The sequence below is a fragment of the Anabrus simplex genome, chromosome 1 (genome assembly GCF_040414725.1).
Source record: "Anabrus simplex isolate iqAnaSimp1 chromosome 1, ASM4041472v1, whole genome shotgun sequence".
In the NCBI taxonomy this organism is placed as follows: Eukaryota; Metazoa; Arthropoda; class Insecta; order Orthoptera; family Tettigoniidae; genus Anabrus; species Anabrus simplex.
Window position 1 is genome coordinate 1,766,874,506 of NC_090265.1, and position 1,153,433 is coordinate 1,768,027,938.

Here is a 1,153,433-nt window from a genome sequence, read left to right on the forward strand (position 1 = left end):
TAGGACACGATTACAGTAACCTACGTCATGAATCATGTAAAAAAGTTATAATAAAAGAACTGTTAATTAAGGAATTGCTCTCGCATGTCACCTTACAACCACTATCCAGGAACAAAAAGTGTTGTGGAGAAGAGCAACTGCACCGCTGAACATAAGTTATGAAGTTTAGTATGTTTTGTTCTTTAAATAGTGATCGTAGGTACTTACTTTATTCTTTAAAATCAGCACCTAAATGCATTTGATTTTAAGATCTCGCACTCATACAGAAGAGAATCAAGAGAAAAGGATATAAACTATACAAAGGAAAGACTGAGGGTGGAATTTCCATTTATTTTTATTAACACTTTATATTTTCATTCATCAAATAACTTAAATCACTGGACGATCTTTTTATCAAATGAAATTCAGTAACTTTATGCAGAGAGATCACAGCCTAAGATAGTCTCTGAAAATATTTACAAGTTTGGTTTCCTGCCTTCGGAAATGAGTTGGCTGCAAAATGTAAACACTCGAGCATGTGTCCGTCCACTTCACCGACTTTTTGTTTTTCTTGTGTTCATTTTTTTCAGTTTTCTTTTACTTTTGTACACATCAAAAAATATATGGTAATGATTTTACTCACTTTTACACAATAAAAAGTGAAAATAGAATCTGGGATGACGTTTTGAGCAAACTGACATTGAAAAACACTTGGGTTACCATTTATGACAACTCTAATTTCAAAATAATCTTAATAAATCAACAACATAAAAACTATTGCCAAAATTTGAAGATGCCCTATACAATAAATTTTAAGCTAGTGACAGCAGAGAGGTTCCAATGTTACAACGTATTTCGCAACGTTAAAACAAACAACTACGGCTCAATATGGAGAAATGCCTAGACAACTTCGCAGGATAGAAATGGTGCACATGGAATAGTTCTATCTACACACCAGTACACTTATTATAATTGTAATAATCTGACCATTCTTATTATTTTTTTATACATATTATATACATATATTCATATATACTGTATCGTATGTAGGTACCTCGACTAAGAGTAAACAACAATGCACAATTATAATAATATTTATGTACAAAATATACAGGTAATGAACTGATTTTAAAATTAATGATTATGGATGATGAATAGATCAGTCCAGCTTTGATTTTTTTCTCATTTTCTTTTTTCTATCTTAATGATGATGCAACAAGAATTATACATTATAATTACAGAAATGTACATCAATTATATAGTATCCGTCTTAACGCTCGTAACTACATAAAATTAAAATCACATTCAATGTACATTAACCGATTTCTCGCATATTTCGGGGCAAGGAATATGTCTGTCATACCAGCATCAGCACTCCTATAGCGCAATGGAATACCAGCTGGGTTATAATGAAACATAAAATTAAAATTCGCGGAGTTGTACTTAGTGTTAACCTTCACATATCTTACACTGTTTACAATATGTAAGCACATGTAACATAATTGGTCTTCGTCCAGAGTTTCCTAACACAGCTACTCACTGAAAAGTTCATTTCCGCACAGTTTCAATGAGCAACACTGCATTTGCATAGCCAAAGCTGTGTAGCATAAAATAAAGTCATTTTAAGAATATCTCGCCTACATAGCACTGACAATAAAATATTTGCCAAGTGCAAATCCTTAGTTTTTCTCTTCATTAATGATAGCAGAATTGAAGCCGTCGTTCCTTCTAATTCAATGGCATTGGATCAATCTTCGAGCCATATAAATGTTAAATCTGAAACACAGTTTTGCACTAATACCCTCAAATACATTCTTCCACACACAACACTCTCTTCCGGTGTATTCCATGAATGTGATGACTAGATCGAAACACTACAGAAGAGTCTTCTCCACCCACTGATAAAAAAGTATTTACCTGAAAATCATGTCTCATATAGTTACAGGCCCACTCATACAGACATACAGTATATCAATTTAAACATTCGTGTTCAATATTCGAAGAGTTAGCAGGACACGTTTGTCACAAGGAAGGGCCTTTTCAGTTAAACTTTTTTTCGTAGTCTTACACATGTTTCCAGGTTGGTAAAATGTATCACTCCAGGCGTAATCTAGAGAAACACCCACAGTGGTACTACAGGCGTCTTCTTCGCAAGAGACTTCCTCTTGTCTTTAGCTACTCACACAGTAGCAATGATGATCAGTAAGTGAGCAATATCTGCTACTCGATGCAAGAGATCAGGTGCAATCCGAGCTAGGTTCTCGTTGGCAAAGTCACATGATGGAAAAATGTGGACAACATATGCAGCCTGCAATGAATAAAAGAACATTAGTTACAATACTGAAAACTAATCATTGTTTAAGTTAACATCTGATGGAGAAGAAACTACAAACTTTGTTAATATTAATTATAACAATAAGAACAAAAGAGGGCATATGTCAAAATATATTAAAGAAAATGACTCATCTAGGAATGGGTACACTACAGAATTATGTTATTGTTCCTATGGCACCGAGCTCGATAGCTGCAGTCGCTTAAGTGCGGCCAGTATCCAGTATTCGGGAGATAGTAGGTTCGAACCCCACTGTCGGCAGCTCTGAAAATGGTTTTCCGTGGTTTCCCATTTTCACACCAGGCTGTACCTTAATTAAGGCCACGGCCGCTTCCTTCCCATTCCTAGCCCTTCCCTGTTCCATCGTCGCCATAAGACCTATCTGTGTCGGTGCTACGTAAAGCAACTAGAAAAAAAAAGAAAGAAAAAAAAAGTTCCTCTCGCAGATGAGAAGTCATCTGGTCACGAAAGAACTGGTATCCCAGTAGAGCTTGCTGATTGCTGTCAAGTTCTGGGCAGTGAAGTAGATGTTCCTCATAAAATACTGGATTGGGAACTTGGCTGGGCACTTGCTGGACTGACAAATTCCAATTCTTCTTAAAAGCCCAGCAAGACAGTTGTATCCTATTCTAAGCCGAACATTAGCTACCGCTTCCTTCCAGCGATTTTTTGTATTTTCTGACCACTTTCCATGGATATTCTTCCAGACTTCTATGCCAGACTGTTCAGCAATTGCTTTCTTGTAAATCATTGTTGTCACTTGAAGCAAAAGCTTTTTCAGCAAAGGCATTTTGAGGTTAGTCTCCTTTGTATGTATGTACAACCTGTGACAATAAAGTTCGGTGAATAGTCCTGTACCATCCATCAACACAGATGAACTATGCACGACAGTGACCTTACTGTCCTACGAAATAGTCCCCTCCCATAACAATGCAGTGCTGAGATCGGCGATACATGTCCTGGAAACTTTGCAAGAAGGCTTCCTTTTGGATGGTGTTCAAAAGCCTCGTCACGTTCCATTCCATGTCAGGAATATTGTCAAATCTCCTTCCTTTCAAAGCAAGTTTGATGTGTGACTTTATGGCTCTGACCTTTTCCCGACGAGGGGATCCCGGAGAATGCCATTCCATGCTTTGCTGTTTCGTTTCAGAGTTGTACCTAAGACACCAGGTTTCATCCTCAGTGACAATAAAGTTCAAGAAATTTGGTGTCGCATCTGCTGTTTCGACAAAATCCTGTTAAGCCTCTAAACGTGCCTGCTTCTGATCGCCAGTCAAGTGATGTGGCACAAGATGAGAACACGTTTTCCTCTTCCCTAACTTCTGGGTAACGATTTGTCGCAAGTATTCAGACTTAATCTGCAGTTCATCCGCTATCATGCGCACAGTTGATTGCCAATCGTTCGTGATTAATGTCCTCACCACCCCAATGTTTTTGTCACTGATGGTGGTCACCGGTCTTCTGCTACGGGGGTTGTCAGAAACACTTTTCCGGCCTCCTCGAAAACGGGCGAACCACTCGTACACACACTTCAAGGACAGTGCTTGATCTTCATAAACACGTACCAGCATCGCACACGTTTCTTTCAGTGTCTTGCCAAGCTTAAAACAAAACTGTACATTGATCTTTTGGTCGTTCATGTTCCTGTTCGCAGTTCAGAACCAACGCACTAAACACACACTGTGTCAAACAGGTCTTACACAGCACACACACGATGCTCAATTGAACAACGTTGGGAGCAGGTGGTCAAAACCTCCTGCTACACAGATGCAGCGTTGTGTCTCGCCAGTGTTGCCGGATCGACCGTTCTGACTTCATTCACCGAACTTCATTGTCACAGTTTGTGCGTGCGTACGTATGTATGTATGTATGTATGTATGTATGTATGTATGTATGTATGTATGTATGTATGTATGTATGTATGTATGTATGTATGTTGGTGCTTTTCTTTGCCAACGAATCTGCTATTTCATTTCCCTTCAGTCCAACATGAGAGGGAATCCACTAGAATGAAACAGTTTTTCCAAGTGCCCTAAAGTGTTCAAGAACCTTTCTTATGGACCTTATCTTTACTGTTTGAGACAGAGTATTTGAGGACACTGCACATACCTAGTCACTTTAGATTAAACCAAAATTACTTTCTAAAAAGCCTAATATCTCTAGAGGAGCTTATGCAGAACAAGGGAAATAGCTTCCATTTCATCACCAAAGTTTGTTTTGTTTGTATCCATAGGAGCATAATAACTAAAAAGCCTGCGGTAAACTGCTCCATTTGCGTCCACCATTTCAGAAACATCTGTATGAATTCTTAAATATTCCTTCTCAGGGAAATGCAGATTAACTGTTTCGATCACCAAACTTACACCTAACTAGAATGAATGAAAATCCACATCCTGTTTCGAGTCATTCGACCGGGTCAGGAATGGAATGAATGAAGCCCCCATCTAGCGGCAAGGATAGGAATTGTGCTGGCTGCCGAAGCCTGTTGCACTCCTCTGGGGCAATGATTAATGACTGACGAAATGAAATGCGGAAATTTTCTCACGGAACTGGAGTGTGTATCGTAGAGATAGGATAGGAATGGTAGGAGAGGGAGTAATCATTCTGGTGAAAGGAGAATTTGTAAGCTACGAAAAAGTTAAAGATGACAAACATGAAATTCTAGGTGTAAGGCTTATCTCTAAAGATAATAGGTACTTGATGTCTTTGGAGTGTACAGACCGGGAAAGGATAGCGCTGATGCTGATTCAGAATTATTTGACAAGATAATCAGCTATGTGGGAAACGATAAGAAAAGGAACATGATTGTAGTGGGTGATCTCAATTTACCAAATGTCAATTGGGATGGTAATGCAAGCGACAGGAAGCATGACCAACAAATGGCAAATAAGTTAATATGGGAAGGGCATCTGATTCAGAACGTGATGGAACCAACTAGAGGGAAGATATTCTGGATGTGATACTGGTAAAACCAGACGAGCTCCATAGAGAAACCAAAGCAATTGATGGCATTAGTGATCACAAAGCTGTTTTGGTGGTAGTTAAAAATAAATGTGAAAGAAAGGAAGGTATTAAAATTAGGACTATTAGGCAGTACCATATGCCTGATAAAACAGGCATGAGGGAGTTTAAAAAAAAGTAAATCTGATCGGTGGAATACGGTAAATAAAAATGTAAACAGAATCTGGGATGGATTTAAAGCAATTGCTGAGGAATGTGAAAATAGGCTTGTACCTTTACATGTGGTAAGGAATGGTAAAGATCCACTATATTATAACAGTGAAGTAAAGAGACTAAGAAGGAGGTGCAGGTTGGAATAAAATAGAGTTAGACTTGACTGTGGAAGTAAGGAGAATTTGAAGGAACTTACTAGGAAATTGAATCTAATAAAAAAGTCAGCTAAGGTTAACATAACCGAGATCGATAGCTGCAGTTGCTTAAGTGCGGCCAGTATCCAGTAATCGGGAGATTGTGGGTTTGAGCCCCACTGTCGGCAGCCCTGAAGATGGTTTTCTGTGGTTTCCCATTTTCACACTAGGCAAATGCCTTACTTAAGGCCACGGCCGCTTCCTTCCAATTCCTAGGCCTTTCCTATCCCAGCGTCGCCGTAAGACATATCTGTGTCGGTGCAACGTAAAGCAAATAGCAAGAAAGAAAAAAAAAAAAAAAAAAAAGGATAACATGATGCCAAGCATAATTGGCAGTCATACAAATTTTAGTGAAAAATGGAATAGTATGTATAGGTACAAGGCAGAAACAGGTTCCAAGGACATTCAAGGAATCATTAATGAACAAGGGGAGTGTGAATCCGAGGATCTTCAAAAGGCAGAAATATTCAGTCAGCAGTATACAAAGATTGTTGATTATAAGGATAACATACAGATAGAGGAGGTGACTAATACTAAAGAAGTATTAAAATTTACCTATGACAACAATGACATTTAGATACAAAAGTTGAAAACTAGAAAAGCAGCTGGAATTGATAAGGTTTCGGGGGATATACTAAACACAATGGGTTGGTATATAGTACCATACCTGAAGTACTTATTAGATTATTGTTTGCATGACGAAGCTATACCAAATTAATGGAGAGTTGCTATAGTAGCCCCTGTGTATAAAGGAAAGGGTGATAGACATTAAGCTGAAAATTACAGACCAGTCAGTTTGACATGCATTGTATGTAAGCCTTGGGAAAGCATTCTTTCTGATTATATTAGACATGTTTACAAAATTAATAACTGGTTTGATAGAAAGCAGTTTGGGTTTAGGAAATGTTATTCCACTAAACCTCAACTTATAGGATTCCAGCAAGATATAGCAGATATCCTGGATTCTGGAGGTCAAATGGACTGTATTGCGATTGACCTATCTAAGGCATCTGATAAGAGTAGATCATGGGAGACTACTGGTAAAAATGAGTGCAACTGGACTTGACAAAAGAGTGACTGAATGGGTGGCTATGTTTCTAGAAAATAGATCTCAGAGAATTAGAATAGAGATTTATCTCCCATATGCAGTTATCAGACTGTGCCTCTTATAAGGGCTTCTGATAAGTTCACCTGCATACACTCCAGCGTCAGTGGGTAGGGTCTGACACATCCCACTCTGATGAGTCTAGTGTCAAACCTAAGACGAAACGCTGGTTAATAGAGCAAACGCCTGAAAAGCCTTACATCTAATATGTTTTTGACAGGCTCTATTGGTGAAAAATATCTAATTCCCTCCATGAGAATTTAGAATTTTCCATTTGAAGCTTTCTCTGTCACTCTAATAATTAAGAGGGGATTTTTGTTTGTTTGTTTGTTTGTTTCTTTGTTGTGTTTCAGGAGATTAAGGAGAGCAATAAAAAGTGTGAAAAAGTCGAGAGACCAAATATCAATAATTCTCTACTGGAGCCTGTTAAAGTAACAAGAAACAATTAAAAGATGTGAAAAACTCAGAAAAACAGATACACATTATTTTCCCCTTCGGCTCATAGAAGTACATACCTATATATTATAGCAAATCACTTTCTTCCTAAAACAATTCTATAATGAATTGTTAGTTGAAGCCTTAGGTTTCTGACCAGTGGGTAATTAAACACTTTTCTAGTCACTTTGTTCTAGCACGAATTTCTCGCGAAATTTTACTCGCCATTTGCGATTAAGCGCCTTCGGCCGCTATCTTAAACACAAAACTGCGGCAGTACTCGGCACTGATTCGGACAGACTCGCTGGTGAATAAATGTGCCAACGGTCAACTAGCAGTTTGTATTTTTGTATGAATGGTACACGGCTTTACCTTCAATTTACTGTGTTGAGTGGTAAAAAGAACTGAAGTGATTTGTTGCGTGACAGCCTACTTACGGACTAATAGGATAATCGTGAGAAGTTCAGTAGCGCGGTACATATGGTATCTGTCTTGTGATAGCCCAGCTATGGTTAAGTGCGTAGAGTTTGCACAAATGTTAAAACTAGCACCTTCTACTTTGAACACTATTGTGGGCAACCAGGACAAAATTGAAAATGCGTATAAGCAAACTAGAAATGGAACAACAAAACTAGTGCACAGAGGAAAGTTTCTGAAGTTAGAAAGAATGATTTTGGTTTATAACTTCTGATTGGAATGCGAAATAGGTTACAAGCACAAACAAGCGCACTGGGTTATTCAACAATCTCACTGACAACAAAGACCTTTCCATAGAACAAAAAACAAAACCACTTTTCAGAAAATCAAATGATTGTAGATATTTCTCTTGGTCATGACCATCCACCAATGGCTGCACGGTTGCTAGAGTTACACTTCCGTTATACATTTTGTGGCGGTATCTTCCGTGACACACAATTTCAGGCGACTACCAGCCAGGACAGCTTTGGAAAAAACACCCAGTCAAACTGAATTCAGCGCTCCTACCCGCAGTGGAATCTATTACTGTGCTTTAACTTAGCACTGTCCTGTCTTGTTCTAGTGTAAAGTCTTTGCTGCCAATCAATAATGCAAAACTCAACTTTACCTAAGCCAAGCCTAAGCTAACAGCTTGCCCCTCGAAGGCACAATATACTCGGTGTTCGAGAATTCAAGGTCATTTCCTCTTATCGTGCAATTTTCTCCGAACGACTCGTGGCGAGGGGTCTTATCGTGGAAATCACATTCCATACACAAGGAATGACAAAGAACATTTTCAGGTCTGGGGAATATATGATCGTACTAAGTGGTAAAGGGCAAAAATCGTGACGTGTTAAGTGAGAGATTTTTATACAGATTTAGTACGGTGATTTCCGACAAAAGAGTAGGGTTTCAAAAATGTTGCAAAGTTTGGGCTGGGAAGACTTGGGAGAAAGGAGACGAGTTGCTTGACTAAGTGGTATGTAATACCAATATAAATGGACCGTTACTGGACATTATAAATTCTCCAGCTAACTCATTCCTGGTTGCCAGCGTTTTGACCCAGGTCATAAACATTGTGGTAAAAGAGAACTGAAGACGGAAGAGAAAAACAGAAACGTGACTGAACAAACTCCACATCTTCACATGGACTATTTTGTAACCAATCATAGATTTTCTATTTCATGTTTTCTTAGCCACTGTAAATTCATGTTTGCTTTTGTGGTAGATAGGTATACTGGGAGAATCACCTAAAACTACCACTAGGAATATATCCAAAACAAAATGGGCAATGGTTCTGTTTAAAAAAATACATACAGTATATATACAGTAAAACTTCATTACGATGCTATGTTGGGCTCATCAGTTTGTAAATTCTGAACTGTAATTGGAGAGAGAGAGATGCCCCAGGGGCTCTGAACTTTGGACCATGAGTTGGCGACCATGGGGCCCTTAGCTGAGTCCTGGCATTGCTTCCCCTTACTTGTACCAGGCTCCTCACTTTCATCTATCCTATCCGACCTCCCTTGGTCAACTCTTGTTCTTTTCCGACCCCAACGCTATTAGGTTTGCGAGGGCTAGGGAGTCTTTCATTTCCACGCCCTTCGTGGCCCTTGTCTTCCTTTGGCCAATATCTTCATTTTTCGAAGTGTCGGACCCCTTCCATGTTTTCTCTCTGATTAGTGTTATACAGAGGATGGTTGCCTAGTTGTACCTCCTCTTAAAACAATAATCACCACCACCACTGTCATTAGAGAGATGGCGTGGAATGACATCAGTAGACGAGAGAGTTTGAGCGGTGTCTTTAAAAGTAGGAAAGATCACTATGAAGATGAAATGAAATGGCGTATGGCTTTTAATGCCGGGAGTGTCCGAAGACAAGTTCGGCTCGCCAGGTGCAGGTCTTTCTATTCGACACCCGTAGGTGACCTGCGCGTCGTGATGAGGATGAAATGATGATGAAGACAGCACATACACCCAGCCCCCGTGCCACTGGAATTAACCAATTAAGGTTAAAATCCCCGACCCGGCCGGGAATCGAACCCGGGACCCTCTGAACCGAAGGCCAGTACGCTGACCGTTCAGCCAACGAGTCGAAGATAAAGTTGGAATTCAAGAGTACAAATTGGGGCAAATATTCGTTTATAGGAAGAGGAGTTAGGGAATGGAATAACTTACCAAGGGAGATGCCCAATAAATTTACAATTTCTTTGCAATCATTTAACAAAAGGCTGGGAAAACAACAGGTAGGGAATCTGCCACCTGGGAGACTGCCCTAAATGCAGATCAGTAGTGATTGATTGATTGATTGATATTGGAGAGTGAAGCGGGAATGAAATACGACAGGGAAAACCAGAGTACCTGGAGAAAAACCTGTTCCGCCTCCACTTTGTCCAGCACAAATCTCACATGGAGTGACCAGGATTTGAACCGCGGAAGTCAACGGTGAGAGGCTGTCGCCTGCGGAGGCTCTGACCTAACTAGAATAAAAGATGGTATAGTTTGGAGAAGAATGATCCAAGTAAACTGTATACATGGAAAAGCCATGAATGACAAAACAGAAAGCAGTTGCTTTTTCACAATAAACATAATGTGTTGATATTTTAAAAATAATCTCTAAGTATATAAAGCCCATTAAGGGCTTTGACCTTCCAAAATTACTACTGCTCAGTCAGATGGCCTGCAAATATTGGAGTGCCATAAACTATGACAATATCTTCAGCTTTCATGAAGCCATCTGCTGCCTCCTGTACCACACAGCACACTCATTGGTCTCACAAACTCTGCTTCAGCCCTCAGTCCAAGATAAAATAATTTTGTCAGGCCAGAAATTGAACCTGGGACATTTCTGCAACATCGTCCAGTGTACCATAACCTCCAATTTATTGTCTAAGAGTGTGACCAGAAAATAATGTTTAATAACCCACTGGTCCAAAATAAAAGGCTCCTACTAACATTTGTTTTAGAAAGAGTGGCCCCTGAGCACATGTTTTAATATTTGTTGTCTGGTGTTTTTCACACCTCTCACACCTTTTAATACTTTCCTCTCATCTTTAGAAATGGTAGGCCTAGATATGGTTTTCACACTACCTGCTGATACACAACGTAAAATGCCCTCATATCGGAAAAATCGTATCTAGTGTTTCTGTATCCCTGTTGGATAGATTTTGCTTGTATATTCAGTAGTATGTTTTCTCGCTTAACATGTTTGTTTTCCTTGTCCCCAGCAGAAATATCTTAAGTTTTACTGTATATATACTGTATGTATTTTTTTAAAACAGAACCATTGCATATCTCGTTTTGGATATATTCCTAATGGTAGTTTTAGGTGATTCTCCCAGTATGCCTATCTACCACAAAAGCAAACATGAATTTATGGTCGCTAAGAATACATGAAATAGAAAAACTATGATTGGTTACAAAATAGTCCATGCGAAGATGTGGAGTTTGTTCAGTCACGTTTCTGTTTTTCTCTTCCGTCTTCAGTTCTCTTTTCCCACAATGTTTATACTTGTATATGTCCCAATCTACACGCCTACCGTTCTATCTTGACATATTCAAACAGACTTGTTTGTTCCCACTCCACAACCTATACCAATTCATTCTTTATACCTTTTGTGCTAGGCCTAAACAAACCTGTGCAAATTTTTAAAATATTATTTTCTCTCTTTCCTCTTGCACAGTTGCACTGGTTTCCTTCTCATTTTACATTTTTCTCATCAAGACCAAAGACCTCTCAAGAGGCTGTTCGGATGCCTTTCTCCTTGTTGAAGTCTAGAAGAAATGGATGTAGAAACATTACGAAAAATATAAGGATGGCCATCTATGATAATGATGAGTTGTTTATCTTTTAGTTCCTACAATGGCCTACAATGTGGTTTTTTTTTTTTTTGCTTGAGTCGCCCAAGTGGCCTTGTTCCCTCGACTTGCAGATGGTGGTAGGTGCAGCTTTCTGGACATGCCCATACCAGTGAAGTCTGCTTTCACAGAGCTTCTCAGCGACTGGTGCCACACCAATATGCTGCCTGAAGGTGTCATTCCTAATATGGTCGAAGTAGGGAAATGCTCATATCCACGAAAACATCCTTATCTTCCTGGTGTGGAGGAAGTATTCTAGACATTTAGGGGTAGTCCAGCACTCAGAACTATATTATGTCTTTTCACGGGAGTTTAATCCTGATATAAACATGGTATGTCCACGCCTCCGCCAAAGAAAAAGTTGTGATTCGCTGAGCGTGTAGTACCAACCTCCACCCCGTCAACGTCTTGTGTTCAGACATACGGGGCTGTGCATCACATATGACAACAGTGCAAAGATCTGAACTTCTGAATAAACAACTAAACCTGGATTCTATTCACTTAGTTTATTGAACACATTCACGATGCACTGACTATGGTCACTTCTAAGCGGTTTTCCTCTTTTGTGCTTCCATACATGCCTCTTGCTCCATTTCTCTCACTATGAATACTGACACTGACTGCTGCTGCAAGATGCAACACCTTATCTCCACGCTGTACAGCTTGGGACTTTCCCCCACTACGAGAAGACTTTCTGTATTACACCACGCCTTGTGCATTCAGTTCTCGTTATTTAATCACTATTTTATCAAAACAGAACCATATATATACTGGTATATATGACAACCATATTTTAATTTGATTATGTACTCTTCCAAACTCTCTAAATGTAATAATAAACTAAAATAAAATAACATTAATGCAACGTTCTACTTCTCTTCGAGCTCACATACAGTCAAGCGAGTGCGATGGTTGCTTCTCCAATCAACTACGTCCATGTCCACATGCATAGACAAGGTGCTCCGCCTATTTGTTTACATCAGGATTAAACTCTCGTGAAAAGCAGTATAGCACAACTGGTCTTACAAAGTTCAGATATATCTTTGATTTTACACTCTAAACAAAACTTCGACAAGGGAAAAGTATCGGTAAGTAGTTTAAACTTACCTGCTGCGAGCCGGGTGCAGCAATGTTAACGATGCCCGCTGCTTGTTTCTGTTGTAGATACGTAATGAAACCAGTCTGTAGATTGTTTGACTGCTGCAGAACATCCATATGGTCACGTCCACAAGGAAGCGCTAACAGCATGCAGTGTTCATTGTCCATCTGAAATGTAACAAATAGTTACTTGCTGAACATCTTACAAAGCAAGGTAAATTCTAATGCAGTTGGGTTTTTCAGTTTTGAACAGACTATTTAAGAGGACTTTTTGATTTCTAATACATCCACGTAATAGCATAATAATAATAAAATATAGAACTAAAACTATTAAAAGTTTCCAAGCACCGGTATATTCATAAATAATCTCTCCATCCTTATATTAAGAATATGGACTTACTACAGTGATCCTATAGTCATAAAATTAAAAGAAGAAGAACTATGAAGAGAGCAGCATTTCATTAGTATCTATTTCTGGTTTTAAAACCGCAAGTATTGATGTCTATGTTTCCAAAATACATAAACAAGTGAATTACTTCTCTGGCAATTTCACAATTCATCAAGCAGATGCAATGAGAATTAAATTAGTAATACCTGTCACTTCTCATTCTAAAAATAGTTCCCCTTAATTTTTTTTAAATATCCAAAATATAATTGGTAAAACAAATAAGTTATCTTGACTGATATGCGATTTATTGATTATTGACTTATTGATTTTCACTCAGGTATACTCTTATTTTTCTTGGTGATTAGGCTGCCCTTGACAGTGGTATGGGGGAATGGTGATATATAAGGAGCCTTGAGACCATGAAGCTGTAAATCTAACCTCAGACAACCTAGCTCCTGCCCGCAATTATTGGAAGGAAGGAAGGAAGGAAGGAAGGAAGGAAGGAAGGAAGGAAGGAAGGAAAGTCAATACGTCGGTAGTTGTCATAAGAGAAAATCCCTCAAACTTGTGACTGTAGGGGTTCTGGTCCTAGGTGTCAGGCCTATTGTATTATGTTAACAGATCTGTCAGTTTCAATTACCTGAGTACAATACACTGTAGTTAAATACGTACAATATTTGCGGATGTGGATATCATTTTGTATATCCGCGCAGGGCTATATTTAAAGGCTAGCTAGATCATTGAACATAGTTTAAATTACACAGAAACTGTGATCATAAAAACATGGTATCATTCAAGTCAGGTGTAAGAATATGATAAAGAAATATCAAATCCAGGGTTCACTGAATACTATTTTCACTATAACATCTCTTTGAAGAGTGAAAGAAAATTGGCCACTTCGAAAATATACTTTACAGTATATGCTATCGCTGTATCTTAGTACTCAGACTTAAATTATGATGCAAACATAAGAAAGTAAAAACCTATCTTGCACAGTACTATTTAAGTATTTAAGTAACAATGTAAATAATATCTCGTCTTAAGATAGGTGAAGGGAACATTTTATATGTACATAGGAGCTCACTCTTTTTCTCTAGACCTTCCATATTTATGAACAGAATTATTGTGGTAAATAATACGAATACTATTCCCTTCAGAAATATGGTACACCATAACTTTATTCAGTTCACAAGCTTACTGGCAAAAACTATAATGACTTCATCATCAACAGTGTGATGTGGTGCAGTGTGAAAAATGGGAAACCATGGAAAACCATCTTCAGGGCTGTCAATAGTGGAGTTCAAACCCACTATCTCCTGAATACTGGATACTGGCCACACTTAAGCGACAGCAGCTATCGAGCTCAATCATCATCATCATCATCATCATCATCATCATCATCATCATCATCATCATCATCATCATCATCACAGCAAAATATCTCCAAAGTCCATCAATACCAAACAACGCTGAGATGGAAATATTGTTCAACAATCAAATTATAAGCATGGAAGTTGATAAGTTTCAGGAGCTTAGGGCATTGTAGTTCTGGTCCTGCTATATTAGGGCATTCAAAGGCCAGGCTTTCAGGTCCCCCTTTATGATTCCTCTTTTCCCCCCTCATTCTTTGAGGAGTCGTTCCTTAACAATTTTTCCTCACTTTGATAGATATCTTCACTATTTTTCTGGTCAGTATAGGTTGATTACATGGTTTTGTACCTATTTATTTATAGGATTTATAGTATTTATAGAGAAAATAATAAATAGAAGACAATAGGGAAGGCCCAGAAAGAGGTGGACTGATACTGGAGAAAGGAAGGATGTGCTGGAGAGATATGACAACTGTGGAAGTTCTTTATTCGCACCCCCCCGGCCCAGAAGACTGGAAATGAGAACTGAAAAAGTAGTCGAGTTAAAAAGTTGAACAGAAATGATGGTCATCAGGATTGCTTTTATAAGGTATAAAACCATGTAATCAACCCATACTGACCAGAAAGATAGTGAAGATATCTATCAAAGTGAGGGAAAAATGTTAAGGAAAGACTCCTCAAAGGACGAGGGGGAAAAGAGGAATCATAAAGAGGGGCCTTGAAAGCCCAAGCTTCGAATGCCCTAATATTACAGGGCCAGAACTACAATGCCCTAAGCACCTGAAACTTATCAACAATAACATTACTCTCTCTCACCGCTTTCCACAGATATATAAGTTCAGTATCACAGATTCCTCAACCTTCCTTCATACAATGACCAACATATTTTACAAGGAATACAAGAGAAACCTACTCTGATTACATTCAGTTTGGATGATTCAGACTAATTGGCACGACCTTCTATTCCACCCCTTGCATATTAAGACACACACAAGTAGCTTTCCAAGCTTCAATACTGTGAAGGGACATCCGGTTCTCGCTCCTTCCACTTTTCAATCCTGCAGATATACTGATCACCATAATGAGAACCTTTTTTCACCTTGAATACCTCTACACCTGAATATGAATGCTTTAAATGGGATCCCCTTCAACTTTGTCAGCTCCTCTCTCGGTGTATGAATTGATATCTCCCCTCGAAAACCGCCAGGTATTTAGTTCTCAGTAATAAAGATAGGTTTTTGGTGATGCAAGGATAGTAATGGTCTAGGACTGGGAAGGCAGGAACAGTGTGAAAATCTTCTGACTGCTAACAATGGAATTGATTTTTTTATAGTCATTCTTTCCTTTTTCACAAGATGAATTGAAAGTTCTTATAATTTTCAACTTCATTATAAACCTTTCTGGGAAGAGAAAAATTACCTGCATCTTCCTAGCAACACCATCTACTTGCGTCTGTTCTAATCTCATTCGCTGTGCTATTCGGAGCGGTGGTGTACTTCCATCGGAGTTACAAGGTAGCGAATCGCGAGCTACATGTGGATTCCCAAATACAAAATGCATCTGAACAGCAGCCTGATCATTCTTCAAAGCCAGCAGCCCCTGCCACATGACTGGATAACGCTGCAAGTAAGAATAACATAACCTTAATTTAGAATCAATCATTATAACAAACAAAATAAGAGCATTCTCCAGATAAGATTTAGCTATAAAAGTATTTATGCAAAGAGAATAATTTATTACATGTGATCTATGTCTATATTAGGGCAGTAATTACAGCATATAAATTACCACAACTAGGTTTCAACCCACTTTGTTAATATTTTAAGGGAAAACACCTTTTTTTTATCAGTACAAAAAAAATGACCATATCAATAGGCATTATCACAAAATAACAATTAGAAGGACTAGTAATAGTCAGGGAATGGTATTTTACTTGAAATACATTATGAACAGTACAAGATCACATATCACATCACAAGACAATCCAACAAATCACATAATGTAAATTTGAACTATCTATAAACTTTTTATTTTGTAAAGAATGAAGCCATTCTCTTTCAGTGTAAGGCTCGGTTAATATAACCACAGTTAGAGTATGGCACCCTCACCAGATATCATACAGGACAAGCTCAACGTCAAGGATCTAAGGACATTGGAAGCAGTCAAATCAGGCTATCTGAACGATGCCCTAGGTATCTCAAAACATACAAGATTGGGACCAACCTATGAACTAGCCAAAGAGCCTTCCTTTATTGAAGACCTGCGAATGAAGTTTACCATTTTCTACATGGACAACTGGTACAGATTAATGCAAGAAAGGGGAGAGGAAGAAAAGTGAGATCTGGCCCAGCTATTACACGACAGAGACCATAATGAATAGATCATGGTTCAACACTAATTAGGACCTTTGACATATTGAAACTCCGACAGAAAATGCGTATGTGAACTGTGTGAAGAACTCTGTGATCGTTACCATGTTAATACACGTAAAAATCGAGTAAAATCCCTAGTGGATTTTGTCTTGTAAAATGAAGTGATCGGGATGTGAAAGGGTACACGGTGCAGTAACACCAGACATTATGCACAACTTGTGTGCATTTGAACAAATTAATAAGTTATACTATCTATAAATGGTACCGTTAATTATCTAGCTTTCTGAAATAGTCTGACATATAAAGTTGTACAGTCTATGAATTTTCTGAACAGAACTTTTATTCACTCTCAGATCCATTCCTTTGACAACTGTTCATTCTTAAAATCCTGAACAATAGTTCTTTTTGAGGTGCTCTTCCTGACACTTGATACTAAGTTGCACCTGCACCCAGGGCTGTCTAGGGCTGTCTTAACAGCATTAAAGGCACCTAAGCAAAGCAATGCATTGGACCCTCTCTACACAACCACTCAAGAGGTAAAATATCACTAACACGCAATAAATCATTTCTTCTTCCTCACTTCTTCTAAGCCTTCATCACATAAATATAATACTATGTTGTTGTTCCCAGATGTTAAGTGCATTACACTATTCGGCTTCCATAACATTGTAAGAAATAAAAAACCCAGGGAAATTTGAATTTTGAAGTGGATGATCAAAAAATTAGTGTTAAATTCTGGTTTCTGCATAGATTTTCATGGGGGCCCCCGGGCAACAGCTCATTGTGCCCATACATTAAAATGCACCATTCTCCCTAGAGATGGTACCTTTTCTGTGCAAGGTACATCAGCTTCATCAGGACTTTGAACCAATAGTCTCTTAGCTTTCCTTTCATTGTTGGAAACAGTAAAGAGTTACAGGGACTCTATCTGGTCTGTATGGTGGATGATTCACCAGCTGCACGACTAAGTACTGCACAAATTCCATTGTTTCATAGTAGTGTGCACTGGAGCAATGTCATGATGAAGCAGAAATACTCACAATTTGGGATATGTTATTTCTGTTAAAACTCTGAAAACTTTAGGACTGCCTTTTGTTCCTGAATTACACCAGTTGTATGAGTGAGAAGACAAGTGGAGAGAAGAAACTGGCAACCAATCTCCTGATCCATGCTCAAACATTTTGATCTTGACAGGAGGTTTCATTTAGGAAGACTAACTACCACCTTGAATCTGTACAAAATGGTATGTCCAACTTTCATAGTCCGTAATGATGTCAAAGACACCTAGCACCATTTCTACTCATTACCTCTTGGGGCCGATGATCTAGATGAAATGAAATGGCGTATGGCTTTTAGTGCCGGGAGTGTCCAAGGACATGTTCGCCTCGCCAGGTGCAGGTCTTTCAATTTGACTCCCGTAGGCGACCGGCGCGTCGTGATGAGGATGAAATGATGAAGACGACACATACACCCAGTCCACCTGCCGGCAAAATTAACCAATGATGGTTAAAATTCCCGACCCTGCCGGGAATCAAACCCAGGACTCCTAGGACCAAAGGCCAGTATGCTAACCATTTAGCCATGGAGCCAGATGATGCCCTAGATGTTAGGCCCCTTTGAACAACAAGCATCATCATCATCATCATCATCATCATCATCTTTATTTTATTTTTTATTTTTGTTTCTATCAGGTTATGGGACATCCATCTAGAATGAAACTTTCTCACACAAAGGTATTTATGCAATTTTTCAAAGACTTGCAGCAAATGAATATTCAGAGACTTTCCAATATCCCTATAAATTACATTTGGAACTTTTTTTTTTTTTCCCACTACATCACCTAAAAATCTCCCTATCATTTCTAAACATTCCTGTTGATCGAGTCCACTCCTAAAATTGTATAAATTATATTTGTTTTTTGTATCTATCCTAAATGCTAGTTCTTAACAGATGCTGGGGTATTGGAATTTTGTCCCACAGTAGTTATTTAACGTGCCGGAAGGAACAACATGGAGTTGTTACCTTTAAAACACCCTTTACAGGCCACCAACCTGAGACAGATATGAACCTGTGGACTTGAGCTCAGAAAGGTGACCAACCAACTGGGCCACTCAGGCCAGCAAAACTGTACAGAGTGATGGCATGAAAATGCTCTCTTGTCATCCCTAAGGTAAGAACCACAAGAAATACGGGCACAACAGCAATTGATACCTGGTTATGCTAGTAACAACGAGAGCCCCATGTTCTCTAGTCCCATTACTACCAATCAAAATATGTTTCTTACTATGCTGCTACTTTTACTCCTCACAATTTCTTCAAATCCAAAAAAATGAAGTCACCCTTATACATAAAAATCAAGTTTGCTTTGAAAACATTTCATCTGATCACTGAAGTTCTGTCTTCAGGGATCACCTTAATCACCAGCCAAAAAGAAACATGCTTTTCAAGAGAGTTTGATCACTTCAGTCTCCTCACTTCACCTGACAATTTCCAACATATTCACTCAACTGTCTTCTTGGGATACCTGCATAATTTGGTAAGTCATAGGCAATTCAGAGCAACATACCAATTTTTTTACAGAAAAGGGTGTTACCTGGAGCAGCATAAGGAGGGAGTCAGCCTGCGGAGGCACTTGGCTGGCATGAGGTGGTGTGGCAACTTGAAGCCGCTGTTGATTGGCTGGCGCCTCGGTACCAGGCATCGGGTGGTGATGCCTTGCAGTTCGAAGGTGAGCTGGAGGTGGTTCCGCACCTGGCTCGAAGTACCTTGGCTGTTGCTGAGGTGTATAGTGAGGAAGACGTGTTCCGTGAACATAGACCGTTGCTACCTGAGGCGAGTCTGTCGCACGGTCATGAGGAGACTGGAGGCTGTGAGGAGACTGCAGGCTGTGAGCAGCCATGCCACCTCCACCTCGTGCTCCTAGACTAGTGCCCCCACTGGCAGGTCGTCGTAACTCCAGAGGAGGACTGCTGGCACGAACATCATCAGCTTCTGCTTCAGATTTTGCATCCAATCCAGGTACCATAGGTGAACGGACAGCACCTATGAAATCATAATTAGTTAATCAAAAGGATTATCCTCCAACCTTTTTCAACGACTTAATAATAATAATAATAATAATAATAATAATAATAATAATAATAATACTGGTAAAAGGAATTCTTTATGTTCTTCTCACAGAGGTTCATCTATCAACAAAAACTGTCATGAAATCATTGCATGACAAAATTGAAAAGTTAACTTACTTAAGGACATGGAAAGATATAAGAAATGCACATTAAAGATCTATTCGGCATTGTGTGTACACCAGTTGTCAACTATATGCTTCTACATTTTGTTCTCTAGTCAAAGGCTGACTTTATTCATCAGTAATTACCTTCTTTTCTGCATTTATAATTCTACTTGTCCCTTGCACTTATCAATCTAAAGCATCCTAGAAGAGAATCTGTCTTTTTCACTGTCTAATTAAGTAATATCAGAATATTTCCTTTATGTTGGTTGAAGTGTATGTCTGTTGCATCCTTGCCAAAGTAAATCACTCTTTCTCTCAACTTCTCCTTACCTAGCTTGAATGATTTTCTATATTCTGCCTTTAACAGTCACGATCATCCATAACCAAAATAACTGCATAGACTTCCACACAACTAACATAGTCCCTAATTATCCAGTGTGTAACAGGCAAAGTGAAACTACATCCCAAAATCTTTAAAATTAGAAATATTATTTGGAAATCAACTTTTAATGCAAAACCGAAAAGCAGATGTTAAATTACCTGGCAGATGGTAGGCAGGAATATGAGCACCCAGTGCCTCCTGTTGAGCACGGAAATACTCCTGGTACATCAGTTGTGGATGGACATAATGGCTAGCAAGATCATGCATATTGTGTGAATACCCAACACGCTGAACCACCTCACCCTGAAAATGCAAAAGAAGCATTGTTAAAAACAATATTTTCTGCAAGGAATTATGAAAGTTTACCAATCTATGAAATCCAATATTCATTTAATTAATTTAATAATAGGAACAGAGGACAACACCCAGATGAAAGCAGCATCACACAAAGCTTGGTTGTTTATACAGAGACAGCATGAAGAAACCAGAGCTGAAAATATTATCATACATCTAAAAGAAGGTGGTAATACAAAATAATAATAATAATAATAATAATAATAATAATAATAATAATAATAATAATAATAATAATAATAATAATAATAAATGTGTGCAGATAGAATCAAAAGAGCCATACAAGGCTTTCAAGGTTAGTCTCAATTTTGAAGACTTAGAGAAAACAAAAGACCTACTTTTCTGGCCAAGAAACGTTCTAGTGTGACGTTACCGCTTTAGAAGACCTGAACCAGGATTTCTAACAGCTACAACAACAAGCAAGAAATCCCAGTGAGTACCAATTACCAGCCCACAACAACAAGTCACCACATCGTTTGACTGAACAGTGATCTGGAAGGTCATGGAAATATGTTAGACCATATCCCAGAATGTACAATAAATTGTTTTCCTTTCTTTCTTAATCTGTTTACCTTCCAGGGTCGGTATTTCCCTCTGACTCAGCGAGGGATCCCACCTCTACTGCCTCAAGGGCAGTGTCCTGGAGCGCAAGACTTTAAGGTCGAGGGATACAACTGGGAAGGATGATCAGTACCTCGCCCAGGCGGCCTCATCTGCTATGCTGAACAGGGGCCTTGAGGGAATATTGGAAGGGGCAGGTAAAGAAGCGGCCGTGGTCTTAAGTTAGGTACCATTCTGGCATTTGCCTTAACACATTCATGCCTGTATCAAGAGTTATTGCCTATAGCACGTGACCATGCTGTGGACCGTATCTGAGTTAGCCCAGATAAGCGCAACCTTGAACTGGAGCCGTTCCTACGCAGCTGGGATCTATTTTGGTCACAAATATGTGCGAGAGAGATGAAAGTAATACCCTTATGAATGCTTCTACTCATCAGAAACCACATGGCCACGGCAATTTTCCCTCCCAATGCACTTTCTTTGTTTTGTTTCTAAGGTAGCCCAGCGCTGGCACAACTAGCTGCGTAGTTGGTTTGTGATTGCACAAGTGTGTGTATAATCACGTTCTGAAGTGTAACCATGGCATATAGGGACAATAGAAATGATGCAAGTGATGCAAATTTACAAAGCACAGTTTTTTAGCTGCGTGAATATTATCTTGGGCAGGGGTATACAGTCTATATGGACAATTATTACAAATAGCGTTGGACTCGCGAAACAATTACGGGAATAGAACACTGCCATATATGGAACAATACAGTAAAATAGGGGTGTACCAAAAGATCTAAAGGAACACCAGGCAATTCTCAAACAGGAGGAAAAAGTGAACCCGACATACAAGTACAGTCACCTCTCTCCGAAATCTCAGATCCATCTACTTTATCAGCTCCAAGTCAACGTCCCGCGATTTTGCTGCCAAAAAGGGCACCAGCCAAGGATCCATCATTTAGGCTGGATGGGAAGAGAAAAGAGCATATTCTCTTGGAGTTTCCACCATCAAATATAGTCAAGTTCCCCTTAAGAAGGTGCAAAGTATGCTTCAAAAATAAAATTATTAGTGAAACATGCTATTTTTGTGGAAAGTGTGGTGTTCCCATTCACCCAGGAAAGTGTGACATTACCTACCACACCCTACACAGATACTAGTGGACTTCATTAAGGTATGTGGAAAATTTTGTTTCCATCTTGTTTAGTTTAGAACTTATTGTGAAAAGAATTCGTTGTTGTTTGCTCTGCTACTAACAGCTGGATTAGCTGGACCAGCCCTTTAAATAGTCGCTCAGATGATGGGCGTGAATGTGTTAAGGAGAAGTGGGGAACCATGGAAAACCAATTCGAGGATGACTGAGGTGGAAATCGAATCCACCTCTATTCAGTTGACCTCCCGAGGCTGAGCGGTCCCTGTTCCAGCCCTCGCACTACTTTTCAAATTTCATGGCAGAGCCGGGAATCGAAGCCGGGCCTCCAGGGGTGGCAGCTAATCACGCCAACCTCACCACAGAGGTGGACTACAATAAATTGCTACGACGAATTAATGACAAACTACGATGACTACTCCAACAGAGATCCAGGGAAAATACTCGGTTCATTCAGTAGCGGAACAAGGAGCTCAAGGGAGACCATATGAAGGAATATGCTGCTACATCAGTCCAAAATGGGACAAGTAATCTCTAGAACGATTGACGAAGAATTCGTATTGATGAAAACTGAAACTGTAATGCTCCTAGGGTTGTATTTCAAGCCAAATACTGAAGTAGAAACAATTCTGGAGACCTATAATGAGCACAATCTCATCAACAACACCGCCTGAACCAATAATCATGGCAGGCGACTTCAACTGTCGTATAGATAAAGAAATGCAAGGGAGTAGGATTCTAATAGAAGCTCTGGAAGAAATTGGATTTATACTCGCAAATGAAGCTGAAATCCAGTAATAGACTCCAAAGAGTTATAATCGCAATTGACAAGTTTTGAAGGTTTTATTTCAACATTTTCAACTAAACTTATTCCCTAAGCAAAAGATCTTTTTCTTTTCCCAAAATCACTAACCCAAAGGTTTGTTATATTAAAAGAGGTGGTATTCTTAAGTCAGCCGGCACCGTGGTGTAGGCGTAGCATGCCTGCCTCTTACCCAGAGGCCCCGGGTTTGATTCCGGCCAGGCTAGGGATTTTTAACTGGATCTGAGGGCTAGTTCGAAGTCCACTCAGCCTACGTGATTACAATTGAGGAGCTATTTTACAGTGAGATAGCGGCCCCGGTCTCAAGAACCAAGAATAACAGCCGAGAGGATTCGTCGTACTGACCACACGTCACCTCGTAATCTGCAGGCCTTCGGGCTGTGCGGCGGTCGCTTGGTAGACCAAGGCCCTTCAAGGGCTGTCGTGCCATGGGGTTTGGTTAGGTATTCTTAAGTCAGATTTTAAATGTGACTCAATTTTTGAAGATCAATTAACAAAAGTAAACTTAAATTATATTTTTTAAATGGATATATTTCAGTCAATGAATAACAGAAATGCCAAAGAAATGGTCATGGAGAAAATTCGCATCTCTTTTATTATATGCACTCCTTTTTTTCTAGTGGCTGAACATTGGATCAATTCAGACAGGTTTTTAGTGATGATAGGATTCTTTTTTTTTTTTTTTTTTTTTTAAGGGCTTAGACTGGGAAGGAATCAGCCACAGCTTAATTGGATGGTGTTATCACTTGACCAAGAGCCAAAATTTATATTTTTAGATTATTGTTCCATCTGGTAGCTAAAGGTGTAAACTTTATATAGTTATTATTCTACTTTTGTTCTCAACACGGTTTTGCGGGAAATTAATTCTGACCAAATGCCAACTGCTCAATTATTAAATTATAGCTTTGCATCAAGTGACTGCCATTTGTGAATACTGTATGTAGTAGTTATGTAGAATTTTGTTTTGGAATCTTTTATAGTTGCTGCCATGTAAGTGCATACACTAAGTGTACAACCTTACTCCTTTTCCCCTGTTAATACTGAAGGTAGTGATTTCTAGTTACAGGGGAGCCTCGATATCTCAAATCACCTCGGGAGTTAAATTTTATTTCAAGTTATCAAAATTTCGAGATATAGAGAATACCATTTTGAGCATATATAGCACATAATTGAATCATATGTATCTACGGGCTTAGTCCGGCCCAGCGGTGTAGGGGGCAACGCGTCCGCCTATCACCCGGCAGCCCCTTGTTCGATTCCCAGTCAGGTCAGGGGTTTTTAATTGTAAATTATTAATATCCCTGGCCTGGGGACTGGGTGTTTGTGTTGTCCTTAACGTTCCTTTCGTCTCATTCAACACTCTACACTTCCACAATTCCAATTACACGCAGGTTTATATCATATGGTGGAAGTAGGGGCAAAAGATCTCTAGGTCGACGCCTCGAACAAATAGCATTTTTTTTTTTTAATCTACAGGCTTTTACTGAATACATTTTACGGCATCGCTTTAATTATGACCCTTATTAAAGTAACCTTTCTAGAAGATAGAATACAGTAGGAAATAAGAAACATACCTTCGTTAACACCTTTGAAACATAATTGTTAGTCTCTTCTGTTTTTTTTTTCTGTTAACCTTCTTTTCTCCCACATACTTCTCAACAATATTTATTTCTGTGAGAAACACTGTCATTTATATTCAAATGACTCTGTATGTAGGTTCGAAACCACGCAGCCAAGATTGGTAAATGGAGCTTGTCATCCAAGACTTCCGGGGTTGCTTTCGTACGTGACCGGTAATGAATTCACACCCGAAGAACAACAAGGCTTCGTCGATTTTCCAATCACTAGAAGTATGTTTTACGGCTCCTGTCATATTAGCTCCCAGCATCATTGTAACCCTTTCTTTACTTGTTAACTATTCCTCACAAATTATAAATGCTGTATTGCAGTCAGTGTTGTACAAAATTTGAGTTACAGAGTATCTTTTGCCTCAAGGGAGGAAAAGTTTGCTTTGAGAAATCGAGAAATTCATGTAACCAAATTTCGAGTAATAGAGATATAATACATGTGAAGAATAGGACAAACGGCCGGGAAACTGAAGTTATTTCGAGATACTGAAAATTCAAGTAATGGAGATTCGAGATATCAAGGTTCGACTGTACTTTTTAACTGCTGGATTTGGTTCAATGTTGTTAACCATACAGTTTAGGGACCCTTACAGTTACTGTTAATCTTACATAGGCTATCACTCGCTGACAAGTATGATTGTCTCCCTCAGATGTTACTAGTAAGTCTACGAGTTCTTAGGCGACTGTGGAGGCCAATCCTCAAGCCACAAATTCTTTCACAGTGGTGGCAAACATTGCCAGCATTGAGATCCAGTAGTTGAGGGTTATTCATCCGAAGGAACGCCAGCTCTTTCCGAGCAATTCTCTTCTCAGTTTCAAATCTCCGGCACTGTTGTTCGAAGTTCTTAGGACATTCGTAGGTAAGATGATACCATATCAGGTGGTTAGCTGCTTTTGTTTTCCAGCTAGTGGTGTTGATGTGGCAATTCTTCATGTCTTGCATACTGGTACTATCTAATCAGGATTTTTTCGCAAATTGTGAGATTATGCGTACTGCCACTGCCGGACGAACGCATTTTATTTTATTAATACAGTTTAATTTTGTCCAATTTGTATGTATAGATGTACAAGAAGCAAGAAAAATCTGGAAGAACTCCTCCAAAAAGGAAAGCAAAGTTACCACCTCTATAAAGATCAATTCAGGTGAAATAGACAGAAATTTCGTTATCAACCCAAACCTTGTCTTGTCAAGACTTTGGTATAGTTTGCAGACTTGGTCTTTGTATGTGTGCTTTGAATGCTTGTGTGTATTATTACAGTCTGGTTTCACTTCAGTCTGACAAGCATAAGCAAATTTCAAGAACGGAGTTGAATTATTTACACCAGGCACAGTCATAGTAATGCATATATCAAAATATATCAAAATAAAGGCAGAAATATATAACATTAAATTACGTGAGGGAGAAAGTGTTTATTTTCTTAATTCTTCATTGAGCTTGAAAACGGACTTAATTTGAATATCCTGTCTGATCATTCACTTGTGTAGGTGAATTTCCATTACTGATACTTATATTGAAGTTAGTTTGTTGATGGTTATGTCTCATGATTTCAATATGTATTTAGACAATATGTATCTAGTCAAGTTGGCAGCAGTGATGAATCATTAAAAACAGAGAATAGGGCAGCGATATTTGCCTTACCTTTCCACCTAGTCGATACAATGATTGCTTAAGGCAATTTTTAATGGTCAAAAGTGGTACATGTTTCGTATATTATCAACATCTTCAGCCACATAACACTGTTTAGATGAAAAATATATAAAATTGACAAAGTAATGCTTTAGAGGAAGTGACCTTAAAATTAACATAAGATTGTTTTCATCTTGTCAATCTTATGTTAATTTTAAGGTCACTTCCTCTAAAGCATTACTTTGTCAATTTTATATATTTTTCATCTAAACAGTGTTATGTGGCTGAAGATGTTGATAATATACGAAACATGTACCACTTTTGACCATTAAAAATTGCCTTAAGCAATCATTGTATCGACTAGGTGGAAAATAAATAAATACTTAATTGTGAATCTATTGAAGTGCGATACGGACCATGAAGCTGATTTTATGTAATTTGCCTTACCTGTCGAGTCCTATACATGACCAACTTATGATGTAATTCTGTTATACTTAGCCATTAATTGCAGGAATTTGCAAAGGAAGCATAGAGATGAATATGATCAGTTTAACACACAATGAGGTATTTAACAATATAATCACATACTTAAATGAGCTATACAATTTGTTAAAAACCATATTCTACACTGCACTGAATTTAAAAAAAAGTCAAACTGAATAACTAAATGACAACTTTTATGGTTAGTCAAGTGATGCAAGACAAAAAAAGCTAAAGAAACTGCAATAAACCATCAAATGACTAAGTGCTGTTATTTCAGATTACAACAATATATTTAAAAATCACTAATTTTGATACATTAACAAGAAAAGGAATGCTTTTATCTTCATTTTGGTATGCCCTATAATACTTTATATTTCACAAGAAAGATTAATTAATACAAAGGATTTTGCACTTGTGTAAATATCTCCAAATCTATTTTTTGCACTTGGTCAAGTGATGTATAACACCATCCAATTATTGTACAGTCCAAGCATTTGCTTGGTGTGAAAATGGGAAACGATCTTCAGGGTTGCTGATAGTGGGGATTGAACCACCATCGACTGAATGCAAGCTTACAGCAACATGCCACGAAATATGAAGCCTGTTCATTCATATGTATGTATATATATAAATTACAAGTGTGCGACATCCATTTCATTAATGTCATGCATTGATAAAGGTAAGAAATTACAGCATATTTTAGATAAAACCCAATTCCTGTTATCATCATAGTTTGCCAGAAATCATTTCAGAAAGATATCTCCACGTGATCTGAGCAATGTCACTGACGTTCTAAATTTGTGTAAGCCTAGAATGAATAATAAAAAATAATTTTATTGACTTTATGTCCCATTAACTACTTTTACGGTTTTCGGAGACGCCGAGGTGCTGGAATTTTGTTCTGCAGAAGTTCTTTTATGTGCCAGTAAATCTACCAACACAAGGCTGACGTATTTGAGCACCTTGAAATACCACCGGACTGAGCCAGGATCGAACCTGACAAGCTGGGGCCAGAAGGCCAGCGTCTCAACCATCTGAGCCACTCGGCCCGGCAGTACAGTAAAGAGTTCCGGAAACTTTACTCTCGGTAACTCGATATCTGTAGGAGTTTCCTTTTCTCTTTCCGTAGCAGATAAATCTATCATGAAATCAGTCTTACCATTTTATTTCTCTACTTACCCTGGCACGAATGGTATGACTAGAGGCAGTAACTTTTGGAACATATCAAAATACATAACAAATTTCTTGGTTACAAGCGCTTAGTACAGGGAAATCCCTACCTACCCTCAGCTGGTAGCTTTTGAAGGTGTGACAACTCATGTCAATCACTGATCAATCACCGCATTCCCTACTACTTTTGCTGGTCTTTATATGGGGTGGATTTTCCATTAAAAAATGAATTGTAAGGATTGAATGGCACACAATAGCTGCATGAATTTCCTTCATTAAAACTTTCCACAGATTACAAAATCATTTCTAAAAGAATCATTGTGTAGGGAAGCTGAGTGGCACAATGCAACTGTGGAAATGAAACTAGATGCATTGAAGACTAAAAATTGAATATAAATGTAATTGTTTTATATTTTCTTTAGGCCCCTACATATTAAAAAGCTTTCAATATTTTAATATAACTTGAGATTAATTTTATATAACCCTTTCACAACTCCATAAAACTGGACATTTTCATGACTTGACACATTCTCAGTCCATGCTACATCGAGTTTGCAAGGATCTACTGCAGTGGGAATAAAAGAAAAACCTAAAAGTGATATACTTGAAAGCCAGTGATAGTGTTCATAAGGTGAAGATCTCAAAATGTCTGGAGAGAGTAGTTTGAAATTTGGAATGTAGTCCTGTAAGGCAGTGTTATATCAAAACTTCTATTTGCAATTCTAATGTATCAGATAACAAAATCTATCAAGGAGACTGACTCAGAACTTAATGCCTTAATATATAGAGATGATGTTTAAATATGGGAAGAAACCAAACAGAAAGTGGAGAGGTTGAATGCATAGAACATAGAAGCTGAAAGCACGGATCATCATCTTCAAAGAATTTGATCTAAAACCTGATGAAACGAAGACAGCGGAAAAGACAAAAAGGAACTAGAATTTTTCTGGTCTTAATTAGATTGGAATTATTTCAAATCTAAAAATGCCTTCAAGTACAAACTGCAAGAACAACACTATAAAGCAGAAAATGCTCTGCAGCACCCAGAAAACAACTGAAGTGAGATTTCATGATATTTTGTTATTTATGATGTGTATTTAACCTAACAGGTTTTAATCAATTAAAACTGCCTTAATAATTAGGCAAATACTCTGTTTTTGAACCTATCATTTAGGGATTTTTCATGGGGATACATTAGTCATGAGTGAAGGGTACAATCTTGTAGAAATATGAGAACCGCCACTTTATAAGATCAGTCCATATCTCATTATATAAAAGTCATGTTCATTAAATGTTATCAAATCACATGAGTTCTTGTAAATTAAGTTTGCCTTCTGACCAAATAAATTAATATACAACGATGGTAAATTATTTAATCCAGCTTGTCCAATATTCAGAATGGTTGGAAAATGTTAAATATTATTAAAGAATATAGTGCATGGTTAAAGGACTCCAAGACGCATTTCTGCATTTATTACATAAATAACTTTATTTAAATTAACAATATTACTAGACTATATACTACTATGCAAAACTAGAGGTATGCCAAATTATTTTAATTAAAACTGCCAAACTAGAGGTGACAACTCATGTCAATGTATAGCATGCATAAAATAAAGTTAATAAGAACAACAATGCTATGTCCTTATCATTTACATTCCAAACATATGGATACCAAGCTCACTATAACTACGGGTTGTATCATTTTAGAATATTTTAGTGTTGCCCTCTAATTTACTTCCAGTGATAATGAGAATTAATAGGAAGTAATTTTGTAACAACAGCTGTGCAAATAAATAATTTTAAATACTGTCTCACTTAGTTTATTAAATAATACCTATTACAACAAAAAATAAAAGCCAAACAGTACATGTATATTTGCAGTATGTTGAACATAAGCAGCAACAAAACTTAAAGCAATCCCAACACTTTAACACAATGATTATGGCTCAAATATGAAAAGGACATTCATCACTGCAACTGAGAGATTAAACAGTATGTTTCATGAAAATAGAAAAATACTTCAAGTTTCTTTCTTCTACTTTTGGACTTCCTTCATACTGTATGAAACTTTCAATCCACCAAGTACTCATAGAACTACAAAAATTACCATTCTTAGTAAAATGATTACATAATCTCTCATAGCTTTGTGTGAATTCACTAATGAACTAATCTTGCGACTGCAAATAAAACTGAAAATAAATGAGCAAAACAGAAGTACAAGAAGACACTGTACTTCATTAAAACAAAAATCATGTGCAAAGAAATTACTACAAGAGGTGTCAAACAGGCAGGGCACAGGATACATAGATTGGGAGGTTACCTGTCCGCCATGCTGATGGGCAGGCGGTGGGCTCTGGCGCTGAGCCAGCACAAACTGAGGGTTGGGAAGCAACTCTGCCACCACCCCTGCTGAGCCCGCGTGCTAGTACCACACACACACATACACATGTAACTGTTAGTATTGGAAAATACACCACCAGTACAATGTTTCCTACCATTCTCTTAGTGTCTCAAGTTTTATTAGTAATATGAAGACATTTTAACCAATCAGCTGAACTTAAGCAATTGGAGGGGGGGAAAGGAATCACTCTCATTCTCTGATGATTGTTGACCAGAACCAATGAATTAGTCCTGATGATGACAACCATCTTCCTAGCTAGTCCAACAAGCATCCCCTACACACTTTATATCATCTTTCAACATATTGCCACTTAGTTCAAGTATCCCTACTTTACATAGGGTCACCCATCTTATTTCCTTTTATATCAGAGAGCATTATTCAGCATGACTCTTACCTGGTTTATGGGATCAAAAAATAGAACTTGCATGGAAGGAAAAACATCCTTACTAAGTAGAAAAGTTTTTTATGCATCTTTGTAGTAAAGATAGTATTTGGAGAGACATGTACAGGGTGTCCGGCTTGGACATATAATAAAACAAAAATCAATATCTTGAAAAGTAACTGAGATATATTTCTACAAGTACAGAAACTCAAAATGTTTGCTTACGTACCTAATACAACACAATAAGTACACCATTAGTGGCGCAGCAGACATCCAATCTGTATTCCACCTCTCTCCATGTGTTCTGTAGCATTCTACATATAATATTTGTCATGTTGTTGTTGTTGTTGTTGTTGTTGTTGTTTGTTGTTTGAGTCATCAGTCTATAGACTGGTTTGATGCAGCCCTCCATGCCACCCTGTCATGTGCTAACCTTTTCATTTCTACATAACTATTGCATCCTACATCTGCCCTAATCTGCTTTTGTCATATTCATACCTTGGTCTACCCCTACTGTTCTTACCACCTACACTTCCTTCAAAAAACCAACCAACTGAACAAGTCCTTAAGATGTGTCTTATCATTCTACCTTTTCTTCTCCTTCTCGTCAAATTTAGCGAAATTGATCCCCTCTCACCAATTCGATTCAATATCTCTTCATTCGTGATTTGATCTATCCATCTCACCTTCAGCATTCCTCTGTAACACCACATTTCAAAAGCTTCTATTCACTTTCTATCTGAGCTACTTATCGTCCATGTGTCACTTCCATACAATGCCACGCTCCACATGAAAATCTTCAAAAACATCTTTCTAATTCCTATATCAATGTTTGAAGTGAGCAAATTTATTTTCTTAACAAAGCTCTTCCTTGCTCGTGCTAATCTTCACTTTATGTCCTCCTTATTTCTGCCATCGTTAGTTATTTTACTACCCAAGTAACAATATTCATCTACTTCCTTTAAGACTTCATTTCCTAATCTAACTTTTCCTGCATCACTTGCCTTCGTTCGACTGCACTCCATTACTTTTGTTTTGGACTTATTTATTTTCATCTTGTACTCCTCACCCAAGACTTCGTCTATACCATTCAGCAGCTTCTTGAGATCTGCTGCAGTCTCCAATAAAATAACAATATCATCAGCAAATCTCAAGGTTTGATTTCCTCTCCTTGGATAGTGATTCCCTTTCCAAATTCCTCTTTGATTTCCTTTACTGCCTGTTCTATGTAAACATTGAAAAGGAGGGGGGACAAACTGCAGCCTTGCCTCACTCCTTTCTGGACTGCAGTTTCTTTTTCAAAGCCCTCGATTCTTATGACTGCAGTCTAATATTAATACAGATTGTAGATAATTCTTCGTTCTAGGTATCTGATCCCAATCTCAGAATCTCAAATAGCTTGGTCCAATCAACGTTATCGAATGCCTTTTCTAGATCTACAAATGCCATGTACGTGGGCTTGTCCTTCTTGATTTGATCCTCTAAGATCAGACAAAGTGAGGATTGCTTCACGTGTTCCTGCATTTCTGTGAAGCCAAATTGATCTTCTCCCAACTCAGTTTGAACTCTTTTTTTCCATTCTTCTGTAAATAATACATATTAAAATTTTTCCTGGCATGAGATACTAAACTAATGGTGCGGTAGTTTTCACACCTGTCAGCACCGGCTTTCTTGGGAATAGGTATAACAACATTCTGTCGAAAATCGGATGGGACTTCTCCTGTCTCATATCTTACACACTAAACGGAATAACTTGCCATGCTGGTTTCTCCTAAGGCAGTCAGTAATTCAGAGGGAATGTCATCAATTCCAGGTGCCTTGTTCCTATTTACGTCACTCACAGCTCTGTCAAACTCTGACCTCAAAACTGGGTCTCTCATTTCATTAGCATCAACAGCCTCCTCTTGTTTGAGAACCAAATTATCTACATCTTTACCTTGATACAACTGTTGGATATGTTCTTGCCATCTTTCTGCTTTGTCTTCTTTCCCTAGAAGTGGCTTTTCATCTGATCTCTTAATATTCATACACCTACATTTCCTTTCTCCAAAGGTTTCCTTGATTGTCCTGTATGCAGCATCTACCTTTCCCAGGACCATACAACCTTCGACATCCTTGCACTTCTCCTTCAGCGATTCTTCCTTAGCTACCTTGCACTTTCCATCCACTTCATTCTTTAATCACCTGTATTCTTTTCTGCCCTCTTCATTACTAGCATTCTTGTATTTTCGTCATTCATCAATCAGGTCTAGTATCTCCTGAGCTATCCACTGATTCTTAGTTGATCTTTTCTTCCTTCTTAACATTTCTTCAGCAGTCCTACCGACTTCATTTTTCATGACTATCCATTCTTCCTTTATTGGGTTTCCTTCAGCTCAATAGCTGCAGTCCCTTAAGTGCAGCCCGTATCCAGTAATCGGGAGATAGTGGGTTCAAACCCCATTGTCGGCAGCCCTGAAGATGGTTTTCCGAGGTTTCCCATTTTCACACCAGGCAAATGCTGGGGCTGTACCTTAATTAAGGCCACGGCCGCTTCCTTCCCATTCCTAGGCCTTTCCTATCCCATAGTCGCCATAAGACGTATCTGTGTCGGTGCGACGTAAAGCAAAATAGGAAAAAAAAGCTTTTAATTTAGCCCTTGTGCAACATGTTCCTTGAAACAATCCTTCACACTCTGTTCTTTCAACTTGTCTAGATCCCATCTTTTTGCATTCTTTCCTTTCTTCAATTTCTTCAACTTCAAATGGCACTTCATGACCAACAAGTTGTAGTCAGAGTCCACGTCTGCTGCTGGGAAAGTTTTGCAATCCAACACCTGGTTTCTGAATCTCTGCCTAATCATAATTAAGTCTATTTGATACCTTCCAGTGTCTCCAGGTCTCGTCCATGTATACAACCGTCATTTGTGGTGTTTGAACCAAGTATTGGCAAGGACTAAATTATGATCAGTGCAGAATTCAACCACCCGACTTCCTCTTTCGTTCCTTTGTCCCAATCCGAATTCTCCTACTGTATTACCTTCTCTTCCTTGGCCTACCACTGCATTCCAGTCTCCCATCACAATTAGATTCTCGTCACCTTTTACATATTGTATTAAATCTTCTATCTCTTCATATATTCCTTCGATTTCCTCATCATCCGCTTAACTAGTAGGCATATAGACCTGCACTATTGTGGTGGACATTGGTTTGGTGTCTACCTTGACGACAATAATTCTTTCACTATGCTGGTTGTAGTAGCTTACCCGCTTGCCCTATTTTCTTATTCATTATTAAACCAACTCCTGCATTTCCCCTGTTTGATTTTGTGTTGATAATTCGGCCGTCGCCTGACCAAAAGTCCCGTTCTTCCTGCCAACGTACTTCACTTATACCAACTACATCTAACTTTAGTCTATCCATCTCCCTTTTCAGATTCTCTAACCTACCACAACGATTCAAACTTCTAACAATCCATGCTCTGACTTGCAGAATGTCAGTATCCATCTTCCTGCTGATCACCCCCTCCGAGTGGGGGACTAGTTTACCTCGGAATATTTTACCCAGGAGAAAGCCATCATTAGTACATCATTCATACAGAGAGAGCTGCATATCCTTGGGAGTTAGTTACAGCTGTAGTTTTCCGTTGCTTTCAGCCATGTAGCAGTATCAACACAGCTAAGCCATGTCGAGTATTATTACAAGGCCGTATCAACACAGCTAAGCCATGTTGAGTATTATTACAAGGCCATATCAGTCAATCATCTAGACCGCCGCCCTTGCAACTTCCTAAAGGCTGCTATCCCCCTAGCCGCTCAAATACGATGTGGTAGATCTAGTAGATCATGAACTGGTGTTTGGTGCACTTGATTCTTCACAGAACCCCACAGGAAAAAAATCAAGTGGCGTAAGGTCTGGGCTTCTAGGGAACCAAGCTATTGCGCACCTCTCCCAATCCAGCACACCGGAAAGTTGCAGTCCAAGAAATTTCTCACAATATTTGCATAACTGGAAGATCTCACCACGAGGAAGTTGTGGCAAAGCGCAGAACTCCAACATGTCCAGGTACCTTTGTGAATTAACAGTATTCTCCGCAAAACAAGAATGGTCCAATGACCCTGTTCTTCAATAACGCACACCACACATTCATTTCGGAGAGTCACGTTCATGCTCTACTACAATGTGGGGATTTTCCGTTCCTCATAAGCGACAGTTGTGTCTGTTCACCTTCCCGTAAATGTGGAATGTATACTCGTCAGTTGGTCGCAGTTGATACACCAGCCAAAAACGACGTTGCACAAGCGTAATGGACTTGAGTTCCATGAAAGAAGCACACACAACACTTTGTTGTGGAGTCCACATGGCTACTGCCGCTTTCACACCAAGCTAGCTGAACGCTGAGCTGCGCGCTGCCTGACCAGAGACAGAAGGGTCCCCTAACTTCTCACGGGGAGGCCAACACACGAACAAAAACAATTTGAGTTTCCTTACCTGTAGAAACAAACCACAGGTAAATATCTCAGTTACTTTTCAAGATATTAACTTTTGTTTTATTATACATCCAAGGCAGACACTCTGTATAACAGTTTTGACAAAGAATACTGAGAGTGGAACTACTCTGAATTTTTGTGACAAACGCTATGCTCCCACTCCACTCATAGTAGTATCACTTAAATTACCACAATATGCAATTCTAATAAGTGGCCTCTCCAACTTGAAAAGCACTAGCAGGGCAAACCATGCTCAGGATGGCCAATGTCATGATTGAAATTCAAATGCAGTACACCACCAGTCTGCTCCAATTCACCACCTAAGCAATGGCAAATAGTCAGAAATTTGTATTTTAACCCAAAACTAAAAACAAACTTTCTCCTTTTTAATACATCAAGATGCAACACCTTGAATTTCAGTGATTTCTCAGCCAATATGACATTAGAACTAAATGATAATATTTTATAAGAGCCTCATACACAACAGAACATAAAAGTTAAAATGCAAATTACAGAACAGTTTTATCAATAAACAACATGTTTTTGGCTATTCTGTATGATAATTCTCTTAACACAAAATTAAATCAGGAACTAAAACAGAACTTGTACTGATTCAGGAAATTAGCTGCCTCTCACAGCAACCAGTGTATATTACGGACTTGCATAATTTCCTATTCTCCGCACCAACCAATAAAGAACACAAATCCACTAATCCTTATGAAATTATTTAAGATGAATGATTCTACTTGTTCTTTCCTTATTGATCCTCAGAACTCTAAGGTCCAGATGGCCTATGTGCTATGTCTAACCACCGTGAATAAACCACTTTTCTTTTTATCTCTACACTTCCTGTTATTTCTCCAGCTTTCTCCCTACAGTACACTTCAAGACTGATCCCTTCAATGAGTGTAGAAGTCATGGAAAGCAGTAATGAGCTACTCCAGAGGCTGAGAAGAAACATCTGGAAGAACTGGGATTAATAAGGAGAGCTTATCTATGATGATGGCTAACATAGAATTTGCCTTTTTGTGTTTACACCTTGAGCTTGGTCTCTCCTTATACAGCTTGTCATTGTGTCAATCCTTTGTTTGTGTTCTCTCTCCAAATTTCTGTTCCATTAGGTGGCCTGGTTTTCTTTATTAGGCATAAAAGTAAACAAGAGAGTATTAATAGCCCAGTGAACAAGTACATTTTAACTGACAAAAGGTCCCGCAGTTTTTGTTTTTGAACATGATTTGCATACCTAGGCCCTTAGTAAAAATCCAAGTTTTCTAATTTGGTGCACCTGTGCTCATGTCAATATGACCACTTTTGTGTCACTTTTTCTTTTTTTTTGCTCGGTAACTCTTTATTAGTGCTGTCGTGTCCTCCCAGGGACTTGAACCCAGGACTGCTATTCCCTCCGAGGATCGAACCCAGGGAACGTAGGAGGAATAGCTGTACCTGATATATTAGGAATTAGCCTGTCATAAGAGGCTAGGAGTCAGGTATAAGCATACCTAATGGGCGTACCTGATAATAATTAAAAGATGTAAAATAATTATATTCATGGAACTGAATAGTCAGTTAAGAGTGGAAATCATGTTTCGTACATGTTAGGAAATCTTGAGTAGCAGAGAAGTTTGTCATACAGGAAGTGACTCATGTTGACAGGGCATGGTTCAGCCGCATAGACGCAGTAGAATATACTAGAAAGGTCTTTTGGACACGGGCTCTGATTGGCCAGAATCTCGAAAGATGAAGCAGTCACGTACGCAGGTTACGACAAGCTTCGAGAACATTGGGCGTTGGCCCCGGAGGCTATATAAAGGCAAGTAAGCCCTTATTCAGGGCTTCTACTATTCACTTCGCGGACCAGTTGTCAGCAGAATCCCTGCCGGTCGGTAGGACGATTACGCAATCAGTAATAATAATAATAAGTATTATATACTTCAACGGACGACTAGTAGACAGACTTCTCGCTCAAGACTTGCCAACATAAGTCTTTATTTTATATTGTACATAGTGTACATATTGTAGTCAACCTTCAGTATCAGAATATATTAACTTCGTGGGAATCCACTTCGTCTTCCTCCTGATCTGCACCTTAGTTGAAACTTCCCAACCTATACGTTCCAACCGCTCGGGAACGATCCAAACAACCTTCCAACCAATCTGATTTTTCCTAAGAGCTCACCTATAAGCTCTAATCCTGTCTGTCACGACAGAAGACAAAAAAATTTTTGGTGTGCAGCTGTGAGGTGGGAAGCAGACAACCTCAGCAGAGAAGGAGACGATCTATTTGAAAGCCCCGCAGAAGAGGCTTAGCTCAAGAAAGAAGTAACGGCCCAGCAGAGTTCCCGTTCCAGTGAGAGGTGCCAGCAGCAGCAGCTCGACAGCAGCCTACTGAACCAGCCCAGCGCGCGGTAGCAGACAGCGTCCAGAGACCGAGGATCCAGCCCATCTTTAGCACCGATCAACCTTAAGGGTGAGTGCTTATAATTTTCTCTTCACTAATGGCAGAGTCAAATGTAACGGGTAACCTGGTAGATAATATCAGTGACGCAGGTTCGGATACGGGTAGTGTGCATGCAGAGGAACGATTGTTTATATCGGCATCAGAAGGCCATAAGTTAATCGGTCATGAATTTGACGGCAGTAAGCCGGAACGCCTCCGCGAATTTATTGCAAATGTAGAAGCCGCACATTGCATGGTAAGACCTAATGAGAAAGGATTATTCTTTAAATACATCCTAACGAAGATAACGGGTCCAGCTCGCGAGAAGTTACTATCACGGGGGGATATTATAAATTGGAGAAACGCAAAGAACGCGTTATGGGAATACTATGGCAAACAAGGTACGTTTGAACTATATTTATGCAAACTATTTCAGTCCAAGCAAGGGACTAAGAATTCCGTCGCGGAATGGGCTCACGAGGTCGAGGAAATAGTAGTCATGTTCAGAAACGCGATCTTAGAGGAAGAACCGATAGAAGGCCGCGAATATCAGCGCCGAATTATAGTTAAAATAGCAATAGCCGGTTTCACTCAAGGGCTCCGAAATAGGAGGATCCAGCACAAGGTGCAAGACAGAGATCCTAGAACTTTCGAAGAGGCTGTAAGTACAGCCCGGCAGGAAGAGGCATTACTGCTCTCTCAGGAAGAGCGTGAAGCCCTGTACAAGCCACAACCGGTTAGAACCCCTCGTAAGGAAGGTTGGCAGGTAGTGCCTACAAAGGGCAGCTTTAAGGGCAATTTAGGGCGACGTCAGGCAACGGGAAATAAGCAAGGCAAATCCCGAAACGTATTAGTAACTTGCTTCAACTGTAAGCAAGAGGGCCATATCGCAAAAGAGTGCGAACGGCCAAGAACCAAGTCCGACACACCGGCTCCTAAGTGCACGTACTGCAAAAAGCTAGGCCACAAGGAGCGAGAATGTAGAAGGAAACTAAGAGACCAAGAGAAACCTACTACCGGGGAAGTAAGGATAGTCAGGTCTACGAAAGTACCAATCAGGGTACAATCCCAGCATGCGCAGGGAGCAGGAAATCGTAAGGGGCCATCTGAGCCCGTCATACGATGCTATGAGTGCAATGAAGTGGGCCATAAGAGGCCCGAGTGCCCACGACGAAATAAGGACCGTGGATGCACTCGTAAGCGGTGTTATGCCTGTGGGAGGCAAGGCCATTTGCGGTGGCAATGCACCGCCAAGCCAAGCCGAACGGCTCAAGTTAGCCCTCAAGGAAAGGGCAAGCCAAGCCAAGAGGCACAAGTTAGCCCTCAAGGAAAGAGTCGGAAGGTAGTAACTCAGGCTGGTGTAACACAAAACAGCCAAGACAAGCCGAATAGTCCTAATAAGACACGGTGTAAAATATGTAAGCGATGGTCTCATGATAGCAAGGACTGTTGGTTCAATACCCGGGACACGTTAAACTAACAAGGGGTCACGAGCAAGGGACTGCTGTGACAACCCCGAAGGTATCAAGTCCCGCCACAACAGAATTACCTAAGACAGAAGGCTCAATCTTAATAGATTTAGCCGGTCAGAAGATCCCTACTAGATTTTTAATAGATACAGGTAGTGATGTATCTCTCATTAAGGAAAAGTGTGCACCTAAGGACGTTTTCGTGAATCGAAAGGAGATCCTCCAGCTGAAAGGCATCAGTGGAGACGTAGTATTCACGAAGGGGGAAGTTCGAATCCCGATAGGAGGAAAAATCCTAGATTTCCACCTGGTAGACAATGATTTCAATCTGAAGCAAGATGGGATCATTGGGAAGGATATCCTGCATAATAGCATATTAAATTACCAGGACGGTTATGCGCTAATAGCAGGAAAGAAATATCCCTTTGGTGCACGAGAAGCCGTATGGGTCACTTTGGAACCCCGAACCGAAAAGATAGTGGCTATCGAAGTAGATAAGAATAATGCCGAAGGCCTTGTTGAAAAGCAAGAAGTAAGACCGGGCGTTTACTTAGCAGAGTGCTTGACCAAGTCGGAAGATTACACGGCTATTGTCAGTATGTTGAACACTACTGATAAGGCTTGGAGATTATTGAGTCCAGTGGTAGAACTTCATGCTGTAGGGAAAGAGACAGCTGAATTAACCACTGTAGTAAATACGGTTGAGCGAGCCGCCTTATCTAGAACAAGCAGCGGAACGCAAGAGCACTCGAGGAATGGCAGTAGTAATAATAATAATAATGTCAGTGGTGAACAAGTGGAGATCAGGTCTCCCGTCACCAAATCCAGGGCTCAAAGATTGCGAGAACAGTTGCGTTTAGACCACTTAGCGCCTAAAGATCGCGAAGAGATATGTGCGATCTGTACCGCCTACCAAGATGTGTTTTACTTAGAAGGTGATAAGTTGACGCACACGGATGTGCTGCAACATGCCATTCCGACACCCGCGGATCAACCTCCCATACATTTACGGCAATATAGATTGCCCGAAGCCCAGAAAGAGGAGATAGGTAGACAAATCGATAAAATGCTGAATGATCAAATTATAGCTCCTTCTACTTCTCCGTGGTCCTCGCCCATACTTTTGATCCCCAAGAAAATGGACGCCTCTGGGAAGCAAAAGTACCGTCTGGTAGTTGATTTTCGTGAGCTCAACCGCATTACAATCGGTACAGCGTACCCGCTTCCGTTAATTACGGAGATATTAGATGCTTTAGGAAAGGCCCGATACTTTTCCACCATGGATTTGGCTCATGGCTATCATCAGGTCATGTTGAAGCCAGAAGACAGAGAAAAGACCGCATTCTCTGCACTAGGGAGGCATTACGAGTACTTAAGAATGCCCATGGGGCTCAAGGACAGTCCCGCGACGTTCACGCGGTTAATGAAAACCGTATTAACAGGCCTAGAAGGCATAAAGTGCCTCTGTTATTTAGATGACGTCATCGTGTATGGTAGCTCGATAGATGACCATAACCAGAAGCTACGAGACGTATTGGAACGGCTAAGAGAAGCCAACTTAAAATTAGGACCGGACAAGTGCGAGTTCTTACGAACTGAAGTCACATTCCTAGGTCACGTCATTACGAAGGACGGAGTCCAACCCGATGAAAGGAAAACCCAAGCAGTGAGGGATTTTCCACAACCCACCACCACGAAACAGTTGAAGGGATTTTTAGGGTTGTCAGGTTATTACCGCAGGTTCATACCTAATTATAGTAAGATAGCGAAGCCACTGTACGAACTCCTAAAGAAGGACGTACCGTATGTGTGGACAGAACAGCAGGAACATGCGTTCCAGGTACTGAAGCAGAAACTCATTGAAAAACCAGTTTTACAGTACCCTGACTTTGAGAAGCCATTCATTTTAACCACAGACGCAAGTGGGGAAGCGCTAGGTGCTATACTGTCTCAGGGTCCGCTAGGCAAGGATTTACCGGTGGCGTATGCTAGTAGGACACTAAATAAAGCAGAAAGAAACTACAGTACCACTGAAAGAGAAGCATTGGCCATTGTATTCGGTGTGAAATATTTTCGTCCTTATTTGTTTGGACGTCATTTCACAGTTGTGACCGACCATAAACCATTAAAGTGGGTTTTCAGTGTACGAGACCCATCCTCTAGGCTACTGAAATTTAGGCTTAAGTTAGCCGAATACGATTTTGATATCGTGTATAAGGAGGGCAAGCGTAATTGCAACGCAGATGCTCTGAGTAGAATTCCTGCTACCTCTGAACAGGAAGTGAGAATAGTTAGCTCTGGAGGCCAAGAGCCAAACATGGCAGGCAATGGGGAACGAAATAACGAAAGGACGTCGACTCCTAACACTAGGTCGAACGGGGAAAGTAAGCAGACAGACAGACTCAGCTCTGAATCCGAGGACGCTTCGGTAGAGGTGACAGAGCCTGAGAATGAGGTAGGAACGCCTGCTATAAGCAAATCGAAGGCTGAGCTAACAGAGCAGGAAAAACGGGACATAATCGAAGAAGCGCATGCTTCGCTGGTCGGAGGTCACCAAGGCATTACCAGAACGTATGCTAGGGTGAAAGACCACATCCAGTGGGATGGGATGCACAAGGACATAGAAAACTATATTCGTTCATGTCCTTCTTGCCAAAAGAATAAGATTACCGGGCCAGAAGTGAAAGCCCCAATGGTAATAACAGACACTCCAGCGACAGTGTTTGATAAGGTCTCATTAGATATCGTAGGCCCTCTAGACTTAACAGAGGCCGGAAATCGATATATACTCACCTGTCAGGACCAGTTATCGAAGTACCTGGTCGTGAGTGCAATGCCAGATCAGACTACAGAAACAGTAGCCAGAACACTGATAAATAGTGTGATCAGTATTTTTGGAATACCAGGAACGATCTTAACAGATCAAGGTGCGAATTTCATGGCGGACATGTTTAAGAAACTGTGTCGAACCCTACGGATTAAGAAGGTACACACAGCCGCTTTCCGTCCACAATCAAACGGAAGCCTAGAAAGGTCACATAGAGTGCTAGGTGAATTTCTGAGACATTATGTGTGTAGCTCTCAGAATGACTGGGATAAGTATCTCCCAATGGCTATGTTTGTGTATAATACTACCAAACATACTAGCACTGGTTACACACCATTTGAATTGATATTCGGAAGAAAGGCCAATATTCCAGGCGTACTACAGAGAAAACCTGAGCCAACTTACAATGAATATCAGAATGTGGTAGAAGAATTAACACAACGACTCCAGGAGAGTCACGAATTAGCCAGGAAAACTCTAATTAAGAGTAAAGAGCAAGAGAAGTGTAGGTACGATGAATCACAGAACGAAGTTTCCTTTAAGGAAGGAGACCTAGTATTGCTCCGTAATGATGCTCTAAGACGAGGGCGTAGCAAATCAAAGTTATCGCCACCATATCAAGGCCCCTATAAGGTCATAAGGGTAAATGGTGTGAACTGCACACTGGAGCTGAATAAGCGAGGAAAACGGACCACTGTTCATAAAAATAGATTGAAGCTCTATATTGATTAGAAACGGGCATAAATAGTTGTATTTGGTTCTGATTTCGGCCGCGGTAAACACACTCCCTTTACCTCAACGGCATTGTGAACTTTCGATGACTGCTGATAAGGTTAGTATGAAATACCCTGTCAAGTCACGTGCCAAATTAGGGATACCGATGTTAGAAATTTAACCTAGAAATTCCAGAACCAAGGATTATTGGTACGGGACGTCAAACAGTGCACGATCCTCAGTACCCGTCAGAAAGACCACAGTGGCGAGGCTGTGAGTCTAGATGTCAACCCTCGCCAAACTTGACCCACGAGGTCTTGAGCTGAGCACAAGGCTCACTCATGTAGTGAAAGCAGAAGGCTTACAATTTAGTTCAGAGTTAATAGGAACATTGCTAATACGCAGCATAATATTTTATTGAACGGGCAGGATAGAGAAAAGGCTACACAAAATTCACTAATATGAAAGGTAGGAAATTGCGAATAGGTACAGTCACAGAGTCACAAATCGGTGTTAAGAAATTAAACAATACGGTCAAATACACGGTAATGCTCTCACGAAGGAAGGAATAGAATGAGTCCTGTAGTAAGGCACACGGAAAAACCCCGTGTGGTGCCGGGGATCAACATAAGTAGTCCTGTATACCAGAATAGCACCACAGCCGATCCAGCTTGTCGTAGGAGGCGACAAATGGATCCTCATAGGGAGCGGCCTTACATTTTGTCTTAGCACAAGTGTGGGCGCCCTATGGGAGGTGTGAATCCCTTGGGACGGATTCCACCTGGGGTATGTCACCATTGAGCCGGTGGCTACTCAAGGAGGTGTGATATCTGCAAGCGCAGAAACCCACCTAGAGAAAGGTTGTGAACTACAACCAGGTTTTGCTGTTGTTAAAAAAGTCATACTGTGGACATGAATTATAATGAATCCATACCAAGGCATCATATGCCACTCTGCATAAAATATTGGAAGTATCCAATCATTCCTGGGTGCAAAATCTTACACCCTTAGATCAAGCTCCATGCACGGTTACTCTGTGCCACTCTGCGCACAGCGAATAACTGGAGAATGTATGTCCCATAAGACGTTATCCTCAAGGTAAAATTCTGACCTTCAAATTACATACCCGTTACCCTGGGCCGGCAACGCTATGTCTCCTATCAGAGGATGTTGAAGGCAGAAGGTGAGCCACCCTCGGCCGGGAGTCACCCCTTGAGAAGACCCCGTAAGGCGGGTAGTTACCTGAGTGCTTATGGATAAGCCAGGTAAGAAGAACCATAATCTGCATCCAATAGCATATTGGAAAAGGTTCTTGCGAACTTAGGACTCATGATACCGAAGATTGCCGTGAGATGAAAATGAGTTGAAAACCACACTCATAGGATAAAACCGAACCCGAGACCCTGGCTCCGCGAGCCAGCGTGCGGTCAGTATAGACAATAATCTCCGTAGAGTTATTCGGATATCATTTGGAAAGGAATAGTGATGACCTATTGTATTAACACCTTAGTGTTGAGATTATCTAACTTAAACGTAAGACAAGCGTAAGACAATGTTATGTCAGCATTGCCAGAAGATAAGATGTATTGACTTGCGGGCCAGCACGGCCAAGCATGCATGGTGTCCAATAAGCGGTCAGAGACAGCGACTTTGATGTTGATAAGACAGCACCGTTAGACTTAGAGATAACCCATACAGCAAGCCAGCAGGCGTGTACTGCGGAAAGAAGAGAGAAACAGAACTGTGCGCGACAGTGATTAGTAAAATTAAATCGGTTATCTGAATTGTATATCGTAGCCATGAGAACCTAAATCGGACACAATTTTGTGCACTATATCAAAGAAGGAATTGACATGTAATAGATGGGTTCGTGTAGATGTGTTGAGTATTCAGCCCGAAGGCTGATTGGATCCTCGAAGGATCCACCGTAATTACTGTAGACGGCCTAAATGCCATTGAAGAGGCGCGCTAGAGCAAGAAGCATGAGAGAGCTTCCGTTGCTTTCCTCATTTTGGGATAAGGGATACAATAGGACATTTTCAAAGGGATAGACAGACATGAAAGGCAGGCGAGATAAACGTGAATTAATCCACGTAGTAGATACCATAACCAGGACACTATTGGACATGTTAATGTTATTAACACACGGAATGATATTGCCGTGAATGAGATAAATTCAGTGGTAATTGTGAGCAACTAAACAAATTTCAGAGGCTTTCCGACATTCGGAATTGCAGATACTGTTAATTCAGCACCTGATTGAATTACAAGGTGTGTTACTTTAGCTGCATGAGCACTATCAGATAATTTTAGATAGTATTATAAATGCTCGGTTAGGGCTAGTACAAGTACGAATACTTAGTCCAGATGATATTTTAAAGGCTTACAAGAAGGTACAAGGGGAATTTCCCAAAGGTTATGACCTGCCAATAGAGATAAGAGAAAGTTATGGGTATCTCACATATCAAATTTCAACAGTGAGCGTGTACCTAACAAAAGACTCTTTGGTATATATTTTAAAGCTTCCATTGACAAACGGAATTAAATATTCCCTATATAAATGTGTTCCCTTCCCTACGAAAATAAAGAACAATCCCAACCATTTTGTATACCTACAGGAAGAAAAAGAGTATGTAATCTTAGACAAAGAGAAGCAAACTTACGCACAACTAGGTAAGGAACAAGTGCAAGAGTGCAAATTAATAGAGGACAATCAAAGGTTGTGTAAATATAATTTTCCTCTAAGAAATGTAATTACCAAGAGACCTTGTATAATTAGTTTGTTAACAGGTGTAAATCACCTTCCCGAAGACTGTGAAAAGAGGGTATTGCCAATTTTCGAGCTCACTTGGATCCCTGTGAATGATAATAAATACATTTACATATCCCCTAATGAAACCCAAGTGACATGCATTTGTAAGGAATCAACTAGTGATGTAAAATTGTATGGCCTAGGTATAATAAGTTTCATGGAATTGTGTACTGTATATTCTGTACATAGTAAGATACAAAGTTCTGGGAGTATAAACTCCACCATGAAAAAGGACATTATACCAGAAATTGCGTTGGAATATGATTGTTGTGAATCAAGTTATAGTAATATAAAACTCAGTGAGATTCCTGAGTTAAACAAAGTGACTGTAGGTAACTTATTAAATCATGTAAACGATCTGAAATGGACAAGTCAGAAAGTAAGCGAAGTCGAACGCTTAGTGCAACAGCAAGAGACTGAACTCAAGCATAATATAGCGTTAAAATATGTAAGTGTGTACCAAATTGTAACTTGGAGTGTTTTAACCATAATGATAGTAATATTGTGTTGTTGTTGTGGCTGTTGTAAAAGTTGTAAGTATAAACCCAAGTGTATTGAGGACTACAAGGAACGCTGCCCCAATCTCTGTATCTATCAAAATGTAATTACTGCCAACAGTAAGGCAAGGGTATCGGACGAAGACATTACCGTCCAATTTAAGCAACACAGGGCTACTGGAAGGGCCCCCAGTAAGCCTGATTTGCAATCAGAGTTAGAATTAATAGAAACACCGGAATCAAGGGTGTTACCGGAAGAGATATTGGCACAGCGTAGTCCCACTAGTAGGAGAGCAAGCTCCAAAAGGTTGTAATTCATAAGCTGTAAAGAATACAGTTTGAGAGTAGCGAAATGAATGCAAGAGATGTTTGCATTCATTTCTCCCTAGGGGAGGGAGGTGTCGTGTCCTCCCAGGGACTTGAACCCAGGACTGCTATTCCCTCCGAGGATCGAACCCAGGGAACGTAGGAGGAATAGCTGTACCTGATATATTAGGAATTAGCCTGTCATAAGAGGCTAGGAGTCAGGTATAAGCATACCTAATGGGCGTACCTGATAATAATTAAAAGATGTAAAATAATTATATTCATGGAACTGAATAGTCAGTTAAGAGTGGAAATCATGTTTCGTACATGTTAGGAAATCTTGAGTAGCAGAGAAGTTTGTCATACAGGAAGTGACTCATGTTGACAGGGCATGGTTCAGCCGCATAGACGCAGTAGAATATACTAGAAAGGTCTTTTGGACACGGGCTCTGATTGGCCAGAATCTCGAAAGATGAAGCAGTCACGTACGCAGGTTACGACAAGCTTCGAGAACATTGGGCGTTGGCCCCGGAGGCTATATAAAGGCAAGTAAGCCCTTATTCAGGGCTTCTACTATTCACTTCGCGGACCAGTTGTCAGCAGAATCCCTGCCGGTCGGTAGGACGATTACGCAATCAGTAATAATAATAATAAGTATTATATACTTCAACGGACGACTAGTAGACAGACTTCTCGCTCAAGACTTGCCAACATAAGTCTTTATTTTATATTGTACATAGTGTACATATTGTAGTCAACCTTCAGTATCAGAATATATTAACTTCGTGGGAATCCACTTCGTCTTCCTCCTGATCTGCACCTTAGTTGAAACTTCCCAACCTATACGTTCCAACCGCTCGGGAACGATCCAAACAACCTTCCAACCAATCTGATTTTTCCTAAGAGCTCACCTATAAGCTCTAATCCTGTCTGTCACGACAGTGCAACCTACAAAAAAAGTACTATCGTTTTTTGTAAAGCACAAAATTTGCTACAATTTACTCCCATTACATATTTTTTCTAAACCTCACAGTCACCAAAATACAGAGCTTCAAATTAATGAAAACTGCCACTAAAACACAGTGTCCATCATCCTAGTGGTTTACTGGTTCGAAGTAAGGATGAAATGAGTGACACTTTGTAGCCATATGTTAGATATGAGCATTAAAATTTTACAAATAAGACCACAACATATGGAATATATATATGAATTGGCTCAAAGAATACATTTACAAATAAGGCATACAATTAAACAAAAATAAATTTGTTCAATTTAAAAACAAAACTAAATAACAGTGTATCCCAATTATAAATATACCATGTGGGTCCACCAGCCCCTTGTGATCCAGTTTTATGCATCCCTTCACAATTTTCTAAAAGACATCGGTCCCTCTCCCTAAAACGGGGTAATACAGTATAATGAGTTCCGTGTTTACGGGCTAAAAGACAGCAGGAATCGTTAGCGCCACTATTAATTCATTATGAGTACCTCAAATAAATCCATAAAACAAGTAGATATGCAGAACACGTACTTTAAAACAGGAGGTGGACGCACAGACTAGGAGCGAGGTACTGTATAGGCTGGGAAGTGGGCCCCCATAGGTCAAGTGTCGCAGTAGCTCACATGGCAAGTGCACGAGGAGATATGGGGTAATGGAGAGTGCTCGAGCTAGGAGGTTGGAATCCCACAGAAGAATTTTTGTTTCACGGCCAGTTGCCTGGGATGTGGTAAGGCTGCATACTTGATAGCTTCCAAGGACTGATTTGTAAAAGACCATATGTATCGTTGCATTGGGTATTGTGCTGGGTTGGACGAGGATGTATTCCAGCGACAAGTATGTGGATATGTTACTTATCGATTGAGAAGCCGGACATAATGCATAACAGGAACAACGCCTGAACCAAGAACACTATTCGGATAGACGACAACCGACGGGCATGACATTTCGGAGTGTGGAAAGATGCTCCCTGGGAAGGACACCGCCTGTTCAAGATCATCCCGTGATGTCTGATGACAATGAAGAGGTCATGTTTGACGCTATCCAGCGTAACCCTCATACTAACACACAGGCCATTGCACAGGAGACGAACATCAACCGAGATTGCATACCCACCGGTTTCACCCGTGTGATCTGTACTTACACCAGGAGCTGCGTGGTCATGATTTCGATGCCTGAGTGGCGTTTTGTCAATGCTAGCTAGTGGCTTTACGTCGCCGACACAGATAGGTCTTATGGCAACGATGGGATACGAAAGGCCTAGGAGTTGGAAGGAAGCAACCGTGGCCTTAATTAAGGTACAGACCCAGCATTTGCCTGGTGTGAAAATGGGAAACCACGGAAAACCATCTTCTGGGCGTTCTGTCAATGGACCCTACAGGATGTGGACACTGATCCTGGTTTTCTAGCGACACTCTTATTTATGGATGAAACATGATTCCACAACAATAGAACTGTTAATCGCCATAATATGCATTACTGGAGTGTGAATAATCGCCATTGGGTGCAACAGACAGCTTTTCAGGTACAGTGGGGCATGAATGTATGGTGTGGAATCATGGGTGATCACCTCATCGGTCCCCCTTTCTTTGAGGGTCATCTGACCAGCCAAAGCTACCTTCGGTTTCTCGAAGATGAACTACCACAGTTTTTGGAACATGTGCCACTCCATAACTGCTGCAGGATGTGGTTTCAACATGACTGAGCTCCACCGCACGCAGCGTTGGTCGTCCGGAACCATCTCCATGCGACGCATCCTGATAAATGGATACGAAGGGGAGGACCTGTTTCCTTGCCCGATCTTACGCCCCTCGATTTTTTTCTGTGGGGCCCTATAAAACAACTGGTGTATGCACAGGAGCCAGCCAGTCCTTATCACCTTACGCAGCTCATCACAGAGGCATGCTGATTCATTTCGCCAGAGATGTTGCAACGGGCCAGACAGTCTTTACAACATCACACACAGCTCTGTATCGACCACGGAGGTCGTCAGTTTGAGCAGGTGCTGCGTTAAACGACATGGATAACTGAAATCCTGTCACATGTTTCCTAGCCTATATCGACCCAGATCTATACCAATGGCCCTTTTCAGGGCCTAATAAACAAATCGGTCTGTGAAAAATACTGGTATTAAGTATACAACCTTGCCATATCCCAGGCAACTGGCTTTTAAAAAAATGCCTGCATGGGACTTGAACCTTCTAACCCTCGAGCACTGTCAACTATCGCACATCCTACAGTGGGCTAGCCACGCGAGCTAGTGCGATACTTGACCTACGGTGCCCACTTCCCTGTCTATTCTGGCCACAGACCATCATCTCCACATCCTCGCCCAACCCAGCACCATACCCAATGCAACGATACATACGGTCTTTTACAGGGTCAAATAAACAAATCAGTCCTTGGAAGCTATCAAGTATGCACCCTTACCACATCCCAAGCAACTGGCTGTTATTATGTTGGATTCGAACCTCCTACCTTGAGCACTGTCCAATATCACCAATCTCCCCGCCCGCTTGCCATGTCAGCTACTGCGACACTTGACCTACGGTGCCCACTTCCCAGCCTATACAGTACCGCGCTCCTGGTCAGTGCGTCCACCTCCTGTTTGAAAGTACGTGTTCTGCGTATCTATACTTGTTTTATGGGTTCATTCAGGGTACGCATAATGAATTAATAGTGGCGCTCACGATTCCTACTGTCTTCTAGCCTGTAATCATGCATCTCGTTATATTACCCCGGTTTAGGGAGAGGGACCTATGTTTTTCAGAATTGTAGTAAATGTGAATGAATGCACAAAACTGGATCACAAGGGCCTGGTGGACCACCCACCCAGTATGTACAAAAATACAAATAATAAATAATGACGCATACCTGCAAACAGAATGTTTTGTAGAAAAATGTATAGGAACTGTAGACTTGATCTTTTGATTCTATCTGTAGTCACTTTCATCACCTTCTATATAAATTTAAAAGGTTCAACGTCTTCATTTTCTTCTACGATCATCTGATCGATTATCGAAACCGCTTCTTCCTATATGTCATCATTGTAATAATCTCGGGAGCATTTAGGCATGATTGTCCACAGCAATTACAAGTAATAGAGCAATGCAAATCAGCCTTTCTGCAGCTGCAGATCTTAGCACCACCTTTCTTACATTGCCAAAAATTTGTCTGTAGCAACAAAACTAGTGCAGCAGTTTTTATTAATAGAAAATAGTGCTTACCTGCCTGTCATCCAGCACAATGCAAAGAGTTATTTTCCCTCCCTAATCCGTGTTTGGACTTGATGATATGTGTGTAATGTGTGATACCAGGCTGCATCTCGCGTTGGTGGCAGTCTAGCAAGGTGAAACTCACTTTTAATCACAGACTTTTCAGAAAACTGACAGTGTAGATAATCAAGAGTTTAAGTAATCGTGTCCCCACCAAACAAGGCAATGAAAAATTTCTCACCTGTTTTTCCAATTTGGTCAGGAATAGCTTCCGACTTTCTGAATGCCCTAAAAGCATGTTAAATGCACAGTCACGCAATTACACCAATTATTAATGGACCAGCATGGCACATTTGCGACGGCTTTTCTCCCACGGATATTAACCTGTAGTCTTGTACCTTTAATCAATTTAATATGTCACCTCGACAAACATATTGCCAAAATTTCCATATTCTACATTCCTCAGTGTATATTCCATGTATTGTGGTCTTATTTGTAACTCTTTATGCAGATATCCAACATATGGCACAAAATACCAAAAATATCCTTAAATTGAACCAATAAGCCGTTAGGATGATCGGCACTGTATTTTAGTGGTAGATTTCTTTAACATTGGAAACATATTGTGATTTAAAGCTCTGTAATTTGTTAACTATGAGGTTTGTTATGGGAAGAAATTGTAGCAAATTTTGTGCTCTACAAAAAATGATAAGAGTACTTTTTTGTAGGATGCACTAATAAAGAGTTTTTGAGCAAAAAAAAAAAAAAAAAGGTGACACAAAGGGGGGGGGGGGGGGGGGAGGGGGTTTGTACGGAAGGGATCTCAGGCGTGCCAAATTAGAAAACTTGGATTTTTAATAAGGGCCTAGATACAAACAACATATCCAAAATCCAAAACTACATGACCTTTTTTCAAGTAACCACCCCCTCTCATTATATGACCTGGCCACTGGGCTATAATAAAAATGTAGGGAATACTTGAAGAGCAGTAGCTTATCTCATGAGAACATGGTTGAAGACACACTCGTAAAAGAACACCACATTAATATTTAAAGAAATTAATTATTCATTTCACTGATGGAAGGAAAAGTTACTTTCTTAGAATACTGTAAATAGAGCAGTGTAAAAGAAAAAATGTACACTGCCTGACAAAAAATTTGAAGCACCCAGAAGAAATGGTCAGATGTCAATGTAACTTTGTACATTTACAAACCATTGGCAGGTATGTAAATGATTAGAGTTGCAATTCTCTGTGGAAGATAGAATGGCCACCAGAGTGCATTAGTGTTGTTCATGTTGTTAGCAGGCCTGGTAAGGTACGCAAGGGGCATGGACGGCGTCATATATTGAGTGAACATAATTTATTAATTTCATCTCCATGTTGATGATTTATACAATGACAAAGAAGAATTGAAAATAATGTTCCTCCTGATCAGCACAACTTCACTCAGTACTAGTTTCAGCCCTTTTTCAGCCATAAACAATCCTAGTTTTTAATTATTTTCACATGCATTGATGTATTAATATATATCAGCAAGAAAGAGAAATGATAGATTCATACAAACTTTAATTAAATTTTAACGAACTATGTGTTAAAATGGGTATCATGTTAACTCCCTCCTCCTCCTCCCATCTTTTACTATATGTTTGTTCAATAAATTTGAATGTATGCTAAATTGTGTTTTAAGTTTTTATTTATGTATGTATTAAGCTGAAGATGGCAAAAAAAAAAAAAAAAAAAAAAAAAGAGAGCCGAAACTAGTACTGAATGTTGTTTATGCATATAAATAGAGCTGTGTTGATCAGGAGGAACATTCTTTCCAATTCTCCTTTGTCACATATTGAGTGATCGCTGTGAAGGACACAAAGATGTCATGTACTCATGTGAGACAGCCTTATCAGCACCTTTGAAAGGGGCCTCATTGTGGGTCTCCATTTGGCCGGCTGGTCGAATTGTGCAATATCCAGATTTGTGAGGCATTTAATGTGATAGTGGTCCGATGTTGGAATGTGAGGGAAAGCATACTCGTCATCAAGGTTCCAGTCGACCGCATCCGACCACAAGGGAGGATCGCTGTTTTGTGCGCTAAGCACATCATAACCTCTTCACATCTGTGCTTGGCATCCAAGAACAAGTAATGGACTCCCTGCAACATTCTATGTCATCCCGTACCACTGATCAGAGACAAGCAGTAGCCGGAAAGCATGGACTGCTGATGAATGGCATTGCATTGTGTTCAACAATGAATCGTGGTTCTCCACTACCCCAGACGACCTTCGTCTGCGAGTATGGCAGCGACCTGGGGAGAGGTCGCATTCTTCCAATGTTTTCGAGAGGCACAACAGTGTTACACCTGGCATCATGGTGTGGGGAGCCATCGGGTATGACTTCAGGTCACGGCTGACAGTGATAATAATAATTAATTAAAGAAGCCTTGTATGCAGGAACTGGGAGACCTGCCTGCATCACTTGACCACGTTGTTGAGGACTAGCAGTTGGCACCACAATGCATCCACCCATTGGTACTGCTACTTTAGGTGGATTAATTGTGGTACATCATGGACATCCTGCATCCTAATGTGTTGCCTCTCTTGCGAAAGTATTGTGGAGCCATTTTTCAACAGGACGATGCTCATCCATAAATGGCATGTGTCTCTATGAACTGTCTGCGTGATGTTGAGGTACTTCTGTAGCCAGCAAATTTCCCAAATCTGTCTCCGATAGAACATGTGTGGGACCAGCTCTGACGTCAACTCCATCCCAGTGCCAGTATCAAGGATATCAAGCACCAGTTTGCCACACGAGAGGATACAACAGCTTTATGACACCCTTCCCAACAAAATCAGCGCATGCATTCATGCCAGGAGTGGGGGTGCAACGTCATACTGATAAGTGGGCTCACACCGCCAAGTTCTTTGTAAATTTGACTATTTTGTAGTCACTGAAATAACATCATTTCATTTCCTTTTCCCATTCTGGGTGCTTCCAAGTCTTTTGTCAGGCAATGTATGATTGCTCTTGAAGATAGCTTAATTCAGGCCTTGATGATTCCTTGTATATAGAATATACATTTGCTTTATTTGAATAAGGGAAGTAAGGGTATTAAGGAAAGCTGTTGATGATAATTCCTGAATTGTGGATCTTTACTTGTATAACTATGATTGTTTTACACGATTCAAAACTCACCAAAGAAGCCTCATATGCAGGAACTGGGAGACCTGCCTGCATCACTTGACCACGTTGTTGAGGACTAGCAGTTGGCACCACAATGCAGCCACCCATTGATACTTCTACTTTAGGTGGATCCATCAACCCCTTCACATGTGGCCCAAGAAGAGCACCTGGTACACCAGGGACCTACAAAAAAATATATATTTATATATAAAATCAACATATACTGTACTGCACATGGTATAATTTCAACAAATGTTCTTTACTTTAAAACAGAGAAATCATACCCTTGCTCCTTATAGGAATTTGAAGAAATGGCAAATATCCAAGAAATTGTTTGAAAAAACTGACCTATTACTACATAAATATTTACTCCCTAGGTTCAGGGTCTGGCTGAAAAACGAGCAGAACATAGGGGAAAAAAACAAGCAAGAGAGAACGGTACATATGAAATGTTTAAGAATTCTTCTCTCTCCACTGGCAGCACGTTTGTTTCATATGAACAGTCGAACTATCCTCTTCCTTCCCATTAACATGGTTCCTGCTTTGTCCCAGTCATGACATTGAATATTCTCTGCAAACTCATTTTCAAGGATGACTGAATGTAACCCCTTCCGGTGAGAACAGAAATCAAACAAACTCCATCGAGTGAGGCGAAGTATTAAAATTTTAAGTCTGTAAAGCTTTTAGCAAACTTGAGCTATCACACATTTCCCAGTATCATACTGGATAATAATACACATCTATGCAACAGAATTTAATCTTTGTGATGATGATGATGATGATGATGATGATGATGATGACCTCCTTTCAGCAAAAGAAAATCAAAGGGGCTTGGTTCATTAGGTTGATAGAGACCTTGAAGAAGTGGGAATCACAGATGACGACATCTAGGAGCGTCTCCCACTTAAGAAGAAACTTCAAACATTCCCGGGTTTCTGAGACAAGCCAAAATTAAAAACAGGAAAGGCATGGACACAGGAGAGGAAAGAATGACACCGAGAACGCATGCAGTACTGGACAGACATCAAAGCCAGAAGCAGCCAGTTGAAATGACGTGGTCTGAAGTTGGCCGATACGACAGGAATGAATTAATTATTGGTGTTACTTTCTTTTCCAAATATATTAATACAAACAAGAAGGCTTCTTCAGGATAACATATTTCCTTAACTTCTCAAGAGCTAGTATCACCAAGATCATGGGAGCATGAAGTGAAGCCTCAACTCAACTGATCAAGAACACTGCATCCGTACAAATAAAACAAAGAAAATAAAATATATATCTTACCTGTGTTTTGGGTACATTGACCCGTGAACTGCTGGCACCTGTAACAATTGGCTGCTGACTACTATGGTGTGGCACCTTCAATGGTGGACTGGCTACAGCACCAGTTAGTATTGGTTGTTGCGCCAAACCATGATGGGCCTTAGGTGGCTGTGGCAAGGGTGGACTTGGAGCAGACACTTTGCCAACTGCAACTGCCAAGAGAGCGGCATGAGGCTTAGGTGCAGGTGGACTGGATGGCCGACCAGGACCCTGTACCTGAGACTGATGCATGGGAGGAGTCTTGGTAAACACTCCAGATGACATATTCACTTTAGCTGCTGCCTGCAGGAGATGTACTTTGGGATTTATTGGTGTGGCTGCACTTACAGTCTTGGTGTTCACTATTGCAGCCTGCTGCTGCGAAGATGTCAGATTATGAACTTTGGTAACGGAAGGAGCTATCTGTGTTGAGGTACCAGTTACCACAGTAGTCTGACAGGTGACAACTGGCTTATTAGCTGCCACAGCCTGTAAGAGATGAGCTTTGGGATTTATTGGCACTGCAGACTTGGCCACACTCAGAACTACAGGTGCTTGAATCTGAGAGGTTTTGATGCAGGTTGTTGTACTTGTGGTAACCGCGGACGGAATGGTCGTACCAGACACAGACTTTATGATAGGCTGAACACCTGCATGAAGATGTGGCTTCATGGCTGCTGACTGCGTTGTCATCGTTGTTGTAGTAGTGGTGGTAGTCGTGGTAATAGCCGTAGCACTAACAGCAGCAGTAGCGGCAGGTTGAACAGGCAAGGGTATGGTCTTGCTTGCAAGCTGTAATACGTGAGCCTTTAACGTTGTTGGAGGCTTAGTAACGACTGTTGTTTTAGGTGGATGTATTGCAGGTATTGTTGTTACAGGCCTAACAGTTGTGGTGATGGATGGTGCTGAGGTAGATACCACAGTAACTTGACTCTTCGGGGGAATTCCACCAGTCCACAAGGATGCAGGTGTGGTACTGTCAGAACCCAGAGATGTCGGTTGAGAAGCCTAAAAAACAAGACCAGTTTTCTCAATAACCTTCATATCAGACTATATCAGCTGAACATAATGAGTAAGGGCTGTTTACAATAATGTTCTCCTATCCTGTCTATAAAGTTTCAACTGTAATAGTCTTCAACTTTGATACAATTGCATGTTTTGAAGGATGTTAAGAAAATAAGAACGGGAAAGAAATGGGAAGAAATCACTTAAAAGTGATCTGCATTTGCAATCAATCTGAAGACAGTGATAGTTAACCTTTTGCTGCAATATTAAATATCATACATCTTAATTCTTTAACACATTCGCTGCTGATCCTTTAGACCCTTGGGTTGCCAAGGAGCTGAAATCATATATTATGTAAAATCTTGAAGCTGAAGCTCTGGCAATTCCTAGAGACAGTTTTTACTTAGATAATTTCTTAATACAAGAGGGTCCTCAATGCAAGAACGATTATAAGCGCCAGCTGCCCGAGCTCACAGCATCCTATGACGCTTATAAGCGTCAACAGCAGTGAATGTGTTAAGAACTAGGTTTCAAACGTACAGAATTGGTCCCTGTTCCGAGTTATTTTTCATGCTCTGTGAAACTCATTTCTCATTAGGGGAGCTCAAATTCTAGTTAAAATCTGTACTGGACTGATGTATAATCTGCCTGCAGTTTGACTGAATGTCATTAGAACTATCACTTTCATATTCATTTCCTTCACTGTTGGAAATTCCACTACAGTTTGCTGAAAAAATGTCTGTGGTCTGTTTGCCTCAATACCCGATTCAGCACTTCTAATAACTCTCAATATTTCTTCTTCATTCAACAAACAACTTGATCCTGACCTGCTTACAAAACATGATAGTTGAGGGCAGTCACAGACAAAGCCATCCTACCTATTTCTACTTTGTTACTGATAAAGGTAGTGATTTATAGGTATATTCTGTTGGATTGCATTCCACATCGCCAATAATATAATGTAGGGACCCTGTATGCCAATATAACGCCTGGCAGTTACTTTCTGACTTGCATGTTAAATGGTCATTTCTTTTCATGACTTGCAAGATTATTACATACTGCAACGGTTACACTGCCATATTATAAAAGTCACTACTCGTACATTTGGGAGTGTAATTAAATAACACTTTACCTTTTTTTTTTTTTTTTGTAGAATTTGTGGCAAAGTTAGGGCTCATGGCCCTCACTTACAGTTAACCATTGCAAATCTATTTGAAAGAAGAGTGGCATGTTTGAATAATGTATTTAATAACATAGTTGGAGTAAGATGACGAAAGGAGTAGTTTCAAAACAATCTTATCTCATTCAATTCCTATCTAGATGATAATTATGATATCTAAGCAGCAAGAAAATACTGCAAGAACTCCTCTGAAAAGGAAAGAAACTTCATCTGTTCCACAAAGCAAAGGAATGGAGAAAGGAAGATCAGGCAGAAGACGTGAACTGCAGTGATAGACCAATCATATAAAAATTTGTTGAATAAGTTGGAGTAAGAATTGTTACAATCTCGTTTCTATGATAAGTTTCTGATGCAATGAGAATCAGGCAAAACTGAAGGTAGCACACTGTTAATGTCTTATTCTTGACTTCATGGTGGTGATTTACAGTGTATGTAATATAATTGTTTGTGAATATTATCATCATGGATCCCTACAGTCAAGAGAATGATAATAAATTCCAAACTCAGTTCCTCAGTCAGCTTGAAAACTGACCAAATTTCTGTTGATGTAGTTTGACTCATTAGTACCCCTCTACATTTCCTGGATTTCCCTGGTGTGGTCATCTTGAGGATATAAACAGCCTGCAAGCTGCAAAATGTGTTTAAAAATCTCCCTCCATTACTGCTTATTGAAGAAAGAAGGAAAGAAAGGACAAATACTGTACATGCTAAGTAAGTTATCAAACTTTTGAAAATCACAATAAGACATGTTTCTCATGTTTAGAATACTGTACATTATAGTAATGTATGTATCAAAATAAAAGCAGGAAAGAAAGAGAGACAGAGAGAGAGAGAGAGAGAGAGAGAGAGAGTGTGTTTGTGTTTTCTTAATTCCTCACTGAGCTTGAAAAATGACTTCATCATGAATATCGTGTTTATTTCATACGGTAGTATGAAGGACACTGCTACATCTGTGAAGTTTCATGAACAATATACTCAGATATATTACTGCTGCTTACATTGAGGTTGTCGGCCCCGTGGTGTAGGGGTAGCGCGCCTGCCTCTTACCCGGAGGCCCCGGGTTCGATTCCCAACCAGGTCAGATATTTTTACCTGGACCTGAGGGCTAGTTCGAGGTCCACTCAGCCTATGTGATTACAATTAAGGAGCTATCTGATGGTGAGGTAGTGGCCCCGGTCTAGAAAGCCAAGAATAATGGGCGAGAGGATTCGTCGTGCTGAACACGACACCTCACAATCTGCAGGCCTTCGGGTTGAGCAGCGGTCACTTGGTAGGCCAAGGCCCTTCAAGGGCTGTAGTGCCATGGGGTTTGGTTTTGTTTGGTTTACACTGATGCTAGTTTGTTTAGATCAAGTTTGTGATTTTAATATGTAATTGGTCAAGTTGACAGCATGACAAGTCACACCAAATTTGCTTTTTAGGGACCAAACTTACATGATTCTAGGTATGGTAACTGAAGCAAAAATCTCTGAAATGTACCAGTACAATCTAGGCCATTGTGCAGTAGCAAACATACCAGTACAAAACGAAGAGATCAAATGTAAAAAAAATATGAAACTGGGTAGGGCCAGAGAGAGAGAAAGGAAACGAGTACAACACAAGCCGCTAACAGCCCACCCGCATGCTTTAGAATCTCAGCAACAACATGAGGAGTCGACAGAAACACAGTGGAATCTTGTTACTACTTTGTCAGTTACCACGCTTTCCCTTTTTCCCAAGTCTAGGTCCATTCCTACAGTTTTTCTTCGTATGCCTCCTTTAATCGATTCTTCCTTAACTTAACCTAGTTGATTTTCTTCATATTCCTTTTTTCTCTCTTCTCATTGCTGTCCTCTCTTTTGTACATAATATTTATTTATTTTTATTTTTATTTTTTTTTACTGTACTATACCGTTACTTAAGTGTTATATCTGTATTTATCTTACTGTGCCTAGCTATAAATTCTTCTCTTCGTTTTACGTTCAATCTTCAATTTTTCTCGTTGTTTCTTTAGCCTTTATGCATTGTTATTTGTTGTGTCTCTACAGTTATTTTGTTAGTTTTTAATTTTTTCCTCTATTTTTATCGTTAGATGTTTTTTCGTCATTGTTCTTTCACTTATTTTTTATGTTTGCCTTGTGCTACTCTATTGTAAATATGTTTTTCATTGCGGAACTCTGCAATTCGGCTTCTCGCTGTTTTGGTTTCATAAATAAATAAATAAATAAATAAATAAATAAATAAATAAATAAATAAATAAATAAATAAATAAATAAATAAATAAATAAATAAATAAATAAATAAATAAATAAATAAATAAATAAATAAATAAATAAATAAATAAATAAATAAATAAATAAATAAATAAATAAATAAATAAATAAATAAATAAATAAATAAATAAATAAATAAATAAATAAATAAATAAATAAATAAATAAATAAATAAATAAATAAATAAATAAATAAATAAATAAATAAATAAATAAATAAATAAATAAATAAATAAATAAATAAATAAATAAATAAATAAATAAATAAATAAATAAATAAATAAATAAATAAATAAATAAATAAATAAATAAATAAATAAATAAATAAATAAATAAATAAATAAATAAATAAATAAATAAATAAATAAATAAATAAATAAATAAATAAATAAATAAATAAATAAATAAATAAATAAATAAATAAATAAATAAATAAATAAATAAATAAATAAATAAATAAATAAATAAATAAATAAATAAATAAATAAATAAATAAATAAATAAATAAATAAATAAATAAATAAATAAATAAATAAATAAATAAATAAATAAATAAATAAATAAATAAATAAATAAATAAATAAATAAATAAATAAATAAATAAATAAATAAATAAATAAATAAATAAATAAATAAATAAATAAATAAATAAATAAATAAATAAATAAATAAATAAATAAATAAATAAATAAATAAATAAATAAATAAATAAATAAATAAATAAATAAATAAATAAATAAATAAATAAATAAATAAATAAATAAATAAATAAATAAATAAATAAATAAATAAATAAATAAATAAATAAATAAATAAATAAATAAATAAATAAATAAATAAATAAATAAATAAATAAATAAATAAATAAATAAATAAATAAATAAATAAATAAATAAATAAATAAATAAATAAATAAATAAATAAATAAATAAATAAATAAATAAATAAATAAATAAATAAATAAATAAATGAATGAATGAATGAATGAATGAATGAATGAATGAATGAATGAATGAATGAATGTTAATATATCCCTTTAATATGGTTTCTATTCCTACTCACGACTGTCAAATTTTTGTTGTATAATTTTTAGGGAACCAGGTTTTCTTCATATTTCATAATATAAATACAAAATTCGGCATCTGGAAAACATGATGTGATGTTGTTTCCTATTCTCTTATAGTTTCTGACAGTGTAGAACCAATTTGAGCTATGATGCAACACGGAAGTTACAGCTGACGCATGTCTCTCAAAGTACAGTCCTCGATGTTTGCAATGCTGATGAAACAGGCTTGTTTTTTCACCTCTTAACTGACAAAACCCTGGAATTTAACGGCAAAAAATGTCTTGAAAGAAAGTTGAGTAAAGAGACGAACAGTCCTATTGAGCTGCAACAAAAGTGGAATGGAAAAGTTGGTTCCGCTATAGGAAAAAGTGAGGAGTCCACGCTGCTTTAAAAGTGTGCGGATATTTCCTTGCAAGTACACATCCAATGCAAAGCCCGGGTAACCAATGTAATATTTTAGCAATATTTATGTGCACTGGATGCAAAAATAAGTGCTCAAAACATGAAAATCTTTAAGTTTGTTGATCTCTGTGCAGCATTTTATTCCCCCCCACCTCTGTCCACATGTTTCAGTCCCTTCAGAAACGAGATTCCACTGAATAATAATGCACATACTAAGAAATCTCCTGCCAACAACGGGTACAGTCGCTAGTATCATATAAAACAAAGTTCTGGTATGCTACTATGGAAAATGACCTCTCCATCAAGGTAGACGTGATTCTTAACATACAAAATAAAATGGTTATCACAGAACGTAATCAAATAATCTCAATAATGTTTTCCACAATAAATATGATAGAACATACCTTAGGAGCTGCCAGGGCCGGGCCAGACTGCTCCACAGCTGACCGACTAGCAGCATCTCCAGGCTTCTCCACACAGACTTCACTGGGAGTAGAACCGCCTATAGCTGAAACAGATGTTGCAGGCGGAACGGCACCAACTTCCACACCTACTGTTGTCACAGGGATGTACTGACCTTCTTCAGATTCTCGCATGGGGATCAGTAGACCAGTAACTGGATCTATGAGAGTCATAGGTTCTTGATCAGCATTCTCAGAAGCATCTTTGTCAGCTGATGGTTCTGAAGATGCTGAACCTGTTGTACTTGATGGTGTTCTCACAGTAGCAGAGCCTGACGGCAGTGAAGCTATAGACTTCTCTGGTGACATTTCTTTTCCTGCAGTATCTGCAGCAGGTGGTGATGCTGAAGACTCTGTTCCAGCCTTACCAGGCAATGAATCTTCCTCCAATTTTTTCTTATCATCAGTCAATTCATCATGCAATCTACTAGGAGTTTGGGCTTTCCTACCACCACGAGGGGACTTGCGAGGTTCAACAAACGTAGTTAAACTCTGCCGTTGCCCAGTATTATTTTGTCTTGTTGAACGTCGAGGGGATACAGCCTGTCCTGTAGCAGCTGCTGCAGCAGCTGCTGATCTAGTCACAATTGTTCCACGTACAACATCCTCAATTACATCATCTACAGTGGTCCTTGAACCATCTCTTTCTTGCAAACGCCGGGATTTACGAGTGGTGGTTGCAGTACTACTGGCGTTACTAGTGTTTGAAACAGGGTTTGTAACAGTATTAGGCGCAATCAGTGTAGAAGGAAATTCTTCTCGAGTCTCCACAATGGGGGATACGACTGGTGATGGAGGGGGTTTCATTGAATTATGTAAGTCTTTACCCAGTGTAGTGTTGACTGATGACGCACTAACAGGACTCTTAATAGTAAGTATTAGACGAGGTCGCCCCTTATCCCCAGTGTTAGCTGTTTCATCCTCTGAATCATCGTGAAATTCGTATACATCAGTAGTAAGCTTTTTGTTCATCTGTGAAAGATTCTCATGTGAAACCTTAGCACCTCTTGCAGCACGGCCTCCTCTTCGCGGAGATACTGGAGTACTAACACTAACATCAGAATTACTCTTCAGGCCACCAGATGCCAGTCGCGTGCGCCTAGTTGTCACACCAGGAACAGAACGAGTAGCAACTTTACGTCTACCTCCTGCACCACGTCGACCTCTTCGAGATGTTCGCGGGGTCACCGTACTATGGCACTGATTCTCTCTCTCCAGTTCTGTACCTTCAGGTGATGATGTAGATACTGCAGCATGGTCTTTGTCATCAGGTGAAGATGCTGAAGTAATACGATGATCATCTTGCTCTTCAGGACTTAACGAGGTACCTAAACAATGCTCATGCTCAGTGCTAGAACTAACTTCCTCCTTGTCTTCTTCAGATTTTACATGTTCCTTTTGTACACTATCTTCCAATGATTCAGATTTCTCACTCTCAAGATCTTGCTTAGCTTCCAGGAGATCCTTCGTTGGCCTTGGCCACAATTTGCCTTCAGTGTCAAGTACAGGTCCAGCTTCTTTCTCAAGTGGGTCAACATCTTTACCAACTACATTTTTTGTCCATAATTTATTTTCGCTACTAACTGCTGCTACTTCATCATCTTTTACAGGCCTTACTGATGTTTTGTCCTCATTATCAACAGTTGGAACAATTTCTTTCTCCTGCAAAGGGACTGACCATGGCTTATTACCACTATCTACAGCTTGCACAACTTCTTTCTCCTTTAAAGGTCTGGACCATACTTTTGTCCCAGAATCCACTACAGCAGTAACATCATTCTCTTTCAAAGGACTCGACCACAGCTTTTCATTATCTAAGGATGACACTTCTTTATCTTTCAAAGGACTTAGCCACAACTTGTTTTCGTTAGGTATAGTTGGGCTAATATCCTTCTCCTTTAGTGGACTTAACCATGATTTATTTTCAATAGCAATGGCTGGGGCGATTTCCTTTTCCCTTAGTGGGCTCAACCACATTTTATTGTCTTTATCTATACCAGGGATTACTTCATTTTCTTTCAAAGGATTTAGCCAGAGTTTCTTATCAGTAGTCAAAATAGGTGAAATTTCTTTCTCCTTCATTGAGCTTAACCAATGTTTTTCATTATCAACAATCTTTGTTTGTTCAGCCATCTCTTCATCAGAACACAAAGCATCCACCTTCTTGATGACAGACTCTAAATTTACCTCTTTAGTAGACCAGAAGATTGAGTCAACTTTGAGAGTATCATTACTTTCACTCTTGGGTGATGACATGAACTCATCTTCTACTTCTTCTACTTTAATATCAGGCACTGGAGGTTTAACTTCACATTCAGGAATACTGGATGCAGGTGCTGTTGTAAAAGATTCCTGCTTTTCCTCAAAGCTGTTATGACATGCTTCTGTTTCTCTGATCACAGATGCAACTTCCTTATTATGTTCCTTAAACAAATCAAAACTCTCTGTACCAGCTGCAAAAAGTGGTCTAGTATCTTCAGGAAGTTCACGATTCATTGACTCTGATGCTAAAAGACTGTTGACAATATCAGTTTTCATGTCTGGTTCTGGCTCAGAGAACTCCGACTCTCGTAAATCACTAAGAGGATCTATTTTGTTCAGACATGGGAAAGTCATTTCAGGTTTATCTTCGGTCTTCACATCCTCTGATGATGTTATCTGATTCTCATCTTTTGCTTCAGATTCTTCTTCGATACTCGATTTTGTATCTCCTACAGGAACATCTTCTGAGATATTTACATCAGTTACCAAAGTAGATGCTGCTTCTTCTGTCTTAATTTCAGCTATTTCATCTGCCTGAGGAAGTACAGGTTCTTTAATATCAAGTATACTTTCTTTCAACTCTGATTCAACACCTTCCTTATCTACTGAAGGCTCCTCTAATTTGGTATCATCTTCCACTTTGGTAATAAGCTGTTCTTCCTCTACATGATTAGGAGGTGGTGGTTCATCAACTTTCGAGCATGGTGCATCCAAAGTTGGCAGAGAAGTTTCTTCAGATATACTTTGAACTTCCTCCTCTGGCTCCTCTTTAATTTGTTCTTTCACCTCCTCCTTAATAGACTTAGGCTCTTCTGTAGGTTCAGATGTTACAGGAATCTCTTTATTTAATGAGGAATCATTTTGTGTAACATCATCCTTTGTAATAGACTTATTTTCCTCCTCAGGATCACATGGCTCTGTCTTGATGTCAACAGGCAATGGATGTAAGATGGGTGGTTCAGAAACAGAAACTAATTTCGATGGAGCAGGTACTAATTTCTCTGAAGATTCCAGTGACGTTTCATCCTTCTCTGCTGAAGAATCAAGAGGTTCAGCCTTGACTTCAGTTTCAACAGAAGTCTCCTTAATGTCAGTTTCTTCTAAAGGAGGCATGACAACTTCTGGTGGTTGAATAGTTGGTTTAGTAAGAGGAGGTGAAGATTCATAAGTCTTAACAGAAGGCAAATTATGATGGGCATAAAATGCTGGAGGATGATCTACTGTTTTCGGGTGTGAAAAATTAATACTGTCTGTTGTCCTCGACATTTGGTCTTCGCTGGTTTCACTGGGACCATTATACTGAAGATTAGAATAACTTTCATCAACATTATCTTCAGTATCCGTATCTATCTGCAGTTCATGCTCAGATTGTGGTGTGTCAGGTTTCATATCAATCAACCCCTCAACAGCCTTTCTTGTTTCATCTTCTTCATCAGTAGGGAGCTGAGATTCTGAAGGATTGGTTCCCGAGCCATTTCCTTCACCTGGATAGCACTCAAAACCTCGACCAAATGATTCTCCAAGCAAAGCTTTTACAGCATCTTCTGTCTCCTCCTGTGAAATGACAGCCCTAGGCTTTTCCTCTTCTCCTGTGAGATCCTCCCCATCAGCTTTAGGTAACAGCATTTCTTCTGCCTTACCAGGTTCTTCAGCTTTCACACCAATCAAAGTTTCTGGCTTTGGTGCTTCAAATTCAGATATGCTTTTCACAGCTGTTTCGTGAATGGTATCGTCAATTTCAGAACCAAAGCCAGGAATAAATTTATCTGGTTTCTTCTTCTCAGTGCTCTTACTTGTTACAGGTGATATTTTTGAAACGGCAATGATAGAATCCCGACACTGCAATGAAGTATGAGGACTCTCAGTTGGTGATGGCATTGAAGATTTTATATCCGATGGGCTAGGAGGTAATTCAAGACTGGGAAGAGAAGGCGATGGCAATGTTGGAGGTTTCACCTCCTCCATCACAGTGGAGATACTTGATCTCCTCTCAGGAGAAGATCTTGAACTCTTATCATGATGGTGGTGGTGATGATGATCCCTTCTGCTTTGCTTCTCTTCTTTTGATTTCTTACGTTTCTTCTTCTTCTCCTTTGCTTTCTCAATAACAACAGCTGTGTTTGTTTCCAAACTCTCATCTCCATCTGTAAAACGAAACACATCTGTGTCAGGAGTAGTAGTTTCTTGCTTCATATTTACACCTTCCTCCTTCATTACGTCAGTTTTATGGCCATCATCCTCCATATAACCGTCATCCATCAATTTGGCTTCTAACACTCGCCCAGCTTCAGCTAAGTCTACTGTAAGACTCTCTTCTTCACGAGCTTTACGTTCACGACGCTTCTTCTCTTTGCGTTTTTTCTCCTTCTCTGCAGAACGTCCATGAACAGCGTCATTAGGAGAGAAGCAATCTTGATTTGAATTAAGTAAACTGTGATCAATATTAGAATCAGAATCTGAGCCATAAACTAGAGAAACTTGCCATTTATCCGAGATTTTATCAAACATTCGCACACTATTATTATGGGGTGCAGGTGGTGATGAATCATCAGAAAGTGGGCCAAATATGTCCTCCATTTTCTCTTCCCGCTTGAGACTGCTCTCAGCTTTCAAGATTCCAAGCTCAGCTTTGGCAGATTTCTTCTTTCGAGCTTTGGACTGTTTGCCATCTCCATCTGATTTGCAGTAACTTGACTTCCGTTTATCACGTTTATGCTTCTTACGTTCTCCATCACCTTTTAACTTTACATCATCACTACCTTCCTCTGCTAATGACTTTTCAAATGTTTCTGGGTCTAGTTCTTCCATAGATTTCCCATCTTCATTAGCTAAATTCTTTTGACGTTTCTGTTTCTTCTTATGAGACTTCTTCCTATTTGGATCACTTCCTTTTGCAATAGAAACAGAATTACCAAAGAATACAGATTTTTCTACAGATGGTGGTGCTTCTGGGGTTTCTGCATCCGAAATATTCTCTATTCCTGATGACTCAATTTTATTCAGTGAAATATTATCAGAGACATTTTCACTGAAAAGTTCATTCTTCTGATCATGAGCTGAAAAGGTTTTTGAAGTGTCCTCAACAGAAGAATCTGGAAACAATTTCAAAACTTTAGTTTTACCAAAAGTCTTTTTGAAATCAGAATGTAAAACTTCATCATACATATCACTTTTAAGGGGATCAGTCATATTCTTCCTATTGCTGTCTTCATCAGATGAATCAACTGAAGATTTTATTTTATTTTTTGTTGAGAATTTCTTGAAGGCAACAGATTTATCATCGCTAAATGAGCTGGTTTTAATAGATTCTGCCATTAACTTTCTAGCATTGTCATCATCGGAGGAGTCTAGAACAATTTTACAAGCCTTGCTTTTTGCAATCGATTTTCTAAATATTGCTTGCTTATCATCACCAAATATGTCACTCTTTACAGGATCACATGGCAATTTCTTTACTGTTTCATCATCTGATGATGCCAGAACTTTATTCTTTGCAGTAATTTTCTTAAGCACGGCTTGCTTTTCAAGTCCTACTTTAGCTGTATCAGGTATCTTCTTAGGATTTATATCATCATCCAATAAATCAATCTTATTCACTTTGCTATTCTTATTATGTTTTTTCACATGAGAATGTTTATCATCTGAATCAACATAATCTACATCTACTTCACTGTCAGCAGAATACACATCTAGAGATTTTTGTACATTACATTTAAATCTAGAGACAGTAGCAGTGTCATCTTCTGATGTGTCAGAGACAAGCTTTGATCTGCTACCTTTCCTAGCCGCAGATGACAAATGCTTCGAACGAACAGTCCCATCGTCGTCATCATCCATGCCTTCAAGGTGTTTTGCTTCCTTGACAATTGCAGGTTTACCCATCAGCTGAACATCAGAGTCAGAGTCACCAATACAAATATCCTCTTTCTTAATCCTAACTAGAGGCCGACTTTTCCCTATTTTTATGTCCTCACAGTCATATGCAGAGCGAACTCGGCCATCATCCTCAGATGAGCTACTGATCATGAGTTTTGTAAGTCGCTTATTGGCCTTGCGTTCACGGTCTGGATTATCTGAATCTGAATCTTCATCCCACGACGTAGAACGTTTCTTTTCTTCTCGTTTAGCTCTAGACTGTTTCAAGAGGTTAAACTTTTCTCTCATCTTCTCTTGACGCTTTTCTTCTTCCTGTTTTTGCATGTTTTTAGTAGAGCGAGCTTTCACTTTATCATACATAGAAATATAAGCAGGTCCATCATCCACAATATCAAATATGGAATGCTTCTTTGGTCCATCACAGCTCCCATCTTCACTATCGGTATCAGAATGGCTGTAATCTTTTTTCAAACTCTTGGCCTTCTGCACACCTGTCTTCTGCTCCTCTTTGATTCCAGTTGGTTCATCTTTCCTCCTTTCACTACTGTTTCTCTTTTCTCTATCTTTCTCTTTCTTTGAATTTTTCCCCTTTTCTTCAGCAGATTCTGTTGTAACAAATTCTTCTTTAGTTGGCTTAACGTTGCCAAATTCTTCTTTCACAGGTGGCTTTACAGTGGTGAATTCTTCTTTAGGTTGCTTTTTCTTTTCCTTTACTTCCTTTTTGGTATGTCTGTGCTTTTCTTCTCTATCCTCTGGCTCACTATCATCCTTCTTCTTGGTGCCTGGAGGAGAGAAATTCTTTTCACTTGCGATATCTTTCAAAGGTTTCAAGGGAAGTTCTCTCTGATCTTTTGGACTATCCCGGTCTGCTTTACTTTTCTTTTTCTGTTTATCTTTCATCTTATGTCTTTCAAAGCCATCCTGAGATTTTGCTTCTTTCTCCCGCCGTTCCTCCTTTCCCTGTTTTCGTTCCTCACGAATCTTGTCATCCATCAACTTGGAGAAACCTTTATCACAATGTCGTGGTCGTTCACCACTACTGCGCTTGCTGCTGCTACTGCTGCGCCCACTATCTTTAGAATCCCGTCTTTCTGGTACTTTGCGATGTTCTATACTTGCTGCAGGTGACAATTTAAGACGCTTGGCATCATCTGGTACACTTTCCAAACTGTCCTGAGAACTCATGCGCCGTTTACATCCAATGCTAGCAGGTGAACTGTTACTGTTCGTTCGATCTTTTTTCTTCTCCTTTCGTCGATCTTTATCAGCATCAGTTTCCCTCGGACCTTCTAAGAGAGCATCTTTTCGTCTCTCCTTTTCTTGGATCTCTTCTTTCTCTTTCCACCCATCTTTGTCATGTTCGTTAAGTAAGGTTTCTTTCCACTTCTCTCTTTCTTCAAAATCTGGAACCTCTTTTCTCCTGTCTGTTATCTCTGAGCTATCCTTATCTTTTCGTCGTTCTTCACATAGCTCCTTGTCTTTCCGCTTTTCCTTTTCAATATTGTCTGTAGTGTCCTTCTTTTTCTCTTTTTCACCATCCAGAGAGTGACTGCTTTTTCTTCTTTCTCTCTCCAAACATTCTGACTGATCTTTTTCTTTTCGTCTCTCAACACTGTCAGCAGATTCTCTCCTTTTGTCTTCACAACTCTCTGATCGATCTCGTCTCCTATCTAAACTATCTACATCCCTCTCACTGCTGCGCCTAGCACACAGCATTGCAGCAACCTCCTTTTTCTCTCTCCATTCTTCAGTACTTTTAGATTTGCTAACCCGAAGAGGGTCCAACTCTTTCATATTTGCATCCTTCTTTGTGGGAGACCCACCGGTTGGTGATTGAAGGGAGTCCTTCTTTGAAGAAACATGTTTATTAGGGAGAGAAACATCATTCAGTTTGTCTTTGTAGGTTGACACTGAATGTGAAGTATCTTTCTTAGAGACATTACAGGACTTTGGTTTTCCACTGTGTTTTGTTCCTTCCGATCCAGAATTTGACACAGCTGAAGTGGACACGGTAGTAAAGGTAGATGACGTAACAGACGTTGTAGCTGTTGAAGCCATTGTCACTGTTACTACGGTAGTTGTTACCGTGCTTGCTGCTGCAACAGTTGTCACAGTAGACATTACACTCGAAGATGTACACGTAGGAATGGTAACAACTCGTGAGTTAGACGTGGATACTGGTAAAGACTCACTAGGAGAAGAGTAAGTAGGTGACTTCATAGAAGGAATGTTGTTGCTTGACCTTGATGTCACAGTAATTGTACCTTGTCCCTTAGGTGGATGTTCCACTGGCCTGGCAAGCTTACTAGACTGAGCAGAGCAGCCCGACACGCTGGTTGATGAAACAGAACTACTAGTCGAGATCTTCACAGTAGGAGTAACTGACACACGTGATGTCACCTGAGGAGACGAAATTACTGAAGTAGTCAGTCTAGATGTTACTTGTGGAGAGGATGAAACAGTTGAAACACGATTTAACACTTGAGAAGTGACTGGAACTTTGATAAGTTCAGGTGAAGACAACCCAGTGCTTGAACCCTTAGCTCCAAGTGGTGGTGACCTTAACACCTCAGATGATGAAATACTACTTACAGCAGACTCTGTCACACTTGTAACAGTTGGTTTAGGGAAAGACAGTCTCAAGACACCTGGAGAGGAAACCCTGCCTGCAGTGGTGGAAAGGACAGAAGAAGCAGAAGAAACTAGTTTTAAAGACAGCCTACCAGTCACTTCTGGAGACGGTTTTGTACAAGTTGTTGTTGTCAATACAGTCACTGACGACACTGATCTCACAACAGACGGCCGTGACACTTCTAAGGAATGAACTACACTCGACGGGGCACTTGAAATACCAACAGGTTTTACACTAGTTCGTGATACTTCAGGTGACAGCACAGTAATAGTGGAGGTGGTCGGCACAGTCACAGATAAACTCGGTTTCACTCCCGCACTTGACACTGACACTAGAGCAATAGTGTTTGTGGCAGTAGTCGTTGCTACCGTTGTTGTTGGTAACACTGGAGGGTGACTGGGAAAGGGGTACTGCAGCCCTTTCGCTGCTGGCAAACCGGAGCCAGCAGGTCTTGGAGAAACAGTACTTGAAGTCTTTGGCATAGTTTGCAATTTACTGCATTGTGGGATGAGAGAAGATACTCCAATGACAGGTGATAAAGGTACAGGAGGTTTCAATGACGGTGAAGAGACATTTGAGGTACCACTTGAAAAAGGCGATTTAGGGAGTGGCTGTGAAGGTGAATGAAGAGGTGACGGTGTTCCCATTAATCTGGGGGGAAGCTGAGAAGAAACAGCAGAACTAGGAAATGTCCCAATTTTCCCCACTACCCCAGGTGTGGCAGGTGTACTCAGAGGAGACGGTGACAATGCAGGCTTGGTTGGTGTTCCACACTGAGATAAATCTCTGCCTGTAGTACATTCAGTTTTCACACGCAAACTCTGAAAACAACTTGAAGTTCTAGTATAAGGAATAAATTCACGAGGCTCATATTTTTCGTTGAAGTTCTCGAGCCGTTTAGAGTCCTCGTCAAATACACTCCTTTTAGCAAGCACTGATTTTACAATGTCCGACGGTTTCAATTCTGTTATCTTAATATCCAATAACTTGTGACGAAATCGAAAACGTTCACTAGCTGATGCATCTAACTTTGCAAGAGCATCCCCTCCCGCAGCACTCTTTGCGCGAGAACCAGACCATTTCTCATATTTTTCATCCAACGACCGGATACGTTCTTCCAGTGTTGGCGAAGGAGGAGAGATCTCAGAATCCGAAGATGTTGATGACAGTGAAGGGGGTCGAGGTGGAGGAGAGGCAGGAGGAGGAGCAGGACTTGGACTGGGTGGTTGGTGCAAAGTAGTCTGAGAGTGAGAAATTGGTCGTGGAGAAGTAACAACGGAGGGAGGTGATGCAACTATACTAGACGACTGAACTGATTTGTTAGATGCACCTGAGATCGACACAGACAGTCTAGGAGTTGAAGAAAGAACTTGGGCAGCAAACCTAGGCAAAGGGAGTGACAGGGGACCTTCAGTTGTGGTACGTTCCCGAGGAATACGCCTAGGTTCAGAAGGAGGTAAGAGATTTTCAGGCCGCTCATCACACAGTGGAGTACCCGGACGGCTACCATCAACACTTTCACTACCGCTTATCGTCGTCATGCTACTCCCTACATCGTTATGATGATGATGGTGGTGATGCGAATGTTTCCCACTCCGACAACTAACTCGGTCCTCACTTTCACTAGTACTACTCCCAGTCTTTCTTCGCTTGCACACTGGGTGAGGAGAGTACGATACCTGCACCAATCGATCAGCTGAGGTCTCTCTCACATCACGAGTTCCCGCACCATGTTTTGATAGACTATCTGTCGATAACCTACGACTACAGTGTTTACCACTACCAGTGTCCGACATCCTTCGCACCTCAGATAAACTCTTGCGGTGATTATGTGTCGTCACTAAAAGAGAAGTGCCACTCCCGCTATCACCATGGTTCATTCCTTCGAAACAATTTTCAACAGCCCCTCCACACAACCCTACGGACCCACCAGTTGAAGTTACACTACACTCATCCCCAGTCAGCTTTATTCGCTTTTTGGGCACCAAACTAGGAACAGATGTATCTTCATCTGCAGAACTCGTACAATCGTCCAACTGTTCGAGAAGATGCTGGATATGAACTCGTTCCTTCTGGAGATGGCGAATGTCTGGCGGATGCTGTGGTATGTTAGGTGGTGGTGGCAAAGGAGGGGGGACTTGCTGGAGTGGAGCAGGGCCACTCACATCACTTACAACAACACTTTGCAGTGCATGTCGCTTGAAGGCTTCCTCTTCCACCTTTTCACACGGGCTTGAGCTTTTATCTGAACGCACTGGACGACTCACTACTGCAACACTTCTTCTCATTCCCTCGGATTCGCAAGTGATCGGCGACGGGCTACTATCTCCTCGTTCACGCTGACAGTAACCATAGTCCCTCAACTCCTGCTCGTACGAGTCGTCGTGACTGGCACCACTTCCCTGGCTAAATTCATCATAGTTCCTGAAATATTAAATATTAAATGCTTAACTTCTAAAATAGGTGAAATATTAACATTAAAATAAAGGCATGGTCATGTATAATAAATTAATAATTACTCTGGTTCTCCACAGAAAGAGGATAGAAACTCACAAAATTTATCATTATTTTTATGCACATTTTGTTCAACATTTCAGCTTAATTCCTACATTTTATGAAAATGAGTAATTCTCTCAAATAATAATGAAAAGTAATTATGAAGGCTGGCATACTGTAGTAGAATTATTCAATAACTTCAGTCACAATTTAGGAATTCATAATTTCACAAGAATGATGTTAAATATCAAGATGCACTAAGACAAAATCATTATAGGATGGCACGAAGCTAATATAACTTAGGTCTGGATAGAGGTAAAATTTTAATAATATTAGAATATGTGCAGAAATGACAAATACACTCTGGTACAAGTTATCATACACTTCTTACAGCAAATTTAGGGACACTAGTGAAAAATGAAATAACATGGAGATAAATGCAAAGAATATTTGTATAACAATGAAATTACAGACCTTTACAACTAATTTATCAATAGTCAACACGTAAACCTTTGACTTTTCTGGATTTATTCACACAATATGTTGTGTAGATTCAGATGCTCTTCCTTACAACCCTCCTTCCACAGCTGGGTGACATGAACTTCGACCTGCTTATTTGGTTTCAACTTCGTCAGTCATATAGCCATGGTATTCCATTCGTTTTGTGGACTGTGTGGAGACCATATTTGTTCAAAGCAGCTTTAAGAGATTTATTTGTGTGCTGGCACATTATCTTACCGAAAAATAAAATATTCACCCATGAGGTTAGTGACGCATGCCTTCACATCTTTTTCTAGTGTTGCACAATACTGCGTGCAGTTGATGCACCCATTAACAATAGGGAACATGCATGATCCGGGGTTTTAATTAAAAATATGCTAATCCGATTCAAAATTTCATGAAGAATTCAAAAATGTGATCAGAATGTACAAATAATAACTCCAAACATGATAAAAATCTACGAAAATGTCACGTCACGCAAGTACGCGATCTCATTGGTCTGACGTCATCGTACAGGTTGACTGAATTAGCAGACGAAATAACACATAGTGTGCTGTGAGAAGCAGGATACACTTCGCGTATTTCTACTTTATGTTAGTGTCTGGTATGGTTAAATTCGAGGTCTATACATTGGATAATAATCTGAGTGGTATATTTTAGACTTAAAATGAATCCTGCACAGACAGTGAGGCTGAAAACTTATAAATGGTGTATAGTTCCGATGTGCAATAGCACATCGCATACCATCCCAAACAAATTGTTTATAAATGTTCCAAAGAAGCTAAAACTAGGGAGAAATGGATTTTGGCGAGCCGGAGAAATCCTGGTGATATATCGGAAAAGTCTATACTTTATTTTTTTGAAGATTTTAACGTAAGATGAATTTGTTTGAATTTTCAAATCACTTTTCCATGTCAGCTGTTCTAGTGGTAAAACTTTAAATTTTAATGTATGATGCTTTATTTAAATGCTTCAATTACATCTTGGAATATGAAAGTAATAAACAGTGCATTAAATAATGCTGATTATTAAAGTATTCTCCAAACCTAACCTATGTTTTGGGTGATCCATGTCAAGATAATAAATCAAAGGGGTTATGAACCATTTTGACAGCTCTAATTCTACCAATATATCTTGGCATGGGACAGTTATGTATGTCTTTATTGAAGAGCTTAATTGGTAAAGAAATTTAGGCTATATCTAAATACTCTATAATGTAACAAAGAATAGGCGTGTACATTATGAAAGGAAACAACGTGCATTTAACAAATGTATAACTCTACACAAAACCAATGCTTGTCTGTTGGGGTCTTATAAGTTAACAATGCTCAATTATAATAATTATCATAATATTAATGAAATAAATAACATAATTGCACACAGGTGGAAATAGTGATGTAGGTGTTTAAAATATTATCCAACTTAGCCTAAGTTTTAGGTTATACAAGCCAAGTCAATAAACCGAAAGGTAAAAATACCGCGCGAGTTGGCCGTGCGGTTAGGAGCGTGCAGCTGTGAGCTCGTATCCGGGAGATAGTGGGTTTTGAACCCCACTGCCGGCAGCCCTGAAGATGGTTTTCCGTGGTTTCCCATTTTCACACCAGGCAAATGCTGAGGCTGTACCTAAGGCCACGGCCGCTTTGTTCCTATTCCTAAGCCTTTCCTGTCCCATTGTCGCCATAAGACCTATATGTGACGGTGTGACGTAAAGCAAACAGCAAAAAAAAAAAAAAAGTAAAAGTCACAGCACCCAAAGACATTCCTGTATTGAGCGACTAAAATGTCACCAGGACACTTTTCTTTCTTGATATGCTCAGCTTGTTAAAAGCCAAATGTAATTAATGTTATTGGCTTCACGCCCCGCTAACTACTTCTACGATTTTTGGGAGACGCCGATGTGCAGGAATTTAGTCCTGCAGGAGTTCTTTTTACGTGCCAGTAAATCTACCGACACGAGACTGACGTATCTGAGCACCTTCAACTACCACCGGACTGAACCAGGATCGAACCTGCCAAGTTGGGGTCAGAAGGCCAGCACCTCAACCGTCTGAACCACTCAGCCCGACTTGTGAAAACTAGATGAAGTCATATTTATCTTTATCATGTTTAATTTTTTCCCTCCACAAAGATATTTAATTCTCTTTCATGGGCCCCGGAAGTGGGTAGGCCAGTTGTCCCAACCATAAATATATATATTTTTTTTTTGGGAATGATAGATTATAGCCCTATAGTACCATGATCTTTCTTTCTTTCCTTCTTTCTTTCTTTCTTAATCAGTTTATCCTTCAGGGTTGGTTTTCTCTCGGACTCAGCGAGGGATTTCACCTCTACCACTTCAAGGGCAGTGTCCTGGAACGTGAGACTTTGAGTATGGTGATGAAACTGATGAGGAGGGACATTACCTCGCCCAGGCGGCCTCACCTATTATGCTCAACAGGGGCCTTGTTGGAGGATGGGAGGATCGGAAGGGATAGACAAGGAAGAGGGAAGGAAACGGCCGTGGCCTTAGGTGCCTGGAGGAGAAGTAGGAAAATACGAAAAACCACTTCGAGGATGGCTGAGGTGGGTTTCGAAACCGTTCTACTCAGTTGACCTCCCGAGGCTGAGTAGAGCCCGTTCCAGCCCTCGTACTATTTGTTTTCAACTTTCATGGCAGAGCCGGGAATCGAAACCGGGCCTCCGGGAGTGGCACACATTAACCACTACACCACAGAAGCGGACTAGTACTATAATGCTACCTATATGTTTATGTTAGTGCTGAAATCCGATTTCTTACTTTACTAATGCTGAAAGCCCGAAAATGTAATGTTATTCTTTAATAGGGGAATCAGTCTAGAAGGAAATGTTGAAAGTGATGTGATATCTATCCAGGTTCGTTGTTATCCTAATACTATGGGTTACAGTATATTGCACGTATATAAAAGACGCCACTTACAAACTTGCTTGTTATCCGCGAATTTCTGCGGCCACAAAAGTCACATTTTTCAAGAATGATGACATCTACACATGGTAGATTGTCTGACTGTGCTGTTTTGAACGTTTCTTCTGTCATTTCGAAGTTATTCGCGATCATGAATAATAAACAATCGGCTTTTAGCAACGGCTGATGCACAACGACTGGTAGAGCTCCATGCGGTACTGGATCGTGACGTCACAGCGCGCCGCTTACGTCAGAGGCCGTTTCACTCGCCTTGCGGAAAGGCACTATTAAATATTTTTTTAATGGTAGAAAACAAGGCAAAATACCACAATGTAATACGTTTACGTCCTATTTCATTGGTGTACTTTTCAAAAAAAATATTTTTGAAAATGATGCATGTTCCCAATTCTCAATTCACCATAAGTTTCCATATAATGCAACCCCATATCATAACTGCCTCTCCACCCTGTTGGATTACAGGAGCCACACATACAGGCAAAACTTCTGTCACTGTGCATCAACCTTTTTCTTCTCTTTAGAAATAACCCAAAAAAGAGATTTGTCTGAGAAAACAACCCATCCCCATGTTTCTTTCAATCATTGATGATACTGTCTCAAACCCCTATGCATGCTTTCCTGTGTACCTTCAACAAAAGAGGTTTTTGAAGGGCTTAAAAAATGCCATGCCTTTTTCACAAAGCCTTGACGAAACTGTGTTGAAACTAATATCAGCTTTATGAATGTTCATTAAATCAGTGGCACAGCAGAACTAACATACTGTAGTTTAGTACTCATCAGAACACACACATGCCACTGGAGACGCAATTTAAAGAAATTAAAAGTCGTTTTCTTTCCCATCAAGCCACTCTCACAATGACACACTTTTTTTTTTAATGCTGTGGCCCAAGTAACTACATCCTTTGAAGGTCTGTACACAAGATTTTATTTATCCAACATAAACAGATCAAAAGTTATGAACATTTTCCCTTAAATAACCAAGGGTTTTTGGTTATGTGACCAAAAGCTACAAATGCCCACAAAAAATTAACAAGTAAACACAGCAACTTCTGGATTCCACTAAAAGATTCCACTTTCAGAGCACTGTTGCATGAATATGATGGATACTTATTGTTAAAACTACTGATGGAAGTACGGGGACAACAGTTGCTGTACTACTTTGTAGTAGTGTCCCTGAACTTAGTATTCTGGTAGGAATCCTCATTTCAAGAAACTGATGTAAACATTTTGTATTTTGAATCTGAATGCCAGCTTATGAAAGGAAACGGCGATTAGCTTCTAGCGTTGGGAGTATCTGAGGCATGTTCGGCTCGCCAGATGCACGTCTTTTGATCTGACGCGTGTAGGTGACCTGTGCATCGTGATGAGGATGAAATGATGAGGAAGAAGACACATACATCCAGCCCCCATGACAACGGAATTAACCAATTATGGTTAAAATTCCCAAACACGCCGGGAATCGAACCCATGACCCCTGTGAACAAAGGCTAGCATGCTATCCATTTAGCCATGGAGCCGGACATGCCCGCTTATAAAACTACACTTTAACCATTACAATCACAAATTCAACAAATGAAAAAAGAAAAATTTTGCTATAAAACATACTTAATGGAAACATTTACCGTATTTACGCGAATAATCCCCACATATTTTTTTTTTTTTTAATTGAGGCACGAAATTGGGGTGCAGGTTTTATTTGCGTTAAGGTTGGCAAGTTTTCGATGTTGGATGTATAGTCATGCTTTGTGTAACTGGAGATGGAAGAAAACTGCCCCCGTATGTCATTTTTAAACGGAAAACAATTCAGACTTTTAATTTAAAAATTCATTTACATTTTTTTAAATAGTATTTTACAGAGTAAATCATTTAAATTCAAAATTTCTCTGTGTCACAATAAAATGTGTCTTCCGGAACGTGCAGGAGTAGCTTTCCGCACTTTCTTTCACTTCAGTATGTCGACAGTGTGTTTCATAGTTGCTAAATTTGAGTGAAATCATAATTCTTTTGTATTCAGTGTTTTAAGGAACGCCACAATATCAGGTAACAGGTAGTGTGCGGAGAAGCAGAATCCGCGAACACTGGTGATGCCGACATTTGAAGAAAAAGCGTGACCATAATTATAATCGATTCGTACACACCGAACAATACCATCAATGCCAATGGAACTGCATTGTTTTTTATGCCAAGCCAAAATGGACATTTTTATAGGAGATGCAGTCATTCATTGTATTATACTGCAATGCAGACGGAAGCAGAAGACTTCCTATGCTCGTCATAGGAAAGCTTGATAAGCCACGATGTTTCAAGGGTGTCGGGTACTTTCCGAACAAGTTCAAGGCACCTACAAGTGCAAACAGTACAGTAAACCAAAAAATAAAGCACTTGCATAGGGGAGCAAACATAATTTGTCCTTGTCTTTGAATCGTGTTTCTTTTTTCTTTCGCTGTGTGAGGTTATGTTTTCCACTGAGTTATCCAAGTGCATTGTTTGAATACTGTAACTGAACCTTGCATACATTTTGGAATTTTTTCCATGGCATTTGAAAGGTTTAAACTGTGAATCAGTGTTAGTTGCATGCAGTAACGTGTCTTGAATATTCTGTGACGCAGCAAGGGTTGCCATTTCTGAAGCACGAGTTGGCAGTTAATTCGAAATCACGTAAATCAAAGTCAGATTTTTGCATCCCAAAGAGTTGGATTTCTTTTTTTTTAGTTGCTTTACATCGCACCGACACAGATAGGTCTTATGGCAACGATAGGACAGGAAAGGCCCAGGAATGGGAAGGAAGCACCCGTGGCCTTAATTAAAGTACAGCACCAGCATTTGCCTGATGTGAAAATGGGAAACCATCTCCAGGGCTGCCGACAGTGGGGTTCGAACCCACTATCTTCCAGATGCGAGCTCACAGCCGTGTGTTCTTAACCGCACAGCCAACTCGCCCGGTAAGAGTTCAAATTAACAAGATTTTACTATATCGCAAAACTAACATCACTGTTCGATGTGTCTTTTTCAAGTGTTTACATTTCATGAAAAGAATTATCCACCATCAGTCATGTTAATATCAGAGTAAAAAGAGACTGTGTGTGAAAAGTGTTTTAGACATGCAGTGTGACGAATTTTTAAGTAGTTTAAGAGAGGATTCTAGTGATGCAAGAGAGAACGAATCTTCCGATCTACAGGGAATCAAGCCTATTGCAAGCTCAGATTAATGAAATGCCTAGGCCTACTTGCTAATTTTCATGGCAAATATATTTTATAGCAGTGATAATGTATTTATATCATCTCAAATATGTTCAGGCAAAGCAGCTACATCCATAAATTTACACATTCATATTTGCGTAAAGACCACGTGGACATTGCGGAGTGATATGAAATGTCTGTTTATGCCTACGTTACTCTTTTGATGGAAGGAATTTTAGTTCATTTCATTTTTTCCAAAATGACCCTTCCTAAAATTAGGCTGCGTGGATTATTCGGCGGCGGGGATTTTTCGCGTAAATACGGTATTTAAGCTTGAGAACTTGAAAAAACAGCAATATCAACAAACTCTGATAATTGGATAGGTCCAAAGCTAACACCAAAGTTTGAAGTACAGTACATTTTACCTTGCAGATTCCATAAAATGTTTTACAAAAGTACCTTATGAACTATATTACGATGATATTTTATTTTAATAACTGGAACAAAAAGTCCTTCAATTTCTCCTTGGAGTATACTCTCCTTACTTCCGAGTTATAGAGCAATGATTACTATATCCATTTCTGAGAAAGTGCCCAAATCAAAACCGAGAACAAGGCAGTTTCAACAGCATAGAGTAAAAATAATATTTAGGGGTATATGAAATGTTTATCAAATGAATGGATGAAAACCATAATGGTATAAGTAGCATTTTGGTCATTCAGAGAAAAAGGCATTTAAACATCATCACTCGTATAAAGCATGCTATTTGTAGTTATACCACCCATAACTAGAGTGCAGAATATTATCGCTATCACTGGTGATAAGAGGCTGGTGAAAGGATACATCCTCCGGGAGTTACATCCTGCACTTAACTAATTTTTTTTTAAATGTCACTTATACCGTTATGGTTTTCATCCATTCAAATAGAGTCATACTGTCTACTTTTTTCATGTATCTGTACGGTATATTATTTTACTAACAAGCCTCTTACGTTAACAGTTCAACAATGTTTATAGATGATGGAAGAGTATGCATATCTGCTTTACCTAAATTGAAACATGAAGAAGCAGTGTGGATGGCGTTTGTATCATAGGGTACTGAGGGAATTAGTAGATTTGACAATCACCATTCTATTTTCTGGTACTGAAATATGTATTAACAAAGTAAAGCTATAGAATATTAACCTGAACTGTTGTCAATTCCTTTTATCTCTTCTCCTTGCTGTTTGGAAAATACAGCAATCTATTCTCAAAATTGTGATATAATCTGCTTGTTTATGTATATCTGGGGAAGTCAAATCATTGTGAATCAACTTAATGGGTTCATGTCAGTTTCCTGAATGCACTACATTTCACAAATACTTTGATTATATTTTATTTTACTAAGTGCGAATTACAGTATTTCACTGCAGGAATAAATTGTGTATGTGTGGGTTGTGATGTCAGATCACTGGTAAAAATTCCAATAGCTGCAAAACATACCTAATCCATAATTTCTAAATAAAATAAGGTTATACTATATTAAGACCCTAGATTAAAACAGAACAAATGCCTTCCGAAGACATATTTGTTAATATCTATGGTTGCATAATGGAATATACAGGGAATTTTTTTTTAAATCAATCAAACTCAAAGTACGTATAACAACACACTTCAGAGATTTTGATGTAAGCTCGAGTTCCTGAAGATGTGTAGAAGTAGGCCTACTATAGCACCATTCAGCAGACCTTAAACAACAGTCCATTCTCTTCTTTTATAAGGTGTGATCATAAAGTTTCCATTTGAGGGTGTTGCTGCAGCGGACATGCAACATTAGCACGACTCCGATGTGGATATATAAACATGGACATGTAGGCAAAGGGATTAGAGTGGCAGTCGTGTCGTGCCGAGGTGCATGCATTAAATACAGCTACGTGAACTATGGAGATGTTATTACCAAATACTTCCAAACAGGACCAATATGCTGTTATTCTGTTCAAGGCTGCAGAAGGACAAACAACGGTGGACATCCATTGTAGAATCAAGACTGTGTATGGGGTAATATGTCTGTCGAAAACCACCATTGTGGAATGGTGCACCAAGTTCCGTGCAGGTCGCGTTTCGACACAAGACGCCAGTCGATCTGCGAAGCCAGCCTCATCCATTATAGACAACAAGCTGGCAGTATATGAGGCCTATAGTCCTGATCCCTCCCCATGCAATTATCATGCCTTCGGTCCCCTCAAAAAAGCCTTAAAGGATCAACGCTCCCTGTCGGACGAGGATGTGCAGCAGGCGGTTACATGGACTTCTTCACGCAGCACGACAAGGTGTTTTACCACACAGGGAACTTCAACCTGGTCCGTCGATAGGATTAGTGCTTCAATGCTAACAGTGATTTTGCCCGATTGGCATCCCGAGCCAGGACTGCACAGCCATCAAATGGAAACTTTTTGATCACCCCTTACACTTCTATATATCTAAATAATATTTTATACAGAATGGAACTCCTTTCTATATTTTCATATCCATGAAAATTAGAAATAAATAAATTGCTCATTCTACTAAAGCATATAACGTAGCAAGTTATAAACCAAGAAAGTTCCTTTATCAGATGATTTCTGAATAAAATTTAAGGTTCCCAATAAGAGCCTCCTCCTCTTTCAACATAATTGTGGAGTTGCTCATCAACAAAGAAGAATACATACATCCGCAAAAATGAAAAGTAAAGTTCCTTTACCATCACAGTACTCCATAATATAAAATTATTATGAAGAGATAATGATGTTTAAAGATACAAAATATTAAGGAGGAAATGATCTAATATGAATATGAAAATGAATAATTAACTAATCACTTCCATCATGAAAATCTTTTGCAAATGCCCTTAACTGAAATTTTACTGACCTGTAGCGTCGATCAGGGTATTCAGAGTCATAATATTCATAGCGTTGTCCTGTGCGCTGGGAACGCGATGATGATCGACTCTGAGTTGGTACAGGAGGTACCTGTGCAACTGGGGTGCTTCCGCTGCTATTCGAACTGCGGCTGTACGATGCGGTCCTCGATCGCTGAGGTGTTTCGTACCGTGTAAATCGTGAATTGCCAGGAACCACAACTGTTGTCTCAAACCTCCCTGCTTGAACTTCTCTCGTGCTGCAACTGAGTGATCATATAATTCATCAAAGGATAGAATCAAGAGCATAGTCATACAACAAGACAAAACAACATGCCAAATAATAACATTAAAATTGAGGCAAAAAATATTCAACATACTTAGTGTCATACCGCTCCCATGGTCTCTCACCCCCTACGACTGCATGACCCTGCTTCTCCAAATGTTCATAAAAAGCTTCTTGGCATTCCCGTGAAGCAAAATCTACCTGCAGCTTCCGTCCACGCAGCATGAAACCACGCATCTCTCGCACAGCTTCCTGGGCACAAGCCACCTTAAAAACATGCAAACATTTCAAGTCTTTCATCAACACAATGGAAAGTATAGAAAATTATACACGTTCCAATCTTTACTGATACATTCTTATTACAATTAGATTCGATCATAATTTATTGGCAACGAAATGCAGAACCTAAGAACTCAAAAACAGAGTCTAGTCATATATAGGAAGATAGGAACATAGAAAAGAACACATAATATGAACACAATGACAGATCAATGTCACAAGAGGGAGAAAAACAAAAGAGGAAGGACAATCTCCACATCTTCATACAATCATCATCATCATCATCATCATCATCATCATCATCATCATCATTTCCCCTTATCCAGCTCCTGCCAAGTCGGGATATTTATGGCACTTCTCCATCTTCCTCTTTCCTTCCACCATTTCTCTTCAACGATCTTGTCCCAGTCTAAATTTTGTCTTCTTATGCCGCTCTTCACTGATTCATTCCACCTTGTTCTAGGTCTTCCTCTTGCTCTGTTGCCCTCGCACTTTGCCTACAGCATCTGTCTTGGAATTCGATTCTCCTCCATCCTCTTTACATGTCCAAACCACCTTAGTTTATTCTTTTGAACTCTCTCATTTAGCTTTCCTATCCCAACAACTAACATCTTCATTCCTTGTCTTTCCTGTCATACTTTTTAGGAATTTCATCATACTGGCTTGAATTCTACTCCCTTGCCTGCTAGTCAAAGTCCAAGTCTCAGCTGCATAAGACAGTATAGGTACATAGTACATTTTGTACATTATCTCTTTACTTTTCCTTGGTATTACTTTGCTCCAAACAAGTTTTCTTACACTTTGGTAGAATGCATTACTCTGCTCTACCCTCCTGCTAATTTCCATTTTTGCATTTTGCATTAATTCATTTCCTAGGTATTTAAAGCTGTCCACAATTTCCAGACTCTTGGCTTCCAATTTTCAGAGTGCCCTTTCCTTGCCTTTCCCCTCTTGACATCACCATAGTCTTGCTTTTCTCTGTACTGATTTTCATGCCATAATTCTCAATTTTTGTGTTCCGTACATCTACAGTAGTTTTCATTGCAGTTCTTTGCTGTCCTTTCCCCAGATTACAGTACATCATCATCTGCAAACAGCAGTATCTTCATCCCTTTATCTCCATAGGCTTCCTTTGTTTCCTTTACAAGTTCGTCCAGAACCATAATAAACAAAAGCGGTGACAGCACACTCCCCTGTCTTAGCCCAGTCTTATTCCTAAACCATTCTGTCTTTCCAAATGGGGTCAGTACTCTGCTAACACAGTTGTTGTACATTGCTTGCACCATTTCTAACATTTCTCTTCCAAGTCTCTTTTAACCATGGTTTCCCAAACCTTCTCTCTGGGTACACTATCATATGCCTTTTCCATATCCATGAAAGTCATGACCAGATCCTTTTCATATTCCCAGTTCTTTTCCAGCAGCTGTCTCATGCTAAAGATTGGGTACACTGTACATCTTCCACTCCTGAACCCATATTGTTCCTCTTGTAGCTCTCCTGCAATCTTTCTTCTAATTCTTCTTTTTAATATCCTTTCCAGTATTTTAACAACCTGTGATATAAGTGTGATTCCTCTATAGTTACCACAAACTTTCTTGTCCCTTTCTTAAACACTGGTATTATTATCCCTTTTTCCCCAGTCTTCTTTCACACATTTGTATTTCCACATACACTTTAGTAGTCTATACAAACACTGCATACCAACACTGCCATCTTCAAATAGATAGGCTCTCTCCCCATTGTTTGCAGTTCTTCTCAGACCCCGACAAGCTTATTTCTGCTTCCCAACTCCAACAGGACGGAAAGCTTCAACATCTCAACAAATATTCAGTCTTGATGTGGGAAGTGTAGGACAAGAAGGTAAAGTGAAGGGGCAAAAAGATGAATACAGATGACAACATTCATACCGAACAAAGAAGAAACATAAATATAAAACACTTTGGTCCAATATTTAAGTGTTTTCAAGACTCAACTTGTCACTTCAAACATATTTTCCTCTAAAACTAGGGTATGAAAATATGAGATGATGATGATGATGATGATGATTATGATTATTATTATTATTATTATTATTATTATTATTATAAGATAATGATCTCTTAAAACTAAGGCTAGAACTGAATAGAAATATAATTATTTTGTTTCTTCACTTTAAGTAGCTAAATTGAATATCGTACACTGCCATGTAAATTACAGCAAGTGTTCTTAAAAACTGACCTACCTGTTCGAAATATATGAGCGCATGCCCACGTTCCCGATCAATTGTGATGTGCGAGATGGTTCCGAACGTATGGAAATGTGCATTCAAATATTTTTCAGGTACATTTTCTGCAAAAGAAAGACAATGATTACACAAGTTTTTCTCGTTCTTTGGAGTCAGATATAACAAATGCAATTGCACAGATATGCAAAATACAAAACTGTATATTATGCATGGAGGAAACTTTTCAAGTATGAACAAACAAGCTTATAATAAACATAATTAAAATACATACCAGCTACTCCATCAACCCAGACACAGTTCGTGGGCATCGACTTCCCAAACCCTAATTTGATGCGGTTGTTCCCTAAATGTTCTCCATCCATAGTTCGCATAGCTTTCACAACACTGCTAATATCAGCAAACTGACAGAAGGCATACGATGACAATGCTCCTTGTTTTTTAATGTCAATTTCCTGTAAAGGAGATTTTAAAACAACCTTATAATGAGCACAACATGAATGCTATGTACTATTCAACAATTGAGGGATATGTCTAGTATGAAATTCACTGTATATTTAGAAAGAAAGAAAGAAAGAAAGAAAGAAATAATGTTCTCAACCTTAATCAAATCTTCATCCAAATGTAGTTTAAAAGTACAACTTGGAACATAATTTTTAAAATGATTGCTTAGTGTTTAATTTATTTTGTAATGACACACAAATATTAAGCGATATGCTCTACATCAATGCATAGCTTGACTTCAAGCCAGACGACGGGAACTAAAGCTACAAACAGAAAATCACTCACAATGATTTCTCCAAATTGTTCAAAGTGCTTGCGGAGCTCCGATGCTGTTATATCTTTCTCCAAGTTGCCAATGAACAGCGTACGCGTAGCCTTCGGATGATATTCGTCCTGTTCTGCTTCATATGGCCTGAAAATAATAAAAAAACCTATAATTTCTCCTTTCAAGTATAAAATTATTAATTATCTAATAAGCTCCCTTTGGTAACGTGAGTCTTAAGTCCATAAGTTTCAATTTCTAGTATATTGGGTCTTTAATATAATATACCATAACAGACTTCCTAATGTGACTCCACCCTTCAATGCACACAATCAACCATGACTCTGGCAACAAATTTTCCCCCAAAGTTTGCATTCTTCTGCTGCTCATACCATCCGTTGTTCACTAAACACCACTTGTCTTTCCAGAAGTTGCACTAAGATGAACTCTATGGAGTATTAATATTAAACAAAATTCAGTCCATTCATTGAAGTCTGTTATGATGTATGTATATGATATAGCCTACATCAACAAACTGAGGCTAGAAAACTGCAGCATAGAACTAAATCATAGCAACACCCCAACAGACCAAGTTCTCAAACCTGAACTCATTGTCATCAACATCATAGCCTTGGTATGGAGCAACTTCGATCTTGCACCCAAAAAACAGCTTATCCTGCGATTCTTCCAGAGCCTTTTCTGCATCTTCAGGCTTCTTGAAACATACAATGGCATAACGTTCTCCTGCTTGCCCTACCACTTTAACAGACACTACCTTGCCATGCTTCTTATACTCGTGGAAAAGACCATCTTTGAGACTCGTATCTGCAAAAAAAAAAAAAATAATAATAATAATAATAATAATAATAATAGTAATAATAATAATAATAATAATAAACAATTTAGTCTTCCAAGTAAATTAAATGAAAAAAATCACAATTATCACACAGTTCACTGCAACAAATAATATAAAACTGTAACATAAGAGATAATATACTTAAATCCTGTCCAACAATTCACAATACCCTTCACATGTTGTTCTAAAATGAACGGGTTATAGAAGAATATTATGAATCATAATCTTCTGCCTGGTGGGGTCGCACGTACAAACTGTGCCACACATGCGGACTTGGCCCTGTTCTGTGGCCAGATGCCATTCATGACGCTAGCTCTATGAGAGATGTTATCTACTATCGCATGTTTCTGTGGTAGTTGGTAGTGTGGTGAGTTGTGTAAGTTTGTTAGGGTAAACACAAATACTCAATCCCCAAGTCAGGAGAATTCCCCAGACAACATTCAAATCACCAACATGGTCAGGAAATGGGAAGTTCTAATATACTATAATTCATGATAATTTCTAGAGGGATAATACAGAGGTACTGTCTGGCATTTACAACTACAAGCTAACACTTCTCTATCAAGGTTGTAGTCCAATTATTAACCACATCAAAACATATATAGCGTAATACTTAGATGAGAGATTTATTTTAAAATAAATTACCAGTCTTTCTAAACTAGGTTGATCATGTGTGGAACCAAAAAAACATAAAGCAATGTTTACGAATTATGTTTGTTTGCTATTTGCTTTACGTCGCACCGACACAGATAGGTCTTATGGCGACGATGGGACAGGGAAGGGCTAGGAGTGGGAAGGAAGCGGCCGTGGCCTTAATTAAGGTACAGCCCCAGCATTTGCCTAGTGTGAAAATGGGAAACCACGGAAAACCATTTTCAAGGCTGCCGACAGTGGGGTTCGAACCTACTATCACCCGAATACTGGATACTGACTGCAGCTATCGAGCTCTGTTTACGAATTATGATCTCCGACTGAAACTATTAGAAATGCATTGAAGTATACACAATTTAACATAATAGATATGTAAACCAAGGTAATAAATTTTCAGAATTAACATTCAATGAAGTCTTCAGAATAGTACAATGAAACAGAACAATTAAGCCTATTCAAAATATTTTATGTGTAGAAAGAGCTACCTTAACATAAGAAGTGCAATTTTCTTAAAGGATATATTGAAAAAATTTGAAATTTGGTTGTAGATCCTCTTTCTCCCTTGAAAAAATTCAAAATAGAAAATAAATTTACTTTGAGAAAACCTCAATATAGAAATTTTTTATCAACGAGAAAAATTATTAAAAGACACCCACCACTCGAACGAATGGGAAGATTTCTCACACAGATGGCCAATGGACGTCGATCCTCACTATGGACAGCTGGACTCACATTGTTGGTATGGGGTGCACTTACAGTTGACTGTAATGATACACCACCCATGCGTCCACTCCTTACTGTCCCATGATGACTACTGCAAGAGAAAAATGAATTTAAGCACATATACAACCACACATCCAAAACCAAAAATAGTTTTCTAAGTAATGAATTTCCTATTAGTTACCATCTAAACAAATGCTTCACGTTCTACAATAATCCAACAAAAGCATAATTCAATGGCATTAACCATTGGTGAAGGAAAAGTTGGGATTTATCATGTATCATACCTGTGAGGAGAGCAGGACTTGTCAGTGCCTGGTGATGATGTGGCCGAACTGCAGCTACTCGAACCTGACTGGCTAGAACTTGAACTCGAATGCGAACGACTCCGCGATCTTGAGCGAGATCGACTTGATCCAGAATTGGACCCAGACTCACTGCCCGATCGACTGAGAAAAGAACAAGAATTATGAATATGAGCTTTGAAAAAAAAAAAAAAAAAAAAATTAAAAATCTAAGTTGGCCAAACTGTTCATTCATGAAAAAGACACAAGGTCTTCTCTGGACTTACAAAGTGTTGCCAACAGTTCAACTTATCCGACCTTATATTTCCCTTCCGTATTTAATGTAAAATACTTTGGTTATTTCCATAACTTACCCAGTGATACAGCATAAAATCATTTTGGAAACAATAAAAAGTAAATTGGTTTACTAAACAGGTTCAGGGAAACAAGATCGATCACTTTACAGAGAGAACCTGGGATACAGCAAGCTGGACAAATCCCAGGCAGCCGGTCGCCATGACAATGGGAAACAAAGGGCCGATTGCAGAAACGATGACTAGTTTTAAGCCTCAGACAACGTCTACCTAAACAACGTCTAAACTGAGCATTATCTTCCATTGCATAAACAATGTTCAGCTGGTGTTTAACTAGAGATCGTTTAATGCAACTCTTTGCTTGTCGCAACTAATGAAATTTGTCGGTGCGCGCGTCGAACGCCAGTTAGCTGTTGGTCTTCTTACACATTTCTCAAATATGGCTAAGCATGAACACGACTTGCCCACAGATAAGAATTACGCTTTTGGTGGAAATTAAATATATATACATAATATAATAGAATATTATCGGCACTAAAGCGACACGTCAACATATGGGAAAGTGTAGCTTTGATTACAGCGTTGTTATGGTGAGTGTAATCTAGTTGTAAGTAGCTTCGACGAAGGGAAGATGAAACAATAGTAATGTGTGACCGAATGTACAGGCCATATAGATGGAGATTGTAGGTTTGAAACGCATCATCAGCAGCCCTGAAGATTGTTTTCCATAGTTTCCCTATTTTTACACCAGGCAAATAGGCCTACTAGGGCTCTTATTATGGGCACGGCTGTTCTTCCCCAGTCCTCCTCCTTAAAAAATAATCACCACCATCGCCACCACTTGCCTTTTCCTATCTCATAGTTGCTGAAAACGTATCTGAATTAGCGGGACGATTATACATATATAAACCACATACAATCTACTTTTTAGTTTTCACTATTATGTGGGCTTACTTGACACTAAATACAGTATAAGTGAATCACTCCCGGTTGATGTATGTGACAGCCCTCTGACGATTGGGACAAGTAATTCTGACATGTATGTATTCAAAGTGTCCTATAATTCCATTAAAATTACCCCATGTACAACAAAATATATCTGTTGCCAAGAATTGTATTCCAGTTGGCAGTTACTGAACTGTCCCTTTGTCAGTCTCAAGAAACAAGTCTCTTGAAATGCGAAATCTTATTTTACGCCCTACCTTCCCGAACATTTCTAATGAATTGTTGTGATTTTGCAGCGGGCGACCCACAGAGAGGCCGTCGGGCTAATCTTACTTCTCGGAATCGTCTCAACATAATACGAATTACATGTTTCATGGTACATAACCTCCGATTGTGATTCACTCCTCTCATTTGAGGTTAAACCGTGCTCTCGATAGTGTATAAACATGGCCGGTTGAACATTGGTTTCAGGCAGTGTCTAAGTGATAAATAACATTTCTGCAATGTGGCAGCCATACTTAGGCATTGTTTAACCGTACACATTGTCTAAACACAGTATCTGCAATTGGCCCAAAATATGTGTATGACTAAAATGTATGTTCAACCCTTATCTGTAATACATAATGAATGTGGTATATGAAACAATGTGGTATGTAGGGTAGCAAATTACATTCATAAAACAGTAAAATTACCTGGATTTTGGCCTCTTTTTATGGACAAGCGGCTGTACCTCACGACGTTCTTCTGGATAAGGATCTGGCACAGGGGCAGCAGGGGGATAACGAACACTAGGTGTACCCTCATAGCTCCATGCATTTGCCAGTACCCTGTGGTGAGTTGACTGGGCCCTAGACAAAACAATATCAACTACTTCTCAACTAATTCAATGCTGATATTACAGATATAGCAATGTTAGCACTTCTTAAGTACTATACAGAACAGTGTATTCAAAAAGTGATTTATCAGTAGCTTCCATGAACATTGTCTTGATTAAATTTTTTTTTTTTTTTTTCTGCAAGCACTGGCATTCAGATCAAGACTTCTAGATCTCCACATTAAGCTTTCTCATTATCTACTCAACATATATGCACACAAGTGCACACAGGTTAATTTGCCCCTTCCTTACAAATGAATGATGCTAACGGTAAGATTCCTTTACTGAACAGAATTTAGACTATTTTTTCCTGGTTTCAGTTTTGTTTTATTATGGCTTGTCCAATGTAAAATAACTACCAAATGACTTCCCTCCTACAAACCTCCATATGCTCAGGAATCTCAAAATTCAACACAGAATGTAAAAATCAAAAAAACAAGATCAAATTTTATGCTACAAGTTCATAAGTAGCATGCCATTCCTTACTGTAATCATAACATTGGCTGCAAGCCTGAAGATTTACTAGAAAATGCAAAATATAACAGTAAGTCAGCTTCAGTCTGTGTACAGTTTACAATACACGACAGGAAAGAGACACTAGTAACACGGAAACAAAGTAGAGAGATACAGGGCGGCAGAGTCAAAGAAACTCCACAGTGCAGCCTCTCACACACACTTTACTCAAGAGGAAATCACAAGATATTTTAAGGTTCCAAAAAATTTGTTCATATATTTATTTTTTATTCTATTCAGTGAAGGGAATATTAAGCAATCTGCATCATTCATTTGTAAGGAAGTGGCTAGTTGGTACAATGTAGAGACTTCTAGTCCTAGGTAGGACGTTGAGTGCATAATTGGTAAGGTATGTAGTTCATGAAGCCTTAATACAGCGGCTCTTAAACAAGCCTGTTGGTACAACGGGTAAAAGAAAAGGCTTATATTTATTAAAGTTCTTTTCTCCTTCCTCTGTTAGTTACAATACATCAGAAGAAAAATTTTCAAGATAAAGAAAATATATTATTTTAACAATTATATAACCTAACTGGGTCCCAGGAATCAACTTGGGAAGAGTCCTTGCGACTCTGGGCAAATGATAGTCGTTGCCAAACTCCTGCAACAATAATATATTGGGTTCAGCAAGAGAACCCAACTAGCCTCTTTCACTACAACTCCAGCACATAACCTACACGAGGTGCCCCCTGTTAAGCTGAGCAACCCAGTGGAAGGTTGGGTAACCAATCCCAGCGGGAAGCTGGGTCAGTGAACCCATCAGTGCTGGGGGCTTCAAGGCTTACCACCTTGATAGTTAAACACCCCGTTACCTTTGAGTAACCCCACTAAACTTTTTCATAACTCTGGAAACATGGAGCAAACGACTAATTGGAAATCTACCCCAGGTGGTAACAAATCCACCCCCACTCACAGTGGGGCAAGCAGGCCATTGGATTCTGGGGAGCCTGCATCTTCATGTAAGAGGAAGAAACACATCAACTATCTGGCAACAATAAACATTAATTCCCTCCTACAAACGGGAAAACTGAAACATACACTGGACGTCCTAACAAAACACAACATCCTTATAACGGCTTTACAGGAGACAAGATTTACGGACGAAGAACCTTTTGAGTAACAAGGCTTCAGGATCTACAAGGGACAGCCAGGTCAGAGAGTGATGAAGAATATGCCTCACCTGGGTACAGACTTCATAGTCAACAACAAAATGATCAACTCTATTATCTCCTTCTCATCACCAAATGGGAGAACATCCACTACAGCCTTCAGAAGTCTCAATAAAGCCTACACGGTTGTTAACTTCCATGCACCTACCAATGATACTAATAAGAGTGATATTGAAAGTGTTGAATACTTTTGGGAAGAACTGAAAGAGACAATCGATAAGATTCCAGAACATCACGTGATAATCTTGATGCGGGACTTTAACACCCAGATTGGTAAGGAGCGTAGGTTTAAGAACATAGTCGGAGAATACCTGGCCCACAAGAGAACGAATTGTAACGGTGAGAGGCTGATCAATCTGTATAAAAATCACAACCTTGTTCTTAAATCTACAGCATTCAGACCCCTCCCCCGAAAAGCCAAGACCTGGAGATGTCCCTCTTGCTAGGAGAGTACCAGCTAGATCATGGTGCCATCAGTTGAAGGAATAGCAAGGAAATAATGAACGTCAAGGTACTGAGAGGTGCCAATATTGATTCAGACCACTACCTATATTTGGTCAAAGCAAATTTCATTCCACTCACGAAGTGCAGAGGTAACAATTACACCAGGTCCAGAATCCCAAAATTTAATCCAGCCCAATTGAAAGAGAACAACAACTTTACTAAGGTCCTAAGCAATAATCAGAATAAAATGGATTGGTCTAACCTACAGAAGGCACTGATAGATGCAGCAACAGAAACCATCCTTGCAACCAGAAGGAGTAAACACCCATGGTGGACACCAACATGTGATAGGGCACTAGAGGAGAGAAGACAGGCATGGGTGAAATGGAACTGCAACAAAAACACGGAAAATCATACAGCCTTCCTAACAGTCAGAAAGAACATGGCCAAGACCATTAGAAATGATAAGAGGCAATATAACAATGACATCATAGGTCAGGCAGAGAAAGACTTTGAAAGGAAAACACAACTTGTACAAAACTCTAAAATCTCAGACAAACGCTTACTCAGCCCCTAAACTCCACCTTCGTGGACCAGACGGAGAACTGAAAATGAACAATGAAGATTGTACTACAGCCCTTGAAAAATATTTTGATGGCCTCCTCAATGCAGAAGAACCAGAGGAAAAGCTACAATTTCAACCTAAGAATGTTATTAACCCTGACTCCCTTCCTCCTACCAAAGAAGAAATCAAACAGATCATCTCTGAACTGAAATCTAACAGAGCAGCAGGCGAAGATGGCATCATTGCAGAATTATGGAAACATGCAGATGAAGAGTCAATTGACAGTATCCACAGAATCATAACTGACATCTGGACAACACAAAACACTACCAAGGGATTGGACTTCAGCTATCATCCACCCGCTGCACAAGAAAAGAGACAAGTTAGACCCTAACAACTATAGAGGGGTCTCTCTCCTATCAGTGACTTACAAAATCTTCTCCAGAGCATTGCTTAAAAAAGTAGAGGCACAATTAGATTCCTGCATAGGAGAGTACCAAGCTGGATTCAGGAAGTCAAGATCATGCACAGAGCAGATTCTGAACCTCAAAACTACCTTTACCTACAAAAACCTCAGCACCTCACCCTATGTAGCAATTTTCGTTGACTTCCAGAAGGCTTACAACTCTGTAGACAGACAGTCCCTCTTTGAGACGTTGACTGAAATGGGACTGGATAAGAAGACTTTGAATTTTGTGAAGGCTACTCTAACGAACACTGTGTCCAAAGTCAAATTCAGAGGGATATTTTCAAAAAGCTTCGAGATCAAAACAGGTTCACATCTAAGTAATTATTTATTTTCCACCTAAACGATACAATGATTGCCTAAGGCAATTTAACGGTTAAAAGTGGTACATGTTTCGTATATTATCAACATCTTCAGCCACATAACACTGTTTAGATGAAAAATACATAAATTGACAAAGTAATGCTTTAGAGGAAGTGTCTTTAAAATTAACATAAGATAAACTGGGTGTCAAATTATTTTTAAGGCATTCCTTCAAAATCACTATATCTTTTGTCAAATTAGCTATTTTCATCTTTAAGTTGAGGTAGGTGTTAGCTTCTTTGCTTGCCTGGTTGCCTGGGGATCATTGTAAGTATCTAGGTGTTAATATAAGGAAAGATCTTCATTGGGGTAATCACATAAATAGGATTGTAAATAAAGAGTACAGATCTCTGCACATGGTTATGAGGGTGTTTGGGGGTTGTAGTAAGGATGTAAAGGAGAGTGCATATAAGTCTCTGGTAAGACCCCAACTAGAGTATGGTTCCAGTGTATGGGACCCTCACCAGGATTACCTGATTCAAGAACTGGAAAAAATCCAAAGAAAAGCAGCTCGATTTGTTCTGGGTGATTTCCGACAAAAGAGTAGCGTTATAAAAATGTTGCAATGTTTGGGTTGGGAAGAATTGAGAGAAAGAAGACGAGCTGCTCGACTAAGTGGTATGTAGGATGCTACAAGGTTTGTTTTGTCACCTATTCAATACATATAAATTTTACAATTTAGGAATTTATTATTGATTCCACTTGAGACATGCTTCGCCCTTCATTGAGGGCATCATCAGTCAAATTATCTCCTCAAGGCAAAAATCAGGTACCTGGTTAGTAGTTGACATGCACAAATTAATACATATTATTAATACACATTGCAAAAATTAAGTATGAGAAACAGTTGCCAAATGAGGTTTTATAGGACTCAAGCTGGCTATGGAATATTTCCCTACCCCCGGTGATTTTAACTAAGATAAACCACTCTGCATATTCTGAAATGTCAATGCTACATTCTTCTTCCAACCTTTAAAACAACAGGACGCACTTGGTACTAGATTTTTTTAATATCCTTGCTCACCAAGCTGCTTTCGTGTAAATATGTATATAAATTATAAAATTCTCAACTGTTCAATTGGACAATGTAAATACTGTATAGTTACCAACCATTGACATTAATTTTTGGTTACAAACATTGACGCCGAGCACTACACTCTTTCTGCCTTGATTGTTATAATGTAAATATTTTTAAAACTTTATATTTCCTATGAGTGCGTCAACTGTTCTCCAGAGCACCACTGCCGAACTCTACTATATTAATTTTGCGCATTGGTGCTGACTTCTTATTCTATTAACCTATATGTTCAACCATCACTATTGTACAACTGTTTCTCATACTTAATTTTTGCAATGTGTATTAATAATTTGTATTAATTTGTGCATGTCAACTACTAACCAGGTACCTGATTTTTGCCTTGAGGAGATAATTTGACTGATGATGCCCTCAATGAAGGGCAAAACATGTCTCAAGTGGAATCAATAATAAATTCCTAAATTGTAAAATTTATATGTACTGAATAGGTGACAAAACAAACCTTTTAGCACCCTACATTCAGTATCTTCAATACGGATAACAATGATTTTCATCACTTGTAAGTGGTATGTTCCGAGCTGTCAGCGGAGAGATGGCGTGGAATGACATTAGTAGACGAATAAGTTTGAATGGTGTTTATAAAAGTAGGAAAGATCACAATATGAAGATAAAGTTGGAATTCAAGAGGACAAACTGGGGCAAATATTCATTTATAGGAAGGGGAGTTAGGGATTGGAATAACTTACCAAGGGAGATATTCAATAAATTTCCAATTTCTTTGTAATCATTTAGGAAAAGGCTAGGAAAGCAACAGATAGGGAATCTGCCACCTGGGCGACTGCCCTAAATGCAGATCAGTATTGATTGATTGGCATTAGGATTAGATAAAATTAGTTGCATGGTCCGTATCGCACTTCAATAGATTCACAACTAAGTATTTACTTATTTTCCACCTAGTCGATACAATGATTGCCCAAGGCAGTTTAATGGTTAAAAGTGGTACATGTTTCGTATATTATCAACATCTTCAGCCACATAACACTGTTTAGATAAAAAAATACATAAATTGACAAAGTAATGCTTTAGAGGAAGTGTCCTTAAAATTAACATAAGATAAACTGGGTGTCAAATTATTTTTAAGGCATTCCTTCAAAATCACTATATCTTTTGTCAATTTAGCTATTTTCATCTTTAAGTTGATTTAGGTGTTAGCTTCTTTGCTTGCCAGGTTGGCATTAGGATTACATAAAATTAGTTTTCAACTTAAAGATGAAAATAGCTAAATTGACAAAAGATATAGTGTTTTTGAAGGAATGCCTTAAAAATAATTTGACACCCAGTTTATCTTATGTTAATTTTAAGGACACTTCCTCTAAAGCATTACTTTGTCAATTTATGTATTTTTCATCTAAACGGTGTTATGTGGCTGAAGATGTTGATAATATACGAAACATGTACCACTTTTAACCATATAATTGCCTTAGGCAATCATTGTATCGACTAAGTGGAAAATAAATAAATACTTAGTCGTAAATCTACTGAAGTGTGATACGGACCATGAAACTAATTTTATGTAATCAAAATAGGTGTCAGACAAGGAGATGGTCTGTCCCCTATCCTGTTTAACTGTCTGCTGGAGAAGGTCATTCGGGAATGGACGAACACACTAGCTGACAACTCTGGATTTAAAATCGGCTACAAAAAAGACAAGTTAACAGTTACTTGCTTAGCCTTCACAGATAACCTCACATTCTTAGCTTCAAGTATGGAAGAAGCTACATACCAGCTATCCTCCCTAGATTGCATAGCAACTAAAGTAGGGCTAAAGATCGCTGTCAATACAACAGAATTTCTGACCAACATCAGAGAAGCACCCAACTTCATTTCTTTGGGGGACAAAATAATACAAAAGACCAACTCATTCAAATATCCTGGAGAATGGATAACCCCAAATTTTAATGAGGACCTTGCAATGAAGAGTAGATGCACTAAATTAGAAAGAGCTTATATCTTTGTAAGAACATCTACAAGTCTAAATCCCTCTCCTTGAATCTTAGACACTACAACACCGTAGTAAGACCATCTGTACTGTATGCCTCAGAATGCCTAAACATGACCCGGAAAGGACAACTCAGAAAACTGGAACTAAAACAGCGAAATATCCTCAGAAGGATTATGGGTCCCATTAAAGAAGGAGATGGCTACAGAACCAGGCACAACAAGGAACTGTACAGTAAAATTTAGAGCATTACAACAGCTATGAGGAAGAAACCTTTAAAAAGTTAGATATGATATAGGCTTTTGGGCTTATGCTGTGTCAAGAAAATAAGGTGAAATTCTTTACGTTTTGCAGAGAACTTTGCTCGGCGTCATCAGAAGAAACTCGATCTTTCTCGTGGTCAGTCAAGATATTTGAATTTGGTCTTGTATATTATTTTGTCCCCCAAAGAAATGAAGTTGGGTGCTTCTCTGATGATGGTCAGAAATTCTGTTTTATTGACAGCGATCTTTAGCCCTACTTTAGCTGCTATGCGTTCTAGGGAGGATAACTGGTACGTAGCTTCTTCCATACTTGAAGCTAAGAGTGTGAGGTCATCTGCGAAGGCTAAGCAAGTAACTGTTAACTTGTCTTTTTTGTAGCCGATTTTAAATCCAACAACAAATGCCAAATGGACGAATTTAGTGCGGAAAGACCTACAATACCTAAACATTGATCACATTGACATTTACAACCGAGATAAATTCAGAAAGTTAGTCAAGACATCTGACTCTCTCCAATCACAAACAACTAAATCACTGCGTCTAGGAGTAGGAGTGAAGTGGACTCAAGAAAGAAAAGACATCCATAGCGCTAGAATGAAGGAATACTGGGCTAAGAGGAAGAAAAGAGCTCACCAGAGTTAAGAACCACGTGGTCCATCGTAGGCCTAAACGAAGAATAATAATATATAACCCAACTCCTTTCTGACAGAGCTGTCCAGATTTTCAAAGAGCAGCTATCGTTATTAAAAAGAAAAAAAGATAAGAAAAAGAACTGAGTGATCTCCAAAGTGGGAAGTGTATATCCGGTGGCTTAATTCTTTGTCAAAAATCAATACTGAATATAGGCCTACTAACAGTATATGGAACATCTTTCCCTTTGAAAGAAAAGGAAGAGATATTTAACAGGGAGAAAAAACACAATTTTAGTAACCACAATCTCTCGCAGTATCTCCATGAAGAAACCCACGAACAGATTAATATAGATATGAATTCAATAATTGTAACAAACACATTTACTATTCATCCATCAGGATGTCCCATCAGGACATAAATCCAAAGTAGGTGTGTCAAACCAACTTCCATGCATTAATAGCAGAGGCATGTAACTTGCATGAAATTTCTATTACATAATCTGATAAGGTACTAATAAAGAGATGAAATACATTTTTTTTTTTTTTTTTTTTCTGTTTTAAGAAGTTTAGAACTTACACATACAGATGAAAATTACATTTGTATGACAATAACAGTAGGCCATTAATGAGCAATTCTCTCCACATAGGCCCTAACAGTGCCATAAGTCTCCCACTTGTTGCTTGGTGATTTTCTATCTTCCTTTTCTATTAACCCATTAGTGCATACCAGCAACTTGTTTGAAAATCTCAACTGACCACGAGAAAGATAAAGTTTCTTCTGATGACACAGAGCAAAGTTCTCTGCAAAACGTAAAGAATTTCACCTTATTTTCTTGACACAGCATAAGCCCAAAAGCCTATATCATATCTAACTTTTTAAAGGTTTCTATTCTTTCCTTTCAAAGAATATTTACTATAAAGCTTCCTTCACTGCCATGAAGTTTACAAGGTAAACAAAAGAAACTTTAATATTTGTTTATAGGAAGGGGAGTTAGGGATTGGAATAACTTACCAAGGAAGATATTCAATAAATTTTCAGTTTCTCTGAAATCCTTTAAAAAAAGGCTAGGAAAACAGATAGGAAATCTGCCACCTGGGCAATTTCTCTAAATGCAGATCAGTACTGACCGATTGATTGCGTGTGCGCATGTTTTAAATGAGTTGACCTTGACATAACCTTGAAAAACCTTCACTATATAAAATGTAACTAATATCATTGTTCTCCCCCATTTATATTTGCCAGAAATTGTTTTTCTTGAAAACATGTTGCTTTTGAGATAAGGAGCTGGAAAGTTTTTTTTTTTTTTTTTTTTAATGCACTGTGTTTATACACACTGGCATGCCAAAAGTCATGGGATAGTAGTCTGGTACCTTGTCAGCCCTCGTCTGTCCGACTCGTTGGCTGAATGGTCAGTGTCCTGGCCTTCTGTTCAGACGGTCCCGGGTTCAATTCCCGGCCGGGTCGGGGATTTTAACCTTAATTGGTTAATTCCAATGGCACGGGGGCTGGGTGTATGTGTTGTCTTCATCATCATTTCATCCTCATCACGAAGCACAGGTCGCCTAAGGGTGTCAAATAGAAAGACCTGCACCTGGCGAGCCGAACCCGTCCTGGGATATCCCGGCACTAAAAGCCATACGACATTTCATTCATTTTCATTTCAGCCCTCGTCTACCTCGGCCAAGTGCAGCAAGTCGTCAGAAAGAAATACCTCTGGAGAGACTTGTTTTGAGCTGATGGTAGGTTTTCGATATGGTGCAGACCCAATGAAGCCATGAGCCCCAGTTGCCTCTGGAGAGGTTGTTTGGATAGCTACCCACAGCTGTTATATGTAGATGTAGTGTCTTTGGTGGAAATGGAACTCACCACCACGTCCCATTAACGCTGGACAGGGTTCATATCACACGAGATATGTAGCTACAGCAGTTGTTGAAACTCTATTCATAATAATGTAACCCATTTGCTCCTAGGACGAATTCTAGAGAATATTGTTGTAGAGATACGTAAGCTCCATGAAGAGCTGCAAGTGGTCAACAAGCAGTTCATTGTAGCAGTCAATGGTCAACGACCAGTTCAGGTGGATCAGTGGATCAAGCCCATACCACATAAACACATCCCCCATACCATTCCGGAGCTACAACCAGCCTGTACGATGCCTTGTTGACAACTGGGGCTCATGGGTTCATCGAGTCTGCACCATATCGAAACCCTACCATCAGCTCAAAACAAATGGAATAGTAACTCATCTGACCAACCTACATGTCGCCAGTCCTCCAGAGTCCAATTAGCAAGGTCATGCGCCTGGTGCCGTCGTGTTACAAGGGCTGCTCCCACATCCCACCGACATTAAAGAACGTTGCATTGAACAGCTGGATATATGCGTCTAGTACCTCCTACATTGAATGCTGAAGTGATTTGAACCAGTGTGTGCCCGTTACCACAGACAATTCTAGCCAGACACCACTCACTAATCGCAATCATTAAGCACCCGTGGTCGGCCACTGCGCTGCTCACTGTGAGTGGTAACGTCTTCCATGAGTTATTCCTGTGCGACACCATCAATTGAGGAATATCAAATGTCCGCACAACTTGGACGATGGAATGTTCCATCCATCTGCCTCTCACTATCATGCCCCATTTGAAAGACTATAATTCACGTCACCTTGCCACGACCAAAACAGATAGTGTTTTCATTCACTCTCGAGAAGTCAGATCACACCTAATACAGGTCTGGGCATTTCCAAGATGTTATGGTACGGTGATGTGACCAACTAAATACTAGTATCCCATGGCTTTTGGCATGCCAGTGTATATCCTAGGTCTTAAAAACTTGCAATTTATTAAAATAGTTACATGTATGTCAAATTGGGAGAAGCAATCTTTGAATTAAGAATGATACTGCAAAGAAGATTAGAAATCAACAGGAATGTGTTTGTAGCATTCATTGACTTGTAAAAAGCTTTTGACATGATAAACTAGGAACTATTGTTTAAATGTATGAAGAAGAAGGATACGAGGCTCATCCGGAAAATTTACAAGAACGAGTATACAAATGAAGTGGTGAATGGATGTACAAGAATAGCAAGAATTAAGAAAATGTGAGCAGGGTTGTCCACTCTCACCATACCTTTTCAACTCTTTTATTGATGAAGCGATATGTGTATTAAAGGAAAGGACTAAGGGAATGAAGGTAAATGCAAAAAGAATCCACAATATTAGATTTGTGGCTGACATTTCCATAATAGCAAACTCCGAGAAGGAATTAAATAGAATGTTCTGTGTGATACATTGGAACATTACAAGCTTAAAAACAATAGTAAGAATTTTTTCTTCTTTTTTTTGCAAGCAAAGATCAGGGGAGGTATGCAAACATAAGAATAGGAAATTCCAAAGCAGAACAAGTTCTACGATTCTGTTACTTAGGAAGCATTATAACAGAAAACAACAGGTGCACCAAGGAAATTAAAAGAAGAATAGCTCTTGCTAAACAGGCCTTTCAAAATACAAGAAATCTTTTAACAAATACCCATGTAAGTTTAGAAACGAGAAAGGCTTTTGTAAAATATTTTGTCTGGAATGTATTGCTATATAGTTGTGAGAGCTGGAGTATTGAAGGAAAAAAAAAGATTCACTGGAAGAAAATGAAATGTGAATTTGGAGAAAAATGACGAGGACATGCTGGACTCGAAAAGAAGATGAATCGAGATGTTCTAAAGGAAGGCAATGAGCAACAGAGACTGCTAAAAGATATGGAAAGAAGGAAGTTAAAACATGTAGATCATATCCTGAGATACTGACTTCCTAGTAAACATCTCTGAAGGAAAAATAGTAGGAAAGAAAGGAAGAGGAAGGACAAGTAAGACCTGTGAGAAACTTGATGGGGTGTAAAGACTACAAGAAAGTGAAGAGAACAGCTGGACTGAGAGGAGAATGGTTGAAACGACAAGGATTAGTCTTTACTGCATGATATGATGATGTCAAATTAGTTCTATTATCAACAGAGTTCCCAGAAGAACTAGAAAATGCGAGGAAAAGGTCTCAACCTAATTTCCTACTCAAAAACACACTTACAGTCTAGAATCAAGACAAATACAGTGATTCAAGCACACACTATAGCCCAGTAATTGATAAAAAGGAAAGAATGAGCTCAGAGGAAGAGATAGGCCTACTCCTATATAAGGAAATATTTTTCTAATTAGGGAAAAGATTTTTAGGCAAGAATAAGTTAGAATGCAAATGTATTTAACCAAGGCACAAGTGTCTTCTACCCGCACAGCGGTTCTGTAATGAAATTTTCATAAATATCAGCGATCTGAACTATCAGAACCCCTAAAATTTATGCAACTCCCCGACATAACTGCAGAACGGCTAGATTATTAACAGTAAAAAACCTTTCCTTAGTTCTAATGACCTGTTGTTGACTGCATACCAATCACACACCAAGGAAGATACCAGCATACATCACTATAAGGATCATTACAATAGCTGGTGCCAGCTAATCAGTAGCACAGTGAGATAAAGAGGACGTCACACTTGATTTTTGAGCACGTATCAGCCAGTAGGCCTAATTCAGTCCTGCTTAATGAGAATCCTTCAATATCCTGTGACATAACTATGAGAGATGATTTTTAGATTTCAGAAAACCACTCATTTCAAGAGTTTTGAAAAGAAATTTGAGTAAGTCAACAGGATCGAGATGATGTGGAGAGCACATTTAGTAATGCTCCGGCAGATCTGCGAGACAACTATGGCAACCACTGCTTAAGATAAGTTTCCATACACATGAAGCCGATTATGATTGTACAGTGATTTTTTCTTTACTAGTCTTTACATCCCACCGACACAGATAGGTCTTATGGCGACGATGGGATAGGAAAGGGCTAGAAATGAGAAGAAAACGGCCGTGACCTTAATTACGGTACAGCCCCAGAATCTGCCTGATGTGAAAATGGTAAACCACAGAAAACCATCTTCAGGGCTGCCGACAGTGGGGTTCGAACTCACTATCTCCCAAATACTGGATACTGGCCACACTTAAGCGACTGCAGCTACCCAGCTCAGTGTACGGTGATAGTTCGATGCAGGATGTCTTATTTTGCAGGTTACCTCGTAAAACACGATAATGGTATGGCATGTCTACGAATGATGGGTATGGACACCATTAAACCATTTGTCAGACAATGACACGATCCTGTATCATTTGTCTGATTGTGTTGTGTGCGATTTCATTTTATGTTTTGTTGGGGGTTTTTTTAAGGGAAAACTATGAGATCACCAGACCTGCATTCTCCTGACTGTTCTAGTTTCTCAACACAAGTCACAAGTATTTTTCATATATTCTGGACTCCTCAAAGGTAAAATGTGATTATTTCTCACACTGTGTGTTTCTTATAGCAAAGGGATCTCCATACAGGCCATGAGCGCCCTTGGAGGAGTGAAAGATAAAGGCCATAACTTTGGCACTGAGTGGGATAGAGTGGTTAGCTCTATGCTCAATGGCCTATGCTCTCAGAAATTAACCTGACACTCACTTTTGATGCAGGCTGGGCGAACCTCAAGAGACATTTCAACTTCTTGACTGGGAATCGAACCCACATCCCACCAAGTGAACCGAGCACGTCATTATCGTTTCAACCAGCAAGCCTGTTTCTTATAGCGTGCTCTACAAAAGAACAAATGTATAAGCGCGTAGCCGTATGTTCTTGCCAAATCACGTGGCATGTTCAAAAGTCCCTCTTGCTGTTCTATAATAAGTGACAGGAGAGGGGGAAGGAGACAATTAATGGAACAAGTAACAACATGTTAAGCAATGATGGAGAACACGATCGGCTAACTAGACCATGAGCCACATTCAAGAGATAATGAACAGCTAATACTGGACAAATGTATTGATATTTTCTTAGTCAAGCTCTCGAAAATCCAGGTTGTAAACACAAACATGAGATGCTAATGGAGAATATCAAATATAAATTACGGAACTGTGATCAGACAATCAGGTCATTTTACTCTGAATGTTGAAAAGCAACCATAAATCTTTCACATTACGTATGAAGAGACAAAGACAACAAAGAAGAATCTGTATGGTAATGGATGCTTACATCTTGCAACTTAAAAAATATATTTAATACAACACCATACTAGGAAAAACAGGCCATGCAAAGATTTAGAAAATTTGTTTATACTGATAGCTGATTAGTTAAATATGACCTGGATAAACTGTCACAGTAAATGAGAAACTGTATTAAAAATCATTTTGTGTGTACTGCATTGTTTCATTATTTTTTAATGCATACATAATTCATTATACACTGTTATGCCTTTCAGCATTCTGTCTGCAAACCTCTGTGAATTAACTAAACACTTCCACAATCTGCAACTAACTCTGCGACCTTGTTTATTTCCATACCTCTTGTCTTTAAAGCATTAGAAACTGAATCTAACCATCATATTCCTGATCTCCATATATTTCCCTTACCCTCAATGACCCTCCCCTTCTAAAATCCTTAATACTATTCAGAAAAGTTTTCCTGCCTCACAATCAAGCCTTTCCGCATTATTATTGAAATCTTCAAGATTTCTTCTTCAAGCCAACAATTATTTGTTTCTTTCATCTATGTATAATTCCTTGTCTGCATCAGTCCTTGTTTGGAGCCATTTCTGACATGCCTTCTGTTTACATTTACAAGCTCCCCTCACTTCATCGTTCCACCAAGTTGATTGTTTTTGCCCATCTTTACAGAGTTTCCCCTAGGAATTCTCCTCTTGCCGTTTCTACTACAGCATCCCTGTATGCCACCCATTCTCTTTCTATATCCTGGAACCTGCTTACTGTCAACCCGCCCACTGCATTAGCTCCGCTGCATCTTGATTGAATCTCACTTATTATACTACCATCCTAGGAGAATATTCACTCGAAATACTAGAAATGGTCTACCTTTTCCAGCTTTGTATTCCCAACCTGTCACTCACTTCTGTAACATATCTTCCCTACTGATATCACTTAGTCTCAACTGATTTTCACTGATCATATCCATGGACTTCTGTCTAATTTCCTCGTGCTGGAGATTCTCTACCCTTCTTCATCTGCAGACAGATTTCACTTTCTCTATACTAGGACTAGAGATATATTTTAGTTCACTAAAGATCAGACAGTGGTCTGTATCATCAAAATTCCCTGGAACACCTGCAAATTCCTAACAGATTTTCTGAATTCTAAGTCAGTTATGGTACAGCCTAGTATGGATCTGGTGCTGCTACCCGCCATGTGTCGTGGTGAATAGCCTTATGCCTGAAGAACATATTCCCATACTAGCACAGAAGTCCAGTAAAACTTCTCATTACTATTAGCTTCCATATATTCCCCACATTTAACCACCGCCTTCTTATTTCTTTCAGTTTTATTTCCAATTCTTGCATCGAAGAGCCTCCGTGGCTCAGACGGCAGCACGTCGGCCTCTCACCGCTGGATACCGTGGTTCAAATCCCGGTGACTCCATGTGAGATTTGTGCTAGACAAAGCGGAGGCGGGACAGGTTTTTCTCCAGGTACTCCAGTTTTCCCTGTCATCTTTCATTCTAGCGACACTCTTCATTATCATTTCATACCATTTATCACTCATTAATAAATCACCTTGGGAGTGGCGACCCCATTGTAATAACAGCCTGTATATGTTCCATTCATTACATCCCTGACCCGATCAATGACTGGAAAACAGGTTGTAGGTTTTCATTTCTTGCATCGAAACAACTCATTAGCTCTATCCTATCCTTGTTGTTCATCCTGACCATGGTGTCACTCAGTCCTCCATGAAACTTGTCAACTTCATTCTCATCTGCAGCCTCACATGTTGAATAGACAGAGACAATTCTTGTCCTTATTCCTCCAACTGCTAAATCTATCCACAACATTCACTAATTACGAGCCTAACAGAAAGTATGTTGTGTGCAGTAGTATGCCTGATAAACAGTTCTACCCCACACTCAGCCCTTCCCATTTTAACTCCTGTACAGAACACTTTATAATCTTATATCTCTTCCTTGTTATCTCCTCTGACCCGAATATCATTAACGCCTAACACGTCAAGATACATCTGCTTTGCTAAAAAAGAGAGAGGGGGAAAAAAAAAAAAAGTAAATTTGTGTCCTCATCCCGAGGTTGTGCAGCTTCCCATCAAACTCCATTTCATTCACCAAGATGTTTCCAAGGAGTCTCACCTGTCAGATGGACGTGGGACTGTTACTCCCACTGGTCCGAGGCTTGCTTAAAACGTTCTGAGAGTATTCAATGAAAATTCTGTGAAGTAGGATGCTACCCTTACTTACAAATAGTGCATCTCTCCTCTAACAGGTTAGGGACCACGGTGGATTGTGTGTAGTCCTAGACGCCTGAGCACAAGGTGGGCCATGACCAAGAGTATGTCTGAGCTGCCCACTCCTGTTCCGTAGCAACTGGTATCCCGATTCTCAGGACCACTTACTAGGCAACTCAGCCATTGCCCGTGGTTCACGATCTAGGATACGACTACAGTAACCCACACCACAAACATTTTTTTTTTTTTTTTTTTTTAATGAAGTACAAATAAGGTAATCGACTGCCTGAAAACAAGTACCGTATATTTCATTTAACAGACAAATCTGGAGACAAGGAGCTGGTACTATATATTCAGTGGTAGAATTAATTATTGACACCACAATAATAAGAACAGAAACTTACTGGATATTGAGAAAAAGCATACAGCATCATTTTAATCACTGTCCCTCCCTCAAAAACAAATATACTGAAAAAAATTGGAATGTGTGCTGATACATCTGGATGATATTTTAGATGTAAAAACTGAAAGGGAAATCATCCTTTATGAGCTAATTTAAGAAAACTAGATAGCAATGTAATACTTTCTCATTTGCTATGGTTAGGATTTAATATTAAATGAATATTCATTTTTGTCTCCAGTGCAACTGCTGCCCTTCAGACATTGGTCAATGTGCTTAAGGTCAGAAAAATAAAAATAAAAATATGATTGCAAAAGCTCTTTTTTCATTCACTTTTCCTACATCTTAATCTTCGACTTCGAGGTAGCTGTGAAGGCCCTTCAGGAACTCTGAAAAGTGGTGGAAAAAGGGGCTCTGGTTAAGACGCAGCAGGTTGTTATGCTACTTAGGTTCCAGAACGGGTAAAAAAAAAAAAAAAAAAAAGTAAATAAATGCAAAGTAAATATTAATCTTATACCAGTTGTATAGTATCATTTGAAGTAATTCCACATACTGTATATCAGTTGACTATATTTGTAAGTAGTACAGGAGATATAAGTAGAATTTTGTAAATAATATACATTTATTAAGGATGAGCTGTGTGTTTAATAGAAAACATTGTTAGCGTAAATTGTATAATATTGTATTATAGAAAAATTTTCTTCTCTTGTTAATTTAATATTTAGTGCTTGACAATAATGTATTTTAGTGTACCATTAGCCACTGAGGTAGACACCTCATTTGCAAATAAAGAGATTTTGATTTGATTTGAATCTTCAATAGGTCTTTCAAGTGTGATGATATAGCAACAATACTGTGTAAATTATATTTCAGTGCCCTAAATGTAATCAAAAGGAGTAGCAGCCGTTTGATGAAGGACGTGAGGACCTATCAAATTCGAATGTGTTGATTTATCCTTTTTACTTACAGGCCTTATTTGAATTTGATTTGTACTTAAGTATTTTTTTTCACAAGTTGCTTTACGTCGTCGCACCGACACAGATAGGTCTTATTGGCGACGATGGAATAGGAAAGAGCTAAGGAGTGGAAGGGATGCGGCCGTGGCGTTAATTAAGGTACAGTCCCAACATTTGCCTGGTATGAAAATGGGAAACCAAGGAAAACCATCTTCATACCTGCCGACAGAGGAATTCGAACCCACTACCTCCCGAATTCAAGATCAAAGTTGCGCGCCCCTAACCGCACAGCTAACTCGCTCGGTCTCTTAAGGACTATTAACCAGTTAAACTGTTATCAGACACTGATATTCTTCGTTAGAATAAAACAAAATGATGGGCCTTCAGCAATTTCTTTGAAAATATATTACAGCAAATATCTTATTTCGGCCTATAGTTTACTGAACGTTGTCTTCCCTGTACTTTGGTTACGTCACACAGACATTTTAAAACTATGTACGAAGTTTAAACATTTAAATGTAACATTTTTAAGTAAAATATAAAATAAAAATTAACTGTACTGTCATACGTGACGTTATAAATCTACAATATAACAGCAGGAGCTCCGATTTCATACGTACAGTGAATCGTGTTATTAATGGTGACATGTGTCCAATATTTCTGTTTGCAAAACACATTTTCTTTTTCAGTCACATTTATCTATCTTGTTCTTTTCTCATCCTGAAGGTATTATTAGACTTCTAAGGTCTAGTAAATCCATTTTTAGTTATGTATAGCGATATGTTAATGCTACATCCGTGAACTTTACGCACATTCCTTGATTTTCCATATTCAGAATGTAGCTATCGACAAAAGTGCATTTTAGCCCTCGCCTAATCCAATGTGTGGAACTCAACAACAGATACCAAATACTTTTCCACAGGACGAGGAAACAAACGAAAACCTTCAATTTCGAAATATAATGAAGGAATAAGAGAGAGAGACCCCTTCCCCTTAAGTACAGAAGTAATTACATCCATCCAAACAAGTGAATAGCTTTCACTAAGGATAGGATGGAAGGATGATTTGGCTGGCCGCGAGGAGGGCCACGCAGGGAAGAGCAGGGTGGAGTGGGAAAGAGGCAAGGGGCACAGAGAAATCAATAGCAGTGACATGAGCACTGTTGCCACGTTGCTCTCATAGTCGGGATCTGGGGCTCCAGAAACGCTACACAGGGAATTGTGAAGAACGCCGTCTTCGTTACAACATGACGACCCCATGCATGGAGACCAATTCCGAATTGCCACAGTAATGTTTAGCTATCATTGCAGGTGAATAAATCAGACCTACCTGATACCGAATCAGCAATTTACAGAGAAACTCATCTAGGTCTTAAATCACCAACATTAAAAAAAACTTCCAACTCGTAGGAAAAAAGATGACACTTCTGCGGAGATACAACGCTCCGATTGCGCGTAACTTTTCTCGTGAAACCACACTGCATTGTACTATCTCGCCCGATGTTAATGATACCTCACCTCACAACACAGCAAATTTAATATACACTGCCACTCACGCGGGATAGTACATCGCTATGCTAGTACATTAAAAAAAAAAAAATTAACAGTTATTCAGGTATGAGCAATGCAATTACAACATGAACACGAAGAAAGAAACTAAAAGGTTGTTTCCTCTGCATCCAAATACGCTAACCACAGTACCCTGGAGACAAGGCTGATGAAACTAATAGAAAGACTCAATTTTCGCGAATCCCAACCGTTAGTCCAGTAAGTACATCTAGTTACTCGTAACCAGTTACGTTGTACAATAAATTAATATTAAAAATTCTAGCTAGCTGCTATCATACTTCGACACTACACAAATCCATGAACTTCGAATGATTCATGATTATTAATTACATCAGTAGACCATGCCACTGGTGTAGTACGAAGAATAGGGTCGAAAGAGAATTCTGAGTCGATGGTTCGTAGTAGTAGTAGTAGTAGTAGTAGTAGTAGTAGTAGGCGGAGGAGGAGGAGGAGGAGGAAGAAGATGAGGAGGTTCCACGTGATGAGATGGGGAGGAAGTGGAAAGATGGAAAGTGACTGGCATATGAAATATAATGATAATGCAGTGTGTTGCTGAAACGAAAGATGACACGGTGAACCGGAGTAAAAAAAACACAACAAAAACACCGTATCCTGCCTCCCCTTTGTCCAGCACAAATCTCACATGGAGTGACCAAGGTTTGAACCACGAGGAGAGGCCGGCGCACTACCGCCTGAGCCATAAAGGACATTGCCCGTAATACTGACATTGGAGACTGGAATTCCGAGTTGGATGAAGGAAGAGTTGGCGAGATAGTCGGTAGCTTTGGATTGGGGTCAAAAACTGGTCAATTTGGTAAAGAAAATTCACTGTGATAGACAACACCATGTTTGAATAGCACAAACGACGACGTTATATGTGGGCATTTGACCTGATTGGAGAGAGATACCAAATCGACATCCTGACAGAAGAGACAATCTGTTTGAAAAATGCAACGGTGAGAGACGAACGTGTGAATTTGAAAAGAATATGAATGTAAACAAGGAAGAAATATGATCTAGAAGTTCTAAAGGAGAAAGGAAAGGCTGAGTGAGTACTTTGAAGACAATTTTACGGCCAAATGGAACAGAGAAGGTAATGAAGAACACGTACACAAAGAATGGAAAGTATGAGACAGCCTTAAGAAAGCTGCTGTGTAAGTAATACGGGCCTGAAAAGCCCAAGTCTACAAGGAAAGAGTAGGTAACGGAGAACACGATCAGTAAGATGAAGGAAAGAAGGAAATGGAATACAGTGAGGACCGAGAAAGGGAACAGAATGTACTGAGGACAGAATAATAAACTGAAGAATGGGCTAAAATCATGGAGGGAAGAGAAATGAGAAGAAACGGAGAGGCTGGAAAAGGAGGGAAAGTATGAAATGATAACAGAGTGGTGATAGAGTTGGTGTTTGATGATAAGAGGAGAAGAATTGGAACTAAAGCACAAAGAAAAGATGGCACAATACTAAGTGAATTTCAAGATCTGTCTGTCTGTTAGGTCATCAGCCCAGAGGCTGGTTGGATCCTCAAATAGCACCACCAAAGGTTATGCGGTTATAAGGAAACCGCAAAAACCAATGGCAGCACCAAAATGAGGCATACTAGGCAAGACGAGGAGTGAGGTAGTTTGCCATTGCTTTCCTCACTGAGTCAGAAATTGCTATTGCAGCACGACTGACCCTATGAGCAACACCTTTCATAATACTCAGATGCACTAGTCGTGCTCTGAATGTCATTACTCAGCACCACCCACACCCCAGCAGCTTCCATATTGTCACAGCTATGGATGAGACTGGGACTTCGGTGGAAGCTACACTTTACTCTGGCCTGTGCTAAGAGATGGATACAAAAGTACTGTATCCATCAAGAAATGGCATATGCTGAAAAAAATCTGCACGAGTTTTACAAAGACCAAATGACCTTAAAATTTTATTATTTTACTATTTGCTTTACGTTGCACCGACACAGAGAGGCCTTATGGCAATGATGGGATAGGAAAGGTCTAGGAAAGAAGCGACCGTGGCCTTAATTAAGGTGCAGTCCCAACATTTGACTGGTGTGAAAATGGGAAACCACGGAAAACCATCTTCATGGCTACCGACAGTGGAGTTCGAACCTACTATCTCCCGGAAGCAAGCTCACAGCTGCGCGCCCCTAACCGCACGGCCAACTCGTCCGGTGACCTTGAGACTGAAGAGGTGGTAAGAGTACTGCAAGACGAGGGAGGATATTGCATTTTGGAAAGCGAGGTGGAAAGGACATTGAAGGACATTAAGAATTCAGACAGGCGGAACTGACATATTATCAGCAAAGGTGTCATTGCAATGTCTTGAGATAGTACTCTGCAGTGGAATATATAACAAAAGCGAATGGCCAGATCACTTACCTCAACAAACATGATACAAATTGCAAATAATCCAAGAAATGTGAGGTCTTCGGAGCCATTGGCTTGATATCCAATGCAGCCGAAATACTATTTAGAATACTAGCTAGATTGTTTTCGAAGATGTCAAGGCACAAGGGAAGCAGTTTGAGCGTTTGAGAACTATATGTGAGAGGTACATTGAGAAAGGCAGGGAAGTTTATGATGTTTTTGTTGATTCGGAAAAGACCTTTGACAGAGTGCGATAGAAGAAGTTGATGGACATACTAAGGAAGTTTTTAAAAAATTTAATTTCGCGTGCAACCCTTGTGAGGCAGACCCTCCGATGAGGGTGGGCGGCATCTGCCATGTGTAAGTAACTGCGTGTGAATGTGGTGGAGGATAGTGTTATGTGTGGTGTGTGAGTTACAGAGATGTTGGGGACAGCACAAACACCCAGCCCCCGGGCCACTGGAATTAACCAGTGAATGTTAAAATCCCCACCCGGCCGGGAATCGAACCCGGGACCATCTGAACCGAAGGACAGTACGCCGACCCATTCAGCCAACGAGTCGGACACTAAAGAAGGAGTGGAGATTGATCAGGGGACTGCACTTACAGCAGAAGATCGGAATACAGATAGCGAATGAGATGGCAGAAGAAAGGAGGATTGGAAGGTGAGGTAGACAAGGGTGATGTAACCGGAAGAGATTGTTGGTAGCAGGAGGCTAAAATGCATTCCATTTGCAGATGACATGGTGGTATTAGCTGAGAGTGAATGGCTATAAATAGAATGTTAGCAAATCTGAATGTATGCAGCTCTTGTGAGAAATATGAAGGCGAATGAATGAGTGAGTGAGAAAGAAAGTACGGCGGTTAAGTGTAAGAAGGAATAAAGCAAACACATGCCAAGAAAACAAAGTACAAATTTTCTTGGAACACAGTTCTCGTAGACCTCAAGTTGCCGATCATCTTAAACAATCCATCTTCCCATCGCTTTCGCATCGAGTGGACAGGTCTTCCAAGCAGGAAAGTTTTGGTCCGTATGCGGGTCACATTGGAGTCTTCTAGCTTTGATTCCTTGTAATTCAATTCTTGGTTCTTTCTATCTCCAGCCATTTCAATCCCGCACAGTCCAAAGAGGTATCAAAACTCTCAACACGAAGACCATCAGTTTCTATTTCCCGCTTCTTGTACTGAGGGTCTCTAATCCATATAGCAATACAGGAATTATCACGGGATAGCACGCTTTGGGTTTGGTCTTAGTCGATACTGTGCGCGATGTCATTGCTCTGAACAGTAGTACGGTTTGGGCGCATTTATAATCAGCTGACCGATCTCCATTTTCAGGTTGTTCTGATTGTTGGATCTTTTACCAGGCAAAGAAAGTCCCATTTCCCAATTTGTGGAGGCATGTACCGAGCCGCTCCCCTAGATAGTTCCATCACTTCTGTTTAATCGGCATTCCTGGCATTGCAGGTCAGGCTTGTCACTGTCTCTACCATCTCTTGCGATTCTGGCTGCGATGTCACCAGCGTATTCCAGAAGATATGTTCTGCCATTCAAAGTTTATCCCTTTTTCATCCTTATACATTTTGAGAACAACTTCCTCGAGCAGGACGTTCAAGAGTATCGGTGATATGACATCCACCTGCCGCAAACTTATGTATATCAAATTTCCTAGACAACTATATCTGGTATTTCTCCTTGGTTATGGTCTCAGCTGTGCATATTCTCATCATACCGATCAGCTTATTTGGCACACCAAGTTCCTTCAGGATCTTTCAGAGACTTAGCCTATGTGTACTCTCGTAAACTTGGGAGAAATCGACAAATATTGTCATAAAGTGCGTTAGCTCTTTGAGATGACCAAGTTGTTATTTTTTCTATATAACGAATTCCTTTTGGATGTTGATGTAAATGAAGTTTTTTTTACTGAGTATTTAATTAAAAGAAATTAATATTGCATGCGGACTGAGCTTTGTCTTACATGCCAATAAAAATCTAGTTCTAAATGAACTGATGCCCTATCTCTGAGAGGCCACGATTCGAGTACTTATTTCTCAGCAAGCTTTGCTTCCATTTGTACCAGGCTTTCACTCATCTTTGCTATCAGACTCCCCTTGATCTGTTCAGACTCCGACGCTATTGCATTACGAAACATAGCGAGTCTTTCACTTTCGCGTCTTTCGATGGCCTTTTAGTTATTCGATACTCTCATGCTTCGAAGTCTGGGCGTCTTCTCTTTCTTTTATCTCGTAAAACAACACAATCATCATCATTCCAGCATAATATTGCAATTTGTGGATGTATGCATACAGGCCTGTACGAACAATGGCGATTTAGAGTAAAATTTAATCGGCCTCAATAACTTGAAATCCTCTCAAATGCACCGATGACACATATAATCCACGACAGATGATAGAGATAGATTTACAACTGACGGATTCATCCCGACATTAATTCAGAAAAACAAATGAATTAACATAAATCAATGCCAATAAACAACATTGAAATAGGTGGATCACTTAATGTGTGCTCTCCCAGGACGGTCGTACTTCAAGTGCTATATCCGGTCCCCCAAACATTGGCGATCACCTTGGAGAAAGCGCCCCTTTCCTTAGCTAACTTAATGGTAGTGCTGAAAATGAAATTAAACAAAACTGCAGCACAGCTAATGCATATAGTTTGCAGTCGCGACAACAGTAAGAAAAAAGGTAAGTTATCAGATGAGTTACATCGGTCTGTTCTTAGACAGACTTTGCTATGTATATGAGAGTGAAAGCTGAGTGGACTCAGGATACCTTATTCGTAGGTTGGCAGTAAAAAGACATAAAAGTGGCGAGGATAATTGCTAGTACAAACAGGTGGGAACAATGGAGAGCGGGTATTGTGAATGGGGAGATAAAGGCTGCCAGGAATGAATACGATGAATGAAGCTGTGCTTATAAACCGGCGATGGTGGTGGAGTCATGTGGGGCAAATGGAGAAGGATAGGTTATCTACAAGAATAACGGACCCTGTCGTGGAAGGTAAGAGAAGAAGAACAAGGCGACGATAGTTAAGACTCGATGTTGAATGATTTAAAAGTAACAGGTGCAGAACTAAATAACAACACAGAGCTAGTTGCAACCAGGGGATTGCGGAGGGACTTAGAAGCTGGTAGATAATACCCCATAACTCTCCGATCCAATTGTCTTTTACCCTCTTCATTACAACCTTCCCTTCTTCTTGTCTTCTCTCGTGATTTCTCATTCCTTAATATAATGCATGATAAATCTAGTCTGTATTACTGTCGTTAAATGCGAGATGTTTTTTCAAGCCGTGTACGACATCTAGTGCTACTGCAATGTTCCCTGAGAGGTCTTAAGGACCTCTGAATATAAAATAATGTCTTTATTTTTTAAAAAACTGAATTACCAATGCGTACAGTTTAATCTAGGCTTTCCGTGACTGATGATATTTGTTCAACGTTAAATTAACAGTCTATTACGGATGCCGAGACTCATGTGTTTTGAAAGCAACTACAAATGTTGAACGCAATGGTCTTTGCTAATAATATCACGATTTGGGGTGAAACAGAAGAGGAAGTACAGACCAGACTCAACGTATGGAAATCCCAATTCCAGAAATATAACCTCAACATCAGCGAGACCAAGACAGTAGTGATGACAGTCAATAGAGATGGGCATCCACCAACTAGAGTGTGTGGATAGTTCCTTTTACATTGGAAGTGTAACCTCCAGTGATAATTTGGTCAGAAAGGAAGTCACAAACAGAGTGCAAAAGGGATCAGAATTCTACCAACAAGTAAGAATACTTTTATGGGATGGCATAATTCCAAAACCGACCAAACTGATGATGTTTAACACCTATTTCATACCAATATTCACACTGCAAGTATCAGAGATGACATTTCTTAGATCCACCATCCAGAAGACCAAGAAGGGAAAGTTAAGAATTGAGGAGGTGAGGAAAGAAGCCGGAATAAAGACATCCCTATTATACAGAATCGTCTAATCGACACATCCAGACCACGGTGGTACGGACATGCGATGAGGATGGAGCCTACAAGAACAGCCAAAATAAATTTCGAAAGACAGGTGGAGGGCACCTGCCGGAAGACCTAAAATCTGATGGATGGACATGTTCAAGGTTGATCTAGTTACTAGAGGATGGACAGTGGATGATATTCTCCACGACAAGTTGTTTATGGACAGGAGGAAGTGGAAGAGCCTCATTAAAACTACCTGGGAAACTGGTACTGTACAATGATGATGATGATGATGATGATGATGATGATAATATGGATGCTGAACTTTAAGAAGAGAATAACGTGGTGGGTGAATCCAAGCATTATAGACTAGAGATATTTTTACGATATCTCGGAACTGAGTGAATCCTTTCTGCCATCTGCATAAACTCCATTAAACATGCCTGGCGAGCTGCAATATTAAATTGTAACGTGAAACTCATGACAATAGTCAGCCTCCAACGGAAAGGCAAATTTTCCCAAATCACTGAAATTGTGAGTTGTTCTCCCAATCCATATAAACTCAATTGCTATTTTTTTTTTTCAAGTTGCTTTACGTCGCACCGACTCAGATAAGTCTTATGGCGACGATGGGACAGGAAATGGCTAGGAGTGAGAAGGATGCGGCCATGGCCTTAATTAAGGTACAGCCCCAGCATTTACCTGGTGTGGAAATGGGAAACCACGGAAAACCATCTTCAGGGCTGCCGACAGTGGGGTTCGAACCCGAATACTAGATACTGGCCGCACTTAAGCGACTGCAGCTATCGAGCTCGGTCAATCGCTATTATAAGGATAAAACGTCATACTAAAGCAAATTTTATGAGGATAAGCAACATGCTAGTTACGGTTGGAAAGCCTTCAAAATGAAATCTCATGCACTCAATTATAAACCAACAGAGAAACAGCTTGAATAATGAAAAAAAAAAAAAGCCTTATATGTTTGAAATTAGTGCTTAAAATGGCGTGTTTTGATCTTACGGCGTGTAGCAATCAAGCCTCGAGGAGATGATCTACGAAGCACTATAATTTCAACAAAAATAACTAGGTTATCTACAAGGCGGTTGACAAATGAGGAGTCGATAAAGACGCTGAAGCGACCTGATCACAAGATAATTAAAATGTGCACGTTTCTCTAAAATCAAATAGCGTAAGGTTATAATATAACGGTAGCATATTATGGAACTCTCTAACACCTTACAACAAAGGAAGCGTGCTAACACAACACTAAAGCCACAACTGTGATACAAAATCGCTGCTAGTGCACACATTAAACAGAACATACGTGCATGCAAAATCAAGCACAGAAAATACATTAAAATATCACACAAACAAACACGCCTGCTGCATGCCAATTACATTTGGAAGAAACTGCAATCGGGGAAAAATGACGCACTGAAACTTTTCGGTAACCCATGTTTTTAGTTAAACTTACTTCCCACGAAAAGAGCTGCACATTCTGCAATGCTATATGAACAAAGTGCACTTACTTCTCGCTACAAAGAACCAAAGCGGAGTTGGACGGCAGTAAGCGCCTGATGATTTGGCAGAGCTAAAAGCTTATAGGAGCTATAAACCAAACTATCTAAACAGCTGCACAAAAGGTGTTCATTGTTTAAAATGTAGGTCTTAAAGAATACTAATATTCTATTCGAATGCCGAACGAGTGATTTTCCGGCATAATACTTCTGTCGTCACCAAATAATTTTGTCAACTGTTTGAGAGAGAAAGAATACGGCACGGTATAAAGATGAATGTACCATGGCAATCGTAACAATACGACTATGCCAATGGATTAAAATGAGCTCTCAAGGTTACCTGTGATTCAAATAATTCTGCAACAAAATATGTGCACAGTGCAGAGTGATTTACAAAGAGATGAACATAGCAAAAACTACTTTTTCTAAACCCTTCTTCCTCTACAGCCACAAGGAAATCTCCATTTTTTTTTTTCTTCTTCTGGCAAAGCGAAGATGTTCACACGGTTAGTACAATACATTGAACACCCCTTCTAAGGGAATTCATAATAAATTTCATAAATATCGAAATGCAGCACTGTAATCACAGACATACAATATTTCTTGTCATACATATACTGTACTGTATTTGAAAATGATCATATCAAAAGAAAATTGTAGCCGTAAAGGTCCCGAATTCGAGTATGAAATCAAAAATCGAAAATGAAATTAATGTAATATAGACCAATACTAAAATTCCCAGGCCTCTCCAACATGACTTATCTGCCAAGATGTATAGAAAGATAGGGACATCGAGATTCCTGATCATACTATCGTTTACCCCTACATTATTTTCACCCTAGAATAATCTTTCTAAATAGAATTCCTTTTCCAGAGGATCAAGTCGGTTCTCCCATTTCCCAACCCTGAAGATCATTTGGAGTGTCACAATATTCCTAAGAAATGGATGAAGGCGTCCGAACAGAACTAAGTTTAGGGTAACGTTTCAAACCTTTCCTTCTGAGTTTCGCTGATGGAAAATATTGCTTTATCTCCTATCCCCATGTTAAGTATCGCTAGATATTTACTCTACGAACATTTTAAGCTATTACTAAGTTTTTAAATGGCAGTATCAATCAGCAGTGCAGTGTACCCGCTTTTCAAGACTAAAATACCGTTATGCTGATACATTTATTCGTCACAATTACATTCCGAAAATTAACCCGTTCCAACAACGTTCACGGAGAATCTATGAAGACAGCCACGTTGAGTAGAACAGTCTCAGCGCTGAATGAAGGACGACAAAACCTACATCTTTAAATTCCTGGCTCTGTGCGTCATTCATATCCAGTAGCGTCACTATATGTAAATTGCTTACCCCCACTGCACTTGGCATTAACAAACATGTATTCTTTTTAGATCCACAATCTGGGGCGAAGGTTTTTAATAAAGCCCAATAATTCGACACTTTATCCGCAACACAGTTTGAAAGTGACAATCACCCACGTTATTAAGAGACTTCATCTAACGAACTCGGAACTGCCAAGTACGGTTAAGCCAGTGCGTACACTGACGATCATACACATGGATTACTGCTTGCATTTCGATATTTATAAATTAGTGTTAGTGTTAGCGGTCCGCTGATTAGCCTCGCACCTCTCGAGCAGGGGCGTGTAGGGCCCGTTCCGGTACAGGCGATCCCTGGCGCGCCCCCTCAGCGGGTCCGTCACGTGGTAGCCTGCCGTCGGCCGCCGCAGGTACGCGTCCCCCTCGCGACGCTCGTAGAAATGACTAGACCGCTCGAACGTTGCATGATCTTCTGGAGGCCTAAAACAAGGAACGAACACACTAGCAACACGGGGGCTTGGCCCGCTTTCAAAATAGTCATATCTAAAGAAATACAGGAAACAGCCTGGAACACAGCGAATATCAGAACAAGAAGTGTTCTCAATCTTAATAAGCATAAGTTCATTCTAATCTTAACACAAAGCACATATACAGTACATGGAAGATATGTACACACATACACATATTGGACATATATTTAGACACTTCCCTAATATATTTACAAATGTCATTCGTAAGCACAGAAAAGCAACACTGCGGAACAACAGCTTCAATATGGATAGATAAAAGAACAAACAGTCATGGTTGGTTGTTACCAGTTGTTGCAGCACGGCACATTGCCCTCTTCCAGAAAGAAAACACGGAGAAGCACACAAAAGCAACACTCAGCTATCACACTTGGACGTTATATTCATCAGAACACTGATAATTACACTTATTCATGTCACAACATTTTCAAGGTCCATTACAATGATCACAAAGCACATGTTGCATACCGTTATATTCTGGCATGTATTTTAGCTTGAAATATCAGCATTTGCTAAAACTGAGGAGTAGAATGTCCATTTAAACAATCCAGCAACTATTACAAAATGGGCTCAAAAATGCAATCAGCAAATGAGTAACATTCGATTAAAACTGTGTTTGCTATGTGCATTATATGTCCCATAATGCAATGCATGACGTTTATTTCATGGACTACGATAAGAATTAAGTCACAAAGAGAAACAGAGAAGCAAACTAATACAGGATTAAGAACCAAAGCCGATGTCAGAAGGGAGTGGAATAAAATGAATGCAAGCAAGCTTCGAATTCAGTTGCTCCTAAACATAAGGGGGGGGGGGGGGGGAGCCATGTACATTTACTCACATAAAGGTTCATCTTGAGGGCAAAACGAACATTCATTCAGGAATTCGAGTTCCACGAAATGCTGGGACGTTGTAAAATACTCTCAGAAAGGAAGACCAGTTATATTATTCGAATTTCCACTACCTGCTACATTACATTCACAATTTGCATGCAGTACCAAACTGCTATGAAAATGTACACCAGGAAATTTTCGTCCTCCTATTCCCCTGATTCTCAACAAATCTCGCGTAGAATTTCTTCTAATGTCTATTTTCCAAAACAATTTTCAGGAAAAAGACTTTCAACCTGTCGCACGGTAAAGTTCGGGGCTGTAAGGAAATTGGAATCGTCGTCTTACTCGTACACTGGTATATGTAATCATAATAAATATAAGAAAAAATAAATTAAATCTCTCTTCATCAGGTTGCAATTCATTTTTGGAAATCACTACACTATGTAAAGCGATATATGTACTCTATGTCCAAACCCTATATCTAATCACCAACAAGGTTTTTTTCAATGAAATTGTCATCTGCTGTGCAACTAACAACTGACTTATAAATTTCAATTTCAATGAATAGTTTATGAAGAAGCGGAATGAACTATACAACATATACCGGCATGTATACAAAGTGTGAAAGAAAATACCTCACCGTTCCCGTACACAGATTCAGTACGGTTCTTCTTCATGAATCACGGGGTAAAACAATATTATGTAATAAAATAATATTTTTATACTAGTAAGTGTTTAAACATGCAATGGCATACATCAGTGAAACTGAATATAATAACAATAACATCAAGCAAAAGCGAATAAAATGGTTAATACGGGAAAACCCTAACGCAGAGGCCTGTGGGCCAAACGCATACTGCCAAGGTATATAATCCAATTTACAGGTGGTTATCAGTTTGGTGGCTTGTCAACTCATAATCAGTTAAGGAAATGTGAATGCCTTTTGCCGACTAGTTAAATTAATCAAGGCAGAGGACTTGGTCTGAAAGCTTCAATTGTTTAATTAATTAGTTTGTTTTATCTCTAACTCTTCCTATAATCCTGGTCCTAAAGCCGCCATAAACATAAATAATGGTCCACGAGTTTCAAGCGAGATTTGTGAGGATTGATGTCTACGCAAATAATATTTTTTGGGCGAAAGAGTTATTCGAAAGTCACCATGAGACTAACATATTATACGGGGAAAAGAATAATGAAAACACAATAGTTGAGAACACCATTTTCAACAACAAATGTATTTGAATGCAAATACAGTACAGTTAGGTATTTGTAGTTTTGTATTAAGATAAAATAAACAAGCCCAGTCATCTCTGTCTTTGACAATAGGCGAATTTTAAAGAGATTTACGTTTTGGCAGCGGTATACACTGACTTAGCAAATGTCATGGGATAGTCACCTAATAGCGTGTGGGGCTTCCTCTGGCCCTATGAACTGCAATGACGCCGTGGAAGTGAGTCGACAAGTCCCTGGTAGTCCTCTGGACGCAGCTGACACCAAATCGTTTGCAGAGCGGCCGCCAATGCTGGTCTGTTCGTGGGTGCAGGATCCATGCCACGGAGCCTGTGTTCCAGGACATCCCAGATATGCCCGATAGGGTTCATATCGGGGCTCCAGGGTGGCCATGGCAGTCGTTGGACCTCCGCTGCATGTTCCTGGAACCATTCCCGGGAGACGAGGGAGCGATGTGGCGGCGCGTTATCATCTTGAAACACCGCAGAACCGTCTGGGCGCTGGAAGGCCAAAAATGGGATGGAGCTCAACATACCGCGTACCATTCAAAGTCTCATACCAGGAAAATGCACCCCAGACCATAACAGACACACCAGCGCCCTGGACCACACCTTCGAGGCTGGCGGGATCCATCGCTTCATGTGGTCTGCGCCATACACGGTGCCCCCCATCGACATGGTGCAGTTGAAATCGTGATTCGCCAGACCATATCGTGTTACGCCATTGTTCCAGTGTCCATCCCTGGTGACTGGCGACAAATGCGCGTCGTTGTGCCCGATGACGTTGGGTTAACAGCTCCCATACCCCATAGAACCCATGTTCCTACGGATTGTCCACTGAGAGACGTGTCTAGCACGCCTGTGTTGATTTGAGCCGTGATTTGTTGCACGGTTGTCCGTCTGTCACTACTGACAATCCGTCTCAGATGTCGCCGGTCATGGTCATCGAGGGTGGCTGGACGGCCGGTCGTTCGTCTGTTGTGGACGGTAACACCCGCATTCAATCATTCACGATACACCCTGGACACGGTTGATCGTGTGAAGCCGAATTCCCGCACCACTTCCGAAATCGCACTTCCCATCCATCGAGCACCGACGAACGGTGTCAGCTCACGACAACGTTCCATGTTACACCTTTCACATGCACAGCCACTGCTCACAAGGTCTCCTATATAACTGCCGCTGGCACAGGGGGCGTGTGGTGCGCAGACCTGCGCATCAGTGCTCCGCTATCCCATGACATTTGCTCAGTCAGTGTATATACAATGCACCAATGATCGGTATTAATAATTTACCCCTTAAAACAACCACCACTACCACCAATCAGGAACCATGCCAGAAAGAAGTAAGCACTATCTAACACGCTATCCAGAGTAAAGGTAAGAAAGTTTCAAACAGGCATATATGCATCCCATAAATACTGAATACATCGAAGACAAGACTAGGAACTTGCACGATAAATTAAAAAACTGAAACATTTTGGTCATTAGATGAGAAGTCAGATATTATAACACTGAAAGTTGACTTATTTATTTCTAATTACAGTATAAGGAGAAGTCAAACTTCTAAAACCCGAATTTCAATATCTCTTAAGGAGTGTTTGTTTCCCGACGGAATCTCATTTTACGTAGTACGAGTATTTTATATAGCTAAAAGTTATATTTTCGATATGTCGAAGGATATTTCAAGCCCAGATGTAAACTGTTATTTTGTAACTAGAAGTTATGCAGATCATTACCTTTATATACTCGACAAGCTGTTTCCCGCGTCTTCGCTCGCGTGGATTTCGTAATTTGATAAAACTAATCATTCCTCTGAACTGCACTATGTCTGAAAATCTCGTAAGTATAAAAACTCACCGAAAAACTGAGTTTCATTTACCCCAGAACCTCTCAGTAACCCACGTTTATGGTACTGCCTTTTGGGGCTAAGATGACTAGGCTACTGGCAGAGCTAACATACATGCGACATACATGTGAAAAACAGCCCTCTTTCATGTCGAAAACAAAAACAAAACAAAACTACGTGTTTATTTTTAAAGGAGATTCTAAATGCCCATTTCCACATCTGTAACATCTTAAGGTTTGAGATATAAGTATCCTCATAACAATAATTGAACTCCTTTTTCACTCCCTTTTACCCGGTACGTGGCTTTCCAGGAAGGAACAAAATGCATGTTCCTGTACTTTCAAATGACATTCCAAATACCAATTTTCACATCTGTAACATGTTAAAATATTGAAATATGCTGTAGATATATTCATTTTAAAAATTCGCCCGTTTTCAATCTTTTTCACCCCCTCAAGTACAAATTCCGAGAAAAAAAAAAAGTGTTTATTTTTAATACCAATTTCCCGTCTGTAACATCTCCAGTTTTTGAGGTATATTCATAAAAATAATTAAATTCCATCTTCACTTCTTTTCAACCCGCACCCCTTAATTGGATTTTCGGAAAACAATAAGTGTTTCTTTACTTTTAAAGAAGATTCAATGTACCAATTTTTATGTCTGTAACATCTTCAGGTTTTGAGATATATATACCCTCATAATATAATCGAACTCTTTCACTTCTTTTCAGCCCCCTCCCCCATTAAGTGGACTCTCCGCCAAAAAAAAAAAAAAAAAAGTGTTTATTTCTTTTCAAAGGAAATTTCAAGTACCAATTTTCACTTCTCTAATATGGTCAGATTTTTTTTGATATAATGATGTTATTTAGGGGTTGCCCGGCCGAGGCGGTAAAGGCGTGCTCGGTTCGCCCGGAAGGACGTGGGTTCGAATCCCCGTCAGGAAGTCGTAAAATTTAAGAAACGAGATTTCCGCTTCCGGAGGTGCATATGGCCCTGAGGTTCACTCAGCCTACACCAAAGATGAGTACCAGGTTAATTCCTGGGGGCAAAGGCGGCCGGGCGTAGAGCTAACCACTCTACCCCATCACGTGCCGCGGTTAACAATGGTGGAAGCCTTTACCTTCCACTCTTCCAAGGGCCTTCATGGCCTGTACGGAGGTGACTTTGTCTAATGATGTTATTTGATTTACGTCCCACTAACTACTTTTACGGTATTTGAAGACGCCGAGGTGCCGGAATTTAGTCCGGACTGAGCCAGGATCGAACGTGCCAAGTTTGGGTCAGAAGGCCAGCGCCTCAACTGTCTCCTGAGCCACTCAGCCCAGCTTTTGAGATATAAATATTCTCATAAAAAGAATTCAACTCCTCCTTTCTTTCTTTCTTTCTTTCTTTCTTTCTTTCTTTCTTTCAACCCTCCCCCCTCTCGGCCCTTAAATGGATTTTACGAAAACAAAAATACATGTTTCTTTATTTTTAAAGGAGATGACAAATACAAATTTTTACGTCTGGTACATATTAAATGTAGATATACTCATTTTAAAAATCTTCCCAGTTTTTCAATTCTTTCCCGCCCCCTTAAAAGGATATTAAAATAACACGTGCTTATTTATTTTTAAGGGGATATCAAATACCAATGTTTACGTCTGTAACACAAATTCACCCCGTTTTAACTTTATTTAACCCCCCGAAGAGCATTTTGAGAAAATTTAAAACGCTTATACCTTTCATTTTAAAGGATATTCCAAATACCAATTTTCACGTCTGTAATATCTTTCAGTTTTTAGATATAAGTATCCTCATAGACGAAGAATTCAACCAATTTTTCAGTCCTTTTCACCCCCTTTAAATGGATTTTTCGAAAACAAAAAATCGTGTTTCTTTATTTTTAAAGGGGATTCCATATACTAAGTTTCACGTCTGTAACATCTTCAGTTTTTGAGATGTGAGCTCTCTCATAAAAAAGGATGCAACCATTTTTTTCACTTATTTTTACCCCTTACGTGGATTTTTCGAAAACAAAAAATACGTGTTTCTTTATTAAAGGAGATTCCAAATACCAATTTTCACACCTTTAACCTGTTCCCTTAGCGACGGAATATCAAAAAATCCTCCCTTAGTGAGCACCTACACTGTAATATAAATGTATTCCCAAAATTTCATTTCTTTATGTCCAGTAGTTTTGGCTCGGTGATGATGAATCAGTCAGTCAGTCAGTCAGTCAGTCAGTACATGTTATTTTATATATGTATAGATTATCCTTACATACAACTGTTTACTTCCTGTATGAGGAACCTAAACGTAAGTCGTCTCCTCATATAAGCATTCTCTACATTTTAGTCTTGAGTGTATTGACTAGTCGCATGCCACAGTAGCTTAAACTCTCATTGTAGGATACTTCGCAACCCTCGCATAGGGTTATGTAGAAAATGGCAAAGGAAAATGACGGACTTATTTTCAAAGACATGAATCTCAAAGTCCCCAATAATGAGAATGTTCCTTAACAAGGCACAATAAAACTGGTTTTTGAAACACTGACTTTTATTACAATATCTAACAATATAACATTTGTAGAAATAGAAAAGAAATATTGGAAATGGAGACAAAAATTAGGAAGTAAATAATGGTACAGCTGATATTTACTGTTTGGAGCCGAAGTAGTATGCACTTTTAACATAAGCTTACATTCCTCGACAACAGGTACATGGAAAGAAAAAAATTAAGACGCTTCTAGTGTTTGGGTAGAACGCATTTATTGCCGAAAGTCTTTAACGTACGATTACACTGAATGTCTCAATTGACAGATAAAAGAGGAGGCTACCTGTTGCCACAAAAAACACCTGCAATGTAGTTTTCATGAAATAGTGCTTCAAAGCAAGGCAAAATTTGTGCTAAATAGGTGACGTCACACGCATACTCTTACCACGTTTCCACGAGGATTGAAATACATTTGAATACGCTTTCCGTACTCAATACGTTACCTGTTTCCATGTAAGATTCAATCCGTAATCAAGTCGATTTGAATACGGTAGTCTTGACAATCGTGGAGTACGAGATCGCGCGATGTCATACGTGAATAATCCGATACGTAGCGCTCGACAGCAACGGCCAACCCTAATCAAAGTAGAGTAAATAAAGAAGTCCTCGTGCATTAATACCAAAGGAACTTAAAAGTCCGTAATATCAACTTATTTTATGTGCAGCTTATAGCCATAAAATCACCGAAAGCAATGGACGTTTCAAAAGCTATGGTATTGTGCCTAATAGTGCATCAGGTTTTTGAAAGTTTAATCCATTCATTTCAGAGATGGGAGACTTAACGATTGGAGCGACCGAGAGAAACGGTGTTCTTCCTACAGCAGTTCCTTCAGTCTATAAGCTAAGCAAAAAGAAGCGTATGGAGAGAATGTGTACTCTATACAAGAAAGCAGTAAGGACTGGTGGGAGTGTATAGCACACCGTTATTCCACAGAAGAGGACTGGTTAGACAACTTCATAATGAGTTCTTCGACAGTTAAGTTTATATGTCTGAGTCTTGAACCATACTTCAAATCAAACCATTTTTTTCGTGAGCAAATTAACGTCTGCTCAGAAAAAAGTTGCAATCGCTTTGTACAAAAAAGCTTAATGTGCCGAATATAGAATTGTTGCAAATCAGTTTCCGTCGAAGAGCTTCTGCATTTCATTTTCTCGTATTATTTCCAATAACGTTATACTCTCTCCGGCATCCACAGATTTCTATTATTACTACACATGATAAAATATGTAAGGAGCAGTAAGCTGAAATCAAATTAACACGAATGAAATTACAGGAAGCACATTATAAACTACAATCGAGCATCCGTAGCATTTTTAAATCGATTTCAATACGTTCCGCGTTTCCATGATTCTATCAAGACCGACTCCAATCCTCAGGCCTTAATGCTACTCTCGATCGCTCATAGATGGCGAATCGAGTAGCCGGAAATGTTGGAAGTGTGGGTTTGTTTTGGATCGTTGTTATCGTATGTAGTTGGTGTAATTTCATGAAATTTGACAATACATATTAGTTTCTTTGTAGAATATAAGTGTGCGAATGTATTTGTATGAGTCAGTGGACATTTAGGATCTGTAATTACACGCAGTAATGTGACAATGTGCTTGTTTCGATCGTGTTGTGGGCCAGTTTTTAGTCATGCCTCTCATACAACTATTAAGTTTGCTACGGAATAAAACATAAAAAGAGAAATGGTTGAGAAACATCGTGATTATTTTGAAGTCGATGACAAAACTGTAGTGTACATACATCATTTTGAAAAGTCTGAGGTTAGGGAACACTTTTCTCCAATTCCAAACTATTCGTATTCCTCGAAAAATATTAATTTAGAAAGAATAGAATTGATATTGTAATATTCCGTCCGTGTCTATGTGCTTTAGAGTGTCGAGTGATTCAGATGAAAGTGTATTTTACAATAATCTGTGCTTGCCTGCGGAAATGTTTGGCTGGATCTTGGGAGTGTGAGAGATGGAGCAATCTATATACTGTTTCACAGAAGATATGGTGACTTGGAGGGATTAGATGGGTTTGTAACGCAGGGTTTTACACTACCAATACTTCCGATTCATGCATGTGGTTATCTGTTTAAGCAGACTACACCGAACTGAAGCTCGTCCATGTGGTTAAATATCAATGTTTAGAGTCAATAGAGTTCTTGCATTCATGTTCTTTAATGGGTAAAAACCTATTATATCTTTAGTGCCTGAACGTTTCATTACTTTGATTACCATCATTGTTTGAAGTGCTGCTATGCCATATGTCAACATTATGTTAACATTACCAGGGGCCATTGTCCGCCTCCGTAGCGTAGCGGTTAGTGTTATTAGCTGCCGTCCTCGGGGGCCCGGGTTCTATTCCCGGTACTGCCAGAAATTTAAGAATGGCAGGAGGGCTGGTAAGTGGTTAAAATGGTACATGCAGCTCACCTCCAACAGGGGTGTGCCTGAAAAGAGCTGCACCACCTCGGAACGAGGACACGAGTTTGCATTTACCATGGCCATTCATTGGGTGTACTTGGGCTGAGTGGCTCAGGTGCTTAAGGCACACCCCCAAGTTAGCAGGTTCCGATTCTGGCTCAGTCCGGTGATATTTGAAGATGTCGGTAGATTTACTGAAGGCATTTCGACGTCTCCGAAAACCTTAAAAAAGTAGTTAGTGGGACGTGAAGCCAATAACATTATTATTTCGGGCTTATTCCCCTTTCATTTGGGTGCTGTATATAGGGAATTGTCCATCGGAAAACTAAGGCAACAAATTATGTTTCATAGTTCTCATGAGAGCGAATAAATTGAGGGATTTCGCACCTTAATTTATACCGAAACATTAAAAATGACTGATAAATATTTTAACAGTTTTATAATGTAAAATCTAAGATAAACCGGGATCTATACGGTAATTATACGCAGTAATGTGAGAATGTGTTGGTTTTGATCGTGTCGTGAACCAGGTTTGTCTAAGTACGGCAATGCCTCTCTTACAACTATTCTTAAGTTTTCTACGGAATAAAATATTTAGAGAGAAATGAATTTGGAATATATTGTACATCGTGATTATTTTGAAGTCGATGACAAAACTGTAGTGTGCATACAATATTTTGAGAATAATTCTGAGGTTAGGGAAGACTTTTCCCTAATTTTAAACGGGGAACCTATTCGTATTCCTCCAAAATATTAATGTAGATAGAATTTAATCGATATTGTGATATTCCGTCATTGTGAATGTGCTTTAAAGAGTCCAGTGATTTAAATGTAGGTGTATTGTACAATAATCTGTGCTTGCCTGCAGAAATGTTTGGCTGGATCTTGTGGAGAATAACAAACATTGTATGTGTGACAGATGGAGCAATCTGTACAGAAGAAATAGTGACTTGGAGGGATTAGCTGGGTTTGTAACGCAGGGTTTTACACTACCAGAACCTTTCGATTCATGCTATGGTTATCTGTTATCAAGCAGACTACACTGAACTGAAGCTCCTCCATGTGGTTAAATATCAATGTTTAGAGTCAATAGAGATTTTGCATTCATGTCCTTTAATGGGTAAAAAACCTATTTCATCTTTAGTGTCTGAACGTTTCATTACTAAGGATACCATGATTGTGTGAAGTGTTGCTATGCCATTTGTCAATTTATGTTACCATTACCAGGGCGGTTCGTTGGGTTGACATAATCATTTCGGGAGTATTTGGACTGAGTGGCTCAGACGGTTAAGGCGCTGGCAACAAGCTGGCATGTTCGATCCTGGCTCAGTCCGGTGGTATTTGAAGGTGCTTATATACACTGACTGACAGAGCAAATGCAACACCAAGAAGGAGTGGTTCGAAAGGGATGAAAGTTGGGGAAAAAACAGAGACGGCACGGACGAATAATTGATGTTTATTTCAAACCGATATGCAGGTTACACAATGCGCACGGCATCGACTCAGTAGGATGTAGGACCACCGCGAGCGGCGATGCACGCAGAAACACGTCGAGGTACAGAGTCAATAAGAGTGCGGATGGTGTCCTGAGGGATGGTTCTCCATTCTCTGTCAACCATTTGCCACAGCTGGTCGTCCGTACGAGGCTGGGGCAGAGTTTGCAAACGGCGTCCAATGAGATCCCACACGTGTTCGATTGGTGAGAGATCCGGAGAGTACGCTGGCCACGGAAGCATCTGTACACCTCGTAGAGCCTGTTGGGAGACGCGAGCAGTGTGTGGGCGGGCATTATCCTGCTGAAACAGAGCATTGGGCAGCCCCTGAAAGTACGAGAGTGCCACCGGCCGCAGCACATGCTGCACGTAGCGGTGGGCATTTAACGTGCCTTGAATACGCACTAGAGGTGACGTGGAATCATACGCAATAGCGCCCCAAACCATGATGCCGCGTTGTCTAGCGGTAGGGCGCTCCACAGTTACTGCCGGATTTGACCTTTCTCCACGCCGACGCCACACTCGTCTGCGGTGACTATCACTGACAGAACAGAAACGTGACTCATCGGAGAACACGACGTTCCACCATTCCCTCATCCAAGTCGCTCTAGCCCGGCACCATGCCAGGCGTGCACGTCTATGCTGTGGAGTCAATGGTAGTCTTCTGAGCGGACACCGGGAGTGCAGGCCTCCTTCAACCAATCGACGGGAAATTGTTCTGGTCGATATTGGAACAGCCAGGGTGTCTTGCACATGCTGAAGAATGGCGGTTGACGTGGCGTGCGGGGCTGCCACCGCTTGGCGGCGGATGCGCCGATCCTCGCGTGCTGACGTCACTCGGGCTGCGCCTGGACCCCTCGCACGTGCCACATGTCCCTGCGCCAACCATCTTCGCCACAGGCGCTGCACCGTGGACACATCCCTATGGGTATCGGCTGCGATTTGACGAAGCGACCAACCTGCCCTTCTCAGCCCGATCACCATAGCCCTCGTAAAGTCGTCTGTCTGCTGGAAATGCCTCCGTTGACGGCGGCCTGGCATTCTTAGCTATACACGTGTCCTGTGGCACACGACAACACGTTCTACAATGACTGTCGGCTGAGAAATCACGGTACGAAGTGGGCCATTCGCCAACGCCGTGTCCCATTTATCGTTCGCTACGTGCGCAGCACAGCGGCGCATTTCACATCATGAGCATACCTCAGTGACGTCAGTCTACCCTGCAATTGGCATAAAGTTCTGACCACTCCTTCTTGGTGTTGCATTTGCTCTGTCAGTCAGTGTACATCGGCCTCGTGTCGGTAAATTCACTGGCACGTAAAATAACTACTGCAAGACTAAATTCCGGCACTTCGGCGTCTCCGAAAATAGTAAAAAGTAGTGGGACGTAAAGCCAATGACATTTCGGATGTACTTCCCTTTAATTGGGCGCTGAATATAAGAAACTGTCCGCTTCAAAACTAAGGCAACAAATTAGGTTTCATAGTTCTCATTAGAGCGAATAAATTGAGAAATATTGCACCTTGATTTATTTTGAAGCATTCAAAATTATGTTATAAATATAATTTTAACAGGTTTATCGTGTAATTTAATCTACGAATTGAAATGAAATCTAAGAGATAACGTTACATGACTAAATGAAATTTCTAAATAATCAGCTTGTTATTCTCTTTCCTAGTAGAATATATGTTATTCTAGTTGATTGTATGTGGTGCGTACTTGTTGGCGAAGCGTTTTCATACGTGAAAGTATTTTTTTCTGTGATATTGCATTTATCATGTTAAATTAGCACCACTGTACGTGGCATTTTCGCGTTAGCCCTTCCCATCAGTCCGGCTACTTCGGCCGCCATCTTACGGTCTGAGGATTGGAGTCGGTCTTGGTCCGCGTTTCCATGAGGTATTCGATACGGAAAGCGTATTCAAATCGATTTGAATTCTCCATGGAAACGTGATAAATATTATAAGATGGCGCTGTATTGACTCGCGGGCTCAGTTGGAGATTAGTTGAAACAGCGAAAACAATTTAATAAGCGAGTCTACGAAACCCTCAGAACCCTGCGGCCGTTACAATGGTGGCAGCCTACAGCCAATTTTTTTGTATACGTCGAAAGTAGCCAGAGTTGCTGCAGAAATCGGAGCAAAGGACACCGAAATAAAGTCTTTCCTTTGCAATATATCTGAACGCTTTCCTTGATTAGGCCTAATTAAAATCGCAGTAAGAAATCTGCTCAACTACATTAAGTTGGCAGCTTTGTCGAAATGCTACTTTAAAAAAGATAATATAACAAGTCAAATTGGCAGCCTTGCGTTATTCAAAGAGAAAATAGATATTTTAAATGATCTTTTCAAAAAATGTACAAGACGAAAATGTGAAAACTGATTCATTCACTTCGTAAAAGAATGAATCTTTAAGAAGCATAAGGTGACGTAACAGCATCCCAAGAATTTCCACGAAAATAACATTTTGAAAGAAGGTTATAAGTCAAGTGTTCCTCTAACCACACTGCTGCTCGGCACGTGGAACTATGAGCATTAAAAAAATGAAAACACGTTTCCCTTTGCGAATATCAAATGATCACAAATACGTCTCTCGGTCATAGCCTTCGCCGATACATTCAGTTTTTCCTTCCTTTTCTTTATCTCTCTGATTAGTGTTAAGAGAGGATGGTTGGCTAGTTGTACGTCCTGTTAAAACAATAATCACCACCAACTGCATCCATCAACAGCTGCTAATTTCAGACGACCACCAGTCGTAAGACATAGTCTGCAAGGTCACTGGATAACACCACCCATCCGTCCGTCCAATCCATCTATCCATTAAATCTCAGCATGTACGGTTGCTAGGGTTACAATTCCGTCACACTAACTTCCGTAACACAAAATTTCAGATTACCCTCAGCCACATCTTTATTTCCAAAACATTATGAGCGAAAATTAAGGGTCATGTGTGGACATTTGTACCTTTCAATCAATGAGATTCAGTGAAGCCAAAGATTATCTTATATACACCTAAACTTAAAACCTCGATCTGTAGCTTTGCCTGAGTAGTTTTGAAAGTAATCAACTACAGAGGAATAGGAATGTTCTATTTCTTCTCAGGATGATGAGAGGTGGATGGCAATCAACCACCTCCCATTCCAGTTAATGATAGGTTTCTTAAGCTATCTTTCCTGCATATTTTTCTTACGCAATTCCAGTTACAGACATCAGTAACTGAAGAGGTAATCGGGCTCGATTGATGATCTGCTACTGAATCTCTCAGCTCAGTGACTATGACAGTGTACATGTTTAGTCTTCTCATTGTCTCAACAACACTGATATAACACTGTAATATCGAAGGTACTCCCGAAGTATCCCGAACACAATAATGAAAATGTAAGTAAATTCTAACAATAATGTTTATCTCCGATGTCATTGTAAAAAGATGTCCGGAAAAAAGTGAAAAGCAGTTATTGCCCGTTACCAAGAAAGGGGGTGAGAAAGTTGAGGGTACCTAAAATCATCAGCATAATTTAACTCATTAAATCATGATCCAAGGACAAAATTCACTAACGACAACGTTCCACTCTCTTCCAAAATAATTTACGAGTCACTATACCCCTCAATGTACTGCCCCCCTTAAACGATAGACTGATAAGCTTAAAAATCGCAAAACTTCGACAACCTTCCGACTCACTGTGATATACACTTCATGTACACTTAGTTTGTTTCATGTGCTCATGACATCAGACCTTAAGGGAAGGGATTTCTCTCTGCATGTCGGTATGGATAGAAACCTTTACGATGAAGAAATCGGAAAGAAATAAGAAAAGATCGGTAAATATTCCCTAGGAATACTCTGTAAGGAAGCTTTCATCATTATGTACAAATATAAACAAATACATACAAAAACAGAAATAGGCTACCTATCTAAATAAATAATGGAAGAACTTGAGAGATATTCGAAACATAAGCGCCAGATATAATTAAACCTTTCGACCGAGAGGAATAGGAGTAATGAGTATAAATTAGAAACGCAGGAAAGGGATAGTATGAAAACTGCCTATGTAATAGTACCGTCACGTGCTCAAGTGACCGTCAGCCCTGTCGTGGCCCCCTTCGATGTTTGCCGAAGGGATGAGTAAAGGCCCGCTCCCACGTAGTGGAATGGAATCGAATCGAACCGAACAGAATTTGTTTTTAACCTGAGTTTAAATGGGAGATAGATATGGCGATCGCCACGAGTCGAATCGAATCGAACCGAACGGAACAAGATTCTCTGCCAAGAATATTTTTCGACTAGCGGAGCGGAATCGAACAGAATTATCAAGATTCGTGCAACTTCGTAGACGGTCGGGTCGAGTCGAGATCTTTAGGACGACCATTTGGCGGCAAATGTGTATCAACTTCAGCTGAAGAGTCAGCTGTTTTTGGATACGGTCGGGAAAATGTTGTTTTGTGATCGTATATTTAACTTATTGATACTAGACACGGAAAAACTTATTAATTTAGTTCAAAAATATAATTTCCTCTACTACAAGACCCACGAGCTTTTCTGCAACAACGTAAAAAATAATGCCTGGGAGGATATAAGCAAGGCTATGGAAAACCAAACTTATTATAATATTCAATTTTGTAGTAGGTTTCTGTAGTCTATATACAATTTAATTCATAATTTTTGTGCACTTCATCACCAAATCATGTTATATTGAAGTCCACATACAGTATATCAGTACGATAATTGACACATCTCACATAGGATGCATCTTTCAGTGTTTATTATATTTTCAGTGAACGATTTCGTAAGTGACATTCCCTAGGTTTCAAACTGTCGTATTTGTGCTGTGCTGTTAGGGTTGCGTAGATGTGAGTTTTCATTCGGGAGATAGTGAGTTCGAAAGCCACTGTCGGCAGCCCTAAAGATGGTTTTCCGTGGTTTCCCCATTTTCACACCAGACAAATGCTGGGTCTGTACCTTAATTAAGGCCACGGTCCTAGCCCTTTCCTATCCCATCGTCGCCATAAGACCTATCTGTGTCGGTGCGACGTAAAGTAAATTGTAAAAAAATAATAAAAAGGAATGTTGAGCCTACCTCATCCTCCCACGGGACGCAATCTAATGCATTAAAGTAGTTTTAAAAATGATCACGGCCTCCCATTGCATCTAGCATTTCCTCCTGTAAAATTGAACTTTTCTGTTAAATTCTACTATCTGAAATAGTTGTTGAAATTGCAGTACAGTAACTCTGAAGTAGGCCTACCGTCGAAACTTAGCTTCATCGCGCATTCAACATTCAAATACTCTCCTTTTGGCTGTCTTGTTAATTTCATGTACTCAGAAACTTCTCCGATCTCTCGTAATTTTCTACCTCCTCACACCTTCTATCAGACCGTCCATTGCAAGCCTGTAAAGTTTCCCGTAGAATCCCGTTCGATTGTGTTCCGCTAGATGTGAGCGGTCGAGTGGAAATTTCGGCTGTTCGGTTCGATTCGATTCCACTAGGTGGGAGCGAGCCTTAAGTCAGGCCGGCGATCTCCCAGCGAATCTCGGGGCAAGGGCAGCCTCTCCTTGTATTGTGATTTTGACCGATTTCCCCGCGTTACCTATGGAAAGCCATAACTACGTAATCAAGGATAAACAGCGTGTTTGCTCAGAGTGAAAGTATAATTTAATCAAGTGATAGAATCAGTTAATACACTATGTGATCAAAAGTATCCGGACACCCCCCAAAACATACGTTTTTCATCTTAGGTGCATTGCGCTGTCACCTACTGCCAGGTATTCCATAGCAACGACCTCAATAGTCATTCGACATGGTGAGAGAGCAGAATGGGGCGCTCCGCGGAACTCACGCACTTCGAATGTGGTCAGGTGATTGAGTGTCACTTGTGTCAGAAGTCCGTACGACAGTTGAAAAGGGTCGTCAAGTGTAATAGACAGGCATCTATCCAGACCATCACACAGGAATTCCAAACTGCATCAGGATCCACTCCAAGTATTATGACAGTTCGGCGGGAGGTGAGAAAACTTGGATTTCATGGTCGAGCGGCTGCCCATAAGCCACACATCTCGCAAGTCAATGCCAAACGATGCCTCGCTTGGTGTAAGGAGCGTAAACATTGGATGATTGAACAGTGGAAAAACGTTATGTGGAGTGACGAATCACGGTACACAATGTGGCGATTCGATGGCAGGGTGTGGGTATGGCGAATGCCCGGTGAACGTCATCTGCCAGCATGTGTAGTGCCAACAGTAAAATTCGGAGGCGGTGGTGTTATGGTGTGGTTGTGCTTTTCATGGAGGGGGCTTGCACCCCTTATTGTTTTGCGTGGCACTATCACAGCACAGGCCTACACTGATGTTTCAAGCACCTTCTTGCTTCCCACCGTTGAAGAGCACTTCGGGGATGGCGATTGCATCTTTCAACACGATCGAGCACCTGTTCATAATGCAACGAGAACTGAACTACCATTAGTAGCAAGCGGAGTGCTTACACGACAATAACATCCCTATAATGGACTGGCCTGCACAGAATTCCAACATTAATCCTTTGGGATGTGTTGGAACACAGACTTCGTGCCAGGCCTCACCGACCGACATCGCTACCTCTCCTCATTGCAGCGCTCCGTGAAGAATGGGCTGCCATTCCCCAAGCAACCTTCCAGCACCTGATTGAACGTATGCCTGCGAGAGTGGAAGCTGTCATCAAGGCTAACACCATATTGAATTCCAGCATTACCGATGGAGGTGGCACGAACTTGTACGTCATGTTCAGCCAGGTGTCCGGATACTTTTGATCACATAGTGTATACGTAAAAAAGACATGGTATTCTTCTCAGAATGCAATGTGTGAAGAATACGATGTGTCGATGGTGATATTCTGAAACGTATATGTAAACAAAACCAGCGAAGGGCATCTTATGATTATGCTATAATAATTTCATGTCAACAGGCTTGCTACTAATGGTAGTTCAGTTCTCGCTGCATTTTCCAACTTTTCTTGTGTAACACAATCATTTAATTGTGTATTGGGAGAATCTTCCGGCATTTGTTAACGTTTATTGAGTGGGTATAATGTATATTTATTGTGGGTCTACGAAGTGCTCATGCACTGACGATGGTCATGTCAGAATATAGTTAATTATTTGAAATTAGTGCAGGAGTTATTGGAAAACCTAGGTGCAGTTCCCACCCGTTTAATAGTTTTCAGATTGGTGAGCAAGGCCCGAAGCAGATGTACGCAGCTTCATGTACACGCCCTGGGAGAGAAGATAAATTATCTATTTAAATTCGAGGGATTCATTTTGGTGAGCTCTGGCGCTCAAATCACGGACATTTCAGTAAATTATTTTATTTACATTTATTTACATTTTAATAATATTCAAATTACGCCTAAGAACGGGGCAAGTATTTCAGTAATAATACAAATGGCTTCCAAGCGTGGGACTAATGAATTTAATAGTAGAATAGAGGTGTTCCATATGTAAATAGAAACACTCTTGGTAACATCTGAAATGTTGAATTCGTTGGGAGACTACTTACAGCAGAAACTAAATCCCACACAAAGAAGTCAAGGACGGTAAACAAACACCAGTGTCAAAGGCAGCTGAGATAAGATGGCACGACCGGAAATGACGAACCAACATAGAATTTGAAACAATGTGGGCACACATTCTTTACTAACTATTCACAGACTTGTCGATGGCAGACAGTGAGCAATGGCGGACAAGCGGATGGATGAAACCGAGAACAGTTTCTGGGCCTCAAAGGAACTTCAAGGATAACATTTTCTTTTCTTTTATCTTTTTTTTTTTCCTTTTTACTATTTGCATTAAGCCTCCGTGGCTCAGACGGCAGCGCGTCGGCCTCTCACCGCTGGATACCGTGGTTCAAATCCCGGTCACTCCATGTGAGATTTGTGCTGGACAAAGCAGAGGCGAGTACTCCGGTTTTCCCTATCATCTTTCATTCCAGCAACACACTCCATTCTTATTTCACAGCATCTATCAGTCATTAGTAAGTCACTCTGGGAGTGGCGACCCCATCGTATTAATAGCCTATACTGCATTCATTCATCACATCCCTGACCCGTGAATGACTGGAAAATAGGTTCAAGGTTTTCACTATTTGCTTTACGTCACACAAACACAGACACAGACAGATTTTATGACGATGATGGGATAGGAAAGTTCTAGGAGTGGGAAGGAAGCGGCCCTGGGGCAGTTCCAGCATTTGCCTGGCGTGAACATGGGAAACCGCGAAAAAAATTATCCAGGGCTGTCGACAGTGTGGTTCGAACGCACTATCACCCGAATGCAACAGCTGCGCGCCACTAACCGCACGGCCAACTCGCTCAGTCGCATTTCCTTATGTAGCTAGCCAAACCAAGGAACTAACAAACCAATAGTGTTCATATTTTGCCGGGCTGAACAGCTCCGGCGGTAGAGTGCTGGCCTTCCGAACCCAACTGACAGGTTCAGTCCGATGGTATCTGAAGGTGCCCATATGAGTCAGCCTCGTGTCCGTAGATACACCGACACGTTAAAGAGCTCCTGAGGGACAACTTTCTGGCACCTACGCATCTCCGAAAACAGTAAAAGAAGTTAGTGGAGCATAACATAAAAAACATTATGATGAACCCACTGCTACACTGGGGCGAAACGCATGTAATTTCACGAATGGAAAGGCAGAAAGAGCTTAAATGTTTTTAACATTTGCAGTCGATGAGATTAAATTATGGTTTCCTCCTGGGAACTCAATTTGTTATAAATAACATTATTGTTTATATTTTATTAAACGATCGAGAATTAAATGAAAAAATGTGTGTTGTCCACGTTGACCAATTACAGAGCCTAGGGAAGTTAGCTCTATCAAGAGAAGGCATACATGAATTTGCTTTGAAAAAACAGACAGCGGGGAGTACGGATTCTCGCCGAGGTTACAGAGTTATAAACAACGTGTACATTTATTTCCGTAACAAACTTTTTTTGTTACATCTTGCTTTACGTCTTATGGCGACGATGGGATAGGAAAGGGCTAGGAATGGGAAGGAAGCGGCCGTGGCCTCTATTAAGGTACAGCCCTAGCATTTGTTGGTGTGAAAATGGGAAACCACGGAAAACCATATTCAGGGCTGCAGGCAGGGGAGTTCGAACCCACTACTGCCCGGATGCAAGCTTACAGCTGAGCGCCCGGTATTAACAACATCAAGACTACTAGAAGTCTAAGCATCTAGTGCATGCAGGATTTTATATTTGATCATTTATTTTGTCTAATTTGACACAAGTTGATGGGTTACTACTTAAATATTTAACTTACTAACATTAAAGAGTGCTGATTTAATCCACGAATTACAGGAAAACAACTTCACAACATTCTGTGCAAGTTTTTGGTTTAAAATAATTATAGGATTAAGACAAGGTGTTGATTAGTGAACACTGTGACATATTCCCAAGTTAATGTCATGAAATGAGTAATCAAATTATAGCAGTTTCTGGCAATTACCGGAGACCACAAAGAATTGGTAGTCGGGCCCGGCAGGGGAAGATGCAAGGCTTCTCAGGTCGTCAACATGCGAAAACCTTGTAAAGGCATTCCTACGTGGAATGTGCGCACAATGCTAAGTCTTTTACAGTTCGAAAATATCAAGTTAGAAGCAAAGAGATACAACTTGAACATTCTTGGTCTATGTGGGGCAAGATGGCCAGAATAGGGCGAATTTTAAGAGTGGTGAATAGAGAACAGTGTATTCGGGAAGCTTAAAGAGATCAAGGAGGAATAGCCACATTGCTAGATAGGAATGACACCGCTAGATAGGAATAATGCATCTACTCGTCAAGACTAGAATGCTGTAGTAGGAGAAAGTCCCTCAAGTACCAGTACTGGAAAATATGGTCTCAGAGTAAGAAATGAAAGGCCAGAGACTGGTGGATCTCTGTGAGCAGCAAGGTTATATTTTAACCAAAACCTTACTTCAAGCTCCTAACAACAAGTCTATACATGGATCAGCCCTGAAGATCGTTATCGATAGCGATGATTATGTTTGTTGTATAAAAGGGCCTAGCATCTAGGTCATCGGCCCCTAATGGTACGAAATGTGATGACAATTTAAAAGTCCAAAACTCATCCACAGGCCAGAATTCAAAACGCGATGATGAAGAATGAATGGATGAGTATGAATTTAAAATAATCAGCGGATCCACCTCATAATATTGAAAATTAAAAATAATTTCAAAATCAATCCACTGGCTAGAATTCAAACACAGAGATGATGAACAAGGATTATGAACTTTAAAACAATCAGTGGCTCCGACCCGCAATGCCCCACCTTCCCAGAAACTATCTTGAAACAATAGTATACCGACCAAGAGGCTGCTTCCAAAGCACAATCCCGAATCGATTATGCTTGTTGTCCAAAGGGATCTAAAAGCCAGGTCAATGGCCCCTCATAATGGTACTTACAACTAGGAAAGTAAGAACCATGGTATTTCTCGTGTAACTGTACTAATCATGAGTAACGTAGACTTACGGTGTTCCACACATTGTGGTACTACTCACAGGTAAGGCAGACCTATTGTGTTTCTCACATTACGGCACCACTCATAGGCAACGCAAACCCATGGTGTTCCTCACATACGAATCACAGGGACTCGTACTAGCCCGCGGTATTCCTCACATAGCGGGTACTAATCACAGGCAACGCACAGACCTGTGGTGTTTCTCACAATGCCACTAATCACAGGCAACGTAACCCCGTGGTGTTCCGCATATAGTGGTACTAATCACGGATACTGTAAAACCCATACTAATTCACTCTCTGTTGCTAATAATCACAAACTTATTGTGTACCTAACATAGTGGTACTATTCGCAAGTAAGGCGACCCATGGTGTTCCTCACGTGATGGTACTAATTACAAGTAGTCTCATGGTTCTAATTCAATCATCCCTTGTTCGTCCCTTTTAGTAGCCTCTTACGAAAGGCAGGGGATGCCGTGGGAGTATTCTTCGTCTGCGTCCCCCACCCACAGGGGGTGTCATCGATAGCAAAGAGACTTCATTTCGGTGAAACAAAGGTACAGAAAAAAAAAAACTAAAATATGTAAGGCACTATCTGGTACAGATGTCAATACGGATCACAATCCTTTGAAAATGAGAGCATGGCTGAGATAGCAAATGTCAAAGAAATCCACCAGAGGACCAACGTGGAATTTGTCTACATTAAAAAATGAGGCAAAACAAGAGGAGTTTTAAAAAGTCCACAGGAAGATAGCTGAACGGGAAGTGACGGTAAAACCACACAATGTAGACATAGGCTGGTAAACAATCAAATCTACTCTAACTCAGGCTGCCAGGGAGGTGCTAGGTGATCAGTTAACTACTCCTAAACCACCTTGGATTACCCAGAACATGCTATTTAAATTTGAGGAAAATAGGAATTGGAAAAATGCCGGTACAGACGATGAAGGGCGTCAGAAGTACAGACAACTCCATAATGAAATTAATCACGAATGCAGGAAAGCTACAGAACTATGGTTAACTGATAAATGTGAAGAGACAGAGTCCTCTTTAGCCGTCAACTGTGATAGGAAACTGTGCTGCGTCAAAAAAAAAAAAAAAAAAAAAAAAAAACCTCACTGTGATGATGATCACATTTTATTGTCGAAGATCAAAAGGCGCTGGGAAATGTATATTACACCATTGTAAAATGAAGATTTATAGTATTGTCAAATTAACAATAAGAACGATCTATTACCTGTGACTAAAGAGAAATTCAATGAGGCAATTACATCATCACCAAATGGTAGAACTATGAGTATTGACAACCTTCCAATTGAATTTCTTAAAGCAGCTGGTGATGGCTTAAAAATCTACTCCACAATCCTCATCCCAGCAATTTACCAGAGTGGTGTCTGGCCCTGTGAATTTCGTAAATATGTCATAATACTAATTCCGAAGAAAGTAAATGCAACTAAATGCTAAATGGTCCCGCATGCATCCAACAAGATCCTATTGAATACCATACAGAAAAGACTGACTAATTTAATGAAACTCAGTCTGGTTTCCGTCGGGGTGTGGGCACGAGAGATGCTACCGGCTGCTTGAGAAGAACGCATGGCTGACATAAAAAGGAACCTTGTAAAACTCAGTTAGTGATTATGAAAATGGATAGATTATCTTGGAATAAATTCTTCCTCCTACTCCACAGGATAGGTGTGGAAGATCAGTTTATCTCTCTCTCATTTGGGATTCGTACCATGGTCAAAAATGTTCTAGTAAGGCCTACTCCTAAAGAATGGCCATGCTGAGCGAGTTGGCCGTACGGTTAGGGGCGTGCAGCTGTGAGCTTGAATTCGGTAGAGAGTGAGTTCGAGCCCCACTGTCGGCAGCCCTGAAGATTGTTTTCTGTTGTCTCCCATTTTCACACCAGGCAAACTGTGGGGCTGAACCTTAATGTTAAGGCCACGGCCGCTTCCTTGCCCTTTCCTATCCAAATCGTTGTCGTAAGACCTATCTGTGTCGGTGCAACGTCAAGTACTTGTAAAAATAAAAATAAAATGGCCGTTCAAACCCCATACCCATCAAGAAGGGTGTAAGGCAGGGATGTCCCCTCTCATCAGTATTGTTCGAGGCTTTTGGAAAACGAAGACAAAATGCAAAGCCATATCGCAACACCATAACTCCACTTAATGATCCACAATGACAAGATCAAACAAGTCCAAACGTTTACCTATCTCAGCCAGAATGGAAGGAGTACGACAGGGATAAAGAACCGTAATGCTCAAGCTAAGGTAGCTTTTATGCACAATAAGAAGAAGAAAGGCCTTTGCTGGCAAGATGTATTGTTTACAGTGCACTGTGTCTTCTGGTATGGGCTAGAATAAAATTGTTACTTTCATTGACCTGTCTCAGTCTTATACTTGGCTTTGACAATATGAAAGTGGCTGAGGTATGAGTGACGCTAGTAATGCCATTCCTTATGCAGCCAGTCCCTGCTATGAATGGTGTGAAAATGTCGCTCATAGGGTCGGTTGGTGCACGCATTTCAGGGGGCTTGGCAGACTGATGTGCAATAGCAACTTCTGGCTCAGTGAGGAAAGCAACAGGAAACTACCTCACTCCTCATTTCCCTAATACGCCTCTTCAGTGACACCTAGGCCATCTAAGAAGCTAATGGTGAACCTGTTGAGGATCCAACCAGCCTTCGGGCTGAATACCCAACATAAGAAGAAGAAGCTACTGTGTAGCAATGAACTAAATCTACCCCTTCATATAAGGATCCTTACATGCATTTGTTTGGACTGTTCTATTGTACGCCTGAGATACATGGACAATAAACAAGTTGTGTTAGGTATACTGAGGCCTTCGAAATGTGGTGTTTCCGTTAAATCATTAAAGTTGACAAATACCGAGAGTAAATCAGAGATCTCTGATAGAACTAATTCTGGAAATAAGTATTTCTTGATGGGGCCATACCTTATGCCATTCTCAGCTGATGACAATTATTGCGGAACAGTCCATTGACGGAAAACGACCTCGAGGAAGACCAAGATATACATATCTCAAGCAAATCCAGGAAGATACCAGAATGGGAAACTATAAAGCAATAAAAAGGGCTGCAAACAACCGTACAGGTTGGCATCATTTTGTGACAACAGGCCAGTCTGCGGACAATGATGATGATGTGATATATCCATTATTATCCACGATTATCGGGGATATTTTATGATGTATTTGACCACATTGATCATTGATGTTATATTTCCCCTCCGCCCCTGTAGTGTAGGAGTAGCGTGGCTGCCTCTTACCCGGCGGGACGTGGATCGATTCTCCGCCATTCCGGGGATTACAATTTCGGACCGAGAACTAAAACGGGGTTCAACTCAGCCTCGAGAGACCAACTCAAGTGCTGTACATGAGATGCAGCAGACCCGGCCGAGGATGTCATGCTGACCACGTGGAACTCCAGTATCTACAGATAATCTTGGCAGGCTGTCATGGTACCGGTTTGTTTATTTTGTATTCCCCACTTAAGGGTTTCCATTATTCGGAATTGCGTCCACAGCAGATAATTGAGTAAGTTACGGGTAAAAAGTTCCAAAATCGTACGTAGATCAAGACTAGGTATGCACTATAATGGCCTGTGGCGTATGATGAGAACTACAATGCAATCGTAAAAAGCATGTATTTCCTTGCTTGATGGGTACTTATGGGTCATTCATGATGGAAAACCAAACCCTATAAATTTTCTAAGTTAAGCAGTACTGACCGTGTTTGGTACCAAAAGTAGTTTGCTAAAAGAAGAGGGGAGGGAGGTATTTCTCCCATTCAAGTAAACGCGGAACATTAAGCTTTTTTTTTTTTGCTAGGGGCTTTACGTCGCACCGACACAGATAGGTCTTATGGCGAGGATGGGATAGGAAAGGCCTAGGAGTTGGAAGGAAGCGGCCGTGGCCTTAATTAAGGTACAGCCCCAGCATTTGCCTGGTGTGAAAATGGGAAACCACGGAAAACCATTTTCAGGGCTGCCGATAGTGGGATTCGAACCTACTATCTCCCGGATGCAAGCTCACAGTCGCGCGCCTCTACGCGCACGGCCAACTCGCCCGGTGCATTAAGCTATATCTGATGCAGGTTCCGTATGTAAGAGACAAAATGACAAAGTCATTTATCTCCACAGGTAAAAATCTAGGGTTCAAACCCAGCCCTCAGCACTAATTTAAGAATGGCAAATCCACAATCCGGAAGAATATTGACAGGAATGTAACGTACCACCTTACAGATCACATCTGCGGCCGCACCAGTGCGTGGGAAAGACGACTGAGGAAGATAAACCATTCCTGTACAAAGCTTTTCAGTTTTCTCTGTAAAGACTAGTTTAAAAAGAAAACGCTGGATTCAGAAACGTGGTTCATATTACCTTTCTTGGTGTAATCCTTGGATATCGCACTTGCTTTTATTGTCTCGGATCGAATTTCTCGATATGCAGTAGAATCGTTTATACATTTTCACATACATGTTTTAAGTAGTAGTTGTAATATGCGTGGACTTGGCCCGTTTTTATGCCTGACGCCAACTCCGGAGGGATGAATCAAACACTTATACGCTTTTGGTAGTTAGTAGTGCGTAATGTCAATAAATGAAGACGTAAGTACTCAAACGAACACAAACGTCCAGTCCCCAAGGCAGAGGAATTAGCCAGACGCGATTGAAATAGCTGGCCAGGCCGGAAATAGAACCCAGGATCCTGTGGACGTAACGCCACTAAGCTAACTATTCAGATACAGTCTCATGCTAGTGAATAATTGCCTAACCAATAGAGTGAGTAGTTAACTCTCGTTAACTATGTCACAAGAACGTGAAATAAAGCAGAACAGGAAATACCTTCACTCCTGTTCAGTTGCGGTGACTAGTAAGATAAGTGCTTGTCCGATCATGCAATAAAACTGACCGAGATTTTTAGAAGGAAAGCCTGGTTTAAAGGATCTCTCATCTGAAGTGCGTACAAGTTAAAAGATTTAAGTAATAAGGACAAAATTATCACAATCATGTTCCAGAACACGATGGAAGAAAAGCGTTATGGTACTGGTACTGCTAATAAAAATAGAAAATTTATGGTACAGTATATTTTTTAAGTAATATACTGGCTAAGTGGTACGGGCCGCGTAGCTGTAGCCTGCATTCGGGAGACAGTAGATTGGAACTCCACCATCAGCAGCCCTAAAGATGTTCTTCCGTGGTTTCCCATTTCTTCTACACCAGGCTTTACCTTAAAGGCCATGGCTACTTCCTTCCACATCCTAGATTTTTCCAATCCCATCGTCCTCGAAAATCTAATGTGAGTTAGAGCAACGTTAAATCCTTAGCAAATTAAAACAAAAACACGTTTTAATCTGCAGTAGAAATATTGGAATAATAATATATTTTAACTCTTACAGTTCATGATTTTTCTTCGCAGTTTCAAAGCACTGAATATTTCTAAAGATACCGTAAGCATCATCGTAATTTACCTCAGAGGTGAGGATTTTTTTTTTCTGAATTGAGGAGCCAACCCAAAAGTTTAGGAGCCAGCAAGAATCCCACCAACCTAATTCCTATAAATAATCAAGTTGCACTACTTGGCGTTGACATAGGTTACTCTTTTCTAATCTTAGCATTAAAACCGTCCAGAAATATTAAATTAACGAGCTATAGTAGAACTATTAACTGTAAACATTAATGTCAGCATTGCTTTACAAAATTCAGAAGATACTGATCATAAGACTTACAATCTTTCGGAATTATCGAATTCTTGCATGGTCATTTGTGATCATGGATGTGCCTTGTGGGCTTGCTACTAGAAAACCATTAGTCCACAGTTCTTGCAGGATCAAATTCCTTTACTGCAGGTACATTCATATAACACATCATCAAATCACACAAAATGTTTGTTTCTAATGACAGTAGACTTGCATTTCATGTGACTATACGCTCGCTCAAACGATGCTGTAGCGACTGGAAGAACACACACAATAGGTAGTAGCTGTCCTAGAATAGGAAATCTGTCACTGCTTGCCAATTCCAAAAGTTCGAACAATCTGTTTCCTCTAACAAAATGTTTGAATTCATACCACCACAGATTCATTGAACTTTTGACTCGCCGCCATTTCGGAAGGCGGTGTTTCGACTAAACGCGACTATAATGAACTACTCAGTTTTCAATTCTTCCACCAAAGGCTCTTCTATTGTAACAGACGAGAGCCAATTGCATTATGCACATCGACTATCCAAAATCATTAGTGGTCTCTCGTTCATCGATATAGGCTGCATCGATGGTCCTGTGCAGAGAAAAACGCATAAATTCTCTTTGGTCTCGTAGTTATTTATTTCCGAGAAGATCGTGGCGTGGTTTTAATATTGTTCAATGACGTCAGGCCGTATGTTAAGGTTGCATATTGCTGGGTAGGAGATAAAAGAAAGTATGAAAAAGCGGAAAACACTTTTTTTTCCCGGGGATCGAAACGTAGGCGCCAGTAGCAAACACACAGTCGCCGCGGCGATCTAGTGGAAGATTAAGGCTTCCACTAACTGAAACCGCAGCACTAAATGGACAGAGTGGGGTTAGTTCTATGCCCGGCCACCTTTGCCCCCAGGAATTAATCTAGTGTTCATTTTTGGCGTAGGCTGAGAACTTCAGGGCCATGTGTTGCTCTAGAAGTGGAAATCTCGTTTCTTAAATGTTTCAACTTTCTAACGGGGAATCGAACCCACATCCTTCCGGCTGAACTGAGCACTCCTTTACAGTCTCGGCCAGGCAGACCCTTAGGTGAACAGTATCAAAAACATTTACTAACATTCCAGGACCTACTCGATATGAGTAAAATTGCACTTTCATCCTCGTGATTTATATTGCAATTAAGTTATAGTCCGGCTACAAAGCTGAGTATTGAGCGTTTTGGCCTACGGTCCTCGGGGCCCAGGTTCTTAAACGGTTAATTTCCTTGGCTCGGAGACTGGGTGTTTGTAGTATCCCCAACATTCCTGTAACTCGCACATTTCATAAATACAACACAATTACATGCAATTTAATAATGACAATGAGTTTTGCTTAAAGGGACATAACATCTAGGTCGTCGGCTCTATACACGCCAGATGTCGCCCAACCCTCGTCGGAACGTCTGTTTAAAGGGCTGAACCAAGCTGGAAATTGCTACACGAAATAATGTATGTTATATTTAGTCTTCATTTTCTGTTCCCTGTTTTAGTACATGCTACTTGTATGCATATTTTCCTTCGTGTCACTTATCGGAAGTCTTCTAAAACGTTGCAGTGAACTACAGTACATGAATAAGTTATGATCCTTGTCTTCTCTATAAATTTAGCTCTAGAACCACATCCTGTAATTTTCATAACACTAGCCACACATTGGGGTCGCGGATGACCCACTAAAAATCGATGTAAACAAACATGTTAAAATGTTATTATATTTCTCTTTTTATTGATCCAAAATACAGCATTAAAATATTTCCCTGTTAAATACGAGTTCGTTCATTTTTTTTTTTTTTGTAATTACATTACTATTAAAATGAATTAGGCCTACACAATTATTCTGTTCGGCATTGTAGTTATTTGCTGAATACTGTAAATAATTTCAAAATTACTTCCTTTTACACGTGAATATCATTCTAAAACAGTACAGCGTTGTTTATTGGCTCCTGGATAGCGGTGTGCCAAAATTTGCTTTAATATTTATGTATCTTCAGTGGAAAGGATAAGTAGGTACTCCACTTTTTCATCACGTAAATTCGACCTCTTCCAATGTTACATCTTCACTAACACAATCAACTCCATCACTGTATTCCTCAAAACCAACACTGTACATAGTGATCTCATATTTGACTTCATTCTTTATTTTGGAAATTTCGTTCGCCGAAAGACAACACCTTGAAGACGCCATGTCTATATTTTAACAGCCCAAATTACGTTCAAATCATGTATCGTTCTACTTTACACAATTATTCAGTTAAATGTGACATTGTGAAACTGTCTTCGAGAAAACATTGTAACATAAACTGCACCGTGGGGTCGTATGTGGCCCCAACGCACGAATAACTCAACACTCCGAACTATCACCCAAATACTGAAGGTAGAGCGCATAACAGCGAGATAGTAGGCTACCGTTCGGAATAGAACTGGAAGGGTTTTCTTCTCCGGGTACTCCGGATTTCATTCCAGCAACACTCTCCAAATATAATTTCATTTCATCTGGCATTCATTAATCATTGCCCCAGAGGAGTGCGACAGGTTTCGGCAGCCGGCAATATTCCTACCAATGCCGCTAGATGGAGCTTCATTCACTCCATTCCTGCCCCCGGTCGAATGTTTGGAAACAGGCTGTGGATTTTCATTTTCAAAGACGACCCTGGAGTTTTATTGTAAAAAAAAACCGCAAATTCATCTCCATACAGGCCACGAAGGCCCTTGGAGGGGTGGAAGGTAACGGCTTCTACTATCCGTAACCTCGGCGCTTGATGGGGTAGAGTGGTCAGTTCTATGCCCGGCCACCTCTGACCCCAGGAATTAACCTGGTACTCATTTTTGTACTAATTTTTGGTATAGGCTGAGTGAACCTCAGGGTCATGTGCACCTCCGGAAGTGGAAATCTCGTTTATTAAATTTTACGACTTCCTGACGGGGATTCGAACCCACGTCCTTCCGGGCGAACCGAGCACGCCTTTACCACCTCGGCCAGGCAGCCTCTACGGTTTTATTGTAGGGTTAGTAAGTTGAGGTGCACGCGTTCAATGCTGAAGGTTACAAGACGGAATCCGGGCGCAGTTAGTCGGCATTAAAGATCCTCAAAAGAGAGGCCCGCGTCAGGAGATTCACTGGCATGCTGAAGAACAGTTTTCTCTTAGGATAAAAATCCGGCACTGTAGTGTGTCTTAAAATCTGTAGCAGTTGAAAGCACATTATATTATAACAGTATGTCATCTTCAAACCAAAAGTTTACAAAGGAAAGGACTAATACATTTTAATATCTGAAAATCAACGTACTTTGAATTTCCCAAAAAGTGCATTTAGGACGTATTCAAAGCTTGTTTTTATAACCTCACTGAATTTCAAAATTCTTTTAACCGGATTGGTACTGTGTAGTTCCTGGTAGATGCAACATCCTGTACGTAAAAGACGATGATGATGCATGCTCAACAAGATTACCGTTATGGTTAGCCTTTTCTAGGCCTATCTTGACCCTTTGTTTGTTGTAAACTGTCCATCGTGGTTTGCGTTATTTTATAATGTAAATCTCTAAACGGCTGATTTGCGAGTCTGTTCTTCCAATAGATATAGGATCGGACACAGCATCTCGTGATGAAGAACAATATATTTTGAAATATCTCAGAAGAACAATATATTTTCAACTATCTTTAAACATTATTATTATTATTATTATTATTATTATTATTATTATTATTATTATTATTATTATGAGCACCAGGCCAGACAAAATGCGTTATTCGATCAACGACGCCGTAATGGTACATTGGGGGAGGGAGGGCGGAGTGATTAGCGCAATGGCTAGCTGTTGACTTCCCACGCTAGAGGCTGGAGGTTCGAAATACCCTGGATTATGGCAAGTGAAAAGGCTTAAGACTATTTCTCACGTCTTAGCAAAGGTTGCAAGTGAAATATCAAAATCTTGAGGACTTATGAACAGCAAAGCTTCAGCGAGGGCTCCTAGAAATAAATAGGACAAGGATAATTTTAAAAAGCCCATGCGCAACAGCCCCGAAGGGCCATGGCTTACCACGCGACCGCTGCTCAGCCTGATGGTCTGCAGATTATGAGGTGTGTGGTCAGCAAGACGAATCCTATTCTTGGCTTCCTAGACCAGGACCACCATCTCACCGACAGATAGCCCCTCAATCGTAATCACGTAGGCTGAGTGAACCTCGAAGGCAGCCCTCAGATCCGGGTAAAAATCCCTGACGTGACCGGGAATCGAACCCAGAGCCTCCGGGTAAGAGGCAAGTACGCTACCCCTACAGCGTGGGGCCGGCTAGGACAAGGATAATACTTCGCCATAAAAATGTTCTGTAAGACTCGAGAGAAAGTTTCTGAATTTTCAAAAGAATCAAGACTGCAGCCTTTCCTTTGTTTTATGATAAACATTACCAATAAATTTCAAACATTATTTACTTATAATTCAGTCTCTCGTCATTAGCACCAAACTATTTCATATTTGGATTTACATTCGGTGAAAAAATTATTAAAATTAATAAAAAACGTTTCAAATTCAAGTATCTGGGATCATGCTTATAAAGAGATGGGGAGCTGGAGGAAGAAATACAACACAGGATAAAATGTGGCTGGTTCAACTAGAGGAAGATGAGCGAGTATTGTTGGGAGATCAGAAGAACGCACGCGTCCGGTGAGGAACGGGGCGAAGGGGTTTTCACCAGCAGCGCTAGTGACGCAATGGTTACTATAGCAACTCCGCTACTACCCAGACGACTTTATATTGTCTTCTACTGGCAGCTCTTCGCTCTTGTCAGTTGTAATCCAGCAAACTGCGAAGTGTGAGTCAATGTTTTTGTGTAGCAGATATTTTTTTTTTTTTTGCTAGGGGCTTTACGTCGCACCGACACAGATAGGTCTTATGGCGACGATGGGATAGGAAAGGCCTAGGAGTTGGAAGGAAGCGGCCGTGGCCTTAATTAAGGTACAGCCCCAGCATTTGCCTGGTGTGAAAATGGGAAACCACGGAAAACCATTTTCAGGGCTGCCGATAGTGGGATTCGAACCTACTATCTCCCGGATGCAAGCTCACAGCCGCGCGCCTCTACACGCACGGCCAACTCGCCCGGTGTGTAGCAGATAAGAGCAGATAAGAGCCGATCTGTCTGGGCAGAACAGGAAGTTCGTGCTTGCAGTCCACATTCCTCACTCTTGCATTCTTCTCATCTCTACACAGTACTCTGAACTGCAGACTGCAAGGGAAGGTGTACAAGCCAGTAGAGTGTCCGGCTATGATGCACGGCGCGGAAACGTGGCCCATTACTAAGACCCAAGAAAAGAAATGAGAGTATGTGGGGAAAAAACTCCAAAACTTGGTGGTAAATAGTAGAAAAAAGCAAGGAAGACCAAAGTTGAAATAGAGGAACAAGATAACGGAAGATCTGAGAGAGAAAGGCTGGAAACGAGAAGCAGCTCGGGACAGGAACATCTGGAGGAAGAAAATTAGAGAAAGTAACGCCGACCCTGTATGACACGGGATAAGGCTGAGATTTAAAAATAGTTCCGAATGACTCTGCTCTGACCCCGTCCTCCAGGGCCAAGACCAAATTCCTGGGGGCATTTCGGATATACTTCAAAACAATCACAACTCAAGCGAATGCTAACTATTTTCGAGAAACACTGAGTAGAAACTGGAAGAGGAAAAATATCACAAACTTGACCGTAAGTCCGCTCCTACTCCCATGCATTAGCCCAACCAACAAGTTTATTTTCAATACTCTATAAAAGCAAAATAATACTGCACCTAAATAATAAAAGCCTTTACTGCAGTATGTACTTATTCTTGTTACTATCCTTGCACACATATATGTAGACCATTTTTTAACAAAAGAAGGTAAAGGTGAAGGTGCTCTCGTCATTCATACATTCACCCAACACCCTCGAAAACGACCGTGTGTTCGTACTCTGTTCATCAGTGCCCGGCATTTAAACCCATAACTTCTATTTCGATTCAAGGTATTCAATAGGTATTAAAGCTTTACACAGATTACCATATTTATCAGTAGACTGAGATAGGTTTAGGAAGGTGTAAACGATAAAATATCGTTTTCATATATTTTCCCAAACTACTATTGCTGAGCTTATTCATCCAACATGGTTGATTGAAGAGCTATTAATTTTAGACCACCTAATGACCCAATCAGAACTGCGGTGATAATGATTATTCTAATAAAAAGGTTTATTGTGTAAACTAGTTATATTAGTGGGGCGACTTTTTGTCAAGTTGTTAGAATGAAACAAAGTTTTCATAATTAAACGTCTTGACCACAGAAGAAACAGATTTGATACCTTGAGAGGTAGGTAGGTAGGTAGTTTCCGTCTTGAGCGTATTTGTTTTCCAAGTCTTTCTCAATAACACACTACGTAAAGGTATACCTAAATAAACTTTCTTGAGCTTAACCCACGTATTTCTGGGGTCGCTGGAGCCACCCAGGCTCATTTTGGTTCGGGGTTTAAGACAGACTGCCCTTCCTGATGCCAGGTGATCTCAGCCCAGTATCGACCGGGATTCGAGCCTCGGTCTTCCGGGTGGGAAGCCAGCTGCTAAGCTAATCATGTTCCCTCCTAAAGATATACATTATCGGAGCAAAACTCGTTGGCTGAACGGTCAGCGTACTGGCCTTCGGTTCAGAGTGTCCCGGGTTCGATTCCCGGCCGGGTCGGGGATTTTAACCTTAATTGGTTAATTCCAATGGCACGGGGATTGGGTGTGTGTGTTGTCTTCATCATCATTTCATCCTCATCACGATGCCTACGGGAGTCAAACAGAAAGACCTGCACCTGGCGAGCCGAACCCGTCCTGGGATATCCCGGCACTAAAAGCCATCCGACATTTCATTTCATTTCATTTCATCGGAGTAAAATTTTTTCCTTGTTTCGCTATATGTACGTTACAGAATGCACTCCGAGTAGCGTGAAAGAAGGAAAGGAGAAACTACAAACGAGTGGAACATAAAAGAACCTAAAGGCAACATGTGCAACGCCATAACCGCCTCAGTGAAAAGCAGATGTTCTGTGTCATCACAAGATTAACTTTTCAACGGTTTCGCTAATTAATTCTTCAATTGTTAAAACAGTAGGTCTAAACTTTATCTTATATATATATATACTGTATTAAATATCTAAAAATGAATATTTGTTTGTTCGTCACGAGTGGACTCAAAAACCTACAGAACCGATTTCGCTAAAAATTTCACCATTTGTTCTTATCACTCCTGATACGGTTTAGGAAGTGGTTTGAACGAAATCCGATTGGTAGTTTTTTTTATGATGAGTAATTTTATATAATTAAACTGCAAAGCTGCACCAAGATTGGATCGACATGATTGACAGCAACTTACATTGTATCGTTATGGTCCGGTAAGAAATGCTGTATAAAGGAAGATGGGAACACGCCGCCATGTTTTATGAAGAACCTTACGCCATCTCCTTCTAAACCACTGGAGCAATTTCAACCAAACTTGGTAGGCTACAGTTATAACTTACTATCTGGAGACAAACACTGTGGGGGTAAACCACCCGTAGCACCCTGGGGTTGGGAGTGGAAAGGTGGTGGCATATAGAAATAATCTAAAATAGTGTCAAATCCATAGGGTGGCTGAGATTAACAGCGACTTTCTGGATGCCGTGTAAGTCAAATTACAGGCCCCATCGGCATAGGGGGTGAAAAGAAAATGTCCAAAAAAATAACCAAGATTATGAATGTATGTGTGTATGTTCAAGCATTGCTCTCAACCAAACTTGGTACAAATATGGCTTACTATCTCAAAAAAAAAAAAAAACTACTGCGGGGGCAAGTAATCGAAAATGGCCAATATTAGCGTCGAATCCATAGTTTTCGGGGTCGTTAAGATGAAATGTGACACATTGGATGCCGTGTAAGTCAAAGTTCAGCCCCAATGGGGGTTAGAAGGGGTGAAAAAGAAAATGCACAAAATGATCGAAATCACGGATGAATGTATGTACCAGCACAGCTTTCAACCTAACTTGGTACACACACGACTTACTATCTGAAAAAAAATACTGTGAAGGAAGACACCACTAGCACCCTAGGGAAGGGGCTGATATATAAAAATCAGCGAAAACGACCGATATTAAGTGTCGAATCCATGGGTTTCGGGTTCGATCTGTGACACTCTGGATGCCGTTCAAGTCCAAGTCCGTTCAAGTCCAAGTTCAGCATCCATCGGCATGGGGGTCGAGAAGGGGTGTAAAAGAATATATCCTAGCCTGATTTACTCACGGTCGCAGTGACAGCTGGAATCGTGTACATCATATCTATTGCGCGACGCGTAAATACATACAATTATAACTTATTGTTTTTAAGGATCAGCTACCTCCCTGAAAATCTGTGCTGCCACAAGGGAATAGTTCAACGCGAAATCATAATCTCAAACTAAAACTTAAAATTAAACACACAACAATAACTCTAAATGTACAAAAGAGTTCGTAAACAATAAAGAGATCTACAAAAAAGAGTCACTTCAAACAGTTAATACAAAACATAAAATTACCCGAGCAGAGCCGGCTACTACAGCTAATCTGTTATAAACTCTCTATGACACGGTAGCGCGAATTCAATGCGTAGCACGAAGTGTGTAGTCAATGAAACTGATTAGCCTCCAACATGTAGGCCCTTTTCCCTCCAGTGTTAAGACCATGTTTCCTTTTACTGTATTCTCTACTGAACTAGCTTGCCCAACAAGAAGAATGCTTGAAGGTGCTATTACCAATTGTGAAACTTACATATAGAAGAATGCACTTTCGGAAGTGAAAATGTAATAGCAAACACCCGAGGGTACAGATAACTGTACAGAGGAACTTCCCAGGAAAATAAACCTCACGACTGCTTCATTACTTAACCAACCAACACAACCGTTGTTAAACTGTGCTCTTTGCAACTATTAATTTACAATACGGTAGCTAAAGAATGTGAGTACTGAGGAGTTCGACTCAACGAATTCGTTACTGATTTATTTTATGGAGGAAGAAGGTGATATAATCAGTTTCGAAATACATAAGTGTAAACTTTTAATTCTTGTCCTATACGTCGACTTCATTTCGGACTAGGCGATTGCAAGTCGAAACTGGATGTGGCTGTGATTACTGTTTTAACAGCAAGTACAGCTGGTCAACATCTCTTTAATACAAATCGGAGAGAAAAAATAGAATAAATAGAATAAGACCGACCCTTCGAAGAATGAAGATGCCAGAAAAAGAAAGGAAAGGTTCACGAAGGGCGCAATAAAACAAAAAACTCGCAAACCTAACAGCGTCGGGTAAGACGAAAATGGCGTAACATGTTTTTAAAACTCTCTATTTGATAGAAAGAGGGATTGGCTCATAGAATAGAAATAATTTGGTTAGTGCAGAATGAAGAGGGTCTAGAGATGAATTTTCATACATCTCTGTTAACATTAGGCCTACCGAAAAGTAATACTAATGGGCCTACTGGAGAAAGTAATATCTGATATTTTGTGCATTGGGCTATTCTTCGTATGACGAATGATATAGAAGAAATACCATATGTATAATAATAAATGTTTACCGAATGGTTCTATTAAATTATAAGATATTTGGCCATTTTGAGAGATTATTTTTGATTCCTCAAGGTAATACGTATTTTAGAATAACGTTGGGAACACACGGATAGTAGTATAGTACCCCGTAGTCATGCTGATGGAAGGATAGAGACGGTGACATACAGGCAGAGATTGCTGGAAGTGCGGAAGGACGGCGTTCCACTCCATCTTCGGCGAGAGGTATCACAAGGCTTCTCTCAATCAATCATCAATCAATGATCTGCATTTAGGCTGCCGCCCAGGTGGCAGATACCCTATCAATAGCCTTTTCTTAAATGTTTTCTCTCTGCTAAGATAGCTCATGTTCTGCGTATTCTGAGCACTGCTTGAAGATTTAACCGTTATTCTACCGTTATTTAGCTGACTAAGACCGCACTATGATTTAAGATTAGATTGTTACATGAAGGACAGTCAATTGTGAATCAATCTACACATCACACACTGCGGTTTTTAAAGCAACTGGGCAACAACAAGCTCACTTTCGTGTTCGGAGGTGAAACTTTTCACAGCAAGATTTTGAAAATATAACAAGAGACATGAATGTTCCTTTCAAATCTCGTGACTCCATTAAAAGCCAGGGGTGTGAAAGCTGTCTTCAGCTATCCGCATGAAAATGTCCGAGATTTCACAACAACGCTCTGTGGTAGTGCCACGGATCACTCAAGAGGAGAGAGAAAAAAATGGAACATCATCTGACGGACACATAATCCCATGAACAAGAGTTCAAGGAGTAAAAAACCTCAAGAGAGGAAGATTAAAGAAGATAAAACAAGCTCATCGAGTGAATGAAGTACTAACAAATAGTGACAAACATTAAAAAAATGTAGTGTTTATTATCATTATCATGTTTCTAAAATTGCCTTAACTTGGGGAATATAGCAAGTGACCAGAGTGTTTTCGTTCTCAACATTACATCTAAAAAAGCTCTGTCCATGAAGGGTCCATATCGCTTGTAAATAACTTGCATTTAAAAATCATTCTGAGAGCTTCCCCGTCCACTATATTGAATTAAAGTAACCAATGGCGTCTTGCATAACGATTTTGTTTAAAAAGATTTTTTTTAAAATTCCATACATACATACATACATACATACATACATACATACATACATACATACATACATACATACATACATTATCATTATAGACTGTTATGCCTTTCAGCGTTCAGTCTGCAAGCCTCTGAGAATTTACTAAACGTCGCCACAATCCTCGATTTGCAACTAGTGTTGTGGCCTCATTTAGTTCTATACCTCTTATCTTTAAATCGTTAGAAACCGAGTCTAACCATCGTCGCCTTGGTCTCCCTCTACTTCTCTTACCCTCCATAACAGAGTCCATTATTCTCCTAGGTAACCTATCCTCCTACATTCGCCTAACATGACCCCACCACCGAAGCCGGTTTATGCGTACAGCTTCATCCATCGAGTTCATTCCTAAATTAGCCTTTATCTCCTCATTCCGAGTACCCTCCTGCCATTGTTCCCACCTGTTTGTACCAGCAATCATTCTTGCTACTTTCATGTCTGTTACTTCTAACTTATGAATAAGATATCCTGAGTCCACCCAGCTTTCGCTCCCATAAAGCAAAGTTGGTCTGAAAACAGACCGATGTAAAGATAGTTTTGTCTGGGAGCTGACTTCCTTCTTACAGAATACTGCTGATCGCAACTGCGAGCTCACTGCATTAGCTTTACTACACCTTGATTCAATCTCACTTACTATATTACCATCCTGGGAAAACACACAATCTAAATACTTGAAATTATCGACCTGTTCTAGCTTTGTATCGCCAATCTGACATTCAATTCTGTTGGATTTCTTACCTACTGACATCAATTTAGTCTTCGAGAGGCTAATTTTCATACCATACTCATTGCACCTATTTTCAAGTTCCAAGATGTTAGACTGCAGGCTTTCGGCACAGTCTGCCATTAAGACCAAGTCGTCAGCATAGGCCAGGCTGCTTACTACATTTCCACCTAACTGAATCCCTCCCTGCCATTTTATACCTTTCAGCATATGATCCATGTAAACTACAAACAGCAAAGGTGAAAGATTATAGCCTTGTCTAACTCCTGTAAGTACCCTGAACCAAGAACTCATTCTACCATCAATTCTCACTGAAGCCCAATTGGCAACATAAATGCCTTTGATTGATTTTAATAATCTACCTTTAATTCCATAGTCCCCCAGTATAGCGAACATCTTTTCCCTCGGTACCCTGTCATATGCTTTCTCTAGATCTACGAAACATAAACACAACTGCCTATTCTTCTCGTAGCATTTTTCAATTACCTGGCGCATACTGAAAATCTGATCCTGACAGCCTCTCTGTGGTCTGAAACCACACTGGTTTTCATTCAACTTCCTCTCAACGACTGAATCGCACCCTCCCTTCCAAGATGCCTGTGAATACTTTGCCTGGTATACTAATCAATGAGATACCTCGATAGTTGTTGCAATCCTTCCTGTTCCCTTGCTTACAGGTAGGTGCAATTACTGCTTTTGTCCAATCTGAAGGTACCTTACCAACACTCCACGCTAATTTTACTACTCTATGAAGCCATTTCATCCCTGCCTTCCCACTATACTTCACCATTTCAGGTCTAATTTCATCTATTCCTGCTGCCTTATGAGTTATGACAATGGAGTTTATTTACCATCCTTTCCACTTCCTCAAGCATAATTTCACCAACATCATTTTCCTCCTCCCCGTGAACTTGACTGTTTGCAACACCACCATGATGATTTCCTTTTACATTGAGAAGATGTTCAAAATATTCCCTCCACCTCTCCAGTGATTCCCTGGGATCTGTTATGAGTTCACCTGAATTACTCAAAACACTGTTCATTTCCTTTTTCCCTCCCTTCCTAAGATTCTTTATTACTGTCCAGAAAGGTTTCCCTGCTGCTTGACCTAGCCTTTCCAGGTTATTACCAAAATCTTCTCATGACTTCTTTTTGGATTCAACAACTATTTGTTTCGCTCTGTTTCTTTCATCTACGTACAAATCCCTGTCTGCCTCGGCCCTTGTTTGGAGCCATTTCTGATAAGCCTTCTTTTTACGTTTACAGGCTGCTCTCACTTCATCATTCCACCAAGATGTTCGCCTTTTCCCATCTTTACACAAAGTTGTTCCTACGCATTCCCTTGCTGTTTCTACTACAGCATCCCTGTATGCCACCCATTCACTTTCTATATCCTGAACCTGCTTACTGTCTACTGTTCGAAACTTCTCACTAATCATATCCATGTACTTCTGTCTAATTTCCTCATCCTGGAGATTTTCTACCCTTATTCGTTTGCAGACAGATTTCACTTTCTCTACCCTAGGCCTAGAGATACTTAGTTCACTAAAGATCAGATAATGGTCTGTATCATCGAAAAATCCCCGAAAAACTCGTACATTCCTAAAAGATTTCCTGAATTCAAAGTCTGTTAAGATATAGTCTATTATGGATCTGGTACCCCTAGCCTCCCATGTGTAGCGATGAATAGGCTTATGCTTGAAGAATGTATTTGTAACAGCTAAACCCATACTAGCACAGAAGTCCAGCAAACGCTTCCCATTCCCATTAGCTTCCATATCTTCCCCACATTTACCAATCACCCTTTCGTATCCTTCAGTTCTATTCCCAACTCTCGCATTGAAATCGCCCATTAGCACTATTCTATCCTTGCTGTTGACCCTGACCACGATGTCACTCAATGCTTCATAAAACTTGTCAACTTCATCCTCATCTGCACCCTCACATGGTGAATACACGGACACAATTCTTGTCCTAATTCCTCCCACTGACAAATCTACCCACATCATTCGCTCATTTACGTGCCTAACAGAAACTATGTTGCGTGCAATGGTATTCCTGATAAAGAGCCCTACCCCAGACTCTGCCCTTCCCTTTCTAACACCCGTCAAGTACACTTTATAATCTCCTATCTCTTCCTCCCTATCTCCCCTTACCCGAATATCACTTACTCCTAGCACGTCCAGATGTATCCTCTTTGCTGACTCAGCAAGTTCTACCTTCTTTCTTCCATAAGCCCCATTAATATTGATAGCTCCCCATCGAATTCCATTTCGTTCGCCAAGTTGTTTCCAAGGAGTCCCTCGCCTGTCAAATGGGAGTGGGACTCCATTACTCCCATAGGTCCGAGGCTTGCTTAAAGTGTTCTGAGCTCGGTAAATTCATGAAGCAGGATGCTGCCCTACTTGCACATAGTCCAAGTGAGGATCTCTCCTCTAACGGGTTATGGACCACCGTTGAATTGTGCAGTCCTGGCCGCCTGAGCACAAGGAGGGCCACGACTCAGAATATGTCCGAGATGCCCACTCCCATTCCATAGCAACTGGTATCCCGACTCTCAGGACAACTTACTAGGCCACTCAGCCGTTGCCCATGGTTCACGAACTAGGACGTGACTACAGTAACCCACAAACATGAACCATCAAACGAAAATTAAATTTTTCTTATTGTCCTTACGGATTAATCAGTAGGCTGAACCTTTGTGGTTTCCCTAGTATTAGGCCAGCTATCCCCAGTGGATTTTCTCTCCAGAAACAACAATAACATCCATAAGTAGAATAGCTTTCATCTCAGTTTTCTCAAAATCAATTTTAACGCACAAGCCCTTCTTCCACAGAAGTGCTCAACATAGATTGTTTACAGCTAGGACTAAGATAAGTAGCCGAATGTGTGAACATCGCGAGGTGAAAACAACGTTCAGAATAGCCGTAGAATATTGCGGTGTTCCAAGACTCCCCCATTCATACACACAATATGCGTGTCTATCTCAGAATGGCCGTAGTATGAACACTAAGTACCTTCAGCCGGATATATATATATATATATATATATATATTTGCCAGTGTTTCAACGACGCATGAACTCCCTCAGGTAAGTTTACAGCGACGATGGGATAGGAAAGGGAAGGCAGCAACCGTGGCCTTAATTAAGGTAGAGCTCCAGCATTTGCCCCGAATGTAAGCTAACAGCTATGCGGCTCATACCGCGCAGCCAGCTCGTTCGGTGATAAGTGCTTTTGGTAGGGTGGCTAGAACCTTACTGCTCCACCTCCAATCAACCGAGCGTACGGTCTACCCATTAACGTGCTATCCGCATTGAACTGCACAAATTGCACGGGATCCGGCGCTCTTACAGTACCGAATTGCAATGCTTTAAAATAATATGCTGATAAAAATTACATTCTTTTTCAACGCTTGAAATAATTTATAATGTTAAAAATATTTCCTCAAACAATGGCATCAGCTACCGTGTGCAAGCATTATGAGTTCACGCAATCTGGTTGCTTGCTCGTCAATATCGACGTTCCGTTTTACTCTAGGTCTACTAGACGGCAGAGTAAACCGAATCTCTATTGGGCGTCGAAGGCTGGATTTGAATTAATTTTGTCAGGTAAACACCAAATGTGTTACCAGATATATCTTACATGCTAACATCGTAAGACATGGAGTGTCGTGTGAACTGGTTTCAGCCCTTCAAAAATCCGTCTACCTCTGCCGGGTTTGAACCCTCTATCTTGGGATCCGGCGGCCAACACTTTACCACAGATCCACTTTTAGTAAAGACAGGCTGTAAACCCCAATAAACAAACACAAAATTCAGAATACACAGTTCGTTTGAGGGCCGTTAACGTACTCAAAGTTAGCTGCTTTCGAAGTCACAGATGTCACTAACTTCCTTTATAACATATTAACTAAAACAAAGATATTTTGATGTTGGACGAATAAAATTAGACATTGAATGAATTACTAATTTACAAACTGACCAATCAGAAGGGCAAGCAGGATACCAAGCCGTGACTTCGAAACCGATGTTGGTCTAAAGTACATTGTTACAGAAATGTTATTAACATACTAGCAAGCATTCTGGCATATTTAATTTGGCATCAATAGTCTAAAATCCAAAATATTGAAGAATAAAAAATACCACCTAAACGTTTTTCCTTGTCATGCCATAAAAAGGTGTAGAATGCTTTACATACTCCGAAAGACGCCAGTCGTATTCAGAGGCAAAACATTGAGACTACCAGCCCCAGAAAGGTCACATCAATTAACATCGCATACTCGTTAGTCAGTACGAAGATTTACTCGGCTCGTTTTGATGTATATTTCACTCGTGAGCTAGAAAAGCTAAAGGTGTCCTCAACGATTTCGATTTGGTTACAATGAACAATACTAAACAAAATGGGAACAAGTAACGCACTGAATTTTGTCTTCAGTATGTTTACAAGTATTCTATTCGTCTTTTTTACAATGCCTTTACGTCGCACCGACACAGATACGTCTTGTGGCGACGATGGGATAGGAAAGGCCTAGAAGTGGGAAGGAAACAGCCGTGGCCTTAATTACGGTACAGCCCCAACATTTGCCTGGTGTGAAAATGGGAAACCACGGAAAACCACCTTCAGGGATGCGGACAGTGGAATTCGAACCCACTATCTCCCGGATGCAAGCTCGCAGCTGCGCGCCCCTAACCGCACAGCCAACTCGTCCGGTGTTCTCTTTATCAGATCTTAATTCAGTTATACACGAAATACGTATATTTTCCGGCGAAGAGCAGCAACTCTTCTTACGCTTATGTGAGTCTTCAGTGCGTTTTGCTATAATGACGGCAGGATCAACACACACTGTACGCAAGAGCCGACTTGGAAGGGTGACTCTTCCACGACTGATTTTCCTAGCAGCATTGGTAGACGCTAGACTCCTCTACTTTTCTGCTACTACTCACGGCCTGAATCCTTCGTTTCGCACGCAACGCACGCCAGATGCAGGGATGTTTTTGTGAATTAACAGCATCTGAACTCTCAACAGCACACTTACACTGGAATCTTTCTCAGCTGACCTAGACGCACTTCATAAGGACCACAGAATCCAAAATTACTCGCTCCAGCCCATTTTTGGAAAACGGAATTATTCACCTTGGAGGACGTCTGCAATTTTCGAATTTTCGGAACTTTCAAAAGAGCGAAACCCACTTTTACATCGTGTACAATATTACTTCGTGCATTTACGTATCTGGCAGATTCATATTTGCCTTCATCACCTGGAAGTATTATCCTGTTCGACTTACAAGAAGAAATCTGGATCCTTCGTGCACGTCACTCAATCAAGGAAGTGCTGAGCAAGTGTCTTCCCTGCAAAATGAAAAAAAAAAAATCCCCACGGCCAACAAGCTGAGGCGCTACTTTCTGCCGAGCGAGTAAAACTACTAAAGCCTTTTGACGTTACAGTAAACGATTTTGCAAGCCTCTTTACGTCAAGGTGGGGAGCATTGTTAACAAATGTCATATTGCTCTTTTCACTTTTGCTTTCACCCGTGCTATCAACTTAGAGTCTGCACCAGTAAGACGACTGATAAGTATCTCCCGGCCCCCCAATTTGCAGAACGCGTGGCTATACAGACAATGTCCAGACTTTTCATGCATCAACAGAGAACCTGAAGCGCTGTGGACTGTTCTCATAGCCGCCCCAACACATCACTATCACCCCAACATAGAATCACATGGAATTTAATTCCTCCAAGGAAAGCTTAGCTTGGTGGGAAGGATGGTGGGAAAAGTTGGTTGGTACCACCAAGCAGTGTCTATGAAAACTCCTGGGACAGATGAAGATCAGTGAAGAAGCAATGAACACGACCCTAATCACTATAGAAGCTGTCATTAACAGCCGGTCTATTTCCCTACTATAAGGAGACTATACTGACGCTTTACCACCAGCTTATTTTCTCAGCAAGAAAGCATGTAACAGGCATACCACGGGACCGTAATCAAAGATAAGGAATAACTTGGCCAAAGAATTCGGAGCACGTCAAGATACCAAACGACTTCTGGACGTTTTAGACGAAAGATTACTTGATGCAGCTTAGCTCCACGAAGTTCGCTACCCACACAAGAACAAATTTCGCGTCGGTAATATCGTTCTACTTCAGGAAGATATTTGACCAAGAAACGTACGGAATAAGGCTCGCAATGAGCAGCTTCGGAAAGTAAAGGATGGGCTGATACGAATACATTCTGTTAATTGATAGCACATTGTTTGGTTTGAACATGAATGAAGCGCGCAGTCTTGTTTTCGAATTGGCAGAGAAAGAAAAGAAAAGAAAAGAAGGGATATCCAATGGAAGAAGAGGAAAGAGAGCTATTCTGACAAGTAGAAGCAGCAAGCAATCATACTGATCTGCATTTAGGGCAGTCGCCCAGGTGGCATATTCCCTATCTGCTGGTCTCCTAGCTTTTTCTTAAATGATTGCTAAGAAATTGGAAATTTATTGAACATCTCCCTTGGTAAGTTATTTCAATCCCTAACTCCCCTTCCTATAAACGAATATTTGCCCCAATTTGTCATCTTGAATTCCAACTTTATCTTCCTGTTGTGATCTTTGCTACTTTTAAAGACACCACTAAAGCTTATTCGTCTACTAATGTAATTCCACGCCATCTCTCCACTGACGGCTCGGAAAATACCACTTAATCGAGCAGCTCGTCTCCTTACACCCAAGTCTTCCCAGCTCAAACTTCGCAAAATTTGTGTAACAGTACTCTGTTATCGAAAATCACCCAGAACAAATCGAGCTTCTTTTCTTTGGATTTGTTCCAGTTCTTGAATCAAGTAATCCTGGTGAGGGTCTCATACACTTGAACCATACTCTAGTTGGAGTTTTACCAGAGACTTATATGTCCTCTCCTTTACATCCTTACAACAACCCCTACATACCCTCATAACCATGTGGAGATCAGTACCCTTTATTTAGAATCTCATTTATGTGATTACCCCAATGAAGATCTTTCCTTACATTAACACCTAGATACTTACAGTGATTCCCAAAAGGAACTTTCACCCCATCAACGCAGTATTTTTTTTTTTTTAACAAGTTGTTTTACGTCGCATCGACACAGATAGTCTTGTGGTGACGATGGGATAGGGAAAGGCTAGGAGTGGTGAGGAAGCGGCTGTGGCCTTAATTAAGGTACAGCCCCAGCATTTGCCTGGTGTGAACAAGGGAAACCACGGAAAACATCTTTAGGGCTGATGACAGTGGGGTTCGAACCCATTATCTCCCGAATACTGGATACTGGCCGCACTCAAGCGACTGCAGCTATCGAGCTATAGGTCGCAGTAATTAAAACTGAGGCTTCTTTAGGGAACAGATGTGTAGAGAAACTGCTAACCACTAAGTTATGTCGACGAGCTCTTGAGAAATTAAAATAAAATCTAACACACTTAAATCCCCTAATAATAGTCTGCTATGACTTTTGGTCTTCAATCTACAGGCTTCAATAAATGAATTAAATGTCTCAACAAATATGTTATTTCCAAGTCTGGTTCACAACGTTCACAAGCCTATGGGAGAGACGCTGCCATTTCATAGCTCACAGACTCTACGAACGAAACTGAATTCGATATGGTGCAACCAGATCAATGGGGCTTGTACAAGAAAGGGCTTATCTGTCTGAGTTAATAAAGAGGATGCGTATGAACACGTTAGGAGTTAACGATAATCGACACCTGGCACGGAAGAATTAACTTCTATGAAAAAGACGAACACTCCCAAAAGGAAACTTTAAATGGAGCCACATTTTACCACATCTAGATATACAGTTAGAAATATCGGAAAGAAGAAAGCAAAGAAAGCTGGAGAAGTACAGAAGTATAACGCATCGTCAGAAGAGGAAAGAGATAAGAGCACAGCTTGTATTTATTGTAATGAACTTTTTTCTAATATTCTACGTCTGAAGAAGGCTGGGTGAAGTGTTGTAAGTGTAGTGAATGGGCTCTTGCGTCTGCATTGATAATGAAGATGACGAACCGTATAAATGTTATTTTTGTACATGAGTGAACAGATGAAATTAGACCTGAAATGGTGAAGTATAGTGGGAAGGAAGGGATGAAATGGCTTCATAGAGTAGTCAAATTAGCGTGGAGTGTTGGTAAGGTACCTTCAGATTGGACAAAAGCAGTAATTGCACCTATCTATAAGCAAGGGAACAGGAAGGATTGCAGCAACTATCGAGGTATCTCATTGATTAGTATACCAGGCAAAGTATTCACTGGCATCCTGGAAGGGAGGGTGCGATCAGTCGTTGAGAGGAAGTTGGATGAAAACCAGTGTGGTTTCAGACCACGGAGAGGCTGTCAGGATCAGATTTTCAGTATGCGCCAGGTAATTGAAAAATGCTACGAGAAGAATAGGCAGTTGTGTTTATGTTTCGTAGATCTAGAGAAAGCATATGACAGGGTACCGAGGGAAAAGATGTTCGCTATACTGGGGGACTATGGAATTAAAGGTAGATTATTAAAATCAATCAAAGGCATTTATGTTGACAATTGGGCTTCAGTGAGAATTGATGGTAGAATGAGTTCTTGGTTCAGGGTACTTACAGGAGTTAGACAAGGCTGTAATCTTTCACCTTTGCTGTTTGTAGTTTACATGGATCATCCTGGAACTTGAAAATAGGTGCAATGAGTATGGTCGGGAATTTTATCCATAATTGGTTAATTCCGCTGGCACAGGGGCTGGGTGTATGTGTCGTCATCATTTCATCCTCAGTACGACGCGCAGGTCGCCTACAGGTCACAATTCAAAAGACCTGCATCTGGCGAGCCGAACTTTTCCTCGGACACTCCCTGCACTAAAAGCCATACGCCATTTCATTTCATTTCATTTCATTTCACAATGGTAGGCAGCGTTACGCCGAGCTTCACGAATGCTCATCAGTCATCACGTACCTTGCGAGGGTTTCTGCTGTGAACGTACATAACTGTTATAGACGTGGTCCGCGGGACCTTTTTGTAGAACTCTTTATGCTCTACAATTCGTGCCCATATAATTTGTAGACAGGCTATATACGGTTTAGGTAACATATACGAAGAAAGTGTTCGCGCAGCGTTACTTTATTCCAGTTAATTCGCAGACGTTTCTGCACGGTTTCCTTTCATCACAATTCAGTATTTAATATTCGAAAATCCTCCAGCTGAGATCCTCTTAGCAACAGAGAAAAACGCATAAAACCAGTTCAGCGGTTCTCCAGTTATGGGATGCTAGTCCCACACCTAGGACAGGATTGTTAAAAAATATAAAAACTGTTATTATGGCCGAGCTTCTAAACATTCGTATCCGTATGTGGTCTCCTGGATTTTTTTTTTTTTTGTTTTGTTTTGCAGTACCATTTATGCTCTGCAATTCATAAGCATTTAGTTTGTGCATATCGTTAATGGTTTAGGCAGCGTAAGCTGATGAAGTTGTCGCCTGGTGTCATTTTCTTCGAGATGCTTTGCATAAATCATTTGCTCGGTTTCCTTTCGTCACGGTTTAATATTCTGCGGAAACCTTCCCGAAGACCAAGATTGCATACCTACTGCTAACATATACTTTAGAAGAAGCGCGAGTTCTTCAGCTTCTATCGGTAAGCCAACCAGCGCCGTCTCGATCTTCTTATACTGCCCGCTGTATTGTTTATTAAACTAGTGGAATAATGTTATTTGCTTTACGTCCCACTAGCTACTTTTACGGTTTTCGGGGACGCCGAGGTGCCGGAATTAGGTCCCGCAGAAGTTCTTTTACATGTCAGTAAATATACCGACACGAGGCTGACGTATTTGAGCACCTTCAAATACCACCCGATTGAGCCAGGATCGAACCTGCCAAGCTGGGGTCAGAAGGCCAGCGCCTTAACCATCTGAGCCACTCAGTCCGACCCACTAGTTTAAAACAGGAAGGCGCAAATACTTTCAAGTCGCCGTAAGAGTGCATACCATATACGCACAATCTTTGAGGTCAGTATGGTGTAACATTGTGTTATTGATACACGCATGTGCGTGTGTGAAAACACCTGAGTTATTTCATAGAATGAATAAACGTGCCTGCTCGCTTCCGTTTATAAAATATATTTTGCATAGAACAGTGAAATGAATTAATCACGTTATGCTTACAGTTAATTTAAAGCGTACTTGTTTTCTTCCGTTTGTGCAAGTTATATTTTTTGTAGAACTGAAACTTCAGATTTTTTCCCCGAAATATTCAACTGTTGTGTACCATTTCGCAAATCCCGGCAAGGTAGTTCGCTGCTAGAAGAGAAGTGAAATACCGTCTAGAACAGAATTAAGAGAAAAGTGGCTGTCTAGAAAACCCTCTTCTTATTCTTCCGCTTTTCATACACCTGTGGGGTCGCGGGTGCGAACTGTGTCGCACATGTGGATTTGGCCCTATTTTACGGCCTGATACCCTTCCTGACGCCAAACCTATATCTAGACAATGTCCTAATAAAGGAAACAGGAACACGTGTAAAAGCTACATATGCGAGAGTAATCTGAGGACATGCCTGCCGGCTAGCAGAGAATTTTTGTCGCAGCCTGTTCGCAAAAAGCCTCGCATAGACCAGGCAATATAGGAGGATCGATACGGCGGTGAAACCAACTGAAGACAGTCGTGGCCCCACCACACAGGCAGTCTCCCATCTCGTTCCTAATATACCCAAATATTTTCTCTTGGATCCTCTACTTGTAAAAATAAAGTCTCCCAAATACCCTGCTTAAATAATGAGTTGCTGCCTTTCCCTTCTGAGGCTAACTTACGGAGAGAAAAAAAAAAAATGGAGAAGGACCTTAAATGCCCTTATGGCATAAATTATCATGCTACCACTATCACAGCACAGTCCTATTTTAGAGCAAAAAAATAAAGGAGAATGAATGAGCCTGGATGCTAAATTACGATTAAATTAAACTTCGAGAAGAAATTCAGTTCAACTCGAAATTCACTGACATTGATTTGGGACATTTTACTCCCGAGGTGAGCAAGGATCAGTTGGCAAGTCATGCTCCAGTTTCACGTTCGTTATTTTATTTTAAAACTTCATTAAGGACATAGCAAAGTGCCTCCGTGACTCAAGCGACAGCACGCCGGTCTCTCACCGCTAGATACCGTGGTTCAAATCCCGGTCACTCCATGTGAGATTTGTGCTGGACAAAGCGGAGGCGGGACAGGTTTTTTCCGGGTACTCCGGTTTTCCCTGTCATCTTTCATTCCAGCAACACTCTCGATTAACATTTCATTTCATCTGTCAGTCATTTATCATTGCCCCAGAGGAGTGCGACAGGCTTCGGCAGCCGGCACATTTCCTATCCTCGCCGCTAAGTGGGGACTTCATTCACTCCATTCCTGACCCGGTCAAATGACTGGAAACAGGCTGTGGATTTTCATTTCATTAAGGCCATAGCAGAAACCTTACCCCTGGTGACATAGTCGCCAAAAAGGCTCATCCAGGTTATCATACCGGGTGGTCCACTAGCCCTTTGCGATCCAGTTTTATGCATCCCTTTACATAACTACAATCCTGAAAGACATCGGTCCCTCTCCCTAAACCGGGGTAGTATGAGATGTGTGTTTACGGGTTAGAACACAGCAGGAATCGTGAGCGCCACTATCAATTAATTGTGGTTACCTCGAATGAACCCGTAAAACAAGTACAGATAACGCAGACAGAACACGTACTTTAAAACAGGAGGTGGATGCACAGACCGGGAACACGGTACTGTGTAGGCTGGGAACTTGGCGCTTAACAGCCAGTTGCCTGGAATGTGCTAATGTTGCATACCTGATAGCTTCCAAGGACTGATTTGTTTAATATTGACCCTGTAAAAGACCGTATGTATCGTTGCATTGGGTATGATTACCTCATCGCTCCCCATTTCTCTGCGGGCCATCTGACCAGCCAACGCTATCAGCGGTTTCTCCAAGATGAACTATACCACTGTTTTTGGAACATGAGCCACTCCTTGACCGGTGCAGGATGTGGTTTCAACAAGACGGAGCTCCACCGCACGCGGCGGTGGTCGTCGTCCGGAACCATCTCCATGCGCTGTATCCTGATAAATGGATAGGAAGGGGAGGACCTGTCCCCTGGCCCGCCAGATCGCCCGATCTTACGCCCCTGGATTTTTTTCTGTGGGGCCATTTAAAACAACTGGTGTATGCACAGGAGCCGGCCAGTCCTTGTCACCTCTGACAGCTCCACCGAGGCATGCCGATCCGTTTCGCCAGAGAAGTTGCAACGGGCCAGAACATCGCGCGCAGCTCTGTATCGTCCACGGAGGTCGTCAGTTCGAGCAGGTGCTGCGTTTAAACGACGTGGATAACTGAAATCTTGTCGCATGTTTCCCAGCCTATATCAACCCAGCTCCATACCAATAGTCCATTTCAGGGCCAAATAAACAAATCAGCCTGTGAAAACTACCGGTATTAAGTATACAACCTTGCCCAAACAAAGGCAAATGGCTTTAAAAAATACTTGCATTGGACTTGAACCTTCTAACCCTCGAGCACTGTCAACTATCACACATTCTACCGCGCGCTAGCCATGTAGGCTACTGCGACACTTCACCTACGGCGCCCACTTCCCAGCCTATACAGTACCGTGCTCCCGGTCTGTTCGTCTACCTCCTGTTTTAAAGTACGTGTTCTGCGTATCTGTACCCATAATGAATTAACAGTGGCGTCACGATTCCTGCTGTCTTCTAGCCCGTAAACACACATCTCGTTATATTACCCCGGTTTAGGGAGCGCGACCGATGTCTTTCAGAATTGTAGTAAATGTGAAGGGATTCATAAAACTGGATCGCAAGGGGCTGGTGGACCACCCGGTATAATTAAAACAATTAGGCGTTAGAATTAATTATTTAACGTCAGACAGTAGCCAATTTAATATGGAGTTATAGAAATATTTAGAAATATCCAGCAACATAAGAAATGCTCTATACCAAATCTAGCTGACCAAAGAAGAAAGTTGTGGGTATTATCAGATGTAAGGAATGATTTCCATAATAAAATGGAGGCATATTCCAATAATAATGACTGTGATTACACATGTTACGGCAAAGTTTACGAATATTATATATATATATATATATATACACTGACTGACAGAGCAAATGCAACACCAAGAAGGAGTGGTTCGAAAGGGATGAAAGTTGGGGAAAAAAGAGAGACGGCACGGACGAATAATTGATGTTTATTTCAAACCGATATGCAGGTTACACAATGCACACGGCATCGACTCAGTAGGATGTAGGACCACCGCGAGCGGCGATGCACGCAGAAACACGTCGAGGTACAGAGTCAATAAGAGTGCGGATGGTGTCCTGAGGGATGGTTCTCCATTCTCTGCCAGCCATTTGCCACAGTTGGTCGTCCGTACGAGGCTGGGGCAGTTTGCAAACGGCGTCCAATGAGATCCCACACGTGTTCGATTGGTGAGAGATCCGGAGAGTACGCTGGCCACGGAAGCATCTGTACACCTCGTAGAGCCTGTTGGGAGATGCGAGCAGTGTGTGGGCGGGCATTATCCTGCTGAAACAGAGCATTGGGCAGCCCCTGAAGGTACGGGAGTGCCACCGGCCGCAGCACATGCTGCACGTAGCGGTGAGCATTTAACGTGCCTTGAATACGCACTAGAGGTGACGTGGAATCATACGCAATAGCGCCCCAAACCATGATGCCGCGTTGTCTAGCGGTAGGGCGCTCCACAGTTACGGCCGGATTTGACCTTTCTCCACGCCGACGCCACACTCGTCTGCGGTGACTATCACTGACAGAACAGAAGCGTGACTCATCGGAGAACACGACGTTCCGCCATTCCCTCATCCAAGTCGCTCTAGCCCGGCACCATGCCAGGCGTGCACGTCTATGCTGTGGAGTCAATGGTAGTCTTCTGAGAGGACGCCGGGAGTGCAGGCCTCCTTCAACCAATCGACGGGAAATTGTTCTGGTCCATATTGGAACAGCCAGGGTGTCTTGCACATGCTGAAGAATGGCGGTTGACGTGGCGTGCGGGGCTGCCACCGCTTGGCGGCGGATGCGCCGATCCTCGCGTGCTGACGTCACTCGGGCTGCGCCTGGACCCCTCGCACGTGCCACATGTCCCTGCGCCAACCATCTTCGCCACAGGCGCTGCACCGTGGACACATTCCTATGGGTATCGGCTGCGATTTGACGAAGCGACCAACCTGCCCTTCTCAGCCCGATCACCATACCCCTCGTAAAGTCGTCTGTCTGCTGGAAATGCCTCCGTTGACGGCGGCCTGGCATTCTTAGCTATACACGTGTCCTGTGGCACACAACACGTTCTACAATGAATGTCGGCTGAGAAATCACGGTACGAAGTGGGCCATTCGCCAACGCCGTGTCCCATTTATCGTTCGCTACGTGCGCAGCACAGCGGCGCATTTCACATCATGAGCATACCTCAGTGACGTCAGTCTACCCTGCAATTGGCATGAAGTTCTGACCACTCCTTCTTGGTGTTGCATTTGCTCTGTCTGTCAGTCAGTGTATTTCCCGACCTTTCTGGAATGAAAGCTTGCTATAAACTCACATGTACTCATCCGGACCTTAATTTATTCCAATGAATGAACGTTTAGACATTTAAACTATTCAGTTGACCTGTCGCTGATAGGGGTACAAAAAATCAGAGTGTTAATTCAGAGGGTTTAGAACGTAGCGCAATAACTAAAAATTTCACGAGGGATCTCCACTCTCTGAGTCGGACTGAGTGGCTCAGACGGTTGACGTGTTGGCCTTCTGATCCCAACTTGGTAGGTTCGATCCTGGGGTATTTGAAGGCGCTCAAATACGTCAGCCTCGTGTCCGTAGATTTACTGGCATGTAAAAGAACTCTTGCGGGACTAAATTCCGGCACTTCGGCGTCCCCGAAAACCGTAAAAGTCGTTAGTGGGACGTAGATTTACTGGCCTCATGCCGGTAGATTTACTAAAACGTGAAATAACTCCTCAGGGACAAAATTCCGACACCTCGGCGTCTCCGAAAACCATCAAATTAGTTAGTAGAACGTAAAAACAATAACATTATTATTTTCTCCTGTTTGTTTTAAGTCCCAGTAACTAGTTTTATGGTTATACATTATTTGTAACTTGTTATTTCACTATTTATCTCCAAGCAATTTAGCCTTTCTGATACCCTGATCTCTGTGAATGATAGCGCTTTATCAGCCCCTAGTTCTCCTCAGAGCATTCAACTTTTCTTCAAGCAAGAATGATGATGATGATGCTTGTTGTTTAAAGGGGCCTAACATCGATGTCATCGACCCCTAATGGTACGAAATGAGAAGAAATGGAATGACAAATTAAAAGCCCAAAATTCTCCACTGACCAGAATTCAAAACATGAGGACGAAGAACGAATGGATGGATATGAATTTAAAACAATCAGTGGATGCCACCCGCAATACCTTACATTCATAGAAACTGACGGAAAAACAATAGTATTACTGACCAAGGGACTGCTGCTAGAGCATAATACTGAATCGAGGATGCTTGCAGTCTAAATGGGGTCCAAAATCCAAGTTATCGGCCCCTCATAACGGTACTTATCGCTAGGAAAGTAGAACCATGGTATTTGTCATGTTGCGGTACTAATCAAAAGTAGCAGAGACTCGCGGTATTCCACACATAATTTTTTTTTTGCTAGTTGTTTTACGTCGCACCGACACAGATAGGTCTTATGGCGACGATGGGACAGGAAAGGGCTAGGAGTGGGAAGGAAGCGGGCGTGGCCTTAATTAAGGTACAGCCCCAGCATTTGCCTGGTGTGAAAATGAGAAACCACGGAAAACCATTTTCAGGGCTGCCGACAGTGGGGTTCGAACCTACTATCTCCCGAATACTGGATACTGGCCGCACTTAAGCGACTGCAGCTATCGAGCTCGGTCCACACATTATGGTACTACTCACAGGTTATGAAATCCGACATATAATACAGACCTACAGTTTTTCTCACATTGCGGCGCCATTTATAAGCAACGCAACCCTATGGTGTTCATCACATAAGAGTACTAACCACAGGGACCTTCCCCTATCCCGTGGTGTTCCTCATATAGTAGGTACTGCTCATAGGCAAGGCAGAACCATGGTAGCTATCATCCCATGGTCCCGCTCATACGGTGGTACTAATCACAGGTACTGTAAAAGCCGACCGCACGGTGTTCCTGTGTGCTACTAATCACAAACCTATGTCGTATCCAAATATAGTGGTACTACGCGTAAGTAAAAGCGACCCTTGGTGTGCTCCGCGTGGTGGTACTAATCACAAGTAGTTTCATAGTTCTAATACAATCATCCCTTGGTCGCCCCTTTTAGTCGCCTCTCACGACAGGCAGGGGAAACCGTGGGTGTATTATTCGTCTGCCTTCCCCACCCGCAGGGGATAGTGTGTTTGGTCCGCGAGAGGTATTTTATTTCCCTCAAGTCCCCCGGCAAGCCGGTTAGGACCCCCCTATCCGCCACCTGGGACGCGCCACGTGGGAGTTTTTTTTTTTCTTTACGTCGCACCGACTCAGATAGGTCTTATGGCGACGATGGGACAGGAAATGGCTAGGAGTGGGAAGGAATCGGCCGTGGCCTTAATTAACGTACAGCCCCAGCATTTGCCTGGTGTGAAAATGGGAAACCACGGAAAACCATCTTTAGGGCTGCCGATAGTGGGGTTCGAACCTACTATCTCCCGAATACTGGACACTGGCCGCAATTAAGCGACTGCAGCTATCGAGCTCGGTACCACGTGGGAGTATCACCTCTTCAAGCAAGCAAGCAAGGAAGCAAGCACAAGCTAGCTGGCTTGAAGTTAATGAGACTGCTGATAGTGTACACAGCAGCGGGACATTCAGTTTGACGTGGACGTGATTTTTATTTTTTAAATACCTCATATATTAGCCAGGATTTTTGAACAGCTGTCTTGGTGAGAAGCTACTAACGATGTCACTGGACTACAACGCTCCTTAACAGCGCGGAATATTGCTACAAACCTCACGCCCGGGCATCTAAACAAAATCATTCAAGTTAGACCAATATTGATAGTAATGTCTTCTGTTGTAACACGTTCTATTTGACAATACCCTTATTAGACGACGAATATTTATATAACCATATTCTAACAGTACAAGGAAATCGAAAGTTCAACATATTAAAACAGGGGCGTGCATGCAGTGTATTCTTATTCTTATTCTTCTAATCATTCGACATATGTATGACTGCACTGTAGAAAAAAGAAAGCAATCTTTACCTGAATTATTATTAGTCCACCAAAGGACTACTGTAATATGTAGGACTCAATTCTAGTTCAGAAAGCGTTCTTGTTCGCTACGTCCAGCAGATGACGTAGAATCGACTCCACGAGGCACTAGAAATAGCTTTTGTCCTCTCTGCCAACCTAACCCAACGCATGGATTGTATCATTCTATAAAAAGTATAATATTCGAGGTAAATATTGTTTCACCTCGTTCCTCACTCGTACAATGGCGATTAGGTCCGATTTCTTCGCTGATCAATCGAGGGCCTCGCTGACGGCCAGTCAGAAAACCAGGAGGCTAGTTTCTCACCAAGGTTGTTAACAACTACCGCTATTACTAAATGTTTTCATTCCTCCCCTGAAGGGGGAGGCGGGCCTCCTAGACGGTAACGCCGTCTCGGCCAGGAGATTTGTATCGGAGATGTGCGGAGAAGGTGAGAGGGTTGGCGGCCGTGGCCTTTACTAGGAACTGTCCCGGCATTCGCCTTAGTGCAGGAGAATGGAAAACCATTCTCAGGACAGCCGACGTTAGGGACCAGCCCCTTAGCGTCTCCCGAATGCAAAGGCGTAGAGCCCCTCCTCTGCTCGGTTGGCCGGTCGGAGTGCAGAGCTGTCGGACACGAACTAGCCGTGACCACTTATAGGCCGAGACCCACTCTGCATCTGCCGACGGGGTTAACAAAGGGAGAATCACGCCATATGGATTAGTTTCTTTCCCAGTGGGGATCATAACAGTATCTCTGATGTTCATACTACCGAGAGGCGTGGAGTTACCATCTATTCAGTCCTGCGAACCCGATCCAGTAAATGACATCAATCTCGAACACTACACGGAAATGTGATCAGTTCGTGGGCAAGTGGATGTAAGCACTTTGGATCGAACAGGGTCTTCACGCATCTGTATACAAGCATTGGACCTGCTTTCGTAGAGCAGAATGTTCTCTTGTTCTTGAAGATGGTATGAATCCGGGCATGATTCACCATGGACATCGGAAAACCGTATGATTATAATTATTAGTCCTCAGTGCCATATAACAGTAATACCAGCAAATCCAAACCACGGAGAAGAAAACGTGATTATTTCAGTGTTTGAGGAAGAATGTATGGTAGTCCTTTGAGATCCCGCATGTTCCTATCGGAGAAATGCTGTTCATGTTACATGGGACGGTCAATGGTGCCGGGCGTTTGTAACAGCGGTCAATTAAATATCCCAATACTTGAAGACCAGTTCCCCGATGGATACGTACTTAGGCATCTATCGAAATTGACGCACTTAAGGACACCAGGGACAAATCGGCTTCCGGACCCCAAGATCGTGGGTTGAAGGGGGAGACAAACCATGCAGTAGTCCATGCCGCACAATGTCGACATGAAAAAAGATCTCTGGAGAAACATTTGGGGTTTATGCGACAAAACCGCGTAAAACTTAGCCACAGATCGCCCAATAGACGCGCAGCGAGCCAACATAGCGTCAAATCAAAATACCTGCACTCTATGGCCAGTGTTGTCAACTTAGCGACTTTGTCACTAAATCTAGCGACTTGTGATCGTAGAAAACGACTAAATTTAAGCTTCAGCAACAAGCGACAAAACTGGTGAATTCTGCCCATTCATACTATTTAAACTGGAAATTTGAACTTTCGAGTTTCAGGAAAACCACTTTAACAAACATTTTGTCCACCTGAATCACGACGTGACCTAGAATTTTAATGGACTTGCGTCTAAATTCGTCAAACCTGTCCGAAAGTTTATCTGGCCCAGTTTAATCAAACTCAGTGTTTGTTAACACCATGTTAAAAATTAAACATGTTAAGATTCTTGCGTTTATCCAAACGTTTTTCGGGAAATGTTCTCAAACACGCTGTTAACTCATACGAAAGTCACGATCAGTACGAATCGACAAGGCAGTGGCAGAACCACCCCCAGTAGGAATGGGCGATAGCATATAACATCTACGGTATCCCCTGCCTGTCCTAAAAGGCAACTTCAAGGGGCTCGAAGGGCACTTAACTTGCGAGCGTGGGTTGGCGACGACGGGGCCCTTAGCTGAGTCCTGGCAATGCTTCCACTAACTTGTGCCAAGCTCCTCACTTCCATCTATCCTACCCAACCTCTCAGTCATCTGTTGTTCTTTTCCGACCCTGACAGTAGTGGGTATCGAGGCCTACGGAGTCTCATTTTCATGGCCTTTGTGGCCCTTGTCTTTCTTTGGCCGATACCTTCATATTTCGAAATGTCGGGTACCTTCAATTCTTTTCTCTCTTATTAGTGTTAATAGAGGAAAGTGGGAGAACCATGTGGTTTTCGAGCGCATTCCGATGCGGGCTTTTTTATACACCGTACAGCTGTAAAACAAGGCGCGTGAAGTCACCATAAAGAGGTTGTGAATAAGCTCTTGCTAAATAAACCGATAAAATACGGATAAAGCCAACAGCAAGAGGAACCGTGGTTCAAATGTATCTTTTGTTGAGATGTCTTCTTTCGGATATTATTTTCAAACACAGATATTAGAGAAAATAAGCAAACCAATGAATCCGTGCTGAAAGCCATAAGTGAGGCTTGGAAGAAAATTTGTAATGAAATTAATGTGCATGCCGACGTTAACCATCATACAATTAAGCAAATAAAACAACTATACGACAAACATTAAAAGGAACGCAAATAAAGGAAATAGCAATGGCAGGGGAAGAAAAATGCCAGCCCAAATTAACAGAAAAGTCCATTAAATATGCCAACTGTTTGCGATTCAAAAATGCATATTACAAACGTTATTGCACGTAGGCTCGGTTCTGTGCACGGCAACACTATTTTCAACAACTGCCAGATTAGAACACAGTTGCATTCGCGTGGAGCATCATCTCTGTCTGCGTCCATCATGCAACCCCACTTCCTCTCCCTTCCTCGAAGTACAGCGGCTGGCAGCGGTTTGTGCTCTAGCACTGCAAATACGGCTATTTCATCACAATTTGAATCGCACGCCCGGAAGTAGCAAAATAACCTCATGTTCTACGCCAATCCGATTGCGCTATAGTCTTCACGTAACACGAGGAGCATCCTTGATTTTTGTCGACAAATTTACATACACCATATAGTTCCCATGATACATTACGACAATTACAGCCACATGACAACGCAACTTGAGTGAAAATTTGCAGAACATTTCTAATGGTATTATCGAGACACAATTTTCTGAGACGAAACATGTTTTCAATAATAATAATAATAATAATAATAATAATAATAATAATAATAATAATTGCAGCACACAATATCCTCGTTTAATACACGAAGTCCCATAGTATAATATGAAAAATCGATTCACAATGTGCAGCAACCGCAGGAAGAATAGAGCTCATAAGGTATCATTCCATGATAATCGTAAATCAAGTACTATAAGCAAATATATGCACATTCTTCCATAATGAAAGACAATATGCACATTTCGACAAAAGTCCAAGAAGGGTGACTTTAAACACAGGGTCACTAATAGGCCTACTGGATTATGGCAGGCAGATACGCATTATGCGACTTTCACCTGTTGGAAATTCTAGACGACTTTTATCCGTTGACTATAGGAATAACCGCGTACTGTAAAGGGGCATAATAGAATATATGAGGGCAAAAAAAAAGAATCTGAGCTGTTGGAAGTAAACGCAAATTTCACTTTAAAATGACAGGATTGTGTGACTGCAGATGGACACTCCAGTAACACAGGTTAGAAACCATTACGAAGTTAATATTGTGCGTAGCTTTTATTGATCAGAGAAGTGGGGGGGGGGCGAAATCCTAGCTAAACTTGATCTATCGATGAAACTACGACTGGCGTGGCCTGTACCCAACCCGGACTGCACTCAGGAAGACAACGAATTGCATTGAAGGCAGCCTCGGAATTCCGGCTCTTAGACACGGATACGTCCGCAGCCGGTCCTCGTGATGAAGAATGTGAATGAATAGCGTCGATTGGGGTATACATTTCAGTGGGCTTAGCATACTGACGTCCAATAGCAACTTCCGGCTCTGTGAGGAAAGCAACGGGAAGCTGTATTGCTTCTCATTTCCCTAGTACTCCTGATCAGTCATACCTAGGCATTCTATGACGTCTAATAGTGGAGTTGTTGAGGATACAATTAACCTTCTAGCTAAGGATTCGACATTTACACCAAAACTGATGAATAGGTCCTTCACCTCGATGTTTGGTACCTCAAACCAAGTCATCACCATCGTCATCATGGACATGAAAACTGCTACGTCCATACGAAGTGATCCATTTGCAATAAAACCAAGGTCATATGGAGTACCAATGGTGAAAATGGGAATGATTAAAGAGAAGCTGAAAAAAAAAAAAATACTAGAATACGTGATATATGGGGCAGTAATTGTCATTGTCCGGTGCATAAAAGAAACGAAAAACAGACTGGAAAGTCAGAACTGTGCACGTTACAATCAATATAGGTCTACATATTCATTTGAACTGGGCCGCACCCATACACGAAGCCGGATGATCAGCTCCACGTAAAGCCCGTCATACCGGCCGTGAAATCGAAACGGTGACACGTTTGTGCAGATAAACTTATCGATGCGTACAAGTAGTACATTAAATACGCCAAATACTGGTCCCAAAAGACGTACGATCGTTATATCCGCCGAAGTGCAGTAATAGACAGTAGTGCCTCATCCAGAGAGATGATGCAGTCTGTGCGACTTGCACAGCGTTTGCCGAACTCAACAAGAAACATCCGTTGGACTATAGCACAGTGTGGTCTGCAATGTTTGCCCGAGACTCTTGTGCATCGTACGGTACGGCAGCAAGGGTGCAATGAACATCGCACATGAACGCAAGAATAGCGAAGTATCAGAGGCGTGACGTAACGAATATTTATAAGGGTCCGCCTGCAGGAAACAAAATCGGGTCCCCTCAAAGAAATTACATACAACATATCAATAACACACACAAATATAAATACAGCAGATAGTTTAATGCAATCTCTATCTATTTCACACGCACATATATATACAGGATGAAGCGTAATTCGCGCACTCGGGCGTCGCAGCGCGACTCCTCACATGCCAGCAATAAAAAAATGTCTCTTACAAAATTTCGTCTTGCAAGTATAACCGGCAGAAAAACGACGTTGAAGAGTAGCAATCTGGCAACACTGTAACCACATGTATGGTAACTACCTCTGTCAACAGGCGCTAGTCTTACTGTACAGTTGGTGCAGTGGATAGAGTTTTGGGTTACCATGCAGGAGGTCGAGTGGTCGAACCTGGGTTCAGGCGTATGTTTTTTTTCTTTCGTAAATGTAGTCCAGGTGGTATGGTATCTGGCATCTTAATCGTCAACAGCGATTGCAGTGGGTCCTCTAGAAACCACTTGCACTTACATACTACGATCCTAGAAATGGACGAACAATCGTTTTCATTGGTCAGCTTTGAAAGGCGCCCTTTCCACGTCGTGAGCGTGAATTTATTCGCAGCACTTCATCTACTAGATGTGAAACCTGTTTGTTTCAGCTGTCTATTTCTTATTAGTCTAACCAGGTATTTGTTGTTTCAGCGTTACAAAATGTTATAAATGCAGGATACATGTCACCTCACAAACGGTGTCTTACTGTATTACAGTAGGTAATGTCAGATGGAAATTAGCAAATAAAAAATGCGCCTCAACCCAGGATCGAACCATCGACCTCCTGCATGCCAGCCAAAAACTCTACCCACTGCACCAACTGTACAGCACGACGAGAACGTGCTGACAGCGGTATTTACCCTACATATGGTTACAGTGTTGCCAGATTGCTACTCTTCAACGTCCGTTTTCTACCGGATATACTCGCAAGACGAAATTGTGTAAGAGACATTTTTTTATTGCTGGCATGTGAGGAGTCGCGCTGTGACGCCCGAGTGCGCGAATTACGCTTCACCCTATATATATAAGGACTTACTACAAGATTAAAAACGATTTAATTTATTAATAGATTTTTATTTTGAACGTTAAGTATTTTGCAGGAATTTAAATACAACGTAAATAAACATACGTTTCTATCTTCTGTCGTTACATTTCTGAAAATTTTACTATACTTACATTTGATACTCAAGAAACTGAACTATGTAGCGTAGTACTTTTCGGGATCCGAAGGCATTGGACAATTTCAACGCGATCCATCGATGACACACCTGATGCTGAGTTCACAGTCTGTCTTCTGTCATAACATTTTGTAGATAGCTCTTTATAAGTGTCAGTTTCGAAAAATTGTTTTGCGGAAGAAGAAACAGCAACAGGAATAGTTATAATTGTTAGAAGGAGCGACGCTCGTATTACGAGAGACTCGACAGAATAACACTTTACAGACAGATGCAACCATCCGATAATTTACTCTACAAACGCACGGAAAAAACGAACCTTTTCGACCCATTCTAGAAACAGGTCACGGTGTCACTTTTCCCGCGCAGGGTGGCATTCGGATAAAGTTATGTATTCACTAGCTAATGTACCCGTGCTTCGCTACGGGATTCTCAGAGACACTGTCGTTGTGGTTTTACTAACTGCACTTAATTTATGCCATTACAAAAACTTCAGTAGGAATGTAGGGACTAAAAGCAATGTTATAATACAAAATACTCGCTCAAATGAAATACCGCACATTTTCTCACTTTTAACGAACAGTACTACGGTGCCGATTTAATAGTCCAAAGTTCCAGTGCTGGAATGACCAGGCCGCAGACAGCCGTGAACACTCCTCTGCCATTATTCCGTTAAATATACACACTATTCATTCCAATGGCTCGAATGCTATGATGAACCAGTGCGTTATGTACCAGGAGTAGAAAATTTATGAACCAGAGGAATGGCATGCTAAAGACGAAAGTTATCGAACTCCCAGCTACTTCCCGCCAATATTCAGGCAGGCTGTTCTACTCAGTAGGACCGGACCAGTTGGCGAGCTTGCATCCGGGAGGTAGTGGGTTCGAAACCCACTGTCGACAGCCCTGAATATGGTTTACCGTGGTCTCCCATTTTCACATCAGACAAATGCTGGGGCTGTACCGTAATTAACGCCACGGTGGCTTCCTTTCCACTCCTAGCCCTTTCCTATCCTACCGTCGCCATAATACCTATCTGTGTCGTGCAACGTAAATAAACTTTAAAAAATACTCGGTATAGAGCAGTAATCCCATCTATCAGACATGACTGGCAACAGAAGACATCACAACAAACAATGGTCAATGTAATGTTATTGTTGTTGAATGTTATGAGCTTTCTGTATTGTAGGCCTTCACATTTAGTTTTCTTTCGACTCTGTCTTATTACTGCGTCTTACGAAATTATTTATAGCGTACACCGTAGTTCCTTATTCCCCGACTTTGCATACTGATTTTCATTAAATTCTTTTTACCCATTTTCTCGTGACTTGGCGCTGATATGGACTTAGCAACAAAAATCGAAATTCATGAATATCTCTGTTATCATAGCCGGTACGGTAAAAATGTATAAGATATAAATGATCGGAAATTTAATACCATATAACTCTAGTAATGTAGTATTTGTCGATAGGACTACTAATAACACAAATATTTGAGAACTAAATTTTAGGCCTTCCCCTAAACTACCATTCCTCTGCGCGAATAAAATTATTTATGGCCTAGATTGTAGCGATATTTCCCGCCTTTGCATACCGTTTTTCATTAAGATAGGACCACTAATAACATAAATATTTGAGAATTAAACTTTAAGCCTTCCCCTAAACTACAGTTTCTCTCAGCGTGAAGAGTATTTATGGTCTAGATTGTAGCGACTTATTCCCGGACTTTACATACCGATTTTCAATCAATTCTCTTCAGTGGTTTTCTCGTGATGCGTGTACATACATACATACATACATACATACATACATACATACATACATACATACAGACCATACATACAGACCATACATACAGACAGACAGACAGATACCGAGCTCGACAGCTGCAGTCGCTTAAGTGCGGCCAGTATCCAGTAATCGGGAGATAGTGGGTTCGAGCCCCACTGTCGGCAGCCCTGAAGATGGTTTTCCGTGGCTTCCCATTTTCACACCAGGCAAATGCCGGGGCTGTACCTTAATTAAGGCCACGGCCGCTTCCTTCCAATTCTTAGGCCTTTTCTATCCCATCGTCGCCATAAGACCTATCTGTGTCGGTGCGACGTAAAGCAAAAAAAGACAGACAGAAATTACGGAAAATTAAAATGTGCATTTCCTTGCTACTATGGACACGGCCAATACAGAAATGCCATCCTTTTTAAATTCTGAGCAATGTACAGACAAAACTCTTATTTTATATCTATATATATATAGATAAATCTATTTACTTTTTATGTATGGGCAAGTCTCCGCGCCCCTTAATCTCCGGGGATTGCAGGCCTGCAAATAATTATGTTTAATCTTAATGCAGATGATAGCTGCATCAAGGTTTGGTGCCGCGGATGATAACGCAACAATCCAAAACTGATTCATCAACGTCATACGCCCCGGATTCCAGGCCTTATGCTCAGGGGTGCCATCAATTACGACTAATGAATCAATCAAATTTGCTGAAGGTACGGAGACACCGCAGTGCTATGTCGAAGAGGTTCTACAGCCCCATGTCTCGCCATCACTATACAGCAAGACAACGCCTGTCCCCATTCACCTCATATAACCCAATAGCCGCTACGAAGTGTGGACATCATCCTTTGGCCTGCAAAGTCATCACATTGATCATCAATGAATAAATTTGGGATGTGATGGACCGATAACTGCACCACCGTCAGCTACACTCACAAACACAGGACGATCTATACGTTCGGTTATAGGAATAATGGTTGAAATGTGGCTCAGGACACTTATCTGGTAGCTGCATGGCGGAATAGCTCGTTGTATTACTACCTATATCCTCTTCAGACCCAAGGCCAGACGAAATGAAGCAACATTCCTTTTTTTTTTTTTTTTTCCTGTGACAGACGATTCACATATGTGTATCCCAAAACCTTCACTGAACGTTTTGTAATATTTAGTACCGGTACTGAAACATAACGTAATGAAATTAACCATATATCAGGAAGTTGTAAGGAAAACTGTCAGAACAACCAAAATGCTTTAAAATATAAACTCACAAAAACACATTTTGTTTACGTCCGCCATCCCCCAGAGTGGCCTTATTCTAGCGTAAGCTGCCACTGCCTTAGATGGGGCCGATGACCTAGATGTTAGGCCCTTTAAACAACAAGCATCATCATCATCATCATCATCATCATTACTCCTTAGAATTCATGAACTCCATATTTGCAATTCACACAACAGAGAGAAAGCTAATGACCATAATGTTCAGAAGTACAAGGGTAGTGTACATTTGTGAACCTGAGGTCTGAAGAGGATGAGCAAAGAGATTTCTGACACTGAAAGCGTTCGTTAGTAATTTAATGTTCGAAAGATTGCCCCTGCTGATCGATATACTGACGCAAACTTCTTCGTATACTTTATCTGATTATTGTTGTTTAAAGGGGCCTAACATCTAGGCCATCGGCCCCTCATGTATCTTTATGAACTCGCCTGAGCATATCTGGTGCCACAGATCACATACCTCATTAATTCTTTGACGCATGTTCACTAAATACAGGGGTTCTGTTCGGAACACCTTGGTCTAAATGTATCCACAGGGGAAAGAGAGATCGAGTGGGGATAAATCGGGAGAGATCTTGCTGGCCAAGGTAAGGGACCGCCTCGACCATCCCGTGTTCACGATACGCTTGATTATGGTGTTTTCTTACTGGTCGGAAATAATAAGGTAGTGCACCATCCTGCTGGAAATAGTACTCTCTCGAAGTGGAACTGCTTCCAGCAAATTCTCCAACTCATTTTGAAGGAATTCCGGACATCATCCTTCTACAAGTCTAGAAAAGAAGAAGACAGGTCCATTGAGCTGGTCTCAAAGAAACCCACACCAGACCTTTACACTCCAACGTTTTTGTTGATACCTCTCTCGAACCAAGTGAGGATTTTAAGGATCCCAATAGTTAAGAGTGTGACTTTTGACTACGGCGTTATTTGAGAAAGAATACTCATATCGCTCCACAGAGTCCTTCAAATGAGGTCAATGTCATCATGAAGTATTTGCATAACTCTTGTGCAAAAATAAATTCAGAGCTGAAAATCACTTTCGTACAGTTGTTGGTTTAGGTGAACTTCATACGGTCGCCATACCCTCTCTTTCAAAATTATTTGCAATGGCGTTCTGAAAACGTCCAGCACACCATATCTTGACATGTAGAAGGTTAAAATAGCGTAAGACTTCCGACACGGACCTTCGATCACTACCAAAGTCATTCCCAATAATAATAACAATAATAATAATAATAATAATAATAATAATAATAATAATAATAATATTAATAAATACCGGACGAGTTGGCCGTGCAGTTAGAGTCGCGCAGCTGTGAGCTTGCATCCGGGAGATAGTGGGTTCGAACCCCACTGTCGGCAGCCCCGAAGATGATTTTCCGTGGTTTCCCATTTTCACACCACGCAAATGCTGCGGCTGTACCTTAATTAAGGCCACGGCCGCTTCCTTCCCACTCCTAGGCATTCCCTCTATACCACTGTCGCCATAAGACTTATCTATGTCGGTGCGACGTAAAGCAAATAGCAAAATAATAATAATAATAATAATAATAATAATAATAATAATAATAATAATAATAATAATAATAATAATAATAATAATAATAATGTGTACCGACATTAGAAACAGTTCATACGTTGAAATTTTACTCAAAATAACGAATAACAGTATGTACCATTTCCTTGGGTGTCTCTCCTGATAGTCGGACATGAAATGGCGTATGGCTTTTAGTGCCGGGAGTGTCCCAGGACATGTTCGGCTCACCAGGTGCTGGTCTTTTCATTTGACTCCCGTAGGCGACCTGCGCGTCATGATGAGGATGAAATGATGATGTAGACGTAAAATGGTCCAACAGTTTATAATCTCATCATCGTACGGTTAAAAACGTATTCTGAAGGTAACCAACGCACAGGATATCACTCTTGGTAAGTCAACGAATTACAATAGCTTTTACCAGCGTTTCATCATACGTCAGAATGATGTCAGCGCATTCTTCGTTAGTAAACGCAACAGCAACATCAGCCATGTCAACACAGACTAAAGGCCTGTTTTCACATGTGGGACTGTGCTGCGACTGTGCTTCGACCGTGCTGTGTCGTCCGCAATCGCCAAACAGTATAAACCATTCCATTTGCACTGAACAGCAGTTGAGTATTTTCACATGTAGGACTGTGTCCCTACCGTGCTGGTACTGTGCTGTCATGGATCGCCAAGCAGAGCAATTAAGGCCTGTTTTCACATGTAGGACTGTGCTGCGACTGTGCTTCGACCGTGCTGTGTCGTCCGCAATCGCCAAACAGTATAAACCATTCCATTTGCATTGAACAGCAGTTGAGTATTTTCACATGTAGGACTGTGTCCCTACCGTGTTGGTACCGTGCTGTCATGGATCGCCAAGCAGAGCGATTACGGCCCACACAGTCGTCGCCTGGTCTCAGCACAGTACCACATGTGAAAATTAGAAACGGTCGCCCTAGTGTCGTCAAGCCGGACTTCCGTCTTATTTCGGTGGTAATCGGAAGCACTCGGTCATACGTGATCCAGTGACCAACGAGCACAGAATAACATAGAGTGCGCAATGCGCTGTTTTGAGTACTGTGTTCGTTGGTTTAGATACATTGTGTGATAGTTTGCAGTAGTAGGTGTGGCGCAGTTGTCTTCCTTAAAGATGGACGAACAAGTGATAAGTTTAGTTCAATAACATGAATGCCTTTATACTTATTCTTCTTTTGTTGTAAAACAATGTACGCTGCGCAGGCAATAACTACGTCTTCTTCGTTCGGATCCATGTCTCCAACCTGTGAGCACAAATGCAATGAACAAGGACCACATGACCACAGCACAGTCGCAGCACAGTCCTACATGTGAAAAGACGGAGTAGGCGACACCGCCGTAGCACGGTCGAAGCACAGCCGAAGCACAGTCCTACATGTGAAAACAGGCCTTAAAGCTCTACTGCCTACTGCACGCAGTAACTGTACAGAACAAAAGAGAAACAGAAAAACTAAGCCATTTCAGAATTATTGTGCTTTCGACCACTAGAAAGACATTTCCGATGAATCACAATCTCAATTCGTTACGTACGCCTTTTAATGCATCAATTGCTTAACGGCTAAACTCATTACACCTGTTATTGATTTTCTGCGAACTAGCAGTAATCTTGTTGATAATGCCCCTTTAATATAGGAAACTTTTCGTGCTCTGTCTCGTTTGAATAACTGCCTATATTTGCTTTCCAGCCGGCGCTAACGGGCCACGTGGTAGAAAAGACGGGATTCATTGATTCGATTGCACCCTGCCTACTTTAGATAACGAAATTTCAGTTGATGAAGTAAAATAATTATAAAAGAAAGAGCGGAAGGGAAAATCAGAAGCAAGTTCAGGTTTCAACAATGAATTTTGGAAGGAAGTAGGTACGAATAGCTTTATCCTTGAAAGTATGGTGAAAATATTCAACTAAATATTCGATGGAGAAGTAGGTACGAATAGCTTTATCCTTGAAAGCATGGTGAAAATATTCAACTAAATATTCGATGGAGATTCCCAAAAACAAAGCAAGAAGAAATCATCTGCCCTACATATTAGAAATGTGGTGAAAGAAGAAATCCAAGTAACTAGAGAGGAATAACGTTGTTAGATTCACTAAGCAAGATATACACAGGGATATTTAAAAAAAAGACTAATGAACTGGGGAGAGGGGTACTCGATCCTGTCGAGACTCCCATCCGGATTCAGAAAGGGAATGACAACAAATGCATAATTGTGGGAAAAACAACCATGGATAAATACGCCAAGAAAAGAGGCAAATTGTACACAGTGGCAATAGCTTTAGAGAAAGCTTTGGATTCTATGAATAGACGGGCTATCATCTGTAAGTTGAGGCAGATCGGAATATTAAGGAAAATAAGAGCAATTTTGAAACTACATATTCAGAATGGTCTGCGAAACTGCTCTTTTCACTGTATCGAATTGAAAGATTGAGTACTAGTGGAGAAGGTATTTTCAAAATTTGTTCTTAAACAGTGTTATATTATTTTATTTGTTATTCATATCTTCCAATCGAAATGCTTCGAGAAAGGTGCTTTTCCATGTCTCGAGAACCGGCATACTCCAGGCCTGATATTCGCCAACGAGATCCTTCTACTCGCATGTGATAAGCTGTCAAGATGTAAAATAGTATTAATGAGATATACAATTACTGTCAGGGGCGTAGCCAGGGGGGGGGTTACTGGGGGTTAGAACCCCCCCCCCCCATTGAACTTTCACAAAAAGAAAATAAATAGAAACTGACAGTAAACAATAAACTTCTTTTATGTGATCAAGATAAACTCCCTGCAATCTACTGCTTGTTGAGAGTGTTTGCCACCCTACCTGTCACCACTGCAGCCAGTGAGAGATCATTTTCAACATTAAGACGCCTTAAAACCTACCTCAGAAATACCACAAGTGAAAGTCGACTCAACGGGTTGGCTCCCTTGAACATTCACAGAGACATAGTTGTAAAACCAACAGATGTGTTAAATTTATTTTCTAGGAAGCCTCGAAAATTAGATTTTAGATTGTAAACTGAACATACCGTTTGAGATAAAACTGCTGACCTCGATCATATTGTTCTTGTTCTGTATTTTAAAGTAAGAATTTTGTAGTGTATTGCAATCTGAATATCACATACAGTAATTCACTCTTGTATCAGTATCCTTATGACAGTCATGCATGCGCGTACCAGACACGCACAAGCACAAGCACTTTCATTATGTTATATCTTAATTTTGTAACTGTAACCCCCCCCCCCCCATTGGCCGATCCTGGCTACGCTACTGATTACTGTAGTGTGTAATCTAAAAGTCAATCCACAGAAAAACAGAGTCATGGTTTATAAAAGAGATCATATTCAAAGAGTAAAAACTGGTGGATGGGTAAAATAAAGCTAGAAGTTGTTTAAAAAAATGAAAACCTAGAGACAGTAATAAGCAGCAATGGCAAACGGTTAGAACACGTAAAGAGAGCAAAAATGAAGAGAGTACGTGCTTTAGTTGGTATATATAAAAATTGTGAACAGAAAGATGACAAACATCGAATAGTAGTAAAACCAAAAGTGACTGCATGGAGCAGAAAATTCGGGAGTAGATGATGGAACTGTAGCATTGGATGCAGTCATAAGTAAATTTGCCAAAATAACAAGAATGCCAAGCTATACTGAAAATAGTGGAGTGAGAATGATGTGCGAAGGGATGAGTATACGAACAAATATTGTTAAACGAATAGTTGTCTTGGTTGAGATTACGTAAAAACGGGGAATGGAGTAAGTTAGCCGGGCTGTGTGGCTCAGACGGTTGAGACGCTGGCATTCTGACCCCAACTTGGCAGGTTCAATGATGATGATGATCATTTTGTTTAAAAGGGCCTAACATCGAGGTCATCGGCCCTTGATGGTACTAAATGAGACGAAATGCAATGACAAAATAAAAATCCAAAATCCTCCACTGACCAGAATTCCAAGCGTGAGGACGAAAAATGAACGGATGGATATGAAGTTAAAACAATCAGTGGAGCCGACCCGCAATGCCTCAAGTCTCAGAAACTGACGGAAAACAATAGTAATACTGACCAAGGGACTGCTTCTATAGCTCAATATTGAATCGAGGATGCTTGCAGGCTAAAGGGGTCCAAAATATAGGTCATCGGCCTCTCATAATGGTACTTATCGCTTGGACAGTAGAACCATGGTATTTGACATGGTGCAGTACTAATCAAAAGTATCGTAGACTCGCGGTATTCCACACATTACGGCACTACTCACAGGTGAAATTCGCACATGTAATACAGACCTATGGTGTTTCACACATAGCAGCGCCATTTACAGGCAACGCAAACCTATGGTTTTCATCACCTAAGTGTACTAACCACAAGGACTCGTACTATCCCGTGGTGTTCCCTATATAGTGGGTACTAATCATAGGCAAACCAGAACCCTGGTGTCGCCCATATAGTGCTACCAATCACAGGTACCGTAAAAGCCTCACCGCGCGGTGCTCCTGATCGCTACTAATCACAAACCTATTTGGTACCGAACATAGTGGTACTACGCGCAAGTAACAGCGACCCATGGTATTCCCCGCGTGGTGGTACTAATCACAAGTAGTTTCATGATTCTAATCCAATCATCCCTTGGTCGCCCCTTTTAGTCACCTCTTACGACAGGCAGGGGATACCGTGGGTGTATTCTTCGTCTGCGTCCCCCACCCACAGGGGGTTGTGTGTTTGGTCCGCGAGAGGTATTTTATTTCCCTCAAGTCCGCCGGCAAGCCGGTTAGGACCGCCCTATCCGCCACCTGGGACGCGCCACGTGGGAGTATCACCTCAAATGAGACGAAATGTTATGATAATTTAAAACTCCATAATCCTCCACTGACCAGAATTCGAAAACGTGAGGACGAAGAATGAATGGATGGATATGGAGTTAAAACAATCAGTGGATCCGACCTGCAATGCCCTACATTCCCAGAAACTAGCGTTAAACAATAGTATTACTGACCAAGGGACTGCTTCTAAAGCACAATACTGAATCGATGATGCTTGTAGTAGAAACGGGTCCAAAATCCAGGTCATCGGCTCCTCATAATGGTACTTATCACTAGTAAAATGGAACCATGCTATTTGTCATGTTGCGCTACTAATCAAAAGTGGCGTAGACTCGCGGTATTCCACACATTATGGTACTACTCGCAGGTAATGAAATTCGCACATGTAACACAGACCTATGGTGTTTCGCATACTGCGGCGCTATTTACAGGCAACGCAAACCTATACAGGCAACGCAAACCTATGGCGTTCTTCACATAAGTGGACCAAGCAAAGGGGTTGCCGGACAGTTGCGGTCACGGACATTTGCGGTCACCGAGATAAACTTGTGCCGACTCACAGAAATTTCCCAGTTGTCACAGGACATTTGCGGTCACTGCTGCAGGGGTTGGGCCTCATTAGCTTAATCTCGGGTATCCCCGCTAACCTGCCTGAGTTCCTGCTCGCTCCTTGCAGATCAAAATTTTTCTTTCGCGGGCATTATAGAGATTGATGCCTTCAGCCACAAACACCATTCTATACCGAAACTTCCTGGTGTGAGTACTGTATATACTATTGTGTGCTGTAGCTCAATCTTGAAGGTAAGAGGAGGAAGACGAAATATATGAAAAAAGATGACAGAAGTGAAAAAACCCTTAAGAAATATGAAGAAACCAATGAAATCAGGTCCTGTTTAAAGGCAATTTCTTACATAGAAAAACTAGCGTAATCTTCTTGCTGCTTCAAGTAATCCTAATGTAAATAGGTATGTACAAAAGAACAACATTATAACTACACTTACCATCATATTTTCTCCGAAAAATATGTTAGCGTGACGTTCGACTACCAGAAATAAATAAATGAATTAATTAAATTAATTAACGATGTATTAATTTTTTGTTTTTCTAAAAATGAAGTACTGGTGCGGAATAAAACAGTGTCTTCTACCTTGACCTACCTTTAATTATTCCTCGATAAATAAATAGGATTTTTTAATTAGCTTCCGATGTTTGTATATAAAAATTCACTTTGTGGTGTACTAGAGTTTAAATATCAAATATACGAGCTTGTGCATCTGCGTCACTGTTTATATCGTGGTAACCACGAGACCTTTCCGTGATGGTGGTGATTACTGTTTTTGTGATAAAGTAGATCGGTGCCACCATCCTCCCTTAAAACTAACCAGAAAACAGTTCGAATAAGTCCGACTCTCTTTTAGGGAAAAAAGAAGGGAAAGGCTACGAAGGACGTGAAAATGTAAGACTGCCTGGGCTTGGCAAACATCGTACCGTGGGGGTCGGAAGAGAACAAGAGTTGTCCAAGAGAGGCCGGATAGGATATAGAATGGAATATATTTATTTATCATCTACAGAATTGTATGTTACCAACAACATTACATGACTTGTTCTTCTCCTTCAGACACACCCAGGTGACGATTTCTTGTTGACTTTCCCTATACTTTCTGTGCATATAACCATTTGCGTTATCAGTAACCATCAAATCCATTACAGGACACAACAGTAAATACTTACACCGGGAAGTTTCGATATAGAATTGTGCTTGTGTCTGAAGATATCAGTCTCTAAATAATTCCTGTGAGAGAAAAATGTTGATCTGCAAGGAGCGAGCAGGAACTCAGGCAGGTTAGCGGGGTACCCCGAGATTAAGCTAATGAGGCACACTCCCTGCTGCAGTGACCGCAAATGTCCTCTGACAACTGGGAAATTTCTGTGAGTGGGCAAAAGTTTGTCTCAGTGACCGCAAATGTCCGGACACCACCACAGGGACCTGCACTATCCCGTGGTGTTCCTCACATAGAGGGTACTAAGCATAGGCAAGGCAGAACCATGGTGTTGCTCATATAGGGTACGAATCACAGGTACTGTAAAATGCATCCTGCGTCACACAGTGTCGCTACTAATCACAAACCAATTTTGTACCTAACATAGTGGTACTTCGCGCAAGTAAAAGCGACCCATGGTGCTCTCCGGGTGGTGGTACTAATCACAAGTAGTCTGACGACCCCACAGGGGGTAGTGTGTTTGGTCCACGAGAGGTATTTTATTTCCCTCAAGTCCGCCGGCAAGCCGGTTAGGACCCCCCTATCCGCCACCTGGGACGCACCACGTGGTAGTATCACCTCTCCCCCTGCTACGCCAGCGTAATAGGTTCGTGGGGCAGGTTCAATCCTGGCTCAGTCCGGCGGTATTTGAAGGTGCTCAAATACGTCAGCCTCGTGTCGGTAGATTTGCTGCCACGTAAAAGAACTCCTGCGGGACTAAATTCCAGCACTTCAGCGTCTCCGAAAACCGTAGAAGTAGTTAGTGAGACGTAAAGTCAATAACATTATTAGGAGTAAGTTATACAGCAGGTAGGCATAGTGTATCAGCGCCCAAATGGAACATCAAAATCAAGGCTACTGGATACAAAAGCCAGAGAAGAGAGAGAGAGAGAAAGGAAAATGCATTTTATGCAATGAACGCAATGGAAGCGACACACCTCCTAAAATACTTTTTATACATAAACTTTTGTTTAGGAAACTGACCCTCAACAGTACTGTACGATGTTTTATGTTTTCGAATATAAATGGTTCCTTAAAGGAAGCATGGAACCACGCGCAGCCACCTCGGCAATCGTAGATAAGTACCTTTCCTTGAGGGCAAACCATCATCCCCGATATGGTACCTCTTGCACCCACAAACAATCCGTAAACGGTGCCGGAGTTTACATTATATTTTTCCATGATGTAATTGTATACTGGAACGTCGATTGCCTGGTTCTCAGAGTGTACATCGTGCGGCTATTGTTTACCTGATTCTAGACGTACTGTTGGGTCCAATATTACAGAACGATCTCTCTGTTTATCGATGGCTGGAATAACTACTCTTCTCATGCTACCGGTTTCATCGGAGCAGTTCACTACTTCCCACCCGATATCCCGAAAGGCTTTTGCAATACGGCCACGAATTGTGCGATGGCGAGTATTCGTTATCAGTGAGCCGAATGGACACTAGCCGAGAACATGTCCCAAAGTTTCAATCTCACCGCAGGTTGTTCTCCTGGCTTCTGGCATAACTTACTCGCTTCTTACTGGAGTCACGTCTGCCATCATTTTTATTATTTCAGTCCACTCTGATGTTGAAAGGCTTACCTTTTCTGCGAACCACTTATTTCCTTGAGGGTACTGTGTGAAAAGACAATTTCTTTATTTAGGAAGGAAGCACCATTTTTTGAACAAGCAAGAAAAATCAGATGGATAAGATTGAAAATGAGCCTAAACGTTACACTCTTGCTATATAGATAATAAAAAAAAAAAAAAACAGGAAGAACAAAATTTTGTAATATTATCCGAGGAATATGGAAGAAATCTAAAGAGGGCGAAAACAGAGAAAATACATGGAGTTAGTTTTTGTTTAGTAACACAAAATATCAATAATATTGTAATTTTAAAATGTTACAATAAATAATTAAAATATAATGTAGAGAGAAATATGAGGTATCCCTGACGCTACAACTTAGTTCAAAGTCCAGGAAATACCCCAAATTATTGAAGATACGTCCAAGTAATATTTATGGGAATAGTGAGATCTCACATCTACAACCTGTGAACGTCATTTACAATGCCTATTGGTAACACATGTTAATTCACAGCCCGTACATTCGGTAAGCTGATGGTTTAATAACTCATATTTCTCTCTACATTATATTTTAATCATTTATTGTAACATTTTTAAATTACAATATTATTGATATTTTGTATTACTAAACAAAAACTAACTCCATGTAGGGCCTTATAACTAAAATAAACTAACACTCTCCTCTTAGTTGTTGGCCATGCGTGATGGGAGAGAGAGAGAGAGAGAGAGAGAGAGAGAGAGAGGAGTGTTGTATTTATTCATTCACTAGCTGGTGTACCCGTGCTTCTCTACGGAATTTTACGCCGTACACAGAATTCTAGATGAAGTCGTGTAAATGCTGTGAATAGGGTTTGATTAAATTGCATAATAACATGTATTTAAAAATTAAATTTTAGGCGCCTTCCCCTAAACTACCATTTCATCCAGCGCGAATAAAAAGTTATTTACAGCCTAGAGTGTGAATATGTATCATAGCCGATACGGTAAAATGTATAAGACAAAAATGATCGGAAATGTAATTCTATATAACTTTAGTTATGTAATATTTATCGATAGAACCACTAATAACAGATTTTTGAGAACTGAATTTTAGGTCTTCCCCTTACCTACCATTTCACGCAGCGTGACTAAAATTATCTATAGTCTAAATTATAGTATCTCATTCCCCGACTTTACATACTGATTTTCACGAAATCCTCTTCAGCCATTTCTTCGTGGTACGCATACGTACATACATACATACGTACATACATACATAGATGACGGAAAATTAAAAAGTACATTTCCTTGTTACTGTGGACACGCCGGATACTGAAATACCATTCCTTTTTAATTCTGAGCAACCAGAAAAAAGCATTATTTTGAAACTGACACGTAGGCTGACTAAAGAAAGTCAAATCCAAATACCTGCACACAGTAAGTGAAACCATAATATACGTATTATATTATTATTATAATATTCAATCCGGATTAATTTCAAATACTGAGGACATCAAAACAAACCTTTAATTCCTAATGATTACATAACACACTCTAAAGCTTTTAATAGGTCCCAAACATGCATTTATTCAGCTGATAATCCAAGAGACAGGGTATTACGCTACTTGAATGAATGACAAACACCAACCCAAGCTTTCACATCACTGACAGGTGAGGGTGAACTTGTTCTTCTTCCTCCTAGTCTTCCAAATTACTTTGTATGGATTTAGCCCATATTTCCGGCCGGATGTCTTTCCTGTCGCTGTGTGGATGGATATATTCACTGCTGCGCGTTTCTACGATGGTTTGCAGTGTGATGTGTTGTATGTAAATGAAGATGTGCATTAAGACTCACTCTACCCCCATCAAGTGCCGAGGTTCCGGATAGTGGAAGCCTTTACCTTCCACCCCTCCAAGGGCCTTCACGGCCTGTACGGAAAAGACTTTGCTTTTTTGCTTTCAGACCAGCACAAACACCAAGCTATAGCGGGATACGAACCCAGGACGGTGTGAACCGAAGGCCACTACGCTGACAATTCAGCCAATGGGCCGGACGGTAAACCTGTTCATCATATGTGCTAAATTATGCTATTATGCAAGTGTTTGTAGTAATGTTTGTTGTTATAAGTTATCAAGTGAATCTTAAAACTGAGAATAACAGTGTCATACCCAATTCGGTATGTCAGAATCTCAACAGTTAAGCCCCCTTGTGTGGGGGCGGTATCACCTGCCTGTCGTAAAAGGCAAGTAAAAAAGGGAGGCCGAGGGGAGTGTGGGTTGGCGAACTCGGGGCCCTTACCTGAGTTCTGGGATTGCTTCCACTTACTTGCGCCAGGCTCCTCCCTTTCATCTATCCTATCCGACCCCGACGGTAGTAGGTGTCGAGGCCTAGGGAGTCCCATTTTCACGCCTTCCATGGCCTTTTTCCTAGACCGATACCTTTATTTTTCGAAGTGTCGGACCCCTTCAATTTTTTCCCTCTGATTAGTGTTAATAGAGGATGGTTGCCCAGTTTACTTCCTCTTAAAATAATCACCACCACCAGCACTCTCAACAATTAAATTGCTTCGAATGGTTCTGGATAAATCTGCAAGGAACCTGAGGATATTCGAATGCTACCACGGCTCGGAGTTCGAACTACTTTCAACTTTGGACTATGAAACCTTTCACAGCAGTGTTGTGACTAAAATTATTTTAACTCTACCAGCCGAGTTTCACTTACGTTCAGTCTAAAAAAAAAAATGCAATAGGCTATAATACACTGTTATTTGAAAATTCGCATGTCGACCGCTTCCATAATGATTCGCAGTATATTCCCTTCAGCATCTTAGCGGATACAGTAGTAATATTAACAATATTGCATTCGGACATTTTACGTACCATGCTCTTAGAAGTTACTGAGCCTTGTGACAAAACCACTCCCCCTGGCTTCCCAGCTCTATCGAGAAATTTAGTTATGGGCGAACGACTATGAATAAGGATGCTGAAACAAAACAAAGGCGAGGCACATATAGCCCATTAATGGCCTTGGTTTTCCACAATGACTATTGTCGCGGCCACGAAATTAGGCGGGTCAGAGAAATTACGCTGTGCCAAGGTTATGTAGCAACTGGCGAAGAAATGTCTAATTGAACACATCATTTCGGAGCGCGAGGCAAGTTGTTCTCTCTCAAGCTCCTGATGTTACTTCGTACAATGTTTCAAAACAAATTATACTACAAGCTTCAGAAAAGATTGCTAATTCCAGTGGTATAACTATTTTCCATATAAACCACTTTAAATAATTATGAAAAATAAAATCTTAAACGAGTAAGTTTAAATCCGTAGAATCATGTATTGAAAATTTCAGTAAGCGGCCAAGTTTTTATTTCTTCAGCCAATTCAATTTTGTCTGTGGGAAAAATGTAAAAAAAAATCGCCTGACATATTTTTTATCTGAAATATTTCCGTGAGTCTTGTAATTTTCCTGGAAAATGGCCCGGAAAGCGATCATGTAAATGTCGCAAGCTGAGGCAGTTGGGGGCGCGCGCACCAGCACAGGCTGCAGGACCCCGTAAATACTTTCGGATTACATATCAGTTTTATTACATTATAACTTTAAATATTTGAATACTGTATTTTGTACCGAGTAATATACAAAAAGAACTACTTTAAAGAATAGGTTTACATTAATTTACAATGCAGTAAGAATCGGTTTCTGGCTTCAAGGCAGTCTTAGTCACTGTCATCACTCATCTCACTATCTGTCGAGTCGTCTTTTACACTGATGATGAATGGCTCCATTCTTTCGTCCCTTACTATTTCCTTGGCCCAATCGTCTGTTTGAACATTTTCCGCGCGGCTAAAGCACTTTTTCCAATCTGCAGCAGTCACACAGTCGATGGCTTCTGACGTGAGTTTTTCTACGTCCTTTATTTTGAATCTCTTGTTCCTCTCTGCCACTTCTCTCTTGACTTGAGCCCAAATCAATTCACATTCACTATCCATCTTTAACTGCACTTACGATGCGAGCTCAACAGCTGCTTGACAGGGAATGACTCTGGTAAGGTGGCCTGGAGCGGATGGGCTTCAGTTTGACAGCACTGCACGATCAGCGTTGCCAATCCGTGCCCGGGGGTAAGCGACTCTCGACCGTCTGTCGCTTCGCCGTTCCCATATCTGACGACAGCGCAGTTTTCCTCACCCGCCTAATTTGGTGGCCGCGACAATAGTGCCCAGTTAGATATCCTGCACATATTGGAATGTTGTGTGGTCAGCGTTACATCATCAGCCGTACCGGTACTGAGGAGGATGTTTGTCCAGTTGTACTTCCTCTTAAAACAATTATCACACCGAGCAATTGGCTGAGCGGGTTCGAATTCCACTGTCGGCAGTCATGAAGATGGTAGTCCGTGGTTTCCTATTTTCGCACTAGGCAAATGCTGGGGCTGTACCTTAATTAAGGCCACGCTCACCTCCTTTACACTCGTAGCTCTTTCCTATCCAGTCGGCGCCGTAAGACCTATCTGTATCGGTGCGACGTAAAGCAGATTGTTAAAAAATTATCACCACCACCTCCGGCGTACTGCTTGGATTTCGAGGGTAGGGAAATAAAAGTACCAGCAAGTTCTAAACTTAAAATTATCCTAGTTCAAATCTGTTTTACGATGTACGAAAATGGCCAACGAACTCTGGTATGTACATATGTGAGCCTACTTCTTCGGCAAAAGAGCTATGTGAACGATGATTTGCGATGACCACCGTTATGAAAAAGAAAGAAGATGACATCTAGTTGTCCAGAAATATAAGTATCTCCTTGGAAGCGTTTTTTCTTGATTAGATCACTTGCCAATTAGTATTCTGCTATTTCCTAATGTTCTAACTATACTTGTGAACTCTTCCTCATATTCAGTGGCCAATAATCGCCCCAGTAGAATATTTTTAACAACTTCTAGCTTTGTTTTATCTCTCCACCACTGTTCAGTCTTTGAAAGCTTGTCACCTATTTGTACAAACCATTACTCTGGCTTTTTGTGGAATAGCCGTTATACTGCATTCTTTACAATAGTTTTCTATCTCATTAATACCATTGATCTTGTGCTGAAAATCAAGAAGTGTATTTTAGTTTATAGACGGGCTACATCCATAAGCGGCGATTAGGGGGGCGAGGGGTGGCAGTCATACCCCCCACTTTGTGGCAACCGAGCTCGATAGCTGCAGTCGCTTAAGTGCGGCCAGTATCCAATAATCGGGAGATAGTGGGTTCGAGCCCCACTGTCGGCAGCCCTGAAGATGGTTTTCCGTGGTTTCCCATTTTCACACCAGTCAAATGCCGGGGCTGTACCTTAATTAAGGCCACGGCCGCTTCCTTCCAGTTCCTAGGCCTTTCCTATCCCATCGTCGCCATAAGACATATCTGTGTCGGTGCGACGTAAGGCAAATAGCAAGAAAAAAACCACTTTGTGGCGAAGAAGTTAACCATTTTAGCCACCTAAAACTAGGAATTATTTTAAGGTTAAAATAAATTAAAAAACAGACCCGAGCGGCAGCGTGTAGAAACGCGATTAGTATCCGATGGCATTACACCTTAGTTGCGTACATGTGCAATTGTTGTTTTGATGAAACTATTATTACCGCAGTTACGTTGGCAAACTGTCAATCTTTACTCATCTGTCGAAATTCGGTCAGATAGCATCAAAAAGTTACCATTTTGTAGCCGTTTTGTTTCAATTTTTTTGTCTACCTGTCCCCCGCCCCTCATATTCCCCCGGCCGCAGTACTCTGTTTTCTATCAATGTTTTTACCCCCCTCCCCACTTATAATTTCCTATCGCTGCTACTGGCTACATTCTGCATGAACCAATGTTTCCATAGCAGACCTATTGCCAAGCGATGAGGGATTAAACTGTTGTCCACCTTTTTCTCTTATCGCACAAGGTGTTTCATCGAAGAACACTGGAGCGATGTATATGTGGCTCGAAATTGCAGTCTGCCATGTACATTTCTTTAAATGTAGTAAACAAGGTGGTTCCCTCTTCCAGTATAGAACGTGTTATTTATTCACAACACCGTTCACATGAAAGTAGACCTCGTCTGTAAACTGCATGTTGTCAAGTACGACCTTTACTTCCATTGCTCACAATGTAAACTGTAGATTCCACTCCTTATCTCTATTGTAATATTTAGCATTACGGTCGTTTTGGAGGGGAACAAGTTAAGATCTGAAAGCATAAGCCTTTGAAGTGACCGACGAGAGATTCTCAACTCAGAAGCACCCCTCCCTGTTGATGTAGAAGGACTTCAAGTCATTGCCACGCAAACCACTTCGACGTTGTCAAGCGTACGGGCACTAGCGGGTTACGGTTGCCTTTCCTCCAACACAGAACCGTTAGTTTCAAACTGTTCAGTCAATCTGTAAATTATCTACCTGAAGAAGTGCAAGTCCAACATTATCTTGCGTATCTCCACACACTGATTCTCATTCTCTGTTCTTCAGTCTTCTTATTTACCGCTTCAAGTTGCTTAAAATGGTTAATCGAGGCGGTCACTTTCTATTCTGACAGTTGCAGGATCGCATCTTGGCGCAATGAGTTGGCCTTTAAAAGTGCTAACGCGAGATACACGTCAGGAAGTATACTGGCCGATTAAAAAGTAAATATTTTTCACGACAATATTCCGGCACTTCGGCCTCCCTGGATAAAGTGAAATGAGTGAAAAATTAACATATCGAATTTGAGGAAAAGACTGGCAATATTTTTAAGCCATTCAGATGACCAGGCTACAGTAAAATGACGAATATACAATAATATACAATTCGTCCAGAGGTCCTGTATGGAACAGAATACCTTGCATTGAACAGGAACGGCCTAATTGAAAAGTCACCAGCCAAGGAAAAAAAATCCTGAGAAAGATCCTAGGACCAATCAGAGAAAATAGCGATGTATCTGCACGTGGAAAGGATAACCCGACACCATTCAGAAAGGGAGGATTAATGTTATGGCCACATGGCCAACACGCATGAGCTCCCAGAGATTGACCAAGCGGATCTTTTCCTACTTTGTACACAGGAAAGCTAAGGAACTCTGGTATACCGAAAGTTGAAAAATACCTTCAAGAAATAGGGATCGCACATGAAGAAATCCAGGAACGTGTTCAATGTGTTCCTCTCCAGAAGAAAGTTCGAACATACCAGCGATTGCAAGAAAAGCCGAAGTGGAAAACAGGCTGATGAAATAAAGGAGGTTCACTGAAAGCAAATGCGGGAATACTGGGAGAGAATTAAAGCATAAGAAGAACGGACACGTTCGCTATTATTACATATTTCCGGAAATATTTATGCCATCTAAAACCTTTACATAACAGAAGTTATAGAAACTACAATTTCCAATCATGGTTGTTTCAGACTTTTTACCGCACGCGCTATAACAACAGATATTCATAAATTTAGATTTTTAGTGCGACCTCTCTCAACGCCAAACTTCGCTGACATGGCAATACTGTTCAATTGTTATAATAAGGAGTTGAATGGCGATGATGGTCGTTGTAGTCGAGACTGTTTCGCTCAGGTGCAAAACGACATGGTCATCATTAATATTTATCCGGATACAAAATCTAATAAGAAGAATACATAAAAGATGAGCAGGGAAATGAGAAGGAAAAGAACGCGACAAAAAGCGATAATGAAAGACTCCCTTGATCTCGGACGCCCCAACATCGCCCAATCAGAAGAAAAAAATGTGATGGTCTAACAATGCCCTGCGATCATAAAACTGATCAAGAATAACAGTACACTGTTGTTAGTTGTGATGTGCATGGTCTGCCACTTCGGCTGCCACTCATCTCCGTGTCCACAGCTAGTTTGCTATAGATTTTATCCACCGGAGAACGTGAACAACGCAGAGTTGTCGTATTTAAACACCTCAAATGCCACCGAGTTCAGCCAGGATCGAACCCACTGATCTCGGGAACAGAAAGACGACGATTCATTGACTGACACTGAGATCGGCAAGTCTCTATTAAATGTGCCAAATGGTTCTGGACTACCGGGCGAGTTGGCCGTGCGGTTAGGGGCGCGCGGCTTTGAGCTTGCATCCGGGAGATAAAGGGTTCGACTCCCACTGTCGGCAGCCTTGGAGATTGTTTTCCGTAGTTTCCCATTTTCACGCCAGGCAAATGCTGGGGATGTACCTTAATTAAGGCCACGGCCGCTTCCTTCCAACTCCCAGGCCTTTCCTATCCCATCGTCGCCATAAGGCCTATCTGTGTCGGTGCGACGTAAAGCCACTAGCAAAAAAAAAATAGTTCCGGACTACGTTCTCCAAGTAGTTTAGTCTCAATTAATTTATACACTAGTTCAAACACCACAAAAACTCGTAAAAAATCTTCCGAATGAAGAGGCGAGTATATACATGAACATAAAAACTCGATGTACCACTGACGGAAGGGAAGTAGCAGTTATCATGACCAGGGGTCTAATTCCATTCAGCTACAAACATATCACTCTGTACGCTGGAAGTTTTAATTATTTTTTTAGTTGAAAGTATGACATTCGGTCTGTACAGACCATACAATATACATAGAAACACATACATTACATAAATGAACACATTTAAGATTCCGCTCTGGAAGTAAACAGCTTCTGTACGTATTTCATCACCAGGGCTAGGATTTTGCTGGCATGTCATCTTTTAATTGGTTCACAACAGACATTGCTAACTTGTACAGAAATCCTGATCATAATTCCCACTTTGTAGAAATGCTAATTTCTCTCTACGAAATGTAAAAGCCCGAAAGCTTATTATAATGTCTATAACATAAATATAGGCTTCTTAGAAGTGAAGCTTCCACGGTGTGAAGAATTATTTAGTTTAATTTCCGATTAGTCTACCGATTGTAAAATTTCATTTAAAAATAATGTCTTTAAGTTTCGGGTCATTTTGCTGGATTTCTGTCGTCATTTTATGGATCATTTTCTAAACACTTTTAGGTCATCAAAATCCTGGCCCTGTTTGTTACTCACTCCTCCATACCAACATTTCGCCCGTCATCTTGACAGATACCGGTAATATAACGACAGTCTATCGAGGTGAGCACATGATGGCGACATTAAACTGTGGTACAACCACTCGTTTTCATTAGCAAATACCGTGAGTACACCGAGCCTAAAGCTTAGCGCAATGCTGGTTGCGCAACGAACTAACTTTCACCACATTCTAAACATACGCGTGAGTTCCTGTTTTTGGTAACTGTCGAGAGGTGTAGTTATGAAAGACAGCAACAAACTTAGGCTATTGTCATGGTGTCAGCCCTGTTACTGTACTGGGATTTCCAAACGCAGCAATGTACACAATCTTACTGTCTAGAATCCCTAGTATCACAAGTAGTAGTAGTAGTAAGGATCGGAGGAATTTAGTATGAATAATCTGTATTCGCACGGGACCCAAATCTGAGAAGATGCAGAATCACTTCATTGACGTGACAGGCATGAAGTTGCAAGAACGATCCCTGGGACAAACAGGCTGGAATAATAGTGAGCGGGTATTCATAGTGAAGATGGCTACAAAGGTTAAGCAAGGAGAGAAATCATAGATTTGATATTCACGCACTAACCTGCTGAAATGGTTTAGTCATGTGAAGCGAATAGAGGGGAGTGTATGTAGTCTAATGCAATCAGCGTCAAAAGGTAACAGAAACACAGCAAATACAAGAGAAAGGTGGAACAAAATCGAGAGGAAAAGGGGGAAAGAAAACTGAAGGAAGGGTATAGGCTGTTTTACAGTGGAGGGCGGGATGCAGTAAACTCACCCGACGACTTTGATGCACATACCCGGCGAAATGGATAGCTGGAACTAAACAGTATGATATTTAAAAAGCTGTTTAAGTGGAGAAAGGGGTGAAACCCGTTGGATATTAAGATCATGATGATGCCATTCGCAAAATAACGACCTTGCAGAATTGTGTAGATTCCCCATCAGTTGAGAAGTGCCTGAGGAATCCTGAACTATATATAAAAAAAGTTAAAATCGAGGCAGTTTTATTACTTATTGATCTCTTCGCGAGTAGTTTACAATAATATACCGTAATAAACCGAATACACCAACACAACCAAAACTGCTTGCCTGTACATCATACAATACCCAAACACATCTTATTTGCCGTACCATATATGTAGTAGGTGATAAAAATGCTCACGATATAATAATAAATAGAAATGAACCCACTGTATTAGCATTAATACATTTTCATTCTACCACTATACCGTCACCATACAAGAAATAACATCTGAAGCATTATACCTTCGCCAATTCAGTTTCTCCAATGTGATAAGCAATCCTCTATATCTTAACGATATAACTTTCGTGTTTAAAATGTTCATAAATAATGCGAATAGACGGTCTCATTTGTCAAGCTGAAAAAAAAAAAAAAAAAAAAAAAACACCACCATCCCCGTCTTGAAAACTTCAGAATGGTCTGATAATAAAATGGTATCTACAGCAAATTAAACCGCAGTTAATAATGACGAAATTACAGTACTTCAATTTGTTGCTTACATGCTGAGGTTCCTAGGATTTCACAGCGAGACGTCTTACCACTGGAATTTCATAGTCACGTCTTTCACGTTTGAACTCTAGTTCAAAATTTCTCCAATAGTCTAACAAAGCTCTAGAACTCCTATCACAACAATGAAGTTTTTCAAAGCACTACAAACTCAACTTTTTAATGTTAGCAGACAGACCGCACGCTCAACTAATATTTCAAGGATTCGAGTTTTCTAGCCATTCTGATTGTGAATTTCAGCCCCGAAATTTGAAGAAAATTGTACAATAGAAAAGATGGTGAATCATCTGGTGTTCTTTGGCACGAATAATAATAATAATAATAATAATAATAATAATAATAATAATAATAATAATAATAATAATAATAATAGCAGGGCTGAGAAGCTGACGGTTGAGACGCTGGCCTTCTGACCCCAACTTGGCAGGTTCGATCCTGGCTCACTGCAGTGGTATTTGAAGGTGGTCAAATACGTAGGACTCGTGTCGGTAGATTGACTGACACGTAAAAGGGCTCCTGCGGGATTAAATTCTGGCACCACGGCGTCTCCGAAAACCGTAAAAGTAGTTAGTGGGACGTTAAGCCAATAAAATGCGTAACTAATGTCTGTAGAAAGGTTCGTGCAGCTCTAGATCCTCTTAAACGTAATAATAATAATAATAATAATAATAATAATAATAATAATAATAATAATAATAATAATAATGCTTATATGCTGATGATCTGCAGATATACAAACACACCACTATAAACAATTTACATGAAACAGTCCAGCATATTAATTCAGATACTGAAAGACTTCCCGCCTATTCTAAAACAACCACTTAATCCTAAATCCTCGTAAAATACAAAGCATTATCATAGGAAACTCTGCCGTATTACACGTAACAAGCAATATGAATCCTCGTCCAATTATCATCAATGACATTGCTGTACCGTACCTTAAAAATGTAACTAATCTTGGAATCTCCATCAATGAGAATCTAACTTCGAATGAACACGTAACTAGTGTCTGTAGAAAGGTTCATGCAGCTCTAGGTCCTCTTACGCGTCACCAGACAGATTTTCCTCAAATCCTTCAATTAAAATTGATCCAAGCACTCCTATTCCTAATTTTAGACTACTGTGATACGGCAATAGTCAATCTAAATGCTGAACAAGCTTCACGACTTCAACGAACACAAAACTCATGCATACGATATGCCTTCCAACTGCGACATGAGGCTCACGTTACACCGTATTTCAAAACATTGGGATGGCTACGTATAAATGAACGAAGGAATTTTCACCTAATGACACTTGTTTACCAACTGCTTTCGACAAACACTCCTCCTTACCTATCATCTAATTTTCGTATCGTTTCCTCATTCCATGAAATTAGTACCCGTTCAGGTTCCCTACTAGAAATTCCACTACTTCAATCATTATTTTCTAGTTACCGCATACAGACACTGGAATACACTCCGAAAGGACATTCGGCACTTAACACATTCCTCTCATAATTTCAAATCTGCTAGTCGAAAGTTTTTCCTGGGCACATATAACTGAGTTGTGCGAGTCATCGTATGTATGTAGTGTGAATGGGTTTACTGCCATCTATTACGCACTTCAATCATTATTATTATTATTATTATTATTATTATTATTATTATTATTATTATTATTATTAAATTTCCTCTTTTTATTACTCTTATTATATTTCCTCTTTTTATTCTCATTATTAGTATCATCACTCTTATCGCCTTACTGATTTGCAACCTGATCTTTGCGTATCTGTCCGTAGTATTGCTTTTTGTAGAAGTGCTACCGTATATCTTACTTTTATGTTTACTTTTTTCAACTTATATTCTTGAATGTTATTAAATGTAAGAGAGGGCCGTGAGCTGTAACTTCGCCACAAACGTAAGTCAGGAATTAAAAAAACAAATAAATAAATAAATAATAAAGCTTCCAATGTCTTTCCACTAACAAAAAAATCATGAAGATAAGCGTGTTATCTTGCAAAATCTGTTATCAGCCAATCGCAACGAGTATTACCAATTTATCGCTTTTTTTTTTGCTATGCAACTGTCAATTTGCCATATATGAATATTTCACAGTGATTCTGAAAGACAACTCCTTTTAGATACACACAATGGCGGTGAGTCGCATGTACAATTTTAACCACATACCAGCCTTCTTGCTAATCTTAAATTTTTGCAATACCGGGAACCAAATCCGGTCCCCGAGGACGGGCCTTAGGGGCTCTGAACTTTGGAGCGTGGGGTGGCGACCACGGAGCCCTTAGCTGAGTCCTGGTATTGCTTCAACTTACTTGTGCTAGGCTACTAACTTTTATTTTTTCCTATTTGACCTCTCTTGGTCAACTCATGTTCTTTTCCGACCCCGACGGTATTACGTATGGAGGCCTAGGGAGTATTTCATTTTCACGCCCTTCGTGGCCCTTGTCTTCTTTCCTTTGGCCGATACCTTCATTTTTCGAAGTGTAGGACACCTTCCATTTTTTCTCTCTGATTAGTGTTATTTGGAGGATAGTTGTCGGTTGTACTTCCTCTTAAAACAATAATCACCACCACCACCCCGAGGACGGCAGCTAATAACGATAGCCGTTACGCTACACTTACAGTGATTGACCACACGGATACTGAATTATAAATTGGCATATGATGGGGAAAAACAATTAAATGAAAATACTTGGGAGACACTGATTCGTCTTCGGTGATGAAGGATCTAACATTGACGTAAGTAGCAAAGGTGATGGTAGTGTAGAATGCTGAACTAGTCCTTAATTATGCTACCTATTATAATTTGTTTCAGCATATTATATAAGAGATAATAAAAGGAGAAGTTCACGGCTAAATTTCATATTACCGGTAATTTACTAATCAACGTACACTCTTGAAACGCCTGACGATATTTCTCACAACTGTATCCTGGCACAAGGAAGAGCAAAGTGTAGCTTCCACCGAAGTCCCAGTCTCATGGCTGCGACTGTATGGAAGCTGCTGAGGTATGGGTGGCGCTGAGAAATGACATTTGGAGCACGATTTGTGCGTCTCAATGTTATGAACGATTCTCCTCACAGGTTCGGTGTGCTGCAATGACACATTCTGGACCAGTGAGGAAAACAATGACAAACTACCTTACTTCTCATAATGCCTAGTATACCTGATTTTAGAGCCGCCTATGGTTGATGTGGCTTCCTAATACCCGCATAACCGTTGGTGCTATTTGAGGATCCTACCAGCCTCCGGGCTGATGACCAAGCAAAGAAAAAAACCGAAAGCTGGACGTAGTCTTAAATTAGAAACTCTCCAATTACGACAAAGCTGCGTTACTTGTCTAAAAAGCAATACTACCGGTACGATGGATTATCAGAAATACCACATCGAATTTCCATGGGAGTACAATGCTTGTCACGGTACCGTGGGTATTCATGCTTTAACGACAACCATAAGTGGCGTAATCCAACGAAAGGAGCAGGCTGCCCTATCGTCGTAGACGGGAAGACTCATGACGAGATGAACGTTGCATGCAAATATTGACTGAAGTTTGGGACCTAGATATCCTTGATATCGCAATATTTTACAGCACTGTCGGATGGTCAGCACGTTGCGCGCCCTTAGAAGAACTAGCCTATAGAATACAGTATAGCAAAACACACTCACCGGCAAAAAAGCGAAACATTACGTATTTCAAGACAAAATTTAATGTCAGTCCGTTTGAAACCTTGGATGACATGACAATATGGCGATGTATCATAAATTATTTAGCCCATTTGAGAAATTTCAGCGCAAAAATTGATGAACATTATTGATAGTGACAATCACAAGACCAATATTGCCGTTTCCCACCTTTGGACAAGAATAATCACAAACAACTGCCTTAAGGTTTATTGAAGTGAATTCTAGTGCCGCGTATTTTTTTTTGACATTATGGCTTGTCTACAACAGTCTCTCGTTTCAAGTCAGGTCATAATGGCTCTTTCACCTGAAAATGCAGCAAGGGCCGTGGCATTAGCGGAGGATGGGCGCAGTATACGCAATGTATCAGACGTTATAGGCATGTCTTGTTCTAACGTGTACAGAACTGTCAGAAGGTACAGAGAGGACAATACCTACACCAGAAAACCCGGTCCTGGTCATAAGAAAAGCACTACTGAGCGCGATGATCGCTTTCTCGTAATGCAACTTCTTCGTGATCGACACAACCATAAGTGGCGTAATCCAACGAAAGGAGCAGGCTGCCCTATCGTCGTGGACGGGAAGACTCATGACGAGATGAACGTTGCATGCAATCATTTGCAACAAGTATGAGACACGAACATTAGCGAAAGGATAGTAAGGAGGAGGTTCTATGAAGCGGAGTTTAAGTCCAAAAGGCCCGCCACAGGACCTCTGCTTGCTCGTGAGCACCGCGCCGCTCTCGGATGCAATTCTCCAACGCCCATCGAAACTGGATTGTGTAGCAGTGGAGCTCAGTGCTGTTTACGGATGAATCCAGATTGTTTAAGAGCACGTGGTGGAAGGGAAATAGTATGGAGAAGGTCTGGGGAACGTTCAATGGTCTGGGCCGGAATTACCACTGATGCGTGCACGGAGCTTGTGTTCGTCGAGAATGGAAGTCCGACATCCCACCGATACATCGAGGAGATTTTAGTGGATCACGCTATGCCTTTTGCACCTGTCATCGGAGAGAATTATGCATGAAAATGCTCGCCAACACGTTGCCGTTTATGTACATGAGTACCTGGATGAAGTCGAAATTGAGTGCTCGTAGTCGCGACATGAACACCATAGAGCATGCCTGGGATATGCTCGAGAGACGTGTTAGGAGTCGTTCCCCTGACACACTGGCTCAAATTCGGGCTGCACTCCAGCCAGACAGGGAGCTCGTATCACAAGCGAACATTCGAGATTGCATCCTGAGCATGCCCTGTTGAATCATAGCTGTAACTGCGGCTAGAGGTGATAATAACCGTTACCGTGCTGAAACTTTTCAAATGGGCCATTTAATTTAAAATACATTGCCATATTGTTGAAGTGCCATAATATGATTTTTTTTAGCAAGTTTCAAATGGTCTAACATTAAATTTTGTCTGAAATACGCATTGTTTATCCAATTTTTTTTTTGGTCGGTGCGTGTTATTCAAACAATAATCTCCAACAGTCCGAATCGTAAGTTTGGGGAATCCTTCAGTACCTGTACATACATACATACATACATTATCATTATAGACTGTTATGCCTTTCAGCGTTCAGTCTGCAAGCCTCTGAGAATTTACTAAACGTCGCCACAATCCTCGATTTGCAACTAGTGTTGTGGCCTCATTTAGTTCTATACCTCTTATCTTTAAATCGTTAGAAACCGAGTTTAACCATCGTCGTTTTGGTCTCCCTCTACTTCTCTTACCCTCCATAACAGAGTCCATTATTCTCCTAGGTAACCTATCCTCGTCCATTCGCCTCACAATACCCCACCACCGAAGCCGGTTTATGCGTACAGCTTCATCCATCGAGTTCATTCCTAAATTAGCCTTTATCTCCTCATTCCGAGTACCTTCCTGCCATTGTTCCCACCTGTTTGTACCAACAATCATTCTTGCTACTTTTATATCTGTTACTTCTAACTTATGAATAAGATATCCTGAGTCCACCCAGCTTTCGCTCCCGTAAAGCAAAGTTGGTCTGAAAACAGACCGATGTAAAGATAGTTTCGTCTGGGAGCAGACTTCCTTCTTACAGAATACTGCTGATTGCAACTGCGAGCTCACTGCATTAGCTTTACTACACCTTGATTCAATCTCACTTACTATATTACCATCCTGGGAGAACACACAACCTAAATACTTGAAATTATCGACCTGTTCAAGCTTTGTATCACCAATCTGACATTCAATTCTGTTGAATTTCTTACCTACTGATATCAAATTAGTCTTCGAGAGGCTAATTTTCATACCATACTCATTGCACCTATTTTCAAGTTCCAAGATATTAGACTGCAGACTTTCGGCACAGTCTGCCATTAAGACCAAGTCGTCAGCATAGGCCAAACTGCTTACTACATTTCCACCTAACTGAATCCCTCCCTGCCCTCTTATACTTTTCAGCAGATGATCCATGTAAACTATGAACAGCAAAGGTGAAAGATTACAGCCTTGTCTAACTCCTGTAAGTACCCTGAACCAAGAACTCATTCTACCATCAATTCTCACTGAAGCCCAATTGGCAACATAAATGCCTTTGATTGATTCTAATAATCTACCTTTAATTCCATAGCACCCCAGTATGGTGAACATCTTTTCCCTCGGTACCCTGTCATACGCTTTCTCTAGATCTACGAAACATAAACACAACTGCCTATTCTTCTCGTAGCATTTTTCCATTACCTGGCGCATACTGAAAATCTGATCCTGACAGCCTCTCTGTGGTCTGAAACTACACTGGTTTTCATCCAACTTCCTCTCAACGACTGATCGCACCCTCCCTTCCAAGATGCCAGTGAATACTTTGCCTGGTATACTAATCAATGAGATACCTCGATGGTTGTTGCAATCCTTCCTGTTCCCTTGCTATAGATAGGTGCAATTACTGCTTCTGTCCAATCTGAAGGTACCTTACCAACACTCCACGCTAAATTTACTACTCTATGCAGCCATTTCATCCCCGCCGTCCCACTATACTTCACCATTTCAGGTCTACTTTCATCTATTCCTGCGCCTTATGACAATGGAGTTTATTTACTATCCTTTCCACTTCCTCAAGCATAATTTCACTAACATCATTTTCCTCCTCCTCATGAGCTTGGCTGTTTGCAACACCACCAGGATGATTTCCTTTTACATTGAGAAGATGTTCAAAATATTCCCTCCACCTCTCCAGTGATTCTCTGGGATCTATTATGAGTTAACCCGAATTACTCAAAACACTGTTCATTTCCTTTTTCCCTCCCTTCTTAAGATTCTTTATTACTGTCCAGAAAGGTTTCCCCTGCTGCTTGACCTAGCCTTTCCAGGTTATTACCAAAATCTTTCCACGACTTCTTTTTGGATTCCACAACTATTTGTTTCGCTCTGTTTCTTTCGTCTACGTACAAATCCCTGTCTCCCTCGGCCCTTGTTTGGAGCCATTTCTGATAAGCCTTCTTTTTAAGTTTACAGGCTGCTCTCAATTCATCATTCCACCAAGATGTTCGCCTTTTCCCATCTTTACACAAAGTTGTTCCCACGCATTCCATTGCTGTTTCTACTACAGCATCCCTGTATGCCACCCATTCACTTTCTATATCCTGAACCTGCTTACTGTCTACTGTTCGAAATTTCTCACTAATCATATCCATGTACTTCTGTCTAATTTCCTCGTCCTGGATTTTCTACTCTTATTCGTTTGCAGACAGATTTCACTTTCTCTACCCTAGACCTAGAGATACTTAGTTCACTACAGATCAGATAGTGGTCTGTATCATCGAAAAATCCCCGAAAAACTCGTACATTCCTAATAGATTTCCTGAATTCAAAGTCTGTTAGGATATAGTCTATTATGGATCTGGTACCCCTAGCCTCCCATAAGTACCGGTGAAAAGCCTTATGCTTGAAGAATGTATTCGTAACAGCTAAACCCATACTAGCACAGAAGTCCAGCAAACGCTTCCCATTCCCATTAGCTTCCATATCTTCCCCACATTTACCAATCACCCTTTCGTATCCTTCAGTTCTATTCCCAACTCTCGCATTGAAATCGCCCATTAGCACTATTCTATCCTTGCTGTTGATCCTGACCACGACGTCACTCAATGCTTCATAAAACTTTTCAACTTCATCCTCATCTGCACCCTCACATGGTGAATACACGGACACAATTCTTGTCCTAATTCCTGCAACTGACAAATCTACCCACATCATTCGCTCATTTACGTGCCTGACAGAAACTATGTTGCGTGCAATGGTATTCCTGATAAAGAGCCCTACCCCAGCTTCTGCCCTTCCCTTTCTAACACCCGTCAAGTACACTTTATTATCTCCTATCTCTTACTCATTATCTCCCCTTACCCGAATATCACTTACTCCTAGCACATCCAGATGTATCCTCTTTGCTGACTCAGCCAGTTCTACCTTCTTTCTTCCATAAGCCCCATTAATATTGATAGCTCCCCACCGAATTCCATTTCGTTCGCCAAGTTGTTTCCAAGGAGTCCCTCGCCTGTCAAATGGGAGTGGGACTCCATTACTCCCATAGGTCCGAGGCTTGCTTAAAGTGTTCTGAGCTCGGTAAATTCATGAAGCAGGATGCTACCCTACTTGCACATAGTCCAAGTGAGGATCTCCTCTAACGGGTTATGGACCACCGGTGAATTGTATAGTCCTAGCCGCCTGAGCACAAAGAGGGCCACGACTCAGAATATGTCCGAGATGCCCACTCCCATTCCATAGCAACTGGTATCCCGACTCTCAGGACCACTTACTAGGCCACTCAGCCGTTGCCCATGGTTCACGAACTAGGACGTGACTACAGGTAATCAAAGAAAATTTTCTACCGTGAAGATAGTTGTATAAGTAAGAGATTGATCATTATAGCCTATAATGCATTTTGCTGTTGTCCACCAAGAACGGTCTAATCAATCAAAATATGTTCTTATTTTTATTATGTTTCATGTTGATGGTTATTCTACAGAAGAATAGTGGTGCGCTTTCAACAACGATGGTTGTACACTGATGATGCAGAAAACGAATGAGCCGGCTGAGTGAATCTCCCACCACAAAAAAAAAAAAAAACTAGGAGTTTTTAAAAATAGTTTTGCGTTCGAAAAGAAGACAATCTATGGACACTTTGAAATAGTTATTTTACCACATACTTCATGGTCTTACATCATGAAGTTAGCGATTATTTCATGTTCAAATAGAAAGAGAAGATTCTTCAGCTACCCAAAGATGTGAAAATCGCATGGGGAGATCTGGGCCGTGAACAGCTTACCACCCAAACCTCTGAAGTGTAAATCCTCACCGAGTTGGCAGTGCGGAGGCAGATGGTGGTGATTTCTGTTTTAAGAGGAAGGACAACTAGGGAACCATCCTCTCTGAACAAATTAAGTGGAAACAAAACTGACAATAAAACTCTCTTCAACGGACGAATTTGACAAGCATTTGATAGGGTGGATCATAGGAGACTACTGGCAAAAATGACTGCAATTGGACTAGACAAAAGAGTGACTGAATGGGTTGCTATATTTCTAGAAAATAGATCTCAGAGAATTAGAGTAGGTGAAGCTTTATCTGACTCGGTAATAATTAAGAGGGGAATTCCTCAAGGCAGTATTATTGGACCTTTATGTTTTCTTATATATATATAAATGATATGAGTAAAGGAGTGGAATCAGAGGTAAGGCTGTTGGCGGATGATGTTATTCTCTATAGAGTAATAAATAAGTTACAAGATTGTGAGCAACTGCAACGTGACCTCGAAAATGTTGTGAGATGGACAGCAGGCAATGGTATGTTGATAAACGGGGTTAAAAGTCAGGTTGTGAGTTTCACAAATAGGAAAAGTCCTCTGAATTTTAATTACTGCGTTGATGGGGTGAAAGTTCCTTTTTAGGATCATTGTAAGTATCTAGGTGTTAATATAAGGAAAGATCTTCATTGGTGTAATGACATAAATGGGATTGTAAATAAAGGGTACAGATCTCTGCCCATGGTTATGAGGGTGTTTAGGGGTTGTAGTAAGGATGCAAAGGAGAGGGCATATAAGTCTCTGGTAAGACCCCAACTAAGGCGTGGTTCCAGTGTATGGGACCCTCACCAGGATTACCTGATTCAAGAACTGGAAAAAAATCCAAAGAAAAGTAGCTGGATTTGTTCTGGGTGATTTCCGACAAAAGGACAAAAATGTTGCAAAGTTTGGGCTGGGTAGAATTGAGAGAAAGAAGGAGAGCTGCTCGACTAAGTGGTATGACATTAGCAGACGAATAATTTTGAGTGGCGTTTATAAAAGTAGGAAAGATCACAATATGAAGATAAAGTTGGAATTCAAGATGACAATCTGGGGCAAATATTCATTTATAGGAAGGGGAGTTAGGGATTGGAATAACTTACCAAGGGAGATGTTCAATAAACTTCCCATTTCTTTGAAATCATTTAGGAAAAGGCTAGGAAAGCAACAGATAGGGAATATGCCACCTGGGCGACTGCCCTAAATGCAGATCAGTATTGATTGATTGATTGATTGATTGATTGAAAAATAAAACAAAAATTATTTCATCAAGACGAGGACACAAACACACCACAAGAGAACGTAACGGTATTCTCGTCATCGGCCAGTATGAATTCGACCATCCCTTGCAAGCCGAGGTTCCGTCTTACAGATCAGAGAGATCCGGAACTTTTTAGGATGCGGACTACGGTGATTTCGGCACCACAAGAAAACACTAGCGGGTGGGGTGCGGGTGCCTTCCCCCCTTTAGGAGGTGAGAGTGTGTACATCTTCCATTACGTTATCATCAGCCTACACAAAACTGCGGCCTCTCTACCACACGGTAGTTGTCCTTTCAATTGCTCTCAGCTTGTTGGGAGTTCGCACAGCTAGCCACCTGACGTAGTTGAGAACATAGATCCCCGACAGGTACAATCGGAGGTCTAAGTAGTAAAAGTACCGCTTCTTTTGCAGCTTGATTCGCAAGTTCATTTCCCGCAATCCCAACGTGGCTTGGAAGCAACGCGAAAGTGAGTCTGGTGCCAGCAACGCACAACTTGGCTAAAGCTCATGAACATGCTGATCAGTGGGTGCTGCAGGAAACAGGTATTAATAGAATGCAGAGAAGTTAACGCGTCGGTACACACGAGAAAGTGACCTCTTTCGTCACTCGGAGCAAACTGCAGAGCATCTAATATGGCGAATACCTCCGCAGTATACATGTTACAGACACTAGGAAACGAAATCTTCGAACTAACATTATCGGATATGAAAGAGCATCCAACATTTTCTCCTATCTTAGAACCGCCCGTGAAGACATCGCGCGTCCGGATACTGCTGAACGAAGTCCTGGAAATACCTCTGATGAACAGAGGCATCCATGTTCACCTTGGATCCACGTAGATCTAGCCGTACTTCGCCAGGGGTCCGTCCAATAGAGATCACCGATTGCCACATCCAACTCGTGAAACAAGCTACCAATTCGAATCCCAATCGGTCGTGTGGCATTCGACCGGTTTTGGTACCTCTCGTGGTATTTGGTATTAACGGCCATTAATAGTTTAGATGTTGCGGCGTTTCACGAATTTTGGCAGCCAGCGTGCGGAGCAGCTGCTGCCGCCTTCCTCGTAAAGATGGAACTCCCGATTCAGCGACTATACCCCCGCACGGCTCTACTTCTAAATTGACGTTTTGGAAGATTTTGGCTCTCTCTGGTGATTATGCGCTGAAGCATAGACATCCAACCAATCCCAAGCTGCCATTCATATAGATTTATATCGGCAGAGCACGATCTCGAAACCTAGTTGCCAACTATTTTATTTATATTCACCACGTGGTTAACGTATCTCGCTCAGCGTGTATGGTATTCGGTATGGCTCGGGATCTTTTGCATTTTCCTTCAGTAATTAGTGTGTTTTTCATATTGTTGGAGGGTTCCAGTGACTCTGAGATTAGTGGAGTGTACCTCTCGTGGTATTTGGTATTAACGGCCATTAATAGTTTAGATGTTGCGGCGTTTCACGAATTTTGGCAGCCAGCGTGCGGAGCAGCTGCTGCCGCCTTCCTCGTAAAGATGGAACTCCCGATTCAGCGACTATACCCCCGCACGGCTCTACTTCTAAATTGACGTTTTGGAAGATTTTGGCTCTCTCTGGTGATTATGCGCTGAAGCATAGACATCCAACCAATCCCAAGCTGCCATTCATATAGATTTATATCGGCAGAGCACGATCTCGAAACCTAGTTGCCAACTATTTTATTTATATTCACCACGTGGTTAACGTATCTCGCTCAGCGTGTATGGTATTCGGTATGGCTCGGGATCTTTTGCATTTTCCTTCAGTAATTAGTGTGTTTTTCATATTGTTGGAGGGTTCCAGTGACTCTGAGATTAGTGGAGTGTTCCCTTTGTAGGCCATAACCTCCTTCCTGCGCCAGCCATTAGCGGTGAATGATGTGTTGTTTCCTCATTCTCTTTTATTCTTAATAATATACTTATTAGTGACAGATGTTGTTAGTAAGTGTAGTTTTGTGAATTTGTTTTCAATCCATATTCATTAGTTTTTCTGAGTACGGTATTACATTTTACAAGGGCTGTTTACCGCGCTCGTATTGCATCAGCTGTTCTCGTGGGCGTAGGAGGTGTTGGCGTAGCGCGCTGGTAACAGAGGAAAGGCGATGCTCATTTGTTCTGCGAAACTTCAATTTAGAAGTAAGGCCGTGCGGAGTATAGGCTGAGAATCGGGCTAGTACGGAAACCTCCGGTTGCCAGCCTAATCGTCAACCCACAGCGAAATGCCTTCGAAGCCAGTCTGCTCAGTGCTTGGAAGGGATGGCAACAGCTGAGTGAGGAATGGAGGGGAAGTTCTTAAAGTCATGCATACGGAAGCTAAAGCTAAAGCTGTTTGAATGTCAGTATGATTAATATACTTATTTAACTAAGTATAAATACACTGATTGTTATACTGATATTCCACAAAAGAGAAACCCTAGATTGCACACAAACATAATGCAAATACAGTGGTGGAAATAATTATTGCATTACCATGAATTACCTTTTGTTTTTGTTTTTACAGCTGTTTGCTTCAGGTTATACCAGTCCCATTGTTGTTAAACATTGTTGACATATTCTTGGCTTGATAGTTTGGCTTCTCACATTTTTCCAACAATACACAACTCTTTGTTGTTGTTTTTTTACAACGAAGCCAGTGTTTATAGTTATACAGTCATTTTGAGTAGTAGTAGTAGTGTGAACCTTGTTTTGAGTTGAGACTTTGAAGCGAGAAGATGGGTAGGTCAGTAGAATAAACGCCAGAACAGAAGGCTGCAACACTTTCTTATTCGTCTGTTGATCTCACCACCAGAGAGATAGCTTCTGAGACAGGTTTTAGTCAGTCTACAATTTCTAGGTTACCGAAAAATTACAGGGAGAAAGGAAATGTTGATCGCGAGGAAGGAAGAAAGAGGTCGAAAAAGGGCGTCTACTGCCAAACAGGACAGGTTATTGAAAAGACTTTCGCTCAACGATCGTCGCCTGTCATCAACTGAACTAAAGCGGGACTGGGAAGAACTGTGCGACACCTCAGTAACCAGTAGGACTGTAAGAAACAGACTACTGGGTGCTGGACTAAGCCCGTCATCCTAGAAATAACCCTTTACCGACCAAGATAATGCGACAACTGCAGCTAAAATGGGATGTGGAATAGAATAATCTTTTCAGACAAGTCCAAATTTTATCTGCATGGCTCAGATGGAAAAGTGTTTGTGCGTCGAAGGAAAGGTGAAGAATGTTTGCCATCATGTGTAACACATACAGTCAAACACCCACAAGGACAGGTGACTGGCGGTGCATTCCCAGTCACGGAGTAGGTCGTCTGTTCTTCGTACATGACACTGTCAATGCGAATTCTTTCATAAGCATCCTTGAAAGGAAGCTTGCGCCAACAATAAGAGACCAGTTTGGAGATATTTCCAGTTGCATTCTTCAGGATGACTCCACCCCCTGCCACAGACCTTTGAAGGAGAATCCTATGATTAATATTTGTACCAAGCACGAAGCAGATGACGTTCATGGATAATTATCACGTATTTTTATATTTCAGGTAAAATTCTTCCTTAGACAAAATGGGGTTCGAGTGTTATCGAGTGGCCTGGAAATAGCCCTGATCTCAATCCTATTGAGAACTGTTGGAAGGTTATGGGAAATGCTATCACCAAAAAGAAGCGACGGAATAAACGAGAACAGTTGGAGACGTACGTGTGTGTGTGTGTGTGTGTGTGTGTGGTTTTTTTTCATGAACTGAATGAGAAGTACATTAAAAAGTCAATTCTTCCAATGCCTTTACGATGCCAAGCGATGATTAAGGCGTGTGGTGGAACAATAAAGTATTAAATGGCAACAGTGCATTCGTATGAGGCAAGTGTGTATTTACAAACACATATTTGTTACAACTTTAATATGCAATGTTTCTTTCAACATTAGTTCATGTTTCAAAAGAGCTGATATATCCACTTACACCCATTTTTTAAGAAATTGTTAAATTAGTTTTTAAAAATACTGTTTTATAGAAACAAAAATTAAGAAAAAATAACATTAACAAAAATTATTGCGTATATTCATTTCAGATAGAAATAGAGAGAAATCAGGCCAATTTAGCTCCGTTACTCGATGATTATAACAAAAAGTACGGCTCCGTGGCTAAATGGTTAGCGTGCTGACCTTTGGTCACAGGGGCCCCGGGTTCGATTCCCGGCAGTGTCTGGAATTTTAACCATCACTGGTTAATTTTGCAGGCACGGGGGCTGGGTGTATGTGTTGTATTCATAATCATTTCATTCTCATCACGACGCGCAGGTCGCCTACGGCGTCAAATCACAAGACCTGCGCCTGGCGAGCCGAACATGTCCTCGGACACCCCCGGCACTAAAAGCCATACATTTCATTTTTATAACAAAAAGTACTGACCATAAAAAGTAACGCAATAAATATGTTAAGCATGATCGGATCCACACATTTGTGGGGACAACTGTTCTTAATAATGGAAATTTGTAAATCGAAGCACGGAAGTAGTCTCACCGATCTAAAGCTAAATTATGCATTGCGACTTACTAGTACGCAAATAATAGTACCAAAGATTCATATAATACAATCTGAGGAGTCCGAAGGTCCTACGGAGCAGATGTGCACCAACGATGAATTTTAATTTGCTTGTTTAGTTTGTTTCTTTGCTTTCACAGTCACCAATAACAAAAATATTTTGAAATGTATCCATATGCCGAATTACCATAGCCCATAAAACCGTTGCCGTGTAAAAACTTAGCAGCACTGAACGGACAAACCTACCCCTCCCCCCACGAAGAAACTTAAGCATGTTAAGTCTCTTTATGCCTTGTCTGGCGAGATGTAGTGTTTACAGTGCATTATGTCTTCCGGTATGGGCTATATCAAATTTGTTACTTTCATTGATCTGTCTCAGTCTCATCCTTGGCTTTGACAATATGAAAGTGACTGAGGTATGAGTGGTGCTAGTAATGCCATTGCTTATGCATCCAGTCCCTGTTATGAATGGTGTAAAAATATCGATCATAGGGTCGGTTAGTGCATGCATTTCAGTGGGCTTGGCAGACTGATATGTAATAGCAACTTCTGGCTCAGTGAGGAAAGCAACGGGAAACTACATCGCTCCTCATTTCCCTAGTACGCCTCTTCAGTGACGCCTTAGGGTATTTATGACAGCTGTTGGCGGAGCTGCAGGGAATCAAACCAGCTTTCGGGCTGAATATCCAACATACATACATACATACATACATACATACATACATACATACATACATACAAGTCTCTTTATGCAGGCAACCTTCACCTGACTGATGCAGAGCTGCCACATTATTTGCTCATCAACATGGAGACCCAGGAACCTGCAGGTGTCTTCCACTGGTAGGAGTGTTTCGCAAGCGGAGCTCTAGTTCAGGATGCCCAAGCCGATGTCGACAGAAGTGTACATCTGAGGTTTTCGCCGCATAAAATCGAAAAACGTGTTGCAGGACCGATCTGTCGACTCGGTTAATAGCTTGCTGTAGCTGTCTTTCATCAACCGCCATCCTTCCGGGACTAAAATATAGAGCTAAATCATCTACGTACAGTGATGGAACGACTGAGAGCCCAGCAGCAACTGTCCCGTAGATGGCGATTGCGAACAGTGCGACACTCAATACAGATCCCTGTGGTACTCCAGTTTTTTAACATGGTGCTGAGAATATGCATTCCCCAATCGGACTCGAAAGATCCACAGAGAAATGAGATTCTCAATAAATGTCGGCAGATTTCCCCGGAATCCCCACTGGTGGAGGATGGAGATAATGCCATACCGCCAGGCAGTGCCGTAAGCATTTTCCAGGTAAAAAAACAAAACAAAAAACACTGCGAAGGACGTCGCAAGTGAAGTTTCAGCCGCGTCGAGGCGTGTGAAATGTTATAAAATTTTCTCCTACCAAACCATCATTGTTTAAGATTTACGAGTGTCTTAAATAACTGAATTTACGATTAAGACTGTGCATTGAAGATGATTGGGAATTCAAGTGTTTAGTTTACCAGTTAACGGTATAGCGAACTTTGTCAATCTCTCGTAATTTTGAACTTTGTCATTGACAGTAACAGCATACTAGGACACTGTGTGTGATAAACTGAACTTCCAATTTATGACAATTTAATTGATTCTGAGACGCATTTCTCGTATAATAGTAGGATTGTGAACTGTGTGAAATACCATTCCACTAAATATTCAACAAATAACGGGACTAAATGTGACTATTTTTTCACGTATTTTCTCGAACGTTCCATTATTACCCTGAAAAACTAACTGAATGTTAAGGACTTTTTATGGCAGTATTAGGTCATACGAACTCGTGTCATGCAAATTCAGTCATAAAAACTTCTTAATCTATGAACATTATTATTCCAGAGACTGTTATAGGAGTGATATTAATGGCATTTTCTCGAGTGTTTCATGGACTGTAATGATTATTCTATGATTGAACATAAGAAATAATCAGTAACTATTATGAACTGTGACAGTGTTCAATTTTATTCTATAAACTGCGAGTGAAAGACTGTGTTTTCCATTTGAAAACGACTGTAGGTCATCACTGCATTAACTTGACTTATGGACCATACTATAGCATAGACTGTGATATTTTGAATCACGTATTTAACATCGTAAAATAAAAAGTGAGAATACGAACTTGTGTCAGTGTAAAATACCAATCTTAATGATAATTACGAGTTCTACAACCCATTATATTGTCCCAATTGAACTTTCCGTGTTTCGATATTTCTCCTTAAAAAACATCAGAAATCTTGGCGAAGTGTCGTGATATTACACTGCGTAGAACGTCATTTTCAGCGTGGGATTAAACGTGGTTTCTTCAATCGTGATATCCAGCGAGGGAATGATCGTGATTTCGACGAGGGATAATAACGTGTTATCTTCATTGAACGGACGTGTCACGCTGCTGGTGATGAGTTCGAGTCTTGGCTGCACGCTGCAGAAAGTTCGTCACCAAGTCACAGGACGGTACTTCATCAATCCTTACAAGCAGATTACATGTGATAGTGTTTTTCATATATTTTTTTGAGCGAGTAATTCCACTTAAGACACTAACTGACTTTTAACAAAGCACTCAATCATTTACAGTGCTTCAGAAAAGTGCTTCGTGAGAATTTTACTAGTCTTAATAATTCAAGACGACTCCATGTCTTGTTTTGAACTGTAGATTTCCCTTTAAAATCTTCTATAAATTGAAGTCATTTTACTTAGATGAACTATAAGGGTAGGGTGTTTATGATCTCAGAAAACTGGTATTCCTTTTGGACATTTTTAACATCAAGTGAATGTCTCAGAACATAACAGCGCCGATATTTTATTTTTGCATTTTGAAAAGATTGACTAAAAATTTAATTTTGACAATTCAACTGCAGGGTGATTTACATGAAAATTTCAATAAATATTGTCAAAAAGATTTTACCATCTATTATTCGCCCTGCGAAAATATCCTTCTCTGTACCTGCTCCAAGAAGTAACCGCACACTACCTGAGATCCTTCCCATGCTCTGGCCCCATAATCATTTCCCGCAGGAGACCTCTTTCTTCCAAGGCCCACACATTCTGTCTGTTTACCATCCTTTAGACAGAGACCATTTGTTGGGCATATTGATCTGCTGTTATCCAGGAACTTTGGATCTTTACCTGGCTTTAGAATTGGTTACAACTCCCTCACTCCATACTCTGTTAAATAGGGTTAAGGTATCACAGAGACATCGATCATTGAAATGTGGACCGTGTCCCTTCACAGCGCGAGTGTAATCCGCAATAGGCACGTTATAGGACTAAGAAATGCTAGATGCAAAAGGGAGGTGGTGAGCCTCTGAGTCGTGCTTAATAGGCAGAAATGCAGGGTCATATTTCCCAGAGCTGGACATGTCTGCGAAATGTGACGCGATGTGATCTGCAATTACTGAAGGAATCGTAACAATATCTCCATTAATAAAGATTCCGGGTACTGAAGTCACGTTCAGTATTCTAATAATACGGCGTAGTTTCGTCCACACCTGCGATGGAGTATGTGCCGCCAAGGAAGAGATATATTTTTCCCAAGTGTCTTTCTTACTCTCTTAAATAAAGCAGGCCTTGACGCGCAGACGCTTAAAATGTAACATGGCTTGCAATGCAGGGTTCCAACGCTATCAGAAAGCCCGCCGACGATCGCGGATGGCTACTGTAATATCTTCGGTCCACCACGGAATGCCAAAGAATGCCGGACGAATAAGGTATTGTTTCCTCTGTAACAGCCAGAATTCCAGTTGTAATGGAACAAACGTGGTTGTCAACAGACCCCAGCACCTCATCGGCCATCACTGCGCGTTCTGAAAATTAATGGCCAATTTGCCCGCCGAGGTAACCAGCGATTAGGTACGTACTTTATACTATTCAATAGCGTGAGAAGTATCGGGAAGTGGTCACTATTACAAAGGTCATCGTGCACTTGCCACCGCAACAGGGAGACCAGCGCACAGCTGCACAAGGTAACATTCAGATGGGAGAATGTACCATGTGCGCTACTGAAGTGAGTAGGTTCCCTGTATTGAGCACATAAAGATCGAACTTGTTGGTCAATAGATCAAGAATCCTGCATCTAGCACAGGAACACGGAGAGCCCCAAAGGGTGTTATGGGCGTGGCGTTGTCGTGAAGAATGATAATGCCCTCCGATAGTATGCCCGGGTGCTCTGACTTCATGGCGAGCCTCAGTTTCTGCAACCACCGCGCAGTACATTGATTGTGGCCAAATACTCGAGCGGAGGAAAGACATTAGTGGACAATGGTATCAAACCGTATCATTGGCTCCCAGCACGTTAAAGAACTCCCACGGTCTTGACCGAATGGACACCTAGGCCTAGGTTCCGTCAGGCTAATTCCTCTGGCTCGAGGACTGGGTGTTTGCGCTCGTTTTCACTCTCTACCAAGAAGTACAGAAACGCATAATAGAAAATACCTCCCTCCACATTGGGTTCACGTCAGGAAAAGGATCAGCCTCTGAATCTTGCGTCTTTGCTAGTGGTTTAACGTCGCCTAAACTCAGATAGGTTTTCGAAGATGATGAGATATTAAAGGGGTTAAGACTGGAAAGGAAGCGGCCGCTGCTTTAGTTAAGGTATAAGGTGTGAAAGTGAGGAAACTGCCGAAAACAATCTTCCGGGCAGCGGATGGTGCGGTTACAGCTACGCGGCCTGTACAACGAGAAAAGAACAAGGAGGAGGTGGTCTCAGGGGGCGAGGAACGTGATGGAATCCATATGGTAAAACAGTCCCTTCAGGTTATGTCTTATGAATGACAAAGCGTGGAATCCTCCATTATTTAATCTGAAATATTCTACGAAGTATAATGCAGCAAGAAAACGATCAAAGACATAGAGAAAAATTAACCCAACAGAAAATCAAGGAATTTGATGTAACAGAATTGCTACCTCAACCATCAAACAGTCCCGATCTTGTTCCTTCTGATCCATAACATTACATTTTAGTTGAAGTCCGTTTGACAATCTCGAAGTCAAAAACGCCTGTATGAAGAGTCGGGTGAAAAATCATCGTAACTGATGGCCTTCAGCATCAAGATGAAGACGCGATGGCAATCCAGAGAAGGGCTGGGAAGTGTTAACTCAAAACTGTCGTTCTCAGAGGCCGAAACGATATGTTAATAATAATAATAATAATAATAATAATAATAATAATAATAACTGTATTGTCCTACATACGAGGCTAGTAGTGGTGTCTCAACGGTGCACTACTCGCCAGCGTCTCGGAAATGTGTAGCAATCCAACTAATGAGCCCACCGCTACACTGGGGCGAAAAGCGGGTAATTTCACGATTGAAAAGGCCTAAGGAGCTTAAATGTTTGTAATATTTGCAATCGATGAAATTAAATTATGGTTTCCTTCTGCGAACTTAAGTTTTGAATTAATTTATATCATCATTATCAAGATTATAGGAAAAAGACTGTTTTAAAAGACAATCTAGTTTGCTTTTCGGCACAGTCTGTCATCAGCATAAACCAAACTTCCAACAAGTTTCTTTACTTAACTCAAACCAACTAAGACATCTTAAAGCCATACCGTGAAAGGTGGGGTAAAATGTTACAAACTCATCTTACAATATACACTAACCTCCGTTAAGTTAAAGGATCTTCGAGATAAAGGAAAACATGGGATGCGGCAAATAATAAGCGCACTAAAACGAGCAGTGGCAACATTGTGACACAGCGACACTGATTTAGGGTATACAGGAAAACCGCGCATGGCCAATGGATGGCACTGATCGTGTGCGGTGTCCCTCCTTCGGTAACATACAAAACGTCAATACGGGATGTGATGATGACCTCGCATGGCAATACAGAATGCACTACGGGTCCCCGTACGGTGGATCAGGCCGTCCAGCATGGCTTGTGGTAACGTATTCCATTGCTGGACGAGCAAGAAATGGTCAGTGGTGGCGGTGTTAGGGCTGCAATCCATCGGTCTACAGCGTCACATGCATGTTCAATCGCATTTAAGTCCAGGAAACGAGCTGACTACTCTAGTCGCGCGATGTCCTTATGTTGTAGGATATGATCATCCATCACACGGAATCCAGGTCCATATGCGCCACGGAAAAAGTCGCACATACTGTTGCAGCAGGATGTCATCCCTATAGACTGCATCCGTCACAGTATCCCTCGAAAACATATGCAGTGGAGTACGTGCTCCTAATGTGACGCCACCCCAGACGAGAACACTGGCGCCGCCATATCCGTTCCATTCCACAATTTTGGCAGGGCTGTAACACCAGATAAACAGACGGCGAGAAACACTCCCCAGGCCAGGTCGCGACTCGTCCGTGAACAGGATACTATACCGCTGTTGCTGGGTCCCATCACGGTGGGCACCACAGTCGACGAGCCACGCGGTGCCTTCCTGTGAGGTAAACACATCTGGCGGGTGGCCGAGAATACAGAAGAACCTCTTCGAAGCCGAAGATTCACTGTCTAACGGGAGATATGTGACCCAAAAGCTGCTGCGAGGTCTCTGGCCGTGCAGGTGCTGTTGTTGGTTGGAAATCTTCGGAACCTAAAGCAGGATAACGATCCTGACGCTAAGTTGTAGCACAAGGTCGACCTTGCCCATACTGCCGTTGAATGTCTCCTCCCTCCAGGAATCTTCTCCACAGCCGTGAAACAATACTACGGGCGACATTCACATCCCGACCCACCTTGGGCTGACTGTTTGCGGCCTCTAATCTGTCGATGATCCGACCACGCTTATTGCCATCCAAATGTGTTCGCTGTGCAATCCTGCTTCCCTAAAACTCCAATACTGTGTGTCAAACGCACACAACACACAGTCGGAACCGCTGTATTCAACATCTCTGCCCACACGGACTGTTTCTGGTACACTAATCGGTCTCATATCAAGCGTGCCATGTATGTCACCTGTTTCCGTGTTGTCCAGCTACAGTTCTGTCTGCACACTATCGCCATGACGCAAGGTTTTCTTGTGTATCTCGAAGGTCCCTTAACTGACGGAGGTTAGTGTATATTGTAAGATCAATTTGTATCATTTTACCTCACTTTTCACGCTATGAGTGTATAACTACTTTGAACCAAGAGATCATTCTACCATCGATTCATCAAACAACTGAGAAGCGTGGTTGTTGAAGTATCCTGCTCCTCTCATCAAGGTTGTGGGATAAATCTCAGAACAATCGGTTGGCAGTTCAGACTACTTAGCGGCGTAGTTATTTTCAATAACTTTCATTTTTCATCTCGGTTATCATCATAATTCAAAAAGAAGATATTTGCATGAAATTTTGCAAGGCAACAAACAGCACGCTCAAAATGCTTTTCTTTAACACAAGTAAGTTACTTTTTTTAAAAATTCGAACGGAGCTGTGTCGGGGTCACGGCGCAAGTTTTGACGTACCGGGCAAGTTGGCCGTGCGGTTAGGGCCACCAAGTTGCGATCTTGCGTACGGGAGATACTGGGTTCGAGTCCCACTGTCGACAGCCCTGAAGATGGTTTTCTGTGGTTTCCCATTTTCACATCAGGCAAATGCTGGGGCTGTACCTTAATTAAAGCTACGGCTGCTTCCTTCCCACTCCTAACCCTATCCTATCGTCACCATAAAACCTATATGTGTCGGTGCGACGTCAAACAAATGGTTAAAAATATTGACGTAGAATACCTATCGCGTGACAGGTACTGTCGAAATAAAGTACCTAGTCAGTATGGGTTTGAAATGATACAGAGTGTATGAGAACTATACTGATAAAAATCAGGGATGCTCTTCGTGTTCACTTAAGAACGATGGTACAATCGGATTGGCGGAGACAATTTCCGTTTCGAGAAAAAGAGGTCACTTTGTTACTTCCGGGCGCGCGATTCAAATTGACGAACTCGCCGTATTTGCTATGCCAGAGCAGAAGCCGAGGGGGGGGGGGGGGTGGAAATTAAAACTGCTAAGTATTTTTGTGAAAACCAGGGCACAGCGATTTTAGAGGAGGCTTACTTACGTTTTTACAGCAATATTTTTCTTCTGTTGCAAGTAAAATGGCATTGTCACGTCAAGACCGCAATAGGATAATCCTCCTGAGTGGATAAGGTGGCAGTAGGCAGAGGAGTTCAACAGGAGACATGGCCATGATACTGTACTTAAGTTGATAAATTTAAATCAGTGGTAATATTGACGCCCTCCAGAGATCAGAATGCTCACGGAGTGCCTCAGAGGAGGTAACCTCGACCGCGGTACTTGCACCATTTGAGAAGAGTCCAAATAAAAGTATACGGTGCTTGTCTATAAAGTCCGACGTCAGTAAAAGCATCGCGTACTCACTAACGATATTATATTTCACCCATAGAAAGTCCAGCTGCTGCAGAAATCGAGTGACTGGTTTTGACCGCCGAATTCAGTTCTGTGAATGGGTGCAAAAATAGGAAGAGCGTGATGAATTTGAGTGTAATATTCCGTGCTCGAATGAGGCCAAGTTTTACGTCAACGGAGAGGTGGCAGATAGGTCTTATGGCAACGATGGGACAGGAAAGGGCTAAGAGTAGAACGGAAGCGGCCGTGGCCTTAAATGAGGTACAGCCCCGGCAATTGCCTGGCGTTACCACAGAAAACAATCTTCAGGGCTGCCAAAAATGGGGTTCGAACCCACTATCTCCCAAATACTGGATACTGGCCGCACTTAACTGACTGCAGCTATAGAACTCGGTCAACGGAGAGGTAAACAGACAGAATATGAGATACAGGAGTCCGACAAACCCTAACTAGATGGATTATGAAGATGCAAGGAGTTAGAAAGGTGGATGGTGTGGTGTGGCTGATGGGCAAAGACCAATTGGCTGCGTATTTACTGAAGGCAACATGGAGGGCGACATGTACCTGGTAATGTTGCAGGACCAAGTAATGCCGCTGGTACTGGACTACCAGGGAATCGGAAGACGATAAGAAGATGACTGACCACCACGATCTCCGTACCTTTTGCCCCTTGATTTTTACCTGTGGGGACATTTGAAGTCTGCTGTCTACCACATGAAAGTCAATAATATACCTCACCTGAAAGTTCGCATCAGTGTAGTTTGCAGCCACGTGACGCCAGACATCTTGCGAGATGTTCCACAATACCGGCACGCGTTGATCTTTGTCTGCAATCTAATGACCAACACATTGAGAACGTTCTGTAAAGTTGCATTATTTACTTTTTTTTTTTTTTTAGTTGCTTTACGTCGCACCGACACAGATAGGTCTTATGGCGACGATGAGATAGGAAAGGGTTAGGAGTGGGAAGGAAGCGGTCGTGGCCTTAATTAAGGTACAGCCCCAGCATTTGCTTGGTGTGAAAATGGGAAATCACGGAAAACCATCTTCAGAGCTGCCAACAGTGGGGTTCAAACCCACTATCTCCCGAATACTGGATACTGCCCGCACTTGAAGCGACAGCAGCTATGGAGCTCGGTATTATTTAGTATTACCATTTAATAAGAAAATTGAAATACACTAAAACTGAAAAACGTTTCCCTACGTATGAAGACTTTTGGGATACTCAAGAGCCCCGAAGGGACCTGGCTTACCAAGCGACCGCTGCTCAGCCCGAAGGCCTGCAGATTACGACGGGTCGTGTGGTCGGTCGTTATTCTGGGCTTTCGAGACCGGGGCTGCCATCTCACCACCAGATAGCTCCTGAATTGTAATCACGTAGGCTGAGTGGACCTGGAGCCAGCCCTCAGATCCAGGTAAATATCCCTGATCTGGCCGGGAATCGAACCCGGAGTCTCCGGGTAAGAGGCAGACACGCTATCCCAACACGGTGGCACTGAATAACAGCAATATGAATTTAACTAAATTTAAACAAGCGAAGGGTGTAACCCCCGCCCCCAATTGAATTCAAGCCATCCTTGTCGGTAGACTAGCCCCCAAGTTGAAATAAAGACATTTTCTGAGGAAAATTCGACCCTATATGTGCTAACCTATAGCAGTTGAATGTTAAACATATTATTAATATTATTATTTATTATGCCGGCCTCCGTGGTGTAGGGGTAGCGTGCCTGCCTCTCGCCCGAAGGCGCCGGGTAAGATTCCCGGCCAGGTCAGGGATTTTTCTCTCGACTTGAGGGCTGGTTCGAGGTCCACTAAGCCTACGTGATTAGAATTGAGGAGCTATCTGACGGTGAGATGGCGGCCCCGGTCTCGAAAGCCCAGAATAACGGCGGAGAGGATGTGTCGTGCTGACCACACGACCCCTCGTAATCTGCAGGCCTACGGGGTGAGCAGCGGTCGCTAGGCAGGCCACGGCCCTTTCAAGGGCGTTAAGTGCCGTGGGGGATTATTATTATTATTATTATTATTATTATTATTATTATTATCATCATCATTTCCTCGGCGGAAACCCATGGGAACGAAATTTCTTTCCGCTGTATGCAGAATTCCGTTTCATAAAGGTGGTTAAAAAGTAAAATAAAAATCAAGTACATATCTCCACTACAGTAGATTTATATGATTTTGTAGGTACAATAATGACACTAATCATATACACTAGTTCATCAGCCCTAACACAAATCTGTTCTTGCTTACAACTTCCTCACAGTACACAGTAATACAGTACATACACTATTTAATACACATTAAATGTTTTATGGAAATAACGCCATTAGTAACACCATGACTATTCGTCATGGTAATACTGTACAGTATTGTCATTTACTTTTTCCAGCACCCCACAATTGCACGGTGGGCACAACCATCTCTCGCATCACGGTTCTCAATTAAATTGCAAGCATGGCAAATAATGTCGAACAATTCCGCGTCATTTTTCTTTAGCGAAATAGACTGAATGTCTTTTACGGTTGATAGAGCATGTTGGTGGGACTTCACGTTACATAAACCATCTCCTCCATAGTCTTCGTTCTCGTCATCATCGCTATCAATTTCTGTTCGCATTTCCTGGAGGTTATGTGTGACAAACTCTTCGATGTTTTTCTAACATCGACTCTGTCCGAGCTTCGTGATCAATGGCCACGTAATCTGCATTGACACTATAACAATTATACTGTTCGAGAGTTTGTTATAGCATATTAGTATTTCCGATTATTATGGTTCCTTCGTCAGGGTGCGAGACAAACTTGATTTTGTGAAAGCGAGTCAGCACTTGCATTGCCCACTGTTTGATTGTGATGTCATGGATGGTGGACGAACGGAACTACGCGTCAAAGTTTTCCTTGCAATCCATCGCAATAAAAATAAATTTATCTCGGAGAAAGCCTTCTTCGTCCACTACCTTTCTCCAGGCGTAGAGCTGTGCCTCACTACGCAAACGACGGATTTTCATTTGCACAGTTGCAAATTTCAGATTTTTCCGTTTTCCACTCCTCCGGTAGTTGACAGCTCTTGTTTTATACTGTAAGTCTGCGGTGTCCGTCGAATTGGCACTGTCTTGGCTTTGTCCCGGTTCTGGCTCCCTATATTCAATATCCTTTTCGTTTTCCTCCAACTGATCAGACCTGTACGTCAAACCTGTAACGTCCTCCAAATAGAGAATGTCACCTTCAAGACAGTAACTTATAACCTCTGAAAAACAAAATAAAACTAATGCAAATACACGTTGTTATATGTATTGACATAAACAATGGAGAACACAAATGTTTGTTTTTTAAAAACGAGAGAGTTATCGGTATCAACGTATCAGACGCTCCAGCCCTGAAAATTAAAACCTAAAATTGCACATGCAGCGCCAAAGACCACGCTTCAAGCTACGTTATTACGGCGCATGTCACGCAGTGTGACATGACCCCGTGAGCGTCAAAACCTATTTGAAAACAGTTGACTACTTAACACTCGCCCTCAATCGCACTATAGAGTTAGTAAATGATATACTAGAGGTAGCATTGACGCCACCGTCTACGAGAGAATCAATGTAGCGAGCGGAGCATGTTGAAATCGCAGCTGTTTGGCAAAAAGCTCACTCCGCTGTACTCGTCAATGTAAATCGGGGACTTACGAATACGGGACTAAATGCGTAATAAAAGAGGACGGTCTTCTGGTGCAGTTAAGTAACAGAAAATCAATTTACTGTTCGTATTAAGTCTTCTAACAGCATACGTTTAGAAGGAGGGCACGTACAATTCGCTATTTTTGTGTGTAAATGTCCAGGAATTTGGTTTAATTCTGCCCAACGACCGAAAATGTCTTCTCTCGTACGAAGCGGATGAGAGAGTTTTTAGGCCTAAAAACGTTCACGATATTTTGGGATAAAGTAGACAAAATATCATCGCCGGTTTAGACCCCAGCTTTCTGAGCCCAAGTTGGCAGGTTCGAGCCTGGCTCAGTCCGGTATACTTGAAGGTGCTCAAATATGCCAGCCTCTTGCAGATAGATTTAGCGGTACATGAAATAAATCAATCAATCAATCAATCAATCAATCAATACTGATCTGCATTTAGGGCAGTCGCCCAGGTGGCAGATTCCCTATCTGTTGCTTTCCTAGCCTTTTCCTAAATGATTTCAAAGAAATTGGAAATTTATTGAACATCTCCCTTGGTAAGTTATTCCAATCCCTAACTCCCCTTCCTATAAATGAATATTTGCCCCAGTTTGTCCTCTTGAATTCCAACTTTATCTTGAGAATAACATCATCCGCAAAAGCCTTACCTCCGATTCCACTCCTTTACTCATATCATTTATATATATAATAAAACACAATGGTCCGATAATACTGCCTTGAGGAATTCCCCTCTTAATTATTACAGGGTCAGATAAAGCTTCACCTACTCTAATTCTCTGAGATCTCTTTTCTAGAAATATAGCAATCCATTCAGTCACTCTTTTGTCTAGTCCAATTGCACTCATTTTTGCCAGTAGTCGCCCATGATCCACCCTATCAAATGCTTTAGACAGGTCAATCGCGATACAGTCCATCTGACCTCCAGAATCCAAGATATCTGCTATATCCTGCTGGAATCCTACAAGTTGAGCTTCAGTGAAATAACCTTTTCTAAAACCGAATTGCCTTCTATCGAACCAGTTATTAATTTCACAAACTTGTCTAATATAATCAGAAAGAATGCCTTCCCGAAGCTTACATACAATGCATGTCAAACTTACTGGCCTGTAATTTTCAGCTTTATGTCTATCACCCTTTCCTTTATACACCGGGGCTACAATAGCAACTCTCCATTCATCTGGTATAGCTCCTCCGACCAAACAATAATCAAATAAGTACTTCAGATATGGTACTATATCCCAACCCATTGTCTTTAGTATATCCCCAGAAATCTGATCAATTCCAGCCGCTTTTCTAGTTTTCAACTTTTGTATCTTATTGTAAATGTCATTGTTATCATACGTAAATTTTATTACTTCTTTGGCCTTAGTCTCCTTCTCTATCTCGACATCATCCTTGTAACCAACAATCTTTACATACTGCTGACTGAATACTTCTGCCTTTTGAAGATCCATCACATACACACTCCCCTTGTTCATTAATTATTCCTGGAATGTCCTTCTTGGAACCTGTTTCTGCCTTAAAATACCTATACATACCCTTCCATTTTTCACTAAAATTCGTATGACTGCCAATTATGCTTGCCATCATTTTATCCTTAGCTGCCTGCTTTGCTAGATTCAATTTTCTAGTAAGTTCCTTCAATTTCTCCTTACTTCCACAGCTATTTCTAACTCTATTTCTTTCCAGTCTGCACCTCCTTCTTAGTCTCTTTATTTCTCTATTATAATAAGGTGGGTCTTTACCATTCCTTACCACCCTTAATGGTACAAACCTGTTTTCGCATTCCTCAACAATTTCTTTAAACCCATCCCAGAGTCTGTTTACATTTTTATTTACCGTTTTCCACCGATCATAGTTACTTTTTAGAAACTGCCTCATGCCTGCTTTATCAGCCATATGGTACTGCCTAACAGTCCTACTTTTAAGACCTTCCTTTTTATCACATTTATTTTTAACTACCACAAAAACAGCTTCATGATCACTAATACCATCTATTACTTCAGTTTTCCTATATAGCTCATCTGGTTTTATCAGCACCACATCCAGGATATTTTTCCCTCTGGTTGGTTCCATCACTTTCTGAATCAGCTGTCCTTCCCATATTAACTTATTTGCCATTTGTTGGCCATGCTTCCTGTCGTTCGCATTTCCTTCCCAATTGACATCTGGCAAATTCAGATCTCCCGCTACAATCACATTTCTTTCCATGTCGTTTCCCACATAGCTCACTATCCTATCAAATAATTCCGAATCCGCGTCAGCGCTACCCTTTCCCGATCTGTACACTCCAAATATATCAAGTTGCCTATTATCTTTAGAAATGAGCCTTACACCTAGAATTTCATGTCTCATCTTTAACTTTTTCGTAGCTTACAAATTCTTCTTTCACCAGAATGAACACTCCCCCTCCCACCCTTCCTATCCTATCTCTACGATACACACTCCAGTGCCGTGAGAAAATTTCTGCATCCATTATATCATTTCTCAGCCATGATTCAACTCCTATTACAATATCTGGTAAATCTATATCTATTAAATTACTTAATTCTATTAACTGCCGTAGGAAAAAGTTCCGACACATCATCGTCTCCGAAAACCATTGCAAGTACTTAGTGGGACGTAAAGCCATTATTATTATTAGTAGTAGTAGTAGTAGTAGTAGTAGTAGCAGTAGTCGATGTTTTGCTATTTGGTATTTGCTTTACGTCGCAGGGACACAGATATGTCTTATGGCGACGATAGGATAGGAAAGGCCTAGGAATTAGGGTACAGCCCCAGCATTTGCCTGGTGGGAAAATGGGAAACCACGGAAAACCATCTTCAGAGCAGCCGACAGTGGTATTTGAACCCACTATTTCCCGAAAGCAAGCTTAAAGCTGCGTGGCCCTAACCGCACGGCCAACTCGCTCGGTCAATAATTTATTATACTTGTATATAGTCCTATATGACATTTAAAGGAATAATAACATTGAGGAAAGTAAAGGACTCAGATGTTCACACGGTGTTGCACATCTAGTCTCTAAATTGTAAAATCTGGGAAGGTATGAATGGGGACTGCTATAGGTATTGTACGAAGAGAAAGCTGCTGATAAAATGACAACGGCGCAAGATATCGATCGGATTTTTTTTTTCAAATTATTTATCAGCAAGACCAACCTTCTAACGTTCATACACCCGGTTCATGTTGTCTTCGACCGTCCTGTACATGTATTATATTAATGTGTTAGGACGAAACTTACCAATGTTTCGTTTATTTTGAAGGGTTGTTTATATGCTTGTTGCAAGAGAGCGATGAAATGGATTTTCGTGGATTGTGTAATGATAAAATATAGCTAGTTTATTCCAAGTCAATGCGGAAATTTTATTTGCGCTAGACACACTTGGTGCAGATCCTACCCGCTTAATCGTTTTCAGAGACCCTTGGCGGATGTGTTTTCAGAGACCCCTGGCGGATGTACACGCTCTGGGAGAAAGGTTAGTCCGACGGTCTCCTGTAAATTGTCTGCTGCGAAATCATAGCAATTTACTTGAAATGTACGGGATGGTGATTGTGATACACTGCTAACATTTGAGGTTGAACGGTGGCCCGTACAACTCGCTCGGTTACAGAGTACTATAGTTTCATCTTACCTTTGCCTGTTATTTAGACTACATTCACCGTAATTACAACACTGTAATCAAAGCTGCAGTGTTTAAACTTCGCCTGTTAAACATCGGCTCTAGACACTGTATAAATGATAAATAACGACTCCGCAAGAGATGACTTATTTCTCGAGCCTGGCACAAAGGGCAGTCCGGTACTATAATTCTTGGCAACCGATATATTTTAATGTTCTGGGAATGATTTCCCTGGAATAATAGGTCCCATCGACTACATCCATAACAGAATAACTTGTCCCGATCGTCAGAGGGCTGTCATATACATCAACAGGAAGTGATTTTTATTCTGTTTTATTACATTACACATTATATTTACTGCCAGACAAGCACATAATAGTGATACTACAAAGTAAGTTAAGTGTGTGAGATTTTACTTTGGATTATCGTCGCGCTGAGGTAAGTTTTCGACAACGACGAGATAGGAAAAGGCAAAGACTGGGAACGGCGACCGTGGCCTTAATATCAGCCCCAGTATTTACCCGGTGTAAAAATGGGGGAAATTATGGAAAACCATCTTCAGGGTTACCAATGGTGGATTTCGAAAGCACGATCTCCAGAATGAAGCCTACATCTACATGGCCCGTACAACTCGCTCGGTTACAGAGTACTATAGTTTCATCTTACCTTTGCCTGTTATTTAGACTACATTCACCGTAATTACAACACTGTAATCAAAGCTACACATCCGCGTACAGTGCCATGTCACTTTAATTTTGATAATATTATGAAGTTCATTTCCACAGAAATATTGTGTAACTAGCAAATGTAACCTGCTTCGCAATGGTATTCTACAATGTATAAGGATTTCTACGTAAATTACTGAACACGAAGTCAGTAAGATTTTATCAAATTGCATATCTCTTAGCGGTATGTGAGAAACACCACGGAGAGGTCCCCATACCTTGTTTCCGATGTAAGGTGACAGGCCACATTGCCTAATACCATTCATAATCAAGTTCGGGAGTTTCTACTGTAACGGCAGGCTAACTTGCCTACTGCCATTCACAATCGAATTAGGGAGATTTCAATATAATGACAGGCCCCTTTCCCTAATGCCAGTCACAGTCAAGTTCGGGGGTTTTCATTATAATGGCAGCCACACTTGCCCAACGCCAGTCACAATCGAGATTGGGAGTTTTGATTACAATGGCAGGCCTCCTTGCAAACTATAAACTATGTTTGTTTGTTTGTTTGTTTTTGTCCAACCCTTGTTCCGATTCTCTGCGGGGTCGGGTATGAGGTAAGATGAATCTGCCGTGGCGGTTTTTTATGACCGGATGCCCTTCCTGACGTCAACCTCATCAGAGGAGTTAATGAGATGAAATGAATGACGTGATATAAGATAGTAAGAAGGGAGAGGGTAAAAACCGGTGACGGCACATAGCTTACTCCTGTCCAATAGCACCAAGGTGTCTGCTCAAGGCTTAAAGTCTCTAACCGACGGACGAATCACCATCAACAGCGTCATATGTCCTCACTCCACATGAGCACTGTGGAGAGGTATGGAATTTAATCCAGGCTTTTGGCATGCAATCTAATTAGTTATTAGAAATGGTATACCATCACAACCGTACCCTGCCGGCCAACATTCTGATGGTGAATATTTTTTCGACCAACGGGATTCGAACCGGCTAACCACGGTATCAGACCGTTTACATTTCAACGCCTTAACGATCATGGCTGCAAACTATAAAATAAACTTGCAAAAATTACAAACTTGACCTATAATAGAGAAATGCAATTTTATCTAACGTATAAGGGATCGAGATACGACAAAAAGTCATAGGACCAAAGTTGTAGATCTCTCCAAATCGAACAGCGATTGTGCTATCTGCTTTGTGATACGACTTACCATTTAGCCGCCACTTACCCCGAAACGAACGTATGCACCGTAATTAAAACGGTCTCCATATTTCGATATTTTTCGGTGCCAAAAGTTACACATTTGAACATCTTGGAATGTTCTGTCGGTTACAGGCCACAAGTTACAATTTTGCCAAATTTCAATTTTCTAGCTCGTCTGGCAAATTGTGTCCGCCTTCTTATATTAGCGCGGGGGGGGGTAAAAATTAGGACTTTCAGGATATGGTTCTCCTCCGCTGGGTGAAAGAAATGTTTACACTTGCATTCTTATGCTGAGCTCCAAATTTCAAAATAGGAAGTGGATCTGATCCCGCCTCAGTTCGATGGTATGTGAAGAGGTGTCGCTCACGGGAAGCTGGAAATCTGCAAAGCTCGTCTCGGTAATTTTATCTGTACATAAATACTCTTGCAGCAAAATATGTCCAGCTCCTCGGTGTCTTCGGAAACCTTGGGACGTAAAGCAGCACCAGACGCCCTAGATTTCCAATGTCGTTATCTCTGCGAGCTGAACCTGGCCTGCTATCAGCATCGGTCCCCAAATGTCTTCCTAAATCTGATCACATTCAAACCGGCCTCGCGTTCAGAAGCACTCTCAAACGCCCCAGACGTGAAGTCGTGTTTTTAGGCTTTCAACGAACATTTTCCACTGACAGCTCGATTTTTAATTGCCATAGAACGAGGCATCGACACTCAAAAGTGTAACAACCTACCTACTGACTATGAATAACTTCCAGTTAACGGTACGTTATGCAACTTATCGGCGAAATCGTAGACTGCGGAGGAAAAGAAGCACGAAAGGAACAGTGCATACTATCACTCAAAGGAAAGAGAATCCACGTTTTGGGATTAGCACTCTCATACATACCGAGGAAATAAGGCAGAAAGTAATACAGTTTAAAAATTTGACATTAACTGAAAACAGGATAACAAGTGAGGACAGTCGGATAGGACAAATATGTAAATACAATAGGGATATATTGGAAAAAATAAAATGTCCCTCATTAAATTGTGATGATATGAGTTACGGATTTAAGAAAGCGACAACAGAGGAGAAATATAGGCGCAGGGATTCTTAGGTAAGTGCAAAGAGGCAAGACAGAGACAAAAATTAAAGCAGAAAACACAAGTAGAAGAAATAATGTTACTGTTTTTTAAGTCCCACTAACTACTTTTACGGTTTACGGAGACACTGAGGTACCTGAATTTTGTCCCGCAGAAATTTTCTTACATGCCAGTAAATCTAGCGACACGGAGCTGACATATTTGAGTACCTTCAAAGACCACCGGACTGCCAACTTAGGCATCTGAGCCACTTAGCCTGGCAATGAAGTAGAAGAAAAGTAGGCCTACAGTAAAAATGATAGCAAATGGCAGAAAACACCTAGCGGAAGACCTCTAACGATACTCCGCAAATACCTCGCAGAAAGGCAGCTTGAATGTCTCTCTCGCCTTCTACCCAACGAACAACCACGAGTTTACAGGAATGATAACTCAATAGTCATTAAGGTACTTCCCTGCAGGCAAGCAACCAGACACGTTGTCATGGTAGCCGGTAGGTGGTGGTGGTGGTGGTTTTAAGAATAAGTACAACTAGGCAACCATCATCTATATAACACTAATCAGGGAGAGAAAATGGAAGGGATCCGACACTTCGAAAAATGAAGGTATCGGCCAAACAAAGACAAGGGCCATGAAGGGCGTGCTCTAATACCGTCGGGGTCGGAAAAGAACAAGAGTTGACCCAGGGAGGTCAGATAGGATAGATCAAAGTGAGGAGCCTGACTTATTGTTGGTCCGCGAGAGTGTCAGTCACTCAACGCACAGCATGAAATCCGCATAAAATAATAATTTTCTCCGTCATTTGACGGGTAAGAGAAATTATGTAGATAATAAAAATGATTTAAAATGAAGTGACGTTTCACATATAGTCTACAGATTTTACAGAAGATCAAAACTGCATGAGAAACTATCGAATAACTCGTTGGATCTCCCTACAAACCCCAAGTCTGTCATGCATATCCAAACCTGCTCCTGGATGAGTATACTCGAAATAAGTTTGGTGGAGATCTATCCAGCCGCTCCGCCGTGATGGGACAGACAGACACGAAAGTTAAAAACTACTGATACGGTCTTGAGTTGACCTAAGACCGATAAATATCTGAATAATTGGAAAAATAAACGTAATTACAGACAGCGGGCCCCCTACAACTTTATTCATACAGATACGCACGTAATATGTAAGGCATACGACAGATGGCTAACGTTTGGCGCTCGCGCACCGACGAATTTCACTGAATGCGACATGAGTAGCTTGAAAAACTTATTTCCATTTTCGAACCACTATTGAAGTTTAAATGCCCAGCTAAACACAGGCTGAACACAGTTTATGCAATGGAACATTGTGCGTAATTTAGACGTAATTTAGATAGATACTGTAAGGCTTAAAACTAGTCATAGTTTCTGAAATCGGTCCCAACATTTCCATAATTAATTTCCTGCACACTGACAAGTCTTCGTGACATGATGGCGAGCCGGAAGGGCACGGAGGAGTGGCAGTGTACAGACGCACCTTTCTGTCGAGCCGATCGTCGATCCAACTTCAGCCTCAATCACACCGATCTGTAGGTACTCATGGAGTATAGTCGTATCGTTCGTTCTATCATCCATGTTAAGCTGTGTAAACCTGTTGAAGGTTACATGTTTGAGTTAGCGGGTTACAGTTATTATACCAACCCGAAGTATTTACCGGACCTACCAATGGAAACGAAAGCTCGAAGCATAACTATAGAAGCATAAAGACCCACTTTTGTGATGATGATGATGATGATGATGATGATGATGATGCTTGTTGTTTAAAAGGGTCTAACATCTAGGTCATCGGCCCCTAATGGCACGAAATGAGAAGAAATGTAAGGACAATTAATAATCCATAATCCTCCACTGACCATAATTCAAAACGTGAAGTGGAAGAATGTTTTAACTTCATATCCATCTATTCAATCAAGTGTATCCAACCCGCAATGCCCCACATTCCAACAATCTAGCGTTAAACAATAGTATTACTGACCAAGGGACTGCTTCTAAAGCACAATACTGAATCGATGATGGTTGCAGTCTAAACTGATCCAAAATCCAGGTCACCGGCCCTCAAAGTGGTACTTATCGCTAGGAAAATAGAACCATGGTATTTGTCATGTTGTGGTACTAATCAAAAGTAGCGTAGACTCGTGGTATTCCACATATTATGGTACTACTCACAGGTAATGTAATACGCACATGTAACACAGACCTATGGTGTTTCGCACAATGTGTCGCTATTTACAGGCAACGCAAACCTATGGTGTTCTTCGCATGAGTGGACCAACCACAGGGACCCGCACTATCCCATGGTGCTTCACATGGTGGGTACTAATCATAGGCATGGCAGAACCATGGTGTAGCTCATATAGTGGTACGAATCACAGGAACTGTAAAATGCATCCTGAGCACACACTGTCGCTACTAATCACAAACCTATTGCGTACCTAACATAGTGGTACTACGCGCGAGAAAAAAGCGACCCCTGGTGTTCCCTGCATTGTGGTACTAATTACAAGTAGTATCATGGTTCTACATTTTTTTTATTTTTTTTTTTATTTTTTTTTTTTTGGTTGCGGAGACGAATCGAATCCATGAAATGTCGTTATAATTTTTGTCCGAAACGGAAGATAATTACTTCGCAAATCAAGAGTAAAATTAGTGGTAAATTAATAAATACCATTATTACTACAGAAATATATTCATACATACTTTGTTACATTACGACTATGAATTCTACTGCGTCACTGCGCTTCACCTCCAGTATGTCTACTGTTCTTCTTCATGAAATGTTGTGTTGGGCTCCTTGTGATTTTCGCCCAGTCAATATTCTTAACGGATTTATACAACACATGGCAAGTAGAGATACCATTTTCTCCTAAATTTTATGAACGTTCTTCTGTTAGCGAAAATGAATAGCAACGTTACTACTGGCTCATGGCAGTCGCGTAAAATTACATGTAACACTTTTGTGTTACTTGGTCGGGCGAGTTGTTGACTTGTGCCTACAACGTATTAATTAATACGATCACACTTATTGGCCCAGGGATCATGCTATTTTTCTTTTAACGAGAATCATTTTTGCGTTACGATATACCTTTCCACCTCCATTTTCCCGTTTGAAGTGCCCGCGCTAGTCATGATGGACAAAAATATTGAGAATTCAGAAACATATCACTCCCACTTATGGGTGCTAGCCCTGGACCTCAGGAAGGTAACAAAAGACGGCACGATGAAGCGGACAATGCTTATAACAAGGATTTTGGCAGTCACTGAGATGCGAGATATGGGCGAAATATAGGAGCCCATAACCATCAAGAAGAAGAGACGCGAGATTTAGCGTCCCATAACCACATTAACATGAATATCTTCCTCAGTTCTAATTTTGAATAGCACTCCCATGCGGAATGCCACAGAAGAGAGTTGAGTCTACAGCGAAATAGGTCAATATGACTAGTTCGTAAGTATAGAAGTTGTCAGCACTGAGCACCATTTGACAACATCCTTCCCTAGAAGGCCACGAGCGTGTAAACAAACGACGATCGTTGTGCGGGTGTGAAAATCTTGACAGCCGGGCTAAAGTATTAATGAGAGCAATTATTACCCCCAATTAAGACAAAAAATTAAAATGAAATTTCATGAATACAATTCGTTCACGTAACCGAGGCTGGCACATGTTAACTCCAACAGCAAACATAAGCGATACTGCATAATAAATGTTTAACGCGTATCCATGCTGTCTATGCTTGCCAACTTAAGACGAAGTCACCGAAAAGAACTGAACAAGTGTTAACCTTTCATTTTCCGACTAACTGGAATATGTTATATTCATACATATTACAATATAATAATTTCGTGTGGCTATTTCTAGCCGAGTGCAGCCCTTGTAAGGCAGACCCTCCGATGAGGGTGGGCGGCATCTGCCATGTGTAGGTAACTGCGTGTTATTGTGGTGGAGGATAGTGTTATGTATGTGGTGTGTGTGAGTTGCAGGGATGTTGGCGACAGCGCAAACACCCAGTCCCCGGATGCAAGCTCACAGTGCGCGCCCCTAACGGCACGGCCAACTCACCAGGTAAATTAAGGGAAATAAGCTGGATACTTTTCGCTTATTGCCAAAGAAATGTGGTAATGTTCTTATGAATTTCAACCATGCATCCCAATAACACTGAAATTGATTCTTCATCGGGGAAACTTTAAAAAAAATTAAAAAGTAACGATCATAACCTTCTACAACCTTACTAACGTTGGTGTTGATACAGTGGACAAAATGTCTAGAACTATAGCTAGGACAAACGATGGCCTTTGGTGGTATTTTTTCGCATGCTGGATATAGCCGGCATTAATGCACAAGTAATTCATGTCCAATAACGATTCATCCAAGCTGACCAGACGACAGTTCCTGAGAGAGTTAGGTCAGGCTCTAGTACGTCGTCAAGTGGAAAAAAGATCAGCTATGACAATTGTTCGAAAGGAGGTTCGTTTGAAGGCAACAAAACTAACCAATTCGTCAGAGGCAACAATGACTCCTGAACGACAATCCCGCACGTCAGGAAGGTGCACAGTATGTCCCAGATCATCACAAGAAAACTAAGTTTCATGCTGCAAATGCTATCAATTTGTGTGTCTGAATCACATGAAAAACATTTGTGCTGACTGTAGCAACAAAGAAATATGTTCAAATTGTGACGAAAGGGTAGGCGATTGTTGAAGGGTATTTCCTTGTGTGTTGGCTTCAAGAAGTGAAATAGGCCTACAGTTTCCGGGATTCTATAACTTGTTTTTGCATAGTTGTGTTTGTAAATAAATGTCTGGAAATATTGAGGAATTGGGCTTAAACATCTATCTGTAGTACGATACCGAAAATGAAACTTTGGGGCTCGAAATAAGTAAGGTATTTCGTTTTGAAAACTGCCGTGCCAAATATCTTATGGTAATATTTTTAAGGTACTGGTAGTAATAAAAAATGAAATTGGTATATTTGGTCTTTATTTAATATTTGTAAAGAAGTGCAATTTTTAATTGAATATACCTAGTTAAAGGTTATAAAGCACCATCCTCAATCTCAGGAAATTTGTTGTCCGAGGACCCATACACGACCTGCGCGTCGCGATGAGGAAGAAATGATGATGAAGACGACACATACATCCAGCCCCCGTGTCAACGAAATTAACCAATGACGGTTAAAATCCCAGATCCGGCCGGGAATCGAACATGGGACCCTCTGAACCGAAGGCCAGTACGCTGACCATTCGGCCAACGAGTCGGACTCCCGCTATCAGTGAAAGGATGGAACACTGTTAATAGGCGGGCTAAACAGATTTATAATAATATGGAATATCAATTACATCTGAAGATTTTTCACTCCAGTTTGATGAACGTGCTGCTAACTTATGTCTGTAGGCCTGTCTGAAGTTGCTGAGTTGTGTGTACTTGCTAGGACGGTTTTTCATTATTTTTACAATAAAGGAAGAGTGTGTCGAACTACTGCCACTTCCATGGACGTACTACGGGAGAAGGCATATTTAATGCGTTCCTCAAATTTGCCAAAGCTTGCCGCTATAAGAACAGATGGGGCGCTGTCTATGACTGGTAGAAGTAATTAATTCTTTTCTTCTTTCTCTCTGCTGCGCTAAGGATGAAAAATTTCCAAAAATCTTATTTATCATTGTATTATCCGTCAAGAAGCTTTATGCGCAAAGGTTTTAAAGTTTGATCATGTCATAAAAATTGTAATTTATGTCCTGGATTATATGAGAACGAATTCTACTACTGTTCAGAAATACAGTACTTAACGTATATCAGATTCTAAGTATGGTGACAAATTCTTCATGCAGGCGTAAGGTGGACGGTTCTCCTTTATGAAATAATCTCCTGGGGAATATTATCACGAACGTAAGTTAAATACCGAATTCCAAGGAAAAGATCATAATATTTCAGGTAAAGTGTTGTTAATTCATATGAAAATAAACTAAAACATGGATTGTCCATATAATAGATCCTTTTCACATTTCCAAATCTGAAATCTATGGAAGAAACAATATATAGCGGCAAGCGTGATATTTCATCTCTTACCAAATATCTTGAAACTCGAGTCCGAATTTGTTAATATATTTAGCCAGTTTTCAATGCATGAACCAGTGATAAAGTTTGCCAATAATCCCTTCGTATTTTGCGTGCTTCAACTATCATAATTCACTGTCCATTTCACGAACAGAGTAGTTCAGTGCGTTCTGGCACAGACAGTTATGGCTGCTACAGCTCCGTACTCGGGAGAAAACGGATTCAAATCCCCCGCCGGTCGTCCTCGAAATGGTTTTCAATGGTTTCCTATTACAACTCCAGGCAAATACCGAGACGGTACCTTTAACAAGGCCACGGACGCTTCCTTCCCAATCCTAACCTAACCCCACGGCACTACAGCCCTGAAGGACCTTGGCCTACCAAGCGACCGCTGCTCAGCCCGAAGGGTTGCAGATTACGAGGTGCCATTGTGGTCAGCACGACGAATCCTCTGGGCCGTTATTCTTGGCTTTCTGGACCGAGGCCGCTATCTCACCATCACATAGCTCCTCAATTCTAATCAAGTAGGCTGAGTGGACCTCGAACCAGCCCTCAGATACAGGTAAAAATCCTTGACCTGGCCGGGAATCGAAACCGGGGCCTCCGGGTAAAAGCCAAGCACGCTACCCCTACACCATGGGGCCAGCTCCTTCCATAGATTTGATCACTCAGTTGTCTCCTCCTTTCCTCATGATGGGAGATGTGAACGCCCGTAACATACTATGGGGTTCTGCGTCTTCCTGTTCTAGGGGGAGGATGCTCGAGCGAATGATCAACCTGTTTGATTTTTGCGTGCTTATTACAGGGGAACCGACACATTTCAGCAGCGCACATGGCACATTCTCACACCTGGATGTCACTTTGTGCAGCCGTGCGCTAGTTCCCCTGCTACGGTGGCACGTACACGATGACCTCTGTGATAGTGACCACTTCCCGATAATTCTCTTTCTCTTGAATCAAAAGACAGTCCGAAGTACCCAAGCGCTGGTTACTTCGGCGGGCAAATTGGCCAGAATTTTCGAAACGCTCAGTGATAACTGATGATATGCTGGAGTATGTTGACGACCACGTTTCTTCCATTACTACTGGAATTTTGCCTGCTGCAGAGGAAACAATTCCTTCCTCATCCGGTATTCGTTGCCGGAAACAGGTCCTATGGTGGACGGACGAAATTGCAGCAGCCATACGTGATCACCGACGGGCTTTTAAGCATTATCGTCGGAATCCTACGATGGCTAATCAATCAATCAATCAATCAATCAATCAATCAATCAATCAATCAATCAATCAATCAATCAATCAGTACTGATCTGCATTTAGGGCAGTCGCCCAGGTGGCAGATTCCCTATCTGTTGTTTTCCTAGCCTTTATTAAATGATTTTAATGACATTGGAAATTTATTGAACATCTCCCTTGGTAAGTTATTCCAATCCCTAACTCCCCCTCCTATAAATGAATATTTGCTCCAATTTGTCCTCTTGAATTCCAACTTTATCTTCATATTGTGATCTTTCCTACGTTTAAAGACGCCACTCAAACTTATTCGCCTACTGATGTCCTCCCAGGCCATCTCTCCACTGACAGCTCGGAACATACCACTTAATCGAAGAGCTCGTCTCCTTTCTCCCAAGTCTTCCCAGCCCAAACTTTGCAACATTTTTGTAACGCTACTCTGTTATCGGAAATCGCCCAGAACAAATCGAGCTTCTTTTCTTTGGATTTTTTCCAGTTCTTGAATCAAGTAATCCTGGTGAGGGTCCCATACACTGGAACCATACTCTAGTTGGGGTCGTACCAGAGACTTATATGCCCTCTCCTTTACATCCTTACTACAACCCCTAAATACCCTCATAACATAACCATGTGCAGAGATCTGCACCCTTTATTAACAATCATAGTTATGTGATTACCCCAATGAAGGTCTTTTCTTATATTAACACCTAGGTACTTACAATGATCCCCAAAATGAACTTTCACCCCATCAACGCAGTAATTAAAACCGAGAGAACTTTTCCTATTTGTGAAACTCACAACCTGACTTTTAACCTCGTTTATCATCATACCATTGCCTACCGTCCATCTCTCAACACTATCGAGGTCACCCTGCAGCCGCTCACAATCTTGTATCTTATTTATTACTCTGTACAGAATAACATCATCTGCAAACAGCCTTATCTCTGATCACTTTTAAGCGTCTGCACGCGAAGGCCCGTTTTTTTGATTCGAGAAAGTAAGAAAGCTACGTGGGAAAAGTATGTGTCATCTATCACGGCACATACTCCGTCATCACAGGTCTGGACAAAACTCGGCCGTATTGTCGGAGTACAGAATGTGCCCTCAGTACCCGGAATCTCCATTAATGAAGATATAGTTACGATTCCTTCAGTCATTGCCGACCACATCGCCTCATATTTCGCAGATACGTCCAGCTCTAGGAGATACGACTCTGCATTTCTTCCAATTAAGCGCGAACCAGAGGCACACCATCTCTCTTTGCCTCTAATGCTTCGCATCCCTACAACGTGCCCTTCACGGAGTGGGAGTTGCGGAGTGCACTCGCGCTGTGCAGAGATACAGCTCCTGGACCGGACAAAATCCATAACCAAATGTTTACAAATGTTTAAGCATGTGAGTGACAGATGTCTCAAGGATATCCTCACCCTGTTCAACAGAATATGGAGTGAGGGAGTGTTTCCATCTCAATGGCGTGAGGGAATTGTGATACCAATTCCCAAGCCAGGTAAAGATACAAAATTCTGGATAGTTATAGGCCAATATGCCTTACGAATGGCCTCTGTAAGCTATTTGAAAGGATATTTAACCGGGGTCTTGTGTGGACCATGGAAAATGAGGGTCTCTTGTCTAACTACCATTGTGGTTTTCGCTCTCATCGGTCTGCCACTGATCATCTGGTCAGACTGGAGAGCGCCATTCAGGAGGCCTTTCTTCGGAAGGAACACCTAGTCGCCGTGTTTTTTGACCTGGAGAAGGCTTACGACACTACCTGGCGATATGGGATTCTCTCCACTCTACACCAGTGGGGATTTCGGGAAAATTTGGCAACGTTTATTGAGAACATCATGTCCCTCCGTCTCTTTCGAGTCCGAGTAGGGAATGCATTTTCTCAATATTACGTTCAGGAAAATGGAGTACCTCAGGGATCGGTACTGAGTGTCACGGCATAGTTGCCGCTGCTGGGCCCGCAGTCGTTCCATCGCTGTATGTAGACGACTTAGCTCTACATTACAGCTCCGGAAGGGTGGCGGTTGCTGAGACAGCTACAGCAAGCTATTAATCGAGTCGACAAATGGGCCCTGCAACATGGTTTTCGATTTTCAGCAGCGAAAACCTCAGTTGTACACTTCTGTCGACGTCGAAATGTGCATCTCGAACCAGAGCTCCGCTTGCGAAACAGTGTCTTACCAGTGGTTGACACCTGCAGATTCCTGGGTCTCCATTTTTATAAGAGACTTACATGGCAGCCCCACATCCGTCAGTTGAAGGTTGCCTGCGTGAAGACTTAACATGCTTAAGTTTCTCAGCGGCACTTCGTGAGGGGCTGACCGTGCGGTACTGCTACGATTTTACACGGCGACCGTCCTCTCCCGAATTGACTATGGAAGTGCGGCTTATGGCTCAGAATCAAAATCTACGCTGAGCCTTTTAGACAGTATTCACCATAGTGGAGTTCGGCTGGCAACTAGGGTTGGACACTATGTCCCTGTTTCGGCACAATGTGCCGGTGCACAGTTATGTTCCGCTGTTCCAGAACGCCGAGTGTCAATTGTTCCGAAACATTCTCAAGCGAGCCGGAGACACTGACTCGCTGTCCCGTCAGAAGCGCCACTATGCACTGCCCTTCGCCTACTAGCTGAACTGTGCAGCGGGCGCACGGGACGCGGGACTGTAACTGCGCAGTGTAGAGAGAATTTCGAGAGGCAACATTACATGCTCCGTGCCAGTGGGAACTGGGAATGTGCCCGTACGGAACGTTCTGTGTGGTGTGTGCCTGTGTGTAGTTATGGCCATGGTCCAGCATAAAGCTGCAGAGAACGTGAACGAACAGTCGGAACACTGAAATTCGCGCCCAATAATCACGTTTAAAGGCTGCTTTTAGGTTAAGATTTTTACGGTCAATATAAAATACATATAACACGGTTAGAATGGCAGTGCAGGTGTTTAAAAGTAACCAATTCAAGAATATTTTCACCAGTTGAATGTATTGGCCTGCATTGTGAGTAATTAGTGAGTAATTAATATCTCGAAAATTTCCCTCAAAACTTTCTCGGGGATTGACGTTAAACATTAATTTGGACTTTAAGGAAACTTTTAAGCCCAAGAAAAATATGGGTCATCGCTTTGGAATTAAAGATATAACTGGATGAAAAAATGTTGACACTCCAGCACAGGGCGGCACACAGCCGGTATCGACAGGCAGACACAGCCAAGGTCAACTAATCGATCTAGTGCGGGCTTGACACAGCACGTTCGGTTCAGGCACATTCCAGCTGAAGCGGAGCATGTCCTGTTGCCTCTCGAAGTTCTCTCTAGGACGCAGTTACAGTCCTGTGTCCCGTGTCTCGGCACTCTGTACCGAAACACTCCGCCTCAAGCTCCTAATGTTGCGGAACAAGTGAATGTTCCGGTCTGCCCAACCCTATTGGCAACGGTAGCTTTCCGTACTAGCCCCATTCCCAGCCTACTCGCAGAAGCGGAAGTTCCACCTTTACGGATAAGGAGGCAGCAGTTACTCCTCACGTACGCTGAAAAAATTCGTGAAATGCCGCTGCATCCAAGCTATCAATGCATCTATCGTACCCAATACAACCAGATGTGCCAAGACCGGCCGAATACCACACAGCCGGTTAGGTACCGAATTGATAGCTTGTGTCATGATTTGAATATCGATATCGGTGGTTGTTTTGAACAAACTTTTAGCGAGGTACCTCCGTGGTTGGTTCCGCGACCGGATATACGTCTAGATCTGCTCCGGAGGTATTTCCTGGACTTCGTTCACCAATATCCGGCTGCGAGACATATCTTCACGGATGGTTCTAAAATCGGAGATAATGTTGGTTGCTCTTTCGTATTTGATGATATGTGCACGAAGATCTCACTTCCTAGAGTATGTGGCGTGTATACTGCAGAGCTTTACGCCATCTTAGAGGCTCTGCAGTTTGCACAGCGTGACGAAAGAAGCCACTTTCTTATATGTACCGATTCGTTAAGCTCTCTGCAGTCTATTGATGCCTGTTTCTCGCAACATCCACTGGTACAGCAGATACATGACCTTCTAGCCAGGTTAAGTGATGCTGGCACCATAATCACTTTCGCGTGGCTTCCAAGCCACGTTAGGATTGCGGGAAACGAACGTGCGGATGAAGCTGCAAATGTAGCTGTACTTTTACCTACAAGACGTGTCAATGTACCTGCTACGGATATTTGTTCTCAGCTACGTCGAACCATCTTGGCGTCCTGGGAAACGGAGTGGCTAGCTATCCGAACTCCCAACAAGCTGAGAGCAATTAAGAAGACAACTACCGTGTGGCGGTACTCCTTCCGACAATACGGCGGACTTTTGTTCACACTTGTGATGACTGGGTATGTGCCGTCATGGAAAACACATACTTTTCCCGCGTCACTTTCTTATTTTCTCGAATCAAAAAACGGGCTTTCACGTGCAGAAGCTTAAATGTGATACGATTGGCCATCGTAGGATCGCGGCGATAAAGCTTAAAAGCCCGTCGGCTATCACGTATGGCTGCTGCAATTTCGTAGGTCCACCATGGAACCTGTTTCCGGCGAAAATACCTGATGACGATAGAATTGTTTCCTCTGCAGCAGCCAAAATTCCAGTAGTAATGGAAGAAACGTGGTCGTCAACACACTCCAGCATATCATCGGCCATCACTGCGCGTTTGGAAAATTCTGAACAATTTGCCCGCCGAAGTAACCAGCGCTTGGATATTTCAGACTGTCTTTGATTCAAGAGAGATATAATTGTCGGGAAATGGTAACTATCACAAAGGTCGTGTACTTGCCACCGTAGCAGGAGAACTAGCGCACGGCTGCACAAAGTGACAACCAGGTGTGAGAATGTGCCAGGTGCGCTGCTGAAATGTGTCGGTTCCCCTTCGTTTAGCACACAGAGATCAAAATGGTTGATCAATCGCTCGAGCATCCTCCCCCGAGCACAGGAAGATGGAAAAACCCAGAGTGTGTTAGGGGCGTTCACGTCTCCCTGCATAAGGAGGAGGTAACTGAGCGAAAAGATCTTGCAGTGCATACATTTGAAGATGGTAGTCCGGTGGAATGTAAACGTTGCACACCGTTGTCATTACAAACGCCCCCAGTCGCAACGCCATCTGCACCGGGTTGTACTTCCTCTTAAAATAAAAATCACCACCAGTAAGTGTGTACATGGATACCTTAATACGTTCGGGCAGTTTCTCAACATCGAAAGTTAAGATGAAAGCCCCCGTGTCGTAGAGATTGTCACCGACACGCCTCTTAAGACGTTTAACGTCGGACACACCTCTACGAGCAAGGCTCCGGATAAGGTCATCATCGGAGGCCTTAATCAAGTCCATATGAGAGAGAACTCCTTTGCAGGAGTTACGGGGCTTGTGGCTCTCGACCTTAACTGGCACTAGCCTGAACGCTGTGGCTTCCAATAACTTTTTATCTGCACTGGCGTCTTAATGAGTACGCTACCATCCATCAATTTTCTCATTTCAACTAATTCACCAACAATACCTTCCACAGCATTCCTTATGAGGAACAGGATCTCTTGAAGAAAGCTCTGTCCATCGATTCTGGTCGCAACCAGAAATCGTGGCAAACGCTCTTCAGAAACTTCCTTACTAGACAGGCCAACACGATTGAAATACTTACGTTTCCTAACTGAACAATTAAAGGACGCAGTTTTAAGGCCTGCAGCCTTCGGAGAATCAAAATCAAACTTTAAAAAAAATGCATAGTCCCACCAGTACCCGGGATATAAAACGTCGACCTTCGGCAGAACCCCGACAAACCGAAGGCAAGGCTATATTACTCCAGAGGGCGCCCGGTATCTGGAGGGAGGTCGCTAAGAACTACTCTGGCAGTAGCCAAGTATCACCTCGCCACGACCCGAAACTTGTGATTGGGGGAGTGTTAAACCTCCATAGAACTTTACTACCCGCGGCAGAGAGGTTGGCTAGACAGGAAGAGTAAGGCAATTTAAGAAATTGAGAATAGAAGGGTAGAAATAGCAATGAAGAATAAAGACCACAGGCACCTCTCAGGCAACTCGGGGGACACCTTATTAGTCTCGCCCTACATCGCTGAATGGACGTATCGGCGGATTGCTGCACATGTTGGGTGCAATGTATCTATGATCTGTCGCTGCTTTCAGCAGAGGCCTGTTGAACATTCCCACACCCGTAGACCAGGCTCCGTTCGTCCGCGTAGTACAGGCGGACTTCAAGATCGACGCATTGTACGAGCAGCGGTGGCCGACCGAACATCACACAGAAACTAAATCCAGTCGCATGTTGTACCTGCTGTGGTCCTGGCATTGCTTACACATACTTGTGACAGGCTCCTCACTTTCATCTATCCTATCCGACCTCCCTTGGTCTTTCCTGACCCCGACGGTATTAGGTTCCCGAGGCCTAGGGAGTCTTTCAATTTTCACGCCCTTCATGGTCCTTGTCTTTCGACCCCTTCCATTTTTTCTCTCTGATTAGTGGTATATAGAAGATGGTTGCCCAGTTGTACTTCCTCCTAAAACAATAACCACCACCACCTGCATCTGCTGTGTCACCAAGGACCATTGGGAACCGTATGCTTGCAGAAGGATTACGATCACGTGTGCCTCTGGCCAGGCTACCACCGACACCACAACACCGCCAAGAACGGCTACTTAGCACGGCTACTTAGGTGTACTGTTGGCTACTGAATGCATGATTCGAAGCAGTGTATCGATTCATTCAAGTGTCCGAGTGAATCGATTCACAGGAACGGCGAGCTCACGGCACACGATTCAGCTTACTCCCAGCAGACAGTGCCGAGTGGCGCACTCACTGGACGATGACGGAAAGCCGAGCTTCCGCTGCAGCGAGACATACAGTGAGCCATGGCACACCGAAAGAATCGTGAACGTGCACGGCTCAGTGAGACAATATACACACGGCTCCTTATCGGCTCACGGGACACTGGCGGAGAGCCGAGCTTCCGCTGCAACGAGACATGCAGTGAGCCATGGTACACTGAAAGAATCGTATGCTATAATAGACTCTCGAGCTCAACTCATTTGAAAATAATACCCATTTGCATTCACTGTCCTCTTCTTACAGGGAGGTTTAAATAATACATTTATTTATTTATTTATTTATTGTTTTCTTTATAGTTGTATTTATTTATTTATTTATTTATTTATTTATTTATTTATTTATTTATTTATTTATTTATTTGCAGTGTTAAAAAGGTAGTCAAAACATAATTCTGAAGTAGCTAGTAAGGCTCGAATAAAAAATCGGGCCTTCGCGCGCAGACGCTTAAAAGTGTTCAGAGACAAGGCTGTTTGCAGATGATGTTATTCTGTACAGAGTAATAAATAAGTTACAAGATTGTGAGCGGCTGCAGGGTGACCTCGATAGTGTTTTGAGATGGACGGTAGGCAATGGTATGATGATAAACGGGGTTAAAAGTCAGGTTGTGAGTTTCACAAATAGGAAAAGTCCTCTCAGTTTTAATTACTGCGTTGATGGGGTGAAAGTTCATTTTGGGGATCATTGTAAGTACCTAGGTGTTAATATAAGAAAAGACCTGCATTGGGGTATTCACATAAATATGATTGTTAATAAAGGGTACAGATCTCTGCACGTGGTTATGAGGGTATTTAGGGGTTGTAGTAAGGATGTAAAGGAGAGGGCATAAGTCTCTGGTAAGACCCCATCTAGAGTATGGTTCCAGTGTATGGGACCCTCACCAGGATTACTTGATTCAAGAACTGGAAAAAATCCAAAGAAAAGCAGCTCGATTTGTTTTGGGCGATTTCCGACAAAAGAGTATGTATGTTCAGTACGTCAGCGATGCCGCTGGTGGGATCCTCATCAGGAAGGGGAGTTAGGGATTGGAATAACTTACCAAGGGAGACGTTCAATAAATTTCCAATTTCTTTGAAATCATTTAGGAAAAGGCTAGGAAAACAACAGATAGGGAATCTGCCACCTGGGCGACTGCCCTAAATGCAGATGAGTATTGATTGATTGAACAGCTCTGCCATCAGCTGTCATAGATGGCCTAGGCATCACTGAAGAGGCGTACTAGGGAAATAAGGAGCGAGGTAGTTTCCCGTTGCTTTTCCCACGACAAAAGAGTAGCATTACAAAAATGTTGCAAAGTTTGGGCTGGGAAGGCTTGGGAGAAAAGAGACGAGCTGCTCGATTAAGTGGTATGTTCCGAGCTGTCCGTGGAGAGATGGCGTAGGACGATATACTCTCCGTTCATATGTCACATCTTTGCACATGATTTCAATCATATGTGGACAGACGCAATAACTTAACCAACAGTATGCTGAATCAGAAAACCAGCGGGCTACGGTACAATTCGGGTAGCCTATACAAAATATGACGATTTAAAAAAATTCTCAGCTGATAGAAAAATACATATTTTCAAAAATGACTGAGCGAGTTGTCGTGAGGTTAGTATCGCGTAGCTATGCGCTTGCATTCGGGGGATGGTGGGTTCGAATCCCACCGTCGGCAGCCGTTAAGTTGGTTTTCCGTAGTTTCCCCATTTTCACACCAGGAAATGCTGGGATTATACCTTAATTCAGGCCATGGCTGGTACCTTCCTAATCCTAACCTTTCCCACCCTGCGTCGCCGGAAACCTTCGATGTATTAACTTAAGGTGCGTTTTCCAAGGTGCGATTGTAGCCGCAACGACGATTGTAGCCGCACGATGACAGCAGTCTCCATCTCCGCGCATGCGCAGTTTGAATTTGGTCTGCGACACGCTGCGATTGCGGCTTGAGCCTGGTGCAGTGAGCAGTGCTGGCGGCCGCATTCGCTGCGACGGAAGTGACTATTGCCTCAACACCTCCTCCGCAAGCATTCTCCTCTGTCAATCAAGGGCCGATAAAAGCCAGCCATGCTCAGATGTAAACAGTCTTGATATCTTGTCAAGATTGCTGGGTCATAATTTATAGGAATGAATATACAGTGTAATACGTACTTTTAAATAAAATGCAAATCCCACTCTGCATTATCATTTTTATGCGTTTTTATTGATTCCTTCATTCCCTACATTATACCGTTGGAATGGCATGTAAATATTTGACATATTGGTGCAATTAATGTTGTCACTCAATTAAGTTGCGGGTTTGTTTAACTTGAAGTTTACCGGGCCAGTTGATTGTGCTGTTAGGGGCGCGCTGCTGTGAGCTTGCATCCGGGAGATAGTGGGATCGATTCCCACTATCGGCAGTCCTGAAGATGGTTTTCCGTAATTTTCCATTTTACACCAGGGAAATGCTGGGGCTGTACCGTAATGAAGCCACGGCCGCTTCCTTCTAGCTCCTAGGCATTTCCTATGCCATCGTCGCCATAAGACCTCTCTGTGTCGGTGCGACATAAAGCCACTAGCAAAAAAAAAAAAAAAAATTAAAAAATCTTGAAGTCTATTACGACCACAGATTTACTGATCTTTATGTCTTACTGTAAAAACACTTATTCAGCTGAGCTAAACACTGTTAAAATAAGATTAAAATATCCGTACCTGAGAGTGAGTGCAAGTTTCTCAGCTGGGCTGATAGGTTTCTTGTACCGATTGCACAGGGTTTTCAAAATTTCACTTTTTAAAAGTTAGAGAATATTACTAAACACTCAGTCTGAAATAGTTCCTGAACTTTGTCTCATCACTTAAAAGATGCCTGTTAATTAAATTGTAATAGCGTCTTTCCTCATAGTGCGATGCAAATATACTGTTTACTTTCCTCCTTTTAGAGCCGAGATACCACATTAACAATTCTTATTCTTCTTCTTTCATTCAAATGTCAAGGAAAGCTCTGCCACTAACGAAATCGCCCGTGTTCTCGTCCATTTCTGACGGAATGGACTGCGCGACTGGCGGCTGGAATCGTGTGTAAGAAAACCCCCCACGTGCCCGTCGCTTGCGGCTGCTGTCGCCAACGTATATGGCGACCCCAGTCGTTGCGGCTCTGGCCGTCGTGGCGGCTACAGTCGCACCTTGGAAAATGCACCTTTAGAGTGACTAGCATTTTTTTTCCTAAGAAAGGAGTTCATAGTATGAAGACCAGATGGCAGCTGCGAGCAATGAATGCTGTTGCTGCTGTCTTACCAGCACATACTACATAGATGCAGTAAAATGAATCGAACGCAGAGATGCCAACTTTCCAGAAAGGCAATTCGTAATGCAGCCGTTAGGGCACGGGGATTAGGGGGGGGGGGGACGGCGGGGGCCGTAGAATTTTTCCCCCGAGATCTTACTAACTTAAGTGTACTGCAGAAATGTATATATTTTCTAAACTTTCTCTTAAGTAGTAGTTATAGTACTCATTATTCATGTATTTTTAATGTACTCTACGTACGATGGGTATTATATAGATATGACTTTTTTAAAGTGTGCTTATTTTTGTGAATACCATTACTGTTATTATTGTTAATACTAGCATATAATTGTCATCAATAGTTATTATTATGTGTTCTAGGTTAAGAAAGGAAGTACATCCCTAACTTTGCGAAGATAAATAAAACATTATTATTATTATTATTATTATTATTATTATTATTATTATTATTATTATTATTATTATTATTATTAACTTACATATAATTGAAAAATCAATGAACAACATACAGTTCAACCATCTTGTTCTTCCTCATTACGCGCATCTGAAAAGTCGCGGCTTCACACATTACAAAACACGTGTGAAATGAGATTTTGAGGAACGCAGTAAAAAGGGCCATTCTTTCGAGTATTGAACCATTTTTTGTTTATTACTAGCGTCACTAGTCACGGTAACGTCATCACACGTATTTTCCTGCACGATATATCACGTAACAGCAAAATATGTAAATTTGGCAACCGAAATAGCCATAAATACTTCTTCAACGGTCACGCACACAGTATTCACAATGAAACGGAGTTTGTCACCACTTTGCCGCCAAAACAAAGACCAAGGATCATGTAAGAGAAATACAAAAACAAAAGAACTCGCATATTTTCATGGAAATCTGATCATGTGACGAACAAAGACAACAACTCCGCAAGATATACCACTTCACAGGTGCCTATTTTCCCGGTACTGGAAGCACACACTGCGTTCGGCGCGTGAAAACTCGAAATATTCTTTAACGAGGAACAGGAAGGGGGTGTAAATGATTAGTGAGAAATCCGAAAATAATATTCTAAGAATTCAAGCTGTAATGGCATTCCTTGTGTATCCTTTTGGACACTTCATACACATAGACTTAAAAATAAACAAAAAATCGTAATTTGTGGTGTGTAATTCGTAAAGGCGTAATTATTACGATTGAATCGTAATAGTTGGCATCTCTGCGAACGTCCCATCACTACTCTGGTGTAGTAAAACAGTCGACTGTCTTTATGGACGTACACGTGTATGGCGTAGACCTGGTGAGCGGGCTATTCGAAGTGCACTCGCCCGCGACACCCAGGGAACCACCAGTTACAATTCGCGGTCACAGTTGATGTTTCTGCAGGGTAACGTAACCAGTGCCCACGACATTGTACAGGTTATTGTCCCCGTGCTACTGCCATTTTTTGACAGGAAGGTGATGTGCTTTTTCAGCAGGACAATGCACGTCCGCATACAGTTGTTGCGACGCAACATGCTTTACGTGGTGTACAACTGCCCTGGCCAGAAAGATCACCGGATCTCTCGCCAACTAAACACGTATGGGACATGAGCCTGCAAGAACCGTTGTCGAATTGCATCAAAAGTTGCAAGACGCTTGGGACAATCTATCGCAGGATGCCATTCGGCACCTTTATGATTGTTTGTATGCGAGAATACCGCCTGCACTGCCTTCAGAGTGGGGTACACTGTGTATTCATGCGACTGTTCGGGCATCCTTTACTGTGACCTGTATTTCATTTGGTCTGAATTTGTAATCATTTATTCCTGAAATGATAAACTACCTGTCCCATCGCTTGTGAATAAAATGACCTTGTCCTTGTGGATGTTTCATGTCTTTCTTTCGACAGTGTATAAAGAATATGGTCCTCTTAAACTAAGGAAACAATTTTTAAACGTCTGAAAGAAACCTGTGTTCCTACAAGTACAGTAACAATAAAAATAAAAAATAAAAACATTCTTCCACCGCTTTTCTCACACCCTGGCGAAGATGCGGCTGCGAACTCTATCGCACATGAGGACCTAGCCCTGTCTTACGACCGGATGCCTTTAGTGAAGCCAGCCCTTTATGGAGAGATGCATTTACTATTGCGTGTTTCTGTCGTCGTTGATAGTATTATGGCTTGTGTGTGTATGAACAGGTGCAGGTATTTTGGACTCCCTATGGGAATCAACATCTATATCATCTGATGGCCAGGCAGGCATCAATTTTTGGTAATGAGACAAAGGCTCTCATAGTGCACTGGCACTGCTGGTGGCTCCAAATAGCCTACGCAATGGCCTCCACGATATGCACTAGCAATGCGTCTTGGTGGGTGTGCTATTTACCAACTGATGAGCCCAACTTAGCACACTGGGGAGAAACGCTGGCAACCAGGAATGAGTTAGCTGGAAAATGTATGTCCAATAACGGACCATTTATATTTGCATTATAAGTGGTATGTTCCGAGCTGTCAGCGAATAGTGTGGAATGACATTAGTAGACGAATAAGTTTGAGCGGTGTCTTTAAAAAGTAAAGTTGGAATTCAAGAGGACAAATTGGGGGAAATATTTGTTTATAGGAACGGGAGTTGGGATTGGAATAACTTACCAAGGGAGATGTTCACTGAATTTCCAATTTCTTTGAAATCATTTAAGAAACGGCTAGGAAAACAACAGATAAGGCAGTCGCTCAGGTGGCAGATTCCCTAAGTGCAGATCAGTACTGACTGACTGATGTACGGTACTGAGAAAATCACGCAAGAGGAATTGATCAGACGTGGCAAAAATGTTACTGTTTTCTCAGCGACACAGAGAAACATCGAATCATGGATATGTTTTTAGGCTTAGAAGACTAATAATCACGACTGCTTCGTTTACAAGCTCTGTTTATAGGTCTAATACTTCCATCATCAACTACTTCGAAAAACATGTCTTTCCGTTCACCAAAACGGCGTCGTTTTCCCACCTATATGACGTGCACTGTTTACCTGATTACGACGGCGTCGGTTTTTGGTCCATGCAAAATTGCTTACACCATATCCAGATAGACTCCCAGCCCAAAAACACATCCCTGTTAACATCCCCAACCCGCCAGGGATTCGCCGAGGACCATTACGCTGGCTATTCAAAAATGGAGCCGGACACATTTGTTCAAAAAGAGGGAGGAATCTCCGATCGAATTTAATTACAATCATTAATGAATTTGGAATATCGCAAATTATAAACTGAATGTAACGGAAAAGAGCAGTGCTAAGGAAGTTTCTGAGATTCTTAAGCACATTAAGTGAGCTAAAGATATGGATACCGAGAATTTTCATTTGAAAACATGCAGAAAGTAATTAATTTTTCTCTAAAAAAAAACGTTTCTACGAAATAATTTAAGACATACACCCTTCAACAGAATAAAGAAATTGTAGATCCTACAGCAAAAGCGTATACGCCTTGTTTATTACCAAAGAAAGGTGTTTTCTAGGATATTCCTTTTATTGTGTCAATCCACACGTAAGCCTACCATAACTGCGTATGTAGGTGGTAAATAAATTGTTGCGAACATAAGCGAGTTGCCTATGCGGAAGGACATATCAAATTAAGTGCAGCCAGTATCCAGTATTCGGGAAATAATGGGTTCAAACCCCACTGTCGACAGCCTTACAGATGGTTTTCCGTGGTTTCCCACCTGTCACCTTAATTAATTGTACCTTAATTAGGGCCACAGCCACGGCCGTTTCCTTCCCACTCCTAGCCCTTTCCTATCCCATCATCGCCATAAACCCTATATGTGTCGGTCCGACGTAAAGCCAACTGTAAAAAAGAAATGTGGCAAACAATATTCGGAAAATGTCGTTTAACCGGGCTCGATAGCTGCAGTCGCATTCGTGCGGCCAGTATCCAGTACTAGGGAGCTAATGGGTTCGAACCCCACTGTCGGCAGTCCTGAAGATAGTTTTCCGTGGTTTCTTATTTTCACACCAGGCAAATTGCTGGGACTGTAGCTCAATAAAGGCCACAACTGCCTTCCCACTCCTAGCCCTTTCCTATCCCATCGTCGCCATAAGACCTATCTGTATCGGTGCAATGTAAAGCCAATTGTAAAAAAAAAAATGCTGTTACACTTTAGTCTGTTCCTCTGTAATCGCATCACGTGAAAACACTTTAACAAATTCGGTATTGAGATTACGGAAAGAGGAATTCGAAATCACGTTATAAATTATTTGGAATGATAGGTTAGATAAAGGTCCAAAATTTGACTCAAACATCTAGTCAGGTAAAAACCAAAAATGCCGGAATATCTTCCGATTCAAAAATCTGGGATGATTCAGTCAGAATTCTGGAAGAAAATAAGAAATACTGTATATCGTGTTTCTTATTAACGTTCCGAAAAATTAGTCATAGAACTAACACAGAGACACAAAACAACATAACTTCAGCTATTTTTCTTCTTCTTCTTCTTCAAGGGGTTCTTCGGCAGATATAAAGCATCTACGACAAGTTTCAAATACTAGCAGTATGTAGACTTTACAATTTCTCCCGTTGTTGTGTGTTGACATTTGAGTGAGATAAGTAGGGCTCTCATGTTAGAAAACCCCTCTTCAAGGCAGTATAGCAAAATAGGGCGTCTCAAACATTTCTGTTAATACTAGTTCTATTGGAAATTTGTGCACAGTGATAAGCACTAGATAAATAGGACATGTCTCCAAAATAATAACAATAATAATTGAAAATTAACATATTTTTCGTACGACAGATAACAAATGAGAGTTCCAATTTTTGACCATTATTTTCCTCAAGAACTTGAATTAATTGCTATTTGCTTTACGTCCCACTAACTACTTTGACATTTTTGGATACGTCGAGGTGCCGGAATGTTGTCCCGGAAGAGTTCTTTTACGTGCCAGTAAATCTACCGACAAGAGGCTGACGTATTTGAGCACCTTCAAATACCACCGGACTGAGCCAGGATCGAACCAGCCAAGTTGGGGTCAGAAGGCCAGCGCGTCAGAGCCACTCAGCTCAAGTTGTTCTACACGGTCTTTAGTTACACTTGTGAGCTATTAACAGTCTGAATTCATCTAGGTTATAAACATCGTCTAAGCGACGAATATGAAGTGTGCCCTAAAGTTTTATAGAGTAAAAGTACGGCGGAGATGAGAAAGACAGAAAGAATGCATTTGAGTCGAGGAGGTCTCTCTTGCTCCCCCTTCCTCGGTGAAATGCAGCTTTACTGTGCTGGAAGACCTCGAATATCAAGAATTCGTTACACTCTATGTGATACGTTTAACGACTTATTTTGCCTCACCCGTATTATTTTACTACTGAGATCAACGACCGGTCTATTGAACTCATTTGAATAATTGTACTGACCCTAATATTCACCGAGACCAGTACATTCCTTTTCCTACAAGAACGACTGGCAATAGTAGCAGTGAATTTCCGAAAGAAAGAACCTTTAATCGTCTCGAGCTGAAAGAATTTACCTACACAAATGATGACCACCATCACACCAACATTGCCTGTGCACGATGGGTACGATAGTTAGTCTTTTCCAAAAGGTAACGTGTACACAGTGGCGGATGCTTCCTACCCTGTGAGCTAATGTGCTGTAGCACACTGGTAATACTATCTTACAAAATCTAATTCTCTTCGTTCCATCCGCAGTTTTATAAAAGAAATTGACGGAAATCCCCCAATACTGGCTTGGCTTCGGCTCACAAGGAAGTAGCCCGTTGAGCTGAAATTCTGGATAAGCTATTACGTCACGCACGAGTAAATACTACTGTACGTTTATGCACGCTATGCGCGGATATGTGGCGATACATCACACCCTGTGCAACCCAACTCAACATAAACCCACCAGGAAAAAAAAAAAGCAATCCTTTCTCCCTCAAGAACCCAGTGGTCCCTTTAAGGCGACAAAGATTGCGTTGCACTGGTGCCACATCATGATTCCTCAGATCCTCACAGCTAGCGTACGGCCATGGCAGTGACGTGACGTGAGCGTGCCAATCCGTTGCATGTAAACATAATAATATTATTGATTTTACGTCCCACTAAATACTTTTACGGTCCTCAAAAACTCCCGAGGTGCTGAGATTTTGTCCCTTGGGAATTCTTTCAAGTGCTAGTAGATCTACCGACACGGGATGCCATAACTGAGCACATTCAAATATCACAGGACTGAGCCAGGATCGAACCTGCCAACTTGGGTTCAGAAAGCCAGCGCATTAGCCGCTCAGTCCGGCTGCATATAAAGAGTGCGTTAAGACAGATAAACGCAACGATATAAAAGACTGGCAAAAAAGGCTATCGAGTTTGGACCTGCCTATGAGCGCACAGTGAACGAAGTTGCCCGACTCGTCGAAGTAGCGCTCTAGCATTATCATGCATAAATGCTGCACGAGAGAAATCGCATGTGGCAAAACGATCTCATCAATGTACCGTCGAGCAATACCGTCAGTAGATCGGCGTCCATGTCCAGACTTACGCCTGCCCACATCATAAAAAATCTACCTCCACCAGCAAGTGTAAACTGTACAGCTGTCGAATAAAATCGCTCCCCACGTCTTCTCAAGACTCGCAGGCGAACAACGCGAAACTGGATTCATCCGCGAACTGCACAGGACGCCAGTGTCTTAGCTGCCAGTGCAGATGGTCTCTACCAAACTGCAGTCTCTACCACGACGTCGTCTGGATATTAAATTGACCTCTCGAATCCTGTTTCTCATTATTTGGTCTCTAGCTCGTACTCCAGAAGCCTGCTGTAGGTCCATCTGTAATGCTCGTGCTCTTAAGTTGGCTTGTAGACGCACAAATTGACGCCCTGTTGGTTTTTTTTCCCCCCCCTCTGATGGCCCGTGCTATGGTGGTAACACTTCCAGGCTCTTGGAAACGTTTTCAAATACCAAATCATTTTCTGAGCAGCCTCCAGCATTCCGGCAACGTATTTACGAGAGTAAATTTCTTCAAGAAGTGTTAAGAACACGAGTGGTTTCATTCGATAACTGCTTCCCTCGTTGCCTGCCTCCGTCCGCACAATCAGCCATGACTACAAACACTACAGCCTACACAGAAACTTCTAACACACTTTGAATTGCAGACACTTGTACCTTTCAACTGACACTGACACCTCCCAAACACCCTGATGGCAGTGGAGCCATCTGTTATGTAAACAAGACACGATATTGCCGTATTAGTCCAATCCCCATCCCACTATGCATTCGTACAATGTAGTCGGCAGCATCTAAAGACATGAGCAAATATTTTTTTCCGAGCTGGGTAGCATTTATGGTGTTGGATAAATGGCAACACCTGGTCATCGAGATGTCCCAATTCACAAGCAGGTTCCGTCACCTGAATGAGGGGTCCAAGTCGTCGTACGATAAACATCTCCACACCATCGCAGACCCACCTTCCGCTTGAACAACACCACACGCCGTCCACTGACGACGACGTTCAGCTCCATGCGCCGCTGTGACCAGTACGTAAGAGACCTCTTAATGAGCGAGTGGATTCGCCTCAATGTAGCATAAATGCAATACCTTGTGGAATCACTTCCTCACCTAATCCACGTTATCCATGCCAGAGGCGGTGTTAACCGTATAGTATTAGATACGACTTTGTACGGGATGTTCATTACGTACAAAGATACAGTGCAACCCCGGTTAACCGAACTAAAGGGGGGTGGAGGGTGGGGAGCCGTTTCGGATAACGATTTTTTCGGTTAAGCCATGAAAATGTATAACTATTTTTTTGTCTAATTACAGTATGTAATTGTAATTTTTAGATGGCCAAACGAATTCAAACACCTTTTGTAGGCTACACTTATGTTCTTTACAGAAGTTAAAATAAACTTTTTAGAAGTATGGTACATCAAAACATCAACATGTAGGCCTATATCTTATTTACAAACTCATTATTTTGTGTTTCTTGCGTCCCTCGCAATGTTTTCGAGCAGCAATGCCCCGCCATCTTTTCATTAGTACGATGTCAGCCAGCGTTGACTCACTGCATTGTTCAACAAATGTTAAGACAACCTAAAATACACAGTTCCAAAAAATTAGGGGAACATGTTTTGTAACGTTTGGTAGGTGAACGTTAATTTGCTAGATGGCTTCCAATGGTCGTACAGCATCCTTGAGACCTTAGCTACTCAGGATATGTCAAATCGAAGTTATACTCCATCAGTACGTTTAGTCATGCATTAAAGTGTCAGGTGACCCCTCAAAACAACGTGAATAAGCGGTGCGTCCGTCTCTCGTTGTGAGGTACACAGACTACTGCGGTCATTTGAGCACGTTGAACGTCAACCAGCCCATCCCATGAGACATCTTAACGAGGTTCGAGTCGCAAGGGTCGTCACTTTGATCCACTAAGGATGGACTTTTCGTCGTGTTGCTGTGGATCTCAATGTCTCTCCGTCAGTTATTCAACACTTGTGGAATCGTATAATGAGACAGGCCAGTTCACAAGGAGGGTTAGACAAGGTCGTGGACGCATGACAAACCCCACAGGATGACATATCTGACCATCTATGCGTTGCGGCGTAGTTCAGCAACTGCCAGAGAACTGCAACAAGACAAGGCCGTACGGATCTTGACATCGTCCGTGGTAATCTTACCGCTGCGGGGGTACATCGAGCAGATACTGCTACAGCATTTGTTGGTTGCTGCATACGGTGTTGGCCGTGAATTCGTACTCATGCACGGCAATGCCAGGGCTCATGTAGGGCGCATCTTGCGAGAACTGGACATTCAAAAGATGGAATGGCCAGCAGCGAGTCCCGACCTTAATCCCAACAAGCATGTGTGGGATAGGCTTGACAGAAGTGGCCGTGGGCGTCCTGTTCCACCATAGACTCTCCAAGATCTCGAACAGGCTCTCATTTAAGAATAGAACCGGATACCGCAACGTGACCTCCGTCGACTTATGCGGAGCAGGCCACGCAGGTGGCAAGCTGTGATAAATGCTCGCGGAGGACGTACACCATACTGAAGCTCTCCAACTAAAACTCCACCCTGGAGGACTGTTATCACTTTGTTTTCGCCCCTATTAGGACATTTCCGTTTGTGTTCTGAAAATGAACGCGAATCCATCTATGTTCTTTTGCATACATAAACGGTAAAGAATAAAGGTTTAGTTGGTAATATACCTGGGTGTGAGGTATTGTTTTGCGGAGCATGGCATACGTTCAAAAACATGTTCCCCTAATTTTTTTTTTTTTGAACTGTGTAGTACGGTAACACATGTACTTTTTTATACTAGTTTCTGTGTTTTAAAACAAAAAACAGTATTAATGTACAGTATAAAGTAGGCCGGTACAACGGTCATCTTATTTAGACTGGGGTGTCGGTGGCTGGAAGGTTAGTCGTTCACCTATCCGCTACCCATAGCCCGCGCGCTCTCGCCCTCGCGATTATTCACATGCAGTACGGTACGAGTTGTCTTCCCCCCCCCCCCCCGATTTCGGAGGCATTTCGACCCGGGCTTTACTAAGCTATGAAAGCTTGAGCTGCCATACTGCTGGCATTACTAGAACTCCTACCATTTTTCCCACCCCCTTGTTGGGGTCGCGGGTGCGAACTGTGCCGCACAAGTTGACTTGGTCCAGTTTTATGCCCGGATGCCCTTCACTATTATTACGTGTCTCTGTGGTGGTTGGTAGTGTGGTGTGTGTGTACATGAAGAGAAGAGCGTTGGGAAAAACACAACAACCTAGTCCTCCACCCGTCAGGCTGAACGGCTCAGACGGCTGAGACGCTGGCCTTCTGACCCCAACTTGGCAGGTTCGATCTTAACTCAGTCCGGTGGTATTTGAGGTTGCTCAAATACGACAGCCTCGTGTCGGTAGATTTAGTACTGCGAGACCAAATTCCGGCACCTCGGCCTCTCCGAAAACCGTAAAAGTAGTTAGTGGAACGCAAAACAAATAACATTATCAGTCCTCCTGCCAGATGAACTAACCTTCCTTAATCACTTATATTGTTATATAGTTTCTTTTCGTGCAGTTCTTAGCAATGCTCTTTATGAAGGATACTCAGACAAATATGTATAAGAAAAAATGAACTACTGATGATATACGAATGCACCCTTAAAGAAAATGCTGTTGCTCATCCCCGTTCATGAGGAAGTTACCGAGCTCGATAGCTGCAGTCGCTTAAGTGCGGCCAGTATCCAGTATTCGGGAGATGGTGGGTTCGAGCCCCACTGTCGGCAGCCTTGAAGATGGTTTTCCGTGGTTTCCCATTTTTACACCAGGCAAATGCTGGGGCTGTACCTTAATGAAGGCCACGGCCGCTTCCTTCCCACACCTAGCCCTTTCCTGTCCCATTGTCGCAGTAACACCTACAGGTATGTGTGTCGATGCGACATAAAGCAAGTTGTAAAAAAATGACATGCATTACAGACCCATCTGAACTTGTCAAAATAAATTTAATTTGGCAAATAACTTCACGGATAGTGAAAATAAATGAGGCAGGGGTATATCCACGATGTCTACAACAGACTTTACACTGAAATGTTATAATCAATTTTATGATGCTGATATCCATAAACACTTGGCACAAATACGGTGCTACAAATTATCACAGAACTAGAATAACCTTCCTATCCATACTTCATAATGGATAATGGACCTTGATTAGCCGAATGACCGGCTGTGGCCTCTCATCATTCTCATCAATACGACCCTGGTCGAATCCCAGCCACTGTAGGCCTACGTGTAATATTTTAATATCAAACAACGATTGAACCAGAATTTTTGGAATTTTTAGTGAGTGCAACTGGTAAGCGACGTTGTATCTGACTTCACGACGACTCACTTACACTGTCGGAAAAACTACAGCACATATATTTTTAAACAATTTCTGCTCCTTGCAGCAGGTCAAGATGAATACACAGGAGTCACGTTTCTGTAGAGGAACGATTTCCCACAGCTTGTGCACTAAAATTATTATTGAACTGTACATATTTCGACAGATCGTACAATATTAATACAATTTATGAAAATGTAACATAAAATGACACTCATTACTACTTCTGACGAATAAGAAGTAGCATAAGCAATATTCTTGAAACAAATTCAAGTTTACCCTATCGGAGAGAATAGCTACATGTAGTAATTGTATGCAGTAATCCAAAATAAGTTTAGACATTCACTGAATGGTACGGTGAGGAATAATTACGAAAATGTACCGGGCGAGTTGGCCGTGCGGTTCGAGTCCCGCAACTGTGAGCTTGCATCCGGGAGATAGTGGGTTCGAATCCCACTGTCGGCAGCCCTAAAGATGTTTTCCGTGGTTTCCTATTTTCCCACCAGGCAAATGCTGGGGCTGTACCTCAATTAAGGCCACGGCCGCTTCCTTCCCACTCCTAAGCCTTTCCTATACCATCGTCGCCGTAAGACCTATCTGTGTCTCTGAGGCGTAAAGCAAATAGCAAAAATTAAGAAAATATTTCGATTCCGAAGCTTAAAATATAACATTATAGTTCGGATGTTAAGCTGAAATACACAATTTCATCAAAGCAATACAACAATACGGATAAGCTATAAGCTATATATATATTAATGTGGAGTTAAAGAAAAAATGAAAACCAATGCATTATCTACTGAACGTTTTAAGTTATCAAATGAACTAGTCTTACATGATCGGCAAGACAATGTACCTCTAAAGAAACTATACATCAGACACTGAAGACTAAGAGTAAACTATAGAGCTTTTCCTAAGTTCAGACGTTGGACAACAGAAACAAAGTAATGAATGCAACGAGGAATTTTTGCTTCATTCACATACCAGTACAGAACATCACATAACAATTCAGAAATAAAATGTTTTCGCAGCTGTAACCCAATCATAAACGTTCAATATGCTGTAAATTGACAATAGATGTTTAGAAAACAACAACTGTACCGTAATTTAATAACATTTAAAATGAAAACACATTCCATGATTTGGTAATTATGAACGTCTCACGAAAAAAAAAAAACATTTATTTCTGAGCACGTTAATATATCTCGATTTCTTTGACGTACAAAAATCGCACTACCAATGCCACAAAATGTGGGTTAAAGTGAATTTCGAAACGAGTACATTCGCAGTTCGACACCACACCTAACTCAGACTAAGAGAATGGTTAATCAACGAAATGCATTCATTTACAATATCAATAAAGATTGTAACACGGCCTCAAGTATTTAAATGTGAATGAATTGTGGTTCTGTGTTCAGAAATGCATTTCATTTTATCAAACAACAGTAATCAACTTATCACAACGCATGATGGAGTCTACTAACATACAGTGAACATCCTAACTCTCACAAAGTATTTATATAATATATTATAAAATGTAGCCAGGAAGTAAGTAGATGACGAACATCCTCATCCAACCTTCTCCAAACCTAGACTGGTTAGACAGAAGTCTGACCTTCATGTGTCCCCACTATAAGGTGAAGCGTGAACAGGACGAATCCATGTAGCGAAGGGGAGTTAGGTAGTAGTACTCTACACGAGTTCCCCGTCCACGTTTCACCAGTGCCAACAGGAAAGCCACTGACCCGTCTACATAGCATTTCATTTCTACTCTGTTCTGCGTGTTGAGAGCCAAAGCTTTCCGACATTATAGACATTTTCTAACACATAAGAGAAATTCACAAAGGACCCGGTACATAGTCTTCGTGCGTACAGATTCATTTATCGCCATTCAAATAAAATACGAATGTTTATATGAAAAGGTCTGGAATCAGTAGCCATTAAATTGCAAAAATCCAAGAAACGCTGTACATTTTACGTCAATAAAACGGGTCTACTAGCAAGCTAATTCTTGTGTTAATATGCATATTTAAATCATCCACTCATTCGAAAAAGCACGACACTTCGTCAAGGCAAATTTCTTTTAATAAATCTGTCCCTTCATTTGAATCAAAGACAGCGGGATGCCGTGAGCGAAACCATAACAAGAATATATGAAATAATTAGATTATAGCTGCACTTTCACAGCTGAAATATATCATCTACATACGAAGTATAATCGATACAGTCATTTTAAACTCGACAGCACAGAAATCCACTGCATAGGAACAAGATGGCGCCTTGTCACATGATTATTGATTCCAAACAATTCTGCAGCACCTCATAAATCGCGTTACGGAAATGCTCGATCACTGCTTGAATTTCACCCCATGAATGTTGGTTTTTGTTGTTTCTCAAAAGCACTATACGTAAATTAATCCTAAAAAGTACAAGGAATGGGACCGATTAATAACGAACGGGTAAAGAGCGACAATACAGTTCATAAAGGGAACTGGTTACATATCATTAGAACATACTTTCGATGGCAGACTGTAAAATTTACTTCGGGCGTCCTACAAAGAAACAAAACTTTCATTTCGTTTTTAAGGTACAGAACGAAGAATGATATTACTTTTATGTAATCGCGGCTTGGTGAGAGGAAGGGAACAAGTTTTTGACCGTTACCATAGCAACTGTCGGGACTTTCCGAGCCTCCCACGTCCCGCATGACCTCCTAAGTGCTGGATTGCCACGTCGTTCAGCGTACACACTGAATATGATGCAGAGGGCTCAGAATAATTCCTCCACTGCATCACAAATATACACAGAACTATTTGCTTGATAAATGCATTTCTCATTAGCACATTACACAATAATACATTTCAGAGAGATATAGTTTTTAAATACCATAACATTAAATACAGGAAAAGAACGCAAATTTTCCTTACTTAAAGGCTGAAATTTACACACAATGATCAATTCATCTAAAACGGAAAATCATATGGTTTGCAGCTAATGGATTCTAGCTTAATCAGGCGACAGCCGTTCAACATAACGCTAGGTTTATTTTCAACCAAACCCTAAGCGACCTGTAAAAAAAAAAAAAAAACGCGTAAAGACTCCCACCGGTCGAACAATAACGCAATGTACTTAAATATTTATTACATTTACGTAAACAAACGCAAAATCGCCTGTCGTAAATCAGCACATTAGAATCCGTTATTTTCTACATTATAATAGGAACAACGCCCTGCATGACAAGAAAGACAAAGAAAAACAGCATATGTCAGCCGTAGAGAATACACCCGGAAGTCAAACAACGCATCTGGTGGACTGATCTCTCCATCGTTGCCACGTTCCCGCTACCAACGCGACAGTTTCTCTTACAATTCGCCCCACCCAGCGAAAGAGGTCGAGTGGGGGGGGAGGGGGGAGAGAGAGAGAGAGAGAGAGAGAAGAGAACAGCTCGCGTAACAGAGCATTTGGAATGGAGCAATGGTAGTGACGGAGAGCGACAGAAAGTACAAGACAGATATCGTGAAACTGAACAGTTCGAAAGGGGCCGTATGTGCATCTAAGCATACAAAAGGAAGAAAAAAGACGGAGCTGTGGGACCTTATGCCCGGTTCGGTTGTTTTCACCTTGCACTAACCTTGAAGCGCTTTAAAAAGTACGACGCAGTAGCTGCTTAACTCTCCAATAGTTCCCATAATGGTCGGCGGGTATTTTCTAAACGAGCACTAGCCGCTTTGATATTTTACAGATCATTAAGATTGTGGTTTGCAATGATCACTAACTAGGCCTACGTAAGAAATACTAAAACTGGTGGGTTTTTTAAGCTCTCCAAGATTCTAAGTTAGGAGTTGTAAGGGGGGTCTCAAAATCATGAAATAACAGCTTAACTACATAGGCCTATGTGGAATTGTCCAAAAGTGTTAAAAAACACATACAAGTATATTCTAGGGAAAATATTTATTTTACTACTTTACCACACTGAATGTTACTCTGTATTTTCATTTTGCATGTCGTGAAATGTTACCTAGATGTCTGAAACACACTTCATATTCAATATTAATTATACTTGTTTAAAGGAACCTAACATCTAGGTTAAATATTAAAATTGAATCAATGTTTATATTCTGTAATTTTAAATCTCGAATCAATGTTTATATTCTGCAATTTTAAATCTCCTTTGTAACAGTTTCTAAGGTTTAAGACATTCTGGATCCATTACTTAATCCACACGTAAGCTACACGATTATCAATCCATCAATACTGATTCCTACAGATTAAGTAATGCCTGAGAAAAAGATACAATTTTATATTTCTTTATCCCAGGGTATATATCCCACATACATTTATAAAGATAAATTTAAGAGCACTGTATGTCTATCTTACTGCATGTTCAAGCTAAAATGTCGACATTTCATCGAAGTGAATGAATCGATCAAGAAACGCTCTAAAGAAACAATATATTCCAGAACACCAACACCTATCCCACCTTAACAACACAAAAACTTTGAACTCTACTGGTTTTCGTGTTCAAAAATAATTTTGCGATAGATAAAAATCGGACAAGTCTGTCCAATTCATTAAATATCCAGGGTTCGATAATTATGCGTGGTCCTTGGAATATGTAGAAGAAATTTTTACCTTCGTAATTCAGATTTTGTATAAAACGAACTGCAGGTAAACTAAATATTATAACTCAAACGAACTTAGTAAATATCAATCACACACATGTCGCCTGTTTCTTCATATCAGCAGTAAAACGATAACAATAATCTCTTTATCTCAAGTCTGTTAAGCCATGTCCACAAGATAAAGCTTATTCTCGGGTGACTATTGTGTACGGTATAGCGACTGTTATACAACAAAACAGACTACTTCATCAAAAACCTGCAGGTGCTACGTAAGCGAATTTAAACACTGCACAGAGATGAGTGCCTGCCTGTTGCCACTTCTTGATAGATACATAAATTTACAGAGACCAAAGTCCTAGCCCCATTTATGGCCGACATATGGAAACTGCTGAGGTATGTATCGATACTGAGTAATGACATTCTGAGCACGACTAGTACCTTTTGAGTGCTACGAAAAGTGCTTCTCATAGGGACAGTCGTGCTTTAATAGCTCTTTCTGGCCCAGTACGGAAAGCAATGACAAACTACCTCACTACGTCTCATTTTGGCGCCGCCAAAGGTTTTTGCAGTTTCTCCTCTAACCACATACGTTTGGAGATGTTACCTGAACATCCAACCAGCCTTCGGGCTGACGACCTAACAGACGGAAATTAATGTAACTTCATCAACAAATATAACAAAGGTTACACACACAACATATTATGCTTCCTTAATAAGTGGACGTGAAATTAGTAAATTATGGAATAGATACAAGATGTTAAAAGGCTCGACATCAATTAGCATTATTATGCAAATTGCAGTATAAAAGAAGCCCATTTCTTAAGCCAACGAAGAACTACACTACGGTAACTAACGTCTACAGTTCAACTACGTATCACACGAACTGCAAACAGTAACCACAACTACAGGTGATAACATACTCTTGGATTCGAAAACCAACACACGAACATCAAGGCAAATGAAACTGAATTTGATTTTATCAAAGTATCGTTTTGCATCTGCAACTCGTGTAGTACCAACCCTTTCAAAATCATCTGGTACCGGTATTTAAATATTTCTGAGATACACCAAATACATATTTACTGGTGGCAGGATAAACCCTGGATACTTTAGCGTTATATAGATTATTTTCAAACTGTCAGTTTCATAACATCGATTGCGTTTAACGTCCCTTTGATTGCAGAGTTCCGAGACTCTGGAATACCGGACTTTTGATCTGAAAAAATGTTCAACGTGCCATTTAATCTGTTACCATAGGTCTTTCAAACCAAGTGTGCTAGGATTCGATCTTTCAATCAACACACTTACGAAAAAACCGAGTTATCAGCGCCACCAAGTAGTAAGTTCAAAAAGTACCACAAAGCAACAATATAAGATATTTCACGTACACACAACCACACAAAAATTGACCGGCAAAGAAGTATTTAAAATAATAATAATAATTGTATACATTCTCGAAAAGCGACGATATTCGTGAATCCTCCCATCTGTACAATATGTTCATCCTATTCCAAGTCCGACTCCATGGCTAAATGGTTAGCGTGCTGGCCTTTGCTCACAGGAGTCCCGGGTTCGATTCCCGGTAGGGTCGGGAATTTTGACCATCATTGGTTAATTTCGCTGGCACGGGGGCTGAGTGTATGTGTCGTCTTCATCATTATTTCATCCTTATCACAGGTCGCCTACGGGCGTCAATCAAAAGACCTGCACCTGGCGAGTCGAACATGTCCTCGGACACTCCCGGCACTAGAAGCCATACCTATTCCAAACAAGAGGATTTTGAAAGAAAGTAATCTTCTGCGACGGCCAATTCTTGTACGGTTGAGTGTACGTATTAGAAGAAAGGAATAATCTGTGAATGCATTGCAGAAGAGACGACAGCGACATACATTTACAAATCACATTACAATAATGTGGCGATGGGAAATTTGACTTCAGTATGTATCATGTAAGGCTGGGTGCTTAAATACCATCCATTTCTCTGACACTAATTTATGGACGTAATTATTATACTTAATAAGTAATATGATAGTGTTATTTTATTAAGAGATATTTTAATTACATACTGTCAAGAAGACAAAAACAACCCTAAAGAGATTTCGTTCATGAAGGTGTGAGAATGCAGCAACTCATTTCATTTTTTTATGAACGGAAGTCTTTCTGGATCCAGTATTTACCAGCATTTAACGAAAATCATGAGCTCTAAAAACGACTTCAGCCTGCTGATATTTTTGGCAAGAGATGGGTGTTTGGACAAGCCGACAATTCGTGTGAAAAGTACATTAAAAAGAGATTTAACGAGTATGGCCTCGCAAGCTTACGATGAAGAAGAATCCGTGCCCTAAATAAAAAAATGTTCTTACAATAATAAAGAATTTTCTCTACAGTAATTACAGGTAAGCTATTCCAAAAGCGAAAAACCGAGTCTGAAATGCCGACGAACCAAGCCCTCGCTGTTAAGACAACTGTTTAAAACAGAACCTCAAACACTTGTACTCATACATAAAGGCTGGTTCGTCGCCACTGCAGTCGGTAACACTAGTGAACACGTGCCGAGGACAGCGTGATGTCACGAATATCCCAGATAACAATTCTGATCTTCACCCTTGAGGAGTTGCTGTGCCCGTACAGCGACTCCAGACATGCACGTCAAATCACATTCTATTAGTAATTATTTTTAATACGTCCATAATGTACAGGGAAGTATAGCGCCGTTCATACCATATCCCTGGATATTCATTTATTACGAAATTTAAGAGTCCTCATCCGATCTGGTATGAACGAAGCTTTACGTGAAGAAAGCAAAACTGGTAGAAATTCTAAACAATATGAAACTGGCCTTCCACTAACCTGTCATCGACCGCTATGCCACCAACCAAGCAAGAAGAGAGATGAGAAATACCTGGTTACACACATTAACAAATCCCTCGTCCAAAGGAAGATGCTCTATCGTTGACGATCTGCGAACTCATTACCCACTGAACACAAAATGTTCCAAGTAATCCACACAAACACTGTAATCCAAATGAGTGGCACTGATATTCCATATTTGTGATGCTCTTCGTTATACTGCGCACAGAACACTGCACACTCAACACTATAACATTGAAGAGAACACTTCACACACAATTTTAAACGCCATCGTCTGCTTCGGGCTGTGACAAATGTACGTCACACGCAGAACACACGCAACGATGAAGGATCACCACACGCACTGAAGTTCTTCCCTTAATGCAGAACAAACACTTCTTTTTTAACACAAACACTTCCAATACGTTACTACGTACACTTCGTCAAACCACCAAGAAGAATAACAAAAAATGATTGGCACATAAGGGAATTTTGGGGGAAACTGTGGTTAGGATGTGTGGATAACAAGGCAACATAATAATATTAAAACGTTGATTGTATTGTGTTAGTTCGTATGCTTATTTATTTATTTATTTGTTTATTTATTTATTCATTCATTTAAAACATTTATTTAAATCTATACTAAAATTAAACATTACATCAAGCATAACCGAAATCTAGTACCTTAATACGACAGTTTCTATGAGCAAGATATTATGCCGCATTGCGTCACTTTTTACTGCAGTTATATGCTCATCTACTATTTTACGAACACGCATCCCTTATCCTTTAAAATGAGATTTATGCATTCGTCCTAAATAACAAAATGTGCAAAGAAATAATATTAGTTTAATTTCTGTTTGGCCCACAGATTGTTTTAAAAATGTCGCCTTGTTATGGTGGTGATAGAGGGTGATGGAGGGAAGGTATTTGGTTTACTCACCCATGGGGAAATCGGGGAGCTACATAGAGGGGGGCAGCGGAACCCCCAGGAATTGCTGCAGGCTCGTAGTACTCCGTGCTTAAACATCGCTCGTCCAGCTTATGCTCCATGTTGTGCGCCTTGGAGGCCGACTTGATGTCCATGAAGGCCACCGTCGCGCACAGACCGGTCGAACCATCGTCGTCCTTGACGCGCGGCAACAGTTTGACACTCTGCACCCTTCCATATCTGCAAAAACAAAGAAAATCGTGTTAGCTACTGGGGGTAAATTCAAATATAATCTGAAAAAATATAGAAAACTGTGACAGCAATTTGGGGGAGGGCAAGGATTTTTAAAAACAAAGGGAAAGGAAAGAAATCTATGTTAAATTTTCTTCCGTTAGACAAAACTGGCAACAACGACGACGATGATGATACTTCTAACAAACAGTTACATATTTTTGTGCCAAGCCATGCACCTCAAGTTGTATATTTGCTACAGAGTTCCTTTAAGCGCCGGGAAGTGAACTACCACCTCTGAAACCTGGCTACTGCAAAAGAGATGTTGGTTTTACATCAGTTCACAAGAAGGGAAATACGATTATTTGATTGGCGAAGCCACTGAAAACAAGTGATATTCACGTAGGAAGATATAGTAATTAGATCATATATGTTTATCTGTTCAAGATTACATTAAAATTTTGAAGTGAACAATGAAGTCTGTCTATAAAGAAAAAGAACACGTTACACAAAACTAGTTATATCCCCTTCAAAGCTCTTTACTGTTAATACAGGGCTCACAACGTTTCCTCCCCCGTTAAAATACTGTTTCAGAATGGCTCCCGTTTCCCAGAGAGTATTTTCTTGAATTTGTTGTACGGTCTAGGAACGACGTATTTTCGGTTGTTTTAATGAAGAGAAAAAATCCGCATGTGTACCAGGTCAGTCAAGTTTGGGTGTTCTAAAAACTCGTGGGTAAGAGGACTAATGTGCTAGGAGCATCAAGGTTTTGTTTGTGAACACAACCTCGCTCCAAATGCCTCCCATGTACACATGCATAGAAATGGTGCCCCGATATAAACAAAGCATGCCATCCCCCCACCTCCTCGCTTAGCACATTGCTGCAGGTAGACAGCGTGCTACAAGACTTTGTTGTGATTGAAATGGGCACAGTGGCGGATGTATAGCAATATACACTTTGTAGACTTACTTTCAGCACAACCCGTTCATTCCTTTCCTATCCTTTTTAAAAATGAAGTGGCATTCAACACTACCCTTTCACTCCCTTCCATCCTTTTCAGTACTGGAGTGGGGCAATGCTGATTGTTTATGTCGAGACACCATTTCTGTGCACGCGTGTACAATACGTTGTCGCATTGCTCGCTCCCGTCCTCAATGGATGTTCTGCCGATTTGAAATGCTTGCTAATACCACTCATTTGTCTGTTGACAAGTCCGAGCAAAATCTAGCTTTTAGCAGGGTCTCAGTCTCGTTGATGGCAATGACAGTATGGAAGCTGGTGAGTTACGGGTGGTGCTGAGAAATGACATATGAAACACGACTATTGTCGCGGCCACCAAATTAGGCGGGTGAGGAAAACAGCGCTGTCTTCAGATGTGGAAACGGCGCAGCGACAGATGGTCGAGAGTCGCTTACCTCTGAGCACGGATTGGCAACGCTGATCGTGCAGTGCTGTCTAGTTGAAGCCGGTCCGCTCCATGCCACCTTACCCGAGTAAGTCATGCAGCTGTTGAGCTCGCACCGATGGTGCAATTAAAGATGGATAGTGAATGTGAATTGATTTGGGCTCAAGTCAAGAGAGATGTGACAGAGAGGAACAAGACATTCAAAATATTGATTTGAGCTCAAGTCAAGAGAGATGTGATAGAGAGGAACAAGACATTCAAAATAAACGACGTAGAAAAACTCACGTCAGAAGCCATCGACCGTGTGACTGCTGCAGATTGGGAAAAGTGCGTCAATCGTACGGAAAATGTTCAAACAGACGATTGGGCCAAGGAAATAGTAAGGGACGAAGGAATGGAGCCATTCATCATCAGTGTAAATGACGACTCGACAGATAGTGAGATGAGTGATGACAGTGACTAAGACTGCCTTGAAGCTAGAAACCGATTCTTACTTCATTGTAAATTAATGTAAACCTGTTCTTTAAAGTAGTTCTTATTCTATATTACCCAGTACAATATACCGTATTCAAATATTTAACGTTATAATGTAATAAAACTGATACAGATTAATATGTAATCCGAAAGTATTTACGGCGTCCTGCAGCCTGTGCTGGCGCGCGCGCCCCGAACTGCCTCAGCTAGCAACATTTACATGATCGCTTTCCGGGCCATTTTCCAGGAAAATTACAAGACTCACGGAAATATGTTTCAGATAAAAAAATATAAGTCAGGCTATTGTTTACACTTTTCCCGCAGACAAAATGTTACTGGCTGAAGAAATAAAAATTTGGCCGCTTACTGAAATTTTCAATACATGATTATGCGGGTTTAAATTTACTCGTTCAAGATTTTATTTTTAATAATTATTTAAAGTGGTTTATATGGAAAATAATTATACCACTGAAATCAGCAGTCTAGTGAAGCTTTTAGTATAATTTGTTTTGAAGCATTTGAGGATCTTGAGAGAGAACAACTTGCCTCGCGCTCCGAAATTGTGTATTCATTTAGACATTTCTTCGCCAGTTGCTACATAACCTTGGCAACAGCGTACTTTCTCTGACTCGCCTAATTTGGTGGCCGCGACAATAGTGTGTCCGGTTGTTAAGGAAAGTGTTACTCATAGGACCGGTCGTACTGCCCCAGTATTTTTTGGCCCAATGAGGACAGGAATGGCAAACTGCCTGACTCATGTCAAATAACACCAAGGGAGTCTGTTCAAGGCTTAATGTCTCCATCCGACTGACAAATCGCCATCAACAGTCATAATCGCTCACTCTATATGAGCACTGCGGAGAAGTTTGGAATTTAACCCAGGCCATTGACACGAAATCTAGTGATTAGAAATTGTATACCACATCCTCTCGTTCCTCGCCGGCAAACATTCTAATGGTTAACATTTTCTCCACCAACGGGACTCGAGCCAGCTAACCACGGCGTCAGACCCTCAAACCTTGACTCCTTAATGATCATGGCCACAAGGCGGGCTTCCCGCCAGTCGAGCGTCAACGTAAAATCTGTAAAGCCCGTAACAGGCTTCGAATAGGAGTGCAGAGAAAATTCGCAGTACTGGGGAAATCTGAGCGAAAATGATATTGCACTATGTAGGCATACATGTGGAGAAACTCAGACTATAAGCCATCTTATTCAATGCCCTTCTCGTGTGATCTGCACCCGGGAAGATTGAATCCCTGGTACTGACGACGTGGAGCAATAGCGAGCCGCCACACTGAAATTCAGTATCATTCTTGGATTGCTCTGTACATACATAACCCTACCAATGTAAATATTTATTGTACCAAGTATGATTGTTGGTTGTTTTCTTCCATGTTGCAATGTTCTGACACGAATAAAGGAAAAAAACGTCCATATTGCAAGATAACATGATATTCATTTTGTACAATACCACTGTTAAATGTTCACGGATGTGGTAGCGGTGATAATTCTACGAGTAAGTCTTAGTACACTGTAGTAGTCGAGGCGATGTACAGAATCTTGGCACAAGTAATCTATCCATACGTATGGTAGTTTTGTCCTAATGTGTTGTAACTGCATCCTTCTTATTCTTATTCTACATCGCAATTCTACGTTCGCACGAGATCACCGTTTTTGGTATCTCCTATTTTCCTCGGTCCAAACGTCATCTTCCGTCAATATCCTTCGTAGCATCTTCTCTGCCGTCCCTTTGGGCTTCTCCTCCCACCCCCATTCCCATTCCTTTGAAATACTTTCGTCACAATAACACCAACCCCGTCTTAAAATGTGTCCATACCACTGCAACTGTTTTTCCAGCATTTAGTTTTATATTTCTATCTCCTTGCATACGTCCTCTGATTTCTTCATTCCTAATCCGGTCCTTCCTCGTAACCCCACATATCCATCTCAAAGTCTTCATTCTGACATGTCTAGTTTCCTCTCAGATTTTCTGGCTGCCTATGCCTCTGGCGCATATACTGTAGCATAACAGTTCTAACCACAGTTTTATATGCTATACCCCGAAGTTCAGAGGTCAGTCCGCTGTCACAGAACACATCAGATTGTTCATCAAGGCTAGCTGTATTCTGTGGGCTGCCACTGATCCTAGGTACTAGAAAAAAACAGGCTATCTTTCGGGCGAAGTTTAATATCTACCTACCTGCATACGTAAAAATAATGAAAGCAAATTCTACTGTAGATGCTCAATGACCATCTCCACCTGTGGCTATTTCTTGATGGGCGCAGTATTCTTGTATCGGTCTCTCTGCACAGGCCACAGCAAAATGTACCTTCCAGCGAAGTCTCAGTCGCATTTATGACTGTGACGGTATGGAAGCGGCTGAACTATTCGGAACAATACTAATCTGGGTGGAACACAGGAAACATCTTCAAGATAAGCACCTGCTAAGATTAGTACCACGAAATTATCGGAAGGCTGCATAAGAGAAGCTTAATCAAGAGTCAATGGCTGTTGCAGCAGTTATGAATAGCTTAGAATAGAATCCTATTTTCTGCTTTCAATTCAATTACGACACTCCAAGCTCGGTGATGGTGAAATGACTATCAGTAGAGCTACGGAGTATTATTGTCACCACTCTAATCAAACGTCAATCAACCGACTGGGATAGGAAGAATCGCTATACATCCACGTGACAATCAACCTTTCCTGTCAGTGCCAAACGGAAAATCAAATTTCAGAAAATAAAACAAAATAAAAAGAGCTTAATGTTTTTAAAACAAAAATGGTTTACACGCAACCACATTTAAGAAAACATTCAGAACGAATCGTATGAGAATGATATAAAAGAACTCGTAGGATGGATATTTTATCGGTACGTGTCAAACAGTGCCACGAACTCGTAGGATGGATATTTTATCGGTACGTGTCAAACAGTGCCACGACACCTTGATATTATTACTATGAAGACTGACAGTGTACTGAAAGTTTGCAAGTGTTAAGGTAGAAGTCATTCAACCAGGTAGACAGCAAACGGTAACAAGCTAGTATCGGTCTCGATCGTTGTCGATATTGGTGAATTCGGGTGCGATAACGGTCGGTACTGCGGAACAACTTGGCTGGCTCTAGCTGTGAGGTTGCATTCGGTAGACAGAGTTCGAACCCTACTGTCGACAGCCATGAAGATGGTTTTCCGTTCTTTTCCATTTTTATACCAGGCAATGCTGGCTGTACGTTAATTAAGCAACGGTCGCCTCCTACCCAATCGTATCCCTCTCTTACCATCGTCGCCGTTAAGACCTGTATGTGTCGGCGCGAATACGACAAATAGAAAGAAAACAAACCAAGGATATGCCAAGAAATAACAAAAGTCGTCTGATGAGAACAGTCCTAACACCACACAGTAATTCCTTGAGCCTTATACATTGCCCGATATACAGGGTGAAGCGAAATTCGCGCACTCGGGCGTCGCAGGGCGACTCATCACATGCCAGCAATAAAAAAATGTCTCTCACAAAAGATCTTCCTGCGAGTATATCCGGCAGAAAAAGAACGTTGAAGAGTGGCAATCGGGCAACACTGTAACCACATGTAGGGTAGCTACCTCTGTCAGCACGTATTAGCCGTGCTGTACAGTTAGTGTAGAGGACAGAGTTTTGGGTTAACATGCAGGAGGTCGAGGGTTCGATCCTGGGTTGAGGCGCCTTTTTTATTTGCTAATTCCCATCGGACATTACATACTGTAATACAGTAAGACACCGTTTCTTAGGTCACATGTATCCTACATTTACAAAATTCAGTAACGCTGAACACGTTGTAACGCATCTAGTAGATGAAGTGGTGCGAATAAATTCACGTCCACGGCGTGGAAAAGGCGTCTTTCTAAGCTGACCAATGAAAAATAATGTTCGTCTATTTCTAGGATCGTAGTATCTACTGTAAGTGCAAATGGTTTCTAAGGGACCCGCTGCAGTCGCTGTTGACGATTAAGATGCCAGATACCATACCACCTGGACTACATCTAAGAAATTAAAAACATACACCTCAACCTAGGATCGACCCCTCGACCTCCTGCATGCTAACCCAAAACTCTATCTACTGCACCAACTGTACAGCACGACTAATACGTGCTGACAGAGGTAGTTACCCTACATGCGGTTACATTGTTGCCAGATGCCACTCTTCAACGACCTTTTGCTCCCGGATATACACGTAGGACGAACTTTTGTGAAAGACATTTTATATTGCTGGCATGCGCGAATTTCGCTTCACCCTGTATAAACCCATTCTCGTGTACCGTACTGAGCGGGCGCTATTGATATAGTATTCGATAGACATGTTATTGAAAGTGACAATCACTGAGTCCCAGCTTTAAAATTGTTTCCAATTTTAGTAGACACCGCCCTCCTTTCGTCTTTCCCATCCGACTCACTTCAGTCGTTAACCTTCTACGAGTTGCATCAATCAGATAAGAATGTAACTTTCAATACATCAATCCACACCAAGGGTGATTTACAGATCTGTGGATGTATTTTTAAATTGTAATGCTTCATTTTAATTTATAACATACAGTATGTGCAAACATATACTTTGTCCAATGCTGCAGCCCATAACCGTGGTAAATAAATAAATTTCAACATAATCATAAACTCATAATTTATCTTCAAATATATGTTAAAAATCCCAAATGCTAGGTTCATTTTCCAATTGCATTTTCGGCGACTTTTATTCTAAAACAGGATATATGACAAATTTTATTTAACGAATGTGTTATTCGCGTATTCGCAATGCAGCATAAAAGTAAATGGATAACCTCTATAAGAATGAATTTAGCGACGTCAAAATAGCCGACTATAAAGATGGTAGAAAAAAGAAGGATTCCTTCTTTTTTCATTACCCTTTTTTTTTTTTTTTTTTTTTTTTTCTTTTGCCTTGGCAGCCATTACGTTTGTTGGCAATCTCCCAACACCCAACAGCTTCTATGTCGTCATTGGCGAAACCCTACACATGCGCAGGAACGAGCTGAAGCAGCATAGCTTTATGGTGGTGCCTGCGCAAGCTACTCACTAGTCCTCCAATATTCAGGCGTCTCTGCGTTACAGAGCACAATGGTAAGGTGGCTTGTGCGTGTTTGGAGAAATCAAACACAATGTGAAGTGGACAGTGAGAAAGCGTTCCTTATCCTGTAATATCCCAATTGCATTATACCAAGATAACAACAGAAATATATCACGTATGTTACACCTGTAGCAAAAGTGACGACGAAATGTGAATGGCGACTGCTAGGGCCTATTGGTGAGAAGTTCAAGATTCAAGAAAAGTAACAAATCAACTAGTAGATACAAATAATAAGTAAATATGATGTGCCTGGTCTTAAGAGTGTTCGTTATCACGATACTAAGAGTAGTAATACTGATTTAGTTTCGTTGTATTTAAAACTTTTGAATCGTATTCGACTCGTACGCTAACTTGAGCATACCCTCAGGTCACCAAAAAGGTTCAAAATGGATACTTCATGTCTGCGACAGTTTGCAATTCCCCGTCAAATGGCAAATTGCGTGGTGAGAAAAAAAGTAAATAAACCAGTCACAAGGTTTGTCCTTCCTCATCCAAATTCCTTCCATCGTTTTACTTGTATCACCCTAATACCTATCAGCATAAGGAGGTAGCAATGATTCTAAGCAATAGAGTACACCGACTGCAAACAGGTATAAGTCGTGCTTTTTTTAAACAGAGCTTAGATTATACGTAAGACCAATCCATGAAGCTGATACAGGATATTCAACTCGGGAATTATTGAAGAAACTGAAGATCAATGGTAAGTTATTTCAAATTATATTCTATCACGATATTTTTTTTCAAAGAAAAATTTCATAACGGTACTTAGTCTGAACTTAAAACTGGAGAAGTCTCTGCGCAGGGAATTTAATATTTAGAACTGAATTTCATGAAGTTATTGTAGGGCTCAATCCCGTCCATTACGAACATCAGTACTGTTGAAATAATTCCTAAAATTGAAGAGGTTTTTAGATACGGAACGAAGAGTCTACCGAAAGAAGCCGAAGTGACTTCGGTTCGGCCTTAAATGCTATTGGCAGGAAAGTGCAACCAATGGCAGAGCTAGTCATAGGTCCAGCTGGATCCCAAACAAGTTTGACAAGGAGGGGAGAATAATAATAATAAAAAAGAAGAGTGCCTGCCTCAGGCAGACGCAGTTCTGCAAGGATAGTGCGGTATTGCCATATCGACAAAAGGCCAAATGCCCAAAATGTATCAAGCCAAACATGGTTCATATATACAGATTTTTATCAAGAAATGACCAGTTTTCACGCTGAATGCAAATTCCATCTCATTAAAACAGCACTGACTATAGCCGTTTCCCCTCTATTTATCATTGCTTACCTTGTTCAATAAACATCGGAACTATTTTTTACTATAAAGTTTAGGAACGTTCGGATTTATTTCGGTAAGGATTTACTCAAAATCACGGGGTATTCTGACAGTAGGATGGACAATGCATGTAACATTTTCCATACACCTGATTTTTTTTTCTTTTCTGTTTAAGTTGTGATTTGGAAATACCACATGTAAAGGCAAGAGAAAAATTTACATTTTACGGTAAATGTTATTTTATTCATAGAGAATCATGACTTCTTGAATAACAAATACATAACTTCTTTCTTGCTTAACTTGAAACCAAGGCTTGCTGTTTTTTTCTTCACTCGTAGCAAAGCTATGCGTATCCTGAATCAAACTGACTAAATTAAGTTGCAATTTTACTTATTCGTGCCGTAAGACATATCTAGTTTCAATTTTTAGCTTGTACTATTTTTTATTTATAATTTACTGGTGGCTACATTTAAATCCGTATGAATGAGAAAATCAGTCAACAGATACATCGGAAGGATAAAGGATACGTATTCTCTACAGCTGACAAAACCCTGCGCATTGGTGTAAGCCATTAAATGTGGCTGTAACCAGGAACTACTGCCACACCGATGGCAACAACGCATCGTGACTCAGCAACCATGGCCCCCAGTCCACCTAGCTTGCCTCTGCAACTCGTTAGCTGGCTCACGCTAACAAACTGCTGGCTGCGTGCGTGCCTGCCACCCATCCTCTTCTAAGAATTTATTGGTGTGTTCATGAATGTAAGCGCGTAGAACTAAATCACGGTGCTGGAGATCATTGAACACTCATGAAATATGTACTACTGCTTTGATGTTTTTCCCGTTTATTCAAACTTCTTCCATATAGCTTTTAATTCTTTGGATAGTGCAGAAGGGTATATGGTCCAACGTCATCAATGTACGAAAATATACTGTATGTTCTGAACAGAAATGCTGTACATAGGCTGAATAATATGATTAAAATTTGCCTCAAACCTCTCACGATCGCCACGAACGCTGTACATACAACATAAGGTGTTTAATAAGCTGTGTTGAGTGGTCTCTGTACGAGGGCTAGGACTGGATAAGGTCGCCTATGGTCTGTTAAGAACCACCATATTTTGGACTGGAGGTGAAGAGGGAAACCACGGGAACTTCTCGATGACCGAGAGACTAACCCATTTCATAACTGAACCATATTCTCTCACGTAAAAGTACTTTCTTTCCGATTCTAACTCTATAAGCTAAACACACACACATATATATATATATATCGGAACAAATAAAACAAACCCATCCACTTCATCCATGTATGCAGTCAGTACGTAATAATGAAAGGAAGAAACAATTATGTCGTGTGACTCAAGTGCACTCAGGCTAGAGTTAAATGATTCAGATCTAGGCAACACTTAGATATTATTGAAATCAGGGATAGTGTTGTGATTTCATTTTTTTATTTCTTTTTATTGGCTTTGCGTCGCACCGACACAGATATGTCTTATGGCGACGATCGGACAGGAAAGGGCTAGGACTGGGAAGGAAGCGGCCGTGGCCTTAATTAAGGTACAGCCCCAGCATTTGCCTTTTGTAAAAATGGGAAACCACGGAAAACCATCTTCAGGGCTGCCGACAGTGGGGTTCAAACCTACTATCTCCCGAATACTGGATACTGACCGCACTTAAGCGACTGCAGCTCTGCAGCTATCGAGCTCGGTGATTTCAACCATCAGTACAATAATAATAATAATAATAATAATAATAATAATAATAATAATAATAATAATTATTATTATTATTATTATTATTATTATTATTATTATTAGCAGCCCTCCTCTCTCTCTCTCTCTCTCTCTCTCTCTCTCTCTCTCTCTCTCTCGGCTGTTCCTTCATTTCTTCTGAGAAGAATCACTATCTTCCAGGATATTTTTCGCCAGGGTTCTCCAAGTTATTCCTTCTCTGACCGAACCTCGCCACATTCCCTGGAGATTCTCCTCTACGTGCAATGTGGCCAAACAGCTGCAGTTTTCGTTGGAGACAAACATAGCCAATTCCTAAATTATCAGCTCGCTTAAAATAAGAGTCGTTCTCCTCCAACACCACATTTAAAAAATATATTCATCTTATCTGATGCACTACCAGTCCACGCCTCCGCACCGTGAAGGAAGATAGAAGAGGTGAGTGTGCGACCTGTGTTGTATGTTGGGTATTCAGCCCGAAGGCTGGTTTGATCCTCTGCAGCTCCGCCAACAGCTGTCATAAATAGCCTAGGCGTCACTGAAGAGGCGTACTAGGGAAATGAGGAGTGAGGTAGTTTCCCGTTGCTTTCCTCACCGAGCCAGCCACTGCTATTACATATAAGTCTGCCAAGCCCATTGAAATGCATGCACCAACCGACCCTATGAGCGATATTTTCACACCATTCATAACAGGGACTGGCTGCATAACCAATATTATTACTAGTATCACTCATACCTCAGTCACTTTCATATTGTCACAGCCAAGGATGAGACTGAGACAGGTCAATGAAAGTAACAAATTTGATATAGCCCATACTGTAAACACTACATCTCGCCAGCAAAGGCATGTGTGCGACCTAGCCGCACCATACATTGACTTCGAAAGTATACTCCTCCCAAATTGGGTTACGTAGTGGCATTGCTTTCTTCGCCACTCCGATTCTGCGCCTGATTCCTTGCTGTAGATTTCAATGCTGGTAAGTTATTTCTTGATGGCTGTAGTATTTTTACATCTCTCTCTCTCTCGGCACAGGCCAGATTAAAATGAAGCTTCCATTTATGGCAGGGACAGCATAGAACGCAAGGTAAGAAACGGCAAACTAACTCACTTCTCACTGTGCCTGGAATTTGGTGTCATAATTGGCTTTTGTGGTTTCCCTATAATCGCATTAAAAAAATTGCTGATGCTATCTGAGGTTTCAACCAGACTTGGGGCTGATGACCTTACAGGCAATATATATTTGAGCAGAGGTAAATGAATTCGAATAGTTTCAAAATTCCCAGGAATACATGTTCCAAAACATTGGTTATTTATGTCCAACTTAGTTTTCGATTTCCTCGAAAAGTCTAGCTTTTTTTTTTTTTACGAACAAGAATAAACAAGTGCTAATTTATAGTAAAAAGGTAATCAGAATTCTGATAATTATAGCAATTAAGATGGATAACGCTATAATTTACTTGAAATAATAACATAATACTTAGTAAATATTCGAAATAACTTGTGTGGCCGACAATAATAAACCAATACTGGATATATTGCAGTTAGCGATGAAAGAGCTGAACTCAAGATGATGACCAGGAAGATGGCTCAATCCCCCCCAAAGGGAATAAACGACGATACTGTAAATGTAACAAGTTGGCTTAAAATATGCATTTAGAGCAGTCGCCCAGGTGGCAGATTCCCTTTCTGCTGTACGGTATACCTACTTTTTTTCTTAAATCATTGCAAAGAATTTGAAAATGTATTGAACATCTCCCTTTGTAAATTATTCTAATTCCTCTCCCTATAAATGAATATATGCCCCAATTTGTCCTCTTGAATTCCAACTTTATCTTCATATTGTGATCTTTCCTATTTTTAAAAACACCACTCAAACTTATTCCTCTAATAATGTCATTCCACACCATCTCTCCACTGACAGCTCACAACATACCACTATGTCGAGCAGCTCGTCTCCTTTCTCCCAAGTCTTTCCAGCCCAAACTTTGCAACATTTTCGTAACGCTACTCTTTTGTCGGAAATCACCCAGAACAAATCGAGCTGCTTTTCTTCGGATTTTTTCCAGTTCTCGAATCAAGTAATCCTGGTGCGAGTCCAAGTTTCAAAATTCCGAGGAATAGGACCTACATCTAATTTATAGTAGAAATGTTTTATAGGTTTTGAAAACAGATATTACTTAATGTTATACCTCGACTAAATGTTACAATTTAGTTCCACGAGATCATTTCTAGGGTGATAGGGTAAAAGCGAATAAGTCATAAGGCGAGGGGAAATCTTATCTCTACAGATATATTACAATAATCACTTCAAGCCACTCAGTTCTTTTGATATGATTACTTCTGTACCCGTATTAGGTGTGTGTACAAGAAGAAAATGTAAAAACTAGTTATATGACTTCTCTTTCGACCCATCACGTAAAACTGGCTTGTTCGCTTGTTATCTGTGTATAGGAAGGGGAGTTAGGGATTGGAATAACTTACCAAAGGAGATGGTCAATATACTGTATGTCCAATTTCTTTGCAATCATATAAGAAAAGGTTAGGAAAACAACAGATAGGGAATGTGCCACCTGGGCGACTGCCCTAAATGCAGATCAGTAGTGATTGATTTGCCTGTATTATACAGTTCAAACCATGGATATACCAAGACATATCCTTGTGATTAATCTGTACAAAATAATACAACGTGAAGAACCTTATGAATAAAATACCTTTCAGAGTATTATATTACAAAATTAGTAGGCATATTTATCCTTTAAATTTAAATCTTTTCTAGAAGGAGAACGTCGCATTACAATTTATTACCACATTTTACATTACAGTTCGTTCATATGGGTTCATCAATAGCATTTTATTTCAGAAGTTTACAAAATACCAGGTCATGATGGCCCAGGCCAACGACTTGATGATTTTTCTTTCGGGGAAAGGGGGGGGGGGGTCCAGTATCTAGCACCGGTCGGTACCAATCCTGGGGGCTGTAGATGGTATTTCTAAAAGTTTCTTCTGTTGTTCAATCACGGGATGGTTTAAGATGGTTTGTATCGCATTCCAGGTAAGTGGGCCTTCGATTTACGGTCAACGGGTCTCAATATATTGATTTTTCTTACACCGTGCCCATTCTCAGGTGTGGGAATGGGAAACGATAGAAAACCAAGTTTCAATTGCAAGCTTATAGCTATGCGGTCTGTATTGCGCAGTCACCTCACTTTGTGATTCAGTTAAACCAGGGAGATCCGGGACACTGTTTGGAGATCAAAGATTCGTAGACTCACTATTAAACGTAATTTTAAGACTTTGCTCTCTTCCCAGTGATACAAGCGATGAGTTAATGTATAACAGCTGCCTATATCATATATCTCGTCAAATGAATAAAACTGCCGGGTTGAGTGGCTCAGACGGTTTAGGCGCTGGCCTTCTAACCCCAACTTGGCAGGTTCGATCCTGGCTCAGTCCGGTGGTATTTGAAGGTGCTCAAATACGACAGCCCCGTGTCGGTAGATTTACTGGCACGTTAAAGAACTCCTGCGGGACTAAATTCCGGCACCTCGGCGTCTCCGAAGACCTTAAAAAGTAGTTAGTGGGACGTAAAGCAAATAACATTATTATTATTATTATTATTATTATTAATGAATAAAACTGAAATAATGAGCTAGTAGAACACAGGTCAGGAACAACGATGATTTTTTTTTGCTAGTTGTTTTACGTTGCACCGACAAAGATAGGTCTTACGGCGACGATGGGACAGGAAAGGGCTAGGAGTGGGAAGGAATCGGCCGTGGCCTTAATTAAGGTACAGCCCCAGCATTTGCCTGGTGTGAAAATGGGAAACCACGGAAAACCATTTTCAGGGCTGCCGACAGTGGGGTTCGAACCTACTATCTCCCGAATACTGGATACTGGCCGCACTTAAGCGACTGCAGCTATCGAGCTCGGTGAACAACAACGATGATGGAACTCCACGGAGTTTACATGCTTATTATGAAGCAGAACCTGGGTTGACTGATCTCTAGCCTGACACAGGTCTTTTGACCTGTCTACTAACGATCAATATGGAAATTTCTTGTTATGGACTCGATCAGGTAAGTTGGCTTTTCTACATTTTCCCTACAAATAAAAAAAGAAAATGCTGTTGACTTACCCGGTTTTAATAAAATCCCATAGTCTTTTAAAATAAGAGCTGGCTTGTTTTGCCTTTACTAAAGGAAAGAATATATGGCCTTCTAAACCTAGGTCCGTACACTTAAATTCACTTTGGTTATTTCTTGATTTATTCTTCTTTAACCTATCGTCCAAGATTGAGCTTTTGCATTCCCACCTCCTCTACTCGGCAGCAAAACCCCAACAAGTCTTCTTAAAACGGAACCCACTGAGGAGTTTAAATTTGTACTTTGAAATAAACAGAAATTTCACGGTTTGTTGTTGTTGTTGTTGCAAATCAACTCTTCTTCAATCTACACATTTTCTTTGTCCTATTGTTATCTGTGACGTTGCTCTGGCTTTGTTACAGGTGAGCACAAGATGAGTAAGACACGAGATCTCTGCGCGTTTGATCGTCCCCCAGATTGCCGGTGCCGTACGCAGTCGTGCAGACAATGGGGCCTCCGACGAACGACGGTGTGTGGAATATATCATGAATACGTAGATTCGGGCAAAACCACCAATGCCAGGATCAACTGCCGTGGAGTACAACGTGTTGTTGACAGGGGTCTCCATCGACTGACTTGGATGCTATGGGCGGATAGACGGATCACAGTGCAACGGATTACTCGCAAATGCAATGCTGGATAACAACAAAGCGTGAGCAGCCATGCAATCCAGAACCACTTCCTAGCAATAAGGCACTGAAGCGACCGTCCCACTTGGGTACTACCGTTCACCACACGTCACAAGACACAAATAATTATATTGGCACGCGAACACCACCATTGAACTCTCAAGGCATAAAGAAAGATCGCCTAGGCAAGTGAGTTGCGCTACCAGTTTGTACACGCCGATGGCAGCGCACTGATACGCCACAAAGCACTTGAGGCAATGGATTCTCTTGTCAGCATAATACAGTTTAGGCAGGAGGTTTATATCATCGTATAGTGACTGTTCACGTGGCATGAAATCGGACCCCTGGTACATCTGACCACGTCCTGCTGCCATATCATGTCTACCCATTCGTATACTTCCAGCACACTGCAAGAGACATGTACGTACAGTTAGACAATACACCACCCGATCGCACCCCAACTGTGGCTGATTGGTTCGGTGAGCACTCTACGGGCATGAGAGTCCCCAAACATACCCAGCCTCAATCCTATTGAAGACATCTTAAGATGCTGTCGCGAGATGTGGACGCGTTGACCCTTCTTCGAATAATCCGTGTGCATTACGGGAGGTTGTGCTGTGGTCATGGAACAGTATGACTTTCCACGCCTCCGGTATCTTGTGAAGTCCCTGTCACGCCGCATTGGCTTCGTCATCAGGGTGAAAAGGGGTATTACACGCAAGTAGACAGGTATCCTTAATACAATTGCTCACCAGTATATCATAAAATGCAACATCTGTAGTCGATTGCTCTGTATGTGGATCTGCGAATTTATAACACGACAACCAGTGAACCGATTTGACTTACCGGCTATCAGGTACTTACCACCAAGATGTATATGAAGAGGTACACAACGGGAAAGAATCGTGAAGTAAGTCAAAGAAAACGGTGCGATGTGAATAGCCTGCCTCGTTTTAGTCCTTTTAAAATGGACCCCACCAAGAGTACTTAGAATTCAATTTCCTACAAACAAGATAATCGTTCACAAGCTTTCATTCCTAACCCTAACAGTTTTCTAGGTTAAAATGTTTTGTATGCGCTTTGGCGCATATTTTGTCCGATAACAAAACGGGTAAATGTTAGTCTTTTGTAAACAAAAGCATACGAAGTAGCACACACACAGGATTTAGGATTAAATTTCCAATAAAACGTTTATATGTTTTTTTTTCTTCGTATCACGAACTATATACCACGAATTTGTGCTTTTACGTAACACAGAAACATTTTTTGAGCATACGGCCCAGGACGCTCGCACGATGAGCACGGTACGCCTGAGTGGTTTAGGGCATTGAGGATCCATCGCTATACATTTTTATACAATGGAAGAAAAAGTAAAGCGTCCGACTACTTTGCTGAATGTTTCGTGTACAGGTCTTTGGTTCAGAAAGCCCAGGGTTCGATTCCCGGCCTTGTCGGGGATTTAAACTGCGAATGGTTAATTCCTCTTGCTTGGGGGCTAGGTGTTTATGTTCGTCTTCATACATTGAACTTATCTTTATATGCATACTACAACACACCATCACAAAGAAACGCGATCGTGAATACATCCCTCCTTATAGGATCGGCATCAGGAAAGGCATCCGGCCGTAAAACTGGTCAAGATGGACAAGTGCCGACCCAAATACATTGAGAAAAAAGGGCCAGGAGTAAGAAATAAAAAATACAGCAAGTCGAAGGAAATGTATGTATGGAATCCGGACAAAAGAGAATATAGGACCTACAGCTTAAACTATTAGAGGTATAAATTAGGAAACGAGCTAATGTTCCCTCTCTACCGCCCTGGACACACTAATCAACGTAGAGACCGAGGAGAGAGATAAAACATAACAGAGAGGGTGATCAGAGGTTAAGTTATGCTACCGAAGCTGCGGGTATTGTTACCAATAAACATAACACCAAAGACGAATATCATGGCGAATATCCTATTTAGTAATGAAAAGCGGAAGTGAAAGGTAGGAAAATGAAAAATCTAAGAAACATAAGCAGTGCTAGAACTGAATGTATAATGTAGGAGTGGCGATTACCGTTTCATGTAATGAACATGGAACATCGTCAACTTTCCTTTTTTACGATGTGCTTTACGTCGCACCGATACAGTGAGGTTTCATGCCGACAATGGCATAGGAAAGCGCTAGAAGTGGAAAGGGAAGAGGCCGTGGTCTTAAGATACATCCCCGAGATTTGCCTGGTGTGAACATGGAAAACCATCCTCGGGGCTGCCGACAGTGAGGTTCAAACCCACCATCTCCTCCCGGATGCAAAATCTCAGCTAAGTGACCCAAAAACCACAGTCACTCGGTCGGTCGTTAACAGTCCTGTATAATGGAGTAACGTTTGCCAGATACAGACTATGTAGCTGCGAGATAAAAAAAAAAAAACAACATTCCAGCCTTCAGTTGTATTTTTAGAGATGAAATCACGAAAGACCACCTCTATGGTGTAGTGGTTAGTGTGATTAGCTGCCACCCCCGGACGCCCGGGTTCGATTCCCGGCACTGCAACGAAATTTGAAAAGTGATACGAGGGCTAGAACCGGCTCCACTTAGCCTCGGGAGGTCAACTGAGTAGAGGTGGGTTCGATTTCCACCTCAGCCATCCTTCAAGTGGTTTTCCATGGTTTCCCAATTCTCTTCCCGGCGAATGCCGGGATGGTACTTAAGGCCACGGTCGCTTCCTTCCCTCTTCCTTGTATATCCCTTCCAATCTTCCCATCCCCCGCAAGGCCCCTGTTCAGCATAGCAGGTGAAGCCGCCTGGGGGAGGCACTGGTCATCCTCCCCAGTTGTATCCCCCGACCCAGAGTATGAAGCTCCAGGACACTGCCCTTGAGGCGGTAGAAGTGGGATCCCTCACTGAGTCCGAGGTAAAAACCGACCCTGGAGGGTAAACAGATGAAGTAATCACGAAAAGCCATTCCCAGGATGGCCGGGAGAGGAATTTACGCTACTGTACTTCTCAGTTTATTACTGGAGGCTCGTTGTACCCTTTCCCAGCATCTTAAATCAGTTTTAAAGTCATAGCAGAACCGAGAAACGAACATGGATCTTCCAGTCTAGAGAAGAGCAAGAGAATAGCCCCGACCAGCAACAAATGCAACAGCAAAAATTAAAAACATTTTCCGAACATCATCACTGAGAGATAAGAAAGGAAGCTGTTACACTTTTCATCTTCCTCACATTCATTCTATTTTCTCTTCTTGTGTCCTGCTCCATGGCTAAATGGTAAGCGTGCTGGCCTTTGGTCACAGGAGTCCCGGGTTCGATTTCCAGCGGGGTCGAGAATTTTAACCATAATTGGTTAATTTCGCCGGCATGGGACTGGATGTGTTTTTGTCTTCTTCATCATCATTTCATCATCACGACGCGCAGGTCATCTACGGGAGTCAAATCAAAAGGCCTGCACCTGGCAAGCCGAACTTGACCTCGGACACTCCCTGCACTAAAACCCATACGCCATTCATTCTCTTCTTGTAGCTCTTGATCATCTTTTATAATTTTTTTAATTAAAATGCTATTTTTTCGGGGCGTCGACCTAAGAAGATCTTTTGCCCCTATCTTTGATATTACATGACCGCCTATCTGTCAAGTCATCAGCCTGAAGGCTGGTTGATTCTCAGTAGCGCCACCAAAAAAGTTACACGGTTATAGGGAAACCATAAAAACCTATGGCGGCACCAAAATGAGGTGCATGAGATACGATAAGTGTGTGAGCAGTGAAATAGTATTCCACTGCTTTCCTCTTTGGATCAAAAAGTACTACTGCAGTAAGAATGACCCAATGATTAGCATTAGTTGTGCACCTCGGCAGCTTTAGAGGATAGTTGCCCAGATGTACCTCATCAAATACCACCACCTCAGCGACCATACATGGGACTGGGACTTCGGTGGAAGCTACATTTTATACTGACCTGTGCCATAGGTCATCGGCCCCTAATGGTACGAAATAAGAAGAGATGTAATGACAATTTAAAACTCTCAAATCATCCACTGACCAGAATTCAAAACATCATGACGAAGAATGAATAGATGGATATGAATTTAAAACCATCAGTGGATCCGAGGCGTAATGCCCCTCATCCCAGAAACTAGCGTTAAACAATAGTATTACTGACCAAGGGACTGCTTCTAAAGCACAATCCTGAATCGATGATGCTTGTAGTCTAAAGAGGTCCAAAATCCAGGTCATCGGGCCCCCTCATAATAGTACTTATCGCCAGGAAAGTAGGACCATGATATTTGTCATGTTGCGCTACTAATCAAAAGTAGCGTAGACTCGCGATATTCCACACATTATGGTACTACTCGCAAGTAATGTAATGCGCACATGTAACAAAGGCCTATGGTGTTTCTCACATTGCGGTGCCATTTACAGGCAACCCAAACCTATGGTGTTCCGCACATAGGTGTATTAATCACAGGCACTCGTACTATCACCGTGGTGTTTCTCACATAGTGGGTACTAATCATAGGCAAGACAGACCCATGGTGTCGCTCAGAGAATGGTACCAATCACAGGTACTGTAAAATTCACCCTGATTCACACACTGTCGCTACTAATCACAAACTTATTGTGTACCTAACATAGTGGTACTATGCGCAAGTAAAAGAGACCCATGGTGTTCCCCGCGCGGTGGTATTAATTATAAATAGTCTCAATGTTCTAATTCAACTATCTCTTGGTCGCCCCTTACGACAGGCAGGAGATACCGTGGGTGTCTACTTCGCCTGCGTCCCCCACCCACAGGGGGAACAAGAAATAGTAACAGGCATTATTACTTGACAAAGATTCATAAAGGTGTAGAGAAAATATCCCGAAAATGAGCTATTCGAAATATGTTAAGTCTGAATAACCTGGAATGATACTTCTTCTTCTTCTTCTTCTTCTTCTTCAAGTATATCAAGGCATATAGCTTATTAATGCAACCTAGGGAAGAAATCAATATTTTAAATGACTGGATATACGCAAGAAAATGGCAATGGCTGTAGTGGTGTGTCTGATTCACGGCCAGACTAGACGGTGAAACGACTCGTCGCAAATCAATATGAAGGGTCCGTGCAGGCTGGGAACGAGACCTCCACTGCAGGCACCACCAGCCAAGCAAACAGCCATCATGGCTTACCGAATTCCACTTTCCTATCCCTACATAACAACTTCAGTATCTTATTTCAGACGCGGTTATTGTCGTATGGAAGAAAGTAAATGTCGCAATCATGTTCAGGAAAAAAATGGAAACGGTAAAATGCAACAGGACTATTTTTTTAAATTTCCCCATTGTCGAAAACATTCAACAAAGTCACTTATAGATTTGCTTATAGCAACGGCTACGACCACGTTTACGAACAACTCACGCCAAGCTTTTGTTCCTCTCGTTCAATTTGAATAAACCATTTCTACAGCATTAACTTCATTAATCATTCCTGAAGCAGTCAGTCAAAATATTATCTAAATCCATTCAAGCACATTTCCTTCTTACAGCGGTTTAGCAGTTTCTTACATCTTGTACTTCTAATGGGCTCCCAGAAGTAGCACTCGTAAAGCAAATATCCCAAAGACCTTCATTCCACCTGAACTTGAAAAGCAAGGGATATTATTACAGAATTACAGACAGATCGCTCCAAACAAATCTCAAGGATATAAGATGAGATAAATTCTTTCTGAGAGAGAAGTTACATAGAGAGGTTGCATGAAAACGGAACCCGCTTCGGGTAACGGTATGGAAGAACTGCTCGCGGCCGTTTACATAATTCGGTCGCTTGCTGCATTATACTTGGCGATCTTTATCATGAAGTACATTATGCGAAAGTAAAGTGAAAATGCAAATCACCTAAGATGATATGCAATACATCGACGTGACTTATAAAAGTGTTGAGTACAGACCCCACTCAAAATGGATGTGGTTTTGAGGATCTGATGAGCGCAAGGTGTGGCTGAAGCCTTTCTATATTCACTGAAAACCTGTCTGAGTAACATGTCTTTAAAAGAAACACTCTCAATAGACACGAAGTATATATATATATATATATATATATATATATATATATTTCGTATGGCATGAGGATACATTGTTACAATTTGGTTATTAACAAATATGTACAATTACACGAAAAACAGTTTCATCTATACACACAGAACAAGTAAGACACGAAGTCATTTATGAGGAGAAATGACCAATTGTAACTCTACTAACAATACAGGATTGAGTACACATAAATGAAGCTCTATGCAGCAGTATACTATAAGTTATAGGGTGGGCCATTTTAATCTATCGGAGCAAATATCTCGAAAACTACACATCGGATCAAAAAAATGGGTAATAAAAGTTGTTTGTTTCGGCAGGGAACATCCAATGATACTAAACTCCAACCCCTACCCACACACCCCGGGTGTGAGGGAGGGGGAGAAGGAAATCTTAAATAGGAACCCCCATTTTTATTGCAGATTTGGATTCTCCAGAAGAAATTACCCCAATTTGACCTATTTGGCTGACAGATGGCGCTGTAACCGACAAAAATTAAATCGGTTAAAAAAAATCATTAAAAAATGGGGATATTTCGAGAAAAACACATATCAGAAAAATAAAAGTAAATGTAAACGATATTTTCAAAATTGATATCCTGGGGCACCATTATTCACCGACGCACCCTGTCCCCACTTATGGGAGTGGAAATTATTACAAAATCTTCAATGGGAAACCAATTTTTGAAATCAAATCTTGGTTTTCCAGTACCGAATCGAATGTTTTGATTTTATTATTGATGCAAATTTACTTTTAGATGGCGCTGCAATCAAAATCTATGGGAAAGTTCATTTATTTATCAATAACTAAATACTACTTTTAGAGTTACCCAGGAACAACGACGTGGTAGTAGGATATCAATTTTGAAAATATCGTTTACATTTACTTTTATTTTTCTGATATCATGTGTTTTTCTCGAAATATCACCATTTTTGATTATTTTTAACCAATTTAATTTGTGTCGATTACAGCGCCATCTGTCAGCCAAATAGGTCAAATTGGGGTATTTTTTTCTGAGGAATCCTAATCTGCAATAAAAATAGGGGGTTCCTATTTAAGATTTTCTTCTCCCCCCTCCGCCACCCCCAGGGGGTGTGGGTAGGGGGTGGAGTTTGGTGTCATTGGATGTCCCCTGCCGAAACAAACAATTTGTATTACCCATTTCTTTTGATCCGAAGTGTAGTTTTCGAGATATTTGCTCCGATAGATTAAAATGACCCACCCTGTAGAATTTCTTAAAAACTCACTTATCTTGAGGTATTCATTGTATTGTCCTCCATACATGTTATTGCCTTTCAAAAACAACTGTTGACGGCTGGAATTGCACTTATGAGCTCTTGCCTCTGAAACAAATAGTGTTAACCAGATCTCAAAAAAAATCGCAGGCGTTAGCTCCCCATGGCGACTGAAAATACTAGGCTGGTGTCTAGGTTTCTCTGACGTTGGTATTCCCAATTTTCACCTGCCAGTAGGTCTGGTTTTTATATGGATGGATTAAAAATAAATAAATAAATAAATCGTTACGGAATACAGTTCAAAATTTGTATGTGAATGTATTTAATTCCGTCGAGTTACGAGTGACAAAGAAACTTGGGTGCAATATGGAGCAAACACCTAGAGAAAAGGTTTCTCAAGAATGAATATAGCACTGAAATGTGCACCGGAGTTTTTGGTACTTTTACCTGGCTAGAAGGAAAGGAACTGGAGAATTTTGGGGGAAAGCATGGTATGAATTCAAACTGCTTGAGTAAGGGCAGGAAGTTAAATGAGCTTTTGAGTACAGCTGTGTAAGAGAAAAGACCCTAATAAAGAACAATTTGAGGTCATCAATGGGGTCGGTCACCTTTAAATGTTTATTAACATGATTGACCCATCATCAGAGAATTTTATCCATCCACAATTTTCGGTGTTCAAACTACAAGACATGTGTTCGGACATGAAGCACACAAAAGACACACAGCAGCTTGGTAAAACTTCGCGTATATTACCTGCGATTGCTGGCTGAAAATTGTCACTGATTGATTTAGTGATGACTTAAACCCTCTGTTGACCTGACCATATCACGGATACCTGTGTGCAGCTCTGAGCTGTAAAATTCTGGTACAAATTGTCTTACAGTATAGACAATAGAGTAGAAAGTTCAGGTAAAAGGAACTGTAAGTTACGCGCGCATACCGAGTTGTGCCGATGTTCGAAGTGCAAGCAATCAACATTGGCAAGGCGGACTAAGAAAAGACCCCTCTCTAGTGGCCAAAACAGGTGTGTGTCTGCACCTTTTAGGAAACAGCTTTGCGACGTTGTCAGATGTGCTGTAGGTAACTCTCTTAGTTCCCTGAATAGTTTTGAGGGAGAGGCTAGCACAGTGTACTTTCCACAGGACAGGTGCTTCCCTTTTGTAGAAGAGGGGAGGTTTGGAAGTTTCTCAAGGGCATGTAACTGGTTAGCAGTATTGTATTAACGTGTTATTTTAAATGTTGACCAAAATAACACTTTGCAACTATTGTATCACATGCTTTAATAGACTTTATTAGCAGTGCATCGAATTCAGTTTCGGTTTAGGTAAGATCCGGATCTACAGTCTGAGACCCAGCACTCAGCCCGGCCAAGATTGTAGTTTCAATATCTATCAATGTACGTGAGATCTGAAAATAATAATGCTCCCACCCCTCCCCATTTCTATATGGATGTGTTTTTTTGTTTTTTCTTTCTAAATTTACTAACTACGAAGTGGCCTTCATCACTCAGCTTTACAACGTCTATGATCTGCTCTTCATTTCACTCAGTATTTGAATATTCTATGTTTCTCGAAACTTATTTTCTATTCAACCAGAACAACTCAAGGAGAGTTGCATTACAGGGCTAGCCAACGTGTCTGTAGGGTTATGTACACTTAAGTTATTGAGTTTTTTTATACCAGTAACTATCATTTAAGGCCAAATCATGTAATTCTTTGCATCACACTGTATTTGTATTATTGCGGCACCTTGCATTCAGAACTGGCGCCGAGGTCAGAAGACATTTATTTCGAACCCTTACAAGGGCACTGAAAATGTAACTATCTGCACTCGTTCTAAAAGCATAGAACTGCATCCTTTTATTATCAAAATGTAAATAAACCTCCATTGAATTGCCTGCTGCCATTTCTTGATGGATACAGTACTTTTGTATCCATCTCTTGGCACAGGCCAGAGTAAAGTGTAGCTTTCACCGAAGTCTCAGTCTCATCCATGGCTGTGACAATATGGAAGCTGCTGGGGTATGGGTGGTGCTGAGTAATGACATTCAGAGCACGACTAGTGCATCTGAGTGTTATGAAAGGTGTTGCTCATAGGGTCAGTCGTGCTGCAATAGCACTTTCTGACCCAGTGAGGAAAGCAATGGCAAACTACCTCACTCCTCGTCTTGCCTAGTACACCTCATTTTGGTGCTGTCATTGGTTTTTTCGGTTTCCTTATAACCGCATAACCTTTGGTGGTGCTATTTTAAGATCCAACCAGCCTCTGGGCTGATGACCTAACAGACAGATATTAAGAAACCAAGACATCTCTATGATCTCTTTCGGTCGTGCTAGTACTCAGAGACTGGGAAACTTTCATCCAATCACGTTTTAACATTACTAATATAAGGAATGATCGCATACAACAGAACACTAAAATACAAAGAAAAAAGTAATCAACAGCTCCGTTTACTTTAAAAAGATGTATGTAGAAACTTGAACAACGAAGAGCAAACACATCGAGCCTTGAATCTACCCTCGCTGTCTGGAATTATCTAAGGAAACTTCCAGACAGCGAGGGTAGATTTCAAGGTTCGATGTGTTTGTTCTCAATGCAGACCGTGAGACAAACTCGTTCACTACTCTCATTATGACCTGCTGCAGGCTTAGTAGAACCACTTGCCATACAGACATAGCAGGCTATACTTCGTACTCCAATATGATCAAATTGTTATACTCTTAAGATGGTCTTACGCAGAACTAGTCCACTTTATTATCATCTCTCACAACTATCCAGAATTCGGAATTAATCGCGCCAAGTCTGATGCAAATCTAACTGCTGCTTACCCAAAGCTTAATGTCTTCCCATTTAAATTTGATATTACCTGTGAATAACCGTTAGTTTCTTTTACTTTTGAAGTATCATATTGATGGAGAAAATACTGATAGGAAACAACTATCACACTAGTGATGCAGCAGAAAGCTGACTATTACCAGGGAGAGAGAATTCAGCGTTTTATCGCTGGATCTTCCCCAAGAATGTAGTTTAAACATGCATCAATGCAAAAATAATAATGCCCCATCCCCATTTCGATATGGATTGTTCTAAATTTACTATCTACCAAATGGCATTCATGACTTCGGACATTAGCTTTACAACGTCTATGGTCTGTTCTTCATTTCACTCAGTTTTGTATATTCTATTTTTCTCCGAACTATCCAACCAGAACAACTCAACTAGCGTTACATTACAGTGCTAGCCAACGTGTCTGTAGGAGGTCTCAGACTGTAGATCCGATCTTACCTAAACCAAAACTGAATTACTATGCACAGCTAAGAAAATACATTAAGCATGTGATACAACAGTTGCTAAATGTTGTTTTGGTCAACATTTAAAATAACACGTTATACAATACTGCTAACCAGTTACATATCCTTGAGAACATTCCAAACTACCCCTCTACTACAAAAGGAAAGCACCTGTCTTGTGGGAAGTACACTGCGTGCCTCTCCCTCAAAACTATTCAGGGAACTAAAAAGTAAATAACAGCACATCTGACAACGTCGCAAAGCTGTTTCTTAAAAGGTGCAGACAAACATACACCTGTTTCTGTTAGTAGAGAGGGGTCTTTTCACAGTCCGCGTTGCCAATGTTGATTGCTTGCACTTCGAACATCGGCACAACTCAGTATGCGCCCTTAAATTACCTGAACTTTCCACTCTATTGTCTATACCGTTAAGACAAGTTGTATCAGAATTTTACAGTTCAGAGCTGCACACAGGTATCCGTGGTATGGCCAGGTCAACAGAGGGATTAAGTCATCACTAAATCAATCAATGGCAAGTTTCAGCATAAAATATCGTGAAACAAATCAGGTCAATCTCTTAAAGGACTTTTTTGAAACCTAAAAGTGAATATTTCGAAACACCTAAACTCAGAACTTTTGTTAACATCCCGTAAGAAAACTTATTTAACAAAATAACAATAGTAATAATAAATAATCAAAATACATTTAGTTAACTACTGCTGGTTTACCGCGAGATCGAATATGCAAAGTTTTGCTGGGCAGAGTGGTTTAGTCAGTATGCTGCTGGTTTTCTGAGCCCAAGTTGGCGAGTTCATTCCCAGTACCATCCTTTGTTATTTAACGATGCTCAAATACGTCAGCCTTGTGTCGGTCGATTTATAAGCACGTAAAAGAACTCTTGCGAGACAAAATCCCGGCACCTCAGCATCTCCAAAAACCGCAATAGATACTGTGACGTAAAACAATCTGAAGTGGTGCCGTGTAGGCGGCCTGCCTACGAATTTCGACATTCCAATAGTGCTGCTATATAGCAACGAAATCAGAATTCTATTGGAACTGGTGAGTTCCCAAACATGCGGTAAGTAATCAGGGGATGGATATCACACCCCACAACAACACAGAAAGCTCTTCGAGCTACGCCATGCCCGTTTTTGTTATTAGCTGGAATGGTGGGATAGTTAGTATTTAGGAAAGTCTGGAGTGGGACATGCGGCTGCGGACACTGCAGTACTTCACCAGCATGGGGAACGATGTTGCCATAGTATCTACCCCACACTTCTTCAAGTGTCATCTCCTCTCAGAAGGTCGGCTACCATCATAGAGATTCTTGCTTTAGATCATGCAGCGTGAAACAGCTCAATAGTGGAACAGTTGAACCAAGTTTTCAGATCATCGATCCAAGAAATGAGTCTTCTTCCTGGTCTTCTTCCCTTGAATGACCAGCTGCAATAGATGATATTTCTACACTCGCATCACATGAACGAGATACCGCAGCTTTATGATTTTGACAGTATTTAATATTTCCTTTCTCCTTCCCATTCGCTTCATTACCTCAACGTTTGTGGCCTTATCTATCCAACTCAACCTCAGTATCCTTCTGTACGTCCGTACCTCAAAGGCGTCTAATGTATTTCTCCTTTAGTTATGTTCCAGGTCTCAACTCCATAGAATACGGTGAAGAAGACGTAACATTTCAGAAGTCTAATTTTTATATGTAAACCTAAGGTCTCTACTACAGAACACACTCCTCATTGTATTGAATCCATTTCTAGCTTGGCCGATCCTAGACTTTTATTTCTTCAGTACAGTCAATGCTGTAGGTCACATCTGGTCCAAAATACTTGTACTTTCTATACTGTCTCTCCACTGATCAAAACAACACAAAAATTCCGTAGAAGATATCGTCTAAGGTCGATCGGTTACGAGCTACGCTTGTTTTAGTTATTAGCTGGATTTGGAAGATAGCTATTATTTACTGTAGAGTTCGCCGCTACGGACATTGCAGTACTTCACCAGCGTGTGGAACAAGGTTGCCATCGATACCTGGAGTATTTGAACGTGTCCGACAATCTATGAGGTGGCGTATTCAAGCGCATGGTGGACTTCTTGTATTAGAATTCAGTATCTCTGTTGGTACACCAACATGGCGACTGCTGATCGACATGGGATGTGCAGGAAACTTCACGTACAAAGCTGGAAAGTCTGTAAGTGGTCAAACATAAACTGTAGGATTTATTTTACTTTTTACAATTTTGCTTTACGTCGCACCGACACTGATAGGTCTTATGGCGACGATGGGTTAGGAATGGCCAAGGAGTCGGAAGGAAACGCCCGTGGTCTTAAGATACAGCCGCGCTTGCCTGGTGTGAAAATATGAAACCACGGAAAACCATCTTCAGGGCTGCCGACAGTGGGGTTCGAACCCACTATCTCCGGGATGCAAGCTCACAGATGCGCGCCCCTAACCGCACGGCCAACTCGCCCGGTAGACCGTAGGACATAATGCTCGTAGGTACTTTTGTGTTTTCTTTCGTTTCTTTCTTTTTTGCGGGGGGGGGGGGGGAATTAAACATAATTCCCCTCTTTCTCATAAGCAAAACGGTTAAAGACAACTTTAGCCTATAGCCTCTAAAAATTACCAGAAATGCTCGAAGTCGATGACCTCACGAAATATTAAACGTGATAGCTTAGGTCGCTGGCTTATCGATAGGTAAAGTCAATGTGTGCATTAGATAATTATCGTACACTACATCTTAGGTGATATTCAGGGTGCACAATCCACTGTTTCTTCTGCTAGTGTGGTCTAGGACAAGTCTGTTACTTTCATTGTACTGTCTGTCTCTCTCATCCTTGGCTTCGACAATATGAAAATGACTGCGGTCTGAGCAGTTTTAGTAACATCACTCCCATTCCCAGTAGCTGTGATGAATGGTGTGAAAGTGTGAAAGTGTTGGGGTTGGTTGGAGCATGTATTTCAGTGGGCTTGGCAGACTGACATGTAACAACACCTTATGGTTTGGTGAGGAAAGCAGCGGAAAAATTACCTCACTCCTCGTTACCCATAGTAAACCTTGTGACATTTAGGCTATCTAGGGTGGTTGACAGATCTGTTGAAGGTCCAACCAGCCTTTAGACTGAGGACTTAACATACACATAACTTACACATCTCTAGCAGTATGAGTCTGCAAACTGTCAAGCAGTTATTCCAGGGTATATTATTATTATTATTATTATTATTATTATTATTATTATTATTATTATTATTATTATTATTATTATTCGAATAACTCTTTTGAGGGTAGGATAAATCACCTTTGGTTACTTTTCTTTGCATTTAACTTTCTTCGTTTCCAGACTTCCTTCATTTTCTGAGAATGTTGTTCCTTTTCCTCTTGAGTCCATTTTCTTCCAGTTGTTAATTTCTTTCTCTCCTGAAATCCTGCCTTTCATGTTACTTCTCTGAAACGTGTTCTGTTTTCTATCGTATCTATTTTAATTCCAGCGTTTTTCATATTCTTTTCAATTTTAATGAAACACGTTGGCTTGGATTTGTAACTGCTCAATAAGTTGAAGATTTGTTTAGTTAGTCTGTTATTCATTCTATAAATGTGCCAAAAAACATGGAGTCTTCTTTTCCTCATTACAGTTGTCAGTTTCTCAACTTTTAAATATAGCTCTCTGCTTGATCGTAGTCTAAATTCGACATTGTTGTTTCTTATAGGTCCCAGTATTTTTTCTCAAAATTCTTCTTTCAACTTTTTCTAATTCTTCAAGATCCCCAATTCTTGCAAGTTTCAAGAGTTTCTGCTGCATTAAAAATTTCTCGCCAGGCCACTGTTTGATAATGTCTTAGTTTCAAGTTCGAGGATAGAGATTTATCATTGTAGTCTATATATATTTTTGCCATATGAAACATCCTTTCCATTTTGTTTACTCTTATATCTATAGCTACCTTTTCCTTTGTGTTGTTTGTTATCCATTCTCCCAGGTATTTAAAGCAATCTGTCCGAGATGTTATGTTATTGTGATATTTGAGGGGCATTAATGATGTTTATTATTATTATTATTATTATTATTATTATTATTATTATTATTATTAACCTTAACCAGTACAGTCTTCTTCTCCAGGAAAGCTCTATCTGGGGGAGTAAGGCTACTCCCCGGTCGGCTAGGGAGAGAGCGAGCCAACGCCTGCCAGTGCAGCGACCAGAAACCGGGAAATGTCAAAGGGCACAGCTCACACAGGAAGGCATTTGAAACCTCAAACAAGCCAACCTAATTAGACCTTTAATAACGTTTCTATATGCAAATCGTGATAACTGTCAAGCCGCGATAAAACTGCAACTATATTTATTTACTCAGTAACTTACTTGTAAATTATTAAGAAGAAGAAGAAGAAGAAGATTGTCTAAACGCTCTGGTGGAAAAGAGAAGCAGCGTAGGAGAATAATATAATAGAATACTTCCATCCCCAAGTTCAGGATCGCCTGAAACTGGAGAGAGAGCATTCGTTTACTGCAATTCAATAAATTCGATACAAGCATTACATTCTCTTCCTTACAATTATTTGACTTTATTACATTAATGGCCAAGTAACCTTATTAACCGTAATCAGCTTTAAAATTCTTCCTAAACGTTGTTTAAATGAAACTGCGGAGCATCATTCCCGATTATTATTTAAAGCCCTGATTATTGTCGGTTAAACAGACAACTTCGAGCGGTTACCAAACATAAACAGTGATTAGCAGTGAAGGTAAAATGGCTGCTAGATTTGGAGATGGCTGTGAAGATGAACTGTTATGTCGGGAACAGAATGGAAATGAGCGCGAAAGGTATAATAGTGGAGAGAAGTGATCCTTATGAAGAACTTAGTGATAAGAAATTTGTAGAAAGATTTCATTCCTTCTGGAAACAATGCAAAATAACCTATAATTTCCAACGCAAAGAAATCATCCTGCTTCTGCTCTCAACAGACTGCTCACTGCATTGAGGTATTACGCCACTGGTCCCTTTAACATAATTGTAGGTGATACTACTAATATGCACAGAACAGCAGCAGCTCGGATTATACACGACGTGAGTAAGATTATAGCTTCTGCAATTATGCCATAATATCGGTTTCAAAATCCGAAAAATTGGACGACCTTTTTTCTCTTTTGTTCTTCCACGTTTCTAAATAAGTAGTGTCAACAAAGAAGATATGAATATTCATCCTAACAAAACAAACACGAAATTACCGAAGCGCGTTCACTATTCTTCGCTAGCAAGTTAAACATCACGCTAGTATTTAATTCCACTGCCAGTTAAAACATGCTTAACGAAACATTGATCAAGAATGGTGCTGCACGCTTCCTTCTAACCAGGCTTAAATTTAAACCATGTGTATGAACACACTGGTTAGCCGAATCTTAAACGAGGTTGGTGTTCTTGGCCGTAGGTGTTATTTATATTGTCGCAAACGTTAACAATGTGTAAAAGAATAATCACTCATTTGTTTCAAGTCGATTTAATTTCTATGGATTGTTTTAGAAACGCCAGGATATCACTATTTTTCCCCACGGGAGTTCTTTAACGTGCTGTTGTATTCGAACATCCTCAAATACCTTTGACCTCAGATGGAATCGAAGCTGCTATCTTCAGACCACAAGGATAATCACCGAATACGCCCATGAGGTTGTTGTAACGTATAAGATTTGGATCTGCTAGGTCGTTGTTTAGACGTGTAAATGTGAAAAGTTGATAGCAAGTAGATAAACAGATCAAAAACAACCGATATTCATGAAAATTTTTGTTAAATATGTGAAAAATATTACCAATCATGTCTGATTCTACTTATACCGGTACCATAAATACATCTTAAAAATTATCTCGAATAAATTGCTAAAATGATTCAACTGCTTGAATAATAATGTGGTTTAAAGAAATTCGGGAACAGATGTAGTTCAGAATCAGGTTTACTTTATTCTAAATGTTTCATATGATTTTTGAGGTAAAACATTACGAAGATACAAGTGGGAATTGCTGTATTTTAAAAATGTCCTAAGGAACGTTTTATAGACAGAGAACGTGAAGAATTAGTGGTTAGCACAAGACTGAAAGTCTATTCTGATTTAACGTCACTTAACATTTAAGAACAGATAAATAATAAGCCTATAGAGAGCTACGGATTTTTTACTTCAAAACTCCTGTAACTACACAGCTGGGATTAAATACCAACATAGTACACATTTAAAAGTCCTTAAATATGAGGCCCACGGCGGCAGATTCACTGGCAAGATTGTCATAGCTTTTCAGGTAAAATGGGGACGCCCAAGCTTCTAGTAAGACTTGAGACAGATAATAATAATAATAATAATAATAATAATAATAATAATAATAATAATTCGAACATCCTCAAATACCTTTGACCTCAGATGGAATCGAAGCTGCTATCTTCAGACCACAAGGATAATCACCGAATACGCCCATGAGGTTGGTGTAACGTATAAGATTACAGTGACAGTGACAGATTACAGGTACAGTGACTCAAAAAAAGTATTGGTCTGCCCATAGCCGTGGTATGAACGGAACTGTATGGTGCAAATAATGGTGCATATAATGTAATAATAACAATTATTATTATTATTATTATTATTATTATTATTATTACTGTATTTAGCATACCGCACTTGGACATCTACAATACTTGGCTTTATTACTTGAAATTCAGACTTTTACTTAGAATCCTGTAATGCAAACTTGTTCCTACAAACCATACTTGATTCCTGCGTCACTGTTGCATCGTGTATCTTGTTAAATCCATATATATTTTTTCCAGCGTTTTCTTCCATCAAATGAGTTCCATTATTTAGAACTGTCAACTTTTCTGTTCTTAAGAGTTCTGCTAACTCTCGGTGGCGGTCGGTCAACGTTTTTATGTTGACTGTAGCGAATCTCAAAGGGACTAACTACTTTGGCATACCCCGCCCATGAGCAGGTCCAGTGACTCAAAAAAAGTATTGGTCTGCCCATAGCCGTGGTATGAACGGAACTGTATGGTGCAAATAATGGTGCATATAATGTAATTATACATATGCAGATACGTAAGACAGTCAAGTACATCAGTAGGTTGAATATAGAGCCAATAAGATTCACGCTGTTTGCAAACGGACCAGTAATACAACGGCGTGCGTCATTACACACCAAACAAGTATTGGTCTAGTACACAATATCATCGTGACATCGTGCTGTCTGCCGCATCTGGCTCATTGTGTCTGTGCTGACACGTCGGAAGGTAATATTCAGCACTGTTCCCGTGTTCATATTATAGCAATGAGAAGGAAAATGAAAGAATCAACCGTGCAAGACAGGAGGATTGTAGTGCGACTATTTCAGGAAGGTAAATCTTTCAAGGGCATAAGTGAAATTATTGGAAGAGCTGTTACAACTGTTAAAAATATTGTGTACAGCTACAAACGAACAAAGACAATAGAAAATGGACAACGAAGTGTCCGTCCCTCAAAGTTATCAGTACAAGACAAAAGGCAAATTGTGCGCAATGTGGCCCAAAATCCTCAGTTAAGTGCGCCGAAGATAGCAGCTGCGTTACAAGATGTAGGAGTGCTAGTGTCATCTGCAACCATTCGAAATGTGCTACGCGAAAGAGGATATGCGGGCAGAACAGCCCATAGAAAGCCGTGCATCGGTAAGGCCAACAGAAAGAAGAGACTTGCGTGAGCTAAAGAGCACATTAATGACATCTATGAGGATTGGAAGACAGTCGTTTTTACTGATGAGAGTAAATTTACCCTCTTCACGTCAGACAGACGAGTGACTGTGTGGAGGAAGACGAATTATGAACTTGAAGAGAGAACCTGACAGCTACTGTGAAACATGAAGGTGGTTCCCTGATGGTGTGGGGTTGCATGAGTGCGAATGTTGTAGGTGAATTTAGCCTTCGTTGAAGGGACTATGGATCACAAAACATACATTAACATCCTCAAGACACATCTCCCATCAAGTGTACAAAAAAATGGGACACTCAGCAAAGTATACATTTACGCAAGATAACGACCCCAAACACACAGCCCTGAATACGAAGCTACGGCTGTTATATAATACACCGCGTTGGATGGAAACTCTACCACAATCTCCCGACATCAACCCCATCGAGAATTTGTGGCACTATTTGGATCAAAACGTGAGAAAACATGCAATATCAAACAAAGCTGACCTCAAAGAAGCCTTACTCACCGAATGGAATAACATTCCAAGGGAAATTACGGAAACCTTGGTACGATCGATGCCAAGTAGGTTAGCTGAGATTATAAAGAGGAAAGGAGGACCTACCAAGTACTGAAACGTTCAAGAAGGATCAAGAAATTGCGTTAAGTTAATTCAGACCAATACTTTTTTGGTGCCAAGTGAAAATGATTGTTTTAAGTTATGACTTTTTAGTTATATGGACATGGAAGAATTATGTTTTTCTTACAATGTACATGTTTCACAAGATGATAATCAGGGATTCTAGTATATGTCAATTTTTATCATCATTCCCTTAGATTCCTCGTCCCTCATATGTAGCATATCTAGACAGACCAATACTTTTTTGAGCCACTGTAGGTAGTCCATGCCCATTTCTCAAGTCACGCGGGCGATAGTAGAGCACGTCGCTTCATTGGGGAACGCCCTAGCAGGATCCAAATTCCGATTTCATATAGATATACCTTAACTGACGTCGTAAAAACTCGCTACGAAGATTCACATTTTCATACCCAACCGAGTAGAGAAACGGGATAAGGGTTAGACATACAAACATACATGACAATCCGGTCGTTATTTTTATACCTTACATAAAGCAATGTACGTAAAATACTTCTCTTCGAGGAATCATATAATACGTTTATTTTGACTAGCGAAAGTGACGTGTTTCAGTTATTAAATAGTACTGTGTGTGAATAAGAAACTGACATACTGTACGCAGGCTCGTCCAGTTCCTCATAGGATCAACAGCCACTAGATTAATCGGGTATACCTCAGTGGCGCAGTTGGTCGTCGACCTTCTGTTCCCGAGATAATGGGATTCGATTCCCGCGAGAGTATTTGAATGCGACAATTCCGTGTTGTAGGCTTCCGGCACGTTAAAGAACAAAATACCGACACCCCGGTGTTAGTCCATAGCATAGGATTTAAAACATATTATTATTATTATTATTATTATTATTATTATTATTATTATTATTATTATTATTATTATTATTATTATTATTATTATTATTATTATATTAAGCGGGTGAAAATGTGTCAGTGTGAAGGCTGAATGACTACGTATATTTCAGAAAATCATGTGATGTACTCTTGAGATAACATTTTTGGAACACAGCAATACAAGAAGTTTCGAAAAATTAAGGAATCTCTGTTCATTCACCTCAGAAGCTAAACGTGTCACAGTGCCACGAATAGGACGATTGCCAGAAATACTACATAACGCCACCTGTCCTGCTACTTTTCAGCCATCGTAGAACTCTATGCCAGTCGTCATTATCTTGATTTAATATTAAGCGGGCGTAAGTGGCATTCCTTACTCCGCAAACCCAATCGAATTGCATGTCAACATTATAACGAACACTACAATGACCGATAACAGTGTTGATAATATTTCGACTACTATTATGAAACCCGGAGACCCCGGGTTCGATTCCCGGCTAGGTCAGGGATTTTGACCTGAATCTGAAGGCTGCTTCGAGGCCCACTCAGCTCTCATGATGACAATTAAGGAGTTATCTGCAGGTGAGGTAGCGGTCCCGGTCTAGAAAGCCGAGAATAACTGCTGAGAGAATTCGTCGTACCAACCATATGACATCTCATATGCAGACCCTCCGGCTGAGCTGCGGTCGCTTAGTAAGCCAAGGCTTTTCGGGGCTGTTGCGCCATGGATTTGGTTTTCATTAGAAAACTCACTTGGAAATTTGCATCTCAAAAGTATTAAAATTACCATTTCTTCCAGAACAATACATATATTAACAGGCACATTTATTTGATAATATAGCTAAGGTAAGAGTATGAAAGATACACAGTAACATTGGAAAGTATATTTCTCCTACTAAGACTTAACAGACAACGGAAGGCAGCTAAAGATAATGCATTTTACAAACTACAAATTTCAGCACATCACTTTCATATACATTGGGAATGAACGAGAGACAACCTGTAAGATAACCTGGTAATTTTTACTTCCAAAAGAATGTGTTATTCCGTATTAAGATTTGCACACTTATTAAAGCTCGCTCCACTATTTATCAACGACAGGAGATACCATGAATTCAAAGAAGTGATTTACATAACCTACTTCAGCCTATTCACGGTAGATGTTTAACTTACAGGGCCTCCGCAACGTACGATCTTCGCAACTTTCCCCTCTTGGTTCTTCATTGCTATCGGTAAGACAAAATGGACACAATGGTTCTCGTATCCCAGGCACGCTTACTATTTGTATGGGACAGGTTCACCAAACCCCCCCCCCGCCGTCTCACGAATCCATTTTCTATTCCTTTCATTTGCATTACTAATCCTAAGTTCTACATCCTATTTCTTTCATGAAACTCGACACCTTCAACCTCAAGCTCTTTTAAAATAAATAATGACTAAATCCAGTTGAATGCCCTAAGCTACCTGTCGGATGTAGACAAGAAATGGATTTAAATCCCACTCTTGATCATATACGTATCTGACCACGAATTCCTGTGTCTCTTTCAAGAATCTAATATCAAATACAGTATATGTCCCTGGTACTATAAAACATTAAAATAAAACTAGCTTTTCTCTCGCTGGTTATTCTACAAGTGAAGAACCCAACGAATCCCTAGATAGAAAAAAGTCAATGAAAACAATGATCTAAACGAATTTTTCAACACAAATGGAAACCAATACGTTCATCAACCAAAAGGATTCCGAAAAATATAGACAGATATGTGTAACTTAATATGACCTACCATTAACAGCTAGGTTAAGCTCCAATATCCCTCTAATAACACTATGTAAAGATATATACACCATAAAACATACAATTGATAGACGTCCCTGTCATTAATACATAAATAAATGAAAATACCATGATTTCATACTCATAAAAAGTATTCGTACACTCCGGTTTTACTTTCATTCTCTACTGATTTTAGTGCACATTTAGTATTTTGTTGGCAATCCTTTTGATTTTACAATGGCCTCAAGCCGCCTAAGCATTGCATGAACTAGCTTGTGGGTGAAGGTGGGCTCAATCTTATCCCCATTCTTCCAAAAGAGCCATTTTCAAAGCTGGATTTGATTATATATTTCGTATGCTCAGTCTCTCTTTAAGATAAGCCCACTCATCTTCAATCGGATTCAGATTCGGGGATTGGGGGGGGGGGGGTTATCATATATTTGGGTGTGTTTTATAAACTCTACAGTCGTGTATCAAGGGTCGTATGCTTTGGATCATTATCCCGCATGACTACATAATTATCCTGAAGTCCCATTTTTTCGGCACTAGATGATGGATGTTTCTTCAAAATTTCAATATAGTATTTCCTTTCCATCTGAATTCTAAGGAACCTACTCCAGCTGAGCTCATGCACCCCCAAACCATTAACCTCCACCATGCTTCACTGAAGGAAGCAGATTTTTTCTTGGAGTTCGGAGTTCTTTTTCCTCCGCGCCTTTTTGCCATGTTCTTGAAAAATAGTGATTTTTTTCATCCGTAAATATAACTGGATACAAGAATTCTAGAGAAGCATGTTTGTAATCTGTAGAATATTGTAATCTCTTCTTCCTATTTCCCGGAGCAATTAACGGTTTTCGCCTGGCATTTTTACAATGATAGTCATTCGTATATAAACATTTTGAATTGTGGAAGCACAGATATTAAATTTTAATTTTCTAGTTCAGACCTCAGTTTTGCAGCCTTATTCTAGGATTTTTCTTAAATTTCCTGAGGTTTAGTCTTTCAGTTCGTTCGTCTAGTGTGCATGGACGTCCATATCTACGTGCATTTTTGAAAAAAAAATATATCACCATAACTGTCCATAATTCCCTGAATTGTAGATCTTGGTCTCTTCACAAATTTCGATATTTCCGAGAGGGATTTACAGGAATTATGAGCCCGGATTATAATTATTCTCTCTCCTTCTGTTGTTTCTTTCATTTTTCGGCCCATCTTACTGATTGACTGCATCACTTGTTGTTTAGAACGATTGCAGCACAACTGACTTGGTAAAAGACGTGACCTTTAATCCTTACCTGCGTTGCAAGTGATGTCATAAAGGACTTTGATGTGAAGATAAACCACCTGTACGAATATTTTTTATGCATCTATATTTCGAAATTATTGGATGATACGCGTGTTAAAACAAACATTTCGAAAGTACTATTGTTATTTCCGGTACGTATTCATATTCATGTTTCGCGAAATCCGATATATAGAAAAGTAGTGAAATTTCTAGCGGCCTATGGACAATGCGTCAACTACAAACGACAATATTGCTTAACGTTTAAGGTGTACATATACTTTTTCCCATGACTGTATGTATTGAGACAAACACAGCTAAAATCCCCGATACGTCCGCAAATGGAAGTCAGGACTCTCTCTACCGACGGGTGAGAAGCTGATCATTCAGCCAAGCAGATAGACTTCTCCAAAATATATAAGCAGAGTCGAAATTTATGATGGTATTTTACTGAATTACCTATGAGAGTAATAAATGAAGGTCACATTTTGTTTGGAAATAAAGGAGTTCATTAAATTTTAATATAACTATATTTTTTCGCCGAATGAGTGCAATACAAAGCTGTTAGAAACGAGTATTTATCAGAACTCGAATGAAATATTTCCAATCAGGGACAAATGATCAACGGCAAAGGCTTCTCACGGCGATAATATTTTATGAACCTAAAACACATACTGAAGATATATCTCAAACTAGAATGTACAATCGCACAATGAAAAACAGTCATCAACAAAACGAAAACTGAAATCGCGATACAGAAAGTAGAGACTGCAATGATCCCCTGATTGCTCTAAACCGTTCTATAACAGACGGTGAGCCATGAAAGCACAATAAAGCTGAAGTATGAAATGCTATTGTCAATAAAGTCGCAATGTTATCGTTAACTGAACCGTATTCATACTGTACAAGGTTAACGGCTCTTGCACCAGTCTCATTCTATATGCGTAAATAATGCAAAGCACTGTTCAGCATACGAACACATGACAGTATACAATATCTACTTTTATAACCTACCATATTATCAAGGAAATGATAACCTATAAAAGGGCAACATGATCAGTATACCATTTACATTATAGACTTGGTTCGGCTTAAGTATTAAGAGTGGAGTCAAACAGCTTTCCCAAGTTGAATACTGAACAATAATGACTTCTTAAGACCAGAAAAGATTTGAGTCTGCAAGGAATTATTTACATTAAACTGAACCTAAAACCAATAATGATTGTTTAAACTAAGATTACGATACGATCTTTTTTGTTTTACCATTTCAGTATTCGTAAGTAAATTTACAGTACACTAGGTATTGCTCAGTTGGTCATAAAACACGGAATCATGGTGCATTTACAGCATCCATAATGCTTCACGTGAAACTTTGTTAAAAGTGATACGTTTATTTCTTTTCAAATCTCTTTATATTTATTCCTATTTAATCCCAATCAACTAAATAAAAAAACACAACAGTACAGATAGCGCACCACTCTGAATTGACACCATTTAAGTTCGATTTCGACGTTCCGCTTTAGAGACGGCAGAGAAATGGATCTCTACTGGGCAATCTATGGCTGACATGCCGATGTCGTACGACAAAGTCCCGAACGGAACTTTTTCCGCCCTTCAAAAATCCGACTGCTTCTGTCGGGGTTGAATCTGTAATCTTGGAATGCGGAGGCCGACTCTATACCACTGATTCACAGAAGGAACATGAGGATATGGTGAAATTAGTAAAGTTTATTTCGCTTGATTCAAGTAAAAAGGAGCCTTGCACAAACTTACATTAGCTTTTCTACATCTTAATTCTATTTCACTTACTACACAATCCATCCTGCGAGAATACAAAACCTAAGTACTCGATATGATCCACTTGTTCTAATTTTGTATTGCCTACCTAGCGTCCATTTCTTTTTTTTTTTCCAATTGAAACATTAATTTTCATATACTCCCTACATTTCTTAAAGCTCCTGGATATTAGGTTAAGTTTTCAACACAGTCTGAAATCAAGACCATGGCATCGGCATAAACCAAACTGCTTACATTTTTAACCAATTGAGTTCCCACGGATGTTTTATACCTTTCAGTAAATGGGCCTATAAACGATAAACAAAATGGGTGAAAGATCGCAGCCTTTTAATAACTACCTAAAATCAAGGAGTCCAATTCTCACTGCAGCCTCATGGTCAACGATTGATTGTAATAACCCAGCATAGCCCGACTGGTGGCCATTATCGTTAAGACGTAAAGTCTGACACCACAGTTAGCCGGTTCGAGTCCAGTTGGTGGAAAAAGGTTAACTAAAAATAAAATCACCATCTCAACGTTGGACGGCAATGTAGAAGAGGTGGTAGTAAACACTAAACCTCCCTGCAGTTCCCATTTGGAGTGAGGCCACATGGCGCTTTTAATGGCGATTCGTCCGTCGGATGGAGACAGTAAGTCTTCAGGAGACCCATTTGTGTTATTCGACAGGAGTAAGCTATGTGCTCACCCAGGTTTTACCCTCCCCCTATGGATGAAGCACAAGAGATTGAACTGGTCGCAGTGCAGTCATGCAATGCCTCTACAAAACAAATTAACCTACAATTAATCCAATTATCAACAATTTGTTCAATTTACGAGCACAAATTCATCGGTAGTCACTTGCAGTAAAATTAATTTTTGGATCCCTTTTTAATGCAAAGGCACTTCAGGTCAAAAATAAATACTGAGTGATACAGTTTTCCTCATTAGTTCAAATGGCAGTAGAATCCATAATTTAGCGCCACCTCGCATTACCGCAAAGCTAAAAAAAATATAGGAATCCTATCCTCGCCGCTAGATGGGGCTTCATTCCATTCCTGACCAGGTCAAATGACTGGAAACGGGCTGTGAATTTTCAATCCGAACTCAAACGAGATTTGAACATTTCCGCTGTAAATAATATGATGCAGCATTCAAAACGTAGTGCTGCCCACAACTTCCGAGGTCTATGTAGGCCTATGACGTGTGATCTGCGAAGAGAGCCCGCTTCCTGTTCAGGTCGTTGTAGCAGGTGGAGTGGCAGAAGGGAACAAGCAGGAAAGGAGTCGCAGACAAGACTACACGACTTTCACATCGAACAGCACGCGGCACACATTCGCTAGTTCGCTCGCCCGTTGTTACAAATCAAGCCACGGAACTCGGCGGTGTTGCCAAATGATAAGAAAAAAGTCAACTGTCCACATAGCCAAGGCTTTGTTCTACCCTTCCCAGCGCGTAATATTCTTTAGAAACATGCATGGAACATCCAGGACTTCTCGTCATATCAACAATGTGCATTAGGAAGGAGGCAAATTATCGTGGAATTCTGTGTTAAATGATAGCGGACGTTTTAGCTTTAGAAGTATTGAACGTTCTTCGCCTTCCTTCATCGATTTACGGAGGACGTCAAGTCCCTTCTCTGGAACAAAAGTGTTGCAGAAGTAGAAAGAGTCGGGCATGGGACTTCACAGACATCACAGTCTACAGATATGCCACGTTCGTAAAGATCCTAACCATACACTACTAGTAAGATAATATATTAAACAAACTATGAACTAGTAGTTTCTGTACATGATCGATATAAGATGTTATATTTAAAAAACGAATTTCTATCACAGACTCTTCCGACGATGTCAAACAATGCACAACAAATGGCCAAAAACGGAATCCCATAAGAAATCTGACTGAAATTTAAATATTCGAACACGAACCTCTTTCTATTCCTATCCGAGAAAGAACATTGTATTAAAATGATTTTGGTATGCATTGGAGGGTTTTAGTAGCCTAAACACACAAGAAGAGTTTAAAAAAAAACATTCTGGAAAACTAAACTTTAAATCAAACAGATTCTCATTTTCTCATCCTTTTCGTTTTTTTTTTACAATTTGTTTTACGTAGCACCGACACAGATAGGTCTTATGGCGACGATGGGATAGGAAAGGCCTAGGAGTGGAAAGGAAGCGGTCGTGGCCTTAAGGTACAGTCCCAGCATTTGCCTGGTGTGAAAATGGGTAACCGCGGAAAACCATCTTCGGGGCTACCGACAGTGGAGTTCGAACCCACTATCTTCCGGATGCAAGCTTACAGCTGCGCGCTCTTAACCGCACAGCCAACTCGCCCGGTCTTTTCGATAAAATCTCCCGAAACAGACTATCGTTAAAATTGTCGCATAACGGAATGGAATTTTTAATTTCTTACATTCTATTCATACATTAATAATATTAATGTTCGGAAAAAACGAGATGAAGAAGGCATCAAAATATATCACACGAGTTGTACCTAATTCATATCATTACAAACTATTATAGTGTGTTTCTTTTTACATAAAGATATGCACTGAACGAGGGCGTAATTTATTTAATCTCATTCGGTAGTCGCCCAACCTCTCAAGTTTGACATAATTATTTCATGGTAATATCTATGCGAATGGATGTTGGAGTGTGAAAAACAGAGCAAGACAACACTGAATGTATAAACGTGGACTTAGTGATTTTCACTGCAATTAAGTGCTTTTTAATTTTCGTCGCACCGACACAAACAGTTCTTATGGCAACATGGACGATAACTAGCTCAGAAAGAAAGAGAATAGAAGCTTTTGAAATGTGATGTTACAGAAAAATGCTGAAGGTGAGATGGATAGATCGAATCACGAATGAAGAGATACTGAATCGAATTGATGAGAGGAGATCGATTTGGCTGAATTTGAAGAGAAGAAGAGATAGAATGACAGGACGCATCTTAAGACACCCAGGACTTGTTCAGTTGGTTTTTGAAGGAAGTGTAGGCGGTAAAAACGGTAGGGGTAGACTAAGGTATGAAAATGGCAAGCAGATTAGAGCAGATGTAGGATGCAGCAGTTATGTAGAAATGAAACGGTTAGCACAAAATGGGGTGGCATGGAGAGCTGCATCAAACCAGTCTATGGACTGATGACTCAAACAACAAGGACAGAACAGGGATTTGGAAGGAAGCGGCAATGGCCTTAGTTTACGGTACACCCTCAGCATTTGCCTCGTGTGAAAATGGGAAACAACGTAAAACCATCTTCAGCGTTGCCGACAGTGGGGTTCGAACCCACTACCTCCCGGATGCAAGCTCACAGCTACGAGATCCAACTCGCTCGGTTTCACTGTAATTACCCCTCTGGGCAGTAAAAGGATCTGTGCGTATACGAAGTTAGAGGATGGTTGCCGAGTTGTACTTCCTCTTAAAACAGTAGGCTCTAATCATCACCACCACCACCACCACCACCACCACCACCACCACCACCACCACCATACGAAGTTTCTCAAGAGACATTTTCAATGACTAGCGTCCTGTCAAACGTATTGCATATATCAAATCCAAAACAGCTGGGTAGGTGTTATATTGTAGAAACGAAGAATATATTCAAGACACTCCGCCTGGGCGACAGCCCTAAATACAGGTCATAGATTGGTACTGATGTTAGTTCGAAAATATTCACCTGCCTTGGAGAGTAATGTCATGATATCCTATATTTTTTGAGGCATGCGATATACTGAACTTTCCGGACATGAAATAATTCTACGATCCACCAACATGATAACCATAATTGCTAAGCTGAAGTGAATGAAAGGAGTAGGCCAGCACCTAACCTCAAAGTACAGTATGATAACTTTTTTCAGCTGGACGTCGTAACTCACCTCTCCAAATAATAAATCGAAGTTCAGATTCAATTACATAAACAATTATACAAAAACTTTTGACATGAGAGAGGTACTGATTCCACGTCCTTGTGAGCTATATACATCTAATTCTGAATATGAAAGATATTTTAAAATTATGTTTTACATAATCACTTATCACCGAACTCCAGAATTGTGAATGTCGATCATGGGAGAGTTCTGAAGTCAAAGCTGAGTGACACAATTCCAGACGAGTCATTTCCAATATTCATTACAAGTAAGGAAGGTAATTTTTCGCAATAGCAATATTACACGAAATTTTTCGCATCCAACTCTATTCTCAAACAAGCATGATTTATGATGATGATTGTGCTTGCTTAAAGGGCCCTACTATCTAGGCCATGGGCCTCTAATGGTACGAGATGAAACGGACGTAAATATCTTCATTACGAGTGTTATGCCTTTCAGCCTTCAGTCTGCAAGCCACGAAATTACTGTTCTGCAAAATAGCAGGCGCTGGACTACACAAGTCGCAACCTGTTTTGTGGAATCAACAGTGTAACCTACTATACAAACACGGTTAATTCCACACATGCGCTGAGAGCGCAGTATATGCTTGACTGTCACACCGGCCTTTTTACACTATTGCTCTGCGATTACAACACAGAAATATTCCCTCAGCGATGCTTCGAAAGAGGAAGGGGGACGAGACATTAACCGTTGATTATTTGCAAAAGGCACGTCGGCATTCGTCTAATTGCATTAAACATTGCCAAAATTTCTCCCGCCAAGATCTATTCCTAGAACTCCAGCTGTTAATGCCATTTTAACACCCAACAGCTTTGAGTTGAGCACGTGCTGGTTTGGCGGCTACAAGACATCCTACAAAGTATCCACAGTAAGTAAAGCAGCGGAGACAATAAAAATAAAATGCAATCCATTGAACAGTGAAATGATAATGCGAGTCCACCACTATTACAGGAAAAGAGTTTCTCTCAAATAAACGTTAACACTACAAATCATGAAACATTTTTCATCATAGTCTGTCCGAAGAAAAATCCTGCTTCCTATATCCACAGAGGGTTTAAATAAGCAGCAAAAACTATTTATGAGAAAAACTTGTTAGCCCATGCCAAGCCCATAGTTACGTGTATGTCTACCCCGCAGTCCCAGTTCCTGATACGTGGTCGGAGATGACGCGAGATGAAAATATATGTTTTACGGCCAGATGCCCTTCCTGCCATCGGCCTCAACTGAGGAGCTAACAAAGATGAAATGAATAACTGTGAATAAAATTGGATAAGGAAGTGGAATGAATCGGCTGAGGCCTATGAATAGAACTGTCCCAGCATTTGCCTGGAAGTAAAAAAAACCGGAAACCACAGGCAACCATTTACATGACAGCCGACGGTGGGGTCTAATCCAGTCATATCACGAATGCAGAGCCTGGCTCCATACCTCTCCACAGCCACTCCGCTCGGCGCGAAGCCCATACTTGTAAGGGTAACTAATCATTTGGCTCTATTACTGGGGTACGTGAATAAAGATGTTAATCGTAACATTTGCGAGAAGTAAATATGGGTTGAGGGGGAGGCTTGGGAACAACCATACTCAGGATAGCCAATTTTAATTCCTGCACCTCTCAACATAAACACTACAGCGCTCAGGGGCTATGAGGGTAAGACACTTGTTACAGGAAGGGGAGGTTCCCGAACTCCCACTGTCGGCAGCCCTGAAGAGTGTTTTTCATTTTCACGCCAGGCAAATGTTTGGGTTGTACCTTGTTCAAGGCCACAGTCTCTTCCTTCCCAGTCCTAGCCCTGTCCTATCCCACCTGTCTGTCAGAGCGACGAAAACAAAGAAGAAAAGGAATTAGGTGTGTCAAAAAACGGACAAGAACATAAATATTCCCGAGACACCTAAAGAACATCTATATTCCTGAGGCGCCTATACGAAATAACCTTGTCATGCATGATGCGAGCAAAGCACTGTTAGCGAGTATATGAACATTAGAAAGGGATTTAAAAAATGCCTGGCTTCTTGTTACAGTATGAGACTGTCAGGATAAATCGCGCGCAGTACCCAAAGCACCACCCTTACGAGATTTTATAGATTGGCATTGCCTCTACGTGGTGAAGTGGTTAAGTGTCTGTCTTAAACAGCTACATACGAAGCAGCTCGGTCATTGTATGTGAAGTCTGCAAATTTGACGAAGTAATGATAGGTCATATATACCGTACATCTGAATGCTCTCCGATTTATCCAGCCACGTTCCTTCCATTGTGTACCTTGAATAATTTTATATAGTTCCATATGAATCTGACGACGAAATCTTACAAATACTCTATGTAAAATGTCTTGCTCTAGGAATAAATCACACGTGCCAGTGTCTTATTGAAGAACATGTCACATGGGCTACTGAAGTATTGTCCGGTGTCCACTTAAACCAATATATCTAATTGAAGATAATCCTCAACGACCTTGGAACATTGCACAACCACACTTTAGGATCACTCTTCGACCAGATTCGTAAGTCAGTAAGATATGTTGTAGGCATTCTGGTTGCAAGAAAGAAGTCATCGATGCAGAAAAATAACTTTCAAGAATTCGGTAGAAATCTGTGCAGGATTACAGAAGTGGAGGCTTCAGTAGCAATGTGTTGGGGGGTAACAAATACACTTCACAGAAAAAGTCTTATCCATAAACACGATAACAGTGCATTTTGGAGAGAATTTCCTGTGAGGGAATATAGTTTTAGTGTCACGGAGAAAGAGAATTTTACTGTACATGTTTAACGATTTATTCCACATGACTGTCTCAATTGCCCACCAAGCGCTTGTAACTTGTGAAACATGGGTGTCGACCACGGATCATCGAACTATGTTTGGTACTGTTCCCAATCACCTGCGCCTTCTTCCCGCCAGGCACATCTGATCAATATTTTTCTTTTACAAATTCAGCTGTATTAATTAACGAATCTTCGATTTTACTGCATTTTGTGGCACAGCTGAACTTGCCGCATGCACGTATTCGTGGGACTGTATTTCTTCAGTAAGGAGGCAATCTAAAAAACGTAAGAAGGTTAATGACGTACATGATAAGCCCATAAAACTGAAAAGTCTGTCGATCAGTCAAGATACATTTGTAATATTAATCTTAGATTGAACGTTTCTTAATAATAATAATAATAATAATAATAATAATAATAATAATAATAATAATAATAATAATAATAAATTCTCCTGAATTAACGCCATGCTCTGAAGTGGTAACAGTTGACAAAACCCGTGTCTGAAGTATGCAACGCGAAAGGGTTTCAGATTTGCTTTGTACATAATACTGTAATCAAGAACCGTTGGATAACAGTTTCTCCCAATAAGGTCGTAAGACTCCCTACTTGTACTACAGTACTACCAACAGTACTAGTAATTATAAAGTTGACATTACTGCAATAACTTGTAGGCCTACATTTAAAACTTTGTCCATTCATTCAGCAGCATATCTATGAGGCACAGTTCTCACTCCATTCACCTACAGAAGGACCAAAACAAAATTAAGTACAAGCATGCGTTTTGGTATCTGTCGGCGTACTTCGTACAGCATCTCGTTCCCGGCATCATGTCTTCTAAACCTACTACCCATCTGTTTCGGTTATGATGATGATGATGCTTGTTGAAAGGGGCCAACATCTAAGTGAAATGTAATGACAATTTAAACGTCCAAAATCAACCACTAACCAGAATTCAAGATATGATGACGAAGAATGAATGAATGGATATGAATTTAAAACAATCAGTGGATTCGAGGCGCAATGCCCCACATTCCCAGAAACTAGCGTTAACAAATAGTATTACTGACCAAGGGATTGCTTCTATAGCAAATAATGAATCGATGGTGCTTGTAGTCTAAAGGGGTCCAAAATCCAGCTCATCGGCCCCTCATAATGGTACTTATCGTTAGTAAAGTAGAACCATGATATTTGTCAGGTTGCGGTACTAATCAAAAGTAGAGCAGACTCGCGGTATTCCACACATTATGGTACATGTAACACAGACCTATGGTGTTTCTCACATTGCGGCGCCATTTACGAGCAACGCAAACCTATGGTGTTCCTCACATAGGTGTACTAATCACAGGTACTGTAAAACTCACCCTGATTCACACATTGTCGCTACTAACCACAAACCTATTGTGTACCAAACATAGTGGTACTATGCACAAGTAAAGACGACCCATGGTGTTGTTCCCGCGTGGTGATTACGCCAGCGTAGTAGGTTCGTGGCATTTGTTTCGGGAAAAGAAAAAAATATCTACAAAGGTATTTTGAAATCCATGATTGAAACTCGACGCAGATAAAATGTACCTTGTTAAAAACAATGCCTCAACTTAAAAATACTGAAAATATAACCGACCTTATATCACTAAAATGACCAAAATATGACCACGTCAATAAAAATGGCCGAAATATGCATTTATACGCAACATAAAATTGCTCAACAATCCCTGACCTGGTAGGGAATCGAACATGGAGCCTCCGAGTAAGAGACAGGCGCGCTACCCCCACAGATCATGCAGTCGACGTATTTGGAACATATTTAAACGGGACAGGGAAAATTTTTCTGTCTTTATTTATAGCTTTGAAGGCTATTAGTTTCGTTAACTTACACAGTTTTTTTTCAGATTTCAGGTAAAATGAGCTCAGGAGAAAAATATTCCTTTTCCTTAACATCCCAACCTTAGTGATATATTACAAAATTGTGTTTCCATAAATCACGACGAAAATGTAACAGACTTTCTCTCAATATGAGTATAAAAAGGAATAATAATTTCGTGTGGCTATTACTCGCCGAGTGCAGCCCTTGTAAGGCAGACCCTCCGATGAGGGTGGGCGGCATCTGCCATGTGTAGGTAACTGCGTGTTATTGTGGTGGAGGATAGTGTTATGTGTGGTGTAAGTTGCAAGGATGTTGGGGACAGCACAAACACCCAGCCCCCGGGCCACTGGAATTAACCAATTAAGGTTAAAATCCCCGACCCGGCCGAGAATCGAACCCGGGACCCTCTGAACAGAAGGCCAGTACGCTGACCATTCAGCCAACGAGTCGGACTAGTATAAAAAAGAGAAACCTTGGTACCTCTCAATACTGTGAATACCAGACATATCAATACAGTTCTCAAATTGACAACAGATGCAGAGCAGACTGGGACTGCTATCTTACAGTCCAATAGTTCAACTATTCTCACGTAGGCTGAATAGACCGCCAGCCCTCAGATCCAACTTACAATCCCTGACCTGGTCGGGAATCAAACATGGAGCCTCCGAGTAAGAGACAGGCGCGCTACCCCCATAGACCATGCAGTCGACGTATTTGGAACATATTTAAGCGGGAAGCAAGTTCCAACTAACGAGTATAACATTATTCACTATTACTAATTTACTATTCATACATATATTTTTTAATTGGTCATAATTATCCAACGAAACAGTACTTCAAATATAACGTATCTAACAAATCAGAATATATTCTAATCCACAGTGAGAATAAGATGAAGGTAGATATTTGGGAGAATTTCGCCATTTTTAAGTGACATTTTCTTCAATCCTGTATCAAAACACATTTCTATTTTGAGGCAATTCGATGACAAAGGCCGTAATCACTCCGCTACTTACGGAAGTTAGATGTAATGACATGAAAGCAATTCGAAGCTAAGTAACTTCTGAGAATGCTGACCTCCAAAGAGGAACAGAATATGCGGCGTGCATAGCACTTTTTAAGTTCGAATATATCAACTCAGCGCGAACAATGCTTAGTAAGCGCTGTATACTAACATTTTTACACGCTCATCGCGAGAACAGAATGCTAAACGCAAACGCCAATAAGGCACAATAAAAATTATCCTAAAGCAATATTAATTAATGTTAGTGATTTTACGTCCCACTAGCTGCATTTTTATGGTTTTCCGAGACCCGGAGGAGCCGGAATTTTGCCCCGCAGAAGTTCTTTTACGTGCCAGTAAATCTACCGACACGCGCCTGATGTATTTAAGCACTTTCAAATACCACAGGATTGAGCCAACCTGCCAAGTTGGGCAAAGAAGGCTACTCAGTCCGACTGACACCAATTCAAAAGACGTAACTAACTTTGCAATGATGGATGTTTACATTTATCCTAGCTTCAGTACAAAACTTTCGATCAACATTCGTCAACTTGTGAGAACAAAATCCTGGCATCAAAACCTTAATTTTGTGTCCTTACAACTTACTTTGGATTTTTAAAAAATCACATGATTTACATCTCACGAATTTAATATTTTAGAGGAATTAGAAATACGTTTTTGAAGACCTTTGTCTAGAGCGTGGTATCGTATGGAAGTGAAATCTGGTCGATAACTAGCTCGGAAAGAAAGAGAATAAAGCAGCTTTTGAAATGTGCTGTTACAGAAAAATTCTGAAGGCGAGATAGGTAGACCGACTGAAGAAATACTGAATCAAATTGGTGAGAGGAGAACGATTTGGCTAAATTTGAAGAGAAGAATAGAATGATAGGGCACATCTTAAGACACCCAGCACTCGTTCAGTTAGATTTTGAGGGAGGTGTAGGCCGTAAGAACGGTAGGGGTAGACCAAAGTATGAATATGACAAGCAGATGTAGAATGCAGTAGTGTCGGCTCAGACGGTTGAGGTGCTGGCCTTCTGACCCCAACTTGGCAGGTTCGATCCTGGCTCAGTCCGGTGGTATTTGAAGGTACTCAAATACGTCAGCCTTGTGTCGGTAGATTTACTGGCTCGTAAAAAATCTCCTGCGGAACTAAATTCCGGCACCTCGGCGTCTCCGAAAACCGTAAAAGTAGTTAGTGGGACGTAAAGCAAATAACATTATTATTAATAATGTAGTAGTTACATACAAATGAAAAGGTTAGCACACAATAGGGTGACATGGAGGGCTGCATCGGGCCAGTCTATGGACAGATTACTCGAACACTGACAAGTAGTATTAAATGCTTTTTAACAATATTCATTAACGATGTGGTGTCATTCAAGACAATTCTATCGTTAATAAACACGGCGACATCTCTCTTAGGTCTATATGAGGAAAAGTTCTTACTGAAACATGTACTATGGATGTAACAAATATAAGTACAGTACAAATAAACACCCAAGAAACTGTAAAATGGTAGACAGAAGAGAAACGCTCGAAATCGGCAACTGCAAGCTATGTGCACGCCAATTTGGAAAATCAGTAAATGTTTGAAGCATCGGATGGCTATGTTCCACCTATCCGGTCGCTTGGCGCCAGGGTGTAATTGGCTAATGGGGACTTGCACGTCAGCAGTGACCCTCAAAACGAACCTCTCCCCCCCCACAGCCCACCGCATTTATGTTCCATAGTCAGCGATGGGCAGCCAGAGAGAATAGCTGGCTTGTTGATACAGGCAAGAATTCTGCGCAGCATTACTCACAAGTTTGGCAACGCTGTTGCCAGTACTCCCTCGCATCTCAACAAGGTTGCCATAACATACCAGTCACGTAGCTCGGCCACCAACAGGGATGGGACAAGTCTGACTAGAGGCGCACGAGCATTGAACTATTCTCACAGGTGTTACACAATAAAAAATCCAACCAAACCTGTCTGGATACAAGATAGAGGCTGACCACCTCTGTTTCTCATGGTCCTAATCCATTTAAAAATAGATACTATAGTTTTTTCAAAGCGTTCCTTCTTAAATTGTACGACGATTAACAAACAGCGTGGTTTCTACTGAAAACGTTAAAACAACGAATAACACGATCGAATTCAGAATTTGAATAATGTTGCTGGTAAGCCATTTATTTTTAATGTATTGCTAACAGTATAAACGCCACACCTAATCTTGAGCACTTTCAAACATTGCTTGAAAACAAATTCCAATTAATTTTCTGAATTAGCAACTCACTTTTCAAAGAGTTTTCGAATAAAAGTAGGCTGGGGTAGCAAAGTTATCGTCAACTGCGACAAATAGTCATAATAAAGAAGACAATTTTATGCAAGAAAAACGTAAATACTTCAACAAAATTGTAGCCCAGGCTGCGTGGTAATACTGTATGACTATGATAATAATTGTAGAAAATATACAGAAAAAATACTAGTTACCCTTCAGCCGAGATGCAGTCATTATTTACCATACAAATATTCTAATAAAGTTGCTAGGCATACCAAGCCGTTAAGATTACAAAAAGAAGGAAGGTTTTCAACCAATGTACAACTTGGGACACAAGAATCAACTGAAACCTAAATGAATGTTATCGCATACGTGGTATACCCACTGTCAAAAGTGGGAGGGACTTCACAGCCTCCATTTTAACTAATTCTGTCGTGTCTTGTGTTCCTTGTATTGTATGCTCTCCACGCTGATTAATTCTTGTGCCCAAATGTGTACAAAAGTACACCAATTTCGTCAACGGAAGAATATCCTTGTTCGTATCATTAACTTTAATAGAACATTACAAAATCAAGATGATTGGAAATTTTATAAAGCCCCAGTTATTTTACTTCTGTTTTACAATGCAGGATTCAACAGAGAAGGTAGGCCTATATTCGCAAATAGAATCATAGACCCATTAAGTCAAGAAGGACAAATGGTTAGCATTTTCCTCAAAAACACATCTGTTAGAGATTACTTTCGTTATTGCCTGTAATGAATCACAAGATCAACATGCCAAGGATAGGTGACATCATCTGATCAAACAAATAATGAACATACATAAAAAACTTGGTGTTTTGAAGATGATACGATAGTAAGGTATTTATACGAGTTACCTCTGACGAAAAAATATTCTTATTCAGAATTATTGCAGAATGTCTCAACATACAGTATTTCATTCTGAAACGCGACTTCAAACAATTTGGTGGGTATAAAGAGACTGCTAAGAGTCTCCGTGGCTCAGGCGGCAGCGCGCCAGCCTCTCACCGCTGGGTTCCGTGGTTCAAATTCCGGTCACTCCATGTGAGATTTGTGCTGGACAAAGCGGAAGCGGGGCGGATTTTCCTCCGGGTACTCCAGTTTTCCCTGTCATCTTTCATTCCAGCACTTTTGTGTATGTGGGGCTATGCCCTTTCTCCATTCACCATCCCTAAATTGTAACTACAATTAGTGGAAAATAAATAATAATAATAATAATAATAATAATAATAATAATAATAATAATAATAATAACACTCTCCAATATTATTTTATCTATCAGCCATTAATCATCGCCCCAAAGGAGTGCGACAGGCTTCGGCAGGCGGCACAATTTTTAAACTCGCCGCTAGATAGGGGATTCATTCATTCAATCATTCCATTCCTGACCCGGTCGAAAGACTGGAAACAGGCTGTGGATTTTCATTTCAATGAGGCTGACCATGCTGTTGCTTGTCGCTAATCGTAGTCATTCAAAATCCTCTAATGCAGTAATATGTACCTCAAACATAACGCATGCCAGATACTGAAATTTCGGCTATACGCTTTTACCAAAATTTACGGGAAAGTCTAGTCTCTTTTCAGATGTTTTGGATAATTCTATAACCACAATCTAATCATTACAATGTGGGCGAAGGTAGAATATAGAAAGCTACAAGATTTTCAATCAGGAGGAAAGAATCTTTCATCCTCGAAAAACATATAGGAAATCCGAAAAAGGAAATATGATCACAGGTAGTGGCATAACAGTTCAGCAACTCAATAGAGTACAATAATGTCCCTTCAAATGATATCAGTTTTAAGAGATGTAAGAATACCAGGCTTTTACCCTGAGGAAAGATTAATTGACGAAATGCACGGGTGTCTTTCATATAAGTACTGTTAAATGTCATCGACCACCGAGGGAATTGAACAAACATGACCATAGGAAGAGACGCTTCGCACCGTCGTTGTTCAAACCAAAAGACAGTATGAAAGCGAGCTTTCCCTATTAACAATACAAACAGGCTTATAATACTGATAGTTTACATAAACCCAGGTAATTGTTTTGGTTATCTTACCACACCAGCAAGACGATAGCCAGTAAAATATTGAAATACTGGTAATGCAGGAACATGCGACAAGAGGCAAAGAAACCTAACCATATTTTGCTTACAAGGAAATAAAATCTCAAACTTAAGCCGATTTAGTGACAGAGCGGAATAACACAAATACGTACATTCAGTTCGACTCTCGATCGAACACCGTCATGTAGTTAGTATGCAGCCGTCGATTGGAACAAAAAAATCCATTACCTACACGGCCCGAGTTCGATCAACTGCGTGAAATTAGCTCCATGCAAATTCACAGCCACCGTGACCAGCAATGTAATTTACTGCTTGTCATAATATCTGACCGTAGCCAATCACAGCCTAAAGCGACATCATATAATCTCTTCAGATTCCCAACTCATTTCATTTCTCCATTAAATTCGTTGTTCTTTATTTCGCTCCATTACTGCTTGGCTACTTCCATTCTCCCATGAGACTGCAAGACGATCTCCCTTGAATTCGGTTCTGTGTGATTTTTCTGATCAGTATTGATTGATTGACTGATTGATTGAACACAAAGATGGGAGAGAAATGAATACGATTTACATGTCTGTTTACGATTTACACGCCTGTTCAGGAAAGAGAAAATGTTGAGCACAGTACAAATTATTTATTTATTTATTTATTGATGTCTTTATTTGTGGCGAAGTTAGGGCTCTTGGCCCTCTCTTACACTTAACCACATTATGCGGCTTAATACTGAATCCAAACTTAATATTCAAACTTAACACAGTGTATATAATATAATAGTAATATAACTTAATAAACTCTAAAACTAAAAGATTACATCCTAAGTCTAAATTTAGAAAAATAAATTCAATATTAACTACTCTAGGTGGAAATCATAAAATATAACAGTAATTTATGTAAACTTTTGGGAAATATTTACTACAGACATTCACTCTCACATTCACACATAACTACATGATATAGCCTACGTATTCAAGAGGAAATCTTTAGACTGTCTTTTGAAGGTAATTAATGAGGAACAGTTTCTAATTTCAGGGGGTAAAGCATTCCATATTCTAGCGCCCGACACAAGGAAAGAATTACTGAAGGCAGATGTATGATGTGGAGGTATTGCAATTGTTGACCCAGATCGCGTGTCACGGTCATGAAAGGAGGATAGAAAACGGAAATTACTGGAGAGATATTCAGGTATATTTTCGGTCAAGAGTCGATAGATAAGGGTTGATACATGGTGATTCCTCTGCTTCTCTACTTTTAACCAAGAAAGTTGTGCATAAAAAGGGGATACATGCGAGGCAAAATTCAATGAAAAAATAAATCTAATGCAGGAGTTTAAAGCTCTCTGCAATTTCCTATTTTGTTCACTGGTAGCATCCAGCAACACAACATCACAATAGTTAAAAATTGGAAGTATCAATGTTTGAACCAGTTTTATTTTTAAGTTGAGAGGTAATACGGTCTGGTGAATCTTAAGGGGATGAAGTGATGAGTGAACTTTCCTGCATACGTTAGTGACATGCTCATCCCAGTTTAAAGTTTCATTTATAGTGACTCCAAGGCTTTTTACTGATTTACAGAATGGGATAGCAACGCCATTTAGTTGAATGACTGGAATTTGTAGACTGTGTAGATGGGCAAGCAGTTTCCTCTGGCCTAGTATAATAGCTTGTGTTTTCATTGGGTTGATGGAGAGAGAATTCTCAGCTGCATAACAGCTGATCTGTTCTAAGTTTTGGTTCATATTTTCAATAGCTGCATTTATGTCATTCACTTTTGTGTGACAGTAAATTTGAAGGTCGTCGGCATAGAGATGGTAGTTGCAGTTTTTCAACTTAGAAGAGATGTCATTCAAATATAAAATAAACAACAGGGGGCCGAGTATAGAACCTTGTGGCACACCATTAACTTTGTACTTCCACTCCGTTCTCTTATCATTCATGACAACACACTGTCGTCGGTTATGGAGGTAGGAAGCGAACAATTTGAGAGCAGCGTGGCTAAAATGGTAGGAATGCAATTTCGCTATTAATATGTCCGTACTGATAGTGTCAAAAGCACTGCTGAAGTCTAGGAGAATGAGCACGGTCACTTTGCGTTCGTCCATTGCTTTTCTTAAGTCATCCGTAACTTTTAGAAGAGCAGTAGATGTACTATGTCCTTTTTTAAATCCAGATTGCAGGTGATCACATTACACTACGAAGATGAGTGAAACAAAGCAAAAACAAGTAATTTCCACTGGAGACGAAAATTCCTTACGAGAAACGACAATTATTTGATACCAGACATCTGTACTGAAAATTCTAACCTTTGCTGTGGAATTCTTGTATTAGTTATTTTAACTTGCAAGCGGAATTTGGTATGGCATTAGCTCTACAGAAATAGAGAATACATACACTATAATATAATGTGAGCTTATCATGCTGAAAAGTGAGAGCTGTTTGACTCCGATTTTTGCACAAACACAGGGTGCCCGGTAGTAACCTAAATATATTTTCCCTATGAGATTCCATTTACGAGTGACGCTCGAGTATGTTTATTGTACACTGGAATAATCATCGTGAAACATATTTTGGTCGAACACTTACAATGGCATGTACGTATGTTCAACAGAACTTGAAATAAATGTATCATAAGTCAAACAAGCTACACCTTATCATAAAGTGTCAATCTGTGAAGTGGGTTAGCAGTAATCCCAGAAAAACTACAACCAACAAAAAAGAACTAGATGGACCTTACTCTTGAAATTGGCGTGAGTGAGCGTGCCAGTTTCTAAACGGAAACATATGGTTTAGTGATCTGAAACTCAGGAATACAATTCCAAGTCCTGCAGCAAATGGAAGTGTTCTTCGAATATGCATCATGGTCAACTATTGTGCGGAAGAAGCACCATTGACACATTCCTTCCTATGCAGAACTTTTCTGTGATAATTTCGCTTTTCTATATTCATTCTTCCTTAATAGCGAGATTAAATCTATAATAATGATGGGCAATCCACAATAATTAGCACCTCTACACTATGTAAATTACAAGGGTAGGTTTTAAAACGGTGGGCATTTTAAAAGGAACTTTAAGAAGTGAAGAGCATTTTAATGATATAGATTAACTTTCAGTCCTGTATTATTCTACATATCAGTTTCCCTCATTCTGTTTGGGTCCAGTCTTAGACAGAAAGCGTAATTCTGACGTGACAAGCGATTTCCCCGTGTTTTTCCTGTATATTTTCTGCATTGTATTCCCTTGTGCTTTCCCCGTTTTCCGTTTTTTCCGGAAAATGGGCACCCTGAAACATCAATTATTATTGCCGGTTCATTTTCAACACGACATAATGCTCGAACAGCTGAAAATAACGTAATCCATTTCTACAAAGTCAGCACCCACCCACCCACCCACAAATAACGCAGAAACAGTAAAATACTGAACACTGATATACTGCAATAAATTCTCCGGAGAAAAGGTGTCTAAACCACATTGCCTTGTGTAAACTCTCCCAAGAGGACTAGGAAATATGCAATTGATTTTCCTTCCCATAAGATTAAAGAAGAACAGAGAACTTACACCACCAAACTATTATTTTATAGACATTCTGAGCTCTCAACTATCGTCCCTCGTACCTGCTGATCGCATGCAATGGTTGGCCTCTAAACAGATCACCTGAGTAATACAATCTATCAATCACTACTGATCTTTGGATTGGCAACCATTTGCTTCAAGGGAGTTAAGAGGCAGGCAAAAAGTGTGGGTGTGGATACAAACCAGGAAACTAAACACGTTCGCCAAGCTCGACGAATATATTTATTCTCTCCCTTTTCACCGACAAGATATAATGAAAACCTGGTGAGTCGGCAGCAACAAGAAAGCAAGCAAACCAGTTCCCCCACTCTCAGCTCCCCCTCCATCACAATGGCTGGCCTGACCTCAGTGAGTCAGAGCAAGCAACACGACTTTTCAGACCATTTCCGTATTCAATCCAACGAACACTTGTCAGGAGGTGGGTGGTTCAAACCTGTGTGTGTCTTTACCAGTCACGAGGAGCAGTGACCTAACTCAGCAGTATTCAAAAAGGTTGCTCTCTCCAGGCTCTTCATTTAAAGCTAGTGCCGATTTTAAATGGAATGTCCAGCTCCATGGCTAAAGGGTTGAAGTGTTAGCCTTTGGTCCAAGACAGGCCCGCCGACTTCATGGGGGAGGGCATGATTAACATGAACAAGGGCGTGAGGAATGTTGAACTGTTAATGCAAACATTCCTATATATTAACAACAGTCACAATAAAACAAAATAATAGAACTTGTTCAAGTACATTTTCTGAATGAATCTTATGTACGGAGTTTTCAAAATAATCGCAAATAAACAAAAAATAGAACTTGATCAATAAATACTTATTTTGATGGAATGTCTTATGTACGGAGTTATCAAAAATAACCACAAGTAAACAGAAAAGGTATAACTTTCTTTACAAATACATTTTCAGAATGTACACTGTTTCTTTCATGACGTGAAATGTGAAAACCTTTACCACCAGATTTTTTTTTTTTTTGCTAGGGGCTTTACGTCGCACCGACACAGATAGGTCTTATGGCGACGATGGGATAGGAAAGGCCTAGGAGTTGGAAGGAAGCGGCCGTGGCCTTAAGGTACAGCCCCAGCATTTGCCTGGTGTGAAAATGGGAAACCACGGAAAACCACCAGATGTACCGCCGTAATAGTCTCCATTACGGAACACAGTTCTCTAAAGGAATATCCGTTTTCTGATCTCATTTCTTGATGTAAAATCATCTGCCAATTCTCCGGATCTAGAGAATTAGGAGCCTCCTTGTGTATATGCCGAACTCCTTATTTCAGTGTACAGAGCTATATAAGATCATTTGCGGGGGGAGGAGAGAGAAAACGCCCTGCCCCCTCCAAAGACGGCGCCTCTGGTCCGGCAGGGTCGGGGATTCTAAGGATTTTAAGTTTCATTAGTTAATTCCTATGCCTTTGCTGGCGAGATGTAGTGTTTACAGTGCACTATGTCTTCTGGCATGGGCTAGAATAAATGTTACTTTCATTGACCTGTCTCAGTCTCATCCTTGGCTTTGACAATATACTAGTAATACCTCCTTATGCAGCCAGTCCCTGTTATGAATGGTTTGAAAATATTGCTCATAGGGTCGTTTGGTGCATGCATTTCAGTGGCCTTGATGGCAGACTGATATGTAATAGCAACTTCTGACTCGGCGAGGAAAGCAGCGGGAAACTACCTTGCTCCTCATTTCCCTAGTACGCCTCTTCAGTGACGCCTAGGCCATTTATGACAGCTGTTGGCGGAGCTGTGGAGGATCAAACCAGCCTTCGGGCTAAATACCCAGCATACAGTTAATTCCTATGGCTCGGGAGCTGGGTGTTTGTACTGCCTTCTTCATCAGAATTCATCGTAGGTAGGGTGTCCCATCCTCACAAACGCGCAAGTCGCCGATACGGCGTCAACTCGAAAGACCTGCACCAGGCTTCTTTGGAGGCCACACCCCATTATTATTATTATTATTATTATTATTATTATTATTATTATTATTAAATGGAATAATTTACACCATTTCAAAAACACGAGAAAGAACCTTCGCTAGTCAACAACCAATACAACGACTAGCATGGATAAATATTTAATATGGACATTTCGTTTAAAATGTCTAAACTGAATACTTAAACAAATCAAATTGTCATATGAAATCCAGGCCTTAACACATCATAATCAGCATCAATCAATCAATCAATCAATCAATCAATCAATCAATCAATCAATCAATCAATCAATCAATCAATCCCCACTGATCTGCATGTATGGCCGTCACCCAGGTGGTAGATATCCTATCAATTTGTTACCTAGTATTTTCTTAAATAATTTCAAAGAAGTCTAACATCTCCCTCCCTTTCTAAACTATTTCAATCGCTAATATCCTCTTCTTATAAAACAGTTTCGTCCTCTTGCATGTCAACTTTATCTTCGTGTTATGCTAGCTATCCCACTTTCAAAAAACTCATTTCAAGCTCATTCGTCTACTAAAACCCTACGCCATTTCTCCACTGACAGCTCGCAACATACCGCTCAGTCGATCAGCTCGTCTCTATTCCCACGTCTTCCCAGCCCCAAGTTTGCAACATTTTCGTAACATTACTCTTGTCTGCCAAACCACCTAGACAAAATTGTGCTGCTTTCGTTTGGATCTTTTCCAGTTCTCGAATCAAGTAATCCTGGGGAGGGACCCATACCCTGCAACCATACTCTACCAGTGGTATACGTCCTCTTTTACATTCTTACAACAACCACATAGAGAGATCTGTAACCGTTATTTACTACCTTGTTAATGTGATTACCCCAATGAAGATATTTCCTTATATCAACACCTAGGAACTTACAGTAATCCCCGTGAGGTACTTCAACATCATCAACACTAATTAAAATAGGGGAATTTTCCTCTTGGTAAAACTTATAAACTAACTTTTCATCCCGTTTTCAACTAGCATGACAGTTTCTTCATCATCATTTCGTGCTCGAAGCCATATAGCTACAGCTTGACTCTCGACAAAGGTAGGAGTAGTTTACCACAACCACAGTCTGTGTAATATTAGCATCACTCACATCTCAACAACAACAACAACAACAACAACAACAACAACAACAACAACCGCCAGCAGATTTTAGGGATCACAAACCACTGTGATATGCTGAAATAAAACGCTCACATTCTCAACATTTCCAAACAGTTATTAGGAAAACAATACCCTCTAAGAGAGGGATACCTCTCTCGTAGGCCTCGATTCTAAACTAGCAAGACTGCTTTCCCGTTGTTTCTTTTACAGACTCCAGGAGGCTACAAATGAGCAGACGAGCATCTTGGCTAATGTTGATTACTCGGTTGAAAACTAATAACAGACTGTCGTCAACAAACTACACTGACTCTGCCAATAACCTGCAGTATAATATTGAATAGAAATGCGTACTGTAAAGAATTAAAATTTGCATTTGAAAGACAGCGGTGATATTGAAGGTGAGAAATCATCAGATTTTTTCTACCCTATTTTGTAAAAGAACAGTTGGAAACTGTTGCGGATAGGTTCCTATAAAAAGTTATTAATGCTAAGATATGAAAGAAGGATCCCCTGTGGGTGGTAGAATAATATCCAAGATATCCCACGCTTGTCGTAGGAAGCGATTATAAGGCGGACCTGGGGCTCTTAACTTGGATGTGAAAATGGACAAGAACAAGCCACGAACCACATGCTTCAGTGCCCTCTGAGACCAACAGCTTACACAGAAGATGATGATCTACAAGCCACTCTGAGTGTAATGGGCATTGCAAAATACTGGGCATGTGTAATATGATCTCACATGTTTTGTGTACTTCAAACTGACTTTAATATTAACTGTAAATTTGTATGGTTTCGACTTGAGTATAATAATAATAATAATAATAATAATAATAATAATAATAATAATAATAATAATAATAATAATAATAATAATAATAATAATAATAATCCCCCGCATTCGTTATAAACAGGTCAGATAACACATATTTGAACGGTATGTTATTCTCGCTGGTAATAATATGTCACTGATAATAAATACTAACCTTATTCCGCGTTCATGCCCGTAGTGCTGTGAGAACATGAAATTCGCAGGATATAGAGCCACCTCTTGGATCTTTCATCAAGTCTGGTAATGACCATTCTAGCATACTCTTTAGTATATATATTAAAACTTTCGTCATGTAGGAGAAATGGGTCACTCAGTTTCATAAAGTATTTTATTTTACGAACATGTCCAGCCTCCATAACCTATAAATGTTCTATGCCTTCTATGTTACAAATATCGTGAAGATCATCAACGTTATTTTCCATTCTTTCACTGTGTACTTAATGGGTAACTCGGATATTTTACAGTAGCACGATTATATTACTGTAGACAGTAAACGCCACGAAAATAAACTGCTCACTCGTTTCTTTTTCGTCACTCGCTGCTATACTGTACATCGCTTATAGAAGGACCCTGGTCTGTAAAAATAATTCAGTGAATAACTATAGCAGATGTATACGCATGAGACTTATACACGGTTTATTAGTAACAAATTGTACATAAGCAGTGTATAAACCTGGTATAAAACTGTATTAGTAAGAGTGATGAATAACTATAGCAGATGTATACACAGGAGTCTTGTACACGGTTTATTATTAGCAAATTGTACATAAACCTGGTATAAAAGTTATGCACCGTATATTAGTAAGACTTAATATATAGGCCTAGATGATGATGATGATGATGATAATAATAATAATAATAATAATAATAATAATAATAATAATAATAATGGTAGATTTAACATTTCAGAGGCGATGACACGTGCTTTGGGTGCGTCACAGAATTACCACGTCAAGTTATAACTAACTGCAACCTATTTTCTCCAGGTGAAAGGTCGCTGAGAACGCCGCAGCACTTCAGTGAAACTTGGAATAGGAGGCTTGAACTCGTCGAGACGAGCTACAGCAGTGACGCAATGTAAGTAGAGACATGGTGAAATCAACAGTCTCTCTCGTGACTCACGACCACTGACCTAAACAAGATCAATACCTCAACAGCTTTATGTATCATCCATTATAGTTCACACCCATCCTTCAGATTTGCATGCGCCTAAGAAGAGAACTCCTATTTATATGTTAAACGAACTCCATGGCATAACATACCCCTGTGGATGGGGGCGGTAGAATAACACACACGGTATCCCCTGCCTGTCGTAAGAGGCGACTAAAAGGGGCCCAGGAGCTCTGAACTTTGGAGCGTTGGTTGGCGACCATGGGGCCCTCAGCTGAGTCCTAGCATTGCTTCCACTTACTTGTGCCAGGCTCCTCACTTTCATCTATCCTATCCGACCTCCCTTGATCAACTCTTGTTCTTTTCAGACCCCGATGGTATTACGTATGGAGACCTAGGGAGTCTCATTTTTACGCCCTTCGTGGCCGTTGTCTTCCTTTGGCCGATTTCTTCATTTTTCGAACAGTCGGATCTCTTCCATTTTTTCCCTCTGATTAGTGTTATATAGACGATGGTTGCCTCGTTGAACTTCCTCTTAAAACAATAATCACCCCCACCACCATGGCATAACAGCCCTGATGGTCTTTGGCCTATCAAGCAGTCCGAAGGCCAGGAGAACGAGGTGATTTGGTCAGCGCGATGAAACTTCTCGGTCGTTATTCTTGGATTTATAGACCGGGGTCACCATCTCCCCCGTCAGAAAGCTCCTCTGAGTGGACCTAGAACCAGCCCTCAGAGTACTCCCTGTGGGTGGGAGCGGTAGAATAACATCCACGGTATCCCCTGCCTGTTGTAAGAGGCGACTAAAACAGGCCTCAGGGGCTCTGAACTTTGGAGCGTGGGTTGGCGTCCATGGGGCCCTCAGATGAGTCCAAGCATTGCTTCCACTTGTGCCAGGCTTCTCACTTTCATCTATCCTATCCGACCTGCCTTGGTCAACTCTTGTTCTTTTCAGACCCCAACGGTATTACGTATGGAGGCCTAGGGAATCCTTCATTTTCAAGCCTTTCGTGGCCCTTTTCTTCCTTTTGCCGATACCTTCATTTTTCGAAGAGTGGGACCCCTTCCGTTTTTCTATCTAGAGGATGGTTGCCTAGTTGTACTTCCTCTTGAAACAATAATCACCACCACCAACCCTCAGATCCAGGGGATCCTGACCTGGTCAGGAATCGAACTCGGAGCCTCCGGGTACGAGACAGGCTCGTTATCCCAAGACCACCCGGCCAGCATATTTCAGCAAGTGGTTTTATATTTAATTATAAATAACAATGAATCGAGCGAGTTTCTTGAGCGGTTCGAACCATGTAGCTGTTAGCTTGCATGTTCATGAAATGCTCGGATTGAATCTTACCATCGCAAGCCCTCAATAAGGTTTTTCGTGATTCGCAGTTCCACACCAGGTAGGCCTAAATGCTGGCTGGGGTTGTAACATAATATTAAGGTCACGGCCTCTACCTTACAAGTCACTGCCATTATCTACCACATCGTCGTCTAAACCTAACAGAGTTGGTTCGACATCAAAACTTTAATAAAAATTATAATACTGTCATATTTAGAATACCTGATGTAGTGGTCTGGTAGACACATTTTTCAGCTGATTTCGGTCATTTCTGGAGTTCCCGGAGCCCCAAAATGAAAGATACCACCACCACCACCGAGTATGTTTACGAATAGAGAAGATAACATAGAACACGTCTTCCCACAGTCTAGATCTACAACACCTCTTGTCTTTGCAACGATCATTTCCAAACGAAAGAATCGTTTGCTTTGTTTTCAATTTGCTTTACGTCACACCGACATATATAGTTCGTATGGCAACAATGGGATAGGAAAGGCCTTGGAGTGGGAAAGAAGCGGCCGTGACCTTAATTAAAGTACAGCCTCAGCATTTCCCTGGTGTGAAAATAGGAAACCACGGAAAACCATCTCCAGTGCTGCGGACAGTGGGGTTCGTACTCACTATCTCCCGGACGAAGCTCACAGCTGCGCGCCCCTAGCCGCAAAACCAACTCGCTCGGTAAAGAATAGGCAGGGGAAAAAGCTTATTTTTCCTGTTACTGCAAAGTAGTGTCATGTTAAACATTCCCTGTATATATCTCAGGAAAAATATAACATTTCTGCCACACGTTGAAGAGAGACTTATTAATAAAATCAATACTAATTTTTACTTGATCACAGCCTAAGGAATACAAGTTCATCGACATTACGTTTTTGAATTTGTAAGGCCTTAAAACATAACCTTCATGCTTCAAGACGCCGGTGACGACGTTTGACCCCTTTAAACAGCAATGAATAATGATGATGATGATGATGATGATGATGATGATGACGCATCTTAATATTTTAAATTAACGTGGTAATTGGCGAAGATACAAGGGTACAAAAGCAAGCACATTCTCGTACTGCATAGACGTGGAACATTTTTAAAAATTTTCGTTGGGATATTTAAAACTTGCTACTATATTAAAAAACGAGATAGAAGTTTTGAAACTTCAGGTTGTTATTATTACCTTCCACATTCACAATTAATTTGTTTTCTATAGGCACTGGATGAGATATGTTTCATTCACAGCTCAGCTGCATGCGTCATTTTTCAAGATACCACGGAGGAGACAGGAAAAGTACTTTCTGAACGATATGTAGATCCGAAACGAACACAAGTTCATGGTGAATCATTTAGGATACGAATAGGAGGTTTTTTTATCTCCTTTTATATCAATGTTTCAGAGCTAGTTAATATAATGTTGCTACCTACTGGTAACTCTGGTTATAAAGAATTCACATACCGATTTTCTCTAATATCAAATTATATTATCCTTGTAAGTATCCTGGAATTATCGAACATAACGGCAGGTGCTACTGTAGCAGGCCGCCTACTGCACCGCTGGTCAATGCCAGTGGCATGGCGTCGCACGTAACAGGAAGGAAGAGGTACAGGCAGGGTGGTAGACAGCTGGACTACTAGTTCGATCCACTGAACACCACTTCGAATACTGCGTCATTAGAAGCCACGCAACGACTGCCATGCATGAAAGGATACAATTTTTTTTAAAAAAAATAAAGTTCATCATTATAAGCCCCTATAGAAATATAAGTACGATCAGTACATGAACACAACTCAATTTCTATCGACGAATCTACAACACATTTTAAGAAAAGGTCGAGTTTCTTGCCATTATTTCATGCTTGTACGTCTCAACACTATGTAAGTGCATAGAATGTCTGTCGAGCAGCCCTCCATTGGTTATCAACGCTTGTCTAACGAATTGTCACAAGCGCCAAAATCGAGATATCTAATACATAACTCCATGTGTAACGGCGATATACTGTAGTCTAACGTACAGCTGAAAGCGCATGTCGAGGACAAATAAAGCTACAATTTGTCTACCTTTTTAACATTATCCTTTGAGATTATGCTTTGAATATTCATCCTGCGAATTAATTATCTGGATTAATGAACTTCGAATTATAGATCGTTGAATTATACCGTGGCTATTTACTTGCCAAGAAAGGCAATAAGATACAGTAAGCTGACCATAAGCTACCCTAAATCCAATTTCTTAGATCTTGAGACTGCTAGTAACTGAGTAGTGTGGCATGGAATTTCCCTCGCCGAGATCTTATGAAGATAATATCGAATGACACTATTCAACATAGAAACGCGCGCGTTTGTTTTCACTAGTCCACATTTTCTAAAGCTTCAGTCTGCTCCGCAATCGAAAAATGGTAAAAATTGTAAGTCTGCGGTTAGACGACCTCACTTAAGCCATTAGTTTACGACGTCAGGAATGCGATAACTACAAGTTGTCATTACGAAATCACGCACTATAGAGAAAAAGGCAAGTTTGGCTTAGACCAGGATAACGTAACAATAAACCAAATGAACTTCCTTTGTCGAAATATTCCACCCGTGCCATTAAACATACAACATTATGGGCTTCGTAAAAAATGCGCCTGAATAATTCGTACCAGAATTCTGCTCTGATAGGTTCTTAAATATACATAGTTAAATATACAACTTGGCAAAACGTATCTGTTTCCTCTGAACACTTGCATGATTTACTTTTCATGTCGATGGCTGCGGATATCCACAGAAAATGAATGAAATCTTTACTACCGACAGTTCCATAAGCAGATAGGAAAATTTTCATTCCATAAACTGAACAGGGTTACTATGGAGACAGAACAGTCCAAGAAACACATTTCAAATCTTCACTCGACACATTGAAAAGGGGTATACTCGCCACTAAATTTCAAAATGAAGAAAATAATGTTGTCCTAATTAATGATTACTAGTCAAATATAAACATCCCAACTTATGTTATACTGTAGTAAGAATCTGTACAATACCTGGCTAGAGTTCAAAACACGTAGGATAACTTCAGTTTAAAAAAAAAGAAGCATATCTCTTATGAGTTCCGATTAATCGAGATCATATGAGAAGTTCCTTCATTTAAAATTTCGTTTAATTGTGTGTTATTCCATACAGTACATCAAATAATAGTAATAAATGTTATAATCAAATAAAGCAATTAAATCATTTCGAGAAAAGCCGTATTACTGATAAGTACGTATATGCAAATAGATAATCTAAATCCGAACGTAGAAAACAGACTGTACGACAGTGCCCAATTTGAACATTTCCCCTTGTCCCCATATGCAGGAAAATTTATTCTGCGCTTGCCTTAGAGCTAAAATACCTTGGATTCTACGGAATACTCTACACAATCCACGATATTTAAAAACAAAGAAGTCATAAGGTTAATATGAAGAATGGCAGTGTTGGAACAACTTGTTATGCATCAGTACAAGCAACCTAATCCAGTTACACGCATGCCACGTGAAAGTAAGGTTACGAGGAAGTCTTCCTTCAAGGATTCCTTCTAGAGACTATTATTACACATGGATCACGTCTTTATGGTGAAATACGAGGCTGGGTCTTTTCAAAGTTATGGCTTAGAGCACCATACGAGGTGAAGACGGCCCATCATGAGAACTCGAGCTATCTTATCACTGTACTATGAACCGTGGGATCATTCTTAAAACAAAGCCTTCCAGTCACTGGGCAAACTAGAAAAATAGCTGGCGTCAGCAATCTTCATTACATAAGACTGAGTATTACAAACATGCCACCACGACAAGTACTAGCAGGAACATCAAATTCTAACCGGCACCGCGAGTTTTCAAGATTAGTAAATGCAGAGATCCGATCTGATAAGCGGAAATAACTTTACCGATACCTCCCAAAAAAACTGATATGTCGCGCTTGGTGCCAGGAACTTATAATAAACCAACTTTTACGAGATTATAAAACAAATATTGTATGATCCAACAGTTAAAAAAAAACATGACTAATAGCTTCTCAAATAATTTGAAATGTCGTAGATACCCTGTTTCCAAACTGAACTTTGACTTTACTGAGCAGACGTGACGTAGAATAAGACATTATATATCCAAGCCTACATTTTCATCTTCAAAAGGAGTTTAAATACTAGTGGTCAAAAATTAATTAGGATAACTATCTAGTAATCCATTACTATGGACAGGGATAATCATTCAGAGAAAGGAACATGCGATGGAAGAGCAGTTTCTAAGCTGTTAACAGGAACTCTGAGTACTGTTTCAGTGACTTCTAAAAGATTACAATCAACGCCCTCTAAAAACTTAAAACTAATTTCTTCAGCTAGTTGTTGTTTGAGTCATCGGTCCATAGAGTGGTTTGATGCAGCTCTCCACGTTACCCTATCCTGTGCTAACATTTTCATTTCTACGTAACTATCTGCTCTAATCTGCTTGTCATATTCATACCTTGGTCTAACCCTACCGTTCTTACCACCTACACTTCCTTCAAAAACCAACTGAACAAGTCCTGGATGTCTTAAGATGTGTCCTATCATTCTATCTCTTCTTCTAGTCAAATTTAACCAAATCGATCTCCTCTCACCCATTCGATTCAGTATCTCTTCATTCGTGATTCGATCTATCCATCTCACCTTCAGCATTCTTCTGTAACACCACATTTCAAAAGCTTCTATTCTCTTTCTTTCTGAGCTAGTTATCATCCATGTTTCACTTCCATACAATGCCACGCTCCACACGAAAGTCTTCAAAAACATCTTTCTAATTCCAATATCAATGTTTGAAGTGAGCAAATTTCTTTTCTTAAGAAAGCTCTTCCTTGCTTGTGCTAGTCTGCATTTTATGTCCTCCTTACTTCTGCCATCGTTAGTTATTTTACTACCCAAGTAACAATATTCATCTACTTCATTTCCTAATCTAATATTTCCCACATCACCTGCCTTCGTTCGAGTGCACTCCATTACTTTTGTTTTGGACTTATTTATTTTCATCTTGTACTCTTTAACCAAGACTTCATCCATACCATTCAGCAGCTTCTCAAGATCTTCTGCAGTCTCAGATAAAATAACAATATCATCGACAAATCTTAAGGTTTTGATTTCCTCTTCTTGGATTGTGATTCCCTTTCCAAATTCCTCTTTGATTTCTTTTACTGCCTGTTCTATGTAAACATCGAAAAGGAGGGGGACAAACTGCAGCCTTGCCTCACTCCTTTCTGGATTGCTGCTTCTTTTTCAAAGCCCTCGATTCTTATCACTACAGACTGATTTTTATACAGATTGTAGATAATTCTTCGTTCTCAGTATCTGATCCCAATAATCTTCAGAATCTTAAATAGCTTGGTCCAATCAACATTATGGAATGCTTTTTCTAGATCTACGAATGCCATGTATGTGGGCTTATCCTCCTTGATTCGATCCTCTAAGATCAGACGTAAAGTCAGGATTGCTTCACGTGTTCCTACATTTCTTCTGAAGCCAAATTGATCTTCTCCCAACTCAGCTTCAAGTGCGGTAGTTTCCACACTTGTCAGCAACGGCTTTCTTGGGAATAGGTATAACAATATTCTGCCGAAAATCGGATGGGACTTCTCCTGTGTCATACATCTTACACACTAAATGGAATAACCTTGCCATGCTGGTTTCTCCTAAGGCAGTCAGTAATTCAGAGGGAATGTCATCAATTCCAGGTGTCTTGTTCCTATTTAGGTCACTCACAGCTCGAACTCTGACCTCAATACTGGGTCTCCCATTTCATCAGCATCAACAGCCTCTTCATGTTCCAGAACCAAATTATCTACACCTTTACCTTGATACAACTATTGGATATGCTCCTGCCATCTTTCTGCTTTGTCTTCTTTCCCTAGAAGTGGTTTTCCATCTGAGCTCTTAATATTCATACATCTAGATTTCTTTTTCTCCAAAGGTTTCCTTGATTTTCCTGTATGCAGCATCTACCTTTCCCAGGACCATACAAACTGCGACATCCTTGCACTTCTCCTTCAGCCATTCTTCCTTAGCTACCTTGCACATTCTATCCACTTAATTCTTTAATCGCCTGTATTCCTTTCTGCCCTCTTCATTTCTAGCATTCTTGTATTTTCGTCGTTCATCAATCAGGTCTAGTATCTCCTGAGTTATCCACAGATTCTTTGCTGATCTCTTCTTCCTTCCTAACATTTCTTCAGCAGCCCTACTGACTTCATTTTTCATGACTATCCACTCTTCCTCTATTCTGTTTCCTTCAGCCTTTTCATTTAGCCCTTGTGCAACATGTTCCTTGAAACAATCCCTCACACTCTTTTCTTTCAACTTGTCTAGATCCCATCTTTTTGCATTCTTTCCTTTCTTCAATTTCTTCAACTTCAGATGGCATTTCATGACCAACAAGTTGCGGTCAGAGTCCACGTCTGCTCCTGGGAAAGTTTTGCAATCCAACACCTGGTTTCTGAATCTCTGCCTAATCATAACGAAGTCTATTTGATACCTTCCAGTGTCTCCAGGTCTCGTCCACGATACAGCCGTCGTTTGTGGTATTTGAACCAAGTATTGGCAAAGACTAAATTATGATCAGTTCAGAATTGAACCAGCCGACTTCCTCTTTCATTCCTTTGTCCCAATCCGAATTATCCTACTGTATTTCCTTCTCTTCCTTGGCCTACCACTGCATTCCAGTCTCCCATCACAATTAGATTCTCGTCACCTTTTACATATTGTATTAAATCTTCTCTTTCTTCATATATTCTTTTTATTTCCTCATCATCCGCTGAACAATTAGGCATATAGACCTGCACTATTGTGGTGGGCATTGGTTAGGTGTCTATCTTGAGGACAATAATTCTTACACTATGCTGGTCGTAGTAGCTCACCCGCTGCCATATTTTCTTATTTATTATTAAACCAACTCCTGCATTTCCCCTGTTTAATTTTGTGTTGATAATTCGGTAATCGCCTGACCCAAAATTCTGTTCTTAATGCCAACGTACTTCACTTATACCAACTACATCTAACTTTAGTTTATCCATCTCCCTTTTCAGATTCTCTAACCTACCACAACGATTCAAACTTCAAATATTCCACGCTCCGACTCGCAGAATGTCAGTATCCATCTTCCTGATGATTGCCCCCTCTCGTGTAGTCTCCACCCGGAGATCCGAATGGGGGACTAGTTTACCTCCGGAATATTTTACCCGGGAGGAAGCCATTATCAGTACATTATCCATACAGAGCGAGCTGCATGTCCTCGGGTGTTAGTTACTGCTATAGTTTCCCGTTGCTTTCAGCCGTGTAACAGTATCAACACAGCTAAGCCATGTTGAGTATTATTACAAGGCCGTACCAGTCAATTCTTCAGCTTATCTCAGGTATTTCTAGGGCCGCTGAAGTCGTCCAGGCACATTTTGGTTATTTTACTTGGAGTTTAAGGCCAGATACCCTTTCTGCCGCAGCCCTAAATGCAGATCAATGATTGGTTGATTGATTTTGAAAATCTCAACCAGGGCCGACCAGGATTCGAACCTCAGGCTTCAGAGTGGGAAGCCAGTAGCTAAGCCACTGAACTTAAGGCGCCTCCAACGCCTCCTAAACAGAGATCACTCCTCACACGTATCTTGGGTCTTCGCTGTTCAGGCAAACACTAGTCAGCAACGATTAAGACCGTGTTCAATGATATAGTTTTCTAAGTTCATGAATTGAGCAGTTCAAGCAAAAAGAAGCTACAACATACTTATTTTTCCTACTGATTTTACGTCGCACCAATATGACGACAGTGGGATTAGAGCTAGGACTGGAAAGGAAGCGACCGTGGCTTATTTATGGTGGATAGGAAATTAAAATTTAGCAAAATTATAGCTTTAGGCTTGTACCCGACGAAGAAATTCCAAGATGTTCTCAGTTTTATCATTTTACCCCCGAAAATAAAACGAAATATTGAGGCAAATTTAATGACGGTGCAGACCTTCGTTTCGAGGTATTTTGTGGCTAAACAGTAATTCCTATCAAAAAACGGATAGCACATGCACATTCGTTACCTAGCATGAACAGATCTACAACTTTGGTCTGACTTTCTGTCGTATCTCGACCCCTTCTATCTTACAAAGAACCTAATTTTTCTATTTTTTGGTCAATTTTGTTTATTTTCCAAGAATTATTTTACTGCTTGACACACTCATACGACAAATAGAATCACGAAATTCAGCAGGCTCGTCCAATGGCCATAAGTAAATCAAATTTTACTACTATAGTTGCCATGTATGTATGGGATAATGAAAGTAATATCTGGAAACTCTACTCATCAAAGTTCAGCCTAAACTTAGTTTCTAAACCACTCTAAGGTGTACAGCGACAAAACGTCAAAGAACCAAAACTGTAGATAGTTTCATCCTCGATTACGCCCCTACCCCCCTCCCCCAATTTCAAGACTGTAGCTGTCCATCAGGCAAGGAAAATAATTTCTCAACTTGTGAAAAACGTACGAAATTTGTCCCAGATCGAAACTATGCTATAAATCGCCAATATATGAGAAAATATCACAGGACCATTTAAACATGTAGGCTACTAAAGGATCATTTGGTAACGCAATCCGTTTGTCAATAGGACGTACCGTTTCGCCATAATAATTTTTCAAATGACCACTTCTAATGAAAAACAACTGGGTGTTTGGAGGTGGAGCCCCCCAACGAGCTAAGACGAGTCTCTTATCTATATATGGCTTCTTGAATAAGTTGCATCATCTCTTTTTAAGTTCCACATGTTACTCCGACTACGCTGATGGTAAATATGAGCCCGCTATATGGCAGATAAATTTTGTGATAACAGAACTTCAAATACGCAATAGCTATTGTGAGAAATACGTTCGTGAGAAGTAATGATGAAACTATTTCAAAATTCGAAACCACCAGGTCAAGTTCTACCGAATTTGATTAATACTGGCTACCCAATGGTTAATATATTGGAAGTATATATAATTTTAATTAACGGAAAAAGGAAAATGAGTCACCCCTAAATCTTCACGTAAAGAAAATACAAGCGCGTTCAGCGTACTTGCAATATCAATTATCAATTCCAGTTTTGTCCGAATTATTAATATATGTTAACTATAGAAACATTTTGACCGAAAAATAACTTCTTGTAGCCGATGACAAAGATGTTAAGACCCCTTAAAACACCGCAATCAAATAAACCCTTAAAAACATATCGATTCTAGATCCCGAGACTTAAATGTAACTTTGCAATGTTGTACAATTTGGCATTATAGATTCCATTACATTGGACGATTTCGGCGTATTAAGGGATGGTATTTTGCTTCGCTACGTCCGACTCATAGGTTAAATGGTCAGCGTTGAGGCCTTTGCTTCAGACGGACCCGGGTTCGATTTCCGGCCGGGTCGAGGATTTAAATCGCTTCCGATTAATTCTTCTGGCCCGGGGACTGGGTGTTTGTGTTTGACCCAACACTTTCCTCTTTATATTCAGACAACACACTACACTACCAACCACCAAAGAAGCAAGAGTGACTACATTCCTCTATATAGGGTTGCGTCAGGAAGGTCATCCGGCCGCAAAACCGGGTCAAATCCACATGTGCTACACCGTTCACACGCGCGACCCCACAGATGTGGGAAAAAGCGGTAGAAAAAGATTTTGCTTCGCTACATTTTAATAAACGGCCCTCTAGTTCACCTTTAACCAATAGGTTTCACTCGAATTTCATGCCCGCCTTGTGGCCATGATGCTTACGGGGTCAAGTCTATATGGTCTGAAACCATGGTTAGCCGGTTCGAGTCCCGTTGGTGAAAAAAAATCACGATCAGAATGTTGGGCGGCACAGTAGGAGAGGTGGTGGCATCACTAGATTGTGCGCCAAAAGTAAGGATGTTTCCCAATTGCGACGTGTTTGTTAATGCATTATTATTATTATTATTATTATTATTATTATTATTATTATTATTATTATTATTATTATTATTATTATTATTCCAAACCTCTCCGCAGTGTTTATTTGGAATGATGGCATATGACGCTGGTGATGGTGATCGTCTCTCGGAGGGCAACATTAAGCCTTGAGCAGACCCCTACACCGAGGGAGTTGGCCGTGCGGTTATAGGCGCGCGGCTGTGAGCATGAATTCAGGAGATAGTGGGTTCGAATCCCACTGTCGGCAGCACTGAAGATGGTTTTCAGTGGTTTCCCATCTGCACACCGGGCAAATGCTGGGGCTGTACCTTAATAAGGCCACGGCCGCTTCCTTCCAACTCCTAGACCTTTCCTATCCCATCGTCGCCATAAGACCTATCTGTGTCGGTGCGACATAAAACCACTAGCAAAAAAAAATAATGGCTTCATAGAGTAGTAACATTAGCGTGGAGTGTTGGTAAGGTACCTTCAGATTGGACAAAAGCAGTAATTGCACCTATTTATAAGCAAGGGAACAGGAAGGATTGCAACAACTATCGAGGTATCTCATTGATTAGTATACCAGGCAAAGTATTCACTGGTGTCTTGGAAGGGAGGGTGCGATCAGTCGTTGAGAGGAAGTTGGATGAAAACCAGTGTGGTTTCAGACCACAGAAAGGCTGTCAGGATCAGATTTTCAGTATGCGCCAGGTAACTGAAAAATGCTACGAGAGGAATAGGCAGTTGTGTTTATGTTTCGTAGATCTAGAGAAAGCACATGACAGGGTACCGACGGACAAGATGTTCGCGATACTGGGGGACTATGGAATTAAAGGTAGATTATTAAAATCAATCAAAGGCATTTATGTTGAAAAATGGGCTTTAGTGAGAATTGATGGTAGAATGAGTTCTTGGTTCAGGGTACTTACAGGAGTTAGACAAGGCTGTAATCTTTCACCTTTGCTGTTCGTATTTTACATGGATCAACTGCTGAAAGGTATAGAATGGCAGGGAGGGATTCAGTTAGGTGGAAATGTAGTAAGCAGTTTGGCCTATGCTGACGACTTGGTCTTAATTGCAGATTGTGCCGAAAGCCTGCAGTCTAATATCTTCGAACTTCTACTTTCTTTCTTCCATGAAAACCTACAACATGTTTTCCAGTCAATGGCCGGGTCAGGGATGGGATGAAGCCCCAACTTGCGGCGAGGATATGAACTGTGTCGGCTGCCGAGGCCTGTCGCACTCCTCTGGGGTAATGATTAGTGACCGATAGATGAAATGAAATGATAGTGGAGAGTGTTGCTAGAATGAAAGATGACAGGGAAAACCAGAGTACCCGGAGAAAAACCTGCCCAGCCTCCGCTTTGTTCAACACAAATCTCACATGGAGTGACCGCGATTTGAAGCACGGTATCCAGCGGTGAGAGGCCGGCGCGTTGCCGCCTGAGCCACGGAGACTCACTACTTTCTTTCTTTCTTTCTTTCTTTCTTTCTTTCTTTCTTCCATATGAAAATGAAAACCTACAACCTGTTTTCCAGTCATTGACCGGGTCAGGGATGGAATGAATGAAGCAGATATAAGCTGTTATTACAATGGGGTCGCCACTCCCAAGGTGATTTATTAATGAGTGGTAAATGCTATGAAATGATAATGGAGAGTGTTGCTGGAATGAAAGATGACAGGGAAAACCGGAGTACCCGGAGAAAAACCTGTCCCGCCTCCGCTTTGTCCAGCACAAATCTCACATGGAATCGCCGGGATTTGAACCACGGTATCCAGCGGTGAGAGGCCGGCGCGTTGCCGCCTGAGCCACGGAGGCTCACTACTTTCTTTCTTTCTTTCTTTATTTCTTTCTTCCATAAAACCCATTAATATTGATAGCTCCCCATCGAATTCCATTTCGTTCGCCAAGTTGTTTCCAAGGAGTCCCTCGCCTGTCAAATGCGAGTGGGACTCCGTTACTCCCATAGGTCCAAGGCTTGCTTAAAATGTTATAATAAATAAATAATAAAATTAATTAATTAAAATTTATTCACGGTCAGCTTTTATTTTTTTCGAAAACCACGAGTTGATTTAGCACAAGCTTCAACATAATTACACTGTACTTCCTCTGAAAGCTGTATTATGTTGTATGATAATCACGTAAGCCTATAGTTTGTAATATTGAACAAAAGAGAGAGAGAAAATGCCCCATTAGAAGCGATACTTTTGTGCGATGCTATGAGTAAGTCCTTCGGGAGACAAAATAGACAGCTTTATGGAGGGGACACCACTATACGTCAGTAACTACGTCAGGTGAGACAGCAGTTACAGTCCACTTAACCATTAACTTCATTAATCAATCATTTTTATTCATAGATTACTTATCAGCAGTTTATCAAACAGTGGTTGCACGTAAGCTAACATCCAAGGGTCAGACGTATGTGCTACCATAATGTTAACTTCTAGAAGAAAGAAAGACAGAAATAAAGAAATAGAAAGAAACAAAGAAAGAAAGAAACAAACAAAGAAAGAAAGAAGTACGTCCAACTTTGCAGAATGAAGGTACTGGAAATAGAAGGACATGAAAGACATGACAGTAAAAACCCAAGCTCTCCCAAAACAATACTGTCGGGGTCGGAAGAGAACAAGAGTTGACCAAGATGGATAAGGAAGATGAAAGGGAGGAGAGACAAACTAGAAGTTGGAGAGAATGCCTCGTAGATGTGAATCACATCACAGACTCACAGGTTTTTTTTTTTTTTTTTTATAAGTTGCTTTACGTCGCACCGAGACAGACAGGTCCTATGGCAACGATGGGACAGGAAAGGGCTAGGAGTGGGAAGGAAGGAGCCGTGTCCTTAATTTAGGTACAACCCCAGCATTTGCCTGGTGTGAAAATGGGAAACCACGCAGAGACGTGTAATGGTGACTATGGGATTGAACAGGGCTATGATTAGGTAGGAAGCCACCATGGCCTAAATTAAGTACAGCTCCAGCATTTTCCTGGTGTGAAAACGGGAAACCACGAAAACCATCTTCAGGATGCGACAGTGGTGTTCGAACCCACTATCTCCCGAATGCAAACCAACAACTATACGCCTCAAACCCCGTAGCCAACTCGTTCGGTACATGATTATACTAAATAATAACATACAAAGTGGTCCATAAATGGCAGGATGTGAAAGGGAATGTCGTAGGAAGTAAAAATGGTAATATGGTCCAAACAGGTCTGGCCAACACATACCCTGATACTGCGAAAAGTTGTGGAGTAGCGTGCGGTTCTCCAACCAACTTTTTTTTTTTTTTTTTTTTTTTTTTTTTTTTTTTTTTTTTTTTTACAATTTGCTTTTAATAATAGAATATCCTTTCACGTCGCAGTAACTACTTTTGTTTACGGTTTTCGGAGACGTCGAGGTGTCGGAACTTTTTCACGCACAGTTCTTTTACATACCAGTAAATCTACCGACGTATGTGAGCACCTTCAATGGGAAGCCATGGAAAACCATCTTCAGGGCTGCCGACAGTGGGGATCGGACCCACTATCTCCCAGATGCAAGCTCACACCTGCCCGCCCCTAACCTCACGGCCAACTCGCCGGTAACAGCAAATTGCAAGGAACTGGGATTTACCTACTTGACGCATGTTCGGCCTAGTTTGCAACCTTTTGTTCGTGTAATATTTTACTTTCAACAAGACCTGATAGATGGAAAATTATCAAAAACAGAAATGTGGATGCCCCTCCTGACGTCAACATTTGTGGAGTATTCTGTGTTTCTTATATGGAAATGGTGTGTCGTGTGCATATGCAGAGAAGGTAGGAACGAACATAAACACCTAGTATCCGAGTCAAACGAATTAACCAAACGCAGTTGAAAGTCCCCGACTGAGCCGGCCGGAAATCGAACCCAGGACCCACTGAGCCGAAGGTCTCTTGACACAGAACATTCAGTCAAGAGCCGGACTTGGTATTTACTACTAAAAATGGAAATTATCTCCTGAACAATGTTAGACATTTTACTGTTTTTGGAAGGGCCTGTTTGTTAATGATCTAAATTCTCTGATACGACTGCTACCAATCAGGAGAGAAAATGTTCGGGGTGTTCAAAATGAAATAAAACAACGCGAATCTTCATCACAGCATGAGCTAATTAAGGACAGGGACGTGGGGAAGTAAAGCTTGCCAACAATTATAAACTACTGTTGCAATGATCATAAATGCTATCCCTATCAGTTATAGAAAACATGATAATATTATCCGAGCCAGTTTCGAACCGGTAGTTTGGTGAAGGCCACATCCAGCCACCAACACTAACAACCTACGCAGTCTTCCTGCTACCTAGCAACGCCAAGGGCATGCATGCGTGCGCCAGTCGATGATGACGCGCGTGGTCTGTAAACTAAGGGGTGTCCAGACATGAAGAAGATCGTGCCACTACGACCTCTTTCCAGTATCGTAACTACGCAACGACTCCCCAAATATAACAACTGAATTCCAAGATTTGCAACGGATTGTAAAATGAAATGACACTTTACCCCAGCAAAAACCTAACAGCAAAGATGCAATTAGGGGAATATAAAGAGTTATTCAACAAATATGCTACTGAAAATTCCGTCCTGATTTAGCTAAAAACCGACACGACAGTAGAAAACTAATAGAAAGTAAAAAACAATGCGTATCATGTAAAATAAAATCCCAATATTTACATATTGCACAGAATTGCACAATGCATTGTATACAGTCATTTCATGCGCTCAGCTTGTTAAAGCACTTCGCCATTCGAAAGTAAATTATGGAAATTATATACATTATGTGGATAATGATATGATTTCCTGCCCGAACTGTGAGAAAATGGTAGCATATTCGAGATCTTTAGAATAAAATAAACCCGCCATGGACATCATACGACACAAACTTTAAGAATATAGGATACAGCAGAAAATAAATATATTTTCTTCATACAATGCAGGGAACTGAACGTCGTACAAGTAAGCTGAAATGAGAAGGATCCAGAACTTTGGAAAACCCAGTTAATCAATTTTTATTCCAGCAAAGCTACCAACGAGTGCACGGATGGGTCGACCGGAGGTGGGCGACTACAACCGAAGAGTGCCGAACGAGCTCGCTCCCCCAGGGGCAGCCATCGATCCCAGGCCGCAATGTTGCCAGATTGCTCTGCGGCAGTCGTCTGGGTCTGCTTGGCTCCACTCGCTTTAGCTCTGCTCAGCATTGCTGGCATTAAGAAGTTGGGAAGACATTAGAAAGTGGTGGCGACATATGATGCAACATCCAAACTTTATTCCTTATCTACTTAGTACCTTTGGTCCTCCTTATCTCTAAAGCTTCTACAGAATTTACCATTAATGCAAACCGTATCATTAAAAAAACATGTATTGGCTACCATGGGACATAATATTGAATTAACGAGAGCAGCAGTTAAGTTAAATGCGACTAAAAATTGGGAAGGATCACAAAAGAAAAATAAATCGTACGTAACTAACAGAACTCAGTTCCACGCTAACAAAGAAAGCCAACAGAGATAATATTCACAAAATAGCCAACAGAACCCTGAGTATTTAGCTTATATCGAGATAAGGATAGGAACCACAACCTGGTTGGTTCCAGCTGGGTCACGAAATTAGTAATCCTCTCTCGTTGTACACATCATATACTGTATTTCATTATAAAACATTTATTTTTCCTATTAAGTTACCGAAATGGTTACATTATATTTATTTTTTTACGTAGAGGAGGTAATAGCGAGACGTAAACGCCTAGTGCAGAAATTATTTCCTAATGCTAATAGTCCGGGTATACAAAATTAAACGCTATTTGCACTCCCAAATACTGTACAAGTCATTTTGTTATTCATTCACCAGTATAGATGTAGGGCCTACAGCCAGTAACAGTTTTGTCCGTACACCTAGAATGTGAATACAAGTTGGCTGTTTTGTGAAATATAAAAACCTACACTTTCACCAATATTAGTACCGTGTGGCATATCATTTTGCCTTAGTAACTTCCTTGCATAGTATTTGCATAGAAGAAATTAGTTTTTTATATTGTTGTGGACTGATGTTCTTCCACCCTTCAGTTTTTACCAGTATATCCTTGTATAGTTTTGTCTATTCTTCCCTCAAAGAAGCGCAGATTCCCCACTCATTGAAAGGACACACAGACCCATAACAGAATGGAACCACCTCCATGTTTCACTATTGAGATAGTATCTTATTTATGGTAGACTGTGTTAGCATTCTCCAAACTCTGAGGCTTCCATCCGAACCAAAAATAATAATATGGTTCGATCCCAAAAGTCTTGACCTTTTGAAATATGCTCCTTGACGAACGTCAATATCTTCAATCTGTTTGTTGCACTAAAGAATGGATTCTTGCGTTTAACTCGGCCACGATAGCCATTTCTCCACAGAACACGACGTATAGTCTGGTTAGAAAATTCCTTTCGCAGATTGTGTTATACAAGAGTGCACAGTTACCTTAGGATCATGTCTAATTTGATGTAAAATATACCTTTCATCCCTTTCACTTAATTTTCTCTCTCTCTCTCTCTCTCTCTGTTTTCGTCTCAAATTCTTCCACGTACCCTAATATTTGAATTTACTGGCGATATACTGGATTGTTGAATGCATTTTTACTAACTATCGTACTTATTTCCATTGATGATTTCCCCTAAGAGCAAGCTGGACAATTATTTTCTTCGGGTCGTCTGAGAGCTCTCTTCTCTTCGCCATCTTGCAGCAATGCTTGGAGTGTAAACAAGAGCAAAACGCCTGGAAAGCCTTACATCTGATACGTTTTTGAAGTAAGCTAGAGGCAGGGCTGAGGTACAGTACGGCAGCTCGATGCTAAGAGGTGGGACTAACTTACAAGTGTACGAATACAAACATCGTTAAGGAAGGTCAGTTTTTGTGACACTGTTCATATATTTTCTGAATGTGATATGTAATATTTGAGTTCTTATATTAAAATACACGCCATGCTTTATCTGGTTCCTTCCAGAAAAGTGTTAACAAATATATATTTATCTTACAAACAATTCACATTCCAGCTGTACGAACAAAACTTTTAATGACTGTATATATTCGTTCGATACCCTTGAGCTCGGCATAAGCAGTTGTGGACCAGAATAGCTTATACAGCTAGTTGTGTTCAAGTACAACTTGTGGAAGTGCTGGTAAAAATGGCTTAGTTCCTAACTGAAACAGACCATTATAAATCTAGCATTTCGAGGACTCTCCCTAACAAAAATAAGACTAATTGTGGAGAAAAGTCAGTTCAATATGAGGGGACAGAGAAGAATGTACCAAAATAACCCAAACAAAAAAAAAAAAAGCTATAAAAGTCCACAAGAAAAAAGATTAATTTGGAGGTGAAATAAATAAATAAATAAATAAATAAATAAATAAATAAATAAATAGGTGGATAAATAACTAAATCATGTGTCATTTCAATTCATAGAATGTAACTGGTGTAACTTCTAATATACAACACGATAGACTTCACTTAAAACTACCATTTTTCCACAATTCAAAAGGACTTTCGCACGACGAAATCTGCAAAGCTTAGGGCAGCCGCTCCAGATAATTTGGTCGCCGCAAAGGATATTCATCATCATCAAAAATATTATTCTATCTTACAACCACTCAAAATGGCTTGTTGAATTTCCTTTTAACAAGATGTCTTGACCTCTTCACATTTTCTTTTCATAGAACAAGAAGGCGAATAGACTTCAACACTGTTACAGACCGATTCATTCTCGTTTCGGAGGTTGCCAGATATCTGCGGTCAAGGAGATTTGCAGTCACTGGGATATACTTGTGCCCACTCACAGAAATTTTCCAGCAGTCACAGGAAATTTGCGGTCACTTCAGTAGGAGGTGTGCCTCATTAGCTTAATCTCGGTGTATCCCCGCTAACCTGCCTGGGCTCCTGCTCGCTCGCTTCGAGAGCAACAATCTCCTCTCGCGCACATTATTTAGAGAAACCAAGTCTTAAAGTTGATGCATCGTTGAAACACGTTTAAAAACTGGCACTTTTCTGCTTTCCACCTGGAATAAAAACATAATAAAATATGAATTACACATTCCTAGCGTGAAATGAAATGAGGAAAATGGATGATATTATTGAATTTTCTGTAAGTCTATTGCTTATTTCACAAACACCTCCAAACACGAGTACATATAATATTTTGGTCGACTAGAATGATGATTACACTACTCCGGAGGCAGATACATCTCACACCGCGGCCGAAACAACCCGGACACGAACACATCTCAGTGACAGCAAATGTCCGTGACCTGTAATGACCGCAAGTCTTTTGGGTCTCGGCGGATCCAACCCGGGTACAAACAGAATCTCAATGACCGCAAATGTCCATGACTTTGTGGTGACCGCAAATCTCCGTAACCGCAAATGTCCGGACACCGTTTCGGAGATACATGCATTTGCATGCAAGATACACTCCGGTCATCACTAACTACTTCTCTGTTAACATTAGCCCTTTTTATAAAAGGACAGATGATAACTCTGTTCCTTCTCCAGGGCAGTTACGTAATTGCTACAGCATATTAAACAAAATAACATGGAACACTTATATACTGTGTACTTTAACTGAACAAGGAATTCGTGAAAAGTACAAGCAAAACTATTTCTAAATACTGGTTACGGAAAAAAGATTTCGAATACCAGAATATGGTACCGTATAAGAAACGTAAACCAATAAGAAATCACAGTTTTAATATTAAAAACTTTGTGGCATGTTTCAAATTCTTGGTCGCCAATGGCGTCCTGGCGACCAAAAATTTCGCGCCCTGCTTTACGATATTACGTAACAGAAAAATATCAAGTTTCGAAATAAGAGAAACTCAACTATTATCGAAACCTTACAGTCTACTTCGAGCCATAAAAGTATAGAACGAGACGATTCCTTATGAAATGAGGATGTTATGACAAGATTTAAGGCCACCAGGCATTAAATTGAAAGCTCCAAAACCTTCGGTTACATTACAGAGTTGGCATCGAAAAATAAAATAGTCGAACAAGGATGTACGGACAATAAATATAAAGCGACGAGTGCTAGATTTTGCACACTTGCTCTGCAATGAACATCTTTTTTTGCACTGCAGAACCGGCATAGATTGAACTAACACTGTGCGTAAGAAAGGAAATGTAGTTTTCACTTCAGGCAGTCAACATTACTGCATAGGAGATTTAATACAATATGGGATCATGAAAACTACTAGTTTCTTACAGTAACAGTAACAAATTTATCCGCAACTTAATCAGGAGGCTTTTTAGAACAAATAAAAAGTTCATTCGGATTGATCACTAGCAAACATACATACATACATACATACATACATACATACATACATACATACATACATACATAATCATTATAGACCGTTATGCCTTTCAGCGTTCAGTCTGCAAGCCTCTGTGAATTTACTAAACGTCGCCACAATCCTCGACTTGCAACTAGTGCTGTGGCCTCATTTAGTTCTATACCTCTTAACTTTAAATCGTTAGAAACTGAGTCTAACCATTGTCGTCTTGGTTTCCCTCTACTTCTTTTATCCTCCATAACAGAGTCCATTATTCTCCTAGTAACCTATCCTCCTCCATTCGCCTCACATGACCCCACCATCGAAGCCGGTTTATGCGTACAGCTTCATCCATAGAGTTCATTCCAAAATAAGCCTTCAGCTCCTCATTCCGAGTACCCTCCTGCCATTGTTCCCACCTGTTTACCAGCAATCATTCTCGCTTTCATGTCTGTTACTTCTAATCCCCCTGTGGGTGGAGGCGGTAGAATAACAGCCACGGTATCCCTTGCCTGTCGTAAGAGGCAACTAAAAGGAGCCCCAAGGGCTCTGAACTTGAAAGCGTGGGTTGGCGACCACGGGGCCCTTAGCCGAGTCCTGGCATTGCTTACACTTGTGCCAGGCTCCTCACTTTCACCTATCCTATCCGACCTCTTTGTCAACTCTTGTTCTTTTCCGACCCCGACGGTATTAGGTTCAATCAATCAATCAATCAATCAATCAATCAATCAATCAATCAATCAATCAATCAATCAATCAATCAATAAATAAATAAATCAATAAATAAATCAATCAATAAATACTGATCTGCATTTAGGGCAGTCACCCAGGTGGCAGATTACCAATCTGTTGTTTTCCTAGCCTTTTCCTAAATGATTTCAAAGAAATTGTAAATTTACTGAACATCTCCCTTGGTAAGTTATTCCAATCCCCAACTCCCCTTCCTGAAAATGAATATTTGCCCCAATGTGTCCTCTTGAATTCCAACTTTATCTTCATATTGTGATCTTTCCTACTTTTAAAGACGCCACTCAAACTTATTCGTCTACTAATGTCATTCCACGCCATCTCTCCGCTGACAGCTCGAAACATACCACTTAGTCGAGCAGCTCTCCTTCTTTCAATTCTTCCCAGCCCAAACTTTGCAACATTTTTGTAACGCTACTCTTATGTCGGAAATCACCCAGAATAAATCGAGCTGCTTTTCTTTGGATTTTTTCCAGTTCTTGAATCAGGTAATCCTGGTGAGGGTCCCATACACTGGAACCATACTCTAGTTGGGGTCTTACCAGAGACTTATATGCACTCTCCTTTACATCCTTACTACGACCCCTAAACACCCTCATAACCATGTGCAGAGATCTGTACCCTTTATTTACAATCCCATTTATGTGATTACCCTAATGAAGATCTTTCCTTATATTAACACCTAGATACTTACAATGATCCCCAAAAGGAACTTTCACCCCATCAACGCAGTAATTAAAACTCAGAGGACTTTTCCTATTTGTGAAACTCACAACCTGACTTTTAACCCCGTTTATCAACATACCATTGCCTGCCGTCCATCTCACAACATTTACGAGGTCACGTTGCAGTTGCTCACAATCTTGTAACCTATTTATTACTCTATAGAGAATAACATCATCCGCAAAAGGCCTTACCTTTGATTCCACTCCTTTACTCATATCATATATATATATAAGAAAACATAAAGGTCCGATAATACTGCCCTGAGGTATTTCCCTCTTAATTATTACCGGGTCAGATAAAGCTTCACCTACTCTAATTCTCTGAGATCTATTTTCTAGAAATATAGCAACCCATTCAGTCACTCTTTTGTCTAGTCAATTGCACTCATTTTTGACAGTAGTCTCCCATGATCCACCCTATCAAATGCTTTAGACAGGTCAATCACGATACAGCCCATTTGACCTCCTGAATCCAAGATATCCAAGATATTTTCACGGTCTTCGTGGCCCTTGTCTTTCTTTGGCCGATACCTTCATTTTTCGAAGTGCCGGATCCCTTCCATTTTTTCTCTCTGATTAGTGTTATATAGAGGATGGTTGCCTAGTTGTACTTCCTCTTATAACAATAATCACCACCACCACCTGTTACTTCTAACTTATGAATAAGATATCCTGAGTCCACCCAGATTTCACTCCCGTAAAGCAAAGTTGGTCTGAACACAGACCGATGTAAAGATAGTTTCGTCTGGGAGCTGACTTCCTTCTTACAGGAAACTGTTGATCGCAACTGCGAGCTCACTGGATTAGCTTTACTACACCTTGATTCAATCTCACTTACTATATTACCATCCTGGGAGAACACAACCTAAATACCTGAAATTATCTACGTGTTCCAGATTTGTATCACCAATATGACATTCAATTCTGTTGAATTTCTTACTTACTGACATTAGTTTTGTCTTCGAAAGGCTAATGTTCATACCATACTCATTGCAGCTATTTTCAAAATCCAAGATATTAGACTGCAGGCTTTCGGAACAATCTGCCATCAAGACCAAGCCGTCTGCATAGGCCAGACTGCTTCCTACATTTCCACTCCCTGCCATTTTACACCTTTCAGCAGATGATCCATGTAAACTACGAACCGCAAAGGTGAAAGATTACAGCCTTGTCTAACCCCTGTAAGTATCCTGAACCAGGAACTCAATCTACCATCAATTCTCACTGAAGCTCAACTGTCAACATAAATGCCTTTGACCGATTTTAATAGTCTACCTTTCATTTCATAGTCCCCCAGTATGGCGAACATCTTTTCCGTCGGTACCCTGTCATATACTTTCTCTAGATCTACGAAACATAAACACAACTGCCTATTCCTCTCGCAGCACTTTTCAATTGCCTGGCGCATACTTAAAACCTGATCCGAACAGCCTCTCTGTGGTCTGAAACCACACTGGTTTTCATCCAACTTCCTCTCAACTACTGATCGAATCCTCCCTTCCAAGATGCAACTAGCAAACAAATACAAAGAAAAAACACATTAAAATACCGTATTAAACTGATCAAGAGCTTACAAAATAAGTGGCTATACATCTTATAAGATCGTTAACCTCCCTTATACTATTGTCTCAATGATCGACGTTACTAAAAGCCAGACACTGCAACAAGGTGCATATTCTCAAATTAAATACTTAAAAGCATCTTGATGACTTTATTTACTGAAAAGAATTATTGTTATACATTCGTAGATCTAGAGAAAGTATACGACAGGGTACCGACGGAAAAGATGTTCGCCATACTGAGGGACTATGAAATGAAAGGTAGATTATTAAAATCGGTCAAAGGCATTTATGTTGACAATTGGGCTTCAGTGAGAATTGATGGTAGAATGAGTTCCTGGTTCAGGATACTTACAGGGGTTAGACAAGGCTGTAATCTTTCACCTTTGCGAAGCGTAGAATAATGTAAACATTGAGAGAAAAAGTGCATCCTGTCATTCGTCCCATAAAACTAGACAAATTTTGCATACAATAATTACCTACAGAAATCTGACATAGGGCATATCATAAATCGCTTTAAAAGGCCACAAAATAAACCCCTATAAGAGAGCAGTATACCACAGCTATGGTATCCCTTGTCAGTCATAAGGTACATTACTACAAAGGCTCTCAACTTGGGACGGTGGAATGGTACAACGAGAAGGTAGCAGAGACTAACTTGTTTCACTTTCATGGACCAGGTTCCTTGCACTTACCATTCCTTATTCCTACCCAACCTCCCAAGATCTACTCTTCTTCCTTTCCAACCCCGAAGATGTGAGGCTAACAGAGTCTTCTATTATTATGCCTTTCATAGCCTTACCATCCCGTTAAGCAATATCTTCATTCTTTGCATTCTTCGAAGGGTCAGATCTCCTTCATCTTCCTCTTCCTGCCTTTAAATTTAAAACAAACATCTCCACCATGACATGATATAGTGTGTTCAGAAAAAAATAAAACTACAATGTTAACAGCACACCTTACTACTGTAATGTTTTCCAAACATAAAAAGTATATAATTACCTAGCTGTAGACTCCCTGACAGAAAAATGGCGACGATGGGATAGGGCAGAGCTAGGATTAGGGAGGAAGCGACCGTGGCCTTAATTAAGGTACAGTTTCACGAATTTGCCTGGTGTGAAAATGGTAAACCAGTGAAAACCATCTTCACGACTGCCGAGAGTAGAGTTCGAACCCTTACCCATTATCTTCCGTGATCCAAACCGTGTAGCTAAATCGCTCCGTCCGCGGACACTTGCACGGAGAATCAGTATCAAACCTTCTACAACTCGTCCCCTGATATAGCTTTTCGTGATAAAATATTCATCTACCTCTTTAATTTACAATTTGTCCAACCACACTTTCCCAAAATAAACTGGCGCGATTCTATTATGTTAGAAAAGCGGCGTTTAGGGCAATTTGTAGCGAATGTTACCATTCAAACTCGTCCTAAAAGCACAGAAGTATACCCTGTTATTGGCCAAGTGTAGATAAACCTCCGTATCAGCAAGCCAAGGAATCACTTTGGTAATACGTTTCTTCTTTCAGCCGTGGTCTGAAATTTATAATTTTCTCCCTTTTGTGTCAAGAACTGTACGACCGGTAATAACATCAACCAACAACACAAAGAAAAAAGAAAAGATCAATTAGACGTACCACAATATAACTAAAGTGAAAGCGATACCGTTAGAAATAAAAACTGAGATGAAAACATTCAACGTTTCTGTAATTGAAACATTCTTTGTAGCGAATGTTTTCATTCAAACCCGTTCTAAAACCATAGAAGTGCACTTTCTTTAATTGGCAAAGGGCAGAAAAACCTCCGTGTAGCAACGAAGCAAGAAATATCTATTATTATTATTATTATTATTATTATTATTATTATTATTATTATTATTATTATAAATATGAACGTATGGCCTCAGCTACTCTGTATACGTATATTTGATTTGACGCCATTTATGCTACCTGGGTGTCAATCTCAATCCACTTTCACTTTACCAGATGGGAGAAAAACGGATCTCTTATATGCCACATCGTACTAAGAGCCGAACTGACTTCTTTCCAGCTTTCAAGTATCCGACCTCGCGTGGAGTTTGAACACACGATCTTGGGATCTGTGGGCAAACATTCCCATTAACCCATAGAGGGAGCTATCTCTATGGGAATAAGGCAAAATTAAAAATTGATACTAAAAAGAAGCCTGAACGCTAAAATGCCCAATTACATGTAGTCACAAGGGACAACAATGGCGATATGGTACACAGTATTTGGCAACATCGAAATGTAATATCAGAACTTGCTTCCAAGGACATGAAAACGATGGACCCACCCGTGGCGTGTCTAGCTGCCGCCCACTGGCGCACGCCGTACAATGGTGCACAGGAGAGAGCACGGTATATTCTCATGCGACACGTTGGACTGTCGTCATAGCATGACCAACCTTTCTAATGAAGTTAATATAACTGTTCCATAATATGTTCACATTACTAAATTCTGCCGAATTCAATGAAAAACGCCATAGAAGTTGTATCATAGGGCAATATAGGCTGCTTTGAAACGTTCAAAGACGAAGACTAATTTTTGCCTGATTCACTAGTGTTGTCCGTCTTCGTTCTACCCAGTGGTGAAATAATAGTGGTGCCATTATTGACCCCACCTCACCGTTCGCGTAAGCATAAAGCATTATACTTTTCTTGTAAAACATATGAGAAAAAATGTCATCTCTTCGTGCAAATGTTTCGCTTTAGCTTTAGTATGGCCTCCAGCTCACGAAGACATTATTTATCACTCATCCCGACTTTCCAGACTTTATGAACTGTGTACTAAATGTTAATTACTATGGGAAAAATGCAAGCGATGGGTGGATAATGATCCTGAGTTTCAATCTTGAAGTAGTTGATGATGATGTTTAAAGGGGTCTAACATCTAGGTCATCGGCCCCTAATGGTACGAAATGAGAGGAAATGTAATGACAATTTGAAATTCCAAAAACCGGGCGAGTTGGCCATGCGGATGTGAGCTTGCATCCGGGAGATAGTGGGTTCGAATCCTACTGTCGGCAGCCCGGAAGATGGTTTCCCGTGGTTTCCCATTTTCACACCAGGCAAATGCTGGGGCTGTACCTTAATTAAGGCCACGGCCGCTTCCTTCCAACTCCTAGGCCTTTCTTTTGCCATCGTCGCCATAAGACCTATCTGTGTCGGTGCGACGTAAAGCCACTAGAAAAAAATCTACTGACGAGAATCCAAAACTTGATTATGATGAATGAATGGATGAATATGAATTAAAATAATCAGCGGATCCAACTTACAATACTGAACGTTAAAAATAATTCCAAAATCAATCCACTGACTAGAATCCAAAAAGACGACGATGGACAATGATTATGGATCCGAACCGCAATGCCTCACCTTCCTAGAAACTAACTTAAAACAATGGTATGTACTGACCAAGAGGCTGCTTCCAAGAAACAATCCTGAATCGATGATGCTTGTTATCTAAAGGGGTACAAAATCCAGGTCAACGGCCCCTCATGATGGTATGTATTGCTAGCAAAGTAGAACCATGGTATTTCTCATGTAGCTGTACTAATCACAAGTAACGTAGACTCACGGTGTTCCTCACATTGAGGTACTACTCACAGGTAATGTACTACACAGGTGTAACGCGCAGCCCTATGGTGTTTCTTACATAATGGCGCCACTCATAGACAACGCAGACCCACACAGTGGTACTAAATCACAGGCAAAGCCCAGACCCGTGGTGTTCCTCGGAACCCATGATGTTAATAACCAGATCCTGAAACCCCCCAGCGAGCACGGCTACTTTATCTCATTGGATTTTTCAGCCGGATCTGAACAGAGGGTGAGCCTCCGCTACAGTGGCGGATACTATACACGGGTACTGTACACCCATAGTAATCCACCCACAGACCAACGGTATTCCTCAAATACTGGTACTAATCGCAAGAAAAATCTATTCATGGTGTTTCTCGCGTGATGGTACTAATCACAGGCAATCTCATGGTTCAATATTCAGCATCCCTTGGTCGCCCCCCTGCGACAGCCAGGGGATACCGTGGGGGTTCTTAAAGTTCTGAAGCAGAAGCTAACTAACCAATGTGTTGCTTGGAGCCATTCAATGTGTCAACACTGCCGTTCCAACGAGTGCCCAGGGAACAGATTGTGAAGTATTTTCACCCCTTGCGAAAAAAAAAAAAAGAAAAAGAAAAAGTTCCTTATTTCTGTATTTTTAGACTCCGATAGGGTTTGATATTGATTCTCAATATACATTTTAGAATCACCTGCCTCTTTAAAGATGAAAACGAGTTAGAGTATCTTTTAGGACCTTGCAATTCCTTCTCGAGTTTGATCATGCTGTCCATTACTCATACCAAATTCGTTAACACGTTCACATGGGCTACGAAGTAATTTCTGAGTGTGGCTGTGAATGTTTCTGTTGTTGTTGTTGTTTCACACACACTCAGAACAAGGGGGGGGGGGGTGCTGGTTCCTCAATTCAGAGAAAATGTCTGCACCCCTGATTTAGAATATGTGCATTTTTATGAGTATTTTTATGTTGGTGCTAATTTCGCTAGTTTTTAGCAATCATTGGTGCAGCTGTTGCCCATACACGACCTGTCTTAGGCAAGTCCTCAATTGAAAGGCCAGGAAAAAGAACCCCAAGTAAGTCAACTTCCTTCAGAATTCAGAAGAAGAAAAAAATAAACAAATAAAAGTTACAAAATCATATAATTTGGATGACTGAAGTTCGAAACATAGCAAACTGAATTAAGCTTGGTCCGATACTCAGTATATCACCGCTAACTAGATTACGACAAAACGCTGACTTACCTTTTTCCACTGACCTTTCAATTCTCCTCGCTTTCACGTACTGAATGATTCAATGTCCATACTGTGCTGTACTGTATATCCCTTCAATTTCAACGTTTAAAGATTTAACTGCGTCGCAACGTCAATTATCTTTGGGAACAAGAATAAATTTCAATCTTGGCCATCTTGTCAAGTAACAGTGTTAAACAGGATAACAATGTATCCTTTACGACGGTACTTCAACTGATAGGGTTCTCCTCCTTTTAACTTAGCTGTGTTTTCGAACAAAACTTTAAATCATTTAATTGATTATTCTACTGATAAATAATAATAATAATAATAATAATAATAATAATAATAATAATCACCATTATAATGCGTTATGCCGACGTCTTTAACTATTATCCCTCCAGACTAACAAAAGACCCACCAAAATAAATGTTCAATTTTGAAGGCATTATCTCATGATGAGATTTAGCTGTCAAATTGCACATCTTAATTTCTCTGAAATTTCTTGCTCGCACACAAAAAATACAAACGACTAACATGACTAGCTTCAATAACACAATTTTTCCCTGGAAAAATAACAGTAAATATATTGGTTCGGCTCCTTGACATGTGTTGGGATTTGATCACATAATCTAGAAAAGAAAACAAAGAGAGCACCCTAAGTACTTACATCACTCAGCCTAATGACAGTGGACACAGCTGTAATACATAAAGATAAATATTATTACAAGTGCATTTTTCCTACAACTGTTTTATTCCATGCACTCGGGCGTATAAAATAATAATAATAATAATAATAATAATAATAATAATAATAATAATAATAATAATAATAATAATAATAATAATAATAATATTATCTTGAAAGAGTACGCAATGCACAACCACCCCGTAGAAACATTAGCGACCCAAGCAACCTGTGGTATTCTGAAGAATGGCAGATAGGTGAGTTTATAAAGTTTGAGCGACTTAGAAGCAAGAACTTATGAACCGCAAGTACAAGGCATGTAGTGTAGAGCATTAAACAGCACTATTTCCACCAAGTGATTCGTTGACTTATAAGAAATGCAATATCTTCAGAAACTATCACACGTTGTGTGAAAGGTTACTGTAGCAGGATCGATTCTTCGAGTGAATGTCGTCCCACTCGATGGCCTTCCGGGAACCTACGTCAGTTTCCTCATCGATACGTTCCACTGCGCTGCACCTTCTAATGTGGCGATGTAATCGAAAACTCGTCACCGGCAATGAATCATCAAAGATCATTCGAAATGCTACTGTACAAGTTGGTACTGATATTGAACAATGATTGTTTTAAGGGAGAAAACATCGAGGTCGCTCCAGAATCAGATACAGTGCAGAAATAGTGGAGTAGTAAATTAACCGAGCGAGATGGCCGCGCGGTTAGAGTCGCATAGCTGTGGACTTGTATTCGGCAGATAATGGGTTCGAACCCCACCGTCAGCAGCTTTGAAGGTGGTTTTCCGTGGTTTTCTATTTTCACACCAGGCAAATTTTGAGGCTGTATATCAAGGCCACAGCCGCTTCCTTCCCACTCCCAGCTCTTTCCTATCCCATCATCGCCATAAGACCTATCTAACTACTCGATTCACTCCAATCAAGAGGAGAGTGGTGCAAGGTCGGACATTTCGAAGAATGAAGGTATCATAATAATAATAATAATAATAATAATAATAATAATAATAATAATAATAATAATAATAATATCGGAGACGCCGAGGTGTCGGAATTTTGTCCCGCAGGAAATACTGTAGGTGCTGGCAAATCTACCGACGCCGGGCTGATGTATTTGAGCACCTTCAAATACCAACGGACTGAGCCAGAATCGAACCTGCCAACTTGGGCTTAGAAAACCAGCGCCTTAACCGTCTGAGCCACTTAGCCCAGCATCAGTGAAAGGAACGGAAGAGTCACGAAGGACTTAACTAAGGGGCTACTACTTCACCAACCCACCTTCCCCAGTTGAGATTTCCTCGGGAGGCACCCCTTTTATCCGCATCTTACAACAAGTAGGGGATACTGTAGATATACAATCTATGACCTTACCCACGGAGGATCCTCTGGGACTCTGGAAATTATTGGAGTCGTATGACTCCAATGTTTATTTTACCCTTTTCGTTATTTATGCAGTAATACGATGTACCAATAAGGAAGTGAAGAATGCTTACAACTAACTATATTTCAAGACTAACACCAAACTGATGTCTTGGTTATAACATTTTGTTCCACTTAACAATAGTTCAGACAGGAATATGCTGAATGTCCGATTCATCTGGGTGATCGACTCTATGAACAGAAGGACCAATATTTAATCCAACTTACGAGAAATTATTTGACAACTCCAGTAATTCACGTCGTCTTGCCGTGAGCATAATGCCATGAGATTGCACCACCTACGTCACCAGGGTACAGTGGCACCTTTTACAAATACCGAATTAACGACGACGAATCGCTGACAGAAATATGAGTGCAATGTAATGGTTCATAAAGATAAGTAAAACGGAGAAGACAGGAGGTTAATGGCAAAAAAGTAACGGAATCGTTAGCAAGATCGTCGACTATATAGCTTTAAGTATGTTGTTTCTGTATGCAGACAAACGCTAAACCAAGACGTTAAATGGCAGATATTCCAAGGCCCAATAAAGGCCTCGTGAGGTATTTCTCTTGCACTCTTGTAGGAAACAAACGGTACTCTGCTATTAAAAGTACTCTGTAATCAGTTACATGGCAGCAACAACATTAACTATGAACACACATGCAAGCTTTGGCGACTGTTTCTTGCGACAGGAGACGTTAGCCGTAGACATCACATCGTCCAAAACAGAAAATTTGTTATTTTGACCGATAACAGACAACAGCTAGACGGAATTAGATGGCTAGAATCACCTAAGAAGTTCAAATCTGCAGACGTATTATGTATCGGAGATTAACGGCTTCCATACTACACATCCTCCTTAGTGCGACCCACTTACTATCGCAAGTGGAATGACCTGCTTGCAATTGACGCAGGATTAGTACGATCTGCGGTTAGACCCGCCCTTACAGACATCAAGGGACCCAGAATCCATATATATTGATGATTAAGCACTTTTCTCAGTGTGTATTACCTGAAAGATGAATGGAAGCCCCCACGATGTTTCCCTTCAGCCTCCTCTAAGCAGATATTCAGACATCCGCCTGCTTTGTGAGCAAAGTGAAATTTGGTACGGTACGAATGCAAGTCGTAACTTAACCAGCTAACTGCCTGGTCATACCGAATATAATTTAATGATCAAGTCAAAGCTAAGTACTTTCTCAGCTCTATATTTGCATCTTTATGATGATAAGCCATTAATAATTTCGTGCAGCTATTGCTAGTCTGGCGCAGTCCTTTTAAGGCAGACCCTCCGATGAGGGTGGGTGGCATATTGCCGTGTAAGAGAAACTGCGTGTTATTGTAGTGGAGGATAGTGTTGTGTTGTGTATGAGTTCTAGGGATGTTGGGGACAGCAAAAGCACCCAGTCTTTAAGACAAGGGAATCAACCATTTGAGATTCAAGTACCTACCCGCCTGGGAATCGAATGCGGGGCCCTTGAACCGCAGGCGCTAACCATTCATCCAAGAAGCTTATTTCGTAACATACGTACATCAAATATTCTGCCATTCCAGCGAGTCCTTTCTGACACATCAGTATGTGGAAGAAATACGTGTAATTAATCTATAAAGGTGTATACAGAAACAGTGAGCGTGATAGCCAAGTGATCATCAATAACTTCTCACGATGGCAACCGCAAGTTCGAATCCCGGCCAATGCACACGGGATTTTTTGAATGAAAAGTCTACTTCCTGTTGCTAGAAATCAACATACAACTGGAGGTCTTGTAGCTGCAACCACACTATCAAGACACGTAAAACCACAATATGCTTGCTTGCTTCCTTGCTTATATAGTTGTAACCCCAAACAAAGAAACAGCAATTTATCGATAAAAGGCCATCGAAGAGAAAAGAATCAATTTTAATGCATCACAAAATGCAGGAAATGAGTACTGGTTGCCTGTATGGAATAAGGTAGTGAACTGTGTTGACCCATTTCCGATTCCAACTTAAGTTTCTGCATAATAGGAATGTAGGCAGAGAAAGTTCGCGCCAGATAGCGCTCGTGTACTACTGGGTAAGCGCAAGGCGATCGTCTTATGTTTCCCCCAGTCAGCTGCGAGTAATGTATAGAATGTGGCCGAGTTTTCTGAGCTAAAGCCGATTGTATCTTCTCTAATTTTACTCCAAGACTATATTAATTAATTGTATAGGTATATCCCCTAGAATATTACGGACGATTTTCAGCGTTTAAGCCTTAAACAGATGCAAAATGAACTACGGACCAGAGACGCTAAAACTAGCGGGAGGAAGGAAGAATTAGTACAGCGGTAGTTAGAAAATTCTAACACGCTTTATTATTCAAATAATAAATAGGATTCAGCATGCCTTTTTCTGAAGATTACAATTACTTGAGTATTGTACTTTGATAAATATATAAATATACCTCCACAAGACTTAAACCATAAATAGATATTTAAGCACGCACTTGCTCCCGTGGCTCATAGACTTCGAATCATGCATTTTTTTTAAAAAGTTTGATGGCTTACACGAAACTGAAGATACAACCTTTGTCCACCACCAAAGGCATGTGAATATTCTTGTGTTTCCCAGTGCCGGTTCCTTTGAATTTTTAACCATCAGCTATAAGGTGAAGATCACTATCACAAATTTGCATCTGATGGATTATTTCGTATTCAGAAAATCGGAAATAGATGGAACACCTTTTTCCAACTACAAATCATTGAGTTATGTTAGATACAGACTTTTCAGTGAAAAGTTTGTTTTGTTTATAAAAGGTTAATTTCAATCGGGTGAAATTCTAAAATGCAGTGCTGTGAAATCCGAGTACACAAAACATAAGACCTATAATGTGAAGCTTATTTTAGGAGTATCTAGTGACATTACAGGAGGGTAATGTGAACGTTTTTCTGGAGCAGGCCCCAAGGCATGTTGTAAGAATATTGCTGCTGTAAGCTACGCATTAGAGCACTTCCCCAAGACTGGTATTATTCAGTGTTCAGAAACATGCAACCAAAATGTATAAACTTTTCAGCATCCCCCTGCCAAACAGTTGAGGCCAGTTAGCCCTATGGAAGTGGAATGTTTGCCCTTGGAACAAGTTTTGCTATGTATAATCTCAGTTGCACCATTTATAACTCTAGTCGAGGAGTATTTCTGTCTAAAAGCAAAGGGGCTGTTTTAGTCGAGGAGTATTCCTGTCTAAAAGCAAGGGGGCTGTTTTCAAGGACATTTTCTCTATCAGACCAAATGTTCAACTCTAAATTGGCAGTACATGAAATTAATCCAAACGTTAAATGCCGGGCTGAGTGGCTCAGACGGTTAAGACGCTGGCCTTCTAACCCCAACTTGGCAGGTTCGATCCTGGCTCAGTCCGGTGGTATTTGAAGGTGCTCAAATACAACAGCCTCGTGTCGGTAGATTTACTGGCACGTAAAAGAACTCCTGCGGAACTAAATTCCGGCACCTCGGCGTCTCCGAAGACCGTAAAAGTAGTTAGTGGGACGCAAAGCAAATAACATTATTATTTCAAACATTAAATATTCTCCCAACAGTAGTTTTATTGATTCCGAATTTAAGGCCTAGATCTTCGTCAGATTTGTTGGTCCTTAGCTTCATAACTGTCAAGAAGAAACACAGTCTGTTTTCTCCCAGAACAGCAAACACCATATTACAATGTTGGACGTCTACAAACCCTGTATAAAGCAATATGACATCACGATTACGCATTGTTTACTCAAAAACCAAATTACCTGTAGTATTTTTTGATTGCCGATGTCTTTGAAAATGGGAGTCACAAATGTAACATTCACTTCTCCGGGTATATTTACGATTTCTTCCCGTACTTCAAAGGTCATTTCTGCATATTCCGATAGTTTAGGCTTATCGTGGTAATCCGGCAATTTTCTGGTGTATGGCCTCTTCTTTGTTTTTGTTGTGTTCGTGGTCCATGGACAAAGCGATGGAACAGCGCCCGGTTTTAATCTTGCTCTCTCACCTTTAAATACAAACGCATAAATTCGCTGGTTATCAAAATGCCTAATCAGTTTATAGGTAGGAAATAGGAATTATTTCCCTTCGTAAATCGCACTTACCCTTCAAAGTTTTCGTGAAGTCACCGGGTTTTAAATAATGGGAACACATTTTAATATTTTCAGTCAGATTCTTCTCACCGAAATTTTTCCTTCTAATAGTATATAACAATTTCTTCCTCATTTCTTTATTTTGTGGAAACTGGTGAAACGAAAAAATGGGCTTCCCTGATTTTTTCAAAGAGGAACACTGCAACAGCTCGGCATAGTCACCAAAATAACAACTTAAGCAACTTAAATTCGTGGATATTTGGCGGCATGAGTACACAGGAGACAAATGAAGAGCGCATTGCGCTTACCCAGTACAACAGCAGTGCGCTCTATCGGTGCTAGTTCTATACATCCCTACTGAAACACGACGTAACCTAACTACTTCCACCCGAAACTTCACCTGACTTGCAAATGTAACACTAGCTTTGCCAGTATAATTTCAAGATGCTAATTTGATTAAATATTCCTCAAAAGGCGTTGAGAATATTTGAGAATCGAGCAAGTTGGCCATGAGGTTTCACCCACGTAGCTATGAGCTTGCATTCGGGAGATGATGAGTTCGGCAGCTCTGAAGATGGTGTTCCGAGGTTTCCTCCATTTTCACACCAGACTGTACTTTAATCTAGGCCATGGTCGCCTCCTTCCCAATCCTATTCCACTGTCGCCAATAACACCTGTGTCGGTGCGACGTAAAACAGACAGAAGAAAACAATTACAGTCAAATATAAAGGAAAGTTTGTCCTTCAATCTTCGAGTCATGAGGGTGTTCCAATTATGAATTAAGTTGCAGGCATGGAAGGAGCTATTGCATGCCAAGAAGTAAAGATATACAGAAAATGAACTTCGTGAGCTTAGTACGGGTGTGAAATCCAGAGCTTACATAATAAACCCAAGTTTCGTTAATAAAATTTTCATAAACATAACTGATACTACGAATACTGCTGTGAGAGAATCTTTAAGAACCCACTACTGTAGACTGTCTGGCCAAAGAGGAGCAAGTACTGAGCGATTCGATTCTGGATAACGCTAATTTATATTTCAAGTATTGTAGATGAGTTTTTTGCTAGATTTCAACATTTCTCACACTCGCTCCAGGAAAATAAGAATATATACCCCCAGCAGGGATTTCTATCCCAATTAAGGATTTCATATCATTACTGCCACATGCATTAGTTATTCGACGGACAACATCTACTACAAATTACCCTAAACACCAACCAACCAACACTGATCGGCATTTACGGCAATCGCCCAGGTGGCAGATTCCCTATCTGTTGTTTTCCTAGCCTTTTCTTAAATGATTGCAAAGAATTTGGAAATTCATTGAACATCTCCTGCGTAAATTATTCCAATCCCTAACTCCCCTACCTATAAAAGAATATTTGCCCCAAATTGTTCTCTTTATCTTCATTTTGCGATCTTTCCTGCTTTTGAAAACACCACTCAAACGTATTCGTCTACTAATGTCATTTCACGCCATCTCTCCAATGACGGTTCGGAACGTACCACTTAGTCGAGCAGCTCATCTCCTTTCTCGTAAGTCTTCCCAGCCCAAGCTTTGCTCATTTTCGTAACACTACTCTTTTGTCGGAAATCAGTCAGAACAAATCCAGCTGCATTTCTTTGGATTTTTCTAGTTCTCGAATCAAGTTATCCCGGTGAGGGTCCCATACAATGGAACCATACTCTAGTTGGGGTCTTACAAGAGACTTATATGCCCTCTCCTTTACATTCTTATATATGCCATCTCCTTTACATCCTCACTACAACCTCTAAATATCCTCATAATCATGTGCAGAGATCTGTACCCTTTATTTGCAATCCCATTTATGTGATCCCAATTAAGATCTTCTCTTATATTAACACCTGGGTACTTACAGTGATCCCAATAAGGAACTTTCACCGCACCAACGCAGTAATTAAAACTGAGAGGACGTATCCTATTAGTGAAACTCACAACTTGACTTTTAATCCAGTTCATCATCAGTCCGGCAGTATCTACATCGGCATACGTAGTGAAGGGACCAGTGTAATCATGATTGTCGGTCTCGTCGACTTCTGAGTATGAGATCGGTGCGAAAAAATCCTCGTTATTGCATGTCTGCAGTAGTATTGCTACGACAGGCAGCCTCTAGGTTAGAGAAAAAGAGTAGCTGGAGTGTGAGTAACACGGGGAATGGAATATTAGACTCAAGTTTGTGGAACAAAACTAGAAGTATGACTGCCTGCTGTCCATCTCCATCTCATTTCAAACATGAAAGAACTACGATACGCTTGTGTATTCGCAAAGTGGGTAATGCATATTAAAGAATAAAAAAGATATATTTTATTACGAAAGATCATACCACCGAACGCGCAATACAAAGTTTGAGCCAAGGTGTTCCAGTGGAAGATCGGTGTCAGTGATCAGCGCTGTAAAATAGACTACACTTATATATATAAAAGCGGATATCGAAAACATTTACTGCACGTCGCCATTTCCAATATAGTGTGCAACTATTTGGCAGAATGGTCAGCGCAGAGGCCTTCGGCTCAGAGGTTCCCGAATTCGATTCCTTTCTGTGTCGGGAATTTGAACTGCGCCTAATTACGTCCTCAGACTCGAGAACAGGGCGTATGCACCATATACACACAATACACCACACCACCAACTTCCATAAAAGCACGCAACAGTGAATACAGACCTGCATATTGGGCTGGCGTCAAGGAGAGATTCCGGCCGTAAACCAGGACCAAACCCACGTACGCGACACAGTTAGCACCAGAGATCCCAAAGCGGTGGAAGAACTCACTTCCAATGTAATAATGGTTTAACACGGGGGATGGAATATTAGACTCAAGACGATAGATGTCTTCCACAGGGTCTGAACTTGGGAGCGTCAGGTGGCAACCTTAAGACATCTAGCCAAGTTTGACTCCAATTAATAGTGTCAGGCTCCTCATACAGTATTTCTTATCCGATCTTCCTTGGCCCTGTTCCGACGCCTATACGGTGTTAAGTTTGCAATGCGCAAGGAAGTCACATTTTCAGATTTATCTTGGCCCTTTACTTCCCTTCGCCAATACCTTAATTCCTAGAAGGGTTAGAACTAGCCCTTTTCTCCTTTTACTATCTAGTTTACTTACCAACAAAACAGCTTAATGTTTGCCGTTACATGTACACAAAGACGACTTTGCTATCTGATGTATTTAAATGCATACAAGTAATCAAGAATAAATTCGAGGACGATATATTGAACTGGTCGTGGAAATTATTCTTTTACGGCAGAGTATGTACAAGAGGACAATCGTCCTTTCTTCACTGTAACCATATCTAAGAAAAATAGGACGAGGTGCTTTGCAGAATGAAGGTATCACCAAAAAGAAACGGAAGGTGCATTAAAGATGTAGAAATGAAATATTCCTATGTCTCACAAATCTAATATCATTGGGGTTGCAAGAAAACAGGAGACCAGGGGGTGTCGATGAAAAGCTAAGGCGAGAAGCCTCACACAAAGAACGTAAAAACAATCTTAAACCCAGCTAACGGTATTGTGATCGTTTCGTTACGTTCCACTAGGATATCTCAGTGGGAGCGTGGAGGGACGATCACCATCATTTACCTGCGGTTGAAATCGTAGAAAACTACTTCATACCTGGGTACAGTGAATTTCTAACCCACTGTCCCCTGGATTTCTTGCCTCTATACTTGAAAGCGTAGGTTCGGTTTGCAACCGCAAGGTACCTAGCTGAGTTTAACGTTGCTTCAATTTACTTGCCCTAGCTCCGCACTTCTATTCTTCCAATCGGACCTACCTTGATGAACTCTTAATTCTCTTATGGTACTGGGTTTGCGGAGCCTAGGAGTATTTCATTTTCCTGACTTCATGTTGCTGATACCTCTTACACTTTCTTATCTGGTTAGAACAGAAGGGATATTAATTACACTGACGAGCTCCTCAATCTGTAGGTATTATAACGTTATATTTTAAGTCATGCAACAGTAGCATACATATGGATATCCTCAGGCCAACAGGCAAGTCACTATTAGCCGGATCAGGAACACCAAATTTGATACACTCATTTCAAGCCTGTAATGAGGATTAGTATCTCAAGAGTATTCCACCGGATGGGGGAAATAGCACACCCACGATATTATCTGTCAGCTGGAAGTTGGAAGCGAGTGTTGGCAATCATGGGTCCCGTAGCCGAGACTGCAACGCTTTCTACCAATTTGTATCCGGCTCATTTTCAACTTCCCTAAATGACCTCCCTTGGTCAACTCTTGCTCTCTTCCGACCCCGAAGATATTAGGTTTCCGAGTTCTAGATAGCTGTATAGAGTAATGAATAAGTTGCAAGATTGTGAGCAACTGCAAAATGACCTCGACAATGCTGTGAGACCGGGCGAGTTGGCCGTGCGGTTGGGGGCGTGCAACTGTGAGCTCGCATCCGGGAGATAGTGGGTTCGAACCCCACTATCAGCAGCCCTGAAGATGGTTTTCTGTGGTTTCCCCAGTTTCACACCAGGCAAATGCTGGGACTGTGCCTTAATTACGGCCACGGAAGCTTCCTTCCCATTCCTAGGCCTTTCTTGCCCCATCGTCACCATAAGACCTATCTGTGTCGGTGCGACGTAATGCAAATAGAAAAAAAAAAGTTGTGAGATGGACAGTAGGCAATGGTATGATAATAAACGGTGTTAAAAGTCGGGTTGTAAGTTTCAAAAATAGGAAAAGTCCTCTCAGTTTTAATTACAGTTTTGGTGGGGTGAAAGTTCCTTTTGGGGATCATTGTAAGTATCTAGGTATTAATATAAGGAAAGATCTTCATTGCGGTAATCACATAAATGGGATTGTAAATAAAGGGTACATATCTCTGCACATGGTTATGAGGGTGTTTAGGGGTTGTAGTAAATGTAAAGGAGAGGGCATATAAGTCTCTGGTAAGACCCCAACTAGAGTATGGTTCTAGTGTATGGGACCGTCACCAGGATTACTTGATTCAAGGACTGGAAAAAATCCTGAAAAGCAGCTTGATTTGTTCTGGGTGATTTCCGACAAAAGAGTATCGTTAAAAAAATGTTGCAAAATTTGGGCTGGGAAGAACTGACGAGAAAGGAGACGAGCTGCTCGACTAAGTGGTATGTTCCGACCTGTCAGCGGAGAGATAGCGTGGAATGACATTAGTGGACGAATAAGTTTGAGTGGCGTCTTTGAAAGTAGAAAAGATCACAATATGAAGATAAAGTTGGAATTCAAGAGGACAAATTGGGGCAAATATTCATTTATAGGAATGGGAGTTAGGGACTGGAACAACTTAGCAAGGGAGATCTTCAATAAATTTCCAATTTCTTTGAAACGTGAGGACGAAGAATGAATGGATAAGAATTTAAAACAATCGGTGGATCCGACCCGCAATGCCTCACATTCACAAAAACAGACGTAAAACAATAGTATTACTGACCAAAGGACTGCGTCTATAGCATAATACTGAATCGATGATGCTTGCAGTCTAAAGGGGTCCAAAATCCACGTCATCGGCCCCTCATAATGGTACTTATCGCTAGGAAAGTAGAACCATGGTATTTGTCATGTTGCAGTACTAATCAAAAGTAGCGTAGACTCGCGGCATTCCACACAGTATGGTACTACTCACAGGTAATGAAATTCGCACATGGAATACAGACCTATGGTGTTTCTCACATTGCGGCGCCTTTTTCAGGCAACGAAAACCTATGGTATTCATCACGTAAGTGTACTAACCACAGGGACTCGTACTAACCCGTAGTGTTCTTCATACAGTGGGTACTAATCACAGGCAAGCCACAACCACGGTGTCGCTCATATAGTGGCAATAATCACCGATACAGTAAAAGCCGACAGCGCACTTTGTTGCTACTAATCACAAACCTATTTTGTACACAACATAGTGGTACTAATTACAAGTAGTCTCATGGTTCGAATTCGATCATTCCTTGGTCGCCCCTTATGACAGGCAGGGGATACCGTGGGTGTGGGCGATTAATGTTGGAAGAACTTAGTTGTGTAGTTGCATTTTCAGGAAATAAACAAATAAAAACCTCTGTGGTGTAGTGGTTAGCATGATTAGCTGCCACCCCCGCAGGCCCGAGTTCGATTCCCCGCTCTGCCACGAAATTTGAAAATTGATACATGGGCTGGAACGGGGCCCACTCAGCCTCGGGAGGCTGAGTAGAGGGGGGAAGGGTTCGATTCGCCCCTCAGTCATCCTGAAAGTGGTTTTCCCACTTCTCCGCCAGGCAAATGCCGGGACGGCCGCTTCCGTCCCTATCCCATCCGATCTTCACATCCACCCACAAGGACCCTCTTCAGCATAGCAGGTGAGGGAGCCTGGGCGAAGTACTGGTCCTCCTCCCCAGTTGTATTCCAAGACCCAACGTCGCACGCTGCAGGACACTACCCTTGAGGCGGTAGAGGTGAGATCCCTCGGTAAGTCCGAAGGAAAAACTAACCCTGGAGGGTAAACAGTTTAAGAAAGAAAGAAGAATAAAAACCGCCGCGTCAGAATACTCATCTAGGGGAGGAATCTAAAGACTATATACCAAACAGGGATGGAAAGAAATTATATCAATGTCCATTCCACTGCCGAAGCGGCTTTTCCAGTGAAGGGTGGAATCTTGCGTTTCTCACTTTTTAAATTCTGTACTTTTACACCAAGAATAAAGTGTGAAAAATCGGGAACTTACAATATGCTAGTCAGATACCAAGCATGATATTTACTAGAGTTCAAGCATCTTACATAACACGCTACGTGCTTCATTTTAACTACTCCTATTATTAGGACCATTATATCGGGACATCAGACAAGTATCTACAGAACCATAATGAAATCGAGTGTTACAGCGAGAATCTCCGAACAACGATGCGTTAATCTTGATGGTACATGATAGAATGTCTAGTACTTAAAGACAATGTTCTAGTGAAAAGAGCACGAATACGCTGAGTATCTATATATGGCATCTGTTCAAAGCAGGTTCTGCAGCACAGCATCCGCGTCTAGTCCCGCGCGTCCGCGATCCGCGGGTCACCCAGCTCGTGCTACAGCTTTCCTCATTACACAAGATGCTGCTTCCACGGACCGTTACAAACAGAAGAACAGGTTAAATCGAGAACACTACAAGCAGATGTAACGTGTCTGCTAGATCTAAGAACTTCTATCAGATTGACATGAACTAAAGAACATTGAACTAAGTCCCAACGCAATGATCTATGCGCCGAACTATCCATCAACGCATTTTTTTTCTTTTTTGCAATTGGCTTTACGTTGCACCGACACAGATCGTATGGCGACGATGCGATAGGAAAGGCCTAGGAGTAGGAAGGAAGCGGCCGTGGCCTTAATTAAGGTACAGCCCTAGCATTTGCCTGGTGTGAAAATGAGAAACCACGGAGAATCATCTTCGGGGCTGCCGACAGTGGGATTCGAACCCGCTATCTCCCGGATGCAAGCACACAGCTGCGCGCCCCTAACCGCACGGCCAACTCGGCCATTATTATTATTATTATTATTATTATTATTATTATTATTATTAAAGAAGCTATTATATATCAGAAAGCGCAATGCCGGCCATACATATCAAACTTAGTTTCGTGTAATTTAATGTTTGTTGTGAACAGAACTACTACTGCCGCCTCAGAGCGTCATTATAAGTAGGGTCTATATCCAAACGCCGAAAACTTCATTCACTTGGTACACACACTGCATGATGAGACCGTTCCACATTTTTGATCACGAAGGATTCCAACCCAACCCTCATCCTGACATGGGTTGAATATTAATGATTAATGAACATACTGATAAGCCTGTTTACAGGGTATAAATACCGAGCTTTTTTACGTCTACGACAGAAAAGGATTTCGCCGCAAAAATGATGTATCGGATAAAAAACTTAGTGCTTCACATACATAAAACATTTGGGATGTACTTGTTGCTTCATTTTAGGAATTTGATTCATCATGATCAACAATTCCGTGTTCTTAAGCCGTAAGACCTACCTGTGTCGGTGAGGCGTAAAGCCACTAGCCGTGTTCTTAGGGCGAGTGAAGTCAATCTTTTAGCGCGTGCGACTTTGTATCTACACTACTGTAGTGTGTGTATTTATATACAGTGGGAGCTAGGATTAAGAAGGTGGTCATGAGTAGAGCCCTGCACGGATACGAATTTATCCGCGGATATCCGCGAAGTTAGTGTCTTGGCGGATGCAAGCTGTATGACAGTGCGGATAGTTTTGCGGATAATTTATAAATAATGAAATTTATTGATTTTCATTCAGGTAAACTCTTATTTTTTTTAATTTTTGCTTGTAGTTAGTGGTATGGGATAATGGTGATATATAAAGAGACTTGAGATCGCAAAGTCGTAAATCTGACCTAAGCCTCACTGGCTCCTGCCCGCAATTAATGGAAGGAAGCAACAAATGTCAATACGTCGGTAGTTGTCGTAAGAGAAAATCCCTCCCTCATAAATCTGTGCCTGTAGGCGGTCTGATGTCAGGTATCAGGTCTATTGTATTATGTTAACAGATCTATCCGTTTCAACACCTTGGGTATACTGTAGTTAAATATTTACAATATGCGCGCATAACCATTTGCGGATGCAGATGAAGGAAGCGGGGATGCGGAGCGCATGCGAATAATATTTTGTATATCCGCGCAGGGCTGTTAGCCATGGGATACTGAGGATGTATGTTCAACTTCACTCCAAGGCCAGACACGAAAATGAAAACATCTTAAAGGAAAATATAAGGAGATAATCATCTCCCTCAACCTTACTCAGAACAGAAAACGGAAGGTCCAACCCTCTGAAGTATGAAGGTATCAGCAAAACGGAAGGCACAGGCCTTGAAGGGTGGGGAAAGGAAAATATCCTAGACCGCGCAAACTTAATATCGCCGGATCGAAAGAGAACAGGACTTGATAAAGGAAGGTCGATTAGGAAAAACAGTGAAGAGCCTGGTACAGGTAACGCCAAACTCTGTTACGTGACCGCCACCTCACGGTGGTGGTGGTGGTGGCGGCGGCGGCTGTTTTAAGAGGAAGTACAACTGGGCAACCATCCCTCCAATTCAGACTCAAAATATTGATCCCCTGGAGAGACACCACTTTCACAGTCGCATCTTACCGTAGAACAGACAGGGATTTCCTGGAAGTATTCTATGCTTCTCCATCCATAGGGATTAGGAAAATGGAATTTCTAAAATATCGTGATAGGATGTACAAAATATGTCAATAAAATTAATTCACATTTATATCATAAACAGACGTGCCAACTTTCAAAAGTCAAAAATCAGGAGGGGTTTTGCGACATATCTCGACATGTTACGACACATCATGGATGACGTAACTTTGCAGAATATTTAACACATTAGGGCCTATACTACTTAATTATGTGATTTCTATTATTTATTTAATTTATAAATACTGAAATACAGCATGTATCTGAGCTTTAGAACACGTGACCATTGTAAATGTCTTAGGAGTCTTCATAAATTTCTGAAATAGATTTGTGCTTAATTTTGTGTTTAATTTTTTTGAGAATTCATTTTAGGGAAACTTTCATCTGAATTGAGTTTTTGTCCTTGTAAATGTGCTAAAGAGTAGCCTCACAGTTGGCACTGCTATCTGGAAATGATCAAATTAAAAGCATTACTTTAAAGATTGTCATATTTAAGAACACCACCAGCTGATTGTATCCGTCTTGCCAGTGCGCACTGAACATCAATTCATCAATCTACTTAAAGAACGAGAAAATACCAGTGATTTTACAAAAAATACAGGAATACTAAAGCTGTGCTCAAAATCATGAGATAAGTCTGCGATCAGGAGAGACCGAGGAAGGACCAAAATTGGGAGTCTTCCGCTTAAATCCAGAGAGTTCGCACATCTGCATCAAGTACGCAGATACTATTTAGCACGTTCGTAAGTTACAGGGTTTAAAGCTTTCCCCGTAAATGATGAATTAGATCTAATTATGATTGATCCAAATCGTATAATATTGTCCGTTTAAAAGTACTGGAATAATGTTTACCTCTCACTACCACAATATTTTGTTAGGCTATAGATCATGCTGTGATGTGGTAAGTATAAGCAGTATTGGTGCTATTCACACTATTCTCTCCTATTTTTACACCAGGCAGGCCACATTGTGCAGCCAGGAGCATTCCACAGTATCCGTGCGTTGCACGGCCTCTCTCCGCTCCGCATCGATCGACGGCCATTACATCACACAGCGTTGTTGCCAAGTGGACACCAGGTACAAATTCAACAGAGTTGCCAAAATTCGAACTTGGTATTGGGATAAAAATAATACTCAGCATCAACGTATTAAAAATCACTCGTTAAATAACATATCTTCTAAGTATAACAACTACCTTATATCAGTGTAAAAAATATGCTAGATAGATGAAGCTACATTACGTGAACAAGATTCGTAGGCAATTCATTTATCATATCTTGCTTGAACGGAAACCACAACAAAATGGATTGCTGAATTATACTTATTCACTTTCAATATACAAAACGTCACTATTAACTATTAATTTAAATTTATAACAGAATTAGTTCTTGATTCAGGGTACTTACAGGGGTTACACAAGGCTCTTTCGCCTTTGTTGTTCGTAGTTTACATGGATCATCTGCTGAAAGGTATAAAGTGGGAGGGAGGGATTCAGTTAGGTGGAAATGTAGTAAGCAGTCTGGCCTATGCTGAAGACTTGGTCTTAATGGCAGATTGTGCCGAAAGCCTGCAGTTTAATATCTTGGAACTTGAAAATAGTATGGTATGAAAATTAGCCTTTCAAAGACTAAATTGATGTCAATAAGTAAGAAATTCAACAGAACTGAATGTAAGATGGTTGATACAAAGCTGGAACAGGTAGATAATTTCAAGTATTTAGGTTGTGTTTTCCCAGGATGGTAATATAGTAAGTGAGATTGAATCAAGGTGTAGTAAAGCTAATGCAGTGAGCTCGCAGTTGCGATCAACAGTATTCTGTAAGAAGGAAGTCAGCTCCCGAACGCAACTATCTTTACATAGGTCTGTTTTCAGCCCAACTTTGCTTTACGGGAGTGAAAGCTGAGTGGACTGAGAATATCTTATTCATAAGTTAGAAGTAACAGACATGAAAGTAGCGAGAATGATTGCTGGTACAAATAGGTTGGAACAATGGCGGGAGGGAACTCGGAATGAGGAGATAAAGGCTAATTTAGGAATGAACTCGATGGATGAAGCTGTACGCATAAACCGGCTTCGGTGATGAAGTCATGTGAGGCGAATGGACGACGATAGATTACCTAGGAGAATAATGTACTCAGTTATGGAGGGTAAGAGAAGTAGAGGGAGACCAAGACGACGATGGTTAAGACTCAGTTTCTAACGATGTACAGAGAAGAGGTATAGAATTAAATGAGGCAACAGCACTAGTTGCAAATAGAGGATTTGGGCGACGTTTAGTAAATTCACAGAGGCTTGCAGACTATACGCTGAAAGACATAACGGTCTATAATGAGAGTGTATGTATGTATGTATGTATGTATGTATGTATGTATAACGAACAGTATATAATCCGTCATTATTGAAGGTGAATATCAAAACAAGAGGCAGTGTACGAAGTTGTAAAATGGACTACAAGATTCTAACCCACAGCTGCTGCTTCTTCTTCTTCTCCTCCTCCTCCTCCGCTTTTTCCCAGTTATCTCCGATTAGCACTTTATATGAAATTAGCCCATTTTCTATTCGAATTAAAATTTGCTTTACGTCGCACCGACACAGATAGGTCTTACGGCGACGATGGGATAGGAAAGAGCTAAGAGTGGGAAGGAAGCGGTCGTGGCCTTAATTACGGTACAATCCCAGCATTTGCCTGGTGTGAAAATCGAAAACCACGGAGAACCCTCTTCAGCTGCCGACAGTGGGATTTGAACACTATCTTCGGAATGCAAGCTCACAGCTGCACGACTTTAACCGTACAGCCAACATGCTAGCCCATTTTTACGACCGGATTCCTTTCCTGACGCCAACCCTATATAGAGGTATGTATTGCGAGTGTTTCTGTTGTGGTTGATAGTGTAATGTGCTGTATGTAAATGAAGATGTGTATTGAGACGAATACCCAGCCCGCGAGCTAGAGGAGTAAACGAAACTAAGTAAAAATCCCCGACTACGTCAGGAATTGAACTACGCTCACCATTCCGCCAAGTAAGTACGGGCCTTTAATCAAAGAAAAAACTGAACAACAAAGCTGACAGATGACTCACCGACAGCTATAAAAAACCTTAAACAATTACATATTTTCATAATAAAGCCGAAATGTTTCGAATCATGTGTTAAACTTAGAACACACAATTTATTGAACATCTCTCTTAAGTTATTCAAATCCCTAACTCCCCTCCCTATAAACGAATATTTGGCCCAATATGTCCTCTTGAATTCAAACTTTATCTTAATATTGTGATCCTTCCTACTTTTAAAGACACCCCCTCCCATGGCACTACAGCCCTTGAAGGGCTTTGGCCTACCAAGCGACCGCTGCTCAGCCCGAAGGCCTGCAGATTACGAGGTGTCGTGTGGTCAGCACGACGAATCCTCTCGGCCGTTATTCTTGGCTTTCTAGACCGGGGCTGCTATCTCACCATCAAATAGCTCCCCAATTCTAATCACATAGGCTGAGTGGACCTCGATCCAGCTCTCAGGTTCAGGTAAAAATCCCTGAACTGGCCGGGAATCGAACCCGGGGCCTCCGGGTAAGAGGCAGGCACGCTACCCCTATACCACGGGGCCGGCATTTAAAGACACTACTCAAACTTATTCGTTGACTAATATCATTGTACGCCATCTCGGAACATACCACTTAATCGAGCAGCTCGCCTCCTTTCGCCCAAGTCTTCCCAGCCCTTTGCAACATTTTTGTAACGCTACTCTCTTGAGGGAAATCACCCAGAACAAATCAAGCTGCTTTCCTTTTATTTTTATTTTTTCCGGTTCTTGAATCAAGTAATCCTGTTGAGGGTCCCATACAATGGAACCATACTCTTATTTGAGGTCTTACCAGAGACTTATATATATGCCCTCTCCTTTACATCCTTACTCCAACCCCTAAACACCCTCGTGACTAGTGCTCGGATGTTTAGGAAAAGTCATATTTTTTCTTTGTCTCTATTTTCTTGCCTGATTGGATTTTAGTGCAAATCAGATGATAACCGTCACAATTAAGTGATTTTTATTTGCCATGTAAATGCATATTTTGGCTATTTTTTTGTCATATTTTGAGTTATTTTCGCAGAAATGTCATATTTTGATGGTTTGGAAACAGCTGTAGCTGTGCAAAAACATCGTCAACTTTCCGAATGAGATCTAGTATTCACAAAACTGCTTTTCCGTATCACATCTGTAGTTAATACAAGTGGAATACTCTGCCTTTTCTATCAAGATGGCGCAGGAATTGTTTTCGAACAGTTTGTCAGAAAGTCTGGCATATATTAAGTCAACTTTTGAATTATATTTAGTGCAATTGCTCGTTTAGAAGCTACTAGCTTAGACATTCATGCAAGTATTGAAATTGTGAGAAGTATTGAACTTTCAACTCAACATCACATGGAATAAGTGGCGTCAATGTAAAATGGAAAATTCAAAGCGTTCTTAATCGAAGTGTCGGTTTTCGCTGTATGTGCAAGATAAATGATATTCTTAGAGGAGAAGGTACCAGTACATTTCAAGATTAGTGCATACTCGACAGCAGTGATTTAATATTATTTAAATATGCACCAATAATGTCTTGTGATGTAGAAAGGAGCTTCTCTTCTTACAAGAAGTTAAGTGATAACCGGAGGTCTGTCGCGCCTGATGCTTTGAAGATGAATCTTGTCATACACTTCAATATCACCCGCGGAGAAGAATGAAAAAGTTATGTGAGTTTGCACTATTTGCCCTGACGGCCTACCGTAATGTATCGAAAGAAATCTACTTAATTCGTTTCGTGGTGCTCAATTTGAACTAACGCATTTGAGTAATATTAATGTAATCTGGGCTTAAACGTTCCATTTTTTTAAAAAAATTGATGATTTCTAGTTTTCGCGCATATCAAATTTCCTATGTAGGGTGCAAACATGTTCTGCCTTTTAAAATGTTGTGGGATCAGATAATATTAGCGAATTTAGTACTTTATAGCTATGTATTCACAAATGTTTGATAAATGAATCGAGGACAATAGACTGCGAATAACTGCTAAACATGTATATTCAGAAAATTGATATGAAAGTAAGAATAAATAATTTAGTTGACAAATATGTATCAAAGGCATTGCCGTTTCTATGTATAACTTATTTTAAAATGGCCATATTTAGATTAATGGTTTCCGGGTCATATTTCGTCACTTTTGTGGTCATATTTCGTCACTTTTGTGGTCATATTTGCTTGCTTATTTGGGTTATTTTTAGGTCTTAAACATCCGAGCCCTACTCATAACCATGCGCAGAGATCTCTACCCTTTATTTACAATCCCATTTATGTGATTATCCCAATGAAGATCTTTCCTTATATTAACACCTAGGTACTTAATGATCCCCATAAGAAACTTTCACTCCATCAGCGCAGTAATTAAAACTAAGAGGACTTTTCCTATTTGTGAAACTCACAACCTGACTTTTAACCCCGTTTATCTTGCCATGAAAGATGCAAGGCATTTTGTCTAGCATAGTTAACAGCTTCTTCAGAAAACGACGAGCTACATACGTCGCTTTGATTGAAATACAAATTAATGGAGAATGTGCATAGGAACTTACTAATCACACCGCTGTTTTGCTTGGTGTGTCGAAAGAAAATTTTCACTCAATAAGGCCAATAAAAGCCATCAAGGCAATAATTTAATTTTGAAATCAGTTAAATTAGTATATGAAGATATATATGTTACATCCATAAAACAAAGTATAGAAGCAGTCTAAGCTTGGGGAATGTAGAGGAGCTCTCTTTCTTAAAAACTACGTAATCGTATCCCTAAACAAATTCATACTGTTCACTTCAACGTACAGAATATTCACATAACTGATATCCGAAAGGGGACACTCAACCTGTTTGTAATACTACGATACTTTAGTTCACTAATCAGCATTCCACTACACTGATTACGAATTTCGGTCATATTTCTCTGCACTGTTATGATTTTCGCTAACGTCTATTTAGTCATCTACAGACCGATGCCATTACAAAATGGCTTTACTAGGCCTACTTATTACGTATCATGTTAACACACATATGTAGGCTATATGGAGAGATTATTACTGTAATATTTTAAACCTCGACAATGTTTACACATGAAATAAAACGCTGCTGTCTTCACATACACCCCTGCCTGTCATAAGAGGCGACTAAAGGGGGCCCCAGGGGCTCTGAAATTTGGAGCGTGAGTTGGCGACCACGGGGCCCTTAGCTGAGTCCCGGTATTGGTTCCACTTACTTGTGCCAGGCTCCTTACTTTCATATATCCTGTCCGACTTCCCTTGGTCAACTCTCGTTCTTTTCCGACCCGTACGGTATTAGAGCATTCGAGACCTAGGGCGTCTTTCATTTTCACGCCCTTCGTGGCCCTTTTCTTCCTTTAGCCGATAAAATTTTCGAACTGTCGGATCCCTTCCATTTTTTTCTCTCTGATTACTGTTATATAGAGAATGGTTGCCTAGTTGTACTTCCTCTTAACACAGTAATCACCACCACCACCACCACTCTTCACATACATGCAAACATACATACATATTTTGGAACATAATAAACTAATATTTCAGGCTTAAAAGCACCAGTTGAAGGCACAGAATACATCCACTGTATCCTCTGCCCTGAGGCAACCAAAAGGTGATGATGATGATGATGGTTGTAGTTTAAAAGCGCCTAACATCTAGGTCATCGGCCCCTAATGGTACGAAATGAGGCGAAAGGAAATGACAAAAGTCCAAATTCCTCCACTGACCAGAATTCACACCGTGAGGACGAAGAATGAATGGATGGATATGAATTTAAAACGATCAGTGGATGGGACGCGCAATGCCTCACATTCACAGAAACTGACGTAAAACGATAGTATTACTGACCAAGGGACTAGTATAGCACAATACTTAATCGATGATGCTTGTAGTCTAAAGGGGTCCAAAATCCAAGTCATCGGCCCCCGATAATGGTACTTATCGCTAGGAAAATAGAACCATGCAATCTGTCATGTTGCAGTACTAATCAAAAGTAGCGTAGACTCGCGGTATCCCACACATTTTGGTACTACTCACAGGTAATGAAATTCGCACATGTAACACAGACCTATGGTGTTTCACACATTGCGGCACCATTTACAGGCAACGCAAACATATGGAGGTCATCACATAAGTGTACCAACCACAGGGACTCGTACTATCCCGTGGTGTTCATCATATAATCACAGGTACTGTAAAAGCTGACAGCGCACTCTGTTGCTACTAATCACAAACCTATTTTGTACCTAACATAGTGGTTCTACGCGCAAGTGGAAGCGACCCATGGTGTTCCGGGCGTGGTGGTACTAATTACAAGTAGTCTCATGGTTCGCATATTCGATCATCCCTTGGTCGCCTCTTACGACAGGCAGAGGATACTGTGGGTGTGTTCTTCGTCTGCGTCCCCCACCCACAGAGGGTAGTCAGAAAGAAAAGAGAATGGACCGGTCACTTAGAAGAATGAAGTAACGGACAAAGAAAGACAAGGGCCACGAAGGGCGTGAAAATGAAAGACTCCCTAGGTCTCGAATGCTCTAATACCGTAGGGGTCGGAAAAGAACAAGAGTTGACCAAGGGAGGTCGGACAGGATATATGAAAGTAAGGAGCCTGGCATAAGTGGAACCAATACCAGGACTCAGCTAAGGGCACCGTGGTCGCCCCTGGGGGCCCCTTTTAGTCGCCTCTTACGACAGGCAGGGGATACCGTGGGTGTACTTTTCGTCTGCGTCCCCCACACACAGGGGGCCCGAACGGATATTGTTAAGTTTGTTAACCTACATTATTCAACGGATAGTGATTACACTTAGGAGGGGATGTTTATTTAGTTGTACTTCCCCTTCAAAACAATCATCACCACCGTCATCATAGAAAATATGCTTCAAATCATAAACATCAAATATCGTAACTACCTCTACGAGCATAGTGTGAAATACGAAGTGTGCATGATCAGTGGTCTCCCATCGTCCCATATGCGATCAGTCCCACTTGCGGTTACAGCAAAATTTGTCCCAATTGTGATCACTCCAACAAGGGGAACAAAAAAGAAGGGGAAAGAACAACTAGTTTGTGTCCCACTTACCATCATATAAAATTATCACAAGCCTATCTGGGTTTACCAACTTCCAAGCAGCAGGGGGAATGCTAATTAGGGCGTACTCCAGTTGTGGTAAGGCTAGACTCAGATGTTCCCAACCCTACACTCTCTTGAACACATTTTGAGGTAATATTAGTCTATAGTTTTCAACAGGCTTATTCCAGTGTAGATATACAGTATATCTTTGATGTAGCTTTTGTCGTTATCTGTGTGCTTTTTCTTACAACATCGAGTATATTGAGACAACTAAAAGGCAAGCATTGTTGTATACTGTACAATGGATACTTTTATAGAAAGCTACGGTATAAATTTATGGTGTCATGGGTGTGTTTAAAAACACAAGAAATCGCAGTATAAAGGAAGATTAGCGTGTCAGAACACGCAATAGTGAGAAAGATTATTCAATCAATCATCAGTGCGTTCTGACGAGGCGAACTAGTACGTAAAGAAAGCTATACAGAGAGAACCAGAAGTATTCGGACACCCCAAACTTCTAAGGTCAATATCAATCAATACTGATCTGCATTTAGGGCAGTCGCCAAGGTGGCAGATTCCCTATCTGTTGTTTTCCTAGCCTTTTCCTAAATGATTTCAAAGAAATTGGAAATTTATTGAACATCTCCCTTGGTAAGTTATTCCAATCCCTAACTCCCCTTCCTATAAATGAATATTTGCTCCAGTTTGTCCTCTTGAATTCCAACTTTATCTTCATATTGTGATCTTTCCTACTTTTATAAACGCCACTCAAACTTATTCGTCTACTAATGTCATCCCATGCAAACTCTCCGCTGACAGCTCGGAACATACCACTTAGTCGAGCAGCTCCTCTTCTTTCTTTCAATTCTTCCCAGCCCAAATGTTTCAACATTTTTGTAACGCTACTCTTTTGTCGGAAATCACCCAGAACAAATTGAGCTGCTTTTCTTTGGATTTTTTCCTGGTGAGGGTCCTATACACTGGAACCATACTCTAGTTGGGGTCTTACCAGAGACTTACATGCCCTCTCCTTTACATCCTTACTACAACCCCTAAACACCCTCATAACCATGTGCAGAGATCTGTACCCTTTATTTACAATCCCATTTATGTGATTACCCCAATGAAGATCTTTCTTTATATTAACACCTAGATACTTACAATGATCCCCAAAAGGAACTTTCACCCCATCAATGCAGTAATTAAAACTCAGAGGACTTTTCTTATTTGTGAAACTCACAACCTGACTTTTAACTCCGTTTATCAACATACCATTGCCTGCTGTCCATCTCACAATATTTTCGAGGTCACGTTGCAGTTGCTCACAATCTTGTAACTTATTTATCACTCAATAGAGAATAACATCATCCGCAAAAAGCCTTACCTCTGATTCCACTCCTTTACTCATATCATTTATATATATATAAGAAAACATAAAGGTCCGATAATACTGCCTTGAGGAATTCTCCTCTTAATTATTACAGGGTCGGATAAAGCTTCACCTACTCTAATTCTCTGAGATCTATTTTCTAGAAATATAGCAACCCATTCAGTCACTCCTTTGTCTAGTCCAATTGCACTCATTTTTGCCAGTAGTCTCCCATGGTCCACCCTATCAAATGCTTTAGACAGGTCAATCGCGATACAGCCTATTTGACCTCCAGAATCCAAAATATCTGCTATATCTTGTTGGAATAACCTTTCCTAAAACCGAACTGACTTCTATCGAACCAGTTATTAATTTCACAAACATGTCTAATATACAGTAATCAGAAAGAATGCCTTCCCAAAGCTTACATACAATGCATGTCAAACTTACTGGCCTGTAATTTTCAGCTTTATGTCTATCACCCTTTCCTTTATACACAGGGGCCACTATAACAACTCTCCATTCATCTGGCATAGCTCCTCCGACCAATAATCAAATAAGTACTTCAGTACTTTAGGCTACTCGTAGAGTAACATACATAATTATGTAATCTTGAATATATAGTCATACAAATTATCGGGTACTTATAGCTTTATGAAGCACTGCCAAAAAAAGAAGAAAAAAAGAAAAACAGATAAAGTTTCCTTCTCACGCGTCAAAAGTATTTGGACAGTGTTCCAGTCAAAACCGCCCACATACCATCCTACAAGAGTGGCATTTCAGTACTTTGATATCCTTTTGCTTTCTTAGAAGTGAATCCTCCGCGGAGTATAGAGTTATTTAGTTCTTCCGTGTTGAACCGTGTTGTTGTTTTCAGTACATTTCGTACAGTTTGCCCACGTTTCGAATACATTGCAATATTCTTACTCAAGGCGACTGAAATACCCCTACCCGATCCGAGGTAGTCGGTCACCCAAGCAGCAATCGGCAATAGTGTGAACGACCTGATCATGTATTTAAAATGTGACACTGAAAAATCGAATCACAATATTCTGAGGACGGATGTGAAAAGGAGTGAAAAGGAAGTTGAACAGAGAGTTGGATGGAAAAACAGCAGTTCATTTATTTATTCGTATCAGTAGCACAATATAGATTACAGATGAATATTGCAAAATAAAATAAAATACATGAAATTACAATATTTACATAAAATGATACAGTTATTCACAAAACATCGGCCCAGAATTTGGCCACGCTAACGGCACTGATACTGGCCTGTGCTAGATCACGTTCTGTGCATTTAACACGGCATAGAGGGCAATTAATAAGTTGCCTAGTCGTTTGTACCATGCCGCATTCACATGGGATCTGATCCCCCTTCAGGAGAACCCATTTCTTCATTTTGTCCTTCGATCTTCCAACGCCTGCTCTTAGTCTGTTCCCTGCCTTCCATGTAGTCCAGGTTTCTTCATGACCAGGGGGGGGGGGGGAAGCTTTTCCTCCAATTATAAGCGTTCTGGATGAAACGGGATCTTCTGATTCCAGAGTAGAAGTCTGGTCTTCTTTGCATCTGCACTAGTGGGCGATAAGGTGTGCATAAAACTGTTCCTGGACTTCAATCGAGTTGGTGGTAGTTTGTGTAAACGTAGGGGGTGGGCTGAGCTGGTAGAAGGCTTAACCTCTCCACATTTGCAGTTACTTTGAGTCTGATCTCAGGAGGGGCTATTCATGCAAGGGAGTATAGTTTATCTGCTGGTGTTGGTTTCAGATATCCTGTAATATGTCTGCATGTTTCATTCAGGGCGACATCAATCTTTTTGGCATGTGTAGAGTTATACCAAACGGGACCCGCATAATTCCCTGCTGAGTAACAAAGTGCCGAGGCAAGTAATATTGAAGGTACGAAGATTCTGATGTTGGTAATTTCTTACGACGACAACATGCATCAAGGAAAAAAAATCCGAAAGAGAAACGAAAATGAAAAATAACAAGGCAGTTAATGTTGCTGCATATGGAGTAAACCGTGCCGGTCTTTATTCACGGTCCCTTTTCCTACCAGTAAAATATGGTTACTAAGAAAATGTGATAACATTTACATAGCGCTTCCCCAATTTTTACATATGACTGATCTGAAGAGCTAAATGAGACATTTATCGCCGAAGGTTCTTTTGCGTGTGCTGTGAAGCGAATAAAATGAGTCGTATCCCCTTGGTATTGAGATATTTCATCTCTTGCATGTATTTTAGATATAGTGTTATTTTTATATATGGCATGTCCTTTATGCATTTGAACATTATGTTTTGCTGGCTGCATGTCTACTTGCCGAATTTTTTTTAACCGTGCTTGCCCATGGCGTCCGTGGGTTACTTGACCCCCCGTCTTGAAGGTGGTGCGAGGCACCAAGACAGGTTCACCTCAAAACAGCTGAGGAGCCTATTTATAAAGTAGGCACGCAATTCTGGCTGGGCGCTAACAATGGACCTTTTCGCACTACATTGTACATAAAAACTTATTTTAATTCTTACGATTAAGTTTTCGACTTTTCTACATCAAATCCAAGTGTACAGATGAAACTGTTATATTTTAAGCAGTTTACTTCATGTGCCAGTTTCTTTAAATTGAAATCTGCTTTACGCAGCACCGACGCGGATAAGTCTTATAGCGAAGATAGGATAGGAAAGGGCAAGTAGTGGGAAGGAAGTGGCAGTGTTTATGAAGGTACAGCCTCAGCATTTGCGTTGTGTGAAAATGGGAAACCACGGAAAACTATATTCAGGGCTGTCGACAGTGGAGTTCGAACCCACTACCTCCCGAATGAATGTGTCGGTTTCAAAATGTGAAACACGTTTGAACATCGTTTACCCGCCTCCCTGCAACTATCCTTCAGAGATAAAATAATTTCCTCACAGTAACCTGAGTATTTGTACGTAATTATATTCCCAGAGCGTATTTGTACGTTTATATTCTCAGAGCGATCACACTGATAAGAGTGATCGCAAATGAGACGATGCTTTACAGTTAAAAAATAAATAAGTCCTGACCTCTACCTGAGTGATCGCAAATGGGACGACACCGAAGCTTAATACACAGAACATAAAAAAGTCTAATTTCTGCATTGGAGCAATATTATAGAAACAAAGGAAACCTTACGATTCTTAATTAGGTGACCATGATCTTCTGTCGTAAAAAGAAATAAAAGCAATATCAACTGCGTATATTACCGACAACTAACACCACCACGCTCCCAATTGATCCCAAATCCAATAACAAAGGTAGTAGTTGGCAATGCTGGGCACAGCTGCCATACCATACCGCTTCGCTCCATCAAGCGCAGCACCCCACCCTCTTTTGGTAAATATTAAATGTTTTATAGCAAACCCTAATGCTACAGCGTAATAGTAGCGGTGAATATAAAAGGAGTATATTCAGTCTGTTCTCTTTCCCGACCCTTCACAAATTCATCCCCCGCCCTTCCAGCTACTCTTATTGACTAGGAACCTCTCGCCATTGTTCTGCAGTACAATTTAAATGTAAAAAGCTGACGGTACATAGACGAATGATAATCGCGTGCGCAGCTGCGACAATAGAAGAAAGCCTGTATTCTGCATCAACAGCTGAAAGACTAACTGCAGTAGCCCCTGCTCATCTGACCACTTCTCATCCAATAGCGTTTTCGAATTGAAAGTGTCCGGGTAGTAATATTCGCTACTGGATTCGGCCCTCATACGCACAGTAATAGAAGCGATTTCCATCCAGCCAACAAATGAACCGTGTGCGCATATCAAATATGCCCAAGCAGATTTAAAACTTTCGATGAAAACCTCGTACAACTGCTTGTAAATTTACGCGAACCGGACCTCAAGTTTTGCCAAAAAACCAAACAAAAAATCCTGCATACAATGGTTGGGATTCGAACCTCGATCACCTCAAACAGTATTCAATCAGCTGTTAGTACTCCATCGAGTGTCAGTCTCCTCGGTTTCTTGGTGGCAGCGTGTTCCTTCGGGGAAAATACATATCTCAGCCTCTCTTCCTGACAACAGGGTCGAGATAGCATTGTTGGACAAATTCATATAAATGAGAGAAACATGCAACTTTTAGTCCCATTTAACATTTTGCTAGTTCTAAGAATACCTTTAATACAACGCTCTTATTTTTTCAACAAGATATTAAATTTTGTGAGCCGGCAGAAGTCAAGATAACCTCTAATAAAGCTTATTATATGTAGTTTGTGTCTGTTCTTGGCATAGGGCTGAGCAAACTGTAGCTTCCATCGAAGTCTAAATTTTTGCCATGAAAGTACAGAAACTGTTGAGGTATCGGTGATGGTAAGTAATAATTAGACATGGGATTTGTATTCAAATGCATATTTTGTTTGGCGATATGTAGACCTCCAAAACCGACAAGGAAGTGCATTTGAAAGTAAAGTGGACGAATTATTAAGTTTAATAGTGCATATATTTGAGATTGGTGCACACATTTCAAGTTTCGGACTTATTGTGCATGTTTTCGACTTTTATTGTGCATGTTTCTAAGATGTTTCACAAGTAGTCTTCAAAAAAAATGTGAAGTAATTAATGCCGTAAACTCTTTCGGTAATGAAACGGTTCAAAGGGAACTAACTCGTGCTTATCAAGACAAGCTTCCAAATCATACCAGAATCAATCAAGAAGCTAGAAACACGTGGGTTGCGTCCTGGTGATTCGCTGGACATTATGAACAACGTGAAGCGTGACCTGGAAGGTATGGCAGGAAACTTTGGATTCCGTCAACAAACAAAATATCGCGATGTCCTTAAACGAAATCCAGGCTACGATGTTATGGTAGCTATAAACAAATCTTTGGCTGGTACTGATAATGTGAATCTACCAGAATGTTTAACACTTAACACACACACTCGCTCCCGAATTTAAGTACTGTCCTGTAACATCTCCGCACTGAAGCTGGTTTTAACGGACAAACACCACAGATTTATACCAAAAAACTTGAAACAAGGAAAAAATAGTTTAATAGTGTGTATTTTAATTAACTGTTTAATAAGTGTTTTTACAGGTATTTTTTAGTATAATATACTGACCTTGTGTGTTCGATGAACTGAAAAGCTTTTTTGGCCTATTTCTTCCTCTGCTATAGATTGACTGCTTTGTTTTGCTTTTGAGAAAGCAATCCATGCCTTCATATTAGTAAAAGTGCAATACCAAAGAGGTGGTGATTAAATCAAATTCTGCAGGATTTGTAGGACAAGGTGGTATAAGAAATTAAGTATTTTCACTTATGTTCTTTTATGTTCTTGTTACTTAATATTGTTGTTTATACCTTTGTTATCTTTTATACTTATTTAAACTTATAATAATAATAATAATAATAATTATTATTATTATTATTATTATTATTATTATTATTATTATTATTAGTGTAAAATGGCCCTCCATAGGCTGTATCTAATAATTAAATAAATAAATAAAATAAATAAATAAATAAATAAATAAATAAATAAATAAATAAATAAATAAATAAATAACTCTTTCTCACAGTGCAAGAACTAACATTCCACAGCCCAGATCACTTACCAGTTCTTTAATCAAGAGAATATTGAACAGGAAGTTGTTGGAATTACTGACACTCCCTACTGTTCATGCGATAATCAGTCAATTCAAGACTTAAAGCACACTTTCTTTGCATGTGACCTATATCGTGAACAACAGAAGTCGGGTTTTTTAACAGTTTGGGTGTGTAGGAGTTCCAATTCCCAATTAACAGTCAATGTTTACTTTCCTCGAACAACCTTCAGGTTTATAATGCCATTACTTCTTTCTTTAGACAGTCTAATTGTAAAAATCAATCTTGTTCAGTAAGTCTGTTTTAGAGTTTAATTTTATGAGATTGTGCTTTAATTTACATTTGTACATCAATTTTGTAAGAAATTTTGTTTTTAATTTTATGCTGACATAATGTAACAAGGACTATTTTTGGCAGAATACTATAATTTGATCAGTGTTTCACACGTTATTTTCGCCAAAGCTGTAAGTATTTCAGTGTTTTCCGATTTCGTTCTGTTATTACGTCACTGTATGTGATTGTGGATTGCTGCCTACATAGCTCCTTAGAGTCCAAAGCCAAAGACTGAATTAACAGAATTTAAAGAAAAAGAAGTTAAATATGCTGCGACACACGACGCATTGTACTACGAAAACATATAAGGTAAAAAGAACAATTTAGGAAAGCATTTATTTACAATTCATGACCACGAGAAAATATAATAGTTATTGTTCCGATAGCATTGTCGCTTTGCGAAAGTGGATGACAGCCACGCGTATTCCAAACGCGAAAGTCTCATAACCTAAGTATTATTCGTTGATAGTAACTTGTACGGGGCAGTAATTAACTGGTTTTGACGCGGAAAAGCGTAGTAAAGCATTTCTAGGATAGCCAAAAATGAGATTTGAACCCCGGGAGAGTCTAATCCGTTTCAGAGCTTTGTACCAGACTTAAATTCGAGACAGATTCGGGGTCAAATTCTGCTCTTGGACCTTTATGTTTTCTTATATAAATAAAAATGTTATGAGTAAAGAAGTGGAATCAGAGATATGGCTTTTTGCTATTCCGTATAGAGTAATAAGTTACAAGATTGTGAGCAACTACAAAATGACCTCGATAATGTTGTGAGATGGACAGCCGGCAATAGTATGATGATAAACGGGGTTAAAAGTAAGGTTGTGAGTTTCACAAATAGGAAAAGTCCTCTCCGTTTTAATTACTGCGTTGATGGGGTGAAAGTTCCTTTTGGGGATCACTGTAAGTACCTAGGTGTCAATATAAGGAAAGATCTTCATTGGGGTAATCACATAAATGGGATTGTAAATAAAGGGTACAGATCTGTGCACATGGTTATGAGGGTGTTTAGGGGTTGGGGTAAGGATGTAAAGGAGAGGGCATATATGTAAGTCTCTGGTAAAACTCCAAATAGAGCATGGTTCCATTGTATGGGACCCTCAACAGGATTACTTGATTCAAGAACTGGAAACAATCCAAAGAAAAGCAGCTCGATTTGTTCTGGGTGATTTCCGACAAAAGAGTAACGTTACAAAAATGTTGCAAAGTTTGGGCTGGGAAGAACTGAGAGAAAGAAGACGATCTGCTCGACTAAGTGGTATGTTCCGAGCTGTCAGTGGAGAGAGAGCGTGGAATGACATTAGTAGATGAATAAGTTTGAGTGGCGTCTTTAAAAGTAGGAAAGCTCACAATGTGAAGATTAAGTTGGAATTCAAGAGGACAAATTGGGGCAAATATTCGTTTATAGGTAGGAGAGTTAGGGATTGGAATAACTTACCAAGGGAGATGTTTAATAAATTTCCAATTTCTTTGAAATCATTTAAGAAAAGGCAAGAAAACAACAGATAGGGAATCTGCCACCTGGGCGACTGAACTAATTGCAGATCAGTATTGATTGAGAACAACTATATTATGGTGACGAGATGGGTTTGTCCCCTGATCCAGGCGACTTCAATTCGAAATAGGGTAAACACATGATATTAAGAATATTTCTCCATCGGAAACGATTATAAGGGTGATATTAATTTTCTTCGTCCGAAAATAGGTGACATTAAAATCCACTTTCCCACCACTATGCTTCTTAATATTAGTGGTATAATAGTAGCTGTAGTACCCGTTGTTTATGGGACAATCTCTTAGCATTTGCATGACGAAATGTTTGTCCACCCCTCACATTGCTCCCCAGGTTCTGAGGCACCAAGTTGGCATCCTCTCCCTGTCAGTGTCTCTGTCATGACGAAATCGTTTCCTTGTTCTCTGCGGCATTTTTTAGGTTTTTTTTATTTTTTGCAGTACTGCTCATCTTTTTTTTTATCTCTTCCGTCCGATATAAAAGAAGGTCAAGTATCCGGTTAATATTTTAAAAAACACTCACAGGTGTACAAAGCCTTTAAAACGGTCTCCACAGTAACAACTATTTATACAGTCTTAGCGAGTTACTTACCGGCTCTTAGATTAGACTAAAACTTCCACATGAATGCCGCTGACATTCCCTTTATTTTTCACTGTAACTTAATGGAAAAGGTAGAGCAAAATTCGCCCTTAGCTTACCAACCGTAAGTGTGTTATGCTATGCTTTAGGCCCCTACTGAAACACCACCTCCTGGTGATTGTTTAAATAATAATAAGAAGAAGAAGGAGAAGAAGAAGAAGAAGAATAGTGCATTTTCTTTCCTCGAAATCTTCTTTAGCATTTCCAGGTTGTAGCAAGACAGCAGCAGCGAGCACTGTGTATAAAATTGAAAGAATACATAATATCCTACTTCTCAAGAGATTTTTTTTTTTTTTTTTTTTGCTATTGGCTTTACGTCGCACCGACACAGATAGGTATTATGGCGACGATGGGACAGGGAAGGGCTAGGAATGGGAAGGAAGCGGCCGTGGCCTTAATTAAAGTACAGCCCCAGCATTTGCCTGGTGTGAAAATGGGAAACCACGGAAAAAAATCTTCAGGGCTGCCGACAGTGGGGTTCGAACCCACTATCTCCCGAATACTGGATACTAGCCGCACTTAAGCGACTGCAGCTATCGATCTCGGTCTCAAGAGAATTAAGAATGATTTTTGACAGGTTACTTATTCCAATTGGCCCACGCTGAATCCAAGCCCTAAAATTAATGGTCTCGCATTTATCTCTCACAACCATCCCAATTCATATAGAGGTAGGGTGAAATGCAAACTGACAAAAGTAGCCCACACGATATGGAATTGGCACACAATAAGCAGACGGCTCAACCAACGGCTATCAGCCTAGCTCTACCAACGAGTATGCTGCAATGTTGCTGCGCTGCGCCCTCAAAACAGCCAACAGAACACTTCTGCACAAAGCAGGTTTCGCGAAGCATGCTGCCAGAGAGGATGCCAGTGGCTTGGTCTCACCTGCATAGAATAGAGGTGGCAACACTGGAGTCAGACAGGAAACACGTAACAGCCTGTCGGACGCCGACCAGCCGCATCTCGCTGGCTGAGAGGCGAGTACTAACCCGGTACTAATACACGCTAACAGCCAACTGCTCACAGAGCCTTGCATCGAGGATGATGTCCACAATTCAACACGCATTGTTCATTATTGAAAATACAGATGATATCTCAGAGTGGCTACGTAGAGGCAAGCGATATGAGAGTTAACAAAACTGAGAAACAAATATTAGTATTATTATACCGTGTACGCCACAAATGAATCCGATATAAAAGAATGAAGATTAGATTTACAATCATTCTTCTTATGTAATTTTTTCGATGGCAGTAATAATTTCGAAGATACTCAAAGGTTTGTGACAAATAACCGCAATGATCTACGTTATTATTTCTCATGTACGAGATAAAAATCAATGCAACAAAAAGATCGGAAATTATACTTTACATAGCTTTTATATTGCAGTTTTTCAATTAACGGAGAAACCTGTCATTATAGAATTAACAAAACCGAGAAACAAGCCGTATATTAGAACAAAGCAGCGCGGCATAGAATTATTAAGGGCATCATAACAAGAAACTGTATAACAGTAAAAAATTAATTACACATGGTTACGGTCGAGACAGAAAATGGACATCACTTTTGTGTCTACCAAGTTCAGTGCCTGATTTCCGTGAATCTTTCCACTTGAAAGGGATCACAATTTTTATACACGTACCCAAGATCTTACCAGTTTTGATATCAGTAGCAGTAGTCAATTTTGTAATCAATGCTTACCGGAGTGACAGAAGTTACGAGTGTGACATATGCCTCAACTACACGTTACTTTTCTAATCAGTTTATATTCAGTATATTCTCAAAATGTTAGAAAGGGTCCTTTCACTGCATTTTATCTGAATGCCAAGTGCTGCCTGCAGTTTAGATCTTTTCGTTGAGGTAACTGGTAAATTGTGACTCCCAAGATATTTCACTGGAATACATCCAAACTTTTCCTGACCTCTTTGAGTATTTTAACTGCAATGAATAATTTTCTCTATCCTTAACAAGTCTACCAACCTGTTAATGTTTCCATGAAATGCTTTTACAAACAGTGCATATTTCTGGAGTGGAACAGTACTAATTTTATGGAAAACTAACCATTTCAATTGAAAAATTATTAAACTTGAGACATTTATCTACATATTGAAGTATATGTTGCTGCAATCCAGTATGTCATTTTCACAACAAATGTCCTATATTCTGTGGATCTGCCCAGATACAATCAAACTCAGCTCAAACTCATAAGCCCCCACAAAATGTTTTCTGAGTACAAACATCTTTAAGCATTCGCATGCATTTTCGATGGCCCTGACAGCTAGGACAAAAAAAGGGCAGAATATATAAGCATTCCATCATAAGGAAGCTACTTACGTTTACATAACACTACAAAACACTCATCACTAATACCTGTATATTTATTTATTAGTACCTTTTTACCTCAAATCAAACTCATAAAAAAGCGTCGGTCGGTGCGGAATCTGTAGATTTAGAGAGAAAGACATTGTTTTACGCCATGCACAGGTCTAGGGTAATCTGTACACTTCAGACGATTAGCCCTTGAGAAGTGGAAGGGAAGTTCGCTTTCTTCGAATAACTTTCTGCAGAGAGATGACTATTTGTAAATAGATGCTGAGGAAATTAGATTACTGTACGTACATGGTGGACACAAAGGTTATAAGACGAAACCGCGCTCCACACTTTCAATCGGCCTTTACACAGGAATAAATCCATTCCGTAGAGGAGTACATTATTTCACGTACTAGGGGAATAAGAGTTCGAACCAAACAAACTGAAGAGGTTTCTGAAATGTAGCCTCACGGAGCACAGACCATAGAACTTGGCCTTTACGACATGAACGATACATCTCATCTTTAACCTAGTTCACGAAATAGATGTAAAATTCTAACCAATATTCAGTTGTAAACATACTCTTCTCTCCATGGAAATGCTAACAACAAGACAATATGCAGCTTGGCTCTTCAGCTAACATGAAAGGATTTTCTGTAGCAACAATTACGTAATACAAGCTCGTTGTACATCACATGACATTTGTGACGAAAGTGGAATATGGCCTTGCCAAGCTGCAATACACTTGGTGAAAGGCAAATGTTAAGATAGCACACACCAAAAGCTCAACAGCCAGCGATTAACATCCGGCACGAGGATCACTACTGCGTGACCCAATCTAGCCAGCGATGAAGATAACTTTGCACGAAATCTTCAGGGATGTATAGTCGCTAAAAATGAAGAATTACCTATGCCTTGCATTTACTATTTCAACATCAGACTTTGCCGGGATTTTGTCCCGCTGAAGTTATTTTACGTGGCGGCAACAAATCTATCGACACGAGGCTCAAAATAAGTAAATTAGAATTAAATCAAATCATGGTCTTTAGAATTGTAGTCTATTACGAGGCACCGATCTGCGTCCGGTCCGACTTTCTACGAATCATAACCTGAAAGAACCCACTTTCAAAACAAGAGTGGTGTTATCAATCGTGCCTAAAATACTAAATAAAACAGCTGGTGTGAAACTGTTATTGCGTAACATACATGAATTCACATGCACTTATATGACCCGGTGACTGCGATGATTTAATTGTTGTTTAAGGATCAAAACAATATTATCAATCCCTCACACAATCATAATAGAAAGAGGACGAGGTTTGATCCTTTGAAGGAGAAAAGGAAGAAGAGCTATCATGAACATAACTGTCTAGTCTAAAGAAACCTCCACATTCAGTAAAATTATGAAATGAATTGAAATTGATCATGATAGATGGAACAAAACCATATTTTGACGAGACAATATTAACCCCCTGTGGGTCGGGGCGGTAGAATAACACCCTCGGTATCCCCTGCCTGTCGTAAGAGGCGACTAAAAGGGGCCCCAGGGGCTCTGAACTTTGAAGCGTGGGTTGGCGACCACGGGGCCCTTAGCCGAGTCCTGGCATTGCTTCCACTGACTTGTGCCAGGCTCCTCACTTTCATCTATTCTATCCGACCTCTCTTGGTCAACTATTGTTCTTTTCCGACCCCGACAATATTAGGTTTGCGAGGGCTAGGGAGTCTTTCATTTTCACTCCCTTCGTGGCCCTTGTCTTCCTTTGGCCGATATCTTCCATTTTTCGAAGTGTCGGACCCCTTCCATTTTTTTCTCTCTGATTAGTGTTATATAGAGGATGGTTGCCTAGTTGTACTTTCTCTTAAAACAATAATCACCACCACCAATAATCACCACCGAGACAATATTAGATGGAAATAGCAATGTTAATTGAAGGACATCATAACAAATCAATTAATAAAGTCTATCTTATAAGATAATGAATTATTCTTTATAGTGATGGGTAGTTGTAGGATAAGTAATCAATAAATGATCATTAATCTAATTATGACAAAAAAAGTCTGAAAGAAATACAGATTCATAAACATAACTACAATAATCTATATTATAGGCTTATCAGAGGGCGATAACAGAAACGTGTACTCCTACTCGGTGCAGGAACCTGAATCATGCAATGGCTTCCGATATTTATTTTCTTTTTTGCTAGGGGCTTTACGTCGCACCGACACCACAGATAGGTCTTATGGCGACGATGGGATAGGAAAGGCCTAGGAGTTGGAAGGAAGCGGCCGTGGCCTTAATTAAGGTACAGCCCCAGCATTTGCCTGGTGTGAAAATGGGAAACCACGGAAAACCATTTTCAGGGCTGCCGATAGTGGGATTCGAACCTACTATCTCCCGGATGCAAGCTCACAGCCGCGCGCCTCTACACGCACGGCCAACTCGCCCGGTGATATTTATCTTAAACCAAATATGTTTTGTATCTTAAGGCATACCAAAACTCACTGACTTCCCATGAATGTAAAAAAATATGATGTACATAAATGCATAGAGCTTGAAAATGATGCCCTTAAGAATAATTATAAACAATTTCGAACAACAATTTCCCTGTTTGCATAGGTCTACAGCTACATATCTAGAGGAATACCCACCTATAGCTATTTCAGCAACGTGATTATGCAGAGTACATTGATTTCACATAAATCTACCTCGATTAGTATTTAGCATAATATGAAGATATAGCATAACTCATTTTGTTACACGGCAATTATGAAGAATGATGCCAAATAACGTTTTAGTGCATTTTTTTAACAATCTGTTTTACGTCCTTGGTCTTATGGCGATGACGGGTTAGGAAAGGACTAGGAGTGGGAAGGAAGCAACCGTAGCCTTAATAAAAGGTACAGCCCCAGCATTTGCCTGGTGTGAAAATGGTAGACCATATTCAGGGCTGCCGAGAGTGGAGTTCGAACCCACTATCTCCCGAATGCACAGCACTGGCCTGAATTCAGGTTGGTTGTTTCGATTTCGGTTCAGTCTGATGAAATCATTATGAAGGTGCTCCAATACGTCATTCTCGGGTCCGTAGATTTACCGGCACGTAATATAACTGCACAGGGACAAAATCTTCGGCACCTTGGCGTCTCCGAAAACCGTAAAAAATGGTTAGCGGGACGTAAAATCAATAACATAATGTCTTTAATCAAGTCTCACCAAACATGTAATAATATTAATTTTAAAAACAAGTAATAAGGAAAACAGTGCAAAAAGAAACGCCATAATATACTGTTCAACCCAGAGAACAACCTACGAGTTTCCTTAGAACGAAGATAAAATAATCACATAGGCTTACTTCTCACCATAGTCTTTCTTCAGATTCGTGGAACTAAAATCAATTACTACAAAATACCTGATTGCAACTAAGAAATGTATCAAGTATCATGAACTCCGTCTAATGATGGAATATATGATGTACTGAATTAGGAGGATACTCTCATTTTTCACCTCTGTAAAGTGAAAACCGTCAATACGGAATGATTCTAATATCTTGGGGGCAAGTAGTACAAACAGACCGGAACACAACAAACATTCAAATGTTAATTTATGGTATGAGAGAAAATGAAAACAAACATACGGATTCTGTTACCTCAGAATGGAAACGTACACTGTGCATACTTTATATAAATCCTGCTTACATAGACCCCCATGCTATCGAGTAACGTCCAATTGTCGCGCGGAGGGGAAGTGGGGATGTGCCTTGCTCTCGACTTCCCTCTTTCCCTCTCGACGGTAAGTTTTGTTTGTTTTTCTTCCCCGATATATTTACGGTCATATAAATAAGAAAAATCCTTGACTGTCCAAGGCCGACAATAGACTGGCTGGAACAAGTCGACCTCGAGTTGCAGTGGCTTGACGCGTCGAGCTGAGCTAAGCTAAGCCACGCCACAAGTTATAATTATTTTATTGGACTCCAAACCGAATTACCCCTGTAAAGCACTACAGGACAAATATTTCTTGATTGAAAATATTCACTGTACCTGTCTGCGAATCGTACTGGTTAGGATTCAATACATGAATTCCCAAATTGTAAAAGAAATATTGCTGCAAACTGGAGAAAGTGACGCAAGCCTGTGGAAAGTATTGATTTATGGCGGCGCAACGGGCGTCTAGAAGCGGGTGGAGCCCAGATTAGTAGAACCGGAGAACGTATACACTGGGACATAGCAAAGGGCAATTCTACAGTCAGAAATCACGATAAGACCTTAGGGTTAAAGAGACTCTAAATTAATTTAATATTTTTTTAAATGATCAGATTGTATTTAGCTAGAAAGACAGCACAAGTATTAGAACATACAATATTAATCATTGATAATAAATTAACACTACGAATATTCAAAGATCTACTGCCATATTTCCTCAAGTAGCCTCTATACTTAAACCACTAAATGTCTAGTATTAAGCCAAACAATGCGTTTTCCACGTCGATACCACAAACAGTTTCATGAGACAACTAGCATTTGCACCCGTTCTTCGTAAGAGAATTTGCAGCAGATTATTACATGTCACCTTCAGGAATTCAGGCAAAGTAACACGGCTCTATTCACACGTTCTTCGGCTCCAAGGTTACAATGGTTAGCGTGCTGGCCCTTGGTCACGGGTTCGATTCCCGGCAGGGTCGGAAATTTTAACTATAATTCGTTAATTCCCCTGACACGAGGACTGGGTGTATGTGTCGTCTTCATCATCATTTCATCCTCGTAGCGACGCGCAGGTCGCCTACGGGTGTCAAATCAAAAGACCTGCACCAGGCTTCTCCGGAGGCCACACGCCATTATTATTATTATTATTATTATTATTATTATTATTATTATTATTATTATTCACACGTCTATTGCGATATATTAAAATGATATTTTCGTACGAAAGCATGTGGCAGTAACGTGAAATATGATGTTGAACGAAGTCAAGAGAGAATGAGGACGATTTCCGAATTTATTGTACGGAACAGTTCCTAGTCCTAAGTTGTGCGAAATTCTCCAGGGTTCTCAGGTTGCATATTGTATCTCTGACCACTGGCGTGGCACTCTGACATTGATGATGCCTCCCTTAATATCTGTTCTACCGAAAAGAGTAAAATGGCTGTTTCGTTTTCCCATTGCCCACCTTGAAGTGACCTAAACATGCCCCACGGAACTTGGACTAAAAATCCAATTTTTCGTAATCATCTGCGTTATTACCCGTCGCACGATAAATACGTATATGGAATAAAGGAACGGAAATAACATTCTTTTGATAGACCAATGGTAACGAAAATATTTGAGAATAATCTTCCTAAATCAAATAACAAATAATTATTTATGATTAACTTAAATATATATAAATATAATTATAGTCAATACGGGATTATTATCTAACACGAAGCTGTTAAAGCTTGTTATATGTAATAATCTTCCTATAAATACCAACTCCATGTGATTACCATGACGTCATATGCACCTGATAATCCTGCGTTAGTAGAATCCAAATACGTAGTTTGGTGAAGTCCAGCAGTTTTCCACATTTAGGAATATAAAAAGATAGATAACCAGACAGACATGCACCAAAGGGAAAAGTTCTATCTCATACTACTTCGGTGTTCAGGCACATTAGATAGGGGGTAATTTTAAAGCCGAGACAAGTATGACGCATCCTCTGATTTTCTCCTGTTATGGATCCGACTAATAACTGTATGACCGGGCGAGTTGGTCGTGCGCGTAGAGGCGCGCGGCTGTGAGCTTGCATTCGGGAGATAGTAGGTTCGAATCCCACTATCGGCAACCCTGAAGATGGTTTTCCGTGGTTTCCCATTTTCACACCAGGCAAATGCTGGGGCTGTACCTTAATTAAGGCCACGGCCGCTTCCTTCCAACTCCTAGGCCTTTCCTATCCCATCGCCGCCATAAGACCTATCTGTGTCGGTGCGACGTAAAGCCCCTAGCAAAAAAAAAAAAAAAAATAACTGTATGTCTGCGAGGGTGTCCGTCACTGGCTCCAGAGCATGCAGCCCGTACAAAATAGTAATTTTCTCCGTCATTTAAAGAGTAAGCGAAATTATGTACATAACAAAAAGTATTTTAAATTAAGAGGCGTTTCACATATAGTCTATAGATTTTACATATAATCAATAGTGTATGAGAAAATTGAAAAAAAAAAAAAAAACACTTCTGGTCTTCCTATCAACTCCCAGTCTATTCAGTGTTTAAATGATATAGGACCTACATATCAAAATCTGCTCCTGAATGAGTAGACCTGGAACGGATAAATATATAAAAAATTGGTGAAATAAATTACATTACAGACAACGGATCCCCTGGAATTTCATTTATAAGTCCTGTTGTCACTAGCTACGAGACTTCCTATATATTGTGGAATCAGAACTACAAGGACGTGCATTCCTTTTCCAAAATCCCATATGCAATGGCCGGTATTCGAACCACGTCCATCTTATTGAGGTGTCTGTAACGGGAAAATGAGTAAGCATCTCAGCAATGTGAAGAATATTTTGCTATACTAAAGGGTGTAATCAACATCAAGTACAGAGATGTCTATTCAAACAAGATCATCGTATTTTACACCGTAAAATATCCATCACGCCTGAAGTTCATTAAGTAGGTACGCATTATTTCTAGTTACAAAGGCACCTGAAACCTGTACCTCAAGAATAAACTTTGCATTATATAAAATTACATCTTGACCTTAGTTATGCAAGTCTGCAACGGGTAAAGCAAAGCAACCAACCGTTCTTGTTGCGAAGCAAGCAAACCGGCAAGTCGCCTTGAAACAACTCATAGGCAGTCGACATTTTATAGTACCGGGCGACCTCAATGCTCCTACTACGACGCAATAACTTGTAACCCAACGGGTGGAGTGCTACCCCTTCCGCGTTTAGCTCACTCATCACAACATAAGGCCAACGAGGTGGTATTCTTACCTAACCATCAAGAGCATCACAAAGTTCATCTCCATCGCTGTTCGATAAATTCATGGCATTCATGACAAGTAGAAAATGTTAACACCAAAATCAACAGAAAGCCAGGTAGGAATGATAAACACGTCCTTCGATTACATTCTAAGCGGGCGTTACTACGTATCGTCAACAATGAAAATCTGTTCATTAGTTTCCTATTGCTATACATTTCATTTCAATAATGCAGAAGAGGATTCCAACAGCTTGCTGAATGCAGTAAGGCATCCCTTACCTTATCCAATAAGCCGGTCTTGAAAGTTCAAGTCAAAACCCCATTTCGGACCCACCAAACGCTGGTAGAACAATGACCTCAAGAGTTCCCAAATATCTCATAAATATTTGTGATCAATAAATACAAACATCTCTCGGATTCAATATGTTAAGAATTAGAAGAAAGGTAACCGATCTCCTTTAGATTCTCACAATGGGGTGTACATGTGGACGACGAGGCCCCCAATTTGCGTCCGAAATAGCTTTGGCTTCTGTCGACTTTCTCCATTCTTCCCACTGAAAACAAGTCAACTAGGTTCTCTCAAGACTGACATGATTTAGCAGACCAGTACCGGCGAGTTCTTTGTCTTCTTCGTAAGACTTTTCTTAATTAACTTGCAATCTTGTTCTTCGAAAGATAAAATCTCTTATCTTTTATTAGTAATGTCGATTACATTTAAATGTTCAACATATTGATAATCATCAATCACTTTGTTATGAAACAATACCGTTTCATAGATACGAACTAAGCTGACAAGTGAATACAATAAGATTCTTTTTTACAATCTGTTTTACGTCACACCCACATGGCCGTGGCCTTAAGCAAGGTACAGACCCAGCATTTTCCTGGTGTGAAATGGGAAACGACGGAAAGCCATCTTCAGGGCTGCCGTCAGTGGGGTTCGAACCCACTACCTCCCGAAGCAAGCTGATAGCTTCGAGGCCCAAACGACACAGCCACTTGATCGGTTACAATAAATCAAAAATAAGCCATGACCTATATAAGAGTCCGAACCAATGGCTAAATGGTTAGCGTGCTGGCCTTTGGTCATAGGGGTCCCGGGTTCAATTCCCAGCAGGGTCGGGAATTTTAACAATCAATGGTTAATTTCGCTGGCACGGGGGCTGGGTGTATGTGTCGTATGCAGCATCATTCCATCCTCATCACGACGCACAGGTCGCCTACGGGTGTCAAATCAAAAGACCTGCATCTGGCGAGCCGAACATGTCCTCGGACACTCCCAGCACTAAAAGCCATACGCCATTTCATTTTTTATTTTACTTTTTTACTTAAGAGCCAGCCTATACATCATTCCTCAATATCGAATCTACAGCAAAAAACCTCGTCGTAATATGTTGCGTAACACCGAATACGAGATATAATGTACTGCTTTCGTAATATCAGGAGGAAAATATTCAAACTCTCGAACACCACATTGGGAAACTATGAAGAGAACCAGTCATTCGAATGAAAAACATATGAGTCACAAAATATTCCAACTGAACTAAATCACAAGACCACAATAAATGATATGCTAAGGGACCGGCTCCTTGGCCGAATGGTCAGCGCAGTGACCTTGGGATCAGAGGGTCTTGGGTTCGAATCACGGCCGGCTGGGACATTTTAGCCGCGACTGGTTAATTCCTCTGGCTCCCATATTGTGTACTTGTGTTTGTTTTAATATACACCTATTTAATCACACACAAGATACCATATTATCAACTATATCAGAAGCATGCAATACCGAATACATCCCTCTACACAGGGTTGGCGCAGCTTACGTGACTCAGGCGGCAGCGCGTCGGCCTCTTGCAGCTGGCTTCTGTGGTTCAAATCCAGGTGACTCCATGTGATATTTGCGCTGGACAAAGCGAAGGCGGGACAGGTTTTCCTCTGGGTATTCCTGTTTTACTTGCCACCTCTCATTCCAGCTATTCCAATATCAGTTAATTTCATCCGTCAGTCAATGTCCCAGAGGATTACGACAGGTTTCGGCAGCCGGCACAATTCCTATACTCGTCGCTACAAGGGGGGCTTTCATTCCATTCCTGACCCGATCGAATGACTGAAAACAGGCTGTGGATTTTCATTTTCACACAGGGTTGGCGCCGTGAAAGGCAATTAAGGTTAGTATACTGAATCAAGTACGATTTTTTCCCTAGGTTTTTAACAACGCACTAGCACAGGTAGGTATTCGGCGACGTGGCAGTTAGAACTGGGTGAATATGGAATAGCTATGGTTTTCAGATACACCTCAGGTAATTGCAAGCAAGCTTGTACTGTAGTTTTAAGTGACCTAATGTGATCATAGACACAAGACTTCCAGTTTTACGTGGAATCCAAAGCACAAGGACATGACTTTTCATTTTTAAAATCCTACATGCATTCGCAGGGATGTCAACCCAGCACCTTACAGGTGCAAACTTACAGTTAACTCTGTGAATCAATGAAGAATTGTGAAATAGCAACTGCTTCCCATTTTTTCTCTGCAATATATAAGCACATATTCATCACAATTTTTGTTTATGCGACAAGTATAATGGAATCAGCGCCGCATTCTATTAACAACAAAAAATGTCTATATGAGATTCCACTATGGTCAAAAATAACATAAGCACAATGCATAAAAAACTAACGAAGTAATCCGATAGATTTTACGAAGAAACTGTACTGTTCACAATTGAACGAAAACAATACATTCCCGCACAGCACATGCTTGAAATATTTGTATCCTCCGCTATTCTTGATAGCAGACACCAGGATTGCAATCTGAATAAGAAGCGAATTCTATACCTGTAACGAAATGCGATGTGCCACAATGCTGAGTGCAATAGATAATTTTAAAAGTTTATAAACTTTACCAGAAAATGAGTGGGGCGGGGGGAAGGGACACTGGACAAGATCTAGAAATATTCTCACACCACTGCCCAAACCACAAAAATAGAGTTTCAATAATACACCAACTGGGTATTTAATATCACCATGGTAATCTCCTTTGAAGCATTACGGATTATACCAACTGAATTCTTAAAAAAAAAAAAAAAAGGAAGTACAGCCTTGTCGTAAAAAGAAATGAATGTGCTGCATCTAAACAAATGATCTAAGAAACAAATTCATTATATTTTTTATTGTCATCATTTCATAAATTTACCATTAACTGGCAAACAACATGATAATGTTTAATGAGTGGCTGATGATTCATGTACAGACTATGGACACTGATCAACAGACTCAACCGTTAATCACGTATGAACTGTAACCCTCGGATTCCTTCAACATTATGAACGACTTTTATCAGCAACAGAATGCAGCTTACAAGATGGCCGCCTCCTGAATATACTTGATGACCGAAAGAACTGCGTTCCCACGCAGAGCATTGTATGTGACCTAATTCCCATATTCCAAGGCGAGATTTGTTACCTGCCTCCAGTGTTCCTTTGTGCTTCTTCACGGGGATGAAATTCTTATCCAGATCACACACAACGATTTTATGACGTTACATATCCCACAGGAGAACGTATATCCTACTCGTCCATATATACTTTATTTAAAATTCTTAACATTACCATAAATGATCGGAAAGATATGTAATGTTACGTGAACGGAACACACGCCACCTCAATCTCGCAAACATCAGATAAGGATTCGGGCTTTAAAAACAAGCTATAAGATGAATAGATTTGTTGTCAATACACTCAAACACTATTCAAATAATTAGTCACGGAAGAGAACAGAGCAGTTCGCTTACGGAGGAAAAAAATTACAATCCGCACCAGTCTCCGGGAATGTTTACTCCTGCCTCTCGTTCATGTTATAACCGTGGATAAAGATCATTTTACCGAATCTTCAATACTATTCATTCCATTCAATGACAACACTACTTATTCACAGAGGAAGGCAGAGAAACCTCCGCATTACACAACTGAACAAACAGTCGTATGTCGAGTAAATGCAATGTTAGTTTTTTTTTTTTTTTTTTTTTTTGCTAGGGGCTTTACGTCGCACAGACACCACAGATAGGTCTTATGGCGACGATGGGATAGGAAAGGCCTAGGAGTTGGAAGGAAGCGGCCGTAGCCTTAATTAAGGTACAGCCCCAGCATTTGCCTGGTGTGAAAATGGGAAACCACGGAAAACCATTTTCAGGGCTGCCGATAGTGGGATTCGAACCTACTATCTCCCGGATGCAAGCTCACAGCCGCGCGCCTCTACGCGCACGGCCAACTCACCCGGTTTAGGTTTTCTAACCTGATTCAGATCATTAAGTGGGGTATCATAAGACCATTGCATTCTTGTACTCATTTTAGTGCATGACAGTTCATGTTCATGAAGCCTTACATTCTGTTTTTAAGCGGACTTTTTGAAATTTGACATTTTCATGTTCGTGTCAGTGATGTATTATCCACGGCAGAAAAAACAAACTTTAGTATATAATTGGTACTCTAAGGAGATGATGATAATAATAATAATAATAATAATAATAATAATAATAATAATAATAATAATAATAATAATAATAATAATAATAATGTAGGCCTAACTGGTTTTACACCCCACTAAGTACTTGTGCAATTATCGGAGACACAGAGATGCCGGAATTTGGTCTCGCAGAAGTACAAGTAAATCTACAGACACGAGGCTGGCGTATTTGAGCATCTTAAAATATCACTGGACTGTCACACGATCGAACCTGCCATCTTGAGCTCAGAAGGCCTGTGCTCAACTGTCTAAGCTACTACCATAGAGGTATGCGATAGCCAAATGACAACATCGCCGGCTTTTCACACAGGCGATCACCTTCCAAATCGCAGCCAATGCAGGTGAGATTTTTGCCCCTATTGTCCCGTTGCTATGATTACGATATAAACAGCCACAGCAAGCTTGATTTTGGTAACACTTCCCTATAATTTTGAGACCTAAAAGACCATAAGATCCATTTGTTACACAGATAGGCATCTGGACGTTTGCATTTTTTTTTTTTTTTTCCGAATGGAAGATTGAGAGCAGGATAAATCTGAGGGACCACCAGAAAAGAAGTACAGTAGGCCTACTATCCAATACTGCCTAGATCGTAATGAAACGAACAGTCTTATAACTATAATCAAGATTCGAACGAGGAATGTTGGAACAGCACAGATATGCTGAGTGACGAACGAACTGTAACAAATTAGAGGCATAAACCTGAAAGTAATAACAAGCTTATAAGCAGGCGAATAAAAGGTTATAAGGTGTAAAGTATTTTCGTCCTATCGAAATAAATAAACTGAAAGCTAGTCTTGTGCGCACAGCAACTACAGCATTTGAGTACGTCCTCGGGGAGCAATTTGTAGCACAAATTACTCTACATTTACGGTGAAAAAGCCCTTCCCAAAGCCGAAGGCTTGTAGTAGGTCTTCCTAATGGCAAACAGGATCTATTCATAGCGCAACAGAGCAAGCAGCCGATGATATTATTCAGCGCAGGTCGTGGGCCGCATGATATTCTGGGATACATATCAGGTTGCTGCCCAGCGCCTAACGCACAGCATCTTAGGTAAGTTATTTTTTTTAACTTCCGTGTCTATTTAAAGGTAAGCCTCAGCAACGGATCTTCACATGTAAAATAAGGTACGTAAAAAGAAAAAACCATAAATCTGAAGTTCACGCAGTCACACAGGCTATCAAACTTAATCGCCACAAAGTTATGTATGGCCTTGTAGTTTAAAGGCAATTTACAGTTCTTAGGTATACTTAAACCTACGCATGCCTCTTCTTCTGCAATTGATCGCAAATCTCACAGTGATAACAAGCTTTTGTTTCAATAAGGCCTGGTTCATTTGTTTAAATTATCCCGAATAACTACAAATCATAGGCGCAGCCAAATGAGTCATTATTTGTGTTCAAAAACGCAAGCACTATCATACTGCTAATCGCAACTGATGGCTAATAATATATTTTTATCTCTCTTTTTGTGCATTTTATCATGTGAATTCTATGCTGAAAAGGAAGTAGGACATGCAACACAAGTATAACAGCATAATCAGTCTTTAATAAACTTTTAACTAATTACAGTATCTTAATGAACCAGTAAAGCAATATGGTATAGCAAGGGACTTCAGTTGCACCATTTGCTTAGAGTTGATAAAGTTGTCAGTAGTTCCCCACATCAAGCAACTAAAGCTAATATATACTTCTTTCCAAAGGGGCTTCAATGATTTTTATTTGAAGGTTTATACTGACTGCTCAACCTATCACAATATTCCTTATCAATGAATATTTAAAATGATTAAACTCTGAACCACAGTCACGAAGCAATCATACTGATCTGCATTTAGGGTAGTCGCCCAGGTGGTAGATTCCCTATCTGCTGTTCTCCTAGCTTTTTCTTAAATGATTGCTAAGAAATTGGAAATTTATTGAACATTCCCTTGGTAAGTTATTCCAATCCCTAACTCCCCTTCCTATAAACGAATATTTGCCCCCATTTGTCCTTTTGAATTCCAACTGTATCTTCCTGTTGTGATCTTTGCTACTTCTAAAGACACGACTAAAGCTTATTCGTCTACTAATGTAATTCCACGCCATCTCTCCACTGACGGCTCGGAACATACCATTTAATCGAGCAGCTCGTCTCCTTACTCCCAAGTCCCCCCCAGCTCAAATTTCTCAACATTTGTGTAACAATACTATTTCGTCGGAAATCACCCAGAACAAATCGAGCTTCTTTTCTTTGGATTTCCAGTTCTTGAATCAAGTAATCCTGGTGAGGGTCTCATACACTGGAACCATACTCTAGTTGGGGTTTTACCGGAGACTTATATGTCCTCTCCTTTAAATCCGTGGTTTCCCTTTTTCACACCAGGCAAATGCTGGGCATGTACCTTAATTAAGGCCATAGCCGCTTCCTCACCACTCCTAGCCTTTCCCTATCCCATCGTCACCATAAGACCTATCTGTGTCGATGCGACGTAAAACAACTTGTAAAACAAATACTGCGTTGATGGGGTGAAAGTTCCTTTTGGGGATCACTGTAAGTATCTAGGTGTTAATGTAAGGAAAGATCTTCATTGGGGTAATCACATAAATGGGATTCTAAATAAAGGGTACAGATCTCCACATGGTTATGAGGGTATGCAGGGGTTGTTGTAAGGGCTGATGACAGTGGGGTTCGAACCCATTATCTCCCGAATACTGGATACTGGTCGCACTTAAGCGATTGCAGCTATCGAGCTATCGGTCGCAGTAATTAAAACTGGAGCTTTTTTAGGGAACAGATGTGTAGAGAAACTGCTAACAACTAAGTTATGACGACGAGCTCTTGAGAAATCAAAATAAAATCTAACACACTTAAATCCCCTAATAATAGTCTGCTGACTTTTGGTCTTCAATCTACAGGCTTGAATAAATGAACTAAATGTCTCAACAAATATGTTAGTTATTTCTAAGTCTGGTTCACAACGTTTACAACAAGCCTATGGGAGAGACGCTGCCATTTCATAGATCACGGACTACGAACGAAACGGAATTCGATATGGTGCAACCACATCAACGGGGCTTATAGAAGAAAAAGCTGAACTGTCTGAGTTAGTAAAGCGGATGCATATGAACACGTTAGGAGTTAACGATATTCGGGTAAGGGGAAATGTCGAGAAAGAGATGGATTTTTCTTACCAAGTGTTAAGGGTACAACATACAGTGGTTCCTGTTAGAAACGTAAATAAACGAATGCTGTGGGTACATTTGGTAGGACTGGGGCCAAGATCATCACAACGTATTTACCTCGCGAAAGAGTACACAATGGTAGAGTACACGTACAGAGAAATATTAATATATAAGAAATTATTTTTGGGCCTGCAGTGGCTACTAAACCAATTCGACCACGGCCTGGAAGCCCGGAAAATAATTTCCTCCAAATTTATTGAGGCGCTACTCACGAGGCTGTAATGCTAGAAATAAATTTCTAGGAATGATGATGAAACTACACCCCTGAGCAATGACAGATCAAAATAAACGAAGATGGCAACTTTATGTATATAGACGATTGGAAAAAGAAAAATCATAAGTTTCAATTTTGTGCTGAAGTAGTTCTCGGTAAGCGGATGCCTACAGCCTATACTCTCGCTATACATTTGCGCGTGGTTCTAAAATAAACTCCTCTTAGATAACCCATCGACGAGTAGTATGAAGTCACAAGGGAAAACTCTTCATATCCGTGAACAATATACTGTAGATCCAAATCCTTTTGTCAAAGCTTATAGCAAAAAAAAGTTTGACGTCAGACATACACCTAAATCCCTTGAGATGACTTCACACAGTCCATGAGACATAGCGAAAACGACAATGAAACGGTATGAATTGTGTAAAATTGATTCCCTCGCGTAATATCTCGCCTACTACCAAGGCAACCTTCAATATCAAGAGACTGTATATCAGTCCATAAGCGATCAACCCTAGAAGACCGAGAAGAGCATTTGGGAACTGCAGTCGAATGATTCTAATCACAGCAATTTTTAACGGCTTTTTAGTAAATATGTGTTTTCCATTCACTCAAAACGAATGTCAAAAGCTACCCAGTGAAGTTAATGTTATGAATAAAATAATTTGTATCGATAATTTATTTCAGGATGACTCAATTAGCACACACACACACACACACACACACACACACGAATGACCACACTCCACGAACTGATGTTTATTTACAAAGTTTCTGTCCTTCCAGAAGGTATTCCGGCTCGCTGGTATTACCTGAGAGGGCGATAATCCTGATTGACAGCTCACCTACCATTTTGTTTCGCTTCGCACAGCACTGGATGCAGAGAGATTCGAACATAGGGCTGTTGACTATCACAACACACGACGAATGTTACTTGGCTCACATAGTCAACACAACCAATTCGATTAATTGCCAGACAACATAACTGCTCCACACGATTCAGAGCCCCTTGGGTCCGATGGTGGTGGTGGTGATTATTGTTTTAAGAGGAAGTACAACTAGGCAATCATCCTCTATATAACACTAATCAGAGAGAAAACTGGAAGGGATCCGGCACTTCGAAAAATGATGATATCGGCCAAAGGAAGACAAGGGCCACGAAGGGCGTGAAAATGAAAGACTCCCTAGCCCTCGCAAACCTAATAGCGTCGGGGTCGGAAAAGAACAAGAGTTGACCAAGAGAGGTCGGATAGGATATATGAAAGTGAGGAGCGGTAAGTGGAAGCAATGCCAGGATTCAGCTGAGGGCCCCGTGGTCGTCAACCCACACTCGAAAGTTCAGGGCCCTTGGGTCCCTTTCAGTCGCCTCTTACGACAGGCGGTGTAATCAAGTTGGTGGTTATTATTGTTTTAGTAGGAAGTCCAACAGGGCAACCATCCTCTCCATACACTAATCAGAGAGAAAAAAGGAAGAGTCCAATCCTTCGAAAACAAAAACAAATGAAGGATGGACCACAAAGGACATGAGAATGATACTCCCCAGGTCTCACAAATCTAATACCTTCGGCGTCGGAAGAGGACAAACGTTGACCACAGGATAGGAAAGATTAAAGCGAGGAGACAGCCACAAGAACAACCATGCCTGACTCAGCAAGGGCCCCATGATCACCAGCCACACTCTCAATCTGAGAGTCCCTGGGCACCCTTTTAGTCACCTCTTACAACAGTCAGTGGATAATGGGGGTGTATTCTACCACCCCCACACACAGGAGGAGAATAAACTGGGAAACATTCTATTACATACGCCCAGAAAAAAGCATCCGTGGCTCAGGCGGCAGCCTCTCACCGCAGGGTTCCGTGGTTCAAATCCCGGTCACTCCATGTGAGGTTTGTGCTGGACAAAGCGGAGGCGGGACAGGTTTTTCTCCGGGTACTCCGGTTTTCCGTCATGTTTCATTACAGCAACACTCTCCAATATCATCTCATCTGCCAGACATTAATCATTGTCCCAGCGGAGTGCGAGAGGCTTCGGCACCCGGCACAATTCCTATCCTCGCCGCATTATGGGGGTTTCATTCATTCCATCCCTGACCCGCTCAATGACTGGAAAACAAGTTGTAGGTTTATATTTTCATTTTTCAAGCCCAGAAAAGATGTGGGAAATTCGTGTGGCCGGTACAAGCTGTTATTCAGTCCTGATACATTAACCGAGCTCTAAGCTCTCTCAGTGGTAGAATATCGACCTCCAAATCCCACAACACCGGGTTCAAACCCGGCAGAGGCAGTGGGATTTTTGAAGAGCGGAAAACGTCCATTCGGCACTTAATGTACGATATCGGCATGTAAAAGATCTCTCGTAACACATTTGGTGTTTGCCCGATAGAAAAAACAAACTCGTAGCCATAGACTCCCAAGAGACATTCGTTATACTCTGCCATCTAGTAGCCCTGAAGTAAAATCGAACGTCAAAATTGACGGGCAAGCAGCCAGATGGCATCGAATTAAAATGTCTGCACACGTGGCTGAAGTCATACGATTATCACCACCGAACTCGGCTACTAATCAAAGCGCTTTATTCTTTGATAGTGAAGTTGAGTGTAATTTCGTAACATTTCTGTCCCCGTTCAGCGTACTTGAAAAATACGTCTTACATTCAATTCTACCTACAATTATCAACACCCAATGCTGTAAGATACAACTAACCGCAATGTGCAGGAATTGAACTGACTACGAGATTTGCGTTACACAGGCTATTTTATGTAACGCTCACAATCATCGATATAAACAAATTAACCATATTAACAAGGAATCCATTTAACCTAGTAAAACAAACAAATCGGTACGATAAAATCTCCAGACTGCTTTGATGGCATGCCATAATAACATAATATACTGAACAAATTTCACACAAGCATCAAAAAATCTACGAAATTGAACATTTGACGTAATACATTTCATCGCGTTAAAAACGCATATGAATCATCTATAAGTACGAGCACCTGAATCTGTTCTCTGAAAAGAGGTAAAATAATGCCACCAAAATAGTGAGTAAACGGAAAAAGACCTTCCATACCCCTGCACTGCATGCTAGACACAATGTACTAACGGCATCTAAGGCCTCTGTTTTGTGCCTTAGACTACGAAAGCAGCAGACATACGCCTAATAACGGTACGCCTTATAGGACAGTGGAGAGATAAGCTGACTTCGCGCAGTGAGCGGAACGTTATCTGTCGCTCCCACAGAACCAATCCAAGGATGTTCACGTTATGTAAACATCATTCAGTGGTTAGTGGTAGGAGGATGTGACACGTTGGAAGAGAACGTGACTGTCCACGAGCCTAGATGCCAAGTGATGTAACAACTCCGTCGAGAGGGTTATATAACGGCAGCGTTGCCACATGCCCCATTATTCACAGCCGTTGTTCCTTCTATGGCCACATCGATTTTGACAGGTTATTACGTCTTATATAGCTCATAAGAAGAACGCTTGGACAATAATCAATGTATATTCGCCCACAAGCCAACTGGAACAGCCTGAATAGTCAGAATAAACGAAAACTAGAATTTAACGAAGTTCCTCCACTACATGGAGAAGCATGGGAATGTTCTTTTCCTGTCCTAGTATACATAGATGACGTACACTGGTTACCATAGTTACCGTGGTGTAGGAAAATAAATCGTCAACGCAAAACTGTCCAGATGGCGTCAAATTTAAATGTCTGCACATGGTAGCTGAGGCCATAGATTATTATTATTATTATTGTCCACGGTAATTGCCCAAAAACATTCATGTTAAAACCTCAATTAATTAAAACGGCTTAATTTGAAAATGCCTAACAATACTACCTAAGTAGCAAAATTGTATAAGTATGAACACCCCCCAACACCACTACCACCACCACCAACAACAACAAAAATTCAGCAATACGGCGGACGGCAAACATGTACACAATTACTTGTGATTAACAAACCAGTTAATGGCACATGGGTTAAAGAATAAATAATAAAACAAATTCAAAATGAAACAAAGTACGTAGGCCTAGTACCTCCAAACAGCTCAAATGACTTCAAGTATACTTCTGAAAATTAACAAAGAAACTCGTGTGTTCATCTGGAATAAAATAAAATCTACCGTAAGTTTCATTCTGTAAAACTGAATAATCTGGCCTTAACTATAACGTGTGGCGACAATCTTGTTATTGTTGTTGAATCTTCATAACTCACGAGCATCTGAGTAAAATCATACAAGTAAACTGTGTTCTTGTGGAGCCAATAAAAATATCCTGTTCTGTCTAGGATTGGAAACTTGTATTAGGTTTCTGTCTTAAGTTATATCCTTCAGTAATTCACGTCAAAAATACAGAGGTAGTACGAATAGAGATGCAGTAATTATAAGGGCTTAATATCCTTGAGAAGATGAAGCGCGTCAGTACTGTCAAACTAATTGATAAGAAACACACAGTAAATAAACTTCATTCTATTCTCCTGAGAGGGCTGAAGTCAAGTAAGTCTCTAAGGAAACTGCCTTGTAGTTTCACATGACCGATCATTGCCAAGGCATCTCAAGTTTTACCTGGAATTCTAACCACATGTATTGCCAGGGATTCGAACGACGGCTACCTTGCTAATAATAATAATAATAATAATAATAGCTTAATAGTTTTACGACCCACTACCTACTTTTACCGTTTTCGGGAACACCGAGGTGCCGGAATTTTGTCCCGTAAATAATGCACTCGGCTATCACGTCCCTTACTTTCTTGCTAGATTTTATTTTAAGTACAGTATATGGAACAATTTCCTACGATAAAAAATAATCATTATGCCGGTAAAATTACTTTCTCCGAACACGAATGGATGACAGGTGTTACTCGAAAGAACAAAGGAACTACTTCCAGAGGGAATTTGATAATCAACATTTTCATCTCTAAAGAATACACTGCAACATTGTTCTCCATTGGGCTATGATCCCGATCATTAAAACCTGACTGGCATAGGAATCACATATGAACGTTTGCAAATGTCAGGTTTCCATTTCCAAAATGTACTTTGAATCGTTTAATAGCTGCTGATTACACGTTGAAAGATATCTTAGTTTAAGGTACATAAGCTTTAAGATATTCTAGTATAACTTACATTAGTTGATCAAATAATAAACAAGTAATTGAAAAACCCATTGAAAATAGTGTAGTTCTATTTGGCCGCAGTGCTTAATATACATTCCTAGTACATGCGCACAAACAAAAATAATTGTAAGAAAATTTCCATTCGTCACTACATAACGTTATGAGGGTTCCTCATAATGTAACCTACATTTTAAGGAAGAGATACTTGTCTACTTGTTCTGCAGTGTGTTTCAATGCAATCAGCATCTCTCACGAGCGCCAGCTAGGATGAAATCAGAACCAGAGCACGAGGGAAGGGTTAGGCCAACTTGGGAGCTGGTTTAGCAGGTTTATCCAGGTAACAGGCAGCACCCATATTAGGTTCAAACCGGCCACTTTCCCCAGCAGCCCACGACAACGGAGGCTTGCAAGCAACCCAATATCTTTCAAACACTCAGCATTTCCTACACCCAAGCATGTTCAGGGTTCTTTCACATCTCGAAATTTATTTCAAGAAAAAATTTCCAGGACAGCCTACCTTCTTCTGGATGTACACATTTCTAACTAAATACACTGAAAATTAGTATTATCCAAGACAGAATCATGATTAAAACCATTCGCAGGGGCCACTTTCAAGACAAACTAGGTCTTTTGGAACACATCAGTGTACATAAAATAATGATTGAAAATCTGTCGCAAGTCCGACTCACGCACGAATATTGGTTTGAGGAGCAGAAAAAGGATGTACTCAGCCTCGGGAACACAACTGAAGAAAGAAATGAATTAAAATCCCACGTCTTAATAAATGGGAGGAGTCTAACCATGGGATGAGACCGACCCTGTATTTTACGGCTTTCTTCTTCACAATCCTAACCAAGGAAACAAATTCACGCTCCAGTATATACATAGGTACGAAGTACACGTGGTTGTTGACAAGTTGTTCCAAGACCTTTACATGAAGTAACAATAGAAACTTGTAGACTATCTAAATTCAATTTCTTAGAGGTACGAAAAACTCGAAATTAATTATTCTACGCAAGTAATAAGCTTGATTTATATATTTAAGAGTCTATGGGTATGGAATAAAATGTATCATTCCATCTTCAAATAACTTTTAGATTACTTAATCCTCAAATGATGCACTTGAATTCACCTTTCAGTTCCACACCTTTTACTATTAACATGGACTAGTTTACATCTATCTCGGATGCAATCAGACTATATTGCACCATTAGACATTCAAGTTAACAATATACAGCGATCAAAAAGAAATATACAACACGGCAGCTTCGAACGTCCCGTTCAATCAGAAACTTTTATTTAAATGAGCAGGAGGAAGTTCCGAGCTAGCCCTCTAAAGCAAGTTGTACGAGCCTATCTTCTGTATTAAGCATGGTGGCGTGCCAGATGCGACCGTGCCGCAATTCTAGTCCTTGCCACTGGGGAAAACTAATAAAACGTCTGATATCAGGCGTTTGCCAGTTGGAGGGTTAATGCAAGGTAGTGGCTACCAATCCTAGTCCTTTTCCATCCTCCTTCACCGAAAACCTCTTCAATGTATTAGCGTGACGTCAAACAAGTAGCCAAAAAAATAAAATAAAATTGGTAGCCCATAAGATTGCAGTACTAGCTGGAGTTAACAGTATATAGGATTATGGAGGCATCCAGTTCGTCCTTGGACTGTCAGATTCTAGTATGTAAATCACAACAGTCTGTAATTACAAATGGAAGTCTAGATAAACGCATTTTATTGTCGTATATACATTCAGGAATGCTAAAACAGCTCATTTCCGCCTTTCCACAGTGCTAATATTCTTTATTATCCTTGAGATTTCATTGTCTACGGTTACGTCGCATACAGTTTCTAGTTAATATCAGACTCTGTGTCCAAATAAGGGATGTTCTTCAGCGGCTTAGGGACCAGTATGTGATCAAAAACTGTAGGTATAAACGTATGATAGAGCGATGCAATTTGCCAACTTAGGTGCTAGCCTCTCCTGGGTATTCCCTATGCTGTGAGACACAGACATTCTTTGGTCGATCTGTTGGAGATCCAACTAACCCTCGCACTCGTTTTAAAATTGACCTGAATATAAAAGTTTTACATATAGCAAACCTTTTGCAGAAATGAATATAAACACATTAAATATATTTTGGTCATATATTTCTTGGATTTGATACATAAGTGCTTTAATAACATCATCTCATTCCTTGCACTTTTTTAATAATAGAGTGTACTTTTCTATGTACTGTAAGTATAACACGTCAACAATTTTTGGCACAATTTATACCAAGATGGTGGTGGTGATTATTGTTTTAAGAGGAAGTACAACTAGGCAGCCATCCTCTATATAACACTAATCAGAGAGAAAATATGGAAGGGGTCCGACACTTCGAAAAATGAAGATATCGGCCAAAGGAAGACAAGGGCCACGAAGGACATGAAAATGAAAGACTCCCTAGCCCTCGCGAACCTAATAGCGTAGGGGTCGGAAAAGAGCAAGAGTTGACCAAGGGAGTTCGAACAAGATAGACTAAAGTGAGGAGCCTGGGAAAAGTAAGTGGAAGCAATGCCAGGACTCAGCTGAGGGCCCCGTGGTCGCCAACCCACGCTCCAAAGTCCAGAGCCACTGGGCCCCTTTTAGTCGCCTCTTACGACAGGCAGGGGATACCATGGGTGTTATTCTACAGCCCCCACCCACAGGGGATTTATACCAAGAGACTGCAACACCGGTAAAATATCCCTGCCACTACAGGAAAATAACCGCCACTTCGAGGGTTAATTAGGGTACAGCCCCAGCATTTGCCTGGTGTGGAAATGGAGAACCACAGAACAGAGCAGGACTGCCGACGGTCAGAATGCAAGCTCACAGCAGCGCGACCCTAAACGTACGGCCAACTCGCTCGGGAAGGGCTACTACAACAGGATCATAAATACCCTGGATGATCTTAGTTCTTCCTACACTTCCTATAACTTGGCAACCATCCTTTATATAACACTAATCAGAGAGGAAAAAAATGGAAGGATTCCGACACTTCGGAAAATGAAGGTATCGGCCAAAGAAGGACAAAGGCCACGAAGGGCGTGAAAATGAATCACTCCCTAGGATTCGCAAAACTAATACCGCCGGAGTCGCAAAAAACATGAGTTGACCAAGGGAGGGCGGTTGTGATAGATAACACTAATGGCGTGTGGCCTCTGAGTGGCCTAGTGCAGATCTATAGGCGACCTGCGCATCTGTGAGGATGGGGCCCTACCTAAGATGAAATCTGATGCTGAAAACGACACAAACACCCAGCCCCCGAGCCATAGGAATTAACTTATGAAAGCTAAAATCCCCGACCCGGAATGCTAACCATTCAGCCATGGAGCAGGACGATAGGATAGATGAAAGTGAGGAGCCTGGCACAATTAAGTGGAAATGAAAGCAATGCCAGTATTCACCTAAAAGCCCCGTGGTCGCCAACCCATGCTCCAAAGTTCAGAGCCTCTGGAACCCCTTTCAGTCGCCTCTTACGACAGGCAGGGGATACCGTGGGTGTGATTCTACTGTCCCTACCCACAGCGGGTTATGTGGAGGGACATTCACTATTGGATGTTTCCGTGGCGGTTGGTACTCTGGTGTGTGCATGAAGAGGAATGTGTAAAGACAAACACACTCAGTTCCCCAGTCAGAGGAAGTAACTAGATGCGATGAAAATTCCCTAGCCAGCCGGAAACCGAACCCGGAACCTTCTAAAACAAAGGCCTCAACGCTGACCATTAAGCCGCAGATCGAATATCAGCTAGGGTCCACAACACTAGACAATACTTGTAATGTTCGCTTGAGGTTGTATAATGAGAGAGCAGTCTTAAAGAACTTCACCAACTGAGTACCTTATTCGCGCTTCCTGTTGTGCTAAATATTTCCTTCTATTCCGAGAAATTCACAAACGTGTTTTTAGTGCAAACTGTTAAATGACTGGTGAATTGTTAGAATATGCACTGGGATTGCATTTCTCCGCCCAAAACAGGCTAAACGTTAAACACCAATGGATGTGGTGGTGACTATTGTGTAAGGGGAAGTACGATAAGTTCATCTCACCGAAGATGGAAGGTGGTTGGAGTTTCTCTTTATATACAGTTCGAATGAGCAGAAAGGAGACAATAAGTTGTACTTTGCCCATATTATTAAAAATAGAAGTCTTCGGGTTGGTTTCGTACACCACTGGTCACGATCAAACAAGCTATCTTGGGTACAGAAAGATGTCCAACAGACTGGGCTATCGCTATATACTACTCCTTGAAGAGGATAAACCCATGTCCTCAGCTTTATCATGTCCAGCTCCCTGGCTAAATGGTTAGATGCTAGCCTTAGGTCCAAGGAGGCTCGGATTCGACGACCGGCCGGGTCGGGGATTTTAACTTTTATGAGTTAATTCCTATGGTTTGGGGGGTGGGTGTTTGTGCCGTCTTCTGTATTTAGAATTCGTCTTAGGTAAGGCCCCATCCTCACAGGCGCTCAGTTCGCCTATACCTGCACCAGGCTTCTTCGAGTCCACTCGCCTTTATCATGATTCAATTTATAGTAGAAGTAGATGGCAAAGAATGCTAATCGGCGGTAAAATAAACGAGTAGGAACAACGACCCTTATGCTAAGAAGAAGACTACTGCAGATTAGACAGCACTGACTCTCTCAAATTTTGAAGGAGATTACTTCAAGTGCACATTCTGAGACTCCCAACCAATATGTATCACACAAGTTTCTGTCGTCAGAAGATCAAGCGGCAGAAAAATCTATTCAATTAAATTTAAATATTCAGACTGCCTATAAAAATCAGAAAACCCAATCATCAATGTACGACTAGCATGGGTGCTTTGACAAGTTTCGAAGTCGTGACGTAGACACATTCCCAGAAGGAAAGAAATCCTATGATAATATCCTTAGAATTTCACCCACGGCAGCAGCAGCAAAAAAGTAACACTAGACACTCCAACAAAGCAACCAAGCGGCAAGACTGGCATGGTGGGGGAAGGAAAATGCAATGCATTGTGTGCAAGGTAAATGAACTCTCGCCCAGCATAGTGGAACACGAAACAAGTTGTGAAGAAACATGAAATTATTAAAAAACTGCGCGCCAGTGCTAACTATGCTAACTTAATTTTATTCTCTCCACCAATAACTACAAGAAAGTTTAGTTTTATACCCCACATATATTTTGCAACGTTACTTTCATGCCCAGAATCTACAAGTTTCTTTGTATTAGTTTTTACGTCGCACCGACACAAACAGTCCTTAAGGCGACTATAGGATAGGGCAGAGCTGGGAGTGGAAAGGACGCGACCGTGGCCTTAATTAAGGTACAATTTGCGTGGTTTGAAAATGGGAAACTCACCGAGCTCGATAGCTGCACTGGCTTCAGTCAGTATCCAGTATTCGGGAGATAGCAGGTTAGAACCCCACTGTCGACAGCCCTGAAGATGATGGTTTTCCGTAGTTTCCCATTTTCACCCCAGACAAATACCTTAATTAAGGCCACGACCGCTTCCTTCCCACAACCAGCCCTTTTCAGTCCCATCGTCGCCGTAAGACCTACCTGTGTCGATGCGACGTAAAGCAACATGAAAAAAAAAAAAAACACAATACCATCTTCAGGGCTGCCGACAGCGGGGTTCGCACTCACCATCTCCCGAATGCAAGCTCACAGCTACGTGACCCAAACAACGTGGCCAACTTGCTCAGTGAATCAAATAAAGTTAATGTGGTCATTTTATACAGTGCTTGTTTTACAAGAATGGCACTCTTAAGACTTAACCATATTGAAATGAAATGGCATATGGCCTCCGGAGAGGCCTGGCTCGGGTCTCTTTTTTGGTAGACGGCCTATTAGGCGACCTGCATGTCTGAAGATGAGGGCCCTATCTAGGATGATTTCTAATTCTGAATACGCCACACACACCCGGCATCCAATCCATTGGAATTAACCATTAAGGTAAAAAAGGCCGACCTGGCCGGGAATCGAACCCGGGACCTCTAGACCAAAGGCCAGCACGCTAACCATTTAGCCATGGAGCCGGACTTTCAAAATATTTCGTAACGTATGTGGGCAAATATTACTGTAAAATACTGAAGGCAGGTTGTCAAGAGTACTGCAATTTTCTTCATCCTAAACCACAAAGGAATTGTACCACATTGGTATAGGCCTACTACATCCGTCGTACTTATGTGTATGTTGGGTATTCAGACCGAAGGCTGGTTTGATCCTCTGCAGCTCCGCCAACAGCTGTCATAAATAGCCTAGGCGTCACTGAAGAGGCGTATTAGGGAAATGAGGAGTGAGGTAGTTTCCCGTTGCTTTCCTCACTAAGCCGGCAGTTGCTATTACATAGTCTGCCAAGCCCACTGAAATACATGCACCAACCAACCCTATGAGTGATATTTTCACACCATTCACTGGCTGCATAAGGAATGGCATTACTAGCATCACCCATACCTCAGTCACCTTGATACTGTCAAAGCCAAGGATGAGACTGAGACCGGTCAATGAAAGTAACAAATTTTATATAGCCCATACCAGAAGACATAGTGCACTGTAAACACTACATCCCGCCAGCAAAGGCGTCCGTCGTACTTAAAGCATCATTTTCTGAGACGCCAAACCTGGTCACCTAATTTACCTAGGGTAATTTCAATTTAGTTGATATTTAATGTAAGGGGTCAAACATCGAAGTTATAGACCATTTTTATTTAAGTTCAAGTGCAAGTTTCATTTGATATTTCTTACAAACGCTCCAATAAAAAGGCCTACCCACAACAAACGGGAACAAATATAACATAAATGGAGAAAGCTTCCTTTAAAACATGAGTACATATCTCATAAATATCCTGGAAGAAAAAATGGCTTATCATATCTTTCACTCCTACCAAACTAAAGAAACCACGTACAAACCGCCTCCCCCCCCCCACACACACATATATATATATACCTACTAGAAAATCAAGCTAGACCTTCATGCTGGCTTGTATCAAATCCTTGAGCACCCAGCGACACGGCATCCCTACGGATGGCCAGGGGGCGAGAAGATGGCGGAATCATGACGCTCAGTGGGACAGAGTGATTAAGTTTGATTCCCATGTATGTTCCTGGTGCCGAAAGGGTCAGGAGCTGCCCGGATCATCTACGATCTCGGCTGATGGATACATTATCAAACCATGTTTTTCTCTACTATACCAAAAAAATCTCATTAATTACATGTGCATATAATTTCCTCCATAAAATATTGGAAATGAGAAGGAATGCACATCAACATCAGTTCCGTATTGAATTCGCAGACTATAAACATCAATAAAAAAGGCTGTTAAGTAAGAAACGATTGGGAGAGATGTCCTTTGCTCGCAAAAAACCAAACGACTGAACTTTACGTCGTCTAATCGTAAACACACACCCCCAGCCAAGGCATTTGAGAGTTTTGAAATTATCACGTCACGCCCCTGTACTTCGAACTCTGCGTAAAACTGGATGTCCCGGTGCTCTGATCATGTTATGGACACTGACAAAGTAGTAAAACAAGCAAGTTGGCTTTTAGCTTCAAGTGCACACGAAATATATATTTCAACTGTGTACAGAAACTCAAAAGGATCTACGTAACAGATCAGATGCCACAATTGTGTTACGAATAAAAAAGATCTCAAGTCAATACGTCCTGAGTGAAGAGTATCTTCCCAATTGAAGTGAATAAAGAGGATATTATTGTGGGGATCTAGATGGCTTCTATACCTTAGCTGCTTCACCTAAAAGGTTAGGAAAATCAAAGTCATACTGTATTGCCAACTTAGTGATAGTGACATCTGACAACCTGCATTTGTATTTGGGTCTATAACGGGGTAGGAAGAGGTCATGGCTAATTAGGGGCCATCCTAATATTAATTTGGAGTTTAGGAAGGAAAATAGTGGAAAACTGCTTCTCTCATGACACACACACTTAAATTCACAAACCTGTTTTAAGGGGAAGTAAAACTAGGCAACTTTCCATACAAACAGGATGCATTTCGTTTTTAACTGCTAGAACTACAGAAAATCGTAGCAAAACTGAAAAACCGAAATCCAGCCGATCGGACGTAAAATAACCATGCTAATCATTAGACCTATGTCCGACTCGTTGAATGAATGGTCAGCGTACTGGACTTCGGTTCAGAGGGTCCCGGGTTCGATTCCCGGCCGGGTCGGGGATTCTAACCTTCGTTGGTTAGTTTAAATAACTCGGGGGCTGGGTTATTTGTGCTGTCTCCAACATCCCTGCAACTCACACACCACAAACAACACTATCCTGCAACACAATAACATGCAGTTACCTACACATGGCAGATGCCTCCCACCCTGATCGGAGGGTCTGCCTTACAAGGGCTGCACGCGGTTAGAAATAGCCACACGAAATTATTATTAGACCTATGAACTTTCTAAAAGGATTTCCGGAAGCATTTCCGTAACGATTTGGGAGTGGGTACACGAATCAAGCACCCACTGCAACCACTCATTCTGACCAGGGCTTCTGCTGAACTAAAAAAAAGCAAAGTAACAATTATTTGGTTCACGGAAATCTTTTCCTATTATGAAAATTGAGAACTTTTTTCTCTGCAATCACATAAGTGTAATAGAGATTCCTTATATCATGTTACGGTTACTATCTTCTTATTGAAGCATTAATCGATACGGTTGCCTGGTATTTAACTTTGTTCATTGAAGGGAATTTTGAACGACTTTCCTAATTTCACGTGATGACAGAAAAGATGTTCTACCTTTCCACCTTAAAGTAACGGCACGTTCTCGGGAGGACATGATTACAAACTTATGTCCGACATAGGCAAAGCTTTAATACACGTAATGGACACGAGTGCAAATCTTCACTCGGGCCAGAAAATGTGCCTTCGTGTAAACCTTTTACCGTTTGAACCACGGCGAGTTATGTACTAGATGTGATGGGTCCCTATAAGACAAACTTAGAACGACGAGGAAATAATACAGCCTTATAAGATCTGAATGGGCTGACACTACACATAAATGAAGGCGGCGTTTGTTTTACAGACCGCAGTTTTAGGGACACGATAGGATATTTGGAAAGATTAAGATTTATAAGTTGCATACAGACACCGAAGCAGTTGACTTCACTGCCGGACTGAGTGGCTCAGACTGTTAAAGCGCTGGTTCGATCCTGGCTCAGTCCGGTGGTATGTGAAAGTGCTAAAATTCTACGTCAGCCTGTTGTCGGTAGATTTACTGGCACGTAAAAGAACTCCTGCAGGGCAAAATTTCGGCACCTCTGCATCTCCGAAAACTGTCAAAAGTAGTTAGTGGAACGTAAAAACAACAACAATGTTATTATCAACAGTTGACTACAGCAGTAATCAATGATTCCGACGTGTGATGAAGACCGGTTGGGGAGTTGAGGCCTTTCATGGGATCATCTGGCAAAAGAACAGTCTTATCCATCATTCCATCGATAAGAGTTCAACAATTATGCCTGAGAGCTTTCTTTCTTAACAAATCGTTTGGAAAGCGGTTTAGAGTAGGACGTTGGTCTAAATGAAGAAACTGAGACATGGACTGCCTGAAGACCTTCGGAACACGCTGTGATAAGACGTCGATAAGCAATGCTGGGACAGGGGACATCGTCTCCATTTCCTAGAGACGACAGATAAGGTCAAACACATACTTTTCACAGGAATATATCAACTATCACAAGTGGTTTCATACCTCACTGAAACGATGAATGAAAATTACACCTTAAATATTCGGTTTTTTAAAGGAAAGCCCTAACACAAGTAAGGTCTTTAAAAAAAATTTACGGTCCACCTTTAAAAAAATGTTAAACTTTGTAATCACAATTCAATACGGATAAAAATGAAATTGAATACTTTAAACAAGTAAGGTCACCACATATTAATAGAAAAACGTACCGCTGTTATACTAACTGCATATATACCGCATTCAATTCGGTACTACGGTATCAGCCAATACTACTGCGAGAGTCCTGACAAAACCGTAGTGTTGTTGTCACATCGCAGTTATACTATCTTCCCCGTGTTCGTTACCATTCACAAATCGTTAGTCGGGCATAGATTTTGGGTAGGACTTTCAGTGAAGTGAACAAATGCCTTTTTATCAACGAGGACGGCGATGAGGATTAAAATCATCGCTCCATATCTCTGTTGTGTCTTATAATCGGTTATTGCACATACAGTAAGTGTTCAGCGATCTAATGTATATACTGCAAGTTATCAACAAGAAAAAGCATAGTTTGACGATGTGCAAAATAAAGGCTTTATTACAGCAAAGGAACCGTACATTATTTATAAGGTACTCCGTACACGAAAACGGGTCACTCTGCTACTGTACGTCTTTGTTGTAAGGTGGACAACTAGTGTTGCAGGGACGGTCGCGATTGACACCGTATGTACTATGGTTTGGGATACCTAAGAAATAAAACCGCCTGTTGCCATTTCTTGATGGATACAGACAGTATTTTTGCATCTGTCTGCAAAATGTAGCTTCCAACGAAGTTACAGTTTCATTTACGGCTGCAAGAGTTTTTCTTTTTTCAAGTTGCTTTACGTCGCGCCGACACAAATAGATGCCTTTGCTGGCAGGACCTAGTGTTTACAGTGCTCTATGTCTTCTGGTATAGGCTAGAGCAATTTAGTTACTTTCATTGATCTGTCTCAGCTTTATTCTTGGTTTTGACAAAATGAAAGTGACTGACGTATGGGCGATGCCATTCCTTATGCAGCCAGTCTCTGCTACAAATGGTGTGAAAATGTTACTCATAGGGTCGGTTGGTGCAAGCATTTCAGTGGGCATGGCAGACTGATATGTAATAGCAACTTCTGGCTCGGTGAGGAAAGCAACGGGAAACGACCTCACTCCTCATTTCCCTAGTACGCCTCTTCAGTGATGTCTAAGCCATCTATGGCAGCTGATGGTTGAGCTGTTGAGGATCCAACCAGCGTTCGGGCTGAGGACTAAACATGCATGACACAAATAGGTTTTATGGCGACGATGGGAAAGGAAAGTACTAGAAGTGGGAAGGTAGAGACTGTGGCCTTAATTAAGGAACAGCCCCAGCATTTGCCTGGTGTCAAAATGGGAAACAACAGAAAGCCATCTTCAGGGCTGCAACAGTGGGATTCAAACCCACTATTTCTCGAATACTGGCCGCACTTAAGCGACTGGCTGCAACAGTAGGGAGCAGCAGAGGTTGATAGGCTTTCCTGATATTCAGAGGACCTGTGGCATAGTTTCACACATCCTGAGTAAACAAATATTTCCCGAAGCTTGCCCCGTTCTGATAACAAACCTCATAAAACATAACGTTCAGCAGTTTGAACCGAACATAATTATGGCTATTTCGTTGGAATAATCTATTCTACGTACCTGTACAAGTAATCGATCGCACACACTTTAATGAATAGTTGACCTCAGCGTCTCCGAAAACTGTAACAGCAGTTCGTGAGACGTAAAACCAACCATATTATTAGTTCAAGTGTATTGCAAATAAATCTAAGGAATTTCAATTCAAATACTAAAATGTGTCTGTTTACCTCATTTTTGGCTAATAATTACGAGAATTTCCTAAGTTCTTGACCATCAGGAGAGCCGAACATGTCCTCGGACACTTCCATCACTAAGAGCCATATGATAAATAGAGACGTGTCAAATTTCAAAAGTAAAAAAATTGGAGATCTCTTTGCGGCATGTCCCGACATGCCACGACACATCATTGATAACACAACTTTGAAGAATATTGAACACATTATACTACTCAGATGCGTAATTTCTCTTATTTATTAATAAATAATGAAATACTGCACGTAGCCGAGCTTTACATTTTATGTTTTACAATTTTGCTTTACGTCGCACCGACACGGATAGGTCTTATGGCGACGATGGGATAGGAGCGGGAAGAAGGCGGCCGTGGCCTTAATTACGGTACAGCCCCACCATTTGCCTAGTGTGAAAATTGGAAACCACGGAAAACCATCTTTAGAGCTGCCGACGGTGGGGTTCGAACCCACTATCTCCCGGATGCAAGCTCACAGCTGTGCGCCCCTAACCACACGGCCCACTCGCCCAGTTATCTGAGATTTAGAACATATGACTCTTCATTGTAACTGCCTTAGACCTCTTTATAAATTTCTGAACTTGACTTATGCTCAAAGCATTTAAAGGTTTAATTTTTTTCCAGAATTCTTTTTTGGGAAGCTTGGATCTAAACTGAGCTTTTGTCCTTGTAAAAATGCTTTAAAAAAGTTTCGCCGTCGGCATTATGTGGGAATGATAAAATAAAAAGCATTTCTTTCGAGATTCTGTTATATTTAAGAACAATTCTGTCTTGCCGATGCCCACTGAACATCAATTCTCTCCAGTTACTTACCTACTTAAAGAACGAAGAAAAAACTGGAATTTTCAAAAAATACAGGAATCCTAAATCTGTTCACAAAACCGGGAAATAAATCTTTGCGATCAGGAGAGAGAGAGAGAAGGACGACCAAAAATAGGGAGTCTCCCGCTTAAACCGGGAGAGTTGGCACGAATAAAATGTATGAAAAACATAGGGCGATCCTTCAACACCCCTCCGTCAGGTAAGAGGCAGGTTCGCTACCCCTAGACCGCGGGGCCTGCCAAATGAAGGACTAACGACCGGTACATGACTTGTCAGATTTGACTCCAGGGCAATGTTCACTATCTTACCTGAATACATCCTTGAGAAACGAGACTTCTACTTTTATAGAAACATGTCCCTAGGGTTTACACGGCCTACACTAGAAATGAGGCAATGGTACACAAGTGACCAAGAGTAAAACTTAACCATCCTATCCCACTTTGCATCATGATTGCGAATACCTAGCAGCCTTCATATTCCACTTCTTCCGGGGCTTTAATAACAGCCTTACAGAGATGGCTGATACTTCAACTCCCGCTAGTTGCCATTTCCCGACGATAGCAGTGTATTTCCTTATTTCTTGGCACAAGCAAGATAAAATGTAATTTCTGCCGAAATCCCAGTCATTATTTACGGCTGTAGCAGTACGGAAACTGCATAGGTATGGTTGGAATTGAGCAATAACATTCGGAGCACGGCTAGTGCATTTTAATGTTATGGAAGGTGCTACTAATGGGGCAGGTGCCGGGCTGAGTGGCCGAGACGGCAGGTTCCATCCTGGCTCAGTCCGATGGTATTTGAGGGTGCTCAAATACGTCATCCTCGTGTCGGTAGATTTACTGGCACGTGAAAGAACTCCTACGGGGCTAAATTCCGGCACCTCGGCGTCTCCGAAAAAGTAGTTAGTGGTCCGTAAAACAATAACATTATTAATTGGGGAGGTGGTGGTGATTATTTCCAGAGGAAGTACAACTAGGCAACCGTCCTCTATTAACCCTAATCAGAGGGGAAAAACTGAAGGGGTCAGACACTTCAAAAAATAAAAGATTCCCTAGGCTTCGTAATCTAATACTATCTGGGTCGAACAATAACAAGTGTTGACCAAGGGAGGTCAGATAGGATAGATGAAAGTGAAGAACCTGGCAGCAATGGCAGGACTCAACCAAGGGCCCCGTGGTCGCGAAGCTCCCAATTTAAGAAGCAATGGCAAACTACCTCATTCCTCGTTATGTATTTTAAGCTTCATTATGGAACTACCATCTGTTTTTATTAACTGCATAACACCTAGTGGTGCTATTTTGAGCACCTAACCAGCCTCTAGTTTGACATAAGAAACAAAACCAGTTCAACTATAGCCCATAGCAGTGATGCTGATACTTCATGTACAGAATATGGGACAGCTTCATCATCAACCTTGTGTTTGTAGTGTGTGACAATTTTGGTATAATAACCTAATTCAGTGCAGTGTCCGACTCTTTGGCTGAATGGTCAGCATACTGGCCTTCAGTTCAGAGGGTCCCGGATTTTAATCGCTTCTGATTAATTCTTCTGGCTCGGGGACTGGGTGTTTGTGCCCGTCCCAACACTCCCCTCTTCATATTCACACAACACACTACATTAGCAACCACCACAGAAACATGCAATAGTGATTAAATCCCTCCATACAGGGTTGGCGTCAGAAGGGCATCCGGCCGTAAAACACGGCCAAATCCACATGTGCGACGGGTGTGGGGAAAAGCGGTAGGAAAAGATGAAGAGCCTCATTCATTGCAGTTTCTGTACTTTGCGAAGGTATTTGTAACTACTGTAACTAAGGCTAGGAATAGTAGCCGTGGCCTATATTTAGGGAAACATCCTGTCGTTCGCCTAGATTTGAAGTAGAGGAAATTACGGAAACCCACTTCAATATCAAAATGTTACCCGTGGCTCAATGCCTTAATAATCCAGCTAGTCTTCTGGCAGAACAATTAATAAATAGTTTATTTATCCGAAATATAGCATCAATCCATCAACTGTCTTGCTCGTACTTAAAAAAGGAATAGTTAATTTTATAAACCAGAACACCAAACCAAATACTACTGGTAACTTAAATGGCAGCAATTCTTGTCCCTGGCAAAGGGAGAGAAACACTCCTACAAGCAAGAGAAAGGAATGTAGACATGGATCAATAACATAATGGCGGACCAGCGACACATTATTTTCCAGCCAGGAAACAGGTTCCCACCATCCATTGTATAACAGTGAGGCTCTGCATTGCAGATGCGTAAGTCACTGCCAGGTACAAGATGATATTAGAGAAGCCTCTGGAGAAAATGCAAACGCCTAAATGCAATATAATACTGGTAAAAATATTGGTTTAAAAACCCTCGCACGGTATATATATATAGTAACTTATTTCACAAAGTAATCGAAGACCTTAAATATTCACCATTTTCCTGCCAAGGGATGTTATCCCCAAAATGGTAATTATGTACACGAACTCAAGATATTCCGTAGCTGGGTTCAGAACAATTATACAGGCTCAATTCCACCAACTTCGGAGAGAACTTGTATATTTTCCACACTGAGCCTTAAGTCTTGGGGCGTACATGTTGAACACCCTACTCACGGGATCATACAAGTGGTGATGGTTGTTAAAAAGAGGAAATACAACTGGGCAACCAACCTCCGGATCATACAAGCGCGGTTCCCATCACCTCTCGTATTCTACTAATCAAAACCAGGATAATTCTCTGAAAGCGACGACCAATACCATTTTCTTTTCTCATTTAATCCTCCTAGAACGTTATGACTGAAAAGAACAGAGAAGATCCTCTTGAGGCCAAACAAAAGCAGAAAATGCCAAACGATACCCGGGAATTATCGACGCCTAATAAAAAGCATGCCTTTACTGAGGCTTTTGCGGTCCAAAATAAGTCACGATTGCTTTATTTCTGAGTTTATACCAAGTGAAATGAGAGAAAACTGCACGTTTCGCGTAAAACTTGCTCCGGATTGACAGAAGCATAACACAGTATACACTCAAAAGACGCGAGTTCTATGTGCCCGAGCAGTTTTACCATTCAATTAGGCCATAGGTGCAACACAATCATCAGATCTACTAGCTATGGTACCTAACTAAAAAGGTTGGTTAAGTACTGCATGCACGTTAGATTCGATTTGATAACAGCAATTTTCTCGTAAACAGTGGCGAGGAGTAGCCACTCAGAATGGACGTTGAAATACATTGCAGCTTGATTTTGAGCCACTCTTCTTGACACTTCATACTGACATACAAGGTACCACATATATCATGTCACATAACATACAACCTGCAAGATAACGATACAAAGAGGGAGGGAAAAGGAGTTAAAAAGGGAAACTCATTAAAGGTAGTACAAAGCATCTACTCGTTAAACATTTACATTGCTGACGTGAGCTGATAAATAAATACAGGCTAAATCATACTCAATTGCAATCAAACTAAGAACAATTAATCAGTCGAAAATTATCTTAGCTACTGTAATAATCAACACTGCGATATATATTAACCCACACTAAATCAATAAACACGCAACATCTTAAAAATGAGCGAAATTACATGATGATGAAGTGGTCAGTCGTAACCTTCAGAAAAATATAAACAAAACTACCCCGAGACGAGCCGTAGTCATGTAATGATTTAAAAGTAGGATTCCACTGCAATTCTTCAAATAAATAATAAAAAACTGTCACCGAGCTGTTAATTGTAATTCAGACTTCGTGAATACCAATCTAGGAAAAACACATCCGGATAATTAGCACTCAAAAAAGTCCCCAAAATGATACTTTTATACCAAATAAGTAGAAAAAAAGTAACATAATTGAAACGCTGCAGTTAACAATTATCCGAAAAATGAACTAGGAGAAATTTTGAAGTAAAATCCGCAAGTACAATGTTCATTTTCCTAAAATGCTCATTCGATAAAAAGCCACATACAGTACGTAGACCTACATCCTTGAAGGTCTTGAAAATATCAGTCCACAAGAAAGAGAAAGCTAGAGGTGAACACCTTTATTATCATACAGGAGACTTGAGATTATTACCATCCGATCATGAGAGATAGCTGAAAATAACAGTCCAAATCGGAAGATGTAAATTAGTGCACCTTCTGAAGAACAGTATGGGTTCATATCGGGAAGAATCTCATGCTATGCTTCCGAGACATCTCGTACGGCACTAGCGTTAAGCCTGAATCAAATTTGGATAGAGGCTTTACGAGCATGTCAATTGCACTGGATCGGATAGCCTAAATGAAATTCCGACACACATAGGACTCTATTCATCAATTTGATCAACACAGAAAGACACGACTTGCAGTGATTTCCGATAAATCGGTACTTATCCCATGTTACGAGAAGGCAGCAAAAAAAAAAAAAAAAAAAAAAGTCAATGGGCGAGACGGTCTATCACTCTGCCGTCAACATTCCAGCATGTACAGTAAGTGTTGTAGTACCCTAGATTGTATGGCTATTGTAGTGACGATCCTGTTCTACTCGGATCTGGGTAACTTTATAAACGTAGACTCCTCAATGCTACACCACGTACATGCCACTAGCCAAAATTAAACCAGCAACACACTCACGTATGGCTGGATTCGAGGGGAATTTCCATGTACACGTAAGCTTTCACACACAACATCGATTTCAGTTATCTATATGAACAGGCCTACGTTTTCAAAACGACCACTCCACCCATAAATATGTCGAGAACAACAAAGTTGTAACTTTCATTTCCGAGAGCTGGAAATACCTCAACATCCACTAAAACCGTGGTAGCTAGCTCATTAGACGTCCACAGAGATTATTGAGGAAACTACACGAATATTAAATACAAGAGAGATGTAGGCCTACTTTGTGAAGACAAGATTCCCTGTGATATGAATGTAAGGTATAGCCATACGCTATGGTATAGCTATAATTCAACTTCACAAAACACAAGTAGACTAAGAAACATGTGACGTGAAAATAAACTACATGCAAGTAATAAATACGCAAAGGTAGGTCAGCGTGCAATGTCTTGTCGAGATATCTTAAGCATAAGCAGTCTTTTGCTGTACAGAGGAAACCAACAAATGGTAGACTTCAAAGAACCACATCTTGTATTACTGATATTAGGCACATTATATTTGATAAGCACGGAAACTGTGATATCGATGGAGGAAGTATCAATGGTATCCAAACACTGAAGACGCAGGGCATGCAGGTAACAGGCCTAAGGTAATAAGCCTCATAAATACAGTAATTGCAGAACCACAAATGGGAACATAAATCATGGGCATAGGACATAGCAGCGGCAAACATCGAACTAGGCTGCAACTAAATACGTTAAGTCCCTACAAGGAAGCAAATCAGAACCTAGAATTTTGGTTAACATCCAACCTTGTTTACTATCGGAATCATCGCTATAAGTTTCCTCTCTAGAGAATTCACTAAACTTCCACTGCCATTTGAAATGGACTGTACTTCGGTTCGCCCCCAACCTTCTGTAGACGACGACTAGAATAAATCATGCCCCCACTACGCCTCTTTACATCGGCGGTACCAACCTCTCTTATGATTCAAAAATCATTAGTAGCATTGGCTTATCCCACAACTCGAAAGTACTTTTCTAACATCATCCTTATATACACAAACGACGATTCTTCACCTCCCATTCTATGAAACTGGTTCTCCCCAAACTAAAGTAATGATAATGTGATTTTAATAGCTCTCAAAATGGCGTCACACTACATTCGTATCACAAGTCGATCTTTCATTGTCTACACTCTACAATACAAGAATGACTACATGAATATTTTAGAGAAACACTTCCCCCACCCTCATCTTCCACCCACGTATACAGGTATTATACGAGGAACCTTACTGAACTCTCCATATGAAAGAAATCGACGTACCCAAAGTTGATACAAAAGAGGAAATGTCACGGACGAATGTTAATAAAATCGATTAACTATCGCATTGCTATAGTCAATATCCCATGATACAGACACTGTACCACAGCTTGTAAACATCTGCCCACGCCTAACGATCAACCAAATGTCACACTTTAACGGACGCAGCTTGACATTATGTGGACTGATTTTACGAGTGTTTCAAGGGTATTCGTAGATAGGCCTGAATAAAAATTTACTCCGACGTTCTCTGAAAGTCAACATCGTCCAGGAACATGAAATTATCTCCAAAACAGCTGAAAAAAAATAATTAAATTAACACACTGGTATCCAACCTGTCAAGATAAAAGAAACAAAGTAATAGTGGCGTGAATGCTGTTATAGTTTTGGACTCACGACGTCCAGCGAAGGAAGACCTGAGTTCGACGTTCTAAGCAGGAAGAAAATCTCCCAGCTGAAAACTCACGTTGCAACACTGCACACACTGGCACCTTGGAACACAACCACAACAAAACACCACCACGACAACCAAAAACCACCTAAGACAATAACACTCGACGATGTAGTAGTAGCACCACCACATTCCCTTTGGGCACCAAACAACATACCGTTTAAAATGTTCTCGAATGCGATCCTCGCGGATATTCTCCGGCAAATTCCCGACCCACAGATGACGAGTCTCTCTAACCATCTTGCGCTGAACTCTTCATGGAGGCCGCTTTACGTAGCTTCCTTCGACAAAAATACGTACGTACACAACATAATAAATCCCTTGGTTCCTGCACAACACATTACTCCTGCTGCTTCATCACACTACTCTACTGCGAGTGACGTCACCGTGGCGGGATCAGAACGAAAACCTTCCTAGGCTCGCCAACTATACAGCTACGCCGCATTGGCGGGAATGAACTTCCTGCGCGCGAGTCGCGCCAGGGATTGGACGAGTCCATTTCTGTCGAATACAAGTAAGGGGTGTTCCGCAGTATTAAAAGCACAAAGTGCTGGTCGAAGTAGGCGACTACTCTGTTCACATACTGGAATTTTAAAAGATTTCCAACCTAGCCATGATTACTATGTTATCTTACACTTTTAATGCCTCACACTAAATGCTGATGAGTCTTAAATTAAATATTTCTGCCAAGCAAATTATACGACGAGGGGATCTAATCTAAGACATTAACATATTAGCAGAAATACTGGTAACTTACTGCCTCAATCGCTCATTTTTGTGAAAAGTGCTTACTTTTTCATTTTATTAACGTCAGCTACCAAATTACAGCACCTAGACATGACAAAGAGCCGAGAAGAAAAAGTGCTTAGAACATGGATACTGTATATTGATGGAAGGGTTCTGTTCATTCCAGTATTATAGCTACAGCATATCCGCTACGTGCACATGCGTAGGTTCTTTATATTATGGGATACATTTATTTATTTATTCATTCATTCATTCACAAAACACAAGATACAGCTACACTGAGAGCATTTCACTTGTACTGTCACTCTTGCCATCTCCACCCTTACCGTAAGATCAAATGAAAAAGATATCCAAGATGAATAAATTCAACATCTACATTTTAATACAAAACTCGTTTCTTTTAATAGAAAGTTACATTTCTGGTTTCATAAGAGTTCTTAAGAGGTTCAAATTTCACCCCCGAGGTGTAAGTTTACTGAAATTGTCATTTAACCAGGAAGTGTTCGCCGATATTTATTAGTGCTTTTAATGATGGTTATGATATGTTTCATTGATTTACTATTAAACAGCTTACACACACTATGGTTATCAGCGATCCAGTAAACATGACTATAGAGCGCTAGCTAATTGTAGACCTACGCGTACGCAGCAAGACTGGTGTAGGAGATTCCGAAGGAAAATAAGCTAAAAACCTCTGCTACAAAAAACATTCCCAATATGAAAAATATAATAACAGCTCCGGTCAGATATTCTCGTTCTTCCGATATTTACACCGGGTCTTCCACAGGAATGGATTGATAATATATAGGAGGTGTGCACATTCTAAATTGCGCTATGAGGAAGAATTGCTCACTGGGAGCCATTTGGCACAATCACCCAGAACAACAAATAAATAAATGTACACGTAAGTTAGTACAGTACCACAGTTTTGTGAATTCCCGAACACAGGATTTACAGTCTTTGTCATTTTTCCACTTCCCAAAAAATCTATGCACGGTATATATTAAAAAGCAGTCATAAGGTATTTACAACATAATGTGGTAAAGAGGAAGTATTTACGCAAGTGGACAAGGAACTGACTTTAATATTCAACACACAACAGGAGATAAACTACAAATATTTATTAGTAATAATTTTAGATTGAATAGTTTCTTCAAGCAAAAAACAACCACTAGCATTGAGCTTCAGCGCTATGTTCAGCACATTGCAAGCACGTCTGCTCCCCAGACGCCAAGCTCTCAGCTCAACATCTCTCAACGTACTCAACCACTTATGCGGTCATGCGTTAGTTCACTAACCTGCCACCAGCTGTCTACTTAATTTATAAATATATTATTTATAGTCTGTTCTAGTAATTTAACAGACCACTGTTCCAAAAATTGATTTTTATACTGAAAGTCATGACGATTGTAGTATTTTTGAAAGTTATTAATCATAATAGAAAAGTAGGAAATTGATCGTAAACAAGAGAGCAGCACTTACTCTTTTATATTCTATGCCATGAGAAACGGAAAGTATTAACAATTTATGTAAAAAACGAAGAGGTTTTACATTAATTAAGAGAGCCCTACATGAACAATCGTACTAATGTTTCTTTCTTTACTATATTAACAAATATGTCGAGTACTATGAAACACAACCTCACTAACAGATAGCAGCACTCCCGAAAGGAAACATTTTACCTCTTCAGCGCGTACTTTAACTGTAACAGAAACTCCGAAAATTAGTTCAAACAGATTAGCTTGTATGTTGCAATATAGTATGACACAGCATTTAAAGCTCTACTATATGACAGCCTTCATTTGTATTTCCATTGCTAAACCCTCACTGGATGTCTGCTTTCATCTTCTTTTTAAGGTCCGAATGCTTATAAGGTCACTGTTACATACGTGAATCCCTTTTTGCTGGAAACATACAAACTGAGAAATTTGAATATTTTCGCAAATACAAAGATATTATTGAACATTTAGACTATAACCAATTCTTTCTCCTTCCTACTTCCAGTTAATTACAAATATGCACACTAAAGTAGAGCAGACAACAGTTAAATGGGTTCTGTAATCAATCATTCTGATGGAATAGGTAATGATGGCATCTCTATAAAATTAATCAAAAACATTCCCCCCTCCAGCAAACTAACGAATGTGCAAGCTGCCAAAATTTAGTGAGAGCTGAAAGAAGTTGTGATTACTCATGTCAAATCCATTTTTATATTTGATCAATCAATCAATCAATCAATCAATCAATCAATCAATCAATCACCACTGATCTACATATAGGTGGCAGATTCCTAATCTGCTGTTTTCCTAGCCTTTTCTTGAAAGATTTCAATGACATTGGAAATTTATTGAACATCTCCCTTGGTAAGTTATTCCAATCCCTAACTCCCCTTCCTGTAAACGAATATTTGCCCCAATTTGTCCTCTTGTTTTAAACTTTATCTTCATATTGTTATCTTTCCTACCTTTAAAGACACCACTCAAACTTATTCGTCTACTGATGTCCTCCCACGCCATCTCTCCACTGACAGCTCAGAACACACCACTTAATCAAGCAGTTCGTCTCCTTTCTCCCAAGTGTTGGTACCTTTAAGGGAGGTAGTACCTTTAAGGGAGGTAAGGAATGGTAAAGACCCACCTTATTATAATAGAGAAATAAAGAGACTAAGAAGGAGGTGCAGACTGGAAAGAAATAAGAGTTAGAAATGGCTGTGGAAGCAAGGAGAAATTGAAGGAACTTACTAGAAAATTGAATCTAGCAAAGAAGGCAGCTAAGAATAACATGATGGCAAGCATAATTGGCAGTCATACAAATTTTAGTGAAAAATGGACGGGTATGTATAGGTATTTTAAGGCAGAAACAAGTTCCATGAAGGACATTCCAGAAATAATTAATGAACAAGGGGAGTGTGTATGTGAGGATCTTCAAAAGGCAGAAGTATTCAGTCAGCAGTATGTAAAGATTGTTGGTTACGAGGATAATGTCCAGATAGAGGAGGAGACTAAGGCTAAAGAAGTATTAAACTTTACATATGATAACAATGACATTTACAGTAAGATACAAAAGTCGACAAATAAAAAAGCAGCTGGAATTGATAAGATTTCTGGGGATATACTAAAGGCAATGGGTTGGGATATAGTACCATATCTGAAGTACTTATTTGATTATTGTTTGGTTGGAGCAGCTATACCAGATGAATGGAGAGTTGCTATCGTAGCCCCTGTGTATAAAGGAAAGGGTGATAGACATAAAGCTGAAAATTACAGGCCAGTAAGTATGTAAGCTTTGGGAAGGCATTCTTTCTGATTATATTAGACATGTTCGTGAAATTAATAACTGGTTCAATAGAAGACAGTTCGGTTTTAGGAAAGGTTATTCCACTGAAGCTCAACTTGTAGGATTCCAGCAAGATATAGCAGATATCACAGATTCAGGAGGTCAAATGGACTGTATCGCGATTGACCTGTCTAAAGCATTTGATAGGGTGGATCATGGGACACTACTGGGAAAAATGAGCGCAATTAGACTAGACAAAAGAGTGACTGAATAGGTTGCTATATTTATAAAAAATAGATCTCAGAGAATTAGAGTAGGTGAAGCTTTATCTGACCCTGTGATAATTAAGAGGAGAATTCCTCAAGGCAGTATTATCGGAACGTTATGTTTTCTTATATATAAATATGATCAATCAATCAATACTGATCTGCATTTAGGGCAGTCGCCCAGGTGGCAGATATGAGTAAAGGAGTGGAATCAGAGGTAAGGCTTTTTGCAGATGATGTTATTCTCTATAGAGTAATAAATAAGCTACAAGATTGTGAGCAACTGCAACGTGACCTTGATAATGTTGTGAAATAGACAGTAGGCAATGGTATGATGATAAACGGGGTTAAAAGTCAGGTTGTGAGTTTCACAAATAGCGTCCTCTCAGTTTTAATTACTGCGTAAATGGGTTGAAAGTTCCCTTTGGGGATCATTGTAAATATCTAGGTCTTAATATAAGGTAATCAGATAAATATGTTTGAAAATAAAGGGTACAGATCTCTGCACATGGTTATGAGGGTGTTTAGGGGTTGTAGTAAGGATGTAAAGGAGAGGGCATATAAGTCTCTGGTAAGACCCCAACTAGAGTATGGTTCCAGTGTATGGGATCCTCACCAGGATTACCTGATTCAAGAACTGGATAAAATCCAAAGAAAAGCAGCTCGATTTGTTCTGGGTGAATTCCGAAAAAAGAGTAGCATTACAAAAATGTTGCAAAGTTTGGGCTGGGAAGAATTGAGAGAAAGAAGAAGAGCTGCTCGACTAAGTGGTATGTGATGATATACTAACAATTTGTTGGTTGTTTTGATCCACCTTTTCAATACAAATTACAGTTTGTGTTGCTAAGTTGTAATGTTACAACACTAATTTACCAGGACATGTTTCTCTTTTATTCACAAGCATCATCAGCCTATACAATTTTTTTTTTACATACATTTTTATTCACAATCAGTATCTTACATATACATACAAAGGTAGTATAAGATACAATGTGAATCCCACATAAGGTAAACTTGTGTGTGGGCTTCAAAAATACAATAGCTAGATTATGTACATCATGGCATCTAGTGAATATCATTTACTCCATTAACATTTTGGTGATATTAAATTAGAGTAATTTTATGAACTGTTTTTCTGTATTTGGTGTAATAGGCCTAAACAAGAAGCTGGAAAGGAGGGGCATGGGTTAGGAGAAGGTTGGTTTCTTAGTAGAGAGGAATAGTGTGCTCGTTGATTTAAATATTATAATGGAAATTTATAAGTTGATCTACTTTGTAATAATTGTTAATGCCTCAAGGTTTGTCATATTTGGATTGTTGTTACAAATTTCATTACATTGAATGTAAATCTAATTTCAGTGATAACAATATTTAAAACATAAGAATAATATACATATTAAAAATTATGACAATATGATTTGCAATGTTAAAATGGAGTAACTCTTAATTCTAAAACACATTGACGTCCAAAACACAGTTTTTACAATTTGAAAATTTGGCTAAAAATTGTTTGCAATGTTAAAATAAAATTGATTCAACTATAATTTGGCATTAAAATTTGAGTCATAAATATAAATATTGGATGTTAATATATAGGAGCCATATTTTCTGAAGTGCGTTGGTTTCTAGAATACAGTAACATTTCAGTATTGAGAATTTTAGTTAAGAATTGTGCTCTCTAAATAATGTTATTTAAAAAGACTGTAATTTTGCATCATGCGTGATTAGAGTCATGATGATAATCTAGAATTGAAGTCTTGGGTTCGTTGGAAAATGGCTTCTAGATTTGATGAGGCTTGCTGCTGCAGTTTGGCAATTTGATCAGAGGAAGTATTGACATATTTAATTCTTGTTTGTAGCGACCAGACTCTCCGTTGGAAGTTGATTGTTTTGATGTAAGTTATGGTTAAAAGGGGCTTCAATCCAAATTTTGAGTATCTGATTATGTTCCTGTCGATTTATAGAATGGAAGAAGCATCCCTTTGTCTGCTGCTACACAGACAATAGTCACAGTAACACAATAAGGTCCGACAGACAATAGTCACAGTAACGCAATAAGGTCCACAAGATTCCTTAGCAGCAGACAAAGGGATGCTTCTTCCATTCTATAAATCGACAGAAACATAATCAGATACTCAAAATTTGGATTGAAGCCCCTTTTAACCATAACTTACATCAAAACAATCAACTTCCAACGGATAGTCTGGTCGCTACAAACACGAATTGAATATGTCAATACTTCCTCTGATCAAATTGCCAAACTGCAGCAGCAAGCCTCATCAAATCTAGAAGCCATTTTCCAACGAACCCAGGACTTCAATTCTAGATTATCATCATGACTCTAATCACGCATGATGCAAAATTACAGTCCTTTTAAATAACATTATTTAGAGAGCACAATTCTTAACTAAAATTCTCAATACTGAAATGTTACTGTATTCTAGAAACCAACGCACTTCAGAAAATATGGCTCCTATATATTAACATCCAATATTTATATTTATGACTCAAATTTTAATGCCAAATTATAGTTGAATCAAATTTATTTTAACATTGCAAACAATTTTTAGCCAAATTTTCAAATTGTAAAAACTGTGTTTTGGATGTCAATGTGTTTTAGAATTAAGAGTTACTCCATTTTTAACATTGCAAATCATATTGTCATAATTTTTAATACGTATATTATTCTTATGTTTTAAATATTGTTATCACTGAAATTAGATTTACATTCAATGTAATGAAATTTGTAACAACAATCCAAATATGACAAACCTTGAGGCAATTGTATAGGCTGATGATGCTTGTGAATAAAAGCGAAACATGTCCCGGTAAATTAGTGTTGTAACATTACAACTTAGCAACACAAACTGTAATTTGTATTGAAAAGGTGGATCAAAACAACCAACAAATTGTTAGTATATCATAGCATAGTTCAATACGGGTCTAATAATGAGATTAGTTACATGTAATTGGTATGTTCCGAGCTGTCAGCGGAGAGATGGCGAAAAATGACATTAGTAGACAAATAAGTTTGAGTGGCGTTTATAAAAGTAGGAAAGATCACAATATGAAGATAAAGTTGGAATTCAAGAGGACAAACTAGGGCAAATATTCATTTATAGGAAGGGGAGTTAGGGATTGGAATAACTTACCAAGGGAGATGCTCAATAAATTTCCAATTTCTTTGAAATCATGTAGGAAAAGGCTAGGCAAACAACAGATAGGGAATCTGCCACCTGGGCGACTGCCATAAATGCAGATCAGTATTGATTGATTGATTGATTCCCAGCCCAAACTTTGCAACATTTTTGTAACGCTACTCTTTTGTCAGAAATCACCCAGGACAAATCGAGCTGCTTTTCTTTGGATTTTTTCCGGTTCTTGAATCAAGTAATCCTGGTGAGGGTCCCATACACTGGAACCATACTCTAGTTGGGGTCTTACCAGAGACTTAATAATAATAGAGAAAAGCTTCGCACGATGTGTAAAGAAAATTTTAGCTCTCTTTTTCATCGAGACAGAATTTAGTCAGTGACACTAATCTTTTTCTGCATGACATTGCGTGGTACCTCTCACAGATTTTCCCGCACAATTTGCATAAACACTGTAATTCGTTTGGTTCATGGTAGTTGTCTCTGCTGCATATCCGGTGGAGAAATCCGTGAACAGCAAATCGTGTCATTACGTGTCTAAGTTTGTATCCCGGCTTTTTCCATTCGCTGTTTAACATAGTGTCTGTAGAGTAGAACTCCAGGCATATTTCTTCCCTTTTTCTCTGAAGGTCTATGAGCAAATTCTGATATGCCGGTGTAAAGGGTAGTTGCAGTTGTAGGCGGAGATCTTCTATGAAAGAAGTTTCTCTTGCCAGCACATATACCAGGCACGATCGGGTGTACTTTGATACACATAGAGTTTTTTTTTAAGAATTTGGCTTTCACCTTTTCTATATCTACGAGATTGCTTTTGGTAAGATGCTCCCAAATCAATGCCATGCCATATGTTATTACAGGTGTAATTTTTAATTTAAATATTTCCATTGCGGTTGCCAGCGAGATCTTTGGTAGATTTTCTACTGTAGTCACGGCTAAGGTTGCGGCTGTTATTCTTTCTTTAACATGCGTCGTGAAAACAGTTCCATAAGTCTGCAAGGTGATCCCTAGGTATTTAAAGTGTGGGACGATTGCTAGTGGCTCATTCTTATATGTGATCTTGTCATTGGCTGCTGATCTGCCTCTTTTCCTGAACATCATTGTCACAGGTTTCTTTTTGTTAAGTTGCAGTTCATTTCTGGTGGCCCACTTTTCCAGTTGGTCAAAGGCTTCTTGAAGTTTTGTTATGCTGGGTAATATAAGAACCGTGTAGTCGACATAGGCCAGTACTTTGACGTCCGCTTTGATGTATTTGGTGACATCTGATGTGGCTATATTGAATAATTATTATTTATAAGTTTATAAGTGTAATAATTCATTCACAATAAATAAGTATTGATCGGTGGAACACTTTCTTGTCTATAAAATATATTGAATAATAGCGGGCTAAGTGGATCTCCTTCCAACACGTCATTTTTCTGTTCTAGTGGTCTGGATCGGACAACACTCTCATCTATCCATACCGGGTTATGTCCAAGTATATTCCTAATAATTCTTGTGATGTAATTTTCACCTTTTTTCCAGCTTTTCTATTATCATGGACCTGCTTATGAGGTCAAATGGCTTGGTATAGTCCACAAAAGTCACATGGAACTTTCCTCTCGGATACCTCAGGGCTTCCTCAATTTCGTTCATAAGACATTTCACAGTGTGTAAGGTCGATTTGCCCTTGGTGAACCTGAATTGCTCTTCATGGATGAATTTCTCTATCATCTTGTACAAGCGGTTGTTCAGGAGACTTGTTAGGATTTTTAAGGCTGTGAATTCCAGTGCTATGCCCCTGTATGCATTTGGATCTTCAATATCTCCATTACCTTTATATAACAGCTTCAGCATGGCTTGCTGCCAGATTTTTGGCACTGTACCTTGTTTCAGGCATTCGTTGAAGAGACTTATATGCCCTCTCCTTTACATCCTTACTATAACCCCTAAATACCCTCATAACCATGTGCAGAAATCTGTACCCTTTATTTTCAAACATATTTATCTGATTACCTTATATTAAGACCTAGGTATTTACAATGATCCCCAAAGGGAACTTTCAACCCATCTACACAGTAATTAAAACTGAGAGGACCCTATTTGTGAAACTCACAACCTGACTTTTAACCCCGTTTATCATCATACCATTGCCTACTGTTCATTTCACAACATTATCAAGGTCATTTTGCAGTTGCTCACAATATTGTAACTTATTTATTATTCTGTACAGAATAACATCATCTGCAAAAAGCCTTATCTCTGATTCCACTTCTTTACTCATATCATTGATATACACTGACTGACAGAGCAAATGCAACACCAAGAAGGAGTGGTCAGAACTTTATGCCAATTGCAGGGTAGACTGACGTCACTGAGGTATGCTCATGATGTGAAATGCGCCGCTGTGCTGCGCACGTAGCGAACGATAAATGGGACTCGGCGTTGGCGAATGGCCCACTTCGTACCGTGATTTCTCAGCCGACAGTCATTGTAGAACGTGTAGTCGTGTGCCACAGGACACGTGTATAGCTAAGAATGCCAGGCCGCTGTCAACGGAGGCATTTCCAGCAGACAGACGACTTTACGAGGGGTATGGTGATCGGGCTGAGAAGGGCAGGTTGGCCGCTTCGTCAAATCGCAGCCAATACCCATAGGGATGTGTCCACGGTGCAGCGCCTGTGGCGAAGATGGTTGGCGCAGGGACATGTGGCACGTGCGAGGGGTCCAGGCGCAGCCCGAGTGACGTCAGCACGCGAGGATCGGCGCATCCGCCGCCAAGCGGTGGCAGCTCCGCACGCCACGTCAACCGCCATTCTTCAGCATGTGCTGTTCCAATATCGACCAGAACAATTTCCCGTCGATTGGTTGAAGGAGGCCTGCACTCCCGGCGTCTGCTCAGAAGACTACCATTGACTCCACAGCATAGACGTGCACGCCTGGCATGGTGCCGGGCTAGAGCGACTTGGATGAGGGAATGGCGGAACGTCGTGTTCTCCGATGAGTCACACTTCTGTTCTGTCAGTGATAGTCACCGCAGACGAGTGTGGCGTTGGCGTGGAGAAAGGTCAAATCCGGCAGTAACTGTGGAGCACCCTACCGCTAGACAACGCGGCATCATGGTTTGGGGCGCTATTGCGTATGATTCCACGTCACCTCTAGTGCGTATTCAAGGCACGTTAAATGCCCACCGCTACGTGCAGCATGTGCTGCGGCCGGTGGCACTCCCGTACCTTCAGGGGCTGCCCAATGCTCTGTTTCAGCAGGATAATGCCCGCCCACACACTGCTCGCATCTCCCAACAGGCTCTACGAGGTGTACAGATGCTTCCGTGGCCAGCGTACTCTCCGGATCTCTCACCAATCGAACACGTGTGGGATCTCATTGGACGCCGTTTGCAAACTCTGCCCCAGCCTCGTACGGATGACCAACTGTGGCAAATGGTTGACAGAGAATGGAGAACCATCCCTCAGGACACCATCCGCACTCTTATTGACTCTGTACCTCGACGTGTTTCTGCGTGCATCGCCGCTCGCGGTGGTCCTACATCCTACTGAGTCGATGCCGTGCGCATTGTGTAACCTGCATATCGATTTGAAATAAACATCAATTATTCATCCGTGCCGTCTCTGTTTTTTCCCCAACTTTCATCCCTTTCGAACCACTCCTCCTTGGTGTTGCATTGTCACTGTCAGTCAGTGTATATAAGAAAATATAAAGGTCCAATAACACTGCCTTGAGGAATTCCCCTCTTAATTATTGCAGGGACAGATAAAGCTTTGCCTACTCTAATTCTCTGAGTTCTATTTTCTAGAAACATAGCCACTCATTCAGTCACTCTTTTGTCAAGTCCAATTGCACTCATTTTTGCCAGTAGTCTTCCATGATCTACCCTATCAAATGCCTTAGACAGGTCAATCGCAATACAGTCCAATTGATGTCCTGAATACAGGATATCTGCTATATCTTGCCGGAATCTTATAAGTTGAGCTTCAGTGGAGTAACCTTTCCTAAACCCAAACTTTCTTCTATCAAACCAGTTATTAATTTTGCAAACATGTCTTATATAATCAGAAAGAATGCTTCCCCAAAGCTTACATACAATGCATGTCAAACTGTCTGGCCTGTAATTTTCAGCTTTATGTCTATCACCCTTTCCTTTGTACACAAGGGCTACTATAGCAACTCTCCATTCATTTGGTATAGCTCCTTTATGCAAACAATAATCAGATAAGTACTTCAGATATGGTACTATATCCCAACCCATTGTCTTTAGTATATCCCCCGAAACCTTATCAATTACAGCTGCTTTTCTAGTTTTCAACTTTTGTAGCTTACTGTAAATGGCATTGTTGTCATAGCTAAATTTTAGTACTTCTTTAGCATTAGCCTCCTCCTCTATCTGGACATTATCCTTGTAACCAACAATCTTTACATACTGCTGACTGAATACTTCTGCCTTTTGAAGATCCTCACATACACACTCCCCTTGTTCATTAATGATTCCTGGATATCCTTCTTGGAACCTGTTTCTGCCTTCAAGTACCTATACATACTCTTCTATTTTTCACTAAAATTTGTATGGCTGCCATTTATGCTTGCCATCATGTTATCCTTAGCTGACTTCTTTGCTAGATTCATTTTCCTAGTAAGTTCCTTCAATTTCTCCTTACACCCACAGCCATTTCTAACTCTATTTCTTTCCAACCTGCACCTTCTTCCCTGTTGTAATATAGTGGATCTTTACCATTCCTTATCACCTGTAAAGGTACAAATCTATTTTTGCATTCCTCAACAATTGTTTTTAAACCCATCCCAGAGTCTGTTTACATTTTTATTTACCGTTTTCCAACGATCATAGTTACTTTTTAAAAACTCCCTCATGCCTGTTTTATCAGCCATATGGTACTGCCTAATAGTCCTAATTTTAATATCTTCATCCACATTTATTTTTAGCTATCACAAAAACATCTTTGTGATCTATAAAACCATCTATTACTTTGGTTTCTCTATAGAGCTCATCTGGTTTTACCAGCACCACATCTAGAATATTGTTCCCTCTAGTTGGTTCCAGTGTGTTTATGAGGATCTTCAAAAGGCAGAAGTATTCAGTATTCAGGGGTGAAATCTGCCACCTGGGCGGCTGCCCTAAATGCAGATCAGTACTGATTGATTGATTGAGCACTATGTAAAGATTGTTGGTTACAAGGATAATGTCGAGATAGTGTAGGAGACTAAGGCCAAGGAAGTAATATTATTTACATATGATAAATATGACATTTACAGTAAGATACAAAAGTTGAAAACTAGAAAAGCGGCTGGAATTGATCAGATTTCTGGAGATATACTAAAGACAATGGGTTGGGATATAGTACCATATCTGAAGTACTTATTTGATTATCGTTTGGTCGGAGGAGCTATACCAGATGAATGGAGAGTTGCTATAGTAGCCCCTGTGTATAAAGGAAAGAGTGATAGACATAAAGCTGAAAATTACAGGCCAGTAAGTTTGACATGCATTGTATGTAAGCTTTGGGAAGGAATTCTTTCTGATTATATTAGACATGTTTGTGAAATTAATAACCGGTTCGATAGAAGGCAATTCGGTTTTAGGAAAGGTTATTCCACTGAAGCTCAACTTGTAGGATTTCAGCAAGATATAGCAGATATTTTGGATTCTGGAGGTCAAATGGACTGTATCGCGATTGACCTGTCAAAAAGCATTTGATACGGTGGATCATGAGAGACTACTGGTAAAAAATGAGTGCAATTGGACTAGACAAAAGAGTGACTGAATGGGTGGCTATGTTTCTAGAAAATAGAACTCAGAGAATTAGAGTAGGTGAAGCTTTATCTGACCCTGTAATAATTAAGAGGGGAATTCTTCAAGGCAGTATTATCGGAATTTTATGTTTTCTATATATATAAATGATATGAGTAAAGGAGTGGAATCGGAGGTAAGGCTTTTTGCGGATGATGTTATTCTCTATAGAGTGATAAATAAGTTACAAGATTGTGAGCAACTGCAACGTGACCTCGAAAATGTTGTGAGATGGACAGCAGGCAATGGAATGTTGATAAACGGGGTTAAAAGTCAGGTTGTGAGTTTCACAAATAAGAAAAGTCCTCTGAGTTTTAATTACTGCGTTGATGGGGTGAAAGTTCCTTTTGGGGATCATTGTAAGTATCTAGGTGTTAATATAAGGAAAGATCTTCATTGGGGTAATCACATAAATACCGGGCGAGTTGGCCGTGTGCGTAGAGGCGCGCGGCTGTGAGCTTGCATCCGGGAGATAGTAGGTTCGAATCCCACTATCGGCAGCCCTGAAGATGGTTTTCCGTGGTTTCCCATTTTCACACCAGGCAAATGCTGGGGCTGTACCTTAGTTAAGGCCACGGCCGCTTCCTTCCAACTCCTAGGCCTTTCCTATCCCATCGTCGCCATAAGACCTATCTGTGGTGTCGGTGCGACGTAAAGCCCCTAGCAAAAAAAAAAGAAATCACATAAATGGGATTGTAAATAAAGGGTACAGATCTGTGCACATGGTTATGAGGGTGTTTAGGGGTTGTAGTAAAGATGTAAAGGAGAGGGCATATAAGTCTCTGGTAAGACCCCAACTAGAGTATGGTTCCAGTGTATAGGACCCTCACCAGGATTACCTGATTCAAGAACTGGAAAAAATCCAAAGAAAAGCAGCTCGATTTGTTCTGGGTGATTTCCGACAAAAGAGTAGCGTTACAAAAATGTTGCAAAGTTTGGGTTGGGAAGAATTGTGAGAAAGAAGAAAAGCTGCTCGACTAAGCGGTATGTTTCGAGCTGTCAGCGGAGAGATGGCGTGGAATGACATTAGTAGACGAATAATTTTGAGTGGCGTTTATAAAAGTAGGAAAGATCACAATATGAAGATAAAGTTGGAATTCAAGAGGACAAACTGGGGCAAATATTCATTTATAGGAAGGGGAGTTAGGGATTGGAATAACTTACCAAGGGAGACGTTCAATAAATTTCCAATTTCTTTTAAATCATTTAGAAAAAGGCTAGGAAAGCAACAGATGGGGAATCTGCCACCTGGGCGACTGCCCTAAATGCAGGTCAATATTGAGTGATTGATCACTTTCTGAATCAGATGCCCTTCCCATATTAACTTATTTGCCATTTGTTGGTCATGCTTCCTGTCGTTTGCAATTGACATTTGGTAAGTTGAGATCAGGCATAGATATCAAGGATAATTAAATAAATAAAAAAAAACACCTATTCAATACTTTCCACGTTTAATGTGGTTATTATCTACATGATTTTATGTAGACTGTAGGTTGTTTACAGGCTGAAGATGCCCAAAATAATGGGTGAAACATGTACCTGACCAAATGAGTCTACATAAAATCATGTAGATAATAACCACATTAAACGTGGAAAGTATTGAATAGGTGTTTTTTTTAAATTTAATTATCCTTGATATCTATGCCTAACGTCATCTTCAATACGGAACAATAATGAGAGTTGTTACTTGTAAGTTGAGATCACCCGCTACAATCACGTTCCTTTCCTTCTCGTTTCTCACATAGCTGATTATCTTATCAAATAATTCTGAATCAGCGTCTGTGCTACCCTTTCCCGGTCTGAATGCTCCAAAGACATCAAGTTGCCTATTATCTTTAGAGATGAACCTTACACATAGAATTTCATGTTTGTCATCTTTAACTTTTTCGTAATTTACAAATTCTTCTTTCACCAGGATGAATACTCCCCCTCCTACCATTCCTACCCTATCTCTGTGATGCACCCTCCAGTTCTGTGAGAAAATTTCTGCATCCATTATATCATTTCTCAGCATGATTCAACTCCTATTACAATTAATGATTGGTTTTATGTGTTAGCCATACAGAACAAGCTGCAGATATGAGACTTTGTCAGAGGGTAGACATTATATAAATAATTAAATCTAGACCAAAATTTAGAACTACAGGTTTCCTAGTTCATTACTTTTGCTAGTTTGCTATAGTTGGGACATTAAACTACTGCTTGAACAATGGAGTATTCTGTGATGTTTGGAAATACAGTATGCATTAATAAGGCCTATAATGAAAAACACAACTTTGGATTCTCCATCAGATTACCGCCCAGTGTCCATTCTCCCACCTCTCTCAAGAGCACTTGAACGTCTGATTTGTGCACAAATTGCTAAATACCTGACCCAGAATTCACTCCTTGAACTTTTTCAATGCCACTTTAAAAAGTAATGTAATATTGCAACAGCATCACTTCAGACATCCAGTAGACTGACAATATGTCACTATAGAGACACTATTATACCTAAGCAGTATCTACGACACAGTTAGCCCTGAGTTAATACTGCACAAACTCCAAAGTCTCATCTTTAATGTGACATCTCTCAAATTTTTTAGCTTGTGCATCACTAACTGCTGTCAATGAGTATCTGTGGGAACAATGTACTCAGGAGGACATAACAAGTCAATAAGTGTCTCCCAGGGGTCTGTTTTGATCCCACTCCTCCTGTAGATATATCTTAACAAAACTCAGACTATAATATTTGGTACCAGAAGAAACCTAACTCGTTAAAAAGTTGACATGTACCTACAATTATGTTAAATAATACTGTCATGCCCTATTGTAAGTAAGAAACTTAGGTTTTATAATGATCGAGACACTAAACTGGACTGAACAGGTGGAAAATTCAGAAATTCCTTTTTTCCTCTCAAATGTTACTCTACTGTATTTCCAAAACATCTTAAAATAAAACTGGTACAAACTGTTATCGTATCTTTTCTAGATTAATGCTACACTGTACATATCTCAAGATAGTAATAATATTCTCAAACAGAGTTTAAATCTTTAGTAGATTTATATTTAAGCTACAATATGTATGACACTAATTGCAGCACTAGAGAAGTTCAAGCAGGAAAGTTTGAGACAACAGTTGTGGTTCCTGTTAATTCACGATTTACACGTTACGAAACACCTCTGCGATCAAGGACCACGTCATACAGCCGCAGTTCAAATAGCAGCGGACGCACCCCTGTTGTACAGGTATCTCCTGTACCAACTCAGATTCGATCATCATCGTGTTTCCAGCGCACAGGACAACACTATGAATATTATGATTCTGAGTACCCTGACTGATGCTACAGGTCAGTAGAATTCCAGTTAATGATATTTGCAAAATATTTTTATGATGAAGTGAACAGTTAAAAACAATTCATACACTAGAATTATTCATATTTTAAGTATACCATTTCCTTGTAATATTTTGTATTTTTAAACATGTCATGATCCGTTCATTATGATTTTATGTTATGGAGTACTGTGATGGTAAACAAATTTTACTTTTTATTTTTGTGGATGTATATATTTTCTTTTATTAATGAGCAACTCCATAATTTGTTGAAAGAGGAGGGTACTCTTATTACGGACCTTCAATTTTATTCAGAAATCATCTGACAAATGAGCTTTCTTGGTTTATAACTTGCTGAGTTATGTGCTTTAAATAATGCTATTTGTTTACGTCCCACTAACTAGTTTAACGGTCTTCGGAGAGTTATGTGCTTTAGTAGAATGAGATTTTTGCGGATATGAAGACATACAGAGGAGTTCCATTCTATATACAAATATTATTAGATATACTAGTATAGGGGGTGATAATTAAGTTTCCGTTCAACGGCCGTGCAGTTCTGAATCGGGATGCCAATCAGACAAAATCACCGTTAGCATTGAAGCACTCAACAACAGATAGGGAATTTGCCACCTGGGCAACTGCCCTAAATGCAGATCAGTATTGATTGATTGTTGATTGATTGATTGATTGATTGATTGATTGATTGATTGATTGATTGATTGATTGATTGAGGGAAGAGATAGGAGGTTACAGGGGTATGATTATGGTTAGGGATAGCGTTGGCAAGGAGAGAGGATAAGGGCTTCAAAGATAACAGGATTATTACCGTTATGTTAGAGACCTGTGCTATTGTACTTATCGTGAAGTTTGTGAATATATGGGCTCAAATGGTGAGGAAGGGGAATAAAGGTTGGAAACCTGCGGAAGGGGTATCACAGGGTAGGCAGAATTCTATATGCATTGTGTGCTGGTCTATTTCAAGGAACTGTATGCATTTTCTACTGTTTGCAGTCAGCCATGTCGGTGAGACATAGGTTATAACAGGGTGGATTTTATACGTTAAGGGCTTGGGGGTGCAGGTGGATTTTGAGGCCCTACCTATTACAGTAAGTATATGTGGGCAGGATGCAAAATCGGAGAAAAATGGTGGGGGGGAGAAGGATCGTAGGGCTTAACTACTAGTGTTTAATTCAAACAGTATATAGGGGTATATAATTCCCTTCTAAGTAAATTATCCCTCCCCTTTAAAATGTAAATTTAAAATGTTGTTTGAATTCTGTTGTTATAAAAAGAATAATGTTCAATGGAGAATTATTCCTGGGTTTTAGATGGACTTGCCAGAATGAAACATGAAACATAGGCTGCATGTGCAGAGTTACCACCACTGGGTTGTTTTATTGCTCAAGGTCTGGCAGTCATCCTATTATTTCTATCTTATGTGTACTATTGTTGATGATTTTATGAAAATATGCCCAGTAAAAGACAATGATTTCAGTAATATATGTGTTACATTTTCCTCATTTTATAATGAAAGAATCCCCCAGGGCAATTTAGTGGGGGGTACCTTAGAGATAAAATCATCGGTAGGGGGGAAAACCCACCCTTCCCTGCGCGATTTCTCACCCTGTATGTGGGGCTCGGAAGCATCGGTAAGGTGGTGTTTCCATTCAAGGTTATTTTGAAAATTAAATCCGAGATAAGTTGGGAGTTTCTATTAATAGGATATTATCAGGGGCATAGCCAAGTGGGGGTTAGACCCCCCCCCCCACCCTCTGCATGGAATTTTTACAAAAGAAAATTACCAGAGACTGACAATAAACAAGTGAAAGCCGACTCAATGTGTCGGCTCTTTTTAACATTCACAGTATATAATTGTAAAACCAACAGATCTCTTGAATCTATTTTCTAAGAAGCCTCAAAATTTGGATTTTAGATTGTAGTCTGAACATACCATTCACCATAAAACTATTCATCTTGATCATATTGTTCTTGTTCTGTATTTAATGTAATATTTTGTAGTGTATCAGTACTGCAATCTGAATATCAACATCATTTTCTTGTATAAGTGTCCTTATATCCACATTCTTCGATCTTCCCCTTTACCACACCCAACTGTTCGTGAACCTTCATGTCATCTTCTTCCCAAATCACAATATCATCTGCAAATAACATGATGTTCAATTATCTTCCTCCATATGTTGCTTTTGTTGTTCTCATGATGTCATTCATTACTATTGTAAACAGGATTGGCGATAGAACACTTCCCTGTTCCAGCCCGCTAGTGATTTTGAACCAACTTGTCCTGCCAACTTGTGTTTGCATGTTTGTACATTGCCGTGATCATTTTTATTAATCCCTGTCCAAATCCTTTTTGCACCATACTGTCCCAAACCTTAGTCCTGGGGACACTGTCATATGCCTTTTAAATGTCAATGAATGTCATCACCATATCATTCCCATGCTCCCATTGCTTTTCCATTAGTTGTCTCATAACGAAAATAGGCTCTATTGTTGACCTTCCACTTCTGGAACTAAACTGATTTTCCTGTATTGATTTTCAACCCTCAACCTCATCCTACTTTCCAGTATCCTCTCCATTATCTTAGCAACATGGGATATCAGAGTAATTCCCCTGTAGTTCTTCAGTACGTTCTTATTGCCTTTCTTGAAAATTGGGATGATTATTCCTTTTTGCCAATCCTCAGGGACGTCCTTATTCTCCCATACAATCCTGAGAACTCAATATGTCCACTGCAGGCCTACACTTCCAGCTGCCTTTATCATCTCCACTGAAATTTCATCTATTCTGGCAGTTTTTCCATTCTTCATCTTTCTTAATGCTATTTCAATTTCATTCATTGTAATTTCTTTATCCATTTATTCATCAACTAATTGCCTTTCCTGGTCATCCATTGAATGACTGTCATTAGTTCTCATGTTTTTTTTTTTTTTTTGCTAGTTGTTTTACGTCGCACCGACACAGAGAGGTCTTATGGCGATGATGGGATGAGAAAGGGCTAGGAGTGGGAAGGAAGTGGCCGTGGCCTTAATTAAGGTACAGCCCCAGCATTCGCTTGGTGTGAAAATGGGAAACCACGGAAAACCATTTTCAGGGCTGCCGACAATGGGGTTCGAACCTACTATCTCCCGAATACTGGACACTGGCCGCACTTAAGCGACTGAAGCTATCGAGCTCAGTAGTTCTCATGTTCAGCAACTTCTGAAAATACTCTCTCCATCTATTTCTTACTTCTTCTGGCTTTGTTAATATTATGCCGCCTTCATGCTTCACAGATCTGGTGTTTACTTGACCTCTCTTTTTGTTTCTTAATATACCATACAGTTATTTCTTACTGCCCTGCATATCATCTCTCAATTTCTGTGTGAATAAGGCCCAGCTTTTCCTCTTTTCTTCCTCCACTACTTTTTTGGCCAAATTCTTTGCCTCCACATATTTTCTTCTACTTTCTTCAGTCTTAGATGCTTTCCATTCCATTTTCTTTTCCTTCACTTTAACCCTCTACTCGAAAGACCTCTCTAAATAACACTTAGAGTAAGACCGGTCTCGGAGACCGGGCTTATTTAACTACTGACACCACGTAAAATCCATGTATGTTTAGTTGATGAATATATATTATAAACCATAAAAAGCACATTTTACAATCAATTAGTACACTCTAAGGTATTAACAGGTAGAGAAAATGGTCAATATTGCAAACTTCAAGCTCAAGATTACTGGAAAAGTACAGTGTTATTTTACAAATTATTTTTAAGGTGATATTATCCTTTTACTCCCACACAATTAGCACTGTAACTGACAACAGTTACCTAGATCTTATGAACAAGATCGGCAGATTTTGAAAGAACATTCCAAACATATTGCTTTTGCACATCTAATGCACTTGTATGCCGTTTTCCTCTTTTTCTGGTATGGACACGTGCTGCAAGTCTTCCTCTTCTCAAGTCTGTCAGTTATAGTGCGTTCTGCAATAAGAAGGTCATCTTCGAGGTTAAGGACTTCTCGAATACTGTTCCTCAATTTAAGTGAGAAGTTTGGTATGGAAACTCGTTCGGCAAGATGAGGTTTCACCATTTCCATCCCAAGTTCATGAACAAAGTCAAACCTTTTCACAATTTTGTTTCCTGAGTAGCACAAGTATAGAATATAGCTATTGACCATAGCTATATTGAACAAAGAAAAGAATACTGCCATGGGCCATCGCCGGGTTCTTCTGTTAGATGAATAATTTGCGCACTTCATGTCAAGTGTATCCACACCAGATTTAGTTGCATTGTAGTAACTGTTGATTTCTTGCATTCCATTTTCATCTTCACATCTGCTATGATGCATTGATGAAATAAAGATTACAGCTCTATTCTTCTTTGGAACAATAGACAACTGTGTCAAGTCCTTAGTAAATCCATACATAGCGGAGTTAACCTTTCTTGAAGGTGATGGCTGGAATTCCTTAGGAATCTCTCTTTTGTTTTTCCTCACAGTTCCCACGTATGATAGTCCCCGATTTTTTAAAACGTTTGCCAATTCCACAGATGAAAACCAATTGTCACCTGTTATATTGCGATTGCTTTTCTGCACAACCTTTGTAACTCTCAAGACGGACTGCGTTGGCTTTCCTAATTTACGTTCTTCATCTGTAAGGTGTCTCCCACCAGAATCTTTACCTGTATAAATATAGGCATTATAAAAGTACGAACATTTAGCATCTGTTAAGCACACTACCTTTATTCCATATTTTCCTGGTTTCTTTGGCATGTATACTTTATATGGACATCTACCCCTGAAAGGTATAAGCATCTCGTCGACGCAAACGTTTTCTCCCAGGACGAACAACTTTTGGCAGTTGCCCAAAAATTTCTTGAAGAATGTGGAGATTGGAGCCGCGCGATCTGTCTTCCTCCTGCTTTCTCGGTCTCTAGAGTCGTCGAAACGCAGAGCGAGTAGAAGGATCTTGAACCTCTTCACTGACATTGTACACCGAAAAATTGGACATCCTGATGGTCCAGTAGAAAACAAAGAGTGCATATTCTCGCGGCCTGACTTGAAAATGGAAGATAATGCCAGTAATCCAAGAAGAGCTTTAATTTCAACAGAATTGGTGTCCCTGTAATTAGAAAGATTTGATGGATTTTGAATTTTACCCCGTACGTTTGATAGTTTTTGGTTTGTCCATAGAACAATTTCATTAATCATGTAATCATCCAAAAGAAGGTTGCAGATATCTGTAAAAGCTGCTTTATTACCCAAGGCTTTAGCAGCGGCAGTAAGACCAGGCAGACCTCGAATAATATTGTGTGCAGGTGTTTTTCTAGATTGAGTTTGCTGCTGGCTGAACCAAACAAATTTATTTTTACCTAGATAGACATCATTGGTTGTAGCAGTGTCAGGTGAAGCGGTTGTGGTTGTTATATTTTCATCTTCACGGCTGGCTTCGTCAGGGCTCAGCATTTCTTCTTCTAACACCTCGGTGTCTGAATCAGATGTTACACTCTCACCTGTATTGCTGATGATGAAATCTGGATCTTGGTCAGAATCATCAATCTCCGAATCTTCCACCTCATCGTTATCGTCTTCCAACCATTCTCCCAATCTTGCGCGAAAATCAACATCAGTTGGCCTCGTTGCCATTGCAATACGGCGAGAGACATTTTCCATCTCTGTGGAATGTAATAAGTACAATTACATAAGAGAAATCTCCCTCAAATAGAACTTACAGCTATGTTGTATTTGATAAATTCTACGTTATACAACATACCGGTCTGTAAGACTGCCAAGATTAGCATGGAACAATGACACACTTGACAAATAACCCCGATAACAATGCACTAAACAGTTTTGAGACAACAAACATGCTGTAGCTTATTAGACGAAAGGTCAAAGAACACATAGCTCGAAGGAAAATGTAAAACATTTACTATTGTTGCCAATATCGTAGAAATAAAATTATCTAGCGGCCTGACAGACCGATCTTTTGGGTTGAGGGTTAATCTTTACCCTATCTTTCCACCAGTGTGTCTCTTTGTCTTTCACATTTCCTGATGTTCTACTACATACCTTTTCTGCACATACAACCAGTGCTTCCTAAAATCTTTTCCATTCATCTTCGGCATTCCTCATCTCCGTCCTGAGTACCAAGGGTATTATTTCCCTTTGAAATTCTTCTTGTATGCTTTTCTCCTTCAACTTTCATACTTTAATTCTTTTCTCTCTTCTTAATGGGGTTTTTTCAATCTTTCCCACTTTCAATTTTCCTATCACAACTCTATGATCTCCACCAAAGGCTTCTTCAGGCATGGCTGTAGCATCTGAAAGGTTCTTCCGGTGTTTGTTCTCTATGATTATATAATCAATCATGGCCTTTGTTCGTCTGTCTCTCCAACCATACCTTGTAATCTTCTGACTGTTCTTCTTCCTAAACCAAGTGTTTCCAACAATCATTTGGTTCCTCATGCAAAAATCCACCAACAACTCGCTTTCTGGATTTACATTTCCATATCCAAAGAGCCCTACAACATCTTCCTTTCCTTGTCTTTCCATTCCAACTTGTGCATTTTGATCTCCCATCAATAGCACTTCCTTGTCTTCTATCTCTCACTCCACTTCCTCTGAAAAGTCCTCTAGATGTTCATCTATGCAACCCATTTGTGGGGCATACAACTGAAGTAGATCTTTCATGCTATTTTCAAACTGGAGTCTCATCACCATCATCCTATCGCTGACGCATTTTTTATATTCCACATATTCTTGGATTTCCTTTCTAAGTATGATAGCCACTCCATTTTTTGCCTCAGGTCCTCCGCTGTAATACAGCCTGTATCCTTCTTTCAGAAGAAACTCTCCCTTACCCCTCTTCTTGGTCTCACACAGTCCAAGTATGGCTATATTTTTTTCTTTCACGAAGTCAACTAGTTCGTCTGTCTTTCCCGTCAGTGTTAGGACATTTACTGTTGCAATCTTGATGTAGTTTGGTGCTGGTTGCCCACTTCTCACAGTTCTCCTAGCACCTGAGGAGCTGTGCATTGCTTTTTTTAGCAGGGGACGCTCTAACCTTTTCCGGGGCACAATAAGTTCTTGAGGAGCATAATACAGGAGAGTAGAAGAGACAAAGTAAGGAATGAGAAAATCTGGGAAGAAACTGGAGTGGAAAAAGTGAATGATAGAATAGAGAAGAGCCGACTTAGATGATTTGGGCACATAAAGCGAATTGTGATGAAAGAATGCCAAAAAAAAAAAGGTGATGGAAACACAAATGCAAGGAAGGAGAGGCTGTGGACAACCACGATTGAGATGGAAGGACACAATCCAATGCAGTATTATAGAAAGAAACCTGGACTGGGACACAGTGTTAGAGGAGGAGTGGTGGAAAGACCGAAGAAAGTAGAGAGGAACCATATTTGCTACTACCCAGCTACACCTGGAAATGGGAAATGATGATGATGAGTGTCCTTATAATAACACTCATGCATATGTGCTCCACACAAGTACAAGCACCTTCATTATGTTCTATCATTGTTTTGTAACTATAACCCCCTCCCATCAGTCAATTCTGGCTACGCTACCGAGTATTATACATTGTCAGAGGAACAAAATGTTGAGGGTAGCAAAGTCAGGACTTTTAAACTGAAAATTATGAATTAAATTTTAGAGGGGTTGATGGCTATATGCCAGGAATTGAACCAGAAATCTAAGGTGTCTACGCACTCTTGGAGATATTGAGTTAGAGTGATGGTAGTAGGATTAAAGGAAAGAATGGCAAGGTAGTCAGAATATTGGCATAGTCTGTGATGGTATAGTCTGAAAGGTAGTTCAGGATGAGGGATGTGGGAGGAATAAAGGATATAGGGGAGGGGTGAAAGGAGGCAACTTTAGGAAGGCTGGTAGTGATGTGAAAGGTGTAGGAAGGTGTCCCATGGATTATTGTTTGTGCTATTTTATGTCAGAGGAAGATATGGATGAGCCAGATAATTGTTATGGGAATCAGGAGATAGAGGAGTTTATATACGAGACTGAATGTCACACAGAATTAAAGACTCTGTCAACATTCAGGCATATCAGGTCAGCAGTTTGTCTGGGATGGTGGTAAGTTGTAAAGGAAGTTGTGATATGAAACAGATGGTCTTGGATGGGAACAAAAACCTATCTGGAATTTAGGGAGGAGTCCTTGGGAATTGAGGTAAGAGGACATTCCCTTACTCAATATTCATTCTATGATTTTGGAAAGGACAGGGAGAAGGCTTACAGGGTGATAGGAGTAAAGATTGGAGGGAAGTTAAGGAAGAGGAGGGTATTGACTTTACCCCAGTGTTTAGGGTAAACATCAGTGTATAGGACGTAAGTGTATATTATGCTTAGAAGGTCAATGAGGATTGCGCTGCTTCTTGAATATGATCGTAGGAGACCTGGTCAAGCCTGAAGAGATTTTTTTCCTGTTTTGTTCAGGAATTATGTGATTTAATGAGGTGTGATGGCAGAGTTTAAGTGGTGTGTGTAGTCTATGTTAAGGAAGAGGAGAAAGGAGGGTTTGAGTTAGAAGATCAGGACGGGTGTAATTATTAAAGACAAAGTCATCTGGATGGGCGAAGTGAGGATCATGGGATGGGGAGAAAACTGTTTTATAGTGCTTGGCAAAAAAGTTGTGGGTAATTGGGTGATTGGGAGGGTGGAGTATGAGGTAGGTGGGGAGAGGTTTGCTGGTCTTAGTGAGTCTTTGAAAAGTGGTCCAAAATTGTGTAAGTTAATGATAGTCAAATCAAATCAATCAAAATCACTTTATTTGCAAATAAGGTGCCTACCTCAGTGGCAAAAGGTATACAAAAATACATTATCAAGCACTAAATTTTAAATTAACAAAAGAAGACATTTTCCTAAAATGCAGTATTATACTATTAACACTAACAATTTTTCTATTAAACACACAGCTCATCATTAATAAATTTAAATAATTTATGAAATTCTACTCATATCTTCTGTACTTACAAACATAATCAACTCATATACAGTATGTGCAATTACTTCAAATAATACTATACAAACTACCCATCATCATCATCATCATTTCCCAGCTCCAGTTTCCCGGGTGTGGTGTACAAGCGCTCGCCATCTCCTTCTGTCTTCATACATCTTCTGATCCAGTATATCCTCCCATTTGTATCCTCTCCCCTCCACATCTGATCTTACAGTCTCTATCCAACGTTTTCTTGGTCTTCCCTGTGGTCTTCTTCCTACGAGATTAAGGTCGAAATATTTTCTGGCAGGTCTTTCCCTGTTCATTCTCATTATGTGCCCATACCACTGAAGTCTGCGTTTCTTTATGACACTGATAATAGGAACCTCAAAACCAGCTACTTTCCTATTCACTTCATTTCTGATCTTGTCCTTTCTGGTTGTTTGGTTCACGGTTCTAATGAATCTCATTTCAGTTGCTTGGATTCTACTGAAGTCTTTGTTTAGTAGGGTACATGTCTCTAAACCGTACGTGAGGATTGGTACGAAGTAAGTGTGGTACATGATTGTTTTTGCTTTCTGTGATATTTTGCAGTCCCAGAGGAGATTTCGACTTGACTGTAGAAGTTTGATGCTTTCTGAGTCCTGCTGAGTATCTCCTGCCTAACAGTGTTGTCTTTCGATACTGTGCTTCCGAGGTACTTGAAGTGGGAGGCTGATTTGATTTTTTCTCCTTCCAGAAATATATTTGAGCTTGTTCCTTCCCTGTTGATGTCATAAATAATAGTGTAATACCAAAGGAATGGAAGGAATCTATAATAATACCAATTTATAAAGGAAAGGGTGATCAAAGGAAACCAGAGAACTACAGACCAATCAGCCTGACCAGTATAGTTTGTAAAATACTGGAGAGTTTAATAGCAAAGTACATCAGAGGGATATGTGATGAAAAAAAAAAATTGGTTCATGAGGAGCCAGTATGGATTTAGAAAGAAATATTCTTGTGAGGCACAACTGGTGGGATTTCAGCAGGACATATCAGATCCATTGGATTCAGGAGGCCAGTTAGATTGCATAGCCATAGATCTTTCCAAAGCCTTTGATAGAGTGGAACATGGAATATTATTAAAGAAATTGGAGGGAATAGGATTGGACGTAAGGGTTACACGTTGGGTAAAAATATTTCTAAATTCAAGGGTTCAGAAAGTCAAAGTAGGAATTAACGTATCGCAGGAAGAGAAAGTTTGGAAGGGAATTGCACAGGGTAGTATAATCGGTCCGTTACTTTTCTTAATATACGTAAATGATTTAGGGAACAATATAACATCAAAAATAAGATTGTATGCAGATGACATAATTGTTTACAGGGAAATAAATGCCATTGAGGATTGTTCAGAATTACAAAGGGACCTTGAGAGTATCCAACAATGGGTTAAAGAGAATAACATGAAAGTTAATGGAGGCAAATCAACTGTTACAACATTTACAAACAGGAGTTTTAAAACTGAACTTGAATATACTTTGGATGGGGTAGTTATCCCAAAAGATGGCAAGTGCAAATACTTAGGTGTAAGATTTGAAAGTAATTTGCATTGGAAGGGTCATGTGGATGACATTGTTGGGAAAGCATACAGATCGTTACATGTCATAATGAGGCTACTTAAAGGATGCAACAAAGAATTAAAAGAGAAAAGTTACTTGAGTATGGTTCGTCCATTATTGGAATATGCAAACAGTGTTTGGGATCCTCACCAAGAATACCTAATAAAAGAAATAGATAGTGTGCAGAGGAAAGCAGCAAGATTTGTAACAGGGGATTTCAGGAGAAAGAGTAGTGTATCAGAAATGTTAAAGAAACTAGGGTGGGAAACTTTAAGTAAGAGAAGGGAGAAACCTAGACTTACAGGTTTATATAGAGCCTATACAGGAGAAGCAGCATGGGGAGATATCCGTGAGAGGCTTCAGTTGGAAAATAATTATATCGGTAGGACTGACCACAAATATAAAATTAGAAGGAATTTTAGCAGAAGCGATTGGGGTAAATTTTCATTCATTGGGAAGGGTGTGAAGGAGTGGAACAGTTTACCAGGGGTAGTGTTTGATCCTTTTCCAAAATCTGTACAGATATTCAAAAAGAGAATAAACAGCAACAGAGAAAATAAATGAAGTGTTAGAGGGCATTCGACCAGTGCAGGTTATTGTGAATTAAAAATGTGTGTGAAAAAATTAATTCCATCCCCTGGTCTAAGGAGTTTGGACAGCCAAAGTAGGGGACTGACTGTAGGGGTGAAGTACAGTGGGGACTTCGAGGGCCCTGGGACCGCTACGGTAGCTGTGAAGGCCCTTCAGGAACTCTGAAAAGTGGTGGTAAAAGGGGCTCTGGTTAAGACGCAGCAGGTCGTTATGCTACTTAGGTTCCAGAATGGGTAAAGAAAAGAAAAAGTAAATAAATGCAATGTAAATTTTAATCTTATACCAGTTGTACAGTATCATTTGAAGTAATTCCACATACTGTATATCAGATGACTATATTTGTATGTAGTACAGGAGATATTATAAGTAGAAGTTTGTAAACAATGTAAATTTATTAAGGATGAGCTGTGTGTTTAATAGAAAAAATCGTTAGCGTAAATTATATAATATTGTATTATAGGAAAATTTTATTCTCTTGTTAATTTAATATTTAGTGCTTGACAATAATGTATTTTAGTGTACCATTTGCCACCGAGGTAAACACCTCATTTGCAAATAAAGAGATTTTGATTTGATTTGATTTGATTTCCATTGTCTTTGTTTTGCTCATCTTCAGTCCAAAATTTTTGAATGTGTTGTTCCATTCATTAAGTTTCTTCTGAACTTCAGCTTCTGTCTCTCCCCATAAAAGCACATCATCAGCAAATACCAGGGCGTTTGGTTCACTGTCCATTTTCTTGATAGATTTGAAGACCTTGTCCATTACTATTACGAACAGGAGTGGTGACAGAGCACTTCCTTGTTGGACACCTCTGTTTGTTTCAAACCATTTTGATCGTCCGTTGCCTATCTGGACACAGCTGTAGCACTTCTGGTATAGCATCTTGACTTTGTCAATTAAGTACTTTGGCACCTTTAGGTCTTCCAGACATTCCCATATCTTGTTTCGAGGAACACTATCATATGCTTTTTCAATGTCCACAAATGCAATCACAAGATTTCTTCCGTATTCCCAGTACTTTTCTGTCAGCATCTTTACTGCAAAGATAAGATCCACAGTACTTCGACCTTTCCTGAACCCGTGTTATTCTTCCTCAAGCAAAGGTTCCACTATCTTCCTAAGTCTTGTTTCTATGATCTTTTCCAGCAGCTTCAGCGAGTGTGACAACAGCGCGATGCCTCTGTAATTTCCATATTTCCGTCGGTTGCCCTTTTTGAACAGTGGGATGATGACTCCTTTACTCCAATCTTCTGGAATTTTGTTACTTTCCCAAATCACTGATAACATTCTATATAGCCAATTCAAGCCTGGTATTCCAGCTGCTTTTATCATGTCTGAGTTGAGATCATCAAAGCCTGGGGACTTCCCATTTTGCATGCTCTTTAGTGCTGTTCCTACCTCAAGCCATGTTAATGGGTATTTGTTGTTTTTGGCTTCATCTACACTACAGTCATTAGTGGTGGTGTTGCCCCCATCTCCATTTAACAGCATGTTGAAGTACTTCTTCATTTCATCCTTGATCCCTTCCTCTGTTTGTACTAAGCTACCATCATCTGTTTCCAGTGCAAGGATGTTTATATTTTCATTTATTTTACTGTTTACTACTATAAGATTAAAATTTATATTGCATTTTTTGAAAACCATTTTGGTACCTAACAAGCATAAAGATCTGCTGCATCTTAACCAGACCCCTTTTGCTATCGCTTTTCAGAGTTCCTGAAGGGCCTTCACAGCTACCGTAGCAGTCCCAGTGCCCTCAAATCAATCAAAATCTCTTTATTTGCAAATGAGGTGTCTACCTCGGTGGCAAATGGTACACTAAAATACATTATTGTCAAGCACTAAATTTTAAATTAACAAGAGAAGAAGAAAATTTTTTCTAGAATAAAATAATATACAATTTACGCTGACAATTTTTTCTATTAAACAAACAGATCATCCTTAATAAATTTATATTGTTTAAAAAAATTCTACTTATAATATCTCCTATACTTAAAAACATAGTCAACTGATATACAGTATGTGGAATTACTTCAAATAATACTATGCAACTGGTATAAAATTAAAATTTACATTGCATTTATTTACTTTTTTTACCCATTTTGGAACCTTAGTAACATAACGACCTGCTGCGTCTTAATCAGAGCCCCTTTTGCCACCACTTTTCAGAGTTCCTGAAGGGCCTTCACAGCTACCATAGTGGTCCCAGGGCTCTCGAATTATCCCCTGTACTTCACCCCTACAGGCAGTCCCCTACTTTGGCTGTCCAAACTCCATGGACCAGGGGATGGAATTAATTTTTTCACACACATTTTTAAAATTACAATAGCCTGCACTGGTCGAATGCCCTCTAACATTTCATTTATTTTCCCTGTTGTTGTTTATTCTCTTCTTGAATATCTGTACAGATTTTGGAAAAGGATCAAACACTACCCCTGGTAAACTATTCCACTCCTTCATGCCCTTCTCAATTCCTTCTAATTTTATACTTGTGGTCAGTTCTGCCGATATAATTATTTTCCAACTGAAGCCTCTCAAGGATTTCTCCCCATGCTTCTTCTCCTGTGTAGGCTCTATATAATCCTATAAGTCTAGTTTTCTCCCTTCTCTTACTTAAAGTTTCCAACCCAAGTTCCTTTAAAATTTCTGATACACTACTGTTTCTCCTGAAATCCCTTGTTACAAATCTTGCTGCTTTCCTCTGCACACTATCTATTTCTTTTATTAGGTATTCTTGGTGAGAATTCCAAACACTGTTTGCATATTCCAATATTGGATGAACCATACTTAAGTAACTTTTCTCTTTTAATTCTTTGTTGCATCCTTTAAGTAGTAACAATCTGTGTACTTTACCAACAATGTCATCAACATGACCCTTCCAGTGCAAATTACTTTCAAATTTCACACCTAAGTATTTGCACTTGCCATCTTTTGGGATAACTACCTCATCCAAAGTATATTCAAATTCAGTTTTAAAGCTCCTGTTTGTAAATGTTGTAACAGTTGATTTGCCTCCATTAACCTTCATATTATTTTCTTCAACCCATTATTGGATACTCTCAAGGTCCCTTTGTAATTCTGAACAATCCTCAATGTTATTTATTTCTCTATAAACAATTGTGTCATCTGCATACAATCTTATTTTTTATGTTACGTTGTTCCCTAAATCGTTTAGGTATATTAAGAAAAGTAATGGACTGATTATACTACCCTGTGCAACTCACTTCCAAACTTTCTGTTCCTGTGATACATTATTTTCTACTTTGACTTTCTGAACTTTTGAATTTAGAAATGTTGTTATCCAATGTATAACCTTTATGTCCAATCCTATTCCCTCCAGTTTCTTTAATAATATTCCATGTTCCACTCTGTCAAATGCTTTGGAAAGGTCTATGGCTATGCAATCTAACTGGCCTCCTGAATCCAACTGATCTGATAAGTCCTGCTGAAATCCCACCAGTTGTGCCTCACAAGAAAATTTCTTTCTAAATCGATACTGGCTTCTCATGAACCAATTTTTATCTTCACATATCCCTCTGATGTACTTTGCTATTAAACTCTCCAATACTTTACAAACTGCACTGGTCAGGCCAACTGGTTTGTAGTTTTCAGGTTTCCTTTTATCACCCTTTCCTTTATAAATTGGTATTATTATGGATTCCTTCCATTCCTTTGGTATTACACTATTATTTATGACATAGTCAAAGAGAAATTTTAAATGAGCACTAGGTACCACCCCATTGTCTTTTATACCTCTGCAGTAATTTGATCACTCCCTGCTGCTTTTACTTGCTGAAGCAGTTGGATTTCTCTGAAAATATCCTCATTTGGGAATGAGAAGCTTCTTGTTTCCTTATGTGTCTCTCTTCTGTTATCTTCTGTTTCGGATTCCAAATTCTGACAACCTTCTACTGAATCTATGAATTCCCTACTAAGTTTAAATAGATTTGCTTTCTCAATATCTGTTAAAAAGTATTCACCCCCTTCTCCCACCATTGTGGGAATTTGGTTTCCTTTTCCCTTTTGATTCCCAATATATGAATACATCTTTTTCCATTTCCCTTTGTGGTCATTACCCTCATGAAGTATGCCATTTATGTAATTCTCTTTGCTTCCTTTTTCACTCTACTAAGTTTCATTAGCTGTTTTCTAGTTTCTCTATTCTCCCTACCTTCTTTGATTTTCCTGTTTACTACTCTATATTTTTGAAAAAATTTCTTATTTCACTTGTATAATAAACAGGGTCTGAGGTCATTTTACCATTCTTAGCAGGTACAAATCTCTTCTCTCCTTCCCAAATGATTCCTTTGAAGTTTTCCCAAAGTGTATCCCTATTACTCCCTTCACTTATCTAACAACTGAATGGTGATTTAAGGTAAGTCCCAAATTCATCAACTTTAGTTTTTCTGTACAATTTCTTGTCTTGTCTTATCTAAAGATTGTTGATTACAAGGATAATGTCGAGATAAAGGAGGAGACTAAGGTCAAAGAAGTAATAAAATGTACATATGATAATAATGACACAATAAGTTACAAAAGTTGAAAACTAGAAAAGCAGCTGGAATTGATCAGATTTCTGGGGATATACTAAAGACAATGGGTTGGGATATAGTACCATATCTGAAGTACTTATTTGATTATTGTTTGGTCGGAGGAGCTATACCAGATGAATGGAGAGTTGCTATAGTAGCCCCTGTGTATAAAGGAAAGGGTGATAGATATAAAGCTGAAAATTACAGGCCAGTATGTTTGACATGCATTGTATGCAAACTTTGGGAAGGCATTCTTTCTGATTACTGTATATTAGACATGTTTGTGAAATTAATAACTGGTTCGATAGAAGGCAATTCGGTTTTAGGAAAGGTTATTCCACTGAAGCTCAACTTGTAGGATTGCAGCAAGATATAGCAGATATCTTGGATTCTGGAGGTCAAATGGACTGTATCGCGATTGACCTGTCTAAAGCATTTGATAGGGTGGATTATGGGAGACTACTGGCAAAAATGAGTGCAATTGGACTAGACAAAAGAGTAACTGAATGGGTTGCTATATTTCTAGAAAATAGATCTCAGAGAATTAGAGTAGGTGAAACTTTATCTGACCCTGTAATAATTAAGAGGGGAATTCCTCAAGGCAGTATTATCAGACCTTTATGTTTTCTTATATATATATATATATATATATATATGATATGAGTAAAGAAGTGGAATCGGAGGTAAGGCTTTTTGCGGATGATGTTATTCTCTATAGAGTGATAAATAAGTTACAAGATTGTGAGCAACTGCAACGTGACCTCGAACATGTTGTGAGATGGACGGCAGGCAATGGTATGTTGATAAACGGTGTTAAAAGTCAGGTTGTGAGTTTCACAAATAGGAAAAGTCCTTTGAGTTTTAATTACTGCGTTGATGGGGTGAAAGTTCCTTTTGGGGATCATTGTAAGTATCTAGGTGTTAATATAAGGAAAGATCTTCATTGGGGTAATCACATAAATGGGATTGTAAATAAAGGGTACAGATCTCTGCACATTGTTATGAGGGTGTTTAGGGGTTGTAGTAAGGATGTAAAGGAGAGGGCATATAAGTCTCTGGTAAGACCCCAACTATAGTATGGTTCCAGTGTATGGGACCCTCACCAGGATTACCTGATTCATGAACTGGAAAAAATCCAAAGAAAAGCAGCTCGATTTGTTCTGGGCGATTTCTGACAAAAGAGTAACGTTACAAAAATGTTGCAAAGTTTGGGTTGGGAAGAATTGAGAGAAAGAAGAAGAGCTGCTCGACTAAGTGGTATGTAAAATTCTAAATTCCCATGGAGGGAATTAGATATTTTTCACCAATAGAGCATGTCAAAGCATATCAGATGTAAGGCTTTTCAGGCGTTTGACCTAAGACGAAACGCTGGTTAATAGAGCAAACGCCTGAAAAGCCTTACATCTGATATGTTTTGAGATGCTCTATTGGTGAAAAATATCTTTTTCCCTCCATGGGAATTTAGAATTTTCCATTCGGAATTGCTAGGCGGGCAATAATTCCATTGTGGAGATTTATCTCCTGTATGCAGTTATCAGACTGTGCCTCATAAGTAGGCTTCTGATAAGCTCACCTGCATACACCCAGCGTCAGTGGGTAGGGTCTGACACATCCCACTCTGATGAGTCTAGTGTCAGACCTAAGACAAAACACTGGTTGATAGAGCAAACGCCTGAAAAGCCTTACATCTGATATGTTTTGTAAGTGGTATGTTTCGAGCTGTCAGCGGAGAGATGGCGTGGAATGACATTAGTAGACGAATAAGTTTGAATGGCGTTTATAAAAGTAGGAAAGATCACAATATGAAGATAAAGTTGGAACTCAAGAGGACAAACTGGGGCAAATATTCATTTATAGGAAGGGGAGTTAGGGATTGGAATAACTTACCAAGGGAGACGTTCAATAAATTTCCAATTTCTTTGAAATCATTTAGGAAAAGGCTAGGAAAGCAACAGATAGGGAATCTGCCACCTGGGCGGCTGCCCTAAATGCAGATCAGTATTGATTGATTGGGTATTGATTGATTGATTGTGTGACCCTCTTATTAAGCATTTTCAGTACCAGTCCTACATCCATTATTACAGCCTTATGGTCACCTATTCCTTCAATTACCTCAGTTTTAACAATTTCCCATTGTTTAAACAAAAATACATCTAGTAAGTTATTGAAACGAGTTGGTGTTTGTACTATTTGTGTAGATACTCCCTCCCAAATTAACTTATTTGCCAGTTTCTGTTCATAGGCTTCAATTGAAGTTCCATTCCATTCAACTTCAGGCAAGTTCAAATCTCCCCCAATTATTACCACATCATTATTATTGTTTTTATGAGAATAACATACTATTTTCTCATTTCCATGTCTCTTTCCTCTCTTCCAGGGCTGTATGTTCCTGTGATTCCCACCTCCTTCATATTATCACAAAGTAATTTTATCCCTAATGTTTCATCCCTTTCATTGGTAAACCATTCATGTGAGCAATAAGTTTCCTTCACCAGAAGAAACAACCCCACTCCCATTTTATCTCCTTGGTCTCTACAATAGACTGTATACCCTTCTGGAAATACTGCTCTATTACCCACCCCTTCTCTCAACCATGGTTTCACTCCTTCACCGCATCAATCTCATAAGATTCCATCAATGTACTGAATTTTAATTGCTTATTTACTATACTTTGTTGGTTAACTCGTTACATTTGATACCTTTAATGTACATTGATGTTCCTGTAGGGTGGTCAGGTCTTTAGTTTTAGTATAGACCTGATAATAGGGAGGTCTGGATGTTTGGAAAGGTGGTATGAGTGACGGGGAATGTGAATTTCGTCAGAAGTAACTGTTGCTTTTTCTATTCGGGTGATAAAAAAGATAGGAGGTAAAGTAGCAACACAGAAGAGGGTAAGTTTTGTGAAAAGATGTATTCATATATTAGAAATCAAATGGAAAAAGAATCCAAATTCCCACAATGGTGGGAGAAGGGGGTGAGCACTTTTTAACAGATATTGATTTAAAAATATTTTTTTTTGCTATTAGCTTTACGTTGCACCGACACAGATAGGTCTGATTGGAATAATAACAATAAGTTAATTTATTAATTTGACCACCTAATCAATACAATAAGTCTTGTCTTTGTTGATTTACATTGACATGTTAACTAGCTTGATGCTAGTCCCTTTAATTTTTGGACTTTTGGACTCCTTATAGGATGACTCAGACATCACCATGAATTAACTGAAAATGATCTCTGGAAAGTTTACAGGGGAGACTGGTGGCCCAAAAAATCAAAACAAATAGCAGTGCCAGCATTTCTTGACGTCAATAACATTTCTAATATGAGATGATGGCAAAAAATTTTGAAAAGCATTCCTCATTGCTTTAAGAACATATTCACAAACTGTCATCTCTGAAATAAAATTATCAATAGGTTAATTAATCTAAAATTCAAGATATTGCAGGAACCACTCCCGACTTGTTCTGTCAAATAATTTTTACTGTGCTTAGCATTCAAAAGAATTTTGACAGATGATCTGGTATATAGCAGATTCAATGTGGCTGTAATGTTTACATTTGATAGTTGTCCAGCTCCATGGATAAATGGTTAGCGTACTGGCCTTTGGTCACAGGGGTCCCGGGTTCGATCCCGTCAGGGTCGGGAATTTTAACCCTCATTGGTTAATTTTCCTGACACGGGGGCTAGGTGTATGTGTTGTCTTCATTATCATTTCATCCTCATCATGACATGCAGGTCGCCTACAGGCGTCAAATCAAAAGACATGCACCTGGCAAGCCTAACCCGTCCTGGAATCTCCCGGCACCAAAAGCCATATGCCATTTCATTTGATAGTTGTGCTTTGATCCATGTAAGAGTGGCTGTTTGTTGGCAGCTAGTGTTCAGTTGTTTTTAGATGTTTGGTAATTTCTTTAAAAAATGGTGACATTAGGTTTGTTCCAGCACGGTACCAAATTGATTCTGAATGCGCAGTAGCATACATACTGTTCCAACAGAAATCCAAAACTGGCTCTGAACTGTGAGTTCTGAATTCAAGCTGTTCCAACTACATTCAGAACCAGTTCTGAATAAATTCTAACAGTTCTTAGTCAAGACTAGGGACTGTGGGTTCTGGTCATGTGCATTACATTCAACCAATGACAAGCATGATAACATACTTCACATTTGAATAATGAGGTCATCTATCATTACGAGTTTTGTAACGTAATTCCTTAATGGCATTGTCAAAGTTCAGAATTGTAATTTCTGTATGTCAACAAAATATTATCAATTCTCAAACTGTTCTACTCATTAAACAGAAATCTGGACTAGTTCATAATTGGTTCGGAATTGTTTGTTGGGAAAAACCTATGATTTTCATTTCACTACGTCAGGTAGTTCGGGTTGACAAGGGTTGATGTAGTGTTCAAGAAAGTAAAACAAAAAGTTTGAATACTCCGATAACTATATTCTTTCTCTTGTTCATAATCCTCTGTACTTCTCTTGATAATTTTCTTTTCCTTTCTCACTTCTCTACCAAAAGTACTTTTTTTCTTTATTCGCAGGATTTGCGTGGTGTGAAAATGGGAAACCACAGGAAACCATCTTCAGGCCTGCTGACGGTAAGATTCAAACCCAGTATCTCTTGAATACTAGCTCACAGCTGCGCAACCCTAACCGCATGGCCAACTCGCTCAATCTGAACAAAATAATAATCACTGATGCTTTCAAGGCCCATACTTATAGATATTATACTATATAGGCTTTTGGGCTTATGCTGTGTTAAGAAAATAAGGTGAAATTCATTACGTTTCGCAGAGAACTGTGCTCTGCGTCATCAGAAGAAAGTCTTGACTGTCCACGAGAAAGGCTTCTTAAACAATGACTTTTTTGAAATTAGACATTATAATAGAAGTGGAAATGGTACGTTAATTCATCACCGGATGGCTCCTCAGAGGTGGCACAGTGCTAGCGTTCGAAGCGGAAGCTGACCGAACCATCAGAATCAGTCTAAGAGGGTCCCATAACATGTGTATGTAACATATGACATTGACACAAGTCTGGAATGAAACATCTGGCGATGAGGATGTTCAAGGGTAATGGTTACAGCGATTTGCAGATTCATAGAGCCCTGCATCCCAGAGAAACGACCAAGAAAAGCTCGCAGCAGGAAGAAGTGAAGGGAACTGCCTACTTGCCTTACATTCACAACACCACAGATCGAATTGCCAAGGTCCTTGGAAGTATGTATTGAATAGGTGACAAAATAAACCATTTAGCATCCTACATTGCCAAGGTCCTCCGCAAACACAATATAAAAACCGTGTTTGGCACCGCCACTAAAATTGCTCACAGTCTGAGTAAAACCAAGGACAAATTGTCCCCACTTTTACATCCTGGGATATACGAAATTCCCTGTACTTGCTGTAAGGTATACATCGGCCAAACATGCCGGTCCATTGGTACCCGTATCAAGGAACATGAACGTAATATTCGTCTTAACCAGCCAGACAAATCGGCAATAGGTGAGCACGCTCTATCGTCGGGTCATGATGTCACATTCCAAGATGCTCGAGCTCTTACCCACACTAGACACTACAGATCCAGGATTATACGGGAAGTTGTGGAAATACGTAGAAATCCTAACAGCTTCAACAGGGACACCAGCTATCAATTAAGATATCCATGAGAGGCTTCAGTTGGAAAATAATTATATCGGCAGGACAGACCACAAATATAAAATTAGAAGGAATTTTAGCAGAAGTGATTGGGGTAAATTTTCATTCATTGGGAAGGGTGTGAAGGAGTGGAACAGTTTACCAGGGGTAGTGTTTGATCCTTTTCCAAAATCTGTACAGATATTCAAGAAGAGAAGGTTATTGTAAATTAAAAAATGTGTGTGAATAAATTAATTCCATCCCCAGGTCTAAGGAGTTTGGACAGCCAAAGTAGGGGACTGCCTGTAGGGGTGAAGTACAGTGGGGACTTCGAGGGCCCTGGGACCGCTACGGTAGCTGTGAAGGCCCTTCAGGAACTCTGAAAAGTAGTGGCAAAAGGGGCTCTGGTTAAGACGCAGCAGGTCATTATGCTACTTAGGTTCCAGAATGGGTAAAAAAAATAAAAAATAAAAAAATAAATGCAATGTAAAGTTTAATCTTATACCAGTTGTACAGTATCATTTGAAGTAATTCCACATACTGTATATCAGTTAACTATATTTGTAAGTAGTACAGGAGATATTATAAGTAGAATTTTGTAAACAATATAAATTTATTAAGGATGAGCTATGAGTTTAATAGAAAAAATTGTTAGCGTAAATTGTATAATATTGTATTATAGGAAAATTTTCTTCTCTTGTTAATTTAATATTTAGTGCTTGACAATAATGTATTTTAGTGTACCATTTGCCACCGAGGTAGACACCCCATTTGCAAATAAAGAGGTTTTGATTTTGATTTTGAAGTAATACCTGGTTGCCAGCCATTAAGGATTTACGTAGGTAGTTCCCTTCCCTGTCCCTTCACTAGTGTCATTTTGTCTCAGTGTTTTCCAAATTCGTACGTTCCTCATTGCCAGATGTTTCATTCCAGACTTGTGTCAATGTCATATGTTATGTACACATGTTAAGGGACTCTCTTAGACTGATTCTGATGGTTCGGTCAGCTTCCGCTTCGAATGCCAGCACTGTGTCACCTCCAAGGAGCCATTCGGTGATGAATGAACGTACCATTTCCACTTCTATTATATCATCTAATTTCAAAAAGTCATTGTTAAAGAAGCCTTTCTCTTGGACAGTTGAGATTTTCTTCTGATGACGCAGAGCACAGTTCTCTGTGAAACGTAAAGAATTTCACCTTATTTTCTTGACACGGCATAAGCCAAAAAGTATCATGTCTAAAATAATAGTCATTGGCACAGTTAAAAACTAAACTGGGTGTTGACGGAGGTAATGTCCACTAGAAAGCAGAAAGGATGATCAAGACTGGAATACATATATGGAAAGAAGTGAGGATGATCATCTTCATGCATACATGTACTTGACCTAGTGGTCTGTTAATGACTCTATAGAGCATTCTCTTGCCAACATTTCATGGGCCATCAGTTGGATCTTGTTCCTTTATTTATTTATTTATTTATTTACTTATTTTTGACTTTCCCCAACTCAAGATTGCCCCTGAAGACAAAGCATACAAAAAACAAGACAGATTTTCAAAGTAATTGTGAGTTGATTACATAATGTTGGTAAGCATATTCGACAAACACTGATCAGCCAGAACATTATGACCACCTACCTACTATTTATGTAAACCCATCCAAGGGATAGCAGCATCACCTGATGAGGAATGACTGCTAGTCAGACATGCACAGTGTATGTAGTATCAGTGAGCATGCTGTCCACGTGTAGAATGCGGAAGGGGCACAATCTATCCGAGTTTGACCGAGAGCAGATTGTGATGGCCCAGAGGCTCGGCATGAGCATTTCGGAAACTGCACTACTTTGCAAGTGATAAATATCATTATGGATCAGTATTGAAGATACTATATGTAGGATGCTAATTGGTTTATGATATCACCTATTCAATACATTAAAATTTTAAACAATTAGGAATTTATCTTTATTTCCATATGAGACATGTTTCGTCTTTCATTGAAGGCATCATCAGTCACAGTACTACCTCAAGGCATAAATCAGGTATCTGATTTGTAATTAAATTGTAATTACTAAGAAATAATACTGACATATTACATTAGGGATAGTCAATGAGAAAAACAATGTTCATTGATAATATGGACACCAACACATCAGCCGTTGGCTGTAAATTAACAGTTGTGAAGGATAACAGCATCAAAATGTTGGACGTTGTAGGCTGGGCAGACTGGTAAAATAGGACAGGCAGTGAACTGTGTTGGAACTAATATCAAACTTTAATGCTGGGCAGAGTACAAATGTGTGTCTGAACACACAGTGCACCGAACAGGTGGATTAGAATAAAAACTTTGTTACCGGTATTACAAATATTACACTCCTAAGGATGTTAACAACCACTACATCGGCAACTATGACTGAAATGGGCATGTGACCATCGTCCTTGGACTTTGGCACAGAGCGTTGCATGGTCTGATGAATCCCGATGCCTTCTTCATCATGCCACTGGGAGGGTGCGAATCCGTCATCTTCCAGGGGAACAGCTCCTTTCTCATATACCTTATTGGGTTATGTTTCCAATGTTTTGAAACTTATCATCAGATCTATTGTAAAGCCCTTTTGGTGGTCTTTGAAGGCTATCATATCAATTCGGTGAGTGCTGCCTGAACCTCTTCGAAGAATGTAAAGCCTGAGTCCCGTAATGCTTGAGCAGTGGCAGATCGTATTTTATGATGACTTGTATTTCGTAGAGCTTCTCCATGTGAGCAGTAACCGAGGACATGAGCAAGAGTTTCTACCTCGTTGTGGAAGCGCCGACAGTGGTTAGTGTCCATGGTCCTGCTTGGAATAGCTTGTACATCTGCTACGTCATCGTTGCCAACCATACTATCTGGATCGTACATGTACGATAATTTGATGCTGTGTACTATCATACAATCCAACCCACGCCTATTGTATGATCCTATGACATATCGTAAATTTTGTCTTGTTTTCCCCTTAAAATGCATAGATTTTTGTTATGTTCTATCATAGATGACAAGTAGGAAAGAGAGGGAGAGGCTTTTTGAATAATGAGATTCCCAATGGGAATTTACCAAGAATGGGCTCTATTCTTTCTGAGTTACTTCATGGTCTCGTGCCTGTACTGTAATCAATGGATCATGTCTTCAGCAGATTGACGATGACTGGAGGAAATTACACTTTGTCAACGTCAATAATGATATTAAAGCCAGCTCTGAAATGGATTACTTTTGGGCTAAGTTACAAGAGGTGAAAAACACTTTTGGTGAGTGTGAATTTATATACCAATTTAATGGTCCGTTATTGGACATTATAAATTTTCCAGCTAACTCATTCTTGGTCGCCTGCGTTTCCCGCACTTCCAGAATTTATACTCTCTGTTTTGTCATTCCCTCACTCGAAACCTGACTGTGAAAGAATATTCAGAAAAATTAATCTCATTAAAGTCAAAAAAGCAAAAACAGGAATAGGCTAATTACTTCTATGGTGAATGGATAGATGAATGAGCTTGGGTGGTGTCTTTAAAAGAAAGAAAGATCACCATATGAAGGTAAAGTTGGAATTCAAGAGGACAAATTGAGGCAAATATTTGTTTATAGGAAGGGGAGTTAGGGATTTGAATAGTTTACTAAGGGAGATGTTCAATAAATTTTCACACTTTGCAATCATTTCAGAAAAGTCTAGGAAAACAACAGATAGGGAATCTGTCACCTGCCCTCAGTGCAGATCAGTAGTGATTGATTGATTGATTGATTGATTGATTTAAAAATTGTGATGAAATTAAAAAATGAGGTGATGATCATTATAAAAGTTTTTATGCTGGAGGTCTTTTTGTTGTCACTTCCTCATTGTCCATTGATGCAGTTCAAACATATCTGTACACAGTTGACTCTCAATTATTGTGTTAAGTGAGAGGCTAACTTTATGTGAGTTGCTAGTGAAGATGAACTGTCTGATTTATAATATGTAATGTGGATAATGAAAACCAAATTAAGAATTTTAAAAAATGTGACTAACAGGAAGCATTTAAGCCAGGTTTTCGATGATGAAAATAACTTACGTTAGATGGTCCACTTGATCTTTTTAATGAAAAACCTTAACACGCACTATATACAATCGTGTGTCTGATGTTTTTTGATTATTATACTGAGGATGACCCTATGTTTGGGTTGAAACATGTCTAATAGAAAGCTCATCTTAACCAGACGTATATTACATATTGATTAGGAGGATAATTAAACACAATTTGACAATTTGTAAAAAATTCCACACCAACTCACCACTGCTAGAAACATACCACATAGTCAAACATCTTGTCTCCTTACTCCAAGTCTTCCCAACCCAAAGTTTGCAACATTTTCCTAACACTATTCCTTTGTCGGAAATCACCCAGAACAAATCGAGCTGCTTTCCTTAGAATTTTTCTAGTTCTCGTATCAAGTAGTCCTGGTGAGCGTCCAGTACACTGGAGCCATACTCTAACTGAGGTCTTACCAGAGACTTATACGTTCTCTCCTTTACATCCTTTACCCCTAAATACTCTCAAAGCATGTGAAGAGATCTATAACCTTTCTTAACATCCTTATTAATATGATTACTCCAATGAAGATCATTCCTTATACCAACACCTATGTACTTATATTGTTCCCTATGAGGTACTATCACCCCATCAACACAATAATTAAAACTGAGAGGAGTTTATGTCTTGGTGAAACTTAAAACTTAACTTTCCATCCCATTTATATTCATACCATTGTCTGCTGTCCATCTCCGCAAGGGTATATAAACTGCTGATTTTCTGGTCTCTGCGCCACTTCAGTAACAGCTATCAGTGTGTAAATTATGTAGCAGGGGGTGGGAAGCGCCTCTTTCTTCGGGCAGCAGTTCAACCACCAGGTAATGGCCGTCTTATAACTTATTTTCTTGCCAGCTCAGCAGTTTAACCCTCGGGGCGGGTTCGAAACCTTCTACCATGTAACTTTCCTCTAAAATGTAAAAGACTCTTGATTTAAATTCTGCCTCTGTAACTACAAATTGGGATAGAGAGTGCCTAACCCTCTCGAGCTCCCTTTCATATTATTTTGAGGTGACTACGTTTTCCCAACCATTTTTCTTCATTTCATAATGTAATAGTTTTCCTATCGTGTCACCTCTTTAGTATGGGATTAGCCCTTGCATAAGCGGCCTAAAGCCAAATTAGGTTTTAATTAAGTATATTCGGAGTGCCAGTTACGCCTCCACTCAAGTTTGTATTTTGGGGCCTTGTAATTTTCCTGTTTATTTACTAAATCGGCCTCAGTAGGTTGGGTATTTTTACCCCTGTGTTTATGTCCTTAGAGGACAGCTTGAAGGTGGAATTTGGTGTGGCCTTTGATAGGCTGGAACTTTGAGAGCGGGTTGCTCTTCCAAAAAAAAATTGTTTCTGTGTGCCTCGAGGAGGCTTTTACTATGTAATTGGGAGCAAGTGCTCTTGAGCATGATTGGGGTCTTCTGCCCCTTGGTTGAATCTTGTATACGAGTAATGTTGGGCTAATTGCTCAAGAATTGTGTGTCTGGCTCTCGGAGCCCAAATCCTGTAACACTGTAATTGTACATTCTCGATTTGTTGCTAGGCTACTGAGTACCTGTTATATTTGTTATTTCTTGATCTTGAAAAGAAAATATAACCTTGTGAAATTTTAAATTAACTTTAATTTCGTAGATTGAGACCTATTCATCCCAGCACCTTCTTTCACCTCTAACTACCACGGATAACTCCGTAACAATGTATGTAATGTTCATTATGCATGGCAAAGGAACTAATTTGCAATACTTTAGGTGTGAAATTATGGTTAATAAATAATTTAATACAGTAAATGAATTATTTTAAGATGCAGCAAGTAAGTGACGGTATGGGACTCAACTAATGCATTCATTCTTTTAAATGTGCTCAAGGTACAATGTGCTGTGTCGTAGTGCTGCAGTACAATTTCAATTGCAAGCCAGTTCATTTGGCAACCAAGGCGAGTGTGACTAGGCAATGACGTTACTTCTGCTTTAGTCTGTCCAAAAGGTGGCCCAGAAAATAGTAAGGATAAGAGTCCTGGATGAATAATGTGGAATACAATGATACTCTGATGAGTAAACACTCCATTTTTTATTTATCCAATGTAAACTAGGAACACACGCTTAACTTTATAGAAGAAAATGTATGGAAAGGATCAAATGAAATTGAGGCAATGGGTGCAATAACCACTTAAGTCTACTCAAGTCGTTTTTCTGGCGAATGCATTTTTATAATCCCCATTATGTTCTTCATCTATCCTCCAAATATTATTTCATTATGTCAATGCTAGATGGCAGGAGCTTGCATTATATACAGCTGTGTAGCAAGTCGTTCTTCCAGCAAATAGCTGGGCTGACTTATGCGCTTCGACGCGGCGGTATCGCACAAGCGCAGGAATAAGTGAGTGTTGTTTTGTGACTGTTGCATGTGGATTTGGTAGTTTTATTTTGTAAAGATGTGTGATCAGGAGGCAGAATGAACGAATGAACGAACAATGCAGAATAAAGGAAAGAAGAGATTACTTCAACGAGACTCTTGGAAACGTCAGAACAAAGCCAAGAGGAATTGTAGTGACAGCTATGTGAGTACTAGTGGCAAGAGAAATTACCACACATTTTTTTCCCAGAGAAAGATAGGAAGAAATGTTTAATTTGTTTTGGGAACTGCCTGATAAGATAGTGCAGGACACTTTTCTTTGTGGCCTCATTGATAAAAAGGCTTGAAGTTAACAAAGAAAAATTATGTTCTTTCTTTACTCAAGTTTTTAAAACCGGAGAATGCAGAGGCACTTAAGCACATATTAGAGAAAGAGACTATTGCAGAGGAAAGTGAACTGCAAAGTGAAATCAGTGAGCGTCGGGAAAACATTCGAGAATGAACATTCATAAACTCCTGTTTTGTGACTATATTATTAGTATTATTATTATAGGAATACATTTTACTCGCAATGCCAGTGTATATGAAATCATTTAATCATTATTCTCTGATCGAAATTTCTTTCAAAAGTGCATTATTAAGAAAATAGTTTATCTTTTTGTAAATTCTACATATACTGCATATATATTATAATGTTATTATAAAAATATACTTATTAATCAGTACAGGGTAGCTGTTTTCCTGTATTAAATTATTCTGAACAAATCTACTGCCCATAAATGCCAATTTAAGGTGGCTGATTGTCAGTCTATGCAATAACAACTTAAGTAAACTCACATTTAAATCAAAATATTTAAGAACTTGTGAAATTTAAATTCACAGTGCAATGGAAATATTGTTAAGGACTGTCGTTAAATTAGAAGTATAAATTAAGATGTCCATAAATGAAAAACTACCGGGCGAGTTGGCCGTGCGCGCAGAGGCGCGCGGCTGTGGGCTTGCATCCGGGAGATCGTGGGTTCGAACCCCACGATCGGCAGCCCTGAAGATGGTTTTCCGTAGTTTCCCATTTTCACACCAGGCAAATGCTGGGGCTGTACCTTAATTAAGGCCACGGCCGCTTCCTTCCAACTCCTAGGCCTTTCCTATCCCATCGTCGCCATAAGACCTATCTGTGTCGGTGCGACGTAAAGCCCCTAGCAAAAAAAAAAAAAAAAAAAAAAAAAAATAAAAAAAATGAAAAACTTGGATATTTACAGTGTTTCAAAACTTTGGATTGTTTTTCTCCAAACATTGTTTTCAGACTTAAGTTGTTATTGCACCCATCGCCTCAATTCCAGTATATATGTAAATATAAGGAAAGAAATATATGAAGAAATTGTTCCCTTGTACTTCAAATCCTGTCTACCTCACAAAGTTAGGACAAGGTGGGGTGTATGAATAAGATGGGCCAATAACACACAAAATGAAGAAAATAACGTTGCTACATAATTTAATCTGTTTAAATTATATACATGTGCAATTTACAGGGAAGCTAAGCATCCAATGACATCTTACATCACATTTTTCAATTTCTTGCCTAAGGTCATCTCTCCTTAAACTATTCGAACTGGCTGACATTGCTTTTCTTTTTGTAAAATATCATTATACTTTTTTAAAATGATTTTTTATTTGGTAGTTTTATATATGAAAACAATCGCTCCTCTTTACTTAACATATTTACATTGAGAAGCAAGACACACTGTCTGACTTAAGGAATGTTAGCTTTGGTACATTGGTTTGTGGAGTTCAATCACTGGCTGAGTGTTTAAAATATGTGATGATACTTCATGAGATTTTATTGTTATTCAACACAAAATCAGTCTTTCATCAAAACAAAATAAAAAATGAAATCGTTACTTTTTTATTTTGGATAATAAACACTCAAAACTAAACTCAAAATTAAGGTCTATGTAGAAAGGTTTTGCTAGAACATTAAATATGAACATTATGTTTATACACTTAAAAATAATAAATGAATGTGTTCGATGAACTACAGTTTGTACAAATGACATTTATCTGGTTTTAAATTCAATGTACTATAAATCATCATTTAATAGGAGAGAGATAATTATAAAAATGCACTTGAAAGCATTCTGCCACCTGAAACAGAGTTGGAATTTAAATAAATTCAACATGAGATGAACAACAACAGCAGGCAATTTTGGATACAATGGAATACATGGGCACTTCAATGGATGGTACAAAATCTGTACATGTTGAGTGTAAGTCACTACACTATCCTTTTTAGTTTTTACCTTTCATAATAGAACTACAATTGCGTTTTTTGTAGAAAACGGACATATGATATTTAAGAATATCATAGATGAAATGTTTGGATTAGTAGGCCTAAACTCCATTTCAACTACAGTATGTACAAAATAAATTTAACAATTTAAGAGGTTTCAAAGAGGAAACTGAACACTATCATGCCTCCCAGATGACAAAAAATGCATTTGTAATGTAACAAAGAATATTTTCTGCCAAATTAAAAAACACGATCGTTCTCAAGCAAACTTCTAATTCAAGAGAAGTCGCTCAAAATTAAAGTTTACAGTAAATATCAACTTACAAAATATGGACAGTGTCTAATGTGTGGATTCTATTGTAGACATTTTAATCACATGTCAGTGTTAACAAACGTTTACTTATTGTGTTCTGAAAGGATCTTTTAGTCAGCCTAACCAATATACATAGACCTTCTCAAAAAAACTACGAGAGATTACGTAGATTCCTCTCTTCTTTTCTTTCAGTATTATCAACAGTGATAAATAAATAACTATATAATAAAAATATTAAATCCTTTTTTCACTTTCTTTATGTCTTTCTACAAGGGTTAAACAAAAAATGAGACTATTCATTTTACTGGTGAAATTATCACCACTATACACAAACAAGAACACTTTGTACATATAAGAATGCCCAGACTGAAGTGAGCTGAAAGAAAGAAGCACACCTCACTGCTGGCAAACAGTATTTAACGTTTTTTAGATCTCCAAGCAATAACAGGTAGGAAAGCAGAGTAGGCACACTAAGATGTCCGACTTTATAAGATAGCAGGATGTTGTCAAGAAGCTTGGAGACGAGGCCGGCATCACGTAGTGGAAGAATGCTACTTGCACACCGAAGCAGTATTACATAAATTGCACAGATTTTTCCAACTGACTGGACTATATGCTTGTCTGACTGTCTATCTGTCTCTGTTTTCCATTTTGTGGCAACAATGACTGATGATTTTACCACAAAGAGAAATTCACTGACAAAAATAAAATTCTCTTCTATCGAGTATTCTTCATGACACAGATGTAGAGCGCTGAGTTTCAGGAATTGGTATTATGAGTGGATATGAATGAATTGGCCACTACACACAGACTGCACTACTTGTTACACTGGAGACCCTTCACCGCCACTACCATAGTCTTTGAGAAGGTCTCGTAAACGGAGTATCTCCTTCGAGGCTGCAGCCAGATCTGATTGTAGTTGCAACTCTTTCTCACGCAATTGCTTGATGTCCCTTTGACAAGTCTGCAAACATACACACAAATTATTTTAGATGTGAAAAGAAGAGAAAACCAAGGAGAAAATTGAACTATTATTAAGATACAGACAGCAATAACTCAATGTAAATATGCACTCTGTGAAACATAAAAGAATTTTCATTTTCAGTGTAATGTTCACTGTTGTATTCATGTTCAATGAGTGTGTTTGAAACATGGAAACAGCTCTTAATAGTGGCACAAATTTAATAACTGGACCTTGACTAAACATGGATTTTCTTCATACAGTGGATGAACACAATTAAAATGAAATGTAATGGAGTTGCAGTGAGATGCGTCCCTAGCAGGAATCAAGTATCCTGTTACCGTGAATGCAACTAGTTTGAAACCTACCCTCATGTGCTTGGCTTTTGTAGTAAGTGTGAGATCATTTGTAAACAACAGATAACACAGGTTCAAATCAGTCTGATTTCACATTCTCTTAAAGAGCTTCAGAAATACAATATCCTTGAAGAAGTCTGACATGTCTCTGATACTGGATCACTGAGAAGAGCTGACATTGTAGAAAAACAGGGGATAAATACTTGACCTAATAATTACATTTCAGCAAACTACAGACAAAGCTGAGGAAGATGATTTAGAAAATAAGTCGATACATTAAAGGGAGGTATGGAATATCAAACAGGAAGGTCACCGGATTACATTTTGTACAAGAGGACTGGTTCAAAATTTTACATTAAGTTTTTTTTAGGAGTTTTGGTGTCATCAGTTCAAAATTATATTTACTAGCTCTGAATGTACTCAAAGATTCACTGCCAACTCTACATAAAAATCTGTATTCTCTAAAACCTTCAAAACCTGCTACACTAAAACCAGTCCCATGGCTATAATCACAGTATCAAGAGTCGCATAAAACTACATGTTCATTTGCTTTCATAGTCAATGCTATTGTCAACATTCCAAGTGGCAAAACTGGGAACTTTTTGCAGACATGGAAAAAGAGAGAGAATTTTGCTATGTTGACACCTTAAAATGTACACCAGGATTCTTTTACATTCTGACATGAACACCATAGCAACGTATAGATTTACTCATCTTCAAAACCACACTGATCTTGGCTGGGGTTGAAGCCATGATCTTGAGAACCAGAAACTAATTCATTAACCACTCAGCTACCAACACAGATTTTTTTAGTGTAATGAATTCGGAATAAGGGAAAGTTCTTGATATTATACTAACCACATTCTGCCTTAAGAGGTCCAACTTGTCGCACTTTAGCCTGGTGACCTCCTGTCGCAGCGACTCCATCTGGCGAGCACTGCTGCTTTCGCCATCCATGCACAGACTGCATGTCTTATGGGTGGTTTCAGCAGATGACATGCTCTCCAATCCTGTATCACTATCCACATAAACAGCAGCATCGAGATCCACACTGTTTAGAGAAGAGTCGTCACTTTCGGACATTGTGGGCCTGTAATTAACATTGAAACATACAAATTAAGAACATAACACACACACACACTGGTAACAGAACCTCTTACAATTTTTTATACATACACAGTAGGCCTATATAAGTTATCACCAATGCCCGGGTGCGTCAACCTCGATTACGGCTTACCGTGCTCAAATGGATAGCTTACAATGGTTATGTTGAATTTCTGTTGCATCAAGCACAGTTTCGACATTTGTGATGTTTTACTGCGATTAAAAGTTATCCGGTCGTGAGAGAGCGGTTAAGCAGCTAACCGATGCTTAAAAGGCCTACATACGCTACATAACCTCACGTGTAAGTTGTACATTACAGTTATCATCATCATTTTACAGTTCCAGTTTCCCGGGTACTATTGGCGAGCCTCTTCCATTCTGTCTTACTGAGATATGTTCTGTTGTTAATGATGTCCTCCAGTGGGTTCTTGGTCTTCCCACCATCCGTTTCCCTGCCACATGTCTCTCCAAGTTAATATATGCTGTCCTTGTTGGCTCCATCCTAATTACATGCCCAAACCACCCCAATCTGGACATGCTGACCTGATCTAACAATGATTTCTCAATCCCAGCTTCCTTCCTAACCACATCATTCCTCAACTTGTCTAGTTTGATCTTTTGAATTGTGGACCGAAGGAACTTCATCTTGGATGCCTGCAGCCTTGAGGAGTCTTTCTTAGTGAGGGTGCAGGTTTCAATACCATAGGTTAAGATTAGTATGCAGTACTGATTGAACATCACCATTACAGTATGTGCATAAAAAGTGTCGTGATCTGATTTAAAAGTTTACTGGTCGTGAGTGAGCGATGTAACCTCACATTGCGTGCATCCAAAGTGCCATGATGTTATTGTTAAAATGGATTTGGCACCACATATCGTATATATAGAAAATCTTGAGGATGATGAATGAAGAGAGAGAGAGAGACTGTGGCGTCCTTGTTACAATTAATAGGTGGGCAACTAGAGTTCCCAACTCATAGAAATAATCCTGTTTCAGCAAGAAGTAATCTAAGTCAATTAGCATTCCAGTTTCAAATGCACTAAAATTTGGCGTCCTTCTAAGAATTCGAAGGGTCACATATTTTGATGCCATTCTGCAGATTTGAGAAACACGCAGGCACTGTACACTTTACAACCGGTAGCGATGTGTAGTAAAGAAGCGGTCGTCAATGAGTTCTGTGCGCATGTGAAAAGAAGCAGCGTGGTTACCGCGGTAGTTGCCAGTGGTATCCATTAACTTACTGTTAGGCCGCGAATGCAACAACCCTTGAGTTTTCGCATGAGATTCTGAGAAGCAAAAAAAAGTTTGGATTCGGAGAAATACGGTATCACTCTAGAGATTTCTGTGGCAAACACCTCAGCTTTCTTCTTCAAACAGAGTCACCTAACCTAACCGTACATGTAGCCTATCATGAAAACATATTTGAAACGCATGTAGAGAAATAACCTCCTCGTGAAAAATTTACATGTAAATAGGCGTAACTAGACGCGAGAAGATATGAAATATCCTCAATGATGTACTTAGCCATATCTTGAGGTGTATCGCATTCTTACTTAATTTCCGTATACTCTTTACTTTTAGCGAGTTAACAACTGCTGTCGGCCACGTTATTTTCGCATTTATCACAAAATCGTGTTATCCTCTTTCATTTCGAATTTTCTTCAGAGAACAGCAGTTGATGGGTATTACTAATCAACTCCAACATCGCCTTTGAATGTCAACGAGAGAGCTCGCAAATGCACAAAGTGAGGAAACTATACTGTACCGAAGATGATCGATCGCATTTTGTTGCGAACGTTTCAGTTTTCTTATTCAAACAGCGTCACGTATCCTAACTTAACCGTACTATACGTATGATGAAAACAACACTTCAAGCGCCAGTAGAGAGGAATTATAACTTTCTCGGTATACATTTTCATAATAGCCTTTCCGTAATTTAACCAGACGCGACAAAATATAAACTAACCTCTGAAATCAATTAAGCACTCTGCCATATCTCGAGGTGTATTCCATTCTTACTTAACTGCAGTATTTAGCCTCAAAATTAAGCGGTCGTTTAGTCGGCCTTAATTTTTAACGAGTTAACAACCGTTATCGGACACGTTTTTTACGCATTTATTACGAAAATATGTTCTCTTTCATTTCGAATTTTCTTTACAGAACAGCTGTCAACGGGTATTACTAATCGACTCCGACATCGCCTTCGAATGTCGACGAGAGAAATCGCTAGTGCACATAGCGAGGAAACGATGCCGAAGGTAATCGATCGCATGCAATATAATTGCTGGGGTGCATAAATATCGGTAACGGAAAAAATCGTGCGCGCTTAATCGTTCGTAATAACGGATGCGCCAGTGATAGGGTTCTCGCTGTAACCGAAGGACAATACACAGTTTAATATAGGAATTTTGAAGGGACAGAAAAAAGTCGTCGCTATAACGGAGTTCTCGTTATAAGCCATACTCGCTATAGTGGACTTCTACTGTAATTTAAATAATATTCATCCTAGACAGCTGATGATTCCAGAAAAAACGTAAACAACTGGGAACTAGATAATTTGAGACACATGACTCAAACTCATCACTGCCTTCTTAATACTACTTTGAATTACTTCCGAGGGGAATAACAGTGTGAAAAATGAGTGTCACAAAACCAAGGATTAGCAATGGTGCAACAGGTTAATGACAGTTTCGTAACACCCGATGTTTGCTGGGAATGGTGCACCTGGGTATTAGAAAGACTATATAACAAGAGCAAAATTTTATAAAGAAATAGGATACACAGAACATTTAACATGTTAACTAGTAAAGCCAGTAATTAGCAGACACTAATTAGCTATATAATTACTAGTCATTCCACATGGAGAAGTTAATGAAGTCTACCTTGTAGCACGGTGGGTCAACATGTCAGGACTGGAAACTGGTGAAGATGGAACACTCTTCTTGCCACCACCACTACTTTTCGACAAGGATCGTCCACTCTGAAAAATAGTCAATTATTAAAGGATATACTGATATAGTACATAGAAATGATTAAATCTACATCCAGTTTATTCATGCAGAGGTCAGAAAGACAGACAGGCAGATGTATAGCAATTAAGGAGAAATACATTTACAACAAATATAAGAAAGAAAGAAAGAAAGAAAGAAAGAAAGAAAGAAAGAATTCTCAATTACAAATTCAGGACACAGTTCAGTGTGAAATAAACTGCAGATAATGGTTCATAGGATGTAAAGCAGCTCGAAGAGAATGCATACAACAATTACAAAAGTTTACATAAACAAAAGCCATTCAAGATGAATTCTGAAAAATTTCAAGGGGTAAAGAGGTAGTATGCATGTAGAAGAAGAGAACAATTCAATCAGACCAACAGATAGTAATGCCATTGAGTGTGGAATCTCCTACAAGACTCCCTCTCTTTCCAATTAATGGTAGTTATGAGTCTGACCTTTCCAGGAGCACATGTGGACTCTGACCACAACTTAGTGGTCATGAAATGCTGCCTGAAGTTGCAGAAATTTAAGATTGGATTGAGACAAGTTGAAGGAAAAGAGAGAAAGGGATTGGTTAAAGGAATGTATTGTACAAGGACTAAATGAAAAGGCTTGAAGGAAATAAAATAGGTCAAAAGTGAACAGTCTTGAAAAATGAGATCAAAATGGGTGCTGAAGAACAGTTAACAAGAAAGGCAAGATTGACCAGTGGATGAAGTAGTTAACTGGGGAGGTACTAAACCTTATTGACAAAAGGCAAAAGTACAAGAATGCAGAAAATGAGGAGGGAAGAAAAGAATACAGGCAATTAAAAAATGTAGATAGAAAGTGCAGGAAAGCTAAGATTTCCTCAAAGAGAAGTGCAAGGATGTTTAATGTTGTAGAAAAGATCGATGCTGCATGTAGGAAAATCAAGGAAACCTTTGGGGAAAGGAAATTTTTTTTTTTGCTAGTTGTTTTACATCACACCGACACAGATAGGTCTTACGGCGACGATGGGAGAGGAAAGGGCTAGGAGTGGGAAGGAAGCGGCCGTGGCCTTAATTAAGGTACAGCCCCAGCATTTGCCTGGTGTGAAAATGCCATGGAAAACCATTTTCAGGGCTGCCGACAGTGGGGTTCGAACCTACTATGGAAATTCTAAGTTCCCATGGAGGGATTTAGATTCTTTTCCACCAATAGAGCATATCAAAAATCAGATCAAAAATTAGATGGATGGCTTTTCCGGCGTTTGCTCTATTAACCAGCGCTTCGTCTTAGGTCTGACACTAGACTCCTCAGAGTGGGATGCGTCAGTACTGGATACTGGCCGCACTTAAGCGACTGCAGCTATCGAGCTCGGTGAAAGGAAATCTAGGTGTATGAATATTAAGAGCTAAGGTGGAAAATCACTTCTAAGGAAAGAAGACAAGGCAGAAAGATAGCAGGAACACGGTCAACAATTGTATTGGGGGAAAGAAGCAGATAAGATTCTGGAACAAGAAGAGGGTGTTGATGCTGATGAAATGGGAGACCCAATTTTGAGGCCCAAAAGAGCTAAATAAGAACAAAGCATCGAAATTGATGACATACCCTCAGAATTACGGACTGCGTTAGCGGAATCTGGCATGGTGAATTTATTCCATTTACTGTGCAAGATGTATGATACAGGAGAAGTGCCATTCAATTTTTATCCCCAAGAAAGCAGGTGCTGACAAGTGTGAAAACTACCTCACCGTTGTTACAGTATCTCACACTTGCAAAATTTTAACACATTATTTTGGAGAAATGGCTGAATACAGGATATGGTAGCACAGAGAGAACCGGGTGAGTTAGCTGTGCGGTTAGGAGCGCGCAGCTGTGAGCTCTGATCCGGGTGATAGTCGGTTCGAACCCCACTGCCGGCAGCCCTGAAGATGGTTTTCCATGGTTTCCCATTTTCACACCAGGCAAATGCTGGGGCTGTACCTTAATTAAGGCCACGGCCACGGCCACTTCCTTTCCATTTCTAAGCCTTTCCCGTCCCATCGCTGCTGTAAGACATATCTGTGTCGGTGCGACTTAAAGACACTAGCAAGCACAGAGCTGTACCAAACCAGTCTACGGACTGATGGCCCAAACAGCAACAGTGAGTCGGGTTCCAGTGGAGGAAAAATACAAGATGAAAATTTTAAAAATCCAAAATATGAAATGAATATTTTGAGGATGATAAAAATGGTTGGGTAAGCGATTGGGAGTGTGAAATATGAATGGATGGATGAACATGTTGTTGTTGTTGTTGTTGTTGTTTGAGTTCTCAGTCCACAGACTGGTTTGATGCAGCCCTCCATGCCACACTATCCTGGGCTAAACTTTTCAATTCTATGTAACTGCTGCATCCTGTATCTGTTCTAATCTGCTTGTCATATTCATACCTTGGTCTACCCCTACTGTTCTTACCACCTAGACTTCCTTCAAACACCAACTGCGCAAGTCCTGGGGGTCTTAAGATGTGTCCTATGATTCTATACCCTTTTATTGGTCAAATTTAGCCAAATCGATCTCCTCTCACCAGTCTGATTCAGTATCTCTTCACTAGTGATTCGATCTATCCATCTCACCTTAAGCATTATTCTGTAACACCACATTTCAAAAGCTTCTATCCTCTTTCTTTCTGAGCTAGTTACCGTCCATGCTCTAGACGAAAGTCTTCAAAAACATCTTCCTAATTCCTGTATCAATGTTCGAAGTGAGCAAATTTCTTTTCCTAAGAAAGGCTTTCCTTGCTTGTGCTAGCCTGCATTTTATGTCCTCCTTACTTCTGTTATCGTTAGTTATTTTAGTACCCAAGTAACAATATTCGTCTACTTCTTTTAAGACTTCATTTCCTAAGCTAATATTTCCTGCATCACCCGACTTCATTCGATTGCACTCCATTACTTTTGTTTTGGACTTATTTATTTTCATTTTGTACACCTTACCCAAGACTCTGTCCATACCATACAGCAATTTCTTCAGACTTTCTGCAGTCTCAGATAAAATAACAATATCATCGGCAAATCTCGGGGTTTTGATTTCCTCTCCTTGGATTGTGATTCCCTTCCCGAATTCTGCATTGATTTCCTTTACTGCCTGTTCTGCATATATTTGTGACTTTTAGTTTAATATTGGTTTTGTTATTTTCATCCATCAACCCGAATCCCCTTATCTGCTCTGATCACCATAAAGAGGGAACAACCAAGGTTTGGTTTTCCCACGGTTTCCCATTTTCACATCAGGAAGGTGCTGGGGTCTGCTTCTTTCCCAATCCTAGCCTTTTCCCATCCTTATGTCGCCGAAAACGTTCAGTGTGTTAGTGCGCTGTTAAACCACCAGCAAGAAAAGAAACTCTTTAATTTTTATATTGGGGGATGATGATTATGTAAAAGGGTGCTTGAGGGTTTAAATAATGCAGAGCGGGCATGAGGCTGGTGCGGGGGAAAACAGGAGTCTATACTGAATTCTCAAGTGGTGTGAAAGAGAAATGGATATTCAATCCCGAGTGTGATGTCCGAAAATGGAGATTCAATGTTTTGTTAGCTGCTGCCTGTAAGGGTATGAGTACCAGGGGGGCAGGGGAATGAGTGGATATTATACAAAGTAATGGTAATAAATCTTATCATATCCTCGATGGTCAATGGGGGAAACAATGAATGGATGGGGAGGTGGGGGTCGTACGTATGGGCGCCACTAGTTCTTGTTTATTGGCGGGAGGGGTAGGGCGGACTCTACAACAACCAACCAACCAACCAACCAACCAACCAACCAACCAACCAATCAATCAATCAATCAATCAATCAATCAATCAATCAATCAATCTCCTTGAGTATGTCATATGTTATTCCCCATAGGTATTGCATTGAGGTAAGCATGTGATTTTTGGGGCATCTGGAGGTATGATGTTTCTGAGAGCAGTGGGCGCTGACAAGTGTTCAGCATTACAATCAGGGCACATTGTATCCTCGACTTTTATGTCCTTGGCGCCATGCCTTGCAAGTACTGGGCTTCCAAAGTTGTCAAACACTCATTGCGATTTATACAGATTACTAGAATGTAAGAATTCGAATTTTATTTCAAGAAATAAATTAAAAGTAAAAAATTACAATTTATGAAAAGTAATGATTACAAGTAAAAATTACCGGTACTAAAAAAGTAATCATTACAACTCTATTTGCCAGTTATGAATCTGACTGAATACAAGCTGTTGAGTATAATCCATTAAATTGACTAATAACTAAAATACTGCTTCAGAATTGAATACATATGAAAACAAGAGCAATTTATAAAATTTATTAATACAACATCCTGTGATTCCCCCCATCCAGTTCAGTAAGAAATTTAGAATAGGGTACTGGCACGTACCAATAAATAATGTTAAAAGCTAAAAAAAATTGTTGCCAAGCAATATGGCTAACCACGATAGGTTGCCTGGCTGGACAGTAGTTGCCTCGGTACAACAAGTCCTTTAATGGGGTGTTTGTTTTATTTTTTACTGTTTAAAGTTTCATATAAACTAAAGAATTTTGTAAACAAAATATTTAACTAATTTTATTTCATTAATTAACCCTGAAATTAAAATGTGCTCATGTACTGCTTCAAGATTTTGCATCTGTAATACTTTCCTTTCAAACTTCTATTCAATTTTCCCAAAGAATAACACTCCAGATTTTGAAGGAAATGAAAGGAAATGAAGAGGAGACTGCAAATTGAGGCATGCATGACAAGAAAACAGTGTGCTAGCTTTTACTGCAAGCTCACCGATGGTGTGGCCGTTTCTGGTATTGAGGGCGGTGGCTGAGGAGCAGGTGTCTTCTTATAAACTTGACTCCCAGCTGTGATCAAGTTATTATCCACGCTCTGACTACGCACCCTGGCAATCAACGCTTTGCGCACGGTGTCGATGAAGCGACTGCCTGCGCCGCCAGTTCCACTACCGCCATCTGACTTGGGTGTGTCGGGTGCTGAATTTGGAGAGTCGCCAGAGCCAAGGAATTCACGAGACTTCTCCCGTAACTCATCAGTCAGTGACTGAAGCAGTGAAGTTCTGGTTCGCAGCTATGGAAAGAACATAAGTAATAATTAGAAAAATATTCGGATGCAAGTAACTACTGAAAATCAAATTAGTATATTTATACAAGCAAGAAAATATTTGTATACCTATTTATACAATAAAAACACTGTCATTAATCAAGTACTAATACACAAGCGGTCCCCGCAAAGTAAAAACTTTCTCAACGTAAGCTTGCTTTATTTACTGCACATCAATTTTTATTTAACCCAAAAAATATGGTCATATAAGACAAGGTGGAAGGTTGGAAAGGAGATCAGCAGAAGGGTACAAGTGGGAAATACATTCTACCAGAATTTAAGGAACCTGGTGCGGAACAGAAGTTCCTATGAAATGTAAAGAGATAATGTACAAGATTAACATTAACATATTAACATATGCATCAGAAATTTGGACTTTGACAGCAAGAAATGAGAGTGAAATTCAGGCCGGTGAGATGAATTTCCTTAGGAGCATGGGAGGGTAGGCAAGGAGAGACAGAGCAAGAAATGTTGAAGTCAGAAAAGATATAGGGGTAGAATAACTGAGTGACAGGATGGAGAAGAATAAATTGAGATGTTTGGACATGTTATGAGAATGCAGGAGGGAAGGATACCATTTAAGTGTTGAAGGCTAAGACAGAAGGAAAGAGGAAAAGAGGGAGGCCGAGAGCAAGATGGATGGAATGGTAGAAGTCCGTTATAGCGAGAATTCATAACAGCGAAAAATTTACTTGCTATACCGGATTGTCGTTATACCCGAATTTTGTATAAAAGTCGGAAGAACCCCCCCCACACACATTAAAATCAGTATGAAAAGGCAATCAATTTGTTCTGCAGATGGTATCCACACTACGGCTTACTTGTTTGTTATTTTTTGTGAAACTGTGAGTTCAACTTCATTCTGAAAAAATTATAGTACCATATTTCTCCGTATCCAAGACGAACCCCACTTTTTCCTTCAAAAATGTAAATCAGGCTCTAAAACTGCTTTGTAAAATCATATGAATGCCTTTGTTGTACTGTACGCATTTTAGACGCAGAACACTGGCTTTCGTTATGCCTTATTTTTTCTTTGTGGCTGCACAATTATTCTGTATTTATGCGGGTTTAATGACCATTAAATTAAAATTGGCATCGTAATACCGAAGAGAAACTGTTGAAAATTTGCCGGCAATACCTATTCCATGCATCTCTACAATACGACGATCTTGCTGCCTATAAAACTGTTACTTTTACTCAGCGTCAGATATAACGGGCAACCACCACGCGCACGTCTCGCTTGCCGGGTTCGGCAAACTTCTGCGGCTAGCGATGTATAGGCCTAATCGCGTATGTTGGAGGTCAAGGAAAGATTTTACTGTGCCACGGTATGGTCATTCTGCCCTTGAGTTTTTCGTGCGCATACCTCAATTTCATCTTCAACTTCTTTAAAGCGTCCTTGTCACATTTTCTGTACAGTACGCATTTTTTAAGCTATCTTTGTCTTCACGCTAACATAAAATATTGGCTTTAGTTAGGCCTATGCACAATTATTCTACATTTCCGAATGTTTAATAACCATTAACTTAAATTTGGCATCATAATATCGACCAGAACCCATTGTTAATTTCCCTGTTCCGCATATCTTTACAAAGCAACTATCCATCATTAAAATGTTCCTGCTGTCTGTAAAACTTAGTTTTACTAAGCGTCAGGTACAGTAGACACGTTATAACTCTGCCACTGAGTAGCCATGGCCTTTCTAAGAATTCGAAGGCTCAAATGTTTTGATGCCATTCTGCAGATTTGAGAAACGTTTTTGTAGAGGCTTATAGAACGTCATTCTCTCTTCACTATTTACCAAGATCCAGTGACGTTATACACAGGCACTGTACAACCGGTTGTTGCGGCTAGCGATGTATAGTAAAGAGGCGGCCGTTTATTGTCAACGAGTTTTGTGTATATGTGCGCATGCAGGAGTGAAAAGAAGCAGCTTGGTTATCACAGTAGTTGCCAGTGGTATTCGTTACTGTTAGGCCGGCAATGCAAGACAACCCTTGATTTTTCGCATGAAATTCTGAGGGAAAAAACGTCGTCTTGGATTCGGAGAAATACGGTATCACTCAGATGCTTCTGTGGCAAACATTTCAGACTTTTCTTCAAACAGCATCACCTAACCTAACCATATGTGTATCATGAAAACATATTTGGAATGCACATAGAGAAATGATACATACTTGCTAAAAATTTACATGTGAATAGGCTTTCAGAAATGTTACTAGATGCGAGAAAATATGAACTATCCTCTGAAATCAGTGCTGTACTCTGCCATATCTTGAGGTGTATCACATTTTTACTTAACTTCAGCCTTTATTTTTAATGAGTTAACAACTGCTACCGGCCACGTTATTTACACATTTATTACGAAAACGTGTTATCCTCTTTCGTTTAGAATTTTTGGTACATTACAGCAGTCAATGGGTATTACGAATCGACTCCAACATCGCCTTCGAATTTTGACGAGAGAGCTAGCAAATGCACATAGTGAGAAAACTATACTGTACCAAAGATGACTGATCGCATTTTGTGGCAAACATTTCAGTTTTCTTATTCAAACAGCGTCACCTACCCTAACTTAACCATACTATACGTATGATGAAAACATGCTTTAAGTGCCAGTAGAGAAATTATAACTTTCTCACTATAAATTTACATGATAATAGCCTTTCCGTAATTTAACTAGATGCGAGAAAATATAAACTAACCTCTGAATGCACTCTGCCATATCACAAGGTTATCCCATTCTTACATAATTGTAGTATTTAGCATTAAAATTAAGCGATCATTTAGTCAGCCTTTATTTTTAATGAGTTAACAACAGTTATTATCGGACACGTTATTTACGCATTTATTACGAAAATGTCCTCTTTCATTTCGAATTTTCTTTATGGAACAGCAATCGACGGGTGTTACTAATCGACCCTGACATCGCCTTCGAATGTCGACGAGAGAACTCGCTAGTGGAAATAGCGAGGAAACGATACCGAAGGTAAATCGACCACATTGCTGGGGTGCATAAATATTGGTAATGGGAAAAATCGTGCGCGCTTAAGCGATCGTAATAACGAATGATTCAGTGATAGGGCTCTCGCTGTAACCGAAGGATCATACACAGTTTAATACAGGAATTTTGAAGGGACAGCAAAAAATTGGCATTATAACGGGGTTCTCGTTATATGCGGTACTCGCTATAAAGGACTTCTACTGTATATGATAAAGAAAACTGGACCGGAATAAAATTAATGAAGAGGAGTGGTGGAAGGAGAGACAACGGTGGAGAAGTGCCATCAATACACCAACCTGGCAGAAGCTGGACAAGGGAGGAGAAATGAAAATGATGATGAAAACGACAACGATGACAAGATGATCTGCAATTTTTATCCACTAACCCCTGGCTCTGGTTTCTTGATATTTTTTAAAAAGTGAAATTTATTGGTTAAAAAGATATCTTCCCTATTCTTTATGTGTTTCTCATATTTGACTATGTAACAATACAAGATATGAAATAATGGGAGAACATTAAAAATCAAAGACATACCGAGGTTGTGCAGAATTTCCAAATAATTAGGAAGTGAATCAACGGAGAATTCAAGACTAGATATGGAAATCAGCAAGATACAGCTCAGGGGTGTTATCTATCACTGAGTATGGACCCTACTATGGAACAAATATTTATGAAGGCTTAAAAAATAATGTATTAGATGTATTAGATAACATACATAGTTGAGACCTAGTCAATGACGAACAAGGATAAAACTCAAATACAGGCAGCAGGAAAGGTAATTTCTTAGTATGTTATAGAAAATTTGAAATGGTATCTTTGCAACATAAAATTTGTTTGAACACTGATGTCTTATCAGGTAGTCATGATTTACACATGAAATTTAATATTTCCTTTGCTAATTTTATAGATTAAACTAAAGAAATTAGGACAATATACAAAAATTAAATATGTTTCCTTTCACCATTTATAAATTAAATTTTAATCATACCATATAATTTCACTTGCCATATTTATCTGAATTTCAAAGAAGCCTATTAATTTAAATGAGTATTTTATTGAAAATGGTTAGCGAGATAATCGTACAACGTTCTCACCTCAAGTTTTGCAAACTTCTCAGCCTTATAACATGCATTTTCTGCATTAATGAGTTTAGTGAGAAGGAACTCCTTGAATTCTGGCCCTTTCTTGAAGACAGCAGGACTCGGAAGAGTGGGGCCGAAGAAGGGCACATCATCCCGAGCTGTCACACTAACTTTGTACCTAATGAAGAACAATCCACATCAGATTAATTCTGAGGAGTTACATCATGTTCAAACTATGTTAACGGCACTTCAAAATTTATCCAAATTGACACAACACTTCATATATTTTCTTTAAACAAAAATAATAAAATCCCACATACAAACCTTGTATTTGGGCTATTTGGATCCAGCACCTGCACAACAATGAAGGCATGGAGGAAATGTGATGCAATCATGTCTGGAGAAAATGGTGTATTAGATTCTTGAAACACGATCGCTACGATGTCATTTCCTGAAAAGAGAATAAGTCCAATACAGTAATTATTATGACTGAAATCCAAGCATTAAGAACAATACGGTATTATACAGTGATGGGCAACTGAATCAGTGGTAGCTGCCATCGGCCTGGATAATGTAGTTGTTAATGTCGCCATAAGACCTATCTATATCTATGCAACGTAAAGCCAATTGAAGAAAAAGAATTATTAAACAAGGGATAAAAATACAAATTTGTTTAATAATGTGTTCTTTTTACAGATATGTTCTAGTATATTATTTACCATATATTTAACCTATGTGTTCGACAGACTGAAAAGCCCTTAGGACTGTCACACTGACAGCAGACACAGAAAACGTTTTTCAATTTGCGTTATATCGCACCAACGATTGCGACGATGGGATATGAAATGACCAGGATTGGAAAGGAAGCGGCCGTGGCCTGAAATTAAGGTACAGCACCAGAATTTGCCTGGTGTGAAACTGGGAAACCACAGAAAACCATCTTCAAGGCTGCCACAGTAGGGTTCAAACCCACTATCCTCTGAATGCAAGCACACAGAAAACGACTGTATGTTTAACCCTGGAACCGTACACCAGGGCACCAAGTACCCCCAAAAGAAAAACATATTTTAAACATTCAGACTTGCAATTTATTTTATAATGAAATCAGTGAAATGGATTATTTTCAATATGTGAATATATATTTGCAAATTAGAATAGCTCTGTAATTGCTGGTAATGAAATAAAATAAAAAGGTCACATTAAAAAAATGTCTACCTTTTGGCACAACTCCAGCATTTGGTTTTCGCATATGAATATCTTTTGCTCTCTGCAAAATTATTTTAGACTCTTTGGGCAGTTATTAGATATTTCAGACCTGAGACTGACTGGTGTTGGCCGACTGGGTATCGTAAATACCCTTTTTACGCAATAGAAAGGAGGATTCCTCTGAGTGTTGATGGGATTTCCAGTCCTCGTCATACCTAGGATCGGATTAATAATTCTGCTAACATGAAAATAAGTTCACCTGAAGCACGAGGGGGAAAATATATTCTCTATCACATCATTTTCAACAACGTTTATTTCCACAGTTATCTAGAGCATCAACGAAATCATCATGGCCCAGACCTATATGATTCTGGTAAAGTATTTTCATCACTTTCAAAGCATGAGATTTCAAATTCTCTTAACACAAAGTACAAAGGTAATGTTAAAAAAGGATGAAAACCAAACTGGCCACAAAGAAATGGTTTCATTAACCGTACACCGGGGAAATGTATGCCCCAAACATATGTTTTGATATAAAAGCAGCCGTCACTCAGAATTAGTGTATGACCTGAGAGCTACAAAGGTCACAGAAAAGTCACGGAGGTACGAGACTATAGGGGTTGCCTATGCCAAGTTGCTGCGAATTAAAAATTCTCTGGGACACTCACTGTCCCGGTATACATTTCCAGGGTTAAATCGTAGTGCTGATAACTCATATCAAAACTGCTTTCAGTAAAATACATTTTAAAATGTGCAGTCTCACATACCAATGTGCCTCTTGCGTTGGAGTTGCTGCGGGTCATTTTCTGTATACGGAAGAAGAGTCGAGACATGGAATATAATTTCTCTTTCTCGAAATACTTCATAAATGGCTTCCTCTCCAGTCTGTCCAAACTGAGTATCCAATCCACCGCGATACCTATGCAAGAAACAAAATTTGTATTAAAAAATCCCTTCAAATGATGATGATGGTGGTTATGATAATAATAATACACAGAAATGAGATATTTATCACAGGATCAAAAACATTGTGTACAACTAAGTTCCAGTAGAATTAATATTTGAAAGAATATAGGGTAGATATGTCTCACCCTTTATGGTCCTTGAGGGGAATGCGTTGTCCCAAAATCTCCAAGAACTCATTCAGGGCTGGACTAGTGTGAATGTTTCCAAATAGCTCCTCTTCTGTTGTCTGTCCAAATCTCTGATATAGGACGCCGAATTTGAAGTTGGTAACCAATACATGCTCATCGTAGGCTGCAATAAGCTGTGAGGCCCGCGGACACAGCACAGGTGAGAACTTTTCTACTGTCAGCTGATCATTCAACAACTGTAAAGGTAAAGGATAATGGTATTCCTTCAGAATAGGTTTTTCTTTAATAAATTAACGGGTTTTTTTACCCAATATCACATTTTTTAGGAAAATAATTTCAGGATGAAAGGGAGTCAAAATCTGCATTAACTCAAAAAGAACTGCACCATTTAGGGCTGACAGTTGGGTATTTGGATAAGTTATCAATTTTGTTATCAGAATAGCTTTTGTAACTATTTTTGATATTAGAGGTGCCCTGTCAAAGACTTCATCTGCTCGTTGAGTAACTATGTAACTTGCTAAATTTGGAAAGTTATACAAATATTATACTCGCATGTTGTTTGTTGATTGAATTGACCAATATAAATGAATTATCACAACATTTTCAAGAACTTAATTTGATGCTAGGTTCGTATTATTGGACCTTTATGTTATCTTATATACTGTATACAAATTAGATGAGTCAAGAAGTGGAAACAGAGCTAAGGCATTTTGTGGATGATGTTATTCTGTACAGAGTAACAAAAGAAGTTACAAGATTGTGAGCAAATCCAAAAAGATCTCAACGTTGTGAGATGAATAGCAGGCAATGGTATGATAATAAATGGGGTTAAAAGTCAGGTTGTGAGTTTCACTAACAGAAAAAGTCCCCTCAGGTTTAATTACGGTGTTGATGGGGTGAAAGTTCCTTATGAGGTAAGTACCTAGGTGTTAATATAAAGAAAGATCTTCATTGGTGTAATTATATAAATGGGATTGTATATTAAGGATACAGAACTCTGCACATGATTATGAGGGTATTTAGGGGTTGTAGAAAGGATGTAAAGGAGAGGGCATACAAGTCTCTAGTAAAACCCCAACTAGAGTATGGTTCCAGTGTATGGCACCCGCACCAGGATTACTTGATTCGAGATCTGGAAAGAATTCAAAGAAAAGCAGCTCGGTTTGTTCTGGGTGATTTCCAACAAAAGAGTAGTGTTACGGAAATGTTGAAAAGTTTGTGCTGAGAAGACTTGGGAGAAAGAAGACGAGCTGCTCGACTAAGTGGTATGTTCTGAGCTGTTAGTGGAGAGATGGTGTGGAATGACATTAGTAAATGAATAAGTTTGAGTGGTGCTTATAAAAGTAGGCAAGATCACAATATGAAGATAAAGTTGAAATTCAAGAGGACAAATTAGGGCAAATATTCCTTTATAGGAAGAGCAGTTAGGCATTGGAACAATTTACAAAGGGAGATGTTCAATAAATTTCTAAATTCTTTGCAATTATTTAAGAAAACAGGTAAAAAACTGATAGGGGATCTGCAACCTGGGTGACTGCCCTAAATGCAGATCAGTGGCGACTGATTGATTGACTGATTGAGATTAAATCAGATCAAAAGTTGGTAACTTCTTTCATTAAACTACCTTTTTGTTTTTTCTTTTTTCTCTGGAATATTTCCAATGCTTCATTACTTGCCATACATGGTCTACAAGAAATGTCAACTCTTTAACACCATAAACCATTTTTGTCACTGGAGGAGGGGTCATATGAACGCAGGTCTGCTTTTATTTAAATTATGAACTTCTTGTTTTCAATAATTATTGTTCATTTATATCAGAATTCCAAAATACATAACAGTGCAGTAGCCCTAGCCTACAGAACAGGAACTATGGCTGTATTTCCTGCCTGCCCCACCACATCCTGCCTGTCTCATTTTAAGTGTCTCCATGCTTTGATGCTTTCCTTCCACTGTGAGCAAGTGGCATGCCTCACTGGGCTTGTGACCCCAACGGGAAGTATTCCACGCTTCCCTGCCTCTCCGCTTGGGTCACTGCAGGACACAAAGGGAACAACAACCTTGTGCAGTTAACAAGATCTTTCTAATTCACCAGGCTGTATACCGAACATTATTTTTTATTGTAAATTGCACTGGACATAAAAATTTCCCTTCCTGTTCTGGTAGAACAACAAACACATTTGAAGGAATAAATACAATTTCAATGAAGCTGGGATGCAGAAATGAGCTAAGAAGAAATGGATGTAGAAGAACTGGAATCGGTTAGGAGAGAGCCAATGTATTTGAAAATGAAGTATAAAGATGTGGTGATTTTCCTTGCCCTTTTGAGTTTTATTTCTCTCTAAGCACACTGGCCTGTTACTGAGCATATCTTAATAAGTGTTCCTTGCAGAGTGTATCAGAACTATACAGACAAAAAATAGTTAGGGGTGCTCTTCGTGTTGTGTTAAGAACAAAGGTGCGATCGGATTGGTGGAGATTATTTTCCTTTTTGAGAAAATGAGGTTACTCTATTACTTCTGGGCGCGCAATTCAAATCATTGAACTTGCCGTTTTTGCTGTGCGTCAGAGTAGGGAAGGGAGGGGAAGCGGGAGACAGAGATAATGCTCGGTGCAAATGCACAAGTTTCTCGTTCGTTTCACAGAGTCGCTTCCCAGCCTCAGTAGGCAGTGTACAGTTTGTTCTGCACAAATTGACTACTATGCGAACCATAAGAAATAAATTTTATAATTAATCCGTATTGTCAGCCTAAGCATTTTAAAAAGGGACATGTTTCATCTCTTCCTTGTCAGACATCTTCAGCCTCAGAATTTTGTATAAATTTCATATCTTTTTTTCTTTTTAGAACTTTTCACATACCAATAATATATTTGTCTGGCTTCATATTGAGAAATTCCACCTAGAAAAACAAGCCCTGTTTAACCAGACACATAAGTACCGTACTCAAACTTCCATAAACTTGAGATGACAAGCTAATTCAAGATTTATTTCCGCTTTTAGAACACAGTGATCATCATATTAATTTTTACTAGTGGATCCATGCTGCTCCGCAGCGTTCCTTGTAAATAGGTCAGATAACTCTTCTCGATATGGCTGTTGTAGTCATGTAGTTTACAATAGCTTTATGAACATTTATTGCTGGTACATAATAACTGATTCATTCGTAAAGCAGTCCGTAACACTACTTTCCATACAATATTCTCTGTGCTTAGACCATTTTCCCGTATCTGGATCTTGACATTTTCAAAACGATCTTGCCCGTAATAGCACAACATACAATTGGCTGTGGTTGAATACTGGTTCAGGTTTTTCAAGAGTTTGTCCTTGAGCTTTTTTAATGGCCATACGGAACGCTAGTAGACTTGATACCTTCCCGTCTGTACGTACGTGGACTGTTTTTTCTTAGCAGCAGGTAAGTTATTAGGAACGTTCTGCCATCTGTTGGGTATATTCAGAAGCTGGGGAAGGTCAGAGAATCAAAGAGTATCTAGCAGAGAATAGTATTCTTCGGTGATCACAGAAAGTGTATACTCTCTGGCTTGACAGGTAGTAATCAAACATGGCTGCATGAAATGTCATTACTAAGGATGAAAATCACATCAGAATATTAATGAGTGTGTTAGTTGCTTAGCAACCAGAATGTATTGCGGGTTAGGGTAAGCCTTTGCCTGCAATTATTGGAGTGGTCATTTAATGATTTCATATTATGATTACTCAAAGTTGGCTGAACTTAAGAGACCTATCAATGCCTCATGACTTACCGGCAGGTAATTCCGGAGAGAATAAAACAAAAATGAAGCAAATCGGTCCAGTAGAATGGACAGACAGATTTGCCAAAGCTGTTTTTGGCAAACTCTTTAAATTACAAGTAACAACTCTCATTATTGTTCCGTACTGAAGATGACGTTAGGCATAGATATCAAGGATAATTTAATAAAAAACCACCTATTCAATACTTTCCACGTTTAATGTGGTTATTATCTACATGATTTTATGTAGACTTATTTGGTCAGGTACATGTTTCACCCATTATTTTGGGCATCTTCAGCCTGTAAACAACCTTTAGGTCAAGGTTTGGGACCTTTTTAACCAATATAAACATACCTATATATACACTATATACAACATATACATTGTATACAATATATACAAACATAAGTTAATACAGTTAAGTTTTTTGGTCCTAATCTATCTAATATGGAAAATGTCCAAAACTAAAATGGATCTTCTTTTCGGTGAAGAGGACTGCATATCGGGGTTTATGTGACCCCTGTAACATATTAAGTTCTTGACGTATCGTGTCTGGTGACAGGATGTGTCGTCAACAATAAGTGGAGATTGAACTGATTGTAGGTTGGTCAAGATTGAAAATAAAAATTTAAATGTGTTTAAACTTGGCAGTTCTATTCTGGTTAACTTAAAATGTTCAAAAATAAAAATAAAATGAAACGGATCTTCTTTTTTGTAATACAACCCCTTCTCAAAAAAGAAGATCCGTTTCATTTTATTTTTATTTTTGAACATTTTAAGTTAACCAGAATAGAACTGCCAAGTTTAAACACATTTAAATTTTTATTTTCAATCTTGACCAACCTACAATCAGTTCAATCTCCACTTATTGTTGACGACACATCCTGTCACCAGACACGATACGTCAAGAACTTAATATGTTACAGGGGTCACATAAACCTCGATATGCAGTCCTCTTCACCGAAAAGAAGATCCATTTTAGTTTTGGACATTTTCCATATTAGATAGATTAGGACCAAAAAACTTAACTGTATTAACTTATGTTTGTATATATTGTATATAATGTATATGTTGTATATAGTGTATATATAGGTATGTTTATATTGGTTAAAAAGGTCCCAAACCTTGACCTAAAGGTTGTTTACAGGCTGAAGATGCCCAAAATAATGGGTGAAACATGTACCTGACCAAATAAGTCTACATAAAATCATGTAAATAATAACCACATTAAACGTGGAAAGTATTGAATAGGTGGTTTTTTTATTAAATTATCCTTGATATCTATGCCTAAACTCTTTAAAACCGTACATAGATTTTGAGTACTAAAAGTCAACGGAACTTTTATCAATTAGTAATTTGTTCCTATGATATTTCTCAACAACACGAACTGTTTTTGTAACTGTGTTTACATATGACAGATTGAGTCATCTTTTACACATTTTAAGGATAAGTCATTGTTTTTAGTGTTATCAAGAATATCATGTGTTTATTATTAAAATAGTTTTAGGCTGAAGATGTCTCACAAAGAACAGATGAAACACGTGCCTTTTCAAAATAAAATAGAAAGGAGTAACATTGTATAGTATTGTAAAGGTGGAGTCACTCAATGATTAAGACCTCCTGTCTTGTTACCATGCAAACCCCGTAGAAAGAGAGGATGAACTTATATAAAGAACACAGGCAGCTTTTCAGGTCGTTCGCGACACATCACACATCCTGAACAAAGTCCAAAAGGTCACTCACTACTACACCGTTGTGAATTGTGTATTGGAGGGGGGGGGGGGGGCAATTAAAACCAGTAGCGGCGATTGGGGATTAAAAGTGCAGGGGCAAAAAATATACAGACAACAAACAGTACCCGGGTTTGTGGATAGAGTGGGTGGGGGTGGGGATTATATACATCAAAACTGAAGAAACAAGCTACAAAAGGTTAAGTTTTTTGATGCTATCTGAGGAATTTCGACAGAGAGGCAAAACTTCAGAGTTTACCAATTTAAGTGCGGTAATAATAGTTTGTTTAAGATTTTGATCCAATACTACACAATATAACTTTCACCAAATGAACAATATTACGCATTTATTACAATTAAATACAAGTACGGCGTGATTATACAATTAAAATAATTTAGTATTTGACTACACACCAAGAACCTAACAGACAATGAAGAGAGTGCCAGACTGGCCAATGCGCGCATCAAGCGGGTGAATCATACCTCAGTGTCCATGACCTTGGCAATAAATAAATAAATAAATATACACCCCTGCTACTCTTAGAGCACGTGCAAAGTCTTCACTACTTGCTGTCAGTGGCGAAGCTATTAGTTAATGGGTAGGCAGGAAATCTTACCTTAAAGTTTCTTTTCGAGGAGTTCCGTAAGTCGAGTTTTCTTGGTTGTAAAATGGTCAATCACACGGTCCTTCAATACTTGATCACTCATCAATTCCTTCACAAGCATTTTCTTGATGGAAATGGTACTAAGAATGCTGAGTCTTCCAATGTTCATTGAATTACGCAGAATTGTTTTTATCCTCTTCAGAGTGATCATACTCCTTACAGAGGAAGCCGTGTCCACAGGAAATGTTTTTTTTTTTTTTTCTAGCGGCTTTACGTCGCACCGACACAGACAGGTCTTACGGCGACGATGGGATAGGGAAGGCCTAGGAGTTGGAAGGAAGCAGCCGTGGCCTTAATTAAGGTACAGCCCCAGCCCATCTTCAGGGCTGCCGACATTGGGATTCGAACAGACTATCTCCCGGATGCAAGCTCACAGCCGCGCGCATCTAACCGCACTGCCAACTTGCCCGGTACAGGAAATGTTAATATTAAAATGAATCAATTTGATTCTTCCTCATACACTGGTTCAAGGTCATTGAGGCCAATATAATACAATTTTTTTGAGGGGACAAATTTTTTTCTATATCGGAATAAATGTTAATCAGTTCATTTTCCAATCTTTCCCTATTAAAAAGGGATAAATGTTCATAAGACTGCTTTGTTTAATAGCAGGGAAGCTCTCTTTGTAAACTATGAACTGATTTGGATCTAACAACTCAACAAACCGGATGCTTTAAAAATCGTCAAACCGTATTTCCATTTGCATAATTAAGGTGTCACCACCAAACAAAACACACGTGTAACGAAAAAGGTTCTTGGTTTCGGAACAGGCTGTCAACCACAAATATCGTGTATACCAAGAAAATGGAAATTTTCTCGCTACTTTACCGTCAAAATAATTAATAAGTTAATAACCAGATTAGGCATACGGTACATCTTTTGTATTTGGATTCACACTTCTCTTCGTAAGTCCAAGATGAGAACGGTTTACGTTTTAAAGAGTTCAAAAGACTCGTTAAGTTCCCGAAGGGGCCTACATCACATATCATTTCAACGCGATTTTCAACCGGATGATGCCAGTCTCGTTTTACGCAACTAACAGTCCATGTCTGAATTGTTACAAATAAAGCCAATAACCTACTGCACGGATTTCCCACTAATTCCAAAGAAAAGCACACACTTAACAATAGGGTACCACTACTTCATTGTCACCTTCGTGCTGGGAATTACTACGCTCTCAAATAACACATGAGGCTTGCCTCTCTGGGGTCTAGACTTTGCCGTGAGAGGAGTGCGGGCGGTAAACCTACCTTCCCTCCACCACCCCGCGCCAGTCGTCAAGCTGACTTAAAAAAAAAAAAAAAAAAAAAAAAAAAAAAAAAAAAAAAAAAAAAAAAAAAAAAAAAAAACGGAGCGATCAGCGAAGCACATCATCTGCTGTCATCATGTAGCACATACAAAAGAGATTATTGTTGATTTAACACAATAACAACAGCAGATAAATTTGTTACGATATTTATGTTTAATCGTATTTCATAGTATAGGCATTGCCTCAAATGACTCCAAGTAGTTTCGCTACTGCTTGCTGTGGTGCTATACAAATTGGTCAGCCAGGACGAACGACATTTTGTGCGTGTGTCCGCTAATAATTTTTGTAATAATTAAAGAAAATAAAGGAAAGCATTAGCTGATAAGACAACAGGGCTTGTACAAATTGCTTTTTAAAAACAATTCCTCTAATTCCTAGTTTCATTCGGCAAAAATGCGAATAAAAATGTAATACAGCATGTTCTCCAAAAATTGGGGCGGCAACTGTCCCCCCCCCCCTCTAATCGCCGCTACTGATTAAAACATCTACTGTAATCAAACAATTGGGCGTAATGTGTCCTTTGTTCAGTATTTCATTCCATTTACAATGTTGTGAGTGAAGGAATACACAATCGTGGGGCGACAGCGTGGCATCTCTGAGCATGTTAAATAGTAAAGAGCGTTACTGAGACCAACCAGACGAGAGGAGAAACGATCTGGTGCATTCCCGTGTGTCTTAATTACAGTGCGTTCTTGTACTGTCTGTGCAGTTACGAACTGTTGATATTGCCTGTAAGAGATAAGGACAATCCTGTGCGAGTCCAACGAGGAAACTTGTGCATTATCTCTGTCTCCATCATACTGTACACCCCACTTTCTCTCTCCCCCCTTCTCTTCCCTGAAGCACGGCATACCAAATACGGCGAGTTCGTCAATTTGAATCGCGCGTCCGGAAGTAACAATGTAACCTAATTTTCTCAAAAAGACAAATCTTCTCCGCCGATCCGATTGTAGCATCGTTCGTAACATAACACAAAGAGCATCCCTGATTATTTTTTTGTCGGTATAGTTCTGGTACACCCTGTATATCTTCTCAGTTCTCTTCCGCTTCGCGCTGTAGGGCAACTTCCATTCTGTGACTTCAAATATTTATTCAATTATCATACCTTGGCAATGCGTATTGGCGACGGTTGCGGCGCGAGACACGAGGAAGGCACCTGCTCGTGCATGGTACCCGTCTTGAGGCGCAGCAGTATCCTCATCTGCTCCTGTGATGCCACCATCTCCGTCTTCACTGACAACAACACCGGGCCCAAGGCTTCGTCGTTGCCCACGAGATTCAGGTGCTCCTGCAAAAAAAAAAGATAAAACGTAACAGTTATGTATGAAAATGATACTTCAGGTTTGGAATAATTTGTAACACAGAAATAAATGCCGTGTATAATGCCTACACGAATAAGCCAGCTTGGGGAGAGTTGAACAGCCGACTAGAAAAGCCCTGTTACACAAACAGGACAGATCATCAGCATAAAGTAAAAGGCAGATTGCAGAAAACTAACTGTGGTGAATATTCGTTTGAAAATCGGGGAATTGATGATTAGAATGTATTACCTGCAGCTGTCTTAAAGCATTTTCCCAAAAATGTAAGATGCTTCAAGAATAGACTCCAGCATTCTGTAAATTGTGTGTGTCGTATTTTAACGCAACGCTCAATCCCCTCTAAATTGTAGTATTAAGGCATCTGAATTATTTAAGGTATGTTTGAATTTGTATACGAACGTGCCGTATTTACAATGCTAAGATAATAGTAATTGGACCGCTCAATCTACTGTAAGCCATAGTGTAAAATTTTGAAATACTGAAGGTGTGAATTTGTATATGATGCTGGATTCAGAATGTTAAACTAGTCGTATTCCTTGTAATATTTGCTTTCCATAGAAAATGGTTGTACTTTTGTTGTTGATGTTGTTGGGTAATTATGTTTTAACTTCACTTTATTATCACACTACTGTAAGTGATCATTGCCACCGGGATATTTCATGTAATTATTATAGCCGGCCTCGTGGTGTAGAGGTAGCGTGCCTGCCTCTTACCCGGAGGCCCCGCCTTCGATTCCCGGCCAGGTCAGGGATTTTTACCTGGACCCGAGGGCTGGTTCAAGGTCCACTCTGCCTACGTGATTAGAATTGGGGAGCTATCTGACGGTGAGATAGCGGCCCCGGTCTAGAAAGCCAAGAATAACGGCCGAGAGGATTCGTCGTGCTGACCACACGACACCTCGTAATCTGCAGGCCTTCGGGCTGAGCAGCGGTCGCTTGGTAGGCCAAGTCCCTTCAAGGGCTGTAGTGCCGTAGGGTTTGGTTTAATAATACGGTAATAAAATGCTTGATATGTATCAGGACAGGCCGTAAAGAGATTTGCTATGGAGATTTATTTATTATTTATTTTATGCCTTTGTAAGTTACGGCTCACGGCCCTCTAGTCTGGCAACGTTTTAAAGGCTTTAATCGTCTGTCAGTAGTTTTTAAATATTTTATATAGGAAGGAAGACATCAAATCAAGATAGATCAGAATAATGCAAAATAATATGAAAGCACGAAGGGCACACAGAGCAAAGAAACGAGAACGTCAGAAGAAGCCGCTAACTGGTAGAGACATGTCTCAAAATCTGGGGGAACAATATAACCGGTGGACAAACATGTAATCATGTACATGGGAAGTGATTATCCCGTCAACGATGGTACTACATCTAATAATAATAATAATAATAATAATAATAATAATAATAATAATAATAAAAAATGACAGCAAAGGCTCGACTGAGAGAAGCAGAATTATGAGTGCACGATCCTTCGCAAAATAATATTTATTTATTTATTTATTTATTTATTTATTTATTTATTTATTTATTTATTTATTTATTTATTTATTTGACTTAAGCAGTGGGCGAAGTTAGGGCTCGAGGCCCTCTTTTACACTTAACCACGTAAATTATAAGATAATCTATACTAGATATATAAGAGAGATGTACTATTCTATTATAAAATCAAAGATAACCAAGATAAATTACTGATATGGAAAACATATAATGAAGAATCAAAGCAAAGCTCAAGAAATAAAAATAAATTAAAAGAAATCCGGAGCATGACAGTGAAAAGAAAGAGAAAAGTCATAATGAAAAGTTACATAAAAACTGAAAAATATAAGCAATCCATAAACAAAACACAATACATAATAAAGTAACGGAAATACAAGTATGGCCGTAAACAGTGGTCTATGAACACGAGCTAAAAGCTAAATATTATCTACGTTTATACTATAACAATAAAAATATATAACGTAAAATTAATTACGAGGAACAACAGTGTTCTTCAGCTGGACAATAAAATGGCAATGTTACTAGCCTACCTACCACAATCACACAACAATCAGCGGTGTTCAACAGGTAATCTCTGCATGCAGTTTTAAATTTTGATGTTGATTTAGACTTCCTGACAACAACTGGAAGTAAATTCCAAAGTCGAGACCCAGCCACAACAAAGCACGTATTATACATTGAAGAGTGGTTGACGGGAATAGCGAGGGAAGTGCCAGATCTAGTCTTGCACTTATGGAATGAGGATATAATAAATGGAATTTTGATTAAATGTTTTGGGTCCTAAGATAACAGATGGACAGTATGGACTCCGAGGAAGAGCTATACAGGGATAATGAACGGCTGATGGGGTCAATAAGGAAATGAAGTTCTACGGACATCTGTTCAGGATGCACGCAACCCGACTAACGAAACAGATTTTTAATGTATTAGACAACAGACCTAACGTCTGTCTCGGATAAATAGTTCAAGGAAGCAAGGAAGGACCTCAAGAGCATGGGACTGAATTAGGCGGACATCTCTAACCGATCAAAATACATATCAGTGATCAACAACTTTAAGGGCTCCCACGATGAGCAAAAGCAGAATAGCGGCTGGACACAAAAGAGAAGACATACGGCCAGAGAAAGAATACAACGCTTTTGGGCTGAAAAAAAAAACACCACCCTTCCAGAAATCATTATAGTTGCTTGACGTGTACCAGACGTAAGTGGACGGATGGAAGGAAGCAGGCACACAGGCAGAAAATGAAAGCGTACTGGGCCAAGAAAAAGCACATCATAGCTGAGAGTTAAGACGAGCCCCGTGGTTCCAAGTAGCCCAAAACTATATTTAAAAAAAAAAATGTGTTTAATGTCCCATTGACTACAGTACTATCGATCTGTCGGATAATTAGAATCTTTTACTGGAAAGAGGTTTTCTAACGGAGTACTTCGCAAGTGACTAGTACAGACTAATGCAGAGGGAAAAATGGAAAAATGCGTCACATGTCATATCTTTTGAATTTGCAGTACAGTGAACGCAAGCAAGAAGTTCTACCACTCCTATTCAAGGCCACATTCACAATGTAACGGAGATCTAAATCACACTAGCTTATTAATAAGAAGTATTGATCAGAAGAAGTTGCCGTCTAAACCATATCGTCGTTTTGCATAAAATTCCTGGAAGCTTTTATGTGTCTGAAGTACATTGACGGGTCGACTTTTGGAGCAAGTAGAAGTACCAAATATTTTTTGTTTCCTTTCGTAGAATGCAAAACTTCACCGGAACGATCCCCACAGCATGCTCAAGTATGATTATTATTATTTACAATTTGCTTTACGCCGCACCGACACAGATAGGTCTTATGGCGACGACGTGATAGGAAAGGGCTAGAAATGGGAAGGAAACAGCCGTGGCCGTAATTAAGCAACAGCAGCAGCATTTGCCTGGTGTGAAAATAGGAAAACACGGAAAACAATCTTCAGGGCAGCCGACAGTGGGGTTCTAACCCACTATCTCCCGAATGCAACCTCAAAGCTGCGCGCCCCAAAACCGCAAGGCCAACTCGTTCGGTTTATTATTATTATTATTATTATTATTATTATTATTATTATTATCTTTAAATATAAAACGCTAACGTGTATATTTCACGAAACTCAAGTTCTTTACTAGAGGGAGTTACAAGGTGCCGTTTGTACCAAAATCTTCCAAATCGTCTCACTAGTACAGGGAAGATCTTGCATTTCTTGAAAAGCCAACGGAAATATATTTATTTTCGAGATAAAATCATTAAATGATCACTCCAATAATTGCAGGCAAAGACTGCAATACATTCTGTACTTAGCAGCTTGCTAAGCGACTAACACTTGCACTAACGATTACTACCTGTCAAGCCAGAGAGTACACACTTCCTCTGATCATGGAAGTATAATATTCTCTGCTATATACTCTTTTATTCTCTGACCTTCCCCAGCTTCTGAATATCCTCAACAGATGGCAGAACGTTCCTAATAACTTCCATGCTGATAAGAGGAAACAGCAATGAGCTAGCTACGTACGTACAAACGGAAAGGTGTCAAGTCGACTAGCCTTCTGTATGGCCATTGATAAAACGCAGGGACAAACCTTTGAAAAAAATGGGTAGTCTACTTCCCCGAACCAGTATTCAGCCACGGCTAATTCAAGATCGTTTGACAATGTTAAGATCCAGATACGACCGAACGGTCGAAGCACAGAGAATATTGTATGTAGATAAGTGTTAAAAACTACATTACGAACGAATCCGATATTATGTAGTGGTATTAAATGTCCATAAAACTATTGAAAAGTGCAGGCAAAACAATATGATTGCGACAAGCATATCAAGACGAGTTATCTGACCTCTTAATAAGGAATGCTGCAGAGCAGCACAGGTCCTCTAGTTATTATTAAAAGGGGGAAGTGAGAAATTTTAGGTATCAGAAGGGGAGCGCTGCACCAACTATTTATAGTAAATCTACCGACATGAACCCTCGGATTAAGTAGCCAACTGTACTATATCACAATCTGATCCCATAATCGCGAGGAAAAGCCTAATCACCTACGCTGTAAAGAACTTTAATAATACGAACGTGAAGTTAATTTGCGGTCTATGATACAGCATCTAAATTTTAATATAAAGTTGAACACCAACTTGTCACTCTGATGATAATTAAGTAGTGACAACGACATCGCCGAGGTCGAGTAGGTATGTAATTGCACCTGTAATAATTTTAGGTGCAATAACACAATGACACGCATGGTATTAGTCACTCGTACAGACTGCTTTGCTTTGCTAGGGTGGATTATCACGCCATTCGTTAGTTCCGCTTGTCTCAATAAAACGCGCGGAGCCGTAAACACTAACTTAAAAATAACACCCGACCAGACTACACGTGCTGCCTGCCATTGAACGTATTAACACCGCGTTAAGAGGGTGACAAACAATAGGGCCACTTCATGTGTTGCCGGAAGGAACATTTAAAGAGGTAAAGTAGGGTACATTAAAGAAAAAAATTATTGCAGTCGACGCTGCTTCCCAACTGGAGACTTTTATTTCTTTCCAGGCTTAGGACCAAATCTTCGAAGAAAGATGATCCAAATTTGGAAGCTAGGACTGAAATGTATTTTAAACTGGGCTCCTAATGAAATGCCACAAGCGGAAATTTAGTGCGTTAAAAATTGTTTGAAAAATACGGGCTGGGACAGGTGGATTTTCGAGACGACGTCGCCCAGCTTCAAGTATAATTTTGGGTGAAATGAACAACAGGTTACAAAGTCGATCAATACCATTTTATTTACAAGTGGGTGATAACTAAAGAGACGAATGGCATCCTAGTGGACAACTGTCACGTCAAGAAATATTTTCTTCTTCTACCACTTTTCCTCACACCTGTGAGGTCGCGGATGCGAACAGCGTAGCACATATGGATTTAGCCCTGTTTTACGACCGGATGCCTTTCCGAGCCAGAAGAATGAATCACAACCGAATCACGGAAATCGAACCCGGAACGCTCAGAAGGGAAGGGCAGTGCGCTGACCAAAAGGAGCCGGACTGTCCCGTCAATAAATATATAATATTAAATAAGAAAATCTGTTAGATGATTTTATCTGTACGGCTGTTAAGTTATTAAATATTATTGCGAACTATCTGTCTAGTACCGGGCGAGTTGGTCGTGCGGTTAGGGGCGCGCAGCTGTGAGCTTGCATCCGGGAGATAGTGGGTTCGAACCCCACTGTTGGCAGCCCTGAAGATGGTTTTCCGTGGTTTCCCATTTTCAAATGCTGGGGCTGAAACTTGATTAAGGCCACGGCCGCTTCCTTCACACTCCTCGGCCTTCCATCCCATCGTCGCCAAAGACCTATCTGAGTCGGTATGACGTAAAACAAATTGCATCCTCTTCTATATGCCTAGTCGACTAGCGACATGGATGGCTTATTACATAGCCTGAGCATGTTTCAATACAATGGTAATATTCAAAATTACTCCCCTAATTGGCTTATACCGTAATGCCACTTATGTTGTCCGAAAAATAAGTGTGAATGACGGGTCCCTACAAGTCTCATGTCCTCGTAGCGAGTCTTCGCCTGGCAGTCTTCATTTGGAACGGCGCTGTCCTTCGTAATATTGACTGACAAGTCTCACCTTTCACTTCGCTTTTCTCGCGTCACAGTCGCCTCACGCAGCAGTTCCAAGCACTCATGTTCGAACACACGAACGTTGGTTGTCACGACAATTTGTACACTAGACTCGAATCCAGACAAGACCGACAATTCGCACAATCAACTCACGTGACCGTTCCACACATACTGAACTCTCAGATCACGACTAGTTTAAACACAGCAACAAACCAAACAACTCTTCAAGGCGAGCCTGCTATTATGTATCTGGTGATGAAGTTCTAGTATCTTCGGGGTGCGGCCAGAATACGATGTTGGTTTCGCCTTTTAGAAAATTTACGGAGACACCAGAGGAAACTGACAATATAAGCCAAGGTCGTCACTAGCTCGCAGGCCGCCCGGTAGCTCTCCAGTCCAACTCACTCATTCCTTCCAGCAAATATGGCGGAGGGGGAAGGGGGCTTCAAGAGCGCGGACAGTGCCATTACCACGTAACAATGTGAGCCGAGTCTCTCGAAACATTTCTCCCATCGTAACACCAAGTTCAATATGTCCCCTTCAAAGAATTCTGGGAGTATAGCCACTTGGGCACGACCTATTTCAGGTCTTCATCTGCACCGTAGCGTTGACCACTTAGGCATTTCTTCAGTGGTCCGAAGAAGTGAAATTCAGACGGTGCAAGGTCTGGACTGTACGGTGGATGATATCGCCGACTGAGTGACCTTGTATTTTCTCGGTGGAGAAAGTCTCAATGATTCCACACCATACCGGCCTGCTTTGTTTCGGACGTGAAGTGGTACACCTAGGATTCATGGCAAGTCACCACACTTTTCAGGAAGTCATAACCTTAGCGAGGGCAACGCATTATTCTCTGGCCCATTTGACAGGTCTTTTGGGCACCTAGCCCGCACGGACTTGAATGAATCATAATCCATCATGCACAATATCGTACGAAATGTTGAATTGTTATGCCAAAGTTCCAAAAATCAGCCGCCGATCGTTTCAAAGGGTCACAAGTCGGCTGAAGTGCGGTCCAGGTTTACTCGGCCTTCTTCAAAGGATCTGCCAATCTGGAAATGTTTCTGCAATCTAGACAATCATCATCATACACTGCCGACATTTTTTAGTGAATTTCAGTGTGTTTTCCTTGTATCCACTACACGCTACAACTCGCTGTTCCTCTCATATAGAAGATGCTAGCAAACGCGCCATCTTCCCTCACTAGTTACCGCTCACTTCATCAGGACAGCGTCTGATAGAGCCGTTTATGTCTATAGCACAAGGTTCGAATTTACTCTCTGCAAGCAATCCAGACACAAATTCCTTTTTTGTAAAGAAAAATGTTGTGCGTTACTTTCGATCCATCCTCGCATATTTTAAACATGATGATTTAGTTCTTTGAGTCGGAACAAACTGCATTTCCTTCAAGATATTCTACTTGTGTTATGCAAAGTTTTTTTAGGTTTATTTAATTTGTACATAAAATCCAGAGATGCAAGGAGAGCGAAACAAAAGGATGTACCATACACCTTAAAGAATGTACTTCCTTTGCTGTACTCATTTTGCTGTTCTACTAAATGTTTTATTTTCTCCTATTCGAATTCAATTTAAGAGTACATAATGAATTGTGAGAAAAATCTCACGGTGCTTCTGAACTCGTGGGCCGCGCTCGGGGGCTGGCTCGCGTGGGAATAGCAAGCACTTCCGCTCACGCATAAAGGAGGCGTCGACGACGAAGTCAACAACTTATAGTAAATCAAACTTTCTATTGTAACTGTAAGAATGAAGGTTTTGTCATTTTCCTTTGATCAGTATAGAAGTAATTTTTAACGAATGATCTACAGAGGCATAACAAAAAGGAGTTGTTTCTATACAGATTTTAGGTTTACAAAAATTTTGTTTCTACATAAACGTAACGTCGGATAAGTTCCGTCACCAAGGGATATCATTATTTACACCTGGGATGAAATATTCATGGCTGGGCAACAACATTTATTTGGTAGTAATTTTGTTGAGTGATCTTCCCTGAAAATTAATTCATTACGCGTTGTGCGGGTAAATAAACACCAGCAGAATGTGCAGTCGACAATTCTTATTTAAAGGTCACAATGAAGCAATATACTGTACATCACAGCCGCACACTTTGCTGGAGGTTTCGCCAAAACACTTCCAGTCTTAAACTCTTGCGTTAACAGTTCCGCACAGGTGTCCACGAATCTTTTTCACTTAACAGTGGACAATAAACACGCGCTGTTTTATCTTGAGTACAATTTTGTGTTGCATTTAACTGGTCATTAAATACGTCTGCTCCTCTCCCTCACTCACACACGTAATGACAGCGACGTACTCGATAGTTGCAGCAGATGCACGCGCACAGACATGCGACAGCAACCGATTGATGCATCGAAATCAGGGTTTCCAGCATTTCCTGTGATGAGCCGTTTTCTGTTCATTAACAAGGGTCAATTCCGCGTCAGTCTTACAAATATTTTTCGGGCCAGTTTTATTTTGTCCACCATGTAAAAACAGGGTTACGTCGAGCAGATAGCTGAAGTTACGCCGACTGACAATATACCGTAGTTCGTAAGAAGATTCGCGGTACTGCTGCTCTAAAACGAAGCTCTGTTTTAAAACAACAGAATTCAGACAATTCCTTTAAAACTTAAATTCGCGTTTCTTAAACTTTTGTAATGTTAGCCCATATCTGACACAAATATCTACTGTATTGTTCAACCTTTCTTTGAACTCGTTAAACATGTATTCACTAATTTCCCTTTGATTTGTTCTTACTTTCATGCCCCAATTAGCTCGAATCACTACTACTGTACAGAGATTGGAGCGTTGTCCTTGTATTTGGGCGACTGCATCTACCTGGTCCATTTATTCATTTATTTATTTATCCACGAAGCATAAGATACAGCTACACTGAGCAAATTTCACTTTTACTGTCAACAGACTAATTAACAAATCTGAACTTTCATGATATTATTATTATTATTATTATTATTATTATTATTATTAGCGTATGGCAAGGAAATTATATATAATATACACACAAGAACAACAACAACAAAACATTGAATCACTTCAGGCATTAGTGTTATCTGTTATATCTGAATGTCCGTCCAACTTTTGAATCCACTGTAGTGCTTCCGCTGTTGGTGATAGGAACAGGATCAGGACAGGTCATGGAAGCTGCAGGGATTCTCTCTACAAGTGGAACTTTGTACTGTCTAGTGAGCAACTTTATTGGCGTATGTGACCGTGGAGCCTCTCGCCAGACTATTCCCCACATTGTAAGCGAGTGCCAACTACGGGTTTATGCAGGTAGATTGGAAGACTCTGATGATAAAATACTGTATAACAAACATAACAAAAGACAACAAGATCAGGTACACAGCATACTAATAACTGTCCAAATCGAAAACCGTGAGAATGTCCATGATCGTTGCCAAGTCGTCGTGGGTCCCTGAACAGTCCTTAAGTGAAACTTCTACAGCTGTCAATCAGTGAAGCTGTCAATTTGCTTCACAGGCACTGAAATTTATTTCAATTCTGCAGTGACGAGAAAACCTCGAACGATTGGAAGTGTTTCAAGACGTAGGCTATCTGTCTGATTTAGTAACAGGACATACATGTTGTATCTTTCGTTTAGGAGACAAGGTGGCTCTCAGACACTATCGCAAGCTTCTCATCAAGAAGGGAGCGGTTAAAATCACGGTCAATGCATGCGAGATTTTCGAAATGGAAAGTCACTTTCTAGTGGTTCTTATAAATGTAAAACTATAGAAACCGTACACTTCTTAGTGCTCCGTTTTACATTTACTACTCTGTATAACATGTGATAGTGTGATAGGAGGTACACACAAAATTCAAATTAATAAACGGATGTGGACAATATCATAGGAACACATGACTATCAATTCTCCCATTATCAGTAAGATGTCTTTAATTTATTTCTTGTATTGTGTTTCAACAACTGTTTAATACAAGAACATGGCTCTACAATTCTGGCAGGATTTAGCCTATCAGCGACGACTGCTCACCCCGAAGACGAGGCGACTTTCAGTCACAGATCCCTCAACTGCCGAAATTGCAATATCTTATGGTAATACAGCCGAACCTCGATATCTCGAACTTCCATTACTACAATTTTCAGTATCTCGAAGTAACTTAAATTTCCCGGTCGTTCGTCCTACTCGTCATGCGTATTTATTTCTCTATTACTCGAGATTCAGTCACACGAATTTCTCGATTTCTCGAAGCAAACATTTCCTCTCTTGAAACAAAAAATACTCTATAACTCTCATTTTGTGCAACATTAACTGTGCAATACAGCATTTGTGGTTTGTGAGGAACAGTTTACAAGTAAAGATCGGGTTACAGTGATGCTGGGAGCTAATATGACTGGAACCGGAAAACAAACTTCTAGTGATCGGATAATCGGTGAAGCCTCGCTGTTTCTCGGGTATGAATTAATTGTCTGTCACGTGCGAAAGCAACGCCGACCCCGTGGTGTAGGGGTAGCGTGCCTGCCTCTTACCTGGAGGCCTCGGGTTCGATTCCCGGCCAGGTCAGGGATTTTTACCTGGACCCGAGGGCTGGTTCAAGGTCCACTCAGCCTACGTGATTAGAATTGGGGAGCTATCTGACGGTGAGATAGCAGCCCCGATCTAGAAAGCCAAGAATAACGGCCGAGAGGACTCGTAGTGCTGACCTCACGGCACCTCGTTATCTGCAGGCCTTCGGGCTGAGCAGCGGTCGCTTGGTAGATCAAGGCCCTTCAAGGCTGTGGTGCCATGGGGTTAGTTAGTATGAAAGCAACCCCGAAGTGGCGGATGACAAGCTCCATTTACGAATCTCGGCTGCGAGGTATTGGCGAGAAGTTTCAACGTGAAGGGATGAAAGGTTAACAGTAACAAACAGAAAAGATTAACGGATTTCTCCAAAGGTGTTAACGGAGGAATGTTTCTTGTTTCACTACTGTATGTAGTGTCTCCTGTCTTCTAAAAGTTACTATAATAAGGGTTATAATTTATTAAAGTGATGCCGTAAAATACAGTTCGTTTGTGTATTTATAAATACTGTTAAAATAATTTAGGCTATTCAGTGTAAGTCCGTAGATACATACGATTCAATTATGTGCTATAAATGCGCAAAAACAGCATTCTCTCTATCTCAAAATTTCGATAACTCGAAATAAAATTTAGCCCCGACGTGATTCGAGATATCGAGGCTCCGCTGTATTTAGAGATGCCTAGCATTTTGCATATCTGTACAAAACGGCTCGATATCGTTCCACGAGCACTCACCATCAATCCAATCACCTCGATACATTCAAGGTTGTACTTGTTTGTTTATAGTTTGTAGATAGCCTTCTTCTCGTTGTCAACCTCCTGTGGCTGGTCTGAACACAGTTCGTATAGCCAGTTTTTGAGTCGACTTTAAAGGCTATGATGTCTATTCGCCTCGTGTTCGTGTTTTTTTTACATACGCATTAACACCGAAATAAATCACATTTTTGTACTGAAATTAATTATTTTTATTCGCCATAAAATAGGGCCCCTATATATACAATTATAGCAGCGTCCATTAATCAAGTCATTTCACAGTCTTAGTTCTGTCTATAATTACCCAAATTAATATGGTAAGTCTGAAGATACCAGAATTACCGTATGGGTCTACAAATGGAGCGTCCATATTGCTTCTAAACGGCTCCATTCTGCCATACAGATGCAAGACAATGCCCGGAAGAAACTAATCTAGACAGAATGGCGTTCTCATACACAACAATTACGAGTGCACAATGGAAACAAGTTACTCGTCATGTAATGCGGTCTCCGTCACAAAACCACTGAGCGCACACAATCTAACAAAACCAAATCATTTTGTAAATTGTGCCCTGGACAAGATAGAAGCAACTAGCTAAACCCATTTCTATCTGATGGAAAACAGAACACGAAAATTAAACAATGTGCATAGCTAATAGAATATCCCCGATGAAATGGCGTATGGCTTTTAGTGCCGGGAGTGTCCGAGGACAAGTTCGGCTCGCCAGATGCAGGTCTTCTGATTTGACTCCCGTAGGCGACCTGCGCGTCGTGATGAGGATGAAATGATGATGAAGACGACACATACACCCAGCCCCCGTGTCAGCGAAATTAACCAATTATGGTTAAAATTCCCGACTCTGCCGGGAATCGAACCCGGGACCCCTGTGGCCAAAGGCCAGCACGCTAACCATTTAGCCATGGAGCCGGACATATCCCCGATACACTTCCATTTATTTAGGAACATCCTCCTGTATTTACAGACTGCCATAAAAACAAGGTAAAATATACATATAACATGTTATCAACGCAGTTCTATTAATTGAAGAAAACTCTAACATATACGGAAGATATGGTAAACAGTAATTAGTGCGGCACTTCAATGCTGTAGAGGTGGTGTCTCAGGATCTTGATGGAGCCTCGGAGGAAGAGAGTCACGATTTCGGGGATAAGCTTCATTGGAAGTTGGAAGCGCTTCCACATGGCGACAAAGTGGCGAGATACGGTACCACGAGCTCCAACCATTATCCCTATTTCGATTTCCTAAGGCTGGTATTTAGTTTTGTAGTAAGGGATAGTGGGTTTGTATTTTTTAAATCTTTTCTAGATTGACCTCCTCTACAGACTGCTCGAAGGCTATTGCCTAAATCGTCCGCGGTCAGGCCTTCATTTCAGAGGGTCCCAGGTCGATTCCCGACCAGATCGAGGATTTTAATTACGCCTGGTTAATTCCTCTGACCCTAGGAATGAGTATTTGTGTTTGTCGCAACACTCTCCTCTTCATATACACACGCCATGGCACACCAAAAATCACCCCAAAACACGTAATAGTGATTACACCGCTCGATATATGAGCAGTTAAGCGATCTGACCTAAAAAAAAAAGACCAAGTCTACGTATGCGACACAGTTCGCACCCGCAACTCCATTATGGCGTGGGAAAAGCGGAAGAAGAAGTAGTTCAGTAACTAGTACGTACAGCTGATGTTTAAGCCAGTCGCCTTGTTGTACGCGAGGCTACCTGATCGAATACCGGTATAATAGGTTACCACTTAAGGGTGTATACATGTGAGTCCATGTCGGAGATTGACTTCTTCTCCATCCTCATATTATTATTATTATTATTATTATTATTATTATTATTATTATTATTATTATTATTATTCGAACCATCCAGCGCCTAGGTTAAATGGTCAGCACACTGGTCTTCAGTCCAGAGGTTTTTAAGGAAGATCCTGTCTATTTTGCCATTCCTGCATAGTAGTCTATACAATAATTTAAATAAATGCCTTAACGACGTTTCTGCGAGACAATATTGCTCTTTTACTTGCTTTTTCTTGCAGAGCTCTGTGAAAATTTTTAAACCAACAATGAAAATTGTAATTTTTGAAAACGTTATTATCTTGCTGTACTTCCGCCGCTTACTCTTTATCAGTCTTCCATCTTAATTGCTCTAGTGAAGTGTATGAAGGCACCAGATACGGTAGACTTCACAGAACCATTCTTCAACTGTCTGAAAGAAGGGGAAGAAGATTAAGTAGGCTTCGCCTGGGAGCACGCGAATATTTATGAAGCGGAGTTTGGAGTTATTTTCCATGCGTGAGAAGTTCGTTCTTTAAAGGATGAGGGTAGCTGAACAGGAATACATTGCTTATGTGTGTTCCTCGACAAGAACAAATTCTCTAAGACGGTCATATCTGTCCCTAAAGAGCACTCGAGTTTCCTTTTGTAGGAAACTTCACGCATGTGCACAACACATTTCTATGAGAGCGATTAACGACTCCTACTGAATGAACACTTGTTTCATGTTTACCGTACACCCTGTGGTGAAGATTCCACTGTTTACGTGCATCATGCCGGCTTTATTCCTTTTACTGTGGTTTGAGAAAAGGGAAGCCCAAGAAATAATAGTTGGCTGCTCTGACCGACAAACGAGAGATGTATAGCTATAACAAAGCAGTAACGGCAGTTCCCCCACTTTGTGGAGGAAAGGTTACATTTATTCCATTTTAGCCACCTGAAGCTAGGAAGTACTTAAAAAAAAAAAAAAAAAAAAAAAAAAAAAAAAAAAAAAAAAAAAAAAGCAATTTGTATAAGCCCTGTTGTCTTATCAACTAATTCGTTCCTTCTTGTTTCGTTGAGGCCCCTTGGACCATGTGATTCCTAAGTCTGGTGGGCTTTATTCCTTCATCTTTGCACTGTGGGTTTCTTTCCTTCCCTCACTCCAGGACGCAGTGTTTTAGCTGTCAGTGACAGGAGAGTGTCGGATGATCTGATTAGCATGCTAAATTTATCCCCGTTGAATATATCGTAGGGATCAATTTTTAATAATTCTAGGTTGTTTAAAGGGGTCCTAACATCTAGGTCATCCGACCCTAATGATACGAAATGTAAAGACAATTTAAAAGTTCAAAATAATCACTGACCAAAATAAAAAAATGCGATGAAGAATGAATTTAAAACATTCAGTGGATCCAACCCAGAAACTATCATAAACAATAGTATTACTGACCAAGGGACCACTTCTAAAGCACAATCCTGAATCGAGGATGCTTGTTGTCTAAAGGGGTACAAAGTCCAGGTCAACGGCCCCTCATAATGGTGCTTAACGCTAGTATAATACTAATTGGGGTACTAATCAAAAGTAGTGTAGACTCACGGTGTATCACAGATTATGGTACTACTCACAAGTATTGTACTTCGCATAGGTAATGCGGACCTATGGTGTTTCTCACATAATGGCGCCACTCACAGGCAACGCAAATCCATGGTGTTCCTCACAAGGGTGTACTAATCACGGTCGCCGGTGTTCCTCATATAACGGTACTAATCACAGGCAACGCCCAGACCCGTGGTACTAATCACGGCCGCCGGTGTTCCTCATATAGTGGTACTAATCACGGGTACTGGAAATCCACAGTGAACCACTCTCAGCTGCTATTAATTACAAACCTATTGTGTACCTAACATAGTCGTACTATTCGCAAGTAAAGGCGACCCATGGTGTTCCCCGCGTGATGGTACTAATCACAAGTAGTTTCATAGTTCTAATACAGTCATCCCTTGGTCATACCTTTTAGTCGCCTCTTACGACAGGCAGGGGATACCGTGGGTGTATTCTTCGTCTGCGTTCCCCACCCACAGGGGTTTTTCGAACCAGTATCGTCCATTTAACATTTGGCCCCTTCCCTCTGGAAAGAGTGTTGAAGATTCTTGAGGTCAGTCTCTTGTACATTCTGACTATGCGACCGTAGACGATAAGTCTCCTCTTTCTCATGGCTGATGTTATGCTCTCTAATGTTGGTAAAACTCATGGTTATGCCGAATCTATATTCACATCCCTCTTTAATGGGGCCCATGACTTTTCTCAGGACCTTTCGTTCTTTCAGTTCCAAATTCCTGAGTTGTTCCTTTTTTGACCATGTTCAAGCATTCTGAGGCATACAGTACCGAAGGTCGGTTTCATAGTGTCGGAGTTTGAGGCGAAGGGAAAGGGATTTGGACTTGTAAACATCCTTACAGAGATGGAAAGGCTCTCTCCTGTTTGGTACACTTGGTTTTCACGGCTAGATCTTAGGAGTTAGTCTTCTTTAATTCGTTCCTTTATTTTATTATTAACAAATTCGGGTACTTTTTGTTCTCTATAAATTACTTTACCCACCCTACTCCTTTATTCCCAGTCGCCACTACTGAAACAAAGTCGCTGAGCAGTGTAATGAAAAATTCGTAAATGTGGAAGTGCTTCCACCCTTCGTCTGAGTCAAGCAACGAAAAGTCGAACGTAGTGACGGCTTTGAAACAATATTCTAATTTTTAATTTTTGCTAACGATTTAACGTCGTACTAACTCAGGTTTTCTGCGACAAAAGAAAGCGGCCTTCTCTTTAATTAAGTTACAGCCGCACCATTTGCCTAACCGGGAACCACGGAAAACCATTTTCAGGACTGTTGAAGGTAGGGTTCGAGCCACTTACCTCCTGAATACAAGCATACAGTTACACGGCTCGTACCACGCAGCCAACTCGCTGTATCATTTCCTGTTCCATAAACTAACAAATTTCTCTCTTACTGACCCTACAGGCTGTATCTCAATGGTAAAATGAAATGGCGTATGGCTTTTAGTGCCGCAAGTGTCCGAGGACAAGTTCGGCTTGCCAGGTGCAGGTCTTTTGAATCGAATCTCGTAGGCGACCTGCGAGTCGTGATGAAGATGAGACGATGATTAAGACGAAACATACACCCAGTCCCTGTGCCAGCGGAATTAACCAGTTATTCCCGACCCTGCCTGGAATCGAACCCGAGACTCCGGTGACCAAAGGGTAGCTCAGCTCACTAACCATTTAACCATGGTGCCGGACATCTCAGTGGTAAACCTTGGCTAATGACAGCTATTCTTCTTTAGTATCTTTCTCAGTTCATAACTAGAGTCACCAAATCATCCCTTGTGGTCGTAGACATGTTTAGCTGAAAGCCAAACCATCTTTTAAAAAATATGAAACTACGTAATAGTAGCCTGTTAATCGTAAATGATGTGCATTTTCTTAGAAATAATTTTGAGTGGTCAACTTAAATAGGAACTTCAAAGAGCCGCCGAGTCAGCGATAGTTCGTTTTGATGACAGATCAATGTTCTCTACAGTCTTAAGAAGAACACGTCCTCTGGCTTATGTATTGTGCAGTGCAGATATATTTGTTATGACGTTATGTAAGACGATACGTAAGCCGAACTGATACGATGTGACCCGACGATTAATCACAAAAACCAGAATGCATCTCAGAGTAGTAGCGTGTCTAGGGGGTGGGAATGTTTTGGGAACTGTACTATATGCCGAGGGAATATATACTGAGGAAATAAAGTCCAGGATCTGCCGAGCCAGAAATAGAAATGCATTCAATAAAATGAGGAGAGTGTTCTGTAGCAGAGACCTTAGTTTACATCTAAAAATGCGACTTCTGAGATGGTACGTCTTCTCCACTTCATTCTATGGAGTTGAGACAGACCTGGACCATAACGAAAAGAGAAATGGACATCTTAGAGGCATGTGAGCTATGAACGTACAGAAGGATCCTGTGGTTGAGTTGGACAGATCAGGTCACACGCGATGAGGTAATGAGGCGAATGCGAAGGAGAAAGGACGTATTAGATACTGTCAAAATCGGAAAGCTATAGTGAATGGAGAGTTGCTATAGTAGCCCCTGTGTACAAAGGAAAGGGTGATAGACATAAAGCTGAAAATTACAGGCCAGCCAGTTTGACATGCATTGCATGCAAGTTTTGGGAACGCATTCTTTCTGATTATATTAGACATGTTTTCGAAATTAATAACTGGTTTGACAGAAGGCAGTTTGGGTTTAGGAAAGGTTATTCCACTGAAGCTCAGCTTGTAGGATTTCAACATGATATAGCAGATATCCTGGATTCAGGTCAATTGGACTGTATCGCGTTTGACTTGTCCAAGTCATTTGATAGGGTAGATCATGGGAGACTACTGGCAAAAATTAGTGCAATTGGACTTGACAAAACAGTGACTGAATGGGTGGCTACGTTCCTAGAAAATAGAACTCAGAGAATTAGAGTAGGCGAAGCTTTATCCGACCCTGTAATAATTAAGAGGGGAATTCCTCAAGGCAGTATTATTGGACCTTTATGTTTTCTTATATATATATAAATGATATGTGCAAAGAAGTGAAATCAGAGATAAGGCTGTTTGCAGATGATGTTATATTGTACAGAGTAATAAATAAGTTACAAGATTGTGAGCGGCTGCAGGGTGACCTCGATAATGTTGTGAGATGGACAGCAGGCAATGGTATGATGATAAACGGGGTTAAAAGTCAGGTTGTGAGTTTCACAAATAGTAAAAGTCCTCTCAGTTTTAATTACTGTGTTGATGGGGTGAAAGTACCTTTTGGGGATCATTGTAAGTACCTAGGTGTTAATATAAGAAAAGACCTTCATTGAGGTAATCACATAAATATGATTGCTAATAAAGGGTACAGATCTCTGAACATGGTTACAGGGGTATTTAGGGGTTGTAGTAAGGATGTAAAGGAGAGGGCATACAAGTCTCTGGTAAGACCCCAACTAGAGTATGGTTCCAGTGTATGGGACCCTCACCAGGATTACTTGATTCAAGAACTGGAAAAAATCCAAAGAAAAGCAGCTCGATTTGTTCTGGGTGATTTCCGACAAAAGAGTAGCGTTACAAAAATGTTGCAAAGTTTGGGCTGGGAAGACTTGGGAGAAAGGAGACGAGCTGCTCGATTAAGTGGTATATTCCGAGCTGTCAGTGAAGGGATGGCGTGGGAGGACATCAGTAAACGAATAAGTTTGAGTGGTGTCTTTGAAAGTAGGAAAGATCACAATATGAAGATTGGAATTCAAGAGGACAAATTGGGGCAAATATTCATTTATAGGAAGGGGAGTTAGGGATTAGAATAACTTACCAAGGGAAATGTTCGATAATTTTCCAATTTCTTTGCGATCATTTAAGAAAAGGCTAGGAAAGCAACAGATAGGGAATCTGCCATCTGGGCGACTGCCCTAAATGCAGATCAGTAGTGATTGATTGATTGATTGACTGATTGATTGATGTGATGCGAGGAGAGAAATATCATCTACTGCAGCTGGTCATTCAAGGGAAGATACAAGGCAAAAGAAAACCAGGAAGAAGACGCATTTCTTGGATTGATAATCCGAAAACTTGGTCCAACTGTGCCACTAGTGAACTGTTTCATACTGCATCATCTTAAAGCAGGAATCTGTATGGTGGTAGCCGACCTTCTGAGAGGAGATGGCACTAGAAGAAGACGACGACTATACATTCACAGTGTCCACGTTAGTTTTAACGTCTATTACAATTCTTGTATACTTTCTATTTTATTCCCAAGAAGAGGAATACAATACCTGTCACCTCCTCGTGCTGGCTATGCCAATGTTTATTTCGTATCACAGTTCACGAGTTCTTTCTTTCGTCGTGGTTGGTTATTCTAGTGTAAACACGGCTTTACTCTCCACAGCGCATATTTACGCTCTGATGACCAACCGTGACGAGAGTTCTTCCCTTGAACGTGAATACTAGAACACCTTCGTTATCAAGTCAAGAACAATGAGAACTGAAGGAAGGAAGGAAGGAAGGAAGGAAGGAAGGAAGGAAGGAAGGAAGGAAGGAAGGAAGGATAATGATGATGATTATGATAATGCTTGTTGTTTAAAGGGACTAACATTTTGGTCATCGGCCCCTAATGGTACGAAATGAGACGAAATGTAATGACAATTTAAAAGTCGAAAATTCATCCAATGACCAGAATTCCAAACGTGATTATGAAGAATGAAGGATGAATATGAATTTAAAATAATCAGCGGATCCAATTCACACTACAGAAAGTTAAAAATAATTCCAAAATTGATCCACTGACTAGAATTCAAAAAGACGACGATGGATTATATAACTTAGTGGATCCGACCCGCAATGTCCCACTTCGCAGATACTATCTTAAAACAATAGTACGAGCAAGGGACTGCTTTCAGGGCACAATCCTGAATCGATGATGCTTTTTGTCTAAATGAGTCCAAAATCCAGGTGAACGGCCCTTCGTAATGGTACGTATCGCTAGTAAAGTAAACCCATGGTATTTCTCATGTTGCGGTACTAATAAAAAGTAGCGTAGACTCACGGTGTTCCACACATTATGGTACTACTCTTAAGTATTATACGTCGCACAGGTAATGCAGACCTTTGGTGTTTTTCACATAATGGCGCCACTCACAGGCAACGCTCCCACATAGGTGTACTGCATGTTGGTGATGATGCTTGTTGTTTAAAGGGGCCTAACCATAGGTGTACTAATCACAGGCGACACAGACGTACGGTGTCACTCATATAGTGGTACTAATCACAGTCAAAGTAAGCCCGTGGTGTTCCACGTATAATAGTACGAATCACAGGTACAGTACTGTAAACCCACAGTGAACCACTCTTTGCTGCTACTAATCACAAACCTATTGTGTACCTAACTCGCTACTAAAGGCGACCCAGGGTATTGCCTTGGTCGCCCCTTTTAGTCGCCTCTTACGACAGGCAGGGGATACCGTGGGTGTATTCTTCGTCTGCGTCCCCCCACTCACAGGGTTTAGGAAGAAAGAAAGAAAGAAAGAAAGAAAGAAAGAAAGAAAGAAAGAAATTTCTTTTGAAGAACGCAGGCATCTTCAAAATATAGATATTTTCTTTTTCTTTAGGGGCGTATATTTTCGAGATCGAACTGTTAACTGAAATGTTTGTGTTTCGCACTGTAGCCAACAGCTGCCGCCACTCGCCGATCGCGTGCTCTATGTTCTTATATTAATCATGTCAGTTCCGGCCCCACCCCTTGCATTGACGGTTCCAAAGCGTACCTTTTTTTACGCGTGGGATACAAGGGGAGTTCAGACTACTGGAAACAGGATTAAATACACCGCTATAGTTACACAGTACGACTGGAAATAATTGGCAACATTATACTGCAGCTGTACTATAATGCATGAGTTCTCTTTCAAAGTGAACGTCTGCAAATTAGCGTGGGGCTGAAACCGAGCAGTTGCTCGAACTCTCAATGCTGGCTACTTGCACCGACTGTTTTACGAACTGTATCTTCTGACCGGTGGTCCAAGGAATGGCGCAGCTGGTGGTGCTGCGGCTGGTTTTCAGATAAGCTTTTGGAGACGATGTGACAGGAAAGGGCTAGGAAGTTGTCATGACTGAAATTAAGGTACAGCTTTAGCACTTGCATGGCGTGAAAATACAAACCCACGGAAAACCATCTTCAGGACTCCCGATGGTAGGTTTCGAACTCGTTCCACCTAGCAGCTAATTCGCTTTAAAGTGTGTATTAGTGAGCATAGGTAAGATGAAAGGTAAACAAATATTTTTATGTTATTTTAAGGAGCACGGTTAAATGACTAGCCAGGTCACAAATAAAAGAAAATCGATTTGTACCTACAATGCACATTTTTTTAAACAAACCCAGCAGTCAGGTTAACACGTCTATATTTCAAATGTACGCGTAAGTCAGCGACATACAATATATATCGCTTGACTGCATCAACGGGGAATTTTAATTTTGCCTTTCTACATGGCAGACATTCTCTTAAGCCAACAGGCATTAGAGCGGGTAAGTTTCGTACCTGCCGCTTCGCTGAGCCTCGCTAGTGTTTTTTTTAAGGTCTCGGCATTAATTCCTGTTAATGCCGGCTGTACAGGCTTATTTAGGCCGCGAATCCCCGTGACGGCTTTACGTACTCCAAGCTATATTTCAACTGAAAGAAGAAAAGGTTAAGCTGAGTCGCTCACGTTCTGCAACGGAGGAAGAGGGAAGAGGAAGATAAAAGATAACAGAGGAGAGCGGGCTGCCAGCCTAGCGTATCATTAGACAGGGATAAGGGATTGCATTCATTTATTTACAGCGGAAGGGGAGCTCTCAACGTTCAGGAAAAAACTTGACGCCTGTACACAGAATGCAACACATAGGTAGCAGCAAGCCTGTGACAGAAATAGACACCAAAACATTCCCGATGCAAGATATCTCACAATTGTAAATGACGCAGCACCGAACAAGGAAGTTTAAAAAAAAATAAGCAGCCGGTAAAAAAATAAATCAGTGCACCTGCAAACCGAAAATATAACCCACAAGAACAAACGAATCTAATTTTTTAAAGGGGCGTAACTCATCTTGTCATCAAACTGTGTTCTTTTATCATTTCATTTTGAAGTTATGTAGGGGTTTTCGATGAGCATTTATCATGCTTCTGGACGCCAGCGTAATGACTAATAAATTTCGAGATTTTCGTTTGCTTTTGAACGGGCAGATCTAACAGATTAGCAATTAAAATGGCCCAATTACAATTTTATTGTATTTTTATTTAGTTGTTCTTTCGGGCTGAACAGTGTTGTTTTCTGTACATTGCGTGCAGTTTGCCGACGTTTCGAATACGTTGCAGTATTCTTTCTCAAGGCGACTGAAATACCCCTACTCGATCGGAGGTAATCAGTCTCCCAGGCAGCTAATCAACTAGTAATGCATTTTCTTGTAATTTATCACTGATTCTCAGAATATTATATTTACATATAATTAACTAATGGACTACTTTATATTATTATTATTATTATTATTATTATTATTATTATTATTATTTTGCCTGCTGCCATTTCTTGATGGATACAGTACTTTTGTATCCATCTCTTGGCACAGGCCAGAGTAAAGTGTAGCTTCCACCGAAGTCCCAGTCTCGTCCATGGCTGTGACAATATGGAAGCTGCTGGGGTATGGGTGGTGCTGAGTAATGACATTGAGCACGACTAGTGCATGAGTGTTATGAAAGGTGTTGCTCATAGGGTCAGTCGTGCTGCAATAGCACTTTCTGACCCAGTGAGGAAAGCAATGGCAAACTATCTCACTCCTCGTCTTGCCTAGTACGCCTCATTTTGGTGCTGCCATTGGTTTTTGCGGTTTCCTTATAACCGCATAACCTTTGGTGGTGCTATTTGAGGATCCAACCAGCCTCTGGGCTGATGACCTAACAGACAGACATTATTATTATTATTATTATTATTATTATTATTATTTTTTTTGCTATGGGCTTTACGTCGCACCGACACAGATAGGTCTTATGGCGACGATGGGATGGGAAAGGCCTAGGAGTTGGAAGGAAGCGGCCGTGGCCTTAATTAAGGTACAGCCCCAGCATTTGCCTGGTGTGAAAATGGGAAACCACGGAAAACCATTTTCAGGGCTGCCGATAGTGGGATTCGAACCTACTATCTCCCGGATGCAAGCTCACAGCCGCGCGCCTCTACACGATTATTATTATTATTATTATTATTATTATTATTATTATTAGCCTCCGTGGCTCAGGCAGCAACAGCTGGCCTCTCACCGCTAGGTTCCGTGGTTCTAACCCCGGTCACTCCATGTGAGATTTGTGCTGAACAAAACAGAGGCGAGACAGATTTTTCCCCGGGTACTCCGGTTTTCCCTGTCATCTTTCATCGCAGCAACACACTCCAATATGATTTCCTTTGATCTGTCAGTCATTAATAATTGCCCCAGAGGAGTGCGACAGGCTTCGACAGCCGCCACAATTTCCATCCTCGCCACTAGATGGGGGCTTCATTCATTCCATTCCTGACCCCGTCGAATGACTGGAAACATGCTGTGGATTTTTCATTATTATTATTATTATTATTATTATTATTATTATTATTATTGTTGTTGTTGTTGTTGTAGTTGTTGATTAACAGGCCTTTCCTCTGACTGCTAAGTATGCACCAGACTCTGCGCTCAGCGGTTGCCTGTAGTTGGGTTCGAAGACTAGTCTGTTAACTATACGGAGCACGACGACTGGGCTCGACTTCAGATAAGGCTGATAACTCACACAATCGCACGACTGCTTATTGGGCAAATTTATGCGAAATAAATTGAATTCATTTAACTTATTTTCTATATTAAGTTTTGAAGTCGTACATTGTATATTTTTGTAAGGGTGAAAGACAGGAAACTTCGAAATTAAATTTTAAAAAAAGTGTCATCCACATCAACTTGAATTTTTTTGGTACAATATCTGGTCAATGAGATGGAAACATAGAATGTTTATCTTATATTATTTAGGAATTAGTGTTTTTTGCATTTCCCTGAAAAATTATATGTGTGACACACGCCCTTTAAAAAATCCCTTATTTCTTTTGACTGAGCGAGTTGGCTACGCAGTTTGGTTCATGTAGCTGAAAATTTACATTCGGGGGGTAGTGGGCTCGCATCCCACCGTCAGCAGCCCTGAAGAGTGTTTTCTGTGGTTTCCCACAATCACACCAGGCAAATGTTCGAGCCGTACCTTAATTACTGTCACGGCAGCTACCTTTCCAACCCTAGTTAGCCCTTTCCCATTCTCGCGTCACCGAAAACTTTTTATAATATTAGTGCGACGAAAAAATGATCTTTGCATTGGAGAAAATATTTGGTCCCGGTCTAGAAAGCCAAGAATAACAGCCGAGAGGATTCGTCGTGCTGACCACACGACACCTCGCAATCTGCAGGCCTTTGGAGTGAGCAGCGGTCGCTTGATAGGCAGGCCCTTCAAGGGCTGTAGTGTCATGGGGTTTGGTAATTATTTTTTTTTGGAAAATATTTCGTTCAGTTATTGAGAACGTAGTCTGATGAACAGATGAACTATGGAAAGATTATTTTTTTGAAGAAAAGTACGTGTCAGATCGGTCAGGCCGAGAGCAGCTCACGTTGAAAGCAATTCCTAGGCAATGTTGAATTTGGTGAATTAAACGTATTATTAATAACGTTATTGGCTTTACGTCCCACTAACTACTTTTACGGTTTTTGGAGACGCCGAGGTGCCTAAAATTCATCATACGGGAGTCCTTTTACGTACTAGTAAATCTACCGACACGACGCTTACGTATTTGAGCACCTTCAAATACCACCGGACTGAGCCAGGACCAAACCTGCCAAGCTGGAGTCAGAAGACCAGAGCCTCAACCGTCTAGAGCAGGGCCTCTCAGGGTGCATGCGCGTGGTGCATGCACTGTGCACGGTGCAAAAGACGACTTGGCTTGGTTGACCAGAGTGCAGACCTCCCCACTCCTCGATTTGGAGCAATAGCGCTAACTCTCTCTTTTCTCACGCCTGTCTCGCTCGCTCCGCCTGTCTCCCTCTCCCCCACTTGCGCCGTAGCGCTCCAAATCCGGGCTGAGTTGAGCCGAGTATAGCCGAGTAGAGCCGAGCATAGCCGAGTAGCCCAGAGACGAAGCGTTGATCCGAGCTGCACCGAGCGGCACCGATGCACAGTGCACGGAGCTCTTGCGCCTCGCTCTGCACGCGTGAGATTTTGGGCGTTTGAGAGGCCCTGGTCTAGAGTATGGTTCCAGTGTATGGGGCCCTCACCAGGATTTCTTTATTCAAGAAGTGGAAAAAATGCAAAGAAATGTAGCTCGATTTGTTCTGGGTGATTTCCGACAAAAGAGTAGCGTTACAAAAATGTTGCAAACTTTGGGCTGGGAAGACTTGGGAGAAAGGAGACGAGCTGCTCGCATAAGTGATATGTTCCGAGCTGTCAGTGGAAAGATGGCATGGAATGGCATCAGTAGCCGAATAAGTTTGAGTGGTATTTTTAAAAGTAGGAAAGCTCACAATATGAAGATCTTGGGGGCAAATATTGGTTTATAGGAAGGGGAGTTCCGGATTGGAATAACTTACCAAAGGAGATGTTCAATAAATTTCCAATTTCTTTAAAGTCATTTAAGAAAAGGGAATCTGCCACCTGGGCGACTGCCCTGAATGCAGATCAGTAGTGACTGATTGATTAATTAATTAATTAATTAATTAATTGAACCACTCGCCCGGCTTAAACGTATTCAGTGTTGTTAGGGAACTTAAGGACTATCCTTTGAAAACTGACAGTCCTTCACTCGTAACGAAAAAATATTTTCCTTAAGTGTCTACAGAATTTATAAGCACTACTTTCTAAAATTCTAATCCAATCATGAACTGCATTACGTCACCGTATTAGGCCTATTCCATGCCATGAAGTTCTTTCGCCTTCTGACAAAACTCGACACTTGAGTAAACAACCTTGTAAAAATGAGGGCATAAGAACAGCTTTATACCGTACAACACAAAGGTCAATGAAAGGTCATTAAACGGTGTTTAAAGAAAATTTAAACATCAGTTTGCAGAAGGTCACAGTGTATGGTAAGGTCAGGCTAATAATATCTTACGCAGGCATCGTGGTAACCTCAGTAGCTTGCTGCTTGTCTGGCCCTCGTTTGATTCTCGCCTCTGCGACGAAGTGAGGATCAGTTTGGGAAACTGTGGTGTACTCAGTCTAGGGTAAAATAACTATGTGATCTCCGATTCGAGACGCGCCGGCGTGTCGAATAATCGTGCGCAAAGTCTTAACCCTCTCAAAACGCACGAAGGCAATCTATTTTGGTCACATTCGAAATGGTAAATAAAAGGTGAGATAGTGGAGACTTGGACGTGGGTGGAGAAGATTATTCAGGATGCGGTAACTCCGGCAGTGGTTCGATAATTACCATACAGCAACTCTGATACGGGTAACTAAAAGTAGGAAAAAAACCCATGATGGTCGCTAACCTTGTCAAGAGACTGCACTAGAATAAGAGGAAGAAGAATAGTGTGTTGGAGTCTGCCAAGCCGAAGAGTGCCCAGTTCATCCGGAAGGACGTCAGGTCGATTCACCGCAAGGAAGTCGAAAAGTTTAAAAAACGAGACTTCTACTTCGAGACAGACGCACGGCCTGAGGTTCACTCAAACCAACACCAAAAACGAGTAGCAGGTAATTTGCTAGGGACAAAGGCGGCTGAACAGAGAGCTAACCACATGGCACCTGTTCTGAAAAGTAGCCTTTACCTAGCTTCTTTTCTCCACACTCAAGGATGGTATCTCATGTCATACCATGGGGCACCCGGTTAAGCCTATCCTTGCCTACGCTAAGAAACAGCAACATGTTAAAATCAGTGACTTTTGACATAAATACGTGTTATGGCTGGGGGTCATGCGAAAATGTGTGATGAAGTATAACCATAGCAACCGTGCAGGCAGTGATGTAAGGTACGGATGGATGGTCAGACAATATTACCTAGCAACCGTGCAGGCAGTGATGTAAGGTATGGACGGATGGTCAGGCAATATTACCTAGCAACCGTGCAGGCAGTGATGTAAGGTATGGATGGATGGTCAGACAATGTTACCTAGCAACCGCGCAGGCAGTGATGTAAGGTATGGATGGATGGTGAGACAATGTTACCTAGCAACCGTTCAGGCTGTGATGTAAGGTGTGGATGGATGGTCAGACAATGTTACCTAGCAACCGTTCAGGCTGTGATGTAAGGTGTGGATGGATGGTGAGACAATGTTACCTAGCAACCGTGCAGGCTGTGATGTAAGGTATGGATGGATGGTGAGACAATGTTACCTAGCAACCGTGCAGGCTGTGATGTAAGGTATGGATGGATGGTCAGACAATATTACCTAGCAACCGTGCAGGCAGTGATGTAAGGTATGGATGGATGGTCAGACAATGTTACCTAGCAACCGCGCAGGCAGTGATGTAAGGTATGGATGGATGGTCAGACAATGTTACCTAGCAACCGTTCAGGCTGTGATGTAAGGTGTGGATGGATGGTCAGACAATGTTACCTAGCAACCGTTCAGGCTGTGATGTAAGGTGTGGATGGATGGTGAGACAATGTTACCTAGCAACCGTGCAGGCAGTGATGTAAGGTATGGATGGATGGTGAGACAATGTTACCTAGCAACCGTTCAGGCTGTGATGTAAGGTGTGGATGGATGGTCAGACAATGTTACCTAGCAACCGTTCAGGCTGTGATGTAAGGTGTGGATGGATGGTGAGACAATGTTACCTAGCAAACGTGCAGGCTGTGATGTAAGGTATGGATGGATGGTGAGACAATGTTACCTAGCAACCGTGCAGGCTGTGATGTAAGGTATGGATGGATGGTGAGACAATGTTACCTAGCAACCGTGCAGGCTGTGATGTAAGGTATGGATGGATGGTGAGACAATGTTACCTAGCAACCGTGCAGGCTGTGATGTAAGGTATGGATGGATGGTGAGACAATGTTACCTAGCAACCGTGCAGGCTGTGATGTAAGGTATGGATGGATGGTGAGACAATGTTACCTAGCAACTGTGCAGGCAGTGATGTAAGGTATGGACGGATGGTCAGACGAACTTGTCCTCGGACACTCCCGGCACTGAAGGCCACACGCCATTTTATTTTTTAACACGAGACATATTTATCATCATTTGATTTTCGCAAAGGGAAAAGAGGTTTGTTTTTTACATGGATATGTTTTTGAGCTGAGGGTCTATCTGGAATTCATCATCATCATCATCATCATCATCATCAGTGTCTAAAGACAATGCCTTATCAATGCAACCATTCCTTTCCGTCCTCAGCTCCTCGTTTCATTTCATAATAAGAACCATAATGAAGACTCTGTGCCAAGACTTGGAAGGAATTTTTTCCTGGGCGTTCTCGGCCTTTCTTCCCCGTGATTTTTCCTTCCAGCAGACTGGTAAGAGAGGTATTGTGTCGCAAGATGTGGTCAGTGAATTTAGCTCTTCTTTGTATCGTGAACATCAGTTCTTTCTTCCCTTGAATTTCTTGCAGAATTAGCGTAAACAATTTAGCGTCGACAAAAAACACTAACCTGTGTACATCATATGGAAGAAAGAAAGACGCCATTTTGGTGGACAGAAAGACTTGGTTTTGGAAGATGTTAATGTTGGACGTATTAGATCTAGTGTATAAAGAGATGCTGTAATAAACAAAGCACTGGCGAATAATTTTAACGGGAAAACATTAACACTGTAGACACTACGGAAGGAAGAGGCAATTATTTATTTTATCGCAACTCTATATATACCCTGTGGGTGGTGGAAAATAATGCATTCATATAGGCCTACGTGTCCCCTGCATCTCGTAAGAGGCTACTAATAGGGGAACAACCAAATAATCTTTTGGAGCAATTTTTCCTTGTAATATTGTAATCATTAATTTACATAAATTTACTCGTAATTTACTTCTCGAAATAAAATTATAATCGTTACATTCCTGTAAACGATATACCATACACAGCATTCTAAACCCCAAAATATATACGCAAGAACCTCGTTTATCCGGCCCTCATTAATTCGGATCTCCGGTTTATCCGGATCGAAAATAATAAAAATTTATTTTTACTTGTACAGCATTTCTTTTACGGCGTCGACTCTTCTTGAATGTCTTTTCCGCCAAGGATAGTTTAGGACAGGAATTGGAAGTAATTAGGCCACGATCTATCACAGGTACCGTCCCGGCTTTCGCCTGGAATTGAGAATGGGAAACCGTGGAAAATCATTCCCAGGACGGCTGAGGTGGAATTTGAACCCACGCTCTTCTGAATGCAACACACTATTAATTCACTGATGGTGAATTCGAAAATTAAACCGCCGCTCCATCAGAAGAACCAATGCCTCATGGAGAGGCAACAATGCAGCTGGACAAACTGATGGCCTATTTAGAATGCTTGACTGAAACCACACCGGCAGAACTGTTGTTGGTAAAATGTCTTAAGTGATCGCGCTGCGCGCAAACGCTATACAAATATAAAATGGGAAAAACTCACAGACTATAAAACAAAGTGGTAAATGTACGAAAAGTGTTCTTATATTTTTTGTACAGTTGAAAAGAGGTATTACTGTACAAATTATATTAATATATTATATAACATTTACTGTATTGATTTTTTAGTTTTTCCGGATTATCCGATTTTCGATAATCCAGATCAGTTCCGGTCCCACTTAATTCGGATAAACGAGGTTTTTGTGTATATGATTCTATGTTTTTTCCGTGTAGCGGAGAAACTTATATATATTAAATAACGTTCATGAGATTGTTGCGTCTACAGAGGACAGACAGACCGTACTGTTAGTACAACTAGTGGGTGCAGTGCCTCTATTTCGTTTAAAGCCTCTCCTCATTTCTACTTCCGGCCCATTGCTACTCGATTATCCTACACTTCTGCCGGACAATGGCCACGACTTGAATCCACCTTCTCTGTTCTGATTGCTCTTCTCGGAATGTTGCTCAGTTGAAGGGCACGGTGGAAAAGAGGCACATTCCACAAGGCTGGTGATTTTGAGATATTTGTAAGCTTACGTACCCTGTACCATCGTCTGTTGTAATTACGAACCACAACAATACACCTTGTATCTATTCCCTGTAAACAGGCTGAACAAAAGGTCTTTTTGATTTTCGGGTATCTATAGTGGAAAAAAAGGCCCAGGACACATATATAGCTACTCTTATGAATCAGCATTTTTCACTGGCCAATATGAGTGAAATAAGCAAATTAGAACAAGTTGCTCAAACTGTTTACGTAGTTTGAGGGCAACAGGCAGTCTTCTGATACAAGGAGAGCTATGCTAATATGATTGGGTTCAGGAGAATGTTGTATACATAAGAGATATTCGCATAACTTAGCGGAACATCAGTACATCTGCATGTAGAAGATCCTTGATGACGCAGTGTTTGTTAATTAAAACTCTGCCATACGTCATCTGGTGGAGTAAAATGGAAAACGGAAATTGACACCCAGGAAATTTAAATGGAGCCAAATCAAAACGACTGAGGCTATACGATCCTTATTATTATTATTATTATTATTATTATTATTATTATTATTATTATTATTATTATTATTATTATTATTAGATACAGAGGGCAGTGTCGGGTATGGGCTAGATCAGGGATGGCGCCGCACGACATACTAACATAGTTTAATGTTTTTAACATGTAATAAATAGATTGAAAATCTACCCAACTTCTTTTGCTACCGCTGTTTCCTACACCTGTGGCGTCGCGGGAGTAAAATGCGTTGCACATGAGGATTTGGCCCTGTTTTACGTCCGGATGCCCTTCCTGACGCCAACCCTATATGGAGGGATGTAATCACTATTGCGTGTTTTTTGGTGATTGGTAGTGTTGGGACGAACACAAACACCCAGTCCCCGAGCCAGGAGAATTAATCAGAAACGATTAAAATCCATGACCCGGACGGGACCATTCAGCCAACGAGTCGGACTCGAAAATCTACCAACATTAGGCTTTAATAAAGAAGTATGTCACAATACTATGGCCATATATTTTTACAAATTTCACTAGGTTAAAGCAATATATCTTATTCTTAAAACTTACCTGTTTTTGAAATTTAATTTTCGGTGAGGTTTGCAAAATAAAACCATGAAACACTCAGTGGAATGGATTTATATGTAATGCAATCTAATCAGTGGCGGCCATAAGGACCCCGCAGACCCCGCGCGCGGGGGTGGGTATGGCTTGTGTGGCTGTTTCTTGATTCGGTAGCTACAGCAAACAACACAGTATTATTTGTATTACAGAGGGTTATTCCAAACTTAGGCAGTCGTAGTGCAGAGCTTCTTTCGTCAATAGGAGAACGATAGTTACTTCTGAAAGAATGTGGATTTCCCAACCTGATCCAATAATAACATGGTTATGAGGGTATTTAGGGGTTGTAGTAAGGATGTAAAAGAGAGGGCACATAAGTCTCTGGTAAGACCCCCAACTAGGTTCCAGTGTATGGGACCTTCACCAGAATTACTTGATTTGTTCTGGGTGATTTCCGACAAAAGAGTAGCGTTACAAAAATGTTGCAAAATTTGAGCTGGGAAGACTTGGAAGAAAGGAGACGAGCTGTTCGACTAAGTGGTATGTACCGAACTGTCAGTGGAGAGATGGCGTGGAATGACATCAGTAGACGAATAAGTTTGAGTGGTGTCTTTAAAAGTAGCAAAGATCACCATGCCAAGATAAAATTGGAATTCAAGAGGACAAATTGGGGCAAATATTAGTTTATAGAAAGAATAGTTAGGGATTGGAATAACTTAACCAAGGGAGATACTCAATAAATTTCAAATTTCCTTGCAGTCATTTAAGAAAAGGCTAGGAAAACAACAGATAGGGAATCTGCCACCTGGGCGACTGCCCTAAATGCAGATCAGTAGTGATTGATTGATTGATTGATTGATCCCTTGCTGCCACTCACAACAATTAAAAAGGCTTTTTAAGTAATTAGCCAGTTCTAAGAATCCAGTAGTGGCGAAGATGCCATAACAAAGACATCCTCCTTATCTAAACTTTGAATACTGAAGTCTCGAGCCTGTTTATAACTCTCGGCAGTCAGTGTAGATAAGCAGGCCTACGATTGACGGTTGAGTTGTAAATAGTAGTAAATTATTTGGTCCTAGGAACAAGATTATTTCTTAATATTGTGACGGTCAGCGTGTTTTGGGTACTATAATTGGAATATGCATTTCTTGCATGAGTGTGTATTTTATTTCCTTTGGATTCAAAAAACTAAATTGTGTAACTTATTATTGTTACATTATTATTATTATTATTATTATTATTATTATTATTATTATTATTACATTGTAATAATATACTTCCTTGTACTACGAAATAAACTTTCACCTTTCCTTAACAGGAAACGATTGGCCCATTTTTAATGATTGCGGGGGCCGAGCTTCTTAGCGCCGCTACTAAATCCAATATGTAAATGAAGTCAAATGAGGGGGGTTCGTGAGTATTTTAAAGGAAAATAAGCGATGGCGCACTAGAAAGTAAAAAGTAACGGACCAACTGGTCGGAAAATGTTTGCCATCCCTGGATCAAGTTAGTTACTTTCATGTTCTGTCTGTCTTATCCTTGGCTTTGACAATATGAAAGTGACTGGCGTAAGAGAGACGCTAGTAATGCCATTCCTTATGCAGTCAGTCCCCGTAATGAACGATGTGAAAGTGTTGTTCTCAGGTTCGTTTTCTTGTTTGCGTCGTAACGGCACAGATAGGTCTTATGGTGACGATGAGATAGGGAAGGGCAGGAAGCGGCCGTGGCCTTAACTAAGGTACAACTCCAGCATTCGCCTGGTGTGAAAACGGGAAACCACGGAAGGTTTGGTTAGTGTATACATATCACTGGGAGACTAATGTTTAACAACTTCCGGTTTAATGAGGAAAGCAAGGGGAAAGTAAAGCAAAGTCATCTCCGTACAGGCCATGAAGGCCCTTGGAGGGGTGGAAGGTAAAGGCACTTGATGGGGTAGAGTGTTTAGCTTTACACCCGGCCGCCTTTGCCCCCAGGAATTAACCTCGTATTCATTTTTGGCGTAGGCTGAGTGAACTTCAGAGCCATATGAACCTCCGAAAGTGGAAATCTCGTTTCCCTTTTTTTTTTTTTGCTATTTGCTTTACGTCGCACCGACACAGATAGGTCTTATGGCGACGATGGGACAGGGAAGGGCTAGGAGTGGGAAGGAAGCGGCCGTGGCCTTAATTAAGGTACAGCCTCAGCATTTGCCTGGTGTGAAAATGGGAAACCACGGAAAACCATATTCAGGGCTGCCGACAGTGGGATTCGAACCTACTATCTCCCGAATACTGGATACTGGCCGCAATTAAGCGACTGCAGCTATCGAGCTCGGTGTCTCGTTTCTTAAATTTTACGACTTCCTAACGGAGATTCGAACCCACGTCCTTCCGGGCGAACCGAGTACGCTTTTACCGCCTAAGGGGAAAGTACTTCCCTCATTTTCGCTCCTCAGTGACGTCCAGGCTACCCATGACACTTCATGGTGGACATGTTGAGAACTCAGCTTTATTATTATTATTATTATTATTATTATTATTATTATTATTATTATTACGCACTATAATAACAAAAATGAACCGTCCGACTCCTTAGCTGAATTGTCAGCGTTGACGCCTATGGTTCAGAGGGTCCCGGGTTCTATTCCCGGCCGCGTCGGGGATTACATCCCTCCATATAGGGTTGACGTGAGGAAGGACATCCGGCCTAAAACAGGGCCAAATCCACACCTACGACCCCACAGATGTGGGAAAAGCGGTAGTAGAAGGAGTAACAAAAATGAAATGCAGGTACATTATTTTTTTCTTTCAAAATTCCCGTGCTCATCAGTAACTGGAATAATTATGAAACAGCAGAAATTGGCTAGAAATAAAGGCGACATCCCTGGCGTTTCCCCTGTGGGTGGAGACTGTAGAGTAACACCCACGGTATTCCCTGCCTGTCGTAAGAGGAGACTTTTTTTCTGCTAGTTGCTTTACGTCGCACCGACACAGATAGGTCTTATGGCGACGATGGGACAGGAAAGGCCTAGGAATGGGAAGGAGGCGGCCGTAGCCTTAATTAAGGTACAGCCCCAGCATTTGCCTGGTGAGAAAACGGGAAACTACGGAAAACCATCTTCAGGGCTACCGACAGTGGGGTTCGAACCCACTATCTCTCGCATGCGAGCTCACAGCTGTGCATTTCTAACCGCACGGCCAACTCGCCCGGTAAAGAGGCGATTAAAAGGGGTCCCAGGGGCTCGGAACTTTGGAGCGTGGGTTGGCGACCACGGGGCCCTTAGCTGAGTCCTGGCATTGCTTCCACTTACTTGTGCCAGGCTCCTCACTTTCATCTATCCTATCCGACCTCCCTTGGCCAACACTTGTTCTTTTCCGACCCCGACGGTTTTAGCTTGCGTGGCCTAGGGAGTCTTTCATTTTCACACCCTTCGTGGCCCTTGTCTTCCTTTGTCCGATACCTTCATTTCTCGAAGGTCGGATCCCTTCCATTTTTTCTCTTTGATTAGTGTTATATAGAGGATGTTTGCTAAGTTGTACTTCCTTGTAAAACAATAATCACCACCACCACCATCCCTGACATGAATGTAAGACACCTCCGTTGATATCACTCTGAGGCACAATGCGTGGATCTGAACCGTCCACCTCGTCTTGGTATAAGTTCCTGTATCACAGTGCATGTCACTGCATGCATGGATATACGTGGGGGGCGACAGGCGTAGAAGCTGTTCGCTTAGCATTATCATGACCTTTGTTTTGTTAGTGTGAAGATCCAACGAACCGTCAAGCGTTGCCGCCGACATTTTATGATCAGGTAGCGAACCGTGATTCACAAACATGTTCAGTTGAATGCATTAATGTCGTCAGCAGTAGAGCAGTGACCTTTACAAGAACAAAAATAATGCTTTAGTCGAGTGGGTTGTCAAACGTAATATCAAGTAACATATCATCTTTAAAGAAGACGGTGTAAATTTTGAGCTACGTACACGATCGCATTTAGTTGCTTGTTTCTTTTCTGCAGGGGCTGTGAGTTCGATCTCAACCCTTCAAGAGAAAAACTACTAAAATTCTGGACAACAGGACGAGGAAAGCACATATCGGGCATATAGCACGTTCCTCTGAAGAATCGTTGAAACTACCGAGAGAGTTGGCCGTGCGGTTATGAGCGCGCACCTGTGAACTTGTATTCGGGAGATAGTGTGTTCGAACCCCACTGTCGGCAGCCCAAGATGATTTTTCGTGGTTTGCTATTTTCACACCAAGCAAATGGGTCTGTACCTTAATTAAGGCCACGGCAGTTCGGCTCCGCAGTGTAGGGGACAACGCGTCCGCCTGTTACCCGGCGGCCCGGTTTGATTCCCGGGCGGGTCAAGGGTTTTTAATTGTAAATGATAAATATCCCTGTCCTGAGGACTGGGTGTTTGTATCGTCCTTAACGTTCCTTTCTTCACATTCAACACATTACACTTCCGTCATTTATAAAATACACGCAGGTTCCTCACATATGATGCAAGTAGGGGCAAAAGATCTTTCCAGGTCGACGCCCCCCCTCCCCCCCTCCCCCAAAAGGCCAAGGCAGCTTCCTTCCCACTCTTAGCCCTTTCCTACAGAACGCGCCGCGCCTGGCACCTACTAAAAAAGACATGTCCCCATTGCTTGATAATGAATTGAATCGGTCATTTGGAAAAGGGCACATGTCCACAAAAGTAAATTTTACAGTCGAGACATAAAAGTGAATAAATGGTGAATGAGTGAAACTACCAAAGCTGCATTTTGGCCATGCATGTAACAGGTAAAGGGCCTTTTATTCCCATAATACGGATTTCAGATTCCATTCCTAAAGGACAAAAATTCAAATTTTATTTCCTGGAGATGTGTCCTTTTCCAAGGGAATGGAATTTTCTTAGAAATTAAACACTCATTTTTCATCCCTGTCTCTTTAATTTTGTTTTAAATTACCTTTTATCATTGCAATGTTTCTTTTTAATCAGGCTGTAGCACTTAGAAATCCAAGAATTACAAAAATATTCCAAACAATGCACATAAATCGTTTCTTAGAACTTATTACACCATGTAAACTGATGAAAGCTTGTTTGCATACTGGTATTCGCCGACTGTTCAGGCAAATATAATATGTGAAACTGTGTATTTTAGGTTTTGAAACAGAAGCCTCTGGATTCTTTCGTTCTCTTGAAATCTCCTTAAACTCAATAAGACTTTGTAAATATGTATCCTGTGCATCCTTAGTGTCAAAGTCATTAACATAGCTCAAACAGTCATTTTATCTTTTTTCCGTCAATCCTTTAAAACACCCTCTGGGACATCTAAAACGCAAAGGAAAAAATTTTGTATAACCTAAATATAATGTGTGTAGCTCCTATAATACTAATAATACTAATAATAATAATAATAATAATAATAATAATAACAATAATAATAATAATAATAATAATAATGACATACCTGCAGCTTGATCCAGTTTTCCTAGCGTCAGTAGATTTACCAACGTGGTTAATATGAGACAATCCTTTAATCTTAGCCGTTTTAATTAGAAAAGGCTGATAATTCGTGCGGTTAACTACTCCTTTCTTTCTTCTCTTGCATACTGTAGCACTATCAGAATCTATACTGTCACTACAATCACTTGAGCTTGCCATGTTTACAACTGCAACATACAAGCAACGCCTCGGAGTCGCTGCGATCCATTGGAAAAGGACATGCAGTGGGATATGTGACCTTCTCCAATGGAATGACAAAATTGCCAGATTCCGTGTTCCATACGTAGAATTATTCTTAGACGTGTCTTTTTCGCGTGGATCAATGCGTCTACATTTCAACTACAGGAATATGAGAACACATGCATTTGGAAAGAAAAAAAAAAGTGGACATGTGCCCTTTTCCAAATGACTGATTCAGTTTAATTTATTGTAAAATTGGAAAAGCTGCTGAAGATGAAAGTAAGGCAGTCAGAACAGTTTTATTTTCTCACTAGCTGATGTACCCGTGCCTCGCTACGGAATTCTACATTGTATTGCAGAATTCTAGATTAGGTAGTGTACATGTAAGATTGTATTAAATTGCATAGCTCTTATCGTAACCCTAGATACGCCATGGGGAAGTTACTAAACGTCTTTTCTTATGTGAAGACTGGGTTAGGGAATTTTCATTGTAATGGTAGGCCCTCTTGCCTATCATCAGTCACAATCAAGTTGGGGAGTTTTCATTATAATTGGAGACATTCACTCTCCACCTGCCTTTTTACATCCTCAGAAAGACTGTTTTTTTGGTTTTCCCAACTGAAGTCAACATAGGTCATTACAATAACGCCAGTAGGAATGTCGCGATTAAAAGTACCTAATGCTATTATATGAAACACTCGATCGAATGAAAAACCACACACTTTCTCACTGTTGACGAACAGTAGTACGCTGCCGATCTAACAGTCCAAAAATCCAGAGCTGGAATGACCAGGCCGCAGACAGCCGTGAACACTGCTCTGCCATTATTCCGTTAAATGTGCACACTGCTCATTCCGACCAGTGCCTCAGAGTAGGAATTGAATAGCTGGAATGCCATGATGAACCAGTGTGTTACGTACCAGCAGTATCAGAAAATGAGTGAATCAGAGGAATCGTACTTATTTTCTCGTGGCTCCGCGTTGATATGGACTTAGCAACAAAAATACAAATTCATGAATATGTCTGTTATCATAGCCGGTACGGTAAAAATATATAAGACATAAATGATCGGAAATTTAATTTAGTTGTGCGGTATTTATCGATAGGACCACTAATAACATAAATATTTGAGAATTAAATTTTAGGCCTTCCCCTAAACTGCCATTTCGCTCAGCGTGAATAAAATCATTTATAGCCGAGATTGTAGTGGCTCATTCCCCGACTTTACATACCGATTTTCATTAAATTATCTTCAGTCGTTTTCTCGTGACACGTGTACGTACATACACAGGCCTACATAGACATTACGGAAAAGTAAAAAAGTGCATTTTCTTGTTACTGTGGACACGACCGACATAGAAATACCATCCTTTTTTACTTCCGAGCAATGTACAGACAAAACACTTATTTTATATACATACAGATTTCCTGCCACCCAGCGAGTTGGCAGCACGGCACGAACCGCATACCTGTTCGCTTACAATCGGGAGATGGTAGGTCGTGTCACAAATCGGCAACCCTGAAGATGGTTTTCCGTGGTTTCTCACTTTCACACCAGGGATGCTGGGTCTATCCCTTAAAACATCTCTTCCTTCCTAGTCCTAGCACTTTCATATTTTCTTATGTCAGACCTATCTGCCGGCCCCGCTGTGAAGGGGTAGCGTGCCTGCGTCTAACCGGGAGGTCCCTCGTTCGTTTCTCGGCCTGGTCAGGGATCTTCACCTGGATCTGAGGGCTGGTTCGAGGTCAACTCAGCCTACGTGATTACAACTGAGAAGATAGCGGCCCCGGTCTGGAAAATCAAGAATAACGGCCGAGAGGATTCGTCGTGCTAACCACACGACACCTCATAATCTACAGGCCTTCGGGCTGAACAGCCGTCCCATGGTAGGCCATTGCCCTTCGGGCCTGTAGAGTCATGAAGTTTGGCTTTGGTCAAACCCATCTAAGTTAGAGCGACGTGGTCACTGCTTAAATCCACTAGGCTCTCATCAGTAAACCATCAGCCATCTACAGTCCCATTTAACTTTAGGCGTAAGAACGAAAGCAACCAAATGATATTATTTTTAAATATTTGTGGCCAGAAATACGAATAGAAAAAGCTGAAAGCTAAACTTAGCAGCCCGAATCCTAGTCACGCATGCAGACTATATATTTCTCGCATCCTGTTTGATATATTTAAAAAATATATCATGTGATGAAACATCAATACCGCGCACCAGACAAATTATTATCGTATGTCACAACATTCGATATATTACAAAAGTGTCCTACAATCTTCCTTAACACTTCTATTTTTACTACCAGCACAACATAAAGTCTGTCAAGGGACCCTCCTACCAGACAACTCTTAGTTACGATTACCTTCGATGGCTCAGTGTTTCCTGCCTCATATTTACTCTACTTCACGAAATTCTGATACTAGTTTCAAGATACCTGCCTTAATCCACGGTCCTAACAACAGCAGCCATATTTATCACAACAAACGCCGCAATAATAAGTTACGGGATTAGAGACAGGTTACCAACCGAGGATCTGTGTGATACGAGAGGGAGCAGACTCGGTCGAGAAAGCCAAGCAATTCCGTTGAGGATGTTGCCATGGTGACTACGTGGCACTTCAGTATCTGCAAGCCACGTAGCCGGGCAGCAGTCGTCTAGACAGGTCAAGGTCCTGAAAGGCCACCACACAAAGAAAGCTACGGTAAGCTACGGTAAGCTACGCTACGCTAAGCGATGCGAAGCTATGTTGTGCTATGTCACGAATAAAAAGCTAAACTGAACTATGGTAGGCAGCTGTTTAAATATGACGGATTAATTGAAGAGGACCCTTTCTTATCGGCCGCTGCTGTGGAAAAAGAAGAAAGAAACGAAAGAAGAAAAGATTCTGTGTACGTGAAATTGGAGAGACATAATTCACAGTGAATGCCACAATTTTATTCAAGCACTGCATGGAAATGATGATTTAAAAATGACTCGTCTACATCAGGAACAGTTTCATGAACTTCTCTCTTACTGAGGATGATATCATTTATTCTATAATTTGGGCGCTTCTTTATAAGTACAATCAATTTCCAGAGTTTCATTTATTTGGTGACAACAGCTGTCTTTCATGGTTATATCTCTTTGATAATTTGATAGACAAGTATATTTTTTGTATATCTTCAGTGTTTTATCCTTTGATCTACCTTCCATGATATTAAACACAGAAACAAGAGTTGCTGCTGTATTGAGGTAATTCACGAAAGCCACACATATGAAACGACTGTTTGTTAGACGCCAGGCAAAAAAAAAGTGATTGTGCGCATGCACGAAGCCAGCTACAGCTATGAAAATCGCCTCCTCAGCGATCTGTAAAATTTAGCTTGGCATGGCTTAAGTTAGCGTAGCTTCGCATAGCAGTCTGTATGGAATGGCTTCCATGGAACTTCACTGGAGCGAATTTTTCGTAGCACTGCGTAGCCTAGTTTAGCTTTGTTTTCTGTGTGTAGTGTCCTGTTGCGCTAAGGTTCTGTGTTTGCACACACTACATGGAGCTGATGAGCTAGCATGACCCTACTAGCCCTTTAAACGGTTCATCAAGATTATTTCGAGCCCTCACAAACAGCGCTAGTTAATGTTTAATATTTGTGCAATAAACCCCAGCCGGTAGCCTTCTTAAAAGGTAGCTCGTTGTTTTAATCAACGTCAGTAAATAATGACTGCATAAAATGCAAGAGCTGCTAACCGTCCTTACCAGAGCAGCAGCATTGGACAACAACAAGTGGAAAGAGGAGGAAATGGCACTATCACGAAAAAGTAAAACGGAGCTCTACAACAAAACACGAAACACAAAGTTTTCTTTCATGGTTAAACTTAGCTGTGTAGTGCATTACAGTCTGTCTCACCACATTTGAGAGTCGAAGAAAGCAATCGCAAGCACATGTATTCTGAAATACCACCTGTTCCAAAATATTTCTCTTTCGTTTATTAGACTGTTTCGCCTAAGCAATAATCCTCATTATTACGATTTTTTTTAAATCACAGAGGAGTCAGAACAATTCGAATTTCCGCTGTGAGGTTTGTAGAAGGGAGACTGAAGGTAAGGACAATCTAACGCTTTAGCCATAATATACAAATATCGCGCCAGCCACAATGCTACCGATTATATCATGGCCGACTGGATCCCTCGCTGCTCCGCGACGCATGAAGTCGGCCGTGATTAGATATACAAACTCAATGGAATATTAGCCGCATGTTTGCACCATTGCCTGCTCGATCTGCATCCGATAGAATACTCAAATTATATTGCTAATAATGAGCAAAAGCATCATATGTTAGGCTTGTTACATTTCTTCCAAACAATGTAAGTTGAGCAACGTTAATGTTTGTGCAGATGTCCATATGGGGAGTGCGTTCCTAACACCAACCTCGCACAGATTGCATACTCCGACTCTAAAACATGGTGAGACAGACTGTAGTTGAGAACTAGCCACGATGGATCTCCTCATTCTGCAGTAAAGTCGTACTGTACGCTCGTGTTTTCTGCCAATTCTACGAGAAAGAGCCGCAACGACAGTACGAGGCAATTTCTAGGAAAGTTACACCTTTGGACAGAACGAGGTCAAGGAAAAAGATGGATTATTTGACCAATTCACTCATTTGAAAGCAGATGCTATTACTTCAACATTATCAGAACACATTTAGCACTTATATACTCCTTCGTGACGAAAAGCTAACGCAAATTTAGAAACTGAATATGAAAGAAACTGAAAATTACGTTCACGCGCCGATTAATGTAACGTAAGAACCAACATGTACATTATAATGTTCTTAAAGATTATCTAGTTCTTCATTTTGGTTCACCTATTTTCCATTATAAGCATCTGGTTCAGACAACTCCCTTGTATGATTTTTTAAATACCTAACGCTCAAACTTTAGGAAAAATAATCTGCATTCTTGAGGTTAATGTTACAAGACTGTTAAAATAAGCACAATTATTTCTGTCTACGAGCCTGTCCACAAATTAGGAGGAGAATGCTAAGATACTCGAAGAAAATAGACGGTAGAACAGACATTCCTTGCTCCAATACGACCTCAATGGCACATATAGCTTTATGATCTGAAACATTTGTGCGCTGTAATTCTCAGGTATACCAGATATACCTCGACCTCTCGTAGGGCTTCAGCACGTAACCTGGCACTTGCTTGGATGTAGGTTAATACGGTTTATGTAAATTGTGCCTTCCTCTAAGCGTTTGATTACATTTTCAAACAGAGCTGCACCTGTGACACTGGATATCAATAAAACCTTGCTTCAGTATTCATGGCTGTGTGACTGTAAATAAATATCTCCGAACAGTTTCAATGCCAATAACTTCACTGTGTCATGGCTTCTGAAGTCACAAAAATATGAAGGCCAATACAATTCAGTACAAACTGAAGATTACAGAGAAATGTTTCATGTTTATTCCATTAAGAACCGATCTTTTCATATTTAAGAGCCTATTTTAGGCACCTAAAATAAAAAAATTTTGCACCTAAAAATCCGGGGTCTAATTATCACTATGATCTACAGAAATTACAAAGATAAATTTTGATAATCGAAAGGTTTTTTTGTCTTTTGTGGGTGAATATGAAGGCCGCTAATAGAAAGAACGAGAAGGTACATCAAATCTAATTATGAGGTAGATAAAATAAATTAGACAAACAGTAGATCTAGAAAAGCCATTCGATAATGTTGATTGGACCAAGCTATTTAAAATTCTGAAGGTGACTGGGATCAGATACCGAGAACGAAGAATTATCTACAATCTGTATAAAAATTAGGCTGCAGTGATAAGAATCGAGGGCTTTGAAAAAGAAGCAGCAATCCAGAAAGGAGTGAGGCAAGGCTGCAGTTTGTCCCCCCTCCTTTTCAATGTTTACATAGAACAGGCAGTAAAGGAAATCAAAGAGGAATTTGGAAAGGGAATCACAATCCAAGGAGAGGAAATCAAAATCTTTAGATTTGCCGATGATATTGTTATTTTATCCGAGACTGCAGAAGATCTCGAGAAGCTGCTGAATGGTATGGACGAAGTCTTGGGTAAGGAGTACAAGATGAAAATAAATACGTCCAAAACAAAAGTAATGGAGTGCAGTCGATCGAAGGCAGGTGATGCAGGAAATATTAAATTAGGAAATTAAGTCTTAAAGGAAGTAGATGAATATTGTTACTTGGCTAGTAAAATAACTAACGATGGCAGAAGTAAGGAGGAATAAAATGCAGATTAGCACAAGCAAGGAAGAGCTTTCTTAAGAAATTTGCTCACTTCAAACATTGATATCGGAATTAGAAAGATGTTTTTGAAGACTTTCGTGTGAAGCGTGGCATTGTATGGAAGTGAAACATGGACGATAACTAGCTCAGAAAGAAAGAGAATAGACGCTTTTGAAATGTGGTGTTACAGAAGAATGCTGAAAGTGAGATGGATAGATCGAATCGCAAATGAAGAGATACTGAATCGAATTAGCGAGAGGAGATCGATTTGGCTAAATTTGACGAGAAGAAGAGATAGAAGGATAGGACACATCTTAAGACACTCAGGACTTGTTGAGTTGGTTTTTGAAGTTAGTGTAGGTGGTAAGAACGGTAGGGGTAGATCAAGGTATGAATATGACAAGCAGATTAGAGCAGATGTAGGATGCGGCAGTTACGTAGAAATGAAAAGGTTAGCACAGAATAGAGTGGCATGGAGAGCTGCAACAAACCAAACTCAAACTACAACAACAAACAGTAACAAGCGCAGGCTACATTTCGACTGTGTCCAGATCGCACCTGCATTCCTCATGCCTCACCTAGTAGCAGATGCGGGCTCCAGCAATCACACGTACCCGCATCCTGCATTCAGCAGCGCAATGGACTACTCTCGTGCCGACAGAACAGCGAACGAAGTTTCGTTCTATTAGGGATTGATGCACAGGTGGCAATGGAAAAGACCGGCGCACACGAAATGAGCGAATTCTACCTGCCTCAGCTAAAGCCAAACACTCGAACTAAGCGAAATTAGGTCAGGCTTGGTTAGGTTTAGGTTAGGTTAGTCGAGATTGTATTAGGTTGGGTGAGGTTAGGTTAGACAAGATTGGATTAGATAAGGTAAGAATAGGTTAGATAGGTGAGGTTAGGCTACATTAAGTGAGGTTAGGTTGCCGGCCCCGTGGTGTAGGGGTAGCGTGCGTTCCTCTTACCCGGAGGCCGCAGGTTCGATTCCCGGCCAGGTCAGGGATTTTTACCTGGACCTGAGGGCTGGTTCGAAGTCCATTCAGCCTACGTGATTAGAATTGAGGAGCTATCTGACGGTGAGATAGCGGCCCCGGTCTCGAAAACGAAGAATAACGGCCGAGAGGATTCGTCGTGCTGACCACACGACACCTCGTAATCTGCAGGCCTTCGGGCTGAGCAGCAATCGCTTGGTAGGCCAAGGCCCTTCAAGGGCTGTAGTGCCATGGGGTTTGGTTTTGGTTTATAAGTGAGCAAATCGCTCAGTTCGAGTGTTGAGGTTAGCTGAGGCAGGTAGAATTCACTCGGTTCGTGTGCGCCTGCACAATAATTCGCTCAGTTCGCGTACACTCTTAAGATTAGACTGGCTCTGTCTAAAACCTTTGTAAAGTAGCTCATTTGTTTCCGTATTACACGTTTTTAAAGAATAATGGTGTTTGAAAAGGACAATGAATTACTGTACATCTTCAATACAAACAAGACCGGAAATCATTAACCTTTTGAATTCAGGAACTATTTTTTTGCTCGTGAAACGTTTGCGGACAAAATTATTTTTTTATGAAATTGATACTTACATACACTTAACTCTCGATTAACCGGTATAATTTAGGGTTAACGCTTCCCGGATAAGTAAAATTGCCGTTAACCCGCAAAAAAGTTAAAAACAGAACAGGCGTACTGAAAGTACAGTTAACATGATAATAAATACTACTGCATTGTTTTTAATTAACTGACCCAATACGTCGCAGTAAAAGTAGCACTTAGCACAATTAATAAATATAAAAATAAACAGATTCTCTGTTGAAACTAATAAGGCAAAGAAAAATATTCAGACTACCTAACTTCACTGGTTCTGATAATAGTCATGGTTTTCTGCTTTTGTACCGAGAAACACTTTCTTTATTTTGCTTCTCAAGTTTCTCAAAACAATTTTTGCTGTGATGAGAGCATCAATCCTGGCAATATTATCCCGACTCCTTGTAATTCTGTATTACTGTAACTTCTAACAATCGTGCATTTTTAGTGTTTTTGATATCGCGGTTAAGCCGCAACGCGGTTGATTCAATTACGGTAAATCGAGAGTTGACTGTATTAATTTATATAAACCTTCAAGGTATTTTGTGCTCAGTGAGAAACCTGTCACTGTTTTTCACAGAATTTTCAACACTGACCTTGATATTGGATGAAACAATTCAAGCCAGTTCATCATTTTAACTATCTTCATCCCGAAGAAGAGCTGCTCACCAATACACACACCAACAAAAAGTCATTATGTAGGCAGGACATGTGATCTGATTGTAGTAAACTTTTCATTAGCATACTGAGTAAATGTCTGAAACTTGTACATTTTTGAATTTCACCAGAACATTCCATTTGTATATTGCTGGGAGAGTTCTATATACCCACATTACACAGAGCTGAAAATCGTTTCGTCTCCGTTCAAAAGCAGATTTTCATGGACCTAGAATATTCAGGATTGTAGTTGTTGAATACACGGCCCTGATTAAGCAACACTTTCATCCGTTCTTAAGACGCACTGGAGGAAGTTCACGTTATCCTTGCTCCCGTGTATGAAGGAACGAAAGGCAGGCAAGACTTTGTTTTCTAATTCAAATGGGTTTACGGCGACGATGGGATAGGAGAGGGGTAGAACTGGGAAGTAATTAAGGTGAAAATGAAAATCCACAGCCTGTTACCAGTCATTCGACCGGGTCAGGAATGGAATGAAGCCCCCATCTAGCGGCGAGATAGAAAATGTGCCGGCTATTGACGCCTGTCGCTCTCCTCTGGGGAAATGATAAATGACTGACGTTAATGGAGTGTGTTGCTGGAATGAAAGATGGCAGGGAAAGCCGGAGAACCCGGAGAAAACCTGTCCCGCCTCCGCTTTGTCCAGCACAAATCTCACATGAAGTGACCGGGATTTGAACCACGGTATCCAGCTGTGAGAAGCCGGAGCGCTGCTGCCTGAGGCACGGAGGCTCTCTTAATTAAGGTACACCTCAGATATTTTCCAGGTATGAAAATAGGAAACTACGGACCAGCGTCTTCCGAGCTGTCGATGGTGAAATTCGAATCTACCACATTCCGAATGAAAGCTTAAGGGACACACGATCAATATTACTGTGTCACGTGAAAACACTGTTCTGAATTGATTGGCTAGTTCTTATAGTAGTTTATTCGCCTCTGTCTGGTAAGTCGCGAATCCGTGATGCCGAATGGGCTTGCTCTTTCAATACGAGTGTGTTTAAAGGTAGAAAAACAAAAGAAAGCGGAGATTCACTAAAGACTGGTAGAGAAGCCGCATGTCCCATGAATGCGAGGGTATGTTGACAGGAAACTTACTGCCAAGCCAACTGACACATCATTTTTGAGGATGGACCAGGAATCATTCAATCAATTAGTGTACCTTGTCTCGCACAATAATGCACAAAAGCAAAACAATATCACCAGGGAGGCAATCTCCGTTATTTGGCGACGGGAAATAGTTCTTAAGATCTAACATTTTCGACTTACACCTCACGTACTGTACTCCGGCTCCATGGCTAAATAATTAGCGTGCCGGCCTTTAGTCCAACGGGTCTCGGTGTGTGTGTGTGTGTGTGTGTGTGTGCGTGTGTGTGCGTGTGTGTGCGCGTGTGTGCGCGTGTGCGTGCGTGTGTGTGCATACCGTCTTCACCATTATAATTCATCACAGGTAGCCTAAGGGCTATGGCCCATTCTCACAGACGAGCATGTCACCTCTCCGGAAACTACACGCTATTATTATATTATAGCAATATAATCAAAGAAACATGAAGCTCTTTGGATTTCCTTGGAGTGGAAATGGGAAACGACGGAAAACCATCTTCAGGACTGCCAACAGTGGGGTTCGAACCCATCATTTGTATGTAAGGAAGAGTTTGTGTAATACAATGTTCTGTGGCTAGACGCAATCTGAGAGCGGAAGACAGGTACAGAAATAATGGCATTTGATGGTGAATTGGATAGGGATGCCTACCAGGAGGTCGAGCGACAGGAAACAGACGTCTGCCGCCTGTCGGCAAAGCGTAACACCTGCCCGTTCATCTGCCATCATCTGGCCTCGTCATGACCCCTTGGCTTCCGTCCACCTGGACAATCAACCATGCGGATCACCGAGGGGAATTCAGGTTGCAGGTTGCGTCTTCTGTTCCCACCATGACTAAGTTTCAACTCACATCTCCAGTCCATTATAAATATATTTTGTTGAAAATACGAGTAGTACGAAGGAAGGAAGGAAGGAAGGAAGGAAAGGAAGGAAGGAAGGAAAGAAAGAAGGATAAAGCGGGCGTACGGATTTTTATCTTCCAAAAAGCGGGCGTTTGCGGACCACTGCAGTAGACCTACACGAACGACTTCATGGTCAAACACCAAGCCTTTACAGCGCATATCGCCCGTGACTCTAGGGTCAGGGAACGAGTGTTTTATCTTGGCGCACCCTATCTGATGCCCTCGTCGCGCCGCACCTTCAGCAGCAACTAGTCACTACTTCGAATGAAAGACAGAGCCGTTAATTTTAATCGTGAACTCGCGTCAGTCATATCCTTCCGCTCACAGGCATTCTGCTAATTGGCCGACTGGAAAAGTAAACGTTAGAACACGAAAAAGCTGTAATACTTCTTACAAACGTACAATAATTCGATTTTGCAATTTATGAACATCTGTTCATGCGGTCTCCGAAAATTAACCAACAATCAAGAAAGTCGGTTTTGAATATTTTGTTAGTTGATAACTCATTGTGAAAATTTTATTGGAGGTTTATTTAGAGAATGTTATTAGAGTTTCATATAAAAAGGTGACAATACAACTTTAGGCACAATTATGACACTATAGCATTAATACTTTTCAATATTCATTTTCATAGAATTGACCCACTTGGTGGTCATAACTGTGGATGGCCGGTTCGAGTTCCTTTGGTCGAAAACATTTTCACCATCAGGATGTTGGCCAGCGGGGTAGGGGAGTTGGTGTAGTACAATTTCTAATCACTAGACTGCGTGCCAAAAGCCTGGTTTCAATTCCAAACCTCTCCGCAATGCTTACTTGGAATGAGGGCATATGACGTTGATGATGATTCGTCCGTCGGATGGGGAAGTTAAGTCCTGAGCATACCCCTTGGTGCTACTGGACAAGAGTAGGCTATGTGCCGGCACCGGATTCCACCTTCTCCCTTTCTACTATCACATATCACGTCATTAATTTTATCTCATTAACTCCTCAGATGAACTTGACGTCAGGAAGGGCATCCGGTCATAAAAACCCTCCACGAAAGATTCATCTCACCTCATACCGACCCCGTAGAGAAACGGGACAAGGGTTAACAAACAAACAAACAAACAAACAATTTTCAAAGAATTCTGTTTCATTGTTATTTTTTGTAATATTTTATGGGATTTCCTGGACAAAATTCGGAGACCCTGGTGTGTATTAATACGCTTAGCATGTAGAATGAACGTTAAATAATAATAATAATAATAATAATAATAATAATAATAATAATAATAATAATAATAATAATAATAATAATTAAGGACGTGGGTTCGAATCACCGTCAGGAAGTCTTAAAATTTAAGAAACGAAATTTCCACTTATGGAGGTGCGTATGGCCCTGAGGTTCACTCAGCCTACACCAAAAATGAGCTCCAGGTTAATTCCTGGGGGCAAAGGCGGCCGGGCGTAGAGTTAACCACTCTACCCCATCACGTGCCGAGGTTAACAATGGTGGAAGCCTTTACCTTCCACTCCTCCAAGGGGCCTTCATGGCCTGTACGGAGGTGACTTTGCTTTTTATTATTATTATTATTATTATTATTATTATTATTATTATTATTATTATTATTAGAGGACCCGGGGTGCTTGATACGCCTGTCGTAGTCATATTGCCTGCCCTTTTCAATGATTTTATGAACATTTTAATAAGAAGCGCGTTATCGTATGCTGCAGTTCGTAGTAGTCATCATGCCGTCTGCTTGGTAAAAATCTATGCATATATTCGCTTTTTTTAAATCTTGCAGTTCTAGATATAAAGCTTGGTATTATGTCGCAGAAGGCAATGCTATTTTTAATCGCAGTTGTTCTATATAGAACGGATTGTCTTGCGAGCTCATAGGTTACTCTCGAAGGAGCATCTTTTGCCAGAGTACATTTTTTAAGATACATGGCCTTCACTGTTTATAGTGTAGCTAGGTTATCCTTCGATAGGTGTTTCCAGATAATGTCTAACGCTATATGATGATGGGGTCTGTTTGTACGTAGACTTCCTCGTGGCAGCATTAAAGTTATCAGAAACGCTCTGCCATCTGCTGAATATATTTGGAAGCTGGGAAACGTTAGAGAATCAGGAGCAGTGTTTCCAACTTAGCGGATTTTCCGCTAAATTTGGCGGAATTAGAAGACTGTCGACGGAGAAATATATCATTTAGCGGACAGCGGATTTTTTGGCGGAATTCTAGATTTATTATAGTGGAATTTAGTGTTTTATCCATTTTATGTTTTTTTAAACTTGTGCTCCAGTCTGTCTCCAAGCTATTCCGTATTTCTTATCAGGAGCTAGTAGTCACACGGGGAAAAAATGTTATTTGGATTTGATGTTATGAGATCATGGTATCAAATTTCTAATGCGTGGGGAAAGGGTACTTCTCTTAGTTGACGAATGACGACAGAGAATGAAACTGTGAGAGAGTAGCATTTATATTTATGCTATGAAGGAAGACCGTTTAATGAACGGGCCTGCTTTGTGTGTGGGCCTTGAGGTAGGGGATTCACCTAGTTTGCACCCGGCACTAAACCGCCTACAAGTTTTAGCTCGCCGGCTCGCAGGCAGAGGGTTAATCCCAGTGAAATTCACAGATCAGGTGAGTGCAGACATTTATTATTATTATTATTATTATTATTATTATTATTATTATTATTATTATTATTATTATTATTATTTGAGATCGGATTTCTGGCGGAATTTTAGCGGATTTTAGTAGTATTTAGCGGATCTTGAAAATATAAGTTGGTAACACTGATCAGGAGTAGCCTATTTAGCAGGGAATAGTATTCTTCCGTGATCAGATGAAGTGTATACTCTCTGGCTTGACAGGGAGTAATCAAACATGGCTGCATGCAATGACATTACTAAGAATGAAAATCACATTTATTTATTTATTTATTTATTTATCAGAATATTAATGAAAGTGTTCTGCTAAGTACAGAATGTATTGCGGGTTAGGCTAAGACTTCGCCTGCAATTACTGGCGCGATCATTTAATGATCTGATTTTATGATGACTCACAGTTGGTTTTCTGTGTTAGAGACCTATCAATGTCTCATGAATCACCGGCAGATAATTCTACACAGAGTAAAACAAAAATGAAACAAATCGGTCCAGTAGAAGAGATGGACGGATTTGCCAAAGTTGTTTTTAGTATACTCTTTTAATATAAGTAAAGATTATTAACTTAATAGTAATGTAAATGCATCTGATGCTAAACCGCGTACTGTGTAGAGATGAGAAGAATGCAAGAATGAGGAATGTGGCCTGCAAGCACGAACTTCCTGTTCTGCCCAGACAGATCGGCTCTTATCTGCTCTATCTGCTACAAGAAAACATTGACTCACACTTTGCAGTTAGCTGGATTACAACCGACAAGAACGAAGAGCTGTCAGTAGAAGATAATATAAAGCAGCCTGGGTAGTAGCGGAGTTGCTATGACAACCATTGCGTCACTGGCTCTGCTGCTGAAAACCCCTTCGCCCCGTACCTCCCCGGGCATGTGCATTCTTCTGATCTCCCAACAATACAGTACACACTGTTATTCAATGAGAAATGACTCTCTTAAGCAATTTATTTGACTCAATACAAATCTGACTCTCCCAAGCCGTTGCCAAACCAAATTCTTACACAAAGGGAACGTTCAGCCCGTCAACATGTTAGATTACATCCTTTTACCTTTCTTAAGCATTAAATCTTCGAATTATTCTCTGTGTACTCTCTTACAAGCTATTTTTTGTTTTATTTACTTGTTTGTTATTATTTAAAGGATGTTTATGGTCATGATGCCCATACATTTTGTAACTTTCTTTTTTTGAATTTACAACAGATAAAGGAATAGAAAAGGCCTACTTCCAAGTGACCTTATGCAGTGTAACGTTTAGGGCACATTCCTCATACGCAGAAAAAGAAAATATATGTTATAGAAGGTCAAGAATTGCACAGAATATGAGCTTCACGGATGGTAGTATTCAGTCGCCTGTCAAGTTACAGGACCGGAATTTTGAACTTGCCCACATCGTCCTAAAGCGAGCGACGACTTGTCACTCTATATGTAAATATTCGACGCATGACACAGAAATGAAGTACCGTAATCAAGATCACTCTTGTGGCGCATTCAAAGGGGACACTATCAAGTCTTCCCAAGAAATTACTTGAAAAGGTCGCTCAATCGACGATTTCTAGGAAACAACCCAGGACTATAAAGACGAGTATTTAAAAGGGAAAGAGTGCGATAATAAGGGGGAAGGAAGTGAGCCCGGCAGATGGCTAGGATTTCCAAGGACAAGTGCCTGATGACAGGATGTTATAACGGCCAGCGAGGTCAGATATGAGTACGCCTAACCATCTGCTCACTCAATCTTAAACAATAGTGAACATACCGGAGGTTCACAAATTACCACGTGTCACCAAGAGTCGAAGTAATCGTGCAACGTATTGTATATCGACGGGTAAAAGTGGGCACACTGCATTAAATAATAATGACCACATAAACGCTGAAATGACGTTCGAGGTTAGCTTCTCTTACGCTAAGCAGTCGTCAACTGAAGACGAGGGAAGTAAAAATTTGACCGCCCTCGGGATTTGAACCAAATGCTGATTTCCAAACGTGTGCATTAACCGATTCTGCTATATCGACTGACCATAAGGCTCTTGGAAGCTGAAGTCGGGCCGAGTAGCACAAGCAGACAGGTTCAATACCGGCGCAGTCCGGTGGTAATTGAAGGTGTACACATACGCCTGCTTCGTCTCGGTAGATTTACCGGAACTTAAATGAATTAATCATATTATTATTATCATTATTATTATTATTAGCGTGTGACCTCCGGAGAGGTCTGGCGCAGGACTTTCGAGTTGACGCCTTACAGCCGACCCGCGCATGTGAGAGGATGGGGTCCTACCTATGACGAACTCTTAATACTGATGACAGCACACACATCCAGCTCCCGAACCATCCTGAATTACTCAATTAAGGTTTTTTTACTACTTATTTTACGTCGCACATAGGTCTTATGGCGTCGATGGGACAGGGAAGGGCTAGGAGTGGGAAGGAATCGGCCGTGGCCTTTCGTCAGGTACAGCCCCAGCATTTGCATGGTGTGAAAATGCGAACCTACGGAAAACCATCTTCAGGGCTACCGACAGTGGGGTACGAACCCAATTAAGGTTAAAATCACCGATTCGGCCGGGAATGGAACTCGGGACCCCTTGGACCTAACGCCAGCACGCCATGGAGACGGACATAATAATAATAATAATAATAATAATAATAATAATAATAATAATAATAATAATAATAATAATAATCTATGGCCTCAGCTAGTGTATTGCAACGAAGAAAAATATCTAATGACAAAAGTAGCGGAAAAATTAAAAGCTAACAAGATAACTATAGGGACTCAACAATGGACAATAAAACAAAGGCAAAAGGAAAGAACGAGAAAAACTGAAGACTGAAAGTAGAACGAAGAGCTATAGCTAGGCACAATAAGATAAATACAGACGACACGTACGTAACGGCATAGTACAGTAAAAAATAAATAAATATTACATTATGCACAATAGAGGGGGCAGCAATGAGATAAGATAAAAATAATTATATGGTAAAGAAGGTAGAATAAGTTAAGGAAGAATCGATTAAAGGAGGCATACGAAGAAAAAACATCCAATTTCTTGTCAGATGAGTTAAGGAGGATTGGAAAGAACTACTACTACTACTACTACTACTACTACTACTACTACTACTACTACTACTTGGAAAGACGCAGGGAGATGGTTGTCGGTACTGTTCTGAAAGGGATACAGTAGAACACACTTTTTTCTACTGTGTTCGATGGGAAGAAGAACGAAGGAAAGCCTACCAACAACTTGGCCGACGACTCACGCCAGGGAATCTGGTTCAGATGATGTTAGAGAGCCCGTTTGCCTGGAACACAGTAAAGGCAATGGCGACAAGCATTATGGGGATGAAGGAGAAAGAAGAGAAAGGAAGAACTTAATAATATACATCACTCCATTCTGATGTCATGCCGACAAGCAGTTCCAGAATGGTCTGAGTGAAGAGGGCAGGGGTTTTTAGTTGGTGGAAATCCAACTCCCACACAGAGTGGTGTCTTTAAAAGATTTTCCCCTGCCATAACAAAACTACTACTACTACTACTACTACTACTGTGGGGTCGTAAGTGCAAATTGTAGCTTATGTGGATTTGGCCGATTCGCGGCCAGATGCCCTTCCTGACGCCAATCCTTTGCAAAGGGATGTAATCACTATTGCGGATGCAGATACATAAAGTTCTTTGAACAAAAGAGAGGCAAGTATACGGAATATGAAGGGGTGGATCTATCCTTGTTTTGAGAGTTGGGGCATGTAGGGGGGGGGGGGGGGGAAGATGTCGGTTCAGGAGAACGAAATAATCCGCTAACAGCGTTTAGAGGAATCTAATATCGGCTACCTTCTTGCAGGGAGGTAAGAGGAGGTTTGCTTCTAAACAGCACATACCCTACTCGGTTTTGTAATAATTCAAAATTACAGTTTCCGAACTCATCATTCGTCCGGTGCAGTCTACTTGTCGTATAAGGTCTCTGCACGAGCTAGAATCATTCTGATCTATCAAGTGAAATGGAAATGGCGTATGGCTTTTAGTGCCGGGAGATCCCAGGACGGGTTCGGCTCGCCAGGTGTACGTCTTTTGATTTGACATCCGTAGGCGACCTGCGCGTCGTGATGAGGATAAAATGATGATGGAGACAACACATACACCAAGCCCCCGTGCCAGGGAAATTAACCAATGATGGTTAAAATTCCCGACCCTGCCGGGAATCGAACCGGGACCCCTGTGACCAAAGGCCAGCACGCTAGCCATTTAGCCATGGAGCCGGACATCTATCAAATGATTAAGAGAAACAGCGGAACACTTTCCCCGAAGGGGATTGTATAGTCGCATTCTATACAAACATTCTTTCTAATCTGTGTGTACTCAACCTATAGAGGAAAGTCCTGACACACATCCTCACATCTACTCTTCAGGTATACGGTACACCTGTACCAACACTCCCACGTAACATGCAAACAAGATGTAGCCAGCTCCTTACGTCATCGTGAGGTAAGGAGTTTAGGTGCGGCATGCCTGCTCTTGAGGTCTCCACATTAAAAAACAGAGGCAAGGAAGTCTCTCAGAACAGAACGTAAAAACGACCTATTCTACTACTACTACTACTACTACTACTATTACCACTACTAACAACAATAATAATATAAACATGTACTCAGAATAGTTTACTTTCACTTCCTGGGAATAATAATAATAATAATAATAATAATAATAATAATAATAATAATAATAATAATAATGTTGCCATCGATGCTTTCATGGCTCGTAAGACATGATAGAGGCTTTGGGCTTATGCCGTGTCGAGAAAATAAGACGAATTTCACATATAACAATAATAGTAATACAAGTACATTTCGAAATCTATTACCGTCAAAACCGGAAAAGAACAAGAACTGAATTGATCTGTGGTAATGGGTAACCATTCCCCCACCTTTGAACGATACTCCGTGGAGCATTCTTTTAAATGTGTATTGTGAGTTTTGAACTTATTTGGAAATGCAGAATTACCTCAAGCAAACTTCTCCTTTCTCTCCCAAGTTAAAAGACAAAATAAAAAGTAAATATACTAACACTTATTGTTGAAGGGTTCTTAAAAGCCATCGACTGTGTCGAAATCTGACACTGCATCCCTGAGACACTGCCGGTCGCGAGTCAACACAAGGTGCTGGGTTCAAAGTGAACCCATCCCAAAATGAAACTGCTGCGTGAATGGTATCATTCGCCTCGCTAATCAAGTGCCGCCCGTGTCTCGGCGACGACAGCAAGAGAGGTGCCATATGAGTCTACGCCCATCAGGCGGGGTCCGCAATACTCAAAGAGGGCGTGCTAGGAGTGAGTTATTAATAGACAAAGAAAGATCACGCCACAGATGTCTCCTTTTTCATCTTTGTGATAACCATCTCGTTTTCAAGATGCCGAACTTGGAGCAATTTTAGAACTAAGTGATACTCATAATACCTTCCCCCTCAAAGCTCAAAACTGCAATTCATGGGTGGTTATAACAAGATTCGAGCTCATCTACTGTTTATTTAGTGTGTATATCGCCCATGTTATTCTACCTCTCGGTGCCAATGAATAAACGAGAATCCTTCTGAATATCGTGAAATAGTAACAACTTTCATGCTTATTCGGATGCTTTATGCGGGTAAAATGTTAACGTAGTCTTAGAGCTCGGGTCATCCGAAAATTGGTGTAACGAAATACTAAATGTCTAACCCTTATCCCGTTTCTCTACGGGGTCGGGTATAAAGCGAGATGAAACTTCGTAGCGATTTTTTACGACCGGATGCCCTTCCTGACGTCAACATCATCAGAGAGTTAATGGGATGCAATGAATGACGTAATATATGGTAGTAGGAACGGAGAGGTTGAAACCCGTTGCCCACACATAGCCTACTCCTGTCGAACAGCACCAAGGGTCTACTCAAGGTTTAACGTTCTCATCCGACGGACGAATCGCCAACAGCGGCATATGCCCTCACTCATATGAACACGCGGAGAGGTTTTGAATTGAATCCAGGCTTTTGGTACACACTCTAGTAATTAGAAATTGTATACCACCACCACTTCTACCCTGTCGGCCATCATTCTGATGGTGACATTTTTTTCCAACAATCGGATTCGAACCGGCTTAGCACGGTGGCAGACCATTTAAACTTCACGCCTTAATGATCATGGCCCCCAGGCATAACGAAACATTCTATGTAGCAAAATGTGTGACGGAAATGTAACCTAGCAACCGTGCACGCTGTGATATGAAGTATGGATGGACGGCCAGACAATGTTACTTAGGAACCGTGCAGGCTGTCTTATGGCTGGCAGTCATCTGAAATTAGCAACTGTGAATGTATGGCCATGGCCGAGACATTATAAGACGTATTTGTCATCATTTGATTTTCCCATAAAGAAATCTGACACATTTTTTTCCGAAGGCCTCACTTGGTCGAAAGTGACATTCGGACAACGTTTTTTATTACTGCGTTGATATAGTGAAAGTTCCTTATGGGGATCATTGTAACTAGGTGTTAATATAAGGAAATATCTTCATTAGGGTAATCGCATAAATGGGATTGTAAATAAAGGTTACACATCTCCGCACACGGTTATGAGGGTATTTAGGGGTTGTAGTAAGGATGTAAAGGAGAGGGCATATAAGTCTCTGGTAAGACCCCAACTAGACTATGGTTCCAGTGTGTGGGACCTTCACCACGATTACTTGACTCAAAAACTGGAAAAATCCGAAGAAAAGCAGCTTTATTTATTCCGGGTGATTTCCGACAAAACAGTAGCGTAACAAAAATGTTGCAAAATTTTGGGCTGGGAAGACTTCGGAGAAAGGAGACGAGCTGCTCGATTAAGTGGTATATTCCGAGCTGTCAGTGGAGAGATGGCGTGGGAGGACATCAGTAAACGAATAAGTTTGAGTGGTGTCTTTAAAGGTAGGAAAGATCACAATATGAAGATAAAGTTGGCATTCAAGAGGACAAATTGGGGCAAATATTCGTTTATAGGAAGGGGAGTTAGGGATTGGAATAATTTACCAAGGGAGATGTTCAATAAATTTCCAATTTCTTTGCGATCATTTAAGAAAAGGCTAGGAAAACAACAGATAGGGAATCTGCCACCTGGGCGACTGCCCTAAATGCCGATCAGTAGTGATTGATTGACTGATTGATTGATTGATTGATTGATTGAGCCTGTAGATATGGGAGGGTTTGTTAATGTTAGTCGAGGGCATAAGAACTTGTGGTGAAGCCGATTCCTCCGGTGCCCCCCCTGGATGGATACGTGCAACTACAATTTCCGCTGAATTAATCGACAGTATTCGATTATTATCAAACCATCAAATTTGACCTGACAAACAAGCAAAGCAAATAGACCTTGTTGGTCAAATTTAACACTAAGATTTACGTATCTGTCAACATTTCTTAGAATGCTTTCGTTTTAAGAATTCAACTAGCTTTCTTACAGCACAGAAGTAGCAGTGCGCAAGTCAAGGTGAACAAGTCTCTCCTGTAAGTACAAGTACGTTCAATCACAGACTGGAATGCAGGGGATGAGTTCAGCTAACAGTAGTTTAGCGTTACACGCTACTGATTTAGCTTCCTACTTTCATTCATAGCCTATCCCCTATCCATGCAGAGATTTCTGGTTTGCCTAGCTTTGGCCTTAAGTCGCGGACCAAACCTGCAGCGCGGAGAAATTCGCACTAAGGTAGAAAAACAACATTACAACCAATAGAGAGAGAGAGAGAGAGAGAGAGAGAGAGAGAGAGAGAGAGAGAGAGAAACCACCTTGTTAACAACCAAGTAAATATTACTCTTGAGATAAAGAATATTTTAATCATAATATCAAGAAACACTTAAAGAAAAAAACCTTTGTAGTTCAACGAAATACAAGGGACCGAGCGAGCTGGCCGTGCGGTTAGAGGAGCGCGGCTGTGAGCTTGCATCCGGGAGATAGTGGGTACGAATCCCACTGTCGGTAGCCCTAAAGATGGTTTTCCGTGGTTTCCCATTTTCACACCAGGCAAATGCTGGGGCTGTACCTTAATTAAGGCCACGGCCGCTTCCTTCCAACTCCTAGGCCTTTCTTATCCCATCGTCGCCATAAGACCTATCTGTGTCGGTGCGACGTAAAGCCACTAGCAGAAAAAAAAGAAAAGAAAAAGAAACACAAGGGTAAAAAAAAAAGTTTTTAGGTGACCAGCATAAGTCGAAGCAAAATTGTAGTTTCACGTGACTGTTGGTATCGTTATCAAGACTACGCGACCTCCCGTTTTACGTAGACGCGCTTTTTCTTTGAAAACCCCCACTTGCACTGGCCGTAATTTGAACCGCGGCCGCCTTTGTGAGAAACCAGTGACCAGGCCACTCAGCTAACACGCCCCCCCCCCCCCATCCATATAATAGGTCAGTTCTTGTTCTTTTCCAGCCTCGACGGTAATAGGCCTAGCTCTCGACATTTAGATTATCTTCAAAGGTCTTTATGAAACATCCAGCTCTTGGTCTTATTTCATGTACAATAAACCCGAAAAATGGTCATGCGTAATCTATGTGTATATATCAGGCGACCCGCGAGCGCCGTACTTTCTACTTACAAATGTCCCGCATGCACTAGTGATGCTTGGGATGCCTAATCACTTGTTTTCGAAGGAGCGCTACAACATGCTGCATTTTGGATGTTGTGAAACAATTAGTAGTCATTTTACTGCACACTCTCCACAACAGGGTGCATTAGTAAATACACCAAACGTGCAGAAAATAAAATTTAATAACGTATTATTTATACACGTGCAGACATTCCACTGTATAAAATAGTTGTTTGTATGAAACAAAAACTAATACTGTTCGGCGAAATACGTGTGTAGAAGGCAAACATCTGTTTGGAGCTTCGACTGCATTCCGACCAGATTCTTCATAGATTAAAATCATGTCTGTATATTATTCGTTTCTGACGCACTAGCCATTGCCGATATGCAGACAGCAAATGTAGTGCTGTTCTATCATGCAGCAGCCTAGCACTATGCGGTCGAAAACTAGGTTTACTAATGCAAGGGGTGCATTAGATGGGTAGCCTTTAGGAACATGCTGCGAGCGACCGTCTGGTGTACATAGTTTTGTCTCTACATTGCTCAGATTAAAGAAGAACGGTATTTATGTACCAGTCGTGTCCACAGTAACAAGGAAATGCACTTTTTAATTTTCCATCATCTCTGTATGTATGTATGTATGTATGTATGTATGTATGTATGTATGAACGCGCATCTCGAGAAAATGGCTGAAGAGAATTGAATGAAAATCGGTATGTAAAGTCGAGGAATAACGCACTACAAACTAAACTATACATAATTTTATTCACGCTGAGCGAAATGGTAGTTAAGGGGAAGGCGCCTACAATTTAATTTTTAAATACCTATGTTATTATGCAATTAATTGAAATCTTATTCACAACGTGTACATGACTTCATCTAGAATTATGTATAGAATGCAGAATTCCGTAGCGAAGCACGGGTACACCTGCTTGTTTTTAAATATGTCTATCCTTCAAGATCTTTCCTTTTCGTAACCTGGTATCTAGCTCTTTACTCTTCAAACACGGGGCCGAGGGCCTACATAAAAATGGCACTAATGTGAAATATAAAACGAAAATACAGGGTTGCCAAAATGAGGAAGAGAAACACAATCTTACGAGATTCTCACTAATACATTATTACTGTTAGTGGTTTTACGTCACACTGACTCGGACAGGTCTTATGGCGATGCTGGGATAAGACAGGGTTTTGACTGGGAAGGAAACGAATGAGGCCTTAATCAACATTTGTCTGGTGTGAAAATGGGAAACCACGGAAAACATCTTCAGGGTTGCTGACAGTGGAATTCGAAGCCACCATTTCCCGAATGCAAGCAAACAACTACGAGATTCAACCCACGCAGCCAGCTCACTCGATTCTATAAACACGCTTAACATTATTTTCTTCTTCTACTCAAGCCTAAGGTTGGTGGGTAACATGCATGTCTTCTAACAATTTCAGTTCTTTGGCCAGCAGCTTCAAGTGGCAATAGATGTGCTTGCCTTTAATGTTGTCTATAAGTTGTACTGTACAGTTTGCCATTAGCATGTATACCATGATTGTTGGTAGCTAAAAATTCCTTTAATACTTCTAAAGCGGGATAATCTCAAATATCAATTAAAAAAGCTTAGTTTTTCCTGGAACTTCAACTAATGCAGCGGCCATCGAATCTATTTTTCAGAGTAGTAAGAATACTTCAAGAAATTACCTTGGCGTAAATTGCAAATAATTTGTGAATGTGTTTTAATGACCACCAATACAAAGACCATTAAACTCAACATCTGCGTGTGAACTTTACAAGGGTAGACAGTTCTGTGTAGCCTACTGCGCCGCCCCCTTAAGCCAGATCATAAGAGCGCCATATGGCAAAGGACTTGAATGATAACAATGAAAGTCCTACTTAATGCAAGTAAGCAACCTGGTAGGGCTTAAGTGGCCATTACAATATCACTTTTACATCTGAAGCGTACGGAGAGTGGGAACTAAATGAGGTTTTGTGCTCTATCAGAACAATGGAAAGCGAGCAGATTGAGAAATCCTTCCATCTGGTGCTAATGATCGACGTCTGCCAGAAAAGCGCACCTGATGACAGATGGGCTGCATAACTGGGCCACTAGGAGGGCACTATTTTAAAGGTCGCTTGATGTAAACATATGGCTCCAGAACGGTAGGACCTGCCAGCTGATAAAGCACGCCCACCTATCTTATCCAAACAGCACGACATATTACTGTAAGCTGCTAAACCACATTTGACTTCTTGCTCCTAATTTTCAGTTTCTATATTAGTTTAATAATTTGTTTATTACACCTGGAAGTTGTTTCTATTTTCAGGTGCAATACTGTTACCTTAATAGATATCTATTTTAAATTTGCAACGCGGGGAGCACGGATACATATATTTTAAGATAAAAAGAATAAAGTATGTCCTTTTTCGTGACTGTTGATAACGTAATGAAGGATGCCTGCAATTTCAGGCGCAATCCAAACCGCATGGGCGAGTCTCTTCAGTTCATAAATTCCATATGCTTTAGCCGGGACTGGAACATGTGTCGATGTCGCTCAGCAATCCCATCCGCTGTTTAGTAAGGGATGGCAAAATGCAATCTTAACACATGTTCGGATGGGCGCCGACCGTATACTGTCCGAATAAATCTTAGTTTCTGAATCCAACCAACATTGGAATCAAATACGCCTGCATTAATACGGATATTCCGGTTGTACTACATGCAACGTAAGAGGTACACCCAAGTAAATTATGAATTACGGATGTACTCCGAAAATTCGAGATCGCCAGCTGGCATCTTAAAGAACTAGCTTTGAAGATTTTCATATAAACCAAGACTGTAATGTAAGTTAATTTTAATGTGTAACCCTCCCCCCCCCCCCACCTTCCCCAATTCCTATTCGTTCCCCAAGACTTCGATCAGCAAGCCATAAATGGAAACTTTGCCGAAATTTGAAAGAAAAAAAATCATACCTTTTAAAGGGCAATTTAGAAGAAAATTCACTGCTATCAACTGCCAAAAATTTATAACGTCGAAACAGTTTATTGCGACATCGTTCTTAACTACGAATTGGATCTGTGTCTGTTAGGTCATCAGCCCAGAGGCTGGTTGGATCCTCAAATAGCACCACCAAAGGTTATGCGGTTATAAGGAAACCGTAAAAACCAATGGCAGCACCAAAATGAGGTGTACTAGGAAAGACGAGGAGTGGGGTAGTTTGCCGTTGCTTTCCTCACTGGGTCAGAAAGTGCTATGGCAGCACGACTGACCCTATGAACAACACCTTTCATAACACTCAGATGCACTAGTCGTGCTCTGAATGTCATTACTCAGCACCACCCATACCCCAGCAGCCACAGCCATGGATGAGACTGGGACTTCGGTGAAAGCTACACTTTACTCTGGCCTGTGCTAAGAGATGGATACAAAAGTACTGTATCCATCAAGAAATGGCAGCAGGCAACACGAATTGGATATAACGGCGAAATCTAACGATTCCGTCTCAATTCTATATAAACAATGTATCCTCTTCAGTCTCGACAGGTGTCTCATACACAAGGCTTTTAAGGGAGTCGAAAGGTGACAACCCCATGTCGTTGGCTTCCGGCACGTTACAGAACTACTGCGGGACGAATTTCCCAACACCCCGGCGCCTGTTAATAACCGACGGACGTTAAACAACTTGGATTATTAATACCTTTGACTCGATCGTTTCCGGAATACGGTTCCTTATCTCAAATTGATCCACTTGACATCCTCCATCATCCTGAAAGTTTTTAACATCATCACGGATACATCCTGTATAATAATGAATACATATTTACGATGGCAAAGTATGGCAACGACTTTAGAGAAACGGAAAAAAGTTAAGTCATACTTTCTAAAGAACGAGAGATAGTTAACTCACCCTTCCGACGAAGAACCTCCGATAGCATTTCGCTGTGTCGTCCGTTTCGAACTTGGCACGCCATGATGCATGTGGCAGGATTGGGTTCCCTCGGGAGTCGAAGGGACAGTCGTGGTCCTGCCCATCCACCCAATATCCACCACTCGGAGGCTGAACGATCATTGGGTAGGGGGGTGGCTTCTGGAGTGTCTCCTCAAGCAGCTGCTTCGAGCCGCCGCTGGGAGCCGCCACTGTCGCTATTCGGCTATCGTCCCGTGACGCCTGCAACAAGAAACACACACAGAAATAAATACGATGTCCAAAACTGACTACCAACACATCTTAAACAAACAATTCAACTAGAACACAAACACTAATAAAGGGAGCAATTAAATTTCTTTAATATAAAATCTCATACCAAACTATAACGATGGTAGAAGTTTAAGCGAATCATACTCAATAATTGCGAAGGCACTGCTTCTACCATAATTCGATGTTTTAGGATGGAGCTCCGAATTCATACCTTATCGGGTTCTTAAAATAAAAATCTCTTCGGAAATTAATCTGAAGTGCAAATCAATCAATCAATCAATCAATCAATCAATCAATCAATCAATCAATCAATCAATCAATCAATCAATCAATCAATCGCCACCGGTCTGCATTTAGTGCAGTCGGCCAGATGGCAGATTGCCTACCTGTTGCTTACCTGGTCTTTTCTTAAATAATTGCAAAGAACTTGAAAATTTATTGAATATCTCCCTTGGTAAATTAATTCAATCCCTAACTCCCATTTGTCCTCTTGAATTGTGATCTTTCCTACTTTTAAAAACACCACTCAAACTTATTCGTTTACTAATGTCATTCCACGCCATCTCTACAGTGATAGCTCGGAACATACCACTCAGTTGAGCAGATCGTCCTTTGTTCTCTCAAGCCTTCCCACCCTAAATTTTGGAACATTTTCGTAACGCTATGCTTTAGTCGGAAATCCCCTCCCCCCCACACACACACTCAAATGGCGCAACAGTCCCGAAGGGCCATGGTCTACCAAGCGACCGCTACTCAGCCCGAAAGCCTACAGATTATGAAGTATCGTGTGGTTAGCACGACGAATCCTCTCTTGACTTTCTAGACCGTGGCCACCATCTCACCGTCAGATAGCTCCTCAACTGAGGCTGGGTGGACCTCGAACGAGCCCTCCGATCCAGATTCCGGTCGGGAATCGAACCTGGGGCCTCCGGGTAAGAGGCAGGCACGCTACCCCTACACCGCGGGGCAGCCTTTTATCGTTATCACCCAGAACAAATAGAGCTGCTTTACTTTGGATTTTCCCACTTCTCAAATCAAGTAATCCTGGTGAGGGCCCCATACACTGGAACCATACTCTAACTGGGGTCTTACCGGTGGTGGAGTTCGAGCCCACTTTTCCCGAATGCAGGGTCACAGCTGTGACTCGAACCGCGAAGGCAACGCGTTCGGTAGAAGAATATCTTAGCTAACTCCTATCATATAAGGACGTTGTGTACTGAGAGATACATTTTCAATGTATCCACGAGTAGAACTTCCTTAATATGAACTTCAGAAACTGAACGGATCAGGACTTTAAAGAACACCGCACGAGGAAATGTTTGTTCAGCTGATATAAAAATATTACTAGCCCGATACGTCATGAAACCTCTACTCAGAGCTATTCAGTTAGTTTTCTCATTGGGTCACTTACAAAAAGTTGTAACTATGGTAAAAGTATAGGCGGCCCCCACTTATTAATTGCAAAAGTATTGCACATGGAGTTTTTAAATTATTTTATTTTAGGTGGTAATAACATAAAACGCAGTTTTACTGTACTTCTCGTAAAGCATGAAATTGCCCAACTTCAAAATATGCATATACTCGTAAATGACATTTTCAAACTAACTAATGTGAGAAGGGGCATTTTTTGTCTCTCACCAATGTGCGTAATGTCAGAGCATTCCTGAGACAATCCTTCTAGCTGCTGCACTTTTGCATTCATATGAGGAAAGGCCAGTTCGCAAACTTACACTACACTGAGCCGAATATAAATATTACGCATGTTTTTTTCACATTTATTTGGGAGTAAGTTGGGATCAATATCAATCCAAAACCGAACCATTCCCACTTCTTGAAAGCAATCACTGAATGCAGATGACGAATTCAAGTCATTAATTTTCACCGTAGAGGGCCTTCATAAACCCGACAAATGAGGCAAAAGCGGTTTGCATTTTTTTTTAAACAAACTCGAATTTTAATGAGTTCTTGATGTTGTCCACCGTAGTGACAGCTAGACGTTTCAAATAACTATCTTTTTTAACACAAAATATCGGTGGATAAAGTAGCCTTCAACACAAATAGCATACATACAATATAATGAAGTAATTTTTCCTCCAGGGTTCAATCTTCCGAGGTCTCACGGGCTGCCGATTGAATAGACCTCAAGAAGTCGGGAGATGGACACAAAAGGTCAAACAGGGTTCACTGGGTTCACGGTATGTTCAACCTTTCTGGAAATGCAATGCGCTACGCTATCACGGGAGTGTCCGCTCTCAATGAGGTACGGTATATTAGAGCAGAGATGTAAGACAGCAAAACACGACATGACAGGGCTGTTTTGTGCAGAGGCGTGATGTTTATGTTCCTACGTCATCTAGTGGCTCTACAGTATGCGTGGCATGTGGACATGCGGCATCCCCACGAGGAATCAGCAAGTGAATGAGGACGACACGACCCCAGCTTGTGAAATCCCTGAGTAATCAAGGTTTGTGTGGGCGTTCGGCTCTCTCGGGGCACCATACGTGGGATGAGTAGCCCAGCCCACCAACAAGAGAAATCAGATTCTCTTGAGAAATTACGGCATTTCTTATTAACACTGTCAGGAAAACTTCGCCTGACATGGTCAAATTAAAGTTTGAAAGCACTCCTGCGGGAGTGTTTTAAGGTCAACTACATGTTAAGGGATGGCAAGCTTGCCTCTTACCCATGGGCCCCGCGTTCGATTCCCGGCCAGGTTAGGGGTGCTATCATAGGGCTAGTTAGGTCTACTTGGCCTACGTGAGAACAATTGAGGAGCTATCTGACGACGAGATAGCGGCCGCGGTATTAAATAATTGTACGGCTTCTTCTGAACCTGCATCCTTTTCCCTACACGTTCCAACTCGCAAAACCAGGATTAATCCGCCCCTTCATATTCCGTATTCCCGCCTCCCTCTCGTTCAAAGAAGTTTATTTATCCGCATACCAACCCTCCTTAAATCTTCTGTCAGGAACTTGGATGTTTTTTCTTCGTATGCCTCCTTTAATCGATTTTTCCTTAACTTCCTAGTTCAATTTCTTTATATTCCTTTTTTCTCTTCTCATTGCTGTCCCCTCCTTCGCACATAATGTAATTTTTTTTAATTTTTTTTTTACTGTACTATACCGTTACTTATGTGTTATATCTGTATTTATCTTACTGTGCCTAGCCATAAGTTCGTCTCTTCGTTTTACGTTCAATCTTCAATTTTCCTCGTTGTTTCTTTGGCCTTTATGTTTTGTTGTTAATTGTTGTGTCTCTACAGTTATTTTGTTAGTTTTGAATTTTTCCTCTCGTTTTATCATTAGATGTTTTTCCTCATTGTTCTTCCACTTATCTTTTTTAATGTTTGCATTGTGCTATTCCATTGTAAATATATGTTTCTTTGCGGAACTCTGTAATTCGGCTTCTCGCTGTTTTGGTTAAATAAATAAATAAATAAATAAATAAATAAATAAATAAATAAATAAATAAATAAATAAATAAATAAATAAATAAATAAAGTACTTAGCACCTAAGGCTATACACAAAAAAGCAAATATCGCCGCCCTATTCTCGTTTTCTCAATGGCTCATCACTGCTGCCAACTTGACTAGTTACACAATGAAATCATCACCAGATATAAACTATAACCTCAATGTAGCATCAATACGCAAGTACATGAGAAAAGATACCTATTCATAATTAGGTCGGTTTTAAGCTCAATGAGGAATTAAGGAAGTAAGGAAGTAAGACCGTAATTAATAAAATGCTGCGTTAGTCATTTCAGACGAACTACTTTATTAAATGCATTATTCGATCATGCCAAAATTTTTCTTGATTGATGTGCTGTACGTGGTGATTTTCACAACATGGCAGTAAGTCTCAAGTCACGAAAAAACACTACTACATAGTGCCAACGTAACTGTAAGATAAATAGGGTGCTTAAAGTGTACTGTTAGGGACACTGAATCGAACCCAACAGTTAGGAAATAACTACAAAACACTACCTTCAGTATTACTGGGGGAGAAAGAGTGAAGTTGTTCCCTTACATGTCGACTAGTACAGCGAGTGTGGGCAATTTAATTTGACGATACCTAGGCTACGAGATGGCAGACTACGTGGAATCTCGCTTGGACGATCTATGGCTGAGTTTTCATTAATTTTGTCGAGTAAACATCAAACATGTCACCAGTGATGTTTTAAATAATGGTACCGACTTCGTAAGACATGAATTGTCGAATGGACTTACTTTCCGCCTTTCAAAAATCCCATTGCCTCTGCCGGGTTTGATCCCGTATCCAGAGGCCAACAGTACCACTAATCAACAGAGGCTCTCAGTAGAGAAAGTCCAGAATGATGGTCAAGCGGATTTACCGCGCTGACCGCGCGTCTCCTAGTAATCTGCAGGCATTCGGGCTGAGCAGTAGTCAAGGCTGTAGCGCCATACAGTTCCTTTGTTTGGTTGGTCTGTTCACTTTTACTTAATGATGATTTGCTGTTCGTCAGACTCCTTGCCTGAATGGTCAGCTTTGAGACCTTCGGTTCAGAGGGTCCCGAGTTCGATTCCCGGCCAGTCGGGGATTTTAATCGCGTCTGATTAATTCTTCTGGTCCGGGGACTGGGCGTTTGTATTCGTCCCACACTCTCCTCTTCATATTCAGACAACACACTACACTCCCAACCACTAGAGAAATACGCATTAGTGATTATATCGCTCCATATGGGGTAGGCGTCAGGTAAGAAATCCGGTCGTAAAACAGGACCAAACCCACATGTGCTTCGCAGTTCGCACCCGCGACCCTACAAACGTGGTGGAAGAAGAAAAAGAAGAAATTTTCTTGTTCACTTTTACTTGATGTTATTTCGATATGCAACATAGGAAGCAAAACTATATCCGAATAGGTCATGAGTCTTTGTCCATTATCCTTAATTTCGGGACTAAGTAGGGTAGAGTGGTTAGCTCTACCTTTGCCCCCAGTCATATGTGTCTCCAGAAAATGAAACCTGTCGGGTAATTGAATCCATGTTCTTCCGCCTGTATCCGCTCGGCTAGGCAGCCCCTATAATTTGCCCCGTGGTATAGGAGTAGCGTGCCTGCTTCTTACTCGGAGGCCCCGGATTAGATTCCCGGTCACGTCAGGGATTTTTACCTGGGCCGGTTCGAGGTCCACTCAGCGTATGTCATTACAACTGAGGAGCTATTTGACGGCGAGATGAGGTTTCGTCGTACCGACCACATGACACCTCGTAATCTGCAGGGCTTCGGGCTGAACAGCGAGCGGTAGCTTGGTAGGCCATGGCCTCCATGGGGTTTGCTTGTTTATTTATTTGTTTGTTTGTTTGTTTGTTTGTTTGGTTGGTTGGTTTATATGCTTAATTTGTTTAAGTCTTTCTTCATAATCGAAGCAATGTGTTCTTATTTTAAAAACAAATAAGCCCATTAGCTCCATGGGGTGTAATAGGACGTAGCGTGCTAAGCTATGGAGAAGGATTTATAAAGTAGTAACTCTTCGGTTTTTTATAACATTAATTTTTTTGTAGGCTGTATTATAGTCGTAAACAATCTACAATAATTGTAGGCTAGTAGTACGGCAAGATGCCCTGAATATGATACAAAATCACAAAATGTGGTCTTATTTTGAAACCGAAAGTAGTATAATATTTAAAAGAAATATTCAGTGAATGAATCACAATAATGAATTAAGTCTAGGGAAAATAGGATCCACCGTATTTTGATACGAAAATCATAAAACATATTTTTCCGAAAACCATGCATAACTGGATTTGTATACAAATACTATAGATAGAAACTTGGGGTCTTAAAAATGAGCCAGGGGATGCAAAAAAACTTGTGCAACAGAAATGCTACTGTACTTGTTCTTAACAACCATTTGGAAATGTTGACTATCATTTTTAGGATCCCTTATCCTACACGCATACATGGCAGATATCCAACATGAAAAATCCCGTCCGAGTAAGTTTATCATCAACCGAAGGCGACTGTAGTATTGACTTCTTTCGGAACGTCATTCTTTCCATTAATTAACCACAACGAAGCTGTGCGTTGTGGTTAAATCAGCAGCATGAGATCTAAACTTTGCTGCGAGGAGATTGTTCAGGGACTCTAGTCAGTCGCTTGATTCCTCGAGAGACACCAGCTAGCCTCAACAGAACGTGAGTAGAACTGACAAACAGAATGAAAAGGAACAGGGAAACACAAAAAAGCCATTCTAACAATACACATTTATTTTTAAAAACACCTATTACTCACGAAATGTAACCTTTCACTCGTCAGTTCACGGTCCCTGTCATTTAATACGACGAACTACTACTACTTCTCGGCTTTCCCTGATTACCTGAGGTCGCCACTTCGATTTTACGGCCGGATGACTTTCCTGACGCCAAATCTACATAAGGGGAAGTATTAATATCGCGTGTTTTTGGTGCGTGTGTGTGGGGGGGAGGGGGAGGGAGGTTTTCGTAGTAATGGGATAATCGAATACAAAATAATCGCTTATTCGATTACTTTTTCCATTCTAATATTTTTCCGATCATTCATTTGAATTTCCATTCGAATGATTGGGGCAACTGAATAGTGAATGCTTTCGAAATAATCGAATGTAAAGTAGTCTTAACGGTGTCATCAATTCATCAGTCTCATCATAAGGAAATTAAAATTACCTATCTCCATCCCCTTAAAGGAAGTGTGTGAGGAGGAGGAACGGTCTCTGATAAGCCATCCGAAAATAATAAAGTGCTTATGCTCCACGCGTATGAATAAGTCATGCATTGAGATGCCATTACTTAAAATACACAGATTAATATACTGCATCACGCGCCAACATTTGGAAAAAAAAAGCCGTATTTCTATTTTTCGTAAGATTTTATCTATTCGCTTATTTCAATAACTGATTATCCATCCGATACACTTGAACTGAAAACTTCATTCATGACGCATCGGATTATTCTATGCGATACAACTGAATGATATTTGAAACATTCGAATATTTAAATAACTGGATGGAGGTTATTCGAATTTTAAAGTATTGGATTATACCATCACTAGAACTGAATGATATTCGTATTTGAAACCCATTCGATTATTTTCATAATCGGATGGAGGTTATTCGATTATTAAAAGTATTCCATTATCCCATCACTAGTTTGTCGTGTGATGTGTTGCATGTGCTTGAAGATGTCTATTAAAACGAACACAAACACCCAGTCCCCAAACTAGAGCAACTGATGATGGTAATAATAATAATCATCTATAAATTTAAGGGGGTACGGAAAGGTTAAAATGGTTAAAAATATAATTTTTTATTTTGTTTATATTTTATGAATCTCTGAAGTCTGCTCTTTAAAATGATGTATAATACATTATAGTTTAACAATTAAAAGTTGCCACAATTTTAATTTAAACTTGCGCTAACAATGAGAAAATCATATGTGTGGAAAGTTTTAACTGCAGTTTTCTCAGTTTCCAATTTTTTCAAATGTATGTTCCTTTTCCTAGGTGACTATTTATCACAGAGATGTGTAATTTTCAACATTAGTTTGTCTCATATTGGTTACATTTTAACGGAGGCATTTCCTGATTTATATAAAACTGTTTGAGATTTGGCTGTTTTTTTTAAGGAAAAAAATCATTCTATTTCTTGACTGTTTAAAAAAAAATATGTATCTGAGTCCCCTTACGTCCAATTACACAAACGCTCCGTCAGTATATCAAATGAGGTTTGAATAAAATGTGACAAATTTCATTTTCACAACTTTATTAGATCCTGAGAAAAAGGAACATTAATTAAACATATTTAACATTGGTAAGATAGGCGGCTCCGTATCCCCTTAAAGGCAATTTTATTCGTTGTACAAATCTACACGCCTCCTCTGATCCGTACCAACATTTGCACCAAGGTTCAGGAGGCCATCGGACGGGTCGTCGAGGTAATAATATCGTCAAAATAATTGGTCATAATGTTATATACAGGTAGAAGAATTTAAATGTTGACGCCATTTTTAATTTTAAAGCTCTTAAGGAATAGACTGGACACACGAAAAGCATGGAACTTAGAATACGGTCAAACCTCATACAGAGGTACAGTACTAAACTTAGTTGGTACTTATATGCATTAAATTCGACACATGCATTACATTCTCCTCTTACAATTATTAGGCTATCACTACACTAAATATAATTTATTTTGTTCTAGACGTTAACGATGTTACACAGTCTAGGACAGCACGTATATTCCCCTTTCTTAGCTTATTTAGTGCTTACTTTTGTGTCACAAATCTTATAGAGTTACATGATACAATATACGATTTATTCTCAGAAAAATTAATCTTAATCCCATAAATAAGTCGGACGGATCGGAGAGGCAGTTATATCGTCAAAGATTTCATAAAACTGGTCATAATGTGTGATATACGAGTAGAAGGTTTTATGTGTTGACGCTATTTTTGATACCAAACGAACAGCATGGAACTTAAAATAGCAAGGAATATTTGTGATACAATCTAGCTAGTTATTCTCTGGAAAATTAACCTCAACTCCATAATATCAAATGATTGCTTACAGGTAGCGGATGTTTCTCTCTGATTCACATAGGAATGCATTGAGTATTTGCTTTGAGACTTGGATTTTCTTTATTTCAAACTATACAGAATTCGTATTGGTCATAGACTGGATTACTGTACGTGCTTCAATCGTACGTACCATCCCTCTACGTTTCCTAACCTCAATTCCATACACGAGTATCAAATGATTGCTTTTATGCGGCGGATTTTCGTCTATGATGCAACATAGTAAATTTGACAGGAATGAGTATTGAGTGACGTATTTCATTAAGTCTGTTTATTTCAACCTATACGAACTCCATATTATTCGTACATTGGATTACTGCACTTGCTTCAATCGTAGCCTATGTACCATAGTTTTCCATTCCTCTACGTCATATAATATTGCCTTCTATGACCACAACAGTTCATGTGTATTATTTCATTACCTTGCAACTTTGCAAGTGCATTCGTGGGGATATTAATGAAGGACACGATACAATGAGGGCGAAGCCCGCGGGAAACTGCTAGTCACAATAACTAGTCGACCCGCGCCGCTCAGCAGCATTCGTTATAAATGGGTCAGATAACTCGTAGTCATATTGTTTTGCCTACTTTTTCCAATAGTTTCATGAACATTCAGTACCGGTACATAATAACTGATACATTCGTAATGTAGTAAACACTTCTTTGCATACACTGTGCTTCGACCATTCGGGCGTATCTGGTTCTTAAACATTTTCAAACGATCTTGTCCGAGATAGTGCATATACAACTGGCCGTGACAATACTGGTTCGGGTAAGTAGACAGCCACTGTTTCAAGTGTTTGTCCCTGCGCTTTATTACTGGTAATGGCCATACAGGCTAGTCGACTTGATACCTTCCCTTCTGTGCGTACGTCGACTGTTTTCTCTTAGCAGCATGTAAGTTATTAGGAATGTTTTGCCATCTGTTGAGTATACTGTATTCAGAAGCTGGGAAAGGTCAGAGTATCAAAGAGTATATAGCACAAAATATTATTCTTCCATGATCAGAGGAAGTGTATACTCTGTGGCTTGACAGGTAGTAACCAAACATGGCTGCATGAAATGGCATTACCGAAGATGAAAACCACATTTATCAGAATATTAATGAAAGTGTTAGTCGCTTAGCAACGTGCTAAGTACAGAATGTATTGCGGGTTAGGGTAAGCCTTCGTCTGCAATTATCGGAGTGATCATTTAATTATTTGATTTTACGATTACTCAAAACTGCTCAAGTTAAGAGACCTATCAATACTCATGATTCACTGTCAAGTAATTCCGGAGAGAATAAAACAAAAAATGAAGTAAACCGGTCCAGTAGAACGGACGGACGGATTCTGCATGTTTGCAGACTGAATGCTGAAAGGCATAACAGTATGTAAATATGAAGAGAATATCACAAGGCCATTCACAATTAAATCGGCGTCAAACGAATGTTTTGGCGTGGGGCTGGATCTCTCGTACACCGTCTGACCTTGAAGACTATCACAGCTATACAGTTACATTTGCTTATCCCAGACACGGTCCACGAACACCACTTAAACTATCATCCTGCGAGGGAAATTAAAATCCAGCCAAATTACCGTTATGAAACTGCCATGTTAATGTGGTGCACGCAAATTAGAGTCGTCCAAGCACATTTACTCCACTGGAATTATAACGCGACGCAGTAATTTGCACCGCACATGCATGTGACAATATTATGAGTGCTCGAGGGCTCAGAACGTGTCGTCAGTCGCTTAAGTGCGGCCAGTATCCAGTATTCGGGAGATAGTAGGTTCGAACCCCACTGTCGGCAGCCCTGAAAATGGTTTTCCGTGGTTTCCCATTTTCACACCAGGCAAATGCTGGGGCTGTACCTTAATTAAGGCCACGGCCGCTTCCTTCCCACTCCTAGCCCTTTCCTGTCCCATCGTCGTCGTAAGACCTATCTGTGTCGGTGCGACGTAAAACAACTAGAAAAAAATTGTTGTGATTGCTTTAACCCTTTACAGGTAAGTGGATATGGATACCTGAATTTTCCCTGAGTGATCAAATTTTATTTTTTATTAGAAGAACATTATTTGTAGCAGGAGTTGGATGTCATTTGATTATTGATTGTGTTTTTTCATAAAACCCTTTCAAACGAACTTCAGAACCTGGTGGCTAAATATTTAGCCACAGTTCATTTCTACTGACAATAGGCTGGTAACTAAATATATGCACTGTTAGCTATTAGCCTCACATGGATTATTGACAAAAGTTAAATTATGAATATCGGGATAGCAACAAACTGAGAATGTACACAACATGTGATACTGCTAGGTATGCAAGAACTCAGTGTCTAAATATTTAGCCACTGTTCATGTACGCAAACTAAACACAAAATACTGTGAGCGTTAAAGAGCTAAGAGGAAGTACAACTAGGCAAACATCCTCTGATAAAAGTAATCAGGGAGGAAAACAAAGAGGTCCGACACTTCGATAAATGATGGAATCGGGTAAAGAAAGACAAGGGCCAAGAAGGGCTTGCAAATTAAAGACTCCCTAGGTCTCGAATGCTCTAATACCGTTGGGTAGGAAAAGAACAAAAGTTGACCAAGGAAGGTCGGATAGGTTAAATGAAAGTTAAGAGCCTGACACAAGTGGAAGCAATTCGAGCATTTATCTAAGGGCCCAGTGATCACTAACCCACGCTTCCAACTTAAGAGCCGCCGGGGCTCCTTTTAGTCGCCTCTTACGACAGTCCGGGGTTACCGTGAGTGTTATTCTACCGCAGCCGTACTCCATATCACAAGATTGTATTTGCTCACATGCATGAGTGGCATCCTTTAATTCTAAAATAAAACAACAAGGAACTTCGAAAAATCGATGCTACGGAGAGAGCTCAGCATACACTAATTTACTGACCGAGCGAGTTGATTACACGGTACGATTCGTGAAGCTGTGAGCTTGTGTACGAAAGGTAGTGGGTTTGAATCCCTCGGTCGGCAGCTCTCATTGCGAGGGGGAGAGTGTAATAGCCGAGACAGTCACTGACTTCCGACCAAGGTAGCTGCGGTTCGAATACTGACCATTGCATGTGGGATTTTTGAAATGAAAATTCACGTCCTTCGGGTTCGTATTCCATGCAACACTGGAGGTCCTGTGTTCATGATCACGATATCACTAAATTTGTAGAAAAATAATAAAATAACATTTGTCAAATCTACTGCTCGACTAGTCATCGTACTATACGTAAGGCTATAGACTAAAAAGCAAATATCGCCACCCTATTTTCTTTTTTAAATGGCTCATCACTGTTGCCAACTTGACCAGTTACGTATTGAAATCACCAGACATAACCATAACAAACTAACCTCAATGTAAGTATCAGTAATGGAGGTTCTCTTACCCAAGTGAATGATCTATCAAGATATTCATAATTAAGTCGGTTTTAAATCTCAATGAGGAATTAAGGACATAAACACTCTCTCGGCCTCAATTTAATGTTATATTTCTGCCTTTATATTGATATTCGCATTACTAGAACCGTATTCCTCGGTGTTTGCCTGGTGCAAACAATTCAGCTCTCTTCTTGAAATTTGCTATTGTCGGCCTGAAGTGAAACCAAGTTGTAATAATACACACGAGCAAATCATATTATGCCGTGAGCCAGTAAGAATACATAAATGTTAAGTCTGCAAACCGTACGAGGTTAGGTTAGGTTGATAACGAAAATTCCTTCCATTTCAAACTGAACTGATCATTATAGAGGAGGTAACGCTGCTTTCCTTTCGGTAGGAGTTCTTGTATGATTTTCTTGCTTCTTATACATCCTAATTGAATTCACTTATTGTGCAAGATGTATGAGACAGGAGAAGTCCCATCCGATTTTCGGAAGAATGTTGTTATAGCTATTCCAAAGAAAGCCAGTGCTGACAGGTGTGAAAACTACCGCACCATTAGTTTAGTATTGCATGCCTGCAAAATGTTAACACGTATTATTTACAGAAGAATGAAAAAACTAGTTGAAGCTGAGTTGGGAGTACAATTTGGCTTCAGAAGAAATGTAGGAACACGTGAAGCAATCCTGACTTTACGTCTGATCTTAGAGGATCGAATCAAGAAGGACAAGTCCACGTACATGGCATTCGTAGATCTAGAAAAGGCATTCGATAATGTTGATTGGACCAAGCTATTCATGATTCTGAAGATGATAGGGATCAGATACCGAGAACGAAGAATTATCTACAATCTGTATAAAAATCAGTCTGCAGTCATAAGAATCGAGGGCTTTGAAAAACAAGCAGCAATCCAGAAAGGAGTGAGGCAAGGCTGCAGTTTGTCCCCTCTCCTTTTCAGTGTTTACGTAGAGCAGGCAGGAAAGGAAATCAAAGAGAAATTTGGAAAGAGAATCACAGTCCAAGGAGAGGAAATCAAAATCTTGAGATTTGCCGATGATATTGTTATTTTATCTGACACTGCAGAAGATCTCGAGAAGTTGCTGAATGGTATGGATGAAGTCTTGGGTAAGGAGTTCAAGATGAAAATAAATAAGTCCAAAACAAAAGTAATGGAGTGCAGCCGAACGAAGGCAGGTGATGTAGGAAATATTAGATTAGGAATGAAGTCTTAAAGGAAGTAGATGAATATTGTTACTTGGGTAGTAAAATAACTAACGATGGCAGAAGTAAGGAGGACATAAAATGCAGACTAGCACAAGCAAGGAAGAGCTTTCTTAAGAAAAGAAATTTGCTCACTTCAAACATTGATATCGGAATTAGAAAGATGTTTTTGAAGACTTTCGTGTGGAGCGTGGCATTGTATGGAAGTGAAACCTGGACGACAACTAGCTCAGAAAGAAAGAGAATAGAAGCTTTTGAAATGTGGTGTTACAGAAGAATGCTAAAGGTGAGATGAGATCGATTTGGCTAAATTTGACGAGAAGAAGAGATAGAATGATAGGACACATCTTAAGACACCCAGGACTTGTTCAGTTGGTTTTTGAAGGAAGTGTAGGTGGTAAGAACGGTAGGGGTAGACCAAGGTATGAATATGACAAGCAGATTAGAGCAGATGTAGGATGCAATAGTTACGTAGAAATTAAAAGGTTAGCACAGGATAGGGTGGCATGGAGAGCTGCATCAAACCAGTCTATGGTCTGATGACTCTAACAACAACAACAACAACAACAACAATTGAATTCTATACATATGAATTGGACGAAATAAGACCGTATTAACACGCGAGAGGTCGCACCCCCGGCAGTTGGCCGCACTGTTTAAATATTTGTTAATAATAATTTCGTTGCTAGCCGCTGTAGGGCTTAGGGCGCTCGTTTCGTCCCTCCCCTCCCTCACTCTCGCCTGACGTTGATTATCGTCAGTGTACTGACTGCTGCGTTCCGGAGTTCTCGCATCTGCCGCGGCAAATTGCCTTCGTGCGACCCCTCGCATAGTGCATTCTTACAGGACTGCATTTCCAAGAAAGTTTCTTAGTAAAATTCATGAGGTTTATGGTGGCTTTCAGTGAAGTGTGGTGCTGTAGTTTTATCTCGAATTGTGACCAAATCATTCATTGAAATGTACAAATGCAATCGTTGAGGCAATATGGGTCACGCGCGACCTCTCGCACTCTTTAAAAACCCTCGTAATTTTACGAGATTTTGAAAAAAATTCATTAATTTTGTATACTGAGAAAATATTTTTACTGGGTAATTATGTTAATACTAGTTGAGACGCAGTTAAATAGGGTACATATTTATATTTTTATCAGAGTATTAATTGGAAACGGGAAAATAGCAGCTCATTAAAACATTAAGCGTGAGCAATTTGCCTTCACACGACCTCCCGCGTGTTAATAAAACTTGGCGTTCGTCATTTCACACTATGTCATTAAATGTATTATTCGAACCTGCCACAATTCTACTTACCTGGCATTATCCAAATAGATTTACAGAAAAATAAAATATGCTTTACTTATAGCTTATCCACAAATGTAACATTAGTGATTTTCACAATACGGCAGTGGCAATACGTATAACCTCGCAAGTCACGGAAAAATCATGACTGCATAGTGCCAACCTGCAAGATGAACAGTACGACGTCGTGTCGGCAAGTAGGGTCGCTAAACTGTATGGTTAGGGGCACCGAATCGAACAAAACAGTTAGAAAATAACAATAAATCACTACCATCAGTATTAACGCAGGTGAAAGAGTAAGGTTGTACCCGTAGTGTATGCGCTTACATAGCAGGGGCTATAGCCTTCGGTTCAGAGGGCCGCGGGTGCAATTCTTGACTGGGCTGGGGATTTTAACTGGTTCGAGGACTGGGTATTTGTCTGAATACAATTAATCTTCGTCTGCAAACAACACGCCACATTACGAACCACCAAAGAAACACACAACAGTGAATATATCTCTCCACATAGGGTTGGCGTTAGGGAGAACATCGGGCCGTAAAACTCGGCCGAATCCGTAAGTAGTGACTCCCGTAAACTCGGAAAGAAGGTCAGGAAGAAGTCAGTCATATCTAGCTCGAGGTGGTGATTTGTGACAGAACCTCGAACAAATATTTCTCAATTACAGTGGTTCTGTCTGTCGGATTACCTTTAAAACAGCCGTCTGAATATGAACTGAAATAATCTTTGCTTCAGCTTGCAAAATACCAAGATTGTATGGTCAGGTTCTTTCTCCGTTTTCTTTTTTTGCAGTTTATGATGCACACGCTAGCATTTTCCAATGCTGCTGCTATGAAGTATGACTCTCGTTATATGGCGACAACTTATGGCTCCACAGGGACACATGAATATCGTATTAAATCTTGGGAGATGATGTCATCCAAGAAAAAAAGGACGTAAATCGTTATGATGAACTTCGACGGAATGAGATCAAGAAATGCCTCCGGATTGCGTGAGCACGACAGATCTTTCTATGTGATTTGTTCTGTGAATAAACCAAGCTGCGTCTGATCAGTGGCGTACGCACAACTTCAAGTGCAGTGGGAAGGTCTTTTTATGACTTGTTAATGATGATGATTATTATTATTTTAGTTTAAAGGAGCCTAACAGCTAGGTCATCGGCCTCTAATGGTAAGAGGTGAACGAAACGAAAATTAAAACTTCAACATTTATCCACTGACTAGAACCTAGAACGAATGAGGATGAAAAAATGATAATGAAACAAAAACAATCAGTGGATCGAATTCACAAAGCCTGAATTGCATTATTATCTACAGGGGTCCAACATCCAGGTCGCCGGCCCCTCATAGTGGTACTAATCACTGGGAGTTAGAACCATGGTGTTGTTACTACAGTGGTACCTACCGTATGTCGCACACAATGCCATCACTCACAGGTAACACAAGCCCATGGTGTTTCGCACATAATGGGACTAATCATGGGCGCCGGTATTCCCGTGGTGTCCCTCACTAAGGGCCTGTACTACGACAGCCAGATAAAAGTGCGGTATAAATTTATTTGGTAGTTTGGACATTTATCTGGAAGTTCGGTTGAAACCGCGCACTACGACTTTCGTTTATTTGCAATCTGGGACGCTACTGTAAAGAATCAAGATGGCTACTCATGAAGATGAAACTGCATCTGAATGATGCTATGCGAAATTAAGTTGTTACAATGTAATTTATGTATATATTTATAAAGTATGTCATGCTTCCTGTCCAGCTATCACAAAATTTTTAAAGATTTCCCAAGCTAGCAAGTTGTTGCTACTGAGTATATCAGCAGCACACAAGCATTTAACCGCGAGCTTTTGGGTAGCCGTGGTCGTTAGGACAGCGAAGTTTGCTGCTAAGCAGATTTTCGTGGGTTCGAGTCGCAATAGTCTAACATTTTCTTACCTTGTAAATGGTAGTCGGTAGGGTACTAGACGTGATAGTACACATTTCCTAATCATTAAATTGCGTGTCAAAAGCGTGGGTTCTATTCCAAATCTATCCGCGACGCACATATGGAGTAAAGGTATACGACGTTGTTCATGGCGATTCGTCCGTCGAATGAGGATGTTAAGGAGGTTATATTTCTTTTACTTCATAACAACTTGCTGCAAAAGTATTTACGCTAAAGATAAATGCATGCCAGTTACTATTCTCATATTGTACTAAAAAGAAAGAAACTAACCACTTATTCAATGAACAAACAATAAATTGAATTAATAATAAAATTAATGATCCCACGTTGCATCAGTGGCATTAATTACGAATATAAACTTTACCTTCGTCGTAACGCGCAACCTCGTAAATAGTACTAGACAAAAAAGATACATAACCTGAATCTTAAACTTTTGCGTCCAGGTTACATTTTCAGTCTTTTTATTTTCTATAACAGTTTCAGTTTCGTTATACAGTTAATTAATTTTAACATTTCTTCGTATGTGTATATTTCAGTCCTAATTCTGTTTCTGACCTGGACTTCCACATTATAGCTTAATAAGTGCCTGATATTGGATTCTAGTAATACAATTTCAAAAGGAATAGAGCTAAACAAACGAAAACACCAGGGAACACGTATACTACCGCGCTAAATTTCACACCAGCCAAATGCTGGGGCTGTACCTTAATCAAGGCCACGGCCGCTTCCTTCCTACTCCTAGCCCGTTCCTGTCCCATCGTCGCCATAAGACCTATCTGTGTCGGTGCGACGTAAAGCAACTAAAAAAAAAAAAAAAAAAAAAAAAAAAAACACCGTTCACCTCTCTCTTCCTTCTCGTATTTCCAACAAATTTTGCTGTCCAAGTTATCAATCTATATTCGACAGTCATACTAAACTCTCTGAAACGCATTACTAATTATATGAATGAAACTGAAGTTTCCAATACGCTGCATACTGACTTGTTATGACAAATTCGAAGTAAAAATAAGTCACATTCCATTTTGGCGTCTTCCATATTTCCGGTCGTGCTGTTAGAAAAGTACACCACTTTGTTTTGATAAGATCAGCAACTTTCTCCTCAAAGAAAGGTTCAACATCTCGACTGGAAGTTATAACCGGAGGGAAATTAGATTTCTGCAATCACTGAGGCATCCCTCCGCGGTATGAATTCCCACACCAACAAATTAATTGTAGCGTAACAGAAGCAAGACCGTGGATTGCCTTGCGAAACACAACATTTGAAAACATATCATTAGAGAAGTATAATTTTATTGCTTCCGTGTCCACTCTACTACTTTCATTTTAACATCCAATGAAAGTCGCTTTACTCTTACCCTCAGTTGAATTTTCAATCACCAGACAATGGAAGAAAGAAGGAAATAATAATAATAATAATAATAATAATAATAATAATAATAATAATAATAATAATAATATAACCCAACCAATAACAATGCTAATATGTTTCTATTTTGTTAGGTTTGCTTTATGGCCCACTAACTACTTTTACGGTTTTAGGAGAAGCCGAGGTGCCGGAATGTTGTCCCGCAGGAGTTCATTTACGTGCCAGTAAACCTAGCGGCACGAGGCTGACGTATTTGAGCACTCTCAAATACCACCGGACTAAGCCAGGATCGGACCTGCCAAGTTGGGGCAGAAGGCCAGCGCCTCAACCGTCTGAGCCACTCAGCCCACCCAACGAAATCACTATTTCCACTGACTTACAGTCACATGATAAATAAATCTCCCATATCCTAGCCGAGGCGATAAGTGTGCGAAGGGTTCACCCTGAAGAACGAGGTTTCGGTTTTCCGCCTGGAGATTGAAAATTGTAGATACACGCCTACTATGCCTTGAAAGAGGCTCACTCACCCTACTGCAGAAATGAGTACTAGGTTAATTTCTGAGGAAAAAGTTCCCAAGCAAACAACAGAGGTTACGGGCAGTAAATGAAACATTTACCTTTCACTCCTTCAGGGACCCGCATGGTCCATATACTGTAGGGTCTAGTTTCTTAGTATTTAGTGAATCACACTGAAAATTAGGAGTGCTCACAGCCATTTAAGGACGATACACAACGTAGAAATATTTTGATTTTCAAATAATGTAGAGTGAGGCAGAATATTAAGCGTTACAAACCTTTACTTCACGATTCGTGGAGTCTCAGGTTGAGAAGCATGTCCTGGAACTCGGAGAAAGATTCCATTCAAGGTTTTGCTTGGCATGAAGAAACAACTCTCTCTCTCTCTCTCTCTCTCTCTCTCTCTCTCTCTCTCTCTCTCTCTCTCAGAACGATCAGCTTTCTGGCTTTTCTCGTGTGTCCACTTGCAAAACACAATTCACATCTTTCGTAGGGAATTTTACGTCCCTGAAGGTAAACATCCGCAGTTCTAGCCCTTCAGGAAAGCAATTCAATGTTGAATTTGAGGTAAATAAAATAATAAATGATGTGAATATATTATTTATTTCTGAAAATTACAATCCCTTTCTTAATCATCGTAATCCGGTCGATTAGATTAGCAGTTTGCCATTTTCTACCAATAAGAGCGCTAATGTGAGTCAACGCAGAGTTTCACTTAAGTCCTTGTAATTACATACGGTGTGGACATAAAAAAGAAATAGAACATCACCTGAGGGAATTGAACCAAGGAACACAATGCAGAAAGAATTATGCAAATAAGTTAATTTGACTAGGATTTGAATCAAAATGAAAACGAGTAAAGAAACATGCGATTTTAGGCTGTTTTTCCGGAACTGTAAAAGCCGGAAGTGAATTTCTTTTTTTTTTAAGTCTGATAGAGTTATCGAAGACTCACAATCTGACCGGAGAAGCTACCTCTTTTATGAAGACTTAGCCTTGTGTTTGATGTCACACACAAGACGCGACTTTAAGAGAGTAAACATTAATGTAGCTACTACCATGAACTACTTCACGGAATATTCACTTCACTACTTATCGACGAAAGTACTGTAAAGCGAGCCTTACAAGATTATTCTTCCCTTCTGCAACGTGCAGCTTCCTCAACAATAGAGAATTAACTTCTAACGGTACATTCGCTTTACCGAGCAGGTTGCCTGCGAGGAGGAGGTGAAGAAGACTAGAGGCTGGACAGGAATCCGCAGGAATATCTCCAGCTATACAACAAGAGAAGATATAACAAGGAACATCCTAATCAATCAATCAATCAATCAATCAATCAATCAATCAATCAATCAATCAATCAATCAATCAATCAATCAATCAATCAATCAATCAATCAATCAATCACAACTGACCTGCATTTAGGGCAGTCGCCCAGGTGGCAGATTCCCTAATTGCTGTTTTTCTAGCCTTTCCTTAAATGATTGTAAAGAAATTGGAAATTTATTGAACATCTCCCTTGGTAAGTTATTCCAATCCCTAACTCCCCTTCCTATAAACGAATATTTGCCTCAATTTTTCCTCTTGAATTCACACTTTATACTCATATGGTGATCTTTCCTATTTTTTAAAGACACCAGTCGAACATTCGTCTACTGATGCCATTCCACGCCAACCCTCCACTGAGAGCTCGGAACATACCGCTTAGTCGAGCAGCTCGTCTGCTTTCTCCCAGGTCTTCCCAAACCAAACTTTGCAAACATTTTTGTAACGCTACTCTTTTGTCGGAAATCACCCAGAACAAATCGAGCTGCTTTTCTTTGTATATTTTGCAGCTCTTGAATCAAGTCCCTGGTGAGAGTCCCATACACTGGAACCATACTCCAGTTGGCGTCTTACCAGAGACGTATATGCCCTCTCCTTTACATCCTTACTGTGTATGTTCAGTCCTCATCCCGAAGGCTGGTTGGATCATCAACAGCTCCGCCATCAGCTGTCATAGATGGCCTAGGCATCACTGAAGAGGCGTACTAATGGCTGCACAAGGAATGGCATTACTAGCATCGCTCATACTTCAGTTACTTTCATATTGTCAAAGCCGGACAGATCAATGAAAGTAACAAAACTGCTCTAGCCCATACCAGAATACATAATGCACTGCAAAAGCCAACATACAACCCCTAAATACTCTCATAATCATTTATTTACCTTTATTTACAATCCCATTCATATGACTACCCCAATGAAGATCTTTCCTTATATTAACACCTAGGTACTTACAATGATCCGCAAAAGGAACTTTCACCCCCTCAAGTCAGTAATTAAAACTGAGACGACTTTTCCTATTTGTGAAACTCACAACCTAACTTTTAACCCCGTTTATCACCATACCATTGCCTGCTGTCCATCTCACAATATTATCGAGATCATTTTGCTAGTGATGCATTGAAAACTATTGACTTTTTTTTTCTTTGCTTTACGTCGCACCGACACAGATGTCTTATGGCGACGGCGGGATAGGAAAGGCCTAGGAAGTGGAAGGAAGCGGCCGTGGCCTTAATTAAGGTACAGCCCCGGCATTTGCCTGGTGTGAAAATGGGAAACCACGGAAAACCATCTTCAGGGCTGCCGACAGTGGGGCTCGAACCCACTATCTCCCGATTACTGGATTCTGGCCGCACTTAAGCGACTGCAGCTATCGAGCTCGGTACTATTGACGTTTGAGATGGTGATTATTTCTTTAGTTTTAGGGACTGTCATGGGTGTCCGAGAATATAAATCACGTAATCCGCCAGAAGAAGACATTTTTTTAAAAAAAAACCAGGAAAAATCAAGTCCGGCTTTCCTTCTTTTTCTCTCATATTAAATCTGTGGCAGGCCAAGGGTTTTAATCCAACTACCCAGACAGCCTCCATTACAATTCTTAAGCCACGACTACGGACTCGACAACGGTTAACGAAGCTCTAAGTTACAGATATTAATCTGCACTAAAGTGGGTCTGTAGCATTCATATTTACCATAAAAGCCGAGTCAATTGGCAGCGGGGTAAGAGCCGTTTAGCTGTAAGCTTACATTCGAGAGGTGGTGGGTTCGAAGCAGTAGCGTAGGCAGGACACTGACACAAGTGAATTATGTCGATATTCATATTGCAGTGCACTACAAAATACAGAACAAGGACAATACGATCAAGGTCAACAGTTTTTCAGCGAATGGTATGTTCAGTTTACAATCTAAAATCCAACTTTCGAGGCTTCTTAGAAAATAGATTCAACAGATCTGTTGGTTCTACAATTATATCTCTGAATAGTTTATTGTCCATTTCTGTTTATTTTCTTTTTGTATCATTTCCATGGGGAGGAAGGGGGGGGGGAGCTCTAACCCTCAGTAACTCCTACCTTGGCTACACCCCTGGTTCACACCCCATCACAGGCAGCCCTGAAGATGCTTTTCCGTGGTTTCTCATTCTCACACCACGCGAATGCTAGTGCTGTTCCTTAATTACGGCCACGGCTGCTTCCTTACCATTCCTAGCCCTTTTCTACTCCATCGTCATCAACAAGCTATCTGAGTCACTGCGACGTTAAACAGTTAATAAAACTTCGCCCTAAAGCATGCAAGAGTGCAGTACGACTTCGGTTAAGACCAAACCCAGCATTTATCAAGACAGAACATTAAACCTTGATTTTCTTCACCCCCCCCCCCTCCCACACACACAGTCATATCAGAGTTAACATGCAGTGCAGAACGCTAAATAATTCTAAACATGCAGATAGTAAATCTCTTTGAGGAAATGTATAATCGAAGGACATGAACTGGGCATTGGTACAAACCAAGGGAAAATCAAGTTCTATTGCTTCTATTTACTTTAGTCAGGTTCTGTTTTCCCATTCTTCTCGATAAAATTACAGGTTATTATGTTTCCCAGGATCTTTCATGGTCCTGCAGCTCGGTATAATTATTCACTTTAAGGGCAGTTTCTCCTAGAGATTTTTGGTTATGGTCCTTACACGCTTTAGAAATAGAGCATCCCGCGTATCTGAGAAGTCTTCTCAACTCATCTCTATCAAATTTTGAGAGCTAGCAACTACGCAGCAAAATAATTGTTAACGCTTCACTCAAATTCGATGGTGCTCCTCTGCGAAGTCCAATACTGCCGACCTAAGCGAATTCCTCACATATCTGTAAAATCCTTGTTTTGAGATATCCCACATGTCTATATTTTGAACTATTTTACGCTATCGCAAATTTCTAAACTTTAACCCGCCATCGGTATCGTTGTTAGGTAGCCCCTAACAAAAACATTCCTTATTAAGAAAAGTTTTTTGGTTTGAATCATCGCGTAACGAAGGAAAACATGTGACTCATAAACTCATTTGAGAATACCTGGAGTTTGAAAAGTTTGAGTCTTAAACCAAAAAACTTTTCTTAATAAGGAATGTTTTTGTTAGGGGCTACCTAACAACGATACCGATGGCGGGTTAAAACTGGTGTACGGAGGGGTCTACTAGCAGATACGTTGGTTGGCCTAAGAAAATGCTCCCTAAAATCCCCAGGGATACAGTTATCTCAAAAATGACGACGATATTTAGGGTTATATTAAGGATGTAAAGGAGAGGGCATATACGTCTCTGGTAAGACCTCAACTAGAGTATGGTTCCAGTGTATGGGACCCTCACCAGCATTACTTGATTTAAGAAGTGGAAAAAAAATCCAAAGAAAAGCAGCTCGATTTGTTCAGGGTGATTTCCGACAAAAGAGTAGCGTTACGAAAACGTTGCAAACATTAGGCTGGGAAGACTCGGGAGAAGACGAGCTGCTCGACTTAGTGGTATGTGCAGAGCTGTCGGTGGAGAGATGGCGTGGAATGACATTAGTATTCGAACAAGTTTGAGATCACAATATGAAGATAAAGTTGGAATTGAAGAGAACAAATTGGGGCAAATATTCGTTTATAGGTGAGTTATGGTTTGGAATAATTTAGCAAGGGGGATGTTCAATAAACATCTCAATTCTTTGAAACCATTTAAGAAAAGGCGAGGGAAACAAATAGGGAAACTGTCACCTGGGCGACTGCCCTAAATGCAGATCAATGTTGATTGATGTTGATGATACAAACCTCAAATTTTGCAGATACGTGGAATTTGTTTCAAACGGCAGCATAATACCAACCTCTTCAGAGCCTATCTTCATTCACTCTTTCGCAGCATCGTATTATAATATTCAAATGAGTAATTCTGGATGACAAAATAAAGCACAGCATTAGTTAATATCCTGGATATCTCGCAAGAAACATAGCTTTAGAACTTGGAGAAATAATTAGAAATAATAACGAGCAGTTTCTATTTTCAGTTAATGTGTTCAAAATAAATATTTGTAAGGAAGAAAACAGCTGGTGAAAGGTCTTAGGGACCAGTCCATCAGGGAGGTCATAAGTCCTTTTCCGTTAGCTTTCGACAACATGACAGTAATACGAGGACACCAATTACCCAGTAATCCTACGCTGTTGAATGTCCGCATTTTAGAGCAGGTAGCTGAAGGATAAGTCTACTGTACATGAGGATGCTTTTTCGGTTGAAGCTGTAAATAGTCTGTTGTTATATTCGTCACTTACCGAGGGCTACTCCTATACCATCCCTCCCAAAGGTTTTAGGGTGTGATTACTTTATGAGCCCTTACACTTTGTATGCTATCTGTGCTTTCTAATCTTGGATATAGTCAGGTCATTGAACTTGATCAGGAATGCGATATCCAAAAGTTGGGTTCATTTTCTAAATCTACTTAAGTTCCCTCTGCAGTTCAGTGGTAAAGCGTCGACCTACGGATCTCCGGATCACGAGTTCAACGCGTCAGAAGTAGTCGGATTTTTGAAGGCTAGAAAAGAATCGTATGCCGCATGGTCTCGTTAAGTAAAATACGGTATCTCCAGTAACACATTTGATGTTGAACCGACAAAATTAATTAAAACTCGGCCTCAGACGTTCTTCTGTCTTCTGGAAGAGTGAAGTGGAACGCTGAAATTGACACGCAAGCAGCCTATGCGCTCGGTGACGGAGAAAATACGATTTACTTATTTTTATTTACATCTACTACCACAGCCCGCCTGGTGGCCATGATCGTTAAGGCGCTGAAGTCTAAAACGGTCTGACACCGAGGTTAGCTGGTTCGAGTCCCGTTGGTCGAAAAAATGTTCATCAGAATGTTGGCCGGCAACACTAGATTGCGTGCCAAAAGCCTGGATTAAATTCCAAACCTCTCCGCAGTGCTTATATGGAGTGAGGGCATATGACGCTGTCGATGGTGATTCGTCCGTCGGATGGAGACGTTCAGCCTTGAGCAGACACCTTGGTGCTCTCCTACTATCATATATCACCTCATTCATTTCATCTCATCAACTTCTCTGATGAGGTTGACGTCATGAACGGCATCCGGTCATAAACACCTGCCACGACAGATTCATCTCACCTCTCAACGGGACAAGGGTTGGACAAACAAACCACACAATGCAATCGAAAACAGCCGGAGCACAGTGAAATACTTGATCACTTAACGTAATTCTATTCATGGCCGGGAACTATCATGACGAGACGTGAAGTCACCAGGATTCGAACTCGAGACACAAGGATTGGGACGCTAGTCAACTGATTATCAAGAGTTGTATACACAGAAGCGTACGATACGACAAGCTTTGGTTTTTCCGCCTTCTAAAATCCAGTGACCTTGACAGGAAATAACAATAATAACAACAAAAACAATAATAATAATAATAATAATAATAATAATAATATTAATAATAATAATTTGTGTTTACGTCCCACTAACTACTGTACTGTGATTGTTTTCGGAGACGCCAAGGTGTCGGATTTTTGTCCCGCAGGTATTCTTTAACGTGCCAGTAAATCTACGGACACGAGGCTGACGTATTTGAGCACCTTCAAATACCACCGGGCTGAGCTAGAATCGAACCTGCCAAGTTAGGGTCAGAAGGCCAGCGTCTCGACCGTCTGAGCCACTCAGCCCGGCTTCACAGAGACCGAAGCTAAAACATTGAGGAAAAAGTAGTCAACTTGCTAATCTCTTGGTCACTGACGCTGCTGTATCGAAGAGAAAACTACTACAGTGTTTTCGACATAAACTATTAGCAAGAAGGTGATGCTGACTTCTTTCATAGGTGAGTTATGTTAAAACAGAGCCTAGTAGGCACTCGCTGCACACAGTCTCTATCATAAAAAACTGTGCCACAAGAGAAGCAACAAGAAAGAGTTTTTAGCTTTCCATGTCCATGCAGGCTACCCAGGTTACGAACACTGTAAGGGAAGTGTCCAGACGACGTCCAGACAGCGAAACCGTTCAAGCAGGAGGCAGGTGAAACAAGATGGCAGTAGGGCGGGCGGATGACGTCACAAACAGTGCAGGGGCGGACCGGCTCTCGCCCAAGACTTTGGCAACTCCTGGCCTTCAGTCGAGCTCACTTTTCAACTGGATCCTCAAGAAACATTCACAAAGGATTCCAGAGTAAAGGAATTATCCCACTGTACCTTAACCAGTATTTTATGACGGAATAACGACGGTGCCCTTTCGGAGAGCTTCTAATTCTGCTGTGTTTCTATGTTCCAATTTCAATATCAGTAATAATAATAATAATAATAATAATAATAATAATAATAATAATAATAATAATAATAATAATAATGTCTGAGTCATCTGTCCATGGACTTGGTTTGATAAAGCTCTCCATGCCATCCTATACTGTGCTAACATTTCCATTTCTACATAACTGCTGCATCCTACAACTGCTCTAATCTGCTTGTCATATTTATACCTTGGTCTACCTCTACCGTTCTTACCACCTACACTTCCCTCAAAAACTAACTGGGCTAGTCCCGGGTGTCTTAAGATGTGTCCTATCAGTATAGCTTTTCTTCTCGTCAAATTTAGCCACAACGATCTCCTCTCCCAATTAGATTCAGTATCTATTCATTTGTAATTCGATCTATCCATCTCACCTTCAGCAATTTTCTGTAACACCACATTTCAAAAGCTTTTATGCTCTTTCTTTCTGAGCTAGTTATCGTCCATGTTCCACTTCCATGCAATGCCACGCTCCAGACGAAAGTCTTCAAAAACATCTTTCTAATTCCTACATCAGTGTTCGAAGTCAGCAAATTTCTTTGCTTAGGAAAGGCCTCCTTTGCTTGTGCTAGTCTGCACTTTATGTCCTCCTTACTTCTACCACCATTAGTTATTTTATTACCCAAGTAACAATATTCATCTAATTCCTTTAAGACTTCATTTCCTAATCCAATAACACCTGCATCACTTGACTTTTGTTTTGGACTTATTTATTTTCATCTTGTGCTCCTCACCCAAGACTCCACCCATACCATTCAGCAATTTCTTCGGATCTTCTTCAGACTCAGATAAAATAATATCATCGGCAAATCTCTGGTTTTGATTTCCTTTAATGCCTGTTCTATACAAACATAGAAAAGGAAGGGGACAAACTGCAGCCTTGCCTCACTCCTTTCTGGATTGTTGCTTCCTTTTCATAGCCCTCGATTCTTATCATAGCAGACCGATTTTATATAGATTGTAGATAATTCTTCGTTCTGGGATGATAATAATAATAATAATAATAATAATAATAATAATAATAATAATAATAATAATAATAATAATAACACACTGTGTTTTTAATTTTCGTCAGACCGAGCGAATGGCCGTGTGGTTTGCGTCACGTAGCTGTCAGCTTGCATTCGGTAGATAGTGGGTTCGAAGCCCATTGCCGGCAGCCCTGAAGATGGTTTTCCGTGGTTTCTCATTTTCACACCCCACTCATAGCCCTTTCCTATCACATCGTCGCCATAGGGCCCATCTGTGTTGGTGCGAAGTAAAACAAATTGTAAAAAAAAAATCAATGGAATGCCCAAATTTCTTCTCTATACGGAGACATTTAACGTAGCAGTAAATCTACCGACACGGGGCTTACAGTTAAGTCATGTAAAAGGCTAAAATGACTTTTCTGGAATTCGGAATCGTAACCTAGAGTATAAAGGACGAGTGTCTAATCAACTGTGCTACCTAGTCAATGTTATTGTGGCCATCAGATCGGATTACTCAGCTTAATTCTATCTGTAAAACTGTGTTATGATGATAATGAAAGTGCGATTATTAGGAACTTCAATGTGAGCAGGTGTTATTGCAAAATATATCCCCAGTAAGAGGGCAAAAACGACAGTCAAGATGAACCTGTCTGAGGATTCGAACTTCCGGATGGACTATCTTCCCAATCCGTAACTCTGGAGCTATGGAAATGAGTAAGCTTGAATGTAATACTTCGCTCACCTATGAAGACAACTTCTCGTGCAAACATCAACATATTTAATATTTGAAACATTTTGGGAGACACCTACGATTGATTTTTGAATGTATTAATACATCAACTGACAAGTACATATTCAAGTAATAGACTACGCCAGAATTCGATCTCGTAACTTGGAGCATTGAAAGGCGCTATGCAGTGTGTTATTTAAACGAAATTATATAGGACTGACCTACATACAAAGTGTGTAGTAACCTATATTCTGAAGACTGAGAAAATTTCCGCAACACGCATTAGTCAGTGTATTTCAATTAAGAGTTCCAGTGATACAGTTCTCTTCTCTACTTTCCCACCCCGTGCTATTCTTTATTAATTAGAAACCCAGTACGAGAGTTCGCACGCCCTAGGTATCTGGGGAATGGAATTGAGGTCAGGTCAGGACCCATGAGCGAGGGTGTAACTGAACATGTTCGCTCGCCGAGTACTGCCCTGGCTAGAGGCTTCTATTGCCCGCTTGATCCGACACTCCACCATATCACTCTTACTAGTAATTTTATACGAGAAGTTCAACTTCACGTCAACAACGCCCCCCAAAAAAGGTGGACCGGATTCTATGGAGAAGCCATCGCTGGTTTGTAGAAATTGTAAAAGAGGTGCCATATTTTTAACGCATTCACAATGACTACAAAGCAGGTTATTTACATGTGAAAGAGCCAAGAGAAACGTCGAAGTACAAAGATGTTTCACTTCTGTGGCCAGTACCTTAAGTCTTCATTACAACGCCCACTGCTGAAGTAAAACTATGACAATTTTCCTCTGAAATTTAATTATTAATGCCTAAGTGCGTACAGGCTGCCTGTGGCGGTCCCGAACCATACATTTATTGACTAGCTGACGGAAAAATCAAATAGCATGTACAAAGTTATCCAACTCCACCCTGGTGATCTGTATGTGTCACCTACTGTATCTCAGTGGAGATAGGTGGTGTGTGGGGTACCGATACCGGTGCGCTCCTCTGTCGGTTATGTATGGTGTATTTTATTAAATAGGTTGTTAATTATAATGCATTTTAAATTTGAGTGAGAAAATATATTTATTACATTCTTTGTGCACTTGTGTGCATGTGTTTCTTATATGTGAGGTGACCAGGGTCGGCGGAGTTATGCCTATGTGGCTGACACAGCGAATTTATGTTTACGGTGTGACAGTACTAAACACAAATAGCTTAATATGATCATATTAAGCTATTTGCTATGCCTTTGCTGGCAGGACCTAGTGTTTACAGTGCACTATGTCTTCTGGTATGGGCTAGAGCAATTTTGTTACTTTCATTGATCTGTCTCTGTCTTATCCTTGGCTTTGACAAAATGAAAGTGACTGAGGTATGAGCGATGCTAGTAATGCCATTCCTTACGCAGCCAGTCCCTGCTATGAATGGTGTGAAACTGTTGCTCATAGGGTCGGTTGGTGCATGCATTTCAGTGGGCTTGGCAGACTGATATGTAATAGCAACTTCTGGCTCGGCGAGGAAAGCAACGGGAAACTACCTCACTCCTCATTTCCCTAGTACGCCTCTTCAGTTATGCCTAGGCCATCTATGACAGCTGATGGCGGAACTGTTGAGGATCCAACAAGCCTTCGGGCTGAGGACTAAACATACACACAAGCTATATGCTAAACAGCAGCCTATCCAGAAACTGTCTACGCCCATGTTGCGTGGGTGTTGCAACGGCTTGCACCTTGATATGTGCACCTCTTATTTATACTAAATAAGTAATGGCGGGTGTTATTAAATGCAGCATGTAAGTATTAGTTAAGTACTTTGATGAGAAAGTGCGAACGTTAGCCACCCAGTTAGTAGATGACCACACTCATTGTTGCTTAACTAGTTGCGTATTACGCCTCGGCTGATGTTATTGCTCGTAATATACGAGCAGAGGATGAAAAAACGGTTTTTAGTATAACGTGGGTTTGTTTATTTATGCGTTGTTTGTTTCTATTAACTATTAGTGGGTGCGATTATTGAGGAAGTGTTTTTTTTTTTTTTTTTTTTTTTTTTTTTTTTTTTTTTTTGCTATGGGCTTTACGTCGCACCGACACAGATAGGTCTTATGGCGACGATGGGATTGGAAATGCCTAGGAGTTGGAAGGAAGCGGCCGTGGCCTTAATTAAGGTACAGCCCCAGCATTTGCCTGGTGTGAAAATGGGGAAACCACGGAAAACCATCTTCAGGGCTGCCGATAGTGGGATTCGGCCCTACTATCTCCCGGATGCAAGCTCACAGCCGCGCGCCTCTACACGCACGGCCAACTCGCCCGGTAGGAAGTGTTTTTACGTATCTGAGTGTGAGGATGGTTAATCTGGGTTGACTAATATGTTCTTGATTAAAAAGATGTATTTAGGGAGTCAGTGTACTTTATCCCGTCGGTCAAGTTAATATTGTTCTAGGTTTTGGATGAGTGGATTGTTGACGAGTTGAGTGTTGTTATAGAAATTAGTGGTAAGATTAATCAAATAGTCTAAGATGTATGGTATTTTAGTGACGTTGTGTATTTCTACTGTACGGGATTTGTAGTCATTAACTGCTAGGTGGAGAAACCAGTTTTGAATTACTTTAATTTTGCGTATGGTTGTCCAGGGAATAAAGCCGATGGCTGGAAATGCATAATTATGTGAGTATGGGTCGTATTAGTGTTGTGTAAATTAGCTTTATATTTCGTTGAGATAGAGTGCTATGTAAGTGTATGGGTGGGTATAGCATTAATGTGTGTTGTCTAGCTCGCTGTATGGTGTTGTGTACGTGTTCTCCCAGCTACTTCCCGCCAATATTCAGGTAGGCCTACTATGCTGTTTTAGACGAGGCCAGCACATCACAATAAACAATGGTCAATGCAATGTCATTGTTCATCAGTTCTATGAGTTTTCGATATTGTACGCCTTCCGATTCTGTGATATTAGGGCATCTATCATGACTCCCTCTTGTGTCATTCTTCAAGCAATCCTTCCTTAATGATTTTTTCCCCAGTTTTTATCTCAATATTGTTGGTTGATATGGACAGATGGCCATGCGGTTTTACACCTAAGACAAACATGGAATAAACCATCGCCAGTTAACATGAACAATATTTCCACGTTAACAATGCTCAGCGTTGTATCGACTCGATTAACCTTGGACTAAGCAACATAAGTCGAGGTTCATGAATTCTATTATCGTAGTCGTTACGATAAAAGTGTATAAGACATAAATGATCGGGAATTTTATTCTCTATAACTTTTTTTTATGTAGTATGTTTTGATAGCACAAATAACATAGGTTGCTGATGTTAGTGAGTATTCAGCCCGAAAGCTGGTCCGACTCCTAACAGCTCCCCCATCAGCCGTCACAGACGGCCTGGGCGTCGCTGAAGAGGTGTACTAGGGAAATGCAAGTTGCTTTACGTCGCGCCGACACAGATAGGTCTTAGGGAAATGAGGAGTGTGTAGTTTCCCGTAGCTTTCCTCACATAGGTATTTAAAAAAATACATTTTAGTCACCTTCTCCTAAACGGCCATTTCATCCCAAAACAATCTCTTAACTAAGCCTATCCAAATATAAGTTCCATATACAGTCTTACAGTCTTCAACACTTAAATATGGGCTTTTATCAAAGCCTGCTGTAGAAATCGAAGATAAACGTGGAATTTTTTCTGTTAAAAATACCCGCATATTTCAATCGAGAGTAAAATTTTGCTGTAGATACCGCTACTAGAACGAAATCACTATATCATATATATCCTATGTTGTACAAAGAAGGATTAAAAGATAATTACAATCAAGCTGGGACATGGCACTTATCACAGTATGACAGTTCAACAACAAAATACTGCGTAGATCTAGTCTTCTACTTTGGCTGACCAAGAAGGTACTTGAAAATATCTGAAGAAACACAGCATTTTCAATCTTAGGTTCATAACCATCGGCTAGGAAAATACTCACGCAATTTCGGCTCAAAGGGCTAAACGAACCCTTGACATAGCTGTCCATGCTAAGAACTATATGGACGTTTCTGTTCCATTTCACATACGGCGGGCGTGGCTGTTACCCAGGTCAAGCACAGCTTCTCAACCAGACGGTCTTGGATCGATTCCCGGCGGCTGAATGAGAAAAAAGTGGATATAAAATGAGTTATATCTCCCGAAGGGGAACATTCACCTTATATGCTGTTCTTATGTCATAACCTTTCCACATTAATATGTTAAAGCTACAGAGATTGCATCAGTATTCGTGTTTGAATTTCAAGTTTTCGTTGACAAAAGATGAAGATAAAGTTGTTAAGAAAGGAATCTGCCACCTGGGCGACTGCCCTAAATGCAGATCAGTATTGATTGATTGATTGATTGATTGATGCAAAGTGAGTACTAATCTTATGATCTTCTATAGGAATGGAACGGAAATATGGCATCACTGTTAAAATAAAGCCTACTTCGATAGTTATATACTAAATTAATATTGTTTTCAAACATAATATAGCCTTCTTCTGGATTGGGCCGCATTATGGTTCGATGTACAATATGTACATGTTTTAATACACTGTAGTAATCAAGATCAAAGCGACTCAAGTAAAACTATTCTATCTAAGGTAACAAGTCAACCTTGATTATATAATTATATAGAACTCTTTTTTTCTTTTTTTTTTGCTTTACGTCGCACCGACACAGATATGTCTTATGGCGACGATGGGATGGGAACGGCCTAGGAATGGGAAGGGATCGGCCGTGGCCTTAATTAAGGTACAGCCCCAGCATTTTCCTGGCGTGAAAATGGGAAACTACGGAAAACCATCTTCAGTATAGAACTTGCTTTACATCGCACAGACACATATAGGTCTTAGGGCGACAATGGCAGAGGAAAGGGCTACGAGTGAAAAGGAAGCGGCAGTGGCCTTAACGGTACAGCCCCAGCATTTGCCTGGTGTGAAAATGGGAAACCACGGAAAACCATCCTCAGCGCTGCCGACAGTGGGGTTCGAACCTACTATCTCCCAGATGCAAGCTGACAGGCGCGCGCCTCTAACCGCACACCCAACTCGCACGGTGATTATCTTTAGAATAAGACTTTACATGTCCAGGAACTAATGATGACCCGCAATATTTCCAGCTTGTACGCTAGCGAGAATTGTTTTCCGCCTTTAGCCTAGATTTGGAAAGGACAAACAATAGAAATAGCTTCTACATAGGTTGTCAAGGCAGGAGGTGCGGCATCTTAATACTCTCCGCATACTGTTACCCTACGCCAGAAGCATTCGTTCCAGTCCTGTAATCGACGCATATTCGTGGTATACACTGGGACGAAACCAGTCAACCGGGCAGGAAGCTAAAATGTTCAGTAGTAGTAGTAGTAGTAGTAGGCTTTCCGTCGCACCGACACAGATAGGTCTTACAGCGACGATACGATAGGAAATGGCTAGAAATTGGAAGGAAGCGGCAGTGGATTTAATTAGGGTATAGGCCCAGCATTTGCTTGGTGTGAAAACTGAAAACCACGGAAGATCATCCTGAGGGCTGCCGACTATCTCCCGGATGCAAGCTCACAGCTGCGCAACCCTATCCGCACGGTCAGCTCGCTCGGTGTTCGTGTGAGAAATGTAGGAGTGAGACTCATCATTCCTCATCATTCCCAACATCAACCTCAGCGGTTGCTACTGTTAACGATTTCATATCTAGAGGTTTCGTGAGCGTAGTTTCGGGATAATTTTATTTCAGACACGTGTTCGTACATGTCAAGTGATTAATAAACGAGAATAATATACATTCTTATTGATACCAGGAATTCCGTACTTCTTACGGCGAAACACGGAATCACATGACAATTTGTTAACTCACATGACTGAGTTGCTTCTTGCATCACGTCAGTAAAACAACCATCGCCTCAGATAGGAACAACGCATGGATCTGGGATTTCTCTCTCTCTCCCTCGTTGCGCTTCCGGGCTATCCTGCCGTGAAATAATGCTGATACATGCCAATGTTTCGGACACTTATTGACAGGCATTGTTAAGATCAAGTGCTAGGCTAGCAACTGTAGTTTCATTTTGAGCAGTCGGACAATTTCAGGTGACGTATACCGAGCGAGTTGTTTGAGCAGTTCAGGTCATGTAACCGTGAGCTTGTATCCGGGAGATGCTGGGTTCGAACCCATGTTTTTCGATGTTTCCTATTTTCACACAAGGCAGTGCCTTAATTAAGACCATGGTTGTTTTCTACCCATCGTCACCATAATACCTGTCTGAGTGACGTAAAAACCAATAAACGGAAGCAAAACTCAACTTGCAAGACGATCGGCTCGCTTGCAGGCCTTGTGACGCGGTTGGTTACGCGCTCTCGTCATATGGGCAAGGTTAGTACAAGCGGTCGGTATTTAAGGATGTTTAAATGAGAGAAACCTGCTCCAAAGTACCATACTTTAAACCCACATTTTTTGGAGTAACATTCAGTGGATTCTAATTTTAAAAGTGGTAGTAGTCATTCACTACTTCTGCCTTATGCACCGCACAAATGTACATTCTGAATAATAATAATAATAATAATAATAATAATAATAATAATAATAATAATAATAATAATAATAATAATAAATTACTTGGAACAGATACAATAAAAGAACTATATGAAAAAAGGCAAAATTACGGCACTGTAACACAGTAGTTAAAACAGAAGCACTTTATGCATCTGAAACTATTATAATTGGTGGCAAATCTCGAATAAAGATGATCGAGAAACAAAGAAGAAAAATCCACAGGAAAATCTTAAGACCCAAGTGCGAAAATGGAATTTGGATGAGAAAGGAATCACATGAAATCTATCAACTTAAAGGAAAAAATCACAGATACAATCAGAAAACGAAGATTCCAATTATATGGTCACATATAGAATAGATGAAACAGGCTCACAAATAACATTTTAAACTTAGCCTTATCAATGAAAAATCACATTAACTGGCTACAAGAAATCAGTGAAGACCTAAATGAAATTGGCGTTAAGGAAGAGACCATTCAGATAGAATAAAATTCAGAATCTTAATCACAAACACAAATTTTCTGTAAAACCCACCAGACTAAATTCAGGATGGACTGAACAATGGAAAAAGGAACACAGCGAGAGGATGAAGTGATATTGGGAAGAGAAGAAGAGAAACCAGAAGAGTGCTAATAATTTCAAACGCGTTCCTTAGCTGGGCATAACGAATCAAGAATGTTTTTTACGTCCCACTAATTACTTTGCCTTTTTCGGAGACGCCGGGGTGCCGGAATCTTGTCCTGCAAGAGTTCCTTTGCGTGCCAGTAAATCTACCGACACGACGCTGACATATACGAGCGCCTTCAAATACCACCGGACTGAGCCAGGGTCGAGCCTTCCAAGTTGAGGTCAAAAGGCCAGCGCCTCAACCGCCTGAACCACTCAGCCCGGTTGTACATTTTGATTTAACTGATGGCCTTGTCTCGTGTTGTATAACATTTCATTTTCATTATACCCTTAAATTATTAATTTAGCTGTATTAGCTAACGATCCGCCATTTTGAATTCAAATTACATTTTTACGAAAGAGAACACGATGTGCATAGCATTTATACATTTATACATTGAATAAAAACAACCTTTCCCGTTACAATTGTCATACATTTTACAAAATATATTTCTCAAATAATCTTTGATAAACTACAGTACTTTGATAGAGTGACACCAACTTAAAAGGTCGGTTAGTGTTGTTATATAAATATTATTTACTTACTGGGAGAAAATGTGTACAGTATGCTGTTTATTATATGACCTCCCATGTTCAACCCAACGTATTTACTTTCACCACAAGAGCATGCAGCGAGGAAACGAAAGTTATCTTACCACATGGTTCAAACTGCTCAGTGGAGTGTGGACAAGAAACAGGACCGCTATGTTTGAAGACGACAGCATCGGCAATTGGCATGGGATGACACCAACAATATTAATCTTATGCGTTAATGAAAATAAGTCTATCCTCATTACCTGCTAGCCAGTTCACGACGATTTTATATATATTGTTAGGAAGCTTTTCGCCGAGGAGGATAGGAAATACATAAGACCGTGACCTGAATTAAAATACAGTGCATTTACCGAAAGTGAAAACGGGAAACAATAAAAAAAGATCATCTTCAATTTTACCGACGGTGGCGTCCGAACTCACCACCTACGGAATGCAACCCCACAGCCAACTCGCTCGGTAGTTACGCCCCACAAATTAAGTTGCATGGTTTTCGGAGACACTGAGGTGCCGAAATTTCGTCCCCATGGAGTTAATTTACGAACCCCTACCGATAGGAAGCCTGGCGTTTTAGTGTTGGAAACATTATTGTTAGCAAACGAAGTAGCGGTCCCCATACCATGGAAAACTTAAAATTAAGCAATTTCCTCAATCTCGCCGGGCCCGGAAAGGTCTCAGATTGAGAGTCTTGGATAGCTGTATCAAACTAAAAAAATAGAAAACATTTTCTAAAATCACTTCCGGCCTAAATACAGTTCCAGAAAAACAGCCTAAAATCGCTTGTTTCTTGATCGTTTTCTTTAAGATTCAAATTCTAGCCAAATTAACTTATTTACATAATTCTTACATAATATCCTCAGGCGTTTTGTTGATTTTTTTTTAAATGTCCACACCAATATACAGCGGGCTTAAGTGAAACTCTGCACTGACTCCCATTAGCGCTCGTAGTGGTGCTTAAGTGAAACTCTGCACTGACTCCCATTAGCGCTCGTAGTGGTAGAAAAAGGTAAACTGCTAATCTAATCGACCGGATAACGATTATTAAGAAAATGATTTTAAGTTTTAGGAATAAATAAAGAATATATTCTCATACTTTATTATTATAGTTTACGCACCTAATGTTCGTAGCTCATATCCCTAGGAACTTTTCAACATTGAGTTGCTTGCCTGAAGGGCTAGAACTGTGGATTTTTGAACACCTTCAAATACAACTGGAATCGAACCCGCCAACTTGGACTCACAAGGCCACCGCTTAACCGTCTGGGCCACCCATTTTGGCTAGAACTGAAGCTGAGGGGACATTCAGGTACATTATGATAGTGCTTAATGTACTGTCCCTGCCTGATTATAGACAAGTCTTTAATCATTGCATTTTCCACCCAAGGATACAGCATCTTAAAGAACAGTAAGCAACCAATGGTTCTCAGACAAGTCCCGCATTGCTTCTTCACCATCATTCTAGCCCAACCTTCCTTAGCCAACTGATAATTCCGAGTCTGACTGTTCCAGATTCGGGAGGATCTTCACCAGACTTCCTTCTTAGATAGGTCGCTACTCCTCTTTCGGCCAAAAGGATTTCAAATCAATCGATCAATACATGTATTTTCTGGGAACACTTCTCAGTAACGATTAAAAACAAGAAAATAACTTTTACTTCCTAAAACATTGAACAAGACATCAAGCCTCGTACACCACAACCATTTTCCAGATTTATAACAATATCACAACCCATTCTAATAACTAACGCAGAGCCTAAGGTACAGTACACTGTTGACTCACGATTTTGCCGTCAAAACATTCTCCATTAACTGTTTCCTGACATCACGCTTCACTGATACGACAAAGAAAACAATGCCGTACACTTCTTAATCACTTTACGCCAATACCGTTTTACAATCGTTCTAGATTTATAACACGCACACGTCCGGCCTATAAACTTATTAGATCAACCTACGTGTTTAGCAGGGTCACGTCTGTTTACGTTAATGAAATACACTGAAGAGCTGCTATGCATGTACAATCACGTCCGTTTCTTCCCTTGAAAATGTCGTGCAACATGAAGTCCTCGCTGTCCATATTAGCAGCTAATTATCTTTACGGTCCAGGAAACGAGAATCTTTCCCTTCTTTTTTTTCCCGTCCAGACCATTAACAGTTTCAAGAATTCTCGTAGGGGCACAGAAGCATTCATCAGACATGACCACTTACGATGGGGGAGAGATCTAACGCATGCCTTTGCTGGTGAGATTTAGTGTTTACAAGTGCACTATGTCTTCTGGTATGGGCTAGAATAAATTTATTACTTTAATCGACCTGTCTCATTCTCCTCCCTGGCTTAGACAATATGAAAGTGATTGAGGTATGAGTGACAAAGCAGTTTTTCTGGCATGGTATTCATAACTTACCTGAAAGATGGGCGAAGTGGGTAGAAGCCGATGGCCAATATTTTGAATAAACAAAAAATGAATTTCCCTTGAAAACTGCGCGTTTTCTTTACCAGAAAAACCGGCAAAAAACTTATCCAAACATCTGGTACCTGCTGAATGCCAATTTTTTTAAAAAAAGTTCTTTGAGTGGGAGAAGAAGAAGCAGTAGCAGAACCTTATTTCCTACCGTTCGAGTCATTGAAATACAGCACTTTGTGACGTCCGGCTCTATGGCTAAATGGTTAGAGTGCTGGCCTTTGGTCACAGGGGTACCGGGTTCGATTCCCGGCAGGGTCGGGAATTTTAACCATCATTGGTTAATTTCAACGGCTCGAGGGCTGGGTGTATGTCTCGTCTTCATCATTATTTCATCCTCATCATGACGCGCAGGCCGCCTGCAGGAGTCAAATCAAAAGACCTGCACCTGGCGAGCCGAACATGTCCTCGGACACTCCCGGCACTAAAAGCCATACGCCATTTCATTTCAGCACATTGTGGCCTTGTTGTTGTAGTTAACCTAGGAAGTCTTGTGTATATGTTATGATCAAGGCTAATAGACTAAGATGATGTACACAATACTGGGAAGTGTGCAACAAGCAGGAAGTGCCTTTGCTAACATATAATGTAATGACTGACACGCTGGCGGACTTGTTCACAGGTAATTATGGTGTCCCACTAGCTGCTTTCCCGTCTTGTTACAAAATTTATCATCATCTCTCTTACTACCACTCACTCGCTGGATCTCTCACAGAAGTAGCTCCATGGTCAGTAGCATATGGCATTCGAATGATAATGTATGCTAATGTAGATACACCCACCAGACTAGCTTTTCTTGCATTCACAGCGCTAGTGAATAAAGGCTGCCTTCTCTCAGCAAAACTGCCTATAACTCTAGTCCAGCTGCAGCTCATAATTAACCCAGATTCAGTTAAGTGCAAGGTTTTGCCAAACTGCCTGTGAATGCTGTGGCATTTCCATGACCTACGTAAGAAACGACCCTGGACGCATCATAAATTTTGGGTAAATACCGGCGGTTTTAGCTCGGATCAAAATAATGAAAAGTTTTCCAGCATAAGGTGACGTTCCGCTTTAAAATGTATTTGCAGACACCTGTCAATAAGACTGACGCTATAACAGTCGTCAAATAATAATAATAATAATAATAATAATAATAATAATAATAATCGTCTGACCTCAACAATCAAGTTACACTACCCAGTTACAGAATTTTTAATTCTGTCAAATGACTCGCCAACATGACCTCACCGGCCTGATCTTTCACCAAAGATAACTTAAACCAGTTTAAATTTAAAATTTGAATAGTTCGATAGTTCCGTAGCTGCGATCACGATAGCAATAGTCACTTGAAACTACAATCTTGCTCTTTTTTCCCCTTTTTTTCTGAGATGCCCACGTTTATTTCTAGTGGTTGGTAATGTTCGAAGCATTGTAGCCACCTCTCTTGTCATCCGAGTCCTCACAACGGTCTTCCTCAAGTCTTCACATTTTGATGTTTCAGTACAGTTTGGAATGCAGGATGTGATATCGTCGTCATTCGAGTGTCATGAAGGGCGGTCACGAACTGTTCTGCCATGGGGAGAGTAGTTGAAATCTACAAAATGAATGCGAAATTATAGATGCAAGAAGTAAATAAATGAACTGAAGTACCTACTTCACGTTGTTGACTTAAGATATTCTTAGATTGGACTGGACAATCAAGCCGGGATGAGTGGCTCAGACAGTTGAGGTGCTGGCCTTCTGACCCCAACTTGACAGCTTCGATCCTGGCTCAGTCCAGTTGTATCTGAAGGGGCTCAAATACATCGGCCTCGTGTCGGTAGATTTGTGATGATGATGATGATGCTTGTTGCTTAAAGGAGCCTAACATCTAGGCCATCAGCCCCTAATGGTACGAAATGAGACGAAATGAAATGACAAATTAATAGTCGAAAATCCTCCACTGGCCAGAATTTAAAACGTGAGGAAGAAGAGTGAATGGATGGATGGATATGAATTTAATACAGTCCGTGGAACCGACGCACGGTGCCTCACATGCACGGAAGCTGGCGTAAAACAATAGTCTTACTGACCAAGGGACTGCTTCTATAGCACAATACTGAATCGATGAGGCTTGTAGTCGAAAGGGGTCCAAGTCCAAGTCATCGGCCCCTCATAATGGTACTTATCGCTAGGAAAGTAGAACAATGTTGCGGTACTAATCAAACGTAGCGTAGACTCGCGGTATTCCACACATTATGGTACTACTCACAGGTAATGAAATTCGCACATGGAATACAGACCTATGGTGTTTCGCACATTGCGGCGCCATTTACAGGCAACGCAAACCTATGGTGTTCATCACATACGTGTACTAACCACAAGGACTCGCGCTATCCCGTAGTGTTCCTCATATAGTGGGTACTAATTACAAGCAAGCCAGAACCATAGTGTCGCTCATATAGTGCTACTAATCACAGGTACTGTAAAAGCCGGCAACACACACTTTTGTTACTAATCACAAACCTATTGCGTACCTAACATAGTGGTACTACGCGCAAGTAAAAGCGACCCATGGTGTTCCCCGCGTGGTGGCACTAATCAAAAGTAGTTTCATGGTTCTAATACAATGATCCCTTGGTCGCCCTTTTAGTCGCCTCTTACAACAGGCAGGGGATACCGTGGGTGTATTCTTCGTCTGCGTCCCCTACCCACGGGGGGTGTCGGTAGATTTACTGGCATGTAAAAGAACTCCTGATGGACTAAATTCTGGCATCTCGGCGTTTTCGAAAACCGTAAAAGTAGTTAGTGGGACGTAAAGCCCATAACATTCTTTTAATCAACCTGAAATTTTGTTCCGCAGGAGTTCTTTTTCGTGCCCGACACGAGGCTGGCGTATTTGAGTTCATTCAAATAGCAGCGACTGAGCCGGTATCGAACCCACCAACTTGAGCTCGATCATCTGAGCCACCCAGTCCGACCAACAGTACAGTACTGTTGAGGTCAACAGTAGTGAAAGGAGCGTTAAACACACAGCAATCTCTTCTTTTTCTACCGCTTTTCCCACAACTGTTGGGTCGCGGGTGCGAACTGTGGCGAACATGAGGATTTGGCCCTGTTTTACGGCCGGATGCCCTTCCTGACGCCAACCCTATATGGAGGGAAGTAATTACTATTGCGTGTTTCTGTGGCGGTGGTGGTTGGTAGTGTAGTGTGTTGTCTGAATATGAAGAGGAAAGTGTTGGGACAAACACAAACACCCAATCCCCGGGCCAGAAGAATTAATCAGAGGCGATTAAAATCCCCGACCCGGCCGAGAATCGTACCCGGGACCCTCTGAACCGGAGGCCTCACACTGACCGTTCAACCAGTGAGTGCGACAAACACACAGCAATATATAGGTGATCAGATGGTTTTACAGCTTACGACACAACAAGCAAAGCTAAGCCATCTCCGTACAGGCCACGAATGCCTTTGGAGGAGCGGAAGGTAAAGGCTTTCACTAAGTGTAACCCCGGCACTAAATGGTATAGTGGTTAACTCTATGCCTGACTACCTCTGCCTCTAGGAATTAACCTGCTACTGAGTTTTGGTGTAAGCTCGATGAATCTCAGGATCATGTGCCTCCCTAGAATTTTTCGACTTCATGATGGGAAATCGAACTCACTTTCTTACAAATGAGCCGATCACATCTTTGCTGTCCATCCCGTGTGGGTGGGGGACGCAGATGAAGGATACACCTACGGTATCCCCTGCCTGTCGTAAGAGGCGACTAAAAGGGGCGACCAAGGAATGTTTTGGAACAATGAGACCACCTGTGATTAGTACTATCACGTGAGGAACACAATGGGTCTGCGATTAAGATCATTCGGGGATGAGCACCACAGGTTTACATTACCTGTGATTAATACCACTATATGAGGAACACCATGGGTCTACTTTACCAGTAATTAGTACCATTATGAGGGGCCGTTGACCTACATTTTGGAACTCTTTAGACAACAAGCATCATCGATTCAGGAGTGCTTTGGAAGCAGTCCCTTGTTCAGTTTATACCACTGTTTTAAGTTATTTTATGGGAAGATGGAGCACTGCGGATCGGATCAACTGATTGTCTCATCGTCGTCTTTTTGAATTCTAGTCTGTGGATGGATTTTGGAATTTTGTAGTCTAATCATATTACTGCGCTTCATCACATACCAATAAGGGCCGATGACCTAGATGTTAGACCCCTTTAACCTTCCTTTAGTCGCTCACAGAGATTTCCTCCGGGCCGATTACATTTTGCACGGTACTGAACTTCTCAGTTGAACTGTTGGTCTCCCCACCCCTATACTTTTCTCCTTGTTCATTTGGACTCGTCCTGTCAGCATTTCGGCGCGATCGTGCATCTTGTGAGCGAGTGTGGTATCATTGTCGTGACAAATGACATCACCTGGACGTTTCCTCCGTGTGCAAATAAGAAAAAACCCTTATATTTTAGTGCATATTATTATTTTTCTAGGTCGATGACTTTGTTGTTCTGTTCTTCCAAACGTATTTTAGAAAAATATTATTTCATATTTCCTATGATGTGATCGTCGTAGGTAATATCATAAGACCATTCGTCACAGTTAAGGTCTACAGTATTCTGATTTTAGATCAAACAAACTGTGTAAGAATAACCTACTAATACTTACTTTAATCATACCGAAGAATACTGCAAACGAACATGCCAAAACAACATCTCAAAGGACGAAAATTACGCGCATTTTTAGCCCCGGAGGTTACCTCCGTGCGCGACTAGTAACGTAATAATTTTCACGCGACTAAACAAGAGTTAAACAACAATCAACATAATCGTCATCATCATCATCATCTTTGCTGTCTCGATTAGGTAGCCCTTACTTGCCGGAAGACCAAAACAAACAAACAAACAAACCCCATGGCGCTACAGTCATGATGGGTCTTTGCTTACCAAGCGACCTCTGCCCAGCCCGAAGGTCTGCAGATTACGAGGCGACGTGTGGTCAAGGCGACCAATTCTCTCGGTCGTTCGTCTTGGCTTTCTAAGTTTCTAGACCTGAGGCTCTGTCTCGCTGTCAGGTAGCTCCTCAGTAGGCTGAGTTGACCACGAACCAGCCCTCAGATTCTGGTGAAAATCCCTGCCCTGGCCGGGAATCGTATCCGGGGCACCCGGGTAAGAGGCACAAGCGCAGCTCACTCCTATTAATAGATTCTAGACCCTTAAATAGATATTTCGGTATTGTGTCCATTTCCACATGTGTTGAACTCTCTCTCTCTCTCTTTCTCTCTCTCTCTCTGCTAGTTGTTTTACCTCGCACTGACACATATTAGGTCTTACGGCGACATCGGGACAGGGAAGGGCTAGGAGTGGGAAGAAAGCGGCCGTGGCCTTAATTAAGGTACAGCCCCAGCATTTCCCTGGTGTGAAAATGAGAAACCACGGAAAACCATTTTCAGGGCTGTCGATAGTGGGGTTCGAACCTACTATCTCCCGAATACTGGATACTGGCCGCACTTAAGCGACTGCAGCTATCGAGCTCGGTAATTTAGCGAAGTTGCTATTAAGTGTGGCCTACGTACTGTATTTGCGTATTACAACCTGCCTGCAATTCGAAAGTGTATGGCGTTCTAGTGCAAGAGGAAATACAGTACAGTATTTCAAAATAGTTCCCTCACGAGAGCATGTTTGTAAAGCGGAGTGCCGGACGGGGCAGGTGTGTGTTTGTGTGTCGCTCGTATCAACGAACTGCAGTTGGTACCAATTTCGAACGTGGCAGCTGTCATCTGTGTTCTTGTGCAGCCTAGCGTATAAACAACAGCCAGGCGTGCCCGAACTCGGTCGCGTTATTTTCCCTCGACGTTGAGTTTTAATTTCACTAATGCGGATCTATATCTGCGCTTTTTAAATGACATATCTCTTGTTATTTTTAACACTTCAATAGCAGTTATCCGTGAATAGTCCCCTCTGAGTGCTGGCGCAATCGTGGAAAACAATCGTGTACTAAGTACAGAGATAGCTGAGTGAAAAGGTGAAAGATCTGAAAAGTTCGCAAGTGATCTGATGGAAAAAGGAGCAGACCTCCACGTTATTATTATTATTATTATTATTATTATTATTATTATTATTATTATTATTATTATTATTATTATTAGGGCCCGGATGTTTATGACATGCCATTTTATTTCTTTATATTATTTCCATGGAAAATACAAGCATGATTTTATCTACGGTGACTCGCAATTTCCACGGGTCGTATAAGGTCATATTTTGGCTCTTAAAGTTTTTTTATCAATTTCCGGTAATTTTTCATATTATTGTCATATTTCCCCACGAATTTTCGTGTTTTTGTCATACTTTTATCTTTTTATTCCACATTCGCATATCTACTTCCAGTCGTCTCAAAGACGGATTTTTCACATCTTCTGATTGTTGTCTGTAATTTCTTACATTATATTTCTTAGAAATATACATTTATGTGAATTAGGAGGGTAAGCTGTATATAAAAAGACAGATTCGTATAAAGCGACAAAAAGATGAGCCACAATTGAACTCAAATGATTTGACATATTTCAAATATAGCCCAATAAAATCCTGAGATGTTGAGCGGTCTTATTCCCCGTTACAAGTGAATGCTGAGCCTCCATGGCTCAGACGGCAGCACGTCGGCCTCTCACCGCTGGATACCGTGGTTCAAATCCCGGTCACTCCATGTGAGGTCTGTGCTGGACAAAGCGGAGGCGGGACAGGTTTTTCTCCGGGTACTCCGGTTTTCCCTGTCATCTTTCATTCCAGCAACACTCTCCATTCTCATTTCATAGCATCTATCAGTCATTAATAAATGACTTTGGGAGTGGCGACCCCATCGTACTAATAGCCTATATCTGCTTCATTCATTCCATCCCTGACCCGGTCAATGACTGGAAAACAGGTAGTAGGTTTTCATTTTCACAAGTGAATGTTGTGTGAAAATAGAAGATCGCTCCTATTTGAAAACTGTATATGTTATTTGTAATTCTTTCTGATCACCCATCAAAATGTGACACTTATTTCATTCTCTGCAGAGTCGAGAGTTACCTCTGGATTGAGTAATCAAATAAATACAAAATGTAATAATAAAATTAATATTATTACTTGTTATTGAATGTTCTAGATTTTAAAAGCATATTTTTAACATAATGCTAATTTAAACAGCGGCAAGATTTTGAAGATTTGTAAAATGTGACCAAAAAATTGTCATATTTATTGCCATATTTTAATACTTTTTAGGTAATAAATGCTTGCATATTTCTAACATCCGGGCCGTAATCATCATCATCATTCTCCCCCTTTGCCCACACCCTGGTGGAGTCGTGAATGTGGACTTGGCCGTGTTTTACGGCCAGATGCCCTTCCTGACGCCAACTCTGTGTGGAAGGATGTATTCACTATTGTGTTCTGCTGTGGTGATTGATCGTGTGCTGTGTTGTGTGTGTGTATTAAGAAGAGTATGTTCCGACAAACATAAAAACTTAGTCCCCGAGTTAGAGGAGCTATCAGACACAATTAAAATCCTCGGCCCAGGCAGGAATTGAACTCAGGACTCTCTAACTGAAGGCCTTAACACTCGTTATTATATGTTAATGAAATAAGCAGTTCTATGGTCAGCTACTCGGTATGGACAGAAACAGACTGACCGAAAGAATCTTTGAATTCTTAAGGAAGAAGAAGACAGAGCCAAACTGGTTTCGGGAAGGGAGAGCAGACCTGCGTAAGATGGGTTGAAAGAAGGAAGTAATCAAGGAGTTCGGAGGTTTACAGGAGAAAGGATGAAAAGATTTTGGCAGGGAGTTTAGATAGAAAAGGTTAAAAATAATGTAAATACTATCAAGCGTGGTCCGTAGATTATTAGCATCCTCGCGAAGGAAGCTGTCGAACTGAAGGACTTCATTCAACGGCGCCCATACCCGGGGGCAAGGTGAGGTCGCGGCCGCCCCCTCTAGCTCTCAGGGAAAGGCAAAAATCTAGTCTACTAGTAGTCAGGTGTTTTCCTTTCAAGAAAATTATTTAAAAGTCAGCATTACGTAGAAGCGGTAGTACCGTTCCCCACCAACAGGCAGGGAACACCGTGGGTTATTCTACCACAGAATACAAGTCGCCATTTATCTTCCAAAATATTAAAAATACTACGTACCCCCAGGTTGCCCCCCCAATCCCACCCCCATCCAAAAAAACTGTCATATGGGCGCTGATGTCTTCGTTCATTCTGTTTTAAAGGCTTACAGGAAGCACTTAACTGTTCTGGCAAGGATACAACGTTTACCGGAGAAATCGATCGCACGAAGCCAGTATGGAGAAAGTGAAGACGGTCAACCGCGACCTCTTTAGAGGGTAAGTTGACATGTTATTTAATAACCGCTCGAGTGAAACGGTGGGAAATACCTTGTCGACACTACGTCTGTGTAAGCCGAAATTATTTACGGATTTTTTCCCCATTTAGGGAGGTTTTCTTTTTTATGCAAAGCTGACTATTTTTTCGATTCCTATTTCAGTTCAGCTTTTGAAAATTAAAAGCTTTGAAACCCTGTTTGGAAAATGTTTTATACATGTAAACAAGAATTTGTAGTTTAATGGTTTTCCAAAGCAGACTAATATGGTTTTTAATAACGTCCCCTACTTATAGACTTCACAATAACACTAATACATCAGATGTCCGGCCCCGCGGTGTAGGGGGCAACGCGTCCGCCTGTCAAGCGGCGGCCCCGGTTTCAATTCCCGGCCGGGTCAGGGTTTTTTAATTGTAATGATTAATGTCCCTGGCCTGGGGACTGGGTATTTGTGTCGGCCTTAATGTTCCTTTCCTCACAGAAAACAGTCCACACTTCCGCCATTCCAATAACACGCAGGTTCATACAGCATGGTGCCAGTAGGGGCAAAAGATCCACAAGGGTCCACGCCCCGAACAAATAGCATTTTTTTGAAAAAAAATATACACATTCAGTGGTATTCAGGAATGACGACCGGATATGTTCTGAATCCCTCTCAGAAAGTAAAAATCTTATAATGCGTACTTATTAACGGCTTTATCAAATCGAATTGGAGATGTAGCATTGTTGATGGCTATTGCATGGATATTGAGATATGGGGGTTGAAATTATGTAATTTAGATTTTGGTAGGGATTCCTTTGTTATAATATAGATTAGAGCCATAGTCGTATTGGCTGCTATAAATAAGAGTGCTCAGATCCCCTAGTGAACAACAGCATGCTCTAGAGCATGGCACTCGTACAATCCCTTTTTTTTTTAAAATTTCCGTTTTACTCCAATTTTCTTTTTCGGGAATGAAACGTGTCGTCTCAAAACTCACGAGTCCCAAAACTCACGAATTCCAGGAAGAGGATTAGTAAGAACAGGTTTCTCTATCAGGGCCAGTCTCAAAACTCACGAGCAGGGCCGGTTCTTCTTTGAATGGATGAATGTCCACCCTGTTAATGATGGGATAACTGAATACTTTTAATAATCAAATAACTTCCATCCGATTATTTAAATAATCGAATGAGTTTCAAATATCATTCAGTTATATCGAACAGAATAATCGGATGCGTCATGAGTAATTTTTTTCGGTTTTAGTGTCGGGTAGACAATCTATTAATAATAATAATTTCGTGTGGCTATTTCTAGCCGAGTGCAGCCCTTGTAAGGCAGACCCTCCGATGAGGGTGGGCGGCATCTGCCATGTGTAGGTAACTGCGTGTTATTGTGGTGGAGGATAGTGTTGTGTGTGGTGTGTAAGTTGCAGGGATGTTGGGGACATCACAAACACCCAGCCCACGGGCCACTGGAATTAACCAATTAAGGTTAAAATCCCCGACCCGGCCGGGAATCGAACCCGGGACCCTCTGGACCGAAGGCCAGTACGCTGACCATTCAGCCAACGAGTCGGACTGACAATCTATTGAAATAAGCGAATAGATGAACTCTTACGAAAAATGCCGAGCTCGATAGCTGCAGTCGCTTAAGTGCGGCCAGTATCCAGTATTCGGGAGATAGTAGGTTCGAACCCCACTGTCGGCAGCCCTGAAAATGGTTTTCCGTGGTTTCCCATTTTCACACCAGGCAAATGCTAGGGCTGTACCTTAATTAAGGCCACGGCCGCTTCCTTCCCACTCCTAGCCCTTTCCTGTCCGATCGTCGCCGTAAAACTTATCTGTGTCGGTGCGACGTAAAACAACTAGCAAAAACAATTTAAAAAAAAATAGAAATGCGCCTTTTTTGCAAATGAATCTCCCAAGTGTTGAAACTAAATGAGTGAATTAACTGTCTTGATCTTTAATATCTCTAAATAAAATTCCTTATTCAAGTAAATGTCGCCTTCTGGCTGCATAATGGAACTAAGCCCCAGTACTACCAACTTACAGTTTCTTTTAATTAGCTGCGGGCAATATATCTACTTTGATTTTATGTCATCCGGCTGCATGCATAAATTGATAGCATGCTGGCCTTTGGTCCGAGGGGTCCAGGGGGTCCCGGGTTCGATTTCCGGTTGGGTCGGAGATTTTAACTTTCCTTAGTCAATTCCTATGGCTCGGGGACTGGGTGTTCGTGCCGCCCTCAGCATTAGACTTCATCTTACGTCGGGCCTCATCCTCACAGACGTGCAGGTCACCTGTACGGCGTCAACTCTAAAGACCTGCACCAGACCTCCCCGAAGGCCACACGCCATTTTTATAAATTTATGTGAAAGGTAAAAAAATGCATTACATTAGCTTTAAGACAACAGCGAAATATTTTAATAATAATAATAATAATAATAATAATAATAATAATAATACACCTAGGTCTCTTTCATTCACCAGCCATTATTCTTCCCCTGTGGGTTGGGCTGGCAGAATCACGTCCACAGTATCCCTTGCCTGTAGTACGGGAAGCGTGAGTCATCGGGCACTTCTTTCCTCCTGGGGTCATCGCAAGCACCTACTGTCCGGAGTCGTGAATTTTGAGACTCATTAGAATGTTTACTTTAGCTACCAGTTTGTAGTCGTGAGTTTTGATACTATTTGTAACTAATTTTAGCCCGTGAGTTCTGAAACTCGTGAGTTTTGAAACGTAACCGAATGAAAAATCTTTCCATTTCCAGTTTAGTCAACTTCCAGAAATTAGGAACCCAGAAAATCTTCTTCCATGACATTTGGGGTCGGCAATACATGTTCATCAAGCATGCTCTTCCTCACACCAACCACATACGGAACGATTTATTCACTATTGCGTGTTTCAGGAGTGGTCGGTAGTGAGCGTGTGAATTTACCCAGTCCCCGAACCATATAAATAAACCAGACGCGGCCAAAATCCCGGCCGGGAATCTAAAACAGGACCCACTGGACCAAAAGCCACGACGCGAAGAAGCCGAGCGCTGGTTTTAATGCTATTATCTACTGTCTCTGTGGATCAGTGGTAGAGTGTTGGCCTCCAGATTCCAAGATAGCGGGTTCAAACCCGGCAGAGGTAGATGGATTTTTTAAGGGCAAAAAAAAAAAAGTCAATTAGACACTCCATGTCGCACGATGTCGGGATGTGAAAGATCTCTATATATATTTCAAACATGACGTTCAAAAGGAGAAAAGACAACTCATCATGGAAAGTGATCTGCAGTGTGCGTCTCATTTCTTTACGTATGGCTAGCCCACCGTGTAACGCAAGCTTTATTCTGATGATTATTTAGGCCTTGGCATCATGTGCATTCGGTTTTTTTTGCTTTTGTTTTTTACTGAGGATATCGGTGTTTTTATTTTCTCTGACAGTATAAGCACGCACATCTCGCAAAGAACTACCATACAGAAGGAAGAAAAGATACATTATTTCTTTTTCGTTGTCTGAGTATTTTCTCAGAATTCACGGTAATGGCAAGCCGCGATTTTTTCTTAAGTCTTCTTTGAAGAATATTTCTCCAGTAAGGTCGTAGGAGAGTCCTGATAGGCTATATTTTGATAGGCCGAGAACAGCTTTCAATAACCTGGCTTTTCTACTGTAGCTAGATCATGGAGGGATAATATGGACCACACTATTTCAATGCCATATGTTACGCTGGGTACAATTGCAGCGTAAAAAAGCTTCATGGCAGTTTCTAGCGATAGAAGTTGTATGTTCTTTTCATCGTGTATACCCTTTATTGCTTCTGTAGATCTGTATTTTATATAGGCTCTGAAGGACCTGTTTGTTGTTTGAAGAGTAATGCCTAGGTATTTAAACGTGTTCACTATTTCAAAGGGTTGATTTTTGTGAGTTATTCCATCCTTTGCTGCTATCCCTACCCCCCCCCCCCCCGTTTCTGAAGATCATTTGTACTGTTTTCTTATCGTTAATTCTTAAGCTGTTAGCATCTGCCCAGGTGGATATGTTGTCCAGTCCCGTCTGAAGGTCTTTTTGTTTTCTGAAGCCAGAAACATGTCGTCTGCGTGCATGTACAGTGATAAGTTTGTCGTTCCCTCGAATGCTTTCATAACGAACCTGAAATTTCAACCACAGTGGCGTATCTATGAATTTCTGAAATGTCTCGTTCCTTGATCACAACTGCCTTACGAGCATGTGACTGAGCTATCAAGTCCTTTTTGTAATCTGTAGGGCCTACAGGGATACACAGTGGAATAAAATGGAATAAAAATATGTTTTAGTGAATATCCCTGTTATGGTTGGCTCTATTAAAAATGTTTTCATGACAAATAGGCCCTATATCGATTATACTTTTGTATCCATCTCTTGGCACAGGCCAGAGCAAAGTGTAGCTTCCACTGAAGTCCCAGTCTCATCATGGCTGTGACAATATGGAAGCTGCTGGGGTATGGGTAGTGCTGAGTAATGACACTCGGAGCACAAATAGTGTCTGAGTGTTTTGAAAGGTGTTGCTCATAGGGTCAGTCGTGCTGCAGTGGCACATTCTGGCCCAGTGAGGAAAGCAATGACAAACTACCTCACTCCTCATCTTGCCTAGTACGCCTCATTTGGGCTCTGCCATTGGTTTTTGCGGTTTCCCTATAACTGCATAGCCTTTGGTGGTGCTATTTGAGGATCCAACCAGCCTCTGGGCTGATGACCTAACATACATATCATTGCAAATAATTTACGGGACAGCCAAGAAGTGACACTGTTAAGCCCCTTTAAACAACAAACATCACATTAGGAGTGACTGCATGGTTCGGTGTTTGTATTTTTATTTATTTGGTTTTCAGCGCTATTAGCTATGATTGAATATTTACAATTTACACAACAATGTATATACTACATACCTGAGAGAAATGACAGTTTTATAATATCGGTAATATTGTTGCAGAAAGTAGATAGAGATAACTTGCGACAGTCTATTCCAAAACACACATTCACTGGATGTTCTAATATTCAAGTTTCAATTTGGGGACTTTTTTAAGACCATACAGAGTTAGTTTGGTATCTGCAGCGTTAGAAATGAGCCAGCAGAACGTTCGAGAGAAACATGCGACTTTCGTGACCTCACGCAAAGAGTCTGTTCGAGCGCAGCGTGTGCGAAGGCTGCATTTAGCTTTATGCTCGACCGCGTTGAATGTTTGTGCCTGTACGACTGATTTTATCACAGAAAGAACTGTTGAAAGTTAAGTATATTTGTTCATAGTACACAAAATATTATTTAAACAATTAAAATTGCCTAAACATTTTAGGTAATCAAAGTTTTATAATGCACACGTTGAAAGTTCTACAAGATCCCGCCATAAATTTAATATTCCCTGGTTCTGACATATTTTAAAAAATAAATTACACAAAGCGGGCGCATTCTTGCCCATTCTTTTAATATTAAATTTTCTTTTCTAAAACGGCATTTTACCTTATTGGAGATATTACACTGTTTTTAATCTTTGGTTTGATTATCATTTTATATATATCGTTAGATTTTTTATTTATTGTTTACACTTTGCTTTACGTCGCACCAACACAGATAGGTCTTATGGCGACGATGGGATTGGACTGGGCTAGGAGTGGGAAAGAAGTGGCCGTGGCCTTAATTATGGTACAGCCCCAGCACTTGCCTGGTGTGAAAATGGGAAACCACGGAAAACCATCTTCAGGGCTGCCGACAGTAGGGTTCGAACGCACTATCTCCCGGATGCCAGCTCACAGCTACGCGGTCCTAACCGCGCGACCAACTCGCCCGGTATATATATCGTTAGAAGACGTTTTCTCAAGGCTCTGTTTCTTCAGAGCCACTGATATCGAGCGTAAGAAAGCTGCCAACTAAACGTCTCCGATCACCGTATCGTGAAGCAGTCGAAATGTGAAATGAGCCTAGAGAGGAATATCGCACTTGTTTCTCATCTGACAGGAGCTCAGAAGAATCCAACCCTAGTTCTGATGACGAATACTGATGTGTGCCTGTATGTGTTACTTAAGTCTAACATCGAACTTTAAAATGTATATATTAGTTGAGTCTTTGTAACACGAACAATAAACATTGAATGAATAACATTTTTTTAAAAAAAAATATGAAATTCTCAATCCCTTAAACTCTTATATACTATTTTTGAGAATTAAATGTTTATATTTTGTCATATTAGCCTACAGCCACTATTTTATTTCAGATCTGCCATTTTTTTCAAAAGCAACTTAAAATTAAGAATCAGTGGCCTTAAAGACCCTTACTTACCTATTTTTATTAATATGACATTATTTTAAAATGTCATATCCGCCATATTGGGTCTGCCATTTTGTTTTTCACAAAATTGTCAGATTCAACTTCAGCAACCTTATATTTAGATGTATTTGAAAAATAGTACACGTTTCCGACTTTGGCCAGGTTTTCGGCATTTGGGACCACTGTACGACGATGGGATTCGAACTTACGCGTCTCCTGCACACAGAGCTTGGCTCTGTGGACTCCGCTCGGTGATGTCCAAATCTAATACGGCATATAAAGCAAGTTCCACGAACGCTTCCTTTCCTTGTAAAATGATGTCCAGTTTTCTTTAAAATTAAAGATGTGCTGTTCGCAGAAAAATAAACCTTTATCACGAGAAACGCTGACTTGTTTTTTTTTTTTGACAGATCGGTGTCGAAGGAGCCACGGGCCATCTTTCTTCTCAAAAACTAAATGACAAGATCGCCATTGTGTGAAGGATGACAATCCACATGTTCGCGTCCATCTTCTTTGAAGAATGTTCCCGAGATAAAACTCTCCGGGTTCAGAATAGACAATGCCGCCCATGTCTTGTTCTCTCACCCGCACTTTGTTTCTTATTTGTTTTTTAATAGCCATCGCTTCCATCCCATTAACTGATATAACGGCAACCTTCAAGGATTTTGTTTATAGCAGTAACTAAATGTGTGTGTCCAATCTATTTACATGCTGTTTTGCAATCCTATCAAGCTGTAAGAACCTTTCAGGTAATTCTCTTCCGCGCAAGGTTTGATTGTGAAATAACTTTTTAACAACACTCTCATTTGTTATTTATTCATTTTGAACTAATGCTAGCTTTTGCTCTAATTCAAAGAGATGTTATAAAAACATCAGTTTTGCTGCGTATAGCTTCCTTTCTGGCTGTCTGAACAATGCTCACCATCTGTGTTGGAGGCTATGGAATCCAATACCATCGAAGTCTGTCAACATTGGCCTACATGAAGCTTTACTGGGGCTTTGAAGATTTTTTCTAAACGTAGTATCCCAGAGTCTTCTGAAACCGAGGACAAATGAAGGGACACTAACACATGATTTATTATTATTATTATTATTATTATTATTATTATTATTATTATTATTATTATTATTATTATTATTATTGCAAGAATATGGCCAAGCAAGTCGTCATACAAAATATATGACACTAATTCACTACCTGTAAGTCATTTTGCTGAGCAGTAGTAATCTTGACAGACCAAGCTCTAAATGCACTGCAAGGGCCACTGGGTTGGGTTAATAATGTTATTAACTTTACCTCCCACCAAATACTTTTACGGTTTTCGAAGACAAAATATTGCCGGAATGTTTTCACATGCCAGTAAATCTATCAACGAGGCTGGCGTACGTGAGCACCACCAATACCACCACACTAAGCCGGGATCGAACCCGCCAACTTGGGGTCAGAAGGTCAGATATTATTATTATTATTATTATTATTATTATTATTATTATTATTATTATTGTCGGCTAGGGAACAATGGATGGATGGTGTACGGAGGAAAATTGTCACAAGGAGTTTACGTGAGGAAGAAGCAGATAGAATCGTGGTATTTTCCTGTGGGGATTGTTTACGTGGGATGATACGGGGCCCTTAATACATTTGCCATCGTCACTCACCGGTCTTACTCTATGGTTGTGAGGCCTGGAGCTATATCCCTAAAATTCCACTTTCAAAGTTAGAGGTCTTGTAGAACAAGACATTAAAAATGATGACTAAAGCACGCAGACTGAAATCTAATAGAAAGATACGAACCGAACTTCTCATTCAGACTATTAGATCTCAGATCAGTAAAATAGTAAAGAGACCAAATGTAGAATCTTCCTTAGGCACTCAACCGACCTTGGCATCGTACTTTTAAAACGGGTCGTGAGAACCAAAAAGCCGAACACACCGCTGCCCTTGGTTCACTTACGACCTGTTGTAAATAGGAAAACAATAACTACTTTCGGCTTTTCCCAAATTACACAATTTATAGTACTGAAGTACCTTAAAATTAAACCCCTAAAAGGGGCCGTTGTTACGAAGGGAGGCCTTACCCCTACACCTCCTAAAACTCTCCGTCTCAAATTTTAATACGTCTTATTACTAATTACAAGATGCTTTACGTCGCATCGACATAGATAGGTCTTATGGCGAGGATGGGATAGGAAAGGGGTAGGAGTCGGAAGGAAGCGGCTGTGGCTTTAATGAAGGTACAGCACCAGCATTTGCCTGGTTTGAAAATGGGAAACCATGGAAAACCATCTTCAGGGCTGCTGACAGTGAGGTTCGAACCCACTACCTCGCGAATACTGGATACTGGCCCCACTTAAGCGACTGCAGCTATCGAGCTCGGTTTAACACGTCTTAGCGATGCGTTTCTTCTCTAACGGGAGGTTAAGTACCTCCTCTCAGCCAGATCGATGTTTTACCCAGCCAGTAAAAAAAATCGGAGATTCTTCCTATTCAACAGTACTTCTCGGAAACAGATGAGAAAAAAGGGCATAGTTAACGCCCTGGGACTCATTTAATCGCCCTAAAAAATGTTCAACCAACCTCAATCTTACTGTGCGCACCTAGGACGCTGTCAAGGGGGGATATGCTCGCTTTGGACACTTCTCTGACTAACATTCGCGCATTATAGGGGCTTGCTGCGGTTATGGATCAGTACATCTTTCCAACACTTCCGGTGTCTTCTGCAGTCCATGTCACGCCGCTTCACAACCATCATCAGGGCGGAAGAGCGTGTATGTTGTGAACCGTCCCAGTTTTATGATATTCTCAACGGAAACTTTTTTGATAGAGCCCATGACTCCTTTTAGGGGTTTAATTCACTTTAGCGAGATAAACTGTTTAATTTGGAAAAGGCTGAAAGTAGTTGTTTCCGTACTTAAAATAGGTCGTAAGTGAGCCAAGATATCGTGGAGGTGTGATTTTTGTTTTAAGAGGAAGTACAACTACAAGAAATTGGTAAGGATGTGTTTATAATTTGGTTAGAAAGTAAATGTATAAACAGATTCTCTACTTCCTGTTAATACATGCTTGGACTGACAGTTATAGTTGTTTATCAGCTGAGGTGCGCTGAGTGCTTCAGACAGTAGAGCAGTGCCCTTCTGACCTCATGTTGAAGGGCTCGATTCCGGCTCAACCCGGTGGTACTTCAAGGTGCTCAAATACCATCAAACTAGTGATGGGATAATCGAATACAAATACCGGGCGAGTTGGCCGTGCGGTTAGGAGCGCGCAGCTGTGAGCTCGCATCTGGGAGATAGTGGGTTCGAACCCCACTATCGGCAGCCCTGCAGGTGGTTTTCCGTGGTTTCCCATTTTCACATCAGGCAAATACTGGGGCTGTACCTTAAGGCCACGGCCGCTTCCTTCCCATTCCTAGCCCTTTCCTGTCCCATCGTCGCCATAAGACCTATCTGTGTCGGTGCAACGTAAAGCAACTAGATAAAAAATCGAATACAACATAATCGCTTATTCGATTATATTTCCCATTAGATTTTTTCGAATGAATGAGGCAATCGAATAGTGAATGTTCTTCCCATTCTATTATTTTTTCGATTATCCATCCGTAACTCCATTCGAATCAATGAGGCGATCGAATAGTGAATTTTCCCATTCGAATATTCATTCGGAACTGCATTCGAATGAATGACGGAACTGAATAGTGCATGCTTGTATGTTTGTTCTACGGCAACTCGCAAATGGATAGAGATATTTCAATGGAATTTGGTGTACGTCTAAGTGGTGATGGGATAATCAAATACAAAATAATCGCTTATTCGATTATTTCATTTTATTCAATTATTCGATTACATTTCTCATTCGATTATTTTTCGATTATTCATTCGAATGAATGAGGCAATCGAATAGTGAATTTTTCCATTCGATTATTTATTCGGAACTGTATTCGAATGAGGCAAGTGAATAGAGAATGCTTTCGAAATAATCGAACGAAAAGTGATGTTATTAAGTCAGTTAATTTACTCATCTATTTTCAACATTTGGGGATAAGCTACGTTCGGGAAAATGCGTATATCTGTTTTTCATGAGAGTTCCTCTATTCGCTTATTTAAATCGATTATCCATCCGACACATTTAAATCGAAAAATTGATTCATGACGCATCCGAATATTCTAGACGATACAACTGAATGATATTTGAAACTCATTCGATTATTTTATTCGATTATTTAAATAATCGGATGGAGGTTATTCGATTATTAAAAGTATTCGATTATCTCATTACTATATCAGACTCCGACACTCCGGCGTCTCCGAAATCCGCAAAAATCAATAATTGTTTGTCAGATGCCGCGTGCACATCCTGGGAGAAATCTTGGACTGAAATCATATTTCTCCGGAAGATCTAAACATTTCCACTGCAATAAAGTGTTGAAATTAAAGTCATCTTAAGACGGTTGAAGTATAGTGATTTATGTTTTATAGTAAATATTCATACCGTTAGCCTTTATTAGACGAAAAACCTGTCTTACAAGTAGATACTGCTCTTTTTGATGTCCATCAGAACGATATTAAAATCATCAGACTATATTTTACGCCTGTCCCGTTTATATTCCGTAGAGTGTATTGGTTAGTAGGCTATTGCAAGTCCTAGCAAGAAACTAGTCGTGCTACGGCGTAGGAACTCCTTTGCATAGTACCGCTAAGCCAGTCATGTAGTTACACTGTTCTTTCTTAAACTTATTTTAAAAGTGTACTCAATCAGGCAGTTAATATGTCTATAAATCAATTTGTATAATGGACAGGTATTAATTAAAGAACTGTTTTTAAAGCTGAGGTCGAAAGTCAAATCGCGTCAAGTTTGAGGCCATTTCACGTTAAACTTGCGATGTACAAAAATAAACGGAAAGTAGACTAAAAGACCTGTAATTATGGAATCGGAATCCTCTAGCTGTAGCTGCCAAACACATGGCCACTGGGCATTTTTACACAGAAATATTTTAACGTCCTCTAAATGACTTGTAAGCTACTCTTGATCAGCTAGCACGCTATATTTTTTCCCCAGTCAGTGGCGGCGCGTGACTTTCGTCACTGGGGGTTCAACAGAAGGAAATATCCTCCCCCCCTCAATATCTCCTCTCCCCCCTGTCACCTGTGCCATGACTAAGTTCAGAGAATGGGCATAACGGTGCACATAATGTGCATGCCTAAAATCTTCCCTGATTAGAACTTGCACCCTGAATGGTGACCACTCATTACATTTGCTCCATCGTAACCTTGTGAAATCAACTTATCTGTATTATCCACAACTTCGCTCAAAGAAAATTTTAAACACTCTGCTATTGTCTTAGCATCATGACTAGAGGGTAGAGGAAACCCCAGAATATTTCAACTGGCTTACTGTTGGGAAGAATGATAACAAATTGTGCTGTAGTTGATATATCGGTGGTTTCATCTGCGATTACCGAAATGAAGTGCGCTGTGGTGATTTTTTTTCTCACGACAGATTTCATACATGCACGAAAGCAAATCATTCTGAATGTCTTTCGAGGTGCCTTTGAAAACAGTAGCTTTGGATAGATGGTCCCTTAATGCAACGTCAATTTCAGAATTAAAATTGACGGGGCCTCGAAATATGCCATGATTCGACGATTCACTTGTTTTGTCATGCCCACGCAGTGCCATCTCAAACGCGCCACATACTTTACACAGCACATAACGAATTTTCCGTACTTGGTCGTTGTCTCTTTCCACAGACTGCCTGTAAGCGCAGTCAAATTACTGACGGTTATCGTGTCTTCCCAGGGGATAGAATTGTAACTGGGCAAGCATATGAGATTTAGAACTTCTGTGTTTCTTTATTATTATTTTTTGGGCAGATATCCTATATCTACCACTCCGACTTTGGTCCAAGTCACTTTGCTTTCATCACTCATGAATCATAAAAAAGGAAAACAAATCAACATGTTAGTAATTTCGCACCCACAGATCCACTCGATTATTTTATACGGTATAAATCCAATCTGAATTTACGCACGATTTCATTACTTTTACTTTTAGGATGCCTCGTTATATCAAATCAGGCATTGGGCGTCCGGCATCCTTAATCTTAATCTTAAGTTTACGCTCAAGAGAGAGAGAGAAGGAAAGGTTATCTTCTTAAGTATTGTATCACTCTTCAAACTTATTATGTAGCTCCTTACCTTTGCCGGGAACAAAAATTATGGACGCAACTACAGTGCACAAAAATACACACACGGACAAAATATTATAACTTCTTTATGTCCTAAAAATTACGTTTCTGAACGGCACAACAGTGCAGAAAAACACTCACACGCTTGCACAGCGTACAATAATATTACGAATTATGATAACTATTACAAACTGTTGTAAACACTAGCATCACACTTGAAAAACAGAGTAAACTTTAGGGATGCATGTTCGCAATGTTGGTGACTTAATTTTAAGAACTCCTGTGGCTAGGCAATTAGCGTTTTCTTTGGTATTACATTCCCGCTACTCTTTGCCTCGGTGATTTTTAAGTTAATTTTCTCTCCAAAAAGTAATTATTCCAAAGAAGGCAACATTTGGGAAAATACATCAATTGGAATTTGGCAGTTATGTGACTGCTGGCAGTAATGATGCTCTTCAACACTAGCGCTAATTATGTGCACCATTTTCTGTTACGTAGTTGAATTCCTGTAAGGGCAACAGATGGCAAGCACATACCCCAACACAAGGTCAGTCTACCTTGCCCCAACACCCCCGACAACACGACTAGAGAGAGTGGCATATTGCGCATGCGTAAACCAAGGATATCTGTTTCTGCGATATCCTGGTCTAGCCTACGTGCCGGCCGATGTCCCCCCGCACCTCGCCACTCCCTTCGCCCAGGTACGGACGGAGAGAGCGCCTTCGAAGGGGGTTCATTCCAGACAAGTATCCAGCCACGGAACGTGCGCAGTTCACACGAATTGAAAGCCAGTGCGAGTATATTACGGATAGATGGGCTAAGCAAGAGCTTCGAGATTGACAAGGGAGTTATGAATATTAAGTATTTGAATAAAATTTGATATAAACTGGAGGTTCATTGCTCCATTGCGCTATACCAGAAACCGCCACTGTCCCCAGTTTACCTATAATTCATAGTCATTTAAATTTCACATTACGGATATCGTGAGATATTCGTCGATAATCGGACACAGTTAAATGTTTGTTAATACGTCAAGCATTTAATAACACCAGAAAGCCGTACTGAGTGGATCAGACGGTTGAGGCGCTAGCCTTCTGACCCCAACTTGGCACGTTCGATCGTGGCTCATCAGTCAGGTGGTATTTGAAGGTGCTCAAATACGTCAGCCTCCTGTCGGTAGATTTACTGGCACGTAAAAGAACTCCTGCGAAACTAAACTGCGGTACCTCAGTGTCTTCAAAAACCGTGAAAGTTGTTAAGACGGTTTTAAACCAATAAAATAAGGTTTTAAAATCTTCACCACGGCCGGCTGGAACCCCAGTGTAAGAGCAAAGCGTTACAGCCCAGTTAGGCACTGGCCTACCAAGCGACCGCTGTTCAGCCCGAATGCCTGCACATATAACGAGACACTTGGTCAGCGCGACGAATCCTCTCGGGAGTTATTGTCAGCTTTCTAGACCAGGGCCGCTATCTCACCGTCAGATAGCTCCTCAGTTGTTCTTTGGTAGGTTGATGATACTATGAAGCAAAAATCCCTGATCTGGTATGGAATCTAGAAAGAGGCAGGCCCGCTCCCCTAGAGACCGCCATACTGGCTACTACTAAGGTGAATAACAATGTATAAAAATATCAAACTTCACTATGCTTCAACAATGCAGCAGAGAGTAGATTCCTAGAACAGTTTCACTTGAAGTTCGCGGTTTGTCACTGTCATCAATGCAGTAAGGAAACTTCTATGTTCCTTTCACAGTGTAGTTGTGTGCAAGGAATTTGAATATAGTACTGCTGCGTCTCGTATCTGACAGCTGGTCTCAGTTGGACGATGTTGAGTGAACCCCATCCCAGCTGTCAGTCCAGAAATAACATTCTTGGAGAGGGCGGGAATCGAGCTCGCGGCCCCGCGAAAGAGGCAGGCACGCTACCTCTACACCATGGCGCTGTCAAAATAGTTATTCGGAATACTGTTTTATACTCCGAACATTATAGCTTCTAAATTGACGTTTAGGCCGAGTTTGGCTCTATCTGGTGGTCATGCGCGGAACCACATGCATCCAACCAATCCCAAGCTGCTGTTCATACAGATTTATATCGATAGAGCGTGATCTCGAAACCTAGTTGCTAACTGTATTGTGTACATTCCCCACGTGGTTAAGCCAAATATTTGGTTAAGCTATATCGCTCAGCGTGTATGGTGTTAGGTACAGTTCACGATCTTTTGCATTCCCTTCAGTAATTTGTCTTTATTCGTTTTGGTATTTATAGTCTTTATCGCCCTACTATAGCGTAGTTTAGGGTTTAGCATAGCATAAGTTAGTATAATAGCACAGAACTATTTATAGGCCGTCATCGTTAAGGCGCTGAAGTCTAAACGGTCAAAAATATTTCCACCATCGGAATGTTGGCCGGCAGGTTAGGGGAGGTGGTGGTATACAATTTCTAATCACTAGATTGCGTGCCAACAGCCTGGATTAAATTCCAAACCTCTCCGCAGTGCTCATATGGAATGAGGGCATATGACGCTGTTGATGGTGATTTGTCCGTCGGATGGAGACGTTAAGCCTTGAGTAGACCTCTTGGTGCTATTCTACAGGCGTAGGCTATGTGCCGGTACCGGGTTTCACCCTCTCCCTTCCTACTATCATATATATCACGTCATCCCATTAACTTCTCTGATGAGGTTGACGTCAGGAAGGGCATGCGGTCATAAAAGCCCGCCACGACAGATTCATCTCACCTCATGCCCGACCCTGTAGAGAAACAGGACAAGGGTTGGACAAAACGTTCAGTGTAGCTTTAGTTGGTTCGTGTATCTAGTTCATCTTTGTGGTGTATATCATGTCTCACTGTAGTTCGAGAAAGACAAGTAGGCCATAACTAGAGTCCTGCGCGGATATACAAAATATTATCCGCGTCCGCTCTACATCCGCACTTCTTCATCCACATCCGCGAATGGTTATCCACGGATAATGTAAATATTAAGATACTGAAACGGACAGATCTGTTAACATAATACAATGGACCTGACACCTGGCATGATACCTGATAACTGGATTTTCTCTTGCGACAACTAACGACGTATTGACGTGTGTTCCTTCCTTCCATTAATTGCGGACAGGAGCCAGTTAGGTTACGGTCAGATTTACGGTTTAATGGTTTCGAGGCTCTTTATATATCCCCATTCTCCCATACCACTGTCAAGGGTCACCTAACCACAAGGAAAAGTAAGAGTATACCTGAGTGAAAATCAATTAACTTCATTATTTAGAATTAATCAGCAAAATGATCCGCACTGCGTAGAAGTAAAGCCGTGAGGGACAGAAGTTGAAGATCGGGTCCTTGGCTGCACAGTCAGCGTTAAGTCCTTCGATTCAGAGGGTCCCGGGCTCAATTTCCGGCCGGGTCGGGCATACTAATCGCGTCTGGTTAAATCCTTTGATTCGGGGACTGGGTGTTTGTGTTTGTCGCAACACTCATATCTACATATACATGCAACATACTACACTACCAACCACCACAAAAACAGGTAACACTGGATACATCCCTCCAGCGTCAAATACAGTAGCTCCTCAATGATCTCTGGTAGGTTGAGTGAACCTGTAACTAGTCATCAGATCCAGGCGAAAATTCGTGATCTTGTCGGGAATCGAACTTAGCATCAGGAAGCGCACCCGGTCGTAAAACAGGGCTAAGTCCAAAAGTGCGACACAGATCGCACCTGGAGCCTCACTAGGCTGTGGGAAAAGCAGAAGAAGAAGGTATGTTAAACATCTTATTCATAACCCCCTTGTGGCGTCGTGTTCAAATTCCCAGAATTTCCATCATTTTGGGTGTACACTGAAACATGTTAATGGTATTTCCTGCACTTGTTTGACTCTTTTGTTTTGTTTTAATTTCATGTAAGGTGGCAACAATTAGTGTGTGCTTGTGCCCACCAGCAACATATCGCACACAGTTCTTCGTTGTACAGAGTAAAGAGTGATGATGTCCACAGTAAACTGCGTAAATTAAATTTCAATGCACAGCGTTTGTGTTGTGTTAAGCATTTTGAGGAGTTTAATGTCAAGGCGTCGATCTCAAATTCAACACAAACAATACACATAACTTAGTAAGGTTTATTTTACTTATTTATTTATTTAGTGCCTTTTTACAGTGGTGAAGTTAGGGCTCGATGTCCACTCTTACATTTAAGCACATACTAATTAAAATCTTAAAATGTTAAGATACTTAAAATAGTTAAAACTACATACATTAATAGAATTAAAAATGACTAAATAAATTACAAACTAAATTAATACTAAAACTAGTATTAAAAACCTTTCAATCTAATGCTCAGGCATGCATACATTCACACACTTCAACCATTCAGTCAGCTGACCTCAGCAGGTAGTCTCGGCAAGTGACCTTAAATCTTAATAAAGAGCTGGTTTCTCGGACCTGAGCTGGCAGGGAATTCCATAATTTGGTGCAGGTCACTACAAATGATCTATTAATTTTATTATATGTGCCGGGCTGAGTGGCTCAGACGTTGAGGCGCTGGTCTTCTGACCCCAACTTTGGAGGTTCGATCCCGGCTCAGTCCGGTGGAATTTGAAGGTGCTCTAATACGTCTAATGCGTCTCCCAAAAATCGTAAAAGTAGTTACTGGGACGTAAAGCAAATAACATTATTATTATTATTATTATTATTATTATTATTATTATTATTATTATTATTATTTGTGCGATGCACTGGAATAGAAAGAAGAGATCTCGAACGTGTATGAAATGCCTTGTGAAATTATGTTAAAAAGGAGAATTTAGAAGAAATATACAGTGGCTGATTTTCAGCTAACACTCTAAGCACCATTGTTAAAATGTGTAGCTGCCGACGTTTATCAGGCTTCAACCATGCGAGAGCCTGTTAGTATGGGGTGATATGAACATCATACCCGACATTATAAATACCTGTGATTTAACTGTGATGATGTTTTAAAATACGGTATTAACGAATTATATCATTTAACAAAGTGGCTGGCAGATAAATATGGCATCGTGGATATGGTTCTTCAATTTACTATGAAGAACATCGTCTTTTGTTTCCTTAATTTGCCCACGTAAACACAGTTCTTCCGTCCATGTTTTAAACCTATCAATTGAAGGTCAAAATCGTAGCATGTCCACATCTGAACGACAGATAATATCAATGAGTTCAGTTTCACAACTGTGATGAACTGATGCTGTATCACAGAGACAATATCAATTCACAACAATGGTTATTGATAGGTTTGTCAGTACTGTGCAGTTTCAATCTGTTTCGTGGCCGAGAGCTTTTAAACAAAAGAAAAGTTGACAGGCACTATGGAACAATTAACAAAAGAACAGGCAATGCTACTCTGCTGGTTTTCACAGCTTGTTTGGACGGAACAACCTCTTATCATTTTCTATAACTAAAAATCTGAATTACTACTCTTGATGAAGTAATTCGGAAACCAAATATAATTTTTTATTCGAATATTAATGTTAGTAAAGCAGTTCTTATTTTGAACTTTAAACACAATAAAGAGACTATCTCAAGCTTACAATTACTATCCTTCAGAGGTAAAACAAACCTGCAACATACTGCACACAGACTTAAATTTGTAGCCTGATTCCTAGATCACTCAGGTTATATGTTTTTGTGTGTGTATGAGCTAGTGCAAGTTTGTACTTTTCATCAATTGCCAGTAACGCCATTTCTTATGTAGCCAGCCTTTGTGATGGATGGTGTATGTCTTTTGATATGTAACTGTATATTCTGGAGCAGTTAGGAAAACAACGGGGAGCTATCTCGCTTCTCCTAACACACCTCTTAAGTGATGCCTGAACTTCCTTTGACTACTGAGTTAACGTAAGACAAATAGGTGCCCTCCGACTCGACATAAACTACTGTTGTAGAACCTGCTAGTCGTACCATGACGCAGAGCAACTGTTTGATATTCTGCGTTATTGTGGTGTTTATGAGATCACTCTGGAACTACAATGAATCCAGAATTCGGGAAGAAGTCCCGACACGTGAATTAAGTACTATCCCTTCATTTGTCTGAGGTGAGAGCAACAAAATAGACAGGGTGAAACGACAATCTGAACAGGCGCAAAGTCTGCATCAAATCATTCAATTTTCTTTATCTTGTTTTCATCGTGTCTGCATGTAACTAAGTAGACAGAAGATTTTTCGTAAGGTGTGGACTATTCAGGAAGGGGGCCTTCCTCACCGCTACATATACGCTGTGTGGGTTGTAAACGATCTCTCCAATAAAGTTTAATACTCGGAATTGCCGCCTCATACACAGCCGGTATGCAGCAACTGAAGGAAGAATCTATAAAAACTTCACATGACAAGTGAAACCCTGTTGGCAAGCTTTCTGCGAATACTTCCGTTTCCTCCCTCATAATATAACGTCGCTATGTGCATCTTAATATCGTACTGGTATGCAGCAAGCATGCCAAGACATGCACAACCGCTCGAAACTATAATCAAAATAGCTTACAAGAAAGCGACCAGTCTTAACTATTAATTTTGTAGCGATTTTTCTTTACACTCTGCTTTACGTCGTACCGACACAGATAGGTCTTAAGGCGACGATCGGATAGGACCGTGGCCTTAAGCTACAGCGCCATCATTTGTCTGGTGTGAAAAATGGGAGACCATGTAAAAACCCACTTCAGGGGTGCGTAAGGTAGGGTTCGAACCCACCATCTTCTAAATGCAAGCTTACAACTACGCAGCCAATAATAATAATAATAATAATAATAATAATAATAATAATAATAATAATAATAATAATAATAATAATAATAATACAGTGAGCATAGAGTTGAGAACAACAGTATTCTGTAAGAAGGAAGTCAGCTCCCGGACTAAACTATCTTTACATCGGTCTGTTTTCAGACCAACTTTGATGTAAAGGAACGAAAGCTGAGTGGACTCAGGATATCTTATTCATGAGTTAGAAACAACAGACATGAAAGTAGCGAGAATGATTGATGGTACAACAGGTGGGAACAATGGCAGGAGGGTACTCGGAATGAGGAAATAAATGCTAACTTAGGGATGAACTCCATGGTTGAAGCTGTACGCATAAACCGGCTTCGGTGGTGGGGTCATAGGAGGCGAATGGAGTAGGATAGGTTACAAAGGAAAATAATGGACTCCTATGGAGGGTAAGAGGGGTAGAGGGAGACCAAGACGACGATCGTTAGATTCAATTTCCAACGATTTCAAAACAAGAGAGAGAACTGAACGAGACCACAGAACTAGTTTCAAATAAAGGATTGTGGCGGTGATTAGTTAATTCACATAGCCTTGCAGACTGAACGCTGAAAGGCATAGCAGTATATAATGAAGATGTATAATAATAATTAATATATCGCAAGAAAATTCAGGTTGGCGATTAAAACAACGTATACCTACCATGATAAACTACACTAGATTAAAAGTTAAGGAACAGGCAAAAGTAAACGCTATACACTGAAAGTCTTCAAACGAGAAAGGGATATGAAACCTGGTTCCCATGCGTCTTTGCCAGTCGGGATGACCTTCCATGAACTACACATGGTTGGTAGTCCCCGTCATGCCATAGCAGGATGTAAAACACATGCACGCAAGTCATCCAAGTCTAACCACAAACAGGAACACTGAAATATTCTTAATTTGAAGACCTACAGCATCTCATTTACGATCCAGAGAGGATTCGAGAGAAATTATTAGTACACAGCCGGATAACGATCTGCAGTAAACATATCTGATGTGTTGGCATTTGTATCAACGGTATTAGCTAAAGAAACAGAACTGAGCAGTTCAAGTGACGGCGACCTCAGACTTGTGATAGTGCTGCCATCTGGTATGATTTGTACTAAATATGGAGATTGATTAGCAATTGGTTTTTGCATAAATGGAGGGAAACATTGTTGTTTGAAATGTGTCAACATGTGGCCAATACGTTCGTTTGAATAATTTTTGCTATTTGTTTACATTGCGTCAACATGCGGTCGACAAGTTTATATGGAAATGTTTGATAGATTTGCAAGTTCTTCGAAATCATTTAAGAAAAGACTAGTAAAATGGTGGGGAATCTGCCAACTGGGGTATAGCACTAAATGCAGATCAATGATCATTGACTTGATAGAATGCTTCATAATTCATCAATGATATTATAACACGTAAAAGAACATCCCTAATCCTCACTCTTTCTGCTAACCAAGCTTGCAAACTGTAGCACCTTATACAAAACTACGTAATTGTATACGTGGACTAAAAAAGTAATGCCCCGGATTTCTGAGTAACTTAATTTATAGTATATTAAACGCGAAAACAATCGTATTATTTCGTATTCGAGTTTTAAATATTTCTTCGATCAGTTTAATTATTTTAGGTTATCAGTCAAATTTATATAGTGTATGTGGCATAAGTAGGCTGGATTCGGCCACAGATGCCCTGTCAGCTGATCACTGCAAACAAACTAGTCGTCACCATCACCAAAGCGAAGGATTATGGGAATAAAAAGCGGCCAAGGCGAGAACGCGTTGTGATTATCCAGGTCGTATTATCGTAGTGTTATTCCGAGACAATTGTCTCTTAAATACGACTGACGACGTTAAGAAAGGTGTAGAATAGAATAACGATTAGATTATGACCTAAAGCGACACAGGAGCATAAAGGACACTGCAAGGGTAGATATTTTTCTACTTCCTTCTTTCCGGCTAATACACACTCAGTCTTATCCGACACAGACCAAACTAGGGGTTACCGGGCGAGATGGCGATGCGGTTAGGGGCATCCGGAAGATAGTGGCTTCGAGCCTCACTGTCGGCAGCCCTGACGAGGGTTTTCCGTGGTCTCCCACTTTCACACCAGGCAAATGCTGGGGCTGTACCTTATTTAAGGCCACGGCCGATTCCTTTCCACTCCCAGGCCTTTCCTATCCCATCGTCGCGATAAGACCTACCTGTGTCGGACCAAGAAAGATGACATGAAGACATTCCTTGGGAGCGTCGGATTGCGCGAAGTTATTGAGAGGCCAAACGTGCTGCCCGACACAGAATCAAATGGAAAAGACTTACTACAGCAGTAAATCAGTCACAAGACCTAATCCCTCACGATGGCGACGACGACGCACTCAGGTCAGGCAACAATCATCATCTGAGCAACTAACTAGGAAATAATGCTCGGTGTTCCGATAAGTACAGCGCTTCACGGATGCGTATATCCGCGAGGTTAGCGTCTTGGCGGATGCAAACTGTATGGCAGTGCGGATAATTTTGCTGATAATTTCCTTATAATGCAGTTTATCGACTTTCACTCAGGTATTTTTTTTTTTGTGGTTAGGCGACCCTTGACTGGTACGGGAGAATGGTGATATTTAAAGAGCCTTGAGATCATAAAGCCGTGAATCTGACTTGAGCCTAATTGGCTCCTGTCCACAATTAATGGAAGGAAGGAAGGAACAAAAGTCAATACATCGGTAGTTGTCGCAAGAGAAAATCCCTCATAAAACTGTGAGTGTAATGGTTCTGCTGCCAGATATCAGGCCTACTGTATTATGTTAACAGGTCTATATCTGTTTCAATACCTTGGATGTAACATACTGTAATTAAATATTTAAAATCCGCGGATAACCAAGTTACATGTGAAAATGAAAGTCCACAGCCTGTTTCCAGTCATTCGACCGGGTCAGGAATAGAATTACCGTAATGAAGCCCTCATCTAGCGGCGAGGATAGGAATTGTGCCGGCTGCCGAAGCCTGTCGCACTCCTCTGGGGCAACGATTAATGTATGACAGATGAAATGAAATGGCATTGGAAAGTGTTGCTGAAATGGAAAAAAAATATGACCTAGAAAACCGGAGTACCCGGAGAAAAAACCTGTCCCGCCTTCCGCTTTGTCCAGCTCAAATCTCACATGCGATTGCGGCTCAATCATGGATCATTCCCTTCACATCTCTATCGCATAGAAGTTTTGGCTTCACCGCGTGGTCGATGTCAGTATGCGGAGGACGGAGATCTCAACCACGTTTTGTTTAAGTGTGGCCTTTATGAAGCTTCTCGAAGCCGCTTTTTATCTGAACTATCTGATCTACAAGTGCTGTTCCCGACCAGCGCTGCATTGGTGTTGCACGGTGAAAACAATTCAGTTCTCAATTCTGTGATGAACTTTTTGAAAACCGCGGAAATAAGAATATGACTTTGTGCTCTTCGCATTGTTGCCAGTGCTTTGTGTTTTGTATTTTGTTTGTTCTCCCATTTCTTCTCCCGAAAGAGAGATTCAGTGTAGTGTTCTCTACTTGAAGATTGTGGCCGATTTGGTTTTCATTATTAGTACTTTGCACTGACAATTTATATTTTTGTATGTGTGCTGCGAGTGTTCCTTGTACATGGAGGATGACCAAATGTTGTACCAACAAAGGTCAATTAATAATATAAAAACAATCTGACATGAAGTGACCGGGATTTGAACCACGGAGCCCAGCGGTGAGTGGCCAGTACGCTGTCGCCTCAGCCACGGAGGTTCTCTACAAGTTACATAATATATTAAGATAAATTCTTGTTTAATTTCACTTGTAATTAAATCCACGGAGATGACTGCGTAGCATTTGAATCAATAACTTTACCTTACCTGGCCTCTGATTATTATTATTATTATTATTATTATTATTATTATTATTATTATTATAAGAAATAAAGCAGTTACTGAAGAAGGAAATTTTAATTAGAAAAGCCTAAAAGTGAAACATTTTAAGTAAATATCCACAATTAGACGGCGTCCGTGGGAGAGAAGTCCATTTGATTGGAAAAGAAGTTTGCATTCAATGAAAAAACTTCCTTACTCTGAGAATTTAAGAAACGTACCTGGGAAGGCGCCAGGGTTGTTCAACTACATAGCCTAAACGTGCTCGCGCATTCCAAGAGCTCGCTGGAACGTTACGAAACACTTCACTTCCTCGCTCCACCTAAGATCGAGTGGGAACTAAAGCTCACGAACTGGAAGTTGATTTCAATCTACAGGACATGTTCACAGCTCAATTAGCAGAATCTTGCCTAAGCGCACGGTGCCGCAGTTCGGGCTCACTAACGAGGCCTTATACCAGAACACTTCTACGGAAGGTCCATACCTAAAAACGTTTCAGTCTTACTTTCTTCTTCTTGAAAACTAAATTTTCTCTTCAAATTTGTTCTAGATTTTCTTTGATATCTACAATGGATTTGGTATAATGACTAAACGTGTGCAGAGAAGTTTTAGAAGTTCAACACATCAGTAAGCTTTCCACCTATTTTTTGTGATTTGTCCAATTTTCAAAACAGTTTTCCAGATAATATTTCAAGATATTGAAAGTAAAATTTTATATGCATATGATACAGAAGAACAAATTCGACAAAATGATACTATTTCAAATCTTAAAGTGTTTCAAAATGCAAATTCAGACAAAAAAGGTCCGCTTGAAGGTGACGTGGTAAAAAAATTATTTTGAATATTGCAATGATTCTCGTACAATTTGCAGCTACAAAAATAAGAAAAAGAATAGAACCATGAATATTGAGATCTGTGTACATTATTAGGCAAGTGCATAACATACAACCACCATTTTTAATGCTAAATGTATGCACTCAAAAGGTGTGTCTATATATTATGTATGTAGAGTATTTCGATTATAAAAAATGGGGTAATGTATCTTAATAGCGAAAGACGTAGTTTCCCTTAAGACAGTGGTATCCCTTACGAAGACAATATCCCTGGACCAAAGCCTTTTAATGCTAACGGGCGGTAGAACGCACGATGCAACCGGTGTATTCCCATTTATAAAGCTATACATTTATCGGCATCGGACGCCTTCAAAAAAGTGTTTACGAGGAGGTAGCGTATGCCTGTAAATAGCCGCTGAATATCAATAGTAGTCAGACAAAGGTGATGGCGTATACGAAAGATAGGATAAGAAACGCAAAGAGGAAATGGGCCATAAAACATGAAATAACTGAGGAAATTTGACAACTTAAGAATATCTGGGTATACTTGTAAGTAGGAACGGAAAATGGTCCGACCAAATGAAAACAAATCAAAGAATGGTTTTTCAAATGGTGGTAAAAAGCAGAGTGTTATATGGAGTTGAAATATTGGCGGGAGGGGGGGGGGGGTAGAGAAGGAGAGTGAATTGCTGAACTAGATAGTAAATGTAGCAAAATTGTAATGGGGCTGTACTGTACGGCATATATCAGTATTTTATTGCATTCGTCCCACTATCGTAATTCTTCCATGGATCAGAAGTCTGTCATAATAAGAACGGGCAGAAAATGTTTAATGTTTCAAGTCTTACAACAATATTACGCCTACCTGATCAATGAATCTCTTTCCCTTTCTCTTACATTAACATATGTTATGAATGATTATACTGACTTTGATTTTGTACTTAAATAGCTTATGTAAGAGCACAACACTGAAGATTTTAGTGAAATTTTAGTGAAAAATTGAAGAGTATGTATAGATACTTTAAGGCAGAAACAGGTTCCAAAAAGGACATTCCAGGAATCATTAATGAACAAGGGGAGTGTGTATGTGAGGATCTTCAAAAGCCAGAAGTATTCAGTCAGCAGTATGTAAAGATTGTTGGTTACAAGGATAATGTCCAGATAGAGGAGGTGACTAATACTAAAGAATTATTAAACTTTACATATGATAACAATGATATTTACAGTAAGATACGAAAGTTGAAAACTAGAAAAGTGGCTGGAATTGATAAGATTTCTGGGGATATACTAAAGACAATGGGTTGGATATAGTACCATATCTGAAGTATTTATTCTATTATTGTTTGCATGAAGGAGCTATACCTATTGAATGGAGAGTTGCTATAGTAGCCCATGTGTATAAAGGAAAGGGTGATAAACATAAAGCTGAAAATTACAGACCAGTCAGTTTGACATGCATTGCATCTAAGTTTTGGGAAAGCATTCTTTCTGATTATATTAGACATATATATAAATGCTATGATTAAAGAAGTGGAATCAGAGATAAGGCTTTTTGCAGACGATTTTATTATGTACAAAGTAATAAATAAGTTACAAGAATGTGAGCAACTGCAAAATGACCTCGATAATGTTGTGAGATGGACAGTAGTCAATGGTATGATGATAAACGGGGTTAAAAGTCAGTTTGTGAGTTTCACAAATAGGAAAAGTCCTCTCACTTTTAATTACTGCATTGATGTGGTGAAAGTTCCTTTTGGGGATCATTGTAAGTACCTAGGAAAGATCTTCACTGGGGTAATCACATAAATATGACTGTAAATAAAGGGTACAGAATCTCTGAACATGGTTATGAGGGTATTTAGGGGTTGTAGTAAGGATGTAAAGGAGAGGGCATATAAGTCTCTGGAAACCCCAACCAGAGTATGGTTCCAGTGTATGGGAACCTCACCAGGATTACTTGATTCAAGAACTGGAACAAATACAAAGAAAAGCAGCTCAATTTGTTCTGGCTGATTTCCGACAAAAGATTAGCGGTACAAAAATGTTGCAAAGTTTGGGCTGGGAAGACTTGGGAGAAAGGAGACGAGCTGCTCGATTAAGTGGTATGTTCCGAGCTGTCAGTGGAGGGATGGCGTGGAATGACATCAGTGGAGGAATAAGTTTGAGTGGTGTCTTTAAAAGTAGGAAAACCGGGCGAGTTGGCCGTGCGCGTAGAGGCGCGCGGCTGTGAGCTTGCATCCGGGAGATAGTAGGTTCGAATCCCACTATCGGCAGCCCTGAAGATGGTTTTCCGTGGTTTCCCATTTTCACACCAGCCAAATGCTGGGGCTGTACCTTAATTAAGGCCAAGGCCGCTTCCTTCCAACTCCTAGGCCTATCCTATCCCATCGTCGCCATAAGACCTAGCTGTGTCGGTGCGACGTAAAGCCCCTAGCAAAAAAAGGTAGGAAAAATCACAATATTAAGATAAAGCTGGATTTCAAGAGGACAAATTGGGGCAAATATTCGTTTATAGGAAGAGGAGTTAGGGACTGGAATAACTTAATAAGGGAGATGTTCAATAAATTTCCAATTTCTTTGCAATCATTTAAGAAGAGGCTAGGAAAACAACAGATAGGGAATCTGCCACCTGGGCGACTGCCCCAAATGCTGATCAATAGTGATTGATTGATTGATGTTGGGAAAGTTGTTAAACTTTTAAGTATTTATATTCATATATTATTTATACAATGAAAACTGTTTTGTTTTGTTCAAACTATATAAATTGAGAAATGTTAATAAATTAAACCATTAAAATAAAAAGTTAGCAGCTTTAATTTGATCAACACATTTATTTAATTGGAAATAAATTTCAATAGTATTATTAACAGTAATACACCTCTAATTTGGTTTCAATTAAGGTGGTAAATAAGGATGAAACCATTTAAGACCAGATCGAAACAGATTGCATTACAGTATGTCGCTTCTTGTTAAAGGAAGATTGAAGGTCAATACTTTTTGAGTGCAAATCAAATGGCATAATTAACTACAACCCTAATATGCTAATTATTTAGTAATTTAACTCTACAGAGACTGATTCCTCCCCCCCCCCCCGCCGGACTCGGCGGAAGTACCCACCTCTACCGCCTCACGGGCAGTGTCCTGGAAGGCGAAACATTTGGTCGGGGGTGGAACTGGGAAGGAGGACCGGTACCTCACGCAGGCTGCCTCACCTGCTATGCTGAATAGGGTTCTTGTGGGGGGTGGGCATATTGAAAGGGTTAGACAAGGAAGAGGGAAGAAAGTGCGGCCCCCACCCTCTACTCAGTTGACCTCCCCGAGGCTGAGTGGACTCCATTCCAGTCCTCGTACCACTTTTTCAAATTTCGTGCCAGAGCCGCGAATCGAACCCGGGGGTTCCCTAACCACTACACCACAGAAAATAAGAGTCATCCTGTCGGTAATGCGATACTCATGTGATGACTGTACTGACGTGTCCGCTGCTCACCCACTGCGATACACGAACACTAGCACCGTCTCGCCCAAGTGCAATCGGATTTTGAATAAGAAATACAAGCTGAATAAATTTAAGCAATGAGAGAACTTGTTACTTCATTTATTGCATTGAGCTCGTCGTGTTCCCCAGTTAGCAATGCGCCGGAACATTCTCAGCTGACATCTAGCTCGACAATGATATGTGCACAATGCTAGGAACAAACTGCTCCTACCTGGTGAACAGTCACATGTCACTGGAGTACCACCGAACTTCAACGTACCTGAAACAAAAGAAAAAAGCATGTGAGGTAACCTTTTTAAAACATTAACAATCTAAATCTATGACTTCGATCAAGTATTTTTTACATTATGGAAGTCTTCCGGAAACAACGTTGAGTAAAATGACTGAATAACAAATAAAAACCTTATCACTCTCAGATTTTATCATCTGGTACACAGAAACGCATAATATCATTGCTCTAAATCAGATCAGTAGTGACTGATTGATATATTACATCATGAAGAGCCTGTTTCTAATACGATATTGATTCTCATTGCCCTGCTGTCATTTCTTGATGGATACAGTACTTTTGTATCCATCTCTTGGCACAGGCCAGAGGAAAGTGTAGCTTCCACCGAAGTCCCAGTCTCATCCATGGCTGTGACAATATGGAAGCTGCTGGGGTATGGGTGGTGCTGAGTAATGACATTCAGAGCACGACTAGTGCATCTGAGTATTATGAAAGGCGTTGCTCATAGGGTCAGTCGTGCTGCAATAGCACTTTCTGACCCAGTGACGAAAGCAATGGCAAACTACCTCACTCCTCGTCTTGCCTAGTACGCTTCATTTTGGTGCTGCCATTGGTTTTTGCGGTTTCCTTATAACCGCATGAACTTTGGTGATACTATTTGAGGATCCAACCAGCCTCTGGGCTGATGACCTAACAGACAGATTGATTCTCAATGTTATGATAAAGTCTACAAGGTGAAAGAAAACGAAAGAAAATACAATCTTCAGTCGAATGTGTATCGGATCATTTTACAGTACAGTATTAACTTACGTTTATCAGAAGACAGTTTCCAGTCACTGAAACATTCTACGACTCATCACTTCATATTTAATAACGAAATTATGGCTATTTGGATAGTGTTTACGAAGCCCAGTTAGGTTCTAATGAAAACAATTCCACTTTATTTTACATCTGTAATATAGGTTCCTGGTGTTACTCTGTGCAATCTATGAACACAGATGAAATAAAACTTTCGTATTGGGGAAGATTGACTTCTTATTGAGCTCGACCAAACCAGTATAACACAGTATTTTTGTTCCTGTAAGTAGCACGGGCCTAGTCTGAAGGACGATCTACATATTCAGAGTTTCCGGTGTTTGGCAATGGAGGGATGGGTAAACTTGGGAAGGAAGAGACCTACTTTTCAGAGAAGGTGGCAACAGCAGTGGAATACAAAAGCAAGCAAGCAAGCGAGTGTGACCTGCTATCCCCATTGGCTGCATGAGGCGACCAGGAGTGCCGTCAAATGCCAAGTCCTTTTGATAGCTACAGAATGTACAATATTGAGCAAGTCCCTTCGAAAATTATTTTTTATTTGCATTAAATAACAGTAAATGAAACATTTCCTTTGTTTAAAATACTGAAAGATACGTTTCTACGAACTAATCGTGATCTACTTTCAGAATAAATATTATGACATTCTGCCCATGTACTAATGGCTGGTCTCGGAGATACGATACACAGATACCTCGTTCAACGGTGGAATTATCTTAGCTCAAACAAAGGGCTTCACTGCAATACGAGGTTCTATGACTAATTCTGTGAAACAATGCACAGTGTAATTATTGACCGAAACATCTACTGTATATAAACACAATCATTTGTCTGCACAGTTCAAGCTTCCTCTGTGGATCAGTGCTCGAGTATCGGCCTCCGGATCCCAAGAATGTGGGTTCAAAGCCGGAAGAGGTAGTCGGATTTTTAAAGGGCGGAAAAAAGTCCATTTGACACTCCATGCCGTAGGATGTCGGCACGTAAAATATCTCTCGGTGTTTATCGGACGAAATTAATTAAAACTCGGTCATAGACGCCCAACAGAGATTCCGTTCACTCTGCCATCTAGTAAGCCAAAGTCAACGTAGGAACGTCGACACTGACGAGCAAGCAGCCAGATGGCGACAAATTAAAATGCTTGCACACGATTATTATTATTATTATTATTATTATTGTTATTAGTCTATTATTCTTATTCTTATTATTGTTGTTGTTGTTTGAGTCATCAGTCCATAGACTGGTTTGATGCAGCTCTCCATGCCACCCTATCCTGTGCTAACCTTTTCATTTCTACGTAACTATTGCATCCTACATCTGCTCTAATCTGTTTGTCATATTCATACCTTGGTCTACCCCTACCGTTCTTGCCACCTACACTTCCTTCAAAAACCAACTGAACAAGTCCTGGGTGTCTTAAGATGTGTCCTATCATTCTATCTCTTCTTCTCGTCAAATTTAGCCAAATCGATCTCCTCTCACCAATTCGATTCAGTATCTCTTCATTCGTGATTCGATCTATCCATCTCACCTTCAGCATTCTTCTATAACACCACATTTCAAAAGCTTCTATTCTCTTTCTTTCTGAGCTAGTTATCGTCCATGTTTCACTTCCATACAATGCCACGCTCCACACAAAAGTCTTCAAAAACATCTTTCTAATTCCGATATCAATGTTTGAAGTGAGCAAATTTCTTTTCTTAAGAAAGCTCTTCCTTGCTTGTGCTAGTCTGCATTTTATGTCCTCCTTACTTCTGCCATCGTTGGTTATTTTACTACCCAAGTAACAATATTCATCTACTTCCTTTAAGACTTCGTTTCCTAATCTAATATTTCCTATATCACCTGCCTTCGTTCGACTGCACTCCATTACTTTTGTTTTGGACTTACTTATTTTCATCTTGTACTCCTTACCTAAGACTTCATCCATACCATTCAGCAACTTCTCGAGATCTTCTGCAGTCTCAGATAAAATAACAATATCATCGGCAAATCTCAAGGTTTTGATTTCCTCTCCTTGGACTGTGATTCCCTTTCCAAATTTCTCTTTGATTTCCTTTACTGCCTGTTCTATGTAAACATTGAAAAGGAGAGGGGACAAACTGCAGCCTTGCCTCACTCCTTTCTGGATTGCTGCTTCTTTTTCAAAGCCCTCGATTCTTATCACTGCAGACTGATTTTTATACAGGTTGTAGATAATTCTTCGTTCTCGGTATCTGATCCCTATCATCTTCAGAATCATAAATAGCCTGGTCCAATCAACATTATCGAATGCCTTTTCTAGATCTACAAATGCCATGTACGTGGGCTTGTCCTTCTTGATTCGATCCTCTAAGATCAGACGTAATGTCAGGATTGCTTCACGTGTTCCTACATTTCTTCTGAAGCCAAATTGATCTTCCCCCAACTCAGCTTCAACTTGTTTTTCCATTCTTCTGTAAATAATACGTGTTAAAATTTTGCAGGCATGAGATACTAAACTAATAGTGCGGTAGTTTTCACACCTGTCAGCACCGGCTTTCTTGGGAATAGGTATAACAACATTCTGCCGAAAATCGGATGGGACTTCTCCTGTCTCATACATCTTGCACACTAAATGAAATAACCTTACCATGCTGGTTTCTCCTAAGGCAGTCAGTAATTCAGAGGGAATATCATCAATTCCAGGTGCCTTGTTCCTATTTAGGTCACTCACAGCTCTGTTAAACTCTGACCTCAAAATTGGGTCTCCCATTTCATCAGCATTAACAGCCTCTTCATGTTCCAGAACGAAATTATCTACATCGTTACCTTGATACAACTGTTGGATATGCTCCTGCCATCTTTCTGCTTTGTCTTCTTTCCCTAGAAGTGGCTTTCCATCTGAGCTCTTAATATTCATGCACCTAGATTTCCTTTCCCCAAAGGTTTCCTTGATTTTCCTGTATGCAGCATCTACCTTTCCCAGGACCATACAGCCTTCGACATCCTTGCACTTCTCCTTCAGCCATTCTTCCTTAGCTACCTTGCACTTTCTATCCACTTGATTCTTTAATCGCCTGTATTCTTTTCTGCCCTCTTCATTTCTAGCATTCTTGTATTTTCGTCGTTCATCAATCAGGTCTAGTATCTCCTGAGTTATCCACTGATTCTTAGTTGATCTTTTCTTCCTTCCTAACATTTGTTCAGCAGCCCTACTGACTTCATTTTTCATGACTCTCCACTCTTCCTCTACTGTGTTTCTTTCGGCCTTTTCATTTAGTCCTTGTGCAACATGTTCCTTGAAACGATCCATCACACTCTTTTCTTTCAACTTGTCTAGATCCCATCTTTTTGCATTCTTTCCTTTCTTCAATTTCTTCAACTTCAGATGGCATTTCATGACCAACAAATTGTGGTCAGAGTCCACGTCTGCTCCCGGGAAAGTTTTGCAATCCAACACCTGGTTTCTGAATCTCTGCCTAATCATAATGAAGTCTATTTGATACCTTCCAGTGTCTCCAGGTCTCGTCCACGTATACAGCCGTCGTTTGTGGTGTTTGAACCAAGTATTGGCGAGGACTAAATTATGGTCAGTGCAGAATTCAACCAGCCGACTTCCTCTTTCGTTCCTTTGTCCCAATCCAAATTCTCCTACTGAGCTACCTTCTCTTCCTTGGCCTACCACTGCGTTCCAGTCTCCCATCACAATTAGATTCTCGTCACCTTTGACATATTGTATTAAATCTTCTATCTCCTCATATATTCTTTCAATTTCTTCATCATCCGCTGAACTAGTAGGCATATAGACCTGCACTATTGTGGTGGGCATTGGTTTGGTGTCTATCTTGGCGACAATAATTCTTTCACTATGCTGGTCGTAGTAGCTTATCCGCTGCCCTATTTTCTTATTCATTATTAAACCAACTCCTGCATTACCCCTGTTTGATTTCGTGTTGATAATTCGGTAGTCGCCTGACCAAAAATCCTGTTCTTCCTGCCAACGTACTTCACTTATACCAACTACATCTAACTTTAGCCTATCCATCTCCCTTTTCAGATTCTCTAACCTACCACAACGATTCAAACTTCTAACATTCCACGCTCCGACTCGTAGAATGTCAGTATCCATCTTCCTGATGATCGCCCCCTCTCGTGTAGTCCCCACCCGGAGATCCGAATGGGGGGCTAGTTTACCTCCGGAATATTTTACCCGGGAGGAAGCCATCATCAGTACATCTTTCATACAGAGAGAGCTGCATGTCCTCGGGAGGTGGTTACGGCTGTAGTTTCCCGTTGCTTTCAGCCGTGTAGCAGTATCAACACAGCTAAGCCATGTTGAGTATTATTACAAGGCCGTATCAGTCAATCATCTAGACTGCCGCCCTTGCAACTACCGAAAGGCTGCTACCCCCTTTCGATGAACCATTCGTTATTCTGGTCTCTCAACAGATACCCATCCAATATGGTTGCACCTGCGGCTCGGCTATCTGCATCATTGGGACACGCAAGCCTCCCCACCGCGGCAAGGTCACATGGTTCGCAGAGGAGGATTCTTATTATTATTGTACTCTAATAGTAATAGCAATAGCAATACCTTAATTAAAATAAACTGTAGTTCACTGGTGATACCTAAGGCAACGCTCATCCCCAAGTAACTCCAATGAAAAAACCTACAACCTGTTTTCCCGTCAGTGACCGGGTCAGGGATGGAATGAATGAAGCCCCCATCTTGCGGCGAGGATAGGAATTGTGCCGGCTCCCGAAGCCTGTCGCACTCCTCTGGGGCAATGATTAATGACTGACAGATGAAATGAAATGATAGTGGAGAGTGTTGCTGGAATGAAATATGACAGGGAAAACTGGGGTACCCGGGGAAAAACCTGTCCCGCCTCCGCTTTGTCCAGCACAAATCTCACAGGGAGTGACCGGGATTTGAACCACGGAACCCAGCGGTGAGAGGCCAGCACGCTGCCGGCTGAGCCACGAAGGCTCCAATACAGACTGGAAAATGAAATTGACAAGCACTTCAAGTTTTGTAATTCTGTCCAAGAAGTTTGTTTGTTCCTTCACACCGTGCATCGTGTCGTGATCATGAAGGAATCTACAGAGCTCTATTTTCGGATCAACAATCTTGAGCATTTCCGGGGAGAACAGAGGTCTCGCACGTACCTCCGCGGTTTCTAAGCCCAAGATTCATGTTTACACGACAATTTTAACTGCCACATTCTTATTTTGAGAACTCAAGTGAGCAGAAAATGGTGCCGGAATGAGATGATGTGTTATTAATGTGACGGGATTCCTCTCTTTAAAGAAGGGAAGAGAGAAAGTAATTACAAAATATGACGCTATTAAGAGAAAATAGAATGGGTTTAGTATGGCATCACGCAGATGCAGAATGACTTGAAGTCCCGTTACGAAGATGTACAGTACACGTATCACATTTATCCAGAAGGCCCCGCGAATTTTCTTGTTTCTCGCCTTCCTTGTTTTCTGACACCACATCTTTTCCGTGATCTCGAAACTGTTGCTTCTTGAGAGATTTTGTTAAAAGACAAGCGCATTTCCAAACCTGGATCTGGTCAGCGTTACCAGTTAAGTCAAAGGGAGCTAATTAGGCATCCCGAGTCGAAATTTACTGGCAGAAGGATTAGAGGTGTATTCCCATTCCTCCATCAGGAAAAAATGAAATGGCGTATGGCTTTTAGTGTCGGGAATATCCGAGGACATGTTCGGCTCGCCAGGTGCAGGTCTCTTGATTTAACTCCCGTAGGTGACCTGCGCGTCATGAGGAGGATGAAATGGTAATGACACATGCACCCAGCCCCCGTGTCAGCGAAATTAACCAATGGTGGTTAAAATTCCCGACCCCGCCGGGAATCGAACCCGGGACTCCTGTGACCAAAGGCCAGCATGCTAACCATTTAGCCATGGAGCCGGACATTATTCCAGTGGTTTAACGTCGAAGGTTTTCGGCGAAGGAAGGATGGGAAAGGGCTAGGGTTGAGAAGGTAACGACCGTGGCCGTAATTAAGGGAAGGTACAATCCCACCATTTGCTTGGTGAGAAAATGGGAAACCACGGCTTTAAAAATTAATTTGCAGACCTGTTCCTCCTGGCGTCATGACAACTACACACCAATAGATGACAAACAGGTCGTCTTAGCGACGCATGTTATGCATTCATCTCCATACTCCATACACATTTCAACCCTTGTCAGAAATTGAAACGAAAATGAAAAGAGAGACCTCGTAAAACCTCTCAATATGGCTGTATGATTGATATGTTTTATGATATAAAATTATTTAATGTAATATTATTTAACGAGCAATGCAACTATAGAATTCATCGAGTTTTTTGCTATTTGCTATTTTGCTTTACCTCGCACCGACACAGATGTCTTATGGTGACGATGGGATAGGAAAGGCCTAGGAATGGGAAGGAAGCGGCCGTGGCCTTAAGGTACAGCCCCAGGATTTGACTGGTGTGAAAATCGGAAACCACGGAAAGCCATCTTCAGAGCTGCCGACGGTGGGGTTCGAACCCACTATCTCCCGATTACTGGATACTGGCCGCACTTAAGCGACTGCAACTATCGAGCTCGGTCATGGAGTTTTACGACGTGCGCGAAGTTTAGACAGAACAGGCTGATAATAGCGGATGAACAGCTCTTTCTGTACAATTCAAACAGCTTGGTAAAAGGAAAGAAAAAACATTTCAACCACCGCAGTGTCTATGAGTCAACATTCGCTGACGGCAAAAAGAAAGACGGCCCTGTGATTCTGCAAGCACGATTTCTGATGTCTGTCCGTTCCGCGTCAGTGACCTACAGCCAAAAACCCCATAGTCATTAACTCTGATTTCTAGTTTGAGAACATAGCTTCTTGAGATCTATACACAAAGAGCGCTTCCACCCTGAAGTAGCTCACTTCAGCCCACTCCAAATGACGCCCTACTTCACGCCTCACTTACATAACGTATTTAAACGGTTCTTTTAAGAAAGAGTGAACGCTTTAAGAAGCTTAAGATAAGCAACATTTAAACGAATCAGAAGTGCTGTGACTCATACAACGTCCGTCAAGCACATATTAGTATTCTATTAACGATATCTGGTTGAATTTGGAGCTAACTTCTGTTTTATAAACATACTCAGCAAGGGTTTTCTTAACAATGTAGATCTGGTAATCTGCAAACCTCGCGATACAAAATTCCTCAAAACTCAACTGACCAACGATCGCTATCCATAGGAGCAGTGTTGCCAACAGTGAAATAGGATTATCCACAAAACGGCTGCTTGAAAACCACCAGAAATCACTAAAATCCCCCCCACCCCCAAACCAAACAACTAACTTCCCCTCGTTAAACTTTGTTGCGTTACGAAAATACTACATCAAGGGGAAAATTAAGTATATCCTTGTAGTTCAAAGGTTAAAGTATTCGAAATATATTTCAAGCTAAACTCCTAATAGTCAGTGATCAGTGAAGTCTTTTTCCTAACACTTCGATAGAAGGCACAAAGGAAAAAGATGTCTGCTGGTTTTCACAGTCCCTACTTTTTGAAATACGTTTTGTAGCTCATAAGGCAACATTGTTTCTTCTTTGTCTTGCCCGAATCAATTTTTCGGATCTCATTTTATTTTTTACTTTAGTTTCAATAATGACTAACCATTACATTCAATTCCTCATTTCACCTTGGGAATACTAGGCGCGGCAGTACAAAATGGTGTCAGCTCCCGAAACAGATTGGTGTTACTTGCACCGCAAAATGTCATCACTTTACACCAGAAATTAGCGGTGTCCATGGTTTGAGACCATATGACAAAGGACACATTTATTCAGCAGATAAATTCGTATTTGCGCTGGCGTCAAAGTTACAAGATTCAAAAAGCGGACTCAATTACTATATAACAACCTTAAGTGCATTTGACACTAGAAGTGACATTTCACTATGGAAGAAACTCGCAATGAAGAGTTTCTTGCTTCTTTACTTTTAATGGAATGCCCCGCATCTGAGCTCCACCTACGGTTCAGGTCTTCCCCAGCTCGGATTTTGACGGCATTACGATTGTACATGTCAAGAACTAAGATTTGAAGTATTACATTATTAAGTTACATAAAACTTCCATTGAAAAAAAAAAAAAAAAAAAAAAAACACCAAAATATCCACTGTCATAATCATGAAAAAGGCTAGGATATCCCACTGCCCACCGCGAGCTGAAATTTACCCACTCTGAAAGAGTAAGAAAACCAAGATTTAGTGGGAAAACCAACGTGTTGGCAACACTGCCTAGGACCATTCTGTTTCGCGAAATTTAATGTACTGTACGGTGGGGGGGGGGGGTCACCATATTCCCTTCGTATTTTAATGCACTGCGGAGGAATGATCAGCCAAGGGCTTACTTAGCTGCCGGCCTCCAATCTGGAAAGCTGAGGTTCGAACCCCTTTCGACGCGCGGCTGAGATCTTCATCTAGAAAACAACGTGGCCTCGGGAACAGCAGCCGGCCTTTTTGAGAACCTGGATTTGAATATCAAATCTTCCAGTGGTAAAACTCTTTAGGTTGTACATATCTGTATTTATAATGTTCTTAGACTTCAGAAATGATTTCACAGATACAAATATATTATTGTTATTTGCTTTACGTCCCAATTCTAAGAAGAGGATTAGTACGAGTAGGTTTCTTTACCCGGGCCAGCCTCAAAACTCACGAGTCAGGCCATTTCTTCTTTGAATGGATAAATGCCCTCTCTAAACACATAACGACTGTAGATATTTGAAAATGTATTCGGTAATGTGCGAAAATACACACAAACAGCAGCATGCGTCACGGCGCACCTCATCCCTCCGGCGGTCATCGCAGGCACTTGCTGTTCGGAGTCGTGAATTTTGAGACTCATCAGTCATGAGTTTTGATACTATTTTCTACTAATTTTAGCCCTTGGGTTTTGAGACGTAACAAACCATGTTGCTCGCAAGAAAGACGACAGATGGACGAAACTGATAATGGAGCGGACACCAAGAGAGTGAATTAACTGTCCTAATAACATCACTTTCATTAGATTATTTCGAAAGCATTCACTATTCAACTGCATCATTCATTCGAATGCAGTTCCGAATGAATAATAGAAAAATAATCGAATGTGAAATATAATCGAATAAAATGAAATAGTCGAATAAGCGAGTATTTTGTATTAGATTATCCCATCGCTACTATGAAGTACGATTTTTCCATGGTTCAAATCTTCAGACGTCGAAGTCATCTTTAATACATTCTGGATCCAAATCAAGGTTTCACTGAAAGCTCCAATTTTCTAAATCACATTAAATTTAATAAGGTAACATTTTAATTTGTCACTCCACTGATGCTATAGGGAAAAAACAAACAACCGGCAAGTTCCTAATTACCCCGTGTGCTAATCTACCTGGTTATGTAGACGAAAGGTATCCACGAAATGTCACTAATATTTGTCCCAAATGGAATATAATAAATCATTTTACTCAAATAAAGTGTAAAATCTGCGGTAAATTAAGAAACAGTACGAAATATTTTACTTGCAGGGAATAATATGGATACATACCTTACTACCTTACAACTATTTTTTCTGCTACGTCGCAGCGCTTCCGTATGTTTTGTAAGTCTAACACTTTCGTGTGTGATGTCTTTGCTCACTGAAGTAGTCTGAATTAATTAGGTGTCGTTTTCTTCATATTGCTCATTCGTTTTGTGTCCTAACTCATTCATTAAATGATATATTTATTAGTCCAGGGATCATTCCATTTTGCTCTTTGAACTGCCCGAGCTAGTCATATCGACAAAGATAATGACAATTCACAGGCATAGCACTCCCATTCGTCGGTGCAAGCCCTGGACCTCAAGAAAGAAACAAAAGACGGCACGAGCAGCGGAATACAACATAAAGGAGTCCTGTCTACGGCCCGTAAGTACGTATACATATTTCTGTATCTCTCTAGTAACGACGGTATATCTTAATTTAAAGCGGATTTTTCATTTTATTGGTGTAAAAGCAATTATTATGTTCCATTTGGGACAAATATTACAGTGACATTTCGTGGATACCTTTGGTCTACATAACCAATATACCTAGACGATGGACGCGAGTTTGCATTTGGATGCAATGAAGTAAAATCATATTTTAATGTTGACAACATGTATTAGCAGACAAAGTACGGGTCCCCACACTACGAAAAACGTAAAATTAAGCAATTTCCTCAATTGTGCCGAAAGTTGAAGGACTAAAGAGTCCGGAAAGGTTTCCAATTGTGAGTCTTGGGTAGCTCTATCAAACTAAAACACAAATTTCGTAAATCACTTCCGGCCTGTAGGTTGTTCCGGAGAAACAGCCTATTGTTTCTTTACTCGTTTTCTTTTTGATTAAAATTCTAGCCATATTAATTACATAATTACTTCTGTAATGTGTTCTTTGGTTTAATAACTTCAGCCATTTTTTGACATTTGAAAAATGCCCACGCCGTGTGTATTTATAAAAGCTTAAGTGAAACAAGGCATTGAGTCACATTAGCGTTCGTAGTGGCAAAAAAGGCAAACTGACAATCTAACTGACCGGATAACGATGATTAAGAAAATGATTGTTATTTTTAGGAATAAATAATGTATATATTCTCATCCTTTATTATATTTTATTTACTTAAAATACGTAGCTCATAATCCCAAGGATGTTTTCAACATTGAGTTGCTTGCCGTGGATTAGTTTTACAGTATTCCAATCAGTAAATTTTGAAACCGCTTCTATTTTGAAAAATGCTGTTTTGATAAAAGAATTTCTCCAAACACCATTTGCAGGAACGACCTTCTCTAGATTTATATCAAACGCTACGCCGAGAAGCAGCATTGTAACAGAAGAGGTTAAGGTAATGGAGTCAGTGGATCGCTTAACGGTGACTAGAATAGTGTCATGTTCCGTGTAGTCACTGGGACGAGAACTTGACGATTGTTACACCCCCCCCCCCCTACCCACATGGAGGTCCCACGCTGATAAGAACCATGCAGCTAGGAGGGGGGGGGGGCAGCACGTGCTTATCAGTTAAAGGGTCGGCTGGGTCACACACTAATCTGAAGGAAAAACAAATCAATTTGGAAGCCCATTGATACCTCCTATCAATAAAAAACGTCAACATAATCTCCTCCAACGTTTACGCATGCGGGCAGCAATAAGAATAGGACGCGTAGTGAGGCGGTCACGATGTGAAGCCTATTAAGGGGGGAGATATACCATTGGCTAGTGTAAATTTAATGACATTCATTATCTTTCATTTCTGCAGCCCTATGATTCAGAAATTGAAAATTTGCAGTTTTAATGTTTACTAGTTAAATATTGTTAAACCGAGCTCGATAGCTGCTGTCGCTTAAGTGCGACCAGTATCCAGTATTCGGAAGATTGTGGGTTCGAACCCCACTGTCGGCAGCCCTGAAGATGGTTTTCCATTTTCACACGAGACAAATGCTGGGACTTAATTAATGCCATGGCCGCTTCCTTCCCACTCCTAACCATTTTCTGTCCCATCGTCGCTGTATGACCTATCTGTGTCAGTGCCACGTAAACCATGTTAAGACATTCTCAAATTATTAAAAAAGTTATCCATTGGTCATCAGTACACATTCTGGTGTAATTTGTGCAGTCAGACAGCGTTTACACAATATTTACCCCAGTTATTTATATTTTCTTGTTTTGTGGTGCTTGTAAGACTCACGTCTACACCATACACTAGAATCTAGGACATGACACTGTAAACAATATTTTCGATATTTAAATTAATTGAAGAAATATTTGAATTTTTTGAAACAGATTATTTTAAAAAATATCACATGTAAAGTTATGTAAAAGATCCTAGTGTATGTTTTTCATATTATTGAGTTTACAGTCATGCAAAATTGTATTTGAGTAGTTTAAAAATTGAGTTAGTGTGAAAAAGTTGTGTAAAAATGAATATTGAGAAATATTAGCAATAAACATACCACAGGGTTGCATGTGCATTAAAACTCTTCTGCTGCTGATTCAATCTATCCATTTCACCTTAGCATTCTTCTGTAACACCAAATTTCAAAAGTTTCTATTCCCTTTCTTTCTGAGCGAGTTATCGTCCATGTTTCACTTCCATACAATGCCATGCTCCACACGAAAGTCTTCAAAAACATCTTTCTAATTCCAATATCAATGTTCGAAGTGAGCCATTTTTATTTATTAAGAAAGACCTTCCTTGCTTGTGCTAGTCTACACTTTATGTCCTCCTTACTTCAGCCATCATTAGTTATTTTACTACCCAAGTAACAATATTCATTTACTTAATTTTCTAATCTAATATTTCCTGCATCACCTGACTTCCATTACTTTTGTTTTGGACTTATGTATTTTCATTTTGTACTCCTTATCCATTCAGCAATTTCTCCAAATCTTCTGCAGTCTCAGCTAAAATAACAATATCATCGGCAAATCTCAGGGCTTTGATTTCCTCTCCTTGGATTGTGATTCTCTTCCCAAATTCCTCTTTGATTTTCTTTACTGCCTGTTCTATATAAACATTAAAAGGTGGGAAGGGGGAGGGGGTGAGGGACAAACTGGAAACTTGCCTCACTTCCTCTTGGATTGCTGCTGCTTTTTTTCAAAACCTTCAATAATAATAATAATAATAATAATAATAATAATAATAATAATAATAATAATAATAATAATAATAAGTTCATTGGCATGAAAATACTGTAACTTCCCTCTCTAATCCACATCCGGCAACTATAATAAACCTACAAGAATTCAATTAGGATTCTCCTTATGAGACAGAAAGGTCAAATAATCACCACCATCAGCCAAGCAGGGGATGCGAAGGTCAGAATAAGAGGTACAATTCATTTTCTCTTAATTAAAAAGTGGTCCACAGAAAATCTACTCTTATTGAAGAGCAGACGAGTCCTTTTCATTTGAGCCGGTGAATGGTCTATATTCAATGTTCTTCCGTATGTCTGCAGCCATTTCTTTTTATAGCGGCAGAAATTAAATGGCCTTTTTCCAATTATAGGTTCCCGAATTATACAGCTGGTGCACACTTTTAAAACTGTAACACGTGTTTTGGATCGCATAATCACTATGTCAGAACTATGGAAGAGCGAGTAAAATAAATACCGAACTTTACAGTCCAGATGACTAATATTAAAAGTTGATATTTACTACTATGATAAGACTTCCAAACTGATCAGTCGCCAAGATGCACCGACGCCAGTCTACAGCGCAATCTAGTGTTTGTGCTCAGTCTGTCCCACTGGAGTTTGGCAAGCAATGAGGACAAAGATGGAATAGCGACATGACTCTAAACCTAAAGACAATTAATTTCCTTCTTCTAGTTTCTTTTTCCTGACCTTTTTCCCAATTTATTGAGGTCGGTATTTGATGTGTATTCGACCTAATTTTATGGTCAGATGCCTTTCCTGACGAAAACCTAATATGAAGAGATTTATTTATTACGGTCGGTTTCTGTGGTGGTTAATAGTGTGGTGAGCTGTGTGTATTAAAAGAACTCAGTCCTCAGCCAGAGGAATCAACTATATGCAGTTAAAATATCTGGTTCGGCCGGGAATCCAACTCAGGATCTTCTGAACCGAAGGCCATAACGTTGGCCATTACGCCAAAGAATCGGAATGCATTTTTGAATCCCATTATTACAATTATTACTTTCTTATAAATATGCTTCCTTCCCACTTCCTTATATATGCGTCACAAGGCCCCTGTTCAGCATAGGAGGTGAGGCAGGCTGGGCGAGGTACTGGTCCTCCTCCCCATTTTCATTTCCCCGACCCAAAGTCTCATACTCCACCGTCCTTGAGGCGATAGAGGTGGGATTCCTCGCTGAGTTCGAGGGGAAAACCAACCCTGGAGGGTAAACGAATTAAGAAAGAAAGAAAGAAAGAAAGAAAGAAAGAAAGAAAGAAAGAAGTTAACGACGACGAAGACTACTTGAAATGTAATTTATCTGCCTCAGTGCCACGCTAACTCAATTCCAGGCTGAACAACGAGTCACCTGCTGGGCAGTTCATCTACTATTAAACGAGAGATCAACAGAACAGCCAACTGATGTTCACCATCCACCAAAACCTCTAAAAGCCGCTAAGCTAAACACTGGCCGGTCTACACATTTTCATTTGGATCAATTAAAAAAAGCATGCAGTTTCTAAGAAGTCAGTGTGAATAATTCATATTATTGGAGTTTGAAGGAAAATAAATGCATCCTTACAAAGTAGTACAGTATTACCAACCGTACATACTAATGTACAAACTTAATTTAAGAAGAAAGTGACAACGTTTTCATATGGCGTCAACTAAACCGGAAACATTAATCTATTTTCAAACAAGCTCTTTCGTTCTGGGTACTCTGTTGTATCTGCAGACTGTGCTGGAATACTAAAAAGAGGGAACACAGCGTGCGAGGTGAGTGGCCTGGTTTACGATGCAATGATCGTTTTGTTTAGACTGTACAGGTGTCGCGACTGCTAGGAGTAGCGGGAGTCCTCAATGCCTCTCGTAAGAGTCGTTCACTGCCACTCTGCCCACCAACGATCTGTCCCAAGTCTCCACTTTCCGTCAGCCTCTGCTCGGGTCCACTTCCTCAACTAAAATTAGATTCTCCAAAAACTACCTCCAGGGTCGACTCGCGCACGTGACAGACCTATAATAGTTCAGGCCAGAACATTTGATTCGTCGTCAACAGCAGCGGTGCTCAACCCATCGATCACCACAACCTCCCATGACGATCTTCAGCTCACGAAAATCGATGTTCTCCTACAATGAATCCGTACTTGAAGTAACTGGAATACAAACTACCATTCCATTAAAAGCAGACAAGAAAGAGACAAGTTCTAGTCTTACGATGGCAGAAAGGTAGCCTAGCATTGTGAAAGTGGCATCATATGTCTAATCAATTTCCGGATCAAAGTGTCCGTGTGAATTGGAATTTTCTGCATTAAACATTGTGAAATCTAAGAGTAGAAATAAACAAACTGATTCTCACCTTTCAGATTGCGTTCGGTTGACCCTGACATGTATTCACCAAGTTGTAATAAGTTTGTTAATATGTATGCAAAGTCAAACAGATTGAAAAATCATCCGGAACGATATCAAAACATTTTAGTAGCTACACAGTATTTGTATTAACAGTGTGTATGCAGGTTGTAGTTGTAGCTTTATATAAGAAATGTTTTTATTTTTAATGAGCTAAAAATCTTGTAAATAAACTAATTTCGTGAAGGGAGCCCTATCAAATTTGACTTTCTCCGCTCTCGAATATGATTCGATTAACCTCCGTATTCCATTAGAGCACCCCAATATTCTTTATTTGTGAAGTAAGGTGGTCAGGAATCCGACCCCAGCTCGAAGCATATTCTGTGTGATATTTGAAGTTGATTGAATGTTAAAAGGTGGAAATTTGTATTGGGACATGTCTACTGACAGTTTAACCATCGTCGTTTTTTTTTATGGTCCGAGTTTAATTCTAATAAAATATTCATCTTAGGGCCTGGAGTCATGACATTCTTGTGTTTCAATGCGTGAGATATGTTCGTGTTCGCTCGTGTATTGGCCACAACAGGATCCCAGTGGGAGATTCCCTATCTGTCGTTTACCTAGCCTTTTCATAATGACTGCAAAGAATATGGAAATATACAGAACATCTCCCTTGGTAAATTATTGCAATCCCTTACTCCTCTCCCTATAAATGAATTTTTGCCCCAATCTGTCCTCTCGAATTCCAGTTTTATTGTGATCTTTCCTACTTTGCAACCACCACTCACGCATATTCGTCTAATAATGTCATTCCACGCCAACTCTGCACTGACAGCTCGGAACATACCACGTAGTCTAGCAGCTCCTCTCCTTTCTCGGAAGTCTTCCAAGCCCAAACTTTGCAACATTTTTGTAATGCGACTCTTTTGTCAAAAATCACCCACAACAAATCGAGCTGCTTTTCTTTGGATAACTTTTTCCAGTTCTCGAATAAAGTAATCCTCGTGAAGGTCCCATACAATGGAACCATACTCTAGTTGGGGTCTTACCAGAGACTTATATGCCCTCTCTTTTACATCCCAAATACCCACATATGCAGAGATCTGTATCCTTTATTTACAATACCGTTCACGTGATTACCCCAATTAAGATATTTCCTTATATTTACACCGATGTACTTACAGTGATCCCCATAAGGAACTTTCACTCCATCAACGCAGTAATTAAAACAGAGGAGTTTTCCTATTTGTGAAAATCAGTTCTTTACTCTTATCGTAAATTAAAATATAAAGGTCTAATAATGCTGCCTTAAGGAAGATTTCACCGGGCGAGTTGGCCGTGCGCGTAGAGGCGCGCGGCTGTGAGCTTGCATCCGGAGGATAGTAGGTTCGAATCCCACTATCGGCAGCCCTGAAGATGGTTTTCCGTGGTTTCCCATTTTCGCACCAAACAAATGCTGGGGCTGTACCTTAATTAAGGCCACGGCCACTTCCTTCCAACTCCTAGGCCTTTCCTATCCCATCGTCGCCATAAGACCTATCTGTGTCGGTGCGACGTAAAGCCCCTAGCAAAAAAAAAAGGAAGATTTTCACCCAAAATAAATTGTAAAGGGTTTTATCGTCTCTCCACAGTGACACACTTTAGCGAGAAATTTTCTGTACACAGCAAGTAATTCATCACAGGGTTTTATCAACCTGAGATTGTTAAGGTGAAACAACAAAACTTTTGACAGAAAACCGAACGGACATTGAGCTCCATTCTGTATGCTTTCTGTCTTGCCCCGTCTACATATAGTTTGCTGCAATTTAGTTTCGAACCAGCATTGATTAAAAAAAAAAAATAATAAGCCACCTGGAGCAACAAAATCTCGTCCACAACCTAAGATCATTCTTATTCTCGTGCGGGGAGTCCGCCATTACCTCCATCCATATCTCGAAGACTCCTCCCGTTCCGTTTCGTTCATGACAATGTTGTTTTTGCTGGCGTGGGCTCAAGGCTACTCCCAGGCAGACACTGTGGTGGAATGCAAGTATTCTTTACATGCTAAGCACTAGACATGGCCCAAAGCATAAATATACGGCATTCTTACTACGTTTAAATATAGATGCATTTTCTCACCAGGCACCATTATGTATGTATAATGATACACATGGCACACAGTTTCCATGAGAGATATTTTAATAGGCGAACAGAATATTTTTGTAAAGTCTCTCACTCTCTTAATAGTCTATTTACGCAGTGGCCAAGTAATGAAGTTTTAGTTGTACAAAAATTACACGCAAACAATTATGAACTGACGGAGCAAACTTATGTATCGGTACGTATCTCTGCAGGAAGCGAAGTTCCTGAGATGATTGGTGGTGGTAGTGATTACTGTTTTAAGAAGTACAGCTGGGCAACATCATCTATTATCACTAACAAGAAGGAAAATAGAAGAGAGGTCCGTCACTTCGAAGAATGAAGGTATCGGATAAAGAAACGCACGGGCAACGAAGGGCGTGAAAATGATCAACTCCCTAGCCCACGGAAACATAATAATAATAATAATAATAATAATAATAATAATAATAATAATAATAATAATAATAATAATAATAATGAAAATGAAATGGCGTATGGCTTTTAGTGCCGGGAATGTCCGAGGACAAGTTCGGCTCGCCAGATGCAGGTCTTTTGATTTGACTCCCTTAGGCGACCTACGCGTCGTGATGAGGATGGAATAATGATGAAGACAACACATACATCCAGCCCCTGTGCCAGCGAAAGTAACCAATGATGGTTAAAATTCCCGACCCTGCCCTTGTAACCAAAGGCTAGCATGCTACCATTTAGCCACGGAGCCGTACATAATAATAATAATAATAATCATAATAATAATAATAATAATAATAATAATAATAATAATAATAAATTAGATAATGTAAAATTGTAAGCTTGCTTTGCATTAAAAAGTGTGCACCTTTCGAACTGGATTTTCAGAAAAGGGTTAAAAATCATTAACGTAGAAAGTACTAAACATGATTTCATTATTATGTAAACGTACGATTGAAGTTGAGCAGGTGAAATCTATAATTTTTACATTAGGTAATTATATTATCTGCATCGTCAACAATCTCATATCAAATAATGTTCCCCACAACACTCAAATGGTACCCAGACATTTGCTTTCAGATATGATTCATGATGGAGTGCATACATTACTCCACAATGACATTTAACAAGGCTTGCTTGAAGAAATTGTTTAGCACATAGAAGGGCTGGAGGGGACATTACCAAGTGAAATAACAGGTATTTTAACACTGACACTGTCACCAAAGTGATATGCAAATGTATCGCACTCGGGTTGCGGTGTGGAGTTCAGCATAAGTCGTGGGCACGTGTGAGAGCATCCATGTGCCTATGACATTAAAGTGACGTGTTCCGAGTACCGAGCGCCGGTACTTTGCCATCTCACACCTCACTGACACGTTACTCCTGCCGCTCGAACCTCCACTGTTTGTTCAATACTGTATTTCAGATACCAGCAAATACAGTAGAGACAATACATGACACTTACGGATTTCGCCTTGCTAAAATGGGAGACAATTCGACGGTGGCGCTCCTAGTGACTTGACCTGAACAAATCGCGCTAAATTCAAATATCAATGGAAATGTATATACGGAAATGGATAAATAAATTACGTCTAGAAAGAAAGTGGTAATGAGATATTAACTTCGAAGTTGCTAAAGCAATTCTGGATAAATTAATGAAGAATTATTTAAAAGGTTATTATTCAAAGACTGAAATCAAACACATAAACAAGATATGGAATGGACTGCTGTGAAATGGCTTGATCTTTCATTTATGCATTACTTTTTTAGCTTTAGCATACCTGCCTGAAATCTTACGGTTGGATTTGTCTTTTTTTCCTCATTTAAAAACAATGTATCATCACATTAAGACATTTGTCAATAAAATATCGGCACATTCCTTACACATATGATGCAATGAATTAACATTTAATAGCTGGACAATTTTCCTCTTAACATGAAGCCTACCGGTACTAACAGAAAGAAAATCTATAAAATCCCGGCTTTAATCTGAGAAGAGGGATAAAAGAAAGAAAAATTTGAAAATGTTGTCGATAGTGATGCTTTGAGGAATATTTACGTACAATTAGAGTAAAAATGTAACATACCCTTGGCTGTATAGTCGAGGATTTTTAAAGTCGCTGGTCTGGAAATGATCTGAACAGATCTTATAATTCTTATACAAGCGTAACGTCCCTTCTTTCTTGTACACTTTATCCAAATCGCTTCTGTGACATTTCAAAACCCACAGATCACACCTACAACAACACACCGGTACGGTATTGAAGGTTAACTGCTGCACTATACAATAAAATATGCGTATTATATTTTAAGCCCGTTAAAACATGGGTCGAGGAGGTCAGAAGATTATGAAGTACTATAAAAATCTCTGTCACTGGAAGAATATATATGCAAACACAATATTACTTACATGTTCTTGTTACGAGGGAACCTGAAGAACGAGTGCGCATTTTTCTCTACTACGTAATTACTGCAGCCAAACACAGCACATACCTTTTCCCTCATGTTGAGAGGAGATATCAAGGAATGACACACGCTACTATTTAATTATGTCAACTCACTGAAAACGCATAAATAACACCAAAAACTTCACACAAAAATACACGTGCTCTTATGACAGAATCAGTACCGTTCAGGTCTATCCGCTAGAGTGAGCTCCAATAATTGTCCCTCGATATCTCGCACAGTGTCGTGTATTGTCTCTACTGTATTTGATACCAGTAATTCTACCCTCCTCTCGTCTTGACAGTTCAATACGACCTCTCATATTCTGCCGTCATACTCTTATTTTGAAGAGGGTCGTCCACAATCTGGCACGGACGTTATTATTAGCGGTCGAATTTTCATGTAATTTAAAAGTGCGAAATGTGTAATCAAATATGCAATAGTCATAACATATGCAATCGTATTACTGCACTAAATTTACAAAAAATGTTCATATATTCCTTTCATTATGACGAGTCGGACCAGTCTGTCGCCAAGTATTTCTCCATATTGTCCATTGTGATGTTTTACCGCTGATCCGATAAAATTGTGTAGGCTGAGAAGGACCGTTCAACATCGCAGGAAGTCACCGGTACATAGTTTAAAAGATAAAATTATTTTATTATAGTCTGAGAATGAAACGAGCTGACACCAATTCTTTTAAATTACCTAGATATGTACAAAAATGTTACTTTCTTCGCAAATGTAAAAATATGTAATATTACTAAGAATATGTATAGCTTCCGTGGCTCAGGCGGTAGCACACCGGCCTCTCACAGCTAGGTTTCGTGGTTCAAATCCCGGTCACTCCATGTGAGATTTGTGCTGGACAAAGCAGAGGCGGGACAGGTCTTTCTCCGGGTACTCCCGTTTTCCCTGTCATATTTCATTCCAGCAACATTCCCCAATATCATTTCATTTCACATGTCATTCATTAATCGTCAGGGGAATGCGACAGGCTTCGGCAGCCGGCACATTTCCTATCCTCGCCGCAAGATGTGGGCTTCATTCATTCCATTGCTGACCCGATCGAATGACTGGAAACAGGCTGTGGGTTTTCATTTTTTTTTCATTTTTCACTACGAATATTGAAAAAATATGTCAAATGAAACACAGGTATAACCATATTAGAACCGAAATTCGCCGAGTTTATAAGTAAAGGAATGAAATATGTAGTTACATATGGGGTCCTGGTTATTAGACTAGGGTTAAACATTATGGGCGCAGGTTTTTTTTTTTTCAATTCTCTTTACATAAACAATGAAGTCTGTATAACGGGACGTGAAATACAGAATGAAGGAAACGAGAATTTTCTTCAAGTTCCCACAGTCTCTGATTAACATTCGAGTCGTCACTGCGTTACACTCTGTTAGCTGGTATAAGGAGACTGTGAGCTGTAAATGGCAGGTTTGTCCGTGTTACTCTGCAGGTCACGTCTTCTGCCAGTATCCCCCAACGTTATCCAATCTTTAAAAAAAAAAGAATTCCGGATACAACCCAGAATACTAACTGGAAAATGAGGAATACACCTAAACCTCTCAAGTTATTTTACTACTGCTTAATCTCAGCGGCTACGGGCTTCGCGGTCAACAGTCGACTAACGTATGTCAGTCGGAAGGCTTGGTGCACGCCGTTTGAGACCATCAAACAAATCTTCAGTTCGACTTTTTTTGCTATTTGCTTTACGTCGCACCGACACAGATAGGTCTTATGGCGATGATGGGATAGGAAAGATCTAGGAATGGGAAGGAAGCGGCCGTGGCCTTAATTAAGGTATAGCCCCAGCATTTGCCGGGTGTGAAAATGGGAAACCACGGAAGACCATTTTCAGGGCTGCCGACAGTGGGGTTCGAACCCAGTATCTCCCGGGTGTGAGCTCACAGCTGCGCAGTGTTGCCAACTCAGCGGATTTTCCGCCAAATTTGGTAGATTTTTAAATGGAACAGCGGATAAATTTTCCATTTATCGGACAGCGGATCTGACGGATTTTCAAACTTCTTTTAGCGATCTTCAGCGGTAACAATATCATCTTTCATCACCAGGCGAGGAAAAAAGTATAGAACTTAGTACGGCATAATTGTACTGAACTTACGCTGCATACTATCACTCGTTTTCTAGACCAGCTCTGGCGCACAGCCTCAGTCAGTATTTGTTACAATCGTTACTGTACTCTTGATGAGCCGGGTAGTGTCGTGTTTGATAACGTGCTTCTTTTGACACCAGGTTCTTTTTGGTACGTCAATATGTCGAAAGAAAAAATTAAAAAGTAGTCAGATATTTCGTAAAGAGTGGTTAAATAATTAAACTTATACGGACTAGTTGGTTGAGCTTCCCAGCGATCCCAAATACGGTGCGTCTATTGGCAGTGCAACATAAAAGCGAAATTGTTTGACATTAATTCTTTCCGCACTAATTAACAACAATGAAAACAGTAATAAAAGTGAAAATAACTTTCTAAATAGATTTGAAAATCTCCGTATGGTCTTTGCTGCTGTGAACTGCCAGCATATTCATTGTTGTATGTACGTTTAGTCCTCAGCCCGAAGGCTGGTTGGATCCTCAACAGCTTCGCCATCAGCTGTCATAAGCAGCCTAGGCATCACTGAAGAGGCGTACTAGGGAAATGAGGAGTGAGGTAGTTTCTCGTTGCTTTCCTCGCATATTCATTGAAAAAGAATGGTACCATGTGGTTTCATATGAAACAACAGGACCTTACCTCAGCACATCTGCTTCAGAGCATATAGTGCGCGGAGGATGATGAACTCCCGTTCTGAAACTGGTGAGTGTTGAGTTAATCTCTTTTATTAAAACAGCTGGTATATGCTATTTTGCTTCAGTTCAAAATTTAGCGGGTTTTCAATTAAAATTTGGCAGAGAAAAGATTTATGGGTTGGCAACACTGCAGCTGCGCGCCCCTAATCGCACGGCCAACTCGCCCGGTTCAGTCATGATTAACTTCTACAGTACGGTTGTGGATTTTTTTTTCCTAGTGGTTTAATGTAGCACTAACATCGAAGGTTTTCGACGACGAACGGATAGGGGGAAAGGGTTAGGATTTGAAAGGTAGCAGCCGTGGCCTTAAGGTACAGTCGCAGAATTTATCTGGTGTAAAAATCAGAAACCACGGAAAACCATCTTGAGGGCTGCCAACGCTGGAATTCAAGCCCACTATCGCCCGACTGCAAGCTCACAGCTGCGCGACCCTAACCGCACAGCCCACTCGCTCAGTGGTAGTCGATCAACTTGGAAGAATAGAATAAATACACCCCGAATAGCGACTATTAAAATTATACCAACGGCTTCTTTTCTGCCTTTTTTTTCATAGCCGGGCTGAGTGGCTCAGACGGTTAAGGCGCTGGCCTTCTAACCCCAACTTGGCAGGTTCGATCCTGGCTCAGTCCGGTGGTATTTGAAGGTGCTCAAATACGACAGCCCCGTGTCGGTAGATTTGCTGGCACGTAAAAGAACTCCTGCGGGACTAAATTCCGGCATATCGGCGTCTCCGAAGACCTTACAAAGTAGTTAGTGGGACGTAAAGCCGATAACATTAATTTTTCATCAGATCAGTTAAAGTCGAACCTCGATATCTCGAACTTCCATTACTCGAATTTTCAGTATCTCGAAGTAACTAAAATTTTCCGGTCGTTTGAGCTATTCTTCACGTGTATATTTCTCTAGGCAAACTAGTCCAATATGGAAATATGTACAATAAACATTCGTTAACGTGCAGAAAAAACAATTTTAATTAATTTTGACGGGTAGGCACCGAATTTGTCAATTATTCAGCGCCATCTCAGCAGTTCCCATACACTCACAGCTGTACATTAGACAAGACTTCAGTGGAATGGACATCATTTAAATGTCTATGTCGCACGACATGGGTGCGAAAAAGGACACTTTCTCCACCCTTCAAAAACCAGACTACCTCACCCATGAAACTGACATCCGGAAGCCGACGGAAATTTGCATTAACTATTTTATAAACACCTTAGACATTCCAATCAACGTCAGAACTGAACTTTTCAACTAACCTTCCACTTGAGCTAACTGCAAACCCATCATGATGCAATGGCTTCTTCATTATACCAACAAGATTCCTGGGACGATTAATGAAACGAGAAATAAAAAAAAACTACCGGTTTTTAGACAAACTAGTCCAATATGGAAATATGTACAATAAACATTCGTTAACGTGCAAATTATAAGCTTTTCTGCCATAAACATTGAATATCCTGACATAAGAATAAAGTGCTGAAACAGTATGGGACAAAGTGTTTAACGAGATGATAGGACATAAATTCACAAGACTGCCTGAATGGAATTCGAATAAGTGAACAAATCCAGATGATGATACACTTTGTTTTAACCTTTGAAGGCCCTGCAGATGGGTTTCGAGAGAACGTGTAGAAACTACAGAACGCTATCATGCACAGTTGAAAGTTTGTTGTTGAGATAATACGTTTAGTGGGGCGGAGGTATTATCGGTCAGTAATTAATCAGTCTGGAGTTAAGAATATTGGGGTTTTTATTTGGCATGTCTGTTGGTATTCAGTGTCTGAATGCGAAAGAGTTCACCAATTTTTCTGACACCTTAAATAATTATTTCAAGGCACTCTATCGTTTCCGAAAATATGCAGTTACTGAAAGAACATTAATCACAAAGTATTATTTGACATTGCTTTGATGTCTCACTAACTCTCGGGTTTTCGGCAACAATGGGACAGGAAAGGGCTATGACTGTGAAGAAAAAGTTCGTGCAAGTCCCAGCATTCGTCTGGTATGAAAATGGGAAACAACGGAAAATCATCAAGGTTGTCGATAGAGGGACTCGAACCCGCCTTTTCTCTAATGCAAGCTTACAGGTACACGGTCCGTGCCACATACCGCTCGGTGTTATTATTATTATTATTATTATTATTATTATTATTATTATTATTATTATTATCTCGATATGCAGGCACTCGAACGAAGGATGTATGCCTTCACGCGGAAGTACACAGAAGAAGATTAACCATATAAACTAGGATCCCTGGTAAATCAATGGGTTCCCTATTCTTGTCATAACCCCTCGTTGCAGTCCAACAACTGAAGGAGCCGTTTTTAACAAAGCCATGGATGCGTGCGTAAGTGGACTTTCGCAGCGGACGGACATATGTATGGCTGATCACATTCTAGACGAGGCTGTCGCGTGTGTAATTCTCTCTTCCTAACCAGTAATCTGCATGCTGAGGATCACTGACATAACAGTTCATTCGCACATACCCGTTATCAAGCAACCAGTGCATGTAGAATAACCCATTCAAGCCTATCAGGCACCGGGAAAACAGCCAAAGACCACGCCAAACGTATCCAGAGCTTCACAGGGACCTGGGACCGTAATCCTCCTATATAATAGAAGTGACGATCAACAATGAAATGGTTTTCGGTGGTTCCTTCCACATCAGCGTAAGTCATTAAGGTAAACACAGAGGACCGATTGCAGAAACGATGACTAGTTTTAAGCCTTAGGCAACGTCTACCTAAACAACGTCTAAATCAAGCACGATCTTCCATTGCATAAACAGTGTTCAGTCGGTTTTTAACGTCTTCTTCTTCTTCTTCTTCTCTCGGTGCCTATCCGTTTCGGATGTTGGCGATCATGATGGCTATTTTCGTCCTGTTTGTGGCAGCGCGGAACAGTTCAACTGATGACATATTGCACCAGCCTCTAAGATTGTCAAGCCAAGATATTCGTTCTTGCCACTTGATTTTCTTCATGCCAGTACTCACTACGGTTCCTCCCGGAGATCCGATTGAGGAACTAGACATCGTTTAAAGTTTCAATATTGGTTTGAAAATGGAGATAGAAGTATCTTTCATGCAACTCTTCGCTTGTCGCAACCAATGAAATTTGTCGGTGCGCGCGCCGAACGCCAGTCAGCTGTTTGTCTTCCTACACATTACTGAAATATGGCTAACCCAGTCCTCTTTAAACAATCACCACCATCACCATCACTTGCCTTTTCCTATTTGATAGTTGCCGAAAACGTATACGATTATATACATAAAAACCACATACAACCTACTTTTTAGTTGCCAAGAATTGTACTGCAAGTTGACAGTTACCGGACTGTCCCCTTTTTCAGTCTCAAGAAACACGTCTCTTGAAAAGCGAAACCTTATTTTAAAATCTATCTCCCTGTACATGTCAAATGAATTGCTGCGATTTAGCAGTGGGTGACTCACAGAGAGGCCGTCGGACTAACCTATTCCCGGAATCGTCTCAACATAATACAAATTACATGTTTCAACCTCTGATTGTGATTCACTTCTCTCATTTAAGGTTAAACAGTGTTCTCGGCAGTGTTTAAACATGACCGGTTGTACATCGGTTTTGCAAACAACTATCGAGGTATCTCGAGAAGTGGTTGAGAAGTTGGATGAAAACCAGTGTGGTTTCAGACCACAGAGGGGCTGTCAGGATCAGATTTTCAGTACGCGCCAGGTAACTGAAAAATGCTACGAGAGGAATAGACAGTTATGCTTTTGTTTCGTAGATGTAGAGAAAGCGAGGGAAAAGATGTTTGCCATACTGAGGGACTATGGGATTAAGGGCAGATTATTAGTAAATGAATGTGAAAAATTCACCCCTCTAACCATTGAGTATTTCTGTGGTGGTTTGCACATTTGTGCGTATAGGAAGAGAGAGAAACGCCCAGTCCCCAAACCAGAAGAATTACAGTAACTCGACGCTACTAAAATACCCGACCCGGCCAGGAATCAAATCCGGTACCCTCTGAACCAAAAGCCTCAATACTGAGTAGTTCGACCAAGGAGAGACAGAACTGATTTCCCATTCTTAATGTATGTTTAGTAAACACTTTTTTTTTGGCAATGATTTCAGTATAACATTTAGTGATTTAACGTCTCTCTATCTATCTTTACGGGACCGAATATCTCCCGGTATAAGGATATCCCCTATACCAAGTGCCAACAGTCTCACAGAGTGGATGAGGAGGTATAGGTTAGGTCACTCTATTGTCTTTGGGGCAAGAAATTGTCCCTAAAGGCGGAGGAACCAAATTTTGGTCAACAGCATTAGGATGCAGAAGGCAACGGGAAACCACTGCATTCAAAATCATCAACGATATCCCTACAAATTCACACAGTAATGGCTCAGTACAATGCAAAGATCAGAGCTGGCTACGTGGAACTACTTTTTTACGGTTTCGGAGATTCCGAAGTACTGGAATTTTGTCCCGTAGAAGTTCTTTCGCGTTCCAGTAAATTTTCTGGCCAACGGCTTAGCCACAGTGAAACACCGGATCCCGTTTGATCTCCGAAGTTACAGCAACATTGGGCGTGATCATCACTTGGATGGGTAGGCGACGTGCTGTTGGCCATAGAAGCAGCAGGCAGGAACCGGCCATCCTACTTTAAGTGAACTGCATCTCAAGATGCTAGAACAACAGACTCCGGGTTTTGGGGCACTAATAGGTCAGAATGCCAACTAATTTGCATATTAGGAAGTGGCACGCAGCCCGCTAATCCGTTATGTTGTGAAAGTAACATATATTCTAGGGGTTCTGATGGGGCCGTGCCCCTAAAGTTTAAGCAAAGCTCATAACAGAACCGTTGTGCAGGCTAGAGTATACTTATTTCTCGCTTCAGTAAGTTTGCATTCTGACCTCTTGTTGACTAAAAATCCCGGCTCTACTGATTAGTGTCCCCTGGCTTAGCTGAGGTAACTGATGAGGTCACCACGTCCAGGTTTAGATAAAGTATTATAGACTCGATTATCCGAGTTAATGTGGACCAAGACTACCTTCGATAAGCAAAAACTTGGATAAAATGGATGGTTACAGTGTAATGTAATGGCGTATGGCTTTTAGAGCCGGGAGATCCCAGGAGGGGTTCGGCTCGCCAGGTGAAAAAGCTTTTGATTTGACGCCCGTAGGCGACCTCCGCATCGTGATGAGGATGAAATGATGATGAAGACACACATACACCCAGCCCCCGTGACAGGAAAATTAACCAATGATGGTTAAAATCCCCGACCCTGCCGGGACTCGAACCCAGGACCCCTGTGACCAAAGGCCAGCACGCTAACTATTTAGCCATGGAGCCGGACAACCGTGTAATAGTGTCAGGTAACAAAATGTGTGATGCGATGTTACCTAGCAACAGTACCTTGAGAGCTGCACAGGTCGTCGATCTGTATGTCATGGCCATCCATCAATATTTCACGTTACAGACTGTGCGGTTGCTAGGTAACATCGCGTCACAAACACATTTTAATGAAAGACACATTAATGATCATTTGATTAGAAATTAGACAAACTCTTTACATATTAGACCAAATAGAATGAACAAATCAGGTTAATATGAATTTTGGCGTTTACAAATCTAGTACGCATACGTTAAAAAGCATGCAATACTGTAGAGAACACTAAAAGCTTATAATCTAGTAATAAATGATGTTTAACTGTCTTCTGTTTGATTACGCTGCCACACTTCTGCGCAGATGTCACATCTCGCTGTTCTGCATACAACAGCGTCTTCTCGGTCGCATTGACTGGTTTTGCTCTCTGCAATGGTTATGTCGCCGTCATCATTTCACCCCTACTCGTTTTCTTTTTCCACACGTCTGACCGACAGCCGACATAGAGATTAGAGTACTAACAAATCAAACCACGAAAAAGCAATTGGATAGCAGTTAGTGACAAATGGCTCCCGCCGCGGAACAGCGGAGTCGTTGCTCGCGCATTCAGTCTGATTCCAATTAGAAGACAGCGGTCAAATTCGCGTCGTGAAACAACGATATTGTCTGGCGCCGATGGGAACGCGACTGTAATTTATATTTGACAAATGTGTCAATTTGTGTAACGAAATAGATGTAACAACATGTGTGATGTACTGGCCATCCATCAGTACTTCACATCACAGCCTGCACGGTTGCTAGGTAACATCGCGTCACACACGTTGTACTGAAAGACATATTTATGACCATCTGACTTTCCCACGGGGAAATCTGATAACATTTTTGTTATCAGGCTCGGATAACACGCAACCTCGGTCGCTTGGTAGGTCATGGCACTTCGGGGCTGTTGCGCCATGGGGTTCGGTTTGATTTTTACGTCGCACCGACACGAGGTCGTATGGCGGCGATGTGATAGGAAAGGGCTAGGAACGGAAAGAAAGCGACCGTGGCCTTAAGTATGGTAAGCATTTGCCTGGTGTTAAAATGGGAAACCACAGAAAACTATCTTCAGGGATGCTGATAGTGGGGTTCGAAACCACCACCACCCGAATGCAAGCTGAGAGTCAAGTGATCCAAACCAGGCTGCCACTCGCTCGGTATACGGCATTTCTTTCATAAAACAAAATGTAATAGTTCTACTTTCTTTATAGGGGCAAAGAAGGGTGCAAGCTGGGAACAGAGGAGTGAAGAACTCTGGGATATTCTGAATGAACAGCGCTCAAATGAAGACGGAAATACAGGTTTCTATGCGAACCCTGCGCAGTAGCAGTGGTAGCTTTTCTTTGTCCTTTGTTGTGCAGCAGTAAATAATTGGCACAGGAGCCCCGCGGTCTGCCTTTTAACTTTGTGTACCAGTCCTAAAATGTTCACGTGTGACCGGTATTTACTTGTACAAGAGCCACATCTGCGTTTAAGTTCATTTCTGAGGACCGTCATAGAACATTCAGAAGGGTGTCAACTTGGGGCTGAATCTTCTTTGTATGCAGGACAGGACGAGAACATTCTCGTGCTAAATAAAATACAAGCCAAGGCATGTTTATAGCGGCAATAAAAGTGAGGAGCAACAAAGGAAATGTAGTAGTAGTGTTCTAGATTTTATACAACGCTGCTTAGGTACTAGCGGTGTCTTTTACTTGTTTACATATTAACAATTATACGTATTCAACTACCGCGTGAGCTCATTCACAGGAATACGGCTATAGCAAATTCTCTCTCTAAAAATTACAAATAAGACTAGCGTGTACGCGGTAACCCATGGGGCCATGCTCTAGCTTTAGGCTGTACTGTTCGTACTACAACAATTTTATCATAACACTAGCGTGAGAGAGCTTTCCACAGCGAAGGACATAAACTCGTGCAAAAACCATCAATCATAAAATGCACCTTTGCTGTGTAAACTCAAACCATCAAATCTCAGCTCTAGCATCAACTTCGATAACTCATGATGGATATGAAGAGCGATATAGCACAATTAATGTTTCAACCAACTTTGTCCTTGGTTTTTATACGGAGCTGACAAAAAGGATGGCAGGTGTACAAGTGTTTATTCCATGAACGAAAGTAGATTATCACACAGTTTTCTGCAACATCTTCCGGATTATACAAGATGGCTTACGTAGGTTAAAAGTGCACTTTTCGGATACAAAAGTTCTTGTCTCCATTATCATTATTATTATTGTACCGGGAGGTACACCCCAACGCCGCGCATTTAAATCTAGCGCCTAAAAGAACTCCTCTACTGGTGAAACAGTGAAATTTAAACTAGACCAACTTATAAATTTACTCAGAAGAGGTCACCACTAAAATATGATGCAATTTTGTGATTGTGAAGTTTCCTGAACTGACTGTATATATACTTGTTTTGTTTGTCATTCATCAACAAGGTTGGACATTCTTCCATAGATGTCACTACTAAAAACTATGCTCATGCACCCTGATGCGAAGTGAAAGAACTTTTGATTTAATGAAGTTTGGTATTCATAAGTTTATTTTTTCTAATTGATGTTCATTTATTTTTCGGGTGGCAATATTTAACTTTTCCTTCCGCCAGTTTTGAATCCAGCCAATCCCTAATTTCTGTAATTAATTTTCTACCAATCACAGTCTTCTTCTTCTTCTTCTTCTATTTTGAGTGTAAGTTTGAAAGTACCCAATAAACATGGGAGGGTGTGGCTAGTTTAATCTTGAATGGTCTCGAACTATCCCCGAGGGTTTATATAGTGCGGATTTTCACGTCTTTTGGCCAATTGATCGTCATCTTACTGAGTGTGTGTGTGTGTGTGTGTGTCAAGCAGGAGGCCGGAGTCCTCTTCGTCAGCTGCTAGAACTTCTATCAGGCCAGGTAAAGGCCACATAACATCTTTCTTTCTTGCTAGTTTCGCAGTTTAACCCGAGGGAAAGGTCCGAATCATCAATTATGTAACCTTCTTTTCTAAAAATGTAGCTTTCTGCCGGCTAATGTAATAACTTCATTAAATCTTCAACTGTAAATCGGGAATAGAGAGTGATGTACCCTCTCGAGCTCCCCTTCAACTTGGTTTGAGGTGCAACGCTTTTGTTTCTGCAATGTACTAAAGTTATTTCCATGCGAGCAACCTCAGTAGTTTGGGAATAGCCCCCGTTTCGTCGGCCAAGCGCCTCATAGGTTTTTAAATTTGTGGAGCTCAGTCTTCGAGTCCATTCAAATTGTACTCGGGCCGTTTATTTAACCTGTTCTTTTTCACTAAGGCCCTGTAGGTTAGGTACTAGGAGTATGCTTGGAAAACTGAGAGCACATTAGCTCTTTTTCAAGTGTTGTAAAAGTGCCTCTGGGAGGCTTGATATTGTAAATTACGGAGCAAGTGCTCCATGGATGAGGGAATTTCTGCCCTTGTAGAATTGTGCTCTTTTGTAAATTTGAGCTAGGAGCTCAGGAAGAGTAAAGTGAGAGCTTGAAGCCCACGATTGGTTACACCACCAATTTTGTCATTCAGAGACTTGTTTAATGTTGACTACTTCTACCTGTAAATTGTGAAATTTTAAATTTTGAAAATATAACCTTCAGTTTAAGTTTTAATTAATTTTGTCATTGTAGTTAGACCCATTCACCCCGGCACCTTCTTTCACCTCTGCGATCCACAAATACCCCGGAACAATTATTATTATTATTATTATTATTATTATTATTATTATTATTAGTGTCTGTCTCCGTGGTGTAGTTTTTAGTGTGATTAGCTGATATACCCAGGTTCAATCCTTGGCTCTGGCACGAGATTTGAAAAGTGGTACGAGGACTGCATGGGGGTCCACTCAGCCTCGGGAGGTTAACTGATTAGAGGAGGGTTCGATTCCCGCCTCAGCCATCCTCGAAGTGGTTTTCCACTTTCCCTCCAGGCAAAAGCCGGAATGGTATCTAATTTAAGACAATGGCCGCTTCCTTCCGTCTTCCTTGTCTATCCCTTCAAATCTTCCCATCCCCCACAAGGCCCCTGTTCAGGAGAGCAGGTAAGACTGCCTAGGCGAGGTGCTGGTCCTCCTTCCTAGTTGTATCCAAGAGGAAATGTCTCACGCTCCAGGGCACTGCCCTTGAGGCGGTAGAACTGGGGTCCCTCGCTGAGTCCGGGGGCAAAACCAACACTGGAGGGTAAACTGATTAAATAAATAAGTAAAACATTATTATTATCGGCCCCGCGGTGTAGGAGTAGGGTGCCTGCCTCTAACCCGGGGGCCCCGTGTTCGATTCCCAGCCAGGTCAGGGATTCTTACCTGGATCTGAGGGCGGATTCGAGGTACGTTCAGCCTACGTGATTATAATTGAGGAGCCATCTGACGGTGAAATGGCAGTCCCGGTCTAGAAAGCTAAGAATAACGGCCGAGAGGATTTGTCGTACTGACCACACGACACCTCGTAGCTGCGGGCCTTCAGGTAGGTACTTGGTAGGCCATGGTACTTCGGGGCTGTTGCACCATGGGGTTTGGGGGTTTATTATTACGCCTACTTTTTCCCAATTGTTTGGGACCGGCAATAAATGTTGATCTGGCCCAGTCTAGAAAGTAAAAAAAAAAAAAAGAGAAACGGCCGAGAGGATTCGTAGCGCTGACCATGCGTCACCTGAACTGCAGGCCTTCGGGCTGAGCAAACCAGTCTATGGCTATAGCTGAGTGTTTAACCATTTTAAACAGGGACACACCAAATTTGTCACCTGATAACTTTTGCATGCCCACAACGAGCAACATGGAGCGTCGAAATTGATTTTCTTCCACCCTTCCAAACATTCGCCTAACTCTGTCGGGTCTGAACCCGGATCTTAAAACCAGAGACCGACACTACCACTGATCCATAAAGGGAGTTTCCTCTAGGATTTAAAAATCTGAAAGTGCATTTACAGGGTGCACGCAATATTTCTCCTACATAGTGCTTCAACATATTTCAATACAGTGCGATATATTCGTCGCCATATTAAGCTGGTAGTAAAGTCAACCTATAATATTGTAAGCCGTAGTGTTAAGCACTGGAAATATTTAAGTTGTGTGTGAATTTGTATATGATGCTGGTTTCAGAATGTTAAACTAGTATTTCTTGTAATTTTTTCTTTTCGTGGAATTGCTAGTTGTACTCGTGTTGTTGTAGTTGTTGTTGGGTACTTATGTTTTATGTTTTAATTTTACTACTGTAAGCGACCATTGCCATCGGGATATTTCTAAATTGCGATGTATTGGTTACTACTACTACTACTACTACTACATCATCTGCTTACCCTCCAGGGTTGGCTTTTCCCTCGGACTCAGCGAGGGATCCCACCTCTACCGCTTCAAGGACAGTGTCCTGGAGCTTCAGACTCTAGGTCGGGGAATACAACTGGGGAGGATGACCAGTACTTCGCCCAGGCGGCCTCACCTGCTATGCTGAACAGGGAAGGGAGATTGGAAGGGAGAGACAAGGAAGAGGGAAAGAAGCGGCCGTGGCTTTAAGTTAGGTATCATCCCGGCATTTGCCTGGAGGAGAAGTGGGAAACCACGGAAAACCACTTCCAGGATGGCTGAAGTGGGAATCGAACCCACCTCTATTCAGTTGACCCCCCGAGGCTGAGTGGATCCCGTTCGAGCCCTCGTACTACTTTTCAAATTTCGTGGCAGAGCCGGGAATCGAACCCGAGCCTCCTGGGATGGCAGCTAATCACACTAACCACTACACCACAGAGGCGGGCTACTACTACTACTACTACTACTACTACTAATTGTACCGGGCGGTACACCTCCACGCCGCTAATTTAAAATGTGCGCCAGTTGAAACTCCTCTGCTGGAGGAAGTCTGAACTTTATCTACGGTATTAATTTTCTACTTTCTCAGAAGATGTCACTACCTGGGAATTTTGGAGTTTTTGAACTGTGTCATTTTTGATGTATTTTTGTTTTACCGGTAGTAAGAAGTGTGAACTTTCTCTTCTAGAGGACACTACTGAAAAACTACAATGGTGCACCCTAGTGCAAGGTGAAAGAACTGTTTTTTGGAGAAATTTTTATTTCAAAAGTTTGTTTCTTGTTAAATTTCTTTCTGTTATTGTTTAAGTTGGCTGTATACCCCTTTCTTTCCCCTTGTTTTGTATTTAGCCAATCCCGAATTTTTAAAATTAATTTCTAACCAATCAGGTGTATCTTCTCCAAAGGGGATATGTTGCTGTACCCTAGCCAATAAAGTGATTGTGGGCGGGTGTTTTCTTCCCTAAAACGCCTCGAACTTTCCGCGAGAGTATATAAACTGCTGATTTTTGGGTCTCTGCGCCACTTCTGTTCCATCTTTTAGTGTGTAAAGTACATAGCAGGGGGCGGGAAGCGCCTCTTTCTTCGGCAGCGGTCAACAACAAGGTAATGGCCGATTAATTACTTCCTTCTTTGCTAGCTCAGCAGTTTAACTCTCGGGGCGGGTCCGAAGTTTTTCCATAATGTAACCTTCCTTAAAATGTAAAGAAACTTAGTATCTATTCTATCTTTTAAACTGCATATCGGGATAGAGAGTGCTTAACCCTCTCGAGCTCCCACTCATATTGCTTTGAGGTGAACTTATTTCTCACAACCGATTCTTCCTTAATGTAATGTAAATTGTTCTTTTCTAAAGTCACCTCTGTAGTATGGGATTAGCCCTTGCATCAGTGGCCTAGAGCCAAAGTAGGTTTTGAAACAAATACATTAGGAGTGCAGATCGCCTCCTCTCAAATTGTTATTTTAGAGGTCATGTAATTAACCTTTTTCACTTAATAGACCTCAGTAGGTTGGGTATTTTACCCCTGTGTCTATGTCCTGAGAGGACAACTTGAAGGTGGAGTTTGGTGTGGCCTTTCAGAGGCTTATAGTTTGAGAGCGAGTAGCTCTTTCTTGAAAATTAAGTGTTGTATGCCTCGAGGAGGCTTTTCTGTGTAATTAGGAGCAAGTGCTCCTGATCATGAATGGGGTTTTCTGCCCCTCTGGTAAAACTTATTTTGGAGTAAAGTTGGGCTAATTGCCCTAGAAGTGTGAATTCGGGGCTCGAAGCCCAAATACTGTAAATACTGTAATTGCACCTTTTGTTGCTTTGCTACTCTGTACCTGCCGTACTTGTTATTTCTTAATTTTGAAAAGAAAATATAACCTTGTTAAATTTTACATTAATTTTGATTCCGTAGTTTGAGACCCGTTCAAGCCCGCACCTTCTTTCACCTCTACCTACCGCAAAAACACGGTAATAATAATAATAATAATAATAATAATAATAATAATAATAATAATAATAATGTGTAACACAAACACACAGCAGTCTGATCAACAGACCTCTCAGATTCTTATCAGAAGCATACCCACCCGTTACGGGGAACGGATGTCGGTATAATAACCTACTTCAGTACATATTTGGTGCTGTACAATTAGGGAGTTGAGGACAAGTCACTTTCTCCAAATCATTATGATAGCTAAATTCGGCACGCCTCTGAAGGACGGGAATGACAGTCAAAACCTTGCGCTCTGTACATTAACGGGGTCTTTTCAATTAAAATTCATGATGAAGTTTGAGCTGTCCTTTCCAGTATCTGTTCATTTAACACATTTCGCAAGTAATGAGAGGAATTCCAAATCTAAAGACAATTTTTTAGCCTCCGTATCGGTACCTAATCTCATAATTCAAGAGGAAAGAGACTCTGCTTTCCCTAGTTCAAATTTTGGAGCATGCATAAGTGTCATAAGAATACTGACAAGATTGCAGCACACTACAAAATCTTACATTAAAATAGAGAACAAGAACAATACGATCAAGGTCAGCAGTTTTACAGCGAATGGTATGTTCAGTTTACAATCTAAAATTGAACTGTCGAGGCTTCTTAGAAAATAGATACAACAGATCTGTTCGTTTCATGATTAAGTCAATGTTCAAAAGAGCCAACCCATTGAGTCTATTTTGACTTGTTTATTATCAGTTTCTGTTAATTTACTTTTGTAAAAATTTATTGGGGGGGAGGGGGGAAAGAGGTCCTAATCCTCAGCACACCCAACCCAACTGGCTACGCCCCTGTGTCTATAGCTTTCTAACACACAGTCCAGGCGAATGTTCGAATGGTATTTTATATCAAACACGGGATATATTACTAAAGTCAGTACCGTACCCAAATTGCATACATACATACATACATACATACATACATACATACATACATACACGCTGCACGAATAACAAGAGCCCATAAAGCTTGATGCATATGCTAAAGAAGTCGGAGGTGATGACTACGATGTCCTTTAAACAAAGTGAAGGATTAACAAGCAACATGAGAGACGACATCCACTATATCACCAACACAATTTTATATGGAATCTTATGACATGCGTACCACTAATAATCTAATTTTTGAGAGGACTGAAATAACCTCCGAATCGTGTGTACAGTAGAACCTCATTAATCCGGATCATATTAGTCCGGACTTTTCTTTAAAATAATAATAATAATAATAATAATAATAATAATAATAATAATAATGCAATTACAGTATAAAGAAAGGGGAAGAGATCTTTGAAACTGTGATCGCTGCAGAAATCTCTGCAACGGATGAATATGACCAGGATGAAGCAGGTGATATTATTAACCCTAAGCCAAAACTTAGTGAAATTAAAGACCATATAAACATTGTCATTGGTGTGCCTTCATTGCCATCATGGGCGCCCGCAAGGGGGGGGCAAGGGGGGGGCAAGGGGGCACTTGCCCCCCCCTGGAATTCTAAAGATGTTGATGTTCAATTGTTTAATATCATACCAGATTATTTAATAAACTGAAATTACTGACAGTCATCTAGCATATGTTATAACTGGAAGTTTCTGTAAACAATTTAATGTTGCTGACGTTATATTGGTTTTTATATTCAAGAAAATTGTTAATGTGCCCCCCCCCCCCTGGAAAAGATCCTGCGGGCGCCCATGATTGCCATGTTCTATTTCTGTACTGTACTAGTTATTCTGTATGTTGTAGGGCGCAAGTTATTGCATTATATCTTGTATACTAAATAACCTTTGTATTTCTTACATTTAAAATACTGTACTGTCCTCTACACGTTCTTTTTACGGAACACAGTGTTTGAATATGCACCTTGGCTCACTTCATAAGTAATTTTGTTTAATCCGGACTTCCATTAATTCGGACAACCTAGAGCCTACTGTATTTATATTTCTCCGACCGATCTCGATGGCTGCAGTCGCTTGAGTGCGGCCAGTATTCGGGAGATAGTAGGTTCGAACTCCACTGTCGGCAGTCCTGAAGATGGTTTTCCGTGGTTTCCAATTTTCGTACCAGGCAAATCCTGGGGGGCTGTAACTTAATTAAGCGACGGCCGCTTCCTTCCCATTGCTAGCCCTTTCCTTTCCCCTAGTCGCCATAAGAGCTGTCCGCGTCGGTGCGACGTAAGGCAAGCAGCAAGAAAAAGAAAATATTTCTCCGCATCTTGAGTCTTTATATTTCAGATCCTCAGCCCGAAGGCTGTTTGGATCCCCAACAGCACCAGCACAAAAACTACGTTTATACAGCTCAATTGCATTGTCCCAAGGGAAAATAAATAAAGCTTTCCACAATTTGGTTAAAGTTGTTCGTCTCCCCATGTTATTAATCTCACTCATTAGAATAGCCAGCAAGTTTCAGAATCCAAGCAGCACCTCTAGCGCCATGTTACTAAACGTTTCAAGACCCACAGGTGTCGTAAACGAGCAACAAAAAAAGCATTACGTTACTCAGCAGAAGAAAAGTAACCGATGAAGAAAAACACGGTTTAATGTCAAACAGCCAAGGTTCTTCGTGAAACGTGACTTCACAAACGCAATAAAAGATGATGTCAGGAATGGAGTAAACGTTCGGGTCTGCAGCAATTAAAACTTCTTCTTCTTCTTCTTCCGCTTTTCCAACACCTGTGAGGTAGCATACGTGAATTTGGCCCTGTTTTACGGCCGGATGCCCTTCCTGACGCCAATCCTATGCGGAGGGATGTAATCACTATTTCTTTTATTTGGTGGTGGTTGGTAGTGTGGTGTTTTGTCTGAACATGAAGAGGAGAGTTTTGGGACAAACATAAATACCCAGTCCCCGAGCCAGAACAATCATACACGATTAAAATCCCCGACCCGGGCAGGAATCGAACTCGGGACCCTATGAAGCGAAAGCCTGAACGTTGATCATTCAGCCAAGGAGTCTAACATTTCATCTACCGTGAAATAAAAAACATTGCAGTTAATGCAAATATAGAACAACAAAATATTATTTCACAGCCAAGCAAGTTAAATGATTTACAAAGTTAAGAGGTTCGAACCTAATGAAGGCGATTTTCGGCAGATGTCCTTTGAGCACACCCCAGTAAGACATGTGGAGATAGGTCTGTTTCAAAGCAAGAGCTCCTATCCATTGGCATCCAAACAAAGTATTATATCTTAATACACAAAGTAAACTATTTCGTAATCAACTGGCACTACACACTAAAACACACGCGGCTAATGACCAATAAATGTCCCTTGTTCATAAATAAAGCCACAGCATGCATCTGAACTTGGAATGACATCACAAGTACACAATCAGTTTTTCTCGAAACAAGGTAGAAAATGTAAATACAACATGTAAATCCGTGTCCTCTTCCCGAAATGGCGCAGCACTTTTCAGGCACACCCTCAATGGAGGTGAGCTGCATGTACTGTACTATTTTTTTTAACCACATATCAGTCCTCCTGCCAATCTTAAATTTCTGGCAGTACCGGGAATCTAACCCGAGCAACCGAGCGCTAATCGTTACACTATGGGGGTGGAAAGAACTGAAGTGATTCTGACAATTCCTTCAGATAATAATAATAATAATAATAATAATAATAATAATAATAATAGCTTTACAACGCACTAACTATTTTTACGGTTTTCGGAGACTCTGGTGCCGGAGATTAGTCCCGCAGGAGTTCTTTTACGTGCCAGTAAATCTACCGACATGAGGCTGACGTATTTGAGCACCTTGAAATACCACCGGACTGAACCAGGATCGAACCTGCCAAGTTGAGGTCAAAAGGCCAGCGCCTCAATCGTCTGAGCCACTCAGTCCGGCAATTCTTTCAAAAAACAGTACTAACACACTTCTCGATAGCGTAGTTCACTCCTGAATATTACAAAGTAAATTGCATGAACTTTGTAAATTATATATCCATGAAACACAACATCGCAAGAACTAGATAAACATAGTACAGGGCCACATCACTGCACTGTTGTGAGCAGTATCGTTACATGAGACTGCGCCAAGTATTATACACAGGTATCACTCTTCCGTAGCACAGCGCACACGATTCAAACTTTGAAACACGGCAGAGTTGAACGTACTACGGGTGGTTCCCGATTGTTGCACTCCTAAAGGAATTCTGCGAACTTACTTGAGCCTTCAGTGAATATGCATATATATTGTAAAAGTATTTCGTTTTTAAGTTGAAGAGACCACAAATTTATGATACAAAAGGAATAAATATGAAATAAATTATAGCGTTCGGCTGGCTCACCTTTCGTAAGAGGTGTCAAATGATAGAATCACGTCCCAGGGTATGACGGTTGAAGACAAGACTACCAGCTGGTCATTCCATTATGTAAGCACCTTATGATTAGCACTTGGATGTACACGATGTGAAAATAAGTCAAGACTGAACCGGTAACCTTCAAATTACGTAAGGTAATATTCAAATATTTCTTACCTGAGTTTCAAACTTTCGACATTCCGTAGGGCGATCCGAGGCCCTCTCTCTCCATCGCAACACCCCCATCACCACAACAGCCCAGCTGCCTTGCGCCACACTGGCCCTGAAACTGAACAGTAATCCCTTTCCGAGCCCTTAAACTGCAGGGCCTAGCTCGCACGATCATTCCCGTCACACATTCACTCGACAACAAACAGCTCTGCCTGTCTGTCCTCTTGGACTAGCCAGCCTGCCTGCCTGCCTGCCTGCTTGCTTGGCTTACCTTCCCCGTGATGCTCTGCGCGCGGTCTCGCTCAGCCAATCACAACGCTCCCAGCACGCACACAACCAACAAAAAATACACGTATTGAAAAAAACAGTCGAGAGAGAAAAGATGCAATAAAGTTTTAAGAGAGAAAGGCTGATTAATCAGGCCATTACCAGTGAAATGTTAGGTCACGAGAGACAGGATTATCAGATGCAGTTATAAACAGAGATAAAAACGCTTATGAACTGGAAATCTTCTGCATGATCTACTTGAGAACAAGTTGAAAGTATTACAATTACTTCCTCACCGCATAAAGATCAAGGGCGAAGACAGGGTTTGATTTCACATGCTTGTTATCGATAGAAAAGTCGGGCAATCTAAAGCAAGCTACAACAAATGATGTGTCTAACTTACCTTCGTCAAGAAATTATGCGCTGACGTGTGGTTTCCAATAGTTGTTTTAAACTAGGATAGAGAAGAACTACAGTGTCTACGCAAAACAAATACTTGTCTATTCAGTATTCACATACGGACTATCAGATCGTCCGCGCAACTGTATGTCAGACAGGTCACTAACAGAAAAGTGGTAGCGAATGACCTTTCCTGAATACAGTGGTTAGAGGGAAAATATTTTCTTTATTTTAGATACTTTCCACAAAAATAGGAAGACAAACAAGAATCTGACTGAAATAAAACTAAAGGTTTTCACACTATACAACTGAATTTATTGCTTGCTACAGGATTTTCATCCCGATTACAGCAGCATTCTCTGCGATACACAGTGAAATTACAAATAAGTATTACTTAATATTAGCTAGCCTAACTTAATTAAATCGAATCTAAACTTAATTTAATCCTACATATTAATTGAAAAACTGAACGACTGTCCAGACATTCTGGATTGCCATAAGAACAAAGTTTAACTACATAAATAAAAGTATCATAAATATTATTTCAGTAGTATAGATCCCTTTTGCGGCGCTCACAAGTAACCGATCGTAACGAATGAGCATTTAAAAGAAAGAGAATAGAAATTAGCTGTGATGAATTGTACTCTCATTTCATAAATATCGATAATTACCTTAAACAATTTTAAAAAAATGTACGAAGTGTGCGATTTGCAAATACTGTTACTGTAGGAAAGTACGCGCCATCATTGCTGTCCACTTCACAGTTTGGCCACTGGGACGCGTGTTTTATGACATTATAATATGCTGTAATTATCAGTTAAGAAAAGAATGATAGTAAAACCGAAAATTACTTCCGGATCATTCGTCAGTATAATAATGCACTTGCATTTGCTCTGTTCAAGTGGATACCATAAATGTTTTAAAAATTCAAAGATTACATTAAGTAAGACTGTCTAATATAGAAATGATTTGTGTATTCCTTAGTTCACCAGTAGGCTACTCCACCACATACTTAATGAACATGCGCGATTCCTCGCACGGGTCCGCTAGTCAAAATTAAATTTGAACCATTAATGACAGTGTACAGTCTACAGCATTAACATTTGGAAGTACAAAAAATAATATTAAATAACAATACATTGGTTATTAGGACATTCACGGGAATATAAATGGAACTACTGTGAATATGAAAGCGATTTTAAAATTGGCAGCGATCCTCGTTAAAGTGGCGATTACCAAAAGATTGATTCTGGATTTTTGTAAGTTGTATGTGTTAATAAAAACCTGCTTATAGTGCCACTTTCTCCTACCATTACACCCAATAATACCAGCTCTTCTAAATGCTAACTTCCCCTGTAAAATTATTTTCGACGTTAACCTCCTCAGACTGGCCGGTGTGATGCTCCATTCTGACTGTGGGATCACTTATATAACCTTCCTTGCAGTCGTGAATACTTTTTAAAATAGTGTCATGTTTGTACTGAAATCAAGAGCATTATTTTTATGAGATCCACTGTTATAGATACTACATAGGCCTAGTCTGTAGAGTGGTGTATTTTGATGAACAGATGTTCTAGTTTTTTTTATTAGAAAATGTGAAATATCATTAACTTTATGCCCCACTAACTACTTTTACGGCGGAATGTTGTCTAGCAGGAGTTCTTTTACGTGCCGGTAAATCTACCAACGTGGAATAATAATAATAATAATAATAATAATAATAATAATAATAATAATAATAATAATACATCGCAATTGAGAAATATTCCGGTGGCAATGATAATAAAGTTAAAACATAATTATCCAACAACAACAAGAGTACAACAAGCAATACTTGAGCACCTTCAAATATCGTCGGACAGAACCAGGATCGAACCTGCCACCTTGGGCTCAGGAAGCCAGCGCCCTAAACGTTTGAGCCAATCAGCCCGGCATTATTATTATTATTATTATTATTATTATTATTATTATTATTATTATTATTATTATTATTATTTTGAGGGTCCTAATATTTGTGAACGGTCTCCCAACAGCTGGATCTTCAAAATGTTCTGATGTCGGGATTTTTCAATGTTTTTCCCTAGATACGGGCGAAATAGCAAGATTCTTCAGTTTACTTCAAGTAAGAAATTAAAATGTGACAGAATACCCCGGAGACTTCGGTTTGAAAGATAGTCAACAATTCCCTGGACTAATGAGTAGAACCCCAAGGCCCATTAAGACCTTGGCCTGCCAAAACAATTACTGCCCGGCCAGATGGCTTTCTGTTAAATGTCACGTGGAAAGTGCGGTGCCTCCTCGGACGTAATGTTTGAATTTTTTGACTAGATCTGCTGCATCTTTTATCAGTTCAGTTCCTGGATAGATCTCATAAGGCTCAATGAACTCCGTTCCACACCTCGGTTCTGGTTTAAATTCTTTAGACGATTCAGGAATCGAAACCGGACTTCTGGGCAAGAGGCAGACCCGCAACACACAAACCAAGGTCTGGCAGCATATAAGTAGGAACTCTCAGATAATGTAGGGTTATTCCAAATGGGAGCGGATAACACATATTTTGCTTGCTTTGATTATTCTTGACAGGTTTCTGGTGAACAAGTGTAATAATGAAACATCAGTTCTCACTGCTCCTTAATTTTAAAGGCTGTTGACTAGGTCTTACGTGATTGTTACGCCATTACTAGAGTATTTTAAATCATATGGCACTAAAACAGTGGTGTGGGGGTAGTGAGCCTATTTCTTACTCGCAGACCCCCCGATTCGATTCCCGGCTAGTCCAGGGATTTTCGTTGATTAGACTGAGGGCTGAAATTAAGTTCACTCAACCCCATGAGACCAACTGATACAATCACTGTAGCCAACATGGTGGTTTTCCCACTAAATCTACTTGACCGTGCGATTAGGGGCGCGCAGCTGTGAGCTTGCATCCGGGAGATAGTGGGTTCGAACACCACTGTCGGCAACCCTGAAGACGGATTTCTGTGGTTTCCCATTTTAGCAGCAGGCAAATGTTGGGGTGTGTAAATTAATGCCACGGTCGCTTCCTTCCCACTCCTAGTCCTTGGCTACCCCAGTGTCGTCATAAGACCTATCTGTATCGGTGCGACGTAAAGCAAATTGTAAAAAAAAAGAAAAAAAAAAGAATATATCAGTTGAAAAAATGTATTTCTTTTTAGAGTGGTATCAAAACATGGACACCGTTAATATCTGTCGGAAACTGATGAAAATGCCTTTTTTGCTAGTTGTTTTACGTCGCACCGACACAGATAGGTCTTATGACGACAATGGGGTAGCCAAGGACTAGGACAGGAAAGGGCTAGGAGTGGGAAGGAAGCGGCCGTAGCCTTAAATAAGGTACAGCCCCAGGATTTGCCTGGTGTGAAAATGGGAAAACCATTTTCAGGGCTGCCGACAGTGGGGTTCGAACCGACTATCTCTCGAATACTGGATACTGGCCGCACTTAAGCGACTGCGGCTATCGAGCTCGGTGACATGAAAATGCTGCGATGCAACTTACACGAAGTTGGCGACATTTGCATACACTGCCGCGCCTAGTATTGTCAAGGTCAAGTGCGCCAAGTATACCAAGCTACCCTCCCACCCTCTCACTTCCAGGCAAACCACCAATACGCCGCCTTCTTCAGCCGAAGCTAAATCCATCCTCAAAACTTGAAACACTAGAAAACAGGGGTAGGCGAGGCAGGCTCACCGCCAAACGCTGCTTATAACATGCACACTTATATTAAACATATAAACCACCGTTTATATAAACTGCGTAACGTGCAGTATCGAAGCAACATTGGGCGTGGTCAGTACCTGGATAGGCGACCACCCAGGTCTGCCACATACCGAACCGCATTGTTCGCTGTGCCCACTTGGCCAACGAGCAAAGCGCCGTCGCTCACGTTAATTATCCTCAAAACGTCTTCACACACCTTAATGTTTAAACACACCAACTACATCATTAAAATGATTAAAGCTCACCTAAAATGTTAAAGCATCATTAATGAACACTATTCATTTAAAGACCGACAGGGGAGCGCAATGAAGCGCACCGGTGTCGGTAGTTCTCAAACCACCTATCTCTCAGGAGACAGGCGGCTCATACGGATAACCATGGGGAATTGGAGAGCGTGTTTAGTCAGTAGAACATTGCTGAAACTAAAGGCAAAAATAGAATGAGGGCGGAAGTGATAAAATTGCTTTTCGATTCCATCAGGACTGAGAAAAAACAACAACGATGCTGCCATGTGAGCTGAAAATGAAAACCTACAACCTGTTTTCCAGTCATTGACCGGGTCAGGGATGTAATGAATGAAGCAGATATAGGCTGTTAGTACGATGGGGTCGCCACTCCCAAAGTGATTTATTAATGAATGATAGATGCAATGAAATGAGAATGGAGAGTGTTGCTGGAATAAAAGATGACAGGGAAAACCGGAGTACCCGGAGAAAAACCTGTCCCGCCTCCGCTTTGTCCAGCATAAATCTCACATGGAGTGACCGGGATTCGAACCACGGTATCCAGCGGTGAGAGGCCGACGCGCTGCCGTCTGAGCCACGGAGGCTCTGCCATGTGAGCTACCAAATGAAAAATTACAACAAGCAGGGACTGTGAATACAAATCAGACATCTGTTTCTACTCCTGCTTCTTCTGTACCTTTTATCAAAGCGTGAGAAAAATACATCAATAGACCTCACATTTTTTAGGTGCAAAGAATGTTTATTTTAGGTGTCTAAAATAGGCTCGCAAATATTAAACAATAGGTTTTAAAAGGAGGCAGTTTCAATTTGGTGTATTTTAATAAACAATTATCAATTGAAAACTATATTTATTTTGCTAAATTAATGATAATTATTCATTTTTCACACATCTCTTTGTTGCAAACGTCACAGCATATCATTTTACCATCCGATGTGAAATGGAGAAACTCCTGTAACCACCGTTTAATTTAAGACGACTTGGAAGCCTACACTTTCAGCATAATGCACACACTGAACGAACTGACAATTGAAATGTTCTCAGAGAAAGAAATGAAGAATTTTGTTTCCAGCAGGTAAATTGAAACTCTTCCCCGCCTCGTAACATACGGACTATGGGTTTGTTTACCGCGCGAGGTTTTTAAGGACTTCCGGGGAGTGTGGTTTACAGCTTCCCAAGATTTTGTTTGTAAAGTATTTCAATAATATAATATAATATAATATAATATAATATAATATAATATAATATAATATAATATAATATAATATAATATAATATAATATAATATAATATAATATAATATAATATAATGAAAACCTGAGTCAGGAAATATTTCAGTTTGTCAGAATAAATTAAAATAATTTTTAATCGGTTTAGGGAAATATAGGAATATGGGCAAATATAGCTTCTAATGTTAAGGTAGGTATTTGTAGGCACTATAGGATTACCGTTTTTAATCTTATAAATACACGAAACGTGTAGATTCAACTTCATTTTATCTTTTCAGGAACAATATCAGTTTATGCCTAAAATCCGACGTCTAGATATCAATGATCGCAGACTATTAGATACGTTCACCTTGAAAATACTTCGGAACATAAATTGAACTACACGGATACGGTATACTGTACTTAATTTTCGTGTTATCTAGTATTTTGGTAACTCAACAAAGTTAAGTACGGGTGGGGAATAGTGGTTTTCAAGCAGCCGTTTAGTAAGTAATCCTATTCCACTGTTGGCAACACTGAATGCAACAGGAAGCGTACTCTATCAAAGAAGCCGAGCGATACGACTGAGAATGTGGTCAAGCTAACCATGTGCCGCTCTATTCAACAGGCCAACTGGTTGGGCAGCAGTCTTCGTGGCAGGCCCCAATGGGCTGTCGTATCATGGGTTTGGTTAATTAGAAAAGGGAATTATGTGATCAACCGAAACTAAGAATAATGTTTGCTTTACGACCCACTAACTACTTTTCCGGTTTCCGGAGACGCCGAGGTGCCGGAATGTAGTCCGGCAGGAGTTCCTTTACGTGGCAGTAAATTTACCGCCACGAGACTGACGTATGTGGGCACCATCAAATAACACCAGACTGAGCCAGGATCGAACCTGGCAAGTTGGCGTCAGAAGGCCGCGCCTCAACCGCCTGAGCCACTCAGCACGGCCAACCGAAACTGAAATATAAATTAAAGGAAAACTTTTTCTAGGATGGCCGATATGTACACACTCCTCAGCTGTTCTAAACAGAGCGCAGCGTGTCCTATTCCAGTCTGGATTTAATGTTACCCACGATGAAGCGGGAAATCCAACTAAGCGTAACGGAAAACTAATGAACAGATCTTCTTCTTCTTCTTCCGCCATGTTTTCGCCCCACTGGTGGAGTCGTCGGTGCGAACTGTATTGCATGTAGACATGTCTGTTTGACGGCCGAATGCCCTTCCTGACATCAACTGTACGTTGAAGAATGTATTCACTATTGCGTGTATATGAAGATGAGTGTATTGAGAAACTCATTAAGCACGCAGTCCTCGAGTCAGAGAGAAATTAATCAGACACGAAAAAAGTCCCGGACCCGATAGGGAATCAAACCTACAACCCTCTGAACCTAACTTCGCGACGCTGACAATTCAGCTAAGGAGCCGGACTCATAAATTATTATTATTATTATTATTATTATTATTATTATTATTATTATTATTATTATTATTATTATTATGTCCGGCTCCATTGCTAAATGGTTAGCGTGCTGGCCTTTGGTCACAGGGGTCCCGGGTTCGATTCCCGGAAGGGAGGAGAATTTTAACCATCATTGGTTAATTTCGCTGGCACGTGTTATCATTCCGTCCTCATCACGACGCGCAGGTCACCTACGGGTGTCAAATCAAAAGACCGGCACTAAAAGTCATACGCCATTTCATTTCATTGTTTATTATTATGATTCGTTTTCTTAAAGTCCTTTATGCTCGTTTTTGTGCCGGTTAATGTACCAACACCAGGCTGTCGTATTCGAGCACTTTCAAATACCAACGAACTGAGCCAGGATGTAACCTGCGCCATTCAGCCCGACATCCGTCTTTCACGAGCGAAGCGATGGGCTCAGTACACCTGGAACCGTTCCGTAGTGCACTCTATGATGACATCACCAACTTAATACACCCTCAGATAAGAACAGGCAAATGCACTAAAACAATCCCCTTAGAAAAAATTCTTTGAGATGTCTGACGCGACGGTGGCGGCACACAGGCAATAAGCCAGCTGTTGTGTGGACTTCACAAAGCTAATTGCGTTGTTTCCCTCAGCATCTGCACAAAATCCAAGTACTACGATCTCCCTTCTGTTCATGTTCAGCTGATACCGTTGCCGATCTTAATCATATATTCTTTGGATGTCCACACCACTTTGTTCGCACTACCTGCCTACTACAAAATTTATTGGCATTGGGTTACCAATTACCCCCTATTCTTTCGTCAATTCTCCACAAAAGTGACCAATCTGCTTACTTTGAGTTATATGCATTTCTTTCTGACATTGGACTGCGAATCTAAGACCTTCACCTAGCATCGAACTTATCCTATCAGAACTACAACACTCCTATCTTCTTCTGATCCACGGCCTACTCACGCATACCACTGGATGTCCTCATAGGCCTTATGATGATAGGACGAATCCATCTTCCCTGTCTCCGAGCAATAAATAAAACATAAGTTCCTAAAAATCCCTCCCATTCATAATTCACTGGCTGAGTGGGCGCTGACCCGAATGCCAAAAAAGCTAATTGCCTCACTGTGCAATACTTGCGATAATTCGGGTCAGTGATGCGATAAAATTTAAGATCTCCGTTCAACTGACACGGAGAGGAAGTCGTCAAGTCCTTCATAACAGCTGTTGATCTTCTACAGAAACCAGTAACGTTACAGTCCAGACAAACATGCGTGTTTAACGTCCCTTTTTAGCAGATTTTAGGAGACAATGGAGCGCCGGAATTTTGCCCTGCACAGAATGCGAGCGCTTTAATCAATAGCACCACGTTCATTCGTTGATTCGTCTATCCTTCTCCTTGTACAGCTCAGATATTATAATAATGCAATTACTTGTGTTGCGAGAACATCCCTTTCCATGTATCTCTCCTGTAATCCAACCCCGTTTAGTGAAACTTCCTGTTATACTTGAGGACAAAACTATGGACGATAATAATAATAATAATAATAATAATAATAATAATAATAATAATAATAATAATAATAATAATAACCGAGCGACTTGGTCGTGCGCTTAGGGCTTGCATTCGGGATATATTGGGTTCGAAGCCCACTGTGCAACCCTGAAGATGGTTTTCCGTGGTTTCCCATTTTCACGCCAGGCAAATGCTGCGGCTATACCTTAGGGCCACGGCCGCTTCCTTCCCACTCCAAGCGCTTTCCTGTCCCATCGTCGCCGTTAACACCCTTCTGTGTCGGTGCGACATAAAGCAACTTGTAAAAACAGAAACAAATAATAAATACAGGACACCCTCATTCTCGAAGTCGGAACTCTTTCCTCTTTATTTACTTTTCCGATAGCCCGACATTCTCAACATTTTGGTAACTTTTTCCTTTTTTTACAATTAGCTTTACGTCGCACCGACACAGATAGGCCTTATGGCGACAGAAAAGGGCTAGGAGTAGGAAGTAAACGGCCGAGATCTTAATTAAGGTACAGCCCCAGTTTTTGCCTGATGTGAAAATGAGAAAACCATCGCTAGGGCTGCCGACAGTAGGGGGTCGAACCCACTCCCTCCCGAATATAAGCTCACAGCTGCACTCCCCTAACAGCACGGCTAACTCGCTCGGTATTTGGATGTTAAAATATTCATCACTAGCCCTAATCTTTATACAACACAGTGAGTTTTTATGTAACATCAGAGGTATAAAACAAAGACTACCGTCCATTATCATTATAGATATATTTAAAATACCAGGACAGTTCCAGCCGATTCCTTACATCTCCTTATCCAGGCTCATTCACCATCAATCATTAAATCTTCATAAAGCTGCTCAAGTGATGTTGGCGTCACGAAGGGCATCCGATCGTGAATCATGCAATATAAATTCATCTCACCTCATCCCCTACCCTGTGTCTTTTAACGGGTTTAAAGGGTGGACAAGACAAAGGGCATTTAGCACCAAATTGATCAATTTTTCTCCAACGACATGTAGTAATGGCCAGATTGTCGAAAATCGTTTCTTTGTCTCCGTGAGTGTGTCCTTCAGTTTCTTGTTCTTCCTCTTGGTTTAATAGGAGTTGTGTTTCGATGAACCGTAAGTTAGGCAAACTTACGCAACACTGCAAGGCAAATATCTTAAGTGATCCCAAAATTATAGACGTTTAACCAACCAACATCATAAAAATGCTTTCTTCGTAATTACCCGGCCCTTATAAGAAATTTAGGCTTTGAAAAATAATGGAACATCGTTTTAATGACAAGATTTTGTGAACAGATCCGTGCGATTAAGTATCAGGTTCCTTCGGAACTAAAACTAGAGACTTAAGCGCTTTAACTAATGTATAAAACGCCACTGGGTGGTATTCACTCATTAGGATGTTCCGCTATTACGAGACGAAAGCTTGGATAGGACCGGCTACAGTGACCTCAGTGCTTTCAATTCTGGCGGGCTCTTTTTTTTTTAGCTCTTCCCAGAATGAACGTATTAAAACTTTGGAAGTAGGTTTATGACACTAATTTCTCAGAAATCTACAGTAAACACCACCAGAAGATGTCTCTTTTAGGGCAGCATAGTTAACTCACAGATGTTTAGGAAGGGTTTGGATATGGTTAAGCCATATGCTACCGTTCTCCAGTTTCGACTGGAGAAGGGAAGATTTATTATGGGCATGAATGTTGAAATATATTTGTAAAATTGTAGTACCACTTACGTCTGAAATATTTTTAATACAATAGAAAATTTATAGAATCTTTCGTCCGATTAAAGATGAATCTGATAGTAAAGATGAACCGTATTCAAATATATTTTTGGGAATCTCATACATCTACATTTTTCCCTGCTATTTGCTTTACGTCGCACCGACACAGATAGGTCTTATGCCTATGATGGGATAGGAAAGGCCTAGGAGTGGGAAGGAAGCGGCCATGGCCTCAAGGTACGGCCCCAGCATTTGCCTGGTGTGAAAATGGGAAACCACAGAACATCATCTCAAATTATGAATCTTTACCATTACCTGTGAGGTTCAGAACCACCTACCTATTTTCTTGACAAGAATATTCTGATTACTCTTTAAGGAGCTGAATATAAAAATGCTTCAGCACCATGGAAGATAAAGACGAAGAAGTAGTCTTGACCCCTCGGAGACTGTATTTGGAGTTCACAAATTAAATACACCGCAGTAGAGAAGACATCAATAAAATGGTGTCAATGTTTTCTTTGGGAAAATCAAATGATCATAAAATTAATGTCTTGTATGTCCGCCGCTCATGGCCATCCATCAACGGTTGCTAGGTAACATCCAGTCACGTCTCGCTAATTACAGACGACCTCCACCCATACGACATAGCGGCACGGTTGCTAGGTAACATCGCGTTACGCACTTTGTATCGCTAATTTCAGTATACCTCCAGCCATTAAACATAGTTGCCAGCCCTGTGGCGTAGGGATAACGTGCCTGCCTTACCCGGAAGTCCCGGGTTCGATTCCCGGTCAGGTCGGGGATTTTTACCTGGACTTCAGGGCTGGTCCACTCAGCCTACGTGATTAGAATTGAGGAGCTATCTGACGGTAAGATAGCGGCCCCGGTCTAGAAAGCCAAGAATAACGGCAGAGAAGATTCGTCGTGTTGAGCACACGACGCCTCGCAATCTGCAGATCTCCGGGCTGAGCAGCGGTCGCTTCGTAGGCCAAGGCCCTTCGAGTGCCATCGGGTTAGTTAGTTATAACGTTATAAGATATAGTTTTGTCAAGAGAATAATGTTGACAAGTCGATCTGTCTGTTAAGTCAAGCTCGTTGGATCCTCAAACAACATCAATAAAGGTTATGTAGTAATGGGGTATCTGCAAAGACCAATGGTGGCAGTATAATGAGGCATACTGGGCAGTATGAGGAGTGAGGTAGTTTACCATTGTTTTCCTCATTGGGCCAGAAAATGCTATTGCACCACAACTGATACTATAAGTAGCGTCTTTCATAACATCCACATATACAGTCGTGCTCCGAATGTCATCACTCAGCACCAATCACATCTCAGTAGCTTCCAAACTGTCACAGTCATACCAGGTGTATGCATAAGTTTTTGCCGGTTTTTGTGGTAAAGAAAACACGTAATTTTCAAGGGAAATTCATTTTTTGTTTATTCAAAATATTGGCCATCGGTTTTTGTACACTTCACCCATCGTTCACTTAAGTTATGAATACCATGCCAGAAAAACTGCTAGTCTTTGCGGTAAACCATTCGTCGAGCCATTTTCCAACTTCCTCGAAATTGCCGAGATGCTGCTCTGCGAGCGTGTGCTCCATTGATGCGAAGAGATGATAGATGGTGCCAGATCGGGGCAGTACGGCGGATGCGGAAGGATGTCCCATCCAAGCGATTCCAACGTGCCTTTCACTGATTTTGCTGTGTGAGACAGCGCATTGTCGTGCAGCAAAATCACTTTGTCATGTCTTCTGGCCCATTCCGGTCGTCTTCCGATCAATGCGTGATTTAAATTAATCATTTGTTGGCGACAGCGTCGTGCAGTAACTCTTTCGCCGGGCTTCAAGAGTTCATAATACACAATACCGCTCTGGTCCCATTAGGCAAAATCACCACGTTTAAATTGTCGAACCCATATCTCACATGTTATAATCGTTGGAGCGTGTTCACCATATGTTTCTACGAGCAAAGGATGATTTTCCACGGCATTTTTCTTTTGATTAAATGAGAAAAGCAATGTGTGCCGCAAATGTTCTTTTTCAGGCACAAATGTCGACATGATCACTGAACGATACAACACAGACGCTAGTGTTTAGCGGATTCGTGTGTGTTGGTAGGTTGTCAGACGAACGAACTGATGTATGCGTCAAATTCACACGCTGCGTACTGTTCGCTGGCGCCATCTCTTAGTGAAACCGGAAAAGACTTGCGCATTCACTCGGTAAATGAGACAGCCTTCGGTGCAGGCTAAATTTTGCTGTACCGGGCGAGTTGACCATGCGGTCAGGGGTACGCGGCTGTGAGCTTGCATCCGGGAATTAGTGAGTTCGAATCCCACTGTGAGCAGCCCTCAAGATGGTTTTCCTTGGTTTCCCATTTTCACACCAGGCAAATGCTGGGGCTGTACGTTATTTAAGGCCACGGCCGCGTCCTTCCAACTCCTAGGACTTTCCCATCCGATCTTCGCCATAAGACCTAGGCCTATCTGTGTCGGTGCGACGTAACGCAACTAGCAAATTTTGCTTTGGGCTGTGCCAAAAAAACACAGGCAAAAATACCGTAACAATAAAGAAACAGCAACAGCCTGGAGAAGTGTGATAGGATGAATACAATATCGATTCTGGCATAAGTGAGACTAGTTTAGGTTCAAGGGCCTCAGGAACTCTCACTTTTCGTACGTTTCTGAGAGTAATCGGTAATGTAGAGATTTAAGTTTGGAACGTTTTAATGAAGGAACTGTAGATCGAGTGCCTAACGATCAAAGAAATAATAGTCACGTAAAACTAGAAGACAACTTGCTTGTTTGATCAGTTTATAGTTCACCACTGGTATAATTCGATAATTTTCTACGCGTTACCTAACCACTTGTCAAGAGTTACTCACGTCTAAATGGCCAATGGCCCTACTCCAGTCCACTACCCCGCTCTCCAGTGGAGGAGAGAGCACGAGATCTATTAAATGGAGTTCAACATGATGATATCGTGACAGCCAGACAACCAGGAAGCGCTGCAAGACAATCACGAATGACAAGCAGCACCGTTCGATGCTAATCTGAACATTTCGCAGGAAACAAATTACTCACCGTCACTCCAGATCAATATTTGTTCTACAGAACGCCGGCCATTCTGGCGTGCAAAGGACTTTCCCCTGAGCTGCTGATGATTACGACGCACCCACTTTGCGCCTCAGAGACGAAGGTTGCGGTGAAAATTGTAGCCGGCGCCTTCACAAGAACTCGTTATACTTTGGCTGTCTCTCTCACTCACGCACCAAGTACAGTATACTGGTCAGGATGATACGGCGCAGACCGCATGGCCACTGCGGTTTTAGGTTTATTGTTCGGGTAAGTGTATTAATAGGTCTAAAAGGATGGTGTTGCGTTTTACGATGCAAGGTTTTTACTACCAGGCTAACAGCAGTGAAGGAAATAGTCTTGAGTTCAGCTTATACAAAGTCGTAAACAAAGGACAGCGAACTTAACATTCTGTCATTATGTTCTCCAATTGGATAAAATGTATAATGTAGGCAAGAAGCGGGTCCGAGTAGCCTATTACCTAGGGAGCAGATTTACTTATTAGTCGATATAATGGACCAAAAGAAACGAAGATTATCTGGCTAACAATGGGTACCCCTAGAGAGGGTTTAATTGGCGACCACGGACCCACAATTCAATCTGCCATTGCTTCCGCTTACTAGTGCCAGCCTCCTTGCTTTCATCTTTTCAGTCCAACCTCTCTTGGTTAAGTATTGTTCTCTACCGACGTCAACGGTATTCGATTCGTGAATTGATTGTTTGATGATTGATGTTTGTTGTTTAAAGGGGCCTAACATCTAGGTCACCAGCCCCTGATGGTACGAAATGAGACGAAATGAAATGACAACTTAAAATTCCAAAATCCCCCACTGACCAGAATTCAAAGCGTGAGGACGAAAAATGAACGGATGGATATGAATTTAAAACCATCAGTGGAGCCGACCCGCAATGCCTCAGTCTCAGAAACTGACGGAAAACAACAGTAATACTGACCAAGGGACTGCTTCTATAGCTTCTATAGCTCAATACTGAATCGGTGATGCTTGCAAGCTAAAGGGGTCCAAAATATAGGTTATCGGCCTCTGATAATGGTACTTGTCGCTTGGAAAGGAGAACCGTGGTATTTGTCATGGTGCGGTACTAATCAAAAGTATCCTAGGCTCGCGGTATTCCACACATTATGGTACTACGCATAGGTAATGAAATTCGCACATGTAATACAGACCTATGGTCTTCATCACATAAGTGTACTAACCACAAGGACTCGTACTATCCCGTGGTGTTCCTTATATAGTGGGTACTAATCATAGGCAAGCCAGAACCCTGGTGTCGCTCATATACTGCTACTAATCACAGGTACCGTAAAAGCCTAACCGCACGGTGCTCCTGCGTGCTACTAATTACAAACCTATTTGGTACCTAACATAGTGGTACTACGCGCAAGTAATAGCGACCCATGGTGTTCCCCGCGTGGTGGTACTAATCACAAGTAGTTTCATGGTTCCAAGACAACCATCCCTTGGTCGCCCCTTTTAGTCGCCTCTTACAACAGGCAGGGGATACCGTGGGTGTATTCTTCGGAGGACGAGAAATGAATGGATGGACGGATATGAATTAAAAACGATCAATGGATCCGACCCACAGTGCCTCACATGCACAGAAGCTGGCACAAAACAATAGTATTACTGACCAAGGGACTACTCCTATAGCATGATGCGGAATCGATTATTTTTATAGTCGAAACGGCTCCAAAATCAAGGCCATCAGCCCCTCATAACGGTATTTATCGCTAGGAAAGTAGAACCATGCTATGTGCAATGTTGCGGTACTAATCAAAAGTAGCGGAGACTCGCGGTATTCCACACATTATGGTACTAATCACAAGTAGTGTAATGCGTACATGTAACACAGACCTATAGTGTCTCGCACAATGCGGCGCCACATACAGACAACGCAAACCTATAACGGCAACGCAAACCTAAGGCGTTCCTCACATAAGTGGGCTAACCACAGGGACTCTTACTATCCCGTGGAAATACTCACATAGTGGGAACGGAGCATAGGTAAGGCAGAATCATGGTGTCGCTCATCCCATGGTGTTGCTCATATAGGGGTACGAATCACAGGTACTGTAGGACCCACCTCCTGATTCACACACTGTTGTTACTTATCACAGTGGTACTACGCGCAAGTTAATGCGACCCATGGTGTTCCCTGCGTGATGGTACTAATTACAAGTAATCTCATGGTACTAAATGGATCATCCCTTGGTCGCCCCTTTTAGTCGCCTCTTACGACAGGCAGGGGATACCATGGGTGTATTCTTCGTCTGCGTCCCCCACCCACAGGGGGTGATTCGTGAATTAAAAGGAATCTTTCATTTCCACACCCTTCCTGGCCTTACCTTTCGTTCGTTGATACCTGCATTCTTCATCCCCTGTGGCTGGGGGCGATAGAATAACACAATGGTATCCTCTGCCTGTCGTAAAATATGTCTAAAAGGGAGCCCAAGGCCTCTTAACTTGGGAGCATGTACTGGCGACAACGCGACTCTTAGCTGAGTCTGGCATTACTCCCACTTACTTGTGCCATGCTCCTCACCTCCCTTGGTCAACTCTTGTACTCTGTCTTCAGAGCAGCCACCTTACATCCATCATCCGCATGCGTTTGGGACACGGCTGTTACCTTAGGCATTTACATAGAATCAGTGTGTTGAACTCTCCCATGTGTGACTGTGATCCGTCAAGTGTTGCAGATCTGAACCACATAATATTGGCTTGTAAACACCATCAAGTTGCTCAAAATCGCCTGTATAAAAGGCTACACGAACTCCGAATCACCCTCCCTGCCAGTGTTACAGTGCTACTACCCCCTTTTAAGCGTGACGTGTATTTAGTTCCAGTTCAGTGTCTCTGTGAAACAAATTTGACCATATGAACGTTTCTGGGACCATTAGAAAGTATTGAATATTTATTTAATATGTTTCAAAGTGTTTTCTATTTCAGTCGTGACTTGTTTTATTTGTTTATCATATGCTTCTTATGTATCCCATTCATGGTCGCAAAACCGAAGGCCAATTAAAAAAAAAAAACTCTTGCTCATTTTGACCCCGACAGTGTTATGCACGCAGGCCCAGGGAGTCTTTCATTTTCACGCCCTTTGTGACCCTTGTCTTTCTTTAGTCAATGTTGGATACCTTCCATTCCAGCCCCTACCCAACCGCTCTGATCAGTGTTAGAGGATTGTTACCCCAGGTGTACTTCTTCTTACCAAGGATCGAAACTCTCATCTAATTAGTTTTATAAAGGGGATGGTTGCCTGGTTGTACTTGCCCTTAAACAAATAATCACCGTCATCATCACCATCACCACTCCCCTGTCCTTTCTCACCGTTGTCGAAAATCCCAAGATTTTAGTGCGACGTTAAAAGTAAAACTAAATCCGAGCTAACAGTCCTGGGTTAATACCTCGCTCACTCTCGCTGGTAGTCACGTAGTGATGGATAGGCCTATACATTAAATGCTGTGTTCAGGTCAACCACTTAATGATTACTTATAATAACAACGTTGTTATTTAATATTATATGACAAGTAAGTTGAATTTAATTCAACGCCGTTTACCATTTTCGATTGCACTTCTTTGCAAAAAAAGGCCTTGCTCTTAAATAAATTATGCATCACTCAACTCTGTGATTACACGTCAGTTAGGTTTTCAGCAATTCAGCCCTCAGAGAGTAAATAAGAATATCTTCCTTGCGAGCGCACCAAATCCCATAACTCACGAGTTTTTATCCCCACTTCCATCAGCTAGGAGAGATTTAGTAAATCCTTCCTATCGCAACTCAGCAGAGTAATTTTTCTTGTAAGTGAAGAGGGTTGTCGGACAGGAGATACAGCATTTTGCATGACGGCACTTCGCTGGGGCAAGAGAAATTCAATCCACATGCACGCACTCAGGAGAAATATATAAATAGCCCTCCACCACCCTTCCCACTTAGCGAAGAACTTTATGGGACGCAAACCAAAAAATGATAAAAATACTAGAATCATATGACAAGAATTAAGAGTTGGAAATTGAACGATTTTTTTCATTTCTCAGAAGCCTTACAAACCAGGTTAAATATTTTCTTCATCTAAAACAGCACAGGATATGCATTCCCAAATAGTATTCCACATAATGCATAGGCCTACATTTAAAACTATCATGTTTGTAGGTTTGTTCCGCTGAAACTTGGAAACGAATAAAGGTAGTGAAATGAAATGTGGTGTAGGTTTAGGTCCATTCTTAACTTAAATATTAGACTATATACAGTCGAACCTCGATATCTCGAACCTCCATTACTTGAATTTTCAGTATCTCGAAGTAACTTAAATTTCCCGGCTGTTTGTCCTATTCTTGACGTGTATTTATTTTTCTATTACTCGAAATTCGGTTACACGAATTTTTCGATTTCTCGAAGCAAAAAGCACATTAACTGTGCAATAAGGCATTTGTGGTTTGTGAGGAACAGTCAACAAGTAAAGAAAGCTTTACAGTGATGCTGGGAGCTATTATGATGGGAACCGAAAAACAAACTTCTAATGATCGGAAAATCGGCGAAGCCTCACTGTTTCTCGGATGTAAAATTACCAGCCACGTACGAAAGGTTAACAGTAATAAACAGAAGAGACTAACGGATTTTTTCCAAAAGTGTTAAGAGAGGTACGTACGTTTTTTGCTCCACTACTGTATGTACTGTATCCTGTCTTCTAAAAAGTTACTATAATAAGGATTATAATTAAAGTGATGCCGAAGAAGAGAGTTTGATTGTATATGTTTAAATACAGTTAAAAATAATGTATTCAGTATAGGCTAAGCCCGTAGATACATATGATTCAACTGTGTGCTACACATGCTCAAAAACGGTATTCTTTATATCTCGAAATATTGATAACTCGAAATAAAATTTAGCTGTCGAGGTGATCCGAGACATCGAGGTTCTACTGTACTAGGCAATACAAGGAAATGTAGAGCAAGTCGGCAAAACAAGCTTAATCTTTATTTACCCTTAAGAGGTCTGGCTATCCATACGATTGCAGAGACAGCAATAACGGCAAGGTAATCAATAATCACACGGATTGAGATCGGGGGACCGCGTAGGCCAAGCAGGCGCATCTGACGCGCTCTCTCACGACAACTCCTTTTATACCGTACACAGGTCTCATGCGGTATCACTGACGTGTTGCTGTCCAGCGCCATCTGTTGGCCTGTTTGTACACTCGTTGTTGGTGTCAATAAAACCCCATGTCATGCCAATCGTGTGTGTCAGTTATTACCTATCTATCTCCAATATTTCGCGAAGTATTGCGTCGTGAAATGTTAACGGACTTCTGGATCACACTGTGAATTGAATTACTAGTTTTCGAAATATCATATCCGAAAACACTTCTAAATGAATCAAAGCGGACCGACGGGAGTTTAGCTTTATTGCACAGTGCCTAAACATACACGAGCAAAAGCAGCGGTAATTCTGTGTAATCAAATTAATATACATGTTATAACGGTCAGCTATAACACGCATTTTGTCTGGCATTGCCATTAAGACTTCCTTTATTAGAAAATAGCACTCCCATTGCTTATGCTTAGGATAAAATTCAAGCTGAAATATGTAACGATCTATAATGAAAATGTGTGTGTAGAGCCTATACCGGTAGATAAAAACTCGCAGATATTTTAATAATTACTAGCAGTTTCCCGCTGGCTCCGCCCGCAATGTACAAAGTATGGTGTTGTTCGTTACTATCCTCACGAATGTATTTGCAAAGTTTCGAGTTAATGAAATAAAGCACATGATCTGCTGTGGTAATAGAATGTAATATTATGTGAACAAAACGCTTGAAAATACATCACACAAAGGAATTGAATTGAACGTTCCTTGGAACAACACTACGCGCCGAACTGTTAAAAAGTCCTTCAAAGATCTTCGTCATGGAGACAAATGTACTCATAACTTTTCTCAGGCTCTAGCAATTTAAGTAGTTATTACCTCAAAAGAAAGCACTTGATCCACTGAGTGTCTTTAGACCAAAAGGAACTGTGTGCCTCAATTAGAACGAAATATATGATTGCTTCAATGAAAAAAAATGTTGAAGAATTGAGACGTCAAATTGAATGTGCACTCATAACTTTCCCCAGAATCAACCAATTTGAATAGTTAAGAGCTGAAATGAAAGAGCTTGATCCACTGAGTGTTCTTAGGCCCAAACGAACTACGTATCTTAATTAGAACGAAACATATGATTGCTTCAAAGAGACAAAATAATTGAAAAAGTCAAATCATTTGAGGAAAGCGGAAGTTAAGTGATTTAGTACCTGATGACAAATCTGTGCATGAATACCTTTCAGTTAAAAAAGAATGAAGGAAATCGACCGGATAGAATGGCCGGCTGACTGACTTTAGTTTTCATAAATATTTTTAATATATAGATTATGATTTAATGTCCCACTAAACTGCTTTTACGTTTCTGGAGACTCCGAGGTGTCGGAATTTTGTCCCTGGAAGTTCTTTTATGTTCTGCTAACCACTACTGACCCACCAATTTGGCCTCAAAAGGTCAGCGCACGTAGATTTAGAAAGAACAGGACACTTCTGATGCCATCCTTCGTAGTCAGATATTCTTCATTGCAAACGGAACACATTCCACTTTGAATGCGATCTTTTTAAAAATTTCATGGATTAATTCGTGGTAAAACAACATCTAAAACCCATCATTTTGAATATGATCATTTATCTCGCTGTAATACGTTTTTATGAATTACTTCATGAAATGCATGCACTATTAACTTCGAACAACACTGACTAAACCGAGCTCGATAGCTGCAGTCGCTTAAGTGCGGCCAGTATCCAGTATTCGGGAGATAGTAGGTTCGAACCCCACTGTCGGCAGCCCTGAAAATGGTTTTCCGTGGTTTCCCATTTTCACACCAGGCAAATGCTGGGGCTGTACCTTAATTAAGGCCACGGCCGCTTCCTTCCCGCTCCTAGCCCTTCCCTGTCCCATCGTCGCCATAAGACCTATCTGTGTCGGTGCGACGTAAAGCAACTAGCAAAAAAACAAAAAAACACTGACTAATGCAAATAATCTGTTGAAATTAAGTCCGATTTTTTAAAAAATTTGCTTTACGTCGCACCGACACAGAGGTGTTATGGGGACCATGGGATAGGAAAGGGCTAGGAGTGGGAAGGAAGCGACCGTGGCCTTAATTAAGATACAGTCCCTGGTGTAAAAATGGAAAACCACGGAAAACCATCTTCAGCTGCCGACAATGGGGCTCGAACCCAATATCTTCCGGAAGAAAGCTCAAAACTGCGCGCCTTTAACCGCACGGCCAACTCGCTCGCTCCGATGTTATTAATTGTAAGGAGATAATAATAATAATAATAATAATAATAATAATAATAATAATAATAATAATAATAATAACAATAATAATAATAATAATAATACAGATCAACCTCCTAGAAAAGATTGCTAGCAAGACGCGACTTAGGATTTCGAAAAAGAAGACCACGTTCATGATGAATGACAAACATGGACCCCATTTCCTTGAAAAGAGATTCGACGGATTCAGAAGCTTAAAAAGTTCAAATACCTCCGTGAAATCATACAAGAGAACGGACTAGAGAAAGCTGTTGCACTCTATCGTATCTAAAACATGGGGAGAGCTTGTAGACTAACTAAAAACATCTACAACAAGAAATGCGTCTCATGAAATGCCAAAATAAGGCATTATAACACTGTAGTAAAAACAGAATGCCTGAAACCGGCTGGAAACTTCGGAACAACAATGAAGTCTAAAAAAAATGTGGAGACAATTTCAGAGAACATGAAAAAGAGGTTATCATTTCTCAGATATTTGTTCAGAATGCACAAATCCAGACTAACCAAAAAGGTATTCGACAACCTGTGGAACAAGAAGACAACGACGTCATGGATTAAGGAAGTTCGTAAGTCCAACATTCAGGAAGTTCAGATGTTGTACAGGAAAACATTTCGGAGCATGATTCAAAATTTGGAACGGTTTCCAGTCGAAAGAACTGCAAAGACGGGAAGAGCCTGGACGGATGAACAGAAGAAACAGCATATAGCGTCCATATGAAAGAGTACTGGAGGAAGAGGAAACTTCAAACAAAGAAAAAATGAAATTGAAGAGTGATCCTAAGTGGTCTATTCCCCAATAATAATAATAATAATAATAATAATAATAATAATAATAATAATAATAATAATAATAATAATAATAATAATAATAATACATTTGTATGTTTACTATCGGTATTGGACTACTTCAAATTCGTAAATTTAACCCTAAAATAAGATCTTTAACGTGTCGGTATATACTGTATTCTTCAGTGATCTCTCGCCTTTCAGAACGCTTAATTGTTAACGATTGTTCCAGGGTTCGAATCCGCAAACTCAGGCGAGAGGGCGAGCACTCCAACCAACCTTGCTTCTAACCTACCTCCAAGGATAAAACTGGGAAGATTTCTTTTATTTGACATGGAGCGTAAATATGAGAGACCGGGCGAGATGCCGTGTGGTTAGGGGCGCGCAGCTGTGAGCTTGCATCTGGGAGATAGTGGGTTCGAATCCCACTGTCGGCAGCCCTGAAGATGGCTTTCCGTGGTTTTCCATTTTTACACCAGGCTGGGGCTGTACCTCAATTAAGGCCACGGCCACTCCCTTCCCACTCCTAGTCATTTTCTAACCCATCGTCGCCATGAGACCTATCTGTGTCGGTGCGACGTTAACCTAATTGTACAAAAAAGACAAATGAGAGGAGCGATTAATTTCCCTCTGTGCCTTGCTGAATTTTGTGACGTGTATTTTTAGCAACGCTACCCAGTTCATGCATTACACTGTGCTGACACACTGCGCTGAAATGGGAAAGCTTATTGATTCAACGATACTGTATATTGTTAAATGCAAGAAGGTGCCCTAGACCGTTTCTGTGAAATATAGAAAGGAGAACCCTGAAGAGTAACAAACAATTGAATTGTAAAAGAAAGGATGCCATCCTCATTACAAGATGGCCAATGTAAGTCAGGAAACAAATAACCGAGGTTTTTGAAATGAGGTCAGCGTGCTCCTAACGATCTCTAGAACGCAACAGGTGGCTGTGAAACACAAAATGGCATGCGCTACTACGCCGTAACAAAAGACGACGACACAATGAACGATAAAAATATATTCCCTTGGCCATTAGAAGTCGGCGAATGGAACACGCAATCAATTAGAATACCATTAACTCAAAGTAATTTATAAGCCTTCCGTCTGTACAATTTAAATTATGATCTTCGCTTTTATCTCAAACGAGATAAGTAATTAATTGGGAGGAGGAGGTGATTTTTAGAGTTTTGAAAATAATAGAATTTGAGTTAATTCTGATAAACAGGTAATGTTAATATCAATATGAAATTAAAATCACATTATCACATTAATATTATGAAAAGACGTTACATATTTATCAAATGGTAGAACTTCAGAAACATTGGAGAGCTAATTGCTCAAACACTGTCTGCCAATCCAAGGTTGCATAAACTCCTTGGTGTAAGTTTACAGATTAAAATTATTTATAATTTTTTTTTTTTTTTTGCTAGTTGCTTAACGTCGCACCGACACAGATAGGTCTTATGGCGACGAATTTATAATAATAATAATAATAATAATAATAATAATAATAATAATAATAATAATAATAATAATAATAATTTAGACTGCCTTCAAGTTTCAACGTTCCGTTTTACTTTACTAGATGGGGGAGAAAACTAAAATTCTACTGGGCGACTTACGACGGAATTTCAATTAATTCTGTAACCTTAAACACCGATTGCCTCACCAGATATATTTTTAAATGCCAACAGCGCAGGGCATGGAGAAACGAGACCGTCCGAGTATGAAGAATTTTTTTTTTAACAAGTTGCTTTACGTCGTACCGACACAAATAGTCTCATGGCGCCGACGGAATAGGAAAGGGCTGGGAGTGGGAAGGAAAAGCGGCCGTGGCGTCAAGATAGAGCTCCAGCCTTTGCCTGGTGTGAAAATGGGAAACCACGGAAAACCATCTGCAGGGCTGTCGACAAAGTGGTTCGAACCCACAATCTACCGAATGCAAGATCACAGCAGCGTGTCCCCAACCGCACGGCCAACTCGCTCGGTGGGGTCGGAAGGCAGGTTGGATAAGAAAGATGACACTAAACAGGTTGGCACAAGTAAGTGGCCCGTGGTCGCCAACACATGCTAAGTGGAAAGTCCCTGGCTGTTTTCCTTTTGCATCCCCTACGCAGAGTATAACCGAGTTAAGGTCAACCATAGAGACGGATATATCTTAGAACCTCACTGTCGGCAGCCCTGAGGACGGTTTTCCGTAGTTTCCTATTTTCACACCAGGCAAATGCTGGGGCTGTACCTTAATTAAGGCCACGGCCGCTTCCTTCCCATTCCTAAGCCTTTCCTATCCCATCGTCGCCCTAAGACCTATCTGTGTCAATGCGACGTAAAGCAAAATAGCAAAAAAAAGTTATATCTTAACTTATTCTCTTTAAGATGCCTGGAACTGTATTTCAGAAAATGACGACACTGTCAAATGTACGTAAAGTGCCTCGTACTTTCAATGAGAATCGCTCACGTCTCTCTTGATGGCTATCTCGCTTGCTTTAGGGGATACGTGCTTGTAGTTGATCATAATGTTTTCTCAGGAAGAGCGAAACTTTTACCAAGGATTTCTCGAGTCGAGATAAGATAAGCAAAAGCGACACATACACACACGCGCGCGTGGCTATAATCAACTATTTTATAAACATCCCTGCTCAAGTATCTGAAAAAAGCTGCTATGACAGTGTTTCAACTTATGTGCAGCAGTAGGTCAAAGAAACCATGCATGAAATGGATTCTGCATTATACGTTCCATTAACACTTCATAGAAATTTCTTACTTTACGCCATCCCTCGCGGACTTCAAATTTCCTACATACAGTTGTTTAATTGAAAGAAGATATCTTTAATTACGTCCCAAATTCTCAGATTTAGGTATAAATAATCTGTAGTAATATAATGAGAGTTCCAGAATTATCTAGAGAGAATCTACAGCTCGGATTATATTTATGTGGACTATTTTGCGATTAACTACGGAGGTGTGATAATGAACATGCTTATACAGTATATGTAGGCATTCTATTCATAACCTACACAGAGAACAAAACTTTCGGCAAGGAGATAGTGTTTTATTTTTGCATTTTGCTCTTTGGGCTTCAGTCTCCCAATATGTCTACTGTTGCCTTCATGGGAATAACAAGTGCGCTATTCGGATGAATTTATATAAAAAACAAAAGAACACGTAGATGCGACAAAATGAAACTGACAATACGAAAACGATACAATTGTGTCGATAGACAGTAGTTAATTGGTTTAAGTTCTTGATAATCTGCTATCGAATTGGGCATTGGAGTCATGAGATGAATTATCTACGAAACAGCTTCCTCCAAGTGAAGAAACTCTCAAGTAACCGCCGTCTAAACTTGGAGCAGAGACCTCCAAAATCCAAAATGGTCAGGGGCTACGTGTTTCCTACACTGATGTACGGGATGGAAGGATGGTCTATGACTCGGGCCATGTCCAAAAGACTGTGAGGCTTTGAAATGTGGGTCTACCGGCGAATGTTACTAATCTCATGGACAGGAAGTCACAAATTCCGGGACGATATGAAGACTATAGATGAGAACTAAAGTAGTATTTTCGATCATTGAAAATTAAATACGGAAACTGGAATATTTCAGGCCGACGCAGACCTGGCTGAAAAAAGATTATGAGCCTCAGGACTGCATGAGTACGGTTTCAGTATATTGCAAAGGAACTTCAAAAGAAATATTACTATGATGATCAACTTTCTGTGACGAAGAAGTATATTCCCCTGCAGGTGCGAATACATGAAGATACATGCTGTCCATAAAGGAGGAGGGCCAGAAAGGATATTCTGAGCTGGATCAAACACTTTTCCCAAAGGACCTAAGGACCCAAAGGACTCAATTCTTTCGAAGCTAGATAATTTTTTGACGGAAGACTTCCCATTTCCCCCTGGAGTAACATAAACTTAGCGGTAGTGATGATTTGTTTGGCTGGTAGGACATAGTGTGTACAGTGCACTATATCTTCTGGTATGGGCTTTCATTCACCTGTCTCAGTCTCACCCTTTACTATATTAAAGGGAGGTATGGGCAATGCTAGTACGGTAATACCATTCCTTACGCACCCCATGGTGTGAAAGTGCCTCTCATAGGATCGGTTGAGGAGTACATTTTAGTGGGCTTGGCAAACTGATATGTAGTAGTTCCTGCTGGCTCAGTGACGAAAGCAACGGGAACTACCCCATTTCTCTTGTACGCCTCTTCAGTGACCTCTAGGCTGTCTACCGCAGCTGATGGTGGAGCTATTGGGGATCCAACTAGCCTTCGGGCTGAGGGCTCAACAAACTAACATTTACTTCTTTAAAAAAAGCCCAGCTTTTTATAACCAGTGAATAGACTCAAAGGATGGTAGAAGTAGAACTATTTATAATCCACCTCCACAACTCCGCAATGAGCTTTACACCTTGCATTCCACATTAATACCATTCCTTCCATGAATGGTAGGATCAATTCCTAAGGCGCAGACGTAAGGAGAAATAATTATTTTGCAATAACTTTTCTTACTAATTTTAAATAGAAATAATAATAACACGTGTTTAACATCTCGTCAATTGCAACAGACGCTAGAGTGGTGGGAGTTTGCATAAACAAGGTGTTCTTTTTACTTGCCGGTAAATCTACCTTTTAAATCTTTTAAATGCCTCGACCAGGCTGGGAATCGAACCTTGTAAACTTGAATATGAAAAGTAAGCGCCACACAACTATGTTACATTGACTAACTTTTTTCTTTAAAAATCCAGGAAATCTAGGAAATCAGTTGTAGGAATGCTTACCTCTGTTATAAATTATGATATTCAGATCGGTATATGATTGGAACATTGTGTCGACTGTCGCAATCCTGAGCGCAGTCACGAGAGAGAGAGAGAGAGAGAGAGAGAGAGAGAGAGAGAGAGAGAGAGAGGGCGAAGGGTGGGGGAGAGAAAGAACACTCCTATAGTATTCGACGCGGCGCCACGTATTGTACCGCGCGCTCTTCGGGCCGGGCCAAGTCAAGAGGGCGTGTGGGCTGCTCGAGGACACGTTTACACCAACTGCATTTAACATAAACAAGAGGCAATTGACCGCGGTTAACCTGAACCTGCGAACATGACATGATAGAACTCGAGCTGATAATATCAGAGCGATAACAGTCATCTACATTCTACATATTCGAATCATGTAATCCAGATCGTTAAATGCATACCCTTGACGTAACTTTTCTGGAATTTCTGCTCACGACTGAAAGGTAATAATAATAATAATAATAATAATAATAATAATAATAATAATAATAATAATAATAATAATAATAAACTCGTGTCCACACCCCGAGGTGGAGCAGCTCTTTTCATGCACATTTACACACCCAGCTGCATGAACCATTTTAACCACGTATCAGCCCTCCTGCCATTCTTAAATTTCTGACAGGACCAGGAATCGAACCCGGGCCCCCGAGCACGACAGCTAATAATGCTAACCGTTACGCTACGGAGGCGGAAATAATAATAATAATAATAATAATAATAATAATAATAATAATAATAATAATAATAATAATAATAATAATAATAATAATTTGACGGCCCTTGAATTGATGTAATTATCTAAGATACCAGAATTTCGACCGCGAATAAAAGTTCTTGAACATGTACTAGCACAGGGTATGCAGAAATATTCTCTGAACTGAGGAGCCAGCCCAGAAGTTTAGGGGCCAGCAAGAATCCGATCAGACCCCTGCAAATAATTGAGTTGCACAACTTAACGTTGACTTAGGTATTATTTTGACTAATCTTAACATTTAAACAGTCCAGAAATATTAAATTAAAGAGTTATAGTATGCCTATTAGCTGTAAACACTAGTCAGCTTTGTTTTACAAAATTCAGAAGATACTGAACTTAGATTTACAATATTACAGAATAATGATCAAATTCTTGCATGGTCGTTTGTTACCATTATTACCTTGCGTCTTGCTACTGAAAGCCACTGGTCTACAACCCTTACTGGATCAAATTCATTTCCTGCAGGTACATTCATATTACACATCATATCAGAAAAAAGGTTTGTTTCTAATGACGATCTTACTGTCTGGTATAATGTACTTCTGACTAAATCTTCGCAATGCTGTAGAGAATGGAAGGATCACACAATAGATAGTAGCTGTCCCCGGAAAAGGATATATGTCACTGCTTGTCAACTCCAACAGTTCGAACTTTTTTTTTTAATTTTTTTTTTTTTTTTTTTTACTCTTCCAAGAAATTTGAACGCATGCCACTACTTTTCTATGCATTCTATGAAGTTCCCACCGTTTTCACATTTTGCAAGTTGCTCCCCGAAATGTTCTGCCAACATTGAGATGTAACCAACACCATAATTTTCGAGATCAGTACCAGTTGGTCATGCAAAGGTATCAAATAAGGTTGTGTGTGCACTCTCTACAGTTCCATGTTATGCACCTCGACTATCCACTATCGTTAGTGCTGAGTCTCTGTTCATTCATTCACATACATAGATTATCCCGTGCGGAGAAATATATATTCTCTTTAGTCTCGCAATTATTTGTTTTCGAGAAGATCCTGACGTGGTTTTAAGTTTGTGCAGTGGCGGCCGGTCAATACGTGCTACCGGGCTCCAGCACGTAGCTTGGAACTGTACGGAATTATTTATGTACAGTACAATTATCCTTGTGCCTTTTCTTTGTTTTGAGTATGGTATGAATTTGTGTTTGGTGAAAATCAGGACAAGATCTGTTGAACACCTAGCTCTCTTCTCCCGAGAAACTTAGTCCGTGCTCATCTGAAATGAGCTCTGGCCTGTAGCCTGAAGGAAGCAATACGCAGGCGCAGCCAAGCTTGCAACACACCCCGTAGCCGGTGGACTATACCATAAACCGGGCTCAACTTTCACTGATCCCGTCAATAGTTACTTTTTCTCCCGCAAGGGGGGTAGAACTGCACGATGTTTCCTGCTACCCTGATGTTGAACGTGGTAAGCAGTTAGCGATTCTGCCACTAGAGATTAGTATCGCCTGGGATTGAAAGCAACGTCAGTCTCGAAAGTAAAGCGTAAGTGGAGGCAATCTATCGCAATGATAATGTTGTTATTAAGGAAACCAACCAATGCTTATTATTAAGATTCCTTTTGGAATCAAAAATAAGGAATTCGTTGGTGAGTCAAAGAATATTTGACTGGCCCTAAATGTTTTCCTGCATTACAATGTAATTTTGTTCTTGTTTGTTCTGAGTTATAAATTGTGAGAAAAGCTTTATTATTATTATTATTATTATTATTATTATTATTATTATTATTATTAACAGGTTTGAAGTATGTTGGTCATCATGGCAATATGCAGACTTAAAGAAAGCTTATTCAGTCGTTTTCTTGTAGCACGTAGGCTGATTTTTTCACGAGCCGCCACTGTTTGTGTAGTCACGTCATATGTCACGGGGCTTTTGTAGCAGATGTATTGTTAGGAAAAGAAAGAAACCATGAAAAAAACCCACCGTAAAACCAAAACTTAGGCGCCAGTAAAAAAAAAAAAAAGTCGCCGCGGCGGCTTGGGACCCGGGATTTCTACACCCCTGTACTAACACGAGTCTCACTGTTAACGATTTCGATCCTTCAACTCGAGGATAGACGTCGAACGTCGACCCAACTACTTAGATGATATCAGCAGCACATTCTCGTAATGTGAGAATAGAGCATTTATAAACTGAGAATGTCCTGCAACGAGACCTGGGTTCGATTCATTGTTGAGCCATGCGGTTTTAATCGTAAACGTTCATTCCTTTGATATGGGGTTTGAGTGTTTGTGCTAACCCCATGTTTCTGGTCCCCGCATCATCAATGATCTGCATTTAGGGCTGAGATAGATTCCCTATCAATTCTTTACCTAGCTTTGTCTTATATATTTTCAACGAACTTTGAAACTAATAGAACATTTCCCTTGATAATGAGCAACTCACATACCAAACCTAACACTATCCTCCACCACAATGACATGCAGCTTCCCGTAAATCGCCTTCTCCCTTAGAAGGGCTGCAACCGCTTATAATAGTCACACTAAATTACTTAAACGAGAGTGGAAATCATGGGAATTCATCGTACCGTTTTGAAACTCTGCGCGAATTCGGAAATGTTACCCAATGCATGATCACTTCTTATGTTGAAGTAGTATCTTCACAATTGGGATGAAGGTAGATCTGCCAATCGGTTACTAGCTTGTAACCCACGTACTATTTATTACTGGTTAAGTGCGTCATTGAATGTAGATTTCTTCGGCAAACAGCCCAGTACTATGTTATTAACTGTCCATTATAAATTCAGAAAACACAGCATAAATCAAATGCTGAATATGTGATTCATATTCGTAGTGCAATGTTCATATTCGAGCAAAGACTTATCATGCACAGAAAAAGAAAACCATGTACTTCATTCCACTGCTTGGCCTCGTCAGACAAGGCCTGATGTTGATTGATTGATTGATTGATTGATTGATTGATTGATGTTTGTTGTTTAAAGGGGCCTAACATCGAGGTCATCGGCCCCTAATGGTGCGAAATGAGACGAAATGAAATGACAACTTAAAATTCCAAAATCCTCCACTGACCAGAATTCAAAGCATGAGGACGAAGAATGAATGGATGGAGATGAATTTAAAACGATCAGTGGATCCGACCCACAGTGCCTCACATGCACAGACGCTGGCACAAAACAATCGTATTACCAACCAAGGGACTGCTTCTATAGTACGATGCTGAATCGATTGTGCATATAGTCGAAACGGGTCCAAAATCCAGGTCATCAGCCCCTCAATGGTATTTATCGCTAGGAAAGTAGAACCATGCTATGTGTAATGTTGCGGTACTAATCAAAATTAGCGGAGACTCGCGGTATTCCACACATTATGGTACTATTTACAGGTAGTGTAATGCGCACATGTAACACAGACCTATGGCGTTTCGCACCTTGCGGCGATATATGCAGGCAACGCAAACCTATAATGGCAACGCAAACCTATGGCGTTCCTCACAAAAGTGGACTAACCAGAGGGACCCGTACTATCCCGTGGAATTCCTCACATATTGGGAACTGAGCATAGGTAAGGCAGAACCATGGTGTCGCTAATCCCATGGTGTCGCTCATATAGGGGTACGAATCACAGGTACTGCAGGACCCCCATCCTGATTCACACACTGTCGCTACTAATCACAAACCTATTGCGTACCTAACACAGTGGTACTATGCGCAAGTAAATGCAACCCATGGTGTTCCCTGCGTGATGGTACTAATTACAAGTAGTTTCATGGTTCTAACTGGATCATCCCTTGGTCGCCCTTTATAGCCTCTTACGCCTGGCAGGGGATACCATGGGTGAATTCTTCGTCTGCCTCCCCCACCCACAGGGGGTGTGTGTTTGGTCCGCGAGAGGTATTTTATTTCCCCTCAAGTCCACCGGCAAGCCGGTTAGGGCCCCCCTATCCGTCACCTAGGACGCGCCACGTGGGAGTATCACCTCCCCCCCTGGAGACAAGGCTTTATGACAACAACAGTAAAAAGAATAATTAAAAAATAGAGTACGGGATAATCAACAAGGTTAACAAATTTAAATACCTAGGTGAAATAATTTAGATTAATTGACCTGATACCGGAGCAAAAGGATCATGCATGCATACATACATACATACATACATTACATACATACATACATACATACATACATACATACATACATACATACATACATACATTATCATTATAGACTGTTATGCCTTTCAGCGTTCAGGCAAAAGGATCAAGAACAAGAAAATTGGAAGTAGAATACCAACTCACTACAGATACCCACAAATAGGAAGAATCTAACAAGGAACTAAAATTAAACCCTACAACACAGTAATCAAACCAGAGAGTATGTATGCCACAGAACGCATGATCTCTATGAAATCCGATGAAATAGAAGAGACAGAGACAAGTAACTCAATGCTGAAAACATGCTAGGGATATGAGCTAAGAATTTTAGGTATGAGAATATATTCTTTATTTATTTCTAAACATTACAATCCTTTTCTTGATCATCGTTACCCGGTCGATTACATTAGCACTTTGCCTTTTCCTACCATTAGGAACGCTAATGTAAGTCAATGCAGAGTTTCACTTACACTCTTATAACTCACGTTCCGGTGTGGACATTTATCAAAAAAATTGAAAAACCACCTGAGGGCATTGAACCAAGGAACACATTACAGAAAGAATTATGTAAATAAGTTATTTTGACTGGGATTTGATTTATACGTATTAGTGTGACGTCGAAATCGCTGGCAAAACAACAGCAATGTAGTGAATTATGCATCTCGAACCAGTTTGAAAGCAGAATAGGGCAGGGAGTTCAACGCTTCCTAATCGGATGTTCTCCACGGGGGCCCTGATAACATGGGCAAGTATGCTTGAAGTATAAATCTGATTGCTGTATTAGATTTCCATGCCAAAATTCACAGTCAATGGACTAATAAACGAACTATACTTAATGACATCTCCAAATTAGTTAGAAATATTTATCAAAACATCACACACTGCAGCATTAAATACACCGCACGCTTCGATATTACTTTCGAATCATCTCCTAATTCCGTCACAGCACGAAGATGACTCCGTGAAATGTGGAGTGAGACACGTCAAGTTTCTTCACCCAAGCGCCTGGTGTGACCCACATCGCTACCATCGCGTCGCCTACGGCTACGTAATGCAACTAGCCACCTACATCCCAAGTTTTCCTTCTATGGCAGTCAGCTGGAAAGGAACAGATTATATCTCTACAACTCAACAGTAAAGAATCTAATTTAATCGATCCAGCTGCAAAATGGTATGGTCTGTTACTTTCTAGGATGGGGAGTATCCGTACAAAATTGCTGACAAATTACTTCTTATTCTCGGACAGCATTCCAAAAAACCAACCGAATTTTCAATGTTAACCTAAAAAAATCCCCCAATTCTTCGTCTTTCAAATCCTGTTACCAGTTCTTCCGTAGTTCTAAATGCCGGATTAAACGGGTATCGGTAGCCCACACCACTTTCTCTCAGACAACATTAGCTTAAAATTTCTTTCGGGCTACAATAATACCGCTGGGATATATTTACCTTGTAGTCAGTGGCGGCGAGAAGGACCCCGCAGAGCCCGTGGAGCCAATAGCTTTGAGGGGCCCACGACTGTTTCTTAATTCAGTAGATAAAGAGTGATTTTTCACATTGATAAAGCTACAGCACACAACACAGATTATTTTTGTATTGAAGAGAGTTATTCCAAACGTAGGCCGTCGTAGTGCAGAACTTCTTTCGTCAATAGGAGTACGGTAGATATTTCTGAAAGAATGTCCGGCTCCATGGCTAAGTGGTTAGCGTGCTGGCCTTTGGTCACAGGGGTCTCGGTTTCGATTCCCGGCAGGGTCGGGAATTTTAACCATAATTGGTTAATTTCGCTGGCACCATCCTCATCATGACGCGCAGGTCGCCTACGGGAGTCAAATCAAAAGACCTGCACCTGGCGAGCCGAACATGTCCTCGGACACTCCCGGCACTAAAAGCCATACGCCATTTCATTTCATTTCTGAAAGAATGTGTGTTTGCCAACCTGTTCCAATAATAACCATCCCTTGCTGCCACTCACAACAATCAAGGCTTTTGAAGTAATTTAGCCAGTTCTGAGAACCCAGCAATCAGCAAATATTCGATAACAAGGACATCCTCCTTATCTAAACTCTAAATACTGAAGTTTCGAGCCTGTTTAAAGTTTGTTCGCAGAATGAATCCGTGATAGTTCAATTTATCGTACATATGCGCATGCGAGGATGGCACTACGAACGGAAGTGCTTGGAGACGTCAGTTGTTTTGAACCAACGTGTTGTTTACTCTGTGAGCTTCAGAAATTAATTAGGATTTTATTCATAACTTCAAGTTTAAAAACTGATGAACACGGTAAGATAACAACGTGAATGACTAAATAGAATTAGTTGAAAGTCTGAAATATATATACTTAGAGATAAGAACAGAAGTGGGGTTATATTTTTATTTGGTAAATTTTACTTATTTTGTAGGTTAATTGAGCAACTAATCACGGCCGTGAAGTAATTCTCAGGTTAGGTATGAAATGAACATAGATGGCACTGGGTATGCGCGCGCATATTCTGACTAGCTGACAAAGAGTTTTTGTTCAGGATCAGAGTGGTGGGTTTTTCACTTCAACTCGGAACGAATACTGGGGATGATAATGGGTGAGACGATTACTTCCTTTACATCCTGAGCCCTAGCTGATAGTAAATATACACTCAAGTTCAGACGTCATAACCATGGACTGTCCCTAAAATGAAGCAATCAGCAATGGTGACGTGTAAACAGAGACAAGAGGGTCGTAGAAGAGGAGAAATACGAGTCATCCTATTCCCTGTATCTCATTCCGACGGGTTCAGAACACAGCGAGAGTTGACTAAGAATTATTGAGAGATTTGACAAGAAGAGTTTTCAGGTTTTCCACATCATGAAAAAGACTCGACACATTTTCACAATTTAAAACGTAGTCATTTTGCATGTAATGGCTCTTTTGGCCTTTTTTAAATGTTGTAAACATTCCTTAGCAGACAAAGATTATTATTATTATTATTATTATTATTATTATTATTATTATTATTATTATTATTATTTCAGTTTTCAAATCCGAAGGAATTAAAATAATACACTTATATGGTACGAACACACACACAAGAAATGCATATTCCAATTATAGTAACCAAAACACGCTACCGTCAAAATATTAAGAAATAATGTGTTTCCTAGCACCAAACAGGAGTGGGGTAGTTAACCTTTGTTTTCCTCGCACAGAAAGCGCTATTATCGCTTCCACAGCCTCCACATATAATGGGCATGCCGTGAACAACATCTCTCGACAGCTTCCACACTACGACAGCCACACACGAGATGGAGAATCCGTGAAAGCTAGATTTTGCCCATATCAGGGTTTACGTAAATCTTCTACGGCTGAGGCAGAAATCGAACGAGTGCCGACCGTACAGAAAGTTGTTATATTAACCCCTATACTACAGTGGTGCCAGTAGAAAGTGGCAGTGTAATATCTCGAAATACACTAGCCACAAAGCAAGTGGCACATAGAGTGCAGAAGAGCTCTCACTTTTACGAGCAAGTACGAACACTCCTCTGAGATTCCAAAGTACCTGGTGATGTTCAATCAGTACTTCATACCAATCTTAACCTATGGTATCGAAACCTGTACCCTCACTAAGAAAGAATGATCAACGTTGCAGACATCTGCGATGAACTTCCTTAGGTCCACAATTCAAAAAAACCAAACTGGACAAGTTAAGGAATGATGTGGTTAGGAAGGAAGCTGGGATTGAGACATCATTGTTAGATCGGGTCAGCATGTCCAGATTGGGGTGGTTTGGGTATGTAATGAGGATGGAGCCAAAAAGCACAGCATATGTTAACTTGGGAGAGACATGTGACAGGAAAACGGATGGTGGGAAATCCAATAATCCACTGGATGGACAACGTAAAGATCGGGGAAGGACACTGGAGGACGTCATTAACAACAGAACGTAGTATGTCAATAAGACAGAATGGGAGAGGCTCGCCGACAGTACTCGGGAAACTGGAACTGTAAAATGATGATGATGATGATTATAGTAGTGCATATGCATGACCCTTGGGTTATACGGTAAGAGCCATTAACATCGAAGTAATCAGCTTCATCGGAGGAGGAGGAGGAGGAGGAGGAGGTAAAGAGAGAGAAGGGCCATGAACGGCGGAAAATGTAGCCCTTTATATGTGCCCTAAATATAACAGTCGTTGGGCGTCAGGAGTAGCGTAGCGAAAGTTAAAAGGCCATCGACGGGTGACTGAATCAATCTGTTATGGCATAGGAACGGGACAGACATTCAAAAACTTATTCTTATTATTATTATTCTTCTACAGCCTTTCGCACATCTGTGGGGTCGAGGGTGCGAACATTATAGCACATGTGGATATGACCATGTTTTACAGCCGAATGCCCTTTCTGACGTCAACCCTATAGCCTACACAGAGATGCAATCACTATTGCGTGTTTCTGGGTGGTTGGTAGTGTAAGAGTGTTACCTGAATATGAAGAGGTAAGTGTTGGAACAAAGAAAAACACCCAGTCCCGTGCCAGAAGAATTAATCAGAAGATATTAAAATCCCCGACCCGGTCGGGAATCAAACCCGGGGCCCTCTGAACCGAAGGCCTCTACGCTGACCATTCAGCCAAGAAATCTGACTGTAGTAACATTAATGATACTATCCAGATAGTACTCAGTTCAAGGCATGGGTGCTGCGTCTATTTCTTGTCAAAGTTGACCGATTTGGATTTAAAAAAAAAAGATAGTCACTGCACATTCAAGAATCCACAAAATCCACTGCCTGAATGACTTGTTGAAACTCTTGTCTTCTCAGGACTGACATTAAGCCGTTATTTTAAAAAATCTGTCGTTCGTGTTTGGTTAAGACCTTGAAATTACTGCTGCAAGAAAAATCTATGCAAAACATACTCAAGGCCGCCTTGCCGTTAATTCCAGATTCTTCACAGAACTATGGAATAATGAAATTACGAACTAAACAAAAAAATCTCTTTTAGAGACATTCTTCTCGTAATTATAAGTTTCACGAAATTGTCTGTCATGCAAAGTGCTCATTATATGTCACACACTAGTGTTCTGTAGCCATCCCGTTATGCACGACAAGGTGCTTGGTAAGGCTCCAAAATGAAACACCTGTGTCAAATACACTGTCTCATCCTATAGAAAGTAAAAGATGTAGGTCAGTGTGAGCTTATTATTTGCTATTATAGAGGAGAAGATTGTGTCAACAGTACAGTTAAATTCTTCACTTAAACATCCTCTGGTTTTCCGTTACATGTGTATACTCATATTTCAGCGAAATCTTTCGTTTATCTGGAGTAATTTGGGTCTGATTCTATCTGTTATGGCCAAGGAACGGGGCAGACTCTCAAATACTCGAAAAAGGAGATACAATGAGATGCGACTGAAAAGAACATATGATACTTAATTACTTGTTTAATGTCGCACTAAAACATAGAAGCTTTTCGGCAACGGAAGGATGGGAAAGAGCCAAGACTGGAAAGGTAGCAGCCGCTGCCTGAATTAAGGAACAGCCACAGCATTTGCCTGGTGTGAAAATGGGAAACCACGGAAAGCCATCTTCGAATGGATCATGGATGACTAGCAACTGGGACAGGGTATTAATTTATTGTAATCGTTACAAATATATTCAGTTAGCTGTTTATAATACAAAGTCCGGCTCCGTAGATGAATGGTCAGCGTACTGCGTTCGGTTCAGAGGACCCCGGGTTTGATTCCCGGGCGGGCTGGAGATTTTAAGAGAGTATGGTTAATTCCTCTGGTGCCGGGCTGAGTGGCTCAGACGGTTAAGGCGCTGGCCTTCTAACCCCAACTTGGCAGGTTCGATCCTGGTTCAGTCCGGTGGTATTTGAAGGTGCTCAAATACGACAGCCCCGTGTCGGTAGATTTACTGGCACGTAAAAGAACTCCTGCGAGACTAAATTCCGGCACCTCGGCGTCTCCGAAGACCTTAAAAAGTAGTTAGTGGGACGTAAAACAAATAACATTATTATTATTATTATTATTATTATTATTATTATTATTAATTCCTCTGGTTCGTGGACTGGGTGTTTGTTATCATCGTAATATATATTTCTATTCATCAACACACTTTATCTCCACTCAATAGTTGATAGGCGTATATCAGGAAGGGCACCCGGCCCTAAAAGTGTGCCAAATTCCACAATCAAGTGCCCAATCCAAGAAATTGGGAAAAGGCCAAGAAGAAGAAGAAGAAGAAGAAGAAGAAGAAGAAGGAGGAGAAGAAGAGGTAGAAGAAGAATTTAATCCATACTAAACATATTCCATATAACAAAATGTTAAACACAATTAAAATACAATGTACATAATTACAAGGTGTTTCCATAACGATGATGCAATCAATCATTACTGATCTGCATTTAGGGCAGTCGCCCAGGTGGCAGATTCCCTACCTGGTTTTTACCTAGTCCTTTCTTAAATAATGGCTAAGAATTCGGAAATGTATTGAACATCTCTCTTCGGGTAATTTGTTCAAATCTCTAACTCTCCATCCTATAAACGAATATTTGCCCCAATTTGTCCCCCTGAATTCCAACCTTATCTTCGTATTGTGATCTTTCCTACTTTTAAAAACATCACCCTAACTTATTCATCTACTGATGTCATTCCACACCATCTCTACTGACAGCTCGAAACATACCACTTAGTCGAGCAGCGCGTCTCCTTTCTCCCAAGTCTTCCCAGCCCAAACTTTGCAACATTTTTGTAACGCTACTCTTTTGTCGGAAATCGCCCAGAATAATTCGAGCTGCCTTTCTTTGGACTTTTTCCAGTTCCTTAATCAAGTAATCCTGGAACCATACTCTAACCATGTACAGAGGTCTGTACCCTTTATTTACAATCCTATTTACGTGATTACCCCAATGAAGATCGTTCGTTATATTAACACCTAGGTACTACAGTGATCCCCATGAGGAACTTTCACCCCATCTACGCAGTAATTAAAACTGAAAGGACTTTTCCTATTAGTCATGTATCAATCTGAGATAGGGACCCCGGCCCGGAAACGTATCGGTTGCTGGGTATAAACCAAATTTGTTGTGCGATACTTACGAGAGTAAGATTTAAAAAAAAAAAATTGTGTGGCGATGTAATACCATTATTTACCTACACTGCATGCCCACGCTACGACAGGATGTACAACAGCTTTCAAAATAGCGGCCCCCAGCTTCGGCAATGTCGCAGTAAATTCTTTCGTATCCGGTTGAAAATCTCTGGCGCAGTTCTAGCTATGTCACTAGCAGTGAAGATTCTTGTCAGGAGCTCTTTTTCAATCACTACAAGTGTCTCGCAGACAAGGCTCTTCCCATATATCTCCACAAAAAGAAATCAAGTGGGATCATATCAGGTGGAGTAGGTGCCCACGCATCAGGATCTCCTCTTCCAATCCACTTGACCAGGAACGTATGATTAAAGTGTTCTGGAGTAGCATGTGAAAAGTGGCCTGGGAACGTATCATGTTGAACCCACATGCGTTGACAAACCCGCGAACTACGAAAAACGGTTTTGGCGTACGATGCGATGGGACGTTTCCGGACCGGTGTTACCTATCTCAAATTGATACATGTGTTCTTCTCCACTATTCCTGAAATTCTGTATCGTCGTTACGAAAACACGATGTATATCCCAGAAATATTTCTTGGACGTATCTTTTATAATTAATCAAACTTAAACTTTTGAGGTACAGTATTGCCTAGACTTTAACCAAGTCATAGAATCAAGGATCCCTTCCGAGGTTTCCCATTTCCACACCAGACAAATGCGAAGACTGTAGTTTATCTTCCCCCCTGCGGGTGGAGGCATAGAATACATCTACGATTACATCTAACTGTCGCAAGAGGTGAATAAAAATATGCGAGGGCTGTGTTGAAGGTCTTTTGGGCGTAGATTACATCGTGCGGGTGTCAGAAATAAGTGAATTCTCAGAGCTAAGGTTTAGAGATTTTTTTTTTTTTTTTTTTTTTTTTTTGCTAGTTGCTTTACGTCGCACCGACACAGATAGGTCTTATGGCGACGATGGTCTAGGAATGGGAAGGAAGCGGCCGTGGCTTTAATTAAGGTACAGCCCCAGCATTTGCCTGGTGTGAAAATGGGAAACCACGGAAAACCATTTTCAGGGCTGCCGACAGTGGGGTTCGAACCTACTATCTCCCGAATACTGGATACTGGCCGCACTTAAGCGACTGCCGTTATCGACCTCGGTTAGAGATATTTATCTTCTTGACTGGATCTCCTCTTGCGAATGCTGTGAAATACATTTCCTATCTATATCGACTCGATTACATCCTCTGGGAGTTTCAGGCGTATCTATCACCATAGGTTAATAATTGTGGCTCATGGAGCTCGGGATTTTCGGATTTCTTACCTTGCTTCCGTCCAGTCTCAGGACTTGTTCGATAATCTTTGACTCATTCTTTGTACTTGATTTAATATGCGGTAGCTTAGACCTTGTTTAAATTAAGATATCGAAAAATTAAAGAAATCATACGTAAATTAAAGCAAAGACTTTATTGGCTCTTACAACCAAGCAATCTTAACAAATGATATGTCAAAAGAAAGAGAATTTTCCGGAGCAGTGACGAATTGCACTTTCACTTTATAAATATGAATAATTTGTTAAAAGAACGCGTCTAATTTTCGCTAAGTTAGCTCTATCTCTGGCGCGGGAAATACGTAGTTTTTCAGGTCTTACTATTCCTCTGCCATCTACTGCTTGCCATGGAACTATTGTTAACTTATCATTGATTTGTCGTAAAGAACACAATTTATGCCTTCTTTTAGTACTAGCTTTCCCCGTCTATATTCGTTACTGGTATGTTTTTCGTCCCTGTGCATCTAGTAAGATATTCATCAACGTGCGTAAACAAACATCAGCTCATTCCAGTACTGGATTGACCCGGTAATACAGTACACACAATTCATTGACGTTTCGTTTTCACAATACCACAACCATCTGCATCAGCTACTTTCTTTCAGCCCACATGATTCTTATTGCTTAACTGTCAAACAATGGTTTGATAACACAATTAAATGCCGGCAAATGGCAAGTATGTTTAGTCTAACAGTGCAGCACTTAAATGGCTGTAAATCGTTCAAAATAAGTTTTATATATTTTTATATACAAATAAAAACGTTTGGTTAATACCTTTTACCCGGGGAATTCCATAGGCGAGAGTTATCGTACGGTTACGCTAGTTTTCATTAAACTGTCAAGTAAGTTTTCAAACAAATATTACAGGTATCGAAAGTTCTTGCGTAAACGAAACGAACACCACCAAGGTAGAGTATGCTACGTATCTTGGAACACCACCTTGCGATACGTGCTATCACATCGCAGTCCCGAGTTGTACTGGTTTTGTCGCATGCTCCGATTTTGCCACAAAATGGCGGATGCGTGCGATACTCACTACTGCACCATTTGACCTTGAGAGATATTTGCTACACTCTTTCGACCTTCCTCCCTTAAAAAAAAAATCAGTAATTATATTTCTTACTTGGGACCAATTTGGGAGCGTGGATTGGCGACCACGTTTCCTCTAACTGAGTCTGGCATAGCCTCCACTTACTTGTGACAGACTATTTGGTTTTATCTTTCCTATCCAACCTCCCTTGGTCAACTCTTGTTGTCTTCCGGTCCCAACGGTATTAGGTTATCGAGGCCTAGGAAGTCTTTCAGTTCACGTGACGATATCTTCATTTTTCGAAGTGACGAACCTCTTCCATTTTTCTTCTGATTACTATTAATAGAGAGGATCGTTGCCCACTTGTACTTCATCTTAAAATAATAATCACAACCACCACCTTATATTTTGACTATCTTTTATAGTTTTAAAATTATTGAAGGACGTCCGGTAAATGCGTTTTAGGGTTCCAGATTTTTACAGAGGGATCCAATACGCACGAAACAATATACTGTATTCTACGTCAAAACAGGAAAATACTCAATCTGGTGAGTCAAAATGTTTGTCATTCAAAGTATGGAAACTTCCCTATATAAGGATCAACCTTTCAGAGGGTTACAGAGCACCATCTCTGAAATTAATCTCAACAGACATAGGAAAAAGCCCCCACAAAAACTGTATTTGTTGCACAGCTTCAAATGATAAACCTAACTATCACGCGTCCTGCCACAATATTCCTTACAAACTTACGGTTGAATCGTAACTTTACTAATCTAGAACGTACACTTGCTGAGTAATTTCCACTTTAGAAGACGAATTAAGTTTACAAACAATATTTTCCCTTAGGCAGGTAAGTTTCCTGCTGAACACGATAACTTGTAAATGATAAATGTTTTGGGTAATCTAAGCTGACGAAGAAGTGAATGTGGGCTGTACTACCGAGCGAATCGGTCACGCAGTTTGGGGTGAGGTAGCTATGAGCTTGCATTCGGGAGATGATGGGTTTGAACCCCACTGTCGGCAACCCTCATTTCCCATTTTCACACCAGGCAAATGCTGGGGTTGTACTTTATAATTAAGGCTATGGTCACTCCCTTGCTCCCCCTGTGGGTGGGGGCGGTAGAATAACACCCACGGTTTTCCCTGCCTGTCGTAAGAGGCGACTAAAAGGGGCCACAGGGGCTCTAAACTTTGGAGCGTGGGTTGGCGACCATGGGGCCCTTAGCTGAGGCGTGGCATTGCTTCCACTTACTTGTGCCAGGCTCCTCACTTTCATCTGTCCTATCCATCTCTCTTGGTCAACTCTTGTTCTTTTCTGACCCCGACGCTATTAGGTTTGCGAGGGTTAGGGAGTCTTTTATATTCACGGCCTTCGTGGCCCTTGTCTTCCTTTGGCCGATACCTTCATTTTCGAAGTGTCGGTTCCCTTCCAATTTTCCCCTCTGATTAGTGTTATATAGAGGATGGTTGCCTAGTTGTACTTCCTCTTAATAATCACCACCACCACCACCACCATCACTCCCTTGCCGGCCCCGTTGTGTAGGGGTAACGTGCCTGCCTTTTACCTGGAGGCCCCGGGTACGATTCCCGGCCAGGATGGAGATTTTTACCTGGATCTGAGGGTTGGTTCGAGCGTAGAAAGCCAAGAATAACGGACGAGACGATTTGTCGAGCCAATCATCCTGTGGTTGGGGGGGGGGGGGGTAGAATAACATCCACCGGATCCCCTGCCTGTCGTAAGAGGCGACTAATAGGGGCCCCAAGGGCTCTGAAATTTAGCGACTACGAGGCCCTTAGCTGGGTCCTGGCATTGCTTCCACATACTTGCGCCAGGTTTCTCACTTTCATCTATCCTATCCGATCTCTCTTGGTCAACTCTTGCTCTTTTCCGACCCCGACAGTATCAGGTTTGCGAATCCTAGGGAGTCCTTTCGCGGCCCTTGTCTTTCTTTCGCCAATACCATTTTTCGAAGTGTCGGATCCGTTCCTTTTTTCTCTCTGATTAGTGTTATATAGAGGATGGGTGCCTAGTTGTTCTTCCTCTCAAGACAATAATCACCACCTAGCCCTTTTCTATCTCATCGTCACTATAAGACCTGTCATGTCGGTCGAGAGAAAACAAATAGTAAACTAAAGGGCATTTGGAGGATCACGTGCGACATTGTTTCCTAATGTGTCCATGCAATAATAATAATAATAATAATAATAATAATAATAATAATAATAATAATAATAATAATAATAATAATAATAATAATAATAATAATAATAATAATAATAATAATTTTAATACCGAAGGAACGCATAAACTGTATATTTCCGTATTAACCAATGCTCGGGTTACGTTTACCAACAGGATATAACTGATACCACGAATCCTGGCGCCAGGGTTTCGGTTTTCCGCAGACACCAGCGATTCAGTTTACTAACCCCGCGTTCAGTTGCATGTTACCTTAGAGTATGAAAAGGACAAAAACAATAGATGTCTGGGAAGTTCACCTGGCAGCTTCAGTAACATGAATACCACTGTTGAGTTAGTTGAGCAAGCTCCACGTACTCCACGAGAGGATCGAGAACACAGTCCTATCACTTGCGCAATCCTGATCCTAAATAAATAACATACATCAATCTTCATTTAAGACGGTTGTGACTTTCAGCATTCAGTCTGCAAGCTTCTGTGAATTAACTAAACGCCTCCACCATCCTCTCGTTGCCGCTACCTCTGTGGTCTCCTACAAAGTGATCCTCCTCCATTCGCCTCACATGACCCCACCACCGAAGCAGGTTTATATGTACCGCTTCATCCACAGAGTCCATTCCTAACTTAGCCTTGATCTCATTCCGAGTACCCTCTTACAATTGTTCCCACCTGTTTGTACCAGCTATCATTCTTGTTACTTTCCTGTCAATTAGGCTTACTTCTAACTTATGAAAGAAATTCGGAGTCCACCCAGCTTTCACTCCCGTAAAGCAAAGTTGGTCTAAAATAGACCGGTGTAAAGATAGTTTCGTCATGGAGTTGACTTCTCTGTTACAGAATACTGTTGACCGCAACTGCGAGATCACTGCAGTAGCTTTAATGATGCATTTGTTGTTTGAAGGGGGCCTAACAGCTAGGCCATCGGCCCTTAATGGTACGAGGCGCAACGAATGAAATGATAATCAACACGACAAAATGTATCGACTGACTACAACCTAAAACAAATGATTTTGCAAAATGACCATGAATCCAAAAAAATTAATGGATCCAATTCGAAATGCCTTATTTTCTGAGGTGATGCTTGTTGTCCAAAGGGGTCCAAAATCGAGGACACCGGCCCCTCATAATGGTACTAATCACAAGTAATGTAGACCCAAAGTCTTTCTCATATAGTGGTACTACTCACAAGTAACACAGACCCATGCTGTTCCTCACATAATGGTACTAATCACAGGCAACGTAGATTCAAGGTGTTCCTCATCTAGTGGTACTAATCGAAGGTAATGTAAACCCATGGTGCTTCTCCCCGAATGATACTAATCACAGACCCAAGGTGTTCCTCATATAGTGATACTAATCGCAGATAATCTAATGGGTCCAAATCAATCATCCCTTGGTCTCCGTTCTAGTCACCTTTTACGACAGGTAGGGGATGCCGTGGGTTTATTCTTCGTCTTCGTCCACCGCCCACAAGGGCTGCACCTAGATTCAATCTCACTTACCATCCTGGGAGAATAGACAAATACTTGAAATAGCTGTTCACTTTTGTATTCCGACCAGACATTCAATTCTCTTAAGCTTCTTCGCTACTGACGTTACTTTAGTCTTGGGAGTGTTAATGTTCGTGTCATACTCACTGCACATACTTTCAAGTTCCAAGATATTTGAATGCAGACTTTCAGCGCATTCTGCCATTAAGACAAAGTCGTCGGTATAGGCCGAACTGCTTACTACATTTTAACCTAACTGTATCAGTAGACGATCCATGTAAAATAAATGCGAGATATTACCGCCTTGTATAACCCCTGTAGGTACCTTGAACCAAGAACTCATTCTACCATAAATTCTCACTACATCCCAATTGTGAACATAAATGCCTTTGACTGCTTTTAATAATCTATCCTCAATCCCACAGTCCCCCAGTATGACTAACATCTTATCCCGCGGTATTGTCATATGGCTTCTCTAGAACTACGAAACTTGAAAATAACTTATTTCTGTCGTAGCATTTTCCATTTACCTGGAGCATACTGAAAATCTGATCATGTGGTCTGAAACCACAATGGTTTTCATCAAACTTGAAATCAACCATTGATTGCACCGTCCTTGCCAAAATTCAAGTGAATACCTCGCATAGTATACTGATCAATGAAATACCTCTGTTACAATACTTACTGTTCCCTGGCTTACAGACAGGTTCAATTACTGCTTTGGTCCAGTGAGAACGTATGCTACCATACTAACATTTCATGCTAATCTCATTACTCTGCGAAGCAATTTATCCCTGCCTTCCACTATATTTCCAATTTCATTCAGTCTAAATCTCATTATTTTCATGCTGCATTATGACAATGCATCACCCTTTACACTTCCTCAAGAGTAATTCCACTAACATAATTGCCCCCCGCCCCCCGCCAATGCGCTCTGTTCATCGCAACGTTTACAGGAAGATTTCCTTTTACACCGAAAAGACTTTCAAAATATTCCGTCCACCTCTCCAGTGAATCCCTGTGATCCAATAGCTCGCCTGATTTACCCAAAACATTAATTTCTTTCTCCCGTCTGTTCCTAAGATTCTTTATTACAGTCCAGAAAGTTCTCCCTGCCGCTTAATGAAGCTTTTCCTCGTTCCCATGGCTACATTTTGGAGTCAACAGTTATTTATTTCCCTGTGTCTTTCATTTACGTACAATTTCCTGCCTGCGTCAGTCCTTGTTTGTAGCCATTTCTGATACGCCTTTTTACTGCACGTTTACAAGCTGCCCTGACTACATCTTTCCACCAAGATGTTCGCTTTTTCCCATCCTTACATACAATTGTCCCTAGGCATTCTCTTGTCGTTTCTAAATGTAAATAACATTTAATAACGAAGAGAAAAAAAGATATCACTGCACCGAAAATAAAAGAATTTTATTATATACCGGTCGAAATCCGCATCTGTGGTATAGTGGTTAGTGTGATTAGCTGCCACCTTCTGAGGCCCGGGTTCGATTTCCGGCTCTGCCACGAAATTTGAAAAGTGGTACGAGGGCTGGAACGCGGTCCACTCAGCCTCGGGAGGTCAGTTGAGTAGAGGGGGGTTAGATTCCCTCAGTCAAGTGGTTTTCCGTGGTTTCCCACTTCTCCTCCAAGCAAATGCCGGGATGGTACCGAACTGAAGGCCACGGCCGCTTCCTTGTCTATCCCTTCCACCCTCCCCCCCACACAAGGACCTGTTTAGTATAACAGGTGAGGCCACCTGGGGGAGGCACTGGTCCTCTTCTCCAGTTGTATCCCCGAACCCAAAGTCTCACGCTCCAGGACACTGCCCTTGAGGCGGTAGAGATGGGATCCCTCGCCGAGTCCGAGGGAAAAACCAACCCTGGAGGGTAAACAGATTAAAAAAGAAAGAAAGACAGAAAGAAATATATAGTTTTATTTAAGCATAAATTACTGTAAATTAATTTTTTGAAGATGATGAAAGCTTGATCATCTCGAAATTAGATTATTTTGCAGCGGAAACGGCAGCACTGTACTATTCCAACAATGGTTCTGTTTTCAGCACCATTTTACATGGCAGGCATGAGAAGACACGGGAGTCTGTTCGAGTACACTAGTTATGTATTCCATGTATGGTACATGCTGTGATAGTGTGAACTTTACAACAGATCGAAAACAGCCCTCCGTAAACATCAGCAATAACAAGATATGTTGGATATGCTAGTGTGGGGCCCAGGCAACTGTTTCAAAATTCTTTGAGAAATGTAGGAAGCTTCCGTTTACCCATTAATACAAAGGATGGCGTTATACTACATGAACTGAAAAAGTCAGACTAAAATGATTGTCCAAGATTAGGCATAAGTTAAACTGTAACATAGCTATAAATTATAATTTATGCTTTCTACACTATTCTTTAATACACTTATGATTATGTACTTATAATGTTCACAAGACCTTCCAGAGTGCTATTTTACAAAGTATGAATAACTTTTATCGTAGACGATAATCTTGTTGTTTTGTCTCTTGAAAACATTTATCAACGAATTCCCTCTGCAAAATAAGTTAGCGTGCTTTGGAGGTTTCGACGTGAGACCGTTCTTACAAAAAATACAGCCCAGAGCTATGGAACCATGCATGTCCAGCTCCCTCACCTGGGGTCATGCGTGCGACTTACTAATAGAAGCAGATTTCTGTTTTTCAAATTACCGTCCCTTCTTTCTTACAAGTTTCATTGTTCTTGATGGCATTCATGCAGTTGAGAGCGTCTTTTGTTCGGTGCACGCCCGAGTAGCTACCCTCCTTCCTGTCGTAGAGTTCCCACACGCTGTTCCCACACCAGGTGAGCCAAGAGGACCGGAACTACGCCCCCGCAAAAAGCTTTACAACAACACTACCAATACCTGCCGCCAGAGCGCAAGCATGCTGCAGGGCTCACGCGCTGCTCTCTAGTAACACTATGGAGTACTAAACTGCGCGGAGGTTCGTTCAACTGCCACTAGGGCAGCATTCAAGGCAAACCTGTTGCTGCTGCACTCTGCTGATGATTCTAGGAACTATTTAAACCCTTTCATTTTCCCGCCAGACGTAGCTAAGGCTAGGTATCGATGACACCATTCAATACGTTTGTTACTGTCTCCAAATTAAGCATAAATGTCTGTAATGCATTTATTTATAGCAGTGCATTAAAGGAAGAGAGATGACTTGAGATTGACTTACAAGAGTACAATAAAAAGTAGAAAAATATTACAAACTATTAGCTCCAGAGTCCGTATTTATAGTTGTTGGAAAAATATGTTGGTAATATTCTTTTTACAATCTGCTTTACGTTGCACCGACACGGCACGACGATGGGAGAGGAAAGGGCTAGGATAGGAAGGAAGCGACCGTGGCCTTAATTATGGTGTGAAAATAGGAAACCACGAAAAACCATCTTCAGGGCAGCCGACAGTGAGGTTCGAACCCACTTCTCTCCCGAATGCGAGCTGATAGCTACGTAACCCAAGCCGCGCGGCCATTTCCTCGGTATTATTGTTTTTAAGATGGACCACAACTAAGTAACAATTCCCAGAGAAATTATGAATGGATTGCATTGCCGAGGCGATGGTAGAAGTGTTCTTGATTACCATCGGCGCCCATATGGCAGTTTGTAATGGAGGGGGGTGTTGATCTGGGGGTATGTAGCATTTTTAAAATTTTGGAAGATGAATGGCGGTAGAATAACACCCACGGTATCCCCTGCCTGTTGGTGGGGGGCGGTACTACCACTTCTACGTAATACCAACTTTTAAATAATTTTCTTGGAAGAAAAACAGCTGACTGCATTAGATTTTCCCTTTCCCCGAGAGCTAGTGGGGAAACTATCTTGGCATTAATTCTTCTATATTGACAATTCTTTTCTTCTTCTTTATCTGTTTACCCTCCAGCCTCAAGGGCAGTGGCCTGGAGCTTCAGATTCTGGGTCGGGGATACAACTGGGGAGGATGACCCAGGCGGTCTCATCTGCTATGCTGAACAGGGGCCTTGCGGGGGATGGGAAGAATGGAAGGGATAGACAAGGAAGAGGGAAGGAAGCGGCCGTGCCTTAAGTTAGGTACCATCTCGGCATTTGCCTGGAGGAGAAGTGGGAAACCACGGAAAACCACTTCCAGGATGGCTGAGGTGGGAATCGAACACATCTCTACTTAGTTGACCTCCCGAGGCTGAGTGGACCCCGTTCCAGCCCTCGTGCACTTTTCAAATTTCGTGGCAGCAAATCACACTAACCACTACACCTCAGAGGCGGACATATTGACAATTCACCTGCGTTATTGGAAGGTGAACATGGTGTTCCGTAACGAAGATGTAGGCCTATTGCAATTCATATCAACAGGAGTTTGCTGCTAAATACATCGTAGGATCAGCACAATAATGTTTAAGAAAGGTAATGCAACTTCTTCTACCGCTTTTCCCACACTGTGGGGTCGCGGGTGCGAACTATGTCCTACAGTACCCGTAGGATTGATGTGTTAGCCTTCAAAAATAACAATGGATGTATTACTGATTTGAATTGCACGCTAACCAGCCGAGTAAAAGTAAACGAGAAATAAATAAATAAATAAATAAATATGTTACGAACCGACTATCCCCTTCTACCGACGTGAATACGGACTCTCGAGGTGATAGGCCTCATGATCGGTGCTAGAGGCACAATTGCTACGTTCTTCGAAGAATTCCGCTCAAGATTAAAACTACCAGAGTCGTTGACGGAGAATGTGGTCCTCAGAGCCTTGAAAGGTTCATTATCCATGCTGAGAAATCATTTATATGGTCATAAATGCATTTTATATACTTTGACCTCATGGGCAACCTTCTTATGGCGGAAGTGTTTATTCTCTGAATAAATGTACATATCGGAACTAAACTTACGTTTAATTCGGACGTTCAATAGTCTGGGAGTGGACCTTTACTGATAAATTCATTCTAAACGTTTAGCGAAACTCAATGTACTAGAAAGAGACACTGAGACAACTACACATTGCACATTCAGAAAAGAGCAAAGGGGGAAAAAAAATTGGGCTTGTTTTAAGGAGCATCACCACATCTGGCATTCGAAACCCATGGTGAGACGCCATTGCAGCTGTTAACTGTTGCAAAAACTAGTATGACTAATTCTAAGAGAGAACTTCTGCATGCGGTAGAGAATTCTCTTTAGTTCGCAGAGCTCTTATCTGAATATCTCGACACATTAACCTATGAAACTGTATTATTTTTAATTCGTTTCAAAATCATCAACCACCACTACCGAGTGAAAAAGTAGAACTTCTCTCCCAGGAATCGTAAGTTCGCAGTTGAATGTGGCAGTTCTTGCGCTAACTCTTTACAAATATCTTTACAACCATATTTTCTGCCCGACCACCTTCATTAACCTTGTACTTCACCGCACTCTAACATTACGCCATTGGAAAAAATAACAAAATATGTCTCGAATATATTTCATAGCTCTACGGACATGCAAAAGTTAATCGAAATAGGAGAGTTACGTAAACGTACTCGTTAGCTCAGTGATGTTGGAATATCCGTGAAAATTAATAATAATAATAATAATAATAATAATAATAATAATAATAATAATAATAATAATAATAACGCCCGTCTCTATGGTGTAGTGGTTAGTGTGATTAGCTGCCATACCGGAGGTCCGGGTTCGATTCCCGGCTCTGCCACGAAATTTGGAAAGTGGTATGAGGGCTGGAACGGGGTCCACTCAGCCTTGGGAGGTCAACTGAGTAGAGGTGGGTTCGATTCCCACTTCAGCCACCCTCGAAGTGGTTTTCCGTGGTTTCCCACTTCTCCTCCAGGCAAATGCCGGAATGGTACCTAACTGAAGGCCACGGCCGTTTCCTTCCCTCTTCATTATCCAACCCTTCCAATCTTCCCGTTTCCCCGCAAGGCCCCTGTTCAGCATAGCAGGTGAGGCCGCCTGGGCGAGGTACTGGTCATCCTCCCTAGTTGTATCCGGACCCAGAGTCTGAAGCTCTAGAGGCGGTAGAGATGTGATCCCTCGCTGAGTCCGAGGGAAAAACGGACCCTGGAGGGTAAACAGATAAAGAAGAAGAAGAAGAAATAATAATAATAATAATAATAATAATAATAATAATAATAATAATAATAATTGTTTTTATCTATGTAGTTATATACGACAGGTTGTCAGTACGGACTTTGTTTTGTATAAATCGTGGTCGTATTATTTATTATTTGTGTGATCTGTCTTGTGTAACAGAACATGTGAGGTTATGTCACGATACTTCTACTGGTATGTCTATTAATAATACTTTATTTTGCAGTCGCTTAAGTGCGGCCAGTATCCAGTAACCGGGAGATAGTGGGTTCGAGCCCCACTGTCCGCAGTCCTGAAGATGGTTTTCCGTGGTTTCCCATTTTCACACCAGGCAAATGCCGGGGCTGTACCTTAATTAAGGCCACGATCGCGTCCTTCCATTTCCTAGGCCTTTCCTATCCCATCGTCGCCATAAGACGTGTCTGTGCGACGTAACGCAAATAGAAAAAAAAACTTTAATGTAAGAACACGTGATTAATTGTATATAATGTAAATATCATGCACAAATCAGATGTAATGTGCAACGCAGGGTAAAATTCAGGAACAACGCTCCTTTCTCACTGGAGGTTTACAGAATGTTCTATTCATTTGTACAAAGATTATTGGAGACTCGAGAAGATACGAGAAAGCATGTTGTGTCATACTTTTCTGGAAGCCTGGCCAGGCAACGTATATAAAAGGACCGTCTTGGGTAGCTGAGTTGTTAGTTAGAGACGATGGTCGAGTTAAGTAGGCCTATGTGAACTCATGTTGTGGTTATGTTGTGTTGTTAGAGTTCTGTAGTTGGTTAACATACTAATGTGGCATTCTTCTTCTACTTCTTCGATTCAGTTCAAGATGGTGGTTCATTAATGGGTGAATAAAACAGTGTACACAACTGACAACATCTCCTGTGTGCGTCTTTGTGAATACGATTGTATAATATAATGGTTATCAACATAGGCAAAGTTATATTTGCGTTGGTAGGACATATGGAGCACGTGATCTTAAGCCCTTATCCTCGCTTGTGGTTGGCGCAGAACAGCTTTGTGCTTTCAAAATTTCTGCCATGAGCATCATTGTCGCAGAAGCTATAAGGAGTAACTTGCTTTCGTGCGTGACGTCGCTTGTTATACTGATTAATCTTGTAAGAACAGACTACAGAAATGAACACACCGCTGAATTTGAGTTACTTCATATACATATTATATGCCATACGAAAAATAAAATTTAGTCCCAACAGTACGACAGGAAAGGGAGTCCTACCCTCGTTCTGTTATACACGCAATAATCTTGTTGAGAGTTGGTAGCTATGTTTTAACAAGCTGGAAGCCATCAGCACATTTGAATGATCTAATTTTCGCGTGCATTTACTTTCCCCACAACTATCGTAGCTCTCTCTCCATATGAGCAGTGCATTAGATGTATTAAAGTCGACCACTCAGAGGCCCTGCCTCCCCCACACGAAGTGTCTCCTGCCGGGACCGTCCCTGCAAATAGCTCTACAAAATGCACAGTAGCAGGCAAAATAACTCCTCTTTAATTTCAGTGTTGTCTCTGACATGCACAAACAATAAATATGTAATTAAAAAATACATATATTATCAACAGACGCGAGGCTCATGCGCTACAAGGAAGTGATGGGATAATCGAATACAAAATAATAGCTTGTTCGATTATTTCATTTTATTCGATTATATTTCTCATTCGATAATTCATTCGAATGAATGAGGCAATCGAAGTGAATTTTTCCATTCGATTATTCGAGTGAATGAGGCAATCGAATAGTGAATATTTTTCCACCCGATTATTACTTCGATTATTCATTCGAAAGTCCATTCGAAAGAATCAGGCAATCGAATAGTGAATTTTCCATTCGATTATTTTTTCTGTTATTCATTCGAAACTCCATTCGAATGAATGGGGTAGTTGAATAGTGATTGCTTTCGAAATAATTTAATGAAAAGTGATTTTATTTAGTTGCAACATTTGGAGATCCGTTTGGAAAAAGGCATATTTCTATTTTTCAAAATAGTTCATCTATTCGCTTATTACAATCGATTATTCATCCGACACACTTAAATCGAAGAACTGATTCATGACGCAAGCGAATATTCTATGCGATACAAGTGAATGATATTTTGAAACTCATTCGATTGTTAAAAGAATTCTATTATCCTATCATTATTACAAGGCAACAGTGAGGAACACGATACTGTACGCGGCCGAGACTATGGCACTTTTTTTTTAGTAGGAAGGCATGGGGCAGAGCAACTGGAGAAAGAAAGAAAGAAAGAAAGAAAGAAAGAAAGAAAGAAAGAAAGAAAGAAAGAAAGAAAGAAACGTTCTGAGAAAGATACCGGGACCAAAAAGAGCAGGTGAAAGATGGTGTCATTTTTATGCAACGCTCAACCCACTATGAAATGTAGTACCGTATTAAGGAACCTGAATTATCTAAGGCACGTGTAAATTTGTATATGAACGTGCTGTATTTACAATGCTAAGCTCAACCTATAGGCCTAGTATTGTAAGCCGTAGTGTTAATCACTGCAAATACTTAAATGTTGTGTGTGAATTTGTATATGATGCTGGGTTTATAAAGTTAAACTAGTAGTATTTATTGTAATGTTTTCTTGTCATGGAATGGCTTGTTCTACCCTTGTTGTTTTGTTGTTGTTGTTGTTGTTGTTGTTGATAATTGAATACTATATATAAATTAGAAAGGGTCTACGTGCCAAAGTAAGCGAATTTGAGTTAAATGGCTTAAATAGGTCTATGTGCCGAACGGAATACTTCTATAAAGGGTTTATAGCTTCAAAGTTTGTCTTGTAGTTTTTAATGTCCTCGGAAGATGGCAGGAGCTGTATCTCCAGCGGTACGTTTAGTTAATAAGGATCTACGTGCCGCTTGTTCTCACCAGTTGATAGTAGCGTGTATACCGCGTGTAACACAGAATGCCGTCCTGTGGTACTGTTACTATTCTAAAGAGGAGAAAGAGGGGCTCTGAACGTGTTTCCAAGGAAAGGAAGAGACTAAGCGACAGTGGTCAGAAGACCTACTTACGATGGAACTACAACCACTGGAGTGCAGAAATCGCCTCACAGCTGAAAAGAAAACCGATTTGAAGAAAATGATTCCCTACTTATCAAATGAACACAAGCTATTTTATGACGTTAAATTAAGCTATGCCCTATACTCTACAAAGAGACACATTAGTAATATATGTTTCGACATAGACCTTTGTATATGTTAGTCCACATGGTACATAGACCTTTTTTTCACATATCAGTTTCCAGATAGGTTTTTCTAGTAGAACAGTTAATTTTCTTGAATTCTTTCTTACGTACCTCGTTCTTATGAAGCATGTCTGTCACAATATGTAGTTTATTTTCTTACTACTAACCTTGTATTGAAATTGTTACGGAGTTATCCGTGGTAGTTAGAGGTGAAAGAAGGTGCTGGGATGAATAGGTCTCAATCTACGAAATTAAAGTTAATTTAAAATTTAACAAGGTTATATTTTCTTTTCAAGATCAAGAAATAACAAATATAACAGGTACTTAGTAGCCTAGCAACAAATCGAGAATGTACAATTACAGTAGTTACAGGATTTGGGCTCCGAGAGCCAGACACACAATTCTTGAGCTATAAGCCCAACTTTACCCGTATACCAGATTCAACCAAGGGGTAGAAGACCCCAATCATGCTCAAGAGCACTTGCTCCCAATTACATAGTAAAAGCCTCCTCAAGGCACACAGAAACAATTTTTTTGGGGGGGGAAGAGCAACCCGCTCTCAAGGTTCCAGCCTATCAAAGGCCACACCAAACTCAACTTTCAAGCTGACCTCCAAACACACGAAAACAGGGGTAAAAATACCCAACCTACTGAGGCCTATTAAGTAAAGAAACAGGTCAATTACATGGCCTCCAAAATACCAACTTGAGAGGAGGCGAAACTGCACTCCTAATACACTTTATTAAAACCTACTGGGCACTAGGCCGCATATGCAAGGGCTAATCCCGTACTAAAGAGGTGACACGATAGGAAAACTATTACATTACGAAACGAAGAAAAATGGTTGAGAAAACGTAGTCACCTCAAAAACAATATGAAAGGGAGCTCGAGAGGGTTAGGCACTCTCTATCCCAATTTGTAGTTACAGAGGCAGAATTTAAATCAAGAGTCTTTTACATTTTAGAGGAAGGTTACCTGGTAGAAGGTTTCGAACCCGCCCCGAGGGTTAAACTGCTGAGCTGGCAAGAAAATAAGTTATAAGACGGCCATTACCTAGTGGTTGAACTGCTGCCCGAAGAAAGAGGCGCTTCCCGCCCGCTGCTACATAATTTACACACTGATAGATGTTACTGAAGTGGCGCGGAGACCCGAAAATCAGCAGTTTATATACCCTCGCGGAACATTCGAGACCTTTCATGAATGAGAACACCCGCCCACAAGCCTTTTCTTGGACGACCAAAAGATTACATGTCAGAATTGAAGAAGAAAACCAGGATTGGTGGAAAATTAATTACAGAAATTTATGATTGGCCAGTTTCAAAACTGGCAGAATGAAAGGGTTAACGTTGCCAACTTAAACACAAGCTGAAAGAAATTTAATAAGGAACAAACTTATAAATACTAAATTTCTTCAAAAAAAGGGTTCCCTCACTTCGCACTAGGGTGCACAATAGTAGTTCGTAAGTAGTGTCATCTAGAAGAGAATGTTCACACTTCTTGCTACAGAGAAAACAACAATGAATCGAAATTGACCTAGTTCAGAACCCTTCAAAATTTACAAGTAGCGACATCTTCTGAGAAACTTGAGAATTAACACGATAGTTAAAGTTCAGGCTTCCTCCAGTAGAGGAGTTTCAACTGGCGCAACGTTTGAATTAGCGGCGCGGAGGTGTACCGCCCGGTACAGAAATAAAACATGTTTATCGCTTTTTCTCAGTTCTTTATTTTTGGCGCATAGACCCTTTCTAATTTATAGTATTCAATTATGTTTTAACTTTATTATTGCACTACTGTAAGTCATCGTTGCCAGCGGCATATTTCCCAGTTGCGAAATATTTGTTAATAATAATAATAATAATAATAATAATAATAATAATAATAATAATAATAATAATAACCAGCAACATACCCGTTCTTTCCTACTGTTTTAAACTGAATCATTTAAAGTTTTAAACTATTGAAAGTCCACTGACGGCTGAGCCTGTAAAAAAACCCCTGCTCGTTGTTCAAACGGTCTTGGAGGAATGATTATTTACGGATCTAAAACTAACTTGAATCCTATAGTATTGGAATGTTTTAAAACCCTACCGCCGGGCTGATTGGCTCAGACGGTTGAGGCGCTGGCCTTCTGACCCCAACTTGGCAGGTTCGATCCTGGCTCAGTCCGGTGGTATTTGAAGGTATTCAAATACGTCAGCCTCGTGTCGGTAGATTTACTGGCACGTAAAAGAACTCCTGAGGGACTACATTCCGGCACCTCGGCGTCTCCGAAAACCGCAAAAGAATAGTTAGTGGGCCGTAAAGCAAATAGCATTATTATTATTATTATTATTATTATTATTATTATTATTATTATTATTATTATTATTATTATTATTATTATAACCCTACCTCATTTAACATCGAGGACGCAGAGTGATCAACCTGCGAAACTGACTTGTACGTGGAACAATACTGGAAGGGTAGATAGTTTCCAATATATTTCTAGGACATAAAAAACCACGCTCTATGTAAAATTTCAAGTTCCTACTTGAAACGGTTTCGGAAGAATGAATATTGTGATTCTTGTAGTCAACCCTCATCTGAACTCCTTGGGGGAGAAATATTTTGAAGTAGGCCTACATGATCCTTTTTTTTTTTTTGCTTAACGTCGCACCGACACAGATATGTCTTATGGCGACGATGGGATAGGAAAGGTCTAGGAAGTGGAAGGAAGCGGCGTGGCCTTAATTAAGGTACACCCCGGCATTTGCCTTGGTGTGAAAAGCGGAAACCACGGAAAACCATCTTGAGGGCTCTCGACAGTGGGGCTCGAACCCACTATCTCCCGATTACTGGATACTGGCCGCACTTAAGCGACTACATGATATTTGACACGTATGATAGGCTATAAAGGAACAAACTTCTCTCGTAATATTACAACTAAGCAGGCTACGGTACGTCAAACGGTTTTGAAGGGATGAACAATTTCGTTTATGGAGCTAACCCCATTTTACAAATCAGGAGGTGGAATGTTTTAAAAAAATATTTCCTATTTCACACCTAGGATTTAAAATATAGAATGCCATTTCGTATTTTTTCTTCGTACGTTAAAAGTTTCGGAGAAATGAATATTTTGTCTTCTGTCTTTAACTCCTTGAGGGGTTAAATTTTATTTACAGACCTGTTATTTAACACCTACGATATCATTTGAAAGTTCAACTTTAAAAGTCATGCCGTTTCAGAGAAATCAATATTTTTGTCATCAGGCCTCATCCTCCAGTCAAAAACTCTTAAGAGTTTTACTGTTCTGAGACCAATTCTTATTTAAACTTTTTCTTTCCTCGTTTTATTTCTGATTCAAATCCTACTCAAATTAACTTCTTTACATAATTCTTCCTGTAATGTGTTCCTTGGTTCAATACCCTAAGGCGTCTTTTTGATTTTTTGAAAAATGTCCACACCGAATATAGTTATAAGGGCTTAAGTGAAACTCTGCAATGACTCACATTAGCGCTCGTAGTGGTAGAAAAAGGCAAACTGCTAATCTAATCGACCGGATAACAATGTTTAAAAATGATTGTAATTTTTAGGAATAAATAAGGAATATACTCTCCTACTTAATTATATTTTATTTGCCTAAAATTCGTAGCTCATACCCCTGGGATATTTTCAACATTGAGTTGCTTGCCTGAAAGATGTTTCTCTTGTTCTGTAATAATTTTATATTGTATTTAATGTACATGGATGCTAAGTAAAAGGGCTCATTAGACTCAGTGACAAACTATAATCAATGGAGTTTCACACTTTTAATTACTGCGTTGATGGGGTGAAAGTTCCTTTTGGGGATCATTGTGAGTATCTAGGTGTTAATATAAGGAAAGATCTTCATTGGGGTAATCACATAAATGGGATTGTAAATAAAGGGTACAGATCTCTGCACATGGTTATGAGGGTGTTTTGGGGTTCTAGTAAGGATGTAAAGGAGAGGGCATATAAGTCTCTGGTAAGACCCCAACTAGAGTATGGTTCCAGTGTATGGGACCCTCACCAGGATTGCCTGATTCAGGAACTGGAAAAAAATCCAAATAAAAGCAGCTCGATTTGTTCTGGGTGATTTCCGACAAAATAGTAGCGTTACAAAAATGTTGCAAAGTTTGGGCTGGGAAGAACTGAGAGAAAGAGGAAGAGCTGCTCGACTAAGTGGTATGTTCCGAGCTGTCAGTGGAGAGATGGCGTGGGATGACATTAGTAGACGAATCAGTTTGAGTGGCGTTTATAAAAGTAGGAAAGATCACAATATGAAGATAAAATTGGAATTCAAGAGGACAAACTGGGGCAAATATTCATTTATAGGAAGGGGAGTTAGGGATTGGAATAACTTACCAAGGGAGATGTTCAATAAATTTCCAATTTCTTTGAAATCATTTAGGAAAAGGCTAGGAAAACAACAGATAGGGAATCTGCCACCTGGGCGACTGCCCTAAATGCAGATCAGTATTGACTGATTAACATTCAAACTTTCGATGGGGGAGGGGGGGGGGGGCGGAATCCAACACAGGTTCTTCCAGACGAACCAAGCATTCCTTGATCACTTCGGCCAGGCAACTCTGTTTACAGGTCCACAACGATCTTCCTGCTCGAGACACCTGTGTTATTCGCTCCATTCATGTAAAGTGGCTTTGTACACAGATGGACGGAAAATACTACGCGTGTTCACAAAGCCCGAGACGACTTGAGTTGTCTGAGCAGAACCAGCTGTCGGAAGTCGAACCGGGACACTTAACAGTGCTCCGCCCACACATAGCACGCCAGCTGCTCGGCCGGATTTACGAGCAGACTAAAACATACTGTTATAAACAACACGAGTTTTTAGAAACTGAAAGCTCTGACCTCTTTATGACTTAACATCTATCCATTCACGTCATTCGCTTTCTACAATGCCCACGTAGGCTGCTAAAACAAGGCTTTATCTCAGAACAATGCCGGAAAATGGATATGTCACAGGCCAAGCAGCCGGACGTTCATTTACACTTGTGCTAAGAGGGTGTTCATGGGTGAGGGCGGTAGAATCCCCTGCCTGTCGTAGGAGGCGACTAAAAGAGGCCCTGTTTAAAATCTGATTTACGTCGCAGCGACACAGATAGGTCTTACAGGGACGGTGGGGTAGGAAACGGCTGGGAGTGTGAAGGAAGCGCCCTTGGCCTTAATTAAGGTACGGCCCCAGCATTTGCTTCGTGTGAAAATGGGAAACCATGAAACCATCTTCAGGGCTGCCAACAATGGGATTCGAAACCACTATCTCCCGTATGCAAGCTCACAGACACATTATACTACTCAATTAAGTAATTTCTGTTATTAATTATTTATTCTTTTATAAGTACTGAAATACTACTGTATCTGAGCTTTAGAACACATAACTCTCCATTGCAACTGCCTTAGGCCTCTTCATACATTTCTGAACTAGATTCATGCTCAAAGCACTGGCCTTTTTGAACGGGTTTTAAGGTTAATTTTTTCCAGAATTCTTTTTCGGGAAGCTTTGATCTGAATGGAGCTTTGCCCTTGTAAATGTGCTAAACATAGTCTCACAGTCGCAATGTGGAAATGATAAAATGAAAAGCATTACGTTAGAGATTCTGTCATAATCGTCGCTATAAGACCTATCTGTGTCGGTGCGACGTGAAGCAACTTGAAAAAAAAAAAAGATTCTGTCATATTTAATTACACCACCAGCTGAGTGCGTCTGCCTCAGTGGCGCTGACTTTGGTGGTGGTGGTGGTGGTGGTGGGGGGGTGTCAAGGCGTTTACTTCCCCTCCAAAAATGATCTTAGGGGGGCAGAGTGCCATTTTGCCCTCCCCCGCAATTCTCTTCCTAGATGTTAAGTCCCCCTATAACGTGGAGTTTGGTAGTCTTCGGTGGCTGCTAAGGCGTTAAATCTGGAGAAGGTGGTAGATTGGTAGATGGTTTTATATTAAGAAGCGAGATTAGAAAGCGGGTATTCCTTCAGAGAACTACATTTCCCAATGGTACATCTGGTGGTAGAGCTTTCCACATTTCGTATCATATACTGTCATAGGATATTTATTCATAAAATGTAATGAAGCAAGTTCTAATTTTTTACTTGTGATTATTTTACATAACTTCGTACATAAAACATTCCTTCAAAATATTTACTATATTTATGAGTAAAGTTCTTTTTTTTCTATTTAGCCTGCCTGGTGGCCGTGATCGTTAAGGCGTTGAAGTCTAAACGGTCAGACACCGAGATTAGCCGGTTCGAGTCCTGTTGGTCGAAAAAATGTTCACCATCAGAATGTTGGCCGGTAGGGTAGGGGAGGTGGTGGTATACACTTTCCAATCACTAGACTGTGTGCCAGAAGCCTGGATTAAGTTCCAAACCTCTCCGCAGTGCTCATATGGAGTGAGGGCATATGAGGCTGTTGATGGTGATTGGTCCGTCGGATGGAGAAGTTAAGCCTTGAGCAGACCCCTTGGTGCTATTCGACAGGAGTAGGCTACGTGCCGGCACCAGGTTTCACCATCTCCCTAGTATCATATAACACGTCATTCATTTCATCTCATTAACTCCTCTGATGAGGTTTAATGATATTGCTGAAATCTCTCGCAATGAAGGTTTATTATGTGGAAGTTAATTATTAATTACCCGAAGTCAATCGAAGTGTTCCGCGGTCGCTCGAATGGGTGGCTCGGTCCCACGGAGAGTTCCGATGCCACGGAATGTGAGATAAACTTGCAATAAAGAATTACGGCTGCACTTGTAGTTGCATCTTGTAGTTGTAATTTTCTAGTTGCAATATTTAGCCGGGTAGAATTATGGGTGCAATACGTTCTCCGTAACACAGATATCAAGTGCTATACACTCGCTAATAATGAGATGATTATCCAGCATGTCGGCCAGCACGTTATTTATGCTGCCTAGGCAAGAAATATGAGCTTGTTTAGCTGAGAAATGGAATGTTCTTTAATTGGAAAAAAGAAGTGTGTACGATGGTGCTACCTCAAGCTCGCCATATGAAGCCCTTGTATCCACTTGGTCAGTATTAGTGCTCTGAATGGGACTAACAAATGACAAGAGATGGTATCAGCCCGGTCTGACGCACGACTAACAAGGTAGCAACGTGACGGACGCCTTATATAGCGCCTCGGCGCCCACTCGGCTACTTGTGTGGTACGCTAGTTTCTGCCCGTGTCTAATCAGCGCAAATGTACAGACCATTATCCAAAACTTGTTATGAAGGTACGGGCTACCTGAAGCACAATTCAACGGGTCAACACTAATAGATCCCGCACGAGTACACAAATTATGCTTGACCACTCTCTATGTAACCTTACGAAAAACATTGGCAGTGGGCTGTCATTTCTTTTTTTCAATATTAGCTTTACGTCGCAGCGACACAGATAGGCGACGATGGGAGAGGAAGGAGCTAGGAGTGGGAAGGAAGCGGCCATGGCCTTAAGGCACAATCCCAACATTTGCCTGTGGTGAAAATGGGAAACCATGGAAAACCATGTTCAATGCTGCCGATAGTGGGGTTCGAACCAGGTAGGCTGTCACTATTGTAACGGCCGCAGGTTTTTGAGGGTTTTGTGGACTTACTTTGCCGAATCTCCCCCTGTGGGTGGGGGCGGTAGATTAACACCCAATGTATCCACTGCCTGTCCTAAGAGACGACTAAAAGGGGCCCTAGAGGCTCTCAACTTGGGAGTGTCGGTTGGTGACCACGGGGCCCTCAGCTGAGTCCTGGCATTGCTTCCGCTTTCATCTATCCTCTCCGACCTCCCTTGGCCAACTCTTGTTCTTTTCCAACCCCGACGGTATTAGAGCATTCGAGGCCTATGGAGTCTCATTTTCACGCCTTACGTGGCCCTTGTCTTCTTTTGGCGGATACCTTTATTTTTCGAAGCGTCGGATCCCTTCCATTTTTTCTCTCTCTGATTTGTGCGAAGTACAGGATGGTTGCTTAGTTGTACTTCTTCTTAAAAGAATAATCACCATCACCACCACCACCTTTTGCCGAATCGTAAAAAAATCTTTCTTTTCCATTATTACATTTCTTATTCTATACAAATGACTACGATGTATTCACAATGACAGCTAACCTCCAACTGAGCGTGATAGTCAACACAGCGCCATCTTATATATAACAGACTATCAGTGTTGCCAACTTATATTTCCAAGATCCGCTAAATACCACTAAAAATCCGCTAAAATTCCACCAAGAAATCCGATCTCAAATAATGCGCAATAACAATGAATAATAATAATAATAATAATAATAATAATAAAAAAAGTAAATGTCTGTTCACCTGATCTGTGAGTTTCACTGGGATTAAGCCCCTGCCTACGAGCCGGCGATCTAAAACTTGTAGGCGTTTTAATAATAATAATAATAATAATAATAATAATAATAATAATAATAATAATAATAATACTAATAATACTAATAATAATAATAATAATTGTTTCACGTCCCACTAACTACTTTTTAAGTTCTTCGGAGACGCCGAGGTGCCGGAATTTAGTCCCGCAGGAGTTCTTTTACGTGCCAGCACGACGGGGCTGTCATATTTGAGCACCTTCAGATACCGCCGGACTGAGCCAGGATCGAACCTGCCAAGTTGGGGTTAGAAAGCTAGCGCCTTAACCGTCTGAACCACTCAGCCCGGCTGTAGGCGTTTTACTGCCGGGTGCAAACTAGGTGAATCCCCTAACTCAAGGGCCACACACTGAATAGGCCAGTTCATTAAACGGTCTTCATAGCATAAATATAAATGATACTCTTTCACAGTTTCGTTATCTGTCGTCATTCGTCAACTAAGAGAAAAGTACCCTTTCCCCACGCATTACAAATTTATGATACCATGATCTCATAACATCAAATCCATATAACATGTTTTCCTCACGTGACTGCTAGCTCCTGACAAGAAATACGGAATAGCTCGGAGACAGACTGGAGTCCAAATAAAAAAAAAATGTAAAATGGATAAAACGCTAAATTCCGCTATAATAAATCTAGAATTCCGCCAAAACATCCGCTGTCCGCTAAATGATATATTTCTCCGCCGACAGTCTTCTAATTCCGCCAAATTTAGAGTAAAATCCGCTAAGTTGGCAACACTGCAGACTATGCGTGTGACGTCACATATTTAACACAAATTTCGCCTTACTTTTCAATTTTTCTTTTTCTTTTTTTTTTTTTTTTTTTTTTTTGCAGCAGGTAAGCCTCCTCTTTTATCGGTCAATTGAGACATTATACATAATCGTAAGTTAAATACTCTGGGCGATATCCGCGTTCTAAACTAAGAGTCTTAAGATTTTCCTTGCACGGCTAAATGGCTCAGACGGTTGAGGCGCTGGCCTTCTGATCCCAATATGGCAGGTTTGATCCTGGCTCATTCCAGTGGTACTGGAGGTGCTCAAATACGTCAGTCTCTTGTCGGTAGATTTACTGGCACGTAAATTCACTCCTGCGGAACGAAATTCTGGCACCTCGGCGTTTCCGAAAACCGTAAAAGTAGTTATTAGGACGTAAAGCTAATAACATTATTATTATTATTATTATTATTATTATTATTATTATTATTATTATTATTATGTCCAACTTGTTGGCTGAATGGTCAGAGTACTGGCCTTCGGTTCAGACGGTCCCGGGTTCGATTCCCGGTCGGGTCGGGGATTTTAATATTCATTGGTTAATTCTAATGGCCCGGGGGCTGGGTGTTTGTGCTGTCCCCAACATCCCTGCAACTCACACACACCACACATAAACACTATCCTCCTCCACAATAACACGTAGTTACCTACGCATGGCAGATGCCGCCCACCCTAATCGGAGGGTCTGCCTTACAAGGGCTGCACTCGGCTAGAAATAGCCACACGAAATTAATATTAGGCTAAATATTATTATTAAAACTTTTCTTTCAATGTACCCGTTGTCGAGGAAAGGTAAGGTAAGGATGTGTTCTGCCCGAAGGCAGGTCCGAACCTCCGCAGAGGTGTGCCTGAGCCGGAGTTTATGTACGGTAGGGTGGCCAGTTCCTTTCCGCTCCTCCATTCCCTTACCCCCAGCAACAGCGCGTGGCAACCCACCCACTTCTCGACCACGCCCAATGTTGCTTAACTTCGGAGATCTCACGGGATCCGGTGTTTCAACACGGCTACGGCCGTTCGCTGTCGAGGAAAGAGTCTACGTAAAAAAAGGACGTATTCCCCGAGAACTTGATTAACGTAAAACAAAGTGCTGCATTGGTCAATTTAATTATCTTTATAGCAGCTAGTCAGGTCTAAAGTTGTCAGATGTGTTACAATCCTGGCAAAATTAAAAGTAAAAGTAAAAGCTAAGTTAATCATTTACGAATGGATTTGATTTTAGTAGCTAGCTAGCTAGCTAGCTTGTAGCTTTACGTAACTACTAGATTCGTGATCATACTCGAGGCATCTCTAGGTTTATCTGGAATCTGAACCGCAAGGATGCGACTTCATTTCAAAAATTCCACGTGCATTGGCCGGTATTCGAAACACGAAAAAATTGAGGAAGTCGGTAAAAGTACCACTCGGCTTTGATTAAGATATCCAATCTAATCTTCTCCAGCATATAAAGGCGTGATAAAAAACTTTTCCGTTTGAGGGCGTTGCTGCAGCGGACATGCAACGTAGCGCGACTCCGATGCGGGTATATAAGCACGGACATGTAGGCAAAGGGATTAATGTGGCAGTCGTGTAGTGCAGAGGTGCGTGCGTTAAATGCGGCCATGTGAGCTATGGCGACGTTATCACCAAATGCGTCCAAACAGGACCAACGTGCTGTTATTCTGTTCTTGGCTGCTGAAGGACAAACACCGGTTGACATCTATCAAAGAATGAAGGCTGTGTATGGGGTAGCATGTTTGTCGAATACCACCGCTGTGGAATGGTGCACCAAGTTTCGTGCGAGTCGCGCTTCGGCATAAGACGCCGGCCGATCTGAGGCCAGCCTCGTCCATTACGGACAACACGCGGGCGGCGGATGAGTCCTGATCTCTCCCCGTGCGATTGTCATGCTTTCGGTTCCCTCAGAAAGGCCTTGAAGTGTCGACTCTTTCTGTCGGACGAGGGTGTGCAGCAGGTGGTTACACAACAGGTCGCGGTGTTTTACCACCTGGTGCGCCGGAGGGATGAATGCCTCATTGCTCTTGGCGATTTTGTCTGATTGACTGTACGGCCGTCGAACGGACACTTTTTGATCGCCCCTTATAATAGGAGAGACTCTTGAAAGTGGAGATTGGCTATTTCTACTACTACTACTACTACTACTACTACTACTACTACTACTACTAGAATGACAACAAAAACAACAACCGAGCAAGTGGCTGTGCAATTTGGGCCACGCAACTAACAGCTTGCATTCGGCAGATAGTGGGTTCGAACCCCACTGTCAGCAGCCCTTAAGATAGTTTTCCGTGGTTTCCCTAATTTCACACCAGGATGTAACAATTAAGGCCACGGTCACTTCCCTCCTACTCCTTTCCTGTCCCATCGTCGCCTTAAGATATATCTGTGTCGGTGCGACGTAAAGCAAATAGTAAACCGCACCATCAGTAATGAGTCAAAAACAAAATGTCACGAACTATTTTCATTTCGTCATACACAACACCAGAGTTGATTCCTGAACAACATGATACAAAACAAAGAGGAATTTACTGTATATGTAATGCAGGGAGATTTAACATCACTGTTGGACCGTGGGTAACACAATGGACTTTAAACATGGTCAGGTCAATGCGAGCTACAGGTTTTGCAAATATTCTGCAAATACCGTTTGTGTGATAAAGGGAACTGCGAATTATAATTTTTATTATTGATAAACCACAAGTGCATTCAATAAAATCAATGAACAATACAGATTTCCCCAAACCATTGTGTCGAATATGTTTATTAAATCATGTGCAGACGAGTGGATTATCTGTGTTACACAAAGGATGACAGTTTCGTCTTCTGAACCAAAAGGGATTCCAGTGCAGATGTGCTTAATGTAGGCCTCACTTTTTTCTCATATTTCTGTCAACTGTCAGGTACACTTAACACAGCAAATACAACATTATTGAAGGAGAGGAGCAGCGCCTGAGCTCCTTCACTAGAATGAATTTTACAATGCTTATGGGTATCAATCAATCAATACTGATCTGCATTTAGGGCAGTCGCCCAGGTGGCAGATTCCCTATCTGTTGCTTTCCTAGCCTTTTCCGAAATGATTTCAAAGAAATTGGAAATTTATTGAACATCTCCCTTGGTAAGTTATTCCAATCCCTAACTCCCCTTCCTATAAATGAATATTTGCCCCAGTTTGTCCTCTTGAATTCCAACTTTATTTTCATATTGTGATCTTTCCTACTTTTATAGACGCCATTCAAACTTATTCGTCTACTAATGTCATTCCACGCCATCTCTCCGCTGACAGCTCGGAACATACCACTTAGTCGAGCAGCTCGTCTTCTGTCTCCCATTTCTTCCCAACCCAAACATTGCAACATTTTTGTGACGCTACTCTTTTGTCGGAAATCACCCAGAACAAATCGAGCTGCTTTTCTTTGGATTTTTTCCAGTTCTTGAATCAGGTAATCCTGGTGAGGGTCCCATACACTGGAACCATACTCAAGTTGGGGTCTTACCAGAGACTTATATGCACTCTCCTTTACATCCTTACTACAACCCCTAAATACCCTCATAACCATGTGCAGAGATCGGTACCCTTTATTTACAATCCCATTTATGTGATTTGCGCTCGTGGTGGTAGAAAATGCGAACTGCTAATCTAATCACGGCCGACTGGATCCCTCGCTGCGCTCCGCTAGCTAGAGCTAGAGCGACGCATCAAGACCATGACCCCAATGAAGATCTTTCCGTATATTAACACCTAGATACTTACAATGATCCCCAAAAGGAACTTTCACCCCATCAACGCAGTAATTAAAACTGAGGGGACTTTTCCTATTTGTGAAACTCACAACCTGACTTTTAACCCCGTTTATCAACATACCATTGCCTGCTGTCCATCTCACAACATTTTCGAGGTCACGTTGCAGTTGCTCACAATCTTGTAACTTATTTATCACTCTATAGAGAATAACATCATCCACAAAAAGCCTTACCTCCGATTCCACTCCTTTACTCATATCATTTATATATATAAGAAAACATAAAGGTCCGATAACACTGCCCTGAGGAACTCCCCTCTCAACTATTACAGGGTCAGACAAAGCTTCACCTACTCTAACTCTCTGAGACCTATTTTCTAGAAATATAGCAACCCATTCAGTCACTCTTTTGTCTAGTCCAATTGCACTCATTTTTGCCAGTAGTCTCCCATGATCCACCCTATCAAATGCTTTAGACAGGTCAATCGCGATACAGTCCATTTGACCTCCAGAATCCAAGATATCTGCTATATCTTGCTGGAATCCTACAAGTTGAGCTTTAGTGGAATAACCTTTCCTAAAACCGAATTGCCTTCTATCGAACCAGTTATTAATTTCACAAACATGTCTAATATAATCAGAAAGAATGCCTTCCCAAAGCTTACATACAATGCATGTCAAACTTACTGGCCTGTAATTTTCAGCTTTATGTCTAACAAAAGGAAGCCACGATCGAATAAGTATCGTTGCCAACTCACAAGAATTACAACGGGGACGATTTAAGGAGAAAGGCTCGAAAGGATTGGACGTATTTTCTTTTCTTTTTTCTTTCGTAGAATTTATTCCCCGTGATAATGTCAGCTTTTCCGTAATAATTTCCCCTTTGACCGTAATTCCGTAATTGTAAGGTGAAATCTGTAATAATTACGGAAAATCCTCTGAGAGTGCAATATATAATTGTAAATCTGAGTATATTTGCAAGTTTTTGAAATACTGTAGAGCCTATATTCATAGAAATATGTCTATTCTCTTTATATATGCTAATAATACAGATGTAAAAGGCAAGGTTCGGTTGTTATCGTTGTTAATAATAACAGAAACAATGACAATAATAATAAAAAATAAGTAATACGTCCTACAAACTATTTTTACGATTTTAGAAATTTGCTTTTTACAGCTTCCTTTACGTCGCTGCCGGGACCCTTGTGACCAAAGGCCAGCACGCAAACCATTTAGCCATCGAGCCGGACTGACAAACGGAGGCTCGGCTAAGGGAAGCGTGATCACCAATCGACGCTCCCCAATTGAGAACTCTTGTTCTCCCGTTTGGTCGCCTCTTGCGAGAGACAGGGAATACCGTGGATGTATTCTACCGCTCCCATTTGTCAACATGCCAACATCGACCGATATGGACTTCATTCTGCCCTTCAAAATTCCGACTACTTATGCCGGGTTTGAACCCGCGTTCCTGAGTTCTGGTTGTCGACATTTTACCACTAAACCACACAAGGGGCTGAAATCAAGCAGCATTATTGAGATTCACTTACCTGCGTGTTTTATTCAATCGTACGCAGAATGCAACCCAACAGTTAAAAAAGTAATTGTAACGAGCGGTTTGACTGTCCGATTAGGACCACTTGCATTCGAGAAATAGTGGATTCAAACTCGTCTATCGGCAGCGCGGAAGATAGTTTCCCATTTTCACACCAGGCGGAGGTGGTGGCGGTGATTGTTTTAAGAGGAAGTACAACTAAGCAACCATCCACTATATAACACTAATAAGAGAGAAAAAATGGAAGGGATCCGACACTTCGAGAAATGAAGATATCGGCCAAAGAGAGCCAAGGGCCACGAAGGGCGTGAAAATGAAAGACTCCCTAGCCCTCGCAACCTAGTACCGTCGGGGTTGGAAAAGAACACGAGTTGACCAAGTGAGGTCGGATAGGACAGGCGAAAGTGAGGAGCCTGGTACAAGTAGGTGGAAGCAAAGCCACGACTCGGCAAAGCCCCGTGCTCGCTAACCCACGCTCCCAAGTTGAGCCCCTTTTAGTCTGCTCTTACGACAGGTAGAGATTACCGCCCCCATCCACAGGGGAAGCAGAATGCAACCCAATAGTTAGAAAATGAATGTACCGAGCGATTTCATTGTCTGATAAGGGGCGTATGGATTTGAGCTTGCGTTCGAGAAATGCAGCCCTGAAGATAGTTTTCCGTGGTTTCACATTTTTACACCAGCCAACTGCTGGGGCTGTAACTTAAATCCACGGCCGCTTCCTTCCGACTCCTAGCCCTTTCCTATCCCATCGTCGCCATAAGACCTATCAGTGTCCGTACGTCGTAAAGCCGATTGTTAAAAAAAAAAAAACTTTTAATCACCACCAGCACTGCGACAGGCCACCGAACACAGATACGTTTCTCTACAATGAGGTAGAAATTGTAACGCAGGCAGCCTAAATGGCGTTAAATCAAACTGACTCCAGATAGTAGCTGAGGTCATAAGATTACTACTTTCACCGTAATTTGATAATGTTTGATTATTTTCAAAGTCATAATAATAATAATAATAATAATAATAATAATAATAATAATAATAATAATAATAATAATATTTGTTTTACGTCCCACTAACTACTCTTTTACAGTTTTCGGAGACGCCGAGGTGCCGGAATTTAGTCCCGCAGGAGTTCTTTTACGTGCCAGTAAATCTACCGACGCGAGGCTGACGTATTTGAGCACCTTCAAATACCACCGGACTGAGCCAGGATCGAACCTGCCATGTTGGGGTCAGAAGGCCAGCGCCTTAACCGTCTGAGCCACTCAGCCCAGCCATTTTCAAAAGTAAATATTCAAGCCGACATCAAAGATGATCCTTATTATGCCCATCTTATTTCCTGGTATTTCAACTATAAAAACACGAACTACGTCACTATAAAAAAGGTCTTTTCTCACTCCTGAAGCTCAATATGAACTTGGCACATGCTCACTACATTAACTTGCCTCTCATTTCCTTAATGCAGTCTATGAAATGGGTTCCCGATAGCAAGGATGTTCGCATGCAGAGCGCGCTGCTCGCCCCGTTAATGAATCATCTCCGACAAGACTAACAGCACTTCCGTGGGGACTTAAAGAGCTCTCGGCAGGAAATGTAACCACCATACCTCAAGTACCTTGACTGAACCATTTGTATAACGAAATTGTTCCCATTCGCATTGAAAAACTATTTTACCGAGAGTTTGACCTCCCTGCAACGAGTGTCGGACTATTTATTAATCTCAGTGCACAGCAGTGTATACACTTGTCATTAATACTGCTAACAGACGAATCAATGAACAAAGACATTAGAAAATTCGATGAGAAATGAACATATCCTCAAGTTACAAGAACTGTTTAAAGAAGAATTGAAAATTGGAAACAACTTTTCTTAAAAGTATCTTAGAAGTGAAGCTTCCACGGTGTCTGTTTTTATTTAGTATTTTTGTCTGGTTGAACCGTGTTGATTTCTGTACATTCCGAAAAATACCCCTACTTGATCCCAGGTAGCATCATTAGTAGGGGTATTTCAGTCACCCTGACATAAGAATACTGCAATGTATTCGAAATGTCGGCTAACTGTATAGAATGTACAGAAAACAACAACACGGTTCAACCCAGAAGAAAAACTAAATGTTTCTTAAAAGTAGTCACTTCCTAAGGCGATGATAAGAAAATTCCCACCGGCCTGAAAGTAGAAGTCTACAAATCCATGGTCCGACCAGTTGCACTCTATGGGTCGGAATGCTGGTCTACAACTAAGAAGCACGAGCAGGTTTTACATGTTATGGCGATGAAGATGTTTCGTTGGTCACTGGGTCTTACAAGACTGGACCATGTCAGAAATGAAGACGTCCGAAGGCGATTGGGAGTGGCACCTATCCCAGAGAAGATGCGAGAAGCGCGACTTAGGTGGTATGGTCGTGTTATCCGAAGTCCTACAAACTCAACAATATACACAGCCCTCCAATTTGATCCTGAAGGATCTCGATCCCGAGGTCGACCCAAGAAGCGATGGTTCGACTGTATTAAGGAAGACATGCGTCTTATAGATATCTCTAAAGCTGACGCCCTTGACTGAAAGAAGGGAGGGAGGATAGGATGCTTAAAAGTGGACCCTACACCAATGCGGGACTAAACGCTAGGAAAGAAGAAGTCACTTCCTAAGGCGAAGAGCTGAAACCGTACGAGACCTCGAAGCTGAATGTGATTCCCTTGTGTGTCGAATTTTCGTTTTACGTCGCATCGACACAGATGCGTCTCATGGTGACAATGGGATAGAGTAGGCCTAGGAGTGGGAAGGAAGTGACCGTGGCCTTAGCCCTTAATTAAGGTACCACTCAAGCATTTGCCTGGTGTGAAATGGGAAACCACGGAAAACCATCTTCAGGCCTACCGAAAGTGAGCTTCGAACCCACTATCTCCCCAATGCAAGATGATAGCTACGTGACACAAACCGGACAGCCATTTGATTGATGGAAAAGATTTTCACACCCGTCCAGAGAGCGGGAGAATCCAGGTCGATTACCGACGGTGGTCAAACAATCAGTTCTTTTGCCTTAGATAAATAGCAGGTTAAACTAATGTAACCACTACCTGATACGATTTATGGAGCTTGCTAGTACAACCCCAAGTAAACAGACCAACAGATGTCTCCATAGACAGTTCTTTGATGAAGCCTTCAGAGTCCAATCTTCGACGATGTAAGGCAGCACCACTCTGCAACACGCCAACGAGTTTCGAATAGGAGGCCATGCCTGCGTACACGATATTTGAATTAATAATGATGTTATTGGTTTTTAAGGTCCGCTAACAACTGTTACAGTTTTTGGAGACGCCAATGTGCCGGAAATTTATCCCGCAGGAGTTCCTTTACTTCCCAATCTACCGATACGAGGCTGAAGTATTTGAGCTCCTTGAAATAACACTAGACTTTTTTTTTGTTAGTTGCTTTACGTCGCACCGACATAGACAGGTCTTATGGCGACGATGGGATAGGAAAGGCCTAGGAGTTGGAAGGAAGCTGCCGTGGCCTTAACTAAGGTACAGCCCCAGCATTTGCCTGGTGTGAAAATGGGAAACCACGGAAAACCATCTTCGGGGCTGCCGACAGCGGGGCTCGAATCCACGATCTCCCGGATGCAAGTTCACAGCCGCGCGCCTCTACGCGCACGGCCAACTCGCCCGGTAACACTAGACTGAGCCAGGATCGAACCTGCCAAGTTGAGCTCAGGCCAGCGCCTCAACCGTCTGAACCACTCAGCTCGACAAAATTGAAATGGATTTACGTAGGCAAGTGAATAAGTATCTGTGCTTTAATTATCTGTATGTTGGCTCAACGGCGTTATGTGCTCACCAGCCGCTAGATGGCACCGTTGTCTACGTCTGTGGTAGGTTTCAGCGTTATCAGATCAGTACAGCTTGTGCTGTTACGACGTAAAGATGGCCACGCCACACTCTGTTTGCACCAAGGAACAACAGCGCTCCGTAATTCGTTGTTTGTGGTCTGAGGGTGAACCAGGAGCGGGAATTCATAGAAGACTTTCAGCACAATACGGGGACAATGTTTCGCCACAGCGAAGTGTTTACCAGTGGAATGAACAGTTTAAAAGGGGGTCGGACGAGCGTGAAGGATGAGGAAAGATCCGGGCGTCCATCTGCACCCGTAACTGATGTCAATATTGAACAAGTGTGTGATATGATCCGGAATACCAGATGAATGACTGTTACAATAAATAAATAAATAAATAAATAAATAAATAAATAAATAAATAAATAAATAAATAAATAAATAAATAAATAAATAAATAAATAAATAAATAAATAAATAATTAAATAATTAAATAATTAAATAAATAAATAAATAAATAAATAAATAAATAAATAAATAAATAAATAAATAAATAAATAAATAAATTACTGGACTCTGTTCTTCCTTGGTGCAAACAGAGTGGCGCGGCCATCTTTATGCGTACAGTGCAAGCTGTACTGATCTGATAACGCTGAAATCTACCAGACACGTAGACAACAATGCCAACTAGAGACTGGTGAGCATACAACGCCATAGAGCCATACTAAAGACAATTAGAGCAAAATTGCAGATACTTATTGAATTGCCCTCGTAATTTAATATCGTGGGGCTGAATCACTGATGTGCCAACCATCCCAATTCAAATGGTTAAAGCATTCATCCGGATAGTGTGCGATTCGGGTTGGAGGTTCCGAGGGCGGTAAGACTTTCATCTCGCAGATAACAGAATTACCGAGCCGTGAGGCGTCGTGCGAGATACCGCCGGCTACTTCCTGAAGAAGGTGAACAGATTGACCCGGACGAGAAGTGTAGCCTTGGGGCTGATGTGCGTGAGTTATGACTCAATAAGCGATACGGACAATGGTTCGTTATGATTCCAATCTTGTTACTCGCAGAGGTCATCGCACTCTACTCGACGTCGTGCTCTACCTTCGTGCAGTGATACACGACAACGAAACATTTCAATGAAACTACACCAGCGCTGTGTTACGAGAAGTAATTTTACAGTCTGCACAAGAGACAGCAAGTGTATTCAGAAACTCGAACTCCTTTCAACTTATGAGTACAGCAGTCTGTGATGACCAAAGGGCAATACTACACGCTACTACTCCCTCACGCTGCCTTCTTGAGCTTTCAAATTGTTATACTCTTTCTTTCTTTCTTTCTTTCTTAATCCGTTTTCCTTCCAGGGTCGGTTTTACTCCCAGACTTAGCGAGGGATGCCAACTCTACTACCTTAAGAGCAGTGTCCTGGAGCGTGAGACTTTGGGTCGGGGGGATACAACTGGGGAGGAAAACCAGTACTTCTCCCAGGCGGCCTCACCTGCTATGCTGAACAGTGGCCTTGTGGGGGGGGGGATGGGAAAATTGGAAGGGATAGACAAGGAAGACGGAAGGAAGCGGCCTTAGTTAGGTACCATACCGGCATTTGCCAGGAGGAGAAGTGGGAGCCTCCACCCCACTCTACTCTGTTGACCTCCCGAGGCTTAGTGGACCCCGTTCCAGTCCACGTACTCCTTTTCAAATTTCGTGTGGTATGCTGAGCAGGGGCCTTGTGGTGGGGGAGGGGAGGAGAGATCGGAAGGGATAGACAAGGAAGACGGAAGGAAGCGGCCTTAGTTAGGTACCATACCGGCATTTGCCTGGAGGAGAAGTGGGAAACCCCCTCTATTCCGTTGTCCTCCCGAGGCTGAGCGGCCCCCGTTCCAGCCCTCGTACTACTTTTGAAATTTCGTGGCAGAGCCTGGAATCGAACCCGGGCCTTCGGGAGTGGCAGCTAATCACACTAACCACTACACCACATAGGCGGACACAATTATTACACATTCTCTATTATTACCATTCCCCAGCTTCAATCAGCACAGCGCATTAGCCGTTTGCTCCAAGTGGGTGAGGCTCTAGGGTCAAATCGCTCTTGTTTCTTCAGTGAGTGTGATCCTGTGAGGGTGGCACAGAGAATAATCGGAAGTAGACTCTGCCTGTTGTAAGGGAAGTCAAGGACCGATCTGACTTAACTTGGGAACATGGCTGGCGACTACATGACAGCTACTGTGTGGAGATGAGAAGAATCCAAGAATGAGGAATGTGGTCTGCAAGCACGAACTTCCCGTTCTGCCCAGACAGATCGGCTCTTATCTGCTACACGAAAACACTGACTCACACTTTGCAGTTTGCTGGATTACAACTGACAAGAGCGAAGAGCTACTAGTAGAAGATAATATAAAGTCGCCTGGGTAGTAGCGGAGTTACTATCGTAACCATTGCGTCACGGGCTCTGCTGGTGAAAACCCCTTCGCCCCGTGCCTCACCGAGCATGTGCATTCTTCTGATCTCCCAACAATAGCTGGTCTAGGCAGAGTTTCCACTTAGGCCTACTTCTGCCAGGCTCCTGACAATCGTTCCTTCCCCTGTGAGTGGGGGCGATAGTATAACACCCGCGGTATCCCCTGCCTGTCATAAGAGGTGACTAAAAAACCCAAGGGGCTCATAACTTGGGGGCATGGGTTGGCGACCACGGGGCGCTCAACTGAATCATGGAACTTGTGACAGACTCCACACTTCCATCTGTCCTATCCGACCTGTTCTGATAATACGCTAGGGAGCCACCCTCTTGGGAGATGACGGGAAGTTTAAAATTAAAAGTAGAGGAACTTGGTAACCAGAAAGCGCTGAAAGTGTGTTACAGATTGCAATTCGTCGTATATATAGAAGCGACACATTGTTATAGCAGTATGCAATTCAAACATATTACATTCTAAAAACGACTCATATGTGTGATATACGACGAGCGAGAATCAAGCACCGAAGGGCACGGGTTTTACGAGATAAATATTCGTTCTGCGGTTCCATTTGCTGGCTAAGTCTAACATCACAGTGCTCCTTCCCACTCCTTGATAGAGCTCGTCCAAAATAACGAGCATTCTACTGATCTCCGATGGACTCAGTACATGAGAAGTGGATTAAAAACTCAATCCGCAGATATGACGAATTCATTTATATTTTTATTTTCATTTCAAAGGCGGCTTCGCGGTGTAGGGGTAGAGTGCCTACATATTACCCGGAGGACCCGGGTTCGATTCCCGGCTAGGTTGGGGACTTTTACCTGGTTCTGAGCGGTGGCTCGAGGTCCACTTAGCCTACGTGATTACAATTGAGGAGCTATATGACGGTGAGATAGCGGTCCCGGTCTAGAAAACCAAGAATAACGACCGAGAGGATTTGTCGTGCTGACCACACGACACCTCGTAATCTTCAGGTCTTTGGGGCTATTGCGCCATGGGGTTTTGGTTTTTGGTTCCATTAAAAAAATTCAAATATATCTCTTTCTCAACACACCGATTAATACCATTGGCTTCACTGATGTATCAGGCAGTATTTTCCTTTAGGGGCGTGGTAATCGAGTGATATAAGCCCTTAATGGCCCTTATGTTTCTTTAGCCGATTCCTTCATTTTTCGAAGTGTCTGATCCCTTCCACTTTACTCTCTGATTAGTGATATATAGAGGATGTCAAAGAGTTGCTTGCTGCCTTGTACCCACAGTCCCTGGCTTCGATTCCCGGCCAGTTCAGGTATGTTAATTCTGGACTGAGGACTGGATCAGGGCTCACTCAACCCCGTGAGTTCAACTGAGGAGCTGTCTGATGTTAATTTAGGCATACTGACCACGGTGAACTCCACAATCTGCAGGCTACTTGGCCGGGCAGCGTCAATCTTGGCGGGCGAATGCCCTTAATGAGCCATCTAACTACTTTAATGACTTTCAGAATATTGTCTCTCGGGAGTTCTTGTACGTTTCGGTGAATATGCTAAGAAAGACTAGTGTATTTAAGCACCTGCAAATACCAGCGGACTGAACCGGGTTCGAACCCGCCAACTTGGGCTTGGGAAGTCAGCCACGGGTCGGTTCATTTGTCTGCTTTTTTCACTCCAATCTTCCATCTGGACTAACTCACTCTTAGAGGGACTGAGAACTCTTCTTCCTAATTCATCACTATGTTGTATGATTCTTGAGTTAAAGCCTTTAATCTTAAAATGGTCCGGCTCCATGGCTAAATGGTTAGCGTGCTGGCCTTTAGTCATAGGGGTTCCGGGTTCGATTCCAGACAGGGTCGGGAATTTTAACCATAATGGATTAATTCCCCTGGCACGGGGACTGGATGGATCATCACCATGTCATCATCACGACGCGCAGGTCATTAGATTAAAAGACGTGCAACAGGCCTCTCACGAGGCCACACGCCATTATTATTATTATTATTATTAAAAAGCAAGTAATACGCTAATGGGTTTGTATTGAAAGAACTAGTCATGAAAGAAAATAATAAATGGCTTCGCAATAACAGCTTGTTTGGTATTCTAAAATGAAACGTTAGTAATACAGACTTCATGAGGATTCCATTATATTCGTCAACGATAAAACAAAAATATATTTAATTTAAATCTTGCAGCAAACATTTGAAGTGGCAGTAGATTCAACAATTCTTTTTTAATTCTAGATTTGAAGTGTAGGCTGTAAGGTCATGTTTCAATTATTTCGGCTTAATTAGTACAAATAATCACCCATACAAAGATGAAACATATACTACTCAATTAAATTTCATAACAATTGATCGTTAGTACTGGCAAAAATGTTCTATTTAATAACATTGTATTTCTCGCGATATAATTTATTTTCATAAGAATGACGAACATTTTTCACAACTTGCTTTACGTTGCACAGACACAGATAGGTCTTATGGCGATGATGGGATACGAAAAGAGCTAGGAGTGGGAAGGAAGTGGCCGTGGCCTTAAGGTACAGCCCCAGAAGTTGCCTGGTGTGAAAATGGGGAACAATGGAAAACCATCTTCTGGACTGCCAACAGTACGGTTCGAACCCGAATGCTAGCTTACAGCCCCTAACCACACGGCCAACTCACTCGATTTTTTTTTACAAAGTAGTACGATTAACATTCGTAAGAGAAAAAGGATCAAAATGATTTCCACTAATAAAATACCGCAGAGAGAAAATTTTAATTATAGAAACATGGGATTGCTTGACTAAGTTTAAAGGGCTCAGCTTTTCGTAATCGTTCTGAGAGTTAAAGGTACATTAACACTTTGGTTATCAATCAATACCCAGATCATCAGCCTTGTGCGAGATGATGGAGGACTTCCGACACTTGAAAGACTTACGTGCATAGAGTGCATAGGCTACATACAAGGTCGTTGGTCATATGTTCGATCATGCTTCCAGTACAATGTGCTTGCTGGTCTCGGAAGATATCCTAGTGGATCATGTTTTTAAAGTAATTTTATTTGGCATTCGGCAAGTAGGCATACAACCAGCAAAACATAATACATAAATGACATACCATACTATATCTGAAATGCATACAACAGATTAAATATCTTAATACAAATGAAATATTCCTTTTCACTTCACAGCACATACAAAAGAACCTTCGGCGATAAACGTCGCATTCAGATCTTCAGATCAGTTATATGTAAAAATTGGGCAAGTGCTGTTATCAGATCTTTCTTAGTAAACATAGTATACCGGTAGGAAAAGAGACATGAATAAGGGACAGTTTTTCATATAACACACTTTGTGTCTATCGATATTTACTGCAACCAAGAATGATATGGTTAAGGTTCTTGGTCCTTGTGGCACATAGGAGAATCCGCTACTCTAATTCGATGAAGATGGTTTGGGTAGCAGCCATGACCGAGATGGATGGGTACGGTGAACGTAAGCTGTCCCCTACTAAGACAAATATGTCAAACCACGGTCTTGTTGGAATGTGAGGCTGATGAACAGCGTAGTGTGGTCCTTTAACCTCCTAGTGGATCATTTTCAACTTTGTTCTAGAGTCAAATAGGGTGTTTCTTTTACAGAGCCGGTTACTTGCTACTGGACATTGAGTGCGGGTGGAGAGAGTGGTCCAGGTTTACAACACACGCACACCGGAGAGAGTGAAACCTATCCTAGTGACCTCTGAAGTCACCGTTAAGAACATCGCCAGCGGCCGAAGGGAGTAGAACATGTTGTATGGTAAGCACGAACAAATCAGCCTTCTATTGTAATGCAAAACGCTAATCATGTAAAGCGGATGAGGAAGAGTCGTTCAGGATGATCACTACGAGAGGGACGGAGAAGAGAAAAAGTTAAATCAGAAGGTAGTTCACATGCTCATCCATAAAATATAGCAACTCTCTTCTGAACGCAGGCGATAATTCTAAAGTGTATGAGATGATTTAGAAAGAAATAACGTCCTTTTAATGAGGATTTATTTTGTACCGGAGTATACAAATTTTATTCCAATAAATTAATGATACGGGCCTTTCACACTTACACACTTTTGAATGTCAACTGGTAGTAATACACTTTAGTCTCACAACATTGGATACTATTTAATTCTCCATAATCCACATTTCTAGAATGAATGTCCTAGGTACATAGGTAACGGAAAACTATAGAAGGAAATCAAAAACACTGCTAAGACCGGTAATTAAAATGTAATATCAATGTAAGATGTAAATATCGAGTGTTTTATGTAATATCCGTTCACAAATACAATATTATAATATAATGCATCTAACGGTGTACACCCATCGAAGAAAAAAACGCCGGAAGGTAATGTGAACAGGCAACACTTCTTACAATAGTGCTATGCGGGTCAGTATAACCATAGGCGATAAAATGAAGTAGTTTGTTCTTTGTATTCATCACTACGTTTGAAGCAGTTTACGAGGTGTTAAGCTCCTTCATTCTAACTTTATAATACTGCCCTACCTTCGAAGCGGCCTCATATGTTTATTAAATATACACTAGCGGTGCACATATGAGTAACAAATAAGAGCTACGAGGCCGAAACACGGCACCACATCGACACTTCATAGGAGAACAGCGCAGTTCATTAGTGTTTTAAAAATATCACACCAAGAAGGCCAGTTTCTTTAGCCATGGACGGGACATCTTAAATACGGCTTCGTGTCATCTCAATGACACCCACATCTACCTCAGCGCTGAAGAATGGCGACGAGTTTAACGTCCTGTTAACGGGAGTTCCGTACTGGACCTTCATCATTAGTGTCTCCATATCATAACTAAATTTGTACGTAAAGTATATCATCGCTAGGGCATGGATTCTTATGCCGCTACATATTCAATTCCTTTACTTGTAGAGAACTGAAAACGAAAAATGTCTGCGAATTGTGGTTATGATACGGTTATACCGGTATTTCACTTTACATATGTTGACATATTCTTACTAATATTATATGTTTGTACATAGTAATTGAAGTATGTACCATTTTTGTACATACTGTATGTAGGTAAATAATCAAAAAATGTAAAAACTGTCAGGTCGTTTAATTTTAATTAAATTGGCGAATTTAATCTCATATAAAATATATTTCAATTGAGAATTTCTTCTGTTTGTCTGGGAAATACAGCAGGTCCGAGTGTCTCAATTGCATACAACAGCACCAATCCTTTCTCAGAATCTGGGATGGCTAGATGCCTTACATTTGTCAGAGTTCCTAACAAACTCCAAGGAGTCTTGAAAAGAAATCTAGGTTACTTAAGCTCTCTGTTTGCAAGGATATGAGTAACGAACAAGAAGAGCTCCCGGAAAATACTATCTTTCAAAATATGTATCGGGGACTTCCTGCGATGTTGAACAGTCCTTCACACCCTACAGGAGAATTTGATCGGATCAGAGTCAAAACATCACAATGGAAATTTATTTAATACTCCATACAGTACACCACCATTTTCTGGGATCTTTTCTAAAAATTAGAAGATTTTCCGTTATTTCGGAGGACATGGCAACACTGCTTCTGAACCAGTTACGTCAACATGTACACCTGAATAATACCCAGTTCGCAATTGCACATAACCAAAGGCGGAGGTTGATACGACTGGACAAGGACAAAGAATTCAGCATGACAAGCGCGCACTCCATTATTCACAACAATTCCAAGCAATTGAAGTGCAAACAAGTGCTCGCCTTTTCTCTGGTGGAGTTCTTTAGCGATTACATCGTGAAGCGAAACACTCCTAAGGCGAGCAAGGTCACAAAGAAGAGTGATGAGAGCACTTCACACAGCTAACAAAATATCTGACGTCTTCAAAGCAGCTCCAGCCAGTGAAAGGCGCTAGTAAACACAATGCTAAGTGAGTAGGTGGCTTTATAGGGCGTCCACACACACCAAGGCCGGGCTCAGCCACTTCCTAGTCATACACACACAGAGCGAGCAACGAAATCTAATACAATGTGGGGACATATAATAATAATTATTATTATAAGCTGTGGAATGCAAAGGAATGGAATCCAGAAAAAATAAACTTGAAGTGACAATCAAACCAACAAAAGATACATGCAACAAGAAATCCCTTTCACGGGGATCCAGAATTAAACATTATCAACAGTGATTAAACTTGAGGCACTATAAGCAGCAGGAACAGGCCAGATGGAGAAACTCGAGCTAAAAGAAAGGAGAATTTTAAGAAAGATCATAGAACCAAAATTTCAGGATAATAAGATAATACACATCGAGAATGCAACACACTAAAAGAAAATTGGAAAACTCTCAGATAATATGCGAAAAAGGATAACCTTTTTACGGCCAACTTCTCAGAATGAACTCTAATAGATTAAGCAAACAAACCGCGAAACAAAACCTAACTGGTCTAAAGAAACTGAAAAAGACCTAGTAGAATTAAAAATTACAGAAAATTCACTATTCGATCGAACAGCTAAAATAATAACTAAAGACGAAAATGTAAGGTTCCAAACCTATTATCCCTGAAGATGAGGGGAAACGAAGATCAGAAAGAATGAAGAAATAATGGGCACTAAGAAAAGAACAACACACAGAGAAATGATTGATTCAATGTACCCCAAAGATGGTGAAACCGAAGAGGAACTGTATACCAAGATAGAGAAAATCTTTCACATCATACGGAAGAGGAGTGTGTTCTTCGGACACATCCTTAGAATGGACCTGGGGAGGCTAACACTTCAAATAATACGGTTTCTTGAGAACATGGCGTCTACTCGAAAGACCTGCATTTGGCGAGCCGAACTTGTCCTCGGACACTCCCGACACTAAAAGCCATACGCCATTTCATTATTATTATTATTATTATTATTATTATTATTATTATTATTATTATTATTATTATTGCTCATTTCTATTGCACATTATTTGGGATCGGATTTCTTGGCGGAATTTTAGCGGATTTTTAGTAGTATTTAGCGGATCTTGAAAATATAAGTTGGCAACACTGATTATTAGACAGGATATGGGCTTATACTGTGTCAAGAATTATTATTATTATTATTATTATTATTATTATTATTATTATTATTATTATTATTATTATTGCTCATTTCTATTGCACATTATTTGGGATCGGATTTCTTGGCGGAATTTTAGCGGATTTTTAGTAGTATTTAGCGGATCTTGAAAATATAAGTTGGCAACACTGATTATTAGACAGGATATGGGCTTATACTGTGTCAAGAAAAACGGGGTGAAACTCTTTACCTTTCGCAGAGAACTTTGTCCCGCGTCTACAGAAGAAAATCTGAACTGTTCATGAGGAAGACTTCGCCAATAATGAGGGTTTGAATTTAAGAATGATTTATCGTTGGAGCTGTAGTAGTATGCTCGCTCGTCACCAGGTGGCTCGCTGTATGCTGGCACAGCGCTCCAAGCGGGGGCTGATGATAACATCAAGCCCCAAGTGAGACGTTCTATCACACCGTGTGTGCGTGAGGAGTAACAGAGAGGACATCAGACGAAACAGAGACTACTGTGGTAGGAGAAATAAATAGAAACTAATAAAATAAAATGCAACGAAAGACACCAGAATAGAATAAAACAGAGCTGAAGAATTGAAAGAAAGTATGTGGAGAAAACAAGAGGATGATAATGATGTGTAGACAGTGTGAGGGGGGGAGGTTATAACTAGTGTACACACAACTCATAGCTTGGAATGAACCAACTTGCGATGACGAACGTAAGAATTTGGAAAACGCCGAAACGAAATAATAATATAGAAGGGACAGAGAGGGGAACTACCTACGTATTACTTAATTGACAGCCAGTGTCCCTGTTGAAATTGTTACGATTTTTACGTATTTCCACAGCTTCTCGTACATCATAGACCTGTAGTGTGTATTGTGGGTAAGAGCTCGAACATCTTGGAACCCGACATCATGACCCAAAGTGCTCATATATTGCCTTGTCTGGCTGGTTGAGACGGATATTTCTTTGGTGTTTCTTGATGCAAGTCCCAATAGACTGGCATGTTTGGCCCATGTTCACCTTGCCGCAAGTACAGGGAATCTTGTACAACCCAGGGTGTAATAGTCGGTATGTCAATTCTTCATAAAACGCACATGAGAACACACGTGTGTGTGTGTTTGTGTGGGTGTGTGTGCATTTATTAGTGATTTGTGATTCTAAGTCCCGAAACTCACGGATAAAAGGTGGTAACCCTGCCTAGGACTGCACCTCAAGTGAAGCCTTGTAGGGAGTGATGTGGAAGGAAGTGAAAGAGGATATGAAGATGCGTGGGAGGACAAGTCCTATCAATTGAAATGACTTCACTTGGCACCCACACCCAAGATACGAGATCGGCTCGACGCGTAGACGAGGAACAGGTGTATTAGATACACACGTTGTATTTACAGTCTTAATTATGTTAACGTGCAGCGACTTTTACCATGATAGCAAGTAGTACCCATAATATCTCACGGAGAGAAAAACACACTGTAGAGTCGTGTCACTCTTGGGGGTGTGGCTACATCCAACAGTTGTTAGCTACGCATGTTAATCTCTTCTACACCTTTGTAGCAGTACCTCAGGTGCAGTTGATGAAGTCCTAGCAATCAGAACGTCTTCCAACTGTGGAAAAGATTTCACAAGGGCAATTCGTAAACAGTGGAAATTCAAACCTGAGAATTATTTTTGCCTTCAAAATGAATCCAGATAATAATAATAATAATAATAATAATAATAATAATAATAATAATAATAATAATAATAATAATAATAATAATAATAAGAGCGAGAAGTAAGAACTGATTTGCAAAAGTTGGACGCAAGGCTAGCAAAACCACTACATGGGAAGCATCCCTAGTTAGTTAGACAAGAAAATGTCGATTTAGAAGCATCGAACTTTTGGTAAAGTGAAGGTTCTTTGTTGGCTATACACGACCAAGTCATTCCAACCAGAAGCTACCTGTAAAACGTGGTAAGAGACCCTAGAGTCGTGAGGGACTCGTGCCGATATGGCTGCCAAACGTCATGTAACTTCCGCATGCTCACACTTCTCAGGAAGGGAATATAAGGAACGCCACGCTCGGTTGCCAAAATTTTGAACGAAGAACTTGCTATTAAATACGGACTGTTTGATAAAAGTCTTCCTTATTTTAAGTACAGCCCTCAAACTGTACTGGAAAATGACGAGATTAAAATATACTGGGAGCGACTATCCGCAGGAGACCGGATATAGTGGTAATAGAGAGGGGAATAAAACGTGGCGCTCTGATCGACACAGCTGTCCGAACACCGGGGACCTCTATGAAAAGTATGTCGAGAAAATCAACAAGTATACACCACTGATGGAGCATATACAAAGACTACGGCAGTATAAAGAGGTAACAATTGTACCAATCATCCTCTCAAGTATACCTGCTATACCTAAATGACTGAAGAAGTTGGATGTCAACACCAACATCTGAAAGACCATGGTCACTGCCACGACTGAAACATACATACATACATTATCCCTCCTGCCATTGTTCCCACCTATTTGTACCAGCAATCATTCTTGCTACTTGCCACGACTGAAACTGTTCGGAAATTTATGGGTTCAAATTTTGCGTAAAAATGTAGATTAATTGTGCTTTGATTTCCTAAAATCTGTACAATTGCTTGAATATCATTACCACAAAAGTGTGAAAAATAAATTAATAATAATAATAATAATAATAATAATAATAATAATAATAATAATAATAATAATCTGTGGCTGAGTTATAATTAATTTTAAATGGAAAACATCAAATGTCACCAGAAATATTTTACACGACGACACGCTATTCAAAATTCCGACTGCTTCTGTCGGGTTTTAACTCACGATCTTCCGAGGGAGCTTCGCAGGTCGAGTATGAAGAGAGATGAATCTTCGAAGCGAATTTTTCCGACCGGTTGCCCTTCCTCACGTCAACTTCATCAGAGGAGTTAAGATGACATGAATGACGTGATATATGATAGTGGGGTAGCGTGCCTGCCTCTTGCCCGGAAGCCCCGGGTTAGATTCCCAACCAGGTCAGGGATTTTTACCTGGACCTGAGGGTTGGTTCGAGGTCCACTCAGCCTACGTGATTAGAAATGAGGAGCTATCTGACGGTGAAATGGCGGCTCTGGTCTAGAAAGCCAAGAATAACGGCCGAGAGGATTCGTTGTGCTGACCACACAACACCTCGTAATCTGTAGGCCTTCGGGCTGAGCAGCGGTCGCTTGGTAGGCCAAGGGCCTTCAAGGGCTGTAGTGCCATGGGGTTTGTTTGGGGGGGGTTGGATATATGGCAGTAGTGGGAGTATTAAAGCCAATGCCGGCACGTAGCCTAATCCTGTCGAATAAAATCAAGAGAGTTAACGTCTCCATCCGGCGGACAAACCATCAACTGTCACATGACCTCATTCTGAGAGATATGGAAGATGTAGTGAAAATGGGCCAACGGCGTAGCCATGTTGAAACACCGAATCCCATGAGATTTCCGAAGTTAAATAAGATTGGGCGTGGTCACAATTCGCAAGAGTAGCGACGTGCCGTTGGCTCGAGGAGCGGACAGGAACTGACCAACCTACCGCAAGAAAATTATCGCTCAGGATGTTTCATTAGTGTCTTTTCCTAGCTGGTGCAGTAGCCGAATGAATACAAGCAGCGATATAGCCTAATAAAAGCAGGAAACCATGAAATATTTACGCAACCATAACTTTTAGAGAATCATTAAAAAAATATATCCTAAAGAGAACGAGTCCCACTTATTCACTCAGAAGATACGTAAATGGATTGATACAGATGTAATCCAACTGAAGTTTCAGTTTGTGAAAAATAAATAAATAAATAAATAAATAAATAAATAAATAAATAAATAAATAAATAAATAAATAAATAAATTCCATAATGACGAACTTTCACACATCAGCAATGAAACCATGTAAAGGAACACAGAAAGGATTTCCGACACAATAAGGAAATGGAGAATTGACTTCTATGGCCACATCCAAAGAATGGACCCGAAAAGGATAACTAAAATAATCTTCGACGATTTCCGCAATAAGAAAACCAAGCCGAACTGGTTTTGAGGAAACTGAGAAGGATCCACGGGAGTTCCAAATTAATGAAGGGATGCTTGTGGATGGATCTGCGAGAAAAATAAACAAAGATAAAAAAGTGGTTTCAGGACAGGCTGATGCCCAAACGACTATATAGAATTTCTGAAGAAGAGAGGATGGCAAGATCTAAAAGATGAACAAGTAGTGGGAGGACAGGAAAACACGACTAACTAATCAATGATTGATCTATCGTACCCCAAAGTGGGTGAAAAGGACAAGAAGAAATATACATACTGAATTTGTTACTATTTAGTTAATAATATCTATTGAAGCAAAGCTATCGAAATGTTACATTATGCCCCCAATACTGGGGATATTCAAATTGAAATAGGAACAATTCAAAGTATGAAATTAAACGCAAAATTAAATAGGGTCATTAATTTGTCAAGCATTAAACTGGAGGTAAATCTAAAAAGTATAACTTGTTGTAAACATCCGACCGACTTCAATTTATAGATTCTTATAAATACAGCTGAGGGCTATGATAAGTGTGCTCTGGGACAGGAACGAAGTCAGGTACAGAACCATCAATCAATCAAGTTGATGCACACATGTGATAGAGATACAGTTCGATGGCCGATGGAAACTCGTTTTAACGTCACAAGTGGTCGCCAGGAGCAATCACATCGCCCTGCAATTTGCACATGTGGAATTATGTTTAGTGATGTGGCAACTTTTCATGTCTATCATCACAACATAAAACAGTGAGAAATGAACGCCTTGCTCCGTGATAATTCCAAGTCCTGTGCTCTTGAGCCGTACTTAATTCCCTGAGCAGACACCAGTTACTTTTATTTTGCGAGTGTTCCTGACGGTGCTCTACAGCGAGACGGAATATTAGCGCGCTTCCTCTACAAACAGCACATCCCACTGGTGTACGGTTAGCCATTTTTGTTCTGTACTGAACATCGCTTCAACACCGTACTGGAACACGACCTAACAGGTTTTCGGAGACGCCGAGGTGCCGCAATTTAGTCCCGCAGGATTTTTTACGTGCCAGTAAATCTACTGACACGAGGATGGCGTATTTGAGCACCTTCAAATACCACCGGACTGAGCCAGGATCGAACCTGCCAAGTTGGGGTCAGAAGGCCAGCGCCTCAACCGTTTGAGCCACTCAGCCCGGCCATTCTCATATCTTTGTAGCGGCAATCATTCTCGCTACTTTCATAAGAATTACTTACAACATATGATTAAGATATCCTCAGTCTAAATAATAACAATAATATAATAACAATAATAATAGCAGCTTAAAGTTCCACTATATTTACGCTTTTCCAGAAAGCTTTCTTTCTTCCTTTATTTCTTAATCTCGTTACACTCCAGCGTTGCTTTTTCCTTCGGACTCACCTCTACCGCCTCAAGGGCAGTGTCCTGGAGCGTGAGACTTTCGGTCAGGGTATACAAGTGGAGAGGAGTACCAGTACCTAGCCTGCTATGCTGAACAGGGGCCTCTAGGGGCGGGGGATGGGAGGATTGGAAGGGATAGACAAGGAAAAGGGGAGGAAGCGGCCGTGGCCTTAAGTTAGATACCATTCCGGCATTCGCCTGGAGGAGAAGTGGGAAACCACGGAAAACCACTTCGAGGATGGCTGAGGTGGAAATCAAACCCTTATTACTTAAGTTTTCAAATTTTCAAACTTCGTGGCAGGGCTGGGAATCGAACCCGGTTCTCTTGGCGGTGGCAGCTAATCACGATAACCACTACACGACAGACGCGGACCGATAAGCTCTCTTACATGTCGAAATTTTGTCCCGCAAGTTTTCTTTTACGTAGCGGTAAATCTCGCGACACGAGGTTGACGTATTTACGGACTTCCAAATACCACTGCACTGAGCTGGCATCGAACCCATAAACTTGGGCTCAGAAAGCCTGTACTGTCCACACTACTCAGCGCGGCTGCGCGAATATATTCGAACTCATTTGAACATACTGTGCTGAAGGGAAAATTAGTTTCAATGCCAATAATCACAGAAGCACAAGTGGTCTGTAAGTAGCGAATTCTCGGAACTGGTTCTTAAGCAACTTTGTACTTCAATTGAGAAGAAAGATGTCATATTAACATGGGCGACTTATACCAATATCCACGACAAATTCACAGCTTGGCGCAGTTAGAGCAAGATTTGAAAATAAGTATCATTACAAATGTGCAATAATTCATGAGATGTAAATGCTGCTGATCTAAGCATGCATAACCCACTCTCATTACCTGGGGCAAGATATAGCCTTACAGTGGATGACTCCACTAGCATTCCTCTCCCTCGGAAGCAATGACCTTCACCAGGAAATACAGTTTAAACACAGGGGAAGCTGCCTGGGAGAGGTCGATAAATTCTACTCACACTACATTACTCCATAGAAAATGGTGTCTAATTTCCCTCTGGGAAAAATCAAATGATCATAAATATGTATTTCAATAAAGGAAATTCAACTTGATAACGACTGATTTATTTGGATCTAATCATTCTGGAGACACATCCATATGGAATTTGAAGTCTACAAGTGTAAGTTTCAGTATAGTGATGGGCGATATTTCACGAACTGCGATTTTTTCACTGGTATCTAAAAATCACGAATAACGACTGTTACTTCTTACGCTGTCACTGTGATCAGTCGTGATATCACAAGTGCTGACGTAACGGTATCCACGCGAAGCGATGTGATCAAGGTAGGAGCATCACCATGTTTGCCAGTGATTTATAATTTAATTGTCTTTAGATAATCAAATTATTCTAAGTATGAAGTATTTAGAAAAATTAAGCATATTACTCTCTAACACACAAGTAACTTAAACCTCACCATGGTAGTAATATCAATTTTCAGAAATTTTCACGTTGATTCGTAGTGTGGTATTATTTTTAAGCGCGCATTCAAATTGTACCTTGATTCGCCTAGAATACAAACAAGCATGTGTAAATAATTGTTTCATTAGCATATTTAGTGGTGATTTATGCATCTTATTTGCTCTGTTTTAGATTAATTCAGTATCTTTTAATAAATAACTTTTTACTTTCGAGTAATATGATGCTTCTATACTTGCTGAAGTGATTAATGATTTTGTATCTAGGAAAAGGTACAGTGGTAGCCTAACCTTACCTTTAGATGGCCGAGAATACAGTTATCCATCATTGTATTTTTCACTTATATCAGACAAATCTGTTGAGTTTCATTTTCTAGCACATACCGTACAGAACACGACCGTTGCCATTCTTTGTCCTACTTTTTTTGATATATTGGTGGTTTTCAGCATGTCCAAAAAACTAACTTAGATGCAAAAATTATGGTTATGCGCCTAGGAGACAATAACAAGAACAAGTAGTAACAGTACGGGCGGTCCAGTGATTGTGATCACGTCACGTTTAAAAATCACTCATGTCAGAAAATCACGGTATGAAATCACGCTGTGACTCACAAATCACTAAGCACTAAATTCCAGTAGACCGAAAGGGGCATTTTTTTTTTTTTTTTTTTTTTTTTACGATTTGCTTTGACGTCGCATCGACAAAGAGAGGGCAGCGGTGGGATACCCTGGTGTGAAAATGGGAAACCACGGAACTAACTAAGTGTAGGCCCATGAAACTACCACGAATAAAATATTTAGTTCTCTAGAGTACGATGAGCTGATGCCTCTTATGGCCATCTGTCAATACTTCACATCACAGTCTGCACGCTCACGTCATACATTCTGTATCACTAATTTCGTAACGTCAATTTTCAGAGAGCTCCCAGCCGTGATACATTTATGTCAAAAGAGGGGCCGGGGGGGGGGGGGAAGGTTAAGATTTCAACAACAATTTCTGGAACAAAAACATTTCGTATTGAATTTCGAAAACTTGGGAAACGTGAGGAAAACTTCATTGAACACACATAATCCGTAACAGTTTAAACTCATCAACTGCAAATGGACTAATACTCCATACCAATTTAAAATGAAGTTCCCTCTGAGAATCAGTCGTACAATGTCCGCCTCCGAATCGTAACATCGCGAGTTCAAACCTCGTAGAGTTAGTCGGATTTCTGAAGGGCTGAAAAAAATTCTATTCCGACACTCCATGTCGTACGAAATCAGCATGTAGAAGATTTCTCGTATCACATTTGGTGTTAATCCGATAAAATGAATTAAAACTCAGCCAAAGATACCCCTAAAACATTAATAATGTTATTGGCATTTCGTTCCGATAACTACTTTCAGGGTCTTCAGAGCCGCCGAGATGCCGGAATGTTGTCCCGCAGGAGTTCTTTTATGTGCCAGTAAATCTACCGACACGAGGATGACGTAGTTTAGCACTTTCAGATACGACTGGACTGAGCCAGGATCGAACCAGCCAAGTTGTGGTCAGAAGGTCAGCGCTCTACCGTCTGAGCCACTCAGGCCGGGCCGCACAACAGAGATCCTGTTTACTCCGTCATCTGGTAAAGCAAAACGGACCGTTGAAATTCGCGTGCAGGCAGCCTAGATAGCGCCACATAAAAATGCCCGCTCATGGCAGCAGAGGCCATAAGATTATTTTTTAAGTTGGCTTTACGTCGCATCGACACAGACAGGTCTTATGGCGACGATGGGACAGGAAAGGCCTAGGAGTGGAAAGGAAGCGACCGTGACCTTAACTGAGGTACAGTCCCAGCATTTGCCTGGAGTGGAAATGGAAAATCATCGTCAGGGCTGCCGACAGTGGGGTTCGAACTCACTATCTCCCGAATACTGGATACTAGCCGCACTTAAGCGACTGCAACCATCGAGCTCGGTACGATTATTTTGATTACTATTATTACCACATGTTCAATATAGACTCTTTCTTATGCCATTCAGCGTTCAGTCTGCAAGACTCTATGCATTTACTGATCGCCACAATAATCCTCCATTTGTAACTAGTTCTGTGGCCTCATTTAGTTCTATATCTCTTATCTTTAAATCGTTAGAAACCGAGTCTAACCAACGTCGTCTTGGTCTCCCTCTTCTTCTGTTACCCTCCATAACAGAGTCCATTATTCTGTTAGGTAACCTATCCTCCTTCAGTCGCCTCATATGACCCCACCACCGAAGCCGGTGTATGCGTACAGCTTCATCCATTGAGTTTATTCTCAACTTAACCTGTAACTCCTCATTCCGAGTGCCCTCCTGCCACTGTTCCCACCTCTTTGTACCACCAATCATATTCGCTACTTTCATGTCTGTTACTTCTAACTTATGAATAATATGTCCTGGGTCCACCTAGCTTTCATTCCCGTAGAGTAATGTTAGTCTAAAAACAGACCGATGTCAAGACAGTTCCATCCGAGAACTGACATCCTTCTTACAGAATACTGTTGATCGCAACTGCGAGCTCACTGCATTAGCTTTACTGCACCTTGATTCAATCTCACAATATTACCATCCTGGGAGAAAACACATCCTAAATACTTGAAATTACCTACCTGTTCCAGCTTTGTATCACCAAACTGACATTCAATTCTCTTGAATTCCATCAATTTAGTCTAGAGCACAAAGCAAGAAAAATGTCAGGTGATAATGAACATCATTTAACTTACATTCCTAGCTGTTTATCTCTGTCAGTAAGTACATGGCCCGATATTCGAATTCCTGTTCCTGAAGATAACAGTTATCTTGCATTCCGGTTCAATGAACGTTATTTTCATCGCTAGTAAAATGTTTAGTACGCTGGACTCGTCGCATCCCCCATCTCGGGCCGAAGATGCAGGACATTGTAATAGGCATATCGTAGGCTGTAATTATATTCTCCGTACTTCGTTATTAGACCACAATGGCTAGGGTACACCACACACAATACCCATGCGTTTCTCCACAAATATTCATGAACCCTGAGTGGACACTGGACGTCACTGGCCTCTATCATAACCTACACCACTATTACGTACTCGTAAACTTGGCCCAAAGTATCAATGTTCCGCTTCAGTGATACAATCATAGCAGCGAGGAAGACAAAAGAATGTAATAATTGGTGGTCGATGTCAGGTACCTGCATTCTGTCTTAAGGGCAGTGGAAGAATTACAGAGATGAAAGCAGCCAGGAAGGATCTGGCAGCTGCCATACCCGAGAAGACCACTTTTAACAACAACCTGCACTTTCAATGGAAAGACGTCGCATGACTTGTGACTAAGGCGCGGATTTAGAGGCACTTCAAATGGCAGGCAAAAAGGTAAAGAGTGACCAAATTTAAGAAATGGCCACAAAGATAAGAGAATAGACAATAGATATAAAACTCTGCAACAACATGCGTATGCCTTCGCTGTTTACAGTGCACTATATCTTCTGATATGGGCTGGAGTAATTTTGTTACTTTTATTGATCTCAGTCTCGTCCTTGGCTTTGACAGTATGAAAGTGAGTGAGGTATGAGCCATGCTAGTATGCAGGCAGTCTCTGCTATGAATGTCGCGAAAATGTTGCTCATAGGGTGAATTGGTGCATGCATTTCGGTGGGCTTGGCAGACTGATATTCTATAAAATAGCAACTTCTGGCTCAGTGAGGAAAGCAACGGGAAACTACCTCTTTCCTCATCTCCCTAGTACGCCTATTCAGTGATGCCTAGAATATCTATGCCAGCTAATGGTGGAGCTATTGAGGATCCAACCAGCCTTCGGGCTGATGACTACACAAAGAAACAAACAAAGAATATGCTATATTTTGCTTTTAGTTTCCAGTCTACATACAATACTTTCTAACGTGGAATTACGTTCCTGAAGAACGGGTTCATGGAAAGGAAAAGATTAAGTGTTTTTTAATGTTTGGGTAGAACACTTGAGTATTTAACTTACAATAATGTTAAATGTCTAATTGACAAATAAAAGAGGAGGATACCTGTTACAAAAAAAATATGAAAGGTAGTTTCCATGAAATAGCGATATTTGTGCTAAATGTGACGTCACACGCATACTCTGTTACAAGATGGCGCTGTGTTGACTCGCGCGCTCAGTTGGAGGTTAGCTGTTATTGTGAATACACCGTGGTCAGCTGTATAAGAAATTTAACCATAGAAAACAAAAATTTTAGTAGGATTCAGCAAAACATGATGTTTGTCTTTTATTTCTAGTAAGTAAGTCTACGAAGCCCACGATTGTTACAATCGAGACAGGCTACCACTAATTTTAAAGACAATTCTTTAAAAGAATATAAAGCATTTTTATTGGTCCACCCGTCTAATACTATCTTGATACAAGCCACTTAGAACGAAATGATGTGTACACTAAGAAAACTAGTAATGCTAGACAGATTTCAACCCTCCATGAGTCATCTTCAGGTAGCATGCATGAAATAAAGACCTCATGGAATTTCCGAAGTGAAATGTGTGTTGAAAGAGACATGATTGACAAAAAAGTTTAGTGTTGGCATATTAAAAGCGTTTTAAAACATTCTTGCAATGTTTTTCATTGCCTGATAAAAGTCTAAAGTAGGGAGTAATGATGACCTTTATCGTCTACAGCAGGGCCTCTCAAACGCCCAAAATCTCACGGTGCAAACTGAAACGCCGAGTTCCTGTGCACAGTGCATCGGTACCATTCGGCTCGGCTCGGACCAACGCTTCGTGTCTGGGCTACTCGGCTAAGCTCTGCTTAACTCGGCTCGGATTTGAAGCGCTACGGAGCAAGTGAGGAAGAGCGAGACAAGCGGAGCGAGCGAGATAGGCGTGGGGAAAGAGAGAGATTGTTCCAAATCGAGGAGTGGGGGGTCTGCAGTCTGGTCAACCAAGCGAAGTCGTCTTTTGGTGCATGCACTCTGAGAGGCCCTGGACTACAGTCTAGTGTTAAAATACGCTTGTTTGGAGGAGTTTCATTCTTTTATTTCATCAACATGAACTACGCAAGAATTTCCAAAAAAAAAAAAAAAACTTTCGTAAGAAGCCTCTTAACCTATGGGTGCGAAGCCTGAATTTTGGGAAAGCGAGAAAAGCAAGATTTGAGGTTCTTAGAAGTGAAAGCTCACCAGAACTAACTGAACAGAAAAGCACAAGGTTCGGAAGAAAACCCCATCACGAACTGTTAATGAAAACTGGGAAGAGGAAAGCTAAGTTAAATGGACACCACCTCACACACGCATCCTTCTGCAGAATATGTTTCAAGGAGAGATCTGGGGGGGGGGGGGATGAGAGGATGACGAAGGATATCCTACATAAGAAACATGGTCAGCGAGATAGGATGTGGTTCCTATGTAGAGGTAAGGAGGACGGTAAAGAATAGAAAATTGTGTTTGCAGCTATAAGGGTTTGCCTTTATGGAATGACGATGCCGATAATGTTATTTCTAAACGAATGACCTGCCATAAGCTTTTAAGTGAAAAGCATCATAAAATTATGTACACAAGCACACAATGTATATACAAAATTGACAGTATGTAGCAATGCCCTGAGATCAATGCAGGAATATACTGTAACGCTTACCTGGGTGAAGTAAGGAGGAAGGACACATCTCTGGTCGTCCAGTCGACTGCTCTGTACTCGTTCGAGAAGCTCGAACAGGTCCTGAGTCGCGTTCTGAAAACATAGCAAAATATACGTTGGTGATTGGAGGATGATATCGAAGCAGATGAAATGTTATCTCGCTCATCACAGATAATAATAAGCCCGGATGTTAAGTCTGCAGTAGGTTAGAATGCAAACATACTAAAGCATATAACAGGTATACTCCAGCCGGACAACAGTTCTGCTATGAGGTTTGCATAAACAGTAGGATCCCAGCCTATTAGAACCCCCTACAACTTATGTTACTCTCGCTACATTATGGAAGACCGGGTGAACGACACTTCCTACTCCCTAAACATCCGGGTTCTAAATCAATAAACAGGGTCTCAGCTACCAAGTTGCAGACCTTCTGAGGGGATGGCCTACCTACCAGTTCCGGCGTTCCCATTGTACTGACGTCTATCAATGAAAACTGAATTCTACTCGATGGATTCTATGGTTGAGTAAATGTAATTTTGTCCGATGACACCAGAGATCTTATAAACATCAACAATGACATGACTGAGTTTGCTACGCGGTTCGGATCACGTAGCTGTGAGCTAGTGGGTTCACACCCTACTGTCGGCAACCCTGAAGATGGTTTTCCGCGGTTGCCCCATTTTCACACAATGCTAACCAGTTAAGGCCAAAGTCGCTTCTTTCCCATTCCTAGCCCTATCGTATTTTATCTTCACCATAAGACCTTTCTGGGTAACTGCGACGCAAAACAAATTGAAAAACCCAAAGATTTGGAGTGCTGAGACTTTTGACCACCCTTCAAAAATTGACAATCTCAGCCGGGATCGAACCCGCGAACTTTGGCATCATCAGTCGGACACACTACTACTGATCCACTGAGCCGGCTAACGATTGCAAAAGAATTACCTTCAACAAGAACACATTCGTAACACTATGTTTGCCTTTACAGTTTCTCGTCTTTAAGCCATTTCTACTCCTTTACTTCCTCTTACTGCCTCTGCGTTAACACATCTTAGATTACTCACAATAACATTCGAATGGTTGCACTTCCTTCCTTTTAACCACCCCCCCGCTCATATTTGTTTTGCAAGGGAGAGGTGACTGCCTGACCATGCCCTGCGACCTATTCGATCTACTATGCTTCCCGCCATAGAAAGAAGGTGAATTCCGGTGCCGGCACACAGACTAACTCTGTCAAATAACACCAAGGGGTCTGCTCAAGGCTTAACACGTAACCCTCCAACGGACGAATCACCATCAGATGTGCCAAATTTCAAAAGCCAAAAATCAGGAGATTTTTGTGTGACGTATCCCGATATTTTACAACTCATCATTGATGACGTTACTTTGAAGAACATTTAACACATTACTCAAATATGTAATTTCTCTTTTTTTATAAATGCAGAAATACTGCATGTATCTGACCGTTAGGACACATGATTCTTCATTACAACTGCCTTAGGCCTTTTTATAAATTTTTGAACTAGATTTATGCTCTAAGCACTGGCCTTGTTGAACGGGGTTTAATGCTTTTTTTTGCACAATTCTTCTTCGGGAATCTTTGATATGAATTGAACTTTTGTCCTTGTAAATATGATAAAAAGTAGTCTCACAGTCGACATTGCTATGTGGAAGTGATCAAATAAAAAGCATTACGTTAGAGATTCTGTCATATTTAAGACAACCACCAGCTGACTGCATCTGTCTTGCCAGTGCCCGATGAAGATCAGTTCTCTCCAGCTGCTTAAGGAACGAGGAAAAACCTGGGATTTTCAGAAAATACAGGAATACCGAATCCGTTCTCAAAATCGGCAGATAAATCTCTGCGATCAGGAGAGAGGTAGTCTCCCGCTTAAATCGGGCGATTCGGCACCTCTGCACCATTAATAGCGTCATACACTCTCACTCTATATGAGCAATGCAGAGAGTTTTGGAATTGAACCTAGGCTTTTGGGACACAGGGGCGTAGTCAGGGCGGAATTTTTACAAAAGAAAATAATCAGAAACTGACAATAAACAAGTGAAAGTTGACTCAATGTGTTAAACTTAATCGCATTGTTGTTGTTCTGTATTCTGATGTAAGATTTTGTAGTGTACTGCAATCTGAATATCAACATAATTCACTTGTGTCAGTGTCCGTCATTATATTGTATTTGTAACTAGAATCGGTCGATCCTGCCTACGCTGCTGTTGGGACAAATCTAGTGCTGTATACCACCACATCTCCTACCTTGTCGGCCAACATTTTGATGGTTTTTCTTCTACCAACGGGACTCGAACTGGCTGACCACAGTGTCAAGAGCGTACAGACTTGACGCCTTAACAATCATGACTAGCAGGCTGTTATTTACACTGTACACTACCACTTCGAAGCAAATAAGCAAGCAAGCAAGCAAGCAGGAAAGAAAGAAAGAAAGAAAGAAAGAAAGAAAGAAAGGTGCTCACAGCCGCAGGATCTCCGGTTTTACATGCATTCCGAACCACAGGCATGTGGATTTCTAAAATCGCACTTGTTTTGGCTCAGATTCGAAGGCAGTCACCTTCCTATGAAACCATTAACTATGCCACTTGATTATCACGCTGTTCACTTAACCACCTGAAATTGAAACAAATATGTATAAACTGATAAGCAGTATCAAATTAAACTTCTCCAGAAAAAATGGGATTTGAACTCTTGACTCTATTAACGGGATACTGGCTCAAGTGTAAAATATGGTTTAATATTTAGAGCAGAATTTTTCCTCAAATGAGATCTTATTGCTTTGATAGAGGCTCCTTAAAATCATTCATAAACCGACCATCAACACTCAAATTTTGTGCTCAGTATTACAGTTGACTTGTGTCTTTAGCATGATACGAGACACACTCGGTTTGCTAGTAATTTAACATCGAACCAACACATTGAAGGTTTTCGGCGACACAATGATGAAAGTAGTGACCGTGGTCTTAAGGTACAGCCCCAGCACGTGTCTGATGTGAAAATGGGAAACCACGGACAACCATCTTCAGGGATACGGTCACACCATCTCCCGAATGCAAGCTTACAGGTACGCTACCCTAACCGCACAGCGAACTCGTTCGGTCGAGAAACACACAATGAATGACTAATTCCATCCTCAGGTTAGGTTAGAACTCCCTTCTTTATTACATAATTTTCTATAGAGGCTGGTCGCAAACAACGTAAACCGGGAATATGAGCGCTAGAGGATTGGTCATTCTGATGAGTAGATGGACAGTCTGAGACGAGGCCTCGAGATGTCTCGAGACTAGCGCAGGCACTATTTCTCGCGAGAAATTCCGGGAGATCTCGAGAGCGTTGTCCGCGCATTGTGTGGTGAGCAGCGTGTCGTAGGCCTACTAGTAGACGGAGCTGAATGTTGTTTGTGCCGAGTATGCGAATAGCCAACCACGGCCCTTCTCCGTTCCTTAAATTGTGTCAAACAAGCGACTAGGGCGTTCATTTCTGTAATTTCTACCGAGGTCTATTTTGACGCAATGTAACATAATTATAAATCATTTAATTAAACGCGTACACACTGATTTCCACGTTTAGCCGATCAGATTGTATGCAGCGGTAAGTACACGAAAGTACAGAAACGGACGGCTACTACAAGTACAGCTACCTGAATATTAGAGAAGTGCATTATTCGAACTCGAGACGGGGCAAGATGTGCCTTGCTGCATATGTAACCACCATTACGCACGTGTGGAACGTGTAATCTAAAATGCCCGAGTTGGCTCCAATTCTGTCGAGAACCATGCCGAGAAATCAGTATCAAACACAAACACACCGTTGGTTTCAGCCAGTGTCACCGTAGTGTAGTTGGCGCGATCCTGTCAGCTCGTAGGTCTGTATTCAAAACCCTGCCCTGGCAAAGTTCTTCGCAAAACCCATTTAAATTCGCCCGCGAAGCGATCTGATTGGCTATCTTCAGCAACTGATAAAATAACAACGGTGCGAGATATCGAATTATTTCTTTCAAATGATCACCAGTACGACCAACCTTCTAGTGCGACGGACTTCGGCAGCTGGCACAGTCCCTATCCTCGCCGCTAGATGGAGGCTTCATTCATTCCATTCCTGACCCGGTCGAATATTTGGAAACAGGCTGGGGATTTTCATTCTTTTCATGACCAACCTTAAAGCTCGTATACCCGATTCACGTTGTTTCCAACCACCCTGTATAATATTTCAGTTTACTTTATAGACGTAAAGCTAATACAAATTACTGGTCTTACACTTTATATGAAAAGACAGCAACGTCTTTCAGAGGACTGATGATTTGTTTCAGAAGTAGTAGTTAACTGATTTAGACGTCTACCTTGAAGATTTCTACTTCACAAATGGATCAGAATATCTGATTGCAAACAAGAGCTGGCCTTCATTTTTGGTTTATAATGTAAAAAGCAGCAATGAAATAATGTAGAATGATGATCAGTGATAAAAATTGCCTAACAGCCTTGTTATTGGCCCCAGTAAATACAGCCAGGTGGTGATCTTGTCAAGAGCACAGCCATGAGTGTTATGATAATTCAATAATTATAGCCAGACGTGCGTGTGATGTGCAATTATCACTCGTGAATACTATTATTTTTAGATCCGTAGTAAAGGTCGCCCACAGACACCGGAAACTCTGATCGCTATAATTGTCTGCACTGCCCTCCAGCTCGCAGGTTTTCACAGAAGGAGGTCAATTGCTGCATGTTTGGCAATCTGCTTGAGTGCCCCAAAACTCTGCACATACTATCAGGCCAAACGTCGTATTCATGACTACAGTCCGGATTATTAGGTGCTGACAGGTTAGAATACAAACTTACTTACGCCAGCAAGAAGTATACCCTTCACTGTACAACGGTTATGCTATGCGATTTGCATAGGTATTAGGGGTACAGCCTATAGAACTCCTTGAATTTATGCTACTCTTTCTACATTATGGTACAACGGGTTGCATGGCACTTCCTATAAACCAAATTACTTTGCATTCTAACATTTTACCACCTACAAATCCGAGGTATACTCATGACATACTGATCACAAACAGGGAATATTGAATTTAATAAGGTGGAAATCAATTTCCATCATTATGATTAGTAATAGGTTAGAATGCTGAAACCAGTGAAAATTATACGCTAGCCTGCACGATTATGCTATGAGTTTTGCATATACATTATCTGTACAGGGTATAAGAACCTCTACAATTTATGTTACTCTTGTAACATTATGAAAGAGTACATTGCTTGACACTCCCCCCACCCCCCAACCAAACAAGTATGCATTCTAAACCTATTAATGCCTAAAAATCCAAACTCTAATTATGATTTGTAACTCCTAATGTAATAGCGGAATGGGTTCAACATAGGAAGGAATCCTGACTGTGTCTTAAGAAATTTGTCAAGCTCCCACTGTCATTTTTATTAAGTATAGATTTCAAAATGTAGCAAACTTTGGGCTCGGAAGACTTGGGAGAAAGGAGGCGAGCTCTAAACTAAGCAGTATGTTCCGAACTGTCAGCGGAGAGATGGCATGGAATGACATTAAAAAACGAGTAACGGGGAGTGGTGCTCTTATTTCTAGGAAAGTCACCATATATATAAAACATTTTTTAAGAATTTGAAGAGAATGGCATTTCTATATCAGTCATGTCCACAATAACAAGGAAATGCACCTTTTTACTTTTCCGTAATGTCTGTCTGTCTGTCTGTCTGTCTGTCTGTATGCATGGACGCGCAGAAAACGGCTGAAGAGAATTGAATGAAAATATGTATGTAAAGTCGGGATGTAAGTCGCTACAGTTTATGCCATAAATAATTTGATTCACGCTGAGTGAAATGGTAGTTTAGGGGAAGGCCTAAAATTGTATTCTCAAATAGTTATGTTATTAGTGGTCCTATCGATAAATACTACATAACTAAAGTTATACGGTTAAGTCTTAATCATTTTTACCGTACTGGCTATGATAACAGAGATATTCATGAATTTGGATTTTTGTTGCTAAGTCCATATCAGCGCCGAGTCACGAGAAAATAGTTTAATGAAAATTGGTATGTAAAGTCGGGGAATAAGGAACTACAGTATACGCTATATATAATTTTATTAAATGCCCTAATATCACAGAGTATGCAGAAAACTAGATGTGAAGGCCTACAATATAGAAAGCTCATAAAATTGATCTACAATAACATTACATTGACCATTGTTGGTTGTGATATGCTTTGTGTCTTCTGTTGCCAGTCATCTCCGATAGATGGGATTACTGGTGGGTACCGAGTGTAACAGCATGCCTGAATAATGGCGGGAAGTAGCTGGGGAGTTAGATGTCTCTCTTCTTTAGGATGCCATTCCCCTAGTTCATAAATTTTCTGATACTACTGGTACGAAACACGCTGGTTCAGTTGGGAAAACCAACAAAGACAGTCTTTGTGAGAATTCCGTAGCGAAGCACGAGTACATCAGCTAGTATGAACTTGGAATTTAAGAGGATAAATTAGGGAAAATATTGCTTTATAGGAAGAGATGTTAGGGATTGGAATAACTTACCAAAGTAGATGTTCAATAAATTTCGAACTTCTTTGAAATTATTTAAGAAAAGACTAAGTGAACAACAGATATGGAATCCGCCACCTGGAAGACTGCCCTAAATTGAGATCAGTGGCGACTAATTGATTGATTGATTGATTGATTGATTGATACATATTACATAGAATTTTGTTACTTTTACGTCCTCATTTATTGGCATATGAAGTGGAAACGAGACCTAGCTTGGTATACAAGATGCTCCAGGAGTAATGGTCAGTATTGAGGGATACGACACGGACTATCATTTGAAGCAAAAACCTTCATATGGACATATGCCCTATTCGGAATGTTTTTCGAGATAGAACATATTTAATGTACATTTGTTTTTGGGCTAGTGACGCGCACGTATGTATCTTACCCACCCAACCTCTTTGACATTTCGAAATGAGTACAAGTTTTCCGCATACACGTGTTCATGGGACATTGATACGTGCAAGAAAGTCGCCGTTTGCTGGTAGAAGGACTACGCTGCACTATTTCAACAATGTAAAGACTGGTAAACACTCTACGATCAGGAATTTGACGAGTATTCCTGGACAGCAGCAGGAGCTTTAAACATACACCATACCTGCACATTCTGCATTAGTGTAGATATGTGGCGTTTTATCCAGCGCGTGTACAAACACAGTCAACCGATGCTTCGTCTGATACACTCTCAATCCCCCGGACTACTTCACTCACAACACACCATGAATGGGCTAGTTTAATGGGAGATAGGCATCCCGAGCAAATAGGTTGAAAGCAACGAGCTAGGCTGGGCTGGAATAAAACCTCCAAAAGCTTGGGTGGGTAAGACACATACATGCTCTCCACTGGCTCAAAAACAAATGTACATTAAATATATTCTATCTCAGAAAACATTCGGAATAGGGTATATGTCCATATGAAGAATATTGCTTCAAATTATCGTTCCCATCATGTCCCTGAATATTGATCATTCCTCCACTGACATCGTGCATAAGGTAGAAAGACATGAAAAACATTTTTTTTTCCTTTCTCTGCCACCTTCCCCTTCCTCTGTGATCTTGGTAGTTGGACCTGTGTAACACATGAGAACTTGGTACAGTTTTAGGACTAGATGCCCTTCCTGATCCTAAGCTATTCAGCTGTTTTGCCTGTCTGTGATGAGTAGTAGAGTCTTGTGTTTTGTGTACATGAAGCAATGTTTTTGAAACGAAGATTACAAGAATGCTCTAACCTCCTTTTTTAATTACGTAAATTTCCGACGATTGATAACATTGGCTAGACCAGGGGTTTCCAATTTGTAAGGGCTCGAGGGCCATTTTGGAAACCTTAGCCATGTTCGCGGGCCGCACTTGAATAGGCCAATTTTCATAAAATTCTGGAATTAGTACAGTAGCACCATAATGAAATAATATGCATAGTTGAATTGAAATTAGGGTTTGATCATTTTAATTGCTTAAAACATTATTTTAAAATTGCATAAAAGAGTGAAATTTGGAGCCGGGCTGAGTGGCTGAGACGGTTGAGGCGCTGGCCTTCTGGCCCCAGCTTGGCAGGTTTGATTCTGGCTCAGTCAGGTGGTATTTGAAGGTGCTCAAATATGTCAGCCTCGTGTCGGTAGATTCTTTGGCACGTAAAAGAACTCCTGCGGGACAAAATTTCGACACCTTGGCGTCTCCGAAAACCATCAAAAGTAGTCAATGGGACGAAAAAGTACCAACATTATTACTTGAAATTTGGAATTTAAATGTTTTAAAATAAAAAATAATCTGTTGAGAACAAGTGAATACTTGACAAGAGGAACTAGTATTAAAAAATAATTAGTTCTGACTTGGGTCCATAAGGTATATAAAATTAACATGTTTTTGAACGATCTAATAAATATTTTTGTCACTTTTCTACACATTATTTCTTACAGTACTCTCGCGGGCCGCAAAAATGGCTTCGCGGGCCACATGGGGCTCGCGGGCCGCTATTCGGAAACCCCTGGGCTAGACGTAAACAGTAGTATGTAAAAAGTATGTTAACACCCGAACAATAACGTTATTTCGTAGCTTACGTTATTGTCTGTAACAGTAATGCAACAACGAACGTAGACATACGACAGTCAAGAAGATCATGAAAAGTCACGAAAATCTATAATGGGCAGTCAAATGAAAACAGAACCCGCTATCACGTGAGCATGGAATGGTTTTATTCATAAGAAGCTGATTACCAAAAACGTCAATACAATTATCCCACTGGGAGATGAAACTATCAATTCTAGTTTTGTAGGAAGCCTGGCAGATCCACAAGAGCATCCACTCTTGCACCTCCTCGTCCGAAAGAAATCGATGTCCACGGACGTCCTCCTTCCTCCGTGATTCTTCAGTTTTCTCGGAGAAGGCCGGCAATCCGCCCTATCACCTCAAGAGTAACTGCTCGATGTGATGCGCGCCCTTCTCGGAATCTCCTATGCCTCTCGTGCACACTCGTCATGGACATGCAGTGTTCACTAGAGATGGGGAGATTCTGAACGAGTGATTCATAATGAACGAATCATTGCACTGAACGACTGAATCATGATTCAGCGAACGAAATGAATCGACTCGTTTGTGAATCGAAAGCTGAATCGAGAGATGGCAGCCGCAACTCGTTCCTTGGTTCCTCGTTCGTTCTGAAACATATCGCCAAATCGCGTATCCACCATTTTTGAATCAATGACAACTTGTGAAGAACGACTCCGTTATATTTTATTTAACCTGCAGTAAAAGTCCGGTTCACAAGTCAAATACTCCTAACCTAACCTTACAGGATTTTTTTTTTTAAATAAGAAATTATCACGTCGTTTCAAGTCGCACACTTCACGGAACTGTAATGTAGACTCAACTTCCAGCTCGTTGCGTAATGTTAGGTTAAGTTTACTTTAAAGTTCCTGTTCACGTTCTCGTTCTCGTGAATTACTGTGAACTAACGTGTGGAACATCGCCACAGAAATGTTCGTATCTACTATACATTTCAAATTCAATTGTCGTATAAATTCGAATGGTAGCTACTTAAATTTGGAAAGGATTAGTCGGACAGTTATGAAGCATTTTTCGACTGTAACCTCTAAAAAGGATATTACTCGTGTTAAAATGCTAGCAATTACCTTGGACATTTAACTTCTTGTAACTTGTAAAGCAGTAGCAGTTATAAAGGACATAACGGAATGGTTCATCTGAGTCCACGGTTTCGCTTTCGGCTCTCCGTTACGTGGTAATGGAATGAACGAATCAAATGAACGCATCATTTTAGTGAATCGTTTCAAATGAATCTTCTTCTAAATGAATCAGATTTCCCATCTCTAGTGTTCACCAGACACAGCAGACACTCCTGCTCCCTCAGCCACCGGAAAACGAACCACACTTCTCTGCTCTTCTTTACTTGCCTCCATTTCTACAGCTGGACGAACACACTAGACCAACAACTGCGTGCACCTGTGAGTTGTCACCGTGTAGTTCTCCTACCACACCGATGGCAGTATCCATACGTAACAACAGTGTTGCCACCTTTCGCGCGGAATTTTATAACGGCGGGTGTTCGATTTTCATTTGACTGCCCCTTATACATAAGCATGTAAGAAGTAAAGCACTTCTCAATTATTCCGGAACTATTTTCTAAATATGACATGCATTTCAATGAATGTTTTAACAATGCGGCAATACAGGAGCACCCCGTAGACTGATGAAGTAGCAGGTCAGTGAGAAGTTAACCATGGATAGAACAACGCCGTAAATAAAACTATGAAGGTGGACTATAATTACCCGATGGTGAATACACCGACACATCCACTACGCACAAGACGAAGTACCTACTTTAAACCCGTTCGCTTGTAACCACAACGATGACCAGTGAAACTAAGACTTTCTGGAGGCCGGGGAGAAGAAAAAGATAAGAAAAGGTAGAATTGTTGGAGGCAGTGTGTTAATTGGCTGGGAGCAGGAAGTTGACAGGGGACTTGAAGAGAAGCACGCGAGGGACGAGTCCAGCCAGACCAGCACGCAAATTGGAGAACAATCGTCCAGGAGGTAGGGCGATGACACCACGCGCCCGGAGCATGGTTGATAAAACCTATCCCGATAGCCTTGTGATTGATTTAGCTTTTAATTTTGTTGGGTTATGAAATCAACCAATTCTTTTAACTAAACTCCCTGGTAATTATTTTTCGTTTTTGATTTTGTTTCGATACTGAGGTGATACTGACAACCAGATTTCAGGGTCATTATTTTCATTTTAAAATTTGTTTGATACTATTGTAACCGGGACTATCAGAATTCTTGGTGATAATTTTTGTTTAAATTTTGTTTGTTACTAAACTACCGTAGTCCGCCTCTGTGGTGTAGTGGTTAGTGTGATTAGCTGCTACCCCTAGAGGCCCGGGTTCGACTCCCGGCTCTGCCACGAAATTTGAAAAGTGGTACGAGGGCTGGAACGGGGTCCACTCAGCCTCGGGAGGTCAACTGAGTAGAGGGGGTTCCATTCCCTCCTCAGCCATCCTGGAAGTGGTTTTCCGTGGTTTCCCACTTCTCCTCCAGGCGAATGCCGGGATGGTACCTAACTTAAGGCCACGGCCGCTTCCTTCCATCTTCCTTGCCTGTCCCATCCAATCTTCCCATCCCTCCACAAGGCCCCTGTTCAGCATAGCAGGTGAGGCCGCCTGGGCGAGGTACTGGACATTCTCCCCAGTTGTATCCCCGACCCAAAGTCTGAATCTCCAGGACACTGCCCTTGAGGCGGTAGAGGTGGGATCCCTCGCTGAGTCCGAGGGAAAAACCGACCCTGGAGGGTAAACAGATTACGAACGAACGAACGAACTAAACTACCGTAACCCGGAAATCAGACTTTTTGGTGATTATTTTCATTTTAAAATTTGTTTCATACTAATGTATGAACGCGGATAATCTATTCTTTTTGTTTGCAATTGGCTTTACGTCGCACCGACGGAGACGACACAGATAGGTCTTATGGCGACGATGGGATAGGAAAGGCACAGGAGTGGGAAGGAATCGACCGCGGCCTTAATGAAGGTTACATTTGCCTGGTGTGAAAATGGAAAACCACGGAAAACCATCTTCAGGCCTGCCGAGAGTGGGGTTCGAACCCACTATCTCCCGGATTCAAGTTCACAGCTGAGCGCCCCTAACCACACAGCCAACACGCCCGGTAACCCGGGCAATCAGACTTTTTGGTGATATTTGTTTAAAATTTGTTTGAGACTAAAGTAATGTAAGCCCAACAATCATACTTTTTGGTGATAATTTCTCTTTAAAATTTTGCTTAGATACCAAACTAATATCGACTAGACTGCTTTGTGATTATTTTAATTTCCTTTTCGATACTAAACTACTACCAACAGCCAGATTTCCAGGGGACTGATTTAATTTTAAATTTTGTTTTGATATTAGACAAGTACCGACAATGAAATTTCCTAGTAAATATCCTAATTTTTAATGTTGTTTTGACAATCAGTTAATCCAACGGTCACAGACTTTCTGGTGATTATTTTAGTTGTTTTAATTTTGTGCAAAACTTCAAATTGTAGAATAGCCGATATTTCTCATAGGCTACATACAGCCTAGTTGACCTGCCGGAAAAACTCGCTAAGGAGGTTGTGGTCATCCTTAAAACGGTTTCCCGTGGGTAGTTCCAAGAAAATTATGTGGCAGCACCTTCCTATAAACCTCACCCGCTTCCTTCCCAGTCTTATCATCGAATTAATTGTACTGATTACCAACCGAGAATAGGAAAAAAAAACACATCCGTTTGAAACCCACATTCGTGATCTAGCAAATAAGGAGCGCCAAGGTTCCCTTCCAAATTAACACATAAAAGTTTTTATTTACAAAACCGTGACAACTACAATGTTACGGACAAATTTGTCTCGCCTTGAAGTCGATTGCAACTCACCATATATATCCATCATCTGTCTACCACGGGTGAAGTCGGTTAACTTGAAAATTACACGTAAATCTTCAATGGATAATTAATTTTACTCGGAAACATGTCCGTATAAATATAATGGCCTTAGTTTAAATATGTATCTGTCCTGGTATTCTTTATTATTTTGAAAACTTGTCTGGGAGTGCTGTTGCTTTGTCTTTCTGTAGTGTCTCTTCATTGAGGTGTATTGTTAATTCCTTGAAGTTTAAGATTAAGAAGGAAGCATCGGACTGAATGGTTAAGACGGTTGAGGCGCTGGCCTTCTTACCGCAATTTGGCAGGTTCCATCCTGGCTCAGTCCAGTCGTATTTGAAGGTGCTCAAATACGTCAGCCTCGTGTCGGCAGATTTACTGGCATGTAAAAGAACTCCTGCGCGACTAAATTCTGGCACCACTACATCTCCGAAAACCGTAGAAGTAGTTGGTGGGACGTAAAGCAAATACGATTATTAAGAAGGAAGCGACCGAGGATTTGAGAAATTACGTTTCTAGTGTTTTATTGAAAATTAAATGGAAACTTATTGCAAGGATAGGCTACGGCAGGATCATACATACAAGAGTTTCATCATGTTCGATGTAGAGGACATTTTGCTATTACTGGAACTCTAGTGATCGAATACTGGTTCACAGTCTTTTAGGCCCGTATTCAGCCACGCGAGAAACAGATTTTATCTCAGTTTAAAAGTCTAAGAAAACCGAGGTAACACTAACTTAAATTTGTGTTAACATTATCGCAGATAATGGGTTTATTTCGGTTTAAAATTTTACCGGAAAAAGGTTGGCCGGTGAAATAGAAAATCACAGCGACGAGGAATATGACCAAGTTTATGCAATAAAACGTTCAAGGTGGGTGAAAAGATCGCGCTACATATTTTGAGGAGTACGATACTGATTTTTAAGCACAGTTTTAATTATCTAAAGCTTCGGCACAGTCTTATCCATGATCGAACGTAACCTGGAATTCCCAGCACATAGTTAGGCCTAATATGGATTCTCGATTATAGATTACATCTTGTACAGTAGGGGTTTGATTTTTGAATGAAAAACTAAGGAACATTTCCTTGTGTTTTCAGTGAAATTTACAAGATGTTTTCTTATATACAATAAATAAAATGTATTTTCTTGTTCATATTATGCTTTGCGCCACCAAATTTTATTGGAACGTATGTGGTCAAAAGCCGACATAATTTATAATAACATATTTGCAAACACCAAACCCTGGTAAAACGAGATGAGCTCTATAGAGAAACCGAAGTATTAGATGGTATTAGTGATCACGAAACTGTTTTTGTTGTAGTTAAAAATTAATGTGAAAGAAAGGAAAGTATTAAGATCAGGACTATTAGGCAGTACCATATGGCTGATAAAAGAGGCATGAGGGAGTTTAAAAAAATAACTATGATCGTTGGAAAAAGGTAAAAAAAATTAAAACAGACTCTGGGATAGGTTTAAAGCAATTGTTGAGGAATGTGAAAATAGATTTGTACCTTTAAAGGTATTATAACAGAAATAAAGAGACTAAGAAGGAGGTGCAGGTTGGAAAGAAATAGAGTTAGAAATAGCTGTGGAAGTAAGGAGAAATTGAAGGAACTTACTAGGAAATTGAATCTACTAAGGATAACGTGATGGCAAGCATAACTGGCGGTCATACAAATTTTAGTGAAAAATGGAAGGGTATGTATAGGTACTAGAAAAATGTTCCAAGAAGGATATTCCAGGAATAATTAATGAACAAGGGGAGTGTGTATGTGAGGATCTTCAAAAGGCAGAAGTATTCAGTCAGCAGTAAGTAAAGAGTGTTGGTTACAACGATAATGTCCAGATAGAGGACGTGACTAATAGTAAAGAAATATTAATATTTCCTATGATAACAATGACATTTACAATAAGATACAAAAGTTGAAAACTAGAAAAGCAGTTGGAATTGATAAGGTTTCTGGGGATATACTAAAGACAATGGGTTGGGATATAGTACCATATCTGAAGTACTTATTTGATTACTAGCTGATGTACCCGTGCTTCGCTACGGGATTCTCAGAAAGACTGACTTTGTGGTTTTCCTAACCTGAAATCAACATAGGTCATTACAAAAACGTAAGTATGAATATAGCGATTGAAAGCAATGCTATCATATAAAATACTCGATCGAATGGAAAGCCGCACGTTTTATCACTTTTAACGAACAGAGCTGCGGTTAGATTGCGGTGCCAATCTAATAGTCCAAAGTTCCAGAGCCGGGACGACCAGGCCGCAGATTGCCATGAACACTCATCTGCCATAATTCCGCTAAATATGCACACTGTTCATTCCAATCAGTGCCTCAGAGTAGGGATTGAATAGCCCGAATGCTATGATGATCCAGTGTGTTACGTACCAGTTGTATCAGAAAATGTATAAACCAGGGGAATGGCATGCTAAAGAAGAAAGTTATCTAACTCCCCAGCTACTTCCCATCAATATTCAGACAGGCTGTTACACTCTGTACGACTGGGCGAGTTGACCGTGTGGTTAGCGGTGCGCAGCTGTGAGCTTGCATCCGAGAGATAGTGGATTCGAACCCCATTGTCGGCAGCGCTGAAGATGGTATTCCGTAGTTTCCCACTTTCACACCATTCAAATGCTGGGCCTGTACCTTAATTAAGGCCTAAGGCACTCCTAGCCCTTTCCTATCCCATCGTCGCCATAAAACCTATCTATGTCGGTGTAACGTAAATCAAATAAAAATACTCTGTACGCAGCAGTAATCCTATCTACCGGAGATGAGGGGCAACAGAAGACACAAAGCACATCACGACAAACAATGGTCAATGTAATGTTATTGTTGATCAATGTTATGAGCTTTCTATATTGTAGGCCTTCACATTTAGTTTTCTTTTGACTCTGTGATTTGTAAACCATAAATTGTAGTTTCTTATTCTCCGACTTTACATACAGATTTTCATTGAACGCTGTTTACCCTTTTTCTCGTTACTCGGCGCTGATATGGACTTAGTAACAAAAATCCAAATTCATGAATATCTTTGTGATCATAGCCAGTACGGTAACAATGTATAAGACATGAATAATAGGAAATTTGATACTATATAACCTTAGTTATGTAGCATTCATCGATTACACCTCTAATGAGAAATATTTCAGAATTACATTTTAGGCCTTCCCCTAAACTACCATTTCACTCAGCGTGAATAAAATAATTTACAGCCTTGACTATCGCGAATTATTTCCTGACTTTGCATACCGATTTTCATCAAGGTAGGACTACTAATAACAACAATATTTGAGAATTAAATTTTAGGCCTTCCCCTAAACTACGATTTTTCTCAGCGTGAATACAATTATTGATAGCCTAGATTGTAGCAACTTATTCCCCAACTTTGCATACTCATTTTCTTTAAAATACGACCACTAATAACATAAATAGTTGAGAATTCAATTTTAGGCCTTCCCCTAAACTACCATTCACTCAGCGTGAGTAAAATAATTTATAGCCTAGATTGTAGAGGCTCATCCCCCGACTTCACATACCGATTTTCATTAGACAACTAATAATATAAATAGTTGAGAATTCAATTTTATGCCTTCCCCTAAACTACCATTTCACTCAGCGCGAGCAAAATGATTTATAGCCTAGATGGCAGAGGCTCATCCCCCGACTTCACATACCGATTTTTATTAAATTCTCTTCAACCGTTTTCTCGTGATGCGTGTACATACATACAGACAGACAGATAGACAGACAGACAGAAATTACGGAAAAGTAAAAAGTGCATTTCCTTGTTACTATGGACATGACCGATACAGAAATACCATTATTTTCAAATTCTGAGCAATGTACAGACAAAACTCTTATTTTATATATATAGATTATTACATTTCAGGCCTTCCCCTAAACTACCATTTCACTCAGTGTGAATTACATTATTGATAGCCTAGATTATAGTGACCTATTCCCAGACTTTGCATACCAATTTTCGAGAAGATACGACCAGTAATACAATAAATGTTTGACAATTAAATTTTAGGCCTTCCCCTAAACTACCATTTCACTCAGCGTGAATAAAATAATTTACAGCCTTGACTATCGCGAATTATTTCCTGACTTTGCATACCGATTTTCATCAAGGTAGGACTACTAATAACAACATTATTTGAGAATTAAATTTCAGGCCTTCCCCTGAACTATCATTTCACTCAGCGTAATCAAAATAATTTATAGCCTAGATTGTAGCGGTTAATCACCCGACTTTACATTCCGATTTTCATTAAATTCTCTTCAGCCGTTTTCTCGTGATGCGTGTACAGACAGACAGACAGAAATTACGGAAAAGTAAAAAATGCATTTTCTTGCTACTGTGAACATGACCGATACAGAAATACCATTATTTTCAAATTATAAGCAATGTACAGACAAAACTCTTATTTTATATACAGGATGAAGCGAAATTCGCGTACTCAGGCGTCGCAGCGCGACTGTTCACATGCCAGCAATAAAAAAATGTCTCTCACAAAAGTTCGTCCTTCGAGTATATCCGGCAGAAAAAGGGCGTTGAAGAGTGGCAATCTGGCAACTCTGTAACCACATGTAGGGTAACTACCTCTGTCAGCACGTATTCTTTGTGCTGTACAGTTGGTGCAGTGGTTACAGTTTTGGGTTAGCATTCAGGAGGTCGAGGGGTCGATCCTGGGTTGAAGCGTATTTTTTTTTCTTCATAAATGTAGTCCAGGTGGTATGGTATCTGGCAACTTAATCGTCAACAGCCATTGCAGTGGGTCCTCTAGAAACCCTTTGCACTTACATACTACGATCCTACAAATGGACGAACAATCGTTTCCCTTGGTCAGCTTTGAAAGACGTCCTTTCCACGTCGTGGGCGTGAATTTATTCGCACAAATTCATATACTAAATGCGAAACGTGTTTTCTTTCTACCGTCCTCCAACGATCTCATAGATTAGTAGCTACTGTTATTCTTGCCTCGTTCAAGTCCATTGTATTTCGTAAGGGCTTACGTTACCAGTAGGCCTAGCAAGGTATTTGTTGTGTTCAGCGTTACAAAATGTTGTAAATGTAGGATACATGAGACCTAAGGTACGGTGTCTTACTGTATTACAGTATGTTATGTCCGATGGAAATTAGTAAACAAAAAATTGCGCCTTAACCCAGGATCGAACCCTCTACCACCTGCATGCCAACCCAAAACCCTATCCAATGCACCAACTGCTCAGCACGAATAAATAATGCTGAAAGAGGTACTTACCGTACATGTGGTTACAGTGTTGCCAGATTGCCACTATTCAACGTCCTTTCTCTGCCTGATATACTCGCAGGACGAACTTTTGTGAAAGACATTTTTTATTGCTGGCATGTAGGGAGTCGCACTGCGACGCCCGAGTGCGCGAATTTCGCTTCACTCTGTATATAGATTACATTTCAGGCCTTCCCCTAAACTACCATTTCACTCAGTGTGAATAACATTATTGATAGCCTAGATTATAGCGACCTATTCCCCGACTTTGCATACTAATTTTCGTGAAGATAAGACCACTAATACAATAAATATATGACAATTAAATTTTGGCCTTCCCCTAAACTACCATTATTCTCAGCGTGTATAGCCTATATTGTGGCGACTTATTTCCCATCTTTGTCTACCGATTTTCATTAAGACACGACCACTAATAACATAAATATTTGAGAATTAAATTTCAGGCCTTCCCTAAACTACTATTTCGCTCAGCGCGATTAAAATAATTTATAGCCTAGATAGTAGCGGTTCAACACCCGACTGTACATTCCGATTTTCATTAAATTCTCTTGAGCCGTTTTCTCGTGATGCGTGTGCAGACAGACAGACAGACAGATAGACAGAAATTACGGAAAAGTAAAAAATGCATTTTCTTGTTACTGTGAACATGAACGATACAAAAACGCCATTCTTTTCAAATTCTGAGCAATGTACAAACTCTTATTTTATATATAGATTACATTTCAGGCCTTCCCCTAAACTACCATTTCACTCAATATTAATAACATTATTGATAGCCTAGATTATAGCGACCTATTCCCCAACTTCGCACACCAATTTTCGTGAAGATACGACCACTAATACAATAAATATTTGACAATTAAATTTTAGGCCTACCCCTAAACTACAATTTTTCTCAGCGTGTATAGCCTATATTGTAGCGACTTATTTCACATGTTTTTCTACCGATTTTCATTAAGACACGACCACTAATAACATAAATATTTGAGAATTAAATTTCAGGCTTCCCCTAAACTACCATTTCACTCAGCGTGATTAAAATAATTTATAGGCTAGATTGTAGCGGTTCATCACCCGACTTTATATTCCGATTTTCATTAAATTCTCTTCAACCGTTTTCTCGTGATGCGTGTACATACATACAGACAGACAGACAGACAGACAGACAGACAGACAGACAGACAGACAGACAGAAATTACGGAAATGTAAAAAATGCATTTTCTTGTTATTGTGAACATGACCGATACAAAAATACCATTCTTTTCAAATTCTGAGCAATGTACAGACAAAACTCTTATTTTATATATATAGATATATAGATTGTTTGGTTGAAGGAGCTATACCAAATGAATGAGAGTTGGTATACTAGCCCTTGTATATAAAGGAGAGGGTGATAGCTATAAAGCTTAAAATTAGAGACCAGTCAGTTTGACATGCATTGCATGGGAAAGCATTCTTTCTGGTTATATTAGACATGTTTGCAAAATTAATAACTGGTTTGATAGAAGGCAGTTTGGGTTTAGGAAAGGTTTTTCCACTGAAGCTCAACTTGTAGGATTCCGGCAAGATATAGCAGATATCCTGGATTCAGGAGGTCAAATGGACTGTATCGCGACTGACCTATCTGAGGCATTTGATAGAGTGGATCATGGTAGACTACTGGCCAAAATGAGTGATACTGGACTAGAAACAAGAGTGACTGAATGGGTGGCTCTATTTCTAGAAAATAGAACTCAGAGAATTAGAGTAGGCGAACCTTTATCTGTCCCTGTAATAATTAAGAGGGGAATTTCTGAAGGCACTATTATTAGACTTTTATGTTTTATATATATCAATGATATGAGTAAACAAGTGGAATCAGAGGTAAGGCTTTTTGCGGATGATGTTATTCTATACAGAGTAATAAATAAGTTACCAGATTGTGAGCAACTGCAAAATGACCTCGATAAGATTGTGAGATGGACAGTAGGCAATGTTATGATGATAAACGGGGTTAAAAGTCAGGTTGTGAGTTTCACAAATAGGAAAAGTCCTCTCAGTTTTAATTACTGCATAAATGGGGTGAAAGTCCCTTTTGGGGATCATTGTAAGTACCTAGATGTCAATATAAGGAAAGATCTTCATTGGGGTAATCACATAAATATAATTGTAAATAAAGGGTACAGATCTCTGCACATGGTGATGAGGGTAATTAGGGGTTATAGTAAGGATGTAAAGGAGAGGGCATATAAGTCTCTGGTAAGACCCCAACTAGAGTATGGTTCCAGTGTATGGGACCCTCACCAAATTACTTGATTCAAGAACTGGAAAAAATCCAAAGAAAAGCAGCTCGATTTGTTCTGGGTGATTTCCGACAAAAGAGTAGCGTTACAAAAATGTTGCAACGTTTGGGCTGGGAACACTTGGGAGAAAGGAGACGAGCTCCTAGACTAAGTGGTACGTTCCGAGCTGTCAGTGGAGGGATGGCGTGGAATGACATCGGTAGAGGAATACGTTTGAGCGGCGTCTTTAAATGTAGGAAAGATCACAATATGAAGCAAAGCTTGAACTCAAGAGGACAAATTGGGGGAAATATTCGATGATAGGAAGGAGAGTTAGGGATTGGAATAACTTACCAAGGGAGATGTTCAATAAATTAACATTTTCTTTGAAATCATTTAAGAAAAGGTTAGGAAAGCAACAGATAGGGAATCTGCCACCTGGGCGACTGCCCTAAATGCAGATCAGTAGTGATTACATTTCAATGAGGGCAGCAGCACGTAGGCATTTGTTTTCCATACGTTAATATGAAAAAATTACGGTTCAAATTCAGATTGAAACGAAAGTTAGTTTTGTGAATACAGAAGTGAGCGTTATCCGAGTTTTGAAAATCTAAGATAACAGCTAAAGGTTCTGACGATGATGAATACGGTCCTTTAGACCAAGACGTGTGTACAAGAAATGGCGCTAAATTGCTGTAATAGGTTTTAATTGGATAATGTTTTAATCCATTGAGGTTAATTCCCTTCGTTCGAACTGGACTTCTACAACCGGTGGATCTGGTTGTTTTCATTCTTAGGATCCACATAATTTAACATAGGTACTGAGACAAAAGGTATTTTGATGTCTCATAGATAGGGTAGTGTTTTGAAATCAGATTTGATTTGTATATTCAGCATTTTGTTTATAATTTCTAATGTAGCGTTTTATACTAAAATATAGAATTTCATTTAATTCCGATAAACATCCTATGACTAATGAATTCTAATACAAAATGGAATTTAAAATGCATGAAGTATAATTTTTATTCGTAGTACAGCCAGAAACCGTTGCCATGCACACATTCAAATTCGCGTTCGTAGTAGCGTTGTTGTGTTGTTCGAACAAGGTTGCAAAACTGTTGGAAACCATCAGCACATCGTTGGAACAGTTTCTGATCCTGGACGTAAACTCTTTCAGCCAGCGAGTCAGAATATGCCCGCGTGTAATCAGTGCCATCTATGTTTATTTCATAACTGACCTGAGAATTACTTCATGGCTCAAGTAACCTACAAAATAACTAAAATTTACTTCTGTGTTTATGTCTAAGTATATATATTTCAGACTTTCAACTAATACTATTTAGTCATTCATGTTGATATCTTACCGTGTTGATCAATTTTTAAACTTGAAGTTACGAACGAAATTCTAATTAATTTTTGAAGCTTACAGAGTACCCAACACGCTGGATCAAAACAGCTGACGTCTCCAACCACTTCCGTTCGTAGTGGAAATTAGCTCGTCACGTTTCAAACTAGTTGCCTACTGCTCATGCGCATACGGACGATAAATCTAACTATCACGGATTTCTGCGAACAAACTTATAATCAAATTGCAAATTTGTTTTAAACTGATAAAGACTAACGAGAATAAATTTATTCTTTCTTAATCCATTAACCCTCCAGGGTTGGTTTTTCCCTCGGAATGAGTGAGGGATCTCTCTACCGTCTCAACGGCAGTGTCCTGGAGCGTGAGACTTTGGGTCGGGGATACAACAGGAGAGGAGGACCAGTACCTTGCCCAAGCGACCTCACCTGCTATGCTGAACAGGGGCCTTCTGGGGGACAGGAAGATTGAAAGATATAGACAAGGAGGATGGAAGGAAACGATAGTGGTCTTAAGTTAGGTACCATCCCGGAATTTACCTGGAGAAGTGGGAAACCACGGAAAACCACTTCGAGGATCGGTGAGGTGGGAATCTACTCAGTTGACCTCCCGAGGCTGTGTGGACTCCATTTCTGCCCTAGTACCACTTCTCAAATTTCGTGGCAGAGCCGGGAATCGAAACCGGGCTTCCGAGGATGGCAGCTAATCACACTAACCACTATACCATATAGGTGGACGAGCTGATGCAAAATCAAAATAAGAAACATGCAGAAAATCAACTTAAGTCATGTTCATATTTCAGAGTGTTGAAGGAAATCTTAGAACATCTGAACATTTTGTTATGTTATTACTGTTACGGAGATTTTCCGTGGTAGGTAGAGGTGAAAGAAGGTGCGGGTGTGAATAGGTCTCTAGCTACGAAAGCAAAATTAATTTAAAATTTAACAAGGTTATATTTTCTTTTCAAAAAACGAGGAAATAACAAGCATGGCAGGTACAAAGTAGCAAATCAAAAAGGGTAGTTACAATATTTACAGGAATTGGGCTTCGCGCCCTGATTTTACACTGCTTGGGCAATCAGCTCAGTTTTACCTCAAACACGAGTTTTAACAGAGGAGCAGAAAACCCCATTCATACCTAGGAGCCCTTGCTCCAAATTACACAGAAAAGCCTCCACGAGGCATACAACACCCAATTTTCAAAAGAGCCACTCGCTCTCAAAATTTAAGCCTCTCCCAGGCCACACCAAACTCCACCTTCAAGTTGTCCTCACTGGACATAGACACAGGGGTAAAATACCCAACCTACTGAGGTCTATTAAATAAAAATGGGCAATTACATGACCTCTAAAATAACAATTTGAGAGGAGGCGATCTTGCACTCCTAATACACTTGTTTTTAAAACCCTAATCTGGCTCTAGGCCACTAATGCAAGGGCTAATCCCATACTACCGAGGTGACTTTAGAAAAGAGCAATTTGTTTTACATTAACGAAGAATAGGTTGAGAAAATAAGTTCACCTCAAGACAATGTGAGTGGGAGCTCGAGAGGGTTAGCACTCTCTATCCCAATATGCAGCTTAAAAGAGAATAGAAGAAAAGATCGTTACATTATAGGAAAAGGTTACATGGAGGAACGCTTCGCACCCGCCCCGAGAGTTAAACTGCTGAGCTAGCAAAGAAAGAATTTATTAATCGGCCATTACCTTATTGATGACCGCTGCCGAGGAAAGAGGCGCTTCCCGCCTCCTGCTATGTACTTTATACACTGAAAGATGGAACAGAAGTGGCCCGGAGACCCTAAAATCAGCAGTTTAAATACTCTCGCAGAAGGTTCTAGGCGTTAGGGGAATGAAAACACCCTCCCGCGATGATTTTATTGGTAGATCAATAAACCCCCTACACAATACTAAGAAGAAACACATAATTGGTGGAAAATTAATTCAAGAAATTCGGGATAGGCTAGATTTAAAACAAGGGGAAAGAAGGGGTTAATATTGCCAACTTAACCAAAGACTGAAAAAAATTTAGCAAAGAACAAACATTTGAAATAAAAATTTCTCCAACAAAATAGTTCTTTGACTCCGCACTAGGTTGCACTATTGTTGATCTTCAGTAGTGTCCTCTAGAAGAGAAAGTTCACACTTCTTACTTCAAGTGAAACAAAACCACATCAAAAATGACACAGTTCAAAAACTCAAAATTTTCCACGTGGTGACATCTTCTGAGAAGGTAAAGAATTAATAGCGTAGATAAAGTTCAGACTTCCTCCAGCAGAGGAGTTTCAACAGGCGCACATTTTAAATTAGCGGAGTGGAGGTGTACCGCCCGGTACAATTACTATTAGTGTTTTCCTACAATTTATAATTGGGTATTTTCTGAAATACTGTATCTGAGCATCTACAAGCTTGGTAAGACTCCCAGTCACATCGCAGAGAGCCCGGGCAAACTCTGGGTATTTGAGCTTAACAGCCAACAGAAGTGCAGGCAGTCGAAGGGTGTTAAAACCACTCGGGCTACGTTTCCAGACGGAAAAAAAAAAAAAAAAAAAAAAAACAACCTGTTATTAGAAAAAATGTTTGATTGCGCAGTCGCACATGTTCTTGGTCAGTCTTTCATTAATGGGCAACTCATCCTTTATTTGATACTGCCTCTGGTGGTATTGATTTTTGTATCTCCATTGGAAACCATGCTTTCGATGCAAGAAACAATTTTGATGAAGTTTTTCACGCATTTTCGAAAATGTTGAAGTTTTATAACAAAAAAAGTCTTAATGAAAGGGTGTTCTGAGATGTGTAATTTAACCATTCATTCGTTTCTCCATGTTTTCAACTTTGGAAGTTTCAACGCCTCAAAATTTCAGACTAAGGATTTTGTGTTGTCTAACTTTGTGATGTCACGTTCACGAATTGTAATTCTGACTGATAATTTCTATTTCATACAAATTCGACACTATTGCAGAGTAGAATGCTGTTTGTTTAGTTGGAACCGGATCAAAACTAAGGGGCTGCAAGCGATTGAAATTACCCCCATTTTCATAACGCTGCTAGAGTCGATGTGCGGGGCCTCTAAGGGTACATCTTTTAAATGACGTTAAGGACGTCAAAAATGAGTGCGAAATTTTCTTAACCTACTGTAGCTAGCAGTCCTGAGCGAAGCCACCAGTCTGTTACAAATGTCATCCCCCCTGTGGTGGGTCTGCTCATATCTGCGGGCGCGCGTGCATATGGCGACAGATGGCGGTGACATATAGAACTCATCTTAAACACACCGGTGATGTGCTTATGAATAAAATAACAGAGTTTTCACTAAATTAGCATTCTCCTGATGAACCCTACTATTTCTGAACATCATGTGTGTGTCGCCAGGAATGTTGTTAGGACCGGTATGACGGGAGTCTGCCCAAACTGCAAAGATTGGGCCATTAATGGCCGCGATGTCAAATTTAAGCAACTGAACCACATTCCCAGGGGGAAGATACAGTACATGAGAGGTTCGTCTAAATCCACAGTATTAAGGTGGACTATGACGCATCAGTCCATAGATTGGTTTGATGCAGCCTTCCACGCCACCCTATCCTGTACTAACATTTTCATTTCTACTTAACTACTACATCCTACATCTGCTCTAATCTGCTTGTCATATTCATACCTTGGTCTACCCCTACCGTTCTTACCGTCTACACTTCCCTCAGAAACCAACTGATGGTGGTGATGATGACGAGCTTGCTTAAAGGGGCCTAACATCTAGTTCATCGGCCCCTAATGGTACGAAATGAGACGAAATGTATTGAACATTTAAAATTCCAAAATTCATCCACTGACCAGAATTCCAAACTTGACGATGACGAATGAATGGATGGATATGGATGTAAAATAATCAGCGGATCTAACACACAATATGAATGTAAAATAATCAGAGAATCTAACACACAATATGAATGTAAAATAATCAGCGGATCTAACACACAATATGAATGTAAAATAATCAGAGGATCTAACACACAAGATGAATATAAAATAATCAGAGGATCTAACACACAAGATGAATATAAAATAATCAGCTGATCTAACACACAAGATGAATATAAAATAATCAGCGGATCTAACACACAAGATGAATATAAAATAATCAGCGGATCTAACACACAATATGAATGTAAAATAATCAGCGGATCTAACACACAAGATGAATGTAAATAATCACGGATCTAACACACAAGATGAATGTAAAATAATCAGCGGATCTAACACACAAGATGAATGTAAAATAATCAGCGGATCTAACACACAAGATGAATGTAAAATAATCAGCGGATCTAACACACAAGATGAATGTAAAATAATTAGCGGATCTAACACACAAGATGAATGTAAAATAATCAGCGGATCTAACACACAATATGAATGTAAAATAATCAGCGGATCTAACACACAAGATGAATGTAAAATAATCAGCGGATCTAACACACAAGATGAATGTAAAATAATCAGCGGATCTAACACACAAGATGAATGTAAAATAATCAGCGGATCTAACACACAATATCAAAAGTCAAAAATAATTCCAAAATCAATCCACTGTCTTTTTTTCTATTGGCTTTACGTCACACCGACATAGATAAGTCTTATGGCGAGGCGACGATGGGGTAGGAAAGGCCTAGGAGTTGCAAGGAAGCGGCCATAGCCTTAATTAAGGTACATCCCCAGCATTTGCCTGGTGTGAAAATGGGGCATAATGGCGCAACACATCGGTAACGCAAACCCATGGTGTTCCTCACATAGTGGTTCAAAAACCAACTGAAGAAGTCTTGGGTATCTTAAGATATGTCCTATTATTCTCTCTCTTCTTCTCGTTAAATTTAGCCAAATCTATCTCCCCCCCCCCCCATTCATTCGTGATTCTATCTCACCTCCAGCACCCTTCTGTAACACATTTCAAAATCTCCATTCTTTCTTTCTGAGCTAGTTATCGTCCTGTTTCACTTCCATACAATGCCACTCCCCAGATGAAAGTCTTTGAATACATCTTTCTAATTCCCATACCAATCTTCGAAGTGAGTACATTTCTTTTCGTAAGAAAAGGCCTTTCTTGCTTGTGCTAGTCTGCATTTTATGTCCTCCTTGCTTCTGCCATCGTTAGTTATTTTACTACCCACGTAACAATATTCATCTATTTCCTTTAATACTTCATTTTCTAATCTAACATTTCCTGCATCACCTGACTTTTGTTTTGGACTTATTTATTTTGATCTTATACTCCTTCTCCAAGACTCTGTCCATACCATTCAACAATATCTCCAGACCTTCTGCAGACTGAGATATCAAAATAATATTGCTCTGGAACTACTGTTGCTTATGCTGTATTGTACATATGTCTTAAGAGTTGGGTGTCATCCGAAAATTTGTGTTAAGAAATAGTCGTGTAACCAAATGTGTGACGGAAGCGTTACCTAGCAACCGTACTGTGTGTTATGGCTGGCGGTCATCTGAAATTACCAACCGTTGATGGATGGCCATGACCATATTTATAATCGTTTGATTTTCCCGTAGAGAAATATAACTCTGTTTTTGTTATTTCGTGATATCATCGGTAATTCCGTGATAGTACCTTGGTAAATTCGTGATGTTTAAGTAAGTCCAATAAAATACTTTTTTTTTCCAAGTTGCTTTACGTTGCATCGACACAGATAGGTCTTATAGCGACGATGGGACACGAAAGGACTAGGAGTGGGAAGGAAACGGCCATGGCCTTAATTAAGGTACAGCCCCAGAATTTGCCTGGTGTGAAAATGGGAAACCACGGAAAACCATCTTCAGGGCTGCCGACAGTGGGGTTCGAACCCACTATCTTCCGAATACTGGATACTGGCCGCACTTAAGCGACTGCAGCTATCGAGCTCGGTCAATAAAATACTATTAGCGCCGTTATTTATTCTATAAAATTAAAATATACCTTATTTTGTCAAAGAACTATTACGAAGACGTGAACAGAAAATACAATTTGCGACGGGGTTACGGGAAGGGAGGAATTCATGACTATAAAACTAATACCCGTTACAAACACGATGTCACATTATTCTTCAGTTAAAGAAAATACACAACAGAAAACTGTCAAACCGAATCCCAATTCCTGCATAACGAGAACACATTTATATATTCTCTGTTCCATCTCCAATGACAAAGCTAACGGCTTGCCTAGTCTAGCGCCGCACTGTCTGACGGTTTTCACCTTAAGTCCGTTCTAAAAAAAATTAGATTGGACCATGGCACCTCAAACTCTTGAAGCTTTATAAAACGCGTAGTGTTAATCCTTGACCTTAGGAGAAAATAATTAAATTGTCTGTGGTAAAATAATGAGAGCCAGCCCTGCGGTCTAGGGGAAGCATGCCTGCATCTTACCCGGAGATCTAGGGTTCGACTCCCGGCCAGGTCAGGGAGTTTTTGATGATGATGATGATGATGATGATTGTTGTTTAAAGGGGCCTAACATGTAAGTCATCGGCCCCTAATGGTACGAAATGAAATGACAAATTAAAAGTTCAAAATCATCCACTGACCAAAATAAAAAATGTATGAAGAATGAATGGATGGATATGAATTTAAAACAATCAGTGGATCCGACCCAAAAACTATCATAAAAATAGTATTACCGACCAAGGGACCACTTCTAAAGCACAATCCTGAATCGAGGATTCTTGTTGTCTAAAGGGGTACAAAATCCAGGTCATCGGCCTCTCATTATGGTACTTGTCGCTAGTAAAGTAGAACCATGGTATTTGTCATGTTGGGGGTACTAATCGAAAATAGCGCAGACTCACGGTGTTCCACACATGATGGTACTACTAGTAAGTATTGTACGTTGTACAGGTAACGCAGACCTATGGTATTTCTTACATAATGGCGCCACTCATAGGCAACGCAAACTGATTGTGTTCCTCACATAGGTGTACTGATCACAGGCGCCGGTATTCCCGTGGTGTTCCTCATATAGTGGATAATATCACAGGCAACGCAGACCCACTGTTTCGCTCATATAGTGGTACTAATCACGGGTACTGGAAACCCACATTGAACCACTCTCTGCTGCTACTAACCACAAACCTATTGTGCTACTAATCACAAGTAAAGGCGATCCATGGTGTTCCCCGCGTGATGGTACTAATCAAAAGTAGTTTCATGGCTGTAGTACAGTCATCCCTTGGATGCCCCTTTTAGTCACCTCCCACGACAGGCAGGGGATACCGTGGGTGTATTCTTCGTCCGCATCCCCCACCCACAGGGGGCAGAGAGGAAGAAAAAAGAAGGGATCCATCACTTCGAAAAATGAAGTAAGAAAGGCAAGGGCCACGAAGGCCTCGAAACTGTAATACCGCCAGGGTCGGAAAAGAACAAAAGTTGACCAAGGGAGGTCGGACAGGATAGATGAATGTGAGGAGCCTGGTACAAGTAAGTGTAAGCAATGCCAGGACTCAGCTAAGGGCCCCGTGGTCATCACCCCACGCTCCCAAGTTCAGAGCCCCTTGGACCCCTTTTAGTCGCCTCTTACGACAGGCAGGGGATACCGTGGGTGTATTCTTCATCTGCGTCCCCCAACCACAGGGGGTCAGGGAGCTTTAGTTCAAGGTCCACTCAGCCTATGTGATTACAACTGAAGAGCTATCTGATAGTGAGATAGCGGTCCCGGTCTAGAAAGTCTGCGTCACTTGGTAATCTTCGTGCTTCGCAGCGGTCAGTTGGCAGGCCAGGGCTCAATAGAGCTGTAGCGCGATGGTGTTTGGTTTGATCAGGAAAATCTGACTTATGAATGGATTATGCCTTCGTATGGATATTCCCAAAACCATCCCGCGGTTCATAGATCACTCTACTAACGAAGAAAACTTAACGTAATCGATTAAGGAGAGAGTATGGGCAAACTACTAAGCAAGTGTCTCGACTCTCGGTAAAGCCCCGTCAAAGAGGATTCGGGAAGGAACTCGACCACGCAGTTGACATAGAAACCACAGCTGAGTCACTCGATATAGTCAGCTACGAAGAGGAAACTTTCAGAAAATTCAGGAAGGAGTTTACAAAGCTAAATGAGTCACATAAAGTGGTATGTCACTCAAAACTCCATTACTGTAATACCAGAGTATAGGCCAGTCTACGAAATGACAACTTGATTCTAACCTCCCGAGCAACTAAGTACTGCCAACCTATGCATATGTGGATGTCCAACTCCCTTCAGTTCAGAGGGTCCCGGATTCGATTTCCGAATGGGGTGGGAATTTTAAGCGGGTGTGCTTAATTCCCCCGACTCGCAGACTGGGTGCTTGTACCAAAACATACCTCTTCATATGCATACAGCAATACACCGTACTACTAATATATATATATATATATATTTTTTTTTTTGCTAGGGGCTTTACATCGCACCGACACAGATAGGTCTTATGGCGACGATGGGATAGGAAAGGCCTAGGAGTTGGAAGGAAGCGGCCGTGGCCTTAATTAAGGTACAGTCCCAGCATTTGCCTGGTGTGAAAATGGGAAACCATGGAAAACCATTTTCAGGGCTGCCGATAGTGGGATTCGAACCTACTATCTCCCGGATGCAAGCTCACAGCCGCGCGCCTCTACGCGCACGGCCAACTCGCCCGGTCTACTAATATTTGAGGAAACACGCAATAGTGAGCATCTTTCAACGGAAGGTTGGTGTTGGGATCGAGTGAGTTGGCCGTGCGGTTAGGGGCGCGCAGCTGTGACCTTGCATTCGGGAGATAGCGGGTTCGAACCTGACTGTCGGTAGCCCCGGGGTTTCCACACCAGGCAAATGCTGGGGCTGTACCTTGATCAAGGCCGCTTCCTTACAACTGCTAACCCTTTCCTATCCCATTGTAAGATTATCTGTGTCGATGCGACGTAAAGCAGCTTGTAAAAAAAAAAATCCAGAGTTCTAACCCTTCAATGATGAAAACATCCTAGGGATAGGAGCTACGAATTTTAGGCAAATAAAATATAATAAAGTATGACAATATATTCTTTATTCCTTAAAATTACAATCCTTTTCTTAATCATCGTTATCCGGTCGATTAGATCATGGCCGACTTGATGCGTCGTTCTAGCTAGCGGATCGCAGCGAGGGATCCAGTCGGCCGTGATTAGATTAGCAGTTCGCATTTTTCTACCACCACGAGCGCAAATGAGAACCAATGCATTGTTGCACTTAAGCACCACTACGAGCGCTAATGAGTCAATGCAGAGTTTTACTTAAGCCCTTATAACTACATTCGGTGTGACATATAAGAACATCAAAAAACGCCTGAGGGTATTGAACCAAGGAACACACTACAGAAAGGTTTCTATAAATAAGTTAATTTGACTAGGATTTGAATTTAAAAAGCGAGTAAAGAAACAAGCGACTTAAGGCTGTTTTTCCGGAACTGTATTTAGGCCTGAAGTGATTTTAGATTTTATTTAAATTGATAGAGCTATCCAAGACTCTCAATCTGAAACCATTGCGGGTCGTTCAGCCCTTCAACTTTCGGCACAACTGAGGAAATTGCTTAATTTTACGTTTTTCGTAGTGTGGGGACCGCTACTTTGTCTGCTAAGAAATGTTTTCAACATTAAGGAAAGGTGCGGGAAGGGCATCCCGCTGTATAACGTGGCCAAGTCCCAAATGCGAGACAGTATTCGAACCCGTGATCCCACCATGGTTTTGGAAAAGCGGTCGAAGAAGACTACTCGTAAGTGGATACACATTGGTGGTCAGTTAAAGACGGGATTTACATGAACAGCTTGCAGTACTTAGCTTGTGTATGCTGGTCCAGAAGACGGACTATCGTTTCTCAAATTCTCGACTCCCTAGTGAAAAATCGAACTCATAACCTTCGAGTGAAAGGAGCGCCTAATTGCTAAATTGGTAAAACAAGTACCCGTCAATAATCCTTAACCGGAATGAAAAATAAAGAATAAACAGAAACAAAACTATAACAGGATTCTGAGGCTACGATTTCTTGGAGAATAGTCTACTTTCTCTGATCAAATTTCCCAACATTTTGTTATATTTCTGTTGGTACACCACGGACATCTACGCTCTAACGGATAATACACGAGTTCCTTCGTCAGTTTGTTTAACTTGTTGAAACTAGAAACTAATGTGATGATATACGGCAAGCGACAAACAATTTTCTGAAACATGAAGGCAACGTCGAGCAGATTGCCTTGAAGGCGCTCAACTACTCCCATTATTCATAAAGCCTGGGATGACTCGACACAGTTCTAACGTCTGTAAGCAGAAAGTAAGGACACTGTTCATTGAAATTCTCAGTTTGATTTCACACTGAGGCTTTCAGTTTCTTTTCTTGATCGGTGCTCAATGCCGTGCACTTGAGGTTGTCAGCAATGAACGATCGGAGTTTGAGTGTGTGATTCTGTAAGGAGAGACACTAGCATTTGAACTGTCGACAAGCGGTGAGAAGCTCAAAATGCAGTCATGTTTTGTTTTGTTGGTCTGGAGGTCCGTTTCCATGTTTAGATATCGCCTTAACCGGGAATTATCCTAATGTAGGTGGTGGTGACTTGGGAGAAAAAATTCGAACGGGGATGTGTCTCTGTCACAGCAAGTTTTGATACAGAAAAGGTACCGCGCGGCCGATACAGTCGATATAAAGTGAGTAAAGGAATAAAGGGAGTTAAGAACTGGAATCAGAAATAGGGCTTCTTGCGGATGATGTAAAAAGTAATAAGTAATTTACAAGATTATGAACAACTCCAAAAACATCTCGACAATATTGTGAGATGGACAGCAGGCAATGATATGATGATAAACAGGGTTAAAAGTCAGGTTGTGAGTTTCACCAATAGGAAAAGCCCTCTCAGTTTTAATTACTGCGTTGATGGGGTGAAAGTTCCTTACGGGGATCACTACAATCACTGTTAATATAAGGAAAGATCTTCATTGGGGTAATCATACACGGGATTGTAAATAGAGGGTACAAATTTCTGCACATGGTTGTGCATATTTAAGGGGACGGCGTGTAAGTCTTTGGTGGTAAGACCACAACTGAAGTATAGTTCCAGTGTATGGCACCCTCACCAGGATTACTTGATTCAAGAAATGGAAAAATCCAAGGAAAAGCAGCTCGATTTTTTTCTGGTTGATTTCCGACAAGAGAGTAGCGTTACGAAAATGTTGCAAAGTTGGGGCTGGGAAGACTTGGGATAAAGGAGACGAGCTGCTCGACTAAGTGGTATGTTCCGAGCTGTCAGTGGAGGGATGGCGTGGAATAGCATTAGTAGACGAATAAGGTTGAGTGGTGTCTTTAAAAGTAGGAAAGATCACAATATGAAGATAAAATTGGGATTCAAGAAAATATATTGGGGGCAAATATTCGTTTACAGGATGAGAAGCAAGGGACTGGACAATTGAAAGAGAATCTGCCACCTGGAAGGCAGCCCTATATGGAGATCATTGATGATTGATTGATAATACTCGCATGGCCTCAGCTATCGTGTGCTGAATTCCACCTTTATCTTCATATCTTTCCTACGTTTAAAAGCTCCACTCAAGCTTTATACGTCAAAAATGGACAAGAAATAATTCCGATGCTAACTTATGCTCTGAAACAAAAGGTCACATTCAAACTGGAATAATCTTGGTGAGAAGTAGGTTTCAGTCGTTGGCAAGTAAAGTTCAATCAACTTTCGAGCCAGTGGAATTCCTCAGCAGTGCTCCTTATTTTCCTATAAAGTGAGTAGGTTACCGTCACACCACATAGCCGAGTGGGCATTGCTCCTAGTATCCGTGATACTAGTGTTTGAACTGAGATATCTTTATATAACATGCCCCAGTGACCGGATACGAGGATAAGGCGCTCTTGTCATCGCAGACCATATGTGTTACAGTGTCTGCCATGTGTCTGCTCATACAGCTGTTACAGTGCACTCTCGGAAATCACTGTTGAAGCATCTCTCCAGGCACGTTAGGTTCATGTCACATAGGTTCTGTAAGCCCCAGATGGTCGTAACGGCTCAGACGCGGATGTTAACCATAGTAGTGATGGGATAATCGAATACAAAATAATCGCTTATTCGATTATTTTTCATTATTCATTCGAATGAATGAGGCAATCGAGTAGCGAATATTTTTCCCATCTGATTATTTTTTCCATATTTATTCGAAACTCTATTCAAATCAATAAGGCAATCGAATACTGAATTTTTCGATTCGATTATTTTTTCGATTATTCATTCGGAACTGCATTCGAATGAGTGAGGCAATTGAACAGTGAATGCTTTCTAAATAATCAAATGAAAAGTGATTTTATTAAGACAGTTAATTCATTCATTTCGTTTCAGCATTTGGAAATACGTTTGGAATAAGTTATTTCTATTTTTCACAAGAGTTCATCTATTCACTCATTTCAATCGATTATCCATCCGACACACTTAAACCGAAAAATTGAATCATGACGCATCCGAATATTCTATGCCATATGACTGTATGATATTTGAAACTCGTTCGATTATCTAAATAGCTAGTTGCTTTACGTCGCACCGACACAGATAAGTCTTATGGCGACGATGGGATAGGAAAGGTCTAGGAGTGGGAAGGAAGCAGCCGTGGCCTTAATTAAGGTACAGTCTCATCATTTGCCTGGTGAGAAAATGGGAAACAACGGAAAACCATTTTCAGTGCTGGCGACAGAGGGGTTCGAACCCACTATCTCCCGTATGCAAGCTCACAGCTGCATGCCCCTAACCGCACGGCCAACTCGCCCGGTTCTAAATAATCGGATGGAGGTTATTCGAATATTAGAAGTATTCGATTATCTCATCACTACAAGTGAATTGTATCTGAAACTCATTCGATTATTGATTCGATTATTTAAATAATCGGATGGAGATTATTAAAAGTATTCGATTATCCCATCTGTAAAGCACGGGTCGATGGGCTTAACTTGACATTAGACACACTAAGCTATTCAGGTCCACGTAATCAGACTTAACCGTTAACAACGGACATACAATATTTGTAACACGAAGGGAAGAGTTGCAATTTGGCTCAGATGTTTCCTGTAAGCTAGTTACGTAATATGTTCCGGTCCATTCCCATGCATTTTATCATTCAACATTTTGGTTTCAAACTCACTGCGATGAGTTCGTGCAGCGAAATGCACGGGTATGGCTAGTTATTGGGTATAGAATATAATTCTTGTTGAATTCCTTATCTCACCCCACTTACCCGCATACCGACAGAGCACGAATGACCTTAAAGAACAGCCGGAGCAGAACGTCTCTGAACAATAACTCGTTAAGAGTAAAAACAAAATAGGAATCAATCAGTAGTGTCGTGTGGCTGGAAGACCACCGCTGGGCGAACCAGATAACATCGTAATCCGTCCAGAGCGGGGCAGCGCGTGTCTGCCAGCCAGGTGATCCATCAACTCAGGCACGTAAGGCGATGTAACACACATCTATTCAATTTCACCGATTTGAACGATTTGCCTATCAAGTTTTACATCCAGTCATATAGCGACATGCCGGGCTGAGTGGCTCAGACGGTTGAGGCGCTGGCCTTCTGACCCCAACTTGGCAGGTTCGATCCTGGCTCAGTCCGGTGGTATTTGAAGGTGCTCAAATACGTCAGCCTCGTGTCGGTAGATTTACTGGCACGTAAAAGAACTCCTGCGGGACTAAATTCCGGCACCTCGGCGTCTCCGAAAACCGTAAAAGAGTAGTTAGTGGGACGTAAAGCAAATAGCATTAAATTAAATAGCGACATAGGCAGCCATTTTAAATTCCAGTTTACTGGAGAACATTTAGGAACCTGGCACCCACAGCCACGCCATTGGGGGAACTAATATTCTTACGCTTGTTCTTGAGAAGTGAGAAAAAATGACATAAATACCAGTTTGTAGGATATGAATGCTAGATTTTAATCGTAAAAAACTGGACTTACAATCGCAAATAATTGAATCGGTTATTTCAGAAACCAGTCAAGCGCCAAGTCTGTCATTTTTGGGAAAATGAAAAAAACAATGTCTAGCATCAGACAAAATGTTATGGTAGGGGTTTTAACATTTTAGCTTGAAAGTATTATATCTCTTAATACTTTCTATCAACGGAAAAATATTTTGTGCTTATTTGCTGTAAAAAATCCGAAAAATTTTCCACTTAACTGGTTTCTGAAATAAAGGAGTGTTGAAACATATTTTATGGGGTAATTCTTGAATTTTGAAAGGATTTTGTCACAAACCCCATATTTTGGAAATAGAAAATATTTTAATAGGTTTAGACTGCATTGCTGATACAAAAGGATGAAATCAGCAATGCCTGCTCATCATGACGGGAGGTAATCAATCCTCATAAACAAACTCCACAGCACATTATGTCTCTGTAGTAGGCCACTGTAAAATGCTGTCATAAAAGTTTTCATATCCCATCAGGTAAGGTTTTAAGGCATTCAGGTCACGTATCTTCTTGATATTGATGGACACCTAAAACAAACAATAACAAAGAATAATGTAGGGCTCAGGCCAGGTACTTCCTTGTCTGAGTAAGAAATATAACCTTCTCCTTTTACCCTTGCATTCCGAGTAATATTACGCGTGTGAGTTTTTTGTCTACCACTCCTCGTTTCCTTTTAGATACAGGTTCGTCTTCTGAACTTTCAGGCATATCACTAAGATTATAAAAACACTGCACTAAGGAAAAGAAACACTTTTTGTATCAGTTGTTCACAAAACTAAGAACATGAGATTCTAGAAACACAACAATGACAACAAAAACACCTGAACAGCTGCCTATTCTGGATTCAGAACAACAGCGCAAACCGGAAAGGTGCGGCTCATCACAAAATGCACCAGCAGTTTACTGCAGAAACCAGCCAAGTGGTGGTTACTGAACTAAATACGAAATTCGACGTAATGCCTGGCCATATATATATATTTTTACAAGTTGCTTTACGTCGCACCGACACACGTGGCGACGATGGGACAGAAAAGAGCTAGGGTGGGAAGGAAGCGGCCGTGGCCTTAATTAATGTACAGCCCCAGCATGTGTCTGGTGTGAAAATGGGAAACCACGGAAAACCATCTTCAGGGCTGCCGACAGTGGAGTTCGAACCCACTATCTCCCGAATAAACGATACTGACCGCACTTAAGCGACTGCAACTATCAAGCTCCGGTATGCCTGACCATTATAGGAGGACGTTTCTTGACTGGTTTCAGCACCAAAATGTGCGTATACCCTCTTAGTAAACGTATTCTGCCATTAACTCATTTTTTCATTTTTTTTTTGCACTTGACTGTTTTCTGAAATAATCGATTCAATTTATAATAATGTTATTGGCTTTACGCTCCACTACCTACTTTTACGGTTTTAGGAGAGACAGATTGCCAGAATTTAGTCCCGCCGAAGTTATTTTACGTGCCAGTAAATCTACCGACAAGAAGCTGACGTATTTGAAGCAACTTCAAAAACGAAGGGATCGAACGTGTCAAGCTGGGGTCAGAAGACCACTCGTCTACCGTCTGAGCCACACAGGATTATTCTAAATGATTGTCGGGGTTACAAAAATTCATAACTCGCAGTGCAATTGACGTAGGATATATTAATGCTGTTTTATTGTGTACTGTAACTCAAAGTTATTTTGACATACATTACAAATGCTCGATATGTGCGCCTTGTGTCACTCTACACACTTCTACTCGATAGTACATCTCTTCCCACACACGAGTCAACATGGCAACGGCGATGCTTTCGAAGGCGGCTTGGATGCGCTGCTCGACTTCCTGAATATCAACCGGTAGAGGAGGAACAAATATCTGATCTTTAAGATATCCCCACAGGAAGAAATCGCATGGTGTAAAATCTAGTGAACGTGGTGGAAAGGGTAAGAGCATCAGATCACCTTCCGTTCCGCGTCCCATCCATTGTTGTGGAAGTTCTTGGTTTAAAAATGCTCTAACCTCCCTGTGGAAATGAGGTGGTGCACTATCCTGTTGCAGCACGTTATCATTCCTGTCGTCACTCAACTGGGGTAACAGCCAATCTGTGAGCATGTCCAGGTAAGTCCTGTCTGTTCATTGAAGAAGAACGGGCCGTACACCTTCGTGTTTGAAACGGCACAGAACATGTTCCACATAACAATGGGGATTCCTTGCACCCCAAATGCGAACGTTGTGTTTGTGTACCATTCCACTTACATGAAAACTACTCTATCAAGAAAACCATAATCTTCTTCAATCTGTTCCTGTAGTGCCATGCAAAAGTTGAAACTTAGGGCTTTGTCATTAGCTGTTAAAGCTTGACGCAATTGTAGGCGATATGGCTTTACCTTCAGGCGCCTTCGTAACACACGCCATACTGTCGTTTGAGGAACTTGCAGTTCCCTGCTACATCTCGTAGTTGATTTCTTAGGACTACGGAGATAAACGCCCCTAATCCGATTCACATCTGCTTCTGACACAGCGGGACGCCCACTGCTTTTCCCTTTGTACAAACAACCTGTATCCACAAATTGTGCGCACCATCTGCGAACAGAGTTGTCGGAAGGAGGCTCCTTCCCGTATTTTGTCCGAAAATGGCGCTGGACTCTGGTAACGGATCGGTGTTGATGAAATTCATGAGTACAAAAAGCTTTCTCCTCATTGCTAACCACCATATTGTTAAACACTGCTATTACTGCCATCTGGTGATAACTTATATACTACAGTTGATGCAAAACAAAACTTTGAGAGTTTGTCTAACCGTTACTGCAACAATAAAAATGGTACATTTTTCACGTTTTCAAAAAAAAAAAAATCACGAAACCCCGACAATCATTTAGAATAACCCTGTATATACAGGTATTCCAATAGAGTATTGTTTTACACGCCTTTTCCTTGTGTAAGAATACGATAGTCATAAAAGGCTGAGGACGATACCACAATCCTATCAAACCAGAGAAAGGACGAAGTTACTCGGCTACCAACGCCCACACCAGGAATTGTGCCAGCTGCCGAAGCCTGTCGCACTCTTCTGGGGTAATGATAAAAGACTGACAGATGAAATGAAATGATATTGGAGTGTGTTGCTGGAATGAAAGATGACAGGGAGAACCGGAGTACCCGGAGAGAAACCTGTCCCGCCTCCGATTTGTCCAGCACAAATCTCACATGAAGTGACCGGGATTTGAATCACGGAACCCAGCGGCGAGAGGCCGGCGCGCTGCCGCCTGAGCCACGGAGGCTGAAAGACACGTGCGGGGGGGTGGGGGGGTTGAGTTAGTTGCCGATCTCTCGGCATAGTTTTCAAGCTGGTCTAAACCAGTTGCAAATTTGGCAACACCGCCCCGCAAAGCCCATTTTATCAGTATCACTTGCACTGCAGGCATCATAGGAGGCACAATGAATATTCCAGCAGACTAGATAGCAGGAGAGTTTAAAGACGAGATAATATAATATTAAATTCCTCGTCCCACTATGTCCGGGAACTGTTTCCTCCATCTGAATCACTTCCGGTCATTGGTAGAGTTAGTCATAGTGCCCAAGAAGTGGTGACAGTAAGAATCGTTTGACATCACTTGACTCTTAACGGAACATCTGTCTGTTCTGTCGTCATTACGCCTCCTCATCTAAACATTCCGGGACCACCTATAGTTTTGTCAGAATGTTTAGGGATCACTATTATTTATTCCTATGTGACTCTGTCCCTATATTATGAGGAGGCATAAAATTGCTTTTAAATGTTAATTAACACTGGGAAACTAGTGATTTATTTTTCGCAAACTAAGTGTTTTTACATCTGATTACTCCAGCTGGAAATTTGTGAAAATGAAAATCCACAGCCTGTTTCCAGTCATTCAGCCGGGTCAGGAATGTAATGTATGAAGCCCCCATCTAACGGCGAGGATAGGAATTGTGCCGGCTGCCGAAGCCTGTCGCACTCATCTGGGGCAATGATTAATGAATGACAGATGAAATGAAATGATACTGGAGAGTGCTGCTGGAATGAATTATGACAGGGAAAAGCGGAGTACCCGGAGAAAAACCTGTCCCGCCTCCGCTTTGTCCAGCACAAATCTCACATGAAGTGACCGGGATTTGAATCACGGAACCCAGCGGTGAGAGGCCGGCGCGCTGCTGCCTGAGCTACGGAGGCTCACCTGGAAATTTGAATAGTTTTTAAAGCAAACGAAAATTGATAACTTGACAATAAAACGCAAAATAGATGAAGATGATGGTGATGATTGTTGTTTAAAGGGGCCTAAAAGCTAAGTCATCGGCCCGTAATGGTACGAGGTGTTACGAAATGCAAATTTAAACTTCAAAATATATCCACTGACTAGAATCTAAAATGAATGGTGATGAGAAAATGATCGTGAAAGAAAATGGTGCTTATTATCTAAAGGGGTCCAACATCCTAGGTCACTGGCCTCTCACAATGGTACTAACCACCCAAAGCAGAACCATGGTGTTCCTCCTATAGTGGTACTAATCACAGCTTATGTAGACCCATGGTATGTCACACACAATGGCACCAGCCGCAGTTAACATAAAACCCATGGTGTTTCGCCCGTAGGGGTACTACTCAGTCCTATGGTGCTCCCCACATAATGGGACTAACCACGGGGGTCAGCCGATGTTGTGTATGTGCACGAAGTTATATTGACATCCTTTTTTTTTTTTGCTAGTTGTTTTACGTCGCACCGACACGGAGAGGTCTTATGGCGACGATGGGACAGGGAAGAGCTAGGAGTTGGAAGGAAGCGGCCGTGGCCTTAATTAAGGTACAGCCCCAGCATTTGCCTGGTGTGAAAATGGGAAACCACGGAAAACCATCTTCAGGGCTGCCGACAGTGGGGTTCGAACCTACTATCTCCCGAATATTGGATACTGGCCGCACTTAAGCGACTGCAGCTATCGAGCTCGGTATTGACATCTGACCATTTCTTCTGAGTGCTTCATTTTTTTTTTATTATTTTTTTTTTTTTCAGGCGGTGTATGTGTGCAGCATCGTAAACATCTGCGTGTTGTCCTCCCAGCCTCGTTTGGACAGAGCGCCGCTGCACACAACATTTCAAAAGGTCAACTCCCTCACGATTTGGCGGAGAAGACCACATTTAAAGCTCGTTCTAAAACGAGAGTGAGGCGTGGGTAACTTACACATTATTATGGTTACGTACTCAGGTGACTGCTGCTCATTAATAATTTATGAGATTCCAACAATAATCTAGAAGACCTTTACAGATCCAAATCCGCTCTACTTCTTTTTCCATTGCGAAATGTATTGGTAATCACTAAGCTAGAATCAACTTCCTGAACTAAGCAGTGATCGCTTTCAGCGAACGTCACGATATGCTAAATACTAGTTCGATGGATGCCCGAAAGGCTGCGCCACACATGCACGGGGAAATATACAGTCTGTTCCAGCAAAAATACTACTAGTGTTTATGTCCCACTAACTACTTTTACGGCTTTCGGAGACGCCGCGGTGCCGGAATTTAGTCCTGCAGGAGTTCTTTTACGTGCCAGTAAATCTACCGACACGAGAGTGACGTATTTGAGCACCTTCAGTACCACCGAAAACAGCTATCATTCAAAGTTACGACATTAAGAATGAAACACAGTTCGTTTGGACATGTTCAAACACTGTGTAGAAATATGAACCTTGTACTTCATTAGCCTATACTTCTCTTGATATTTAATAAAATTTATAATGCAAATGTGTTCAAGATTTAGCATTTCCTCTTTCGCAATTGGAAAAAAAAAACCGCCGTTACTTTTACAATTTGTTGGAGACTTGTCTCTACCTCTCGCAAGCAACGCTCATGTCAAAAATGAATCCCTTGCACCGAGAGTTCCCATAAGTATCGCCTATACGCTGTGAGCCAACGAGAAATCTGCGCTGAAATGATAAAAAGCTTATCCATTTCCAGAAGACAACGTTATACTAACATGGAAAGGTTGACATGTGGTTTTCTAGGAAAGTGTTCAATTTTGCTCTTCATAAAGAAATTAGCCCGGTTCGAGCATTTTTGCCAATGGGCCCCATTTTGTTCAAAATTGCACGTTTAAAATCTATCCTCAAACTTTTGTAGTCTTATTTCTGACTTGTCTCCTTGCCTTAGTCGCTAGCGCATTGACGTTGGGAACTGAAGTTTCCGAGTTCGGATCCGACCTTGATTTTTTTCCTTTCTTTGTTCATTTTTTCTTGTAATTTTATGTTTCTTTCTTTCGTTCATTCTTTCTTAATATATTTACCCTCCAGGGTTGGTTTTTCCCTCGGGCTCAGCGAGGGATCCCACCTCTACCCCCTGACGGCCAGTGTCCTGGAGCGTGGCACTTCGGGTCCGGGGATACAAATGGCGAGAAGGACCAGTACCTCGCCTAGGCGGCCTCACCTGCTATGCTGAACAGGGCCTTGTTGGAGGATGGGAAGATCGGAAGGGATTATTTATAATATTTGTTATATTTTCACTGTTCATTTTGACCTCATTACTTCACGCGAAAAGCAAATGTTGTTCACAAATTTAACAAAAGGAATCAAGGTCCGATTCGAATTCGGAAACTTCAGTTCCCAATGCCTATGCGTCAGCGACTACGCCATGGAGACAAGTCTGAAATATCTACGGGAATAATATTACAAAAGTTTGAGGCAGATTCTAAACGTTCAATTTGAAAAAAATAAGGCCCAATCGCAAAAAAGCTTGAACAGCGCAAAAATATGTTTTTAATGAAGGGAAAATCCTCGAAATTTGAACAATTTTTCTAAAAAAATCACTAGGCGACCTCCCCTTGTAAGTGAGTTTGCAAGCTGTTTCCTTTACATCCCAACACGTAATCCGAGCAATATTGGGAAAAAACAGATATGTAAAATACCCTAAATGAACTGTAATCGTTTGTTACCTATGTCTTCATTATCCTTTTTGAAGTTTTCGAACGCATTTTATAAGGTTACACTTCAGATTTGTGCACTTATTACACCGGAAGCTTTCAATCCTTTGATTAAAAACAACTGAGAATTATTATAAAATTCCAAGAAGAAAAACTCGTCATTCAGTATTTCATGACCTACGTTATTGATGGCATTTAAGATCATAATCATTCTCGGAGACATGAAACTTGCTGAGCCGTGACACAGAATTCAAAGGATTTACTGGTAAAGAAAAAAAAACTTGCGTAGCCACTTGTGACGATTTAAGTCCTAAATTAGCCGCCTACGTCGGATGAATTTATGGTTAAGTCGTAAATTAACTTACTGCAAAAAAAAGCGGTTCGGCAAAGAAGGAGAATTAATTAGCCCTCATGACAGACAGCTATCTTCATTCGGATCCTACATCACCGGAATAGAGCAGTGGGATGGACGCTCGCCTTTTGTGTTCCAGATTTCAGAATCTCATCTCTGCTTCGTCAATTAGGACTGAAAGAGTGCACAAACTCAAGAAACTCATTTGGAAGATTCACTGGAACGTTGAAGAATTCTATTTCAAAATTGCTGTAAACTGATGTCTAGACCGCTAGTAGTTGAAGGGACATTAAACATTCTTATTGTTATTATTATTATTATTATTATTATTATTATTATTATTATTATTATTATGCAATTCTTAGAGGACCTAATATTTTCCTTATAATTCTTCTTTCTAATATTTCTAATTTATTGAGCTTGTATTTCAGTGCTAGACATTCGCTGGCATAAAGGCATTATTATTATTATTATTATTATTATTATTATTATTATTATTATTATTATTATTATTATTATTATTAATCTCCTTCGTTTCGGCCGTCTATGGTGCACGTTTGACCATCTTTGCGGAATTTTTAGCCTTCTCTACCAGCATATTTTCATTCTTTCTCGTACTTCCTTCTTCTGTTCTGTATAGACTCTCCCTTTTCTCACAAGCGTTTCCCGTCTCCTGGAAACCAAGGAACTTTCTGACGAGTTGTCTAAATCGATTTCTGTCCATGACATAATCTTCCGGAACTTCCATCTTCGCCAAGTCTAACCTCACCTCTCAAAACCATTTCAACACTTGTCTTCCTCTTTCTGAAGAATTCAAAGATTCTCTTCATATCAGTCTGTTACTGTCCATCCTCAACAAGTGTCCACAGAACTGTAACCTTCTCTTCCTCATCAATTCAACCACTCCTTCAGTTCTTTGATATAATCCTTTGAGTCTCCTCATTGCACTGTTTGCATTTGGACCTAAGATGTCTCTTAGAATTTTTCTTTCTCTTTTCCATACATCTTCAAGCCCACCTTTTCCAACCATATCCAATGTTTTCACGTCAGCTGAAATGCAATTTCCATTTTTCTCACCTACTCCTTAATGGCATTCTTTTCCGACCCATGTTCCTGTAATGTTTCTCCCAAGTACGTAAAGCTCTTAAATCTCCTTATTTTTTTCGTCTCCTAACTTGAACACTACTACTACTACTACTACTAAAATGTTTTCATTCCTCCCTAAAGGGTGAGGCGGGCCTCTTAGACGGTGACGCCGTCTCTCAGGCCGGGAGATTTGTTACGGTGAAGGATATGCTCGGAGAAGGTGAGGGGGTTGGCGGTCGTGGCCTATACGAGGAACTGTCCCAGCGTTCGCCTTAGTGCAAGAGAATGGAAAACCATGGAAAACCATTCTCAGGACAACCGACGATTGGAGCCAGTCGTGAAGTCCAGTCTTGTCCTGTTTCCCGAATGCAGAGGCGTAGGGCCACGGTAGAGCCGTGACCACCCCTCTTCAAACTTGAACCGCTGAGGGGCCTCTTTAATGTTGGTGATGAACGTTGTCTTCTCAAAAGAAATCTGAAGCCCAGTGTTCTTTGCTATAATCTGGTGTTCTTCAATCCTTTTCTTAGCTGTTGCTAATATCACTGGTGAGTATCACTATATCAGCAGCAAATGCCAGACAATCTATACGTATACTCTCCCCACCTCTCCCAATCTTGAAAGTCTCTTCCATTCCCTAACGACTTTATCCAGAACACGGTTGAACATGACTGGCGAACGTCCGTCTTCTATTATTATTATTATTATTATTATTATTAGAACTGGGTTTGATTTTATCCAAGTAAGACAAGTTATCTAAGATGTCTACATCATGGAATCTATTTTTCGAATTCCATCGCCCGTGACTTGGCATCTCTATACTGAGTCAAGCTGATCGAGATCCTTAACCTAATCACTGGAAACCCAAAATATTTTTACTAGAGGAAGTATTGTATCCTATAACAACTCTAACCTGTTGGTTTTTATATTTTGTCATTCCCTAAATGATGCTTAGCGTACTACAATTTCCTCAAAATGAAACTGTGCTATAGAGCGAGGGAGATTGCAATGAACCACAATTATACTTACGGCAATATTTAATAAGTATATATAGCAACTTTCAAGATGGAGATGTCGTCAAGCAGTGGTCACTTTAATGCGTGATAAGTAAGTACCGGATGTATTGTTTACTGATAAGTATAAGGAAGAAATAAAATCCGGAAGCGAGGCGAGAGCTTGGTCGGGTATCCACTATGAGGACATTTCGTTCAAGCTATTTACCAATGCAGAATACTGTTATGAGCATCTGATAACCTGTGGTTTTTAGGTGTCAGTGTTTTTCTAAATCTCTAACAGCCTAAGACCAGCTTTGGAAAGTGTGGTGAAATGTGAAATTCCAATCATTATTTCAACGTCATGTCGAGATAACCATTAAAAAAAGAACCTCACGAAGGCTGTCGCAATCTGGTCCTGTACCTTTCAGAACGTGCTAGCGAGCGGATGATCGGGCTTCTACTGAAGTTGATATAAACATTCCTACTTAAGAATATTAGTCAGACGTTGATCTGTCATTTGGAAATATATCATTTTAGCAGTGCATTTTCAAGCTGGAAGCATTAAACTTGGTGCACAGATACATAGTTCATTGGCTGGATGCCGGGCTGAGTGGCTCAGATGGTTGAAGCGCTGGCCTTCTGACTCCAACCTAGCAGGTTCGATTCTGGCTCAGTCCGATGGTATTTGAAGGTGCTCAAATACGTCAAGAGGCACGTAAAAGGTCTGCGGGACTAAATTCCGGCACCTCGGCGTCTCCAAACACCGTAAAAGTAGTTAGTGGGACGTAAAGCAAAATAAGAATAATAATAATAATTATTATTCTTTCTTAGTTATGCCCGAGTAAGGAGTGGAATTGAACTTATTTAGCTGATGACGTTGCCGCTTTCTTCTCCCCAAATCTCGTCATCTTCTCGCTGTGGCTTTTCTTGAGATCTTCTGACCAGGTTTTGTTGGTGGTAGTGCTTGCTATCTGCTTTACGTCGCACCGACACAGATAGGTCTTATGGCGACGATGGGACAGGAAAGTCCTAGGAGTTGGAAGGAAGCGGTCGTGGCCTTAATTAAGGTACAGCCCCAGCATTTGCCTGGAGTGAAAATGGGAAACCACGGAAAAACATCTTCAGGGATGCCGGGAATGGGGCTCGAACCCACTATCTCCCGGATGCAAGCTCACAGCTGCGCGCCCCTAACCGCACGGCCAACTCTCCCGGTGGTAGTGCTTCGATGGTGTGGAAAGCGGTGACAGTCGACTAATTTTCTGAACTTAGATCTGTCTAACACAATGTCATCTGTGATGCCAATTTCCTGAAGACCTCTTCCAACTTTGAGCAGCCAATTGTTTTATTTTACTTTCATTGATAGGGCAAGGCTCAGAATTGTTTTGGTCAAAGACGTAACTGCCTCCTTTTAAATTTCAAAGGCAGGTTACTGTCTGTAGACACCAAACCAGTCATAGATAGATTTTTTTTTTTTTTTTTTGCGTCGTACCGACACAGATATGTCTTATGACGACGATGGGGTAGGGCAGGCCTAGGAATTGGAAGGAAGCGGCCGTGGCCTTAATTAAGGTACAGCCCCGGGATTTGTCCCGACAGTGGGGCTCGAACCCACTATCTCCCGATTACTGGATACTGGCCGCACTTAAGCGACTGCAGCTATCGAGCTCGGTAATTCTCATTTTTGGAAGCACCTGTAATGACTTCTATTTTTTTAAATTTTGTCATACGGAGCAACAAATTACACTCTGGTGATAAATTGATTTCACCGAGTCCTCTATCGGGCTGGCATAGAAATATCAGCAGAGACAACTTTCATAGAGTCATCTACCGGCGATACAGTGAATAGCAATGACCTAAGCACGGCCGACTTGATGCGTCGCTTTAGCCAGATAAGGTGCGCAGCGACGGATCCAGTCGGCCGTGGCCTAAGCATCATATTATTATTCCAATACATTTACGGAAATAAAGGACTTAATGAAATAAATATTTTTCGAGTAATCCTGACAAGGAGACCTTTCTTTCGAAGTAAAACACATAGGCGTTATTATTGCGGGTTTCTCACAATTTTTTGTTACACGTTCAAATCATATACAGAAAAATTATATTAAGCTAGGTAACATTAAGTAATAACTATTTGTAATTTCACTCTGTATCACAAACGATGCTGTTGTAATTTGGATTTAAAATCCTGCAGCAAGCAATAAATTGCAATGAAATTATATTAAAATTATCAACAATGAAACAGACTTATACTGCCATCGTAATCTACAGCATAGGGTCCGCTCCAGAACTTCGGGCGGCAGTGCACTCTTATGACATGGGACCAAGTTGAGGCTGTCTGGCACATCCTGTACTGACCTCTGTCCTCATGTGCGCACAGAGGAACTTGACGTTTTATCGTCGCACCCGTGCCCATGCATAATTGAGGAACGGGGTTGTAGGCACACCCATTCATGGTGTTGCAATTTCCTTTTTTCCCTGGTGTACTTCGCTATTCTGGAACAATCCAATGTGAATGCAGCATTGGCTGCATACATATATAAACTACACATCATTTGGTCTTCCCAAGAGCGTCACCGTCACTGATGTGATACTTTCACCGCAACCTCCAAAATAAGGAAAAGCTCCCTCTTCAAGGAGCAAAGCATGCGTCACGCAACTTGCGGGCTGTTCGTGGCTTTTACACACGTAATTTCCAAGATCTCATTGTTTAAAGTTTCCATGTTCTTTCATAACATTATTAAATTACCAGATGTCTGACATCTGGGGCAGAAAGACGTCTCAATCTAACAGGTTCGCAGCTTAACTTGTATCTTATAGTCTGATCCGTTAAACCTTTCGGCAGTGCCGGGCTGCAGTATTGCCAGGTCTCCCGAAATTTCAGGAGATGTCCCGATTTATTTGCAACACACCTGAAAACCCGAAAAAACAAAAAATCTCTCGAAATTTCTTCTAATCCAAACTTAAGGAAGATTAATAATAATGGCACATAACATATTTTTGCCGAAAATTTTTTCCTCGTCTCACTGAGTGACGTTTTATCGATAACATCACTCGTTAGGTACTTCCCCGCATTCATTTTAGACTCTAATTACGCGATCTCTCCCTCTTATTGAACTCAAAACTCACGCTTGACTCCATCATCCGAAGGGAAATCCCCGACCTGCATGTAGAATACAAAAGATCATCCTGCTACAACTTCAAAATTGATACACATTTTCTACACCTGACGAATAATCACACTTACAGGAAGATTGGGCAGAAAGAGAAGAATAAGAAGAAGCAGGAGGAAAAACATAGAATGGCCAGGGAGTATGGGTGAGTGAAATTTTATATTTTCTCATAATAACTTTTCATGACTAATGCATTCTTAATTTAGTTATAACATTTCAGTGCTCGAGAAACTACCAAAATTTTCATTAAAACTCCCGAAATTTTTACGTACAATCTAGCGATATTTTATTTGTAGATTTGGCAACACTGCCGGGCTGGGTGGCTCAGATTGTTGTGGCGCTGGCTTTTTGACTCCAATTTGTCAGGTTCGATCCTCGCTCGGTCCCATGGTATTTGAAGATGGTCAAATACGTCAGCCTCGTGTCGGTAGATGTACTTGCACGCAAAAGAACTCCTGCGGGACTAAATTCCAGCACCTCGGCGTCTCCGAAAACAGTAAAAGTACTTAGCGGGACATAAAGCAAATAACACACCACCTTTTGGCAGATGACCCTGAGATTCACTCAACCTTCACCAAAAATGAGTACCAGGTTACTTCCGGGAACAAAGGCAACCGAGTGTAGAGCTAACCACTATCCCACTATGTGCTGAGGTTATGAGAATTGTACACTCCTCCACTGCCTTAAAGGGAGTAGAGACTGAAATCTTGCGTTTTTTACCAAAAAAAATAAATACATAAATAGAATATTTATTTCCTCTTTCAAATCTCGTTATCAGTTTTCCCTAACGCCTTTTTTAAAGCTCTGCATGGCGTATTTAAAGGGTAGCCTACAGGTCGCATGCTCCAGTTCGAGTCACGATAGGCCACTGGCTACACACCAAAGGAACGCTGACTGGTCAATAAACATTAGTCGAGGTTTTAATATCGCCTTCCTTTGTTACATAATGAGCAACAATATATCGATTTTTAAGTTTCAGAGAATATCTAAAGTCATGGATTGTAAACACAACATGACTGCACGCAACTCCATCGAGTACAGCCCAGGAGGAGGGCTCGTAACCTCAGTAAGGTCGAGTCGTGATCTCCAACTGCCTAACGGAGCTCCCAGCACTGACCCATAGACAGATACAACACGACTCTACCATGGAATTTGATAATTGCGAAAGTAGCGGCGCATCACAGTACCTCAAAGTCAGATTATTACCCACTTCAAATAAGATATATTTTCTAGCTTAAAGGAAAGTGGCCAGCTAGGAAGGATGACGGGATAAGGGAGCAAAATGAGATGATTTATCTATACTAATATTATAAAGAGAAAAACACTTCTATGTGTGTATATTTGTTTGTAATGGATAAACTCAGAAACTTCTGAAGCGATTAAAAAAAAAAATTCACCTACAGAAAACTACATTATCAATGAGTAACATGGGCTGTATTTTATTTTTAAAACAATTGGAGATACCTACGAATATTGACAAAGTAACACAAGATATCAAAAATTTGCCTATAAAATTCATTATAGGCCAATATGGACGAAATACCGAATTTGTCGCACAAGGACGAGACAAAGCTCATTTTAAGCTCCACGAGGCGAAGAACAAAATTCGGCCAGGCCCTACGGACCCCGAAAACCGTATTTTAAGGACTAAAACCAACCGTTATGGAGATATTGCCATCTCACTCCCCCGCTCTAGGAATCGGATGAAGAAAAGACCAGCCGTAACCATGGCAATGTCAGCAAAAGGATTCTACAGTAGAATACAGGCCTGCGGTTCGAAGTAGGCACGTGCGTAAATGCAGGCTAGACCAAGGAGAGATTCTGGTACACATATGACTATCTGGAGAAGAGCACTGTGGGGGCTCAAAAATATTGTCGAATCCATAATTTTCGGGGTCGCTGAAATCAACAGTGACACTCCGCATGTCGTCCAACTTCAACTCCCATCGGCATGAGGGGTGAGAAGGGGTGAAAAAAGTAAAAAATGGCCCAGATTATGGATATATTTGTGTTCACCCTCTGGGCGGTGGGTGGGTGGAAAGTGCGTGAAGTATCAGTCAACATCACAATAACGAAATCTACTAACATTCACTTCATACATAATTAACAAGTAATAAAGTAATAAAATACCTAAAAGTAAACAGTTAATAAAGTGCTTCTGTGGCTCTGTGGCTTAGGCGGCAGCACGCTGGCCTCTCACCGCTGGGTTCCGTGGTTCAAATCCCGGTCACTCCACGTGAGATTTGTGCTGGACAAAGCGGGCGAGAGACAGGTCTTTCTATGAGTACTCCGGTTTTCCCTGCCATTTTTCATTCCAGCAACACTCTCCAATATCATTTCATTTCATCTGTCAGTTATTAATCATTACCCCAGAGGAGAGCGACATGCATCGGCAGCCGGCACGATTCCTATCCTTCCTTCACTTCATTCCTGACTGGAATGACTGGAAACAGGCTGAAGACTTTCATATTCATTCTTTAAACCACTTCAATTCTTCAATTGCAAGGTCTATGGAGGATGGCAATGCAATCTAAACCTAACGGCTTTGGAAGGAAATTCCACCCTCCGACAATTAATTAAACTATGTGTAATTACTAGGTTTCTATTTACTATCCAGCGGGGCTTTACCCTCTGATTGGGCGAGGAATTATTACTCTGCCGTCCTAACTGACAGTGTATTGGATATTGTGACCATTTTTTCATTCGGAGGATCGACATACGTCCACGGCGACAAGGTTTTGATTGCGAAATAACAATAAGCAGAGAATTGGGAAGAAACCTTTCAGAAAGGTGTCATTCAAGGTATTCGCATAGAGTTGATAATAGGGAACGATGGAAAACCATTTCATGGACAGTAGACTGAGTTTCGAGTCTAACTTGTCTACTGAGTTTGGAACGACCTGATCCAAGGCTGTATAATAATAATAATAATAATAATAATAATAATAATAATAATAATAATAATAATAATAATCGTTTCAGCCAGCTATGGACCACGGTATTTCAACCGTTTTCTGCCCAGTACTCCCGCACCCTTCTTCGTTCCGTTCTTCGGCCCAAGTCTTTCTTGTCTTTATTTTAGGTTTTTTTTTCGAAAACTCTGCAGACCTTCAAGTTTCTTCTTTAAAAAGTCACGTTGCAAGATGACATCACATAAGAACCCCAATTCTTATAAACCGTTTTCCACCTCTGTGAACCAGACCCCTTTAGTTTTCTTATTCAGAAAGCAGGCAAAGATCCAAGTGGACAGTGTTTCTGGTCTGATTCGTGTCAAGTGACCACAGAGAGAAATCCTAATAGTGCCTTATTTTCTCCATATGCAGATGTAGTTGATGATTGTGCTTTCTATGTTCTCCATTTTCCTTTACTGGGCGCAGGATTCCTTCTTACGATCATCCTTTCTTTGGCTTCTAGTTTGTTCTATCAGATCTTTCTTATTCATTGATAGGCATTCTGTTGCATATAGATATTCAGGTCGAATTATTACTTTTTGTTATTATTATCATAATCATAATCATCGGTTCTAATGGCGAAACAGGGAACGACAGTAAAATTGCACTGGTAGAATTGTCGGGATGGAATTTCCTGGGTGAACGCTTGGAACCAGAGTTTTATTTCTTATTAAATGGTTAATTATGGGTCGCAAAATAAAGGGATGTATTGGTCAATGATGTGTAGGATCCCGACGAAGAGGTGTGCACGATGTGTATCTAGGTGAAGTGTTGTGGGAGGCAGGACACCCGCTCCCTCAATTGAGCCAGTCAATTATGGACAATTACATGTCGTTAGAGATAAGCTGTCTCGTGTTGACGCAATCATGAATGGCATTCCTCAGCCAGACAGTCAAGTAGGTCGGTTACGAGTCTCAGACTTGGAATCCGTACCATTCATTTTTAAAATACCTTACTGTAAGTTATATGGCATTAATTTAAAACGTCCACACATCAATCTGAGGTCTCTTTCTATGGGCCTATGAAATTAAAACAAAAATTAGCAAAATACTGTAATGTGTGCATTAATAACACTCATATGGACAATCTGAAAAAAAAAAAGACCGACAAAAGTACAACATGGCGTGCGCGAAAGCTCTGCAACATTTATTTCTCTTTACTACTACTACTACTACTACTACTACTACTACTACTACTACTACTACTACTACTACTACTACTACTACTACTACTACTACTACTACTGTTTCCAGGGGAGGCAGGACACTTAAGACGTTTTTTAAACAATTTTGCTTTAGGTCTTATGGCGACGATGGGATAGCAAAAGGCCTAAGAGTGAAAAGGAAACGGCCGTGGCCTTCAGGTGCAGCCCCAGCATTTGCCTGGTGTGAAAATGGGAAACTACGGAACACCATCTTCAGGACTGCCGACAGTGGGGTTCGAACTCTCTATCTCTCGGGTGCAAGCTCATAGCTGCGCACTCCTAACCGCAAGGCCATTCACCAGGTACTCTTAGACGGTTAAGCTGTCTCTGATTATGAGGATGTTTAATGCTTCAAGGGGCCTAACATCTAGGTCATCGGCCTCTAATGATACGACGTTAAATGAAATGAAATGAAACGATAATTAAAACTTCAAACTGTATCCACTGACTAGAATGTGAAATTAATGGTTATGAAAAATGACCGTGAATCCAAAACGATCAGTGGTTCCAGTTCACAATGCCTTATTTATCGAGTTGATAGTTGTTGTCCAAAGGGATCCAAAATCCAGGTCACTGGTCCCTCATAACGGTACTAATCACTGGTAAAGCAGAACCATGGTGTTCCTCACATCGTGGTACTAATGGCAGGTAACGCAGACTCGTGGTGTTCCTCGCATAGTGATATTAATCAGAAGTAATGTAGACCCATGCAACGTTACACATAAAGGTACTAATCGCAAGCAACGCAGACCCATGGTGTTCCTCACACAGTGGTATTACTCACAGGTAACGCAGACCTATTCTGAATACAGGGGAACCAACACAATTTAGCGCAGCGCGCGGCACCTTCTCGTGCATGTAGTCCAGGGTGCCTGTTCCCCCGTCAAGGTGGAATGCACACGATGGTACTAATCACAGGCAACGCCCAGAGCCTTGGTGTTTCTCACATAATGGTACTAATCGCAAGGAACATCGACCCATGGTGTTCCTCACGTAATGGTACTAATCGCAAGGAACATCGACCCATGGTGTTCCTCACGTAATGGTACTAATCGCAAGGAACATCGACCCATGGTGTTCCTCACGTAATGGTACTAATCGCAAGGAACATCGACCCATGGTGTTCCTCACGTAATGGTACTAATCGCAAGGAACATCGACCCATGGTGTTCCTCACGTAATGGTACTAATGACAAGTAATATCATGGTTCCAGTCTCATCATCCGTTGAACGCCCCTTTTAGACGCCTCTTACGACAGGCAGGGGATACCGTGGGTGTATTCTTCATCTGCGTCCCCCACCCACAGGGGGTAGTGGCAGATAGCATAGACACTGAACAACGATTTACTACATACTAGCATTGATATTCGTTCTTTAACGGCGCATCAGGAAACGAGACTAAACACTGCATGGGTAGGCTCTACCGTAAATCTCCGATCGATCATCGGTAACAAAGTGTACGATACTTTAACTTGCAAAATCTCCGGCCTCGGAGGTTGAAACGGATAAGAACTATAACCAAAGCAGTTTTTAGAGCACTCGAAAGGGCTTTCCTCTCCATGAACACGAAGAGAAGTTCACATTATTTTGTGAATTATCCAGATGCATTGTTGCTGTTCGAAATCTCATTAATAATAATAATAATAATAATAATAATAATAATAATAATAATAATAATAATAATAATAATAATAATAATAATAATATAAAACGTGTAGCAGTAAATCAGGAAATAGAACCTCTAATGAATTTCGTAAGAAAGTCGGGAATATCATTCTTTGGTCATATGCTGAGAACAAGGCTGGTTAATACGCTGAATTTTGGAGAAGCTTTGAAAACAAAAACAACAACCTGTCTGGATAAAAGAAATAAAAGAAGACATCAAAGAATTAGACATAACACTGAAGATTTAAAGAATAAATAATCAAAGTACATAAATTGAAGAAGACTAAAATTAGATTCCTACCAAAAATTGATAAAAGAGAAACAACAAAAAGGGTATTTTCAGAAGAAGAATGAAAACGATGATCACATAGAATGAAGAAATACTGGAAGGACAGAAAGAAAAAAAAAACAACATAAAACATCATAGAAGACCGGATAGAAATTGACTACAGTTGCCCAATGCGATCGTAAAAGCGCAATAATAATAATAATAATAATAATAATAATAATAATAATAATAATAATAATAATAATAATAATAATACGTCCCACTAACTACCTTCATGGTTTTCGGAGACGCCGCGGTGCCGGAATTTAGTCCCGTTCTTTTACGTGCCAGTAAATCTGCCGACACGAAGCTGACATATTTGAGCACCTTCAAATACCTTTGGACTGAGCCAGAATCGAACCTACCAAGCTGAGGTCAGAAGGCCAGCGCCTCAACCGTCTGAGCCACCTAGCCCGGCTTTAAAATTTCAAATTCTGAAGATAATTTATCTCTTAAAATTGCTCATAGGACAGCCATTGACCAGCAGCTGTCCGTAGAAAGGTCAACAGTCAGCTGTTTGCCACATGGTTCAGAGAATTGCAAGCCAAGAATGTCCGTAGGTAATCGATATAGGACAAGAGTGGTGAAATGGTCAATATCTAACACGTTAGGATTATCAGGGCCTTGGTATCAGCAGCGTCAGCTTATTTCGTGAATGCGCTACTAATTCTTGACGAGTTATCTTTCTTGCACAGACAGGCATCGAGGGAAATGTCCTCTATATCTGTGACAAACGAACTGGTCTTCGGAGAGTAACTTACAAACCAATATACCTAGATATTATTTTCGAAGATCAAATGATAACAAGAAACGTTCAGAAAGCGTACAGTGTTGCATCTTCACAGACGCCGTAGGGAAATTATTCCTATTATGTCCTTGTGGCAGACTCCTCATGGGGGAAGTTGTATTAATAAAAAAATATACTATCATCATCATTGTGCATGCGGAAGTTGAGAGGAAATCGGACCTTCCACGCATGAGGCGGCAGATGGGTAGTAAAATACATTAGTTAATTCTTATGATTAGATGTGAACATTGGGAATAGTGATAGGATGACACTGTTCATTAAACCGCGCGAGTGACTGCGGTTTGGGTCGCGTAGTTATCAGCTCTGAAGATGGTTTTCCATGGTTTGCCACTTTCATACCAGGCAAATCCTGGGGCTACCGTCCCACTCTTAGCCCTTTCCTATCCCATCGTCACTATTGAGACCTACCTGTGTCCGTGGAACGTAAAGCAAATTAAAAACAAAAAAATCACTAACTTTGTGATGTAGGCACATTGTAAAGGCAGTGACGTATTAGAGTAGGCCACGAAGTATGCGGGAAAATAACTTTTTGATACTGTCAAGAACAGGCCTACATTTCAAATGCGAAACTATTTTGAAAACCCCTACTCTTTGATTAGGTAGTAGGTAAAAGATGTTATGTCATTTAGTGTCCCCTAGTGCAGCACATGTCAAGGTACCGTTAAACGGGGTAAATTCGGACTAAACTGTTAACAATTGATACAGTTAGAAAGATAAAATAGTTATTGACACCAAACTCTTTAAGAGAAACCACATTAAATATATGAATTAAATGAAAACCTGCAACAAGGTTTCTAGTTAGTGACCGGGTCAGGGATGGAATGAATGAAGCCCCATCTTGCGGCGAGGATAGGAATTGTGTCGCTTGCCGAAGCCTGTCGCACTCTTCTGGGGCAATGATTAATGACTGACATATGAAATTAAATGATATTGGAGAGTTGCTGAATGACAGGGAAAATTGGAGTACCCGGAGGAAAACTTGTCCCGCCTTTGCTTTGTCCAGCACAAATGTAACGTGGAGGGACCGGGATTTAAACCACGGAAACCAGCATTGAGAGGCCGACGCGCTGCCGCCTGAGCCGCGGAGGCTTCCACTACATTAAATATATGTTACGTTTAATCCGGGTCGGACATCATTTTATGCACGAAAAGTTTAAAAAATATAAGGGTGTCCAAAGTTAGGCCCTCATGTGGGGTAACTTTGGACATGCCTTTGTTTTACACTGCTGACCACAGTTGTACATGCTAAGTCAAATACTAACTAATCACTTCATAGGCCTATTACATAAATTCTGTCATTTTCCTTGCTCTATATGAGCTCACAACTGACATTTGCTCTTGAACTAATTTTGGCTGTTAATGAAACCCACAATTACCCTTGTCTTACAAAAATTCTGATTTCAGCCATCTACCGAATGGGATTTGTAAAATCTGAAACGAGATCTGTCTTTTGTACCAACTTCGGTGGGGGCAGATATAATAAACAAAACATCAACAAAAAATTCACTTATGTCTGTCATATTTAACCAAAGCGTCCTTTGCTGCTGATACTGATTTGAGGCCTGTAACATTCAATTCTTGGGTAGAAATAATTTTGTTCACACCATATGCGTGTCCACATACCTTCTTTCTGGGAAGAGTTCCCACTTCTATAGCTTCCCCACACGGTAATGTGACACTTTCAATTACTGTCTCCGTTGTTTATTCAGAGATCGAGATCAGTGATGGCCTGCATGGTTTGGTAAGGTACGTAGAAAACACGAATGTTAAATTTGTTGCTCTGATTCAAAAATACACGTTCCTTCAGGCAAGCAATTCAATATTGAAAACAGACTAGGGATATGAGCTACGAATTTTAGGTAAATAAATTATAATAAAGTAGAAGAATATATTCTTTCTTCTTCTTCCTCTTTTTGTACCGCTTTTCCCACACCTGTGGGGTCGCGAGTGCGAACTCTGTCGCACATGTGGATTTGGCTCTGTTTTACGGCCGGATGTCCTTCCTGACGCCAACCCTATATGGAGGGATGTAATCACTGTTGCGTGTTTCTGTGATGGTTGGTAGTGTGGTATGTTGTCTGAATATGAAGAGGAAAATGTTGGGACAACACCAACTTCCAGTCCCCGGGCCAGAATAATTAATCAGAGGCGATTAAAATCCCCGACCCAGCCGGGAATCGAACCCGGGACCCTCTGAACCGAAGGCCTCAACGCTAACCATTCAGCCAATGAGTCGGACTAGGAGAATATATTATTTATTTATTTCTAAAAATTGAAATCCTTTTCTTAATCGTCATCCGGTCGATTAGATTAGGAGTTTGAGTTTTCCTACCACTACGAGCGCTAATGTGAGTCAATGCATTTTTTCACTTAAGCACCACTACGATGTGAGTTAATGCAGGGTTTCACTGAAGTCCATAGAACTACATTCGCTGTGGACATTTTTCAAAAAATTAAAAAAACGCCTGAGGGTATTGAACCAAAGAAAGCATTACAGAAAGAATTATGTACCGGTAAATAAGTTAATTTGGCTAGGATTTGAATAAGAAAACTAGTAGAAACAAGCCATTTTAGGCTTTCTTAAGAACTGCATTTAGGGCGGAAGTGATAGGCTCATAATTTGAAACCTTTTCGAGCCCTTTAGGTCTTCAACTTTCGGCACAATTGAGGAAATTGCTTAATTTTACTTTTTCGTAGTATGGGCACCCTGCTTTGTCGGCTAAGAAATGACTTCAACAATAAAACAAATGCACAGTGGTGGGACTTTCAAATCCCTGTACCGATGTCTAAAGTTACAATTAAAACATGAAAGGGGAATGCTACGTACCTTGAGCTTGTCCTGGCCGGTGTCTGGGTCCGTGGCGGCGGCGGGGATGTGCGGCTGACAATACAGCTCGCCGTCCGTGGGTTGCCGCCTGGAACAGGAAAATAATTCACATCACTCTCACGATCAAAACTTATCACATTTTGAACTAAATGTCATTCACCTTACATAAGAGAAGTGTAAAACACAGCCGACATGACGATATGAACAGAGTCACAGAGAAGAGCTTTGTGAACCAATTCGCTGAGTTATGCGTCCCACAGGAAATGGTAGCTGGCCGGAAGGATGGCGGCTTACTCAACGTCAGTACATACAGCCTTTCCGTAACAACCATTATGGCAACATCTTGTTCCTTCACACTCATATACCATTGCTACTTTAGTTTATCAAATCTAGCGGTAAACCGGTATGGTGCTGCGTAGATGACTGGGTAAGAAGGCATGACGCACAACCGCGAGGGGATACAGGACAGGAGATTACAATTTGTATTCAAAATAGTTATTACTAATCTTCGTTCGTGTTTTGGAATATTATATTATATTATATTATATTATATTATATTATATTATATACCATTCCTGCGACCTCAGATTTCCGCAGAACAAGCAGGCTTTGTGTAGCCACCGTGGCTCAGACGGCAGCGCGTCGGCCTCTCACTGCTGGATACCGTGGTTCAAATCCCGGTCACTCCATGTGAGATTTGTGCTGGACAAAGCGGAGGCGGGACAGGTTTTTCTCCGGGTACTCCGGTTTTCCCTGTCGTCTTTCATTCCAGCAACACTCTCCATTCTCATTTCATAGCATCTATTAGTCATTAATAAATCACTTTGGGAGTGGCGACCCCATCGTACTAATAACCTATCTGCTTCATTCATTCCATCCCTGACCCGGTCAATGACTGGAAAACAGGTTGTAGGTTTTCATTTTTTTCATTCAAACAGGCTTTGTCGCAGGTAAATGAACATGAGAGTCAACCCTGAACATAAGGCAGATAATCAAGAAAACTCGCGAGTTTTGTGTCCCTGCCTTGTTTTATTTCTTTGACTACAAAAAAGGCCTTTGATTGTGTTATGTGGGATAAATTGTGGCAGGTGCTACAGGAATTTGGCGTTCCACCGCATTTAATATCATTACTAAATGGTCTCTATAAAAACCATGCATCAACCATAAAGGTGGATGGTGATATGTGTAAAGAAGTGGAATCAGAGATAAGGCTTTTTTGCAGATGTTATTCTGTACAGATTAATACATAAGTTACAGGATTGTGAGCAACTGCAAAATGACCTCGATAGTGTTGTGAGATGGACAGCAGGCAATGGTATGATGATAAACGGGGTTAAAAGTCGATTGTGAGTTTCACAAATAGGAAAAGTCTTCTCAGTTTTAATTACTGCGTTGATGGGGGTGAAAATTCCCTTTGAGAATCATTGTAAGTACCCAGGTCTTAATACAAGGAAAGATCTTCATTGGGGTAATCACATAAAATATGATGGTAAATAAAGGGTACAGACCTCTGCACATGGTTGTGAGGACATTTAGGGGTTGTAGTAAGGATGTAAACGAGAGGGCATATACGTCTCTGGTAAGACCCCAACTAGAGTATGATTCCAGTGTATGGGACTCTCACCAGAATTACTGGATTCAAGAACTGGAAAAAATTCTAAGAAAGCAGCTCGATTTGTTCTGAGTGATTTCCGACAAAAGAGTAGCGTTACAAGAATGTTGCAAAGTTTGGGCTGGGAAAACTTGGGAGAAAGGAGACGAGCTGCTAGACTAAGTGGTATGTTCTGAGCCGTCAGTGGAGAGATGGAATGGAATGACATCAGTAGACGAATAAGTTTGTGTGGCGTCTTTAAAAGTAGGAAAGATCACAATATGAAGATAAAGTTGGAATTCAAAAGGACAAATTGGAAGAAATATTCGTTTTATAGGAAGGGGAGTTAGGGATTGGAATAACTTTCCATGGGAGATGTTCAATAAATTTCCAATTTCTTTGCAATCGTTTAAGAAAAGGCTAGGAAAACAACAGATCAGAAATTTTCCCCGTGGGCGACTGCCCTAAACGCAGATCAGTAGTGATTGATGATTGCTTTGTGGTATACAGCTGACGGGCATTAAATACGTTAAATGTTTTTAAAAAGGGTGCAAAATGGTAATTTTTTTCATGCTCTGAGCGATTTTCAGAGAAACCAAGGTGCAGGAATTTTGTCCCGCAGGAGTTCTCTTCCGTGCTGGTAAATCTACCGACATCAGACTGCGCTCTGAGCGACTCAGTTCGGGGTGTGTCCAGCCTCCGAATGAAGTGCAAAATGTTGACACAGAGGATGATGTTCTACCACACGGTTTCCAGCTGAAGATCAAGGCACTTCAGCAAGTTCACGCACACGGATGACCTTGTAAACTTCATGGTATATCATTCCGATTCTAGTCTGATTCTCATTTCACTGCAGACAGAGGCGACGCTGTCTTTGAACCTGTAATTCAGGCGGCAATGCGTCATGTTAATGGAGTCATTTAAATACAATGTCAGCACCAAACGTTCTCCACGAAGGAGCTTAAATTATTGGTATCTGTTCCACCTACGGAGTTAGACACTGGCGTGAAGACAAATCGTAGTTATGGTTAGAAGGAATTTTGTCTTTTCACCGCCACAAAGTTGGTAATATCCACAAGAGGTAGCAGGATCATTACTGTCTACGTACGAAAGCTGTAGCTAATTGACGTTAAAATATTTGCAACCGTTCAGAATTCACAGTCCCTTTCCAAGCAACAAACTAAATACAACAAAAGGAAATATATTTCTTCCGCATAGTTTCGCCTACTCTGTCTGCATTATTGCTGCTCCTAGCCGTATGTTTTCGATCCCACTGCTACATCACAGTCCATTTCCGCCTCTCCTCACCTTCCTTCCTCGAGGCGTGGTCTTAACCTTATCACGAAGCGTAAAACTTGTACTATCTTCAGTGAAGTGACCAGCGCGGTACAGCGGGGAACCCATTTAATTTTCAGATATTTCGGAGAAAAAAGTCCCTCTGGTATACCTGTTACGTCGAATATAAATAAAATAATTAAGAATGTACAGTGAAACCCGTTTGCAACGGAACCTGTACATAGCGGAAACCTGGGATAAACGGAAATATTCCATGGCGCCATGAGATTAAAACTAAAATATGTACTCAGCGGAACCTGTCCAAAGCGGACACGGAAACAGTTTCCCAGTGTAAAGCGGGAAATATACAATTTTATGTGTAATTTTTCATTCATGATGAGAGACGAAATGTTTACAAGTTGATTACTGATTATATGGCCCACTAACCATGTACTTCTACCGTTTTCGTACACGCTGAGGAGCCAGAATTTTGTCCGCTGGAGTTCTTTTACGTGTCCGGTAATGTACCGACACGATACTGGCGTATTTGAGCACCTTCAGATATCACCGTACAGAACCAGGATCGAACCTGCCAAGATGAATTCGGAAGTCCAGAGTTCTTAACGTCTGAGCTACTCAGCCCGGCATTTTTTGAATTTTTTTAATCTTTTAAGGAAAACAGTAATGGTGACAATCCTACAAGTTATGTCGAAAAATGAATTCTTGTACATTTAAAATATAGTCATTGTTACGAGAAATTCAACACTGGTTCTTCCTATTCTTGATTATTGTGACGTCATGTTAGATGGCATGACCAGACACGAAACACAAACTTCAACGAGCACTGAATTCCTGCCTGCGATTTATTTACAATATCAGGTATGATGTTCATATCACCCCATACTATCAGGCTCTCTCGTGGCTGAAACCTGATAAACGTCGGCAGCTACACATTTTAACGATGGTGTTTACAATATTAGCTGAAAATCAGCCACTGTATATTTCTTTTGTATTCACCTTTTTTATCATCATTTCAGAACTTAAACACACGTTCGAGATCATGTCTTTCTATTCCAGCCCACTGCACAAATAACATTAATAGATCATTTGTGGTGACCGGCGCCAGATTATGGAATTCCCTGCCAGCTCTGGTCAGAGAAACCAGCTCTCTATCAAGATTTAAGGTCGCCTGCCGAGACTACCTGCTGAGGACAGCTGACTGAATGTGTGCGTGTTTGAGGATTAGTCATTATTAAGAGTTTTTAATATTAATTAGTTTTAAATTTAATTTAGATAGTAATGTATTTAAATTCATTTTTAATACTATTAATGTATGTAGTTTTAACTATTTTAAGTCTTAGCATGTTATTTAAGATTTTAATTAGTATGTGGTTAAGTGTAAGAGGGGGCCTCGAGTCCTAACTTCGCCACTGTAAAAAGGCACTAATAAATAAATACATTCCTTGAGTACATGAAAAGCAGTAAAAAGGACATTTTTAATGTAGTCTCTCTCTTGTGTAATGATTAATAAAGTAAACAGTGTTATAACATACAGTAGTCTGTTGTTTATCGTACAAGGTCCACAACGCGGTAAAGTGAGCAGAAAACATCCCAGACTACTGTGCAGAAACAACACGCGAGTGCAATCTAACTTGCATCACGTTTATTTGTTCTCAACGGAAACCTGAGCTCAGCGGAAAAGAGACGTGATTCCATGAGTTTCGAACAGGTTTCACTGTACAATGCGTCAATTCCTAACATAGAAACTGACTAGTACCTTGTAGTAAAGAATCGGCGTCAGACCTTCCATGCCTCGTCCAGTATCATGGTCCTTTGTAATGAAATATTTTTGTCTTGCTCTTTAAACATACGAGTTCAATAAACACTTTACCCTTTACCAATTAACTTGCCTCATTCTATTATGTTACGAGTGTTACAAGCTGCATTTAGGGCAATTTGTTGCGAATATTATTATTATATAAACTCATTATAAAATGTAAAAAAATCCATCCTTTTATTGGCATAGTGTAGATAAACCTCTGCGTATTAACTGGCAAGGAAATGTATATGATGATAAATTGTTCCTTAGAACCTCCGTGGCTCAGGCGGCAGCACGCCGGCCTCTCGCCGCTGGGTTCCGTGGTTGAAATCCCGGTCACTTCATGTGAGATTTGTGCTGGACAAAGCGGAGGCGAGGCAGGTTTTTCTCCGGGTACTCCGCTGTTCCCTGCCATCTTTCATTCCAGCGACACTCTCCAGTATTATTTCATTTCATCTGTCAGTCATTAATCATTGCCCCAAAGGAGTGCGACAGGCTTCGGCAGCCGGCGCAATTCCTATCCTTGCCGCTACATGGTGACTTCTTTGCTCTAATATCGTGCTTTACTTGTCTTAAATAATACATTTACATAACTGTTGTTATTCTGATGCAGCCGACAGCGGACATATTGGGAGACTGTGGCGCAAAGAGTAAAATATAAAATAAAATTTTAAAAAAACCCTTTTCTCCACTGCGAAAATCAAATGATCGTAAGTATGTCTCTCGGTCATGGCCATCCATCAATGGCTGCTAATGTCAGACGGCAACCAGCCAAAAGACATAGCCTGCACGGTTGCTAGGTAATATTATCTGACCATCCATCCATACCTTACATCACAGCCTGCACGGTTGCTAGGTAATATTGTCTCACCATCCATCTATACCTTACATCACAGCCTGCACGGTTGCTAGGTAACACCGTCTGACCATCCATCCATACCTTACATCACTGCCTGCACGGTTGCTAGGTAATATTGTCTGACCATCCATCCATACCTTACATCACTGCCTGCACGGTTGCTAGGTAATATTGTCTGACCATCCATCCATACCTTACATCACTGCCTACACGGTTGCTAGGTAACATTGTCTGACCATCCATCCATACCTTACATCACAGCCTGCACGGTTGCTAGGTAACATTGTCTGACTATCCATCCATACCTTACATCACAGCCTGCACGGTTGCTAGGTAACATTGTCTGACCATCCATCCATACCTTACATCACAGCCTGCACGGTTGCTAGGTAACATTGTCTGACCCGGTCGAATGATGGAAACAGACTGAGGATTTTCATTTTCTACAAATTGTTCTTTCCTTTCGGTCAATATTGCGCTCGAGGACTTCTTTTACCCGATTCCAAGAAGAGAAAGTGTTTAAAATGACAACACTTAGGGCCTTCAGCTTGTAACTATTCTTTGAATGTGCTTTAATAAATACGAGATAGAATTTTCGCTGGAGACTACTGCTATTGTTTTACGCGCACTATCACTGACAGGTTTTATGGCGTCAATGGGATACGACAGGCGTACGACTACGAAAGCAGCGACCGTGGCCTTAACGTACAACTCCAGCATTTGTTTGGGGCGAAACCACGGAAAACAATTTCCAGGGCAGCGGGCGCTGGGATCCGACAGCACTATCTCCCATCTACAAGCTCAAAAAAGCTATATGACCGAAACCATGTACCAACTTAGCTCGGCGGGAAGGAAGCGACCGTGGTCTTAATTACTGTACAGCCCAAGCGTTTGCCTGGTGCGAAAGAGCGAAACTACAGACAATAGGGTTCGAACCCGAATGCAAGCTCACAGCTGCGACTCACACCGCGTACACAACACACTCGGTGGAAACTGTTAACTAGCTAACAGGGTGATTGCATGTTGGTGTCTGAGGGCAGACAGCAATATGTAACGCCTCAAATTCTTCCGTTATCTTTGTGGCTGGAGCCTGTCATTTTGGGCGCTAATAAACACAGTGTCTAACACCTGACCCCACTTAATTTCTCTTCGTAAGAACTTTCTCGTCTTAGCTGCCAGTGGAAGGCGATGACTCGCCAAGATAAGGACTACAGTATGTAAATTAGTAATTCGCTCTCCACAGCTAGGTACTCCAATAATCTTCGTGGTAAATGAGAAAGCGAACTATTATTTGTAGCACCACTCCCAGGGTCTCACTATCACATTAACCCGCATCTTAACCCCTGTTCAGCAAGTCAAGTCGAAACAAAACAAGCAGTCTGTAGCTTTACGCCACTGTTGATACAGTGATCATAGTCGTGGGATCGCTAGTTTTTCGTCGATTCTGAACTACAGGAATGGCCGGGAGATGGCATAGAATGTCATTAGCAGACGAATAAGTTTGAGTGATGTTTTTAAAAGTAGGAAAGATCACAATATGGAGATAAAAGTTGGAATTCAAGAGGAAAAATTGGGGCAAATATTCGTTTATAGGAAGGGGAGTTAAGGATTGGTATAATTTACCAAGGGAGATGTTCAATAAATTTCCAAATTTTTTGTAATTATTTAAGAAAAGACTAGGAAAACAACAGATAGGGAATCTGCCACCAGGGCGACTGCCCAAAAAGTAGATCAGTTGTGATTGATTGATTGATTGATTAATTGATTGATTGATTCGAAGGTGAGAAGCCAGGGGCAATAACATCGGATATCACTTCTAACAGTCAATTCGATAAACACTTGAATTCTTACTTTAACAACTGCAAATATAATACTCCGAGCTAGGCAGTAAAGAGGAGCATAGGGCTTGGATTAGATTCCCCGTCGGCAAGTGCAGCAAATTAGGAACGAAAAGTGCGGCCGGAGACACGACTAACCATTTTATGTCCAGGTTACGAACAGTACAAGTACTTATCTCGATGGGTAATCAGGACCAGAATAGAGTTTTTATTTGCCAATATCCCTCAGACTCCTCAAATAATAATGGTAGGAGTTGAATGTTCCTTCAGTTGTTATAGGTTTTAAAGGGACAGACACGTAGTAATTCAGGAATTACAAATGCAACGTATACAAAAATGTTACATGCTCAGCATATACACTATCTCCAGAATTTGTTTAAAAAAGTATAGCAATTAAAAAATCTGTAATCAAATCATAGCAGTGAAATGGATTTTGTGCTATACATCGTATAATTCATTGAAAATGTAAATGATTTTTTTTTCCGAAATGATTTGAAAACCTATAAACGACGTACTCCTCAAACTCTATGAGACATTCCTTCAGACAAGATATTTTCTTAACAGTTCCGTTTCATAGTTCTAATTTTTGCACAATCATTATCTTTTGAAAATGAATCTACTCGTGTCTGAAAAAAGATACTATACCACGTTTTCTACCCAATTAATAAAATACGCCACCATGCAAAATATCGTGTAAATATCTTTTGAAATTTCTGATTTCTGATGAAAACCATAAGGACAAATCAAATTTAAGCTAAATGAGCAACATATGGGGTTTGAACCAACTGTCTCCCGAATGCAAGCTGATAGCTACGTGAAACGCACAGCAACTTTCTCGGTACACACATATCGTTCGAAGTAGTGGAGATACTTATTTTTTCACCAGATTAAACAGGAAAACAATTTAAGAAAAAAATGACTCCCCCCTTCGCGTGTTTGGAGATCCAAAGGTGTACGACCTTTGCTTATAAAAAGAAACATGATCTTTAATGTTTTATTTTTTTGCCAGGCTTTTAATGCCGAGCTAAATCAGATAGGTTTTTTAGCTATGATCGGACAGTCAAGCACTAGCTAAGATCGGGAAGGAAACGGCCGTGACATTAAAGTACAGCGTGTGAAAACGGGACACCACGGGAAACTATCTTCAGGCCTGCCACCAGTTTGCTTATTCAATGTATGTCAATATATCGGTACAGATCTCTCGTATATAAACAATATTTTTAGAGAGTCAATCGACTTTGCCAGAAATAGATTATTCAATTTTGAGCACAGACTTGGTGATTGTTTCACAAGGGGGTAAAAAAAAGTCGAGATTATCAGCCGAAATTGAGCACCAGAGCCGAAATCCTATCAAGGTGGCAAATCCTCGTAAATCAGTCTGGTCCTGTGTCATCACTCATCACACTCTTCTAAGATAAAATACACCACCACTACCTCAACAAAAGCACCAATAACAACAATGCGCAGGCAGAGGAAACCCTTCCGGTGCAGTGCTGATCCCAGGTGCACACCACACCGATACGATCTATGCTAAGCAGGTCGTGCAGTACGTCTCAGCCCCCTGGAGTGCCGTTCTGACACGTCACGATTACGAGATTGAGTAGCGACATCTCCACAGCTTCTGATGATTTAAACTTTCGTGAAAAGTCACTACCTCTAGGATACCATCGTAAGTTCATGGATATTCTATGCCAGGCCCGAACTTCGACTTTTAACACACTTCTAAGACAGTTTACTATCAACTTACGAACGTAATTCATAATTCTGATGATTTTTATATAACGGAACAGGTAAGTGATCACATCAAGGTTTTATAGAATCGTTAAATCAAAGGTTAAAAAGGGAAAGGAAAGGAAAGACAATGATGGCAACGTAAGCGTACGATCAATCTGAGACGTTTACTGTGTAGTGAGATCTCCACGCAAATTATTCTGGAACTTCCATGTTTAGAAGTTAGAGAACAACGCGTATATCAGCCCTAGTATTTCAATGTTTGATATGTTCGATAGTAATAATAGTAATAATGTTATTGGCTTTACGTCCCACTAACTACTTTTACGGTTTTCGGAGACGCCGAGGTGCCAGAATTTTGTCCCACAGGAATCCTTTCACGATTCAGTAAATCTACCTACACGAGGCTGACGTATTTGAGCACCTTCAAATACCACCGGACTGAGCCAGGATCGAACCTGCCAAGCTGGGGTCAGAAGGCCAGCGCCTCAACCATCTGAGCCACTCAGCCCGGCGTAGGCACAAACACAATGCACAAGCACAGTCCAACGTCGAGGAAACAATTAGTTTTTTTAATGCGATCCCGACGGAAGTTATGGCCCCGTCCGTCCCCTAAGGACTTTAATACACTTAATAATTTCCGTAAGGGTTGGCGAAGGTGCCATGGACGCTGACGCTATAGTTATAGGACGTTACTGTGATGGTAGTGAAATGGCGTATGGCTTTTAGTGCCGGGAGTGTCCGAGGACAAGTTCGGATCGTCAGATGCGAGTCTTTTGATTTGACACCCGCGGATAACCCGCGCGTCGTGATGAGGATGACACATACACCCAGCCCCCGTGCCAGCGGAATCAACCCATTATGGTTAAAATTCCCGACCCTGCCGGGAATCGAACCTTGGACCCATGTGACCAAAGGTTAGCACGTTAACCATTTAGCCATGGAGACGGACACTGTGATGGTATCAGCCGTTGATAAAGAGAGTTGAACATGCATGTAATCTTCCAAAAATGACGACGACAAGCCAAGGGGTGGGGGGGGGGGGTGGGGGGGAGGAGTAGAGACATAGAACAGAGAACCATTCCAGTGTAACGAGGCGAACTTCTCAGCGTAAAGTCTCCGAAAACTTCGTGTACGATTGCCACACTGCTTACGATTGTAGTAACGAATAAATAATTACTATGCCCAAAATTGGCGGAAGTCTTGGCTGGCGTGGGTGGCGTCTAACACATAACCGTAATTGACGGATGGTTTCCATTAGTTGCTTCGCATGACTCAGCAGTAGCATAAACATAAACACAGAGTCAGTTTTGTTTACCACGGAACAGGCTTCTGCTGCGAGTGTGAATTGCAAGAACCAAGTATGATTCACCAGACGAAATGTGTGTCGGAACGTTTACTGGAAGCTTCTGTGAAGTCCGGTTCGTATATACGACCAATAGATTCTCAGTTACGTTCTTCGGGTGAAGAAAGCAATAGAATAAACACGGATAATTCTGATAAATTTAAACACACGATCTTTATTCACTTCGAGACACATCATTCGCAGACATCCTTCAGTGGCGGACGGTGGGTTGGAAACTTAGGAAGGCCTGGAATTAATAATAATAATAATAATAATAATAATAATAATAATAATAATAATAATAATAATAATAATCATACAAGGTGATGGTTTATCTCCATTTGTATTCAATTGCGTCCTGAAGAATATGGTAAGAATTCGGAATGAAAAACTGAATGTACACAAGCTATCACCAATAACACTGGGAAGAAAGAACAGAGGTGTTGAAATAAACAGTCCAGCATTTGCAGATGATTTTAACACACTTTCAGAAAACCTGATGGTGGTGGTGGTGGTGATTATTGTTTTAAGAGGAAGTACAACTGGACAACCATCCTCTATATAACACTAATCAGAGGGAAAATATGGAAGGGGTCCGACACTTCGAAAAATGAAGATATCGGCCTAAGGAAGGCAAGGGCCGCGAAGGGCGTGAAAATGAAAGACTCCCTAGCCCTCGCAAACCTAATAGCGTCGGGGTCGGAAAAGAACAAGAGTTGTCCAAGAGAGGTCAGACAGGATAGATGAAAGTGAGGAGCCTGGCACAAGTAAGTGGAAGTAATGCCAGGACTCAGCTGAGGGCCCCGTGGTCGCCAACCCACGCTCCAAAGTTCAGAGCCCTTGAGGTCCCTTTTAGTCGCCTCTTACGACAGGCAAGGGATACCGTGGGTGTTATTCTACCGCCCCCACCCACAGGGGGATCAGAAAACCTGAAAAATGCAGCAATTCAAGCCAGTCTCTTGGAAGAAATAGCCAGTAGAACAGGTCTAAGAATTTCTCTAGAATAAAACAAATTTATTACAAAAAAAAAAAAAAGTGCTCCGGAATTTCTAGTAACAGAAATTGGTCGAATAAAGAAGATAAAGACATTCAAATATTTGAGAGAAACAGTTCAAGAAAAAGGTTTGGAAAAATCCGCTGTAGAAGAAAGGATAGACAAGATGGAAAGAGCATACGGTATAACTAGGAATATCTACAACAAAAAGTGTTTATCTAAAAACCTCAAAGTAAAACTCTACAACACAATAGTCAAACAGGAATGCCTACACGCGTGTGAAAATTGCTGAAGATAGGAGGTGACAGCGTAGCCCGGAAAATCCACGCGATTCTTGAGAACATCTGGATCACTGAAGAAATCCCCGAAGATTGGAAATGTGCGCTAATCCATCTACTACACAAGAAAGGGGATAAAACGAACATCAATATCAATAATAATAGAGGAATTAGCTTGATACCAGTTGCTTACAAATGTTTTCCAAAGCCCTGCTCGCTAGACTTGAGAAACAAACAGACCATCTAATTGGTGAATACCAGACAGGTTTCCGAAAAGGAAGATCTTGTACAGAACAAACCCTTAATATCAAAACTATCCTCCAAATGCGCAAAACCAGACGAACAGTCATTACTTTTGTAGATTTCAGAAAAGCATATGACTCTATAGACAGTCAAACACTTTTCAATACTCTAGAAGAATTTCAAGTGGATAAAAAAAAAAAACAAGAGAATTAAACAAACATTAACTGGCACTACTTCAAAAGTTAAATTCCTAGGCGAAATATCTGAGCCTTTTCCTGTTAACACCGGGGTCCGTCAATGGTTTATCGCGGTTACTGTTTTTTTTTTTGCTATGGGCTTTACGTCGCACCGACACAGAAAGGTCTTATGGCGACGATGGGATAGGAAAGGCCTAGGAGTTGGAAGGAAGCGGCCGTGGCCTTAATTAAGGTACAGCCCCAGCATTTGCCTGGTGTGAAAATGGGAAACCACGGAAAACCATTTTCAGGGCTGCCGATAGTGGGATTCGAACCTACTATCTCCCGGATGCAAGCTCACAGCCGCACGCCTCTACGCGCACGGCCAACTCGCCCGGTCGGTTACTGTTTAACTTTGTACTTGAGAAAGTAATCAGGACCTGGGAAAAGGAAACTAAAGGAATAACCCTTGGAAGACTACGTAAAGACAGAATTCACGTTCAATGTCTGGCCTTTGCTGATGACATAGAAACCAAACCAAACCCCATGGCACTACAGCCCTTGAAAGGCCTTGGCCTACCAAGCGACCGCCGCTCAGCCCGAAGGTCTGCAGATTACGAGGTGTCGTGTGGTTAGCACGACGAATCCTCTCGGCCGTTATTCTTGGTTTTCTAGACCGAGGTCGCTATCTGACCGTCAGATAGCTCCTCAATTCTAATCACGTAGGCTGAGTGGACCTCGAACCAGCCCTCAGGTCCAGGCAAAAATCCCTGACCTGGCCGGAAATCGAACCCGGGGCCTCCAGGTAAGAGGCAGGCACGCTACCCCTACACCACGGGGCCGGCATGATGACATAGCAATCCTTTCCAATAATAGGCATGAAGCAATTCATTCCATTGAAAAACTACATGAAATTGCCAACAAAACGGGACTTCAAATTTCGTATGAGAAAACTCAGTACATGGAAGGAGCCTCACGATACTTGGATGGACAACCTATGATAACTAAATTCGGCAAAATTGTTCAAGTGAACCAATTTAAATATTTGGGAGAAATTATTCAGCCCTCTGGTTTAAACCGCGAAGCAAATAAAGAAAGCTTTTTTTTTTTTTTTTTTTTTTTTTTTTTTTTTTTTTTTTTTTTTGCTATTTGCTTTACGTCGCACCGACACAGATAGGTCTTATGGCGACGATGGGACAGGGAAGGGGTGGATACTGCCCGCACTTAAGCGACTGCAGCTATCGAGCTCGGTAAGAAAGAATTTCCAAATTACAGAAAGCATACAGGATCACTTGGAACAGGTATAATAAAAAATCAATATCTCGGAATGCAAAACTTAGACACTATAATACAGTGATCAAACCGAAGCGTTATATGCCTCAGAAACGTTAATCATTGGTGACGGATCTTTAACCAAAGACATTGAGAAACAAGAAAGGAAAATTTTACGAAACGTTTTTGGCCCAGTGTGTATAGATGGAATATGGAGGGAAAAAAATCATACCAGGAGATATATTGTCATTCTGAAAAAAATTCTCACACTTTTCGGAAAAGACGATAGAAATTTTATGGACACATTATCAGAATGAACAGTAACAGGCTAACTAAAAGAATTCTCAGCCTGGCCCTTTCATTAAAAACGAAGAACAGCTGGCTTCGTGAAATTAAACAGATCTACAGGAAATCAACATCTCAGAAGACATTGTGCAGACCAGATGTAAATTCAGAACCAAAATCGACAATCACCACTTTGAAGACAAACCCAACACCAGAGCTACTATAACTTGGACAGATGAACGAAGGAAGAAGCTCAACGAGAGGATGAAGAGATTTTGGGAGGAAAAGAAGGCCAACACATCAGCTAAGCAAGTTCAACCGTACTCCTGAGTAGGGCATAACGATGTAAAAGACAAATCCACGACATGGAAGGACCTCTTCGGTACGTAGATGGACAACCAATGAAAACGCAATATGGCAAAATATTCCAAGTGTCTAAATTCAAATACCTGGGAGAAGTCATCCAACCTTCAGGACTCAATCGTGAAACAAAGAAAGGCTCTCTAATCTACAAAGAGCATACAGGTTCACTTGGAACAGATATAATAAAAAAATCATATCCCGAAATGCCAAATTAAGGCGTTATACCACTGTAATCAAGCCTAAAGTACTATATGCATCTGAAATACTGATCACTGGGGGAAGATCATTGGTTGAAGAAGTAGAAAAGCAAGAAAGAAAAGTTTAAAGGAATTTTTTTGACCAATCTGTACAGGGGGAATATGGATGATAAGGAAATCTCAAGACCTGTATCAATGCTCAGAGAACATCTGAGACACATTTAGGAAAATACGTTTGAAATTTTATGGGCATATTCTCAGAATGAGTAATTAGAGATTGACCAAAGAATTCCGAACCATGCCCATCAATGAAACTAAAAAACAATTGGCCGCTCGAAGTTGGAAAAGATCTTCAGGAAACAGGAATCACAGACGGCACTGTATTAGACAGATCTAAGCTCAGAAAATTAGTCGATAATCACTTCTTTACACACCATCCAGGAACTGCCACCAACAAAACCTGGTCAGAAGATCACAGGAAAAGCCACAGCGATAAAGACGAAGGGATTCTGGGAGAAAAAAGCGAACGACATCAGCTAAATAAGTTCAATCGCTCTCTTTAGTCGGGCATAACGAAGAAATAATTTGTAAGTAATTGAAGATTGAAGTTTTACTATACACGCGCAATTCATAGACCATTATAATTTAGGAACTGTGTCTAAACTGTTGTATAACTTACGTGCAGTATTTAACTTGACAAGTTAGCAGCGGAAGAAAGAAATACTACAAAGCAGTAAACGTGATGTAATTGTGAGACACGTGGAATCGCTAGTATCCACACTCAGACCATATTTTCTGTCTCTGGTTGATAAAGTATCGTGGATGAGAAATCCCTTCTTTGAAATTGAACATTAACTGCCCTCCCTTGAAGATCAACTAGCCGAAGTATGTTGGCAGAGAGAAAGTGAAAAATAAATTGGAGTGTGATATGGGTATCAGATGGAGTGGCATGTTCAGCTCCAGGAAGCTTCATAAATGTATTCACAACTCCACCTCTCTGATCGACTTCTGGATCCATAGATCCCCTATACCCTACAATTTCTAGAAAGCAAATACTGCATTTAATGCCTTTCATGATCTATGATCCATATCTGTGTGAGTGTACCTTTCCTGTTCTCACACAAATGAAAACAAAGTACAGAAACAGAGTTCGTGTGGAGGCTGACCTTCCTTTCGAGTGACAACGCTTGTAAAACGCTTCGTCTTCGGAAACTAGCACCATCCATCCCACTGACCCAACAACTGCAACAGTGACTTTTTTCAACTAAGTTTCCAGATCCAGAGTGTTGCAATTATTAACAAAGTGACACACTGTTTATTATTTCTGTGCATTTATAGAGTTAAATTAAACTTTCAAAGGAAGTAAATATTCGTCCTAAATTATATGAATAAAATCAAACATGTTATTACAAAATTCTGTTTTTTGTTTAATGAATGCAGTATTATGTTCTGTAGCTAAGGGGCCTTGGACCTGCTTGCGATATGCTCCGGGGGCCTCGGAGACAAGAAGTTTGGAAAACCCTGCTACAGAGCCGTCTCGTGAAAGGATCAGCTGTTTAGACAACTTTGTATTATCTACGGATTTAAAAAAATTAAGTACGATCCGTTCTACATTTACTATACTAATCTCATTCGAATTTTTGAGGCTGAGTGAACCTCCCGTTTCAGATCCTCAATTCACGTCAGAACTGAAATCGAACCTAGCCCAATAGGAATGAATTCCTAGACGACAGGGCAGCAGTACCGAGCTACTCTAGAACGCTACTCTTCATAGGACGACGGTCGCGATACAAAACACGTTGTAACCGAGGCTCCAGAAGAGTACACATGTAGCCTGAAGGTCAGAATACTTGAGAATCTGAATACGCCCCGTGATACTGTAAATCGTCCGCCCTTTTGTCAGTGACGTCACCGTCTTGTCTGCTCGCCTTCCGGCCCTCCATTTCTCATTAGGGCCAACGAACTTGGCGCAGAAAGGTCATCGTCATCATCTAGAACTGGGAATCGAACTATTGACCCTCGATTCACTCTAACGGGACTGGCGAGGTTCGAAGCGCGACTCCGTTATCACATCCCATCAACGGTTATTATTTCTAAAACAAGCGACTATAATCTATTCACTTTCTCGGGCCGAGTTATGGTAATGGAAGGCTGCAACAGGTATGACATCAATCACTGTGGACAGCGGGGTTACTAGGTAACGTAACACAATACAACACGTTCATTGGCCAACTCTCCAATCGCCTGGCCGGTCTCACTTGTTCCTACAAACTTGTCGATGGTGATGACTGTTGTCGTTGGAGACAACACCACCACCTATCATGATCATCTTTCAGTTACGAGGACACTGCCAGTGTTTCAGAAAGAAGTGCGCATAAAATCCACAGTTCTAGCCCTTGAGACAAGCAACTCAATTTGAAAACATCCTAGGGATATGAGCTACTAATTTTAGGCAAATAAAATATAATAGAGTATGAGAATACATTCCTCATTTATTCCTAAAAAATTGCAATCCTTTTTTAATCATCGATCAGATCAGCAGTTTGCTTTTTTTAAATGTGAGTCAATGCAGAGTTTCACCTAAGCCCTTTTTCGGTGTGGATATTTTTCAAAAAATAAAAAAAAAACGCGTGAGGGTACTGAACCAAGGAACACATTACAGAAAGAAATAAGTACATAAGTTAATTTGGCTAGGATTTGAATAAAAGAGAAAACGAGTAAAGAAACCAGCGATTTTAGGCTGCGTTTCCGGAACAACATTTAGGCCGGAAGTGACTTTCGAATTTTTTTTTTTTAGTTTGATAGAGCTATCGAAGACTCACAATTGAGGAAATTGCTTAATTTTACGTTTTTATAGTGTGGAGACCCCTACTTTGTCTGCCAAGAAACTTTTTCAACATTATAATTAAATAGGAAACAGGAAATGCTATTAATATACACACATCCAACCTCCCATCAATATTACTCTTCATAAATTCGGTATCATACTGTACGGTTACAGTATAACCACGACTGGGTGCTTCAAAATAAACCCATGTTTCCTGCTGTACGTTTATCCTAAGCTGAGAAAAAGTTGGTTTAAAGAAACGATAAGAACTTTTTTTTCGGGTGGTTGAAAAAAAATTGTAACTTGAGTATTACACTATGAATACATGTGGCTACAATATACAAAAAATATTACCATTAAACAAGTAATTTACCATGTACAGTATGTGGCTCTTTTGTTCGTACAGGCTTCAATTTCTTATCAAGTCTCGTATATTCACATTGACGATTGAAAAACTGAAATAAAACGTACATTACGGGTAAGCAACTCCACCATCCGTCGGATCCTGTATCATGGATACTATGGAAGAATCCCACGGAAAAAGGCCATACGTAAGTTGAAAAAACAGACTGCTTAGACTGACATTCGCTAAGGAGCATATAAATAAGGAGAACGAATTCTGGAATGACGTTATCTGGTATGATGAGACAAAAATAAACCTTTTCTGGTCAGATGGCACCCACAGAATATGGAGAAAAATTGGTACGGACAATGATTTGGCAAATACACTCCCAACTGTAAAATACGGTGGTGGGTCTGTAATGTTTTGGGGCTGTATGTTAGCCAGAGGTGTGGGTAACATATTTCATTGTCGGTATAATGAACAAGGAGGGCTGTAATGCAATCCCGTGGGCAAACGTGAAGCAGAGTGTCGAAAAAAATGGGGATGCCACCTGTTTATATGTTCCAGCATGATAATGACCCAAAACACACTGCTGATAAGACACGGTTGATCTGGAACATTCCTAAGCAGCTAAGAACACCTTCCAGTCTCCGGATTTAAATCCCATCGAATATCTTCGGGCTACGTTAAAGAGGAATATATATCCGTAGGCAACGTGTACATACGAATGAGGAACTTAAAAGTGTGATTCTTCAGGAATGGCAGTAACTCAGCTCTGACATGTGCAAGAAATTAGTGTATTCTATGCGGCGACGATGTCAGGCAGTTATAAAGGCTGGGGGACATTCTACTAGATATTAACATGTACCAGGAACCCTTAGTTTTTTGTTTATTTCAAGTGTTCAGTTTGCTTGTAGGAATAGGAAAGATACACGATTATGGGTGCGCTTTTCTTTATTAGAAGTTGTATGTTTTGTTAACATGGTTGCAAACAGATATAGTAGGTATATGTATTCTGAAGGCTTTGTTGAATATATCTTCAGTGAATAAAATCCTTTTCAGTTTATTATTTTCTGGCAGTGCGTTGAGGTACTAAAGCAAACAGCCCGTACGAATTGAATTGGTGCATACTGTATATATTTTAACCCTAGAAATGCCAAACGTCGCATAATAGATGCAATCGTTTAATCAGCCATAATATCATTTATCTTTCACTCATGCTTTCACGAAGCTTCAAGTCATTTGTCATACATTCCTCACTAGCCGAAAATGATTTAATCAAGGTCAGAGTAGGTATAAAGTCAGCTGTTTTATTATTCATCCCCCTGTCATCTTAGTTGATATGTACCTCCCTCGCTGTTGCTGTTAGTTTCCGTGAATACCTTTCGTTATCTTTCGACCGATTTTTGAGTTTATTTAACGTTGTTTCTTTTGAAGTGCAATTGTGCAGGACTTCTGGACACCTATGAGGAGTGGCAGGAAAAGAGAACTCTGAGAATGGCTACGAGTAGTGTGCTCTGTGGTTGACTAAACTGAACTTTTAATTATTTTTTTTGTATTTACCTTTGATAATAGTTATAAAAACTAGAAGATTTTTTGTTTTTTCGTATTTTTTAATGATTGCTTTTTAACTTTAATGGTGAACTTGAAAATATGAAAAACATAACTTATTCAGATTCACAAAATTATGATAGCCTGATAATCAACAAAAAAGCAAGTTAATTATCTAATACTTATATGAGCAGGTTAAATAGAGGTTTTTGAGTAATATGGTGTGCTGCAAGTATAACTCTTCTCTATCTTAGCGCGCTTAAATTTGTTTAAAGAATAAACGTGCCTAAGTAAATGGCCCGGCATTTAGGTAAAAACGCTCGGCACTTGTAAGTGGGCATTTTCTAGAGAAGAAGCCAAAACCCGGACAATATTTACTACAACCGCAAATTAAAAATAATGTCTTATACACCCTAATGCAGAATTACAGTATGTATGTCGCTAAAGAGGCATACAAGGGAAATGAGTGAGGTAGTTCCCCGCTGCTTTCCTCGCCGAGCCAGAAGTTGCTAGTACATATCAGTCTGCCAACCCCACCGAAACGCGTGCATCAACCGACCCTATTCACACTATTGGTAACAGGGCCTGGCTGCATAAGAAATAGTAGTATCATTCAAACCTCGGTCACTTTCATAGTGCCAAAGTCAAGGATGAGACTGAGACAGAAGACATAATACTCTTTGAACACCACGTCTCGCTAGCAAAGGCCGAAGGAAAATATTGATATAACTCATTTTACATTGGGCATATCGGTTCGCCGTAATTAAAGTTCAAACTCGAATGTTAAAAAAATCCGACAGTGTGTGTTACAGGCAAGATAAGCTATCGGGTCCAGTTCAAACATTATTTGTGTAAACAAAGCCTGACATTTATTTCAGGTTATCTAGAAAGCTGTAATATCTTTGGAACTACTCACAAAATATTCTGTTCACCTGCGAGCAGAACCATTATTTCTTTTTATCCTTGATCTACTTTCGAATATGTTCAGCACACGAAGTATCCTGCGCGTGGATAACGCAGTAATGAGCTTAGGATTTCCCTACCTAAATATCACACAGGGGACAACAAGGAAATTCAACATTCTTTACAACTAATTAGCCTAAAGTCTAGGGACAAGGGAGGAATAATGGAATGTGTAATGGGTCACCCTCTTACGTTAATGGTACGCAACCACCTAACATTACAGGTGACAATTTTGCCTTCTAAATCTGTATTTCTTCATTAGAAACGGTAAGCCTTTCCTCTTAGTCTGCCCGATTTCCATTCTCAGCAGGACTAAAATAGAGAATGGAATAACCCGAACTGTGTAAGCATTCACATGTTATTTAGAAATCTATCCGTAAAGTTCTTTTAACTTCCTAACAGACACAACCATTTCCATAATGAAATATTCCCTGTTACTATTACTGTATGTCTCTATGAAGTCATTTTTATAATTATGCAAAGATCATGCATGCACCACTGGAATGCAAAGAAAAGATTAATTATTAGAATGTTCGAATTAAAATGCAACCTATGTAGATTTCATAGTTAATCCCATGTTAGGCAAAATTCACCGATGTTCCTTCCAGGATCCCGAAAACTTCTTCGAAATGTTCAATTACATCGTTTCCTTGTGGGATGATTAATATTTTTGGAGTTTCCTGCACTACTACATCCGTAATATTGAAAGAAACATTTTGAAAGATAGGGCTAGAAGGAGGAGCAACAGTAGTGCCATCTTCAGGGAGTCTTATCATTTGATCGAGGAATAGAGAATATTCGGGGGGAGTGACAAATTCGTGGACACCTAATTCCAAACATACCTCGTCTTCCTCTTGTATTACTAATCTACAGGATCAACCTCCGTATGATGGATAAAAAATATCCATGGTTTTAAAAATGTTATATGTGATTCTGGTTCCCTTCGTCATATATAGTGTTAACTGTTGATGGCATACAAAAATCTTATACTAAACGCGGCACAAAGCCTACACACACGGAAAACAGAGGTAATTGGAACGAAGTTTTAATTCTAGGCTAGAGGAAATAGAATGGGAATTCCAGCAGAATTTCTGAAGTAACTTACGAGAAAATCGAGGGGTATTACAGGGTCCATAAGGAGGGCTTAAAAACCGTTGCTCGCCCTCTCGAAGTTACTGGTAATTCTGATCAGCACAGGAAGGTTAAAATAGCTTGTTGTTAGAGACCAGACGTCAGCAGGTGGGCATGACGTCACAGAAACCTATAAATACCACGTGCACGGATTTGTATGCAAATTTATGACTTGAGAGTTGTTCTCACGTTAAGAATAGGTCTCATTAATATTGCAGATCACAGGTCATTGCATGGATTAAGGCTCCACAACAGGGCTTAGAGACAAGTTGTATTGTTGATGTTTCTGAATGAGGGAGATGCTTGCCGTTACTCCCCCACAAGAGTGCTAGCTCCCTATGTAGGTCAGTGGCAAGAGTGTCAGATGGCGGGTTCAAATAGTCTGATTTTCGAAGGATGAAAAAAATGCCCATGTAAAAGATCCCTAGTGGCACATTTGGAGTTAACCCAACAACATCAAAACTCAGCCATTTATCGCCCCGTTTCTTTGTTATCTGTCCACCTCGATGGTGTAGTGGTTAGTGTGATTAGCTGCCACCCCCGGAGGCCCGGGATGGATTCCCGGCTCCGACTTCAGCCATCCTCGAAGTGTTTTTCCGTGGTTTCCAACTTCTTCTCCAGGCAAATACCGGGACGGTACCTAACTCAAGGCCACGGCCGCTTCTTTCCCCCTTCCTTGTCTATCCCTTCCAAATTTTCCATCCATCACAAGGCCCCTGTTCATCATAGCAGCTGAGGTCATTTGGGCGAGGTACTGGTCCTCCTTCCCAGTTTTTCCCTGGCCAAATGTCTCACGCTCCAGGACACTGTCCTTGAGGCGGTAGATGCGGGATACCTCGCTGAGTCAGAGGGAAAAAGCAACTCTGGAAGGTAAACGGATTAACTAAATAATAAAGAATTCTATGTCACCTGGAAGAGTAAAACGGATCTTCGATATTGACATACAGGCCTACGCCTGCAACACTAACGCAAGCCTTACAATTATTATTATTATTATTATTATTATTATTATTATTATTATTATTATTATTATTATTATTTGCTAGGGGCTTTACGTCGCACCGACACAGATAGGTCTTATGGCGACGATATTATTATTATTATTATTATTATTATTATTATTATTATTATTGCGTTCCGGTCTTCTAAGGACCACGTTACAATTTCAATTCTTCCTCAGTTCTTTCATTTTCTTCCAGTATTCTTTCTTTCTTTCAAAGTGCTTTTTCCTGTCTTCAGTCCACTTTGTGCCTGTTTTGTTTTCCTTCCTCCCTTGGAATCCGTCCATTTGTAAGACTTTCTTCCTACAAATCTTTCTTTCCAATAATTCTTCTTCTCGTAGGTTGTTCCTTTCCAAGTCTTTCTTGACTTCTTGAATCCAGGTGGTGGTTGATTTCCTTTCCCAAAGGTACTCGAAGATTCGTTTAGTTAGTCTATTGTCATCCATTCTATAAATGTGTCCAAGAAATAGCAATCGCCTTTTTCTTATTGTTTCTGATATGTTTTCTATGTTCTGGTAAATTTCATTGTTACTACTTAATTTCCAAAACTCTGCAATTCTTAGAGGACCTAATATTTTCCTTATAATTCTTCTTTCTAATAATTCTAATTTATCAAGCTTGTAGTACTGTGCCAGCCATTCGCTGGCATACAGGCATTCTGGTTTCACTACTGTGTATAGTGCTTTATTTTAAGTTTTGTTGACAAGCACTTTTTGTTTTAAGTATTATTAGTTATACCGCAAGCTCTTTCCATCTTTTGTATCCTCTTCTCTATGGCAGACTTTTCTAAACCACTTTCTTGAATTGTCTCACCCAAATATTTGAATTTCTATACCTTTTCTATTTGACCAATATCTGTTACTAAAAACTTCGGGGCACTTCTTATATTCGTCAAAAATTTTGTTTTCTCGGCAGCGAGTCTCAAGTGTGAAATGTTGGCTGTCTTTTCAAGGAGATTGACTTGCATTGCTGCGTCTGTAAGGCTATCTGAAAGTATGGCAAAGTCATCTGCAAATGCTAGGCAATTTATTGCAACACCTTTGTTCGTTTTCCCCAGCACGAGTGGCAATATTTTGGATTCTTTCAGTTTTTCATTCCAAATTCTTACAATTTTCTCCATGACACAGTTGAAAAGGAGTGGGGATAAACCATCGCCCTGCCTGACACCTGTATTTATTTTGAAAGGACGAGATATTTCACCCATCAATTTTACTTTCGAGATAGTGTATGTAAGGGTTTAACTTATTATTATTATTATTATTATTATTATTATTATTATTATTATTATACATAACTACATTCCGCATTTATATCAAAACAAACAAGTAGGTAGATATCTAACTAAAATAACCGCTCACTTGAAACCTATGTTTATTTGCTGAAATCAACAATAATACCTGGCGGTGTGTAGGGGTGAGGTCTCTAAAATTTACCTGTAGGCCAGCCCGCTTGGTGGTGTCAGGTCTTCATGGTTTGACACCATGGTAAGTTAGTTCGAATCCCGTCGGTGAAAACAAAATCACCCACAGAATATTAGCCGGGAGTCTAGGACAGATGGTGATACAATTTCTTACCACTAGATTGCATGCCAAAAGCTCGGATTCAATTCCAAACCTTCCTACAGTGTTCATATGGAGTGAAAGCATATGACTCTGTTGAGGTGGTTCGTCTGTCGGATGGCGACGTTAAGCCTCGAGCAGACCCCTTGGTGTAATTCGACAGGAGTAGCATATATGCCAACACCTTAATCTTACACCCAGACGCGAAGGCAAGCCATGGCCGACAAATAGAAAGAACTGCATTAGAGCCACTTCCTAGGCCACAATCAATCAATCAATCAATCAATCAATCAATCAATCAATCAATCAATCAATCAATCAATCAATCAATCAATCAATCAATCAATCAATCAATCAATCAATCAAATCAATCAATCAATCAATCAATCAATCAATCAATCAATCAATCAAATACATCCATCTAGAGGCCACAGGTTGCATACCACGCTCGACCATGGATATTAAAAAAAAAAAAAGCCTGCAGTTCTTCTACGCGACCATTAGCATCAACATCATAGCCACCCGACCGCCAGTTTTATGTGGAATCCGAACTAAAGGGACGTACATTTTCATTTCAAAAATTCCATATGCTTCAACCGGGATTAGAACAGCGGTCGCCTCTGTGAGAAGCGAGTGACTACAACCCTGAGCTATCACTCCCTCCCTCGAAGCACACCGGGGGGGATCTGCTGTGAAAGTGAGATTACTTTAGTGAATGAAAGTGTATAGGAGGGGAAGATATGAGAAATGTGGTTAATACAGAATAACAGTGAATATAGCGGCGGGGAATGAACTGTGTTGGACAGTAAATAATGCGAAGAACAGGAATTTCTGTAGCTGAGTAAAGATGTCTCCCTATGTTATCTAGAGAACCGCACTGTACATTGCAGTCAACAAAAGCAAAGGCATGAAGCATGTTTTTATAGTGTAGGAGGAGAGAAAGGTATCTCGTCAGCAATGTACCTGCAGGCACGAGGTAAGGTCTGCTGATAGAAGTTCGTTCCGCACACAATGGTCGCAGAGGAAGTGGGAGCAAGCCCGCATTTCGCTATCCAGGAAGTGGCACGCTTATCTGCTCTGTCCCTCAGCCCATCCTGGTGTATTGTAGTCGCCAGGAAGTATAACGTAGCCCTTTGCAGGGAAGAGGTGAACTGACAGCACAAATCACCTCGCTATCACAGAGCACTTCTCGACTGCAACTTCAGGGTGGTCATCTGAGACTTCAAGAGGGATCTCGCCTCTAGCTATCCGCATTATCCACTGATCTCTACCAGACCGAGAGCGGTGCAATATGTCACAACCATAAAGAAAGAGTTGATAAGGGCAAATATACTGAAGTTTAAAATATATCGTGTTATAGTTCGAAGAAGCATCTCTGATTAAATTTCCCACCATGAAGTCACGGTCCATAACTCAAAATCAGCGTAATATTTATTATCTAGTCTCTTACTGAGAGGGTCGGAGGTTTATAATAATAATAATAATAATAATAATAATAATAATAATAATAATAATAATAATAATAATAATAATAATAATAATAAATTTGACTTAACTACTTTTACAGTTTTCAGAGACGCCGAGATGCCGGAATGTAGTCCCGCAGGAGTTTTTCTACAGCAGGTCTTGAATAAAATCGGGTGTAGATGTGCTAAGTAATACATCGATCCATTACGAAGAACTGTGCCGCAGTTCTGGGTTCTAGGAGCTAGCTGTGGTTTGATTATATGTGCTGAGCGTGTGTTGACGTTTTCTTTTGATTACGATCTGCTATTAGTGATATAAGGGTCGTATTTTGTTATATTTTTGTCCCCAAAGTGTCCGACATCTTGATTTCTTACAGTCAATCCATAGATAGTACCAGTAAGACGTGCAATTTATTATTTTTGTCGATCGTACTGCCCTAAGTGTCGGCCATTTTGCATGCTTTAAGACCATAGCCATGGAAAGCATGCTTCAGATGGGGCTCTACAGTACTATTCATGTTCTGCGTTGCCTAGGCCACAAAGTTTGCATTGTTTATCTACACATTCGGCCCTTACTTAGCCGTCTTTAGGGCGGGCAAACTCCCGGTATAAGGAGATCCCCTATACCAAGTGCCAACAGACTCTCTGAGAATGGATGAGGAGGTATAGGCTAGGGCACTATTGTCCTGCGGACAAGAAATTGTCCCTAAAGGCGGAGGAACTCAATATTGGTCAACTGCATCAGGATCCAGAAGGCAACGAGAAACCATTGCGCTGGGGTGACTGGCTCAGACAGTTGAGGGGCTGGCCTTCTGACCCCAACTTGGCAGGTTCGATCCTGGCTCAGTCCTGTGGTATTTGAAGGTGCTCAAATAAGTCAGCCCCGTGCCGGTAGATTTACTGGCACGAAAAGAACTCCTGCGTGACTAAATTCCGGCACCTCGGCGTCTCCAAAAACCGTAAAAGTAGTTAGTGGACGTAAAGCAAATAACATTATTATTGAAATCCTTGCATTCAAGATCTTCAGATAACCCTATAAATTCGCATTGTAATGGCTCAGTACAATGCAAAGATCGCCAACCTTCGTATGGAGACTGCGTCTGAAGAATAATAAGTGGATAATTGATAAGGTGGTACCTCCGACCCTGACGGTCCCATGTCCCATATCAATTGATTGAGCTTTGTTGTTTTCTACGTATATTGTTTTCAACATGTTTCTTGCTGCAATAAGTATACTATTTCAGGATAGGTAGGAAAGATTGCAATTGTCGAGATGTTGAAATATGGTGGTGGCGATTTGTTTGACCCTAATTGGTAGGCAAGGGGTTGTAGACCATAATTCGCGGACAAGGGATTGTAGGAATGCTAACATATTACGAGGTTCTAGCCATCTGTCTTGCTGGCTTGAGTACTAGAGGAGATTTGGGGATGCATTGTTGCAGCTGAGGCATATAGTGTTTCTGGGTTGGGCGCTTGGATTAAGGGGATACTTGACTTAGATTTGGCTTCTGTGACCTTAGCAAAAAAATATAGCCCTACCACCCTTCCTCACAGCACATGCAAAGTTGTTAAGCTGTACAAATCGGTTAGCCGCGACGAAAGAAATTTTGTGCGTATTTGCGCTAATCATTTTGTTAATCATTACAGAAAATAATTAGCTGATAAGATAACAGGGCTTGTGCAAATTGCTAGTTTTAATATTTTTTATAATTCCTAGTTTCAGCCGGATAAAATGGAATTAAAGTGTAATGTTTTCTCCACAAAGTAGAAGGTAAGGGCCACTGCCCCTTTCGCCCCCCCCCCAATCGCCCCTACTTATTAAGGCGACGGTCACTTACTTCCCACTCCTAGCCCTTTCCAATCAATCAATCAATCAATCAATCAATCAATCAATCAATCAATCAATCAATCAATCAATCAATCAATCAATCAATCAATCAATCAATCAATCAATCAATCAATACTGATCTGCATTTAGGGCAGTCGCCCAGGTGGCAGATTCCCTATCTGTTGCTTTCCTAGCCTTTTCCGAAATGATTTCAAAGAAATTGGAAATTTATTGAACATCTCCCTTGGTAAGTTATTCCAATCCCTAACTCCCCTTCCTATAAATGAATATTTGCCCCAGTTTGTCCTCTTGAATTCCAACTTTATCTTCATATTGTGATCTTTCCTACTTTTATAGACGCCATTCAAACCTATTCGTCTACTAATGTCATTCCACGCCATCTCTCCGCTGACAGCTCGGAACATACCACTTAGTCGAGCAGCTCTTCTTCTTTCTCTCAATTCTTCCCAACCCAAACATTGCAACATTTTTGTAACGCTACTCTTTTGTCGGAAATCACCCAGAACAAATCGAGCTGCTTTTCTTTGGATTTTTTCCAGTTCTTGAATCAGGTAATCCTGGTGAGGGTCCCATACACTGGAACCATACTCTAGTTGGGGTCTTACCAGAGACTTATATGCACTCTCCTTTACATCCTTACTACAACCCCTAAACACCCTCATAACCATGTGCAGAGATCGGTACCCTTTATTTACAATCCCATTTATGTGATTACCCCAGTGAAGATCTTTCCTTATATTAACACCTAGATACTTACAATGATCCCCAAAAGGAACTTTCACCCCATCAACGCAGTAATTAAAACTGAGAGGACTTTTCCTATTTGTAAAACTCACAACCTGACTTTTAGCCCCGTTTATCAACATACCATTGCCTGCTGTCCATCTCACAATATTTTCGAGGTCACGTTGCAGTTGCTCACAATCTTGTAACTTATTTATCACTCTATAGAGAATAACATCATCCGCAAAAAGCCTTACCTCCGATTCCACTCCTTTACTCATATCATTTATATATATAAGAAAACATAAAGGTCCGATAACACTGCCCTGAGGAACTCCCCTCTCAACTATTACAGGGTCAGACAAAGCTTCACCTACTCTAACTCTCTGAGATCTATTTTCTAGAAATATAGCAACCCATTCAGTCACTCTTTTGTCTAGTCCAATTGCACTCATTTTTTTTGCCAGTAGTCTCCCATGATCCACCCTATCAAATGCTTTAGACATGTCAATCGCGATACAGTCCATTTGACCTCCAGAATCCAAGATATCTGCTATATCTTGCTGGAATCCTACAAGTTGAGCTTCAGTGGAATAACCTTTTCTAAAACCGAATTGCCTTCTATCGAACCAGTTATTAATTTCACAAACATGTCTAATATAATCAGAAAGAATGCCTTCCCAAAGCTTACATACAATGCATGTCAAACTTACTGGCCTGTAATTTTCAGCTTTATGTCTATCACCCTTTCCTTTATACACAGGGGCTACTATAGCAACTCTCCATGCATCTGGTATAGCTCCTTCGGCCAAACAATAATCAAATAAGTACTTCAGATATGGTAATATATCCCAACCCATTGTCTTTAGTATATCCCCAGAAATCTGATAAATTCCAGCCGCTTTTCTAGTTTTCAACTTTTGTATCTTATTGTAAATGTCATTGTTATCATACGTAAATTTTATTACTTCTTTGGCCTTAGTCTCTTCCTCTATCTCGACATTATCCTTGTAACCAACAATCTTTACATACTGCTGACTGAATACTTCTGCCTTTTGAAGATCCTCACATACACACTCCCCTTGTTCATTAATTATTCCTGGAATGTCCTTCTTGGAACCTGTTTCTGCCTTAAAATACCTGTACATACCCTTCCATTTTTCACTAAAATTTGTATGACTGCCAATTATGCTTGCCATCATGTTATCCTTAGCTGTCTTCTTTGCTAGATTCAATTTTCTAGTTAGTTCCTTCAATTTCTCCTTACTTCCACAGCCATTTCTAACTCTATTTCTTTCCAGTCTGCACCTCCTTCTTAGTCTCTTTATTTCTCTATTATAATAAGGTGGGCCTTTACCATTCCTTACCACCCTTGAAGGTACAAACCTGTTTTCGCATTCCTCAACAATTTCTTTAAACCCATCCCAGAGTCTGTTTACATTTTTATTTACCGTTTCCCACCGATCATAGTTACTTTTTAGAAACTGCCTCAAGCCTGCTTTATCAGCCATATGGTACTGCCTAACAGTCCTACTTTTAAGACCTCCTTTCTATCACATTTATTTTTAACTACCACAAAAACAGCTTCATGATCACTAATACCATCTATTACTTCAGTTTCCCTATAGAGCTCATCTGGTTTTATCAGCACCACATCCAAAATATTTTTCCCTCTGGTTGGTTCCATCACTTTCTGAATCAGCTGTCCTTCCCATATTAACTTATTTGCCATTTGTTGGTCATGCTTCCTGTCGTTCGCATTTCCTTCCCAATTGACATCTGGCAAATTCAGATCTCCCGCTACAATCACATTTCTTTCCATGTCGTTTCCCACATAGCTGACTATCCTATCAAATAATTCCGAATCCGCATCAGTGCTACCCTTTCCCGATCTGTACACTCCAAATATATCAAGTTGCCTATTATCTTTAGAAATGAGTCCCGGCGACGCAAAGGTAGGGAAGGGCTGGGAGGTGTGTGTTTTCAAGTAGAAAATAACAGTAGAATCAATTAATACGAAAAGGACATTATTTTGTAATTTAGTTGCTAAATATACGATGACCTGACTGGCCTTCTGCTAATGCGTCATATTTTGTCAAGGGCAAACTTTTAAGTTATCTACATTATACGATAAACGTACCACTATTATCTTACGATACTTCACTGACAACAAGCTCGTCCTTCCTGTCTGGATACAAACACGACCTTCACAACTGCTGCTTCTTGTTAAAGAGCTAAGAAATACATAGGCAAGTCAATGTATCTGCAATTTTACTCTAATTGTCTTTAGGTTGGCTCTACGGCGTTGTGTGCTCACCAGCCGCTAGATGGCACCGTTGTCTACCTCTGTGGTAGGTTTCAGCGTTATCAGAAACTCATAGAAGACTTTCAGCACAATACGGGGACAATGTTTTGCCACAGCGAAGTGTTTGCCAGTGGATTGAACAGTTCAAAAGGGGTCGCACGAGCGTGAGGGATGAGGAAAGATCTGGGCGTCCATCTGCAGCCGGAACTGATGTCAATATTGAACAAGTGCGTGATATGATCCTAATAACAGACGAGTGACTGTTGGTGACGTGGCAAAACATATGCATATTAGCCATGGTTCTGCATATGAAATCATGCATAACAGGCTTAACTTTCACAAAGTCTGTTCGAGATGGGCTCCAAAACAACTCAATGAGGGGCAGAAGAGCAATCGTGTGAGCATCTGTCAGCACCTACTCGACTGTCATGTTAACGAAGGTAAAAAGTTTCTGAAGCGGATCATCACTGGAGATGAAAGATGGGTTCACCACTTCAAACCAGAGAGCAAACGTCAGAGCATGGAATGGAAGCATTCGCTGTGACAAAATATTCCAACCCTATGCGGAGGGATGCTCTATCCGTAATATTAAAAGAAGCGTTTAGACAGGAGTGGGGGAGAGCACTGTACGTGCCATTGCACGGTGTTGACACATTCCTGGATTCCTTTCTCCTTCCCTTCGCTTCCGTCTCACTTTTTCGTTCAGATCGCTGTGTTCCGTTGTATGTAACTCAGAAGTGAGAGGTTTGGCAACTCCAAGCAACACGAGCCAGCCAGCAGGCTTATCTCCATGGCAACCGCAGTGCAGCCGTCCACGTTTCCATGGCAACCATACCGCTTTGATGCCTTCTCCGCTACAACGCAGGCAGTAAACGGACCTCCCTCTAATAACTGTCAGAATTCAACTTTCAATATTACGACTATAGTAGTTCAATTGCTGAATGTCGCGCCAATTCAGACAGGTTGTTTTGCGACGATGCGATAGCAAAAGTTTAGGATTGGGAAGGAAGCGGCCATAGGCTTAGGCTTAATTACGGAACATCCCCAGAATCTGCTTGATGTGAAAGTGGAAAATCCTCTTCATAGTTGCCAGTAGTGGGTTCAAACCCACAATCTCCAGAATAAAGGTAGAGGGGTGCATTTAACATTGCGTGTTTCTGTGACGTGTTGTCCGTTCTTAAAGAACTTTGCAACAAGTATGAAGCAGAAATAAAGAACGTAGACAAGCTGTTAAACTTACTGTTTTGTTGGCGTCTTCAGATGGGAAAGGGATTAATGAATCTTTCTCGGCGAGTCAAAAACAGTGAAACATATGACGCTGAACGATTGTTTACGCCAACAGCAGATATATAAACGAATGTGTCGGGTCTCACCAAGGCCGGGCACTAAAGAAACATCAGATCATTATGGCAGCATCAAGGCTGAATGCTGGACACACACACACACACACACACACACACACACACACACACACACACACAGAGAGAGCGAGAGAGAGAGAGAGAGAGAGAGAGAGAGAGAGAGAGAGAGAAATGTTATTGCTTCTCGGTTTCAAATGGTCATACTTCAGATTCTGCTTTAGATAAGTTGAAAAGGAAGGTCGCGGAGCGCACAAAATGAACTGCGAGCTTGAGGCAGCCTAGAACAATTTTATTTCCAAATGCGAGAAAAGGATCGAAAAATCATCTGCAATTCATTCCCATGAAGTATCCACAAATGTACAAACTATAGAATCGCCATTCTATGTCCGCGAGCCTGCTGCTTCAATTTGATCTCCGTACATCGGTAGACTTTACTACAAGATGACTGGGCAAAATATTAGTCTTCCTTTCTCTTGCTAGTGGCTTTACGTTGCGCCGACACAGATAGGTCTTATAGCGACGATGGGATAGGAACGGCCTAGGAGTGGGAAGGAAGCAGTTGTGGCCTTAAGGTACAGCCCCAGCATTTGACGGGTGAGGAAATGGGAAACCACGGAAAACCATCTTCAGGGCTGCCGACAGTGGGATTCGAACCCACTATCTCCCGGATGCAAGCTCACAGCCGCGCGCCCCCATCCGCATGGCCAACTCGCCCGATATTAGTCTCTTTCAGGGATTTAGTTGTAGTGAGTGAAATTCTGGACTGACGAAGTGTAACAACCCCATTTTGCCAGGAACTGCGCCCAGTGAAAGAGGGCCGAAATAAACGAGCACTTTTTCGGTTTATCCGTAGATACTCGACCGTTTCCGAGGTGCATGTTAGCGCGTAGTAAGTTCAACTGACGTGCTGGCACAGTGGCTTTCGCCGCGACCTCACACTTTTGCTTCCAGTGTTCAAATCCCGATGAATTGTTTCCTTTTTGTTTATTTGTTTGTTACAATTATTTACTTTTGTCCACTGGCCATTACTACACGAATGGTTTTGTTCAATGAAGTTTGAAATACCGTTGTCCTCTTTCGTCTATTAATGTTCTGTCGGGTAAATTAATTTTAAAACTCTTTGACTAGACACGTTGCAAAAAAAAAATCCACGCGTTGATTCATCATTAACTGCAAGCGCATATTTTTGGAAAAATGATCCGTTGTGCGTGTTTTGTCGCAATCTTATTGCAACACGTGAAATCTTCAGAGTAATGTTGATGATTATGATTACTGTTGATTAAAGGGGCCTAACATCTAGGTAATCGACCCCTAATGGTACGAAATGAGACGAAATTTAATGACAATTTAAAAGTTCAAAGTTCATCCACTGATCAGAATTTAAAACGTGGTGATGAAGAATGAATGGATGAATATGAATTTAAAATAATCAGCGGATCCAACTCACAATACTTAAAGTTAAAAATAATTTCAAAATCCATCCACTGACTAGAATTCCAAAAAAGACTGCGATGAACTATGGTTATGAATTTAAAACAATAGCATTACTGACCAAGGGGCTACTTCCAATGATGCTTATAGTCCAAAATACAGGTCAATGGCCCCTCATAATGGTACTTATCGCTAGTAAAGTAGAACTATGGTATTTCTCAAGTTGCAGTACTAATCAAAAGTAGCGTAGACTCAGGGTGTTCCACACGTTATGGTATTAATCACATGTATTGTACGTCGCACAGGTAACGCAGACCTATGGTGTTTCTCACATAATGGCGCCACTCACAGGCAACGTAAGCCCGTGGTGTTCAGCATATAGTGGTATTAATCACAGGTACTGTAAAGCCACAGTGAACCACTCTCTGCTGCTACTAATCACAAACCTATTGTGTACCTAACATAGTTGTACTAAACTCATGGTGTTCTTCGCGTGATGGTACTAATCACAAGTAGCTTCATGGTTCTAATTCAATCATTCCTAGGTCGCCGCTTTTAGTCGCCTGTTACGACAGGCAGGAGATACCGTGTGTGTATTCTCCGTCTAAGTCCTCCACCCACAGGGGGTCACCAAATGGTTGGTTGTTTGGTTATTTTGCTTTACGTCGCACCGATACAGATAGGTCTTATGGCGACGATGGGACGAGAAATGCCTAGGAATGGGAAGGAAGCGGCCGAGGCCTTAAGGTACAGCCCCAGCATTTGCCTGATGTGAAAATGGGAAACCACAGTAAACCATCTTCAGGGCTGCCGACAGTGGGATTCGAACCCACTATCTCCCGGATACAAGCTCGCAGTTGCGCACCCCTAACCGCACGGCCACAGTAATGTTCACGCCGTTTCTTTCCCGAGTGACATTCCGACCCAGAAATGTAACTGTGGCAAATCTGCCTTCACCGATGCTCGTGGTGAGCGAAATTTCCGCTTCGAATGTTACGACAAAACACTGGATATCAAGGGGTTCTTGAAAATATCCACAGTTCTAGCCTTTCAGGCAAGCAACTCGATGTTGAAAACATCCCACGGGTATGAGCTATGGGTTTTAGGTAAATAAAATATAATAAAGTATGAGAATATATTCTTTATTTATTCCTAAATATTACAATCTTTTTAATCATCGTTCTCCGGTCGATGGAGCTAGCTAGAGCGACGCATCAAGTCGGCCGTGATTAGATTAGCAGTTTGCCTTTTTCTACCACTACGAGCGCTAATGTGAGTCAATGCCTTGTTTCACTTAAGCACCACTACGAGCGCTAATGTGAATCAATGCGCAGTTTCACTTAAGCCCTTATAACTACATTCGGTGTCGACATGTTTCAAAAAATAAAGAAACGCCTAAGGGTATTGAACCAAGGAACTAATTACAGAAAGAATTACGTAAATAAGTTAACTCGCCTAGGATTTGAACGACAAAGAAAACGAGCAAAGAAACAAGCGATTTAAGGCTGTTTTTCCGGAACTGCACTTAGGCCGGAAGTCATTTATCGATTTTTTAAAAGTTTGATAGCGTTATCCAAGAATCATAATGTTAAACCTTTCTAGGCCCTTAAGCCCTTCAACTTTCGGCACAATTGAGGAAATTGCTTAATTTTACGTTTTTCACAGTATGGGGACTCCTGCAATGCTTAGAATTTTTTTCAACATTGAGACAGTAACACACACAACCTGTATCCGGAAACAAACGATTTCTAAAGCCCCCAAATAAGAGCACACAGCAAACCCGGAGGAAATGAGTAATGCGGTCAGTGTTCTCTGCTCCCACATTCTCCACAGCCACTGCCAATTCCAATTGCTTCTTTTATGTCCATATTTCTTAGGATAAGTACAGATTTATATACAGAGGTGTAGGGAAGTGGGAGTAATTGGTGAGCCACCTGATGAGTCCATCCGTAATTAGCGAAGCCCACATGAAATACGGGCTTGGCAGGACCGATTAGTGTCTAGTGGGCGGCACGCAAGGGGACGAACTTCAAACTGATGTTATACTCAAGAGGCTGACAGAATTACTTTACGGCACAAAAGGAAATCGCCAGGTGATGAGAACGAGCAAAACTGAACATTTGGAAATTTAGGAATGCCTCTATGAAATATTTCGTATCCTCGAAAGTCGTTCCTAAGTTTCATGCTAATGATGCTTGTTGTTCAAGAGGGCCTAACATCTAGTTCATCGGCCCTTAACAGTACGAGGTAGAACGAAATGTAATGATAATTCCCTCTTCATATTCATGTTCCCTCTTCATATTCAATTCATGGACAGATAGTGGAACGGCAGAGGAGCATACTTGACTGTTACGAATGGAACCCTACAAGCTACAAGCTTCTAATATTTTGATGTTCAATAACATGGTTAGAACTCAATAAAATGCAATCCATTATGTTAAATAGTGAGCCATTATTACTGTGAAAGAGTATTTCAATTCTAATCAAATTCGATTTACTAACTTCCTGCATATACGAGAGGTGATCAAATATAAACGGGATTTTATTTTTATTTAAATTAATTTCTTTAAAAAACGCAAGGCAATTAGGCCTACAATTTATTTTTCAACATACTTTCCTGCTTTGGAAATGCATCTGTCCCAGCGTATGGGGAGCTTTTTGATGCCCTCATCGTAAAAATAACAGGGCCGTGTCACCAGCCAATTGCGCATGAAGTTCTCCACACTCTCGTCATCTTCAAATCGTTGCCCTCCTAGAGCTTCTTTGAGCGGTCCGAACAAATGGAATTCGTAGGGCGATAAGTCCGGCCTGTAAGGAGGATGATCAAGTGTAGTCCAGTGCATTTCCTGTAGCCTGGAGACAGAGCTGCAGCATGGGGCCGCGCATTGTCGTGGAGGACGATGACCTGTTGAATCGGTTGGTCTCGTCTTTTGCAGCGATATGCAACCCTCGCCTTGCTCAACAGTTGGCAGTAGTAAGCAACACTGATTGTGCGTCGCTCATGCACGTCGATCATCGTCAGTAATGTCCTTAACCGCACGAATGTTTTCGTCTGTCATCCTGGTCCGAAGACGGCAAACGTGATTTCCCACACGTTCTCATCCTTACTTGAACTTTTTATGTCAGGCAAACACACGCGTCCTTTACAATGTTTGATCACCGAACTGTGCAGTCAATTTCTGGCAACCGAGCTCGATAGCTGCAGTCGTTTAAGTGCGGCCAGTATACTGTACAGTAATCGGGAGATAGTAGGTTCGAGCCCCACTGTCGGCAGCCCTGAAGATGGTTTTCCGTGGTTTCCCATTTTCACACCAGGCAAATGCCGGGGCTGTACCTTAATTAAGGCCACGGCCGCTTCCTTCCACTTCCTAGGCCTTTCCTATCCCATCGTCGCCATAAGACCTATCTGTGTCGGTGCGACGTAAAGAAAAAAAATTCTGGCAAATGTCCGCCGCTGTAACGCTTTGACGAGCAAGACATTTTATAATTATGCGTTGCGCAATGGAGGGCTGCACCTATTGCTCCGACATCGTGAGCGTTACTGACAAAACGGCGAGAAATATCTAAGAGCACGCTCTCCCCTCTCCCAATGGCACCGCCTAAGCATAGCAAAAGCGCGGGGCTAGTCCTAGCAACTGTTGATGTTCAGGAACAAAATCTTGTTTATATTTGATCGCCCTTCGTACCTTGCATTCCGATTTAAGGCTGAATATTCAGGGGGAAAAGATGATGTATGTATAAGTAAATACAGTAATTCTCACGAGTTCTTTCTACTTTCATGTTCTTCAGAAGTTTGTACACCATTGCACCACCTTTACTCGGACGACCATAACCTCAGTTTATTTATTTAATCACTATCGCTACCATAAGACCTGTCTGTCGGTGTGACGTAAAGCGAATTGTTAAAAAAACAACTAAGCGACTGATGAATAATTTCCTAACGAGGTGCCGTAAATGTGTGGAGAATGAAGGCGGCCAGCTTCAACGCCTCCTTTCATAATGTGGTCGGTAATGAACTTTGTTGCAAACAATAACCCGGAAACTAAAATTCTTGAAGAATTAAAAACCAAGATAAAAGTAATAACGAGGGCTCGGAAGTTTAAGAGATAAAAAACCCCTGTTAAAAGACCTCAAATTTCCAAAAGAAAGCCATGAAAACGGGCAAAACGGACGTAAAAAATCCATCCAACTTCGTTAATAATGTTAGTTTTAATTACATATTTAATGAAGGAATATCATTTATCAAAATGCAAAATTCTGGTGGTATGTAACACACAGTCCAACCATATACTGTATGAGTGAAATAATACTTCTTTCAGATATTAGATATTTTTATATTAACATAATTTAAAGAATGGAATTCCATGTTTCTTAAAAATATACTTTAACATTTTAGAATGAACAAAATATTCAGACAACACAATATACTACCAACCACCACAGAAACACGCAATAGTGATTACATCCCTCTATATAGGGTTGGCGTCAGGAAGGCCATCCAGCCGCAAAACAGGGCGAAACCATCGTATGCCGCACAGCTCGCTCCCGCGACCGCACAGGCGTGGGAAGAAGAAAACGAAGAAGAAAGAAGATAAAGAAAAAATCTCAAGTCGACATGGGATTTTAAGGCAAATGCCTATTTTGTACCTGAAGAAATAACATTATTTTTTATAAATGTGTTGACGTTTTTTGATAAATCCCTTACATTAATAGAGTTTTATAGTGCCCTAAAATGCCTATTTGGACCTTTAGAGCCTATTTTACTATTTTAGTGCCTAAAATGCCTATAATGAAAGCAAAGTTTACAATTCAACTAAAGTGCGGCCAGTATCCAGTATTCGGGAGATAGTAGATTCGAACCCCACTGTCGGCAGCCCTGAAAATGGTTTTCCGTGGTTTCCCATTTTCACACCAGGCAAATGCTGGGGCTGTACCTTAATTAAGGCCACGGCCGCTTCCTTCCCACTCGTAGCCCTTTCCTGTCCCATCATCGCCGTAAGACCTATCTGTGTCGGTGCGACGTAAAACAACTAACAAAAAATAATCAATTCAACTAATGAAAATCGTAGATTTAAAATGACTGAACTATTTATAAGTAGGTAGGAGACGACATACGGCAAGTGGGCTAGTGTACTGCAGAAGAATCCATGTTATTCAGTGCTATAATAATAATTTCGTGTGGCTATTTCTTCTAGCCGAGTGCAGCCCTTGTAAGGCGGACCTTCCGATGAGGGTGGGCGGCATCTGCCATGTGTAGCTAACTGCGTGTTATTGTGGTGGAGGATAGTGTTGTGTGTGGTGTGTGAGTTGCAGGAATGTTGGGGACAGCACAAACACCCAGCCGCCGGGCCATTGGAATTAACCAATGAAGGTTAAAATCCCCGACCCGGCCGGGAATCGAACCCGGGACCTTCTGAACCGAAGGCCAGTACGCTGATCATTCAGCCAACGAGTTGGACTATTCAGTGCTAAAAGGGGCAAATCAGGTAATGGATGGGGAAAATGTAGACTTACCTTGTGAAATTGAACTGTAAATGTAGGTAAATTTCCCGACGCCTCTCTAACATCTGTGAGTGTGGAGCGTTATTTGCTTTCAAAATGATTTTAACAGACAAAAGACACAACCTGACTGGAAAATCTGCAGAAGATTATTATTATGCATCGTAAAGGAAACTACGAATGGAAGTGTTGTAGGAATCTTCCTGACAAATAAATAAACACATCATTACTGATCTGCATTTAGGGCAGTCGCCCAGGTGGCAGATTCCCTATCAATTGTTTTTCTATCCTTTTCTTAAATGATAGCAAAGAAATCGGAAATTTATTGAACATCTCCCTTGGTAAGTTTAGTAATAAGGTTTTAGTTCAGTACAGGTTATGATTTTTCATATAATCCATAACTGCTTTTGATGAACGTCTTTTTAATTCTGTCGTAATTTTACTGTTATTTCTGTTAAGAGTAGGTATACCAAGTTTAAGTGTATACTGTAACATTTTTAAAGCATATTTTAAGTGGCTATTTTCTCCTTTAAAAGCCTATTTTAGGTGCCTAAAACAACATTATTTAGAGCCCAAAATCCCACGTCTACTAATTATTCAATCCCAAAAACAAAAGAAAGATGTAATGATGATTTGGTCAACGAGCTCATTTTGATTCTAGCTTAATTGGAGACATTGCTGAAGTACATTTTAGAGGACGAAATGAATCTTCAACAACCAAATGATGATTTACCAGTCTACGAACACAGAGCCAAAGCAATTAATATTCCCAATTTTGTCACAGCGTACCCCGACTTCTGCTTAGTTTTCCTGTTACCATAGCTACTCTGTTTAATTACTCCTTCGACAAGGCGAGTGGTGGCATTGACAGGCTCTTAGTGAGAAAACAAAGCAGCCAATTACAGTCCCCTATCAATGTTTTATCTTGCTAACAATACCGCAAGCTCGCCGGCTACACGCAACTAAATCTCGACGAGTGCAAGATGAAATATTTAAATACCCTAGGGAAGACTGTGCCAGACAAAAACAAGAGGGAAGTATGCACATATGTTTAAAGAGACAAAAAGTGCAGGCAAAACTCCGTTACTTCCCACAGCGGTAGCAGTATCCCACACAGCTCCCATTACACACTGCCTCTAATGATACACCAATTAGACACGGCCTCCGTCGGCCAGTTATTATTGCGAAATATTGAGCAGCCAGCCAGCCATCCATTCTGGCGGTCGGGTGCTCGTAAACGTATACAGTTCAGAGAAAGCTCCTTCATTCTTCTGGAGTCTCTCGAGAATATCCTGTATCCCAACCAAGTTCCACGAACTATCGCTCATTTCTCAGGAAGGGGAAGAATAATGATGAGGTTGCGACAATTTTACTATTTTCTTTACGTCGTACCGAAACATCATCTGCAATTTATTAAGAGTAAAGTAGTACCTACTGTAGGCGTATTCAACAGACTTATGTGGAATAATTCCTGATTTTAACTTAAATTGTGTTTACTATGCTTTAATTCATAGCCATCTACAATACACTAATGTTCCATGGAGGTGCTGCACCCGAGTTTAAACAGAACTTCAGATTCTCAGAGCCCTTTATTTTCCATTTGTAATGTCCAGACAAATAATATACTCCGGTTACGTTATCTATAGCTTACTCTTTGGTAACACTTAACTTCAGAATTAAACATAGGCTAGTTTGGCTCACCAAAAATAAAGCTAAAATTAATTAGTATTTCATCAATTCATGATCATGCAACACAGCAATCTGGAAACTTACCGTCCCTAAAATGAATAGAGTTTGTGGTTTTTAGCATTTGCGACAAATGCGAAATATGTTGGAACTTTGTCAATGCATGTGCCTTCACCTTATAAGACCCCTTACGAGTGGTTTTTAGCGATTTCGAATTAGCGATAAAATGCGAAATTATTTCAAAATGAGAAATGATGTAAGTTATGTGAACTAGATGCGAAATTCTCGGTTTTATGCGAAATATCTTTGTATAAACGATGCATTTTTCTTAAAAATAAGATATATGTTATTTGTTTCAGAGGAGAGAATCATTACGGCGCCTTAAATCTTTAATGTGCGGAATATCGGCCAAAGAGCAGTGCAAAGGACAACCAATCAAACCCTTTCAAGCACACACGTTCATTCACTTTGTGTTGACCCTTGATCATAGTCTGTTATTCTTGACATACTGTAGGTGTTCAGTAGTAGTTTTGTTTTAAAGTACGATAGCGATTTATTCTCTGGTAGGCATGGGCAGAAGCGATATGACGATCAAACAGCGTGCCGAGAGTTACAAATCGTAACATTTTTATGTAAGCGATACAAACATACTGATGTGCCGACTTCGCAATCAAAGACCTGAACGGAAGAAGAAAGATGTTCTGGATGAACACTGCAAGAACAGACACCATGTGCTACTAAAGGAGAAGTTTTTCTCCCAACGAGCATGTGAACAGCGTGGCGTCAAGCGGTCCGGAATGAAGGACACCATTCAAACAATTGGCATGTTGTACTTCATCATTAAAATTCCTCTTCCTTATAGGTCTGTTGTACTGAAAAAAAAAAAAAAAAAGGCTTATGGCTTTTAGTGCCGGGAGTGTCCGAGGACATGTTCGGCTCGCCAGGTGCAGGTCTTTCGATTTGACACCCGTAGGCGACCTGCGCGTCGTGATGAGAGTGAAATGATGATGAAGACAACACATACACCCAGGCCCCGTGCCAGCGAAATAAATGCATGATGATTAAAATTCCCGACCTTGCCGGGAATCGAACCCAAGACTCCTGTGACCAAAGGCCAGCACGCCAACCATTTAGCCATGGAGCCGGACGGTGTGTTGTACTGTCATAAATGAAATTCGTTCAGAATAGTGTTTTCCACTTTGAAATTTATTGTGTTTGTAAATTTGTAAATATGCATATTCGTGTGTGAATACTTTTTACTGTCTTATGTTGATGTTTGTTTATTTTCCATAGTGTATTCAAAACTGCATAACGAGCAATGTGTGATTAAGCAATATGATTTTACTCCCAACTCTGTCTGTGTGTGTGTGTGTGTGCAATTTCGCAAATTATACCTATTTTTAACCAATTTTCTACAAAACTCTAAATTTGATAAGTATAGATGCTACAAAACATTAAATTGGACAACTAAAACGCCAAATATCTGATTTTTGAATGGTATAAACCACGAACTCAACTAATGGTGTATTGTACAGGGCTGTAATAGCATTTAATTCCATTCCAGGCTCCATGAAAGCTTGTCAGAATTTCAATAAATTCACAAAAAAATATTAAGAAACATTTATGGAAAAAATGTAATGCTCATGGGTTTAGTCTGTTTAGATGAACTTAACCGGTTTCATTTTGAGCTATATGGTTCAGTTTACATAAACTTTTAAACATACAATTGTATCCTTGAAAAACAATTGTATTTTAGATTTAAATTTTTATCACCTCTGTATTAAAAATAATTCAATTTGTTTTTAATATTGTAACTGTGCTAGCTCTTTAATGTACTGTCCCAGTACGAGCATTAGCTTACGGGATCTTTGAAACAATAATATAAATAAATAATACATAGTTCTTACGGCGACTATGAGATAGGAAAGGGCTAGGAGTGGGAAGGAAGCGGCCGTGGCCTTAATGTACAATCCTAGAAGTGGTAAGGTGTGAAGATGGGAAACCACGGAAAACCATCTACAAGGCTACCGACAGTGGGGTTCGAACCAACCAACTCCCGAATGCAAGTTAACAACTATGTGACACAAACTGCTTTTAGTGTTCAGACTTCACACCCGTATAACAACACTAAACAAATGTAGCACTTAAGCATTCTGTCTCAGCTTCAAATGCAGATTTTTATTACGAACATAGGCCTACTATGTTCTAGCTACCTCTATCTTGCCATTGCTGGTGAGATGTAGTGTTTACAGTAAATGTCCTCTGATATGGGCTAGAACAATTTCTTACTTTCACTGATCTGTCTCTGTCTTATCCTTGACTTTGACACCATAAAAGTGACTGAGGTATGAGCGATGCTAGTAATGTCATTCCTTATGCAGCCAGTCCCTGTTTTGAATTGTGCGAAAATATCAGAGTATTTTTGTTCGAATTTTTATCTTGATGTTCCTTCAAATTTTAATTTATTTTGTAGAAAAAATACAGCTGCGATGAGACTGGAACTTACGTTTTCGAGGTTCGCAGACAATTACGGGGACCAGTGGGCCACCACTCTTGACTGCGATATAAATCTCGAAGTATGTATGCGTTGCATTGGAATCGGGGATTCAATCAATCACACACTACTGATCTGCATTTAGGGCAGTCGCCCAGGTGGCAGATTCCCTACCTGTTGTTTTCCTAGCCTTTTCTTAAATGATTGCAAATAAATTAGAAATTTATTGAACACCTCCCTTGGCAAGTTATTCCAATCCCTAACTCCCCTTCCTATAAACAAATATTTGCCCCAGTTTGTCCTCTTGAATTCCAACTTTATTTTCATATTGTGATCTTTCCTACTTTTAAAGACACTCACTTATTCGTCTACTGATGTCCTCCCACGCCATCTCTCAACTGACAGCTGGGAACATACCACTTAATCGAGCAGCTCGTCTTCTTTCTCCCAAATCTTCCCAGCCCAAACTTTGCAACATTTCTGTAACGCTACTCTTTTGTCGGAAATCGCCCAGAACAAATCGAGCTGCTTTTCTTTAGATTTTTTCCAGTTCTTGAATCAAGTAATCCTGGTAAGGGTCCCATACACTGGAACCATACTCCAGTTGGGGTCTTACCAGAGACTTATATGCCCTCTCCTTTACATCCTTACTACAACCCCTAAATACCTTCATAACCATGTGCAGAGATCTGTACCCTTTATTTACAATCATATTTATGGGATTACCCCAATGAGATCTTTTCTTATATTAATACCTAGGTATTTATAATGATCCTCAAAGGGAACTTTCACCCCATCAATTTTTCGGAAATTACTAGGTTGGGAACCTGACATGTTTGATTAAAATTTGTTCACCTTCTAATGTTCTATCACTTCATCAAAACCGGATCCTGCTTCACGACATTTAACCACATTATTATTATTATTATTATTATTATTTTTTCCGAAAACGAAAGCGTACTGACCTAAACCCTTATACAGAAGTTACTGTTGAGTGTCCCCCTACAGGTACATTGAAGTTCGTTGACATCGGTTGGACGCAGGGTCTGGCCTCGCCTCGTCAGTGAGGAAAGCAACGGGAAAGTACCCCCACTCCTCATTTCCCTTGTACGCCTCTTCAGTGATGCCTAAGCCACATATGACGGCTGTTGGCGGAGCCGTTGAGGTCCAAACCAACCTTCGAGCTGACACACACACACACACACACACACACACACACACACACACACACACACACACACACAACCCCCTCCATGATTCGTTTAATTTCTTTATCACAATCCACTTGGTTATTGACGTAGCAGCCCATATATTTGAAGGAATTTTCATTTCAGCTGAATTGTTTCAATTTAAGGGGTTTAGAATGAAGACATGTTACCCAAGGAGTTAGATACATTATTTATGGAAGTTCTTTAAGTGGAGTCTGATCTCCGTCTTAAGGAAACGTAGTTACTAAACAAATAATCCACTCGCAACACAGTCATGCTAATGCGAGAGAGGGCGTAATAATACTTGTTCGGATTTCATGCAGATGCGGTCTAATCTCACATGATGTCACTGTTGATGTTTTACATACTGTTAACAAGACACTTTAATGATCCTTTGTTGATTCACGTCTCTACTAATTCCCCTATTCTGTCTCATTTATATGGACAACATTTGAATTTTAAATCCGTTAAGCTCTTCATTTGTTTTCCTAGCGACTTTAAAATCTAGTCTCAGGAAATTGCGCACTTCGAATGTTTGGTTTGATGCAAATGCATCACTCATGGGATTACAGTTGTAGCAGTACAAAACGAACAGAAGAACACAACTAATGACCTTTCATCCTTCTTTATATCAACAAACTTCCAACTTTTGCATCCAGATATTCTAGATATTATTTTTAATTAGACTGGTGCTTTCTCGACCAATATTAATAGATGTGATAATACAGCTTTTAGGCTTCTGCTTTGTCACTGAAACGAGGCGGAATCCTTGCTGAGACTTAGTTTCTTCTGAAGACGTGGGCCAAAGTCTTCGCGAAACGTAAATAATTTCTCCTCGTTTTCACGACACGACAACAGCTTAAAACCTATATAATCATGTCTATTTTTGATATTCACAATTTTCAAATGGTGGTTTCAAATCGTGGTACAGTGCGCGCTAAACAACTTCTAGATTGTTAGCAACTACAAAATGACCTCGATAATGTTGTGAGATGGACCGTAGGCAATGGTATGATGATAAACGGGGTTAAAAGTCAGGTTGTAAGTTTCACAAATAGGAAAAGTCGTCGGTTCTAATTACTGCGTTGATGGGGTGAAAGTTCCTTATGGGGATTATTGTGAGTATCTAGGTGTTATCAGGAATTTTTTTTTCTATTTGATTTACGTCGCACCGACACAGGTAGGTCTTATGGGAACGATGGGATAGGAAAGGCTTAGGAATGGAAAGGAAGCGGGCGTGGCCTTAAGGTACAGCCCCAGCATTTACTTGGTGTGAAAATGGGAAACCACGGAAAACCATCTCTAGGGCTGCCGACAGTGCGGGTCGAACCCACTATCTCCCGGATGCAAGCTCACAGCTGCGCGCCCCTAACCGCACGGCCAACTCGCCCGGTGGAAAGATCTTCATTGGGGTAATCACATAAATGGGATTGTAAGTAAATGGAACAGATATCTGCACATGGTTATGAGGGTATCTAGGGATTGTAGTAAGGATGTAAAGGAGGCGGCATATGTCTCTTGTAGGACCCGAACTAGAGTATGTTCCAGTCTATGAGACCCTCGCCAGCATTACTGGATTCAAAAAATGCAAAGAAAACCTGCTCGATTTGTTATAGGTGATTTCCGACAAAAGAGTAGCGTTACGACAATGTTTCAAAGTTTGAGCTGGGAAAACTTGGGAGAAAGGAGACGAGCTGCTCGACTAAGTGGTATGCTCTGAGCTGTCAGTGGAGAGATGGCGTGGAATGATATCAGTAGACGAATAAGTTTGAGTAGTGTCTTTAAAAGTGGGAAAGATTATAATATGAAGATAAAGTTGGAATTCAAGAGGACAAATTGGGGCAAATATTCGTTTTTAGGAAGGGGAGTTAGGGACAGGAATAACTTACCACGGGAGACGTTCAATAAATTTCCAATTTCTTTGCAATCATTTAAGAAAAGGCTAGGAAAACAACAGATTGGGAATCTGCCACCTGGGCGACTGCCCTAAATGCAGATCAGTACTGACTGATTGACTGAAACCAACTAGAAAAAACTAACCACCCGATTTACTCTTTCACAAACTAGTACTGTATGTATTTGTGTTTAGTTAAGTGCAATAATTTTTACAATATGCTGTACATCGCACCGACATAGATAGGTCTCATGATGACGATGGGATAGGAAAGGGCTAGGAGTGGGAAGGAAGTGGCCGTGGCCTTCAGTATGGTACAGCCCCAGCATTTAACTGGTGTGAATACGTGGAAACTACGGAAAACCATCTAGAAGGCTGCTGGGAGTGGGCTTCGAACCCATTATCTCCCGAATGCGAGGTGATAGCTACGTCACCCAAACTATACAGCCGCTTGCTTGCTTTAGTTAACTACATGTGTGGCAGGAGAAAGAAACTATTACTCGCACACTTGGGGTGATAGATGGACACCCTCATGATGAATCGGTCGACCTAGGCAATCTTCGAGATTCGTAATAGCAGCCTTTGCAACACAAACTATGAGTCGCTTATGCATCGCTGTGTGACATCTGGCGTACACTTTACGTACTAGTATTGTTGTTACCCGGCCGACTTGATGCGTCGCTCTAGCTAGCCGAGGGAACTAGTCAGCCGTGGTTGTTTACACAGCAAAGCCAAACTATAGAATTCATACTTAGGAACAAGATTCGCATCGAGAAATGTTATATAATTTTATACAATGTGTGTGTGACAACGTTTTTGGCTTAGGATAATAAAGGTTTAGAAAATTCATATCGACAGAGAACACGAATCGAAAATGTTACCTTCGCCAAAAGAGGGATTCAAACAGCGACATCCGCGTCATAGCAAGTACGTTACGGTGACACCGGTGTATTTGTATTTTCTCAAGCCGGTTTTAGCTACACCGCCTCGCAAAGCCCATTTAAAGTCGCCCGCGAAGCGATCTGATTGGCTAACTCCAGCAGCTGATAAAATGACCACGGCGAGAGATATCGAATTCTGTTTCCAAATTACTTATCAGCATGACCAACCCTCCAACGCCCATACTCCCGGTTCACGTTTTTCCCACCACCCTATACATACATTAAAACCTTTAACCGAAATGACCAGCTGCTTTTTTAAAAAGTATAATAATCGTTCAGTTTTCCCAACAGCTTAGTGAATAGCGGACAATACTGAACTTATCTTTAATAACCAGACATTCTAAATATGGTGTTACGACCGGATAAAACACATTAACAGCAATGAAGACCCTCAGGACGACTTAGTACAGAACACGCGGGTCACCATCGAAGATTGAGTCAATGCGTTAGGGGTAAGCCTTATTTCTCTTACCGCAATTAGAACACAGTAATTTATTTCAGAATTACAGCTTTTCTACAAGAGTACTTTCACTTTTCAAACAGCTTTAAGCATTTTTAAACCAAGTAATGAATCTAGGCCATCAGACGACCACCTAATCAAGATATGGCCGCAAAAAATGCCGTGGAAGGAAGTTCAAAACCTAAGGCAGTACTGTATTTAAGAACAATAATCGGTGTACAAATTGATTTGATATACAGAGATAGTGACATCTGTATGTCCGGGGCTTGCTTTTTCCCTATCTACCGTTCACAATTTGTAGCCAGATATTTTGAAATAAATATATATAATGTTAAAATTAAATATTACAGTAAACTGAAACAATTATTTCAATGTAAAGTACTGTATGAATCATTATCTACCTTTTGACTGCTAGAATCACCATTTACTTCCTATCCGAAATTTTGGTAATCCGAAATATTGTAACCCCGTTTTCTTTCTCTCTCTCTCTCTCTCTCTCTCTCTCTCTCTCACACACACACACACACACACACACACCTGAACTAGTAAGGAACGAAAGACTATCGAGGCCGCCAGCCTCCACCCCGAACACACAATATTCACAGGGTTTGAACAGTCATAGTGAGGCCAGTCAATGTTCTGTATTTAATTTCATTTGCCACAAAGCCACAGCGCTGTTCAAATATATGGCCGGCTGTCTCTGGACCGCAACCACAATGACAAAATCCTGCTGTGATGCACTCGGGACACAAAAACTGCGGCGGGACGCAGACAGACGTCACTGTTAGTGGTAGACGTCCAAATTCCTAGAACACAAGCCAAGTCTCAGTGAGGCACAAAGTAGTGCCTTGTGCAGAACAAATGACTTTTCAGAACAGCATATCTGCGGGAAGTCGGCTTTCCTCCGACCTTGAATGAAATCTTAAATTGAAGTGTCATAAGGAAATTTAAATACCACATTACCCTACTCTGCAAAAGATCCGGAGAAATTGGTGATTGGTATCGACAAAGTCTTGGGGAAGGAGTGCATGCTGGGAATTCAGCCCGAAGACTGGTTTGATCCTCCACAGTTCCAAGAACAACTGCCATAGCCTAGGCGTCACTGAAGATGCATACTAGGGGAAGTTGCTATTACATATCAGTCTGCGAAGCTCACTGAAATGGATACACCAACTGACCCTATGAGTGATATTTTTACACCATTCATAACAGGAACTGGGTGCATAAGGAATGGTGTTACTAGCATCGTTCCTCGGTCACTTTCATATTGTCAAAGCCAAGGATGAGACAGACAGGTCAATGAAAGTAACAAAATTGTTCTATCCCATACCAGAAGATATAGTGGGGGAAGGAATACAAGATGAAAATAAGTCCAAAACAAAAGTAATACAGTGCTGTCGAACAAAGTCAGGTGATGCAGGTCATATTGGATTAGGAAATGAAGTCTTTAAAGGGAGAAGATGAATATTGTTACTTGTGTAGTAAAATAACTGACGATGGCAGAAGTAAGGAGGACATAAAATGCAGACTAGCACAAGCAAGGAAGGTCTTTAAGAAAAATTTGCTCACTTCGAACATTGATATAGGAATTAGATATTTTAAGACTTTCATCTGGAGCGTGGCACTGTATGAAAGTGAAACATGGACGCTAACTAGCTCAGAAAAAAAGTGAATAGAAGCTTTTGAAATGTGGTGTTGCAGAAGAAAGCTGAAGGTGAGACGGTTAGATCGAATCACGAATGAAGATATACTGAATCGAATCGGTGAGGGGAGATCGATTTAGCAGAATAAAATATAGAATGATGGGATACATTTTAAGACACTCACGACTTGTACAGCTGGTTTTTGAGGGAAGTGTAGGTGGTAAGAACGGTAGGGGTAGATCAAGGTACAAATATGACAAGCAGATTAGAGCAGATTTAGAATGTAGTAGTTTTGTAGAAATGAAAAAGTTAGCACAGGACAGGGTAGCATGGAGAGCTGCATCAAACCAGTCTATAGACTGATGACTCCAAGAACAACAACAACCCCATTTAAACGTGGATGAACGCACTCCTGCAAGTTATCGATGAAGCAGTGTTTTGTGGAATAATTTTAAAGCATATGAAGTACAATTTTGAAATGATATTGAAAATAAAATGTAATTACAACAGAAAGTTGTTCAAGGTTATTACAAGCAGCATCATCAGCTTGCAAAATGCAGGGATAACAGCGGGGAGGTTATTAAATAATCATAAATTTCTAGTAAACATAGCAGCTGCACGGACAATGTGTCTAACTGCACGGTATTAGACTTTGTATTCATTGTACTCAGCCCTTTTAGCCAGCTGTTCACATGGAAAACTCTTCCTTTCATTCACGAGGGCTCGTAATAAACATTTAAAAAACTATTCGTTAAAGCGAGCAACAACACCGCCATTATTCTGGACATGCAAATGTGTTTTGTATTGTCGCTGCGCGGGACACTTCACTTCACACAAGAAGGGAAGTCAAGTTTAATAAATCGTGGCGCGTGCGAGGGGGATAATCCAGCTAATGAGGAGGGGAGGAAATCGCCACGCCCAACCAATCAGCCTCCGAGTAGGGAGTTAAGAGTCCTCTCAATAACGCACACTGTCCGAGCAGTGGACGTACTGGCGATGTTCCTAGCACTGGTCTAATCATGGAAATACGACTTTTTAATTTATTATTATTATTATTATTATTATTATTATTATTATTATTATTATTATTCTGCTTCGTTTCGGCGAGCTGTCGACCACGTTGTATCAACCGTTTGCATCCTACAGCTTTAATTCTTTTCCCCGCATTCGCTTTCTTTGAGCATCTTTTCTTTCATCAGTACACTTCTTGTCTGTTTTTAACTTCGGCTTTTCTTGGAATCGCTGGTATGCTGGAACTTTCTTCTGGAGAAGAACACGTTCCTGGATGTCTTCATGTGTAATCCCTATTTTTTGAAGGTCTTTTTCACCTTCGGTGAACCAGGTTCCCTTGGTTTTCTTGTTTACGGAGTAGGAAAAGATCCGCTGGGTCGATTTCTGCGTGCTCATACGTGTAATGAAATGGCGTATGACCTTTAGTGCCGGGAATGTCCGAGGACATGTTCGGCTCGCCAGGTGCAGGTCTTTTGATCTGACGCCCGTAGACAACCTGTGCGTCGTCATGAGGATGAAATAATGATGAAGACGACACATACACCCAGCCCCTGTGCCAGCGAAATTAACCTGCCGGGAATCGAACCTGGGACCTCTTTGACCAAAGGCCAGCACGCTAACCATTTAGCCGTGGAGCCGGACTGCTCATACGTGTTAGGTGGCCGAATGGTGTAGTGCAGGTACAATTCATTGCTATACCGCCTCCTCTTCTCACAATTTTCTCTGATTGGTCCTACGATCTTTCTCAGGAATTTTCCTTCTTTGGCTTCTAACTTTTCAATTAGACCTTACCTGTTCAATGCAAGACATAATGCTACTTACAGGGCGTCTGGACGAATAACTAAACAATGATGCCTAAGCTTAGCGGAGATAGACATTGATCTTTTGTGGTAGATATTTCTAGTTATTTGGTATGCCACTTCTATCTTGTTCATCCTAGATGTACTAAAACTCCAGTCGTGTTCACGCAACATTAATACCATAAGGTACCACTTGCATCGCCAATATCTATGCGCGGTGTGACTGCCCTATGTCTCTTTCTCGCAGATGACTCTCCGACGACGGGATCGACCGAAGCACAACGCTGCCAACCACTCTACTTAGGAACTAGACCATCAGTGAGCAAAGGGGGTCTGAAGGCGTACGCCCCTAGTTTAGAGCCGCGGACCAGCGATATGAGGGCAAGCAAAGGGGTTCTGGGGGCGTAAACCCCCCGGTTAGAGCCGCGAAGCGGCCTTAGGCATCTAGTTACCTGAGGACACACCATTGGTCTGCACTGGTTAGGGTAGGGCCTGGACAAGACCACTGGTCTGGATTGGGTAGGGTAGTGAGCCCTGGACCAAAATTACCCTTCTCACCTTACTACAACAGCGCAGTCATCATTGGCTAACATTCTTCTGTGTTATACATTGCTTCACTTTCAGGTTATATTTGCTTGTGCTTTTTTACTTCGTTGCTTGGCAACGCTATGTGCTTCTAATCACTAATGGCAATGACGTAGCAACGCTTTTTACGACAGCCAATAGCAATTCCAGCAATGGAAAATGGCGTGCACTACTCTTCGTTAGATTACAAAAGTACTTCTTGGGGTGGATTGGTGTGTCCCTGGCCAGGGAAATCGACACATCTCTTCTCCAAAAGGAATTCCACGTGAGTTTTGCATGCTTTATTCTATATCACCTCCTTATTCTTGCGTGAATACCTCTGGAGTTTTACTTTAGATGTGAATGCTACTCACTCGGAGTTATTAGGTACTTCAACATTTCTATGTGACCTTGCCGCGGTGGGGAGGCTTGCGTGTCCCAATGATGCAGATAGCCGAGCCGCAGGTGCAACCATATCGGATGGGTATCTGTTGAGAGACCAGACTAACGAATGGTTCATCGAAAGGGGGGTAGCAGCCTTTCGGTAGTTGCAAGGGCGGCAGTCTAGATGATTGACTGATACGGCCTTGTAATAATACTCAACATGGCTAGCTGTGTTGATACTGCTACACGGCTGAAAGCAACGGGAAACTACAGCCGTAACCACCTCCCGAGGACATGCAGCTCTCTCTGTATGAATGATGTACTGATGATGGCTTCCTCCCGGGTAAAATATTCCGGAGGTAAACTAGTCCCCCATTCGGATCTCCGGGTGGGGACTACACGAGAGGGGGCGATCATCAGGAAGATGGATACTGACATTCTGCGAGTCGGAGCGTGGAATGTTAGAAGTTTGAATCGTTGTGGTAGGTTAGAGAATCTGAAAAGGGAGATGGATAGGCTAAAGTTAGATGTAGTTGGTATAAGTGAAGTACGTTGGCAGGAAGAACAGGATTTTTGGTCAGGCGACTACCGAATTATCAACACGAAATCAAACAGGGGTAATGCAGGAGTTGGTTTGATAATGAATAAGAAAATAGGGCAGCGGATAAGCTACTACGACCAGCATAGTGAAAGAATTATTGTCGCCATAGACACCAAACCAATGCCCACCACAATAGTGCAGGTCTATGTGCCTACTAGTTCAGCGGATGATGAAGAAATTGAAAGAATATATGAGGAGATAGAAGATTTAATACAATATGTCAAAGGTGACGAGAATCTAATTGTGATGGGAGACTGGAACGCAGTGGTAGGCCAAGGAAGAGAAGGTAGCACAGTAGGAGAATTTGGATTGGGACAAAGAAACGAAAGAGGAAGTCGGCTGGTTGAATTCTGCACTGACCATAATTTAGTCCTCGCCAATACTTGGTTCAAACACCACAAACGACGGCTGTATACGTGGACGAGACCTGGAGACACTGGAAGGTATCAAATAGACTTCATTATGATTAGGCAGAGATTCAGAAACCAGGTGTTGGATTGCAAAACTTTCCCAGGAGCAGACGTGGACTCTGACCACAACTTGTTGGTCATGAAATGCCATCTGAAATTGAAGAAATTGAAGAAAGGAAAGAATGCAAAAAGATGGGATCTAGACAAGTTGAAAGAAAAGAGTGTGATGGATTGTTTCAAGGAACATGTTGCACAAGGACTAAATGAAAAGGCCGAAGGAAACACAGTAGAGGAAGAGTGGAGAGTCATGAAAAATGAAGTCAGTAGGGCTGCTGAAGAAATGTTAGGAAGGAAGAAAAGATCAACTAAGAATCAGTGGATAACTCAGGAGATAGACCTGATTGATGAACGACGAAAATACAAGAATGCTAGAAATGAAGAGGGCAGAAAAGAATACAGGCGATTAAAGAATGAAGTGGATAGAAAGTGCAAGGTAGCTAAGGAAGAATGGCTGAAGGAAAAGTGCAAGGATGTCGAAGGCTGTATGGTCCTGGGAAAGGTAGATGCTACATACAGGAAAATCAAGGAAACCTTTGGAGAAAGGAAATCTAGGTGCATGAATATTAAGAGCTCAGATGGAAAGCCACTTCTAGGGAAAGAAGACAAAGCAGAAAGATGGCAGGAGCATATCCAACAGTTGTATCAAGGTAACGATGTAGATAATTTCGTTTTGGAACATGAAGAGGCTGTTGATGCTGATGAAATGGGAGACCCAATTTTGAGGTCAGAGTTTGACAGAGCTGTGAGTGACCTAAATAGGAACAAGGCACCTGGAATTGATGATATTCCCGCTGAATTACTGACTGCCTTAGGAGAAACCAGCATGGTAAGGTTATTTCGTTTAGTGTGCAAGATGTATGAGACAGGAGAAGTCCCATCCGATTTTCAGCAGAATGTTGTTATACCTATTCCCAAGAAAGCCGGTGCTGACAGGTGTGAAAACTACCGCACTATTAGTTTAGTATCTCATGCCTGCAAAATTTTAACACGTATTATTTACAGAAGAATGGAAAAACAAGTTGAAGCTGAGTTGGGGGAAGATCAATTTGGCTTCAGAAGAAATGTAGGAACACGTGAAGCAATCCTGACTTTACGTCTGATCTTAGAGGATCGAATCAAGAAGGACAAGCCCACGTACATGGCATTCGTAGATCTAGAAAAGGCATTCGATAATGTTGATTGGACCAGGCTATTTATGATTCTGAAGATGATAGGGATCAGATACCGAGAACGAAGAATTATCTACAACCTGTATAAAAATCAGTCTGCAGTGATAAGAATCGAGGGCTTTGAAAAAGAAGCAGCAATTCAGAAAGGAGTGAGGCAAGGCTGCAGTTTGTCCCCTCTCCTTTTCAATGTTTACATAGAACAGGCAGTAAAGGAAATCAAAGAGAAATTTGGAAAGGGAATCACAGTCCAAGGGGAGGAAATCAAAACCTTGAGATTTGCGGATGATATTGTTATTTTATCTGAGACTGCAGAAGATCTTGAGAAGTTGCTGAATGGTATGGATGAAGTCTTAGGTAAGGAGTACAAGATGAAAATAAATAAGTCCAAAACAAAAGTAATGGAGTGCAGTCGAACGAAGGCAGGTGATGTAGGGAATATTAGATTAGGAAACGAAGTCTTAAAGGAAGTAGATGAATATTGTTATTTGGGTAGTAAAATAACCAACGATGGCAGAAGTAAGGAGGACATAAAATGCAGACTAGCACAAGCAAGGAAGAGCTTTCTTAAGAAAAGAAATTTGCTCACTTCAAACATTGATATCGGAATTAGAAAAATGTTTTTGAAGACTTTTGTGTGGAGCGTGGCATTGTATGGAAGTGAAACATGGACGATAACTAGCTCAGAAAGAAAGAGAATAGAAGCTTTTGAAATGTGGTGTTACAGAAGAATGCTGAAGGTGAGATGGATAGATCGAATCACGAATGAAGAGATACTGAATCGAATTGGTGAGAGGAGATCGATTTGGCTAAATTTGACGAGAAGAAGAGATAGAATGATAGGACACATCTTAAGACACCCAGGACTTGTTCAGTTGGTTTTTGAAGGAAGTGTAGGTGGCAAGAACGGTAGGGGTAGACCAAGGTATGAATATGACAAACAGATTAGAGCAGATGTAGGATGCAATAGCTACGTAGAAATGAAAAGGTTAGCACAGGATAGGGTGGCATGGAGAGCTGCATCAAACCAGTCTATGGACTGATGACTCAAACAACACATGATTATTATTATTATTAAATCGTCATCAGTCCAAATCCTTAGCTGAATGATCAACTCCGAAACCTTCGGTTCAAAGGATCCCGGCTTCAATTTCCAATGGGGGTCGGGGATTTTAAATCGTTTATGGTTAATTTCTTTGATTAGGTATCGGCAGCACTGAAGATGGTTTTTCGTGGTTTCCCATTTTCACACCAGACAAATGCTTTAGATGTACCTTGGTTAAGTTCACGGGCGCTTCCTTGCTGCTCCAAGCCTTTTCCTATCCTATCGCCGCCGTAAGACCTATCTGTGTGGGTGCGACGTAAATGGAATTTTAAAGAACCATTGCAATTAAATATACTAATTGAATGGAAAATTAAGCATTTTAATTGAAAGAATATTAAACTAGACATTTATCTACATAATGATGTATAGTAGATTTCTGTAATACCAAATGCCCTATATTCTATGGATTTAGCCTTGTAAATACTGTCTGTAATTCGTCAAACAATTCAGATTAACACAGTCGTCACAAAAAGCACGATTTTTACTAACACACGTACACTAGGACTGACAATGCTGAAGCACGACTTGTCTGCGGTATTGGTGGAGCCTCCTTCTACCCTTGAGTGAACAGTAGAGTGACTATAAAATTAGCATTCACATTAAGAGTCCAGATTTGGAGTGGGCGGAGAACAACGGAGCGCCAGCAGACAGCTGGTCCACGAGGGAGAGGTTGCAGACAAGCGGAAGGAATAACAGAATATATTAAGTGTTTTATTAACCCACTGATTCACTTCTTATATTACGTTAGTCATTATGTGTAACTGTTAAGAGAAGCAACAGCCTTTTCTTCACCTGTCAAAAGAAAAAGAGAAGAATGAACGTAGAGTTAGAATCAGGGAGCGTAACGGTACAAAAATACCGGTTTTTATCACGATTACTCGAGAACTTCAAAACAGAGCAATGCAACTCAGGTCATTACGATAATGAAATATGTTCAATCTCTTGCAGCCGCTGTGTATAAAGGAAAGGGTGATGAACAGAAAGCTGAAAATTACAGGCCCGTCAGTTTGACATGCGTTGCATGATTATATTAGACATGTTTGCGAAATTAATAACTGGTTCGATATAGAAGGCAGTTCGGGTTTAAGAAAGGTTATTCCACTGAAGCTCAACTCGTGGGATACCGGCAACATATAGGATCTATCTTGGATTCAGGAGGTAAAATGGATTGTATCTCGATTGACCTACCTAAGGCACTTGATAGGGTAGATCATGGGAGACTACTGGCAAAAAATGAGGGCTATTGGACTAGACAAAAGAGTGACTGAATGGGTGGCTATTTCTAAAAATCGATCTTAGAGAATAGGAGTAAAGAACTGGCTTTTTACAGATGATGTTATTCTGCATAGAGCAAGAAAGTTACAAGACTGTGAGCAACTGTAGAGAGACCTCGACAATGTTGTGAGATGGGCAGTAGGCAATGGTATGATGATAAACAGGGTTAAAAGTCAGGCTGTGAATTTCACAAATAGGAAAAGTCCTCTCAGTTTTAATTACTGCGTTGATGGGGGTGAAAGTTCCCTTTGGGGATCATTGTAAGTATCTAGGTCGTAATATAAGGAAAGATCATTGGTGTAGTCACATAAATGGGATAGTAAATAAAGGGTGCAGATCTCTGCACATTGTTATGAGGGTGTTGAGGGGTTGTATTAGGGATGTAAACGAGAGGGCATTTAAGTCTCCGGTAAGACCCCAGCTGGAGTATCCTTCCAGCGTATGGGACCCTCACCAGGATTACTTGATTCGAGAAGTGGAAAAATCCAAAGAAAAGCGGCTCGATTTGTTCTGGGTGATTTCCTTGCTGTCATCTACAAGGGGTCTGGAAGATTGCAGGTACAAACATACAATTTATAGGCATTTCTTCTCCTCCCTCTTCTTCTTGGCATTTTTCCAAGTATTTGGGGCCAGCACATCGTAGGAATTTACCTTAGTTTTACATCCGAATGCCCTTCCTGACGCCAACCCTACGTGGAGGGTTATATTCACTATCGCGCGTTTCTGTGGAGGCTTGTAGTGTAATACACTCTATGTAAATGAGGCTGTATATTAAGACAAACACCCAGTCTCCGATGAAGGGGAATTAAAAGATACAATTGCCGACCCGGCCAGGAATCGAACCTGAGGTCCTCTGAACTGACCATTCAGGTGGATCGAAATATTACTACTCCCTCATCACCGTAACTCATATAAAACAACAAACGAATGAGAGTGGCATCTAACATAGAAGTTCCTCTTCGGTCATAAGCTTATAATTTTGTTTTAAATTCAACCTCTTAAGGGAGTAAGAGCTACAGAAAATGTGCAGTGAATCTGAGCGATAGGTCGCGAACTGCTATAATACATTTTTACGCCACTAGAGGAGGAAATCACGTGTGTTGTTTCCGTGAATATTCTAAGAAACAAGGTAGTTTTCCGCTGCTTCCCTCATTGAGCTAGAAGTTGCTATTACATATGTCTGTCAAGCCCACTGAAATGCACGGAACAACCGACCCCGTGAGTGCTGTTTTCATACTATTCAAAACAGGGGCTGGCTGCACAAGGAATGGTATTACTAGCAGCACTCCTACCTCGGTCGCTTTCATGTTGTCAAAGCCAAGGATAAGACAGAGAGGTGAATGGAAGTAACAAATTTATTCTAGCCCATACCAGCAGAAGATATAGTGCACGGTAAACACTAGGCCCCGCCAGCAAAGGAATAAATAATAATAATAATAATAATAATAATAATAATAATAATAATAATAATACGAAAGTGGCCGTTGGCAGCTAGTTTGGAAATTTACGCTTCAGCGAGTAATGGTTTGAAATAGAATGAACTGAACTGTCACTGGAACAATTCCAATTTATTTAACAAGCAGCTCAGGCAGCAGAAAGCTCGCTTTATGAGAACAAGGTGACGGGGTTCGATCACGGCTAGTACACGTATTAAAAGAGCTAAAGTCCCCTAGTCTCGTGACGGTAGATGAGATTTACCGGTTCGTTGAAAACAATTCTTCAGGCAAGCAACTCAACGTTGAAAACATCGTAGGGATATGAGCCACAAATTTTAGGTAAATAAAATATAATGAAGTATGAGAATATTTATTATTTATTTATTCCTAAAAATTACAATCCTTTTCTTAATCATCCTTATCCGGTAGATTAGATCACGGCCAACTTGATGCGTCGCTCTAGCTAGCGGAGTGCAGCGGGGGATCCAGTCGGTCGTGATTACCTTAGCAGTTTGTCTTTTTCTACCACTACGAGCGCTAATGTGAGTCAATGCAGAGTTTCACTTAAGCCCTTATAACTACTGTACAATCGGTGTGTACATTTCTCAAAAAAATCAAAAACCGCCTGAGGGTATTGGACCAAGAAACACATTACAGAAAGAATTGAATGAAAAAGAAAACGAGGAAGAAAACAAGCGATTTAAGGCTGTTTTTCTGGAACTGCATTTAGGCAGTAAGTGATTTTCCATTGCTTTTTAAGTTTGATACAACTTTCCGGGCCCTTTAGCCCTTGAACGTCGATGTCACTGAAAACTTGAGAAATAGTTAGTGGGACTTAAAGAAACAACAAAACACGGTAACTGACTTGTTCATTCCCTACGACAAACGAAACTCGTCACTAGCCGCAACCCACGGGACTTACAATGAGGTTGAATAAGCACATTTTGGTACAGTCACGCGGCTAGTAGAGAATGGATTCAACGTCATCACGGTCGCGAAATTAACGATGATAGAATTAACACCAACGTATTTTATGCTCAAGACTAGAGAATTTGATGAACCCACGCGTGGTGTGACATGCAAGCTGCGGTTGAATGACTTCATGTCAGCATCTCAAGAAACAGAACGGATACAATGCGAACTACGCCCACACATTTCCTGCTACATTGGCGTGACCAATACCATTATCAGCTCTGTAGCATCTTGTTAAGACAGAATGACCAGCGCTGCCTCAACACAGAGAAAGTGCTGTGGAATGTAATCAGACCAGATAATCGTAGAAAGTACCCCCCATTATCGGGGAATGACAAGAGATCAGAAGCAATTTCGCGTATTACATGTTGGGGAGGAGTCGAGCGGTCTGTACGCGGTATAATCACAAGGTTCGGATGTTAAGGAAGTTATATTTCATCCCTGGCGTCCTTTTACCCGAAATCTGAAAAATAACTGAATGATGGGTTTCTGACGCTGTTTAAAGCAAGTTTATGTTGCATACAAATGTATATTTCGGGCATTTTTATTGCTTTGGTCGTCTTTCTTTCTTTCTTTGTTTCTCAATCCATTTACCTTCCAGGGTTGATTGTTCCCTCGGACTGAGCGAGGGATCCCACCTCTACCGCCTCAAAGCCAGTGTCTTGGAGGGTGAGAATCTGGGTCGGGAGTACAACCGCACATGAGGACCAGTTCCTCGCCCAGGCGGCCTCACCTATTCTGAACAGGGACCTTATGGGGGGATGGGAAGATTGGAAGGGATAGACATGGAAGAGGGAAAGAAGCGCCCGTGACCTTAAGTTAGGTACCGTCCCGACATTTCCTAGGAGGAGAGGTGGAAACCCACGGAAAGCCACTTCGAGGATGGCTGAGGCGCGAATCGAACACCCCTCTACTCAGTTGACCTCCCGGTACTGAGTAAAGACCCCGTTCCAACCTTCGTACCACTTTTCAAATTTCGTGGCAGAACCGGGAATCGAACCTGGGCCTTCGGGAGTGCCAGCTAATAACACTAACGCTTTTGTCATATTTTGCTTATTTTAATGACAGGTCATCGTGAGCATATTTGTTTAAATTGAGGCATAGTTTCTAACAAGGCACATGTTATCTGCATCGATTTTCAAACAGGTTTTCAAAATACTGTTGTAGATGTATTTTTCTTTCTTTCTTTTCCCAAAAGAGAGAGCAGGTTCCGAGAAAGTTATGCTGTATGAACGTACACCTATAGATACTAAAACGCAGGCTAATATATATACTGTATATATATATATATATATATATATATATATATATATATATATATATATTTGGCATTCAAGAGAAAGTGGGCTCGAACTCCATTCTCGGCAGCCCTGACGATGGTTTTTGCGTGGTTTCCCATTTCCATACCAGGAAAACGCTGGGGCTGCGGAGGATCCTTCTCTCAAATTTCTCGGCTTCTCTTAGTCCCGAGATTCCTGTCATTCGGAGGCATTCCCTAGCATAAAGACACTGTATTGTAGTGTCTCGCCTTGAGATGGCTTCCCTCTTGCACAAAGCATGTGAAAAGGAGAGGCCATCTTTCTTTTCTCGTCTGGTGTAGTTGGCTTCTCTCTCGCCAGTTTTCAACTGTACGATTTCTCCGAGGCACTGGAAGCTGCCAACTCCATCTCACCACGCCCTTTAAGTGATGAGGGACTGTTTTGAACTTTGTAATGTATTTGTTTTTTAGAAAGGAAATTTAGAGTCCTGCTTTATCCACAATTAACACCATGTACTAACACAAGACCAAACCTGAACCCCCCCCCCCCCACCTCCTTCACACTCCCACTAACCGCCAAGTCTCCATAAAAGTTCTCATTTCCTATAACAACCCAAGCCTTCTAAAAGCACTGGAACCAACTAAACCACGGCAGGCGCACCGCTAAAAGTCGAACTAAATTAAAACTCAACATCCGCAATTAAATTTAGTCACAAATAAATTAGCGCATTGTATACGGCATATGCCATTGCATTCTCAAAAGCAATACCCTGCGTGGTTAATACACCGACGGGCAACCACCCGTGTCTAACCATATGCTGTATTTCAATAAATCTCCGCGTCAGCCATGTCAGGATACGATACGAGCCGAGATTCCTAGCAATATGTCATAAAAATTAAACTCAACAAATATGATATTAATATTATATTAAAACGAACACAAATATCATTCTTTTCTTTGAACTCATTAAAAACTCTTGAAATGATAACCAGGAGCGCAACGAACCGCACCGGTATCGGTATTTCTCAATCCACCTGTCTTTTCGGAGATAAATGGCTTATACGGATGACCAGGGCGGTTCCTGCTTTAGTATATTTATCTGCTCTGTGGTTGTGTTCGTGTTTGTAGACAGGATCGCGAGGTCATCTGCGAATGGAAGGCAGTTGATCTTGCTACCATATTTTGATCCTCCAATATATACTTGGTTGAGCAGTCCTTTCTTCTCCGTATATTTTTCCCCATTCGCGGATAATCTCTAAAACCCAATTTAAGAGAACCTGAGATAGTGCATCACCCTGACTGACACTTGTTTTGATTTCAAATTCCTTCGAGAGCTCCTCCATGAATCTTACTTTTGAACGGGTGTCCGTTAATGGCTGCTTAATAATTTTAGTTGTTTTGACGTCTACTCCATGTCGAATAGGACTTTCTGTCCACATAATCATACGTATATTTGAAGTCTACAAAGACCACTACCAAATATTTGGAGATGTAGTTTTCCAGTATACTTTTCAGGCTCCAGATCTGTTCCACGCATGATCCTCCTTTTATTATTATTATTATTATTATTATTATTATTATTATTATTATTATTATTATTATTATTATTGGCGCTATACAGTCGGTGCTTCTGAGACGTGATGATTATGACTGAGCTGTGGACTGTTATGTAAGTTCAACAGCAAGTACTGTACAGTACTTAAACGCGAACAATATTTGATGATGTGGGTCATTTCCAATGTAGGCTACGACATATCTGGAGCTCGCTGGTACCCGGCCCAGAGGAGACTCTGATTACACTTTCACCGTTCTTGTTATCAATACACGGCACCTCCCAAGCCTGCTAGCACAATCAGAGCTGCCGTAACAAGCACTCCAGAGAAGAGAAAACTCGATTACCAGTCCGACTGCAGTGAAGCGTAAATGACTGATGTTAACGCCTTGTTTAGCCCTTGGTGTATACTGGTTTGAGCAACTAGATGATAATCTGGGGAGTCTGAATAGTACTAAGTGGTGGTGTTAGTGGTTGCTGTTGTCATGGGAACGTTAAGTCCACAATAACAATGACACTAGGATGGCCTCAGCTACCGCGAGGCAGCTTGTGTGACAGTTTTGAACTTCCGTTTACTCTACCAGATAGAAAAGAAACTGGCCTATGCTGTACGATGACCAACCGTCACCCATTTTGCGGGACTTCACACATTTTAAAGTATATTGTAAATGTCCCACCCGGGACCTCACCTGTCCCGCAATTTTTGCCTTTTCCATCTGAACGAATTTTCGTGTTATTGCCATCGGTACGAATTTTTACAATACGAAACCGTCCTGCCATCTAGCTTCTACTAAATATAGCGTAATCGTTGCCAACAGTATCATCTTCGAAAGTGAAAAGAAGCTGGTTATAGCGTCTTTGGACAAGCGTCCCGGATGTAACTTCCGACTTCCAAATTAACGTTTGTTCGTGGTAATTCCGTAGCACGAAGCGCATCAACATATACGTCTTGAATTAACTGGAGTTTATCTTTTGAAGTTTTTTTATGTTTGAAATGGATTCGGCGTCGGATAGTGATGAGATGAATGTGCTTATACTTCGTCACAAAAAAAAAAAAAAAGTCATCATTTAAACCCGAGAAGGCAAAAAGGAAAAAATCCACAGTCCAGGCAAGCAACTCAATGTTGAAATTATTCTAGTGATATGAGCTACGAAGTTTAGGTAAATAAAATATAATAAAGTATGAGAATATATTCATTTATTCCTTAAAATTACAATCCTTTTCTTAATCATCGTTATCCGGTCGATTAGATTAGCAGTTTGCCGTTTCCTAGCACTGCGAGCGCTAATGTGAGTCAATGCAGAGTTTCAGTTAAGCCGGCCGGGCTGAGTGGCTCAGACGGTTGAGGCGCTGGCTTTCTGACCCCAACTTTGCAGGTTCGTTCCTGGCTCAGTCCAATGCTATTTAAAGGTGCTCAAATAAGTCAGCCTCGTGTCGGTAGATTTACTGCCACGAAAGAGAACTCACGCGGGACTAAATTCCGACATCCCGGCATACCCGAAAACCGTAAAAGTAGTTAGTGGGACGTAAAGCCAATAACATTATTATTATTATTATTATTATTATTATTATTATTATTATTATTATTATTATATATATATAATTCGCTGGGGCCATCAAAGACCACGTTAAGTCTTGTTGCATTTGACACTGAACTTGGCCTTCTTTAGAGCCCAAATTTCCCTCATTCTTTGTGAGTGGGCCTGCTTACGCTCCTCTGTCCAAGGGGCTCCGTGTCTTCTCCTCGGTTGCTCGTCTCGGTTTAGCCCGTTCGTCAATATTTTCTTGCGGAAGAGATCTCTGTTAAGGGCGTCTTCAGCTGAGATATGTAGCATTTGAAGGTCTTCTTTGGTATTTCTAAACCAGGGAATTGTGGTTTTGGGGTTTGAATCAAAAAAGTGAAATATTTCTTTAGTTAACTTTCTTCCGTCCATTCTTTTCAGATGACCGTAAAATCGAGCCCGTCTTTTTTTGATTGTGTCGGTAATTTTCTCTATTTTGCTGTAGACTTCCTTGTTGGATCTCTTTTGATGGACTCCATTTCTGTACTTGGATCCCAAGATTCCTCTCACAATTTTGCGTTCTCTTTTCTCCAGTTCTTCAAGGAGTCCTTTGTTGGCATTTAGAGACAGGGTTTCGGCTGCATATAGAACTACTGGCTTCAGAACTGTTTCATAGTGACGTATCTTGGTGTTTTGGGAAAGGCATTTCTTGTTGTAGATTGTGCGGGATGTTTGGTAGGCTATTTCCAGTTTGCGTACTCGCTCCTGAAGTGCTTCTTTGTCCAGTCCATTTTTCGTGATGATCGCACCCAGGTATTTGAATTTGTCTACTCGGGTGATGTCCCCGTATTTTGTATGGAGTTTTGGTGGAGCCTCTTTGATGTTAGTCATTACTTCTGTTTTCTCAAACGATATCTGCAAACCAGTTTGTTCGGCAATTTCCTTTAAAATTTCAACTTGAGCTCTAGCGGTTCTATGTCGTTTGAGAGAACAGCAATATCATCGGCAAATGCTAAGCAGTCTGTTGCGATCCCCTTAGATTTGGTTCCTATTCTCAATGGACTGTAGTTGGTTTCCTGTAATCTCACCCGCCAGGTTCTGATGATCTTTTCAAGAACACAGTTGAAGAGTATCGGGGACTCCTGTTTTGATGTCAAAGGAATGCGAGAGACATCCGTGGAACTTCACCTTGGATTTTGTATCGGTCAGGGTGGCTCTAATTAATGCCAGCAGTTTCAAATCAACTCCAAATTCATTTAAGATGTTTAGCAGGACTTCCCGGTCAATGGAGTCGTACGCTTTCTTAAAGTCCACAAAGACAGACACATACTGCTTGGACCTTAGTATACAATATCTGATGATCGTTTTGAGATTTTGTATCTGTTCAGCTGTTGAGCGACATTTTCTGAACCCTCCTTGGTATTCACCTATTTGATGTTCGACTTGTGCTTCCAAACGCTCCAGGATGGCAAGTGATAGAATTTTGTAAGTCACGGGTAGCAAAGATATTCCTCTGTAGTTGTTGATGTTCTTTATGGTGCCTTTTTTGTGTAATGGATGGATCAAAGCTATTTTCCAATCTTCGGGTAGGGTCTCCTTGTTCCAAATTTCTTCTATTTGCAAGATATCAAGTGATTCCTCTGGGGCATATTTCCATAGTTCTGCTACTATTGAGTCTTCCCCCGGCGCTTTGTTATTTTTGAGACGGGCAATGTGGCGCTTGATTTCATCTTTGTCGGGTGGTCTGGAATCTGGGTACCTGAGTAAGGGTTCCCTGGTTTCAATAGGGCTTTGCGGTTTAGAGCAATTAAGTAAATTCTTGAAGTAGTCTGCCAGAATGCTGCAATTTTCTTCATTTGACGTCGCCAGTGACCCGTCCTTTCGCTCAAAGCATAGAGATGGTGGTTTATAGCCAGTGAGTTTGCGTTTGAAGGCTCTGTAGTACTCTCTGCTTTCGTTCTTCCTAAAGTTTTGTTCAATCTTTTCAATGACAGATTTTTCGTATTTACGTTTCTCAGTTCTGAACACCCTAGCTGCTTGGGCACGTTGGGTTTTGTAGGTTTCCCAATCATTTTCTGATTTCGTAAAGTAGTACTGTTTCCACGCATTGAGTCTTTCTTGGAGGACTGATTCGCAGGTACCATTCCACCAGGCATGCTTTTTGCTTCTCTTGATTTCTGCAACGTCTTTGGCGGCCTCAACAAGGAGACTTTTGGCGTTGTTAAAGTCACAGTCATTTGGTCTAGCCTTCTCCTGGAACTCCTCGACCCTTTGCCGAAGTTTATCATTGTCGAAGCGTGTGATCCGTTTGGTTGTCTTCCTTGTGTTTGCAGGAATTGGTTTGAATTTGATAAGAGACATATAATGATCTGAGGCCGCATTGATGCCTTTCTTTACCTTGACATTCATAATCTCAGGGCTGTTTCTCCTGGAGATTGCAACATGATCAATTTGGAACTCTCCGAGAGCTTGGACGGGAGAACGCCAAGTCATTTGCTTTCTGGGTAGATGGCGAAAGTGGGTCGACATGACCTGCAGGTTGTGATTTTCGCAAATGGACACCAGTCTTTTGCCGTTGGGATGGGTTCTTTTGTGAGCAGGGTAATTTCCTATAACTTTCTTGTACTTCTGTTCACGACCTAGTTGGGCATTGAAGTCACCCAAAAGAAGCTTGACATGGTGTTTGGGGATTTTGTTTAATTTTTCATCCAGTAGGTCCCAGAAATTATTATTATTTTTATTATTATTATTATTATTATTATTATTATTCAGTTAAGCCCTTATACCTACCATTCGGTGTAGGCCTACACGATTTACAAAAATGCCTGAGGGTATTGGACCAAGTTTGAAACATTTCTGGGTCCTTTAGCCCTTAAGCTTTCGCCACAATCGAGGAAATTGCTTAATTTTGCATTTTACATGAACAACATTATAAAGGAGGAAAGAAGAGGAAGAAAAGGAGGAGGAAGGGAAAAAGAAGAAGAGGTGGAAAAGAAGAGGACAAGGAGAAAGGGCACTACTGACATGTAAGTAAAGTAGAAGACGGCAAAAAATGAGTTTACAAGGATACCGACCAAATCCACTTGAGACTCCGACAATGAACCTAACTCATGGACGGCAACGGAAATTTTCGTTAATTAGTTTAATTCTTTATTTTCTACAGAGTTGGTTCCAAATCGTGCACAAGCTAAATGGCTTCATTCTTTCTATCGGTTCATTCAAATAACTGACGTTAGTACTACTAAGGGCCGGTATTATAATGAGGGTTTAAACTGAAGATTTAAACTGTAACTGAGTTTAAACCTATGTTGAGTCTTATAATGGCCGGTCTAAGTTAAACTGAAGTGAAGAAGGAAATATACGATTTTGGTAGCAGTGACTTGCAAGGAAAGATGACTATCGATAATGTTTTGTTTACTTCTTGTAGGTAAAATGGCGGATAAAAGCAATAAACGTTGTCCTAATTTTACTTGTAAGGAAATAGAATTGCTTGTGCAATTAGTACAGAAATATTTATACAGTCCGCGAAACAGTGGTCTTACGAATTCTTCCGAAATCTCCCATTTTAATAAATATGCTACGCGAGGCATAAAACCGTATTGCTATTAGTAGCTGATTGAGGGGTTCTACAGCATGATTTCTGAAATAGAAGGGAGTTACTTTATTTTCTAAAATTCACACTTTTGACATTCAAACAGTTCAAAAAGTCATTTTTACATTCTTACCTTTTCGTTGCACTTTTTATTCTAGCACCAATTTGCTGAAATAGGGTTATGACAGTCTGTTTTGTAAGCCCAAACCTACTCAAAAACTATTTTTCATTCCACATATGAAAGTGAGGTCTCCTTGCTCGGAAAACTCGTAGTGCCCGTGGTCGTTCAATAATTTGAACCACTTCTTCGTCATCGCTTAGTATTTCTTCAAACATCTCAAAAATATATTTGAGATCTATTCGTTCTGCCATGTTGTAAGGTTATGTATTCTTAGACTTCAGTTTAAACGGTAGATGAGTGGCAGTAAAATTAATCTCTAGTTAAACTTAAGTTTTATAATAAACGACTAACAGATAAACCGAAGTTTAAACTGAACCAACAGTTTAAACCTCTTTTATAATACCAGCCTTAAAACAAGTAGAGATAATATATTTTATTATTAATAAAAATCTATTTCTTTTTTCTATCCACCGCTACACTTAATTTCCTTTCCCTACATTCCCGGTGCATGACTACATCGCATTTTTGATAAAAACCGATTTGTAACTAATTTCTGAACCATTCTCTTATTTCCCAATTACAAGCTCGCGCTACTGATCTTGCTCTGCAATCAGCGTAATAAACAACTTTCTTATCGCAGTCCATCAATTTGTCGATGAGATAACCGGCTTTCGCTCGCCTCGCCGGTCAGTTCCATGTTGTGAAACAAACCATGGCGAATATTATGTAAGGTGGATTTGATCATAAATTAATGAACAAAGGAAGGAAACGGAGCGAAGGAACTGTAAAACCTGGTTATCAACTTCAAAGACGAAGGCGGCTGCGCTCTGGAAGGCAAGGACTTGAAACCTGAAATAATCGGAAGTTTATGACGAAGTACAAAATTTGCCAGCAAATGTGCCCTAAAAATAGGTAAATAATGATGATGATGATGATGCTTGTTGTTTAAAGGGGCCTAACATCGAGGTCATCGGCCCCTAATGGTACGAAATGAAATAACAAAAAATTAAAATTCATCCACTGACTAAAATAAAATAAAAAATGTCATGAAGAATGAATGGATGGACATGAACCCAACAAAAAAACAAAAAATGTGGATCAGACTCAAAAAGGTAGTTAGAGTATTACTGACCAAGGGACCATTTATAAAGCACAATGATGCTTGATGTCTGAAGGGGTGCTAAATTCACGTCTAAGGCCCCACAGAATGGTACATGTCGCGAGTAAAGTAGAACCATGGTATTTGTCATTTTGGGGGTACTGATCAAAAGTAGCGAAGACTCACGGTGGTCCACACAAGATGGTACTACTCACAAGTATTGCACTTCGTACAGGGAACGCAGACCTATGGTGTTTCTCACACAATGGCGCCACTCATAGCCAACGCAAACCGGTAAGGTACCTCACCTAGGTGTACTAGTCACGGGCGCCGGTATTCCCGTGGTGTTCATCACATAGTGGGTACCAATCACAGGCAACGCAGACCCACGGTGCCGCCCATATAGCGGTACAACTCACAGGCTACGCCCAGACCCGTGGTGTTGCTCACGTGGGTACAACGCACGGGTACTGGAAGCCACCAGGCCAGGCTTTTTACTGCAACTAATCACAAACCTATTTCGTACCAATTTAGTGATACTACTCGCAAGTACATGCAACCCATGGTGTTCCCCGCATGATGGTACGAATCAAGAGTAGTTTCATGGTTCTAATTCAATCATCCCTTGGTCGCCCCTTGTAGTCGCCTCTTACGACAGGCAGGGGATACCGCGGGTGTATTCTACACGTGCGTCCCCCACCCGCAGGGGGAAATAGGTAAATATGACCTAAAGATAAAATATGACAAAAACATTTTAGGGACAGGTAACGTGTACAGTCGAATCTCGATGTCTCGAATCACTGCGGGAGCTGAATTTTATTTATCCAAATTTCGAGATAGGGAAAACTCTCGCCTTCGACGATTGCACGCAATCGAACCACGTGTAACCACGACTTGATACTGCCATAAGTGTTATTTAACCACATAAAAACAAACTCGAAGTATATTACCGTCTTAACTACAGCACTTGTTATAGCAAGTCGTTGAAGACAGAATACTCACAGTAGAGGAATATGAAACATACATCCGTTAACAACTTGGCAAAAATTTGTTGGTTTCTTATGTTTTTCACTCTCAAGATTCCTTTATTTCACGTAGGTTATTGCTGTAAAAACATTTACATTCGACTGACTCGGTATGTGGGATTCGGTGCACGTAACGCCTGAGGCCTGTTCCACGAACGAACTTTGCAACTTTTCACTTTGCACTTTTCAGTTCAAATTTTGTTCCATCATCACTTTTCAGATTTAGCTTGCAAAGTGAAACGTGAGAAGTTAGGAATCTTTTGACTTTTCAAGCCTGATATGGTCCTTCATTGGTACAGCAATGCAAAGTGCAAAGAAGTGAAGTGAATAGTTTTCATATATTTTTTTTTTTTTTGCTATTTGCTTTACGTCGCACCGACACAGATATGTCTTAAGGCGACGATGGGGTAGGGGAGGCCTAGGAATTGGAAGGAAGCGGCCGTGGCCTTAATTTAGGAACAGCCCCGGCATTTGCCTGGTGTGAAAATGGGAAACCACGGAAAACCATCTTCAGGGCTGCCGACAGTGGGGCTCGAACCCACTATCTCCCGATTACTGGATACTGGCCGCACTTAAGCGACTGCAGCTATCGAGCTCGGTATAAATCTTCCAAGGAGATGATTCCCTTTTCATCTGATAATTAACAAGTACGTTCACTAGTTTCTCGGCGTAGAATTTGGTTTAGTGATATAAACGTATTACGACGAGAGCGTTTGTTATCATCAAGTTAGGACAGAGATGAAGAATACAACAAGAGAACGTACAAAGAGAGGATACATTTCCATAGCCTCACTTCGACGGAATTCCGCGAGTGTTTGCGTATTACCCCAACACAGGCTGACTATATTCTTGAAATGATCGGTCATTTATTGAAACATGCAACAAAAAGAAGTCCATCCCTTTCCGAAAAAGAACAAATTATTATGTGCTTACATTGGTTAGAAAATGGTGCCCAGCTGCACGTGTAGCAGCAACGCATGGGACATCAAAATCAATTATTTGCAGAACTGTTGCCAAAGTCGTAGATGTTATAGTAAATGTAATATTTCCTAACAGTACGTTGGCTTGATAATTCACATAATATGGCGACGGGATTAATAATGAAGGGTGGATTTCCTTTTGTGTGTGTATGTGCTGACGATACCCTCGTTAATATTGATGCTTGTCATCATCTGAGAGGTTATTTTTAAAGTTGCCAAAAAAGAATGTCCCTTTTTTCCTTGACAACTTCTAGCACAGCCAGCTTCTTGTAATCATCTTTCTTTCCCATGATCAAAACTTTTTTTTTCTAGTGGCTTTACGTCGCACCAACTCAGATAAGTCTTATGGCGACGATGGGAGAGGAAAGGCCTAGGAGTTGGAAGGAAGCGGCCGTGGTCTTAAGGTACAGCCCCAGCATTTGCCTGGTGTGAACTTGTGAAACCAAGGAAAACCATCTTCAGGGCTGCCGACAGTGGGATTCGAACCCACTACCTCCCGGATGCAAGCTCACAGCCGCGCGCCTCTATCCGCACGGCCAACTCGTCCGGTGAAAATGAGCACAAGATCAAAACTTTTAAAACTACCGGTACCACAATTATACTGTCAAGTTCGCCGCGAAAATTAAAGCATTAAAATCATGGAGTAATATACAGTTTGCCCATGGAATAAACTTGATCGGATCACTTTGCGAAAAAACTGAAGAGTAAAAACCTAAATCATGGTGGAACGGAAAGACTGCACTTTGCAAGAATTGAAAAGTGAAAAGTTGCAAAGGCCCCTGGTCCAGTGACGATTCAGGAGAGGGTTCATTAAACTCCCAACTGCGTATGGTCAACGCACCAGGGGTGGACAAATAAAAAGCACACACCTTAAATGCTGTAATGCACAGTTATGTTTACAAAATTCTAGTTACAGAATATTTTCAGCTTCTATGGAGGAAACTTTTGCTTCGAGAAATGGAGAAATTCGTGTAATCGAATTTCGAGTGATAGAGAAATAAAAGCACGTGAAGTATACAACAGATGACAGAGAAAATTCGAGTAATGGATGTTGGAGATGTCGAGACTACTACTAACATTGAACGTATCAAGAAAGTGATAAGCGATAATACAGCAGGTACATTTAATCATACACACTGACAGAGCTACTATAGGTAAATTAAAACTATACATTCATTCAGTATCATAGCCTTTGCTGGCAGGACCTAGTGTTTACAGTGCACTATGTCTTCTGGTATGGGCTAGAGCAATTTTGTTACTTTCATAGATCTGTCTCTGTCTTATCCTTGGCTTTGACAATATGAAAGTGACTGAGGTATGGGTGATGCTAGTAATGCCATTCCTTATGCAGCCAGTCCCTGCTATGAATGGTGTGAAAACGTTGCTCAAAGAGTCGGTTGGTGCATGCATTTCAGTGGGCTTGGCAGACTGATATGTAATAGCAACCCCTGGCTCGGTGAGGAAAGCAACGGGAAACTACCTCACTCCTCATTTCCCTAGTACGCCTCTTCAGTAATGCCTAGGCCATCTATGACAGCTGATGGCAGAGCTGTTGAGGACCCAACCAGCCTTAGGGCTGAAGACTGAACATACATACATACATACATACATACATACATACATACATACATACATACATACATACATAGCCATGAGTCGCACTTCTGACTCTGTTTTCCTGAAAAATATAATGAAAAATGATTTATTACAATACTATTTGGTATTAGTGGGCGTATGTTCATACAGCATCTCTTTCTCGGAATATTTTCTACACCCGATAGCTCTATCTTTCTGGAAAAGAAAGGAAGATCCATCTGCTACAGTATTTTGAAATCCTGTGTTCGAAAATCGACGCAGGTAGAATGCACTTGTTAAAAACGACGCTTCACATTAAACAAAAATGCTCAAAAAAAATAACTAAACATGAAGTTCTATCCCTAAAATGAGCAAAATATGAACAAAGCATTAATAACGCCCGAATTATGCATTTATATGCAACACAAACTTGCTTTAAACAGTGTCAGGAACCCATCATTCAGTTATTTCTCAGGTTTCGGGTACCTTACTCGTTAATTTTCCTTCTTTATAATACCACCATAGTATACACAGCAATTTTAATGCTCCAAGGGAAACCAGCACGATTTGTTCTGGGTGATTCTGACATAAGAGTAGCTTTACGAAAACGTAGCAAAGTTCGGACTGGAAAGACTTGAGAGAAAGGAGACGAGCTGATCGACTGAGTGGTATGTTCTAAAATGTCAGTGGACAGATGGCGCGGAATGACATCAGGAGATGAATAGTCTTGAGTGGTGTTTTTAAAAGCAGGTAAGATCACAATATGAAGATGAAGTTGGAATTCAAGAGGACAAATTCGGGCAAATATTCGTTTATAGGAAGGGGAGTTAGAGATTGTAATAACTTACCAAGGGAAATGTCCAATATATTTCCAATTTCTTTGCAATTATTTCAGATACTAGTTGAACAACAGATAATGTCCAGTGACTGCGGGAAATGATCTGGGAGCTTATAAGGGAGATGAAACGCGACAGAGTTACTATTAGACTCTTCATTGCTGTTGCCAACAGTGTGCAAACCCGACTTCCATTTCTAATTTCAACGTGGACAGAGCCGCTGGTCATAAAAATGTAAATAAAAGCAACGAGGCATTCTTCAAATTATAAAGTAAAAGAAACCAATTTTTAATATTAAGCTTATAAAAGGAAAAACCCAACCTGATGAACCAAAAATCTTGCATAAAATAACAGTTAAAAGTTAATTAAAATACTAAGATAAAAATTTTAAAACCTCTCTAAAAATAGACAAGAAACATTCTGGGATTTTTTCCGACAAAAGAGTAGCGTTACAAAAATGTTGCAAAGTTTGGACTGGGAAGAATTGGGAGAAAGACGAGCTGTTCGACTAAGTGGTATGTTCCGAGCTGTCAGCGGAGAGATAGCATGGAATGACATTAGTAGACGAATAAGTTTGAGTGGCGTCTTTAAAAGTAGGAAAGATCACAATTTGAAGATAAAGTTGGAATTCAAGAGGACAAATTGGGGCAAATATTCATTTATAGGAAGGGGAGTTAGGGATTGGAATAACTTACCAAGGGAGATGTTCAATAAATTTCCAATGTCATTGAAATCGATTAAGAAAAGGCTAGGAAAACAGCAGATAGGGAATCTGCCACCTGGGCGATTGCCCTAAATTGATTGATTGATTGATTGATTGATCGAACAGTAGGGATTCTTTACGATTCGAGCAGACTTTGTGCAACAAGTCTGCCCATGAATTCTGTAACTATACAGAGGAAAGAAACGCGACAGAGGGAGTCAGACGTATTTCTCTTCTGACGACGCGCAGTGAAGTGTACGCGAAATATAAACAATTCCTACATTTCATTTTTAACATTTATGGTATGTACCTGAACGGAAGCAAATGCAAGTGCATTATTATACTGACGAATATTCCGGAAGTAATTGTTGGTTTTACTATCATTCTTTTCTTAACTGATAATTACAGCATATTATAATGACATAAACAGGCGTCCCAGCGGCCAAACTGTGAAGTGGACAGCAGTGATGACGCGTATTTTCCTACAGCAACAGTATTTGCAAATCGCACACTTCGTACAATTATTTAAACTCACTGTTTAAATTCTCGATATTTATGAAATGAGAGTGCAATTCGTCACTGTTAATGTCTATTCTCTTTCTTTTGAATGCTCATTTGTCACGATCGGTTACTTGTGAGCGCCGCAAAAGGGATCTATACTACTGAAATAATATAGGCTGTATGATGTATGGCGTGTCCATCGGCAAGGACGTGTACCATGGTTAGATGACCTCCGTTAAGTACATGTAAGGGGATTCCCTGGTCAATTCCGAGCAGTCAGGGTCGCGCAGGTGTGAGCTTGCATTCAAAAGAGAGGGAGTTCGAATCCCACCGTCGGCAGTCCTGGAAGTGGTTTACCATGGATTCCCCATTTTCACACCAAGCCTTAAGGCCATTGCCGCTTCCTTTCCAATCCTAGCCCCTCCCTTTTCGATGTGTTAGTGCGACTTGAAGCAAGTAGAAAAATCTTTCGTCAGTGCGAGGGAATACATCTAAATGACATTTCTTCCTCCCAAGTCCAAATAAATTACAGCATTCACTCAATTTATTGCAATCTGACAAACAACGCTCATCACCTGAATGCAATAAGAAAGCTATCTAGCAGGCTTAGTTCACAAGAATGAGAAATGACGCAGGGAATATGAAAGAAAGAAAGGACAAGTTATATCAACTTTCCACACGAGCCTGACGTCATTCCGCCAAAACATCGCTGAAAATGTTCCCTTAACACCACACGGTCGTGTTTTGAGCGATTTACGACCCAGATGAAATCATGACATTTCCTCGGCTTTGGTAAGGATACTTTCAAAACAATATGCGAGATAATCGTGGAAGCCCTAGGAGCACTTACATGAATTTTCGCGGCTTTCTAGACATATGCAATGTCATTTCTCCACGATGACCGTTGATCGAAAGTCTCTCCTTGCGTACGAACGGGATACAATGTAAAACGATTCCTAGGATACCCATGAGTGGGGAGTTTTTTTATAACACAGTCCTCTTCTCAACTGTGTTATATGAAGCCCACTGAGTCCATCAAATCAGTCACATTCGTGAAAGAGCCAAGAGTCGACCATGGACCAACTGGGAGGAGGGGGAGAGACTGCCAACACTAACCTTCACTTCACAACGGGGGCATCAACTTGTTGCACATTATAAATGATAATTTGCAATTTAAAAAGTAAATATCCAGTTACTTTTAATGCAACGCTAACCTTAAATAATAATAATAATAATAATAATAATAATAATAATAATAATAATAATAATAATAATAATAATAATAATAATAATAATAATAATAACCGGGCTAGAGCCTCCGTGGCTCAGGCGGGAGCGCGCCGGCCTCTCACCGCTGGATTCATGGTTCAAATCCCGGTCACTCCATGTGAGATTTGTACTGGACAAAGCGGAGGCGGGGCAGGTTTTTCTCCATGTACTCCGGTTTTCCCTGTCATCTTTGATTCCAGCAAAACTGTCCAATATCATTTAATTTCATTTGTCAATCATTAATCAGTTGACCAGTGTGGTGCAACAAGCTTTGGCAGCCGGCACAGTTCCAATCCTCGCCGCTAGATGGGTCGAATGATTGGAAACGGGCTGAGGGTTTTCAATACCCAGGCTGCGTGGTTGAGGCGCTGGCCTTCTAATTCTAACTCCGCAGGTTCGATCCTGGTTCAGTCCGGTGATATTTGAAGGTACTCAAATACGTGAGCCTCGCGTCTGTAGTAAAGCCAATAGCATTAATTCTTATTCTTCTTCTTCTTATTATTATTATTATTATCATCACCGGCATGAGTACCTGAGACGATACAGTGCTGACCTGAGTTCAAGTTGGTAGGTTCGTTCCCGGCTTAGTCGGGTGATATTTGGAGGTTTTCGAACATGCCATCCTCCTGCCGGTGGATCAACCATCACGTAAAAGGAGGACAGAATTCCGGAACATCTGCGCCTAAGACAACCGTAGTAGTAGCTTCAGGGACGTAAAACCAATATAATAATAATAATAATAATAATAATAATAATAATAATAATAATAATAATAATAAAAATAATAATAATAATAATAATAATAATAATAATAATAATAATAATAATAATAATAATAATAGCTCAGTACAGAGTGCCGTTTTGATACGACACCACTTAGGTTGCCTGCGTATGAATTTCCACGTTCTATTTTACTAAAATAGCGGTGAAACAGAACTCTAATGGACAAGCCATCGCTAGGTTTTTATTAATAGTGTCGAATAAACACAATCTGTCACCAGAGGTCTTTTACATGCCGTCATCGAATGCCGTTTGGAGTTCATTCCGCCCTTAAAAAATCCAACGATCTCTGTCGCGTTTGAAAATATGATCTCGAGATAAAAGATACAGCTCCACAATTTCCATGGATGATACATTCATTTTGCAGCGAGTAATATGCAAGTTACTGACACAAAGGTAATCATTCCGCGTGGTAGAGTATTACTGATATCAAGGAAATATCTTACTTCAGAAATTACGTAACTAGTGCCATTAAAAGTAAGAGAAAGGTACGTATTGAATTTAATCAGCCATAACAGGTACTTTACTAAATACGGCTTAGGACTTGGGAGATAAGATCCAGGGCAGTGTATCTTACCTGTGCCGTTCTACGTGCCGTTCTGCTACTGATTGTGGACTGCTGGGAGAGCACGTTCAGTAGCCACAGCTGATGACTCACACGCCCTATAGGAGACAACGGAACTCCTCATTGTTGATTTAACTGCTTGCGTGTGTGTACGCGCGCGGTGATTAAGTTGCTCCTACATGTGTCGTATCTAAGATCCTCTTACAATCACACCTTTGTCCAGCAGAATTCCCTAATCAGTATAAAGTAACAGGCGCTTAACATGGTGCAAGAACTCTCGAAATAATAATAATAATAATAATAATAATAATAATAATAATAATAATAATAATAATAATAATAATAATAATAATAATAATAATAATAATAATACGTTTTAGGCTTTCAGAGCCTCTGTGGCTCAGGCGGCAGCGCCGGAAGCGCGCCAGCGTCTCACCTCTGGGTTCTGTGGTTCAAATCTCGGTCATTCCACGTGAAATTTGTGCTGGACAAAGCGAAGGGGGGCAGATTTTTTCCCGGGAACTCCGGGTTTCCCCATCATCTTTCATTCCAGCGACACTCTCCAGTATCAATCATTACCCCAGAGGAGTGCGCCAGGCTTCCCGCGTCTAGATAGTGCTTCATATTTCTATGATCGTAAGTTCAATCACGGGCGAGTAATGCGAGATTTAAAAAAACTGTAATTCATGAAAACAATCCGAAAGTAGTTATTAAGGTGGCCTTATACACTATTTTTCAGAAATTTCACTTTTAAAACAATCCATTTTGTAGGAAATTTCTTCTAGTTTTAGAAAACGTAGGCCTATGGTTCATAAATATACCATTAACCTTTCATGTCGAAATAAATTATTTACTGTAAGAGGGCGCAACCGTTCTGACCGACAGCTGTCATGTCACGTCTGGCGTATCAGCTTTCCCACTGGTTTCCGTTTCATGTTAGTGCATGTGCTCCTGATCTGCTTGCTAAGTGTCTGCATGGCAAGACACATAATAATAATAATAATAATAATAATAATAATAATAATAATAATAATAATAATGATAATAATAATGAGTCGTTCAATGGCACCATTTGGCTGCAGTGTCCGGAAACCTCACCACATTAAAACTATCAGTAATGGATGCTGTATGTCACTTTAATTGTGGAAAACGAACAGCGCTTCAGGTAATGAAAAGAATGAACATAATTCCTGGAAAGTACATGGTAGACTCAGTGAAATGTTCAGACCAACTTCGTATTTCAACATGTGCCAGAAAGTCTACTCCAGAAGGGAAGACAAGGAGGAGGTACCTCAGAGGCCGGAAAAAGACGATGGAAGACCATACAGCTTCCAAGGAAGGACCTGTGTATGTCACAGTAGTTTTCTGATGTAATCAAAACAGAATGTGAGTGAAAACATACTAAGTATACTTTAAATGCAATTTACTCATTAATTCGTTTTCTGACATTTGTAGTCATTGAAAGTGTTTGACTTTTGTCAAAGAAATGGTATCTGCTTAATTTTTTTTGTCAAATTAAAGCTAATACATGTATCTATGTTCCCTAGCATTGAGAAAATGATATTCATAAAAATGTAATTTTAACAACATTTTAAACTATTTTGTTAAACAAAATTAAGAAATTTAAATTGTAATATAATTTTAAAACACTTGCTTGTGACTAATTCAAACAAAAGTGGTAGGGAACATTCCCCATGTAAGTTAGATTTTTTTTGTTCAAGTTTCATGGATTTTGGTTTAAAAATGTGAGAGAAGACCAAGTACCCCAGTGTAAATATCAACAAATATTTTTTATAAACAATGAACATAAAATTGATGTAAAATGAACTTCAAAACTTTTAGTTTGATCATGATAGAACAACAGAAAAAATTAACATTGCTAGAGATTATTCTTTAAAAAAATTATTCCTAGTGTATATGGCCACCTTAACGAAATCTACAACCTGATCTAAGTTATCAACGGAATTACCAAGCGGAGTTATATTATCAAGGGTATCTCTAGCTTGAATAAGAATATCCCTAGATAGAATAAAGTTAGCAAAGGAAATATAAAAAACTTGAATACATTGTTCAACGAAATCTTCAACCTGAGTAAAGTAATCTACGAAATTCCAGTTGAAGAGAAGATACAATTCGACTTAATCAATGAAGTTTCCAGTTAAAGTGTAGTTAGCAGCGAAATATCTAACCCGAATAACGTTCTCAACGTTACGTACACTTTACGCGGTATAAACCCAAGAATTATACCGCAAAACTCATAGAGCAATAACTATAGTACCGAATCTCGAAAGCTTCTTGGATTAAAGAGAAAACAACAGACCTTAAAAGCGGCCGGATATTCTGACAGTCCAGAGATGTACGCCTTAGCAGCAAGTTTATGAGCAGACATCCTTCATGCATTTCACTCACGAACTCCCCAAACTTTTCACAGGATATACGGAGCCAGTGACTCGCTCTTTCCTGCCACAAACGGAAATTGCTATCGTACTTCAGGAAGGAAAAGAATGAAATAAACCAGGACACAATGACGAAACCCAGTTTCTCTTCTCTGAAACTGATGATGATACGCCGCGACGGTATCATATACACGGTGACTCAAAAGTCCGTTAACATTTGACGAAGCTATACTTCACGGAATATTAGAGGTAGAAAGGTAATAATTGACACCCCTGACTGGCATGACGTGGGGTTTTATTGACACCAAAATAAAGGACACAAAATGACATACGATACACAAGCAATGTACCGTATGTTCAGTCCTCAGCCCGAAGGCTGGTTGGATCCTCAACAGCTCCGCCATCAGCTGTCATAGATGGCCTAGGCATCACACCGACGCGGGACGCGGGAAGTGGGAGCGGGAGCGAAATCTACAATCTCGCGGTCGCTGCGAAGTTCGTCCAATACATTACGTCCTTCATGGCTGTCTGAGGAGGAAGTTCGTGGTGGTTTCCTCACGTTCTGTTGCTTCCAGGAGTGAATGTAGCAGGCGGTGCCGATACGTTCTTTTTAGACATTCCAAAAAGGCCTGATCCATAGGTTTGATCAAACTTGTTACGTTAGGGGGAAAAAATAAAGCACGAATTCCATCACATACTAGTTCGTGTTCATCTGGATGTGGCCCTGCGTTGCCCAGCAATGAAACTACTTTAATAGGCAGACTTGGTCTCAGTAGAGGGGACCCACAGTACGATAACATGGCGGAAATACGTAGGGAAAGAAATGCTGTAGAAAAAACATTGCAAATTTACGAAAATAAAAATTGTTTTCATATATTGCTTTTTTATACTTCTCCTTAATAATAATAATAATAATAATAATAATAATAATAATAATAATAATAATATACATCTTACATGTATCTGAAATTTTACGAACGGAGAAATGTCTGCAAAAAAATGTCACAAACAGTGATAATTAAAGAACTGATACTACCAGGTAGATAGCTGCCTCTGTGGATCCGTGGTAGAGTGTCGGCCTCCGGATCCCAAGATAGCGGGTTCAAACCCGGCAGAGGTAGTCGGATTTTTGAAGGGCGGAGAAAAGTCCATTCGACACTCCATGTCGTACGATGTCGGCATGTAAAAGATCTCTGGTGATACATTTGGTATTTACCCGACAAAATTAATTAAATCTCAGCCATAGATGCCCAAGAGAGATCCGGTTTACTCTGTCTGCCATCTAGCGGACCTAGAGTAAAACGGAACGTCGAAATTGACGAGCAGACAGCCAGATGGCGTCAAATCGAAATGTCTGCAAACGGTAGCTGAGGCCATACGATTATTATTATTATTATTATTATTATTATTATTATTATTATTATTATTATTATTATTATTATTTTACCAAGTAGATGCAATTCTTCTCCTATTTCATCCCAGAATATATCTATCTTCCTTACATTCTTGTAATCGTCATTACTCATGTCGTAAAGCACTGGATGTTTCTTAACGCACTCTATCAACAGCTCAGTCGCCATTGCTACTGTCACAATGAACGCGGGACGCGGGAAAACGCTGCATGCAGCGAACTGAAAATGGTTCACAGCAGAGTGACGCACCGGTGTGAATGAATCCATATCCCGCTGTACTCATAATAGCTCGCGACGGGATCGTTCCCGCTCCCGCTCCCGCGTTGGTGTGTGCAGACATTGATCAGGCGTACTAGGGAAATGAGGGTTGAGGTAGTTTCCCGTTGCTTTCCTCACCGAGTCAGAAGTTGCTATTACATATCAGTCTGCCAAGCCCGCCGAAATGCATGCACCAACCGACCCTATGAGCACCATTTTCACATCATTCCTAGCAGAGACTGGCTGCATAAGGAATGGCATTACTAGCATCACTTATACCCCGGTCACTTTCATATTGTCAAAGCCAAGGATAAGACAGAGGCAGATCAATGAAAGTAATAAAATTGCTCTAGCCTATACCAGAGGACATAGTGCACTGGGTCCCGCCAGCAAAGGCATACACAAGCAATAATGAGCATAACAATCGAGGTTTAGCAAAGACGATGTTCTTTATAACACATGCTCTGCATGTCGACCGTCATTCATCAACACCTGTAGTCGAGGGACAACAGCATATTCGTAGGTATTGCCGTCGGATGTTGTCTTTTAGCATCCCAAATGAGGTCTGACGATCGCGGTAGACTGGCGACTTTAGGTAACCCCACAACTAATAACCACGCGGACTGAGTTCTGGGGACCGGGGAGGCCAAGTATGATGGAATTGGAGAATCAGCGCGCGCATCTGACGCCCTCTCTCAAGACAACAACTTTTATACCGTACACGGGTCTCATGCGGCATCAATGACTTGTTGCTGTCCAGCGCCATCTGTTGGCCTGTTCGTGCACTCCTTGTTGGTGTCAATGAAATCCCATGTCATGTTAAGCATGTGTGGCCATTTGTACCTGACGTGTTGCTGTCCATCGCCATCTGTTAGTGAAGGTTTATTTAGTCTATTTCTGTGTCAATAAAACCCCATGCCAATCGTGTGTGTAAGTTATTACTTTTTCACCTCCAATATTCCGTGAATATTCCCTCGTCAAATGTTAACAGACTTTTGGGCCATACTGTATACTGCTGGTACAGTAGTTAAACGTTCATAACATATCAAAGGTCTTCGGTTGCGCAAGGATGAGAAAAGGATAGCATTGGGAAGGCAGGGACCGTGATCTTAAGGTACAGCCCCAGCATTTGTCAGGTGTGAAATTAAAACCACGGCAAACCATCTTCAGAGCTGCCAACATTGGGATTCGAACCTACCATCTTCCGAACAGAAGTTCACAGCTGCGGGACATACTATTCTAACTTACATAATATCAAGAGAAAAAACCCGTTAAGGGTCCTGGCTTGTCAAGATGACTGCAGAACAGCCGGATAGCGAGCAGATACTGGAGTGTTACATGGTCAGCGTGATGTACTCAAACGATCTCTTGACGTTCGTGACTGGGTCCACTGCCTCTCATATCATCCAGCACCTCAGTAGACCTTACAAGTCTGAATCGTAATGGGCAGTGTGTCACGAAGTCCTTCTCCATGTTTTCCATTGTGGTGTTTTGGCGCTGAGAAGGACCGTTCAACGCGAATTGAAGAAGAATGGAATATTACAAAAAGGCAACGGGGAAAACAATACGCTGCAGTGCAAATATTACCACCTCACTCACCTTGGTTCTCCAAATGGAATGCTTGCCGCCGATACGTCACTTCTCTTATTCGCACGTGGTTCAATCACGGCAGTTTTGCGAATCATCTCTACCGGATGAGTCCTAAACTCTCTTTAGTATTACTCTGATCATCAAACAATCGCTGATATCACCCACATTTTCTACTCGTGCCATCTTTATAATGTGCTGCGGAAACAATTCGTAACAACTTTGCTTTCATTGAACTTCCAATTATACTCCTGACGCTGAACGTATCCCCATGCAGCAGCTTCTGATCCCCAAAATCGGGCCACCCTAGTGATAATGAGGGTTGTCACTTGGTTTCTTTCCTAAGAACACAAGGGGGGCGTGTCTTTTAAAAGCCAAGTGAGTTTTCACATTTTTGCGTCGATTGTTGAAACATGTTAGCATTTAATGTATTCTTAAGACAAAGTAAAAACCCGATCATGAACCACAGCACAATCGAATATCGCAGAATATTTTGTTTCATGCATAACCCGTGCAGTGGTCGCAGATGTTAGAAGGAAAAAAGAAAGAAAGAAAGAAAGAAAGAAAGAAAGATAGATAGATAGATAGATAGATAGATAGATAGATAGAAGGAATTGGCAAATAAACTCGACAAAGAACTTTGAAATAGCCGTATAACCACCGCTGGATACCGTGGTTCAAATCCCGGTCACTCCATGTGAGGTTCGTGCTGGACAAAGCGAAGGCGGGACAGGTTTTTCTCCAGGTACGCCGGTTTTCCCTGTCATCTTTTATTCCAGCAACACTCTCCACTATAATTTCATTTCATCTGCCAGTCATTAATCATTGCCCCAGAAGAATGCGACAGACCTCGGCAGCCGGCACAATTCCTATCGTCATCCCATCCCTGACCCGGTCATTGACTGGAAAACAGGCTGCAGGTTTTCAACAAACAAGTAACATAATAATACGGGCGCTAGTTATAATCGATGTGTTGTAATCGAAGTTACTACCAAAAATTGTTTGCGCTCGAAATTAACCTGTACAACTTATGAAATCGAAAGAAAAAACGAAGTAAATTATTCAAATCCTGAGTACGTAGCAATGTTGCACGCAACTGTCAATTGCTGGTGGGTGAGTTGTCTCCCCCGAGGACTCCGACAGCTATTAAAAACTATCTCGTCTGTGTATCTCTTTCTCGTGTTACCAGCACGAGAATGTTGTAACCGCGCCAAATACAAATTGGAGAGAAATTAAAAGGCAGCCCAAGGCCAAGAAACAAGGCTGCTCCACGACGTAGCAACATTTTATGGGCGTAGGGAGTTAGCAGGTTGGCGTGGAGTGCAGAGGAAGCCTCGCCCGAACGGTACACCTGCCGGAGCGTGACGTACTGGATCTGCCGCCGCAGGATGGACATTTCGATTGTAAACAGCGATAAATTTTCAGTTTTATATTTTAGTGAATATCTTATGACTTTACATGCCTGGCCACGAAGTTTGATCTAAACTTACCTGTTTCTACCTTTCTCGACGATTTGAAGATTTCAAGTGTGCACTTCAGAAAAAACACCGTCCAAGTTAAACAATATTATACTTGAAAGAGAAGACATGCGCCACGCATGGATATTTCTAGAACTCTTAATAAATTGAAATATTGCGAAATGATCCAGCCAGGCGCGAGTGGCGTGCGGCGAACACATTCGTTCCGCCAGACGCAAAAATGTTTTTTAAATACAAGCAATCGCAGCCCCACTACACTCTCTGAAGTCAACATTAGCATTTTATAAGGCTGCATTTTACGTGGATAGAAATGTCTCTCTCAATAATATTTTCAACCACGCACTCGCACATATTTCGAAATTGATATTCACGGCAGTGACGAAACCATCGTCATCTATAGCAGATTTTAAACAATGTACTTACAGTTTCACCCGGTGATGCTTCGTGATAGTACAGTCATGGTTTTCACAAACATATACTGGGACTATTTGTTTTTAACTTAAAAAGCCTAGCCTAAACTGAATCAGCAAAATCTAACTGGTACTTGACCGTCGCCGACCTTTTATAGTTTCACTCGCTTACTGAGTGTACGTGCATCAACGACAAACGAGGGAAAATATTCGTCACGTCGTATAACACACGTTATATTCATGAAGACTGACACAGAACTCACGAAAACTTCACCTATAATCCAAGAGGAACACTACAAAAATTCAGTTTATACCACCATCACAGACAACCAAATACAAAATTCTTATACTTCGCGCTTAGCTCTGTGTTCATGCTGGGCAACCTAAATATTTTTCAGCGGCCATCGAAAAACATACTCTACTTGTGCCATCAACGAATTAATCGAACAAACTTCATACATGAAGAAATCCAAAAATAAAATATATTCTTCTATATTACAATTGATTTCATAAACTGGCTCTATTTCTATTAGCAAGGCGATGTGCAAGTGGCTATACTATTAATATGTTTAAATTGTTCTTGTAGTCTCTATTATTATTATTATTATTATTATTATTATTATTATTATTGTGCGGCTCCATGGCTAAATGGTTGCGTGCTGGCCTTTAGCCACAGGGGTCCCGGGTTCGATTCCCGACAGGGTAGGGAATTTTAACCATCATTGGTTAATTTCTCTGGCACGGGGGCTGGGTGTATGTGTCGTCTTCACCATCATTTCATCCTCATCACGACGCGCAGGTCGCCTACGGGTGTCAAATCGAAAGACCTGCACCTGGCGAGCCGAACATGTCCTCGGACACTCCCGCCACTAAAAGCCATACGCCATTTCAGTTTATTATTATTATTATTATTATTATTATTATTATTATTATTATTATTATTATTATTATTATTATTATTATTGCAACAAACATGCTCCAAAATTCATGGAGACAAACTATGGCAAATTAAGTATCTTGGTGAAACAATTCAGGAAAATGGACTCGAAACAAAAGTCAATGAAATCAGATGCCAAAAGATGGAAACTGCACATCGACCAACCCCAAATATCTGTAACAAAAAAAATATCTCCAATCACACAAATCTAAGACATTACAATACAGTCGTTAAACCAGAATGTCTATGGATCAAAGACGCTAATTTTGAATAGGAAAGCATACTTTGAAAACAATGAGGAAAAGGGACGCAAAATCATTAAAAAATCCCACGCCCAAAACTCACTAATGGACAGTACCAACTTAGAGGCAGACAAGAAATCAAACAATACACAGATATTGACAGTGACATTAGAAAACGCAGGTTGAGATTCTATGGGAATGTTAAAAGAATGCATCCGAACATAGTTACCAAGCAAATAGTCGAATTCTATGCAAACAGGAGAAAAGTTAAAACAGACACATTGAAATGGATTGGCGAAATCAAAACCGATTTGAAAAAAGACAGGAATTACATCAGAAGATGTTATAAACAGGGTAATCTTCAGATCCAAAATTCACAAATGGCAAGTTGACCAAGAGGAAAGACCAAAGAAGAAGACTGGTACAACCTGGTCTGAAGACAGAAAGGAAGCCCACAGTAAAAGAATGAAAGAAATATGGACACAGAGGAAAGCAAATGCACGCCTCGATGTATTCTGCGTAGTCTTAATGGGCTTGTTTGTATATACATATAGTAGTAAAAGCAAAGCAAAGCCACCTCCGTGCAGGCCATGAAGGCCCTTGGAGGAGTGAAAGCTAAAGGCTTCCACCATTGTTAACCTCGGCACGTGATGGGGTAGAGTGGTTAGCACTACGCCCGGCCACCTTTTCCCCCATGAATTAACCTGGTACTCATTTTTGGTGTAGGCTGACTGAACCTCAGGGCCATATGCACCTCCGGAAGTGGAAATCTCGTTTCTTAAATTTTACGACTTCCTGACGGGGATTCGAACCCACGTCCTTCCGGGCGAACCGAGCACGCCTTTACCGCCTCGGCCAGGCAGCCCCTAAACATATAGTAGTAGTATGAAATATTTTTAAAGACAATAGAATATCGGAATTTTGTCCCGCAACAGTATTTTTTAAATTGCCAAGCCAACAAGATGGAATTTTCAGATTTAAACACGCACACACAATGACTGTGGCTCTCAAGTTGGCCAATTCGAATGGCTTCTTTAAAAAAAAATTTACGCCCCACAAACTACTCTTACGGCATTACGAGACTCGGGGAGTAGCAGTTTTGACCCTTTGAATTCTTTTTCGTGCCGCCAAATCTACTCACGAGGCTGAGGTACTTGAAGGTACTCAACATACGTGCAGAGCCAGGATCGAGTCTGTCAATTTGGACTCAGAAAAACTGTTCAGTCGTCTGAGCCAATGGCCCCGGTCTTCATCGAGAAGTATACAGGTTTACTGCTGACAATTAACACAAAATATCCTGAAATTTAAAGCAGAGGAGAGTTTATCTTCATATTCCGGTACACTTCTATATGGTAGACAGTCTGTTATAATGAAAGGCATAACATTTTTCACTAAGTAAGATGTCGCATCAGTTCGCTCTGTCGTCACCAGCCGTGTTCCGGTAACTGTTCTCGCGCCAAGGCACTGTAATTGTTGGGGGTTTCAGTAACAAGCGGTCAGGTTTAGGTTTGAGTCTTGGATGCAAGCTCACAGGTGCGCGCCCTTAACCGCACGGCCAACTCACCCTCTTTGATTTCCTTTACTGCGTGTTCTATACAAATACTGAATAAAAGGGGAGAGGAATGTTACTGCGACGTTAAAACTCTAACCATGTTCTTAAAATAAAACTAGCTGAAACAGGTTCAATTTCCCAGCCAAAATAAAAGATTCAACAGTTATGGACAGCGGCGGCTGGTCCAAAAGGGGTAGGGAGGACTCACGGAAGCCCTTTTCTACTAATATATGCCCTTAGAAAACACCAGTCGATGTATCGAGCTCCAATATTATTCTTTGTTTCCCAAACTTGAGCCCTCGCAGTCTGATGGCAAAAAACCACGACTCTGTTGAAGAGAACCTCGATGGAACGGAGGCAGAGCATCAACTGGATGCCTGTGGCATAAAGGCAGCAACTCTGCTACTCAAATATCAGTCACTAAGCGAAATGACTGTTCCCTTGATTTATTACCTTAAAGACAGCTCAACATAATATTTACATCGAAGGTGTATTTATGATTTCGTGCTTTGTTAAACAGGTTACTCATAAATAATATTTTTTTTTGAAGTCTCAATCGGAACTGCCATCTAAACAGGTCATATACCCTGCTATGCCCTTGGCCGGACTCGATCTGGTGACCCGCCGGCCACTTTCCCTTGGCTGTGCCACACCTAATGATGCCGCCTGGGTGTCGAAACAAATCTTGTCCAGCTTTTATGTATGAGAACGGACAGAATATTAATACTTCAAAACAGACATCTTTACGATGCCTGCTTTCAATTTGCGATACCCCACACTGCGAAGTTAGTATTGGCCAACATAATTACCGGTGTATCCTACCTGCGTTTGGGTGATGGATAATTATTATTAGCGGTTTCGTAAGCTCACGTGCTGGCCGTTTCCGTACTGTGCCTGCCATAAAACCTGGTCACCCTCTGCACGAAGATAAGGAGGCGCCCAGTATATTGCAGTACGTCCTACAGTGTTATATCAAGGACGTGTATGCCGCCTTCTTACTTCTCTCTCTTAACTGGGCAAATATGGTGGCTTCCCGCAGAGAGGAAGAAGCCTACTAGAACAGAATTTCCGCATACCGGTATCATTTTTTAAACTAGCGGTCAGCGGACATAGCTAAAGTGGGAATTATCATAACTAGACGTCAGATATTGGGCAAAAATCTATTTTATTCCTTTAAGAGGTAACTTAAAATAAAGTTGTATTTACAAGTTCTGTGTATTTATAATTTGATGCTTGTTGTTTAAAGAGGCCTGACATCTAAGGTCATCGGCCCTGTATTTATAATTTAACCTTATAACAGTGTTCCTATAATGCGTAAAATGACGGTAGAAACTAAAAAGCAAAGTCATCTCTGTGCAAGCCTTGAAGGCCTTTGGAAGGGTGGAAGGTAAAGACTTCCACTATCCGTAACCTCGGCACGTGATGAGGTAGAGTGGTTAGCTCTACGCCCGGCCGCTTTTGCCCCCAGGAATTAACCTGGTACTCATTTATGCTGTAGGCTGAGTGAACCTCAGGACCATGTGCACCTCCGCAAGTGGAAATCTCGTTCATTAAATTTTTCAACTTCCTAACGGGAAATCGAACCTGGGTCCTTTCGGAGGAACAGAGCACCCATTTTCCGCATCGGCCAAGCAGCCCCACGTTAGAAACTATACATTCCTATATTTTTGAGTCCTATTTTTAAAATCCCTAAATCGATTAAAAATACTTTTAAATTTATTACGAGAAACTAACATATTTGCAAGTCGTTTTAAGTATCTTGAAATACTTCTCAAACAAATCCGGAAGCTGTAAACCATACTCCTCGCAAGTTCTTGAGGACCTCCAGAAGTACATGCCCGTAGTGTGTGTCACGAGTGTCCATTGACCTATTGAAAATAAGAAAAGTGTCGGCTTCCATGTCTTCTTTATAAGGTCACGAAAGAATCCCCATTTCACATCGGGTGGTAAAATTATATTCTGTGACGTTTGTAGCAAAGATGTGAGTGAAATTTGTTTGATATTTCCATTTAAAAAGTTATTATCAATTTACCAAAATAAAAATGGGTACCTACCTCTTGCCTGGAGGCCTCGAGTTCTATTCCCGGCCAAAACAGAGACTTTTACCTGGAAACGAGGGCTGGTCGGAGGTCCACTCAGCCTACGTGATTAGAACCGTGAAGCTATCTGACGGTGAGATAGCAACCACGATCTAGAAAGCCAAGAATAACGGCCGAGAGTATTCGTCATACTGACCACACGTCACCTCGTTATCTGCAGGCTTTCTGGCCGAGCAGTGGTCGCTTGGAAAGCCAAGTCCCTTCACGGGCTGTTGCACCATGGGATTAAAATAAAAATGGTATTTGAACTGATAAATATCTATTAAAATACGTAAAATTGAAGCTACCTGAAATATATTTTTATAATCTATTTCTTCACATTTGAGAGCCAATTTTAGTACCTAAAATGTACTCATAACTTACACTTCTCTACCCTACTGTTGAAAAAAATCACTTTACTGTAGCACCAAATCTGCGGTAGGAAGGCAGAACACGATATGTCACAAAAATCAAATTTTCTGTTTTAAAGGCAATATGGTAGATTTTGCAATGAAGAGTATGATGGCAAACCCGGTATGATTCTGGTGCCCGTAGAATACGCTCTTCCCTAAATAAAGATTCCGATAATGTCCAGTGCAGATATTGAGGCAACTGAGTGATTTGTTCCATGAACTTTCTGAATAAATGAGAATAAAACGTGTTCAGTCTTTTTATTACTTTCACAAATACTATGGTCTTCTGACGAGAAGTCGCATGGACGCGGGGTAAGGGGTACGAGGGGTAAACATAACTGCCGCACATGCGCCAATCTGAAGTCTCAAGGCCTGACGGTAAACATCTGTTCCGCCCGCGGTTAATCTTGCGAAATGAGGTGCTATTCTGAAGCTTCGAAATGGTAGTGCAATTGTGCTTTAGTTACGCATTTAGCCTACTGCAATTATAAGTATTTCATATGCACAAGTGAATAGTGAACATGCATCTGTTTCAGCGAGTTCGCACTGTCTTTCACTACTAATGTTTGTAACCTACTGTTACCCGTGCCGTACCTATAAGCTGCCGCAATTTCGTGAGACGCAGACAGTATATGCCACTGCAGTTTAGAGGTCATTGTAATACATTATGCATTTCAGCGAGCTTGCCAACTTTTAAAAGCTCGTCCTGAAAGAATAAAGTTCTGCCTTAATACCACAGCAATAATAGTACTAGTGAGACGTATTAAGCCAGAAGGAATGTTAGGTAGAGTGCTCTGTTTCTGCTCCTCACCGCCCACTCACCAATATCTTCTTCTTCCCATTTCATTGGAAGCGGCAGCCTCCGTGGCTCAGGCGGCACGCGCCGGCCCCTCACAACTGGGTTCTGTGCTTCAAATCCCGGTCACTCCATGTGAGATTTGTGCTGGACAAAGCAAAGGCGGAACAGGTTTTTCTCCGGCTACTCCGGTTTTCCCTGTCATTATTCATTCCAGCAACACTCTTCAATATCATTTCATCTGCCATTCATTAATCATTGCCCCAGAGGAGTGCGAAAGGCTTTGGCAGCCGGCACAATTCATATCCTTGCCGCTTCATTCATTCCATTCCTGACGCGGTGGGGATGCCCTTCCCGACGTTGATGTGATCAGAGGAGTTAATGTGATAAAATGAATGACGTGATGACGCCGCAGGGAGGGAAAGGGTGAAGCCCTGTGCCGGTACATAGCCCACTCCTGTCTAATAGCACTAAGTGGTCTGTTCAAGGCTTAACGTTTCCATCCAACGGATGAATCCCCATCAGTAAGGTCATTTGCCTTCACTACATATGAACACTGCAGAGACGTTTGGAGCTGAATGGTGGCGTTTGGCACACAATCTAGTGATTAAAAATTGTATACCCCAATCTCGCCTGCCGGGAAATATTCTGATGGTGAATTTTTTTTCGATCAACGGGACTCGAACCGGCCAACCACGGTGGCAGACTTGACACCTTAAAGATCATAACTCCCAGGCGGACTTGGGTACAGAGCGTATATGATGCTCAATATGTAGACTACATACTGCAATATCATGTGTTTCCTAAGGTAAATAAAAGTCCTCCTTTATCTATCCACTATAATTTTGCACTGTAAGAAAACGAAGTCGTATTATAAGGAATATACAGTATATTATTTATAACAGTTCTCCCTAACGTAAAATTTCTGAATTACACCAGTCTCCTATGATCTCAAGTCCTGAGTATCGGCTGTAATATGTATTCTTGAACGCTGAGCCAGGAAATACCTACTGTATGGGGTAAAACGCGAGGTACCACAGTTACGATGTTCTTGGAGAAATTATGACCAGCAGCACAAATTCGTAGTATACTAAACTTTGTCCGGCCCCGCGGTGTAGGGGGCAACGCGTCCGCCTGTCACCCGGCAAATCCGGGTTCGATTTCCGGCCGGGTCAGGGGTTTTTCATTGTAATAATTAATATCCCTGGCCTGGGGACTGGGTGTTTGTGACTTCTTGATCTTCCTTTCCTCACACACAACATTCCACACTACCGCCATTCCATTACACGCAGGATCATACCATATGGTGCTAGTAGGGACAAAAGATCCACATGTGTCGACGCCCCGAACAATTAGCATCAATTTTTTAAAAATACTAAACTTTAGCTATAGTACCGGCCGTGCGCGTAGAGGCGCGCAGCTGTGAGCTTGCATCCGGGAGATAGTGGGTTTGAATCCCACTGTCAGCAGCCCTGAAGATGGTTTTCCGTGGTTTCCCGTTTTCACACCAGGCAAATGCTGGGGCTGTACCTTAATTAAGACCACGGCCGCTTCCTTACATCTTCTAGGCCTATCCTATCCCATCGTCGCCATAAGAACTATCTGTATCGGTGCGACGTAAAGTCCCTAGCAAAAAAAAAAATCTATAGTACCTACTCCACACTAAGGCTATACACTAAAAAGCAAATATCACCGCCCTATTCTCTTTTCCTTATGGCTCATCACTGCTGCCAACTTGATTAGTTACATATTGAAATCACGAGATATAACCACCAACAACGTAATCTCAATGTAAGTAACAATAATGGAGGCTCTTTTATCCAGGTAAATGAACAATCACGATATACATAACTAAATCTGTTTTCAAGCTCAATGAGGAATTAAGGAAATAAAACACCCTCATGCTCACTCACTTTAACGTTGTCTATTTCTGCCTTTATTTTGATGTACGCGTTACTATAACCGTACCGGAATTCTTCGGTGTTTGCCTGGTGTAAATAACTCAGCTCCCTTCTTGAAATTTGCTATTCATTGTCAGACTTACGTGAAACCACGCTGTATTAATACATACAAACATGTTACATGTACATATGCCTTAAGTCAATAAGAATACACAAACACTAGGTCTGCAAAACGTACCATAGCCGTGAGCAGAGAAGGTTAGACTATGTTAGGTTAAAAACGAAATTTCTTCCATTTCAACTGAACTGATCTTTATAGAGTAGGTAACGTTTCTTTTCTTTCCGGAGGAGTTCTTACAGATTTTTCTTGCTCCTTATACATCCTAGTTGAAATCTATACATGCGAAATAAGATAAATGCCACGTTCGTCATTTCACACCAACTACAATACTATCCGCGAGCCTTTTCTTGAGCCCTGACCTCCCTAGTGCTGAATCGGTAGACCTCGGTAATCTTCGACATTAATATTGGCAACTTTTGAAACACAAGCTATGCATCGCTGTGCGACATCTGGCGTACACTTTACGAACTAGTACTGATGATGTTTACACAGCAAAGCCAAACTATATAATTCATGCTAGGAACAAGATTCGCATCGAGAAATGTTATATAATGTTAAATAATGTATGTGTGACAGAGTTGTTGGCGTAAGATCATAAATGTTTAGAAAATTCATATCGATCGATCATATTATCGATTCAATTCAGATTTCATTTCCATCCGGTTGGCAGTAAAACCTGAATCGGCAGCGCTCCCTCCTTACTCCCCACCCCGTAAAAATCGCGCTCAAGAAAAGGTTCGCATATAATACGTCATTAAATGTATTATTTGAACCTGTCACAATTCTACTTACCTGGTATTACCCAAACAGATTTACAATCCTACAGAAAAAAGAAAATATATTTTACTTTACTCCACAAAGGTATAACTGGTGATTTTCACAATACTGTAAGACGTCGTATTGGCAAATAAGGTCCCTAAACTGTATGGTTAGCGACAATGAACTTATCTCAACAGTTGGAAAATTGTTATAAATCACTACCTTCGATATTGACAGGGGGATAGAGTAAGGTTGCGCCCTTGGTGTATGCGATTACATGGTTGGGAGTATAACAGAACCTTACCGGCCAAAATTTCAAGCTGAAATACTTCACATTGAAGTTTTTACAGGTGCAATGATGATATGAACAGACACTTTTATCTTTAAAACAAAGGATGGATCTTATTGACTGCTTAACCACGAACTCGATGAAAGTGTATTATCCAAGAAGAAAAGTCAAGCAATGGGGATTTTGAACTTTGAGTTTAAAGATATCAGTACGTAGTTAATGGGGCCCACTTTGGGGCTATCAGTGTCTGATGCTGAACTCCCGAGTGCGGTGGGACATCGGCCTCTGCTTGTCCAACTGGTATCACGTCGACTTCCCGGCCTTCAAGAAATAAAACTAGTCGAGAAACAATAAAAACCACAAAGCAAGAAAATACGTGCAGAAAGGACTGAAAGCCATTTACATGTATCATTAAGAACAGAAACATAGAGAGCAAATTACAGAGGTTGAAAAGCGAGCGCTGACTGGCCGGTCCTGCACGGCAACGCCTAAGCTCGTGATTTCTCATCTGGCACACTGGCCGTTCTGCTAAAATAATATTTGGGGAAGAGTCGTGACATAGGAATATCAATATTGATAGAATCGCTTTTCGGTATCCATTTTGGTCCGTTGTTTACATGAGTCTGGAGTTATCAATGTAGTCTATCGATTATATAAACTAACACTGTTCACAAATAGAAACTCACTGAAGCCCAGTTAGAGATCACATACAGGAAAGTGATTCAAGTGCAATGATTCATCAAATGTCGGTAAATAGCTCTAAAAACGAAATAGTGCGTTCTTGTCTAAACTAAAATAATGTTATTTTTCTATTCGACACACCTGCTAAAGAGTTCAGGAAATGTCAAGACAAACCCCAAAGCCACATATGTGTTTATCTGTTAGCCAAACACACCCAGAGTCAAACTTATCCCTAATTACGGAAATAAATACTGACATTTTTGAAGAAACAGAGGAAAGTTGTACTTCCTCCTAAAGCAACCACCGGTCACAAGTAGAGTGACATTCCTTCATCGTTAAGCAGCAGAAACACTCCTCATACAGCGAGCACAAAAATGTCAAATGTTCCTTGATATTTTTATAATTAAGTTAATATTGTCCGCCTCTGTGGTATAGTTGTTAGTGTGCTTAGCTACCATCCCAGGAGGCCTGGGTTCGATTCCCGGCACCAACACGAAAATGAAAAGTGATGCGGAGGGCTGGAGCGGAGTTCACTCAGCCCTGGGAGGTCAAGCGACTAGAGTGGGTTCGATTCCCACCTCAGCTATCCTCGAAGTGGTTTTCCGTGGTTCTCCATTTCTCCAGGCAAAATGCCGGGATCGTACGTAACTTAAGGACACAGCCGCTTCCTTGACTATCCCTTCCGATCTTCCCATCCCCCCACAAGGCCCCTGTTCAGCATAGCAGGCGAGGCCGCTTGGGCGAGGTACTGGTCCTCATCTTCAGTTGTATCCCGACCAAATATCTCACGCTCCAGGTCACTGCCCTTGAGGAGGCAGAAGTGGGATCCCTCGCTGAGCCCGAGGGAAAAGCCAACCCTAGAGGATAAACGGACACAGAAAGAAAGAATGTTATACCTTTTACTTTAGGAAACGCACACTCTTCTCCGGTATCTTCGAATCATTTAATAATAATAATAATAATAATAATAATAATAATAATAATAATAATAATAATAATAATCATCATCATCATCATCGAATGGCCTCAGCTACTGGATTGCATGTATTCGTTTAACCTGTGTAGCAGATTCCTTAATATAATAGGTCTAACTATAAGCTGTAATTTGTATCACCCGCACTTTTTCAATGTGTCACGGTTCACCACATTTTCAAATCGTTTACTGGTACATTTCTCTCAAATTTGTCGAAGCTGCTTGAAACAACATCGATCAGGAAGAGCTGGAATACAAGAGGACAAATTGGGGCAAATATTGGTCTATAGGAAGGGAAATTAGGGATTGGAATAACTTACCAAGGGAAATGTTCAATAAATTTCCAATTTATTTGCGAACATTTAAGAAAAGGCTACGAGAACAACAGATAGGGAATATGCCACCTGGGCGACTGTCCTACATGCAAATCAGTAGTGATTGATTGATTGACTGAGTGATGCTTAAATCTCCCGTTGAAAGTCACGTGTTCTGATACATTGCGGAATACTACTGCTAGTAATGCCATTCCTTAAGCAGCCAGTCCCTGTTATGAATAGTGTGAAAATATTTCTCATAGGGTCGGTTGGTGCATACATGTCAGTGTGCTTGGCAGACTGATATATAATAACAACTCGGTGAGGAAAGCAACGGGGGAACTACCTCACTCCTCATTTCCCTAGTACACCTCTTCAGTGATGCCTAGGCCATCTATGACAGCTGATGGTGGAGCTGTTGAGGATCCAACCAGCCTTCGGGCTGGGGACTAAACATGTATATAACAATTATTGGTGATCGACAAGTGTGAACAGACTGAAGGACATCCCCATCCTTTTATAGTTGACAACGCTAGGTGTACCGCATAATAAAACAGGAAGGGGTGAAAGCTTACAGTTCCAGGCTAAAGGGTAGTCATGTTCTGAGCCAGGCATTATCTGCACACCATCTGATTAGGTAGCAGTCGATCTGGCAGGCAGTTGTGCCACGGTTGTACTACTATGTTATAATCATTTACAGCATGTTTAAAGAATAGGGTTCAGAAGGGAGGAAATTACAGTGATCATCCGAACTGAAAGAGCTGCAGTTTATGTGGTACGAATGTCAGAGTGATTGAGCAATGGAAGGCAGCCGTCTTTTTAAATTCTGGGGGTGGCTCCATAAAGAGAGTCGCTGTCCTTGATTGGTGAGGAGGTGGACAGCGAGAAGGCGGTTGGCTGTCAGCCACACTGGGTCAGTTGTAAGGGTAGGCTACATTTAAACGATGCTTCATTGTGTTTTATTGTTCTCCCAGTATCGTAGCAGCGTGTCCACTTCCAACAACTGCATGCTATCCCGAACTCTAAAACTAGAATATGTATATGATATCCGAAAATGGTCTTCATTATAAATAAGTTAGTTCCTTTTGTTGTCATGTGGTGTTAGGAAGTTGGGACTTTTTTTTTTTTTTTTTTTTTTTTTTTTTTTTTTTTTTTTTTTTTTTTTTACTATTTGGTTTTTCTTCGCGCCGACACATATAGCAGTCCAGCACATCAATTCAGATACTGAAAGGCCATTCTAAAAACGATCACTTAATCCTAAATCCTCGTAAAACACAAAGTATTATTATAAAAGCAGAGCAGAGTCATCTCCGTACAGAACATGAAGGCCCTTGGGTGGGGGTGGGGGGGGGGAGGAGTGGTTAGCTCTACGCCCGGCCACCTTTGCCCCCAGGAATTAACCTGGTACTCAGTTTTGGTGTAGGCTGAGTGAACCTCAGGGCCATATGCACCTTCCGAAGTGAAAATCTCGTTTCTTAAATGGTACGACTTCCTGGCGGGGATTCGAACCCACGTTCCGAACCGAGCACGCCTCTACCACCTCGGCCAAGCAGCCCTAAAATATTATCATAGGAAACTCTAAATTATTACACGTAATAAGCAATATGAATCCTCCTCCAATTATCATCAGTGGCATTGCTGTACCGTACCTTAAAAATGTAACTAATCTTGGAATCTCAATCAATAAGAATCTGTAGAAAGGTTCATGCAGCTCTATATCCTCTGAAACGTCACAAGAATGCTTTTCCTCAAAACCTTAAATTAAAATTGATTCACGCACTCCTAATACTAATTTTAGATTACTGTGATACGGCAATAGTCAATGTAAATGCTGAACAAGCTTCACGACTTCAACGAACACAAAACTCATGCATACGATATGCCTTCCAACTGCGACATGACGCTCATGTTACGCCATTTTTCAAAACAGTGGAATGGCTATGTATGTATGTATGAACGAAGGAATTTTCACCTGATGACACTTGTTTACAAACTGATTTCGACAAACACTCCTACTTACCTATCTTGTAATTTTGGTTTCCTCGTTCTATGAAATTAGTAACCGTTCTGGTTCCCTACTTGAAATTCCAGTAAATCGAACGAATTCCTACAATCATTCTTTTCTAGTTACCGCATAGAGACTCTGGAATGCATTCCCGATGGACATTCGGCACTTAACACCTTCCTCTAATAAATTGAAATCTGCCTGCCGGAAGTTTTTCATGGGCACATATAACTGAGTTGTGTGAATCACCGTGTGCATGTAGTGTGAATGGGTTCTCTTCTATCTATTACGCACTTTAGTCATTTTATTATTGTTATTATATTTGCTATCTTTATTTTTACTAGTATTATAATTCGTATTGCCTTGTTGATCTGTAACCTAATCATAGTGCATCTGTCCGTATTATTATTCTTTGAAGAATACCTATATCTAACTTTTATGTTTATATTTTTAAATTATATTATTGAAAATGGTTCAGTGTAAGAGAGGGATGTGAGCTCTAACTTCGCCACAAATACAAATAAATAAATAAATAAATAAATAAAAAGGCCTTATGTCGACGCGCTAAGAGTGGGAGAGGAGCGACTGTGGTCTTAATAAAGGAACAGCCCAGCATTTGCCTGGTGTGAAAATGGGAAGCCACGGAAAACTTGGGATATTTGTTAACGATGCAAGGCTACAGTTTTGCGGTCACTGATTTCGTTCAAACTTTGGGAGTCTTGGTCTACGTCAAAATGTAGGCTACGCAAGACATTCCCACAAGCAGCGCACAGCGCAACGACGATGTTCTCTGCATCAAAAGCTCATGATCGATTCTCGCTTCCGTAGTGCTTTTGTCAAATAATTGACTGTTCTTCTTTACTAACACCCTGCTTCTACACTGCCAGACATGAAAGGTATCTACGAATACGTGTGGAAATGAATTTGTGAACACTTTGGTCAACCCTTTAACCAAACATACTTCTAAAAATGGCTCAAATGTTGGATATGCCATTGTGATACCAAAACAGCCGATTCTGATATACAAATGCATGCGTATTTCCGGAATGTTATATTATAGAAATTTCTCACTGATTAGTAATGATTAGAAACTAAGCCGTAGATACAGCACAAACTCTTAGGAGATTGAAAATTACAGAACGAAGAGATGGCCTTTGAGCATCACAGGCAATGGTACCAACTATGGCCTCTCTTACGAATACTTATTTGTTGCCGTATTAAAAAGGTAAAACAATAAATCAGGAATAAGACTACATGGCCTTCCATCCAACAAGAATGTTCTTATCAGGAGAAAGATTCCAATCGCATGTTTTCATCCATCACCCGGTGGCTGACCTTGAAGTTTTTTACGCCATTACTTACTCCCCCCATCAACAACAGGTGTTTATTTTTAAACAGAACACGGAAGCGTGCACACCAGAGGTCTGAATGAGGAGCGCGCGCGAGTTAGTCCACCACGACGGCAATAACTCACCTCGACCTGCCTCACATACAAGGAAGAGTGTCTTAAGTAATAAACAGAGAGAGTTATTACCAGTTTTATTGTGTTTAAGAACAATAACAGTGCAACTAGCTAGTGGGTAGAAACGTAATTTTGTAACAACCCTGCTCTGTGAGAACTGCTACACCTGCCCTGCGTACTCCCACATCCGGACGTCTTCAGAATTCTGAGGGACCAAATCAATAACTCTTCGAAGGGAAGAAGGGACGATTATAATTTTACAAGACTGCTGAAACGGGGATAATAAATAAATAAATAAATAAATAAATAAATAAATAAATAAATAAATAAATAAATAAATAAATAAATATTAATAAAAATTAGCCTCCGTGGCTCAGGCGGCACCGCGCCGGCCTCTCACCACTCGGTTCCGTGGTTCAAATCCCGATCACTCTATGTGAGATTTGTGCTGGACAGAGACAACACTCTCCAATATCATTTCATTTCGTCTGTCATTCGTTAATCAATGCCGCAGAGGAGTGCGACAGGCTTCGGCAGCCGACACAATTCCTATCCTCGCCGCTAGATGGGGCTTCATTCATTCCATTCCTGACCCGGTTGAATGACTGGAAACAGACTACAGTTTTTCATTAATATATTTTTTTTTCTTTTCGAATTGCGCCTGTTAACAACCCATCTCATTTTCAGTGTCTGTGTCTTGTTCGTCTCCCGGCTTTGACATCCTGGCAGTATCTCTTAAGCCCGTCGATCAGGGCTTTCTTCCGCTCCTCTGGTAAAGGGCCTCTCCATCTTCTGGGTTCTGTCATCACCATAAAACCCTGATTGTTTTTCACAGTCCTTCTGAAACTAACCCTGGCATTGATTTTTTCCTCCGTAATGCCCAACTCTCACATCTTTTTCATACTCTTGCCACCATCTCGACTTAGATGCCGTTGGTTTTAGAAAATTCCAGATTTTCTTTATGAGCCGGTCGTTATACATACGGAAGATGTGTCCATATAACAGCAATCTTCCCTGTCTAATTGTCGTCATCGGTTACATCTTGCTATATACTTCTTTACTGAATTTCAGTCGAACCTGCCCGTCAACCCACCTGTTGCTCTACGTAGTGGCCTGCGTTCTCTTTTATATAATTGACTTGTGTTTTTCGCTTATTATTATTATTATTATTATTATTATTATTATTATTATTATTATTATTGCTGCTGCGTTATAATGATATTGGTTTTCGGAGACCCTGAGATGCTAGAATTTTGTCGCATAGGAGTTCTTTTATGTGCCGGTAAATCTACCTACATGGAGCTGGCGTATTTGAACACGTACATAAGTGCAGGTGAACGGGTAGAAAATGGCCAAGATAAATAACATTGCTTAATTTCGGCACAGTTCGTTTATTTTTCAACATAACCACCAACGTCTCCTTTCCCTGGCAAAAGCAAGTGGGGTCCTGTTCGTTGATCACCTCTGAGACAGCGTTACGCGCCTCTATGTTCTACCGTATCATTGCATTGCAGTGTTAACAAATGTGACTGATGTTAATCGACGCCCACTAAACTCCGTCATTCGACCCCTGGAAATTAATTCAACCCTTCCTAGCTTGTTAAACATCAATTTCTCCCTCTATTCAGACACAATCCTCCTGTGAATGTTGACACAAAAGCAGCTCGATTTGTTCTGGGCGATTTCCGACAAAAGAGTAGCGTTACAAAAATGTTGCAACGTTTGGGCTGGGAAGACTTGGGAGAAAGGAGACGAGCTGCTCGACTAAGTGGTTATGTTCCGAGCTGTCAGTGGAGAAATGGCGTGGGAGGACATCAGTAGACGAATAAGTTTGAGTGGTGTCTTTAAAAGTAGGAAAGATCACAATATGAAGATAAAGTTGGAATTCAAGAGGACAAATTGGGGCAAATATTCGTTTATGGGTAGAGGAGTTAGGGATTGGAATAACTTACCCCAGGAGATGTTCAATAAATTTCTAATTTCTTTGCAATCATTCAAGAAAAGGCTAGGAAGACAACACATAGGGAATCTGCCACCTGGGCGACTGCCGTAAATGCAGATCACTAGTAATTGAAAAAAAAATCTAATTGCGTCTTTGCGCATGTGCGAACCGAAATGTTAAAGAAAACACGAAAGGTTAATGAAAAGTTTCATTCACAAAAGTTAAAGGAATTTTGTTTATCAAAATGCTCGAAAAGTTAACGAACACGCTATTTTGTTTATTAACAGAAAGAAATGCTCATGAACATTTATTAACAAAGTTAACGAAAACATTTTGGTGTGGACGCGCCGTGAGTTTCAGCGAATGCCACCGTAGCATGCCTGCTATGGGGCGATCCTATCAACAAGGATGTTCTTGTTCATAAGTCTCCCCTGGAGCAGTTTATTGCTTCTACTGGAGCTCTCAAGACGGTCATAAGTCAAGTGCAGATTTAGCAACACCGCCTCGCAAAGCCAACAGAAGTCACCCGCGAAGCAAACTGATTGGATAATGTCAGCAGCTGATGAAATGACAATTGCAAGAGATATGTAATTATTATTTTTCAATTATTTATCAGTATGACCAACCTCTAACGCTCATATACCCGGCTCACGTTATTTCCGACCAGTCTGTATACGATCGTCAGTCTAGGAACGTGATAAATGCCCCGGGTTGGTAGAAGGAACTTCCTCATTACTTGATAGCTGGTGTGAGTGCAATGAATCGTAATGGAGACGGAAATACCAATATTACAGTGAGCTTGTGAGATAAGAATCATAATACACTTTTCCTCACATCTTTCAACGCGTATTAAAGCTGGCTACCGGTACTTTCATTGAAAGTCCATTCAAGTAGCACAATTTGCAAATCCATCGAGCAAAATGATTTCGTGCTTCGGGTCACGCAGCTAGAGCATGTATTCGGGAGACGGTGAACCCTAACCCCAGCCCTGCCACCCCTAAAGACAGTTAGCTCTATCAGACTAACAAAATAAATTTTGAAAATCACTTCTGGCCTAAATGGAGTTCCGGAAAAACAAACTAAAATCTCTCCTTTCCTTACTCGTTTTCTTTCTAATTCAAATCCTAGCCAAATTAACTTGTTTACATAATTCTTTCTGTAATGTATTCACTGGTTCAATAACCTCAGGCGTGTTTGATATTTTTTTTAATGTCCACACCGAAGGGCTTAAGGAAACTGCATTGACTCACATTAGCGCTCGTAGTGTTGCTTAAGTGAAACAATGTATTGGCTCACATTTGCGTTCGTAGTGGTGCTTAAGTGAAACAATGCATTGGCTCACATTAGCGCTCGTAGTGGTGCTTAAGTGAAACAATGCATTGGCTCACATTAGCGCTCGTGGTGATAGAAAAGGTAAACTGCTAATCTAATCGACCCAATAACGATGCTTAAGAAAAGGATTGTAATTTTTAGGAATAAATAAAGAATACCTATATTCCCATAATTTACTATAGCCTAATTTATTTACCCAAAATTCGTAGCTCATATCCCTAGGATATTTTCAACATTGTGTTGGTTACCTGAACTCTGGATTTTTCAAAATGACGCCTACAGGCGACCATTTATCTTTGAGGATCTATTTTGGGGAAGGGGGCGAATAGATGGAGAGTCCCAGGGCGAAATTGTGCCCATTTACTCATCTATTTTCGAGGGCTACTCGACGAGTCGGTATATCTGTTCTTCTACACTGGCGGGCGATAAACCAATCTGTCATGGGGCCCTGCCTACGAAGACGGCAAACACAAGCAGTCCCCAAGACAGAGGAATTAGCAAATGGAGGTTAAAGTCCTCCATCCGACCATAAATCGAACCCGCGACCCCTTTGACCCCTTTTAGCCTTGGAGCCGGACCGACAGATAGCTGCTCAGTAAACATTGCCCCAATCTTCGTAATGCCCTTGCTTAAATCATTCTCTATACAGGTGTGTTTCGTAAGTCGGACACGGCTCATGGCCCACAGTGGACACGATATCACACTGATTGCCGTGTTTTGTTCATTTAAAGAAAACACAGAGTAGTTACAGATATTGCAAGAAAGTATAATGGCGGACACTGTTAGATTACGTCATAACAGGCATGACCCACACTTGAGCAGAGCATGTTACTTCAGTAAACTTTTGACCCTTAACTTTATCACGCCACATACAACATATTTCCAAAAGTAGGAGGGGTTTTGAAACATTTCTCTACGGCAGGATTATGGCCACGATGGAGAGAGACCAACTTTGATGTGGAGAAAGATATACAGTCGAAACCCGTTTATAGCGACATCGCTTATAATGACGTACTGGATATAACGGCGAAATGTAACGGTCCCGTCTAAATTCTATATAAACACTGTATTAGGGTTAATATGATAACTCAATTTTAAGTTTAGTTCTCGGGAATGACTTAATGACTTTCTGATTAAACAGTGTATATCAGCAATGTAATTAAATTAAAAATATCAGAGGGGGGTTCGGTTCCCACCTCAGCCATCCTCGAAGTGGTTTTCCGTGGTTTCACACTTCTTCTCCAGGCAAATGCCGGGATGGTACCTAACTTAACGCCACGGTCGCTACCTTCTCTCTGCCTTGTGTATCCCTTTCGATCTTCCCATCTTTCCAAGGCCCCTGTTCAGCATAGCAGGTAAGGCCACCTGGACGAGGTACTGGTACTCCTTCCCAGTTGTATCCCAGACGCAAAGTCTCACGCTCCAAGACACTGCCCTTGAGGCGGCAGAAGTGGGGTTCCTCGCTGTTTCCGACGGAAAACCAATCCAGGAGGGTAAATAGATTAAGAAAATAAATAAATTCAAAATAATAATGGGAAGAAAAGCTGAAAGAAAGAGGAATCCATTATGAGATAAGGGTAGGCTATAAATTGTTAGCCTTCACTAACAATATTGCAATCTATTCTTATCAAGGTAAACCTCTTAAAAGAAATTGCAGAGAAAATTGGACTTCACACAATATCTTTCGAGAAGACCAAATGTATGGCTAACATTGGAAATTCACCTGTTAATACTGGAATAGTTTATGGAAAAATGGACAATGTAGAAAAGTACTTGGGGGGGGGGGGTAATTCAAACGAATAGTCTAAACAAAGGACCAAATAAATCAAGAGTAAGGAAATTGGAACAAGCTTACCAACTGAAGAGGGATACCTGTAATAAGAAGAGTCTCTCAGTTAAAACTAAAACCAGGCACTACAACACAGTAATTTAACCAGAATGTGTCTATGCTACAAAGTGTACGATCTCCACGAAAACAGGAGAAATAAAAGAGCTAGAGAAAAAAGTAAAGAAAAATTCTGAGAAAAATCTAGGGTCCATTAAAGACTGAAAATGGGGAGTTTAGACGCTGGAATAATGAAGACGTCTACAAAAGAAAATGAAAGAATGTGGGATACGATTAGGAAGAGGAGAGTTAAGTTCTTTGGTCACATAATGAGGCTGGATAATGCCAGACACAAAATAATCTCTTAATCATGTTTATAAGAGTAAGAATCACAATCAGTGGATAAAGTATAAAGAGAGATGAGAATAACAGCAGATATAATACAGGACAGAACAACTTTTAGGAGATTGATACAAAGCTTCAACGGTTTCCTGGAGAAAGAAAAGAAGGAACGGAATACCATCTGCACAGAAGAGAGGAGGTAAAAAACACAGTGAAATAATGAAGAACTCTTGGAAAGCAAGAAAGGAGGCAGGAAACAATGGGTAAGCTGTCAGCTTAGGTTCGAACCCCACTGTCGGCAGTCCCGAAGATGGTTTTCCTTATTTTCACACCAGGCAAATGCTAGGACTGTACCTAAATTAAGGCCACGGCCGCTTCCTTCCCACTTTTAGCCTTTTCCTATCCCATCGTCGCTATAAGACCTATCTATGTCGGTGCGACATACAGCAAATAAAAAAAGAAAAATCAAATGAGAGAGCTCTACGAAACGCCTCGCATGCATTTGTATTCTTTCATAAGTAAATAATGCATTATATGCTATGAAGGATGTAACCGAATAATCTGCAAAATATCTTCAACATCTGCAAGATGGAAGAATGGCAAACCAAACGTATCCTGTAACCACTTCCAAATTACAGAATGTTCCTTATATTCAGACGAAATATCCAGAGATTCTGAAGAGATTAGTGTTGTCACTTATTGAGGATAACCATGCGGCGAGCGTAACTTATGTGATTACTTCGAGGGAATTCAAGCGCAAGTGATTTTTTTTTTTACTTCGAAGGAGTTCAACCGCATCTGATTTGTCAACTTGAAGGGGTTTCGAGCGCAAGTGATATGTGTAGTTCGAGGGGATTCAAGCGCGACTGATGAGTCTACTTCGATGAGGTTCAACCGCAACTTATTTGTCTACTTGAAGGGGTTTCAAACGCAAGTGATATGTGTAGTTCGAGGGGATTCAAGCGCGACTGATGAGTCTACTTCGATGAGGTTCAACCGCAACTTATTTGTCTACTTGAAGGGGTTTCAAGCGCAAGTGATATGTGTAGTTCAAGGGGATTCAAGCGCAACTGATGAGTCTACTTCGATGAGGTTCAACCGCAACTTATTTGTCTACTTGAAGGGGTTTCAAGCGCAAGTGATATGTGTAGTTCGAGGGGATTCAAGCGCAACACTGTTTACTTCATAATTCTCTGGATCGCTGTAGGCCTACACCCTTCGGACACGGGCGGTACTTCTGGGATGACAAGCACGCGAAAGGCTGGGTCTATGTAGAGAAAGCTAGCCTCGTATCATCGTTATAATTAGAGCAGTTACTTATAGGCTGTGCAGTTGAACAAACAGGTGGTTGTAGTTGAGACACGCCAACACGGCTCTATCAAATATATGAATGCTTTAACTCAGCCCCCAGAAGCAGCAAGCAATAAACAGTGCTGCTTTAATCTGTGGTAATGATTATAACGTGTCGACCAGGGCACGCGCTCTGACGCACTCGGCCTCTCATTATTATGACGCACCTCATGAATGTCCCCTTATCTCAGCTTCACTCGCCTTGCAAGCTTAAAATTAATTTAGATTCCTTTTAGGACCACCTCCCAGATTAGCTTTTAGAGAATTTCAGATTCCATTCTCGGTCCTAGCACGATTTTAAAAGGGCGTGCTATATGGTTCCGCAAAGTGGCTGCCCACACAGGTCATGAAAGTTCTATTTTCGGTTCCGTTACATGACTACGACTACTTTTGAAAGGACTGAATGCGAATGTCGGGAACTGCAGGAAACAGTTGTTAACGAAGTTGGCAATTAACACTAACAAAATTGAAATTTTGGGCAAATTACGTAATATATGCCTTTTCATGACACTGGTAATAACCGTAATATTAAAAGAAGCGTTTTGACTGATAGGGCTGGAGGGAGGAGCATTGCACGCTGTTGCCACATTGCTGCATTCGTTTCTTCTTCCTTTCGCTTCCGGTTCACTTGTTCGTTCTCTTCGTTCAGCCCGCTGTGTCCTTTTGTACGTAACTCTTCTAAAAGTGAGAGGCCTCGGTCAGCAACAACGACATTAAAAATATAGACTGATGGCCATCTTTGAATCTACTTGAATCCCTGGCAGCCATGACACTTGAAGACAAAACATAATATGCTTATTTCATCTGTATTTGCCATAGAAAGGATCTGGAGAAGTGTTGTGATGGAGTACGATCTTTGAGAAGGCGTGCAATGTTAAAATAAATAAATAAATAAATAAATAAATAAATAAATAAATAAATAAATAAATAAATAAATAAATAAATAAATAAATAAATAAATAAATAAATGTAGGCTATGAATTCAGTAGAATGAAGTCAGGCGAGGGTTGACCAAAAGAGGTCCGATAGAATTATTAAAGCGGTAAAGCAGGTAGAATACCGTATTTGGAAGGAATGCTATACTCAGCCAGGGGTCCGGTGGTCTCAAGTTTAGAATCTGGGGTTACCCAGTTTAGTGGCTCCTTACGACAGGCAGAGGATGCCGTAGAGATATTATACGCCGCAACCAACGGACGTGAGTGCTGTTTGTTGCACAGCAGTTCTCAGAAGGTAGCCATAAGTAGCAAAAAGAAAAAAATAACAAAGTAGAACAAGAAGAAAAAATTTAAAAATAAACCAGAATTGACATTGAATGTACGAGGGGGGATCAAATATAAACGGGATTTTATTTTTTATTTAAATTAATTTATTGAAAAACACTTGGCAATTACAATTTACTTTTCCACATAGTTTCCTGCTTTGGAAATTCATTTGTCCCACCGTATGGGCAGCTTTTTGATGCCTTCGTCGTAAAAAGAACAGCCAGTTGCGCACGAAGTCTTTCACACTCTCGTCATCTTCCAATCGTTGCCCTCTTAGAGCTTCTTTAAGCATCCCGAACAAGTGGAAATCGCAGGGCGATAAGTCCGGGCTGTAAGGAGGATGATCAAGTGTAGTCCAGTGCATTTCCTGTAGCCTGGAGACAGAGTTGCAGTATGGGGCCGCGCATTGTCGTGAAGGAGGATGACCTGTTGAATCGGTTGCTTTCGTCTTTTCCGGCGATATGAAACCCTCGCCTTGTACAACAGCTCGCCAATAATGTATTTAATGTATTTCGTCCTAATGCTGGTCCGAGGACGGCGATAGTGTTGCTGATTTTCCACACGTTCTCGTCCTTCCTTGAACTTCTTATGCCAGGTAAAAACACGCGTCCTTGGCAATGTTTGACCACGGAACTGTGTAGTCAATCTCTAAGAAATTTCCGCACCTGTAACTTCTTCGCGAGCAAGAAATTTTATAATTATGCGTTGCGCAGTGGAGGGGAGCACCTACTGCTCCGACATCGTGAGCGTTACTGACGAATCGGCGGGAAATATCTAACAGCACGCTCTCCCCACTCCTAACGGTACCGGCTATGCATAGCAGAAGCGCGGGACCAGTCCTACAAACTGTTGATGTTCAGGAACAAAAATCCCGTTTATATTTGATTGACCTTCGTATGTCATTAAAAGGCAGTGGTATCTTTCTCTACGCGTGTGAATTCCTCAATGAACTGCTGTATGTATAACATGTCTTTCTGTAGTGAATAACTTTATTGTTAGTGTATAATCCTACAGGCCTACATACGTAATTCTCCTTATAACCATGCAAATGCCTACCATATTCACTGCGCTTATTTCGTTATTTATTATTATTATTATTATTATTATTATTATTATTATTATTATTATTATTATTAATGCCCGGCTGAAGAAAAGCCAATCAAAGTTTGACCGGAATTTGATTGGCAATCATCCTATGGGAGTTGCAGAAACAGCAATCAGTGTATGATCGACGATCAGTCTCCCACCAGATTTGTCCCGCAAATTCATGTTGATCAAGCACTGATTCTCCAATCAGTGCTTGCAGTCGTTAAATTCAAGGATGCTTTTCCTTCATTAAATACATCTGATTAAACGTCCCAATGATAAATAAATTCAAGTTCATGTAGAGAGTACGATTTAAATGACGTACTATTTTGTTTTCCGTAGTAATTATTCTCACATACAACCTCAATCATGAATATGGAACGAGTTAATTTATATAAACCAAATCTTGAAATGAATACATATCTCTGGCATATTAATATCCATGTAAACCCAGACTTTTAGAATTAATAAGCTAACGTGACTAAACTTCAACCTAACCGCAGCATGCTTGTTTAATCTTTTGTAATTTTTCGAACCGTGCCGTACTCCGATCATTCAGTGTATTGTGGTGGCCTGTTCACCAGGCATTGAAATCAGAAGCAATTTCCTTCCAAGCTGTCTCTGTTTTGCCCATACAGCATCCGTTTTTCTTAAATTTTCAATTATATGCAAGTATCCCTCAACGATATAAAGTAAGGGGGCTCTATCATTCAATGAATAATTTGGCCCCCTCACTTTCTTAGTGGAGATATCACTCATATTGTCAAAAAATAATTAAATCAAACGAAGGCCTCAAAATCCACTTTTTTTTTCACCTTTCTGAAACACGATTAGGATCAGATGTTCTCCGATTCACTGCCACTTTGATGTCTCTGCTAGACACCAAAGAGGATTAGAATAGACACTATCCTTCACGAATCAACACGACAGTGGTGACTAATTGCACTGTTGCCAGATTTATTTCCTTCTCAGATCTTCAATCAGTGAATTGGAGAAAGTTGATCGGGGTTTAGGTTTTCTGCAACGCATTCTGAAATTAAAGTTGACTGGCAATCTGCTGATCTGCCATCAAGGACTGATTTGATGGACCTTTCTGCAACCGGGCATACGAGTGTTTGAAAATGTCGTGTTTATTAAAAAAAAACTAATGTTCAATAACAAATAATCTCATCAACACATTGAACTGATAATAGGGCTAACTATCAAGGCCAAGAAGTGGCAGCCACCATGACAGTTACAGGCAAAAGTTAGTTCGCTGTGCTTCAACCAGGCGCGCTGTAACGAATATGTTTAGCAGTCGATATCTTTCATGTGTTGGTCAGTAACGTAGGGAAGTACAAGCCGAGTGAGTCTGTGCACTTGTCTGTACTCCTACATCAGCCCTGTACTGCTCCTTTTAGAACATGTGTACTAAGTTACATACTCCTACGAGGAGATATCACCCTCCAACACCAGGAGAAGGCTGAAGTTAACCTGACTCCAGGCTACGACATCGACTACTCCTCTCATTCACATTCTGCAGAGAAACCAAATACGGTCGAGATCAGCAGCTGGAACAATGGGCGAGCTGACCTTGGGGTCACGACAGGCAGGGAAACTGCTAACTACCAGGATTAGCGCACATTGGGGTTAATAGCCGACACCCGGAAGTCAGTTCCTAGTAACCGACCGACATACAAAACATTTCCCTTTTTACGATGGGCGGGACATGTTTATCCAGTCCACAACATATAAAAAGAACAGGCCGGAGTATTATAAATGGATAGGAAAAAGTACAAATTAAGTTAATGGTTCTATAAATGTTACCTTCGTTATGTTTGCAAGTAACTACCGTACTTGCAATAGCTATAAACGTCTTCATTAGGTAAAACAGTGCAAGTAGAGTGAAACGTCAAGGAAAACAAGTTCCATGAACCAATTTCCCTATTTAGTGAGAACACGACTTTATCCATGTACATTTAATTGATGAACAATCTAGTGACCATTACACATGTTTATGGCCAAATTCACTTAGCATTATTTTATGAAACAACACACGGAACGTTCAAGCCAATTGACTATCGAACAAAAAATTGAAATTACATGTTAAAATTTACCCACTTTCTGGAGGACGTCAGTGACCTCTAAGGTCGTAATACTAAAAGATGCGTTCCGGCAGTTCTTAGAAAGAAGTTAGTTTGTTGCCTGCCAAGGTGGAGAAAAGGGAATGGGGGTGTGGTTGTCATAGAAACAGGGGTGTGTCCACTGCGGTTGCCATGGAAACAGGGGCGGTCCCACTGCGGTTACCATGGAGATAAGCCTGCTGACCGGCTCGTGTCGCTAGGAGTTGCCAAACCTCTCACTTCTGAGTTAGATCTTTTCGCAAGCGGTTCAGTTTGAGATATGTTCTGTTTCTGTTTTGTGGCCGTTATTAAGTAGAACAGTATTTTAAATACTAACTCCGTAAAATTAGTGTATTTCTATACACATTTCGAGCCAGGTATTTTACCGCTGGCTGGTGTGGAAAAGAGTACACATGATATATCTGTGGCTTGGTTCTAAAAGGGCCAATGTCACAAAACCTGTTTTTGAGCTATGACCATTTGAAGTTTTGCTTATAGTTTTCCAATTTTGTTTTTTAACAACTAACTTTAAATGACTTTATACTTTCTTTGTGGAAGTCACCTTATTAAACGCTAATCTTTTCTATCGTATTCTTTAAAAATTGCCAGGTCCCTAATCTTTATTGGTAATCTAACATTATTGGCAAAGGCTTATTTAATTAAACGTTAACTGTTCGTTTAGTACTTAACAGAGACATTGGCCCTTTGAACATGTTGCAAGCCAGGATAAAACGTGTTTGTATCAGTTAATATCTCAATTTCGGTAAAAAATGACATTGGCCCTTTTAGAACCAAGCCACAGATATATCCCCCACACTCCGCGCACCTTTACCCCCTTGAACTCACAATTTTCTTATTTGTTTTATGTCCTATATTTATGGTCAAGGTGTAGGGAGACAAAAGATGGGTATGTTGAACGATTTGACAAGCTGTAGATGCCATCCCTGTTAAAGAATAATAATCAGTGGCGGCGCGTGACCCTTATCAAAGTGTTAGCACACAAGTTTGTAGAAACATGGATGAAAACAAACTATGGTTATTAAAGCTCAAATAGAATGATGCATTTTTAAACATACAGAAATCAATCCTCTCGTACATCTACATATATTGCACCTTGTAACACAGCTCTATCCGGCGATTTTTGGCAGCAAAAGTGCCTATAACAGAATCATCGAAACCCGAATTGTTCCTATAGCTTTCCAAGAGGTTCTTCTCAATTGAAATTAATGACAATGTTGATCATTTTTCTTGTATTAGGGTGGTTCTTAAATCACTTTTATCCGTTTTATTGCCCAGAAAGATCGTTCGACAGAGGCGCTAGGAGCAGGAATAATCAAAATTAAAGAACAGAGTTTGGTTACTTCAGGTAATGCCACATTTAATCCTGAACATGTTCTAGTATACAGGACTTCTTAAACTCTGCTGATGCGTAGATGGCCGACAACTCGGTTTTGAGTACCAGCGGGTTGAAGTAGCTATCATATGATTTAACCTGAGACTCGTAAGGCTGAGAAGGGAAAGAGTCAATTTATGTTTCAAACAAGTCAAAATTCCAGCTCATTCAGTTCGAAAAAATAAAAAAATAAACGGTCCGCGATGATTCTTGCGAACTAAATGTGCTGTCGTGAAGTTCCAAAGTGCTGTATCTACTGCATAATGCACCGTTTTATAAGGAATATGCACTAATTGAGAGAGCTTGCATTGTCTGGCACGGCTGATGTTTGTATCTGCTACCCCTGTCGTACCTAAAAGCTACCGCAACTTCTCGCCAAACGCAGATAGTAGGTCTGTATTATTTCCACAAACCCTCATTTTTCATCCTGTTCGTGTTGCAGAATAATCACAGAAGTCCCTAAAAGATAAGGAAAAATAATCCGTCTCCGTACAAGCCATAAAAGCCCGTGAAGGACTGGATAAGTTCTCTCTATGCCTGGCCGCCTTTGCTCCCAGGTATCCGTTTTTGGTGTCGGCTGAGTACACCTCAGGACCATGTGCCTCTCCATATGTGAAAATCTCGTTTCTAAATTTTTCGACTTCCGGGAATCGAACCCACATCCTCCCAGACGAACCAAGCACGCCTCGGCTACGCTGCCCCTTCTGGTATACGGAGATTCCTAACTAATACTCGGCGGTTTGGAGCATTTACCAGTGTACATACATGTGAATGGGTGCGTGAGTTGCCAACATGATTGATGTAACCTTTCCGCCTAATCGGAAGCGGAAATTACTCGCTCATGCTGACAGTAATAATGGTCATACGTCTAGAGCGAGAGTCGTGACAACCAGACTGGAACAACCACTCTCGCTTTTAGGAGACCACGAGAGGAGAGTTCTTTACAGAGGGTTGAGGAGACTTCATACTCATCCATGCAAACCAAACCAAACCCCATGGTGCTATAGCCCTCATGGGCCTTTGACAGCTTCTCATCCCGAAGGCCTGCAGATTACGAATGATGCGTGATCGGCGTGACGAATCGTCTCCACCCTTATTCCTGACTTTCTAGCTTATACCGTACGTTTCCACTCCTCGCCCTGAAGGGATGAGGCTGACCACCTAAAGGAGAACATCCTCTAATAATAATGTTATTGGTTTTATATCCCACTAGTTTTTCTTGGATTCCGAAATTTTGTCCCGTAAGAGTTATTTTACGTGCCAGTAAATCTACGGACACGAGGTTGGCGTATTTCAACACCTTCAAATACCAACGAATTGAGCCAGAAGCCCAGCGCTCTACCAGCTGAGCTACTCAGCAAACTGAATATCCTCTTTGACCAGGAGATTCGGAAGGGGGGGGGGGGGGGGTAATGGCCACGCAGTGGTGCGGATGAAAGAGATGACTGAAAAAAAAAGGAAGTGCAAGTGGTGGGAATGGTCAGAGTGGTGGTGGTGATTATTGTTTTAGGAGGAAGTACAACTAGGCAACCCTTCCTCTATTAACACTAATCAGGGATCCGACACTTCGAAAAATGAAGGTATCGGCTAAAGAAAGACAAGGGCCACGAAGTATGCTGAGTGAACCTTGAACCAGCCCTCAAAATCCAGGGCGAGGAATCGATCCCGGGGCCTCTGGCTGAGTCAGGCACCTCCTTGCAAGCAGTCCTTAGTTCTCGTCTGTGGGTCACTTAGGCCTACGTTGTTTTTTTTTTCGCAGATATGGGCCCTTTCTTACAATGTGGTGGGGATGATCTTCGGATCGTAAGGCTTCATAAATTCGTGGTCTAGCACGTAGAGAACGGCAGTGAATGTCATTACTCACGGGCTCTTAAACTCCAGGGAGAATCGGCCAGTAAGAACATCCTTGCAGCACTCTTTTAAACACCTCGAGTCGACTAGTGCAGTTGTGACAAATAGCTAGATACAGAAAGTTTGTGAACGAGGTTATAAATTAAAAACCATACGCCATTTCATTTGTTGAAACAAGATTCAAGATTCAACAAGAGAGTGAGGAACAGTCCACCACTCAGGATCATTACGTGTGATCGAACCCCATTCTTTTCAGTTGGAAAGCCTGACACACTCAGTGTTGCTTCATCTACCTTATTTTTAAAAGTTTAAGGATAACCAGCCACAACACTCCGACACTTCATCAAATTTGTCTCCGTGGCAAAACGTGCCTACATTTTAGGGCAAAGTACTCAATGAGTGACATCTGATCCTCTTTCGATGTCCGTACTAGAGTTATTAAATGATGACTCAGTTCAAAGAACATGAATCGCATCCAGGTTATCACCAGAACCATGGGAAGATGGTCTGAAACACACTAGACTAGGGATGGCGAACTTATGACACGCGAACACGACTTCCAAGGCACTTGAGGCAACATACTAATATATTTTAATGTTTTTAACATGTAACAAATAGGTCGGGGCCGCCTCAGTCGTGTACTGGTTAGTGTGATTAGCTGCCACCTCCGGAGGCCCGGGTTCCATTTCCGGCTCTGCAACGAAAGTTTGAAAAGTGGTGTTAGGGCTGGAACGGGGTCCACTTAGCCTCGGGAGGTCAACTGAGTAGAGGGGAGGGGTTCGGTTCCCACCTCAGCCATCCTCGAAGTGGTTCTCCGTGATTTCCTACTTCTCCTCCAGGCAAATGCCGGGATGGTACCTAACTTAAGAGCACGACAGCTTCCTTCATTCCTTCCTTCCTTCTTCCTTGTCTATCCCCCCACAAGGCCCCTGTTCAGCATAGCAAGTGAGGACTTCTGGGCAAGGTACTGGTCCACCTCCCAGTTGTACCCCCTCGACCCAAAGTGTCACGCTTGAGGACACTGCCGTTGAGGCGGTAGAGGTGGGATCCCTCGCTGAGTCCGAGGGAAAAGCCATCGCCGGAGGGTAAACTGATTAAGATACACGGAAAGAAAAACAGAAAGAAAGAGAGAAAGAAAGAAAGAATGAATAGGTCAGAATTCTCTCAACATAGCATATTTTAACATTACGCTTTAGTAAAGAAGTAGGGCCTATGTCACAATTCTGTAGCCATATTTTTACAAATGTTATTAGATTAAAACAAAAATATATCTTTTTCTTAAAGTTTGGGTTTAAAAAAATGCAATTTTCAGGGATGTTTGCAGAATAAAACATTAAACATTCAGCCAAATGGATTTACATGCAATGCAATCTGATACCTAAATAAAGTCAAATGACGATTTCCACGATGATTTGAAAGGAAAACAACCGGTGACACACTACACAGTGAAAAACAATAAATAAGACCTTAATTGACACGCGAACGCGAGTCGGTAAAGGTTTGCCATCCCTGCTCTTGACGAAGGAACGGGAAGGGAATAATTATGTAATGTGGTCTTGAATTTTAACACTAAAATACTACAAAGATATTCAACACCAGAAGCTCCGTGACATACTTACATTTCCGGTAGAGCAGACAAGAAAACAACGACAGTGGTTTCTGCCGGAAACCACTAGGCCTATTTGCCACAAACTGTTCACAAAGAACGGCCATGCCATGGTCAATCCAACACAGAATGGGCACAGAGCAAATAATATCCGTGGGACTAACGACCGTGTGTAGGCATTATCACCATTTAGGGTGCCTGTATATCACTTTCGACGTTTCTTTTTACTGCACCAGATGGCAGAGAAAATCTCTGTCCGGCGACCTATGGCTGAATTCTCAATTCATTTTATCGGGTGAATACGAAATGTACCACCAGAGGTCTACAGACATCGTACATCATGTTGTACTGAACGAGCTCATTTCCGCCCTTCAAAAACTTGAGAATGAAGTGGCACAGATTTCTAGTTAACAAAAATGTTAAGTTTAATTTGCCACAAGCTGCAACTTTGCATGTCGCCGGAAGTTCTGATCATGGAGACGCTCTATTTTCGGCAGAGAATCGCGGAATAGCTTTGGCCGGTTCACACGTTCAGTTAATTTTCAGAGCCAGTATATGAGAGTCCCACGGCGAAAACTATGCCCCCCCCCCCTTTTTTTAATTTACAGTTTTTAACATCGCACTGACAGATAGGTCCTATGATGACGATGAGATAGGAAAGGCCTAGGTATGGGAAGGAAGCAGCCGTGGCATTAAGTAAGGTACACAGGGCTGCCGACGACTATGTCCTTTTTAGTCATCTGTTTCCGAGAATACTCGACGAGTTGGAAAATCTGTGTTTACTACACTGACGGTGAAAGGTGGTATTTTTTTCCAAATCAGGGAAGAAACCAAATCTTCGCTCGCTAATTTGGAAAATATTTAAATTAGCAATTTAGTGAGTAGGAAGGAGAATCTCTAACGTTAAGAAACGGTTCATTTTGGTATTTATTAGATATGTCCACCTCTGTGTGATTAGCTGCACCCCTGGAGGCCCGGGTTTGATTCCTGGCTCCGCCACGAAATTTGAAAACTGCTACGAGGACTGGAACGGGGTTCACTCAGCCTCGGGAGGTCAACTGAGTAGAGGGGAGTTCGATTCACACTTTCCGTGGTTTTCCACTTCTCCAGGCAAATGCCAGGATGGTACCTAACTTAAGACCACGGCCTCTTTCTTCCCTTTTCCTTCGCTCTCCCTTTCAATTTCCCATCCCCCCACAAGGCCCCTGTTAAGTATAGCAGGCGAGGCCGTCTGGGCGAGGTATTTGTTCTCCTCCTGAGTTCTATCCCGGACCAAATGTATCACTGCCCTTGAAGCGGTAGAGGTGGGATACCTCGCATAGTCCGGGGAAAACCAACCCTGGAGGATAAACTGATTAAATAAATAAATAAATAAATAAATAAATAAATAAATAAATAAATAAATAAATAAATAAATAAATAAATAAATAAATAAATAAATGAGTAAGATATATTATTTTCAACTTAGGAGAAAGCCGAAAGTACATTGCTTTCCACACTGACAGACTTAAAACTGTCAATCACTAATCAGCTGTTTCATCAATCCACGAACGCTCAGAAAAATGCGCATGGGAACGCAGGATGAATGGCTACGCCCAAAATAAGAACTGTCTCTACGATAAATGGATTTAGGAATGGCACTGGTCCTGAAATATATTTTATTGACAAGTTTATTCGCCTCGCTTTCTTCTTCATTCTCCATAGAGCAAATGATCGTTTGCGTCATATATTCCCCGTGAAATGCCAATTCCATTGTGTTTCAATATATTTTCGCATATATTGCCCTTGGAATGTCAAACCTTAACACAGTCAAATGTCTTTGTCGAAATGCATACATTAAGCGTCAAATGATCAATTTCCTTTGTCTAATTTTGTAACTAAGAGAATACTCTCAAGTTACCGGAAATTCAAGATCTTGTGTAATACAGTAATTGTTTTAATGATCGCGAGCCCTGACTGGAACTCGACAAATCTCATCTTCATGCAGGACAAAGTTTGTTTTACTTTCACCCAGCAGTGGGGAGCATGAACATGCTGAATGCTTATTAGCAAGACAAGAAGACAAATGGTCAGAGCACTCACAAATCAACACTTGTAGACTACCTGTCAGAGGAAGTTAGCGTAGGAAGGACGTAGTATAGCCTCTGAACTAATCGCGTAATAATTATACACACTCGCGATCAGGGCTGCCCAACCTCTACGCACAATGAAAATTACGCTATGCGGGCATCTAATTGTAGTATGAACAACAGTTGGAAAGATGATTCAATGGAGATGCAGGTTTGATTAATGCAGTAGTTAATTTCAATAATATATCCCACCCAAAATGTTATCTTCTGCGTATCACACCTCTTTAGGGCATGTTATTCATCACAAATTACCCAGACAATCAATTAAAAAACAAGGTGACCATAATGAAAATTAAGTTAGATACCAATGCCATCACAGGCTCCAGTATATTTTCTACAATCTTTAAGTCTGGGTCAGTTCTTTTATTAATAAATGAATATCAAGGAATCGAACCCGGGACCCCTGTGACCAATGGTCACGCTAACCACTTAGCCATGGAGCCGGATGAATGAATGAATGAATGAATGAATGAATGAATGAATGAATGAATGAATGAAGATCCCCATCTAGCAGCGAGGATAGGAATTTTGCCAGTCGCACTCCTTCGGGGCAATGATTAATGACTGACAGATGAAATGATTGGACAGGGAAAACCTGAGTAACTCCGCTTTATCCAGCACAAATATCATATGAAGTGACCCGGATTTTTCGACAGAACGAGCAAAGTTATTCAAGCACTTGTCATTCCTCGACGACGGAAAGTGGCGTCCTCTTCGTTGAACACCACTGACTGAACGTGTCTGTGTTCTCGTATCATTTCATCAATGGCACTAACGAATGCGTCGACGGCCACTCCACTCTTAGTCTTTCAACGCTGTTAGAAATCACTTTCTTTCCCTCTATACAGACAATTCCTCTGTGAATGTCGACCATTCAGCCAAAGAGTCGGACGACGCCGGAAGAAAATGTTCTATTTATGCGGGCATCCAGGGAATGCTATGCAACTCTTATTTTCTTTCAAACAAAATACTGTCAGGATGTGAAGGAAAGAAAGATTTCCTCCAGCCCCAAGTCATCATCTGGACATTATTCAAAATTGCTTCCTTATTTCTTTTATAGAAAGAGGAAAATGGCATAATAGCCATGAAATAGTACCTAAACTTTGAGAGCTCTATATAATTTAGTGTAATTAACTGTGACCCCTGTTTGGCGAAGTCCACGAACGTTGAACTTCAATGTAGTCAACTTTGTTCGCTCTGTCAGACAATGGTCTTTTTTTTTTTTAATAGGAGGCAAGGGGCGGAGAAAGAGGCCCCACCCTGATGCAGTTAATGTTGGCTATCAAATATTTCTAGTACAGTACAGTATTTCAGAATATAAGCGCGAAGACAGGGTAGACACAGTGTGGTGTTCTCAAATATGGCATAGAAATGGTTAACACGCCAACTTGAAAGGCTCTCTGGATGTGACAAATTTAACGCCGAATTCAACTCACAGGAAGGATGTAAAGGAGAGGGCGTATAAGTCTGTGGTAAGACCGCAGTTAGAAAATGGATCCAGTATACGGGACTTTCACCAGGACTACTTGATACGAGGACTAGAAAATATTCGAAGGAAAGCAGCATGGGTTGTTCTCGGTGATTTCCGACCAAGGAGTAGTGTTACTAAAATGCTGCATACTTTCGGTTGGGAAGAGTTGGGAGTAAGGAGACGAGATGCTTGACTATGTGGTATGTTCCAAACTGTAAGATGAGATTTGGCGTGGAATGACATAAGTAGAAGAATAAGCTTGAGTGGAGCTTTTAAAAGTAGGAACGATCATAATATCAAGTTGCAATTCTAGAGGACAAACTGTGGCAAATATTCATTTATAGGACGATGAGTAGGGGAATGGAATAAATTATCAAGAGAAATGTTTGAGATATTTCCAAGTTCTTTAAAAATGTTTAAGAAAAACAAGGTAAACAACTCGTAGGGAATCTGCCATATGGTCGACAGCCTTAAATGCGATTATTATTATTATTATTATCATTATTATTATTATTATTATTATTAGGGAGAGAATCCACAAGAGATAGCTGCCCTAGAACAAGGGGTACCGTACGGTAACAGCATCAAATAGATAATTTTCGCACTACTTACCTTAGGATAAAATGGTTTATATCTAGTTGAATTTTGAAATTCCCCTGTTGTACAGTTAGCCCCGATCAGGAAAGCTTTATTTTTCTTTGCATATACCATATAAATGGTGATTTAACATTGACAGTGATTCACGTAAAACATCTGAACATGCATCTTTTAGAAACGAAACAGGAATACCAAAACGAAGAAAGAAATTAACTAACCCCTGAAGGGCCATGTCCTACCAAGCGGCCGCTGCTCAGCCCGAAGGCCTGCAGATTACGAGGTATCGTGTGGTCAGCACGACGAATCCTCTCGGCCGTTATTCTTGCCTTTCTAGACCGGGGCCGCTATCTCACCGTCAGATAGTTCAATTCTAATCACGTAGAGTGAGTGGACCTCCAACGAGCCCTCAGATCCAGGTAAAAATCCCTGACCTGCCAGGGAATCGAACCCGGGACCTCCGGGTAAGAGGCAGGCACGCTACTCCTACACCACGAAGCCGGCAAAGAAAGAAATTAACTTAATTTTGTGACAGATCCTCGCGCAATTATTTACAGTGTGTGTATAATCGTTACTACTATTTTGTTTCAACAGAAAATTACTATTTGTCCTAAAGCACAAATAGAAAAATGGAACATACAATATACAGACAGACAGGCTAATTTTTTTACAGTCTGGAGTTATAGTACTTGGCACCGTTCTATTCTATTTTTTTGAAAGGCTCATCACTGCTGCCAACTTGACTAGTGATATACCGTACTGAAATCACGAGATATAACCATCAAAAAACTAATCTCAATGTATGTACCGGTATCAATAATGGAGGTTCCCTCACCCAAGTAAATGGTAAATCAAGATATTCTTAATTAAGTCTGTTTTCAAGCTCAATGATGAAATAAACACACTCAAATTAATGTTATATATTTCTGCCTATACGCATTACTATAATCGTATTCTTCGGGGTTTGCGAGGTCTAAATAATTCAGCTCCCTTCTTGAAATTTGCTATTACGTAATGGACTTACCGCTGTAATAATATATACAAGTAAGTACTATATATTGCATGTACATAACCCGTAAGCCCATAAGAATACACAAAGCCTAAGTCTGCAAATCGCACCAAATTCGTGACAAGACAAGACAAGGTTAGGTTAGATTAGGTTGATAACGAAATGTCCTTCCATTTCAACTGAATTGATCTTTATAGAGGAGGTAACGTTGCTTTCCTATTCGAAGGAGTTCTTACATATTCTTTTTCTTGCTTCTTATACATCCTAGTTGAATTGTATGTAGACGAATTGGGCGAAATAAGACCGTATTAATAATAACATACTGCGTTCGTCATTTAGCACCAACTATGTTATTAAATGCATTATTGGAACATGCCTAAATTCTACTTACATGGCATTATCCGAACATATTTACAATCCTACAGAAAAAGAAAATATGCTTTATTTATACTCGCAAATGTGACACTAGTGATTTTCATAGCACGCCAGTGGCAATAAGTTTATTCTCGCAAGTCACGAAAAAAGTCATGACTACATTGCGCCAACCTGGAAGATTAACGATGACTAAGACGTCGTATCGGCAAGTAGGGTTCCTAAACTGTATGGTTAGCGACAGTGAATCAAATCAAACAGCCAGAAAGTAATTATAAATAACTACCTTCATTATTAACAGGGGAGCTTACATGGCGTGGAGTATAACGATGGTTCATGGTAACTAGACCATGGCAGAGAACAAGCATGCGCTATAGGGCAGTTGATAACGCTCTTCGTGCGTCGATTTCGTCCAAGTAGGCTCTATGGAAAAAACGTGTTCTACGTTGGCAAGTGAAGTGCACAACTGAATTGGCTGCACGCAACGGACGCCCCATAGCGAAAGCGAGAACTAGAGCCTTCACACTGAAGGACGCTTAGAAGCCAGGCCTGCCGGTCATGCGTTACGAGTACACAAAAACGCAAGGCAGCCCCTAAATTATCATCTTCGAGTGGTCTGGTTGGAAACAATAGCATACTGTAAAATTCATTTTCCGTATTGATCAAGAAATATTTGCAGACACCTGATAAGATATGAGGTGAAGCTTACGCTCCGCTTACTCTTCCATGAACATGAGTCATACGTAGCTCGTAAAAAGTGCGCGGGTAGAGAAAGAGGTATGTAGAGCAGGAGTGTTCCTTACGTTAAGATGATAATGACGCAACACGAAGGTGCATAAGAGATTATCCCACAGAAAGCATCTGTGACGAATGTGTTCGCCAGTGCTCGGCACGGAGTTAGAAGAGAAATGTCAGTTCGCCCACCATTGACGGTTTTTCGTCCGGAACCGAGTGCGTCAATCCAATGAATATCCCTCCTAAGACTTTTCAAAAATGAGACTGAACCTGAACAAAGGTGCAGATGAATATGTTTGAAGAAAGATCACAAAACGGATCAAGATCGGAACTCCACTTGCTACAAACGTGCCTGTTTTGCCAATCAGAAATAGCAAAGTTATCATTTCTTTTGTTTATACTTATTATAGCCTCCGTGTTTAAACGGCCTAACATCCAGGTCATCGGCCTCTAATGGTACGAAATGAGACGAAATGTAATGACAATTCAAAAGTTCAAAATCACCCACTGACCAGAATTCAAAACGTGATGAAGAATGAATGGGTGAATATGAATTTAAAACAATCAGTGGATCCGACCCGCAATGCCTACATTCCCAGATACTGTATGTGTATGTATGTTTAGTCCTCAGCCTGAAGGCTGGTTGGATCCTCAACAGCTCCGCCATCAGCTGTCATAGATGGCCTAGGCATCACTGAAGAGGCGTACTAGGGAAATAAGGAGTGAGATAGTTTCCCGTTGCTTTCCTCACCGAGCCAGAAGTTGCTATTACATATCAGTCTGCCAAGCCCACTGAAATGCACGCACCAACCGACCCTATGAGCATTATTTTCACACCATTCATAGCAGGGACTGGCTGCAGAAGGAATGTCATTACTAGCATCACTCATACCTCAGTCACTTTCATTTTGTCAAAGCCAAGGATAAAGCTGAGACATCAATGAAAGTAACAAGATTGCTCTAGCCCACACCAGAAGACATAGTGCACTGTAAACACTAGGTCCCGCCAACAAAGGCATTCCCAGATACTAGCGTAAACAATAGTTTTACTGACCAATCGACTGTTTCTAAAGCACAATCCTGAATCTATGATGCTTGTTGTCTGAAGGGGTCCAAAATCCAGGTCATCGGACCCTCACAATGGTACTTATCGTTAGTAAAGTAGAACCATGGCATTTGTCATGTTGCGGTACTAATCAAAAGTAGCGTAGACTCGCGTAGACACATTATGGTACTACTAAGAGGTAATGCAGACCTGTGGTGTTCCTCACATAGTGGTCACTAATCACAGGCAACGCAGACCCACGGTGTCGCTCATATAGTGGTACTAATTACAGGCAACGTAAGCCCGTGATGTTCCGCGTGTAGTGGTATTTATCACGGGGACTGTAAATCCCACCCTGATTCACACACTGTTGCTACTAATCACAAACCTATTGTGTACCTAACATAATGGTACTACTCCCTGAGTGATGGTACTAATTACAAGTAGTCTCACGGTTCACATTTGATCATCCCTTGGTCGCCCTTTACGACAGGCAGGCGATACCGTGGGTGCATTCTTCGTCTGCATCTCCCACCCACAGGGGTTTTGTGTTTGGTCCGCGAGAGCTATTTCATTTCGCTCAAGTCCGCCCGTATTCACCAAAGTCAGTTACTTTTGCTGTTATCCTGGATTTCCAAAACTCGGATAACGCTCGCTTCTGTATCCACCACAGAATTTACTATCTCAGTTTACCAGAACTAGGTTTTCGTTTCAATCTGAATTTTACATTTTTCATACTGACTCGTGGAAAACAAATAACTACTTGTTGCCGCCACTATCGAAATATACATACATACATACATACATACATACATACATACATTATCATTACAGATTGTTATGACTTTCAGCGTTCAGTCTGCAAGCCTCTGTGAATTTACTAAATGTCGCCATAATCCTCTATTTGCAACTAGTGTTGTGGCCTCATTCATTTCTATACCTCTTATACAGGGTCTTTATTTATGCTTGGAAGGGACTTTATAGCTCGAACTTGGCCGCCGATAGCAGGTCGCTACCGGCCGCTGGCGCGCGCGGTTTCCGGCACTCTGCAGTTGTTGAGGGCCGAGCTCCGAGATAGTAGGGTGTTCAATGAAGCTACTGCGTACTGTATGTCGTATTGTATAGTGTGTTATTGTGATTGTGTATAGTGCTGTAATGTATGTGAAATATTCGTTACGTGAACGTGTATATATCTGCATAATACTTACATTAAGTGCAGAAAATCGTGCGCTAGGACAAGACAAAAGTTTCGAGCGAAATTTCCAGGGAGACCCATTCCTGTCAATCCGACAATGAAACAACTGGCCAAGAGATTCAAACCAACAGGTTCAGTAAACAATAAAAATAGACTAAAGGTCGTTATCTCCTTACTGAAGCGTGTTTGGTACGAGGATCATAAGTAAAAATCTGTGGCCCCATCGTAGCCCAGATTTAACGGCATGTGATTTTTATTTATGGGGAATGTTAAAAGATGTAGTTTATGGGAACAACCCTCACACACCAGATGAACTTAAAGACGATATAAGAGTTGCATTTGCATCCATCAGTGCTGAAGAACTTTGTAGAGTAACCGGAAACTTCATTAGGAAATGCCGATTATTTTGGCAGCGCATGGGGAACATTCTCAGCATAAACTGTAAACATGGTGAGTAAAATGCATGATAATGATTTTGAGCACCGTATTCTGCCGTACATACGCACGCGCGGTAGCCGGCAACTGAACCGTCACTGGCGGCCAAGGTCGAGCAAGAAAGTCCCTTCCAAGCATAAATAAAGACCCTGCATATCTTTAAATCGTTACAAACTGAGTCTAACCATCGTCGTCTTGGTCTCCCTCTACTTCTCTTACCCTCCATAACAGAGTCCATTATTCTCCTCGGTAACCTATTCTCCTCCATTCGCCTCGAAATATAAACAACTTTTTGATTACATTTCGGGTTTGCAAATAATTGATCATGAGTGATGTCCGCTATTGACCAGAGACGAAGAAAGAAGCCTAATATGACGTTCCGAGCGAAAGAATTGTTACTGAATTCGGTGGCAGAAAGTATTAACATCATAGGGAATAAGAACATAAATCATAGCCTACCACACATGGTACAGCGTATTTCACTCAAACAACAGGCTAATACTCCTTAGTTCTTCATAAAAAAGCCAACCAGTCGTATACCGTACAAGATATAAGCTACAATCGAGAATTCATCTTAGGCCTACCTGTGTGTTGGGAATTTCAAGGTTATGTTCAGTGTCGAAGCATTAGATAACCTAAAACGCGTTTCAAAATCAGTGTTATCGTAGCCCTCAAAGTACGTAGCGTGTTCTTATCCACCTAGACCGTTGTATTGCATAATTTTTGTCACATTCCTGGTCGTTGTGATTTTCTCTATCAGTTCAATATTCCAACATTTCTTCGGAAAAATTTTAAACCGAGACAATACCCGTTATCCGAGATGATGTTGGTGAATACAAATGTAACTGTTATCTCTCTTTTCTTAGTTTTAAACCTAGATAAAAAGGCTTTTACTCACCACGATACCGATGTAGGGGGCAGATAATTATGCTGTTTCACCGTTTGACAAAACAAATAACTAGTTCCTAAAAGGAAACCAAGCTTTATTTTTCACCGACTGAGAATAACAACTCAACCTGTTTACTTTAGATTATGTTGAGTTTTTACGCACAAATCTCTTGCAAAACATCCGTCGTAAAAGGTGAACACACCTGTTTTCCTTTCCTTCCGAATACTGGAAAGTGCTTGCCAATCTTATCTCAATGTATTGCGAGATTCAATGACACAACTGTTCGTTCTATAAAACGAGGAGGCAATCGATACCAAGAACTATCGATCAGCAGAGTTTAAACACAATTAATTTGATTTCTTCTTCTACCATGTCCTTATTGGATGTCGGCTGTCATCAGGACGATCTGGTTCTTGTTCTCAGCAAGTGCAGTTCTCTTCTGGTATGGCCTAGACATTTTTGTTACTTTTATTGACCTGTGTCAGTCTCATCCTCGGCTCTGACAACAAGAACGCGATTGAGGTATGAGCGATGCTAAGGAATACCACTCCTTACCCAGCCAGTCCCTGTTATGGTGTAAAAAGATCGCTCTTCAGAGTCGATTGGTGCGTGCATTTCAGTGGCTTGGCAGACCGAAATGTAATAAATTCTAGCTCAGTGAGGAAAGCAACGGGGAACTAGCTCACTCCTTATTTCCCGCATGCCACTTCAATGACACCTAGCCTATCTTTGACAGCTGATCGCGGAGCTGTTGATGATTAAACCAGCCTTCGAGTTGAATACTCAACATACATACATCATGTCTACCAACACGGTCAAGAAAGCCAAGCGATAGGCCTACGGCTGAGGATATACAGTGTCGCCAAAAAGTTTAGGGACACCCATATTTTCAGACTTACCGGTAGTTCATGACTTATGAATTTTTTTGTCTTTTATGACCACCCAAAATCGACCTTGATTTTGAAGAAACAAAACAATACGATTAAAAAGCCATCCAACAATACATACTGATTGTTACGTGGTTGCTAGGCGATAACACCCTTAAAATGACCCCTGTTAGATGGTGTTAAAAGAGCTCTTACTCATTTTGCCATCATTTTAGTAAAATTTCAATTCCTGTAAATTGTAGGCCTAATGGCACTGACTTTTGAACTGCTGCAACTTTTGAACGGAGGCAGTTAACGCGATGACGTTTTCACGGATGGATTCCTTGTGTTGCAGTAGCTGGGGGAGCTCACTGCGCGCACAATCATCAGCTCACAGGTGTTCATACCTGGAACCTAACTGTTCGCTCAGCTATTTACGATTTGAAATTTTACTAAAATTATGGCAAAATGAGTAAGAACTCCTTTAACACCTAACAGGGGTCATTTTAAGGGTGTTGTTACCGCCTAGTAACCACGCAACAATCAGTATGCATTCTTGGGTAGCTTTTTAATTGTATTATTTGTTTCTTTATTATCAAGGTCAATTTTGATTGATCATAAAAGACAAAACAAATCATAACACATGAACTATTTGAGTTACAATCTTCAAATTTTCAACCAAACATGATTTTAGAGTACTTTATATCAGTTGTACTTAAAATAAATCATAAGTTTAAAAGTATCGGGACACACTGTTCAAGTCTGAAATATACGGGTGTCCCTAAACGTTTTGGTAACACTGTAGTCAAGCTGACCACGAAGTACCGAAGTACCTGCAGGCCATCCGCTGGCGGAATTTTGTCCCGTAAGCTTTCTTTCACGTGAAGGCACCTTCACATAAAACCGAACTGAGACGGGATCGAACCCGCCAGCTTAGGCTCAGAAGGCCGCCGTTCTACCGTCGGAGTTACTCAATCATGCCAACTTCTTTCCTTGACGAAACCATACATTAACCTATAGGAGCACCGAGCGAGTTGGCCGTGCGGTTAGGGTCGTGCAGATGTGAGCTTGCATTCGGGAGATAGTGGCTTCGAAAACCACTGTCGGCGGCCATGGAGATGGATTTCCGTTTGTTTCCCACTTTCACACTTTAATTCAGGTCACGGCAGCTTCCTTCCCACCCCTAGCCGTTTCATATCCCTTTGTCGCCATAAGACCTATCTGTGTCGGTGCGACGTAAAGCAAAGAATAATGTTTGTTTGTCCAACCCTTGTCCCGTTTCTCTACGGGTTCGGGTATGAGGTGCGATGAATTTGTCGTAGCGGGTTTTAATGACCGGATGCCCTTCCTGACGTCAACCTCATCAGAGGAATAAATGAGATGAACGTGAAGTATGATAGTAGGAAGGGAGGGGGTGAAACCCAGTGCCGGCTAATAGCCTACTCCTGACGAAAGGGTTCTGCTAAAGGATTAACGTCCCCATCCGACGGACGGGTCACCATCATCAGCGTCAAATGCCCTCACTGTATATGGACACTGCGGACAGGTTTGGAATTTAATCCAGGCTTTTGGCACGCAATCTGGTGATTAGATATTGTATACCACCACTTCTTGACGGCCAACATTCTGATAGTGATTTTTTCTGACCAACGGGACTCGAACCGGTTAATCACGGTATCAGACCGTATAGACTTAAACGCTTTAACGATCATGGCCACCACGCGGGCTAAACCAAATAACAATAATAATGATAATAATAACATATAGGAGTACTTCATGTACACTAGCTGAAGTGTGTTATTAGAACTTAAACAGTATAACACAAAAAAAGAAGTAAGAATAAAAATGCTGGACTGCCTCAGTCTTACGGAAACGGAAGAAAGTCAAGAGAGAAGAATTACCATCACCTGTCCTCATTACACACGATTGCCCTTGTATCGTTCCTTAAGTAATTTATTACATATTTATGAGGCGATAATGGAGTGGCGCGTGTATGGCCATCAATAGGTAATGGCCGAGGGACAACAAGAACAGATCTCAAGGTTCGTTATTAGAATGCTACTGCCAGGGGGTAGTGATGCTGAATTATTATTATTATTCTAGTGATTATCAAACAAGGAATAATCTATGTAGCGGCCGATGACGTAGATGCTAGGCCCCTTTAAAGAAGAAGCATCATTACCATCATCATGAGCCTAAGAATGATAGATGTTTGGACAGAAGTACACAAATATTTCCAGATACTGAATGTGACTTGACAGAATATGATTATGTTCTTTTAAGAACATAACATAGCATTCTTTGCTTAATACTGTGTTCGAGAGAGTAAAAAGCTATCAATAAATCACACGAACAGAGTCTCGCAAAATCAATTCAATATGATGCGCAGGCGGGAACTTCAGTAGTGAAGTTAAAAGTGTTCACCGAAAAATCTAGGCATAGTAACTAACAAAGTCACTATTAGAAGATCCGTTGCAACAGGCTGTCAATACAGGCGCATGGAATATTTTGAAAGTTACGGTACTTGGAATTGTACGACAAATAATTGTGCCAAATACGGACGGCTGAAAGTAGAGATGAATGCAGCCCAGAGAATACTGGAGTGTCATGTAGTTAGTATTGTCTGGTTTTCTTGTCTCTCATAGATCAAACAGCTCAACAGTTGAGCTCTTGAGGCCGAGTGAGACCGTTCCACCTTCGGCCAAAGATTAAAATCCTTGGAGGAGCCAGGGATCGAACAGGCTGCTTATACACCACAGAACTGTCTTATAGCCTCATATAGCCTATGAGATTTATTGTGTATAATAATGTCTAGACGTTCTATTTGTTGGCAGAATACAAAATTAAGCAGTGGTCAGATTTATTTTAAAGATCGCATTCATACCTTTCACGGTATTTACAGTATATTCATAGTGTATCTTCTGATACAGGCCAGAAGAAGAATGTTATTTTTCGGAGGTCTGTATTTGGCTGATGAGGTACGAGCGACTACCTCTTATACTGCAATCCCTGCGATAACTAGTATGTAAGTATTGCTCATACGGTCGGTTAGTGCGTGTATTTTAGTGGGTTCGGTGGACTGTTATGTTCTAGCAGCTTCTAGCTTGGTGAGGAAAACAATGGGAAATTAATGCACCCCTCAGTTCTCCAGCACAACTTTCGCAGTGACGCCCAGGCTATCTGCAGTACAATTGGAACTGAAAGCAATCCAACTAACTTTCGTAATGAGGACTCAACATAATAACTCATGATAATATATTTCCAATTGATGTGATATAGCAACTCTAGAATTACGGTATTGCAGATTTTTAAGAGTTGCCAGAGAGTCTGAATTTGATCCTATCCTGGTGTCACTTGCAAGCAGATCAGTCTGTAAAATGCCAATCGGCTGAACTGCCACAGCAGCCATGCCGCTTCGTTTCCTGGCTGCCCATTCATTAAGAGAGCAATAAAGGCACACCACCTAACCAAAACACCCCTACCCCCACTACACAGTCTCCCAATCACCCCACCAACGAACCCAGGACCAACCAACATCCCCCTCCCTCCCAACCAAGAAGCATATACTGTATAATAATTTACACACCAATATTAAACCTACTCTCATCCCACAATAGACTACCCCCATCTACCCAGCACAACAGTCAACAGACTCACCACACCCCCAGCCAAGAACCAATACCCAGCCAAGTAAAACCATGTTTTCACTTCCTAACTTACCTTCCTTCTAGCCTTAATTCCATGCCACTCTCACAAAACAGTAATCATCACCACCATTACTGAAGCAAATCCATCCTCAACCTTGAAGCACTAGAATACAGGTAACCGAGGCAGGCGCACATCAAATGCTACTTACAAAATTTATGCTGCTTTTTCAGAATTTAACATCTGCACACTCACATTAAAGTAAATGTGTCAGTCTACGGAAATGTGACAGTCACTGCGAAACAACACTGTACAGTCCCGTTGCGGTACCTAGGCAACATTGGGTGTGGTCGGTACCTGGATGGGTGACCACCCAAGGCTGCCACATACCGAAACGCATTGTACGCTGCGCCAGACATCACAAACAATGCTCGGACACCCTGGTAAACAGCTGTCAAAATGTTACTCACACTTAACGTTTTAACCACATCATATTGTATGACACCTTAAACGTCTTTAAAACACCAAAATCGCACATGTATAAACTGCATGAAAGACCGACAGACGAGCGCAATTAACCGCACCGGTATCGGTACGTCACACACCACCTATCTCTCCGGAGACAGGTGGATTATACGGATCACCAGCGCGCTAATCGGCTGTACTTCGTAGAACTATCCGGTCCCATGAACGATACTAACATTTACCGTGTTGTTTTGCTTTTATCATCAGCATGTGCAGATGCATCTTGACAGTATTAGAAGTCAGGACTCAATGCAGGGGTATTTTCAGTTCGATATAAAGTAAGTATTGCATTCATCATCTTAAAAATAGAAAATTATTAGCATCTATTTCCTTTACTTCCCATTTAAATGGGTGCATGTCAAGCCTTTGAGTTCACCTGCATGAATATGCATAGGACATAGCATTTCTTACTGCGGAGCATGGGAACACTTTTCCCTTCTACACACAGGGGCAAGGCGAACTCGACTAATAAAATATTGCTCTATTAACAATCTACTTGCCTTAAAGAGAATATACTGACCGACAGGTTAATAATAATAATAATAATAATAATAATAATAATAATAATAATAATAATAATGAAGGAGTTAATTGTACCAAGAAAGCGAAAGATAGAGTCAGTGGAGAAAAGACGACTCAAATTTTATGGAAATCTGTTCAGAACAGACGAGAAGAGGCTGACAAAACAGATTTTTAAAACACTTGGCAATAGACCTAAAGTTTCCGACAAGTGGTTCAGTGAGGTAAGAAAGGATCTTGAGCAGTCTGTATTAAATCGGGAAGATATCCTAAACCGAACAAATTATAGATCAGCGATCGACAGGTTCAGAGGATTCCATGCCGAACAGAAACTGAATAGGGAATGGACAGAGGAAAGAAGACAGTCTGCCAGAGAAAGAATACAAAGGTTTTGGGCTGCAAAAAAGGCTTCCAGTAATGTGTGATAGTTGCTTAAAGTGGTCTCAAATGGCCGTAAACAAATATAATAATAAAAAAATAATATCATGGACACGACTAAGTTCAAGAATTTTGCCCCGACAAATTAATCCTCGTGCCGGTAAATCTGTTTACACGGGTTTCTTAAGCGCCCTTAAACGTCAAACAACGACGCCGGTTGTCAGCTGTGAGCTTGCATCCGGGAGATAGTAGGTTCGAATCCCACTATCGGCAGCACTCAAGATGGTTTTCCGTGGTTTCCCATTTTCACACCAGGCAAATGCTGGGGCTGTACCTTAATTAAGGCCACGGCCGCTTCCTTCCAACTCCTAGGCCCTCCTTTCCCATCGTCGCCATAAGACCTATCTGTGTCGAAGCGACGTAAAGCTCCTAGCAAAAAAAAAAAAAAAAAAAAAGACGACGCTGATACCGCTGATGCGCACCTACCGAAATACATACGACGAAAAGCCATTCTGTATTTCTGTCATGAACTCACGTTTCAATCAACTGATTAATTAATCAGTCGTTAAAATATATATTTTTTTGGAACAGCAAGATTTTTGTGTTACGAGATTGTCAATGCCATGATCATAGCCACCGGAGTTTCTGAGTTTTACCGGGCAGTCATACCATGGAGTGACTTCTCATTTTAAAAACCCCATAAGCACTGGCCAGGGTTCGAACTGTGGCAACCTTGGTTATAAGCCAGTGACTATGTCACTCGGCTATCACGCCCCCATATTGCAATTGGACATAGGGTATTTTATTTCCAAAACCGTCCAGTGCCAAATTTTGGCATCAATGAAACAATACACGGCATGTCAGCTTTTTTGAATTTGATATTTTGGTCACGAATTCCATCAAATGATAGCAGTCCAATGTAAACATTACAATGTTAAAAAAATAATCCAACCCTTTGCATTAAAATAATGGTGACACATTTTATTCAATGGCAGGGACGCAGCTTCTAGCTATAAACTTAGGTTTAGGGAAAATTGAAAAGACGCACCGTTTCCGAATCAGCGTGTAGGATTCACGACGTCCCGTCGTCGAGAACTTCATGGCGCATGCGCCAAACAGGGGTCGGCGTCGATGTCGTATGAGACGCCGACTGCTGTCAGTAGGAAAGAGGCGGGTATGAGCCGCCTGAACAGATCCTCGTCTGATATCCAGTGCTCTCACTCTGCCATCACTTCACCACACTTCACTCGCACCACTACACAGCACCGACACGCACACCACACTGACTGCAGGGCCAGCCTGTTCTCTCCTCCAGCGAGGGCCCTCCTAGCGGCCACTCACAGTACTAAACACTCCGCAGATGTTACATATGGGAGAGTTCTATAAAATTTACATGCCAAGTTGGTCTGACGTAAGCTCGCTAGCTGTCATATGTTCACTAGTTAACTTCTAATGGCTCATTCATGTTTTCTTGTTGTGTAGTTCCCCAGACACACTCCCTACCGATTGCCAACGATACATGCATTCGCCCCCGCGAGCAAATATGGTAGCTACGTTTAATGTAGACTTACGTTCCCCGACAACGGGACGGTGAAAAGAAAAATTTTACTGTTTGGACAGAACGCGTTTATTAACTTACGATTAAGTTTAATGTCTCCTCAAGAGGAGGAGCCTACCTGCTGTAAAATATCCATAGTTCTAGCCCTTCGGCCAAGCATCTCCATCTGAAAACATCCTAGTGGTATGAGCTACGAATTTTAGGTAAACATAATAAAGTATGGAAATATATTCTTTATTTATTCCTAAAAATTACAATCCTCTTCTTAATCATCGGTATGTCGTCGATTAGATTAGCAGTTGGCTTTTTCTACCACTACGAGTGCCAATGTGAGTCAATGCAGGGTTACACTTGAATACTTACAACTACATTTGGTGTGAATATCTTTCAAAAAATCAAAAACGCCTGAGGGTATTGAACCAAGGAACGCATTACAGAAAGAATTATGTAAATAAGTTAATTTGGCTAGGATTTGAATCAAAAAGAAAACTACCGGGCGAGTTGGCCGTGCGCGTAGAGGCGCGCGGCTGCGAGCTTGCAGCCGGGAGATAGTAGGTTCGAATCCTACTATCGGCAGCCCTGAATATGGTTTTCCGTGGTTTCCCATTTTCACACCAGGCAAATGCTGGGACTGTACCTTAATTAAGGCCACGGCCGCTTCCTTCCAACTCCTACGCCTTTCCTACCCCATCGTCGCCATAAGACGTATGTGTCGGTGCGACGTAAAGCCCCTAGCAAAAAAATGAAAACTAGTAAAGAACCAAGCGATTTAAGGCAGGTTTTTTTCGGAAATGATTTTTTATTTTTTATTTTGATAGAACGATTCAAGACTCACAATTTGAAACATTTTTGGGCCCTTTAGCTCTTCAACTTTTGGAACAATGAGGAATTTGCTTAATTTTACGTTTTACGTAGAGGCTATAGGGACCCCCTACTTTGTCTGCTAACAAATGTTTTCATCTTTTAAAAGATAAAAAGATCTGAAACGGAGTTTTCATGAAATAGCGCTCAAAGTAAGGCAAAATTTGTGCTAAATATGTGACGTCACACGCATAGTCTGTTACAAGATGGCGCTGTATTGACTCACGCGCTCAGTTGGAGGATAGTTGCCGTTGTATAGAATAACAAATTTTATTAATGGAGAAGAAAGATTGACGTTTACTGATCGTACTTTCACTCGTAATATTACTCCCGAACTCCTAAATTGTGTCTCTTATTTCTCATATTACAGACCCATACTACACCGAGTTATAACCCACATTCCAAGTGTACCAGGATCTAGTGAATAAAAGTTATTATCCACATAATATTTGTCCTTTATTTCTAATAAGTAAGTCTACAAAACCCTCAAAAAACATCTGGTCGTTACAACAGTGACTGCCTACCAAATAAACAAATAAACAAACAAACAAACAAATAAATAAATATTTATTTTGCCTGGCTGAGTAGCTCAGACGGTAGAGCGCTGGCCTTCTGGGCCCATCTTGGCAGGATCGATCCTGGCTCAGTCCGGTGTTGTTTGAAGGTGCTCGAATACGTCAGCCTCCTGCCGGTAGATTTACTGGCACGTAAAATAACTCCTGCGGGACAAAATTCCGTCACCTCGGAGTCTTCGAAAACCATAAAAATGAAGTTAGTGGGACGTTAAAACAATTATTATTATTATTATTATTATTATTATTATTATTATTATTATTATTATTATCTTTACTTTTTAGTTAAATAAGATATCCTACATGCAAGGTTTTGATATACTGAAAATCTTAAACATATTTAATCTGTACCAAACTGATAAATACGTTATTTATGACGCCATTTAATATGATGCAAATAAAAACAGATACATAATGAATTTTAGCGCCAACGAACAACTTCATATAAAATCATTAAGCAAGCAAATAAATCTTGTCCTAACTTGTCAACTTCAACATCTTATACAGAGGTCTAGTAAGGTGTATGGCATCCATGACATCAGGTGACAGCTTGGCACTTTCGTGGTATATTTCCTATGAGATTCTGGATTTCCTTTTGGGGGGTGTTCTTCCATTCTTTCTTTAGAGCATCTCCAAGTTGCTGCAGGGTTTGTAGAGGTTCAGGTGGATTCCTGACTTTGTTGTCTAGAAGATCCCATAGGTGTTCAATTGGGTTCAGGTCCGGGCTAATCACTGGCCACTCCATTACCTCAGTTTTATTCTGCCTTAGCAAATACCTTGTGACAGCCGGGGAATGTGCTCTGACATTCTGAATATGCAGAGATCTAGGGTCTACTCCAGTGGTAGAAGGAACTGCATGTTCTTCCAGAACACCCTCTATATACTGGACAGCATTCAGCCTCTCGTCAATCATTACGAGATCCGTACGATGTTTGTACTTAATACCGGCCCAGACCATTATAGAACCTCCATCAAATTTATAAATTCCCTGCGCAGAGGCTGGAGAAAATCTTTCTCCTAACAGAGCCCACGCCCTTAAACGACCATCACAACGTGTATGACGGCACCTGGAGAAGAGCACCGACTGCCACCGGTTCAGGTTCCGATCAGCATGGTGTTCAGTAAACATATGTCCGGATGCCTTATGTCGACTTGCTAAGCATGGTTTTTAACAGGCCCTTTTGGCCATGCATCCTGTTCCATTAATGTGTTCAAGGTTTGGTCTGAAACCCGGTCTCCGGTAGCCATAGTCATTCAGCAAGTCTGGCAGTGCTGTACGCTGTCGAAGAGTAGAAGAGACCAGAGGATTGACTTACGTTTACGGCTCCAACCAGTCTTCTACAACACTGGACACCACAGAAGAAGGAACATCAAGCTCTCTAGCCACTTGTTACAGAGATTGCCGTTAGACAAGTAGAACGAGATACACTTCCAACTCATTTAATGTAGCCTAAATGTCTGATTTGGTCAGAAGCTTTTAACAAAGCAATAAAAAGCATTCGTTACCATAGCAATGACAGAAAGCTGATTAATTGTTAGAAGTTGTCAGCACCTTCCATAGCCAAAGATGTCTCCGTATTTATTTCAGCTAAGTACTCTAAATTTAGGCCAAGAATCTTTAAAATTCTTATCCATGGATAACATTTATACTCCTATTTATATGTCTTATTTTCAGCATAGCAATTGTAGCAGACTCCCAGAAAGAGCTGTCCAAGATGCTGAATGTACTCTCATCAACCTTGTCAGATTCACGCTTAAACATTAATGTTAAGAAGACCAAGATATTAATTGTGAGTAAGCATCCTGAACAAATTCACAACAACATCAAGCTTATTGACATACAGACAAGAGAGTGGAACAAGTCACCAGTTTCCCTTATCCAGGAAGCCTGATGACAACAGTTGCAGCGGAGAGATCAAAAGGCGAATAGCGCTTCCCAAACAGGCGTTTAGTAATAACAGAGATATTTTAATTATTACAAATTTAAATTTTGAAATTAGGAAGAAATTTCTGATTTCTTTTGTATGGCCGTGAATCTTGGACAATCCGAGATCAGGATTGGAAACGACTGAAGGCGTTTGAGACGTGGGTCTGGAGACGAATGCTAAGGATTAAATGGATTGAAAAAAGAACAAACAAAAGTGTTCAGGGGGAAATTCAAGGGATGAGAGAAGTGATGCTAACGATACAAACAAGAGCTAAATTTACTTGCGACATATTACCTTTCTTATCAATCTGCTGGAAAGGAAAATCACGGGTAAGAAAGGCCGAGGACGACTGAGGAAAAAATTCCTTCAAGATTTAGCACGGAGTCTTCATAATGGTTCCTATTATGAAATGAAGAAGAGCTGACAACAGAGAAGATTGGTTACATAGACAAGGAATTGCCTTAAGACACTGATGATGATTTCCAGCATCACAGCTTTAAAAACTATTATAACAATATTATTGGCTTTACGTCCCACTAACTACTTTTACGGTTTTCGAAGACGCCAAGGTGCCGGAATTTAGTCCCTCAGGAGTTCTTTTTACCTGCCAGTAAATCTACCGAAATGATACTGAGGATTTGAGCACTTTTAAATACCACAGGACTGAGCCAGAATAGAACCTGCCAAGTTAGGGTCAGAAGGCCAGCGCCTCAACCGTCTGAGCCATTCAGCCCGGCGATGTATATGTCAGGTCGGACACTTAACACATATACAGTACATTCCATGTATACGCTGTATAAAACATCCCAATGTATATTCGACCAGATGACGGGTTTTTTAGAAACAATTTCTTATAGTTGGCGCAGGGTTGAAACACTTTTAAAAACGGGCACATTTTGCGTTCCGTCTGGGATAAAAAACAGTATAAATTAAAAATTCCAAACTTTCATCACCTAACTAGAAACTAGAAAAATGATGGTGTTATAGGTCTGTTGGTTATTTCATAAACAACCTCCATACTCGAGTACATTTTACTAGAAGGCGGATTTTGGAATATTTACACGTTTTATTTGTTTCAAGATAGGTATAATATGTCCATAAGAAATAAAGGTGATTCACACCATTTGAAACCGAATGGCTAAGTTTTATAGTGCATATTAATACCAGTGGCGTATACTGAAGGCTACCAAGGCTATCAGTGAAGCCCAAACCTCAATTGAGAATGGTGGGACTCTAAAGCACATTATAATGTACGTATCTGACACATTGCTCTATTAAAAAAAACTTCAAAGCAGTGAGAAAAAACGTCGGACGTATTTCTGACAGCAAGGCATCAGAAACTGATATCGCAGTCCAGACTCTGTATCGGATAGGAGCGGTGCCCGGTGAGAAGAGGTGTGCTAGGCTTCGGTTCGTCAGATCGCCACTGCTATCAACCATGCGTCTCATCGCATATACTTCCTCACCTCATACTTCTGACTTAATTTTATAGACAACAGAGTGTTGGTATTTCACTCCCGTTTACTTCTACATCCTTGTAGGAAGACACTGCAGGGCTGCAATATAGTTTTCTTTTTATTGTATATCTCCTAAAATGAAATGCAGTCTTTCGGGTTTAGTGTTCTCTTTTGTTGGTTGGAATCGAAGCCGTGATCATGGGTCGGACACCACCACTGATCACTCGAAGCTAATTAAGCAGTGAACAATGGGTACGACCCCTGCAAAATTCAACATTTTTATTTAATAGTACCGGTAATAATAATAATAATAATAATAATAATAATAATAATAATAATAATAATAATAATAATGGTGCATGGCATCTGTACAGGTTTGGTGGTGACCTAATGAGGATAAAATGAATGGCGAAGACGTCATAAACCCCAGTCCCCAAGCCAGGGGAATTAACAGTATGAGGAGGTTGATTCTGAAAATTGAACCGGGGCCATCGGACCAAAGGCAAGTATTTTATCCATTTAGCCACAAAGCCGGACTTTAATTTGCTAAACCTTAGTCTACCTTCTCCACTGATCAGGGGTTGAGCATTGGCAGTAGCAGAGGCCAGGGCAATAGATTGTGAAGCAGCCTTGACAGCACAGCAGGCTTCTCCGTTGGCTATTGGCTGCAGCTCAGAACGCTGAAGGCTTGACTTCACTAAACCAGCCATCGAAAAGGGGTAACCTAATTCTAGTGACAGCCCATGCGTAACTGCATTTTTGTTATGACTATTTTGTATAACACTATATTGTATATTCAGATCGGTACAACAATGCAAAGAAATAAATATATAAAAATTCCGATCACCGCCGGTAGCGTTTAGAATGCATTAACAGGAGCTTTTTTTCGGTGGCGTTTTGGTATTCGGTTCGGATGTTGGAACCATAGAAAACTAATGTTTTACCAGACCTCAAGTAGCAGAGAAGAGATCCTTCCTTGATGCTCAGCAGGGACCAACCTACCTGCCCCAAAAATATTCTTACTTACATCAGAGTAATTAAAACAGAAACACCCTGAAACTAAATAATGCCACCATTTTCTGTGTCCATGCTCTTGTCACTAGTAGGACCTAACCAGTCCAGGCCAATATTTTGTAGCTCTAACCTATCTTTACCGTTCATCTTTCGTGTTATTCAGTATCTGTGAATAATGCACCGAAGTGGGCAAGGTGTTTGGTTCATTGCGAGCTCGCGGGAGAGATCTATGGATCTATAACATACCTTTATTTCTTCGTTGAATGAAGACCAGTAGCCACTAGAAAGAAAGAAAGGAAAAATGCACAACAAGTATTATGTTTAGCAGTTGATATTTAGAGAACTAACCTTATACATAGAGGAAAAACACGCATTTCGCAGTGTATGCAATAGTGCACAAATGAGTGCATATATTGCTGTGTTTAGTACATCGATGCATGCATATTTTTCCGTTTTTAGTGCATACTAGCATGTGTGTAATCAATTTCACGATTCCTTCACAAATTTCTGCGAAGTTACATATCTTTATTCAAACGTTTAATATGGCATGTTAGAGGAGTGCGACAGGCTTCGGCAGCCGGCACAATTCCTATCCTCGCCGCTAGATAGGGGCTTCATTCATTCCATTCCTGACCCGGTCGGATGACTGGAAACAGGCTGTGGATTTTAATTTTTTCAATACGGCATGTTAAACCGATATTCTTCTACGAGAGCACGTGGCAGTAACGTGAAGTACGATAAAGCTGTACCAAGTAGAGACAGAATGGCGTAGATCACAGAGTTTATTGAACGGTACAGTTTCTGGTCCGAATTTGTGCGAAATTCGCCCTATTTCTCGGTTACATATTGTTGTTCAACTGAAGCCGGAAGTGGCGCTGGGGCCGAAGACTCGTGAAACCAATCGTTGACGATAACCTCCCTTATTATCTGTTATAGAACAAAGAGTAAAATGGCTCTTTAATTAAACTCTTTAACTCACCTTGAAATGAGATGACAGCCTGTAAAACAGTCCATTAAAGATCTCTACCTTATCCTCCTATCGAAAAGGTGCACACGATAAAACACTTTTTAGAAATTGATTTCCATTAAGCTGGTAGATGTCCATTAAGTTTGGCCATGCATATTTTGTGGGAGGGTAAAATCACTGTTTTGACTTCCTAAAAATCCACAGTCAGTTCAGGGCTTTAGAAACAATGTATGTACGTTGTATGTTGGATATTCAGCCCGAAGGCTGGTTTGATCCTCTACAGCTCCGCCAACAGCCGTCATAAATAGCCTAGGCGTCACCGAAAAGGAGTGAGGTAGTTACCCGTTGCTTTCCTCACCGAGCCAGCCGTTGCTATTACATATCAGTCTGCCAATCCCACTGAAATGCACGCACCAACCGACCCTATGAGTGATATTTTCACTCCATTCATAACAGGGACTGGCTGCATAAGCAATGGTATTACTAGTATCACTCATACCTCAGTCACTTTCATATTGTCAAAGCCAAGGATGAAACTGAGACAGGTCAATGAAAGCAACAAATTTGATATAGCCCATACCAGAAGACATAGTGCACTGTAAACACTACATCTCGCCAGAAAAGGCAAAGAAACAATATCGCCCCTAAAACCTACCAAAGGACAGATGAATTTTAAATATAAATTTCTGATAAGAACTCAGGCAAACAGACACCAAAGCTAAGAAAATATGCAGATGGTCATTATTACACCTGAAACGGATAACTGAACGAAAATTTCGCCAAAATAGTCAATTTACAGACACACCGTAGTTACGATTTTATTTATATACAGTAGATGAAGCCACCCGCTACATATAATATTTTGGTAAACATTAGTGACAAAGTCAGTAGTTTCGACCAGATGAGCGTGATTGGAATTCTGGACAATGCCCAGGGGCCTGAAGAGATGAGAATTCACGTCGCTAAGGATGACCTTGCACGTAAAACTGGAGGCCCGATATCAACAGTCACACAGAACAATACGCTTACTTGATTTATCTTTCTTTAGTGTAGCTTTAAGAATAAACAAAGGATCTACGAAAGTAAAGAGCATTAGGTCAAGGATCAAAGTGCTGACCTCACTTCCGTAAGGTCGCCGGCTAAAGACTTCCTCGCGCGAAGTTTACAGGTTTTACTTCATTTTATCGCATTTCCATTTCAGGCAAGACAAACAGCACGTTTATATCACTCACGGGAAATTAGTCTATAAATTCATCTCTTTAATTCGGAAACGCAGTATATTCGCAGTTTTCTTACCTGCTTGTAATTCCAGTTTAACTGAGTATTCATTTTACAGGAAAAGGCTCCTTGACTCAGTAGCGATCCCGGGTTCGATTCTCGTCCGGGCCGAGAACTCTAACCACGCATGGTTTATTCTTTTGGCACGGGACTAGGTGCTTGTGTTAGTCTTCACACGCATGTAACACAACCACACTGCCAACCATTAAGAAACAATAAATTGTGAATACACCGGGCGAGTTGGCCGTGCGCGTAGAGCCGCTTGGCTGTGAGCTTGCATCCGGGAGATAGTAGGTTCGAATTCCACTATCGGCAGCCCTGAAGATGGTTTTCCGTGGTTTCCCATTTTCACACCAGGCAAATGCTGGGGCTGTACCTTAATTAAGGCCACGGTCGCTTCCTTCCAACTCCTAGGCCTTTCCTATCCCATCGTCGCCATAAGACCTATCTGTGTCGGTGCGACGTAAAGCCCCTAGCAAAAAAAAAAAAAATGGTGAATACAACCCTTTGCATAACGTTGGCGTCAGGATGGGCATCCGGCTGTAACAATGGACCAAATTCACAGCCAGTGCCAAAGGCTAGGAAGAATAAGATTCATTTTCCAGGAAGCGTATTTTCTAATAATAACTGGAGGGACACCAAACGGATTTCTTTACGAAACAATCAGTTTTGTTTCATCGTTTGAGAACCTGAAACGTGTGTGCAATATTGTGCCAGTAGAGCAGGTTTAAGAAATTTACCCTATGACGTAAAATATCTCACAGTTTTCTCTGAATGAGAGTGGAAATAAAAATCGTGATCATAAATAAGACTTGAGGTGGTGGTGGTGGTGATTATTGTTTTAAGAGAAAGTACAACTAGGCAACCATTCTCTATATAACACTAATCACACAGAAAAAAAAATGGAAGGGATCCGCGTCTTCGAAAAAGTGAAGATATCGGCCAAAGAAAGACAAGGGCCATGAAGGGCGTGAAAATAAAAAACTCCCTAGGATTCGATACCTAATATCATCGGGGTCGGAAAAGAACAAGAGTTGAACAAGGGAGGTCAGACAGGATAGATGAAAGACGAGTAGCCTGGCACAAGTAAGTAAGCCCCATTTTAGACGCCTCTTATTAGAGCTGTGACAATTATAATCCGATCTATATCAATGGGAATCAACTGCTACGAGTAAAGGGGATCGATCCATTAGCCTGCAAAATAATATTTTATTCCTCAACCCGAAGGCCTGCATATTATGAGGTAACGTGCGGTCAGCACGACGAATCCTCTCGGCCGTTATTCTTGGTTTCGTAGACCGGGGCCGCTATCTCACCGTCAGATAGCTCCTCGATTGTAATAACGTAGGCTGAGTGAACCTCGAACCAGCCCACAGATCTAGGTAAAAATCCTTGACCTGGCCGGGAATGGAACCCGTGGCCTCTGAGTAAGGGGCTCATTTATCGTTCGACAGAAACAAATTAAATAACTGTTCACAATAAAGTCACTGGTGTTACGTCTCACTAGCTAGTTTACGGTTTTAGGAGGGGCTGAGGTGTTATTTTACATGCTCATATCTGTCGACCAAGCTATTTGAGATTCTGAAGGTGATCAGGATCAGTTACCGAGAAAGAAGAACTATCTAAAATCTATATGAAATAATCAAAGGCTGTGAAAAAGAAGCAGCAATCCAGAAAGGGGTAAGGCAAGGCTACAGTTTGTCTGCCCTCCATTTTAATGTAATAATTTGGAAAAGGAATCACAATCTAAGGAGAGGAAATCAAAACCCTGAGATTTGCCGATGATACTGTTATTTCATCTGAGACTGCAGAAGATCTGGAATGGTGTGGGCAGAGTCTTGGGTGAGGAGTACAAGATGGAGATAAATAAGTCCAAAACAAAAGTAATGAAGTGCAGTCGAACGAAGTCAGTAAATATTGGATTAGGAAATTAAGTCTTAAAGGAAGTAGATGAATATTGTTACTTGGGTAGTAAAATAACTAACGATTGGCAGGAGTAAGGACATAAAATGCAGACTAGCACAAGCAAGGAAGGCCTTTAAGAAAATAAATTTGCTCACTTCGAACACTGATACAGGGATTAGAAAGATGTTTCTGAAGACTTTCGTCTAGAGCATGGCATTGTATGGAAGTAAAACATGGACGATAACTAGCTCACAAAGAAAGATGACAGAAACTTCTGAAATGTGGTGTTACAGAAGAATGCTGAAGGTGAGATCGAATCACGAATGAAGAGATATTGACTCGAATTGGTGAGAAGAGATCGTTGTGGCTAAATTTGACGAGAAGAAGAGATATAATTATAGGACACATCTTAAGACACCCAGGACTTGTTTATTTGATTTTTGAGGAAAGTGTAGGGGGTAAGAGCGGTAGGGGTAGACCAAGGTATGGATATGACAAGCAGATTAGAGCAGATGTAGGATACAGCAGTTATGTAGAAATGAAAAGGTTAGCACAAGATAGGGCAACATGGAGTGCTGCATCAAACCAGTCTATGGACTGATGACTCAAACAACAACATATATGGTTTATTTGAGCACCGGATTGAGTTGGGATTGAACCCGATAACCTGGGCTCGGAAGCCCGTCTTACGCATTCAACCAGCGGCTAACTTCAATAAGTAAATAAATAAATAATGTAATTGTTTCCGCATACAGTATTACGTATGTTAAAATAAAATTAGATTAAACTGTCAACTTTGCTTTTAAGTCCTGTAAAATATGAATAACGTCTCATCAGTGTTGTCTGTTAGGCCCACCAGTCTTCCTTGTGGTTTGCAATGAAACCAACCCAGTTCACTTTACACAACATTCTTGAGGATTACAGCCATGACGCCGTCTTGCATAAATAGTTACGTTCTTGGCGTGCTATGAGTTTATTCTTATCCCTCCCAGTCAATGGAAAGTGGAAATACCTGGTCGCTAATTACTCCCCTGTGGTGCGGGAACGTGGATAGACGACAGGTACCTAATAGCCTCCGTCGCCAATTCTTATCTGTTTCTTTGGACACACTTTCTACAACTATAAAACTAAATTACACACACTAAAGCCCGTATTCGTCAACGTCAGTTACTTTTGGTGTTATCTTAGATTTTTAAAACTCGGATAACGCTCACCTCCGTATTCACCACATAATTTATTATTTCAGTTTACCAAAACTAAGTTTTCGTTTCAATCTGAATTTGAACCTTAATATTTCACACTGAAGCACGGAAAAGACATTAATACGCCACTATCGAAATGTAAAGAAGTTTTTGATTCCATTCGGGCTTTGCAAATAATTTGTCATAAATTTTGTCCGCTATTGAGCAGAAACGAAGAAAGAAACCTGATAAGACGTTCCAAGGAAATTAATTGTTATTGAATTTGGTCGCTGAAAGCATTAACATCATAGAGAATTAAAAGAAAAACAAAGTATAGCCTATACATTGTACAGTTGATTCAAAAAATAAGGCAGAATTCATTTTTTGTTGATCCGTATTAGACATCCTTAATCATCAAATTCGTACTGAGTTGTATATTTATTATTTAAGTTAAAAGCTATTGTAAGATCACCTTCGAGGCCAAAGATTGTCGGAATCGATGAAGATGAGCAAAAAAATAAAAGCAAGTTTGAAGGTTTTAGTGATCGTTGATGTCGTAATCATAGTCACGGTGCCTCTAGTTTTACGAGGAATCCCATCTACAGTGATATGACACTTCATTTTCAAAATCTTACTTGCATTGGCCGGTAGGCATTGACCAATGAGGGTAAAGACGAAAGTAGGCGCTGACTCAATTGGAAATAATGGTAGGCTCGGGAGGCACCTGTGCATGCCTCATTATATTACGCATTTACAGGCGAGCACACAGCATGTACACTCAACAACACAAAAATTGGCCGACAAATAAACATTTGATTCTATAAATACTCGAAAAGCGAGGCTATTCGTACACTGTGGATAGTCGCTGGCCGAAGAGAGGATGGCCAGTTTTTGTGCCGTTGAGTGTACCTGTGACGAAGTACGAAGCGACAGCCGAGAATAGTAACAAAACCAACGCCTTGCCCCTGAGTAAATGTGTTACTGTTTGTACACCACTCGACTGCCTCTGCAGAAATGTGAAGTCCTACAGTACCGGGAAGAGCCAGTTATTGGAGGCCATTTCAGCGATATCTTTATAGTATCTGTTTGAATCTCAGGTGGAAAGTCTATCTCTGAGTTGGTTCAGATTATTGTTACGCTGACCATATGACACTCTAGTATCTGAGGGCTACCTGCTGAGCAGCAGTCGTCTTGGCAGGCCAAGGCTGTAATCGGCTGTTTCCTGACAGGTTTATTATATTGTAACCATCATATGTATTAAGAGTCCACTAAATAAGCTTTCGCAAATCCGTCCGTCCATTCTACTGGAACGATTTTCTTCATTTTTGTTTTATTTTCTCCGGAATTACCTGCGGGTGAATCATGAGACATTGACAGGTCTGTAAGTTCAGCCAACTTGAAAACCCCATGGCACTACCGGCCTTGAAGGGCCTTGGCCTACAAAGCGACCGCTGCTCAGCCCGAAGGCCTGCAGATTACGAGGTGTCGTGTGGTCAGCACGACGAATCCCCTCGGCCGTTATTCTTGGCTTTCTAGACCGGGGCCGCTATCTCACCGTCAGATAGCTCCTCAATTCTAATCACGTAGGCTGAGTGGACCTCGAACCAGCCCTCTGGTCCAGGTAAAAATCCCTGACCTGGCCGGGAATCGAACCCCGGGGCCTCCGGGTAAGAGGCAAACACGCCACCTCTTCACCACGGGGCCGGCTCAGCCAACTTTAAGCAATCATAAAATCAAATCATTACAATAATGATCACGGATAATTGCAGGCGAAGGCTTACCCTAACCCGCAACACATTATGTACTTAGCAGGTTGCTAAGCGACTAACACTTTCATTAATATTCTGATGTATGTGATTTTCATCCTTAGGAATGTCATTGCATGCAAATATGTTTGATTACTACCTGTCAAGCCAGAGAGCATATACTCCCTCTGACCACGGAAGAATACTATTCGCAGCCAGATACTCTTCCATTCTCTAACCTTTCCCAGCTTTCAAACATATTCAACAGATGCAGAGCATTCCTAATAACTTACGTGCTGCTAAGAGAAAAACGGCTACGTATAAACAGATCCCATCATGACATACGCCTTAGACGTTATCTCGGAACACCTATCGAAGGATAGCCTAGCTACACTACAAAGAGTGAAGGCCATGTGTCTTAAAAAAAAAGTCTCTGCCGGGGAAAAATTTCACCTTCGAGACTAACCTATGAGCTCACAAGATAACCGTGCTATATAGAAGAATTGCGATTAAAAGTACCATTGCCTTTTACGACACAATGCCAATCTTTACTTCAAGAATTGCAGGATAAAAAACTGAATATGTGACTGATTTTTATCAGACGGCATGATGACGTCAGAATGGATGAAGTCTGACTATGATGGGCGTATCAAGACCAGTCATCCGACCTCCGGAGCAGCACGGGTCCTCTAATTATTATTATTATTATTATTATTATTATTATTATTATTATTCGTTGTGCCCAAATGTGGAGCGCGTTGGAACTTATTTTGCACAATGTTCTTTCTTCTTTTCTTCCCAATATCTCTTCATTTTTTCACTGTGTTCTTTCCTGCGTGTTTCTGTCCAGCCTGTATTTTTTCTTGTTGGTTTCTCTGCAAATTTATGTTTGTTTACTAAGCTTCTAAGTTTCATTCTATTTTGAATGGTTTCGTCCTCAATACCCATTTCTTGTAGATCTTCATGAATTTCTGCTAACCAATTGTTGCGGAATTTCAGGGTTAGAGCTAGATTTATAATTTTCTTTGTCAGCCTGTTGTTATCCATTCTGTGTAGGTGTGGGTAGAATTTTAGTCGTCTCTTTCTGATGGTATCTGTGATTGTTTCTGTGAATTGAAACATTTCGTGTAGTTTCTTTTTCATCCAAATTCCATTTTCGAACTTTGGTCCTAGGATTTTTCTGAGAATTTTCCTCTCTTGTTTCTCAATGCTTTTCATTTGTGACCTGCCACCAATGATCAGTGTTTCAGATGCATAAAGTGCCTCTGGTTTGATGACTGTATTGTAGTGTCGTCATTTTGCATTTTTTGACATACATCTTTTGTTGTACCTGTTCCATGTGATTTTGTAAGCCCTTTGCAGTTTAGCAGTTCTTTCTTTGTTAGCTTCTTGATTTAACCCTGCTGGCTGAACAATTTCACCTAGATACTTGAATTTGTCTACTTGGGAAATTATTCCACATTTGGTGCTTAATGGTTGGTTGTCGAATCTTAGTTCCTTCCATAAACTGCGTCTTTTCAAATGAAATTTGAAGTCTGGTTTTTGCGGCTATTTCATGCAATTTTTCTATGGAGTGGATTGCTTCTTGTCTGTTGTTCGAAAGGATCGCAAGGTCATCTGCGAAAGCTAAGCAATCAAGGTGAATTTTGTCTTTAAGAAGTCTGCCAATGTTTATACCGTTAGTTTCTTTTCTCCATTCACGAATCACTTTTCCAAAACTAAATTGAATAGTAGTGGGGATAGTCCATCTCCCTGTCGGATACCAGTTCAGATTATTATTATTATTATTATCTTTACGTTGCACCGGCACAGATAAGTGGGAAGGAACCGACCATGGCCGTAATTAAGGTACTGCCCCAGCATTTGCCTGGTGTGAAAATGGAAAACCACGGAAAACTATCTTCAAGGCTGCCGACGGTGGCGTTCGACACATGCAAGATGATAGCTACGTGATCCAAACCGCGGAGCCACTTGCTCGGTATATCATGTTTGTATGTTTGCCCTCTAGAGTATAAAAGGCATGCACGACGTAAAATTCTCAGCTCCATTTGGACAGGCCGCCAGTGTCGAGACAAGCCTCGTTTCCAAAATTCCCTTCGATAAAAATTGTCAGTTTCGAGCGTGATAATATTCGAAATGGCCAGAGTTGAGGAGATTTTAACAAGATTATAAAATTATTTTACCTTCATTCTAAAGGAAGTTGATGAAATCCCGAAGTATAGCATTTTATTTACAACTTGCTTTACGTCGCATAGAGACAGATGCGACGATAGGTTAGGAAAGCGCTAGGAGTCGGAAGGAAATGGTCCCAGCATTTGCCTGTTGTGAAAATGGGAAACCACGAGAAACCTTCATTAGGGCTGCTGACAGGGTGGTTCGAACCCACTATCTCCTGAATGCAAGCTCACAGCTCCGCGACTCTAACCGCACAGTCAACTCGCTCGCCCATAATTTTCTAAGGATAAACAATCCTAGTGTGACATTTAGCTTCGTGCAGTATCCGGACTGACTTTCCTTAACCCAAACTAAAATTATTGTCTCATCAGGTTCTAAATCCAGCTAGTTCTTAACAGAAATATAGACTTTCTGAGACAAAATAGCCGGCTGAAGAAGCTTAAATTCCATGAATACAAATGTAAATGAAGGGAATGCTCACCATGTGTGGTAATATAATGAGGGCGCCAGAATTAATTTAGAGAGAATCAGAAGCTCGAGTTTATTTTTACTACAAATGACTTACCAAGGAACCAAGGGAGATGTTCAATAAATTTCCAATTGCTTCACAATCATTTAAGAAAAGACTAGAAAAACAACAGATAGGAAATCTGACACCTTGGCGACTGCCCTAAATGCAGATCAGTAGTGATTGATTGAAAATGAAATAAGTAATTATAATTAAAGTGAATAAATATAAAACAAATCAAATACATGGGTATTCATAAGCTATACAGAGCACATGGAAATGCGCTGTTATTTTTCCATTTAAACTCTCACGCCACAATCTATAAATATGTCTGCTGTCGGCTTCATCAAAATAACAGAGTTGCGTAAATGTAATGTCATAGCGTACTGAAAACAACTGAAGCACGATAATACAGCAGAGAAGCCATAAATGTGTTTGAGTCAAGAGCTATTCCTTTTTGGATTGCTGCTGCTTTTTCGAAGCCCACGATTCTCATCACTGCAGATGATTTTTGTACAGAATGCAGATAATTCTTCGTTCTCGGTATCTGATCCCGCTCACCTTCAGAATCTCAAATAGCTTGGTCCAATCAACCTTATCGAATGCCTTTCCTAGATCCACAAACGCCATGAACGTGGGCTTGTCCTTCTTAATTCGATCCTCGAAGATCAGACGTGTAAAGGCGTGCGTCTGAATCCCCGTGAGGAAGTCGTAAAATTTAAGAAACGAGATTTCCACTTCCGGAGGTGCACATGGCCCTGAGGTTCACTCAGCCCACACCAAAAATGAGTACCAGGTTAATTCCTGGGGGCAAAGGCGGCCGGGCGTACAGCTAACCACTCTACCCCATCATGTGCCGAGGTTACGGTTGGTAGAAGCCTTTACCTTCCACCACTCCAAGGGCCTTCATGGCCTGTACGGAGATGAAAAAAAAAAAGATCAGACGTAAAGTGAGGATTGCTTTACGTGTTCCTACATTTCTCCTGAAGCCAAATTGATCTTCTCCCAACTCCGTTTCAACTTGTCTTTCCATTCTTCTGTAAACAACACGTGTTACAATTTTACAGGCATGAGATACTAAATTAATGGTGCCGTAGTTTTTACAATTGTCAGCACCGGCTTTCTTGGGAATAGATATAACAGCATTCTGCCGATATTTTATACTGTAGATCTCAATTTGCAGTAGCCATTATGTAAAGAAAACTAGCCGCACTCGGCTCGAACATACCATTTAAAATGGATTATGCCCAATTTCAGTGCAGTATTTTAATTTTTGTGTGCTCAGTTCGAGTTTACATAACCTAAATCTTTAATAATGTGACGTGCTGTCAATCTGCATCACACTATAGTGTAGGTAATGCATTTTCACACAGTTCATTATTGATGAACCACTCATTATTGTACAGTAAGTGGTTACAACTACTTCAGCATGTTTATTTACCTGTCTTTTCTACATTGCATGCCACTTCTGGCTTGTTTAACAACTTTCTACGAATAAAGGTAATCAGTACTCACGATTCAGATTAAATGAACGAGCCTTGTTTCTCACCCGAGCAACGGGATTAAAAACGTCTGCGTGGCCGGTCAACGTTGTCCTACTTCCGGATAACACGCCCATTCTCTGCTTGCAGTTTCAAGTGAGAGAAAGATATTTATTTTGTGCAGTTCAAAAAAGAAATCGTAAAAAATATATACTGGCTACGGTGAAACCCTGTGTGACCAGATACCAAAGCTAATTTTAATGAAAAACGAAATCATTCCATTCTTTCAATTATAATTAAAATGAATCATTTTAGAATTAAAGATTTTTTGTTTTGTCGATGAAATCCTCTTGGTGTAAAACAAAAGTGCTAGGTACTTTATTTCGCTTGTCCACGAAAAATAGGCAGGAGTACTTTAAGCAAATTTGAAAAGAAAGAAAAAAAAGCACTTCCTTTTACGAAAACCCCCTTTGACCCAATATGATTTTGTGAGTGCGGTATTCCACTTTTTCCCACATATAATGGGAGCCGTGCCTGTGTAATTCAAATACGTCGCTTGCTGTGTATATAAGTATATAACCAGGATAACAAAATAAAATGGTCTAGGTGGATAAAACGAATGCGCTACATACTTTGAAGACTACGATGACACTGAAATGAAATGTCGTATGGCTTTTAGTGCCGGGATGTCTCAGGACGGGTTCGGCTCGCCAGGTGCAGGTCTTTCTGTTTGATGTCCGTAGGCGACCTACGCGTCGTGATGAGGGTAAAATGATGATGAAGACAACACATACACCCAGACCCCGTGCCATTGGAATTAACCAATTAAGGTTAAAATCCCCGACACGGCCGGGAATCGAACCCGGGACTCTCTCGAACAAAGGCCAACACGCTAACCATTTAGCCATGGAGCCGGACTGTTTAACGATGAAAACATTTCTCAGCAGATAAAGTAGGGGTCCCCGTACTAAGAAAAATGTAAAATTAAGCAATTTCCTCAATTGTGCCGAAAGTTGAAGGGCTCAACGGCCCGGAAACTTTTCAAATTGTGAGTCTTGGATACTTTTTTTTTTGCTTTACGTCGCACCGACACAGATAGGTCTTATGGCGACGATGGGATAGGAAAGACCTAGGAGTTGGAAGGAAGCGGCCGTGGCCTTAATTAAGGTACAGCCCCAGCATTTGCCTGGTGTGAAAATGGGAAACCACGGAAAACCATCTTCAGGGCTGCCGACAGTGGGGCTCGAACCCACGATCTCCCGGATGCTTGGATACCTCTAACCAACCAATTAACCAACCCCTTAGCACTACAGCTCTGAAGGGCCTTGGCCTACCAAGAGTCCGCTGCTCAGCCTGAAAGCTTGCAGATTACGAGGTGTCGTATGGTCAGCACGGTGCATCTTCTCGGCCATTATTTTTGGCATTCTAGACCGGGGCCGCTATCTCACCGTCAAATAACTACTCAATTCTAGTCATGTAGGCTGAGTGGACCTCTAACCAGCTCTCACATCCAGGTAAAAATTCCTGACCTGGTCGGGAATCGAACCCGCGGTCTCCGGATAAGAGGCAGATACGCTACCCCTACACCGCGGAGATATTCTCATACTTTATTATATTTTATTTACCTAAAATTCGTAGCTCATATCCCTAAGATGTTTTGAACACTGAGTTGCTTGCCTGAAGGGCTAGAACTGAAGTTTTTAAAAACATTTTGTCTTTAACTTTACTTTTCTCTTGCAGTAAAAGCCGAAGTATCAATCTGATTAATTCGACATCGGGGAAACAATACATGGAACACACTGTTACCACGAGAGTCATACGGAGTTCGACGCGTGCCGCGCGGAATTACCAGACGCGGATAACCAACCCGGCTGGGAATCGAAGCCAGGAATCTCTAAGGCGTTGGCCATTCAGCAAAGTAGCCGTACATAGTAACGAAATGTGTTCTTCAGTACAATTCTTTTTCCTCCTTGAATATTTCATTTAGGCCTACTTGCATCAGAATAAATAATGAAATGGCGTATGGATTTTAGTGCCGGGAGTGTCCGAGGACAAGTTCGGCTCGCCAGATGCCGATCTTTTAATTTGACGCCCGTAGGCGACCTGCCTGTCGTGATGAGGATGAAATGATACACCCAGCCCCCGTGTCAGCGAAATTAACCAATTAAGATTAAAATTCCCGACCCTGTCGGGAATCGAACCCGGAACCCCTGTGGCCAAAGGCCAGCACGCTAACCATTTAGCCATGGAGCCGGACTGCATCAGAGTGATTAAGCATTTTAGAGAATGACGTACTGAAAGACACAAAGAATGTATGATCAACAAATCGCTGAATAATTTGGCGTACAGTCAACGTACAGAAATGAGACAAGCTTACTTACATCCAGTTATGATGGTCTATCAATCTCTAATAATGGTCACTTAACGAACTGACGTTGTAAACAGACGGGAATAGCGTTGTTCCGCTTATCCCATGTGATGTGCAAACGCGCATTAAAAAGAAAAAAGATTGTGAAAGCGGAAGTCACAATTAAATATCCATTAAGTGTTAGTGTATTTGCCAGGAATGAGTTTTTTTTTTCCTTTAGTGATACGAGCGACAGGGAATTAATTAAAGAGCAATTAATTTATGTTGACGAATCACGACAAACTAACGGGAACGGATTTTCTGTAGTACTACTATTAATGGCGATAATAATTCATTTTTTGGCCGTCCGAGACATATTAGGCTCACTGCGGACCGTCCATGGGCAGCCCAGAGAAGAGTCGGGGTGTCCAAGTGCGGCCTGGGATACAGTATTTTGTTTCATGTCCCATATTAGGCCCAACACTAGGTCAGGGCTTCAACTCTCCATAATAAAATACTATATACTTTACCTTACACACTTCCTAATTTTGCTATATATAGTGATTTTAATTTGACCCTGTTGAGATTTCTCCTTGAGATCTCTCGATAACCTTATGGATCAAGAGGTGCAGACTGGCAGAATATTTGCCAGGCTGAGTGGCTCAGACGGTTGAGCCGCTAGTCTTCTGACCCCAAATTGACAGGTTCTATTTTGGCTCAGTCTGGCGGTCGGTCGGTAGATTTACTGGCACGTAAAAGAAGTCCCGCGGGACTAAATTCCGGCACCTCGGCATCTCCGAAAACCGTAAAAGTAGTTAGTGGGACGTAGAGCAAATAGCATTACTATTACTCGCAAAATACACATAACCTACTCTTGTGGCTGTTTAGCTCGCGTTTGTCATCCGTCATGCATGTCATTCATTTGATGATCATCCAAAAAGTGCAGGATTTAACTGTGAAAGACAAATTAAGTTCCGCCATCATAAATAGTTTCAGAATGGATTTTCGAGAGGTTTTTACTGGCAATTCACGTCAAATCATGCAGTACAATAGAGTTACAATATAATCGTGCGAAGAAACTGAAACGTTATTAGTCTCAAATTTAGTAGCACCCTTAAAAGGAAAACTGCAGTATTGTTACAGGCAGTCGTACGTCCGTAAGATGGTTAGGATATTACTTTTTATATGGTTGCAACTTCGATCGTAACTCAGATATTCTCGTAACGCACCTAAACTTTCTTGGCCGCACCTAGACGATTGTCTGACACTTCCAGGGCCGCACATAGACACGTCTGCACTCACTACTGTGTTATGTGGTTCTGAACAGTAGTTTAAGATGTTATCTAGTCGTTTCTTATGATATAAAAGCTACTCTTTATACTTTTGCATATATTTTTGTGCTAAATCTTATGAGACAATGGAATATTACTATTAACACCTGGCTTCTGCTATTTTTCGCGTTCCACTGTCATTTATAGTGCAACATACGAACACTGTTCCTCATAACTTAAATTACGTTCATTACCCTACTGTGAGCAGCTATGAAGATGACTTTTCGGGTTTCTCCGTTCCCACAACAGACAAATGCTGGGATTGTACCTTAAGGCCTTTCCTTTGGTATCCTACCGTTGCCGAAACTTATCAGAGTCATAGCGACAATAAACATCGAATATGATGATGATAATAATGATGATGATGATGATGATGATGATGATGATGGTGTCTGTTGTTTAAAGGGGCTTAACAGCTAGGTCATCGGCGCCTAATAGTACGAGGTGAACGAAATGAAAATTAAAACTAAAAATGTATCCACTGACTACAATCTAAAACGAATGACGAGGAAAATATGATCGTGAAACAAAAACAATCAGTGGATTCAATTACTGGGATGTCCGACTCGTTGGCTGAATGGTCAGCGTACTGGCCTTCAGTTCAGAGGGTCCCGGGTTCGATTCCAGGCCGGGTCGGGGATTTTAACCTTCATTGGTTAATTCCAATGGCCCGGGGGCTGGGTGTTTGTGCTGTCCCCAACATCCCTGCAACTCACACACCACACCTAACACTATCCTCCATCACAATAACACGCAGTTACCTACACATGGCAGATGCCGCCCACCCTCATCGGAGGGTCTGCCTTACAAGGGCTGCACTCGGCTAGAAATAGCCACACGAAATTATTTAAATTACTGGGATGATACTTATCATCCAAACGGGTCCAAAATCCAAGTCACCGGCCCCTCATAACGGTACTAATTACTGGTAAAGCATGAACCATGGTGTTGCTCCTACAGTGGTACTAATCACAGGTAACGTAGACTCATGGTATGTCGCACACAATGGTGCCACTCACAGATAACACAAACCCGTGGTGTTCCTGACTCAGTGGAACTAATCACAGGTCACGTACACTCATCGTGTTGGCTCACATAGTGGTACTAATCATAGGCAATGTTGACCCACAGTGTATCACACATTATGGCAACGCCCACAGGCAACGCAAACCCATGGTTTTATACACATAGTGGTAGTAATCACGAGCGCCAGCCAAAGCTGTGGTGTTTCTTACAGAGTGGCACTAATTACAAGCAACGTAGGCCCATGGTGTTTCTCATAAATTGGTACCACTCATAGGTCACGCAGACCCATTTTGAACACAGTGGAACTGACCGGTGGAATGCACACGATGGCACTTATCACAAGCAACGCCCAGACTCGTGGTGTTTTTCGTAAAATGGTTCTGCTCCTAGGTAACGTAGACCCATGGTTTTCGTCGCAAGGTGGTACTAGTGGCAAGTTCCGTCGACCCATGGTGTTCCGCACGTAATGGTACTGATCACACGTAGCCTCATGGTTCTAATGTCATCATACCTTGGTCCCCCCTTTTAGTCGCCTCTTACGACAGGCGGGGGATACCGTAAGCGCATTGTTCGTCTGCGTCCCCTACCCACAAAGGGGGAAATTTCGAAGAAATCTCTCTTAAATATAAGGAGACATTGTGGTTGGGCTAACTTTCATATTTTTTATCGTCATTAGAAAAGAGTTTAAGAAAAGGAATAACAGAGGAAGGAGCCTAAAAATACCCCCCAAATGACGTTTCGACGCCGGTGTAATGACGCATGTCGGTGAAGGCTGAGTGAATCCTCCAACGACTTATGTCTTGAGGGGGCGAACACCAGCTGATAATTAGGGCGGAAGTGCGCCCTTTACCTGCCGTTTGCACAGGAGGCTGTACTGCAGGTACAAAGGTGAATGCAAGGGTCCAGAACGACGGGCAGACGAACGTTAGGTCGGTTGAAAGAAACAAGTTGCCGGGGCGCCTTGAGCGGAAATGACATATCCGTGCTCACGCCCTGCTGGGAAGGATGAGCTCTCTCGCACTAACACGCACAAATCACGGTGCATGTTCAGCAACCACGGTTCACGGATCATACAGTTTCAAATGCTACTACAGTTACTCGCAGAGAGAAATATCCCGGATAATGGGCTGCTTACACCATCACATGCACACTCAGGAACCACGACTTACGAACCAACGGAGGCGTTACTCGAGTATCAAACGGTAAAAGATTAATGTTATCCAGTGACAACTTAAGGACAATACAGAATTGGAAAGACTTATAGGGGTAATCACATAAATGAGATTGTAAATGAAGGGTACATATCTCTGCAGATGCCTATGAGGGTATTTAGGGGTTGTAGTAAGGATGTAAAGGCGAGGGCATATAAATATCTGGTAAGACCCCTACTAGAGCATGGTTCCTGTGTACGGGACCCTCACCAGGATTAATTCGAGAACTGGAAATAATCCAAAGAAAAGCAGCTCGATTTGTTCTGGATGATTTCTAACAAAAAAAAGGAGCGTTACGAAAATGTTCAAAGTTTGGGCTGGAAAGACTTGGGAGAAAGGAGACGAGCTGCTCGACGAAGTGGTATGTTCCGAGCTGTCACTGGAGAGATGGCGTGGAATAACATTAGTAGACGAATAAGTTTGGGCGGCGTCTTTAAAAGTAGGAAAGATCACAATATGAAGATAAAGTTGAAATTCAAGAGAATAAATTGGGGCAAATATTCGTTTATTTGTAGGGGAGTTAGGGACTGGAAGAACTTACCAAGGGAGATGTTCAATGAATTTCAAAATTCTTTGCAATCATTTAAGAAAAGGCTAGGAAACAAGATATAGGGAATCTGCCACCTGGGCGACTTGGTGATTGATTGAAAGATTCAGAGGCATAATTGTAAAACCAATGCACCTTAATTGTGTTCTATCATCATTTTGTAACTATAACCCCCTCCCACTGTTCCACCCCATCACCCGATCCTGGCTGCGCTTCTGGTTTCATTCGAATCTTGTATTGTTTAATTCTAAACGATCACAATTCTTCATGCCGTTTGCATAGATGGTCGGTGGCTACATATGTGGGCACAGTCCACAAATATTTGACCATCTTTCGCTTTCTGAATCTGGATGAAAAAAAATCCACAGCATGTTTCCAGTCATTCGACCGGGTCAGTAATGGAATGAATGAAGCCCCCATCTAGCGGCGAGGATAGCAATTGTGCCGGCTGCAGAAGCCTGTCGCACTCCTCTGGGACAATGATTAATGGAATGACAGATGAAATGAAATGATACTGGAGAGTGTTGCTGGAATGAAAGACGACAGGGAAAACCGGAGTACCCCGAGAAAAACCTATTCCGGCTCCGCTTTGTCCAGCACTAATCTCACATGGAGTGACCGGGATTTGAACCACGGAACCCAGTGGTTAGAAGCCGGCGCGCTGCCGCCTGAGCCACGGAGGCTCTTCTGAATCTGGATGAATACTAGTTTATTATTTACCCACTCAATACAGGAACAACTGTGATAATACGCAGTCAAAACACACTGGTCTGATCAAAATTACACCCATAAAAACTGCACTCACACATTATCTTGCAGACTAGGGAGAAAAATTAAGTTGAACGTACAGAGGAAAAGACGGTGGCTACATATTTAGGCACTAACCTGTAAGGTGTTATGAATCAACGGAGCCGTTACTAGAGTATGATATAGTAAAAGATTACTCAGATGCATTCAAAACACGTTATCTAGTGAGAATATAAGGACAATACAGAATTAGATATACAGTACTACTTTTATAATGCTGCATGGGTGACTGGGACATCCCTAGAAACGCTGCGATGTGGTACCCACTTCAGTTACCAATCTGTAAGAATAATTAAAACCGGTAAATTCGAATATTTAAAATTTGAATTCGTGATAAATTCGAACACTTCTAGTGGTCCTTTAATATTACTATAAAACACAACGTCAAACATTTGTGTTTCATTCGAATCTTCTATTGTTTAATTCGAAGTAAGAATAAGATATTAGAACGCTCACATAAAAAAATAAAAAATAAAGCGCAGATGTGTAAGGATGATGAAACGCTTCCTGGGTGGAAAAGGAAAGAAGTTTTGAATGGTGCTGGTGTTGGAAATGGAATTGTAGTTGCGAAGCTAACAAAAGGTTCAAGCACTTGTTCGCCTGAGTGTTTACGCTCATTGAATAGGTAATGACCTTCGAATTTCGGTAACCGGGAAAATCCGCTCATTAGGCCTAAACCCAGAACTCCACGTGGAGTTGCTTCAATGCTGTCAGCATAATTTTATGAAATAATAAGTATTTACAGCATTGAGGCCAGCCTGGTTCACTTAAATTGTTTCATGTCATGTTCAGAATTGTCCGCAAGTTTTGACATAAATAATATATCTTATGGGGTGTTGTCGAATTGGTTTGATGGTTATAGGAATTCGGAGATTAACCAAATAGTGGGGACGAACTCGTCCGACGCTAAATATCAAAATCAAGGATCGAAGAAGCCTTATCGTCCGCTCATAAATTATAACAATTGTCCCAATAAAATGACACAGGACAATATAGTAAATACAGTATATGTAGCGGTCGTTGGGCCTTGTCAAATAACGTAGATATGCACTGGCCTTTAGGTTAGGTTAGGTTAGGTTAGGATCGCCACTTTTGACCCGCTTGTGTCTTGTCACATTTTGAATACATATAACAAGCTTTAACAGCTTCATTTTAGACAATAATCCCGTATTGACTATAAATCAAATAACGAATACAGTATTTAATATTAACTTAAAAATGATATTAAGTGGTCCGCCTATTCAATACATATATAATTTATTACATTTTGTGCATGTTTCGTCCCCTAACGTACATCATCAGCTATAATAGACTACAATAATATATCAGAATACCAAAATTACATTATTAAATTGGAAAGACACATTAAAAACAGTGTTGTATGATAGGACATTTAAAATAAAAATATTGACAAATCTATATATGTATTGAATAGGCGGGCCACTTAATATAATATTTAAGTTAACATTTTGAATATTTAAATCCCTCAGGAACTACCAACTTAAAGCCCCCCCCCCCCCGCTGCCCTCAACATGGAAAACGTTTTACGCCTCTACACTACACTGAGAGTGACTGAGAACTGAGTCTAGAGAAATGAGGCAGTTTTTGAGGGAATTCCTGCCTCTACCTGCCAACTACCTGTCGGACCAGTTCAACCGCAACCTTTCCTTATAAAACAAAAATATCTTCGGAATGTTTTGACCGTCGGACCAGTTATGTCTAGGGGTCATCTGGAAATTTCAGTTACGGAAGTGTGTCGGAAGTGTAACCGTAACAACCGTGCAGGCTGTGATGTTGGATGGATGGCCATGACCAAGATACATATTTTTTACGACCATTTGATTTCTGCAAAATGGAAACGTGGTTTCTTTTTTCCCCAACATTTATTGAGCAACTTGGTGATGTGATTCGAGTCGCGTAGTGGTGAGCTTGCATTCGGGAGATGGCGGGTTCGAAGCCCCAATATCGGCAGCCCTGAAAATGGTTTTCCATGGTTCCCCAATTTTACGCCGGGACGTACTCAGTGAGGGGCTGCCTCGCCGAGGCGGTAAAGGCGTGTTTGGTTCACCCGGAAGGACGTGAGTTTGATTCGCCGATAGGAAGTCGAGAAAAATTACAAACGAGATTTCCACATTCGTAGGTGCATATGGCCCTGAGGTTCACTCAGCCTACACCAAAAATGAGTACCAGGTTAATTCTTGGCGGGCAAAGGTGGCTCGGCGTAGAGCTAACCACTCTACCCCAGGAAGTGCCGATTTTACGGATAGAGGACGCCTTTAACTTCCACCCGCTCCAAGGGCCTTCATGGCCTGTATGGAGACGACTTTGCTTTGCTTTTTTACGTACTCACTGGGATGGCCTAGCGTCGTCCAGCCTATGTTCGGGTTAGATTTCCATTATCAACGAGAGCAGCTATCCGGTTTGTACCTTAATTGACACCATGGCCACTTTCTTCCGTGCCCTAGCCCTTCTCTACCCCATCGTCACCTAGAGTCCTAACTTCGCCACCAATACAGCCTATATCTAATCTAGTGTATGAATCACTTAGAAGCGGGGATAATTCACAGTGCTTCCAACGACTCCATTCCAGTTAGTTCATCTAAGGAAGGGGCTTAGGATATTGAGGTCAACCTACTAGGGTACTTGATGTGAGAGAAATGTCTGATAATCTGTGAGCCGTGGTGCATAATTCTAGTTTATTAAAGCTAGAATTGGAAATAAAGCGACTATGCTCTATATCAAGGCCGTACCCTTGGGGAAGATTAGAGGGGTTCGAAACCCCTCCAAAATAAAAGAGAAATTGACACATTTAAACAGCATATCGAGTTTTGAAATAACCTACAAAAAATAAGAAAAATTATAAAAACAAATATTTGAAAAATAAACAATTGAATAAATAAACAAAAGAGACATAGAACAAGAAATCCCTTTCACAGGGGTCCAAAGTGGTGGTGGTGATTATTATTTTAAGAGGAAGTACAACTAGGCAACCATCCTCTATATAACGCTAATCAGAAAAAAGCGAAGGGATCCGACACTTCGAAAAATGAAGGTATCGGCCAAAGAAAGGCAAGGGCCACGAAGGGCGTGAAAATGAAAGACTCCTAGCCCTCGCAAACCTAACAGCGTCGGGATCGGAAAAGAACAAGAGTTGACCAATGAAGGTCGGATAGGATAGATGAAAGTGAGGAGCCTGGCACAAGTAAGTGGAAGCAATGCCAGGACTCAGCTAAGGACCCCGTGGCTGCCAACCCACGCTCCAAAGTTCAGAGCCCGCAGCAGAAACACTCAACATGTATTTCAAAGCCCAGATGGAGGAACTCGAGCTAAAAGAAGGGACAGTTTTAAGAAAGATAATAGGACAAAAATTTCGGGATAATAAGGTAATGCATATCAAAAATGAAACACCTAAAAGGAAACTGAACAACTCTTTGATACAATGCGAAAAAGAAGGATACATTTTTACGGTCATCTTCTAACAATGAAATCTAGTAGATTTAGATTTTGACTTGCGGGTCCGTAACCGCAAAACAAAATCCAACTGTTTTAAAGAAACTGAAAAAGACCTAGAAGAATTAAAAAATTACAGAAAATTCACTATTCATTCGAACAGCTAAAGTAATAACTAAAGACGATAATACAAGGTTCCGAGACAAATCTACATTAAAACCCAAACCTATTAAAACGGAAGATGAGAGAAAATGAAGATCAAAAAGAATGAAGAAATACTGGGCACTAAGAAAAGAACACACAGAGAAATGATTGATTTAACGTATCCCAAAGAGGGTGAACCGACAAAATAATAAACATTTGAATTTTACCTAAAAAATCTGTGCCATCTTTAAATGTTTATCTATAAATATAGTTAGCAAATTTACTGAAAACAGTTTCTAGACCTTACAAGAAATTTAACTATTAGAACACTATAACAAACCTGTAAAATATGGACAATTATAAATGTTACATTTCGTACGTTGTCAGACTGGAAGTCTTGTAATTTCTACAAAAACGAGGGGGACGACAACGACTTCGGAGGAGAGTTATTAACCTTCTCCATTATGTTACTTCAGACTAAGTTTATCTCAGGCAGTGGTGGTGGTGGTGGTGGTGGTGATGATTGTTTTGCGAGAAAGTAGAATGAGATAATACTGTATATTTTACACGAACGTCTGTGCAATAGCTTGTAATTAACATGTTGCATCATTTGTAATCAATTATTAATTTTCATGTTATTTATTTTTTCATACTTTTTTCGTCACCATACATTTTCTAGTTTCCATTTGTCCTGCTCCTAGGCTGAACGGTCAGAGGGTACCGATTCGATACCCGGCCGGGTAGGAGATTTTAATCTTAAATGGTTATTTTCCACGGCCCGGGGACTGGGTATTTGTACTGTCACCAACATCCTTGCAACTCACTCATAACACTATCTTCCACCACAAAATCACGCAGTTCCCATACACGGCAGATGACGTCCACCTTCGCCGGAGACTCCCTTTCAGAGGCTGCACCAGGCCACACGAAATTTTTAGTTTCCATTTAATTTCCTGTTTGTTTGTAAGTATTAAGTTACATTATTTTTTATAAGTCACTATCACTATCAGCCAAATAAATCATTAAATGAAGTGGTATCTTTAAGTCATATATCCACATAGACTTTTAACAGTCTTATCCAAGTGGAACGGTTTTGTGTGGTTCTCTGCCAGGTGATGACAGCAACCTTCCTGATATTTCTGTCCCATCTACCTTGTGGTCTTCCTCTAGGCCTCCGATGTTCTTGCGGGCTCCATACCAACATTAGCTAAGGCCATCTCTCATCAGCCCACTGCCTTCACCTTAGTGATCGATCGGATGTCAACTGCTCTTTTCCTGTCTTTCCTTGTTTAGCCCTTTCCATGGCTCTCTGAGCTGTCTTAAGTTTTCCTTTCGTAAACTTGTTTAGTGTACAAGTCTCACAACCATATGTCAAAACGGAAAGAATGTATTGATCAATAACTGATTTCTTCTAATTTACCGGCATTTCTCTTAAAAAAAAAAAAAAAACACCGATTAATTCCTTCCGAAAGCTTGCCACCCAAGCTTGATACGCCGACAGATTTCTGGTTTTATATCTCCCTTCATATTTTAAAATCTGGCCAAGGTATATATATTCACTGAACACTACAGTACTAATGGCGTGTCCTTAACTGTCACTATTCGAGCCTGGGCCCATTTATTGAACATGACTTTCTTTTAATGCCGGGAATGTCCGAGGACAGGTGCAGGTCTTTTGATTTGACGAACGTAGGCGACCTGCGCGTCGTGATGAGGATGAAATGATGATGAATACGACACATAAACCTAGCCCCAGTACCAGCGAAATTAACCAATGATGGTTAAAATTCCTGACCATGCCGGGAATCGAACCCGGGACCCCTGTGACCAAACGCCAGCACGCTAACCATTTAGCCATGGAGGCGGACTCTTTTTGGAAAGGTTCATGCTTAAGCCAACCAACTGACATTATTTCAGTATGAGATCTGTAACTAAGGTTTGTAGCTCATCCAAATTATTTGCCAGTAATTATTATAAGTAATCTCTCTATATAAAATCCCTACTCCATCTGACATTCACAGCGATTATGTAAAAACGAGACGGTTTCAACAACTGTTGTTGTCTCTTCTTTACAAGAAAAATACAATGAAACTCTCTCTCAGTAATTTGGTTCCTATTAAAGAACATTACGTGTGTGAAGCTTCGCTGTAGATGATTGCCAACGAACACAGAATAACATACGGATGGCGACTAATACCGCAATGCATTCGCTCGCTGAGACCAAGATTTGTTCCCGTCACCATATTAGCAACTTCGTCTGTGCCAGCAGAATAAGATACGATAGAGAACCTCAGCAATGTGAGGCAAGAATTGAAGGCAACGTACACGCATGACCGCCATATTGTTTGCCTACAATATTATAGATCGCTTGCTGTCTGTTATTGATTATACTTTAAGTAAATACAAGGATTCAGTATTACTATTTGAGTTTATTGAAAAGTTGAAAGGAGTTATAACAAAAAATTAACGTACTGACTTAGGGAAGAAATCAGAAATCTACATATAAATAGCGCCACGAGTATGACTGTGGTAAACCTAGACAAAAATATTGTTTATGCAGAAATTCTGATGGCAGTTTCAGGATTAACGTGTTTTATGCTACGATAGATTTGGGAATTTTGACATACCATTCATTCTTAAGCGGAGGTAATTTCCTACAAATCTAACTATCTGTATCATAGGTAACAAGGCACTGGGACAAACTTTGCATAGATTTGGGATGAATCTCTCCAATCCAGTGATTACCCATGGATGTAGGCCTATGTACTGTAGATTTCTAAAGAGTTCCCAGATCCATAAACATTAAAGTACAACTCCTATCTACAACTATATTCACTATGGTTCATGAGAAAATTTCATAATTCCTGTTGCAATTCTATACCATTGATATCGTCGCTTCACCGGTGAAACGTTGTATCCCACAATACTCTTCCTATCCATTATTCTCCTTAAGACTGGTCACGCCTCCCAGCCACATATGGATACGCAGTCCATCAGAACAATGTCCGTTGTGTTCGTTTTCCCTATGTCGACGATTAAACGAAAATGAAACTCACGTGCATTGTACACTAGGAGTGCGTAAATACGTAATGCAAAAGTACATTCCTACAGTACGGTACTGTAAGGTTCATTTTCCTTTACACATGGGCATAGAAAAATGAACACAACAAAATTTGTTCTGATAGACTGCATATCCATACGTGGCTGGGAGACGTGACCAGTCTTAAGGAGAATAATTGATAGGAAGAGCTTTGTGGAATACAACCTTTTACCGGTCGAGCGACGATATGTATGTAACATGGGAAGTGTCACGTTTTCCCTAAGATACAGTGTATGAACATATTTATTTCAAATTTCCAATTACATTTTACATACTAATTTTAATGACGATGACAGGCTTACATACTAGTCTATATAAATAAAATCGTAACGACCATGTGTCTGTACCGTTGCTACGTTATAATGTATTATAGCGTAGGCAACGATCTTACATTGAATATTTTGGCGAAATTTTCGTACAGGTGTAATAATTACCATGTACGCATTTTTTAAAAGCTTTGGTGTCAGTTTGTCTTAGTCAACGTCTGCTTTGCAATGCCTAGGCAGTCTTTATAGGCGGCGGCGTCGATATGTGGAACGGCTGTTTCTCCCATGGGCAGCTATTGGGTGAAATACATCGAGGATGAGCAAATGCTATATGGGCTTCGTCATTTACTGTTGTGACATTCATGAACATGGTATCTTGTGTATAAACAACGTAGAGTGGTTAATGCACTATTCATCACAGGCAAGCATTGTATAAACGAATTCAATGGGAAGTAAAGAAGAAGCGCTGCCATAGTTATAATACATCATCCGAGTTTATGTTGGAGGCGGCACTAACAGAGGATTCAAACAACCTGAGGGTACACACAGGTGTGTGGTCAAGAAGGTGAGATTCACGACCCGTGTCATCAACTGGAGAGTCCCATTAAGAGCAGAGCTATCCTCTCATAAGCCCATAAAACAGTGTGAGCTTGTGAGTTATCGACCTATAAATTTCAGCATTGCAATAACGTCGGAGTACAATAGGAGCTACGTTATATTGCTGGATTCATTTTATCGGTATTGCTTCCATGTTAATTCCATGATTAACAAAATAATAACCCCTTCCTACGAACGTAGGCCTATATCAGTAAGTGGTAGGGACACATTTGGGACTATTCTTGTGGTTGCTTCATGCTTAGCCTGCAGATCCGCTCACGTGCTACGTGCAAAATCTCGCACAGTAAAACCTCGGCTATCCATCTTAACCGCCAGTCATAGGCGCATTGTCCCCCCGACCACTCGGTAAAATGGTCTGTGTACTGTAAATACGTTTGTTTAAATAAATACTTTGGGCCGACTGCAGAAACGATGTCTACTTTTAAGTTTTAGACAACGCGTACCTAAACAACCATTAAGCTGCGCACGATCTACCACTGCAAAAACAATGTTCAGCCGGTGTTTAGCTAGACGTTGTTTAAAGTTTCAATATTGGTTCGAAAATGGAAATGGAAGTACCTTTCATGCAACTCTTTGCTTGTCGCAACCAATGAAGTTCGTCGGTGCGTGTGCCAAACGTTAGTCAGCTGTCGTCTTCTCAGATGTGGCTAAGCATGAGCACGACTTGCCCACAGATACGGATATCGTTTTCGATGGAATTAAATCTCATAATATTATCGACACCAGAGCGACACGCCATCGTACGAGGAAGTGTAGCTTTGATGGCGGCGTTGTAAGGGCGTGTAATCTAAATAGCTTCGGTGAAGGGAAGATGAAACAACAGTACTGTATAACCGAATGAGCTGTATGGGCCATACGAATGTAGCTCTCATTCTGGAGATCATAGGTTCGAAACGCACCTTCGGCAGCCCTGAAAATTGTTTTCCTCACTTTTCACCAGGCTAATAGTAGGGCCGTTATTATGGCCACGGATCTTCTTTCCCAGTCCCTGTCTTTTCCTATTTCAAAGTTGCCGAAAACTTATCTGAATTAGCGCGACGATTATGAAAAAAACCCTACTTTTTAGTGTGTGCTTACTTGGCAGTAAACGTAAGTGAATCCCTACCGGTTGATGTATATCGCAGCACTCTGACGATCGATACAAGTTGTTGTTGTTTGAGTCATCAGTCCATAGACTGGTTTGATGCAGCTCTCCATGCCACTCTATCCTGCGCTAACCTTTTCATTTCTACGTAACTATTGCATCCTACATCTGCTCTAATCTGCTTGTCATATTCATACCTTGGTCTGCCCCTACCGTTCTTACCACCTACACTTCCTTCAAAAACGAACTGAACAAGTCCTGGGTGTCTTAAGATGTGTCCTATCATTCTATCTCTTCTTTTCGTCAAATTTAGCCAAATCGATCTCCTCTCACCAATTCGATTCAGTATCTCTTCATTCGTGATTCGATCTATCCATCTCACCTTCAGCATTCTTCTGTAACACCACATTTCAAAAGCTTCTATTCTCTTTCTTTCTGAGCTAGTTATCGTCCATGTTTCACTTCCATACAATGCCACGCTCCACACGAAAGTCTTCAAAAACATCTTTCTAATTCCGATATCAATGTTTGAAGTGAGCAAATTTCTTTTCTTAAGAAAGCTCTTCCTTGCTTGTGCTAGTCTGCATTTTATGTCCTCCTTACTTCTGCCATCGTTAGTTATTTTACTACCCAAGTAACAATATTCATCTACTTCCTTTAAGACTTCATTTCCTAATCTAATATTTCCTACATCACTTGCCTTCGTTCGACTGCACTCCATTACTTTTGTTTTGGACTTATTTATTTTCATCTTGTACTCCTTACCCAAGACTTCATCCATACCATTCAGCAACTTCTCGAGATCTTCTGCAGTCTCAGATAAAATAACAATATCATCGGCAAATCTCAAGGTTTTGATTTCCTCTCCTTGGACTGTGATTCCCTTTCCAAATCTCTCTTTGATTTCCTTTACTGCCTGTTCTATGTAAACATTGAAAAGTTATTCTGATATAATTACACAGAAATTATCCCACGTATAATAAAATATATCGGTTGCCAAGCATTGTAGTAAATTTGACAGTCACCGGATTGTCCCTTGTGTCAGTCTCAAGAAAGCAAGTCTCTAGAAAAGCGAAATCACATCTTAAACTGTACCTCACCGTAAATTTCAAATGAATTGTTGCGATTTTGCAGCAGACGACCTACAGGGAGGCCGTTGGACTAACCTTTCTTCCCGGAAACGTCACATGACAATACAAATTACATGTTTCATGGTACATAACTTCTTCACATTTGAGGTTAAGCAGTGTTGTCGGCAGTGTTTAAACATTGCTGGTTGAACATCGGTTTTAGACAGTGTCTAAGTCATAAGTAACGTCTTTGCAATGCGGCAGCCATACTTAGACACTGTTTAACCATACATATAGTCTAAACACCGTTTTTGCAATCGGCATTTTATGTGAAAAGAGCGTGATAATTTCATATTACAGTCTTGGTTGATTTCCTTAGCATCGTTATATTAGTAACGAGTGACCATCCTGCAGAAGGCACTGTAGTGGTTTCTTTTCACAATATAACACGATATGAAGTGGGTTCGAACCCCACTGTCGGTAGCCCTGGAAATGGTTTTCCGTGGTCCCTTCTTTCCCACTCCTAGGCCCATCCCATAGTCGCCATGAGATCTATCTGTGCCCGTGTGACGTGAAGCAATTTGTAAGATGACAGTACGCGCAACTCTTCACAGGGATGTGTTTTTAGATCTTATCGGACAGGAAATAATAATAATAATAATAATAATAATAATAATAATAATAATAATAATTGATGTCAGTAGGTAAGAAATTCAACAGAAATGAATGTCAGATTGTTGATACAAAGCTGGAACAGGTAGATAATTTCAAGTATTTAAGACGTGTGTTCTCCCAGGATGGTAATATAGTAAGTGAGATTGAATCAAAGTGCAGTAAAGCTAATGCAGTGAGCTCGCAGTTGCGATCAACAGTATTCTGTAAGAAGGAAGTCAGCTCCCGGACGAATTACATCGGTCGATTTTCAGGCCAACTTTGCTTTACGGGAGCGAAAGCAGGGTGAACTCATGATATCGTATTAATAAGTTAGAAGTAACAGACATGAAAGTAGCGAGAATGATTGCTGGTACAAACAGGTGGAAACAATGGTAGGAGGGTACTCGGAATGAGGGGATGCAGTCTATGTTAGGAATGATGTCGATGGATGAAGCTGTACGCATAAACCAGCTTCGGTGGTGGAGTCATGTGAGGCGAATGGAGGAGGATAGGTTACCTGGGAGTATAATGGACTGTTATGGAGCGGAAGAGAAGTAGAGGTAGACCAAGACGACGAGGGTTAGATTCAGTTTCTAACGATTTGAAGATAAGAGGTACAGACCTAAATGAGGCCACAGCACTAGTTGCAAATAGAGGATTGTGATGACGTTTAGTAAATTCACAGAGGCTTGCAGACTGAACGCTGAAAGGCATAACAGTTTATAATGATAATGTATGTATGTTATACAGCTAAATCCTTTCACAGCTTTCGGAGACGTCGATGTGCCGGAATTTAGTCCCGCAGAGTTCATTTACGTGCTGGTAAATCCACCAATGGACTAACCGAGCCAGACCAATGCACTTGTCACTGTCACTTTAGTCTCTTTCAGAACGGGCAGGTCATTAATTCCAGGTTTGTCCACTTTCGAACGTAGAATGCACTGTTGTGATGTGTCGTTTCGTAACTTTCCGATGTTGGCTAGCCTTGTGTATTAATTACGGCGTCCTATATTTTGCGTATGGTCAAGGGCAGCTTTACCCACTTTCATATTTACATTTTTATAGACAGTTATACCTTTCAGAGTTTAGTTTGTAAGCATCTGTGAATCCTCTGCGACCTCGTTTAGTTCTATGCTTCTAACTTTTAAAAGTCAAGTCGTCTAGTCTCTCTCCATTTGTATTTCCCCTCCATGCCCGAGTGTGTTATTCTCTTTTCTGGTGACCAAACCTTCCCCAATCGGCTCACATGTTCCATCACCGAACTTCGATCATATGTACAGCTATATCCATAGAGTTCATTCCTAACTTAGGCTTCATCTTCTCATTGTGAGTATCCTGCATAATCATAATAATGTTATTTATTTCCACGCTCCATTAGTTACTGGTTTACGGAAATCGAATCCGGCAACTTGACACTGAAAGCCACCGTTCAACCGTATGAACTAATTAGGTCGGAAAACTGGGTTAAAAAGTGGAGTGGGGGCGCTGTTTTCTGTCAGATAAAATATGTAAGTACTGTCAACATATTATGAATAAAAAAAAAGTGTTATCCAGATGTCCCTTTTCTAAAATCTACATTACCTTCATATCAGCTGCCGCTAGACTGAAATTTTGTAAGCAGACAGCCATGACCTTTAATCTCTGGGAAAATTCCAGCTGAATAAATTTACAGACACAATTTACCATCGTAGCGACAATAAGTTAGAATGTAAAGCAACAATAAGAGAATTTCTCTACTTGATGAAGTACACGTGACAATGAATGAAATCGAAAACACATGATCCTGTGACGGACAAGGGTCATGCCGGCTATTAATCATAATTTCTAGCAAGCGATTTCCGTCTACACACAAGCTTACGTCTTGTTAAGTTTCTTTCTTGTTGTTCCGACAAGAGTCGGCACATGGCCAGCGTTTTATTATTAATATTATTGTGTACTCGTGGTCCGACTCATTGGCTGAATTATCAGCGTTGAGGTCTTCGGTTCAGAGAGTCCCGGCAGGGTCGGGGATTTTAATCGTGTTTGATTAACTCTTCTGGCTCGGGGACTGGGTGTTTGTGTTTGTTCTAATACTTTCCTCTTCATATTCAGTCAACACACTACACTACCAAGCACCATAGAAACACGCAATAGTGATTGCATCCTTCCATATAAGGTTGGCGTCAGGAAGGGCATCCGGCTGTAAAACAGGGTCGAGTCCATATGTGCGACACAGTTCGCACCCGCGACCCCACAGGTGCGGTAAAAGTGGTATAAGAAGGAGAAAGGAATTATTGTGTACTAGTATGTGTTCATAAAAGTCTTTGCAACATATAAAACCAAATCAAACCCCATGGCACTACAGCCCTTGAAGGACCTTGTCCTATCAAGCGACCGCTGCTCAGCCCGAAGGCCTGCAGATTACGAGGTGTCGTGTGGTCAGCACGACGAATCCTCTCGGCCGTTATTGTTGGCTTTCTAGACCGGGGCCGCTATCTCACCGTCAGATAGCTCCTCAATTCTAATCACGTAGGCTGAGAGGACCTCGAACCAGCCCTCAGGTCCAGGTAAAAGTCTCTGACCTGGCCGGGAATCGAACCCGGGGCTTCCGGGTAAGAGGCAGGCACGCTACCCCTACGCCACGGGGCCGGCCTTTGCAACATATACCGCCTAAAAATTAATATCTACAACGCTGAGCTCTGCGTATTTAACAGGGTTAGGCCTATATCCAGTCGGACTAACAAAATGTCATTTCCTTTACAAGTGATGCATTGGACGTTTATGAAAAATGTAATAATCACAAATAATATCTCAGTTATTTTAAAAAGCATAAGAGATTGGGAATTATATTTTGTTCAACTTTTATAAAGTAGAGGTTTTCGATAGAGATAATATTGACGGATACATTTTACATTTCCTCTTTGGGTGACATTAGTAGACGGATAAGTTTGAGTGGTGTCTTTAAAAGTAGGAAAGATCACAATATGAAGATAAAGTTGGAATTCAAGAGGACAAATTGGGGAAAATTTTCGTTTAGAAGAAGGGGAGTTAAGGATTGGAATAACTGACCAAGGAAGATGTTCAATACATTTCCAATTTCTTTGCAATCATTTAAGAAAACGCTAGGAAATGAACAGATAGGGAATCTGCCACCTGGTCGACTGCCCTAAATGCAGATCAATAGGGACTGACTGCAGCTGTCAAACAAAGACGGTGAGTTGGTACTTCGTCCACCCAGAACGAGGAGGTGCCGTTTCGCCGCCTGGAAGTCTGGCAATTTAGACTTCGGATAATGGAGAGATACTAGGTACTGGGGTTTGCTCTACTTACGACGTAAATGAGTACCTGGCATTAACCACGGCACAATGGCGATCAGACATAAAACTAACTTCATTAATCCTCTTAGTGACAAAAAACAAACAAAAAAATCCCGAAGCCATCTCCATGTGCGCCATTAAAGCCTATTACGAAATGGAAAATAAAGACTAATTTTCTGAGCCAAATTTGGATCGTTCGACCCTGGCTCATCGTAAAATAGTTTGTTTCAGCTGTGTATGGACCACGCTTGACAATCTTTGCGGTATTTTTAGTCTTCTCTCTCTGCCTTCACTCCCTACGAGTATCTTTTATCCTTTCTCCTACTTCTTCTGTTCTTCTTTATTGGACCTCCCTTTTCTCACTAGTTTCCCCAGTCTTCTGGAAACCGCGGCACGTTTTGACGAGTGGTCTAAATTAATTTCTGTGCACGATATAATCTTTCGTAACCCCCCTCTTAGGGGCAAAAGATCTTCATAGGTCGACGCCACAAACAAATAGCATTAAAAAAAACCATCTTCGTAAAGTCCAACCTCACTTCTAGAAACCATTTCAGATCTGTCCTCCTCTTCCCGAAGAATTCAAAGATTTTCTTCGTCAGTCTGTTACTGTTCATCCTCAGCAAGTGTCCATAGAACTGTAATCTTCTCTTCCTCATCAATTCAACCACTCCTTCAGTTCTTTGAAATTGTTAGATTTGAATATCCTCATTCCATTTTTTATTTTTGAACCTAGAATTTTTCTTAACATTCTTCTTTGTCTTTTCCGGATATTATTATTATTATTATTATTATTATTATTATTATTATTATCTTCATTATTACTTCCACCTCTGTGATGGAGTGGTTAGTATGATTTGCTGCTACTCCTGGCGGCCCGGGTTAGATTCCTGGCTCTGCCACGAAATTGAAACGTGGTACGAGGGCTGGAAGGTCAACTGATTATAGGGGGTTTGATTTCCACCTCAGCCATCGTCAAACTGGTTTTCCGTGGTTTTTCTACTTTTCCTCCAGGAAAAATAACGGGATGGTGTCCGGCTCCATGGCTAAATGGTTAGCGTGCTGGCCTTTGGTCACGAGGGTCCCGGGTTCGATTCCCGGCAGGGTCAGGAATTTTAACCTTAATTGGTTAATTTCACTAGCACTGGGGCTGGGTGTATGTGTCGTCATCATCATCATTTCATCCTCATCACGACGCGCAGGTCGCCTATGGGAGTCAAATCAAAAGACCTGCACCTGGCGAGCCGAACTTGTCCTCGGACACTCCCGGCACTAAAAGCCATACGCCATTTCATTTCAACGGGATGGTACCTAACACAACACCGCGGCCGCTCTCTTCACCTTCCCTGCCTATCTCTTCCAATCTCCCCCCCCCCTACTCACAAGGCCCTTGTTCACCATTAAAGGTGATGTCACCTGTGTGAGGTACTGGTCCTCATCCCCAGTTGTATCCTTGACCCAAAGCCACACGCTCCAGGACACTGCCCTTGAGGCGGAAGAGAGATCGAGGGAAAAAACCAACCCTGGAGGGTAAACGGAGTAAGAAATAATAATAATAATAATAATAATAATAATAATAATAATAATAATAATAATAATAATATAATAATAATTTGAGTTGCGTTATCTGGGCTGAGTACACACCTCTTTAGTCCTTGAGAATCAATCAATCAATCAATCAATCAATCAATCAATCAATCAATCAATCAATCAATCAATCAATCAATCAGTCGAGATCTCCATTTAGAGCAGTCGCCCGGGTGGCAGATTCCCTATCTGTTCTTTTCCTAGCCTTTTCCTAAATAATTACAAAGAAATTGGATATTTATTGAACATCTCCTTTGGTAAGTTATTCCAATTCCTAACTCCCCTTCTATAAACGAATATTTTTCCCAGTTTGTCCTCTTAATTCCAACTTTACCTTCATATTGTGATCTTTCCTACTTTTAAAGACACCGCTCAAACTTATTCGTCTACTGATGTCATTCCACGCCATCTCTCCACTGACAGTTCGGAACATACCACTTAGTCGAGCAGCTCGTCTCGTTTCTCCCTAGTCTTCCCAGCCCAAACTTTGCCACATTTTTGTAACGCTATTCTTTTTCCGGAAATCACTGAGAACAAATCGAGCTGTTTTTCTTTGGATTTTTTTCCAGTTCTTGAGTGAAGTAATCCTGGTGAGGGTCCCATACACTGGAACCATACTCTAGTTGGGGTCTTACAAGAGATTTATATGCCTTCTCCTTTACATCCTTACTACAACCCCTAAACACACTCATACCATGTGCAGAGATCTGTACCCTTTATTTACAGTCCCATTTATGTGATTATCCCAGCGAAATCTTTCTTTATATAGGTACTGAACAATGATCCCAAACTAATGACATTCGAGGCACAGCCCGGCAGAACTAGCTGAGAACGTAAAATCTTATCATCCGAAAGTCAGAGGTATGACATATCATACTGGGACCAATCTTCTCATGACATTGTCATTGAAACCAGTAGTGTTCGTATTTTTGAAACGGTCCTGAAGTCTCGCTGAAGGCAGCGAACGTGCGGGTCAGTTCACATTGAAGACATACTGACCTTGTCTGAACATAGCCTACGCATTTCTTTCCATCTGACACTACCTGCGATGTCGATAAATGCGTAGAACAACCAAGGCTCACAATTTATGTTTAGAATACAATATAAATTTCAACTTTCTTCGCTGAAGGCGAGGTTTCATTTCCATAAAACACTTCTCTTGTTTTCCAAGGTGCGTAGAACTTCTAAAGGAATGCTCAAAAAGTTTTAAAACTAGGGCCGCATAACATTACGAAATGCACGACTATTTTCAACAATTGTGGGGTTTTATATCATCACCATCATCATCATCATCATCATCATCATTATCATCACTGGTCGTCTGCCTATCGGCAGGTCTTCGCATGAATTCGCCACGCTGTTCTGTCTTCAGCCATTCTCTTTGTCTTCCAACAGCTTCTATTTACCTTTACACTGTCCACTAACACCTCTTCCTTCCTCCCTTCAGTTTCCCTTGTATCTTCGCTTCCAATGCTTTGGTCATTAAACAATTTTGTCGCAACCAATTATTCTTCCGTCTTTGAATTCATTCCAGTATCGTTCTCCTTTCTTCACCCACTCTTTTTAATACTTCCTCATTGCCTACTTTTTACTGTCAGCTGATTTTCTCCATCTTCCGCCAGATCCACATTTCAAATGCTTCAAGTCTTCTTTCTTCCTCTTTTCTCAACGTCCAAGTCTCAGCCCCATAACGCGCCACACTCCACACAAAGCACTTCACTACCTTCTTCTTAAGGACTTTATTTAGAGGCCCACTCAACAGTGTCCTTTGTTTCGTAAATGCTTCCTTGGCCCTTGCGATTCTAGTCTTCACTTCATCCCAGCAATAAAAATCACTTCTGATTATGCTTCCGAAATATTTGAATTTAGACACTTGTTCGATCTCCTCCCCCGAAAGTATTATTTTAGCTATTGAGTCCTTTGACCCCATGATCATTGCCTTGGTCTTTTTCCTATTAATTTTCATGCCAAACTTCTTACAGGATCTGTTCAATTTTTTCAAACATAGCATTAATCATTTTTATTTTCTCAGTGTCATCTGCAAATCGAATGCATTGAATTCTTTTTCCTCCAACTGCAATAAAATATTGTTTCTAATGGATGAACTCATTTGTATACCTGCATATGCAATTGGTTCAAGTAGTGTTTACCATGAAAAAAAAAGCGAAAAAATAATATTCCTCTCTCCTGAAAAGACTGATTTGTTGGTCACACGGTCTTCACTTTTAGGCTTTTAGTTTCCAACCAGTTATTTATGTAACACTGTTCAATATTTCTACAATTTTATTTTCTAGGCTTCTGAAATTGTTATTGCCGTACATAATGACGAGCAAGTAATAATTACTGTTTCCTGTGGTAATGGGCCTGGGCTACAAGTGTAAGAAGCTGAGTGTTCACTCGACAAGTGGTCGGCATCTGTAGCCAGAGACAAAAACAAGGAGAGCTTAATGTGGGCCACTATTGTCTCTGTGCGCCATAAATTGTGAGCGGAATGTGAAGTTCTTCCAAGACGAACATAAGAATGTAACAGTAAATTACAGGACATGCCCCCGTTTCACCTTTCGAATGTAATGAGTAGCTCTTTAAAAAAATATCTTGATACTTATTCAAGTTCTCATCTTCTCCCACTGTCGCCTCGAGGTGACGGTGTGACCCCGAAATAAGTCATGGCCGATACGCTTAACACGGTGAAAAAGACGAGTCGTACCCGTCCCCTAAAGCAGTCTTTACCAACTTTTTCACACATATCTACCCTTTTTAAAACATTTCTTAGCAGACAAAGTAGGGATCCCCATACTACGATAAACGTAAAATTAATCAAGTTCCTCAATTGTGTGAAAGTTGAAGGGCTAAAGGGACCGAAAGATTTCAAGTTGTCTTGGATAGCTCTATCAAACTAAAAAACAAATTTCGTAAATCACTTCCGCTCTAAATGCAGTTCAAATCAATCAATCAATAAATACTGATCTGCATTTAGGGCAGTCGCCCAGGTGGCAGATTCCTTATCTGTTGTTTCCCTAGCCTTTTCTTAAATTATTTCAAAGAAATTGGAGATTTATTGAACGTCTCCCTTGGTAAGTTATTCCAATCCCTAACTCCCCTTCCTATAAATTAATATTTGCCCCAATTTGTCCTCTTGAATTCCATCTTTATCTTCACATTGTGATCATTTTTACTTTTAAAGACACCACTCAAACTTATTCGTCTACTAATGTCATTCCACGCCATCTCTCTACTGACAGCTCGGAACATACCACTTAGTCGAGCAGCTCGTCTTCTTTCTCCCAACTCTTCCCAGCAGAGACATTCCAATATTTTTGTAACGCTACTCTTTTGTCGGAAATCGCCCAGAACAAATCGAGCTGCTTTTCTTAGGATTTTTCCCAGTCCTCGAATCAAGTAATCTTGGTGAGGGTCCCGTACACTGGAACCATATTCTAGTTGGGGTCTAACCAGAGACTTATATGCCCTCTCCTTTACATCCTTACTACAACCCTTAAATACCCTCATACCATGTGCAGAGATCTATACCTTTTATTTACAATCCCATTTATGTAATTACCCCAATTATCTTTCCATATATTAACACCTAGATACAATGATCCCCAAAAGGAACTTTCACCCCATCAACGCAGTAATTAAAACTGAGAGGACTTTTCCTATTTGTGAAACTCACAACCTGACTTTTAGCCCCGTTTATCAACATACCATTGCCTGCTGTCCATCTCACAACATTATCGTGGTCATGTTGCAGTTGCTCACTATATTTTAACTTATTTATTACTCTATAGAGAATAACTTCATACGCAAAGTACTTCCTCTGGTTCCACTTCTTTACTCATATCATTTATATATACGAAAACATAATGGTCCGATAATACTCCCTTGAGGTACTCCCCTCTATGGCCTAAAGACGCTTGTTACACGTTTTCTTTTTTGATTAAAATTCTAGCCAAATTAACATATTTACAAAATTCTCTTTGTAATGTGTTCCTTAGTTCAATACCCTCATGTGTTCTTTGATTTTTTGAAGAATGTCCACACCGAATGTAGTTATAAGGGCTTAAGTGAAACTCTGTACTGACTCACTTTAGCGCTCCTAATTGTACATAAAAGCAAACTACTAATCTAATCGACGGGATAACGATGATTGAGAAAAGGATTATAATGTTTACGAATAAATAAAGTATAAATTCTCATGCTTCATTATACAGTAGAACCTCCATGTCTCGAATCAACCTGAGAGGTAAGTTCTATTCCGAGTTATCGAAACTTCGAGACATAGAGAACACGTTTCTGGAGGGTATATAGCGCATAATGAATCATATGTATCTACGAGCTTATACTGAATACAATATGTTTTACAGTATTTTAAAATATACAAACATACTCTATTTTACGGCATCACTTGTGATTAGCTGTCACCCCCGGAGGCCCGGGTTGGATTCCCGGCTCTGCCACGAAATTTGAAAAGTGATACGAGGGCTGGAACGGGGTCCACTCAGCCTCGGGAGGTCAACTGAGTAGAGGTGGGTTCGATTCCCACCTCAGCCATCCTGGAAGTGGTTTTCCGTGGTTTCCCACTTCTCTTCCAAGCAAATGCCGGGATGGTACGTAACTTAAGGCCACGGCCACTTCCTTCCCTCTTCCTTGTCTATCCCTTCTCATCTTCCCGTCCCCCGCACGGCCCCTGTTAGCATAGCAGGTGAGGCCGCCTGGGCGAGGTACTGGTCATCCTCCCCAGTTGTATCCCAGGATCCAATGTCTGAAGCTCCAGGACACTGCCCTTGAGGCGGTAGGGGTGAGATCCCTCGCTCAGTCCGAGGGAAAAACCGAACCTGGAGGATAAACAGATTAAGTAAGTAAGTAAGTAAGTAAGTAAGTAAGTAAGTAAGTAAGTAAGTAAGTAAGTAAGTAAGTAAGTAAGTAAGTAAGTAAGTAAGAATACAGCAGTAGTGAAACAAGAAACATACCTCTGTTAACACCTTTCGAAAAATTCCTTAGTCTCTTCTGTTTTTTTACTGTTAACCTTCTTTTCTTCCACATACTTTTCAACAACATTTATTGCTGTGAGGAACACTGTCATTTATATTCGACTGTCTCTCTACGTAGGTTCGAAACCACGCAGCCAAAGTTTCGTAAATGGAACTTGCCATCCACGACTTCCGGGGTTGCTTTCGTACGTGATCGGTAATGAATCCACACGCCAAAAATATTGATGGGGTAAAAGTTCGTTTTGGGGATCATTGTAAGTACCTAGGTGTTAAATTAAGGAAAGATCTTCATTTGGGGTAGTCACACAAGCATGATTGTAAATAAAGGGTACAGATCTCTGCACATAGTTATGAGGGTATTTAGGAGTCGTAGTAAGAAGTTGTTGTAAGTCTATGGTTAGACCCCAACTAGAGTATGGTTCGAATGTATGGGACCGTCACAAAAATGACTTGATTCAAGAACTGGAAAAAATCCAAAGAAAAGCAGCTCGATTTTTTCTGCGTCATTTCCGACAAAAAGAGTAGCGTTACGAAAATGTTGCAGACTTTGGGCTGGGAAGACTTGGGAGAAAGGAGACGAGCTGCTCGACTAAGTGGTAGGTTCGGAGCTGTCTGTGGAGAGATGGCGAGGAATGACATCATCATTGAGTGGTGTCTTTAAAAGTAGGAAAGATCACAATATGAAGATAAAGTTGGAATTTAAGAGGACAAATATTCGTTTATAGGAAGGGGAGTTAGAGACTGGGATAACTTACCAAGGGAGATGTTGAATTCATTTCCAGTTTCTTTGAAATCATTTAAGAAAAGGGTAGGAAAACAACAGACAGGGAATCTGCCATCTGGTCGACTGCCCTAAATGCAGATCTCGTTTAAATGTAATACATATTCTTGAGAATATCATTATTTATTTCGCGCGGAATATATTTTCCTATGAATCATGAGGAATTGAAATTGGCGACTCCTCATGTATCTGTGCCTCATTAATACCTTTCTGAAGTCTGTGCCAGATGGGTTGAGTGTGGAGACCTTGCATGGTAATTGGTGTGACCTTGTTCTGCTGGACTCATGTGGGATGCTGAGAACCACCTTGCACATATATGGGCCAATTACTAGAGCCTAATGCACCTAGTCTGGCTTGCGGTGCCTTGTTCGTTACTGCAGGTTGGATCTGTCAACTTCTCTCAGAAGTTGAAAAGGAAACTAAGATTGGTACGTTTCTTCTTCACCCTCTTGGACTTTTCCCAATTAACTGGGGTCGGCCCAGTTTCATGGACGGATACCTTTCCTGACGCCAACCCCATGTAGAGGGATTTCATCACTATTTTGTTTCTTTGGTAGTGTGTTGTTTTGTGTTGTGTTGGGTTGTGTTGTTATAGGTTATAGGTTGTTATACGAACAACACGTACCGCCCCGGCACTAGAGGAATTAAACAGACAAAGTTAAGCCGGCTGGGATTGGAACTCGGGGCACTCTGGACAGAAAGCACTATGCTGACTATTTAGCCATGGAGGTGGATCCCACTGCATTTGTTTGCGTTAATTAATTCCCGCTTCTTTTATTGCACGCCAATAGTTCTTCATTCTTTCGCTTACCGAGCAGGTAGCCGCGCGGTTTGGGTCACGTATCTATCAGCTTGCATTCAAGATATAGTGGGTTCGAACTCTAATGTGGGCAGCCCTGAAGGTGGTTTTCCGTTGTTTCCCATTTTCACACCAAGGTGTACTTTAATTAAGGCCACGATGGCTTCCTTTCCACTCCTAGCCCTTTCATATCCCATCATCGCCGTAAGATCTGTCTGTGTCGGTGCTACGTATATATAGATATCATTTTGTTGTTACCTGTGCTGTTCCGTCCAAATGTAACTTCTTTTCTTGGTTTCTTTCTCTTGGAAACCCTTAAAATCTTGTATTAACCTTCTAAATTTTTTCTATCCTGTATTATGTCTTCAGTTATCCCCATTTCTTTCATGTTTTTCTTTATTCCTTGAACCCACGTATTGCCGTTCTTACTACTGTAAACATGTTGAAACATTTGTCTGGTGACTCTGTTCTCGTCCATTCTCATTCTGTGGCCAAAAGATTTAACTCTTCTCTTTATGATTCTACTGACATTTATTTTCTCTTTCTGCGACTTTATAGATATATTCGTTCTTCTTGTACCTTAACTCCCCTCTCCTTTTTCTCTTTCCAATGATCCGATGGACATTATTATTATTATAATTATTATTATTATTATTATTATTATTATTATTATTATTATTATTATTATTATCGATGAGGCCTGCTAAGGACCACGTGCCAATTTCAATTTAATTCTTCTTGCTTTGTTGTTTTTTCATCCGTTCCTTCCAATATTCTTTCATGCTTTCACTATGCTGTTTCTTTCTGTCCTCGGACAACTTCGCACCAGGTTTCTTGTTCAATCTTCCTTGGAATCCTTCCATACTTCCTACCATTTTTCTAAAAATCACTCTGTCCATACTTTCTTATTCTCTTATATTATTTCTTACTAAATCTTTCTTTACTTCTTGAGTCCAGCTAGTTGTTGCCTTTTTGTCCCAAAGATACTTGAAAATCCGTTTTGCTAATCCGGAATCATCCATTCTGTAAATATGTCCTAAAACTGCAATATTCTTCTTCTTCTCCTTCTTCTTCCTCTTCACATTCGTTAACGTCATGTACGGATCACGTTCACACAATCCACCAGATCTTCCCTCAATCTTCGTCCCTTTTCTTTGGACTCCTAGACGTTCTTAAGTCTTTGACTTCTCCTTTGCCGCTCTTCAACCGAGACGTTGCGTGATTTGATGAGTTTCTCAGACGCATCCCTCATCCCTCTTTAGCAAACGTAAAGCAAATAGCAAAGGTTGTTCTTTCCTGTATATCTCCCTCCCGGATCACCACTTCTTCTTGTTTTTTAGAATTTGCTTTAAGTTGCAGCGACACAGATAGGTCTTACGTTGACGATGGAATAGGAAAAACCTAGGAGTGGGAAGGAAGCGGCCGTGGCCTTAATTAAGGTACAGCTCCAGCACTTGCCTGATGCGAACATGGGAAACCACGGAAAACCATCTTCAGGGCTGCCGACAATGCGGTTCGAACCCCATTATATCCGGGATGCAAGTTCACAGCTGTGCGCCCTTAACCGCACGGCCATTATTATTACTGGCCAGGCTTGCGGTGTAGAGGTAGCTTACCTGTCTCTTATTACAAGGCCCTAGGTTTGTTTCTCGGCCAGTTCAAGTATTTTAATTCTGGACTGAGTTCCCTTGATAAGAAATTTTCTCAAGCACTTAGTTCCAGAAAGAAAGCTCACAGTGAGAAGATGGCGCTACTGACCTAGTGGTTGTCATGGTTACAATGGTGTTGTGGAAACTGATGACGGTAATTTCGGCTAAATCCCAGCCCCAAAAAACATATGTATGTTGGGTATTCAGCCCGAAGGCTGGTTTGATCCTCCACAGTTCCGCCAACAGCTCTCATAAATAGCTTAGGCGTCACTGAAGAGGCGTACTAGGGAAATGAGGAGTGAGGTAGTTTCCCGTTGGTTTCCTCACTGAGCCAGAAGTTGCTATTACATATCACTCTACTAAGCCCACTGAAATGTATGCACCAACCGACCCTATGAGCAATATTTTCACGCCGTTTATAACAGGGACTGGCTGCATAAGGAATGGTATTACTAGCATCTTTCAAACCTCAGCCACTTTCATGTTGTCAAGGCCAAGGATGAGTCTGACACAGTTCAATGGAAGTAACCAATCTATTCTAACCCGTACCGGAAGACACAGTGCACTGTAAACACTACATCTCGCCAGCAAAGACATACCGGTACCAATAATAATAATAATAATAATAATAATAATAATAATAATAATAATAATAATAATAATAATAATAATAATAATTCGATAGACAGACCCTCACTATTCCAAATTCTAGAAGAGAGAGGACTAGATCCCAAAACCCTAGAACTCATAAGACAAACACTAACGGGCACAAAATCTAAAGTGAAATTTATGGGAGAAATTTCAGAACCCTTCGACATTCAAACAGGTGTGAGACAAGGTGATGGACTCTCTCCTATTCTGTTCAACGTCGTCCTAGACAAGGTATTGGAAGAATGGGAGAAGGAACTCAAGAAACGTGAATCTTGGAAACCGATCCGATTGGGCTTTCCCAAAAACCACCTCTACGTACCATACCTTGCATTTGCGGACGATCTAGCGATTTTAACAGAGGATGAGGAGACTGCCATCAAGCAGCTTGAGATACTTAAGGAATCTGCAGAAAAAGTGGGACTACAGACTTCATTTGAGAAAACTAAATTCTTCTGTTCAAAGACAGATATCACGAGCCTGAGAACAAAATACGGTAAAATCGACCGGGTCTCGTACTTTAAATACCTCGGAGAATTCATCGAACCGACAGGCCTTGAGAAGATCTCACAGCAAAACCGTCTCCAAAAAGTCAAGAAGGCATTAGGGTTAGTTCAAGACATCTACAACAAAAAATGCATGTCAAGACAGACAAAAATTCGGCATTACAACACAGTCATAAAACCAACAGTCCTTTACGCAAGTGAAACATTGTCACTTAACAGTAAACAAGAATTAGAAGAAATAAAAAAGCAAGAGAGGAAGATCATCAGGAAAATCCTAGGAGCAAGATATACCCAAGATGGTTACAGGCTACAATCAATCAAAACAACAGAAAAAGTTTCAAACATTGAAATTGACATTAAGAAAAGACGAATGAAATTCTTTGGACACCTCACAAGATTACCAGAAAATCGACTGTCAAAAAGAATATTAAATTATGTTAGCTCACTTAAGAATTCAACACCTTGGCTGGACGAACTTCGAAAGGACCTCACAAACGCAAACATATGTGCAACAGACATTTTAGAAAGATACACCTTCAGACACAAAGTCAACAAGTGGGAAGTTACATCAGAGCAACCAAAGCAAAAACAGTGCAGACCGAAATGGTCGGAAGAACGTAAACAAGCCTTCTCAGAGAGAATGAAAGCCTATTGGAAGAACAAGAACAACCCAAAGAAAGCTTGATTGAGTTGTTTGCTTAACGTCTTCCATTCTTGGGAGAATACGCTAATAATAATAATAATAATAATAATAATAATAATAATAATAATAATAATAATAATAATAATAATAATAATTCACCTCGGCTCTCATGTGCAGTCATTTTTGTTGCACGCCATTTGCACTGCTTGTATATCAATTTCGGCGTCCCATTTTACTCTTCTAAGAGAATTGCACAGAATAATTAAAGTGCCTTCCTTGGTACACTGAGTTCTAAGAAATGGACTTTTGTTTGACTAGTAGACTCTTGCAGTGACTTTGGAATCACACAGTACACGGCTGAACGCTTGGATTGTCTGGCTCAGGGAGTTGGCGTATTCTGCTTAGCAGTTGAAGGCTGCCTTTGCCATGAGTTCTTACCTCTCTTCTTAGAAATTGAAATTACCATATTTTGTCTTCATGATTTTCTTTGTTTCCGAGTGGATCTTGTCACAGGAACGGACATGTTCCATAAATACTAGCATGTGAAATGTTTTTCGATCGCTTTCATGAACCGATTTCGTGTGCACATGGCAGTTTCAGACGTCGTCCTTATTTGAGAGAGATCGCAAAAGTCACCGGTTGTGTATTTCATTTTTACCGAACGAGTTGGCCGTGCGGTTAGGGTCGCACAGCTCCGAGCTGGCATTCGGGATACAGCGGGTTCGAATTCCACCGACGGCATCCCTGAAGGTGGTTTTCCGTGGTTTCTCATTTTCGCACTAGGCAAAGGCTGGGGCTGTACCTTATTTAAGGCCACGGGCGCTTCCTTCTCACTCCTAATCCTTTCCTATCCTTCCGTCGCAGACCTTGGTTGTGTTAGTGCGAGATTAAACAAGTAGCAAATAAATAAATAAATAAATAAATAAATAAATAAATAAATAAATAAATAAATAAATAAATAAATAAATAAATAAATAAATAAATAATCTTCTGCCAAGAAATGGGAATACAGAATTATTAGAGAAACGGATAATTTTCTCATATTTCCCTAAATGCAGTGATCACCCCCAACAAACTATTTGTAAAATGGTATGTATGTCCATAATAATGGTATCTTTTTTTTTTTTTACAAAACTTCCCTCAGTTGAAAGTCGCCACAATGAACGAAGCATAACAAAACAAATTAAATTATAATTTCGAATTACAATAATTTTGTTGATTACATTATTCTCTTAATGTCTTTTGCGGCGCTCACAAGTAACCGAGCGTGATAAATGAGCATTTAAAAGAAAGAGAACAGACATTAGCAGTGACGAATTGCACTCACTTTTCATAAATATCTATACTTTCTTTAAAAATTGAGTTTAAAAAATTGTACGAAGTGTGCGATTTGCAAATACTGTTGCTGTAGGAAAATACGCGTAATCATTGCTGTTCACTTCACAGTATGGCCGCTGGGACGCTTGTTTTATGTCATTATAATATGCTGTAGTTAAAAGTCTCCGTAGCTCAGACGGCAGAACGTCGGCTTCTCACCAATGGGTTCCATGGTTCAAATCCCAGTCACAACATGTGAGATTTGTGCTGGACAAAGCGGAGGCGGGACAGGTTTTTCTCCGGGTACTCCGGTTTTCCCTGTCATCTTTCATTCCAGCAACACTCTCCATTAACATTTCATTTCACCTGTCAGTCATTAGCCATTGCCCCAGAAGAGTGCGACAGGCTTCGGCAGCCGGTACAATTCCTATCCTCGCCGCAAGATGGTGGCTCCATTCATCTAATCCTGACCCGGTCATTGACTGAAAAACAGGTTGTAGGTTTTCATTTTCAATATGCTGTCATTATCAGTTAAGAAAAGAATTATAGTGAAACCAAAAATTACTTCCGGATCGTTTGTCAGTATAATAATGCACTTGCATGTGCTTCCGTTCAAGTGGATACCATAAATGTTAAAAATCAAACATTACATTAAGTAGTAAGTAAGACTGTCTAATATTGTGCTGATTTGTGTATTCCTTAGTTCAACAGGGGGTGCTCCACCTCATACTTTATGATGATGCGAGATTTCTCGCACGGGTCGCCTAGTAAGAATTATTCCACGTAGCAAAGATTTCTCCGTAATGAAACTGAACCTCGTAAAGCTAACAAAGACATAGTTTGTAGTTCCGGAACCTCTAAATTAAACTGCTTCCAAAACTTCACAATGAATCGAGGAATAGTCCCTCGAACTCCTACTATTAACCCTATCACTTTAATGTCCTCCAATCCAAATTTATCTTTATAATAAATTAAGGTCGGTTCATAGATCAGCTTCTTCCCCTATCAACGTCTTCTGGCTGGCCTATAGAGATTTCAAAACGAACTGTGGGGTCTTTTATATTTCCCACACCCTCTGATTCCTTGTAGGCTATGATGTCAAACTCTCCTTCTGCTACCGTTCCGATACCTCATCGACGACCCTGTAATTTTCCTTTCTGAGGGAATTTGCTATAAAAGACCGAATCTTGTTATGCCTTGCGTTGCGCAGCATCACTCGATGAGGGCAAGATTCCAAAACATGCAATAACGTTATTTGCTTTTCGTCCCACTAACTACTTTTACGATTTTCGAAGACGCCGAGGTGCCGGAATTTAGTCTCCATAGGATGTTTTTTACGTGGCAGTAAATCTCTCGACAGGAGGCTGACATATTTGAGCACCTTTAAATACCACCAGACTGGGCCAGGAAATAAATCTGCGTAGCTCCAGAAATATGGTATGATATATTTCTATCAAGAATATATCTTGATTCGTACTGGAGGAACGTAGAAATGCAAAATTAATTTTCAATGTCCCCTGAGGTGTAGCTGGAAGTAGTCTGGAATGATTGTTAAGATTCTCCCCCCACCTGGAATCCAGCCAGGAGTGTGTTTAGTGGCTGCCAACAGTGAGAGTCATTTCTATACCCCTTGTCTGATAAAAATCAATGAAATGCCCATTCGAAGATCTTTCTTCCGATTACTGCGATTTAACATTTCTTTAAAACCCCTGTGTTTCTTGTGCATGCGTGGAATTGTAAATTTTTTCCTTTGATTGACGTTGATACATAAACACAACCCTCCTAATTACGTTCCTCCAGCATAATAATAAGACACACACTCAGTAACTTGAGCAGTACTTCAGGAGAATTTCTGGGCGTGTAGGCTGTGATCTAACAAGTTTGAAGTTTGCGACATTATACAGTAATCTGCGTTTGGTATTTTCAAGCGGTCTGTATTTTCTGATGAGTACAATGATCAAGATTGGGAATCCTTTCTCATAATCGTGACGCTGACCATGAAAGCCTGAATCTGTTTGTTCAAGTAAATTTTCTCAGCTCGGAAGAAAGAACTGTTCTGAAGTGCGATGCTCGTCTCATCTCGCTAACGCTCTTCAGTGTTTCTTAGTACCACTGAATGAATGTTGGAGTTTCAAGCAGATTGACCCTGAGTTTGAGTCTCGGCTAAACCATTGAGACTCTAAACCCTAATAAGGGCTAAAGTAAGGTTTACTCAGCCTTGTAAGGTCACTGTAAAGAGAACTACAGTATAAACGTCCATTAACCGAAATAAAATTAAGTTACACTACACAATCACTATAGTTCTGCATTTAGGGCAGGCGCCCAGGTGGCAGACTGCCTATCTGTTGTTTGTCTAGCCTTTTCTTAAATGATTTCAAAGAAATTGGAAATTCATTAAACATCTGCCTTGTTAAGTTATTCCAAATCCCTAACTTCCCTTCCTACAAACGAACCAAACTGCGGCCATCATTTTCAAACAAATAGAACCTGGATTCGTCCGAAAACAGTATCTGCTGTCATTCCTGTCTCCAGTGACGTCGTTCCATACACCATTGCAGTCCAACATGTTTGTGCACATTAATCAAAGGCAGGCGGAGAAGTGGACGACCTAGACTGTACTAAACGGCGACTGACTGTCACTCCTGATAGTGTACGATGTGTTACACTGTTCCACTGTTGCTGAGGAGGGCGCAGATCTGTCCTGCAACGCCATTCGGATGAGGTGTCGATCTTCTCGTGGGGTGGTCTGGGTGGTGGGACCAGACCCATCTCGTCGTGTTCTACGGCCTTCTATGAACCATTCTGTACAAAGCCGTTGCACTGCCGACACACTTCGTCCCACACGAGCAGCACTTTCCCGCATGAATGCATCACGTTATCTCATGCCAATAACATGCCCTCTTTCAAACTCACTCATTTGACGGTACGGTTCTCGAATACGTCTGCGAGGCATCCTGCACGTCTTCTCAAGTCACACTGATCCATTATAGAGACAACGAGAGCCGCAGTCGGTGGTGGTGCGTCGAGATATCGATGTGGACCTTGAACCTGAGGGCCGAGATGCTTCAAATGCTAATCGTTTCTGCAGAACATACTAATGAACATGTCCTAATTCCAGTTATACTAAGTTCAATTCCTTTCTCCAGGATGCCCATTGCGAGTTCGCTGAATTCATTCTAGATATAAAATATAGCTCTTCAACTTTCGAGCCCTAGTGATAATCTTCCATTTCGAGTAGTGTAGCAGATTAATTATAACGCAATCATATACAAATTCACATACATACATACATACATACATACATACATACATACATACATACATACATACATACATTATCATTTTAGACTGTTATGCCTTTCAGCGTTCAGTCTGCAAGCCTCTGTGAATTTACTAAACGTCGCCACAATCCTCGATTTGCAACTAGTGTTGTGGCCTCATTTAGTTCTATACCTCTTATCTTTAAATCGTTAGAAACAGAGTCTAACCATCGTCGTCTTAGTCTCCCTCTACTTCTCTTACCCTCCATAGCAGAGTCCATTATTCTCCTAGGTAACCTATCCTCCTCCATTCGCCTCACATGACCCCACCACCGAAGCCGGCTTATGCGTACAGCTTCATCCATCGAGTTCATTCCTAAATTAGCCTTTATCTCCTCATTCCGAGTACCCTCCTGCCATTGTTCCCACCTGTTTGTACCAGCAATCATTCTCGCTACTTTCATGTCTGTTACTTCTAACTTATGAATAAGATATCCTGAGTCCACGCAGCTTTCGCTCCCGTAAAGCAAAGTTGGTCTGAAAACAGACCCATGTAAAGATAGTTACGTCTGGGAGCTGACTTCCTTCTTACAGAATACTGTTGATCGCAGCTGCGAACTCACTGAATTAGCTTTACTACACCTTGATTCAATCTCACTCACTACAGTATATTACCATCCTGGGAGAACACACAACCTAACTACTTGAAATTATCGACCTGTTCTAGCTTTGTATCACCAATCTGACATTCAATTCTGTTGAATTTCTTACCTACTGACATCAATTTAGTCTTTGAGAGGCTAATTTTCATACCATACTCATTGCACCTATTTTCAAGTTCCACGATATTAGACTGTAGGCTTTCGGCACAATCTGCCATTAAGACCAAGTCGTCAGCATAGGCCAGACTGCTTACTACATTTCGACCTAAGTGAATCCCTCCCTGCCATTTTATACCTTTCAGCAGATGATCCCTGTAAACTACAAATAGCAAAGGTGAAAGATTACAGCCTTGTCTAACCCCTGTAAGTGCCCTGAACCAAGAACTCATTCTACCATCAATTCTCACTGAAGCCCAATTGTCAACATAAATGCCTTTGATTGCTTTTAATAATCTGCCTTTAATTCCATAGTCCCCCAGTATGGCGAACATCTTTTCCCTCGGTACCCTGTCATATGCTTTCTCTAGATCTACGAAACATAAACACAACTGCCTATTCCTCTCGTAGCATTTTTCAATTACCCGGCGCATACTAAAAATCTGATCCTGACAGCCTCTCTGTGGTCTGAAACCACACTGGTTTTCATCCAACTTCCTCTGAACGACTGATCGCACCCTCCCTTCCAAGATGCCAGTGAATACTTTGCCTGGTATAGTAATCAGTGAGATACCTCGATAGTTGTTGCAATCCTTCCTATTCACAAATTCACACATCACACATAACTTAAATATTTCCAACACTTGAACACTACAATTGACTTGCTACTATCTCAGAATTGCAAATACAAATGAAGTGAAGTTTAATGAAGTTGGCTTATTGTTAGGAGTGCCAAGTTCCTACTGAAGAAGATATATTCAGCACGACTTAAATCATGTAGGTGTAATATGGATGTGTCCGCACCGCGGATTATATTGCGAGCCTTATTAGCGCTAACAGGGCCAGCTGGTGATGTCTAGTGACTGAGCCATTCGATCCGTAAAATATTGCGTATGTTCGGCAGCTCCATAAAACTGTCTGTGTTGCGCCTCGGTTGGCCTTCGCTGATCTGGCCCACTGTCCCCATCACAGTGATAGCTCGGCTCTTTGTCAATACCATTCTAAGCCAGTCCTCCATGCATTTGTTTTTCCCCCTTTGTGACATGAATTCAAGAGATGTAGCGAGGCTTTTAAGAATTCATTTCTTCGGAAAATGGCCGGGCTGAGTGGCTCAGACGGTTAAGGCGCTGGCCTTCTGACCCCAACTTGGCAGGTTCGATCCTGGCTCAGTACGGTGGTATTTGAAGGTGCTCGAATACGTCAGGCTCGTGTCGATGGATTTATTGGCACGTAAAAGAACTCCTGCGGGACTAAATTCCGGCATCTCGGCGTCTCCGAAAATCGTAAAAGAGTAGTTAGTGGGACGTAAAACAAATAACATTATTATTATCTTCGGAAAGTTATTGCTGCACTGATGTAACACAGTACTGTTCAGTCAGGCCTGTCCAACACGACGCCCGCAGGCACCATGGCGCCTCAGGCATCATTTTTAGCGCCCTTCTAAATGCAGATTTAATTGTATCAACATTAACCGTAGCTGAAAAATTCGGAATAGTCTTGAACATACCAGTAATGGTCAAGTTTTTCCGATGCATTCCCACAACTCTGATTCACCTCTTTCTCTTCATAGGCCGGCGCGCTGCCGCCTGAGCCATGGAGGCTCTTAGAGAGGGAGACAAATTAGATATTTAGGGATGGCGAAACATTACTCAGATCATACAAAAAATGACCCACGAAATGTCAGACAGTCACGATGTAAGAAGAAGACCAGCATATATATGTAGGGAATCAAAATACCAGACCTAGGTGTTTGCGTTCCTGTTGTGAGTCGCTGGAAAAGAATCCACATGCCGGAACGAAAAAGGGTGCATTACCAATGGCTCGTCTCTACTAGTCAGAGAAAAGGGAGGAAAGCAATGTCTTCTTTTCTCGTGAATGAAAAGACTTGAGCCGCAAGTGCATGTGGCGAAAGCAAAGGTGATTTAATCTCAGAGTACAGTAGAAGGAAACAGTCGGTATAATCTGAAGGCTTATGGAAAACTGTTCTTCGTACTTAAATTGTACGGCTGTGTTTGTCGAGTGTGGAGAACATTTTACTTTCCTTTGAATTTTCGCAGTCCTTTTAGACTCGCTTAATCCATTTTGTACAAAGAACGAACGTTGTGATGAGGAGCTGGGGAGTGCAAAATACTGCAGAGAACGCCAAGAACCTTTCGTACCACAGAGCCATAATATGCTGTGCGTCTATTCTGTGTGTGGACAGGATTCACTTTAATCCAGATTGCCAGGATTTTCTCTCTCTTTCATATACAGTGGCGGTCGAAACAAACAAATTCCAAAAACGTGGTTTAAATCATACATTATACAGCATTTTTTCTTCTTATTTCATTAACGTGTTGTATGAATTAGGCAAACGCTCGCTTGTTCTAATCAAACCCAGTCTGGGTTGCACAAATGCGAGAAAAACCTTTGTCGATAGATTTACTGACACGCAAAAGAACTCCTGCGGGACTAAATTCCGGCATCTCAGCGTCTCCGAAAACCGTAAGAAAGTAGTTAGTGGGGCGTAATGCAAATAACATTATTTATTAGAACATCTGCCCGACAATATTCTGGAACATTGACGCTTCGAAAACTACAGACTCAGCTTGTGCGATATAAAATTATTATTATTATTATTATTACATTTACATTTTGTGAATGAGCCCATTAGGACTACGCAAAGTACTTAGATACAGGCATTTGCCTTTCTTTGTGCCCACACTTCCTTCATTCGTTTGCTGTGTGCTTCTTTTCTCTCTTGAGACCATGTTGTTCCGGTCTTCTTCTTTGGTTTTCCCTCTTGGTCAACTTGCCACTTATGAACTTTGGTTCTGAAGATAACCCAGCTTTGGATGTCTTCAGGTGCAATTCCTGCCAGTTTGAGATCTGTTTTAATTTCGCCAATCCATTCTATTGTGTCCGTTTTGGCTTTACTTCGGTTTTCATAAAATGCAACTATTTGCTTGGTAAGTCTATCTGGGTTCATCCTTTTTATATGTCCAAAGAATCTTAATCTGCGTTTTCTGATGTCGCTGTGAATGTTAGAAAATTGTTTGATTTCCTGTTTCCCTCTAAGGCGGTACTGTTCATCTACGAGTTTTGAGCCTAAAATTTTTCTAATGATCTTGCGTTCCTTTTTCTGAATATTTTCTAGATCTGTTTTCCTGTTCAAAATTAGTGTCTCTGATCCATAGAGGCATTCTGGTTTTATAACTGTATTATAGTGTCTTAGTTTTGCATGCTTGGAGAGACACTTTTTGTTATAGATATTATTATTATTATTATTATTATTATTATTATTATTATTATTATTATTATTATTATTATTATTATTATTATTATTATTTGGAAGCTCCAAGCAAAATTTAAGTTGTAAACTGTTTAGGGCTTGCTGATGATCTTGCTCTATTGTCTAACAATATTCAGGAAACTCGACACCAAATTAAATCTCTACAGGACATAACACAAAAAATAGGTCTTACAATATCCTTTTAAAAACTGAGATCATGTTGACACATCCCACACTAGTAAATAAAATAATAACTGATTGGCAAGAAATCAAAATTCTTGATACATTTAAGTATTTAGGAGAAATCATAACTTATAATCTTAATGAGAATCCAGCTTGTCAAAACAGAATAACTTAAATAAATTAAACAAACAAAATTATATTACCAAGACTACATACAATTAAAAACGCTTATCGATAGCAGCAAAATTAAGGTATTATAAAACAGTCACACAGCCAAAAATAACTTATGCTAGTGAAACCATTTTTAAAACTATTAGTACAGCTGAAACAGACAAAATACTTAAGCCAGAAAGAAGAATAATTTGAACATGCATAGATAAACAGTATCGAGTTGATGGACACTGGATAATAGCATCAAATGAAACAGTTTATAAGGAAATTGAACCAGTATTGAGTACTAATAAAAATGCTATTTGCTTTACGTCCCACTAACTACTCTTTTACGGTTTTCGGAGACGCCGAAGTGCCGGAATTTAGTCCCGCAGGAGTTCTTTTACGTGCCGGTAAATCTACCGACACGAGGCTGGCGTATTTGAGCACCTTCAAATACCACCTGACTGAGCCAGTATTGAGTACGATTAGGAAAAAAAAAATCATTCTTTGGAAATCTTAACAGAACATCTAACACCAGAATTAGCAGAAGAATAATTGAAAAATTACGGGGTAGCAAGACCAAGATTAAATGGATCACGGAAATTAAGGATGATGTTAAAGAACTACAAACAACAATAGACGATCTCAAAAACAAAGCAGAAAAAAATGAGATACTTCAAGATACACCAGGCTATAGACCAAGATTAATGAAAGGTCTAATGGGAGGGTGTTTTCAACAGAACAAAGGAAGGCAGCATCGCTCAGAACGAAAAAATATTGGGCTGATAGGAAATCAAGAAATCCTTTGTATAATTGTCTAGAGTGGTCCAATGTAGGCCATACAATGCAGAATTAAAAAAAATTAGTTCTCTTTCATTATGTTCTCGTAAAACATTATACTGGTCTTTGATGTGTATACGAAAGCAAATCGAAAAGTATTTACTCCTATTTTTTAAAACCATTTTATTGTGCTCACGAGTTAAAATATCCCTTTGCTGTCAACTCAGCTGTCTTAGTCATCAGGTGAATAACGTTGCTCACCTCATTTTGAGCCAGACAATTTACAGAACAGTGGTGTTAATAAAGCTTGTTACTGTGGCTGTAGCCAACTACCATTATCATTTATGTTATGACCGGCCTTGAGGAAAGAATTAAGACACGATAAATGAGTGTGAAATTTCTAATGTACGACCTGACTTGTCTGTATTCATCTGCATAATTCAAAGCAGCAAGTTAAATAAAACGGTGGACTTGTTTTTTCATTAGCTTGTCCATATTAGTCCAGATTCATATATTTCCTGTTTCATATGTATAAATGTTATGACCAACACTGTATTCTGGGAGACTGGTCCTTTAATTGGGTTAAATAACAGCTCAGGATCTTCAAATCAGAAGCCATTCTAATGATCAGTACTTGAAACACAATCAAGAAAGTGAAGTGTTTATTTCCATTTCATGTTCCTTCCCATGTGCAGAACGGAATCACACAGGAACTCTTGGTTTATGCAGGCCCTGAGATCCCTGAACGAAATTAGCGAGACAGTGGATATATTTCAATCGTCAGCTAGTGAAACTCGCAGACATCTTATGGACGCTTCATAGACAGAGTGTTCCTTGTATCTTGTTCTGCCCATTTAGTAACTGAAAGTTATACTTACTTCCTTCGGTCATTTCAAAACATGTCTTTTCCTTCCTAATGTGTTTCGTAAATATGTATATATTATATATTGCTTATTTATAACTAGTGGTAGTAGTAAGTTCTGTTAATATTGTTATTATTTGAATGTATTATATCATCTGTAATTGGAGAATCAATAGCTCTGTTGATGATAAATAAACAAATCAAATCAAACGACTTGGTCTTAATGGCAGATTGTGCCGAAAGCCTACAGTCTAATATCTTGGAACTTGAAAATAGGTGCAATGAGTATGGTATGAAAATTAACATTTCGAAGACTAAATTGATGTCGGTAGGTAAGAAATTCAACGATCTGAATGCCAGATTGGTGATACAGGTAGATAAATTCAAGTATTTAGGATGTGTGTTCTCCCAGAATGGTAATATAGTAAGTGAGATTGAATCAAGTTGCAGTAAAGGTAATGCAGTGAACTCACAGTTGCAATTGCAGCGGGTCCTCTAGGAACCATTTGCACTTACATACTACGATCCTAGAAATGGACGAACAATCGTTTTCATTGGTCAGCTTTGAAAGACACCCTTTCCAACTCGTGGGCGTGAATTTATTCGCTGTTGACGATTGAGATGCCAGATACCATACCACCTGGAGTACATTTACGAAATAAGAAAACATTCGCCTCAACCCAGGATCGACCTCTCGATCTCGTGCATGCTAACCCGACGCTATCCACTGCATCAACTGTACAGCACGAATAATATGTGGAGACAGAGGTACTTACCCTGCATGTGGTTACAGTGTTGCTAGATTGTCACTCTTCAACGTGATTTTTCTGCCGGATATACTCGCAGGACGAACTTTTGTGAGATACCTTTTTTTTATTATTGACATGTGAGGAGTTACGCTGCGACGCCCGAGTGTGCGAATTTCGGTTCACTCTGTATATATTTTCCGGACCATATTTTTTGACCACCCGGTAGAACATCCCAGTTAACAGACAGTACACTTCGAACAGGATGTCCCTCCAAACAACCAGTATTTCAAATTACATCCTACCGAGCTCGATAGCTGCAGTCGCTTAAGTGCGGCCAGTATCCAATAATCGGGAGATAGTGGGTTCGAGCCCCACTGTCGGCAGCCCTGAAGTTGGTTTCCCATTTTCACACCAGGCAAATGCTGGGGCTGTACCTTAATTAAGGCCACGGCCGCTTCCTTCCCATTCCTAAGCCTTTCCTATCCCATCGTCGCCATAGGACATATCTGTGTCGGTGCGACGTAAAAGCAAACTTGCAAAAAAAAAATTACATCCTCACTGTCCCTTTTTTTTACTACACGACAAAAATACCATGTCTTTACGAAGCAGTCGATTTCTTTGGGCAAGGTCATAAAAATGGTCAGGATTGTGACATGTCTTGTAGTGACGGGAACAATGGAGTTGTGGATGGCGCTCCGCCAATTTTAACGGTGATAAAATATAAACTGAGATGTGACCCTCCCTCATATATTGTGCGACTTCATGAATTCTAATTCGCCGCCATCTGGGTGTGGGTGACACATGCGGTCAGTGAGGCCAGTGGAAGCGGAAAAGTTCTACTTCATCTCTGGCACGAGTGATTTGTGGGCAGGCGACTCTTCTTACTGCCAACCTTCTGCTCTGCGATCTCCAGTAATGCATTGCGCACACTAAGATCAGATTTCATCTCGAAGTTGGTAGCTGTACAGTTGAAGACCTCGCATGATCCGAGAGCTCTGTATTTGTGGCGGTATCGCTGTGATAAGAGCGGATCCAAAGGTCGCGGAATCAAACCAGTACAGTTAGGTTTTCGAAGGGTGAATTAAAACTCCATTCGACACTTAATGCCGTATGATGTGGGTACTGAACAATCTCTGTTGACACATGTGGTGTTTACCCGAAAAAATAAATTAAAACTCAGTCATTGGTTGTCCATCAGAGTTCCAACTTTTCTGCCATCTGGCAGAGTAAAACGAAACCTCGAAATAGACACGGAGGCAGACTAAATGGCATCAGATAAAAATGTCTGCAACGTGGTAGCCGAGGCCATACGATGACAACAGATTATGATTGTTGTTTAAAGGGGTATAACAGCTAGGGCATCGGCCTCTAATGGCACGAGCTGCAACGAAATGACGGGATAATTAAAACTTCAAAATGTGCCTACTGACGAGAGTGTAAAACGAATGATGATGAAAACAAATGACCATAAATACCAAACAACCAGTGGATGCAACTCATATCTGAGATGTTTGTCGTACAAAGGGGTCCAAAATCCAGGTCACCGGCCCCTGATAATAGTACCTACTAATCACAGGTAACGCATAATCCCGTGGTGTTCCTCGCATGACCGAGCTCGATAGCTGCAGTCGCTTAAGTGCGGCCAGTATCCAGTAATCGGGAGATAGTAGGTTCGAGCCCCACTGTCGGCAGCCCTGAAGATGGTTTCCCATTTTCACACCAGGCAAATGCCGCGGTTGTACAGTTAATTAAGGCCACGGCCGCTTCCTTCCAATTCCTAGGCCTTTCCTGTCCCATCGTCGCAATAAGACATATCTGTGTCGGTGCGACGTAAAGCAGATAGCGAAAAAAAAAGTTTCTCACATAGTGGTACTAATCACTGTGTATTAATCACAGGTAATGTAGACCCATGGTGTACTTCACATAATCGTACTAATCACAAGTAATCTCATGGTTCAAATTCCATCATCCCTTGGTCGCCCCTTTTAGTCGGCTCTTATGATAGTCTGGGCATACAAATGGGTGTATCCTTCGTGTGCGTCCTCCACCCACAGGAATAATAATAATAATAATAATAATAATAATAATAATAATAATAATAATAATAATAAGGGAGATCCGTGCAGTTTGGAGCGCTTAACTTCGAAGGGGACTAACACTTCTGTCTGTTAAGAAAATGGCCCGGCTCAGTGGCTCAGACGATTGAGGCGCTGGCCTTCTGACCCCAACCTGGCAGGTTCGATCCTGGCTCAGTCCGGTGGTATTTGAAGGTGCTGAGATTCATCAGCCTCGTGTCGGTAATTTTCTGGAATCTAAAAGAACTCCGTAGGGACTAAATTCCGGCATGACGCTGTCCGTCAGATGGGGATGTTAAGCCTGGAGCCCGCTCCTTGGTGCTATTCGACGGGAGTAGGTTTCACTCTCTCCCGTTCTACTAGCTAACATCACGATATTCATTTCATCTCATTCACTCCTCTGATTAGGTTGACGTCAGGAAGGGCATCCAGCCGTAAAACTCGCTACCAGTATTCATTTCTCTTTATAGCCGACCCCGTAGAGAAACGGGGCAAGGGTTCGATATACACTGCGCGATTTACAGAACATAACTTTTGTTGAACTTTTGAAGCAGTTTGCAGATTATACTTTTCATTTGGTAATTACGGGGCGAGTTGGCCGTGCGGCTAGAGACGGGCGGCTGTGAGCTTACATCCGGGAGGTAGTGGGTACGAATCCCACTGTCGGCATCCCTGTAGATGGTTTTCAGTGGTTTCCCATTTTCACACCAGATAAATGCTGGGGCTTTACCTTAACTAAGACCACGGCCACTTCCTTTCAAACGAGGAGTGAGGTAGTTTCCCCGTTGCTTTCCACACCGAGCCAGAAGTTGCTATTACATATCAGTCTTCCAAGCCCACTGAAATGCATGCACCAACTGACCCTATGAGCAACATTTTCACACCATTCATAGCAGGGACTGGCTGCATAAGGAATGGCATTACTAGCATCACTCATACCTCAGCCACTCGCAAAAAACTGATTATTTAATAAGTAACTATACTTACTGCAAAAATTAGAGAATAGTAGATTGTGAAAATAATTTAAATCAACAATGATAACTTTTTCGTAAAATAATGTTTTTAAAACAACTTCATTGTCTTACATCATAACGAAGTCATCGTAAAATGAATACTCTTGTACATTAAATGAAATAATACTCCTGCATATTTTATTAGTATTACTTTTTCACTGATCTTTACTACATTTTTATTCGCACTTTTATTTTACGTTAAAATTCGGGACGTACTGATTACATAAGCACCATCACATCTCTGCGGATGTTGTAAGGACAGCGCAAGATGAGAGTTCACAAACTGAAAGTCAAAGTTCAAGCCCAAAAAATTGTTCTACGCTCCATCTTGTCAGTGAAGTGGATTAGCGTGGTAAATGAGATGTCAGCATGATGGACACAGCAGCCTTAGCAAATTAAGCTGATTATTTACAGTCAGAGGAATATGAAGGCTTGGGTCGTTAATTTGAAGACCCTCATGAGCGAAACCAAATCCATGTTCTTTAGTAGGTCAGCTAAACGGATATAGGAGAGCTTTGATGGAGGGAGTGGTGTGGTATCAGAGACATCGTTCGAGTTCACGTAACTGAATCGTCAACTGGTAAAAACAAATACAAATTTCGTGCACTTTTCAAGTGAAAGTAAAAAAAACTGATTATTTCTATTTGTCCAATTCTTCTTCTTTCTTCCTTGTATGTATGTCTAGTCCTCAGCCCAAAGGCTGGTTGGATCCTCAACAGCTCCGCCATCACCTGTCATAAATGTCCTAGGCATCACTGAAGAGGTGTACTAGGGAAATGAGGAGTGAGGTAGTTTCCCCGTTGCTTTCCACACCGAGCCAGAAGTTGGTATTACATATCAGTCTGCCAAGCCCACTGAAATGCATGCACCAACTGACCCTATGAGCAACATTTTCACACCATTCATAGCAGGGACTGGCTGCATAAGGAATGGCATTACTAGCGTCACTCATACCTCAGTCACTTTCATCTTGTCAAAGCCAAGGATAAAGCTGAGACTTATGCCCATTCAAAGACCGCGTTTGAATTTGTTCGTTGGCCTGATGATTTTCGCCTTCTTATCCTCCCAAAATCTCTTCAAGAATGAACTGTGTTGCATCTTGCGTTCTGTGGACCACTTCCTACCAGCGACGAAGACTTCTCTGCTGTGTTCCTTTCAGTGTGTGAACTCCCACTACTATGAGGGCCTACACAGTACGTACTGAATATTGGAATGCCATGATGAACCAGTGTATCAGGTAACAGAATGAGAATAATCCAGAACAATGGCAAGAGTTTTAAAAAGTTATCTAACTCCTCAACGCCAATATTCAGACAGGCTGTCCCACCAACAAGGTAATTCTCCTACATCGCGCAAAGTGTTCACGACGCGCACCTATTCAAATATTAGGACCGGTAACCTGCCTACTACAATAAAAATGTGTGAGGCAAATAATATCAGAACTGGCCATTCCTTATTTCTTTGTTAAAAATGATTCTTAGGTAATATTAACAACGGTAGGACGCAGGAAATAAATGAAAAAATGAAACTTAATGGTTCCTTTAACATTAGTCGTACGATCAATTTTTTCTATGCATAATATTGGAAACATTATTTTCTACAACATTTTTTTTTTGTTCAGCATTTTTCGGTACGACCCGTATTAACGGAGATCATCATCTTTAGCTGCCGCTTTTTGCCACACTTGTAGGGTCGCGGGTGCGAACTGAGTTGCACATGTGGATTTGCCCCTGTTTTACGGCCGGATGCCCTTCCTGACGCCTACCCTATATGGAGGGATGCAATCACTATTGCGTGTTTCTGTGGTGGTTGGTAGTGTGGTATGCTGTTTGAATATGACGAGGAGAGTGTTGGGATAGACAAATACACCCAGTCCCCGAGCCAGAAGAATTAATCAGAAGCGATTAAAATCCCCGACCCGGCCGGGAATCGAACGCGGGACCCTGTGAACCGAAGGCCAGTACGCTGACCATTCAGCCAACGAGTCGGACACCCGTATTAACGGATATATTCGAGAATTAATTTTCAGACCTTCCCCTGAACGACCTCAAATACCAATGTCCAGCCGTTTTCTCGTGAACGACAGACACACACACCCAGCCGGGATTCAAACTCCGGGCCCGTTGTACCGAAGTCCGGCGTCCTAACCAATGAGCCACGGAGCCGTTCAGCTAAGCAACCTGTACCGTGTAGCCAATTTACTCGGAGGCATTTTGGAGTGAATGAATGAATGATACATCAATAACACAGGTTATCGGGCATGTGAATCAATCAATCAATCAATCAATCAATCAATCAATCAATCAATCAATCAATCAATCAATCAATCAATCAATCAATGCTATTTTTTGCTATTTGCTTTACGCTGCACCGACAGAGATAGGTCTTACGGCGACGATGGGACAGGAAAGGCCTTGGAATTGGAAGGAAGCGGCCGTGACCTTAATTAAGGTACAGCTCCAGCATTTCCCTGGTGTGAAAATGGGAGACCACGGAAAACTATCTTCATGGCTGCCGACAGTGGGTTTCGAACCCGCTATCTCCCGGACGCAAACTCACTGCTGTGCGGCCCTAACCGTCCCATCACTACTGATCTGCATTTAGGGCAGTCGCCCAGATGGCAGATTTCCTATCTGTTGCTTTCCCAGCCTTTTCTTGAATGACTGCAAAGAAACTGGCAATTTATTGAACATCTCCCTAACTCCCCTTCCTAGAAACGAATATTTATCCAATTTGTCAGTAGGAAAACTCTCTCTCTCAAGTAACAGGATAGCTGCCTCTGTGTATCAGTGGTAGAATGTCAGCCTCCGGATCCCAAGATAGCGGGTTCAAACCCAGCAGAGGTAGTCGGATTTTTGAAGGGCGGAGAAAATTCCATTCGACACTCCATGTCGTACGATGTCGGCATATGTAAAATACTTGCACACGATTATTACAGGTAACAGGATTACTGAGGACCAAATACCAGCACAGCCCTAAGAGCCAAGAACAATACAAAGCATGTGACGGATTACTCCCTCTCCCTACACGTCCCATGCTCTCCCTTTTTAACGCATAAATTGCCCACATAAATTAGCCGCAATATGCTATTACTCGCTTCTTGCCCAGCCGTTGCGCTGAGCCCTCGGACTTCCCCCCTTGTTTGTTTGCCGTCTCGCTTGGATTGCAGGCAACAGCAGCAGGATGTCGCTTCCTTCCGGCTGAGGTTCGACAACAATCAGCGCCATCTGAAGGTTAATATGAATAACACATTCCGATGCTTAACTATGGAAATTTTACTGCAGGGCAGTCACGTCCCCTCCTCTTTCTATGTCCATGTTGAATCTTCGGCCCGAAGGTTGGTTAGATCTTAAACAGCTCTGCCATCGGCTGTCATAGATACCCTAGACATCACTGAAGAGGTGTAGGAGGGAAATGAAGATTGAAGTAGTTTCCCGTTGCTTTCCTCACCGAGCGACCAGCCTGCCAAGTTCACTAGAATCGTGTCGTTTCAAAATATCCGTAACTGGATGTTGTCGAAAATTCCAATGGTAGTACTGTTTTAAAACACCCTATATGTATACAATATTATAATAATTAAGATTCGGATGTTAAGAAAAAGTCACATTTCTTTCCTGAAGTCTTTTCACCCAAAATCTGAAAAATAACTTAATGATGGCTTCCTGACCCCGTTTATGTTGCACAGAAATGCATATTTCGACCATTTTTATTCCATTGGTCATATTTTTCTCTTTTTAGTGATATATAAGATTGAATTTGTAATATTTTGCTCTTTTTAGTGATATAAAGTCACATTTTGCTACTTTTAGTGATATAAAGTCTTATTTGGTCACATTTTGCTCTTTTTTGTGATGTACGGCCATATCGTGCTCATTTTAGTGATGTACGTTTATGTTTAGCGCATTTTAGTGATGTACGGTCATGTTTAGCGCATTTTAGTGATGTACGGTCATGTTTAGCTCATTTTAGTGATGTACGGTCATATCTTGCACATTTTAGTGATGTACGGTCATGTTTAGCTCATTTTAGTGATGTACGGTCATGTTTAGCTCATTTTAGTGATGTACGGTCATGTTTAGCTCATTTTAGTGATGTACGGTCATGTTTAGCTCATTTTAGTGATGTACGGTCATGCTTAGCTCATTTTAGTGATGTACGGTCATGTTTAGCTCATTTTAGTGATGTACGGTCATGTTTAGCTCATTTTAGTGATGTACGGTCATGCTTAGCTCATTTTAGTGATGTACGGTAATGTTTAGCTCATTTTAGTGATGTACGGTCATATCTTGCACATTTTAGTGATGTACGGTCACGTTTAGCTCATTTTAGTGATGTACGGTCATGCTTAGCTCATTTTAGTGATGTACGGTCATGCTTAGCTCATTTTAGTGATGTACGGTCATATGTTGACTATTTGCGTGTTTACGAGGTAGGTACACGTTGTCTGCGTCGAGTTTCAAACCAAGGATTTCAAAATACTGTAGTAGGCGAATTTTTGTTTCCTTTCCCGAAACTGATAAGTAGCAGGCCTAGAAGACATGATTCCGACAAAAATAGGAGATACTGCTGGACGAACGTACGCAGACATATACTAAAATGTATGATAATACTTCGGTCTTTGATTCTTTCTTACTAAAACAGAGCGAGACCTGCACCTCAGTGCTATGAGAGTGAATGTATAAAGTTTTAATTTTCCTACTGTAGTTCTGTCAGTTTGTATGATTGGTGTGTCTGCTGTATTATCGCTAATGACTTTTAGGCACGATTAAATTTAGTAATACTCTAATATTTTACTTTTTAGGCCAAATTTAGGTAGTTTTTAGGGAATATTTGCTGGCATATTATGTACTTCTTTAAGTCACAAACTTCAGAACCCCAATTATAATAATCTCTAGATAATACGAAAATATGCGAAATGGTTCAATGTTGGCTTCGGCCGGACTTCATCGCCTATTCTAAGAATGGTACCTCAATCTTGACGTGGGTCCGCCATACAGCTGTGCACAAACGTATTGTATACGTCAGTAGACCCACGGAAGCTACGAACCCCGCAAAGCTATTGCTTTGCCATATACTATACGTATAATCTGATTTACAAATGTTACTACGAATGTTGCCATAGTTTTCTGTCCATTTTGATGACGTAGGAGATTTTTCTCAGAAACATATCTATATCTTCAGTTTCGACATATCTAACTGTAAACTTTTTAATTCTTTCGCCTAAAATGCGATAGTTATTTATTACCTTCGAATCTTCTAGATTCATAACCGTCCTGGTTCTTTGAAAATCAGATCTTCCAGGGTTTTTTTTCAAACCACATAGGCTACAACTCCTTGAAGCGGGAATGTCTTTTAAGCAGTCTTTGGAAAGTAGAATTCCATTCTTCAACGGCAAAGTTCAATTGGTGTCATTTTCCATGACAATTCCACAACTCAAGTTCAGCTACTGGTCGACGAAGAAGTCGAAGAAATCTTCCAAATAAAATTAATAAAAATAAAAATTCACCCTCACCACAGCGGAGTACGGACACAGAGCTAGTGAACCTAATACCTGTTTGTTTTCAAACCCCTGCCACCTATGCGGCTACCTACACATATCGGATATTTTGAGACTCATTAGCTTATTTCCTTCGGCTATGTATTTTTTCCAGATACGTTGTTACTGCCTTCTGTCAATTTCATGTTCGGATATTTTGAGACACGGATATTTGGAGATTGTACTACCGAAATGCACGCAGAAATCGAACCTATGGGCGACATTTACCCGCCACTCACAACAGGAACTCAGGTATTCAATGACAAATCTAGTGACAGGAAGTTCCCAGGGAAAGAAAATAACATACATATTGAAAATGTCTTCATTATGATAATATTATACTATTACGACAAGGGTCAGGAAATTTAGGCACGAGAACGTAAGAATGGACCCGGACCTTTCTATACCTCCAATGTTAAATGTAAGGAACATTTTCTTCTAAACTATTAACACTAAAATTATGAAAATTTACCGTAGAACATTACATTTATTTACCATCATGTACGATAGGGATTTTAATGTATTGGTATTTTCTGGGAAGATGTTATTTTTTACTTGGCTCTTCGACATAAAATATGTCATGAACGAATTAGGTGTATATTGGTATTGTTAAAATCCCTGAAAATTTGAGGCCTGTATCTGTAATAGTTTAGGAGAAAATGCCCCTTATATGCAAACAAAGTAATCTTATGGAAAGCGAGGTTCAAAGTTTAACTAATTCTCTAGTGGATCCAGTACCATAACAGTGGTTTTCACTGTCAGTAGACATCTCCCCATCTAGCCTTCTTTTTTAATAGCTTTCATTCTTTGTCTGACTTGCCTCTCACACGCCTTTTCTTCCCTTTCAGCATTCCGTTTCCTCTCATTGTCTATCGACATCATTGCAGTGATTATGTATTTTCCGGGCATCACCCCCATCTTTTACTCCAAAATGAAGAGTACAAATTTCCACGAACCCATTTTTTGGGATTCTGTTCCAAATTACATTATTCACACGCTCAGTTTAATTTAGAAGTCCTTTGCATCGCTTGACATTTAGTGACATACGTCATTTTGCAACATTCATTACACAATACTGAATGCTGTATCATCTTTTAGAGCGATTAAATGTTCATAATTTCGTTCACATTATCACCAATAAACCGTTGTAATAAATTTGAGTATTTTTCAGTTGATCCATGCAATTTCTTGCTTGTACTACAGACAGGAGTAGATATCACTTCATGTATAACCTCAGTATTTCCTACGGTACGAGAAATAGTCTGAGTTACACTAGTGTACCTCTAAGGAGGCTTTTTCGTCTTATAAACTGTATCACTAAACCGACGCATGCTCGATAAGTTCCAGTTACATAGAAATAATGCAATACAAATCTTGAACTAAACACCAAATGACTCGATGTAAAGGAATACAGCAATGCAGACAAAACACCAACTAATCAAATCAAGAAGCCAACACAAAAAATATCCGCTACATACTTAATATAATGTGTTTGGAAATACCGGGAAATTTTTAATAAGGATGTTATCACACAACGCATATATATAGAAATTGTATGTGGTGACACACCCACTACAGCACATTATTAAATTTTTTTTTTTTAATTCTTGGAGTTGAGCTACCGGGAACATCAATATGTCATTTTAAAGAGGAAAAACTGTAGTGTTTTGTTTCAAAACAAACTGAAAATCAAAAACTTCATCATTTTCAGGGTCCGGGTTCCCTTAGCGAAGGCGCAAGTGTCTGCAACCACACAACGGTTCTGTAGTGACATTTGCATAAATATTAGCGATCCGAACTATCAGAACGCCTGAAGTGTCTGCTACCCGCACAATGCTTCTGCAGTGAGATTTGTATAAATATTAGCGATCCGAACTATCAGAACCCCTGAAGTGTCTGCTACCCGCACAATGCTTCTGCAGTGAGATTTGTATAAATATTAGCGATCCGAACTATCAGAACCCTTAAAGTGTCTGCATCTCACCGACATGAATGTAGAGCAGTTAGATGATACTTGCGCCTTGTTCAAATGCGTTTTTTGTAACCTATCCGTACCTAAAATTCCTTTCCCTAAATATGACATTTTTGAGTTTTTAGGGAAGGAAGGAAAGAATCTTGAGCATTTCCTGTGAGTTGAAAATGATATAACATTCGAGAAACCTCTTGAGATTATTCCTTCTGACGTGAGCGACAGGACAAGAAGAATGGACATTCTTCAGAACTGAACACAGGAATTGGTAATCAGTTATTTATTCGTATGTTTAATACAAGAGATTCCACCCTGTCACTCGGATGCATTGAGGATACCAGTAAAGTACACCAAACAATGGCTCTCTTTTCTCCTTCCAAAGTGTAAACGGAGCGTACTCCCGCCTTTCAAGAATGAAAGAAAAAAAATTGAGAGAAAACTTGTCGAGAGACCGAAACAAATGAACAGCGCTGGGCGTTCTTCTTCGCCCTCTCGCTCGCTACTCCGGATTTAATCTCGCGCCCTGTTTGAGCAAGCAAACTGAAGTTGCTTCAAATGGAAATCACCCTCTTCACCCAAACGTTACTTGAGGAAATGGAATAGGACAACTCTGAAAGTTATACAGCATGTGGCTTCATTTAAAGAGCACAGTGGTAAGTCTTTACAGAAGGTCATACAAACAGAAATACAAAACAGAGGGAAGTTATTTATTGTCCGCAGTCTGCTAACATACCATCACAGAACAGAAGAATGGCATACTGTTGTACGAGACAGCGTTCAAGCATTCCGACACCTCTATAGGTGCAATTTGATCGCCACTTCGGAATGGAAACTAGCCTGTACTTGCACAGCATATCTTACACGACTCCTCCGCGTGGGAAGATACAACGGTCCAGCACTCACCTGTAAGAGATAAGAAAGGAAACAAGATTAATAAAACGATCTTCCAGGGAGCAAACACCAATAAAAATGCATACAAAATTAAATGACCTGGTACGATATCGTTGAATGGTACAAGAGGTTCTCTGCATTATAAATTTATTAGTAAGAGAAATTATATACCAATATCCCACCATTAAACTGAACAAAAGCATATGCATTGATTACTGAAGCACTGCCTACATTGCTATTTATTTTCCTGGCTGTAGTAGTAACACCTGTCTGCAGAAACATAACTTTGGACCAATTCAAGATATCGTATCTCCAATGGCAATGAATTTATAAGTATAATACAGAAGACACAAAATACTGGCAGTTAAGAGGCAATTTAACAGCTTTCTTAAATCACAATAACAGTTCTCCACGTGTTATTAGGCCGAACATTAACAATGGTATCAGTTGGTTACGCTTTCGAGAGATAGGGAACATGGCAAGCTCCTGGAAAACTATTTTCATGTAGACACGACAAGGTCTGAAGTGTCTTGGATCGTAAAAACAACAAAAGATATGAATATACTGTAATTCTATGACCAAGCAACTTCATCTCGCTTCATTTCTTCATCGATCTCTGAACGTCGCTACTATTCAAGTCGGAAGCGAACGAACATATCAGAAAATATTCAATATCCCTGCAACTCTGTCTTTTTCTATCGCTTTTCCCACACCTGTGGAGTCACGGGTGTGAACTGTGTCGCACATGTAGATTTGGCCCTGTTTTAGGGCCGGATGCCGTTCCTGACGCCAACCCTATATGGAGGGATATAATCACTATTGCGTGTTTCTGTGGTGGTTAGTAGTGTAGTGCATTGTGTGAATATGGAGAGGAAAGTGTTGGGAGAAACACAAACACCCAGTCCCCGGGCCAAAAGAATTAATCAGAGGCGATTAAAATCCTCGATCCGGCCGGGAATCGAACCCGAGACCCTCAGAACTGAATGCCTGAACGCTGACCATTCAACCAAAGAGTCTCAATATCCCTGCAACTATTTCCTTGAAATTTGCTCCATCTGAATCGGGAGGTTCAGATGCGTACTCCGCAGTAAAATTGGTGTCTCTCCTAGTCCGCTGTGGGAGTATTCCTTGTGATGGATGAAATGGGTACCCACTACAACTAGAAGATGGATAAGTTGCAGAATGTTGCAGGGGCTGTAGCAAATCATTATCATCACCGCCTTTCCATTTCTTTAGCTCACAGCACCATTCTTCGAGGCGTACGAACTCCTCTTCTTAAAACGGAAAGGAATTGATGTTATATCGCTTGTTTATCGCTCAGCTCAGAGAGGCGAAGGAGTTACCCTTTTTACGCCTTTCGCTCGTACCTCTGCCCTTCAGAACGGTTTCTATTGGAGTTCCGCAAAGCTATGAAACTCGCTGTTAGGGGATGTCAGGAACTTGACTCTTCAAACATTTCAAACGTATGTAAAGAAAAATGCAATTTAATGGAATTGCTCATGTGTCTGTACGTGTGTGGGTGAATGATTGGCAGTGTGAAATGAAGTACAGGAATGAACAAGCAGTAGGAAATTAAGTACATACTGTGTGTATATTTTGCAGAGTACTGTTTAAGTATTTTGTAAACAACGTAAATATCGCATCACCTGAAGATAGGTCTAGAGACTATTTTATACAGTATGTACATGGGGCCTCACCCTTTTTCTCTAGATCTTGCATATTTCTGAACAGATTGTGGTAATAAATAATACTAAATAATCGTTTTGTGGCCACGTGTCATTCAAAATTATGGAAGTCACGTTTTTCAGTGCCGACTTGCCAGTGGTGAAAATGTAAAAGTTTTTCCAGTCAAACGAACAGTCTTTACAAATAATACTTTGTAAAAAATAAATATGTAACATTATTGTCCGCAGAATGGTATGTTTCGTCCAATAAAGTGGACATTTTCAGATTTATCAAGTATAATCAATTTGTGTCCCTTGTGACAGCTCCAGGGAAAAGTATATTTCGGATAGCTGTCGAAAGTCATCAACTTCTTTCATGGTGCTCTGTAAGCTTTGAGGCTCACGTGGAGACCGAGGTACTTATCGTAATATTGACGATTCCGATGATTGTCGAAAGGGATAAGTGGAACCAATTTTTTAAAGGTAATTTCTAATGAAGAAACGAACAAATCTGTTGGCCTTCGGAAGAGTATTGGACTAGTACGCTAAATTAGGATTCAAAGTGAAAGAAGAAAGAAAGAGAAAGAGAGAAAGACAGAAAGAAAGAAAAAGAAAGAAAGAAAGAAAGAAAGAAAGAAAGAAAGAAAGAAAGAAAGAAAGAAAGAAGGAGAGAACTGATATCATATTCAGAACTTCACTCGTCATTCTCAACATCTGCATGATTCTGGAGTTGTTGTCTTCCTCAGAACACCCTGTGACTGAGGGCATAGAAAATACCTGTATCTACGATATACCTTGCCCGTCGTCAGAGGCGGTTGGGAGCAGGATTGATGGCCAAAAAGCCTCCAGTAGCAGAAGCTGCCTTTGCTTCCACTTTGTACGATTTTCCTACTTTCACATTTCCCATTCGAACCTCGACTGTTCTCATCCAATCCCGGCGGTATTAGGTTTACGAAGCATAGAGGGTCATATTGTCGTGCTCTTTATAACAAACACTGCCTTTTTGGCGATATTATCTTTCTTCGAAGCGTCTGAACTCGTCCTTTTTTTCTCTTTTTCATAACAACTGGTTTTACTTCGCACCGACACACATAGGTCTTATGGCAACATTAAGATAGGAAAAAAAGATAGGAAAGGCCTAGGAGTTGGAAGGAAGCGGCCGGAAGCTACAACCCTAGCATTTGGAAAATGTATCGAGCTTCAAGTATTTGGGCGTCACATTACAAACATCAACGACAGCAATCAGAGCATCCACGACATAAAGAATCCTGAAAATCTGTTTATCAAAAGAGCCCTGAAATTATCTGATCTCTACTGTAAGTCTCACCCGTGCTGATGTACGGTCTGAAAGTTGTATGGCAACATTTGAAAATGAAGCAGTTCCAGCAACTAGAAAGAGAGAATCCAATTTTTCTGAAGAAAATAAATCACTGTGTGTCTCGAAATATATACCTCAAAACTTCTGTATGAATTAACAGGTGAACCTTTCTACCAGGTGTATGCGTAAGTCTTTTCGGGTTTCACTAAGAGATGGCGCCAGCGAACAGTACGCAGCATATGAACTTGACACATACGTCAGTTTGTTCGTCTGACATCAACCTACCAACGCACACAAGTTGAGTGCGCCAAACACTAGCGTCTGTGTTGTATCGTTCAGTGATCATGTCGACGTTTGTGTCTGAAAAAGAAAAAAATCTGCGGCACGCATTGCGTTTCTTATTTAATCAAAAGAAAAAGGCTGTGGAAAGTCATCATTTGCTGGTAGAAACATATCGTGAACACGCTCCATCGATTAGAATATGTGAGACATGGTTTCGACAGTTTAAAAGTGGTAATTTCAATGTGAAATACAGCGCGCTCTGATAGACCACAGAAGTGGGAAGACGAGCAATTGCCCGGCAAAACCGTTAATGCACAACGCAATCGCCAATACATGATTAATTTAAATCACGCATTGATCGAAATACGACCGGAATGGGCCAGAAGGCATGGGAAACTGATTTTGTTACACGACAATGTGCCGTCTCACACAGCAAAACCAGTGAAAGACACCTTGAAATCGCTTGGATGGGACATCCTTCCGCACCCGCCGTACTACCCCGACCTGGCACCACCTGACTATCACCTCTTCGCATCAATGGAGTATGCGCTCGCAGAGCAGCACTTCAGCAAGTTGGAAAATGGCTCGACGAATGGTTTGGCACAAAAGAGAAGCAGTTTATCTGGCATGGTATTTATAACTATACCTCGGATTTGTAGGTGGTAAATGTTAGAATGCAAAGGAATTTGGTTTATAGGAAGTGCCATGCAACCCGTTGTACCATAATGTAGGAAGAGTAGCATGAATTCAAGGAGTTCTATAGGCTGTACCCCTAATACCTATGCAAATCTCATAGCATAACCGTTGTACAGTGTAGGGTATACTTCTTGCTGGCTTAAGTAAGTTTGCATTCTAACCTATCAGCACCTAATAAATAATCAGGACTCTATTTATAACTTACCTGAAAGATGGGCGAAGCGTGTAGAAGCCGATGGACAATATTTTGAATAAACAAAAAATGAATTTCCCTTGAAAATTACGAGTTTTCTTCACCACAAAAACCGGCAAAAACTTATGCATGCACCTGGTACGTAGAGGGCTTTCGTCGTCACTTGTCGCTACCAACTACACAAACTTATCTGCAGTTTGTAGAGAAATGAAGGACAAAGAAGAGATACATATGGAGCGAATTTTACTCGTCGGATGCAATGATATACAAAGACTGGCAAGGAAGACAATACTGCAGACACTCGGCGACACTTCATCATACATGGCTTTCATTATAAGTTGTCTAAAACCAACAAGTTCCATCAAGTTTGTGAACGTTGTGGCAAGATCTGTGAAAGATACCATGCTATGATTTGTACTTGTCGGTAGGAATATCTCACAGCCTTTTGAAAAGATGAATAATGCAATTTTATTATTAACTAGCTGTTATCCGCGACTTTGCTTGCCTGAATTTCGTTATTTGATGCAAGTAACCGTCATCCGTAATGCATTAAGATATTATCTGAAAATCCCTAAAGTATAGAAGCTCCCCGAAAAATTAAGTTTCTTTTTACCCCAGAATCTCTTTGAAAACCACGTTTGTGGTAGTATTGCCTTTTGGAGCTAACAAGACCAGGATGTTGGCAGAGCTAACTCTGGAACATGTCAGAAACAGTCCTCTCTCAAGTCAAAAACAAACAACAAGTACGTGTTCTTTATTTTTAAAGCACATTCCAAATACTTATTTCCATGTCTGTAACACCTCCTGTTTTTCTGAGATATATCTATTCCCACAAAAGAATTCAAACCCTTTATCAGCCCCCCTCCCCACCTAAGTGGATTTTTCGAAAACAAAAATACGCGTTTCTTTTTTTTTTTTGAAAGGAGATTCCATGTATCAATTTTGACGTCTTTTAAATGTTAAGTTTTTGAGATATAGATATATTCTTTTTTTAAATTCACCCAACTTTTCACTTATTTTAATCCCCCTTAAGTGAATTTTCCGAAAAGAAAAATGTGGGTTTTTTTTCAAAGGAGATTCCTAATACCAATGTTTACGTTTGTAACATATTAAGTTTTTGAAATACAATAATTTTAAAAATTTACCACCATTTCCCTACTTTTAACCCCTTAAGGGGAATTTTCGAAGACAGAAAATGCATGTTTCTTTATTTTTAAAGGAGATTCCATGTACCAATTTTATACGTCTGTAACATCTTCAGTTTTTGAGATATAAGTATCCTCATAAAGAGGATTCAACCCCCTTTTAACTAACTTTCACCCCCTACAGTGGATTTTCCGAAAACAAGAAAAATATTTTCATAGAAGATCACATATACCAATTTTTACGTCTTTAAACTGTTACGTTTATGAGATATACTCATTTTAAAAATTCATCCCCATTTTCACCCCTTAGCGACGGAATATCCAAAAATCCTCCCTTAGTGAGCATCTACATTGTAATATGAATGTATCCCCCAAAATTTTATTTCTTGATGTCCAGTAGTTTTGGCTCAGCGATGATGAATCAATCAGTCCGTCAGTCAGTCAGGACATGTTATTTTATATACAGATGTAAATTCCTTTTTGGCTATTGTTTGTAATGAAATTTATTATTATTAAAATAGCAAACCACGGAAAACCATCTTGGGGACTGCCGACATTTTTTCATCTAATGATTGTTAATAGGAGATAATATTATTGCACTTCCCCTTAAAACAATGATCACCTCTACCAGTCGTCCTATCAAAATATTGTCCAGCAACGAGAAACTATTTTGATACTTAAAATCATAGGAAAAATACTCCGATCAACGAATGCACGCAAGTCCACACGCAAGTTTCCAACTTCCTTTCCTCCACACACAGACAAGTATTTCCTTTTAACAACTTCCGTCTCAAAGGTAACAAAGTGTGAACTGAACGCCGTCTTTTCCCATCCCCTACGCTTTAAGTTTCATAAATATTTAAATTAAGACACCTGTTCCAATGTATTCCCTCGTAATTTACATTGAAGGACTGTGCTTTAATTTTTTTCTTTATTTACTTCTATTGCTGTTACTACCTATTTTGCATTGCAAATAATTTGGACGTACTCAGTATATATATATATATCATCAGCGTAAGGTAAACTACAATGTGTTGCCTCTCATAATTACCCTTGCATTCAATACATATAGAAAGGACATATTTAAATTCAGTGGAAAACTAAGTGGTATAAATCAAGGCTAAAGATCGTACTTTCCAGTCCCTTACGGCGTTGATGTTGAACAATGACGCACCGGCTGAAACTACACCAAGCTCTTTGTCCTCTTTTATGGTCTTTCCCCCCACTCAACTTATTTGGAGCAGGTAAAATTCTGAACTGAGCCGAATGACCTCCATGTCACTAATTCAATGTGGAGGGATGTAAAATACTCACTACTGAGTATGTCTGTGTTTGTTGGTTGTGTGACGTGTTGGACCTAACCAACATACATACGAGAGGTGTTCAGTATACAATGCAACACATTTTATTTTTCGGCCAATTTCGGTTTAAAAAATTGAATTTTGTTCTGGAAATTTTTGAATATTCGCGCTTCGTCTCGTAGAGTTCCATTAATTTCCGACAGGTGGCAGCACTATGACTAGCCTTTAAAATGGCGTCGGTAACGGAGGTGCGCACCAAAGAGAGAGCAGTTATAGAGTTTCTTTTGGCGGAAAACGAGGACATCACAGATATTGTAGAATGTCTACGGCAGTGGAGAAAAGCACGGTGAAACGTTGGACGAGGCGTGTTTCATCATCACAAGGTCAAGTAAACCTGTCTGATCTGAAGTGGTCTTCCTCATCCTCCTTACAGCCCGGATCTCGCGCCTTCTGACTTCCATTTGTTTGGCCCAATGAAGGACGCCCTCCGCGGGAAGTACTGCGAGGATGATGGGGGAGTTATCGACGCAGAACGACGTTGGCTGCGACATCGACCAGTCGAGTGGTACCATGCAGGCGTACAGGCCCTCACACTACGCACTGTACGGAGATTATATTGAAAAATAGGGTATTGTAGCAAAACGATTGCGGGATAACGTGGTGTATTTGAATCCTCAATAGAACCAACCTGCTTTTAGAAAATAATATATATTGTACTCTCACATACACAGGCCTACATACAAAATCAGTCTGCAGTGTTAAGAATGGAGGGAATTCTGTTTGGGTCATCTTTGAATATCCAAGACTCTCAATATAAAACATTTCCGGGCCTTTAGTCCTTCAGCTTTCGGCACAATTGAGGAAATTGTGTAATTTTACCTTTTTAGTAGAATGAGGAACCCTACTTTGTCTGCTAAGAACATTCAGATAGAGTGAAATGGTCGAAGGTAGAAGGTCAATGTACATTCGAATGCCATCGCGTGCTAGTATCCGAGATTCAGGAGCATAGGACACTCATTGCGGTCACGACTTCATCGTAGATTTCTCAGTGAGAATATACGTAAAATATACTACAATACCATGTGTGTCTACATAAAGTTAACGGTTTCTTTCTCCGCAATCTGTGAAGAAGTAATAATCTGCATATCCTTTTAATACTCCTCCTCTTTCATAACTGCACACGCAAACACGCGAGCTTGGAAAAGACGCATGAATAAGTTTGCGGTAATAACTTTGTATCTTGCTTTGATCACATCTTACAAATTGCTGAGGTAATAGTATACACAAGCTCATTCTCGAATTGCTGACCTTCGGGACTAAAATGTGATGAATTTTACAGTGTCCAAAAATTCGTGCAGGTATGGATTTTTGACCAAATGTACATATATCTCTATTATAGAGCGATGGGAGGACTACAAGAAGAAAGTAACTGCAATAAGTTAGTTACCTGAGAACTATTTCACTCAATTTACAAATTACTAATTACTTTTTCAACAAATACTCAGTAGAGCCCGGATTTCCATGCACTATCAAATCTCGAAAGATGCATGCACTATCATATGACAGAACATGCACAATAAACTGGAAAATACGGTCGAAACCGTTTATTCCGACATCGCTTATAACGACATATTGGATATAACGGCGTCTAAATCCTATATAAACACTGTACTTAAAAATCGCTTCGTACAACGTTGACATATCGTGTTAAACGAAACATTTCAATCACATTTTCGGATAAATGTATCCCTTATAACGTCCTAAGTTAATTTATGTTTGCTGAGTATTTGGGGATTTTACGTTTCGCAGAGAACTATGCTCTGCGTCATCAGAAGAAATTCTCGACTGTCCTCGAGAAAGGCTTCTAAAACAATGAGATGTGAATTTAGACGTTACTCAATAGAAGTGGAAATGGTACGTTCATTCGTCACCAGATGGCTCCTCGGACGCGATACAGCGCTAGCTTTCGAAGCGGAAGCTGACGGAACTAGCAGAATCAGTCTGAGAGGGTCACATAACATTAACACAAGTCTGGAATGAAACATCTGGCGATGGGGAACATACGAATTTGGAAAACACTGAAACGAAATAACAATAGTGAAGGGGCAGGGAAGGGAACTACCTACGTAAATCCTTAATGGCTGGCAACCACGTATTACTTAGTGACGGTGCCAAACACTGCTTTTATATTTTTGCGGAGGACCTTGGCAATTCGATAATTAATAGTCAGTGTCTTTGTTGGTATTGATAGGATTTCTACGTATTTCCACAGCTTCCCGTATCTGTGGTGTTATGAATGTAAGGCAGGTAGGCAGTTCCCTTTACTTCTTCCTTCTGTGAGCTTTGCTCTGAATCCCAACAATAGAAGGGGGTCAGTATCGTGATATAACCTCACATGTTTTGTTACACAAGACAGATCACACAAATAATAAATTATACGACTGCGATTTATACCAAATAAACTCCGTACATAACAACGTAAAATAATAATAATAATAATAATAATAATAATAATAATGATAATAATAATAATAATAATAATAATAATTGTTACGGGGTTACCCGTGGAACGCAGAGGTGAAAGAAGGTACCGGGGTGAATGGGTCTAACTACAATGTCAAGAATTGAATTTAAAACGTAAACTGAAGGTTATATTTTTGAAAAACAACAACTTAACAAATTTTCACATAGTGAGATAACAATGACATTTCAGGTACAAAATAGCAATTTGGAAACAAGACTTAGAAAATACAAGATTTCAGGACTTTAACACTCTTGGGCTTCAAGCCCCTAGTTTTACAATTCTTGAGCTCCCAGCTCAAATTTACAGACGACCACCAATTTGTTCGAAGGGCAGAAATCCCCTAATTCACGGAGCACTTGCTCCCAACTTACAATATCAAGTCTCCCAGAAGCGCTTTTACAACACTTGAAAAGAGCTTACTTGCTCTTAGTTTTCCAAGCCTATTCAAGGCATTAGCAGAAAATTACAATCCCTCGCCATCAAGGCACAAAATTTGAAACAAGGGTATCTAGTACCCAACTTATTGGGCCTTTGAGGAAAATAACTGGTTACGAAAATGGCCCGAAACACAAATTAAAAACTAAAGGGCACTAGGCCGATGAGACAGGGGCTATTCCCAAACTACGGAGGTGACTCGTATAAGAATAAATTAAGACATTACGGAAAGGAAGAAAGCCAGTTACAAAACGTAGTCACTTCAAACCAATATGAAGGGGAGCTTGAGAGGCTACATCACTCTCTATCCCCGATTTACAGTTAAATATTTAATGAAGTTTTTACATTAGCCGGCAGTAAGTTACATTTTTAGGAAAGCTAGTTTACATAGTTAATGATTCGGACCTTTCCCTCAGGTTAAACTGCGGAGCTAGCAAGAAATAAAGATGTTATGTGGCCATTACTTTGTCGGTGTACTGCTGCCTGATGAAAGAGGCGCCGCCCGCCTCCTGCTTTGACATACACTCTAGGTCAGATGACGATCAACTGGCCAAGAGACGTGAAAATCCGCAGTTTATAAACCCCCGGGGAAAGTTCGAGATCATTGATGAATAATCAAGACACACCCACAGGATTTTATTGGTTAATTTCAAAAGTAACTACCAGGATCGAAGAAGAAGATTGTGATTGGTAGAAAATTAATTACAGAAATTAGGGATTGGCTAGATTCAAAACTGGCGGAAAGAAAAGATAAATATTGCCAACCCAAAAGTAAATGAACATCAATTAGTAAAAAAAAAACAAAAAAAAACAACAACAACTTATGAATACAAAACTTCTTTAAATCGAAAGTTCTTTCGGTTCGCACCAGGGTGCATGATCATAGTTGTTTTGTAGTGACATCTATGGAAGAATGTTCAAACTTCTTGATGAATGGAAAACAAAACAAGTAGAGGAGCAGTCAGTTCAGGAAACTTCACAGTAACAAAATTATATCGTATTTTAGTGGTGACATATTCTGAGTAAATTTATAAGTTGGTCTAGTTTCAATTTCACGGTTTCACCAGTAGAGGAGTTCTTTTAGGCGCTAGATTTAAATGTGCGGCTTTGGGGTGTACCTCCCGGTACAACAATAATAATAATAATAATAATAATAATAATAATAATAATAATAATAATAATAATAATAATACCTACTAACCGAGCTCGATATTTTCACTATTTACCCATGGGTTTAGAGAATTGTTTCCAAGTTATGCTCGTCCATTACACTTGCATCATCCTCACAAGCGTGCGGCTCGATGGCTAAATAGTTAACGTGCTGGCCTTTGGTTGCAGGGGTCCCGGGTTCGATTCCCGGCAGAGTCCGGAATTTTAACCATCATTGGTTAATTTCGCTGGCACGGGGGCTGGGTGTATGTGTTGTCTTCATCATCATTTCATCCTCATTACGACGCGCAGATCGCCTACGGGAGTCAAATCAAAAGACCTGTACCTGGCGAGCCGAACTTGTCCTCGGACACTCGCGGCACTAAAAGCCATACGCCATTTCTTTTCATTTATCCTCACGGGCAAAAAAAGTACAGGGACCACCAGCCTAAGTGGAAGGTACACAGGCAGAAAATGAAAGCGTACCGGGCCAAGAAAAAGCAGAAGACCTTCGCTAGTTAAGACGAGCCCCGTGGTCCCTAGTAGGCCAAAACGAACCAAATAATAACAATAATACTGCTTTAAGTCTCACTAACTTCCTGATGTAGTGCCTTCTCTATCTCCATTACTGAAGGTTGGCCACAATCACAGCGAAGTCTGTATACGATGTTCGTCTGTCCTCATCAATCTACAAGAATCTAGTGCTGTACAATCTCGTTAAGTATCTCACCCAAGAGCGTTTCCTTCGACCGCGACCCCTACGTCCATTAATTTTACCCAGCATGATCAATTTAGTAGGTTGTACGTTTCATTATGCCGGCCCTGTGGTGTAGGGGTTGCATGCCTGTCTCTCGCCCGGAGGACCCGCGTTCGATTCCCGGCCAGGACAGGGATTTTTCTCTCGACCTGAGAACTGGTTCGAGGTCCACTCAGCCTACGTGATTAGAACTGAGGAGCTATCTGACGGTGAGATGGCGGCCCCGGTCTCGAAAGCCCAGAATAACGGCCGAGAGGATGCGTCGTACTGACAACACGACACCTCGTAATCTGCAGGCCTTCCGGCTGAGCAGCGGTAGCTGGGCAGGCCAAGGCCCTTTCAAGGGCGTTAAGTGCCGTACTTTTCATTCCTCATGATATGCCCAAGGTGGAGTGACTTTCTTTCCTCGATTGTGCACATAAACATTCGATCTCTCCTCGTGCGTCTGAGGACGGCAGCATTGGAGACGTGGTCAGTGCACGAGATCCGTAACAACCTTCGGAACACCCACACCTCTCTTCATGGTGTTACCTTTCAGAGTCCATGTTTCAGCACCGTACAGAAGCATTGAATACACATATCATATGACGAAGTAGTGGCGTGTCTCCAAGCCGAGGCATTTGTCACACGATAAATTCCTCATTTTCAGAAAGCTGACTACTTTTATGATTTTCAGAGACGCCAAGGTGCCGGAATTTTGTGCAGCAGCATTTCGTTTACGTGCCGATAAAACCACTGACACGAGGCGGACATATTTGAGCACCTTCAAATAGTGATGGGATAATCGAATACCTCCATCCCATTATTTACATAATCGGATAAATAACCGAATAAAATAATCGAATAAGTTCCAAATACCATTCAGTAGTAGTGAAGACGACGCAATCGAATACTTTTAATAATCGAATAACCTCCATCCGATTATTTAGATAATTGAATAAATATTCGAAAAAATAATCGAACCGAAAAATTTACTATTCGATTTCCTCATTCATTCTAATGAAGTTTTGGACGGATAAACAAAAAAATACTCGAAAAATAATCGAATGGAAAAAATATTTCACTATTCGATTGCCTCATTCATTCGAATGGAGTTTCGAATGAATAATCGAAAAAAATAATCGAATGGAAAAATATTCACTATTCGATTGCCTCATTCATTCGAATGGAGTTTCGAATGAATAATCGAAAAATTAATCGAATGGAAAAATATTCGCTGCTCGATTGCCTCATTCATTCGAATGAATAATCGAAATATAATCTAATGTGAAAAATAAACGAAAAATCGAATAAGCTATTATTTTGTATTCGATTATCCCATCACTCCCTTCAAATATCACCTGGGATCGAACCCGCCAGCGACCTAGGCACAGTGTTATAAGTGATAAATTAAGCATGTGGAGTTTGGGATGAATATGATCCCCGCGTGAGTCAGAGCGGTGGCAGCTGGACGCTGAGATGAGAAAATATTGTTGTGATTAATTTGTGACCTTTCCTTTTTGTTTCTCGGACTGCGTGTTTACTAGGATTAAAAATTCCTGTTTTAATATTGTAAGAAGATTGAACGTAACGGGAAGGATGAAGACCGTTTGAATCACTTCAAGGGTCATTGAGAATCAATTACAGATTAAGATTCAAGGCCACATATAAGGACTGTAACCACAGGCTTCCGGGATTGGAGTTGAGATTGTATAGCACGAGATGGGATTACCTATCTTGCGGTATTAAGGTCAACCGAAACTTCACGATCTCCTAAAAACACAAATTCCACTCTTCATTTCATTACCTTCCGTTCTAGATCACTGATCTAACAGTAGGAAGCTGCCTGATCGAGCGTTAACTGACTGAGCAAGCCTTTGTTTACCTTTTTTTACCTCTAGTAATTGAAAGAGTAACCCGTGTCATTGCCATCATAATCTCCTATGTAAACATCAGAGGAGGCGGAACGTATTAGCGTATATCCTCGTACAAGGCAATTTTATCAGTCTGGTACATCAAATTTCATACACTTCTGTTGGTTAGGTACTCTCAAGGTAGTGGGTTCGTCTCCTGTCACAGTTCAAAATCAAATCAAAATCACTTGATTCCCAAAAGAGGTGTGTACCTCGGTGGCAAATGCTACACAAAAACACATTATTATCAAGCACTAAATTTTAAATTAAAAAGAAAAGAAGACATTTTCCTAAAATACAGTGTTACACAATTTAATGTTTCTATCAAACACACAGTTCTTCCTTAATAAATTGATACTATTTATAAAATTTCACTCATAATATCTTCTGTACTTACACACATAATCAACTCATACAGTATATGGAATCACTTCAAATAATGCTATACAACTGCTATAAGATTTAAATTCACATTGCACTTCATTACCCATTTTGGTTCTTAACTGGCATAACGACCTCATGCGTCTTAACCAGAGCCCCTTTTGCATGAAGGACCTTCACAGCTACCGTAGCGGTTCCAAGGCCATCGAAATCTCCATTGTACTTCACCACTACAGGCAGAACCCTAGCCTTAAAGACCCTTAAATTTGATTTAAATTAAGTCAAATTCGATTTTATGTAGCTAATCAATTATAAATGCTACTTAAACAATATTTTGCATGCTTAAGATACATTCATTAACACACTCACCGCCACATCAGGCACTGTGTTCCTGCTAGGCCGTCAGACAAATACGGGTGACACTACGTTAAGAGGCAAGCCATGTCAGGTCAGTCGCACGGATCCAACGACTAATTGGATTTTAAGTAATAGAGTGAGGACACGGAACTTTCAGGGTCCCTCATGGTCAATAGGAGAAAATATATGAGAAATATCACGGACATAATACTCATTGCAAAAAAATTATACAAGGAACATTTATGTAGAGCCCGGAAGCAGTGTTGCCAACTTAGCGGATTTTCCGCTAAATTTGGCGGAATTAGAAGACTGTCGGCGGAGAAATATATCATTTAGCGGACAGCGGATTTTTTTGGCGGAATTCTAGATTTATTATAGCGGAATTTAGCGTTTTATCTATTTTACTTTTTTTAAAATTTGTACTACAGTCTGTCTTCGAGCTATTCCGTATTTCTTGTCAGGAGCTAGCAGTCACATGAGGAAAACATGTTATTTGGATTTGATATTATGAGATCATGGTATCATAAATTTGTAATTCGTGGGGAAAGGTTACTTATCTCTTAGTTGACGAATGACGACAGATAATTAAACTGTGAGAGAGTAGCATTTATATTTATGCTATGAAGGAAGACCGTTTAATGAACTTGCCTGTTCTCTGTGTGTGGCCCTTGAGGTAGGGGCTTCACATAGTTTGCCCCCGGCAGTAAAATGCCTACAAGTTTTAGCTCGCCGGCAGGGGTTAATCCCAGTGAAAATCACAGATCAGATGAGTGCAGACATTTGCTTTCATTATTATTATTATTATTATTATTATTATTATTATTATTATTATTATTATTATTATTTCCGACTCCAAGGCTAAATGGTTATCGTGCTGGCCTTTGGTCACAGGGGTCCCGGGTTCAATTCCCGTCATGGTCGGGAATTTTAACCATCATTGGTTAATTTCGCTGACACGGGGGCTGGGTGTATGTGTCGTCTTCATCATCATTTCATCTTTATCACGACGCGTAGGTCGCCTACGGGGGTCAAATAATTAAAAAAACTGCCCCTGGCGAGCCGAACATGTCCTGGAACACTCCCGGCACTAGAAGCCATACGCCATTATTATTATTATTATTATTATTATTATTATTATTATTATTATTATTATTATTATTATTATTATTATTATTATTATTGCTCATTATTTGAGATCGGATTTCTTGACGGAATTTTAGCGGATTTTTAGTAGTATTTAGCAGATCTTGAAAATATAAGTTGGCAACACTGCTCGGAAGTTAGGAAACATGCCTTTTTTAATTTGGGTGTTTGTGTCACATAGACATAAACACATTTCCGTAAGTTTGAAAACGGTAGGACCGGTTTTTATTTTGCCTTTTCTGCCTGTATCAGCTTTCGGTGCCTATTTTATAGTTTAATGCCTCTTTTGAGTTGTTGTGGATATTTTCTGCTGTTATTATTATTATTATTATTATTATTATTATTATTATTGAATATCCAGTACATTACGGGCTGTAGTTTATAATCTTTAAATATTTTAAAAGGAAGGAAGGATCAAGAGTTCAGTTCGTTAAAGATGTGCTGAATGAATGTCAAAAATTGCTTATAACAACAAGGCTACTTAAAAATATCACGCAATGGTTTAGAAAATATAAGATCACAACTGTTCAGATGGTACTCAAATATAAGTCTTTTCATTCCAAACACGGGGCAGGAGGAAAGTAGATAATCCACTGTCTGAGCAGAACCACAAAAGCATAAACAAACATCTGTAATTTGGATTTTAAATATTAGAATCTTCCATGTCCGGATAGAAATTGCGTTAGGACAAAGTCAGGCACTATTACTTTACTCTGAAGTCGATCTTTAACTTCGGGAAAGAACAGTTCTCTTGTAGCAGATCCTTTCAAACTAGAAGTGCAGCTATTGTTCTATTGATCTATATTTTTCGATTTGTCACTTAACATGGCACACTGGAGGTTCATCATATGTAATTTTGCTCAAGAATCTGCTCTTTCATTTCTGCTGTTATCTATATATTTTGGTTAGTTGCTTTACGTCGCACAGACACAGACAGGTCTTATGGCGACGATGGGACAGGAAAGGGCTAGGAGTGGGAAGGAAGCGGCCGTGGCCTTAATTAAGGTACAGCCCCAGCATTTGCCTGGTGTGAAAATGGGAAACCACGGAAAACCATTTTCAGGGCTGCCGACAGTGGGGTTCGAACCTACTATCTCCCGAATACTGGATACTGAGCGCACTTAAGCGACTGCAGCTATCGAGCTCGGTTATCTATATATTAAAATTAAACAGTGGAAGGAAAAGAAAATATGATTCCAATGCAGTGTGTTAATTATAAAATGGTCGAGAGGGTTGCCAGGTCCCGTTCCTGCTACGTGAGACTACGTGGCAGTAGTGATTATTGTTTTAAGAGAAAGAACAACTTGGTAACCGACTTCTTTTAACACTAATCAGAAGGGAAGTGGAAGAGGTCCGAAACTTCGAAAAATGAAGCTATCGGCAAACGAAAGGAAAGGGCCACGAAAGCCTTCAGAATAATAAACTCGCTAGGGTCCGAAAACCTAATACCGTCGGGGTCGGAAAAGAACAAGAGTTGACCAAGTGAGTACGGGTATGAAAGATGAGAGCGAGGAACCTGACACAAATAAGTGGAAGCAACGCCATACACTGGAACTATACCCTAGTTGGGGTCTTAACACAGACTTTTATACCCTCTCCCTTACATCCCTACTACAACCCCTAAGTGTTTAGGACGCTCACTAGGATTACTTGATTCAAGAACTGGAAAATATCCAAAGAAAAATAGCTCGATTTGTTCTGGGTGATTTCCGACAAAAGAGTAGCGTTACCAAAATGTTGCAAAGTTTGGGCTGGGAAGACTTGGGGGAAAGAAGACGAGCTGCTCGACTAAGTGGTATGTTCCGAGCTGTCAGTAGAGAGATGGCGTGGAATGACATTAGTAGACTAATAAGTTTGAGTGGTGTTTTTAAAAGTAGGAAAGATCACAATACGAAGATAAAGTTGGAATTGGGGCAAATATCCGTTTATAGGAGAGGGAGTTAGGGATTAGAACAGCTTACCAAGGGAGATGTTCAATAAATTTCCAATTTCTTTCCAATCATTTAAGAAAAGGCTAGTAAAACAACGGAAAGGAAATCTGCCACCTAGACGACTGCCCTAAATGCAGATCAGTATTGATTGATTGATAATTACATCTGAAATAATGAATTAGTTTGGACCGCATTTTTACCTGCTTCATGCCAGTTTTTAGGTCCCTGTTTTCGATAATTTTACTTTCTTTTTCACAAGTCTCTTTTAGGGAATGTGTAGGTCCTCAACTTCCAAGCCCTAGTGATCACGAACCTATTCGACACAGTAGCAAAATGAATCAAGAATTTGTGTTTAAAATCTATACCAATGCAGCAATACATGGATCAGTTCTAACTCACTGCACCCTCCAACGCCCTGACCTTCGGTATTTCACACAGCCGGGTTGGTTATTTGCTTTCACTTCACCCACCTCACAAATTATGCAGGAAGGATTCAGCAGTAGTCTGTCTTCTTGAGTCACGAGTTTCTTTCTTCTTTTTATTTTCATTTGTTCCTTATTGTATGAGCAACTGCCTTCCCATCGGAATATTTCTTTTGTATCCTTCATTCTGCGAGGCGGAGTAACCACAGCTTTGCGTCATTAAGTGCTCCGTATCAATTCAATTGTTTTCTCTCCTCTAAAGAAAGGGAAGATCATCCCACAGGCAGCAGCTTCCGTGCGCGCCACACCGTGTTTCAAAAGTGGGTTCCGTTTGAAGGACGACTGTGGAAGGAATTTTCTTCGGTGTCGAACCGCTAATGATGACAGATAAACTTAAGTATCTAATATCTGCCATCACTAGAGCTAGGATTTTTATGCAACATATTAAAGCGAGTAATTAGTCTAATCTGCACAACGGTTGTGTTATGAGCTTTGCATAAGAATTCGGCCAATCAGAACCCATAGAATTTATGTTACTCTCACTACATTACGAAAGAGCGGCCTAGACGACGCTTCCTAATAATAAAATTAGTTTGCATTCTAACCTGTTACTTCATACAAATCTGGGGTCTATTCCTTAGTACTGACGTCACGTCAGCTATTGCCGTTACACACAGCACGTGATAGTACATATATATCACACTCTCGCACTATATGCAGAAGTGAAAGATGTTATTGCCAGTATTCAATTATTATTATTATTATTTCATTTGTATATTTTGTCATTTATATTTGTAAGCTGGAAGGTATCCATATATGTAGTATGAGTAATTTGTTTCGAACAACGCGTGGGAAAACATTGCTATATTGGACACTGGTAATTTGTATGACTCATGCGGTTTTCCCAGTGTCTTATGCGATGTACTTGTTGTTGTCGGTAAGTTCGATGAATCATGTGAAACACCCCAGAGAGTTTGTTTATGTCTTGGAACCAAGAAGTATTTCAGGGCATGGTCTTGACAAGAGGATCATTCATGATTGGGTGACCAGGATCAATCTCAACGTATTATGTGAGAGGAAGGGGTATGCTGAGGTCTTTATATAGTTTGACATCACAGCGGAAAAAAAACTACAACGAGACACACAGTACGAGAAGGAAGTAGTGCTGATACACTGTACTGGAGTGAGACTGCTGCACTATACTGGACTGGACTTCAAACGTTCGTGGAACGTAGTCTTATTATGTTCGTGGAAAGTGGCTGATCGACAAATTGTGGAGTGCTTACGCATTATGTATTGTAGCACTTGTGGCAGCCTGGCATTATATGTTCGTGAAAGCTATCTCAGACTTTCCACAATTTATGTTCAGGATCGACAAGCGTGTGTTGCTCAAATGTATATATCTTTACAACAGGTGTTAAAGTCTGTGAACACAGTATTACGAGGTACAGTATCTGTGTGATGTTATAACTGCCGATTATGAGAATCGGCAAGTCGTGTTGATACAGAGACAGTGAAGGGTTCTTATCTACATATATGTACATTGTTCAACGAACTAACTACAAATTGTGGCTTAGTTCTCGCTTTCGTTTTCCCACTGTTTTCATTGTTGTTGTTTTAAATATGGACTTTTCCAACAATATTTTGGTTTGTGTATTATAGGTGTATTTTGGTGTGTTGAGGTGCTCATGCGCGGATTTTATTGAGAATATAGTTATATACTTTAGAATCAGTGGAGTTATTGATGAACCTAGGTGCAGTTCCTAGCTATTTAATCGTTTTCAGAAGGTAAGGTAAGGCCTGTAGCAGATGTACCAGTACACAGCATTATGTACCCGCCCTGGGATATAAAGAATTATCATGCTCTATCTAAATTCGAGGGATCCATTCTGGTGAACTCTGGCGCCCATACTACGGACATTTCGGTTAATTATGTTTATTAAGTTTTTATATATTTTTATTTATCATACATTTTATGATATTCAAGAAATTATTTATAAGTAGTCATCAACTCGTTACAAGCATCAATGTCGGTTGGATGAAATGACATCTGACATCCACTTTAACAAGGTAAGTGCGACATCTTGTACATATTTCCGCTAGTAATTTTGTTAATAATTAAAGAAAATAATTAGCTGATAAGACAACAAGGCTTGTGCAAATTGCGTGTTTTAATAATTCATATAATTCCTAGTTTCAACCGGATAAAATGGAATAAAAATGTTATGATTTCTCCGCAAAGTGGGGGGCAAGGATTTTGTAGACTCATTACAAGTATCATTTGGAAAACATTTCATTCAATGGAACGTGATACGCTTCGAATTTGGATGACAACTTGGTGTAGTATTGGTGTGTGATATGAGAAAGAGGAGACATAATTTAATGTTACTTATTGTAAATTGTTTTTGCCTTTTCAATTCCTCATAGTAACGCCTAATCTTTTATTCCTTCCTCATTCACTTCTCTCGTTTCAACTCTTCCTTTCGCACGTGTTTGCCGAATCCTAATCAAACCTTTTATTTTCCATTATTAAGTATGTTATTCTATACAACTGAGGACGACGTATTCACAACGACAGCTAACGATTTTTAACGATATGTTATTTGTTGTTTGAGTCAACAGTCCGTAGACTGATTCGATGCAGCCCTCCATGCCTCCCTATCCTGTGCTAACCTTTTCATTTCTCCGTAACTGCTGCATCCTACATCTGCTCTACTCTGCTTGTCATACTCATACCTTGGTCTACCTCTACCGTTCTTATCGCGTACGCTTCCCTCAAAAACCAACTGAACAAGTCTGGGTGTCTTAAGATATGTCCTATCATTCTTTCTTCTGGTCAAATTTAGCCAAATCGATCTCCTCTCACCAATTCGATTCAGTATACATTCGTGATTCCATCTATCCATCTCACTTTCAGCATTCTTCTGTAACACCACATTTCAAAAGCTTCTATTCTCTTTCTTTCTGAGCTAGTTATCGTCCATGTTTCGCTTCCATACAATGCCACGCTCCACACGAAAGTCTTCAAAAACATCTTTCTAATTCCTATATCAATGTTTGAAGTGAGCAAATTTCTATTTCTAAGAAAGCCCTTCCATGCTTGTGCTAGTCTGCATTTTATGTCCTCCTTACTTCTGCCATTGTTAGTTATTTTATTACCGAAGTAACAATATTCTTCTACTTCCTTTAAGACTTCATTTCCTAATCTAATATTTCCTGCATCACCTGCCTTCGTTCGATTGCACTCCATTAATTTTGTTTTGGACTTATTTATTTTCATCTTGTATTCCTTATCCAAGACTTCGTCCATACCATTCAGCAGCTTCGCGAGATATTCTGCAGTCTCAGATAAAATCTCTAGGTTTTGATTTCCTCTCCTTGGATTGTGATTCCCTTTCCAAATTCCTCGTTGATGTCCTTTACTGCTGGTTCCATATATATACATTGAAAAGCCCCTACTGCAACCTTGCCTTACTCCTTTCTGAACTGCTGTTTCTTTCTCAAAGCCCTCGATTCTTATAACTGCAGACTGATTTTTATTCTTCGTTCTCGGTATCTGATCCCAATCACCTTAAGACGAGATCAATTCATATGTCTTCTTTCAAATATCTCGGAGAAGTCATACTACCATCTGGACTCAATAGTAAAGACACTAAACTCTAGAAAGCGTATAGAGTAACATGGAATCACTACAATGAAGGAGTCATATCGCGGAATGCAAGACTAAGTCATTATAGGACAGTTGTTTTGCTGGAAGCCTCAGAAACTACATCTCTACGAGGCTACCCTAAAATCGAAGAAATTGTAAAGGAAGAAGGTAAAATTCTTAAGAAAATATACTGTACACTATGGTCATTCTCTTGTGAATGGCATTTTTATTTTTTAAAAATCTACAGTGCTGTACACAGCAACACGTTGAAATTATATGGTCACATCTGCAGAATGGACAAGAACAGATTTGCTAAAAAACCCTGCTTACTATAATCAGTTAAAACTGGTTGGAGGGAATAAACGCTACAGACGATATCATAAAAAGTTGTAAACTCATTGGAATTCTGGTAGTAAATAACAGATTTGTGGAAAAAGCTTAAGAAAACACCACTGGAAAACAGTGGACAGAAGAACGGAAAAAGCACTACAGCGAATATGTGAAGAATTTGGGGAGAAGAGGAAGCCGGCAGACCAAGTTAACAAATCCAAACGCGCTCTTTAATAGGGCATAACGAAGAAAGAAAGAAAGAAAGAAAGAAAGAAAGAAAGAAATAATAATAATAATAATAATAACAATAATAATAATAATATGTTCTTCAATCTAAAGGAATTCCTAATGGAGTTCAAATAGGCCGAACTCGTAATGGTATTAATATTGACCGTTTTGCTTTCGCAGATGACTTCACTCACCTTACTTCCTCTCCTGAACTAGCTACTCATCAAATCATTTGCCTGCATGAATGCGCACTTAAGAGTGGTCTCAAAATCTCTTATACCAAAATCCACTTCTTTTCTCACATCAGACATTTCCTGACTACCGACGGTAGGATCTTGAAAGAGGAAAGATTCAAGTACCTTGGTGAATGGGTTGAATTGAACAATTCTGAGAAGTTCGCCGTCTGAACGCTTGTCAGCAAGTTTGAAACTCACTCAAAACATATACATAACAAAACTTCCATCTCTCGAAATACAAAAATTCGACATTATCAAACTGTAATTAGACCTGAAGCATTAGACTATATACAGCACAATGCTTAACATCGAGCACAGAGCCTGCTTGAAATCTGGCAAATAAGGAAAGGAGGAATATGCAAAAAAAAAAAAAAAATCTTGGTCCCTGTGAAAATGAAATGTCGTATGGCTTTTAGTGCCGGGATATCCTAGGACGGGTTCGGCTCGCCAGGTGCAGGTCGTTTTATTTGACTCCCGTAGGCGACCTGCGCGTCGTGATGAGGATGAAATGATGATGAAGACAACACATACACCCAGCCTCCGAGCCAGGGAAATTAACCAACGATGGTTAAAATTCCCGACCCTGCCGGGAATCGAACCCGGGACCCCTGTGACCAAAGGCCAGCACGCTATCCATCTAGCCATGGAGCCGCTTGGTCCCAGTCTCAAAGATGGTATTTACAGACTTCGAAGAAACTTATACACCGATAACTTTTTATGCTCACCTCTTCAGATTGCCAGCTGAAAGTATCTGTAAACGTTTGTTATCCTGCTTCAGAAGTCTCAAAACGATTTTTCCTTCATTGGCTGAGATCGATAATAATCTTTCGAAGTATGGAATCGCAGAAACAGACATTCATCTCCGAGCACCACTCACACTAACTTAGGCAGGTTCATCAAGAAGAAGTCGCAAATTCGACTGAAGCATGTCCATTCTGATGAATGGAAGAAAGCACATACCGAAAGAATGAAAACCTCGTGGGCCCGCAAGGAAACAATCAGTGATTAATAATAATAATAATAATAATAATAATAATAATAATAATAATAATAATAATAATAATAATGTCCGACTCGTTGGCTGAATGGCCAGCGTACTGGCCTTCGGTTCAGAGGGTTCGATTCCCGGCCGGGTCGGAGATTTTAACCTTAATTGATTAATTCCCTTGGCCCGGGGGCAGGGTGTTTGTGCTGTCCCCAACACCCCTGCAACTGACACACCACGTATAACACTATCCTCCACTACAATTACACGCAGTTACCAACACATGGCAGATGCCGCCCACCCTCATCGGAGGGTCTGGCTTACCAGGGCTGCACTCGGCTAGAAATAGCCACACGAAATAATAATAATAATAATAATAATAATAATAATAATAATAATAAGAGGATACAAAAGATGGAAAGAGCATACGGTATAACTAAGAATACTTACAACAAAAAGTGTTTATCAAGAAAACTTAAAGCACTACAACACAGTAGTGAAACCAGAATGTCTTTATGCCAGTGAATGTCTAGCACTGAACTACAAGCTTGATAAATTAGAAATATTAGAAAGAAGAATTATAAGGAAAATATTAGGTCCTCTAAGAATTGCAGAGTTTTGGAAATTAAGAAGTAACAATGAAATTTACCAGAACGTAGAAAACATATCAGAAACAATAAGAAAAAGGAGATTGCTATTTCTTGGACACGTTTACAGAATGGATGACAATAGACTAACTAAACGAATCTTCAAGTACCTTTCGGAAAAGAAATCAACTACCACCTGGATTTAAGAAGTCAAGAAAGACCTGGAAAGGAACAACCTACGAGAAGAAGAATTATTGGAAAGAAAGATTTTTAGGAAGAAAGTCTTACAAGTGGAAGGATTCCAAGGGAGGAAGGAAAGGAAAACAGGCACAAAGTGGCCTGAAGACAGGAAAAAGAAACACAGTGAAACAATGAAAGAATACTGGAAGAAAAGGAAAGAACAACTAAGGAGGAACAATTGAAATTGTAACGTGGTCCTTAGAAGGCCGGAACGCAATAATAATAATAATAATAATAATAATAATAATAATAATAATAATAATAATAATAATAATAATAATCACGAGCTCCTTCATGTACCAAATGAATATCAAGGCTAGCTGCTAAATTAATTTTACCGGATAGCAAATAATTGCGTCATTAGGATTATTTTAGAGTGTCGAACAATGACATCTAGAGATGACTGATTGTCATCCTTCTTCAACAATATGACAGCCTTACTCGGAGATGATGAGGGGAATATGGGTTCCAGGCTATGTTCGAATACTGAAGGTGCAGACAGAAATGTCCACATTTAAATCTGACAGTTCAAGAACGCACTGAAACTCACCAGTGCGAAACAAGAATAAAAGCCATATCAAATTCTCAAGGTTGAGCACATTAAGACATGTTATGCTAATACAGGCCACGCCCCCTCACCCTTCTCACGACAGGCCGTTACGCTGCGCCGGAAGTGACGCCATTGTTCCGTCCAGGTCGGCTCAGCCGTTGCCGGAGGGGCAGACCTGACCACCTTACACAGGGCTCTTCTCATTCATCATTTACTGCCTCTTCTTACTGGTGCTACTGTATAGGAGCTTCCAGGTTCTATGGTGGTGTAACAGGCAGCGATATGGGAGTAAAACACACACCATAACTGGTACAGAAAGAGAGGGGAGTTCCTCAAGGGAATGTTATTGGACCTATGTTTTCTTATATGATATGAGTAAAGATTTGGAATCAGATATAAGGATTTTTGTGGATGTATTTATTCTGTGTAGAGTAATAAATAAGTTACAAGATTGTGAACAACTGCAAAAGACCTCGACAATGTTGTGAAAAGGACAGCAGGTAGTATGATGACAAACGGAGTCAAAAGTCAGGTTGTGAGTTTCACAAATCGGAAATGTCCTTTTAGTTTTAATCACTGTGTTGATGGGGTGAAAGTTCCTTTTGGGGATCATTGTAAGTACGTGGGTGTTAATATAGAGAAAGCTCTTCATTGGGGTTATCACACAAACGGGATTGTAAATAAAGGGTACAGATTTCTACCCATGATTATGAGGGTATTTAGGGGTTGTAGTAAGGATGTAAAGGAGAGAGCATATCTCTGGCAAGACCCCAACTAGAGTATGGTTCCAGTGCATGGGACCCTCATCAGGATTACTCGATTCGAGAATTGGAAGAAATCCGAAGGAATTCAGCTCGATTTGTTCTGGATGATTTCCAACAAAAGAGTAGCGTTACGAAACTGTTGCAAAGTTTAGGTTGGGAAGACTTGGGAGAAACGAGGCGAGCTGCTCGACTAAGTGGTATGTTCCGAGTTGTCAGTGGAGAGATGGCGTGGAATGACATTAGAATACGAATACGTTTGAGTGGTGTCTTTAAAAGTAGGAAACATCTGATTATGAAAATAAAGTTGGAATTCAGGAGAAAAAATGGGACAAATATTCCATTATAGGAAGGGGCTTTAGGGATTGGAATAACTTATCAAGGGAGATGTTTAATAAATTTCCAAATTCTTTGCTATCATTTAGGAAAAGGCTAGGGAAACAACAGATAGGGAATCTGCCACCTGGGCGACTGCCCTAAATGCAGATCAGTACTGATCCTTTTGATATTCTCACTTGTATCAAGATGACCAGTTAAATATGAGAGATGCGGGCCACTAATTTACCAGAAAGATACAGAACATTTTTGAGGGCAACGTTCCGGCACTCTGGCGTTTTTACAAAATGGTTAGAATATATCAAGGTTTTAAAATGGGATCGGAACACGAAATATGGCTCTGTTATAATATTGAAAGAAGATACTGATGTATGGGCTTAAGGGATATTGTTAGGATATCAAAAGCTGGCACACTTAACAAATCTGCAATAGGTTTTGAAAATAAGACTGGTAACATTCAATCCATAGAGGCTAAAACGAACGTAAAAATAACACTTTCTTAAGTAACACAGGCCAACGATGAAAATAACTTGTTAAATGAAGTTGCCATGTTTTTATGGTTTTTCGTGTACTGAGTCCGCATATGATCATTAAAAAAGAAAGCTGTATCAGCAATCACGTTTATATTTCCGCAGTAAATATTAAAAAAATACGTTTGTAGCAAATTGGAAGGTTTTTAATACAATATTGAAATGCGTAAAAATGGGTTTAAATTAAATTTCCATGTTTCTTACGCGAAAGGGACAGTGGGGCAAGAGATCAATACTGGTCCGAATCAGTGTTGCCAACTTAGCGGATTTTCCACTAAATTTGGCGGAATTAGAAAGCTGTCGGCGGAGAAATATATCATTTAGTGGACAGCGGAATTTTTGGCGGAATTCTATATTTATTATAGCAGAATTTAGTGTTTTATCCATTTTACGTTCTTTTTAAATTTGTGCTCCACTCTGTCTCGGAGCTATTGCGTATTTCTTGTCAGGAGCTAGCAGTCACATGAGGAAAACTATTTGGATTAGATTTTATGAGATAATGGTATCATAAATTTCTAATGCGTGGGGAAAGAGTACTTATTTCATATTTGACGAATGACGACAGCTAACAAAACTATGAGAGAGTAGCATTTATATTTATGCTATGAAGGAAGACCGTTTAATGAACTGGCCTGTTCTGTGTGTGGCCCTTGAGGTAGGGGATTCACCTAGTTTGCACCCGGCACTAAAACGCCTGCAAGTTTTAGCTCGCTGGTTCGCAGGCAGGGGGTTAATCCCAGTGAAACTCACAGATCGGGTGAGTGCAGACATTTACTTTTATTGCTCATGTTTAAGCTCATTATTTGATATAGGATTTCTTGGCTGAATTTTAGCGGATTTTTGGTAGTATTTAGCGGATCTTGAAAATATAAGTTGGCAACACTGGTCCGAATACACTGGCTTGCAAGAGAGATGAACATTATCGGAAGAACCTCGTGGAATCCGGAACAAATTCGACGACCATCTCTATACATCAAATTAGGCGTATTGAAACAGTTCGTCAAAGCCTTACCCAAAGGTGGGCAATGTTTCAAGTATCTCTACGAGAAGTTTCATCATTGAACAGAAGGAAAATTGAAAGAAGTTTCGCTTGTTGGATCTGATATCCGAAAAATGAGGTTCGATTCCAACTTTGAATCAAATATGGAAGTCAATAAGAGGAAGGCTTGGGTATCATTCAAGCAGATTGTTACAAAGTTCTTGGGCACCAAAATGGACTTGTAGCCAGCATGCTGGATAAGTTCAGAAGGTGAGGATGTTTGATGAGCCTCAAGATTCACTTTCTGACCAATCACCTTGATTTTTCCGCCAGTAAATTTGGGGGATGTGAGTGGAGAGCAAGCAAGGTGAGCGTTTCCATCGAGATATCAAAGTACAGTGGAACCTCGATATCTCGAATTATCTCGGGAGCTCCATTTTATTTCGAGTTATCGAATACCGATTTTGAGCATATCTGTCTGTTAGGTCATCAGCCCAGAGGCTGGTTGGATCCTCAAATAGCACCACCAAAGGTTATGCGGTTATAAGGAAACCGCAAAAACCAACGGCAGCACCAAAATGAGGCGTACTAGGCAAGACGAGGAGTGAGGTAGTTTGCCATTGCTTTCCTCACTGGGTCAGAAAGTGCATTGCAGCACGACTGACCCTATGAGCAGAACCTTTCGTAACACTCAAATGCACTATTTGTGCTCCGAGTGTCATTACTCAGCACCACTCATACCCCAGCAGCTTCCATATTGTCACAGCCATGGATGAGACTGGGACTTCGGTGAAAGCTGCACTTTACTCTGGCTTGTGCCAAGGGATGGATACAAAAGTACGGTATCCATCAAGAAATGGCAGCAGGCAATTTGAGCATATATAGCACATAATTGAATCATATGCACCTACGGGCTTATACTGAATATTTTTAACAGTATTTAAAAATATACAAACTATTTTACGGCGTCGCTTTAATTATAATCCTTATTATTGTGACTTTGTGACTTTGCTACATACAGTAGCAAAACAAAAAACATACCTCCGTTAACACCTTTAGAAAATAATCCGTTAGTCTCTTCAGTTTGTTACTGTTAACCTTTCCTCCTTTCACGTTCACACTTCTGGTCAATATCACGAAGCCGAGATTCGTAAATGGACCTTGTCATCCGCGACTTCAGGTGACCGGTAATTAATTCGACACCCGAGAAACAGCGAGGCTTCGCCGATTTTCTGATCATTAGAAGTTTTAGTTTTTCGGTTCCCGTTATATCAGCTCCCAGCATCACTGTGAACCTTTCTTTACTTGTTAACTGTTCCTCACAAACCACAAATGCCGTATTGCACAGTCAATGTTGACAAAATTCGAGTCACAGGGTAATGTTTGCTTCGAGAAATCGAGAAATTCATGTAATCGAATTTCGCGAATAGAGAAATAAATACACGTGAAGAATAGGACAACCGGCGGGGATATTTAAGTTACTTCGAGATACTGAAAATTCAAGTAATGGAGGTTCGACTGTAATGTAAACAAGGTATCAGGGCCGCTGGAATGCCAGTATGACGGGAGACTACTGCTGGTCCCATCACCGAGAAGTTCGGCAAGAGACTCGCAGGAGAAAAAGTGGTACCAGAAGCTCTAAGGAGAAAAGGGAAAAGAAGTATAAGTAAATGGACACATAAGCCTATGTAATAGATATTTTCATGTTTAGACTTTAATCAAAACTTTGTACAGTACATATTGTAATAATAATAATAATAATAATAATAATAATAATAATAATAATAATAATAATAATAATAACTTTTTTGTCCAGCCATTGTCCCGTTTCTCTACGGGGTCGGGTATGAGGTGAGATGAATCTGTCACGGCGGATTTTTATGACCCGATGCCCTTCCTGACGTTAACCTCATCAGAGGACATTCAAAGACAAAGGTAAGGTTATCCACCTGTTCAATACTACTTCCAATGTGTTATCATTAAGATGTCACATTTGTATTATTCCATTTAGTGGGCCATCATCAGCCCTCTTCTCTCTCTCTATTTTATACTGTACAGTAATACTCTAAAATGTGATAATTATGTATATAGGCTTCAATCTTACATGATAGAACGTTCACAAAGACTCTATACAGCGTTCTAGAGCAATAGAATAATTGTCATTTAGCTGTATAGACAGTCTAAAAAGAAGATCTTACATAACTTGGCAGCTATTGTAGCTCTATTCATAGAAATCATTAGTTAACATTATTGGGTGATAGGAATACACTGAATTGTACATAAGAAACTTTTTTATCTTAAATCCAGAATTCCAGAATTTTAATATGTTTTTTAGAGATATTGTGTGGTCAAATGTTTTATGATGTAACTATTATTGCTAGTTATCTATGTACATATATATGTATTTTATTAAGTGTCCTTGCTTGCTAAAATCTTGGGCTAATGATGGCATAAAATAATGCCGAAACCGGTACCCACTAAATGGAATAATAAACATGTGACATCTTAATGATAACACATTGTAAGTAGTATTGAACAGGTGGATAACTTTACCTTTGTCTTTGAATGTAAATTTTTTTTCAATACGGACCATTATGAAGTTTTTGACGTTAAACTCATCAGAGGAGTCAATGAGACGGAATGAATGACGTGATATATGATAGTAGGATGGGAGAGGATGAAACGCGGTGCCGGCACATAGCCTACTCCTGTCGAATAGCAACAAGGAGTCTGCTCAAGGCTTAATGTCTCCATCCGACGGACGAATCACCATCAACAGCGTCATATGCTCTCACTCCATATGAGCACTGTGGAGAGGTTTGGAATTTAATCCAGGGTTTTGGCACGCAATCTAGTGTTGCCGGCCAACATTCTGATGGTGAAATTTTTTTCTTCCAACGGGACTCGAACCGGCTAACCTCGGTGTCAAGCCGTTTGGACTTCAACGCCTTAACGATCATAGTCACCAGGCGGGCTAATAATAATAATAATAATAATAATAATAATAATAATAATAATAATAATAATAATAATAATAATAATAATATATTGGGCCTCCGTGGCTCAGGCGGCAGCACACTGGCCTCTTACCGCTGGGTTCCGTGGTTCAAATCCCGGTCACTCCATGTGAGATTTGTGCTGGACAAAGCGGAGGCGAGAAAGGGTTTCTCCCTGTGATAATTCATTCCAGCAACAATCTCCAATGTCATTTCATTCCATCTGTCATTCCTTAATCATTGCTCCAGAGGAGTGCGACAGGCTTCGGCAGCCGGCACAATTTCCATCCTTGCCCCTAGATGGAGGTTCATTCATTCCATTCCTGACCCTGTCGAATGACTGGAAGCAGGCTGAGAATTTTCATTTTCATTCAAGAATTGTTATTGGCTTCATGTCCAGCTAACAACTTTTACGGTTTTCGGTGACGCCGAGATGCCGGAATTCAGTCCCGGTGGAGTTCTTTTATGTGCAAGTACATCTACCGACACGAGCTTGACGTATTTGAGCACCTTCAAATACCATCGGACTGGGGCAGGTTGTTCATATTGTAACAAATTTAATTTTCATTCCTATAGTATGTTTGTAACGAAGTCACATTGTTAGGAAACCATCGGTGATAGCAAACAATTGGGGTCAGATCTGGAATCTGTAGCAACTAAACTATAACATCAACTATAAACGTTATTTAAAAAAAACAAAACATTTTGTTGGCCTGTGTATTCCGAATAGTCATTTATGTGTAACTCTCTTTGTATGTGGAGAAGTGAAAAATCAAGCACAAACCCTACTTTTCAGACGAGAATGTGCTGGGAGTATCCTTTCCGAGTGAGGAGAGCCCGCGTGCTGAGGTGGTATTGCCGTGTAACCCACGTAATAGCGCGGCGATGAGTTCCAAACGGACCATATAATAAGGCGATAAGGATCCAACTTCACTGAGATCTTGTTTTCACACAGCAGGTTTCCAGCTGGCATCTACTTTACGTATAGTTATAGGAATAAGCAACCGACATCACTGTAAATTAGCCATCAAGTTTTAATGAGGGATTTTTGCGGATACTAAATGTGCTAATGGCGTGATCACAAGATGTAATTTACAGCCACATTTGACTACAGTTAATTCACACGTTTTAGACGAATGAGAACCATTTACTCGTGATAAGCTCAACATCAGTAGAATTTATACCTATCTTTTCCTGAAGTGAAATAGTGTCCATTTCAATACCAGTCCAGTATTATTAACACACACATTGCAACAGGGGGGATATCGAGAGAGTTGTCCGTGCGGTTAGCGTCACGCAGCTGTGAGCTTGCATTAGGGAGATGGTGGGTTCGAATCCCACCGTCGAGAGCCCTGAGGATGGTTTTCCGTGGTTTTCTATTTACACACGAGGTCATGTTGGGAATGTACCTTAATTATGAGTACGACCACTGCCTTCCCAATCCTAGACCTTTCTGATCCTTGCGTCGCTATCGCATTTCAATTTTTGCAATGCCTGTATTTCAAAATTAAAGCGACAGCTCGGAGATAAAAAGGTATTTTTACCTAACGCATGGATTTTCACGGAACGTTTTGGGAATGTCCCCTACACAAAAGTAGAGATATCACGACCATTTCTTTCATATGCAATTAATAGTTTTTCCAAAATAATTTTTTTTACCGAGCTCGATAGCTGCAGTCGCTTAAGTGCGGCCAGTATCCAGTATTCGGGATATAGTGGGTTCGAACCCCACCCACTGTCGGCAGCCCTGAAGATGGTTTTCCGTGGTTTCCCCACTTTCACACCAGGCAAATGCTGGGACTGTACCTTAATTAAGGCCACGGTCGCTTCCTTCCCACTCCTAGCCCTTTCCTGTCCGATCGTCACCATAAGACCAATCTGTGTCGATACTAGCAAAAAAAAAATGAAATGTTTAATTCAATGTTTTCATAAAATTTAACAAACATGTTAATGTCAATTCGTAATTAGGTATTTAATACTTCTTTTAAAAGCACCACGTATCGATTTTTCCCTACATAATGTATATAAGGAGATCCTATCGTACTAAAGTTTGTGTAATTTTTACGTTCTACAATTTTGGACAAAGAACACCTCAAAAATTATGCAATCAAAAATTCCATTCGCAAGTTTTTTAATATAGCTGTGATAAATATACCACACAAAATTTGTTACATTTGGCACAATATTATGGGAGAAAATGGGATTTAAATATAAAATTACATTTGGCAAACGAAGCATTATTACAGTGATAAATTGTTTGAATTCAGCGGAATAAATTCGTGACAAGGAAAAAGAAACTCAGTCATTTCAATTTCACTCATTAAAAATGTCACAGTCCGCCTCTGTGGTGTAGTGGTTAGTGTGATTAGCTGCCACCTTCGGAGGCCCGGTTTCGATTCCCGGCTCTGGCACGAAATTTGAAAAGTGGTACGAGGGCTGGAACGGGGTCCACTCAACCTCAGGAGGTCAACTGAGTAGAGGGGGGTTCGATTCCCTCCTCAGCCATTCTCGAAGTGGTTTTCTGTGGTTTCCTACTTCTCCTTCAGGCAAATGCCGGGATTGTACCACGGCCTCTTCCTTGTCTATCCCTTCCAGTATTCCCATCCCCAGACAAGGCCCCTGATCAGTATAGCAGGTGAGGCCGCCTGGGCGAGGTACTGGCTAGTTGTATCCCCCGACCCAAAGTCTGAAGCTCCAGGACACTGCCCTTGAGGAGGTAGAGGTGGAATCCCTCGCTGAGTCCGAGGGAAAAACCAACCCTGGAGGGTAAACAGATTAAGAAGAAGAAGAAGAAGAAGATATGTCACAAAAATATCGATTTTTATCTTCGGAATGTCACCTTAAGATCGAAAATTGTTCATCCTTATTTATTAATTCGGTAATGAGGCTAAAATCTAGCGTTTTGTGAAACTTTCACACAAACAGGATGTTCTGTGTAACTTTATTATGATTTTATACTTGATACAGACAAAAACTGAGCCTCCGTGGCTCAGGCGGCAGCACGCCGGCCTCTCACCGCTGGATTCCGTAGTTCAAATCCCGATCACTCCATGTGTGATTTGTGCTAGACAAAGCGGAGGTGGGACAGGTTTTCTTTTCACGAAATCGTATATAAATTAATGCGAAAATATCATGCCTCTACTTGAATCTCCACCTCCTGGACAGCAGTTCAGCTGGCCTGCTTGGAGGTCATTTAATCGTTCGGGGAGTGGTGTTGAAAGATCTAGAGATTGTGATTACGCGGAAATACAAACTAACCGACACATGTGCCCAGTCCATTGTACACTTCAAGACGACGTTCAAGTGGCCAAAGACGGAATTAATGTTAGTGACCCAGTATGACCGCACGAATTATATCTGTATAGTCCATGTATTTTCTGTAATTATAACGTGTGTGTTATGTTTATATACTCTATATAGCTGTATTGTATCAACGCTCTGACACGAAATAATTATAAAACGGCCGGATGCCCTTTCCGACGCCAACTCTATGTGGAGGGAAGTATTCACTACTCCGTGTTTGTGAGGCGGTTGGTGGTATCGTGTGTTGTTCGTATATGAACACGTGTGTTAAGAACCATACACCCAGGAGACACTGAATTGAAGACCAATACGCTAAACAATTCAGCCAACTAGCCTAACAAACATACATGCATTTGAGAGTGAAAAACAATATGGTCTGCAAATATCTATCCCTATTATTTAAAGCCAGAAGGCTAACTGACAGACTGACTCACTGACATTAATGTTTATCCACTTCCAGATGAGTTAGACACTCGAAATTCGTCAATCTGATAGCTATTAGGCTGTAACCCAAGGAATAATTCCTATGATTTTTTTTTTTACAACCACACAAACAAAATGGCGGGACTCAATTTTCGGGTGCTCCAGAAAATTGAAATTTGGCGAAATTATAGTTGTTACCCTGTAACCGATGGAGAAACTCCAAAAAGGTTCAATGTTTAACTTTTTACCTCCGAAAAATATCGAAATATTCAGGCAATTTTCATGCCGGTAGAGACCGTCGTTTCGAGGTACTTTATGCCTAAACGGTGATTCCTACCAAAATTGGATAGAACTTTCTGTCCCTGGAATGAAGAAATCTATAAGTTTGGTCCTGTGACAGTTTGAAGACTAGCTGTCTAGTAAGTGAATAAACTATTTTTTCAACTCGTGAAAACGTACCAAATTTGCCCCATATCGAAACGTTTACTCCTATGCATACCATAAATTGCCAATATACGAGAAAATATATTAGGACCAAACACGCAGGCCAGTAAAAGGGCCGCGCGGTGGCACAGTTGTTTGTCGAAGCGACATACCGTTTCGCCATAGTATATTTCGGAATGTCCACTTCTAATGCAGAGCACCCGGGCGAAAGCGAGTCTTTGAATAACGCCAACGTGTGTGTGTCACAAAACTCAAGCTATTATACCAAAAAGAGTTAAATGGTGCGGTTTGTATCAAAATATTCCAAATCATCTCAATAGTACAGGAAAAATCTTGCATTTCTTGAAAAGTCAACGGAAATATATTAATGTTCAAGATCAAATCATTAAATGATCACTCCAATAATTGCAGGCGAAGGCTTACCCTAACCCGCAATACATTCTGTACTTAGCTGGTTGCTAAGCGTCTAACACTTAAACTTCCTGTGATCATGGAAGAATACTATTCTCTGCTAGACACTCTTTGATTCTCTGACCTTCTCCAGCTTCTGAATATAACAGATGGCAGAACTTTTTTTGTTGCTATTGGCTTTACGTCGCACCGACACATGTCTTATGGCGACGATGGGACAGGAAAGGGCTAGGACTGGGAAGGAAGCGGCCGTGATCTTAATTAAGATACAGCCCTAGCATTTGCCTGGTGTGAAAATGGGAAACCACGGAAAACCATATTCAGGGCTGCCGACAGTGGGGTTCGAACCTACTATCTCCCGAATACTGGATACTGGCCGCATTTAAGCGACTGCAGCTATCGAGCTCGGTAGAACGTTTCTAATAAGTTACATGTTTCTAAGAGAAAACAGTTTACGTACGTACAGATGGGAAGGTATCAAGTCGACTAGTCTTCTATATGGCTATTAATACAGCGCAGAGACAAACTCTCGAAATAGTGGGTAGTGTACTTACTCGAATCAGTATACAGCCAAGACCAATTGTATGCTGCACTATCTCGGGCAAGATCGTTTGAAAATGTTAAGTTCCAGATACTGCCGAATGGTCGAAATAAAGATAATATTGTATGGAACGAAGTGTTATAATTTATATTACGAATGAATCAGTTATTATGTACCGGTAATAAATGTTCATAAATCTATAGAAAAGGGCAGGCAAAACAATATGACAGCGACAGCCACATCAAGACGAGTTATCTGACCTACGGTATTTATAACGAATGGCGCGGAGGAGCACGGGTCCACTAGTAAATGATAAAGTGGAAGGCTGGGCTCATTACACAATGTGCAGAGTGGCTTTAAGAACTCAGCCGTGAGCGATCAGTTAAGTGTCAGAGTCACGGCATAGATAATCATCCTTCTCCACAAGTGAAAGATTTCCCATAAACATGTCATTTGACACTTTTTACTTAGTCTCCATCGTCGTAAGTTCTTTCTTCCATGCGAAGAAAGCCTGGGAATATGTTCACAAAAGAGAATAACAGTCAAGGACAAGCCTGCCCATTGACGTCCGAAACGGGGGAGGAGCCTACGGTCAGCTGTTTCCAATATGGCGGCGAGATAGTGACGGGAAATAAACACGACAGTGATCGGGTGTGCGTCTGTAGGATTTATTAAGTGTTCAAAATGTCTTTGGTGTCGTATGCGCAACTGTTGAGAGTTGTCGGAGATTTCACGCGTCCATTAGTGGAAGGGGAAGAAATATTCAAGCGTAATTACTTGATATGTGTAGGTAAAAAGTTTGAAACAGAAGATGAAACTGGTGTTGTAGCGTTGTTTACAATCATCCCACATCGATTCAAAACCCCACAAAGTTGATGTCTTGAACAAAGGGAGTGAAAATGTGAAGTGCAACTGGACATATAAAGCGGGTTTGTCAGAGAAATGTTACCGTTGACACGCTAATGCACCTTAACAGTTAAGCTACTGTAATTTTCCACCATTAGAGGTTATGGAGTAATTTCTTGTTGATTTGGTCCATGCCAAATCCTTAGCCAGGTGACGGGGAGTTACCTGTCTTGTAACTGTAATCTTGGGGAAGAAATAAAATAATAATTCTACTAAGTAAATATTGTAAAGCAAATAAATCCTAGGCTTTATACAGGCTTGTGTTGGAACAGCCCACATCCTAATCTTAATATTCTTCCATTTTTACCATCAGCACAAAAGTTAGAACTTAGAACCGACAATAATAAGTATAAAAATTATAACTACCTACAGAATATGCAGAGCAAAGTTTGAAAATTATAATTAAAGAATACTATAACCTCTACAGTCACAGCTGCTTGGGGTTGAAGAATACTTGGTTTGTCCAATTCTACCAAATAATTAGGTTATGGCTTCTAATTTATGATGATCGGGCGAGTTGGCCGTGCGGTTAGCGTGCAGCTGTGAGCTCGCATCCGGGAGATAGTGGGTTCGAACCCCACTGTCGGCAGCCCTGAAGATGGTTTTCCGTGGTTTCCCAAATGCTGGGGCTGTACCTTAATTAAGGCCACGGCCGCTTCCTTCCCATTCCTAGACCTTTCCTGTCCCATCGTCGCCATAGGACCTATCTGTGTCGGTGTGACGTAAAACAAATAGCAAAAAAAGCTAATTTATGATGGCAAAATACTACGTATTCTCTTTCATTGAAAGAAGTATTTTATAGACAATATAAATGCAGTGTTTAATTACTACCAGTTAGAGATATTACTCACACGTAGATAGTTAATTTACTGTCTGCCGTTACACATATGAAGAAGTTTACAAAGAGCGGATTACATTCTATGTGCGGCACAGAAGTATTAGGCTACAAGTTTATCAGTATTTTTGATGTAGCTAAATCTTTGTGAATACAAATTAGAGACAATAACTATCAATGAGTACAATAAACAGTACCGGTACCTACGCTGTGGAAAGAAGTCGTCTTCACGAGAATGCAGACTGCACACTGTCATGTATCGCGTAACGCGTTTTCCAATTGACAGCGCGGAAGCCCATCTTTCTCTGTGAACTTTTTGTACAGGAAAGTAGTGAAGAGATTTCGCATCCGTCTTATACGATTTGCAACCGTATACAGAGCAGTACCTCCTCAAATTTGACAATTTTCTTTCTGTTTCCATCACGACGATAATGCTTCGCCATGTAAATAAAGCTCACCAGTCACTATGTTGCAGCTTCAACATTCTTCCGCGTGGCTGCGCCATCCAACTTTTCTGACGTCAATTCCTGAACGTTCTCGTTAAATGTTTATAACATAGTGAAGTCTTATATTTCAAGAGTCGGGAACTGCATTGTTAACATATCTTGTGCAACTTCTTTGGTTTTTTGATCTCTTTTCCAATTATTTTTGGTCACCTGAGGATCAAGTCCAGTTTTATGTTTGGATGCCCTTCCTGACACCATCGCTACGGTGATTCACTACTGCGTGTTTGTGTGGTGGTTGGTAGTGTGGTGTCTTGTTTGTGCTGTATATGAAGATGTGGATTAAGAAAATCACAAAAACCCACTGCGGGCTGGAGGAGATTTATGAACATTTATTACCGGGCGGAAATCAAACCCAGAGCCACTACGCTGACCATTCAGCCAAGAAATTTTCTACATTTAAATGCATATGAATAAAAGCAAAGAATCGAGCGAGTTGGTCGTGCGATTAGCAGCGCGCAGCTGTGAGCTTACATTCGGGAAACAGTGGGTTCGAACCAGCCCTGAAGATGGTTTCCCTTGGTTTTCCATTTCCACAGCAGGCAAATGCTGGGGTTGTACCTTCATTAAGGCCAGGGTCACTTCTCTTCCTATCGCACCGTCGCCATAAGCCACTTGCGGAAAGAAAAGTGAAGCAAAACAATTTGAAGACTTGAGCCTCCCCAGAATTGAAAATTTCGTTTCTAAATTTTAACGCCTTTCTGATCAGGAATCGAACTCCTGGTATTTCACGGTAAATTGAGCGCGATATTAACAGCTCGTACAGGCAGGAGACAACTGTATATATACAGGGTGGTGCAAAACAAGGTGAACCGGGCATATGCTCGTTAGAGTGTTGGTCATAATGAAAAAAAAAAAATTGAAAAACTTAATCCGATACCTCGCACCTTTATCTTTTTTTAAAAGCTGCTGAAATTAACCAATCAGATCACTTCACAGGCGAATTCGAATGGGTTGTAGGAGGCGGCGTTGCTGAATCTGAAAGTGGCTTGGTTGGGCTTGAGAAATCAGCAACCAACACACCGAGGGTTCCAGCTCGTGCCACCGTAGTGTACCTGCTAAGGCAGGGTCCTGTCTACTCGGTGTTCCGTCTTCAAGTCCCTCCCATGTTTGTTCGATGCTCTCGGGCAGATTTAGCAACACCGCCTCTCAAAGTCCATTTGAATTCGCCCGCGAAGCGATCTGATTGGCTAACTCGAGGAACTCAAAGTGACAACAGAGTGAGATATCGAGTTATTTTTTCCAAATTACTTATCAGTATGACCAACCTTCTAGAGCTCATATGCACGGTACACGACACTACCTTACTCAGGGGCCGTGTCCTACCAAGCGACCGCCAAAGACCTGCAGATTGGGAGGTATGACGTGGTCAGAGCGACGAATACTCTCGGCCGTTATTCTTGGCTTTCTAGGTCAAGACTGCTATATCATCCGTCAAATACATTCTCAATTACTGGACCTCAAAAACCAGCACTCAGATTTCTATAAGAAATCTCTGCTCTCGCCGAGAATCGAATCCATGACCTCCCGGTAACAGAAAGATTATAACTACGTGGCCGGCTTAAGTGTGCACTTGCAGGAACAACATTAATTGTAAGGGCTAGACAGCATCTGCCGAAAGTGCAGTTCCACCATACGGCTCATTTGCTTGGTCAGTGTCAGTATATCATCCACTTGCTGTTTGAAGGGGCCTAACGTCTAGGTCATCGGCCCCTAAATGTATGACACAGAACCAAATTTAATGATAATGAAAAATTTACTTTCATCCGCTGACTAAAATTTAAACAACTGATAATAAAGAATGAATGAAGCCCCCATTTTGCGGTGAGGATGGGAATTGTGTCGGCTGCCTGTTGCACTCCTCTGGGGCAATGGTTAATGACTGACAGAAATGAAGAATGAATATCAATTTAAAATAATCAGTATATCTAATTCGCAATGCTGTATTTTCTTATAAAATGATAGAGAAGTTTAAGGTAGAATAAGGCATTGCCTGGAAGTGCAATCATATACTGTATATCATTCATGTTATATACAAAACAAACTAAAACAGAGTCAACAGAATAAAACGTAGTTAACAATAAAATACAATATAAAGCAGATAAAACAACTCACTTTTATACATAATAAAAATCTCCACACTCCCTCATAAAACGGATGACAATGTCGGCTGAACTGCTCATCATCTTACAGAATGAGGGAGATGGTACTCGGAAGTTTTAGACTACGGCGCAGCTCGGCCAGGTCCACGCACTCCGTAAGGATGTGTAATAGAGTGCGTGTATGCTTCGAAACACTGAGGCGGCGCAATCACCTCAACACATCAACGCTTCACTGTTTCGAAACACTGAGGCGGCGCAATCATCTCGACACATCAACGCTTCACTGTTTCGAAACACTGAGACGGCGCAATCAGCTCGACACATCAACGCTTGACTGTTTCGAAACACTGAGGCGGCGCAATCACCTCGACACATCAACGCTTCACTGTTTCGAAACACTGAGGCGGCGCAATCATCTCGACACATCAACGCTTCACTGTTTCGAAACACTGAGGCGACGCAATCACCTCGACACATCAACGCTTGACTGTTTCGAAACACTGAGGCGGCGCAATCACCTCGACACATCAACGCTTCACTGTTTCGAAACACTGAGGCGGCGCAATCACCTCGACACATCAACGCTTCACTGTTTCGAAACACTGAGGCGACGCAATCACCTCGACACATCAACGCTTCACTGTTTCGAAACACTGAGACGGCGCAATCAGCTCGACACATCAACGCTTCACTGTTTCGAAACACTGAGGCGGAGCAATCATCTCGACACATCAACGCTTCCCTGTTTCGAAACACTGAGGCGACGCAATCACCTCGACACATCAACGCTTGACTGTTTCGAAACACTGAGGCGACGCAATCACCTCGACACATCAACGCTTAACTGTTTCGAAACACTGAGGCGACGCAATCACCTCGACACATCAACGCTTCACTGTTTCGAAACACTGAGGTGGCGCAATTACCTCGACACATCAAAGCTTCACTGTTTCGAAACACTGAGGCGACGCAATCACCTCGACACATCAACGCTTCACTGTTTCGAAACACTGAGGCGGCGCAATCACCTCGACACAGCAACGCTTCACTGTTTCGAAACACTGAGGTGGCGCAATCACCTCGACACATCAACGCTTCACTGTTTCGAAACACTGAGGCGGCGCAATCACCTCGACACATCAACGCTTCACTGTTTCGAAACACTGAGGCGGCGCAATCACCTCGACACATCAACGCTTCACTGTTTCGAAACACAGAGGCGACGCAATCACCTCGACACATCAACGCTTCACCGTTTGGAAACACTGAGGCGGCGCAATCACCTCGACACATCAAAGCTTCACTGTTTCGAAACCCTGAGGCGGCGCAATCACCTCGACACATCAACGCTTCACTGTTTCGAAACACTGAGGCGGCGCAATCACCTCGACACATCAACGCTTCACTGTTTCGAAACACTGAGGCGACGCAATCACCTCGACACATCAACGCTTCACTGTTTCGAAACACTGAGGCGGCGCAATCACCTCGACACATCAACGCTTCACTGTTTCAAAGCAGTAACATTGCTTCGTGAGTCGTGTCGCGTGAACAGAAACTCCAGTCCCTCCGTACAAGTCAGCTACATCAAAGCTTCGAAACAGCAAAGCTTTGAGACAGCCACAGTTCTTCGTCTATCTTCCAACCTCAATTCCGCGATGTTGACATCTTACCATGCTGTTGTAATCAGTTTAGGTTGTTTGATATTGTACGTGGAATTCCGATTTCGCTCTCTTGTAGGATTTCATTATTCATTTCGTTATTATTCAAGTTAGTTCGTGACTACTATTTTACTAACTGGATTAGTTTAAACGTGTTATTGTACAGAGAATACATATTTTGAATTCCTCTTAAATCTCATTCATCATCATCATCATCATCATCATCACTGGTGGTCTGCCTATCGGCAGGTCTTCGCATGAATTTTCCACGCTGTTCTGTCGTCAACCATTCTCTTTGTTTTGCAGTAGCTTCTATTCACCTAACTCACTAACTAACTAACTAACTAACTAACTAACTAACTAACTAACTAACTAACTAACTAACTAACTAACTAACTAACTAACTAACTAACTAACTAACTAACTAACTAACTAATTAATTAATTAACTAACTGATACCCCTTCCTTCCTCTCTCCAGTTTTTCTTGTATCTTCCCTTCCAGTGCTTCGGTTATTAAACAATTTTGTCGCAACCAATTTTTCTTCCGTCTTCGAATTCATTCCAATATCGTTCTTCTTCCTTCACCCACTCTTTTTATTACTTCCTCATTCCTAACTTTTTCCTGCCAGCTGACTTTCTCCATCTTCCCCCTGATCCACATTTCAAATGCCTGTAGTCTTCTTTCTTCCTCTTTTCTCAAGGTCCAAGTCTCAGCCCCATAAAACACCACACTGCACACAAAGCACTTCACTAACCTCTTCTTAAGGTCCTTATTTAGAGGCCCACTCAACACTGTCCTTTGTTTCATAAATGCTTGCTTGGCCATTGAGTAAAAGGGTTCCTAGAATGATATTTTTGATATAAAGGTTGAAGGCAGGCATTTATACAAGTGGAGGCACATGCTACCCCTAGTGTACCGTCACTGCATTGTCCTACATAATAATAATAACACTAATTCCGTGTTGATATTTCTAACCGGGTGCAGCCCCTGTAGGGCAGACCCTCCGATGAGGGTGAGCGGCATGTGCCATATGTAGGTAACTGCGTGTTATTGTGGTGGAGGATAGTGTTGTGTGTGGTGTGTGAGTTGCAGGGATGTTGTGGACAGCACAAACACCCAGCCCCCGAGCGATTAGAATTAACCAATGAAGGTTAAAATCCCCGACTCGGCCGGGAATCGAACTGAGGACCCTCTGCACCGAACGCTGACCATTGAGCGGATCCGACTGTCCTACTGGTGTCCCAACGGCACACTAGCCGCCAGCGTCTTGGAGAGGTGTAGCAATCCAACTGACGAGCACTCTGCTACACTGGGGCGAAAAGATGGTAATTTCACGACTGGAAAAGTTTAAAGAGATTAAATGTTTTTCATTAATCATGTTACAATTATTCAAATTAATTACCGTCGTAGTTTGCTTTTAACTGTAAAACTCAGCCCTTTTAGTATCATTGTAAGCGCTTAATGAAGAAGCAAACTAAACAGATATCACACTGTATTTTGTACATTTGCTCATACAATATTTCATGCACTTCATATCTGATAGTTATCAGAACGTCGAACAGTTTATTCAGTGAACTGAACTTAGCTATGAAGCGTGCTTCATGTTTAACCACGCCATCGCGAAACACTGTTTCTCTTGAGGTCCGGAACAGAAGTGCTCCGTGTGTCGGCACACTGCTTCGAAGCAATTCACTGTGCCGGATGGAATGTTTCGAAACAGTTAGGAGTGTCACTTCTCCCATCTCTAATGTGTACCACGTGTATGGGACCCTCACCAGGATTACCTGATTCAAGAACTGGAAAAAAATCCAAAGAAAAGCAGCTCGATTTGTTCTGGGTGATTTCCGACAACAGAGTAGCGTTACAAAAATGTTGCAATGTTTGGGTTGGGAAAAATTGAGAGAAAGAAAAAGAGCTGCTCGACTAAGTGGTATGTTCCGAGCTGTCAGCGGAGAGATGGCGTGGAATGACATTAGTAGACGAATAGGTTTGAATGGCGTTTATAAAAGTAGGAAAGATCACAATATGAAGATAAAGTTGGACTTCAAGAGGACAAACTGGGGCAAATATTCATTTATAGGAAGGGGAGTTAGGGATTGGAATAATTTACCAAGGGAGATGTTCAATAAATTTTCAATTTCTTTGAAATCATTTCGGAAAAGGCTAGGAAAGCAACAGATAGGGAATCTGCCACCTGGGCGACTGCCCTAAATGCAGATCAGTATTGATTGATTGATTGATTTGATTGATTGATTGAAGATGACAGCTGAAAGTAGGAACGCACTGCTATACCATGGCCGACCTGAAGACGAAATAATACCACATTTTTCTCCGATAAACCAGAAGGGAAGTCTTCCAGACGTTCGTAGTTCCTTTTACCGTTCTCAGCTTATCTGGAAGAGGGGTGCCCTGCCACTCCATGTCCACTTCAGTGTATTCAGATATCCCATAGATGTACATGTTACGATGTTATGACTGAGACCAACACTAATGCGGATATTAGAAACAAAAAACAAAGATTACACATCGCTGTGATGTTTACCTTGACTATTCCCTTTGGGGAATCATGAGTAACCAGAACAGCTTCCCACATGGATCTAATTAGCCATTCATACATGCAATTAATTGTCACGCGCGACGAAACATTAAGTTGTTCCAGAGAAAGGCTACGAATTGCATAATAAGGAACTGAAGAGAAAGGTTCCAGTCACGCAGGAAATGTTGACATACTGGGATCTCAGGCTCTGTATTAACAAGCCAGACATGTTAACATATTTTCACATACTTTTATTCATATCGATAGCAGGAGATAAGGAGTTCAAGATTTCAAAACGATGGTAACAAACTGCTAGCATCATATGACGCTTCTACGAAATTAAAAATGATAATCTTTTTAGTTTTTCGTTATTTTATTTTCCTAATTATTTATTTATCGTGCGAATTTTAGTGCCGGGAGTGTTCGAGGATATGTTCATAGCCTGGTGCAGCCCTTGTAAGGCAGACTCTCCAATGAGGGTAGACGGCATTTGCCATGTTTCAGAACGCTCGAATACTTGACAAGATATTCCGCTGTTTGTGATTAGATATTCACGCAATCGCTAGACAGATCTACTCTCTTCCAACAGTCAAGAGGTGTTTCCTTCTAATTTATTGCCCTACGTCAGCCAGGAAATTGCCAAATCAGTGAGATATATCATGCGACTCAAACGCTATACTAGCGAAAGCTCCGTTGATGTTGTAATGACTTATAACAGTGATAAGGAAAGTTGTATGATAGCTCCCTATTTCAAGCTTCAGCGTTTTCGTCCAAATAATTACAGTTAAAAGCACTTCTGACACAGAATAATATTAAGTTGTAATTAAGTAACTGATTTGTACGGTTTAAGAGTTTGGAGGACACCCAGGTAGAGGAGTGCCTTTACGCGCCACTAAATATTTCGACACGAGGCTGAGAGCGTTTCCAATACCACCAGAAATCTCAGAAGGCCAGCTCTTTTACCATCCGAGCTACTCAGCCCACCATCAGGTAGTATGTGTATTGAACCTTCAGCATGAAGGTGGTTGGATCCCGAATAGCTGCAACATCACACATACCTCGAACATCACTACATAGGCATACTAGGGAAAAGAGCAGCATGTCACATCCCTGTTGCTTTGTCACAGAGCGAGAAGGTGCTATTACATATCAGTCCCACAAACGTATATATATATATATATACACACACACACAGCAATAGACCATATAACTCACATCTTGACACCACGCATCGCAGGGGATGGATGCGTAAGATACAGTTTTACACCCAGAGTTCATACCTCAGTCACGTCAAAGCCAAACAATGTCGAGACAGTTCGATGAAAATAACCAACGGGTTCTAGCGCATATTACAAGTGCATTCTAAACGGTGAATCTCAGTAAATATCGATCTGGACTTAATAATAATAATAATAATAATAATAATAATAATAATAATAATAATAATAATAATAATAGCCCCCGTGGCAGAGACGGCAGCGTGTCGGCCTCTCACCGCTGGATCCCGTGGTTCAAATCCCGGTCACTGAATGTGAGATTTGTGCTGGACAAAGCGGAGGCGGGACAGGCTTTCTCCGGGTACTCCGGTTTTCCCTGTCATCTTTCATTCCAGCAACATTCTCCGTTCTCATTTCATAGCAGCTATCAGTCATTAATAAAAATCACTTTGGGAGTGGCGACCCCATCGTACTAATAGCCTATATATGATACATTCATTACATCCCTGATCCGGAAAACAGGTTGTAGGTTTTCATTCATTCATTCAATAATAGTCATGTCCCACGTACTATTCATACGGTTTTCGGAGACGCCGATGCGCCGGAATTTAGTCTAGAAGGAGCTCTTTTACATGCCAGTAAATCTACCGACACGAGGTTGACGTATTTCAGCACCCTCAAATACTACTGGACTGAGCCAGGATCGAACCTGCCAAGTTGGGGTCAGAAGGGCAGCGCCTCAACCGCTTGAGCCACTCAGCCCGGCACTGGACTTAATAATAGGTTGTAAAATGTAAAATAAAGGAAATATGTAATATTCCTCCTGATTCCCATAGTAAGGATTGGAACGATAATATATCGTTTCAGTATAGTAGATGTGACAATCAGGGCGTTAGGCTGTGTATATGGAAGTAGTGTCTAATCGATGATGGTGACACGAAGTTCCGCAGCAAGAGAAAGAAGAGTGCTTGCTTTTAATAATTTATTATTCATAATGCGATGTATATCAAGCCATATTATCGTGTTATAAACAATGGATACAATCTGGTAGTACTGTGTAGAACGGCAAGCGACTCTCGTTTTCTAACTCGTCACAAGAATTACGCCCCTGGCATGGCGGCAACCAAGCAATGATTACTGTGCCGCGGGCAGCTCTCTCCCAGGCGGCGTGTTGCTCACAGCCAAGAAGCTTCAGCTCCAACACCAAAAGAGATAGAAAAAGAGCGCCCTGCTCTTCCGACACGTTAAAGAATAAAAAATACGATTGTTTGATGGCTTAATGCGGAGCCTACCAGGACTACAATAAAAACAGAGAATTTTTCAGTAACTGAGAGGCAGAATGAGATTTCAAACGATCGTATAAATCCATTTGGAAAGCATACCGTTTATTGCTGCGGGTAACTCTCTCTGTGGATCAGTAGTAAAGTGTCCGGCTCCATGGCTAAGTGGTTACCGTGCAGGCCTTTGGTCACAGGGGTCCCGGGTTCGATTCACGGCAGGGTCGGGAATTTTAACCATAATTGGTTAATTTCGCTGGCACGGGGGCTGGGTGTACGTGTCGTCTTCATCACCATTTCATCCTCATCATGACGCACAGGTCGCCTACGGGAGTCAAATCAAAAGACCTGCACCTGGCAAGCCGAACTTGTCCTCGGACACTCCCGGCATTAAAAGCCATACGCCATTTTATTTCAGTAGTAAAGTGTCAGCTTCCGGATCCGAAGATCATGGTTTCAAACCAGGAAGAGGTAGTCAGATTTTTCAAAGGCGGAAAACAGTCTATTGGACACTCCATGTGGTACACCATTTGGTGTTTACCCCCACAAGATTTGAAAGAACTCAGCCATGGATCTTGCAGGAGCGATTCGGTTTAGTCTGCCATCTAGTAGGCCTAGAGTCAAACGGAACGTCGACACTGAAGAGCAGACAGCCAGGTGACGTCAAATTAAAATACGTGGACACGACAGAACGAGGCCATACGATTGTAATTATAATTATTGCTGAGGTGAGGGATGATGCAGAATGTACGTTTGACACAGTACTGGACCTTTATTAATATTAGGATATTTAAAACTCACTATTCTTAAATATGTATACGATTGGAATTCCACTCTGAGGGTAGGTTATATCCATCTCACCGAAACTCAACCCACACAATGCTGATATACAGTGGAATCTCGATATCTCGAATCACCTCGGGAGCTACATTTTATTTGGAGTTATCGTGATTCTGAGATATAGAGAATACCGTTTCTGAGCATGTATAACACATATCAATGTATCTACGGATTTATACTGAATACATTATTTTTAACAGTATTTTAAAATGTACAAATAAATTCTATTCTATGGAATCACTTTAATTATAACCCTTATTACAGTAACTTTTTAGAAGACGGGATACAGTACATACAGCAGTGAAACAAGAAACATTCCTCCGTTAACACCTTTGTAAGAAACCCGTTAGTCTCTTCTGTTTGTTACTGTTAACCTTTCCTCCCTTCACATTGAAACTTCTCGTCAATAACACGTAGCCGAGATTCGTAATTAGAGCTTGTCATCCGCGACTTCGGGAGTTGATTTCCTATGTGGCCGCTAATTAATTCACATCCGAGTAACAGCAAGGCTTCGCAGATTTTCCCATTGCCAGAAGTTATAGTTTTTAGGTTCCCGTCATATTGATGATGATGATGATGACGACGCTTGTTGTTTAAAGGGGCATAACATCGAGGTCATCGGCCCCTAATGGTACGAAATGAAATAACAAAAAATTTAAATTCATCCACTGACTAAAATAAAATAAAAAATGTTATGAAGAATGAATGGATGGACATGAACCCTACAAAAAACAGAAACAAACAAACAAACAAACAAACAAACAAAAACAGTGGATCAGACTCAAAAGGAAGGTAGTTAATTAGAGTATTACTGACCAAGGGACCATTTATAAAGCACAATGATGCTTGATCTCTGAATGGGTGCTAAATCCACGTCTAAGGCCCCACAGAATGGTACATGTCGCGAGTAAAGTAGAACCATGGTATTTGTCATTTTGGGGTACTGATCAAAAGTAGCGAAGACTCACGGTGGTCCACACAAGATGGTATTACTCACAAGTATTGCAATTCGTACAGGGAACGCAGACCTATGGTGTTTCTCACACAATGGCGCCACTCATAGCCAACGCAAACCGGTAAGGTTTCTCACCTAGGTGTACTAGTCAAGGGGCGCCGGTATTCCTGTGGTGTTCCTCACATAGCGGGTACCAATCGCAGACAACGCTGACCCACGGTGCCGCTCATATACCGGTACAACTGACAGGCTACGCCCAGACCCGCGGTGTTGCTCACATGGGTACAACGCACGGGTACTGGAATCCACCAGGCCAGGCTTTTTACTGCAACTAATCACAAACCTATTTCGTACCATTTTAGTGATACTACTCGCAAATACATGCAACCCATGGTGTTCCCCGCATGATGGTACGAATCAAGAGTAGTTTCATGGTTCTAATTCAATCATCCCTTGGTCGCCCCTTGTAGTCGCCTCTTACGACAGGCAGGAGATACCGCGGGTGTATTCTACATGTGCGTCCCCCACCCGCAGGGGGTAGTGTGTGTGGTCCGCGAGAGGTATTTTATTTCCCTCAAGTCCGCCGGCAAGCCGGTTAGGACCCCCCTATCCGCCACCTGGGACGCGCCACGTGGGAGTATCACCTCTCCCCCTGCTAAGCCTGCGTAGCAGGTTCGTGGTCCCGTCATATTAGCTCCCAGCATCACTGTAATCGTTTCTTTACTTGTTAACTGTTCCTCACAAACCACAAATGCCGTATTGCACAGCTAATGTTGCACAAAATTCGAGTTATAGAGTATTTTTTTGCTTCAAGGGAGAAATCGAGAAATTCGTGTAACCGAATTACGAGTAACAGAGAAATAAGTACACGGGAAGAATAGGACAAACAGCCGGGAGATTATGTTATTTCGAGATATTGAAAATTCAAGTAATGGAGGTTCGAGATATCGAGGTTCGACAGTAGCTGGTTTATTTCTCCGAACACTGAATGAAAACCTTAAGACTGAAAGCTCGAGGAGAAAACGTGAAGCAATACCTCTTATAGAGGAAAATTAGAGAACCTACTCAAGCTAGTGAAGTTAAGCCCAGCAGCAAACAAAGCAACTTTTTGATCAGCAGGCAAATGGACATGGAGCTGAGTATTGCACTGCTTTCATTTACTTTGGTCAGGATCTTTTTACTGTCCTTTCATGGTCAACTTTTGTTTTCGTCGAACCTCAGCGATATTAGGTTTACGAAGCCTAGGGTCGTTCATGGCTCTCACCTTTTTATTGGCGATATCTTCAATATTTCGAAGGGTCGGACCTCTTCTCTTTCCAATACTGGTCGTACTTCTCCTTAAAACAATAATGTCCCCATCACTGTCACCATAAAACAATAGTGTGGTCTAGTGGGGAGAACAGAACGTCTCAAGTGACCTACACAACTTCAAAAAGTTCTGTAATGACAGCCGAAGCAATATGACGCCAAAACGCGTAGCCTTCGTTACCAGGGTCTCCCTAGCCAAAGGAGGGAAGTTGAGCTTCTGTTTACTTCACTTCGAAAGGACACTGAGGAAGAAGACGTGATTTATAATTCCGGAGAGGCATTTGGCCCCGAGCTTCACTCAGCCTGCAACACAAATTAGTATCAGGTGAATTGTATCCCATTTATCATTGCAGTCAGAAATAGTGGAAGCCTTTACTTCCACTCGTCCACTGGCGCTTATTATTATTATTATTATTATTATTATTATTATTATTATTATTATTATTATTATTATTATTATTATTATTATTATTCTATAAACACAGGGCTGGCGTATTTGAGCAACTTCAAATATCACTGGACTGAGCCAGGATTGAACCTACCATCCTGGGATCAGAAAGCCAGTGCTTTAACAGTCTGAGCCACTCAGCTCGGCATATGGAGGTGCCTTTGCTTTGTTTAGCAAAATGTCTTTCCTTGACCATGAGTGATTTTTTTCTGGGTCTTCCTGTAAGGATATTGCCACATTGTAAGATACTGTGGATATGTGAGGATAAGCGAGGCAAAGATAAAAGTGGTTAGTGAGCGACTAGAATTAAGTGAAAAAATCCAGTTCAAGTATTCGTAGCCGGCAGTTTTACAATCTGTCTTACAACGCACCGACACTGATAAATCTTATAGTGAATATGGGATAGAAATAGGATGCGACCTTGGCCTTAATTAACGCACAGTCCCAGCATTTGTCTGGTGTGAAAATGGGAAACCACGGAAATCCGTCTTCAGGGCTACCGACTAGTGGGGTTCAACCGACTTCCTAGTTGTTGCGTGCATTGTACGAACTTGAGACGGGTAAATAAGGAGGAGCAAGATGTGCCTTGCTTGGTATGCAACCACCATCACGCATGAGTGGAGAGAGTGATCTAAAACACCCAAGACTTTGCTGACTAGAGAGGTTGACTTGCTTGCGTTTTTAACGTAGCAAGCAATGTGGATCATCCAGAAAAGAGAAGGTCCTTGTTTACAAAGAACAAAGGCCGGGAATTGAGGGGTATAGAAGGAAGATGGAATGATTAAATTAATCATTACTTTTGAGCTGAAGTTCACCATGCCACAAAAGTCGAAGGACAGCATTATAGATAAATTCACAACAGCTGATATAAACTAATCTATAGAGAATGGCTCAGTTCTGATATTTGGAAGAAGTTCCTGGTTGTGGTCACTGCAGATAGCTTGTCAGATAATCTCTTGTGATACTTGGGATGCATTGTTAACATATAAATCCAGTACAACTCATTAAAAAAAGAAACGTTTGCAACTTTAATTTTAGCGTTTCTCGCGCAGCATTGCCAGGCACCACAAAGATTTCCGACCAATGCACACTGTTGCCGGAGAAGGAATTAAGGAATTCTGGCTAGAACTGATTAATATCGGTGCTAATTTGACAAAAGTAAATATAGCCGAGGTGTTACCACATCCTTCCATCATTCGTAGACACCAGGACGGAGGAAGGTGTGCTCTTGCACCTGTGACAATGATAGTGCGAGAAGGAGCGACTATCAAGGGGCAAGGTCTAACGAACATGCCTCGCTTCGCCATTTAGAAGCAAACTTCGGTCATCGTGATACTCGACAAATATGAACCGAGCATAGAGCGAAATTTACCTAGTGAACAGAACGTTGGGATTTTTCCTTTCGATCACCTGCTACCTTAGGGCAGCAGTAAATTACTTTGTGCGCTGGGCTGAGTGGCTCAGACGGTTGAGGCGCTGGCGTTCTGGCCCCAACTTGGCAGGTTCGATCCTGGCTCAGTCGGGTGGTATTTGAAGGTGCTCAAATACGTCAGCCTCATGTTGGTAGATTTACTGGTACCTAAAAGAACTCCTGTGGGACTAAATTGCGGCACCTCGACGTATCCGAAAACCGTAAAAAGTAGTTAGTGGGACGTAAAGAAGAAACATTATTATTAAATTATTTTGTCATTTTCTTAGTATTTACTTTTTAAGACATACGTTAGTGTGCTTCGGAAGTACAGTGAATGAGCGCAAGGTAGTGTGTAAGTCACTACTCGCAGGCACAGTTTTCTCAGAAACAAATCAACCTACAGGACAATGTTTGTTGTGGGAATCTACAAAATTTGTATATGCACTCACTCCATTTTTAGCGACTATCTATTACTACTTGTTATACACAAGTAAGCTCCAGGGAGAGAAGACATGTAGAATGCCCAAGAGAACAAGGAATGTCGTCAAAGGAGGCAATTGTCTTAAAATGCCCATTGTGTTGTGTACACTGCCACTAGAATGTAATTTTACACATTCTCAGCCCTTCCAACGAGAGCGATTCACGGAGTGATTATTACCGCAAGCGAAGAATAGGATCGCGCTTTAGCAAGCAGTCGTAATTAGTGTGTTTTGAAAGGCATATGAGCTACCACTACGGGAGAAATACCAATCGCTAGAGAGAGATAATACAACGAGGGAACTGAAATTCTGCATGAATGGACGCAAGTATTAATGCATGTGTATTCAACAGAATCTTTTGTGCAAGGTTCACCGAGGTAGCTGCGACTGACGGGGCATGTAACATGCGTTACGCGTGGATTGGAGCGCACTGTTCCAAAGAGGAGCGGCGAGTACGCATAAAAACTGCGTCTAACCCTGTGGGTAATATGTGGAGAACCACCATTTCAGATTACCACTTATAGCGAGAAATATATTCTGAATTCTGATTGCACAAAGGTATACGTAATCACGTCCAGTGTGAAATTGTATTTACATCGGTCGATCTCACATTTATTGGCGAAGTTGAGGCTTTAGACACTTTCTTACGCCTTACAACTAGTACATACAGTGTTTGATTATGCCACAAAAATTAACCAATGTTACATATAATAATAATAGCCAACAAGACAGGTTTGAGAATCTTCGTAGGAAAACAAAATTTATTACAAACATCAAGAATGCTCCAAAATGTTTGGCAACAGATATTGGTCCAGTGGAAAGAGTAACGAAATTCAAATACCTGGGAGAAAGAATTCACGAAAATGGTTTAGACAAATCTGCAGTAGAAGAAAGGGTACACAAGATGGAAATAGCATACGTTATCACAAATAATTTTTATAACAAAAAGTGTCTATCTAAAAATCTTAAAATAAGGCACTACACTACAGTGGTGAAACCGGATGCCTATATGCAAGTGAATGCCTGGTACTAAAATACAGATTAGATAAACTTGAGGTACTAGAAAGGAGAATCATTAGAAAAATCTTAGGCCCTGTGAAAACAACAGAAGTAAGGAAATTAAGATCTAATGACGAAATATACAGCGACACAGAAAACCTAACAGAATCCATAAGAAAAAGGAGATAATTTTTTGGACATATTTACAGAATGGATGATCCCAAATTAACAAAAAAGATTTTCAAGTACCTTTGGGACAAAAAGGCAACAACTAGCTGGGTTCAAGAAGTAAAGAAAGATTTAGAAAGAAATAATATAAAAGAAGAAACTATGGACAGAGAAATTTTCAGAAAGAGGGTAGTAAGTATGGAAGGATTCCAAGAAATCTGGTGCGAAGTGGTCTGAGGACAGAAAGAAATAGCGCAGTGAAAGGATGAAAAATATTGGAAGGGACGGAAGAGAAAACAACAAAGTATGAAGAATTGAATTGAAATAGGCACGTGGTCCTTAGCAGGCCTCATCGGAAATAATATGAACAGTAAAATCTGTCTATGCAGGACTCCTTTTCTCAGTTGTCTGGAGTCGATCATTTGTATGGCTTAGCGCAGTTTTACGGCCGGGTGCCTTTCCTAACGCCACCATTTTTTTGAGTGTTTCTAATATGGCTGGCAGCCTGACGTGTTGTAGCCTATGTAAGTGAAGATGTGTATCAAGACGAATACAAAATCCGTCTCCGAGCTACAGGAATTAACCAGACGCGGTTACAATCCCCGAGGACCCCTGAGCTGTCCATTGAGCCAAGGAGGCTGGAGATATGGACATGCACCACGAGTGACTAAACTGATTAAGTTGATCTGAGGTATTTTGGGCTGAAAATCTCTCCCTGAATATCTTAACATTTTGTAACAAGTGCCAACAGTTTAGTGTTCTAGAAAAACCTTCAACACGCCTTATTATAAATATGAGATGTAGTTTATTATTTTCCGCCTTTAATTGTAGCAGTATATTTTTTTCAAATAGTAAAATACAACAACAAATCACACTCACTTATTACTAAAAGTGTCCGTTCACTACCAAAGATATCACACTTCATAAGAATCAGTTACTTATGCTTCAGTCGTAGACGTCGCACGTTGATACGTTACTCGCGTGTATCAGACGCTACATAGGAATTACATCTTAAGGTTGCATATAAGCTCTGACATTTTTCAGACGTATTTATATCAACGGCCAACACAAACCTGTATACGGAAGTGAGTGTTTGGTTAATCGTATGCTACACTTACACGTATAATTTATCGTGATATGTCCATATATACCGACGAAGAGTATAAATGCTATTATAAGTATGCTAAACAAACGAAGTAGACAGAAGAGTAGCACTTCGTAATTCGTTCCATTCCCGAGGCGTCTACTTGGACAGCCTGGAGTGGCGGCCACCAACCTAAAGCCCACGCGCCGCGGGCTAGCGGCCCTGCAGGCGACCCACTGCAATGTACATCAGCTGCTCGCTCCAGTTCTAAGATCGGTATTATTGTTGTTATTTCGTGGGCAATTCGAAATTATTTGCAGTCGGCACTACATGCAGATGAAGCAGAGTTTTACGACCAGATGCTTCTACTAGGGCTAATCGTACGTAGAGAGAAGACTGGAATACTTTATATTCAAAATCTCCAAATACGATTGTGCATATTTAACATGGATTTTATGGATATTATACATGTCCTTATGAATATAGTATTACCTTAATTGCTTCTACATCCCCCCTATGATAATGTGCATTGTACAATACGGCTTAATTAATACCCTGTACAAGGACAAGTGACTTCAACAATTTATGACGGTGGATATAGGGGATTTTGAATCTAAAGGATTCAATTAATTATTGCGTATTTCTGTGCGTTTGGTAGTGTGGCGAGTTACGTGCGAATGAAGAGATAAGTATCACGACGAACACAAACACCAACTCCGAAAGCCCGAATAATTTAACAGACACACCACCAAAAAATGCATATCTACTTCGAAGGAGAAAATGGATAGTGCCTGTATTCTTTCTTGTCCCTGTTCATTTAGAAAAAAATAAATAACACTGCTCGACAAGGTTTTCTTCACAAGAAATATTAGTGAATTTAGCGCATTTTGTCACACCGAATTCAGATATGTAGTCAGAATTTTTCCATCAGGCAGAGTCTTTTTGTGACAGCAACTTTTTAAAATTTTATTTCAGCATTCTCTTTTAGCTGTCATAGGAACATTTACCTCATATGTATTGATTTCGTTCAAGCTGAATTTAAGGAACTTATATGTGATATCCCCCTGAAGCATCAAAAGACAAGACTCGGCAGGTTCATTCCTGTACTGAAACACTCAGACATGCGCAAATCTGTTAATCTGGCATTTTAATGTGTCAGTATTGGGTAGACTGTGATCGTGTTACGACGAATATCAACAGTGAAATATTTCCTTCCTTCCTGTTTATAGTGTATTATGTATGTTGTATTTTAGTGTTTTGTTTTTCCATCATGCCAAGAAAGTATGTAAATCATGCAGATATATTCTGCTTCATATTCATATTCATATTCTGCTCACCTTCAAATCTCAAAGGCGACATTTCACGCGACTTGTGAAAGAGTGTTATGAACTCCACTTTGACTGCCGAGTGGATGAATTTGATAAGACCTGGGCCCCAAATATATGCTGTGTTTCGTGTGTTAGACTGTTGAGTGGGTGGAAAGATTGTGCACATCATATGCCATTTGCAATTGCCATGATTCGGAGGGAACCGAAGGATCATCGAAGCGATTGTTATTTTTGTTTAAGAAATACTAAAGGAATCACACCTAAATCAAAATATACAGTTACATATCCAAACTTGCCATCTGCAATGAAGAGTTGTCCGTACAAATTATATTTAAAAAATAATTCAAATGAATATGAGAGGTTCATTTTTGTCGAACAGTGTAATTAAACTTTTAATCATTTTGTTTTGAAAGTACATTCTCGTTTCGTTCCTTATTTTTCTAGTCAAGTATTATCAGATTTATCAGGTTCACGCTGTTCTTATTTCTCACTCCTATGCTGAGTTGGAAAGTTCGATACTCCCCCCATGCAAGAATGACAGTAAGCCGTAGACCCTAATTGTGTTACTATACTATTTTCCGTGTAATGCGAACTAGAGGGATGTTACTTCTCATTTCATCTTCTCAAGCAGAGGCCAGCAATAGGACTCCAGCTGCTTTGAAGCTTGCTCAAACGAAAGTGTAAAGGCGTGTCCGGTTCACATAAAGTTTTCTGCCTCCGCAGAGGCTCATGGTTCACAGATGTTTACTCATCAACACCAGAAATGAGTACCAGTTTAATTCCTGGTTGGAAAGATAGCGGGTATAGAACCAAGGCCCTACACCGCTGGCTGCGTAGTAGCGGGTGACTGGGGAAGAGCTGTCCATGCGCGTATCGCCATGTTGTGGGCACTCCACAGCTCGCCGAGGACATCGTAGTATGGAATTCATGCATTAACTTAAATTACGCACGAATGAAAGCACCTGTCGACAGGGTATTTTTTATTCCTGCGAGACAGGATAACACGGTAAGAAAGGATGTTCATTAGATACATCCAAGATAAAATGATAATAAAGGTGCCGCTTTAGAAAACAGAAGATCCGTACGAAAATGTTGCATTGCAAGCATCTGTGAAACTTAGCTATTCCAAGGTCCTAATTCATTAATAATAAATGGCACAGCCTACACCGACTAAAGTGAATACACGCAATAAATATACATGAATCAAGACGGTCATAACACGAATATGATACTTATGCATACAAACTAAACACATTTGCATTGTTATTGAGCAAATCTCCACAAATCATTTGGATAGCTAGCCTATAAGTAACAGATGTAATAAAACATTTAGAAAACTGGACAAGAAGACTTCAAAATACACTACTAATGATAGTAAATGTATACCTACGTAGATAAACACATGTCTTAAATTTAGAGAACACTCTCCAAAAACAGAAAAAAAACATTGTATACCAGTACATTAAATGAAAAATCTTCAAGAAAGAATATGTAGCTCATATTAGACCTACTATAACGACCATGTTTGTAACTGATTTCTTTGCATATTCGGAATAGACAGATGCAATGAAATCCTAGACTCGGCAGTTAAGCATTCATGAAAATATCAAGTCATTTTCAAATCACAGCAGTTTACAACCTCAGTATGATTTACAGATCATGAGGAGAAAAACAATCTGTTACCTGTGGCTTAGGAGGCTGAAGAACAACCATAATCCATCAATTCTTTCAATACTTACAGTTTTTACAAACATTTGTATCAAAAGCAAGAATCTCTAATATTGACAAAAAGAAAATCCGTGAAATAGAATCTTTTCTATGAAAGTTACATGGCACATCTTTTCTTTCTGATGAGTAATCACAGCAGGTATTATTCAGTACTATGAACAGATTGTTGAAAAGGTACGTGACTGCAGAAATCTGTAAAAAAAAAAAAAAAAACTATGCCTTATGTTCACCACAAAGTAACTTTTCTTATTTTACTAATTCTCATCTGGATGAAATTTTTCTTTTTTATTATTTCCAGGATGTGAAATAGTATATCAGGATGAGTATACATTCAATTATGATTTCTAAATGGTTTGGAAAATAGCTATCTAAAATCTACTGAGATATACTGAGATTTTTATATGTTTTGTGGGGCTTTCTGCACTAAAATAATTGTGCTCAGATAAAATGCACTGTGCAACAGTACTGATTGAAGTGCTACATGGACTGGGATCTATGGTGTTAATCTGTTGATTTGTCGCTCCAAAATCTAACTTCCTTTTTAAAATCCTACAGGGAGCCTTTTCAGTCTGACTCCTAGTCAAACTTCTCTGGAACAGCATATTTAACAATTCTTTTATTATAAAAGAGATGTGAAACCATGGGTAATGATATCAATAAATCATTTCTCTGATAATTGTTAATAATGTGAAGCCACAATTTGACCTAAAAATAGATGGGTTTACCAAGCTTTATCAATCATACTTTTCGGATTCTAGGCCCGTGTTTATCGAAATTGTAATACGGATACACAGTCTATAAGAACAAAATGTGCGCTTTTTCAGAATAGGTGTTTAGCTCTTAAGAATTGTCCCTAATGAAATGAAAAACGCAAAGAAGAAGCAGCCTAAACATTGAGAATGCCACGTTCATATATCCCTGAATCCACAACTCTGTAACCATTCTCGATTATGGTAATTTTATAACATTTCAATTTCTATTCATTTGTGAAAAGAAATACCATATCCTTTCTGATACTATTTGTGCAATTGAAAGCTGCACAAGAGGTCACCATCGTGACATCGTTACATGTCATAATGAGGCTACTTAAAGGATGCAATAAAGAATTAAAAGAAAAAAAGTTACTTAAGTATGGTTCGCCCATTATTGGAATATGCTAACAGTGTTTGGGATCCTCACCAAGCATACCTAATAAAAGAAATAGATAGTGTGTAGAGGAAAGCAGCAAGATTTGTAACAGGGGATTTCAGGAGAAAAAGTAGTGTATCAGAAATCTTAAAGGAGCTTGGGTGGGAAACTTTAAGTAAGAGAAGGGAGAAAACTAGACTTATAGGATTATATAGAGCCTATACAGGAGAAGAAGCATGGGGAGATAACCGTGAGAGGCTTCAGTTGGAAAATAATTATATCGGCAGGACTGACCACAAATATAAAATTAGAAGGAATTTTAGCAGAAGCGACTGGGGTGAATTTTCATTCATTGGGAAGGGTGTGAAGGAGTGGAACAGTTTACCAGGGGTAGTGTTTGATCCTTTTCCAAAATCTGTACAGGTATTCAAGAAGATAATAAACAGCAACAGGGAAAATAAATGAAATGTTACAGGGCATTCGACCAGTGCAGGCTATTGTAAATTTAAAAAATGTGTGTTAAAAAATAATTCCATCCCCTGGTCCATGGAGTTTGGACAGCCAAAGTAGGGGACTGCCTGTAGGGGTGAAGTACAGTGGGGACTTCGAGGGCCCTGGCACCGCTACGGTAGCTGTGAAGGCCCTTCAGGAACTCTGAAAAGTGGTGGCAAAAGGGGGCTCTGGTTAAGACGCAGCAGGTCGTTATGCTACTTAGGTTTCAAAATGGGTAAAAATAAAAAAAAGTAAATAAATGCAATGTAAATTTTAATCTTATACCAGTTGCATAGTATTATTTGAAGTAATTCCACATACTGTATATGAGTTGACTATGTTTGTAAGTATAGGAGATATTATAAGTAGAATTTTGTAAACAATATAAATTTATTAAGGATGATCTGTTTGTTTAATAGAAAAAAATGTTAGCATAAATTGTATATTATTGTATTCTAGAAAAAAATCTCTTGTTTATTTAAAATTTAGTGCTTGACAATAATGTATTTTAGTGTACCATTTGCCACCGAGGTAGACACCTCATTTGCAAATAAAGAGATTTTGATTTTGATTTGAATAGTTCTCCACTCCGCACTTACGGCTTCACTTAGGCCCACTCTCCTTTAATATCGCCAATCAATGTAAGCTCGCATTTATCACTAAAAATAGTTGCTAATACTACAAATTAACACTTTATCACTGATCACAACCACAGACCCGCTAACCGACAGGAACACTGTAAACATCACCAATTGTTAACCATGCATTCAAAACTGAAGTGCCCGCAACATGGCGATGCGCGAAGATATTCAATTTTCCGCATAGCACGAGCGCGCTCTGTGAGTCTTGATAAGTAATATTAAAGTCTTTGTATGTACGGCAACTATAATTTGATCATTATAATTTGGTCTACAACTCCCTCTGTCTGTATTTTAAATTTGAAAATGTAGATAAATACACTTTCCTGAACATCCTAAACATAGCCCTTCAGGCAAGAAACTCAATGTTGAAAACATCCTAGGGATATGAGCTACGAATTTTAGGCAAATACAATATGATAAAGTATGAGACCTTATTCTTTACTTATTCCTCAAAAACTACAATACTTTTCTTAATCATCGTTATCCGGTCGATTAGATCAGTTTTTCTTTTTCAACCGCTACTAACGTGAGTTAATGCAGAGTTTCACGTAAGCCCTTATATCTACATTCAGTGTGGACATTTTTCAAGAAATTATAAGATGCATGCGGGTATCGACCAAGAAACACATTACAGAAAGAATTATGTAAATAAGTTAATATGCCAAAAGTTGAAAGGCTAAAGGGCCCGGATACATCAAATTCGTCTTACTTCCCAGAGGAAAGTATGCGCATGGTTTTTTTAAAAAGGAACACACAGTAAAAGGAATTACGGTAAATATACTTTGATCATTGGATGAAAATTAACACGCCGACGATAATCCTAACGCTCGCATTTAAAGACTTAAATTCCAATCGACTCTGCAACCCTGAGGCGTGTATATGCCAAACTATGCTACTGGTCACTGTGGGGAAATTAACACGCCAAGAGCAATCCTAACTCTCGGAAAGATAGGCCTGTATGACTGAATCTTTAAAAACAAGAGTAACAGAAGGACAAATCGAAAATTATATTCCCTTAAGTGTTGCTTGCCACTGCCTTCTTCCAACGACGGAAAATTAACTCGCGCTATGATGGAGCACCTTAGTCGCTCCTTGCCCTCGACTACTAACATTTATAACAGATAAAAAAGGGCAGAGAACTAGAGCAGTACGCCATAATCTCACCAAATATAGAAAGCAGGGCGTGTCTTATGTGAGTTGAGAAAAATATGCAAAATAGACAGGTGCTTTAAAATCGTAATCTGCTTATCGGAGTAAGCCCATGTAATCCATGTCATCGTTTTTCATTCTAATTCACTTCGCATTTTACTGCTTTAACTTATGTGCTTTATTTACTAGCGGAATTAACTGTCATGACGTTATTAAAATGCTCTTTTCTTTGCATATAACAGTAAATAATATATACAATCTTCCTTAGCTCTTAGGATGCCCACGATTCCTGCTTCTTTTGAAGTTTTCTTCTCCTTCACACACTACCATGCAGCACATAAATAAGTATTATAGCAGCTCATGACTTTTCAACGCTAACTAGCGGTATAAAAATGAACTATAATAACAGTCCGCGACATATCACTCCCTAAAAACCTAAAAATCCATTTTTCGGGTTTTTACTTCTTCGGGCTTGAATTTTTCGAAGAGGTTTCTCAGCTGTTGCTTATGGACTAAGGCCAAATTGTACGCCAAATTTCCACTCTCATCTATTTGATGGTTCCCAAGATATCGTGAGTGGGAGACTGAGTGGTATTCCGCATTTACAGCATATAAATATATACAGGGTGGGAAAAAATAAAGCTGGCTAGAAAATTATTTGTAGACCAATGCGCAATTGACCCTTGTTAATGAAATGCTGGAAACCGCGATTTCGATGCACCAAACGCTTGCTGTCGCATGTCAGCGCGTGCGCATCTACCGCATTGCCCGAGTACGTCTCTGTGTCCAGACATGTTTAGAGACAGTTGCATGCTAGTGGTTTCACGTCGCACCGACACAGATAGGTCTTATGGTGAAGATGGGGTAGGAAAGGCCTATGAGTTGGAAGGAAGTGGCCGTTCCCTTAATTAAGATACAGCCCCAGCATTTGCCTGGTGTGAAAATGGGAAACCATGGAAAACCATCTTCAAAGCTGCCGACAGTGGGACTCAAACCCATTATCTCCCGGATGCAAGCTCACAGCCGCGCGTCCCTAACAGCACGGCCAATTCACCCGGTTCACAGTTGAATGCAACATAAAATGGTGCTCACGTTAAAACAGTGTATGTTCATTGTCAAATGTTACGCGAAGCACGATTCCTGGAAAGTCTGTGAGGAACTGTTTGCGCAAGAGTTTTATGAATGGAAGTGATTTGGCAAAACCTCTAGCAAAGTCTGCAATGCAAAACTATTGGCAAAATGGCTCGAAGATAATAAAAGCCGTAACTGCCCGAAAAGAGTTCGAACACCAGAAAACATTGCACGAGTGAAGGAAAACCTGGAACGAAGTCCGACGAAATCTCAAGTGGGAAGAGATTGTCGTGTCGAAGCATTATCAAAAAGGATCTGCATCTGTATCTTTATAAATTTACTGTTATGCATGCGTTAATGCGTCTAGAGTGTTGAGTTCTACCAGTGGTTTATGACTGAAGTGATGATGATGATGATGATACTTGGTGTTTAAAGGGGCTTAACATCTAGGATATCGGCTCCTAATGGTAACAAGTGAGACGAAATGTAATGACAAGTACAAAAATTCATCCACTGACCAGTATTCAAAACATGATGGTGAAGAATGAATGGATGGATATGAATTTAAAACAATCAGTGGATCCGACCCGCAATGCCTCATCCTCCCAGAAACTGACCAAGGGATTGCTTTGTCCGGCCCCGCGGTGTAGGGATTCGATTCCCGACCGGGGCAGGGTTTTTAAAATTGTAATGATGATATCGCTGGCCTGGGGACTGGGTATTTGTGACATCCTTAATCTTCCTTTCCTCACACACAACATTCCAGACTACCGCCATTCCAATTACACGGAGGTTTATACAATATGGTGTCAAGTAGGAGCAACCACATGGGTCGACTCCTCGAACAAATAATATTTTAAAAAGAGGGGCTGCTTCCAAAGCACCATCCTGAATGTTGTCTAAAGGGGTTCAATATCCAGATCAACGGTCCCTCATAATGGCACTTATCGCTAGTAAAGTAGAACCACGGTATTTCTCAAAGGTAGCGTAAACTCACAGTGTTCCAAACATTATGGTACTACTCACAAGAATTGTACGTCGTACAGGTAATGCAGACCTATGGTGTTTCTCACGTAATGGCGCCACTCGTAGGCAACGCAAACCCATGGTCCACCTCACATAGGTGTACTAATCACAGCGACTCGTACTATCTCGTGGTGTTCCTCACATAGCGGGTACAAATCACAGGCAAAACAGACCAATTGTGTCGCTCATCTAGTGGTACTAATCACAGGAACTAGAAACCCACAGTGAACTACTCTCTGCTGCTACTAATCACAAATATATTGTGTACCTAACATATTGGTACTAATCGCAAGTAAAAGCCACCCATGGCTTTCTCCGCGGGATGGTATTTATCACAAGTAGTTTCATGGTTCTAATTCAATCATCCCTTGGTCGACCCTTTTAATCGCCTCTTACGGTAGGCAGGGGATACCATGGGTGTATTCTTCGTCTGCGTCCCCCACCCACAGGGGTTCTGAGTGAAGTGGAGCAGGACTTTTGGATTCTCAGTTTTTCATTTCTTGAGATGAGGCCACTGCCAGCACCTGCTGTGATGTTCAGTAATAAAGGTCAATACCTGGTCAGTCCTGTCGTAAATGTTTCCCGGGCAAGTAATACTTTGCCCACCCTGTATTTTCGAGGGCGGAGGGATGTGAAAGGCCAATTCCTTGGTTAAGTTATACGGCGTGTTTCCATGATGACGATACAGATTTTCACGGAGGCTGGAGAAAGGCACTCGTATCCATTTGAGAATGAAAACCACGGTCCGGAAACGCCTCTGTAGCCCGTTCTACGCCTAAGCCGTTTTCCGTAGGTAGCAGGTTTGTCAACGCATGTGAGTTCAACGTGATGGAGCCCCAGCCCACTTTTAACACACTGTTCGTGACCACGTTAATGAGATGTTACCGGACAAGTGGATAAGAAGAGGACGTGGTATTGCGTGGCCAGCCCGTTCGCCTGATCTCACCCCAATTGGTTTCTTCTTGTAGCATCATGTGAAGAGTGTTATCTACGTGAAACCTGCAGGAACTGTAGAGGAGTTCCTGGCAAGAATCCTCCCTGCCTCTAACATTGTTAAAACGACGCCTGATCTTCCACCGCATACGCCAGAAGTAACTGCGACGTTGTCTTCTCAGCAACGAAGCTTGTGCACACCATTTTTTCTGTGAGTGACTTTGTAGCGTGTTTACGTAGAGTAGGTAAATAAAGCTATTAAATCGCTACACAAACATTTTTAAAGCATTTTCATCACACGTTCACAGTATCCCAAAATAATTTTGGCTTAAACCCGGTATCTCATATTGATAGTGTACCTGGTGTGAAACTGAGAAACTACGGATGAACATCTTCAGGGCTGCCAACTATGGAATTCGAAATCATCATCTCCTGAATGCAAACTTACAAGTAGATGACTCGTACCGTGTAGCGAATTTGCTCCGTTTCAAAATGACCCAGTGTTCTGCAGACGATACAATATAACAATGCTGGCAGCTAATGAATAGTAACATGATGTTTACAAGCTCTTCTCAGCCGCTTTGAGCATCGAAGTTGTACGATGTCTAAGATAGAAGCGTAGGTAACTTTCGGATTTTCTTGAAGAATGAAGTATGAAGTATATTCTACAAGCTACATTGACATGTCTGTGCTCGACCAATATCGTTATAAATACTGTAGAGGACTGTCAAGCCGAACCAGTTACGACTTGCTACATTCGCGGAGAAGATAGTTTTCCGTGCTTTCTCATTTCCACACAAGGCAAATGCTGGGGGCTGTACCTTAATTAAGGACACAGTCCCTGTCCTATCCCATTGCCGCCGCATGACGTGTCATCTTATCGTATGACAACAGATAAATAATAAATCAAATAAACCTAAGAAATGAACCTACAGCTTGTCGTTCACGTAAGTAAAATACACTACCATGCAAATTTTAATGTTCTTTGCTTTACGTCCCACTAACTACTTTTTAAGGTCTTCGGAGACGCCGAGGTGCCGGAATTTAGTCCCGCAGGAGTTCTTTAACGTGCCAGTAAATCTACCGACATGGAGCTGTCGTATTTGAGCACCTTCAAATACCACCGGACTGAGCCAGGATCGAACCTGCCAAGTTGGGGTTAGAAGGCCAGCGCCTTAACCGTCTGAGCCAGTCAACCATGCAAATTGTCATGATTATTTTAATTATGATGAAAAATACGTGTACAAATGAACGTTACGTAAAATGAGCTACAAACATAGTCTGTGATAGAATGGGAAGGTAGGAAGAGACGATGAGTGACTGGGATCACAATTTTTTAAATAATTTGCTTCACGTCGAACCTTCACAGCCAAGTCTTATGATGACGATGGCATAGTAAAAGGGCTAGGAAGTGGAAGGAAGCGGCCGTAGCTTCAATTAAGGTAGACTACAGCCCCAGCATTTGCTTGGTGTGAAAATGGGAAACCATGGAAAATGATGTTCAGGATCACCGACAGTGGGATTTCAAACCCACCATCTCCCGAATGCAAGCATACAATTGCGCCAACCTAACCGCACGGCCAACTCGCGCGGTCTTCACTAGAGGAGGAAAGAATATTCTCAGATATATTAATAAATTAGGGAGTGGAAGTATTCTATTCTATAATAAATAGTATAAGAGAAAATGAAAAAGAACCTCTTCTGGTCTTCGTATAAATTCCCCGGTCTATTCAGTGATTTTTAAATGATATACATATGGAAACCTGCGCTTGAATAAGTAGACTCTAAATATGAAATTTGGTCGAACAAACAGGCACGAAAGCTAAATACTATTGATACGATCTTGGAATGACCTGAAACGGATAAGTATATCAAACTTTGGCGAAAATAATGACATTAACAGACAACGGACCCCTAGAATTGTATTTATAAGATAAAAAGTTCAACGTTCTAACCGGTTAAGATGTTCTCCTTTAAATGTTCCCGACCGTAGCCAGGATCGGACCCACTATCCTCGGAACAGAAGGGCAAAGACTAACTAGCTACGCGACGGAAATCAAATAACAAGCAGTCTAGTTTTAGGATAGGCCTACGGATATTAACGGCAAATAATTTTGGTAAGGGCATGAATATAAAGTGTTGTGTGGGAACGGGGCCACTATGACGCGACACTGAGGCAGCCAGCTCTCATTACCACAATAAGAGTTAATGTTACTTGGGTGCCCTAACCGCTCATTATCACAATCATCGTATCCGGGGCTCACCACCGGGCCCTTTGGGAATTAAAACAGCGCACTGGAGGAAAACATCTCTCACAACATGTCATATCCCGAGGTTAGCGACCTGTTAACCCTTTCGCCGGTCTGCCTTTCTTCACCTATACTGCCGTGCTAAGCATAAAGGGCGCATAGTATCTCAAGAACTGCAAATGTTTGGCAAATGATCAATTTCTAAAATTACAAATAATGTGTTTTTGCTACATAAACATGATGATGATGGTGATTGTTGTCTAAAGGGGCCTAACAGCTAGGTCATCGGCCCCTAATGATACGAGGGGCAACGAAATGAAACGATAATTAAAACTTCAAAATATATCCACTGACTAGAAAATAAAACAAATTATGATAATAATAATTTCGTGTGGCTATTTCTAGCCGGGTGCACCCTTGTAAGGCGGACCCTCCAACAAGGGTGGTCGGCATCTGCCATGTGTAGATAACTGTGTGTTATTGTGGTGGAGGATAGTGTTATGTGTGGTGTGTGAGTTGCAGGAATGTTGGGGACAGCACAAACACACAGTCCCCGAGCCAAGGTTAAAATCTCCGACCAGACTGGGAATCGAACCCGTGACCCTCTGGACCAAAGGCCAGTACGCTAACCATTTAGCCATGGAGCCGGACATTTTCGGAGATGATGCTTGTCTTCCAAAGGGGTCCACAATCCAGATCACCCTCATAATGTACTAATCACAGATAACGTAGACCCATGGTGCTCGTCATATATCGGTACTACTCTCAGGTAACGCAGATCCATACTGAACGCAGTGGAAGGAACACATTCTACAGCACCTACTCGCGCTGGATGCTTGTCTATGCAACTGAGCGCCCGCTCCACCGCCTCGGTGGAATGCACACGATACTACTAATCACTGGCAACGCCCAGACCCATGGTGCTTTTCATGTAATGGAACTAATTAGAACTACTCTCATGGTTCTAAGTCCATCATCCTTTGATCGCCCCTTTTAGTCGTCTCTTACGACAGGCAGGGGTTACCGTGAGTGTACTCTTGACCTGCGTCCCCCACCTAGAGGGTTTTTTAAATACAGTATAAGTCCGATAGTCCGGCACGTTCGGGACCGGCCCGGTGCCGGATTCCCGAAACTGCCGGACTATCGGGCGGTACCTCTTACTACGATATAGGGTAAGGCGTATAGCGAAAACAGCTGTAACACGACGTTTTGCAGTAAAATGTTGATCAGCAGAATCATTAGTTTAATAACACACTCCTCTTTTCATACGTTTTGTTCCTTACTGCCATTCCATAATAATGCCGGAGTTCATCGATGTTTTTATCTATAAGTTCCTTTAACATTTAGAGTCTTCCCATCAACAACTTCACTTTTCCTTCTGTTCGTTTCAATTTTTGAAGGCTTGTTTCCATCCGTTTTTGAACGTGGCCCATACATTCTATTTTTGAAACTTTTTTTTAATTATATGGTTGGCTTTCCAGTACTCAGTATAGTACACAGCCTTCTAGGCTGAATATTTCCAGAGATACTGTAGAGATATTTACAGAAGTCAACGCATAACAAATGGATTGTATCAGATACATTTGCACTATTAATTTTGAAATAATAAAAAAATACACTTCGATTGGTTTCGACAAATAATGCATCAAATTGTTCACGAGAGATCATTATTAAGAGATAATAACATTTATAAAATCCTGGAATGGTGCCGGACCATCGGGCGTTCCGGATTGTCGGATGCCGGACTAATGGAATTCTACTGTAAAAGCTTACTGTTCTTGTGTTAAGTATTGATAAAAATTGCAGTAGGCATACATTGTTAAGGAAAACGTAACAATGCCAATTCGTCTGGGATTTCAATAAACGTTTCAGATACGGCTACATTGCTGAGGAAATAGGTATAGTGAAGCTTATATATTGTTATACAGAATGACCCAAAAGTCCGTTAACATTTGACGAGGCAATACATCATGGAAGATTGGAGGTAGAGAGGTAGGTGATAAATGACACACATGATTGGCATGGCATGGTGCACAACATGACCAACAGATGGCGCAGGACAGCAACATGCCAGGTACAAATGGCAACACATGCTTTATACGAATGGAGTTTTATTGACACCAACAACGAGTGCACAAATAGGCCAACAGATGGCGCTGGACAGCTACACGCTAATGATGCCGCATGAAGCCTGTGTTCGGTATAAAAACAGCGGCCGTGAGAGAGGGCGTCAGATGCGTCTGCATTCGTGACATGTCATACTTGGCCTCCCAGGTCCCCAGACCTCAATCCATGTGATTATTGGTCGTGGGGTTACCTGAAGTGGAAGGCTACCTCATTAGGGATGCTGAAAGACAATATCTGACGGCACAACCAGGCACAACAACATAGCAACCCTTTAATCAGATCATTAGGCCACTATGAACCAGACAGACGCGACAAAATTCACCGTTTACCTAAATATATATTTCTTATTAAAGACATACTAAGAAACCCATATTAACACCTAGCAAGATCAGACACCCTTAACAACACCTTCAACATAAATATTCACACACCCACAACAAGATAAGGACCGTCTGCGAACAGCGAACCAAGGACCGCTGAGGCGGGTCGCATAACATGCTAAACAAAATAACGTGCAACATCAAAAGCTGCACACAACTCAACTGCTGTTTTTTTCTAAATTTAAGTGTCATTAACAACTGACACACATGAATATAGTTATATTCTAGCGAACAATCCAGCGGCATGGCCCGGTCATAGTTAAGTAACACCGGGCATGGTTAGAGTTTGGATGGGTGATCACCAAGGCCTGGCCCTTGTCGCTAGCACGAAATAATTTAGAAAAGATTTACCATACACCCAGCCATGGTCAAAAACGCATGCGAAGGTTAAATGGAGCCTATTAACGCATTACAGTAAAATCCGATACAGAAATCACTGACTATTTTATTATATTATTATTATTATTATTATTATTATTATTATTATTATTATATATATGAGCCCATTAGGACTACGCAAAGTACTTAGAGACAGGCATTTGCCTTTCTTTGTGCCCACACTTCCTTCATTCGTTTGCTGTGTGCTTCTTTTCTCTCTTGAGACCATGTTGTTCCGGTCTTCTTCTTTGGTTTTTCCTCTTGGTCAACTTGCCACTTATGAACTTTGGTTCTGAAGATAACCCGGCTTTGGATGTCTCCAGGTGTAATTCCTGCCAGTTTGAGATCAGTTTTAATTTCGCCAATCCATTTTATTGTGTCCGTTTTAGCTTTACTTCGGTTTTCATAAAATTCAACTATTTGCTTGGTAAGTCTATCTGGGTTCATCCTTTTTATATGTCCAAAGAATCTTAATCTGCGTTTTCTGATGTCGCTGTGAATGTTAGCAAATTGTTTGATTTCCTGTTTCCCTCTAAGGCGGCAATGTTCATCTACGAGTTTTGGGCCTAAAATTTTTCTAATGATCTTGCGTTCCTTTTTCTGAATATTTTCTAGATCAGTTTTCCTGTTCAAAATTAGTGTCTCTGATCCATAGAGGCATTCTGGTTTTATAACTGTATTATAGTGTCTTAGTTTTGCATGCTTGGAGAGAGACTTTTTGTTATAGATATTTTGGGTGAGTCTATACGCAGTTTCCATTTTTTGGCATCTAACTTCATTGGCTTTTGTTTCCATTACATTCTCCTGAATTATTTCACCGAGATATTTGAATTGCTGGACCCGTTTTATTTTGCCATATTTTGTCTCCATGAATTTAGGGGCTTCTTTGCTGCAGGTCATGTATTCAGTTTTTTCAAATGATACTTGGAGGCCGACTTTTTCCGCTGTTTCTTTCAGGAGTTCGATCTGGTTTATGGCTGTTGAAACGTCACGAGTTAAGATTGCCAGATCGTCCGCAAATGCCAGGCAGTCTACTGCTAATTTGCCCCTACCAAGAGTGATTGGTTGGTCAATCTTGAGGGCAGACTTCTGTTTGCGCCATTCCTGTATTACCTTTTCAAGGACGCAGTTGAAGAGTAGTGGAGAGAGCCCATCTCCCTGTCTTACTCCTGTTTTGATCGGAAAAGGGTCTGAGATTTCCCCCATGAATTTAACCTTAGATTTTGTGTCTGTCAATGTCTCTTTTACAATTGCGAGTGTTTTCCGGTCTAGACCCTGCTCTTTTAATATCTGAAACAATGATTGACGATCAACTGAATCATAGGCCTTTTTGAAATCAACAAAAGTACAAACTACATTTTTGCTACAAATTCTCTGATGCCTTAGGATTAACTTCAGGTTCAAAATTTGCTCTGGACATGAACGGCCTGGTCTGAAACCTGCTTGATATTCTCCAATTTTTGGTTCTAGTTGCTGTTGGGCTCTATCGAGAAGGCACTGAGATAAAATTTTGTAGGCAACAGATACCAATGAGATTCCTCTGTAGTTATTTACGTCTGTTCTGTCTCCTTTCTTATGTAAAGGATGAATTAGTGCACTTTTCCAATCTTCTGGAATTTGTTCTGTTTCCTAAATCTCTTGGATGATACCGGTGAATTCTTTTATAGTATTTGGGCCTGCTGATTTGAGAATTTCTGCTATGATCCCATCCTCACCTGCAGCTTTATTCATTTTAAGTCGTTTTATCTGTCTGGTAATTTCTTCTTCATCCGGTGGTACTGAATTTGGGTTTGTGAAGTCAGGTTGTGTTGGCTCTGGGCAGTTACAGTAAGCAGTTCTTCATAATACCTTGCAAGTTCAGTGCAGTTTTCTTGATTGTTCAGTGCAAATTGCCCATTTACTTTCTTAAAGCAAAGGTTTTGTGGCTGGTAACCTGTTAGCTTTGTTTTGAAGTTCTTGTAGAAATTTCGTGTGTGGTTTTTTTCGAAGTCCTTTTCAATTTCCAGTAGTTGATCTTTCTCGAATTTCCTTTTGGTCTGTCGGATTAATTTCGCTGCCTCTTTCCTGACTGCCAAAAACATTTTGTGTTTCTTATCGGTCTTTTTGCTGTTCCACTTATTGTATGCATTCTGCCGGGATTGGATGGCTTGTTCACAGTCTGCGTTCCACCAAGGGTGTTTTTTCTTTTCTGCAGAGGAATCTGTGTTATTATTATTATTATTATTATTATTATTATTATTATTATTATTATTATTATCACCCATTATAAAATTATTATTCTTACACCTGTTTTTCCGAACAGACCAGGTGAGGAGCGCAATAGCGCACCGGTACTGGTACCAACTGAACACCCCCTCGGGGGTGCCCAAACAGACATTTTCTCACCATACCTGTACAGTTGTTTTTGTTACTTTATTATCACTTGGAAGTAGCCTCCGTGGCTCAGGCGGCAGCGCGCCGGCCTCTCACCGCTGGGTTCCGTGGTTCAAATCCCGGTCACTCCATGTGAGATGTGTGCTGGACAAAGCGGAGGCGGGACAGGTTTTTCTCCGGGTACTCCGGTTTTCCCTGTCATAATTCATTCCAGCAGCACACTCCATTATCATTTCATTTCATCTGTCATTCATTAATTATTGCCTCAGAGGAGTGCGACAGGCTTAGGCAGCCGGCACTATTCCTATCCTCGCCGCAAGATGGGACTTCATTAATTCCATTCCTGACCCGGTCGACTGACTGGAAATAGGCTGTGGATTATCATCATTATCATTATCACTTGGAATGTTAAGCTAGTAATAAGCTCAACCTATAGTATTGTAATTGTCTGCTGCCATTTCTTGATGGATACAGTACTTTTTGTATCCATCTCTTGGCACAGGCCAGAGTAAAGTGTAGCTTCCACCGAAGTCCCAGTCTCATCTATGGCTGTGACAATCTGGAAGCTGCTGGGGTATGGGTGGTGCTGAATAATGACATTCAGAGCACGACTAGTGCATCTGGGTGTTATGAAAGGTGTTGCTTATAGGGTCAGTCGTGCTGCGATAGCACTTTCTGACCCAGCGAGGAAAGCAATGGCAAACTACCTCACTCCTCGTCTTGCCTAGTACGCCTCATTTTGGTGCTGCCATTGGTTTTTGCGGTTTCCTTATAACCGCATAACCTTTTGGTGGTGCTATTTGAGGATCCAACCAGCCTCTGGGCTGATGACCTAACATACAGACATAGTATTGTAAGTCGTAGTGTTCAGCATTGGAAATATTTAAGTTGTGTGCGAATTCGTACATTATGATGTTGCATTTAGAATGTTAAACTTGTAGTATTTCTTGTAATACTTTATTTCTATGGAATTACTTGTTGAACTTTTGTTGTTCCAGTTTCGTTCTTGTTTAATCATGTTTTAACTCCACCTTATTATCACTCTACTGTCAGTGACCATTCCCACCGGGATATTTCCCAATTGCGATGTATTTGTTAATAATAATAATAATAATAATAATAATAATAATAGAACCAGCTTTTGGGTGGTTAGGCCGTGTGCATTTTGCAGAGTTTCGCCCAGACGTGGCATTTGGGCTCATCATCTGGACTGGCACGCCCCTCCAGGACGACCAAGCTGCTGCTGCTGAGGTTATTTCATTCCTGTCCTTTGACAGGCGGGCCGTCAGCTAAACTAGTAGCTCTTTGGCCTTTGATTTTTGATTTATTGATACTTTGGCTTTAAACGTGGTTGTATGTGTTGTACATACGTCATTATTTATTGTTGATTTGGCGCAGAGATCGCCGGACCACCAAGGGGAACCAACCCACGGAGAGGACCCGCACCCCCCCCCCCCCCCATAGTCTTCCCCCGCTAGACCCCGTTTATTGAATTCTTTCTTTGTACATTTGTATTTACATATATTTACATTTGATAATTGTTTCCTTGAGCTTCTTCTTTGGTTAGAGTCTTTAAGTCCTTCTTGCTGATCGTATTCACTACATATGTATTAATTTACAATAATTACATAGCAAGCACAAGTTATATATTTTACACATTTTTAAAGGTAAATTTGTTGTTTCGTGGTGACTCTTGCTTGGCTCGAAAACGGTTTATAGCTTTCCTGTGGATGTCATCTAGGTGATGGTTCCATTGCAGGTTATTTTGAAATTTAATTCCTAGATACGTTAGTCTGTTAGTTTCGACAAAGGGTGTATTATACATTGTTATGTGGACTTTGTGGCGTGCAGGGCAGAGAGCATGGTCTCGGCGTGTTAGCAAATAGGGATTGCTAACCTGCTGAAGGAGAAGTGAATTCTCCGTTTCCAAAAATTGTTACTCCCCATGGAGTTAGATTATCAAAAATGGCTTTCACGGCCGCAGATCTTACAATCAGAAAGCCATTTTTGAATAATAATAATAATAATAATAATAATAATAATAATAATAATAATAATATCTCTCCAATATCATTTCATTCCATCTGTCAGTCATTGCCCCAGAGGAGTGAGACAGGCTTTGGCAGCCGGCAGAATTACTATCCTCGCAGATAGCCGACGTCTTCATTCATTCCATTCCTGACCCGGTCGAATGCCTGGACACAGGATGAGGATTTTCATTCCGAGGATGTACTGGGCAATCCAAGACTAGCTATGTTTCTATAAGACGGCTGACGACTGAGATCTTCAGTACTTGATCAAGTGCCATCGAACCTGCGTCGTCTCTATAAAAACAAAGAAGATAAGATTGCGACTGGGAGTGTGCCGCGGGCAGAGCGAGACTCACGCACGTTCTCACGCATCACGCACGCACTCGAGCGTGCCGTGGGCCGACCTCAATCGCAATTACGGTGGCGCGAGGAGGAGTAGGGCTGTCCAACCACCCGTCCCCACTCCTTGAATTCAAATGGCTCACACATCTCAATCAAACAGACGGAACACTCACAGGCGCAGCAGGGGAATTCCACGGCGAGGAAAGGAAGGGTGCAAGCGTTGTGGAAAGGAGCGCTATTTGTAAAGAGGCACTTCTCTATTCCGGAGCCATTCATAATTTTGTGAAGTGCATGTTTTTTTTTTTTTTTTTTTTTTGCCACTTGCTTTACGTCGCACCGACACAGATAGGTCTTACGGCGACGATGGGACAGGAAAGGGCTAGGAGTGGGAAGGAAGCGGCCGTGGCCTCAATTAAGGTACAGCCCCAGCATTTGCCTGGTGTGAAAATGGGAAACCACGGAAAACCATTTTCAGGGCTGCCGACAGTGGGGTTCGAACCTACTATCTCCCGAATACGAAGTGCATGTTGGTTTCTGGCCAGATTTAGATCATACGTAGGCATTCGGTAGAAAACAGCCCCGCCAATAACAATTCAGTTCTATTTCAAGACATTCGGTCCCGCGGTGTAGGGGTAGCGTACCCGCAGGCCCCAGATTCGATTCCCGGGCAGGTCAGGGAATTTTACCTGGATAAGGGGGCTGGTGTCAGCCTTCGTGATTATAACTGAGGAGTTACCTGACGGTGAGATGGCGGACCCGGTCTAGAAAGCCAAGAATAACAATCGAGAGGATTCGTCGTGCTGACCACGCGACATTTCATAATCTGCAGGCCTTCGGGCTGAGCAGCAGACGCTTCGTAGGCCATGGCCCTTCGTGGCTGTTGCGTCATGGGGTTTGGTTTGGTTTGGTTTATTTCGAAACAGGTTTAAACTGACCCTGCAGGAAGGCACCTTGTTTCAAAACTGGAGATGTCCATCAATCCATTTTTTTTTTTTTTTGAGAAAGCGCGGAAAAGAACATAATGTCAATAAGAAACACTACACTACCCGCTCATCAAGAGTAGAGTAACGATTGTAACAATTACTGTCGACCAGAGATGGTCTAGAAAACGACTGGCAGTATGTAGCATCAGTCCAATACAACGGGAATAAGTAGACTGTTATGCCGTAGTAAGTTCTATATTATTTTTTTCTCCTGGTGGTGAAAGGTGATCTTGTTACCGCTGAAAATCGCTGAAAGAAGTTTGAAAATCCGCTGTTCGCTAAATGGAAAATTTATCCGCTGTTCCATTTAAAAATCCGCCAATTTTGGCGGAAAATCCGCCGAGTTGGCAACACAGTTCGCAACCACACAGTGCAACAGATAGATTTTTCACTTGTCATCCTCCGGTCATAAGTGATGCCTGTTGTTATTCTTTGCTGTTGTTTGGCGTTTTGATGTGGCGACCCCATCGTCCAGTGGCAAAGCACTGCAATAAGCCACCCGAGTATTTGCGGGAAAACCATACAGGTTTGAGTTACGAAGAAATATCTGCCCTCAACCCGGAACACCTAGGAAACTGCTGGCAGCAGCTCTAAAATACTTCGTGAGAGGCCGTAAAAATTCAGACACGACCTCACTGGAATGATGTCTTTCATACAAGAGGTACAGTACGGTACCTAGCAAAAATGTTACTATCAGCGAAAATTAATGGTACCAATATTCGTCTGAAGATACATTTTGGCTTATTTGTGTTGATATATAACTTACAAAAAAGAACCGTTGAAATATCCAATCAAGTTTATGAGTTATAATTGTTTTTAATTCGGGGCTGAGTGGCTCAGACGATTGAAACGCTGGCCTCCTGACCCCAGTTTGGCAGTTTTGATCTTGGCTTAGTCCGGTGGTATTTGAAAGTGTTCAAATAACGTCAGCCTCGTGACGGTAGATTTACTGGCACGTAAAAGAACTCCTGCGGGACTAAATTCCGGCACCTTGGCGTCTCAGAAGTACTTAGTGCGACGTAAAAGCATTATTATTATTATTATTATTATTATTATTATTATTATTATTATTATTATTTTAACATTTTGTAAACATATAAAAGTATAAAGGCCACACAGTTCACTAAACTACAGCAGGTATTATGACTACTACATTTCCGTCAAGATGAAAGTATCACAGGGTCATTTTCCTGCATTGTTCACGTCACTGCCCAGTTCGGACGGTGACTGTAACCTCAAAGATAAGATACCAGTCAGCTATAGTTCTTGATCTGTACCATGTATCAACCCCTGCGATCTGTTGAGCCAAGCCTGTACTACGTGAGAAGCACAAGTTCGGTGACGGTAGCTCATTCCAAAGATTTTTCAAGCATTTCTAAATGCGGTGTTAATTGTTATTATTTGAAGATGCCGCCAGTACAAAGCAGGTTACAGGACAAATTTATTCATACTCAAACCCCTGAAGTGTGAATGTGTAGCCATTTATGAAAGAAGAGACTATGTTTATTGCTCCATTGACACTTAAATCCACATTGAAACAAGTGGCCGAAGGTACTGGTGAATCAAGAATGAACTGAAAATTATCCAGGCAGGTGAATCCTGGTCATTTTTGAAGAGCATTCATGCAAAATTAAAGACCAGGAAATATTAGCGAACTCCGTAAAAATTAAAAATCTTCGCATTCTAGGATTCAAGTAGAAGAAGTCAAACAAAATCCGAAGAGTTCTTTCTTCTTTCAATTTGTTTCACGTCGCACCGACACAGATACTGATGACGATGGGATAGGAAAGGGCTAGGAGTTGGAGGAGAGCGGCCGTGGCCTTAATTAAGGTACAGCCCCCGCATTTTCCTGGTGTGACACTGTAGGAACCCACGGGAAAAGATCTTCAGGGATGTAGACAGTGAGGCTCGAACCCTCTATCTCCCGGATGCAAGCTCACAGCTGCGCGCCTCTAAAGCACGGCCAACTCGCCTGGTAAACCGGAAATTACCCCAGGAAATACGTAGTGTTAAAGCCAGACGAGGTATCCAAATGTACGGGTAAGTGATAGACTTATAATCACAGTTCTCCCTTACTACCATACGGTTGCAGTGACAATTGACGCGTCTAGTTTTAAAACCGGACAAGTCCAACACATGAGTTTCAAACTGGACAGCTCCGGTTTCAAAACCGAACAAGTTCAAATTATTTTCTAATAAATCATTACACATCATTGTTAAACGCGAAATTGTTCGACACGAATTCTTTCCGCCCTTTTCAGAAACAATGAAAACACTAATGAATGTGAAAATAACTTTCGAAATAGATTTGAAAATTTCCGTATGGTCTTTGCTGCTGTGAACTGCCAGCATATTCTTTGAAAAAGAATAGTACCATGTGGCTTCATATGAAACCATAGGACTTCAACTCAGCACATCTGGTTCAGAGCGGAGGAGAACTCCTGTTCTGATACTGGTGAGTCTTGAGTTAATCTCTTTTATTACAACAGCTGGTATATGCTCTTTTGCTTCATTTCAAAATTTAGCGGATTTTCAACTAAACTTTAGCGGAGAAAATATTTATGGACTGGCAACACTGGTTGCGAATGCTGGCCGACTACGTCGGAGACAGCGTCGACTGCGCGTCGTGGAGACTATGACGCTGAGATGGACAGCTGGCGTCACTAAACTGGATCGCATCTCCATTGAATCTATCAGAGAGAGAGATTTGGCGTTGTACCGATTCAAGACAAAATGCGCGAGAGTCGTTCGTCTACGATGCTTTGTATATGTACTAAAGGCAGACGCCGACACTAACGCGAAGACGGATTACATCTTAGAAGTCGCTGTTAGGAGACTAAAAGGGCAGCGATGGGCCGATACTCTTCACGAAGATATGAAAGTGTCAATCTCCATCCTGACAAGGCCTGGATAAAACTAAATGGAGTCGACGAATGCATGTAGCGGACCCCGCCAGCAGGAGGGACACAGGCTGAAGAAAAAGAAGACACCACCACCGCCAACAACTTTTTTTTTTTTTTTTGCTAGCGGCTTTACGTCGTACCGACACAGATAGGTCTTACGGCGACGATGGGATAGGAAAGGAAAGGCCTAGGAGTTGGAAGGAAGCGGCAGTGGCCTTAATTAAGGTACAGCCCCAGCATTTGCCTGGTGTGAAAATGGGAAACCACGGAAAACCATCTTCAGGGCTGCCGATAGTGGGATTCGAACCTACTATCTCCCGGATACAAGCTCACAGCCGCGCGCCTCTACGCGCACGGCCAACTCGCCCGGTCCGCCAACAACTAGTTGTGAAGTCAAACAGAAGTGACTCAAAATCATTTTCGTTATCACTTAGGTGATATCCAGTAAACAGAAACTGAGTCCAAATTAATTGCGACCTTCTAACATTGGAGCTGCCAACACTCATAGCAATTAAACAAACAGCTCCAATGTATCGCAGAGTTCTCCAATGAACGAATTGAATCTCAAGATGTTCTGCTGACGGGTCAAACTGAACTGAATCGTTCATGACGCGATAATTATTCACTTGAGTTGAAGGATATTTTTAAACAATAGAACGCACGTTAGGAAGGACCTTCAAGTGCGTAATGTGGAACTGAGTGACTCACACAACTCTCCACTTATCACCCCGTGAGGCTTCAGCACTCAGCCCTCAGCTGGATGGCAAGCACGTGATTGCTTGCGAGGCTGCTGTAATCATTCATCGGAACGAAATCAAATTCTGTCCACAACAGATAAGCGTTAATACAGTGCGAATAGAGGCAGAAGTCCATGGGAAAGGTTTATAACACAGAAATAAAAATGTTATTTTCTTGCCATCGTGAGCAAATGTAACACACAAGTTAAATATATACATTACACTACAACATACCTGTAAAAAACACATTATTAAACAAAAATTGACATATTACGTTCTTAAAAGAATATCATCTGATTCTATCAAGTCACATTCGATTTATCCTAGTGAAGCGCTGCTTTGTCACCATTCAGATACGTTTGGAGAGAAATAAACAAATACACTGACTGACAGAGCAAATGCAACACCAAGAAAGAGTGGTTCGAACGGGATGAAAGTTGGGGAAAAAACAGAGACGGCACGGACGAATAATTGATGTTTATTTCAAACCGATATGCAGGTTACACAATGCGCACGGCATCGACTCAGTAGGATGTAGGACCACCGCGAGCGGCGATGCACGCAGAAACACGTCGAGGTACAGAGTCAATAAGAGTGCGGATGGTGTCCTGAGGGATGGTTCTCCATTCTCTGTCAACCATTTGCCACAGTTGGTCGTCCGTACGAGGCTGGGGCAGAGTTTGCAAACGGCGTCCAATGAGATCCCACACGTGTTCGATTGGTGAGAGATCCGGAGAGTACGCTGGCCACGGAAGCATCTGTACACCTCGTAGAGCCTGTTGGGAGATGCGAGCAGTGTGTGGGCGGGCATTATCATGCTGAAACAGAGCATTGCGCAGCCCCTGAAGGTACGGGAGTGCCACCGGCCGCAGCATATGCTGCACGTAGCGGTGGGCATTTAACGTGCCTTGAATACGCACTAGAGGTGACGTGGAATCATACGCAATAGCGCCCCAAACCATGATGCCGCGTTGTCTAGCGGTAGGGAGCTCCACAGTTACTGCCGGATTTGACCTTTCTCCACGCCGACGCCACGCGACGCCGACGCGGTGACTATCACTGACAGAACAGAAGCGTGACTCATCGGAGAACACGACGTTCCTCCATTCCCTCATCCAAGTCGCTCTAGCCCGGCACCATGCCAGGCGTGCACGTCTATGCTGTGGAGTCAATGGTAGTCTTCTGAGCGGACGCCGGGAGTGCAGGCCTCCTTCAACCAATCGACGGGAAATTGTTCTGGTCGATATTGGAACAGCCAGGGTGTCTTGCACATACTGAAGAATGGCGGTTGACGTGGCGTGCGGGGCTGCACCGCTTGGCGGCGGATGCGCCGATCCTCGCGTGCTGACGTCACTCGGGCTGCGCCTGGACCCCTCGCACGTTCCACATGTCCCTGCGCCAACCATCTTCGCCACAGGCGCTGCACCGTGGACACATCCCTATGGGTATCGGCTGCGATTTGACGAAGCGACCAACCTGCCCTTCTCAGCCCGATCACCATACCCCTCGTAAAGTCGTCTGTCTGCTGGAAATGCCTCCGTTGACGGCGGCCTGGCATTCTTAGCTATACACGTGTCCTGTGGCACACGACAACACGTTCTACAATGACTGTCGGCTGAGAAATCACGGTACGAAGTGGGCCATTCGCCAACGCCGTGTCCCATTTATCGTTCGCTACGTGCGCAGCACAGCGGCGCATTTCACATCATGAGCATACCTCAGTGACGTCAGTCTACCCTGCAATTGGCATAAAGTTCTGACCACTCCTTCTTGGTGTTGCATTTGCTCTGTCAGTCAGTGTATTTTCAAATATTGAGTGTGATTTAATATCTGATGCATCCGTTAGGATGTACGTCTCCTGCGCAAATGTTGCTCATGTATTGTCTTCTCGAGGGAGATCCGTAAGCGTGCTTTACTTGCTTCTTCCTGGAGTTGGGCAATTTTGTTCCGTGCCTCCTCTATTAACTCAGAACGAAAATGTCATCCGCAAAGGCTAACAGTCAACTCCAATTCCTTTGTTCTTGGATCCCATTCGCATATCTCCTATTCCTTGCATTTTGCGGCGCCACTCTCTAATCACTTTGTCAAGAACACAATTGAACAGGATGAGAGATAGTCCATCTCCCTGCCTGACCCCTGTTTGAATCCCTGTTTCAGTTATTTCCTATTGTTGGCTTCCGTCATGTTAAAGAGTTCCCTTGGGACACAATTCCGACAGCCTGGCGCTCGTTAAAGCCGTTACCAGTCAGAATGGACTTTAAAAAAAGAAATAATAATCGTGGTGAAATCGGAATGCCTCTATGCAGCAGGGACAATTGCCAGAAAGGGGTTACGGAAATAGAAAATAAACAGCGTAAATTTCTGAGGAAAATTCTGGGACACAAGAAAGCAACAGGAAAGGAGTTTAACTGCCGTTTGAGATCAAATCAAGAGGTGTATGAAAAATGCGAGAACATTTTTTTTTATTGCTATTTGTTTTACGTCGCACCGACACAGATAGGTCTTATGGCGACGATGGGACGGTAGAGGGCTGGAAGTGGGAAGGAAGCGGCCGTGGCCTTAATTAAGGTACAGCCCCAGCATTTGCCTGGTGTGAAAATGGGAAACCACGGAAAACCATCTTCAGGGCTGCCGACGGTGGGGCTCGAACCCACTATCTCCCGAATACTGGATACTGGCCGCACTTAAGCGACTGCAGCTATCGAGCTCGGTCGAGAACATTTTAACCTCGATAACAAAAAGGCGACTTTCTATGGGCACCTGAGGAGAACGGGTCCGGAACGCCTAGCAAATAAGTTCCTCATCTTCCAGGAAAGAAGAAAGACCCAGGTACGATGGCTGAAAGAAGTTCATCAGGATCTTAAAAAATGTGGCACTGAGGAGGAAGATATTACAAACAGAACAGTATTCAGAAGGAAAATTTGCGGAGGTGACGGATCTGCTCTTAGAGAAACCCAGGAGAACAAGAAGGAGAACGAGCAAAAGCGAGCCTGAGAATGAAGGAGTATTGGCGTAAACGGAAAAAACACCAACAGTCAAGAATGTTGTGTAAATATAACCCACGGGGGACTGAACTACTACTACTGTCCGGCTCCATGGCTAAATGGTTAGCGTGCTGGCCTTTGGTCACAGGGGTCCCGGGTTCGATTCCCGGCAGTGTCAGGAATTTTAACCAGCATTGGTTAATTTCGCTGGCACGGGGGCAGAGTGTATGTGTTGTCTTCATCATCATTTCATCCTCATCCCGACGCGCAGGTCGCCTACGGGAGTCAAGTCAAAAGACCTGCACCTGGCGATCCGAACTTGTCCTCGGACACTCCCGGCACTAAAAGCCATACGCCATTTCATTTTCACTACTACTACCAATAATAATAATAATACATGTTTGTCCAGCCCTTGTCCCGTTTCCCTACGGGGTCGGGTATGAGGTGAGATGAATTTGTCGTGGCGGTTTTTATGACCGGATGCCCTTCCTGACGTCAACCTCATCAGAGGAGTTAATGAGAGATGAAATGAATGACGTGATATATGATAGTAGGGAGAGGGTGAAACCCGGTGCCGGCACATAGCCTACTCCTGTCGAATAGCACCAAGGGGTCTGCTCAAGGCTTAACGTCCCCATCCGACGGACGAATCACCATCAACAGCGTCATATGCCCTCACTCCATATGAGCACTGCGGAGAGGTTTGGAATTTAATCCAGGCTTTTGGCACGCAATCTAGTGATTAGAAATTGTATACCACCACCTCCCCTACCCTGCCGGCCAACATTCTGATGGTGAAAATTTTTTCGACCAACGGGACTCGAACCGGCTAACCTCGGTGTTAGACCGTTTTAGACTTCAGCGCCTTAACGATCATGGCCACCAGGCGGGCTAATAATAATAATAATACATACATACAAAAATTCGGCATTACAACACAGTCATAAAACCAACAGTCCTTTACGCAAGTGAAACATTGTCACTTAACAGAAAACAAGAACTCGAAGAAATCAAAAAAGAAGAGAGGAAGATTATTAGGAAAATCTTAGGAGCAAGATACACCCAAGAAGGTTGCAGATTACAATCAAACAAAACAACATCGAAACTGACATTAGGAAAAGACAAATGACATTCTTCAGTCATCTCAGTAGGTTACCAGAAAATCGAGTGACAAAAAGGATAACAGATTACGTAACCTCGCTTAAGAACTCAACACTCTCGCTTAACGAACTTCGAAAGGACTTCAAAAACGCAAACATAAGTTCAACAGATATTCTAGAAAGAGACATCTTTAGACACGCAGTAAACACTGGGAAGTTACATCAGAGCAACCAAAACAAAAGCAATACAGACCACAGTGGTCGGAAGAACGTAAAAAGGCTTTCAAAATAAAAATCTCTTTATTTGCAAATGAGGTGTCTACCTCGGTGGCAAATGGTACACTAAAATACATTATTGACAAGCACTAAATTTTAAATTAACAGGAGACAAAGAAAATTTTCCTAGAATACAATATTATACAATTTACGCTAATAATTTTTTCTATTAAACACACACATCATCCTTAATAAATTTATATTGTTTACAAAATTCTACTTATAATATCTTACAAACATAGTCAACTCATATACAGTACGGTATGTGAAATTCTAATAATACTATACAACTGGTATAAGATTAAAATTAACATTGAATTTATTTACATATTTATATTTTACACATTTTGGAACCTAAGTAGCATAACGACCTGCTGCGTCTTAACCAGAGCCCCTTTTGCCACCACTTTTCAGAGTTCCTGAAGGGCCTTCACAGCTACCGTAGCGGTCCCAGGGCCCTCGAAGTCCCCACTGTACTTCACCCCTACAGGCAGTCCCCTACTTTGGCTGTCCAAACTCCTTAGACCAGGGGATGGAATTAATTTAATCACACACATTTTTTTATTTACAATATCCTGCACTGGTCGAATGCCCTCTAACATTTAATTTATTATCTCTGTTGTTGTTTATTCTCTTCTTGAATATCTGTACAGATTTTGGAAAAGGATCAAACACTACCCCTGGTAAACTGTTCCACTCCTTCACGCCCTTCCCAATGAAAGAAAATTTACCCCAATCGCTTCTGCTAAAATTCCTTCTAAGTTTGTACTTGTGGTCAGTTCTACCAATATAATTATTTTCCAACTGAAGCCTCTCACGGATATCTCTCCATGCTTCTTCTCCTGTATAGGCTCTATATAATCCTATAAGTCTACTTTTCTCCCTTCTCTTACTTAAAGTTTCCCACCCAAGTTCCTTTAACATTTCTGATACACTACCCTTTCTCCTGAAATCCCCTGTTACAAACCTTGCTGCTTTCCTCTGCACACCATCTAGTTCTTTTATTAGGTATTCTTGGTGAGGATCCCAAACACTTTCTAGGAAAGAATGAAAACCTTTTATAAAAACAAGAAGAAATGATTGAGTGATTTGCTTCTAATATAGGGAAAATTCTCTAATAAATAATAATAATAATAATAATAATAATAATAATAATAATAATAATAATAATAATAAATACACGGCAGTTTGTCAGGCTGTCGGATAATCTCCTGTTAGCTTACATTCTCTTCTGGGAACCAAACCAACAGAACGCTCTTGCTATACGATGAGAGCGATGTGTGGAGGTACAGAAGTGGCCGGCTCTTCCCCCGGGCATCCCGTCTTCATCGGAATTCCAATAAAACCGTCTCTCACACACGGCTCCGGTACCTGGACCACGACTTAAGAACAGTTTCCTTATTTAATGTTTTAATCACAACAAGGAATTTCATTACACAAGCCTCGCATGCCAACTAAACAAGTGTAGAGACGAGCTCGGTCTGCAACTCAGGGACCGCGACTCTATCCTTAACAACCGGAGAGAAATTTGGCCATTTCTGTGTAAGTTCCAAATATTATGTAACGAAAGGTCATTTGTGGCCCGTATCAACCAGGGACAAAATATATGAAGTTATCTATATTCATGATCGAGTGAGTTGGCCGTGCGGTCAGGGGCGCGCAGCTGTGAGCTTGCATTCGGGAGATAGCGGATTCGAACCCCACTGTTGGCCGTCCTGAATACAGTAATATATATTTTTTAAATACGACCTCCACAATCATCACAGTGGACTCCGATTGAATATGCTGCATTACCATTGACGGTCTAACAGATCTTCTCTTTTCTTATTAACACAGTGGAATCTCGACATCTGGAATCAATTCGGGAGCTAAATTTTATTTCGAGTTATAATTTCGAGATATACAGAAAACCGTTTCTGAGCTTATATGACACATAATTGAATCATGTGTATTTACGGGCTTACAGTACCGGTCAAAAGTTAAGGACCAAATTAAAATATCAGGAAGTTCCATCTAATACCTAAAATTATGCTACTAGACCTCTGTATTTTTCTTCCTGACCTCTCGCATCTAATATGATATACGTCGCTTGATTTCAGTGATTTACGCCAACTATTGTATAAGTTATACATTTTTAACTGTTGGAAGGACACATCAGAAAATCAACATTTTTGGAAATAGTATATACTACATACTTTAACTGGTTTCAAGTATCACCACCAAGATTCTTTTATAGACTTCGCAATAGTTGGGGGTCATTTTGGTATCAATAGAAAAATTCCAAAAAAGTGCGGCACAGATTTTTCTGCGTTTATTTTTTGTTTCAAATCAGCTCTAGAATGGTCAATTTTTCCTTGCTCTTGTCATAGGTCTCAGTATGAGCTATCGTCATCAGGAATGTGTTCTTGGATACCATCCACAGGGTGCAAATGAAGCTATCACGGCAGATAAGTTTGACGCCGATAGCTCGTCCTGAGACCTTGGGCCATGCACGACAAAGGCAAAGAAAAATCAACCATTTGACCCTGGTTCGAATAAAATAAAACACGCAAAAAAACGGTGCCGCCTATTTTCGGAATTTTGATATTTATACTAAAATGGCCCCCATCTATTGCTAAGTCTACAAAACAATCTTGGTGGTGATACTTGAACTAATTAGAGTATACAGTACATTATATTACCAAAACGTTTGATCTTTTGGTGCGACGTTCCAGGAGTTAAAATTTTATAACTTCCCCAGTATTTAAACTAACTCAATGAAATCAGGCGGCATATATCCTGTTAGATATGAGAGCTCAGAAAAAAAATTACAGAGGTCTAGTGGCAAAATTTTAGGTTCTAGATGACATTTCGTGATTCCTTTATGTGGTCCTAAACTTTTGACCGGTACTGTATACTGAATATATTATTTTTAACTATTTTTAAAAATATACTAACAACCTCATTTTACGGCATCACCTTAATTATAACCCTTATTATAATACCTTTTTAGAAGACAGGATACAGTACATGTAGTAGTGAAAAAGAAACATACCTCCGTTAAAACCTTTGGAAAATCCGTTAGCCTCTTCTGTTTTTTACTGTTAACATTATTTTTCTTCCATATACATTTCAACAACAGTTATTGCTGTGAAAACGCTGCCATTTATATTTAACTGACTCTGTATGTACAATCGAAGAATAGCCACTGCACTTTACGGCTGGTCTGCTGACGGTACAGGGGACAGCAGCTCCAACTCTTCTTCTTCTTCTTCTTCTTCTTGGAGAGTGTTGACGGTATCTGTAGGAGGGTCGGCCACTATAACGTCAGAGTCCACATTTATGTAAGCCTCAGTATCAGCTTCGCCTTAACAAGGCAGCCAAGATTCCTAAATGGAGCTTGTCATCCACGACCTCGAAAATTATATTTCGACTTATCTATGGGGCTTCTTCAATTTCTACACGACATTTTGAGTCAGCCGGTATAACTCATTCAAATCGTACAATTGTGCACTTGTGTTTGAAGGAACTGATCTTCTGTGGGCGTATGTTTTGTAAGTGAAACTATAAAGATGATACTTCCCCCACGCCCAGAAAAATGCCGCTCCATTATAGTAAGGAACTCCTCGCGCTCCCATGAGTACTGACGTTCTTAGGGTGAGGTTGGGAGCTGATGGATGACCCAAGAGGGCGTGAACGAACGCATTACAGAAATTAATTTCGTTAAGAATGTAGTGCCTGTTAATGGGAGATATCAATTTTGAAACTTCACACGTTGTTAAACATGAATGTAACACACACCTTACTTCTTATTCATTCGCGTAATTTAAAAAAAAAATAAAAAGAAATGAAAAATGGCGGTAGACTGTCACAATTGGAATGGACGCAAAGTTTTGAGGGTTTAGTAGATTTAATTTCTTTTACACGTTTTTGGCGAATCCTAATCAAAATTTTATTTTCCATTATTGAATCTGGAGCGAGCGAGTCAACACAGCGCCATCTTATAACAGAGTATGCCTCTAACGTCACATACTTAGCACAAATGCACAAATTTTGTCTTGTTTGAAGCCCTATTTCACGAAAAGTACGTTTCAGATTTTCAAAGTTTTTTTTTTTTTTTTTTTTTTTTTTTTTTTTTTGCAACGGGTAGCCTCCTCTATCGGTCAATTTATTGAGACATTAAAAATAATCGTGATAAATATTCTCGGAGATATCCGCGTTCTAAACTAAAAGAGGCTAATTTTTTTTTATTTCCATCTACCCGTTGTCGAGGAGCGTAAGTCTACATTAAAATTAATCCAAACCCCACAGCGCAACAGTCACGAAGAGCCTTGGCCTACCAAGCGACCGCTACTCAGCCCGAAGGCGTGCAAATTATGAGGTGTCGTGTGGTCAGCACGACGAATCCTCACAGCCGTTATTCTCTAGACTGGGGCCGACATCTTACCGTCAGGCAGCTCCTCAATTCTAATTGCGTAGGCCGAGTGGACCTCGAACCAGCCCTCAGATCCAGGTAAAAGTCCCTGACCTGGGCGGGAATCGAACCCGGGGCTGGCACGTTGGAATTAATACGGATATACGTTTTAGAAAACGCCAATTCCACGGCGAATTATCAACAATGAATCCGTTCTTTTTCTTTTAAAGGAAATTTTCGATGAATTTCCAAGTTTTTTGAAATAATTGAACTGAGCTCGATAGTTGCAGTTGCTTAAGTGTGGCCAGTATCCAGTATTCGGGAGATAGTGGGTTCGAACTCCACTGTCGGCAGACCTGAAGATGGTTTTCCGTGGTTTCCCATTTTCACACCAGGCAAATGGTCGGGCTGTACCTTAATTACGGCCACGGCCAATTCCTTCCCACTCCTAATCCCTTCCTCTCCCATCGTCGCCATAAGACCTATCTGTGTCTGTGCGACATGAAACAAATTGTAAAAAAAAAAAAAAAAAAAAAAGTGAAACAATTTAAGAAAAGTCGAAAAGCTTCTACATCGGAGGGTAATTTCCGCAATTTCTCCTCGCGCCTCTACACTGACTCAAAGTAGTAGAGTACCGGAATACGATGAAACACAAGAGTGGCTTGCATCAGTGAAAAGGTTACAAATTATTCATGCACAAAATCTAATATAATTCCTTTTCTTCACACTGAAACTTGATCTGGAACCAGGCTGAAAGTTTAGGTCTGGACAACCCCCGGTTTTTTTTTCTGTCATGAATTGGTCTTACTGTAAATCATACCTGCCGGGAAACACGGGCTGCGAGCCGAGTGCCTTCAAAAGGTGCATCTACGATATCTCATAACTTAGAGTCCGGATTATTAGGTGCTGACAGGTTAGAATGCAAACTTACTTAAGCCAACAAAGAGTATACCCTACACTGCACAACGGTTATACTATGAGATTTGCATAGGTATTAGGGGTACAGCTTATAGAACTCCTTGAATTTATGCTACTCTTCCTACATTATGGTACAACGGGTTGCATGACACTTCCTATAAATCAAATTGCTTTGCATTCTAACATTTTACCACCTACAAATCCGAGGTATACTCATAACCGACGTTCCACATTCCAAGAAATGTGTAGCCCACCAGCTACTACAGGTGACAGTACGGGTAACAACGGGTATTTAAATGGCCCTTATTAGGACAGGTTAAGATTTTGCGCACCTCCCATATCCGTCAAGTTGTATTAAAACTCCGTGCCTGAATACGAGACGCACGTGTGTCTCAGATCGACAGGCTGATCAAGAAACTAGTTTGCAGTCTGACACACAACCCTGGAGAGTATCAAGATCTACATCTCTGGGTAGAAGTTATCCCCATTCTTACCTTACTTTGCACTTCACTTCTCTTTTCTATCAAATACCGGTATACAGTTAACCACCTCTGGGTGCGGGCGGAATCCCCTGTCAATGGTAAAAGGCAACTAAAAGGGGGCCCCAACAGCTTTAACTTTGAGAGCACGGCCGAGAGAACACCGGTCGTCTAGCAGAGCCCGACACTGCTTCCACTTGCTTGTGCTAGGCTCCTATTTCCTATCCGAAGTCTTAAGCCAGGTTGTGAGTTTCACAAATAGGAAAATTCCTCTCAGTTTTAATTACTGAGTTGATGGGGGTGAAAATTCATTATGGGAATCACCGTAAGTCCTAGGTGTTAACATAAGGAAATATCTTCATTGGGGTAATCACATAAATGGGATGTAAATAAAGGGTACAGTCTCTGCACATGGTTATCAATCAATCAATCAATCAATCAATCAATCAATCAATCAATCAATCAATCAATCAATCAATCAATCAATCAATCAATCAATCAATCAATCAATCAATCCAATCAATCAATCAATATATCAATCAATCAATCAATCAATCAATCAATCAATCAATCAATCAATCAATCACTACTGATCTGCATTTAGGGCAGTCGCCCAGGTGGCAGATTCCCTATCTGTCGTTTTCCTAGCCTTTTCTTAAATGATTGCAATGAAATTGGAAACTTATTGAACATCTCCCTTGGAAAGTTATTCCAATCCCTAACTCCCCTTCCTATAAAAGAATATTTGCCCCAATTTGTCCTCTTGAATTCCAACTTTATCTTCATAAAATGCAGATCAGTATTGACTGATTGATTGATAAGCATTACAGTAGAAGACTATTGTTATTTGGGTAGTAGAATAACACACGATGACAGAAGCAAGCAGGACATAAAATGCATACTGGCACAATCAAGGAAGTCCTTTCTTAAGAAAATGCATTTGTTCGCTTCGTTTGATATAGGAATTAGAAAGATGTAGGCGTATGTGATGACTTTCGTATGGAGCGTGGCACAGTATGGGAGTGAAACACGGATGTTAAGCAGCTCAGAAATAAAGAGAAGAGAAGCTTATGAAATGTGGCGGTACAGAGGAATGCTGAAGGTGAGATGAGTAGATCGACTCAGGAATCAAGAGATACTGAATCGAATTAGTGAGAGGAGATCGGCTTGATGAAATTTGATCAGAAGAAGACATAGAATGTTGGATGGACACATCTTAGATACCCAGGACATGTTCAGTTAGTTCTTGAAGGAGGGTAGGCGGTCGGGTGCAGCAAGCAGATCAAACAGATGTACGTTGTAGCAATTACGTAGAAATGAAAATGATAGCATACGATAGGGTGAATCAAACCATTCTATGGACCGACGATCCAAAAAACAACAACAACAACCTACCTCCTTTGGTCTTTCATTTTCACTTCCTTCGTGGCCCTTCGCTTTATTTCCCCGACACCTTCATTTTTCGAAGTGTCGGATCTCTCCCATTTTTTCCTCTGATTATTTTTGATCCACCGATACGAGACTGACGTATTCGAGCAGCTTCAAATACCACCGGACTGAGCTAGGATTGAACCTGCCAAGTTAAGACCAGAGACTCAACCGTCTAAGCCACTCCGCCCGACGTATGTACATTTCAGTGGACTTGGCAGCCTGATATGTAATAGCACATTTGTACCCTGATGAGATAGGCCCTAGTTTCATGATTTGATTTTGATATGAGAAATACAGATATATAGGAATATTAAATGAATACAGTGTCAGTTTTGTGTGGACGGGATAATTTCAACATAGCTAGACCTATCGCGACTCCCAGTCGCCACAGTAAGCTTGTCATTAAGGGGAAAAGGTTTCCTGGTCAGAAGATAAGAGGATTAAATCTAGAGCTCACAACAACAGAATAATGACTACCAGGAAGTAGAAGAGTATATATTTCGGACCAAGGCCGAGTAGATGCATCACCAATACCGAGAATGTGACGTGGCAGTTTTTCCACGCCCGAGGCGTTTGGTGTGGTTACGTTTCAAGGGAGAGATTTCAAACTGACCGAAACGGTGTTGACCAATGAGAAAATATATCACAGGCCCGCAGATAAACCAACATAAGAAAAACTCAGAGTGAACTCCAGTTAGCTTCTCCGATAACAATAATTAAATTATTCCAACCACACAATTGAATAGAGGGGATTTTTGTGATATCGTTCCCATGTTGAATAATTGTAATCGTAAGAACTTAAAGTAATGAATTCGTGGAAATGACCCACGCTATCTCGCCATTGGTCGAGATGAGCACGCCATCAGGGACGCCGAGTTAGCGCGCGAAAGGTGGAGGACAGAAATTAAGTGATATTTCCATGATCACCGAACGATAGGAGTTCAGAATACGACACATGAATGTGTATCGCCAGTGTATTAAGTGGGATAAAGCAGGAGATCCAAATCCACCTGCATATGCCGATTTAGGAAACCAACCCCCCCTCTCCAGGAAATGACCGCGGATGACCCCGGCGGGAAAGCAGAGCGTCCATAAAAGTCCAGAAGCGGACCTCACATCACTCAGTTCTTACCAGTACTCAGTTCTTACCAGTACTCAGTTCTTACCAGTACTCAGTTCTTACCAGCCACCAGTCGTTATCGGTCACCAGTCGTGTCAGTCGTAATGAAGTAGTTGAGACTCTGACACGTTGACTCTGTAAGTCAGTACCTCGGGACGTATTCGGAGTCAGTTAGAGCTGAAAGTACGTGAATTATTAGGAAAATGAATACGAACAGTGAAATTATCCATAGTACCGAGTGTGTATAATCAGTACAATTGTATGTTGAATTTAATGAATGTCATGTGTTTAAATGATAAATAACTAACGGAACGCCGATAGTACCTTTGGAAGGCAGTGTGCGGAGCCTGAAGTAAACACCTCAAGATAGACGGTGAATAACTATCCGAGCAGGGAATTATAGGAGCTAGGCGATGATCAAGACGGCTTGAAAATAAACCAGGAAGTGCCGGTTGAAGACGCGATACGCGCCGGTTCAAATGAACGACATTTCGTCGTAATGTGTCACGACGTGTGTTTCGGGCGTATATGCGAGTGTCAGGGGTCTAGGAGCACCTATAAGTGTTTTTTTTGTTATTAATATTTTTGTGTAAAATAGTGTAATAAGGTATTAATCATGGGTAGTCACCCAGAAGTGTTTTATTATGTTAAATTTGTATTGTGCGACATGATGGACGGGTAAATCACCATGGGGCCATAAGGCCTATATCTCATCCGCTACGAGACAATGGAATTCTACCTAGGAATGAGTACACAATTTTGATATTGGGGAATGTTATCGCGACTAAACGGGGTTCAGTGTAAATTAATTATGGTTACTTAACATGGTCCGCTTCCCGAGTCCATGATTTTATTTTTTTGTTAGACGGACGAACTAATTTATATTAACGTAATAATGGGTTAGGTTAATTAATTTGAGTATTTGTTTGTTGTATATAATGTGAATATGGGATATATTTCTTTCAATTAATGCATGCTGTTTGTAATACTTTGAATTAAGTTCATTTCAAGTGTTAAAGTCTTTTTTTGTGCTGACCCATTTATTTGAATTTCATTCACTGCGGTGATCATTTGTATTTTAATTAGGAATAATTTCTATTAGACAGCCAGATTATGAAAGAGCCAGAGTATGGAAGATTTGTGTTGCGTACGGAAGGTCATTAAAATACTAATAATAATCATGTTTGTGAGTCGACAAAGGAAAGTAAAATAATAATAATAATAATAATAATAATAATAATATTTGGGCGTGTGCAAGTTAAAGTATAATAATAATAATGACGGTGCTTCGCGAGTTAGCCAGTGCAAATATAATAATCAAAGTGGAGATGACATGTAGCGTTAAAGACTTTCATTCGCGTAGTCAGTTTGATTTTACGTAAATTTTTGATTTTACGTTTTTGGACTTTAATTTAACCATTAAAATTTTGTTTAAAAGCGATATAGGCACGTGAATTAGGATGGTCACGATATGTTAAAAGCCCAGAATGATTTGAGCCCATGTTTAGAGTTGGAAGTCATGAGGGACGAATATCCGGCGTGAAATAAATTGAGCCGTATTGTTTGTAATGATGAAATAGATGAATCTCAAGGCCTAAGATGATATAAATGCATATGCCGGTGTTATTAGTGGTAGAATCCATGCACCGAGGATTATTTTATGAATTAAATGTTTGAAGAGTTCCGATGAAAGGAAATGGACTTCAAATTTGAAGGATTAGTTTAGCAATCGCCGGCATTGGAGGTATTTGCCCAGCCGCGATGTGCCATAGGTTGTGAGATGTGTCTTGGGAGGACAGGTGTCCCCATATAAAATTAACGGCAGTACGAAAGTTAAGGTACGGTCCCGAATACCGTGTGGTCCCGACCGATATAAAGCAGATCTTAGTGGTTCATAACGGGATTTAACATATGTGACTAAATTCTAAAGAGTGGATATTAAAATATCATCTTTCCATTTTTAATAATAATAATAACAATAATCATACTCCAAGTGAATCTTGTCTTAAATCGAGTGCTTAGTGCCAAGATAAATCGAAATTGTAAAAGGGGTTATGCGTTAAACATATTAAGAGTGAACTACCGTGTAACAGGCGAATTTAAGTTTTTTTAAAAAATAATAATAATAAATAAAAACTAAGCTACTTTTTTTGTTGTTTTTGAAGAATTTATTTTTTTATATTTGGACATAATAATGATGTTGGGAGATGAAATGAAGGATTTGAGATTTTTAACTAATAATAATAATAAATAAAATATTTGAAGAAGGAGAAGAAGAATAACCAATGAAGGTACTTTTTTTTTAAATTTTTTTTTTGAAATTAATAAGAGCGAGAAGTTGAAGTATTATAGAAAGGATGATTACGGGTTACGATAATCACGATTTCCACTATTAATAATAATAATAATAATAATAATAATAATAATAATAATAATAATGAAAAGTTGAAGGAGCAGAAGATAAAGAACTTGCAATAGTAATTTGAGAATAATAATTATGATGAAAGGAAATTAAGATATTTAATGGGCGATGATTCATTGTTACGAATATCATAATAATAATAATAATAATAATAATAATAATAATAATAATAAAAATATTTATGAGGAAGCTGATCATTATATTGTGCGGATAAATTAGGAGTAAGAACGACCCTCGTTTGAAACGCCGGCAAGGGTTGGCATATAATCATCCCGGATGACAAATGATAATAATCAAATACCGGATTATAATTGAAATTAATGATAATAATAAAATTAATTGATGGTAGTCAAAGTATATGCTAATGATCAGATAAAGAATGGTAATGATATTATCTAATAATAATAGGAGGATATGCTAGGGACAGTCATCCTGTGTCGAACTGCTCTGAACCACATGTTGGGTTTTCACGGGGAGATAGCGGTAGATACGTAAATAACCCACGGACGGCACATGTTTGCAGGGTCAGAGCATAGTAATGAACCTTTCCGTACGTCTTGTCGTATTGACAAGTGTAAATATTAAAGTAGCTTTTGAGTTAATGAACTCTACCTGGTGTGTTTGTGAATCTGGAAATAATAGGCTAGAGTTTGTCCGTATTATAAATTCCCGTTTTTTCGAGGCGATAACATTTTCTACGGTGGGTGTCCGGCTCACCAGAATGTACATACCGGAAGTGTCTCATGTCCAAACGGAACGAGGAGACGACAGTAAAAGGTTACTGTCGTGCCTTCGTCGCCGAAAGAAGATCTCCAGCGGTGAAACGTCCAATCATACGGATGTGAATTCGATCCCCAGTACCCAATTGGGACGAATTCACCAGGTGTTTTACACTACCAGAGTAATGAGGTAAAATCCAAATATTATGTCATTTATTTTTCAGGATTAAAAGTGTCCCAATGTAAATTTGTCATCATGTGTAGTATGCAAAATAAGTTAATAAATTGCTCCTCATTGCAATTTCAATAGGAAACAGCTTCCATATCTTTTCATTGTAGTTAGTCCAGTATGCCCATGGAATTTAAGTTGTCACTTCCCAGTCCTATTGTGGAGTCAGAATTTTGTATCCATGAATGAGTCGTTCCCCGTAACCTTAAATTTTCATGCCCCGTTCATCCCTGTGTTCATTTGATGCGCCGATATATATATTTTTTTGATATAAAATTTTTTTATTCGTTTTCGAACTGATCACCCCTGAGATAAATGCTAGTCTGGGACTCAGGAGGTGGGCGGGTGCACATTCTAGCTCGGTGAGGAAAGCAACAGGAAACTACACTGTTAATTTCCTAGCACGCCTTTTCAGTTACACTTACGCCATTTCTGACAACTGACGATGAAACTGTGGTGGATCCAAGCAGCCTTCGGGCTGAAGACGAAGAAAACAAACAAACACATACAGTACATACATACATACAAGGGAGGAAAGGGGAATTACATGGTTTGCTTTTTTTTTTTTTTTTTTTGGGACATTCGGGGGATAGGTAAGGTAAGGGTTATTCTGCCCGAAGGCAGGTCCGAACTTCCGCAGAGGTGTTCCTGAGCCGGAGTTTACGTACGGTAGGGTGGCTAGTTCCTTTCCGCTCTCCATTCCGTTACCCCCACCAACAGCGCGTGACAACCCATCCAACTCCTGACCACGCCCAATGTTGCTTAACTCACGGGATCCGGTGTTTCAACACGGCTACGGCCGTTGGCTTCGGGGGGATAAGAATATATTAACTCTAGCTATGCGATACTGAAATTTATGGCTTGCAACAAACCTTTAAATTAAGCATGAATCTTCGTTTTCTAGAATTTTTAAATTTCTCTCGTAAGAATGATGGATATTGCGGAGTAGCCGTGTCGGAAAGGCACTGGTCATCCCTGCAGCAAGCAAATAGGATCCGCAATCCATTCTGCCCAGTTGAGCACAATGGGAGCGTTGTAGAACAGGCTCCAGAAGGCCTTTTTACGAGTTCGCAGAACCGCGGCGCTAGACAGCTTGTGCATACTTATCCCCCACGGTGTTTGAATTAATTAAACCCCTGCAGAACACATGTCTCAGAGAATGGCACTCGCCGTAATGATATCGAGAGAAGTAATGCACTGGGTAATTAAGACTGAAAAGCTAGGCAGAGTCAAGATAAAAGGAGGAACATAACACAGTCGGAGCCGAGGCGAAAAATAAATCTTCTCCGTCGTAGATGACGTTGGCATGACACTTTTAAGTTCGAGATAACAACGTAGAGGAGAATAACAAGTTGATTTTAGTCGAGTTAGCGAGATCAGCCTCTGAGCATGTCTGTCTGCATACAGGAGACACTTGTCACTAGATTTACTGGCATGTTAAAGATACCACTGTGAGTGCAAAATGCTGGCACCTCAGAATCCTTTAAGGCCAGAGAGAGAGAGAGGGGGCGTAATCCTCTAAGACTCACTGTAGTTGGAGTCCCTTTTTCTGGGTGTTATTTGCTTCAAGCCACACCGACACTGACAGGCCTTGTGGTGACGATGGGATAGAAAATGGGAAACCATGGAAAACCTCTTCAGGGCTACCTACAGTGGGGCTCGAACCCACCATCTCCCGAATGCAAGCTACATCTACATGACCGAAACCACGCTGCCAACCTGTTCGGCATTATTATTATTATTATTATTATTATTATTATTATTATTATTATTATTATTATTAGTAATAGTAATAGTAATAGTAGCAGCGAATTTTCCCAATATTGGAAGACGTTAAATAACTCAATTCATCTGTGGATTCTTCTTGTTGTTACAATAGGGTTTCATTCTTTCCGAGAAGGCTTGTTTACGTTCTCCCGACCACTTTGGTCTGTACTGTTTTCCTTGTGGTTGCTCTGATATAACTTCCCAGTTGTTTACTTTGTGTTTAAAGATGTGTCTTTCTAGAATGTCTGTTGAACGTATGTTTGCGATTTTGAGGTGGTTTCGAAGTTCGTTAAGCCATGACGTTGAGTTCTTAAGTGAAGATATATTATCTGCTATCCTTTTTTTCAGTCGATTTTCTGGTAATCTAGTGAGATGATCTAACAATTTTATTCGTCTTTTCCTAATGTCAATTTCGATGTTTGAGACCTTTTCTTTTGTTCTGACTGACTGTAACCTGTAACCGTCTTGGATATATCTTACTCCTTTGATTTTCCTAATGATCTTCCTGTATTCATTTTTGATTTCATCAAGTTCTTGTTTTCTGTTGAGGGTCAATGTTTCACTTGCGTAAAGGATTGTTGCCTTTATGGTAGTGTTGTAATGCGGAATTTTTATATGTCTTTACATGTTTCTTTTCGATGTTTTGGACTAACTCTAATGCATTTTTTAATTGCTTGGAGAAGAGTTTGTTGTGAGAAATTATTATTATTATTATTATTATTATTACTATTATTATTAAAGAATCAGTTCTGCAATGTTGGGTTTAACGTCTGATAATTTCAATATTTTTTTGTACAAATTGCTTTAAGTTCCTCCGACACAGATAGGTCTTATGGTGACGATGGGATAGGAAAAGGCTAGGAGTGGGAAGGAAACGACCGTGGCCTTAATTAAGGTACATCCCCAGCATGAGCCTGGTGTGAAAATTGGAAACCACGATGAACCATCTCCACGGCTGTCGGCAGTGGGGTACGAACGCACTAACTCCTGAATGCAAGCTGATAGCTACATGACCCAAACCGCGTAAAAGCCAGTATTAAGCCACTCTCTACTTCACGTTTATTTCCTAATTTTGATTCCAAATGCTTGAGGTGCGAGAATGCAGTATTACACAAATAAATAGCGGGGAACACAGGTGAACACTTACTGTAAAACGTTTTCAAGAGCTGAGGATAGTCAATGATGACGAAACATCATGCAGTTGTAACGGGAAAAACTGTAATTTTAATAGACTGTCAGTTGAAAGTCCAACGGGCGCGGTGAAGCAGATAGCCGAGCCGCAGGTGCAACCATATCGGATGGGTATTTGTTGAGAGACCAGACTAAGGAATGGTTCATCAAAAGGGGGGTAGCAGCCTTTCGGAAGTTGCAAGGGCGGCAGTCTGGATGATTGACTGATACGGCCTTGTAATAATACCCAACATGGCTTAGTTGTGTTGATACTGCTACACAGCTGAAAGCAACGGGAAACTACAGCCGTAACTAACTCCCGAGGACATGCAGCTCTCTGTATGAATGATGTACTGATGATGGCTTCCTCCCGGGTAAAATAATCCGGTGGTAAACTAGTCCCCCATTCGGATCTCCGGGAGGGGACTACACGGCATGGACGAAACATGGAGACACTGAAAGGTATCAAATATACTTCATTATGATTAGGCAGAGATTCCGAAACTAGGTGTTGGATTGCAAAACTTTCCCAGGAGCAGACGTGGACTCTGACCACAACTTGTTGGACAGAAATGCCATCTGAAGGTGAAGAAATTGAAGAAAGGAAAGAATGCAAAAAGATGGGATATAGACAAGTTGAAAGAAAAGAGTGTGAGGGATTGTTTCAAGGAACATGTTGCAAAAGGACTAAATGAAAAGGCTGAAGGAAACACAATAGAGGAAAAGTGGATAGTCATGAAAAATGAAGTCAGCAGGTCTGCTGAAGAAATGTTAGGAAGGAAGAAAAGATCAACTAAGAATCAGTGGATAACTCAGGAGATACTAGACCTGATTGATGAACGACAAAAATACAAGAATGCTAGAAATGAAGAGGGCAGAAAAAATACAAGCGATTAAAGAATGAAGTGGAGAGAAAGTGCAAGGTAGCTAAGGAAGACTGGCTGAAGGAGAAGTGCAAGGATGTCGAAGGTTGTATGGTCCTAGGAAAGGTGGATGCTGCATACAGGAAAATCAAGGAAATCTTTGGAGAAAGGAAATCTAGGTGTATGAATATTAAGAGCTCAGATGGAAAGCCACTTTTAGGGAAAGAAGGCAAAGCAGAAAGATGGCAGGAACATATCCAACAGTTGTATCAAGGTGAAGATATAGATAATTTGATTCTGGAACAAGAAGAGGGTGTTGATGCTGATGAAATGGGAGAGCCAATTTTGAGGTCAGAGTTTGACAGAGCTGTGAGCGACCTAAATAGGAGCAAGCTACCTGGAAGTGATGACATTCCCTCTGAATTACTGACTGCCTTAGGAGAAACCACCTTGGCAGGGTTATTCCATTTAGTGTGTAAGATGTATGAGCCAGGAGAAGTCCCATCCGATTTTTGGCAGAATGTTGTTATACCTATTCCGAAGAAAGCCGGTGCTGATAGGTATGAAAACTATCGCACCATTAGTTTAGTATCTCATGCCTGCAAAATTTCAACACGTATTGTTTACAGAAGAATGGTAAAAAAATTTGAAGCTGAGTTGGGAGATCAATTTGGCTTCAGAAGAAATGTAAGAACACGTGAAGCAATCCTGGCTTTACGGCTTATATTAGAGGATCGAATCCAGAAGGACAAACCCACGTACATGGCATTCGTAGATCTAGAAAAGGCATTCGATAATGTTGATTGGACCAAGCTATTTAAGATTCTGGAGGTGATTGGGATCAGATACCGAAAACGAAGAATTATCTACGATCTGTATAAAAATCAGTCTGCAGTGATAAGAATCGAGGACTTTAAAAAGGAAGCAGCAATCCAGAAAGGAGTGAGGCAAGGCTGCAGTTTGCCCCCCTCCTTTTCAATGTTTACATAGAACAGGCAGTAAAGGAAATCGAAGAGAAATTTGGAAAGGGAATCACAATCCAAGGAGAGGAAATCAAAACCTTGAGATTTGCCGATGATATTGTTATTTTATCTGAGACTGCAGAAGATCTCGAGAAGCTGCTAAATGGTATGGACGAAGTCTTGGGTAAGGAGTACAAGATGAAAATAAATAAGTCCAAAACATAAGTAATGGAGTGCAGTCGAACGGAGGCAGGTGATGCAGAATATATTAGATTAGGAAATGAAGTTCTAAAGGAAGTAGATGAATATTGTTACTTGGGTAGAAAAATAAACTAACGATGGCAGAAGTAAGGAGGACATAAAATGCAGACTAGCACAAGCAAGGAAGAGCTTTCTTAAGAAAAGAAATTTGCTGACTTCAAACATTGATACAGGAATTAGAAATATGTTTTTGAAGACTTTCGTGTGGAGCGTTGCATTGTATGGAAGTGAAACATGGACGAAAACTAGCTCAGAAAGAAAGAGAATAGAAGCTTTGAAATGTGGTGTTACAGAAAAATGCTGAAGGTGAGATGGATAGATCGAATCACGAATGAAGAGATACTGAATCGAATTGACGAGAGGAGATCGATTTGGCTAAATTAGACGAGAAGAAGAGATAGAATGATAGGGCACATCTTAAGACACCCAGGACTTGTTCAGTTGGTTTTTGAAGGAAGTGTAGGTGGTAAGAACGGTAGGGGTAGACCAAGGTTAGAATATGACAAGCAGATTAGAGCAGATGTAGGATGCAGTAGTTACGTAGAAATGAAAAGGTTATCACAGGATAGGGTGGCATGGAGAGCTGCATCAAACCAGTCTATGGACTGATGACAACATGAAGCGGTTTACAAATATAGTCTACATTACACAACGGTTATGTTAAGAGTATTGCATAAACTTTAGGGGTACGGCCTATCAAAACCCCTAGAATTTATGTTATTTTTGCTACCTACCGGAAGAAGAGGCTAGACGATACTAATATCCTAATTAGTTAGCGCTCTAACCTATGACCATGAAGAATAGAGTGCCTAGTGTGATCACTCCGCTCTCTTAACATTGTCGTTGGTGGCCCGCCGGAGTGTGGCGCCGCCGTCGCCACGAACCAGCTGCAACAACACGTGCGCCAAATTGTCGACGAAGGTACTAGCGTGCGTCCGTAAAGTCATGGTAACAATTTTAACGCCCATGGTGGGAATTAGTTCGTTTTGATATTTTCGGAAAACCTGGATTAGTATCTGCGCAGTACTTTGTGTATGCAATGAACTATTACTTGGAGAATATGTCGTACTATTTGGTTCCTGGTTGAAAATCGGGTTACGGAAGGAATCGTGATGGCAGACGATTTTCTTACACCGGCAAGATAAAAAAATCTGTTTGCGAAGTGGACAAGGGTTATTCCGCGAAAAGACAAGAAATTGTCAGCTAAAAGCAGAATATGTGACCTGCTTTTCGGCAGATTTAATTTACTTATAAAAGGTGGATTATTTCGTTGTGAAACTTCCTCGTGTGAGATGTAAATTTAAACCAGGAGCGCTGTCTCTTATTTTTTTAAATTACCGAAATACCTATCCATTGAGGTAAAATCGCGAAAGGCACCCAACAAGAAACGGAATGAAGAGAGTATCACGAGGATAAACAAGAATCACGATGCGAGTTAAGCAGTGAAGGCAACAGTGAGCGGTGAGGTTCAAGGTCAGCTTAGTTGTAGTCAAATTCACGGCCAGTCTTTTTTTTGTTTTTTTTTTTGCTATGGGCTTTACGTAGCACCGACACAGATAGGTCTTACGGCGACGATGGGATTGGAAAGGCCTAGGAGTTGGAAGGAAGCGGCCGTGGCCTTAATTAAGGTACAGCCCCAGCATTTGCCTGGTGTGAAAATGGGAAACCACGGAAAACCATCTTCAGGGCTGCCGATAGTGGGATTCGAACCTACTATCTCCCGGATGCAAGCTCACAGCCGCGCGCCTCAACGCGCACGGCCAACTCGCCCGGTCACGGCCAGTCTAGTTCTCTTACCGATGCCCAAAAGCCAATAGTGTCCCTCGAAAGGCGACTAAAGAACGCAACTGTAATTTAATGAGAGCTAAATGTCTCTTTCCACAGTCAAAGCTTGGATTAATTTCCTACAGGGGCAGATTAAAAACAGGAAATATTCAATGTTTTATTTGCCCTTGTTTAAAAAGTATTTTTTAAATTATGTAGAGCATAATATTGCTTTCGCTTTTCGTACTTTTCCATTTTATCTCGTGTGTTGTGTTATTTATGTCTAAAGAGTCGTGGGGACTGAGAATATTATTTACAACTCTCTGACTACTATTAATTAGTCTAAAAAATTATTGGGTTTAGTGCTTGGTTATTTACGTATCAGCCGACCATGTGATTAGCTCCACTAGCGCCGCTCTGCGGGACCGCGCTTGAACTGTGAGTGATCCTACGAGGTAGGCCTATTCTATTCGTCACGCTATTACCGCCTAAACACGTGGAGTCTATTTACAGCTCGACAGGTACTTCAGCAGTGCACAGTCCTCTTATGCAAAACATGCGTTGGCAACGGAAGCAGCACATTGAAAAAGAACAGACTCTTGAGCAGGTATAGAACCTTCATTGCATTGGAGATATGATATAAATAAACCAAGCAAAGTTATCCGAGCGGAAAAGAAAAGTCTAGAATGATAAGTTTAAATTTATTTCAGTGGAATTCAAATCTTTCATGGAGATAAACGCAACTTCTCCTTACAACTACAGTGTTCCTTTGATATATATATATCTTCCTTCAGCAAACAACTCTCCACAATCTTGACGAAGTTTCCAAAGCGAATACTTCAAAGCTAAGGAAGAGAACCATTCTAACGAAACATTTTGATTAAGTGCAACAGTGGAAAGATTCAGACAAAAAACAAAAGTACGAACCATTAAGTGTGGTTTCTATGACAACCGCCAGAGGCGTTAGCTGCTAACTGGCTCAGCCGAAGGGAGGACAGGAATATCCAGTTCAGTACTACCAATAATATGCGAATATCGATTTGTGTGGAGAGCAATAAACGCATCACAGCAATAATGGCATGATACCAGCTTCAAAATATGTCAATGAGAAACAAGTGAATATTGTGCGATCCTAGCAGAAAATAACAGAAATTCCGAACCAATTATTCACGTTATAATTGGACTTCTCTCAGCATCATCTCGCATTAATTTCGAACGCATTAACATTTTGTACATTCTTTGAAAGAGGAATGTAAATTAGTTCAACAAACATCAATGGATGCGCCCTTGTTTTAAAGGAGAAAGACGTATATCCCTACGAACGTGAACATTAATAATAGCCGAAAACATTCAGATGTAGAGGATATATTTATCGTGTCCATATCACATTCTAATCTGTTGGGGAACAATCTCGTGAGTACCAAATTGTGCGCTGTTATTGGTGTTGTTTTAGTTTCATTTTAATTATCTAAGGTTATTCACCTAAGATGTTACAGTGAAATTACGTAACTATTTGGTTGACTATTTAGCAGAATGGTGGATATTTACGTACCTATTTTGGACATTTTAATACCTACAGTATTCGTACAGCCTGGTATCGACATGAAATTACTACTTGTCTGACCTGTCTAAAGCATTTGATAGGGTGGATCATGGGAGACTACTGGCAAAAATGAGTGCAATTAGACTAGACAAAAGAGTGACCGAATGGGTTGCTATATTTCTAGAAAATAGATCTCAGAGAATTAAAGTAGGTGAAGCTTTATCTGACCCTGTAATAATTAAGAGGGGAATTCCTCAAGGCAGTATTATTGGACCTTTATGTTTTCTTATGTATATAAATGATACATGTAAAGGAGTGGAATCGGAGGTAAGGCTTTCGGATGATGATATTCTCTATAGAGTGATAAATAAGTTACAAGATTGTGAGCAACTGCAACGTGACCTCGAAAATGTTGTGAGATGGACAGCAGGCAATGGTATGTTGATAAACGGGGTTAAAAGTCAGGTTGTGAGTTTCACAAATAGGAAAAGTCCTCTCAGTTTTAATTACTGCGTTGATGGGGTGAAAGTCTCTTTTGGGGATCATTGTAAGTATCTGGGTGTTATTATACGGAAAGATCTTCATTAGGGTAATCACATAAATGGGACTGTAAATAAAGGGTACAGATCTCTGCACATGGTTATGAGGGTGTTTAGGGGTTATAGTAAGGATGTAAAGGAGAGGGCATGTAAGTCTCTGGTAAGACCCCAACTAGAGTATGGTTCCAGTGTATGGGACCCTCACCAGGATTACCTGATTCAAGAACTGGAAAAAATCCAAAGAAAAGCAGCTCGATTTGTTCTGGGTGATTTCCGACAAAAAAGTAGCGTTACAAAAATGTTACAAAGTTGGGGTTGGGAAGAATTGAGAGAAAGAAGAAGAGCTGCTCGACTAAGTGGTATGTTCCGAGCTGTCAGCGGAGAGGTGGCGAGGAATGACATTAGTAGACGAATTAGTTTGAATGGCGTTTATAAAAGTAGGAAAGATCACAATATGAAGATAAAGTTGGAATTCAAGAGGACAAACTGGGGCAAATATTCATTTATAGGAAGGGGAGTTAGGGATTGGAATAATTTACCAAGGGAGACGTTCAATAAATTTCCAATTTCTTTGAAATCATTTAGGAAAAGGCTAGGAAAGCACAGATAGGGAATCTGCCACCTGGGCGACTGCCCTAAATGCAGATCAGTATTCATTCATGATGTACACAGTTCAGATCACTCAACATAAACGGAGATGCTCCATCACTAAACATCGTAAACGATACAACGTGAATAAACGGAAAAGTTTGTAAATAATAACGAAATACGCCATTAGTCTGGATTAATCCAGTGACATAAGTATTCATACAACTAGTTTTTCCTTCAACTGTAAAGCCAGTGGATACGTCACCCTCCCTATTCAGTTGTTGACTAGACGTCGATGAGCAGTGCACAGTACAAGCTGGTATACTTATCCGAATGAGGCGCAAGACGAAGGAAACTACGATTGCTGAGAGAGAGACGGCTTCATAATCAAAATAAATTGTATCCTCAAATCGCAGATGTAGTATACCTACAAGCCGTGCTCCTGCCCAAAGTGCCATAGAACGATTTAAAACAAACAGAACCCTTGTAAATAGCGAAAGATCAGTCCGACCATGCAAACGTGGCGACTCGAGGAGGAGGATGGTAGTGAAAATAGCCATGAAGAATCCGAAGATAAGTGCGACGGAAATAAAAGACCGTGTAGAAAAATATTATGGTAAACAAGTCACAAGCAGAACCAACAGAGGAATCCTTCATCGCGCGAAGTATAAAACTAGGGTCCCCAGGAAGAAATCCTACATTAGTAAGAACAATCAAGTAGCCAGATTGCAGCATGCCAATGAGCAGGTACGAAAAGATAATGGATTTTGGGAGCGAGTTTTATTTAGTGACGAAAGTAGATTTAATATATTTCACAACGAAGGACGAGTGTTGGTCTGGAGAGAGCATAATACTGAGCTGGACGCCAAACGTATCCAGGGTACTGTGAAGTATGAAGCAATGGTTCGGGGCTGCATGGCAGCTTCAGGGGTAAGAGAACTAGTTTTCATTGATGGAATTATGGACAGATTTCTTACCTGAATGTACTGAAGGAAAATTTGCAAAATAGTGTCGACAAACTCGGCATTGGGGGATAATTTCTATTTCCAGCAAGATAATGATCCCAAACATACTGCGGAAATTGTCAGTCTCTGGCTGTTCTATCATTCACCACACACCCCTAAAAACCCCAGCTCAGTCCCCAGACCTCAATCCAATCGAGAATTTATGGAACGAGCTTGAGAAAAGAGTAACGAAACATGACATTACCAGCAAACACAGGTTAGAGAAACTGTTACTGCAAGGATCGAATGCAATTGGTTCCGAAATAACAAGGAAATTGGTATGTTCCATGCCAAAACGGCTCACACCAGTCATCCATAACAAAGGAATGCATACCAAGTATTGAGAAATGATTTGGTGGACGTGTTACGTATAGAAAACATACGTTTATTCTTGTTTGAATACTTATGTCCTATGTAAAACTTCTATCCCATTAAGATGTATTTTTTTATTTAATAAAGGATCATTTTGTGTTGATTTACGATGCTTAAGTCGAGATATTTATCACTTAAATAAGTTCCCTTGTATAATTAAATGTGATAAAATGTTTCCATATACTTATGTCTCCCACAGTATATGCCTGCCTATTTTAGCTGTTTTTAACGTCTGACTCTACTTATGCCAGTGTGTCTGAATGTTCTGAAAGATGCTACTCATAGGATGAGCTGTGCTACAATAACAATTTCTGACCCATTATGGAAAGGGACGGCAAACTAGTTAATTCTCGTTATGCCTTGCACACTTCATTACCGGGCGAGTTGGCCGTGCGCGTAGAGGCGCGCGGCTGTGAGCTTGCATCCGGGTGATCGTGGGTTCGAGCCCCACTGTCGGCAGCCCTGAAGATGGTTTTCCGTGGTTTTCCATTTTCACACCAGGCAAATGCTGGGGCTGTACCTTAATTAAGGCCACGGCCGATTCCTTCCAACTCCTAGGCCTTTCCTATCCCATCGTCGCCATAAGACCTATCTGTGTCGGTGCGACGTAAAGCAACTAGCAAAAAAAAAAAAAAAAGCACACTTCATTACGGAGGCGCCAGCCACATTTTTTTTTTTTTTTGAGGGAGTGATTTTTGCACAGCTGCAGCACTTTTGGTGGAGCTATTTTTAGGATCCAACCTGCCTGACTTTAAAAACAGGCACTATCAGAACAGTATCAAAGGATCACAGCAGGGCTCTGCTATGTCTATCAAGGATCACTTTATGCTAATACAACGTACCGTCTTTCCTCTTCAACTACTCTCTCTCTCTCTGCATTTAAATTTCTGAAGTGCTCGTCTCCTGAGTAGTCTGTTTCGCATCTGAAAGCTCTTAAATGTGAGACAGTAGCGTCAGCAAATATACGGACACGTTAGAAGTGAAGTAGCGGATATTCTCCCTTAGTTAGATACTTCTAGCTTGAGCTCTTCATAGTCATTCCGTCCAGTACAAATACCGTTCAGGGTCATTACTGAAATGTTTTCATCTAGTTCTGCTTCTTCTTGTTCGTTGACGTCTCTGTCGTTTGGGCCTAGTGTTGTCTCCTCTCCCAGCACTCCTTCCTCCGTCCACATAAGTCTATTTAATAACAAGTTACTATTTTGTCGTGTCTGTCCGACTCCTTGACTGAATGGTCAGTATTGCGGCCTTCGGTTCAGAGGGTGTCGCGTTCGATTCCCGACAGGGTCTGGGATTTTAATCGTGCTTGATTAATTCTTCTGGTCGGAGACTGGGTATTTGTCTCTGTCTCAACACTCTCCTCTTCGGACAACACACCGCATTACCAACCATCACATAATACGCAATAGTAAAACAGAGCCAAATCCACACTACGACACAGTTCGCACCCACGAACCCACAAAAGTGGGATAAATGGCAACAGCAGAAGAACGTTCCCCAGATGTTCTTCCTCCTAAAACAATCACCGCTTCCTCTAAATATATGTCCCACGAACCTACTACGCAGGCGTAGCAGGGGGAGAGGTGATACTCCCTCGTGGCGCGTCCCAAGTGGCGGATAGGGAGATCCTAACCGGCTTGCCGGCGGACTTGAGGGAAATAAAATACCTCTCGCGGACCAAACACACTACCCCCTGCGGGTGGGGGACGCACATGTAGAATACACCCGCGGTATCCCCTGCCTGTCGTAAGAGGCGACTACAAGGGGCGACCAAGGGATGATTGAATTAGAACCATCAAACTACTCTTGATTCGTACCATCATGCGGGGAACACCATGGGTTGCATGTACTTGCGAGTAGTATCACTAAATTGGTACGAAATAGGTTTGTGATTAGTCGCAGTAAAAAGCCTGGCATGGTGGTTTCCAGTACTCGTGCGTCGTACCCATGTGAGCAACACCGCGGGTCTGGGCGTAGCCTGTGAGTTGTACCGCTATATGAGCGGCACCGTGGGTCAGCGTTGACTGTGATTGCTACCCACTATGTGAGGAACACCACGGGAATGCCGGCGCCCGTGACTAGTACACCTAGGTGAGGAACCTTACCGGTTTGCGTTGCCTATGTGTGGCGCCATTGTGTGAGGAACACCATAGGTCTGCGTTCCCTGTACGAAGTACTTGTGAGTAGTAACACCTTGTGTGGAACACCGTGAGTCTCGCTACTTTTCATCAGTACCCCAAAATGACAAATAGCATGGATCTACTTTACTCGCGACATGCACCATTCTGTGGAGCCTTAGACATGGATTTTGCACCCCTTTAGACATCAAGCATCATTGTGCTTTATAAATGGTCCCTTGGTCAGTAATACTCTAATTAACTACCTCCTTTTTGAGTCTGATCCACTGTTTTTTTGTTTGTTTGTTTTTTTGTTTCTTTTTTTGTCGAGTTCATGTCCATCCATTCATTCTTCATGACTTTTTTATTTTATTTTTTCAGTGGATGAATTTGTACTTTTTGTTATTTCATTTCGTACCATTAGGGGCCGATGACCTCGATGTTAGGCCCCTTTAAACTACAAGCGTCATCATCATCATCATCATCATCATCATCATCATCATCATTATCGTCATCATCATCATCAAAATACCATATCCGTCCTCGCTATGAAGGACCTAGGAAGAGTCGAAGACAAAACCTTCGACTAGTCGTAACCAAGACACGAAGTAGGATAGAGAGGTTACCTCTATGCCAAGTCTCGTTTGCCTTTTCGGCGTAGGCTAAGAAGAAACCCAGGGTCATATGCTACTCCAGCTGTGGAGTGTTTTTCTAAATTTTTCGATTTCCTGTCTGGTTTTGTTTTGATGATGATGACGACCGCGACGCAATTTTGCTTTGGAAAGCGTAAAAAAGCGTTAGTGAAAACCAGGAAAGGGCATTATTATTATTATTATTATTATTATTATTATTATTATTATTATTATTATTATTATTATTATTTGGAGAGTAGAATAACTAAGTATGGTAGAAGTAAGGAGGACATAAAATGCAGACTAGCACAAGCAAGGAAGGCCTTTCTTAAGAAAAGAAATTCGCTCACTTCGAACACTGATACAGGAATTAGGAAGATGTTTTGAAGACTTTCGTCTGGAGCGTAGCAAGTGAAACATGGACGATAACTAGCACAGAAAGAAAGAGAATAGAAGCTGTTGAAATGTGGTGTTACAGAAGAATGCTGAAGGTGAGATGGATAGATCGGAAGAGGTACTGAATCGAATTGGTGCGGGTAGATCGATTTTGTAAAATTTGACTAGAAGAAAAGGCAGAATGACAGGGCACGTCTTAAGATACCTAGTTCTTGTGCAGTTGGTTTTTGAGGGAAGTGTAGGCTGTAAGAACTGTAGGGGTAGACCGAGGTATATGACAAGCAGATGTAGGGTGTAGTAGTTATATAGAAATAAAAAAATAGTACAGGGTAGGGGATAGGGTAGCATGGACAGATGCATCAAACCAGTCTATGGACTGATAACCCAAACATCATTATTATTATTATTATTATTATTATTATTATTATTATTATTATTATTATTATTATTATTTGGAATTTCGTGTATTGTAAAATATATATTTAAACTGAAAACTTAGTTGTCCATTTCATTCACAAGTGTACAGGGACGAAAACTCAATACTACCAGGTGTATGCATAAATTTTTGCAGATTTCTGTGGTAAAGAAAAGACGTTATTTTGAAGAGAAACTTTTGTTTATTCAAAATATTGGCCATCGGCTTCTACACACTTCGCCCATCTTTCAGGTAAGTTATGAATACCATGCGGGAAACCATTCGTTGAGCCATTTTGCAACTTCCTCGAAATTGCTGAAGTGCTGCTCTGCGAGCGCGAGCCCCATTTATGCGAAGAGGTGATAGTGATGGCACCAGTTCAGGGCTGTACGGGGCGTGCGGAAGGATGTCACATCCAAGCGATTTCAAGGTGTCAGTTACTGGTTTTGCTCTGCGAGACGGCGCATTGTCGAGTAACAAAATCACTTTGCCATGTATTTTGGTCCATTCCGGTCGTTTTCCGATCAATGCGTGATTTAAATGAATCATTTGTTGGCTATAACGTTGAGATTGAGTTGGGTCATCATCCAGTAACGCCTGTAATTGCTCGTCTTCGCACTTTTGTGGTCTACAACAGCGCGCACTCTCTTTCACATTGCAATCACCACGTTTACATTGTCTGTCTGATGTTCTAATCTATGGAGTGTGTTTACCGTATGTTCCTACCAGTAAACGATGACTTCCCGCAGCCTTTTCCTTTTGGTTAAATAAGAAAAGCAATGTGTGCCGCAAATGTTCTTTTTCAGGCACAAACGTCGAAATGATCGCTGAACGATACAACACGCTAGTGTTTGGCGGACTCAACTTGTATGTGTGTGTGTGTTGGTAGGTGAATGTCACGCGAACAAACTGACGTACGTGTCAAATTCATACGCTGCGTACTGTTCGCTGGCGCCATCTCTTAGTGAAACAGGAAAAAGACTTATGCATACAACTGGTACATTGAGAAATTTCGGTATGGAATTCACCTTTACAAACACACTTGTTTTCAGGGCCCAATCGTTAAGAGACAACCCTCTTTTAGGGATATATTCTAGCGTTTATGTCTGTCATGAAGTCCGACAGTAAACGAAGGAATGTCTTCTTTGTTTTTAGTGGTATGACGTCGCATTAACACACAGAAGAATTTTCGGTGATGTAAAGGAAGAAAGGGCCATGTTGCGGATGGCAGAGGCCGTTGCCTTAATTAAGGTACACCCCCAGCATTTGCCTGGTGTGACAATGGAAAAACACAGAAAACCATCTTCAGAACTGAACCCACCATCTCCTAAAAGCAAAGCCACAGCTAAGTACCCCGAACCGCGCAGCGAACTCCCTCGGAAGGGCGAAGGGATGTCAGACACATTTATTTGGAACAGTTCTTTGAATCCAGACACAGTCAAATACAATCAAGGGTTTGTGAGAGGTTCTCAGAGCTATACTGCACGCGATTATTGATGGTACAGGCTGTACTTATGACAATGCCCCCTGACGAATGGAGTACGATTGTGTAAGATGAATTACCAATGACGTTTCCCGGTGTAGGAGGAGTAGTGGGCACAAAACGTGTGTACCCTCGCCATTTAATCTGCTGTCAAGATCGTTCCCTGCGGTACACGTTCCGGCACGTAGCGCGACAGTCAGACTTATGGCACAATTAGTGCCCCACCTGCCATCTGTACAGCTCGGAGACAAAAAGAATGAGTCCCCGTCCACAGCAACGGTAGTAGTTTATTAACTCCTAAGTCATGCACTTCACTGCAGCAGAAAAACGACAAAATAATAACGGTGGAAAACTAAATTCATGATACTTGGAGGTAAAGGTGAAAAGATAGGGGGAGAAATGATTGAACAGGTGAATAAGTTTAAGTATCTTGGGAGTATTGTGACTGAAGACAATAACAGACATAAAAGCTCGTATTGCCTTAGTCAACGAAAGCTTCAACGAGAAGAAAAAGCTGTTTTGTGGCCCGCTAGAGAGAGATGTGAGGAACAGACTTGCAAGGTGTTACGTATGGTGCATAGCTCTATATGGCGCTGAAACATGGACATTAAGAAAGGAAGAACAGAGAAGAATAGAGGCATATGAGATGTGGATTTGGAGAAGAATTGAAGGAGCGACGATGGGTTAAAACGGGCTAGGAGTTGGAAGGAAGTGGCTGTAGCCTTAAGGTACAGTGGCCACAGTATTTGACTGGTATGAAAATGTGAAACCATGGAAAACAATTTTGATGCCTGCCGGCAATGGGATTCCAACCTACTATCTTCCGAGTGCAAGCTTACAGCTACGCGCCCCTAGCCGCACGGCCAAC

At 40.7% G+C, this 1,153,433-nt stretch overlaps 2 protein-coding genes across 4 annotated transcripts; both read right to left on the bottom strand.

The window, feature by feature from the left end:
• Window positions 1–310: 310 nt before the first annotated feature.
• Window positions 311–438,391, bottom strand: LOC136858762 (protein split ends). The gene is made up of 25 exons (XM_068225686.1): window positions 438,194–438,391; window positions 273,551–273,778; window positions 118,672–118,842; window positions 90,303–90,458; window positions 88,355–88,516; window positions 88,004–88,161; window positions 86,443–86,665; window positions 85,864–85,990; window positions 85,349–85,529; window positions 85,075–85,181; window positions 82,669–82,841; window positions 82,300–82,548; window positions 72,214–72,723; window positions 70,139–72,162; window positions 68,382–70,108; window positions 61,473–68,300; window positions 55,147–56,172; window positions 53,875–54,045; window positions 38,708–38,710; window positions 30,482–30,583; window positions 20,534–20,678; window positions 19,355–19,803; window positions 15,809–16,009; window positions 12,641–12,799; window positions 311–2,287 (listed from the first exon to the last, which is right to left on the bottom strand). The coding sequence occupies exons 1-25, from the start codon at window positions 438,274–438,276 to the stop codon at window positions 2,159–2,161; spliced, it is 15,492 nt and encodes a 5,163-aa protein (XP_068081787.1). The 5' UTR covers window positions 438,277–438,391; the 3' UTR covers window positions 311–2,158.
• A 45,430-nt stretch (window positions 438,392–483,821) lies between these two features.
• On the bottom strand, window positions 483,822–969,978 carry RapGAP1 (Rap GTPase activating protein 1). Of its 3 annotated transcripts, none has more exons than XM_067138544.2 (13): window positions 969,757–969,978; window positions 839,002–839,089; window positions 781,322–781,414; window positions 572,798–573,058; window positions 510,390–510,572; window positions 501,830–502,068; window positions 501,506–501,657; window positions 499,857–499,983; window positions 499,545–499,710; window positions 495,228–495,413; window positions 490,251–490,348; window positions 487,122–487,353; window positions 483,822–485,910 (listed from the first exon to the last, which is right to left on the bottom strand). In XM_067138544.2, exons 1-13 carry the CDS (start codon window positions 969,807–969,809, stop codon window positions 485,770–485,772), a joined length of 2,019 nt encoding a protein of 672 aa, XP_066994645.2. In that variant the 5' UTR covers window positions 969,810–969,978; the 3' UTR covers window positions 483,822–485,769. The 3 variants fall into 3 exon arrangements, with proteins under 3 accessions (XP_066994645.2, XP_066994644.2, XP_066994646.2); XM_067138543.2 differs by having other exon boundaries at window positions 495,117–495,413; XM_067138545.2 differs by lacking the exons at window positions 781,322–781,414; window positions 839,002–839,089; window positions 969,757–969,978 and adding an exon at window positions 687,192–687,402 and having other exon boundaries at window positions 495,117–495,413.
• Window positions 969,979–1,153,433: the final 183,455 nt, after the last annotated feature.

What these genes read in the sequence shown, in the direction of transcription:
- RapGAP1 (XM_067138543.2), bottom strand. Translation starts at nt 969,809, where the DNA reads ATGAAGTTCTCGACGACGGGACGTCGTGAATCCTACACGCTGATTCGG. An exon ending in TACACGCTGATTCGGAAACG is followed by an intron (nt 839,090 to 969,756) that starts GTGCGTCTTTTC and finishes TTCCTGTTCCAG; the next exon opens with GCGGCAACCCACGGACGGCG. An exon ending in AGAAGTTTGCAAAACTTGAG is followed by an intron (nt 495,414 to 499,544) that starts GTGAGAACGTTG and finishes TTCTTTCCATAG; the next exon opens with CTGCGAACCAGAACTTCACT.
- LOC136858762 (XM_068225686.1), bottom strand. Translation starts at nt 438,276, where the DNA reads ATGGTTAGAGAGACTCGTCATCTGTGGGTCGGGAATTTGCCGGAGAAT. An exon ending in CGCTCATATATTTCGAACAG is followed by an intron (nt 82,842 to 85,074) that starts GTAGGTCAGTTT and finishes CATGTTTTTAAG; the next exon opens with GTGGCTTGTGCCCAGGAAGC. An exon ending in ACAGACATACCAAAAAGGAA is followed by an intron (nt 68,301 to 68,381) that starts GTAAAGGAAAAG and finishes GGCAACGTTAAG; the next exon opens with CCAACTAAAGAAGAATTTGT.